This window comes from Lissotriton helveticus, chromosome 12 (genome assembly GCF_964261635.1).
Source record: "Lissotriton helveticus chromosome 12, aLisHel1.1, whole genome shotgun sequence".
NCBI lineage: Eukaryota > Metazoa > Chordata > Amphibia > Caudata > Salamandridae > Lissotriton > Lissotriton helveticus.
In genome coordinates, this window is record NC_136073.1 from 69,737,716 (window position 1) to 70,891,148 (window position 1,153,433).

General features: G+C 47.3%; 1 protein-coding gene across 9 annotated transcripts; it reads right to left on the reverse strand.

Annotated features, from left to right (window-relative positions):
• Window positions 1-13,062: 13,062 nt before the first annotated feature.
• KDM6B (lysine demethylase 6B) lies at window positions 13,063-973,126 on the reverse strand. 9 transcript variants are annotated; one of them, XM_078670453.1, is made up of 27 exons: window positions 972,820-973,126; window positions 738,651-738,834; window positions 505,592-505,710; window positions 344,299-344,400; window positions 299,980-300,056; window positions 196,706-196,797; window positions 178,846-178,972; window positions 155,421-155,541; window positions 154,240-154,338; window positions 152,822-153,053; window positions 151,152-151,244; window positions 138,185-138,355; window positions 119,183-119,320; window positions 111,511-111,888; window positions 93,338-96,465; window positions 85,406-85,532; window positions 58,989-59,094; window positions 58,273-58,478; window positions 57,000-57,064; window positions 55,980-56,051; window positions 55,248-55,396; window positions 33,570-33,684; window positions 33,197-33,384; window positions 32,036-32,177; window positions 31,422-31,548; window positions 15,767-15,937; window positions 13,063-15,019 (listed from the first exon to the last, which is right to left on the reverse strand). In XM_078670453.1, exons 8-27 carry the CDS (start codon window positions 155,534-155,536, stop codon window positions 14,996-14,998), a joined length of 5,847 nt encoding a protein of 1,948 aa, XP_078526579.1. In that variant the 5' UTR covers window positions 155,537-155,541; window positions 178,846-178,972; window positions 196,706-196,797; window positions 299,980-300,056; window positions 344,299-344,400; window positions 505,592-505,710; window positions 738,651-738,834; window positions 972,820-973,126; the 3' UTR covers window positions 13,063-14,995. The 9 variants fall into 9 exon arrangements, with proteins under 9 accessions (XP_078526579.1, XP_078526580.1, XP_078526581.1 ...); XM_078670454.1 differs by having other exon boundaries at window positions 738,651-738,826; window positions 972,820-973,107; XM_078670455.1 differs by lacking the exon at window positions 738,651-738,834.
• Window positions 973,127-1,153,433: the final 180,307 nt, after the last annotated feature.

A 1,153,433-nucleotide genomic window follows, 5' to 3' on the forward strand; every position in this document is an offset into this window, starting at 1 on the left:
CTCTAATCAGGGGTTCCACTCGGCAACTCTGGGCATCAGCTTGCCTAATCTCCACAACGGCCCCACCAATTCCGGGGATGCCTGGCTCCACCTTGGGGACTCCCAGCAAGGGACCATCCCACAGGGAAAGCCAGGATGGGTTCCCCAGAGTTATACAGCTCCAGGAGACCTATGGACGGGTAGCAGTGCGCTTTACAAGCTCAAAAACATTTACAACAACAACACATATCTCCTGTGCTAGCTTTGAAAGCATGGCTGACTGTGTCCCACCCTGCTTGTTGATGTAGAACATTGCTGTGGTGTTGTCTGTTTGTATCAATACCGTGTGCTTGTACAGCCTCGTTTGGAAAGCTTTCAATGCAAGGAAGATTGTCTTCAATTCCAGGTAATTGATGTGCTTGGTCGCATCTGCTGGTGTCCACAGTCCTCTCACTTTGAGTTCCTCCATGTGAGCGCCCCATCCCTTCAGGGATGCGTCTGTGGCGATGGTCACTGTTGGTGTTGGGGGCGTTAGAGGCTTTCCCCATGTTATGTTCTCCATGTTCCACCATGTCATTTCCTTCTGCACTGAGTGCGTTACAACCACTAGATCTTCTTAACGGCCTGTAGCTTGTGACCATTGCCCCTGTAGCCATTCTTGAATGGGTCTCATATGGAGCCGTACATTTGGTACTAGGTGGATGCATGATGCCATCATGCCCATGATCTTGCTCGCAGTCCTCACTGTCCGAGCCTGCCCCTTCTGGTAGGGGCCGTAGAGTCTCCTACCTTTATCAGAAGTCTTGGTATTATCGGTCTCTACGACTGTGTAGCCGTCGTCTTCGGCGGCGGCGTTGTCCTCTTCCTCGGAAGACATCCCCAGATCGTAAAGGGATGGAATCGGGGCTTTGCCCTGCAGGGCGGCGTGCGCTACCCTCTGCCTCGCTCTCACACGAAGGGTCTTCGGGGTGAAGACGGAGCAGGCGTTGCAGTCCTTGCTCCCGTGGTCGACCGGTAGGCAAAGGTTGCAAACCGGGTGCTCGTCCTTCTGCGCGTACTTGTGGTGGCAGTTACGGCAGAACTTGAAGGGCGTGTTGTCCATCATGAGCGCTCAGGGCCCCCTGGTCGTGCGTTCGTCGAAGTTTTCTCCTTCTCCTTCGTGGGCCCTTGGTTGATGAAGTCTCTTGAAGTCTTCTGAGTTGTTTTCCTTCCAATTTCTGTAATCTTAGTCTACTTTCTCCAAAAATGTCTGGAGCCTAAACGGGAACGATCCAGACCCAACCGCGGAAAAAAGTATCTGAAGATGGCGTCCAAGAGTGGGAGCTTCCGCAGGAAGCATGCCGACGTCACAGGAAATACACCCAAAGAGGTGGGACGCCGACACCCACCTGGGCTACAAAAAAACAAAAAACAAAGAAAAGACAACGATTCCGGACCCTACCACAAGACCGGGGAATAATGCACAGCATAGTGAATCCAGAAAGATTCACGCTGCAAAACTAAATACTTATAAGGTCCCAAATGCCAGACCTATTGGCCATGCCAATGCTTGTTTGTAGAGTAGTCATCGTGAAGTGTTGTGTTAAAATGAATTTGTTTTTGAACCTTGGATCCAGGATTGGTCTTAGTGTTAGATCCTGCTTTGGAACCAGAAAGTATGGGGAGTAATTTCCTTTGAAGAGTTCATCTCTTGCCACCAATTTGATTGCTTATTTTTGCAAACGGTCTTTTTTTTTCTGACTGGAGGAACTTCTTTTTCCTTGGTGGGTTTGCAGGTGGTGTTTTTGTTAGTTCTACGCAATACCTGTATTTCACCAAATTTAAAATCCATTTGTCTGATGATTTTTCTCCACTGATGCTGGTATTGTGTAATATGTCCTCCCACTGGTGATGTGTGTGGGTCGCTGTCAGTTGGAGCCATTTCCTCTTACGCGAGGTTTGGCCTCTACCTCGTAAGGGATGTTTGGGCTGTTGCTGACAACCTTGGTATCCTGTTTGTTGGCCACCTCCCTTGCCTGGTTATTGGTGCGACATTTTTTGACCCTGTGCAAATGCTCCTCATCCTGTGGGTTTTCGGCTGTTAAACCCACCTCTTTTGAAGGTTCCTCTTTGCTGTTGAGCTCCTATTGCTCTGGCAGTCTTATTATCACCAATATCCCCACCCTGGCCAAACTGCTGGAGAAATGTGTCCAACTCCAGCTAACAAAACACATTGACCAATTTGACCTCCTCAATCCTCATCAATCAGGCTTCCGAGCGAAACATAGCACGGAAACAGCTATGACACACATAATTGATGACGCCCTCCAAATTCTTGATCGCAATGAGTCCTGCCTCCTCATCCTTCTTGACCTCTCATCAGCATTTGACACGGTCAAACATGAGAACTTGCTGGAGCTGCTAAGCACTAGAATGGGTCTATCGGGAACTGTTCTCAAATGGTTCTCGTCCTTCCTTCACAACCGGTCTCAGAAGTTCAAGATCGACAATGTGCTATCTACACCTGTGCCTGCAGATCTAGGTGTTCCACAAGGATCCTCCCTCTTCCCCACACTGTTCAACCTCATCATGGAACCGCTCGCCACCTTGCTCCAAGCTTCCAATGTCCAATTCCATATGTACGCTGACGACACACAACTTTACCTAAAACTACAATCCCCGGAAGATATCAAACACCTGAATTCCACGCTTATTAACACTCAATCTTGGTTGGCCGATAACCACCTCAAACTAAATGCTCTGAAAACAGTTCCTACTCATCTCACCCCCGGCGAAAATTTCCACCACCCAAACCTGGCTCAATAACCTAACAGCATTCAACGTCCAACCTACCATCGTGGATTCGGCGAAATCCCTAGGCATCACACTCGACGCCAAGCTCAACATGCAGCAGCACGTTAGCAAAGCCACAAAAGGAGATAATTTCCAAATCAACACACTGAGGAAAATTAAACCCTTCCTCCCTGCCGAAGACTTCCGAACTGCCGTACAAGCCTTAGTCATCCCCAGAATCGACTACGGGATTGTGGCCCTCAGCGGACTCCCGCTATCCACAACAGCACCCTTAAGAGCCTCCCTGAACGCTGCCGCGAGACTCATTACTGGCTCAAGAAAACATTCGCATATTTCCCCAGACCTAAAGTCTCTAAAATGGCTGCCATTTGAAGCCAGAATACAACTAAAAATTGCAGTTATGACACACGCGGCCGTGCACCACAATGCACCCAACTACCTCGCGCAAAAGTTGTCTATATCAGGAGGTTCTAGAGCCAATAGAAGTACAAAAAATCTACTCCTGAAACCTTGTAGATTTCGGAAAGAGAAAACATACAAGCGCTCCTTCTCAGGAATGGCACCCAGGATCTGGAATGCGCTCCCTCCTGAAACTAGGCTTATCTCCTCCACTGCACTCTTCAAAAAAGAGGTGAAAACCTTCCTTCTGGCCAAGATCTCCTGAACATTATAGGTACTGGATCAGAGACTCTGCATTGTTTTGTATCACTGTTCACCTGTCCACTGGCTCTATACTTCTAGTGGATGGGGACACCCCTACGCTACTCTCTTACTACAGACCAATATATGATTCACTGTGGTTTACTGACTCGCTCTCCCGATGCCCCCACTCAGTGTTCTCTCTATACTACGACATTGGTGTGAACCATCCACACACCCAGGGTGTACCTGAACACCTCTGTAGTGGGATCAATGACTTGTGCCTTCTTATATTACTTGTTTACCTGATTGTATATTGATATGTTCTATGTATGTTATTATTATTATCTTACCATGGTAGTGACTATTATACTGCTCCCATTTTCTCTGTTCTTTCCTACTGCCCCTACACTGTCTCTGTGAAGCGCTCTGATATCTGTAAGGATCTTGTTCGCGCTATATAAAACTTTGAATAAATAAATAAATAAATTTGTTGGAGTGATTTGTCCACCTCCTTTGCAAACAATGCCTCCCCTGTGAAAGGTCTGTTAACCATGGAGGTTAGAACCTCCTGCTTAAATCTAGAAATTCTTAGCCAGGCATGACTTCTCAACGTTGTACCTGTGCATATTTGCCTGCTGGCAGTGCCTGCTGGATCCAGTGCAGATTTAAGGCATGTGTTAGCTATGTTTCTGCCTACCTGGACAATAGATTTACCTCTCTTGTTGTCCTCCTCTGGGAGTTTGTTGATGAGTTCTTCGATCTCATACCATTGCTGGTGTCCTTATCGGTTTGGTAGGACATTAGAGTTTGTGATGCGCCACTGTGTCGCTGCCTCCTTTTCCATCTTCTTGCCCACCATCTCCATTTGTCTGCTCTCCTTTCCTAACGGTGGTCCACTGTTAAAGATAGCATTTGCCCTTCTCCTGGCTGTCGTAACGATGATGGAGTCAGGTACAATGTTTCCCCGAATATATTTTGGGTCCTTGGAGGAGGCTTTGTACTTCTCGATCCTGGGTGTCACTCCCTTGCTTGAGGCTGGTTCTTTGAATGCCTCCTTGCCTTGGTCTAGAATTCTTGGCAGCATTGGCAAGTATTGAGTCCCCTTGTTGGCTGGGGCTGATGTCTCCAGAAGGAAACATGTGTCACCTTTTTCCTCTTTGAGGGGAACTCCAAAAGTGTCTGCTGCCCTTTTAACCAGTCCATTGTAGAAGGCTATATCATCTGGTGGGGATGCCTTCGAGGGATAGCAGCAAATTTCCTCTTCGGGGCTTTCGGTGTTTTCATCATTCCATGTGTCGTTGAAATGCTCAGTCATCCTCCTCTTCGGGATCATGTGTATTCCTCAGGATCTACTTTGCAAGGTTCTGCGGTTGGTGGATAATCAAATCTCCTCTTCTTCCCCTCGGCGTCAACGTTGTCTTTTCCGGCAGCTGGGACCTTCGGGATTTTGAAGTACTTCATCGAAGCATCAAAATCTTTCTTCTTTTGGAGAATGGTTGCCATTTCTGCTTCGAGTTGCTGTCTCTGCTTTTTGACCTAGAGGGCTCTCTCATCGTCAGAGGCCCGAGACTTTAGTTTCTTGCCAGCGCTTGCCTCTGCTTTCAACAGCGTTGCGCTTCCCTTAGGGGTCTCGTGTTCGACTCTCGTCTTCTGCGCCTTGTGCGATTTTGCCTCGACGGTCTCCCTTGGTAGGGTTCCGTGGGGTTCTTTCTATCGCGGCTGGCCTTTGCCTTTTTCTTTAGGATCTGGACAGCCTTAGACTGTGCCTTGCTGTCGTGGCCCCTTCGGTTCCAACGGATGTTTATGATGTCTTACCTTCTCCGTCTTCTTCTGTCTCACCCGGGTTCTTGCGGGTGGCTGGATTTTCGGAGTCGCCTTCTTGAATTTCAACGTCCGAGCCTTCGTGCGTTGATTCTGCCTGGACTCCTTGGTCTTTTTCGTAACTGGAAAGGTCTAGGTCCTTTACTGAAATTTTCTTCGAAGTCGGTGACATTGTTGTGTAGTGGGCCTCCCTCTGCTTTTGGCGTATCCTGAATGTTTTCGGTTGGAACACTCTGCAGGCCTCACAGTCCTTGTCCTAATTTTCCTTGGGCACGCAGAGGTTGCACACGTTGTGTGGATCACGTTGGGCGAACTTGTGGTGGCACTAGGGGCAAAACTTGAAGGGGGCATTTTCCATGGCCCCTACCACGCCGTTTGTCGACTCTTGTTGTTTCCTTGTGGCGTTCTCGTAGTTCTGTCCCTCTCTCGAGGATGGATGGTTAAGTTCCATCGAATATTGTCCTTTTTGGGGCTTTTCCTGAAAACAATTTCGGACCCTCCCGTCTTGCTCCCAGACCGAGAGGCAGAAAAAAGAATTGGAAGATGGCGACCACTTACAACGACCAACAGGGTGCAGTCTGACGTCACACAGGGGACGTACCTGGCACCAAATGGTGGTCGACTAAACCCATAACAGAATAAGAAAACAAAAAAAAAAAAAAGACTATTCCAGACCCAACCACTACATGGCGGAATGATGCACAGCATGTGAATCCTGAAAAGGATTCACGCTGCAAAACCTCTGCATGGAGGTTGGACAGTTTTTCAAAGATAATGATTGCAAGTATAGTCTAAGTTTACTTTAGGTGCCGGTTCTTTCTTTGGAAGTCAAAGGCTTTGATGAAGTGTGAAAGACTTCAACTCCATCTTGTTTTTCAGTGCTTAGAGTCAAGTCTTTGTTCTAGGTGTACAGTATGTTGATGGATCACAGAAAAAAAACAACAAAAAAAAACGAATAGTTTTCTTACCTGTCGGTGTAGTTTTGCAGCTTGAAGATCTTTCTGGATTCACTATGCTGTGCATTATTCCGCGGTCTTGTGGTTGGGTCCGGATTCGTAGTCTTTTCTTTGTTTTTTTTTTTTTTTTTTCTCTTTGCCCAGGTGGGCGTCGGCGTCACACCCCCTTTGGGTGTATTTCCGGTGACGTCGGCATGCTTCCTGCGGAAGCTCCCACTCTTGGGCGCCATCTTCGGGTTCTTTTTTTCCGTGTTTCTTTCGTTTCCGAAGTAATGGCAATGTTCTTCTTAGTTTGTATTTACCGCTTTGTATTTTCAAAGTCTATTCTTTAGTTAACCACCTCTTCTCTCTCCAGCCTCATCTTTCTGGCGGAGGCGGGTGGGTTCGCTAGTGAATCCAGAAAGATCTTCAAGCTGCAAAACTACACCGACAGGTAAGAAAACTATTCGTTTTGCAGCGTGAATCTTTCTGGATTCACTATGCTGTGCATAGATTTTGTAGCGGTTTCTCATCTCTGTGGCGGCTGGGTGGAAGATGAGCGTTGGGTGTTGAATATGTGCTGTAGCACCTTCTGTCCCACTTGAGCTTCCTTGTTCATTTGTATGTCCACACAGTAGTGCTTCGTGAACGTGTGCACCGAAGCCCATGTTGCCGCCAGGCATATGTCCTCTATGGGTGTGTTAGCCAGGAAGGCTATTGTAGCGCCCTTCTTCCTGGTGGAGTGGGCACGTGTCCCCTCAGCCAGTTCCTGTCCTGCCCGTTTGTGGCAGAGTTGGATTGTTTGTGCGATCCATCGTGCAATGGTCCTTTTGGTTACTGCTTTGCCCATGAAGCTGTTTGCGAAGGACACAAAAAACTGTTTCGTTTTCCTGTGCCCCTTTGTCCTTTCAATGTAGTGCATGACTGCCCTTCTGGCGTCCAGGGTGTGCAGAGCTCTCTCTGCGCTGGTTGTGGGTTTTTGGAAAAAACTCGGTATCTGTATAGACTGGTTCATGTGAAAATTGGATACCACCTTCGGCATGAAGTGTGGGTCAGTCCTCATCACAACTCTATCGTTGTGTATTTGTATGTATGGTTCTTGTAGCGTCAGCGCTTGAAGCTCGCTTACTCTGCGTAAGGACGTTATCGCAACCAGGAAGGCTGTTTTCATAGTTAGCATCTTTAGGGAGGCCTTGTGAAGTGGTTCAAAGGGCTCTTTCATGAGTTCCGTTAGGACTGTGTTCAAGTTCCATGCAGGTGGCGGCACCCGCTTGGGTGGTGCGATCCTTTTCGCTCCTTCTAGGAATCTCTTCACCACCTGTGATGTGAAGAAGCTCCTGCACGTTTCTCCCCTTGTGTAGGCTACTATCGCTGCCAAGTGAACTCTTAACGAGAATGAGCTAAGGTTCTTCTCCAGTAAGTGCGTCAGGTACCTTAGCACTGTGGAGTCCCTCTTCATCTTATTGTGGAGTCTTTCCTGTCTGCACCATATTGTGAATCTTTTCCATTTCGCAACGTAGCACTTTCGAGTGCTGGGCCTTCGTGCCTCCCGAAGTACCCTCAGGGTGCTTTCTGGTAGTCTCAAATGTGCGAACTCTATGTCCTCAGGAGCCACGCTACTAGGCTCATGCTCTCTGGCTCTGGATGCAGTACCTCTCCGTTCTGCATGGACAGTAGATCTTTCCTCCTGCTGAATCTGTGGGGTGCACACTGTGTCATCTCCATGATCTGCGAGTACCAGGTCTGCCTCGCCCACTGCGGTGCGACCAGTATCAGTGTCATGTTGCTCGCTCTGCACTTGCTCAGTACTCTGTGCATCAGTGGTATCGGGGGAAAGGCGTAGGCAAATGTCCTTGACCAATCTATCCATAGGGCATTCCCCAGTGTCCCCTCCTCGGGCTGCCTGGATGCGAAGTTTTGGCATTTTGCATTCTGGCGTGTGGCAAACAGGTCCACCGATGGTGTCCCCCACCTGTCGAACAGGTATCTTGTCTCCTGAGCATTGAGCTCCCACTCGTGGGATGCCGATGTCTGCCTGCTGAGCCAATCGGCTTGTATGTTGTCCTTCCCTGGTAGGTGTATGGCTAGCAGGTCTATCTTGAGAGGGATGGCCCATCTCCATATCTCCTGCGCCAGCGTTGAAAGCGGTGCGGACTGTGTGCCCCCCTGCTTGTTGATGTAGAACATCGCAGTGGTGTTGTCTGTTTGTATCAATACCTTGTGCTTGTACAGTCTTGTTTGAAAGGCCTTCAGTGCAAGGAAGATTGTCTTCAATTCTAAGTAATTGATGTGCTTTGTGGCATCCGTCGGTGTCCACAGTCCCCTCACCTTGAGCTCCTCCATGTGAGCGCCCCATCCCTTCAGGGATGCGTCTGTGGTGATGGTCACTGTTGGCGTTGGGGGCGTTAGAGGCTTTCCCCTTGCTATGTTCTCCATGGTCCACCATGTCATCTCCTTCTGCACTGCGTGCGTTACAACCACTAGATCCTCCCAACTGCCTGTAGCTTGTGACCATTGCTCCTGTAGCCATTCTTGAATGGGTCTCATGTGGAGTCGTACATTCGGTACCAGGTGGATGCATGATGCCATCATCCCCATGATCTTGCTCGCCGTCCTCACTGTCCGAGCTTGTCCCTTCCGGTAGAGGCGAGTTTCCTTCACCAGCGCCCTCGCCCTCTTCTCGCTGGGGAACACCTTGCCCTGTAAGGTGTTGATCTGTGCTCCCAGGAAGATCTTCACTTGTTCCGGCTCCATTGATGATTTCTTCCAATGGATGGAGAACCCCAGGTTTATGAGCGTGCTGGTCACTGTATGTGCGTGCAGCTTGCATTTCTGGTATGAGTTTGCTTTCACCAGCCAGTCGTCCAGGTAAGGGTATACATGTATTCCCTGCCTTCTTAGGTGCGCTGCGACTGCTGCGAGGCACTTTGTGAAAACTCTTGGTGCCGATTTTAGACCGAAGGCCAGTGTCGTGAACTGGTAGTGGCTTTCTCCGACGGTGAACCTGAGCATGTGCTTGTGCTTCCTGTTCATTGGGATGTGCAGGTATGCGTCTTTGAGGTCTATAGTGACCATGAAGTCCCCGGTCTGCAACTGTGGGAGCACCTCTTGCAGGGAGGTCATTTTGAATTTTTGCGTTCTTATGAATTTGTTCACGAACCGTAAATCGAGAATGGGCCTCATTGTCTCGTCTACTTTTGGTACCAGGAAGTATGTTGAGTATACTCCTGTGTTTCTTTCCTTGAAGGGTACCCTTTCTATGGCCTGCTTCTGCAGGAGTTCTTTTGCTTCTTCCTGAAGGCACTGCAGCTGCTTGCTTGCTAGCGGCTTTCTTCTTGGTTTTCTGCTTGTTGGCCTCGCCTCCAACTCTATGCAGTATCCGAATTGGATAATGTTGAGGATCCATTTGTCTGATGTGATTCCTCTCCACTCCTGGAGGTGGAATCTTAATCTTCCTCCCACTGGTGTCCTGTGGTCGTAGGTGTCTAGTTTGTCTTGACCCATCTGTACGTGCTGCCCCCTGGGATCTTTTTTGTGGGTGGGCACACGGATTTTTTTTTGAAGTCACTTGGAGGTGGGCTGCTGGCCCCCTCTTCTATTTTGTCCCCGTCCATTTCTCCCTCGAAAGGACTGGCCTCTTTGTTGGTACTGCCAGGGCTGTTTCTGATGGCCCTGCTGACCCTGCGAGTCTGCCTGGTGCGTTTGCTGGAAAGCCTGGTGTGATGTACCTGGCTGGTTTCCGCCTCTTCCGCCGGGCCTCCGTGACGGGGTGCCCCTCTTGTTCCCTCTGAACTGCAATGCTCCCATGGATCTTGCTGTTTCGTTATCCTTCTTAAGTTGGCTGAGTTGCTCATCAACTGTTTGTCCGAAAAGCGTACTGCCGTTGAATGGTGTGTTCAGGATGCTGTGTTGCACCTCCGGTTTGAAACCGGATATCCTGAGCCAGGCGTGTCTCCTTTCCGTGACGCCCATCATCATGAGCCTGCTGGCGGTGTCTGCCCCATCCAGGGCCGTCTTAAGGCAAGAATTTGCAGCATTCTTCCCCTCTTCAATTAGCTTTTCGGCTTTCTGCTTGGCATCCTGGGGCAAGTCCTTCACCAACTGCCCCAGTCCCTCCATGATTTGGTACATGTGTCTGTTTACCAGGGCGTTGGAATTAGCCATGCGCCAGTGGGTCGCGGCATTCCGTTCGATCCTTCTGCCCACCAGATCCATCCTTTTGCTCTCTTTATCCGGTGGCGGGCCCGAGGTAGTGGGTACGTTAGCCCTCCTCCTTGCTGTGGCCGTGATAATGGAGTCTGCGGAGACCGTGCCCTGAATGTAGGCCGGGTCCTTTGCGGCATGCTTGTACTTCTTCTCAGTTCTGGGAGTTACTGCCTTGCATGTTGCGGGCTCCCTGAAAGCTTCCTTCCCCTGAGCCAAGACGCTCTCGAGCATCGGGAGGAACTGGCTCCTCGTTTGTGTTGGGAGCAATGTTTCCAGAAGGAAGTCTGCTTTCTGCTTCTCTTCGTCGAGCTTGAGCTTGAAAGCTGCTGCGGCAGATTGTATCACCGCGTTGTAGGCCCCGATGTCGTCCGGCGGCGAGGGCCTCGAGGGGTAGGTGTCGACCACCTCCTCCGGGCTGTCGGTGTCGACATCGATGTAATCTACCTCCTGAAGGTCATAGGGCGCCGACTCTGTGTCTGTCCTGCCCTCATCTTCCTCCCCATAGCTGTAGCTCTCGTGGGGATTCTCGTACTCCTCCTGGTCGTCGAACACCTCGACGTCCTGGTCTTGCTCGGTGACTTCGGCGACCTCTTCTTCTTCCTCCTCGACCGCCTCCAGCACTGGTGGCTTGGTCTTGTGAGGGATCGTGAAGGCCTTCATCCTTGCGTCGAAATCTTTTTTCCGCTGCATGAAGTTCTCCATTTCTGCCTCGAGGCGCCTTCTTTTCTTTTCCATCTCGGCCGCGTGTTCCGCGTCGGATGGTTCCGCCGCTCTCTTCGACGGATGGCTCGTCGCCGTGCCTCTCGGAGTCGAAGTTTTCGACGTCGAACCGGATATCGGGTCTCTGGTCGTCGTCGACAGTTTCGGGTCTTTCTCCCTCGTCGATCGATCCTTTTCGGGGACGATTTTCGACGTCTTCTGCTGATCAGCAGCTCTCGGCGCCGGGGACTCCTTCTCTGAGGATCCGCTGGGCCTGGGAGTAGTCGCGGACGCCGCCTTTTTTGGCGTCGGCGCTTTCGGGGTCTTGCCCTCGATTTTTCGAGACTCAGAGTCTCTCGGGTTCTTGGGGGCCGAAGAGTCTCCTACCTTGTCAGAAGTCTTCGTGTAATCGGTCTCTACGACCGTGTAGCTGTCGTCTTCGGCGGCAGCGTTGTCTTCTTCCTCGGAGGACATCCCCAGCTCGTAGAGCGACGGGGTCGGGGCCTTCCCCTGCAGGGCGGCGTGTGCTACCCTCTGCCTCTCTCTCACACGAAGGGTCTTCGGGGTGAAGGCGGAACAGGCGTTGCAGTCTCCGCTTTCGTGGTCCACCGGTAGGCAAAGGTTGCATACCGGGTGCTGGTCCTTCTGCGCGTACTTGTGGTGGCAGTTACGGCAGAACTTGAACGGCGTGTTGTCCATCCTCGAGCGTCCAGGGCCTCTCTGGTCGCGTGTTCGTCGACGGTCGTCGAAGATCTGGATGGAAAACGCCTTATCTTTGCTTGTCTTTCGTCGGTGAAGTCCCCTGGAGTCTTCAGATGACTTCTCCTCGTCTTTTCTGTATTTTCTTTCTTCTTTCTCCAAAAATGTCTGGAGCCCAAACGGGAACGATCCAGACCCGACCGCGGAAAAAAAGAATCTGAAGATGGCGCCCAAGAGTGGGAGCTTCCGCAGGAAGCATGCCGACGTCACCGGAAATACACCCAAAGGGGGTGTGACGCCGACGCCCACCTGGGCAAAGAGAAAAAAAAAAAAAAAAAACAAAGAAAAGACTACGAATCCGGACCCAACCACAAGACCGCGGAATAATGCACAGCATAGTGAATCCAGAAAGATTCACGCTGCAAAACAATCAGATACCAAAGGTAGAAACATTTAAACTAAGGTGGAATCTATGACTGTGCACGTTTGTTTTAGGCCTATGTCATTCGTCGCACACCTAGCAAAAACTACAGAACAGTTCATTTGCAGGAGAGCGCAGCACTTGTTGGATATCCACATGATGTGCTAACACCTCAATTAGATCCGGAGCTTGAACTTTTTTTTATTTTAACCTCAAGTACCTAAAAATATTACAGAAAATTAAAACATCTGAAAAAATGTATTCTTTCTTCTAAAACTTCCATAACCCCCTCCTTGATGAAAAAAAAAATCACTGTTTAATACTACATTTTTACTCTCCTACGAATGGATATGAATCCAGGGGAAAAAAACATCAGAAGCTTTTGCCTAAGTGTGGTTCATTGTGGAAAATTAGACAGTCGTAAATGAGTCATTAGTGGTATCCTTTGTCAGCGCTGCAAATAAATACCAAGAATGTCAAAGCCAATCACTAGTTTTCATTTTAATTCCCACCTATGTGTATGTGCTGCAGGGCTTGGGATCTCGCAATGGACCCCTTTAAACTATGGATATTAGCAGCCCCAGGTTATTACTGGGAGGTTTACCCATTTGGGCAACCTCTACGTCCTGATGTATATTTTATTGTATATTTAGACTTAAGATGACTAACATTCCTGTACATCTACTTTTGGGCTCTGGCAAGTTGTTCAGAGTTCCTAGGTTTATTCTAGTAAGATAAGCCTACCTGACCAATGTTTAGTAATATCTCTTGAGCCTTTAGAATGTTCTGCTGAGCCCAAGAATTGAAGCAATAGGCAGAAATAAAGTCTGGGAATTCACGTTGGAAGAATAGAGTAAGGAAGCGGAGTCAGAATACAAGACAGTTTTATTTTTATCAAAAGCCTTTTTTCTCTTTATTCATTATTAATATTTTTAATATCACACAAATTCACAAAAAAGGTAAACTCCACTGGCTCAGATTTAGTTATGGTGAGGGTTAAAACAGTGCAGTTAAAAAAGAAAGAATGGGCAGTGGGAAGGGTTGAAGCCTGTTTATGGTTGTACTGAATAAAATACCAGAAACGAAAAGTCAAAATCATTGCAAAACAGACTAAATTGTCTCCAGGCCAAAAATTAAAGTTACCCAGAAACTTGTCTTTACCTTGATCTGATCGTTCTACACGCCCCACAAAACATAGGTTTATTTCTTTACACATTCTCTCATTTTATGTGTACAAAATAAAATTCACCCACCCCTGCCCCCTCGTTATACAGTACAGATATCTACCCCCCTTTCCGGTTGCCTTCCCCAGTATGAACCAGTGTGATAGGGAAAGCATCAACATAGGTGAAAAGTGTACAAGGGGAGGCCATGTCTCATTGGATAGGGGGAGGAATGGGGAGAACCAAGGCTTTAATATATACACAATAGCACCATTGAAAGAAGAAAAGTTACCCATACAAATGTGTTTTTCTTGCCTTTTTAAAAGTTCACACAGTATCGCAGATTCAACAATTGTTTCATTCTAAAATAAACACTCCCTTAGAGGAGAACACAAAAAAAATTATTAAAAATCAGCAACCATAGAGGGGAATTCAAGATACTCGTCAATAAATAGAGAAGGGGAAAAAACATACCAAAAAGTTGGGACCCTTTTATAAATAAAGAAATTGTACAAAACCGCAAGGAGGTAATAATGCACAGATGCCAAAGTGGGGGAACAGGGTGCTACTCTCCATTTCTCCCTTCAAACGTGAAGATAGAAGGGGGAAATATTTAGGAATCCAACAGACCTGAAGTGTTAGCATTCCCTCTTTCCGCCAACTGCTCCTCTGAGCAGAAGATGGAGGTGAGCATGTGGGTGCCAAAAAACACGGAGAAAGGTAAAAAATATATATAATATATATATCTATCTACATATACATACATATATATCCATTCATATCCATAGATATTTATAGATATATAGTTTTATATTAACACGACAGGGAGCCACCATATGCTTTTGATATAAACAGATGTAACAATTGTCAACAAAAGGAAAGGGGGCGGGGGGAGAGACATTTTTTTTTAATTCCAGCTTAAAAAAACCCGTATTTCTTTTGCATTCTAACATTTTCTTAAATTGAAAGCAAACAATTAATGCTTAACTTGTCCCACCTTCTATTCACCTTATATACTCATTTGTTTCATTCTGATCTTATTAACTTATAAATTTATCTCAAGGCTGATATGGTATTGTGCCATCAACGGACATGAGTAATGCAATCTTAATTTAGTCATCCCTTTTGTCCCTCTCCACATTTTCCCGTCCCATTGAACACAAACCTACATTGGAAAATTGTGATGTTAAAATACAGTGTGGAATAAATATTCACAAAGAGGCCCCCAGTTTATTGGCCACCTGCCTCAGTGACAGGAAGCACAGTAAGACAGCGTTTCGTTTGCCACCCACTGACACAATAGAAAGTTGTTGCACGCCGCCGCATGTCTGCAGCGTCCGTGCGCACCATGATTTGCCACTGGCTTGCGTAGGGGTGGCAGTCAAATAGGGCTCCACGACAGGGTTTGTGTAAACAAAGTCTATGACACGCTGACCATTTCCAGGGGCTTTGCTGGTTCCTCAGAGAATTGAGGTGCAGAGTACACAGTTTGTTAGGTAGGATCCAAATGTAGGTTGACCACCAGTATGAATCCCGCCTCAGATGAAAGTGACTGAAGCCACCACATCCTCGTTTTCAGCACCTCTGATCCTGAAGAAGAAAAGCAGAGACAGCTCGACTGGTTATGGCTTTAGGAATCACCAAGAACTTGTGGATCCAGTCTAAAGAGAAATAAAGAGCACAAGTTAATGATTAAATTGTAGTAATAACTTGTAGCACACTTTTGTTGTTTGTAAAAGTCATAGATAACAAATATTACTATATGTTGCTCTTATGCTGTTCGCATCGCATAAGCTTGTGACCAGCACATCATTTCAGATATCAGTAGAACGTATTTCACTCACTAAGCCACTTTGCAAATATTGTTTTGGGTAGCTTGGAAAAGCAATGCGTCATACATCAGCAGTACTATTACCTGCTATTCTATTAGTAAACCCTAACCTTGATATGCATCACAACCTTTTATGGAGGGTACTCGAAGCCCACAAATCTCTGGCTCTGCACCTACACCCAGATCTACAAATTTGAGATCACAATATCGATCATCTTTAGTGTATCCTGCCGGCGGAATTGAATACATGTATGTTTAAATTGCATTTATATAGCACTTACTACTCCTCACGAGTCTTTGAAATGTGTATTACATACGTATTTATTGTTACTGGTCATTTGGCTAGCACCCAATATGCCACTGTTGGTTCTCCTTGAGAAATGTAACTCAGCCACCAGGGACATGCGAGGCAAACCAGCCTTCATGAAGGTCTTCGCTGCAAATATCACCTATCCATTTCCTGAACCCTCTAAATTTGGCACATTAGCCATAGACTAAAATGTTCTGGTCTTCGGTAGGCAACCGTGTACTTCCTTTACAGCAGTATGTAAGCACACGTTCTCTCAGAGGGTCTTACCAAGCTGAGGGTGTCATAGCTCTGCATTAGCTCCTCCATTTTGTACTGTTCTAGCACCACAACATTATGAAGGCTGGAGCTGCGGGCACGGGCGCAGGCCTCGCAGTGCACCAAATAAGAGTTCTTGTTCCCGTTCTCACTTGTCACGAAGAGGATGTTGAAGACCTCCAGCTGCAGTGGAGAAGTGAAGCACAAAATATGAGCCCAAGGAAGAAGAAAAACAAATGGATGAAAAGAGAGGGGGGGAAATTGTTAATGGCTGAATTCTCTTGTCACAATTCCAGCTGCTCTTCACATTGCCCTTCCTATGATTCTTTCAGAATACTAAAAGGTCGAGTCATAGTTTGGAATTCCGCTGAAGCAGACCACGTGCTTCATCTTTCTGAGAATGAGGCAAACGGAATCATAAGCGTAATAGTGATTCCTAATCAGAGTACTGTGTGTGTTTTAAACATTCAACACCATTCCAGATACCCCAGACATTTCAGGGGACAGGACGAGCAGTTCTGTAAAAACAGATTGTTTCTATACCATCATTCACAGTCATGTTTTCCCTAGTTCTTTCAGTCAAAGGAAGCATGTAATTTAATTTAGAGCGTGAAATGAGATTCAAGTTTGGTGGAAGTGTTGATTGGGTAGGTGTGTAGGAAGACTTCTAGAAAGGAATGAAGGGGATTAATTTTTGTAGATAATAGATGCTTAAAAACAAGATGAAAACAGTTACCTGCAACAATATGTTTGCAGCATGAGACTAATTCACATGCTTTACACTATTCCAGCATCTAGTGGTTGGGTCCTAAGTGTTGGAAACTATTAAAGCTTTTTGAGCTGCCACTGACTATAAACACCCTAGGATATCAACTGTTCGCTAACAATGTCACAAAAGTGGCCTCCGTTTTAGATTTGTTCCCTCTTGTACTCCCTTCCTTCACTTGTGGTATGAGAGGGTGGCATGTGATAAAGTGTATGAAATTGTCCCTCCGTTATTGTCAAGGTAGAACTTTGCGGTTTTATCTGCTAGTCTTTAAATTGTTCTACCTTGAATTTTGACTTGGGCAAGCATTTAGTAATAGAAATATATTCTTTCATTCCAGGTGGTTTATGGGTTTGAAAGCATTCTGTTCTGACCACTGAACCACGATATACTGACAGAAGGTATATTCCCCATCCCACTTGTGATGCATCTATTGTAATGATGGCTTCTCAGCTGGATGTTTTGAGTAATTTGCCCTTCAACATGTTCACATTGTACCACACTGTTATTCGTCTGTTTTGCTTGTTATAACCACTAGCTCATCCCAGCTCCCATTTGTTCGAGTCCTATGACCCTTCATTCATTCTTGAATTGGTCTCATGTGAATTCTTGCTTTCAGTTTAGGGAAGTTTGTTTCTGCAGTGCAAACAAATTCCTCTGAATGGCAATTCTGTATTCTGTATTTATTCCTGAACAAAAGGTTTCCTTCCCTCCCTAGCCAGTCATCCATGATTGGGTACACATCAAATCACCACACCCCTCCTGCAAATAGATGTGCTCCCACCTCCGTCAATATTTTAGTAACTACTCTTGGAGCAGAGTTGCAGAACCGTGACTTGTTAATGAGAACAAAATGGTTATTTTAACAGCAAGGTTAGTTTTACAGCTTGAAGAGTTTTCTATATCCACATGATCTGCATTATTCCGCCATCTAGTGGTTGGGTCCACAATTGTGTCGTTTTCCTTTTTAGGTCAAGCCTAGAGCCAGCGCGCATGCGCTGCGAGACTTATTGTAGAGGAGTAGGGAATAGAAGCTCCGCTCATATTTGCCATTGGCTTGTGTCATTGTACCTCTTAAATGCTGGCTTCTTATTTGGCTTGTTAGTCCCTCCTTAGAACCGCCTCCTCTTCATTTGTCACCTCCCCTAGCGACTTGCCCCTTTACTTCAGTTGTTACGCTGTACTTGTTATTTAGACTGTGAACACTAATTTCTTTAACTGCAGGCACAACATGCTTTGGTGCCTTCTTTACTCCCCTCCTCCCTCCAGGTTGTCTTGCCTTCTTTTCCCCTCCCTCCCGTTATCCGTGCCTTTTACTACATCCCTCCCTCCCGTTGTCTGTGCCTTCTCAGTCCTGCCCGCCCTCCCTTCCGTTTTCCAGACCTTCTCTCCCTCCCGCTACGCGTAGCGCACTTCGCTTAGTGCTACTTCGCGAACTAAGAAAATAAAATTATATATATATATATATATATATATATATATATATATATATATATATATATATATATATATATATATATATATATAAAATCCCCTGCCTAGGGTCACTGTTTCTTCTTTTTTCGGAGGAGAATTACTGTCATAAATCAATGCGGCTGCCAGAGCGCATTACAGTGAACCCCTGCAGCACAAGAGGTCTGGACGTTCTGGTTTGCTCATCCGAGCTCCTTTACTTCGATTGTGGTAACAATCTCGCCCAGTACCCACCACAATGCCTGGAAGACACAGCGGTATGGTTGTATTTTACTTCCTCTTGGGTGTCAGGGATTTCCTTGCCGACCCCCGTGATTGACACCAGGCGGAAGGGTTGTTGCGGTTGAATGCAGGGGACCAGAGGAGACATTGGATTATCGTTTTGTCCCACCCTCCTTCTTTCTTCAAGTCTGTGCCTGCCTTTGATATCTACTCCGGATTTGTTCCCCCGCACAGCATCTCCTTCTCTGAGTGCACCATACAGAGGCATTCTGGGTTGTGTAGTTCTTGTTCATTGGGACTACAAGGGAGAGCACGACACCTTCAGGGGGCGGAGCAAAATGGACTACTCCAACATCGAGGCAGGTTTGCCCACGCCACAGCACAGTAAGCAGCATTAGAGGAGCGCTGACGAAGGCACACATGCCGAAATGCATTCGCACGGGACTCTGCTGTTAATAAAGTGCTTTCTTGAATACCCTGCCTAGGGTCACTGTTTCTTCTTTTTTCGGAGGAGAATTACTGATATATTGAATATGCTACTTACCAGTATGCATCTGTTCTTGGCATGTAGGGCTGCTAACATTCATATCTTATGCATAGATCACCGCCTAGTGTTGGGTCCGGACGATTGCACATTGTTGTCCTGGAAGAGTCTTCGAAGTATCACAAGATAGGTGGCTCCTCCCCTGGACTACAGTGCGCATGGGCATCGACTCCATCCCCAGATTGTTTTTAGCCATTATATATGGTGATTGCTACCCCTGTTGAGGTGTTGAAGCGCTTTTATCAGCAAGTATCACGCTACTCTGGTGGTAGTTGTAAATAACCAAACTATGATCTCTAGGTTGAGTTCTCTGGGATTTGAATGTCTGATTTATCCATGGCTCTGAGTGAGGAGACATGGTGTGAATTGTAGATTTTGATGTGTAACCACTGAGCGTTCTAACAGGGTGGTGTACCAAGTTTGACGAGCCCATGTAGGGGCTACTAAGATCAGTGTGAGGGACGTTTGTCTGAGCTTTTGAACCAGTAATAGAATTAGTGGGAGAGGCGGAAAAGCGTAAGCAAATATCCCTGACCAATTCATACACACAGCATTGCCCTTGGATGCTGGGTGTGGAAACCTGGATGCGAAGCTTGGGCATTTTGTGTTGCGTACTGTGGCAAACATCTGTGGAAAACCCCATTTTTGGAAGTGGGGAAAAAGAACTTGGGGGTAAAGTTCCTACTTGCGTACTTGCTGCCTGTGTTTCCTGAGCAGGTCTGCAATCTGATAAGTCTACTCCTGGAAGGTGTTCTGCTAGGAGATCGATTTTGTGGTGAATCTCCCAATTCCAAATGCTTTGTGCAAGGCGCGACAGTTGAAGAGCGAGTCCCTCCCAGTTTCTGTAGGTTGTGCATTGCTGTCATGTTGTCTGTGTGAACTAAGACCGTCTTGCCACCAAGTTGGGTGAGAAAAGCTTTGAGTGCTAGGAACACTGCTAGAAGTTCTAGGTAGTTGATGTGGAGACGTTTGTGATTGTCCGACCACAGTCCCTGTACTGTGTAATGTTAAAGATGGGCACTCCAACCTGTTAACGATGTGTCTGTTGTCCGTATACTCTGTGGAATCGGGTCTATGAGAGGCCGCCCTTTTGAGGGTTCCACCACTGCAGAGAGCGATGGGTGCGGCTGTCTACCAACACTAGATCGTGTGATTAATTCCACTGACGGGCTAGACAGTCTTGAAGAAGACGCATGGGAAGCCTTGCATGAGGTATGATTGCAATGCAGGATGCCTTCAATCCCAGCAGTTGCACGAAGACTCCGGCTAGTAATGATTGGTTGGGCTGGAATTGTAATAGTGTGGCCTGAATATTGTGAATTCTGGCTATATTGGGAGTGGCTAAAGCTTTGAGAGTGTTGAGGGAAGCTCCCAGATAAGATTGCACGTGTGCCGGACACAGGTGCACTGTTCTCTGAGTGTGTAGAACACAGTTCTGTTAAGTGCCCACTTTGACAAGCCAGTCATCCATGTAAGGGAAGACATGTACACCTTGTCTTATACGATGAGCAGCTACTACTGCGAGAAATTTGGTGACCACTCTGGCGGCTGTGGTGATGGCAAATGGAAATACGATGAACTGGTAATGTTTGCCTGCTATCTCAAACCTGAGGTATTTGCGATGAGCAGGGATGAATTGGAATATGAAAGTAGGCGTCTTTTAGATCTAGAGTAGACAAAGTCGCCCTGCTGTAAGACAGGAAGTACTTGTTGAAGAGTTACCATGTAAAAGTGCTCAGACAATATGTATTTGTTTAACTCTCTGAGATCTAACATAGGTCTCAAGGAGCCGTCCTTTTTGGGAATTAGAAAGTAAAGGTAATAAACCCCTGACCCTTGGTACTGAAGTGGGACTGGTTCTATTGCCCCTTTGAGTAATAAAGATTGCAATTCTTGTTGAAGCAAGTGCTGATGGTCTGGTGATATTTTATGAGATCGAGGAGTAATGTTTGGAGGATTGTTGATAAGCTCTGGGCAATAACCATGTTGGATAATTACAAGCACCCATTTGTCTGTTATTGGAAAAGACTTGAAGTCTTCCTCTAACAGGTGCGGGGTAGTCGCAGGGAAGTCACTGTCTGCTTGAGGAAGGGGAAGTGCGTGGTGTGTTGTTTCTACCTCTACCCCTGGGACTATTTCCCCTATAACCTCCTCTGTAAAAGAGGATTGTGAATTGCCTTTGTAGGAGAAAGTGTTCTGGTCAGTGCCTGTGGACTTGGATTCTCCCCTATAAAAAGAGCGCCAAAAGAAACATCTATAGGAGGGAAATAGAAGCGCTCCCATAGATTTTGCTCAATCGGTCTCCTTTTTCATTTTTTCACGCGCTAGATCGACTTCAGGGCCAAAAATATGTTTATCAAAGGGTATAGCCAGGATAGATTGTTGGACTTCAGGTTTGAACCCTGATATCCGCAACCATGCGTGTCGTCGTAGTAAGATGCTAGTATTTACTTCTCTAGCTGTGGTGTCTGCTGCATCTAGAGCGCATCTGATAAGAGGCATTAGAAATTAGTTTGCCTTCCTGGACTAAATCCTGAGCCTCTGCCCTATGCTCCTTTGGGAGAACTGAAGTAATTGTTCGATATCATCCCAGTGGGCTCAATCGTATCTTGCTAGTAAGCACTGCGTATTAGCGATACGCCATTGGTTAGCTGCTTGCGTAGCCACCCGTTTACCCGAAACATCAATAAGCTTCGATTCTTTATCTGGGAGAGGGGCATCCCCAGATGCTTGAGAGTTAGCCCTCTTTCTAGCATTTGATACCACTAAAGAATCAAGTGGTAAATGACCCCTAATAAGAATAGGATCTGTGGGGGGAACATTTATTTTTTTATCTACTCTAGGTGTAAGGATTCTGGCACGGACAGGATCTTTAAAAATATTGTGTGTGTGCCATAACATACCCTTGAGCATAGGCAGTGTCTGACTGGACTTATGGGATCCTAGAGTGTCATAGAGAAAATCTTCCTCTAAAAACTTTATGTAGTACCACCCCGTGGTATTCTGCTGCTCAAGCAATAAGCTGTTGGTAAATCAATCAATCAAAGCATTTATATAGCGCACTACTCACCCGGAGGGTCTCAAAGCGCTGGGGGGAGGGGGTCCGCCACTGCTCGAACAGCCAGGTCTTGAGCTGCTTCCTAAAGGCGAGGTGGTCTTGGGTCAGGCGGAGGTGGGTCGGAAGGGAGTTCCAAGTCTTGGCGGCCAGGTAGGAGAAGGACCTTCCTCCTGTGGTGGCTCTTCGGATGCGGGGGACGGCGGCGAGGGCGTGGCTGGTCGATCGAAGCTGGCGTTTGGGAGCGTAGAAGTTGAGGCGGCTGTTGAGGTATCCTGGGCCTTGGTTGTGTAGGGCTTTGTGTGCGTGGGTGAGGAGCCGGAAGGTGATTCTCTTGTTGACCGGGAGCCAGTGCAGGTCTCTCAGGTGTCCGGAGATGTGGCTGCGGCGGGGGATGTCCAGGATGAGTCGTGCTGAGGTGTTCTGGATCCGCTGGAGTCTCTTCTGGAGTTTGGCGGTGGTTCCGGTGTAGAGGGAGTTGCCGTAGTCCAGACGGCTGGTGACGAGGGCCTGGGTGACCGTCTTCCTGGTCTCGGTGGGGATCCATCGGAAGATCTTACGTAGCATGCGCAGGATGTTGAAGCACGACGAGGAGACGGCGTTGACTTGTCTGGTCATGGAGAGGGAGGAGTCCAGGATGAAGCCCAGGTTGCGTGCGTGGTCTGTGGGTTTGAGTACGCAGCCCAGGGCGGGGGGCCACCAGGAGTCGTCCCAGGCGGAGGTTGAAGATCCCAGGATGAGGACTTCCGTCTTGTCCGAGTTTAGTTTCAGGCGACTGTTCATCATCCACTTGGCAACGTCCGTCATCCCTTCGTGTAGGTTGGCTCTGGCGGTGGCGGGGTCGTTGGTGAGGGAGAGGATCAGCTGGGTGTCGTCGGCGTAGGAGATGATGTTGAGGTTGTGCTGGCGTGCGATGGCTGCGAGGGGGCTCATGTAGACGTTGAAGAGTGTTGGGCTGAGCGAGGAGCCTTGAGGAACGCCGCAGATGACTTCGGTGGCCTCCGATCTGAACGGGGGGAGGCGGACTCTCTGTAAAGACTCTCGGTAAAGACCGATTGTCATCAGGTGGAGATGGCCTGGCAGGATAAAGATCTTGGTCTGTTTCCTGTTGAGGATCAGTTGTGTAGTCCGTCTAAGGATCTGGTAATTGTGCATAGTCCGTGTCACCTGTGTGAAATTGAGGTAGAGGAGACTGACTCGGTGTAATCTGTAATGGATCAAGCGGTGGTGAAGAGGAAGGAGGAGATGGAAGTGTATGGAAAGGACTAGTGCCTGCACTTTTTTTCTTGAGAGGAATTTTGCATCGGCTATCATCCTCAGAAAGCTTGTGCTTAGATGGAGTTTTAGCATGGCTATGCCCTGTGTGTCATTGTGAATGTACAGCGTTTTCAGTTTTGGATCCAGTTTAGGAGTTATAGTGTCTATGTTTGGATCCAGTTGTGTTGTAGGCAAGTCTTTGCTTTTCGGCAAAAAAGCTTTTGGAGTCGAGCCGGAATGTCCTTTAGGTGCCGAGGGTTTTGACTCTGAAGGATATTTCTTAATTTTCGGTGTCGAAGGTTTCGGTTCGGAACTCATCTTTGATTTCGAGTTGGAAGATTTCGGTTTGGAAGTGGGCTTTAGCCGACTGTCTGGAGCCGAAAGGCTTTTCAGAGAGTTTCGGTGCCATGCCATGAGACGGAGCGTTAGAAACCTCTTCTCGTGCAGACCTTGGCCTTGAGGTAACAATGAAGTTGATGCCCATGCGCACCATCACCGAAAGGAGGAGTCACCTACCTCGTGACTGGAAAGATTTCTTCGAACAAAAACAACTTGCAAACATCCGGATCCAACACTAGATGGTAAGAGTATGCAAAGCATGTGATCTACAGCTCACCTGCCTGGAACTATGCAATTATGTGTTTTGCAACTGAAATATTATTGGATTAATTTACAAAGTGGAATTGTTCTTCCATATTCATTTTCTGTCTACTATGTTGTTAGAAGGTGGTTCTGACACTATGGGCCGCCCGGATTTTTCGCTTTTTGAGCACCTAATTGTTGAGCTTTTACTGTGGGGGGCCTCATAATCTGGGACTCACCCACAGTGAACTCCTAATGAAGCAGACTGCATTGAGATTTTACTGGTGTCCCCCTGGCTTGACCAGGCCGCTGCGCAGCAGCTGGAGTAAGAGACACCGGGCTGGTTACATGCAGACACAGGTGTACATGCGTGTGCACACGTGTAGGAGCTGCGCAGGGGAGATTCCTAGTGTGCGCAGTCCAGGAGCAGCTACAGAGAATGGCGTGGCCAGCTTATGCAGAATTGGGCGGTGACATGGAATAGGCTTTATACCCTGGGAAGGAACCTGCCAGGGAAAGTCAGTGTGTTTTACTGTGTTTTTACTTCATTATTTCCCTATGGGGATGTGGGAACCATGGCTAAAATGACTTCCACAAAGCCTACAGATTCCAGACACGCACAAATGTCCAGTGTAGCAGATGTGAAGATGAGTATTCTGCAAAGTCCAAAGTCATATTTGTACTGCTTTTGGGTCGTCCAGAAATGTCATATTTCTCTGAGTCCCTGACTGGGGTCTGGCCATGGCAGGTTAGATTAATGACCTTTCTTCCCAGAGCAAGATCTTCCCTCCAAGGAGAAAAGATAGGTGGAGCTAAAGCCAATCCATCAACTGCTGTCGCTGGGTGCCAGGCACCAGTTTGCACCCAGGAGAGAAGGCAGTGAAGGGGGAAGGAGTTGGGTTTCAGAGGCCATGTGGCCAGAGACACTGGACGACTCCATTTTGAACTACCCAGAGGCTGGACAAGAAGGAGGTAGGGGGCAGGGAAGTGATGTGTCGCTGTGTGATTGGACACACAGAGACTTCCTGCCAGCCCCCTACTCAACTTTTAAAAAGTACTTGCACAGGAAGAGAAGCTCTCTCTGGGGTGTGGTCTGCGGAGGCGAAAGGTGCTGGAGCCTGGTGCAATGGGCAGTGGGAAGGAGGAAACCCTTGACTGCCCCCCAGGCCCCTAACAGCGCCAGAAGAAGAGCCTAGGATCGTGGCACAGAAGAGGAGGCCTCTGCGCAGGGAGAAGAGAGGTGCAGGGAGGACATGAAAACCGCTCCCTGCAGAATGCACCCTCTTGGAGACCCAGAGGACGAAAGAGAGTGCTCCCAGAGGCTGGGGGACACCACCAGGAGCGAGAAGACGCGAAAATGGGGCAGATCGGACCCCCAGGGGCTGAGATATGGCCCCCGGAAGGTGAGCGACCTTTGACCCCTAAGAAGACCGACGACGAAGCGCATGGGGCTCCGCCGCCGGTCCCAGAGATGCCCCCGGGGTGGGTCAGGTCCCGGGGGCTGCCCCCCAAAAGAAGTAAAGCCGGGGTGCGCCGTCACGCACCCCGTGAATATGCCCCCGCGGGGTGCCAGGAGCCCACTCTGGCGCCCCGCCGAAACCTGCGCTGGGGAGCGCCGTCGCGCTCGCCCTGAAGCGGTGCGGGAGTTGAGGGGCCCGGGAGCCCAACTCCGGGCCCCGTGTGAGGAGGCGGGGGCGGGAGGCGCCGTCGCGCCCCCCCGCAAAGAAGATAGGAGGAGGGGCCCGGGACCTGAGTGAGGGGGAGCGCCGTCGCGCCCCCCCGAACGAGTCCAGGGGCCCGGGACCCCATCCCCGGGCCCCGAAGTCAGGAGAAAGGAGGGGGGGAGGAGGCCAGCGGGAGCCGCGCTGGTCTCCGTGTCTGCCCGCCGGCACGGGCAGACGAGAACTGAAGGGCCGGCTCCCGCGGTCGCACACAAGGGTGCGGGCCGAGCGGGGAGCCGGCGGGGGCAGCCAGGGGTGGGCTCCTTGGACTGCCCTCCAGCATGGAAGGCCGTAGGGGTCACGGGTGGGACCGGGGCCCCCAGAGAAGAGAAGGAGGAGCCAGGGGCCCGGGTGGGACGGGCCCCCAACCAAAGCGCCGCGGACCCTTACCTGGGGGTCCGGGTGGGACCGGGCCCCCCAACGAGGCCTGAGGATGCGGCGAAGCCGCCGGCGGATCAGCGCGGCTCTCCCCAGCACAGCGGGAGAGCCGCTCATCCAATATGCAGGAAAAGGAGCGAAATCGCCCCAGAATGCCTTGCAAGGCATTAGGAAGTCGGCTGTTTCGGGTGCCGGTGGCGCCCAGAGGAGGGGGGGTCACTCAATTGTTGGAGGGGCAGGGGGAGCTGCAGGAGCAACGCAGCCTCCCCCAGCCCAAAGAAGAAAAGTCCCACCCCAAGTGTCTTGGGGGTTCTAAGGAATCAACCCCGCCAGGGCTCTTCTGGCAGTTTACACCTTCTGGGCTGGAACTTTTGTTCTTCAGCTGAGGGTGTTGTGGTTACTGCATCAAGGAGTGAAGGGCTGAGGTGGGGATGCCTAGAAGGGCATCCCCTGGAGGTGAAGAGGTGAAGAGGTGTAATTGCACTGAACTGCGATTATCAATGGTTATTTCTTGTAGAGGGACTGACTTTCACCTGGTTACTGTGAGGTGCTGGTGCAAGGTGATGCCATATGAAAAATAGATTTAAGTGGCTAGACATTCCTGCTAGCGTGTCTGACAGTAGATACTTAAACCTGTGATTTTATCTGTGATGCCTTTAGGGGCTGTAATTGCAATGCATTCTAATGATATCCAAATGTGCGGAGTACTGTCATTCTAAAGTGTGCGTAAACATGTATTCTTGCAGCTGCGCTTAGGTGAAGACCCCAGACTGTTAGCCCTTAAGATGAAGAGGTGAATACTGTATGGTCGGTAGGAGATGCTCAGTCAGGGTCATGTGTCACCAAGGCATGTGTAGCCTGTTAAATGCTTGTGGAGGTAATGGGGGGGGGGTCGCCATTGGGATGGTGCCAGTGCGCAGGGCCCTCGCTCCAGATTAAGACCAATTCACTGCATTGGGGGCAAGATGATGTGCATACATGGGAGTGGTGGTACTAGAGCCCACCCCCCCTGCGGGAGGGGTGGAGATGTTATGCAATGTCACAAAGTAATTCCATCAGCTTATGTATATTTGTAAATTGGTGCATAGTATTGAGTGGTGTGTGTGTTTAATAAATGTACTCTTACTTTTATAAAGCAAAGTACAGACTGGACAATCAATTATTGAGTATTATTTTTGCGCACCTGCAAATGGCGATTACTAGCCCACACCACCTCCCTTGAGTAAGCCTCAGACTGCTCTGCAACGCTACCCTCTGAGAGTCAGGCGCTGCCCTAGGGTGTTTGGTTCCCAGTGAAGGACAAATGTGTCATGTTATTTGTGCAGGCCTCACAGATACTGCCTCGTTTTCCAACATATGTTTAATCAACTTTTTAACAAATCCCCCCACCCCCCCCCCTCCCCCTTTTTGTTTTCCCCGGAGTTTCTTTACTATTCAAGGCACATGCTGCAAGACTTGTTGTGCGTGATTTCTGCCCTTCCCATCTCCAAACTTGTCGTCATCAAATGCATTCTTAGGCAGAGGTCAATTAGAGTGGTTATCTTTCCCTTACAGTTACTACTTCTTTTTCTTTGCTCATGCCCATATACTACTTATTTAGCTAACTGTTTTACCTCTTCCAGGACGGGCTTTTTACAACCAGCTCATTTCCCTAGTAGTTATGATGTCGGATTTCTTTTTATTGTGTATTGCTGTTGTCTAAAGTGGTGTGTCATTATTTACATTTCTTTTGTAAGCAATCAAATTTATTCCAAGCTTCTGCAATGGGTCTTTTACGTAACCCAGGTCATTCCTCCCTACGAAGCGCTCTGCTCTCTGCTTCCATCCAACTCAGCTCTTCTTGTCTCCAACTCTCTAATGTTGGAGGCACAGCCGCTTTTCATCGCATGTTTAAGGCTCTTTTGGCTAACTTTGAGCAAGATCTACAAACTTAGTGACTAGTTTATTGTTTTTGGGAATTGGGGGAATTTCCAAACGGGCAATCCTAAATACATTCCAGGATAGCTGGTGCAAAGTCACCCTGTGCTCTGGGTACCCCCCAACTTTTTTTATCTACGAATTTAGTGACTAGTTTATTGTTTTTGGTTCGTGAGCAAATTTTCAAATGGGCAGTCCTAAATACTTTCCAGGGTAGCTGGTGCGAAATCATCCTGTGCTCTGGGCACCCCCAACTTTTTTATCTACAAATTTAGTGACTAGTTTATTGTTTTTAGGTATTGGGCAAATATCCAAACAGGCAACCCTAAATACTTTCCAGGGTAGCTGTTGCAAAGTCATCCTGTGCCCTGGGCACCCGCCAACTTTTTGCTGACTGGTAGTGGTGGTAACTGACTCGGATTGACCCTTGCTCTGCCTAACCAGGCACAGGGCCAGTGCTATGCTAAAGACACATGTAGAATACAGTGAAAACACCTACATACATTAGGGTACACTATGAGTTAAGGTACCCTGGTGATTGGCATGACCTCCCCTATAAGGCCCTAGTACAAATAAGTCAGGGGGATTGAAACGACCTTCAAGTCCCTAGTGTAGAATAGGGCAGGGCAGTTTAGAGGCCAGCAGCCTTTTCTGCAGTGTACACTTGCATGTGTACACTGCTGGAGCCTGATGTCCGTTTAAAACAAGCCCTGTGTTGCACGACTGCTTTTAAAATGCAAATTGTGTCCAAATTAATGTGTTTTGGGCACTTAAAAATGGATAAACAACAATGTTTGGGCATGGTAGAAACCCGGTGGGGAGAGAAATGGGGATGGGGTGCTAGTAGCACTGTGAAATTAGGATCTGCAATATTTTGATATATTCCGAACCCCTAAAGTCTTTCCTAAGTGTCCCAGGGGTGCGGCTCCTGCAGATATAAGCAGGGCCCTTATAAAGCCTGTTTTATAGGCCCTGGTATTGGAGAAATTGTCCAGTTCATTTTTCCATTGAGGATCCCCAGCCCACAGGTTAACATTGAAAGAGGTTATATTTTAATAACTGGATACATAAAAGCCCTTAAACTAGGATTAAAGGGCTCAGTAGAATTGTAATGGTAAATCCAACAATATGGTATTGTTGAATTTCTTCTAAAATGTACAGACAAGAAGTAATAAAACTGTGTCTGTAAGCCAAAATGCAATCCTGAGGTGCTCTGCCCCGATTGGTCAGAGATAAGTGGACTAGCCTGGCTGCTTTGAATAGGTGATAAATGATCTCTCTGGTTAAGAACCTTTCGGGGAGGAGAGGTTGCTAGGCATAGGAATGCAAGAGCCAGGGTGGGGGCTAGTAAATAATGCTCTTCAAGGGAAGGAGGAGACAAGCTATAGAAACCGGTTTTCATTTACACCTCTCCTCTCTGCAGCCAGATTTTTTTTGGGGGGGGGGGGGGGAAGCAGGGATGAGGAATTCCCAGATGTAAGGGCAGTTGATCTACGCAGATGAAGCCACCCTATGGGCTGGTTTAGTTTGTTCTGATCCCTCTGCTGAAAATTCAGACAAATTGAATTTGGGAGGAATAGTGCTTTCTGGGTTAGCATTGTGCCACACTTTGGAGGAAGTGGTCATACTTTTGGGTGTTGCCCTGCACCTCATTGGCCAGAGTGCCCTCCTGCTTGACCCCAGAGAACACTGAATAAGTATACGCGAGGGGCAGTGCCTCTCAGATCAGCTTTTTGAGATCTAAGAGAACCAGAAGAGTGCATGCTGAAGAGTGATGTGCATTCACCAGGCCCTGCACTTTGAAGATTGCTCCTTATGCACCATCTGAAACTACAGCCCTGTGGATCAAACCTGCTTCAAAAGGAGTAAAGAGTGGACTCCCTACAAGCTACAGGTTAACAGAGCTCACCTAGACTTTCACCACAAAGAATCCTTAGCCTGGAGTACTATTTGTAAGGGTTTTGTCCAAGTGGATTGTGGGAACTGAGGTCCCAAACTTTCAAGGACCCTCTTGGAGATTCCAGACCCTTGGATTGTGTTTTAGACACTTTGAACCCACAAGAGGACCTTCAGAAAGGAGTTCCTAGAGAAGGCTCCACAAGTCTGGTGAGAAATCCTCCAGAACAATTGCTAAATGTGAATGTTTCTTTGTCAGAGGAAACCAAATGTCCAAAAGTGACATGGTTACTAAGCACTAGAAAGTGACATCTTTAAAAATTCATATCTCTGGTTCCCTACAGTGGATTATTTTCGTTTTTTCTGTCAGTTTAAAGATAAAAATATTTCCCATTTTTATGAATTGGTGATGGATTTTTATTGTGTGTTGTGTCTTAATTAACCGTGGCGGCAATTTCGCCGCTGTGTGTCGGCTTAGCGGAGTGGGCGGGGCCATTGGCCGACAGAAGCACGCAAGGGGTTATTTACTGAATTAGTGTTTTTAAATCCTTTACATACCTGTCTTTGAAGTTAAGCCTGCCTGCTCGCAGCTAAATTACCAATGGTTGAGCATGGGCATCATTTTTTATGACCTATTCTGAGCCCTATATCGTGTTATTATTGCCAGTGGTAAATGCATATCTGCCCCTACTAATAATCCACTTTCCAACAGTAGAACTACAGCACCACATCATATTTAGGAGGTTTGCTGTGTCACTTCCGCAACTACATTATTTTCTATAGGTGGTTCTTTCAGTACCAGTGGTTGGCAATGTTTAGTGCTGGATTTACTACAAAATGCAAGTTACTACAAAAGTGCAGTTTGTGAATACCAAAAAGTAGAAAACTTACTCAGAAGTACAGTTTGTGAATCAGGCGCTTTGCCTCTATGAATTAAAGTATTTGGCTTGAAAAGAGAACAGGCATAAGCGGTTCTCAGTCGTTGGTTACAGAGCAAGACCGTTAAATAAAGCATTTTTGCAATTAAATGGTGTTTATGAGACTGAAAGTAAACAACTATGCTGAAATGCATCCTATGAACTAGTAGAAGACGTGGACCAAAAACTTGCCCTCCACTATGTGTAATCATAGTCTTCCCTGCACTTTTTGGTGAATCACTGTGAAATTCTGACATCTTTTCACAAGTTCTCCCGTACATCTTTTAATTCACCGACAGAAAAAAATAATCTGAAATCGTGGGCATGTTTTGGGGCACCGTGGTCTTTGTGAGTCATTTGACTCCTCCCTTAGTTGATGCCCAGGCTAAAACCTCCCAATTTGAAACACTTCTGGACCCAACAATCAGATGGCAGAATAATGCACAGTATATGAATCTAGAAGAGGGTAGAGGCAGCAAAAAAGTATAAGCAGGAATGTTTTGTCATTGTTCTAATTCTGTCTCACCATAGAGTACCTAATAGACTATTGGGTTGGATTATAGTCCTAAAAGCATTTAACCGGACTTAAAGCAGCTGTCATATACAAAAGAATGAAGTCTGATGGAAAATTCGAAGTTGATGTGGGAAGTGGAATGATCAAATCAACCACAGGAATTTTTTTCCTAATTCAAAACTGGATGAACAAGGAAGACAGGTAGAGAAACCTGAAGGCTTTGCTCCCTACAACTCTTAAAATCACGTCTCCACACAACACAACAGATGGTTTTGAAATTTTCAGTAGGGCAGAGTTACTCCCAGAATAGACCAATCCCATATTTTAAGCCAAATCAATGTACTATCTTTCATTAATTAGCCAAATTAAAGGACCATGGCCAAAGCATAACAGATTGGTTCCAATCTATGGCAGCGAGTACTCACGTCACATTCATTACAATAATAGGCAGGTTCATCCTTCACACGGCTTTGGTAGACAAGCTTCTTCCCGGACTTGATGAGGCTGTCCCGCTGCACCTGGCAATGCTTAATGGACTGCATAAGAGTGTACCTTGAGGTTTGGCGACAAGAAAAAAAAACTTAAGAATGAGCCCTGGCACTGCAGAGGTCAAACAAACCAGACTCTTCAGGCACTGTTGTGGAGCCACCTCAAAACCTATCACTTAAAAATACAATTGAGTGTACCAGCACCACCTATTTTGATGGCTTCCCAACATGCCTCACTGTGCCCTAACTGACCTTTGCTTGTAATAAATGCAAAGGTGTACCTTCCATGGGGTGCATATACTAGACAAGAGAGAGGGGTACTACCATCTGGTTGACAGTGTTGTTGCCTCAGCCACTGCCTTGAAAGGAAAATGTTATGTACCTTTGACTAAGTGATTCACATGCTGGTAATGCTAGGTGGCAGGAGCTTGGCTAAGGCAGGCACTTGGTGCTACTTAGTGCCTTCCCCTCCTCACAAAAATATAAAAGTCCACCACAACAGGTTTTTCCCATACTGTCCTCACATGCAGATATCCTGTGCAGAAACTCACTTTATCATCTTGTATAGGTCCGGGTCAGTGATTTTCACAGTGCGAGCAACATTCCACGAGACATGAATCATGGGCACAATGGACTTAACTTTCTTCACCTCATTCCACTCATAGCGCTCCAAGGCCAATTGATACTGATAGGCTGCAGTGAAAAGAAAAGCACCAATATTCAAATATAATCTGTTTTATTCAAAGACCTCAAGACAGTCAAGCACTACAGGTCTTTCCTTCTGCCATCAAATTCAAAATACTAATTAACCCCAAGTGGAGGTTGGTTTGTAGGGAGTGTAGCTGAGAACAATTGTTTTTACACCATCTGGTGGCATAATACTTCATTTTTTGTCTGTACGTCAATACAGTAATAATTAGAGAATTTGTCTTGAGGACCACATCTTAGCAGAACACATGTTTGCAACGTAAACACTACCCATAAAGACTTTGTGTAGTAAAGTGCCCCTTTTTGGGATAGTTGCCCCCATTTCGAGCCTGGTAGTTGATTCATTTTGACTGAAGTGCACTGTGTGCCTGCTAACCATGTCCCCTGTACCAGTGTTCTTTCCCAAAAACAAGGTAACTGTGCAGTTGCTCCACAAGACCTAGTAAATGGTGCCACAGGTACAGAGGGCATGGGTTCTAAACAGGGTCCCTAAGGGCTGCAACATGTACCAAATTCATGTAGACTGCCATTGCAGGCAGCGTGAAATGGTGCGGACAAAAGGCAAAACAACCTGGCACACACTGCGTGCCATGTCCCCAGACACTGCCTGATATATATGCAAGTCACCCCTACAACAGGCCTTACAGCCCCAAGGCAGGGGGCATTATATTACAAGTGTGGTCCTGTCTGCATGAGCAGATATGCCCCTGTACTGTTTAGTTCAATTGCTAGATAGTAGAAATGAACAGGGAAGCGATCCTGAGTACGTGTACTGGACACTGGTCATTAAGAGTTTCCCAGCTACATGACCCCTTTACTCAAACATGTGGTGCTTGGTATCAAACACCTTGTCTTAATAAATCCATACGGATGTCTGTAGTGGATTTATTAAGACATGTACCCACTGGTGCCCCATGAAAACCTACCAACCTCTAGTGTACTGGCTGACTGGTACTAAAATAAGAAGAAGAGCATCTCAAACCAAATAACTATAAGGTACTCACGTGTGAGGGGACCCACATTCCATGCAATGTTATTGCACCAGCCAGTAGCCTGGACCCAGTGAACTGTGCCAGCATTGATCCACACCAAATCGCCAGGCCGCTGCATGAATCTGTACACTGGGATGTTCTCCTTGTAGAGGTCTTCAAGGATGGGCCACCAGGAGCCAGTTAGGTAGTCTACATTGTGCCTATTAAAAAAAAAAAACTTTATTTTGGAAACATTCTATCACAAGTATCAGAGTTCACAATACCCCCCACTAACCCGCATTCCCACCCCTGCCTGCAGTCGACCACCCACCTTCATAGGTTTCCCTCCCTAGGTATCCCTCCACTCTTCCCACCCCCAGTGCAACATATCCCATATGGCTCTTACTTCTCACAGAAGGTGCTGATGGTCTCCCAGTAATGTTCGTGAACTGCAAACCATTCGCAGTCCCCAGGCCCAATGTTAATGTTCACAGAACAAAAGTTATTGTTCTCTTGGTGTCCTGCAAAAGGCAGAAAAGGGAAAAAGGTAAGCAGATAGTCAAAACAAAGCAGTTAGCACATTTAAAAAAAAAAATAAACAGCATTTGTCTCATAAGTTTGTCATACAAATAAAATTAAGTGAATTACCCGAATAACTGGTTCTCCATTATGGGATTCTTCATTGTAGGTAAACACGGACTAGTTCCACCCACATACAGGAGGCCATAGCGCACGTACACATTATATACAAACATTGTACATGTTGGGTGGTTTTATTGCACAAAATAGAGTGCTATAAAAGCCTCATTTCACAGGGACCTCTTAAATATGAAAAATAGTTCACAGGTCCTGCCAAATATTGAACATATTGTACAGGTCCCTATGAAATATGGATTTCATAGTCATAATAACAGCCCCAAACCAATCGGGAGAGCTATACCGTTGTTCGCTGTTTAATCAACATTCAATTTAAGAAGGGTAAACAAAATCTGAAAACTATTTCAAGTCATTGCCTGTTATATGCACTTTACAGAGAACAGCTTCAACAAGCTCTCGCATATAGACACTGATTCTAATAAAGCAGAGGTTCTTTTTTTCTAAAATTACCCATTCTAAACTAGACAGTTATGTTTTTTACTACAGACTTCCATCCACTGTGGTCGAATAAGAATTAAAGCTAATCTGTCTCCTTTGCCAATGACTTTTTTTCATGTTGTACAGCATCAGCAATAATGCTGATACTGTACACCACAAACTAAGGGGGTGAGGGCATGCTTGATGCTGGGGAGGCTTCATTTTGTATGCATACACATGCATGATGACTTGAGCAAATACAAGCTTCCTCAATCAAGTGTTAAGTTGTAGTAAAGCTCCTTTTTAAGCATAAAAATGTAAATTTTCCAATTTTTTCCAATTTAACCCCTTCCACGCTCATGACTAGCTCAGCTCGTCATGAGTTACGCCTGTCGTACGCTCATGATGAGCTCAGCTCGTCATGTAACGCGTTTTTTTAAAAAACCGCCGCGCACAGCTGGAAAACCGCTAGCGCAAGGTGTTAAAATATAGGAAGCAACAGGCATTTAGAGGGGAAAAGCAACAAGCAAACCGAGGGGAGAAGCACACAAGCGAGAGAATAACACAGAATGGGGGCGGGCACACAAGAGCGACAGAGCATGGAGGAAAGCACAAAAATAAGGAAGAAGATGGAGCATGGAGCAGAAGCACAAGAGGGAGACAACTGCAAATCACATGCACTCTCATGGAGTGCTTAAAAAAACAGTTCCCAAAAGGTGGCAGGACAAAAGTAAAGAGACAATCAATGCTTGAGGGGAGGGACAAACACAAGATGGAAAAGGAAAGCCATCCAATAAGAAGCAAGCAAATGGGAGGTACAATGAAGCCAACCAATGGTAGGCAATAGGTAGGATTTAAACTCACTAAGTTCTCAGTAAGCTCACAATAGAGCGTTTTTAACCAGATAGCTGTGTTGTCTGGTTGGATGTGGCAGTTTCCTCTTGGAGCGCGCAGCTAGTCAGCGAAAACCTGTCAGGTTGCCAGCCTATAAACGTATACCATACTTTCAGGAGATGAAAGATTATGGCAATAAGAGAGACTAGTGTATTTTCTTTATTTATAAATGTGCAACATTTCCATCCATTAAAAAAACGGACTTGTTTCGACCAGTCCTATGTACTTGGTGTGAGAAAGTGCCTCTTTCATCATGGTTAGCCCCCACTTTTTGCCAATTATTGATGTGGTTTCAACTGTAGTGCACAGGGTCCCTGACAACCAGGTCCCCTGTGCCAGTGCTTCTTCCCTAAAACAGACCCCAATTGATACTTACTTCTGCCCACTGTAAGTCCCTAGTAAGTGGTACCCCAGGTATCTAGAGCCTGAAGAGTCCCTGGGACCCACTCACTATGACCATACCACTGCCCCTGCAGCTTGCATGCCCCTGTGTGAAGAACGACAAATTCGACGCCAGCCAGCACTGTCTGAAGGTATAGGTAAGTCACCCCTCAAGCAGGCCTTGCAGCCCTAAGGCAGGGTGCACTATACCACAGGTGAGGCATATCTGCATGAGTAGATATGCCCCTAAAATACTTAAGTCAATGCCTAAATATTGTGAGTGCCAGGGAAGCCATAAGGAGTACATGGGCTGGAAACTCAACATCTCTAGTTCCCCAACACTGTGATGGCTTCAATGAAACCAGGAGTGTTTGGTACCAACGAGTTCCTTGTAATACATCCACACTGATGACAGTGTGAGATTTATTAAAACACGTACTCAGAGGTCACCTCAGAGACACCCCCTGAAAACGTACCAACCGTAGTGTGGTCACGGACTAGCTTTAGGCAGCCTGCCACATACAGACATGTTTTGGAACCCTGGGTGGAAAGTCTCTTCTCTCTGGGATCAGAAGCAATGCATATCCTGGGCAGAAGTGTCACACCTCCTCCTTCAGAATAGGCCCAGTGCTCGATGGGAAAGCTTCAAATGCCTTCTGCCTTTGTAATGCGACCTCCAAGCTTCTGCTGCTAGAAGCAGATGGCAGTACCTGGTTTACACCCCCAGTTTGGGTGGGAAAACTTAAAAAGGCTAGGTGTGCCCACCTTTGCTAACTCCACCCGTCATGTGGAGGAGGCAAAGTGAAGTACACTTTCCAGTCCCCTTCATCTTGAAGATGAGGGGACTCTTCCAATCAGGGCTAGGACTATGACCCCCTTCCACAAGAGGGTAGCATAATAGCGGGAGTACGCATCCCCACATAAGGAGCCCATTGGCCCTACCTGCTACACCCCTGAAACATCAACCCCCACCCCCAAGTTTAGTATTTAGCTGGCTCCCCTAGACAAGGAAACTAGTTACCTGTGACCTGAGAAGATTGACGAAGACGACAGTGCAGCAAAGTCTGAAGAAGACTGATTTGTCCCCAGCTTCCAAGACCCCTGTAGAAGGTGCCTGCCCTGCAGCCAGCGACTTCCAGAAACCAGAGGAAAACTGCCTGAACTTTGGAAAAAAAAAAAACAGAACTCCCAAGGACAGCAGTTCTCTCCACAAGAATTTAACACAAAGGACTTTGTGGCCTGCGGATCCACGAGTCCCGCCCACTCGGCTCTAGATGCCTACGGACCATATCCAGGTGGCCCACCCACACAGAATGGATTCCCCAGCATTCCTGACCTCAAGTTCATCCCCCTTCTGGACTCCACGACGACGCCTGCAGACTGAATCCAGAGGCTCCCCCTGACTGCCACCGTCTCTGGAAGACTCCAACGTCTTAAGGAACCCCTGCACTTGAAGACCCTGTGCCTTGGTGAGTAGAATTGACTGCGCCCCTGCGACCCTCTACATCTCGATTTACCTCTGCCTTCATTGGTCTCCCTCCAGTAACTAAGCCAGGGCAGAGTTCCCCGTAGCATACCTCCGCAAAGTGCAAAAAAAACTCCACCGCACTACGTGGAGCTCCACGACAGGCGGGGTTACTTTAGATAAGGAAAATGCTACTTACCAGTATGCATCTGTTCTTGCCATGTAGAGATGTAGATTCGTATACTTGTGCATAGATCGGCATCTGGTGTTTGGCTCGGATGTTTGCACTTTGTTTTTGTCTTGGAAGAAGTCTTTGTGGTCACGAGGTAGGTGACTCCTCCTTAGGACGATAGTGCGCATGGGCAACGACTCCCATCTCCAGATTGTTTTGCCATGGAGGGTTATGATGGAGTTAGTAAGAAATAGAAAAGGATGTTCATGTGTAATGTATCCAAGTAAGATCATTCTGGAACAGATAAGAGGTCTCCGTGTAGGCGTATACGAATCTACAGCTCTACATGCCAAGAACAGATACTGGTAAGTAGCATTTTCCGTTTGGGTCATATGAGCTGTAGATCGTTTACTTGTGCATAGACTATACAGCACTTACCTCTTTAGTGGTGGCTAACTGTTTCTGTTGAAGTGGTTTAAAAAAAGTGTTCTTAATATAGCCTGGCCCACACTAGCTTGTTGTTTTGCCTGCACATCTACACAGTAGTGTATTGTAGACCAAGTTGCTACTTTGCATAGGTCATCTGGGGGAATGTTCCCTAAGAAAACCATAGATGCCCCTAGTTTACGTGTGAAGTGAGCTCTAGGGGTAATGGTTAATGTGAGTTTGTCTTTAGCATAGCATATTTGGCTACATTTAACAATCCACCTTGCAATCCCTGTTTTTGAGATAGGATTGCCCTTATGCGGTGGGGAGAAAGCAACCAAAATGTGTTTAGTCCTAAAGGATTTTGTTCTTTCAATGTAGTAAAGTATCGCTCTTTTCACGTCTAGCGTGTAAAGTGCTTGTTCTGCTACTGAGTTTGGTAGAGGGAAAAACACTGGAAGTTCTACAGACTGGTTGAGGTGGAAACCAGATACGACTTTTGGTAGAAATTTTGGGTAAGTCCTAAGAACCACTTTGTTATGGTGAATTTGAAGAAATGGTTCTTGTATGGTTAATGCCTGGAGTTCACAGACTCTTCTGAGAGAGGTGATGGCAACCAGGAAAGCTACTTTCCAGGTGAGAAATTGTAATTCACATTTATGCATAGGTTCAAATAGGGGATCCATGAGTCTGGTAAGGACCACATTTAAGTTCCATACTGGAGCGGGTGGAACTGGTGTAACTCTAGGTGGAATTATTCTTTTAAGTCCTTCCATAAAAGCTTTGATAGCTGGTACTCTAAACAAAGACAAGTGTTGTCTGTTTTAGAGATAGGCTGCTATGGCAGCGAGATGTAGTCTACTGGATGTAAACGCTAGGTTACATTGTTGTAGATGCAAAAGGTAACAGATTATGTTTTGAATAGAAGCATCTAGTGGGCTGACTTGGTTGTTTGTACAGTAAATTACCAATCTTTTCCAGTTTGCAAAATAGAAAGCTCCAGTGGTAGGACGTCTAGCCTCTTTAATGATCTTCTTGCAGTCTGGTGGGAGATTGAGGTAGCCAAACTAACATTTCAGGTGCCAGATCGCAAGGTTGAGTTGACTGCGATCTGGATGTATTATCGCTCCATGATTTTGAGTGAGAAGCTTGGGTGAGAGGCGTAGCTTTTGATGAGGAACTACTGATAGTTCCAAGAGGGTTGTGAACCATGGCTGTCGGAGAAATCATGATCATTGTGAGGGAATGCGTTTGAGCTTCCGAACCACTAGCGGAATGAGCGGGAGAGGCGAAAAAGCGTAAGCAAATTTGCCTGACCAGTTTATCCATAGTGCATTGCCTTTGGACAATGGGTGTGGATACCTAGATGGCATTTTGCGTTTTGGTGTGTGGCGAACAGGTCTATTTCTGGGTGCCCCCACAATTGAAAGAATGGAAGCAGAACTTATGAAGTTCCCATTTGTGGATCTGCTGTTTTTGGCAACTGAGTAGATCCGCAATGTGATGGTTTACTCCTGGGAGGTGTTCTGCAAGGAGATATACGTTTTGAGGAATGGCCCATCCATATGCTTTGAGCTAGGTGTGAAAGCTGCAGAGAGTGTGCCACTCCCCCCCCCCCCCCTGTTTTTGTATACAATACATTGCTGTCATGTTGTCTGTACGGATTAGGACAGCTTTGCTCAAGAGGTGGAGTTGAAAAGATTTTAACGCTAGGAAGATTGCTAACATTTCTAGGTAATTTGTGTGAAATTGTTTTTGTTGAAGGCTCCATATGCCATGAATGGTATGGGTCTGAAGATGAGCTCCCCAGCTGGTGAGCGATGCGTCTGTTAGCACTACCTGTGGAACCGGCTCTAGGAACGGCGCCCTTTGGAAAGGTTTTGTGTGTTCCACCACTGCAGAGAGCAATGGATGCAGTTGTCTACCAACACCAGATCTGTTAGCTGACCTTGAGCCTGATCCACCGACGTGCCAAACACTCCTGTATGGGACGCATTTGGAGTCTTGCATGAGGGACGATGAGAATGCAAGAGGCCATCATCCTGATTAACTGCATGAACACTCGCGGTGGTAGTGAGTGTTTGGGGGGGGGTGGGTCGAAGTGAGTTCCAGGCAGTAACCATATGGATAATTTGTCTTACCCACTTGTCTGTTGTGATTGAATTCCAGACAGGTAGGAACTGTGATAGATGTCCCCCGACAGGAGTGGAATGATCGGGGTAGTGGAGGAAAGTCACTTTTTGGTGGTAGGGGAAGTGCGGGTGGAGTTTCCCCTGCCCCTTCCTCTATTGTTATTCCCTCTGTATCCTCCCCAAAAATATCCTCTGGATGAAGAGCTTTGATTGGGGCTTTTATAAGATGAGGAGGTGTGTTCTGATGATGCAGTCTTTGAGCTAGCCCTATAAAAGGAGCGACGAAAAGAACCTCTATTAGAGGGTAGTTGTAATGCCCCCATGGCTTTAGCAGTCTCAGTGTCTTTCTTCATTTTCTCCATTGAAGAATGGACTGTGGGGGACAAAAGGTGTTGTTGATCAAATGGCTGATTAAGGAGTGCTGACTGTACTTCTTGTTTGAATCCTGAGATTCGAAGCCAAGCGTGTCGGCGTAGCAAAATACTGGTGTTAATGGGACGCGAGGCTGTGTCAAGGGCACATTTGATGGAAGTGTTTGTGATAAGTTTACCCTCTTGAATGAGGTTGTGAGCTTTATCCTTGTATTGGTCTGGTAAGTGTTGCATCAGTTTTTCTAGCTCGTCATTGTGAGCTCTCTATCATACCGAGCCAGGAGAGCTGGTGCATTGGCAATGCGCCAATGGTTGACAGCTTGAGATGCGATACTCTAGCCTGATGCATCTAGAAGTTTTGATTTCTTGTCAGGTTGAGGGGCGTCACCTGTTGTCTGAGAATTTGCCCTTTTCCGTGCATTTGCAACAACAAGCAAAACTAAAGGTACCTGACCCCTGATGTAAAATGGGTCCGTAGGAGCTGCTTTAAATTTTTTGTCTACCCATGGCGTCCGTATTCTGGCTCTAACAGGGTCTTTAAATACTTCATTAGCATGGTATATCATACCTTTGAGCATGGGCAGAGTGTTTGTGGTTTTTTGTGAGGGGTCGAAATTTCCAATAGAAAATCCTCTTCAAAGCGATCAGTAGGCAATTCCATCTCCATGGTATTGAGCAGCTCTTTTAATGAGCTGTGCAAAACCAATATTGTCATCGGGTGGTGATGGTCTTGAGGGATATAGATCAGGGTCATTAGTATGATCAGGTCTTTATCATAATCACCCCAGGGGTCTGGGTCCTGTGGAATGCTGTCCTGATTATCATCCCCATCCCCGTCTCCGTCTCGATCCCCATCAACCTGCGGCCCAGGTGAAAAGCATGCTGGTGGTGAATTTGCTGGTGAAATTAGCAGATGTGGGTTAAAAGGTGGTGGAGAGGGAGGTATGTAAGGGAGAAGAGGGGTTAGTACCCATGTCTTTTTTTCTCAAGAGCTATGTGGTGGTCTTCAGGGAGGTCCAGGTTCTGTTTTTTGGGAAGGGTGGCTTGAAGTTTCCCAGTGTCTGAGTCAAACTACAGCTGTTTTTGCTTCGGATCCAAAGAGTCTTGTAGAGGAAATTCTTTGGATGGATGTTTAGGAGGGCTTCCGTGTTTTTTAGACTCTGTGCCCTTAGGTGCGGGGGGTTGTTTCGGCTCCGAGGGCTTGGTTTCCCCCTATTTCGGATCGGAAGGTTTTTCTTTTAGTTTTGGTTCCGAAATCTTTCTTTAACTGGTTTTGGGTCCGATGCTTTCGGTTTAGCCGGTGTTGGTTCTGAAGCTTTTGGTTGAATCGGCTCCGTAGTCTTTGGCTTATGTGAGTCTTTCGGTGCCAAAGATGTCTTCGGTGCCGTGAGCGGAGCACCAGACTTAGCCTTGTGTTTCTGTGCCGAAGATGTAGGGTCAGTGAAAAAAGAGCCTAAGGACAACCCAAGACTACATGTAGCACAGCTATAGGCTGAGAGCCTTCACATGCTAATCAAGTGTATTCCTGTGTAAAAGGAAATTGTTAACAAATTCATTTGTATATATATATATATATATATATATATATATATATATATATATATATATATATACAAGACACTTCTCATTGTTTCTTTCAAAAATGATTATTAATCAAAAATCAAAATACATGCTGTAAACACTTCTGACTCCAGCTGTCTCTCCTAAGACAAGATTTCAAAAATTCAAATATACTCACAAAGAAATATTAGTCACATTATATAATTGTCAAACAAAATCATAATATGAATTCCCTATGAATTTCAGGTTCTAACTGAACCCTTCTTCAGGGGATGTAAAACTCTGTACAATTACACGGTTTCAAAGAAAACAAAGATGTTGAGATGTTCTTCAGAAGTTTAACTCTGGATCTACAACACAAAAAACGACAACCGTGTCACAATTTCAGGCATATGTAACTAGGCTAAATGACATCCATAAAGGTAACTGGAGATATGCACTGTCCAAAAGATGGAGAACCACCACCTGTGCAACGTGAAAAGAATTTCTCATTCGGAAATGCGTACACCAAGCATAATGTAACGTGATCAAGTGAATGAAGCCCAACAGACAGAGGTTCCAAAGAAACTAACCTGCTCGGTCCAATACGTCACCCTCTGCAAGGAGAGATAAACAAATGTGTGAGAGGCCCACTATGAAAAAAATTATAAATAGGGAGCCAAAGCTCAATACCCACTCATAAAACAAATAGACTAATAAGGAGGAGCCCCGACAGAGTCATTCTTACCCAAAAACAACAGAAACACTGTTTACTTCGAAAAAGGCACTCGAAAAAGGCACACGTGACGAGATCTGAGACACAGAACTCCTATCTGAAAAAATGTAAAACAGTATGTGTCAAAATCCTATATCCTGCTTTCACCCGCGAGAGTGTGCGCTTACACCATGCCACAGATTCTTACCAGAGGGAGCAAGAATATTGAGTACAGAGAGCTGTCAAAACTGTTTTAGGGCTGCAAAAACGACAAAAGTCAAAAGAAATACATTAATCAACAGAACATGGACGCCTCGACCAAACGATATGCAAAATCAGTGAAAGCCACTCACCGGAGCCGCCCAATGGCGTGTGTATCGTCTTGGAATTCGGAAAAAGACTTCCGCATAGGTCACGTGGTGCTGTTACGTGAATGTGTGAAGATGTAGGGTCAACACCTGCACAGGGTTGGCTCGATCCCGAGGGCTTGTCTTTATTGTTTCATAGCCGGGCTCAAAGGCCGGGAGTCTGAAATACTATCACGGTGTTGACCTGAACCCGAAGGTGAAGGTGTAACCGGAGTCTTTGGGGTGTTTGTGGGTAGTTGGGGATTGTTACTCACAGTTCGTTGACCCAGAGTGATGCTAGAGTCCTCTTCATGACTGCTTCAGACACGGAAATTTGTCCTTCTTCGGCGCCGGGTTGGAATTCCAATTCGTCTCTGGCACCGGACTAGAGCCGCGTCTCACCTCGTGCCGTCAAGCCCGACGGTCACAAATAGTTTTCTTCGATCTGTATGATCAACAGGCTTCGCAGCTGCTTTTTTCATGCTCCGGGGAGAGTCAGAGGTTACAGACGTCATGCAAGTCCGTGTGTGGGAACTTACCACCACACCCAGGACATTTTTTTAATGGAGTCTGTTCCATGGACTGCTGGCGTGTTCGGCGCAGGTAGGCCTCACGGCCCGCGTTGAAGCTTCAATCGAAGTTGTTGGATTTTTCACGATGCGCATCGAAAGGAAACCTGCTATCGAAAACATTACCGTCGAGTGGTAAGGATTGCGCGTCTAAAAGGTTTGAAGACTATCCTGAACTGGAGCGGCACAATACACATCCGAACCAGATGGCGGAAAGAAACAATCTGGAGATGGAGTCGATGCCCATGTGCACTATCGTCCTAAGGAGGAGTCACCTACCTCGTGACCACAAAGACTTCTTCCAAGCCAAAACTAAAGTGCAAACATCCGAGCCCAACACCAGATGGCGATCTATGCACAAGTATACGATCTACAGCTCATATGCCTTGAACATGCAGTGTGCAGTGACATTCAGTTCCAGGTGCTTGTCCGCACAGTGCAATCATCGCGAACGGCATCATGCACAGCGCAAGCGGGCACTGCTTCCTTTCTGCCGCACAAGCAGATTTTTACTCGAGCGGCAGCTTTCGGAACGCGAGCGGGCGGTTTCTCAACACAAGCGGTCGCGAGCATATGGGACGACTCGCAATGAGAAATCTGACCGCCCGCTTTGAGAAATCTTGCCGGGAGATTGATTTTCCATGCTCGCGCTCAACAACTTGATGTTGATGATCGCGAAAGAGGAAAAATGTCACCAGAAGGTGGATTTTCCTCGCTCACACTCGCCAACTTGTCGTTGATGAATGCGAGAGAGGGGGGAAAAAACTCTGCTCCGCGTAACACGGAGTGCACTAAACTCTGCAAACTCCGTGAGCGAGTTCACTGCCCAGACTTACCAGTAACCTCAGGTGCGACACCTGCAGTCTGTTTGTCAAAAGCAGAAACTTCATTGAAAAGCATTGGGTGCCAGACGTTGAATTTGCACCCTGCACCCGGCCACCCCTGTGCCGCATGTTTGTTGTTGCTTTGTGGTCCCCTCCCTGTGCTTGACCTAACTCACAAAGCTTGGTCCCTGCAACTGATTTACTTATCTACAAGCCGGGTGGCTTGGAGCACCCCCAATCTCCATTGAACAGCATTGGGCTGAACTCTTTGAATCTTATCTTTGCACCTGGCTGTCCCTGTGCTGCAGTTTTGGTACTCACCTGACCCTTGTGGACCTTTGTTCCCGAAGCCTAAAAAAGCTGATGTGCATCACTTTTCACTATAGAATGCGATTGTGGAGGCACAGGTAGCATGTGCTTGGCTTTAGCATAGCCAGTTTGAATACATTTAACTATTAACCTAGCAATACCATCTTTGGAAATAGCACACATTTTATGGGATTTAGGGAAGTCTATAAAGAGAGGATTGGTTTTCTGGGTGGTTTCTTTCCGTCAATATAATACATGAGCGCTCTTAACATATACAGTGTGAAGCACCCTTTCAGCTACAGACTGACTGGGGACAAAAACTGGTAGTTCAATAGTTTGGTTGATGTGAAACAAAGACAACCTTAAGCCGAAATGTTTTTTAATTTTCAATATGACTTGATATGTTGGGAGTGAAATGTACAGCATCAGGTTGACTTGCTTTTGGATCACGTTCGGTATAATTGGAATCAGTGAAAAGGCGTAGGCAAATGTACCTGATCATTTTGTTGGCAGTGTTTAAATAACAAGGAGAACTTTATCTGCCCACGTGGACCAGGGTAATTAATTTGGGTCCGATAAATAAGCTTAAGTAACTTAGGGTTCCTTCTAAGACACAAAAGAAGGTACCACTTATGAATGAGTCCATAAGGACAATTGGTATATATTTACATTTTATTGACAGGGCATTCTCCAGTGGCTCTGAATGAAAGAACCTGGATGCGAAGCTTTGGCATTTTGCCTTCCTGTGTTTTGCAAATAGGTCTACTTACGGTGTCCCCAAGTTCTAGAAGACCTGCCTTGACACTTCCTTTTTTCGCTCCCATTTGTGTGAGGCGTTTGCCTTTCTGCTTAGCCTGTCTGCTTCTGTGTTTTCCTTTCCTGGGAGGTGTTTTGCAATATTGCAACTACTGATAAACTTGTCCATTATCGCCCACCTCCATATCTCCTGACCCAACGTGTATAGCGGGTAGTATCTTGTCCTCCTTGTTTGTTCAAGTAGTGCATTGTCGTTGTGTGGTCTGAATTAAAATGGTCATCCCTGTTGCATGTTTCTGCAGTGCCAGGAATACCTTCTTCAGCTCCAGCACTTGTATGTGTTGCACTGCTTCCTTGGAATTCCAGAGGCCTCTGATGTTCAGCTTGCCCATGTGAGCCCCCCATCCCATGTAGGATGCATTCATTGTGATGGTTACAGAGTTGAATGGTTTCTCCACTGTTAATTGTTTTCATGTTCCACCATTGCATCTCTATATAAACCTTGTCTTTAACAACCACTAAATAGTCCCAACTCCCGGTTGATTGTGACCATTGACCATTGCTTTTGAACCCATTCTTATACTGGTCTTAGGTGTACGAGGGGAAAACATGAGGCAATCCTTTTCCCCACAGCTCTCATTGTTAAACCTTGCTTCTTCTAGAAACAGCAACTCTGCTCTACGATTGCTTCAACCCTATTGTCCACTGGTCTCGCCTTGGCTGTTTGGGAGTCCAAGAGTGTTGCCCAGGAGTTTTTTCTTTTGTTTAGGTTCTGTGATGATTTCTCATAATTGATCTTGTGGGTGTGTGTGTCAGTCTGTAAGGTTGTATCACCTTGTTGATGATAATCTTGCATGGATTGCATGTCTTTGATTTCACCAGCCAGTTGTCTAAGTTTGGATACAGAAAATGCTACTTACCAGTATGCATCTGTTCTTGGCATGTAGAGCTGCAGAGTTGTACACTTAGCAATAGATCGCCACCTGGTGTTGGGCTCGGATGATTGCAGGTTGTCTTCTTGGAAGAAGTCTTTGTAGTCACGAGATAGGTGACTCCTCCCTTGGACAATACTGCACCTGGTCATCGACTCCATCCTCAGATTGTGTTTCGCCATGATGGGAAATGATGGAGTTAGTAGAAGTAAAGAGAAAGGATGTCCATGCATGTGCATCTAAGTAAGATGAGTACTGGAACGGATACAAGTCCCGGGGAGGCGGGAGGGCGTGTACAACTCTGCAGCTCTACATGCCAAGAACAGATGCATACTGGTAAGTAGCATATTCCGTTCGAGGCATATGAGCTGCAGATTGTACACTTAGCAACGATTGTGCAGCAGTGTCTCCCCTAGCGGTGGTCGCTTGTATCCGTTGCAGTATACTGAAATAGTGTTTTAAGGACAGCTTGGCCTACTGCAGCTTGCTGCTTGGCTTGCACATCAACACAATGGTGTTTAGTGAAGGTGTGTATGGTAGACCATGTTGCTGCCTTGCATATGTCCTCTAGTGCTATGTTTCCTTAGAAAGCCATAGAGGCTCCTAGTTTGTGAGTGGAGTGCGCTCTTGGAGGAACTGTTAGTGTACGTTTAGCTTTTTGATAGCATCTTTGAATACACTTTACAAGCCATCTGGCAATTCCTCCTTTAGAGATAGGATTGCCTTTGTGTGGGGAAGAGAAAGATACATAGGATTGCCTTTGTGTGGGGAAGAGAAAGATACAAATAGTTGCTTCGTCTTTCTGAAGGATTTAGTCCTGTCTGTGTAGTATAAAAGAGCTCTTCTAACATCTAAGGGGTGTAAAGCCCTTTCCGCAACTGGGTCTGGTTTTTGAAAAAACACTGGTAACTCTACTGATTGGTTAAGGTGAAAAGGAGTAATCACCTTTGGCAGGAATTTAGGATTGGGTCTAAGAACCACTTTGTTAGGGTGTATCTGAAAAAATGGTTCTTCTATTGTGAATGCTTGTATTTCACTAACTCTTCTGAGAGAGGTGATGGCAACAAGGAAGGCAGTTTTCCATGTTAGGAATTGCAGTTCACATTTGTGTAAAGGCTTAAAAGGGGGACGCATAAGTCTTGTAAGGACCATGTTTAGGTTCCATACTGGTGCAGGTGGCAACCTAGGTGGGATTATTCATCGTAGTCCTTCCATAAATGCTTTTATTGCAGGTACTCTAAAGAGAGATAGATGCTGTCTATTTTGTAAATAGGCTGCAATTGCTGCTAGATGCAGTCGTATGGAAGAATAAGCCAAGTTGGACCTTTGTAGGTGTAGAAGGTAGCACATAATATTTTGGATGGAAACATCCAATGGATCAATGTGATTGTTGTTGCAGTATATTGCAAATCTTTTCCACTTAGCAGCATAACATGCTCTAGTGGTGGGTCTTCGAGCTTCTTTAATTATGTCCATACAGTCTGGTGGTAAGTTTAAGTAGCCAAACTCTAAGACCTCAGGAGCCAGATCGCCAAATTCAGTTGGTTTGGTTCTGGGTGCCTTATTTCTCCATGGTTCTGTGTTGACAGGGATGGCGTGAGCCGTAATTTCTGATGTGGAATCAGTGAGAGATCTAGTAGCGTGGTGAACCACGGCTGACGTGCCCATGTGGGGGCCACTAGTATTATTTTGAGAGACTGCTGTCTGAGCTTGCGTACTACTAGTGGAATGAGTGGGAGAGGCGGAAAACCGTACGCAAATCTGCCTGACCAGTTCATGCATATTGCATTTCCCTCCGATCATGGGTATGGAAACCTGGCGGCGAAGGTTGGGCATTTTGCGTTTTCGTGGGTGGCAAACAGATATTTCTGTGGCTGCCCCCACCTTTGGAAAAATGGTTGGAGAACCTGTGGGTGCAACTACCATTCGTGTATCTGTTGTGATTGACGACTCAACAGGTCCGCTATTTGATTGTGAATCCCTGGAAGGTGTTCTACAGTCAGGTGTATGCTTTGAGGGATGGCCCATCACCAAATGTTCTTTGCAAGCTGGGACAGTTGCAGAGAGTGTGTGTCTCTCCCCCCCGCCCCCTGTTTTTGTACATAATACATAGCTGTCATATTGTCCGTCGGATTAGAACAGCTCTGTTTTGTACTTGTACTTGAAAAGTCTTGAGTGCTAGGAAAATGGCTAGCAACTCTTAAGTGATTGATGTGGAACAGTTTTTGTTGGCTGTTCCATTGTCCTTGAGTGGTATAGTGCAGGAGATGGGCTCCCCATCCTGTGAGGGATGCATCTGTCGAGAGCACTATTTGTGGAACAGGGTCTAGGAACGACCGTCCCTTTGTCAAGTTTTTGGTGTTCCACCATTGCAGAGAGCGATATGTACGGCTGTCCACCAACACCAGGTCTGTGAGCTGACCTTGAGCCTGATTCCACTGTTGTGCTAGACATTCTTGTAGTGGACGCATTTGTAGTCTTGCGTGAGGAACTATGAAGATGCAAGACGCCATCATGCCTATTAGTTTCATGAACACTCTGGCTTGAAGAGAGTGCTGGCATTGAAAAAGGGAGACTAAGCTCTGAATGCTTTGAATCCTGGCTTGACTGGGATATGCTAGAGCTGCCAAAGTGTTTATTGTAGCTCCTAGATATTGGTGAACGTGCGAAGGCTCTAGGTGCGACTTGGTGTAGTTTATTGTAAACCCTAAGTCGTGTAATGTTTGTATTGTTTGTTTTGTGTGTTGTACACACTGGTTGAACGATCTTACTTTTATGAGCCAGTCGTCGAGGTAAGGGAAGACATGTATCTGTTGTCTTCTGAGATGTGCTGCTACTACTGCTAAGCACTTTGTAAACGCTCGTGGTGCTGTTGTGACCCCGAATGGAAGGACTTTGAACTGATAGTGTTGTCATTGTATGACAAATCTTAGATACTTCCTGTGCGCAGTATGTATAGGAACATGAAAATAGGCGTCCTTTAGGTCTAGTGTTGTAAGAAAGTCTCCCTGTTTTAGTAATGGAGTACTTGTTGTAAGGTGATCATGTGAAAATTATCTGATTGTATGTAGTGGTTTAGGGGCCTGAGGTCGAGAATTGGTCTTAATGTCCCGTCCTTCTTGGGTATGAGGAAATACAGGGAGTATACTCCTGGTCCTTGTTCCTGCAAGGGGACCACTTGAATAGCATCTTTCTGTAGAAGTGCTAGAACTTCCTGTTGAATCAGAGTTATGTGTTCTGTGGACATTGGACGCTGCATGGGTGGTATGTTTGGGGGGTTGCTGTGAGTTCTAGGCAGTAACCATGTTGGATAATTTGTTTTACCCACCTGTCTGTTGTGATGGAATTCCAGACAGGTAGGAACTGTGATAGTCTGCCCTCCACAGGAGTGGAATGCTGTAGGGGAGGCAGGGGGAAGTCACTGTTTGGGAGTGGAAGAGGAGCGGTTGTTGTTATTACCTCTACCTCTCCCCTTATTGTTGTTGCCTCTGTATCCTCCTCTAAAGTAGCCTTTATTAGAGGGGGTTTGTGAATGTGTTTTAAAAGATGACGTGTTACCTACGCCGGTATGCTTGGAGCCTCCTCTATAAGAGGAGCGACGAAAAGAACTTATAGTCTGGGTGGATTGTAACGCACCCATAGACTTAACAGTGTCTGTGTCCTTCTTCATCTTCTCTAGTGTGTTATCTACTTCTGTCTGAACAACTGGTTTTGATTGAAGGGCTGGTTCAGGATAGTAGTTTGTACTTCTGGTTTGAAACCTGAAATACATAACAATGCATGACGTCTGAGGATAACACTAGTGTTAACTGCTGTGGATGCTGTGTCAGCTACATCTAGTGCGCATTTAATTGAGGCATTAGATATTAATTTGCCTTCTTGTAAGAGCTCTGCTGCCTGATCCTTGTATTGATCTTATAGGTGTTCCATTAATTTTTCTAGTTGGTCGTAGTGAGCCCTGTTGTAGCGTGAGAGTAAGGCTTGTATTTGCTATGCGCCATATGTTTGTCGCTTGCGCAGCAATCCGTTTCCCTGCTGCATCAATAATTTTTTATTCTTTGTCAGGTGGGGGTGTGTCACCAGAAGTTTATGAATTGTTATTTTTACGTGCATTTGACACTACCAAACAGTCTAATGGCAGATGTCCCTTAATGTAGACTGGATCAGCTGGTGCCGGTCTATACTTTTTCTCTATTCTGGGATTTAGTACCCTACACCTTACTGGATCTTTAAAAATCTCTGGAGCATAGGTAGTATTTGAGTAGACCTTTGTGACTGCTCAAAAGTGTCTAATAAGAAATCCTCCTCAATGGCATCAGAGTGCATTGGAACTCCGTGGTAAAGTGCAGCCCGTTTAATAGAGGATTGAACCCAATACTATCCTCTGGAGGGGAAGGTTTTGTTGGGTAGTACTGAGGATCAGGGATGTCTGGTGCATTATTTGGTGGGAAATTATATGCATCGTCCTCTTGGGGATATTCTGGGTTCACATCTTCATCCTCATCTAAAGGGTATGTATGTGGCTCTGGTACATCACCCCCCCCCCCCACCCAAGTCATACTCTTCATCAGTGTGGTGTGATGATGCAGGAGATTGAGCAGGAGAAGTTATAGGCTCAATATATGGAGTGATAGGAGATGAAGGTGAAGGAGAGGGAAGGTGTATTGGAGAAGTTGCACAATCCTTTTTGGCAGGAACCACAGTTTGGAGTGGTGTCTGCTGGTCTTTTTTTATGAGGAATTGCTTCCACATGTCCAGTTTTTGGATTAATATAGACTTTTTTCTGTTTAGGATCTGGTCTAAACAGATCTTCCTCTTCAATAATTTTCTTCGGGGTCGATTTCTTCGGTGCCGATAGGGGTTGTTTAGTGGTTTTTGCCTTAGGAGGAGTGATTGAGTCCTGTGGCAATTTCTTCGGTGCCGAAGGTTGTTTAGGCTTGTCTGTATCAGGCCTTGTAGTCTTTGGTACAGTTATCGAAGATTTTGGCGTGGAGACAGGTTTTGTTGGGCCTGCAGCACCGGAATCTAGCTTCCCTTCCTTATTTTTGGAGCCGGATGGTTTCGGAGTCGAGGCTTTCGGGTCCGTTACCGTTCTTGGGTTCGGCACCGATACCTCTTTTGGTTTGGGTGCCGAAGAGTCTTTGGGCGCCGAAAAGCGTTTGAGCTTTGGTGTCGAAGAGTCCTTCGGTGTCGAAGGATGTTTTGGTGCCAATGGAGGAGGTGGAATTGGCACATGTGGTCTTTTCGGTGCCGAGGCACCAGAAGGCGTAGTCTTTTCCCTCGGAGCCGAGCCCGAAGGCGGGGCGTCGGGGGGGGTAAATTTCGGTCTCGACTGGGCCCCATGGGCGGAGTGCTGACCGTTGCCTTTGGTTTGGACAGTGTCTGTTGTGCAGGGGCAGAGGAACTCACGGATTGTCGAGATGGAATCGAATCGTCCGAGTCCTCTGCTCCCGATATGATCTGGAGATCAGGCGAGTCTTCCTCGGCGACGAGTGGAGCCTCGTCCTCGGAGATATCTTCGAGTGGGTTCTCGTCCTCTGAGACGTCTTCTTCGACGATCTCCTCCTCAAAGATGGCCTCCGGTGCTGGCGCTGATCTCCTCATCTCGTGTCGACGGGCCCTCCGATCCCGAATGGTCTTTTTCGATCGGAAGGAGGCACAGGCTGTGCAGGTCGACTCGTTGTGTTCTGGTGAGAGACAGAGGTTGCAAACCTCGTGATGGTCGCTATGAGGGAATTTTGCTCGACATACCGGGCATCTTTTGAATGGAGTTCTGTCCATGAGGCGTACACCGCCGATAGGCCCAATGGCCCGCGTCGACACACCGGGATGTAGCTGGTGATGTCGAAAAGATTATTCGATGTCGAAAAGTGTTCATCTAAAGTGTCACGCTTCGAAAATGCAGAAAAGAGTGTTTTCTAGCCGGAGCGGAAAACTTTCAGCCGAACCCAGTGGCGGAAAAAAACAATCAGAGGATGGAGTCGATGACCATGCGCAGTATTGTCCAAGGGAGGAGTCACCTATCTCGTGACTACAAAGACTTCTTCCAAGAAGACAACAACCTGCAATCATCCGAGCTCAACACCAGGTGGCGATCTATTGCTAAGTGTACAATCTGCAGCTCATATGCCTCGAACATGTGTATTCCCTGTTTCAGGTGTGCTGCTATCACAGCAAGGCATTTTGTGAACACCAGCGGTGCAGATATTATGAATGGTAACACTTTGAATTGATAGTGTGTCTTGTTCACTACAAATCTGAGAAATTGTCTGTGGCGTTTGTTTACTGGAATGTGCAGGTAGGCATCCTTGAGGTGTATGGTTGCTATGTAGTCTTTTTTCCCTATCAAGGAAATGACCTCTTTTAGCGTGGTTATCTCGAGTTTTTTGCGTTTTTATGAACTTTTAGTGACCTCAAGACCAATATTAGTCTTTACTTTCTGGTACCAAAACCAGACGAAACGTTGTTTGATTAAATCCCTTTAAGTCTTTTGTTTTGGGGAACGAGTTCTATAGCTTCTTTGCTAAACAACTCTTCTATTTCCTGCTGCATTCGTTGGTCCATTTTTGTCCTCCATCTTTGGTGGTGGTGTTGGAGGTGACTTTGTTAAGTCTATACAATAACCATATTTTATGATGTTTAGTATCCACTTGTCAGAGGTAATACTCTCCCATTCTTGCAGGAATCCTCCGATCCTTCCTCCAACTGGTGACTTGCCTGTGAGGGTTCCCTGTGTGCATTCACTTGGTAGGGTGGTTCCCCCCTTTTGGTGGTCCCACTCTTCTTCTTTTGCAGCAGCGAAAGGTCTGGCTGGAGCTCGAGTAGTACTGCCATTGTGGGGCGGTGATGGGCTCACTCCGCTGGCTGCTGAAGCCTGTGGGACGTATGTGATTGGATGGTTCTTTTGCTGAGGCTGCTCTCTTTCTCTGGGCCATGCTTCCCTGGGAGGTTTCCTTGAATTATAGGGCTCCATTGTCTTGGCAGTCTGTTTCCCTTTTTCGTGCACTGAAGCAGTTAGACGACCACCTCTCCAAATAGGGAGTCTCCTGAGAAGAGCATATTGATTAAGGCAGACTGGACCTGCTGCTTGAAACCAGAGATTCTAAGCTAAGCATGCAAGGTCTTGATCATTGGAAAGCTGTCGGCAGTCATATCTGCCACATCCAGCGCAAGTTTTAGGTACGTGTTAGCATTTGTCAGGCCCACCTGCAACATTGCGCTATTCCTAAATTCCTCTGGGAGATGCTCCATTAGCTCCTCCACCTCGTCCTATTGTTGGTACGCATATGTATAAAGCACGGCATTTGAGTTAGGTATTAGCCACAGCGTTGGTGGTGACCTTTCTCTTTTCCTCCCCCGTCTAAACTCTTCTTTGACAGGTGGTGGCCCGTTAGACATGGGTATGTTCGCTCCTTTCCCTGCTGTTGACATGGTAAGAGTCCAGCTGACCTGTGATTTCAGGTTTTAGGTGGGTCCTTTGATAAGCAATACTTCTTCTCTACCTTTGTGGTTGTTGCCTTGCAGCAGCTGGTTCCTTAAATGCGTCCCTGCCATGATCCAGCATGCTTGGCAGCATTGGGAGAAATTGGTTTCTCTTTTGTTCCAGTAGTGGTGTCTCAAGGACGAAACATGCCTCTGATTGTTCTTCCAATTACATTTAAGAAGTATTTTCAGCCCTCTCTACTACTGGGTTGTACACAGTGATGTCTGGTGGTGATGGCTTTGATGGGTTATACTCCACCCCTTTTCTCTGCTGAATCTGCATAAATGTCTTGCCAGTCATCAGTTGCTTCCCCTATGTGTAAGAGGTCTTCTTGTGCTTCCTTCAGGTTGAACAGCGTGTATTCCACCTCTTCCTGCAGCCCTGGGGTAGCAGGGTGTTCCAGCTCCTCCATTTCCTCTACTTTCACTTGTTTTTTCAATGTAACCATGAAGGGAGTCGCCAAATTTCCTTCTTTTTAGTTAGGACTTTGAGTTTGGTCTCTAGTCCTCTCTCGTCCCTCCCCCCCCCTCCTTTCCCCCCCCCCGTTCTACCTAGAGCAATTTCCTTTCTTTGTCGAGTTTGGACTTTTTTGTTTTGAGGAGGTTGGCGAATTTTTTTTCGACATGAGGTCAGGTGCCTAGGTGTTTTGGCAGCAATGCAGAGTCTATTTTAGAGGCTGCTGTGGATCCAGTCTTCGCAGACGGTATCGAGCTGGTTTCGCCATCTCCCTCCTATGCCTTTGATCCTCTTTTGAGGTTGAAGCAGGTTTAGAGGGTTTGCCTCCATTGGTGTCCCTTGACATGGGCATCACTCTGCCCTCCAGAATCAATGATTTTGGCATCATGGTCAGTATCTTACAGTCCTTGGCTTGACTGTGTCTCGGCTCTAAGGGATTCGTTTTTGTCTGTGTTCCTCCCTCAATGCTTTTTTGTGGCTCTTGCCATCCTGGCACTTGGTGATCTCCAAGTTCTGGCTCTTCCCCTTGGGCCTCCTCTGCCTCCAGGAAGTCCTCCTTGTTGCTAGACAGGCCAAGATATTTCATGAAGTCCTGTTTATCCATCACAGTCTGCCTACCATTGCTTCTGTCTAGTCATGATGGCCTTGGGCAAGAATTATGCATGTCACAAAGTCCTCTGTGATGTGGTCCTTAGGAAGGCCTGTGTGTGTAATTGTGGTGGCACTTGGGGCAGAATCTAAAGGGGATATATCCACCATGCCCCCTTCTAATTCTCTGACCAAATGGTCTTGTTGCGTCAGTATTTTCACCTCATAGTCACTCAGTGATTTTCTTTTTCTCAGTGTTTTTTCTGTGTTCTACATCCTGGCAGTCGCCAACCCGGTTCCCTCGATGGTGAGACTACATGGAAAAAAGAGGTTTGCTTCTTGCAATTCCTTCTTCCTCGACTCCAGAACTCCCCCTAGGCTTCCAGACCCAACGGTTTAAAAAACTGAATCTGAAGATGGTGACTGCATCAAGGGATTTCTCTTGACGTCACTCAAGGATGGGTTTCAACCCAAATGCACGAGGAAACAGGAAAAAAAGGGAGACGAGAGACTTCAAGGAGACTTCGAACCCATCCACTAGCTGGCGTAATAACGCACAGCATGTGAATCCAGAAAATATGAACACTGCAAAACCACATATCCCTCATGATCCATAGTGGACTGCCACTTTCGATTTCTGTAGCTACTTACCTGGGGTTCGGCTCCCAGGAACCTTCATATAGAGTTGAACAGTGTTCATGCCCAGGATGCTATGCCCAACATGGCTGAGCATGTTTCCATTTGAGGAAACTCTCATGAAGGCCGGCAGCTTCAGCAGCTCCTGCAGCTGGGGCTTCCAACTAAGGATGTAAAATGAAAGATCATTAGGTCCTTTCAGGGTAGCTCAGAATTAATTCAAAACCAGAGGGTCATCTTTTGATTGTCTTGCCTAAAAGTGGGGGTCACTAATGAATCGCCCTTCCCTTCTTGGTATGGAATAACCACCACCAAACATTATTATTATTATTTTTTTTTAATTTTAGAGGTTTTATATAGCGCTGGGTGGACCCTAATTGAGATCCACCTTTTGCATGGCCCCTCACCATATTCCGTTCTTTCCCCCACTTCCCAACATGAATTGCATTTGTCTATACCAGTTTAACACTTTGTTCTCCAGGCGACTTGCAATATCCCCTCCGTTTCCATGATTTGACAACCACATTGTACTTCTCTCCAGCCACAATCAATAACTATTCAGCCATACTACAGAAGTGTTGTTCTCTACTATTTAAATAGATCCATATATCTTTTTCTAAAACTGGGCATGCCCACATCAGAAATCTTCTGTTCCTTCCTTACATTTAGAAAAAGTAAGGAGGAAGGGTAGGGTCTCATCTCCCAACCTACCTAAAATTTTAAATTTGATGGCAAATTAAGACTCACCATTTGGGATCTGAGAGATCGATGTTGGTTCCAAACTTGATGATATGTGGGTTCTTGACATCCACAATGATGCTAAAGGAGGAGTAGGAAAGGGATTAGACGGAATGAAGCCAGAGACATTTTAAATAGTTATTGTTTCTAAACTATAACAAATATCCTCCCCTGACAAAATTGACCACTGCTAAATTACTGTGCAGCCAAGCCACCTTACAGAAGTTCATTTTTTTCCAGCTGAAAACAACAGTTTCAGATTAGATCAGAAAAGTACACACAAGAATCATGGTGCAAGCAAGGAAACTGGCTCCTTTGAGTGGTAATACAATACAGCAATTGCCAGGGTTCACTGGGCCCCTCTGGGCTTGGGTGCTACTGCACCCATAGTAGCTATGCCCCCAGGCCAAACTTAGTATAGACGCCTAAGAAAAATGGCATAACTTAGGTTTCCGCTGGTCCAGCTGGTCCAGGCTGAAAAATAGAGCCATCCCTCATCTTACACATTATACTGGCTCAGGAATCAGACAACCGAGATATACCTAAAATTACACGGGCCTTACAAGCTAAGGCTTCAGAATAAACCTATCCTTCAGGCTGCAAACATATCCAAGATGTTTAAATTGTAACATAGCATAAAGACTTACAAAGCCCTGCAGGCTTAACCCTCATGGCAAATCCCTGCAAGATGAAGACAAAGGATTACCTTCAGGACAGACATACCTTAATGGCTCAGTCTGTAGAACTATTCCCTGAATTTCACTAATAATACAGGCTTTGACCTCACACAGCAAAGCAATACCCAAATTTAGTAACATCTTATCACTGCAATCGGGCTCACATAAAGGCTGCTAATATAGTGAATGGGGTGCTCGGGTTACTAGAGTTTTATCCAGACAGTGACCAGGTAAACGCAAGGCATTGTAACCAAAATACACGTCCGGAGTCACTCTATCAGAAGTGGAGGTATGCTTCAAAAGATCTTCTGTTCATAATACCGGTTATTCGCTAAACAAAAGCAGGTTTTACCTAGGATTAGGGGCTGCTTTGCTGTCAGGCTTAGTGAGCTCCTCATCCTCGCCATCCTTTTCATCCTGTAAATGAAGGTGAGAGTCTTTTATATCAGTTGAGAGCGATGACACAATCGTGTACTCCAAGAAAACTAACAGAAGATGCATGTAAGTGCACTGCCACAATCCACTGAATTAGAAGCAGTGGTTGAGGTACTTGACCACCCATACATCACAGAGGCAGCAACACAAGCTTCTCTTACAGACACCAGCTACACCACTGGAAGCAAACACTGAAAGATTCCTTGACACACAGAGATAAAACCTTATAAGAACACCACCAGCAAGGTTGTGGTTTGATGTCACTGCACTCTGTATAGTTACCACAGAATAGGTGCTTATCCCAGGGACAACTGTCCAGAATGCCTCACCAATTACACATAACGCAACAGGAGGGAGAAACACCCTTATAGTAATGTTTAGATTAAAAGGTCTAATAGAGACCAAAATTAAAGCCTTAAATACCAGTTGAGAGTCAAAATCAGAGTTACATAGATTTCTAATCAATGGATATAGACTTCACAAGATGCATGTAGTGAAGAAGTTCATTCTTTATTCCTTTGCTTCAACTTTAAAAGCATGGACAAGGACACAACCAACGCATTTCATCCCAAAGCACTGGGATTTCTTCAAGGCACAAATGACAAAGGCGTATAATGAGCCAATACAATGAATTCTATTGTGAGTAGTTCCTCCCAGTGGTTAATCAATACACATTCCATACAACATGCAAATGAGGCAGGCGTATTTTAGCTGTAAAGTTCATGAGGTTAGGATTACATCTCGGAGTCTCTGCATAGACAAAACGCGTTGGCTGTGTCCTTGTTATTAAAGTTAAAGCAAAGAAATAAAGAATTAACTTCACTACATGCATCTTGTGATGTCTATATACATTGATTAGAAATAGATTTAACGCTGCTTTTGACTTGTCTAGTATTTTAGGCTTTAATTTTGGACTATTGCATCTTTAATCTAAAACTACTACAAGACTGCTTCTCCCTCCTGTTACAGATTTAACACTGGTTATCAGCACCTAGAGACAAATAGTAGACTGCACTCACTACACTTTATAAATGTAGTAATTAATACTAGAATAGGTTGGGCACAGATAGCAGAAGTGCATTTGCTCCATCTCTCTTTCTCTATCACACACAGATGCACCTTTAGCCCGTCTTCATACCACTGTCTTCTCTGTGTGATTCGCAGACTTGGCTCCTCACCCTGGCATTTACCTGCAAGAATTCCTGAAAAGATGAAGCTTGGTATTGGGCATACTTGGCAATGGTAGTATGAGAGCGGCTGCTTTCACATGGCCACACCTGCTTGCTGCCTGTGGGATCCCAATTCTGATCTGAAGGCTGTTGCACCTGTGTCCGAACCTCCACAGAGTGCTCAGAATTTGCCTCCACCAATGTCTTGGTAGAGAAGAGGCCGAGGTCTGTAAGGAAGGAATAGAAGGGTAAGAGAAATAGAGAGAGGAAGAATAAAACAACGGGGAGTCTGTTCCACAAGGGATGTTTACATAGCATATAAAGTCTGGGGTTTACTTTCTTTTGGAAGAGTTAAGGACACATCCACATCTCAGCAGTCTCCTAATGTGCACATTACCACCCTTTGACACATGGAGAACTCGATTACATTGAAACATGTTAAAATGGTTCCTTTAGGGATAGAGCATAAGAAGGATCCTGAGTGGGGAACCTATTAAGGAGTCCCCAAGATAGAAGGAAGAATTGAAGAGGGGCATAGGAGAAAAGGAGCAGTGCGCTGGTATAGGCGACAGAGCTAGAGAGGAAAGTGACTAAGAAAGACAACTGGAAATCAAGAAGCTAGAGCAGTAAAGAGAAGGCCCATAACAGGAACCAACAAAAATGTTACCTGCCTGCCAAGGATGTCAGGAAAGCAAAAGTGTAAATCACAAATGTTTGCTTTTGTTGCCATCACTTACTGAGTCGCAGTGAACCAGCCAGGCCTCTAATCACAGTGATGGGGTTCTTGGGGTCTGTGCAGAACTGCAGTAGCACCGGAGAGAAGGCATCTCGTTTGCTCTCCAACTGCGGGGAGAAGAGGGTGTTAAAAGCTAACATTTCGTGCAATTTCCATCCTTTATAAAAGTAAAACTTTCTTTTTTCCTCCTGACCCCCTTTATGTTCCTGTGACACAGGAGCATCATGGATTCTATATGTTGTGAACTTACTGTCCATGCAATCCTTATAAGTGCCTTGTAGAAAGGTCACAGTAGAAATTTACAAATTATAGACACACTGGAGAAGGAAAAGGCATGTGCCTGAAACGTTTGAAGCATGACACTACTCTACATTAGATGCCGAGAACAAAGTGGTTGGATCCAGAAAAAAGTTTAAATTAAATAATGTATGGGCGTCAAAAATAAATGTATGCCACATGGTGATAGCAACCGAAAACCGGCCATGGGGCACTGCATGCTTACCATCTTTAAACTATATTTTCCTTGACAATTATAAGAGAACAATATATTTTAATCTAGTTAGGTACGGATTATTATGTACAGCTCCTTTTCACAAAGTAGGAAGGAGCACGTGTGAATCTGGCATCATCTTGTAAGAAAGGGCCATCTTTCGTGCATTGGTATGCCCCCACTTTTTGCTGAATTGCTGATGTGCTTTGGCTGAGTGTTCCCTGGGCTTCTGCCAATCAGGTACCCAGGGCCTGTGTTCCTTCCCTAAAGGAATATGCTACTTACCAGTATGCATCTGTTCTTGGCATGTAGGGCTGCTGATATTCACATCTTATGCATAGATCGCCACCTAGTGTTGGGTCCGGATGCCCTAATATTCACATCTTATGCATAGATCGCCACCTAGTGTTGGGTCCGGATGATTGCACATTGTTGTCCTGGAAAAGTCTTCGAAGTATCACGAGATAGGTGGCTTCTCCCCTGGACTACAGTGCGCATGGGCATCCTCTCCATCCTCAGATTGTTTTTCGCCATTGTGGCAGGGATGGAGTATGATACAGTAAGTGATGTCCATGCTAGAGAGTAATTCTGAATGCTACAGCTGCTACAGGCACCGGGGAGGAAGGAGGGTGATGTGAATATCAGCAGCCCTACATGCCAAGACAGATGTGTAGGAGAGTAGGGTCTGCAATCCTATGATCACCCAGATTTTTGCTTTTTGCTTCACTGGTTTACGACTTTCCCTGGCTGTGGGCCTGCTAATCAGACCCACAGCCTAGCTGTTCTCTCTACTCCAAATTGTACCCAGGTACTGAATTGGCACTGGTACCTCACCAAGTCCCTGTACCCAGGGCTGAGGTGCACCCAGAAGTCTCCCAGGGGCTGCAGCATGTATTATGCCACCCCTGGGCTGACTAACTAAATCAGACACAACTGGCTGCTTGACAGCTGGGGCAAAGTGGTGTACTCACCCTCTGCTGTAGATATAGTATTCCTATATCTAAACCTAAATGGGCACACAGATCTCCTATCAGTCACTCCTATGGCAGGCCTTGACAATCCTGAAGGCAGAGTGCTTGGAATCGTGTGAGATAGTGCTCTGGCATGAGCTGAGCCTGTCTGCGGCTTTCGGGATCCATCCCTTAGCCGTTTCCATGATATCGCATACCATATACTCTTAAGTGCATTATAATCCTCGCGGTTAAATGCCAACTATGGTATCGCTTTATCAAAACATGTAGAGTAAGGTGTCATACGAATTGGAATACTAACCCCTCGCCAATTCTGGCGACGGGGTTAGCATTCCACCCTTCTAGAGGGACACGACATGTTGGTAACCTATAACCCCGGTTAAAGTCAGACATAGCCTCAGCTCCACAAGATGGATGCTGCCACCGAGACACAAGTCTGCCCTCCTGCTGCTGGGAGTCCTCCCAGCCCAGGAGGCAAGGACAAAGGGTTTCCTGCCAGGGGCGGTGCCAGCACCGTCCCAGACAGGATTTTGTGTATCCTAGGTAGGCAGGGTTTTAGAGGAAGGTGACTGCAAGTGGCACCCCGGTGCTCACTTGTGCATAGGCCGGCTGGAACCAGTTCCAGGGGCACTCCAGCCCCTGATCTGGGGAAAGCCCGCCAAAGGAGAGGGGTGTAACCACCCCCCTCCTAGTCCCACCCATAGGGCAGGACTTTGTCGCGTGCCAGCCCCTTTTTGCAGGATAAAGGTAGGAACTGGCCCCCTTCCAAATTAGATCAATCTTTGAATCCTGAACCGACTTTCTACGAGAGGAACTCAAGACTCTTCCTAAGATTTCTCCCTTGTGACTAAGGAGTAGTCACCCTGCAGCAGCAGGCACCAACCAAGCATCGCGGTCTGCTGTAAGTCTCTCCTCCGGATCAAGACTGCCCAGCACGACGAGAACCTGCTTCCCTGGCACCTCTGACCTCAACCTGCATCATCAGCCCAGCTGTGATCCGTGGGTGTGACGAGACCTCGAGGGACCGGCCATCTTTGAAGACTGCACGACGCTTGTCCAGCACGACCACCGAGTGACCCTCGACTGAGTGCTTTGGGGTAAGAGAAGCCCCGACCCTGAGCAGCTCCAGCACCGAAGTTCAGCCCCCCTGCATCCACGAGATCTGCGTGGGGCCCTTCTGCTCTTTGCTGCTCACCGCGTTGTCCAGGTCACTTGCCCGTTGGCTAGTGGCCCTCTTACGACGCTCCACGACGACAAACACCGCTGGTTTGGTTGCTCCAGACTAGCCCTTGCTCCCCTCCAAAAGAGGAGCACCCTGGACCCTCCTGTTCCACTCCAGACTCCATTTTAAGTCCACTGCGTGGGCTTGCATTTGCCAAGACTTGTTGCCCCAATCCTGGGTCCAGCGACGTCGACAGCAGACACCTTCGTGGGACAGCTCGCACCTCCATCCTGGTCGCCGACAACGCCTCCTGGTCCGAGAGACTGCAGAGCCCAGCAGCGCCCACTCACCTGGTCGAGGTGACTTCGTCCGGTGCCATCCTGGTGCCCACCTAAATCACTGGCTAGTGATTCAGAACTTGGTCCCCTCTGCTTACAGGTCTTCTTCTTCCCTGATCCAGGCTTGGATCACCACGAACTTCTTCACTGGCCGCCTGCCAGCAACTTCTTTCTTCAGGCTCCTGGATCTTCAACGAGGGTTTCCGACGCAACTTGAACCCTATGCAGCCGCAGCCCCTGGGCTAGGTAAACTGAGTACTCCGGTGCTCCAGCATAGTCCAACACCCTAAGTGTTCGGATCCACCCTTGTTTTCGACCCACCTAGTCGGGTTCGCCCGAGAACAGTAACTTTGCAATTGCTAGTATCCATAGACTTGTTCCCGCATTACGCGTGAGAGTTCCCACTCTGCACACGGCGTCCCTAGGCCCCCTGCTTCTAATCCAAGGGTTCAGCATTGTAGGCCCAGCGTTTCTACAGTCTAGAAAAGTATTACTTACCTGCTAGTAACTTCGCATTCCACTTCTTGTGTATATGGTTTTTCGTGCCCCTCGGGCATTTGTGTAAATTGTGCGACTTTCAGTAATTCTTTAAGAGTTTTGTTGTGTGCTTAGCTCCCTGTCTCATAAAGAGCCAGGGTAGTCCTGTTATAAATAAATACACTTTATTTTTGATAACAACTTGTGTGGTGTCCTTTCACTTGGTGTTCAAGGGGTAATGTGATGGTAAAACAGCTGGCTTAACACGCCCTCTAGAGTCTTAGCCTTAGACTGCTCGTATCCATGCTACTAGGATAGCTGGTCTATAAGGTTGACTTACAACCAATCATCAATAAGGGTTGTTTGGACTGATACATAGTGATCACTAGAATAGTGAGCACTGCATATCAGGCCAACTTCTCACAAGATGCATACTGGTAAATAGCATATTCCGTTCGAGGCATGTGGGCTGCTGAATTCACATCTTATGCATAGAATGTATAGCAGTCTCCTCTTAGCGGCGGTTGCCCGTGCCAGCTGCAGCAGTTTGAGAAAGAGTTTTGAGTACAGCCTGTCCTACAGCTGCTTGCTGTTTGGAGTGTACATCTACGCAGTAGTGTTTGGTAAAAGTGTGTATGGTAGTCCATGTGGCTGCCTTACATATGTCCTCTAGAGAAATGTTTCCTAGGAAAGCCATGGATGCCCCTAACTTGCGTGTGGAATGCGCTTTTGGGGGAACTGTTAATGTGCGTTTAGCTTTTTGATAACAGATTTGTATGCATTTAACAATCCATCTGGCTATACCTGATTTGGAAATGGGGTTGCCTTTGTGCTGTGGTGAAAAGGCAACAAACAGTTGTTTAGTCTTTCCGAAAAGCGTTGTCCTATCTATATAGTACAGGAGAGCTCTTTTGACGTCAAGGGTATGTAGAGCTCGTTCTGCCACTGAATCTGGGTTAGGGAAGAATACCGGCAGTTCAATAGCTTGGTTGATGTGAAACTGGGACACCACCTTTGGCATAAATTTAGGGTTAGTCCGCAGCACTACCCTATTAGCGTGAATTTGTATGAATGGCTCCTGAATAGTTAGGGCTTGCAGCTCACTAACTCTTCTGAGTGATGTAATCGCAACTAGGAAAGCTACTTTCCACGTTAGGAATTGTATCTCACAGGAGTGTAGAGGTTCAAAGGGTGGTCCCATTAGTCTGGTAAGAACCACATTGAGATTCCAGACAGGTGAAGGAGGGTGCCTTGGAGGAATGATACGCTTGAGTCCCTCCAGGAAAGCTTTAATAGCAGGTACTCTGAAGAGTGAAAGGTGCTGCCTGTTTTGAAGATAAGCTGCCACCGCAGCTAAATGTATACGAATGGAGCTGTAAGCCAGATTGCATCTGTGTAAATGTAGTAGGTAACATATGATGTTCTGAGTAGATGCATCTAGCGGATTTATGTCATTATTTTTACAATAGATGACAAATCGCTTCCATTTCGCCGCATAGCATGCCCTGGTGGTAGGCCTTATTGCCTCTTTGATAATATTCATACAGTCGGGAGGCAAGTTGAGGTAACCAAACTCTATGACCTCAGGAGCCAGATTGCAAGGTTCAACTGTTGCGGATCTGGGTGCTGAATGTCACCATGGCTCTGCGTTAAAAGGCTGGGTGTTAATTGCAGCCTTTGATGTGGAACCAGGGAAAGTTCTAGGAACGTGGTGTACCATGGTTGCCTCGCCCATGTAGGAGCAACTAGGATTAGTGTCCTTGAGTGTTGTCGCAGTTTGCGTGCCACTAGTGGTATGAGCGGGGCTGGAGGAAAAGTGTACGCAAACCTGCCTGACCAGTTCATCCATATCGCTTTGCCCTGATATTGCGGATGTGAAAACCTGGCGGCGAAGCTTTGGCATTTTGCGTTTACCTTTGTGGCGAACAGGTCTATTTCTGGGTGACCCCACCGCTGGAAGTACGGCTGCAGCACTGAGGGATGTATCTCCCACTCGTGCATCTGGTGGCTGTGTCTGCTGAGCAGGTCCGCCATCTGGTTGTCCTTGCCTGGGAGGTGTTCCGCCATGAGGAAGATGTTCCTCTGAATGGCCCACTTCCACATGCTTTGCGCTAGATGGGACAAGTGTGGAGAGTGTGTCCCTCCCTGCTTCTGTATGTAGTACATGGCAGTTATGTTGTCCATCCGGATTAACACGACTTTGTTGCACAAATGTACCTTGAAAGCTTTGAGCGCTAGAAAGATTGCCATCAGTTCCAGTAGATTGATGTGCATTAGCTTCTGCTGTCTCGACCATAGTCCCTGCACTGTGTAAGGGAGGAGATGCGCTCCCCATCCCAGGAGAGATGCGTCCGTCGTCCTCTCTATTTGTGGTACAGGCTCTTGGAACGGTCGTCCCCTGCAAAGGTTTTGTGGTGTCCACCAATGCAGAGAGTTGTATGTGCGACCGGTCACCAACACTAGGTCCTTCAATTGTCCTTGAGCCTGGTTCCACTGCCGTGCTAAGCACTCCTGGAGCGGACGCATGTGTAGTCTCGCGTGAGGGACTATGAATATGCAGGAGGCCATCATGCCTATCAACTGCATAAACACCCTTGCCGTGAGGGAGTGTTGTGGTCTGAATTTCTGAATGAGTAACTGAATGCTGTTGATTCTGGTTGAGTTTGGCTGCGCCTTTGCCGCCAGAGTGTCTATTGTGGCTCCCAGGTACTGCTGGACGTGGGCGGGCTGAAGATGAGACTTTGGGTAGTTTAATGAGAATCCGAGGCTGTGTAGGAGGTGAATAGTGCGGGACACGTGACTGGCACATTGCTGGGCTGACTTTGCTTGGATGAGCCAGTCGTCTAAATAGGGGTAGACGTGAACATGGTTTCTCCGTAGGTGTGCAGCCACTGTCGCTAGGCACTTGGTAAACACCCTGGGGGCTGTAGTTACCCCGAAAGGCAGTACCTTGAACTGGTAGTGCTTGTTTTGGATGGTAAACCTGAGATACGTCCTGTGTGCTGGATGTATTGGTATGTGGAAATACGCATCTTTTAAGTCTAGGGTAGCGAGGAAGTCTCCCTGACTGAGTAATGGAAGAACCTGCTGTAAAGTGAGCATGTGAAAATGTTCTGACAAGATGTATTGGTTTAGGGGCCTGAGGTCTAGTATTGGCCTGAGAGACCCGTCCTTCTTGGGGATTAAGAAGTACAGAGAGTACACCCCTGTACCTTGTTCCTGTATAGGGACGAGTTCTATGGCCCCTTTTTGCAGCATGCTGATAGCTTCTTGCTGCAATAAGTTTATGTGCTCTGCGGACATAGGACGGTGTTTTGGGGGTATGTTGGGTGGAGTGGATGTTAGCTCTAGACAATAACCATACTGAATGAGTTGTCTCACCCACCTGTCTGTTGTAATGCTTTCAACAAAAAGAAATACAGAGTTCCCCGGTTGCAGTCAGCTAAAGGACTGTCATTGGTCTCTCTCTTGTCGGGTCAAACAGTAAAAAGGTGAGTGTAGTGAACCCTCTCTTGGAATTTTTGGGGTACCTCACACAAGTCGCCGGTTGGACTACACTTGTAATCCCACCCGGTGATCGTTCAGCGTCATCATCGGTACCCTGCCCCTGCGCCAGGCTGGCAGTGCAATGCCTGTCGGGCAACAATACTTGTTGCTCTTTGGCGGGGATCTTCTATTCCTTCGCCAAGGGTGTGTGGATGTAAGGGGACCATGCAAGGAGGTAATATGTGAGTGTGCAAAAGTGAGCGTGGGTGAAATAAAAGGAGTCAGTGGAGTCCAAAAATTGGGATTTTAATGATATGGCTCACTGCTCTATTAAAAATACAAGGGGTATAGAGGCAGAACTATCAAGGTAGTAAGCCTCATTCAACCCTTGGTGAGTGGATGGTCAACATGTTTCTTGCTTATAGAGCAATTCGTCAGGACCAAGGGGTGCTCATATGATTTGCAAGGGCTCCCCCGTGATCAGGGGGCCCAATATACGACCTGGTAGGTGTCGTATGGCAGTCCTTTCCTCAGGACCCTTCCCAGGACTAAATGGGAGAGAGAAGAGAGAAGTGTACTGTTAAGGAGAGACCAGAGAGACATCATGGACAAACGCCCGCTCAAAAGTCAGGAGTTCGTGTGGTACCATCCCGTCAGTGGGAGTAAAGGTGGAGGGTTTTCTTAGACCTGTATCAAGATCCGGGAGCTCAGGTTGGTTTTCAAAGAATGCCCGAAGACGGATTTTCCTAAAAAATTGTTTCAGTTCGATCATCTCTTGGAATGGGTCTGGGGTCGGTGTGGGAACAAAGCCAAGACCTTTCTCTAGTACTCGTGTTTCGGTTGGTGTCAGGGTTCTCTTTGATAGATTGACAACTAAGCTCGTCTCCCCCTGGATGACATGCTCCTGGTCTCCATTGATGCTGGTGCTGGTATCTGGTCCTGCCACTGTACACCCTTTTGCCCTCCTCGCTTTCGCCCTCTTCCTCTGCCCCAGCCTCTGCCGTGAAAAGGTGGCAGATTGGGGGGGTAGAATTGCGGGGGGCCCTGTGGGTAGAAGGGGTACTGCCAGGGGGGTGCCATCTGTGGTGGCCCATGGAAGGCTGGGCCTTGGTAATAGCCTTGTTGCCATGTCCGAGGTGGTCGGGGATTTCTTGGTGGGACTCCCCCACTGGAATCACTACTATCCGATCCACGTCTGGTATCGCTCCCGGAGTTTTCATCAGAGGAGTAGGTTTTCTTTTTCCCGTTGTAATCATCCTTCAAGTAGGGGTAGACTTTTTCTTTTACAAATTTGGCAATATCTTTCTCGAGTTTGGTTGTTTTTTGTTTCAGTAGAAACTCATGGTGATCCGCCATTTCTTGATTTATTTCCGAGAGTTTGGTCGTGAACGCTGTCTTATTGTTCTTGGATATGGCGGTTTTCATGGTAGCTTCCATAGCGGAGATCTTCTCTATTAAAGCATCTGATAGACGCTTCGCCGTTTGACTGATGAGAAAGAGGAGATCCTTGGTGCATTTCCACGAAACTTGACACCACTCTAATTTGAACCTTTTGTCGTCCAGAAATAGTCTCGGAATTATGTTCACTATCAAACCTTGTGGGGCTATATTACTCCTCAAGTATTCAGTCATCATGATTCCGTGAATGGTGATCCTGATGAGTTCCTTTTTCATTTCCGATAGTATGGTCCAATCATCGGAAGATGCGCCGGATGATGTGGTAGGGGGATTTGTAAGGAGGGATGGTGTCGATCTTAGGGCATCGGCTATGATGTCCTCATTGAAACTCAGCCCTGGAACGTCCTCCATGGTCGTAAAGGTTCCGGATGCGGTGCCAAGGATGTCTGCCGGCCAGAGTGAGGTGATCGTTAAGATTAATGTGATTCTCCCACTTAAAATGTTGTCTCAGAATGGTCCAACGTGGCGAGTGAAATCTTCGCCAATTGGTAACCTATAAAAGGGGGTTCCCGTGCCAAAGGCACGCAAGGAATTGTATCAACAGGGAGGAACACAGGGTTAGGACAATTATTTAAAGGGGTCCAATGTATGTGTCCTAGAAAGACTATCAACAAAAAGAAATACAGAGTTCCCCGGTTGCAGTCAGCTAAAGGACTGTCATTGGTCTCTCTCTTGTCGGGTCAAACAGTAAAAAGGTGAGTGTAGTGAACCCTCTCTTGGAATTTTTGGGGTACCTCACACAAGTCGCCGGTTGGACTACACTTGTAATCCCACCCGGTGATCGTTCAGCGTCATCATCGGTACCCTGCCCCTGCGCCAGGCTGGCAGTGCAATGCCTGTCGGGCAACAATACTTGTTGCTCTTTGGCGGGGATCTTCTATTCCTTCGCCAAGGGTGTGTGGATGTAAGGGGACCATGCAAGGAGGTAATATGTGAGTGTGCAAAAGTGAGCGTGGGTGAAATAAAAGGAGTCAGTGGAGTCCAAAAATTGGGATTTTAATGATATGGCTCACTGCTCTATTAAAAATACAAGGGGTATAGAGGCAGAACTATCAAGGTAGTAAGCCTCATTCAACCCTTGGTGAGTGGATGGTCAACATGTTTCTTGCTTATAGAGCAATTCGTCAGGACCAAGGGGTGCTCATATGATTTGCAAGGGCTCCCCCGTGATCAGGGGGCCCAATATACGACCTGGTAGGTGTCGTATGGCAGTCCTTTCCTCAGGACCCTTCCCAGGACTAAATGGGAGAGAGAAGAGAGAAGTGTACTGTTAAGGAGAGACCAGAGAGACATCATGGACAAACGTGGAAACATTCGCGTTTTGTGACTGTCATAATATACAGTGGGTGAGCATGCCTTTGGTTTGCTCAAGGAAGATCGCATGCTTAGTGGTATCCAACAAAGTTGGTTGGAAGTTTGTCATGCAGTAAAAAACCTGTGAAAATCAAGGGCTATTACTGTGCTATCAGCATGCGCGATAGCTAGTGGAAATTGAGACAACATTTGTGGGGAGAAAAACAGACTTCAAACATGTCTTTGTGAAGTTTCAGAAAAGAACACTAGATGGAGTCAGTGTATGGGTAACTAACCCTTGGATTAAACCGTAACACCAGCCGCAATAATACAGTGATGGTAAAATTTAGAACAACCTTACCCGTTTGTTACACTACGGAGGCTTCCTCGAGCTGACCGGGTGGGGCCAGGACTTGGTGGAGACCACCTGTTAGGAGGAAGTATCCCCGCCATGTTATCGATTGGCGGTCAATGCGTCTCCCCATTCAACTGCTTAAAGCTTGGTCCCGCCGTGGCGCTCAGAAAGAGGCGCACGCGGGGGCGCAGAATGGAGCATATGTGCCTTACCTCGGAGTTCCTGGCGTAGGGCGTCTAGTCACCTACCCTTCCCACTGCGGACGGTGCCGCAGATCAGCCGGTAAAGCTTGGCGTCCCGGGCGCACTACTTATGACCCGTGTGTGTGGCCAGTTTAGTGGGCGTGGCCCCGGCGTGTTACCAGGCAACGAGTGGTAAATAACGGACACAGAAGATTCACTCGCTCCGTGTGTTGCCGGTGGTTAACAACGAAGACGGCTTCGCGTGCTAACGAGGAGGGAGGGAAACGTGAGTGCCATCTTGAGAGGGAGGTGGAAATAGGCAGCTCAATGGTTATGGGCTGGGTTCGGCATAGTAAGGACAAAACAGTCCATTGGTCAGCTATCTAGTGAGCATTGTCCAGGGCACCGCATCGTTGAGGGACGAGTTCTATGGCCCCTTTTTGCAGCATGCTGATAGCTTCTTGCTGCAATAAGTTTATGTGCTCTGCGGACATAGGACGGTGTTTTGGGGGTATGTTGGGTGGAGTGGATGTTAGCTCTAGACAATAACCATACTGAATGAGTTGTCTCACCCACCTGTCTGTTGTAATGCTTTCCCAGACTGGCAGGAACTGTTGTAATCTGCCCCCGACCGGTGTTATATGGTCCGGGGGCAGCGACAAGGCGTCACTGCTTAGTATTGGCGGAGGATCTGGTGTTATTATTCCCTCGTCCTCTGCCTTTACTGCTGTTGCCACGGTATCCACCTCTGTTAGTTTTAGTATAGGTGGTTTGTGTGTTCCCTTTGTTGTATTGAGTCTGCTGGGATGCCTGTCCTCTTGAAGCTCCTCTGTTATTGGAGCGACGAAAGGAACCACCTCTGAATTGTTGAGACTGCAAGGCCCCCTGTCTCTGTGTCTTTCTTTATTTTTTCTAAGATGGAGTCCACATCAGGCCCAAATAAAAATTCAGGGTTTACAGTCTGATTTAATAAAGTGGCTTGAATCTCTGGTTTGAACCCTGAGATACGCAACCAAGCATGCCTTCTGAGCATGACACTAGTCTTGATGGCTCTGGCTGCAGTGTCAGCTTCGTCCAGCGCACATTTAATGGATGCTTTGGATATGAGTTTACCTTCCTGTATTAGTGTTTCTGCTCCTTCTTTGTAGGCATCAGGCAAATGTTGTAGCAGTTGCTCCAATGTGTCATAATGTGCCCTATCGTATCTGGCTAATAGGGCCTGTGTGTTGGAAATTCTCCAGGGGAGAGGGGTTGGCCTAACGGCTAAGGCGCTCGACCTCGGACCTGGGGATCTGGGTTCGAGTCTCGGTAACTACGCCAAAAACCTCCTGTGATTCTGGGCAAATCACTTAATCTCCCCGTGCCTAAAATGAATGTGTGTCCGTCCTCATGTAACGTAACTGGTGCTATGTAAAGCGCTCTGATACCTGATTCAGTTCGGGTCTAGTTCGCGCTATATAAAACTCTGCAAAAAAAAAAAGAAGGTTAGCTGCTTGTGCAGCCACCCTCTTCCCAGAAGCTTTTAACACTTTAGACTCTTTGTCCGGAGGAGGAGCATCACCAGTGGTCTGGGAGTTGGCCCGTTTACGGGCATTGGAGACAACCAAAGTCCAAAGGCAACTGTCCCTTAATGTATGTAGGGTCCACAGGGGCCGGTCTGTATTTTCTTTCAATTCGGGGGGTAACAACCCTTGCTCTGGTGGTCTCCTTAAAGATGTCTCCTGCGTGTTTGAGGACACCCTTTAACATTGGCAATGTTTTAACTGATTTTTCTGAAGTTGAGAAAGTGTCAAACAAGAAATCCCCCTCAATTGGGTCAGCATGCATGTTCACATCATGATTATGTGCTGCCCGCTCTATTAGGGCGTTAAACGCCGCTGTATCTTCTGTGGGTGAAGTTTTTACAGGATAAGAAGGAGTATCAGGGATAGGTTGTGACTCCCCTTGGTCAGCATTGTCTGTCCAGGTTTGAGCCTGGTCATCTTGATCATTGTATATTGTTCGTCATAGTTGTACCCTAGCTCCTCAGTAGAGCGTGTGGGTGAGTACGCATAAGTGTCTTGGTCATGGTACTGCACACTTTCAAAAAGGACAGGCGATGTGGAAGAGTCCCTTTTCTTTTTAAGTGGAATTTTATAGGATTCCAGTGGATTTTCCGACCTGATCTTTCTTTGATATATAGTAAGTCTACCAGTGTCGGCGTCGATATGGAGCTTTGACTGTTCATCATAGGATGGCTCCTGATAGAGAACTCTTGCTTCTGGAGGATGATTCCTCTTCCCAAGTGTAACAGTTTTGGAATGTTCGATCCCTGTTGTCGGATCCGTTCCCCTAGGTGGTGCTGTTGGGGGCAGTCCGAATTTTATGGGTGGCTTTGGGCCTGGCATCGACGGACTTTGCTTTGTCGTCGTGCTTTTTACCTTGTGTCGACTTTGGTGCTTGCGTCGGAGGTGCGCACTTTTTTATGGATTCGATTTGCTCATTCGAGGCGCCTTTGGCTTTCGGCTCAAGGGCTTTGACGAGCTGTTTTTCGACTCGTTGCCTCTGTTCGAGGGCCTTTTGAGAGTCAAGTCCTTTGTTTGTGTCGCTGTCCGTCGACGCTGACCTTGTTGGTTCGACGTACTTGGCTTTAGCGATGGCCTGTAGCGCACCAATCTTCGGATCGACAGCCTTTGCGGTTGACCTTTTCGGGTCGTCGACACTTGTTTTCGACGTTGATTCCGATGTGCTTGCACTCTTCGATCCGATGGCTGACTTTAGCAGTTTCGGTTTCGTTTTGTCTTCGATACCTTTCCGTTTCGCTTTCAGTTGGGCGACCGATGGCTCATGTGAAATATTCTTAGCCGGGCCGAGACGCGGGGCTATAATATGATCTTGGCTAAGGCCTTTCGGCGATACCTCGACCGGAGCCTTGGAAAGTTTAAGAGTGTCTTGTTTAGGCCCAGTACCCACTGTTGGGCCTGGTTCATCACTCGAGTAGTCATCGACGACTCCGATGGGGGACACGTCGTCCCTTACCTCTTCGATGTTTTCATCGTCAACGACGTGCTCCTCGTCGTCCTTATAGTAGTTGGAGCCATGCTCCGAACCTGGATCCGACGTCTGTTCTGGATCCTGAGCATCAACGATCTCATCGCCGTCTTCATCGAAGATATTCACCGGGTCGGGCGCTGGCTTCGGCATGGTCTGTCTTGCTGCACGTCGGAGCCTAAGCGTCTTCTTGGACCGGAACCGAGCACAAGCTAGGCAGTTGTCCTCGTTGTGGTCGGGTGATAAGCACTTGTTGCACAAGGGTAAACATCGATGTGCGGGTATTTTGAGTTACAAACGGGGCATCGTTTGAACGGGCTCCGTTCCATCGACGATCGGGCCTTTGGTGTCGAAAAGGCCACGCGGCGCTCTTCGACGTCCTGCTTCGAAAGAAACTGGAACAAGAACTCGGCACCGAACGAAAGAACAATACCGACGACCCCGAAGGCCTTTTGGCCTTGAAGAAAAGTTTCCGAACTGGAGTTAAGAAAAGTACATCCGAACCCAATGGCGGAAAAAAACAATCTGAGGATGGAGAAGATGCCCATGCGCACTGTAGTCCAGGGGAGGAGCCACCTATCTCGTGATACTTGGAAGACTCTTCCAGGACAACAATGTGCAATCATCCGGACCCAACACTAGGTGGCGATCTATGCATAAAATGTGAATTCAGCAGCCCACATGCCTCGAACACTCTATTGAAGCTGAAACTCAATTGGCATCTCTGGCCACATGTCAGCCCCTGGTAAATGGTACCCTTGGTTCCCAGGGCATTGTGACCAGAGAAGACCTCTAAGGGCTGCAGCACTTGTTGTGCCACTCTTAGGGGCCCTGCACCCTGACACCCACACACTGCCTTTGCAGACTGAGTGGCCTAGTGCAGAACTAACCAAAGTCTAGACATGGCACCCATCCCTGTGTACCATCCCCCACACACCCACTGCCCTGGCCTACCTCAGTCACCCCTCTAGCTGGGTGCCCTATGTCCGTGGTGTGGGGCAGGAGCCCTGTGCCCCTACAGTACCCAGGGCCATTCCTGGGAACTGTAAGTGCAGTGATGCACAAGTTACTACTTGTGTAATGATATATCTGTAAGAGAAATTAGTTAGTGATAGATTCCTTACCTTAGAATATCCCCAGGCGTCAGACTGGATCCGGAATTTTTTTGCGTAGCAGTACCCATGCGCGTCGGTAGGCGTCGTCCGCGGCTCCGCGTCCGTCGTCAGTGTCGTGATGACGTCGGAGTACTTAGACGCCGCCTCCGCGTGCTGACGTCAGTTCTTATGCACAGCTTTTCCGCGCCAGAAACGCAGAGCCATGATAGAACCAACACTGGTGCCATGAAACTAGGGCCCTGAAAGGGGATGACCTTAACCCTAGATATCGGTTCGCAGAACGGGGAGGAATCTGTCACTAACTAATGTCTCTTACAGATATATCGTTACACAAGTAGTAACTTGTGCATCTGAAAGAGACACGTTAGTGATAGATTCCTTACCTTAGAATAGATACCTCAGCAATACCAACCCCGGTGGTGGGTCTACGAACCAATAATCACACCAGAAAGTCCTGGAAGACGGAACGGCCAAAGAAGCCATCCCTCCGGACTTGGCTGTCCAGGCAATAGTGTCTTGCAAACGTGTGCAGCGAGGCCCACGTAGCTGCCTGACAAATGTCCTGCAAGGGGACTCCCCGGCCCAGGGCAGTAGTACTCGCCGTGGACCGAGTGGAATGGGCCCTCAGTCCAACAGGAGGTTCCTTCTTGGCCAAGGAGTAACACGCTTGGATGCACAAGATGATCCACCGAGAGATGGTCCGCTTGTGCACCGCCCGTCCCTTCTTAGCGCCCGCATAACCAACAAAGAGTTGGTCATCCACCCGGAACTGGCGTGTGCGATCCAGATAGCAAGATAGCGCACGTTTTGGTTCAAGACGGTGGAGCCTCTCTTCCTCTTTCGAGGGATGCGGAGGCAGAAAGAAGGTGGGCAAGATGATGGACTGCCCAATGTGGAAGGCCGTGACAACCTTGGGCAGGAAAGAGGGTCTTGTCCGCAATACAACCTTGTCCGGATGGACAGAGAGGAAAGGGGGTGTGGAAGAAAGAGCCTGGAGCTCACTCACTCTCCTGGCAGAGGTGATGGCAACCAGGAAAGCAGTCTTCAAGGTAAGAAGACGGCGAGGACAGTTATGGAGTGGCTCAAAGGGAGCACATATTAGATAAGTAAGTACAAGGTTCAAGTCCCATTGTGGCATCACGAAAGGAGCAGGAGGAAACATGTGAGTGATGCCCTTCAAAAACCTATTTACAATTGGGGACTTGAACAAAGATGGCTGATCAGGTAGCCTTAAGAAGGCGGAAAGGGCAGAAAGGTAGCCTTTGATAGTGCCCAGAGCAGAGCCCTCCTGGGCAAGAGAAAGAAGGAAGAGGAGAACCTCAGAAAGGGGGGCAGAGAGTGGACCCACAGCCTTTGTTGTGCACCATGCCACAAATCTGTTCCACCTGCAGGCGTATACCGACTTTGTGGAGGGACGCCTGGCTGTCAGAATGACATTACAGACTTCAGGAGGCAAGTCAAATGGCCTCAACTGTCGCCGCTCAATCTCCAAGCTTGTAGGTGGAGACTGGACAGGTTCGGGTGGAGGACCGTCCCCTGCTGCTGCGACAGAAGGTCCTCCTGAAGAGGCAGACGAATCGGGGGATCGACAGACATGCGGAGTAGCTCTGGATACCAATATCTTCGTGCCCAGTCCAGAGCCACAAGGATAACCTGGGCCCGGTCGCACCTGATCTTCTTCAGCACTCTGGGCAGAAGTGGTATAGGCGGAAAGGCATACATAAGACAGCAACTCCACTCACAATGAAAAGAGTCTCCGAGCGAGTGCCGCCTTGGAAATTCCAACGTGCAGGACTGATGACATTGCGCGTTCTCTTCTGTGGCAAATAGATCTAACCAAGGCTCTCCCCACTGCTGAAAGAGGCCTTTCACCACGTCAGAGTTCAGACGCCATTCGTGATCCATCATGCACCGACGGCTGAGTTTGTCCGCCCTGGCATTCAGAGAACCTGCCAGGTGTTGAACCGCCAGGGTCACGCCCTGATGATCCAGCCACTGCCAGAGGCGCAGAGCCTCCTGGCATAGGGTCCACGACCCCACCCCTCCCCGTTTGTTGCAGTACCACATAGCAGTGGTGTTGTCCGTGAACACCTGCACTACACTCCCCCGAACAGAGGGGAGGAATGCCTTCAGTGCAAGTCGGATCGCCCGCAGCTCCAGAAGGTTGATGTGGAGCTGGGACTCCGCCAGAGACCAGAGGCCTCTGATCTCCGCCTCTCCCATGTGGCCCCCCAGCCCTGGAGGGACGCGTCCGTCACAACTATGTGCTCCGGTTGGGGTAGGGAGAGGGATCTGCCGCTGACCCAATCGCGGTCCGTGAGCCACCACTGCATTTGTCTTGCAGTGCCCTCCGAGATCAAGACATGGTCGGACAAGTTGCACTGATGCTGGGCCCACTGAAACTTCAGGTCCCACTGCAGAGCCCGCATCCGCCACCGGGCGTGATGCACCAGAAGGATGCAGGAGGCCATCAGCCCCAGAAGCCGCAGCGTCAACCTGACCGAGACTCGGGATAAAGGCTGAAAGATCGGAATCAGAGCCTGAATATCTCAAACCCGCTGTCCGGGAGGATAACCCCGAAACTGCGCCTAGTCTAGAACCGCTCCGATGAGGGACACAGGTGTGACTTCGGCACATTGATGGAGAACCCCAGCAGGTGCAGGAGGTCGGCTGTAGTCTGGAGGTGGCTGACGACTGTCTGGGGCGAGCCCGCCTTTTACAACCAGTCGTCGAGGTAGGGGAAGACTGAAACCCCTAACCTGCACAGATGAGCTGCGACTACCCCCTTCACTTTCGTGAACACCCGTGGGGCGCTGGTAAGGCCGAAGGGGAGGATGGTAAACTGAAAGTGCTCGTGGCCTACCATGAACCGCAGGTAACGCCGGTGGGCCGGCAGGACGGGGATGTGAAAATAAGCGTCCTGCAAGTCCAACGCTACCATCCAGTCTCCAGGGTCTAGGGCAGCTAAGACCTGAGCCAATGTCAGCATCTTGAACTTCTCCTTCCGGAGGAGGCCGTTGACGTTCCCTAGGTCCAAGATAGGGCGTAGGCCCCCTTTGCCCTTCTCGGGTACCAGAAAGTAGTGGGAGTAACAACCACACCCTACTTGAATTTAAAATATTTGAATTTAAAATATTTATTGAGCGCAACGTTCACCATGCGGTTCACTTCTGGCCCAGGAACGCACTCGATGGCCCCCTTGGCCAAGAGGGCCGTAATTTCCTCTTGTAGAAGTGTCAAGTGATCCCCCGACACGCGGTGGTACTAGGGGACGCCTCGAAGGGGAGGGAGTAGCCCCTTCGGACGATTTGCAGCACCCACCTGTCCGAAGTGACAGTGTGCCAGTGGTGGTGGTGGTGATGGCGAACCATGCCCCCCACTGGCATCACATGGGCTTGAAAGCACGGACTAGGAGGGTTTTGAGGCGGATGCTACAACGGTAGGTGTGGACTGGCCTCGCCGTTGTCCCCGACCGCCGCCACGGCGGATTCCACGGCCGCCACCGCGCTAGATGTTAGACTGTGGCGCGTGGCTGGCAGCACGTGCGGGGGCTCCCTTTCCTTGGCCACGAAAGGAGCAAAACGCACCCATTTGCTGGCGCGGGGCCGAGAGGCCCTAGGACTTGGCCGTAGCCCTGGAGTCCTTAAAGCGCTCAAGCGCATGGTCTGGCCATCGAACGGCATGTCCATAAGTGTGTTTTGGACATCGGCCGAGAAATTGGCGGACCTCAACCAGGCGTGACGACGAATCGCCACCGTCGTTGCCATCGCTCTGCTTAGAGAGTCGGTAGTGTCCAGCCCACACCGGATGGAATACCGTGCCGCATCTCGGCCCTCCACAAGGGTCTGTCCGAGTTTAGCCCGTACCTCCAACGGGCATACTGGCAGCACAGCCACGACCGTGTGTCCCACAGAGAGTGGGTGTAGCGGCCCAAGAGGCACGCGGTATCGACTGACCGCAATCCCAAACTCAGGGAGGAGAATACCTTTTCCCTGTAATTCTCGTACCTCTTGTATTCCCGGTCGGGGGGGAGCCGACAGGAATGCGGTCTTGGAATTGGAGGACTGGATAACCAGGCTCTCATGTGTGGGATGGGTGGACAAAAAGCAAGGGTCACCGGGAGCCGGGCGGTGGCGTCTGGCCACGTTCCTATCCACAGGCTGCCCTGTGGCGGGCCTGGACCAAGTGCCCAAAAGAACATCTGACAAGGCCTCATTAAACGGCAGCAGAGGCTCGGTCGAGCTTGGTTTAAGACCACTGGCCTCCCCAAGCTCTCCTGTCCAGTCCGCAGAAGACTGACACTCACGTGCCAGAGGGTCCTCAGACCCCTCCCAGTCCCCCTCATCACCCGTCGCCTGGTACTCAGGCTCAAAGGATGGGGCCGGGTCATAGAAATCTCCCATCGGCGTCGAGAGCGGTGCCGAGCGGCGAGCGGCGCCAGACCCGAATCGAGGGCAGGACCAGGGACGACTACGTCCTGGGAGGGCACCCGGGGCGACACTGGCGAGGTCGACCGGCGGCGATCCAGAACCGGACTCAGAGGGGCCCTGCGGCGTCGGGACCGAAGTCACCGACGGTGCCGGGGCCGAAGCACCCGACGGCGCCGGGGCCGAAGCGCCTGGCCCGCGTGGGGACCCAGTCGGGCCCGCTTGGCCCGAAGGCGCCGCAGAACCCGACGGAGGAGCAAGCGACCTCATGGCCATGAGGAAGTCTGCAACCTCCCCCGGCGTCGCTTCCTGCCCAGGGACCGGCGGCTGTGGAGCAGACCGCGACACCTGCGGCTCCAGTGGAGCCGCGTGGGCGGTGTCGCCCGAACCCCCGGCCGCGTCACGCGAGCGTCGGGGGGGGGAGTCAGAAGACTGATGATGTCTCTTCGACTTTTTGTGCCTCTTACCTGAGGACTTCGAGCCCGAAGACCGATGACGACTCCCGGAACTGTGGTGGCTCCGGCCCCGCGACCGGTCCCTCGACCTGGAGGAGGAGTGTGGCTCAATGGTTAGAGCAGCAGACCCTGATGCAGAGTTCTGGCCAGGGACCAGGGTTCAATTCCCGCCTCGGCAGGGTCTCGAGATCAATTTCCTCGGACCTGTTAATTCTCGCCTCGGTGCCTATTCTAATCACTGGCCCCATGCTGCAACTCTGGGCAATAGCTTGCTTAGCCTCCACACCGGCCCCAACAGCGCTAAGGATGCCTGGCTTCACCCTGGGGGTGCCCAGGAGTGGACACTTCACAGGGAAAGCCAGGTGGGGTTCCACAGCAGTATGAGTATCAGCGCCAGGAAGCCGCATAGGCGACACCGCAAGGTGACAGTGCGCTCTATAAGTACCATGACATTTACATTTGACCTCCTTGCGGACCGGGACCTCGAGTGGCGCGGGGCGGACTGCCGAAGCTAGAGTCGCTTACGGGACCGCTCCCGTCTAGCCTTAGATGTCAGGGCCCGGCAGTCGGAGCAGGACTTGTCGTCGTGGTCCAGGCCTAAACAGTGCAGGCATCGGCGATGGGGGTCGGTAACCGACATCATTCGGTTGCAGTCGGCGCAGGATTTACACCCGGGCATCCCTACCGGCATCGTCTGACCCGGGCATCCCTACCGGCATCGTCGGAGTCGAATAGACTTCGAAAAAGGATCAAAAAGGATCTCAAAAGGTTACTCAAAAAGTGACTAGGGTACAACTTTTTCCAGATCTGCGCTAGCTGGCGCGGAAAAAAGAATGGACGTCAGCACGCGGATGCGGCGTCTAAGTACTCCGACGACGTCATCACTGCGCCCACGACGGACGCGGACGACGCCTACTGACGCGCATGGGTACTGCTACGCAAAAAAAATCCAGATCCAGTCTGACGTCTGGGGATAGTCTAAGGTAAGGAATCTATCACTAATGTCTTTCAGATGCGATTAACAGTATATGGTGCTGGAAGGTTGTCATTACGAACTCCCCAGCACCATAATAGCTGCACTGAAGACTGACAAGTTTGATATCAAACTTCTCATCACATTAAACTCACACTGATGCCAGTGTGGGATTTAATGTAAGATGCACTACAGAGGGCCCCCTGAAACCTAACCTACAATCCACGTCTGGTCTGAGAGGCTGCCTAGGCTGCCACACAGCAGCCGTGGCGAGCCCCTGCTCTCCTGGGCCTGCAACAATGTACATCCTGGGCGAGGTGTTAGGCCTCCTCCCCCCAGGATGGGCAGGGGGAAGCTTCAAAGGCATACCGCCTTTGTGAGCTTCTCCAGACCACTTGCTGTACACTCAGCAACTGGCCCCTACCGGTTCTGACCCTCATTCTAGAGGGAAGACTGGCGGGAAAACCTACGCTAGGAAAGGGGGGGTACTAGCCGTGCAAACTCCACCCCTCAGGTGGGAGAGTCGAGGTGAAGCACAACTCCGGGCTCCGGCCATCTTGAAGATGGGGAGCCCTGCCCAATTAGAGATAGGCTCCTGACCCCCTCCCACATGAGAGCAGCAGGATAGGGGGTGTACTCACCCCAGGACAGGGACCTATTGGTCCCTGCCCTTCCCCTACCTGTAACGCCCCTAAATGTAGTATTTAGGGGCACCCTGAACCTTCCTCAGATCCTGATTTCGAAACAAGAAAGAAGACCAAGAAGAAGACCTGCCGTGCAGCTGCTAACAAGAGGACGACACCAACTGACTTGGCACCAGCCCTAAAGCCCTGTTGATCCTTGAACCTGCTCCTGCTAAATCCCGGCGTCTCCTGCGGACAGCAACCTCAAGAACCCCAGAGGACCTGCCTGCATTGACCCTCTTAGAGACTGGGACTCCCACGAGCAGTGGCTCTGCTCCAACAGCAATACCCCTGGTGCCAGCCAGGAACCGCGAATCCAGCCCACTCTGCACCCGCCGAGCCCGGCCTGTGCCCAAGTGGAGAAAGACCCTGAGGACGTCCCCCCGGCGTTTCTGACATGGAATCCAGTGCACAAGGACCCTCCTCGACGACCCAGACGACGCCTGCAAACTCAGAACCAGGGACACCTCCTACCGCGACCAGCAGAGGGTAAGATTTCCCGACGTCCAAAGACACCCCGGCACCCCCCGTCCTCCTGTGCTCAACTCCGGCGTGGCTAACTACCCTCCACGATCCCAACTTACCCCTCAAAGTGTTGGTCGCTCCAGATGATCCACCGTCCCCGGGCCTGCAGACTTTGTTTCCTCTTCAAGATCTCCATTGAATAACATTGAGCGCCCGATGGCTCAAAAGCACCCTGCACCCAGCCTCCCGAGTGCCCCTGGCAGTGCAACCTGTGTCCTATCCTACTTCCCCATTTGCCCTGAGCAAGTGACCAGGAGCCCAGCTCTCACAGCCGCGTGGCCTGCTAGCCAGCAGCCACCAACCGAAGGCCCCCTGCCTTTCATTGGATAACATTGGGCCTAACTAGCTCTGCACCCGGCTGCCCCTGTGCCGCTGAGGGTGTACCAACTGTACCTACCTGACCCTGGGCGACCCCCGAGTCTATGCCCAGAACCTTAACTCTGCCAGTTGAGTACTTACCTAAAAGCCGATAACTCACTTTTCTTCCGTAGGCTAACATTGACTGGCTTCACTCAGAAATTCTTCCAAGTGTGGAGTTTTAGAACTTTAAAATATTCACCTAAAATCATCCGAACAACGAATTCCGATTTGCTCACCTGTTATCAGGAGAGACCTCAGTGCTGCACCTTTTAGCCCGGCACCAACCCTGAAAAGTAAGTTTAACTGTACTTACCAGTAACCTGAATTTTATTCCATAGGAAACCATTGACTGTTTTTCTGTGAAATTTCCTCTGTCGATTTTTGCAAATTACAAATATTCTTTAAAAATCGTACCAACTACCAAAACGTAATTACTTACCTGTCTTAGATAGAGATTCCAGTGCTGAAACCAGGAGTCCAGTACTGAATTACAAAAGTAACGCAAACATACTTTACCTACAACTTGAATTTTTTTCCATAGGAAACCATTGACTGTTTTTCTTCAGTGTCGATTTTTGCAAACTACAAATATTCTTTAAAAATCGTACTATCAAAACATAATTAGTTACCTGTTTTAGATAGAGGTCCCAGTGCTGAAACTAGGAGTCCAGTACTGGATTAAAAAAGTAACGAGAACCTACTTTACCTGCAAGGTGAATTTCCTTCTATAGGATAACATTGGAAATTTCAGCTGAAAAAGTTTGTCAACTTTTAAAATACAATAATATTCCTTAAAAATCACTACTGTAACCAAAACGCTTTTACTTAACTGTTTACAGCTCATGTCCCGGGACTGAATATAGGATCCAGTCCGGTGGTTAGAAAAATAATGTACAAAGTAACTCATTGCATTTAACCAGAAATTGAGCTCAATGTTGCATTGTGTTTGACATTGTGTTGCCTATTGCAACAACCTGTAACTATTGTATTCAAAAAGTCTATTGCCTATTTGAAAAGTATTTAACTAAAGTAACTCATCATGAGAAAGTATATTTTGATACCTTGTTGGTTCTAAAATAAAACTATATCTTTTGATACAAAACCATTGGCCTAGAGTTCAGTTCTTAAGTGTGTGAGACCAATTTGCTGACTGAGTGTGTACAAAAAATGCTTTACACTGTCCTCTGATACTGCCTTACTGCTCTACTAAGCTACCACTTTAGAGAGTAAGGTTATATCTAACTTTAGCCTCTGCCAAACCTCTGGGGACTCTATACACACAATGTACCTTACTTTGGTCCAGTATATATAGAGCCACTTTCCTATACATCTCAAGCTGCAAAACTATTGTTACAATAGTTTTTTCTATTGCTGCATGTCCCTATTCCTAATCCACATCCTGTGCGACTATATAGCAATACAGGGTCGCCCGTAGGGTAGACTTTATCCTTGCACCAGGGATCACCTCCTGCCTCAACAGGCTAGTCCTAAGGGTCTCCCGCTCCAAAAGGGGGTCGGAATCTGAATGCACTGACCTGCCAGGTTACTGACGGTGGGGGAGGGGCGTACAGCCATGGATCAGGTGACTTCTTGGGTGTGAGAGGTGACCTTGTAGCAGTTTAGCAATCTTGCCAGTCTCTGGATGCATGAAGAACTGCGTCTGTCTGGTGTCGAACATTTCTGCCAGTATTTCAGGATGGGAGCCTCTGATTCTCCTGATCAGTGTCGAAGGTAACCTCAGCGTCAACATAACACTATCGCAGAGGCACTCTCTGCACCAGTTTCAGTTATAAGGGGGGAGGTTCGGCACCCGGCTCCTACACCTGTTATGGCCATCAAAGCACAGACTTCGGTTGACTCGGATGTGGCTCCAGGTCTAATAGTCATTCTGCCTAAAAAGCGAGCCCACACACCACTTCAGAAGCCGGTCTTCCCTGTGCCCTATGACACCAAAAGACACCCATGCACCCGACGCCCCAGTGCCTTCGGTGGCCCAACCGGCTGTGTCCAGGCATCCCCCAAGAACCCAACTTACCTCTCCAGCCGGTGGTTGACTCCAGGAATCCTCCCTGACCAAGCCTGCAGCATATTTTCTAAACTGAAGATCTCCATTACAAACCACAGGGCTCCCGACGTCTCCTTGACACTGATTCTGGTCACCTCCGTGTCGCTGGTGGTGCAGCTTCTGTGCTAATTGTTGGCCCCTGCAGTGCCAATTCTAACACCTGGAGCTTTGCTCCAACAGCCAAGTGGCCTGCTCATAAGCAGTCTATGACCTAAGGTGCCCCATTGACCAACATTGGGCCCCTGCACTCTCGACACGGCCACCCCAGTGACGCTGGTGGTGCAATTTGAGTGCCTAGGTCATAACCTCCAAAAGTCATACTTGTAAGTCGTGTACTTACCTGTAAACCGTTATTTCCCATAGAGACCAATGTATCGAGTTTTCTGTTCCTAAAACTAAGCATTGGCCTGTGTTTTGTGTGGGAGAAAAGTAACTACCTGAAACCTGAAAAAGTCTTACTTACCTTGTATTGCAGGATCCACGGTGTGATATCTAGGCATATTACCCAGAGTAGCTGATGTAATCGAAATGTAATGCAATAGTAATAAAATGTAATTTCTAAGTAATTTAAACTGTTTGTAAAGCATATACAAACCTGTAATGATTGCAAATAGATTCCCAATTGCGTTTCTGTGTAAAGTTTTACAATTTAATGTACATTTTACCTACCCGTACCAAGTCCTGCTTGGGTCTAGAAATAAAACAAATATACATTTTTTATACCTACCCAATTGGTCTGGATTCTGTCACAGAGTGTGTGTAATCAGTCCTTGATTGAGTGAATACAGTAAATGCTTAACACACCCTCCTGATAAGCCTAACTGTTTAACCACACTACATCAAAGATAGCTGTCAGTGATTATCTAATTTACCCTCTTCTATACCTCTGGGGACCTCCTGGACTCTGTGCACACTATACCTTACTTTGGTATAGTATATACAGAGCCAGTTTCCTGCACATGGTCAGTGACTTTTCAGCAACAATGCCAATGCAACACCTCTCCTGACTGGCTAAACACTTTCACACAAGCAATACAGCCAAGTCCCACGGCTATCTTATCAGTTTGGGTGCTGACAGATGCAGTCTAGCAGGGAAAAACACAGCAAAGTTACATTAACATTCTTTCAAAGGCAGAGGTCCGAAACTTCCTCCACATATTCACCAACTATGATACTAATATTCTGACATCTTTGTCTTGCGTGACAGGATGCTAGTAAAGAAGCATGGTGGCTGTTTTCTTCCTTAATGGCAGGGATAGCTTATGACTAGTGGGTCCATCAGTTAATAGCTTAGAGCTATGCTCTACCATTGTTAAAGAACCTTCTTTCCCCCTACACACACACACCCAAACAACGTCATGACAGATCTGCTTTTTGCCTCAAAGAGTGCATTTGCTTCCTGGCTCTTAGAGAGGTTAGGGATGCTATGCCTACTGCCCAGAAAATGTTGAGGTCTAGAGCCAATTCTGGACTCTGGATTACTTAACAAGACCCTAGAGAAGAAAAGTTCAAGCGGTTCGCCCGTCAGCAAATCCAGCCCTTAAGTCTCAGGACTGGGTAGTCCTTCAGAGATGCTCGTTTCTTTCTAGTACAGGCAATAGTTGTGATTCAATGTGGGCGACTAGCACTTTGATTACAGTGCTTCCATTGGGCGGGCCTTAATTCTAAGAATCTTCCCAAAACTGATAGTAGAGAGGCTGAAGCAGCGAGGCATCAACATCTATCTGTACTTGGACAATTGGATAATAAATAGGAGCTCCTTGCCTGTTCTTAAGCAGACCCTTTTCTCTAGTCTCCTTTTCACTGTGTTGGCTTCACAATCAATTAGAAGAAATCCAGCTTGATCTCACTTCTTCAGTTCGTTGTAGTGGTGCTAAATACTTTGAAGATGTGTACCGTACCACTACATGAAGGTCTGATGCAAATCCAAGAAATGGTCAAAATATTCTCATTTACTAAGGCAACCAGAGAGCCATTCTAACCTGATAGGCCCGATGGGGTCTTGTATTTTCCTAGTGTTGTGGTTTTACATAAGACCACTTCGGTCATCAGGACAATGCCAATGGAATCAGTCCTGTGGCCATTTGAAATATTGCATTAATCTGAATAACGCATTCTGGGGTCTCTGCACAGGTTGACGATTCTCTTCCAATCTTTTCAAATGGGGCAATCAACAAGGTGGCCATTTTAAAGCGAAGCTCACATAAGCCTCCTGACTAAATCATGAAAAATAAGCTTAATACAGAAAAACAGATTGATTTCAGTCTTCATCACATATAGGAGATTTAAAAAAAAAATACAGTGATGATTTAGTGTACTTCTAAAACTTAAAACATTGCTGCACACACTGCAATGTAACTGTTCCACAGAAGGTGGAATGAAACAGTAAGCATACACTATCAGGAGGTGAGAGATTATGAGATTATGCCTGTGGGTGGGACTAGAAGCCCTCTGTATGTATATTTTGAAGAATTAGTAACAGGACGAGGGCCCCTAGAAAGCAAAATAGTTGCATTTTCAGCAGACCATTTGTCTGACAATTAAAAAAAGGAGGTAATGGTGGCAGGACATACATAAATACTAGGAGTGGGTGGGTTGAGTTTTTCCCTGGGAAGGTTCTTCTCGGATCCCAATTGTGGCTTTACAGAATAAGATGGCAGCACGTACGACTCCTTAAACTTGTCCTTTTGTCTCACATTCCTGTAACAGAAAGAACACAGTGTTAGAGAATGAGATGCCCAGACATGTAAAACAGAAATCAGTAAGAAGGGATGGGTGAAAATGGGCAACTAACAAGGGACTAATGAGGATTTGGATGAGGTGGGATTTCTTGCTTGTTAATGGGACAAGGTGTCTTTATGAAACCTTTTCAACTCCCAGAGAATTGGGGACTATTGTTGGTATTAATTGAGACTTCGAGTAGCTGCAGCTGTTACAGACCTTCTGGGATAGAACAGAGATTCCAGCAAAATTCATAATGGGAAGTTTATAAAACAAAAGATAAAAAGCAATATTTGAAGTGGCAAAGAGGGTAGGGATGAAGTGGAAGGGAAGGCAACGTATATGTAGCAGTGCATCACTGGTTGACGGAGCTTCGTTTAACAAAGTCACTTGGGACATTTGGAAAACCAGTATTCCCAAGACCTTGGAAATGACTGGAACTGAAAACTGTAAGGGGTTCCACGTCCCAAACAGCCACCCGTTGTGCCACTTAACTGTCAAGCATAGATACGCCTAAAGGGATTTGCCTGTTTAATCCTTCAGAAACAGGGCCGGTCTTTCGGCATAAGTGCACCTGTACACGGGTTTCACAACCTTCTTTCAGAATTACATGTACAAAACGGCCAGTTAAGATTTATGTTTGTGTACCAGAATGTAGTGAATTCAAACCAAAAATGTCATCAACTGTTGCGAAAGGACCATTTACTTTTAGGTCTTTGGTTTAACAAACGTCCAGGTTATAGCGGATATGTTTTAAGTCCAAGTGAAGGATTGTCAAATAGCCTGATTAAGGTGTTGTCAGTAAACAGTTCATAGATCATCAGCAAAGAGCCTAGTTTGTTTACCCTCACTTTTATACTGGTATTTAGCAATCTCGATATGGATTCTGGCGCTATAAAAGAGAAAACTGGCAAAAGCCATTATAAAGAATTCAGAGGCGCAAACAGTTTGGTGGACGCAGAGTTACATTCCCTCCACTGGAGGAAGGCCAAGTATAAACTGTCTAAGGGAAACTAGTGACCACGTGTCTCCATATCACCAGTACATCCAATTTCGAGTCACAGACTGATTTTACAAACAACTGTTTCCTGCTCCGTGCAGTCCAGTTACGTACTAATTAGAGCTCAATTAGCAATTCCAGAAGACACTACCCGTCAAAGGAAAAGTTGGAAATAAACCCCACTGAACCCAAGGGAGTGTGTATTGAGGGGTTAATGTCTGACTGGGACTGGGAATAAAAAATGTACAAAGTCAATGAACTCTTTAAAACCAAAAAAATTAACTTTCTAGTTGAAGGGTAGGATTAGGCAAACACAAACTTGTAAACATGATCTAAAATGCAAAGCAGGAAGATCAGACTATCACCTGTATTATATTCCATATAGGTACCATAATATAGGCCGGGTAACTTCATTACCCTTCACCTATATTCTTCCCTACATTACACTTGTAACGGTTTACAGGGACTGACCTTTTACCTAGATACAACACTGTATTCAGAACGCAGGTTTTCACCTAGTTCAAAATCTCATACATTATGCATGAGGATTCTTGGAAGCACAGCAGGACAACCATCTCCTGTATAATATCTATGTATCTATAGTTCATGCCCGACATCATCCTTAGGCAGACACAGTAATACAGTGAAGTAGGACCCCTGGTGGACCTATGGGTATATATACACATCACATCTGGCTAAGATAGAGCAGAGGAGACCAAGACTTCCCGGCCGACACACTGACCAGAGACACTGAGGTTCCTGTATGCAGACACTACAGCTTGCAGTGGTCTAACATCCCCTTGCGGGGTGTCCAACCTGAGACCAGGACCGGGTCCCACAGTCTCTCACTTGAGGTAATGGGGTTGCCTAAATCCTAGAGGGATTCTTGGCTTAACACCTATACTCATTCTAGGTACATTTGGTTAGAGAAGCAACGTAGGAGTATGCATCTTTTATCATGCGTTTTATATATTCCTATTTAATCATGATTATTGTAAGATGGTACAGCTATACCATCCATTTACCTTTATAGTACTGCTAATCATTTATATCTTATACTGTCTAACCGTTGTTGCAGCTTATCTATTCTACACCAGAATAACAACTGTTAAATAAATTCTTATTGAAAACGCCCAGCCTGTTTATTCTAGGCATCTCTCGGAGACAAACCAAGTAAGCACAAGTGACTGAGCGAAAAGTAGTATATTGTTTCCATGGTCCTGAGGGATCAGGGTTGTCATGTTCGATGGTTGCCAAGAACTATACTCTCCTTGGTAAGAGGAGATTCTAGTGGCACTGTGAGCTAGTTGGTACAAGAGGCTAACATACTCAGTGGGGGTGTTCAGAATCAGTCTGCCACCAATCCTACAGTGTATGCTGTCCAAACGTGCAGATCCTGTATAATTATTATAGTAGCTACACGACACCTGGTGTGTTGTACAAAATGGTCAAATTAAGCACAAGAAAGATTTCTTCATAGACACTGCCCAGCTTGTATACCAGGTTACCCATTCTACTGTGTGTGGAGCCACACATTCCTCAAAGCGAGAGATTGTAACTGTACTAGCTCAGCCAGGATTATCAATGGATATTTACATATAGCAAGCCTCCAAAAGGAGGCAAGCAGTTCAGTGACCAGTTACAGCGTTAATGATTTAGCTTTAAAATAGGAACATTAGGGAATCAGCCCACAGCTCAGGCATTCCAAAGTGAAGTTTAACAAGTAGATGCAAGATCGATATCTACATTCTAAAGCAACAATGACACATGAAGGGAAGCTGTTGGAGCTAAAATATCAAGACTTCAAGTCAAAAGATTGCAGTGGACTTCAAATATAATAAGACAAAAGAACCTCTTCAGCATTTTACTCTCTGTCGGAGGACATTTAGGAGAAAGTCACCTTGCGGTACAGACACACAGTTAAAGCAAGAATGCAATACAGCTATAACTTTCACATACACAATCCCATGCATTAAAAAACATTCTTAAGGCTTGGCCACACGGGGCAGGGGGGTGGTATCAACAGCCTATTCTCAAGGGATCTGGTTTCACTAGACACATCTACCTCCAAGAGGAGAGTAAAAATAATAAAAAAAGTTAAGTTGGACTTTCTGGCTCCAACCACTAGATGGCGGAATGCTTGGCCACACAAAAGAGGGTTTAACCCCTTCCATGCTGGGCCGATTCTGCTCCTGTGCTGCAGATTTCAGCGCGGGTGCGGTCATGACGGCCCCCAGCCGTCATCAGCACACGAGCACTGTAGTGCATGACGGCTGGGGGCCGTCATCAGCATGCAAGGGGTTAATAGTCTACTCTCGGGGGATATGGTTTCACCAGACTCTCCCATCTCCAAAAGGAGGGAGGGGGAAAAACCTGAAAAGGGTTAAAACAGGTAGGGCTTTCCGGCACCTACTACTAGATCGCGGAATATGCACAGCATGTAAATGTATGAGATTCATGCTGCAAAACCTTATTGTGGATATTTTCAGTAACTGTGCTCCTGACTAAGGTTCACAAACAAAACCAAACTACCATATTGCACGGTTGTTCATTACATAACTGTATCCCACACAACAGAAAGAAAAGACCTTCTAAACTGAGATCTTGATTTTGGTGGTTGGTGAGAATGGCCCTACTGGTGGGAAATCACATGGCCAAGAAAGAATTTGGAGCAATTCTCTTGCATTGCACAAAATCCGGTACAAAGAGACATCACTTGACAGCACAGACTGAAACAGGTGGTGTTGGGTGCGTAGAGAAACCAGTCTTTAGCTATCATAGAGGCGACATTTTCACCACACATCCAGAAATGTCTAAAGGAAGTGTGATATTTGTTGTTATACAGATGTATGTGCTGTATGGATTATGTTACCCAGTAAGCATTGGTTTGTGACATGTAATGCTGTAGATTCACATGCTTTGCATATTCCTGCCATCTAGTGTTGTGTCCATATGTGTGCAAGTTGTTTTTCTCCGTAGAACTCCCCCGGTAAAGTGACTCCTCTCAGTGATATTGCTCGTGGGCATCAACTCCATTGTTAGATTGTTTTCCCACAGTCGGGTGAGAATGGAGTGTAAGTTTTAGTAAAACAATGACCATGCATATAATAGCATAAGTAAGGACTGCAATGGCGACAGGTGTCCAGGGAGAAGGGTGGGTGCATGTGGACCTACAGCACTACATGCCACGAACAGATGCTTAACCTAATCCGTTCAATGGTATGTGTGGTTGTAGATACACATGGTCTGCTTACACTATAAAGCAGTACCCTCAAAAAGCGGTGGTGAACCTGTAAGTGTTGCAGGAGTTTGAAATGGAGTACGCAGCACTGTTTGTTCTACATTCGCTGTGAGAATGATCTGGGGAACAGGGTCAAGAAGCAGCCGCCCTTTTGATAGGCTCTGTGTATTACATCAATGAATAGAGTGATGTGTGCAGCAGTCTATCAACACTAGATCTTGTAATTGATCCTGAGACCCTTGACTCGCCAGACATTCTTGCAACGGACGCATATGGAGTCTCACATCTGGCACTAAAGCAACACTAAACACCATCATGCTTAGAAGTCGTCGTAAGTATTTTGACATGTGTTGATTGGGGTAAAATTGATGTAGCAGTTGAGCGATGTTGTGAATTCTGGCTGCATATTAGGTAGGCTAATCCAGTGTATTGAGAACAGCCCCTAGATTAGGTTAAATCTGAACACTGAAGATGTGATTTCGGGATGTTGATTGTAAACCCCAATGGATGGATAAATTGAATAGTGGTCCGAGTGTGTTGTATGCACTAATGAAGCGTACTGGCTTTAATCAGTCAGTTGTCCAAATACAGCAAGACATGAATGTCCTGTCTACGCTAATGTGCTGCAACTATCGCTAGACATTTGGTGAAGATCTTGGGTACAGTAGTGACATGGAATGGAAGCACTTTGAATTGATCATGTGTTCCTGCTATGACGAACCGGAGATATTTTCAGTAAGCTGCATGTAGCGGGATCTGAAAGTAAGCGTCCTTTCAGTCTAGTGGAGACAGTCGCCTTGTTGTAATAGAGGAGTTACAACTTGAAGAGTAACCATGTGAAAGTGCTCTGAGTGGATGTATTGCTTTAAGAGTCTGGGGTCCAGTATGGGCCAAAGTGTACCATCTTTTTTGGGAATGTTGAAGTATAGAGAGTACACTCCTGAAACTAATTATGCTGGAGGAACAGGCTCTATGGCTCCTTTCTGCAACAGAGCCTGTACTTCTTGTTTGAGTATGGTGTTGTGCTGTTTGGAAAGTATGTGCCTGCAAGGGGGATGTTTGGAGGGGTTTTAATTAGCTCCAGACAATAACCGTCTTGGATAATGTACAACATCCACTGGTCTGTTATGGTTTACCAGTTGGGGGAGAAACATTGTAGTGGTCCCACGACAGATGTAAAATGGTGAGGGGAATGAAAAACAAGTAACCGTTTGGAAATGGAAGATGTGGCACGAGTGGAGGCACCGCTACCACTTTGTTTATAAGTATACCCTCTGAATGTTCCTTTGTAATATCCTCTTGATGGGGAGGTGTGATGATGTTGCCTATAAGGAAAGGTAGAAGCATGTGAGGGTTATGTTTCATTACCCTGTTTGTATGTGTGGCATCAGAAGGAACCATGAGAAGTTGGGGTTCGAAGCGCCCCTCAATAATTTGGCAAACTCTGTGTCCCTAATTTTTTCTAGTGTTAGCTCCACTCGGGGACCAAACAGATGCTATCGGTCAAAAGGGACATTAAGGAGTGTCTGCTGTACTTTTAGCTTAAAGCTAGATACACGTAGCAAAAATGTTCCTACGTAGCAGTATGCTTGTATTTATGCCCTTGGCAGCTGGGTCCGCAGAATCAAGGGCACATCTGATGGAGTGGTTTGATGTTAATTTCCCCTCTTGTACAATTGATGACTTTTTTTTGTACTCCTCAGGAAGATGTTGGAGGAGTTAATCCATCTCGTGCAATTGGGCCCTGTTGTACCTTGCTAATAACTCCTGAGTATTGGCAATTCACCAGTGATTGGCTGACTGTGCTGCCACCCTTTTACCTGAAGCATCAATTTGTTTGGCTCTTTGTCAGGTGAAGGGGCATCTGCTGATGTCTGAGAGTTTGCTAACCATAAGCGAACCATCAGCGAATCTGGGGGAAGTTGGCCTTCAAAGTAAGGTGGATCTGGGGGTAAAGCTTTGTATTTTTATCACATGTGGTCTAATGATGCGTGCCCTCACTGGATCTTTAATGTTATCTAAGTGACGGAGCATCCCCTTTAGCATTGGCAGATATTGACATGTTGTAGTAGTAGAGGAGAGTATTACAAAGAGAAAGTCATCCTCTAAGGGGTCTTTGTGCAACGGGAACCAGATGATATGCAGCTGCCCTAGGTATAAGTTCCTGAAAGGATGTTTCATCATCCGGGGGTAGTGGCTTAGCTGAGTAAAGGTCTGGGTCATTATCCTCAGGAGGTCGGTCAGTTGTCCCATTGATCTGTGGGCTGCTGATCCTCTCCTCCTCCCCTCTGCCCCCATTATCAGACTGTAGAGAACACTTTTGTAGTAATGTCTCCTTTGGATGAAGTAGGTGCTGATTGTACTCTCTCTGTCAAAAATCAGACCAGTGGAAGGCTTCTGCTTCAGATCGAGCCTTTCCTTCAGTCTCAAGGAACGGTTCAGATGTCAATAGATGTCAATAGATGGTTTCAGTGCCGAACTTATTTTATTTCGACATCGGAGTGGTCAGAGCCGAAGAGGTGGAGGTTTGAGCGCTCTGTGCTGATGCGGCAGCTGGTTTACTCAGTACCAAGCTTGGCTGCCTCAAAGTGGAAAGTTTCAGCTTGGCTTTCAGGGGCGGGCATCCTTCGCAGATATTCAGTGCTGACCATGGTCTGATGGCAGGGGTGGCCAGGGAGCCGCAATTTCAGTCGAAACGAATCATGTTCGCCAAAGATGTCGGGCGTCTCTTCCAAATCTTGCAGCTGCATCTCTTCACGTCACACCCAACGATTCCTCAACGTTTTCTTCGATTGAAAATATAGGCAGGCCTCACAGTTTTCCTCGTTGTGGTCAGGAGAGACATCGGTTGCAAACCTGATGAAGGGCTGTATGGGGATATTTTGTGTGGCAGTTGGGACAGAACTGAAATGAAGTTTGGTGCAGCCGTCGAATCCGATGAGGCAGGAAACAAAGCACTATTGGAAAAGGCCCAAATCGGAGAGGCCCAAAGGCCGCAACTGGAGAGCGTAGAGTCGACTATCAAGGGATTGATCCGGTTTTTTGTTTGCATTGCATTTTGAAAACAATACCAACTGTTAAAGAAGTTATCAGCGAACCAAAGGACGCCCGAAAGCGGTCTCGAATCAGATCGCTTAAGAACACATCTGAACCCGATGCCCATCTGCAATATCACAGAGAGGAGTCATTTTAACTCATGACTTGAGACTTCATAGAAGAAAAACAACTTGCACACTCTAAGACGCAACACTAGATGGCATGAGTATACAAAGCATGTGTATCTGCAGCCACACATGCCATGGAACATATACACACACATATATATATATATATATATATATATATATACATATACATACACACATACACACACACACACACAAACAATGGTGTTAATCATGCAAGAATGAGCTGGACATCGCATCATCGTACGACTCTGCTCAGCCAACTCAGGGTGTTCCTCCGCAAAGGTGCTTTGGAGGTGCTCTATGCCAGGCCACAAGCTACCATCATCTTTTCCCCCGTGCCTTTCCCCTGTCTTACTTGCTGGCTCGCACAATCTCTGCTGCAGAGTTCTTGATTGTCAAGTCGACCAGAGCAATCCTTTTCTCTTCCACCTCAGAGGCAATGAAGGTCTCACGGTTGCCACTTTCCACTTTGATGAGCCTGATTTTCAGCTCCTTGGGAGGTCCTCCCATGAACGACCTCATTTTCAACAAGTCGGCACATACTGTGGTGGTTGAGGTGGTGGTGTTGCTGATCTCTTTAGGCGGAGCAGGCGGTGACTCCTCTTTCTTCACTATCTCAGTTTTCAGACGCTCTGAAGTAGAGGCAGGTTTGACTGCTTTAGCACCACTTTCAGTCTTTGTGTTTTCCCGGGACTGGATTTCTTTGCTCTGCAGATCCAAATTGCCCAGGATCTTTCGGTTCTTTTCTTTTCGAGACTTGTTTCCTTTGTGTCGGCGGCTGCTGTCTTTGCTGGACTTCTTGTGTTTGCGGTGTTCTTTGCCCCGATCCCGTCTTTTGCTTTCCTCTTTTGGAAAAGGCAACTGAAGTGAGGGCAACGGAGAAGATGGCAGTTGTGTAGACAACAATGGAACCTGTGGGCGTGGTGATGGTGGCAACTCTGCAGGAGGTGATGGTGGCAGTTCTGCAGGAGGTGATGGTGGCAGCTGCATCGGTGGCGATGGCGGCAGCTGCACCGGTGGTGATGGCACCTGCACCAGTGGTGATGGCGGCAGCTGCACCGGTGGTGATGGCAATGACTCCACGGTTTCAAGTGGCAACTGCTGCACAGGTAGTTGCATCTCTGCAGGTGGTGATGGTGGAAACTGTGTGGATGGTGATGCTGGCAACAACTGTATGGGTGGTGGTGATTCATGCAGTGGCAGCTGCATCTCAGGTAGTTGAATTTCATGTGTTTTTTTCAGAAAATTCTTGTCCGAACACTTGTTGTCACGATCGTTCGTTCTATTCACTACATCCTGCTTTCTTTCTTCTGCCAAAGTCTCACAAGCCCTGCTAATCTCTTCTAAGATGTCCGTATCCGACTTTCCATTCCACTTCTTTTCTAGATGCTCTTTGATCTCGGATTCCCTATTGCTGGGAGAAGGGGACAACCCTATGTTTGGTCTGTGATCCTCGCACCAGACTGGCTCAGGGCTGCTTGCCTTCTTGCCTGCATTCGGTACCTCTGGCTCATTGCTCAACGTTTTAGTCCATGCAGTGACTGAGGTAGACATCTGAGAGGGTATCTGTTGAGTGGCACAAACTGGATTCTTTTTAACAAAATTAGCACCAGAAAAATACTGGGGGGCATTAGCTGCCTGTTTCGAGTTTGGGCTGCCTCTGTAAGAATATTTCTGCCCTTCTAGCACACTTGCCAACGACTTGAGAATGCTACCACTGTTGTGCTGTGCATATTTAGCAACTGGGGGCTCCTTGTGATTGCTGCTGGGAGATCCACCACTTTTTCCATCGGTGCCTGTAGTGCCAAGACCACTGGGGAAGCGGTCTTGTTGCTTTTCTACGGACTCTCTAGAAATATTTTTTTGCTGGCCAAAAAACTGGTACAGCTTGGTGGGGGTGGGGCGTTTGACAGATGCTGGAACCTCAGGTTTACTGTCAAGGCTAGCTTGTGAGCTGGACAACAGCTGTTTTTTGGGGCTGGATTCATCATGGCCAGATTTTGAGTATCCATTGTCCTTGAAGAGCCCCGGGCTGAAAATTGCTTCAGGTTGAATAGTAGAGAGATCAGTCGTATGAAGCACACCGACAGTATCTTCATTTCTCAGTGGAGAGGTCGACAGTGCCTTTGGCCTGTCATTGGGATCTGATAAACTGGCATTGTCCTGCTTACCAGGCCGCACAGAGGCCGGTAAGACACTTGGAGGAGAAGGAAGCCCGGAGAAATTGGGTGTCTTTTGAGATAGCTCATCTTCTTGCTGTATGGACTCATCCAACATCTTCATGATATTGGCCAGACCGTCCGGCAAAATCTTGGGGAATTCCGATGGTTCTTCAAACTGGTCTTCCAGCTGTCCACCTGGGAAGTCAAACAGTTTCTTCGAAGCTGGCTGAACTAAGGGAAGAGACTCCTGAGTCTTATTGGCCTCTTTTACAAAGGGTGGATTCGGTTCATTGCTAAACCCAGCTACTTCCAGAGGCGCATGGCTGCCCATTTCCAGTGGCAGTGTCTTTGGGTGAGGGGTAGTTTGCTGGACACTGGAAGACCCTTCCAAGTGCCTATAGCTTCCTGAGGTATTTTCTTGAGAAGTAGGAGACAGCAAGGGGGAAGCTCTTATTACACTTAAAGATTCTCTCTCTTTTCTTTCCTGGTCAATGAAACCCACGGGGCTACTTATGGCAGACTGATCAAGGGCTTTGGAGACCTTGGTTTCCTGCCCTGGACACGGCTTTGATGCTTCTTCAGGAAATGGGCACGCCTTCATCCAGTACTCTGCTTCAGTCTTAACACTTCCAGTGTAATTACAGCGTAAACCAGAAGGAGTAACCTCCCTTAGGCTAGGACTCTTCTTCTCCTCCAGGTTTGGATCGGACGGGAGGACGGAGGCATCAGTATTCACTTCCTGCGATTTCTTAGTATCCAGTGATGGGCAAGAGGAATACACTTTGGGCCTCTTCTCATCTAGTTCATCTAGGTTTCTGATAACTTGCTCGATACTCTGGAAAGCTTCTGACCCCAGTGACTGTTTCCTGCTGATATTTTTCGAGTTTTGAGAACATAGGTCATACCCGCCTGTTCCCAAAACTGTGCCGCTAGTGCGAGCAGTTACTGCTGTATCACAGTGGTTGTAAAACGCTTCCTGCTTGACTGGGGGTCCATCTTCCCCAAAGAGAATTTCATCCAATGGGTCCTTTGCTTTGGCTTCCGATCTCTCGCTGTTGGTGCTCCGAGGCAAAGATGAGTTACTTGCAGAGGGCAGCCAGTTAGGGCAAGAGGAACTGAGGCCGCTGAGGGTGTTTGGTGGTGTTGCTGTGGTCAAGTGCGGGGAGCAAGCTAAACTGGATCCATCCAGTGCAGGAGTCTGAGGAGAAGGGGTTTCTGGGCGAAGCGATCCCTGGTGAATGACTGGATTCCGGCTCACGAGTGACTCACTTTTGCCCAGATTAGCAGCTTCAAGGCCTGCATTTTGGTAGCGGTCGGGGCCCTGTGGAGGCAAGAATAAACAAGTGTTACTGAACAAGGTTGAAAGCTCATGAGTGCAGAATGCCAGAAAACGTCATTATAATCCTATAAGTACAAATCGTGTTCCATTTGACTCAAGAGGTACTACTGGCAAATCTCGTACAGTGAAACTAGGCTATGTCTAACACTTTTACACGAATAGGAAACATCACTTTATTAACATCATCTTGTAACTAGCCATCCGTTCAAAAATGCATTACATCATGGATATCACAGCCACCAGGATGCTGCACATTTTTTATCAGATCATGTTTATGAGCTTTGTGTATTTAGCTGCCCCTGAGGAAAGTGTAATTCTTTGGACAATGTGTGATTACTCTATCACTGTAAGGCGCGCTGGTTCTACATGAAACCTATTGGTTTGAATATTATTCTCTATTTATCATGTTTTTGGAAATAATGTTTGGAAAACATGATAAATAGAGAATAATATTCATGAATGAAATGAATGATCTGATTATGAAAAAATCTTCCTAATGGAATAAAACAACTGAAAGACTGATATAAGACTGAATTGAATCTTTCTTGTGAAAACTTGATACATGGTATAGAAACCAATAGGTTTCATGTAGAACCAGCGCGCCTTACAGTGATAGAGTAATCACACATTGTCCATATAATTCAAGACACCGCTGGCACGGTGTGACAAGGACACGCGCCGAGATAAACTTAAACTCACATTAAACACAGTGTGCACGGAGATCCATTAATCTCATTATTGAAAGTGTAATTCTTCACATGTGTAAGGCAATGACATGTTTTGCAGTTTTCGAACAAGTGCCATTATTAAATATTTATAATAGAGAGCATGGAGTGCATGGCGACTGCACATGCAGGAAGTATTATATCCTGAACAACAGAAAGAAGAGGATGGACTATTAGCTATTCATCTAAAAATAGGGGGGGGGGGGGGGTAATTCACAGTTATAGTGTCCGCATCTGTAACCGGTTCCTGAACATTGTCAAAAACAGATGTATGGTTATGTCAGATGCAAAATAACATCACTGTGCACGGGGAGGGGATTAGAGTAGGCATTTCAAGCGAAGGAAAGAGCAGTGATACTAAGTGTGGAGAGGGTTGGAGTGAGCAGACAAAAGTAGTGAAAAGCAGTGGTGCTGCATTAGGGTTTTATGAAGGGTGGGAGTGCTTAACAGCCACCTAAACTGATATTTTAAACGGATATACATTTTAGAGTGACGGATCAGTTAAGGGAACCTCACTTCTCTGGATGACTCCCGTTCCAGTACGCTGGAGGTGTCCAGAAGGGTTTTGTTCTGAATACTGGAACCTTTGACTGCTTCAGCGCTAACTTTGGTAAATTCAACATCCGACTACTGAGACTACTCTGTACAATAGCTACCAGGGGGTTAAACTCCGGTTTAATTCGTTACTTTGCTAACTCGCCTTGAAAAAGGATTGAGATTAATACTTGCAGTGGGTACTTACTCCCCCCGCCACCCCTGTACTAATACTCCAATTTCTTAAAGTTGTGCTTTGGGTGTATGGTGGCAGCATGGAGGATAGTGTTTTGGGTGGTGGAGGGGGCACTGCTGCCTTGGGTGGGGGAGTGATGACGGGGGCCCGCTGCGTCCCCAAATTCATTTTGAGCAGGTGGTTGTGGTGTTCGGAGGGGTGTCGTGCCTTGGGCGGTGTGACGGTAGTGTCTTGTAAAACATATTCTAGCTTATGTTTCCAAGCCCCGTATTTTGTATTTATCTGTGCATTTTCTAATATCCTTTCAAAACGGATTACCTAAAAGTAGTATTAACAATATTTGGACTAGGGGTGGGCGGAATTTGCGTTACGCAAATCTCCGCGAAACGGTAAAAAATTTCCGCGAACACGCAGAAATTCCGCAAACATGCGGAATTGCTTGTTCGCGATGCTTTTTTACTGTTCGCAATCGCTGTTTGTTTGCGTGCTCGAGGGGAAATATCTCGCTTTGCGAAGTCGCGGAATGCAGAATTTCGGGTAATTTTGCGTTCACCGCGGAACGCGAAATTACCCAAATTCCGCGAGCGGAACGGAATTTACCGCCCTGGTCTAATTTGGACCATTTGTTGCTGCTCCTGGTCTACCTTATGAACTACTGTGACCGCATGCCTGCACAGACATTTTGCTCTCAGACCATTTCAAATGTCAAAAGCAATGAACAAAAGGCCTACTCCAACGTTCTGGAACTAATGTATTGATGTTGCAGTAAAGCATGCACTTTCTAATAAACAACACTTGCGTTTGATTCCTTGTGTTTTCTGAAATGCGCTGATTGAAATTATATATTTTCTAATGGAATGTCTATAAGACAATGACAAAGATGTTTTAAGCCACATTGACATTTTACAGTCATCCAGGTTATCTCTATATTTCTGCTTGTGGATTTTTTTTTTTGTCCCGTCATGTGTCAGGGCTTTTGACATCCGAGGAACACACTATATAATTTTAAATGTATGTTGCTTTCTCTTGTGCAGGCATGTATCAGTTGATAACGTTTTAAATATTGTTAATATGCATGTGTTTTGTTTTTAATTGTCTTGAATGATAATTCTATAATCGTGAATTAACATTAATTTTGGAAGCTTCAGTAATGTCGAGGTATGCCGCTCCTCTGCAAATGATGGTTGTGCCTTTTTGAAGATTGTTTTCTCTGTGTCAACGGCTCTTTACTGGCACATTAGAATCCTGGCTGTAGTTCATATTCCACAACACTTATCTTGCTGTTGTTTTCTACGTGCTAACCCACAAGTATTTCATTTCTGAGTTCCTTGAGGAAACATACCAAACAAAGTCCACACTAATGTCTGCACCATGATCTATGAGGCCAGTGACGAAAATAAAATGAATGTGTGCTTGTGTAATGTTTCTGGCAATCTAATCCCTTCCCTTCGGGTAGTCTGCGCTATATTTATAAAAAGAAAAAAAATGATCTTGCGGACAATTGTGAAAATTGCACGATTTCTACTTAAGTGCAAACTTCGGTTTAATTGCAAATCGCTATATCCTGAGGGGTCTGTTTTTCAGGGCGTTGCTGTGTGTGGCTTTTATTTAACTGTTACACAAGGAGCATTCACCATTTGAGAAGGAAAAAAAGGTTCTTTTGCCGTTTACATAAAATAAAACAGAGCAATTCTATGTTCTCTGATTCTATAAAAACTCACGGTGAGGCCAGTCATTATCAATATGGGTTATTCTAAAGAGTAAGAATGGTGAATGTGATTAAAAGTCGATGTTGTTACCATTAATTATGAACGGTCTGATTGTATGTAGTGTGGGCAAACAAAGCTTATGTCAAACTATACAATTTTGATAGCAACTTTAATTTAGTGACAGGGTGGGATGTGACAATCACTGGCATGTTGAGGAAAGACTAAAGAAGAGGCAGTGAAGATGCGAGAAAGACTAACCCAAGCTTGCAGAAATTGAGACTAGGGAAAAGACAGGGGGGATCCTACTCATTACGGAACCAGGGTACTCGGTATATAAAAGAAACAAAGGTTCCTGTGGCTAATGAGAATAATTCTAGCAATAGCAAAGCTCAATGGCGATATGTAAAGTACAATAATGTCAGAGGGCAAGAAACCACCTACAGAGGGTCACTTTAACAATTTATATTCTTATGTACATTTTTTACAATTCAGAATAAAATAACGTTTGTGCATTGTGTCCCCATGTGAAAAATGGAACCTAAATGTGAATTATAACGTGGCCTATTATGTACAAAGTTTCCATGAGTTCTAAGAACGACCATTTATACATCCATATTTTACAGCATTAGCATACAAGGAAACACGCTGGGTAGTGGCTCGTTCTTTTGCGCTTGTCGACGGCGTTTTGACCCCTTTGTGGATGGGGGTCTCCTCAGGACTAGAGATGCAGGGACATCAGAATTTGTAAATGCGCAGCCTTGGTGAAAGTGTGCCACGGTTGGAAGTGAAATAAAATAACTCCCATGAGCACCTAGCCGGGTTCTCTATGTGAGGCAAGGCATGCACTGTAGATAATGATAGGCTAATCGCTCCTGTAATGGCACGCTACAGCCGTAGCGGTGCTTGTGCTCCCTGGAAATGACATCATTGCCCCGAGCAACCGACGGAAGCGGCAGGTGAAGCTGACAGACGCTGCTTCTGCCGGAAAACCCAGAGATCGCATCGATAACATTACGATCCGGGCACCTCAGTTTATTGTAACTGACCAAATCCAGGGAGCATAAGTACCGGTACAGCTGTAGCCTGCCATTACAGGAGCGATTAGCCCATTATTATCTACAGTGCACGCCTTGCCTCACAGAGAACCCGGCTGGCATATCCCAGTTTTCTAATTTCCACCATAGTCTTTTTCTAACTACTTTGCCGAAAGCTGTACTGTAATCCACAAAGCAGCAGAAAAGTGGGGGGTGATTCTTCTAGTAGCTTGCAAGACTTTTTTTAAACAATTTTTTTTTACCAGATGTGCATAGTCCAAAGTAAAAAAGGCCATTGGAGATACCGGAAAAAAACTCATTTCACCATAAAGTGTATTTTTATGGAATTTCACAACATTTCCTAGGGAACAAATTGAATATGCTACTTACCAGTATGCATCTGTTCTTGGCATGTAGGGCTGCTGACATTCATATCTATAGCATAGATCGCCGCCTAGTGTTGGGTCCGGATGATTGCACATTGTTGTCCAGGAAGAGTCTTCGAAGTATCACGAGATAGGTGGCTCCTCCCCTGGACTACAGTGCGCATGGGCATCGACTCCATCCCCAGATTGTTTTTAGCCATTGTGGCGAAGATGGAGTGTAACAGTGTGAGCGATGACCATGCTAAGAGTACGTTTGAATTCTGCAGCCGCTACAGGCGCCGGGGAGGAGGGTGGGCGATATGAAGGTCAGCAGCCCTACATGCCAAGAACAGATGCATACTGGTAAGTAGCATATTCAGTTCGAGGCATGTGGGCTGCTGAATTCATATCTATAGCATAGAATATATAGCAGTCCCTCCACTAACCGCGGCCGCCTGTGCCAGCTGCAGACGTTTGAAAAAGTGTCTTAAGAACAGCCTGCCCCACAGCTGCCTGGAGTGCACATCTACACAGTAGTGTTTAGTAAATGTGTGTGGTGTAGACCATGTGGCTGCTCTACAAATGTCTTCCAAAGGGATATTACCAAGGAAAGCCATGGAGGCCCCCAACTTGCGGGTGGAGTGGGCTCTGGGGGGGACTGTTAAAGTGCGCTTAGCCTTGTGATAGCAAATTTGAATACACATAACGATCCACCTGGCTATACCTGCTTTGGAAATGGGGTTGCCTTTGTGCTGGGCTGAAAAGGCAACAAAGAGTTGTGTCTTCCTAAAATCCTTGGTCCTATCGATGTAGTACATCAAAGCTCGTTTGACGTCAAGAGTGTGGAGCATTCTTTCGGCTACAGTCTTTGGGTTTTGAAAGAACGCGGGCAGTTCAATGGTCTGATTGACATGGAACTGTGAAACCACCTTAGGAAGAAATTTAGGGTTAGTGCGCAGCACCACCCTGTTTGAGTGAATTTGTATGAATGGCTCTTGGATAGTGAGCGCTTGGAGCTCACTAACACGGCGCAGAGACGTAATGGCTATTAGAAAAGCCACTTTCCATGTTAAAAACTGAACCTCGCATGAATGCAGAGGCTCGAAAGGTGGGCCCATCACCCTGGTGAGGACCACATTAAGGTTCCATACAGGAGCTGGCGGGGTCCTGGAAGGGATGACCCGTTTCAGTCCTTCTAGGAAGGCTTTAATGGCAGGCACTCTGAAAACGGAGAGATGCTGCCTGTTTTGGAGATAAGCTGCTATGGCGGATAAGTGTATCCGAATGGAAGCATATGCCAGCTTGCATTTGTAAAGATGTAACAAATAACAGATGATGTTGTGAGTGGATGCATCTAGCGGGTTGATGTTGTGTTCTGTACAGTAAATGACAAACCGCTTCCATTTTGCTGCATAGCAAGCTCTGGTGGTGGGCTTTCTTGCCTCCCGTATGATATCGTTTCGAAAATCTTTATTTCGGCCATAAAAGATGCAATAAAATTATACAAAAACAGTCCATGCAGTCGGGAGGCAAGTTAAGGTAGCCAAATGTTAAGACTTCAGGAGCCAGATCGCCAGGTTGAGCTGTTGCGGGTCTGGGTGCTGAATGTCGCCATGGCTCTGCGTCAAAAGTCTGGGCGTGAGGTGCAGCCTTTGATGCGGTACCACGGAGAGTTCTAGAAACGTGGTGTACCATGGTTGACGTGCCCACGTTGGAGAAACCAGGATGAGTGTCATTGAGTGTTGCTTTAGCTTTCGTGCCACCAGCGGTATGAGAGGTGCTGGGGGAAAAGCGTACGCAAATTTGCCTGACCAGTTCATCCATATCGCATTGCCCTGCGACTGTGGGTGAGGGAACCTGGCGGCAAAGTGTTGGCATTTTGCGTTTTCTCTTGTCGCAAACAGGTCTATCTGTGGATGACCCCACTGCTGGAAGTACGGGTGGAGTACTGATGGATGCATCTCCCACTCGTGCATTTGGTGGCTGTACCTGCTGAGCAGATCCGCCATCTGATTGTCCTTGCCCGGGAGGTGTTCCGCCATGAGGAAGATGTTCCTCTGAATGGCCCACTTTCACATGCTCTGAGCCAGATGAGACAACTGTGGAGAGTGTGTACCTCCCTGCTTCTGAATGTAGTACATGGCCGTCATGTTGTCCGTCCGGATCAACACGACTTTGTTGCACAGATGTACTTTGAATGCCTTTATTGCCATGAAGATTGCCATCAGCTCTAGGTGGTTGATGTGCATCTTCTTTTGCTGCGTAGTCCATAGTCCCTGCACTGTGTAGTGGAGTACATGAGCTCCCCAACCCTGGAGAGATGCGTCCGTTGTGAGGATAAGTTGTGGCACAGGCTCCTGGAACGGTCGGCCCTTGCAAAGGTTGTGTGGATTCCACCAATGCAGAGAGTTGTATGCCAGACCGGTCACCAACACTAGGTCCTTTAACTGTCATTGAGCCTGATTCCACTGACGAGCCAAGCACTCTTGAAGCGGACGCATATGTAGCCTCGCGTGCAGGACTATGAAGATGCAGGAGGCCATCATGCCTATCAACTGCATGAACACTCTTGCTGGAAGCGAGTGTTGCGGTCTGAACTTTTGGATGAGCGACTGAATGCTGTTGATCCTCACAGAATTCGGCTGAGCCGTGGCCGCCAGAGTATCTATCGTCGCGCCCAGATACTGCCGCACATGGGCTGGCTGAAGGTGCGATTTGGGATAATTGAGTGAGAATCCCAGACTGTGAAGAAGGTGAATGGTGTGGGACCTGTTGGCGGTGCACAGCTGGGCCGACTTCGCTTGGACAAGCCAGTCATCCAGATAAGGGTAAACGTGAACGTTCTGCCTCCTGAGGTGCGCAGCCACTGTCGCCAGGCATTTTGTGAACACCCTGGGCGCCGTGGTCACTCCGAAAGGAAGGACCTTGAACTGATAATGCCGACCCTGAATCGTGAATCTGAGGTATTTTCTGTGTGATGGATGTAGTGGAATGTAAAAGTATGCATCCTTGAGATCCAAGGTTGCGAGGAAGGCTCCCTGGTTGAGCAACGGAATAACTTGCTGCAGCGTCAGCATGTGAAAGTGTTCTGCGAGAATATACTGGTTTAGGGGTCTGAGGTCCAGAATGGGTCTGAGGGACCCGTCCTCCTTTGGGATTAAGAAGTACAGGGAATACACTCCTGTGCCTTCTTCCTCCACCGGCACGAGCTCGATTGCCCCTTTTTGCAGCATGACAAGTACCTCCTGCTGCAATAAGTGCAAATGCTCTGTGGACATAGGACGGTGTTTTGGTGGCATGTTGGGTGGAGTGGACGTTAACTCTAGACAATAACCGAACTGGATAAGTTTCCTGACCCACGTGTCTGTGGTGATGGATTTCCAGACTGGCAGTAAATGCTGGAGCCTCCCCCCGACAGGTGTTAAGTGGTCGGGGGGCAGGGGCAGGGCGTCACTGCTTGGTGGTGGCAGAGGAACGGGAGTTATTTCCACGGCCTCTGCCTTTGGCACTGTTGCCCAGATAGCCGCCTCTACTCTGCTTGGTGTAAGAGGACTGCGCCCCACTTTTAGTGTATTGCGTTTGCTGGGACATCTGGCCTCTGGAAACACCTCTATTGCCTGAGCGACGAAAAGTACTGCCCCGAAACTGTTGGGACTGGAGAGCTCCCATGGACTGTGCAGTCTCTGTATCCTTCTTTATTTTTTCCAGTGTGGCATCCACCTCAGGTCCAAACAACCTATCAGGGTTGACCGGCTGATTGAGGATGGTGGTTTGTATCTCCGGCTTGAAACCGGAGATCCTGAGCCATGCCTGACGTCTTAACATCACACTGGTGTTAATGGCCCTGGCCGCGGTGTCCGCCACGTCCAGTGCACATTTAATAGAAGCGTTGGAGAGGAGCTTCCCCTCTTGAATGAGCATTTCCGCCGCCTCTTTATACTGATCGGGTAGATGTTGTAGCAGGGTCTCTAGTGTGTCATAGTGCGCCCTGTGAGAAGTTGGCCTGATATGCAGTGCTCACTATTCTAGTGAACACTATGTATCAGTCCAGACAACCCTTATTGATGTTTGGTTGTAAGTCAACCTGATAGACCAGCTATCCTAGTAGCATGGACACGTGCAGTCTTTAGGCTAAACTCTAGAGGGCGTGTTAAGCCAGCTGTTTTACCATCACATATACCCCTTGAACACCAAGTGAAAGGACACCACACAAGTTGTTATAAAAAATAAAGTATATTTATTTATAACAAGACTACCCTGGCTCTTTATGAGACAGGGAGCTAAGCACACAACAAAACTCTTAAAGAAATACTTAAAGTCGCACAATTTACACAAATGCCCGAGGGGCACGAAAAACCATATACTATACAAGTGGAATGCGAAATACTAGCAGGTAAGTAACTATTCTCATAGGCTTTAGGATCGCTAGGACTGGACTACTGAACCTTTAGATTACAAGCAGGAGGCCTAGGGACGTCGTGTGCAGAGTGGGAACTCTCACGCGTAAGGCGGGAAAAAGTCTATGGAGGCTAGTAAAAGCAAAGTTAGTGTTTTCGGGCGAACCCGACTAGGTAGGTCAAAAACGAAAGTGGATCTAGACACTTAGAGAGTTGGTCTACGCTGGAGCACCGGAGTACTTGGTTTACCTAGCCCAGGGGCTGCGGCTGCATAGGGTTCAAATGTCGTCGGATTTCTTCGTTGATGAACCAGGAGCCTGAAGGAAGAAGTTGCTGGCAGGCGACCAGTGAAGAAGTTCTTGGGGATCCAAGCCTGGATCGGAGAAGAGGAAGACCTGTAAGCAGAGGGGACCAAGTTCTGAATCACTAGCCAGTGATTTAGGTGGGCACCAGAGTGGCACCGGACGAAGTCACCTCAACCAGGTGAGTGGGCGCTGCTGGGCTCTGCAGTCTCTCGGACCAGGAGGCGTTGTCGGCGACCAGGATGGAGGTGCGAGCTGTCCCACGAAGATATCTGCTGTCGACGTCGCTGGACCCAGGATTGGGGCAACAATTCTTGGCAAATGCAAGCCCACGCGGTGGACTGAAAATGGCGTCTGGAGTGGACCAGGAGGGTCCAGGGTGCTCCTCTGTTGGAGGGGAGCAAGGGCCAGTCTGGAGCAACCAGGCCAGCGGTGTTTGTCGTCGAAGTTCGTCGTCAGAGTGCCACTAGCCAACGGGCAAGCGACCTGGACAACGCGGTGAGCAGCAAAGAGCAGAAGGGCCCCACGCAGATCTCGTGGATGCAGGGGAGCTGAACTTCGGTGCTGGAGCTGCTCGGGGTTGGGGCTTCTCTTACCCCAAAGCACTCGGTCGAGGGTCACTCGGGAGTCGTGCTGGGCAAGCGTCGTGCAGTCTTGAAGATGGCCGGTCCCTCGAGGTCTCGTCACACCCACGGGTCTCAGCTGGGCTGAAGATGTAGGTAGAGGTCAGAGGTGCCAGGGAAGCCGGTTCTCGTCGAGCTGGGCAGTCTTGATCCAGAGGAGAGACTTACAGCAGACCGCGATGCTTGGATGGTGCCTGCTGCTGCAGGGTGACTACTCCTTAGTCACAAGGGAGAAATCTTGAGAAGAGTCTTGAGTTCCTTTCGTGGAAAGTCGGTTCAGGATTCAAAGATGATCTTCTTTGGAAGGGGGCCTGCTCCTACCTTTATCCTGCAAAAGGGGGCTGGCACGCGACTAAGTCCTGCCCTATGGGTGGGACTAGGAGGGGGGTGGTTACACCCCTCTCCTTTGGCGGGCTTTCCCCAGGCCAGGGGCTGGAGTGCCCCTGGAACTGGTTTCAGCCGGTCTATGCACAGTGAGCACCGGGGTGCCACTTGCAGTCACCTTCCTCTGTAGCCCTGCCTACCTGGAATACACAAAACCCTGTCTGGGACGGTGCTGGCACCGCCCCTGGCAGGAAACCCTTTGTCCTTGCCTCCTGCTCTGGGAGGACTCCCAGCAGCAGGAGGGCAGACTTGTGTCTCGGTGGCAGCATCCATTTTGTGGATGCTAAGGCTATGTCTGACTTTAACCGGGGTTACAGGTTACATACATGTCGTGTCCCTCTAGAAGGGTGGAATGCTAACCCCGTCGCCAGAATTGGCGAGGGGTTAGTATTCCAATTCGTATGACACCTTACTCGACATGTTTTGATAAAGCGATACCAGAGTTGGCATATAACCGCGAGGATTATAATGCACTTAAGAGTATATGGTATGCGTTATCATGGAACAGCTATTAGGACTTGGTTCCGCAAGCTGCAACCGGGCTCAGCTCATGCCAGAGCACCATTTCACATTATTCCAAGCACTCTGCCTTCAGGATTGTTAAGGCCTGCCATAGGAGTGACTGATAGGAATACATGTGTCCATTTTAGGGTTAGATATAGGTATACTATATCTAAAGCAAATCTACACCACCTTGCCCCAGCTGTCGTGCAGCCAGTTGTGTCAGATTTGGATGGCCAGCCAGGGGTGGCATAATACATGCTGCAGCCCCTGGAAGGCCCTGGGTACACCTATGCCCTGGGTACCTAAGGTACACTGTACAGGGACTGGTAAGGTGACTCAGTATCCAATTAGATATGTACCTAAGGTACATGGAATCCATTTTACAGAGAGAGCAGTAGGCATGGGGTCCTGAATAGCAGGGTCCCAGGTCAACTAAGTCAGAAAACCAGCAAAACACCAGGAAAAAAGTTGGGGGCAACCATAGTCCGGCATCCACCTTCCTACAGCCCTGTCATATCTGGCCAAGAGTGCCTGAGTGTTTGAGATACGCCAGATATTGGCTGCTTGAGCCGCCACCCTCTTCCCTGATGCCTCCAGCACTTTAGATTCCTTGTCTGGGGGAGGAGCAATCATCACCAGTGGTTTGTGAATTCACCCTCTTCCGGGCATTAGAAACGACGAGAGTCCAGTGGCAACTGGCCCTTGATATAGGTCGGGTCGCCAGGTGCCGGCCTATATATTTTTTCAATTCTAGGGTTGACCACCCTGGCACGTGTGGGTTCTTTAAAGATGTCCGCAGCATGTTTGAGAACCCCTTTCAACATTGGGAGAGTTTTGACAGTTTTCTCTGCTGTGGAAAAGTTATCAAAAAGGAAGTCCACGTCAACAGGGTCAGCATGCAGCTGGACGTCGTGGTTTGTAGCTGCCCTCTCAATGAGAGCATTAAATGCCGCAGAATCCTCAGTAGGAGAGGTTTTGACATTGTACACTTGAGTGTCCGGGGCAGTTTGCGGATTTCCTGGGTCCCCTGCATCTGCCCAAGAGTCCTGGTGATCTTCAGGATCAGTGGTGGCAGGAAAGTTATACTGTTAGTCATCACCTTCCCCAGCCTCCACATCTGAGTAAGTGGGTGGGGGTGTAGCAACTCTTGGAGTCTGTGTAGCAAGTGGCTCAACCAGAACCGGGGAATCCGTAGAAGGCTTCTTGCGCTTCAAAGGAATCGTGTAGGACTCCAAAGGCTGCGTCGCCGTCATCTTTCTCTTGTAGAGGGTAAGTTTACCGGTGTCGGCGTCGATAAAGTGTTCCGACTGTTCCTCCACCAAGGGTTGTCGATGCTTCAAGCTCACAAGCTGCGTAGAAGGCTTCGACACAGCAGACCCTTGCACGGGCGCGTTGGTGACCGACCTAGGTGCGAAGGCCTTCGGTGCCACCTTAGGCAGTAACGTAAACAGGAGCGGCGTCGAAGACGATGGCGTCTTGGCAGCCTGCTTCGAGGTGGAAGCATCCTTCGGATCGACCGCGGAAGCCTTGTTCCGGATGCGTTGCAGTGAGTCCGACACCTGCTTCGTAAAGGAAGCGGACGGTTTAGTCGACCCGACAGACGTCATCGGTCCACCAGCGTGTGAAGACTGGAGCGTCGATGTCTTGGTCTTCTCCGGCTGAGGTACAGGAGCAGCTTTCTTAGGTGCACCGTGTCCTCCTTCCGCGCAGACGGCCTTTGGCCCCGACGACTTCGGGTCGGCGGCCTTGGTTCCCGGGGTTGGCGCCCCAGTCTTCGGCTCGACGCCCTTGCTCGATTTTGGATCGCCGCCCTTGACCGACTTTGGCTGGTCGCCTTTGGTCGATTTCACCGGGTCGACAGCCTTCTTCGGCTTCGGCTGCTCCGACATAGCGGAAGACGAGGGGGCGGCCAGAGGGACAGACGTCGTCTGTTTCGTTGGCGTTTCCATCACTTTCGGTTTCATCGACACCGAGGGTTTCACTTTCGGTTTCGTTTTGACGACCGGCGGCTCCGCAGAAGTGTCCGTAGCCGGGCCCGTAGGCGAGGCCGTGGATTTGGGTGCAAGGTCTTGGGTAAGGCCGTGAGGCGATCCCGCGACCTGAGCCTTAGTGATTGTTCGAACGGGGCATAGCTTTTCACCCGAGCTATATTCCATGGCCCCATAGGCCTCATTGTCGTCTCCTACCTCGTCGACTACTTCTTCTGCATCGAGCGCTTCGACGTCCGCGTCGTAGTCGATCTCCTCCGCAGGAGGTGAAATCTGCAGATGAACTTCTTGGTCGTCTGGTTCTTCTCTCTTGAAGATGTCCACAGGCGCCGGGGCCGACTGCTGGGCCTCCAGGCGCGCCACGCGCCGAAGACGAATCGTTTTCTTTGATCGAAACCGGGAACAAGCCATACAGTTGGCTTCATTGTGGTCCGGCGACAGGCACTTGTTGCACACTGGGTGGACGTCGATGTGGGGATACTTCGATCCACACACGGGACATTTCTTGAATGGGCTCCGTTCCATGATGGAAGCCTTGTTGCGTTGACTGGGCCTCGAGCGCCAAAGAGTTACGCGACTCCTCGGGACGTCCGACTCTGGAACCGAGCCGGAACAGAGTTGGGCACCGAGCGCAAAAACAATACCGACGGTATAGGAAAAGGCCTTCAGGCCTTAAGAAAAGTCTATATCGATTCCGAACTGGAGATAACGAATATACATCCGAACCCAATGGCGGAAAAAAACAATCTGGGGATGGAGTCGATGCCCATGCGCACTGTAGTCCAGGGGAGGAGCCACCTATCTCGTGATACTTCGAAGAATCTTCCAGGACAACAATGTGCAATCATCCGGGCCCAACACTAGGCGGCGATCTATGCTATAGATATGAATTCAGCAGCCCACATGCCTCGAACATGTTATTTCACCTACCCTTAGTCTAAAGAAGGCAAAATAACTAGGCACAATATATAGAAGCCTGGAGTAAATAAGTAGTCATACTCAGCCCTGCCAAGTACCACGCATCATGCATTAGGCCAGCGATACTGTACGGCCCGGAGACCACTTGTGGCCCTCTTGACCTTTACATGCCCGCCCCCCCCCCCCCCCTCCGTAAGATGCTGCTGTTTAGTTGCTGAAGGCTAATATTCAGAAAAAAATGTTAAATACATGGGCAAGCATTTATTAACTTGTAAATAGATTTGTGCCCCTTCAACATGTTTTTAGACCTCCTTACACAATATCCCGGACCCACACCTGTCTGAGTACCCATGCATTAGACGAACGCATTTCAGTGTGGTGGTCCGCATCGCCGCACTGAAAAACTACGTATTTTTATAGCGCCTCATCAGCTTAAGCCAAGCGTTGTTGGCCCTATCATTACGCTAGCTGCTGCCCACGGTCCGTGCTGCATGCAGCAGGCTTGGGGGCGGTTTGCTCTATGTTGGATTATGCAGCAGCTACAATGTAACAAGAAGTTAATAATCACCCACAGCACAAAATCACGGATGTGACGTAACTCAGTGTGCAAATGCCCAATGGTGACTGCTGAGACACAGCCAGGAGAGAAGACACTCCGTTACTCACGCACATAGGCGGCCCAGGCCGGAGCATACCACAGCGCAAGCGAGCAGCACAGCAGTATTTTAAACTCTACGTTTGTCGGTGAATGCAGCTGGGCCCACCACTGCTTGCACTGCGTATTGTGCAAAGCAAGTCTGACGACCCGCGTCCCTGGTCCACCCCAAACTGCAGCCGGAGGGGTGGTGCCTGCAGGTAACCTGAACTGCAGTGCAGTCCAGCACTTGTTAACTTGAGTCCTACCACAGCAGCTGCCCGCAGCCAAGCCTGAGCCCATGCAGGGGAGATTCATTGCGGTAAGCTTGCCCATGAGGGTGCTGTTCGCAGACAGTAAGTGTGCCACTTGACAGATCAATTCTGGGGTTGTGTTAATGTGGAAGCAGCTGGTTACAGCTCAGAGGCCTGGCTTTGGTTAAGGAGGTAGCATTTTACAGCTGAGAGTGGTTTTGTGGTCCAGTGATGAAATTAGGGAACTTGGCCGGGGTATCGATTAAGTGTTAGTCATAGAATTTCATTCATATTTCACAGAAATTATGAAAATGTCACCTGAGCAATGCGAAAAATTTGGCAGCTGTGCATACGGTTTTCAAAATAAGGTATAAAAAAACCCAATCAAGAATAATTTTCATATTTGTCCATGCTTTGAGTAGTGCAAATATAATTCTGCATTTCCAACCATGTTACTTACCAGGCTGGCGTGGCCAGGGCTTTGCTCCCTTCTCACAAACTTGCTAACTGTGGGCATGCCGTGGGGCGGACCTTCAGGAGGCCGTGAATTAGAAGGCACGCGGGCATGATTTGCTGGTGAAACGGCCGACTCCATTTGTACCCTCTGCACCCTGCTTTCTTTAAGGTCACTTCCTGTGCGAGGCAACAAGCTGCTGTGGTTATCTCCTGCTGCAGGCAAGTGTTGCGGCTGGTGATGTTGAGGGGGTGGTAGACGGCCCTGAGGGGCTGGTGGTGGTACAGTGCTTAAGTGGTGGACAGGGCGATTGGAGCTGTAGGAGGAGGGCAGAGAGGAAGTGCTGGAATAAGAGTAGAGACTGGGAACCGAAGCTCTCTGTTCCTGTGTACACAAAGAAAACATGATTTAGTATGGAGTAAAAAAAAAAAAAAAAACATTTGTAGGCGTGAAAACATTTAATGCTGGTTCACAAAAAGAAAACTTACAATACAAAACATCCATCCTAAACTTAGGCAGGCAACCCTTAAGCATAGTGCAACCCACTAACTGAAGCTGAACTCATACCAGTCCTCCAAGTAGATGCAGTTGTCAAAACTTCGTTATACATTCTGAGAAGTCCCAAAAGACTATTTGTTTTAAGGGGAGGGAGGGGGTTCTACAAACGTAAGTAAATTTCACTTTTGTTTTGCTGACTGGACTATAACCTGTGTCTCACCTGCGTACACTCCAAATGACGTAGAATGTAGCTGCAAGGTACTACTGCAATCTACATTCTTAGGAACACATGTCACCAGCTTTACAAGCCCTATAGTAGCTTAAGATCACCATAATGCTCTATTTCATAGCTCTCTTGTGAGGGTCCAGTTGCACAACTTCACCATGTAATACACTTACGAACCCAATACGACCCTTTGGTTTCATCTGTCAACCCCACAGCTCAATCCTGGGGCTGTGGCACTGAAGGAACAAAGGTACCAGTGTAAAACATTTCAACAGCACCAGAAAAATTGAAGAAGAAATTGACACTCAAGCCGTCAAACGCCAATTTATAAAAAATAGACTATTTCAGTACGAATTTAGACACTAGAACGGAAAAGGTCCGCTGGAGGGTTACAGAGATATTGATTTAACAACCAATAATTTTCACTCAACCACGAACAAGCCACGGCAAAATCAACAAATTGAACACCTAAACACTTTTTCAGGGGAAATATAGGCACGTGCCAATGCAGTTGGTCCGAAGTACTTGGAGGGACCAAAACTAGCAGGGAGCTAGTCGGCTGGGCCAGCAAGGTCCTCATAGTTATCTTCACAGAAGAAGCAGTCCGTCAGCAGTTCCAGCCACTTTAGCTGCATTGCAATGATTCCTAGTGAGTGGTCCTGATACAAGGGCTAAAGGATGCTGCAGATGCTTTAAGGAGGTTTTGGATATGACACAGTCAACTGAGGTCTTCCTGCAGGGATTTTGCAATCCAAGTCGATGGTGAGGGGGCCTTGGTTGCAGGGTCAACGTCCTGAGAAGTTCTCTACGGTCTGGCTGAAGTCCAGTCGCCACTGGAATGCCATTCCCCATGGTCACAGGTTAATCCTTCATGGGTTGATAACTTTCCTTCAGAGGGTCCCAGCAACTATCCAACAGCACTCCCAGGCTTGCGTTGGGTCTTGATACTCAGTGCTGCACGGTGGCGCTGGCAGCGGCTTGAAGACTTTGGACTACCAATGTGCCCCAGCAGACTTCTTCAGCTGTTGTGTCCCTGTGCTGCAAACAGGAGGCTAGTCAGCTGGCCCTTGCAGTTGTCTGGGCTTGACTGGGCTCTGGGGATGGCCTCTCCCTAAGCAGGGCACGGCATGCAGTCCCTCTCTTCGCTAGCCACTCGGTGCAGTTCTAGTTGGTACAAAGAACCACCCGGTGCAGTTCTAGTGTGTACAGTCTCTCTTTTCTGGTTTCAAGGTGCAGAAGGGAAGTCCTCCTTCTGAGTCAGTCAAGCTCTAACTTATGGATACCAGGGGTGCCCGATGTATGTTCAGAAAATGCCCTCAGTGTAGGATACAGTTGGTAGCCAATGGGCTACCAAACGTACTCCCTCCTGATGACCACTCCCTAGGAAGTGTGGTATCTAGGATGCACCATTCAGCCCACTCCCAAGATGGCGAGACCCCTCTCACGGTACAAAGAGCTCCCTAGCCCAGCCCCAGAGGTGCAGCTACCAAGAAGCTACACACCCCTGGATAAACCTGCTTGACAACTGGCTTCTCATCCCTACCCCCAGTGCCAGGCTGTCTGACTAAACAATAGAGCAGCCCCTTTCCTTAGTGTTACCCATTTGCCCTTCAAAGGTGATGTGAGAAGCTGGCCTGGTATATGATGTCCACTAATGCAAGAGGGCACCCTGCATCAGTCCAGACAACCCTTATGTGATTTAAGAGGTCTTAGACAACCTTAGAAAAGAAAATTGTGTAAAGGCTCGAAGGGTGGACCCATTCGTCTTGTAAGTACAATGTTAAGATTCCATACTGGTGCCGGAGGTATTCTGGGTGGAATGACTCTTTTTAAACCCTCCATAAAGGCTTTAATCACAGGAACAAGGATAAATGTTGGCTGTTCTGCAAATATGCATTAACTGCTGCAAGGTGCAACCTAATAGATGTATAGGCGTGACCAGTTTGATGTAGATGCAGAAGGTAACAGTGTTTTGAACAGATGCATCTAAAGGATTAATCTTCTCAATAGATAATACATGGTTTCCATTTTGCTGCTGATCAAGCTCTGGTGGTAGGCTTTCTTACTTCTATCAAGATATGCATACAGTCTGGTGACAGGTTCAAATATCCAAACTCTATGATTCAGGAGCCAAATCGCTAAATTCAGTTTCCTTGAGTTTTGGTGCCTGTTTGCTCCCTCGCAGTGAGAAGGCTGGAGTTGAGATGCAGCTTGTGGTGTGGAACCACAGATAGTTTTAACAGTGTGGTGAACCAGGGTTGACTAGCCCATGTGGGGGCTACTAGAATCAGTTTGAGTGTTTGCCAGAGCTTAAGCGTAGGAAAATATCCCTGAATAATTCAGCCATAGGGCATTGCCTTTGGTGAGAGGGTGTGGGAACCTGGAGGCGAAGTTTGGACATTTTGTGTTGTCCACTGTAGCAAACAGATCCATTTGTGGGAATCCCCATTCTCAAAAGTATGGAATGAGAACTCTGGGATGAAGTTCCCACCTGTGTATTTGCGGCTCCCTGCTGAGGTGTTCGGCAATCTGATTGTTCACCCCTGGAAGGTGGTCTGACAGAAGATGAACTCTGTGATGGATTGCCCAGCTCCAAATGGTCTGAGAGAGGCATGACAGCCAGAGACTTTGCCTAGTAGGTGAGACTGAAAAGCTTTCAGCGCTAGAAATACTGCTAGAAGCTAGATAGGTGAAGTGTAGATGTTTGTGCTTGGTGTCTCAGAGACCCTGGATTGTGTAATCATAGAGATGGGACCCCCCCACCAACCGGATAGAGATGCGTCCGCTGTTAGCACGATATGTGGAACAGGGCCACCCTTTTGATAAATTTTGTGGATTCTACCACTGCAGTGAGCGGTGGGTGCAGCTGTCTACCAACATTAGATCTGTCAATTGACCCTGTGACTTATTCCATTAACATGCTAAGCATTCTTGTACAGTACGCATGTGTAATCTTGCATTAGGCACTATTGTTATGCATGATGCCATCATTCCTAGCACTTGCATGAAGGTTCTGGCTGGTAGTTTTTGGTTGGACTGGAACTGAATGTAACAGTTTGAATATTGTGAATTCTGGCTGCATTGGGACAGGCTTGAGCTTTGAGTGTCAAGAGTCTCTCCCAGAGAAGATTGTGTCTGTGAAGGCTGCAGGTGAGACTTTTACGCGTTTACCGTGAAGCCCAATCGGTGGAGTAAGTCTAGCATGATCTGAGTGTGTTGTAGACAATTGGTGTGTGCTGGCTTTGATGAGCTGCCACTACTGTTAGTAATTTGGGGCAGTAGTTACTCCGAAACGGAGTACCTTGAATTGGTAGTGTTTGCCTGCTATCACAAATCTGAGGAATTTGCGATGTGCTGATGTATTGGAATGTGAAAGTATGCAACTTTTCAGTCCAGTGTGGACATAAAATTGCCTTGCTGTAGAAGTGGAAGCACCTGTTGAAGTGATACCATATGGAAATGTTCTGACAGTATGTTTTGGTTTAACACTCCTATTCAAAATAGGGTTTGAGGAGCCGTCCTTTTTGGGAATTAGAAAATATAGAGAATAAACCCCATAACCGTGGTAGTGTAATGGAACTGGTTCTATGGTTCCCTTCTGTAAGAGGGATTGCACCTCTTGAATGAGTAACTGTGAAAGGTTTGATGACAATTTGTAAGTGCGAGGTGGAATGTTTGGAGGATTGGTAGTAAGCTTCAGGCAATAACCATGTTGGATAATGTTGATCACCCATTTGTCGGTTGTTCTGGATTGCTAAATGGGAAGAAACTGTCGAATTCTTACCTGACAGGTGTTAAGTAATGGGGGGAAGTGTGGGCAAGTCACAGTTTGTTAGGGGAAGGGTAGTTATAAGTTGAGGCACTTCTACCTCTACCTTTAGAATTGTTTCCTCTATACCCTCCTCTATAAAAATCTCTAGAGGTAGAGGATTGGGTATTGCCTTTATAAGAGCGAGCATTTGGGTTTGAGGAGGAGGTTTTGGACCCTCCTTTGTAAAAAGAACGACTAAAGGAGCCTCTATTTGATGGGGACTTAGGTGCTCCCATGGAATTTGCCACATCCGTGCCCTTTGTAATTTTTTCCAAAGCCTAATCGACTTCAGGACAAAACCGGTGTTGCTTGTCAAAGTAGGTGTTTAAAATTGATTACTGAACCTCAGGTTTAAAGCCTGAAATGATGAGCCATGCATGCCTCCTGAGGAGAATACTGGTATTTATTTCCCTAGCAGTGGTGTCAGCAGCATCTAAAGCACGTCTGATAGAAAAATTAGAAATTAGTTTGCCCGCTTGAACTAACGCTTGTGCTTTTCTTTTGTGTTCATCTGGGAGATATTGAAGCAGTTGCTCCATCTCATCCCAGTGCGCCTGTCGTACCTAGCTAGTAGGCCCTGTGTATTTGCGATGCGCCAGTGGGTTAGCAGAGCGGCTACACGTTTACATCTATGGAGCTTAGATTCTTTATCTGGGGAAGGCACACCACCAGAAGTTTGAGAATTAGCTCTTTTGCCAGCATTGGACACTACGAGGGAGTCAAGAGGCAGTTGACCTTTAATAAAGATAGGATCAGACGGCGAAGGTTTATATTTTGTATTGGCTCTAGGAGTCCAAATGTGTGCTTGCATTTCATCTACATGCCTCATCTTAACCTTCAGCATGGGGAGCTTGACCTGCGTGTGGACCCCATTGTTTCAAATAAAAAGTCGTCTTCTAATGACTCTTTATGTAACGCCACCCCATGGTACTCTGCTGCTCTAGTAATGAGTTACTGAAAAGCCACATTATCATCAGGTGGGGATGGCTTTGCAGGGTAAAGATCTGGGTTATTGTCTAATGGAGGGTCAATGGTGTAATCCTTCCATGGGTCTACAGGCAACTGGATATCTTCCTCTTTAATATCATTCTCTTCAGGCTGTGAAATTGGAGATCCTGGAGGTGTAATGTATAAAGGACCTAAATGTGGAGCAGAGGGTGGATGTGGATGGGATGGTGGGCAGGATAAACGGGGCTGGTAGCCACGTCCTTGAGGGTCCTCAGAAGGAAGCTTGTGTTTAACTGGAGATTTAGTATGAAAATGTCCTGTATCAGGGTTGATATAAATCTTCTTTTGTTTGGGATCCAGTTTGGGATGAACAATGTCAAAATTAGTGTCTGAAGGCTCGGAGAGGCTGTCTTTAGATTTCGGCACCAAAGGTTTCAATGCCGGGATGATTCTGCTTTTAAGAGTGGAAGGTTTCGGTTTCGAAGCATACTTTTCTTTCAGCGTGGAGCGTTACAGCTCCGAACCAGATTTGGGCTTTGAATCTGGAGGTTTCGGATCAGACAAGGATTTAGCCGACTCGGTCCAGAGCCGAAAGGTTTGACTGTCTGTTTTGGTGCCGAGCCGGAAGGCAGGGCATGTGCATCATCGTCTCGGTGCAGACCTTGGCCATAAGGCAGAGGTGGTGCTGAAGCCTCAGGTCTTTTGGGCGAGGGCTTAAGGGGTAATCGTTCATCGGTACTCACTGCACCCTGTCCTGGAGGCACGTCTTCTGACTCCATGTCTATTTTGAGTTCCGAATCAGACTACGGAATAGAGAAGACCTTTTCTACTGCCGCCTCAATCTTTTCATGCTCAGATCTTTCGGTTAACATATCTGGAGTGTGCTCTATGTTTTGATATTGCATTTCACGAAGTCGAGTTAGACGATCGCCAAGAGTCTTCTTGGACCGAAATGATTTATATGCATCCCAGTCTTCCTCCTTGTGCTCTGGAGACAAGCACAGGTTACACACTTGATGCGAGTCGGTGCAAGGGTACTTAGCGTGGCACAGAGGACAGAATTTAAACGGAGTCCGTTCCATCGACAGAAGATTGGACCGACACGGTCAGGCGTGAAGGCTGCCCACTAAGTTTGATTGAAATTGAAGGATTTGTTGACCGAAACGATACACGGAGAAGTGGGACCCGTGTACAAAACAATACAGTCGAGGATAAAGTGGATTGTGCACAGAGGGGAACCTGAAGAACGTTTTTGAACCGATGGGGGGAATTTTTTTTCTCCCACAAAGGAGATGATGCCCATGCGCATTGTCACAGAAAGGAGGGGTCACCTTAACTCGTGACTGCAAAGACTTCTTCGGATAACAACTTGCAAACATCTGGACCCAACACTAGACGACAGGAGTATGCAAAGTAATTTCTAATTTTTCTATCATCTTTATAAAATATGTATTTTTAAATTTTGTCAATAAACAAACAGAACCTTAGTTGTTAATGTGTTGCCTCTCCCAACTGTCATTGTACAGACAAGATAATACACTTGCCTAGGCTGTTATTTTTCATATATGTGCATCTACAGCACACATGCCTCGAACCAATTGTTTCTAACTTAATTGGGCCAAAACTTAATAAAGCATAATTTGTAGTGCTGCGTAGAGGCACAGTTTTGCAAAGGAAAGAGTTCATCTTGAGTTGCTGATTGTTGTGTTCGGGAGTTAAACTGGTATTGTTGAGGTGAAAACCTTGCACATGCACTAATCTTGTTAAAAAGTGTTATCCAATGAAATTTGCCTTTTCTTGACACAAATGTTAGTCAACACTGCACCATAATTTTGTCTTTAATGGCCCAATAATTTCAGGGGGCCTGCAAATGTCTCATGTAAAAGTTCAACAACTGAGTTTCACTATAAAACTGAAAGTTTTTTCCTGAAAAAAGAAAATAACACAAAGGAACAAGATAAATAAAATAGTAATATGGTAAACTGTAGGGTAAAATAAAATGGAATCTGCATTTTAAAAATACATTTACTTCAAGACAAAATTAAAAACGCCAAAAAAATACATTTACTACTTGTACAAAGTGCAGCTTCCCACGTTTCAGCCCACCAACACAGACAATTGGTCAACATAAACGTCCCAAACCAGTCTTAGTCAAATCCGCCTTGAACCCCCCAGTTCTCTGCCCTTATTAGTACCTGGCGTTCTAACACTGCACTCTTCCTTTCATGACTCCACGAGTCTCCATGTATAGGGTTCCACAGGCCAGGCCTGGGTAGGGGGTGGTAAGCTGGGGCACTCTGGCCACTTTGCAGGGATGCGGAGTTTCCCCTTTGCTAGCGAAAGGAGAAGGGAGTTAATATACAATGGACAAAAAATATATAGCACTCTGCAAGAACGTATCCAGTTGCTTGCAAACCTTTTGAAGGTTAGTGAAACACTGGTCAAGGAGTACAAGAACTAAAACATCCTTAGGCAAAACATTACACATTCTGATGGATACTTATAATCGCAGATTACTCACCTTTAGAATATTCCCCAGGAGCCAGACTATCTGGAAACTTTTCAAAGCAATGCTCCTGTGTGCCTTGAGGCGACACCATGCAGATCCACATAGGCTTGGTTCCATCCCGGAAGAGTAGCTGCATATAACCGCCACCCCGCACACAGACATCAGTTACTTTCTGTGCTTTTGAATGCTGATCCTGAGCTCAGCTCCTACTTTCGGTGTTTTGACAACTCTCAAAACAAAATCCAGTGTTTATCCTCTCGTAAAACTATATGCTTCCAACTATGCAACTACTGCACATAACAGATTGTGGCTACAGACCTGCATGAGGTGTGTCTTTGGTATCAGGGCACGAGTACAAGTTGTGCGATGATTGCATCTTCATGCACCCAGAGGAACCAAGTGACCACAAAGCGAAGCAGTATGTCACCCAACACAGGAAGAAGTCACTGGCCTCATAAGTCCTGCTCAAAGGAAAGGGTGCAGACGTACATCTTCAAGTAGTCATCTTTGTGGTTGAAGTCCATCGAAAACTTAGGAAAGAAGTGGGTCTGGATCCCATCCTGTCACTCAATGAAAAGAGAAGTTATGAGGCCCTAAAAGTACCAATCAATCTCACTCCTGGTCTCCAACTGAGGAGCCGATCCAACATTTCATCCTGAGGCACCCAGAGTTCCATGGGCCATTGGTGACACCACAGCAGGTCACAGCTATTAAAAGGAAGCAATTCTGCATATCTTTAATACTCTTCCCCCACCCTCTGGTGTGCCTTCAAGGCCAAAGGAATTCGGATTTCAGCCAGCGTATCCATCCTCAATGCCATCTGATCTCCTTGGACCGGTCACAGGTTCAGCACTGAACGGACTCTGGTGCAGACTTCCACTCCAGCTCCGAAACCTGCATTGGCCCCTCCATCCCAAACTCTAGATGAGAGTCGGATATCCAACCATTACCGAGGTTGTGCTCTGTAGCGCACACACCTCCTCTCCCCCTAAACAACCCGAGCCAGAGTCTATGCTTTCACTCCCACAGAGGCCCCCCTCAAAGGCTCCATTGTCGTTTGGCTCACTCTGACCATAGCTTCCCATCACCCAGAGAGGACAATGGTGGGGGAGAGAGACGATTCACGCCTGCACCTTATAATCAGAATGAAGACAGACTTTACATGGAATTATAGGAGACCAATGAGCTTGATGCTTCCACGATACAGGGTTGGTTTTGCCTACGGGCCTTCAATGGAAGAGAATGTTTCATTTGATAAAGTAATTGGTTGAAAGGCTGCGGTCTTGGACCTACAACTGTTTTTAGCACAAGTCATGACTAATGTCCTTACAGAAGTTTTTCAACCTGAACCAGTCTCATCTGAGCTCTTGCTTCTGTTCAATGAAGAACTTCATGACATTTTGAAAGGCACTTGGTCCAAGCTCTTTTCTTGCTCACCTGTCAGGAAGCAGGTTGGCAGGTAACAATCCTTTATGGGTTCCGGAGTAGCGTGCTACTCGCCAGAAAAGCGATTCAACACCCATCAGGGATAATAGGTGCTATATGAATGCAAACCTTTCTTCCCCTTCTATCCCTCTCACTCCAAATAACTAATATCCACCACTCAAATTACTTTCATATTTCACCACACTAATTGACCACTGATCCTTTATGGGTTTCCAGAGTAGCATGCTACTTGCCATTAAAAAAAGCGCTTCAACACCCTATCAGGGGTAACCAGCGCTGTATAAGGAATATGCTACTTACCAGTATGCATCTGTTCTTGGCATGTAGGGCTGCTGATATTCATATCTTGTGCATAGATCGCCGCCTAGTGTTGGGTCCGGATGATTGCACATTGTTGTCCTGGAAAAGTCTTCGAAGTATCACGAGATAGGTGGCTCCTCCCTCGGACTACAGTGCGCATGGGCATCCTCTCCATCCTCAGATTGTTTTTCGCCATTGTGGCAGGGATGGAGGATTTTCTTCCCCCCCATCCCCCCGCACCGAAGGCTGGACACGATCACAGGAGAAACGACGGAGAAGTAGAGGCTACACCGGAGACTGGATGCGACCGGAGGCTAGGGCGCCCTGCCCAGAGGAGCGAGTGAAATGAGCCCTAAGTTCAGCAAGAGCTGCAGGGGTGACAGAAGACCGAAGCCTGCCCCCATTGGTATCGGTGGATAACCGGTAATCAGTTGTCTGGCATCGCAGGGTAATACTGGTTTGGAGCCCTGGTTTGTGCTCATACAATGCACATATATCTACGAAGAGGAAGGGACCGAGCCAACCTCAGACAAAATCACTGCTTCTGCAAAAGTCTACTGGCAAGATTCTGCTGGCAAACTCAACTCAACAGGCACACAGAGTCTTAAGGTATTTACTTCTCCCATCGCAACCTCCCACCCGCCTGCTCACTTTCAAAAACTACCTCCTTTGTTCAAAATGGCTGGGGCCATAAAACTGTAGGAATAAATCTCCCCCCCCCCCTCCCCCCTTACCTCTGTTATCCACGAGGCTCCTCAGCCTAACTCCCCCACACAGAGATAAGAATTCCTCCCAGCTAGACTGAGCATGGCTTGCTCAAATAGAAAGAGAAATTCCTCCCCTAAGCTCAAAGTAATAGCAGCAGACAGAGGACTAACATCTCTAGGCCCCCTGCCTGCATGACTGAGGGGAAACTGCTCCTCCCTGCTATCTATGTAACAGCAACAAATAGAGGACTACTGTCTACATCTCACCTATTTGGCGGCCATTTTAGACCAGTCTACCTTGTGGGGGGCCATGCTGGACTAGTCATTTTCATCACTATCGGAACACAGACTAAGTACTTTGTCATTTTAGACTAATCCCAGCTACAGAGTACTTTGCGCAGTGATGTATCTACACCCTCTTGGGAAAGAATGCCTGCCGATTATTGCAATATTATATTTCTACCTATACTTTGAACATCTGTAGTGCGCAGATTACTACCTCATTTATGAATGACTGTCTGCCTATTATTGGATTATTACACCTCTACCTGTATTTTGAACAATTGTAATGCACAGATTGCTACCTCATATACCTTGTTAGTGCAGTATTATATTTCTACCTGTATTTTGAACACTGGCAATGCACAGACTACTACCTCAGATACCTTGGTCTCTAACTAATGCCATTTTGGATTTTTGTTTCTTGACTCATGTACTCTACTGTCTTCATCTGTGTTCTGCTCTTACAGTCGTTCCTATTCTGTACATTTCCGCAACTGCACCCATCCTCGCTTTCCTCTCCTGTTATGCACCGATTGCTATCTCATATATCGCATACCTCCTCTGTATTCCGCACTACTCTACACAGCTCTGCAACCTGCATCCATTCTCACTCTCCTCTCCTGTAATGCACCGATTGCTACCGCATATACGTCTGGCTGCTCTCTAGGGTCACGTATACCTACCTATATTTTGAACATTTGTAACGCACAGATTGCTACCTCATACATTTTGATTTCTCTCTAGTGTCACTCCTACCTGTATTTTGAACATTGGTACTTCGCAGACTGCTACCTCATATTTCTTGGTTGCTAATTAATGTCACTTTGATGTATGATTTTTGACTCATGTAAATTGCTGCTTGCATTTGTACCCTGCCCTTATATACTATCAGTACTATACCTACACTTACACCTTGTACTTTGGTTGCTAATTAATGACACATTGATTTGTGATTTTTGATTCATGTAAATTGCTGTTTGCAGGTATATCCTGCCCTTATATACTATCAGTATTATACCTACACTCCTATCCTGCCCTTATATACTTTCAGTATTATACTTACACCGTGTACTTTGTAATTTACCGTATGTATTTGCTCTATTGCACACTCTTATATCCTGGTATGCTGGTTGATCACTAGTGCCACTTTGTAATCTATAACTTACTACTGTGTAACCTACTGTAGGCATTTGTTTTTCTGCACATGTGTACCACTATAGTGCATTAGCGCATTCCCCCCATACCCATCTAATCCATCACCGCAACATGGATCCTATCGGCAAACACACATACAAAATCAACTACCCACCATCACTCACCAAAAAAGCCGCCAAACGCTTTAAACACAACTTCATTAGGTCACACCCTGAAACTCCCTTTGTTGACAACTACTTCTCACCGGTCAATGGATCCCTGAACACTGATATCATCTTCCACACCACACGCAGAGCTCAATGGAGAAAGGCGTTCCTCATCCTTCTCTCCGTCTCCTCCACCAGAAAATCAGCTCATAGCCTAACTCTCTCCATCACACCATCCCTAGTCTTTCCAGGCAGAGCCACCATCACTATTTACAATAACGGGTTTGTCCTAGCACAAGCTACAGACAGGAACCTGGAACTGCTAGACAACTTGTTCGACACCTTCAAAGAACACCTCTCCAATTCACGGACCAACACTCATATCTCCTCCAGTCCCACCAACTATGACCTCACAGCTACATACTCCTCAAGCAGGGGCACACCTACCACCCCAGACCTCCCATCCCCCACCCACATTCCCACTATCCCAACTCAGCTCTCAAGCATAGACACAGATCGCTCCCCCTCATACACCACTCACACCCCCGCCCCTTCTACCAACTCGCGGACCTCCACACATACCCTCAACACTCCTATCACACCTACAGCGAGCATTAACACCCCGCTCACGGCTAACAGCACAGCTCCCACCCTTAACACACCTAACTTAGTCCAGTACCAGAATAACACGCACTCCGACAAATCCCCCCTTTATCCCCCCCATTCTCAGTCCCCATTACCCTCTAACCAACTACGCAGAACATACCTCCTCTCTGAATTTAACCCCCACCCCCCTCAACAGGATCATCTCCAATGACGCTTCCCCTCCCACTCTCAGCCCCCACTATCCTCCCTGCACCCCCACCACGGCTATCAGTCTCCCAGACTACACCTTGACCCCCCCGCCTAACACCAATGCCCTCACTCTCACCACCAACGTCCTCCCTACCTCATCCACACCCCTCCCACCCAAAAGCTTTCCCCTCCCTAACTCCATCCCGCACACCAACACAATGCAGACCTGCTCAAACACCAGCCCTCCCCCCCAGCTGCACACGAATTCCCTTGTCAGCCAATCACTGCTGACTGCCACCACCCCCCCCCCCCCCACACACACGATGGACTACATCATGGCCACCCGCACACAGATAAAAGAAGACATACACACCATCAAAGAACTACTCTCTACACACCCTATACACCCCTCACCCACCCCAACATTCCCTCCCAACTTGTCCCCTACTCCGCTGGCTGACTCCCTCACTCAACACGCCCCACACCGGGCGTCAATCCCTGCTCATAGGCGCAGCAACTGCCCTCGGCCCCCGCATCACCCTTGCAATGCCCCACGCAACTACACCGCCCCGCCCAACTTGTCCCCCACCCTTCCGACTAACTCTCTCACTCAGCTATCCCTCAATCTGACCTCAATCCCAGGTCGTAATCGCTACAACCGCCCTCGTCGCACGCACAACTCTTCTTCTGACCTCGACACACTCACCCGTCTCCGCTCCTATGACCCAGCCCCCCAAAATAACACAACCACCCCACACCTCAACATTCCCACGATACACTCAAATCCCCTTAGGCCGCCCACACTAAACAGCAGATTCTCCATCCCCAATAACCTGAGAAAAGTCCCTCTCTCTCTAGAACCATCTACCGCCCTCAACACACCCCGTCTCAAATGCACTCTTCTCAACTGCAGACCAGCCAAGAAACATTCCGCCGCCATTGCTGACCTCCTCTTATCGCGGGACCTTGACCTAATCATCTTGACAGAAACCTGGCTAACTGAATCTTCGACACCTATAATGGACATATTGGTTCCTCCCGACTACCCCATTATCAGGCTCGACAGAACAGGCAAAATATGTGGTGGAATCGCATGCATCTACAGGAACAACCTCTCTGTTCAGAAAGTCAACTCCACCTCCCTACCATCCCCAACATCCTGGGAATACATCTGCCTTGACATTATGAGTGAGGGCAAACCGATATGCGCGCTTCACAGCATTTACCACCCACCCAGGGACAACTTCACTTTTTCCCAAGAAATAATGGAGTTGATCTCAACCAATTCCGGACGGCAACTCACCCAAATATACCTTGGTGACTTCAACCTCCACTGGAACGATCGCAACGACGCAGTGGTAAATAGTCTTAAAAATTTCCTTGATGCCCTTAACCTCACCCAAATATGCAACGGCCCAACCCACGAGAAAGGTTCTACCCTCGACCTGATCATCTCCAAAGAGGACTCTATCCAACTCGAGTCCATCCAACCCTGTGACTGGTCAGATCATATTGTCACATTTTTTATCAATGAAAAAGTCAAAGTTAACCCGGTTCAACTCTCCAAGCCCAAAGTCTGGAAAAGAGACTCGAAAAAGCTCAACCCAGGCTCTTTGCCCCCTAACAGTTGCAACCTCCTACTGCCACCGACAAGCGCTACAGACGTCCAAACTCTGACTGACCACTATCTCAACGCTATGACATCTATAATTAATGAGGCTGCACCTATGGAGCTGAAAAGAGTCTCTACTAAAATCTCCAAACCATGGTACGACGGGAGTCTCAATGAGGATAGACGAGACATGCGAATGGCAGAGCGTACCTGGAGATCAGCCCCCTCTGCAATGCACCTAAAAGAGCTGAAGAAAAAGAGAAACGCCTACTTCAGGAAAATAAAACGCTCAAAATCAGACTTCTTCAGCCTCCAACTCGACCAAGCAAAAAACCGCCCGAGAAAACTGTTTGAGCTAATCAAAACACAATCCAAGGAACAACCCCAACCGCTCAACACTAGGTGTGAGGCACCCTCCTGTGAAGACTTCGCTGCTTTCTTCATCCAAAAAACTGACAAAATAAAAAGCGATCTCCTCATTGATGCAAGCCTCTACTCCAAACCCCAACGCCTAGCACCCACTGAACCAAAAAACAATGCTACATGGTCAACCTTCGGCACATACTCGGAAGAAGAAATTGGCAAACTGCTCAGCACCCTGAAACCATCCAATCACCTCCCTGCCTCCGCAGTAAAAGACTTTACCCCTTTGCTTCTCCTTCTCTGGACTAAAATTATCAACAGCTCACTCCAACAAGGAAGCATACCTGACTCTCTCAAAATTGGACAGGTCACACCTCTACTAAAGAAACCTACAGCCGACCCCTCTGATCTTAACAATTATCGTCCCATCACCAATATTCCTACTCTCGCCAAACTATTGGAAAAATGCGCACAACTACAATTGACTAAACACATTGAGCAATTCCATCTCCTCAACGCCCACCAGTCAGGCTTCCGAGCAGGACACAGCACAGAGACTGCTATGACTCACATAATCGACGACGCACTTCAAATGCTAGACCAAAACGACACCTGCCTCCTCATCCTTCTAGATCTCTCTTCAGCATTCGACACCGTTAAACATGAGAATCTACTAGAACTACTAAATACAAGAATGGGTTTATCTGGAACTGTTCTCAAGTGGTTCACTTCCTTTCTTCACAACAGGTCGCAGAAATTCAAGAGCAACAACCTGATGTCCTCGCCAATACCTGTAACGCTAGGCGTCCTCCAAGGATCCTCCCTATCCCCAACTTTGTTCAACCTAGTCATGGAACCTCTCACCTCCTTGCTACAAGCATCCAACGTAAACTTTCACATGTACGCCGATGACACTCAGCTATATCTCAAGTTACAATCCCCCAAAGACATCTTACGTCTGAACTCAACGATCAGGAGCACCCAATCTTGGCTGGCTGATAACCACCTCAAACTAAACGCTATGAAGACTGAGTTCCTTCTGATCTCACCTCCCACGAAAATATCTACCACACAAACATGGCTTAAGCACCTAACAGCACTCAATGTCCAACCGACCATAGTGGATTCAGCAAAATCTTTAGGCATAACACTTGACACCAACCTCAACATGCAGCAACATATCAGCAAGGCAACAAAGGGAGCGAACTTCCAGATCAATACTCTGAGGAAACTTAAACCCTACCTCCCAGCCAAAGACTTCCAAACAGCAGTACAATCGCTAGTCATCCCACGTATTGAATACGGCAGCACCGCCCTCTGCGGACTCCCCCTAACTACTACCGCACCACTAAGAGCTTCGCTGAATGCTGCGAGACTCATCACTGGGTCAAAAAAGCACTCCCACATTACCCCTGACTTGAAATCCCTGAACTGGCTGCCTTTTGAAGCCAGAATACAGCTGAAAATCGCCTGCATGACACACAAGGCGGTACACCTAAACTCACCCGGCTACCTCGCTCAGAAACTGACAATCTCTGGGGGAACTAGAAACACGAGAGGCACAAACAATCTTCTGCTGAAACCTCGAAGATTCCGGAAGGAAAAAACTTACAAGCGCTGCTTCTCAGGATTGGCGCCTAGGATTTGGAACTCACTCCCTCCCGAAACCAGGCTTATCTCTTCCACTACACTCTTCAAAAAAGAAGTAAAAGCTATCCTCATGGCTAAATACACTTGATCTATCATCTCGAACTCTGTCAACACCTTGCACCGATCTGTTTTGCATGCTTGACTCATTTACTTATTTGTATGAGTTGTTTTATTACTCACGTGATGGCTTGCAGCCACCTATTTGTACTATGTGATCTATTGATTTATTGTTTGACTATGTTCCCTCATGTACCCCTCTATGTAAAGCGCTCTGATATCTGTGAAGATCTTGTTCGCGCTATATAAAACTTTGAAAATAAAAATAAATAAATGATACAGTAAGTGATGTCCATGCTAGCTAATAATTCGGAGTGCTACAGCTGCGACAGGCACAGGGGAGGGCGATATGAATATCAGCAGCCCCACATGCCAAGAACAGATGCATACTGGTAAGTAGCATATTCCGTTCGAGGCATGTGGGCTGCTGAATTCATATCTTGTGCATAGAATGTAAATCAGTCTTCCTCTTAGCGGCGGTTGCCCGTGCCAGCTGCAGCAGTCTGAAAAAGAGTTTTGAGAACAGCCTGTCCTACAGCTGCTTGCTGTTTGGAGTGTACATCTACGCAGTAGTGTTTTGTAAATGTATGTATGGTAGTCCATGTGGCTGCTCTACATATGTCTTCTAGAGTAATGTTTCCTAGGAAATCCATGGATGCCCCTAATTTGTGTGTTGAATGCGCTCTTGGGGGTACTGTTAATGTGCGTTTAGCTTTTTGATAACAAATTTGTATGCACTTAACAATCCACCTGGCTATACCGGATTTGGAAATGGGGTTGCCTTTGTGCTGTGGGGAAAAGGCAACAAACAGTTGCTTAGTTTTTCTGAAAAGTTTTGTCCTGTCGATATAGTACAGGAGAGCTCTTTTAATGTCTACTGTATGTAGAGCTCTTTCTGCCACTGAATCTGGATTTGGGCAGAACACTGGCAGTTCTATAGCTTGATTGATGTGAAACTGATATACCACCTTTGGCATAAATTTAGGGTTTGTTCGTAACACAACCCTATTTGCGTGAATTTGTATGAATGGCTCCTGAATAGTTAGGGCTTGCAGCTCACTAACTCTTCTAAGGGATGTCATCGCCACTAGAAAGGCCACTTTCCACGTTAGGAACTGTATCTCACAGGAGTGTAGCGGTTCAAAAGGGGGTCCCATTAGTCTGGTGAGAACCACGTTCAAGTTCCAGACAGGTGAAGGTGGGTGTCTAGGAGCAATTACTCGTTTGAGTCCCTCCATGAAAGCTTTAATAGCAGGCACTCTGAAGAGGGAAAGGTGCTGCCTGTTCTGAAGATAAGCTGCCACAGCAGCTAAATGTATACGTATGGAACTGTAAGCCAGATTGCATCTGTGTAAATGCAACAGGTAACATGATGTTTTGAGTAGATGCGTCTAGCGGGTTTGTCATTATTGGTGCAATAGATGACAAACCGTTTCCACTTCGCCGCATAGCATGCCCTGGTAGTAGGTCTTCTTGCCTCTTTGATAATATTCATACAGTCAGGAGGCAAGTTGAGGTAACCAAACTCTATGACTTCAGGAGCCAGATCGCAAGGTTTAACTGTTGCGGATCGGAGTGCTGAATGTCGCCATGGCTCTGCATTAAGAGACTGGGTGTTAGCTTTAGTCTTTGATGAGGCACCACGGAAAGCTCTAGGAACGTGGTGTCCCTACCACGGTTGCCTCGCCCATGTTGGAGCAACTAGGATTAGCGTCATGGAGTGCTGGCGCAGTTTGCGTGCCACCAGCGGTATCAACGGTGCTGGTGGAAAAGCGTAGGCAAATTTGTTTGACCAGTTCATCCATATCGCATTGCCCTGAGACTGCGGGTGTGGGAACCTTGCGGCGAAGTACCGGCATTTTGCGTTTTCTTTAGTGGCGAAAAGGTGTATGTCTGTCTGTCCCCACTGTTGGAAGTATGGATGTAGCACTGAGGGATGAATCTCCCACTCGTGCATCTGTTGGCTGTGTCTGCTGAGCAGATCCGCCATCTGGTTGTCCTTGCCTGGGAGGTGTTCCGCCATGAGGAAGATGTTCCTCTGAATGGCCCACTTCCACATGCTTTGCGCTAGATATGACAACTGTGGAGAGTGTGTTCCTCCCTGCTTTTGTATGTAGTACATGGCAGTCATGGTGTCCGTCCGGATAAACACGACTTTGTTGCACAAATGTACTTTGAACGCCTTCATTGCCATGAAGATTGCCATCAGTTCCAGCAGGTTGATGAGCATCTTCTTCTGTTGGGTTGTCCACAGCCCCTGGACTGTGTACTGGCGGACATGCGCTCCCCATCCCAGGAGAAATGCGTCCGTTGTCAGCACTATTTGTGGTACAGGCTCCTGGAACGGTCGACCCTTGCAAAGGTTTTGTGGGTTCCACCAATGCAGAGAGTTGTATGCGCGACCGGTCACCAACACTAGGTCTTTCAATTGTCCACGAGCCTGGTTCCACTGCTGTGCTAAGCACTCCTGAAGCGGACACGTGTAGTCTGGCGTGGGGGACTATGAAGATGCAGGAGGCCATCATGCCTATCAACTGCATAAACACCCGTGCCGGAAGGGAGTGTTGGGGTCTGAATCCCTGGATCAGCGATTGAATGCTGTTGATTCCTGCTGAGTTTGGCTGAGCCTTTGCTGCCTGAGTGTCTATAGTCGCCCCCAGGTACTGTTGTACGTGGGCGGGTTGGAGATGAGACTTTGTGTAGTTTAGTGAGAACCCAAGGCTGTGCAGGAGGTGAATAGTGCGGGACATGTGGTTGGCACATTGCTGGGGTGACTTTGCTTGGATAAGCCAGTCGTCCAGATAGGGGTAGACGTGAATATGGTTCCTCGGCAGGTGCGCCGCTACTATCGCCAGGCACTTTGTAAACACCCTTGGGGCAGTTGTCACCCCGAAAGGCAGAACTTTGAACTGGTAGTGCTGATTTTGTATGGTAAACCTGAGATACTTCCTGTGTGCTGGATGTATTGGTATGTGGAAATACGCATCCTTTAGGTCTAATGTTGCGAGGAAGTCTCCCTGACTGAGTAATGGTAGAACCTGCGGTAAAGTGAGCATATGAAAGTGTTCTGACAAGATGTATTGGTTTAGGGGCCTGAGGTCTAGTATTTGCCTGAGAGACCCGTCCTTTTGGGGGATTAAGAAGTACAGCGAGTACACCCCGGTACCCTGTTGCTGTATAGGGACGAGTTCTATGGCCCCCTTTTTGCAGCATGCTGATGACTTCCTGCTGCAATAAGTCTATGTGCTCTGCGGACATAGGACGGTGTCTTGGGGGTATGTTGGGTGGAGTGGATGTTAGCTCTAGACAATAGCCGTACTGAATAAGTTGTCTCTCCCACCTGTCTGGTAATGCTCTCCCAGACTGGCAGGAACTGTTGTAATCGTCCCCCGACCGGTGTTAAATGGTCTGGGGGCAGAGACAAGCCGTCGCTGTTTAGTATTGGCGGAGGATCTTGTGTTGTTATTCCCTCGTCCTCTGCCCTTGTTGCTGTTGCCACGGTATCCACGTTTATTGTTCTTATTACAGGTGGTTTGCGTGCTCCCTTTATTGTATGGAGTCTGCTGGGATGCTTGGCCTCTTGTAGCTCCCCTGTTACCAGAGCGACGAAAGGAGCCGCCTCTGAATTGTTGCGACTGCAGGGCACCCATGGATTTGGCTGTCTCGGTGTCCTTTTTAATCTTCTCTAAGATCGTGTCCACATCTGGACCAAATAAAAAACTCAGGGTTCACAGGCTGATTTAATAACGTGGTTTGAATCTCAGGTTTGAAGTCAGAGATGCGCAACCAAGCATGTTTCCTGAGCATGACACTTATGTCGATGGCCCTGGCTGCGGTGTCTGCTGCATACAGCGCACATTTGATGGATGCGTTGGAAATCAGCTTCCCCTCTTGTATAAGTGTTTCTGTTGCCTCTTTGTAGGCATCAGGCAAATGCTGTAGCAGTTGCTCTAGTGTGTCATAATGCGCCCTATCGTATCTGGCTAATAGGGCCTGTGTATTTGAAATTCTCCAGATATTAGCTGCTTGAGCAGCTACCCTTTTCCCAGATGTTTCTAAGATTTTAGACTTTTTGTCTGAAGGAGGAGCATCACCAGTAGTTTGTGAGTTTGCACGCTTACGAGCATTTGATACCACTAAAGAGTCCAATGGCAGCTGTCCCCTAATGTATGTAGGGTCCACAGGCGCCGGTCTGTACTTCCTTTCAATCCTGGGGTTAATAACTCTTGCTCTTGTGGTTTCTTTGAAAATGTCTCCTGCGTGTTTAAGAACACCTTTCAACATTGGCAATGTCCTAACAGACTTCTCTGAAACGGAGAAAGGTCAAACAAGAAGTCCTCTTCAATTGGGTCAGCATGCATTTCCACATCATGATTCAGTGCTGCCCTTTCTATTAATGCGTTAAACGCAGCTGTATCTTATGTTGGGGAAGCTTTGACAGGATAAGAAGGAGTATCAGGAATAGTCTGTGACTCCCCAGGTTCAATAGTGTCTGCCCATGGCTGAGTTTGGTCATCTTGATCTGTGTCCGCAGGGTAATCATATTGACCACTATAGTCATACCCCACATCCTCAGTGTGTGTGGGCGAGTATGCAGAAGTGTCCTGGCCATGGTAGCTCACAGTTTCAAAAAGGACAGGTGATGTGGAAGAATCCCTTTTCCTTTTGAGTGGAATTTTATATGATTCGATGGGATTTTCTGACCTGATTTTCCGTTGGTAGATGGAAAGTGTGCCAGTTCCGGAGTCGATATACAGCTTCGACTGTTCATCATAGGAGGGCTCTTGGTATACAATGTCCTCCTCTGGGGGATGACTTCTTTTTCCAGTCGACACCGACCCTAGTGTCTCGACCCCCTTTTTCGGATCGAGCGCCTTAGGGCGTGCAGTTGGGGGCAGTCCAAACTTTATTGGTGGCTGCGAGTCTTTAGACAGAGTGACCTTCTTCGGGGCCGGCGCCGCCAGATGTCCAACCGACGCAGCCCTTTCGTCAGCATGCCGCAGGCTTTGCGTTGACTTTGTTGCGAGAGGCGTCGGAGGCGCGCTCTTTTGCCTCGGTTCGACGTGCTCCTTCTAAGCGCCTTTGGTTTTAGGCTCGAGGGCTTTTGCGAGCTTTGGCTTGTCGACTCGGTGCTTCGGTTCGAGAACCTTCCGAGACTTGAGTCCCTTGTTAGTGTCGCTGTCCGTCGACGTCGACCTCTTTGGTTCGACTTGCTTGACTTTGGCGATGGATTTCAGCGCACTGATTTTCGGCTCGACTGCCTTCATTGTTGACCTCGTAGGGTCGTCGACACTTGCTTTCCTTGTCGAATCTGACACGTTCGAACTCTTCGATCCGAAGACCGTCTTCAGCAGTTTCGGTTTCGATTTTGGCTCGATGGCTTTCGGTTTCGCTTTCAGTATTGCGACCGATGGCTCGTGTGATATGTTCTTAGCCGGGCCGAGACGCGGGGCTATCGAATGTTCCTCTTGATCTTGGCTAAGGCCTTCCGGCGATGCCTCGACCTGAGCCCTTGGAAGCCTTTCAGTGTCTGTTCTGGGCTCCACACCCACAGTTGGGCCTGGTTCATCGCTGGAGTCGTCATCGACGGCTCCGATGGGGGATACATCGTCCCTTACCTCAACGTCGTTTTCATTATCGCCTTCATCATAGACGTCTTCATAATAGGTGGAGTCATGCTCCGAACCGGGATCCGATTGCTGTCCTGGATCCTGAGCCTCGACGACCTCATCGCCGTCTTCACCGAAGATATTCACCGGGTCGGGCGCTGGCTTCGACATCGTTTGCCTCGCCGCACGTCGGAGCCTAAGCGTCTTCTTTGACCGGAATCGAACACAAGCTAGACAGTTGTCCTCATTGTGGTCGGGTGATAAGCACTTGTTGCACACCGGGTGTACATCAATGTGCGGGTACTTAAGAGTTACAGAGGGGGCATCGCTTGAACGGGCTCCGTTCCATCGACGATCGGGCCTCTGATGTCGAAAAGGCCACGCGGCTCTCCTCGACGTCCTGCTTGAAAGAACTGGAACAGGAACTCTGCACCGATCGAAAGACAATACAGACGACCCCGAAGGCCTTTTGGCCTGTAGAAAGTTTCCGAACTTGAGTAAAGAAAGGTATATCCGAACCCAATGGCGGAAAAAAACAACCTGAGGATGGAGAGGATGTCCATGCGCACTGTAGTCCGAGGGAGGAGCCACCTATCTCGTGATACTTCGAAGACTCTTCCAGGACAACAATGTGCAATCATCCGGACCCAACACTAGGCGGCGATCTATGCACAAGATATGAATTCAGCAGCCCATATGCCTTGAACATGCAATTACAATACAATAGACTCCTCATTTGGACTATGATTTCTTTACATTGCACCCTACTCCAGAGTCTGGTGGTCATGCCGCAGTCCAGGAATAGCTTTGGGCCTCCTTGGGCTCACACTATTCAAGATAGTCAAGGTGCAGCCAAATATTTGTGCTGGCCTTGATACTACTGTTTGTCTGGGGTTCGCAGTCAACACCAGTGTGGTGCTCTATGGCCATTTGTCGATGTGATCCATATGTTTCCTTGGAAATATACAGGCAGCCCTTTCGGCTCATGTCTACTCAGCGAAAAATACTTAGGACACATAAATAGTAGGGGCACGGCACGTTCTCTGGGTCTCCTTTGCATTTGTCTTTCCTTAGTAAGGCATTCAAAGTTCATGTGCTGGCCCAGGTTCTGCCTGCCCTGGATTTGGGTGACTGGATGGCAACTTCGGATATGGCGGTCAGGAATTTTCATATATCCATCCTGCAGTCCCAAAGACATTACCTTCGGTTCAAGATAGGCCAAAAACATTTTACATTTGACTTGCTCCCATTCGGCCTCACAAGCACCTCTCCAGTGTTCACAAAAGTTATGGTGGTTTTCTCATCTTCGACATCTGCCTTTTGAAGGTGGGCTCTTCACAATCAGTCGGGGGCCACCTCCAGACAACTGCAAACCTCCTAACATCACTGGGTTCTTGATTAACGAGCCAAAGTTGCACCGGATGCATTCGCAGAGGGTTCTCTTTATAGTGAACCCTGTGCAGTTCAGGGCCTTCTCTCAATTGCAGCGAGTCCTTGACATGCAGGCTATGAGTCAGATGTTTCAATCTCGGGCATGGATCACTGCCAGAGCAGTACGGACGTTCCTTGGCATGTTGGCCTTCTTAATCCTGCTTTAAGACTATGCCAGGTGGCATAGGCCTGCTCTGCAGCAGAATCTGAAATTCCCAGTGGGTCCAGCACTAAGCCAACAAGCCAGATGTCATCCAGGTTTGGAAGGTGACCACACGTTCTGCAGTGGTAGCTCCTCAGCAGCAATTAGACCAGTGACAGACCATGCTCCCTTCCCCAGCCAGAGCTGATGGTTGTGTAGGATGTGTTACTGCTGGGTTGGGGAGGGAGGTCATCTAGGGGAGGTGGAAATTAGAGGACTAGGGTGGAAACCCAGCTCCATATAAACCCGTTGGGAGTTGCAGGCCATTTGTCTGGCGCTGCAGGCCTTCCTGCCGTCTATCGCGGGGAGGCTGGTACAGGTTCTCATGGACACCACCACCACTACGTAATACTGCAAGAGCTCGGTGGAGTGGGTTCCTGTGGCAACCTCTGGAATTGGCTGTAGTGTCATATCCCTGATAGTGAACCACCTGATTGAATTATTGAATGGCAAGCGAACAAGATCAGCCAGCAGATCATGAATGGCATCTCCTTCCTGAGGAGCAGCAGGGCATCTTCCAACAGTAGAGTCAAGTAAGAAACGGACGTCCGAGCGTAGGAGGGGCACTTATATGTGCTCTGATCAGTCACTTCCAGGAGCTCATGCAGAGTTCACAGCACCATCTAGCGACTCACCAGGCATTGCTATGAGAAGTTTCCAGTCTAGCGCCTGGGGAATATTTTTAAGGTAAGGAATCTGTGGTTAGAGTATCACCAGAAAGAGCATTACTGAAGGTAAGTAATTCTCTCCTGTTGCCATTTATTACTTACACAAACATGCTTGATAGTACTATTATAATACAGTTAATTAAATGGTGCTTATGATATACTAGTGGTTATTGGTTAGTAGTGGTTACCATTAGTTGTTTGATTGGTTGTTTGGACTAGTCAATTGATACAAGGACACTATTTCATGCATTTACTCCAGTTTCGTTGGAGGGAATTAAACTAATAGTAGCTAGATGTGAGGATTAGTGGGGGTATGAGGGTTAATGCAAGGGTTGGTGGGATGAATGGGTAGACAAGAGGAGATTAATTATTGTTAAGCTGCAGGGATATAGTTTCAAAGAAAGGTTGTGATCAATGCGGTAAGGTGTGGGCAAGCTCAGAAACACAAAAGAGTGGGCAGACAAGCACCAGCCTTAGGATAGGCGGCACTCGGAGAGACTAAAGCATGCAGATGATGGCTAGAACCAGAGAGGTTCATTCAAAACAAAATTAGAAGAGAAATACAGTCAATGTAACTTTCATGTATGGTTTCAAGAATCTAGAGTTTTGTTTTGTAAAATAGCATGCAATCGGAGTAGACAAAACTGTGGAAAGAAATGACATTTGCATGATGCAGTACAGTGACTACAAGTAACTTCATTTTGTACAGTGCCCAATAAGTTCAAATAGAGGTGCAGTAAAAACAAGCACTGAAAAAGCCAATAGGTCTCGTCTAAGTGAGAGCAATGGGCTTTGTTAATGTGTTTTAGCCATATTGTACAGCATCATAGCTAGAAGGAACGGAGAAAAAAAAGAAACACTATGACGCGGTGAGCACTGGTTGCAAAACACTGCTTTGAATTTGTATTACCATCTAGCCTAACAGTGCTCTAGGGTGAGCTAACAATGGCAGGTTACACTCTGCAAAAATCATAACTCGCTAATACAGATCTTGTCTTGATTCAACAAGTTACATGCTCCTGTAGAGTAATTACACCTGTAAAAACTTCGTTTCATTTAAGCCTCAGGTGATTCGCATGTGGCATGTGTGAAGGTGCACAGCTAGGTCAATCAGGAATTTTCTTATATTTAAAAATTTGCGGTAGTTCGTCATGGCACTAAATGAACAGCTCAGAAGAAACCCTCCAAACAATACCTTTTCATATAACCATAACCTGTTCGGTGTATGCCGAGAGTTTGTTTTGTCAGACTGGTAAATTCCCTGTGATGTAGCTATATCGTGTGCTTTCTTCCTTTCAACACAAGATGTTGTTGTGGTTTAACATTTTGCAGACCGTGACCCCAGGCTACATGAATTACTCAAATTAAATGGCTGGAAACCAGTGCAAAAGAAAAAGCTGTGGCAAAAATCTGAGGTCTGGGTGAGAGAGTCAGCATGACATAGATATAAAATGGTTCTAATGCATATGACTTTAGGGGTGGCTCAACATTCTCAGATTCTGGCAAATTACTTAATGTCCCGTGCATACAACAATTAACGTGAATTTAAGTGATGTAATTAGTGAGCATTTAAAGCGCTTTAATACCTTCAGATTGGGTTTTTATCAGGCTACATTAATATGGCTAGAAAATAAATAGTACATCAAATACAGCGCAAGCATTTGACTGACAATAATTAAGTTTAATCAATCTGCACTTGGTCCATGCTCCACACTAAGAACAGGAAGTGTTTTAGGAAGACAAGCCTCTTAACTGATATCACCGACCAAATGGGATACCTCATGTGAAACGTGTGTGATTAGGAGTGCAATATTGAAGCTTTCCTTTGCCTATAAGACACATGAAGCACTAACTGCTCTTAACCCATTGAAAAATTCCACAGCACCTCTTGAAACGAAAGCTAATATAGCCACTTTGTATTAATTAAACTTCAAGACAGTAGGCAAAACAGTCATGAGGAGAAAAAAAAACTGCAGCACCTCTTTTTGAAACCCGGTATCGTTTTACAAGTCTTAACCAATGAATTCCTTCATGTATTTATCATATAAACCAGCTGCTGCTATTGCTTCACTATGCCTGTAAAACAACTTAGAACAACACATCTTCCGTGAGCTAGGCATAATTATGGCTGTCCTCACTGTAAACCACACAAATGTTCACTTGAATCTCAGAAATCTACAAAGATGCCTCCTGCTCCAATATAGGTCCCATGCCACGCATTACAAATAAAATAATTTGGTGGTGTAAGGGAACGATGTTCCTCACCTGTTCAGGACTGTTGCCCCTCCTGCGTTTGGCGATGTTGGGAAAGTCCTCGCTGTGAGGCGGGTGGACCACATGCTGGACTGGTGGAACAGGCTGGATTACCGGAGTTTCCATGGAGCTCACCGACCGTTTCATCTGAGCACCTCGCTTGCTGGAAAAGTTTCTCTTCTGCTGAAGTAGGGATAATCAAAACCGTATCAAAAGCATGAAAATCGATAATATGGTGTCTTTCAAATATAAATTGTTGCAACTGCACACATTTGCACCTCTGATTAACACACTTGGAATCTTGATTTGAATAAGGGACACCCTTCACGGGGTGTCATTCAGAGGTCTTTTGAAAATCTCAACCCACAAATCTCATCTCCCACAGTGGTATCTCTCTTCCTCGACTTCCAATCCTCACATCGGACCTTATTCCATTCTAAAAGGTTGCCTAAGCAATGATAATCAGAATATTTGGATCTCTAATATAGCAGAGTATAAGTTGTCCCTCCATGCCTGCAAATGATTTGCCTGCTAATCTCATCCCATAATGCTTTGCAGGGCCTTTGGTTGAGATTGTTTTTTTGCCAATAACTTTCCTTGGGGTGGTCCCAAGAGGATGGGACCACCACGAATCGTTCAATATGGTGTGCTTTTTGTTTTCAAGGCATCTGCTTGGTACTCTTCCCTAGGTTAGGGAGGATCCAAAAACCATCACCTCCCTCACTGCTTGCTACTTTTTCAGTTTCACTTTTGTGCAAGTACTATATGCTCTTTAGCATATAAAGATAGATACACTTATTTTATCATAACTGACACTGTGCAGGATGCTATTTGCAAATATTTCACAGTGCAGACGAGTACACAGTGCCATCAGCTACACTACGCAGTACTACGTGTACTACATGTAGTATAAAGTATGCTACATGAAGCTACGTGTAGTGCTGCTATGCGAACTACTACCAGGGTTAGTAATAATGAAATCTGGTAGAAAATGTGTTTTTTTTTGCAGGGGAAGTTTTGGCCTGGAAGTACAATTCTACATTAGCATCTATTCTGACTAGAAACCAATGCATGTGGGGAATTAAAGTGTCAAGGCAACCAGAGTTAAGGGTGTGACAGGAGTGTAATATTCTTGAAGAGGGTGCAATATATGTTTTTGGGGAGGGTGGAATTTTAAGAATTCCTAGATTATGAGGGACTAAGAATTCCTGGAAAGACAGGAGGCATTTCATCTTTCCAATGCTTATCAGACTGAAGCAGTCAGGAAATCTAAGTAAATGTTTGCTAAAAAAAACAGTAAGGTCAAGGGAGGTATTTCAAAGGCTTGAATTTTTATTTTTTTATTTTAAGGTGTTCTGGTTGAGAGTTAGAGAATTGAACAGGCAAATCAAAAATAGATTAGGGCTTTTGGTAGGAAAACGAATAAGAAGTTGGTGCACAACAGTTACGGAATGCATGTTGTTGTTAACACAGGATTGTGTTTTATCCAGTGAGCTTGATATTTGTGTGAACGGATCGCAACTTTACAAGAAAGGCCTATGTAGCACTGAGGGGGCCTAGAGATAAGGACCAGAAAGTAGCATGTGTGAAGTGGAGCATTGAGGATCTCTTCTTAAACATGGCTAGATGTGCAAAGGTTAAAACATTGCAGGTATTAGTAAAAATGAAGTTCTGGATAAGTGGAGCCTGTTTTTCAACTAGTCAGACATCGACCACTGAAAAGGAAGCCAACTTAGTAAGTTTTCATATTAACAAAAATTGCCAAAGATAAGAGGTCTTGACATTGGGACATACTGCCTTTATCAGTGCCTTTTGGTGATGCTGTACTGCATAGGCAAGATGCTGTGCAGCATGGCAAAAAGTTTAAAATATATAAATAAAAATGTGCAGTGACCCAGCTGACCATGTCATTTTGTAGCACCGCACGTCACTACACCTACGAAATGATGCAGACACCATTTATTTTTGTATTTACTGATCCAAAAAACAGATCAGTCAAAACATTTTTTTTAAAGGCTAAGGGGTTGGCAGAAATTTGCTGTGTGGATCTACCAAAATTAAAAAAGGACCAGGTTGGGGGTGGGAAACAATGTGCACTAGTTTGAGAGGGAGAATCGGCCCACGAGGGAGAAACACAGAGTGCGAGGAAAAAGCACATGAGGACGAAAGCAACACAGAATACAGGGGAGAGTTTGGGGAGGGTAGACGCACACTGGACAGAGCTTGCATGAGCGAGACAGCATATGAAGGGGAGCTTGTGGGGTGGGGGGGCGCAGAAGCAAGAGAGGGAGAGAGCTGGAAAACACATGAACCCTAATGCGGTGCCAAGCCAAAAAGGAACATTTCACCTTGTAAGCAATCAATCAAATAAACTTTATTCGGTTTCACATCGGAGAACCATAAAAGTTACAAAGGTTACATGTACATAAAAACAGTGATACATTAAAACATGATTTAAAAAAATGAGACCCCAAACACAGTTCATAGATAAAACCCAATACCCAGCCTCCCAAGTTATTCAGAACTTAAAGTGCAATGTCCCCGAAGAACATAACGAATAGTTTCTTACCTGTCGGTGTAGTTTTGCAGCTTGATCTTTCTGGATTCACTATGCTGTGCATTATTCCGCGGTCTTGTGGTTGGGTCTATTCCGCCGTCTTGTGGTTGGGCCCGGATTCGTAGTCTTTTCTTTCTTTTTTTTTTCCGTAGCCCTGGTGGGCGTCGACGTCCCACCTTTTGGTGTATTTACGGTGACGTCGGCACGCTTCCTGCGGAAGCTCCCACTCGAGCGCCATCTTCGGCTTCTTTTTTCTCGTGTTCGTTTTGTTACCGAAGTTATGGCAATGTTCAACTAAAGTATTTTCACCGCTTTAACCTTTAAGGTTTCTTTTTCCAAGTATTGTCTTTGTTTCAACCACCTTTTCTCTCCAGCCTCATCTTTCTGGCAGAGGTGGGTGGGTTCGCTAGTGAATCCAGAAAGATCAAGCTGCAAAACTACACCGACAGGTAAGAAACTATTCGTTTTGCAGCATGAATCTTTCTGGATTCACTATGCTGTGCATAGACTTTGTAGCGGTTTCTCATGTTTGTGGCGGCTGGGTGGAAGATGAGCGTTGGTTATTGAAAATGTGTTGAAGCACCCTTTGTCTGACTTGTGCTTCCTTGTTCATCTGTATATCCACACAGTAGTGCTTCGTGAACGTGTGCACTGAAGCCCACGTTGCCGCCAGGCATATGTCCTGAATTGGTGTGTTAGCTAGGAAGGCTATTGTAGCTCCTTTTTTCCTGGTAGAGTGGGCACGTGTCCCCTCTGCTAGTTCCTGCCCTGCCCGCTTGTGGAAGAACTGTATCGTTTGGGCGATCCATCGCGCAATTGTTCCTTTAGTTACTGGTTTCCCCATGAAACTGTTAGCAAAGGACACAAAGAACTGCTTTGTTTTCCTGTGTTCCTTCGTTCTCTCAATGTAGTGCATGACTGCCCTTCTGGCGTCCAGGGTGTGCAGTGCCCTTTCAGCTCTTGTTGCTGGGTTTTGGAAGAAACTCGGTATTTGTATAGTCTGGTTCAAGTGGAACCTTGACACCACCTTTGGCATGAAGTGTGGGTCCGTTCTCATCACCACCCTATCGCTGTGTATCTGTATGTAGGGTTCCTGTAGCGTCAGTGCCTGCAGTTCGCTCACTCTGCGCAGTGAAGTGATTGCTACCAGGAAAGCTGTTTTCATGGTCAGCATTTCTAGGGAGGCCTTGTGAATTGGTTCGAAAGGTTCCTTCATGAGTTCCGTTAGGACTAGGTTAAGGTTCCATGCTGGTGGTGGCACCCTCTTTGGCGGTGCTATCCTTTTTGCTCCCTCCAGGAATCTCTTAACGACCTGTGATGTGAAGAAACTCTTGCACGTTTCTCCTCTCGTGTAAGCGACTATCGCTGCCAAGTGAACCCTCAGAGAGGATGAGCTCAGATTTTTGTCGAGCAGGTGCATGAGGCACTTCAGCACTGTCGAGTCCTTTTTCATCTTATTGTGTAGCTTTTCCCTCCTGCACTACAGTGTAAATCTCTTCCATTTTGCTAAGTAGCACTTCCGTGTGCTGGGTCTTCTTGCCTCCCGAAGTACCCTTAGGGTGTTTTCTGGCAGTTTCAAATGCGTAAACTCTATGTCCTCAGGAGCCACGATACGAGGCTCAGGCTCTCTCGCTCCGGGTGCAGCACTTCTCCGGTTGGCATGGAGAGTAGGTCTTTTCTCCTCCCGAATCTGTGGGGTGCGCTCTGTCTCATCTCCATGATCTGCGAGTACCATGTCTGCCTGGCCCACTGCGGTGCGACCAGTATCAGGGTCATGTTGCTCGCTCTGCACTTGCTAAGTACCTTGTGTATCAGTGGTATCGGGGAAAAAGCGTAAGCAAATGTCCTGGACCAGTCTATCCATAGGGCATTCCCCAGGGAGCCCTCCCCGGGCTGCCTGGATGCGAAGTTTTGGCATTTTGCATTCTGGCGTGTCGCAAATAGGTCTACAGACGGTGTCCCCCACCTGCTGAAGAGCCTCCTTGTCTCTTGTGCATTGAGTTCCCACTTGTGGGATGCTGATGTCTGCCTGCTGAGCCAGTCTGCTTCTACATTGTCCTTCCCTGGCAGATGTATGGCTAGCAGGTCTATTTTGAGTGGTATGGCCCATCTCCATATCTCCTGCGCAAGTTTTGAGAGCGGGGCTGATTGTGTCCCCCCTGCTTGTTGATGTAAAACATCGCTGTTGTGTTGTCTGGATCAACACTCTCTGGTTGTACAGTTTTGTTTGGAAGGCCTTTAAGGCTAGGAAAACTGTCTTCAACTCCAGGTAATTTATGTGTCTGACCACATCTGCTGGTGTCCACAGGCCTCTTACTTTGAGTTCCTCCACGTGAGAGCCCCATCCCTTCCGGGACGCTTCTGTGGTAATGGTCCCTGTTGGCGTTGGTGGCGTCAGAGGCTTCCCCTTTATTATGTTCTCCATGTTCCACCATGTCATCTCTTTCTGCACTGCGTGCGTTACAACCACTAGATCCTCCCAACGACCTGTAGCTTGTGACCATTGATCCAGTAGCCATTCCTGTAAAGGTCTCATTTGGAGCCGTACGTTTGGCATTAGGTGTATGCATGATGCCATCATGCCCATGATTTTGCTCGCTGTCCTCACTGTCCGAGCTTGCCCCTTCTGGTAGAGCTGCGTCTCCCTTAAGAGCGCTATCGTTCTCTTCTCACTGGGGAACACCTTGCTCTGTAAGGTGTTGATCTGTTCTCCAAGGAAGATTTTTATTTGTTCTGGTTCCAGGGAGGATTTTCCCCAATGGATGGAGAATCCTAGATTCATCGGTGTGTTGGTCACTCTCTGCGCGTGCTGCTTGCACGTTTTGTATGAGCTTGCTTTGATCAGCCAGTCGTCCAGGTAAGGGTACACGTGTATCCCTTCCCTTCGTATGTGTGCTGCGACTGTTGCGAGGCACTTAGGGAAAACCCTTGGTGCCGATTTGAGTCCGAACGCCAGGGTTGTGAACTGGTAGTGGTCTTCTCCTATGATGAATCTGAGGAGGTGCTTGTGGCCCCTGTTCATTGGGATGTGCAGTTAGGCATCCTTTAGGTCTATGGTGACCATGAAGTCCCCGCCTTGTAATTGAGGAAGTACCTCTTGTAGGGAGGTCATCTTGAACTTTTGCGTTCTTACAAACTTGTTTAAGAATCTTAGGTCCAGGATGGGTCTCATAGTTCCGTCCACCTTTGGTACCAGAAAGTATGTGGAGTATACGCCCTTGTTCCTTTCCCTGTAAGGTACAGGTTCTATGGCTTGTTTTTGCAGGAGCTCCCTTGCTTCCTCTCGAAGGAGCTCTAGGTCTTTTCTTGCTAGTGGCCTTCTTTTTGGTCTCCTGTCCGTTGGCTTTCCTTCCCACTCTATTCAGTACCCGTACTGTATGATGTTGAGTACCCATTTGTCTGATGTTATACTCTTCCACTCCCTGAAGTAGTGTTTCAGTCTTCCTCCCACTGGTCTTACATGTACAGAGGTGTCTAGTTCGTGTAACTCCTGTCCGATGTGTTTGTGCTCCACCCTGGGATTTTTTGCTCGGGTGGGCACATAGAGTTTTATTAAGTCACTTAGAGGCGGGTTGCTGTCCCCCTCTCTTATTCTGTCCACGTCCATTCCCTCTCCCGCGAAAGGACTGGCCTCTAGGTTGGTACTGCCAGGACTGCTTTTGCTGCCCCTGCTGTGTCTGGGTGTCTACTTGGTGGGTTTGTTGGAACGCCTGGTGTGATGTTCCTGGCTGGTTTCCTCCCCTCCCGTTAGGTCTTCGCGAGTGGGTGCCCCTTTTCGTACCTCTGAACTGCAGTGCCCCCATGGATCTTGCAGTTTCATTTTCTTTCTTCAGTTGACTGAGATTCTCGTCAACTGGAGCCCCGAACATCGTTTCTCCGTTGAACGGTGTGTTGAGGATGCTGTGCTGCACCTCTGGCTTGAAGCCCAAAATTCTGAGCCAGGCTTGTCTTCTTTCCGTGATGCCCATCATCATGAGTCTGCTGGAGGTGTCTGCTCCGTCCAGGGCAGTCTTGAGGCAAGAATTGGCTACATTCTTCCCCTCTTCTACAAGGTTCGCCACTCTTTGCTTGAATTCCTGTGGCATGTTCTTTATTAACTGGCCCAGCTCTTCCAGGATCTGGTATTGGTGTCTGTTGAGCAGTGCATTGGAGTTCGCCAGTGCATTGCGGCATCCTCTTGCTTTCTTTGTCTGGAGGTGGCCCAGAAGTGGTAGGCACATTGGCCCTCTTTCTTGCCGTGGCTGCGATGATGGAGTCTGCTGAGACCAATCCCTGAATGTAGGGTGGGTCTTTGGAGGAATGTTTATACTTTTTCTCCGTCCTGGGTGTGACGGCTTTGCATGTGGCTGGTTCTTTGACAGCCTCTTTTCCCTGTGCCATGACACTGTCTAGCATGGTCAGGAACTGGCTCCTTGTTTGTGTAGGGAGCAGTGTCTCTAGAAGGAAGTCTGCTTTCTGCTTCTCTTCGTCGAGTTTCACCTTGCAAACTGCAGCTGCATTCCTGATGACTGTGTTGTAGACTCCGATGTCATCCGGCGGTGAGGGCCTCGAGGGATACGTGTTGACTGCTTCCTCTGGACTCTCGGTGTCGATGTCCTGCCAATCTGTATCCTGAGCTTCCGAGGATGCAGACCCGAGGAGTGTCCTGCGGTCGTCGTCTCCTTCCTCGTCGTAGTAGGAGGCCTCCTCCTCCTCTTGGTCGTCGAAGGTCTTGACCATTGACTGTCCTTCGACGTCGTAGTCCTCCTCCTCGGTTTCCTCGACCACCTGTAGCCTAGGTTTCGTCGGGATTGTGTATTCCTTCATCCTGGCGTCGAAATCTTTTTTCCACTGTAGGATGTTTTCCATCTCGGCCTCGAGCCGTTTTTTCTCCATTTCGGCCGCGTGATCTGCGTCGAATGGGTCGGCCGTTCTTTTCGGCGCCGATCAGACTTTCGTCGTAGAAGGTTTCGGTGCCGAGCTGGCTCTCGGGTCCTTCGTTGGCGCTGGATCGCCCTTCGGGTCCTTTTCCCTCGGCGTCGAACGCTCCTTTTCGGGGGCGATTTTCGACGCCTTCTGCTGTTCTCCAGCTCTCGGCGCCTGGGAGTCCTTCTCAGAGGATCCGCTGTGCCTTGGTGTAGCCGCGGACGCCGAAGTTTTCTGCGTCTGCGATTGAGGTTTTGCCCTCAATTTTTCGAAACTCGGGGTCTCTCAGTGCCTATGGGGCCGTAGAGTCTCCTACCTTCTTTGGAGTCTTCGTAATATTGGTCTCTACGACCGTGTAGCCGTCGTGTTCGGCGGCGGCTTTGTCCTCCTCGTCTGATGATAGCCCTAGGTCTCGAAGGGACGGTGGCTGCCCCTTGCCCTGCATGGTGGCGTTGGCTATCCCCTGTCTTTTCCTCACTCGAAGAGTCTTCGGCGTGAAGACGGAGCAGGCGTTGCAGTCGTCGCTCTCGTGGTCGACCGGTAGGCAAAGGTTGCAGACCGGGTGCTGGTCCTTCTGCGCGTACTTGTGGTGGCAGTTACAGCAGAATTTGAATGGAGTGTTGCCCATCTCATGCGTTCAGGGGGTCCACTGAGCTTGCATTCTCCGATGGACGCCGAAGTTCTTGAAGTTCTCGAAGTTCTTCTACTCCTTCGTCGTCCTCTTCGATGACGTATTCTCAATCTCTTTTCTTGCAAAAAGGTGCGTATTTTCTTCTTCTTTCTCCAAAAATGTCTGGAGCCCTTTCGGGAACGATCCAGACCCAACCGCGGAAAAAAATAATCTGAAGATGGCGCCCAAGAGTGGGAGCTTCCGCAGGAAGCGTGCCGACGTCACCGGAAATACACCAAAAGGTGGGACGTCGACGCCAACCTGGGCTACCACGGGAAAAAAAAAAAAAAGGACTACGAATCCGGACCCAACCACAAGACCGCGGAATAGTGCACAGCATAGTGAATCCAGAAAGATTCACGCTGCAAAACTGCCCTTTACTTCTGCCACCTTGTCGCCCACTGAACCCTGAAATTTCCTGGCAATAAGTATGGCCACCCCCGCTTTCTTATCAGGTTTGGAGGAGTAGAACTGTTGGGGGAAAGCCTGGACCTCATTCTGTGCCTCTCTTTGGGGAGGAGACGGGTCTCCAGCAATAAACACACCTCTGCCCCCAAGTTCTTCAGGTAGGATAGCTCTTCTTTTTATGGGGTTGTTTAGCCCTTTCACATTAAGGGTGACTATCTGAAGTGTAGGTCGCGACATGAAGCAGTCATGGATCTAACCTGCTGTGTTTGCATTGGCTTGATCCCCATTTACATATGGATATCTGCAGTCTCCCTTACATCTTGTGTCTCCGTTCCCGACCCTTGCGTGGTCCCAACCCTAGTTAGCACACTGGTTCCCCTTGCCACTCCCCTCCATAACCCCAACTTTAGAACCCCAAGAAGAGTCCAGTGCCCGTCACCCAATAGCGCGGGCATTTGGAAAGCGAGTTAGTCGGGAGCATATGTTACCCGCCCCCAGGGTGGGGGATAGATACCAAGCATGGGTACCCCCGAAGAAAGTCACGGGCACTCGGTGGGTGCTGTGTCCTCCAGGGCGGGATTCAGGACTGCTCGTCTCTCCTGCGCCATTGTGTTCGGATCCGGTCTCGGACCCTAGAGTGGGCGATCTCCTCCACCCCACTTTCTGCCACTTCACACCTGTGGGTTTTTGCTCTGGAGTGTGCGCCTCGTCTTCTGGGTCCCGGCTTTCCAGGCCGAGGATCTTGCAAGTTTCCTGGAGGGAGCGGAGCTGAAATAGCTTGCCATTCCATTTGAAGATCAGTCGGAAGGGGTGGCCCCAAAGTAGGCCACTCCATGCTCTCTCAGGTGTGCGGTTACCTCTCGGAGTTCCCTCCTTTTTTGCAATGTTATGGCAGCCAGGTCTTGGAAGAGAGGAATAGATTGGCCCGGATATGAGATTGGTTGTTTGGCCCTGGCCTCTCGCAGGATGCGCCCCTTGAGGGTGTAGTCTGGTAGGAAGGCTAAAATGTCTGGAGGGGGCAGAGGCCCGCAGTCTCAGACCCACTCGATGACCTTGATCGATGCGGATGTAGAAGTCTTGCGGGACTCCTAGGATGTCCCGAAAAAGCTCTTGCAGGTATTTTGTAATGTTATGTTATGTTATGTGCCCACTCTTTTATAGCGCACGGCTACCCAAGCGGGTGTCCCGGCGCTTTAGCAAAGAGATCAGAGACCAGTCAATCCAGCCCGCAGCTCAGAAGTCGTGATGATCATGCAGAAAAGAGCCACGTCTTTAGTTCTTTTCTAAACATCAGGAGACTGAGGCCCCTCTGCATCTGTAGGTACCCCCCTCATGCGAATGTTGTTCCGCCTCGAGCGGTTTTCAAGGTCTTAGGTGTGCGCTTGCAGGTCGATTTGTTGCTCCTGTAGGCGAAGCACCTCTTGCTGTAGCTGCTCCACTTCCTCGTCTCTGGCCTGGTCTTCTAGGGCCCCTACTCGTTCCCAGATCTTGTCCACATCGCGGCGTATCTCCCCAGTGACCTCACTTTTAAGTGCTTGGAAGTCGTCTTTTAAGGTGTTGAAGAGTGACTCCAAAAAAGAGCAAGTGATCGGGATATCCTTGTCCTGCGGGTCTGCTTGCTAGTTCTAGACTGGGGGGTGATCGAACCCCTTCTCCTCTGATAGGGGTCCTTTGGAGAGCACATCTTTCAGAGTCTGCTCCTTTCTCCCCCTTGCCGAGGACATGGCGATGGTCTGGGGCCGCGATGAGGCAACAAGGCCCTACCCTGTGGACGGCGTAGTCTATGTCTTGAGTGGTCTAGGGCCTCTCCAAGGATACGCGTCTATGAGGTGCGGTCTGCCGCGGGGAAGTCTGACTGGGCAACGTTGTCCCCGTGTGGCACCCCTCGCGCCACTGCCAGACGATGTCCATGGCCGATTCCTAGCGGGTCCTGTGGAGTGGACTCTGTAATTTCGCTAAAGGGGTCTTCCTCTCGCCGCTCAGGTCGAGCCCCCCCCCCCGTATCCGTTCCCTTCTTTAGGTGCCAGTCGGTCCAGGCTCAGAATGGGTACGGATGACGAGCAAGTGGGGCCCAGCACAGACGAGCAAAGGCTGCAACCAGTCACCGTAGCGGCCTACTTCTCACGTGGGCTCTTATCTCGCATCTCCTCAGGGCGGGAAGCGGCTTGGGGGTCCGTGGTGGCAGTCATATGACCCAGCTCAGGGGCCGGAACGGTCAATTAAGGCGCCGGGCTCTGATCTCCTCCTGTAGTGGTTCGGCAGGGGGTGCACAGGGATGTCTGCCCCTGTCTGGCGCTCCGCGCGCGGCCGAGGTCTGCCCTGCAGGCAGCTCGTGGCAGAGTCACCGTGGGCCAGACCGCAGTCTCTTGAAGGCTCCGGGCCCCGGGGGTCGCAAGTGCAGTAGCCCACCTTGCTTAACAGGTCGCTAACCTGGGCTGGCACTGCTTCGTAGCACCCACCTCGTATCTGCTGTCAGCTGGGCTGGAGCGGGTGACCAGAGAAGGATCTCTGCAGCTCACTCACCAACTGCGGCTCTCTTCACGGCGAGCCCCCGCCAGGCATGGGCACCGGCGTGGACGAAAGGATGGGCATCGGCGGCGATGGATGCGTCATCAGTGGTGTCCTTAGGCGCCATGTCGGAGTCAACAGGACGCTGACGGCCTCCACGAGGGATGTATCCTCGACCCAGACCGGAGTGGGAGGAAGTGAGCTGGGCGTGGGCGATGAGCCCAGCATTGGGTCAGACGTGGAGCCTAGCTCTAAGCTCGGCGTCGTCGATGCCACCCCCGCTGTCCGTGCAAGAAGCCGCACAGGGCTATGCGTTGACTGGCGGTGAGAGCCTGGAGTCGTTGACGCCGCCTCCAGGTCGACGCAGGAAGCCGCACAGAGCTATGCGCTGACTGACATGGAGAGCCCGTCATCGAACCCGGCATCGCTGACGCCACTTCCGCCGTCCGTGCAGGAAGCGGCACAGGGCTATGCGCTGACTGGCAGGAGTGCTAGAGCGACCAGGACAGTCTGGGCCACGGCCCAATGTCGTTGCCTCGGCTCCGGAGTCGGTGCACACAACCCCGGCCGGGGAAGGATCCGCCAACGAGGGCCCGGCCTGAGTACCCTCGGCCTCTGTGGGGCCCGAAGGCGCGTCAGGGAGAGCAGGGGACTCGAAGTAGGTCTGAAGAGACTGGGAGTAGGACTCCATTAGGGCGTGCGTCGCTCCAACTCCTGGGAAAGGAGGATAAGGAGGAGGTGACATCCGGGCGCCCGTAGCTGACCCCGTAGGAGAGGAGTGGGTCCCAGCGGCACGCCTACGAGAGGTGGACCTATGTGGACGCTTGTGGCTCCGCTTACCTTTTTATGACGCCGGTCGCTGGAGCGGCCACGGGAGCGAGCCTCCTCTGGAGAGGGAGAGCGGCGACGAGAAGAAACAGGCCCGGAGAGTCGCGCGGCCAACAGCTTCATACAGCATTCCGGAAGGGATTTCAGCTTCATTTGTTGACAGTCGCCGCATTGCTTGGAATCGCGGTGCCCACCAAGACACCACATTCAAATAAGGTGCGGGTCAGTGCAGACATCTGTCGCGCACAGGCCTCACAGGCTTCGAACCAAGAGGGCATTGTACACTGTTCCGGTACGACACCAATGGTGTCGAGAAGGCCCAAAAGTAGGCCAGGAACTGCTGGTTTCCCGGATCCACGTGTGACGCGGAAAAGAAGAAAACTGATGTTGGCGCGCCGGGGCATATATAGATCTGCTGACTTCACGTTCATGGACGACGTCTGGACGGAGCCAACCCCCCCCAGCCCCCAGCCCCCCCCCTCGGCGTGCAGAGGTGCTGCTGTCCAAAATTTTCCAGACCAGTCTGACGCCTGGGGATATTCTAAGTTAAGGAGTCTGAGGCTAGACGTCTCGATCAGATGGATTTGAAAATTCTATAAGGAAAGCCATAAGAAGCATCAAAAATGACATAGCCAACCAGAGCTAAGAAATGGGTAGGCAATAACCCCCCAGTCAGCTCTTGCTAAGCCCACAACACATCTTTTGCAACCAGAGAGCTGCACAGTTTTGTGGGCTTGACCTAAAACGGCTTATCCAATCTTGGAAGGTGGGGGGAGGCACTCCAGCAGAGTAGAGACATGGTATAGAAAGAATGAAGATGCCCTTGTATAGATCAGCCCTCTTTTTAACAAAAATACACAGAAGCTTCTGCTGAATTATTAAAATTCTGCTACAGCATTTAAAAGATTCTCTGCACTGTCACACCTGGAGCGGACTAAAACCCGAGGAGCATGTGTAAATCGTTGCGTCTTCCCAAGGTGTGACTATGAGCATAAAGACTGGTCAAGCATGCGCTCACACCTGTGATTAATTGCATGCTTGTTCATCCTCAATGTGGCAAGCACTGACGTTTGCATCCACCCAGCCTGTGAAGCCACTCTTACCTCCAACTGCATCAGCGACCAGACTTGCTGCAAAGGAGGGAGCGCCTTGATCCTGTGGTGTGATGGACCCGAGTGCATGCTCCACATGGGAACCTGAAGAGAAAATGCATTAGACACATGATAAAACAATTGATCTTGAACATGTTTATAACGCACTAGATGGGTGAACACGTTGGGAGGGTTCAATGATCTAAACGAGATGTTTAAAGACCCAAAAATCTAGATCATATTGACTGCACTTTGTCACTACACAGCAAGAATCTGTACTTGATACCGCTGTATTCTAATTAGTTTGCAACTCGAATTTGATTACTCTGCTCTGTGAAGCCTTGATTTTGACTTTTTGAATCAGGTTATTTCTAAAGGGAGCCAAGTGTTTATTGATGTACTCTTTATGAGCTCCCAATGTGAATTTTTCACTTTCTAAAGTTGCACCGTAACGACAGCCTCCGTCCTAAATATGCCCCAAATTATAAAGAAGTTTATTGGGGGGGGGGGGGGGGGGAGTTTGTCCTCCAAAGGGCGTGGAGTTTAGCCTGAAAGACAAATACATTCCACACCACAGAGATCCCGGATATGTAAACATTTTCAAGAAGTCACGGTTTTTCTTAAATGCCTTTGTAATAATGCACCAGAAAGTGATAAAGCTTACACAGCTAACATGCACTGCCTTAAGAGCTGCAGTAAAAACGCACAATGACAACTAGAATAGTGGCAAAAGACCATAGATTATGCAATTAAGCAAAAGCAATAGTCCTAACAGAAGAGATTGCAGATTTTGGTGCCTGGTTTGAAGAGAGGCTTCAAGGTATAAAAAAAACAACCTTTCTTTTACATGAATTACCAGAAGCAAACAAATGAGAGATTGCAGCATTACCACCTGAAAATACTCCCGTCGGAAATAGGAATTAACTTTTGTACACTTCAAGAAATCATTTACTTCCAAAATTAGGGAGAAATGCCCCCACTTCAAAACCTATTCTGGAGCTGGTTTGCACTACTTTGCTGTGGGTATTGTCCCGTGCAATTCTCTTGCCTGCCTTTCATGCTGGAAAGTGAAAGGACTGAGCAAAACCAATGTCAAGACATAATGTAGCTAGTATATTCAGAAAATGTTTACCCCTACCTACCTATCATGTTAAATAACTTCTCACCAGTAAAGTTGCACTTCTAGATTAGTCTATGGGAGCTATGCAACAACTGTTGATGCTGAGAGGCAAAGAGACACAAGGGGGTTCCATCCAATGGGTACCTTAAATCTTGGAGTCAACCAGATAATGGGCTCACACGAAGGCCAATGTTGGGGCAGGTTATTTTTCAGCATTGCTTTCATATCTTTAAATGACCATGTAAGGCATCTACACCAAATACAGAGATGCACACAAAAAAATGTTTTTTTCCAGGCATTACCCCGTCTAAAAACGTCCCATCATACGCTGTTCTTTGCCAAACAGCCCACTTTCCTTTACCAATTACAATTATTCTGCACTATCTTAGAGCCCATAAGGCACTTCACATTAAGAGAATACAACCAATCCTCATGACTAGGGGGTGAGAAACTAGAATACTTCAACCCGGGCAAAGAGATTCAAAAGGAGAAGGAAGCCCGTAGCAAGAGCGGATGGATTCGGGTGATACAGTATGAAAGGATGAGGAGGGACCAGTGTTACCTGCTGCAGCAGCCTGCTGATACGGGCATTGAGGTCCCCATAGCCGCTGTACTCGCGCTGGTGGCGGGCAGCATTCTGGTAGCAATGGATTGCCTCCTCCAAGTCATGTTCGGACTCGTAAATCTGACCCATTTGCTCCCAGAGCTGCGGCTGCTGCTGGTCCCGCAGCAGAGCCTGCACACAGGTGTGGATGGTGTCGAGCTTTCCATGCAAAGGCCGGGGATTGGCATTCCTGAAGAAGCAGAGAAACCAAAGTTAGCAAGTCAGATGGAATGGAGCAGAATGACTGGACAGCTAAGAGCCCTGAGCAAATAAAGGACGAAACTTCTGCCTCCCACGTATGCTTACATTGATCTTCTTTAGCAAAGCTCACCGAGTGGAATTACTATGGTACCCACTATAAGCAGGGCAACTAAAATTATGCAATTCTGTAGCCAAAGCTTTTAAAAAAATATATATATTAATAATTATGTATTTCCGTAATTTGTCACATCATCTGCGGCATAAGCAGAAAATTAATAAAACAAAATCCAGCTCAAATGGATCAAAAGTTACCAAAAAAAGGAGGCAACGTGTTCGTGTACAGTGGAAGTCCCTTCGCAAAGATTAACTGGTTATCTTTTGGGTGCTTATTTCTGTATTTGGTTGTTAAACTGGTACGAGAAACATGAAATATTTGAACAGACAGTATTACTATGTATAATAAAAATGACAAAATGATAAAGTAATACCATCAAAAAATGCTACATTATGCCACATAATTTGCCTTTTCTCGCTGCACAATTTAGTCAACCCGGCTAGATAATTTGGTGCTCACCTTCCGCATAATCCCAGTGGCCCCGTCTAGTACCTCCAGAGTTATGCTATGCCTAATTCTTTGTACAGGATGTATTCTCCAGTTAGTAAGGAAACGTAGAGCTAAAAGAGTTTGGACACATTCCAGCCTTGCTTTCGAGGACTGCAACACAGGCCTGAGTCAGATTACCAACTGTGATTGTGTTACTGGTGGTTTATGGTTCTTTTACGCTTTAATCTATGCTTGTCTTAATCACTTATAGGTTAGCAGGTTCTATTGTTTGATGGCTGTGGGTGAAGGTCTTCCGAAATATACGTAGTCCTCTCGGGATTATTGGGCATGCTCACTGCTGCACATACATGCGAGTGAGGTAGTGGGTGCTTGGCATAAAGTTCAAGAAGATATTGTCAACGATCTAATAAAAACTTCCTGTATTGTATTGCTGGCCATATACACGTCTGTACAAGCATCTTTCGCTTGGGATATTTGTCGAGTGAGAACTTACTCTGCTACCCTGCAAGAACCACACCACTCTAGTGCTCAATGAATGACTGCTGGGGTAAGGGCCGCCCAAGTCAAACGCCTAAATCGTAATCCCTATGCAACAAGAGATGCTACTTACCCAGAAGGAAAAAAGGGCTTGTTGGGGTGTCCGAGATTAGGCCCATGACTAGAGGGAAGGTGGGGTGGAAGCTGTGATTGTCCTACACCGGATGAACACCTGCAGGAAAAATTACAAAAAAGAGGGTTGATTAATGGGGTGAGAGGAGAAGAAAAACTACAGTTTTATAATGGTTTGTATTTTTTTCTCTGAGTTGAATTTATAATACAGACTAGGGCCCCCTCCTACTACTACACCTTACATTCCCTTCTTGAGGAATCAAAATAAACGGACAGCACAGAGTCCAACAAAACAGGACTTTGCAGCACATAGAAAAAACCTCTATGGACCCTCTACAGCCAACCTAAGAATATACCTCAGTTTTAATTTTGTAGCAAATTAGGTATTTGTAAATGGCTATAGTCACCGTTCAGACACAATAACGACTGTGGTAATTATAAATGGATGGGATCAGTGTTCCACTAAACTTACATTTCGTTTTGATGTTATATATTAAGTGCTACACTGAGCTGGAAGCATCCGTAACCGCTTGTTAGTGCTAGTTTAGGAATATTATGTAGGTGGCACACCACCATTCTTCAACTTTGAGTACATTACAAAGATAAGAGTTTACTCTTCCATTCACTCAAAAATGCACACAAGAGGTCTAAGGACACCAGTTTTGGAGCATATTAAATCTGTTATGCCTATTATTTACTAGAATTATCTTCGAGGTAATTCTGAACTCCAGCAATTTTGCTACTTTAATTAAATGAGATTGAGCCTGGTCTCTCTTTTTCCCTGCCCACCCCCTCTACTCTTTGTTGACCAGTTCATGAAATCCGCAGGCCTTATCCAAGCTGTCAGTTTGCTTGCCCATTATGCCTCCCCAATTTGTTATAATGAATTTGTTTGCTGCACTAGCTTTGCTGAGTCCCGTCATTCTCTTACTGCTTAGAATAGCATCAGTGTGCCTGGAGAGTCCAGTTCTAGACAAGAAAGCCACACTAACTCACCAAGACATAAAGGCTGTGGAAACTCTACACCCGCATGCCAAGTTGTCCAGAGTAACATGCCGATTCATTCGCCCTCCTCAGACACGTTCAGCCCACTTGTTATGGGGGCTAGATTAAATATAGCATTACTTAGCATCATGATGTGACCTACCTAAATAAACCCAAGGGACCTTCCTCACACCTCACCTGCCGGGGGGAAGCCATGGGCGAGATGAGCTCCAAGCCCCGTTGCAGCTCAGGCCACTGTGTGGAAAAGCTTCCCGTGGACACCGGCCTCCAAGCTGGTCCACCGTGCGATGCATCCAGCCTGTTGGAGAAGAAGAGCATTATGCCAACCAGATTCAAGTTTACTAACAATAGAGAAACCTGAAATAAATAAAAAAAAGACCATGGTTTGGGGCATAAGTAAAGTACAGAACAGAACGGAAACCCCTCTAGCTGCCAACTGAGAGATTCTGCATGCTACCTCAATCATTCAATCAGCCCACTGCATGTCTATTGTTCACCTCCAGTCCATATTGCCTCCAGCTCTATACTTGATTACCTAGTGCCCCAACCTTAACCCCCCCGTGCTCCAACCTTAAACAGCCCCCAGCTCTCTTACTCGCCACGTGTTGCCATGAAGGTCTTTAAGGGTATACATTCATTACTTCAATCTCTACCATTTATGCAAGGAGGTTTTTCCATGAATGAACCATTCCTTCTATTTAGGTTTGTTTCCCATGGGCAATCTGCAGCTATAAAGAACAGAAATGGCTTAATCTACAGAGGAGACTTGCTTGCACTGTTTCTGGTAGACCAGTCAGCACAATTCTGGCACTGTAGAACAAAGGATACTACTAATCACCTGGCCCAGATTATGTGAATCCAGGGGCACGTGCTGCAGTTGATCTGTTCTTTCTTCACACATGGGCGACCGCTGATTAACATGGGTAACTTTTGCAACATCAGTGACTTTGCTTAGTGTAACGAAAGTCTGCTTATTCCACAGCACTCATAGTCAGTGGTTAAGGAGATTGTGCCCTGTGGGCCTTGGTGTCAACTGTAACCTAATGACATCCACCTTCTGCTTAGTGTGTGTATAGGGATCTCCGGATGCTGTGACACTGGATGGGAGCAGGACAATTGGCTTCCATTACACAGTGAGAAAATAACAGCGCTCTTGGGCTGTTGTGACCATCCATTCCTGCTGCACCTGATTCTCAGTCAAGAATTTGGGTATAATCTTGGACAGCAGTTCTCCTTTAACCCTCGGTTCAATGCAGATACCAAGTGGTGCTGTACCATCTATCTTATTCCTCCCAACATCAGCAAGACCAGAATCTGCGGCTGAAAGACAGCTCCTTTTGCTGCTTCAATTGATACATGTCTGCTCCAAACTAAACTGTTCAATTGAATACAATTAGTGGAAAGCCTGGAATAAAGCTTAGTTCTGCATTGTAGGATACTTACTAAAGTCATCTTACTTTCTGTTGTAAAAGTATGCTCTTACTCGTGAGCAGCTTCTTCTGTTCAAAACACACACCCTCACCCTCAGTGCTTAATGTTCATCACTCCTCCCCCACCCTATTTTTCTTGTATGCTTACACTCCAAGAGGTAAAGTTATTCCCTTGTTCTCGCCACATGCCCCCTCCAACCAGTGGGTTGGAGGGGGCATGTGTAAAAAAGTGTAAAACTTTCAATCACTGTAGGGGAGCAGAGGAGGAGTGTCCTCAGCTCCCCTACGGTCATTGAAAGTTTTACACTTTTTTTTGGAGAGCATGGCAGTACCCATTTGCTGCCTGGCCATGGAGCACAAAAGAGCACTCTTGGCCAAGTGAAAAGGAAAATGCTACTTTTGCAGCGTGAATCTTTCTGGATTCACTATGCTGTGCATTATTCCGCGGTCTTGTGGTTGGGTCCGGATTCGTAGTCTTTTCTTTGGGTTTTTTTTTTTTTCTTAGCCCAGGTGGGCGTCGGCGTCACACCCCCATGGGTGTATTTCCGGTGACGTCGGCATGCTTCCTGCGGAAGCTCCCACTCTTGGGCGCCATCTTCAGATTCTTTTTTTCCGCGGTCGGGTCTGGATCGTTCCCGTTTGGGCTCCAGACATTTTTGGAGAAAGAAGAAAGAAAATACAGAAAAGACGAGGAGAAGTCATCTGGATGTTTGCAGTTTGTTGTTGTCCTGAAAAGTTCTTTGGAAGTCACGAGATAGGTGACTCCTCCTTTGGACCACATTGCTCGGCTCCATCCCCAGATTGTTTTTCGCCATAGGGAAATGATGAAACTTTGCAAGAAAAAGGAAGGATGCCCATATAATTTATATCTAATTAAGAGAATTCTGGAACAGACAAGGGTAGCTGGGGAGGCGGGTGGGCGTGTGCAACTCTGCAGCTCTACATGCCAAGAACAAATGCATACTGGTAAGTAGCACTTTCCGTTCGAGGCATATGAGCTGCAGATTGCACACTGTGCATAGATTGTATAGTAGTACGCACTCCTAGCGGCGACCACCCCGATCTGTTGCAGTAGTTCGGAATAATGTTTTGAGAACAGCCTGGCCCACATTAGCTTGTTGTTTGGTTTGCACATCTACACAATAGGGTTTTGTGAATGTGTGCGGTGTAGACCATGTAGCTGCTTTGCAGATGTCATCTAGGGGAATGTTCCCTAAAAAATGCCATTGAAGCCCCCATTTTCCTTGTAGAGTGGGCTTTAGGAGGAACAGATAACATACGTTTAGCTTTGTGGTAACAATTCTGTATGCATTTGACAATCCATCTAGCTTTCCCAGATTTTGAAATGGGATTACCGTTGTGTGGTGGTGAGAAAGACACAAAAAGTTGTTTTGTCTTACGAAAGGGTTGTGTCCTTTCGATGTAGTATAGCAATGCTCTTTTGACATCTAGGGTATGAAGAGCTCTTTCTGCTACTGTCTGTGGCTGCGAAAAGAAAACGGGCAGTTCCACAGATTGATTGAGATGGAAGGGAGAAATGACGTTGGGCAAGAATTTTGGATTAGTACGCAGAACTACCTTATTGTGATGCATTTGCAAGAAGGGTTCTTGAATGGTTAGTGCTTGTAGTTCACTAACTCTCCGCAGAGAAGTAATAGCTACTAGAAGCACAACCTTCCACGTTAAAAATTGTAGTTCACATTTGTTTAAGGGTTCGAAGGGAGGTCCCATTAACCGTGTGAGAACAACATATAAATTCCACACAGGTGAAGGTGGTACTCTGGGAGGAATTATTCTTTTAAGGCCTTCCATAAAGGCTTTAATGGCAGGCACTATGAATAGAGGTAGATGTTATCTGTTTTGCAGATATGCTGCTATTGCAGCAAGATGTAGTCTAATAGAGGTATAGGCTAAGTTACATCTTTGGAGATGCAGTGAGATTCCTATGATATTACAAATCGTTTCCACTTGGCTGCATAACATGCCCTAGTGGTATGCGTCCTTGAGATCTAAAGTAGCAAGGAAGTTGTTTTTTGACAGGAGCGGAAGGACTTGTTGGAGTGTGACCATGTGAAAATGACCTGACTGTATGTGTATGTTTAGCGGTCTGAGGTCTAGAATAGGCCTTAGAGAGCCGTCCTTTTTTGGAATTAGAAAATATAGAGAGTAAACCCCCTTGTTCTGTTGGTGCAGAGGAACTGGTTCTATTGCACTTTTTTGAAGCAGAGAAACTACTTCTTGCTTTAACAGTCATAGATGTTCTTGTGACATTGGACGCTGTTTGGGTGGTATGTTTGGGGGGGTAGATGTTAGTTCTAGACAGTAACCTGACTGAATAATTTGTCGCACCCACCTGTCTGATGTGATGTTGGTCCAGGCAGGAAGGAATTGTTGCAGTCTACCCCCCACAGGAGTGGAATGTTGGGGGGGGAAGGGGAGGAAAGTAATTGGGTAGGGGTAGAAGCAGAGCAGGAGTTGTTGGTTTTGCCTCTGCCTTTGTTGTCGTTACCCCTGTAACCCCATCTCTGGTAGCCCTTAGTGAATGTGGATTGGCTAGGGGTTTTGTAAGAAGTGGAGGGACTTTGAGGAGTAGCTTCTAGTGTTGCCTCTGTATGAGGAGCGACGAAAAGAACGTCTGGGAGCTTGCTGCTGCCAGGGTCCCATAGATTTTGCTGTATCAGTGTCTTTTTTTCATCTTTTCTAAAGACACGTCAACATTAGGGCCAAATAAATGTGTCTCATCAAATGGCTGATTAAGGATGGAGTTTTGTACCTCAGGTGTAAAATCTGAAATACTTAGCCAAGCATGTCTACGTAGTAGGGTGCTGGTATTGATTTCCCTTGAGGCGGTATCTGCAGCTTCTAGGGCACAACGAATGGAAGTATTAGTAATATTTTTACCTTCCTGTATAAGTTATTTGGCCCTATGTTTGTATTTGCCTGGTAGATGTTGCATTATGGACTCTAGTTCATCATAATGTGCCTTGTCATATCTGGCTAGCAACGCTTGGGTGTTGGCAATGCGCCAGATATTAGCCGCTTGTGACGCTGTTCTTTTGACGGAGGCGGCAAGTAGCTTAGATTCTTTGTCTGGTGGTGAGGCCTGACCTGATGTCTGAGAATTAGCAGGTTTACGTGCATTGGACACTACTAAAGAGTCTAATGGTGCTGGACCTTTAATATAGACTGGATCTGTAGGAGCAGCTTTAAATTTTTTCTCAATGCGAGGATTGAGGACCCTAGCCCTTACATCATCCTCACTTATCTTTTTTCTCCTGAACCACAATGACCCTATACTGACCTATCTAGACCTGCTAGCCTTGAGCGCCACCTAGTGGTCCTATCCTGAACTTCGCCCCTTAATGCTTATCTTACATGACCAGCTATAGTCCTATTCCTTTCAGACCTGCTAGCCGTGAGCGCCACCTAGTGGTCCTTTCCTGAACTTCGCCCCTGAATTGCTTATTTTATTAAGTCATACTAGGTCCTATCCTGAACCTCGCCCTTCAATGCTTATTTTATATGACCAGCTATAGTCTTATTCCTTTCAGACCTGCTTGCCTTGATCGCCACCTAGTGGCCTTATCCTGAATTTCGCCCCTCAATTTGTTTATTTATATGACCAGCTTTGTTATTTCCTTTTCATGACCCCGATAGGCCTCTTTCACCCGATGTCCTATTACATGCACCTATGTTCATAACCTACCACTATCCCCTACTATGCCTCCTCTTCAGCTATCCCAACATGGCCCAAACTCCTGGTCCATTCTCTACCCCCACAACCTCTCGAAATACGCAAGAAAAAAATTCAAACACAACCTTCTCGTCCTTAACCCTGAAACTCTCATTGTGGACAACTATTACAGCCTGACCGCCCCTATTACTACCAACTACATCTTCTATTCCAAACGCCCCTCTAAATGGAAAAGCGTTTTCCTACAATATCTCCCAGTCACGAAGTCCCTCAAAATCCCCCATGGCCATAAACTATCCACTTCTCCCTCTTCTACCTTTCCTGGGGAAATCAATATCTCCATTTTTAAAACCGGTAACATCCTCATCCAAGCGGCCGTTCCCCACCTTAACTCCTTTGAATTACACTTCAGATCACTGACCATCCAACTTCAAAACTCTGCTAATAACCTACCCCCATCTCATCCTTTGCCCTCCCCCTTAACCCCTCTCCCTCATCCTATACTCCCCTCCGCTGATACGCCCATGTCCAGCAATACCTTACAATTGCCGACCATCCAGCTTCACAATGCCGCTAATGACCTTCCCCCCACACATCCTTTGCCCTCCTCGATTACCCCTCTCTTTCATCCTATACTCCCCTCTGCTGACGTGCCCACAGTCAACTATGCCTTACAATTGCTGACCATCCAACTTCATAATTCCCCCAACAACATTCCCCCCTCTCTCCCCTTGCCCTCCACTTTAACCCCTCTCCCTTATCCTTTACTCCCCTCTGCAGATATGTCCACGATCAACAATGCCCTACAACTGCTGACCATGTACACGTCCAACAATGCCACACAATTGTTGACCCCCCCCCCCGCATACCCCCCTGGCCCGGCCTTCTTCGATGGACCCTCCTCTTCCCCTGATCCTCCCTACTCCCCAAAGCTCCCAATCGCCCACTCATACGACCTGCCCTCACTCTCCCCTCATTTCCCACACCACAAGTGCTATCCCCCACCCCCTTTCTGACTCTCCCTGCCCTTCCCCTTCCCCTCCCACTCTTACTCCACCCTATTCCTCCTCACCTAAACCCATACTCTGTCCCCCCGAAACTCAATGCACCCATCAACCCGAACCGTCTCTCACTCTAATCCAGAACCGCCCCTTCACCCCCCCCCCCCTAGTCCCATCCTCTCTCCCTTTGATTATCATGGCTCCCCCCCTCCCGACCAGTCCCTCACGGTTCCTCCGAACACTCCTGCCCCTCCATTTCCTCCTTCTTCACTCTCGATGACCACATACCCATCTTCCCCCTCCATGCCCCTCCTCTTGCCCTACTACCACAGTCCTCCCATCTCCCTTTCTAGGAACCCCACCCTCCCTCCCAACAACAAACCACCCCCAATGAAGAACATCGCTCATCCCGTTCCGCTCCCTCCCCCTTCTCCAATATCCCACCGTAGTCTTATATCTAACTCTTTGCAACATTGAACACGCTCTTGCCACTCTCACCAGAGATCTCGCTCATCTTAGATCTGATTTCTATTCCCTCAAAAACAGAGCCCTCCCACTTCGGTTAAACTGCGCTCGTACTAGACATATGAATCCCGCTACCCCCAAACAGTTTTGCACGACTCCTCTACACTGCCGCACACACAGACCTCTCCGCACCTCCTGCCCCCTCTCCCCCATGGAGATGCTCGACCTCTGCAAATCCTACCCTCACTGCTCACCCACTAATTTCCAGCCTCCCCCGGCCTCCAGCATCCCTGTCATACTGGGGACTAGCCGAACTCCCCGCTCACCTTGCTCACCTAGGCCTCCTCCCCAACTCACAGCCATCCACTCCCTTCCACTCCCTAAAACTCCCCCGAAACCTCTTCACTGCATGCTTGTTAATTGTCGGTCCGCTGTGCAACATGCCACTGAAATATCAGAAACTATCCTTAGTGAATCCATCGACATTGCGTTCCTAACGGAAACCTGGCTCAAAGACCACTCGACAAGCATCCTGGACCTCCTAGCTCCTCCGGGCTATTCTATTCTCAGGAAAGACCGGCCCATCCGAATTGGCGGTGGTGTTGCCATCATCTTCAAAGAGGAACTACAAATTTCCCTTGTCAATAATACTAATTACTCCACCCTTGAATACCTTGAAGCTGAACTCAAAATTCACGGCTCCCAACCCATTCGCCTTCACAACATATATAACCCTCCCGGCAATACTCATCCCTTCGTTGATGAACTATCCAACATGCTTACACAATCCTCACTTTCGAATTCCGTCAACATTTTCCTGGGAGACTTTAACCTCCACTGGAATGAGCGCAGCGATCCCTCTATCACCCTCCTTTCCAACCTTCTCGAGATCAATGACCTAGAGCAACTCTGTCACTCCCCGACCCATGCCAAAGGAGCTATCCTAGATGCAATAATTACTAGCAAAGATCTAGCCCTCCTATCCAACATTGTTCCCATCGACTGGTCCGACCACCATCTCATACTGTTCTCTATAGCGGTCTCTGCCACTCCCCCGCCCACGAAAACCACTAAACCCTCGAAACTGACCAGAAATTTGAATAATATCCCCCCGGATGTACTGGAATCCAAACTCCATGCCCAACTTCTCGCCATTCCGCCCTCACTTAACGCAAATGAACTTACTGAACACTACAACAAAGCAGTTATTGAAACCCTAGACCTCCTGGCCCCGCTTAAGCTCAAAAACCAAAGAACCGTCCCTTCCAAATCATGGTTTAATACGGAGCTTAACAATGAAAGACGCTCACTGAGACAGACGGAAAGAACATGGAGACTGCACCCTTCCCCCTTGCACCTAGCTCGCCTCAGACTTGCAAGATCCTCTTACAAAAAACACATCCTTAAACAAAAAGCATCCTTTTTCAGAACACAACTTGACCAAGCCAAAAACAGACCCAGAGAACTGTTCAACATTGTTCGCAATCAAACCTCAGCCGCTCCGCCTGTACTTATGGCCTCGACGTCCAGATGCGAAGAAATAGCCCTCTTTTTCTCTGAAAAAATTACAAAAATAGAGCAATCCTTCCTGCCGACTCTGACCCCTACCTCCATACTACACATCCCCCCTACCGCACCTGCTTCCTGCCCCCTCCCCCCCGCCCCCTCCATAATACTGATCTCACTCCCCCCCCCCCCCTTTCACTCCACCCTCCAAGATTCTAATCCCCCCAACACTCCCCCTAAAAATAACGCCGCTTGGCATAATTTCCAGCCAGTCACTGAAAGAGAGGTCTTTGACATTGCAAAACTTAAACCCTCCTCCCACACTAAAGACCCCCTCCCTTCTAAACTTGTCCAAAACCTCAAACATATCATCACACCTGCCTGGACCTCGATCATTAACACCTCCCTAGCCACCGGCTGTGTCCCCACCTCCCTTCAACTGGGACAAATCACCCCCATTCTTAAAAACCCTACGGCTGACCCTAATGACCTCAACAACCTCCGTCCTATCTCCAACTTGCCCCTCCTCTCGAAAGCCCTTGAAAAATGTGTCCTTCTTCAGCTTGACAGACACATTGAACTTTTTAACTTACTTGACCCTCTTCAATCTGGCTTCAGGAAAGGCTGCAGCACCGAAACCGCCATGCTTAACATTATAGATGACATTCACCACTCCCTTGACAATAGCGAATCTAGCCTACTGATCCTCCTTGATCTCTCCGCAGCGTTCGATACCGTTAACCACTCTGTTCTTCTCAAAGTCCTTAAAGAACGATTCGGCCTTAATGGCATGACTCATAATTGGTTTGTCTCATACCTGCAGCACCGCGCTCAGCAAATTAAAATCCACAATTGCCTTTCGAACCCCTCCCCCATCTCTCTAGGAGTTCCACAAGGATCCATACTATCTCCCTCTCTCTTTAACCTCTTCATGGAACCTCTCACCCTCATTCTCAAACAAGCAGGGATTAACTATCACCTCTACGCTGACGATACACAACTCTACCATAAGATAAAAACCCATGCTGACATCCTCCACCTCAACAACACCCTCATCAAAATTCAAGCCTGGTTCCACTCGAACCATCTCAAACTTAACCCAAAAAAAACTGAAATTATTCTTTTCTCCCCAAAAAACAACCAGCTCCCCATTCAAAAGTGGATCACAGACCTTAACGCCCTCAACTGCTCCCTGTCCCTAGCCACCTCAGTCAAATCCTTGGGCATCTCCCTTGACAACCGACTAACTCTCAACGTTCACATCAACAACTCTGCCAAAGGAGCCCTCCTTACCCTCCGTAACCTTAAGAAAATTAAGCCCTTCATCCCAATTGATGACTTTAAACTGGCAGTCCAATCGCTTGCTCTATCGCGCATTGATTACGGCAATGCCATCCTCACCGGAATTCCCAAAACCCACCTGGCACCTCTTAAATCTGTGCTCAACCTCGCGGCTAGGCTTATCACGGACTGCAAACGATTTGACCACATCTCTCCCGCCCTTAAATGGCTCCCCATTGAAGGTAGATCCACATATAAAACCGCCTGCATTACGCACAAAATCCTCCACCAAAACACACCGGCATACCTCTCCAATAAACTGACCAAAGCAGGCTGCACGCGATCACTGAGAAGCTCCAACACCCTCCTACTTATGCCCCCCATTCAGAAAAAGAATTCCACTCAGTCACGCTCATTTTCAGGCAATGCCCCACTTATTTGGAATGCCCTCCCTAAAGACCTCCGCTGTAACCAGTCCTACCCCAGCTTCAAAAAAGAACTCAAACTTCTTCTCCTTAATAAATACTGGGGTTTCTAATCCCTCCCTGGTAGCCTCGCCCCTCTGCATCACCCCACCTATCTGCTCTGCATATGACTTGTGACCACCCGCCTGGCCAACTCCCTTTCCTTCTATCTGATCACCTTACCTCCCCTCCTCATGACAGTCAGTTCTCTTGCATGTTTTTGTATACCTAAGTGAGGCTTCCCGCCAAACTGTGACCGCTATTTTGTATGACTCATAGTGTCTATCAATTGTTTTTACTTTTTTATCTAGATGTCATGTATCCTATGTGGACTTGTTCTTTTATTATTCCGTTGTCTGTGCTTATACACACTGTACCTGTATGGAAACACCTTGTAAAGCGCTCTGATACTCCTGGGTCCAGCCAGCGCTATATAAAACCTCTTAAATAAAAATCCTTAAAAACCTCTGTTGCGTGCTTAATGACACCCTTAAGCATTGGCAAAATGGCAGTAGACCTTTGTGCGTTATCAAAAGTGTCTAGTAGGAAATCTTCCTCCACCGCATCGGTGTGTAAGTCCACGCCATGATATTGGGCAGCTCTTTGGACTAGTAGGTTAAAACCTATAGTGTCCTCTGGTGGGGAAGGTCTAGAAGGGTATATCGTTTTGTGGGACATAAGGCTCATCAGGGGTGTTGTAATCATTGTGAGTGACTGTTGCCTTAGTTTGCGTGCCACTAATGGAATCATTAGGGTTGGTGGAAAAGCGTACTCAAATCTGCCTGACCAGTACATCCATATCGCATTACCTTGTTACAACGGGTGTGGGAACCTGGCGGCCAAGGACGGGCATTTTGAGTTTTCGCTTGCGGCAAACAGATCTAGGTCTGGATGTCCCCGCTTTTGGAAGCATGGTTGGAGAACTGGAGGATGAATCTCCCATTCTTGTACTTGCTGACTGAGTCTGCTTAGTAGGTCTGCTATCTGGTTGTCTATCCCTGGGAGGTGTTCTGCCAGGAGATAAATGTTTTGTGAAATTGCCCACTTCCATATGCTCTGTGCTAGGTGAGACAGTTGCAGAGAGTGTGTCCCCCCCTGTTTTTGGATGTAGTACATGGCTGTCATGTTGTCCGTTCGGATTAACACAGCCTTGTTGCGCAAGTATTTCTGAAAGGCTCTCATTGCTAGGAATACTGCTAGTAACTCTAAGTGGTTTATATGTAGTGTCTTTTGTTTCACTGTCCAGAGACCTTGGACTGTATATTGAAGGAGATGGGCTCCCCAACCTGTCAGTGATGCGTCCGCTGTTAGTACTACCTGTGGAACCGGCTCTTGGAACAGTCGCCCCTTGGAAAGGTTTTGTGTGTTCCACCACTGTAGAGAGCGGTAAGTGCGACTGTCTACCAACACTAGGTGCTTTAGTTGTCCTTGAGCTTGGTTCCACTGGCGTGCTAGGCATTCCTGTAAGGGGCGCATTTAAAGCAGAGTATGAGGGATGATGAATATGCAGGAGGCCATCATGCCTATAAGCTGCATGAACACTCGAGCTGGTAGGCAGTGTTGTGGCTAAAATCTTTGAATGAGAGATTGTATGTTGGCTATCCTGGTTGGATTTGGATATGCCTTTGCTACGGAGAGGTCTATTGTTGCTCCCAGATATTGCTGTAGGTAGGAGGGTTGCAGATGAGATTTTGGGTAGTTTATTGAAAATCCTAGACTGTGCAGTAGCTGGATTGTCTGTGAGGTATGGCTCTCGCACTGTGCGTATGAGTTGGCTTTTATGAGCCAATCGTCGAGGTAGGGGAACACATGGATGTGTTGCCTTCTGAGGTGTGTGGCTACTACTGCTAGGCATTTTGTAAAAACCCTTGGTGCTGTAGTTACCCCGAAGAGGAGAGCTTTGAATTGATAGTGCTGACCCTCTATTGTGAACCGGAGGTATCTCCTGTGAGCTGGCTGTATGGGGATGTGAAAGTATGCATCCTTGAGTTCTAATGTGGCGAGGAAGTCGCCTTGCTGGAGTAGTGGGAGTACCTGTTGTAGAGTGATCATATGGAAAGGATCTGAGAGAATGTATTGGTTCAAAAGTCTGATGTCTAATATTGGTCTGAGTGAGCCGTCTTTTTTGGGAATGAGTAAGTATAGAGAGTATACCCCTGTCCCTTGATGTTGTAATGGGACTGGCTCTATGGCACCCTTTTCTAGCATGGATAGCACCTCTTGTTGTAACAGCGTGATGTGTTCATTGGACGGTGTTTGGGTGGAGTAGAAGTGAGTTCCAGGCAGTAACCATACTGGATAATTTGTCTCACCCACCTGTCTGTTGTGATAGCGTTCCAGACTGGTAGGAATTGTGTTATTCTGCCTCCGACTGGTGTCAAGAGGGAGTGTGAAAAAGTCACTGTTTGGTGGAGGTGGAGGCTCGGGTGTTATTATTACCACGTCCTCTGCCTTTGTTATTGTTCCCTCTATAACCTCCTCTATTGGAGCCTCTATTAAAGGTGCCTTGTGTAGTGCTCTTGAATGATGAAGAAGTTTGGGATGTGTTGCTTGAGCCTCGAAAGGAGGAGCGGCGAAAAGAGGTCCTAGACTGTTGATATTGAAGTGCACCCATGGACTTAGAAAAGATGAAAAAAGATACTGACACCGCTAAGATGGTATCAACTGCAGGGCCAAATAAGAAATCCTGATTAATAGGTTGATTTAGTATGGTAGAATGCACTTAATTTTTAAATCCTGAAATGCGGAGCCAGTCATCGGCCCGCGACTACGACCGGATAGAAGTGGAAGTGTTGTCGAGTCGAGGGATACCGAGCGGAAACAATACTGTCGAATGTAGAAGGTTTTGGCCTTAGAAAGTTGCAAAACTTCGGTTCCGAAGTTGGAGCTGTCGAAGTACATCCAAACCCAATGGCGGAAAAAAGAATCTGAAGATGAGAAGATGGTCATGCGCCATGTAGTCCAAGGGAGGAGTCACCTATCTAGTGATACTTCGAAGACTCTTCCAAGACAACAAGGTGCAAACATCCGGACCCAACACTAGGCGGCGATCTATGCTAAGATATGAATTCAGCAGCCCACATGCCTCGAACATTATATTTACCCTGTAACTACTTGTTCTCAGCTTATAGTGCTGTAGATTCACATGCTCTACATACTCATAGGCTCCACCTCTGATTGTTTTCCCGTCTAGTGGAGTGTAGTATCGAAAACCAGCCTACTGAATACTGTGAACAGGTAAGCTGATAGAAAATAGACATCTGTGGTCCGTGCTGGCTTCAGTGAGGGCATGTGAATCTACAGCACTAACGCTATGGACAGATAGTTACAGGGTTAAGTAACACTTTCCTGTTGGTACATGTGTGGCAGTAGCTACTTAGTAGCTACTTAGCGGGATTGCGAGAAGACGGCAGCATGCTAAATGGCTTGATTAACGTGAAAAGGTAGCTTTACCTTGGGTAGGAACTTGGGATTGGTTCCAAGAACCCCTCTCTCCATGTGTACCAGAGTGAAAGCTTGCTCGATGGCTAAAGCTTTAAGTTCACAGAGGTGTCAGACAGGGTAATTGATATTAAGAAGGCTAGCTTCCACAACAATAAATGGAGACTAAAGTATTGTATTTCAAATGAGGAACCCATATCCCATGGATAACTATGTTTAAGTTGAAACATGGGCTGGTGTGGTTTGGGAGATATAATCCCTTTAAGGTCTCCAAGAAACTTTAAACCACAGGGATTTTAAAGAGGGAGAAGTGTTGCCTATTTTGCATAAATGCTGCAACTGCAGTCAAGGGTAAGCAGGTAGAAGTGTTTGCTAACACAGACTTTTGAAGATTATGTTAACCAGTCTTGCATAGTGCACGTTCACTACAGATTTCTTTGGTCTCGGGGCAGCTGTAGAACAAGATAGAAAGGAGGAACAGAAAGCCCAATTTTGCTTGTCTAAACAAGCAGGTGTTTAACTTTTTCCTAAATAATCTAAAATCAGATTCCAGATGCTACTGTGTCAGTGAGATGTTCTACAGAGCTTGTACTTGCGTATGATGTCTGTCCATGCCTTTTTAACCCAAATCTTGGAATAATCAGGAGATTGGACGTAGTTGAGTGAGGCTCCCAGATAGAAGTGCATTTTTTAACCCTTCTACCTATGAAGTGGGGACCATTGCCTCTGTGCATCAGCATATTAGGCAAACCTATGTAAACTTAACGTGCATAGTACAGTCTGGAAGAAACGAATAGTTTCTAACCCGTCGGTGTGGTTTTGCAGCTTGAAGACTTTCTGGATTCACTATGCTGTGCATTATTCCGCGGTCTAGTGGTTGGGTCTGGAATCGTAGTATTTTTTTTTTTCGTAGCCCAGGTGGGCGTCGACGTCCCACCATTTGGTGACTTCCCGCGAGGTCGGCGCGCTTCCCCCGGAAGCTCCCACCTTTGGGCACCATCTTCGGATTTTTTTTCTTTTTTCTTGTTTTTGTGCCATCTTTGTCGATCCTTTCCCATTTAAAGGAACTATACTTTTTCTTTCTTAAATATCATTGTAATTCTTTTTTTTTTTTTCTTCTCCTCCGGTCTCATCTTTCTGGCGGAGGTGGGTGGATTTCGCTAGAGAATCCAGAAAGTCTTCAAACTGCAAAACTACACCCACAGGTAAGAAACTATTCGTTTTGCAGAGTGAATCATTCTGGATTCACTATGCTGTCTATAGACTTTGTAGGGATTTGTTAGGTTTGTGGCGGCAGGGTGGAAGATGAGCGTTGGTTGTTGAATATATGTTGAAGCACATTTTGTCCTACTTGTGCTTCCTTGTTCATCTGTATATCTACGCAGTAGTGCTTTGTAAACGTGTGCACTGAAGCCCATGTTGCCGCCAGGCAAATGTCTTGGATGGGTGTGTTTGCCAGGAAGGCTATTGTTGTTGATCCTTTTTTCCTGGTAGAGTGGGATTGTGCCCCTCCTAGTAGTTCTTGGCCTGCCTGCTTGTGGCAGAATTGGATAGTTTGTGCGATCCATTGTGCAATGGTGCCTTTTGTTACTTGTCTTCCCAGGAAACTGCTTGCGAAGGAAGCAAAGAACTTCTTTGTTTTCCTGGGATCTTTAGTTCTTTCGATGTAATGCATTACTGCCCCACTAGTCCAGAGTGTGCAGTGCTCTCTCGAAGCTTGTGAATGGTTTCTGGAAGAAACTTGTTATTTGTATTGTTCGGTTCATGTGGAACCTGGACACCACGTTTGGCATAAAGTGTGGGTCTGTTCTCATTACCACCCAGTCATTGTGAATTTGAATGTAGGTTTCTTGTAGTGTTAGCGCTTGCAGCTCGCTTACCCTGCGTAGCGAGGTGATTTCTACCAAAAAGTCTGTCTTTATTGTTATAACTATATTAAGGTTCTATGCCGGCGGTGGCATCCTTTTTGGGGGAGTTGAGGATCCTTTTAGCCTACCACTTGGGATGTAAAGAAGCTTTTCCCAGTCTCCCCTCTTGTGTAGGCTACTATCGCTGCTAGGTGTACTCTCAGCGAGGTACAGCTTCGGTTTGTTTTTAGCAAGTGTGTCAAATATTTTAGCACTGTTGATTCCTTGGTGATTTTCTTGTGGAGCTTTTCCCTGATGCACCATTGTGTGAACCGTTTCCATTTTGCTACATAGCACCTCCGTGTGATAGGCCTCCTTGCCTCCCGCAGCACCCGCAGTGTGCTCTCTGGGAGTTTTAGGTGTGCAAACTCTACGTCTTCAGGAGCCAGGCTGCTAGGCAGAGGCTCTCTGGCTCTGGGTGAAGCACTTCCCTGTTTTGCATGGCGAGCAAGTCTTTTCGTTTTGCGAACTTGTGTGGTGGGCCCTGCGCCATCTCCACTATTTGTGAGAACCAGGACTGTCTGGCCCACTGTGGTGCTACCAGAATAAGCGTCATGTTGCTGGTTCTGCATTTTGCTGAGCACTCTGTGTATCAGTGGTATCGGGGGGAAAAAGCGTAGGCAAATGTCTTCGACCAGTTTATCAATTATTGTTGGAGCCATTCCTTGAATGATCTCATGTGGAGTTGTATATTGGGGACTAGGTGTATGCAGCACGCCATCATCCCCATGAGCTTGCTCGCTGTCCTCATTGTCAGTGCTTGCCACTTCCAGTATTGATGCGTCTCCTTCAGCATGGCAAGTGTTCTCTTCTCACTGGGGAACACCTTGCTCAGAATGGTGTTGATTTGTGTGCCCAGGAAGATCTTCACCCGTTTTGGTTCCATTGAGGATTTCCCCCAGTGTATTGAGAATCCCAGTTCTGTCAGCGTCTGTGTGACCCGCTGTGCATGTAGTTGGCATAGTTTGTAGGAACTTGCCTTTATCAGCCAGTCGTTGAGGTAGGGGTATACATGAATTCCCTCCCTCCGTAGGTGCGCCGTTACAGCTGCGAGGCATTTTGTGAAGACCCTTGGTGCGGATTTTAGTCCGAAGGCCAGGGCTGTGAATTGGTAGTGCACTTTGTCGATGGCAAATCTCAGTAGATGTTTGTTGTCTGTTCATGGGAATGTGTAGGTAGGCGTCTTTGAGGTCTATCGTGGACATAAAATTCCCCTCCCTTATCTGAGAAATAACCTCCCGTAGGGACGTCATTTTGAATTTTTGAGTCTTTATGTATTTGTTTAGGAACCGTAGGTCCAGGATGGGTCTTAACGTTTCGTCCACCTTTGGTACGAGGAAGTAGTTGGAGTACACTCCCTTGTTTCTTTCTTTTAACGGTAATGTTTCTATCGCCTCCTTGTGGAGGAGTTCTTGTGCTTCCTGCAGGAGGAGCGCGGGTTTTTTTGCAGAGCGTGTCTTGCTTTTTGGCCTCCTGTTTGATGGCTTCTTTTCTAGTTCTATACAGTATCCGAACTGTATGATGTTCAGTATCCATTTGTCTGTTATTTTCTTCCACTCCTGGAAGAAGTACCTTAGTCTGCCTCCTACTGGTGTTACATGCTCGCTCATCTCTTTTTTATGTGCATGTAATTGTTTTTTAAGTCCTTTGTTGTGCCGCTCCCCTAGAGGTGTTGTGTGGGTAGGCAAGTACGGTGCAGCGGAGTCACTTTGAGGTGGATTGCTGGCCCCCTCTTCTTGTTTGTCCCTGTCCATTCGCTCGCCCGCGAAAGGACTGGTCCCTAGGTCGGTACTGCCAGGTTTGCTGTTGCTGACCTTGCTGCGCTTGGTTGTTGCCCTGGTAGGTTTGTTGGAAGGTCTTGTGGGACATTCCCAGCTTGTTTTCCCCTCTGCCATTTGGTCTTCTTGAGGGGGTGCCCCTTCTCATGCCGCTGAACTGCAGCGCTCCCATGGACCTCGCAGTTTCATTCTCTTTTTTGAGCTGTGTTAGTTTTTCTTCTACTGGCGTACCGAACAGAGTTTCCCCATTGAAGGGTGGGTTTAGAATAATATTCTGGACTTCAAGTTTGAAACCTGAAATCCTCTGCCAGGCAAACCTCCTCTCTGTTATTCCAATCATCATGAGCCTGCTGGATGGGTCTGTCGCATCCAGGGCTGATTTCAGTCAGGAGTTTGCCATGTTCTTGCCTTCCTCCATCAGGTGTGTTGCTCTCTGCTGGTATTGTTCCGGGAGGTGTTTGAGCAGCTGTCCGACCTCCTCTCAATGATGGTACGTATGCCTGTTCAGTAGGGCATTGGAGTTTGCAGTGCGCCAGTGAATAGCTGCATTTCTCTCTATTTTCCTTCCTGTGAGGTCTATCCTCTTACTTTCTTTGTCTGGAGGTGGTCCCGAGTTTGTTGGAATGTTGACCCTCTTTCTGGCTGTTGCTGTAATAATTGAGTCAGCTGGAACGGATCCCTCGATGTATGCTGAGTCCTTAGAGGAATGTTTACATTTTTTCTCTGTCCTAGGTGTGACAGACCTGCAGGAAGATGGCTCCTTGAAGGCGTCCCTGCCCTGGTCCAGGACACTTGGGAGCATGGGCAGGAATTGGCTCCTAGTTTGAGTAGGGAGCAGGGTCTCTGAGAGGAAGCAAGCTTTTGGTCTCTCTTCCTCTAGTTTCACCCCATATGTTGCTGCCGCATTCTTGATGACCATGTTATAGATGCCAATGTCGTCTGGCGGCGAAGGCCTAGAAGGATATGTTTCTACTGCCTCTTCCGGGCATTCGGCGTCGAGGTCCTGCCAATCCAGGTCCTGCGCCACCGAGGATGCCGACCCCAAAATTGTTTGTTGGTCTTCCTCGCCTTCTCCCTCGTAGTAATATTGGCCCTCCTCATCCTGCTGATCTGCAGGTTCCGAAGTTTTCGGCGGGTCTTCGGTGTCGAACTCCTCTTCGACTTCTACTTCGACAAACGGCGGGGGCTTTGAAGGGATGGTGTATCTGCTCATCCGTTCGTCGAAATCCTTCTTTCTCTGGAGGATACGGTCCATTTCAGCCTCGAGCCTTCTCTTCTTCCTCTCCATCTCGGTGGCTTGTTCGGGGTCCAGTGTTTCGGCGGTTCTCTTCGATGTTGAAGGTGCCTTCTGCTCTTTTACCTTCGGTGTCGAGCGTGCCTTTTCGGGGACGTGCTTCGACGACCTAGGTTTGTCTTGGGTTTTCGCCAGCTGGGAGTCCTTTTCGAAGGATCCACTGGGCTGTTTGTCCGTGGACGCCGCTGTGGTTGTCGATTGCTTTGGCGCCAGTGCTCCTTTCGAGGACTTTAACTCTGTTTTTCCAGAGTCTGTCTTGGCTTTAGGGGTCGACGTCTTACCTCCTTTGTTGACTTCATATCTGTCTCTACGACCGTGTAGTCCTCAGGTCCCTCGGCGATGTTGTCCTCTTCTCCACTGGAGAGGCCCAAGTCTCAGAGTGACGGAGGTTGTCCTTGGCCCTGCATGTTGTAGTTCGATCTCCTGTCTTTCCCTTACTCTGAGGGTCTTCGGGGTGAATGCCGAGCAGGCGTTGCAAACCTTGCTTTCGTGGTAGATTGGCAGGCAGAGGTTGCAAACCAGGTGCTGGTCCTTCTCGGCGTACTTGTGGTGGCAATTATGGCAACATTTGAAAGGTGTTTGGTCCATTCCTGCGCTCAGGGGGCCCCTTGTATGCGCATTCTCTGTTGGCATCGAAGTTTCTGATCTTCCTCTCCTTCTTCGTCGTCCCGGCTCTGTGTTCTTGATTGCGAGATGTTTTCTCCAACTTTTCGGTGGTTTCTGCTTTATTTTCTCCTCTTCTTTCCAAAAACTCTGGAACCTCTAGATGACGATCCAGACCCAACGGCGGAAAAAAGAACCTGAAGATGGCGCCCAAAGGTGGGAGCTTCCGGGGGTAGCGCGCCGACGTCACGGGAGGACACCAAATGGTGAGACGTAGACGCCCACCTGGGCTACGGAAAAAAATGTAATACTATGATTCCGGACCCAACCACTAGACCGCGGAAAAATGCACAGCATAGTGAATCCAGAAAGATTTACGCTGCAAAAACTATGGCTATTATCAGTTTTTAGAGCATACTGCATAAGGAACAAAATAATCTTTTTGGCCTTTTCAGCATGAATACACTTTGATACCTCTGCTCTAATTTAGGGTTTCAAAGATGGCTCTCCATAAATGATTACTCCAAAGGTTTTAGCTTGTGTCTTAGGGATAGGTGGCGGACCCATTTATGTTGGCCTCTAAAGAGGATTCCAAAGGATCAGCTTATTAGCAAAGCTTCAATTTTATTAGCGTTTAGTTTTAAATAATTGTGGCCATTCACTCCCATATACGACGCATGAATTTCTGAAAAAGTCTGGAGAGGTAGCAGTGCTATCCAATTGGGGTAGGAGTTGAGAATCATCTGCTTAGTTGTAAAGTCTACAATCTGTATTACCGAATTCCTTTATCAGGGGCCTAATATATAGGTTGGACAGTTGGCGATATAATGAGGACCTCTGGGGGACTACACAGTCCACCTGTATTGCTGTAACCTTAAAGTGGGCAAAATGAATTATTTGTGTAGTGTCCTAATAAGGACTTTACCCAGTTGAGCGAAGAGCCAAGCAACTTCTACACGATCAGCCAGTAAATTATCGTCAACTGTTGATAGCAGCAGACAAATCCAAGACCAGTGCCAATGTCTGTCCTTTGTTTCCGTCCCAAAGCAAGTCATCTAGTAAGGACATGAAAGATTTGGTGCTGCACGCAGGTTGACAGAGCCCAGGGGGTTAATATAATCAGTTTTTGTAAGTATTGACATAGTTCCTGAGCTAAATGAGCTTCTAAAAATTTCAATGGGAAAGTGAAAAGAGAGATCATGATTTTTCAGAAGTGTAATATCTTCCCCTTGTTATTTAGTAAGGGGTTTTAAATACTGCATCCTTGAAGTATTTCAGAACTAACCTCTGAAAAAGGGTTTCAGTCAGTAATGTCAACATGGGCTCTTGACTACAGAGTCTGATTTTAAGATCCACAGGGATAGAATGAGTGGTGACCCAGATTTCACCTTTAACACCAAGCTTAAAGTATATATTTGTCAATTGGGGAGAAAGCTTGGATGAGAATCCGATTACTCTGCTGTCTGCACTTCTGAGTTGACTGCTTTCTTTAAATTGTTTTATTTGATTTATTAGGTGCGCCCATAGTTTTGCTCGTCTACAAATTATTCTTTGTTTGTTTAGTTTTATATTCAGTCATCCATTTTTAGGTCTCGCCTAGGCAGCGTTTGCTCTGTCTCTTCGAGACATACAGTAATCAGTATATGGGCACTATGGTCCGCCAATCTTTACAAATGGCTCCTCTTCTTGTCCTTCATAAATGATGGCTTTTGATTTGTCAATAGGCTTAGTAGTTCCTTCTTTTCTCCTTTTGTAACCTCCCATGATGACTGGCCCTCTTACATGTGTTGTTTACTCGCTATGTTTTATTTACTGTCTATGGGCACACATTTTTTTTTGACAGTTTTAAATAGCGCGAACTTAAGCCGAATCGGGTATAGAGCGTTTTACCCAGCACCAGTTGCATTACATGAGGACACATTTATTCTTGTTAGGCACGGGGAGATTAAGTGATTATGCCCAGAATCACAGGATGTTCAGCGTCATTGCAAAGACTCATACCCAGTTCCCTAGATTCGAAGTCGCATGCCCTAGCCATTAGGCCAACAGACTTTCCCTTATCGCACACACGATATGCTTTCCTGCAACCGCTGGTTTAAAAATGTCCTACTGACGGGCACTCGCTCCCTCTCCTCGGCTGCCTCCTCCTGCTTCTTTTATTGATGCGTTCCGCCGTCTGCTGCTAGTTTTACATTGACACTGGAACACTTGGAGTGCGGCACGGCACACTTTGGCGGCTGCACTTTTCTTTTGTACCTCGCGGCTCGCACATCCGTGCTTAATCAGCTTATTTGCAATGGCATTTTTAGTTTTTAAAACACTCAGTTCACTTAAAACGCCAAGACTCAAACCCACTTCCCCTGTTCCAAAGTCGGCAACTCTGGAGGTTATGCCACAGCCTCTCTCTTGCTCTGCCCAGTCATCAGTGTATTTTGTTGGGACTTTTGTAATTTATTTGCTTCTGTGCCGAGTTCATCAGTGTTTTTGTTTGCAATGTTCATAAAACAAAAAGTTGTGCAGCCTCTTAATTTACCGTGCCCCTACTGGGCTTGCTTTGCCTCTCGTGATACTTTGAGACTGCCAGCACCACTAGTAAGCACTACGATGAGCCAGATTTGCCAGCAGAAATGTACAGCGTATTCATTTTTGAAGTAACACCCCACACCAGCTTTGATGAGCACCAACATCCCTCCTTTGTGTTGCTTGTTTTAAATTGCTGCTGCAGAAATGAGACCCTGGAAGCCGGTAATGGGAATGCCAAGTACACAAACCAATCATTCATTGTGATTACGTGACATTATATTTACATGGCGCACATAGCGGCTGACAGGCTCCACACCAGATTCGACCTTCAATGCACTTCCATTTACGTTCATTGTAAAACATACAATTGCCATCACATACATACACTCCACTAAATCACACAAAGGTAAAAAATATTTCCATTGCAACGCCAATAGCTGTAACTAAATGCGAGATCTATTCCATTGGAAATGCTTGGTTGAAACTGTTCCCATTTTCTTCAGTGTCACCTCTCTGCCATTAGCGTTCTACACGGCAAAGTTTTAATTTTGCCTTTACTGGGAAAAAACAAGGGACAGGCTTTGCCCAGTTGGCTACTCTGTGTGAAGACAGTAGCAAAAGATATTCTAAACCGAGGCCTTTAGAGTATCTCGGTTAGTCAATAGAGTAATAGGCATCCTTTTCCACTTTGCCATGTAACAGGGATGTGTATTGGGCCTCTGCACCTCGCAGAAAATATGCATCCACTCCTTCAATAGTTTGAGGTACTTCAATTCTAGGTCCTTAAGTGTCAGACTGAGCTTTTTTGTGGCTGAGTTGGCCCTTATGCTGGCCCTGATGGTAAATGTGAACGTCCAGCTTCGTATGAAGGCTGACTGACCTCTCAAGGAGCATGGAGGTGCCATTAGGGTCATGGACACAGGACTTGTTCATTTTCCTGCCCACATAGGGAATGAATGGGATATAAGCCATATCAAAAGCTGGCACACTGCTTCACCTGCTGTGTTGATTCTTAGTGGGCACAGGGGTGTGCTTACTAGATACTTTACTGCATGAGGAATGCACAGTATATTTCCCAAATTAAATTCTTTCTGCATGTGTAAGGGGACATAGTAAAGTACACCTACCGCACATGTGTAATCCCGACATCCAGTTGCACCATCCTGCACCCGACATCCAGTTGCACCATCCTGCAGTCTTAACCCCTTGGCCGCGGCGCTAATTCCGCCACGGCGCTGGGGGGTGAGCGCGGCACCGCCATGCTCAAGACAGAACCACGCCATCATGAGTCACGGGCGAGCTGTTCTCATGACAGCATGGTTCCGTCATGACCCCGCCCACTCACTAATTTGCCCGTACAGGCGGGGAATCAGTGCCACGTGGGTGGAGCGGCCGCAGCATGACGGAACCACATGGTCATGAGCACACGCCGCCCATTGCGCATGACGGCGTGGTTCCGTCATGCGCAGGGAAGGGGTTAAACAGCACTTTGTAGATAGATCATATCACACCACATCACCTTCCCTCCTCGGGTCATCAGGAGCCTGGAGATGCCAAGAGTGCAGACTTCGCAAAGGCAGTGTTCATAAAAAGCAGTGTGAGGAGAGGCAAGGGACACTATGTGGCACCCAAAGGTAGCAAGGTTGTTGAGTCGTCATTGGTTCCCAGCACACAAGTTGTATGTATTAGCTTTTATAAGCTCTGGATGGACGGCATAAACTAAGAAGAAAAGACTTGCTGCATTTAGATTCTTAACTCTCCAAGCTGTCATAATTGCAACCATAAACCATCTCTGCTGGTGGCCTCTGGATGGTTTCCAGTTTCTTTTTATCATTCTGGTGATCCTCCAACTTCTGTAACTGGACACTATATAGTCTATATGTGGCATACACAATCTCACACAATAAACCAAATGTGGACACAGTACTGTGATCATGGTTCCTTCCAGTCCTTCCAAAAATAAGCAGCTTGGTGAAGATGTTCTCAAAATGGGATAAAATTCTCCATTTCAGCCTGCGTAACTTGCCCAATACATTGGCTTACAGAGCTGGAAACAGTACTCAAGGTGAGGTTCGCCAAACTGTAAAATATTGTGTAGAAGCGCAGAGGGGCCAAAGGAGTTGGGGGGCTGACAGAGCTAAAGGAATGGTGAAGGAGAACACAGTGGATGAGAATACTGTTTGGGCACACACGAGGTGTTTGGGCAGCAACTTACCCCTCTAGCTTGAATCAGCAACTTCCAGTTCACACCAACTGTCCTTGCACAGACGCAGGACGGGGCACTCTGAATGCAGATCTAGCTATCCTGTTTCAGGCAGCAGTCTTCACAGCCTCATTAAATACTGAAAGAAATGAGAAGAGAGAAAAATCTGCATGTTACCTTTCATGCTGCTTTAAAGAGAGGACTCTGACCCAGGTATTTTGAACATTCAGAAGCAAAGTCCAGCATGGAAACATTCAGAAAGGCCAGTCTGCCTTTGAAAAAGAAAATAAAAAAGCGCTGAAATAACTCCTATAACAGTTTACCTGTCATCTGGGTTCTATCACTGCTGATCCAGACGATAGCAACAATAATAAAAAAAAGAAATAAAGCCCATTTATCTCTGGGAAAGACATGTTTTTTGCCAACATCCCATGGACCCGCCTCCCCTTCACCCAGTTCCTTATATGGTCCTCTGATAGATGTGTAGAGGTTGCGGAGATCTATTTCAATCTCTGTTAAGGCCTCCGATGGACATTAACATAGTGCTCCAATCTCCCTCCCTTGATAAGGCAGTTTATCCATCATGGACTTCTCATGATTGTTAGACTATCTTTCCACACGAGTGAACTCTTAGCAAAGCGAAGTACATTTTTCAAACCATAAACTATGCAATGATGAAACTAAACCTTCAAATTAATGTATGCATAGTATTTTTCTTTTTTTTACTTTTAACAACTAAATTATTTTTTTTAAAACTGATTCGTGGTTGGGCCAGTCTTTTCCATGTTCTCTATTTTAAAAATAGAAAAACTGAAAGGAAACTGTTCCCATTTGGCCATCATGTAAACGATAACTTTACAGAGAAATGAAGACAACCATGATGGATAACTGCACTTACAGTTAAGTGGCATTTTCTTTATTAGCTTGCACTAGCACCTAATTAAGCCTTTTACGATTTCTATAGGGTGATCAGATGTATATCATAGCAGCCACGAATGTGGACACATGTCTTCAACTGGACATCTGGTCAATAGAAGCCATCATGTCTAACAGCGAATACTGGAAGCAAGAGTCCTCTGATCCCATTGTGTACTCCCGCCTTCTGCTCTTCCTGCATCTCAACTAACTTTCTTTCTTTTCTGTGCTTATGAGTCTCCAGCTTTTTGACCCGCGTTGTAGGGAGGGGATGGATGAATGCTACCCCACCTGGGGTTCGTGGTGGTTGAGGTGGGGGTATGGGGGGGGAGGCAGCAGGAGTGTTTGTGCAGGAACACAATGTTCTCTCTGCACATGTGACATTGAGGTGTGTGCAAGTGAGCTAGCTGAGTGGAGCGTAAGCGGACCTCATTCAAGGGTCTTAAGATATCAATCTTTCTTCTGGCTTTACACTACACTACCGCAGTATTTCTTCTATTCTACGTGTACCAAATAGTCCAATCTGTCATAAGGCTGCTGGGTCACCTTTTCGCATTTTATCTGGAACGCCCTTGCGGTAGTGTTCAGAGAGAGGTACAACATAACCCACTTCTTATGGTCACAACAAAACAAGAGGGCATGCTCTTAGGCACTGGCACCCACAGCTATTGGAAGCCACCAACAGTATAACAGGGACTTTTAGACACAGATTTCGAACATCAAAACTTGGCTGCAGCAAAAGCCTTGAGGTTTCCCGGGTCTGATAAAGAAAGCGAGTCAACTGTAGATGGACATTTTGAAGATCAGTCGTACACTATGTTGCAGGACTTAAAGGATTACAAGTAGGAAGTTGGTTTACATCAAGTAAGCAACTACGCTTTGTTTTCTAGTCCTTAGGACCTTTACTTCAGGGTAGCTGTGCCTAAAAGGAATATGCTACTTACCAGTATGCATCTGTTCTTGGCATAGAGGGCTGCAGAGTGGTACATTTATGAATAGATCGCCATCTGGTGTTGGGCTCGGATGATTGCACTTTGTTTTTCTTCTGGAGAAGTCTTTGTCGTCATAGGTGACTCCTCCTCTCGGTGTTAGTGCGCATGGGCATCGGCTCCATCCTTAGATTGTTTTGCCATAGTAGGGTTAGATGGAGTAGTGTAGTGTAGTACATAAAGATATGCCCATGTAAATGTATCTAAATAAGATAATGTTGGGACAGACACAGGTTTCCGGGGAGGCAGGGAGGGCATGTACCACTCTGCAGCCCTCTATGCCAAGAACAGATGCATACTGGTAAGTAGCATATTCCGTTCGAGGCATATGGGCTGCAGATGGTACATTTATGAATAGATTGTACAGCAGTTACCTCCCTAGCGGTGGTCACCAGTGTCTGTCGCAACTGTCTGAAATAGAGTTTTTAATACAGCTTGGCCCACTCTGGCTTGTTGTGCAGCCTGTACATCAACACAGTAGTGCTTTGTGAATGTATGTGGTGTAGACCAAGTTGCTGCTCTACATATGTCATCTAGGGGAATGTTCCCTAAGAATGCCATAGATGCTCCTAGTTTTCTTGTGGAATGAGCTCTAGGAGGAACAGTTAATGTTCTCTTTGCTTTAATGTAACATATTTGTATGCATCTTACAATCCATCTTGCGATGCCTGCTTTAGAGATAGGATTGCCCTTATGTGTTGGGGAAAATGCTACAAATAGTTGTTTAGTTTTCCTGAAACCTTGTGTTCTTTCTATGTAGTATGAAATGGCTCTTTTAACATCTAGTGTATGTAGAGCCCTTTCTGCCACCGTCTGTGGCTTTGGAAAGAAGACTGGTAATTCCACTGGCTGATTGATGTGGAATGCTGAAATTACTTTAGGCAAGAACCTTGGGTTTGTTCTAAGAACCACTTTATTCTGGTGTATCTGTAGGAATGGTTCTTGTATTGTTAATGCCTGTAACTCGCTTACTCTTCTGAGTGAGGTAATGGCTATAAGGAATGCCACCTTCCATGTAAGGAATTGTATTTCGCACCTATGCATAGGTTCGAAGGGTGGCCCCATTAGTCTGGTGAGTACTACGTTGAGGTTCCAGACTGGGGTAGGTGGTAATCTTGGTGGAATGACTCTTTTAAGACCTTCCATGAATGCTTTTATCGCTGGTACTCTGAACAGTGATATGCGCTGCCTGTTTTGTAGGTATGCTGCTATAGCTGCTAGATGTACTCTGATAGATGTGTACGCTAGATTACATTGCTGTAAGTGTAACAAGTAGCAAATAATCTCCCTTGTTGATACGTCTAGAGGGTTGATATTGTTATTAGTGCAGTGTATAGCAAACCTCTTCCACTTAGCTGCATAGCATGCTCTGGTGGTTGGACGTCTCGCTTGTTTAATTATTTCCATGCAATTTGGGGGGAGATCTAAGTACCCAAATTCTAGGATTTCAGGAGCCAGATCGCTAAGTTCAATTGAGTTGGATCTGGGTGCATTATCTCTACATGGTTCTGTGTAAGGTGCATGGGTAGAATTCGTAGCTTTTGATGTGGCACTTGTGAGAGTTGCAGGAGCGTGGTGAACCACGGCTGTCTTGCCCACGTGGGTGCTACTAGTATCATTGTCATTGAATGTTGTTGCAGTTTCCTGACCACTAATGGGATTAGTGGGAGAGGGGGAAAAGCGTATGCAAATTTGTTGGACCAATTTATCCATAACGCATTGCCCTGCGACAGGTGATGTGGGTACCTGGACGCGAAGCTTTGGCATTTTGCGTTCTGATGAGTGGCAAATAGGTCTATCTCTGGTTGTCCCCATCTTTGGAAGAATGGCTGCAGTATTTGTTGGTGCAGTTCCCATTCGTGTATTTGTTCCGACTGTCTGCTTAAGATGTCTGCTATCTGGTTTTGAACTCCTGGTAGGTGTTCGGCTAACAGATAGATGTTTTGAGGAATGGCCCATCTCCAAATCTCCTGTGCCAGTCTGGATAATTGGAGAGAGTGCGTCCCCCCCTGTTTTTGAATATAATACATGGCTGTCATGTTGTCTGTTCTGATCAGGACTGCTTTGTGGATAACATGTATCTGAAAGGCTTTCAATGCTAGAAACACTGCCAGTAGTTCTAGATAGTTGATGTGCAGTGTTTTTTCCTGCACACTCCACCTTCCTTGTACTGTGTATTTGTCCATATGTGCTCCCCATCCGGTGAGCGATGCGTCTGCTGTTATTGTCACCTGTGGAATTGGCTCTAGGAACGACCGCCCCTTGGTAATGTTTGTTCTGTTCCACCACTTCAGAGAGCGGTGTGTGCGGTCGTCTACCAACACCAGATCCGTAATCTGTCCTTGAGCCTGATTCCACTGTGTCGCTAAGCATTCTTGTAGCGGACGCATTTGTAGTTTTGCATATGGTATTAGCAGTATGCAGGATGACATCATGCCTAGTAGCTGCATGAACACTCTCGCTGTTAGTGAGTGTTGTGGCTGAAATCTCTGAATGATTGTAAGCATTGCTTGGACTCTTATTGCGTTGGGGTACACTTTGGCTTTTTCTGTGTCTATGGTAGCCCCCAGATATTGTTGAACTTTGTTTGGTTGTAGGTGTGACTTTGTGTAGTTCACCGTGAACCCTAGCTGGTGTAGTAGCTGAATTGTCTTTTGTGTGTGTTGCAGACACTCCTCTTGCGACCTGGCTTTTATTAGCCAGTCGTCCAAGTATGGGAAGACATGAATTTGTTGTCTTCTTAGGTGAGCTGCTACCACTGCCAGGCATTTTGTGAACACTCTTGGTGCCGTCGTGACACCAAATGGGAGGACTTTGAACTGATAGTGTTGTCCTTCTACCACAAACCTGAGGTATTTCCTGTGGGCTTTGTGAATAGGGATATGAAAGTAAGCGTCTTTTAGATCCAGTGTAGAAAGAAAGTCCCCTTTCTTCAGTAAAGGAAGTACTTGTTGGAGCGTGACCATGTGGAAATGTTCCGAATTTATGTATGCGTTGAGAGGTCTTCGGTCCAGTATTGGCCTTAGAGACCCATCCTTTTTGGGGATTAGGAAGTATAGTGAGTATACTCCTGTTCCCTGTTGGTGCTGTGGAACCTTCTCTATGGCATGCTTTTCTAGCAGTGATATTACTTCCTGTTTTAACAGTGTCAGGTGATCTTGTTTCATTGGACGCTGTTTGGGGGGGATGTTTGGTGGGGTAGCTGTAAGTTCTAGGCAATAACCATGTTGGATAATTTGTCTTACCCACTTGTCTGATGTGATGTTTTCCCAGACAGGTAGGAACTGTGATAGGCGTCCCCCTACCGGTGTTATATGGTCTGGGGGAAGCTCTATGAAGTCACTGTTTTGGGGTTGGAGAGTTGCGGTTGTTGTTGTTTCCGCGACCTCTACCCTTGTTGTTGTTACCCCTGTATCCACCTCTAGAATTACCTCTGGGTGATGTAGGTGTAAAAGAGGTTTGCTGTTGGTTTGTACCTGTACTTTTGGATCCTCCTCTATAGGTGGATCTACGAAAGGAACCTCTTTGTGTCGGCTGCTGCAATGCTCCCATTGATTTAGCCGTTTCTGTATCTTTTTTCATTTTTTCTAGGGCCTCATCTGTCCCTGTGCCAAAAAGTGTTTTCCCATCAAAAGGTTGATTAAGTAACGAGGTTTGTACCTCTTGTTTGAATCCTGACACTCTGAGCCATGCATGTCTCCTTAGCATGATGCTTGTATTTGTCGACCTTGCCGCAGTTTCTGCCGCGTCTAGGGCGCACTTTATTGAAGTGTTAGTAATTAACTTCCCTTCTTGTATAAGTTGATCAGCTCTCTTTTGATGTTCTTTAGGGAGATGTTTGATGAGTGTTTCTAACTCATCATAATGCGCTCTGTCATACCTTGCAAGTAGTGCTTGCGTATTAGCTATGCGCCAACTGTTTGCCGCTTGAGATGCTACTCTCTTGCCAGAGGCATCTATTAGTTTAGACTCCTTGTCAGGAGGTGGCGCTTCTCCCGTAGATAAAGAGTTTGCTCTCTTGCGAGCGTTTGTGACCACTAGTGAGTCTAGAGGAATTTGTCCCTTAATGTATATTGGGTCTTTTGGAGCTGCCCTATATTTTTTATCAATTCTTGGGTTCAATACCCTAGCCCTCACTGGGTCTTTGAATATCTCTGATGTATGACTGAGAAGGCCTTTTAGCATTGGTAGTGTTCCTGATGTTCTTTGTGCAGTAGGTAGTGTCTCTAATAAGAAGTCCTGTACTAGAGGTTCTGTATGTAGGTCTACCTTATGAAATGTTGCTGCTCTAGTAATGAGTTGTGCAAACCCAGTATTGTCATCAGGAGGTGAAGGTTTTGAGGGATATGACTCAAGGTCGGTATCATTACCTGATCCCACATTATACTCCTCCCATGGGTCTGCCTCCTCTGGGATTGTGTCCTCATCATCCCCAGGGTGTCCCCCCTCCCCTGTGTCACTTTCTCCATCTGTTGTAGGTGTAGATGGACGTGTGGGAGGAATATCTGGCCTATTGTGAGGAATAGGCGGAGATGGTGTATGAGGTTTGGGAGAAGGGGGAGGAGTTGTATTCGTCCCCATTGTTCTCTTCTTTGGATGAGCCTTGTCGTCCAAATGTTCATGTTTCCTCTTTTTAGGTAGCTCTGTGACTACCTTGCCAGTCTTTGGGTCAATAAACAAAGTCTTTTGTTTAGGATCCGTTCCGTGTTCCTGTGTCGGTACCGCAGTTTTCGGTTCCGAAAGGTGTCTTTTCTTTGAAATGTCCATTTGTATTTTCGGTGCCGAAGTTTTGTTCGGATCCGACTTCTTCGGTATCGAAGATGCCCCTTGTGTCGAGGGTGTTTTCGGCGCCGAAGCGTGCTTCGGTGTCGACATGGACTGCTTCGACTTCGAGCTTTCCTTTACTTGGTGCTTCGGTGTCGATGTGGTTGGTTTATCGGAACCGGAACCACTATGATGGGGGACCGAGTGTTTCGGTTTCTGTTTCGTTGCCGGGCTCGAAGGCGGGGCGTTGGAAACTTTTTTCGGTTGTCTGACCGGGCTCGAGGGCGGGGTCGACACCGTGCGGGGTTTGTTTTTCGGTAAAGGGACGTCGTCACTCACGGTTTGTTGGACGTCGAATTCCTCGACGTCGGACTCGTCCGCTTCTGACCCCGCCTCGTCGGCCTCTTCTTCCTCCTCTTCTGGGTGCTGGTCCTCGAACAGCTCCGGGATTGCTTGTGACTGCATTCTCGATACCTCGTGTCTTCGGGCTCGACTGTTTCTAATCGTCGACTTTGACGAGAATGCTGCACAGGCCTCACAGTCCCTGGATTCGTGTTCAGGGGACAAGCAGAGGTTGCACACTTCGTGTAGGTCCTTGTGTGGGAACTTAGCACCACACGTTGGACATTTTTTGAATGGAGTCCTTTCCATGGACCCCGGGCTGGACTACGTCGAGTTTCTCGTAGTCGTCGTCCTTCGAATCGCGTCGGTATGGGGTGCAGTCGCGTTCGATAACGATACCGTCGATTTGGAAAGGAATACGCGCCGGTTATAACCTTCTTTGTTGAAGTCGGTCCGGAGCGCTTCGATCCTCATCCGAACCCGATGGCGGAAAAAAACAATCTAAGGATGGAGCCGATGCCCATGCGCACTAAGACCGAGAGGAGGAGTCACCTATGACGACAAAGACTTCTCCAGAAGAAAAACAAAGTGCAATCATCCGAGCCCAACACCAGATGGCGATCTATTCATAAATGTACCATCTGCAGCCCATATGCCTCGAACAGAGGTTTATCTTGGCACCAAATTTGTTTTCAACAATTGTTGTTAGCCAGTGGAGTAAAGATCCCTTCAGAGCCTTTAAGACTTACGTATGGATCATTGTCATTTTTTAATAATAAATTGAACAAATTAAAATATTTATAAGCCACCTAGAAGAGAATTTAAATTTTGTTTTAATTCCGTTGCATAACACATGATTTATGAGAAAGATGTGAACAATACTTTTGAATGTGTCAATGTATGTTGTGTGAACCTAATTGACACAAGACTGTCATTTAACAAGGAATTGTCCGTTTCGAGCCAAAGATATTTTTTCCCGAAATATCTCCTGTATTGTTTTAATGGCCTCAGAGTATTAAAGATGAAACAGCAAGAATACACTTTGAAGGCTCAGGGAGACCAGGATTCTTTTTTCACTGCTCTGGGTAAATCAAGTTGTTTGATCGGCTACCACCCCATGAATCAGTTGATTTTCGATAGTGTTCCAATTTGAGATATTGTATTAATATTTTCCAGTCACAGATTTGGTAATATCTGTGTTATACATTATAATACCACCTTTTTAGTCTGCCAAAGCCAGTAATTTTAAGAAGCTCGTTTTAGTAGTTTCGATTTGCTCAAGAAACAAATCCCCACCTCAAGAGACTGTAGACAGACTATCCGAGATTAGATCCAGCTGCCCCAGGAGACCTACCCCCTATGCTTCCACTTTAGCAGGCCAACCTCTTTGGGACCCCTGAACCGAAAGTGACCTGCAGGCGTCTTTAACTTGAATCCACTACCTGAGGACAATATATGGGAGATGGGAACTTGGTAGAATTGCAGTTCAGGGGTAAGATGTCAACTAACTGTGTGGGGCAAACATAGCTAGGGACATATCCTGGCAGAAAGGCATGTTAATGTTACAAACTGATATAAAGAACACAGGATAATGCCACAGCAACCCCTTCCAGACAATCCTCCACGCATACCATTACCAACGGCACAGTGAGTAAAGTCATTTCAGCCCATGCCCAGCTATATAATGAGTGATGTGAATCCCTCCCCCAGCCACAATGCTACGTGTGGTCTCTTGACAATTTCGGCCTCAAAACTCAAGTGCAGACCAGTGGTATGTAGCATAGCACTGATACTGCACATGGTCTTCGAAAGCCACAATCCAACTACCCACCCACCCTCCTGTCACTTATTCAGAAATGTGGTGCGGAGGGTATGCCGGGCCCTCCTAAAGATAGACCTTCCAGGATGCGGAAGTGGTGTGCGCCAGGGTACTTACCAAACCTGCTCTGAGACTCCATGACACATCGGTGTGCACAAGCGAAGAGTGACACGGGGAGAGACAGAGTGGGTGGGTTTGAAAGAGTGTGATACAGACAGAAGAGAAGGCTGCAAACCGAAGACAGAGACGCCACAAGTGAAGAGGAGACAGCCAACAGAAGAAAGTATAATGGGTACGCAAGGAGAAACAAAATGAGACCATGTGAAGCATACAGAGAAACAAGGCATGAGGTGTAAAAGAACAGACAGCATAAAGCAGAGAGGCAGCATGGTAGAGCATAAGGAACGAGAACAAGAGGGCATACAGGACAGAGCCGATATAAAAACAACAAATACAAGAGCGAGTGACCACGTGTGTGAAAGGAAAGCAAAAGAGACAATATAAAGACTGAAGGTGGGGGAATGATGCTTACAGAACGAGCAAGAGACTGCCTGTAGGAGAAAGTTAAAACGATGACATGGAAAGAAAAGCAGGATATAGCATGCTCAAGGAAGTAGCATAAGAAAAAACAAGAGATGGCATAAAGGAGAGGCGACACCATGGTACATCAGCAATGAGTGGGTGAGAAACCCCATAAGAGGCCATGATGGCGTGTAGGGCAGGTGATGAGTGAAGGCTCAATGACGCATACAGAGCGAGTGAGCACTTAAGTTTTGTTCAAGGTGATGTCTGTTTGGTTGTACATTAAACCATGAGGCTGGGACAGATGGGTATGAAGCAGAAAGAGGGGAGAAATGTCCAACAAGTAAATGGTGACAAAGGGCACATAAAACAGCTTGGTGTAAAGCAGAAGAGGAGGTGGTAAGTGAAAGAGAAATGAAAGTAGAAGAGAGGGGAAGAGGAAGAGGAAGAGCCATAATGAAGGTATACAGAGACGGTAGAGACTAGGAGACCGAGGTGAGGTGAAAGATCTTCAGATGGCATGAAGTGGTAGGTAGAAAGAGAACAAAATACTGACAGAGGAAAGAGGGAGGACAGATGAGTCAATGAAATAATTGTGACACAAGGGATCAGATAGTGCAACCGAGAAGGCGGAGTAAGCGAGGCAGAGACCGGGCCCCAATGAGAGGACGCAGCCCCACTCTGCAGCACTGCCCACTTTAGACATTAATGGGCGAGGCACTTTTACTGAAGATAAAAAAAATAAAACACAGAACAGGAGATGAGTAAGGAGAGATAAATATACAGTCATCTCAATCATCTCAAGATCAAAAAACGAGGGATGAAGAGATCGTGGGACCCTTCCTCTCTCCATTGTAAGGCCCTTCAGGGCCCTACCCTCTCACAGCTTACCCCATCCAGTCCCCTCGCAACACCACACTGACGCTTCTGGATCCCTCCCACCTTCCCAAATAGACAGTACATACATACTGTACATTGAGTCCGGATCCCAGCAATGACCCACGTGAGGCGGACCAAAGTGTGTCTGTACACTTAAAGGAGACCAAGCAAGTGATAGCAAACAAAACCCAGTAAGCATTTCACAAGAAGGCTTCGAAATTGAGTTAGTGAGCTGATGGTTGTGGTTAGGAGGACCATGGGGAACAACAAAACAAGTAAGCGGCAGAAACAGACACAAGTGTATATATTTAAGGAGCAAAAAAACACAACAGGGAACAGCAAAAGTGCAACAAGGAAGAGGGTACACATGGCAGACCACCACCAAGGGAATAAAAAAGCCATTGTACAGTAAGTCGATGGCTGTAAAATGAAGGAATAACATACAAGCTGTGAAAATGCTATCAAGTGCATGCAGTTAAACACATGAGCAAGTTGCAGGAAAGGCATAAAAGCAAGCAAGTAGCAAGAAAGGCCACAACAAACGAGGGTCAGACAGACTATTGGTGAGCAAGTGGGTGATCGCTAGGAACGAATAGTTTCTTATCTGTCGGTGTAGTTTTGCAGCTTGAAGATCTTTCTGGATTCACTATGCTGTGCATTATTCTGCGGTCTAGTGGTTGGGTCCGGAATCATAGTCTTTTCTTTGTTTTTTTTGTTGTAGCCCAGGTGGGCGTCGACGTCCCACCTTTTGTTGTCCTTCCTGTGACGTCGGCATGCTTCCTGCGGAAGCTCCCACCCTTGGGCGCCATCTTCGCATTCTTTTTTTCCCCCGTTTGTGTTTGGTTTCCAAATAGTATGGCAATGTTTGAATATTTGTTTCACCGCTTTTTTCTTCAAAAGTCTGTTTAAGTCTTTTGCCCCGTTTTTACCACCTCTTACTCCAGTCTCATCTTTCTGGCAGAGGGGTGGGTTCGCTAGTGAATCCAGAAAGATCTTCAAGCTGCAAAACTACACCGACAGGTAAGAAACTATTCGTTTTGCAGCGTGAATCTTTCTGGATTCACTATGCTGTGCATTGACTTTGTAGCGGTTTGTTATCATTGTGGCGGCTGGGTGGAAGATGAGTATTGATTTTTAAATATGTGTTGAAGCACCTTCTGTCCTACTTGTGCTTCTTTGTTCATTTGTATGTCCACACAGTAGTGTTTTGTGAACGTGTGCACTGAAGCCCATTTTGCCGCCAGGCATATGTCCTGAATGGGAGTGTTAGCCAGGAAGGCTATTGTTGCTCCCTTTTTGCCAGTTCTTGCCCAGCTTGTTTGTGGCAGAACTGTATTGCTTGCGTGATCCATCGTGCAATTGTCCCCTTAGTAACTGCTTTTCCCATTAAACTGTCTGCGAATGACACAAAAAATTGTTTTGTTTTTCTGCGATCCTTAGTTCTCTCTATGTAGTGCATGACTGCTCGTCTAGCGTCCAGAGTGTGCAGTGTCCTTTCTGCGTTTGTCGTTGGTTTCTGGAAGAAACTAGGTATTTGAATAGTTTGGTTGATGTGGAACTTAGACACCACTTTTGGCATAAAGTGTGGGTCCGTTCTCATCACCACCCTATCGTTGTGAATTTGAATGTAGGGTTCTTGTAGCGTTAATGCCTGTAGCTCGCTCACCCTGCGCAGCAAGGTGATTGCCACCAGGAAAGCGGTTTTCAAAGTTAGCATTTGTAGGAAGGCCTTATGGATCGGTTCAAAGGGCGCTATCATGAGTTCCGTCAGTACTAGGTTGAGGTTCCACACTAGTGCTGGTAACCTCTTTGGCGGTGCGATCCTCTTTGCACCTTCCAAGAAACTTTTTACAATTTGTGAAGTAAAGAATCTTTTCCCTGTTTCTCCTCTAGTGTAAGCGACTATGGCTGCCAGGTGTACCCTTAGCGAGGATGAGCTCAGATTAGCCTCGAGCAGGTGTGTGAGGTATTTAAGCACTGTTGAGTCTCTTGTCATCTTGTTGTGCAGTATTTCCTTTCTGCACCATAGTGTGAACCTCTTCTATTTGGCCACGTAGCACTTCCGTGTGCTCTCAGGTAATTTAAGGTGTGCGAACTCTATGTCCTCAGGAGCCAGGCTGCCAGGCTGAGGCTTTCCGTCTCTGGATGCAACACCTCTCCGTTTTGCATGGAGAGTAGGTCTTTCCTTCTCTGTGTGGTGCACTCTGTGTCATCTCCAAAATCTGCGAGTACCAGGTCTGTCTGGCCCACTGTGGTGCCACCAGTATCAGGGTCATGTTGCTCGTTCTGCACTTGCTGAGTACCTTGTGTATCAGGGGGATCGGCGGAAAAGCGTAAGCAAATGTCTTTGACCAGCTTATCCATAGGGCATTCCCCAGTGACCCTTCCCCTGGTTGCCTGGATGCGAAGTGCTGGCATTTTGCATTCTGGCGTGTTGCAAACAGGTCTATAGATGGTGTTCCCCACCTGTCGAACAGTCTCTTTCTCTTGGGCATTGAGCTCCCATTCGTGTGAGGCCGATGTCTGTCTGCTGAGCCAGTCCGCTTCCACGTTGTCCTTCCCTGGCAGATGAATCGCCAGTAGATCTATTTTTAGTGAGATGGCCCATTTCCATATTTCCTGCTCTAGTTCTGACAGCGGGGCTGATTGTGTTCCTCCCTACTTGTTTATGTAGAACATAGCTGTTATGTTGTCTGTTTGGATCAACACAGTTTGGTTGTACAGCTTCGTCTGGAATGCCTTCAGTGCGAGGAAAACGGCCTTTAGTTCCAGGTAATTGATGTGTTTGACCGCATCCTCTGGTGTCCACAGACCCCTCACTGAGTTTTTTCATGTGTGCTCCCCATCCCTTCTGGGATGCGTCTGTGGTGATGGTCACAGTTGGTGTTGGTGGTGTCAGAGGCTTCCCTTTTGTTATGTTTCCTTTGTTCCACCATGATATCTCCTCGTGCACTGCGTGCGTTACATCCACTAGGTCTTCCCAACAGCCTGTAGCTTGTGACCATTGGTCCTGTAGCCACTCCTGGAGTGGTCTCATGTGGAGTCGTACATTCGGCACTATGTGTATGCATGAGGCCATCATGCCCATCATCTTGCTCGCCATCCTCACTGTCAGAGGACGACCCCTCCGGTAGAGGCGCGCCTCTTTCAACAGTGCCAGCGTTCTCTTCTCGCTGGGGAACACATTCTCCTGTACGGTATTGATCTGCACACCGAGGAAAATGTTTTACTTGTTCTGAGTTCATTGAGGATTTTCCCCAGTGGATGGAGAGTATCTGTCACTCGCTGTGCGTGCCGTTTGCATGCCTTGTATGGTCTTGCCTTTACTAGCCAGTCGTCCAGGTATGGGTGTACGTGGATCCCTTAAGTGTGCTGTGACTGCTGCAAGGCACTTTGTAAATACCATTGCTGCTGATTTCAGTCCGAATGCCAGTGCCGTGAATTGATAGTGATCTGTGTTGATGACAAATCTTAGCAGATGTTTGTGCCGCCTGTTCATGGGGATGTGCAGGTAGGCATCTTTGAGGTCTATGGTGACCATGAAGTCCCCGCCTTGCATCTGTGGAAGGATCTCTTGCAGGGACGACGTTTTGAATTTTTGGGTTTTTATGTATTTGTTGAGGAACCTTAGGTCCAGGATGGGTCTCATTGTTTCGTCTACCTTTGGTACCAGGAAGTACGTGGAGTACACCCCCTTGTTCCTCTCTATGTGAGGTACAGGATCGATAGCCTCCTTCTGCAGGAGTTCTTGTGCTTCCCTTTGAAGTAGTTCTAGTTCCTTCTTTGCTAGAGCTCTTCTTTTTGGTTTTCTGTTTGGTGGTGTTTTTTCCAACTCTATGCAGTATCCGTACTGTATGGTGTTGAGAATCCATCTGTCTGTAGTTATTTTCTTCCACTCCTGGAAGAACAGGTTCAGTCTTCCTCCCACCGGTGTTACGTGCTCTTGCATGTTTAGTCCGAGCCACTCCTCTTTGTTGTATCTGTGCTCCACCCCTGGAGTTTTTGAAAGGGTGTGCACTAGTAGTGTGGCAGAGTCACTTGGAGGTGGGTTGTTGTCCACCTCTTCTGTTTCCCCGGCCATTCCCCTTCCCGCTAAAGGACTGGCCCCTCTGCTGGTATGGCAGGTGTTGTTTTTGCTGGCCTTGTTGCGTCTGGGTGCCGCCCGGGTGTGACTGGTGGAAAGTCTGGTGCGACGTTCCCGTCTGGTTTCCCCCTCTCCAGTTTGGTCTCCGTGACGGGGTTCCTCTCTTTGTGGTCTTCGTGACGGGGTTCCTCTCTTTGTTCCTCTGAATTGCAAGGCCCCCATGGATCTTGCGGTGTTGTTGTCCTTTTTCAGCTGGGTGAGCTTTTCGTCCACTGGTGCTCCGAACAGTGTTTCACCGTTAAACGGGGTGTTCAGGATGTTGTGTTGCACCTCCGGTTTAAAGCCTGATATTCTGAGCCAGGCTTGTCTCCTTTCCGTGATGCCCAGCATCATAAGTCTGCTGGCTGTGTCTGCACCGTCCAGTGCTGTTTTTAGGGAAGAATTTGCCACGTTCTTCCCCTCCTCTACCAGGTGCGTAGCTCTTTGCTGGTATTCTTGTGGGAGGTGTTTGACTAACTGCCCCAGGTCGTCCAGGATCTGGTGTTGGTGTCTGTTCTCAGAGCCTTGGAATTGGCCATGCGCCAGTGCGTTGCGGCATTCCTCTCGATCTTTCTCCCTGTCGGGTCCATCCTTCTGCTCTCCTTGTCTGGAGGTGGTCCTGACGTTGTTGGGACATTGGCCCTTTTCCTTGCTGTTGCCGCAATGATGGAGTCTGCAGTGACCGTTCCCTGGATGTAGGGTGGGTCCGTGGGGGAGTGCTTGTACTTCTTCTCCGTCCTGGGTGTGACGGGTTTACAAGTCACAGGCTCTTTGAAGGCCTCTCTCCCTTGTCCTTTGATGCTTTCGAGCATTGGCAGGTACTGACTCCTAGTTTGTATTGGGAGCAGGGTTTCCACGAGGATATCCGCCTTCGGCTGTTCCTCCTCGAGTTTTACGTTGAACGCTGCTGCTGCGTTCTTGATGACTTCATTGTAAAGTCTAATGTCGTCGGGCGGCGAGGGCCTCGCCGGATATGTGTCCACTCTCTCTTCTGGACTCTCGGCTTCGAGGTCCTGCCAATCTAGGTCCTGTGTGTCAGAGTATGACGAGCCCTGAAAAGTCCTCCGGTCGTAATCGTCCTCCTCCTCGTAGTAGGGGGTCTCTTCTTCTCGATATTCCAGATCTTCCTGGCTTTCCGACGGTCCTTCGACCTCGAACTCCTCTTCTTCCTCGACGAACTCGACCACCGGTGGCTTTGGCTTCGACGGAATTGTATACGCTTTCATCCTTTCGTCAAAATCTTTTTTTCGCTGCAGGATGTTCTCCATCTCTGCCTCGAGTCTTCTCTTCTTTCTTTCCATCTCGGCAGCTTGTTTGGCGTCGATTGGTTGTGCCGGTCTCTTTGTCTGGCTTGATGGCGCCGAGACGGGTTTCGGCGTCGAGACTGGTCGTGTGTCCTTCGTCAACGTCGAAGAGGTCTTCGGCGTCGAGCGTTCCTTTTCGTGGACACTTTGACGACCTTGGTTGGTCGCTGCCCTTCGGCGCCTGGGAGTCCTTCTGTGAGGATCCGCTGGCCCTGGGTGTTGTTGCGGACGCCGGAGCTTTCGGCGTCGGCGCTTTCGGGGTCTTGCCCTCGTTTTTTCGAGAGTCTTGGGCAGACTGTCGGGAGTCTTTCGGGCCTTTTTGGGACGTCGAGTCTCCTACCTTTTCTGGAGTCTTCGTATTATCGGTCTCTACGACCGTGTAGCCGTCTTCTTCGGCGACGTAATCCTCGTCGTTCGAGAGTCCCAGGTCTCGGAGGGACGGTGGTTGGCCCTTGCCCTGCATGGCGAAGTTATCTCTTCTTTGCCTCTCTCTCACTCGAAGGGTCTTCGGCGTAAAAGCGGAGCAGGCGTTGCAGTCCCTGCTTTCGTGGTCGACCGGCAGGCAGAGTTTGCAAACTGGGTGTTGGTCTTTCTGCGTGTACTTGTGGTGGCAGTTCCGGCAGAATTTGAATGGTGTGTTGTCCATCTCTTGCGTTCAGGGGCCCCCTGATTGCGCATTCTCTTCTGGACGTCGAACTTCCTCGAAGATCCTCTTCCTTCGTCGTCCCCTTCGATGCTGTAGTCCCTCACTTAGTCTTCTTAAGTCTTTTCTTCCCAAAAACTTGGTTCTTGGTTTCTCTTTTCTCCAAATCTCTGGAGCCCTCTCAGGAACGAACCAGACCCAACGGTGGAAAAAAGAATCTGAAGATGGCACCCAGGGTGGGAGCTTCCGCAGGAAGCATGCCGACGTCACTGGAAGGACACCAAAAGGTGGGACGTCGACGCCCACCTGGGCTACAAAAAAAAAACCAAAGAAAAGACTACGATTCCGGACCCAACCACTAGACCGCGGAATAATGCACAGCATAGTGAATCCAGAAAGATTCACGCTGCAAGACAACGTTACCTGTGTGCCAGGGATCTCCCCCAGATCACAGCTACCACACTGAACTTTCTTCAGATGTTCTACCCCATTGAACCAGCACCCATCTGAATACTAATGAACTCGTGGTAAGGATAGGAAATGTCCATTTTCTGGAATCAGGCGAATCACACAGCACAAGCTGGTGCAAAGCCATGATTAAGGTTTACAACTTCAGAACTGCAACAATGTCACAGGGCACCCAAAGCAGGAATCCATAAGGAAAACAGGGTTACTTAAAAGTATCATCAGAGACGAAGGAGGGTATTTGTGGACTCTGTGGAAAACCAGGCCATCAAGTTTCCATCATGATGCCGGTAATATTGATGTCATTCATCGGATATCCTTTGAAAGAATTAAACACCATTTATTGCAAATATGAGCCAGGAAGGATTCCGTCCTTCTATGGAGAAGGGACACAACGAGTCAAATCGAATGAAGTAACTAGAGTCTGCCAAAAAACAGCAGTAGGCTCATATTCCACAACTTTCCTTCTGGAAGCCGATTTATTAATTCACAGAAGCTTGGACTAGGCAAGATCTACAAAGGTTTGGCAGGCAGGAGCCAAAAGGTCTCCGTGTGGCAGACAATCAGGCATGAACCCTTGAGTTAACATGGCATTCCAATGAGGTATAAATGCGATACCCAGCGTTGCGCAACGTGTCCTGAGCAAGGCCGCTTTCCAGTGTTCACATCAACAATGAAACTGAAGAGGCCGGCACTCCAGCAGGAACACCACATCTTCAGCAACATGGCCTTTCAGTCATGCAAAAGGTTCAACCCCCTTCCATTGAAAATCTCAAAAAAATGGGAGTTGGGCAGATATGAGACTCAGCAGGGCCCTCCAGAGTCGGTAAGATGCAAGTGCGTCTAAAATTCACTGGCATTTTGTCAATCAGCACATTAATGGTATGGGACAGTCTTCATCAGGCAAGTGCAACGAACCGCCCAATGGGCAAGGTGAGAACTGATCACACCCCCTGCCTTTCCTATCACTGCCCTCCCCTTGAAACCTTGTAAAGGGACCATCCCGCATGCAGGCTTTGAATTGAGCAGACAAAATTATTTAACTGTTATCGGAGCTGCCAGAATGAATAATCAATAAGGCACGTGGCAGGCAGAGAGAAGGCTTACCGGTATACAGTGTCCAAAGATCACAGCATTCACAACGCACAGCGCCGGGCCCGGCAAACAACCATTGCTCCTGTTACTGTACGGTAAGCAGCCTGCGAAAGGATGAGAGAGCCATGTAAGTCAAGTCAAAGTAAAGTTTATTCAGCCAAAGGCCATAAACGCATACATTAAAAAACAGATTAAAAATTTCGTCTGGTAGTCATGGACAATACCTAATTTTCAAATGACAATTCTGAGATAAAACATTTAAAAGAACCAAGTCAGATAGAGTAAAGCACGTCTAAAACATAAAAAGCCCTCAAAATTCATATCTCTTCCTGGTGGAAAAATGCTACTTTTATCAAATTTAAAACGGCAGAACAGATTTCAGGTAATTAAACCATCCTTATGCCACCTCACAAAGTCCGGTCAAGGGGAGAAGTGACCAGGCAGCCTCTAGAGTGAATACGGGAAACCTGGAGCATTGGTACAACACGTTAAACAACTGCTCCTCATGCTTACAGCATTGCATCATAAGTACCAACCTACACAGTTATGTTTTGACAAACACTTCACTCCAATTTAGCAATGGACCACCCAACTGAGTTCTTCAGCTCTCTTGCCCAAATATTGCCACGGTCTAACAGTTTACATTCTCACTAATCTGCACAAACCATTTCTAAACCTATACACTGAAGACACTCTTAACTAACCTCACACAAACACCAACAGACAGACACAATCTGTTAATGGCAGGGCCGCAGGAATTATGCAATTGAGCTGCCACAGTGGTTTTCGCATAATTAATTTGCCACATAATCTATAGATTATGCATCAGATGATGGATTAACAAAAAATAGTTTTGTTTCTTGCTCAAAGGGTTCAAAAGTTACTAAAAATGCAGTGACACGTGCTGCCGCGCAGTGAAAGGTCCTTTGCCAAGGTTGACTGATCACCTTTCTGTTGATTGTTTCTATATGTGCGTGTAAATCCGGTACCAATTAGGCATTGCCCTGGCAATCTCCTTAAAAACTCTGAATTCTAAACTAACCGGTCCATCGATTCTGCCCATAGCGCAGGTCATCCGTGCAAAGCTACTGCCAACAATTACTTATGGTAGTGAAGCCCAAAAAGGAAGAGTTGCCAAACTACTTGACTTCACAGTAACAACTACGCATAGGATTATATTTGGGCTGCCTAAATACACTTCCCCCCGCAAATTAGGCTTGAGTTCGGCATACAGAAGCAATCTATTGCGAGACATGGGGCATACATTATAGCGTGGGACAAAATACATAAAGCCACTCTAGGATCATTAAATGAACAGTTATGGAAAGAGATAGACCGTTATACCACCTCACCTGCAGCGAGATATCTCAAAAATGGATTACACAAATTGGGATTGAACCGACTGTGGGAAACACAGACTAGTACCGGTATGCTTAAGAAACTAGCCTGGAAAACAGTCAAATACCTCTTGTGGCTGGAGGATAAAGCCTCACTCGCAGAAAGGTCTCAGGATGGATGACTCTGAATACCTACTGTGAGCCAGCAGCTCAGAAGTACTTTAACTTGGGTTATGCCAAGTATACAAAAATTTGTTTTATGAAGTTTAGACTTGGCCTGCTACTCTGTACTTAGCATTTCCCACCCTGGCTAAAGTAGAAGGTGGACCCTAGGTGCTGCTTATGCGGGTTAGCGTCGGAAGACCTGCTGCACCTACTATGCTCCTGTAAATAACTCACAAGAACTGAAACAACTGCTGAAAGTTAAATTCAACCCGCGAAGAATTGGAATTAGGAGGCAGGCTGTCCTGGCTTGTTTCGCACCAAGTGACCCTCAACTAAACTGCTCCTTGGTAAAAACGTTGAAGACATGTGAATATAAAATGCCGGAAACCAAATTATTGGCAGATAATCAACCCAGTGATACGGAAAAAAAAAAAAGGGCAGGAACAGGAGGAGCTCGATGTCTAGCTCCAATGAACTTTACTTCTGAGCTACAAACTCTCCATTTTTGCATGTATAAACGATTAACACACTAAGGAACTATCCTGGACAAACAAACAAGATGTGCACTGCTGGTCATAATGCGCCTAAAAACGGGACTTGTAACATTTGAACAATCATAGTATAGTCTTTTAACAGAATTTTAACATTCACAAGTATGGAGTTTTTATATGTAAAAATTGTCTTGAAATGAAATATTCTTGAATTGCAATGGTTTTAACGAACTATGCAAATAAAATAAACTTGAAACTCGGTACCAATGAGGTGCAACCTAAGCTCAGGGAGTTTGAAATGTAAAAATAACAAAATAATGAACTAGTACTGTAACAAAATGGGCCGCATTGTGTCACATCATTCGCCTTTTTTGCGGCGTAATTTTGTGACCCCTGCTGCATAATTTGGCCTTTTCCTGCTGCATAATTCCAGTGGCCCTGGAATAGTCCACTGAGTGAGTTCCACAGCAAAGAGCACTCTGCTTGAGAATATGTTGAAAGTTGTGGAAACGTTGCTGCTAGGTCTACAACATTCACACAACTTAAGCTTAAATGATGTGCATTATTACCCGTCAGGAATTCAACCTATGACCTTCGGGTAGGGTGACCTCAGGTCATTACGGACAATCTCACCTTCACATCACTGATTCCAGGTGTGTTAGTCTAATCAGTTTTATGAAAGGAAAGAAGACTACATACAGCACCAAGAATGCTTCTTTCCATCACACATGAGTCCAGGACAAGAAACACTTTTCCTAATGACCTGGAGGGAGGTAGTCGCCCTACCTATAGTTTACACATAAATAAGTACAACAAACCCTTGAATGTCTCAGCTAGCCTACTGGCTTGAACCTTTTTTCCCCTTCCCCGAGTACACTTTGATAAAAGTGAACAAATATGAACATACAAGGGAAATATAGTAGGGCCATTATAGCAAACGAGGCCAGTAGTAGAGAATATTTAAAAACATCAGTGACCGTATAACGGCATTTAAGTGACTAAATGAAAGAGACTAAATGAAAACAACACTTGGGAATGAATATCAGCTAATTGTTTCGATTATGATAGTCTATTATGTTTTACATTTCCAAACTGCAATAAACAAAATCAGCCAGTAGATGGCGCCACACTCCACGAAAAGAATGCAATTGCGCGCCCAACGGGTCGTAGCTCAGACCATGGTGAACTCATCAATGAAGATGCAGTGGTCCCAATTCTTGCCCGTGGCACCGTTTTTCTCCCAGTACGGCATTTCACATTCACACAACGCTTTCAAAGTGCTTTACCCGCACCTGCAGCAGCGCCCACTGCTGTTTCTGTACTGGGTACAGACGCACAGCTCTGACGGTGCGCCTCAGTCCTCACCAGCTCCATCCCGCACAGATGTGTCAAGGCACTGCAATGCCGGTTCCACTAACTCTACACTTGGCTTCCGTTGGTGGAATAGTGGTCAGCCAGCCCACATGACCGCTAGTCCCAGAAGCAGCCCTCCACGTGCCAGCTCTTCACTCTACCCCAAGAAGCATCGCAGACAGGCTAGAGTCGCTAATCCATCGCTATCTCTTATCCCAGACTGGAGAAACTACCCAGCCAGCCTCTCAAGTAAGACGAGAAAGAAACTGAGGGAGCCAGCCTGGAACATTTCTATCCCGTCGCTGCGGCTAAAAATACCCTCGGCCTAAAATATCTGCACGGAGGAAATATAAACACACAAGCAATGCACATCTCTCGGCTTGTACACAGGGCTACTCCACAAGCGAGCGCACAACTCTGTGCATGCTGGCCCTGGAGGCGAGAGCCAACTCTAACCGGAAGCATGGCGCATCCCCGCGGAGACTGCAAGAGACACATTCACAACACCAAGACACCGTCTCCTTCTCGAGTGAAAATCAGCCACAAGCATTGGCAAAGCCAACAGGCCTTGCATTTGAGCACTACTGGGCTTATCAATATCTGTAGACATGCTGTACAGCATCTCTGACGGTGTGCAGCATGGCTAAAGAATAAAAAGTAAAATGACAGCTGGCTGCGTCATTTTGTAAGCGCACGCCTAAAAAAATGACAGCTGCTTAAAAAAAAAAAAAAAGAGCATACAGATGAAAGCAGTTAGCAAGTGCCAGAAGGGTTTGTAATTGAAGCACTTTGAGCTCACTTTTCTAAAATATGCACAGGACATGGAGCTACCGGGAAGGGAAAACAGGTCCGTAGTTATGACCAGGTTTGCAGCAAGGTCAACATTCCCAGGAGTTGGCACTTTAGGATATCACCACAAGGACAGAAGTGTGGCAACACGGTTAACAAACTATGGCCACAGAACGTGAAAACTCCCAAGAGATGCATGAACTAAAATGTCTCATGAACATCAGAGATGCATGAACTAGGATGTCTAATGAAAGTAAAGTCCACATTTGTAAAGCGCACAATCACCCGTAAGGGTCTTAGGCGCTGGGGGCCGTCGGGAAGATTAAGCGAGCTATTGCCCAGAGTCACATGGTGCTGGGCTGACCTGCCGCCGGAGCCGGGGATCGAACCGTGGTCCCCAGATTCCAGCGTCAGTCGCCCTGGCCGCGGCGCCACACCTCTTCCAACACCAATGAACCGGGTCTGACAGAGTGACTAAGAAGTGCAAGAGCTCAATGTCATGAACCTGGATTTTTTAAAACCCCATCTTTCAACTAATGCAAAGCAACCTAAATTCACCCTGCACACTTACCTCACATAACATATTACAGAGAAAACCAAGAAGATCAGGTACCAACTTTCTAATAAAGAAGGTAAAACTATCCTTCCAGAAATCTATTTCAGAATTGCAAGTCAAGCCCTCCTACATCAGCATGTGGGTGACGGAACACCCACAGCCTCCAACACACCACACTTGACCCCGCAAACATGTTATACATGCCTAATCAAGAAGATCACCTCTCTGATGGAAAACCACTATCTCCTGCACAATCATCAAAACTGGCTGTTTCATCCACAAACCGATCTGTGTCAGCAACCCCACCCATTTGGCTGACTAGCTCCCCATATGCGATGGTGCTAAGCACATTGCAGCCAGGACACCATCGGGCTGAACACTAAACATTGCAAATAAAAAAATACAAAATAAATGTAAAAAACCTTAACGCAAGAGACCTTCCACATCTATGCACCCAAGATCTGGTACAACATCGCCACATCCATCAGCGTCCCCCTAACACTACTTCTATTTAGAACATAGCGGATGACAAATCTTGTCAACTAGACTCAGTTGAGCAGCACTGTAAGAAGGGAGACCTCCAGAGACGAGCATGCATATTGAGCAAGAGACATGTTATGGAAGGTAGAGAATAGGCAATCAATACACACTATGGAAGATGCTGCAACCATGAGAAGAGCAGCCTGTCGTGGAGAAAGAGATGGTGGCTATAAAATGTAGAAGAAACCGATTGTCTGTACAGAGAGGTCAGCGTTAAAACACAGGTTTGGAGTCTAATGCGGGACCAACAATGTAACTTATTGTTCCCTGGTTAAGTGACGGAAAAGCTAGAGACCACAAAAACTGCAGAGATGTAGACTTTAAGATCTTCATGAGCGTACTCCTCTGGTGGGAAGGAAGCATCAAGATAGGACAACTGATGAAAACTTATATGCGAGTATTATTAGATGTTCATCCTTCTGGTGTGTTTAGCGCCTGGAAACCCTCAAACAAACCTGCTAATTAATGAAGGCCTAGACAAGTGGGTGGCCAGGAGGTGGCGTAAGGCTGCCCTGTTGCTCGCTATACTTCAGTGCGAGTTAAGCCTGTATTTCTGCTTCGGACGTTAAACCGGTTGCACATGAAAGAAGCCTGCACTCTTACTGCGGTCTGGGAGGTACTGTTGTTGGGGGGTGGGGGCTTACAGTGCTGCTGCACATGCAATGCGGTTGTATTCTCGCCTCTACTCCTTCAGTGCCCTACAGCTGCCGCTACCCTTTGTACGGACTCCTGTGCAGTCCCGTGCGGGCAGGGGGCGCTGGTGGGACGCGATCACGCCACCACATGTGCCGAGGGAGGCGGGCCCTTCCCCCTCTCGCCACCCAGCACTAGATTTTGACTGCGGAGTTCGCAAGGACGCGGCCCAGATGCCCACGGGTCCCCGCCCGCCTGCCTGCCTGCCCCCACACTTCCGCAGGCTCAGACGCGTCACTCGGCCAGGACGGGGATTTCTGGGGCCGTCCCCGGTGACGCCGTCGCCAGCAGCCCCCGCGTGTTCTGGTCCACAGCAGATGCGGAGAGAGTGAAAGTTTCTAAAGGGAGGTCTCGCGCGCATGTGGCATCTGCGAGCTGCACAACAGGAAACGAAAAGGAAACTTATTTTTGGGTCTAGCAGCGTCAGGCGCCTTGAGGATGACATCAGGTAGCGGCAGACGCGACGCCCACGAGGCCATGTGACGCCACAGCGAGGTGGCAACCCAGCCAGCCTGGCCAAACCCGCGCAGGCTCTAGAGGGAGGTGCCACAGGTGCCAGGGCTCGAAACGGAAACCCCGACTGGAAGGCGGGACTGGCAAACGCAAAAGCCAAGTGCATTGACATAGGAGTTCGGAGTGGCTGTTAGCCTGATTCTACCATCGCCCAAGTGGCCTCCGAACCACTGGGAGTGCATTTATCCAGAATCAGACAACTTGAACAAGGGCTAAGGCAGGGCGGGATTAAAACTCGGCCGACACTAATCAGCCTTTATATTGAGATCTTTGAGAAAAAGATGTCCAATGGGGGATATCTACCGGGTTTCCAAATAAACTTAAGCGCCACCATACTCCAGAGGGGAATGATGTCCATGAGTTGGGTTGGCAGGTTCGAATGGCTGCTGATAATAGGTTTTACTAGGGAAAACATGTGTCTGCAGTAACCCTGGGCGTAGTTCGCGTAGTAGCGCTACGCGAAGTGCACTTCGCACTACGCGAACTTCACGTAGCACTACGCGAGCTGCGTAGTAGCATCTTCGCACTGTGCAAGATGCGTTTTCAATGATTGCACAGTGCGGACAAGCATCCGGCACTGTGCAAGCATTGAAAACGGCATCTTGCACAGTGCGAGCTGTAGTTTTCTGCTGCTCGAGTAGATTATTACTCGAGCGGCAGCTTTCTCAACGCGAACAGGTAGTTTCTCATTGAGAGCGATCGCGAGCATGCGCAACCACTCACAATGAGAAACCTGACCTCCTCGCGTTGAGAATCTCTCCGGGATGTAATTTTGCTTGCTCGCGGTCATGACGTTCAGGCCCGCGAACAAGCAAAAAATGACCGCTGCACTACGCTACGCTACGCTGCACTACGCATGTTCGCACTGTGCTACGTGCAGCTCGCGTAGTGCGAAGTTGCGAAAACTTCGCAAACTCCGTGAGCGTAGCGTAGTGCTTCGCCAAGGGTTAGTCTGCAGTACGAAGTCCTCATCAGAGGTCACTGTGACGTGTTGCGTGTTCTATGGCCAATCAGAAAGGCCTTTCCTGGGTTCACGCCAGCCAATCGTATATAAGCCTGGGAACTTCGTTCTCGCCACAAGCTGCCCAAATGCTGCAGTAACCCGCTGCTAGCGGAAGAGTACTTCAGGTTATAAAAACAACTCCAAGCGTGAGTCGAGTGTACACAAGGATGGGTGTTAGACTCTGTACAATTAGCTGAGATCTAGCCCACATAACACGTCTGGTGTGCCTATACTTATGGCACACATCTGTCGCACCCCCCTACCCATGCAAAGACCATGAGATTTTAGGGTAGATGGAGAGTAACGCCATTCCTGGTTAACAAATCTCCAATTTCTCCAGCACACTGTGAGGCTACTAGACAACTCCACAGACAGACACAAAACATCTGACCACAGAACTCTGGGCACTTGTAATTTGTCCAGTCACGCTGGGGTCCGCCACATTCAGTAAAGATTACGACTGCTGCATGGCACTCCCGGGATTGCACTCTTCCTTTCTCTACATAACACTATTACCCTGGGAGGCCTCTATTAAACATAATCTGTTTCAAGAAGTATGATAACCAAGCAGAAAGAAGTTGAAAAAAGCTCAGACATTACTTTCGAGGAAAGGTCTTTGAAGCAGATACTCACATTAGTGCCAGAGAGTAAATGCCACCAGTTATGGCTAACTTTCAACCTTTTCAAAATGCATTACACGAGGGACACACTATTCCAGCTTTCAGCAGAGCAGAGTCAACATGGTAACTGAAAAAGGCCCCACACGTTTCAACTGTGCTTGCACTAAGCAAACCATGTGGTTCTGGGAGGATGGCCATGCTGGTTCTGTTGTGAGTGAGCAGGCGTAGTGAACAAACTAGTCTCCTATCTGCTTATGCTAAGCCACCAGAACATTGCATCAAGACCAACTATTGCACCTCAGTTTAGGTTTGACCACAATGAACAGAATGCTGAACAATGCAAACATACAGTCACAAATATCTGGGTTTAATCCATCATTCTTTTGCTCACCACGCCACCCCAGTGTGAACCCAGCCGTATGCAAATCAGTTTTGGCCCTGTTCCTCGTAGGAACAGTCCAGCCCGAACTAAGCAAGCCAGGTCCTCCCTGGACCGGAAACATCTTCATTAGCCAGGCTAGCTTGAATCCAGTGGCGCATTGAGCACGGGACCCACGTCTGGGCATACCCTCCCACTTAGGGCAACAAAAGCAAAAGGAACATATAATGGATGGAATGCTGAACAATGCAAACATTCACCCCAAGTTACAAAGATATGGGTTTAATCCATCATTAAACATTCTGTCCATCAATTGTTCTTTTTGCATTTGTCACCCTGAGTGGGAAAGGTATGCCCAGGCATAGGTCCCATGCTCTCCAAGCCACTGCAGCCAAGCTAGCCTGGCTGATATGGGGTGACACCCCGAAAATGATCTTAGGAAACTTATTTCCAGTCCAGGGAGGATCTGGTCTGGTAGTTCGGGCTGGAATGTGCCCATGGGGAACAGGGTCTAGACTGATTTGGATATGACTGGGTTCAAACTGGAATAGCATGGTGAGCAAAAAAACGATGGATTTAGGCCCAGATCTCTGTACTGGGGTGAATGTATGACATTGTCCAGTCTGTCCATCAACTGTCCTTTTTGTATAGGTTCAATCATAATCTTGGTCTTTGTAAGAAACTACCAACACCTTCAGCTGATGCTCAGCTAACTACATAGCCATGTAGAACTATCATACCATTCCACTTTGGTGCTAGCCACCTGGTCACTATAGAAGTGACCCACCTTTCTGCCTCGGCTTACTCTTGGTTTGTCACCGCAGGGTCGGCAAACTACTTCACCTCGACCTGATAAGCCAGTCACCATGTCACTGTAGGACTACTACGTCACTCACCCTCACCCTGCTATCAACAGCCATCTGGTCACTGTATTAGCCCAAACCACTCCACCTGGGCCTACTCTTACCAGCAACCTGGTCAATGTAGGATGGACTTAGCACCCCTAGCCATCAAAATTGGTCGCTGTAGAACTGCCACAACACTGTACCTCGGCATACTTGCAGTTAGCCAACTGGTCATTATGAGACTCATTTCGCTCCAAGTCAGTCCCCCTGATCCTTGTAGATTGAAAACCCCCTCCTTGACAGACACTCAGCCAAAATAATTGGCTACTCATAACTTCATCCCCCTGGCAGGAGAAACATTTACACATAAACCAAGAGGGTGGAAGCAAAAATTTCATCTTCATAATACAAATATTTTGTTTCATTAAACCTGAAAATGTTACACCATAGACACTACTGTTAACAGCAGCATTTATTTCAAGAGGTCATTCAAAGTAGAGATACATCCTTTAAGCTTATATTTGTATGGATAAACTTCTTCTTTGCCTCCTATTAAGATATAGATATATATATCAATCACAATTTGCTCTGGAATTCTGTTTCTTAATGGTAACGGGTGCTTTAGAGACTCAAAGAGCAAATCTAAACGGAAGACCAGTTATAGAACATAAATAGGATCTGCACTACAAAAGATGAACAGGTTTTATTCAAAGTGTGCACCTATCACCTTGTTTTCTGCCAAGCATATGTACATAAACTATTTTATTGTATGTGTTACAAGCATAAGTATCAATATAATATACTATCTGTGTGCCCATACCCAACGAAAAATAATTCTCTAGGACACTGGCAGCTACAGATTCCCCACTTCTTGAATATTTAAGGCACCAGACTGGATATGGACACTATGCAGTTACCCTTATGTGCCGGTAGGCGGCACCACGACTCTGGCTTAGCACCAGAAACCACCTACATCAGGTACTTTCAGTGTCCTTTGCCATAGAGTAGGGGCTGCTCAATAAGGAAAGCCACCCCCCGCCCCCGATAATATTATGCAGTTCTAAACATGGAAACGGTCTCCTCTGAACTGGCGAGGTTTTAAGCGGTGCCACTTTTGTGGCTGACAAACGTCACTCTCGGATCGGCACGTCCTCAGCCTGGGGTGCCCAGCCCAAGCATTACGTGAAGTTATGCAATAGGTGCAGCTGCATGCACGTCAAGGCCAGGAAGCTGCGGGCGGCTAATTATTTCATTTTGCGGCCCGGAAGGAACGCCAGGGCCAGGCACCGCTCCAGCTCCAGTGCAAACTCCTACTCCAGCTTGCAATCCATGGGCAAATCGTCATAGAGGGCACCTTTAAGTGTTAGAGAGAGGACTTCCAGGAGTGCACAAGAGGGCCCCTCAACTCCACTACGTCAATCCGAAGACCAAGGCTATCCTGGTCAGATGCAAAGTGCACATCAGTTATTGGAGGAGGCTCCTTGCAGCCTATATGTTGGCAGTCTTGTAGGGCTCTTCGATTCTCATTAAGATTCCATTCTGATGCCGAACTTAGTCTATCACCAGGGAAATGACAGAAGTGAGGCCCACTGGCACAGTAAGGCCCTGGAGAAAGAGGACCTTTCTTGAATGAGCCTTGCCCTTTGCTCCACAGAGGTGACTCGGCTTGCCTGCTACTCTAATGTCCCATAGGATCCTGCCCATCTTCATGACCATTTTATGGAGACCATGCAAGCTTGGCAAGATGGGGCGAGACAAATCCTGCACTTTGAACTGGATACAGCTGATATAGTGCTCCGTGGTCTAAGGGATTCTCTATTGGCATTCACTGCTATGTCTGGAGGCACTGTACCGGATTCTCCAGTAATGCCCATGTCAAGCTTAGAAGGATACTCTTTGATGGCATTTGCCTTTTCGGGGACAAGGCAGATAGTTCAACAGCCCTACCCTTGGGAATAGATTCCCCTGAAAGCCAGTCCGCCAGCAGCACTATAAGCTCAGGAGTCTATTCCTGCAGTCTACCTTTTCAGGTTATCAGTCCTCGCAGCTTGTGGAGCTGTCCAACAAGCTCTTCCAGAGCTACGATGGGCATGGCTGTTGCAAAAGGCATCCTGGAACTGCACCAACAGTCCTCTTCCTCCCTCCTGTGATCCCTTTTTAGTTTGCCACTTACGGCACACTTGCAGCCTGTAGGGGAAGGGTACCGCATCAATTGGCATGGCAACACACCATTTCGTGAGACCGGTGGGTTCTAGAGATTGTTAAACGAGGGTACACCTTCCCCTTTCAGACGTGCCCCCCTCCAGTCTACCCTAGACCTTTCGTCATCTCAAAGACCCGTGCTCACATTTTGAAGCAGGGGGTTCTGGCTCTTCTGATCGAAGGGCCTGTGGAGCTGGTTCGGAAGAATGCGATGGGTCAGAGACACTATTCGCCTCAATTTTTGTTCCTTAGAAGACAGTTGGGCCTCCACATACTGAATGCATTCCTCCACAGAGAAAAGTTAAAAATGCTGTCTTCGGTGCTGGTTCTCTTGGCTCTCAAGCTACAATTTGCCATATGCATATTTTCCTGCGATTGAACAGGCAGTATATGTGTTTTTTTTTTTAATTCATGGTCCTTCCCCTTGGATTGAGTGTTCTCTAAGTGTTGACAAAAGTGAAGATGGTGGTTGTCCCTTTTCTGATACTCTGGTCTTGTCCACCTACCCTGTGCCGCCATCTTATCAGGATCACTGCATTTCTGGATACGATGATAAAGCTCACTATGCCAAGCGACGCGCTTCACGAGGCGCACCCTTAGGGCACGTCCCCTCCGGCCCCCGCCCACAGTGGTAGCCGGGGGGCGGCCGGCCGCCCCCCCCCCTCTCTCCAGGGTTGATCACTTCCGGGTCCCGGGTGACGCACATCCGGTTTGGGCGAGGGGCGGAGACCTCGGCCCTATGTAAGGTCAAGATCCCCTGACCGGGGTCTCTTTTCCCGTCGCCCCTGCTGGACCGTGTGGACCCGCTGCTGACCCTTGGACTCCAGGCCGAGGCTTCAATTGAACTCTTCCCGCGTCTCCCGTTGGATTGTCGAGGGAGAGCGGCACCGAGAGAGGGGTTTGGTTGGAGGACTCCGGCTATCGAGGGAGTGCAGCGGTCGTCTGGATCCGGTGTCGGGCGCGGAACGAGGAGAGAAGGGTGCCATGCACGTGGCCAGGTAAGGAGTCGGGTGCCTCAGGGGACCTCGCGGGCAGCCGTGGTTCACGGGCGGAGGGTGTGTGGTGGGTCGCTAACTTGGTTTCCAGCTCTGCTCTCGGGGTTGCGGCTGCACGTGGGGTTCCACTCGGGGTGCGGGCTCCTGCCGGGCGGTGTGGACGGTGGCTCTGGGGCACGGGGTGCGCAGGCGTTGAGGCTCCAGGCGTGTAGGTCGCTCAGCGGCATAGCTGGTAGGGGTGAGGAGAGTCAGGGAACGCCTGCAGCGCAGACGACGCGGCCAGATTAGATAAGCGAGATGGCCCCCAAGAAAGGAGGGCATAAGAGGAAGGGCAATGACCCGGAGCTGGCCCTGATAATGAAATTACTGTTGCACAAACTGAGCAAGGACACCCCAGACAGCGAGACGGGGAGCGAGGACGAGCAGCCTGAGCCTGTAGTGGAGAGGCCACGTAGGGAAGGGGTAGCGCCTAGAGCGGCATTCTCCCCGCTGCGGAAGAAGGGAGGAATACCTAAGAGTAACAGGGCAGAGAAGGGCAAGAAGCGTGGTCAGACACACGTAGTGGAGGAGCAGGACGTGGGATCAGTAGGTCCCGTCCTCTGCCCCACCCCTATGGTTCCCGACCTCAATAACAGGGGTACCACAGTCCATTGTCCCTCCAGACCCGGTGGGGGCGCTGTTGACCGAAATCAGGGAGACACTACAGACACTAGCCCCGGGTGGGGGCACGCCGGTTCCGCCTCCACCGGTGGCCGCAGGGGCAGGAGTGCAAGACCCCGTAGAATGTCTGCTAGCATCAGTGGCTACCCTGGTAGGGCAATTGTCGTCTTCAAGTAAAGGGGGAGATCCAGCAAGTGCAGGGGCGACAGCGCCATGGGCCCCTCAGCAGGCAGTAGATCAGGGGGCGCTGCAGACCATTCAGAAGCAGCTCGCGCAGGTAGCAGAATTGCGCAAAGCGACTCCAAGTGGAGCGAGTGGATCCTTATCCCAGGCAGCCACGCAGACGGCTGGACCCTTAGGAGGTAAGCTAGGTAACGGGGTTGGGGGGGCCAGCGAAGTTGGGGGATCCCTGGGAGGAATACAAGGGAACGTGCTGTCCCAATCAGGAATGCTGGCCACTCATGTGTCCCCAGAAATGCGGGAAAAAATTTGGAAGGGCGCTTACATTGACATCTTCTCCCTGATCAGGCCCAATAGGAGGGATATAGACCTCAGGGAGAGAGAAGGCAAGGAGGGGTCCTTTAAAGAGAGGAGGCCTCGGGTAGAAGAGACTCTGACCAACTGGCTTTTTGGGTTCCATGTTTTTGTTTCAGTACTGTTGGAAAAGAGACAGGATTTAGCTATCCCACTGGTGTTTTATATGAATAAAATTGTGAAGGCGCATGCTACTCAAGGTAACTTAGTATGGTTGAACTATGACAGGGATTTCCGCTGGGCCAAGGAGCAAAACCCAGGTATTGGATGGGACCAGGTAGAGGTGAATGCCTGGTTGGAAAGTACCAGCTGCAGGGAGCAGCCTGCCAGGCAGCCCTTTCGGACATCCCAGGGGGGCCCAGGGGAGAAGAGAGGAGTTTGTTGGACCTTTAATAGCAAAGCGTGCACCTACCCTCCCGGACAATGCAAGTTTAAACATGCCTGTTCCTTCTGCGGCCATCCCTCCCATCCCGAGTTCAAGTGCAACAAAAAAGCGAGAGAGCGGGGAGGCGGGGCAGCGGCAAGAGATGTTAAACCCCCGCAGGCCTGACCTGCCTACCCCCGTAGACATTGTACGTTTGACTTACGTTTGACCGGTACCCTGATAGGGGGGCGGCCTTGGTTTTGTTTCAGGGTTTTTCAGTTGGGTTCCGGATCCCTGCGGTGAATGTCCCTCCCGTTAGTCGGTGCAACAATCTGTTGTCCGCCAGGACTCTCCCGTCAGTAGTAATTACTAAGGTAGAAAAAGAGTGTTCGCTGGGCCGGGTAGCTGGACCTTTCCCCTCCCCCCCCTTGAAAACTATGTGTGTTCACCTCTGGGAGTAGTGCCAAAAAAGGAGCCCGGGCAGTTCAAGATGATCCACAACTTGTCTGCGCCCAGGGGCTCTTCAGTGAATGACTATTGACCCGGCACTGTGTACAGTGACATACTCATTTGATTCCGCTATTCAGAAGGTCAGGGAGTTAGGGCGAGGAGCCTTGTTGGCTAAAACGGACATAGAATCGGCCTTCCGCCTGCTGCCGGTGCACCCGGACGATTACCATTTGCTAGGCTTTCAGGTCCAGCACCAGTTTTATTATGACAAATGCATGCCTATGGGATGCGCGGTATCTTGTAAATATTTCGAGACCTTCAGCTCCATGCTGCAGTGGGTTTTTTCGTACAGGTCTGGGCGCACTGATGTGGTGCACTACTTGGATGATTTCATGGTGATGGGCCCGGCGGGGTCTGGTAAGTGCGCGCAGGCGCTGGACGAATTGGTGAACATGTTCCAGGAATTCGGGGTCCCCTTGGCGCCCAGCAAGACGGTGGGCCCTGAGACGTGTATGTCCTTCTTGGGGATTGAAATTGATACTGTAGCTGGGGAGTGCAGATTACCCCGGGACAAGGTGGTGGCATTTTCCCGGGCAATTGAGGCGGCCTTAGCAGGCCCGAAGGTGTCCCTACATCAGCTCCAAGTCCTGGTAGGGCAGTTGAATTTTGCACTTCGTATCATCCCAATGGGACGTCCCTTCTCCAGGTCTATCGCTCGCGCCATGGTGGGTCTTACCCAAAAACACCACAGGGTGCGGTTACGGGCTAGTGTGAAGGAGGACCTGAGGGTTTGGCGTGGTTTCCTGGCGGATTTCAATGGGCGGGTGGTGTGGCCCGCCCCTCCGGTGACCAGTGCGGAGCTGGGCCTTTTTACAGACTCGGCAGGTAGCATCGGCTTTGGCGCCATCTTGGGCGCCGCTTGGTGCGGGCGGTCTGGCCTCCGGCCTGGCACAAAAGTGGCCTGACAAGGAACATTGCCTTCCTGGAGCTCTTCCCCATCTGGGTGGCGGTGACTATCTGGGCTGAACACTTCAGAGATAGGGCGGTGACCTTCTGGTCAGACAACGTGGCGGTGGTAGAAGTCATCAATAGGCAGGGAGCTACCTGCCCCCATGTGCTGCGCTTGTTAAAATTGTTGGTCCTGGCGTGCTTAAAACTAAACTTAACCTTCAAGGCGGCACATATACCAGGTATTGATAACCATGCAGCTGATGCTTTGTCTCGTTCCAAGTTGCAGGATTTCCGGAGGTTCCACCCACAGGCAGAGGAGCGAATGACGATATTCCCTACGTCACTGTGGACAATTGGAGCCCCGCTTTAGCGGGGCTGGTAGGTGCCTCCCTGAGTGAACGCACAAAACAGTCGTATCAACAGCAATTTAATGTGTACTTGTGTTTCGCCAAACAGTCAGGCTTTCCAAACGTTTTTTCTACAGCGGCGGTACATGGTTTCCTTCAAAGGCTAAGGGATCAGGGGAAGGCGGTGGCCTACGCAAGGGCAAATTTGTCGGCCATCGCCTTCTTTGCCAAGGTAGCAGGGGTGCGGGACCCTGGGTCTTCCTTTCTCATCAGAAAGGCGCTGACAGGGTGGGCCAGACTGGAGGGACCAAGGCGGGACTGTCGTAGGCCACTGGATCTCCCTACCTTGTCGGAAATATTGAGGGTCTTACCGTCTGTGTGCGATTCTCCGTTCGAGGAGGTCTTGCTAGGAGCAGCCTTCTGCTTAGCCTTCTATGGGGCCTTCCGCCTGAGCGAATTGGTAGGGTCCTCTAGATTTGACCATGGGGGGCTTGCAGTTCCGGGACCTGGCTCTTTCCCCGGGGGGGTTAGTAGTACTGCTCAGGCGTTCCAAAACGGACCAAGGGGGGAAGGGTGCCCCCGTGCATCTCCGGCCCGCCCCTGGGGTGGCAGCATGCCCGGTAGCCCGGATGCTGGCTTACCTGCCTCTTCGTCCCGAGGGTGGGGGCACGGCCCTGTTCATACACGAGAATGGCCACTGTTTGTCACAGTTCCAATTTAAAGCGGTTTTCAGGCTTGCCCTGGGGGTACTGGGTCTGGGGTCTGCCGGGTTTTCTTCTCATTCCTTCAGGATAGGCGCCGCTACCTTAGCGGCAGGGGCGGGCCTTTCTCCCAGCGCTGTCAAGGGTGTTGGGCGCTGGGCATCGGGATGCTACAAAAGATATGTGAGGCCGGACTTGTTATGACCAGCCTTGGTCATCCCTTGTTTGTTGATGTCTAACGGTGTCCTCTTTCTCCTTCTGATTAGTATGCCCGAGTCGGTGGTCTGGGTCTTGGGGCACTCGTTCGTGCGCCGGGCGGCAGTACGTGTGCAGCAACGACGGGTGGTGAAGCCAGCAAGCTTGGGCGAGGTCGAATTCGTGTGGCATGGCATCGGGGGGATGCGGATCCGACACTTAAGGCGGACGGTGGAGGAACTCAGAGCACAGAGGGGGAACAAGTCCCCAACTTGGATTGTGATACATGTAGGGGGCAACGACATGGTGGACAGGGGACGCTTGGCTGTCAAGGAGGCCCTCCTGGCTGAATTCGCCTGGCTGGGACACGTGTTCCCGGCAGCCACAATTGTTTGGTCGGGCATGCTCTCACGCAGGACATGGGGACCGGGAGTCCGGGTCAGGTCTTTGAACGTTTCAGTGAGAAAGCTGAATGGTGATCTGGCGAGGTTGTGCTCAGCTAAGGGCCGCTTGCGCTACATTCAGCACCGGTTGATCTCAGGAGAAGCAATGTACCACCAGGATGGGGTACACCTGTCGGACTTAGGAACGGACACATTCATAAGTGAACTTTGGGCATTTATTGCAAACGCAGGTGGGGAGGGTGTCAGACCTGAGGGCCTTGGCCACCCTTGTGGCGGAGTACAGACCTGCGAGCAATAAACAGTGATTCAGGGGAGGCCGCCTGGCGGACTCCATAGGCCAGCTCTGAGGGGGGATATGGGGAGCTCTCCGCGGGGAGGAAGTCACCACCGGCTGGGGAGGCTAGGGCGACAGATTTCGAGCCTCCCGGGCGTCCCAGGGCAGCTGGGTGGTAGAGAGGTGGGCCCTGGTAAGGACGGACAAGGAACGGCGGGCCTACCACTCCAAGGGGCAGGTGCACGGCACCTGGCGTAGGATACCCCGGCGCGAGATGCGAACCAGATGGTGCTCCTCCCTTAAGGCTGGGGGGAACAGGAAAAGTACAGGTGTTGTTGGAAATGAATTTATGAATATCAATATGCATTGTGTATGCTTGTCATGTTTATTCAAATGTGGAGAATTAAACATGGCCTTTTTTACCCCACCAAAATCTCTTGGTTATTAAAATAAAAGATGTGGGGTACTGCATGTTGGTATCAGGTTGAGGGTGGCGGGGGCAGAGCTGGAGGGTACGGGTCCTATGAACCACTACACATTATGCTTTGGATGAACCTATATTTGTTTGAAGCATATTCAACAGCTGTATAATGTTCTATCATATAAAGGTGAAATTCTTATGAACTATGAGATGTATCTTAGGGAATACATGTTTAGCATAATAAAGGGGGTCCTGGATAACTTGATACAAGAGATTGCAGTTGATATCTTTTCAATGAATCAAATTAGATCCTCAGCTCGAGGACTCGTTATTAGTTACTAGCATGTGCCAAGCAATTTTACAATTTATAGGTTAACTACGATTGTTATGTGATTTTATAACACAAAGGTGTGTTCAGTGTCTGTTTAGCTATCTGTGGACATTCAGTGCACCGTTGAAATAGGTCTCGGTCTTCAGTTTTTATTTATAGTTTTCAGCTTTATCATATATTCGCTATGTTTGTCTACTATGTGGATGTTGGTTTTTGTTTAATTTGATGTGATATGTACTAGTTCAAATGATAATTTATTTCCTGGTATTATTGGTGTATGTGCATATATTAATTAGTTATGTGTTAGCTGTAAGCGTCTGAATTGTATTTGTGCGTCTTTTTCATGTCAATTTAAGCCCTGAAGAAGTTCTAAAAGTAATTGTAACAAAACACATTGGCTGGGTGTTGTTGAAATTGGATACAAAAATTGAAGAATAAATATCATAGTTGGAATACACACAGCGGATTTTTTTTGGACTACAAATCTCTTTGTGGTGCATCTTTCCATTTGTCACTATTCCTGATCAGGATGTGCCTATTCTTGCAATGCTTGGGGCAGGTTCTGCTTTTGAACCGCCCTTTTATGCCTGGAAATTGGGCCTGGTAATTTGAGCTTATTTGAAGTGCCTGCAGAGACGGTGGCCATCATCTTGTTGGCTAATCTTCCATCTTCAAAATATGCTTATTATGGATGCTGGGTCCAGTTCGATTATTGATGTGCAGATGACGAAAAGTACCCCGCCACCCCAGGTATGTTTATCTGAAGTGTTGTATTTTAGGCCTTCCACAAGGCTTTGCTGTGGGCACTGTCAAGGGTTATTTGTCAACCGTTTCCGCATTTCCTTGTTTACTAGTCACCCTTGTTTAAGTGTCCTACATATTCGTATTTTCTGAAAGGGCCGACCCATGTTTCTCCTCCTTCCATGGTTATGTCTTAGCGAGGTCTTGGGACTCCTGGGGTTTTTAATGGGTTCCTTATTACCTCCTTTAAAGAGTATGCTCTTGACCGCAATTACTTGGGCTCAGCAGGTTAGAAAGCTGCAGGCCTAGTCATCCTTTTACTACATTTTTTCAGGACTAACTGATTCTTAGGACCAAGGCTTCTTTCTTGTGGAAGGCTGGTACCCCATTTCACACGTGTATCAGTGAATCACTAACATTCTACCCACCTCCTCACCCTCCCCACAGAAGAGAAGAATATGCACTGCGGACCCTTGGAGGGGGCCCATAGTGTCTACAAAATGACAGGACCCTCGAGAACCAAATTGATGAGGTACCATGTTCAATGATTAGCGCACACCTTTAATTGGGAGAGTATGGCATATACCAAGAAAACGCGAAGCTGAAGGAGATCGTGATAATAAACTTAATTACAAGAACTCTGTTGGGTGGGCAGGTGGGTGGAATAGAGGTTAAACATACTTTTATAAAGAGGTTTCTTATCCTCTCAACTCCTCGTCCCTCCATCAACTCTTGAGACCATTAAGCGCTATGTGAACCAATATCATAACATATCAGCGGCAGAACAAGTGCCCAGTGACTGATTGTTTAGTGAAGAAATCAGGCGACACATTCCCTTCGTCCCCCACCCCTCACTGACTCTGCTGCCTCCACAAGGAAGGAAGTCAGTCTGAACCAGGAGTTAATGAGGTGTTTTAAGAGATCCAGGTGGATGGAGGAGGGAGGGGCCTGGCATCTGACACCCTCCCCCATATATAATTAAAGGGTTCTGAAGAAAGTTGCTCACGGGGAGACAGCAAAGTACAATCACACAAGGCTGGGATCATAGAGACGGAAGCATAACCAGAGGTCAGGCCATAGAGCACACACCACAATAATGCTTTTTATACAGGATTGAAAGAAATCGCTTCTGCACAACTTTCACGGGACGACTAAGTCGGAGATCCAGCCTCTCTTCCCTTACCACTCAGTAACCTGGGGGTAATCTTTGACTCCGACCTGCACTAAGCAGCTCACCCTGCACCGGTCTAATTAACGCAGGCCTTCTGTAAACCTGGGACTTCATACACCTAAACGGAAAATTCAGATCCAGCCCCATCACGCTACTTCAAATGGGATTTTGAAATGTTTGTTTTGGCTTTTCACACGAGTTGCTTACACCGACTCCAAAGTATACAAGTTTCTGTGGCCAAAACCAACTGGAGATTTACAGACCCTGTCGTATTTATTTGCATCTAGCAGCGTTTAAATGGCTCACGTTTGCCGTTTTAAATGCTATGTGCTTTTGCAAAGAAGGGTTCATGGCCAAGGTCTTCTTTAGGGTGTCTGGTATAACCTGCTGCCAATTTATAAGCAGTACCCTGATTTCAACGGTCTCCCATAGGGGAAAACCTCTAAGTGTTAGCTGCCAGGGCATGAGCCTTACCCTTCCTCTTAAGTGCTCAAATGATTATTTGAGCGACAAGAAAAATTTAAAACCTTTCTTGCCCTTCTATTCGTTATTCTTGGGTTGATATTCATCTGGATGGTTTAATTGAACTGGGAGGCTGTAGATGTCGAGCACAGCTACAGCTGCACCATACAAAGTTCCTGGGTCACAGAATCCTCTATAAATAAAAAATACACATAGCCACAAACGCAGTCAGGCAGTACATCACAGAGCAAGCCCAGGTGTCACAGGGGGACAGATATGCATACAGCCAGGCCAGAAATCCGATACAACCAGTCCAGGCATACGCAGGCACAAATCGAGTCAACCTATAGGGTACAACGCCTTCAGCCAAGCATACTGGGAGGGGGAGAGGAGGAGTGTTGGGGTGGCCTCAGGTCCAGCACCTCATTCACCACAGGGGCGAAGACCCAGGTTTTGCCAACAGAGCCTGGTCGTATTTATTATTATTGTCTGGATTCTAGTTTGGAACCACAATTCTAGGTTAAGCATCATGCCAGGGTACCGTGCACCAAGGGCAAGCTTCTTTGACCCTTGCTATCTTTTTCAGAGGTTCGGGATTTCAAATCCAGCTCTGCGAATCTGCGAAACTTGATGCTTGGGTCAAAGAGGCTTGCCCTAGATATGAAGTACCCTTTGCAGGATCAGCAGATCCCCGACATCTATAACGGCAGCCGAGGTCAATGTAACGGTTTCGGTACTACTGACCAACGGTCCAGAGATACCTTACTTTTTATTCAAGCCCACACAAAAACATTTTGTATACGTTAGTTTCTTCAAAACTATTTAACTACCAAGTAAAGGCACTTCCTTGTGTAAAATTCTACTTTTATGCTACGTTTGGTGTAGTTCGGTCTGTGTTTTTTTTCCTCCGTGTAACAGGACAGTACAGATTCCCATGGAAGTTGAAAAGGGGAAAATAGAACATTAAACTACTTCCCCCACACTTCCACGCTTCCCTTGACTTGCACAAATATTGCCATGCCAAACCCACATCGGATGAACTAGTTTTTTTTAACAATTTGGTGCAGATTTGAAAGAAGCAAAAGTTAAGTAAACAAAAATGCCTTTTCAATTGAAACTCTGACCTAACCTTAACTACAGAGTTGCCATCACAAACTGTAAAAATCTCTCTCATATATATATATATATATATATATATATATATATATATATATATATATATATATATATATATATATATAAATAAATAATTTTAAAAACCCAGTATGCCAATACCAGATAAGATGCCAAATGAGCTTTCAGAATCTCGAGTAACAAGAAGCTGCAGAGTCTTTTAGAAAATAATGGTCAGAAATATAGAAAACCGGCTGGAGGTGCTTGGTTTAGTGGCGTGCAGGAAATAAACAGTGTAAGAAGTTATAACCAGATCCTCTCAGCCAGTCAACTTGCAAGATAGCTGGCAAAGTATGGCCTGCCCCTCCATTCAGGCATTACAGGAAAAAGAGAGCAGTCAGCGAGAAGCATTTTTTTGTCTGGCTGGTGAACCACTTCCTGTGGAACAAACACACGATAGAAAAAAATGGCTTTGAGGGGGTGGAGAGTAAAACTGTAAAGCAACAACTTTAGAAACATAGCACGTGGCTGTATATAAAAAAATTAAAAAGGAAAGTGAGATGTGTTGCACTATTTAAAAGAAAACACCGCCAATTCAGACAAAATCACAGGGCCCGCCACATGACAAAGATACGGGAAATCCTACAGTGAATCTTTTGGGGAGTCCCTCACTGCTGACCAGAAAACCACCATTACTGGGTTTTTTTTTTCCTCTGATGCAGCGTGGCACCGATTTGATTTCTTTGAAGTAGCACTAGAGATTTATACAGGATTTGTTTAATTTTATGGCCTACGTATTCTTCGAAGCCTTACAAACTAGACGTCAATGTTTTTATCGATTCTTCATACTTAATTGGTAATCATACTCTATCTACAAATCTTCATATAAAACGTAGCTTTCGCTCTTCAGGATAGACAGCGAAAAATGATAGTCTAGACCATTTTTCAGTGGAAAAGGCCTCTTTAAAAAGGACAAGTAAAATACAAAGAAATTTCTCGGCTCCACCAACCTTAACCTCCCTAGGACCTGAACACCCCTAAACTACAATTTTTTTGAAGTCTTTAAATCAACTCTTAATCCTGCTCAACTGCTTTCTCTTGCCCCTCTTCCTAGCTCCGATTCTGCCCACCGTTCTTTCTAATAATTTATAAGATGGGCAAATACCGGAACACCTACTCCTCTACGTAAAAAGAGCAAAAGTTTTGGCAGGAAAAGGCAAACCATCAACCATACCCAACTTTAAACCTCCCTATGCTCTACTCCTAACCAACCTTTCAATGGCCTGTCCCTTGTGGTGAGCGCCCATGTCCTAAAAACCTAGGGAGATGGCATTCTGACATCCATCCCCATAATGCCCAATTTCACTTCACTTCACTTATCGAGAGACCAACCAATTCGTAATAAACACCCAAATCTCATTTTAATGAAAGATAATGCCAATCAAGTTGGACAAGGACCACCAAATAACTTTGAACTGCTGAGAAGATAAACATTTACCCTCAAACCCACTAAAATGTCTCCATCTGAGATAGTGTGAATAAAGGAAGGACTGCGGGAATGATTAATTGTGCAGAGACATTCCAGAGTAAAGTCTCTTGAGGAACTCCGTGAAAAACTGATCCACGAGAGGTTGAATCCAGAACAAGTGCAGCAATCAAAGTGCTTTGACAAAGCTGAACTTCCTGGGTCACACTGGAATCTCAGTCTTCAAGGCTTGGAGCAGCCTTTTATCTAGGCGTTGACAGTTCTTGCTATCTAGCGTCAACATCAAGACGCCTGGCATGTGACTAGGTATGAGGAAAGTAGATCAGACCCAGAGGCTTGATCCAGAACATTCAAACTGAACCAGGCACCCTCTTTACCTACTCTTACTAAATGAGGCAAAAAGCTGAGGTGCACCCCCACTGTTGCCAGAGACCACGGCTACTGTTTTGCAAAGTGTGTTGCGAATATTAGTGTACCCCACTGCTGCCATGTGCAGCCCTAGTCGGGTTTGATGGTACTTGAAAAGACTGTCAGATAAAGGGCACCCATCCATGCCTTCGGGAAATTTCAGGCAAGTTGAGCGTTAGGCTATACCCAACTTTAGACTCTTTGCTGGTCTCCATCTCTTGGCTAGTTGCATACACAATCATGAATCCCACACCCACATGCCCACTTCAATTAGGATTTTGAGGGGGGAGGTAAGAGCAGATAGGGTATCATTTTCTAATTCAGCCCAGAGCCTCTTGTCAGGGGAACCTCAGTCCAGCAAAAGCTTTTCAGGCAGTCGAGATATCACATTTCCACAGCTAGGGGAAGGGGGGCGGGGGGCACAGATCCAGGCTTCTAACCCTACATACATACCCCGAGCTGTGATACCACCAGAGATCATGTCTACCGGGATACCTATAACCAAAGAGCACTCCTGCCTTGCCAAATAATCTTTTACCAAAGACCGAGGCCAAGTCGGCTACATCCTGGGGTGCAGACCTGCAGCATCAGGAGCAAGCCTGGAGTGGGGGTTCTCTCCCCATCTGTCTGGCCTGTCCAGACTCGCTGCTACCCGTGGTCCGGAGAACCGTCCAGCCCATCGCACCAGAGACCCGGCGGGCTGCAGCAAACATGCCACTGTCTGCCCTCAGGCAGATATTGTAATCACTCAAAGAACCCATCAAGCTTGCCATGGTTTTCCCCAATCAGCAGGTGGGGTGGCTGGCTGTTTGAGTTGTACGTACGTGGCCCTTAGGAGGTGGTCGATGTACGGAACATTAGCGTGTGCTCGATTCCAAGAAGGTGTGCCCACGTGTACGCGAAGCGTGTCATCTCGGGGGCTCCGTGCGCGTCAGCTCACTGCAGCAGCTGCTCCCCCCCCCCCATACCTCTGGGGTACGAGTGCACAGGGCACAAATCGGGGGTACACGCAGATGGACGGCTTCCAGCCATATTTTCACAGGGTGAACGTAGTCGACCCTGCGAAGAACTTGGCACGCCTGCACGTTGTCTACTTTCCAACTGCTGCAAGCATCAACTTGCCCAGACTCGCTGCTGGGGGACAGGGCTTTCTTATTTAAGACTCCCGCTGGGCCCATAACAAAGGCCGAATTTGAGGAGTCATCAGGCCTCCTTTGTGAGGCTCTTGGCTGGGAGCAGTCTGGAGCCTCACACCTAGGTGCAAATGAAGCAGTGGGGGAAACAAAGGTTAGCACTTCACACATACTTAGGAGGCAGCTTTTCACTTTGTTCAGTCCCTGGTAAGGAGACGTGCATGCACTGTAAGAATGTCAGATGTGTTGGTCTTTACCACTATTTACACAGAGCTTACTACACCCAAGGAAGCCTTGAAATAATTTAAGTACCACTATTTTTTCATTTATAGCCCTACTCATTCCAATGCGGGGTGTCAGAGCGCTTTACATCAACACGCACATATTACATGTACAATACATTAAGTAAGTATGTAAATGAATGTACAGGTAAAACTGGGGGTTTGCAAGGTGTAGAAGTCACATCTTCCATAGCTCACTTTGCTATTATCCTCGCAATGCGCTCAAACATACACATGACAAGATGTGCTAAACATATATGTGAGAGCTTTAGATCGGATGTCACTTCTTGTGATGCCACTTTCAATTCCGGTGGTGCCATGTGTGATGTCATGCGCAGTGATGTCTAACTAGGTTAGTCCCCCCACTTCTTCTTTAGGATTGTGCTCTGCGGGTGCGTAGGGAATAACGCACCGGACTGCCCGCAGTAAGGGGCGACCGGCTATGGCGGTGTACAGGAGGAGCAACGCCTCGATAATAAGAGGGTCTCTGTAGCCTCGTGCTGGCAGCCTGAGCCCAGGGGCACGCGCGAGGACGGGATCCCAACCGAGGTGCTCACAAGAGCGGTGACGTGACGTGCCCACGCTGCACAGGTCAGAGGGCACGTGCTGACGCCAGAGTCAGCAAAGCACCACAGAGTCCAGAAGGGCACGTGCACAAGCAGCGGCCAAGAAGCACGCGCCAACTGATATGTCAGGGCTTCAGCAGGGTCAGGCGCACACGGCACGACCTTCAACCCACAGGCGGTCCAGGTATATTCCTACGGAAGCGAAGGCGCCCGTGCTTGTCCCAGCGCCAGGCAGCATGTGCCGAAGGTCACAAAGCGTGCGATAGTAACGAACTCGCTCTTAATAGGAGGGGGTGGTGCAGACACGCTCAAGTCAGACGTTTCTCAGAACTTTGTGTAGTTAAAAAAAAAAAAAAAGTGGGTGACTAATTTTGCGTAATCCCTGCGAGGAGTTGTGAGAAGTGGTGAGTCGCCTGGTGACAGTCGGTGAATCAGGGCTACGCAATACTATTTCCTGACGGTTGTGGTTAGACCCGCTGCTGAAACTTATTCAGCCACGGAAACAAAGCCTGCAGGTGCAAGAGAGCAACGTGTTCCAGCCGGAGCCGCCCACAGCCCACCCTCCACCAGAAACCATCACTCGGCCCCGGACTGCGAGGGAAGAGTTTAACTCTGCATCCGAGAACATTACAGTGACATGCACTCATGCAAAGGGGCCTCCGAGCAGCATCCGAGGTGCGGCATGACCAGTACACACCCATCATGGCCTTCCGGGGGGCCTCAGCATGCAGGGCTCGGATCTCACATACCTATAGGGCCCAAGGCTCCTTGAGGAAGTCTTTCATAGAATATCCAAATCTCGCTCCCGAGGGAGCTGCCCTAAATTACCCTGAAACAGATCAAAATGTCCACACGCTCTATTGAATGGGGCAGGTGTGTGAAACAAAAATCTTGTTACCTACACAGAATAAATATCCACATTTGTAAAGCGCACAATCACCCGTTAGGGTCTCTAGGCGCTGGGGGCCGTCGGGAAGATTAAGCAAGCTATTGCCCAGAGTCACATGGTGCTGGGCTAACCTGCCGCCGGTGCCGGGGATCGAACCGTGATCCCCAGACCACTCCCCAAACACAGAAGTGTTTGGGGAGTGGTAAAGTCATTGACCGGTTTGTTAAACATGGGCTTTCTCCTACCAGCTAATTTATAGAGCATTTCTCTGTCACATCATCTGTAATACTATTCTAACATGAGAAATATTCTACGTCTAGGGATACTGCATGCACATGATAACAAGTTTACTGTTTAGGACTCTGAATAACAAACATAACATGAGTATTTATAAAGATCACGTTCACCCAGAGGTATCTTGGTGCTGAATAACAGATGTTTATTGTTACCAAGCTCAATGGTACTCACTGTCGCTCTCATATGGATGAAAGGCTGAGTGGACCTGCTGGGATTTGAATCATGGGTTGAACACAGGCCCCAGTAGTGGACGCATTATTCCACTGAGCCACCAGACCACCAAGTGTAGAGTACTGTTATTAGATGCAAGTTCCTTCCTTCTCTGTACTGAGATTCTCTCAGAAAGTGAACAGTAAAATATAAAGTTGCACATGTGCAGTATCTCTTCATTTTCTGTTAATTCTTTTAATGAAGGTACCCAAGACACAGAGGAACAATACGTTACTTACCTATGAACTGTAGTTCATAGTCTTGGTATCTTTCAAAGATTGAAACACTGGAAGTACCACAGTTGACACAATGAGCAGTGCAACGTTAAACTGTCTGGAAAGCTTTAACATGGTGAAGTTATTAGCCTATTTGCATTCTCTTAAATAACAAATTGTCAACCAATCAGAAGCAAGCTTAAAGAGCCACACGTTCCCAGAGGCCACCATGCTTCACATTTCACTAAAGCCCCACGCCCCCGGAGACTTAAGGTCCTCTCATTTACTCCTTCTCTGCACAACCAGAGTCAAAAGATCAAAATGGGGAGGAAGATAATTTGCACACCTGGTACCTTAACTGTGGAATGAGCTCCCAATTGGCCTGAGATCACTTATAAATGAACTCTCTTTTAGGAAAAAACTCAAGACCGGTCAGTATCCCCCAATTCACTAGTGGGCTCCAATCTTACTACAGCACTCACTAGAGCGGGGAAGCCCTCGGCAGCCATGCGCTCTACAAGCATAAATCAAATTTCCTTGTACGAGTGTGAGAGGTAATACCATAGGTGAGGTAGGCTTGCACATGAATCCATGTAGAAATGCAGTTACCGTTTTTCTTCTCCAGTACTGGATCATTCATAGATTCACATGCTTGAATCAGAGTAGCACGCAGTAAATATACAGAAAGCACTTCACAGTGGATGGAGGATAATAAATGACAAAAGAACTCATCAATGAAAGAGGACTAGCAACTGCCTGTCCCACTGTAGCATCCATTTTCTGAAACCAGGCTGTGGTGATAAGTAAACATGTGTCTGTTCTTCCAGGTTGCTGTCCTGAAAATGTCCATAAGAAGCACTCCAGCAAGCAGGGCAGTTGATGTGGACAAGCATCTTGTAAAATGAGCCGTTACAAGCACATGTTAAGGGCGGCCAGTTTTATTATGACAATACTCTACTTCAAAACAGATTAAACCAGTTTAACCGATATTTTAATTTTTCCTTTGTGTATTGATTGAAAGGGCTTTCTAATATGTTGAGTAACTGACTATATTGAGTTGCCATGGAGACGCCGGATGCCTCAATGGTGGAAAAGCCCTAAAATTCCTTTAAGAAATAATTTTGAGTCTTCTGGACCAGAGTTATGGCTGATCTGCTGTCCTCCTAAAAGGAGACATGGCCACAAACTGGACCTTGACAAATAGAAGTCTAAGGCAAGAACTTGATTATTATTAAGTTAAATTTGCAATGCGTGCAGCTACCCAAAAAGGGTTTCCCGGCACCTAGCAAATCGCTAGAGGGAGAGTGAACAGGGGAGCATTTACTGCAAAAAGAGCCAAGTCTTAAGGTTTCTTCGGAAGCTAAGATACGAAGAGTCGCTCTTCAGAGAAACAGGAAGGGAGTTCCAGATCTTAGGACCAAGGAAGGAAAAGGAACGGCCACCCATTCTTATAAGTTTGAATCTAGGGAACACAAAGTTCCCATGAGCTGTGGAACGCAGGAGATGAGATGGAATATACGGATGGATGAGCTCTTGAAGATACAATGGTGCGACGCCTTGCTTGATTTTAAAAATATAACAAAGAGTTTTGAATTTGATTCTTTGATCAATTTGGAGCCAGTGAAGATCGCGGAGGCAAGGCAAGATGGAAGCCTGTCTAGGGACTTGGCAAAAAAGGCATGCTGCAGAGTTCTGCATTACCTGTAACTTTCTCAAGACCATCTGACACCCGCCAAGGTAGAGAACATTGCCGTAGTCGAGGCGGGAGGTGATGAGTGCCTGGACTACCGTTTGTTGTGTTGAGACAGGGAGCATCCAGATCTTGCGGAGCCATCTCAAGATCGTAAAACAGATGGCAGCAACATTCACCACCTGTTGCATCATGGAGAGGTTTTCATCAATAATAAAGCCTAAATTACGGATGAGGGAGGATGCGAGGACTGCTTGTGAACTAATGGAAGTTCCATGTACCCCTTTTCCAGACCGGCTCATGGGACACTGACTCCTAAATATTCCAGCCCATGACTCAGAAATACTGATAGGGCTATAACTGTTCAAAATTGAATGCCATATTGCAGTTGTATTATAATCTATATTCTATTCACTTGTATATACACATAGCACACACTGTTGCCAACCTCAGTGAGTGACAGAGGGATCTGACCCCGTCCGGACGCAGAGGCAGTCAGCCTCGAAACATGTTGACAACACCAGGAGAACTAGCCCATTGTTAAGCTAGATTGTCTCCGCCACACTATTTTTAACGATACCAGCCTATGACTAATAAAGAATTTTTTTGCTTTCATAAGGCCAGGTATTCTTTTAAATCTCACTTTTCAATATCACTCCTGACCCTACTCACACACACTCAATACACTTCACATAGCACTTACAATATCTAAGTGCTCCAGCGTAGTCACTAGTCGTAGCACACCCAGTCCCGCAGCGGGGCGGGAAGACCCCGATGATGAAGCATGACACCAAGGGCCCTTTTGGTGTGTGAGGGGTATTTTAACAAATACTGTGTATGCCCGATATACTCTGGCTCACAGGAAACCTTCTAGAGGTGGACCTTGTTTATTTATACCATTAACTGGAGGAGGGTGCGCTCACCTGAGTGCTTTCTAGCACTACCTCTTCACTCCCCCCTTTTGATTCTTTGTTTACTGTTGCAGCTGATCACCTGCAGGTTCCAGAAAACAGGGGCATAGTAACCTGCTATAACAAGTCTTACATCCTTTACCAGTTAAATGGCACTTGCATCATCGTATGATCTGAAACTCAAGCGCCCTTGTTGCAGACTTTCCTATATTAATAATCGTCTTGATGTTTAGCACACTGCTGGTAGGAAGCCTTGGCTGTAGCTTAATCCAGTCTTTGTAGACAGTAGAAGATATCTGCTTTAACATATTGTCAAGGTATTGCTGTTCGACATTGAGATGTGGAGGACTGTACGCTGCCCCAAAAGGTCAAATAGGCATTGAGAAGGATATGGGAAAACTTTGCGTAGTGATAAAAGTTCAGGCATTGAAGGTGTTGGAATGCCTTTTTCTGAAATTACTCATTTTCTGAAATTAGTCATTTTTGGCGCTTCTTTAGTCTGAGTGGCGTCCAACCAAAGTGTAGTTTAGTTAGTCAAAGATGTTAATGAGCCTGTTGTCAGTGGTGGCAGACTTGAGGACGTCGCTTTTGGAGAGACCTTTGCCTGCAGTGTCTTCGCCGTCAGAGACTTCGTCAAAGGTCCAGTCATTGTCATTCCCGTTGGCATGGCCACTGTCAACAATTTGTTTTTTTCATTCCATGGATATTTTTTGCCCAGGGTGCTGGTGGCTCAGAAGTCTTTTTTGAGGTAAATCTGTTCATTAGAAGACTGTGTCAGGAGACTGACTTTTCTCTCTGGATTCTCGAATGAGCCTTTTAGGAGGTTTCTTTGACATAAAAGTTATCTTTTCAGACCTGACTTTGGGAAGAACGTCCTCCCAGAGACTTAACCCTGTAATGGGCTTATTATTGTAGGTTAGTGAAAATGCATCACAAAAACTCATCTGAAGATGGCATATCCGTAGATTTTGATTTGTGGCGCCATAGTCTGAGGGTTGTTGTGGGAAAAAAAGTGTGACCAGTCTGAAAAAGTCCTTAGACTTGTAGCCAGCATAGATGCAATAAATGCATTCCTTGTGCAAAACCTATTTTTAACACAGGGCCTGAAGAGGTTGTCTGAAGACTGAGTGGATTCCCTTTACAAATAGGAGGTATGGTGACCTGGTGGGGGAGGGGGCGGGGTGGTGTTCTATGAGAATACTGCTGTTAGGTTGAAAATTTTTACTTTTTGTAATGATATGAATAGGCTACTATTAGAACCATGTTAAAGCTTTCCAAACTATGTTTAACATTGCACAGCTCGCTATGTACAGTAGAACTTTTAGCTTAATGACTGGGATGATTCAAGCATGTGAATCTATGAAAGATCCAATCTTGGAAACCAGAATAGGCAAGTAACTTTTTTTCTCATTGACAATGTAAACACCAGCACCCTGCAACCAGCCTTCAGTCATGAAGTAGGAAGATTGCAATTCCCAACAAGAAGTATACAACCTCAAAATAGCTGGTTTAAACAAGTTTCTTTGTACACCTACATGACTGATATTCATAAGGAATGCCAACGTGCAGCTTGGCAACAAGATGCATGTTGGCAGGCTCAAGGACGTTAGAAATTAACTCATTTTTGCAATGAATGGTACTTCTAGCTTAAAATAATTGGACAAACTTTTTCAGTGACTGCCTGCAGTCTTGTTCAGCCTAGTTGCAACTAAGTATCAAGTACCGATTTATATCACCAGCAACACAGAACATCAGCAGTCAAGATTATGGCATTGTGATGTCCCCTTACTCAAATGCAAGGTCAATAAGGGTTTTCGTGAATCGGCAGAACCACCAGTAGTCGAAGAACAGAGTATAACACTGACTGTAGAGTTCACACTTACTTGATAAATCCCATCAGGGTTCAACATGCCTCAGACTTCAACCACAACAGTACCCCATCCCAAGACATCTGCTGTAGCCAGGATTTACCGTGGATGCAGTTCCACCAAAGACCCGATATAACTCCTGCATCAGGCACAAAGCTAATTATGTCACAGCTCTTGAAACTTAAGACAGACGCAACATCATCAAGTATCATTGCTGATCCACATCTGGAATTACCTAGGCCATCACCCGTGTTCTGCTTATGTTGAGAGTGGTTGGTGGGAGGTTGCATTATTGATGGTTGCAGAAAGCATCATGAATGGCTTGTCAAGATTCCACCGAAATGAGTCGTAGGGACAACCCAAACCACATGAACACAAATACCAAATCAGACACAATGAGAGCACTGGTGGTTAAGCAACACGGTAACACACAGTCTAACATTTAGGTACAGGGTGTTCTGGCAATGCCCTTTAAGCTCAACCTAGCAGACTCTCGTGGAGTTGTTTCCCAGCACCAAAACACAAGATGGAGGCAAGAGTCCACCTAAATCTTTCGTGTTGGCATACAGCGAATAGGGACTGCGTGACTTAATGTCTAGAACATGAAGCTGCACCCGCATAGCGGGGGTGACCAGACTCCCAAAGCCTGCAGAGAATAAATCACAGACGAGCGCTTGCGGTAAAAGCAAGAGTGCCCGCAATCAAGTAGACAGCACAGTACTTGACAGAGGCGAGACAACACACAGTGACTCACCAGAACCCCACCATATCCCCGCAAGATAGGAGACCCCCGCACCATAACCAGCAGGGAATATGTATTCTGAGACCTGTGGCACTCAGACGCCGGGCGTCTGTGTCTTGTTTTCGTCTGTCAGATTCCTTCTGACAGTGGTGAGTTTTTGGATACCAAGGCAGGAAGGAAATCCTTGTATATAACCCCAGTGGCCCACGAGGGAAATAGATGGTGGCGAGACGCCCCAAACCAATATGGCCAACACCCCGCTCTCAATTCACTAAGCACCATTCTCACAACAGGCTCGCTCCTCTTGAACCCCATTTTGGGGGACCCCCCCCTCCCTCTCTCCGTGTACGAGTCACTGAGAATCTGGAATAGTCCTTATAATGAAGCCTCCTTCGTACGTACCACGTCCTTAACAGAAGGATGAAAGAACTCCTGTGGAATGGAGAAAGGACTCCAGGCTAACTCAGCATCTCCGTCCAAGAAACGCAAATGCTATTTACATTACTGAATATGTTAACCCTTTCTGCATATTCACAGTCAGGTCGTGTCATCAGCGATGCACAACAATGTAGGTCATCTGTACCGCGCTCTGCCACCCTGACATGCCCCGCGCTATATAAAACCTAAAAAATATACGACGCCTCCCCTCCCGCGCGAGCCGCATGTTCCACCCCCCACCCCCAATGCATGTTCTTAACATGCACCCCACTAAGTTCGGAGGGGAGACCTCGCTATACAAAAACAGAGATACGCCTCTCTTTGTAGGTCTGGACGCAATCCAAAGTTTCCTTGAACTCTCGTTACTGTTGAAACATCGACTTTTGGGCAAAAATCAACGCTGTCTAATGAGCCCTGGTGATCTGATAATGGTTAGCTCTTAAAGCGGCCGCTCAGATCCGCTCCAGTTGAAATGAGGGCGGGGAAAAACACAGATCAAAGGAAGCAACAAGAAAGAACAACACTAATATCCCCTCCCCCACAGGACGCAGGAAAACCGCCCTCCCCCTCAATGCAAACACACATGTCAGCACAATGTAACACCATTTCCAGGACACCCCGCCCCAGCGCGGGGGGTCAACGCTCTTAGAAAACCACCCCCTCTCACCCCAATAAGGAGAGAAGAAACTGCCCCCGAACAGGCTCGAGAGCAGCTTTTCCTGCCGCAGCCACTCTTCGCGTAGGGCTACGAGGGAGTGCGCGTGCCATGCAAACCCAAAGGAAGGGGCAGGGGTCTGAGGAGAGCAGGGCCGAGGAAGGCGGACATGGGATGCTCCATGCCCACCCCGACTCATGCCATCCATAGCTCCGTCGTGTACTCTTGATATAGGGCTTGCGAGGGGTGCACGTGCTAGGAGCAGGGGTCTCAAGAGAGCAGGGGTCGGAAGTCGCATAGGGGATACACAGACCTCCATGCTCACCCAGATCGACGTCTTGTACTCGAGGGCTACGAGGGGATGCAGGTGCCTGTGTTAACACAAAGTATCTAGGAGCAGGGGTCTGCAGACGAGCAGGGGTCTGCAGACGCATAGGGGATACACAGGCCTCCATGCCCACCCAGATCTACCGCCGTCTTGTACTCTTGAGGGCTACGAGGGGATGCAGGTGCCTGTGTTAACACACAGTATCTAGGAGCAGGGGTCTGCAGACGAGCAGGGGTCTGCAGACGCATAGGGGATACACAGGCCTCCATGCCCACCCAGATCTACCGCCGTCTTGTACTCTTGAGGGCTACGAGGGGATGCAGGTGCCTGTGTTAACAGACAGTATCTAGGAGCAGGAGTGTTAAGATGCACAGGGAATAGACAGAATTCCAAGTCCACTCTGAATGATACACTATCCGTAGCTGTCTTGCCTAGAAGTCTTTCTATGAAGGAGCCATCCCATACAGCATGTAACGTCCACCATGGCCATATACAACACCGACAGTACGAAATGCACAATAGAACACAGGTACCCCATATCTGCGACCACCCCTGGACTACACGGCAGACAGCCAGTCACGGCACCCTTTAGGGACCACCCCGTAAAGAAGCCCCCTATTCAGCAGCGCCACAGCACTTCTCGTCTTACGCGCAGCCGGTCCCCTGTAGATCTGAACCCCATGGTCTTTTACAGAAACCCCAGCCCCCCGCACTCACTCAGTAATGACATGGATCCGGCGGGCCGGGCTCTCTCGACCCTCCTCTGGGGCAGGCTCCCGCGGTGCAGTGCTCCCTCGGGGTCCAGGCCAGCCGCTCCCCGCTGCTTGCAGTGCTCCAGGGACAGAGTCCGCCCACAGGGGTCCTGGCACAGGGCGCCTCTACTTCTTCCCAGACCCGTGTCCTCTGGACGGAGCTGTGCCGGGTCCGGTGCTGGCTCTGCCGGGGTCCGGGGACTCGCACCTCCTGCGGGGCTGGCTCTGAGGACAAAGTTCTGCGCTCAGCTTCCTCTTGTGTCTGTTCCTCCTCCTCCAACTCTGGCCCGCCTCCGCCTCCCTCTCGTCTGGTTCCCACCCCGCCCGTCTCTTACTATGCCAACCGCACCGCTCTCTGTCGCTTTCCTCTTTTCCCTGCAGGTCGTTGTGTCGCCGCTCACACACCCTGGCTGCCTCCCGGTCCCTCCCCGGTGGGTGTTCGCGCTCTCTCTCCCCTGCCAGTTGTTTTATAGCGTGAAGTGTCTGTGCTGTGTTGTCGTTCGCGCTCTCGTCTGCCTGTGAGATCTCCTCTCCAGCCCCGGCAGGCCCTTATCAAGTCTTCTTGTTCTCAGCACTCCTCCTCATGACTCAGCCCGTCCTCCCCCTCCCTTCCACCCCACACACACACACCCTCCCAGAGTGCCTCGCTCACACACTGCAAACATCTGAGCGGGCCTTTAAACTCCATTTAAAGGGACAGGGTGAGGTCACTGCTCAGGGCCCGCCTACCGCCGGGATTCCCAGTGCTTAAAGGGCCCCGGCGTCTTCAGGACAGCGACAAACTGCGCCTGACAGTTCATCTATAGCGCGCTTACTCCCTCTGTTCAGGAGGCGCTGTAATGAGAATTTAACAGCTACTCTCCGGAAACGTGTGCTGCACAACAGAACTTAATCCTATTTCACTGCATTTATAAAGAAGCCTTTACTGTAAAGATTCTCATTTGTGCATTTCTATATATCTTGGACATTACCGTCAGGTGCTAGCGCGCTTTACAATAAAACATAGGTTGTTACATAAGGTCCAACATTTCAAAATATCGGAACGTCCTTTACATAGTGGTTACATGAGGTTCTTTATAGTAAAACCGATAGTTTAAAATTACATGGTATCCGCTAATTCCATACGGTCTATTACATAACAGATGTATTAATTACATGTGGACATTACATACTGGCGGGAAGAGCACATTACCATTGGAGAGGTTAGTTGAGATGTCATGGACTAAAGTATCTTTGTAGGAGAATTGCTTTTAGCTCAATTTTAAAGCACGCTAACAAGGTAGTGGTGCGTATGTTCAGGGGTAAGGAGTTCTGCTCTATCCTCTAATGGGGAATGCGGAATGTTCCGCATTCGTGTCTCATTTCCTGAGCACGCTAGTGCCACGAGTTGTTCCTTATTTAAAGGTTGGAGTTTCTAGAAGCAGTCTTTCCACATTGTACCATGGTCTACTACCTCCAGATAGCCTTAGTTTGTCCACCAGGTAGCAAGGAGTGGACAGGCATAGGGCCTTGTGGATGATCCAGGCTGTCTGGCTTCAACAGGCAGCCAACGGAGAATGTCCAGTATAGGGGGTGACGTGGTCATTCGTTTTGGCCCCACAGACGAACCGTGAAGCGGAGTGAAGGATTGATTTCAGAGGGTGAGATGGGTCTTGGGTAGACCAGTAAAGAGAAGGTTACAAAGATCAATTCTGGAGCGCACCAGTGATTTAACAGGAGATTTCAGGTTTTGTTCTGGAATGTAGTGGGAAATTTCATAGAGAAGACAGTTGAAACTGCACATTTCCTGCCATGGTGTTGACTGGTGATTGTATGTTGAATTTTTTTGTGTAGGATAGCTCCTAGGGATTTGGCACTGTCAACAACGGTGGGTTTATTAAGGATGTTAATTGTGTCCATCCAGGATTGTACTGGAAGTGGTGATTTTGAAGAGGAGCGGAGGAGGAATTCGGTTTTGGAAGGGTTCAGCTTTAAATGTTCAGTCATCCAGTCCTGAATAGAGTTTAGGGTGTTGGCGGGGTGTGCAATGTCATCCGTAGAGGCGACCTTCAACCGGGTCTGGTGGCTTATTGGACTAATGCGTCCACTGTAGGGGTCTGTGTTTGACCTCACAGTCACAGGTACACATTATGGTGAGTCCACTCAGCCTTTCATCCTTCTGAGGTTGATAAAATGAGTACCATTGAGTTGGGAAACAAACATCTGTTAGCGCCAAGATGCCTGCGGGTGAACATGCCCTTTACAAGTACATGTTATGTTATAAAGTTTGGGGTCATCAGCATATTGATGCTACAAGACCCCTGCCTTTTTTAGTATAGCTCGAAGAGGCTTGAGATACAGGTTGACTAGGGTAGGAGCAAGACTAGAGCCCTGAGGGACCCCTTTATTAAAAGCCAACCATGTTGAGAAGCAATCATCAATTTATATCTTCTGAGGCCTACCCCAGGGGAATGATTCAAAACATTTAAGGACCACGCCATCAATGCCCATTCAATTTTTGTTTGAAGATGTGTACAGTAGTTGACTGTATCAAAGGCTGCTGATCGGTCGAGAAGGATGAGGAGGCAGGGGTTGCAGAAGTCCAAGACTCAAACAGCATTATCGACTACCTGAGGCAGTGCTGAATCCTGGTTTAAAACTGGGTTAGTATTAGTCTAGGAAGTTGTTGTGTTTGATGTGCTTGGTGAGCTGCTACACTACACATCTTTCAATGATTTTTGCAAGGAATGCCAAGTTGGAGATAGGGCAAAAATAGTTGAAGTCATTCACATCAGCAGATAGGTTTTTGAGGAGTGGGATGACTTGTTCAGTTTTGAGGCAGTCAGGAAATGATCCTTGATTTAGGGGAATGTTTCTGTACTAAATTGACACGGCATTGAGTGACATTGTAGATATTAATAATTGTATAATACTTTGCACCTTGATCAATGACCACAGTCGATTAGTGATCATTTAAAGACAAATATGATTGTCTAATGTATTCTCCCTTTTTATGTACTTGTATAAAATGTTTGTCTATTGTTAGTAAAAAAATGTATGAGAAGAAATTAAGGGGACGGTATTCTTCTTACTGCATAAGAACGCGGTGTATGGTCAAGGCACTGACGATATTAATTTTATGCTTTGGAAGGAGGACAATATTATCACAAGAGTAGTTGCACATATTTATTCCTTTGAACAATAGATGCTATGTTTTTATAAAAGTACTACAATTTTTATATATGTTCGAGGTACTATTTCAGTGATATTATATTGGTGGTACATTTGAATGAATGAATTTGTGATAAAAGTATGAAATAGGTGGATGATTTACCAATAAACCCAAAGGGAAAATTCCTTTTTGACTGGTGAGGGTACGATTCACCAGTTTTGTCAACTAGGGATGCATGTGTGTGTAAAGGTCTTTGGTAATGTTACCCAGGATAGGGTCCACAAAGCAGTAGAAGGTTTGATCTTCAAAACTATTTTATGTAGCTCCTACTCCTTAATTGCGTCAAATAGTCTACTAGTATGGGATTATCATCATCCATAAGACCAGGTCTTACTTGGAGATTTTTAAGTCTAGTATAGAACCTTTCAGGTGTGCTGGTTTTAGGTTATGTTGGATCAGATAGTTTCCGGAAAGGAAGGAAGGAGGAAAATTGGCTGGCTTGTGGTAAATAAATAATTAATTACCGGTTCTATTTTTCAGGATACTCTAATAACAGATAGCTCAATAAATAAGAGTCAAGATTCGAGGTAGCTGAAGTATACAGGCTTTATTTAATCAGGCATAAAAGGACAGGAACAGGACAGCCTGCATGGGAATAGGATGGCAGCTGCCGGGGGCAGGATCTGGGAATTGGCTGGCTTTTAATAACAGTGCATTAATATATATACTAAAAACAATTACATTGCATTCAATACAGTAGGCGTAGCAGTAGGCGGAGTTTGTAGCAGTCGCGAAAGATAAGGCATAAAGTGGGTGTAACAAGAGGTGTGTACAGGGCGTATACATAGACATGTGATGCAAACGTAACAGAATATGTCATAAACGGGGCGGAAACATGGAGGGGGCTACCTGAGCAGCTGGGACCTCTAACCTAGTGGTGCGCGTAAACTGGCAATGACGTGTTACCAGGGAGAACTGGGGGCTATGACTTCTGCACTAGAAGAGGAGACGAAAGTCTGGAGGGTCAGAGCGACATGTACCTAGGCATATCTAGTATCTGGTGTTTATAGTACATGTTGATAGAATCCAAAAGTTATCAGGGTAAAGGCTAACAGACACTAAGACTGGTGCATGCATTATTCTAAATGTATTGCATGTGCGAGGAATATTCTATGAATATGAATACAGTATTTCTCTTACATGGAGACATAAAGGCTAGACCATGACGGAAACTATTGATGCGATTCAGTAGCTTAGGAATGCAGAGAAGGAGGGCTGGACTGATAACTAGAAACATAACATACTCTTGGCAGACTGGGAGGCAGAGCCAGGCCTAGCCGGGCACTGCGAGGCATGAAAGTAAGTGAAGGGTCAGGGATACAGATGGGGGCTGTATCGCTCCTCGGAGAGTTCAGGAAACAGGAGCTGAATCTGAGTCCGGGCCCTTTTGAGGCCTAGAAACGGGGACAATTCAATGAATTAACGTGCACACTGTAAAACGTGGCAACGTAGCTTTACATAGGCCTGATATTCGTTATATTCACGAAAACTGGAAACTGGCATACTAGAGATGGACACAACTGTAATTGCGTCTTTAATCGATCAGAGGGGAATACATGCATATCGATCATGCACATATAACATAAGATGGGGAACACGTAGGCACATATAACATGGCAAAATTTACTTTTCCACATTCCCTCCTTGTGCCCTACGTTTCCATCAGGAAACATCAATATTCATGATACCATCTATCATTTCATATAGCATTATTTGCTCGTCTCGAATTGTCTTGGAACGGGACTTAGGACTAGGAATACAAGAGGTAGCACAAATGCCGCAAATCGCAGGGCCACATTGTATACAGAGGCAGCAACTGAATAGGATCATTACTGCAATACCTAGAAATGACAATACTTTCCATCCCCAGGCAGATATGATACTCCAGAGCCAACCGGACCATGTCCAGGTGCCTGGATTCTGGTGTAACTGATGGGCAATTTTATGAAGTCTGGTTATAGCTGAATAAACAGACGGCGCGTTATTAGGAATGAAAATGCAGCAACTAGATCCGATGACTCTATATGCTCCTCCTCTATCGGCCAGTATGACGTCAAGAACGAGACGATTTTGGAGCACGACAAATCTCATAGCAGATTGCTCTTCGGTTAAGTTACCTAGAGCAGAAGTAGTCTCATTCACTACTGCTTCAAGGGTTCTGGTTAGTCTATGTATTAACTTACTATTCTGGATAGGTCCTATAAAGAAGAAGAAACCTTTATTGAAATCTTGATATTGTTCTAGAGTAGTTTCAGTTTGATCGACAATCGGGGACTCAATCTCCCTTCTATGTCTGACCTGTACTAGATGTGTGTTTCTATGATAATCAGATGGGGCTAGAAAAACTGGTGGCAGTAGGAAGGCAATGTAACATGTTCCATCCCAATCGAGGGGCAGACGAACATATGCGGTCTGACCACAAACAAAATAAGAATGACGTGAGGCTTTGAAAATAGATTTCCCACTGTCACTATACTTGACAGTAGTAGTACAATCACTATGTCCTACATGTGCGGAACCATTATTTCTGACACATAATTCGCCTTTGACTGGTAGTACTGAAATAGCAGGTAAGTCTGGAGTAGTATCAGACTGAACATTCAATACCATAAAATTCGAAGAATAATTACCTAAATTATATACTTCATTTTCTAGATCTAACCCTGTTCTGTGGGGGAGACCTTGTTTGTCTGGAAAACATGTTCTATTCAGAAAGGACATATCATTTGAAGATGACGTTAACATGGACCATGCTCCACACGAACCATTATGTGAAAACGGATAAGGAAAGAGTGGCAGAACCCCCTTCGGTGTCTGGTAAGGGGGGAGTCGACCACACACCCAACAATTAGTAGCATTGCTGGTCTGGTGTGAATAGTGTAACATTCGGATGAATGTATTATTACGCATAGCAAGACGATAGGATAGCTCGTGAGGAGGCAGATCACTAAATGTGTGCTCTACTGTAGCATTAGAAAACTTATTTACATGAGAAATTGGAAAACATAAATGTAATGCATAACTTGTGCAGGTAACCATGAAACTTAGAAACAATAGGAAACTTAGAATGACGATACATCGTATAGAGTTTTGACTAACTCTCTCACTATGGGGGTCTATCTCATACATGTCAGGGACCTGTCTAACCGTTTCACCCGAGAGGGACTTAGACAATTAAACTGGCTGACTTATTTTACTAGACCGGAGCTTTAATTTATACTCCTGTTGCGGAGTTTCCTCTAACAGGGGAGGCTTGAGTTCAGAGTCTGTTTTTAGGCAGTCCTTAGAAATGGAACAGTCCTTTGCAAAAGATTTTTTACGAAGTCCATGGAATTTTTTGACGTGGGACAGGTGGACCCATCCTTTCCTGCCCTCCAACTTCACGGCGGTCCTTGTAGTCAATAAAACTAGGCGAGGCTCCTTCCAACGGGGTTCCAGCGGACTTGAGCGATCAAAGTTCCTTACAAGGACGAGGTCCCCTGGTATGACCTCGTGCGGTTTCACTTCAGTATTGTCTGGAAATGCAGCGGCAACCTGTGAACGACAAGAGTGTAGGGCAGACATCAAGGAAGCTAGGTAATCTGTCAACATATTGCTGGAAACATCTGTAATACTGCGGGGTCTAGGTGTACCCCACATGTTTGGGGGGCGGCCGAATATGACCTCATAAGGGGACAGACCTGATCTGGAATGTGCAACCATCCTCATGTAGAATAGAGCAACTGGCAGGGCAACTAGCCAGTCTACACCTTTCTCTTTGCATATCTTGGCAATACGGATTTTCAGGGTCTGATTATGTCTCTCTACGAGACCGGCTGCTTCAGGATGGCGCACACAATGGAACTTCCACTGGTACCCTAACAGAAGGGAAACATGTTTCATTAACTCGGATGAGAATGGCTGGCCGTTATCAGAATACACGACCCTAGGGAGTCCATAACGGGGAAAAAATTCACGAACCAACTGCTTGGCAGTGGTCGCTGCTGTGTAATCTGGAACTGGATATGCTTCTGTCCACCTGGACAAAGCGCATACAACTACAAGGACATACTTGAAACCTCGACATCGCTCCATCTGAATATAATCCATCTGGAGGACTTCAAAAGGGTGGTCAGGAGGTTGGAATCCACCTTGTTCCACCGGGACACTTTTACCTGGATTGAACTGGCAACATATCATACAGGTACAGACTTTCTGCTTGGCTGCAGCTCGTAAATGCTTGTTGAACCAGAGGTTCTGTATACTGTCTAACATGGCTTTTTCTCCTAGGTGTGCTGGACTATGTGCGGTATTGATAATGACTTGAACCATGGAGTCGGGGAGAAACCATGTGGCTTTTCCCTTCGTCAACCATCCCTGATCTGTCTGTACCCCTCCTTGTTCGGACCATTTCTTGATTTCTTCAGGAGTAGCATGTAACTGTATGTCTATGACATCTTGTGTAGGGTCCTTAACTGTCATACATGTAATCGGATCTGGAGTAAATGTCTGTGTCTTGTTAACTGGAATGTCTGGTGTCTGAGCTGTAAGCTTGGCTGTTCGGTCTGCTAGATCGTTACCTTGGGAAATGATATCAGTAACTTTCGTATGTGCCTTGCACTTCATGATAGCGATAGCTGTCGGTAAATGTATTGCATCTAACAGAGCTTGAATGAGGAGACCATGCTGAATCTTGGTTCCATGAGAAGTCATGAAACCTCTCTCCTGCCAGAGTACTCCGAAGTCGTGTACAACTCCGAATGCGTAACGTGAATCTGTATATATGTTTACTTTCAGGTTCTTGGCACGTATGCAGGCTTGGGTCAGAGCAACTAGCTCTGCTGCTTGAGCAGACAGGATGTCAATACAGCGTGTTTCTATAACTTCGGTTTCAGTAGTCACTGCGTACGCGGCTGCTAGTTCTCCTGTACTAGTTCTCATACATGAACCGTCCACATAAAGTGTCAGGTCGGGGTTAGGTAATGCAATGTCTGTCAGGTCTTGTCTTGGCTTAGTCATAGTATTAATGACTTCCACACAGTCATGTGTGGCAGGATTTGAAGTAACTGATGGTAACAGGGTAGCAGGATTTAGAACGTTGCAGCGTCTGATTTCTATGTGTGGCTGGAACAGTGTCAGTTCATAACCTGTTAAACGTGCAATGGTCAAGTGCTGTGTCTGTGTTCGGTTTAAAAGAACTTCCACGGAGTGTGGAACTTGTACTGTCAAGGAGTGTCCTAATACTATGGAATCACTTTGTCTGATAGCTAGAGCTGTGGCTGCAACTGACTTGAGGCACACAGGCAAAGCCTGGGCTACTGGATCTAATGTGCTCGAAAAATAAGCACAAGGCTTGTACTGTCCTGCTTGATCTTGTGTGAGAACAGATAATGCAGTACCATCACGTTCTGTGACAAAAAGTGTAAAAGGCTTACTGTAGTTCGGTGTAGCTAGAACAGGTGCTTGGCATAAGGCTTTCTTTAATTCATTAATACTAAGTGTATGTTCAGATGTCCAAGGGAGGACAGTCGATACGGCTGCCTCCTGTGTCAACTGTATCAGTGGCTTGGCTAGAAATGCATACTGAGGAATCCATTGTCTGCAGTAAGAAGTGAGGCCAATAAAAGCACGTACCTCCTTCTGTGTCTTCGGCTGTGGAAGACTCGCTATCAACTGGATACGGTCTGGTGTCAACTGCCTACCCCACTTGGACAGTAAGTGGCCTAAGTAGATCACTTGCTGGACACAGAACTGGAGCTTTGAAGGGGACACCTTGTGCCCCATCTCGGCCAGAAAATACAGAACTGTAAGTGACGCTCGTTCGCAGTCACGTTCAGAACGGGCTGTGATCAGTAGATCGACATACTGGAGCAGGGCAGTGCCAGTTGGCATGTGAATGTTGTCTAGTTGTCTTTTAAGTGCTTGACTGTAAATACTAGGACTTTCTGTGAAACCTTGAGGAGCTCGTGTGAATTTATAGCTCCTTCCATTTAAACAAAAACCGAAAAGGTACTGGCTGTCTGGATGAATGGGAACACTGAAAAATGCATTCTTGAGGTCGATAACGGTGAAAAATGTAGCTTCAGAATCAATAGCTGTCAATAGGGATGAAATATCTGGGACTACTGGATACTGGGGTATGATACATTTATTAAGCTCTCGAAGGTCAATCACTAATCGATATACTGGAGGTGCATTTGGATTAGTACGTTTCATGACTGGAATGATAGGAGAATTACATACATTGGAGTCAGTTTCTACAACCACTCCTTGAGCAATGAGCTCATCAATAATTTTGGATAAGGCTGCTACAGCCTCAGGTGGCAATCTATATTGTCTGATTCGTGGCAAGACTATACCTTGCTTGAGAGTCACACGATGGGGTGTGATTTGCATAAAACCTACATCAGTTGGACCTTGCGCCCATAAATGCTGCGGTACATTGGATAATCTTGGATCAAAATCGCGTAATACATAGTGACCTTTAAAGTCTCTGAAAAACAATCGTATTCCTTCTGGGGAGCAGCAAATTACTGCACCTAATTCTTTCAATGTTTTGATGCCTAACAAATTTTCTGGACATGACTTCGTAAGTAACAAATCAGTAGTTCGGGACAATGGACCAACTTCTAGAGTAACTGGCTTTGAAATCTCGTTAACAATAGGCTTTCCTGAAAATCCAAGGGAAACATTTCTAGAGCCTGAGAGCGGAGCCCCTGGAACCTCGTCATGACTGATAGTAGTCCTACTTGCCCCTGTATCAATCAAAAACTTTCTGTCTTTCCCTAATACTTGACTGTGTACATAGGGACCCTCTTGATCTACAGGTATCTCGATGAGAGGCAAGCCTACCTCCCTCTCTAGGCTGTTTCATGAATACTGTTGATATTCTGGATACTCTGTCTGGGCATACTGGTACATTTGCTGTGTAACATGCTGTGTTGCAGCGATAGGCTGCGGTGCTGGAACTGTCTGTTGTGCATTCTGCGGTGACTGAGAAGTCTGTGAGACTTGTTCTGGTCTAGGCGGACGTGGTCTTTCTTTAGTCTTACCAGTAGCTATGTTGTGTTTCAGAACTGCACACTCGTTTATAAAATGACCTGGCTGTTTACAATAATTGCATGTCCCTTTAACGGGAGCTGCAGGATGACTGGCTTGATTCGGACCCCTCTTCTGACTGTCTTGTGGAACAGATTGTGCAACTAGTACTTTCATTTTCGTGTCTTTCATACGTCTCCTTTCGTGTTCTTGCTCTTCCCCGATTCTATTCTGGTGATACTGGAGCATTTGAAGCATTTGTGACGGGGTACTAGCTTGCCAGGTACTTTCGACTTTCAAAACTCGATTTTTAACTTGTGGGCTTGAATTCTCGACTAGTTTAGTAACAAAAAGATGAGGGTATGACTCGCTACCTGTCTTCAAACCACTGTTAATAATAAAAACATTTTTCAAATCTAGAATAGAAATCACTAGTGTCTTCATCCTGTTTCTGTTTACATGCTGAGATTGCATCCCAATCTTCCTTTTTCGTGGCTAGTAACCTTGGCAAGACCTGTATCAATAACTCGGGCAATTCTTTACATTTGTCCCCAAGACCGGTACCTGGTACTCGTATTTTATCTTCAGCTTCTAGAGCTGTCCAATCAATCTTTTTCTCTCCCACCTCCCATTCTTTTTCCTTGAGTTTTTCATATACCCCTGCGGGCAACAGGACCTTTAGCATTTTAATGATATCAGGATATGTGTATTCTCCCATACGGAGCATGTCTTTTAATTCTCGATGGAACCCTGCTGGATCTTTGTCGTGACAGGGAATTAATTTCTTCATCTCTAAGAGTTCCATCTTTGTGATAGGGGTGTAAACAAATACTCGTTGCATTTCACCACCCGCTGTCCTAACTGGGTGTACTTCTCGTAACGGATGCTGTCTATCTATGTAAAATGGTTTACTTTCTGGAGGTGAGACGTGAACAAAATGCGGATTCAGAAACGTTCTATATTTGTGGCGCTGTTCTAGAATGACACTAATTAAATCGGTACCTAAACCTTTCCATCTATACTGGAGCAACTCGTTCAGAACATCATGTAACGGACCTGGATCAGAATGTTGTCCCTCATACAGTGTAATGAGGTGCTGGATCATATACATACCCACCAGTCGCTGCTCGGCTGGGGGCAGTTTCAGAAACATTTGTGCCACTATTTCGTCTGAAAGTGGTAGAATCAGTAGCCCATCGGACTGCTGATCGGGCTAGTTCTAGTTCATGCATGGTACTAAGTTCACTATAACCGATACGTGATTTCAGAATGTGATCGGTAGCTTGAAATACTTGTTCAAGATTCTCTTGTTCTAGTGCTGGAAGGTGAAAAACTTTCTTGTGTTCTAGGCGTGAATGTCGGTCTAGAAGTCTAGATTTACCTACATACGCTATTCTGGCGGTATTCTCGTCTTCTACCTCTTCAGTATCAGTGTTGTCTTCTTTCTCGCTTACTTGTGCTGCTTTGCGTTTCTCGTGTAACCTTATTATTTCCTTACGAATTTTCTTGTACATACTCTCTATACTACTGAGTGTCTTGTGTCTTCCCTCGGCTATATCACTCCACTTTGTCAGAATTCTCATTTCGATCGGATCTTTAGTCGGACAATCTTGTTCCCTTATTAAACAATTAATTAAAAATTTTAATAGCATGAGCTGGGTCTCAGCTTTCCTGAGAGACATGATTTCGCCAATACTTTCTGGATCGTCTCCTGTACGGATGAAACGATATATTCTGTCTAGATCTTCTTTCATATTCGGTAGGGTGTCCAAATACTCGGTCACCCGTCTTACACGCAATGAATATATAACCATATTATCATCGCCTGGGACTGGATCATAACGGCATTCGGTGAGAGCTCGTCTGATATCTGCAACGGACTGATATTTGGGCGTACGCTGTAACGCACGTTCATGTAACTCGACTAACGTTACACGTTTGTGTGGCGGCGGGGTACCAGGAGGACCTCCCCCCGCGGCCCCTATACTAGAATCGTCGACTGATACTCTTCGTGCTGGCAGAGTGACCGATGTAGAGGGAACTTGTACTACGGGCTGGACCGGGGGTACCGTAACAGGTGCTGTAACAGGTGCCCCGGTGGCTGGAGGAACAGGAATTACATTATTTACAGGAGCTGGCGGAACAGGATTTGCATATTCTGGGACTGTGTCGTCCAAATAGGACGAGAGAAAAATATCAGCTGCGGTCGGTTTGTGACGTAGCTTAATCGGAACCAATGTCGGCGGAAAATTACATGGTGCTTCCGGGGTTGCTTTTGGCAAGCCCTCGGCAAGAAGAGGATACATACCCTTAATAAGGGCATTTCTCTGTCTGTCTGACTGTTCGGCTTTAACTCGTTCACCTACTTCGATTAATTCCCTTTCTTGGGCTCTTTCTGAGGATTCTCTACTTAATTCTGACTTTCTGATTTTTTTTTCGGTTCTTTTATGAGATTCTTTGCGCCATAACTCGATGGCATCTTTCTGGGACTGTCTGGATTTCTTTTTCCATAATGCTTCTTCTACTCGCATGATGCACTCGGCATCCCATGTACCTGATACAGGCCATCTATATTTCTCTTCTAGATCTTTAGTATACTCGACCCATAAGTCTAGATATAATATGGCACTTATGCCATGCTTATGATACATAAAATGACCTGGACTGTCCCTAGGCGGGACAGGAACTGCTTCTTCGAGCAGACCTTTTCTGGTTTTTAACTGACGTAACTTCGAGAACAGAGGCATGACTTAGACTGGAATCTGGACACAAATACAATACACGATAAACACAATAATAACTTAAAAACAAATCACTCATACCACAACATTGAAAACACATGAAATAACATTTAAAATAACTGTTCGGACAGAATACTACCTGGAATACTGAAAACAGAAACACATGAATTTCTCGAGAACAGAACAGAACTTACTGGAATGACTAGATGCACTGCTAAAACAGTACGAAACTTACCGGTCTCATAAAGAGACACGTCAGGACCCGCATCCACCTAGGTGGACACTTCGTGTTGGATCTGTGTACCCAAACCCACGGACCAGAGACAAATTAATTGACCCTGTCTAGATACTACCCCAGCAACGGTACTCACCGGGCAGCAAGAACGGAAGGCCTCGGACTGGACTGGACTGCTACGACGACGGACGGACGAACTTCGGACTTCAGTTACAGGTGGGCCTCCGGATACCTCGGACCTTGGACTCTCGGCTTGGGCTCTGGTCGGGACTCGCCGCGTTCCTCCACCGCCTCGTCTGGACGCTGGACCGCAACCTCCGTCTCCTCCGTGGGCCTGAGGGATACTTGAAGCAGAAATATCTGCACGTGGCCGGTATGGTTCCGTCACGGCTGCAGAGGATCAGGGGGCCTGCGTGGCTTCTCCGGCGCGTGGGGAAAGGGCAAGTCCCTATTCGGGCGCCATTATGTGGTAAATAAATAATTAATTACCGGTTCTATTTTTCAGGATACTCTAATAACAGATAGCTCAATAAATAAGAGTCAAGATTCGAGGTAGCTGAAGTATACAGGCTTTAATCAGGCATAAAAGGACAGGAACAGGACAGCCTGCATGGGAATAGGATGGCAGCTGCCGGGGGCAGGATCTGGGAATTGGCTGGCTTTTAATAACAGTGCATTAATATATATACTAAAAACAATTACATTGCATTCAATACAGTAGGCGTAGCAGTAGGCGGAGTTTGTAGCAGTCGCGAAAGATAAGGCATAAAGTGGGTGTAACAAGAGGTGTGTACAGGGCGTATACATAGACATGTGATGCAAACGTAACAGAATATGTCATTAACGGGGCGGAAACATGGAGGGGGCTACCTGAGCAGCTGGGACCTCTAACCTAGTGGTGCGCGTAAACTGGCAATGACGTGTTACCAGGGAGAACTGGGGGCTATGACTTCTGCACTAGAAGAGGAGACGAAAGTCTGGAGGGTCAGAGCGACATGTACCTAGGCATATCTAGTATCTGGTGTTTATAGTACATGTTGATAGAATCCAAAAGTTATCAGGGTAAAGGCTAACAGACACTAAGACTGGTGCATGCATTATTCTAAATGTATTGCATGTGCGAGGAATATTCTATGAATATGAATACAGTATTTCTCTTACATGGAGACATAAAGGCTAGACCATGACGGAAACTATTGATGCGATTCAGTAGCTTAGGAATGCAGAGAAGGAGGGCTGGACTGATAACTAGAAACATAACATACTCTTGGCAGACTGGGAGGCAGAGCCAGGCCTAGCCGGGCACTGCGAGGCATGAAAGTAAGTGAAGGGTCAGGGATACAGGTGGGGGCTGTATCGCTCCTCGGAGAGTTCAGGAAACAGGAGCTGAATCTGAGTCCGGGCCCTTTTGAGGCCTAGAAACGGGGACAATTCAATGAATTAACGTGCACACTGTAAAACGTGGCAACGTAGCTTTACATAGGCCTGATATTCGTTATATTCACGAAAACTGGAAACTGGCATACTAGAGATGGACACAACTGTAATTGCGTCTTTAATCGATCAGAGGGGAATACATGCATATCGATCATGCACATATAACATAAGATGGGGAACACGTAGGCACATATAACATGGCAAAATTTACTTTTCCACAGGCTGACAGCAGAATTTTCTGTAATACCTCAAGGAAGGTTAAAGTCTCCCAGAGAATTGATTGTCCGCTTGTGAGATCCATGTATGCCTTGATGAAGGTTGTGTTATCGCCTGGCAGGTGATATGCGACATTTAATCTTTAAGGGGAATTACTGCACGCATAGGTCATGGGTTGGGATGTGAAAAATGATCAGTTGGATATCCCCCTGCACTGTAGGGAGTCTCTGAAAACGGCTGCAGTGCATCCCCCGCCTCTACCTACTCAGTCGTTACTGATGATGGAGTAATTAGGAGGAAGTACAAGATCAAATATGTTGTTGGATGTTCCTTTCAACCAGTGCGAGGAATAGTAGGTCACAGTTGTAGTGTGTGATAATGTCTGAAATTTGCAGCTTGTGCATAATTTCTGATCTAGTTATGGAGTATGCATCTTAATGTCGAGGTTACGGATTTGGTGTGAGGAGTGTTAAGAGTTTAAGAAGTGGTAATAGGAATTATGTTTCTGTAGGCTTGGTGCTTATTTGAGGTTGGATTGGGTTTTGGGTTGAGTCAATGAGATGGTTGGTATTCTATGTTGGGTTAAGTCATTTGAAGTAGTCCGAGTTGAGGGAGAGGAGTGGGGTGAGGATATTGGTGTGTTGCAAGTAGCTAGTAACTTGACAATATCTGAATGGGATAGATTGAAAGGGAATTTCTTGGGACAAGGTAGACCAATGCACCTTTGTATTGAGTGCCAGGGATATAGTGCCTTCTGCTGGGGGAGTATAGTGTTCAGGAGAGCAGAAATCATTTAGAGGACTTGTAACTGGAGGGCGATTGTTGTAAATAGTATGAAAGTTGAGTACCGTTGTAAGAAAGTGTCGCGTTGTAAGGTGCTGAACCTAGGCTGAAGTTGGCGTATTGGGATTAGTTCAGTGTTTTCATTTGCATGGTGATGCTGTGAACGTTGTAGGGGCTGTGCGGCGTTGGGTGGGAATTGTCATTAAACTGTGTTGGTATTGCCAAGATGTGGGGGGCAGTGGAGCTTGTTGGGTGAGCGTTCAGAGTGTGGGAAGAGATCTCCTTATATGGCTGTTCGAGACAGGGTGGAGTGCAAGGTGGTGTGTGAGGAAGTCATATGTAAGGGGGGTTGTATTGAGTGTCCTCAATGGGTTGGTGGAGGATGGTTTTGAAGGTGTTGGTTGAGGTGGGGAGCGGTGGCAGCTGTTTGTCGATATTGTGTGGGGAGAAAGTGAAGTTGAAAGGTTATCAGAGTGATTACAGACCAAGTAGTTGGGTCATGGGGGATGTGTTTAAAGTAGGGTCTAGGCATCGTTAGGTGAGACTGGTCGTTTGAGTGCGTGAGTAGAGAGAAAGCTGAGTATGGCTGTCTGAGTGGGAATACATGTGGCAGAGTTCTTCTTGTGTAGTTGGTTGAGGAGGGTGCAAAGTGATGTGGCAAGGTATCCGGACGTGAGGTGGGGGTGTTTGAGGTGATGTTGTGCAGTCTGGTGTGTAGATGTTAACAGGGTGTAGTGGGGGTAGAGCTGTACTTGAGGGCTCCTGTTGAGTTGGGAGAATACTCCAAGGTAATGAGGTGTGGGTGAGTGCAGGTAGTGAGGGGTTGTATCATAGGATGGGTTTATCTGGGTGTAGTCTTAATGGGTGGCTTGACCAAACAGCAATCCCTGAAAACGGATCAAGGCAAGAACTGAGAATAAAGCATCAATCCAATGGTACTTTGAGGAGCACAAACACAAATAAAATTCCATACTCCTGTAAATGCACCCACTTGTCAAGGGAAATCTTTAGCATAGTAAGTTAACTGTAACTGGCCAAACAAGACTACAAAATGTGCCATGAAAACAAAAACGCTGCAAAACTGCAAGTACTAAAATATGTCTTTGTATTCCAAACAAAAGAAGCAAACACATAATGAACAACTCTTAAATATCCTTATGGACTCCGATAATTCCAGGGCATCAAAAAATGAAGTGATGGTTGGAATGCTTGAAATAATCTCAGCAACTATCAGTCGCTCAGGCCGTATCCCAATCCATCGTTTTTTGTCCACCTTGCCACCTCAATTTGGACCCAGCTATATGCAATTCAGCCTTGGCCCTGCTCCAATCAAACAGCCCAGCCCGAATTGCCAGGCCAGGTCAGCCCTGAAGCGGACACCACACAACCCAGGACTGGTTTCACTCTTATTATGGACTTATCAGCCAGGTATAGCTTGATTCAGGTGGCACAATGAGCACAGGACCCACTTCTGGGCATACCAGTCACACTTATAACATCAAAAAACCAAAGTGATCGATAAAATGCTTCAATTAATTTCAGTCACTGGCGATCATTCGGGCCACATCGGGATCACATAGTAAAAATTGTGACATCTGTAAAATGATGTCCAAAGGCAATCTCAAGGTTAGGCTAAGGAGACTCACAGAAGAAATGAGAGCAGATGAGAAGCAGAAGAAAGGAAGGGCACAAAGATCGTATGTCTTTTCTGAGAAAAGGCCTGTTGACAAAGACTTCTAATCAATCAATGGTTTATAAAGAGCGCTACTCACCTGTGAGGGTCTCAAGGAGCTTGTGGGGCAGCTCCAGAACAGTCGAAGAGCCAGGTCTTGAGGTCCTTCCTGAATGTGTGTAGGGTCGGGGAGCGTCTGATGTTCACAGGGAGCTCATTCCAGGTTTTTGCTCCGATGTAGGAGAAGGATCTTCCACCTGTTCTGTTTCTGCGGAGGACCTCGGCCAGGGCGAGGTTGGCGGAGCAGAGGATTCCTCTTGGGTACGGGGAAGGATACTCTCTCGTTGAGGTATTTGGGTCCGATGTTGTTGAGGGATTTGTAGGCGTGGGTGAGGAGTTTGAAAATTACCCTCTTCTTGACGGAGAGCCAGTGGAGAGGTCTCGTAGGTTTTGGGTCATGTGTTCGTGACGTGGTGTCTCGAGGACGAGTCTAGCTGCGGCGTTCTGGGTGGTCTGGAGTCTGTGCAAAGAGTTCTGTTGATTCCGGTGTATAGGGCGTTTCCGTAGTCCAGTCTGCTGGTTATGAGTGCGTGGGTGACAGTCTTTCTGCAACTGGGGGATCCATTTGAAGGACTTGCGGAGGATGCGCAAGCAGTTGAAACTGGTGGAAGTGATAGCGTTGATCTGGCGGGTCATGGAGAGGGAGGAGTTGAGGATGATGCAGAGGTTTTGTCGTTGGTCTGTACCGGTGGGTGGATTCCCAAGGGTGAAGGGCCACCAGGTGCGGTCCCAGGAGGAGGTGCAGGGTCCGAAGATGAGGACCCCGGTTTTCCCTGAGTTGAGCTTCAAACAGCTGTCTTTCATCCAGGCTGCCACGTTCTTCATTCATTCCTGGAAACGGAGTCTGGATTCTTCGTGAATGAGAGGATGAGCTGGGTGTCGTCGGCGTAGGATACAATGCTGAGCCCATGCGGTCTGAAGAGTGTGGGGCTGAGCGAAGATCATTGGGGTACTCCGCAGTTGATGTTGGTGGGTTCGGAGAGGAAGGGAGGGAGTCTGATCCTCTGGGTTCTGCCGGATAAAAAGGACTGGATTAATTAGAGCGCGGCTCCTTGTATCCCCGCGTCGTGAAGTCTGGCTGTGAGCGTGTGGTGTGAAACGGTGTCGAAAGCTGCAGAGAGGTCTAGGAGGGTGAGGACTGTAGTGTGTCCCTGGTCGAGGATCATGCAGATGGCGTCAGTGGCAGCGAGGAGGGTGGTTTTCGTGCTGTGGTTGCTGCAGAATCCAGACTGGGAGGCGTCTAGGATGGAGTACTCTTCGATGAAGGCGGTCACCTGGGCGTCTCTCGGTGACTTTGGACTCGCGGAGGGGAGGAAAGAGATGGGCTGATAGTTTTTCAGGTCAGTTGGGTCAGCCGTTGGTTTCTTGAGGAGTGAGAATTAAAGAAAAATTGACTAAGTCGAGACATCGACCTAATTCTCGACGTCATTCAGAATCAGGGTCTAAAGATATCAGCTTTGACGTCTAGGGCATCAGCTACGGGTTGTTCACCCTCAAAGAAGGGCTCAATGTCACACCACAAATTGAGCAGCATCTTGATTGGTCTGGGCTGCCTTTTTGGATGCTCAAGCAGTACCTGGGAGGCTGGGCATGTTCTCCACTGGGCTGTGCTACTCAGCCCAGTGGAGAACATGCCAAGTGTGTATGACTGAGGGCAAACCAAGCTGTCATGCGCTCTTAGGGAAGGAGTGCAAACCACTCCTGCTCCCTTTGACAGTGGGGAGCCCAGCCCGGCTCAGTCCGACTTGGCTGGAGTCCCGCAGAGATAAATAAAACAAGAACTTCTTGTTATTATCATTTTATTTTTTAGTTTCCGCTTCTCAATGAGCAGTGGGCGGCGCTTCTCCACCGTAGCGGAGGAGCTGCCACTGGGGCATTGTCATGTTTTGAGTATTTGAGGAGTGCAGGAGAGTTGAGGAGCAATTGATCTACCCAGTATTGAGGACCAGTGGTCCTGTGGGTATTTGGGGAGCAGTCCCTCTCTTCTGTGTGTATGTATTTGTAGAAGAGAACGGTGTAGGAGTTTGAAGGCAGAACTAAAGGCAGAGAATGAATCAAGGGAGTGGGTGCAAGGTTCTGAGAGGGTAGGTGGACTAATTACTGTCGCAATGTGGAGTTTTATAAAGAGTTGTGTCTTCATCTCCAGTAATTGTAGGCATAAAAAAGCAGGCATCTGTGCAAACTTATTTTGGGTGGAGACAGAAGGTCACATACATAGTTTACAACTGCATCAAATTACCAATTCACAGAATCCGCTTCATCGAACTGCTCCTGAGAATATCACTAGGGGTGAGTGTGCTAACCATATCATAACGGTTATCCCTGAAGCTTAACTTTACCTCTATTCTAAATCTAATCCGTAATCTAATCCTAAACCTTACGGAGCCCTAACACTAACCCTAACTCTAAACCCAAACATAACATTAAGCCTGCCTCTTACCTTAATCCTAACACTGCTCCCTTAAACGAACCATAACGTTGAACCTAGCAATACTCCTTTATCTTTGTATTTACTCAATCGATTAAGAGGTGGTCTCAGTAGAGGTACTTTCGGTATATTGGTATCTGCACACAGTGGGGCATTCAGGTGCAGTGCTGCTGCCGGTATTGGGGGGCCCGTGGAGCAGCGTGGCTTTGGGAATCTGAGTCTATTTGATTAGACGAGGGTCTGCAGGTATTTGAGGTCGGGGGGGGAGGAGGTTGAAGAGGGTAAAAGATATTGTAGTCCTTACTAATTTTAGTCACTTTTTTCGGGAACTCCCCCCTCCGGACCTTTCAGCACCCCTCAATTTATAGCCCAACTGACCGCCAAACGCACAACTCCACGTTCTGACTGCCACCCACCCCCTACTTCTTGCAGGTCTTGCTCGTACTATTTTTGTTTCAGGGTCATTACCTTGCATACTTTGAAAGGTAGGGCTTTTTAGGCGATGTTTCTGTAAAAGATGAGGGACCCCATTAATAGGGGATGGCCAGACCCAAAAGTAATGTATCCAACAAAGAACTACAACGAGTTACAGGAGCAGCTGTGGGCGCAAACTAAATGTTCAGCATATAGAATTACAGAAGAGAATCACGTTTTTATTTTACGGGAGGTGTGGTGAGATTAATAGGAACTGTCGAGGAGAAAAGAAGCAAGAAACTGAAGACAACGAGAACGGCATGAGCAGCGGAAACTACAGGAAAAAAAAATCAACCACGGTAGGGAATAGTAAGTTAGTTAGCAAAATCAGGAAGTGCAAAGAGGAGAAAAGCAAAAAGGGAACAAAGTGCAAAGAGGGGAAAAAAACGGAACCGAAGAAGAGAACCGTATGAAGGGCAGGAAATGCAGACTACAAAAGGAGCGAGAAATACAGGGGCAGCAGAGGAGAAAACAAGCAGAGCAAGCACTAAGAAGTTAGAAGTGTGAAGATAAGGAAAAAAAAACAGCTGAAGAAACATTGTTCCGTTCCGCCCCACTTCAAAACAGTGGGCCCTAAAAAGAACCTCATGCAACTCTGTGCCACTGTCAACTAAGAATCCCAGTCCTAGGTGTACTGGGATTACTGCATTCTCTGTTCTGTTGCCGTTTTTACTGACCCCCTTGCCCCTGTGATCTGCTTTTTGTGCCCCCGTCCACTTTGCCTTCTGCTTCCTGCTTCGTCCCGCCACTGCCTCCCCGCAGCCCCGCCCCCTTGCGTTCCCATTCGCCACCCCGCTACCGCCTCCCAGCTGCTCCTCCCTCCCACTTCCCCTTATATGGCGGCCGGTGCGCGCTGGCAAAAACACTTTTTGCCAGAAGTGTGGCTCACTGGTTAGAGGAGGCAGACCTGGAAGCAGAGGTCAGCCCAGGACCAGGGTTCAATTCCCGGCTTCGCGGGGTCTTGAGTCCTAAAATGTCCATGGACTCGACAATTCTCGCTCCGGTGCCTACTCGATTCACGGGTTCACACTCTGCGACTCTGGGCAATAGCTTGCTTAATCTCCACAACGGCCCCTCGCGGCGGGATGCCTGGCTTTCACCTTGTGGATACCCTGCTGGGGTTATCTCACAGGGGAATACCAGGACGGGTTCCCTAAGCAAGCGCTTAGAGACCGCTTGGTGATTTGCGCTATATAAATTCCTGTACATATGGCGGCCGGTGCGCGCTGGCAAAAACACTAAAAAACGGCAAGGCACCAGGGAAGGACAGAATAGTCAACCAAGCCATCAAGATGCTACCAGATACTGCAGTGGATCACCTTGCTGAGATATTTAACGCATGCATGCAGCACCAGTATTTCCCAAACACCTGGAAAGAAGCAAGAGTCGTCGTATTCCCCAAGGCTGGGAAACCACTGCGAGACCCTGCAAATTACCGCCCCATAAGTCTGCTATCTGGCCTATCAAAACTCTTTGAAAAAGTCATCCACGCCCGTCTCGTGGACTTTGCGACAAGCAACAACCTCCTTGCTAAAGAACAGTTTGGGTTCCGGAAAGATCACTCAACCAATCACCAACTCCTCAGAGTTGTGGACATCATCAGCCATGGTTTCAACATCAACAAGTCTACCGGAGTAGTGTTTCTGGATGTAGCCAAAGCATTTGACCGAGTATGGCACGAGGGACTGCTTTATAAACTTATCAAGCTCCAGTTTCACAGCTACCTGGTCAAGCTACTGTCCAGCTACCTGACAAAACGGACCTTTCACGTGGCAGTGCGAGAAGAATGCTCATCGCCACGCCCAATTCTTGCTGGAGTGCCTCAGGGATCAATCCTAGGACCATTCCTCTTCAACATATTCACAAACGACATCCCCACGGACCTAAAGAAGACTGATCTTGCCCTTTACGCAGATGATGTTGCGGTCATCTCTCAATCCTTCAGCGACAAGGAAGAGGCTAAGAACCTGGAGACATCGCTCTGCAGACTCTCCGAATGGTACAGCGACTGGCAGATCACCTTGAACACAGGCAAAACCACTGCAACATTATTTACCAGGAAGCAGAACAGGAAACACCCACAGATCCTCCTCAACGGGGACGAGGTCAAATGGGAAAACAGCAGCTCCTACCTGGGGGTGACTCTGGACTCTAAACTCAGCTGGAGAAACCACATAGAGAAGACCTGCCAGAAAGCAGCATCCAAACTGGCTGCATTATACCCACTCCTGAAGACTAAGTCGATGCCCATGCAGAGCAAGGTGCGAGTAGTCACTGCAATAATTCGACCAACTATGACATACGCTTCACCAGTTTGGAGTGGCTGCCGCCCACAGCTTCGGATGGACCTACAGAAAGTACAGAACAAGGCCTTACGGATTGCAGCAGGTGCACCTATGTTCACACGAACAGCAGACCTCCACAGAGACTTAGGGATTGAGATGTTGGACGACCATCTCCTCAAACTCAACAGGAAATTCTACACAGGATTAGATCAAAAGGAAAACCCACTGATCAGGAAACTCGCAGACATCTCTACGAACCCATTTGACTGCTACCCGCGTCCCATTGAAGCGCTAACCTTGCGAAACTGAAACAGAAACGCAGCATCCAAAAACTCAGCACTGCTTGAAGGCAAACGCCGGCAGGTACACAAAACCCACCGCTGCCAGATGGCATAACAGCCTCGGCAAGCAGCCAAAACTCAACACTATCAGAAGGAACTTGATTGACAAAGACAAGACCCTCTGAGGAAACATGCTGACAATTCTGCATACTCAATCGACCGCTACCCGCGGCCCATCACTGAGATGACCATGTGATGCAACCTCAACTGTGACAAAGCGTCACACATCAATAAGACAATCTAAACAGCGACTAAAAAATTCAAAATGATTGTGGAGTAATGAGGCTACTGCCTCGGTATCCAAAAACTCACCACTGTCAGAAGGAATCTGACAGACGAAAACAAGACAGCAGAGTAAAGGGAAGCGACCCTTGACCCTGCTTGCAGGTTAGGCCGCTCCCTCACCGCACAGCTCCGCCTGTGTTGCTCTGCCCTTGGTGCCCGCTGCTCTGCCGCTCCATGAGTTCGCCCCCTCCCTCGCTCTGTGTTTTTGTGCCTCCCCTCTTATTTACTCGACCGTACTGTGATCACTGCATTTACTGTTCTGTTGGCGTTTTTACTGACACCCTTGCCCCTGTGGTCTGTTTTTTGTGCCCCCGTCCACTTTGCCTTCTATTTCCCGCTTCGTCTCGCCGCTGCCTCCCTGCGGTCCCGTCCCCTCGCGCTTCCATTCACCGCCCCGCCTCCCAGCTGTTCCTCCCTCCCACTTCCCCTTATATGTCGGCCGCTGCGCCTAAGGCAAGCCCATCTGAGCCGTCTGCGCCTGGACCGCGGCCCGCGCTAGAACCCCTGGCCCCCGCAAACGCCACGGCACCCATCACCGCTACGATGCCAGCACCCTCCGTGCACCTCAACACCGGACGATCGCACCCTTGCTTTCTGGCCACCCCGAAATGCACGCAAGGACCCTTCACCTGCTGGAGCTGCAGCTTCACCAGCATCCAGCCCGCCAATCCACCGACCAGGAAAGAACCCAACTACCTCGGATGCATTCTCCTCAGCACCCGCTCCGCTCGCAAACACACAGTTGAACCCTGGGACCTACTCGACTCAACCTCCCCTGACGTCGCCTTCCTGACGGAGACCTGGCTGAACCCCCTCCTCAGCACCAGACATCGCCATAGCCATCCGGAAGGCTACAAGATCACCCGCAGGGACCGCACCAACGGAGCAGGTGGGGGAATCGCCACCATCCACAAAAACACCCTGAGTGTCAACCAACACCGACAACACCCTCAGCACCGCCGAACACCTACACTTCCAGATATACACCGACCCCAACACCACCCTCAGAGGAACTCTTGTCTACAGACCTCCCGGACCCAGACCTCAGTTCAGCGACTCCATGGCCGACTTAGTCAGCACACACGCCCTTGCCTCCATGGACTAGATCCTTCTCAAGGACCTGAACTTCCACCTCGAGAACAACAACAACGCCAAACTCCACCACCCTGATCGCCAACCTTGGACTCAGACAACTCGTCACCACTCCTACCCACTCTGCTGGCCACACGCTTGACCCCATCTTCTCCGCAAGCTCCCACGTCGCCTTCAACCACACCACCGAACTCCACTGGACCGATCACCGCTGCATCCACTTCACCTTTCGAAAACCAACCACATACCACCGCACCTAACAGATGCCTCGCCGCTGCTGGACCAAAGTCACAGAAGACCAGCTAACCACCATCCTCGTCCAGAGCCCACCCGCTGACCCTACCGACCCCAACTCCGCCACCTCAGACAGTGGATCGACGACTGTGCCAACACCCTCGCCCCGCTCAAGAAACCCTCCCAACAGCCACACCAGCAAGAAAGCCAGCTAGTTCACGGAAGACCTCCAGGCCTCCAAGCTAACCTGCCGAAAGCTAAAGAACTGGCTCCGTGAACGAACACCGGACAGCTACGCAAGCCACAAAGACGCCACCCGCAGACACCATCACCTCATCAGATCCACCAAAAAAGCCGCTCTCAAAGACCGCCTAGACAACAACGCACACAGCAGCAAAGAGCTCTTCAACATCGTGAAAGAACTCTCCAACCCTAGCTCCAACACCAACGAAATCCCACCTTAGCAAGACCTTTGCGACTCACTGGCCTCCTTTCATCGCAATATCGCAGACATCCACGACAGCTTCAACGTCACTACCACCCCGACAACCATTGAGACTTCAGCCCCCACAACCACCATCCGCCTGCTCTCCTGGACCAACATAAATGACTACGACACCATCAAGATCATGAACACTGTGCACTCCAGTTCTCCGCCAGACCCTTGCCCGCACCACATCTTCAACAAAGCCAGCACCACCATCGCACCCCATCTCCGAAAGGCCATCAACATTTCCTTCGAGACAGCCACCTTCCCGGAGAGCTGGAAACACGCTGAGATCAACGCCCTACTCAAGAAACCCAAGGCGGACCCCAAAGATCTCAAGAACTTCAAGCCCATCTCCATACTCCCATTCCCGGCAAAGGTAATCGAGAAGGCCGTCAACAAACAACTGACCCGCTACCTCGAGGAAAACAGCATCCTAGACCCGTCCCAGTCCGGGTTCCGCAGCAACCACAGCACCAAAACCGCCCTCATCGCCGCCACCGACATCAGGATCCTGCTAGACAACGGAGAAACCGCGGCCCTCATCCTCCTGGACCTGTCAGCCGCCTTCAACACTTTGTGCCACCACACACTACGCACATGCCTCCACGACGTCGGGATCCAAGAGAAGGCCCTGGACTGGACCACCTCCTTCCTGTCCGGCAGAACACAGAGCATCCGCCTCCTCTCCCCCCTTCCGCTCCAAGGCAACAAAGATCATCTGCGGCGTACCCCAGGGCTCATCCAAACGCTGTTCAACATCTACATGGCACCGCTCGCCCAACCTCAACATCATCTCTTACGCCGACACCCAGCTGATCCTCTCCCTCACCAAGGACTGCCAAAACCAACCTCCACGAAGGAATGAAGGCCGTCACCGAATGAATGAGGAACAGCCGGCTGAAGCTGAACTCAGACAAGACGGAGGTCCTCACCCTCGGATCCACCCCCTTGGCCTGGAACGACTCATGGTGGCCGACAGCACTCTGAACAGCTCCAACACCCACTGACCACGTACGCAACCTAGGGGTCATCCACGACTCCACCCTTTCCATGACTAAACAGGTAAACACCGTCTCCTTCTCCTGCTTCAACACCCTCCGCAAGATCTACAAGTGGTTCCCCCCCCCCGAGACGAGAAGAACAGTCACCCAGGCCCTCGTCAGCAGTACGTTGGACTACGGAAACGCCCTCTACGCAGGAGTCTCAGCCAAACTCCTGAAACGGCTCCAACGCATCCAAAACGCCTCTGCAGTGTCTGGCACCAGTCCTTGAAGCGCATGGGGTGGTGGAATAAGTTGACGGAGGAGACCCCATTGTGGCATAACAGGCGATTACCGGAGCTCGCGACCCTACAGGGCTTCCGGGATTGAGATGCCATAGGGATCTCAACTGTGGGGGATGTGGTGCGGAATGGGACACTCAAGTCCTTCACGGACCTGCAGAAGGAATTCCTTATGCCTCGTTCTCAGTTCTTCCATTACTTGCAGCTCCGCCATGCCCTTTCCCCTAGCTTGGTGGGGTTGAGGCGCTCCCGGAGTTTAGTCCCCTGGAGGCCAAGGTCTTTATGGGAGATCTGGAGACCCAAAAAATTGAAGATCTACCAATCTCTGGTCACTCATACTGCACAGACGACAGACAAATTGCGAGGAGTGTGGGAGGAGGACGTCTGTTCTCTTGAGGAAGAGGATTAGAGGGAGGCCCTGCGGGGGCCGCAATAGCCATGCGTCTGCGGCTCATTCAATTTAAATTCCTCCATCGCGTCTATTTCACCAGGACCCGGTTGTGGCGAGCGGGCCTGATCGCCTCCCTGGTGTGTCTTCGATGCGGCCAGGAGGAAGGCACCTTTTTCCATACGGTATGGTCATGCACAGCCCTAGACCGCTTTTGGCGAGGGGTTTATACATGCTTGTCGGAGGTGCTGGGGTGGACGCTCCCGCGCAACCCGCGGTTGGCCCTGCTCCATGTGATGGAGGGGATCGGTGGTAACGTCTATAAACGCCATATGTTCCTCACCCTGGAAAAACGGGACATCGCCAGGGGTTGGAAGAATGATCGGGGGCCCCCGCTCTCCGCGTGGTGGAATGCTCTGGATTTTAATATGGGGCTCGAGCGACCCATCTTTGTGGCCCGTGGCTGTCCCCGCAAGCACTATAAAATATGGAAAAGGTGGGTGGACTACAGGGGATTGTGGCTGGATCCCCCGGGTGAGTTGGAGGCTCCCTCTGGTGATTGATGTGAGAGGGGGTGTCTGGGGAGCTAGGTCCTGTTTGACACGGGTGCTCCTGAGTGGTGCGGGGCTCTGTTGTAGATGCTCCTTTATGTATGTGTGGCTTTCAATGGGCGATTCATTGGTAATCCATGTTTTGGACTCGATGGTCGATTGCGCAATCTGGGGTAGGGTGGCGGGGTGAGGGGGAGGTAGGTTAATTGACTCGTCTGACTGAGGTTTCTGGCAGCAGAATCTGCTTCTCTGTCCCACCCAATGCCAGCTGGCGCTTCGTAGGTTGCTGTTGCAGCGGTCTCTGGAGTACAGAGCCCTGCGCCTTTAGTTGGGTACTGTGAACAGGACACTCTATTGGCTAGGAATGTATTCCATATATTTTGGATTCTACAGCAGATGTATGCAGAGCAATAAGGTTGAATCTACCACATGTTATGCCGGGCCTTGATATGTTGGGTGAGCCCGGGGGGTGGAGGGGGGGGGGATGTTGGGTCTTGTTCCCTTTTAGGTTTCTTAAAATTCAAGTGAAGAAATGATATGTAGTCGCAGTCCTCCTAGACTGGGAGTTTGTTTTATTCATGAGGTGTTGCCCCCGATAGCGAGGTGTAAAGACACAATTCATAACTAGGTCTCCTTACAGAGCTATGTCCTATCTGGTCATAATTGTGTTGGGGGTGATGCATGGTTTAATTGTGTACTGCAATGCTCTTGTTTAATAAAATATGTTTTTTTTGTTTGTTTTTTTAAACGCCTCTGCACGCCTGATCCTCGACATCCCTCGCCACATCACACCCCACCTGAGAGACCTGCACTGGCTCCCCGTCAACAAGAGGCTAACCTTCAAGGTTCTCACCCGCCAGCTCTGCCAACCTCGCCCTCGCCACAGTCCCCCGTATCCGAAGAACGACCTCCGGCGGAAGATCGTTCTCCGATCTCGCCGCCAAGACCTGGAATACCCTCCCCACTCACCTACAGCAGACCCAGGACCTGCTAACCTTCAGAAGGCTCCTCAAGACCTGGCTCTTCGAACAGTAGCAGCCCCCCTACCCCCCAGCGCCCTGAGACCCTCACGGGTAAGTAGCACGCTTTATAAATGATATGATTGATTGATTGGTGTATTGCAGGTCTTAAATCGCTCACATTATCATGGAGCAACAGGCAAAAACGTTGGTCTTTGCAACCTGTCCCATGTCAAACCTTTTCAGACTCTCAGCCTTCATGAGCCTGGATGGCTCTAAGAGCAATGCCCAGATCAGGCTTTCACCCTGAATTTTAAATCACGCCTGACTCCTCGTCCACCTTCAAAGTCGGCCACCGACAAGCTCCTTCTTAAGAACCACAGAAGAACCAAGGCATGCAGGCAGCAGAGGACTAACTAACGTGCTGTTATCATTGCATTACCTCCACTTTGGACTCCTAATGCCCTGCAATCACAATTTACCACCACCATTCTTTTAAGTGATTGTTTTCTCGATTAAGGTTACAAGATGGCTGTATGTCATCAGGGACATCACGGCACTCCAGCAGCAATGAGGTGAACCTGTATTACAATTCCCAGAATATATTGGGGTAACTGAAAACTGTGACCCTGAAGACAATGACATATCTTGGTAACATTCTTGATATATCTCGCTATATCAATCCACTGGCCTCTTTTACCACTTTTGTCCTTTATGAATACTACTAATTATAATTAATACCCCAACACTTTGACCTAAGTGCTCAAAAATCCAATAATCATAGACACCAAAGCCCAAGCAATAAGCAAAATGTCCGTCAAGAGTTTTGGAAATGATGCCAAGGACCCAAATCGAGTTCCTCTTTAAAGAGGAAGTGGGTGGCATGATGAGCACAGCATGGACATTTCCACCTTCTGACATCACAGACCGGGATTGTGCAAAAGCCCTTTTCTAGTAACACATGTCTTCATCACTTTAAGTTCCCCTTTGTTATGTTTCGCTAGCCATTTTTTGGCTCACATTGTGTGTGTGAGACTATACCCAGGAACAAGAAATCTCGTTATGGGCAGGACTCCCATCATAAGAAAACAGAAGTACAGACCCCAGACCCCACTATACAATCTTCCTGCCTTTAGGGTTTTACTAGAACACAACCTACAGCAAATCCTACTAGACATTAAACATGCAAACCTTTTCTAAACAAAATCCACCATCGAAAACCATACAAAGAACATTACATTTCGCCAACCCCTATTCAACATTAGGCAGAGTATTATAAACCATCCTACTTGAAGGAAGATATTACTTAGCTATAACTTTAGTTCTGCACCGTCATCCCATTAAAGATTTGCATGTTTTTACCACAACTCGACAACATCGAACATTTTGAAAAACATCACGTGGACACCAACTTGAGGGAATGTTGGTACTCGGACCCCTGCATGATGTTAAGTGGAGCTCCACAATGCTTCTCAGGTTAATATCAAAATACAGAACAGTTGCTGATGCCTCACTTGAGAAAAGCCCAAACCTTTTATCCTCCATCACCTTCAAAATGTAATCTGTTAACGTATAGTTTCTTACCGGTCAGTGTAGTTTTGCAGCTTGAAGACTTTCTGGATTCACTATGCTGTGCATTATTCCGCCGCCATCTAGTGGTTGGGTCTGGAATTGTAGTCTTTTTTTTTTTCTTCATGGCGCAGGTGGGCATCGACATACCACCATTTGGTGTCCTTTGTGACGTCAATGTGCATGCTCATGAAGCTCCCACCTGTGGTCGCCATCTTCAGATTCTTTTTTTTTCTTGTGTTATTCTTGTTGCTCCTCTTAATTTCTAAAGTCTTGTTCATCTTTAATCCCTTTCCTCCCGTCTCATCTTTCTGGCCGAGGAGGGTGGGTTCGCTAGTGAATCTAGAAAGTCTTCAAGCTTCAAAACTACACCGACGGGTAAGAAACTATACGTTTTGCAGCGTGAATCTTTCTGGATTCACTATGCTGTCCATAGACTTTGCAGCGGTTTGTCCTTATTGTGGTGGCTGGATGGAAGATGAGCACTGGTTACTGAATATGTGCTGTAAGACCTTCTGTCCCACTTTGCGCTTCTTTGTTGATTTGGATATCCACACAGTAGTGCTTAGTGAACCTGTGCACTGAAGACCATGTTGCAGCTTGGCAAATGTCTTGAATTGGTGTGTTGGGCAAAAACGCAATTGTTGCTCCTTTCTTCCTTGTTGAGTGAGCATGAGCTGCTCCTTGTAACAGTTGCCCAGCTTATTTGTGGCATAGTTGTATGGTTTGTGCGATCCATCATGCAATGGTACTTTTGGTAACTGGTCGTCCCAAAAAACTGCTTGTGAAGGAAACCGAGTCACTTTGTCTTTCTGCACTCCTTTGTCCTTTCTATATAGTGCATCACAGCCCTCCTTTCGTCCAGTGTGTGCAGCGCTCTCTGTGCTTGTGGTTGGTTTTTTGAAAAAATTAGGCATTTGGATTGTTTGGTTGATGTGGAACCGAGACACTACCTTTGACATGAAGTGTGGGTCTGTTCTCATTAGTATCCGATCGCTGTGTATATGCAGGTAGGGCTCTTGAAGTGTTAGCGCCTGTAACTCACTTACTCTTCGTAGTGATGTGATAGCCACTAAGAAGGCCGTCTTTAGCGTGAGCTTGTGCAGTGTAGCCTTGTGCATCGGCTCAAACGGTGCCTTCATCAATTGAGTCAACACTACGTTGAGGTTCCATGCTGGTGCTGGCATTCTGTTTGGAGGTGCAATCCTATTCGCTCCTTCTAGAAATCTTTTTACTACTTGGGAGGTGAAGAAACTTTTCTGTCTCTCATCTTGTGTAAGCCACAATTGCCGCTAAGTGTACCCTTAGGGATGTGTAGCTGAGTTTACTTTGCAGTAGATGTGTTAAGTATTTTACTACTGTTGACTCCCTTGTGATTTTTCTTTGCAGTTTCGCTCTAAAGGCACCATTCTGAGAATATTTTCCACTTTGCTATGTAGCATTTCCTTGTGGTAGGCCTTCTTGCCTCCCTGAGCGCTGCCATTGTCCTCGCCGGTAGTTTGAGGTGTGCAAACTCTAGGTCTTCAGGAGCCATGCCACGAGGCTGAGACTCTCTGACTCTGGGTGTAGCACCCTTCCGTTCTGCATTGTTAACAGGTCCCTTCGTTTTGGGAATCTGTGTGCTGGTGCCTGCGCCATCTCCACTATTTGTGAGAACCATGACTGTCTGGCCCACTGAGGTGCTATTAGTATCAGTGACATGCTGCTGATCCTGCATTTGCTGAGTACCCGGAGTATCAGTGGTATCGGGGGAAAAGCGTATGCAAATGTCTTTGACCAACTTATCCATTGCGCATTCCCTTGTGACTGATGGTTTGGATGTGAAGTGTTGGCATTTTGGTGTGTTGCAAATAGGTCTATTTGTGGTGTACCTCACTTACGGAATACTTTCTGTAATTCCTGTTGGTTGATCTCCCATTTGTGGGATGCTGACGTCTGCCTGCTGAGTCTGTCTGCTTCCACGTTGTCCTTCCCTGGGAGATGTATCGCTGGTAGGTGTATCCTCAGTGGAATGGCCCTTGTTCATATCTCCTGTGCTAGCCTCAATAGCGCTACTGACTGTGTTCCTCCTGGTTTGTTGATGTAGAACACGGTTGTGGTGTTGTCTGTTTGGATCAACACTGTTTCCGTACAGCTCCTTCTGAAATGCTTTTAAGGCTAGGAACACTGTTTTTAGTTCCAGGTAATTGATGTGCTTCACCGCATCCTGTTGCTACCATAGCCCCCTCACCTTGAGCTTGTTCATATGCGTGCCCCACCCCAGCTGGGAGGCGTCCGTCGTGATGGTCACTGTTGGGAGTTGGTTGTGTGAATGGTTTCCCCTGTGATACGTTTTGTTCGTTCCACCACGCCATTTCCTGATGCACTGCATGTGTGACAACCACTAGATCTTCCCAACTCCCAGTTGCCTGTAACCATTGCTGCTGTATCCATTCCTGGAATGGCCTCATGTGTAGTCAAATATTTTGGACTAAGTGACTGCATGACTCCATCATCCCCATTAGCTTGCTCACCATCCTCACTGTCAGAACTTGCCCCTTGCGCTAATGACGTGCTTCCTTCAGTATTGCCAATGCTCTCTTTCTGCTGGGGAACACTTTGGCCTGTACTGTGTCGATCTCTGCCCCTAACAGTATCTTGATTTGTTCTAATTCTGTTGACGATTTCTCCCAATGGATCGAGAAACCCAGTCTTGTCAGTGTTAGTATGACCTGCTGGATGTGTAGTTTGCATTGGCTGTACGAACTTGCCTTTACGAGCCAGTCGTAGATAGGAGTATACGTGTATTCCTTGCCTTCGTAGGTGTGCTGCGACAGCTGATAGTCATTTTGTAAACACCCTTGGTGGGGATTTCAGGCCGAATGCCAGTACTGTGAACTGGTAGTGGCTTTAGTTGATCACAAACCTTAGCAGGCACTTGTGTTTGATGGGGATGTGTAAGTATGCATCCTTTAAATCTATAGTAGCCATGAAGTCCCCTTGCTGTATTTGTGGTATTACCTCTTGTAGGGAAGTCATCTTGAAACTTTGAGTTCTTATGAATTTGTTCAGGAACCTTAGATCTAGGATAGGTCTTAGTGTTTCATCCACCTGTTGCACCAGGAAGTAAGTTGATTAAAACCCCTTTGTTCCTTTGGTTTTGCGGTACCACCTCTATTGCATCCTTGCTGAGCAGTTCTTGCGCCTCTAGCTGCAAGAGCTCCTTTGCTGAGTGTGCCTTGCTTCTTGGTTTTCTGTTCGGAGGTTGTTTTTCTAACTCTACACAGTATCCATATTGTATGATGTTTAGTATCCATTTGACCGATGTGACCTTCCTCCATTCCTGGATGAGGTCTCTTATTCTTCCCCCAACCGGTGTTGAGTGTTCAAGGTACTGTTTGTCGAACGTTCGGCTGCATTTTTTCTTTATGTCTTTCCGCCCACCCCGAGGTGTTGCTAGGGTGGGGGCTTGTTCCATGGTGGAGTCACTTAGTTGAGGGCTGTTGGCCTCCTCTTCGTGTTTGTCCTCGTCCGTTTCCACGCCCTCAAAAGGACTGTCCCCAGGACAGGTACTGCCAGTTCTGCTGCTGGCCTTGGTTGTTCCCTTGGTAGTCTTGCTGGAACATTTGGTGCGATGTGGTAGGCATGTTGCCTCCTCTACCACCCGGCCTTCTCGTGGGTGTGCCTTTTCTGATTCCTCTGAACTGCAACACTCCCATGAACCTTGCTGTTTCGTTGTCCTTCTTGAGCTGCGTCAACTTGTCGTCAACTGGCGTGCCGAACAGTTCCTCTCCATTAAAAGTTGTATTTAGGATGTTGCTTTGCACCTCTGACTTGAATCCCGAAATTCTGAGCCATGCGTGTCTTCTCTCGGTCACTGCCATCATTAGTCTGCTCAATGTTTCTGCAGCATCCAATGCCCATTTCAGGCATGTGTTCGCCATGTTCTTTCCTTCTTCTACCAGGTGAGCTGCTCTTTGTTTGTACTGGTCTGGTAGATGATGTAGGAGCTGCCCCACTTCATCCATGTGTTGGTATGCGTGCATGTTGATCAGGGCGTTGGAGTTTGCGATGCGCTAATGTATTGCCGCATTTCTCTCCACCTTTCTCCCTGTGAGATCCATCCTCCTACTCTGGAGGTGGTCCGGCATTAGTGAGTACATTGGCCCTCTTCCTAGGCGTAGCTGCAATTATGGAGTCGGCTGGCACTGACCCTTGGCAGGGTGCTTTGAGGAATGTTTGTACTTCTTCTCAGTTCTAGGGGCCATAGCTTTGCATACTGCTGGCTCCTTAAAGGCCTCTCTTCCTTGATCCAGCACACTAGGGAGCATGGGCAGAAATTGGCTCCTAGTTTGTTGAGGCAGTAGGGTCTCCAGGAGGAAACATGCCTTGGGCTTCTCCTCTTCCATTTACACTCCATGAGTCTGTGCAGCCTTCTGTACGATCATGTTGTAGATCCCCATGTCTACCTCTTCTTCTGGCGATTCGGCATCGAGATCTTGCCATTCCGTGTCTTGTGCCTCTGAGGATGTCGAGTCCCGGTAGGATTGCAGATCTTGGTCGCCTTCTCCCTCGAAATAGTAGTCTTCGTCTCTCAGTTTCTCTACTGGTTCGGGCGTTTTCGGCAGTTCCGTGTCCTCGTCGTCCCTTTCGGCTTCGAGCGCGGTTTTCGGCGAGATGGTGTATTGGCTCATCTTCTCGAAGTCCTTTTTCCGCTGCAGGATGCTTGCCATTTCGGCCTCGAGCCTCCTCTTCTTCCTCTCCATCTCGGCAACACGTTCAGTGTCGAGGGGTGGAGCGCTTGTCTTCGGGCCGTCGACTACGATGCTGACCCTTCTTTTCTCAGTGCTGTTTAGGGGTCGACGACTCCCTTACCTCCTTCGACGTCTTCTTAGGGACCTCGACGGCCGCGCAGTCCTCCAGTCCTTTGGCGATGTTGTCCTCCTCTCCACTGGAGAGACCCAAGTCTCGGAGCGCTGGAGGTGCCCCCTGCCCCTGCATGAACACCGAGGGGAGCTGGTAAGGTTAAAGGTGAACAGGGCAAACTTCTTGGCCAGCCTTGAACCGCAGTAACGTTTGTGTGACTGCAGAACAGGCACATGAAAGTATGTGTCCTGCAAGTACAAGGCTACCATCCAGTCTCCTGGATCTAGGGCAGACAGGACCTGGGCCAGTGTGAGCACTGTAAATTTGTCCTTCCGCAGGAAGGTATTCAGAGTGCAAAGATCTAAAATAGGACTAAGTCATACATCGTTAGGCACAAGGAAATATGGATAGTAGCAACCCATCCTTATTTACGAATCAGGAACCCTCTTAATAGCCTCTTTAAAAAGTAAAGTTCACACCTCCTACAGTAAGATGGGTAGGTTCACCTTAAGATCTTCGGCACAGGGGCTGGGCATGGTGCCGGAAGCAGGTGTTTACTGCTGACCCTGGCCAAATGGCAGTGGTGGCCCGGAAGCCTGTTTCATAGCATCAAAAGTGGATGTTTGGCACTTGAGGGTTCTCGCTCGGAGCGTGAGCGGGGTAGAGGGGGAGGAACCAGATAAAGGGGCAGTAGGTCTTCGATCTCCAGGTCAGAGCTAGAACTTGGGCTGGGCGGGTAGGCCTCTTACTCTGCAGACAATGGAACTGGTTGATGTTTCCGCCCTCGAGGCTCTAGGTACTGAGGAGATCTAGTGTGTCGTCTCTCCTGCATGAAATTTCGAGGCAACCAGCCTAGTGGTCTCTTCTTTGAACAGAAGGAGCAGCAAGCATTGCAGGAGATAACATTGTGCTTCGGCGAGAGGCAGAGATTGCAGACTTGATGTAGATAGGCCCTGGGGTATTTGGCGCGACACAGAGGACAATAGCGAAATTGTGTCCGTTTCACCACAGGTGAGGCATGGTGGAAAAGGGACACTGACATTGGGGGCCCCGAAGGTCAAGACCCCTGGGGGGGTAGGGTTATGGTTTGGGGGGAGGGGAGGGGTAAGAAGGGGGGTAGAATGAGTTCCAATTCTGAAACTGGATGAAGCAACATGCATCGAGTCGATGAGAGAAATGGAACTGCAGTACCAAACAATGGCGAAGGAATGGAGAGAACTCAAAGAATGCTGAAGGGAACACCGCACCAGCCTTAATACGGATCTCAGTAACTCACCTCCAAACTCTATGGCGGAAAGAAAACAATCTAACAATGGAGCCAATGCACGTGCACATTACCAGCAAGAGTTGGAGTCAAACGGCCTTGTGACTCGAGAAGACGTCTCAGCACTAGATGGCAGGACCATGTGTATCTACAGCCACAAAAGCCTAAAAACATTATTCCAATAAGGAAAAACTGACCATTAATCCGGAATTACAACTATGTCTTTCCTGATGTGTCTGAACTCAAAATTCTCTGGCATCAAACTTCACACCCAATAATTTCAGGACCGGAGACATCAGGCCTAATCTCCTTACTGCGCTGCAGCCAGCTGTTGCACCCAGCCCTCTCCTGCCTACATACTTTAGCTGAGGGGAGCAGTTTAAGCTCTCCCCTGCTAAAGTAAAAAGAAACCTGTCCTTTTGTGGCACCCCGTTCACCTTCTACCCTCCCACAGGCAAAAAAAGATCTTACATTTACCATGTGTTCCAAACAGGTGATAAATATTTGCAAATTTAAGCCTGTCCTTTCCAAGAGTGAGAGGAAAAGCAGGCGGAACTGGACCAGATATTACGGGTTTTCATGCTATTCACCATTCGGGCATCTCTGTTATCTCACATGGATATACTGGTTGGTATTGTTAATTCCAGCCCCGATATCACCTGGCAGATACAACGGTAGCCTTTACATAGAGGCTTACAGGCACAAGATACTACATATGCTACAATTTTCTTACCGCATACTTTATGTTCCAAAAAATGGCATATACTGAATTGCTAGTATACCATACCATGTCCACTTGACTCCCATTTTAGAACATATTAATTCCCATTAACGCATATACTACCTGGAGAACTCTGACAGTCCTGTAATATAACATTCTACCTAAATCTTGAGCTCGGAGAAAATGACTTATTTCACAACACTTTGTTTGTACTGAGTTCACATTTTGTATGGCTTGTGCTCTGCAAGCTGCAAACATGGGATAGTGGGGGACTCTAGTAACTATAGAAGAGACTTTCTTCCACGGACAATCCTTCTCCCCGTGCTACTGACTCACTGCTGTTTTCTCCGATGGCATGTCCTGGGACTCATTCGGGTGGGACAAAGACAAGAGGACAAGGCTCCTTACTTATCTACAACAATGGCCGTCTCTTTGGCTGGCACTCGCTCCCACAAGTTGCCACAGCAACCTCCACTGACGTCAAGATGCCCAGGCCTGTGTCGACACCTCCATGAATGTCCCATGGTATCACCATTCTCCCTCCCACAACCCACGTCAGAGCTTGCGCCCCAGACCGAAATGAAGGAACCAGATTAGCTAGCCGATAAAAAATAGTGTCCCACCCCTTTTAATGTAAACCATTTGCAATTAGTCTGAATATGTTCCATTCCATCATTTAAAATGTAGTATTCCACATTGGCATAATCAGTGAGGTGCAGTGCAGACAGAACAAGAAGCTGTGCAATCCCACGCCATTTAAAGCAACTCAGACAACACAAAAGTATTAGATGCCAATGTTTAAATCAAGTGTTTAGCTGGTTTGTGCCATGAAGGACAGGAAACAACTTTTTTCCAATCAGTCTTCTCCCTATCCCAAATAGGTAAGTGAAGCCGAACTGCTAAGATACTTTCCCACTACAAGCAGCTCTTGGTGCTATTCTTCTTTGTTGTGCAACTTCACACCAACCAGCAGGCAAACTATTTGGGCAATGTGTGTCATTTGACTTTTGCGACCACCCATAATTATGACATACCTTGGGAATGAATTTTCAATTAATGTATCTTAACTATCCCATCTTTGTGAATTTACAAATAAAATGTTTCTATGGTTAGTGCATGGATCTCACTAACTCTTGGCAATGAAGTATTGGCTTGTAAGAATGCCTTTCTTTTTTACTGTTAAATGATTTAACGGTGCATTATGCATAGCTTCACAATGTGTTTTCACTCAATGTTAATTACACCTTAAAGTAGGTAGCAATACCAGAGTATGTCATCTTTTTACTCACTCAAAACGTTGAATGATTTGGACTGCAAATAATGTTTACCCATTTGTAAAACGTTCATCTTTTGTCCCCTCCTGCATGTAGATATCGGGGTAAATGATGCATAATTAATTAGTAAGATTGCATTTTAAAGGGTCCATTGCTAAATCACAGATGCCACACACGTCTTTATTACGGCTGGTTTATGTAGAACTTTGCAGAGGGTTGTCAATATCTGCACCACTTTCCTTAGGACACGATTTTAGTTCACTCTAGCATTCTTAGTGCAAGAAACACACTATCTTTGGCTTCAACTCATTTAGGTGCTTGACTGCATAAGCGGCTGCCTATTGAACCAACTCCAAGATGCTCAGGTATGCACCCTAATTCGTTTATGGTACATCTGTTGTTATTGTCACCAGGCCTCGAAAAATCTACCGATGTTATAAGAACGAGCTATTTTTAGGGCCGACTGGACCGGTCTGGCAAGCTGACAAAGAACAGGTGTTTTGTTCACTCAGAAAGTGAATGAGCAATAAAGGTGCCTTTAAATCTTGTTCTGCATTACAGAGACAATTCCCTACTTATTTGTTTCCTGGTGGTCTCTTCCCACTACTGATGAACGCATCTGCTCAGTAGGGCATTATATTTACATATTCCCCACTGAGAAGCTGCTGCTCTTTATGTGTTTCCCAACAACTTCGGTTCTTCAAAATTAAATCTTTCTGATTGCATGAATCATTCCACATAGGCACACACAACCCATGACCGGTTTCGCCCCAATTAGGGCTCATCCAAGCTATACCTGGCTGATGAGCCCTAATTAGGACAAACCAGTCATGGGTTGCTTGTGTTTCGGTTCAGGGATGACATGGCCTGGTAGTTTGGGGTGGACTATCCCACTGGAGCAGGGTCGAGGCTGCATAAGGCTGGGTCCAAACTTAGGTGGGAAGGTGTGCAAAATAAAGATGGACTGTGATGTGGCTGAGTAGTTACCAATGGCTGTGATTAATTCAAGCATTCCATCCAAGGAGCAGATCCAATTTGGGGAGGGGTACTCCCTGCACAGAAGCATGTCGTTCTTTGCAGGAGTGTATCATTGAAACAAATTCTTCCGTGCAGGGAGTTTATTCTGTGCTGCAAGCATGCCCTGCACAAGAAGTGTGTCTGTGATGTGCTCAACTATACTGCTATTTGGAGGCCCCATGCTCCCCCCTTCTCAGAAAAGTAGACAAGCCACTACTGCATTCTTCCTATAACTTGGCAGAAATCGATGCAAAACTGCTCCAACGGCGTACAGGACTAGACAGACAATGAGAGGCTAAAGGAAAGAATTGTGCTCTATGCAATAACCGCCAGTACAATAAAGTGAACTTATCCCTAGAGGAGAATAAAGGAAAAATACCCTAATAAATGAAGACTCTCCGTAGCAGCTGAAGAGTTTTGAAAGTGGTGAGGCACAAGACCAAATCCTAAAATGTCCTGTGCGAGCTCAACTGGAGTGTCCTATGGCAGGGTTTGTGGATCTTATCTCCGTGACTTTTTATTTTTAATTAGGCAAAAGGGTTAATTTTCCATCACTATTTCCATATTAAATTGACCAAAAGGCACACGCATTTTTCTAAAGGATGACTCAAAAATGTTTTCAGAGAATTCTTGATTCGCCAGCCAAGCCTGGCCTCCACAGTGATACTGGTCAGTAGGGCCCTGGATGTCCTCTGAGACCCATTTGTAAAGTGAATTTGGGTTCTGCAGAAACAAGCATCCAACTGAATACTCTCTGGAGTTCTCTTACCTTTTTTTGCATGCTTGTTATGCTGACTCTCTGGTACTGTGGAGCTAATGGACACAGGTAAGGCCACCTAGGTGTTTTACTGATGCACTTACTGACATCTGGTATACTCCGAGCCAGAAGTCAGGGTAGGTTAAGCTTAGTTTCTTGTTCAATGATGCAGGAGTGATGACCAACCAGGTAGTATGACTGCATAGTCTTCTTGAGCAGCAGAGCACACCCTTTTCCACTTCCTATTTTGTATTGTGGTTGTTGTTTCCTGAAATCTCCAAGAGCTTTTGCAGGCTTAAGGCTTATGCTTAAGCTACCAACGGGAGAAGCAAGCGTACCTTCTAAAGCATTAGCCTTTACTCTGTTTATGATAGCTTAATTTAGGTGTTATGCAGCTTAGCCCTAGTTAAGACCAGTAGTCACCTAAGGCCACTGTAGCCACATGTTTTGCAGTGCCACCACAAGAGCAGCCAGATTGTAACAAAATGGCTTTAAAAAACGTCCTGGTTGTAAATGGCTAGCTCCCGAGTTGCAAAATGTTATTTTGCCTGGGGCTTCCAAAAATCCTTGCTTTAGAGTGCTGGTTCAAAAGCTGCTCAAGCAGTAAACTCATCCTACACTGGACTACACTGATGTCTCTCCCCTGAGGAGGAAGCCGGGGTCTCTGTTCGTGATCTTGATCGCTTTTAATCAGATAGCATTATTTTAAAACTTTTTTTAATCTGTGTAATAAATTGTATTCTGCTGCTTGCTAGTTGACTTAAAAACTACCTGCATGTCACACTGCCCCCTCGAACCAGATTCTCAGCGCGCATTTGCATTTCCTGGCGCTTGAGGAGAAGGGGTTCGGCCATCTTGGGTGAGGCAGGGGTAGCGCTGCAGCTGCTGGCCGCTTCCCGCCCTCCCAGGCTACTTAACTCAGTGAATAGCGCTGCCCGCTGACTACACTGATGTCTCTCCCCTGAGGCGGAACCCGGGGGCTCTGTTCGTGATCTTGATCGCTTTTAACCAGATAGCATTATTTTAAAACTTTTTTAAATCTGTGTAATAAATTGTATTCTGCTGCTTGTTAGTTGACTTAAAAACTACCTGCATGTCACACTGCCCCCTCGAACCAGATTCTCAGCGCGCATTTGCATTTCCTGGCGCTTGAGGAGAAGGGTTCGGCCATCTTGGGTGAGGGAGGGGTAGCGCTGCAGCTGCTGGCCGCTTCACACCCTCCTCACACCAGATATAGGGACAGGAACGTCCGCCCGCGCGGCGGGCGCAGCAGGCGCGCCTTCGGCGCGCCAAAGGCAAGTCCATCTGCGCCCGGCTGGGCCCAGGGGCCATGTCCCCTGGCCGTTTTGTGGAAAACAGGCCGGTATACAGCTCGAGCTCTCTACATCTACTGCGCCCACCGGTTCCATCCAAATGTGGCCACCTAAGGCACCCACTGGAGATCCCTCGCCGCTGCACACACTGTAAATCAGAGGTAATCACCACTACTGTTGCCAGATCTGAGGTAAAGGATTACTCCATGTTTCTGCTCAATTGCAGGTCTCTAGTGAAGCATTGTTTAGAAATCTCCTTGCTCCTAAGATGAACATACACCGAATGTGATCTTTTTGACCGAGACTTGGCTAAATCAAGATTCTCAGCCGGATCTGGCACAGGCCATTATCCCGGGTTACCAGATAGCGCGGGTCGATCGACCGCAGGGCAGAGGCGGCGGCGGCCTTGCGATCATTTATAAGGAGAGTTATGTCTGTCGCTGTTTGACGGAGGAGATTGAGGATTGCGAAAGCTTCTCTTTTGCGATCGAGTTTTCTCCTAATACCTGTCTCACCGGTATTCTCATCTATCGCCCCCCTGGACCTATTGGTCAATTTAACACCTCCCTTCTGTCGGTGGCATCCCAATTAGTTATCTCTCTCTCTAATTTCACTCTACTTGGAGATTTCAACGTTCATTTTGATAACCTGTTGGACCCCACGGCACTATTGTGTCTAGTTTAGCTGCCATCCAACTAGAGCAAATAGTTTCCTCTTCCACACATGAAAAAGGTCATCTTTTAGACCCAATCTTTAGTAATAGCGACCTACTTAAAGTGGGCACTATTAGCAGCCTACCTTGGTCGGACCACTTCCTGATAGCCTTCACCTGGACCACCAGTAAGCCCCCTCCATCCTGTTTCACATCTCGGAAAATCCGTAATTGGTCCAAACTTTCTGTAGATAATTGGACGAAGGCCCTTAGCACCACTAGACCTCTACTCTCCCATGATCCAACGACAAATAATAATAAATACAATGATTGGATCACCGCCTCTCTTGATCTGGTTCTTTCTTTACACCTGTATGGGTCAAAGAGGCAGAGCAAATCAGCACCGTGGTACCTTAGGGATAAAAAGCGTTCCTGCAAGAGACTAGAGAGGAAATGGCGTATGGCCTACAATCCCACTGATAAAGCCACTTATAGGGACGCTATCAGGAACTATAAACTGGCAATAAAAACCTCACAAGCTGCCTACTACAATGATAAAATAACAATGGCTAAATCTAAGCCGAAAGAAATTTATCGGATAGTGAGTTCCCTGATAAAACCCCCTCCGCCTGCCGTAGACAATAGTAGTTCTCTTTCTAAATGCAACGAGCTGGTTGATTTCTTTTTTCAAAAAGTCAATAAAATTTACCTTTCCTTTCCCGATCCAGCTATTGATTCACCCACCTAACGCCCTAACTCAACTTTGGATATGGTAACTCCCTGTTATAGCAAGTTAGCGTCCTTTCCATTGTTGAATCTGGAAACATTGGAGTCTCTAGCACAACAAATCAAATCTGGCTCACCGTGTGACCCTGCTCCCCCGGGCTCGCTGGGTTTGGCTAGCAAGACCATTCTCCCTACTCTCAAGGAACTGTTGAACTCCTCCATTTTGAGCGGGATGGTACCTGCGACATGGAAGCATGCAATGGTACGGGCATTGCTAAAAAAAACCTGCCCTTGACCCAGCCAACCCTAGCAACTACCGCCCAATCTCTCTGCTCCCATAGACATCTAAGATCCTGGAGAAGCATGTTAACACCATTCTGACGAAGTTTCTCGAGGAAAATCATCTCCTCGATGCTTCCCAGACGGGCTTTCGCCCAAAACATGACAGAGACTGCTCTATTGGCTGTGACGGAGGAGGCAAGACGGATCTTGGATGGGGGGGGGGGGGGGGGGGTCAGTGGCAGTGATCCTCCTCGATCTGAGTGCCGCTTTTGACACGGTACATCATAAAATTCTGATAACCCGTCTTGCCGACCTAGGAGTGTCCGGAGAAGCCCTGGTCTGGTTCGAGTCTTTTCTATCGGATAGAACCTTCCAGGTCTTTGACGGCACTTCCGTGTCATCGAGCAGGCATTTGGGGTGTGGAGTTCCTCAGGGTTCATCTTTGAGCCCTACGCTCTTCAATGCATACATGAGGCCGCTGGCTGGGATTGTTCGTCCGCATGGTATTAACATCATTTCCTATGCGGGCGACACCCAGCTGGTGGTCTCCCTTGTGCAGAAGAGTGGCCTCCAATCGCCGCCCAATTTAGCGGCGTGCCTAAAGGAGGTGAGGAGTTGGATGATGAGCTCATGTTTGAAGCTCAACGACGACAAGACCGAACTCATGCTCCTGGGCCCGGCGGCCCCCTCTACTCTGGAGCATCTATGGCCCGCGAGCATGGGGGCGGCCCCTGCCCCCAGAGACAACATCAAAAGTCTGGGGGTTTGGCTAGATAAGTCGCTGAGCTTCAATACACAGGCCACCTGTTTTGGCCTCCTTAGGGTGATTAAAAAAATTCTTCCCCTTCTTCCATTTGAGGCCAGACAGATAATTATACAGGGCCTCGTTCAATCCCGCCTGGACTTCAATAATGCCCTTTATCTTGGAGCACCGGACTATACCTTGCAAAAACTTCAGCGCACTCAAAACTGTGCTGCCCGTGCGCTGCTTGGAGTCCCACGTAGAACTTCAATAAAAGCTGGCCTAAGAACGCTGCACTGGTTGCCTGTTAGGGACAGAGTTAAGTTCAAAGCTCTGTGCATTGCTCACCAGGCTCTTTGGAAAATGGGCCCAGAAATCAACTGTTCCTTGATTTCCCCTTACCTGCCCACCAAGGTGCTTCGATCCTCGTCTGCATCACTGGCCAAGATTCCTAGAATCTTTAGAGCCAGAGCAGGAGGACGTTCCTTCTCCTATAATGTGTCAAGATTGTGGAACACCCTCCCTCTGCACATGAGAGGCAACTCCAACTTAACCAGTTTCCGGAAACAACTTAAAACTTTTTTGTTTCAGTAACCAGAAACCTCCTGTACATCTGAGGGCATTTTTGTTTAGTCACAGCGCCTGGACGCCTGAGGGCAACTGCAGCGCTTTATAAATTCTATTTTCATTTAATTTCATTTCATTTCATCCTTCACTAAGACAACCGGCTCAAGGCCGAGGGATGAGTGTCAAAACAGAGGGGCAGGAAAAATTGGGAGTGAGGGTGTGAAAAGACCAATATGGCGCTTAGCCAGTGAAAAGAGAAGCTAAGGCATTAGGAGAGGAAAGAGCAAGTGAAAGGGATGTGCATAGCAGAAAAGTGCTTTCCCCTGTGATTGGCTATAGACGAACAAGGATGTTAAGACATATTTACGGTATACAACGGTAACCACGCATTTTTTACAACGCGGTACCGTTACCACGCTACTTTTACCACGCAAGTCGATACAACGACTTGCGCTGGGGGGCGCTCCAGGATAGTAAATATATTAATTTACTATCCAACTCCTTTCCCTAGAGTCCACGGGGACTGGAGTTGGAATAGTAAATTAAAAAATGTACTATCCAGCGCCCCTCCACGCAAGTCGTTGTAACGACTTGCGTGGTAAAAGTAGCGTTGTAACGGTACGCGTTGTAAAAGTACGCGTGGTACCGTCATATATCCCATATTTACAAGTGGCACAAAGAAAAACGCACATGCCGAACAAGTGTTTCCCCACAAAGAAAAACACAAGGGAAAAAAACCATCAGTTTTTAAAAGAAAAACAATGACTCCTGTTGAATTATATATTGCTTGCAAGTTTCAACTCAAGAGGAAGAGAAGCATGAACGAGCCCGCACAGGAAAAAAAACAAAAGTATTACAAATGAACTTCCATCTTTTACACACTAAGTGATTTCACACGTGTGATCCAAAACAAGAAGTTAGAATGTTCTCATTTTAAATGCAGTCTTTGTAGACTGCTGTGGATGAAAAGTCACCCCGCTTCCAGCTCCCTTGGCGTAATCAGCTCAATAGCAGCGCTCACTCATACATCAGACCTACCACTACAAAATGGAACCATGCTCACTACACCTTTCGCAAAAAAAACTATCTCACCATGACCACAGTGAATATTACTACTCAAACATCAGACGTGCCCAAATAAATTAAAGCATTTACTCCAACCTATCCGAAGAAGTGGCTCTTACCCCAAAATGTAGCAGCAGTGACCTCAGCTTAAACAACAGCAGCATCGCCTCCACCTCGGGCTTACATGTTAACAGTCATTTAACTCTTTCCGTGCTGAAGACGGAACTGCTCCGTCATCAGCCGCGGTGGCGCTGTGCTGATGACGGAGCGGTTCCGTCATGGCCCGCCCGACGCGCCTGCGCGGCGCTGATTTCGCGCCTGTGCGGCGCGTTCTATTAAGCGGGCGGGTCATGACGGAACTGCTCCGTCATGAGCACAGCTCAACCGCGGCTGGTGACGGAGCGGTTCAGTCACCAGCATGGGCCCGCCGCGCGCCCCGCCGCGCGCCCCGCCCCCCTTAGCGCTGCGGCGGAATAGCCGCCGCAGCGATGTGGTTAAGAATCCTAACGTCCTTCACTTTCACGCCATTACCACAGCTCTCAAGTTTCACAGTCCCATGCATGAGGTGTTCATCTAGTACTGAGGATTTGTAGTCCTTTTGATCCTGGTAGAAAATCAGGATCGGAGTCCTAGAGTTTTTTTTTCCCCCCCACAAAAACCTGGCACTACTTGCTCATGGGTCCTGGGCTGTGATCGCCGTTAAAACTGATAATTCTGGTATGTGGCTTATCACATTAAGAAAGGGGGCTTTATCTTACCATCTGTGCAGTGTATGCACCTAATACGGACGAAGCTTCAATATTTACCTTCTGTTTGGCGGGCTGCATCAATACCAGGACCCAGTCTTATTTTGTGGTGATTTTAATTTAAACATTGTATCTGGGCTCAATTCCACTGGGTCTACAAATGCAGGTTCTTCATGCATGAAGAAATCTAGAAAGGCTCTGAAACAAGTGATTGAGTCATACCCGTTAGTGGATGTTTGGCGAGTATGTTGATCATCTGAGCAAGGTTATACATTCTTCTCTGCACCTTTGCCTAATCAATATATTTTTATCAGGCATGCACTTTTTCCACATGAAGGCATATAACTCAATCCTAGGATTAATAGACCATAATGCTCTATCCGTCTATAGTAAAGCAGGCTATTTTAAAATTGCAGTCACATCACGCCCCTGGACCCTGACCGCAAAGTGCTAGTGGCTGCCTCCTATATAAACCTTAAGGAATTCAGTGACATTAATATGGACTCCGCACCAATTGTATAGTTCCAGGGGATACTAATGAAGGCTGTTCATGGGCAGACTCTGACTTTTGTTATACAACAGGGAAAGGCAGAAATCCTAGTGCAGGCACCCTTATGATCTACACTTCCTCAATTAGAAATTGACCATTCACGTTAACAGAGGCTGTCCCCGAGAGAAAGTTTACTTTTGAGCAACTTACTACACTGCAAATGCTGCCAAAAAAAAGAAAAAGATTTGGGACAGGGTCAGTCATAGTTACATCTGAAACAGAGCTCTTGTTTTGAAAATAGCACAGGAATTGGGGTTTTGGACTCACAAATATAGTGGTGTGAGATAGAAATGGCTGAATCTTAGATGCCATCCGGTAAAGCAGCAGGTTCTGATTTGATCCCCATTGAATTCTACAAAATCCTATCTATAATTTTACTACCACTAATGCATGAACTAACTCGACTGAATTTCTTAAATCTGTACCACAACCATGGAGAGAAACATATATAGCAGTGTTTTAAAGAACAACAAAGATGCCTTAACTAGTGGTTCATATTGGCCGATATCGAATACAGATTCTAAAATGTACATGAGAATCTGATCCAATCGCTTGTCAGCTGTTTCTAATCTGGAGGATTCCATGTAACATAGTTTTATTCCATCATTGAATTGAATTGAATTGAATAAAATTTATATAGCGCAAAACAATAACCCGAAGGCATCAAGGCGCCTACCAAAACAGATCAAAGAAGTAGCAAATCACTGCAGATACGCTTGCACAAAGAGGAATGTTTTCAAAGCCCTTTTAAAAGCTTGAAGGGTAGGCAGGGATCTAATTTCCAAGGGGAGGGCGTTCCACCCCTTAGGCGCAAGAGTAGAGAATGCCCTACCTCCCCATTTCACTCTCCTGAAACGGGGAACCGATAGCAGGAGTCTGCTCGAGGACCGCAAATCCCTTGCAGGGGTGTAACGAGACAGAATAGATCCAACTCCGGTGCGGCTATTTCTAGCCAGAGCCCTGAACGTCATACTCAAAATCTTAAAGTGTATGCGGGACTCAACTGGGAGCTCAGCTTTCTGGCCGCAGTAGCTGAGAGGTACGTCTGGGAAGATCCAGAACAAACCTGGCAGCGGCATTCTGGACTACCTGTAAGCGCTGCAGCAGGGTCTTATTTATGCCCGCATACAGCGCATTACAGTAATCCATCCTGGAGCCAATAAGGGCAACGGCCAGCTGTTTCCTCGCCTGCAAGGAAAGGTAATGCCTGATTTTCCTTAGGACATAGATAATGCCCCAGCAGGAATAAACGGTGCGGCTAACCTGTTTGCCCATATCAAGGAAGGGGTCAATCACCACTCCCAGATTTTTAGCGGAGGAGGTGGGGGTGGGGCAGGCTCCTAATGAGTCTGGCCACCAACACGATGACCAGATGTCCTCTTTCCCTCCAAACACCATCACCTCCGTCTTCTCTCCATTTAGTTTAGGCGTATTCAAGATCATCCACTGACCGACCGCCTCCATACAAGATCTAAAATTGGAGGCGGTCTGAGCGCTAGTCTGGGAGAGAGAGACGAGGATCTGGGTGTCATCCGCATAGGAGAGTATCTCCATCCCATAGGATCTAATAAGCCTGGCAAGTGGGGTCACATAGATGTTAAATAGGGTCGGACTAAGTGCCGACCCCTGCGGGACCCCACATTGCACAGGATGGGATGGAGATAGAAACTTCCCCAGCTTCACTCTTTGAACTCGGTGAGTGAGAAAAGATGTGAGTAGATCCAGGGCTGTACCTTGCACCCCAATCTCCCTCAGCCGTGATGTTAGTACTGAGGGGGAAAGGGTATCGAAGGCCGCTGTGAGGTCTAAAAGGATCAGGAGGGTGGTCTGGCCCTCATCAACACGCGAACGGATATCGTCCAGCACTATGGTGAGGGCTGACTCGGTGCTGTGTTCCCTCCTGAAACCATGTTGAGAGGAATCGAGGCAATCCGAATTCTCAACAAAAGCGGCGAGGTGCATGTTAAGATGCGCCTCTAACAGCTTTGCTGGGGCCGGGAGCAAGGAGATAGGCCTAAATTTTTTTAGGACCGACGGATCAAGAGAGGGCTTTTTTAAGAGAGGTCTTACCACCGCGCTTTTCCATTGGGTGGGAAAGGATCCATCTCTTATAGCTCTATTCATGATGTCCGTCAGGACAGGCAGGAAAAATTCCCTGCACTGCTTAAAAATCCTAAGGGGGCACACATCCAACGGAGAACCTGATTTAATTTTATTAAGGAGGTTATCCAACAGCTCCACCGAGAGGGGGGAAAGGAGTTTAGGGTCCCCATCGAAGGCTTTTCAGTCATAGCGGAAACTACGGCCCCTGCAGCAGGGGGGGCACTCATAAGAGATTTCTGAAACTCCAAGACAGAGTAGATGTCGGATATTTTTGTCTGGAAAAAAGAGGCGATATTATTGCAAAGCTCTTGAGACGCCACTACCGGGTCCGGGGTTTGCAATGTTATCAGTGAATCTACCACCCTAAAGAGCTCTTTGGAAGAGGATAGAGATGTTGTAAGGGTCGTAAAATATACCTGCTTTGCTTTTATAATTTCAGCCTTCTATTTCCTGAGCAAGGACTTATGAGTTTCCCTATCTTTGAAGTCCCAACCTGCGTGCCAGAGGCGCTCCTGTCGCCTTACCTCCTGTCTCATGAGTCTCAGATGTTCTGAGTACCAAGGAGCTGAGGGCCTCTTCCTGGCACGTTGACGAGATTGAAGCGGGGCTAATTGATCTAGAGCTTCGGTCATAGTTTTTTCATAGTGCAAAACGGCCGTAGACACGGTTTCTTCCAGAGGGAGGCAAAGATTGGAGGCCCATGGGGCGAGGGAACTATTAGAGATATCCCTATAATTTCTCAGGAATTCCTGATTACATGGAGTATTTGCAGGCTCAGATGTGCGCCGACAGCAGAGCTGAAAGGGGACAGCCAGATGGTCAGACCATGAGAGAGGGATGGCGTCTTCAATCGACAGTCTCTCATCGTTAGAAAAGATTCCGTCGAGCGTATGCCCAGCTCGATGAGTGGCCCCTTTGACGTGCTGGTTAAAACCGCAGGCTGACATACTATCTAGCAGGGATATGGTGTCCTTGCTATCATGCTTTTCTAAATTAAAATTAAAATCTCCTAGGAAAGTAAATTCTTTTTGGCCAAAGAAGGGTTCTAGGGCTTGGAGTAACCGCTGGCCAAAATCCGTTCGAGGACCTGGAGGGCGATATACCAGCATTCCATGTAGGAACGCTGAATGGTCATCTTTTACGGAAAAGGAAAGGGCCTGAAAGCTGTCCTTTGGATCAGTGACAGCAACAGTATGGCAATGGAAGTGGTCCCTATATAATATAGCGAGCCCTCCTCCCACCTTGCCAACTCTGTCATGGCGCGCTAGGCAATAGCCCTCCGGGATTGCTTCAATGAGATCAGGGCCGGAAGAGTCCTTCGCCCAGGTTTCGGTAATGAAGACCAGGGACGGCTTCCTATCGGAAACGAATTCCCTAAACAAGATATTATTCTTCACAAGTGATCGGGCGTTTAGAAGGATACCCCCTTCTCTGTCCACCCGAGTTGCCGGAACAGTATATCGTTTCGATCGGTATCTCCTTTGCAGGATGGAGGGACTTACCATAGTGGCAATGCCACAGCCACATGTAAGAGGGCGTAGTAAATCATCGGGGGAGCAGGTGTGTAAGCATCTGAGGCTCATGGGTTTGAATTCCAGCATGGCCTGGCAGGTATATCTATGTGTGGGGAGGGCAGGGGTGTCATGACCATACGTCCAGCTGTCCAGCCCGTCCTCAGCGCGGACGGGCGCAGACGGGCTGGACTCTGGCGTGACTCCGGCGTAGCGACGGCTTACACGCTGCGCGTCATTTCCACCAAAATATGTAGGGCTCTAGCGAGTCCACCTGACTGCTAGAGCGCGGCGAGTGTCAGCGCTCCCTAGCACCCACCCAAGATGGCGCCCACCAAATTACGAGCGCGAGGGTCCAGCCCGCTCTAATAGCGGTGAGTGGCACAATTATAGTGCAGCAATGCGGCGATGTAATTTTAAAATCAGGGGCAAAGTGTGCTAAACAGAGGCAACTAAGGAGAATAAAAACGGGTAGTTTAAAAACAAAGCGCGACAGAATGCAGGCGCAGTGCAATATAGGCAGAGAATGCTCTTACCTCAGTCCCTTATATGCAGACAGACCACGCGCTGCCTCTAGCCAGTCCACCTGACTGCTAGAGCGCGGCGAGTGTCAGCGCTCCCTAGCACCCACCCAAGATGGCGCCCACCAAATTACGAGCGCGAGGGAATACAACCTCCCATATCAACTGGGCAATAACAGCGTTGGAGGTTGCTGGCAGTCTAGCTATACCCACTGGGAGTATACTGTTGTATGTCAAAAAGGCACAAGGTCTCCTGGCGGTTTATCTGGTATGTCATGGCTCTTATGGGTCTTGGATTCAATGTTTTAAGTTAGGCCAAAACACTGTGTACTTCATGGTCTGCCCATATAGTTTGTATGGCCGCTTTGTCAGATATTATCTTGATCAAACAGGGGACAAGGCATGGTTGCCCGTTTCCGCAGGTCTTTGCCTTATACTTCAAACCTTACAGCCAAGTTCGAAAAATACTTACTATTATTCCCTCTATACACTCACATAAGACAGGAATTAGACTGCTAGCATATGCTGATGACATTGCAATGTTATCCTTGGCTCCATCTAGGGCTTTGAAGCAATCGAATAAGCAGCTGTACAATTCGGCCCTACGCCGGTTTATACGTTTTATATTGGAAAAACTCTAGTAACTAATCTATCTCTACAAGTACCAGAAACCCGTTTTGTTAGTTCATCTACTTTTAATAAATCTTTACAAATATGGAGGACGCTAACAGTGTTAATTGTGATGCACTATTCGAAAAATCCATTGTTGCGTTTAAAAAAATGAAACAGATTATGGCAGGGCGCAGTTAACCGTTGCAACCTTATTAAAATGTTCATTCTTCCCTGGCATCTTTATCTGTTCAGGTGTATTCCAGTCTACCTCTCATAAATTCTTTAAAAAGGTTGAAACAAGCTTACAGCGGTTCATCTGGCGATATAAAATACCCTAATGCGCAATTTGTTTTTTACAAATTCCCCAAAAGAAGGGTGGCATGTAACTTCATCATGTTGGTTATATTATATTTCTGCATTTATTTTTAGACCATAGGCTGTTATAGGTTTGCAGGGATGACCTCTTGGTGGTTTCTTTCCAGATTTTCATGCCTTCGGCCATGTTGTTATAATCATGAAAGAGCGGACTGAGATGGCCTACTTTAAACACACTAGATTTAAGACTCTTGTGCTTTATCATAACATTTGCCAGGCTATTAGGATAATGTATTACATTCCATGGTTTTATAAATATACTTTGCTGTGGTATAATTCCAACATGCGCCATTTGTACATGATGGCCACACAAGCTGTTGGGGAGATCCGCACTTCAAAATGCTGGGTTCAATTAGTCAGGGATGGACTCTTTAAAGAGTTTGATGAGATCCAGAAGGAACCTGCAATACTCAAGCAAGGGTTTAAAAAAAAAAAATATATATATATATATATATATATATATATATATATATATATATATATATATATATATATATATATATATATATATATATATAAATATTGAGGGATTTCTTCTAACATCTCCCAGCAAATGACATTAATGTAGTACACATCTTTTACCACGTATCTTGCAAATGGACTAGTAATATGGAAAGTGACATTTCAGCCAGTAATAAGTTGGGCAATCAGATGGTCCAATCTATTCGTAATGTTTCTTGTCTTAGAGTACATCATTGTGAAGTGATATATGATTAATATTACACACCACACAGACTACACAATTTGAGCCTCAGAGAAACGTCCAAAGGTTTTTCTCGCCATTCCACAGAATCAGGTATGACCATATATTTGCTACATGTCCTATTATTTTACCATACTCGACCCAAATGCTAGTTCAACTGTGGCACAGAAATCTCAATTATACAAAATGATCCACAAAGGTACAAGCTTAAAAGAAGATGGGAACCTTTAACAAACAGGATAGGCATGCTTATTCCTCGTTATAGACCTTAAATAATGTGCTAAATAATTATGGTTTCTGAATGCATGTTTTAGATCTGATTTTAGAGTGCATGATGAAAAAAATGTCTCTCTATTCGAGCTTTATAATGCATTTGAACAGCGCCTTTTTATGGCTACATACATTTGATACTTTCCTATTAAAAAATAACAATTAAAAGGAAAGCCTGGGACTGGATTGCAAACATTAACTGTACACTCGAGACAGCTCGTAACAACGGTCATCCAACAAGTGTAGTATAACCGGATGTCTTAGGAAAATGTAGCAGAGTAGGGTGGCAGCGAGTGTAGAAGTAAACAGCACACATCACTTAAAAAAAACACAGGGGGGACAACAACCAAAGGCACAAAAAGAGATGCCAATCTTCGTACACTTTCCAGAATTATCTGGATGGTACACTCACGAAATGCCATGAGAATGCATAGAAACAGACAGCACATCAGAGGCAAAGCTCAACACAAATGCGGATATATATATATATCTATATAAAGTTAACTGAATCAAGATTGCCAGGCAGTGCAAAATGATGATCAATGTCTCAAACTGAACACTGGCAGAGTGGGTTTCAAATCAGAACACCACAGATAAAGTGGCACACACAATATAAAGCCCTGTACTTTCATAGATTAGACCTTTGGAATTAAAAGGAGACAACAGCAACGTTTATGGTAATCTTGGATATGGATAGCTTAAAGTCTATGGTAGGTCCAGAGGTGGAAATGATTTTTATTATGAAAAATGGGGGACAGCGGGTACCTTGCAAGAGACATTTTGCTACCCCATTTTCCGGCAATGGGGCTTTTTTTCTAGTTGTAGGCACATGCGGGTCGGGAACTTTAGGACAAATGGTTTTTCTTCGGGAGCTTAGTTTAAGCACGTCAACATTTTTACTAAAAAAATTACAAAATTGTATTTCAACAAGTGCAGCGAAGTAGATGAAGTTTTGAGGAGAAAGCTAAAATAACATTTCTGGGTGTAAAAATTGTGCACTGTGTACATAACGAGCAGTTTATAGGACTAGCGAAAGAGCTCAAATACAGTTCTCTATACTCGGGAAAGATATTTTATCCGCACAAACTCTGCAGCTGCCCTTCTACCTTTCCTTCCCATGCTGGCGTTATTGTTTATTTTCCGCGGGCATCGAAATGCCCCCCCCCCCTACGGCTGGTGATGTCAAAGGTCGCGTCACAACACTCCCGTGACGGCATCGCATCTACATCGTCCCACTCCCAAGAATTGTGGAACGTCGCGCGCTGCGCGCATTCGTGTCGGTGGTTCTCGGAACCAGCCGTTCGCACTCGGACACCACTCGTCACTGGGATGGATCTTTGCAAGAGAAAGCTGGGGGTTTTAACGCGGCCTGCACCTCGTGAGCCGTCGGCGGCGAGGACTGAATCATTTGTTCTCGTGTCGGAGTCGTTACTCAACGGCATGTGCCGCACCCGCCCCTCCGACTCCCGAGCGGTGACGGACAGTGCCGCGAGCCCGCGACGCAGGTGCACGGAAGGCGGGGGACGCACTGCGCGTCACGACGCCACAGACCGCGGGTGAGACGGAGCGTGCGCAGGCGCGCTCGGGCCGCGCAGCTTGAGGTTTTTATTTCCCCGCAGCCCTGTGGCTGCCGCGGAGTCACAGTGGGCGCTGCCGTCCCCCTTGCTTTTGTGAGCGGCCATCTCGGGTACACACTGGCCGGGGAGAATAAAGGGAGCGGTTAATGTAAGTAAAGGGAAAGTTACAAGAAGGCGGGAAAAAGGCAGCGTGGAGAACTCAGACGAAAAAGTTAAATGAATATTGCATTCAGCCACGCTTAGCCAATTGTGTGTAATCTATGCGTTGAATTGAGGGAAAGGGGAGTAAACGATTTGGAGAACATCCAGAGACCTAGGACACCTTTCATGGCAGCCTGCAGTCGCATCCATCCCAGCCCGGAAGCAGTAAATGAAACACGCCGCACATGGGGCTGTATGTATTGCCGACATCTTTATTCTTCAGCATAAGATCGCACACCTCCCGAACCGTAAGCATTACGTCATGATTTTAATAACCGCATCTTAACACTTTCCAGCTGTTTTCCTAATTCCTGTTTTAAGTCCTCAGAACCGCAAAGGTCCTAATGCTCCTAACATCAAGACTCTACATCTCCTGCATTCTTAAATAAAAAGTACAAACAAAATGAACATCATATTTACCCAACGAGTCGTCAAGTTGCCCACACGGGTATGCCGGATTGAGTAGTAGGAGGTAGTTAAGTGGTACATGGACTATTTGCCGGTGACATAGGCTCATATGTTTGATATGGACAATCAGGCAGGTTTACCTCACTTACTCTCTCCGAAGTAGATGAACACGAAGTCGGATGTCTAGAGTGTCCCTTGTGATGGACTTTCCAGGACAACTTGCAGTCACTATGTTTCTTTCGGTCTTTACAACTCTCAGTGGGTCAACAGCAAACGGTGTCCGTTTTTCCGCTTACGTCTGTTGAGTACTCAGTTCCCTCTGTTGAAGACTATTTCCAGAGCGCGTTGGGAAGCATAGGTTCTCATTTTGCACTTTCTAGAAGTGTCCAGGACCCAAACCTTGCCAGTGTTTGTTGATCGGTCTGATGTCCACTGTGCTAGCTTAGTTTCCGCGACTTTCCCAAATAGAAACGTGTCAGTACTCTCACCAGTGGTGGAGTGAGGAGTTGTCCGATAGGCACCAAGAGCTTGACACATGGTTTGTTTCAGAACAATTTTCTCCAATGACATGTGCTATATTATTCATTTGGGACTGCCCATAAAAAATTCAGCAACACTGTTGGCCTGAGGCCAGTGTGTTATGCTCTTTTGATGCTTCATGTTGAGTTGACTCAAACTCCTTGCTATTAAAAGGCAGGCCATTGTCTGTTTTGAGAATAGCGGATATACCCCATAATGCAAACATTTTATCAAGGAGCTGGATGACTTTGTCATGGGTTGTCGATGATAAGTCTTCTACCAAAGGAAAACATGAGTATTCCCTCCATGATCTCCAAAAGATTATGTCCATTTTCCAGGGTTACAAAGAAATCAACTGCCTCTCTCCCAGGCATGTGCAGAAAGGTCAGACATAGTCAATGAATGCTGTGTCTCTGAGTGATAAGCAGCTACAAAGATGACACGCTTTCAGTTCTTTCTCAACCCATTCAACAAGGCAAGGGAACCACACGATCTCTCAGGTCTCTAATTCGATATCAGAAAATGGTCAAACACTTTTCTTCCAAAGTGAGTTGAAATGAGGTCTTTGAGTACAAGCATGTCTTGTCTGTGGGTAGCAACAATAACCTGTTCAAGTGATAGAGCTGCTTGTGTACTTGACCTCAAAATAAAGTTAACAAACTCCTCAGCCACTTTGGATGCTTAACTGTGGCGCGGTAGCGGCACTCATAAAAAGTAATCAGCAGGATTAGGACCTTTTCCCTGCTTGTGTACAATTTTGTAATCATATTCTTGCAGTCGCAGACTCTCAATGCGAGGAGGCATCTTTGCCCTTGGGTTTCCAAAGATGTTGATTAACACCTGATGATTGGTAATGATGGTGAAATGTTTTCCATACAGAAACATGAAAATGTTTACAGGCCCAGACCACACTCTCCTTCTCCGGCTGAGAACAGGCATGTTAAGTTTCAGACAATCTTCAACTGACATAGGCCACAATGTCTCTCTCAGCGTTCGGTTGACCACTGTGTAGAGCAAGAACTTTTCTCAGCCTCACCGGTATTGCATCTACTGTGATCTCAGGAACTAGTTTGGGGTCAAAGTGGGCCATTTCAGTTGCATTTTAAATCGCATATTTTATACTTTGATCACATTCGGGGATCCATTAAAATGGGACTTTTCACTTTGTTAAGCCTCAATGGGGCACTCACTGTAGCAGGGTCACAAATATACCTTGAGCAATAACTGACCAGAAGTATCGCAGCACGGTTACATCTTGTGAGGGGCAAGTAGATGGCAATGCTTACAACTTATCCTGGTCAGGGGTCATTCCTCCCTCCGTGAATATGTGTCCAAAGAACTTGAGAATGTTCTTGTTAAACTTACACTTAGCTGCATTCAGAGTGAGACCTACATCAGCAAGTAACTGGCACACTTGTGTAAGAGCTTTGTCATGTTCCTTTTATTGTCCCAAATACCAATATGTCATCACTGTAATTGAAAGCATGCGTAACAGGCTGAATTATTCGGCTTATAACATCTTAAAATATGTCTGCAGCTGAAGATATTGCAAAACTTAGTCTTTTGTATCTGAAGAAACCAACAAGCGTTAAAAAAGTAGCAAGAAAAGAACAAAAGAGACCAGATGAGTTGAAAAAGTAGTAATGTACCTGCAATTATCTATTAACTTGAATTGTTGGTTTCCCTTGGTCAAATCGAGACAAGAGACACCTTTGGCTCCATTCAATCGCATGATCATGTCCGCTATGTGAGGACCAGAATGTGTTTCTCTCTCAATTGCTTTATTTGCCTGGCATAGATCAATACCTATGCGCACAGCACATCCACTGTCCTTTTATGGCACTACCACTATAGGCGAAACACATGGAGTAGGACCGATTGAACGTTCAATGATGTCATGTTCCAACAGTCTCTCTAGTTCTTTCTCGACAGTCTTGCAAATGAAGGCAATTCTGTGGGGTCATTGAACAAGAGGGCGAATGCTCTCATTGATATGAAGTTGCACTTTCATTGTCCTGAGTATTCCCAAACCATGAAACAACGTTGGGAACTTGCTCACAATCTCACAGTGTGAAGGTTGTAATTGAGTAATTTCAGTCCCATGTCAGCAGTGGTGGCTAAACTAGTAGACCGACACTGGATTAAGTTCCTTGAAGTACATGGATTGGTGCTTGTACGGACCTAGTTTTGTGTTGCATGGTTGCTACGAATTATCCTTGGCTTTGCAGGTTCACAAGCAGCCCACATGTACACCTTTGTGCCTAGTGGATTCAAGCAAGACACAAGGGACAGGCTGTTAAGCTTCTCCACTGGTGTGATGTTAATTTAAGCACCACTGTCTAAAATGAAAGGTATTGATTGATCATAGACTTTGTGTGATTTTGGGACATTGTCTAAATGAATTTTGCCATTTCGTTTGGTGGATTTCTTTTGAATTTTGATCATTTTGGTAAAAAGCTATTCCTATATGCGCACGTCGTTCCTTGGTGGTTACCATTAACTCACACCAATAATCTTCATCGGCACTCATCATGATGTCGATGAGCCTCTGCACGATATGGTCGATGACGATAGGTTTGGTCTTGTTTTATTTGTCATAGCTGATGTTTCTTTTTGATTATGTGGGCGTGGCAAGAATGCTTCTGGAACGGTCGGGCAATAATTTTGTCCTTCCCTTTGTCCGACATTTAAATTTTCTTTTGCTCTGCAGACCGTTATGAGGTTGTTCTCTTTCCTGCAACCTTCACAAGTCTGTCCTATGGCTTGACATTGACCTTAGTGGGGAAACTAAAATCTACATTGGAAGCATAATCTTGTTTTTGATAGTGCTTGCTTTTCAGTCATGGCTGAATCATGTTGATACGGTTTGCCATCGGACCCTCATCAGGAGGCTGGAGGAGTGCGGGGTCACAGAGGGGGCTAGAGACTGGCTGGTATCCTATCTCAAGGATCGGCAGCAGATGGTCTCGCTCTCCCCGTTTCGGTCAGAGCCGCGGAAAGTAGGGCAGGGGGTTCCACAGGGCTCGGCCATCAGCCCTATACTTTTTAATCTTTACCTCCGCCCCCTGGTCCAGCTTATAAAATCCTTTGGTATCTCGGCCTTTAATTACGCCGATGATACCCAGCTGGTCTTCTCTTTGGAAGGAAATAATGCGATCCCGCTGGAGACATTCCATCGTTGCATGGCCGCTACAGCTGATTGGCTTAGGGCCAATTCCCTACAATTTAACACCACAAAGACTGAGGTGCTCCATTGCTCCATGGATCGAATTCCGCGGGCACTTTCAGAGAATTTTTGGCCCTCTACTTTCCCCGAGACGGTGTCGGCTGCGGAGTCAGCTCGCAACCTAGGGGTGATTTTCGGTCCTAACCTACAGCTGGACATGCACGTTAATAAGACCATCTCTTCGTGCATGATGCTGCTACGTATGTTACGTAAAGTCCTGCCCCTTCTCCCTGTACAGACCAGGCCGGAAATAGTTTGCGGGACCATACTGAGACGCTTAGACTACTGCAATGCGCTACTTTTGGAAGCACCAAAAAACCTGCTGGGGAAGCTACAACAGGTGCAGAATATGGCCGCTAAACTGGCTCTTTCTCGCCCTCATCTGAGCTCCTCCACCCTAGCCCTAAGGGATCTACACTGGTTGCCGGTGCACTTGCGGGTAGTGTACAAATCGGCGTGCCTAGTATTTAAGGCGGTACACCAACAGGGCCCAGTGCCATTGCAAAATATGTTTGCCTGGTATTCTGCCCCGCGGACCCTTCGCTCTTCCTCGGCCCTATTGCTGGTGGTTCCGAGGTTCCAAAGAACTAGGATGGGTGGCCGCTCGTTTAGTGTCGCAGCGGCCAAACTTTGGAACTCCCTGCCACTCTCTTTGAGAAGTCAGAGGGATTATCTTCCGTTCAAGAAAGCCCTAAAAACGCATTTGTTTCCCTAGAACTGGGTGAGCAGTGGTGGTGTGGTTGACTGGATTCTCAAGCGCCAGGATGCCCTTGGGGCGATAGGACTGCGCTATACAAGTACACAAAGAAGAAGACAAAGAAAATGTTAGGCCGTTCCCGTTTTCGCTTCAGCAGTTTGTCGATCTGCTCGCTCTTCGGCTTTTGCAGCCATTTGCATTTTCTCCAGGCTGTGTTTCTCTCAACCTGCATCTTCTAAACGAGTCAGAAAGGCAGCCACTAATAATTCGAACTCGCATGGCTTCTTACTTGGTAAAATCACAGAACTTGCAATGTTTAACGAGTGTCTCAAGTCTTTCAACAAACTCATCCATCGTTTCACCAACCTGTTTTCGTGTTTGGCTGAAGATGGATCTTTCGCAGTCAATGTTTCCAACATCTCTTTTGCCTTTTTGGTATATTTAGCTTCAGTTGGCAAGACTTTCTTTATCACTTCTTTCACTCCCTCACCAGCAAGATTCTTTAAGTAGTTAATGATCTTCTTCTAGCGCATCTATGTTTTGATCCATGCAGCCGACAAGGCACCAATGTACCGGTTCTTCACCGTGTCGAATGGCGGTGGTAAGAACATGGCTGCACTGCATTTTGCTCTTTCCGTTTTCTGCCATTGAGAGCACTTGCTGTTCAGAAAGATTTTGCTAAACCCGGCAGCTTCTGAGACTTCTGTAAGCACAACCCTTGTACTTGAACTTCGGTCACCACATCCGATCGGAGTTTGGTATGGCACTTCGCTCACTTGTACCGGTAAGTAAGTTTCTGCTTTTGTATCTGGTTATCACGGTCTTTAGAAATTGCTTGGCATGGATAAAGGCTCTTTGTTCTGGCGCATTGTAGTGTCTCTTCCTTTGGCCTTACTGGTGGATTCTAGCAGGCTTTTCTAATGTGCTCTTCTAACAAGCCTTCAACTTCTCTACGGGCCATGTATTGGCTGGAGTAGCGAGTTGACTCCACACATGCCAACCTCCGACTGCTTTGCATTGATTTAGGTCGCACGTGGCATGCACAAGCAGTTTGCTAGATCGTAGTAAGCTCTCGGGGAGAGCAATCCTGTTTTTCTGGGCCACGTATCTCCTACTAGTCACCAGTTGCCGCCTCCACCCATGCCAGGAAGCACGTAAATGAAACACGCCACACTGAGCTCTGTAACAGACTTCTTTATTCTTCAGGATACAGTTACACACCTCCCAGCAGCTGATGTAATTGTCTGAAGTCCTCTCAGAACCACAAGGGTCCTAATCAGGCCTTGAAAAATCTACCTGCCCACTTGCTATGGCAAGTCAGATTTTATCAGGTCGACCTATTTTTAGCACCTACTCATCCTCTCTAGCGAGTGAACATAAGCAGGGAAGATACACGTGTTCTGTTCATTCAGAAAGTGCATGAGCAATAAGGACATCTTTAAATCTTGTTTTTATCTTGACACATTGCTGTCTATTCAAGGACAGAGGTCAAATTTCAGTTTGTCTTTTTACTATTCTTGCTGATCTTATCCTGGAAAATTGTGTTTACTTTACTTTCTCTTATTACAGTTAGAGATTTTTGTCAAGTGAGTTGTCTGACAATCATTGTGAAACAAAAGGCTGTAAGATGTATTTTTTTCTAACAACATTTAAACAGCTTGTAAAGGAATAGTACAAGTACTTCAAAATATATTGGGAATTACAAAATATTTTTTTTTTGTAATTCAGAAGTGTGATGCAATCCAAGATTTAAATAGGAGCAAAACAAATTGGAACACTTCACTTGGTGATGTGCAGATGACAACTATTTACAAAAGCTAGATTTCCAGCCACTAGAAAAACTGTCACTCACACCCTAGTCACAAGTAAGTTGGGACTATGGGAACACCCTCTGCGCAGGGATCACCAATCGTCTCACTAGAAGACTACAATCCATCCAGAAGTTGGCAGCCAGAGCCACCCTTAACGGGCCACACACAACTCTCTTCACAACACACCTCAGGGAAACTACACTGGCTCCCAATGCACAGACACACTCAATTCAAACTCCTCACACACACAAGGCACTATAGAACTCGGGCCCTACCTACCTGAACAGGCACATCCTCTTCCAGCAACCACCTAGGCACCTCAAGACTTCTATTTGCACACATCCCATGCATACACAGAACCAGCTCAGGCTTTTTTATTTTTTTAAGCCTCGCTCCTAAAGGGTGGTGTGACCTCTCACCTGACTTCACAGCCTCTTCCTCTCTTTTTGAGTTCCACAAGAAGCTGAAGACCTTGCTTGCCCCAGTATTGGAACTTTCATAGATTCCCATGCTTTTGTATCATTCTCCGTCGTCGGAATGGGAGTCTCGGTAACAAAATAACATAGCAGTAGGTACAAAAGAGAAAGAAAAAGGCCTAGGCCTCATTCCCTTTTGTAGCAAATCCGCCTCTTTTTGTAAAAGAGACCAAACTAAGCATCAGCCAATCAGAAGAGCCTCACCCCATAGAACCCTCCTGAAGGAACCTCAGATTTTCTACCGCACGTTGTGCTTAGGGAGTCTCCTTTGAGCTCTGCTCAATTTCTACTTTTTTCAGAAGTTTTCTTCAGTATTTCTCTTCAGAATTGTTGGCTGTCCCTTCCAGGATGTCTGATAAGGAGAAGAAGGCCCTTTTCAAGCCATGTTCCACCTGTGGCAAGAAAAGATTGTTTGTTGAGGATAAGCATAAAGAATGTATTTATTGCCTCTATCCTGATAAGGCTGCAGACTGCAAAATCTGCCGCACCTTTTCTACCAAGACCCTCCGGTATCGTGAGGGTAGGCTTCTTACCACAGTCTCTAATAAAAGAGAAAGGGACCCAAAACCAAAGGGATAGTGTACCAAGACTGACTTTATGTCAAAGAAGAATTCCCTTTGGGCACCTTAATTCAGAGACGCCAATTCTAACACACAACTAAACAATTATCATTCATCCATACAGACTCAACCCGTTGAGCAATGCAATGTGCAACAATATAATTCTATAAAAACAAATAAATTCAGGATGTACAGTTTATTTTATAAAAAAGCAATTCAAAAACATATAAAAAGGAATTTAAAATAGACATTGGGAACACAGATAATATAAACGAGGAACAACTCATATATAAGGATGCAACCTATACAGTTCCTAAAGCTAAAAAAGGGAGATACACAAAAAAGGTAGAGATTCTGCAACAGTCAGAATTGTCCTTGATCGGTATGTCTTGTACTTCTCCCTTTATTTCTCAACACGTTTCGGCGGGCAATTTAGAATATAGCCGCCTTCTTCAGGAATATCTGTCTTCCCAAAAATACTTCTTATTATTTCGAAAAATGTTTTCTGTTCATCTAAGCTCGAGGTCACGTAAATACAATAGCCAGTGATAAGGAATATGATATCGCGTCTTGCTATGCAGAAAGATGGGGATTCAATCATGTATACAATATATGTAAAGCGGCAAATTCAATGGCGAAAATAGAGTTGGAATCGACCTTTAGATGAAAGTACATCCACACACGGTATGTCAAACGGATTCCGGCTGGTGAATCACGTCTTTGGGTAATAGTAGTGCCACAATTGACTTTGTGTATTCGTGATCTCTGCGCTTGAGAGCTATATCCAGTCTCTCAGAGTAATTTGTGCTCATCGATGCCGCCTCTTGAGATATCGGTCAGCAAAACGTCCCGCGTGTCGTCCCGTCAGTTTTTCAAATGGATGAATGATAATTGTTTAGTTGTGTGTTAGAATTGGCGTCTCTGAATTAAGGTGCCCAAAGGGAATTCTTCTTTGACAAAGTCATTCTTACCACAGTCTCCAGTGACAGTGAAGACTCTTCTTCAGCCTCATCTACAAGAAGGTCAGTCAAAAGGGGTAGGGTTTCCCCTTCTCCTTTTATGGAGCGTCTATCTAAGGCCTCAAAAAAGACCCCCAGAGAGTCTGAGAGCCAGGGTCCGGTCGAATCTCCTCACCATGGTGAAAAGGAGAGGGAAGGACCATCTACACCTTCTTCTGGGATGAAGACTGATCCAGCCTTCAAAAGACCTTCTTCTCAGTCTTCTTGGAAGTCTGACAGAAGCTCCAAGTCGTCGACGACGCAGATGAAGGCTTCGTCGCCGAAGGTGCTGAAGCCTAAGCTTAAAATGGTACTGTCGACTGGCTCGTCCACGGTATAAAGACGAGGATGGAGTCGTTGACGACGGCAGTGTCAGCGACGTCGACGATGATGATGACGACGACCGTATCGGCGTCGAGGGCTTAGACGACGACAACATTGACGACGACAACAGCAGGAGCGTCGACGGTCTCGTCGTCGTCGACGACACCCATCTCGTCGGCGATTGTTCGTTGACGAAGTCTACTCCGTCGACGACACCGCCGACGGTAGTATTACCACATACAGCTCCATCGTCGACGATTCTGTCGTCGACGGAAAGAATTACTATTTCTATGAGAAGAATTACACCTGACAGGACGTCTCCAAGGAGAGTTACCCCCTTGCCTCCAGCTCTGCTGTTAGAGGAGGATGATGACGAATCAGTTGATGATGATCAGGACTCGTATGGTTATGCAAACAGTCCATCTCAGCTTCTGGTTAAATGCCAGGAGACGGATTCTGAAGGGGAGTACCAGCAGGAGTGTGGGTATCATCATTCTGCCCAGCCACAACAGTATGCGAGGCAAGACTGGTGTCTTTACCATCTTCTCTCTTGCAGGATCTCCACAACATGCTGCAGGATTACAAATCTAGATGTTTACAGCCTGCGGCTGTTCAGACTACGCAAGCCCTGCCTGTCCCTGCGGCTCCTACAGTGGTTTCTCCAGAAGTGCCGGCTCAGGTGACATCTCAGCCGCAGACACCGGTTCCACAGGTATCTTCGATACCACTGGACACTCATGATGATTCCTCGGATGAGGATCAAGACTTCGATGGCAGACCTGATCAAGGTGTAGAATGGGACGAGTATGTCATCCCAGACCCAGCCTCACCATGCCCGGATCCGGTGGACTCCCCGCCAGCGGATATAGGGGGATTCCATAAGCTGATGGAGAGAGCGACAGGCAGATTCAAACTACCAATGCCTTCTGTTACCACTGAATGTTTTTATAGGACTTTAAAGAGCCTTATAAAAAGACTACTAGATCTATCTCTGTTGTCCAACATGTTTGGGATGAAGGCCTTAAGGCAATGAAGAATCCAGCGACGATGGTCCCTGTACTACCGCGTCTCGACAAAAAATACAAAGCACCTGAGGATGGTCCGGCGTTTTTGACGGGACACCCAAAACCGGACTTGGTAATTTCGCAAGCAGCACAAAGGAAGTCACACAACCCTTCAGCTCCTTTGACAACTCCTCCAGATAAAGAAGGCAAGAGGTTAGACAACGCCAGGAAGAGGTTCTCTTCAATGGCTAGTCTTTTGGTGCGAGCAGCGAATGCCTTGGCTATATTAGGCAGGTACGATCGCCAACTATGGTGTGACATTTCGCCACATTTGGATCAACTTCCTCCAGAATCAAAAACAGAGGCGAAGAAGATTTTACAAGAAGGGGAAGCAACGTCAATGGAAATGATACTGTGCCATGGACATCGCCACAACAGCTTTTCGTTCATTGGCTGGTGCTGCAGTCCTTAGTCGCCAGGGATGGCTCAAAGGTACTCATCGTATGGCTCAGGCTCTCAACACTACCGCCAACCATATCAGCAAAGACAAGGCCAGTCCTCGAATTTCTCAAGACCTAATAATAGAGGAAGGCAAACTCGCCAAGGACGTGAAACGTCCAAGAGACAATAGCGGCCTCCTGGCTCTTCCTACTGTGCCTACCTCCACAAGATCATCAGGAGGAGGCAGGGTGTCTCAATATCTTCAGAATTGGTCCAAGATAACATCAGACCTTTGGGTGATAAACATCATTCGAAAGGGCCATACTTTGGAATTTACACAAATCCCACTATCCAAATCCCCGGCCGCCATTCCATCGAAACAGCTGCGTCTTCTGCGGCTCGAAGTTCATCAGATGCTCCTGAAAGGTGCTATAGAGCCGGTCCCCTCCGACTAAAGAGGAGAAGGATTCTATTCCAGGTTCTTCCTAATAAGGAAGACGCTAGAGAAATGGCGCCCCATTTTAGATCTCAGGGAGCTCAACACCTATCATCTCCCTATCTTTCCAGATGGTCTCACTTCAAGACATACTAAGTCTCATCAATCCAGGGGATTTCATGGCCACGCTCGATCTAGAAGATGCGTACTTTCACATACCGATTCACCCAGCACACAGAAGGTTTCTACGATTTACAGTAGCAAAGAGCCACTTTCAATTCAGGGTTTTACCCTTTGGTCTTCGCTCGGCCCCAAGAATCTTCACCAAGGTTCTGGCACCAGTGGCAGCGTTTCTACGGAAGAATCACTTTCAAGTCTTCCCTTACCTGGACGACTGGTTGCTGAAGGCTCCGTCCAGGGAGGACGCGAGGGAAGCAGTCAACGCATGCACAAACCTGTTTCAGATTTTGTGTCTCACTCTAAACAAGGAGAAGTCATCTCTGGTTCAGTCCAGGACTGCTCGCTTCCTGGAGGCCATTTTGGACTCTAATCTCAAAAAAGCTTTCCCAACCTTGGAGAGGCAGGAACAACTACAAACCATGGCGCTAGCCTTAAGAAGAAGGTGTCTTTCAGTACGCCGTTACAAATCTCTTCTAGGAGTGATTTCTTCATGCATTCCTCTAATTCCACACTGCAGATTGAGGATGCGTCCTCTTCAGGAGCAGCTGGACATCCAGAGGAGACAGATTCACGGTTCGTTCGACGACAAAGTGACCATTACCTCGGTAATGAGAAAAGCTGCCTTGTGGTGGACAAAGTAGGAGAACTTGTCCCAAGGTCTATCCTTCATAAGCGATCCGTCTCCTTAGGTTGTGACGACTGATGCGTCATTGGACGGCTGGGGGGCAGTACTGCAAGATCTGCATGTCAGTGGACATTGGTCACCTCAGAACCGTCTGCTTCACATCAATCTCTTGGAACTCAGGGCAATCAAACTGGCTCTTCAAGCTTTTCTCCCTCGACTAGGAGGTTCGAAGGTTCTCATCCAGACGGACACCACCACGGCAATGCATTACATAAAGAAGGAAGGAGGAACCAGGTCTCTCCCCTTATCTCAGGAAGCTCAAGAAATCTGGGAATGGGCGATCCTTTACGGGACTTCACTGCAGGCGGAACATGTGCCAGGGATCTTAAACGAAAATGCCGACAGACTAAGCAGGCTATCCTCAGTCCGTCACGAGTGGGAACTGAATCAGCGGGTTCTGGACAAGGTTTTCCAACAGTGGGGCAAGCCTACAATAGATCTATTTGCCACACCGACCAACAAGAAATGCCTGTCTTATGCAAGCAGGCTTCACCATCAAGGATCATTGGGGAATGCTCTTTCGATAGCCTGGTCAGGGACATTTGTGTACGCCTTTCCCCCATTCCAATGATCCTGAGGCTTATTAGGAAGATCAAAGTGGAGCCATGCAAGATGATCTTGATAGCCCCTGCTTGGCCGAGACAGTTCTGGTTCACGGAACTCCATCTGTTGTCGCTTGTTCCTCCTCTTCCCTTGCAAACCATTCCGGACCTTCTCACAATGTCCGAGGGGCAAATTTGGCATCCGGATCCAGCTTCATTGCACCTGACAGCATGGCTCCTGAGCAGCGAGAATTCATGAACCTTCCCATCTCAAATGAAATAAGAGAGGTTCTCTCCCAGGCTAGAGCTCCTTCCACGAATAAGACTTACCGTTTCAAATGAAAAAGATTTTGCATTTGGTGCAGGAAAGACTGTGTTGACCCTTTCTCTTCTCAACCTCATCAACTTCTGCTTTATCTTTTGTCTTTAGCTAAGACGGGACTGGCCCATTCATCCATAAAAGTTCACTTGGCAGCGATTTCTCGGTACAGACGTTCTCCGTCTGGGCCTTCTCTTTGGTCTTCTAGGATAATTAAACAGTTTCTTAAAGGATTGTTCCGTGTCTATCCCCCGGTGAGGCCTCCGCCTCCTACTTGGCAACCGAATTTGGTCCTCACACAGCTCATGAAAGAGCCATTTGAACCAATACATCGGACGGACATGAAATTCCTTTCATGGAAATTGGCTCTTCTTCTTTCCCTCACATCGGCAAGACGCATTGGGGAGTTCAGTATCCGTTTCTTCAATTCAAAAGGAATACAGTAATCTTAAGGACTAACCCATGGTTCATACCCAAGGTGCCCTCTAACTTTCACTTGAATGAGACGGTTATTCTTAAATCTTTCTTTCCCACCCTTCCACATCAGCGGAGAGGTCACTGCATTCTCTGGATGTACAACGGTGCGTAAACTTTTATTTGGATCACACCAAAGGATTCCGTAAATCTTCCCAATTGTTCATTGCTTTTGGTGGTCCTCGCAAGGGCCTCCCTCTTTCAAAACAAAGTATTGCGAGATGGATTTCCAGTGCCATTCTCCATTGCCATTAGACAGCTGGTAAGCCGCTGAACGGCAGAATTAGAGTGCATTCCACAAGATCGGTGGCTTCTTCGACAGCTCTCTTCGCGGGAGTGCACAACAGAGACATTTGCAGGGCTGCGACTTGGAGCAGCGTGCACACCTGTACAAAGCACAACTGCTTGGAATCCTTGACACAGGAGGACACGGCTGTGGGCCAGGCAGTCCTGAGGTACCTCTTCCACTAATTAATGAGCTTTCCTTTCTATCCCACCTTCCTTTTCTCTGCACATTTTGTATCTTCATGTAATGATGGCTATTGCAATGTATGTTTATGCCACAAAATGTGATTATTGCTCACTGCTTGCTACTCTGATACAAAAGCATGGGAATCTATGAAAGTTCCAATACTGGGGCAAGAAAACAAGTTACTTACCTGTAACTTTGGTTCCCCAATATTGGTAACTTTCATAGATTCCCATGCGCCCACCCACCTCCCCGAGGAAAGCTCAGCCTTCAGCAGATATGATGACTGTTACACAACGGCTACGAAAATTTGAGCCTCTGAGGTTCCTTCAGGAGGGTTCTATGGGGTGAGGCTCTTCTGATTGGCTGATGCTTAGTTTGGTCTCTTTTACAAAAAGAGGCGGATATGCTACATAAGGGAATGAGGCCTAGGCCTTTTTCTTTCTCTTTTGTACCTACTGCTATGTTATTTTGTTACCGAGACTCCCATTCCGATGACGGGGAATGATACAAAAGCATGGGAATCTATGAAAGTTACCAATACTGGGGAACCAAAGTTACAGGTAAGTAACTTGTTTTCTTTCCAATTAAACAACCTGCCATAGGCAGGGCTAGACACACATACCTGCTCAAGGCAAGGATACCCTTGCGGAGGATAGTGCACTTTACAAGTACACAACACCTCAGAAATAGCCAACAACGATCGAATCCTTTGGTATGACTAAAGATACAAGAATTCATTGGGGCAGCCCAAGTTCCCACCATGACATGCAGAAACTTCAGACCCCTGGGAGGGAATGTCAGAAGCCTTTCCATGAACCTAATTCAGGAGGATGACCTCCTACCAGCCCAGTCAAACAGATGACAGAAACCACTGGGACAGCAACTGACAATAGAACCCATGGTCATTACACACAATTTAGCCTTCCCTAGCACTTTGGCACTAATCATGATATGCATTCTCGCCTCTCCTGTAGACTTCTGCAACAGTGTAAGGGTGTGCAATAGAGCTCTCCCACTGAATGTGTGGGCAAAAGGTCATTTGGTAGGTGTATTAACAAAAGAAACCACAAGCGTTTTGTAGAGACAAACCACACGCATTACCTTAGTTTCAACCTTCACTCCTTTTGTGCCGACGTGAACTTTAGCACTGGCGATAAGGGCAGCAACAGTTTAGCTCCCTGTAACACAAGAGCAGGTACAGCATATGAGAACAGTGCGAGAATTAATTTGAATACATTTTCCTCAGAAGATATTCCTCAATTAGAAAATTGCTGTCCGTAATGCTTTTGTTGTGTGTTAGGGAAGCTTGAGCTGCTGCCTGTGCTGCACTTTTTCTTACGGAGGAAAAAAATATCACAAGCTTCCCTCTCGCAGAGAACAAGTGCAGCAGCATTGAAAGCTTCCTTTATATACACAAACTGGAAAAGCATAACAAGAAGTAGTGGCAGCTTTCACCACAGGACAAGTATGTACAATATAGGCAGCAGGATAACAAGTTTTCACCCAACAAAACAGGTCCAGCTCTGGCACAAAAAGTTTAAGCTTTTGGTATGTACTACTTAAAAGGTACAGCGGAGGCCTCAGGAAATCTACTCCCCCATTCGCTATTGAGAGTCAGATTTTTTCCGGGTGAGCTATATTTAGGGGCCTACTCACCCATTCTGGCAAGCTGAAAAAGAACAGGTGTTCTGTTCACTCAAAGTGAAGAAGCAATAAAGATGCCTTTAAGGAAAATGCTACTTACCAGTATGCATCTGTTCTTGGCATGTATGGCTGCAGATTCACACACTAGTGAATAGATCACCATCAGGTGGTGGGCCCGGATGATTCCACTTTGTTATTGTCCTGGAAGAGTCTTTGTATAGTAGATGACTCCTCCCTTGGAGCATAGTGCGCATGGGCGTCAACTGAATCTTCAGATTGTTTTTTGTCATTAGGGAAAATTATGGAGTTGTGTGAGAACAGAAAGAGATTTCCATGTATAGTGTAAGATATTACTGGAACAGATAAAGGTAGCCGGGGAGGCCGGTGGGCGTGTGTGAATCTGCAGCACTACTTGCCAAGAACAGATGCATACTGGTAAATAGCATTTTTCGTTCGAGGCATATGGGCTGCAGATCACACACTAGTGCATTGATTGCATAGCAGTTCTCTCTCTTAGCGGCGAGTACCAGTATCTGTTGCAGGTTTGGAATAGTGTTTTGAGTACAGCCTGGCCCACACTAGCTTGTTTTGATTGCACATCTACACAGTAGTGCTTTGTGAATGTGTGTGGTGTAGACAATGTAGCTGCTTTGCAGATATCATCTAAGGGAATATTCCCTAAAAATGCCATAGATGCCCCTAGTTTACGGGTGGAATGAGCCCTAGGGGGAATGGATAGAGATGTTGGTAGCAAATTTGAATGCATTTAACAATCCACCTCCCAATCCCAGTTTTTGAGATGGGATTACCTTTATGTGCAAGAGAAAAAGGCACAAAAATCTGTTTTGTTTTACGAAATGGCTTTGTCCTATCAATATGGTATAGGAGAGCTCTTTTGACATCTAATGTATGGCGAGCTCTTTCAGCAACTGTTTGAGGTTGGGAGAAGAATATTGGCAACTCAATAGACTGATTGAGATGGAATGGTGAAATGACTTTTGGAAGGAATTTGGGATTTGTCTTTAGAACCACTTTTTTGTGATGGAGTTGCAAGAATGGTTCTTGAATTGTTAATGCCTGGATCTCACTTACTCTTCTGAGTGAAGTAAAAGCAATTAAAAAAGCAACTTTCCATGAAATAAATTGTAAGTCACACTTATGCAAGGGTTCAAATGGAGGACCCATAAGCCTAGTGAGAACAATGTTTAGATTCCATACAGGGGAGGGTGGTACCCTGGGAGGAATTATTCTTTCAAGGCCTTCCAATAAAGGCTTTGATGGCAGGAACTCTGAATAATGACAGATGCCGTCTGTTTTGAAGGTGAGCTGCTATAGCAGCAAGATATAACCTGATTGAGGAGTATGCTAAACTGCATCTTTGTAGATGGAGCAAGTAGCATATGATGTTTTGGATGGAAACATCTAGTGGGTTAATGTTTTAATTGGTGCGATATATAACAAACCGTTTCCACTTGGTTACGTCTAGCTTCTTTTATAACACTCATGCAATCAGGCAGGAGATTAAGATATCCAACTTCTAAGACCTCAGGAGCCAAATCGCTAGGTTGAGCTGCATGGGGTCTGGATGCAGGATCTCTCAATGGTTCTGTGTTAGCAGGTGTGTACAGAGTTTGAGTTTGTGATGTGGTACCACTGAGAGTTCTAGTAGTGTGGTGTGGTGTACCACGGTTTCCTTGCCCACGTTGGTGCAATGAGAATCAATGTGAGGGAGTGTTGCTGTAACTTGTGCACCACTAACCGAATGAGTGGGAGAGGCGGAAACACGTACGCAAATCTGTCTGCCCAACTCATCCATATCGCATTGCCTTTGGACAATGGGTGTGGATACCTAGCGGCGAAGCTTGGGCATTTGGAGTTGAGGTGTGTGGTGAACAGATTTATTTCTGGCTGTCCCCACTGTTGAAAGAAAGGTTGAAGAACTAGAGGATGAAGTTCCCACTCGTGAATCTGTTGGCTCTGACGACTTAACAGATCCGCAACCTGATTGTGAACTCCCGGTAGATGTTCTGCTAACAAAAATATTTTTGGAGGAACGGCCCACCTCCATATGCTCTGCGCCAGCCGGGAGAGCTGTAAGGAGTGTGTTCCTCCCTGTTTTTTGGATGTAGTACATGGCTGTCATTTTGTCTGTGCGGACTAAGACATCCTTGTTTGATAGGTAATGTTGAAATGACTTAAGAGCTAGAAAAACGGCTACAGCAACTCCAGATGGTTCATGTGGAGTAGCTTTTGCTGTGGTGTCCATCTGCCCTGTACTGTGTGCTCTGCCAAATGAGCTCCCCAGCCGGTGAGAGATGCGTCCATGGTTCGCACCAGCCATGGAATTGGCTCTATGAACGGCCGTCCTTGGAAAGGTTTTTTGTGCTCCACCATTGCAGAGAGCGATGGGTCCGGCCGTCCACCACAAGATCTGTTAATTGACCTTCAGCCTGGTTCCATTGGCTTGCTAAGCACTATTGCAGGGGGCGCATTTGGAGTCTTGCGTGTGGAGCTACAAAGATGCAATACGCCATCATTCCAATTAGTTGTATGAATACTCAAGCTGGTAGGGAGTGTTGCGGTTGGAATTTTTGTGTAAGAGCTTGCGTACTTTGTATTCTTTCTGGATTGGGGGATGCAAGTGCTTTGGAGATATCTATTGTGGCACCCATATACTGTGGAGACAGGGATGGTTGGAGATGTGACTGTTTGGTTTATAGTGAACCAAAGTTTGTGTAACAGGTGAATGGTCTGGTGTGTGCTGCACGCACTGGTGGTATGACTTGGCTTTTATTAGCCAATCATCGAGATATGGGAAGATATTGATGTTTCCCTTCTCAAGTGTGCTGCTACTACAAGACACTTTGTGAAAACAAGGTGCTGTAGTCACTTCGAAAGGGAGGACTTTGAACTAGTAATGCTGACCGACCGGTATAAACCTAAGATGCTTTCTGTGAGCTTGGTGGATGGGAATTTTGAAGTAGGCGTCCTTGAGATCTAGGGTAGCAAGGCAGTCGCCTTGTTTTAACAGAGGAAGGGCCTGCTGTAATGTGACCATATGGAAGTGGTCGGACTTTATGTAAAGATTTAGGGGTCTCAGGCCTAGTAGAGGTCTGAGGGAGCCGTCCTTTTTGGGAAAAAGGAAATAAAGGGAGTAAACTCCTATGTTTTGATTGTGTACTGAAACTGGCTCTATTGCATTTTTCTGCAGTAGAGTGGCACTTCTTGTTTTAGAAATGTTAGATGCTCTTGTGACATGGGACGCTATCTGGGTGGTATTGTTGGAGGCGTGGAAGTGAGCTCCAGGCAATAACCTGACTGAACTATTTGTCTCACCCACCTGTCTGTTGTGATGGAGTTCCAGACAGGTAGGAACTGTTGTAATCTTCCCTCGACAGGGGTTGAATGGTCTGGTGGGAGGGGAGGGAAGTCAGTGTTTGGGAGTAGAGGCAGTACGGTTGTTGTTACCTCTGCCTCTACCTTTAACTTCTATTGGGCGGGGATTGGGTGGGTGCTTTGTAAGCAGAGGAGGGGGTATCTGTTGGAAAATTCCTGGAGGCTCCCCTGTAAGAAGAACGACGACAGGACGCTCTGGGAGTTTGAGCTTGTAAAGCTCCCATGGACTTTGCAGTGTCAGTATCCTTCTTCACTTTTTCTCGTGATGTATCAACTGTAGGACCAAAAAGATGTTGCTGGTCAAAAGGTTGATTAAGAATACTGGTTTCTACCTCTGGGGTGAATCCAGACATACGCAGCCAGGCATGCCTATGAAAAAGTATGCCGGTATTTATTGCCCTTGAAGCTGTATCAGCAGTATGGAAAGCACAACAGATGGAAGTAATTAGTAATGACCTTACGTTCCTGTATTAAGTCAGAAGCCCTGGTCTTATATTTGTCTGGCAAATGCTGCATAAGGGTTTCAAGCTTATCGTAGTGAGGCCTATCATACCTTGCCACAGAGCTTGGGTGTTGGCAATTCTCCAGACGTTGGCTGCCTGGGAAGCCATGCGTTTGCCTTAAGCATCTAAAACTTTGGACTCTTTATCAGGGGTGGAGCATCCCCTGTTGTCTGTGAATTAGCTCTTTTCCTGGTATTTGAGACTACTAATGAGTCTAATGGCAGCTGGCCTTTGATATAAGCTGGGTCAGTTGGAGCTGCTTTTTACTACTTCTCCAGCCTGGGATTAATTACCCTGGCCCTGACGGAGGCTTTAAATACCTCAGGTGCGTGCTTTACAACCCCTTTAAGCATTGGTAAAATGGTTGTAGTTTTATGTGATGGTAACAATGTGTCCATAAGGAAGTAGTCTTTAACTGGATCAGTGTGTAGATCGACCCCATGAAAGGTTGCTGTTCTATGAATGAGTTGTGTAAACCCTATTTGTCATCTGAAGGAGATGGCCTAGAAGGGTGTGCGTCATCTTGTGGCAGATCTGGGGCATCTGGTGCATTATAATCTTCCCAAGGATCATCTGATGGTCAATGAATGTTATCTGGGTCATCTAGTGGTTGCTTATCTTCTACCCCCCCCCCCCGAGTAATCATACTCCTCATCATCTGTTGGTGCAGGGCTGTGTGGGATGAATGGTGAATGTGCAGGGGAAATGTCAAGGTATGGTTGTTTTAGAAGTGGTGAAAGTACCCTTATAGGAGAAGTCTGAGCATGTTTTTTTAAGAGGGACTGGAGTTGTGGTGGGAGGGTCCTGCTTCCTTTCAGGAGGCACATTGATGACATGTCCAGCCTTTGGATGAATAAGAAGAGTCTTGTTTTGGATCTGGACGGAAACGCTCTTCTGTTTAAGTATCTTTCTTTGAAACCGACTTTTCTTCCTTGGAGCCGAGTTGTTTAGAAGGTTTTGCAGTGTCTATTACAATCTTTGGAGCAGATTTTGGTTTCGGTTCAGACGACTTCTGGTCAGAAGCTTTCGTCGGCTTATGTTATTTTATTCGGATCGGATGTTTTCAGGACCGGAGTTCTCGGTTCCGAAGCACGTTTAGGGTCGACAGCTTTAGGTGGCGAAGTGTGTTTCGGTACCGAAGTGGACTTTGGTTCGACTTGTTTCGGTACCGGACTTGGCTTCGGTTCGATAGCTTTTTGTGTGGAAATTGGTTTTGGTGCTGACCTTGTTTTATGCTCAACTGATTTGGGTACCGAGATTTGCTTCGGTGCTGGAGTTAGTTTTGGTTTAAGGACCTTTTTGTTTCTCGGGACCGACCGACTGACTTGAGCCCGAGTCGCTTAGAGGCTTTTTGGTAGTCTTCGTTGCCGGGCCGGATGTCGGAAGTTTGTGATCGGTGTGCACCTGAATCTGGAGGTGGAACTGAAGCCTGCCCGGTATGGGGGTGTGAACGGGTTTGACGTTTGTAATCTCGACCTGTTGACCAGCTGGAAGGGGATCGTCATAGTCTGCTTGCTCTTCAGCCTTGGAAGCTGAATCCTCTGCTCCGGAAACTAGGACGTCTTCCTGCTGTTCTTCTTTGGACTCTCTTCGACGATGAAAAAAAGAATCCGAAGATGGAGTCGATGCACATGCACCAAAGGAGGAGTCCTCTACCATACAAAGACTCATCGATGACAACAACAAAGTGTAATCATCCGGGCCCACCACCAGATGGCGATCTATGCACTAGTGTGTGATCTGCAGCCCATATGCCTCGAACATCTTGTTTTTAGCCGGTCACATGTGATTTGTGTTCAGTAACAGGTCAAAGTCAGTTTACATTGTCTTACAATTTTCTTCTCTCTCTGACTGCAGAGTTTCAGTGTTTTGTAAAGTGATAACTTACTGTATAAAGTGTGCAAAAATTAAAGGCTTTGGGACATCAGTTTTTTTTTATCTAACACACATTTAAATAACTAACACTTAACTTGCTGATGTGCATATGATAAATGTTTGTTGAAACCCAATTTTCACAGATTGTTTATACACTATATAGATTTATCAATAAAACTACATGTTAGAGGGAACGATTTTGGCCATATCAAAGGTAAATTTACTATCTGTAAATGACCGCGCTCTACCACATTATGCTTTAGTAGTATAGGGCCATATGTACAAAACCTATTTTGCGGTCGGAAATGGACCAATTAACAGAATCGGGTCTTTTGCGATCGCAAAAATGTATTTTTGAAAGTACAAAAGCCAAATTGCAATTTGGTAACCTGTTATTTAATCGCAATTTGGGTTTGCAAATCGGTATTTGAAAAGGTCAGGTTTAGGGCATCCCTTTCTTATACTGATTCCCAGTGGTATTTATGAATGGTTTGCGACAAAATTATGGTCGCAAAACATGTTTTGTTTTTTTTTAACCGACACTTCAAGTGTGGTGGTAACCATTCACAAATATTTTTTTAAAAGGGGGGCAGTAGTCCTATGGACTGCTGTCTCAAATAAAAAGAAAAAAATTCAACCAATTAAGTTTTTAAAAAAATAATAATTTTTTACACATCCCATTTTCCTTTTGGAAAATGAGCTGCATTAAAAAAATCTTTAAAAAAAAAAAAAGCAGTCACTGACATGGTAGCCACCATACCTGTGTTGGCTCCAATCCCTAATGGGTTACAAACTGCACTCATTGATATTCATGAGGCAGGTCTATTGTGACCCGATTAGAAATAGCTATTTTCAACTTCTAGGCTTTTGTACATATTGTTTTGCAATTTCCTAACTGCGATTTGCAAAGTATCTCAATTAAGAAATCGCAGAGGGGAGGAGCCAAGCTCGCGAGCGTAATGGTCGCCTTGTAGCTCGGCTCCGTCAGCCCTCTGGCCTGACTCGCCTATCCTGTTGTATATCCTGCCCAGAGACGACACAATTCCGAAGAAATAGCAACGCAAAGTTTCGCTCTTACTCACCGTTTGGCCTGGAGACTCCGGCGTGCTGCGGTTCCGAAGTTGTGCCCCCCGAAGGGACCTGGGCCCTCGTGGTGTTGAGACCGGGGCCTCGCCTATCGGATCCGGCCTGGCGTTGTGGTGACCGTCGGCCCCGGCCGAGAGACTGCGCCACTGGTGAGAGCCGTTGTGGGAACATCCCGGTGACCCTGATCCGGGCCCGCCTTGACGGCCGTGAGGCTGGTGCGGGGCGCGGTGCTCCGTGGACTGATCGTGGGAAGGGGTCCCCCCGCCGCTGCTCCGTCCATCGACCCTGGACCCTCGTCTTCGGACTCTGTTTGAGAGGAGCGCCAGCGATATTGCAGACGGCCCCCCGCCTTGGGCGAATCTCCTTTTTTCACCGAGGCTGCCATTGCTGGGTCCCCCCGGAAATCTGTAAAGGCCCGCATTTGTGAACTGTTCCGAGAATCGCGGAGGGTGGTGAGGAGGCTGAATTCACAAAATGGCTACCGACGACCTGTGCTGTGGGTCTCCTCGTGATGACGGCCTTGGGTTGCTGGACTGCACGGGGGCCTGGACGTGTGTGCGTGAGCCTACGATTGGAGACGTTCTTGATGCCTTACGATCCTTACGCGCGGCCCTGGCCCCCAGTGCTCCGGAAGACTCGATTCGTTCCACCGCTATCTTGGGTGAACGCTCCTTCATGGTCCCCTCTTGCCTCAGTGATGCCACCGCCTCGCCTCCCCAGGTTGCTACGAGGGATACTGTCGCTATCCATCGACGGGTCTGCTGGCCGGTGGATTTGGAACCTCCTGCTCTTCGATGTTTGGAGTTTGGGGACTTGGATGTCGTGCGGGGATCCGATCCTCCCCGGGTGCCTGAGACCAATGGTGGACCGCTGCCTGTTGTTGCCTTGATGAGGTCGTGTTTCTATTTTGCAGGGAAATCCCCGCTTTTCCCAACGGCGAGACTGAACTCCTGTCTATTATTGCCCTTGTTGCTATTGCTGAGACATTTGAACTGCCTATTTGAACTTTTGCCCGCTTGCTTATTGATTGCCCTCCCTGGCCTACGTTTTGCTCGTACTCTCTTTCAATTGTGTGCTTGCCTCGCATCGTGTTGTTTACCTCACACTGTCCTGTGGTGGGTGGTAACTGTGGTTAGGAAGGGACTGGGGTGAGATGCACGGCTCCCGGTGGTTTATTGATGTACGGATCTGTGGCGACGTTGCTCATAATTATTGTGCTGTGGGAGACCCCCCCGTACGTTTTTTTGGCGCTCGAGATTGTGTCGTTCTGGTTCACATGTAATATGATCGTATGGTTGGGTGGAGGGCTGTAGCCGACCGTATTTGTTTCTGCCCTTTTGCTCCTCCCTCCCATTTATTTCCTTTGTTTTGATGTCCTTTTTTGTCTCTATATTCTTCCTTTCTCTTGTCTCTACTACATTTCGGGTTCTGGTTTAGGGCGACAGGCGCGCTGTTTGGAGGGTAGGCCGTAGCACCCCGCGCTGTTTGGAGGGTAGGCCGTAGCCTTCTGCAGGGGTGCTGGGTGGGATGGGTGGGTTGGGTCTTATTTGATGTTTTATTTTCCTCAGTTCTATGGCCCTTTTGTATCTCTTTATTGGAGTGCCGCGTCTGTCCTTGCCTTCCGTGGTATGATTGGGGTGGGGTCTGTAATGTCGCTGTTCTTCTTTTTGTATTTTTGCTGCTTTCCATTGAGACTCCCATGCCCTTCTCGTTGTTGATATTGTTGCTCTCTTATGTGTTCCTTGCTACGGGGCGCTTGTTTAGGCGCGGCAGTCTTCTCTTTCAGTTTGTGTTTTCCTTTCCCTCTCTTTCCTCTTTCCCCCCCCCCCCCCCCCCCCCCCCCCTCCCTCCCTTTTTCCTTCTCTCCCAAGGTTAGTATGACGGGTTAGTCTTGGTGTTGTCGCTATTCCGGCCCCTTTGTTCTGTTTCCGATGTGCTACTGGGTGGTGGGGATGCAAAGTTGTTCTTAATTATATACTGACTTGTGTTCACGGCCCTGTTTTTATACTGATATATACAGTGCTGACATTCCTGCATGGCTGCCCTTTAGCCGTTCTGTTACCGATGGTTTGATTTGGGAATCCGGATTCTTCTATATTGTCACCGAGCCTGTCATACTCCTTATCGCCCTATTATAAAAAATAACCTTCTTTGCTCCTGTTTGCTGGCCGTTTGGATCCTCTCTCCTCCCCCCCCCCTTTTTAAGATTGTATTGCTTACGTTTCTCTATGATTGATTCTGTAACTCCATTCTGGACTTCTTGACTGCTTTCACGTATTATGGCCGGCCAGTTTGGTTGTAGGCCCAGATTTGTATATCCTGTCTATACCAATAAAGGTTTACAAAAAAAAAAAAAAGAAATCGCAATCTCTAAATTCTTTACATATGGCACCTTGTTTATTAACAGTGAGTTTTAAAACATGAACTGAGAAACACTACTGCCCCTGCTCTGAGGGCAATGCAATTAGTGAACAAAGAGAAACGTTGGGGATCACATGTACCCTATATGTGGGATAGATTCTTTTACATGAAGCAAAAGTTTAGACATCCAGAACACCGCCGCAAGACTGATCGTCAACCTGCCAAAAGACTGCCACATCTTCTAGCACCTGCGCACACTTCACTTGCTTGCCGTTAAGGCGAGAATCACCTTCAAGTCAATCACCAGCGCACACAAGGCCCTCCACGGCACTGACCACCATACCTGAACAGCCGACTCAAATTCCACGCACTCCAAAGGACCCTTTGATCAGCCCAGTTCTCCTACGCCGTGGTCCCCTGCACCAGGAAGACCAGATCGGGAGGCCGCTCCTTCTCCTTCCTTGTGGCCAAAGCCTAGGACGCCCTTCCGCTCCACCTCAGACAGACAACATCGCTCCCCATCTTCGCAAGAAACCTCAAACCTGGCTCTTCGACAGACCCCCTCCTTGATGGTGGATCCTGCATCCCCCCAGCACCTTGAGACCCTTACGGGTGAATATTTGCGCTTAAAACTCCTGATTGATTGTCTATTTAATCAAACAAAAGTTTCTTTTTGTACAGCAGAAATGCTACACTTGCATATTTAAAGGTGCTCTTCCAAGTGATAATGAAGAAAAAGGCAACTCTAAAATAAAACATTGGCCTAGGATTACACAATTTGAGAACAGTTTACAGGTCAAGTACATTACAATCTGGGCAAGTAGATTATTCAAGTAACTAAACTTCCAGGTCAAGTAACATTTTTTGGATTTTTCGAGGCCTACAACGTTGGCAGTAGCAGAGCAAACTGTGCTTGTACACACAAGATATGACAGACGGCACAGTACAAGCTACTCATAAAACATACAGTACTGGCAACAACATTATTAGCTTTGTACACACCATATAGGTATAAAAAGAACAAAAGTAGTACAAGCTCAGGAGTTCCGGGTACCAAATGATGTTTGCTTAGTTTGTCTTCCCTGGCATTTAGGGACCCTGTCAGGTGATGGGCGACCAGGAAGCCGCCTTAGCGCTCCAACCATATCCAGAGATCAAAATGTCTTGGCACAGGACCCCACCCTCCATTATTTTATTGCAGTACCACATGGCGGTGGTAATGTTCTAGAGAACATGCACCAGTCTCCCCTTGATGGATGACAGGAAGGTTTTCAGAGCCAGACAAATGGCATGTATCTCTAGTAGACTAATAAAAAGTCAGTCGCCTACTTTCCACAGTTCACTTAAATCCGGCTGTGATGCATCAGTCACCACTGTGGACGGTAAAGGGCCCAGCCACTAGACAAATTGTGGTTGATCAGCCACCACTGCAGATGCTCAGCGGTCTGCTCCAAGACCTATAATGTTGGAAAAGCATCCTCAATGTTGGGCCTACAGCGAGGCTGTGAGGAAATGGGGTGTAAAATATGGTATAGCTGTGCGACTTCATAGTGTAATACACTTAACAACCCCTTTAACACCTTTACGTTTGGTTTTTCAAACCTTCAACTCAACACAGAGTAGCTTTGGCTCTGAGCCGTAAGGTTTACAGAAAGGAACAAGTGTAAAGGAGTTAAACAGCACCAAAACAATTGAAGAAGAAAATCAACAACACCATAGAAATCTGATACCAATTTATAAAAAGACAACTTTTATACACCACAATGAAAAAGATCCACAGAAGGATTCTGGAGATAAAGGTATAGTAAATAAACTTATTTCACTCAACCACCAACAAGCATTGACCAATTCAATTAATTTGACACTTAGAAACTTTTTCACGAAAAAGTTTGGGCTAGTTGTAATGCGGTCACCTAGTCACTTTAGGCAACCAACTCCAGTAGGGAGCCGGTCAAGGGGATGAGCAAGGTCCTTAGAAACAGTTACCTTGGCAGGGGGAAACAGTTTTCAGTCAGTTCCAACCACTACTATCCTTTGCAGGACGTTCCTAAGGAAGTGGTCCTGATACAAGGAATGAAGGATGCTGTGAGTGGTATGCGGTAGTCGAGTGGTATGCGGTAGTCGAGGGTCTTGCTGCAACTACTCCTCGGTCCATGAAGTGGGAGAGGCGGACCTGGTCACATGGTCAACGTCTCACAAAGTCCTCTTGGTACTGTCAGAAGCCTGGTGGCTTTTGACTACTGGTCACCCAGTATTGCAGCAACAGGCAAATCCTTCCTGGGTCAATAACTCGTCCTCTGGGGGTCCCGGCTACACTTCAACAACACTCCTGGGTTCAGCAAACGCGGTTGCAAATTTGTGTGTCAGGTTCTTGTCCCTGGTGTTGTATGGCGCAGTTGGCAGTGGGTTCAAGACTTTGGGCTACCATCTTGCCCCAACAAGGTTTCTCAGCTGCTGTGTTCCTATGCAGTGAACAGAACAGAAGGCCAGCTCACTGACCCTCAGAGTCTCTTGGCTTTGGCATTTCTTCACAGGTTTTATTTCCACTGCATGGCACACATATGCCACTTAGCATACTTGAAAAGGAGGATGCAAGATACTACTGGCCCAGAAGCCTTAATGCAATGCTCACCTTGATCTAAGTTCAAGACTGAAACATCTGGATTGTAGGCCAAATGTCCTGGACCTGTTGCTGTGGAGGGGAAACCTTGAATTCTACTGCATCCAGGAATGCCCAAATGAAAGCCTCTGAGAGGAAATCAGGGAGGACTTCAGCTCATTTATGGTGAAACCCAATAGTGGCAAAAGGTCTGCGGTTGTTGGGTGGTGGCTCACCACTGACTACAGTGAGCACACTTTCAGCAGCTATTCATCGAGGTGATGGAATATAGAGATTCCAGACCTCTGCCGATGGGCAGCAACTACTACCATCACTTTTGTAAACACCCAAGGGGCACTGATCAGGCCAAAAGGGTGCATGGTAAAGTGAAAATGCTACTGACCCACCTTGAACTGCCGACAATACCTTTGGGAGTGCAGGACAGGACTGTGAAAATATGCATTCTGCAAGTCCATGACACCATCTAATTAGCCAGGTTCAAAGCAGATGCGCCAAAGTGAGCATAATTAATCTGTCCTTCTGTGGGAAGGCTTTGAGAGTGTGTAAATCCAATATAGGTCTGAGGCCTCCGTCTCTTTTTGAAACAAGGAAATCGCAAGAATAGTAACCCTGAGTTTCTGTGCAAGCTGTACCTTCTTGATAGAACCGTTGGCGAGCAAGAGGCATATCTCCTGTAGGAGGATGGACAGAAGTTCCTCTGAAATCCACTCTGATCTAGGGGGGTATTGGGCCGGGGGGAAAGCAAGGGTAAGGCATGACAATTTTTAATACTTTTCCAGACTTCTTTCGGACAAGATAAATCACCAACTTGATAGGAAGTGCTAGATCCAACATCTCACTGGGTTGTCATGAGCTACTGAGGCCATGTGTTGGCCACTGTAGTTAAAAGACCAATGTTCCTGCTGGTCCATATATTTCCTGACAGCTCCACGTCGGCTGCTGCTAATCAACTGGATTGTTTGTTGTATCACTGGATATGAAGTCTTTCTATGTCCAAGCACCAACAACCTAAAGTAGTCCCTAAATTTCAGAGACTGGTGTGGGGATTGCTTTGCAAGGGCTAACAGCCCCAAGCAACGCCCTGTAATTCTATCATTAAAGCGTTCCAAACTAGAGTCCACCTTCTCACTTAATCAATCAAAAGTCCATCAGCAAAGCCTGCACATCGCTGGAAAACCCAGAGGACCTCATCCAAGCATTTGATGAAGGACTACACTGGTATCAACCATCATGCCATGGCAATCTGTGGCATCCAAGCCTGCATGGATAACCTATTTAGCCCGTATCTTGCCAATTATGTACTGTCTAGGCCATAAAGGCCCTGAAAATGCCTACCATGATCTCACTGGCCATGTGCCAAAGAGCATGGGTGTAAATATGCAACAGACAGACCACAAGTCCACACTAGCTGAAGGAAACATGTTTGCCAAAAGGTGTCAAGCCCCTTATATTCCTTATCTGGAGGAGCAGGGTGTGATGAATTGGGATTCACTCTACTGGTTGAGGCCTGCACAATAAGGCTCTTTGGGGGTGAGATGATTGGTGAGAAAATACGAGTCACCAGGCGTCGGCCGCTCTGACGTCAGACCACCTGCCTGTCCACAAGCTGGCAAGAACATGGTATCACCCAGGTACCCTTCAGAGTAGCTGTAAGCGCCTCACTGCTGTGGTAAGGCCTCAGACGGGTAGTTGGGAGTTACAGCCCAGCACTGTATGATACTCAGAGGTCTAACCACATTGAAGAAGGTAGCAGTATACATCCCCAGACTGCACACTGACAACCTGCAGGACTTGAAATATAATCACCTGTTTCTTCTATTTGAACCTGGAGATTTGTCATTTTGCAAGCCCCACTCTATCAGTCATACAGTGTGTGAAAACACAAGATGTTCCAGGAGTGTTTTTACGGAAAATTAAAAGGGCATATTTGATAGAAAACTGAGTAATTTGAGAGAGTGGTGTGCTGATGTTTGGAAAAAAATAAGAATGAAAAACCAAACCACATTTACATTTAAAGTTGCTCTTTGAAGGATAATTCACATGTGTTTAGTAGATGTATAGGTATTAGTATTTCTTTCGTGCCAGTGGATACTTGTTATGGATGTTATTCCATTAGTCATGTGGAGGCTTTTTGCATTGATAACATTTTTCCAAACCTTGGTCTTGGTAACTCTGTCTTATGCTTTTGGGTGTTCTATCATAATTAGGCTGTGGGGTTTTAGGTTTAAACCTATAAAAACTGATAAAACCCCACTGAAAGATAAATAGCCCTCACCGGTGAAAACATATAAACACTGAAAAAACACCTGCACAACCACAAACTAAATGCCATTCAAAGAAAGGAAAAAGAGAGTGAAAGAGTCATTATTTTCTTCCTGAAGGTGTCAATACAATGTAACTTTGTTATACAAGCTAGCAGTAAGGAAGACTGGCTAACATTATTCTGCTTGAGTTTTGTTCTTTAGGGATGCCACTAAAATATTGTTTCTTCTTTCTTTTACTTTTTTCAGTTTTGTGCCCTTTGGTCTAAAGATGCAGGGTTTAGTTTCATGTTTAGGTCTAGTTTAATTATTTTTTAAACTCTAGAGAATCAGAAAATATCAAACTCATATTTGATATTTTGGCTGCATTTGATTCTTTCACTGATGGGTAAAATGGCTGGTTTCATAAAAAAATTTCCTAATATGTATCATCACATTTACCCACAGAGAATGGGTAAAAACCCTTAATACATCCGACCATAGTTTCTAGTGGGTCCGTATTGATAGTAGGTGAATTGCCAACACCTCAGGCTTTACACATTCAATGCAAGGTATAGTGACAAGTATATATATCACCAAGCATCTGGGATAGTGGTGAAAACATGACACCAGACTTTTGGAAAGCATTGAACTCAGTGTCACTTGAAATGCTCTGCAAAAAAGGTTCTTTCCAAGTTCAACAAAGATTGGAGTGATGTTTGTATTTGCAGTGATTCAGCTACGTATATAAAAAAGTTGTGTGATGACCTGTCACAATTGATACCCGAGCTGAAGTGATTCCCTGAAGGAGATCCTTGCCACTTGTTAGATGGTATGCTGAAAGCATCTTTACCATCTTCAGAGTTAATGAGGGATGCTATTGACTTTTTAGTCCATTCTGGTGTACTGTTTTCTTATGCACAGGAACTAAAATGCAAATATTTATAATTTAGTGCTTTATGTGGCATCAAAGAAAGAGTCATCCCAACTGTGTCCGTTAGCTGATGGTTCTCAGCTCACCCAAGGGGCTATGAATGCTGAGGGCCTTTTCACAGAAGATTACATGGGAAGGAAAGAGCGAGCGCACATGACCCAAAGACTCACTGAAAAAGTATTGTATGGTGTACCACAATAAGATTAATTTGCAAAAATCTATTTGGACCTCATATACACTATAAGTACACTGTCTATATACCATGTTATTTCAGTGCAGAAAGCAAGCAATAATAAAAGCAAAACGTTCCATAAACACCGGAAAAACACTTTTTCTGTTGTTTTAAGTGGCGCGAAAATATTTAACCACTGATAACTGTTTTTTAAGATATTGAAAACACTGAAAAACCCCCACCAGAATTTACCAAAAATAGAAACTGAAAACAGGAAAGCCTAATCATAATATATCCAGGTACTGAAAACCACAACATTGTGAAAGAAAGTATATATGGGTAAGTATAGTTTAATCTGTTTATTTACACCTGGGTGATCGCTACTATGATCTGTCAAGTTGTGGTCACTATTGTGGTCGCATCTGATGTGGTCACTATTGTAACAATGATCAAGTTAGTAGTAGCTCGGGACTGTTTTCATTGATCAAACGTACCTCTCACTATAGAAAAGATATGAGAGCTCTGGCTCAGGTGTTAGCAGCCAAGATTGCAGGATTTCAGTTAAAATATTTGTTTTGGTCTCAATGAAGGTCATACCTATCTCTAAGCCACTACTGCTAATAAGGCACTCTTCTCTGCTGGTGGCCCATAGGGCAAATCAAGCTTTGTCTCAGAAGAGGTGGCAAGCCTACTGTTTTTTTTTTTTAAGTCTAGATATAAAGGCATCATCATTGTAGTGAGATGGGAGCAAGCCATCCCCTTCACCATTATCAGCCGAATCCTGGTGTACACCTTGCTCTGGCACAGAGTTAAAGCCAGAATCAAAAAGATGATAAAGCCTTTGCTGACAGCTGTGATGTGGAAGCTACACAGGTTAGAGTCAGGCTGCATGACGTCTGGTTGCTCTTTTGCGATTTCATAGCGAAGCATTGTTTGAGCTCAGAACTCTGGGGGTCAGGCTTAGATTTTAGCACCGGTGGTGTTGATGCCGGTATCAGGTGGCAGGGATCAGTGTGGAGCATGAGGCCAGGCTAAAAGTCTTTACTAGAGTTGATAAGTGCCCTTTAATATGTCCGATGGGGACACACTGCACCAACCTGCCAGGAAGCCCATGCGGTTCCATGGGGCCTGAAGGCACGCCAGAGGGAGCTGGCAACACATGGAATACTGACAGCATGACCTCTTTGAAGGCCTCAATCTACTGTGGGGAACTCAGGGCACATTGGGCCCAGCTAAATAATCTACTCAGGGACTAGTGACCTCCAGGGAGTGCATCTTGGCACACTTGTCCTACTAAGAGTCAGAGTGGTAGGATAGGGTAAAATCCCACTTCACTTTTTATGCCTGCATTTGGACTTGGACTCCCTGGAAGACTTCAAGTGGGTAGTAGAAGAGACGCAGAAATGGCTTGGCGATTGAGATAGGGTCCAGGAGCATGACCTACACAAAGACCATGGCTACTTCTGGTGCATGGCGACAAACAACTTCACCTCCTGGTCTCAAATCAGCTGTGGGTGCATGATGGTGCATTTATTACACAAATTGTTGTTGTGTCTCAAGCCCAGGCACCAAAGATAGCTCGTGCAGATCCATAAAATACATCTGCTTCCTGCTGTTGTAGACCGCTCCAATCCGGTCATTTTCATAGGCACATCGTTCCCTACAAAACTGTGGAAAAGTTTGGAAGTCATCATGAAACAAACTTCAGAAAGCAGTACACATTCTGACATCAGAGGGAACACTCCAGACCCTGCAGCCCACAGCCTGTGAGGATTTAGGAATATTTTCAAGGATGCAAATGGGGGAGCCCCCAGGGACTACCTGAGAATTGTGAGGATACTGGAGGGAGCAGAAGGATGAAATCCTAAACAGTTGCTTTCCATTGGGGTAAGACTGGATACATCCGGGGGGCTCTCAGTGCATTATTGAGAGAACTTTCCGTACCCTGATATCCAGGCGGCCCCCTGGGTCTCCAGCTTGTCCCATCATCGCACAGCTGCTCAATTATATGGACAGACACACAATCCAAAGAGCAGCTAGACTCGCGGGTAAGATGACCATTGACTCCAACAATTATGCTGTTCCCAGATTACATACAATTGGTCAAGCAGGAAAAAAATGTTCCTTTTCAGCAGTCAAGCAAAATATGCGTGTAGTGCAACAGCAGTGCATAATGTTACCAGCAAACCTGAAGGTCCACTTTCTGGGCAAGGCATATTTTTTTGAGACCCAGAGGTCACGTTGGATTGGGTCAAGGAGAAGGGAATATTCCTACCACCACAGTACGAGAGTCAACCTGAAACCGTTACATGAGATGAAGCTCTAAGTCCCTGGGTGAGGCAGTGGCAGAACACGAACCAATAATGCTGGTGGAAATATGCGGTCAGTCTTTCTCAAGGCAGCATGGTCAGCGATCCAGAGGGAGGATAAGAGACTGACCCCAAAAAAACAGCTGAAACCGATGCAAGCACAGAGAGCTTGGGCGTCACAAAAGAGACTGCGATAACAGGTTTGTTAATGATCTACAAGAGTAGACCCTTTGTTTTACTGCTTTCTGGGACCCTTTCGAAGGGGCACCGGCCTGCTAGGTGGGCACAGCATACACAGTTATTCCCTTTTCCTCCCCATGTGACCCTGTTGCAACTGCCGAGATGTGGGACACTCGTCCCCTCAGTTCAGAGAACTGAAGGAATTCGTCATTCTTTACAATCTGTGCATTACCGGATCTGATTTTAGGGTAGGATTACAGGGGTCCATCAAGATATGTCCTCTAAACCCCAAAGTTGCAGTTTGTGATGGACTTTACAGTTTTATGAAAGACATACACTTCTGGGCACAAGTATGGGTTAGGGTCACAGGGGCCCATATACAAATTAGGAGACAATTGCCCCACGTTGGCCAGCCAATTAAGAACTTGTCAGGAAAATAACAGAGATGAGGGAGTTGGCTTATGCAGTGGTTAGCAATGCATTTGGTACTGACTCTGCCAACTATCAAAGACTTCTACATGTAGTCCGATTCCCCTCCCTCCCCACACCAGCCAGAAGAGGGGTGACTCCGGTCTCAAGACAGGAAATTGCCTCACGGTCATACATGCAGCAGGAGTTGTTGACACTCCACTGACCGAGTATAAGGACGTCTGAGAAGCACTGAGCGTCATGTAGTCAGGCAAGTCACACAGCCCCAACAGGTTCTTTGTTGACATGCTGCTTTCCTGGTCCAGCGACGTCTGGCTTTATTTAATGCAATAACACATGCCGGTTCATTTTTTGGGGCTTTCGCTGGGTTTCCATTTTGGTTACATGAAGATCCAGGCAACCTCTTAACTGCTGCGCCTCTTATTGACCCATTTCACTAAAATAGGGATCAAAATTCTAGCAAAAGTATTAATTAGTAAACAGACTGGTTAGAGTGCTTGCTTTGCCGATTGATATGGACCAGATGGCTTCATGACCGTCATGTAGAATAAGCATGGGGACAGAACACTACAACACCAGTTGTCTATAGTGCAAAAAGTGTAAGTACTATGGTCACTTTTTATCACAAGAATCTCAACTATTTAAATGGTATTATTGCATGGATAGTCAAACATAGGGAGCATTGTTGTTATATCCAAGCGTATTGCATTTATAACTAATTATTCAGTTTAATAGATTGACAAAGTGCATTATCCATTCGTATTTTATCCAACATTTGTTTCTTTTTTAAATATCCATACAAAATATAAAAAGAACAAAGGCAGCCACCCTAAGTCATTCGAATTCTGTACACACATCTTATAGACCATAATCCTCTCAGTGTTGCTACATGTACTCATTCTTAAACATAAAATCCTGTTCTCCAAATGATGAGGCTATCTAAAAGCAACATTGATGCAGCATTTTGGTGGAAACAAGTTCTTTTTTATCCATCTTCCTCAGGATAGGCATAATTAATCTTAAAATGCAGCTCAATGGGTGGATCCTCATTAAAAACATTGCTACACACATATATACATATCTACACTTAATCTGCAGCAGTTAGCCTCGTTCCAAGGAGGAAACCAATTACGAGCCACATTTTATTTTAGCAAAGGAACTGGAGCGTTTCAACCCTCACCAGGTCTCCCAGAGTTCCAACTAAATCTGTACACTGTATCCGTTTAGGTCTCTGAATGAAGGAGAACCTGACTATTTGTTTTAGTTTACCATGATCTAAATTGCCGTTTTAAGCAAGTATATTCGGTTCACAGTCGGTCTGTGTTATGTTCAGCATTCCTTCATTGTTTCTGTATAACTTGAAGGCTCGTGCCTAGCTCCTGGTAACGGGGGTGTTCTAGATGGTTTAGTGTACAGTTACTGAGAAGTTGGCAGAGCTAGGAGGTGGTTAAGGTCACTGCTTGTACCTTCCTTAGTATTCCAGTATTATTAAAGCGTATGAGTGGACTCGTAGTTTACAGAAGTGGCAACAAGTGGCTTTCACACCACATAACGTGTGCAGACTTTAAGCGGATTTCAATGGAGTAGCGTTGTGGAACCTTAGCAGACGATACTGTTAGGGGGGAAGATTTTTTTAATCCGGAGCATTGTTAATCAGCGTGTTTGCTTGGTTGTGAAGGTGTTTTTTAAAAAAACCCTTATCGTGTTGCCTTTGACGTGGTTACAGTGCAGCATCTTTTAAAAGCCCCCCACGAGGATGGAGAAATTCCAATAGTTTGCTCGAGACGTACCCTAGCAATGGACTTGCTCACTTGTACTATGCTACTTGTTCTTCACGGGGATCTAAGCGACTCCAGGGCATTCGTGGAAATTGAAGAAGGACTACTATGTCCTTGCTCCATGGCGTTCTATGCAACTGCACAGAATTCATCAAAGGTAAAGAAGGACTATTTCTAGGTCCTTGTTCCCAGACTACGCCCTCCTTGTTGCGGCCAGCACGTTTCCCGGAGAAGCCTCTGCTCCAGCGGGCTAATGCTTTTTGGGATTATTGTGTTCCTCTCTTTGTACGTGCTTCATGAGCTTCTCCGAGAAATGCTAAAGCAGTCCAATTAGTTCAGTGGACGCGCTCTTCTATGCAGCCTTCTTGTTTCAGAGCTACATAGATTTAGATGCGTTATTAATTCACACGCTAAAATCCATTTATTCAGCAACTCAAGATTAACACAGAGTATTAGGGTAATTGTTGTCCTGTTTTTGCTTCCCCAAATTTCTGGAAACCTGGCATTACTGTATCCAGAATATACATATGTATTAGGATTCTGTAATTATTTTCATTCAGTTTCATTGATTCCCTGGTGTAGCACAGCATCATGAGCCCCCAGAATTATCCTTCAACTCCCACATCTCTAACACCCCCCTCGACACCAACCTAATCAGGGGATGGAGCCAAAGGGCAATAGTACTCCTGGGCAATGCGAACTCCTCGCTTAACATCGAAAGGAGGAGGACTGTCCTCAATAGAATAAACCCCAAACTGGGCGATCTCGCAGAGAAAGAGCCTTCCTCCAAGCCTAACGGCCTCCTCTTCGGAGAGGACATGATTAAGACAATGGGTAAATATGTCGCGACCTTTACCGCTCTGGACAGAGCTCAAGTTAATATGAAAAGGGTTTTCCCTACAAACCTTTTTGGCCAGGCCGGAAGAAGGGGCCGCTCCTCCGGCCGTGGAAATTTTCGGCCCTTCTCATCTGGAAGAGGAAGGGGTTCTACCGGCAGAGGCTTCTACCCCTCCAACAACAGGCAATATTACCCGCCAAGAGGAAGAGGTTCGCGAGGAAGAGGCTTCCCCCCCCGTGGTGCCTCCAACAACGCTGCTCAAAGTAAGTGCTTCTCCTTCACCTTCCACTCCCAAGGTCGGGGGCAGGCTCAAACATTTCCTTCACGTTTGGGAGTCCTTGACGCAAGACCCCTGGGTCCTAGAAACAGTTCAAGGGTTCAAAATAGAATTTCTAGAGATTCCACATCAATATGTTACTCCGAACCCTCTAGCTCTTCCTCCAGAACACCTAGAAATTGTCAAAGAAGAGGTCTCTTCTATGCTAAAGAAAGGCGCCATAATAGAGGTCCCTTGGTCTCAGAAAAACTTCGTAAGCACCCTCTTCCTTGTCGAGAAGAAGGACAAGGGTTGGCGCCCAGTAATAAATCTTCGGGAGGTAAACAAATACCTCGTCTACCGACACTTCAAGATGGAGGGCATCCATCTTCTCAGGGATCTCCTCCTCCAAGGAGACTGGCTAGTCAAATTGGACTTAAAGGATGCCTATTTCACCATACCCATGGCTGCAGAACATCAACCCTTCCTCCAATTCATCTGGGACAATCGCCTTTTTCAGTTCCAGGCCCTTCCTTTCGGCCTTTCATCCGCACCTTGGTGCTTCACCAAGGTCATGAGAACGATCGTCTCCACCCTGAGAACCAGAGGTATCCGTCTCATTATTTACCTAGACGACATCCTCATCATGTCCCAATCTCATTCGCAGTTACTAAAAGATCTCCAGACCTCCATGAATCTCATAGAGGACCTCGGATTCATTATAAACAGGGAAAAGTCCATTCTTTCACCCTCCACTTCTCTGGAGTTCCTAGGCTTCACTGTGGACACCTCCAGCTGTCTCCTCCTACTCCCAAAGAAGAAAATTGCCAAAATCCGCAAGGAAATCAGATTCGTTCTGAGACAACAATCTCTCTCCCTCCGAGAACTGGCCAGACTTCTTGGTCTCCTCTCTTCCTCGATCCAAGCTATCTTCCCAGGCCCGCTGAACTACCGTGCCCTTCAGAGAGTGAAAGCCAATGCTCTCAGATCCGGCCTCTGGTACGGAGACCACGTCTCCCTGGACCAACAAGCCAGACTGGAACTCTCTTGGTGGCTGGACAATTTGGACGCGTGGAACGGAAGGGCTATCTTCGGTTCAACTCCGGACTTCGTTCTGGAGTCAGACGCCAGCCTCCACGGCTGGGGAGCACGCCTCCTCGACCAGGACACCGGTGGTGTCTGGACCCCCTCAGAATCTTCTCACCATATAAATTTCTTAGAGCTGACAGCTGGGCTCTACGCTCTGATGAGCTTCAGACACTCTCTCCAGGGCAGATCCGTTCTCCTGAAAATGGACAACATCTCTGCAGTCTCTTATATCAATCGTCTCGGTGGCACGAGGTCTGCCGACCTATCAGACCTGGCCAAGAAACTTTGGATGTTCTGCCTAGAACACAAAATCTCCCTGAGGGCAGAATATCTCCCAGGGAAATCCAACATTTCAGCAGACTGGAACTCGAGATTCCTTCTAGACTTCAGCGATTGGAAACTCGATACCTCCGTTTTCAACTCCCTTTTCCACTTCTGGGGTCCCTTCGACGTGGACCTCTTCGCAAGCCGTTTGACCTTTCAACTTCCCCAATACTTCAGCTGGATGCCAGACCCGGGTGCTCTGGCTGTGAACGCTTTCCTCCAGCCTTGGGCTCCCCTCTGCCCTTACGCCTTCCCCCCCTTTGCGATGATCCAAAGGGTTCTGCAGAAGGTGAGACAGGAACAATGCTCCCTGGTCCTGATTACCCCCTTCTGGCCGTCTCAAGCATGGTTCCCCACTGCTCTGGAACTTTCTTGCGACGTTCCCTTCCTGATTCCGGCTACTCAGGGACTCCTCCTAAACGCAAGCGGAGAAGATCACCACCTGGTTCTCTCAGGGAACCTGAACCTTCTTGCCTGGAAAGTGTCAGGCAATCTAACCAGTTGTCTGGACTTTCGTCTTCGGCTCTCACCCTCCTTGGAGAATCTTGGGCACCTGGAACACACTACAGATATAATAATATCTGGAAGAAATGGTCTAGTTGGTGCTTGGAAAGGGACTTGGATCCCGTGGAAGCTCCTATCCCCAGCATAGTCAATTTTCTGGTGGAACTCTTCGACAGTGGTCTCTCCTATAGATCTATTAACTGTTTTAGATCTGCAATTTCAGCTGGACACTCTCTCGTCAATCATAAGACGGTAGGTAAAAATGTTATCATTTGTAGAGTTCTCAAAAGTATCAGACTTAAGAGACCCCCTAGACCTAAATATCAATCTGTTTGGGATGTCAAACTCTTGCTTGACCTTTTTTCCTCCTGGCCTGATAACTCCTCTCTTGATAGGAAATGTCTGTCTATTAAACTTGCCACTCTCCTGTGCCTGATTTCTTGTCGCAGGGTTTCCGATGTCAAAGCCTTGGATATTTCTTATAGATGTTATGACATGTTTGGTGTTAAATTTGAGATTCATAGGAGAACCAAGACTATGTCTGATTCCATTTCCTACCCTCGCTTTGATTTCTGCCCAAAACTTTGCGTTGTTAATTGCATGAAAGAATATGATTCTAGAATGAAGGACCTTCGCCCACCTGATGCAAACCAGCTCCTTATCTCCTACGTCAAACCTTTTAGACCTATTTCATCTTGCTCCATCGCTAGATGGGTTAAGTTGGCTATGAGCCTTGCTGGTATTGACCTCTCTAAATTCCAAGCTCACTCCCTAAGGAGCGCTATGTCCAGCAAGTCCTTTTGGTCTGGTGGTAAGTTGAATGTAATTCTGAACTGTGCTGACTGGTCTAATGCTTCTACCTTTGCACACCATTACTGCAAACCCATAGAACACGTCTCAGATGCTGTTCTTCAGGGCTACCAACATGCATAATGTAGCCTCCTGTCTTGTAATGAAATTGCGATTCTCCTATTAACATGACCAGAGAATCTGGATTTCATTAAAGACACGGAGGCTAACATTATCCCTCCCGTCCCTCCCTTGAGGGATACGGAGAATTGACTTGCTTTATTTTGCCTTTATTGATTCATGCCTTCTAACCTCATGCTTTCCTTGTTACTGCTTCTGAAGGTTACCTTGTGCCCCCTTTTGACTCCCTCTGTTTTCTTTCAGACAATTCTAATTGACGAATCTCCAAGGATTCCCCAGCTCTCTCCAAGGATCTTCCAAGTTTCTTCATTACCTCCTTCAAGTTCTGAGATGCACTCTTCACCCCTTCTGTCGTTCAAGACATTTAAAAGAGGCTGATCTCTCCTGGCACACGCCTTTTATGGATAGTGTGATGTCACCTTGTTATTGTTCTAAACCTTTGTGATGTAGGCGGCTGTGTGAGCTGCATTAAAAGGATTAATGCATAATGTTAGCCTCCGTGTCTTTAATGAAATCCAGATTCTCTGGTCATGTTAATAGGAGAATCGCAATTATCCTTCAACTCCTTCACAAGCATTTTGGCCTGCTGAAGGTGAACCATGCATGAAATGGCTTGATAAGTCTTATTTTCTAAATTATGTACATACTATTGACATTGATGGAAAATGGAACCTGACCCCCCCCCCCCCCCCCCCACCCCCCACCACCAAATGTTTACATTCTGTGGGATCCATGGGGTTAAGTGTTTGAACAATTACCGCTGATTCTGATGTGGTGATGACTGCAGGAATGTGAAATTCCTATAGGCCCAAGACATATTTATTGTTTCAACAAGTTTTCAAGTGTATTTTGTCCTTGGGACAAGTAGGCCCAACCCCCTGCGGTACAAACCCTTTGGCTGCCAGTTTGCACTAACACATTATGGATTAGGGAAGGGCACTGTCTGCAGTTAAGGTAACATTTTTGCCAATATGTTAATGCTGTTCAAAAAGCCTTTATTATTAGGGTGAGCACTTTAAGTAAATGTTGTAAGCTCTGACAGCACTAGTGACAGTGGTTCCAGTATAAAAGTGTACACAGGTTTTCAACGTTTAGCAATATGAGGATATGTATAATGCTCCCAGGATGCTCTCTGATTTGATGCAAATATTTGAAGAAGCTTGAAAGCAAGATTGATGATATTTTGCTTTCAAAATAAAATGTTCATAAAAAATGAAAGCCGGAAAAACACATTCGGCTAAACTACTGTAACATTTCAGGTTTCATTTCTTTGCAGCATCATTTAGTAATGTGTTGATGCATGCTAGTATTTCCCAAAAATATTCATAATGGAAAATCAGTGTCACCTGTTTCAATAGGATTATGGGAAACTAAAATAAACAAGCATTGGCAAAGCCAGTAGGTCCGAATTTGGTGGTCAGCTTTTTAGTTTTGTCAATGTGGGAATTGTTTTGGAATGGTTTTTGTAAAACCTTATTGGCGTGGGAGCTGCCGGATCCTCACCATTATAACAAACATTGGCAAAAGCAAAAATAGTTTTTGGTCTCAAAGCACACACTGCCACAGTAGTCACTGGCACTAAACAAAACTACCTTGTGTGCCGATATGCTGCTTGTGAAAGAGTAAAATGCTGTCACTCACAGTGGAGCCAGCCGATGTAGAGAGAGAAGGGACAGAATTTTAATAAACGCAAAAGGTCATGGTCAACGCCAGCCCAAATTCAAGGCCCCATTATTAAAGAGTCTAAAAAACAGCACCCACTGTATATGTCGTTTCATTAAGAGCAGCTATACAGCTTTCGGGAATTCCCAAGAAGTTACAGAAATAGGACAAGAAATGGTATTACTAGAAAATATTTATGAACTGCATTTAGCATGAGCAAATATGCATGTGTAGATTTGCTCCTGCGAAAATGTGAGTGTTTGCCAGTTCACATTCCCTCCAACCACTTTTTCCCAACTCTGGAAGAAGGTTTATGTCTGCCATTGTCAGAAGTAAATTTCCAACATTTCTCAATATGGGAAAAGATTAGAGAAGAGTTGTTGAAAACCCTTAAAACATGCAAGTTAGTAGGTTTGCACAGACTCAAAAGGACAGTCTAACCCCGGAATTATTGCTTACCACTACCTTCAGCCGCAGTAGGTAGATCTGCGGAAATGTGGCAATATAAGGGGATTGCAAGCATTCAAACACTACTATGGTATGAGCCCTGGCATAATCAGAGAGACTATATCAAAGCTCTTGTATAATGAGATTGCTGCCATAATTTGTCGCACTACATGGCACAAAAGAGGCAAATGGATTTATGAAGCAACCCGCCCAATGGACAAGTAGATATTTTATTAAATTCCATGCCCCATAGACTGTTTTTGAAAAAGCTATTGCAGCTTTTGGGAAGTATTTTGCACCACATGTATGCATAGGTATTGTAAGATACAAATTCTATAAGATATAGCATGAAGCAAATAAGTGTGGAGGAATGGGTCTGCCTTACACAAATAATCTCTTGATTGTAAATTTGAGGGTTTAAGTAATATGTGATCAAGTGGTTCATATGAAAGACCCTGCAATCCATAAGAGATTGTGGGTTAAATAAGATGCAGAATTACAAGATATTTTGGCAATTGTAAGAAAGGCAGAAATGTCTAGTCATAGTGGGCAAGCTATTAAGGTTGAGACTAGTAAATCGTAAGAAGAGGTAGTAGGTAACATTTAAGGTAATGATAAAAGTAACACAGAAAGAAAGTAAGAGTAGTCAGAAAAAGGAAAGTTTAAGATGTTACCATTGTGACAGTGATTCCCACATTGCGAATAGCAAATCATGTCCAGCAGCCAAAGTCAAAAGTTCCATAAGAAGTAAGACTGGACATGTTGCTAAAGTTTGTAAGACCAAGAAAAACGTTTAAGTGAAGTGTCTTAAGGAGGAAGAGGACTCCAATGAGGGAGAACAAGTCACTAGAATATTTACTACTAAATATTTATTTGTGTTGAATGCAGGTGGTGATGACAAACTAAGAAACCTATTTGCTTAATGAGGATTGGTGGGGTGGAAATCCAAATGTATTCAGATTTGGGATCTCTGTATACAATCATTAATGAGAAGGTATGTAAGGAAAAAATTGTATATCACATCGTAAAGAGATTATTTCCCACGGATGTTAGACTATAAAGGTTCTCTGGCGAGAAAACAGAGATCTTAGGGTACAGATATTCACCAAGGAAAATTGTATAAAGAATGAAGAGGGTCATCTGTTCTGGGTTGGCAGAACCAGGGTAATCTTAATATGATGTTGAACTTGAACAGTTCTAAACCAGTATTGATTGTGGATGACAGTGTAATGTAGTTTGTAATTCAATACTAGATTTCCCAAAGGGTTCTCAGGAAAGATTGGTAAGCTCACAAATTTAGAATATCACATCATACTTAGGATTCTGCACAGCTAAATGTGCACAAAGCCAGGAATATTCCTCTTATGTTAAGACAGGAGGTGCAAAAGAAACTTGACAAATTGATTGAGGATGACCTAATTGAATAGGTAGCAGCATCTGAGTGGATTTCACCTGCGGTGACTGCCAGATGCAACAATAGCAAAATCAGATTATACATTGATTGATGCTACCATAACAACAATACAGTGATTGATAACTTTCCTTTTCAGAAAATCTCTGAAATGCTTGTCAATAGATGGTGCGAAGTGGTTTAGCTCACTTGATCTATCCGCAGCATACCATCAGTGTTAGAAAGGCGAACCCAGGGGAGGCAGAAGGTGTCTGACTGACCACCCCTAGGTCTACCCCTCCTTCAGAGAAGGGACCGAGCGATGTCGCGAGGCCTCCGACGGGAGGGCCCTCTCCTAGAATCGTACAGCAGAGTAACCACACCACTACAAATATACACCACACGTAGATAGAGTTTTCAATCTTTATCGGGCAATTAGTATCGTTTCAATATATACAGCAGATCCAGAGATCTGGAAAGTCTCGTGGCAAGGGGCAAGGTAGCGGGACAGTCTTATAGATGGTCGGTTGCAAGGAGACCCTACGCACAGCTCTCAATCCTCGAGCTGGGGGGTTCCGTAAGGTTGGGCCGCGGCAGCGCCAGCAGGCTCCAAGATGGTTCAGCGAGTGTGGACCGCGGCAGCGCCAGCAGGTTCCAAGATGGTTCCGCGAGTGTGGACCGCGGCAGCGCCGGCAGGCCCCAAGATGGTTCAGCGAGTGTGGACCGCGGCAGCGCCAGCAGGTTCCAAGATGGTTCAGCGAGTGTGGACCGCGGCAGCGCCAGCAGGCTCCAAGATGGTTACAGCAAAGATGGACCGCGGCAGCGCCAGCAGGCTTCAAGATGATTCAGCGAGTGTGGACCGCGGCAGCGCCAGCAGGTTCCAAGGTGGTTCAGCGAGTGTGGACCGCGGCAGCGCCAGAAGGCTCCAAGATGGTTACAGCAAAGATGGACCGCGGCAGCGCCAGCAGGCTCCAAGGTGGTTACAGCGAAGATGGACCGCGGCAGCGCCAGCAGGCTCCAAGGTGGTTACAGCGAAGATGGACCGCGGCAGCGCCAGCAGGTTCCAGGTAGAGCAGCAAAAGGAGTTTGTCTCCGGGTCAGCCGCGACAGCGTCAGCAGGGCTTCTCGACTCCGGGATACAACTGCCGTCCTACTCTGGGGCTGGCCCAGATATAGGTCTGGAGTCCTTTGATGTCCGGACCCTCTCGCCTGGGGGTCAGAGGGGCCGGGATGATGGTGTTCAGACACCCAGCAGGGGTTGGGGCCAGCGCTCAGGAAGGCCGGAGGTCGATCGAAACCAGGCATCCGGGGACGGTTGGAGAGCCATCGAAACTCCCCTTTCCTTGTCTCTGGTTGAGTGGCCACTCTACCACCCGGAGGGCTCTTGGTGCCTCGATGGCGGGCTCGCTGGGGCCGTGGCTGGTCCGGGACCACGCGTCTGTGACGTGATGGGCCCAAGATGGCGTCGGGCCTGGACCGGTAATGCTGGGGCGGCCCGAGTGTGCCGTGTCAGTGGTTGTGGGCCGCCGGGTGGCGGATCTGGTGGTTTGGAGGGCGTGCAGAGGTGTGCCCGAGACCGACCCGGGCTGGATGGAGGGCCGATGTCGTCCGGGGCCCGCCATGCGGGAGGGGTAGGACCACGCCACGAGGCCGGGTCCAACACACGTCCCCTCCAGCTGAAGGCGGGGGAGAGTCACCCATCTTCTTGGGGATTCTCCTCGCCAAGGCGGAAGAATCAGGAGAGGCCGTCAGCGTTGGTGTGGTCGTTGCCAGGGCGATGCTCCACGGTGAAGTTCATCCCTTGGAGGGAGATGGACCAACGTAGCAACTTCGGGTTCTCGCCCCGCATCTGCATCAACCACCGCAGGGGCCAGTGGTCGGTCTGTACTCGGAAGTGGGTGCCGAAGAGGTAGGGCCGGAGCTTCTTTAGGGCCCATACGACGGCGAATGCTTCCCTCTCGATGGTGCTCCATCGTTGTTCTCGGGCCAGCAGGTGCCGGCTGATGAAGGCCACAGGAAGGTCAACTCCGTCAGAGTTCATTTGGGACAGTACGGCCCCAATGCCGTGTTCCGAGGCGTCAGTTTGGACGATGAACTCTCGGCTGTAGTCGGGGGCCTGGAGCACCGGGGCGGTGCACATGGCAGTCTTTAGTGTCTCAAAGGCTACTTGGCACTCGGGGGTCCAGTGCACCTTCGGGGGTAGTCTCTTGGAGGTTAGTTCTGTGAGGGGTCCCACAATGCTCCCATAGTCCTTTATGAACCGCCGATAGTATCCAGTGAGCCCCAGGAAGGCTCGGACGGCGGTCTGGGTGACGGGGGGCTCCCAGGCCTGGATGGCGTCGATCTTGGGTTGAAGGGGAGCCACTTGGCCGCTCCCCACTTGGTGTCCCAGATAGGACACGGACCCTTGACCGATCTGGCACTTGCTGGCTTTTATTGTTAGTCCGGCCCGTTGGAGGGCCGTCAGGACCTTCCAGAGGTGGGTCAGGTGCTCGTCCCAACAGAGGCTGTACACTGCAATATCGTCCAGATAGGCGGCACTGAACTCTTCCAGCCCTGCCAGCACCCGATTAACTAGTCTCTGGAAGGTGGCCGGAGCATTCTTCATGCCGAAGGGCATTACGTTGAAGTGGAAGTGGCCATCGGGGGACTAGAAAGCGGATCGTTCCTGTGCCCCTGGCGTGAGGCCGATTTGCCAGTATCCGGCCGTGAGGTCGAAGGTGCTGAGGTACCTGGCGGCTCCCAGGCGATCGATCAGTTCATCCGCTCGGGGAATGGGATGGGCGTCGGTCCTGGTGACGGCATTCAGTCCCCGGTAGTCGACACAGAACCGCAGCTCCGGGGGCACCCCGGGGGCGGCGGCCTTAGGGACCAGGACGACGGGACTGGCCCATGGACTGTCTGAGGGCTCGACTACCCCTAGGGCTAGCATCTTGGAAACTTCGGCTTGGATGCAGGCCCGGACTCGGTCGGGGACTCGGTAGGCTCGGCGCCGCACGGGCGGACTGTCCCTGGTGTCGACGTCGTGAACACACCACTGGGTGACTCCGGGGGTGAGGGAAAATAAGTTTGCAAATTGACCCAGCAGTTTCTGGCAGTCCTGGCGCTGTTTGGGTGTCAGCGCGGGAGAGAGGGAGACTCCCTCGACGGAGCCATCTTTCTCGGAGGTGCTCAGGAGGTCTGGTAGAGGCTCGGAGTCATCCTCTGCTCCGTCATCGGTAGCCAGCAACAGGCTCAGTTCGGTGCGGACAAAGTGGGGCTTGAGCCGATTGGCGTGTAGGACCCGGAGGGGGTTCCGGGGGGACTCCATGTCCACTAGGTAGGTGACGGGGCTCTTGCGCTCCACCACGTTGAAGGGCCCCGTCCATTTGTCCTGGAGGGCGCCGGGGTCGACCGGGGACATGACCCAGACATGCTGGCCCGGTTCGAATTCAATGGACTAGGCATTTTCATCATACCAGCGCTTCATCTCCTCTTGACTGGCCTTCAGGTTGGTTTCGGCCAGTTCCCGGAACTTCCGAGTCTGGTTGCGGAGAGTCAAGAGGTATCGGAAACATCGGGCGGAGTATCGGAGGCGGCCAGCTCCCAGCCTTCCTTGACCAGGCTGAGGGGGCCTCGCACCGGGTGTCCATATAATAGTTCAAAGGGGCTGAACCCCAGGGACTTCTGGGGTACCTCCCGGTAGGCGAACAGGAGGCATGGCAGCAGAACGTCCCATTTGCGCCGGAGGGGCTCTTCTAGGCCCTTGATCATTCCTTTCAGGGTCCTATTAAATCGCTCCACTAGTCCATTCCCTTGAGGGTGATACGGGGTGGTGAACTTATACGCGACCCCGCACTGTTGCCACAGGGACCGCATATATTTCGATATAAAGTTTGTGCCCCGATCACTGACGACCTCTCGGGGGAAGCCGACTCTGGAGAAGATCCCCATTAGCGCCCGACCCACTACGGGGGCTGTGATAGTCCGGAGGGGGATAGCTTCTGGGTAGCGGGTGGCATGGTCCACCAGGACGAGGATGAAGCGGTGCCCCTGAGAGGTTGGAGGATCCAGGGGCCCCACGATGTCGATCCCTACTCGCTCGAAGGGAGTGGTCACCACGGGAAACGGTTGGAGTGGGGCCTTGCTTTTCCCCCCACTCTTTCCGCTGGCTTGGCAGGTCGGACAGGTTCGGCAGTGGTTGTACACATCAGGTGCCCGGCGAGGGGCACATCATGTGCCAGGTTTAAGAGAAAGTCTCTGAAGTGGAGGGGGACGACTAGCACTCGGCCGGCCCCCTGCTCGGCGATCTTTTGTTCACTGTACAGGAGGTCCTGGTCCCAATAGATCCAGTGGGACCCCGAGGAGTCTCCTGTGGCTTGCGTGGCGGCTTGTTGTCGGCGTCCCTCAAGGGAAGGACATGTCTTTTGTTCCCGACGGAACTGCTCGCGGGTGGGGCCCCCTTCTTGGCGCCACTGGGCTAGTTCAGGAAGGGGCCCGAGCTCGGGAAGTTCTTCATGGCTGGGGCCCTGCGGCCCCAGTTCGGGTTCGGCCGTGGCAGTGGCGGGTGGCGGAGGTGCCGGCCATTCAGGTTCTTCGGGCAGATTGTCTTCGGTTGGGACGGCGTCCCGGGTGGACATGGATCGGGTCGTTACGCAAACCCATTCATGAAGGCCTAGCATCCCCAGATGCTCTCTTCGCTCGATCTGTGCCCAGGGGGAACTTTCCAGGTCGTTCCCTAGGAGGCAGTCCACCGGGGCATCGTCTCGGACGGTGACTTTCAGCATGCCGGACACTCCTCCCCACTCGAAGGGGATGCGTGCCATCTGGCACAGGCTCTCGGAATTGTCCGCTGACCGGACAGGGCAAAGAACGTGGGGCAAGATTTGTTCTGGGGTCACCAGATGGCAGCGGACGGCGGTTATGCTGGCCCCCGTGTCACGGAGAGCCTCGGCCCGGCGTCCGTTGATGGTGACCCACTGGCGGTACTTCTGGGTGTTGATCGGAATCTGGTCTCGGGGATCATGTCTTTGTCGCCCAGGGAGGCGAGGCACATGGCCGCGGACTCCCATTCTTCTGGTTCCATAGGGACCTCTTCTTCTTCATCCTTTTCTTCGCTCAGAGCAGCTGCAGTGATTTGTCGACCGGGGGGCCCGGTGGTGCCGGGCCGCTGGTTCATGGGGCAGAGAGGATCATTGGCATAGTGACCCAGCCGCTGGCATCTGTGGCACGTAACGTTGGGGCGTGGCCCCGGTCGGGCTGGATGGGCCCCCCTCGTGCTGGAGGCTGGTGTAGAGGAGGCGGGCGAAGACCCCGGCGGGAGGTCTCGGCCTCGGCTGATGCCAGACCCGCCGCCTCGCGGCCGGTGGTTCCCCGGGGACCCTCGTCCGTATTCTCCTGTGGTGTTCCGGTGGACGCGGTTACTCGCCCACCGATCTGCTTCGACCGCTAGCTTTCGCGGCTCGGTCAACTTGCTGTCGAGGAGGTGCTGTCGTAGTTCAATGAAGCAGTTGTTGGAGAGGTGCTCCCATAACATCAGGTCGACCAACTGCTGGTAGGTAGTGACCTGACTGCCTTTGACCCACCCCTCGAAGGCTCTGCTAAAAAAGTTCACATATTCTACCCAAGTGGTACCGGGGATTTTTTTACAGTCTCGGAACCTCTGCCGGTACATTTCGGGGGTGAGTCCGTAGCGCGTGAGTAGGGCCGTTTTCATGTGTTCATAGGAGGTCATTTCGGTGTCAGGGAGTTCCAGCAGGGCGTCCCTCCCTTCGTTGACGAACTTCCCCCACAGGCCGGCGCCCCAATCCTTCAGGGGCACCCGATGGGCGGTCATTGCCACCTCGTAGGCTTTGAACCATTGTTGGATATCATCGTTCTTGTAGTATTCTTTGACTACATCTTTCGGTAGGTGAACCTTGGTGTCCACGGGAGGGGCCGAGGTCTTGGCCCCAGCCGCGCTATCTTCGTTGATCTTGGCCTTGATTTCTAGTTCTCTCAGGCCTCGTTAGTGTTCATATGCTAGTCGTTTTTCTTCGAGGTCACGTTGTCTCAGTTTCTCTTCTAGATCCCCCTCCAGCCGTAGTTGCTCGAGGGCTATCTTTTTCTCCGCTAGCTGGAGTTCTCCGTCTAGCCGGAGTCGTGCAAGCTCCACTTCGTGTAGCCGGTTGCGCTCTCGTTAGTCTTCATAGATGAGGTCCGCGTTTAGTGTTGCGGTTCTTTCCCCTGTTGGGGGTGCGCTGGTTTCCTGTTGCCCGTTCGGGCCATTCTCCTCTTGGGGTGGTCTGTCTCGGGTTTCCACCCAGGCTTGTAGGGCCGATTTGAAGTCCTCTTTTGTGCTCAGGCCAGTGGTAGCGATACCCATGTCTTTACAGAATTGTTTTAGTTCTTTGTGGCTGTATTCTTCTATCTTCTCTTTCTGGAATTCGGCAGGTAGGTTGGTTCCTTGGGTCGTCATGGTCTCTGTGTGTTTTTCCGTCGTAGCGGGTAGATCACTCTGTACGATTTTGCGTTGGCTCGGATCGCAGCGCCTGCCACCAATGTTAGAAAGGCGAACCCGGGGGAGGCAGAAGGTGTCTGACTGACCACCCCTAGGTCTACCCCTCCTTCAGAGAAGGGACCGAGCGATGTCAAGAGGCCTCCGACAGGAGGGCCCTCTCCTAGAATCGTACAGCAGAGTAACCACACCACTACAAATATACACCACACGTAGATAGAGTTTTCAATCTTTATCGGGCAATTAGTATTGTTTCAATATATACAGCAGATCCCGAGATCTGGAAAGTCTCGTGGCAAGGGGCAAGGTAGCGGGACAGTCTTATAGATGGTCGGTTGCACGGGGACCCTACGCACAGCTCTCAATCCTCGAGCTGGGGGGTTCCGGAAGGTTGGGCCGCGGCAGCGCCAGCAGGCTCCAAGATGGTTCAGCGAGTGTGGACTGCGGCAGCGCCAGCAGGCTCCAAGGTGCTTACAGCGAAGATGGACCGCGGCAGCGCCAGCAGGTTCCAGGTAGAGCAGCAAAAGGAGTTTGTCTCAGGGTCAGCCGCGACAGCGTCAGCAGGGCTTCTCGACTCTGGGATACAACTGCCGTCCTACTCCGGGGCTGGCCCAGATATAGGTCTGGAGTCCTTTGATGTCCGGACCCTCTCGCCTGGGGGTCAGAGGGGCCGGGATGATGGTGTCCAGACACCCAGCAGGGGTTGGGGCCAGCGCTCAGGAAGGCCGGAGGTCCATCGAAACCAGGCATCCGGGGACGGTTGGAGAGCCATCGAAACTCCCCTTTCCTTGTCTCTGGTTGAGTGGCCACTCTACCACCCGGAGGGTTCTTGGTGCCTCGATGGCGGGCTCGCTGGGGCCGCGGCTGGTCCGGGACCACGTGTCTGTGACCACGTGTCTGTGACGTGATGGGCCTGGAATGTGGGTCCGGGGTGGGCACCGGACCGGTAATGCTGGGGCGGCCCGAGTGTGCCGTGTCCACGGTTGTGGGCCGCCGGGTGGCGGATCTGGTGGTTTGGAGGGCGTGCAGAGGTGTGCCCGAGACCGACCCGGGCTGGATGGAGGGCCGATGTCGTCCGGGGCCCGCCATGCGGGAGGAGTAGGACCACGCCACGAGGCCAGGTCCAACAATCAGATATGTTTACATGAGGCGAGTAATACATTTACTGTATACAGCATCCCTATGGGATGTTATCAGTATAAGAGAATGTCATTTGGACTATCATTCCTGGCAGTTTTTTCAGAAATTAATTCATCAGCTTTTCAGGAAGCTGAATAATATAAGGTGTTTCCAGGATGACTGAACATGGTGCTAGAAGTTCTAAATGACAGGAATTTAACTGTGGAATAATCTAAATGCAAATTTGCCAAGCATTCTGTGACATAGCTCGGTCATGTGTTTAGTGAGATGGAAGTTTATCCCAAACTGGAATTAATTGGAGCTATCCACAAGGAATTTGAGGACATCTGGATAGCAAAAATGTCCACGAGACTGCAGGATTTCAATTTATAGAGTAGAATATGTTTCTGGTAAAAGCAACGCTGATTTTGTGTCTAGATTGCCTTTGGACATTCAAGAGTGTGAGGAGTCAGAATGGGAAGAGTTCAGAATTGCTATTATTCTTGATCAAGGTTTGACTGGTGTTAAGAGAGAGGATGGCTACGGATTCGGTTTTACAAAAACGGATCACTTTCATTGGATAAGGTTGGCTCAGCAATCCGAGTAATCTATGGAATTGAAACATTTTTGGACGATAATAATTACATTATCGGTGGGTGGTAGCATTGTGCGGAGATAAAGTTGTTCCTCCAGTTACCTTCAGGAGCAGAGTATTCAATTTATGTCATGAAGGACCAACAGGAATTGTCAAAACTAAACTTGTAGTCAAAAAATGTTTTTTTGTGGCCTTGAGTGGATATGTTCGTGAAAAGGATGGTAAGAGAATGCATTGCATATTTTAATGCCGACTAGTCCTTAAAGACCTTTAGGCACAGCATGTGTGAGCGCGGAATGTGGAAACCAGGCCTGGTCCGGGGGAAGAGGGGTGGCCGAGCTTCGAAAATTACCAAAACCTATATTCCCGAATTTTGCTGATTTTTTTCCCTATTTTTTCTGGCTTTAATATAAACATCCCTGCCACAGTGTTAAAATACAGGGCTTGCACGCAGACTAGCCAAGTTAAACTCACCAAAAAGTGACCTTAACTTGTCTACTTTGGGTAAGTGTGTGGTCGGAGGCCTTTGCAGCAAAATGCAACACCAGTAATTTTTAGGTCGAGCTATTTATAGCTCTGAACTATTATAGTTGAAACAACCCTCTTGAACAAGCGGATTTCTCCCAATGCATGTTGTCTACTGAAGTGTGAAGCTTCGCCAGGCGCGCGCTATGCTCGTTCCCTCCCACTCGCTTGCTCCCCTGCTCCCCCGCCCCCCCCACCCGACTTGTTTTTGTTTCAACCAGCAACTCCGAGCAGTGCCCCTTTTTTGCTTGTAAATACCTGTCCGTGATAGCCTGACCTGACCCTGTGGTTTTTTTTGCTGTCTTATAATTGTTTTGTCTAACTGTATTGCCTGTTTTCTTAAGTTCTTGTAAATTTCCTTCCTGCTTTTCCTGTTGTACTGCTGCCCTTCGTCCTCCCTCCCCGCTTCCCGCCACCGCCGCTAACCCCGCCCCTTTTTTCCTTCTGTACCCTCCCCGCTCCCGCCTCCCAGCTGCTCCGCCCCCCCGCGCACTTCGCCATATATGGCGACCGTGCAGCGTTGACGTGCAGCGGGCGCGCCGATTGTGCGCCGAAGGCGCGCCAAAGGTAAGCCCGTCTGCGCCCGTCCGCGCCTGGACCGCGCCCAGGGCCAGGACCCCTGGCCCCCACCGACGGAAGCCGACCCGACGAACCTACAACGCCGCGGAACTCCTCGCACTCAACGCCGGCGGCATCCCGGGATGTCACCGAGCCACCCCGAAGCACACCCACGGACCCTTCAGCTGCCACGCCTGCAAGTTCACCTGCATCCGGACCTACCCTGCACCAGCACCCGCCAAGCCGAACACCAGCAGCAACCACCTCAAGTGCATCCTGCTCAACACCCGCTCCGTCCACAGACACGCCATCGAACTCTGGAACCTCCTCGACACCACAGCCCCTGACATCGCCTTCCTCACGGAGACCTGGATGAACGCCTCCTCAGCGCCCGACATCGCCATCGCCATCCCAGAGGGCTACAAGATCACCCGGAGGGACCGCACCGCCAACCAGATGGGAGGAGGCATCGCCATCATCCACAGAGACACCATCCGCATCACGACCAACACCGACGACACCCTAACCACCGCCGAACACCTGCACTTCCAGATCCACACCGACCCGAGGACCACCCTCAGAGGCACCCTGATCTACCGACCCCCGGGACCACGCACACGATTCAGCGAGGACATCGCCGACTTCATCAGCCCGCACGCCCTCCCCTCCGCCGACTACATCCTCCTGGGGGACCTCAACTTCCACCTGGAGAACAACAGCGACCGCAACACCACCACCCTGCTCGACAACCTCGCCAACCTCGGACTCAAGCAGCTGGTGTCCACCCCCACCCACCTCGCCGGACACACACTCGACGCCGTCTTCTCATCCAGCAAAGACACCGCCTTCAGTCACGCAACAGAACTCCACTGGGCGGACCACAGCTGCGTCCACTTCACCTTCAAAAGAACGACGATCCACCACCACCAGCAACAGGTTGCCCGAAGAAGCTGGAACAAGATCACAGCCGACCAGCTCACCGCCTCCCTGAACCAGCACCCTCCTGCCAGCTCAGCGAACCCCAGCCAGGCCGCCGACAACCTCACGAAGTGGATCAGCAACTGCGCGGACGAACTCGCCCCTCTGAGGGCCCCGCCCAGCAGACCCGGCAGCAGAAAAACCCCTTGGTTCACCGACGAACTCAAGAGCTCCAAGAAGAACTGCCGAGCCCTCGAGAAAGTATGGAGAAGGGAACCAACAATGGACAACATGACCACCCTCAAGCTCGCCACCCGGAAACACCACCAACTGATCCGCGCCACCAAGAAAAATGCATACAAGGACCGGCTGGACAACAACGCACACAACTGCAAGGAACTCTTCAACATCGTGAAAGAGCTTTCCAACCCCAACGCCGGAAACAACGACATCACCCCGTCGCAAGACCTCTGCAACTCCCTCGCCTCCTACTTCCACAACAAGATCGCGGACATACACAACAGCTTCAGCATCCAACCGACGCACGCCACAACCGCAGCAACGCCACCCACCACCACCCTCCGCGCCTGGACTCCGATCAGCACCGAAGACACCATCCGCACAATGAACTCCGTCCACTCCGGATCTCCGACCGACCCCTGCCCTCACCACGTCTTCAACAAGGCCGACGTTGTCATCGCACCCCACCTGCGAGACATTATCAACACCTCCTTCGACACCGCCACCTTCCCGGAGAGCTGGAAGCACGCAGAACTCAGCGCTCTACTCAAGAAACCTACAGCGGACCCAACCGAACTCAAGAATTACCGTCCCATCTCGCTCCTCCCGTTCCCGACCAAAGTCATCGAAAAGACCGTCAACAAGCAGCTGGCCGCCTTCCTCGAGACGAATGGATCCCTCGACCCCTCACAGTCCGGCTTCCGAGCCAACCACAGCACCGAGACCGCCCTCATCGCCGCCACCGATGACATCCGAACCCTGATGGACAACGGAGAAACAGCGGCCCTCATCCTCCTGGACCTCTCCGCGGCATTCAACACTGTCTGCCACCGCACCCTAGTGCAGCGCCTCAGCAACATCGGAATCCAGGAGAAGGCACTGGAATGGATCACCTCCTTCCTCGACGGAAGAACACAGAGTCCGCCTACCACCGTACAAATCGGAGGCCACCGAAGTCATCTGCGGCGGCCCTCAAGGATCCTCATTGAGTCCCACCCTCTTCAACGTCTACATGAGCCCCCTCGCGGCCATCGCACGCCAACACAACCTCAACATAATCTCCTACGCCGACGACACCCAGCTGATCCTCTCCCTGACCAACGACTCCGCCGCCGCCAGAGCCAACCTGCACGAAGGGATGAGAGATGTAGCCGAGTGGATGACGACCAGCCGCCTGAAACTGAACTCGGACAAGACGGAGGTCCTCATCCTGGGCCCCTCGCCCTCCGCCTGGGACGACTCTTGGTGGCCCCCTGCCCTGGGCACCGCACCCAAACCGACGGACCACGCACGCAACCTGGGCTTCATCCTGGACTCCTCCCTCTCCATGACCAGACAAGTCAACGCCGTCTCCTCGTCATGCTTCAACATCCTACGCATGCTACGGAAGATCTTCTGGTGGATCCCCACCGAGACCAGGAAGACTGTCACCCAGGCCCTCGTCACCAGCCGACTGGACTACGGCAACGCCCTCTACGCCGGAACCACCGCCAAGCTCCAGAAGAGACTCCAGCGGATCCAGAACGCCTCAGCCAGACTCATCCTCGACATCCCACGAAACAGCCACATCTCCGGACATCTGAGAGACCTGCACTGGCTCCCCGTCAGCAAAAGAATCACCTTCCGTCTCCTCACCCACGCACACAAAGCCCTACACGACCAAGGCCCGAGCTACCTCAACAACCGTATCAACTTCTACGCTCCCAAGCGCCACCTCAGATCATCCAGCCACGCCCTCGCCGCCGTCCCACGCATCCGAAGAGCGACAACAGGAGGAAGGTCCTTCTCCTACCTGGCCGCCAAGACCTGGAACTCCCTCCCGACCGACCTGCGCCTGACCCAAGACCACCGCTCCTTCAGGAAGAAGCTCAAGACCTGGCTGTTCGAGCAGTAACGGCACCCCCCCGTCCTAGCGCCTTGAGACCCTACGGTGAGCAGTGCGCTCTATAAATGTATTGATTGATTGATTGATTGATTGACTGTTCCGCATAATCTGTGAAAGACAGTGGCCATTGACATCATCGAACCCTTGGAGAGGGGCTGAAGTACGTGATAGCCTTGATGGATACCTGTTCTCGATGGCCAACCATCAAAATTGTTGAAAGAATAGACACTGCAGTCTTAACATTTATGGATGAGATTTTCGTAAATGAAGGGTTGCCAACGCAACTGATCAGTGATAATGGGGTACAATTTATGTCTTGAAAAACTCATGATTATTTTACCAGGGTGGTCATCAAGCATAGAACCACTTCACTCTATAATCCCCGTAGGAACGGTACGATAGAGTGGTTCAACAGGGTGATTTAAAATGTTGTGCAGTTAGCTGACAAGAACAAGGATGCCTGGGAAGTCCAAATATTCAAGACTGTTTGGATGTATAGAACAGTTACTCACAATGCTTTAGGTGTTTCACCTTTTGAAATTATGAGAGGAAGGGAGGCCAGGACCAAGGCTAACCCAAAGTGGTTAGTACATTCTGTTCAGGCAAAGTTTTCCATGGAGGAGGTAAGGAAGAAGATTGTGGATACTCATTTAAAATACAAAGAACAATATGATTTAAGAACATTTTTTAAATCTACTAATGCGGAAGTTAGAATGAAGGTCAAGGTGAGACAACCTTGGAGAATCAAAAAAGGAGAGTCAGTTCACAGAACCATTGAAAGTTATTAAGGTTTTGCGTAATGCCCTCATGTTGAATGGTGGCAATGTGGAACTTAAAAAGAATAGCTGTACTTCGCAATGAGAGTGTATGGAATGAGAAGTTAACTGACAAAGGTGCAAATACTGACAGGAAAGAATATTGACCCAGCAGGGGATGGCACCATGTAACGGAATTAGTCAGAAAGGCAGTTAGAAACTGACGGCTGTGTTGCAGGAGGAAGGATTACAGAAAGAGGTGTAGGAGAAGGTGGTCCTGTGGAGGTGAATGGTTGTACTAGCGACATGCATGGTAAGGAAGATGGAAGTAAGGATGGTCAGTAGGGAAGATGGGAGTGAGGATGGAGTTGAAGTGGGGGGGTGGCATGTTAGAATTAAACCTAATTGGTTTTGGATTATTAATGTGAAATATTAAGTGACTGATGTGTATATATATTTTTACTGTTATTCTTGTATTTTACTAATGAGGTTTATTCTTTTGTTTATATTTTGAAAAGGGAGGATGTGTTCTGTTTAGCTTTCCTTCATTGTTATTGTACAACTTGTAGGATTGTGCCCAGCTACCTGGAAACGGGGGTGTTCTAGATTGATTAGTGTACTGTTACGGAGGAGCTGGCAGAGCCAGGAGGTGGTTAAGGTTGCAGCTCATACAATCCTTGGTGTGCTAGTATCATTACAGCTTATTCAACTTGCATACGAGTGGACTCATACTTTACAGTCTGACAATCTCCCTAAGCAGGATGTACTTCTATTTCTCATTCCTTTCAGGCGTATTCACTCTTGCATTTTACCGTGGAAAGAATGCTTTTGTGCAAGGCCAGAGCACTCACTGTTCAAATTGGCCTGTCCCCCCCCACCCACCCACCAAACATTCTTATTGTTTTTCAAAAAGATACATACATAGAGTAATACTGTACCAGGGTTATCATAAGATATTTGTGAGGCAGTCATAGCGTATAAAAAAAAACGTGATGTGAGGTTATTATGGGCATTTCAATTCAATTCTTTATTTCGGCAAAATTTTGCCATAAAAGATTGCACAAAATACATACATTAATAAGTAAAAACATACCAATCTTACTGGTACACAATCATTTAAACACGATATAAAAATAATAAAAAACACATGCCTGCATGGTTGAGTGTACTACCACTAAATCTTATAAAATACATGTTGCTACCTTTATCGTTACAGTTTTAGACCTTTTTTCCTACGGGCAATGTAAACAGAATGTAGGAATCTACTAGCACTAAAGACAATAATTTGGGAAGTGTCAGATTTAATTATTCTATATGCCAAATTGCATGACCTAATATCCACACAAGGGTTTAATCCACTTTTTTCTGGCTTGGGAGTATGCTTGACAGAAAAACATGATGTGAACCTCATCCTCTTTGTAGTTTCCCTCACACATTATACAATTTTCACTTGCCACATGAGTTTCATCTTTATTTTTCCTAGACCAATATGCCATTGTAGAATTAGTCATAAGGTTACCATATCTAAACTTCATAAATAAGGTCTTTGCAAGTGGGGGTTCTACTTCATCAAGGAACACCTCGAAAAGAGGTTCATCCTTAAAAGTTACAACATTTTTCACTGGAGTCCCACATCTAGTCCCATTGATTAGTTGATTATTTATGAAAGACCAAAAAACCTTTTTCACCGTGATTTTTGAATTAGAAGGTAGCCTTTCCGGATACTCCCAAAAGGCCTAATTTGGAAAACCATGTTTTGATATGTTTAAGCCAAATAATGGAGTTCAGTAAATCTAAGCCCATTATTTCTTGTAGACCCTTCCTATAATCAGCCAGTTCAGGTGTCAGCCAAAGTCTTACCCAGAACATTAAGGGCCTAAGGATGGAGTAGTGGTCTGTCCTCTTAAAGTTCAAGTCCAATTGGAGAGGCACTAAAGGAGTACTTGTAGGGGCCCTTACGATACTTCGCATGAATTTATTATCCATGATGGCAAAGATATCCTTAGCCGATGGCCCCCGGGCATTTGATTATACAGGGCCTAACCCCGGTACGGAATCAAGCAGAAAAGATGAGAGGTGGAAAGAGTAAAGATGAGAGAGAAGAGGACAAATTGGCCTGTACGGAGCACACAAAAGTATGGGCCCATACTGACAGTTGCAGCTTTTAAAGTTGCCTTTGACTCCCTATGATGGGATTTTTCTCTGGCAAGTCCTACAGAAAAATAACTTTCATCCACGCAGTAGATAACAGCTCTTGGGGCTAGGTGAGAAACACCAGCTTATCTAACCCATTCCACACTGGCACTAGGAAAGAGTGCCCGCTCTTGCAATTTTTATTTGCTTCAGCATTTGGGCCATTTGCAGCTTGAACACAAAGAAGGGCCTGGCACAGGGCTTCTAATGGGAGGGCAATCCAAAAGACTGGATGTCACTGTATGCAGTTGATAATTCTGCTTTTATTCCGCCACTTGTGGTGAACTGGTGAAAGGCTGATGACAATCTTCAATCTCTGTGGTGAAACCTATGGTGTGATAGTAAAGTGGGAAAAATCCAAATTGGTCCCAGTGCAGGGGTGGGACTCCGCAGAGGGCTGGAGGGAGAAGCGGCAAACAATAACCGAAAGTTTCAAGTACTGAGAGGCGCACAACCAAATGTTTCAAGTACTGAGAGAGGCACATTTCTACTGACCTGATGCGTTGTGAACTAAACAACCCCCTTGCTTTAGGTTAAATGGCAGAGGGTCCTTTGGGCTGGGAATCTCCTCCCCATTACTACACTGCATCGGGTGATGCGTTATAAGATGGTTGCACTCTGAAAGCTCCTTTACATTCTACAGCATTATCCCTATCAAATTCCTGCCCAGTTATTTGAGAATAAATGGGACATGTTCCTTGATTTCACAGGCTGTCGATGCAGGACGACACACAATAGCTCTGGCAAGGCTTGCTGCTGTTGCAAGTGACAAGAGTTGTGGTGTTCCACTGGTGGGACCTCCTTGGCATTTCCAGATTAGATGTAATGGTCACTCAGAATCCTTCGAAAAATATCGAACTTTCACCGAAACTACGTTCTTATAGCATTGATAATGTCAAGAGATTATTGTTCATCATCTCCTTTAAGCAACTTCACCTAAGGATGTACAGTTACTTTGGGTCAGCTCATAATGCGGTCTAGAACGTTCAATTAAGTTATATGGCCAATCTGCTTTAATCTAGTAAGAATAGACAACAGTTGATGAAAGAAAGTTCCTTTCACAGCAGATTCTACGTTGTGGGTGCAGCGAGTTTTGGGAGTACAAAGTGGAAAAACATTGAGGTCAGGTAGGTGCTGATCTGGTTACAAAAAAAGTTAATAGTTAAAAAACCAAAAAAAAGTGGTCTTACCGGGCACTCATTGGCTGGCCGTGCCCTGGCCTGGTACCCTTATGAATGGGTGGTAGACAAGAGTGGCGAAGTTACGAACCGGCCATGGCGCAGACATATATCCTACAAGAGAAGGTAAACCAGGCATAAATACATAAATGGACAACAACATATTGAAATGAACAGCAGAAATCAGCAATTGACCAATAAAATGCAGGAGATTCTTGCAAAGACATGGGAACGGATTATACATAGATTGTGAACACCTTTGACCCTCTGATCTACTTGCACAAACAGTTGTGCCAAGACAATGCCACCATAATTCATGGAGTGTTCTGTTATAATAACTGAATAAACCAAATGCATTTAAGAGATGCAGTAATGGTCAAGTTGGATTACAAATACCAGAATATAATTGATTTAACAGTCAGTGCTACATGTTATTTCTAACTGCCTGAAAATAAGACGTTTTTAAAATATTGTGAAGATTGGCTCAATCAAGACTTTCCAAAGCCGACTGGTATTTTAAGCCGCATTTTTACCAAATTTATTAAGAAGTCAATTCCTTTAACATGAATAATTTATAAATATATCAAGGAGAACGTGTTTGTGGTTGTGGGGCGCGGGGTGTAAAAACACATTACGGACAAGTCTCCTTTTGATTTAAAAATAAATAAATGTGTAACTCACTTATAACACTAATGCCATTTTTGTTTAGGGACATGATTATAAACCGCAAGGGTGAAGCTGGTGTTTTAATAAATGTCATTAGAACCATAAAAATTGTATGATTGTACCATAACATGCGTTACCAGTAACAGATTCTCTTTGGTGGCAAGATCAGACCTATTCCACACCTATGCGGAGGTAGATAACATCGCACACATGGCCCTGTATTCCCATTCTTAACCTTTGGGCCTGCTAAACCTCGATCTTTCCTCAAAGTTTCCACTGAGGGGGGCAGTCGTCATTTCCAAGTCATAATGCAATGTGCTGTTCTCGCTGATCAACAGAAGTCACAGTCGGCTCTACCTTACGATTCCCAGGACAGTTAACTGCTAATGGCCTAAAAAGCTTTATTTTGTTTAGAGCGACAGTTGATAATTCTATTTGCTTCTCATTCCTTATGTCCCTAACCTTCGTATTCGCTGGAAATTTGGCTAGATTACACCCGTCTCAAGTAAATCTGGATTTCGAATCGTGCAATCTTTGTTAACCCCTTCGATGCTCATGACGGAACGGTTCCGTCATGAGCTACGGTTGAGCTGTGCTCATGACGGAACCGTTCCGTCATGACCACGCCCGTTTTTATTAGGGCCCTGCACCGGAGGGGGAATCGCGGTCGCGCTGAAGAGGTTAAACAAAGCATTCCACCATAAACTTGCCCCTTTTCAGCCACACTTTGTCAACAAGCGGGGGGGGGGTTGTAATAAATACATTTGGCATAGAAGCCACATGGGGCGGGTGGGGGTGGAAGCAACATAGTGGATGGAGGGTAAGGGGGTTCAGATGTGATGGAGTGGACCCTGGGAATGTAGGCAACATGGAGGAGAAATGAGATGGGGAGGGCTACATGGGGGTTGCAGGAGAGTGGTAAAGATAGCGCTAGGGAAGGGAAGCAAAAAAAATGGAGCTAGCAGGGAAACATACACAGATGAGAAATTAATGCGGGGGGGAGTGGGGAAGGCGTTCACATGCGTCTGAGAGACAGACACACTGGAGTGCAGCACGGGGTAAGGGAGAGAACTATACGAGGGAGGCAGAAAATGCACGCACTCTTGTTAAGTGTTTAAACAAAAAGAAAAAAGTAGCACCTGAAAGAAACAAAGCACAGTGGAAGGAGACACAATGCGTTCATACTTCGGGGGGTGGGGGGAGGCAGTGAGACAAAAGGGTAAAGAAAGCCTACACGCAGTAACAAAGAAGCAAACAAATGTGAGTGACAATGACGCTAGCCAATGGTAAGTGGTGGGTGGGCTCTAAGCCCTCTGTATGCTAACACATCTTGCAACAGACAACCCAACTCACTGTGGGGCATTGCACCAAGAGATTGCTGCAGACTTTCTGCACGAAGAGAACGAGCTAGTCTGCCACTCAAGATAAGGGTCAATGTGTTTCAGAGACCTGTACAGACTGATCAAGTCCACCTCCTTAGGGTGTCCTCTACTCTAGTCCCAGCCTGAACAGGGAGGCCTAGTTCCAGGCTCTTCTTTTGTCCAAACAGTTAACACTGAGTTACACTTGAGGGGTGTTGGAAGGGGTTCAGCTGCGCCTAGTCCAAAGGTCCAGACTAACCTGATCTGCCCACCACAGTAACACTTGTGAAAGTTATCACCTCGAAAAACCATGCCACAAGAAAAAGCAGGCGAGATAGACCTATCCCAGTGTTCATGCAGCCCTCCAGCTCCCTTCTCCTCCCCCACAAAGGAGGCACAATTAAAAATGGAGTCAAAGACATTGGCCTCACTAACTGATACTCAACCACACACGCCCAGCTGAGCGGTCATTCCGACATTAGAGGTGCACCACACCTACGAATAAGTGACCCAGGTACCCTCTCTACCAATCCAAATATTGGATGATCAGGAGTCCCCGCACGTTTCTCCAATGCAAATGCAGGGCTCTCGGGAATCTCTTCCATTGCTGGCACTTTGTCTCCTCAGGACTCAGTCCTCTTCAGATTCTACGTTGGCTGTTAATCTTTAGGTGTACGGGACACCATGGTGGAAAGAGTAGACTAGTCTGGACCTTCGGACTAGGAGCAGCTGAACCCCTTCCAACACCCCTCGGACCAAAGTACAGATTCTGCATCAATGCGGTCTTTGATTCTCCAGTCTGGTGGCTTCATGGAATGCATAAAGTGAAAAGCTGAAGATAAGGAAGTTCAGCCCGATACTTCAGATTCCAGTTCTATTGTAGTCTCCAGAGTCTTCATTCCTGCTCTTGCCATGTCCGGTGCACCTACTGAAGCCAAGGAACCACCTGAAGGCAAAATTTAGCCTACCCCCAACTGGCATTGACTTCCTAAACAAGACTGCTGCAGCACACATTCTAAAAAACTGATACCAACACGCTCCTCCTCCCCCCCCCCTCCCCGGTGAATCCACCACACACTCCTCCTCCTCCTCCTACTAAGACGAGGAAACCTGGACACCCACCTATACACTAGGTACTGGCAACCACACGAACCTAGCTGCCAATCTGTCATTGCCAACGTCTTGGCAGTGCTGCCTAGAGGAAGAGCATCCCCACCAATAGGCAACGGCAACTGTGGTATGAGATGGTGGCAGCAACAACTTCCCTACCCAAGCTGGACCTAGCTACAATCCCTGAAACTGTCTCAGGAGGTCTACAGTACCCTTCCTCTGAACCTGCAGTCTCAGTCACTGAACAACAAGATCAATGCTTCCAAAAACGGTGTTGTCTTTATGGTCATGGCCACATCACTGTAGGATGAAGCAAAGTGCTTCTACGTGGACAAGGATGCAAACCGCCCGGGAGATATGAAAAGAATACTGCCAATACCATCTCATCCAGTTTCAAGAACCATATGTGGCTTGAACCCCACAAATACACCTACTTGCTCCTGGACTGTTCTGATGAATAGTGTGGGAATGTGCTTTAACGTGGTCAAAGAAGTGCCCCTCAACTACAGTGATGAGGAGTACTTGAATACACTCGGCTTAGGCAAAGAAACCGTGCTACAGAATCTTATATCCTGGATCCTCGGTGATGTGGTCACTAGAATGGCGAGCATCAGTCTGACCACTTATTAGGAATTACAGCTTGACTCCTCAGATCTTTAGGAGGAGATTCCCAAGAGTTGGTCGTGGTCTGCCCTTTGATGAACAGCATTGCTTCCATCCCACCACTAGGGATTTGGAATTCCTATAGCCCGACGCCCAGGACATATTGTTTGGGGTCAAGGGCAACAAGTTTTAATGTGTATTTTGTCCTTGGGACAAGTAGGCCCAACCCCCTGCAGCACAAACCCTTTGGCTGCCAGTTTGCAGTACCACATTAAGGATCAGGGAAGGGTACTGCCTGTAGTTAAGTTAATATTTGTGTGCATGTGTTAATGCTGTTCAAACTTGTTTTCATGGTTCATTAATTGAAAGTCTTTATTATTAGGGTGAGTGCTATAAGTAAATGTACGTTCAGACTGCACTACTGACAGCGGTTCCAGTAAGAAAATATGTACACACGGTTTCAAAAATTAGCAACATGAGGCTGTGCATAACGCCCCAGAATGCTCTCTGATTTAGATGCAAATATTTGCAGAAGCTTGAAAGCAAGATTAATGTTTCTTTGCTTTTAATATAAAATGTTCCTAAAAAATGAAAGTAGCGAAAAAAACATTTTGCTAAACTACTGTAAAATTTCAGGTACCATTTCTTTGCAGCATCATGTAGTAAAATGTGTTGGTGCATGCTAGTATTTCCCAAAACTATTCATATTGGAAAATGTGTGTGACCAGTTTCAATAAGATTATGGGAAACAAAAATAAACAAACCTTGGCAAAGCCAGTAGGCCTGACATTGTTGGTCAGCTTTCTAGTTTTGGCAATGAGTGACATGTTGTGGCATGGCTTTTGTAAAACCTTATTGATGTGAGAGCTGCCGGTCCGTCACCATTATAACAAACATTGGCAAATGCAAAAATTGTTTTTGGTCTCAAAGAGAGAGAATTTTAATAAACAAAAAAGGTCATGGTTAATGCCATTGGGGGCCCAATTATTAAAAAAAGTCTCAAAAGTGCACCTCTGGTATTTGGCTTTCGTGAATTCACAAGAATTTACATTAGTAGGGCAAGAAATTGTACTTTTACCAAATATTTGTGAACTGCATTTTAGCATGAGCAAATATGCATGTGTAGATTTGCTCATGTGAAAAACTGGATGTTTGAAAGTTCATTTTCCCTCCAACTACTTTTTTCCCAACTCTGAAAGAAGCTTTACCTCTGCCAATCTCCGGAGTACATTTCCAACATTTGAAAGATAAGAGAAGATTTGTTGAAAACCCTTAAAACATGTAAGTTAGTAGGTTTGCACAGACTCAAAAGGGAATTCCAACCCTGGAACTACTGCGTACCACCATCTTCAGTCCCAGTACGTAATCTGCGGAGACGTGGCAACATAAAATGATTATTAGTATATGCCCTGGCATAATCAGAGAGGCTATATAAGAGCTCTTATATAATGAGATTGCTGCCATAATTTGTGGTAGCACTACATGGCACCAAAGGGACAAGTGGATTTTGTTACACGACAAGTAGATTTATGAAGCAACCTGCCAATGGACAAGTAGATATTTTAATAAATTCCACACCCCTGCCACAGATTAGATCCTACAATAGTGCAAGACGGGCACTGTCACAGCTAAATTGGTGAGTGCCAGGCAGGCAACACAGCCAAGACTGTCTCCCCTGGTCCAACCAGTGAAGGCCTTCATGTCTCAGGGCTTCAGGGGTTATTTCACACCAAGATCTGTCTTGAACTGTATCAGGCTAGCACCATTTATGATGCTACACATTAGAATCAATACAGTAAAGGGGGTGGTGATGGACAGAGTATTCCGAATTAATGCAGAACACTCCTACCCAGTCAACAGATCAGGGCTTGATCCATCACCGTTTTTTAGCTCACTGCACCATCCCAGTTCAGAACCTGGCTACATGCAAATTAGTCTGACCCTGGCCCAGTGCATCATGGGAACAGGGCAGACCAAACTACCAAGCCAATTCTTTACTGGAGAGGAAACAAGCTTCCGGGGACCGGTTTCTGGCATTACAGCCGTCTTCGGCCCGGCTTGCTTGAATCCTGATGGTGCAGTGGTGGTCAACGTCACACGCTGGCGGAGAGAGCACTTTAAATAAAGAATCGCTGAAGGGTAAGCTCTCTTGGGCCATTGTGGCCTTAATCTCAGAAGCAAGGCCATTCCCGACAATATTGGGGGAAACACAAGACACTTTCTGGGTGACGAGGAACCTACATTCAAGACAGCGCACTGGTAAAGTGACAGACCATGAGGACACAGACCAGCAGGAAGCAGTCTTAGGATAAACGGGGTCAATGCAGATTTGTGGTTTTAAGAGCTGAGAGTTGGGCCTGAGGGGGCAGGTGCGCACTGCTTTACTAGGATGACGTTCAGGTGCCTCACGCAGAACCGGATCTTAACAAAGCAAAGGCCAACTGCAACTATGAGTAACTCCAGTCAAGCATGGTCGTGGTTGGGCATGTTCGCATGTGTATCGTGATCCAGCCCTTAATCCCTCGTTTCCCTACCCACGCTCCCCCCAGATTTCATAATTTATACCAGCCTCGCCCTAGCAACACATCTTCCATGCTCTACGTTCAGTCACTCCGAACTCCATGCATTGCAGAGGGGCCACAACGGGCGTGTGAGGCCTTTCCGAGAGACTTTTAGACCAGATATAGCCTAAGGTTGTGCATTGATTGAGACAGACAGGGCAGACTCGCCTTGAAGGCTGAAAACATGTCTCTTGCTGACATACCCTGCAAGGCCAGAAACCATGAGAGTTCTTACATCGATGCACTCTAACAAGCGTGAGGCCCAAGAAGCTGCCTAAGCTGACACATGTGACTTGGTTCGAAGACTAACGAAGTATCTATGCCCGACTAGGTCCGAAGCAGAAAAGGTGGCTGGTCCTTGTACCCCTGTACCGAGATGAAGCCTCAAAGAAGGGTCTGTGGCAGATGCACCCGACTAGCCCCGAAGCTGAAGAGGCGGCTGGTCCTTGTACCCCTGAACCGAGACGAAGCCTCAAAGAAGGGTCTGTGGCAGATGCACGCGACTAATCCAGAAGCTGAAGAGGCGGCTGGTCCTTGTACCCCCTGAACCGAGAAGAAGCCTCAAAGAAGGGTCTCTGGCAGATACTACTGACTAGGCCCGAAGCTGAAGAGGCGGCTGCTCCTTGTACCCCTGTACCGAGATGAAGCCTTACAGAAGGGTCTCTGGCAGATGCCCCCGACTAGCCCCGAAGCTGAAGAGGCGGCTGGTCCTTGTACCCCCTGAACCGAGAAGAAGCCTCAAAGAAGGGTCTCTGGCAGATACTACTGACTAGGCCCGAAGCTGAAGAGGCGGCTGGTCCTTGTACCCCTGTACCGAGATGAAGCCTTACAGAAGGGTCTCTGGCAGATGCCCCCGACTAGCCCCGAAGCTGAAGAGGCGGCTGGTCCTTGTACCCCCTGAACCGAGAAGAAGCCTCAAAGAAGGGTCTCTGGCAGATACTACTGACTAGCCCCGAAGCTGAAGAGGCGGCTGGTCCTTGTACCCCCTGAACCGAGAAGAAGCCTCAAAGAAGGGTCTCTGGCAGATACTACTGACTAGGCCCGAAGCTGAAGAGGTGGCTGGTCCTTGTACCCCTGTACCGAGATGAAGCCTCAAAGAAGGGTCTCTGGCAGATACTACTGACTAGCCCCGAAGCTGAAGAGGCGGCTGGTCCTTGTACCCCCTGAACCGAGAAGAAGCCTCAAAGAAGGGTCTCTGGCAGATACTACTGACTAGGCCCGAAGCTGAAGAGGTGGCTGGTCCTTGTACCCCTGTACCGAGATGAAGCCTCAAAGAAGGGTCTCTGGCAGATACTACTGACTAGGCCCGAAGCTGAAGAGGCGGCTGGTCCTTGTACTCCAGAATGAGACAAAGCCTGAAAGAAGGGTCTGTGGCAGATACTACCGACTAGACCCAAAGCTGAAGAGGCAGCTGGTCCTTGTATTCCTGAACCGAGATGAAGTGTGAAAGAAGGGTCTGTGACAGATAATACAGACTAGGGCTTGAAGCTTACGAGGCGGCCGGTCCTTGCACCCCCGAACCGAGATGAAGCCTCAAAGAAGGGTCTCTGGCAGATACTACAGACTAGGCCCGAAGCTGAAGAGGCGGCTGGTCCTTGTACCCCCTGTACCAAGGTGAAGCCTCAAAGAAGGGTCTGTGGCAGATGCTACAGACTACGCCCAAAGCTGAAGAGACGGCTGGTCCTTGTACCCCTGAACCAAGACGAAGCCTCAAAGAAGGGTCTGTGACAGATACTATTGACTAGGCCCAAAGCCTGGGGAGGTATCACAAGTGATCCACCTGCTAGGCTGGAAGTGTAACAACACATCTATGCTGCAACACCTAACTGGGCCCTAAGTCTAAGTGTCTGGAGTTCGCAGGCAGAAAGCCAAAAGGGGTGTCTGACACCATAAACTCAACTATGTCTGTAACCCATACAGGTGTGTCTGAACACACAAACCTAGTAGGCCCAAAAGCAAAAGAGGGGTCTAGGGAGTAAGTGCCCACCTGGGCCTGGAGCCTAACGAGGTGCTAGGCAGTGCCAGAAATGGACAGGTACTTTCAGATCCAGAGTACTTGCGCTTTTTACATGTGAAAGGGACAGTCCCAGCAAGTCTGGGTAGTAAACCGGTATTCTGGAAGTGAGTACCTATGCTTCTGTACTTCCACTTCAAGTACTCTATCTAGAGCATGATTATGCATCACAGGCGAAAAGGCTACAGAATTGTCAGGTTAGTGGCGGCTCAAAAACCAGAATATGCATGCCATGTGAGCAGGCGCCAGGGGAACCCCATCTGACTGGGTATTACGCCCGAGGCTGCTTGAGTTCTAACACTACGCTAGGTAGTGTCAAGGAACAAACAAGCATTGGCAAAGCCAATAGGTTGTGCCTATTCATGCTCTATTAACTTTGCCAGTGTTTTTTGGGAACGTTTGAAAGCAGTGTGTCTGCTGTGCACCATGGTTTAAAGTAAAAAAAAATTAATGCTATGACATAGCCAGCATTGACCCAGTCATAGCACTTTTTAAAAATGTACTTTCAAACATGCTGCACTGAAGCCAGACTGCTTTATAACATGGCTTAAAACATTGAAAAAGTCAAATATTAGAGCTATTTGACATTGCCGGATTCTGCTGCTTTTTCTGAATTTTTTTCCCCGCCTGGACTTAAAAATGCAGCCCAGGCTGGTAAAAAATATTTAAAAAATGGACAGGTGATCACAATAGTTGCAGTTCACTATTTGCTGTACCTGACTATATGTACACCCCTTTTTATAGATAGTAGCAATTTTATAGTACAGCTTGTCATCAGGAACTTCATGCCATTCCAAAGTTTGTCGCAGACCAATATTTACAGTATCATCTACCGTTCTGTACGACAGAGCGGCGACACTGGTGAGGGAGTGTCCAAGAATGAGGTATGAAGGATTAGCGGATTGCTCGCACACAGGAGAGTTTTGTACTTAATACTGCTATTTCCTCGACTTAAAAATAGGCACTCATAAAAGCCAACTGTACGGCATATATGCAAGAAGTCAGAGACGCTCACTGCTGACATCTGCAGTGATCAGATATCCAACATTATGATGTCACTTAATGAAGTCCTATTAAATTCGGCAACAGAAACATCAGCGATCTACAAAGTGCCAATAGAGGCGCTATAAAAATATACAGATCAGCTGTGTTGGATGCATCTGAATTTTCAGAGAAAGGCCAAGAAAACATTACTTACTCGTAAAAGGTGTCACAGGAATGCATCTTTTCCCAGATACCGGCAGCAGTTCAAACATGCATCCATTAGGAGAATACTTAACACTTACACAAAGTGGGAGAAGTGTGGCGCAGCGGCCAGAGCAGCTGACGCCGGAGCACGGGGATCACTGTTCGATCTCCGGCGGCAGCTCAGCTCAGCATCATGCGACTCTGGGCAATAGCTCACTTAATCTCCCCAAGGGAACCCAGCACCTTGAAACCTTAAGGGGGATATGTTCACTTTTTACAAATATGGGTATTAATATTATATTATTACACACATTCAGCACAGTGCAAAAGAAAACAAAAAATCGCTATCATGGGGCCTGCGTTGACTGCATCATAATGTTTGGACTGGACTTGAGAGACGCACCAATGGCCCCATGTAAGCTAACAACATCAGCCAGGGTACGCCTCATCCAAACTCTCTCTATTTTGTTAACCTCTCCCGTATCACCTGCATAGTGCTGGCCTGCGCCCCATCTGCCCCCGATGCGGCACGGAACCGGCCGATTTTTACCACATGGTCTGGGGCTGTAATGTCCTATCTACCTACTGGACAGGTGGTCTACGAAGACCGTGGGTGTCCACGGAAAGGCACCAAGGTTTGGGGGAAATTAACTGGGCAGTTGGTCTAACATGATGTACCGTCTTCACAGCTGATTAGCAACACCTATGCAATGTTATATAAAACTCTGTAAAAATAAAAGGAAAAAAAAAAGGTGTATATATAGGTTTACTGTGAGTCAATAGAGTTGCCATGTTTGGAAACTGGACGGTGTATATTTTATGTCGCACTATGGTGTGTGTTTTACTCAAATGATTGACCACTGCGTTGTTGTTTTTAACTGGAAAACTAAATAAAATCGGTTTATCCACACACAAAAAGGAAAGGGAAAGGGTGGATGTTTGTGCAAGAGCGGGCAACTGGAAGGGTGGATGCAACACAGGTGGTGAGTGGGATGAGAAAGCAGCAACATGGGCAAAACCATTAACAAAAAAAAAAATCCTCAATCCCAGTGCGAGCAGCGAGTGACATGGGGGGTGGGGGAGAAGCAGCATGGACAAAAACTAATATTTTTTTACCTGTCGGTGCAGTTTTACAGCTTGAAGATCTTTCTGGATTCACTATGCTGTGCATTATTCCGCGGTCTAGTGGTTGGGTCCGGAATCGTAGTCTTCTTTCTTTCTTTTTCTTTTTTTCGTAGCCCAGGTGGGCGTCAACGTCCCACCTTCTGGTGTACTTCCTGTGAAGTCGGCACGCTTCCTGCGGAAGCTCCCACCTTTGGGCGCCATCTTCGGATTCTTTTTTCTTGTTTTTGTGTTCTGTTCGTGAATCCTTGGCATTGTTTTCAAGTTCTTTCTTAAAGTAAATTAATTTTCACTTTCTCTCTTAAAGTGTCTGTTTGTATTGTAGTCCTTGTATTTCCACCTTCTTCTCCTGCCTCCTCTTTCTGGTGGAGGTGGGTGGGTTGGCTAGTGAATCCAGAAAGATCTTTAAGCTGCAAAACTACACCAACAGGTAAGAAACTATTCGTTTTGCAGCATGAATCTTTCTGGATTCGCTATGCTGTGCATAGACTTTGTAGCGGTTTGTTATGTTTGTGGCAGCTGGGTGGAAGAGGAGCGTTGGTTGTTGAATATATGAGGTGCCACCAGGATCAGCGTCATGTTGCTGGTTCTGCATTTGCTGAGTACCCTGTGTATCTCAGTAGTATTGGGGGGGAAAGCATAGGCAAATGTTTTCGAGCAGCTTATCCATAGGGCATTCCCTTGTGAGGGTTTCCCTGGTTGCCTGGTTGCGAAGTATCAGCATTTTGCATTCTGGTGTGTTGCAAATAGGTCTATTGTTGGAGTCCCCCACTTCTTGAATAGCCTTTGTGTTTCTTGGGCATTGAGCTCCTACTCGTGGGATGCCGATGTCTGTCTGCTGAGCCAGTCTGCCTCCACGCTGTCCTTCCCTGGTAGGTGTATAGCTAGGAGGTCTATTTTGAGTGGGATGGCCTATTTCCAGATCTCCTGCGCTAGGTTGGATAGTGCGACTGATTGTGTTCCTCCCTGTTTGTTGATGTAGAACATGGGTACTCACAAACTTTCTCTCGGGGGCCAAATTTACAGTGTGGTTTGTGTCCGAGGGCCGCACCGGTGGGGGCGGGGTCAGTGGGGAAGGGGCGGGGCTAGAGCAACAAAACAAACTGACCATGAGGTTGATCATAGGTCCCTGCAGCGGACGCCTTCGTCCACTGAGCCACCAGACCCGGCATAGACACACATCTCTCTCCCTCTCCCCCTCTCTTCCCCTCTCTCCCCCTCTCTCTCTCCCTCCCTCTCTCCCTCCCTCTCTCCCTCTCCCTCTCCAACTCTCTGTCTCCCTCTGACTCTCCGACTCTCTGTCTCCCTCTAACTCTCTCACTCCCTCTCACACCCTCTGTCCATCTCTCCCTCTGTCTCACTCACTCTGACTCTCTCCCTCCCTCCCTCCCTCTGTCTCCCTCCCTCCGTCTCCCTGTCTCCCTCCCTCTCTCTGTCTCCCTCCCTCCCTCTGTCTCCCTCCCTCTCTGTCTCCCTCCCTCTCTGTCTCCCTCCCTCTCTGTCTCCCTCCCTCTCTCTGTCTCCCTCCCTCCCTCTGTCTCCCTCCCTCCCTCTCTGTCTCCCTCCCTCTCTGTCTCCCTCCCTCCCTCTCTGTCTCCCTCCCTCTCTGTCTCCCTCCCTCCCTCTCTGTCTCCCTCCGTCCCTCTGTCTCCCTCCCTCTCTCTGTCTCCCTCCCTCTCTCTCTGTCTCCCTCCCTCTCTCTCTGTCTCCCTCCCTCCCTCTCTGTCTCCCTCCCTCTCTGTCTCCCTCCGTCCCTCTGTCTCCCTCCCTCTCTCTGTCTCCCTCCCTCTCTCTGTCTCCCTCCCTCCCTCTGTCTCCCTCCCTCCCTCTCTGTCTCCCTCCCTCCCTCTCTGTCTCCCTCCCTCCCTCTCTGTCTCCCTCCCTCCCTCTCTGTCTCCCTCCCTCCCTCTCTGTCTCCCTCCCTCTCTCTGTCTCCCTTCTCTCTGTCTCTCTCCCTCTCTCTGTCTCTCTCCCTCTCTGTCTCCCTCCCTCCCTCCCTCTCTGTCTCCCTCCGTCCCTCTGTCTCCCTCCGTCTGCCTCACTTTCCCACATAGGTTATAGTTGGCAGCCAGAGCTCTGTAATGTTATATTCCAAAAGATACTCTGAGTCTAACAAGTAGCACTGGGCAGGGCTGTGCATGTCCTGTGCAGCCAGTTTCATATGCGTAGCGTGTAACTGTCCTTATCACGATACTGGACAATTGCTAAGACAAGAGGAAACATAGTTTCTGTGGAAAACGACAGCACAACCAAACATTGCGGTTAGGGTATGGGGTTGAGGTGTTATGTAGCCACCATTACTAGTGAAATATAGGCCTTGTAATATAAGGATGCAGTGTTCTGCCTCAAAGTTTGAAGTGAAACGCACAATATTGAAACTAATTAAAGTCGGATCTAACCAGAGGACCAGTTGAGAAACTCGTATTTGGCAGAGTATGAAAGTTGAAGCAGGATCGATCCACTTGAACTATCGCTCTTCAGCAGATGCACACCCCTCAGACAACACATTGAATCTGCTTCATTCAACATGATGGTGACCTACAATGGGAAGAAGAGAGCCTATGGAGGAGTTTTGATGCTCGGAGAGACACCAGCAGGAAGTGCAGCTAATGCCTTTGTGGCGGATAGTAAACACTGCTGGCCTAGGTAGCTGGCGGTGCCTGTCACTACAACCGAAGTGGAAGGCCCCACATTATCACATATTCTGTGCACTGCACCCAGGGATTCCAACCGGCAAATCAGGCCCCCTTAACAACAGGGCGTCAGCTGCACAGTAACGCAGCAGTGTGAGGATGCATTCTGTGCTGGGGAAAGGGCAGCAAGGGAAGGAGGGCCGCCCCATCATAACATAAGAGAGTCTATGATCTCTCACCTCCCTGACACGGCGTGCTGAGCCCTCAGTGGAAGGCTCGAGTCCAGGGCTCTGTCGGCCCTCACGCAGCACCCCTGGGCAGCACAGGGCTGCTATGTTCACTCAGGCTTCTCCAGCATAGGAACAGGTCAAGAGTATAATGAACTTTCTGCTTGCGCCGCTACGTACTGTTCGGCCGGTGTGAGAAGCTCTGCAGCCCAGGGCTTTTACTCCATTAATGGCTACACCAAAACTCGCGGACACAAGTTACAATAATAAACTGTGTTCGCCAAAGTTAGACACTGCTTTGCCTGGTGCACACCACGTTGGCCAAAGTACTTACTGCACTTTAGTTGAGTTCAGAATGCTGTCTTTGCGTCCCGGTCAGTGCGGCGGCCGCAGCGTGAGCCGCACAGGGACCAGCAAATCAAACAGCACACTGCATGATACTCTGCAGTGTAATTCCAATCCAGACCACCCGCGCGTTTTGCGCAGCCGCCCGTGATCACCTCGATGTCAACGATGCCTGTGATCCGTGGTGGCTATGACTATCCTGTCGGCGAGTGATTAATTAATCAGTCACTGGTCAATCTGGCCTCCCGCCGGTCCGGCAACGCTGGGGATTTTATTGCGCAGACAGTCAGCATCGCAGGACTCGACTCTGAGTGACCTTATCTCACTTCCTTTTCCTCCAGTGACCCGAGGCACTACGGCCACATTCGGATAATATTCCCGGGCCCCCCATGATGTGCCACAGCCAGTAACAGCAGCTAGGCAAGACGGCCTCACCCCCCCCCCCCAACCCCCTCCCTGTGACAGCTTCCAGGCGGGCGCACACAGCCGCACCCAACCATTTCACAGGTCTTTAAAAGACCATTAGCGTGTTAACGAGGCTATTTTCACCTCTCAGCTCCCCTGCAGCCCCACTCGGACTACGGCGGAAATCGCCCGGCCCCCACAGGCAGCAGAGTCTCTGAGACAAGCTCAGGTTGCAGACGGCCTTATAAAAAAAAAAAAAAACTCGGGTACGATCTCTGCAAGGTCCGCGGGCCGCCAGGGAAGGCTTGCCGGGCCGCCAGCGGCCCGCGGGCCGTACTATGAGTACCCCTGATGTAGAACATAGTTATAGTGTTGTCAGTCTGTATCAACACTCTTTGCCCGTACAGTTGTTTCTGAAAGGCTTTCAGGGCGAGGAACACTGTCTTTAGTTCCAGGTAGTTGATGTGCCTGATCTCATCTGTTGGAGTACACAGGCCATGCACCTTGAGTAGGTTCATGTGTTCTCCCCATCCCTTCTGGGATGAGTCTGTGGTGATGCTCACTGTTGGGTTTCGTGGTGTCAAAGGCTTCCCTTTGTTATGTTCTCCTTGTTCCACCACGCTATCTCCTCTTGCACTGCGTGCGTTACAACCACTAGATCTTCCCAACTCCCTGTAGCTTGTGACCATTGTTGTTACAGCCATTCCTGGAATGGTCTCATGTGTAGACGTATATTGGGGACTAGGTATATGCAGGACGCCATCATCCCCATGATCTTGCGCGCTGTCTTCACTGCCAGAGCTCGCCCCTTCTGGTACTGACGTGTCTCCTTCAGCAGGGCAAGTGTCGGTCGGGAACACTTTGCTCTGTATGGTGTTGATCTGTGCGCCTAGTAAGATCTTCACTTGCTCTGGTTCCATTGAGGATTTGCCCCAGTGTATTGAGAATCCCAGTTCCGTTAGCGTTTTTGTGACCCGTTGTGCATGCTCCTTGCATTGTTTGTAGGAACTTGCTTTTATGAGCCAGTGGTCGAGGTAGGGGTATACATGGATCCCTTCCCTCCTTAGGTGCGCTACCACGGCAGCCAGGCACTTGGTGAAGACCCTTGGTGCGGATTTTAGTCCGAAGGCCAGGGCGGTGAACTGGTAGTGTGCTTTGTTGATGGCAAATCTCAGTAGATGTTTGTGCTGTCTGTTCATGGGAATGTGTAGGTAGGCGTCCTTTAGGTCTATGGTGGACATAAAGTCCCCGTCCCTTATCTGAGGAATGACTTCTTGAAGAGTTGTCATCTTGAATTTTTGTGTTCTTATGTAGTGGTTTAGGAACCGTAGGTCCAGGATGGGTCTTAGGGTTTCTTCTACCTTTGGTACGAGGAAGTAGTTAGAGTACACACCCTTGTTTCTTTTTTTGAATGGTACGGTTTCTATGGCTTCCTTGTGGAGGAGTTCTTGTGCTTCATCTGTGAGTTGCGCTAGTTCTTTTGCTGAGTGCGTTTACCTTTTTGGTTTCCTGTTTGGTGGTTTCTTTTCTTTTCCAGTTCTATGCAGTATCCAAACTGTATGATGTTCAGTATCCATTTGTCTGTTGTTATTGTCTTCCACTCCTGGAAGAAGTGTTTTAGTCTGCCTCCTACTGGTGTAACATGTTCGTTGATCTTTTGTCCGTGTAACCCTTTTTTGCTGACTTTCTTGTGCCCCTCCTTTAGAGGTGTCGTGTGGGTGGGCACGGTTGGTGGTGCGGAGTCACTTTGAAGTGGGTTGCTGGCCCCCCCTTCTTGTTTGTCCTGGTCCATTCGCCCTCCCGCAAAAAGGACTGTCCCCAAGGCTGGTACTGCCAGGTTTGTTTTTGCTGGCCCTGCTGTGCTTGGTTGTCGCCCTGGTAGCCCTGCTGGAAAGTCTGATGTGACGTTCCCGGCTGGTTTCCCCCCTCTTCCGTTTGGTCTCCGTGTCGGTGTGCCTCTCCTCATTCATCTGAATTGCAAGGCCCCAATGGACCTTGCAGTTTCATTCTCCTTTTTGAGTTGGGTGAGTTTTTCATCCACCGGTGCCCCGAACAGTGTTTCTCCATTGAAAGGGGTACTCATATTGTTGTTCTGTACCTCCGGCTTGAATCCTGAGATCCACAGCCAGGCATGCCTTCTTTCTGTGACTCCGATGATCATAAGCCTGCTGGATGTGTCAGCCCCATCCAATGCCGATTTCAGGCAAGAATTTGCAATATTCTTGCCTTCCTCCACCAGGTGTGTTGCCCTCTGTTGGTATTGCTCAGGGAGGTGTTTGAGCAGTTGTCTGACCTCGTCCCTATGCTGGTACGTATGCCTGTTGAGTAGGGCATTAGAGTTGGCAAATAGAGAGGAATGCAGCAGTACACTGGCGCATTGCCAGTGTACTGGTGCATTCCTCTCTATCTTTCTTCCAGTGAGGTCTATCCTCTTACTCTGTCATGTGGTGGGCCTGAGTTTGTTGGAACGTTGGCTCTTTTTCTGGCTGTTGCTGCATTGATGGAGTCAGCTGTGACGGATCCCTGGATGTAGGGAGGATCCTTAGAGGAGTGTTTGTATTTTTTCTCTGTCCTGGGTGTGACAGACCTGCAGCTAGCTGGTTCTTTGAATGTCTCTCTCCCCTGGTCCAGGACACTTGGTAGCATGGGGAGGAATTGACTCCTGGTTTAAGTGGGGAGCAGGGTCTATAGGAGGAAGCAAGCTTTTGTTTTTTCTTCCTCCAGTTTCACTCCAAAAGTCGTTGTCGCGTTCCTGATGACCATGTTGTAGATCCCAATGTCATCTGGCGGCGAAGGCCTTGAAGGGTACGTCTCCACGGCCTCTTTCGGGCTTTTGGCGTCGAGGTCCTGCCAACCCAGGTCCTGCGTCACCGAGGATGCAGTGTCCAAACTTGTACGCTGGTCTTCTTCGCCTTCCTCGAAATAGTATAGGCCCTCTTCCTCTTGGGTGATCCTGGGGTTCTGGAGTTTTCGGCGGCTCTTCGGCGTCGAACTCATCCTCGTCCTTGACAATAGTCGTCGCCGGCTTCGATGGGATCGTGAACCTCTTCATCCGCTCGTCAAATTCTCTTTTCCTTTGCAGGACGTTATCCATTTCGGCCTCGAGCCTTCTCTTTTTCCTTTCCATCTCGGCGGCCTGTTCGGCGTCGAGTGTTTCGGACGATCTCGTAGACGTCTACTTCGAAGAAGCCTTCGGGTCCTTTTCCGTCGCCGTTGAGTGCTCCTTTTCGGGGGCGTGCTTCGACGACATAGGCTTTTCGTGTGTTTTCGCTGCCTGGGAGTCCTTTTCGAAGGATCCGCTGGGCTGTTTGTCCCTGAATGCAGCTGCGGCCATCGAAATTTTCGGCGCCAGTGTTCCTTTCGTGGACTTAGACTTAGTGGTTGACGTCTCTCCTACCTCTTTTGTAGTTTTCTTCTCAGGCTCTACGACCGTGAAGTCATCTGGTCCCTCGGCGATGTTGTCCTGTTCGTCACTGGAGAGGCCCAAGTCCCGAAGCGACGGGTGTTGGCCTTTGCCTTGCATGCTTTGGTTGATTATCCTCTGCCTCTCTTGAATTCTGAGGGTCTTCGGGGTGAAGACTGAGGAGGCGTTGCAATCTTTGCTTTCGTGGTCGACCGGCAGGCAGAGGTTGCAAACCGGGTGCTGGTCCTTCTGCGCGTATTTGTGGTGGCAATTGCGGTAGAATTTGAACAGAGTCTTTTCCATTCCTGCGCTCTGGGTGCCCCAAGTGTGCGCATTCTCCGTTGGACGTCCAAGTATTCGAAGTTCTCCTCTTTCTTCGTCGTCCCGGTGGTCTTGTTCCTGGATGTATTCTCCAAACTTTTTCTGTAGATTTCCACTTTTTCCTTCCTTTCTCCAAAAACTCTGGAACCTCTCAGTGACGATCCAGACCCAATGGCGGAAAAAAGAATCTGAAGAGGGCTCCCAAAGGTGGGAGCTTCCGAAGGAAGCGCGCCGATGTCACAGGAAGTACACTAGAATGTGGGCGCCCACCTGGGCTACGAAAAAAAAAAAAAAAAAAAAGAAAAGACTAAGATTCCGGACCCAACCACTAGACTACGGAATAATGTACAGCATAGTTAATCCAGAGAGATTCACTCTGCAAAACTAAATACTAAAAAAAAGTACCTTAATCGCAGTGCAAGGAGCGGAGAGAGACCCTAATTATGCAGAATCATTGTGTGCTTGGTCCATGCGCCATAGAAGAAACAAAGTAATGCTTTGGTGGCGCTGTCCAATTAGGAGGCAGTGAAGGAGTGAGACAGAAGCCAATGAATAATGAGCAACAGACGGGCTCCAGGTCCTTTTTGTAAATAGTGTCATATAGCATGCTCTCGCAGGCTTGACCCTAAAAAGGCAAACTGAAGGGCTACGGTATGTTTAGTCTTGCTTATGTGTTCTTTAGAACTGGTAGCTGTGGCTGCCAATACCGGAGTCCTTGACGCAAGTGCACTGGTACCTGGAGCGTCATCACGCAGATCACACTACGGTCTAATCTATTATTTACACCAAGAAACGGAAAGCAGGAGAAGGGAACATTCCATGTACCAAAAGCTGCTGTAGCGCAGACTCCTAATGGTGAGACATGTGGCACAGTAAGTGTAGTAGAGGTGATCCCAGTGAAAGGAAACGCTGGTCCATTGGTGCCAGGGTGAACATGGAGCACCAGCCAGGGTGTCCCCAATGCCAAAACAATGTTCGAGACACTCCTGCCCGAAGACAAAACTATTGCATATTGGGACTACTATTCCGTGTCCCCTCATGGATTTTATTCCCATTGCAATGTTTCCAAGAGGTAGCAGATCACCTGACAAGTCCGTAAAAACAGTCAATAAACCAACATGAGTGCCCAGACACTGGCTTAGCACAAGTCCTTAGAACTAGGTAGCAGTCAGTGACATGCCTTTAGGTAATTCACCAGAGATGGACAATTATTGCACACTGAATGCCAAGAGACCATATTTAAAGCAAGTGTGTCCAGAAGACAACTGATACTCACTAAAGGCATGGATGTTCAAAGAATAATTATTATCAAAGCATTATTCAGGGTGTTAAAGCTGTGCCCTTTATCAATTGCCCAGCCCACAATTATGCCACCCCACGCACTGAAATGCCATAATGAGAGAAAGCGCAATTAACAGCTACAAACTCCTCTAAACGGAGCCCCTTTGGACTCCACTCACAGATAACATCATCAAAATCCCCCACTATGCCAAGGATGCACAACTCGACTTGAAAGTTTCCTTTGCTACAAAAATACAACACCTCAAACACTGCTGCACCTCATCCTGACGTGATGTCCAGCACCTACCTGAAACTCAATCCAACGAAGACAGAATTCCTGTTATTTGAAAAGGACAAGTAAGACACAGTAGAAACCTGTCTATGACTTAAACATGACAGCTTCACACCCTCATTTTCACCAATTCACTTAAATTCACAATTGACACCAACCTCACCTTCTAAAAAAAACACAGCAAAAAACAAAAACACAAAGACTGTTTGGTAATAGCGAACAGCTTTCACAGCATTAAAAAAAAAAAAAAAAAAAACTGAGTTTTTTCCTGAAAGAGACTTCAGAGTTTCTGTTCAAGGCCCTCATACTCCTGCATCTGGATAGTGCTAACGCCATGCTCCTTGGCTTTCCAGACTTGAGGGCAGTCCACTTGTTAGTATTGCTTCATGCAATGGATAAGGTGTACACTATCACTTCACCCCTATCCTTAAGGAACTCCCTTGGGTCGCCCTGCTTGTGCACACAAACCAGCTGCATCATTTACAAAGCCATCACCACTAGCACCCCCCGCTTATCTCGAGGAGAAGCTCGGTTATTCTGTCTGCTCTCGGCACAACCACCAACAGTATACAATAAGACTAGAAGCCAAGACAAGGAAGCTAGCCTTGTTCACCCATGCACCTAGGATCTGGAACAAAATCTCCATATCTATCAGGACCACTCAAATTTAGGAAAGAGTTGAAGACGCACCTCTTTAAAGAACATATTGCAATGCAGTAAGAGTATGTTTCTGCTCCCAGGATGCAGGTAATTCTTTGATTCATTAACTCTACACGTCAGGTTGACCCAGAACAGTGCTCCATTGCCCTTTGAGCAGGTTCACATTATACAAATATCAAATGCATATGCTCCTACCATGTAGGCAATAAGGCTTTGGGGTGCCGCTCGCTAGCCGTGGTGAACTGTGGACTCTCTTATCCTGCATTCTTGGGAGCTTGCCTGTCCCCTGAAAGGAGCATTGTGACCAGCGCTTACCTGAGGCGCTAACCTGAGGTGGAGGAACGCTAAGGGCATCGCGGGCACTGTTGTCCAGCGAGGACGGGGCCGGGACTGCGAGGCCCAGCATTCCAAGCGGCCAGGCAATCGCCGCAGCTGGAGCCTCTTCCCCGCCTCTCAGCAGCGCCTAAAAACAGCTCGCGGGCCCCGCTTCGCGGGCGCCGCTCGCTAGCCGTGATGAACTGTGGACTCTCTTATCCTGCATTCTTGGGAGCTTGCCTGTCCCCTGAAAGGAGCATTGTGACCAGCGTTTACCTGAGGCGCTAACCTGAGGTGGAGAAACGCTAAGGGCATCGCGGGCACTGTTGTTTAGCGAGGACGGGGCCGGGACTGCGAGGCCCAGCATTCCAAGTGGCCAGGCAATCGCCGCAGCTGGAGCCTCTTCGACGCCCCGCCTCTTCCCACTTAATCCCACTAATCCCCGCGCACGCGGGACGCGCGCGGGACGAGGACCGGGGCGAAGCCCGGGCAAAGGGCGGGCCGTTTGAGGCCGGATCGGGCCACCCCCCTAAGTTTTTGCCTATCAGAACACTTCAACCTCAAAAACTTGCCTGTCTACCCTGTGAAGTTCTGCTCGAACAATATGGCAACGAGGGAAACAAGAAGCAAGGCAGCCACCATGGTCACAGGTACTCTGGATAATTTTCTTGCTAAGGCCAATACTGTGGTACACATGGGTCTTACAGTCTTAGAAAAACATATAGCAGAAGGGATTGAAAGCTCGCACCTGGTTTCCCCGGGGTCATCTTTTAACGTTAGATCATCACAACAGCTGGATGCTACACACTTATCAATTATGGATAGCATCGATCAAACTATAGAGTCAGTACTGCAGCAGTTGAGGACACCATCTAACTCACACAGGGATCGAGACTCAGTCCACATCCTTGATGGGGTGGCATCTTCCCCAACTCCACAGACAGTTCTATTCAGGGACATGGGGAATGGTTCTACTGCAATGGATTACATGGGTCTCCGAGAGGACGCTGTCCCGAAAAGGAAAAGATCGAGGAAGTCTAGAGGTGCTAATAAGGCTAAAGTAGATCCCACCCCAAATACCGCTGATGACAGCATTGACGCCCCGGGAACTTCTTCCTTTGGGAGCGTCACTGAAACGGCGAGTCCTGTAGTCCCCGCCCCCAACCTCAAACCCCTCCATACTGGTCCATTTATCTTTGGAGGGGGACTTCCAAACACCTTAGAGCATATTATCTGCTCACTCACTGACATCATTAAAAATCTTTTGGATCCCCTCTCGCTCAAATTGGACTGCATTGAGGTTAGACTTCTAGCAATAGAAAAATTAGGTGGTTGTGGGGCTGATCAGCAATGGTTGCGACTAAGCGCAAATGGAGCAAATGGAACTAATGCTGGGATCTCTCTCCCGCCTAGTGCTTCTACCACTGTGGTTCCAATCCCGCCAACAACTCTTTCCACGGAGAATGCTCCCACAATCACCCCTCCACACCCTGCCCCTGTACCTCTCCGCAGGCAACTGCCTCCTGTGCCGCCAGTTAGGAGGTCGAAGTTACCTACTTCGCCTAGCTCATTGGGACAGGTGAGAACGCCTAATGTAATGGCTGACTGCCCCAATCGGATAGGCAACAGCCTTAACCGGCGAAAAGCAGTTAACTTGCCTCCCGAGGCGGCGGCCTATACTGTAATCCTGATGGGGGTACCTGAGCTCTCCAGCAACGTGGTGGAATCTTATGACTCCCTACGCAATAAAGTAATTAGCTGGCTAAATGTTCAACGGCCCCTACCACCCAATCTAAGAGGAGAAGTACGGATGGTCAGAAGGGTCCCATGGGTTGGGTATACTGTGAAGAAAAATGGGGGAGATTGTATTATTGTAAGCTTCAGGAGTTCTCAGGTTGCTACTTACATTTGCAATTGGCTTGGGAGTCCAGGGAACACATCTATAGAACTGGTCCCCCTGTCGTTCTTCTATCCCATTGTACGAGATGCAACTACGAGGAGGGACGACGGCTGGACCAGGGTGGGATTTGCTGTTGACGGGTCAAGGTACAGGCCCACTCGCTGTGATGCCCCTGTCTATGCCAATCATGCTCACCCCAATGGATACAGTTGCCTCGACCAGGTTGACTGACTCCAGAAGGGTGCATCTGTGGGGGACATTCAAGGTGTAGCTTCTGAAACCGTTGGGTTGGGAACAGGAAGAGATGTAACTAATATCACCATCCGAAACCTTGACGCATCTCCCTCGGAGAGCATAACTACCAGCAGTTCCCGGGATCATCCAGTCAATTTATCCCAGATTCTACTTGGTCCTAATCTAATATTCGAAGCTCCATCAGATCTTGGAATATTACCAGATAGGTCTGAACCATCACCAGATAGGTCTGAACCACCACTACTAGGTATTGCCACAGAGGACCAGGGGAATGGCATCTAAGACTCCCGTAGGACCCATGAAGGTCCTCTCCTGGAATGTGGCAGGTATTGCCAACAAATTAGACACAAATGATTGGGTTTCCCTAGTAGGTACCAGCGACATCTGTCTCTTTCAGGAGACTTGGGCTAGGGAACCCTATCTCAGAGCAGGCTACGCAACCTTCTACATTAACGCTAAGTGGAATGGTAAAGGGAGGCCTTCCGGTGGATTAGCTGTCTGGGTGGCTAGTCACATTGGCTGTAATGCGGAGATAGTACCTTCTTTCTCGGAGGACATACAATGTGTTCTCCTTAAATGGCCCAATGTCTTCAATCTGGCAATTGTTAATGTGTACTCACGCCCAGTCAGTGCGTCCATGGAATCACCCACTTTGGATGATCTTTCATCATTTCTGGGTCAACTCCCCACCGACTGTAAGATATTGATGGGTGGAGACTTTAACTGCCACTTCGAACCCCTCGAAGGTTTGAAGGAGGGCGCCCTAACTGCTGAAGAAGATTATTGGGGGATCCCTCCATGCCAATCCCCTCATCCTAAATCATGGTCCCCTCTAGCAGTGCAGATTATGTCCCTGACTTTGAACTTTGCCCTGAGGGCCTGTAATGATACCCCTTCAACGTGCACCTTTAACAGGAAGGACCACGAATCATGCCTGGACTACATTTTTGTAGATACAGGCTTGTGGTCCAAGGTCCAGGATTTTAGGGTTATAGAAGTATCAGACAGCGACCATAATGCCCTCTGTCTAGATATGGCTCACCCCGCCCCTGCTGTAGGGTCGTCATCTATTGACCCCAGTGAAGACCTAGGGAACCTGGTTCTTAGCACCAATAGACGCAGGGTAAGATGGGGGAAATTAGTAAATTCAAAAGAGAGCATAATTAAGATTTATGAATTAGCACTCCCCAAGCTAGACGAAATAGATGGACTGATTAACCAACCTAGAGCCACTGATTTTAATGAGAAAATAGCCCAAATTCACACAGATTTAGTGGGAACTTTAGGAGAGGTTTTTTACCCAGTGGTGGTGCCAAGGAAGAAAAAGGCTCGAACCTCAGCTTAGTACAACTCCACCTGTAAAAAGATTAAGACCGAGCTGATCTCTACAATAAAATCCGGCACTAATAAGGACAAGGTTACTGAGCTTAGACGCAATTACAGGGAAGCCATGGCACAAGCAAAGTCAGAATGGGACTGGAATAGATGGCAGGACCTCTCCCTACCACTAGAAACGAGGGACTCTAGAAAATTCTGGTCTCTGGTTAACACTGGCTCAGGAGAACCAAAAACAGCAGTGGAGCGAAACATCGCTGCTTTGGTATGGGAATCCCATTTTAGTAAATTGTACCAAGATACTCCTGAATTTGCTAATGAGGTGGCCCCTGATATTACAAATGACCCCGCAGCTGGACTAGAATTTACATTGGGTGAGGTAGTTAGCTCCATAGAGAGACTGGCGTTGGGGAAGGCCCCGGGACTCGACAGATTGCCCGGCGATCTGTTTAGATACCATCCAGAGATCTGGGGCCCGTACCTTCTAATACTTTTTAATTCCATCCTGGGAGGCATGGAGATCCCCTGTACTTGGCTGGGGGCAGAGATAGTACCAATTTTCAGAAAGGGCTCTCCTCTGCTCCCAGCCAACTACAAGCCGATCAGCCTCATAGATGTACCCCAAAAACAATTTTCTCGCCTTCTCCTGGACCACCTTCTAGACCGGATGGAGGACAACGCGATTCTTAGTCCCCTCCAGGCGGGCTTCAGGAAAAACACGTCCACCATGGATCAGATTTTCCGCCTCGTCCTCCTCTGCTGGAAAACAGTGAGGATCGGGGGGGGGAGTCTGTACATGGTGTTCGTGGACCTGAGGTCCGCATTTGACTTGGTTCCCCGTAAGAAACTATGGGAGGTTCTAAAGGAGCTGGGTATTCCTTCCCAACTACTGTATGCTATAATTAGGCTCCACGAAGGCAATTTTGCTCAAGTTAGGTGTGGGAGGGATGGAGCGTTGTCCTCTAGGTTCCCAGTTCTCAGAGGGGTAAGACAGGGTTGCGTTCTTGTGCCGACCCTGTTCTGCCTCTTTGTTAACAGTGTCATACTCCATCTTGACAATGTCAGGGACAACGATGCACCCTTGCTGGCAGGCAGGAGGGTACAGGCTATCATGTTTGCCGACTATACCCTCCTGCTTTCCAAATCCCCGATGGGGATCCAACGGATATTAGATGGGTTTGGGGTTTTCTGCAGGCAACACGGTCTGGAGATTAATACAGAAAAAAACAAATTCATGATATTTAATCCCTCCTTTACAACTAGGCCTAATCCAACACTGGGTTCTGCAAGGCTGGAAAGGGTAAAAACGTTCCAGTATCTGGGGGTAACTCTACATGAGAATTTATCATGGGGCCCTCAGATAGCCAGATCCCGGTTAAAGTGGTCTCAATTGTCGGGGGCAATTCTGAAGGTCGCAAATACATCAACCTTTAAACCCATCAGTCCAGCTGTGGGGATGTATAAAACAAGCCAAAGCGGCCGCATCCTATGGTAGTGAGTTGTGGGGTCACAAAGCCGGGACAGAACTTGTCAGAGTAGAAAATAACTCTCAGATGCCTTTTGGTTCTTCCGCAAGGCACACCCTTGCTACCACTAAGACTAGATCTGGGGCTCCCCTCGATAGGGGACGAATTGGAACTAAAACCGTTGAGGTTCTTGCACAGGCTTTGGTCCACTGGCGAACTTGCACATTACAGGGAAGACCTCAAGCACGTCATGATTCTTAACCAGCGCGACAGAATCCCGTGGTTGGCCTTTATCAAAAGAGAACTTCGTGGTTTGGGACTTCCTAAGTTATGGGAGGTTCCTGAAAGAGGCTGCCAAAGGGTCCCACGCAAAAGGCTGGTTGAAATATTTAAGGAGAAAAGTCTAGTCTCTTGTTGTGTGTGCACCTAAAATCGGCACCCTGACTGAACAATTCCTGGATTCCAAAAATTCTTATCATTTTGAAGGCTTTATGGACATCATATTTCCTATTATGGCAAGGAAACTGTTCATTCAATGGAGGCTAGGCACCCTGCCCCTGAAAATTTTCACTTGCAAATGGACAATGCGGGATGATAAAATCTGTCCTGGGTGCAATAAGTACGATGAGGAAGAAACTCACGTATTGTTTTTTTGCCCAGCCTACACTAGACCGAGGAAATACTGGCTAATGCCATTGTGTAGGAACTTGGGCATAAGAAACTATTTACATTCATACAGAATACTGAAGACAAGTACCCTGCCCCATATAGTTTTTGCAGTTGCCAAGTTTATAATGGCCATGTGGCAGATAAGGGGAAAAATACCAAAAGACTGAAAAGTGAAATGAATTGTAATGAAATCGCTCCTCATACCCAGACTCTCCAAGAAAATGAACTACTTATGAAATGTACCATGTCATGTTTTTATTGTATGTCGGATGTGTTTTAAATGTTTTTAATGCTTTTAATGAATGATTTATGGTCTCAAATGGCCGAAATAAAGAATTTTTGGATTGGATTGGATTGGCTTTATGACCCATCCACGCAGTCTCACCTAAAGCAACCACAAGCCGACTGTCCTGATCGGTTGATTCCACTGACCTTAGAGTGCAAGCAACTGTAGATAGTGCCATTATGTTAAGAAGTCTGATTGGCTGAACTAACTTCAGCATTATATACAGAATGATGATTATTACAAGGTTCGTGGACAGAGGCGTTTGCAGTGCTAAGTTAAGGTGTGGCACAAACACAACCTTGTTGGTAAGGGACACTCAATGGAGCTTTATTCAAGATGGTCTGGAAAAGAGGCACATAGTCGGAAATTTTCCAATGGCAAGATGCTTCAATTCTTTGGTCCTTCAGTTAGAAAGGAGATTCCAGATTATTCAGCGCTGTGGTAAGAAACGGTCCATCAAATGTATGTTTCTTGAACAGCTGAGGGAACAGATTGGAGGCAGAGCAGGATCAAATGTGTGTTCTGAGCAGGTGTTCAGCGTTTGGGCCTGCTTGGTGGGGGTTATCCAGAACCATGGTGTTGGTGTTTTGAATGTGATCATCAATTTTACGAGGCGCAAGTTAAAGATGTCATAGCCTGTGGTATATGGTATTTTAGTCCCAAATTAACTACTAATTTCAGTTGTAAACAATTCCTACTTTGCTGATGTGGGTCTTCGGAATGCGTAAGTAGAGATTACTGCAAGAGTCAAGGCAAGAAATTAATAGCCTGGGTAAAGGCATGACTGGAGCATGTCCAAGAATGTGGTGAGGATTTTGGCCAGTTTTCTTTAGGTGATGAACATGGCCTGTTTGGTAACAGCATTAATTTGGTTAGCAGAGGATAGATAGTTATCACAAACAAGCAAAGCCAGCAGACGAGGCTGGCATTTTGAGCCCCAAGCAAAACATTCAACAAAACCTGCTCCACTGAAAAACAAAAAAAATTGCTTTCTGAAAGCAATGCATTTATTATGTAAAATAGTCCCTCGTGCAACTGCAATGCAAGCACTCCATCAGAAGTGGGATGAGGCACTAAACAACATGCAACGAAAAGCATTACTCCTTGTATATTCAAAAGAACTGGAAATGAAGGTCTTGCAGACAGCTACATTGTCAAGCTAGACCTAATTACATCAAGATTCTTTAAGGCAGTTTGTCATGGTACTGGAAGTTCATTAGAAGAGCAGGAAAGGGGAGAAGTGGAGTTTAATAGAATGTTCAATTTGAGTTAACCCAACGTAGCGTTAAGTGTCATCTGCATACCACTGGAATGAGCCCTGTAAGAACTCACCATTGCAAAGTGCAGGATATGAATGAATAATCATCAAGTTTGACCTCCGACAGGATTTAGGAGAAATAAGAATTTTTTTAGGTTACATCTGTCATAGCTAGAAGTGGGCTGAAGGTCCGTTCAAAAGGATTCCATGCGTGATCATGTCAAAAGCAGCCGACAAGTTCGGGATCTACGACTGCTCACATTAGGCTGGCAAAGAGCCTGTGCTGAAAGGATTTGTTTGCAGATGGACGGCAGATTCAGTGCCACTGAATAGACAAAACAATCGCAATCTGAACAAGGGAATAGCGTAACAATCCCGTGCAACGGGGCGCTGCGGTGGGTGATCACGGAGGGTTTTTTGGGTAATGGCCTGTTAAATCGTTGCTTAACTTGTGCCAGTGGTTTCCGGTACTCAGCACCGGCACTTATGACAGTCTGCCACATGGTGGTGTTGTCTGTCTAATTTTGGAATGAGCACAAACGTTTAATAATTCTACGTAGATTACCAATGACTAAACACCTGCTACATTAGCAGGCGCCGGGAATATACCCAGGAACTCGAGGTACAAACTCATTCAAACATACATCATACAAAGGGCATATCTCTCACCGGACAAGATAAATAGGTATTTCCACATCGCCACTTCAGCATGTCCACGGTGTCAGCACCATGATGCAGATTTGCTGCACTTGCTGTGGGCTTGTGCTTCCCTCCAGAACTATTGGCGAGTAGTAGTCACGACATTAGCCACATGTACAAACACGGTGATGCCGCTGTCCTGGGAGGTTTGCCTTTTAGGGCTTTACACCAGATCCAAGAAGTGTAAGGTCACCTCCAGGTTCCGAGATCGGCGCCTCATCACGGCTAAACGTCTCATAACTAAAAAAAATTGAAAAAAGCCGCCCAACCAGACACTCAGCTGGAAACATTTGTTTGCAATATGGGCACAAGCAGAAAGTACGGCATTACATAAGGAGGAGACAGCAGGACTTGTAAATACCCCATTGCACAGAGCTGGGACACACTGGCGGCTGCCTTGCCGGCTGGCAACCAGATAACGCGGCTGACACCACATTATCTGCAAAACTATGACACACCCCTCAGACCCACATCTCTTGGTCAGGGGGATGCAACTCGGCCCAAACACCATAGACTGAGCTGGTGTGGTTTACCCCAGCCTGATATGGATATCTATTAGCATCTCACTCGCTTCTAAGCATGGTAGTCCTAGTTGTTGGCAAACTAATATGCCTTGATGTGTGCAATATCTCACTCGCCAGATTTGTGGCTAGGCGGAAATGTACCGATAAGAATATTCTCTCTTGTTTTGGTAGTTTAATGATGCGCTAGCAATATTATTTGTATTTCATGGATGGCAGATATGTTTTATAGGTTTTATGTTTCAGTTTATATTAAATGTTTGCTGAAAATGTGCTTTATTGGTGTTAAAGGGTGATTATTACCTATGCTCCATCGTCACATAAGTCCCTTCGCCTATTAAACAGGAAATAAATGATTAGGTCCGACCGACTGTCAGTCTGTAGGCATACAGTGCGTATGCACGAAACCCTGTCGGGACTGTTTCGTGAGTTTTATCTAGAGAACAACGTGAACCACAACAACACTATTTGATAAAAGCAGGATGCAATCACACTGAGTAATGGCATGCAGAGGTATTGGCACATATTCTCATGTAAGATATAACTGTTTGTATTGGTGTACAGCGTATTGTGTTATTAACATATTACTGTGCGGTGTACTACTACTCTGATCATGGGTTTGCATTTCCGAAGTCAGATTCCAAACATATCTGTACGAATTGACGATGACAGTCTTGTTAATGTAAAATACCAATAAAGATATTTAAACTAAAAAATGACTAACACCTGCCACCCAAGACATTCTTATAGCTTATGGTCACCTGGAGTAGCCTGAATTGTCACACTTGTAGAAGTGTTACAGTTAGTAGTTGTATTGGATCTGTTATTGGCAGCTGACAAGGGGCCCAGACATTTATTATATATTTGTTTTGTTTTTTACAAATTAAGCACTGGACTAAGAATGAATGGGTAGCAGTATGTTTATGATCAGATCTGCTTGCTTGACCGAGGCATAGATGATGTTTTGCACGTGCGGCCAACGTTCAATGGTAATGACCTTAATAGAGATCAAGGAGGAAGCGGTGATCGAGTCAGGGGAGAAAAAGGATACAACTCTGTTGTATTGGTTTCATAGACCGACATTCTGAAAAAAAAGCAGTAAGAGACAAGCTGGTCTTTTGAAATATTTTAAGTAAGTCCAAGAGATGGTAGTTTTTCATGTCAAAGTCACGAAGGGAGGAGAGAGGACCTAGTGGCTTGTTTACTTAACTTCTACCGCGAAGGCTTCAGTGTTAGACCCTGGCACTTGATAAAACAAGCATTGGCATGGCCAATAGGTCTCGCCTTTGGGACCTATAAGTATTTAGTTATGCAGCACAATATCCTTGGTGCAACAACATCAACTGTTGCATAGCTAAACACTTATAAGGTCCCAAAGGCGAGACCTATTGGCTATGCCAATGCTTGTTTTTGGTAGGCACAGGGAGATTACGTGATTTGCCTAGAATCACAGGATTTGGAGTCGACTCCGGGGCTGGAACCTTGGTTTTCCAGCTCCAAAGTCAGTAGATAGCCATGAGACCACATCCTCCCCAATGATTCTACTCCTTTCATGTGAAGCTCCATAGCCTCCAGCTTCACCTCCATTCTAGTAGTGGACTTTTTCATCTTCTCCAACTTTTTCAAAAGGGGACCCAAGGCTCCCATCATCTTTCTGGTCCCTGCCTAGATTCCAAACCAGTATCTTCATCAGCTGCCAGATTCCTAGTGAACGGTGTAAAGAGATGCGCCGCCTTCTTCTGTGGTTTGCCTGCCAAACGTTGTTCTCACCACTCTGACAAAATACATCTGAACCTCACATCTGAACCTCAGAAGTGCAGTCGATGACAAATCCGAGACCCATGCAAGAAGGGTGCCTATTACAATAAAGTCAAGCGCTTTTGGTCCACAGAAGTAGCAGGAAGGCGCAGCACAGATGCACTTACAATCACCAATATATAACCTTAAAGACAAGAGCAATGAGCTCTGTTGTAATTGGAGCTTATTTCATTAATTGCCGAAATCTGTTAAGAAGACCTTAAAGATTTTCTGCAGTATTTCCGAAACGCTGTTCTCCCTATTAAATGTGCTATACGCTCCGTTCCTCCTATAAACACATTACAATACCGATAAGGTCATCGGTTGAACGGGGGCGTGCGCGTCCACGAGGTGCAATCGGCGCTCGTGCCCCGGTCTGTGGTCCCTTCAGAGCTAGGTGGGCAGCAATAGGTCTTTCGCTAACGCGAGACCTAAAAAGGGGAATTCTGGGCTAAATCTCCCTGTAACCTGGCTTTAATTAAATCGCCCACACACCGCGCTGTTCTGTGTTTAAACCTCCTGTTTCTAAAGTTCTCTCTAAAGTATTCTGCAGCTCCATGAAGTTATATTTGCATGCTTCTAAATACACCCAATATAAACAGCCATTGGCCAAGCCAGTAGGTCGCACCTTTGGGACCCATTGGCTGCACAGAATCCCTGATGGAGAACAGTGGGTCCAACCATGGGGCGTTTCTGCCATGTTAACTAATTGCCAGCTATTCCACCCATTTTTAAGGTCCCACCTGCTTGAATCCTCTCCTACCCGATCACTTAAGCAGGCCAGTCCACATTAGCCCTCCAAGCAGGGTAAAGACTGCAGACCTTATGGTATTAATACCCTGAACCAGGTCTAGCCCCATCACACTAAGTAACCAAAAAAAAAGAATGTGCTGTGCATGCTCAGTTTCCTTCCTGTGCCCTCTAGCCCCATAAAACCTCATATCCCTTCCACCTTATCTGTCTTAGCCACAACCTACTCTATTTTTATAGTGAGGCGGATGGCGGTGCGAGTGTATCTGGAGGGGAAGCTGGGGCCCTCAAACCCACGACAGCTCTGCCATAAAGGCGGGTGAGGGAGGGTCACATTTGTGTTGCATACCACTTCCTCTTTCCACAACATGTCACTTATTCCACTAACGAAGCGGAACTCATAGCCTTGTCCTCAGGCGAGGAGGAAACACACATTAGGGCATGAGGTAACCTGTAGCTGCAACATGGATGAATGAAAGCACCAGACTCCCTCTCCTTGACCCACCGACTGTCAGGGCCCACCAGGTTAGGAAACTGTGCATCTGCTGGACACAGTGTGGGGTCACCCTAAAGACACCATGATATACAAGCGAGGCTGGTGGGAAGCAGTTGACTTGGCAATCACAACTGGGTAGGTTGGAAGATAGAAAGCCACCTCCCTCTCCCAAAATTGGCCACCTGTACCCACACCTGTGTGCGCTGCACCATGCATATATCCAGTACCATAATGAAATGGAAAACCAAACTGCGAAACCATAATAGAGGAAACCAAATCATGGAAAAACATTTTTGTGTTAAGATAATTTATGGAAATACAAATAAATCGAAAATTAAAAGGAAACATTCTATAGGAAAGATAATTGTAAAATATATCCATCTGAAATGAAGTTACCCGAGATAAAACACTGAAACAAATACCTCCAACAAAACTGTTTCTACAAGCAAGACCTACAACCACTGCATTTACATCTTAAATACAAAATCCTATTTCGAACCGAAAGACAGTCTATGACATGGTTTCTAAGAAATGGTAAATGCTTTTCATTCTGAAAGATTTCATTAAAACAGTTCAGGTGAAATGGTTTCTCAGTAATGGAATTCCATGAAATCATTCTTTCTTTGCAATCTCTCACACACCTGCAACATAACACTGGGTGTCTGTAGACCACAGAAAGCATGAATGCCTCCAAGGAGTTCCCTTTCCAGCTGCCTGCGGTACCTGCCATGGTAACGCAGATGCAGGAAGGCCTGGTATGCTCGGCTTCAAGAGCTGCCCTTACACCCTTCACTGACAGGCTGGAAGAGGACATGGTCTACATGGCATTAGACCCTTGCTACCGTCATCAGCTCCCAGCTATGCACTTGTGAGGCTGGAATTCTTTTAAGGGCTCGGGCAAATCACCGGTAAAGGTGCAGGAGACCCTGTGTCAAATCAAATCAAAATATTCTTTTTTGTTTTAGTTAGTTAAAACCGTAACAATATACTCGTAGCATAAGATATTTATACTGAGTAGGCCCTGTGTATCTCTCATCTCCCCGGACCCAGCCGGCCCGCCACAGGAGGGACACCAGGCGTCTGTCCTCCACCTGTCCCACGCTGCTACCGGTGGACGTGTTCCCGAGGACATCTCAAGTGGCCCCCGTGGCGTGAGTCTGACTTACGCCTGGTACCCAAGCCTTCAGCAGCTGCTTTTATTTACTCGTTCGACCCGTCCGGTGGCTGCTCCGAGCCTCCACCACCCCTCATACAAGACTCAGGTGTTAATCGTACATTTTGGGCCGTATCTATGTCACGTTTTCACATTAACCGCTCTGGAAAGGGTTCCCTGAAGATTCCGTGTGCGTAAATCTATTTTAGCCGATCATCCTGCAATCGGTCATGGTCACCCATGATGCAGGATGAACTACAGCAACTAAAAGATGCGGGCCGCCGCCTTTCATTGTAGTGTTGTGTATTGCAGCATTTGTATAGTGCCTCTCACTCCCGACGATGCCCCGAAGCACAGTGGGAATAACAGGTAAAAGACGACTCGTTTTGCGTGGCAGTGGGACGTGGGCGCGGTTATTAAACGACCTACTCTCAGGGTCTGAATATTAACGCTGCTTTACTTAAAGAGCAGAAGGTGCTCGCGCGGCCCCTCCATTAGAAGTAGTAGGCCTCAGGTGCTACGTGGCAGGACACCTGCTTCCGTGGGGTGGGGGACACCTCCCGCCGGTGATGCAAGGGTTTGCAACCGTGCTGCCGCCATGATGTAACCCAGACACCTGCTCGGGGACCCAAGGGGCGGGCGGCCCGGTGGTGGTTACTTATGGTTTGCTCCCTAGTGGGGCCGGGGTGTGAAAGGAGTAAAAGGAATAATATCCAGGTGATGTCGCCGGAAGTTCCTGTGCGTGAATTCGAGGGAGGGGCGACTCAAGATCACGTGTATGCATGTTAGGAGCGAGTGCAACACCGGTGAGTGGACATGCGATCAGTGGGGAATTTCTTTCAGAGTATTACTGACTACTAATCCAACGGAATGGTCTGTTAGTGCTTAGGAAATTATTACCACGCAGAAGGCTGCTTATTTTATGGAGGATGACACCAACCCCGCCACCATTCAAGCCTGAAACCCCCAAAGAAAAGTCGAGTGACCTGTGCCAGAGAGTAATTCAAGCATTTCCCCCATCACCTTGTGATCGCTGCAGCAGGGGTTTATCCTACTGAGCTAGTGGCATCCGCCCATCATAAACTTTCTGTAGCTTCTAGTCCAGTTATGGAGCGGGAGGGGGGGGGGGGGGGGGGGGGGAGAGAAGGGGGCTGAGTGAAGCACTTTGTGCATGGGTCAGGGTGAAGGGGCATGAAAAGGACCCTCAGCTCTGTCAATTACCCCAGCACACAACCCCCACCTATGGATCTCAGACTGTGCCAACACACTAGCCCTCCTTCAGGAAACCCTCTGATAAACAGCCCGCTGAGAAAGATCGCAGGTTCTCCCTGCCCTCCAAGAGTCCAGGCGCACCTGCAGACAACTGGAGAGAAGATGCAGTGCTCGAGCAGCAAGACCCTCGCAGACTACGCAGTCTTCAAAACTGCCATCACCACCACCTCATCAGAGCCACAAAGAAAACTACCATACAGGAACGTATTAAACACCAACAGCAGCAAAGAACTCTTCAACATGATCAAAGAATTTACCAAAGCCAGCACGGATGCCTCCTCCCAAGCCCTCTGCAACTTTACCACCTTCTTCAACCGAAGATCGCAGACATCTATGACAGCTTCGCAACACTGGACCCACCCATCCCACCCGTAACCACTGCACCCAAATGGTTCAGATCCCAGCCAACCGTGCTCAATTGGACGTCCCTCACCACTGACAACACCTTACGGATCATGAAGACCATCCACTCTGGAACCCTCTCGAACCCCTGCCCCACCACATGTTCAACCTAGCCAGCACCACCATCGCCTCTGAACTCTGCCACACCATCAACGGCTCCATCGCATCCACCACATTCCCTGAAGACTGGAAACACGCAGAGATCAACCCACTGCTGAAAAACCCCTCCACCGACCCGACGAATCTCAAGAATTACAGACCCATCTCTCTGCTCCCCTTTCATGCCAAACTCATCAAGGCCATCAACGCCCAACTCACCAAATTCATTGAAACAAACCACATCTTGGACACCTCCCAATTAGGCTTCAAAAATAACCACAGCACCAAGTCTGCACTCCTCGCCACAACAGACTAAATCCGGAATCTCTGCGACCGAGGCAAAACCGCAGCTCTCATCCTCCTGTAACTCTCTGCCGCTTTCAACATCATCTCCCACCACACCATCTACGCAAAACTCAACGACGCCAGCATCTGCGGCAAAGCCTTCAAGTGGATCCTCTCCTTCGTCACCGGCTGAACTCAGTCAGGCTCCCCCTGTTCTCCTCAGAACCTACAGAGATCAGCTGCGGAGTCCCTCAGGGCTCCTCCCTGAGCCTCGCCCTCTTCAGCATCTGCATGGCCCCGCTGGCCGCCATAGTCCGAAACCATGGACTAAACAGTTGCTATGCAGATGACCCCCAGTTAATTCTCTCCCTCACTGACGAACCGACAGCAGCAAAGAACAACTTCCATAACGGGATGAAGGCAGTCATCATCTGGATGAAGGACAGCTGCCACAAACTCAACTTGACAAAACCGAAGTTCTCATCCTAGAAACCACCCCTACCACCTGGGACAATTCCTGGTGGCCTGAAGCGCTCAGAGCCCCTCGCCCACCCTCACTGACCACACACGTAACCTCAGCATCATTCTGGACTCCTCGCTCTCAATGAACCCCCAAATCAACGCTGTTTTATCCTCCTGCTTCCAGACGCTCCGCCTGCTTCGAAGGATCTTTAAGTGGTACCCAACAAGTCCAGAGGAACAGTCACCTAGGTGCTGATCAGCAGCAAACTCTACTACGGCAATCCACTCTTTGCCAGCACCACCCAGAAGGTCCAAAAGAAACTGCAAAGAAGTCAGAACGCCACCAGGAGACTTATCCTAGACATCCCCCGCCGCAGCCACATTGCCGGTCACTGGAGAAACCTCCACTGGCTCCCAATCAACAAAAGAATCACCTTCAAGCTCTTCATGCACACCTACAAGGCCCTCCACGACATCGGACCTGCATACCTCAACCACAGTCTTGTCTCCCCTTCTGCCCTCCCACCATACACCTTTGCTTCGCCATCCTGGCCACTATCACACGGATCCGCAAGAACACAGCCGGAGTGTGATCCTTCTCCTACCTCACAGCAAAGATCTGGAACTCTCTTCCTCTGCATCTCAGGCAATCACCCACACAGCCTTAATTCAGGAACAACCTTTAAAACCTGGCTCTGCAACTTAATTATTGATAAAAGAGAGCGACCAAGTGCACACCGGTTTCTTCCGATTATTTCACTGTAGAGTTTAGTCATTATTTAAACGTTTTGCGTGCCGCTGGGAAGCGTGGTCTGCCCTACCACCACGTGCTTGTAAACACATCAAAACTGGAGCGCAGTAACACTCCTACACCGGACGCACAGCTTGATCCTTGATTCATAACAAAGATACCACAAATGTGTCCAAGTTTCATACATTTTATTCCATGTAATCCAAAATTTCATGTTGCTCATTTCTTTTTATCATGTTACATGAGATGCACTTATGTATTCAAAAGCTTCTAATGCGGCAGATATGCCAATCCAGGCCTTTTTCTGGAACACGAAGAATACATAAATCATCCTCAGTAGTTGGTCCTATATACCCAATGCATTTCGGGCTTTCCATAGCCCTTCGTCAAAGGTTCACTACAAGTTTAAAACATCAACATTAGATTGTATATTCAGACCTCAGTGCATTCAGAATGCTTAACAATACATCAAGAAATTCATGCCTTGTTTTGAAAGTGCCCCCATAATCAACGTTCTCCCTCTATATGCATGACCACACATTATGATAAATGTGCCCAAACAGGCCTCTCCCAAACTTCATTATCCTCTCGTGTTTTGCCTCCACATTCACATTTGGAACCCCCAGTGACCGTTTCCCATCAACTTATACTACACACTACTCCAAGTTACCCAATACCCGTGAGCAAAATAACGTCAACTTTCTCCCATACCATCATCATCTGTTAGTGTAATCAATCTCCTTCCCGACATGATCTCTCCTTACACAAACCAAGTATTCCGCTCACTACCACCTTCTCCCTTTTCAACTCGTGTGACGTGACCCCACCCCTCCGAATCCTAACACAATTGGTCGATTTAAAGTAACATGACATTTTGGATGACATGGAATAAAATTTATGAAACTTGGACAAATTTGTGGTATCTTTGTTATGAATCAAGGATCAAGCTGTGCGTCCAGCGTAGGAGTGTTACTGCGCCCAAGTTTTGATCTGTTCGACTGAACTGCCAAGCTCTACCTGTTCTATGAGGAAGTAAAGCTGGCACTGCTGCTCACCATTTGCGTGTGTCCTTTGATGGGGGAAGCTTGCACTGCTGCTGCCCTAGATGTACTTTTCCTCTAAAATAAAGGTAGAAGGTTTTCGGTCCAAGGAGAACTCGTTTCATGAAGGTGGAGTGTTTCCACTACTGTTGCTCCATCTTATGAAAACAAAGGATATATTTATTGGAAGTATATACCATGCTCTTTGAGCCAGGGACCAAAATTTGATGAGATAACAAGACCTATAATCCTGAGGAAGGCACTTGTGCTAAAACACGGACAGAAAGGAGGAGCAGGGTCAATTGCTCAAATCTCCCCTTTTGAAAATCTTGTGGTATGGGAGCATCAATAAAAACTCTTCTTTGCTCACTCACAGTTTTAATACAGATCTGACAAATTAGCAAAGGAAAAACAAATGTCATCCGCTCACCCAACTTAGGGAACCCATAACTAGAGACTGTACAACCAGTGAGCAGCAGGACTCCCGGATGCTTCACGATGCTAGATGTGGAACCCAATGATGAAGCATACCATACGAGGTAGGTCTGGTTTTATCATCCTATGGGAGTGTATAGTAGGAAGATTGTGCTGTTGCTGCCCATGTTGTGCCTTTGTTGTGAAGCTCAGTATAAAACTTCCCACTACAAAAAAGCTAACTATTTACATAGTCAGTGTTTACTTTTAATGTGTGATGTGAATGGAAGAGTGAATCCTCACTAAATATGTGAGCAGGTCTTACGTTTTGTGTTACAACATGTGAAACAGTCAGTTGACTAAAATCCGTTTACCAGCCCCACTTTGTACACCACCCCGTGCTGCTGGCCAGAAAACAAGAGCAGGCTTCCCCTACCAGTGACCACAAAGACAGAAAAGGGATGAGGGTTGGACCGGCCTATAGGGCAATCTGGCAGTACTAGATGGGCTGGTCTGCCAGGTTAGTGTTTGGCCTGGTGGACCAGTTTTTAATAATGATGTCCCCTATGTTACCCACAAAATGTGACTGCCGCAAGCCCAAATGCATGCACTTGCCCATTCCTTTCAAAACACATACACCAAATCTTTACAGGATCAAAACTGAATGATTTGCAAATATGGGCAATTTTTTTTCTATTGATGCACTAATGGGGGCCACTTTTATTTTAGTGCCAGGGACTATTTTCTGTCCTAGTCCAACCCTGAAAGGGATTCAGCAACTATCAGTGCAAAAAACCCTCCACCGACATACATGCATAATGTGATTATTTTTTTCTTGTGATTCAGTCACCTAAGTGCTATTACAACGGAGTCATCACTACTTATTTCATCCGTCATAAAAGGGTAAAAACGCTCAGTCAACCATAGGACAAGTAGCGCAACATGCAATAACGGAGAAAGGTAAGAAGAGTTTATAGGAATAAAACTGAGAAGCGAGGAAACAACAGCGTGAAACAAGGCTGAGTTAAGAAAAAATACAAGGGTGAAAGTAACGTGCAAAGAACGGAAAACATTGAATATTTGGAATTAAAGAAGCAAAGAAAGACCAGACAAAATAGGTGTGGAAGAAACATGAAGAGAAAACGGAATAGAAAATGGAGGGGAGGCTGGAATAAATGAGGGTGGACAGACTTCAAAGAGTTTGGAGGTGAAAAGTGGATCAATCAGGTGATATCTACTGCACCCAGACACTGCAGCGCCATCATCCCCGGTTCATAATAGCTCAGGGCCCACGCTGCCATTTAAAGGGCCTGCACGAGAGGCGCTTTAATCATTTCTTAGCAGAAACGACTGGACCCTGGACGGCAGCCAAGACGTGTAATCCAAGCTGCAGACAGCTGTAGCCACAGCCCTGCCTGGAAACGAAGCATGGCGGCCGGGGGCATCTTGGCGCAATTGCACAAGGCACGTGAAACCGACCGGAACCAAGAGATTGAGAGATTCAAGCCAGCTCCAACAATGGCGCCAGGCAACAAAGAACACCAAGCTAGCGGTTAGTCAGGACCAAGAGATGGGGTGAGTCAAGCAAACTAGGAGTTAGGAATCAACAGGAAACGAAAAGCAAGGCAATTAGAGCCAGGAACAAGAAAAGAATGAGTCAAGTCAAGTGGGCAATTGGAAATGAGGGATGATGCGAGCCACAGCAACTGCGGGAAACTAGTAAATAACAACCAAGCGAACAAGAGATCGAAACAGTCACCCGGCAAATCAGGACACGAGGCTATGAAAGCAAGCGAACTGGCAGATGCAGGGGGAACAACAAATGGAAGGCTGGAGAAAGTCAAGTCAACTGTAAGATCGGGAACAAAAGTCAAGCAAAACGATCCAGTTCCAGTCAACGGAGAGACTAGGAATCAGTAAAAGGAAGAACATTAGTCACAAACCACCAGAACATAAACCAATGAGAGACCAGGCACATCTATGACCTGAAATGATATTGAATGTCAAGGACAATGGGAGTCCTGAAATGAAGACCAAGCCAGAAAGAAGAGGTGACAAAAGGTAAACAAGGACCCTCAGCTTTTCATGCATTGCAGCCCACCAGGAGGCAATAATAGGACCAAAGCAAATGAAGACACCAGACCACAGAAACAAGGGGTCCACCAAGAAATAAAGAGATTGAGGGATAGAAGCCACCTAGGTTAACTTATCGAGCCCATCATGGGAGCACCAGAGGCCTAAGAGCCAAGTCACATGAGAAGAAAGGTAAGTGCGAAGCCAAATCACACAAATGAGAGATCAGAAACTGACAACAAAAGCACAGATCGTGTGAAACGGAGAGCAGAACACAACTGGGAGAGAGTCAAGCGAACTGGGAAAAGAAGAATAGGGAAGCTACAGCAAAGGAGAACTAGGAAATCAGCCTATGAGAGCTCTTAGCAATGTTATGTAGGCATGCTATTGTGGTTAAAACTAATTTTAAAAAAGCGCTATGACACAGCCAGATCCAACGTATGTATTTTTTTAAATAAAAAAAAAAAAGCACATTAGCGCTGGATGCATCATAGCCCTTTTTATTCTGTTAGCCATGCAGCAGTCATGCAGCTGTACACCATGGTTACAAGCCAAAGTTGCCATTGTCCATAGCATGAACAAAAGGCAATGGAGGGCTAATAGTCTCAAAGGTGAGTCCTACTGATTTTGGCCACTGTGTCTTAGGTCTCAGCACAACACCCCTGTGATTCTGAGCGAAATCAGTTAATCTCCCTAAGAGTGATGGGGGATGCGAGTACAAGGAAGGACAGTGTGTGTGTGTGTGCGTGGGGGGGGAGGGGGTAGGTTGTTCACTGTTGCTCTCTAGCAATGAATAGACCTCAAATAACTCTTGATAGAGCTATGCGGATGACGTCATTGAGCAAGAGCTTCCATAGAAGGCTGGTCGGTGCATACAAAGCACATTCCACCGTGAGCTCTGAATGCAAGTCCTGCGTCACTTCCATTCAAACTTATGTCTCAAAACAGATAACTAGAGTTCTATTCAGCAAAAGAACACTGCCAGAACCGGCCTGCAATCAGATTTCAGCACTCGAAAGTAACTTTCTCTTGTGTTAAAGCTTAAAAGGTTCGACGTGTTTGTGATCTAGACAGCAAAACTACACCTCAGGTTAGACAGGCAGCTAGGCATAAAGGCCCACATGCATCAAGCATTTTTGTAGTCGCAAACGGTGCGATTCCTTAAAATCGGCCGTTTGCGAATGCAAAAGTGCTTTTTGGGATGCATGAAGCAATTTTAGAATTCGTAATATTTTTGCGAGTTCTAAAATTGCGGGTGCTTTTAAGAAGTCGCAGATGTGCGACTTCTTAAAAGCAATGCATCATTACTTTGACAAGTTGAAATTCGCAATTAGGGTGCCAAATTTACCGAGTGGTTGAACCACTCGGTAAATTTGGAAAAAGTGTTTAAAATGGTGAAAAAGTATTTTTTTCAACATTCATGTTTAACACACACATGTCCTTAGGACATGTGTGTGTGAAACATGATGCGAAAAATACATTTCAGGGGTGCATGGGGGGGTCCTTTGGACCCCCCCCTGCACCCATGAAATTTTCTAAGTGCCACTCGCAATTCCCATTGACTCCTATGGGCCTTTTGGCCCATAGGAATCAATGGGAATTGCGAAAATTAAATTAAGAATTCGGTATTCATTTGGGATTCGGTAAAAATTGCGATTTTTACCGAATCACAAATGAATACCGAAAATAATGATGCATAGCATTTTGCACTTCTTAATTTGCGATTCCTTATTTTTCGCAAATTAGGAAGTGCAAAATGTCACATTGATGCATGTGGGCCAAAGTTACATGCATCGCAGAGATTTACATAAGGAGCTCACAGACTCGGGATTCGTGGAGCACAGATATTCCTCGGCTGAACTTGATTTACAGGGTTATGCTACAGACAGGATAAACAGATCTCTCCGGTCAAACCTTCAGTGGTAAAGCGACCCTTCAAGTTACCCAGACCTTACAGGCCCAGACAGCGTGTAGGTTCAGTTTTACATGCACACCGCTATCCCCGGGACACACTGATCCTACAGGCTAGGGCCCCCGAGCTGAAGTCACGCAGATTTTACCGCCTTTGTCACTAGTGTGCACTGGAGAGAAATGATCACAACTCCTACTATATGGTAAGGGTGAGGTGTGTACCTGCTGGCACCGCCCAGAGTACACTGCCCCCTCCTTGAATAAATAGCATTTGTTTAAATATTCATTTGGCCCGTCTGTGTTCCAAGTATTGGGGAGCTCAAAGGTCGCTAAGCCGCAGCCTCTTGGGCTTTCTTTCAATATTTGCTTTTTCTGTAGAGACAACGGCTGAGCGTAGGTGTCTGGTTGGCTGGTGAAAGTGTTTGCAGTTGTTCAGGTATGATGGTCCACTGTTGTGCAGTGCTTTGTATGCGTGAGTGAGGAGTTTCAATTTGATGCATTTGTGTATGGGGAGCTAGTGAAGCTCTGTGAGGTGTGGTGAGATGAGGGTGCTACCTGAGAGTTTGAGGATCAGTCTGCAGTATTCTGGTTGGTCTGGAGTCTGCTTATTTTTAACTTGCGCTCCCGCCATGCAGTTTTGTCACGATGATGTCATTTCAGTTGTCCTCAGTAGAGTTATCAATGGTGTATTAGAAAACGTAATGAGTGATGTAATATGCTGTGAATGGCAAGGACGCAGGTTATAGTTACTTTAGGACTTATAGTTACTTCAGACTAGTTGAACTGGTGCATTTCAGTGGCATTGGTAGTTTAAAACTGCATGCGTTAACTGACATTTTCTCTAAAGAACAACGTCCCTTTAATCTTTTTTTCTTAGTGGATTCTAAGTTTTCTTTTCTAAATAGTAATATAAAAGGCAGAGCTATTAGTTTTGTCAAGAAGTCCCTGCAATGCCCGTCAAACTTTTAAATAGAGCATTTAGTCAAAACAACATTAAACAAGTATCAATCTTTCTCTTACACTTCTCAAGCCACAGAATGCATCCATAAGACCAACCACAAGAGGTCCCTCCATTTCCAAGCCGGGGCCGTATTACATAAAGTGCCCTGGGGGGCGCAACAGGTTTTGCGCGCCCCCTGGGCACTTCATAATTACAGAAGGGGCCCTAGATGCTTGTGCGGCTCCTCGGTAATACCAATAGGGCTGGTGCTATCTACAATGGGACTTTCCTTCATTTGCAATGGGGGCATCCCAATGCAAATAAGGGAATACCTTGACTGCGCCCCCTCCATATTACTGATACGGGCGAAGAGGCAAAAAAGCCCTCATGAAACGCTGAGAGAAGCCCTCTGCAGGGGCTAAAAGGGGTCCCTATGGACCCCACGAACATCTCACATGGGTGCAGTTGCTGATTGCATGGGGCTCTCAAATCCCCTTCACAAGTGGAGGCGGGTTGCCGCCTGCACAGTGAAAAACGGAGCGGCTGTAAAGGCTATGTGATGTAGCAGAATATTTGGAGTACTCTTAGAGGACCTCAGGGCTCAACCCCCACCTCGTGGATAGATCGACCCGTGGCTTGGTTTCGGTGGGCAGGTCCTTCTGGTGTCCTCGTAAGGACATGATAAAGGTTCAATTCAATCATATCGTATGATTCCGATGGGTGTGAGGGCCATGCCAAGGTGCTAGTTCAGCGGGGGGGGGGGGGGTAGGGAGGGTACTATCGGTCACAAGAGACTACCCTTTCCCCGCCCATTGACCCTCTGAGGCAGTCCATATTTCACTTGCTGGTGCAGCAGTGGTTATTTGTTTGAAAACTCATATTTAGGAGGGGGGGGGAGAAGAGATGAACAAGGGCGTTGTCAAACCCCAAATGTAAATGCACAAATTTGCACCCGGTGCACAATGGATTATATCACACAGAAGAAAACAAGTTACTTACCTGTAAACTTTGGTTCCCCAGTATTGGTAACTTTCATAGATTCCCATGCTTTGTATCATTCCCCGTCGTCAGCCTGGGAGCCTCTGTAAACAATAAATACCATAGCAGTATGTACAAAAGGGAAAGTAAGGCCTAGGCCTCATCTCATTTAGTAGCCTATCTACCTCTTTGTGTAAAAGAGACCAAAGTTTGCAACAACCAATCAGATCAGCCTCACCCCATAGAGCCCTCAGGAGAGAGCCTCAGATGTTCGCAGCCGTTGTGTAACAGTAACCGCTTTTGCTGAAGGCTGAGCTTTCCCCGGTGAGGAGGAGGGTGGGCGCATGGGAATCTATGAAAGTTACCAATACTGGGGAACCAAAGTTACAGGTAAGTAACTTGTTTTTTTGCCCCAGTATTGGAACTTTCATAGATTCCCATGCTTTGTATCAGAGTAGCTAGCAGTATAAAATAACCATGCACATTTTGCCATCAGCATATTACAACATTTCCACATAGAAATCATTATGTAACCATATATACCTTGTAACAATAGACGCAGAAAGCTTATGCGATACAAAATGTGCAATTATAGGAAGGAGGGATAGAAGGGAAAGCACACCTCTCATTGGAACAGATTCCTCAGTACAGCTTGTCCAACTGCCGCATTGCCCTTCATGAAAGAGTCCAGGCAGTAATGTTTTGTGAAGGTATGGGCGCTGCTCCATGTTGCTGCTCTACATATGTCCTTTATAGGGACTCCAGAGAAGAGCGCCGCCGAAGATGAGACAGATCTTGTGGAATGAGCTCGAACCGGTTTCTCCAATGGCTTTCCTGCCATTCTGTGACAGTAACCAATAGCACTTGTAATCCATCGTGAAATCCCCTGCTTTGAGAGAGGAAGTCCTTTCCGTGGAACACTGACGGGGTGGCTGTGCACGGGGTCTCAAATTGCATTGACCCTATGCCTTTCTCCTCACAGCACCCCGAGAACTGGAAAATAGACGAAGTGACTACGCCTGGAATCGAGTACAATTCCCCAGAGGAACACTGTTTCTTTAATTGGCCGTATCCCAAGGCTGGCCTCGCCCCCGACAATCAGGTAAAACACCTCGCACTTCCCACACAGGTGTGTTCATCACCCGGAGGCGAGGGAGGCGTTTTGAGCGGAGCGGAGAGAGACGGCGAGGACTGGAGATTCGGAGACGGCGTGGACTGGAGGTTTGGAGACGGAGAGGAGAGGAAGGACGGAGGTCGGAAAGCGGAGAGGATGAGGAGCAGAGAGGAGAACACCGGAGGAGCGTCGGGAGACAAGACCAGAGGGGAAGCACCGGAGCAGAAGAGCAGTAACATCAGCTACGTCAGGAACAGCGAGAGGGAGGACGAGAGGACCGAAGGAGAGACCGGAGGGAGAGCAGACAACTACAGCAACAAGCCGGGAGGCCAACGTGAAGGCGCTTCGCCCAGCCACACTTCAACCAGGGAAGTGTGGCACAGGTACGGTCACGCTTTGCGGGCTGGGCAGGAAATAGGTGGGCCAAACCCCCGTAGGGGAATACACTAGAGCATCGACTGCATTACCCTACCCCGTCACTGCACTGTCTTCCCCGAAAACCGCATCGTTTGTTGAGCACGTGTGACTCCCTCACGACCCCCCCCCCCCTTTGAACTATAAGTGTGAAACCGGACGCACCACTGAGTCTTTGTCCTTTTCCCTTCTATGTTCCAATCTGGATTCTGATCTGGAAGACGAGGTGACTAGTCTCCGGACTACCAGTCCCAGAAGACCCCGCGAGAAAAGGACTACCGGAGGAGAAGCAGACCGGGAGCTGCCATTACCGTTCTACCGGAAATTCATACAGAGGAAGAGAGTGTTAAAAACAATAAAACCCTCCTTACCCACAGTTCCGGTGTCCGTGAGTCTGTTCCCCTCCCCACAAACACTAAAAGCCACACAAAGCTGAGAAGATTTTCTAAAATCCTTTGTCCTCTCAAGATAAAATTTGAGACATCTTTGGACATCCAAAGAATGAAGAAAACGTTCCGCTGGTGTCGTAGGTCGAGGAAAAAATGATTTCAGAACTACTGGTTCATTCAAATGGAATTCAGACGGAACCTTTGGGATAAATTTTGTATTGGTTCTCAGAAACATAGAATCCTTCCTGAACTATAGAAAAGGTTCTTGTATGGAGAGAGCTTGCAATTTTCCTACTCTTCTAGCAGAGGTTAGAGCCAGAAGGAGGGCTAACTTCCATGACAAGAATTTTTAATCCGCCCTGTGAATTGGTTCGAACGGAGGCCTCATCAGGTGAGCCAGAACCAGATTTAGATTCCAGGACGGAGGTGGCAGCCGTACTGGTGGGAAGACTCTGAAAAGACCTTTCAAGAATTGTTTGATAACTCTAGCAGACCAAAGAGAAGGACCTGCCGTCGACCTTCTGAACCTTGAAATAGCCACCAGATGCACTTTGATGGAAGAATGAGACAGGCCTGATTTTGCCAACGATAGAATATAGGGCAGTATCTGATGAGGAGCTGAAGAAAATGGATGGATGTGCTCCTTATAACACCACAGGCAGAAACGCTTCCATTTAGCTTGGTAAGTTTTATTATTACTTGGTGCGCGAGCATGAGCCAAAATTTCTCTACACTCCTGAGGAATATCTAGAGTGTGGAATTCTCTGTGCTCAGGAGCCAGGCTTTCAAATTGAGAGATCCGGATCTGGATATATATTTTTTTTTTGCAGAGTTTTATATAGCGCGATCTAGACCCAAACCGAATCGGGTATCAGAGCGCTTTACATAGCACCAGTTACGTTACATGAGGACAGACATTAATTTTTTTTGTTAGGCACGGGGAGATTAAGTGATTTGCCCAGAATCACAGGATGTTTGGCGTTGTTACCGAGACTCGAACCCAGTTCCTCCAGGTCCGAGGTCGAGCGCCCTAGCCGTTAGGCCAACTCCTCTCCGTCGGGCTCCAACTCCTCTCTGGATGTATCACCTGTCACTGTGACATCGTCACCAGAGATGGAATGAGAGGAAGGTGACATAGATAATCCTGGGACAGTAGTAGGAGTTCCGTGAACCAGAACTGGCGAGGCCACGCCGGTGCTATTAAGATCATTCTGCAAGGTTCCATTTTCATCTTCCTGAGAAGCCGTGGAATCAGGGGAATTGGAGGAAAGGCGTAACAGAATGCGCCTAACCAGGACATCGAAACAGCATTCCCCAGCGATCCTCGATGGTGATGCCTGCTTGCACAGAATTGGCATTTCCTGTTTTCTGGAGTGGCGAACAAGTCTATTGGTGGAGTACCCAAACGTTGAAACACCTTCTCCAACGTGCGTTGATCCAACTCCCACTCGTGACAGGCAGATTTTAGACGACTCAGGGTGTCTGCTGTAGTGTTGAGAGTGCCTGGTAAATGCTCCTCTGTGAGCACTACCCTGTGTAGAATCGCCCATTCCCATATTTCCTGGGCCTCTTTTGAGAGGAGAAGGGACCTTGTACCTCCTTGTTTGTTTATGTAATGCATGGCCGTGGTGTTGTCTGTCCTGACCAGCACAGTTGTATTTTAAATTCTCGGTTTGAACGCCTGCAAGGCTAGGCGAATTGCTCTGAGCTCCAATAGATTTATATGGAGACAACGGTCTTCCGCATTCCAGATTCACAGTTACTTTCAATGGGAGGGCTAAGCTATCAAAGGTTGCAGGAGGTAAGACCAGAAATTGGAAATCGCTTACCATCCATGATTTCATGGCCACTTTAACCAGTTCCCTCCCCTCTGCTGACATTAATAATAATGTTGACTCCATGGAAAAGGGCATCTCTAACTGGCTATTAGCGGCTAGTGACATTCATGCCCCCCTTGTCAATTTTACCCGGGCGAGACAGGCCGTAGCCCACAAATGGTTCACTGCGGACCTAAATCGAAAAAATTACTTCTACGCCAGTCAGAAAGGAAGTGGAGGCGCAGCTATGCCAGTGACGAAAGATTACTTTATCTTACTGCCCGCAGGGACTATAAGAATGCCCTATTGGCTGCAAAGACATCCTATTTCTCCACAAAGGTACTCACTGCTTCTAACAAATCCAGAGAAATCTTTAGGATTGTTAATGTTCTTAGCGAAGACAGAATTACTCCCTGTTTGGTTCCTACACAAGAGCGGTGTAACGCACTGAACAGCTTCTTTGTGGAGGAAATCGAGACCATTAGGGCTAGTATCCCTCTGGCAGCCCAGGAGGAACCCCCTGGGGCCAACCCTGATAATCAATTAGTCTTAGATCAACTTATGGAAATAGATTCTGTCACTCTACTCCAACTAATGTCTCGAGTTAAGTCGGGATCCCCCAATGACTGCTGTCCCCCCACTATTTTGAAGGAAGTCTTTTCGGCCTTACCTTACAGTCTCTTACCCCTTCTCAATGAATCTCTAAGCAAAGGGGAAGTGCCTATTGCTTTCAAAAAGGCCATGTTAGTTCCCCTGCTCAAGAAACCAGGAGTAGATCCCTCCGTCGCTGCTAACTACCGCCCGATCTCACTCCTCCCCTATCTTTCAAAGATATTGGAGGCCCATGTGGCTAAATGCTTGTCAAAGTTCATTGAAAATTCCAACTATCTTGAACCAAACCAGGCTGGCTTCCGTCCCGCCCACTCTACAGAGTCGGTAATCTTGGCAGTGATGGACACACTAAGAGCCAATGCTGATAAGGGCATCCCGCAGGCACTTGTACTGCTTGATCTGTCGGCTGCGTTCGACACGGTCAACCATAACATCTTAATGCACCGTGTCGAACAAGCGGGGATTCGGGGAACAGCTTATGGGTGGATAGAATCTTTTTTGACAGGTAGAACCCAGGCGGTACAGCTTGGGAGCTATACGGCCCCTAACCTGGCTACCTCATGTGGAGTCCCCCAGGGCTCATCCCTGTCTCCACTATTGTTCAATTTGTACATCTGCCCCCTGATTCACTCACTCAAGGCCAGGAATGCAATTGTATTTAACTACGCTGATGATCTTCAGCTGGTCTTCAAGTTGGGACTCCCAAAATGCAGCTGCTGAATTCCAGGACACATTGCTACATATCCAAGGTTGGATGGACCAGAACCAATTAAAGCTCAACCCAGGGAAAACCGAATTGGTTCTGCCTGGAAAGAGTCTCACTAGCTGGGGACCTCACTTCTGGCAGGGTGCCTTCGGCCCCCCTCCCCCCCCCCTGTCCCATCCCTATTAGTGAAAAGCCTGGGAGTAACAATAGACTCCGATCTTTCCTTGAAGAGCCATGTGGGCACGGTTATCTCTTCTTCTCTGTTCCAACTTCGAAAAATAAGAAAGATCGCCCATCTGTTATCTCACCAAGCCTTGATTCAGGTGGTGATTGCGCTGGTACTCTCCCGCCTTGATTTCTCCAATTCTCTCTATACTGGCCTTCCTCTTGGTCTGGTAAATCGCCTACAAATAATTCAAGACCAAGCGGCGAGATTGATTTATAAGCAGCCAAGATGGCAGTCTGCCAGGATGTTGCTGCGCACTTTACATTGGCTACCTATGGCGCAACGCTCTGCATTCAAATCGGGCTGTATAATCTTTAAGGCTCTACATTGTACTAGTCCCAGATTTCTCAACAGCCTAATCTCGAAACATGTCCCTACTCGCAATCTTCGATCCGCCCATCTTCATCTTCTATCCACTCCGTCGATCAAACTAAAACGTCTAGGTGGGCGTAGGTTTGCTTATTTGGCCCCCAGACTCTGGAACTCATTTCCTCTATCAGTTAGGAACTGTGACAGCCTTTTAGCATTCAGGAAAGCCTTAAAAACCTGGCTTTTCGGACAAACTGTTTAATCCGGCCCCGCAGTAGCTTATGTAGGAACAGCACCAAGAGACCTATGGTTTAAGTGCGCTTTATAAATCCCCTAACATAGAACACAGAACACATAGATATTGCTGACCTGAAGATCTTGTAGGACTGCGCCCCAGCCTTCCATTGAGGCATCCGTGGTTAGAATCAGCGGGGATGGAGAAATTCTGAACGAAAGGTCTCTGGAGATAGTTTCCTGGACAGCCCACCAAGCTGCCGCCTTTTTCATAAGCGGAGTGACTTTTATTTTGTCTTCGAAAGAGCCTGGCGCCATTGCATGTCCAGCTGCTCTTGCAAGGGGCACATTCTTAATCTGCAATGCGGAACTAATGGTATGCAAGATGATATCAATCCTAGAAAGGATTTGTAGAGACGAACCGACATGGACCTTTTCCCCTGTAGGAGGATTGCTGAGATTAGCTTCTTCTGCCTCTCTTCCGAAGGGTAAGCTTTGCAAACTCTTGTATCCAGAATAGATCCAAGGAATTTGACTCTTGTTGATGGAACAATGACAGATTTGTCTTTGTTGAGACATAGACCCAGACTTTTGAAAAGATGGATGCAAATCTCGACAGCCTTTGACTCTGCGTGAGAAGATGGAATTTTGATCAACCAGTCGTCTAGGTAAGGGAAAGGAAGACTTCTAGCGATTGTGTCTTAAAAAAGGTGCTACCGGGGCCAATACCTTTGTGAAAATCCGCAGAGCGAATCTGAGCCCGACGGGCAGGACTTTGAATTGAAAAGTGGCTCTTGGCTACTGTGAAGCGCAAATATTTCCTGTGAGCTGGGTGGATCGGAAATATGCATCCTGGAGATCCAAAGTCGCCAGGTAATACCCAGGATTTAGAAGACGTAAGACGTCTTTAAGAGAGACCATTCGAAAGGAGAGTTTTATGAGATAGGTGTTGAGCTCCCTCAGGTCTAAGATTGGGCGCCACTTGTCTTCCGTCTTCTGAATGAGGAAAAATCTGGAACAGAATCCTTTTCCTTTTTGAGTGGGTGGCATAGGTTCTATCGCTCCCTTGGCGAGCAGATGAGAAACTTCAAAACGGAGAAGATGCAGATGTTTTAATCCCGTGGCACACGGGGCACTTGAAGGTGGTAAATTTTGGAACTCTAATGTATGGCCGAATAGAATAATATGGAGGACCCACTGATCTGTTGTAATGATCTTCCAGCAGTCGAGAAAATTTGAAATCCTTCCCCCTATTTTTGAAGTTAGAGGTGAAGGAACAGCAGGCAGAGCCGCACTGAGTGTAATACAAATGTCCTTGTTTGAAAATGTTAGCGCTGGGAGCTGCCACTTAGGAACTGGAGAACTGGTACTTATGCGAAATGCTCAAGTACCTTCCGGTTGGGTTCGCACTACAACTGCAAAACAAGCATTTGCAATGCAATAGGTCTCGCATTAGGAAACTTTGAGCTATTGGTCTTGTAAATGACAATTTTTTTTATTTATGTGTTGGTTTTGAAAATAGCTAAAATAGCTTTGTCATTTACAATGCCAATAGTTATAACTTTCGCAAATGTGACACTTATAGCATTTGTAATGCAACATGTTTTGTATTTACGTGACTTAGATGTATTGATATTACAAATAACAATGGCTTTTAATTTTTTTAAATAATTAATACTTAAATTAATTGTGATTGTAATTTATAATGGCAATAGCTTAAACTTTTGTAAATAACTTTTGTAAAGATTATGTTCAGGGTATTTTATTGTGACGAAAATCCAAGAACAGAAGTGAAATATTAACATCTTTATGTGACATTTGTAATAAAGCTTGAAGAGAACATATTTGAACCAGTTGTTGTTGAATGGTTGCACAGATTGATGCTGTGATGGCGCGGAGTGATGTTGTGGTGGCGACAAGTGATGCTGTGGCATTCAGTGATGCTGTGGTAGCGCATAGTGATGTTGTGGTGCCCCTGAGTGATGCTGTGGTGGTGCGGAGTGGTGCTGTGGAGTGGTGCTGAGTGGTGCTGTGGAGTGGTGCTGAGTGGTGCTGCGGTGGTGCTGAGTGGTGCTGCGGTGGTGCTGAGTGGTGCTGCGGTGGTGCTGAGTGGTGCTGCGGTGGTGCTGAGTGGTGCTGCGGTGGTGCTGAGTGGTGCTGTGGTGGTGCTGAGGTGGTGCTGTTGAGTGATGCTGCTGAGTGATGGTGCTGAGTGATGGTGCTGTGGTGGTGCTGAGTGGTGCTGTGGTGGTGCTGAGTGATGCTGTGGTGGTGCTGAGTGATGCTGTGGTGGTGCTGAGTGATGCTGTGATGCCTAGCAGAAGATGCCTGGGAATAAAAGAGATGCTGCAGGCTGGTAAGAGGTGTCAAAATAGCCTGGTTACGGTAGTATAAGTGCGTGAAATACAATCAATGGAGGGCTGGGAGAGAAACATGAAAAAAAAAAAGTGGCTGCGAAATGAAATTAAAAGCGTCCGGGAAATGCTCTCGGCATTGCTCGTAGTGTAGTATAAGTACGTGAAATATAGTCAATGGAGGGCTGGGAGAGAAACATGGGGGGAAAAAAGCGGCCGCAAAATGAAATTAAAAGCCCTTCCTGGGCTCTTGATTGCCCACTGATCTGGCTTCCCCTTCATCATCTATACCAGGCCTGATCACCGAATCCTTAAATATGATATATTCTTGCAGGAAAGGTAGTTTGCTAGTTAACATGAAATCCTGAAAGGCAACCTTTATCATAACAGGAAGTCCATGGGCGTAGCACTGCCTTCTCTCGTCGGCGGCTTTGCTGACGTGCATGATACAAACAGGGCTGTGTTTACTGGCTGTCTGGTCTCCGGTGTGCACACAATACAAATAGTGTTGTATTTACAATCTCTGTGTCTGGGGACACCAAGAACATGAAATAAATGGTGACATGTTTACAGTCTGAGCAAATGACTGAGCTTTAAAAAAAACCACGAAGAGTAAACCAGAATATTGATCAGCCTTGTCTGTGTTTGTGTTGCGGAGGTAGCATGTTCTGTCCCAGAAGAAACCTCGTTGCGTGGAGCCCAGTACTGGGACATGCTGCGCTAGAAGCCTTCCTGTGCCAGCAGATGCTCGAACTGAGGCTCCAATTGTGTTTTGGGCGATGTGCCCAATGGTTGTGTCCCGTTCCTAGGTTACAGAGCAGCTGGAGCAAGCCAGAGGAATCTGGTCATGTGACGGCCTGGCGCCAGCCAGTAAGAGTAAAGTGTTTTAAACAATGGCCGTGACATCAGGCTGCCTCTGTGTGCTTCGCTCTGGGGTCAATGGCAGCATTGTATTCCCGTAACACATTTTGGGACTTTTGAGAAAACTGTTTTCTTACAGCGTAAATAAATGAAACTACAATTCCCAGAATGCAACTTCCGTGGCTAAAACGACCTGGCAAATAGAGGGTGTCGGACATAGCAAGAGGCAACGTGGCAGTTATGGTAAAGCTAAGCAGAGCCCAAAATAGGTTTAAGTAGGAATATCTTTGCGTCCTGTAGAGTTATTCGCAGTCCAAAAAAAGCCCTATACATTTTTTTTTTTAAGTAAATGAGTCAGAATATTAGTTCATAAAAGCGAACAAAAGGATGGAATGGAGGAAGACACACAGCTTTGTAGTGGGCACAAGTGACCACGAGCACAAGAGTGCTTGTTCAGGCTGTGGCTGTGTTGCTGATAAGCATGCAGGTCGGAGCTCGGTCCTGGCTTTTCTAAAGGCGGAGAGGGTCAGGTTTCAGCTTTTGGCTCGACCTAAATGCTCATGGGGCTTGAATAATGAAACCTGAAGCAGAGGGCACAAAACAAGCTCTTGGCATTGCTGTGTGTGTGTGGGGGGGGGGGGGGTGGAGTGGAGGGATCGCATTGGCGGGAGAGCAGCAGCCTTTGATGTGCGAGCCAGTGGGAGTGACCACCATAAGCGCGAGCTGGGGAAGCGTCGCGCTTGAGTACCTCACATGCATTGGGGACAATCCTCGCTGGTTTCAAGACTTTGTTTTGCCTACTATACTCTCACAGAACAACGCATGCGCGTTGGTTCAGCGAGACCTAAACAAGCCATCACCCAAGGAAAACAAGCAGTTACAATGCTATAGGTCTCGTAATTGTGAGTTTTTAACCTCTGGTATTGTAAAAGTTTTTTTTCTAAAGTGTGCTGTGTCCCTAAAGCAGGCGCAGTACTCCGAATTAAAGTAAAAAATAAATAAACAGCACGGTGTCTCTGGAGCAGGCGCTGCGCTCAACTTCAAACTTTTTCAAAATACATTCTTAATTTAGCACGGTGTGTCGCCGCGCTCAGCATACAAATACCACAAAAACAAAGGAGCCACCATTGTCCCCATCATTGTAAAAGTTTAAAAGAGAAAGAGCACTTGGTCCCTGAAGCGTGCGTCGTGCTCCGAATTAATGCAATAAAAACAAACAGAGCACTGTATCCATGACGAAAGTAAAAAAATGTAAATTAAATAAACCACGCAGTGTCTCTAAAGCAGGTACTGCGCCCAACTTCAAACTTTTTAAAAATACATTTTAAACTGAGCAGTGTCCCTAAAGAGGGCACCACGCTCAGCATGCAAATACAACAAAAACAAAGGAGCCAGCATTGTCCCTATCAGTGTCAATAAACTAAATAGTACTCACCCACTAGATAAAGCCTTTCGTGTAATGAGCCAAGTAAAAGGTCCAGTCCTTATGGGTGATAACAAATGCAAACAAGGTGGTACCAAGGAGGGACTAACAAGCTTCATAACGAATCGCAAGTCAGCGGTTACAAAAGACAATGACACAAGCCAATTAAAAATATGGGCGGAGAGTGGGCGGGCTTCCACTGCATCTATTAAAACATGCCTCGCAGAGCGAGCAGCATATGCGCGCTGCCGCTAGGCTCGACCTAATAAGGAGTGTACACAAACGCACATTAATTAAAGAAAGTGAAAAACCACATGTAGCAGGGGCATTCCGCAGGGAGGATCTAATACAACAAAAGCGGGAGTAATTAGACATGCTGACCAAACAGAAGCATGCATTTATAAAAGGCACGAATGGGAACCAATGAAAAAGAGGAGGGAGCTTCAAGCCACAGTGTACATTACAGCATGCCTTGCAGAGCCACGCATGCGCTGCCCAGGCTCGTCCTAAAAACAGTTGCACATTATGACATGGAAAGTCAACGGGCTTCAGCATGAGATTAAAAGAGGGTAGTCATGTTATTTGTTAAGCAATATGGTCCTGATATCCTTCTATTACATCAGATCGATCTCTTGAGTGCACTGAGTGGGATACTTGGAAAGCGCAGCTACAGCAGGATGTACCATGCTGGGATTATCACGGGGTCCAGGTGGGTGGACTTCCTCCCACAAAAGACCTTACAGTTGGTGATGACTTCATTCCAAGTCGATTAACTTGGCAGATATAAGATTAGAACAGGAACACTGGAGGGGTCGACCTGGACAATCTGCGGTGTTTATGTTACTATAAACTATACCAATAGTATACTTATGACAGTCTTGGACCCATTGCTGGATGCTCTACTTAGGATGACTGTGGTGAGCGGAGACTTCAAAGCGGTCGTGTGCCCAACACTTTGTGTGAACAGCTCCATCTCCATTACCATAGAAGCAACCCATTCCAAACTAGGTGACAAAAAGAGCACTCGGGCAAAAGGCAGTTCATCCATTACTCAGCCCCCAACTGTTGCTTTTTGTACCAGGCTAGTTATTAGTTCCAGCCATATTACTAAAAGGCACCCTGCGGGCGTGGGTATTGCAGAGGTGGCTGTCTGATCACTCCCCTGTGGAGCTGTCGATTCGCAGTCTAGACACTGACACCCAAGGGTGTACGGTGCTTCAATGTGCAGCGGCTGAGATATGAACACTAACCGACCTTCATGAGGCGATGGAAGTTCATCCATTACTCAGCCCCCAACTGTTGCTTTTTGTACCAGGCTAGTTATTAGTTCCAGCCATATTACTAAAAGGCACCCTGCGGGCGTGGGTATTGCAGAGGTGGCTGTCTGATCACTCCCCTGTGGAGCTGTCGATTCGCAGTCTAGACACTGACACCCAAGGGTGTACGGTGCTTCAATGTGCAGCGGCTGAGATATGAACACTAACCGACCTTCATGAGGCGATGGAAGAATCTTTCAAATTCAATGTAACCTAGTTTCATTGTCAGCTGCCTTGTGGGGTGCATTTAAAGTAGTGATGGGGGAAAGGAGATACACAAGCTCACACAAACATCAGCTGACAAGTAATTACACATATGGCACTCTAAGGCAGCCCCAACAGGCTCCACTACCGTTAAAACAAATGTCAATGGATATAGTTAAGATGGCATGGCTCATGTCCCAGAATAACTGATATGAACTGGGAAATAAAGTGGGTAAACTGCTTTATTGGCTAGCCAGCAGGGACGCAGAATCTTAATGATCCCTTTGATGATTGATTCCAAGGTGAGGACAGTCACAGACTCCCTGGACACTGCAGCCTAAATTGCTAACTACTACAGAACGCTTTATAGAAAAAGACTCACTCACCTATTAGAAACTCAGAATCCTGTTGCAGATGACCTTTAAGGGGCTGATCACCCACGGAGCGACACGAATTAGAGCTCCCAATTATGATAGATGAAATGCAACTGGCTACCAAAGTAGTGCCATCAGGCAAGACTCCTGGACCAAACAGTTTCCCAATAGTTTTTTTCAAGAAATATTCCTAGTTGCAAAGCTGCTGGCTCTGTTCGCGGGGGCTAAGCAACAGACTTCCCTTCCACACAACCTACGTGGCACAACTAAAATCACATTATTAGAGCATAATAAACCTGCAAAACAGTGTGCGTCACAATGCCCTTTCTCTTTAATTAACACGTAAGCCTATTTTTTGCCAACTATTCCTCTCCTATTCGTGCGCTCACAGGTGCAAAATGGTTTTGTACCAAGAAGGAGCACAAGGCATTACTTGAAATGCTGGCAGGTGGACTTAGCAAGGTTGGTAGTTACAGCACCCGGTATCACTGGTCCTACTGCACTTCGAAAAGGTACAGTCCACTGGCCCTTCATGTACCAGGCCCTCCACAGGATGAATTTCAGCTTTGACTTTTGAACAGATATTGTTGCCCTGTATGAAGCACCGTGGGCCTAGTTAAGTGTGGTGTGCTTTTGCTTATGTTTCCAATCAAACTGGGAACTTTTCCAGGGTGTCTTCTCGCCCATCTTCTCTTCTGTCAGGGGATAGGGAGTCAGTGTATGTAGATCACACTTTGACGACATTGAAAACAAGCATTTGCAATGCAATAATCTCGCAATTGCGATATTTTGAGCTATTGGCATTGTAAGTGACAATGCCTTTTATTTTTGGGTTTTAAAAACCTGCAATAATAAAAGGCATTGTCAATTACGATACCAATAGGCCAAAGTTTTTTTTAGCTCTTGTGACCCGTCCTTGGATACAGCAGTGAACCGCTGAGGCAGATAATATTAAAATGCCTAAAACGAGTTAGTGAACCAGGCATAACGTAACCACCATAGCTTATGCCTAAAGGGCAGTAGCGACTGTTACCTGGTACATGAGTAATTACCCCACACAAAAAAAACAATTTCAAGACTATTTTTATATCGGGCAGATATCACAGCAGAATAATGTGGTTTCCTACCGGACTTACAAAAAGCTTGTTCTATAAACGCTGCTTCCCCACGCCTCCTCCCAAAAACCATTAGCAGCATAAACACAAAAAATGCAGATGGCACAGTTGAAGCAGCTTGAGGGGCGCCAAGTGGTCTTATCGATAAGTCCCACGGTCCGCATCAGCTATGTATCAGCGACCGCATCCATGGTCCGGGACAGCCTGAGGCCTGCTGCTGATCCAGAAGTCTGTTTCCTGGTCCCGCCTACCCCTCTGCCACCTCCCACAGGCACATCGCTCTGCCCCTACCACTCACAGCAGAGCTCTGAAGACCTGATCCAGGCTGAATGGATCGGCCGAGGCTGCCGCACTGCCCTGCAAGCTGATGCTGGACCCGGAACAGGCACATGTTGCATAGTGGCAAATTCGGTGCAAGTTGCAATCGCAAGTTGCATAGGTTTTATTAATTAAAAGTATCCATACATGCAAAAAAGCTACTCTGGACCAGAGCCCCAAGAGGGCTTAAGAGTTGGGGATTAAAGTGCTATTTCAAAAAGTGAATATGGCACATCAGAAGTATGCTGGATGCAGGTGGTGGAGTCTCTTGTGTGCTGAAAAGATGTCTCTGTGGTGTTCTTGTTTTAGTATCATAAGTAGGGCTCCCGGTTTTATGTTTTTTTTTTTTTTTGCAAGTTCCATCTGTATTTATCCATATTTATTTTCTGGGCATTTTTTCTGTATTTATCCACATTTGTTTTTGCCACAAGCAAAAGACGATGCTACAGCAAGTATTTTATACATTTATTTAAAATTGATAATTTTACTCGTTTTCTTGTACAATATAAGCTATATTGTACAAGAAAACTATTAAAAAATTGGTTTAAAAAAAAAAAAGGGCCGGAAGTGTAGGGAGGAGAGAGAAGCGCGAGGTGGAAGCATAACTATCGAACCTTTGGTGTTTGGTAACCCGGGGGCTTCTAATAAAAAACTCTGGGCCCATATAATGCGACCCTTACCCCGGGCTGCAACGACCCTTACCCGCGCTGCAACAGCCCTTGCTATTCCATTTCATGCACCACATAGGTCTCTGTGATCATCACCTATGGAATGACCATCATTATTTTGCATGGTTCCCCAGCTAATTCTCAACGCGTCTATTTCAGATGACCATTAAGTGGAACATATGAACTGTTAACTTTTATTTCTTGCATCCATTTGAACAGGGCATGTAATTCTACAACAGTTTTTACAACTCACTTGCTGCCTTATCTCCGACTCCCTTTGCAAAACGCAGCAGAGCAGGCAATCGGTCTAACTTCCATTTAAGAACTTGGTGGTAAAGGGCGGTCATGTGGGCTGTGTGGTTGCTAAGAACGCCACAGGAATTTTTCTCCCATTGGAACTAGGCGTCCTATATTTAACCTATTGAAACTATACTTCCCATGTGGCGGGTCTGGTGGACCCCCTTGTTGTAAATAATGGAGCCACTCCGACAGCAGATTTAAAGGAGAGAAGGGGCTTAGAGTTACAAGGAGATGAATGCTGCTAATGGGTGGTTACCATAGCAACAAGACGACGCCAGTGGAAGTATAGCGAGTACAAGGGAAGTGAGTAGTGAAAAACAGTCCACATTTTGAGGGCTTATTTTGCAGACGTGGATTCTGTCCCTTTGCCCGCACAAAGGCGCTGCGGTACGACCGTCGTCTTTCATTTTGGTTTCATGCCCCTCTTAACCATCTCACAGTCACTGGAAGAGCAAAGATCTCTCTTTTAGCCCTTCACAAGCTGTAAAATGTGCCTGTGGGGATCTACGCGTGTGGAGTCGTGTACAATATAGCTTCACGAGCACTTTCAGCCAAAAAGACACACATTTAGCCACATGCCGATAAACCGATCTCAAAGTGTGATTGACCGCCAGCCGCACCAGAGTACTTCACAGGTCTTTAAAAAGACCATTCAATAGTTAACAAGGCTTTGTTGCGTTTTTTCACCCCTTCTTACCAGACTGCGGGCAGTGTCTACAGGACCCCCTGTGCTCAGTGGCTAAGGCACCGAAACATAAAGACCTGCCTTTTACACAGGACAGCAGAATTGTTTATTTGGAACGTCGGTAGCAAAATACCCGACAGCAGCGCGGCAAAACTTGCTAGTATTTTGCCGTTTCTAAATATAAATACAGACAAAGGAAATATTGATTTCCGTCTATATTTATATGTAAAAATCCATAAAAACGGAAAACCGGGAGCCCTAATCATAATATAGGGCAGACACATACTCACCGACAGGCCTTTAGTGGCAATCCCACCGACATCCAGACCATCGGTCTGACCTCTGCATTATGATGCAGACAGTCGGACTGCAGTGGTCTGGAGGACAGACCGCTGCCTCTGATGGCAGGCTTATGGAGCCAGTCAGGCAGCAGGCTGACACTTAACCCCTACAATGGAGGCGGTGCCTGCACAGGCACTTCCGTAAGGATTAGGCTTTCCATTTCCCACACCCTTTTTATGGCAGTCCCAGTACCATGAAAAGGCTGTCAGAAAGGGACTTTGAGGCCCCAAGCAGGTATCCCGTGGGCCACTGCTAAGTGGCCAGGGGAGGCACACGTGGTGCCCCCCCAAACTTCCTTGCACCGTGTGGGATAGGCACCACATGGATGTTTGAAAACATCCCTTTTTCTACAGCGGCTTATGCTGCGTCCTTATCTGGCCTCAGCACAAATTGCAGTAGAAAAATGCAGTTTCTGACCTCCTAAATGGCATTATCAAAATATGGTGGGTGAGACCATGGACTACTTGTCATGCAATCCTGGTCTCAATCCTGATGCGATAGCCGTTGGACGCTCGCACGACCGCCATCATAATGAGGACCAGAGTGAGGTGGTAAACAACAACTTTACTGCAAGATACAGGGAAGCAAGGAGGTACCTACAACTGAACTTAGTTCAGCCCCCCCCCCCTCCCGCCGCCATCCCCAAAGCATTCCGTTCAAACACATATTCACACACCTTTCCACACAGGCTAACATTGAACATTCTACACCCAAGACTGAATTGCCACAAACTGGCCAATTTGCAATCAACAGACATAAAAGCAATAAATGCAATATCATCACCAAGGACACATGGGGGCGGAGGGGGGAAGTCTTCTTAGTTTGCATTAATGGCTCCTTCGCTCCTTTACTTCTTCTTTAAGAAGAAGGCAATGAGATGATTTCCTTCATCATAACCTGGCTGAATCAAAATGGCTCCCAAAGCTAGATATGAGGCATCTGTCTCAACAATAAAAGGCTTTGAGGCATCAGGTTGTATTAGGATGGGAGCTCAAAATAACTCAAGTCTTCAAATCTTTCAGAAGCTGAGGTGCCATCCTTATTACAGTGAAATGTCTTGTTTTTTTTTAGCAGAACTGGAAATTGTAAGACAAGCTTAGAAAAGTCCATAATGAATTTACAGTAATAGTTTGCTAGGCCTAGAAAGCTGTGTCTCAATCACTGAGAAACGAAAGGGCCAGTAAAGAATGGCTTAAACGTTTTGAGTATCCATGGCAGTCCTCTTAGGAAAGGAAAAGGACATAATCAAAATAATCTATGGAATTCTCTTCAAACAAGCATTTTTTATGATGGGCAGCAATTTGCTACCGCTTAAACACTGCAGTACTTGTTTGATATAATAAGGATATTCTGCAGGATCCTTAGAAAAACAGGCGATCTAGGTAAACAACCATTCACTGAAGGATCAGATCGGATAAGATAGCATTCATAAATAGCTTGAAAAAAGCTGATGAATTGCATAGACCATACAGAATCACCCGATGATTGGAATTTCCTGAATGGCGTTGTTAGGCTGTTTTCCACATGTCAGCTTATTGGATCCAGATCAGGTGATAGGTAAAATTTGGTAAGACTTTCACTCCTTGAAATGCTCCTAGAATGTATGACATGCGAGGCAAGGGGTAACAGTCTTTGGTAGTCACTAGATGTAAATCCCTGTAATCTATACGAGGCCGGAGTTTAGATGTTCTCTTCCTAACAATGGAAATCAAGGAAGACCCACAACAGGGGACTTGGGCAAGGCCAACACACTACTCTGAAAGTTAGCATCAAGGTGTTCCTTTAGGGCTTGCTGTTCTAGGGGTGACAGAATAAATGTGCCCATAGGGAACTGCGTCTAGGAGCATGCCAATGGCACAGCCAGAGGGTCAGTGAGGAGAGGTATCTCTGTAGCTGCTGGTTCTTGAAATGTCTCAAGGAACTTATGATATATGTCAGGTATCTCAGTGAATTGAGAAAGACTCTGAGCAGAGTTGTCATAGTGAACTTCAAAAGTTTCAAAGGAAAACTGGTTAGCACTATAGTGAGACACACAAGACTCACTTCACAGATCACTTGTGTGAGGATTGTGTCTAGCTAACTAGCTAATTCCTAAAATAATAGGATAACTGGGAGAGGAGATCAAATCAAAAATGAATGTCTCATAATAGGTGGTTCTTCTGGGAGACAAATGTTAAGTTTCCTCGACCACGAAGCTAGAGGCCACTAGGATTCCATATACAGTGTCTACAGCCACTGGTACTTCTTTCGTAGAGACTGGAAAGTGGTAGTGATCAAGTGATTCTGGGCAATAGCTAACTTCATCTCCCCGATGGCCCCCAGCGCCTTGAAACCCTTAAGAAGGGGGTGGGGTGATATGTTTGTGCATTACAAATAGAAATTATTATAACTATTATTATAGGCGCGAGCAAGCTGACAAGGTCAAGAAAAAGGTGAAGAGCAGAAAAATATCAACAGTAACTGGAGATAGTGGATTTTCTGCTCTAAGTCCAGTAAGCAAGCAATGATTCAAAAACAATTAAGAAGTAGCTAGACTTCACTTTGGAGGAGGAAAGGAGGACATTACATCATCCAAGAAAAGGTTCAGCCATCTTGGACTAGGAAAGGAAATGTTTAAAAAAATACATTTGCAATGTATAGATGTACTGGAGATGGACAGAATCAAAATCATCAAAACCAGTTACTCCTGATCAGTAATTCCTAGGGAGCTTTTAATGGCAGCAACTCTTCCATATTTGGTGGCTTTCCTAAAGCTGGAATGCAGGGAGATTGGCCCCATAATCCTTTGCGTAGTCAGAAAACCTGACATGTGCCGGAGGAAACAAGATGGTGCTAATAAAGGACGCCTCCACGTCCACAAAGAGCTGCTCTAATGTAGTGACCGTTGAATAGGAACTACCAACCTAGAAAACTGAAAAGCAGCCATTAACTGGTTCAGTGGAAGCTGTGTGTAATAGGACCAGAACTAGCACTGCTCCCTGCCACCAGAATCATTCCTGCAAGGTAACTCCCTGATCGTTATGCTAAACCGACATAGATAGTAATGAGACAACAGACCACGAGGCAGTCTGCCTGCACCAATGAAGACTAAAATTAAGCCACAGGGGGAGGATTACATCAATCTAGATCCTTAAATTCTTCCGCAGGCTGCGCCCTCTTACAATACCAGATTTCACTTGATTCCCTAATTTGTTTTTTTATATTCGTATAGGCATAAAAATGCAGAGCAGACTGGTAAAATACTTGCCATGGTGTTTCTCTACACACAGTGAGTAGTTGCTTCTTTATTGTTAAAAAGTTAAGTTGTAGTCCATACAAAGCGACGAGGCTGAAATTAGTCAGATCATCTCAGTCTTCATGTGCCCATCAAGGAGTAGTTTAAACAAGCACTGGCGTTGCCAATAGGTCTCGCAGTAGGAAAGTTGGAGCTATTACAATTGCAAATAACAATGCCTTTTATTTTTGTTTTCATTTTAATAACATAAAGGGCTTTGTCATTTACAAAACCAATAGCTCCAACTTTCCTACTGCGAGACCTATTGGCAACGCCAGTGCTTGTTTAGATTGCGAGTACAGAGAAAAAAAGTAACTAATATACCTGTTTCCTTCAACTAAACAAACGTGCTTTAAATCAATGCATGCTCGTGCTTTTTGCCGGAAACTGTCATAGGGCGGGACTTCCAGAGAAAAAAAGTAACTAATATACCGGTTTCCTTCAACTAAACAAACGTGCTTTAAATCAATGCATGCTCGTGCTTTTTGCCGGAAACTGTCATAGGGCGGGACTTCCGTTCTCTAATAGAAGCTTGCGCTCACGGAATGCTAAGCTAAAGAAGCAGTCGTGATACAGAAGTCTAATGCTCGAGAGTTAGCTCAGTGGCTGCGGCTTGAGTGTAAATGTGAACATATGTTTTCGGCATAGGAAGTATGTTCTGTGCACTGGTATATGCATAGGAAAAGGGCGCGTGTTTGCTCCTATGTGTGAAGGCTATGTGTATGCAGGCGCGCGTGAAAGCTGTGGCCGGAGGGAAGCCGGATGGGGGCGGGAGAGCCTGGTGGGGGGCGGGAATGCGAACGAGGGGAGGAGAATGGAGGGGGAGGCAAGACAGAGGCAAGGAGTGTGGCAAATGGCCGGAGGGAAGCCGGATGGGGGCGGGAGAGCCTACGAGAGAAGCACACAAGGGAGACATGGGGGAAGCTGAGTAAAAGCGCTGTAAAAACATTTTTTAGATTGCGAGTACAGAGAAAAAAAGTAACTAATATACCAGTTTCCTTCAACTAAACAAACGTGCTTTAAATCAATGCATGCTCGTGCTTTTTGCCGGAAACTGTCATAGGGCGGGACTTCCAGAGAAAAAAAAGTAACTAATATACCGGTTTCCTTCAACTAAACAAACGTGCTTTAAATCAATGCATGCTCGTGCTTTTTGCCGGAAACTGTCATAGGGCGGGACTTCCAGAGAAAAAAAAAGTAACTAATATACCGGTTTCCTTCAACTAAACAAACGTGCTTTAGATCAATGCATGCTAGTGCTTTTTGCCGGTAACTGTCGCCCCCGCCGAGCACCTTCACTTCCAGGTCCACATCAACCCCAAGACCACCCTCAGAGGCACCCTCATCTACAGACCCCCGGGACCACGCACACAATTCAGCGAAGACATCGCCGACTTCAACAGCCCGCACGCCCTCTGCTCTGCTGACTACATCCTCCTCGGGGACCTCAACTTCCACCTGGAGAACAACAACGACCGTAACACCACCACCCTGCTGGACAACCTCGCTAACCTGGGACTCAAGCAGCTGGCCACCACCCCCACCCACTACGCCGGACACACACTCGACCCCGTCTTCTCATCCAGCAAGGACATCGCCTTCAGCCACGCCACCGGACTCCACTGGACGGATCACAGCTGCGTCCACTTCAGCTTCAGAAGGACCACAATCCACCACCACCAGCAACAGCTTGCACGCAGAAGCTGGAACAAGATCACAGCCGACCAACTCGCGACCTCCCTGAACATGAACCCTCCCACCAGCACACCGGACCCAAGCCAGGCGGCCACCAACCTCACCAAGTGGATCAGCGACTGCGCAGACGACCTCGCCCCCCTGAGGACCCCGCCTAGCAGACCCGGCAGCAAGAAAGCCCCATGGTTCACCGACGAACTCAAGAACTCCAAGAAGAACTGCTGAGCCCTCGAGAGAACCTGGCGCAGAGACCCAACTCCGGACAACATGGCTGCCCTCAAGCTCGCCACCCGAAAGCACCACCAACTCATCCGCGCCACCAAGAAAACTGCATTCAAGGAATGACTGGACAACAACGCACACAACAGCAAGGAACTCTTCAACATCGTCAAAGAGCTCTCCAACCCCAACGCCGGAATCAACGACATCACCCCTTCGCAAGACCTCTGCAACTCCCTCGCCTCCTACTTCCACAACAAGATCGCGGACATACACAACAGCTTCAGCACTCAACCGACGCACGCCACAACCGAACCCCCGCCTCCCACCACCACCCTCCGCGCCTGGACCCCGATCAACACCGAAGACACCATCCGCACGATGAACTCCATCCACTCTGGATCTCCGACCGACCCCTGCCCTCACCACGTCTTCAACAAGGCCGACGCTGTCATCGCACCCCACCTGCGGGACATCATCAACACCTCCTTCGACACCGCTACCTTCTCGGAGAGCTGGAAGCACGCCGAACTCAGCGCCCTACTCAAGAAGCCTTCAGCCGACCCCACCGACCTCAAGAACTACCGCCCCATCTCGCTGCTCCCGTTTCCTGCAAAAGTCATCGAGAAGACCGTCAACAAGCAGCTGGCCGCCTTCCTCGAGACGAACGGATCCCTCGACCCCTCGCAGTCTGGCTTCCGGGCAAACCACAGCACCGAGACCGCCCTGATCGCAGCCACCGATGACATCCGTGCCCTGCTCGACAACGGAGAAACAGCGGCCCTCATCCTCCTAGACCTCTCCGCGGCCTTCGACACTATCTGCCACCGTACCCTAGTACAGCGACTCAGCAACGTCGGAGTCCAGGAGAAGGCACTGGAGTGGATCATCTCCTTCCTCGCCGGGAGAACACAGAGTCCGCCTCCCTCCGTTCAGATCGGAAGCCACCGAAGTCATCTGCGGCGTCCCTCAAGGCTCCTCGCTCAGTCCAACCCTCTTCAATGTCTACATGGGCCCACTCGCTGACATCGCACACCAGCACAACCTCAACATCATCTCCTACGCCACCCAGCTGATCCTCTCCCTCACCAACGACCCCGCCACCGCCAGAGACAACCTACACGAAGGGATGATAGAGGTAGCCGAATGGATGAAGAACAGCCGCCTGAAACTGAACTCGGACAAGACGGAAGTCCTCATCCTAGGATCCTCACCCTCCGCCTGGGACGACTCCTGGTGGCCCCCCGCCCTGGGCAACGCACCCCAACCCACAGACCACGCACGCAACCTGGGCTTCATCCTGGACTCCTCCCTCTCCATGACCAGACAAGTCAACGCCGTCTCCTCGTCGTGCTTCAACATCCTGCGCATGCTACGTAAGATCTTCCGGTGGATCCCCACCGAGACCAGGAAGACGGTCACCCAGGCCCTCGTCACCAGCCGTCTGGACTATGGCAACTCCCTTTACGCCGGAACCACCGCCAAACTCCAGAAGAGACTCCAGCGGATCCAGAACGCCTCAGCACGTCTCATCCTGGACATCCCCCGGCGCAGCCACATCTCCGGACACCTGAGAGACTTGCACTGGCTCCCGGTCAACAAGAGAATCACCTTCCGACTCCTCACCCACGCACACAAAGCCCTACACAACCAAGGCCCGGGATACCTCAACAGCCGCCTCAACTTCTACGCTCCCAAACGCCAGCTTCGATCGACCGGCCACGCCCTCGCCGCCGTCCCCCGCATCCGAAGAGCCACCACAGGAGGACGGTCCTTCTCCTACCTCGCCGCCAAGACATGGAACTCCCTCCCGACCCACCTCCGCCGGACCCAGGACCACCTCGCCTTCAGGAAGCAACTCAAGACCTGGCTGTTCGAGCAGTAGCGGACCCCCCCTCCCTAGCGCCTTGAGACCCTTTGGGTGAGTAGTGCGCTTTGTAAATGCCGTGATTGATTGATTGATAGGGCGGGACTTCCGTTCTCTAATAGAAGCTTGCGCTCACGGAATGCTAAGCTAAAGAAGCAGTCGTGATACAGAATTCTAATGCTTGAGATTTAGCTCAGTGGCTGCGGCTTAAGTATAAATGTGAACATATGTTTTCGGCGTAAGAAGTATGTTCTGTGCACTGGTATATGCATAGGAAAAGGGCGCGTGTTTGCTCCTATGTGTGAAGGCTATGTGTATGCAGGCGTGCGTGAAAGCTGTGGCCGGAGGGAAGCCGGATGGGGGCGGGAGAGCCTACGAGAGAAGCACACAAGTGAGACATGGGGAAGCTGGTAATTAGGGGAGGAGAAGCCGCAGAGCGCACGCTGGGCGAAGCCCTTTGATGTGCTGTGCGGCCGTGAATGCGCGTGCTTGTTTGGTCACGTGATTCACGTGAACTTAATGAAAACCGCAGCGCAAGAAGCCCTTGGTTTGACGAGGATTTCGAGCACTTGAATTCTCGCTCCGCTCAATGCGCTTGCGCGCATCGATAGGTCGCGAGACCTAAAAAGGGAAAAGACTACTGCATCATTTTGTGGGTACGCTTCTACAAAATGATGGGACCATTTTTTTCTTTATATTTTCCGTTCCTACTTGGATAGGCACATAAAAACAAAAAAAAGTAACTTTTTTTTTCAAGAGGGCGGGGGTGGAGCAACACAGGCAGAAGGGCATGGAAGTAATGCAAAGCAGGTGGGGGAAGAGAGACAGACCGGGGGGGGGGGGGGGGGGGAGAGTGGCAGACCACGGGGGCAGTCAATAAAGAGTGAACCAGAGAGCACTGAAGTAAAATGGGATGCTGAAAGAAACACAGACGGTTCCCGTGGGTGGGTGGGAAGCAACATAGAGGGTGAGGGGTGGAGCAAATGAGTGAAAGGGAGAGCAACATGAAGGGGGAGGAAGAAAAGCAAATAGCAGATGGGCAAGATTGAGAAAAGTGGAGTTGAGAGGGGGAAGAAGCACATGGAAGAGAAAACATGGGCTGAGGGAACACAAGCGGTCGAGCACACCACAGAGTGCGGGGAGAACTATGCATGCAAAAGAGCAGCGTGGAGAGGGGAAGAAAAGCACATGAGGGAGACCGCTAGAAAACCTGTAGTGCGCTCAAAGAACAAATTAGCACTTGAAATGTCTAGCAATGCAAGGACACAGTATTGTGTCCATGCTCCCGGGGAGGGACAAAGACAAGAAGAGGAAGGGAAACACACACGTTAATGAATAAGAAGCGAGCAAATCAGTGACAATGAAGACAACAAATGGTAAGCAATGGGTGTGTTCTAAGGCAACTAACTGTACCATTTGAAAAATATCAATGGTGACAAACTCTGGGGCAAATTAGATCTTTATTTAGACCACTCCGTGCGGACAGGAATCAAAAGCCATTGTGGAGCCCTACAGAAAACTTACCAGGAAACATGGTAATACTCGCCATTTTCCTGCCTGCTCCTATGCCCATGTTCAGATTTAATCAAGCTGATGCTAATACCCCCTCTGACCGAAAGGGTAGCTTGTGTGTCCCTCTTTTATTTCTTCTCACTTTGTCCATCTTAACTGTACTCTGTCCTAGAGTAAATTCTTCCATCCAGTCATTCTTCTCACGGAAATTTAACATGGTAGTACTTAACCTCTATACTCTGACCACGCTGGTTGTTGAGATCTGACTTATCTACATCCGAGTATTAACAAACTAAATTACATTAGATAAATTGTTAGGGCTTCTAATTTCTTCCTTGAATTCACTACTGACGCAAATAATATACAAAAAAAAAATGATAAAGTAGCTCTTTTTATGAGAAGTACATGATGGATCTTGAAACTTCTAGATGCAATGTACCTGGAGCCGGACACAATAATCCATTTAGTTGCTGTCTCTGACTGCCAATATTCTAGGCGTTGGTTGAAGAACACGTAAAAATACTGCAGATGCCACATTCAAATCTATTGTAATATGCTTGACCGGGGCTCGAGGGCTGAATCCAATACTCAAGAGGCGGTCTCCAAAACTGGAAAAGAAGCCCACGCGGCCTCTTGATCTGGACACAGCATCCACATGCAGCAATAGACTTGGACGAAGAGGCAGGTTAATCACCCCGTGAAAAGAAACTGCTCCAGATGTGGGGTTCCAGGGGAGTAGTCCACGCACAAGCTGAGAGTCCCATCGCTGAACAAGACTTTCCAGGGTTTTATGCTGAGCACAACACATGAAATGGCTTTCACGGATTACGTTGTTATATGGAGCCTGGCTCCGAAATAAGCCCCAAAATTATTTTAAGATCAGGGACTCCTGCAAAAGCACAGAAATGTTCACTAAAACACCAACGAGTGACCACCGCGCCTCTGGCCTGGTTGCCCCCTCGCTCCTCCGCGCTCCTGCTCCAGAGACCCCTGCTGTGCCAGACCTTCATCAACGCAGAGAGCAGCGCCCCAGCCGCCGCAGGGCCGCCCGCTCAAACCGATCCCGTTTTCCCGCCGCTTCCTGCCTGCGGCCTCGCCCCCTCGCCACACGATTGGTGGACGCGACCCCGCCTCCCAGCTGACCCGCCCTCCCGGCTCCCCTCTTAAGGAGACCTCGCACGCACCTGGGCAGTGACCACCGCGCCTCTGGCCTGGTTGCCCCCTCGCTCCTCCGCGCTCCTGCTCCAGAGACCCCTGCTGTGCCAGACCTTCATCAACGCCGAGAGCAGCGCCCCAGCCGCCCGCTCAAACCGATCCCATTTTCCCGCCGCTTCCTGCCTGCGCCCTCGCCACACGATTGGTGGACGCGACCCCGCCTCCCAGCTGACCCGCCCTCCCGGCTCCCCTCTTATGTCGCCCCCTCAGCGACCGCGCAGCGGACGCGCGCAGCGGGAGCACCGATTGAGCGCCGAAGGTGCGCCAAAGGTAAGCCCGTCTGCGCCCGTCCGCGCCTGGACCGCGCCCAGTGCCAGGACCCCTGGCCCCCACCGACAGAAGCCGACCCGACGGAGCTACGACGCCACCGAACTCATCGCTCTCAACACCGGCCGAACCCCGGGTTGCTACCGAGCCACACCGAGACGCACCCACGGACCCTTCATCTGCAACGCCTGCAAGTTCACCTGCAACCGGACCAGCACCACTCCGGCAGTGCTCAAGACCTCGACGAGCAGCAACAGCAACCACCTGAAGTGCATCCTGCTCAACACCCGCTCCGTCCACAGACACGCCGTCGAACTCTGGAACCTGCTCGACACCACAGACCCAGACGTCGCCTTCCTCGCGGAAACCTGGATGAACGCCTCCTCAGCACCCGACATCGCCATCGCTATCCCGGACGGCTACAAGATCATCCGGAGGGACCGCGCCAACCAGACCGGAGGAGGCATCGCCATCATCCACAGGAACACCATCCGCATCACGACCAACACCGACGACACCCTCGCACCCGCCGAACACCTGCACTTCCAGATCCACGTCAACCCCAAGACCACCCTCAGAGGCACCCTCATCTACAGACCCCCGGGGCCACGCACACAATTCAGCGAAGACATCGCCGACTTCATCAGCCCGCACGCCCTCCCCTCCGCCGACTACATCCTCCTCGGGGACCTCAACTTCCATCTGGAGAACAACAACGACCGCAACACCACCACCCTGCTGGACAACCTCGGACTCAAGCAACTGGTGACCACCCCCACCCACTACGCCGGACACACACTCGACCCGATCTTCTCTTCCAGCAAGGACATCGCCTTCAGCCACACCACGGAACTCAACTGGACGGACCACAGCTGCGTCCACTTCAGCTACAGAAAAACCACGCTCCACCATCACCAGCAACAGGCTCCCCGCAGAAGCTGGAACAAGATCACTGCAGACCAGCACGCTACTTCCCTGAGCAAGAACCCTCCCACCAGCACAACAAACCCCAGCCAAGCAGCAACCAACCTCACGAAATGGATCAGCGACTGCGCAGAGGACCTCGCCCCGCTGAAGACCCCGCCGAGCAGACCCGGCAGCAAGAAAGCCACATGGTTTAACGACGAACTCAAGAGCTCCAAGAAGAACTGCAGAGCACTCGAGAAAACCTGGCGCAGAGACCCAACACCGGACAACATGACTGCCCTCAAGCTCGCCACCCGAAAACACCACCTGCTGATCCACGCCACCAAGAAAACCGCATTCAAGGAACAGTTGGACAACAACGCACACAACAGCAAGGAACTCTTCAACATCGTGAAAGAGCTCTCCAACCCCAACGCCGGAAACAACGACATCACCCCTTCGCAAGACCTCTGCAACTCCCTCGCCTCCTACTTCCACAACAAGATCGCGGACATACACTACAGCTTCAGCACTCAACCGACGCACGCCACGACCGAACCACCGCCCCCCACCACCACCCTCCGCGCCTGGACCCCGATCAGCACCGAAGACACCATCCGCACGATGAACTCCATCCACTCCGGATCCCCGACAGACCCCTGCCCTCACCACGTCTTCAACAAGGCTGACGCTGTCATCGCACCCCACCTGCGGGACATCATCAACACCTCCTTCGACACCGCTACCTTCCCGGAGAGCTGGAAGCATGCCGAACTCAGCGCTCTACTGAAGAAACCATCAGCCGACCCCACCGACCACAAGAACTACCGCCCCATCTCGCTGCTCCCGTTCCCGGCTAAAGTGATCGAGAAGACCGTCAACAAGCAACTGGCCGCCTTCCTCGAGACGAACGGCTCCCTCGACCTCTCGCAGTCTGGCTTCCGGGCCAACCACAGCACCGAGACCGCCTTGATCGCAGCTACAGATGACATCCGAGCCCTGCTTGACAACGGAGAAACAGCGGCCCTCATCCTCCTGGACCTCTCCGCGGCCTTCGACACTGTCTGCCACCGTACCCTAGTACAGCACCTCAGCAACGTCGGAATCCAGGAGAAGGCACTGGAGTGGATCACCTCCTTCCTCGCCGGAAGGACACAGAGAGTCCGCCTCCCTCCGTTCAGATCGGAAGCCACCGAAGTCATCTGCGGCGTCCCTCAAGGCTCCTCGCTCAGTCCAACACTCTTCAACGTCTACATGAGCCCCCTCGCAGCCATCGCACGCCAGCACACCTGAACATCATCTCCTATGCCGACGACACCCAGCTGATCCTCTCCCTCACTAACGACCCCGCCACCGCCAGAGCCAACCTGCACGAAGGGATGACAGACGTAGCCAAATGGATGTCGAACAGTCGCCTGAAACTGAACTCGGACAAGACGGAAGTCCTCATCCTGGGATCCTCACCCTCCGCCTGGGACGACTCCTGGTGGCCCCCCGCCCTGGGCAGCGCACCCAAACCAACTGACCACGCACGCAACCTGGGCTTCATTCTGGACTCCTCCCTCTCCATGACCAGACAAGTCAACGCCGTCTCCTCGTCGTGCTTCAACATCCTGCGCATGCTACGCAAGATCTTCCGATGGATCCCCACCGAGACCAGGAAGACGGTCACCCAGGCCCTCGTCACCAGCCGTCTGGACTACGGCAACTCCCTCTACGCCGGAACCACCGCCAAACTCCAGAAAAGACTCCAGCGGATCCAGAACACCTCAGCACGACTCATCCTGGACATCCCCCGCCGCAGCCACATCTCCGGACACCTGAGAGACCTGCACTGGCTCCCGGTCAACAAGAGAATCACCTTCCGGCTCCTCACCCACGCACACAAAGCCCTACACAACCAAGGACCAGGATACCTCAACAGCCGAGTCAACTTCTACGCTCCCAAACGCCAGCTTCGATCGACCAGCCACGCCCTCGCCGCCGTCCCCCGCATCCGAAGAGCCACCACAGGAGGAAGGTCCTTCTCCTACCTGGCCGCCAAGACTTGGAACTCCCTTCCGACCCACCTCCGCCTGACCCAGGACCACCTCGCCTTCAGGAAGCAGCTCAAGACCTGGCTGTTCGAGCAGTAGCGGACCCCCTCCCCCCCAGCGCCTTGAGACCCTCCGGGTGAGTAGTGCGCTATATAAATGCTATGATTGATTGATTGAACGTACAGGTTCCACAGCCTTAAGAGACAACGTGAATGTAGGCAACATCGCTCAGTCGTCGTGGTTAACGCTCTGCCTAAAGTGTCAAACAATTAATAAAATAAAAAAATCTAACAGTTATGGGATGGCGATATGTCAATGAAAAAAAATTGTATTTTCTTCCTTCTACGCTAGGATGGACTGCCCACTCTACTAAGTGACTGACCCGCTGGGCACCTACCGTCATTATACATAGGCTCGCACTGCCACAAAATTCGGAAAATTAAAGATTTCTAACATTATTAGTTCTGGCTATTCGATATTTCCATAGAAAACTGCATTTTATGTAATCCCTTTTACGATGGCAAGTAGCGCTCAGGGCGCAGAGAGACAGGCCTCTGGGCGCGTCACGTAGGCGCGCTGGATTTCCACCTAGTAACGAGTCGACGCATGCGCACTGAGCCCGGCTGGGGCGGAGCCCGCCGCTCCCCACAGACACGAGGGGGCGGGGAGAGACCGGGGGCGCGCACGCTGTACGCAACGCGTGCCCGAGGTCTCCGCAGGGCGCATGCGTGGGTGCCGCAGAGCTCCATCCCCCACCGCTTCCACCTTGTCCCCGGCTGGCCTCCTCCGAGCGAGCTGCAGGAGCGGCGCCAGGCTCCCTGCAGTGGCAGGACCAGCCTGCCAGGCAGCCAGCCTATAGAGCCGAGAGCAGGCGGAAGGAAGGTTACACCGAAAGACAGCGCCTTTCTTGTCTTACGCGTAACTATTCTCACGGGGCGCCGTTGTTGCAGAGGTAGAATACATACATACATATTTATATAAACCCCCCGTTGGTGCATGGTGGAGTGGACCGAAATATATAAACATTTATATAACGCGTGCATGGTGGGGTGAACCGGAATGCACACACATTTATATAAAGCACCGTGTGGCAAAGGTGCATGGTGGGGTGAACGGGAATGCATTTATACAACGCACCGTTGTTGCAAAGGTGCATGGTGGGGTGAACGGGAATGAACATTAATACAACGCACCGTTGTTGCAGAGGTGCATGGTGAGGTGAACCGGAATGCACACACATTTATATAAAGCAATGTTGTAGCAAAGGTGCATGGTGGGGTGAACCGCAATGCACGCACATTTATATAAAGCACCGTTGTGGCAAAGGTGCATGGTGGGGTGAACGGGAATGCATTTATACAACGCACCGTTGTTGCAAAGGTACATGGTGGGGTGAACCGGAATGAACATTAATACAACGCACCGTTGTTGCAGAGGTGCATGGTGGGGTGAACGGGAATGCACATTTATACAACGCACCGTTGTTGCAGAGGTGCATGGTGGGCTGAACCGGAATTAACATTAATACAACGCACCGTTGTTGCAGAGGTGCATGGTGGGGTGAACCGGAATGCACACACATTTATATAAAGCACCGTTGTGGCAAAGGTGCATGGTGGGTTGAACCGGAATGCATTTATACAACGCACCGTTGTTGCAGAGGTGCATGGTGGGGTGAACAAGAATACGCACACATTTATACAAGGCACCGTTGTTGCAGAGGTGCATGGTGGGGTGAACCGGAATGCACATTAATACAACGCACTGTTGTTTCAGAGGTGCATGGTGGGGTGAACCGGAATACACACACATTTATACAACGCACCGTTGTGGCAAAGGTGCATGGTGGGATGAACGGGAATGCACATTTATACAACGCACTGTTGTTGCAAAGGTGCATGGCGGGGTGAACCGGAATGCATTTATACAACGCACCGTTGTTGCAGAGGTGCATGGTGGGTTGAACCGGAATGCACATTAAATCAACGCACCGTTGTTGCAGAGGTGCATGGTGGGGTGAACCGGAATGCATTTATACAACGCACCGTTGTTGCAGAGGTGCATGGTGGGTTGAACCGGAATGCACACACATTTATATGAAGCACCGTTGTTGCAGAGGTGCATGGTGCGTTGAACCGGAATGCACATTAATACAACGCACCGTTGTTGCAGAGGTGCATGGTGGGTCGAACCGGAATGCACACACATTTATATAAAGCACCGTTGTTGCAGAGGTGCATGGTGCGTTGAACCGGAATGCACATTAATACAACGCACCGTTGTTGCAAAGGTGCATGGTGGGGTGAGCAGGAATGCACATACATTTATATGAAGAACCGTTGTAGCAAAGGTGCGTGGTGGGGTGAACGGGAATGCAGATTTATACAACGCACAGTTGTTGCAAAGGTGCATGGTGGGGTGAACTGGAATGCACATTAATACAACGCACCGTGTTACAGAGGTGCATGGTGGGGTGTACCGGAATACATACACATTTATATAAGTCAGCGTTGTAGCAAAGGTGCATGGTGGGGTGAACCGGAATGCACATTAATACAACGCACCATTGTTGCAGAGATGCATGGTGGGGTGAACCGGAATGTACACACATTTATATAAAGCACCGTTGTAGCAATGGTGCATGGTGGGGTGAACTGGAATGCACATTAATACAATGCATTTTTGTAGCAGAGGTGCATGGTGGGGTGTACAGGAATGCACACACATTTATATAAGGCACTGTTGTTGCAGAGGTGCATGGTGGGTTGAATCGGAATGCACATTAAATCAACGCACCGTTGGTGCATGGTGGGGTGAACCGATACGCATTTATACAACGCACCGTTGTTGCAGAGGTGCATGGTGGGGTGAACCGGAATAGATACACATTTATATAAACCCCCGTTGGTGCATGGTGGAGTGGACAGGAATATATATATACACATTTATATAACGCGTGCATGGTGGGGTGAACCGGAATGCACACACATTTATATGAAGCACCGTTGTAGCAAAGGTGCATGGTGAGGTGAACAGGAATGCACATATATATAATGCACCATTGTTGCAGAGGTGCATGGTGGGGTGAAACGGAATGCACACACATTTATATAAAGCAACATTGTAGCAAAGGTGCATGGTGGGGTGAACCGAAATGCACATTAATACAACGCACAGTTGGTGCAGGGTGGGGTGAACCGGAATGCACATTTATATAAAGCACCATTGTAGCAAAGGTGCATAGTGGAGTGAACTGGAATACACATTTATTATAAAAAGCACGCCGTTGCGAAGGTGCATGGTGGGGTGAACCGGAATGCACATTTATATTAGCCAGGTGTCTCCGGCGGTGGTAGGAGGCCCTGTATCTAAACCCAGGAGCTACACTTGTGTAAACTCTCCAGCTGGTGTCTCGAGTCGCAGATTTCATTGGCACATTGACTCCCCGAGCGGTAGTGTCCGAGCACTCTCATTTGGTGCATATAAAAGCCTTATAAATCCTAAACTGAAGAAACAGTATGTGTAAACAAGCATTAGAAAAACCAATAGATCTGGCCTTGGCAAGCGTGTATTTCTTGCAAACGTGCAAGAAAAAAAAAGGCAAAAATAAAGAAACTATATAAAAAAAAGTAGTTGCCCACTGGCCCAGGTAAATGAACCCTGGAACTAAAGTGCACTCCTTTTCAGGCGGCTGTGCACATGTGATCATGTGCATACCGTCACTCAAGGGTGAAACAGCCCATAGATGAAATGGGTTGACCCACTGCCACGGGCTGTATACAATGGTGGGCGGAAACGAAAGGAGAATGACACTTGAACAGACCAATGGGTGTAGGGGAGTGATCGAACGCCACTGTATATACATATATCTGTGAATTTATTTGTAACAATATCGTATTTGGGAAACAACTATCTGAGAAATCAACCAGGGTTATGCCCCCGTCAATTTCAGCCAACAAACCTGAAGTCCATGCTCTGCAAAATTGTTAAACAGTGGGTGCAGAGGCGAGGGTCAAGCAACGACCTCTCTCCAGCAGATCCCAGTCAAAGAGCAGAGCAACATTAGAGAAAATTGTTTGCAATAACCGTCCCCCCCTCCCCCCACCCACACACACACAAACAGCTGAAACAAGACAGGAAAAGCTGGAGCCCAGGTTACCCCTATAATATGCCCAGGACAAACGGACAAACAACAAGACAACACAAAGAAAACGGAGAAAACAAGGATAAAGTGTGAGACCAAAAACACTACTTATAGCCAAGGCGTAGGAGTGGGGGTGGGCGGCAACGGAAAAGCAGGAGATAAGGCAGACAGCACTCCCTGCCCTCCACCAATGCAGCACAGAAGTACTCCTGAAACACGGGTGAGGCTGAAGGCAGAGCAGCAGCAGCTAGCAGCAGCTACCAGCAGCTGAAATAGAGGCAGTAAGGCTGGAGACATCCAGCAAGCCGGGCACACACAGCAAGTGATGCCGAGAGAGAACTGGGTGAGCTGACCAAGTGGACCCCGTGATTCTCTGCGCGCACCCCCGGGTGAGGCATAACTCTAAGAAACAAACTTGCCGCCCTGCCGAGTCAAACACCACAACTGTGACAACACAAGTGTAAACTAGGCCTACGACCTGGGAACTTAAAACTCGAATATGAAGTCAAGAGGGATGCAAGAGAAACCTCTGCGAGATTAAAGCAGACGTCCAGAAAGACAACTGGGTGAATAAATGTGACCGACTCTAAACACACCAAATAAAATACTGATAAAACAAGTGCAGAGTGTACAACCCCCAACACTTGCAAAACACAGCGGTGCGGCTAGAGACTGCGTGTAAACTTCCAACCCCTGCACGCAACTCGAATAATATCGTGAAACCGGGGTAAAGGTGGAGTCCGAGTGTACAAAGTTCAACCCCTCGCAACATTTGCAATGTTACTGACAACACAAGGGTGATTCTGGAGACTGCGGCGGTGAGGAAAGGGAATATGGCGTGTGTCTGGCCAGGACTTGTCGCTTGGGGGGGCTCTGCAACAGAGGCTGGTCCTCTATGCACCCCTCCACCCCCCTTATGAATAGCTCAGACACTCCCCAAACTTCTAAAATAAAAACATCCAACGGAAAGCCCTCCCCAACACCTCGAAGAAATTAACTTTTTAGAGGGCGGCAGGTCCAGAGGGGAGTTAGTGTGGAGGGGAACTGCAGTAAAATTATCCACACCCCCTCCCGTAGAGGAGCACAAAAGGAGAAAAATGCTCCCTGAGCCATGACCACAGCTGACCCCCCCTTCCCAGCCACAATGCTCCATTGTTACCCCTCATCGCTCAGCAGCCTCCAAAACTTTTCTAAAAATCAAGCAACTCCACCCCTTCTTCGCAGCTCCGCCCACAATTACATCTCTGCCACAATTTGTTCCCCCAAAACAGCGAACTTCACACTGAACAACTTTAGGGTTTTTATGCATAAAATATACAGCTTACTTTATGCATAACACTCTCAAGTCGACATATATATATAATCTGTAGAAAGATATGTCAACCCACCTCAACACACGTCTGAGTCGAAACATCTTGGTTAATGACCAAAACAACCACTCACAAATCAGATGACATATTTCCCCCCCCCCCCCCGCCCCAGAGCAAGCCATGCAGAAACGCACTAAAGAAATAGAAAGGAGACACCCCAAAACCAGGCATCAAACAGTTAATAAAAACGGATTATTATTCACTGATTTTTTTTCTTCCAAGTTCCCCCACGGGACGGGCTCTTTAAACCCTTAAATCACAGGAAACATGGCCCGTGTTCCAGCTAAAAAGCAGAGACACGGGAGAAATGCAAAAAAAAAAAAAAAACAGAACACATTCTCTATTTCAGCCCTTGCCTGCACACAAAGACCTCGTACACACACACACACACACACACACACTTCTCAAGAACGTGCCTTTTAAACGAGACACCAGCTGACTTTGCTGTCTTGATCACTTTTGTATGCACTGGGCAGAAAAGAAACCCAACACGCATCAAGAAAATACAATAAAAAGACCAGCTTAACATGCACCCTTTACAAGCAATTATAAATAAAGAAGGAGCAGAGGACTGAACAGATTATAACCGCACAACAACTTCAAAAAACGCCAGGCACGGACTGAGTTTTGCGAGCAGCACCCACTTCAAGCCAACAAAAAAAACACCAAGGGAGAACACTCATTAGAGAATTAAAGAAACAAACATAACATTTTACCTGCGATGGCTGCGATTGTGTTTGCTATTTTTCCCACAGTTTTCTTTTTTTTTTGCTACGTTTCAGGCTCTTTTTTGGGGTGATCTTTTTGTTTGCTGTTCCCGTTTTGTTATTTTTTTTTCCTGTCTGCTTGTTTGTGTGTCTTCGCTTTTGTCTGGTTATATCCTGTTCTGTTGTCCTTGCACTGGAGAGGAATAATGGCAGCTCTCACTCCTTTCTCCAAACTAGGAGGGTTCAAGAAAATAATGCACAAAAATTGAAATAAAAAAAGACAGCAGCGGGCTTGGGCAGGGGCAGCGGGGCTGTGTTAGTTATCTAATTCCAGGCACAGCAGCCCCACTCTGTCTCTCCCCGTCTCTCTCTCGCACCCTCTTTTTTCTGGCTTTTTTTTAGTCTGTAGTCAAACAAAGAAGGGAAGGTTTAGCTGCTGCCCAGCCCCCTCTTCTCCAGCTCAGAGAGACCCTCCTCCTCCCCTGCTCCCCACCCCCTCTCTGACCAGGCCCCGTCCCTCCTCTTCTCTTTTCGCTCCCTCTCCAACTCCCTCCTCCTCACACATTTTTGCACCTCCTACCCCCCTCCTTTCCGTCTCCCCCTCCCTCCATGCCTCCCTCCCTTCCCCCTCGCTCCCAGTCACATAGAATTTATCCTTGGGACTGGCAGGAGTAAGGAGGTTTCTGGGTCCTAGCGCGCTCTCGATTTTCTCCTCCAAGATGTCTCCTTTTCAGTTTCTACGTTTGCATCTCTCTCGCAAGCCGCTATGTCAATTTTTCAATGCATCTTACTCCCTTAGTTTGTCTTACTCATTTCGTTTTTCCAACACTTGTATTGCCTGTCTCTTTTCCTTCTGTGTCCTTTTGTTTCTTCATTTCGCCCCAGCTGTTTTGTTTTTTTTACTCTATTGTTCCGTCTTTTTCGTCCCATATTTACCCGTTGATTACTTTTTCCATTCCTTTCATTTGTTCGTTCTGCCCTTTTGCCTATAGATTCTTTATTTTTGTCAAACTTTATAATCCTCCAGGGGTTCAAATTCCACATTCTCCTAGCACCTGCCTCGCCCTCTTGCTGTCTTGTTTCTCACGCTACACAGGACAATTTCCTTACCCGGGGCTGTTACACAGGAGATGCTCCCTATGTCTGCATGTAACCCGAGAGGTTCTAAGCACTCAGGCTGTTACACAGGAGGTTATACCTATGTGTGCAACTCTGCATGTAACACCAGTGGCTCTCTGCACTCGGGCTGTGACACTGAACGTTCTTCCTATGCCTGCATGTAACACCAGTGGCTCTCGGCACTCAGGCTGTTACACTGAACGTTCTCCCTATGTCTGCATGTAACACCAGTGGCTCTCGGCACTCAGGCTGTTACACAGGAGATGCGCCCTATGTCTGCATGTAACCCGAGAGGTTCTAAGCACTCAGGCTGTTACACAGGAGGTTATACCTATGTGTGCAACTCTGCATGTAACACCAGTGGCTCTCTGCACTCGGGCTGTTACACTGAACGTTCTTCCTATGCCTGCATGTAACACCAGTGGCTCTCGGCACTCAGGCTGTTACACTGAACGTTCTCCCTATGTCTGCATGTAACACCAGTGGCTCTCGGCACTCAGGCGGTTACACTGAAAGTTCTCCCTATGTCTGCATGTAACACCAGTGGCTCTCGGCACTCAGGCTGTTACACTGAACGTTCTCCCTATGTCTGCATGTAACACCAGTGGCTCTCGGCACTCGGGCTGTTACACTGAACGTTCTCCCTATGTCTGCATGTAACACCAGTGGCTCTCGGCACTCGGGCTGTTACACTGAACGTTCTTCCTATGCCTGCATGTAACACCAGTGGCTCTCGGCACTCAGGCTGTTACACTGAACGTTCTCCCTATGTCTGCATGTAACACCAGTGGCTCTCGGCACTCAGGCTGTTACACTGAACGTTCTCCCTATGTCTGCATGTAACACCAGTGGCTCTCGGCACTCAGGCGGTTACACTGAAAGTTCTCCCTATGTCTGCATGTAACACCAGTGGCTCTCGGCACTCAGGCTGTTACACTGAACGTTCTCCCTATGTCTGCATGTAACACCAGTGGCTCTCGGCACTCAGGCTGTTACACTGAACGTTCTCCCTATGTCTGCATGTAACACCAGTGGCTCTCGGCACTCAGGCTGTTACACTGAACGTTCTCCCTATGTCTGCATGTAACACCAGTGGCTCTCGGCACTCAGGCGGTTACACTGAAAGTTCTCCCTATGTCTGCATGTAACACCAGTGGCTCTCGGCACTCAGGCTGTTACACTGAACGTTCTCCCTATGTCTGCATGTAACACCAGTGGCTCTCGGCACTCAGGCTGTTACACTGAACGTTCTTCCTATGTCTGCATGTAACACCAGTGGCTCTCGGCACTCAGGCTGTTACACTGAACGTTCTTCCTATGCCTGCATGTAACACCAGTGGCTCTCGGCACTCAGGCGGTTACACTGAACGTTCTTCCTATGCCTGCATGTAACACCAGTGGCTCTCGGCACTCAGGCGGTTACACTGAACGTTCTTCCTATGTCTGCATGCAACACCAGTGGCTCTCGGCACTCGGGCTGTTACACAGGAGGTTATACCTATGTGTGCAACTCTGCATGTAACACCAGTGTCTCTCTGCGCTCAGGCTGTTACACTGAACGTTCTCCCTATGTCTGCATGTAACACCAGTGGCTCTCGGCACTCAGGCGGTTACACTGAAAGTTCTCCCTATGTCTGCATGTAACACCAGTGGCTCTCGGCACTCAGGCTGTTACACTGAAGGTTCTCCCTATGTCTGCATGTAACACCAGTGGCTCTCGGCGCTCAGGCGGTTACACTGAACGTTCTCCTTATGTCTGCATGTAACACCAGTGTCTCTCGGCACTCAGGCTGTTACACTGAACGTTCTTCCTATGTCTGCATGTAACACCAGTGGCTCTCGGCACTCAGGCTGTTACACTGAACGTTCTTCCTATGCCTGCATGTAACACCAGTGGCTCTCGGCACTCAGGCGGTTACACTGAACGTTCTTCCTATGCCTGCATGTAACACCAGTGGCTCTCGGCACTCAGGCGGATACACTGAACGTTCTTCCTATGTCTGCATGCAACACCAGTGGCTCTCGGCACTCGGGCTGTTACACAGGAGGTTATACCTATGTGTGCAACTCTGCATGTAACACCAGTGTCTCTCTGCGCTCAGGCTGTTACACTGAACGTTCTCCCTATGTCTGCATGTAACACCAGTGGCTCTCGGAACTCAGGCGGTTACACTGAACGTTCTCCTTATGTCTGCATGTAACACCAGTGTCTCTCGGCACTCAGGCTGTTACACTGAACGTTCTCCTTATGCCTGCATGTAACACCAGTGGCTCTCGGCGCTCAGGCTGTTACACTGAACGTTCGCCCTATGTCTGCATGCAACACCAGTGGCTCTCGGCACTCAGACGGTTACACTGAACGTTCTCCTTATGTCTGCATGTAACACCAGTGGCTCTCGGCACTCAGGCTGTTACACTGAACGTTCTCCCTATGTCTGCATGCAACACCAGTGGCTCTCGGCACTCAGGCGGTTACACTGAACGTTCTCCCTATGTTTGCATGCAACACCAGTGGCTCTCGGCACTCAGGCGGTTACACTGAACGTTCTCCCTATGTCTGCATGCAACACCAGTGGCTCTCGGCACTCAGGCGGTTACACTGAACGTTCTCCCTATGTTTGCATGCAACACCAGTGGCTCTCGGCACTCAGGCGGTTACACTGAACGTTCTCCCTATGTCTGCATGCAACACCAGTGTCTCTCTGCGCTCAGGCTGTTACACTGAACGTTCTTCCTATGCCTGTATGTAACACCAGTGGCTCTCGGCACTCAGGCTGTTACACTGAACGTTCTTCCTATGTCTGCATGCAACACCAGTGGCTCTCGGCACTCAGGCGGTTACACAACGTGCTCCCTATGTCTGCATGCAACACCAGTGGCTCTCGGCACTCGGGCTGTTACACTGAACGTTCTCCCTATGTCTGCATGCAACACCAGTGGCTCTCGGCACTCAGGCGGTTACACTGAACATTCTCCCTATGTCTGCATGTAACACCAGTGGCTCTCGGCGCTCTGGCGGTTACACTGAACGTTCTCCCTATGTCTGCATGTAACACCAGTGGCTCTCGGCACTCAGGCTGTTACACTGAACGTTCTCCCTATGTCTGCATGTAACACCAGTGGCTCTCGGCACTCAGGCTGTTACACTGAACGTTCTCCTTATGTCTGCATGTAACACCAGTGGCTCGCGGCACTCAGGCTGTTACACTGAACGTTCTTCCTATGTCTGCATGTAACACCAGAGGCTCTCGGCACTCGGGCTGTTACACTGAACGTTCTTCCTATGCCTGCATGTAACACCAGTGGCTCTCTGCGCTCAGGCTGTTACACTGAACGTTCTCCCTATGTCTGCATGCAACACCAGTGGCTCTCGGCACTCGGGCTGTTACACTGAACGTTCTTCCTATGCCTGCATGTAACACCAGTGGCTCTCGGCACTCAGGCGGTTACACTGAACGTTCTCCCTATGTCTGCATGTAACACCAGTGGCTCTCGGCACTCAGACGGTTACACTGAACGTTCTCCCTATGTCTGCATGTAACACCAGTGGCTCTCGGCACTCAGACGGTTACACTGAACGTTCTTCCTATGTCTGCATGTAACACCAGTGGCTCTCGCCACTCAGACGGTTACACTGAACGTTCTCCCTATGTCTGCATGCAACACCAGTGTCTCTCTGCGCTCAGGCTGTTACACTGAACGTTCTCCCTATGTCTGCATGCAACACCAGTGGCTCTCGGCACTCAGGCGGTTACACAACGTGCTCCCTATGTCTGCATGCAACACCAGTGTCTCTCTGCGCTCAGGCTGTTACACTGAACGTTCTTCCTATGCCTGTATGTAACACCAGTGGCTCTCGGCACTCAGGCTGTTACACTGAACGTTCTTCCTATGTCTGCATGCAACACCAGTGGCTCTCGGCACTCAGGCGGTTACACAACGTTCTCCCTATGTCTGCATGCAACACCAGTGGCTCTCGGCACTCGGGCTGTTACACTGAACGTTCTTCCTATGTCTGCATGCAACACCAGTGGCTCTCGGCACTCAGGCGGTTACACTGAACGTTCTCCCTATGTCTGCATGTAACACCAGTGGCTCTCGGCGCTCAGGCGGTTACACTGAACGTTCTCCTTATGTCTGCATGTAACACCAGTGTCTCTCGGCACTCAGGCTGTTACACTGAACGTTCTCCTTATGTCTGCATGTAACACCAGTGGCTCTCGGCACTCAGGCTGTTACACTGAACGTTCTTCCTATGCCTGTATGTAACACCAGTGGCTCTCGGCACTCAGGCTGTTACACTGAACGTTCTTCCTATGTCTGCATGCAACACCAGTGGCTCTCGGCACTCGGGCTGTTACACTGAACGTTCTTCCTATGTCTGCATGCAACACCAGTGGCTCTCGGCACTCAGGCGGTTACACTGAACGTTCTCCCTATGTCTGCATGTAACACCAGTGGCTCTCGGCGCTCAGGCGGTTACACTGAACGTTCTCCCTATGTCTGCATGTAACACCAGTGTCTCTCGGCACTCAGGCTGTTACACTGAACGTTCTTCCTATGTCTGCATGTAACACCAGTGGCTCTCGGCACTCAGGCTGTTACACTGAACGTTCTTCCTATGCCTGCATGTAACACCAGTGGCTCTCGGCACTCAGGCGGTTACACTGAACGTTCTTCCTATGCCTGCATGTAACACCAGTGGCTCTCGGCACTCAGGCGGATACACTGAACGTTCTTCCTATGTCTGCATGCAACACCAGTGGCTCTCGGCACTCGGGCTGTTACACAGGAGGTTATACCTATGTGTGCAACTCTGCATGTAACACCAGTGTCTCTCTGCGCTCAGGCTGTTACACTGAACGTTCTCCCTATGTCTGCATGTAACACCAGTGGCTCTCGGAACTCAGGCGGTTACACTGAACGTTCTCCTTATGTCTGCATGTAACACCAGTGTCTCTCGGCACTCAGGCTGTTACACTGAACGTTCTCCTTATGCCTGCATGTAACACCAGTGGCTCTCGGCGCTCAGGCTGTTACACTGAACGTTCGCCCTATGTCTGCATGCAACACCAGTGGCTCTCGGCACTCAGACGGTTACACTGAACGTTCTCCTTATGTCTGCATGTAACACCAGTGGCTCTCGGCACTCAGGCTGTTACACTGAACGTTCTCCCTATGTCTGCATGCAACACCAGTGGCTCTCGGCACTCAGGCGGTTACACTGAACGTTCTCCCTATGTTTGCATGCAACACCAGTGGCTCTCGGCACTCAGGCGGTTACACTGAACGTTCTCCCTATGTCTGCATGCAACACCAGTGGCTCTCGGCACTCAGGCGGTTACACTGAACGTTCTCCCTATGTTTGCATGCAACACCAGTGGCTCTCGGCACTCAGGCGGTTACACTGAACGTTCTCCCTATGTCTGCATGCAACACCAGTGTCTCTCTGCGCTCAGGCTGTTACACTGAACGTTCTTCCTATGCCTGTATGTAACACCAGTGGCTCTCGGCACTCAGGCTGTTACACTGAACGTTCTTCCTATGTCTGCATGCAACACCAGTGGCTCTCGGCACTCAGGCGGTTACACAACGTGCTCCCTATGTCTGCATGCAACACCAGTGGCTCTCGGCACTCGGGCTGTTACACTGAACGTTCTCCCTATGTCTGCATGCAACACCAGTGGCTCTCGGCACTCAGGCGGTTACACTGAACATTCTCCCTATGTCTGCATGTAACACCAGTGGCTCTCGGCGCTCTGGCGGTTACACTGAACGTTCTCCCTATGTCTGCATGTAACACCAGTGGCTCTCGGCACTCAGGCTGTTACACTGAACGTTCTCCCTATGTCTGCATGTAACACCAGTGGCTCTCGGCACTCAGGCTGTTACACTGAACGTTCTCCTTATGTCTGCATGTAACACCAGTGGCTCGCGGCACTCAGGCTGTTACACTGAACGTTCTTCCTATGTCTGCATGTAACACCAGAGGCTCTCGGCACTCGGGCTGTTACACTGAACGTTCTTCCTATGCCTGCATGTAACACCAGTGGCTCTCTGCGCTCAGGCTGTTACACTGAACGTTCTCCCTATGTCTGCATGCAACACCAGTGGCTCTCGGCACTCGGGCTGTTACACTGAACGTTCTTCCTATGCCTGCATGTAACACCAGTGGCTCTCGGCACTCAGGCGGTTACACTGAACGTTCTCCCTATGTCTGCATGTAACACCAGTGGCTCTCGGCACTCAGACGGTTACACTGAACGTTCTCCCTATGTCTGCATGTAACACCAGTGGCTCTCGGCACTCAGACGGTTACACTGAACGTTCTTCCTATGTCTGCATGTAACACCAGTGGCTCTCGCCACTCAGACGGTTACACTGAACGTTCTCCCTATGTCTGCATGCAACACCAGTGTCTCTCTGCGCTCAGGCTGTTACACTGAACGTTCTCCCTATGTCTGCATGCAACACCAGTGGCTCTCGGCACTCAGGCGGTTACACAACGTGCTCCCTATGTCTGCATGCAACACCAGTGTCTCTCTGCGCTCAGGCTGTTACACTGAACGTTCTTCCTATGCCTGTATGTAACACCAGTGGCTCTCGGCACTCAGGCTGTTACACTGAACGTTCTTCCTATGTCTGCATGCAACACCAGTGGCTCTCGGCACTCAGGCGGTTACACAACGTTCTCCCTATGTCTGCATGCAACACCAGTGGCTCTCGGCACTCGGGCTGTTACACTGAACGTTCTTCCTATGTCTGCATGCAACACCAGTGGCTCTCGGCACTCAGGCGGTTACACTGAACGTTCTCCCTATGTCTGCATGTAACACCAGTGGCTCTCGGCGCTCAGGCGGTTACACTGAACGTTCTCCTTATGTCTGCATGTAACACCAGTGTCTCTCGGCACTCAGGCTGTTACACTGAACGTTCTCCTTATGTCTGCATGTAACACCAGTGGCTCTCGGCACTCAGGCTGTTACACTGAACGTTCTTCCTATGCCTGTATGTAACACCAGTGGCTCTCGGCACTCAGGCTGTTACACTGAACGTTCTTCCTATGTCTGCATGCAACACCAGTGGCTCTCGGCACTCGGGCTGTTACACTGAACGTTCTTCCTATGTCTGCATGCAACACCAGTGGCTCTCGGCACTCAGGCGGTTACACTGAACGTTCTCCCTATGTCTGCATGTAACACCAGTGGCTCTCGGCGCTCAGGCGGTTACACTGAACGTTCTCCCTATGTCTGCATGTAACACCAGTGGCTCTCGGCACTCAGGCTGTTACACTGAACGTTCTCCCTATGTCTGCGTGTAACACCAGTGGCTCTCGGCACTCAGGCTGTTACACTGAACGTTCTCCTTATGTCTGCATGTAACACCAGTGGCTCTCGGCACTCAGGCTGTTACACTGAACGTTCTTCCTATGTCTGCATGTAACACCAGTGGCTCTCGGCACTCAGGCGGTTACACTGAACGTTCTCCCTATGTTTGCATGCAACACCAGTGGCTCTCGGCACTCAGGCGGTTACACTGAACGTTCTCCCTATGTCTGCATGCAACACCAGTGTCTCTCTGCGCTCAGGCTGTTACACTGAACGTTCTTCCTATGCCTGTATGTAACACGAGTGGCTCTCGGCACTCAGGCTGTTACACTGAACGTTCTTCCTATGTCTGCATGCAACACCAGTGGCTCTCGGCACTCAGGCGGTTACACAACGTGCTCCCTATGTCTGCATGCAACACCAGTGGCTCTCGGCACTCGGGCTGTTACACTAAACGTTCTCTCTATGTCTGCATGCAACACCAGTGGCTCTCGGCACTCAGGCGGTTACACTGAACATTCTCCCTATGTCTGCATGTAACACCAGTGGCTCTCGGCGCTCAGGCTGTTACACTGAACGTTCTCCCTATGTCTGCATGTAACACCAGTGGCTCTCGGCACTCAGGCTGTTACACTGAACGTTCTCCCTATGTCTGCATGTAACACCAGTGGCTCTCGGCACTCAGGCTGTTACACTGAAGGTTCTCCCTATGTCTGCATGTAACACCAGTGGCTCTCGGCACTCAGACGGTTACACTGAACGTTCTCCCTATGTCTGCATGCAACACCAGTGGCTCTCGGCACTCGGGCTGTTACACTGAACGTTCTCCCTATGTCTGCATGCAACACCAGTGGCTCTCGGCACTCGGGCTGTTACACTGAACGTTCTTCCTATGCCTGCATGTAACAACAGTGGCTCTCGGCACTCAGGCGGTTACACTGAACGTTCTCCCTATGTCTGCATGCAACACCAGTGGCTCTCGGCGCTCAGGCGGTTACACTGAACGTTCTCCTTATGTCTGCATGTAACACCAGTGTCTCTCGGCACTCAGGCTGTTACACTGAACGTTCTCCTTATGCCTGCATGTAACACCAGTGGCTCTCGGCGCTCAGGCTGTTACACTGAACGTTCTCCCTATGTCTGCATGCAACACCAGTGGCTCTCGGCACTCAGGCGGTTACACTGAACGTTCTCCTTATGTCTGCATGTAACACCAGTGGCTCTCGGCACTCAGGCTGTTACACTGAACGTTCTCCCTATGTCTGCATGCAACACCAGTGGCTCTCGGCACTCAGGCGGTTACACTGAACGTTCTCCCTATGTTTGCATGCAACACCAGTGGCTCTCGGCACTCAGGCTGTTACACTGAACGTTCTCCCTATGTCTGCATGCAACACCAGTGGATCTCGGCACTCGGGCTGTTACACTGAACGTTCTTCCTATGCCTGCATGCAACACCAGTGGCTCTCGGCACTCAGGCGGTTACACTGAACGTTCTCCCTATGTCTGCATGCAACACCAGTGTCTCTCTGCGCTCAGGCTGTTACACTGAACGTTCTTCCTATGCCTGTATGTAACACCAGTGGCTCTCGGCACTCAGGCTGTTACACTGAACGTTCTTCCTATGTCTGCATGCAACACCAGTGGCTCTCGGCACTCAGGCGGTTACACAACGTGCTCCCTATGTCTGCATGCAACACCAGTGGCTCTCGGCACTCGGGCTGTTACACTAAACGTTCTCCCTATGTCTGCATGCAACACCAGTGGCTCTCGGCACTCAGGCGGTTACACTGAACATTCTCCCTATGTCTGCATGTAACACCAGTGGCTCTCGGCGCTCAGGCTGTTACACTGAACGTTCTCCCTATGTCTGCATGTAACACCAGTGGCTCTCGGCACTCAGGCTGTTACACTGAACGTTCTCCCTATGTCTGCATGCAACACCAGTGGATCTCGGCACTCGGGCTGTTACACTGAACGTTCTTCCTATGCCTGCATGTAACACCAGTGGCTCTCGGCACTCAGGCGGTTACACTGAACGTTCTCCCTATGTCTGCATGTAACACCAGTGGCTCTTGGCACTCGGGCTGTTACACTGAACGTTCTTCCTATGCCTGCATGTAACACCAGTGGCTCTTGGCACTCAGGCTGTTACACTGAACGTTCTTCCTATGCCTGCATGTAACACCAGTGGCTCTCGGCACTCAGGCGGTTACACTGAACGTTCTCCCTATGTCTGCATGTAACACCAGTGGCTCTCGGCGCTCAGGCGGTTACACTGAACGTTCTCCTTATGTCTGCATGTAACACCAGTGTCTCTCGGCACTCAGGCTGTTACACTGAACGTTCTCCTTATGTCTGCATGTAACACCAGTGGCTCTCGGCACTCAGGCTGTTACACTGAACGTTCTCCCTATGTCTGCATGCAACACCAGTGGCTCTCGGCACTCAGGCGGTTACACTGAACGTTCTCCCTATGTTTGCATGCACACCAGTGGCTCTCGGCACTCAGGCGGTTACACTGAACCTTCTCCCTATGTCTGCATGCAACACCAGTGGCTCTCGGCACTCAGGCGGTTACACTGAACGTTCTCCCTATGTTTGCATGCAACACCAGTGGCTCTCGGCACTCAGGCGGTTACACTGAACGTTCTCCCTATGTCTGCATGCAACACCAGTGTCTCTCTGCGCTCAGGCTGTTACACTGAACGTTCTCCCTATGTCTGCATGTAACACCAGTGGCTCTCGGCGCTCAGGCGGTTACACTGAACGTTCTCCTTATGTCTGCATGTAACACCAGTGGCTCTCGGCACTCAGGCTGTTACACTGAACGTTCTCCCTATGTCTGCATGCAACACCAGTGGCTCTCGGCACTCAGGCGGTTACACTGAACGTTCTCCCTATGTTTGCATGCAACACCAGTGGCTCTCGGCACTCAGGCGGTTACACTGAACGTTCTCCCTATGTTTGCATGCAACACCAGTGGCTCTCGGCACTCAGGCGGTTACACTGAACGTTCTCCCTATGTCTGCATGCAACACCAGTGTCTCTCTGCGCTCAGGCTGTTACACTGAACGTTCTTCCTATGCCTGTATGTAACACCAGTGGCTCTCGGCACTCAGGCTGTTACACTGAACGTTCTTCCTATGTCTGCATGCAACACCAGTGGCTCTCGGCACTCAGGCGGTTACACAACGTTCTCCCTATGTCTGCATGCAACACCAGTGGCTCTCGGCACTCGGGCTGTTACACTGAACGTTCTTCCTATGTCTGCATGCAACACCAGTGGCTCTCGGCACTCAGGCGGTTACACTGAACGTTCTCCCTATGTCTGCATGTAACACCAGTGGCTCTCGGCGCTCAGGCGGTTACACTGAACGTTCTCCCTATGTCTGCATGTAACACCAGTGGCTCTCGGCACTCAGGCTGTTACACTGAACGTTCTCCCTATGTCTGCGTGTAACACCAGTGGCTCTCGGCACTCAGGCTGTTACACTGAACGTTCTCCTTATGTCTGCATGTAACACCAGTGGCTCTCGGCACTCAGGCTGTTACACTGAACGTTCTTCCTATGTCTGCATGCAACACCAGTGGCTCTCGGCACTCAGGCGGTTACACAACGTGCTCCCTATGTCTGCATGCAACACCAGTGGCTCTCGGCACTCGGGCTGTTACACTAAACGTTCTCCCTATGTCTGCATGCAACACCAGTGGCTCTCGGCACTCAGGCGGTTACACTGAACGTTCTCCCTATGTCTGCATGCAACACCAGTGTCTCTCTGCGCTCAGGCTGTTACACTGAACGTTCTTCCTATGCCTGTATGTAACACCAGTGGCTCTCGGCACTCAGGCTGTTACACTGAACGTTCTTCCTATGTCTGCATGCAACACCAGTGGCTCTCGGCACTCAGGCGGTTACACAACGTTCTCCCTATGTCTGCATGCAACACCAGTGGCTCTCGGCACTCAGGCTGTTACACTGAACGTTCTTCATATGTCTGCATGTAACACCAGTGGCTCTCGGCACTCAGGCTGTTACACTGAACGTTCTTCCTATGTCTGCATGTAACACCAGTGGCTCTCGGCACTCAGGCTGTTACACTGAACGTTCTTCCTATGCCTGCATGTAACACCAGTGGCTCTCGGCACTCGGGCTGTTACACTGAACGTTCTCCTTATGTCTGCATGTAACACCAGAGGCTCCCGACGCTCAGGCTGTTACACTGAACGTTCTCCTTATGTCTGCATGTAACACCAGTGGCTCTCGGCACTCAGGCTGTTACACTGAACGTTCTTCATATGTCTGCATGTAACACCAGTGGCTCTCGGAACTCAGGCTGTTACACTGAACGTTCTTCCTATGTCTGCATGTAACACCAGTGGCTCTCGGCACTCAGGCTGTTACACTGAACGTTCTTCCTATGCCTGCATGTAACACCAGTGGCTCTCGGCACTCGGGCTGTTACACTGAACGTTCTCCTTATGTCTGCATGTAACACCAGAGGCTCCAGACGCTCAGGCTGTTACACTGAACGTTCTTCCTATGCCTGCATGTAACACCAGTGGCTCTCGGCACTCAGGCTGTTACACTGAACGTTCTCGTTATGTCTGCATGTAACACCAGTGGCTCTCGGCACTCAGGCTGTTTCACTGAACGTTCTCCTTATGTCTGCATGTAACACCAGTGGCTCTCGGCGCTCAGGCTGTTACACTGAACGTTCTCCTTATGTCTGCATGTAACACCAGTGGCTCTCGGCACTCAGGCTGTTACACTGAAAGTTCTCCTTATGTCTGCATGTAACACCAGTGGCTCTCGGCGCTCAGGCTGTTACACTGAACGTTCTCCTTATGTCTGCATGTAACACCAGTGGCTCTCGGCGCTCAGGCTGTTACACTGAACGTTCTCCTTATGCCTGCATGTAACACCAGTGGCTCTCGGCGCTCAGGCTGTTACACTGAACGTTCTCCTTATGTCTGCATGTAACACCAGTGGCTCTCGGCGCTCAGGCTGTTACACTGAACGTTCTCCTTATGCCTGCATGTAACACCAGTGGCTCTCGGCACTCAGGCTGTTACACAGGAGATGCGCCCTATGTCTGCATGTAACCCGAGAGGTTCTAAGCACTCAGGCTGTTACACAGGAGGTTATACCTATGTCTGCAACTCTGCATGTAACACCAGTGGCTCTCGGCGCTCAGGCTGTTACACTGAACGTTCTTCCTATGTCTGCATGTAACACCAGTGGCTCTCGGCGCTCAGGCTGTTACATGCAGACATAAGGAGAATGTTCAGTGTAACACCAGTGGCTCTCGACACTTCGGCTGTTACACTGAACGTTCTCCCTATAACACGAGGGGCTCTCGGCACTCAGGCTGTTACACTGAACGTTCTCCCTATGTCTGCATGTAACACGAGGGCACTTCCGTTCTCCTCTGTCCGGCTGTTCTCTCTCTGTCTGCATGTAACACCAGTGGCTCTCGGTGCTGAGGCTGTTACACAGGAGGTTATACCTATGTTTGCATGTAACACCAGTGGCTCTCGATGCTCAGGCTGTTACACTGAACGTTCTCTCTATGTCTGCATGTAACACGAGGGGCTCTCAGCGCTCAGGATGTTACACAGGAGGTTATACCTATGTCTGCATGTAACACAAGGGCACTTCTGTTCTCCCAGGTTAGGCTGTTCTCTCTCTGCATGTAACACGAGGGGCTCTCAACGCTCAGGCTATTACACAGGAGATTCTCTTTATGTCTGCATGTAACACAAGAGGCCCTTCCGTTGTCCTCTCTCCGGCTAGGCTATTTATGTCTGCATGCAACACGAGGGGCTCTAGGCGCTCTACACAGGAGGTTCTACCTATGTCTGCATGTAACATGAGAGGCTCTTCTGTTCTCTCTCAGGCTATCTATGTCTGAATGTAACATGAGGTGCTCTTAGCGCCTAGGAAGTTACACAGGAGGTTATACCTATGTCTGCATGTAACGCGAGTGGTGCTCAACGCTCAGGCTGTTACACAGGAGGTTCTACCTATGTCAGCATGTAACACAAGGGGCTCTCAGCGCTTAGGCTGTTACACAGGAGGTTCTAACTATGTCGGAATGTAACATGGGGGGCTGTTGGCGCTGAGGCTGTTACACAGGAGGTTATTCCAATGTCTGCATGTAACAAGAGAGGCACTTCCATTCTCCTCTCTCAGGACATCTATGTCTGCATGTCAATCAATCAGGGGCTTTTAAAGCGTGCTACTCACCCGTGAGGGTCTCAAGGCTCTGGGTCGGGGGTGCAGAGAGGTCTAGCAGAATGAGGGCCGCGGTGTGGCCCTGGTCGAGTAGCATGTGGATGTCATCGGTGGCAGCGAGGAGGGCGGTTTCAGTGCAGTGGTTGCTGTGGAATCCAGACTGGGAGGAGTTGAGGATGGCGTTCACATCGATTAAGGTGGTCGGCTGGGCGTTGACAAATTTCTCTGTGACTTTGGCTGTGAACGGTAGGAGAGAGATGGGTCGGTAGTTTTTCAGGTCCGTAGAGTCAGCTGAGGGTTTCTTGAGGAGGGGCTTGACCACTTTCTGCTTCCAGTCGTCTGGGAAGATGCCGAATTCGAAGGAGGCGTTGATGGTACGGCGTAATTCTGTGCAATGGTGGCGGCGGCTCTGTAGAAGATGTGAGGTAGGTAGGGGTCCGTGGGGGCTCCGGAATGGGTGTTCATAATGGTCGGGCTGGTGTCTTCGGTGGTGATCAGTGTCCAGGTGGTGATGGTGGGCTGGGTGTCGTTGCTGGAGGGGAGTGGGGGTTTCTTGAGTCTGTTCACTGAAGTTGTCGTAGAGGGCCTTCATTTTCAGGCGGAAGTAGGAGCCGAGCTTGTTGCAGAGGTCTTGGGACGGTGTGATGTCCGTGTTTTCGCTGGGGAGGTTTGGTAAACTGCTGGATGATGTTGAAGAGTTCCTTTGAGTTGCTGGCGTTGGTGCGGATTTTGTTCCGGTGGAAGGTCCTCTTGGTGACTCTTATGAGTAGGTGGTATTCTGTCATGGCATGCTTGTAGGTAGTCTGGTCTTCGGTGGTTTTTCTATTTCTCCATCTTTTTTCAAGACGTCTGCAGGACCGGTTGGCTTCTTGGTGGTCGGTGGTGAACCAGGCGGCCTTCAGGGGGAGTTTTCTGTTGGGGTGCCGCAGGGGTGCGAGTTTGTCTGTGCAGCTGGTGATCCAGTGGTGAAGTTCCGTGGCTGCAGAGTTGGCATCAGTCATGGCGAAGGGGGGGTCGAGGATGAGGGTAACACGAAGGTCTCTCGGCACTGAGGCTGTTACACAAGAGGTTATACCTATGTCTGCATGTAACACAATGGGGTCTTGGTACTCAGGCTGTTACACCAGATGTTCTAACTATGTCTGCATTTAACACGAGAGGCACTTCCATTCTCCTCTCTCAGGCTATCTATGTCTGCATGTAACATGAGGGTCTCTCAGCGCTCAGACTGTTACACAGGAGATTATACCTATGTCTGCATGTAACACGAGCGGCACTTCCGTTCTTTCTTAGGCTGTTCTCTCTATGTCTGCATGTACACAAGGGTCTCTCGGCACTCAGGCTGTTAAACAGAAGGTTATATCCATCTCTTCATGTAACACAAGGGGCTCTAGGCGCTCAAGCTGTTACACAAGAGGTTGTATCTATGTCTGCATGTAAAACGATGGGCTCTCGGTGCTCAGGCTGTTACACAAGAGGTTCTCCCTATGTCTGCATGTAACACAAGAGGATCTTCTGTTCTCCTCTCTCAGGCTATCTATGTCTGAATGTAACATGAGGTGCTCTCGGCGCTGAGGCTGTTACAGTGGAGGTTATACCTATGTCTGCATGTAACACAAGTGGCTCTCGACGCTCAGGCTGTTACACAGGAGGCTCTACCCATGTCAGCATGTAACAAGAGGCGCTCTCAGTGCTCAGGAAGTTCTAACTATGTCTGAATGTAACATGAGGGGCCGTCGGCACTGTGGCTGTTACACAGGAGTGACCTCTGAGCTAGCTGGCACTCACAATTAAGTCTAATATATCCAATAGAGACCTAGTAGACCTAAGCCCTACGTCACATCTATAGGATATATTATTCCAATGCGCAGAGCCTATTGGGAATATAGAAACTACACTACATGGCGCCCAACGTTTGGTAAGGCAATAATTTAACGCTAGATACTAGAGTAACTCAGTCGTGCTTTTCACAGAGACTCCTTTTTCCCGAAATTACTCCGACATCTGGAGTGGGTAAAAGGATAAAATCCGCCATAACTGAGTAGGACGAAAAATCCCATGTATTCGTTTTTGGTTTTGTTCAACGTTGAAGGATACAGTGTTCCAAAATATTGTGCACTTTATCTTTGTTTCCTTCGAAACTTGCTCTGCAAATTTTCAGTCAACAAAATGTCGAATAGTGACGAAGAAACGATGGAGATGCAGTAAATGCAAACCAACCGGGTTTAAACCTTACAGGTTTCCAAGAAACCGATGCGGATGCTATAATCATCCCGGAAAATGTACGGAAAGCCATCGCTATAAAGCTTATACAAAATGGCCTATCATCGAGAGGTGGTAGGGTAATATTTGTGATAGAGGCACATGAATATCGGCAGACAGAGGTATTCTATTCATGGATTATTTTCCCTGAAGCAAATCCAAGAACACGTGTTCCACTTCTACAAGATGGAGGAACCTCCAGCGGAATGCACTCCTTTCAAGGATATTGAAATTCCATTAACAAACCAAGAGCATGCACTCTGCTTTAAAGGCGCCCTACAACATCAAAATCACATTACCAGGCTCGGTCCACTAGGTAGACCAGGAGCAACAGCCATCTATACACCACATCCTGACATTGAAAGAATGACAGATGTAGAACTATTAGCTCAGCTAAAACAATCAAATTAAAATACATAGACAACTGGTTCAATATGTCATGCAGACTCTAACGGTCCAACCTGCTATAAGGATTCCAAGGCACACCCCTTAACAGGGGAACACAAATACAATTACACCACAGACTAAACAATCGGTCATTGGTAAATTACCTGCAAAAAGGGAACAAATTCCATTCTGGTTAGCTAAAAAAAATACTCAAATCGAGGCAGTATTTCCTGATAGTACACCTCATGGCTATAATATTAGCTAATATTAAAGGTGAAGCAGCATCCGCGGTGATCCGCCAAAAACTAAAAGAACTTGATGTAAGTGAGCAACCATATGAACTGGCCAGAATAATAGAAAAATCCTATGAAGAACTAGGAAGAGATAGTTTGGGTGGGAAACCAGTAAAACCCCAACTAACAGAAAATACTGAAAAGGTTTTTATTAAAAACACTCTCACTACTCCTAAGAAGAAGTGGGAAAAACTAAACAAACACTTCCTAAAGAGAAGCGTTCTCAGTCCAGAGGTCGGTCTCCTCAAAAGGAGCACTCTGAAAAGAGATATAACCTCAGGAACAGGGATAATTTGAGAAAAACGGATTGATATCAAGATACTGATACATGTTCCTCTCGTACCTTTCAGACTTCCTCACAGAAATCGTAAAGAAGAGGACGATCAGAACACAAGGAAGAACGCGTTAAGACGATCAACACGTTCCAAAAAACAAGAAAACCCAATTCACCAAAAAGAAGGTAGCAGGTCTAAAAATCAGACATGCCGAGGATCTTGAGGACACAACTCTAGAACGGGGAGTGGGCTCAGACAATGCTGGACAGCACAGCAGAAGTTACAATAGCTCGCAAGATCCTGAAGGATCATCTGGAGAAAATGGACTTGAATGAATACATTCAAGTTAAAACTGCCGATAGTTATATGAAGTAACGCTAAGGATAGAGGGGGATATAACTAGAAAAATAAGAGCACTCTTTTGGGAGAAACTCTCCAAGGGTTATGACATTCTTCTGGCTGAACAATACTGGCCACCTGAATTTGTCAGGGAGTGCCCACATGGCGAAGAAATCATTATGCCAGCCTTCTCAAATCATATTCCTAATCATAAAAAATACTTCCATGCCAGGCTCCAGCATTATATAAAAATCATGTGGGATGGGATGAGGATTCTCCTCACCATAAGATCCATTTAAAAAATCAACCAACTGCTCAGAGGCTAAAAAACAGGCCAGGGAGATCTTAGATCAACTTGAATACCTAGGGGTGATTGCCAGAGCAATAGCAAAGCAAGGTATCCTCCAACATCAATGAATACCTTCATCACTGAAGACTCGGAGGATAAGAGGTCCTTTGGCCCCGTATGCAGGTAAATGTAAATGACAGTCACAGTATCGGAAAGCCCTAACCTTATAGTTCAGGTTCAACAAGACTGGTGTATGGTCTGCACCTCTCCGAATCCACTGCCAACCATACGCAACATAAATATTTTGGTTAGCACCAGACATCAAGTATGGGGAATCGGATAAGAAAAAAACCAGACAATGGATATTTCAACTCTGACTAGTCACTGGCTTCTGCTAGGTTATAGTGAATATCTACAAATGAGATTAAGATCTTTAGTATCTTAACGTGTTGCAGCAACTGATACCTTCTATTACAAACCAATATATCTTCACTCTCTCTATTTCCAACTTGCATTTCCTAAAAACTTGTTGTGAATCTATCTAGGATCCTAATCAAGATATCCCCGATTCATGCCCTTATATGGTTATAACAATACATATCCTTATAAAGGCATAGGAATCATGTCGATATCTAGTCATAGCCCATGCAGTCCAAATACGGCAAGGCTACTCCCATAGACTCCTAGAAAGTACAACGCTTTCTTTAAACAAACCAAGCCTCACGCAGCCCGGGAAATCCCCCTACTTTTGTTTTGATTTGCACAAGAACTCCTGGAGTCCAGAAAGAACTGTTAGTTCTTAGTGACGTCTTATGTCCAACCTTACGTCAAACCCGGCACCTTCCAGGTATAAATATACCAACGTTGCCTTAAGCAAACACACGGTGGTTTGGAGCAGAGCGGCTATCAACTTGCCCGACGCCCAGCTGATGCGAGTGCCGAAGGAAGCCGACCCTCCCCATTTGACGCACTGAGAGAGATGAACAAAAGTTACTTACCTGTAAACTGTGGTTCTCCAGTATTGGCGTCTTTCATAGATTCACATGCTTGAATAGCCCCCGTCGTCGAAGTAGCATATTAGTGTCATTATGTGTTGGTTCACATTCCAGCCAATCAGGCTGTAGCCTCCTCTAGAACCTTCTCCTCAGAAGCCCAAGTCCTCAGATTTTCGAAGCACAAAGTAAGTAAAAGTGCCTGAGGAGAAGAGAGCCTCTGAGGGGAGGATCGCATGTGAATCTATGAAAGACACCAATACTGGAGAACCACAGTTTACAGGTAAGTAACTTTTGTTCTTCTCCAGTATTAGGGGTGTCTTTCATAGATTCACATGCTTGGATAAGAGTAGAAAGCAGTAAATCATCACATAAGTCATAAAGGTGACATACCAAAGCAAGTAAGGTAAACATATCAGTCAATATGCAATAAATACCAAAATATTATTAGAAAAACCTTTATGATTGGAGGCGGGTAGCAACAGAGGCTCACCTTTACTGGAAAAGATTCCGCAGCACCGTTTGACCTACTGCCGCATCCGCGGCGTCTGTTGATTGCAGGCAGTAGTGTTTCCCAGCCTGTTGGTGGCAAAAGGATATGGTAGAGGATATCCACCTGGTTATGGTCTGTTTGGTAACAGGTTGTCCTTTGCAAGTTAAGCCATATGCCACAAACAATTGATCTGACTTTCTGACAGTTGCAGTTCGCTGAATGTAAAATTTGAGACAACGTTTCACATAGAATGAGTGCAAAGACCACTCAGCTGGAGTTTGCGGAGCAGGTAAGAAAGTCTTCAGGATTACAGGTTCGTTGAGATGAAAGTCACTGGGAACCTTCGGAATGAATTTAGGATTAGTTCGCAATGTCACAGCCTCATTGGAAAATTGTAGAAAAGAAGGCTGTATGGTAAATGCCTGAATGTCACTGACACGCCTCGAGGATGTCAAGGCGAGTAAGAGAGCAACTTTCCATGTGAGAAATTTTAGACTTGCAGAGTGGATAGGCTCAAATGGAGGTAGAAGCAGTTGAGACAAAACCAAATTTAAGCGGCAAGCAGGTGGAAGGCGACGGATAGGTGGAAACATCCTAAAAAGGCCCTTGAAAAAATTGTTTTATGATTCTCGAGGAACATAGAGATGAAGAACTATCATGACGGAAGCGGGAAATCGCCGCCAGAAACACCTTAAGGGTTGAATGTGAAAGTCCTGATCTCGCCAGGGATAAAAAGAAAGGTAATATCTGTTCAGGTTTTGCAGTCATGGGGTCCAAATCTTTAGTGCGGCACCAGACACAGAAACGCTTCCATTTTAACTGGTAGGTTTTAATGGTGGATGGAGCGCGAGCGCGCGCTAAAACCTCTCTGCAGTCCTCGTCGATATTCAGACGTGCAAATTCATTGTATTCAGGTTCCCGGCATGGAGTTGAAGGTATGCCGGATCTGGGTGACAGATTTGTCCCTGCTTCATCGTGAGGAGGTGAGGTAGAGGATGAAGCGGTATCGGGTCGGACTGTGAAAATAGAAGCAGGTCCGTGAACCATGGATGCCTCGGCCATATGGGTGCATTCAGGATGATGTGGCAAGGTTGAAACCTCATCCTGTGTAACAGGCGAGGAATTAGAGGAAGTGGAGGGAAAGCGTAGATGAAGTCGTTCGACCAATTGATCGAAAATGCATTTCCGCTCGACTCTCTGTGGGGATGCCGACTTGCAAAGCGTTGGCATTTCTTGTTGGTAGCAGTCACGAAAAGATCCATCTGCGGCTGGCCCCACCGCCGGAAGATGAAATCGACGGTTGGTTGGTTGAGTTCCCACTCGTGATTGTCTGACGACGCCCGGCTGTGTGAGTCCGCCAGAACATTGGCCACGCCCGGCACATGGATGGCTGTGAGATGAATTTGACGTTGAATCGCCCAATCCCATATTTCTTGTGCCAGTTGCGAAAGTGGGAGAGACCTCGTGCCACCCTGCTTGTTGAGGTAGTGCATGCTGGTGGTGTTGTCTGTCCTCACCAGCAGAGTATGTCCCTGCACTAACCTCTGAAAAGACTTTAGGGCCAAGAAAATCGCCAGGAGTTCCAGGCGATTGATATGCCAAACACGTTGGGTCGCCGTCCACTTCCCTTTCACAGACATGCCGTCGAGATGCGCTCCCCATCCCTCGAGAGGCGTCTGTTGTAAGCGTCAGAGTCGGAGGTTCGTCTTGGAATGAACGGCCCGCAGATATGTTTGCAGGGTGAGCCCACCACTCCAGCGCTTTCTGGATGCGAGGTGTTAGAATGACTTTGTCCTCGAATGACCCTGACACCTGTTTCCACTGTTTGTCTAATTCCTCCTGTAGAGCCTTCATGTGCAATCTGCAATTGGGGATAAGCTGGATGCACGAGGAAGCCATGCCAAGGAATGATTTGAACATTCGGACAGAAACGTACAGTTTTGACTGTAGAAATTGCACCATCTTTACCATGCGGTCCTGTCTTTCTTGGGAAACGAAAATTTTCCCTTGTCGAGAATCTAGCGAGGCTCCGAGAAAATCTCGCCTTTGCGACGGATGAAAGTGTGACTTCTGGCAATTGATTGAAAGCCCCAAAGTTTGGAAGAGGGAGACGCAGACCTGAGTGTGCTGCTCCGTCAGCTGAAAAGTCTTGGCCTTGATGAGGCAGTCGTCCAGGTATGGATAAAATTGGACGCCTTGCAGACGCAGGAAGGCAGCTACTGGGGCCAAGATCTTGGTAAAGACCCTCGGCGCTGATCGAAGGCCGAATGGTAGGACTTTGAATTGAAAGTGCAGCTGTACGACTGTGAAGCGTAGATACTTCCTGTGTCTGGGGTGAATTGGCACATGGAAATATGCGTCTTGGAGGTCGATCGTTGAAAAGAATTCCCTTGGATTGAGATAATTTAGAATTTGAAGCAGAGTTAACATCTGAAAAGTTTTTGAAATGATAAATTTGTTCAGGGCCCGTAAATACAAAATTGGACGCTATTTCCCCGACTTTTTCTTTACTAAGAAGAATCGGGAATAGAACCCCTTGCCGCGTTGACCTTGCGGCACTACCTCGATGGCTCCTTTTTTGATCATCAATTTTACCTGGGCCAAAAGTTCTTTGAGATGGGGAGAGGGTGGCCCCGAAGGTGGACGAGTGGGAGGGAATTTTGTAAACTCCAGGCTATGTCCCTTGGAGATAACGTCCAGGACCCATTGGTCGGAGGTGATTTCGGACCATTTGCAAAAGTACTTTGAGATGCGACCTCCAACATTTACAGTCGGCAGAAGAAAGGAACTGAGACTGTCACTGCTTTTTATTGTTTGAGCCACCTCTATATGTTGTTTTTCGTTGGTATGGTCTGGTGGTGAACTGACGATTTTGGGATTGGAAGGAACCCCTCTGCCGGTTATCGTTGTAGGTGTTGTACGAACGATATTGACCTGATCCTCGAAAAGTAGAGGAACCTCGGCCTCTACCTCGTGCCCCCCGAAAGGGCCGCTTCTTGTACTGGAGGGTAGCTAAATACTTTGCAGTGTCGGTGTCCTTTTTTATCGCCTCAAGGGCATCATCAACATGCTTGCCAGACAACAAATCTCCGCCGTACGGCAAGTCCAGGACTCTTGCCTGTACCTCTGTGCGGAAGGTGGTAGACTTCAACCAGCCTTGACGCCTCAAGACTGCAGCCCCAGCCAATTGACGAAAACCCGTGGAGGAAATGTCGAGTGCGCAATCAATAATTTCGGATGAAATTAACTCCCCCTCTTGTATAATGGTCTGCGCTTCTGCACGGATGACCTCGGGTAGTTGGGGAATCAGTGCGGCAACCTCGGACCACATCTGGCGGTCGTAACGGCCCAAAATAGCCAAAGTATTAGCCGCCCTCACAGTAGTAGCCGCCATGGTTGTAAATTTCTTTCCTATAGAGTCCAACTTGCGGCCTTCCTGATCAGGAGGAGACGTGAGTGGTGTAGCAGGATTGCGTGATCTTTTCTGTGCTGCCTGAGTTATAACCGAATCTGCTTTCGGTTGTGACACCAAACAGGCCGGGGAAGACGCCGGAGCCTTATATTTTCTGTCCAATCTGGGCAAAACGGCCGGTACCGAATTTGGATGTTCCATTAATTTAAGGCCCTCCTACATATATAGTCAATGATTGGTATTGTGTGGGATAGCCTTTGTGATAGGTCCTTAAAATCATACAAGAAGCATTCACTTTCATGTTGTTGTTTTTCGACAGTGAGATGAAAACGTTTTGCAGCACGGATCATCAAATTGTGGAAATTTGCAATGTCCACTGGAGGCGATGCTAGAGGTGAGGTGGGCGGAGTGGAAGGTGTTTGAGCCCTGTAATTGTCCCACTCATTCATATCGACGTCATCGTCGTCGTCATCAGTATTGCGAGGATCAGGATCCACGTTGCCGGTGTCAGGACGCGTACCCCCCGGTGACGCGGGTAGAACAGGTGCAGGTGGTTGAGGAAGTTGAGGTTGAGGCTGTGGAGGAAGTTGTGGTGCTGGAGAGGCAGGTGTAGAAGGAGGGAACCTGCGGTTATAGTCATCTAGCATGTGCTGCAGGTTCGTGACCAAAGATAATGGTATCTGCGTAACCGGTTCCGAAGTAACTGGTTCTGATTCATCAACAGGAAATAATTCGTTCCCATCTTCGACGTTATCCACTTCGTTACCCTCATCACTATACTCCTGGCACTTAATGTGCAAATCAGATGGACTGGATGCCTGTCTGAATAGTTGTTCCACCTCTGAATCGTTTCCGGATTCTTCCTCACCAGACTGAAACAATTGATCTGGGAGATGAGTTCCACTTCTCACTGGACTCAGTTGAATGAGAGGTACTCTCCTCAAGGAAGAGGCAGTAACCACTGTATAAATGGCAGCTGTGGCCAAAAGGTTGATGAGACGTCAACGAGCCCGTTGACGTCAATGCGGCAGGGTTAGAATCAACCTGAGGCGTCTTCGTCGTCGACATAGATGTAATCGACGCTGAAATTGAAGGCTTTTTCTTCGTCAACGATGATTTCTTTTCCGTCGACGGAGTCGTCGACGAGATCGGAGCCTTACCCGTCGACGAAGATGTAGACGTCGACGAGGTAACAGCCGTCGACGATGATATGCTGGCCGTCGACGGAGGCGCCGTCGACGAGGCAACCGTCGACGATGATGGGCCCGTCGACGAGCTGCTTTTAGATGATGACTTGATCTTCGTCGACGGGGTCCGCGTCGACGATGATTTCTTCGTCGACGATTTTGATTTGACACTAGTCTACGAGATCTGCACAATAGAAGAAATGGGTCTCATCTCCTGGGCTGTCGTCGACGAGGTGATCGTCGTCGACGTAGCACTGGTTGACATAGTACATGTCGTTGTCGACGTAGCGGCCACAGTCACTGACTTCGTCGTCGCTGAAGACGTCGATGGACGCGTCGACGAGCCCGTCGACGAGCCAATGCCCGATTTTAAAGTGGAAAGCAAGGCTTTGGGCGCAGACGTCCGAGAACCAGGTCCCGTAGACGTGCCCTGAAGCGAATCCTGTGGGGAGACAACCTTGGAGGACTCCAACAGTCTACTTTTCTTCAGAAAAGGAGATGGAACCTCAGTCTCAGACCCACGATTCCGAGAGGATTTGGAAACACCAGATGACAAACTTTCTACCTCAGAAACCACAGACTCTGAAGTCTTCAACTTCTGTAGCCACAGAAGGAGACGGGCCTCTCTATCCCTCAGAGTCTTGGGAGGAAAAGTGCAACAGTACTTACAGTTTTTCACCTCGTGGTCTGGGTAGAGACAGTAAATGCATTTACTGTGTGGATCCTCATGGAAAAGGCGCAGTTTACCACAAGAAGGGCAGGCTTTAAATAAAGATTTCCTATTTGAAGACATTTTCTGAAGAAGAAACAGCTAGAGTTGAAGAAAACGGAGCAGAGCTCAGGGAGACTCCCTTCACACGACGTGCGGTAGAAAATCTGAGGACTTGGGCTTCTGAGGAGAAGGTTCTAGAGGAGGCTACAGCCTGATTGGCTGGAATGTGAACCAACACATAATGACACTAATATGCCACTTCGACGACGGGGGATATTCAAGCATGTGAATCTATTAAAGACACCCCTAATACTGGAGAAGCTGTCTTTTCTCCTGCCGAGAAATTCCAGCTCCGGTGTTTCCAGTCACCCTTGCGGGTTGCTGGGAGATAGAGTCCTGAGAGAGAGATACAAGACCTCCTACATTCTAGAACCAAGGTACGGAGCGGACTAAATCCTCAAGAGAATTCTTGATTCAGATTCTTGGCAAAAACCTAACTTAACTTAAGCTGCAACTTACTTACTCCTTCCCACGTATTAGGCTTAGGTCAGGTACACCGGGGTAGGCGTATCTTAGAAGTACCAGTTGAGTACGTTAGTCAATGTTTTTATGTATGTATATATTTTATCCATTTTAAAGTATCATATGGCTAAGAAACCATATCAATGCTTTTACAGTATTATTTCATAATACTTCTTTTACTGTACACACTTTACTTCATGATAAGTATTGCAATTGTGGCAATTCATTTCTCTTGCATGAGAAAGAAGACTGCTCAATAAATAACACCTTTTATTGAAAACGCCCGTCTCTCTATTTCTCTGCACTCTGGTGAAACTAAGTATGCACGATTGACTGAGTGAAATAACTGTCTATTGTTTTCACACGACTCTAGAGATATACTCTTTATTCTGAGGCAGCAAAGTTGTCATGTTTATGCGGTTCTCAGAAACGAATCCCTTCTTGTCTAAATCAGGAAAGTTAACTCCTTGAACATTCGAGAAAGTTTCTAGTGACCTCTCAGCTAGCTGGCAAAACTAATTAAGTCTAATATAGTCAGTAGAGACCTAGATGACCTCAGTCCTACGTCTACACTGCTGTTTATATTATTCCAATGCGCAGAGCCTATTGGGAATGTAGGAACTACACTACATGGCGCCCAACGTTTGGTAAGGCGATAATCTAACGCAAGACTGAGTAACTCAGTTGTGCTTTTTCACACAGACCCCTTTTCCTGTAAAAACTCCAAAAGACGTCTGGAGTGGGTAAAAGGTTAATATCCGCCGGAACTTAGTAGGAAGAGATTCCTATGTATTAGTTTTTGGTTTAGTCAACGTTGAAGGATACAGTGTTCCAAAATATTGTGCACCTAATCTTTGTTTCACTTGAAACTTGATCTGCAACAAAACTTTCTGTCAGTAAAATGGGAGAAAGTGAAGACAAAAGAGAGAGCTAGAATAGCAGCTCAACTTCTTGCGGAAGACACAAGTCTCCGAGATGAAGACCCGAATGCTATAATCATTCCGGTAAATGTAAGAAGAACTATAACTCTTAAACTTATAGAGAATGGACTATCACAGAGAGGTGGTACAGTCATATTCGTGGTAGAGGCCCATGAATATCGGCAGACAGAGGTATTCTATTAATGGATACATTTCCAGCAGCAAACGCTGTGACACAAGACTTCCACTATTACAAAATAGAGGAATCTCCAGAGGATTACGCTCCTTTCGAGGACGTTGAAATCCCACTAACTTACCAAGAGCACCTGCTCTGGTTTAATGGCGCCCTAAAACATCAAAATCACAGCACCAGGCTCGGTCCACTAGGTAGACCAGGAGCCACATGGCTGGTTCTAGCCAGCTACACACCACATCCCGACATAGAAAAAATGTCAGACCGGGAACTTTTAGGTCAGCTAAAACAACTAATCAAAATACATAGACAATTGGTCCAATATGTCATGCGGACTTCAACAGTCCAACCAGCAATAAAAATTCCACAGCACACCCCTCACCAGGGGAACACAAATAAAATCACACCACAGAATATACAATCAGCCATTTTAGCAAAATACCCGCAAAACGGGAACAAATTCCATTCTGGTTAGCACAAAAAATCACTCAGATAGAGGCAGTATTTCCTGATACTACACCTCATGAGAAACACAGAATTCTGACTATTTGCCTTCCAATAGGGATCGCACCACATGTGAAGGACTGTGACACTTGGGGCACAGTCTTTGCTTCTATTTACACAAAAACACATGGTGTTCCATCCATGGCGGTTATACCAGATGTACTAAGACAGATTCAAAATGAATACGATCCAGAACCTGCTTTAACTCTAGGTATGAAATTACTGAAAGACTTTAAGCAAGTCTCGGCTATATTACTAGCCAACATAAAAGGAGAAGCAGCATCTGTGGCGATCTGCCAGAAATTGAAAGAAACAGATATAGCAGAACAACCTTTTGAACTTGCCAGAATCATAGAAAAATCCTATGAAGAACTAGGAAGAGATAGTTTGGGTGGGAAACCACTAAAACCCCAACTAACTGAAAATCCTGAAAAAACATTTATTAAAATAATCTGAACACTCCAAAAAAGAGTTGGGAGGGTAATAAACAATCCACTCCCAGAGAAAAACTTTTTCAGTCCAGAGGAAGGTCTCCTCAACGGAGAGATGGATCTCCAGAAAGAGGAGGCAAGTCTCCCCAGAGGGAGCCCTCTGAGAAAAGATACAACCTTAGAGATAGGGAAAAATTGAGAAAACCTGACAGATATCAAGATATTGATACACGTCCCTCTCGATCTTTTCAGACTTCCTCACAGAAATCGGAAAGAAGAGGACGGTCAGAACACAAGGAAGAGCACGTCAAGTCCAAAGACAAGGAACCTGCTCTTCAAAGTAAAAAATTACAATTTCTAAGAAAGAAGGTAGCCAGTATTAAAATAAAACATGCCGAGGATCCTGAGGACACAACTGAAAAACGGAGAGTGGGCCCATACAATGCTAGACAGCGCAGCAGAAGTAAGAATAGCTCGCAAGATCCTGATGAATCTTCTGGAGACAGTGGACACGAATTATTACATTCAAGTGGAAACTGCAGACACCAGAGTTAGCAAACCCCATAAGTTATGCGAAATAACATTGCGTATAGAGGGGGATAAAACTAGGAAAATAAGGGGTCTCTTTTGGGATAACCTTTCTAAAGGCTATGATATCCTTCTAGCTGAGAGAGACTGGCCACCAGAGTTTGTCAGGGAGTGCCCTCATGGCAAAGAAATGATTATGCCTGCCTTCTCAAATCATATTCCAATTCATAAAAAATACACATTTGCAAGACAATGGGCAGTAGCCCAAGCTCCTGCATTATATAAAAATCATGTAGGATGGGATGAGGATTCTCCTCCCCACAAAATCCAGTTAAAAAGTCAACCTACTGCACAAAGGCAGTATCCTGTTAAGCAAGAAGCTAAAAAGCAAGTCAGGGAGATCTTAGATCAACTTGAATATCAGGGGGTGATTGAAACATGCACCTCACAAATGAACAATCCTTTGTTTCCTGCCTCCAAGCCAGATGATTCATATTGTCTAGTTTTGGACTACAGACACCTAAACTCATGCTGCCAAACATATGCAGTACAAAACTCACACAGTGCAGCACTAATGAATAATATCGTGCGCAAAAAATATAAAACAACATTAGATATCTCAAATGGTTTCTTTTGTCAAAACATTGCACTTGAAAGCAGGTATTTAACCGCTTTCTCAAAAATGGGGTCTTAAAAACAATTCTGTCGACTCCCACAGGGATTCAAGAATAGCCCAGGATTATTCTCAGCAAGGGTAACAGTTACTACAAATATATGATGATGAGGCATTATCTTATGTCAATGAAATCTATCTCACAGATGATGACCTGGAGACACACTTGAAAAGAGTGAACACCATAATACTTGGGGTCGCAGCTGAAGGGCATAAATTCAAATTTAAAAAGTCACGAATTGCCCACTTAACTGTCCTGTTTTTAGGATATGAATTATCAAGTGAAGGCAAAAGCCTAGCAGACAACTTCTTAGAGAAGTGTGCAGTACTCCAAGCTCCAAAAACGCTTAAGAACTTACAATCAATACTAGGTTTCCTGAATTTCGGAAGAACATACATTCTAAATTATGCAGAGAGGGTTAAACCTCTCTATGAATTAATAAAACCTGATTTCAAACCAATCAATTGAACTTAGAAACACACAGAAATTTTAAGATCATTAGAAACAGACATGTTAACTAAAACAAAACTGCAAACACGCGCAAATGAACGCAACCTTGTAATCCGAGTCACCCCAGGAAGATGCGGATTCACATACCTGACCTCTGAGGGAGAAACAGTACCAATAGCTTACAAATCACATTTGTACACACAAGCTGAAATGAAATTCAGTTCTACTGAAAAAATTCTAACTGCGGTTCAAACTGCTGTAGCAAAAGAAAGAGCCCTAGCCCATGGCAAGAGCAGATCTGTTTTAACAGCAGTATCAGCCATTGAAGCAGTGACAAGACCACATATTCCAAATGCAGTGGCATTAGATCCATAATGGATACAATGGGAAAATTATCTTGCTGCAGAAGACGTGAAACACGCTTTTGATCCGAAAATGAAAAAACTAGAAGATCTAGAATATGAACAAGAATATCCTCTGCCAATTGAAATTCTGCCTCTCGAACAATACACCTGTGTAATCTACATGGATAGATTTGCACAACACTACGATGTGGATAAAAAATCCTACAATGCAGCGTGCGCAATTGTTAACCCCTACCGCGTTTTCCCGCTGTGCGCTGAAAAAAAAAAATTGCCTTGTTTATGACAAAGCCAGCTCGTCATCCGCGTAGCGCAGGTAACGCCCATGACGAGCTGGCTTTATCAACAGCGCCGAAGGGATTAAAGGTCGCTGGCGCTTTGGTAAATTCAGACCGACAATCACCAAAACTGAATCACTCAAACTGTACAGCTCAGCGAGCGGAAATAAGATCTTTAAAGATGGCGCTTGAAAATGCTGATCACGAATTCCCCACACTAATAGTGTGCGATTCGCATTACTGCGTCAAGTCTTATAACAATGACATGCAGACATGGATCAAAAACGGTTACAAAGATGAGACAGGTGCCACAATAAAGCATAAAAAGCTTTGGGAACAAGTAGTTCTTTTGCAGAAAGAACTACAAAAGACTCACGTGATACATACACTGAGTCATCAACGTGATGTCATTCAGGTTGCAGGGAATTCATTGGCTAACAGAGCCACAGCGGAAGCGGTTCAACCGGCTTCCGTAGCCACAAAAAAGTGTTCTACAAAACACATAGACAGAGAACCCATGCTGGCGGTAAAAGCCTCATTAAAAGGAGATTATGCAGCATTACCTCTTGACTATCCACTCAATTATACATACATAATTGATGCAAACTCCGTTACTTTTGCTCAAATCCCTGGAGTGGGGGATAGAGTAATTCCAAACACGAACCGGAGGGCTTAGTTGATTCAAGAAGCACACATGGGACAGGGTCTAAGGCACCAAGAGATCGTGAAATCTTTAAAGGAATTACAATCAGAATACTGGTGGCCGGGGATGAGCCTGCAAAATTACAAATTTGCAAAGGATTGTCCAGACTGCAACCGAGATCGCAGTTGTGAACCGGACCAGACTACTGCCAGGACTTCATTATTAGAAAGCATCAGGCTATCTATACGCAGAAATCCAGCCGGAGAAATTCGTTCCCATAAATATTAAGACTAGATTCACTTAAAATGTAGGCCCCAGCGCTCGGCTGATGCCAGAACTGTCATACAAAGATTTGCGAGTCTTTATCGGCACATAGACAATTGGCATGCTAAATTCTGATCAGGGTCCTGCGTTTAGCTCTCGAGCTTACACAGAGGCCATGACCAGCATGGGCATTGCATTGCGGTACCCCTTCCATCCTGAGGGTAATGCGGTAGTGGAAAGAAAAAACTGTGACATAAAGCAATCGATAACGGCGAGGGTATTAGGTTCGGGTGATGGATGGGTCAAACATTTAATAAGTGTCCAACATAGTCTTAACAATCTGCCAAGAAATTCTCTAAAAGGTATCACTCCATACGAACTATTGTTCGGCACTAGAATGCACATCCAGGATTTAGATAGTCAGACTTCAGTGGTGGGAGAAAAAGCCTTTGATATCAAAGATCGTTTGGCTGTTTTACAGGACTTAAATGAAACAAGAAGAAGTCTGAGTAATATAAAGTTAAAGCCAACAGCCACTGAAGAGAAACCACCTGTCCCAGCAAGACCTGTCTGGATTCCAAAGATTGGGGATCTAGTCAGAGAAAAGATCGCAGTGAAGAAGGAATTTGGGCCTTCTTACAGAAAAGCAGTACCTGTCTTAGCTGTCAGCGGAACAAGATCAGTAGTACTACCGCCCCTTGCTGGTAAAAAGGAGATCAGAGTTGTATCCATCGACCTGGTAAAACCACAATCATGTGGCCAATAATAAGTAGTAGGCCCAGTGGACTCCCAAGATGTAGCAGAAGACTAAATCTTGCTACAATCCAAGAGGTTCAAACTGATAGACTAATCACTTTTGATAAACCTGCAGTGAACAGAAAAGGACTATGCAACAAAGCCATGGAACTTGTGCCTCTTGAAACCCAAATTGCAACAGTTTGTCAAGAAACACCTGTCTACAATGATGTAGCATCGGACTATACTAATGTACCAAAGAAAGAAAATCCGGAAGCAATTCCAACAATTGACAGAACTGCATCTGGCTACTTCATCAATTTCGATGACTTTTCTGATGATCCAAGTACACATGAAGAAACGCCAGCAACAAAAACTTTCAAAGACAAAGTAACTGAACTCTTTCATCAACTCAAAGAAACATATCTGATTTCTCCATGGATTGAATTTTGGATTGTGTTAGGTGTACTTTTCCTCCTGCATTGGCTCATCATGGTTTTATGTTTGGGTAGATTTATTGATGGAAAATATAATACAATGGACACAGCAAGTCAGAACATCAACTTGGTCCTAAAGCCTCACACATCATCTCACATCGAGAAAAGAGAACTGTCATCAGTGAACATCACAGCCAATCCAATACCCGGTGGGGTAGCATGGGACAAAACGGATTATGAAATTTATGACCCGATTGAGCTCTTGAAATATCCACACCAGTTCAAGGTTTCCTTAAGTGACTTTATGACACCAAATACTTTCTCTGATGATTGGGACTTTGAAAATATTAATATTATGATGTCAGATTTAGTAATGGCAGCTAAATTCACAGAACATGATTATTTGCAGGGTTAATCAAATTATGAAGAAATGTACTGTTATAATCATTATGGTCATCACTATTTGCATAAAACTGCTCAACCTAGAAATGTTTTTAATTATAACTAGGGCTCCCGGTTAAATGGATTTTTACACATAAATACAGTGAGAAAAATATATTTTTTCCGTCTGTATTTATAAATAGAAATTGAAAATTACGACCAAACCAGTGCTCCAGCCAAGTAGTTGCCTCGCCACCACACTGCTCTTCCTGATTTCAGTGTCTGCCTGCTCACATTAACACCTGCTGGGCCATTAATCTTTGCATATGCGCGGGGAAATTCCTTCCTATGAAGGTCTTGTATTGACCTTTGGCCTGCCCTCCATAGCCCTTTTGTTTCACTGTTTGCTCTTTATGGAGGCTGGGGACGGCTAAGTAGATGATGAAAGAACAGTAGAAATGAGTTGATGGCAGGATAGATTGTGAGGATCGGCAGGGTGAAAAAGCATTCAAAAACTCTTTTAATCCTTTCTTTTACATGTGGCTTCAGTTATTTTCTTTTTTTTAAAACTGCTTATTGGAAGCGTGTGGCAATAATAATTAATTAACCAAATGGTCACTTTGTCACTTTGAGAAACAAAAATAAATCTTTTGAATGTGACCTGAAAAGGGCTAAAAGACCCGCAGCATAAACACGGGGAAATTCGGTTGGATTAACATTCATATCCTGCAGGTCATAAAACGAAACTTTCCACCCTGACTTTGGTTGGCATGAAGAAACACAACAAGAAAACAATAGCAGAATGTAAACATTCCTGTGAGGTGCATCTTGCCAGAGACAGCCAGGGCATATCTGTAAACTCTATTCAAAGTTAAATTGTGTATTTTTCACTGTGGCCACAGTTACACTGCGTGATTTACAGGCACATGCATCAATATTACTTTTTGCAATTCCTTAAGTACGAAAAATAAGGAATCGCAATTAAGGAATTGCAAAATTCAATGCATCAAGAAATCGCAAAATAAATTGCGATTTCTTAATATTCCTTAATTGCGACTCGCAAATTACGAGTCGCAATTAAAGAATACCTCCCCATGCATTCCTATGGGCCTAGAGGCCCATAGGAATGAATGGGAAGACATTCTCAATTTGCGATTCGCAATTAGCGAATCGCAAATTGAGAATGCGATTTCAAGGGTTCAGGGGTGTCCAAAGGACACCCTGTTGCACCCCTGAAATCAATCGGTGCACATATGTTGTGCAAACACATGCCCTAAGGGCATATGTGTGCACAACATGAAACTTTGAAAAATGCACAAAAGTGCATTTTTCAAAGTTTTCGCAATGGTAATTTGCTCCCCCTAATTGCGAAATCACAATTTTTTTAAAGTTTTACGCATTGCATTTAAGGAATCGCAAAATGCAATTCCTTAATGCAATCGCAATTTTAGAATTCGCAAATATTTGCGAATTATCAAATTGCGAGGTCATTCACCCTTCATGCATTCCAAAAGCAGATTTTGCGATCGCAAACGGACAATTTTTTGCAATTCGCACCGTTTGTGATGGCAAAATCCTTTGATGCATGTGCCTGATAGTGCACTAATGCCCAAATCGTCTTCAACAAACAGAACTTTGTCTTCTAAATTCAGTAAAAGGTTCAATGCTACTAGGCAGTAAAAAGTAAAATAAGGCAAATGAAACTCGTCTAAGGCCCAGACTCTTCAATGCAGAGATTGTCTCTCTCTTCTGGAAAATGTATTTTGCATTAGTGAAGGAATTAGTTGAAAAAAAAGTAATTCAAAAGATGCCAGCTCATGTGGGTGTTCATTATTTCAGGCTTCAGAAGTGTGAGGAACATAGAGCCTGGCAGGACTAATGCAGGGCCTTAATTTCTGAGGAGTGCAACTTTATTCCCACATTAGGTGGACGATTTATACTCAATACTGCCCTACCCACATGGGAGACTATGGCGAAAGGCGGAGATGGGACGAAGGTGTGGGCATGATACTTTAAAGATCCTTGGTCGTCAGGAATAAGAGCCCTCTGCCTCAAAGGAGGTGGTTTGCTCGCTCAGCTGTGGACAGCAACTTGCACCACAGAGTATGCTGCGGAGAGGAGCATGGAACTAGCAATAAGAGCAATGAATGAGGCACCCAACATATCTAAATTATCATGGAAGCTATCAGCTCTTTCTTGCCCTGTTTTGCCAGGTCACTGACAGTGCACTGGTGCACTCATCTAAATTCTAAACATGTTTGCATCTAATAATCATGGCTAGTGACATAGTGTTTCCAATATTGTAACAGCAGCAGCTCAAGAATATATTGTATTCACTTAATTTGGCGTATATATAAATGTAGCTAAACCTATAACAACCGTGTGCACTGTATTTAAATAAATGTGGAAAAATACTAGCTCCAGAATCTTATCTTGCTTGTGCCAAAAATAAATGCAGATGTATACAGATACAATGACAAAAAAATAAATATGGATAAATACAGACGGAAATGCTAAAAAAATAAATACCATAAAACCGGGAGCCCTAATTATAACCAATGGGAACATTGTGCAACACCGCCTAAAAGCAGCTCGAAAACATTTCATGAGAAATTCCCATACTTCTCAGGGTTTAACAACAGTGATCCAGAAGCGTTTTATTTCAAAATGTTAAACAAGACAGGAATGAAAACAATGTTGACAAATACTAAATTGATTTATTCTGAAACATTTTATGAAAAAATGACTACATTTGGTTTTGAATTTAGGAAAAACAACATTGAAACAAAAACCATCTGGGGTACAAAAGACTGGCAGGTACAAGGTCTAGAAGCATTATTTAGAGCCTGCATGATCCCAGAACAGATAATATTCCTGAATGACACCATTCAGCAAACATCATGTCTTGGTTTAGCCAAGATAAAAGACTTAAATAAACCGTCTATTCCAAAGCCCATACCTGATAGTAATAGCACTACAGATGTGAAGATAGACGTATCCCATATTTTACACCAAAACAGAACAAATCCTGATTGGAAAAAATGGTTGATCTGGCCCATAGACACAAATAACTGTCTAGATAGATTCCTGAACAAAACACAGGTAGATTCCTGAACAAAACACAGGGGTTAAAACTGAACAGGCCAGACCCAAGATATTCCCAGAGACAACATCCAGGGATAGTTACAACATACAGTGTAGGGAAACTATGCCTCGAGTGGCTACAGAAATCCACACTTGCTGAAATTAAACAATACTTGACTTTACTTAAAGAAGGTGCTGACTTGCGTGATTTCATACTGGGACCATGCAAACAGCGTCAAAAACGTTTCATATACGCCGGTATAAACGCTGCTTACAATGAGGCTTGGAAAGTAATGCAAATTGAAACTGCAGAAAAAATACGAGAAATTGATCGTATAAATTTGGAAAAATCACTTTCTGTAGTGGACAATGGGTTAACGACTCTGTCCTCCAGAATATATTCACTGGACAGCATTGTATCATCTGCTATTGATATAATAGAGCAGGACTTGCTAATGTTACAACATGGTCAGTCCCAATTACGTTCTATTGTACAGCTAGGCTGGACGGTGCAAAACCTGCGTTCAGGCTACGTGCCATGGCGTTTAATCAACACAGCGTCATTATTCTCTATCTTTAACCTTACTGATAAACAAATCAGTTTGGCACAAAAAGGAGAAGACTATACGATTCTGAGCATTGAAAAACTTGAGAGATTACCATTGACAATGTCAGAGAGACCGGTCATTGAATGGATAATACATGAAACGATTACAATCCCAATAACAACTTTCCAGTTTAAGTATTGCCAAAAATATATACCAGCAGGCCTGTATGAAAGGTTGGGTAAAGGATACATCAAGTCAACATGGAAATTACCTTATACACATAAATGTTATAGTGAAGGGAAAAAAAGAGGTATTTCTTAGTGGTAACAATTGTAAAAAATCACTAAGTGGTACACTTCTGTGTCAAGGTATTAACTTGCATGGAGCCTGCGAAGGTTCATCAAATAACCTTTCATGTCACCTGCACGACACTCCTGCAACACAGATAGAGCCATTTTTCAGACAGCTTTCCAACGGCAGTTATGTTCTAATAAGTGACCACAGCTGTTGTGGCATGGTGCCAGGAAAAGCCTATCTCGTGAGCGTTACTTCCATGGTCACTTGCTGTATGCAAGTATTGTATCCAAGCAGCAATCCAGACATGGAGGCGGCAATATGGCCTTCTTTGAATATCTCTTCTATTCGAATTGATACTTTAAGCAGAATGAAGTCTATTATTTTACAGACAACTGTGCCTTTAACCTCGTCCAAAGAGACGTATGATCTGCAAGTTGCAAGGACAGCGCCAGAGATACATGCCCTATTATCAACAAATTGCCCAGTGCATTTCGTAGAAATGTTAGGTCAAATTTTAAACATGTCTGATACCAGTGGCATCGCACATGTATTTAAGACAATTTTTTCGGGACTGTTAGCACCCTTTGAAACAGTTCTGGGCATTTTTCCGAATTTTGTCCATTCCCTTTTCGGCGGCCTGCCTCTTCTTTTGGGACTCGTAGCAGGAATTTTATTTTTGATCCTTCTGCTCCGATATGGCAAGCCAAGCCACAGACAAAACTCCAGCTACAATGGAAGAGACGATCCTAGCAATACGCTACCGAGACCGAATCACTAAAGTCCTCGGATTAGCCCGGCTAAGAGATCTGAGTGCAACTTGGTTTCTTTCATTCAAACCAATCTGGCAAGATTGCATCTTACCTGTGCTTCGATGTCTGCTATGCAGAGAAGAATGCGTGTTGGACGTCTGTCTTACACTACCATCAGCAGTACCAATGGATATCGATACTTTGCTAGGTCTGGTAACGACTCATGCAACGTGTTGTCCCCAGCGGCTACCTATTCTGATGACGGCATTCGTTGAGACTTCACCATTACGACTAGGTGGCAGTGAAGTAGGAGATGAAAGCGGCACCACACAGGTACAACCTTCTGTGAGCATTGCTGATTCCGACATCGATGATGGCAATGATTCTCACATATGCACTATTTCAGCATTTTCGAACTTGGTCGAACTTTCACCTGATGTTGTAGACCAATTTTTCGCAACACTGTCTGATATGATGTTCTCCCCTAACAACAAAATAACGTTTAAAACACCGAGCACACAGCGTTCCCTTAACTCTGAAATTCGGCCTTCAATTTTTTTGATAAACGAAAGTACTGAAAACAATTGGAACTATTTTTCCCCTGAAAGCGAAATTATTTTTTTCCACTTCCAAAATATTTACCTTTTTGTTGGCACATGGTACTCTGCTTAAAGTAGAACTATTCTTAGAGAACATAGCTTCTATTTTTAGAGACACTAGAGACAATATTTTACCTCAGCCTCTAGCACATGTACAGTATTTTTGTAAATATGTGATGAAATGGTCTCGACCTTCTTTTCTGTATTCAGAGCCATTTCATAAATGTAATTTTCGCAATTTATTCAGCCGATATTTATATATGCATTTTCTGAATGATATCACTGCTTGAAAAACGTACAGTACCAATACTCAGTTTTGTGTATATAACATACACCATTTCAAATGCAATTTATGTATTTTGGGGTGGGTTGGAAAACACACATGCATCTTTATATGTTTAGTATTGCTTAGTATTTAGTAATGATGGGCATTAATACGTGGAGTGGGTGTTGTGAATCTATCTAGGATCCTAATCAAGATATCCCTGATTCATGCCCTTACATGGTTATAACAATACATATCCTTATAAAGGCATAGGAATCATGTCCATATCTAGTCATAGCCCATGCAGTCCAAATACGGCAAGGCTACTCCCATAGACTCCTAGAAAGTACAACGCGTTCTTTAAACAAACCAGGCCTCTAGCAGCCAGGGAAATCCCCCTGCTTTTGTTTTCATTTGCACAAGAACTCCTGGAGTCCAGAAAGAACGGTTAGTTCTTAGTGACGTCTTATGTTCAACCTTACGTCAAACCCGGCACCTTCCAGGTATAAATATACCAACGTTGCCTTAAGCAAACACACTGTGGTTTGGAGCAGAGTGGCTATCTACTTGCCCGACGCCCAGCTGATGCGAGTGCCGAAGGAAGCCGACCCTCCCCATTTGACGCACTGAGAGAGACGCTGTCTTTTCTCCTGCCGAGAAATTCCATCTCCGGTGTTTCCAGTCACCCTTGCGGGTTGCTGGGAGATCGAGTCCTGAGAGAGAGATACAAGGCCTCCTACATTCTAGAACCACGGTACGGAGCTGACTAAATCCTTAAGAGAATTCTTGATTCAGATTCTTGGCAAAAACCTAACTTAACTTAAACTGCAACTTACTTACTCCTTCCCACGTATTAGGCTTAGGTCAGGTACACCGGGGTAGGCGTATATTAGAAGCACCAGTTGAGTACGTTAGTCAATGTTTTTATGTATTTATATATTTTATCCATTTTAAAGTATCATATGGCTAAGACACCATATCAATGCTTTTACAGTATTATTTCATAATACTACTTTTACTGTACACACTTTACTTCATGATAAGTATTGCAATTGTGGCAATTCATTTCTCTTGCATGAGAAAGAAGACTGCTCAATACATAACACCTTTTATTGAAAACGCCCGTCTCTCTATTTCTCTGCACTCTGGTGAAACTAAGTATGCACGATTGACTGAGTGAAATAATTGTCTATTGTTTTCACACGACTCTAGAGATATACTCTTTATTCTGAGGGAGCAAAGTTGTCATGTTTATGCGGTCAGAAACTAATCCTTTCTTGTCTAAATCAGGAGAGTTAACTCCTTGAACATTCGAGAAAGTTTCTAGTGACCTCTGAGCTAGCTGGCAAAACTAATTAAGTCTAATATAGTCAGTAGAGACCTAGATGACCTCAGTCCTACGTCTACACTGCTGTTTATATTATTCCAATGCGCAGAGCCTATTAGGAATATAGGAACTACACTACAAACTGAAACAAATAACTAAGAAACTACAGTCATAAGGATTCAGCATTATCTCACTTCTTTCACTGATAAGGTAACTACACGATCCTTAGGCATCTCCTTGGATAAACACTTAAACATGCAAGAGCACATCAGTGCAGCTGCCCCCCCAAGACATCAGGCCGGCGGTCTAAACCCCTGGTTATATCTAGGCTGGAATATGGTCTGGTGACCCTTGCTGGACTTCCCAAAGCTAGCTTGGTCCCACTCAGAGCTACCCTGAACGCATCGGCTAGACTCATCACGGGCTCTAGAAAGCATGACCACATCTCCCCTGAACTTTTGCAACTAAATTGGCTATCTATCGAAGCCAGAATCCGATTCAAGATAGCCTGCCTGACCCATAAAGTCATACATTTCAACACCCCGATCTACTTGGCAAATAAGCTTGAACTTTGGGGCTCTGTCCAGAACCTTAGAATTACGTCCACCCTACTCTTGAAACCACCAAGATTCAAAAAGAAAAGATCTTACAATCGTGCTTTCACCGGTATCGCTCCAAGAATCTGGAACGCCCTTGCCTCCCGAGATCAGATCCAATCCTTGCACTGCAAATTTCAAGAAACTTGTCAAACGGCTACTCTTGAACGATTGTTAACAGCATCAACTTGCTTTCATGCTCATGCTTTGTTAATATTCTGATTATTATTGTACTCTACTTGTGCGATTTATTGTATGCTTTTATGTTAAATTGTTTTCGTGCACTAGGGCACCGCTGATACCCCCAACTCACAACCAGATTGGTTGCCCCCTTTGTTGCTGTCCCATTGTGTTTGTTACCCTTATTTTCGCCAATCAGGCGCTCTGATACCCTTATGGGTCTAGTTCGCGCTTTATAAAACCTTTCAAATAAAATAAATGGGAAGTCTTTCAAAGTGATGAGGATCCTTCCCAGTAGGTCAGGTAGAAAAACAATAGTTGCAAAGTAAATAAAAGTTTATAATTTTAAGGATAGCTCTCAAATAGTACTTTAAAGGTAAAGTTTATTTCCACAAACATGACCTGTTTCTTAGGAATACTCGTCTTTTTAGTTGTGTAATTTAATGCATATTTTTGTATGGTCACCCCTAAGTTGTTGAACTGATGCTGCTGGTATTTCGACTGGGAGTGTACTGAGGCCAGCTAACCAGACCTCAGTGCCTTGACTCTAAAAGGCATATGTTGTATTGGCTTATACCCAATTGGCATACGCTATGAGTCCCTCGTATATGGTACCAGGGCCTGCAAGTTAAAGGGTCACCCCAGGGATTGCAGCACTGGTTGTGCCAGCCTGGGTGCGACACAGGTAAAACAAATCTTCTAGTTTGCAATGGCGGACAGGAAGAGCAGTTTTAAACTGCTAGTCCATCTTTGTCATTTAAAGCAATGGCAAAGTGTACCTCCCCCTGCAAAATGTGTAAGTCACCCCTATGGCAGGCCTCCTGAGCCCTAAGGGAGGGTGCATCCTATTTCACAAGCAGAACATGTATATTACATGTTCTGACAGTAAAAAAGCAAAACTGTCATTTTCACTGTGGGAAAGACTTGGTTGCCCAATTGGTGAGTACAAAGTTACACGCCGATCCCTCAGCTGTGCTAGCTCAGGAATCAAACATCTTGCTACAAAAAGTCTGACATGATACTGAAGTCTGTATTAATGTAACCTGTTGCAGTGTGCAACTTTAACAAAGTTGCCACTTTGCTGCCTTTAGTCTTCTGTGCCCTTAGGTTGCACATGGGTATTTGTCTCAAAGTCAGATTTCTACCCTCTGGGGAGAGGTGCGAATAACTCCCAGGAAAGGTTACAATAGAAGCCTGCACAGCAGAGAGGTGTTACCTCCTTTCTGCAGGAAGCCACATGGGAGTGAGCCCAAAACGCAAGTTTCAAAGGAGAAGCTGCATTCAAAGGGCAAATCGGAGACCAGAGCCGATCGTCAAAGTTGCACCAGAGCCTGCTGGAAATGGAAGAGCATTTGGAGTGCAGCTTAGTTGCCCAGAAGGCAAGTTACTGCTCCAAGAAATATTATCCTGTGGCCGCAATACTGGGTGACTAGTAGTCTAGTGGCGACTGGACTTTTGCCAGGACGGAGGGGACTTCAAGGGATGTCGACCCCCATGGCTAGGGCCGTCTCACCTCCTCTGTGGACCATGGGGTAGACACAAGAAGACCTTGGTCGACCACATTGCAGCCACAGAATCTTTGGGCATCTTCAGCATCCTTTATCACTTGCATCAGGACGACTTCCATAGGAACGTAATGCAAAGGGATAAAAGTGCCTGGAACTTACTGAAGACTGCTTCTTACTCCCAGCTATTTCTGAGGTCCTTGCTGGTTACCCGGACTGTCATACACAAGAGAACTAGCGGTCTTCCCATGTACATCCTCCACAATGAAACTCAAAACCACAAAAAATACAGCATGTTGTATATTCCTGTACTCATTCTGGAATAACAAGACTAGATCTAATGGACCAAGAAGCAAATATAAGATTTGGATGGAAAGGCCTCACCCGCACGTAGTGACATGCTTCGTCATCGGTCAGTCCATTTCACCATGTTACGAGGATACCAACATGGTGGTCTGAAATGTCTTGAGAGGAAGATCAGACTAAATGTTTTCTGGTCATATAAGGGGTCCAGAGTTTTATGTAAAACTAACTCTGCGTAAACCCATGGGTTTCATTTATATTTGGATACACAGGGCTGGATTAAAAACATACAGGGGGATGTTACCAGCAGCCGGTCTTAAACATCCTCTCTACTTTTCAATCGCCAATTTGTTTCAGCCTCCATAAGATCCCTCAGAAAAAGGGTCTAGGCCTTCATCAGGGCAGTCAAAAATACCCCCTACTGTCAGTACTAATTTGTACATGCAGGTATGATTAAGTCTTATCTGCCCATCCTGCGGTTTTGTACTTGTAAGAAAACATACCAAAATAAATGTTAAAACCCTAAACGTCTGTCCTTTTAATCGGTAGCCACTTTTGTTGCATTCTACTTTCTTGTTCCTTGCACACATTTGTCTGTTGACATGTGAAAACCACATTGGAGAGCATGCACAGCTAGAGCACCTACTTACCCTAATATTGTTGGGTTTTTACGCTAGCAGTCACAACAGGGAGAAACCACTCCTGTAGTCACACACTTGTGTGAAACAAAGCGGGGGTAGAATGTAAGACATGGGAGAATAACATATTTCTAACTAGGACAGGCCCATGTTCCTTACCTGTATGTTTTTGCATTCAGTCAATTCTATGTCAGGACTGGAGGCGAGGATTATGCCTTTTCTCTTCACTTTATTAAACAGCCGCCAATTTAACACAAGAAGACTACATTTCCCAGGAACTCCAGGGAAATCTGTAGTCAAACAATAAATATCCAATCAGGAACAGTCCTGGATCCTCCAATCAGGTAACTCCAGCATCCACATAGTCTGCTCTCAATGGCCCATCATCCTCTTTCTTCGCTGCTCCGCAGCCAAAATATGTGGTTTTTTCCTTACTCTGCGATTATTCGGACTAGCTTTGCTTTGTGTGTTGTTTAATGGCATGTGCTTGTTAATGGTTTTCACTCGCGTTTTGCACGTGTAGCATTGCGGCTTGGTGATATTAATTCTTGATGATATCTTAATAATGCTTTGGTGATATTCTTGATAATATTCATTTGTTTGTGGCTTGCGCTATACGCGCTGAGGTGGCGCAACAAGGTACCATTGAAACTGTTTACGGGTTCGCCGCCGCCACTCACAGCAATGTTTCAGTGTCTTAGGTGGTTCCACAGGATGCTCTGCCAGTCACACAGATGGCTATTCTCATCTCGGGTGGTTCCAAAGGATGCTCTGCCACTCTTAGTTATCCAAGAGGCTCACACTCACACAGGTGGCTTCCTATCTTGGGTGGTTACACAGGATGCTGTGCCAGTAACACAGATGGCTGTTCCTATTTCTCAGGTGGTTCCACAAGATGCTCTGCCACTCTTAGTTATCCAGGAGGCTCACACTAACCCTGGTCGCTGTTCCCATCTCGGGTGGTTCCACAGGATGCTCTGCCACTTTCAGTTATCCAGGAGGCTCACACTCACTCGGGTGGCTGTTCCTATCTTGGATGCTGTGCCAGTAACACAGATGGCTGTTCCTATCTCAGGTGGTTCCACAGGATGCTCTGCCACTCTTAGTTATCCAGAAGGCTCACACTGGTGGCTGTTCCTATCTTGGGCGGTTACACAGGATGCTGTTCCTGAGGCAGATTGTTATAAGGAGTCTCTTCCACCTAAAGGCTCCTCTTGCAAGAAGTTTTTTTTGCACATTATTCAAGTGATATACACAAGTACTAACCTCTGTGAGGAACTTTGGGCTAGAGTGCTAGCAATCTTCCCTCTCAGGGGCCATGAAAGTATACCAAACCATGGACTCCGCATGGAAACCTAGGTTCCAGCAATGAGGCTTCCTCTCCATCTTCTCACTTCAGATGCACTCAGTTACTGCTGATGCTGCTACCCAGCTTGACCACATGAGTAGAGAGGGCTGCAGATGATGATCTGAAGAACAGATCACTTATCATGGAGGCTTACATTGAGGCAGGCAAGTACGTTTAAGCATTATACATCGTTTTAGAGGCCTATGAACGTGGCTCATAAGCACAGAAGTCTTAAATCTGGTTCTAAAATGTACTCACCGCCCTTCCACCACTTCACTGAGGCAGCTTTGAATGCTGCCAATAACAAAGGTGCAAAGCACAAATGGAAACTTCATTTCTTACACTTTTTTCATAGTATCCAAGTGGCTCAGTGCCTGGTTCTACAACTTCAACCAGGTTTTCCAGGCACCACGTTGGAGCATTCTGCAACTTGTATTTTTTTTAAATAAACATGGTATTTAGGATCTGAAAACCCCAACACCTATGACTAAAAAGCCAGGAATGCCTACAGGAGTCATAAAAAACATGCAATGTATGACTTGGAAGCTATGTTTTTCTATTTTACAAAATCGTCCACTTACAATACAATTGCTGCTTCATTCGCCTTTAAATCTAAAGATACACTCTGTTCATCTATCATATTTCATTCACACAGATCCATTTATTTAGGCTTTTGAAAAGTGTATATAGAAAATGTCTTTACTAACCTTCACTAGCAGGCCAGAACAGTATAGCAGTGATAGCAGCAGTGTAAAGTTCTTCCAGCATGACTCAAGCCGATTGGAAAAAAACAGGAGTATGTGTGACAGTGTGAGAGGATGCGAATGTGTGAGAGAAAGTAAGTGTGTGTGAGTGAGAGGGTGAGTGTGATAGCACGTGATGCGAGAGTGAACACAAGAGAAATTATGAGCGATCGAGGATGGGAGAAAGTGTGAGAGAAAGTGGGAGTGTATGCAAGAGCGAGTGAAATAAAGTGAGCGTTTCAGAGTGTGAGGTTTTGTGTGTTTGCATGTGTTCTCTTTATGAATGTGCACTATTGTCAATAACACAAAACGTCACACTCTCGGAAACTCTCACTCTCTTTCACTCACTCTTACGCCACTGGAACTAACCCGTTGCTCATGCTGTGGGGCAGTCGAAGCAAACTTTTAATTGCCCTTGTACAGACCAATGGATAAAGATGGCTGACTCAAAGCCCACACACGTGTATATGCAGGAGTTTATTTTATTTTGAATGTTTTGGAAAACATACGCCTGGTAAAACAATTAAATCTGTCTTTAAGTGACATCTAAAATGGGGTCAGTTCCTTAGAATTGTTAAGCTTCCTTGGCACGCCAAAAAAGTACTGTCATATGACATGAGTACTGTGGTGATGTAAATCTGGAATACTGCTATGTCATGGAACCTCAATACTATTGGGATTCCAGGACGGGCAGTTATCTTTGGACCCCTGTTAGGATAGACGCGCTGTTTCGCTGCTATAACCAATAAACCCTACTTCTTACTGAAGACGTGTCAGAATCTGCTTCAGTAATTTGGCGATGCGGGGGTAACATTGAAGAACCCTTTATATCATCTAACGACAAGAAAACCCAGAATTTGAAGGATCGCAGAAGCGTGAAGAAAACAGGGGTCAGAGAAACGGTAACCTTTTGAAGTTGTGCCGTTGTGACTGCTGCCGAATGTTTGAGATATACTTTTTGAGGTGAGATTTTTATTTTTTATTTAATTATTTGCCGCTTTTACCGATTCAAATGTCCCCGTTTGAAAAATTCGGTCTGCGCAAGCCTGTATGCACGAATCCTGTGACACGAGGTGAAGATAAATACCTGCGTGGAACAGGAGCTGAAGGAAAGTGTTGTGCTGCGCGAGGTGAATATCGCGTGACACTGGGACAAAAGCTGAAAGAAAATGTCATGCTGCGCAACGTGAATGGCGCGTGACACGCTTCTACTTTTAGTCTCCATTTCCTTTGTTGCGCTGCCTTGTAATCTATTTTACCTCATCTGTACGGTTTCAATGGTATGAGGCGCAGTGACTACTTGCTTATTTTTTTTTGGGTTGTTTCAATTATTTTTTTTTTACTTCTAACAAACATGCAGAGTGTTCAAGCACCAGCACCATTCTTACAATATCCGGGGGAACCACCTTTAGAGTGGAATTTATGGCTGAGATCTTTTAAAGCATACCTTGGAGCAATTGATGCACAAAAATTCCGACCAGAAAGACGCAAAAGCTTAATGTATTATCATTTGGGCGTAGAAGGACAGAATATTTATGATCATTTACCTGAACACATCCCTGCAGAGAATGAAGATCTTAATGAATTTGAAACAGCGATTGCACAACTGGATATTTTTCAAAAACTAAAAATATGGTTGTAGATACTAATTTTTCATGAGAACACAACAACAAAATTAAAGTATAGACCACTTATGTAACCGCATTAAAGATATTAGCCTCAAAGTGTGAATGTGATAATTTTACTGCAGAATTAATACGTGGTAGCTAGATGCTACTCTAAGAAAATTCAAGAAAGGTTACTTGCATGTAAAAATCCTACATTAGATAAAGCTATAGATTTAGCTAAAAGCATTGAAGGTTCTTCTATGGACGCAAAATTGCTTGAAGAATCTTTAGCCAAGTCTACAATTTCTGTTGCAATAATTAACAAACCAACCACTAAAAAATTTCCAAGCAATGTTAAACCGAAAATGTTCAATAGACCTAATTTTTCTCTTCAACAATTTACTAAGGTGCATTGTTATAGATGTGGTTCACCTTCACATGTTTCTCCGTTCAGATATTGTCCAGCATTGGGTCAACAATGTAAGAAGTGTGGGAAAATAGGACATTTTTGGAAAATGTGCAGGGTAGGCAAACCCACAAATCTCCGTAGTGTTCTAAATGATTTTGTTGGTAACTTTGATGAAGAAAACTTTGAAGAAAGTAAGGAATTGCTTCTAGGTGTAAGACGTGTTAACTCGTGATGAAGATTTAGTAGTTGATCCAAATCTCAATGTTTCTATCGAAGGTCATGCTATTCAACTTTTAGTTGACACTGGCGCACGTATAACTATCATTTCACATGATGTTTTTGTGAAGTACTGGTATGGCAAAGCTCTACTTCCACTCTTACAGTAGCATTTGAAGGGAGCAGAGTAGATCTCATTGGTTTCTTTTGGGCTGACATTAAGATTCTATTTGAATCAATTAATGGGAAACTATGTGTTGCCAAAAGAGGAATTAATGTATTGGTCTAGTTCATCAAGCTGAATTTGGCATTACAATCAGACCAGGTCTAGATCAACCCATTTCATTTGAAAAACATGATGTTCCACCAGTTAAACATAAATTGCATTCCATTAAGTGTAAGAGAAGACTTTTCTGCAATGCTTAATGATATGTGCTGACAAGGCATTATTGAAAAAACAGAACGAGCGTGGTTATCTCCTATAGTTTAAGCAAAGAAAAAGAATGGAGAGCTACGCATGTGTGGTCATATGAGTGTAAATGAACCTATTTGGGTAGACAATTATCCTCTTCCCAGAATTGAAGATCTCATAACAAAAGTTGGTCAAGCCAGTTGGTTTAGCTAATTAGATTTAAGAGCGGTCTATCACCAAGTCGAACTGGATGAAAGCTCTCATCATTTCACAGCCTTTGTAGCTCCTGATGGGAGTTTTAAAATGTTGTTGAATGCCTTTTGGCATTGCTTGTGCGTCGGTAGTTTTTCAAAGGCTCAGGACAGATATGTTTGTTGGAGGGTTTTAATGTCCAGAGGTGGCTTGACCATCCCCACCATGCCCAGTCAGCCAGGAGTAGCACATACACACCCCCCCCCCCCCCCGGAATCCCTGTGTATAGGCCTAAGCCAAGGCCCACCGCCTCGAGGTACTTTTTACGATATAATCTACTAGGCCCGATGCTCATGAAAATACATTTCTTTTTGTGCACAACACAGCGATACAGCTTAGGCTACCACAGAAACTTTCCACAGTTACAAGTACAGGTGCTTCGCACCCATACATGGGGGCCCGGCTGGTACGCCCTTGACATTTCACAAGTATTGGTCGCTTCATTTTTTACATATGCAATGTTCCAAGCCTCGCAGATGAGACCGCAGCAGCGCCCTGTGATGGCAACGCCTGCCTTTAAGTTCCGGTCTCACATGTATTTTTGGAGACAGGTACGCTTCGTATATCCTTTGTTTATGTTCTGCGGTCAGGCACAATAGACCACCCGCCCAAACTCTTGACATCCTGGCCTGCCACTTCGATGTTCTCATAACCTTAGCACCGACACTGTAGGCGTGTGGTCATGCTGTAGGCGTGCGGTCAAGCACCTGCGCCATTACCTACGTCAGTGCGGTCTGACCATTTTTTATCAGAATAGGTATAACAGGCCCGACACTCTGCCTAGAGCTCAGGACACTTCGACGAGTGCTCTGCACAGCGTCGTCCTCCCGGCCGGTCATTCTTATCTGACTTGGGACATCACGCCTATCTCTCAGGTTGTAACTCCCAATCCAGATAACCTTTTTGCTTTTTAGCTCTCTCTCTGACTAGTCGCAGTATTTTCATCTACACCCATTTCCTTGCATTTTTAAGGCCTCTTAGAATATAGATACATATCTATATTAAATGTTTATTTTTACTTTAAAATGGTTTGCCTCTAGGCACTAGAATTTCATTGTGTGTTTGTACCTTTTTTGATTCTTTGACTGGTTCCAATTGCGCCATTTTCCAATTGTTCATTATTCACGCCTATTTTATTCAAGTCTGTTTTATAACCTCTCCAGCATTATAGCAATAATCATGTGGCTTTAACCCTGACGGAGTGAAGTCAGGCTCCTTAATGGCTTTTTGCTTAGATAGAGAAATGATATGCAGTTATCGGTGTGTTTTTAACGTAACAAATAAAAAGTGTCACTTCAACATGACTCTTCGGTGTCTCACGCCTATCTCTCAGTGAAGCGGTACTTTGGCAGCTCGTGACCACAGGTGACAACTAATCAAAGGGCTTCGGATCTCCCTTTGTCAGGTGGCAACCACGAAGTCCTCCTGCCACGACTGCTCTTGCCTGCGGTGGATCTGGAGTTCCCCAACGGATTGTCCCAGAGAGGCCTGTCTCCTCTACTGACCACCGCGGGGTAAGCCAAGGATACATTTTTTTTTCCTTGAATTGCCCTTGGTGTCTGACTGTGAGGTGGGGTCTCTGGGGCCTTTCTGGCTGGCTCCCGACTCGCTGTAGGCAGTCTGTCTGGCTAGGATGAGCTCTCTCTCTTCCTCTCTCTCTGTCTCTGGGTACTAGGTTGGCTGGTTCTAGGTTTTGTGGTTCATACTGGGTTTTGTAGGTCTTGAGTTTTTATTATTTTTTAGGTCTTGAGTTTTTAGTATTTTCTCTATGGCTTAGTCCGGAGGTGCGTCCTAGGGTACCCCTGGTTTGTATGGGAGGAGGGGTTTGAGTCCCCCCCCCTGGTTTGAATGGGAGGAGGGGTTTGAGTCCCCCCCCCTGGTTTGTATGGGAGGAGGGGTTTGAGTCCCCCCCCCTGGTTTGTATGGGTGGAGGGGTTTGAGCCCCCCCCCTGGTTTGTTGGTGAGGTGGATTTCCTCTCTCTGGCGCATGGGCGCTAAGGCCTTTTCTTTCTATTATGGGTTATGGTCCCATAGTTCATTCACTGATGTGTGTTTCCCCTGCGTTGTATTACGGGGTTTGAGTGCCCTCCACACTTCGCTTGCACTAATTTGTCTACAGCACTGTTCCACTGTATCTTGCTACACGAGGCTACGGTTCTCTCTCTGCCTTCTGCCACTTGCGTCGTGCCTGTGCTGTCACACACATGGGCCCATCCCCCCCTCCCTTTCACATCTTCCCCTGTTTTCATCTCCTCCTTCATAGACATCATCTTGCAAGGACTGGGTGCGACACCATACAATACATATATATTTACCTTTTATTCTTTCGTTCCATTTTCATTCTCTTTTCTTTTCTCTCTCCACGTCTGGGTGTCGTTTCTTTTTTTCACTACATTCTTCGCAGTCCACAGGAGAGGAAGTGCTTGTGGTCTATTTCAGATTCCTCCCTCCCTTTCCCCCCGAGGCCTCGCTGGCACAGCTGCGCCGTCACACGAGGTGCCGCTGCCTGCCACACGAGGAAGTGCTTGTGGTCTATTTCAGATTCCTCCCTCCCTTTCCCCCGAGGCCTCGCTGCCACTTGATCGACAGCCCTTTTGCTCCATTCTCTTGCCCACGTCCACGATCCCCCATTCCCTCGGACACACTACACGACAAAGATGCTAACCCCCCCCCCCTTTGATACACTACTGAGATATGCTGCTACCCTTTTTTCCTGTCCCCTCCCCTTTTTTTGATACACTACTGAGAAATGCTGCTACCCTTTTTCCTGTGCCCACCTTTTTCCTCCTATGTCATACATTTCTGGTCTCTCTCCCATCTTTTTTAGTGAGATTTAATATCTAGGTCTTCTTTTTTAGTCAAGTCAAGTCAAGTCAAGAGATTTATATAGCGCGCTACATACCCAGAGGGTCTCAAGGCGTTTGAAGGGTGGGGAATTACTTGTCGAATATCCACGTTTTAGTGAGATTTAATATCTAGGTCTTCTTTTTTTAGTGAGATTTAATATCTAGGTCTTCTTTTTTAGTCAAGTCAAGTCAAGTCAAGAGATTTATATAGCGCGCTACATACCCAGAGGGTCTCAAGGCGCTTGAAGGGTGGGGAATTACTTCTCGAATATCCACGTTTTAGTGAGATTTAATATCTAGGTCTTCTTTTTTTAGTGAGATTTAATATCTAGGTCTTCTTTTTTAGTGAGATTTAATATCTAGGTCTGTCTACCATACTTTGAATTTTTTACAGATGCATCCTCTGTATTGTGTTATTATTTACTTGACACTAATATGTCCTGTTTGATATGTGTTTTTCGTGTGCCTTGTTCCCTTGTCTGCTGCCTTGCTATATTGCCTGTTGTGCTTCTGTCTGGGCTCTTGTGAATTCTATTAACACAGTGCCTATTTGCCTTCACCGGATTTGCCCTGGCCCCACACCCCTCACCTGCCTCTTGGTGATCCCCGCTTCTGCACGCGCCTGGCCTGCCATTTCCCTGGTGTCTGGGTTGCATTCCTGGTGTTCCCTCTCCACTTACTGCAGCCCTGCTAGGTAGGCCTGGTGTCTGGGTTGCATTCCTGGTGTTCCCTCTCCACTTACTGCAGCCCTGCTAGGTAGGCCTGGTGTCTGGGTTGCATTCCTGGTGTTCCCTCTCCACTTACTGCAGCCCTGCTAGGTAGGCCTGGTGTCCGGGTTGCATCCTGGTGTTCCCTCTCCACTTACTGCAGCCCTGCTAGGTAGGCCTGGTGTCCGGGTTGCATCCTGGTGTTCCCTCTCCACTTACTGCAGCCCTGCTAGGTAGGTACCGACTCTCTTTGTTCCTTTTGTCTACCATTTGCCCAGGCAACTGCTAGCCAAAAGGGAAGGGTAAGAAAGACTCCATCCCCACCCCTCGCAATACACGATCACGCATCCCGTACCTCGTAGACCCCACCGCGCCCCACACCCGGGATGTCCAACGCCCCCCCGCATATTGTCAATTGCACCCTCCATTTTGTGTACGACACTCCTTCTGCTGTCCATAATACCACTATTAGCGAATTAACGCCCCTTTCTGACGAGCTCCGAGATATCCTAGACAACGCCTGGGAAATCCTGGGGGTCACTTTCACGCCCAATACCCAACTTCGCATATCTGCACTTTCCTTGACCGACATATACAACACCCTCCCACATATATCTCTCACCCCACCATCTCCTGACACCACCTGCCCCCACCCACTTACGCCTGACAGTACACCCAGCTCTCCCACCTTATCTATTCTCTTGAATGCCTAGGTGACCCCCACCAGTCTGCTTCCTCCTCCCCTATCCTTGTCACCGACGAGGAATCTTCATTGGATTCCACCCAGTCCACCCACTCAGTGTCTCCATCCGCAACAGCCTCATACTCCCCCACATACCCCGACGCTCCACGTTCCCACAGGCCGCCCAGAACGCACTGGCACCTAACACACAGCCTGTCCCTCAGCAGATGCAAACACTGCCCTAGCAGCAAATACAGCCAGCCATCCATGGGTCCCGCCCACCAAGCGCAACCACGCTTCCAACAGCCGCAGCAAATGTACCCACACCAATGGAATGCTTCAAGATGGGCAATGAATAGTAGCTGAAGATTCAATGACTCTAGCACCAAGGGAATAATGTGGGGAATAAGACTCACAATGCTGCATGATTTATTAACTCAAAATGGAGCTTTGGGTATATTGGCAAATGCAACAACTTTCTTCAAACAACACCATACGCATCTTAAAAGATACTCATATTTTTACATGCTCTTCAAATTTGATATACACACATTAATTCAATTAAGCGCAAGACAGGTTACAATTTAATAAAATGAGCTGCATACTGGAAGACTACCAGTGGCTCAAGAGATACTGGTTGTAGAGGCCTGTTGCAATTGCAAAGCAGTGGTGGTTGACATGAGCATGTAGTGTGTTTTTCATTATAGGTCAAATTTTTTAAGTATTGCCATTGATTTAAAATATTATTTTTTGCATTTGAATGAGTTTGATTTGCACGCCAGAAATGTGCATTTAAATGCCAAGACTTTGCCAATGCCCATTATTGAATGTTGAAAAAGAGTTCTTCTACCATATAAATGAGAGGTATTTTTTTCTACAATTTGTACATCTATTTATGTCATAAATTTGCAAAGCGCCCCCTCAAATAAAAGCCGCCTTGGTTCAAGTAACATAGGACCATGACATTTCACCCTTTCATTGCATTAGTATGTGCTTTGAAGTTGTAAATTCGTGCACGGTTAAAATTTCGCATTTAGGGATTTCTGATTGGTTGCTATTGAACTTTTAAAATAGTCATTCTAAAGTAATAAGTTGTCATGATAGCTGCACCTGTATGTCAAATGACGACAGTCACCACCTTCCCCCAGAATGCCATGATTGCAGCCGCAGCCAACATACCGCCTGCGCTGCGACAACAGCTCACCATGCAATACATCCAGGCCCCATTACAGCCTGCCATATTATACGTAGAGACCCAGCCACAACAAGATATACAATACATCCAGGCACAACGACAGCCAGCTGATCAGTACATACCGCCACAGCCCCCAGAACAATACATAGCAGCACAACATGCCTACAGAAATGACCAACAAAATTATTATATAAATAACAGAAAGAATGCCACCAGAAAATCGGGTATACAGGGAGGAGTGAATGGAATGGTAGAACTGAGGTTCCAATCACAGCCAGCACAGTGCACTTGTTATTATTGCTACAGAATAGGTCACATGCAAAGACAGTGCCGCATTAGACTTCAAGACCAAGGCCAGAAACTTATGAGTCCCACCCAACAAGGACTAAGACCCTATGAATGTGGCCCAAGTCCAACAATAGCTCCTGTGAATGCACGTTCCAATGCAACAGCAACAACAGACACCTATATACAAAATGATGCCCCAAAAAGAAAGATAACTGCAGCACCCAGGTACTAAGTACAAAATAATTTATTCTTACCAGCATCCAAATTCAGTAGCAGCTTAGGTAGGCAAGCAATGGTCTGAATGAAGGAACAGATCGGGGAGGGTGTTACAACAGGGCACTGACAGTTGATGTTCGCCATTACAGAATAGGGTTTTTGAAATTTTGGCTCGTGTTCAAGTTGAATGATGCCACTGGCCTTAGAGCAACGTGGATATCGGAGCAGATAATAATAAAATGAAAGAATCTCCCACAATTTCTTATACACAGAAATAGTGAGAGAATAGGGGGATAAAATAGTGGAATGGAATACACTAGCATGTATAGGCCCTTTGGTGCACAAGATTAGGATGTGTTTGATGTGATATTAAATATTCTGGTAGGCATAGCATATAACTAAACTACACATGTTTTTAGATGTTACAAGGAAACAGAAGAGTTAGCAGTTTTTCTCTCAGGCTGCCCTGCCGTTGGAAGTAGCCAACCACAGATTCTGGGCGTTGAGCCAGGCAGGAAATTAATTTCCTGTGGTTTGTAACGAGAGTTTTTAGGCAGTTGGAACACCGATCGCAAGATCACACAAAATGAGAAATATACATATATACATATATATATATATATATATATATATATGTGTGCATAACAGAAGTAATGTGTAGGTACAGCACAGTTTTTATTCCTATGTTCTTCAAAGTTGCAGGAAATATTGTGTACCTATACTGTAAGGCGAGTGTGCTATAATGCTTTTTAAGCAGTACATAAGCCAGGGACTACAATACTGTATGTGCATTGACAAAGCCAAAAGGTTAACAAAATATTTGAGGCCTACTGGATTTGGCAAGGTTTGTTTATTTTTAAGTTGCAAAGAAATGGTACGTACCTGATTCAAGTAGTTTAGTGAAATGCTTTAGCATTTTGTTTTATGAGCCTGGGGCAGGTTGTGAACAGGTGTCACTGTGACAGAGATTTTCAAATATGTTTGACGTTGAGACAAACTATAGCCCAACATTTTCAAATTCATTCGTTTATATAATGGATTTTTCCTTAAAATATCTTATACAAAAGGCAATATAATTCCCGGATTCTTTCCTTCATTTGGAGTTCCCTCCATACCCCAGCTAGCCAACATACAGCATACAGCAGTAAATAAGCACTACTATTGCCAGGCCGGTTGAAGTACAGTTGCAGACTTCAGATGGTTATGTATATTTTTTACCTGCTTTAAAAGTTTGCATACAATTGGAATTATGACAGTATCATGTTTTTGGTGCATAGTGCATTTTTTTAAAGTTAATGGATTTTCCAAGGTTTCACAAAATTATTATTTATGCACTAACACAAGTGAAAAGTCTTCTGAAATAATGAAAAATATTTGTATACACTAACATGCACTGCGAGGTTTCTTTCAAAGTCAGGTTTCCAGGAAATAGGGCCACATCAGTTCTGGGCTTTGACATATCAATAATGGAACACAGATCTTGGCCCAAAGACTTTTGGAAATAATAGACTACTAACGAGCAGCTGTCCCCATTGCCAAGAGGAAAGAAATAACAGAACAGACTTCAGGGTCAACTCTGCAAACTAGAGAAGATTAACTTGGTTCCATTTGATTGTCCAAAAGGAAGAAGGCGGTGACAGCTTGGGCGTTTATGGATTCAGACGTAGCCACAACACCTGACGCCCAGAAGTGTCTTATCTAAAGTTATGTATTTTGTATTATAAATATTTTGCAATACTGGCAGAAGTGGCATTAGGTAGATTGAATTGGTTTTGTCTCATTGTGTTAATAGGAAGACTTGTATTGCTCACATTTTTGAAGTTGCCAATAGCAACAAAGTCACCTCCAATATATCTGTTAGCACATGGAGTAAATGGCCCTTGCAAGAATGCAGAAAGGTTGAACAGTCCCTCTACCAGCACAGTTGGCACCCCAGAATAATTGTAACATGTGTCTTCATCGCCCTCCACTGATGGAAGTAATAATGCAATAATAAGAAATAGTGCCCAAGCAGCTAGACAGCATCCTGCTCACGATTCTCTACACAGTATGAGATACAGTCAGAGGACAACAATAGGTAGACAGAAGACTAAGACGCACTGTTACATGACTCATACACTCCCCATGCAGGGAGAACAGATAGATTTTCTCACCTAGGCAGATACGATGACAGACTATAGAACACATCCTGCAGGATACACAAACTAATGTCAGATTATTGAGGCCACTGTCTCTAAAGTGTTTATACATAGAACAGGAAGGGACTACACCTCTACTTCTATGATGCATGAGGTCGTCACTGACACATGCAGAATAGAAGTGAAGGCAACAAGGCTAGATGACTGTTCATGATATGGCCCATAGTGTAGGTTTTTGCAACATCAATGGGTTTATGATAGCAGGTTCTCTGTTAGACTATCATTGCTACATCCCCCACACTCTCCATTGCCCATGACAGATTAGAACGGTGGTGTTGTTATTCGCACGAAGTTACACCCATGGCAAAATTGAGTGCCCGAGGTTAGTTAAGGTATAAAGAAGAGCTATTAGGGCAACATAGGGTAGACTAGGATTAAAAGTTAAGATAGACAGATTGTCTACTTAGGGTTTATAAAATAAAAATGTGCAAAAGTATGAACTAATTTCAAACTAAAAGACATGTGTTCTCTGTTTTCTAGAATGGCAGGTTACCTGTGGGACGGCACACAGCAAACAGCACAGTTTTTTCCGGACAAAAAAAATATGGCACCCTATCCAAATTGAATTTTACTGGGCCTGCAGAGAATGGATCAATATCCAACAGCCCTTACGAAGGAGCAGCCTGAGCTCACTAGAACATTGCACAAAGTCACCATGATGGTTCCAACAGCAAATATCTCCAACATCGATGCCCATCTCTGGCTCTGTTATCTGGCACCACGGACAAGAGCAGTGTGCTCAGTTCTAAGGGTGGACAGTGTTCAAAGTCCAACCAAAGGAGGTTTGCCGGTTGAGCAGAGTCCAGTTCTTTTTCCTTTACCATCATTGTGATGCTCCAGACCAAGGCAGAAGGACTCTGGCTTCGGAATACCAAGAGGAGAGTATGCCTTTGGATAAGGAGCGAGCTGTACATTTCCAACAACGAAGAAAATTGCTCGACTGACCAATGCCATCAACAACTTGAACAAGATAGAAAAGAACTGGATTGCTGGAGGAGGTGTCATAGGAGATAGCCACTGATTTGTTGAACTTTGACTGGATACGTTTGTGGCAGTTCTAAAATGTTTTTATTTTTTGCTGTTTCTTTTTGTGTTGCCTCCCGCAGATGAGAGCCACTGTATTAGGAAATTTAGTACTAAGATAGTAGGGATGAATTATACTAACACAGGGACTTGCAAAGAGGCAAACTATGAAGACATGGATCGGGTACTTGGGGATGGGACTGGGATACAATTAGAGATGAGTGAGCGAGCAACATCTACCTCCCACTACAATATACCCACGGCTCCCCCACTTCCCCCAGGTAGAAACACCCCACGTGGGGGCCCTGTATCGGTTAGATATGAATGTCTGCTTAATAGGTCAGATGGGGAATATGCCGAAATACTCAGTGAATCAGATGGAGAGTATGTCGAACTAAAGGAAGGAAAGCAGTGCGGGCTCGAGTGCTACGTTAATGACACACCCTGCCCCCCGTCCCAGCAAAGAGATCTCCAAGATACTCCATAAGGAGTGTGTTCAAAAATGAACAAGAGGAGGGGAATGTTGGAGGGTTTTAATGTCCAGAGGTGGCTTGACCATCCCCACCATGCCCAGTCAGCCAGGAGTAGCACATACACCCCCCCCCCCCCCCCGGAATCCCTGTGTATAGGCCTAAGCCAAGGCCCACCGCCTCGAGGTACTTTTTACGATATAATCTACTAGGCCCGATGCTCATGAAAATACATTTCTTTTTGTGCACAACACAGCGATACAGCTTAGGCTACCACAGAACCACAGAAACTTTCCACAGTTACAAGTACAGGTGCTTCGCACCCACACACGGGGGCCCGGCTGGTACGCCCTTGACATTTCACAAGTATTGGTCGCTTCATTTTTTACATATGCAATGTTCCAAGCCTCGCAGATGAGACCGCAGCAGCGCCCTGTGATGGCAACGCCTGCCTTTAAGTTCCGGTCTCACATGTATTTTTGGAGACAGGTACGCTTCGTATATCCTTTGTTTATGTTCTGCGGTCAGGCACAATAGACCACCCGCCCAAACTCTTGACATCCTGGCCTGCCACTTCGATGTTCTCAGAACCTTAGCACCGACACTGTAGGCGTGTGGTCATGCTGTAGGCGTGCGGTCAAGCACCTGCGCCATTACCTACGTCAGTGCGGTCTGACCATTTTTTATCAGAATAGGTATAACAGGCCCGACACTCTGCCTAGAGCTCAGGACACTTCGACGAGTGCTCTGCACAGCGTCGTCCTCCCGGCCGGTCATTCTTATCTGACTTGGGACATCACGCCTATCTCTCAGGTTGTAACTCCCAATCCAGATAACCTTTTTGCTTTTTAGCTCTCTCTCTGACTAGTTGCAGTATTTTCATCTACACCCATTTCCTTGCATTTTTAAGGCCTCTTAGAATATAGATACATATCTATATTAAATGTTTATTTTTACTTTAAAATGGTTTGCCTCTAGGCACTAGAATTTCATTGTGTTTGTACCTTTTTTTGATTCTTTGACTGGTTCCAATTGCGCCATTTTCCAATTGTTCATTATTCACGCCTATTTTATTCAAGTCTGTTTTATAACCTCTCCAGCATTATAGCAATAATCATGTGGCTTTAACCCTGACGGAGTGAAGTCAGGCTCCTTAATGGCTTTTTGCTTAGATAGAGAAATGATATGCAGTTATCGGTGTGTTTTTAACGTAACAAATAAAAAGTGTCACTTCAACATGACTCTTCGGTGTCTCACGCCTATCTCTCAGTGAAGCGGTACTTTGGCAGCTCGTGACCACAGGTGACAACTAATCAAAGGGCTTTGGATCTCCCTTTGTCATGTTCATTGGTAAAGAACATGTTGTAATTTTTCAAGATGACATCTTAATATTTGCTGTTACTGAACTAATCTTGCACTCAATGATGTTTTAGAAACCTTGGAAAAAAGGGGTGCTACACTACGGAAAGATAAATGTACATTCATAATAAGAGAAATTGAATATCTTGGGAATGTATTTTCTCAGTAAAGTATAAAACCTAGACCTAGCATAGTACAAAGTATTGCAGATGCTCCTGCTCCACAAAATAGAGAACAATTGTTATCATTCTTAGGTTTATGTGAATTTTATGCAAAATTCATGCGCAACTTTGCTAAAACAACTGAGTGCTTTAAGGTTTTGTTAAAAAAAGATGAAAAATGTGTCTGAGCAGACCTGTGTCAAAGTACTTTTGAGAAATTTAAAAAAGATATCACTTAAGCACCAGCTTTATAGTCCTTTGTAGAGGGAAGAAATACCTTTGTAACGGTGAACGATTCAGAGTATGGTTTAGGAGCAGTTTTGACTCAACTCAGCATTACACATATGAGAAGAAGTAGGCTTTGCCTCTAGAACATTACGTTCGCCTGAACATACATACTCTGTTATAGAGAAATAACTTTTAGTGTGTATGGAGTGTGGAGAAATTTAGAGCAAGACCTTTCACTCTGAGGACTGATCACTGTCCTTTAGTGGATATTTTATCAGGGAGGGAATTAAAACGCACTCCTGCCCGTATAGCTAGACTCTCTGCAATACTGTTAGAATTTTCATTCACTGTAGAATACATTCCAGGTGGAAAAAACTCCAGGGCAGATTGTCTTTCCAGACGTCCGATTGAAGATTGCAAAGAGTATGATTGGAAGTCAGGAGTTGAAGAATGTTTTATTGCCTACATTGGTGAGTTCAGCATTTGTAAGGAAGAGAATGAATGGGTACAAGAACTAAATAATGATGTTGTGTTGAAAGATGTTGTACAAATGGTCACTTCAGGTTGGCAAAAAGAAAGGAGCTTATCTGATATGTTACAAGTATTCTGGAAAGTATTGGATGAACTATCATTAGAAAGGTAAACTAATGCGTGGTAATAAATGAATTCCTCCCACTTGTTTTCACTAACGCATAATTGAGTTAGCACATTTTGGCCGTTTAGGTTCCACCTCCACCAAAAGAAAAAGAGAACATTTTTGGTGGCCAAAAATGGACCATGAAATAGACATTTATGCACATGGTTGTGAAAAGTGCAACGTTCGTGACAAGGTTTTGAAAACTAAAAGGGTGGTTGAATCTCCCACTACTTGATAAGGAACAGCATGGCAACGTGTAGGGGTGGATTTCTTAGTACCATACCATGTCCTTCCCAATCACATGAGCTATTTCATTGTTATGATTGACCACTTGTCTAGATGGGTGGAGGTTAGAGGTGCAATGGAACCTACTACAAAAAATTTAATCAATTTCTTTCAAGATGTGTTTGCAAGGGAAGGTATTCCAGGTGAAATTTTAACGGATAATGGTGTTCAATTCACGTCTGTTGAAATGAAGTTTTTTTTTTAGAGAAGTGTAATATCAAACCTATTAAAACACCTTTATATAATCCCCAAAGTAATGGAAAAGTAGACCGTTTTAACAGAATTTTAGTTGAGTTTATTCAATCTACGTTGAGATGTAACATGAATGTTGAAAAGGCTTTAAAAGAATTGATTTGGAGTTATAGAACAACTCCTCATAGTATAACGACTGAAACTCCATTTGAACTTATGCGTGGCAGAAAAGCAACCACTGACTTATGTCCTTTTTGGATGACCAAAACTATTAACAAAGATATGAATGTGAATGAATCATAGAGTATTGCAAAATATAATTTTGATTACTCTAGTGCAAAAAGAGTAAATGTTGACATTAGGAAAATTAACAGATTGAAAATAGGTGACTGGGTCAGAGTCAAAAATCCCTGTCTTGTGGGGAAAGGTTTTTCAAAATTCAAAGATCCATTACAAATTTCTGAACTCAGGAAAAATGCTGCTAGACTCTCAGATGGCAATCGGTGGAATATTTGTCATCTGGCACTTGATCCCAGTGCTTCTAAAAATGTCAAGGAACAAAACACATGTAACCAACCAGTCAAACAAGTTGATGAAGGAGTCTCACATGGAACTTTGAGGAGGAGTGTCCGCACTAAGTTTACACCAAGCAAGTGGCAAGACTTTATTTGTGATAACGTTTTTGTTTCTTCTCCTTTGAGGGGAAGCAATGTGTATTGTGTTTCAAGTCTACACTGTTAAATTACTTATTAATGGAATGTATTCTAGTTATATGTTCTTTATTGATTTCTTATCTTGAATTTGTTCATTATTTGGAAAAAGGGAGAAGATGTGGTGATGTAAGTCTGGAATACTGCTATGTCATGGAACCTCAATACTATTGGGATTACAGGACGGGAAGTTATCTCTATGCCCCAGTTAGGATAGACGTGCTGTTACACTGCTATAAACAATAAACCCTACCTCTTATTGAAGACATGTCAGAATCTGCTTCAAGTACCATTTCAAAGTCTTTGTTTTTTTTTTACCATATTTATGTGAAAATGAGATCAAAATACATTACTTAGGAGAGACTTTTCTGATTTTTCCAAAAGGAAATCTTGTTCCATTGCTGTAACTCAGGGCAACTGTTATGTCCCACCCCTTTCAAAGATCGCTGGGGGAAATGGTAGGAAGTACATGGGACAGTCTATGAGCAGAGGGGGTAGTGTGTGCGTGGAACCTAGATTGGGTGATTAAATTCACAGCACTGTCCAATCGTACAATTTATAAATGTTTTGGATTTTACGAGTGTTTAAGCCCATCACACTTCCGTTCTATCTGTAATTCTTCCCAGTTTTACTACAAAATTGGATCATGCGACCTGGGCCTCACCAATAATGTGGTGTAACTGACTTCTATGGTGATAAAGTCCCTGTCCCAGTGGTAAAAAAATAACTATACAGCAGAGAATATTTTCATGAATGGACTCATAGAAGAAAACCTCCACTGGTCCCATTCATACAACCTTCCTCTCTTTCCCATGCCAGTCCCGAACAACTGATTACCACTCCCAAACAACATCTCAACAGTTTCTCGGAACAGCAAAGTGCTCCCGTGTACGCTACCAAACACCCTGCACCCCGATCATATGAAATCCTGCTCCACTTCCCAGAAGCCTCTCCACCATTAGATCACCTTCACCACAAGAAGTAATCAACTTCATCTCCCATCAGTTTACCGGTCAGGCCTCCTCACTGCCCAACATGTCTAGACTGTCCCTGCTGCTACGGGGTGGAGTACACGTGTACCGGTTACCACCAACTTCAACATAAACAGGCAAGTTGCACAGTAAAAAACCAGGCTTCCTTCCCAAACTTTACCTGCCTGCAGCCACTTTGGATCCTGCCAAACCTATACCTCATCTAAGGCGTGTCATACAACCGACAAGCCAGTCACACCCATTGTTGAAAAATTAAACAAGGAGAAAACTCTCCACTCAAACTGGAGATGAGCTCATGATCGAATCAGTATTTTGTCTGGTGGACCTGCGACCATTATCTTCAATACGTCTTGCAAATGCCAGTAGTGTCAGTGAATGCCACCTCTTATTCAAAGCTTCGGGAGTGCTCGATCTATGTATTGTATGTAATAAAGTAATTAATTCACTGACCATCATCATCGAGTGATGGTAAACGCAAGAGTATGGTCATATGAAGCACATCATGGTGCTGACCGGTTTTAAAAGCCAAGTGAAATAGTAGTGTTCACACTCAATGTAGACCAAAAGTGTTGGGTATAAGGTCACGGACATAACACATGGAAAGCACCAAGGGCAAGTGAGCACATCATAACAATGCAAAAGTACATATAATCATGAAACCATTGATTAGGCCTTGGTTATTGGGTGGTGTTAAGAGGAGTAAGCATGGTTGTTTCTCAAAATAGCTACTGCACAAGTGGTACATTGACTTTATTTGTGATCAATATGAATGATTCTTCCCTTTAAACAGTTCATATATAGTAATTAATTGATTATATTGATACTTATTTAACATGATCGTTATTTTCAATTACAAATGAATTACCGGCAGTTCTACCAATACTGCAGAGTGTGACCCAGTTTTTGCACTTTTTGGTGCATGAACCATATAATCACATAAAACAAAGAATGGAATGTAACACTGTATCAATGTGGGAGGACAAAGCAATGAATTTAAGATAAAACTATGGAATTACACTTTTCAATTGTGTTTAATCCATTTGTAATGCTGTCACATTTCAGAATCCGGCAAGATTCTGCTGAAGGCCACCACCACGTGATGCTGTGACCACAAGATCAATGACCTGCCATCATGTCATTCTCACCAAAATTCACCCTGAAAGGTGGATAACTAAAAGGGCGGACATGACTGCAACTGATTCTGCTACGACGTAGGCACAGCTGGGTCTTTGTTTCTTATGTCGTTTGACCTGGATAAATCAATTCACAAGGACATTAGATTGCATAAATCAAGTTCCTGGAGTTACAACTCGAGAGTTGTCTTAGTGTGTGAATGCTGGTAACGTGTTTGAACTATTTGCTTGTTTTAGTGACATTGACAGTCATGCAATATCCACATTGAGAAGGATCCACTATGATGTAAGTTTGTCGATTTACTTCTCTTAACACCAGCATGGACCAGTTGGCCACTCAAGAACACTGGAGATCATTAGTAAAACCTATAGATTGACTCACTGACCAATGTTTCTTGATTATTTCCACCAGATTGTTACTGTGTCTCTTCGAACTGGACAGCAGCACAACTTCTCTCACTAACAGCACAGCGTGCACTCTCTTTATATTTTCCTGAACAGCTCAGCTGTCTCATGCATACAATGGTGCACCACAGCATGCACATCCAGCCGAAACAACCTGATCAACATCCTACTTACGGGGCAGATATGGTCGGTCTCAAAGGGTACATCCACCACCGAGTATGGGACCAACATCCTTTTCAGGTCAGTAAGATAGAATTAGACACTGTTTAAAGACCGCTAAGAAAGTACATCTTACACATCACAGGCACAGGATCCACAAACCATACGCGCTATGAAGGTCTGTGGGCCAATGTAAACAGGAAGTAACCTCCTGGACTCACCAGCTAGATGCAATATGCCACTGAACTAACCCTAAAGAAATCGAGAGCATGACCATGTGCCGTCCGATAGGATAGAATACTTAGTGGAGGGGATGTGTAAGCATTTTCTTTACGAAATGCAACACACGATCTATATCGGTATACTATTCAGGAGGAGCACATGGCATCCCTTGCATGGAGTATTGCAATACATCTGATGGGTAACTAAGACAATTTCTGAAATAATTTTAAATAATATAAAAAACATAGTAGCTTACTTAACGATCAGACAGACTCTCAAATGAGTTTTTAGCACAAAGGGAAGAGATGCATTAGGTACGTGAACACCCAAATATCTGCTAAAACCAAGAAGGAGGAACAGAGCAAGCTCTTATGAGAAAGAGAGCAGGAAAAACCATAAAACAAACAGCAGAAAGCTAAAGCCATTCTGAAGGCTGCAATTCCCGAAACCCACAGGGTCAAGGACACAATGTCTGACCCCTAAATATCGAATCAACAATATATCGACAGAATATCGAGGAAAGAATATTGAAAGTATAGTATCAACAGGTAAGTAAGTTTATATTTTGTAAACCAAACTCCACGTATGTGCACCTATGCAGCACATATACCTTTAAGGTACATAGATGGGTTAGGAATAGAAAATCTATACTTCTCTATATGCACTTACCTTTCAATATTTTGTCGGCAATATTAGTATGCTACAAAACTGTGTGTCAATATTCAATGAGGATATAGAAAAGTCATAAAATGACTTCAAAAGCATCTGATATAATGGGGGTTGGAGATTGATCCCCCCCCCCGCATGCCAACCTTTATCAAAGATGCACCTACAGGTAATAAAATTATAACTGACGCAAACTCACAGCACTCTTGGACTTACTCTAAAGTCAGCGGCCTGGGAAAGAAGCCCCAGCTCTTTGTAAAATCATTCAGCTTGGGACAGAGGCAACTCCATACAATATCCCCTTGAGATATAAACCCAAGGTTCATTCCCAGTACCCATCCATGTAGCAGAATAAACCGGAAATAAAAAGAAAAACTAACTGAACGTCGATGGGGGAGTGAGTGTTTCAGATCACTCTTCGATGAACACACAGCTAAAACCATGGTTCGCACCCTAACAAGGTAGAAAGAATGCCAACTGTTCTTGAAGAAGCAGGATATAAAACCAGGAGTAATAAACGGAATCACACTATAAGGGTTTATTCCAAGTACATCAGTCTACACATATGTCCGCTGCAACGAAGGGCAGACAACACTCACTGTGTACAAATGGCATACTTTTAAACTTGACTGCAGTAAATAATTTGTACTGCTGTCAGTTTTGTTTTCTTCAGCTGCTAACAACCATCAGTCCAGGGAAATAAAATAATTATTATATTACCAACTGCAACTTTGGAAGCTGCCTTGAAGGGTAGCAGACCCAATCCCAGATCATTGTGTGTGTGATGGCCGCCATCAGAAACTCATCTGGTCATTCTGAAAACCTCCACATATAACAGCCATAAAACGCTGTTTTCCATACAGATAACTTTGCGCAGACTTTATACCACTGTAGAACTACAGTAACACCTTAGTTGACTCCATGGCCTAAATTGTAGAATTACAAACATCATTACTGGCCATAAAAAAAGCAGTCCGAGACGTTACCATACTCATAGTTCCAGCTTTCGATGTACGGAGATTTAAAGTCAATTTTAAATACAAAATTGTTCCAAAGACATTAAAGAAAAGCCAATTCATGCTGAACACAGCCATGGAAAAAGGCAGACACCTTATAACATAACTCCACCCTTTCTGATCAATCAAGACAGGTACATTTCAGCTGTTGTGGATTCTTGTTCAAATGCTATGGTTCTGCCTGCTACACAATGTGACCACCTGCAATGTCACAAGAGGTGTGCGTCTTTAGTAGTAATGGGCAGTCTGCGTCTTTCACTCAGAAAATGGGTCGACTTTAGTCCAGTCTCTTAGCTGTAGGACAGAGATTCTCATAAACCTTAAGCCAGAGTCAAACGAATACATCCATAAAAATCCTCAGTTCGGGAAAATAAATCCGTTCAGGAAGACACGAGATTCTTCATATCCAAATTCCAGATTTGTAGAGATGCACACCAATAGATAGGAACAAAGGCAACAAGAAAAATAATTATTTCCAAATGAATATGACCAAATCCAAAAGGCAAAGTCAAGAAACGTAGTTGCCGAGAAAATAAATCCAAAATGTTCGTTTTTGAAGAAAAGGTCGTTGGGTCACGAGATAAATCCGTCGCCAAAATATGTAGTAACGGTCTTCTTATAATGATGAATCTTTCAAGCATTCAAGTAAATAAGAAGGAAGTTTATTCCAGAAGACTGAGACCCACGACAGGTCCTCTGACAGTACAGGCTTGTATTGATACAGTCAGGACAGGAATTCTAGACTCTTGGAAGTCTGGAATTCCACTTACATCATAAGAACTTAGATAAAGTACAGAGCCATAATATAATGTACAATAAATACAGCTTACCACAAGCTCAAAGAAGCTGAACCTGGTAACCAAAATTATATACACTGGTGGCGCAAGCATGAAACGTGGCCTACCAAGGATGGAAACCAGGAGCACACATCCCATTCTAGGTCTGCTAGGCTCAATCCCTTCTCTGCTTCTGCAAGGAGCAGAAAACCTTTCTTCAAGCTAGGCATCTCCACACTATAAATACCCAGGTGCCAGAACGTCCATTTCCAAACCAGCCCACTCTCTCTCTCACCTGCTGCTATGTCATTCCCACCGCTGCCTGAGCCTCCATTTAAGACTCCCTCCAACACACTCCTACCCCACCTCTGATGTTATTTTCCCTGCTCCTTCCCTCCATCTCCCCCTTCTTCAGCACTATCCCCTGTAACACATCCGTTGTTTGGAGAGCTTTGTATCTTTGCATTTATGGTTGTGTTTTGCAAGTCACATTCAAGCACACTTCTGTCAAACCAAATACCTGATGGTACTCTGATGATTTCAATAAATCACTGCGTATTATTCAACTTCGAATGAGCAGTACTGTTCGTTTTAGGTCTCGCTTGTGACAGCACAGGCGCTCTCGCTCCTGAGAAAAATTATATACAAGGGTCTTGTAGCCCGCCCACTGCTTAACATTTGTCTTCCTAGTCACTCTTATTTGCTGCCTTCTAATTGGTAAACACGTGCTGGCTTCACTTCTTTCGGCTGGAGCCCGGACCAAGTACTGATTGCTTCAGTTTGACCTTCTGTCTTTCCACTATTCGTGCTGTGATTGTAGTACTACTTTTATTTTTTCTTCTTCCCTGTTGTCTTTGTTGAACTTCTTCCCATTTGCAACTATGTTTTACAATGCCACACTCACTTCAAAGAAGCCCTTTTCTCCTTTGAATTGGATGTTTATTTTGGCAACAGATGTTATCTGCTCCCAGATGGATTTTCACAAAGACATGGGCTGGAATTTTTTGCCAAATTTAATTTTTTGCCCTTTTTCATGCGTGGGGAGATAAACTGATTTGCACAGAATTGCAGGGATGCTGGCCGAGACATACAAAGCGAGTAGATATCGCCTTTGAGACTGCTGGCTCTGCCATTTCCTTTTGTTTATGCTGTACAGCATGGCTATTGCTGACTTTGGTAATGATTGGTACCCATGCTGTATAGCAGCATGGCTAAAATTAATAATTTAAAAAAGCACTATGATGCAACCAGCGCTAATGTTTAAAAACCTGGTTGTTCTAGGGGGTGGGTTTGGGCGAGGGTCTTGCTAGTATGCTGCCATGCGCCGAGAGATTCCCCTGGGGATGATTCGCTGCGCCCACATAAATGTCAAATACATGCATTTACAAAAATGCCTTAGCCCTGGCTGCGTCATAGTGATTTTTAAAAATTAGTTTTAGCCAGACTGCAAAGCATTCATGCTGCTGTACAGCATGGTGACGCTGTACGCACGGCCATAAAACACTGATAAAGCCAATAGCACCCATAGGCGAGACCCGGCAAGACCTACTGGTTGTGCCAATGCTTGTTTATGAAAGTCGGCATCTATATGGAATTAACTTTCACACAAAACAACATACAAGAGAATGCGGCCCAGGGAAAGGTAGACAGGCCTGGGCTAATCCTTTCACATTACGCAAGCCATCAAACCTGATGCACAGTTTGCAGTCCGCGTGATTTGAACACGAACAGGGATAAATGACATCATCGGATGCTAAAGGGAGCTCCAAGTCAAGGGATTTCCAGTAATAAATGAACACTGAATACCTAGATTCGTCTAGCCGCTTTATTGGTTTTGTGCAGATCTGTCAATATTCTTCCACATGTTTAGAAAACATAAAACATCAGCAACATAGATGAACACAACAACATTGTGACGATACCAATAACATTGTGGCAATACCAGTAAAATTGCAGCTATACCAATAACATTGTGGCAATACCAGTAAAATTGCAGCTATACCAATAACATTGTGACAATACCAGTAAAATTGCAGCTATACCAATAACATTGTGACAATACCAGTAAAATTGCAGCTATACCAATAACATTGTGACAATACCAGTAAAATTGCGGCTATACCAATAACATTGTGACAATACCAGTAAAATTGCGGCTATACCAATAACATTGTGACAATACCAGTAAAATTGCAGCTATACCAATAACATTGTGACAATACCAGTAAAATTGCAGCTATACCAATAACATTGTGACAATACCAGTAAAATTGCAGCTATACCAATAACATTGTGACAATACCAGTAAAATTGCGGCTATACCAATAACACTGTGGCAATACCAGTAAAATTGCAGCTATACCAATAACACCCTGACAATACCAATAACACTGTGGCAATACCAGTAAAATTGCAGCTATACCAATAACACCCTGACAATACCAATAACATTGTGGCAATACCAGTAAAATTGCGGCTATACCAATAACATTGTGACAATGCCAATAAGACTGTGACAATACCAATAACATAGTGGCAATACCAGTAAAATTGTGGCTATACCAATAACACTGTGGCAATACCAATAACATTGTGACAATAACACTGTGACGATACCAATAACATTGTGCCAATACCAATAACACTGTGGCAATACAAATAACATTGTGACGATACCAATAACACTATGACGATACCAATAACATTGTGCCAATACCAACAACACTTTGGCAATACCATTAATGTTGCAGTAATACCAATAACATTGTGAAAATAATAACACTGTGGCAATACCAACAACACTGTGACAATACCAACATAACACTGTGATAATACCAACAATACTGTGACAATACCAACACTGACAATACCAATAACATGGCAGTAATATAATTGAACTGTTGAAAAGATACTGAAGTTTCACATGGGCCAAATGCCAATAATCCACAGTCCGAACGCCCCAAAGAGGTGTCTTTCTACTACTTTACTACCTTGACTATAATCGGATTATAGACCCTCTCACTTCCCGAGAATACAATTTAGTAAAAAGTGTCGCCTTCTGTACATAATCTATTATGATGCCTTTGGTGGGTCCTATGGCAACTAGTTAAGTGTTGTTTTTCGCCACTGGTGTCCTATCGCCACATTACTAATGCACTCAAACCAAATAATCAAGTTACCACTTGTGTGCATTTGACCCTCTTTGGTAAGCGAAGACGTGCAACCAAACAGGTAATCAGATAATTCAGATAAAAACAACTTCTGGCTCTGTATATGAATTCAAATTTCACTAAACGCGTTTGCACCAAGCCTAGGTTTCTGAGAACATTGAACCTGTGGCCAATGTTATCCTATGTTGCTTTGCTGAGGTTGACTCAGGACCTCAGAGTTCTAAGGAGGTAGTGAGAACTATTCCACAAAGGTGTCTGAATGTCAGCAAGGGCTACAGACTCAGGAAAATGCTTGTCCTGGACCAAAACAATGCGCACCATTGTTAAAATCTGGTTTGCGATGTCAACATTATCGGCGCCATCTTGTCCCCTTTCAGACTCACGCTCACTTACAACAGCAGCCATCTTTTTGAAAACCATGGTCTCTCTGCCCACTGCCAATAGCCAGCGCGTCTCTCCCCCTCACCCCCCGGCCTCGCAAGCATCCCCGCGCCCCGACAGCCCCCGGTCTCTCCTGCCTGGGCCATAAACGCACCTCCAACGCGACCCTGCCTCCGAGCCACATCCCGCGCTGAACCCTCTCACTCTTTCATCTCATTCATAGAACAGCCCCTTTTTGATAACCTCTTCCTCCCTGCCCGATTGTCCGGCCTGATCCCAGGCCATCACCTAGCCCAACAGATGCAGTTTATTGCCCCCCTACAGTAGGACCTCGCCTCACATCAAAAGAGCGGGGATTAATCAATGCCTTCACACCCAGTGCTCTAGAAATTCACTCGACCGCTCGCATTGGCGAGTGAGACTGATTAAGGACGAGCTATTTTTAGTTCCTACTCGCCCTTTCTGGCGAGTAGGAATACAAACTTGACACTTGACCTCTGCCTCTGAAAGCAGAGGAATGTGACAAGATAGGAAGATTTAAAGGCATCTTTATTGCTCACAAAGTAAATGAGCAATAAAAATGCTTTTAAATCTTGTTAACTTGTCACATTTGCTCAGTTTTCAGAGTTTGAGGTCAAGTTCAGTTAAGTTAGGTCGAGGAGATTTTGTAGTTTACTAGACCTGCAGGTCTAGAGCATTTTTTATGATTTGTCGAGCCCTGACACCCCTAGATCCGACCGATCGCCCGCATTCCTGTTCCCAGCGGAATGTCCAGCTGCGCGATAGCCATCATGCTGAGATTTGGGTGGGGACCCCTACTGTAGATATGTGTGAGAACGGGCCTGAACCGGGGATTCCAAAGATGCCTTTTTCGTACTTCAAAGCAATACCACGGATGTCATAAATGTAATAAAGCCATAAACTTGTGTACAAGAGGCCAGGCCTCAGAGATGCGGTTAGAGCACCTCGAGAAGATACCCTGTTGTCTGGTTTGACGTGTTCTGCTCCGTCGGAATAAACTCCTGTTTCCCGCCTTCCAGTCTCCAGCGCCTGCCTCTTCATTTGGTAACCTTGAGTTGGGTGAGAGGCGGCTATCGCCGGGCAAACATTGAAAAGGGGTAATCGATCTGACCTGCTTGCGCCCTTTTTCCACAATTGGCGTCCCAAACGTGGGGCCCATCAGCGACACGTGGATCCAGTGGGAGAGGTCCCAACGACAGTGTGAACGACTGCAACGATCGGGAAAGAGCTCCTGCCCGATAGACCCTCGTCTGGCAGCCGATCATCCGAACTTCACCGGTTCCGAGCAGACCTCTCTCGTGTGATCTACGGTCCTGACTGGGAACCATCAGGAGTGCCACAGCAATTACGGAGAATAGAGGACGATCAGGCGCTGGAAGCGGAAGACGAGAAACTGTCCATGCGGTCCGGGTACGGTCGTGTAACACGACGAATTGCGAATTGATTGTTTGATTGTCTTGGAAAATACTAGTATTACGCATTTGATTGGTTGGTTCTGAGAGATTCTCTGTCTACAAACGGGGAAGGATAGGAGTATTCTCCCTTTGCAGATAGTGAAGGGTAGGTAGCGCAGGCTTTTGCCCCCGTTGTAACCCGTCGCGCCTATTTTATTCCTCATTTGATTGATTGATTGTTTGTCCGAACATTGACTGTTTGGAATTAGTTCTCTCTTTGGGTATTCCCTATTTGCGAATACTGTAGAATAGAAATATTCTGCCTAGTCTTCGCAAAGTAGTGAAGGATAGGTAGTGCAGACTTTTGTCCCCATTGTAACCCGTCATGCCTATCTTCTCCCCATTGTTCAGTAGTTGGTTCAGCCCGGACCGCTTATTAGAGGTGGATCATCCGGCTCCTCTGGAAGGCACCCCTAATAAGGATATGTTTTTAAAGTATGGACTAGTCGCCGTAGCTTATAGTAAGTTATGGCATAAATATACTAAAAAGGATCAGGAAAGTCAGTGGCCACTGATAGGATCCTTCGATGATACTAAAATAAGCGTGCTGGAAACAGCCCTTCGTAACCATAAAACAATGCCCACTATGCTTGATAGTTTTGCCATGTGGCGCAAAGAAACAGAACAGCGAAAGAAAAGAAATGAAGTCAGACTAGAAAAAGAATTACGAAAAGCAGCTCATTTAGCCGCGAACAAGTTGAAAGAAGAAATAAAAGAAAGAGAGGAAGCTAAACTAAAACAAGGATCTGAAACATCAAGCCAATGTCCCGTTAGAACGCCCGCCACGCTTTACCCTGTGCTACCTTCGAAGCAGCGAGCGAACGATGATCTACTGCTAGGTCCCCCGATCATCTACATGCCCCCTCCATACGCCCCTTCCCAACCCCTAGTGCAACGCACGCAACCCCCAAGCACAGATGAGAGCGGTACCAGAGCCTCGGTCCTCACGGCCTCCGCACCGGCCGAGCCCCTTGTACTCAGCGCAGCGCAAGCAGCAACAGTAGATGACCCCGACACTGAGAAGAAAGACTCCGCTAGATTAAATCGATTGAGTAAGAATGAACGAGCAGGGATTGATAAAATCGTAAAGACGCTAGTGGAACGGAAAGAAAGCGAAGATTACGTAACAGATATATGCAATTCGTATGCCAATAACCACAAACAACACTTTGTTACACGTTTCTGTTACCACACCCTTAATGCTTATGAAGATCGGTACCAAGCCAAAAGTCCTGAAAGCCTAAAGACTCTGTATACAAAAGTCGACATTGGAGATGGAGGTGAGTGTGATGTGACGGACCTCTTCATGCGCACGCTTGAAGTCTCCCGCCACCTCACTGAACAAAGATTGGAAGCTAGGACCGCGACCCCTGTAGCGACTACCTCAAACCGAGGGAACTAACACCATGATGCCGATAAGAGAAGCAGCTCCTTATTGGGTCCCCTCACGAGGACAGGGAACACACGACGATATTAACCACCAAGATGCGAGGGGGAGGGTAATGTACAACTGGGTCTACCAACCCTGGGATCGGCAAGACATCCTGACTTTTCGAAAGTCCTTGCCTGATCTACGAAAGAACCCCACTGCCTTCTACACAGAATTAGGTACCGCCTTGGGGTCGACGATTATGACCCTAGCGGACATCGACTTGTTTTTCGGGCTATGTCTACCAGCTGATGTGTGGAAGCTAATCCGGAAAGTCGACCACCTTGAGCTGTTCGGACATACCTGGTTACAACTCGATGGCATAGACAAGCAACGAGAGCCCGGACAGAAACCTTTGAAATCAATTCTAGACCTGCCAGACAAAATCGTACAAAAACTCAAAACCATAGTCCCAGAAAAGAAGGTGGACTGGTCGATAGTAACGGCCTGCTGCCAGAAACCCCAGGAAGACGTATCAGAATACTTTTCCAGGTTCGAAACGGTGTTGTCCGATTACAGTGGCCAGGACATGACCTCTGCAACCGGACATCACTTATTCGTCCAGAATTACGTAAAGGGCCTGACTCCAGAAGTCTCGCAGAAACTGCAGACTAGTGAAAGTAGTTGGGCTGCCTCCAAACCCGCGGCTATCCTTCAGATGGCTCAATACTACGAACCACAAAAGAATGAGAACGACAAAGCGACTGAGAGAAAGAAAAAGGACTTGAAAGAACGAGTAATGATCGCTCAATTGCAAGGAGCGACGATAGGTAGGGAACCGTACAAAGGACACTACCAGTCGACTGCCCCTAGAAATCCACCCCCTAAAGACCGTACCCCCGCGCCCTATGCTGGACGGACAGACATTGACGACAACCAGTGTGCGTTCTGCAAGGGATTTGGGCATTGGAAGTCCCAGTGTCCGGTCCTGTTAGATATGCACAAAAATAGAGACAAAAAAGACGTAGCAGATGGGCCGAAAAATAGAGGACAGGGACGAGGGCACACAAACGACGCTAGCAATGACAGACCAGGCAGACCGAACACTTTTGACCGCCCCCGACAGAACCAATGCCAGCAGGTTGACTGTGACGATGCCCGCGACTTCGCATAGGACTGCCAAGGGCAAGGGAGGGATCCAGTCGTGCTCTATGTTGACCAGCAAGGTCCTTATGTCACCGCTAAGGTCCTAGGTACGAAGTCTCCATTTCTGGTAGACACTGGCGCGACACGTAGTGCGTTATCTAAACGACTGATTCCAAGGGCACCCTTGTCTGGCTCACACATAACATCAATAGGTTTTGATGGAACGCCCTCCACTAATCCCTTGTCCGCGCCGATCTCCTTCGACTTGGACAGTAACCCCACTGACACGACGTTTCTGCTTTCCTCCAACACCCCCGATGCCATTATGGGACTTGACTTACTGAAGCATTTCCGAGCTACTATTAGGTGTTCACAGGACGGAGTTCGAGTCATTCTGTACGATAACCCGACTCTGCTCAGACCTTATCCCTTACGACACGTTCTCCATCTCTGACGCTGACTCATCCTTACTCGACTCTCTACCTCTGTATCTGTGGGCCAAAACTGACGCTGACGTAGGACGCATGATGATTGACCCTGTGCACATAACTGTTCGCCAAGATGCGATACTCCCAAAACTCCCACAGTATCGGATATCGCCCGAAGGTGAGAAGGCATTGGTAAAGATAATTCAGTCCTTGGTAGAGGCAGGAGTGGTAGAGGAAGTAGTCAGCAATATTTGCAACAGCCCTATCCTACCCATTGTAAAGAAGCAGGGTGAGGGAGATGAGAAAGCGTACCGCTTCATCATCGACCTTCGAGAGGTCAACAAAGTGGTTGTACCTCAGTACCCCGTAGTCTCGGATATCACCACCATTCTGACCCTGATTCCTTCCACAGCCACCACCTTCACTGTAATCGATCTCAAGAATGCATTCTTCTCCATCCCCATCCACCCAGACAGCCGCTACCTTTTCGGCTTCACGTTAAAATCCCGCTCATATAGATTTTGTAGAGCTGCCCAAGGTTACACTGAAAGTCCCAGCATCTATAGCCAGGCCCTCAAGAGACAGCTGGACGCCGTTCAGCTGCCGGATGGAGTGGTGTTGATACAATACGTCGATGATATCCTTTTGGCGGCCGACACCACCCCACTTGCAGTCACTACCACTGTCCAACTCCTGCACTTCCTTGCGGAAAATGGCCACAAGGTCTCCAAGAAGAAGTTGCAATTCTGCCAACCCCAGGTCACCTACCTAGGCCACCTCTTGTCCAAAGACGGGAGAAAGCTTACACCCGATCGAATTCAGGCCATTCTAGAAACCCCTGTCCCAAAGAGCCAGAAACAAGTCCGCTCCCTGGTAGGCCTCACCTCCTTCTGCCGGCAGTGGTTGCCAAACTTCAGCCTCATTGTAAAGCCACTGCTTTCTCTACTAGCTAAAGATGTCCCCTTCCCGCTCCCTTGGACCCTCGAATGCCAATCCTCCTTCAAAGAACTTCGAGACGCCCTTTGTTCTGCACCAGTCCTAGGAACCCCGATTATACCAAACCCTTCTCTCTCTACACTCACGAAAGGGAGGGATGCGCTTTGTCTGTCCTGACTCAAACCATCGGCCCCAAGCAACGACCATGTGCCTATTTCTCTGCCACTCTTGATCCCGTAGCGAGAGCCTTGCCTGCCTGCCTTCGAGCCGTAGCTGCCGCTGCTGTCTCTATCCGACAAAGTGAGGGGATCGTACTCTCGAATTCCCTCACGGTATTAGTGCCCCATGCTGTTGACACCCTCCTGAACCAAACTAAGACGCAACACCTGACTAGCGCACGACTGACTGGATACGAACTGACTCTGCTTGCACCCCACATCACGCTGAAAAGATGCACCACGCTGAACCCAGCCACCTTGTTGCCTCTGCCCGAAAATGACCCAAATGTCCCCCCTATACATGACTGTGTGACCCTCACGGACGAACAGACTAGGAGTAGAGTTGACCTCCGAGACACTGCCTTCCCAAACCCTGACGGAGAGCTATGGGTAGACGGCTCTTGCATTAAACTCCCCGACGGCACCACCTCAGCTGCCTATGCAGTTACCACAGCCCGAACTTTAGTTGAAACCGCCCGCATCACGCAACGATCCGCACAGGCGGCAGAACTGATTGCCCTCACGCGAGCATGTATCCTAGCAAAGGGGACGACAGCAAACATTTACACGGACAGCCAGTATGCCTTCGGGGTGGTTCATCATTTTGGGCTCTTATGGAAGGAGAGGGGATTTCTGACATCTCATGGCACACCCATCTTGCACGGAGATCTAGTCTCCGCTCTGACTGAAGCGGTTCTCCTCCCCAAACGACTTGCCGTAATCAAATGCCAAGCACACAAAAAGGTGACAGACATCATTGGACAGGGAAATGCACTGGCCGACATCACTGCCCGAACCACAGCTGAGAATAGGACGACGACTCACATGTACGTGACTAGGTCACAAGCAGAAAAATGGACGGACGCTAGGGAAACTATTAGGGACATCCAAATGGCCAGCTCACCACACGAATTGACTGAATGGGCACGGGTGGGATTAAAAGACGATGAAGGCTGCTGGCGGACAAAAGACACGAACAAATGGTTGCTACCCAACTCGTATCTGATCCCCATACTGACTATGGCCCATTCCCCTGCACACATAGGATCTGCCCCTATGACCGAACTTGTTTCCCGAGTTTGGCATAACGATAGAATTGCAGACTCAGCCAAACGATTAGTCCAGCAATGTCTAGTCTGCCTGCAACACAACCCTGGGAAAGGAACTGTCGTACCCCGGGGAGGGTTTGGGGTCTCCAACCATCCATTTGAAGTCCTACAGATGGACTATATCCAATTAGAGAGATGTCAAGGACTGAAGTATGTACTTGTTGTTGTATGCGCTTTTAGCAAATGGGTGGGCGCCTACCCGACGCGTGACAACACTGCCATTGCCACTGCAAAAGTATTACTGAAAGAGTTCTTCCCTCGCTACGGCCTTTGTCGTATTTTATGGAGTGACAATGGCCCCCATTTCGTAGCCGAGGTTATCCAGCTTATCCTGAAGGGGCTGGGGGTACGACAGAAATTCCACGCAGTTTTTCACCCCCAATCAGCTGGACTGGTCGAGCGACACAACGCCACATTGAAACTAAAGCTGGCAAAAATAGTGGCTACCACAGGACTAAAATGGCCAGACGCTCTTCCCCTGGCATTGCTGTCAATGCGTTCCACCCCCACCAAACACCACTTGACCCCTTACGAGGTCGTTTTTGGCCGACCCATGAGTATCTGGTCTGCACCCAAACCGACATCTATTCACGACGTCCCGGACGTCCTAATGTCTGACTATCTATAAAACCTAACTAAAACGCTGTCTGTTATTCATCATCAGGTGCTGCAGGCCATCCCCGAGGCTTCCAGGGGCACCAGGCATACCATCCAGCCTGGAGATTTCGTCCTAATTCGGAACTTCCAGCAGGAGAAGAGTCTGGAACCCCGCTGGACGGGCCCCTGGCAAGTTTTGATCACCACCCGAACAGCTCTTCGAGTGGAGGGAAAGCGCAATTGGCTGCACGCACATCACTGCAAGAAGATCTCGTCGAATCTGACAACAACCGAAGGCGTGACCACGCAAGAAGAGCTCCTGAACAAAGATCGACCATCCCTGAGCTGCTTGAACTGGCAACATATCCCGACCCCACTGTGCCATCCAGAGAAGGGTACAACCTGCGACGAAAGGAGGGAGCTTCGGCTAAATAGACCACTGACTAAGTTTATATTCTCAGAGCGGTGGCCTAACGCTACTAAGGTCGCCAGGAGAGAAGCCAAACGAAGTTTGTGGTTCTGCCCACTACCGAGCCCCCTTGAAGATGATGGAAGCGCCCGATACGAAGATGATGGAAGCACCCGACTTGAAGATGGTGGAAGCGACCGGATATCCAAAGACCCACTACAGAAACCCAAAGACTGACAAAATGCACAGTTCAAAGACTATTGCCTTCTTTGTTACCCTTCTCTTCTGTCTCCTCCTCATGACCACCCTCTGGATCTTGGAAGAAACCTCACCAGCACAAGAGACACTTCTAGCCACTGTACTACCTGTCACCGTGAAGGAACACCACCTGATCTCTCTCTCACCTCAACTCCGAGAAAGAAGTAAGGAGTTTTGGAATAACTCCTTCGTACAACTTTTGCACCAGCACAACCTTGCCGCCAATGCCACCAACTGCTGGATCTGCGGGTTGCTTCCGCATGCCACTGGTCATTCCATCCCTTTCATCCCCTCACCCTTCTCTGTTCATGGCTCCTGCCTCGCCTGGTTGATTCTCCTGCAAGAGAGCTACAGAGATAAGACAATCTCCAGCGAAACCATGTCGCACTTTTATCAAGGGGTCTGGCTGAACGAAACAAAAAAAACGACTGCACCCTTTTGCCCACTGACGTCCAACACCTCTGTTCACTTGGACATCCCAGCCAAAGAGTGTGTCGAAATGCAGGTGTTCAACAAGCCGGCCAGACCTACCTTCTCCTACCTCCGGAAACTACAGCAGCCACCCTGACTGTGGCCCTATCTGTTGTCAATATCTCGGGCCTTGTATGCATCAAAGGCCTCGGGACACAATTTGTAGGTCACAGTGCCTGCAACATCACCAGAACCTTGGACACTACTGACCCACCCTCTTTTGTCACTTCTCCAAACATGTACTTTGTCTGCGGTACGAAAGCCTACACCTGGCTCCCAAAAGGCTGGGGAGGTACCTGCTATATTGCCTTCATCCTTCCTCCGACCTATGTGGCATCTGCAAACCACCACCGACAAAAACGAGAGAGAGACATTGAACAAGCTGACTCTGCCGGAGCACAGTTCCTGGACGCAATGAAGGGAATTGTTCCACTCTGGGGTCCAATGGCAAACAGCCGTGCCATCCGACATTTGACCCAGGCAGTTGAAACAACCATGAACATTACAGCTGGCATCCTCACAAATAACACGGCCGAGCTTCAAGCGGTCCGCTCGGTGGCCCTTCAGAACCGCCTTGTTCTAGATGTGGTTCTAGCAGATCGTGGAGGGGCATGCCGCATCATAAGGTCTAGCTGCTGCACCTATATACCGGACAATTCACCCTCAGTGTACAAAGCCATTGAACATCTCCACAGACTTTCCTCAGACGTCCACCAGGAACAAGAAGAATGGTCGCTTGGCGGATGGTTCTGGAGTACTGTAAAGAACTGGGGGTGGAGGTTGTTTACAATTATACTGATACCCGTTGTTGTGTTATGTGGGTTCTGCCTAGGAATTCAATGCCTGCCGCCTTTGTGCTCACTATGTGCAAACTGTATCTGCCCAAAGACTCTGGACTTTGACAAGGAACGCATGAGAGCATTGTACGACGTCGAGGTTGAGGATTTAATGAAGATCGATATCGACTAGACTAAATGGCTAGATATGTTGAAAAGGGAGGACTGTTAAAATCTGGTTTGCGATGTCAACATTATCGGCGCCATTTTGTCCCCTTTCAGACTCACGCTCACTTACAACAGCAGCCATCTTTTTGAAAACCATGGTCTCTCTGCCCACTGCCAATAGCCAGCGCGTCTCTCCCCCTCAACCCCCGGCCCCGCAAGCATCCCCCGCGCCCCGACAGCCCCCGGTCTCTCCTGCCTGGGCCATAAACGCACCTCCAACGCGACCCTGCCTCCGAGCCACATCCCGCGCTGAACCCTCTCACTCTTTCATCTCATTCATAGAACAGCCCCTTTTTGATAACCTCTTCCTCCCTGCCCGATTGTCCGGCCTAATCCCAGGCCATCACCTAGCCCAACAGATGCAGTTTATTGCCCCCCTACAGTAGGACCTCGCCTCACATCAAAGGAGCGGGGATTAATCAATGCCTTCACACCCCTAGATCCGACCGATCGCCCGCATTCCTGTTCCCAGCGGAATGTCCAGCTGAGCGATAGCCATCATGCTGAGATTTGGGTGGGGACCCCTACTGTAGATATGTGTGAGAACGGGCCTGAACCGGGGATTCCAAAGATGCCTTTTTCGTACTTCAAAGCAATACCACGGATGTCATAAATGTAATAAAGCCATAAACTTGTGTATAAGAGGCCAGGCCTCAGAGATGCGGTTAGAGCACCTCGAGAAGATACCCTGTTGTCTGATTTGACGTGTTCTGCTCCGTCAGAATAAACTCCTGTTTCCCGCCTTCCAGTCTCCAGCGCCTGCCTCTTCATTTGGTAACCTTGAGTTGGGTGAGAGGCGGCTATCGCCGGGCAAACATTGAAAAGGGGTAATCGATCTGACCTGCTTGCGCCCTTTTTCCACACCATGCTGGTATCAAAGTCAGAATAATAGGTGTAACCACAAAAAGTAGGATAGGGCTAGAATAAAAGATGTAGGTATGTATGTAGATGCTATTTCTATAGCGCAACTCTAGCCAAAAGGCAGCAGAGCACTATGCAGGGACAAAGACAAGCATAAAGTCAACAAGTAGTAGGAGAAGAAGCTGATTTTGGATAGTTAATGCATTGTGATGTAGTGTTCTTAGAAGAGAGTAGTATTCAACTCTTTCTAAACTGGAGCAGCGTTGAGGTGGGTCCTGATGGATACAGGGATGTTATTCCAGATCCTGGGTGCATAGATTTTTTTCTCATTTCTATTTTTACACTTAGTCGGCAGTTTGATGCTGTTCTAGCAGCGGGTGTGCCAAGAACCACTAGCGATGGTGAGCTTTCCTGCAAGAGAAGAAAAGATGCTGGACAGGAAGGCTTTGTAAATGAACTGGTTTTGAAGATGGTGTGGGCCAGCAAGAGGGGCTAATGGAGGTCCATCAGGATGGCAGGTCAAGGTGATCATATTTCTTCAAGCCCTGGATGAAACGTGCTGCGGTGTCCCCACTAGTATGTATCCCAGGATTCCTCAATCAATCCAACTAGGTTGCACTCAACAAAACTCTGTTGGTTTTATTACAGTGATCCTGTTGGTGATATCCTGATGGCCCAGTGTGGTCAGGAACACAGTAGAATTGTCCATATTCACTGGAGACCAATTTCCAGTTCAGTAACTCGATCACAGTCCTGTTTTTAATTGGACCAAAATGGACTAGTAAGCTTTTACTCACTAGGTTGAGCCTAATGTGTTATTTTGGGGGTTATCTTCAAAACCTCTGGTCGCAGTCCAGTTTTCCCAGTGTGCTGGCACCCGCTGGGCAGGAGGTTCCCACAGGAGTTACAGGATCAACCAAGACCAGCTGGTTATAATCTTTAACATTATTTTCTGAACTTCACTAAAACACAAGATCTCTTTAGAAGAGTCAGGGATTTGTAGATAATTCCAGCAGATACGGCATCAGGGTGGCCTTCAGCCAACTAAGCCGGACTCCGTGCCGAGAGTGTGAAGTCAGACTGCCTCCAGCTCTTACAGGGACCAGTGAGAGGGCGGAAAAGGCACCCCAAGGACCACTTTGAGGGTGGTGTAAGATCACCCTTGTGATGATCAAAGGCAACAGATCAGTTCGTCAACTGGGATGATGCTCTTCTTCAGGTCTGAATTACCTCCTGGTCAAGTGAACTGTTGTGTTGTCTTGGTGTCTGAGGAACTTATGTTCATTACTGTGTCCTCAAGCACATCTTTAAGTCACCTGGGCCTTGAGCAGATCTTTCTGTGGATCAGGACAGCTCCTCCTTGTAGACAGTTTGATAACTCACCAAGAATTTAGGCTCTCCTCTGGAGGGGGAATGGTAACCACACAGAGGTTCTACTCCTAGCTCAGTGTTGTCTTTCCTATGTGTATATCCAGTCATCATTAGCCATCCTCTCTTAGTGAGGAGGCCTGGCTGAGAGGTCGAAGTCATTGCTGGCTGAAAGATCCAATATTTATACCCTCTGGTAGAAAAAGCGTGAACCTGATTCTAAAACATTCAAACGCTTGAAATTCTTCCGTCTTGAAGGGGCATTGGTTCCTTGTTTCTGGCCACATTTTGCCAGCTTGCCAAAACTTCCCGGACAAGTTCTGACTGTTCTAAATGTCACAGTTTAAGATAAGACTCAGCACTGCATTTGTAGCCATTGTTACAGATGGCTATAACGTAGGATATGGTGGATGGGCGAGTTTCACAGAAGTCAAAAAGAATGAGCTGGAAAAGCTCCACACCAAATAGGTATACATGTTTCGGAGATGGGACAAAAGGGATGGTCTGCTTAAGATACATATAGCCACCTTTATGTCCAAGATTGACATAACCAGCTCACAAGTAGGAGGCCACAAATGTGTGCAGCAAGAACAAACGGACCACACCAGCCTATCCATGAACCACAAGGCCTAACTGAACCCTCTACAAACACACCATGCATCCTTCATAGATGTTCCACACATGTGATCTGAAGAGAACTTGTTTATTGGAACTGGAAACAACCTTTACTGCAGAAAGCCAGGAGTCCTCTTCAAGAAGAGGAACACTTAAATTGGCTTAAGTCCATGAGCTGCAATTATACTGCCACCACAACTCATCGCGCAGCCAGTCTTGAAAGGACTGTAGCCGTCCTCATTCAGAAAGGGGCTGTTACCCTAATGACAGAGGTCAAAGACCCAAAACGTCATAGAACACCTCCAATTGCACTGCATGGTTGTCAAGCGCACTAGAACAAACACAGGTCTAGAAAAATAGTTTGGGTGGGGCAGCACAGCTGTGGGAAGCCAAGATCCAAAGAATGTTCTTACCAACAATGTCAATGGACTATAAATATTTCACTCTAAGATAATCCAATACATAGAAGGCTGCAGACCACCTTACCTGTGTCACTCATCTTGTGTTCTGCAGCAAGGTGGCGGAACTTGCCCAATGGAGCAGACATGATTTACTCCCATTCTTGCTTCCCTTCTCCCCCTCATCAAGCCAGGGTGCTTTAGTTCCTGTGTTCAAAACAGAATAAAACAACAAGGCATTAACATTTTCTACAAAGGCTGTCATGTGAGTGTGTGAACGAGCAAACATGAATCACTTGATTGAGTTGTTAGCAATAATAACACTTCCCAACGTGCAGTAGGTGAACAACAGCTGGGATGGTTTGGGCGCAGTGCCTCAATACAGATACTACCCCCGGAAACAACCCACTATTCACTCCACATACACATGGTTTAGGGTGGTAGGTTGCCATATCAATCCTCCTCCCGTTATCGAATGCCTCCATTGGGATAAGCCACACTCAACATGGTTGACAATAGAATCCCCCTGAGGAGAACCTCTGCTGGATGAATCCCAACAACAAGCGCTAAGCCACACTCAACATGGTTGACAATAGAATCCCCTTGTGGAGAACCTCTGCTGGATGAATCCCAACAACAAGCGCTAAGCCACACTCAACATGGTTAACAATAGAATCCCCTTGTGGAGAACCTCTGCTGGACGAATCCCAACAGCAAGCGATAAGAGTTCAAGTAATCGCTAATGCTGCTCTATACATCGCATCTCTGCATGGATAACTAAAAACTGGTACTCGGTCATAGATCTACCCCCTCTGCCGCACACAGACCCTTCATAAAATTCGGCCCAAACATCTATCTGACTACTATCATGCCCAAGTTGCGTGGCTGTCAACACATATACATTTAGACATCCTGCGTTCAGTGAACTGTGTGGTAGCCTGTGTCAAGTTCCAATTGTCAGACCTGCTGGTTTGCAGGCTATGTTGTTGTTTAAAAAGAATTGGTACTCTTTATTGCGATCTGTATTTACTATGTATGCAGTGGGCTCAGCCCATCATGTGCCATGGAAACTCAATAAAATTTGTTATGAAAAAAAAGAAAACTGGTGCTTGGGCTTATGTCACGTCAGCTTCTAAATCGATGAGTAAAATCTACTCCTATCGTCTTGCCCCATATAAAATAGTTGAAATATATAACCTGCACACATATATAGTAAGGTATCTTCTGACCCCGCAAAATCACCAAGACAAGTAACTTGTGCTTTGGCCAGAAAGCCTATGTCAGCAAGATACATACGTGTGATGCTATTGTCCAATGACATTTAGGTTTCAGAATAGCTAATAGAAGTAATAACTTGTGCTTGTTTGACCCTGCATTACCTAGCACCTACGTGCTGCAACAAATGACCTGTGTGTATGCAGTTCTGTATGAACTGCATTTGTAGGACGCTGCAGTAAATAACTTGCATATACATTATCTGGGTTTCTACATTCCTTTGATAAACAATTTCTCCAGCACTGGATCCAAAAGATTTTCCTGCTTCAATGATTCCCCGTTAGAATGTAAATCCCCAGTTGTCACCGTTAATATAACTCCGTACACACATTCTTAATCAACATTGAAAAGGACATGAGCTAATTATAGCCTATCTACCTCGTTTTAAGACATGATATCAAGTCAATAGGGTCAAGAGACTAGGCCAACTTGGTGTCAGATCTTTTACTGCGTGTCAAGCTAACAGGTAAACCTCGCAGCACTACTCTTTCCTGTAGAAAGCAGATATTTTTTCCACCCAGTGTTCTCCATTGGATCCCTCCTAGCCCCAGCTGTAGTAAGTAAACAGTTCCTGCACTTTTTGTACTTGGGTGCCTGACGGAACGTCGCAAACAGAGCCTGTCTTCAGGCCTATCGACCCTTGTGGGGTGAGAGCAATATACACAGCTTACCCCCATACAAAATTATTTTACTTCATAAGTCTTGACACTTTCCTAAGGATTGCTGTATCTGTAAGGCCTTTAGCACTAAAAACTTAAATGCTAGACAGGGAGCAGTATAAACCTACGACAGATGCTTTCAAGAGGAGAGTCGCTAACCTATAAGATCTTTACACACGCTGTCTGGCGACATCTGAGGAGAAAGGACTGCACATCAGCATGCTGGAGCGCAGTGGTCTCCGGCTTATTCAGAAGGAAATTCTGAAAGAGGTACGGTCACACCACTCCCTTCCAGATAAAGTCGCTTCAACCCCAGAGCGAGATGCAAAGGTGGTGGCATTCATCGCCATGGGTGGAAAGGATCCTAGAAAAGGTCTTGAAAAATGCCTAAAGTCCTGCCAAGACCATCTTCTTGACATTACTGGCCCACTGCCAAAGATACTTGAGATGGCCGAGGTACCTTATCTCAAAGACACACTCATTGACCCCAAGGAGTCACGCCAATGGGTGCAAAGAGCCATCTGCCTCCTAGGGAACGCGAATATCGCACTCTCAAATGAGAGGAGAAGAAGCATATTACTCAAAATAGACCCTAAAATGGTTGAACTGGCCTTTAAAGAAAGAGGAGCTTCTTCTCAGGGATTACTCTTTGGGAACGACTTCATAAGAGATCTGACCAAATATGTGGGAGTATTTAGCTCAATACAAAAATCCCAGAAAAGACATTAAGAAATTCTTCCAAGACAAGGTTTTTGGCAGGACCAGGAGAACACTGGGTCAGGTCCTCAGCCATGGCAAAGCTTCACCAAGACCCTATCTGGAACGTGGCGCAAGGTTTACGTATCCAAGCTTCAATACTCACTTGGCCTTCTACCCCAGAAACAGAGATTTTGTAGGAGAGGCTTCAGAGGTGAGCGGAGACAGAGAGGTTTTTCAATAAGTAAGAGCTATGAGATCCTCCAGGTACTCCTATAAGGGTAGGAGGCAGACTGGCCCAATTTTGTGGAAATTGGAACTTAGTGAGTCAGGATTCTTGGGCCCTAGAACACAGTTACGGGATACAAGATCAAAGTTATAGGTACACCAATATAAAGGAAAACTCCTCGCGAAATGGTTTTCTCACAGGAAGATTCAATCCTAGTATCACAGGAGGTAAAGGACTTATTGCCAAAAGAGGCGAATCGAGAAGAAACTGAGTCAAGTTTTGTCAGCGATATTTTTCTAGTGGAGAAGAAAGACAAAGGGCTAAAAGTGCAGAGCCCAATGTTAAATCTAAATGAGTTGAATGAATGGGTGCTCTACCATCATTTCAAAATGGAAGAAGTACACCTCCTAAGAGATGTGTTAAGAAAAGGGATTGGCTAACTCGGTAAGACCTAAAGGATACATATCTGACCATCCCAATTTGGTCACCGCATCAAAAATTCCTTCAACTTACCTGGATACCTGGATGGGCATTTGGAAGTTTTGCAGTCTCCCTTTCGGGCTTTCCTCGGACCCTTGGTGTTTAACCAAGTTTCTAAGCCCCGTAGTAGGTTGGCTCAGGACAAGTAGGGTAAGACTAATCATTCACTTGGACGATATTCTAATAATGGCTCAGTCCAGGGAGGTGGTTTCATGTCACAAAGCCCGAACCATAAACTTATTAGAAAACCTGGATTTTAGGAAACGTAGTTCTCGGGTTTTGTCAAACACAATGCAAGGAGAATTGAAATAACTAGGGGAAAAGTTAAGTAAACTTCGTAAAAAATTGAGGAAAATATTAGGGAGGAACCAATTCCCCTTGAGGGCTTTAGCAGGGATCCTGGTACTTCTGACTTTAGCAATCCAAGCAATTTACCCAAGCCCCCTGTACTACCAGGCACACCAAAGACTCAAAGCAAGAACATTAAGAACAAGTCGATCTTATTCTCAAATGCTATCTCTGGACCCAAACTCAATGAAGGAACTATTATGGTGGCCAAAGAATGCAGAATCATAGATCGGAAGAGCCTTCTTGGAGAGGAACCAGAGATAGTGGTAGAATAGGACTTGAATTTAGAAGGATGGGGTGCGAGATGTGGCAACTCATCACCAGGGGGAAGCTGGACAGATCAGGAGTTGCTGCACATCAACTGCCTGGAATTACTGGCAGGTTCATGTGCAATTTGTTGCTTTATCAAGGACGTAATAAAGTATTGTGTAATATTACGCATGGACAACATGTCGGGGGTTTAGATATGTCAATAAGATTGGAGGCCCACATTCCAAGGGGTTTGCGGATTTAGCTAAGGTCTTCTGGGGTTACTGCTTAAGGAAGAACATTTCAGTAGTAGCAGAACAAATCCCTGGAATACGCAATAGTGTATCAGATTGGTTCTCTCAGAATTTCAGAGACTCCAGCAATTGGAGGTTGAACAAGGAAATCTTCCTCAGTATCCAGACGAATTAGGGGCTTTTGGGGTGGATCTTTTTGCAGAAAGAGTGAACACTCAGCTGTCGAACTTTTTCAGCTGGGGGTCTACACCCCCAGGTCTAGGGGGTGGATGCCCACCCTCACAATTGGAGGGGTCTAGCACCTTATGCTCTCAGTTTGTACGCATTATTTCCAAAGACAGTGGTCCCTAGACAGCGAAGGATGCACATGAAAAATAAATATAGATCAAATGATTTCTATATTCTCTGTCCAGCCGGACAGGATTTTAATACAACATATATTCATGTAGTCAGTTTATCTATACAATATCAAGGGGGACACAGCCTGTGTCCTATTTCCACAAATAGACAGGTGTGACATACATAGAGGGGAGTGTCAGGCAAGGGAGACAGTCTGCGTGTGATCACATTTTGCAGGCTAATGAATTATAAATACACTATTGTGACATTTCATATGTATAGTCAAAGACATATAGTGTATATGATGTCGACGACGTTTCGATCCCTATGCTAGAATAAAGGGATCATCCTCAGGACATTGTAATTCATGCCTGTGTTACATTTTGTTATCAACTTAAAACTCAGATGAAAATTAGAAACACGTCACATAGACGATACATACACGTAGATTGCCATTTGGAGGAAAAAAGGAGGAAAAATGGGGAAAAAAAGAAAGGTGTATATACATTATATAAGCATTATGTACATATTTAAGACAAGCATGTGTAACCAGTGGACATCAAAAAACGAGCCATGGGGGAGAAGCTACGCTAGCAACCAAGATGGCCGCTTAGGCTCCCGGCTCCGCCGACCTCCGTCCCCCCGCCCGATAATCCTGCTACAAATCCTGAATTTACACCCTGCCTCCGGGCGTGTGAACTGCCGTGTTGTACTTTGGAGCGATCCCGGGATTTTTACCGGCTTGGTGGACGGAGCTACGTCGAGTTTTAGTTTGGGGCCTACACCAGCTTGTGAGCCGGGGACTCGAGTACTGGCCCAGCCGGGTTCCAGTTGAATAATATCGGCCGTGGGTGATCGATAGGGTTCGGTCCTTGGATCTGGAGAACTTTCTTTGCCCGATTTTGACGGCGGTTGTTTCCCTGGCCTACAATCGATGGAGGGTTGACGAGGCACGACTGTGGCTGTGGGCGGAGGTCCCTGACCCGGAGACACGGTTCCCCGCCGCAGGTTTTTGCCGGATCTGAGTTTTCGCTTGCGGTACCGGAGCCTGGACTGTGGCCTTGGTAAGCCCTCGGTCTCCCTACGTTACAGTCTGTCCCAAATTTGCCGGCTCCCCCGAGGAAGACCGTTGCCTCTGGGGGACGCGAACATGGTCGACTCGGAACAATATTTGGTGGGATGGACTGAGTCTGAACCGTCGATTCAGACTGTACTGTCAGCTATGGGCCACTACATTCCCATGTGGAATCCATCGTCCAGAAAATGATTGCGGTCATACCTAGACATGGGCAGGAAGGACCGGACCCTGATTTGTTTCAATATCCTGTTCGGCCTATACAACCCACAGAGGTCCCTGTATCTGCAGTGTGCCCTGTGCCACGAGCGGTGTCGGAGCTTCATGGCAATGTGATGGCCGACGACTGTGTACTCGATGCTCACAATGGTTTGGCAAGCCCATCATCATTGCTTACTGTGTTTGGATAGATTGGTGCTTCCCTTACGGATACACTTGGTGGGAACTATCTACGGGACGAAACAGTGTTTTTCCCCTCTCCGACATCTTTACTACGATTGCAGAGACAACGTCGTCGTGAGCTCTTGTCGATGAGGGTCGTCGTTGATACCGACAGAGTTCCCAGTGACTTTAAAACTTCGCCTCGCCAGGAACTTTACTGAACTGTTTCTGCATTTTGACTATCCTGTGGAGGCGCAAGCCCGTCCGGAGGGGGCTTGCACGACTGATCGGAAGGGTCAAGGATGAGACCGATTGTTGGGGCTTGGCACCATGGGCTTTCTGAAGAGGGATTTGTTAACATTGTATTTACGGGAGGTCAGGTGGTGTTTATTGTTTCCCCGGTTTCGTTTTAATATTGCTTCTTGATAGAGTTGTGTGTTTTATTCTGGGGGATCCGTGGTTCTGGCAGGGGGGAGGGGGGACCACGGGCCCGTATTGAGGTGTCCTCCTCCACATATACTACCTTAGTATTTAGTTAGATGGGGCGACAGGCACACTGCTATTTCGGGATAGGCGCAAGCCATATGCAGGGGTGCAGGGAGGGGGAGGGGTGTTCGTCTTGTTCGTGTTTGTAGTTTTTATGTTTGAAATCCTTTAGAATCCTGATATGGGTGGTCTCATTGAGGCGCGCATTTGTGTTTTGGGGTGGATGGATTCTGGTGGGGGTATTATTAGCATAAGTTAGTCAGTTGTTGCGTAACTCATTATTGTATTCGGGATGCGGCTGTAGCCTCGTACTATTTTACTGCGACACCCCTCCCCCTCCCTCCTATTCTGGTCTGCTGCTCAATGTTTATCCTGTTTCCCGGGGAGGTCGAGTTAGTGGTGGGCATTTGTCTGATTATCCTGAATGTAGTACGGCCGCATCCCTGACGTGGCTTATGAGTATGCTTTATTGATGGTTCTTCGTCCACTAGGCCCTGTATGTATATTGTTTATCCTTTCATCTTGCGATGTAAATCACCTGTCAATTGTTTTTCTTTTTCTTTGAAAAATAAAATATATATATATATATAAAAAAAAAAAACGAGCCATGTGACAAGGTGTCCTAATATCAACAAAGTGTACAATTCACATGGATTGCAAGATGGTTGGACGAAATTCTCCAAGAGGTAGCGGTTTTGATGTAAAGAAAAAGCATGCTGGTGTGTGTTTAAAAGCATGCTGGTGTTTAATTGACAGGTGGCGGAGAAGAACTCGAAGGGCATGCACGGCTATGATGTGATAAATCGTAGCCGTGGCCGGTGCCTGAAAAGAGTCATTCGAAGCAGAAGAATCGTAAAAGAATATGTAATTTCGGACACAGGTGACATTGGATTGCCGAAAAGTATCAGGGAGTGCGGTGCAGTAATGCGGATTATGAAGCTTACCTAAGATAAGGCAGGTTTTGACAATGATCATATGGGGCGGTAGTTCGACACTAGTGAAGATTAAAATTCCTGTAAGTGATAAAAGGTGCAGATTGTGAGTAAGATGCTACATGGAGCATCGTGTGAGCAGTAATAGCCGGTCAAGTCTTTACCGCAAATTACGGTGCGCTGCGTTCTCAAGGCTAGGAGAATCCGGCAGCTCGGGTGAGGAAAGTTAAGGTCAAGGAGCTGAGGGGGACGTACTGAGGCATACTATAAAAAGCCCGCGGTGCCGCTTACCTTAGAAGTGTTGTACTTGGTTGAGGTGGCAGATTGAGCCTAAGGAGAGAGAGAAGGGGGAATGAGGAGCAGATACGCCCTTATAGATTGCTAAACAAAGGCATAAGGCACAAGGAAAGCATATAGACTCACTTGGGAGAAATTGTTTTTTTGGTGTCTTCGACGGAATACAATCCTGTTTCAACTGATTTAGTGCATGCAGTTAATTGCTTATCAGAATTATTCACATCAAGACTCTCCTATAGAACAGTTAATGTTTACAGATCGGCTATAGCACAAGGTCACTGTCATGTAGATGGAGTGTCTCTGGGGCAGAACTTACTGACTAAGAAAATCATGCGAAGAATACGCTGCTCTATGGGACATTAGATGTACTACAGGTCATAGTGAGTTTGGGTGGGAATTCTGATCTAGCCCTGAAACGTATCTCTCAAACTTACTGTCTTACTCTGCCTGGTATCATTTAAATGGTCCTAAGATGTGAAGGCTTTAGACATCACCAGCAGGGCCTACCGACCTGAAAGGGTTTGCTTTTATTTGAAAAGGAGAACAAAGACTATGTCATCTTCTGTTTTCTACCTCTTCTTTACACAGAATAAAAGACTTTGCGTGGTGAAGTGCTTGATGGAGTATGAAAAGAGGACAGTTTGAGAGGAAATACAGAACAATTGATAATATCGCATAGATGGCCTGATAGAGCTGTTTCTTACCCCACCTTATGAAGATCGGTAAAAGAGGTAATGAAAGAAGCCGGTGTGGATATGACTGTTTGGTTCACACTATCTCAGGGGTGCTTCAGCCACCAAAGCTTTCTTCTTGGGGGGAGGTTTACAAAATATCCTTAGGGCTGCGGATTGGTCCAATGAAAGTATGTTTAAAAGTTGTTACTTTAGACCTGTGATAAGTGCAATTGATAATGTGTTGAATGCACTTTAAACTTGCATAATGTTAGCCTCCGTGTCATACCATAAAGTTTTACACATCCTGTTGGGCAGAAAATCTGGATTTTATTAAACACACAGAGGCTAAGATTATCCTCCACATCAATACTCAGGATCCATGCTAGCGCTGTTAACTGAAGACTGGTGTGTGGTTTTACACCAGATTCTCATACCAGCCTGATATCCCCCTTCAACAGGTGGGATACCAGATACCCCATGTCACTTTGGGTGGAAGGGGTCCAAACATATCAGTGAGACACTTGGGGGTGAATAAGACACGACTGTTGCATACGCAGACAGGCACGTGGAAAGCTATAAGACACGAGGCAAACAGAGAGAAAGGAGTGAGTCTCCACTGGAAGCATGTGTGGTCGGCAAAGGGGAAAGAGTGAGTCTCCACAGTAGTGTACTGGGCCATAGGTGGGAGCAGAGAGACGCCTCATTGTAATTGTAAATGAGTGAGTCTTGATTAAAGTGCATAAGGCAGTAATAGGAGACGAGTGAGACACCATTGTAATGCATGAGGCCAGTGACGTGGGCATGGGCGAATCCATACATTTAAGTGCTGGGGGGCGTAATTGTGAGAATTCTCTCCTCATGTATCATTACTTTTCCTATTGTGAAGCGCTCGGACACCTTCGGGTAAAGTCCGCGCTATAGAAAATGCATAAATAAATAAATAAAATGAAGGCGGCCAGTGAAGGGGGCACGGGGGCGCCTTAAGGTAAGAGGCCAATGTTTGTTCTCGTACACCAGCCATGTGTGTTTTTGTTCGTCCCTCCCTCCCCCCTCCACACACACGGTACAGCAAGCACAGCAGGCCTCAGTGTAAATAGAATATTTATGAGCTGCCTGTGAAAGGCACACAGAGCTGCGCGGTTCCTTAGCAACCACCTCCTGCACGTGCAGAAGTACCAGTGCGCACAGTGAACCTTCACTCAGCCCTCGCCACACCCCAGGGCGGGGGGCGAGGAGTCCTCCGCAAGTTTGGGATTTGTATTCCTGAGGGTGAACCCAGGAGTGTGGCCTCCGCGCGAGGGACGCTGGGATGGCGGCCACTGGTTGGCGCTGGACCAGTGTCACTGTGACCTCCCTCAGCTGGGGCGGCCTCACCAGTGCACTGGCAACATGCGCTGCCACTGGACTGCCTTCTCCAGTGGGGTCACCCGTGAACTAAAAAAACAAAAAAAAGGATGTCAGTTCTTAGGTAGGTTGCTACACCTGTCTCCATCGACGTAGGAAAGTAGGCGCGGGCCCCTTCTAAACTTCCAACTCGGCCTCTTTCTCGGGCTCACCACCCGCGCCAGACAATGAGCATTTGTATCTTTTCTGCAATGTTTTTAACTCAACAACAACTCTTTCAAAGATGTGGAAGTGTGGGGGGGCGTGGCTTGGACGGCAATGGAGACGGTCGTCTAGGTCCGTCAGCTCCGCATCCCTGAGGGGTAAACAACCAGCCAAACCGAACTAAGGACAACAAAAAAGACAGCACGAGGTGTGGGAAGGATCGGTGCAAAAGATAGAGGAGCAAGAAACAGAGAGCGCAACGACAGGAAGAGATACGAGCGCCTGATAGCCACTGAACACCCCAACAACGCAGAGAAGCAAGATGGCGGTGCGAGCCTAGAGGGGGACGGCCACGAAAGCTGCAAGGCGAGAGACGGAGCGAAATATAAAAAAGAGGCCCCAACCCTCTGAGGCAAGGCTGCTGCACCAGGGGGACCTGCCAGACAGACGTAAAAGGAAGCCAGCCAGCGTAAGGTGACTTGTATGAGCATAAGCGCCCAGACGCAGCGACAACAAAGGGAGGAAGATCGGAGCGCAAGGGGAGAGAAGCGGAAGCAAGCGACCCCAACCTACCCGAAGCCGAACTGCCTTCAGCGTCCGGGGACCAAACCCAAGAGAACCGGAAGTATGCGGCTGCAGGGCGCCATTGCCGGAAGTCTTCCCCGAGTCTGAGCGGAAGACGGAGGGCAGGCGACCCGGAAGCGGAAGGAGGCACCAGGCAGTAAGTAAGAAAAGCGAAAACGGACAAAGACGGAGACGCGCGATCACCAGAGGCTCAGGGAGGGTGCGCATTTGGCATCGGGAGCTGGAAGGACCGCGGAGCGAGACTGCCGCCTGAGAAAGAGAGGCGAGCCGAGTGCGCAAGACGCAAGGAGGAGCCCAAACTGAGGCAAGACGGAAACAAGCCCAACAGCGCGCCCGGCAGCTGACAAAGCAGGCAGATATTAAGGCGAGGAACCGGCGCGACCGGGTGTGGAAAAACAAGCGGGGGAGCTTTGCACACATTCAGAAGGGGGCGGCACAGAGCTAGGGGGCGCGACACCTGGCACCCCCTACCGCATGCCAGACACAAGACGCAAAGGGGAGAAAGAAAGAGGAAAGAGACAGCGCCCGAGCAAAGGCCCCAAGTAGAGGCATGAGACATCAGGCGGTCACACTGTAGCCATTCCAGCGGAAACAAAAGGCAGAGAAAGTTGAGCCAGATGGGCAGAGCGAGTGCGGCCCCCCCAGAACAATCATAGCCGAAGCAACCGCTGACAGCCGCAAACATAAACATAAACAGGCAATCAAGCTCAGGCAGCGACCATGTACAATAGAGCTTGCACGGAGCGAGGAGAGTGCCACAACACTCGTCTGTAGGGCGCTGCGCCACCACCCCACCAAAACCAGCCCACAGGCGCACCTTGGGCAGCCCTCAACGAAGTCGGAACTGCAGAGAGAGGCGCAAAAGAGTCACGAAAGAGTCACAAAGAACTAAAGAGCTAAAAGCCCTGCAACCAGGGCAGCCTGCACGCTGGCAGGACCAAAGGCAAAAACAAGAACGAGACACATCAGGGAACCAAGCAGATACAGACAAGCTGCCCAACCACCCACTTCAAAACCAGCGAGCACATCAAAAGTGGCACAAGTGGGAGGGAGGCTGATCAGCGTCCTGTCAAGAAGGGGCATCGGAACGATGGCGGGCAGCGATGGGAAACTAACAAATGAGCAACAGAAGAAACCCAAATTTGACAATCAGGGGTCCCCGACCAAAGCAAGAGGTGAGCCGGTCACACTGGAGACCATCCTGCGGAAGGTGAACGAAGGCAATGAGGTCGGAAGAGAGACAAAACTCAAGCTGGAGAACATGCAACTGGAGATGGCGGCCATTAGAGCAGACCTTCACAAAACGAACACAAGAATGGAAGCTGCAGAAAGCCGAATAAGCTCGGTAGAAGATGAGACAAGTAGGCACTCCAAGGCTATAGCAGAGCTAAGAACAGCCACAAACGCTGTACAAAAACAGCTAGCGGAAAGGGATGACAGGGCAAGAAGGGGCAATGTAAGAATACTAGGAGTTCCGGAAGGGGCTGAAGATAAGGCAGGCTCCTGTGCCGCAATGCTGGAGGAGATGATCCCACAACTCACAGGTATCACCTTCCAAAGAGGCTTCGAGGTACAAAAGGCATACAGGGTCCCAGCGGGGAAACCAGCCACAGGCAGAGGCCCAAGAGCAATAATCTGCAACCCACTGAGATTAAACCAGACTGAAGCCATTTTTGCCTTCGCCAGGAAAAATCAGAACCTAACATGGGCAGGAAACAAGATAGTACTGACCCAGGACTATTCCAAGCCTACAGTGGAGCTAAGGAAGGGATTCCTGGCACAAAGAGACACACTGCGGAGAAGAGGAGCAACTTTCAGCTTTGTTAGCCCAACAAAATTCAAGGTGACAGACAAATGGAAGACTATGTTTTTTGAGTGCCCAGAGGCCCTAAGACGATACCTACAGGGACCAGCAGTGGAGGACATGGAGGAGAACAAAAGTCCAGGGGCAGCAAAGAGGAGCGCGTCGCCGCTGAACGAACAGTCGGACTAAGAGACACATGTCAAGCTCAAGCAAGCGGGCGCAGAACAGTGATCTACCTCAGAACGTAAGACGGGGAAGGCTCCCGGAAATAGGAAAACTGAAAGACATAAAAGATATACGAGAGACTCGAGCAAGAGCACATAAGCAGCCAGAGAAGGAACCAACTCTACCTCAGGGATGATGCGAGCAGAGGAACTTTGTCGTCGCACACCCTTTTTGCAAGTAAGGGAGGGAGGGGGGCGGGAAGGCGAGAATGGGGGAGGGGGGAGGGGGGGGGGGTTCTGTACATGGGCTTACTGACTATCTTTCATTTCTATGCAGCTCTTGCATCTGTCACTTCTCTCTCACTCTTACACTCACACTAAGTAGGAGCAAAAGGAACCACGGAGACATGACTAGGCACACGACAAGGATAGCAGGGGATCCTAAAGGTAGCCCACCAGCACAGCGCACACAAAACAGCATCAATGACACATAACGGCCAGAATAGCATAGGGTCAGATATCAAAATAGTCTCCCTTAATGTTAAGGGGCTGAACAGCCCGGTAAAAAGAAGAAAGGTGCTCGAGCACCTAAGGAAACTCAAAAGTGACATCTATGTGCTACAAGAGACCAGGCTTGAAGAGGCAGACATACAGCGAATAAGAGCTAACTGGATAGGAGAGGTGGTGGGGTCGCCAGCCCTGAACAAGAAGAATGGGGTAATAACACTAATCAGCAAAAATTCAAACCTATCTCTCACAAGCTACCAAGCAGACACGCAGGGCAGGACACTAGTGACCAGTCTCAAGCGAGCGGGAGAGACCTACCATGTCGCAAACATATACGGCCCCAACAGTGAGGACAAGCAATTCTGGGAGGGGATAGGCACCCAGCTACACAACCTTCCAATGGAGGACCTATTGATTGTCGCCGGAGACTTTAACCAAGTCCTGGACCCAGCAATAGACAAGCACCCCTGCAGACGCTCCCCTACTATTAGCCCCAACATCCTGAGAAACCTGTGTACAAAGCTGAGGCTAAAGGACCCCTGGCGCCTAAGCAACCCGGATGCAAGAGAATATACATTCTACTCCAACCCTCACAACTCCTATAGTCGGATCGACTACATACTAATGTCAGAAACACACACACACCTCATAGATCACACAGAGATAGGTCCCAGAACAATATCAGATCACGCACATATAAGCCTATCCCTTTCAGGCAGACACAACGAGAAGCCAACACGTAGGTGGCGATTCGATGACGGCCTTCTTCAACACACGTCGGCAAAGGCAGAGATAGAAACAGCGATTAAAGAGTATCTGACAATCAATGACACACCAGAGACTCCTAGAGAGGTACTATGGGATGCCCTCAAAGCGACCATACGTGGGGTAGTAATGACAATAAAAGGGAAAATGAACAAAGCAAGGAACAAGAGGATAGAGGACCTGGAGAAAGAGATCAAAACACTGGAGAACAGCCACATAGCAAGCCTAGAGGACAAAAACACACTCACAGAGCTAACCAAACTGAAGTATGAGCTGAACAGAATACTAAGCGAAAGAGCAGGGACCTGGATCAACAAATATAAATCAATCAATCTGTGCACGGCCAACAAGGCGGGGAAAAATCTAGCAACCTATCTGAAAGGGAAACAAAAGCAACACACAATTGGGGCGATCAAAGACAAACATAACAAGGCCCAGACTGCCAATAAGGACATTCTGGAGGTATTCAGGGACTTCTATGAGGGTCTCTACACAAGAGACGACACGCTAAAAGAGGACGGGGGCGAGGAACTCCTCAACAGCATAGCCACTCCCACCCTAACAGAGCGAGAACGAGAAGTCCTAGAGCTAACAGTCACAGAGGATGAGATAAGGAAGGCCACGGCCAGCCTCAAAGAGAACAAGGCACCAGGGCCTGACGGCTTTACAGCAGGCTTCTATAAACAGAACATGAACACACTGCAACCCACACTGCGGCAGGTATTTGAGGAGTGCGCCCGCAAGGGACGCATGACCCCATCAATGGCTGAGGCAAATATAATAGTCATACCAAAGGAAGGGAAAGACACGACAGAGGCGAAGAACTTCAGGCCGATCTCACTCATAAATGTAGACTGCAAGATATACGCGAAGATACTAGCGAACAGACTCAACGCCTACCTACCTAAACTCATACACAACTCCCAGGTAGGGTACCTTAAAAACCGCATGTCCCATGACAACACCAGACTGCTATGCCATATAATCAACCACTCGGCCCAAAGCAGCAAAGCGGCCGTAATGATAGCCCTGGACGCCGAAAAAGCGTTTGACAGAGTCTCATGGCCCTATCTAGATCATTGCATGGGGAAATTCGGGCTGGGACCCAACTACAGGAGGATGGTGATGGCGCTTTACAACGGCCCCAAGGCACGAGTGGTAGTGAACGGGGGCACCTCAAACATACTAAATCTGGGCAGAGGGACGAGACAAGGTTGCCCACTCTCACCCGGCCTCTTCCTATTGGCAATAGAACCACTCCTAACAATGATACGAACAAACGAAGAGATAGCGGGGGTGCCAATAGGAGGAGAAAAATTTAAGCTAGCGGCATATGCAGACGACGTGTTAATAATGACAGAAGACCCTGAGAGATCTATCAAGGCGCTGACAGACACAATTGAGAGGTACGCCCAGGTCTCAGGGTACAAACTCAACAAGGACAAATCAGAATGCAAGCCCCTAAACATCCACACAACCAGTACAGTACTTGGAACGTCAGGCCTAGCATGGCAAAATAAACCTATTAAGTATCTAGGCATTCTCTTCGAGAGGAACTTGAGCACGACACTAGAACAAAATGAACGGGTTATAATCCAGAAAATCAAGGCTAAGGTAGACGGATGGTCGCCCAAGTTCACAACATGGTGGGGAAGGGTGGAAACAATAAAAATGATGCTTACACCAATGGTCAACTATATGCTAGCCATGCTACCCCTAACCAACACAGACGACTTCCACACAAAGATAGACAAGTTACTGAACGATTTCCTATGGAGAGGGAAAAGAGCCAGAATAAGCCTGCAGAAACTCAGATTATCAAAGGAACAAGGGGGGCTAAACATAACAAATTTCAAACGATTCCACGAGGCGTGCCTAGCTAGACAGGGACTGCACTGGCTAGACCCAAGACCAGACTACACACCAGCATGGCTAACACTAGAACAGGGGTTGCTAAAAGGTATGAAACCCATCACCCTCCTCACGGCCACCAAACACCCGGCAATCAAAGAAAACCCGGTACTCAGAAACACAAAACGAGCCCTTCTAAAAATTGACAAACTTCTCAACACAAGTATCAAGGGAGGGCCTTTTGAATCTATCTGGCACAACCCATCCTTAAAATACAGGGGTAAGATCCTCGACATGCATGACTGGTATAACCAAGGGATATCCACAGCTAGGGATCTTAAGAACAAGGGTGCTGATGTAACATTCGACACCCTGAAAGGAGAGTACAACTTTAAAAGCGTTGAACTATACAACTTCCTGAAGATAAAAGTCGCTATAAGGAAGGCGAACCTCAACACCCAGACACCCTCGATAATACAGCTGGCAAACAGCCTGAACACGCTAGGACACCAGGTGGCACACCTCTACAAGATCCTAGGCCCCAAACACACCAAACTAAATGACAAGGTCCTAAACTTCTGGGGAGAGACAGCTGGTCAAGCACTCAGTCAGGAAGCCAAGGCAGAGCTATGGAGGTCCACCAGCAGGAAAAAAGTGACGGCCACGCTGAATCAGACAAAATTCTGGCTGATACACAAGGCATACTGGACACCAGCGCGATTAGCCACTGTGGGCATCAGAGACAGCGACGTGTGCTGGAACTGTGATAGAGAAAGGGGGGATTTAGAACACCTCCTTCTAAAATGTCCCAAAATCAAGGACTTCTGGGGGAAGATCAGAACACTCATCCACGAGATCACAGGCATAGACATACCAACGAACCTCACAAGTCTGGCTCTAGGGTTCACGTCACAGGCAATCACAAAGGCTGAGGACAGAGACCTAATAGATCTCCTGCTAACAGCCGCAGTCAAAGTAGTCCTAACTAACTGGAAGGACACATCAAAGGCGGCTCCACAGGCATGGCTCAACTGGGTCACGTTCCTTAGGGGGGCGGACAACATAACAGCAAAGCACACACCGAAGACGCACAAGCAGTCGACCATGTGGGGATCTCTAGACCACTACCTGTCATCACACAAGCCGCCGTAGGCGTAAAACCTGATACATCTGAGGTCACGGGCTGAAACAGGCTAGCGCCAACAGAGCACCGTGTACATCTCCAACTTAACATCTCCTACTTAACATCACTTAACATCTCCTACTTAACCTATAACCTGGATCTCTCTCTACTGTCCCCCGGGGCGGCGCGGGGAGCAAAATGCTTGGTCACAAACGCCAAGGAACACCAATGGAATGCAATATGGACTATGAGACTACGAGACTTTGGGACTATGAGACTACGAACTGGCGAATGATCTCAAGAGTACGGGAATGCCCCCCCCCCCTTCTTTCCTCTTTTCTCTCTCTTTTTTTCTCTCTTTTCTTCTTTCCACTCATGTATAAGCCTCTTCCCTGTATGTAAAATTATATTTTTTCTATATACAATAAAGAATTTCGGAAATAAAAAAAAAAAAAGATGTGGAAGTGTGACTGCCACGCGCAGCAGCGTGCATACCAAGCCTCCGGGACATTTAATGATGGTTCCACACGGATGTCCCCTGCAAGGGCATTGGCCACCCCAGGTCTTTTAAAAGTTTAACCTGAGACTTCCTAACTTCCCTTAAAGCGAGGCGATCTCTGGCAACTGTGAGCCTCACAGTCATTTATAAATGTTTGTTTGGTCTTATCAAAGCACAAGGGGCTGGTACTAGTATAACAGTTTATGTAAACGTGCCTCCAATTGCTTTAAAACATTTAGGAATATTCTAGACAGAAATCAAATTCTTTTAATACATTTCTATTTTGTATTTGTTGCTTTCAGTTCATATTTCATGAGGGAAAAAGATAGGATTGTAACGATTTTGCAGAACACTTATTTTACTTTTTTTTGGCATGAATATGCCACCCAGGCAGGTAAAACACAAGTCAGGTGGTAACCCTTTTTGAAGAGGACAGCATCTTGATAGAATGAACACATGCTTCGTTGTAGGAAACTACCTCAACACGGTCCTTCCTCACCAACTGACCAGCGACGAACGTCCATGCAAGGTACAGAACTTTCGCAAACTTTTCTTTCTCTCATCATGTCAAAGGGAACTTCTCCAGTAAGTCTATTTTTAGCTGTGCGATAAGCCCAAATAAAATGGGTCTCTGCTGAATACCACCTTTCATCATACAATTAGCGCTTTCCACAATGCCATTGGTTAGTGGGTTGTACAAACTAGTGCGAAAATGTTTCATGCCACACAATCCCGGAAAATTCCTCATCTCTTTATTCACCAACTAAGTACCCTTATCTGTATCAACCTAGAAGGATATCCCTCTTCACTGAAATTCTCCTCCATAGCCTTTACGGTGGCTTTCTTGGTAACTTCTCAGAAAAATTGTACCATCAGCCACTTGGAATGAACACCAACAATGTCTAAAGCAAACATAAGCTCATCCCCCCACCCAAATGTGCACAATGTCCTTAAAAATCCATACACACATTGTGCCACACCATTCTAGGATCAGGTATCAGTCCTCCACTTGCTTGTCTACCAACTCTTTACCTTTTCTTACACCTTCTTTGCTATCCTCACACCGATCAACTCATACATCCACATCACCATCCACACCTGGCCATCAAATATTCTCAATCAACCGTGTTTTAGTCTAAGTCTGTCCAAAATGACCGTAATGCAGCAAACAGAAACTGTTCCTTCTGAGACTCTATGGAGGAACACATTAGCCCCTCTCATTGTGACTCCCATCATAGACAACTCATCTACCACTTTACCACACATCCAAATACGTACACTCACAGTACTCTCTCTTCTGCTTCCTTTCATAATCAGAACCACTTCCTTCAGATTGGAATCCTCATTCAGTCCCAGACACCACTCTTCCCTTGACACAGCAACCCTGAGTGCAATCAGTCACATCTCCAACACTTGTCACAGCACCTTCTTTTAAAAAAAACTTCCTCATTCATTGTATCCACACTTTATCAATCTAAAGGCAAACTTGAATAGTACGCTAGCCTTGAATATGTTCAATGCAGTATTGGTACTCTTGAAGGCGAGATGCCAACAGTGCCAATGTTGCTGACCTTCTCCCTGGTAGAAGTATTTTTATCAAGAGATTGTGGTCGGTGTAAAGCGTAATCTGACTACTGCAAATATACGTCCAGAAATATTGCATTCCCCACGCAGCAGCCAAGGCCTGTCTCGCAATCACAGAGTAATTCCTGCCAGTACATTGTTGTGCATCTATTTTACCCAGGAAAGTTTCTTAGGAGTTGGAATGTCAGATGGTTACCACTGGGCCATTTATTTAATTAAAAACCCTGTGCAGTTATTGAGAAAACTTCAAAAGCCGGTATTTTTAAGCCTAAAAAATGTAAACTTTAAACAGCAAACAAGAATAAATCACTTAAAGTATATTGTATCGACTGCCAAATGGCCAGGCAGTGAGCAGCAAGTTGGCAGACGCTGCAGAAGCGACTGGTTTGCTCACACCCCGGGTCAGTGCCAACACCGGTAGTTGTGGCCTCCTTAGGGCGTCTTGCTAATTTTCACCACTTGGTAACCATTGACAGATCAGCTATAACGGGAGGTGAGCAGCTCATGGAGCCTCCGAAGGGAAGGCGGCGTCGGCACGGCTTGCAGCTGCATGCTCCGGGCCCTGTATACTTAGGTGCTCAGGAGCAGCTTACGTTTGACTTTAGACCTGAAGTGGAGCTGGCAGGGCCGATTCTGGGACCTGAAGCTGGTGCCTGGGCTTGGATCGGGTTCTGGAGATCCTGGCACTCACTTACGGATTGCATGCCCGCACACAGCCATGAGCTTGTGTCACCCGTCTCGGCACCTGGAACCTTTGAGCATCGACAGGAGCAGGGCGGAGCGGACCAGAGTGGATTGGACTAAGGTGTACAAACAGTGCCCCTAGAAAAGTGCAGCCCAACTCCCGAACCGGAGCCACCAGTGGGTTCAGCCACAAGGCATGATCTGAGGCCACCCTGGCCATCTCTCTTACAGCCATTTTTCTACTACTATTTAGTAGATTGTTTCTGGATTGGAGAGTGAGAACGTGGAAGAGGAGGAGAGGCCACATTGTGTGAAATGTTGGTCCAGCTGTGTTAACCACGTTGAGGATAGGGCGAGAGGCTGCTAGAGCAACTGCATTGGTCTAACTTCCTTACTACATACTACTGCTTGGTTGATGGATATAACTGGTGATCAGAACCCCTGGTGCGCTGCTCCGACATATTTTGAGTGGCACTGCAGGTTTACTGTGGCATACTTTGCTTGTGAACCAAAGCTCCGTTAACAGATACAAAGAAATTGGCTTGTTTCGTTGATGGCAGTTGCTGGCTTCTTTTTCAATTCTTACAGAGAAATAGTAGCCCGTAATGGCAGAGGGAGCCAGATGTTACTCGACTGACCCAAACAGCCTGCAGAAGATTGAAGATCAGAGGGAGTTGGATATTATCCCCTTTGCTATGCCCCAGAGTGTCACAATGTTTTGTGCACTATGCTATTATTTATTGTTTTGGCACAGCCACTTGTTTATTACACCCACTTGTTTATTCCATCAATGTCAACTGGACCGGGAAATAAGAAAATAGTGCCCAAAAAACACCTACATAAAAATCCTCAACTTCAAGAATCCTATTTGAATGTAGACTACTCAGCCTATGCCCTCCGGTATTTGTGATAATATTCCTTTGAGACAGACGATATTATAATAAGACACCAAAAGATGACCACAAATGACGAACAGGTAGAACCGATGTCCAAGAGTTGACTAAAGATACTCCAGTCAAGGGTTGAGAGTTATAAAGATCTAAAAAAGGTATACCAAAAATCGAGATCTGATAAATCAAGGACAAAATCTGAAAAAGAATAGAGGTGCGAAGCTGACAATTAAAGGCTATATGAAATTGATAGTAGACAAAATTGTTCCTGGCATACCTACAACCATTGGTGGTATTGAAAATAAATGAAAAACAAAGTGACCAAATTGATTCGACAACCTGCTTAAAATCCTTTATAGGGAACAACTTGTATCGAGTGACTCAAGAGGTACACATTAACAGTCAACACAGGGAGCTTCACAGCCCTCCCCGCCGGTTCCAAACCTGCATTTTCTAAGATATAAATGGTATGACTGTTAGTCCTCACCAACCTTAAGTTAGAGAAAGTAGAAAGATCTCAAGTTGTAGAAATAACCATGAAATGATGATTATATTGCAGGTTCATTCTGCACCAAATACGCAAGATGAATATTTAATTGAAGAGGGTGGGGACAACAGGTCATTAATAAGAGCATTAAAAAAAAAAATCATCAAGTAGCTTCTGAAGAGCTGGTACCCGAAACAATTGATATAAATAAAATGTACTATAATGTACCACTGATTTTGCTAGCCGGAGTATAAAACCTGAAAGCCAGGATATAGACTTAATATTACAGAGTTCTAAAGACTTACAAGAAAAAGACAATGATGGATTACTGGAGGACGCTTTAACCAGAAGGCTTGACTACTTGTATCGGTGCCAGGCCTGAGGGCGGTGTGTCAGAAACGTCATCTCAGTGCCGACCTGGGCCCGAAGGCAGAGGTGGTGCCGAAGCCTTATGTTCAGTGGAAGATAGCTTATAGGGTACGGGGGTTTTGGTACTTTTGACACCCTGTCCTGCTGGATTGTCTTCTGACTTCCAACTCGATCTTGAGGTCATAATCGTATTCTTTGACTGAGAAGGCCTGCTCTTCTGCAGCTGCCGCTTCTTTTTTCGGACTCCTGTCCGAAGAGCTCTGGAGTCTGTTGAGTCCAAAGATCCGGAGGAGTCTTTTTCCACCTGAACTAGCGACAGGCCTCGCAGTCTTCTTCTTTGTGTTCCGGTGATAAGCACACGTTGCAGACCCGGTGTAGATCGGTGCAAGGGTACTTCGAGCTGCACCGAGGACAGAATTGAAATGGAGTCTGTTCCATCAGCAGAGGGGTGAATCAAGGCGGCTGGGCCCAAAGGCCGCCCACAATGTTTTCGACCGAATATCATCCTTTTGGATCGAATGGATACTGGGAGAAAGGGAAACGTGTACAATAACAATACCGCTGAGGGCAGAGTGGATTGCGCATTGAGGAGCATCCGAAGGATGGTTTCGAACAGGAGCGCAGCAATACACGTCCGAACCCGAGCCGAAAGAAAACAATCTAACCATGGAGTCGATGCCCATGTGCACAATCACCGAAACGAGGAAACTACCTTACCTCGTGACTAGGAAAGACTATTTCGAAGAAAAACAACTTACAAACATAAGGACCCAACATCAGATGGCAGGAGTATGCAAAGCATGTGTATCTACAGCACACATGCCTCCAATATATATATTTAAATATTTTCTTTGCTTCCTGCTGTCCGTGAATTGTTGACCATCAATATCCACATCAATAGGTAAATACTTGATAATATGTTGACCCTCTTTGCCAAGAGTGCTTAACAGAATGGCTTTCTTTCTGGATGGATGAAAATCTGGTCCATCAAGTGCTTCCAAATAGTTCTCAAACATATTTATCCATTCTTACCAATCAATGAATGGACACAATGTTTAAGTTCAGGAATAGTATCTCCACCATTATTTTTAAGAATTTGCAAACTACATGAGGATTTATTATCTCAATTCATAGCAGGAATAGTCATTTTACTATTTTTGTGGCACAAATGCCTCAAGAAACATAGTCCTACTCCTGCTTTCAGAGTTTCCACACAACAATTGTAGGAGAAAGAGTCGGATAAGTGAGGCCACCAAGATGAGGATGACTCCCAAGAAATGGAGGTAAGAAAATATGCAGGTGCGTGACAAAATATTGCAGATCCAGCAGATCAGGTCCTCCACACTGAGCTTGTGTATACAGAGCTTGCTGCCAATCAATTATGTAGGGCTCGCAGCAAACACACGATTATGGGGCTTGCGGCCTAGTCGAGCTCAAGCACAACAGTTGCACAGAGATCTTGCGGACTGCGTACCATAGGGTATCTAAAATTAAATGGCTTTATACAACATACTCTAAATTCACGACAAAAGAGACCGCCTTTCACAAAACAGCTGTGCATATAAAAGCAGATACCTCTCAGATCCTCGTTAGCTTCTCATAAGTCTGCACCTTACTTCGCAAGCGTGGACATCTCGATGTAACCGCAGGCCGTGTCACAAGCTGTGTTGGTAGTCGTTGCCAATTTTGTTAAGATGACCAAAAACACAGGCAGAATGAACACATCTGCTTTATTATGGGAAACTGCCTCAACCTGGTCCTCCCTCACCAGCCAGCCGATCAAGTGACCAGTGTGGAACTTCCATACAAAGCATAGAACTTTACAACCAGTATGACGTCAATGACATTCTCAAGCTGGAGTGCTTTGTGAATAAAGAGTACCTACGGGAATCTGTGTTTGAGCATGAATTTAAGCCGATTTTTCACTCATTCCATACAATTGGTTTTCGTTGGTGTCTCATTACGGGAGAAAAACGAGCAGCGTGAAAAGGTCTCTGCACAGTTCATTTTCCAATTCGGAAGCCCTAAGCATTTACTGCAAAGAAGCCTAAAATGTCTAATCACAAACTGTCAGGTCTCAAAGGTTACAGGGGCTGAAGAGATGCAAGGGTCACGCCTCCTGGTAACGAGGCCTTGGGATGGACAGGTTCCTAGGGTTCAAGGGTGGCAGAACTATAAGTTGTAGAGGACAGAGAAGTGGTGACTAGCTGCTGCAAAGAATGGCAAACTAGTGGTTCATCAATGGAGGAAACCACCCCTGGAGTACTTCCGAGTCCTTTTAGGCAGTAGGTCTGAGTGAGGTACGTACCTGACAACAGAGCATTGTATGGACAGCCATTCCCTGCGATCAGTATGCTCACTTGCACCTCGTCCCCTCACAGTGTTTTCTGTTTAATTTTGCTTCCCTCAGTCTTTTTGAGATTTTTTTTAAGACACGTTCTGTCAGCAGCCCACCTTCTGTATTTCAATCCTGCTCCTCCTTCCACTAGCTCGAGACCGAGACCAAGTTTGTTCTTGGTTTGCTGTAGGTGCGTTACCAGCTTTCTACTCTGGGTCACTCGAAAGTGATTATGTTGGTTGTGGGTTTTTTCTAAGAAAGTCACAGTCTACGATATCCTTCCTCCGAGTTCTCTGTTGTACCCTGTCCTAAACATGGCTGCTTATTCCAGCCATCTCAGGGAACTAAAACAATTCTTTGGGGTTCTAGAACAATTCTTAGGGTGCTACCACTGGGTCAGCTTCTGACGCTCTTCTTCCCACCGGGTCAGCCTACTGACGCTCTTATTCCCACTGGGTCAGCATCCTGACGCTCTTATTCCCACTGGGTCAGATTCCGGATGCTCTTCTCCCCACTTAAGTCAACTTCCTGACGCACTTCTCCCTACTGGGCCAGCTTCCTGACGCTCTTCTCCCCACTAGATCAGCTTCCTCATCTTTCCACCGGGACACCTTCCTGACACTATTTTTCCCACTGTGTCAGCTTCCTGACGCTCTTCTCCCCACTGTGTCAGCTTCCTGACGCTCTTCCCCCACTTGGTCAGCTTCCTGACACTCTTCACACCACTGGGTTACTATCCAGAGATTTTATTCCAAACTTCATGTTTTGCCGCCCACATTTTTTGATTCCCTCAGTTCCCCTGGGCCTTCCTCTCATGGTTTACTGCATAGCAAGAGTGGGGATTGGTAGGAAGGGTTTAGTTTAAGATCATCTACAGTTTCCTTCTGTTAGAACAACCGGTAATTCCTGATGCTGACATTAAGGAAATAGTGGGGACTGCCTAGGGTAAGACTATCAAAATAAAAAAGACAGACAAAACAGAAAAGCTAACCAAACAAGGGACAGCCAATGACTAGCTTTAACAAACAAGCATTTGCAATGCAATAGGTCTCGCATTAGGAAAGTTTGAGCTATTGGTCTTGTAAATGACAAATGTTTTACTTATGTGTTGGTTTTGAAAATAGCGAAATTAATAGCTTTGTCATTTACAATGCTTATAGTTTTAACTTTCGCAAATGTGATACCTATAGCATTTGTAATGCAATGTGTTGTATTTACGTGACTTAGATGTATTGATATTAAAAATAACAATGGCTTTTAATTTTTTTTTATTAATACTTAAATAAAAGTTATTGTAATTTATAATGGCAATAGATTAAACTTTTGTAAATAACTTTTGTGAAGATTATGTTCAGTGTATTTGAACAGCCTATTAAATGGGAAGAGAAGTAAGGCATGCCTTCAGGATACTAAATCATATATATTTGTCAATAATGCGGCAAATAATGGTATAAATAAAACTCAAATATAAAAGACATCTTAGATATACACACTTTAGGAAACTGGAAAAGAGATACCCTAGACAGCCTGGCATAGCTGCTCCGGAAGGGCAAGAGTAGAAGCAGATCGCTCCTGATCACCAGCCAATATTATGTTTATTAGGATACCCCTGTAATCTCAATATTGTGAAGATAACACTCCTTTTGGGGGAGTTTCACTTTAAGAGACTGTAACATTCATATGGTGTATGACTAACTAAAACTAGCACTCAGTAATTGCTGCAGCACTCTCACTAGAGCACTCGCAGTGCCGCAGCACTCCCTCTCACTAGAGCACTCGCAGTGCCGCAGCACTCCCTCTCACTGGAGCAATCATTCACTGCTGTAGCACTCTCTCTCACTGTAGCACTCATTCACTGCTGTAGCACTCTCTCTCACTATAGCACTCACAGTGCTGCATCACTCTCTCTCACTGGAGCACTCAGTCACTGCTGCAGCACTCTCACAAGAGCACTCGCAGTGCCGCAGCACTCCCTCTCACTGGAGCACTCATTCACTGCTGTAGCACTCTCTCTCACGTTAGCACTCATTCACTGCTGTAGCACTCTCTCTCACTGTAGCACTCATTCACTGCTGTAGCACTCCCTCTCACTGTAGCACGCAGTTACTGCTGCAGCACTCACTAGAGCACTCACAGTGCTGCATCCCTCTCTCTCACTGGAGCACACAGTCACTGCTGCAGCACTCTCACAAGAGCACTCGCAGTGCCGCAGCACTCTCTCTCACTGGAGCAATCATTCACTGCTGTATCCCTCTCTCTCACTGTAGCACGCAGTCGCTGCTGCAGCACTCTCTCTCACTGTAGCACGCAGTCACTGCTGCAGCACTCACTAGAGCACTCACAGTGCTGCATCCCTCTCTCTCACTGGTGCACTCAGTCACTGCTGCAGCACTCTCACTAGAGGACTCGCAGTGCCGCAGCACTGTCTCTCACTAGAGAACCCACAGTCACTGTGCGTGAGGACGGCTAACCCCACTACTAAGGCTGTGTCCGAGAGGCCGGGTAACCCCACCACAGAGGCCGTGTTTGACTCTGTCTGAGAGGCTAGACTCTGGGCGTAGAGTAACTCCACCACCACCAGCCAGTGTGTGTCTGAGAGGCCGGTCCCCGGAGCCTTCTCTGGGGAAGACTTTCCACTTAGCCCACGAGATAAAGCTGAGCTTCTATCTCTGAGAAAAAGTGAGGTAAGAGCACCGCAGCCACCATTGTTCCCTCTTCCTCCCCCTGAAACACAGGAAGCCGCATGCCAGGAGGATTCAAAGGTCATTAAAAAAACACTGGATGAATCTGAGGGAAGTACACAACTCAAGCTCGGCTATTTTTTGGCCTGGCCCAGGCCCACCACCACAGTCAGTGCAGCACCCTCGGTGCCCGCAGCAGTGCAAGCGCTGCGTCAGTGTGTGACCCTGGGAGCCTGCTCCAGTGAAGGGCGCCCACACGTCACTGAGGCTGGAGGACCCCAACACAAGCTGCAGGAAACCCCCGAGTTGTGACCATGTTTTCAAAGTAAACCGGAGAGTAGCACTCACTGATAGTACCATCTCTTACCTTCTCTTATTTCATGGGCTTAGATATGGCAGCGGCGCTTTATGAAGCGCTATGTGACGCAGGAGTTATTATTACCTGAGGAAGGAGGCGAAAAGGCGCGGTGAATGGAGCTGGGAGTAGCAGGCATTGGGGCTGAGGTACAAAAGGGAGTAGGTCAGGACAGCACAGGGTAGAGGTGAAGGGGGGAAAGGAGGAGGAGGGAAGAAAGGGCAGAACCGGCTGGGAAAATGTATGGCGATGTGTGGGCAGGAAGAGCAATGGGCTGCGAAGGTTGATGGAGCGGAGCAGCCGGGGAGAGGTACAGGCATGGAGGGGTGCAGACCGAGACATGTGGGCAGAAACAGGGAAAGGGAACTGTGCGGCCAGGAAACGGTATGGGCTCGGAGAGCTGTGCGCTGGGAGAAGGGCTGACAGATAACTACGGGTTGGGAACAGGCTGGGAGACCTGCTGGCAGGAAGATGTGTTGCAGGCTTCGCCGTGAAATGGATCCAAAAAAATATATTTTTGTTACCCATGTTCTGAAGTACTTCCTTCGTTTTCATATGACTGTGATTGTGTTTGCTATCCGGTTGCTTTAATACGTGCACATGTGGAGTGAGACATTCAGATTCAGGCACCCGATTGTGGAACTTTTGTCTTCACAGCCTGCATTTCATCACAAATACAACTACCTTTAAAAACGAGTCCTCACCGCCTTCCCTCGGACGGTCCTGGTGGGCAAAATCCAAGTCACAGGGGCAGTCCGAGCCTGGAGAAGCGAGCTCCGTGTGCCGGCGCCTCTGAAAGCTGATCTTGCGGCGACCCGGAAGCTCTTGCCCGGCCGGCCAATCCGCTCGCGGCCGACCGGAAGTCCCGCCTCCCGAGGTCCGCGAGCTGCGAGCTACCGGCGCATGGAGCGCCCTGACGTCCGGGGTAGCCCGGGTCCCCAGGAGGGGGCCGGGGAAAAGGAGGAGTGTGGCGCCTGTTGCGGGGCTCCTCTGACCTGAGGGAGCCCCGATTTAGAGGATGAGACGCGCCGCGCCGTGAGGAGCCCCGCCGGAAGAGCGCAGTCGGTGAGTGGGGCCCAGGGCTGATGTGAAGTGCGTGCGTGCCTGTGTGTATGCCTGGGGGGGTGGGGAGGTGGGAGTGTGTGCGCGTGTGTGTGCGTGTGTGCGCGAAGGAAAGTGTGTGCGCATGCGTGACTGTGTGTGATTGAGAGAGAATGCGAGGTAGGGGATAGTGTGCCTGTATGTGTGCCTGTATGTGTGCCGTATGCCTGCGTGTGCATGCGCGCGCCTGTGTGTGTGTGTGTGTGCGTGCGTGCATGCATGCAGAGGGGTGGGGGCTGTCTGTGTCTGTGTGAGAGCCAGGGCTTGCACCACGCATGCGCAGCTATCAGACGCTCGCTCCCGAGGTGAAATCCGACCTCGTCAAAGCGCGCGTCTGGTAGCTGTCCACTCTCCTAAATACGGGCAGCATAAGTTGTCGAGCTGATGCATTCATGCTTCGCATGAATGCAACATCAGCTCGACCTAAAAATGGAATGAGCAAGGCAAAGAAAAGCTACTGTGACTAAGAACTATAAAAGGACACCGAACCAAAGTTGAGAAATCCAAAGAGCAGGTAACCAAACAGTGGAAAGACAGATGCAAGCCCACCCAACACCAGCTAAGCAGAGAAAGAGAAAAGCAATACAACAGGTGCAATTGAGTGCACCTTCGAAGATTTAACCAGAGTCAAACTCTAAATCCACAAAGACAAGGCTACCAAGCATCACAAACAAAAATAGGAGAGCCAAATGGCAGCTAACTAAAGTTACGAAGGCCAAAGAACAGCTTATCAAACCGGTACAGTCAAGGACTAAATAATACAAATATGAAATCGCCAAATGTGAATAAATTAGACAATAAGAAAGGGAAAGAACAGCTACAAAAGGAGAGACTTTCAAAGAAAAGCTAACCAAATGGAGCTACCAAAGCACTAAAACGACAGCAACAATGCTACCATGCACAAAGTTCCACCAAGCACTCAATTATATAAACAAAGTCCATAATCATAAAGTAAATTTCTTCAGATATTCTTCTCTTTATTCCTTGATCCAATATAACTGTAATTTCACAAAACACAGCCAACACGTGTTTCGTCTTGTCAGTATATGACAAATAGACTTCTTCAAGGCTGCAAACAATACAAAAACCTTCGTTTAGGCCTATGCTCCAAAAGAACATATACATCAACCAGAATAAACAGTTACAGTATCGATTGTTATAAATTTAAACAATATAAAAGTCACCGAATAGTATGTGAAAAGGATAAGTAAAGCGAAAGACAGTACCCGTCACCAAGAAAAAACCTAAATCACCCAAGTGTGACAGAACAAAGTCGCCAAATTGGCAGTACCACAGTTTGAATCCCGTTGAAAGCACAAAAGTTCATATACTAGTGGAGTAAAACATACCCCGTAGGTTTCAGTACTTCATGAAAGCACAGTAAATATATCTCCAATCCTCTATAAATAAAATTTAAAATTAAAACACCCCGATCACAAGCCATTCTTTCGGGTCTAGTACATAAGCGTAACATCGAAAATCAGCACTCACCAACTAGAGAAAGTATGTATCACGTAGCACAATTCAAAATATTCTTCCTCAAAAATTCAACGTATTATTCTGCAAGGTACTGCAAACAAAAGTAATTCAACCATAAGTGCCATCAGTTCATATCAGTAACCAAAATATCACGACACTACACAATAATCCAATTGTACCCACTATCTTACCTGTCAATATTCTAGTATTAGATTCTCCCGTTTTCAGGATGTCAGTTTAAGAGTCTCGGTCCATTTGCTGGAAAATAGTAAATAATCTAATTCTTAATATATCTTCACACTCCTAAGACATGACAAGAATCGTAACTCTAGAGAATATAATTGCGTCCATGTCAGGACAAAGCTTACCGCGTATCGTCAAGAACCTGCCATCTGTCATTCCGCGTGCTACGCGGGCGCCATCTTGTAGTGGCTATAAATTGTCAACCACTTTCTTTTGGTAACCACGCTTCAAAAACCTCCTTGATAAATCTGTAAGGTTAAGTTCAAAATCACTGTCATTAGAGCAGTTACGTCTCGCCCTCACCATCTCGCCATATGGTATGGCATTGATTTGACTCGTAGGATGACAGCTTTGAGCATGTAGAACGGCATTACAACTGGTAGGCTTTCGATACATGCGACTACACAGTTTATCATCCTTTGTAAACAGCTCAATGTCTAAAAAAGTAATGCTGTGGGTATCATAGTGAGTTGTAAATTCCAAATTCAGCCTGTTATCATTCAGATAGTCAAATCAATGCCATACCATATGGCGAGATGGTGGGGGCGAGACGTAACTGCTCTAATGACAGTGATTTTGAACTTAACCTTACAGATTTATCAAGGAGGTTTTTGAAGCGTGGTTACCAAAAGAAAGTGGTTGACAATGCCATAGTAAGGGCAAAGAAACTTAAGAGATCTAAAACTTTGGATAAAAAAACATGTGAGAATACTGCTAAAGATATGAAGATTCGTTTGATAACGAATTTCAGTACTGATAGTGCGAAATTGTACAACATTATTAAACGACATTGGCACTTGTTGAGTATGGACAAGGATTTATTACCGTTCATTGGGAACAGACCTGGATTGACCTTTAGAAAGGGCCGGACTTTGTCCAATTGTATTAGTCCTAGTTACCCCGTGAAGAAGAATATAACAGGGTCTGACTGGCTAATGGAAACATCTAAAAGTTTTTACAAATGTGGCAAATGTAGCTCGTGCAGATGGGCTAAGACAAAAGTTAAAACTTTCAACTACAATGATACTGGCGATTATTATATTGACATGTTTATTAACTGTGATACTACCTTTGTAGTCTATGTTATAGTGTGTTCTTGTAATCAAATTTATGTTGGGAGCACTATCAGGAAACTGAAAGAAAGGATGGTGGAGCACTTCAGGGCTCTGAAGACAGGAGATACCCGCTACCCCATCGCTTCTCACATGGTCAGGAATTTTGAAAAAAAAGATAAACATGTGTTTACTTACCATGGGATAGATCATGTTAAACGTGATCCCAGAGATGGAAATAGACAGTTACAACTGCGACGCAGAGAGGTAATGTGGTTATTGAAATTGAAGGCTGTGGAACTGGGTTTAAATATTGACCACAAATTTGAATACTTTCTTGGACATGATTAATAACATTTATTATTACTGCAACTGTTTTGGTTACCTGCTTTATAAAGAAATGTCATTTAGACTTAATAATCTGTATAGATGTACATTGTTTCATGTATGTAATCGTTGTTTGAATATCTTATTTCTCCCTTATACTATGACCTCTTGCCTATCTTTTTCTCCCAACCTGTGAATTGATATATTATAGCTATATCAATTAGGTAATACTAGAATAATTTCACCCCGATACTTGCCATTATTTGTAGGCATATTGGATATTACGTGAGATGCTGATATACTGTGTAGTTTTCGTTATGATCTTATGACTAGTGTATGGGTACTGTTAGTAAAATACAACTTTAAGAGTCTTAATCTTATAAGTTGTTTACTTATGGATTACAATGATAGAGAGGACTTTGGATATTACTAGCATTCAGGCGGCGTACTCGCAGTTTGTGGGTGTTATCCACAACTATATATATACAATTCTATACTATCCATTTGGTTTGTTTAAGTGGCCAATTATAATTTATGAAATACGTATCGGGACGAGTTTTACCACTCTAAGATGGCGCTTGTTGTTTATACTATTTATAACCACTACAGGATGGCGCCCGCGTAGCACGCGGAATGACAGATGGCAGGTTCTTGACGATACGCGGTAAGCTTTGTCCTGACATGGATGCAATTATATTCTCTAGAGTTACGATTCTTGTCATGTCTTAGGAGTGTGAAGATATATTAAGAATTAGATTATTTACTATTTTCCAGCAAATGGACCGAGACTCTTAAACTGACATCCTGTAAACGGGAGAATCTAATACTAGAATATTGACAGGTAAGATAGTGGGTACAATTGGATTATTGTGTAGTGTCTTGATATTTTGGTTACTGATATGAACTGATGGCACTTATGGTTGAATTACTTTTGTTTGCAGTACCTTGCAGAATAATACGTTGAATTTTTGAGGAAGAATATTTTGAATTGTGCTACGTGATACATACTTTCTCTAGTTGGTGAGTGCTGATTTTCGTTGTTACGCTTATGTACTAGACCCGAAAGAATGGCTTGTGATCGGGGTGTTTTAATTTAAATTTTATTTATAGAGGATTGGAGATATATTTACTGTGCTTTTATGAAGTACTGAAGCCTACGGGGTATGTTTTACTCCACTAGTATATGAACTTTTGTGCTTTCAACGGGATTCAAACTGTGGTACTGCCAATTTGGCGACTTTGTTCTGTCACACTTGGGTGATTTAGGTTTTTTCTTGGTGACAGGTACTGTCTTTCGCTTTACTTATCCTTTTCACATACTATTCGGTGACTTTTATATTGTTTAAATTTATAACAATGGATACTGTAACTGTTTATTCTGGTTGATGTATATGTTCTTTTGGAGCATAGGCCTAAACGGAGGTTATTGTATTGTTTGCAGCCCTGAAGAAGTCTATTTGTCATATACTGACAAGACGAAACACGTGTTGGCTGTGTTTTGTGAAATTACAGTTACATTGGATCAAGGAATAAAGAGAAGAATATCTGAAGAAATTTACTTTATGATTATGGACTTTGCTTATATAATTGAGTGCTTGGTGGAACTTTGTGCATTGTAATTAGCCACACGTTGGCTATATAGTAGAGTCGTGGTAACAGACTCTTGCCCACCTTGAGCACCAACTTCACTAGTATTTGGACTTGCTTATACACGCTGTGCGCTCCTGTTTAAACTGTTACCATTTGTTTGTTAACAATGCTACCAAACAAACAGCCAGCGAAATTCGAGAAAGCCAAAGAACTGCTAACCAAACAGGAAACATTTAACTGCAATGTAAAACAAGACAAAGCCACCAAACAGATAACCAATGAACAAGAAAGCCAAACCATAAGATACTGATACAGAGAGTACAGATACAGTTGAGATATAAAAGAGACAACCATAGATGAGGCTTCTTAAGACCTAACAAAAAATTAGCCCAACAAAGACTGAATGAACAAAAGACAAGCCTGTCAGTAAGCGGATAAGAAAGATTGAACCATCAAATGTCACATGGAACGGACAAGACTAGCAAACAGATAAGGAAATATAACACTGCCTAACACCAGAGAGCCATAAATTGAGACCATATAAGAAAAAAGAAATAAAAGGCCAACATTTACAAGAAAATCTGAGACAAGAATGCCACAGGCAGAATAATACACTTATTAAACTACTCACCTACCTCACTCCCTTTTAAAAAAAAAAATAGTATTTATGGTTCATTCCAACAAGGCAGCATTAGAACATACAGACAACACAAATCTCTCAATGGACCATCAGACATACACAATCAGGAAGGTAGTGACATAATATTAACATCACAACAGAACAGACTCCGTTATATCTCCGGGCGGATCATCTGCAACGTTATGCCAATTACAGCAACTCCTCAATATGGAATTTCAGAGGTTTATTTTTTTTTTAAACAAAGTTTTATTAGCAGTTTTTTCCATATTGTACAGTACAATTCAATTATTATTCAACACATACATACAGGATGGTGCCCCCACCCCGGGGTCATAGCTGTTACATTTACAGTCTATACTTTCGCATTACCAGAGAGGTTGTCAACCATCCTACATCATTCGAAATATTACTACCCACTCTGTAAACTGGACAGTATCAACACCCAAAATATACATGGCAGCGTCCGAATGTCCATGATCACTTACTCGGGCTTATGTGCGTCATCACATAATAACATTGTCTGTATTAATAAAACAGAACTTCCCCAACGACAATTCCCTCCCCCCACCCTCCGGTCCTTTGAACACATTTATATAGCAGAAAAAAGGATGTTCGTCTGCACAGAGCCAGCTGACATATACAGGCTAATATCAACAATAACATGAACAGTCAAAGATACATATCCCTTGCTTTGATTTTTTATATTAGGGGTTCAGACGGTGAAATAAAAAACACACAGTTTTAATAACGTGTACTACCTAGGTTCGTAGGGTCCGTGGGCTTTACTGTGAGTTATAGCGAGATTCCACCACATCCACCTCTTGTTTTTTTAAGGATTCTAACCTTGTATCCCACTCCAGCGCTATTGGAGTTTTACGGAGACCCCTAGCCTCCTCACGTCTCAGTGCCGCACTTTCTGCAGTGCTCCACCTGATCACTTTGCCATGCCATATATGAAAGGGGGTGGTTTTTTGGACTTCCATCGCATTGTGATGGCCCGTATCGCAAGAATTAATGACAGGTTTGCAAACCTGTACTGTACTTTGTGCTTCGAGGGGGATTTATGTAGATCTAGGATACATTCCTCCATAGTATTGGCTATGTTCCTCTGTATAGCTGCAGAAATGAGTCTTCTGACCGAGTCCTAGAAAGCCCTTAAGTGTGGGTAGGTCCACAACATATGTGCTATCCCAGCCCCCTCCGCATAGCACCTGGGACAAAGGTGCTGGGTTTGCGGAAACATTTTTGTCTAAGCGATATGGGGTGAGGTAGGCCCTGTGAAGTACCATAGTTTGGATAAATTAGAATTTAGCGTTTCTGGTAATTTTCTTGGGGTGCTCTATGATTTTCCCCCACTCATCTTCTAATGGAAGTTCAGATGTTATAAGCATTACGTTGTACCTGCTGTTCAGCCTGTGTGAGTGCGGTGTGGAATGTTGGGCTGGATGATGCTTTGGAATGTTGGGTGAGTGACAGGGGTGTGGAATTTATTAAAATATCTACTTGTCCGTGGGACAGGTTGCTTCATAAATCTACTTGTCCTGTTACAAAATCCACTTGTCCCTTTGGTGCCATTAAGTGCTGCCACAAATTATGGCAGCAATCTGATATAAGACCTCTTGTATAGCCTCTCTGATTATACCAGGGCATATACCATAGTAGTGTTTGAATACTAGTAATCATTTTATGTTGCCATGTTTCCGTAGATCTACATACTAGGACTGATGATGGTGGTAAGCAGTAGTTCCAGGGTTGGAATGCCCTTTTGAGTCTGTGCAAACCTACTAACTTGCATATTTTAAGGGTTTTCAACAAATTGTCTCTGATCTTTCCCATACTGAGAAATGTTGGAAATTTACTCCTGAGTGTGGCAGACGTAAAGCTTCTTTCAGAGTTGGGAAAAAAGTAGTTGGAGGGAAAATGAACTTTCAAACATCCAGGTTTTCACATGAGCAAATCTACACATGCAGATTTGCTCATGCTAAAATGCAGTTCACAAATATTTTGTATAAGTACAATTTCTTGCCCTACTAATGTAAATTCTTGTGAATTCAGGAAAGCCATATACCAAAAGGTGCACTTTTGAGACTTTCTTTAATAATTGGGCCCCTAATTTGGTCTGGCGTTAACTATGACATTTTGTGTTTATTCAAATTCTCTCTCTCTCAGAATCAGCTGGCTTCACTGTGAGTGACAGCATTCTTCTCTTTCACAAGGAGCATATCCGTACACAAAGTAGTTTTGTTCAGTGCCAGCAACTAATGTGGCAGTGTGTGCTTTTTTTTTAGACCAAAAACAATTTTTGCGTTTGCCAATGTTTGTTATAATGGTGAGAGCCCGGCAGCTCTCACATCAATAAGGTTTTACAAAAGCCATGCCAAAACAAGTAATGCTTTGCCAAACTAAAAAGCTGACCACCAATGACAAACCTACTGGCTTTGCCAAGGCTTGTTTATTTTTGTTTCCCATAATCTTGTTGAAACTGGTTACACAAATTTTCAAATATGAATATTTTTGGGATATACTAGCATGCATCAACACATTTTACTAAATGATGCTGCAAAGAAATGGTACCTGAAATTTTACAATAGTTTAGCAAAATGTTTTTTTCCCTACTTTCATTTTTTAGGAGCATTTCATATTGAAAGCAAAGAAACATTAATCTTGCTTTCAAGCTTCTGCAAATATTTGCATCTAATCAGAGAGCATTCTGTAAGCATCATGCATAGCCTCATGTTGCTAAACTTTGAAACTTTGTGAACACATTTTCATACTGGAACCCACTGTCAGTAGTGCAGTCAGAACGTACATTTACTTAGCGCACTCACCCTAATAATAAAGGCTTTCAAATAATGAACCATAAATACAAGTTTGAACAGCATTAACACATGCACACAAATATTAACTTAATTACAGGCAGTACCCTTCCCTGATCCCTAATGTGGTACTGGAAACTGGCAGCCAAAGGGTTTCTGCTGCAGAGGGTTGGGCCTACTTGTCCCAAGGACAAAATACACAATAAAACTTGTTGCCCTTGACCCCAAACAATATGTTCTGGGCGTTGGGCTATAGGAATTCCACATCCCTGGAGTGAGGTTGGCAGTTGGGAGGATGGGCTGAGCAGCAGGAAGGCTGCTCCTGATGGGGCTCGCTGTACCTGGAACCTTCTACCATAATAAATACCATCTTAAGTTACCAAGGAACTGGACCCTGTCTTCCTTACAACATTTTGGCGACGATTTCCTGGATAGAACCTGCGTGTGCCACTTGTCTGACGAAATTAATGAAAATAAGACCCATCTTTATAGATGGGGCTTTAAAAGGATAACAAACGTCAATGCCATGGTTGTGATGCTGCCCTCAAAATGTTTTAAAATTAAGGGAAGGGGTGTCACCTTGGTTACCACCCTGTGTGCTTGTGGGAGTTTCGTTTTTGTCTCCTACTGAATGTAAGTGTGCGAGTTGTCTTTTGCACAATTTTACTCTAGTTCCCCTAGTCATGGTTCTGAGAGTGTGTGTATCTCTCGGTTGGGTGTGTGTATAGGAGTTGGCTCTTAGGTTGGAGCCTCCCTAGCCTACCATTATTTTTGTGGATGTAGGTGACATTGGTGTGTTACCTTTGTGGGCAGTGTTTGTAATTTACCCCCTGTGGTTGTTATGGAAGTGTATCTCACTGTTGGGGGGCTGTTTGGGAGTGAACACCCTTTGTTGTGGAGCCTCTTTCTTGCCTACCATTATTTTTGCGGTTGTTGGTGACCTTTGTGGGCAATGTGGTGTTGACCCCTTGTGGTTGTTGTGGGAGGGGGTGTATCTCTCACCGTTGGGGGGAGGGGGATGAGAAGGCTCTTTGTGTTGGATCCTCTTGCTTAACACTATGTTTGTGGTAGTGGGTGGTCTTAGGTTTGTCTCCCTTGTGGGCGTTGGTTAGAGTTGACTATGTTTTTAGTCACTCGTGTCTACCACTTTTGTGTGGTTGGTTGGTTGAAGTTCTCTTTACCTGTAGCTTTGCGTTTTAACTGAGTTTTTTTCTGTGTGCTTGTTTCTCTTTCCTCCCTCCCTTTAAGCTCGGGCACTTTTGTCCTGGTTGAGCATGTGTGCCATGTGGTGTGTTTTCTTCTGCATCGTTGTGGTTTGTTCCCTTTGGTGTTCACGATCATTTCGGCCTGGCCAGCTGATATCTTTGTGTCTCAGGGGTTGGTTGGTTGTGCGTGGTGTAGAAGTTTGCTGGGTTGTTTTGTTTAGTATAGAAAGGGAGTGGGTGTGTGAAGGCGTTTGTCTTTCTGTATCTAGATTTATCTTTGTATGTACATGGGTGGGCATTGTCCCTTTTATCTATTGCTTTGCCTTTTGTTGACATTCATGCATATTGCCATTTTCCTCCTCTGCTTTCCTGCATTTTCGGATGTTAACTTGCAAGCCCATAGTACTGTTTTCTCTCACTTTGCGTCCTTTCAGGTTTGCCCTCAACCATTTTCAGATCTATGCAATTGTACCTTTCCAGATTTCATGTGCATGTTATTATCTCTTGTATGTGCTTTTCACTTGTATCATTGCACTGTATTTTAGTTCAATATGAGGAAGGGAGAAAGGTTGTACTTGCTGCTCAGCCTGTGTGAGTGTGGTGTGGAATGTTGGGATGGATGATGCTGTGGCATGTTGGGTGCGTGAGGTTGGCAGTTGGAGGAAGGGCTGAGCAGCAGGAAGGCTGCTCCTGTTGGGGCTCTATGTACCTGTAACCTTCTACCATAATAAATACCATCTTAAGTTACCAAGGAACTGGACCCTATCTTCATTACAAAACATTAAAGGTAGTTCAATCCGCAGAGAGAGGCTGGAAAGGTCCAATCTCTTTCCTTTGTTAGATGCCATTTCTCTCCCTCGGCCCCTCCTCACCGTCTCCCGCTTGTGTTACAGACATGATTTTTACTCCATCACTTCCCCTCTCCTGATCTTTCTCTGCCCATGCAGAAGGCACCCTCTTTATCACTGAAACCTTAGAGATAAACATAATTCAATTTAGTCCCTGCTAAGGCTCCTGGAAGAAAATATTTACCTTATGCGCTCCAGAGCTTTACTGGAAGAGCTCGAGACAGGGTCTGAAGCCAGTAAGGGATCAGTTACCTGCAGGCCAAGAGACAAGCAAGCGCAAGGGCGACATAAAACAAACACTGGCTAACCTGATAGGTCTGGTAATTCACCTCCAAACTTTTGGCTTTGCCAAAGGTTTTTTATCACGGTTTTTGAAAACCTTAATTGTTCAGGAAGCTGCCAGGCACACAATTAAAACAAATAAAATCTTCTAAAAGCCACAATATTATTTGGTCCCAAAAGACACGCAGTGCTTTAGGAATCCCTAGCGCATGAGGCAACTAATTTGTGTTTGCATATGCTTCTTGTGAAAGGACGGAATCTGTCATTCATTGATATTAGCCAGTAATTGAAGGGGGCTGACACACTGCCCCTTGCCGTATTGAGCAGAAGAAAAATATGAACAACATTAACAGACCAATGGTTGAGGAGGGCGGGCTGAAACCCTCCATAAGTATTATATAAAGCATTTTAGTAAAATCTAAAGATCTTGGCTAATGTCATACCTAAAAAGGCCTAGTTCAGAAAATGTCACCACGCACACAAAGTTATTCTGTTTCCACATTTACTTAGGAGCCTGGCTTTGCCCTAACCCTGGCTTCATGCCCAGTCTTACTATGGTTTGTGACTGCTCCTTTCCCACCTCAAAGATAGATGGCTTCCCTATACACGTCTGTACTTTATGAGTATCACACATACATCTATAGCCCTGTCTGAACCAGAAGTCACTTTACCAGGTTCTTATCTAAAGACTCTTCTTTCTCAACATTCCTACGTCATAGCTAACTAAACGGCATTTTTAAGCACGCAATTGTTTTTTTTTCTCAAGATAAATTAATCTTTGTCGTGATAAACTAATATCATAAAGCACACAATGTACTGCAGCACTCAAGATACAGAAACAAAAATATGGTTAGTCGCTGATACATAGCACAATCATAGAAACTTAGAACACTAAAAAAACACAGCACCAGCATTTCTCAAAAAGACTACTACACTTATTCATTTATTTTTGCAGTATAGCGCGAACTCGACTCAAAGGTATTGGAGCGCTTTACATGAGCACCAGCTACATTACACAAGGTCACATTCTTATTTGGGGGCATGGGGTGTTTAAGAGATTTGACCGGAATTACAGGATGTTGAGCCAACGCGAGACTCGCACCTGGTTCCCCAGTTCCAGAGTCTGCAGCTCTCGCTGTAACATATATCCTCTCCTTGATTTTTAGGTCTCGACTGGCGTACACTGCGCAGCAGTGTCGCGCAGATCGAGAAATTTTGTCTTTCAGTTACTGGGGTTGAACCCGCCTCTCTCTTCCATTGGCTAGCTCCATAAATGGAGGCTAGCCATTGGAAGAGATGTGTGGCAATCATTCTCGGAGCAGATTCGTGGGCGTTTCTGTCTTTTTTTAAGGCCCGCCCCCTTTGTTTCGTCATTTAGAGGTGGGCCATTGTGGGTGTTTCCTTTTTTTTTTCCCAGGGCTGTTTTTTCGTCAGTCTGTGCCAGCTCGGTGCCGGACTGTTGAACCCTGCCAGGCCCCTGGATCCGTTCACCCTGTGAATTTGATGGATGGCACACGTCTACAAAAATCCATGCACTGGCATGGCGGTTAACTGACAAAAATGCTGAAAGAAGATGTACAATTATTTCGTGCAACACTAACAAAACAGTTAATTTCCAAACACGAGAGGCTGTACATCACTAAATGTGGCCGTAGTCTATCATGTGGGCTTCTTGCTCCCATCCTGGCACGGCTTGTACGCCCCTTCCCATGTGTGACTGGATTTACCGGAGCATCCGCCGATCCACAAAACAATGAGCTGAGGCAGACCCGCGCGCGTGCTGTGAGCGTGCATTCCTGCATGCCCTCCGTTTACGAGAGAGCCGGGGAGAGGAGGCACGCGCTCTAAGCCGCCCGCGAGCCACCCCCGTGCTCGTGCCCTAGCCGGGCGAAGGCAGTGGCAGAGCAGAAGCTCCGGAGCCCAGGCAGCATGCCCGTCTCGTGGCGGCAGCACCGCGCAGCGCTCTGTTCCATGGTCGGCGCGCAGCCACCGCAGCAGCCCTGCTGCAGCCCCCGGGCTCCCTTAACATGCTGAGCTTCGTGGGAGCCCCCACACCGACGCCAGCCAGGTAACTGCCGCACTCTGCACCCGGGGTCTGCATGTGCACATGGCAGAGCACGGACAGGGCACTGGGGCTGGCACTCTCAAAGACCAAGTGTTTCAGGGATAAGTCTTGCTTGTGGTGTCTCTTAATGTCACGCTTTAGTGGTAAATGGGGCTTGCTGCTGTGAGGGCGTGCGGTGCAGCGCCTTCAGTGCTCTGTTATAGCCGCCGGCTGAGTAGAGCCCTGCACGGGGGGTCACTGAACTGGCAGCAACCAAACCGATGCCGAGCTCCGCTGAGCGGTGCAGGCTCATCCCACACACAAGAGGTCAGCATCCCCCGCAGGTAATCTGAGTGCTCTCACTCACAGGAACGAAACAGGGCTCTGAGCGGGTACAGGTTTCCTAGACATCCAAAATCGGGGTAGTCGCACACAAGTGGCATTCCTGCTATAACTAGCAGAGGCTACACCATCTTGTACGCACGTATTAGTGAACAGTGTATGTACCAATATGTCTTTGGTTTTCATTTTAAAGGCAAGCACCACGTTTCACTTACTGTATCCTCGTGCACACGCTGCTGCGCCTTTCATGTACATTGTACTTTGCTATAGTCCACACTGCTGAGCAATGCATGCTTCCTTGTGCGCCGTGGTGAACTGTGCATTCGTTCTATAAACCACGGTTGTGGTCACACTGCTGAGCAATGCATGGGTCCTTGAGTGCAGTTTAGCACTGTGGTGAACCGTGCATTCTTTCAATAAACCTCGAGTGTGGCCTCACTGCTGGGCATTGCATGGGTCCAGCTAGACAGTGATAGAAGCGCTCTCAGGAATGTGTCTTACATACTGTAGTTGGGCAAGCACTTCACTTCACTTCACATTAGTTGTGAAAACTGTAAGGCTGACATGTCTGGCCTCGCTTCTGTTAGACCATCACATTCGACTAGAATAGATGGAAAGCACAAAAATCCTGCTTGTATAACATGTTGGATGTATACTACTATTTTTGGACTTTTAAGCACAGCAGGCTTTTACAGCCACTTCTACTGAATGTCTTTCTTAACTAGCTTTCTGCAATGAGAGTGCCTCTCAGCCAGTACTTGCCTTTTAGCAATCAGCACTAAGCATTCTGGGGCTTGTAGTTCCCCCATTTTTAGGTCTCGCGTGGCGTACTGCGCACATGTGCAGTCGAGGTGTGTGTGTGTCTGTGGGGGTGTCTGTGTGCGGGGGTGTCTCTGTGCGGGGGTGTCTGTGTGCGGGGGTGTCTGTGTGCGGGGGTGTCTGTGTGCGGGGGTGTCTGTGTGCGGGGGTGTCTGTGTGCGGGGGTGTCTGTGTGCGGGGGTGTCTGTGTGCGGGGGTGTCTGTGTGCGGGGGTGTCTGTGTGCGGGGGTGTCTGCGGGGGTGTGTGCGGGGGTGTGTGCGTGGGTGTCTGCGTGGGTGTCTGCGTGGGTGTCTGCGTGGGTGTCTGCGTGGGTGTCTGCGTGGGTGTCTGCGTGGGTGTCTGCGTGGGTGTCTGCGTGGGTGTCTGTGTGGGTGTCTGTGTGGGTGTCTGTGGGTGTCTCTGTGGGTGTGTGTGGAGTGGAGTAGCCCGCACACCACATCCACCACCACATACAGCACCGCCACATCCATGTGTGTGTGCGTGTGGCTCTGTGTGTGTGGGTGCAAATGCAATAGGTCTCACATTTGCAAGAGATTAAGCTATTGGCATTGTAAATGACAATGCCAGTTATTTATCTGATTTCAAAACCAACACATACATAAAAAATTTGTCATTTACAATGCCAATAGCTCTAACTTTTGCAAAGGCGAGACCGTTGCATTGTAAATGCTTGTTATCAATATTATTAAGAACACAGATAATTTTACGCATAATATAAAACGCACTAATGCAACTGCTATGCCAATTACAACGAGCATTGGCATAGCCAATAGGTCTCGCCCTTGGGACCTTATACTTGCTATGTTCTTTCCCTAAACCTGCTTTAAAAACCAAACCCAATTGGCATCTCTGGCCACAGGTCAGTCCCTGGTAATTGGTACCACAGGTACCCAGGGCGCTGTGACCAGGTAAGACCTCTAAGGGCTGCAGCACTTATTGTACCACCTTTAGAGGCCCTGTACCATTACACTCACACACTGCCTTTGCAGACTGAGTGTTTTGGTGCAGAACAAAGTGAAGAGTCGACATGGCACACATCCTTGAGTGCCATGCCTACAACCAACTGCCCTGGCATAGATAAGTCACCCCTCTAACTGGGTGCACTATACCAGTGGTGAGGTTACAGGTGCTTAAGCCCTGTACCCCTACAGTGTCTAAGTCCATTCTTAGACATTGTAAATGCAGTGCTACCATTAAGAGTATATGGTGCTGGGAGTCTGTCATTACGAACTCCACAGCACCATAATGGCTGCACTGAAAACTGAGAAGTTTGGTATTGAACTTCTCAGCACATTAAACCCACACTGATGCCAGTGTGGGATTTAAAGAAAAATACACACAGAGGGCGTCTTAGAGATGCGCACTGAAAAACGACCTACCACTAGTGTTCAGGCTGAGTGGCTGCTTTCAGCTGCCACCACCAGACATGTTTCTGGACCCCTGGGTCGAGAGCCTGCTGCTCTCGGTGGCCTGAAACAATGCACATCCCAGGACGAGGTGCCAAGTCTCCTCCACAGTATGGGCAGGGTCCACGAAGGGGAAGCTTTAAAGGCTTGCTGCCTTTGTGAGCTTCCCCAGGCCACTTCCTGCTTCCCACTGGTTCTGACCCCCACTTTGGGCAGGAGAACCGGCGGGAAAAGCAAGTGAGGAACAGAGGTGTGCCCACCTCTGCCAACTCCACCCCTCAGGTGGGGGAGGCTGGGTCCTCGTGATCCTGCAGATGGGGGACCCAGCCAACCAGGGAAAGGCTTATGCCCCCCTCCCACTGGATGGTGGCATAACAGGGTGTGTACCCCCCCCCCCTCCCAAGGGAAGGGGCCCATTGGTCCCAACCTTTTTACCTACCTGCAACACCCCTAAATCTAGTATTTAGGGGCACCCCTGAACCTTGCTTTCTAAGACAAGAAACCAGAAGTAGAAAAGAAGAAGGACCAAACAGCCGTACTGCAACGAACAAGAGGAGGATGCCCACTGACTTGGCCCCAGTCCTACCGTCCTGTCCCCACCTCGAACCCGCGCCAGCAAAATCCCAATGTATCCTGCAGCCAGCAACATCGAGAAACCCGGAGGACTTGCCTGCCTTCAATCCCAAAGTGACTGTCTCCCATGAACACCGGATTTGTTCATAAACAGACTCCAGGTCCGCAAGGATCCGCATGTCAGCACCAGACGCCCACGGCCGTGTTAGAGTGGCCCAACACCAAGAGGAGGTCTCCCCGGTGATCCCTGACCTACCTCAAGTCTCAAACCAGAAAGTGCCCCCAATCCGACCAGGAGCTGGTAAGAAGATCCGACCCTAAAAAGAACTGCAGCACCAGACGCACCACGGCTTTGGGTGGCCAAACTGACAGTGCCTAACCAACCCCCAACATCCCTCTCCTGTTGGTGGTCGCTCCCAAAAGACCTTTGTCCCCGAGCCTGCAGTGTGTTTGCAAAACAGAGACTCCCCATTGAAAGCTACAAGGCGCCGGACGCCAAAACAGCACTCTGCACCCCGCCGCCCCAGTGCCGCTGAGGGAGCATCTTTTGTGCTGGCTTGAACCCCCATTTGCCATGAGCTTAAGTCCAGGAGCTTTGCTCCCACAACCCAGTGGCCTACTCGTCAGCAGCCACCAACCGGAGGCCCCCTATCCCACATTAGATAACATTGGGCCTCAGCACTCTGCACCCGGCTGCCCTAGTGCCACAAAGGGTGTTACAAGAGTGAATCCTTGACCCTGGGGGACCCCTGAATCTAACCCCAGAATACCATCTCCCACAACAAAGTACTTACCTGTTAACCGATAACACTATTTTCCTCCATAGGATAACATTGACTGCTTTTCTATAAAAAGTGTGGCGTTGGAAAACCTAAGAAATCCTTTTAAAATTGTAATAAATAACAAAAACGGTTTTACTCACCTGTTTACAGGAAATGTCCCAGTGCAGTATCCAGGTATACTGTACTGTGTAAGAAAAGTAATCGGCAAAGTAATCTACTGATCATTTTACTAAAAAGCCTAAACAAAGTATGTGTACTGTATTTCCAAAGCATTGCATTTTCAGTAACAGTACTGTAATCAAAACAATTTGCATATACAAGTGCAATCCAAACTGTGTAACAACTGCATTACGACTGTAAAATATTTATTACTTACCTGTGCCAGGCTTGCTTGGTTCAAGAAAATAAAATAACTAAAAGAATATTTTTATACAAAAACAATTGGTCTGAAGTTCTGTCTTTGAGCGTGTCAAACCTTTTGCTGTGTACAAAAAATGCTTAACACTGTCCTCTGATAAAGCCTTACTGCTCGACCGCACTACCGCAAATAGAGAGTGAGATGCAAATTACTTATACCTCTACCTACCTTTGGGGTTCCACTGGACTCTGTGCACACTATACCTCACGTTGGTATAGTATATACAGAGCCAGCTTCCAATAACTCTGCTCACATATTTTGATCTCACATCATGCATTATTTGAAACAAGCATTCGCAATGCTAATCATTTTATCTTTCATGTTGTAGAAAGCGTTGTACCAAGCCTCACAGCCCAACAAAGGTGCAACATAAGCAGCAGCAGTGAGAGTGCGTGGCCAAGTGTGCTTGGATGGCCTGGCGGTTCGTTGAAGAATGTACACATTGGAGTTTGCGGTTCTCTACTGAGCTTTGCAGAACACATGCTCTCGCTGGGTATGCCACTGATGGCTGAAGACGGCGGCAGGGAGCCTGGTAGACAGGGGCACATCATACCTGCTAGGCTGATAGGTGTATTAGAGGCTCTAACCCAGATATGAACTTTCGTTGGCTAGCATTTTTACTTAGCACCTTTTGAAACGCTGCAGGCATGCTGGAGCTGATTGTGCCAACTCGATGGGTAGCCGCCCTTACCCTATGGGTGCCATTGCCAATGAGTTTCGGCACCTGCCATATAGCAGAGATCGCCAAATCTCCTACAAACGGGCAGGGTCAGAGCACCCAGAAACACTAGAGGCCCCAGGGGGAGCCAGGATGGCACAGTGCTGGAGCACTTCCCCCTCTACTGTCCCACGAGCTCGCTGGATCGTCTGGTGGCACCGGTGGGAGACACACCGACAGATCAACCTGACCAAATCTTGGCTGCCATTAGAGGCACCCAGAGCACCCATAGAAAATTGACATCTGGCTACAGGCGTTAATTCACTACATGATGACCAGCAGAAACTGAGGACCAGAATTACACGGAATGAGAACACACTCTGGAAACTGCTCACACAGATTATCATCACAGAGAAAGATCTAACAGGCCTCACCAGGTAGGTCACCCTGCTAGAACATCGAGCGGAGAACGTTGAAGGCTGGAACAGAAGAATTAACCTCCGCATTGTGGGTCTTCTGCATGTACAAACGCTACGCTCTATATCAGGCATCGACTGCAGGCTGATGTTGCCCCACAGCACCCATCCCAAATGTTCGTGGTCGAAAGAGCACATAAAATTCCTGCCAAAAAGCCCTAACTGGAGCTCTACTGCAGCCAAGATCTTAAACTTCCGAGATCAAGATACAATAATCCTTAGGATATGAGATGGGCCGCCCTTGATGCTTAGGAATTCCAAGACCCTGTTCCTCTCAGACTACAGACGGGCAGTGAAACAACGCAAGGCAAACCTTTCTGCGTGTTAAATCGAAACTCAGGGAACTCGGCCTGGCCTCTCTTATCTGGGGCATCAAAAAACATTTGAAAACATATAAGTTCCTATGTAGAACCAAGTGCAATCCCATATTGTAACGCTGGTCATAAGGAAAATAACTGAGAAATTATAACTACTAGTCAATAAATGCCATCAAATACTGGGGTAGTTGCAAAGTCTCTGCTTTTCTCAGTAACTTTCATAATTCTAGCTGTTCATTTATTCCATGTCAATAAAAAATCTCTTAACAATACAGCACTGGCTGGATATTAGGTTTACAGTGCTTAATTATTTTTGTATCATGCTGTAAGCTATTATTGTTTGACGTCGCTACCCCGGTGCCTAAAGTGAGTATTCAACTAAAGTGCAACTGTATTGTAAGTCTGGGACTTCAGCGATAAATGACAGCACCAGAACAGGATACGGTTACTGTTAACTGGATGTATGACATTACAACGCATGCTTTTACATCGCATGCCTTTACAACGCAAGTATTACAACGCAGTCCATTACAACGCATAGTGCTTTGGGGTGCTGGATAGTACTATTCCAACTCCAGTCCCCGTGGACACTAGGGAAGGTTATTGGATAGTAAATTAACCTACTCCCTATCCTAGAGCGCCCCCCAGAGCAATGCGTTGTAATAGTTTGCGTTGTAATGGTTGCGTTGTAAAGGCTCTGTGATGTAAAAGTTGTGTTGTAAAGGTTGTTTACCCTGTTAACTGCCCCAGAATCCCCTCCCCACAAAAAAAACAACATTCCCCACACTGTGCAATGAGTGATCAGCCGGACATCTTAAAGTGACACGGTAAGCACAATAAAACAGCACCCTGATGACGTCTGTGTATTGTTTGTAAGGTGAAACAAGATCTAGACTGGGCTGTAAAAGAATGTACCCAAATCTCGCTCACGTTCAGGTGAAGCTCTGTGTGAGACACTGTGTAAATAGTGTCCGCCCAGGTCTCAAGTGATGCCGCCATATGGGAAAATGCCCACAGCTACCCGGGGAAGTGCTTAGTTCCTGCTGCGGAGTTGGAAGCCTTGGACGGCCCCAACTCAGCTCTGTCTAGATTCAGCCTGGCACATGGGGACAACTCAAGGCAGGGGATGGCCCGCTGCCGGAGGGGCACCTGGGAAACTAAAACAGATATTTAAACTGCCGCAAAAGTGGAGCGTACAGATGTGAGGAAGGTGTTGACGCCATGGAACATAGAAACACCAGCCTCATACTGCGCGCGGAGGCAGACCGGCCCTGGGGCGCGAGAGCAGGAGACTGGCCTTGAACTGCGAGGCCGGAGACCGGCCGTGTGGCGTGAGAGGCAGGAGACCTGCTCTGTGGTACGAGAGGCCGGAGACGGGTCATATTAGTTGTGTGAGTGGCCGGAGGCCAGTACTGCGAAAGACAAGAGACTGACCCATCACTGCAAGGGGCCAGAGATCGGCCCTGAACACGAAGAAAACAAGAGAGAATCTGAGCCACAGAGAGCTGGGAGAGACTGAATACGGGAAGCGACTTTGATACGCAGCGATGAACTAAGAGCGGAGCTACAATGCGATCGAAGGCTCTGCACTGGGACTGAGGGATTCAACTGAGACACAAAGGAACATTAAAAACAAGCCCGGGAGTGGTGCGCGCACTAAAAGGAATTTTTTTTAAAGCCCGCGATTATTGCGCGCACTCAAAAGAATTTAAGTTTTGCAGCAGGTAAGATGGCACGTGCCCGCGCTGCTGCTCGCTCCCGAGCACCCTAGGACACAGGAGACAGAAGGCTGGACATGCAACCACCTTGGGCCAATTGCATGTGTCTTTCTAAGAGAGACAGCACGCTAAGTCCAATAGCAGGTGGAAAGAATGTGCACGCACAAGCGTGCGTTTAGAGTTTAAAAGCACTTACTTAAAGTCTTGCAGCGCAAGCGTGCTTGTTCAGGCGAGACCTAAAAAGGTAACTTATAAAATATCAGCCCGCTAAACATTGCAGCAACCTCCTGGCATCCATGAGTACGGTAGTGGTTACACTGTTACTTGAACCCATTCACAATGCGCTTTTATTATCCTCTTACAGGCCCATCTGAATACTAAACAAAGAATTTAAGATTTTAAGTAAACCCCTGGCTGAAGGCTAGCTCGTCTACTTGGGCTTATTCATGTGGACCAGACTGGGTTTGTCCCTCGCCGTAACACATCCCTCAATATACTCTGATTCTATTAAGTTTTACAGGCAGTTATCTCATCATAATTAAAACAGCAATGATAGTTCTGAAGCAATGTATTTGCTATAACCACTTAACAGCATAATACGTACATACTACCTTGGTGGTTGGGTTTCCCTCCTCCGGGAGACCCGCTCACACGCCAGTAGTTAAGATGAGGGGAGATGGCAGGATTCCATCCACTTGGAGACCTCTATAAAGCAAGGGTTATTTTACCTTTCCAAGTGCTAGTCGATAACACCTCCGACACAGGCAGTGATTCAAACTCTACATAACATAGGACCCCGGCGTAGACTAATAACCTGGTTTTAGAATGCAGTATTAGATCACAGTGTGGTATCCCTACACAACGGCGACTCCTCCGCCATTACGTACTCGTTTTATTTCTTCTTTCCTGTCAAGTCTTTGGGGGCGGGGCCTGGTAGTGTTAGGAACTGATGGGAGTCTCCCATAACTGTGTATGATGGTTTGGACGGTCAGCCGAGGCCAGCCAAACCATCAGGCGCAGTGAAAGTTCTCTCCAATGCAACTCGGTTAGACAAAGCAGGCACAGGCTCGCAGTCTGTCCTGGAGTGCGAATTGAGTGCACTCAGGCCAATCCTGAAGCTGCTCTTTGAGCGCGAGCAGCTTCAGGATTGGCTGCAGGGCATTCTGTGATTCTGTGCCTTCCAGGAGAGGTGAAGAAGAGCGAGACTGAGACAGCTGCAAGTTACTTTTTTGTTTGTTATTTTTTTATTCCCCCCATTAACTACTAGTGCTCCCCCCTCCCCCCCCCCAGCATATCAACTGCTCCTGTCCCTACAGCCACTTAGGGAATGGTGGGAGGAGAGATCAGGGTGGCCATATCATGAAGAACCACAAAGGGCACTGGTGTATTCACGGAAGGTTTCCTGTGAATCTATCTCCCACTTAAGAAAGCCATGGTTACAACTACATTCTGTACCTTGTGCTTTTATTAGCCAAATATGCTAGAACACTGGTCGAAATCCACTGCCCCCCCCCCCCCAAATTCTTGGATGGAAGCAGACCGCAGACAATAGAATTTTGGGAAGAGGCTCTTCACAGAGAAGAAAAAAGGGGGCTGCTCAAATGGCAACTCACAACCTACTGGGACACCCTAGTCTAAGAGGTCAAGGATTATGGGAAAGATGTTATGTTATAGTGTATTTATACCGCGCACAAATACTCATGAGTGTCCTGGCGCGCAAAGTGACCGTGACCGAGTGGAGCAAGAATTTAAATCGGCTGATTAAAAAGAAAAGTCTTAAGTTGTTTTTTAAAGAGTCTGGAGTCCTGAATATACCGTAGTTCCGAGGGAAGGGCATTCCATGCTATTGCTGCTTTAACGGAGAGGGACTGACCCTTCAGCCGCGACCTACAGTATCGGGGGATCGCCATCCGTCGTTGGGTGGCTGAGTGCAGAGATCTACTGGGGGCATAAAAAGCAAAGCGCTTCCTGATATACGATGGTCCAATTCCATGTAAGGCTCTATGAGTCAGAGTGAGGGCTTTGAATTGCACACGGTGGGCCACAGGCAGCCAATGCAGATCTTGTAAATGCTGTCTAACGCTAGATCTTCCGGAGATGTTTAACAGAAGTCTAGCCGTGACATTCTGTATGGATTGCAATTTTTTTTAACAAGAAACCAGGGATGCCAATGTACAGCATTGGCACAGTCAATGCGGGAGAGAATGAGGGCACGGGCGACCATTTGCTTGACTAGCCTTGGTAGCAGGGGAAGAACCTTCTTAGTGACTTGAGAGTACCAAATCAGACTCCGGTGAGTTTCTTAATTTGGACCGAAAACCGAACGTTTTCTCCAAACCAGACCCCTAAGTTCTTTGCTGAGTCGCCGTCTGAATTGGGTCGTGGGAAGTCTGGTGGCCACAAGGGTTCTCTAAAGGCAGAAGGAAAATGACCGTACAGAAGGATCTCCGACTTGTCCTCGTTGCACTTAAGTTGGCCATGTGCAAGCCATTTAAAAACGGACGAGAGACATTTCTGGGCAGTGTCTGTTGCTAAGTCGGAGTCCTTCCAGGTGAATAGGAGCTGGGTGTCATCAGCATAAGCTACTATTTTTGCTCCCAACTCCTCTGCTAGAGAAATTAAAGGGGTCAAATTGATATTTAAGAACAGGGGGCTCAGAGTAGAACCCTCTGTGATTCCTGTAGACATTTTCCTAGCCGAAGAAAAAGTTGGCATCCAGACCTGCTGAGTGCGCTCTTCCAGAAAGGATTTCAACCAATCCCAAGCGGGGCCAACTATGCCAATGGTGGAAAGTCGGGCGAGAAGTTGTTGGTGGGGCACTGTATCGAAGGCGGCAGAGGTCAAGCAAAATTAAAGCCGCCCTGCCGCCCGCATCCAGGCACTCACTAATCGCCTCAGCCATTTCCACCAGTGCAGTCTCAGTGCAATATGAAGCCCTAAAACCAGATTGCGCCGGGTAGAGAGCACCGGATGCCTCAACATAGGCCTCAAGTTGTCGAAAAACCACCTTTTCACAAACCTTAGTCAATGCCTGTAGGAGAGAGATGGGGCAATAGTGAGTTTGGAAAGATCTAAAGAAGACTTTTTTCAAATGGCAAAAGCTTGGCCCGTTTCCACTTCAGAGGTACCGTGGCAGTCTGTAGAGATAAATTAATAATCGTACAAAGACAAAGGCGAGCGGCAGACCAAGGTCCTGCACATCCAGTCCTTATGTACACTATAAATTAGGGTGGTGCAATCTCTTCCCACACACGCCGTCCAGAGGTGTCAGAAAACCTTGTTTTTTCGAAGAAAGTGGAAGGTGCACACGTTGCGGAGTCAAGACGCAGCAGTCAGAGTATATTCCAAAAATACTTCTTTTTATTTCCAAAAATCTTTATAACTGGCACACAGCCAAAGCGTTTCGTTCCCGTTTTTTTGCCAGTGGGAACTTCGTCAGGGCTCTTTAGTATGATCTTGAGCAGAGATAATAACATGTGATAGATGACAGTATTAATAGCAGTCAGTGTTTCCGACCTCTAGTCTATATAAAGAATCAGGTGAGGAGGAGAAATTCCAATGGATGCAAAAGTAAGGATACGGCCAGTCACAGGTAGCGAGATACTGCGAATATTCTGAAATAACAGCGTCTCCTCCCGTCACGGCACCCATTCGAATTTCTCCTCCTGACCAGATTGATTAAATATACTAGAGGTCGGAAACACGGACTGCTATTAATACTATCATCTATCACCTGTTATTATCTTTGCTCAAGATCATACTAAAGAGCCCTGACGAAGTGCCCACTGGCAAAAAACGGGAAAGAAACGCGTTGGCTGTGTGCCAGTTTTAAAGATTTATTGAAATAAAAAGAAGTATATTTGGAATATACTCGGACTGCTGCGTCTTGACTCCGCAACGTGTGCACCTTCCGCCTTCTTCAAAAAAACAAATTAATAATCGTATTTACCTCTGGATAAACCACCTCAGCAACCCCCGACAGAACTCTAGCTGGACATGGGTCTGTAGGAGAGCCTGACTTGAGTGATTTGAGCTATGGGCAGAAACTGCATAAATAGAGGAGCTGGTGGAATGGCGGCTAAAAGAGGCAAAGAAGGTGATTCCTGAGGGGATGATGAGACTATGTCCCCTCCCTCTCACTGGTTTACCTGGAATCCTCAGACTACCCTCAGCCTTGCCTCCAGAGGTAAAGTAACAGTCTAACTGGCCCGCTCAATGCTCTATAATGTGCCCGGTCCAGTCCATAATGCTCTTTCAACATCCGGTAGGTATGTCTGATGTTCACAGAGACTAGTCTTAAAAGAGCCTCCGCTCCAGTCTGAATTATTCCAGGGACATAGGCAGAGATTAGTCTTCCGCACTGATTTGCAACCCACCTTGGTCCACATAAGGTCGGACAAGGGGCACTCCAGGACATGGAGTGGAGAGGAACAGGGTATTTCACACTTAGGTATGTCGATGTTCTTCCACTGTATGTTATTAATGAATATGACAACTTCGGCCGCATTCTCATCGCACATCTTAGCCATGATTTAGGTGTAGTCCCCAGTAACCCCAAAACTTGTCAAAATTATTCTTGTATACTTCAGATATGATCTTAATCCGAAATTGGTTGCTCACTTTATCATCTGCCCGATAACTAACTGACGTGCCCATTTTCTGAACGGTATGTGTACCCTTAATATAAACACCAATAAAAATGAGTTTAATTTTTTTTTAGAAAAAATGGGTACATCTTTCCGTAACACAAAGAAGGACAGGTGGCAGGAAGAACAACACACAATTCTCTCACACATACATAAGAATTAAACACTCTGAAGAGGGGCGGGAGTAAGAGGAGTTAAATGACTGTTTCACAATCTCCATAAGTAGACATAAATATACAAAAGTACAAAACTTCCGGAAGACAGCCAACCCTCTTATGGAACTATCATACATTCATGTACACATGTGCATTCTGATGAGGTACACCACACCTAGTGTGGTATACGTCATCAGGGTATTTCTGTTTACTGTTTGTACAGTTTTCAAATTATGGGTTTCTTAGTTTAAGCATGGCTATGTCCCTTGGGTCCGCATTTAAATGTTTCCTTTAATTGCCAGATCTATATTGAAATTATATGTGAGTGAATATTGCTCATTAGCGATCTATCAGGCAAATTTTTAGGATGACAGCTCTTGAGATCTCATGTCAAGTATTGTGAAAAAGTCCCTGGTCGCAGGGCAAGTTATGCAAGTGCATTCCATATGTCCTTTGTTGGGACAACAGCAGAGGAAACACCTTAGTCATGGAACAGGTACACCTCCTTTCGAAAGAGTGCAGCTTCCCTCTTTCAGAGGATACGTGCAGCTACAGCAGAGCAAGCTTTCTCATCACAAGACACAAACATATTAGTGCAAGCTTTGCTTACTCACAGAACAGGTACGTCATGGCAAGACCGAAGCAAGCTTCCCTCTCACAGAATGAAGCAAGTGCAACCTTCCAATCCATGCAGAACATATTAAGCAGGGCAGACTAGTAGAAGCTTTCATCACCAAAAAAACATGTACACTTATGGCATGAGTGATATGTAGGTTACAAATAGATCTACGGAGTGTGTGCTTCACTCACTGAGAGGAATGTATAGATGAATATGCGAATTCTGACACCATTATCGCTTAGGTAATATTCCACGTCAGAATCTAGGCAATCCTGCATCTAAGAAAACCGGAAAAATTTTAATAAAGTGATGGTCCCATGGCGCATTAAAAACTAAAGGTTTATCTAGGGTAATTATGGACCCTAATATCTATAGAGCAAGTAAAGTAAGGTACGGTTGACATATTTCTTGCCTTGGATGCCAGGAGGGTGAATGGCATTTCATCAGGACCAAGCTGACACCAACCCTAACGAAATAAAGAGCTGGTCCCATGAAATTAGGTGAAGAGTACCCACTTTAAAAGATTGATACTACATATATATTCTGGTGTAGAAACGGGGTTTCCACCCAATAATGACAAGTGAAAGGCCCCTAAGGAGAGGCAGGGAGCCGCACCTAGCTGCAAACAGATAAAAAGTGGACCTTGCGGTATAGTCTCTTGAGACCTGTAGGACTATACTTAGTATAAGTAGTGAATGCAAAGAAACCGGGGATTTGAATGTGATGGCAGTAGACAGCTATGTTGAAGAAAGGGGCACTAGTGCCTAGGGAGATACAGAAGGCAGTAATGCGTAGGACAGTTGCCATATTTGGCTCAACTGGTGCCGTCCTAATCCAACCACTTACTTAGCACAAATTAAACACAGCTATAATCCATGTGAACTCACACAGCTGATTTGCATCTTTCGAGTACTATGTATCTTCAGAACGTTTGTAAGCATTTGCTTGCTCAGGATAGGACTGAATGTCTGTGCTGGGCAACTTCTTTGAAGACAGAGGTGGCCACCCATAGCACTTCAGATCCCATATCAAGGTGGCAACCAGAAAGAGCTAGCAGAAATGTTCTACAGTTACAACAGCAACAGGCTATACCTTAGGGAATGGGAACACCAAATGTGGAAAACAAGAATGACAAAGCGTCTTGCTCTAGGATATATTTAGAAATCACTCTTTGGAATCACAGGCAAACCCTCTCAAACCGTGTTAAGTCAACACCCTGAATGCACATGGGCTTACACTGCATCTACAAAGTGCACAGGAAGTCTGAATGCATTCGTAGGTTTAACCGACCAGTAGAAGATTCAGCAATAATTCTGAATTTGAAGAGGCTGCAAGTACAACAGCATGCTTTCTTTGAAATTCCCCATTCAGACAACCAACAATGAAAAATGCAATGTTGGCCCCATCTGATTTATTGTGATAACAAGCATTTTTTTTAACATTCAAAACTAAATCCCCAAATGCCCATGGAACTATCAAGGATCACAAATGTTTAATGCAAGTCAAAGTGTGTCGGGCAGGGGTCTCCTATGTGTCAAGCATCGTTCTGATAAAACATCACATTCTTGGTGTTTCGATCAGAGACTATTCCCAATTTTCAGCCAAACCCCCACCACCAGGGACCACCACACATCTGAGACAGAATTTAATTAGATCAAATATAATCTCTTTGCGTCATGGAGCACAGATATGTGGTATGTGATCTGCCCATAAAAATGCAAACCAACCAGTTAAAGCAATGCGTCCCTTCTAGTTATTAGGTCTCCCCTACATCCAGCTTTTAGCTGTCTGTGACAGACCTCTTGTGGACCATACCGAAAATTCTGTGGGATTAGAAACTGGAATAGCATGGGGAGCAAATAAACTATGGATTTAGGCCCAGATCTCTATAATGGGGTGAATGCATGACATTGTTCAGCATTCTGTCCATCAATTGTTCTTTTTGCATTTGTCACCCCACGTAGGATGGGTATACCCAGACGTCGGTCATATGCTCTCCATGCCACAGGACTCACGCTAGCCTGGCTGATGAGCGGTGAAACCCCAAAACCGGTCTACGGATTCTGTTTTCCGGTCCAGGGAGGATCAGGCTCGGCAGTTCGGGCAATGGATATAGGCCCAGATCCCTGTACTGGGGTGAATGTATATCCTTGTTCGGCATTCTGTCCATCAATTGTTCTTTTTGCGTAAAGATTTCACAGCTTACCGCTGCTTGGTTTTCTTGTCACTCGTTTGCTTGCTTCTTATGTGATTACTTTCCTTTCTCTTCTTGTGTTTGTGCCTCCCTCTTGTATGTTACCATCCTTTTGACAGAATGACTTGTATTGTTCCACTATCACATTAGGCAAATACTTTATCCTTTATATACTCCATAAGTTTGTGTTTTCTTGCTCTATCCTGTGCTATTTCTCCCCCTCTGATACCCAGCCCATGTTCTGTGTTGCTTCCTCTTCCTGCCACTTACTCACTCCCTCGTTTGCCACTTTTCCTGTTCGGTGGCCACCCCCAACCCCACATGACCTATTTTTCTGCCTCCTCCCCCAACCTTGTCAACTAAAAATCACCCTAGCTTCTTTTTCTTTCCCCTTCCCTATCCACTCCTCATTGCTTCCCCTATCCTCTTGGCCCAAACACTTAATTTACCACTCCAGTTGACATATGCCATTTTCAATTTGGTAGAATAAAACAAAAAAAATGCAGCGCCCAAGCTATGTCGTAGGTGTGTGCACGAGTGGTGACACATGCAGGGCACAAGTCAAGGGTACACGCGGGTAGATGGCTTCTACCCACTCTGTTCACAGGGTGGACACAGTCTATCCTGCAAAGAGGTGGGGACTCACAGAAATATACAGAACTTATCCCAGGGTTAAATTTCAGACACCGGGACAAATTCAACAAGGCCTGCACGATGTCTGCTTTCGTTCCGAGCAGCAACGTACAGGCAGGAAATGGGCATATCTGATTCCAGCTGGGTCCATAACAAAGTCTCAAGTTAAAGAGCTATAAAGTCTCCTTTTGTTGGAATGTCCTGCCTGGGACGTATCAGAAGCCTCATACCAAAATTCAATGGAGGGGAAACAAAGGCAAACAGCTTATCGATTCACAGGTACTTAAGAGGCATGCTTTTGACTTTGTTCTGTCCCTGTGTATAAGAGATATCTATGCAAGGTAAGAATGTCAGATGTGTTGGTCTTTCCCAGTATTTACATAAATATTTTAACTGCCACTAATTTGTTTCATTCCTTTTACAGTGTTAGTCATCCTAATGCAGAATGTCGGAGTGTATTACGTAACATGTACACATTATACATTCACAATAAATAATGTGTGTGTAACTCAATGTACAGAATCTGTTACATAAGACAGCTATGATTACAAGGTGTACGAGTAGCCTGCCCTTCATTGATCACGTTGCTATATTAGATGGATTATAATTTTATGAACTGAAAGTCACAAAAGGATCCCTGTATTAAAAGCAGTAACCCACTTACCCATTTATATCAAATAAAAATCTGCCATATGTGTGCTACATCGTGTGCTTTACAAGAGACATATTAACCCTCTACACTACTTTGATTCAAAACTGGGACTAGACAAAACACAGATCACTCTGACAAATAAGTTTACTTCCAGTTACCTTACCATCATTATTATTATTCCTTGAGATTTACCAGGCACACAAAGAGCTCTGCAGAAGGTGCCTTAACCTCATAAGATATTTTAAAATGCAGACTTTGCAACCAATTAAGCAGGTCAGATTTACTGCCATGTTTCTCTTTGTAGTCAACTTTATTGTAGAAGAGCTTTAAAAATTAAATGTACATGTTAAGGCCCAGATTTTGCGTCGGGGTTGCGTCACTTTTTTGGCAAAACCTCAATGCGAAATCTCCTTTGTTCTGTAATGCCCTTAAATGTACTCATGATCAGGGCACAAGTCCTAAAAAAAAAAAGAAGTAGTGGGACGCGGTCACCAGAAGTGACGTCACGACAGGAAGCGATGTCACGAAAGTTGGTTCCGATCTCGTCCCAGAGGCCAAATAGGAGAAGTCTGGCTGTTTGGCAGGGGGGACGGTGTCCAACCTGTAAAATAAGTGGGGGGACGCCGTCCGCCGCGTGGTACCGCGACTCGAGCCCTGCTCATGATAGACCTGCTAAACATATATGAGGTCCTAAGATCTAATGTCCGTTCCTGTAAGGTCATGGGTTGTGATGCCACTTCCTGGGATGCCACGTGTGATGTCACACACCACGATGTCACTTGCATTCTGCTAACCTGGTTTGTGCCCTGCACACGTCATCACGTATGCACCTGAACTTCCATCAGCGTCATGATGCTTACGCTCTCGTGCACATTCCCGGCACTTTGCTAATAATGTTGTACAGCATCGATGGTAATACATGTGGCAATGCTTGCTGGGTAATGCAGGGCTCTTTTGTTCGCCACCCAAGGCCTGCCAGTCCAGGACATGCTGCCTCTATGACAGGCTGTTCCTCGCCCCCAATGGTTGTTTACCGCCACCAATCCTAGCGGCGCGGGGCGAGGATGAGGCTCTGAAAGGCGCTCCCTCCCCGCCTCGAGCCTGAAGGCCGCGGCCGGCTGCAGCGTTCAGCCATGGGTGGGGGAGCGGAGGCGAGACTCGAGGCCCCTTCCACCCAGCTCTTCAGTTCCGCGCACATTAACCCACTCGAGGACACCCAGCGAATGAAAGCGTTAACAAACGGCCGTGTAATGATCACGTTCCTCTGCAGCCAGGCGTGAGGACGTCGGCACGCGCCGTTTTCTGTCAGCTCGGAGCATCCCAAACTGTCGTCGTCGAGTGCGGCGTCCCCGCCGTTGCCAAGGAGGGCCTGGCTGGCACCTCAGGGAGGCGTGGGTGCTGTGGCACGGAGCAGGAGCCTGGGGGTGGGCAGGTGCGGCCGCTGAACAGGTGCTGCGGGTCCAGAGCAGGTTCTGCGTCCTCGTCACGCGCTGCACGCAGGCTCCTCCCACCGGAAGATGGGGGCGGGGAGGGGGGCAGGAAGGTGTGCTCTGGCATGACAGGGCCTGGGCAAGGAGGGCTCAAGGCACAAAGGGCTTCAACCAGCCTCGGACACCTGTGGACAGGATCCAGCGGCGCAGCCAATCAGAAAAGGAGCATGGCCCAACTAGACCCGCCCTTCCCGCCGTTTTTACCCAGAAGGCCAACAGCGGTGGATGTGCACGTGCCAGAGTAAAAAGTATTCAGAGCTGGTTTATTTAAGGGGTGCAGACATTCGAGAAAGTCACTGCAAGGCCAGGCAGGAAGGAACCCAGGCCGTGTTTCATAATGGATAGTCTGAATAATCTTTAAACATCAGACCGATTGAGCAATCTCTGCTCACCTGCACCTGGGCAAAAGAAATGAAACTGAGAAACAAGCTCCTTCGAGCGAAAGTCAGACAAAGGAACAGTAAAAAAAAAAAAAAAAAGAGTAATCTAAGCGGTGGGCAGCGCAGCAATCTCTAACACAGAGCTGAGCCAAGAACGACAGAGTCCTTGTAAGATTCAGCAGGCAACAAAAACAAATGTAATAACAAATATGCTACGCATTATTTAATTTTTAAATATACATATATTTGAACATTCGAGTGTTTGAAATAAGTGCATATGATTATATCTGCATTGAGTGGCAATTAATATTTTGTTAAACATGAAATATTCCCCCATGCCCAACAAGGTTGCCACAAGTTTCTCAAGATGTGTCAGTTTGTCGTGTTGACTAGTGTATATATGGCTTAAATTGCCAATGAATGTGAAGCTATGTCATTTTATATTACCCGTATAAAAGTGAGATTTTATATAACACAAATTATGAACTGAATGACTTCAATGGGTTATGTATTTGGTTGATCAAGGAAAACGAAAAAAAATGAAGTAACACGATTTGCATTACATTATGTCAGAGTCATACGATTTGAAAATGGGCTTTTCTATTTGGAACGTTTCCACATAAACTGATTATTAAAATTACGGTAAAGTAAGGTTTGAGATGATATATGTTAATGTTACTGTTTTCGATGTGAACAGAACTATTTTAGGAGAGGCACAATACCTCAAATAATTATCTTAATGAAGAGGCATGTAAAGCATAAACACAGCATCGCTTCAGACAGACAAGGTCAGTCTTTGTGTTTTATGTCCAGTTTCTGTGGAAACCTTCCCAATGGCAAAGTCCACTTGAGTTTTAGGACTAGTTTCAGCTCTCCAACTTTTAGACGTTTGTCTTATAAATACAGTATTAAGGAGCAGCCGGGCGGTATCTTGGATGCTTGGTTCGGCTCGATTTGCCCACTACTGTCCCCACGGGACAAGAGCCGAGCCAGACAGATGGATCGAGCCTGAGCTTGGAGGTGACCAGATACCATAAGGATACAAAATAAACTAGCGATAGGTTAAGAATATGGGCTGGGTCATACACAAATGAACCAATTAGGCTGCTCAAAGGATAAAAGGAAACGGCCACTCAACGCCTCCAAATTCGAGGACAGCAGTCCTCAAATGTTTTAATGCAAATGAAGTTATTCATCCTGAGCAATAGTCCAGTTCATTATCAAGTCCACAACTCCGCTTTAATACAGTCAGTCCAAGAAATAAAGAAGCAGCCAAAACATGTTTCGTCTCGTGGAGAATATCCCACAGATTTCCTCAGGGTTACGAATAAGGAGCATTCTGAAGCTTGGAAGTTGAGGCTTGGGGCCAGATGTAGGTAATTTTAATTTACCACCTCTTAAATACCGATTCATACCGAATCGGTATTTAAGAGGTGGTAAAATAGAGGGGGGGAGATGTAGGTATTTCAGGGTCGGTAAATACCGAATCGTTAAGATTCGGTATTTACCGATTCTGTAAATACCGATTCGGTATTGCCCATTGATTCCTATGGGCCTTGCAGCCCATAGGAATCAATGGGCAATACCGATTCTGTAATTACAGAATCGGTAAATACCGATTTTTGCAAGGGTGCAGGGGGTGTCACTTTGACACCCTCTGGCACCCCAAAAATAGGCATGTGCGCCATGTGGCACACAGACATGCCCTAAGGGCATGTCTGTGTGTCACATGGCACAGGTGTGCATGCACACATGTGCATGCACACATGGATTCGGTATTTTACCACCCAATTGGATTGGGTGTTAAAATACCGAATCTGAAAGGCCTGCGGCACTCAAAGATGTGCTACCTACATATGCTTTTACAGACTCGGTATTTTACCGAGTCTGTATTTACCGATTCGGTAATTTTACCGAGTCTGTAAATACAGATTCTGTAAAATACCGATTCTGTAAAGCATGCTCCTACATCTCAAAATCCAATTACCGGTCGGTAACGGCCGAATTCGGCCGTTACCGACCGGTAATTGGCCACCTACATCTGGCCCTAAGTGTGGTCAGTTTGGAAGACTGAAAAAGCCACATCAGAAGCACTGCTAAACAGTACAAGAAATAGAGAGAAAAAATAAGAGAAACCTCGCGAGGACAGAACTGAGTCAGCATATGACTATCAGAACAAGACTTCCGCAGTCATCCTATCTGGGAGTCTTGTAGTCTTTTGTAAGTTCCAGTGAACATGATGCCGTAATAGTCAAACGGGAATACTACTGTCCTTGTGCCACACCCAACTCCCACATTTCCCTTAAGAATGGTTCTAAGCCACCTACAATACATTTACAGCTTTGGAATAAAGAAAACGAAAAAAATGACTTATGGATGTACAGGCAAAAGAAGAGCCCCAGCCATCTCCATCTTCACCTAAGTACAGGTGCATGGCTAGAGGGATTGCATGGTTAAGTAACGCATACTACCGGCGCAATACCATTCTGCAAAGGGGGTAGTGGGACATGACTTGGGTAGAAAAGATCCATACACTGCTTCACCAGAAGATGTTCAGCTTCCAGAGTGCTTACCAATGGCCCTTATGTCTACTTCTAAGCTTTCCCAGCCCAGCTACTGCATCTATGAGAACTGTTAGAAAGGCGAACCCGGGGGAGGCAGAAGGTGTCTGACTGACCACCCCTAGGTCTACCCCTCCTTCAGAGAAGGGACCGATCGATGTCGAGAGGCCTCCGACGGGAGGGCCCTCTCCTAGAATCGTACAGCAGAGTAACCACACCACTACAAATATACACCACACGTAGATAGAGTTTTCAATCTTTATCGGGCAATAAGTATCGTTTCAATATATACAGCAGATCCAGAGATCTGGAAAGTCTCGTGGCAAGGGGCAAGGTAGCGGGACAGTCTTATAGATGGTCAGTTGCAATGGGACCCTACGCACAGCTCTCAATCCTCGAGCTGGGGGGTTCCGGAAGGTTGGGCCGCGGCAGCGCCAGCAGGCTCCAGGATGGTTCAGCAAGCGTGGACCGCGGCAGCGCCAGCAGGCTCCAAGATGATTCAGCGAGTGTGGACCGCGGCAGCGCCAGCAGGCTCCAAGATGGTTCAGCGAGTGTGGACCGCGGCAGCGCCAGCAGGTTCCAAGGTGGTTCAGCGAGTGTGGACCGCGGCAGCGCCAGCAGGTTCCAAGATGGTTCAGCGAGTGTGGACCGCGGCAGCGCCAGCAGGTTCCGAGATGGTTCAGCGAGTGTGGACCGCGGCAGCGCCAGCAGGCTCCAAAGTGGTTACAGCAAAGATGGACCGCGGCAGCGCCAGCAGGTTCCAGGTAGAACAGCAAGGGGAGTTCATCTCAGGGTCAGCCGCGACAGCGTCAGCAGGGCTTCTCAACTCCGGGATACAACTGCCGTCCTACTCCGGGGCTGGCCCAGATATAGGTCTGGAGTCCTTTGATGTCCGGACCCTCTCGCCTGGGGGTTAGAGGGGCCGGGATGATGGTGTCCAGACACCCAGCAGGGGGGTGGAGCCGGAGCCCAGGGAGGCCGGAGGGTGATCGAAACCAGGCATCCGGGGAGGGTTGGAGAGCCATCGAAACTCCCCTCTCCTTGTCTCTGGTGGAGTGGCCACTCTACCACCCGGAGGGTTCTTGGTGCCTCGATGGCGGGCTCGCTGGGGCCGTGGCTGGTCCGGGACCACGTGTCTGTGATGTGATGGGCCCAAGATGGCGTCGGGCCTGGAATGAGGGTCTGGGGTGGGCACCGGACCGGTAATGCTGGGGCGGCCCGAGGGTGCCGTGTCAGTGGTTGTGGGCCGCCGGGTGGCGGATCTGGTGGTTTGGAGGGCGTGCAGAGGTGTGCCCGAGGCCGACCCGGGCTGGATGGAGGGCCGATGTCGTCCGGGGCCCGCCATGCGGGAGGGGTAGGACCACGCCACGAGGCCGGGTCCAACACGCGTCCCCCCCAGCTGAAGGCAGGGGAGAGTCACCCATCTTCTTGGGGATTCTCCTCGCCAAGGCGGAAGAATCTGGAGAGGCCGTCAGCGTTGGCGTGGTCGTTGCCAGGGCGATGTTCCACGGTGAAGTTCATCCCTTGGAGGGAGATGGACCAACGTAGCAACTTCGGGTTCTCGCCCCGCATCTGCATCAACCACCGCAGGGGCTGGTGGTCGGTCTGTACTCGGAAGTGGGTGCCGAAGAGGTAGGGCCGGAGCTTCTTTAGGGCCCATACGACGGCGAATGCTTCCCTCTCGATGGTGCTCCATCGTTGTTCTCGGGCCAGCAGGCGCCGGCTGATGAAGGCCACAGGAAGGTCAACTCCGTCAGAGTTAATTTGGGACAGTACGGCCCAATGCCGTGTTCCGAGGCGTCAGTTTGGACGATGAACTCTCGGCTGTAGTCGGGGGCCTGGAGCACCGGGGCGGTGCACATGGCAGTCTTTAGTGTCTCAAAGGCTACTTGGCACTCGGGGGTCCAGTGCACCTTCGGGGGTAGTCTCTTGGAGGTTAGTTCTGTGAGGGGCCCCACAATGCTCCCATAGTCCTTTATGAACCGCCGATAGTATCCAGTGAGCCCCAGGAAGGCTCGGACGGCGGTCTGGGTGACGGGGGGCTCCCAGGCCTGGATGGCGTCGATCTTGGGTTGAAGGGGAGCCACTTGGCCGCTCCCCACTTGGTGTCCCAGATAGGTCACGGACCCTTGACCGATCTGGCACTTGCTGGCTTTTATTGTTAGTCCGGCCCGTTGGAGGGCCGTCAGGACCTTCCAGAGGTGGGTCAGGTGCTCGTCCCAACAGAGGATGTACACCGCAATATCGTCCAGATAGGCGGCACTGAACTCTTCCAGCCCTGCCAGCACCCGATTCACTAGTCTCTGGAAGGTGGCCGGAGCATTCTTCATGCCGAAGGGCATCACGTTGAAGTGGAAGTGGCCATCGGGGGTCGAGAAAGCGGATCGTTCCTGTGCCCCTGGCGTGAGGCCGATTTGCCAGTATCCGGCCGTGAGGTCGAAGGTGCTGAGGTACCTGGCGGCTCCCAGGCGATCGATCAGTTCATCCGCTCGGGGAATGGGATGGGCGTCGGTCCTGGTGACGGCATTCAGTCCCCGGTAGTCGACACAGAACCGTAGCTCCGGGGGCACCCCGGGGGCGGCGGCCTTAGGGACCAGGACGACGGGACTGGCCCATGGACTGTCTGAAGGTTCGACTACCCCTAGGGCTAGCATCTTGGAAACTTCGGCTTGGATGCAGGCCCGGACTCGGTCGGGGACTCGGTAGGCTCGGTGCCGCACGGGCGGACTGTCCCCGGTGTCGACGTCGTGAACACACCACTGGGTGACTCCGGGGGTGAGGGAAAATAAGTTCGCAAATTGACCCAGCAGTTCCTGGCAGTCCTGGCGCTGTTTGGGTGTCAGCGCGGGAGAGAGGGAGACTCCCTCGACGGAGCCATCTTTCTCGGATGTGCTCAGGAGGTCTGGTAGAGGCTCGGAGTCGTCCTCTGCTCCGTCATCGGTAGCCAACAACAGGCTCAGTTCGGTGCGGACAAAGTGGGGCTTGAGCCGGTTGGCGTGTAGGACCCGGAGGGGGTTCCGGGGGGACTCCATGTCCACTAGGTAGGTGACGGGGCTCTTGCGCTCCACCACTTTGAAGGGCCCCGTCCATCTGTCTTGGAGGGCGCCGGGGTCGACCGGGGACATGACCCAGACCTGCTGGCCCGGCTCGAATTCAATGGACGAGGCATTTTCATCATACCAGCGCTTCATCTCCTCTTGACTGGCCTTCAGGTTGGTTTCGGCCAGTTCCCGGAACTTCAGAGTCTGGTTGCGGAGAGTCAAGAGGTATCGGAAAACATCGGGCGGAGTATCGGAGGCGGCCAGCTCCCAGCCTTCCTTGACCAGGCTGAGGGGGCCTCGCACCGGGTGTCCATATAATAGTTCAAAGGGGCTGAACCCCAGGGACTTCTGGGGTACCTCCCGGTAGGCGAACAGGAGGCATGGCAGCAGAACGTCCCATTTGCGCCGGAGGGGCTCTTCTAGGCCCTTGATCATTCCTTTCAGGGTCCTATTAAATCGCTCCACTAGTCCATTCCCTTGAGGGTGATACGGGGTGGTGAACTTATACGCGACCCCGCACTGTTGCCACAGGGACCGCATATATTTCGATATAAAGTTTGTGCCCCGATCACTGACGACCTCTCGGGGGAAGCCGACTCGGGAGAAGATCCCCATTAGCGCCCGACCCACTACGGGGGCTGTGATAGTCCGGAGGGGGATAGCTTCTGGGTAGCGGGTGGCATGGTCCACCAGGACGAGGATGAAGCGGTGCCCCTGGGAGGTTGGAGGATCCAGGGGCCCCACGATGTCGATCCCTACTCGCTCGAAGGGAGTGGTCACCACGGGAAACGGTTGGAGTGGGGCCTTGATTTTCCCCCCACTCTTTCCGCTGGCTTGGCAGGTCGGACAGGTTCGGCAGTGGTTGTACACATCGCGGCGCATCTTCGGCCAATAAAAGTGGGTCACCAGGCGGCTGTAGGTTTTGTCCTGCCCCAGGTGTCCGGCGAGGGGCACATCATGTGCCAGGTTTAAGAGAAAGTCTCTGAAGTGGAGGGGGACGACTAGCACTCGGCCGGCCCCCAGCTCGGCGATCTTTTGTTCACTGTACAGGAGGTCCTGGTCCCAATAGATCCAGTGGGACCCCGAGGAGTCTCCTGTGGCTTGCGTGGCGGCTTGTTGTCGGAGTCCCTCAAGGGAAGGACATGTCTTTTGTTCCCGACGGAACTGCTCGCGGGTGGGGCCCCCTTCTTGGCGCCATTGGGCTAGTTCGGGAAGGGGCCCGAGCTCGGGAAGTTCTTCATGGCTGGGGCCCTGCGGCCCCAGTTCGGGTTCGGCCGTGGCAGTGGCGGGTGGCGGAGGTGCCGGCCATTCAGGTTCTTCGGGCAGATTGTCTTCGGTTGGGACGGCGTCCCTGGTGGACATGGATCGGGTCGTTACGCAAACCCATTCAGGAAGGCCTAGCATCCCCAGATGCTCTCTTCGCTCGATCTGTGCCCAGGGGGAACTTTCCAGGTCGTTCCCTAGGAGGCAGTCCACCGGGGCATCGTTTTGGACGGTGACTTTCAGCAGGCCGGACACTCCTCCCCACTCGAAGGGGATGCGGGCCATCTGGCACAGGCTCTCGGAATTGTCCGCTGACCGGACAGGGCACAGAACGTGGGGCAAGATTTGTTCTGGGGTCACCAGATGGCAGCGGACGGCGGTTATGCTGGCCCCGTGTCACGGAGAGCCTCGGCCCGGCGTCTGTTGATGGTGACCCACTGGCGGTACTTCTGGGTGTTGACCGGAATCTGGTCTCGGGGGATCATGTCTTTGTCGCCCAGGGAGGCGAGGTACATGGCCGCGGACTCCCATTCTTCTGGTTCCATAGGGACCTCTTCTTCTTCATCCTTTTCTGCGCTCAGGGCAGCTGCAGTGATTTGTCGACCGGGGGGCCCGGTGGTGCTGGGCCGCTGGTTCATGGGGCAGAGAGGATCATTGGCATTGTGACCCAGCCGTTGGCATCTGTGGCACGTAACGTTGGGGCGTGGCCCCGGTCGGGCTGGATGGGCCCTCCTCGGGCTGGCGGCTGGTGTAGAGGAGGCGGGCGAAGACCCCGGCGGAAGGTCTCGACCTCGGCTGATGCCAGACCCGCCGCCTCGCGGCCGGTGGTTCCCCGGGGACCCTCGTCCGTATTCTCCCATGGTGTTCCGGTGGACGCGGTTGCTCGCCCACCGATCTGCTTCGACCGCTAGCTTCCGCGGCTCGGTCAACTTGCTGTCGAGGAGGTGCTGTCTTAGTTCAATGAAGCTGTTGTTCGTGAGGTGCTCCCATAACATCAGGTCGACCAACTGCTGGTAGGTAGTGACCTGACTGCCTTTGACCCACCCCTCGAAGGCTCTGCTAAAAAAGTTCACATATTCTACCCAAGTGGTACCGGGGATTTTTTTACAGTCTCGGAACCTCTGCCGGTACATTTCGGGGGTGAGTCCGTAGCGCGTGAGTAGGGCCGTTTTCATGTGTTCATAGGAGGTCATTTCGGTGTCAGGGAGTTCCAGCAGGGCGTCTCTCCCTTCGTTGACGAACTTTCCCCACAGGCCGGCGCCCCCAATCCTTCAGGGGCACCCGATGGGCGGTCATGGCCACCTCGTAGGCTTTGAACCATTGTTGGATATCATCGTTCTTGTAGTATTCTTTGACTACATCTTTCGGTAGGTGAACCTTGGTGTCCACGGGAGGGGCCGCGGTCTTGGCCCCGGCCGCGCTATCTTCGTTGATCTTGGCCTTGATTTCTAGTTCTCACAGGCCTCGTTCGTGTTCATAGGCTAGTCGTTTTTCTTCGAGGTCACGTTGTCTCCGTTTCTCTTCTAGATCCCCCTCCAGCCGTAGTTGCTCGAGGGCTATCTTTTTCTCCACTAGCTGGAGTTCTCCGTCTAGCCGGAGTCGTGCAAGTTCCACTTCGTGTAGCCGGTTGCGCTCTCGTTCTCGAGCGTCTTCATAGATGAGGTCCGCGTTTAGTGTTGCGGTTCTTTCCCCCGTCGGGGGTGCGCTGGTTTCCTGTTGCCCGTTCGGGCCATTCTCCTCTTGGGGTGGTCTGTCTCGGGTTTCCACCCAGGCTTGTAGGGCCGATTTGAAGTCCTCTTTTGTGCTCAGGCCAGTGGTAGCGATACCCATGTCTTTACAGAATTGTTTTAGTTCTTTGTGGCTGTATTCTTCTATCTTCTCTTTCTGGAATTCGGCAGGTAGGTTGGTTCCTTGGGTCGTCATGGTCTCTGTGTGTTTTTCCGTCGTAGCGGGTAGATCACTCTCTGTACGATTTTGCGTTGGCTCGGATCGCAGCGCCTGCCACCAATGTTAGAAAGGCGAACCCGGGGGAGGCAGAAGGTGTCTGACTGACCACCCCTAGGTCTATCCCTCCTTCAGAGAAGGGACCGAGCGATGTCGAGAGGCCTCCGACGGGAGGGCCCTCTCCTAGAATCGTACAGCAGAGTAACCACACCACTACAAATATACACCACACGTAGATAGAGTTTTCAATCTTTATCGGGCAATAAGTATCGTTTCAATATATACAGCAGATCCAGAGATCTGGAAAGTCTCGTGGCAAGGGGCAAGGTAGCGGGACAGTCTTATAGATGGTCGGTTGCAATGGGACCCTACGCACAGCTCTCAATCCTCGAGCTGGGGGGTTCCGGAAGGTTGGGCCGCGGCAGCGCCAGCAGGCTCCAAGATGATTCAGCGAGTGTGGACCGCGGCAGCGCCAGCAGGCTCCAAAATGGTTCAGCGAGTGTGGACCGCGGCAGCGCCAGCAGGTTCCAAGGTGGTTCAGCGAGTGTGGACCGCGGCAGCGCCAGCAGGTTCCAAGATGGTTCAGCGAGTGTGGACCGCGGCAGCGCCAGCAGGTTCCGAGATGGTTCAGCGAGTGTGGACCGCGGCAGCGCCAGCAGGCTCCAAAGTGGTTACAGCAAAGATGGACCGCGGCAGCGCCAGCAGGTTCCAGGTAGAACAGCAAGGGGAGTTCGTCTCAGGGTCAGCCGCGACAGCATCAGCAGGGATTCTCGACTCCGGGATACAACTGCCGTCCTACTCCGGGGCTGGCCCAGATATAGGTCTGGAGTCCTTTGATGTCCGGACCCTCTCACCTGGGGGTCAGAGGGGCCGGGATGATGGTGTCCAGACACCCAGCAGGGGGGTGGAGCCGGAGCCCAGGGAGGCCAGAGGGTGATCGAAACCAGGCATCCGGGGAGGGTTGGAGAGCCATCGAAACTCCCCTCTCCTTGTCTCTGGTGGAGTGGCCACTCTACCACCCGGAGGGTTCTTGGTGCCTCGATGGCGGGCTCGCTGGGGCCGCGGCTGGTCCGGGACCACGTGTCTGTGACGTGATGGGCCCAAGATGGCGTCAGGCCTGGAATGAGGGTCCGGGGTGGGCACCGGACCGGTAATGCTGTGGCGGCCCGAGGGTGCCGTGTCAGTGGTTGTGGGCCGCCGGGTGGCGGATCTGGTGGTTTGTAGGGCGTGCAGAGGTGTGCCCGAGACCGACCCGGGCTGGATGGAGGGCCGATGTCGTCCGGGGCCCGCCATGCGGGAGGGGTAGGACCACGCCACGAGGCCGGGTCCAACAAGAACTTAGACACCGCCTTATAAGTCTATAAAACAACTCTGTATCTCCCTAGCATGATAAGGTGGGCTCCAGCCTTTTGGGACAGTCTGCTGCTGGACCCACATTCCCAACTGTTCATCATTCACATGGTTGGCTAGTACTTTTCGGCAGCCAGAAGTCACCATGCTAGATTTCTGTAAAAACACCAAAGTACATGAGACATTCGTAAAAGATGAGAAGTGTTTAACACCAGCAAGAGGTCAGTCAGAATCAAAGTTGTGTCAGGTGAGGGACATCTGACATGGGTTAGGCGGGGAGCAGCACGACCCAACCCATTACTGATAACCCCCTGGATACTGAGCCTTCACATGGCTTAGGGGGACCGCAACCTAAATACTCTCTTCTTATGAACCACTTCTATAGGGATAAGCCCCACCCCTAACAACAAGCACATACCAAATGTAAGCCAGGAAGGAAACCCCCAGTTCAAACCCTCCTTAGGCCGAATCACAAACACAGTCTGTAGAAAGCACCAGGAGGCTAAGTAATGGCTAAGTAATGTCTCTCACACAGTCTCTCACACACACACAGTCTCACTCACACACACACACACACAGTCTCTCTCTCACACACAGTCTCTCACACACACAGCCTCTCACACACACAGCCTCTCACACACACAGCCTCTCACACACACAGAGTCTCACACACACACACACAGAGTCTCACACACACACAGAGTCTCACACACACACAGAGTCTCACACACACACAGTCTCACACACACAGTCTCACACACACAGTCTCACACACACAGTCTCACACACACACAGTCTCTCACACACACACAGTCTCTCACACACACACAGTCTCTCACACACACACAGTCTCTCACACACACAGTCTCTCACACACACAGTCTCTCACACACACAGTCTCTCACACACACAGTCTCTCACACACACACAGTCTCTCACACACACACAGTCTCTCACACACACACAGTCTCACACACACACACAGTCTCACACACACACAGTCTCTCACACACACACAGTCTCTCACACACACAGTCTCTCACACACACACAGTCTCTCTCACACACAGTCTCACACACACAGTCTCTCACACACACAACACACACAGTCTCACACACAGTCTCACACACACTGTCTCTCACACACTGTCTCTCACACACACTGTCTCTCACACACACTGTCTCTCACACACACTGTCTCTCACACACACTGTCTCTCACACACACTGTCTCTCACACACACTGTCTCACACACATTGTCTCTCACACACACTGTCTCTCACACACACTGTCTCTCACACGCTGTCTCACACACGCTGTCTCTCACACACGCTGTCTCACACACGCTGTCTCTCACACACGCTGTCTCTCACACACGCTGTCTCTCACACACGCTGTCTCTCACACACGACTCTCCGCTCTTGTCCCCTACCCCCCTGTTTCTACCCTGCCCGTCTCCAGCCTTGCCCCCTCCCTGGATCTCTTGCTGCCTGGTGCCAGCCTCACACACAGTCTCTCACACACACAGCCTCTCACACACAGAGTCTCACACACACAGAGTCTCACACACACAGAGTCTCACACACACAGAGTCTCACACACACAGAGTCTCACACACACAGAGTCTCACACACACAGTCTCTCACACACACAGTCTCTCACACACACACAGTCTCTCACACACAGTCTCTCTCACACACACAACACACACAGTCTCACACACACAGTCTCTCTCACACAGTCTCACACACACAGTCTCACACACACAGTCTCACACACACAGTCTCACACACACAGTCTCACACACACTGTCTCTCACACACACTGTCTCTCACACACACTGTCTCTCACACACACTGTCTCTCACACACACTGTCTCTCACACACACTGTCTCTCACACACACTGTCTCACACTGTCTCACACTGTCTCTCACACACACTGTCTCTCACACACACTGTCTCTCACACACACTGTCTCTCACACACACTGTCTCTCACACACACTGTCTCTCACACACACTGTCTCTCACACACACTGTCTCTCACACACACTGTCTCACACACACACTGTCTCACACACACACTGTCTCTCACACACACTGTCTCTCACACACACTGTCTCTCACACACACTGTCTCTCACACACACTGTCTCTCACACACTGTCTCTCACACACGCTGTCTCTCACACACGCTGTCTCTCACACACGCTGTCTCTCACACACGCTGTCTCTCACACACGCTGTCTCTCACACACGCTGTCTCTCACACACGACTCTCCGCTCTTGTCCCCTACCCCCCTGTTTCTACCCTGCCCGTCTCCAGCCTTGCCCCCTCCCTGGATCTCTTGCTGCCTGGTGCCAGCCTGCTCCGCCTTGCTTCACTGCCAGCCCCCTCCCCCGCAGTGTCTAATCGCAGCAGTGATGAAAAAACGTTACCTTTTAATTACAACCTACACTTAAGAGCCCAAAAATATAGCCATACAAAAGTACAGCCGGCTAAAAATGCAGGACTGAATGAAAAGGGCGCATGCGATAATTTCACAAACCTGCACCTCTTAGAGACACTTTAATGTCCCAGAAATGTTTGCTACCTTAGAGAGCCGGCTGGAACGGGAAGGGGTGAAATTGTTTAGAGTCAGAGAGGGAGGGCAGAGTGAGATCTGGGCACCGAAAAAATGGCATAAACTGGAGAGTGATAGAAGCAGAGAACATACAGGAAGGGGGGGGGCACTGGTAGTTATCGAGAGAAAGAAAAGGGAGACGGGCTGAGGCCTACGAGAGAGAGGATGGGGCGAGTTTGGGGAGGTGAAGGCGGTAGGGCTGAAAGGGAGCGCGAGAACTCAAGGAACAGAGTGGAAAGTGAGAGGCATATTTGAAGAAAAAGACATGGCGAAAATAACAGGAGTGAGATCGGGAAGAGAGAAGAGGGGCGGGGGAGAGGTGTTTGGAAAGAGTGGGGGTTACGGTGGTACAAAGTAACAGAATCAAAAAGAGAGAAGAAGAAACTGAAGAGGAAAGGCTGGGTGAGCCTGAGAGAGAGGGGACAAACAGAACACAAGGAGAGTTGAGGAAAGAGTGGGTACATGAGGGAGAGACCGAGCGAAGTAGAGGCCAGTGAGGGTAAGAGCTCTAGGGGGTGGTTTGTGGGCCAATGGACCCGAGGTGATGTCCAGGCGCCGCATGCGGGGCACAGAGCTGGGTCTGGAGCCAGCCCTTCCCTGCACACCTGTCTCCATGCCCTCCTTGGTTGTTTCTGCGGGTCCCTCCTCGGTCTCATGCCGGCTCCCGGCTGCTCTGCCCGTGTATCCCCGGCCGGCCGGTCGGGGTGTGCAGACAGTGCTCTGGGATTCCCGGGAGAGGGGGCTCCAGCGAGGCGGCAGCGGCAGGGACAAATGCTTGTACATGACGCTAGAGAGCTCGTAATGGTGGTAGCCTCCCAGAGCTCCGGAGTTTAGACCTGAGGGGTGGTGTCTGTCCGTCTGTGTGTGTCAGGGAGGAAGGGATGCGGCGGGGGCGTGCTTGAGCCGAATATGATATGGGCTGTCCAGTCCTCGACATCCTGTCAACAGAAGATACAACTGGGCTCATCCACAAATCGAAAGACAGATTTAGGGGCGCACTGACAAAAATGCTAAATATTTCCGGCACCCCGGCTGTACGTGGGTGTGCAGGCGCGTGGCGAGGGCCCCCCTGGCCGGGGCTCCCCGGCATTGTTTCCACCCCCTACGCTCGGCCGGCGGAGCCCTGTGTTACTTCGGCCCATTCCATAACGAGCTCCCCGGAGCCCCATTGTGACGCCACAGGGCCCGCTCCCTGTAGGAGCCCCCTCCCGCCCGCGGGCCGTCGCTCCCGGCCTCAGAGCGCAAGAGTGGGCCAGGGAAAAGGAGCTCGGAGCCCGGGATTTCAGTCACAGAGGCATAGCAGGCAGCCCAGGGCCGCTGCTGCATCATGCCTGCTGCTGTCCCCCGCCCCCAGCACTGCAGCACGCACTGGAAGTAGATGCTCCTTTTCCTGAAGTGAGCTGAGGAGGGCAGCAGTACGGACAACGAGGAGAAGGGAGCCGCCGCCTGGGCGAGGGGAGGGAGAGCCGCCCGCCCACCTGCCGCCCGACCCTGCCCGCTGCAGCCGGCCTGCCACAGCTATGTGAGGCCTGCCGGGATCTGCTCCGTCGGACGGGCCGTGGCTCTACCCCTGGCCGGGGACTGCACTCGGAGGCCGGGATGCCGCGGGTGCCAGGGCCCCGGAGGCGGCGCTAGTCCTGAGGAGGGCCGAGGCTGGGAGTGAGAGCCCAAGCCACCGGGGGTTGCGCCACCCGGCCTGAGAGGGGGTTGTATACACTGAGGGAGCTGCCAGGGCAGCCCGGGGGCACAGTATGCCCACCCGTTGGGGCTAGAGGCCGCGGAGCCCCGGACCCGTAGCACAAGATGTCCACCAGGACGCCATTGCCGACCGGCAACGAGCGCGACACTGTTTTCACACGTGAACCTCGGACCACGCCATGAACAACACCATGTTTCTTCGAGGTCCAGCAGAAATGGATCTGAGAAACGCCCCGTCATTTTCAGACTAGGGGGCGTGTTTTACTTTCTCTCCTCTTCCCATTGGCTGTAATGTAAACAACAGGCATGTTTTGACTTGTTGTTGTTTATATTTCAGCCAATGTTAAGAGGAGAGAAAGAAGAGAAAAAAATACGCCCCTCAATCCGAAACGGACGGGGCTTAAATTGACAGACAAACCTCTTCTCCAATGGCTGGCCGCCGTTTAGGAAGCCAGCCAATGGAGAAGAGCTGGAGGGTTTAAGCTCCATACTAGAAAACGTAAAATCTCGCCAGCGAGACTGCGCAAGCGCAGCCTACGCTTGCCGAGACCTAAAAAGGGAGTACCTCTGAATTGTTGAAATAGTCCTTCTGTTCTCCCTCGCAATACTAAATTACGACTAATATTTGACCAAAACACCAAAAGTAATTTGCTGGAATCCATCAGTAGTGGGTGGGTGTGGATAACCCTTAACCAGATCGATGCTCAGCATATTCCCCTCCTGTGCTGAGATTTGCATATTCCCTTTATTCATGACGAGCTGGGCTCGTCATGAGCGTGCGAGGAGGCTACCTCATGACGAGCCCAGCTCGTCATGAGCGTGGAAGGGGTTAAAGTGCTTTTTCAGAATTGATTAAATAAACAAAGTTATGGAAAATGTGGATGAAAAATAACTATGGCAAGATTTGGTATTTTTTTAGAGAAAATATTTAATTGAACTATTACTCGTCTTTAGTTTGGAAGTATTAGATAGAGTTTGTGCTGGAGCGGAGGGGGGTACGATCATATAGACGGTCACAACGTCACCTGAATAATACTCCGTAAACGCAAATACATTTTATGAGAAGATAATTCGGTTTAATTTACTATGGAACTGAAATTGGTAAAACTAACAAATACAAAGCCTGATGGAAATCGACCTCTCAGAATCACTTCAGCTTCAGGAGAAGCTCGTGCATGTGGTTCTCACACGCCATTGGCTTCTGCGTCTGGCTTTAACACGCAATTGGCCAAAAGCGTGTGGATGTCCCAGATTTTAGGAAAACGTTCACCCCCATAGCGTTTTGCTCTCGGGAGCCAGCAGTGGCGCAGCGTGATCTGTTTTGGGTCAGATTTCAAAGGTTGTTCTTTCTGCCGTCTCCTTGCCATTCGTAGGTGCATGGCGCTGCCTCCAGACACAGTCCCCTTAATCTCAGTGTGCCTTCCATCCACACCTCATGTTTCCCACTTCAGCAGCATCTGTTGTAAATTGTTTAGATTTTACCTGCTCCTTCATTAAACCGTGCCGCTTTAATGCATCTTTAAGGAGCAGAGCTGGGCGCCACGCTCTGCACGGCGCAGTGCAACTCCTTCCCTTCTGTTGGTTGCTTGCCCTGTAGCTTTTTCCTCCTTCCATTCCCAGACAGCTACTTCAGAAGCAATTTGCACGGACACACATGGTAACTTTACGAGCGCGTCATGTCCTCACATAGGAGGATCACGAGAAACACCCATTATATGAGCAGGTGCCGTGCAGCTGGTACTGCTTGATTCTGCTAGGGCTTCTCCGTTTAGTCAACAAAGAGTACCCCTGGGTCCTCGCAAGTGAAACTAGGTTTGGAGGACCTCCAGCGCCTGGCAGTCTACAGTCACTGACTGGACCACCCTAGCCGGTACGGATGCCTTCTGGCAGGCCTGTCCATCTGCATTAAAGCCTGCACTCCCTGGCTGACAAGACAGCTCGTGCTGTGCCCGGCATGGACCCCCGCTACCCACTACGTAGTCTGCAGCGGTCAGCAGCTCCCACTTTGCCCCCTGTAGGTCTCCCTATATATGGTGCATGTGAGGAGTGTGTGTCCGGGAGCCGAGGTGTGCCCAATGGTCCCAACACTGGTGATCTAGAGGACTCCTTCCCTCCGCCGTCGGTAGCATCACGGGCCACCCACCACCTTTTTACGCTGCATGGTCCCCAGCAGGTCCTTTGGACACCTGTACAACCCTGGGAACCTTCCCAGATTGGGAGTCCTTTCGCATAACAAATACCTTCCTTTTCACATGAGAGTATCTGGGAGCAGGATCTCACTTGCGGCCTGGGGTGAGGACTGGCATGCAGCGCCGCATGTCTGCCTCCAGGCACTTACCGCGCAAAGGGTGACCCTCAGGAATGATGCTGAGGCCAGGAGCCTACACAGTGCCCCTACGGCTACACAAAGATTTCACTCCATCAGTCAATCCTTTGTGAATAGTTGAAGCTGTCCCTCTCCCCTTCTCGCCCCCCCCCACACACTCCTTAGATCGGTCTCATGATTGGTCTTCCCTCACCCAGTGCTGTGCATTGCACAACTCGTTGCACACAGTCATGCTTGCACCTCCCCGACTCGGCAAAGCCTCAGCAACCACGACACTAGACTAAAACACTGCACCCCATAGGACACCGCGTACCACCACCAGGCCTGAAGCGCACTTCCTTACCACCAGTCCAGCACGGCAATACACTGCCCCGGACTTGACCCACCCGAGGCCTGCAGCTCCTTTCCTTAGAGTGCCACATGGCTGTATGAGTTGGCAATCTTGTACCAGGCTACTATGGCACCTTTTCCCGGACTAGTACGAGGAGGGTCTCAGGTAGGTGTACCTAAGTAAAAAGTTGCATTTGGACTCCTTTCCAGGAAGGTCCTTTTTGGGAAAACAAATCACAGTTCCTTCCAATCTTCAGGCGCAATCCTTTGCTTCCTGCCTCTCAGCAAACCCCCATCTCTTAATTCTTAACTGCTTTTAGTCAGGCGTAAACACCATCCGTCATCCTATGGACTGCATCAGCACTCAGTCAACTCAGTCTGTCCTAGAACACCGAGTACACATGCGCATATAACAACCATTCAGTCAATTGTACAACAAAGCACACCATATAGGGGTAAATGCTGAGAATAATTCTCAGACAAGAGAAATGATAGACCAGATGCACTTACAATTCCTTCTGCCAAATATCTTCCTTACAAAAACGCCTACAAGCCTACTCGGTGCTAAATAATGTATACATAAAAAAGTACTAGATAATGTAATACACGCAATTATGTCAAACAGTTTCTATCAAAATAATTCTACCAAAGACATTGGCTTTTTCACTATTTAAATGCAACCACAAAAGGGGTATCAGCAACAGCTAGCAGATACACCGGAGCAACTGAGTCTCAGCAGTGACATCAAATAATTCCCATCTGACTGAACTCAACTGATATAAGCACACAAACTATTGACAGGGCTGCTGGAATTATGCTACTCCATGGCTGTAGTGTTTCCAACTCAATTCTGGATTAGCTTAAACCTTTGCTACATAATTTTCAGATTTCAACCCCAAAAATGTTTTCAGTACAAACGGTGAAAAGTCACTAAAATGGTTGCCCACAGAGCACCATGCCACTCTCAAATACTTTGCAAAATTAATCACCTTTGACCTATCAATTATTGCATTCAAGCATTAAAGAGGAGAGAAGGCTGCCCACATGGAGTATGTATCCCAAACTGCTGAACTGGAGCAGGTGTATTTGTTTGCAGCAGGAAATAACAAGCATTAGAAATGCAATCGGGCTCGGATTTATTTGAGTTTGAGCTAATGGCATTATAAATGCCAATGTATTGTTGCTATGTGTTGTGGAGTGTGTTCATGTGGTGTGTACTGCCAGTGATCTCACCACTCTACTCACTACTCTACTCACTACTCTACTCACTACTCACTACTCTGCACTCACTACTCACTACTCTGCACTCACTACTCACTACTCTGCACTCACTACTCACTACACTACTCACTACTCCAATCACTACTCTACTCACTACTCTACTCACTACTCTACTCACTACTCTACTCACTACTCTACTCACTACGGCTGTGCACACCCAAAGGTGGACTCCCCACCAGGCACTCGTGCTCACTTATTGCACACTCGCCCCTTTCACGGAACACGCGCGGATTGTACCGAGTGGGCGCCATGAGGGAGCCTGGCTACTTTCTGTTCTTAGTCCTTTTGGGTAAGTCTGCCTTTAATGAACATTTTATTGGTCGTGTTGTGAAACCAGCTGGAAAAGTTCATTTTGTCGTCCTTTTTTACTGGGAATAAATCAATGTTTGTTGTGCAGGCTTGTAGGTGATCTAAGGTGTAATTGTGAGCTCCGGCGTCCCTCCTGGGTGCGTATTTGCGCACTGACTGACAGTCTGGAGGCCACTGAGGAGACCGTCTCTTTAAAAAGACCCTTCCTTCCCTCCGCCACGCATCCTCTCCCGGCGCATCCCGCTGTCCCGCTGTGTGCTCTTCCGCCGTTCCTGCCACCTGCTGATCTGTCTATACATACTTACATGAGGATCTGTGAGGCAGGGCACACTGCTTCCCCTCACCCCAAAATGTACCCCAGGAAGCTTGTAAGTGCCCTCTTGCATCTGTGTGTGGTCTGTACCTCAGCGATGCGTCTGTCTAGGCGCTATATTGACAGGATTTTCTTCAAAATTGTTCTTTTTACGCACGTACTGTCTGGTGTGGTCAGACATCGGCTGGGATGCCAGTCTGTGATTTCAGAGACCGTTGTATTTTAGCTGAAAAGTGGTGGCCTTCGGTGCAAGCCCATATTGCCTCATATTTTAATTCGCCCACTTGAACAAACCGTGTGATCCTGTGCAAAGTATTCTCGCTTTTTTGTACTTGACCTTGCAGACTTCGGAGAGCTCAGTGCTCCAGACATCTACGCTGAATAATTAACTCGGCTGTGTCAACTTGCGTAAAGCGCTCCGAAGTAGTTGAAAGGGGGTGGCTGGCGCATTATTGAAGGTACACGCACTCATTCTCAAATGCAGAAGGCGTGTTAATGTGTCACGCACTGTGCTGTGGAGCAGCTCAACTGTCAGCACACATTTACACAATCACAATGTTGTTGGTTTGCAAACGGCGCTTGTGTCTTCTGTCCTCTGTCGGGTCCTGTTTGCAGAAGAGACGAGGCTTCGTTGCTTTAGCGCTGGGTGTTGATGGGAAGGACCTTGGCTAATTGATCGTGTTTTAATTAGCGGCTGCAGCGTGGAAGCACTGCCAGTAGCAGCATTACCCTTTCGCAGCCCACTAGCCGTACTTTCATCAACCACTGGAAGATGAAAGGCTGCGCTGGACGCAGCGCCAGGTAGATCGCACGCAGAACGCAGCAGCAGGTGCAGCAGCCCGCTGAGCTACAGTGGCTGCGGATCAAAGCGCGGATAGTTCGTGTGACACTTTCACGCACAATGCCCTCGAACACTGCAAGGGGATGTTTGTTTACAGTGGAGATGTCCTCTCCTGGCACCCGGCTCAGGGCACGGTAAACACATGGGGGTGATGTTACCAGACACTAAAGGTGCCGCCGCCTCTTTGAAAGCAGAACCGCTTTAATAAAGATTATATAAATATGAAGCTAAAGCAGCTTCCTCTGCCGCAAGCCTCACAAGGAGGTCAGATTTCGTTTCTCACGACAGAAACAAAAGTCGTGCGTGGACTGTGCTCCCGTGGGCGCTGCTCGTGCCAAGACTGACGTTGTAATGGCCCGTTCTTTCATTTTATTAATTTTGACCCCCTTTAGTGCCTGCGCAAGCCAGACTGCTTCTAAGTCCTTATATGCAAAATGAATCTTAAAAAATAATGCGAGCTGGCTTGCTCAGGGATGCTTTTTTTTGCCGACCTCAGTATGATGAAGAGCTGAGTTGCACCTACTGATTCACATATCAGGAGGCAGAGAGCACAAACGGCTATTTCCTTTTGTCACCTCTTCAGTGGACTCTGACGGAGAGCTGAAACGTGGAGCCCAGAGGCGTATCTTCTATTGGTGCAGCAGGTGCAGTGGCACCGGTCCCAGAGCCTTGGAGCCATTTAGCACTGATAATTGGTGCTATGTTCCTTGCACCAGGCCCAATGATATCCATGGAACGATACTGGCTCCTCCTTTGACCCCTCCCCTCAGTCTCCCCCCCCCCTGCTTCCATCCCCGCGGTGGTCTGCGCCGTCAAGCGCCTTGCTTCTCGGCTTTCCACTTCTAGCTGACAGCCCTGCAGCCTGCAGGGGGCCGAGAAAGAGGCGCTGCTGACAGCAAAGAGTGGGATTTAAAAAGCATCCCGAGTGAGGGCCCCCACCGCCTTCAACCCCACCCGTGGACTGACGGGTCATTGCATGACCTGCTTGTATGTAATCTGTTTTACATCCCTGCACACCCCGGACCTCCTGCGCGCGGGGCCACTTTAAGTAACTTGTATTCAGCTCTGTGCTGTAGGTCGATGCCCGAAGTTGCTGACACTGTACCTGTGTCGCTGTGTGGTGTCGGCGACTCACTCAATGCCATTACCTACATTTTGTAATATATTGACCACGACTGCTAAATTATCTGTGTTGCTGTAACACCATGCTGGCTTTTTGTGTTTCTTTTGATAACATTTCATAAATTAAAATAAATAAATAACTAATAATAACTTGTATTCAGGGAACAGACACAGCAGCTCCTGAACCCCACGCAGCTCTGCTCGGAGTACTGTGTCCTTTTCTGCGTTACGAAGCTTTGTCTGCAGAAGTCAGAAGTGTTCAGCCTTTCTCGGCATGTACAGCTAACAATGGGCCCTGATTGCTGCTGGGGTCCAGTCTCGCAGCCAGACGGTCCTGGGGAAGCTGCTGATGAGGGGGGGGGGGGGGGGGGGAGGAGGCCCGAGTATCTGGATGCGATCTGCATTCGAAACCGTTCCCGGGCCACCTTTACTGAGATGTGCGCTGCGCGGAAACCGGGGGCGCTGCTCGGGCGCGGACTGCAAACACTGCGCAGCTCTGAAGTCACGTGAAATGGATCCAAAACAAAAATATCCAGAAAAAAAAGTGCTTCCGGGACCTAACAAGGAAGCTGCGCGCTGAGCGCTGCAGAATTGTGAACGCGCCCGGCCATCTGCATTCACTAACGGAGGCACCCTGACAGCTCCTAATTACAATTTATGTACTTCTTTGCGCAAGCACGCACGAAATATGCCTCAAAATGGCGGAACAAAACTACATTTACCCTATCACTTCAAGCCTATTAAAACGAAAACACAAGGAAGACGAATCACTGACCAGATGACAGAAAACGCTAAGGAATGTCTGGAATTTCTCTCTCCAAGGCCCTCTTCTTCTTTTTTTTCTCCTTTAACATTAGTTCTCTAACTCCTCCCCCAGGGGGAGGAGTCCGAGCCCTAAAAATCACATATATATTTAAATCGAATTCTATCAGGGTGGAAAAAAGGGCGCCTTCCTCATCATTAGCATCTTTTGTTTCACTGTTATTGAAATTCATGTTTACATCACAGTGTTATGTATGAATGCAGCAGCTATCTCTGACTTTATAGGCATCCCAACCCATGTGCACCTCCTTGTAAGGTCTGGGTTTTTGAATCTTGGTGACATGCACAATAAAGATAATCAAACACTGAAAGGGGACCTGCCCACAATAATTTTTGTCAATGGCCTAGGAGAGGTCCTTTGTATTATAAAAATTGTCCTGAACCCAAGCAACTCATATAACAAGTTAGATTTATATCAAAATATATTTTTTATTTTCATGAATTCATTATCATTGTATATAGATATAAATGGTTATACATCCAAATAAATAAACATCTTAACAACAATTAAATGGTGGTTCTGACTTCATACTAAAATACCCTTCACATTCTTACAAAAAACATTCACACATCATGCATTCTACAACACTAGGCAGAGATGATTTTTAGATGACAGGGGGACCGATGATCAGATGTCCGGGTTGGTTCAGAAGGTTCCTAAATAGGAACAGACGCCAACGCGCGTTTCGGTGTATGGCCCCATCCGGGGCAACACCTTCATCAGGGCAAAGTGGGGTACTGAAGAGGGAACCACACATGTACAGAAGATCTGTATGGGGAAACATATTAAAAACATATATTTTAGAACACATACTTGCGTGGGTTCAAGGTACAATAAGGCAGAAATATATAGATACTCATACAAATAATGACTAACAGTTTGTACCGTCCAGACTAGGCCCAGAGACAACAATTATGCAGTAGAGGAACCACACCAATATATAAACATTTTTAGAAAACGAGAAGAAAAAAGCACTTTAATGCCTAGATGGAAATATTAACGAAGGACATCTCCTTTGGCCTAATATAATGTTAGTGCTGTCTGAAATTTTTTACCTGCTGGTAACGGAAGGAGCTGGCGTATGGTTAGCCACAGTTGAAGGCAATTTGCTTATGCCTGGAAAAGATCGTGTTGCCGTGGGTGAATGGCTGGGATAGAGGGAATCACGTCCCCAATTGTATGTGGCGGAGTCAGCCCCAAGGGGGGTAACGCAAGGATAAGTAAGATTGTGAGTCCCTAAGGTGGAACAAACGGCACATCAGTATGCTTGTCTTGCCCTAACTTAGTTTTTTGCCTAAAAGTGAAATGGTAAGGTACAGTGTCGCAGTTTATAAACACCTACCTTCACATCAAGAGGGAGATACCGTGGAGGACAGTTGGAGGGAGCTGACCTTGTCTGTTGCCCGTATAGAATAAATATACCTGAAATATCGGATATGGTAGTTTAGTTTAAACGCTAACTATTAGTATCGTCCTGACTCCAAGACACGTTATAACAACATAGGGAATTATTTCAGGGGTACCTTTTCTAGGTTGGGGCGAAAACCACAGTTGGATTCTGGTCAGAGCTGGGGCCGCCGGCTGAGAGTGTGGGTTAGACTTATCTACAACAAAGGGAAGAGAGGGGGATGAGTGAAGATTAAGCTGCAAGGAACATAAGCTGCAGGTAAACGTCAAGATAGAGGCTAGCCTACCACAGAGGATTTCAACCTTTGTTCTGTAATGATGGGTCCCCATTACAAGATGGCCGCCGCGGTTTCACCGCAGGAATGTTTACCTTTCTAAACCCGCCCTCTATGTCGCGTAAACGCTAGGATTCCCTCGCGTCCCTACACCTGAACCCGATATCGGCTCCCATATTCAGTATATATAGTCTCATTCAAACACCGTACGTTTTGCCTATCCTCGTGCGAGCGACCCGGACCGCCGACTGGAGACTGCCCCCAGCTCATGCGCCAGGTAAGTCTGCTGACTAAATTGAGCAGTCACAGCTCTAACCCATAACCGCCTTCCCTGTATAATCCCCGCATTTCGGTAATACTCGTTTGTCACCCCTTAGGTTCCATCCAGAAGGGATCAGACTAAACTCGAAACCAACCTGACGGCAGTACTGACGAATTCGCCCAAAACATCCTCTGTGGTAGGCTAGCCTCTATCTTGACGTTTACCTGCAGCTTATGTTCCTTGCAGCTTAATCTTCACTCATCCCCCTCTCTTCCCTTTGTTGTAGATAAGTCTAACCCACACTCTCAGCCGGCGGCCCCAGCTCTGACCAGAATCCAACTGTGGTTTTCGCCCCAACCTAGAAAAGGTACCCCTGAAATAATTCCCTATGTTGTTATAACGTGTCTTGGAGTCAGGACGATACTAATAGTTAGCGTTTAAACTAAACTACCATATCCGATATTTCAGGTATATTTATTCTATACGGGCAACAGACAAGGTCAGCTCCCTCCAACTGTCCTCCACGGTATCTCCCTCTTGATGTGAAGGTAGGTGTTTATAAACTGCGACACTGTACCTTACCATTTCACTTTTAGGCAAAAAACTAAGTTAGGGCAAGACAAGCATACTGATGTGCCGTTTGTTCCACCTTAGGGACTCACAATCTTACTTATCCTTGCGTTACCCCCCTTGGGGCTGACTCCGCCACATACAATTGGGGACGTGATTCCCTCTATCCCAGCCATTCACCCACGGCAACACGATCTTTTCCAGGCATAAGCAAATTGCCTTCAACTGTGGCTAACCATACGCCAGCTCCTTCCGTTACCAGCAGGTAAAAAATTTCAGACAGCACTAACATTATATTAGGCCAAAGGAGATGTCCTTCGTTAATATTTCCATCTAGGCATTAAAGTGCTTTTTTCTTCTCGTTTTCTAAAAATGTTTATATATTGGTGTGGTTCCTCTACTGCATAATTGTTGTCTCTGGGCCTAGTCTGGACGGTACAAACTGTTAGTCATTATTTGTATGAGTATCTATATATTTCTGCCTTATTGTACCTTGAACCCACGCAAGTATGTGTTCTAAAATATATGTTTTTAATATGTTTCCCCATACAGATCTTCTGTACATGTGTGGTTCCCTCTTCAGTACCCCACTTTGCCCTGATGAAGGTGTTGCCCCGGATGGGGCCATACACCGAAACGCGCGTTGGCGTCTGTTCCTATTTAGGAACCTTCTGAACCAACCCGGACATCTGATCATCGGTCCCCCTGTCATCTAAAAATCATCTCTGCCTAGTGTTGTAGAATGCATGATGTGTGAATGTTTTTTGTAAGAATGTGAAGGGTATTTTAGTATGAAGTCAGAACCACCATTTAATTGTTGTTAAGATGTTTATTTATTTGGATGTATAACCATTTATATCTATATACAATGATAATGAATTCATGAAAATAAAAAATATATTTTGATATAAATCTAACTTGTTATATGAGTTGCTTGGGTTCAGGACAATTTTTATAATACAAAGGACCTCTCCTAGGCCATTGACAAAAATTATTGTGGGCAGGTCCCCTTTCAGTGTTTGATTGTTACTTTCCCCATCGACCTGCCTAAATTGATGTGGGGTCCCCCTCCGATTTGAAAATGCACAATAAAGATGTCATACATAGCTCTGCAGGGACATTTCTTGTGAGAAAGGAGTGTTTCCAAAGATTCTAGTAAGAACACAGGGCAAACCGGAAACTTGTGAGAAGTTTTAAAACACAGATCGTCAATTAGAGGTTTGTGGATGACCCATGCGCAGACCTCACATTTTCCTGCCCAATTTAGATGTGGGGAAGCCATATGGTTTCTACTGATGGAGCCTCCACGGGCTCGGTCAGGAAATAAACCTTGACCCAGGGGTCAGTAATCCAAAGGACGGCTTGTTCCGTGACCATCACCTCAACCTATTTAAGGCAGGGCGGCCACGACTGGATTTACATGTCTAGAACCACCATAACATGCACGTCAGTTTCAGGCAGGGAAAACAAACAATGGGGAGAAAATATCCTGTGAGGCAGGCAAATTTGTGTTTCTTGTTTTACTGAAACAAACTCCCTTCCTGAAATTGTGCAGAACGGAGACAAAAAACATGGCACCCATTCAGCAAACTGCTCTGTTCACAATGATGCACCAATCCAGCCGATGCACTCTGGTGCCAGGCAGGCAGGGGTCTCAAAATCTAGCAGGCAGTCCTCCAATGAGGTGGCATTGGTCAGGGCTCGCACCGTCCTAGTTCTTAATACGGCCACGTATGTTAATGTTGATGTTGATGTTATGTGTGCTTATAGAGTGCTCAAACACAAAAAAGGTGTCTCAGCACTAAATTGACCTACTAGTCACTGCGAACATGGCCAGATTTAAATAAAAGAAAACAACCAGGTCAAGAGCTTTCAAAACCCCAAAAGATTAGGTATGGCTTTAAGACATGGCAGAAGGCCATTCCAGGCCTTTCAGGCTCCTACTCTGAATCCTCTTACGACCCAATTCACACCCTTAAATCTGGGGATAATCACCAGATTGGCCGAGGCCAAGCGTAGGGACCTACTTGGCGTGTACCAGGAAAAACTATTCCTCAAAAATCGTGGGCCCTGCTGATGGGGTACCTTATACACTAGGCAGAGTGCTGTGAAAATAATTCTCTTACTAACTGAAAGCCACTGTAATTTTTAAAGTTCTTGGAAAACTGACTGGTACTTAGGAATCTTAGGCAGCACACGGGCTGCCACATTCTGCTGGGTCTGCCATTTATTCTGAACATGCTGATGCGCGTGCATATACAGACCGCTGCAGCAATCAACACGTGATAGTACCAGTGCTGTAATCACAGTCTTCTGCAAATAGACCGGGATGAAAGGCAAAACTTTCTTAACCATTTTTAGAATGACGAAAGCAGCAGAAGTAAACGCATTAAACTGATTCATATGTAGTTTATCGTTGAGAACACCTAAGTTCTTAACCAACTTAACCAGAGAAGGATTTGGCCCCAGTTAAGAACGCCACCACGAAGGAGACCAAAACGATGGCTGAGCCCCAAACAACAGCACTTTGGTCTTACTGGCGTTAAGTTTGAGACAATTTGCGGCCGTCCAGTGACTAACTTCTCTCATGCAATTGCAGATATTGCCAGCCACTGCTTGGTCATCCAATGTAAATGACACCACAATTTGTGTATTATCGGCGTATGATGTTAATGTGAAGCCAAAGGAACGGATTAGGTTGGCTAAGGGTATAACATAAATGTTAAAAAGTGCTGGACTCAGCGGGGATTCCTGAGGGATCCCACAAGGGAGAGAGAAAGCAGAGGAAGAGAACTCTTCCACTATTACCAACTGCTCGCATCCCGTAAGGAAGGAGTTGAGCAACTTTCATGCTGACCAAGCCACCCCGATCCTACCCTGCCGATCCATCAGCAGCCCATGACTCACCGTGTCAAAGGCTGCTGACAGATCAAGCAGAATAAAGTCAGCTCTACCTCACTGATCGAGGGACAGCCGGATCTCAACCGTTGCTGTAAATAAGGGCAGTCTCCGTACTATGTCGTGCCTGAACCCCAAATTGGGTAGCGACATAATCCACTAGCTGATCCTTCAGGGTTTTTTCAATGATTTTAGCAGGTAGACAAAGGCAGGAGAAGGGCCGGTAACCACCTGTGTCTGAAGGATCAAGTGTCGGTTTGTTTAACAATGGTCAGGCTGACGGAAAAGTTCCTGAGTGGCACAGCAGATTGAAAATCTCAGCCAGTGTTGGCCCTAGGACCTCGACCTCAGCAGCCAAAGACGCTACTCTTGGAGGACACGGGTCTGTTGGTGAGTCCGATTTGGAAGATTTAATCCTCTACATGACTTTTTCAGCCGAAGGAGGAAGGAAATGACATAGTAAAGGGGCAAATCAACCTGCGAGGAGGAACTTACAACTACAGGAGAATAAGAATTACATTTGGAGAAGTTGTTATAAACCGCCTCAACTTTACGTCAGAAAGCAATTGCTAAGGAGTCACAGAAGAACTAACTACATTCTATCGTCATGGAAGATGTCAGTAGTAAGTTTCTTTATGGTCAAAAAGAGTTCTTCTGAGGATTTCCCAGATGCTTCAATTTTATTAGTGAAATATGAAGACTTTGCCTTCCGAATCGTCGTCCTATATATGGCCAGACAGCTCTTATATCTGACTCGCTTATCCTTACTGTAGCTAACTCCACTTTCTTTCTTTGCTTTTGCAAGACTGTTTGAGGGCCTTTAAATAAGATGAAAACCAAGGGGCCAAGGGATGTGCTCGCTTGATACTATACCTATTTAAGGGGGCCAGGATCGCAGTGGCAGACCTGAGCCAACTCGAGTCCTGTCCTACCGCCATCTCCCGAGAGTCGGCAGTGTATCCCTTAAAAGTTGAGAAAGGGTTGGCTCTTAGATTTTGTGCCATGCTTGAGATGATGACCACGCTGGACCAATTGAAAAGCCTCTAGACAATTACTTAATTGTTTTAAGTCCAATGTCAAAAAGAATGGCCCCTTGTGCGAGACCTAAACCTTCCTTTTAAATATTAGTAAGTCACCCCTAATTAAGCCTTATTGCACGTTGTACCAGCCAGTTATTAGCATTTGAATAGGTGTGAATGAGGTGTGAACTTGCACGCAGGAGCAGACAATAGGCTGACCTGAACAGACAGAGATGACATTAAAGTGTCAAGTCCTGTTTGAGTGTCACATCCTGCTTGACAGGTCTGATTGGGTTTTTCATATGACATTTGGGGTGCACTTCAAAGAGGCCTCCCATGTCACAGGCAAATGTTAGCTGACGCTTGGGCAGAGCCCTTCTTTTGTCTCTTTCAGCCATTCAGACCCCAATAACAGTGGGCCTCTTTTTCACACTAGGCGTCACAGCCTGTTTGGCAGGTCTCCTGGGTTTACATATCTCATTTGCGGTGCACCTCAAAGGGCAAAGCCAGAATGCTAAAACAAGTCTTGTGTATTCTAGGTCTGATTACTTAAAACTCCGCTTTTATTCTGCCAGACGTCCGTCTCTGATCTTGTGGGGGACTGCGTACAACTAGATTTGGTGTTAGATGTGGGAGACACTAGGATATCTTAAAAATTCCCAAGGTAGGTAGGTTTAAACTCAGGAATCTTTGTCCCATTGCTTAGGGTATCCCCTGGGTCATTCCTACCCACAAGCAAGTGCCAGGCATAAATGTGGCGTCTCCAGTTACTCACTTCAGAAGTCAATTAGTACTATGGAAGATCAGAAAAGGACTGAATTTGCTGTCAGAGCTCTGACAGGAACTTAGAAGACTGGACTTGTTCTTTCTCTTGTACTGATGACAAAAAGCGGACTTCAAGTGTCATAAGGGTGACTTCTTGTTATAGCTACAGAGACGCTACAAGAGGCCTTTTCCTACAACTATCCAGTAGCAACTGAGTTTGGACTGGACCCTCCTGCTGCCTCTGCCTGCCACCCTGTGAATCTCTAAGAGCATCCCCTGAGGTCCTGTGGGGCTTTGGAAGTGTGGATTGGGATTTAAAGGACTAAAGTCAAAATGTAAAATCTTTGTCCAGGATAAACCTAGTTAGTGGATCCGACCTGTGCTCCATCGCGGTAAGCGTCAAATTGAGCCTTGGTCCTATTCTACCAAGACCATTGACTATCATTTGCACTTTGTGCTCCATGGCGCTATTTCTACTCAAAACATTAAAAATTCATATCTCTGGTTCCTCTTACTGGATATCTGTCACTTTGTTTAATGATTTTTATTCTTTTTTTTAATTCAGTTTGGGATTTTTGTTGTTTGCTATTTCGACTTTATTACTGCTTTAGTACTTCATAAATGCTTTACACATTACCTCTGAGTTAAGTCTGTCTGCTCTGACCCATATCTACCAGTGTTCAGGTTAATTTAGTGACTTTGAGGGGTTACCCGGACAAGGATCATGGTTATTAACTTAGCTGGGTGGGGGCGTGGCCGAACAACCACGATGGCGGACGGCTTTCACTAGTGCTCCGTGCCCGGCCGGGATTTATCCGGTGAAAACGGAGCTGTGCGGGACATTTGCACCGCTGACCTGAGCGGACTTGCGGCAGAGCACGGTCCGGAGAGCAGCGGCCCGAACGGCGGTGAGGAGGGACGCCGGACGTCCGGATTCACGGCGCGTCGGGAATTGCGGAGCGGGCCCCAGAAGCCGGGATGTGGAGTGACGCTGTAGCCCAGCGGCGGGCCTGGAATCCTGGGGCCCGCCTGGCAGCGGACACCGGAGCTGCGGAGGAGGGGCCTGCGCCCTGTGGACGGCGGCGGAGGCTGACTACACCTCCTCGGAAGTCACTGGACACTGAAAGAACCGGCGGCACACGGTGGGGTAAGCCGCGCTGGGTCCCGTGCTCCGGCTACAGGATCAGACGACGACGCCATTTTGAGGCTGCCGGACTGGGGAGTACCCTGTGATCGCGGCGCGGCCCCTGCAGTGCGGGGAATCTTGTGGGTCTCCTCCTTCCCTTCCCCCCCTCCCTCTGCCTTCTGTTGCTTGCTGACCGGTCCCACTGGGGAGCCGGGGGGTTCATGTGCGGAGGGGAAATGCAGTGACGCCCAGGACCATCGGGCGCACACCCTGCGCAGCGGCCATAGTGAGGAGCCGCACTCACTTACCACCTTAATTCGGATCTGGCCTGGAGACTGAGGGAGGCACTACCGTAGCGTGGGCTCCCGCCTGGTGTGGCCCCGGCGAGGGCGAGAGATTGCTGGGGCGGAGGCTCGAACCGCCGGAGAGGAGACCCTGATCAGTGCCAAAAACATCTGCCCCTTGGCTCTCTCTCCTCCTGGGCCCCCCTGCACGGGATCGCCGGAGCGGGTGTACCGTGGAGACGGTGGCTTACTGTCTGAACTGCGGCGCCCGTGGGGCCGGAGTGCTCGCGCTGTGGTTGAGTGCCCCGGGACAAGCACAATATGTTGCGGAAGGGCCAGAGAACTGTAGAGGGTCTGGGAGAGCAGACGGGACCCTGCCCGCAGACGGGGGCTGGAGCGGGCAGCAGCAGAACTGGACAGGCTGATCAGACGACGCCGGGCAATCAACAACCGGATAAACTGGACATCATACTCCAGGAAATCCGAGACTCACGGCACGCACTGGAGCAACAATTGGGGACCCTCACCACCATCTTATCTCTCCTAAAAGCTGATCACGGCAAGCTAGCGGACAAAGTCAAAGACCAAGGTCTAGTGCTCACAGACCTTGCGCCAACTGTGGCGGAACACAGCACGTCTATCCGGGACATGCAGGGTCAAGTCGCCGCCCTGATGGAAAGGGTCGAAGACGCGGAAGGACGCAATCGAAGAAATATTGTGAGGGTGATCAGCCTGCCAGAAAAATGTGAGGGACCGCGGCCTGCGGAGTTCATGGAGCAGTGGTTCCGAGACCACGTTGCGACGGACGGACTCTCTCCATACTTCTGTGTGGAAAGGGCGCATAGGATCCCGACGGGACAGCCTTAGCCGGGGCGCCCTCCGCGCCCTCTCATCGTCCGCATCCTTAATTACCGTGACAGGGATGTCCTCCTGAGGAAAGTTCATGAGAAATCCACCATCCATTTTGAGAATCAGAGGGTGTCACTCTACCCGGATTATACGAACATGGTACAAAAACAGCGAGCCTCATATATGGAGGTGAAGAAGAAACTGAGAGGCGCACGGCTGAAATACGCGTTACTCTTCCCTGCCCGCTTGAAAGTTATTCACGGAAAGACATCTCACTTCTTCTAGAGCCCTGCTGACGCTGAAGAGTGGCTGAAGGTGGTGGGATTAGATGGCAGTCAAGAGGCATCCCAAGGAGCGGAGGCGGAGACGTCGGAGAGGGGCTCAGGAGGCAGCCGCCGCTCATCCTCTGGATCCGGGAAGGGGACTGCTGGGCGAGGACCGTCGCGGGACCATCAGAAGAAGGATCAACTGGCGGCTCTCTCGATCGCCGGAACCTTCAGGGAGGGCTCGGCGAAGATAATCACGGACTCTGACGACAACACGGTGCATTCAGACTCGGAGAACAGTGTGCTGCTCTTTCCTACAATCACACCCAGATCCGCGGACGACCTCATAGACAGCTGACCTGCCGGGTAAAGCCCAAGGCCGGCACCTCTGCTGCTGTCGCTGTATGGTATCCTTTATCGCTGTGATTGGTACCTCTGGTGCCTGCCTCTTTCTGGAAAGCTATGTATGGGGGAGGTGGGAGGTGTACATGGTGGACGTCAACGACTCTCTCCCCAATATGCACCACGCCCCTAGAATTAAGACTACAATGGGTACCTCTGGGCATTGCTCGAGGACGCTTACTGACAATCCCACAGACACAGTTTATATATTACACTGATCTTCCCTTATGTGCATCATGAGCCCTGGCCGGGCCACTGTTGAGCCGGTGGAGCCCGGAGATAGTAACAAAATGAACGCATGTGTGCTAGGCCACCCCCCAATGGCGAAATCACGAGAATTTGGATTTCTATGTTTCGATTGTTAATGTTGGGCACAGCTATGTTCTATGGCTGCGCCGAGTTAGTTCTGATTATGTTAGACGTATTTAAAGGTGTACTCTCCTGGGTTCAGCTCCCCGGTGCCCCCAAAGCACGACCACTGGCAGAAATGGTTCCGCCACCTAACGATTATGGCTGAACAGTCTGAAGTGTACAAAGTCATCACCTGGAATGTGCGAGGGCTGGGAGCAGTGCAGAAAAGACACAGGGTTCACTCCTACCTCCTTAGGCAGCAGACACAAATTGCCTTCCTACAGGAAACACACCTCACGGTATCTGAAGCTCAGAAGTTAAGGAAGAAATGGAGAGGGACTATATACTCCACGTCATATTCTGCCTTTTCCAGGGGGGCCACCATCTGGGTACGACACGGGACACCGTTCGTAGAAGTGGAGCGGAAGGTGGACGACCAGGGCAGGTGCATTCTAGTCAAAGGTACCCTAGATGGCAAACTGATTGTCCTGGGCAGCTTATACGCCCTGAACTATGACCAGGAATCGTTCCTGCGGAGGGTCGGGAGGGCTCTCTACTCATGGGCAGACATACCCTGGGTACTCGGGGGGGGGGGGGGGGGGAGGGGGTTGGAACGCTGTGTTAGACCTGGCCTTGGATAGGTCACACCCGCCCCTACAGGCCACTGGCGCTACGAAGCTCACTGACATTTTTAAGGCATGGGTGGAGGGCTGGAGACTGGGTGATGTATGGCGACTGGTACACCCCACGCACAAAGAATACTCCTTCTACTCCCCAGTACACGACCTACACACATGCATTGACCGACTCCTGTGTTCCCACACACTGGTTTCATTGATAGGTGCCCCGGAATACCTGGCAAAGACCTTCTCGGACCACAGGCCCCTAAAATGCACCATTTCCTGGGGCAGAGTCCCGACCCCAGTCCCTACATGGCGACGCAACCCACAGCTTTTGGAAGCCGGCCGTTCAGAGCAACTCTTTCAGGGGCCCTGACAAATTACTGGGATGTTAATTGGGGTTCTGCTTCCTCCAACTTGGTGGTCTGGGATGCGATGAAAGTGGTGATACGGGGGTGGCGATAGGGAAGTTGGTCGGCGCCAGGCAGGAGATACACCGGAAGTTATGCGAGGTGGAGGCCCAATTAACGGAGCTTGAACGGGAGGCAGTTGAGGACCCAGGGAAAAAACAGGCCCTACAGGAACAACATATCTTACATGCAGAGACGCTAGAAACACTGCGCACCCTTGACTACAAAGCCTAACTACGGAGACAACACACAGAGGCGGACCGCTCTGGCGCGCTGCTAGCCCGCTTGGTGCGAGATAGACCAGACACTCCGATCATTACCCAGGTCCGTAATCAGGCGGGCGACCTAGTGTGTACACAATCTGATATCAACCGGGCGTTTACGACTACCTAAAGACACTGTATGACCGAACCGGGACAGAAGACCTTACACGAATAACTGACTTCATGAGAGACCTTCCCTTCCCCCTATTAACAGCAGATGTGCAAAAGTCGATGGAGGGACCCATTACTCAACACGAAATACGTACGGCGATTAAAAACTTAAACAGAAACAAGACGCCGGGCATGGATGGACTCCTGGTTGAGTTCTATTCAACTTATGCTGACACGTTAGTACCGGTCCTGGAAAAGGTGTACAAGGAAGTATTCGATAAAGGCTATCTACCACACACAACCATGCAGGCCATAGTGACCTCCATACCTAAACCAGGTAGGGTCGTTTTGGAGCTAGCAAATTATAGGCCCCTATCCATGCTGGCCACGGAATATAAAATTTTGAGCAAAGCTATCGCTCTGCGTGTCCAGCCTCACCTGACTGCGCTCATACACCGCGACCAGTGTGGGTTCCTTCCGGGGCGCAGTACCTCTCTCAGTACGAGACGGCTGCACGCCATAATGACAGCGTCACCGACAGAGCTAGCGCAGGCGGGATGTATTGCGTTAGATCTCAAACAAGCGTTTGATTCACTTTTTTGGTCCATTATGTTTGAAGCCCTGCGACGCTTTGGTTTTCCGGCCCCGCTAATAAGATGGATCAGGCTGCTGTATACTGATCCCACGGCCCGGGCGAGAACGGGACGCTATGTGTCGGCCGAATACCCAGTTCACCGAGGCACCAGACAGGGGTGCCCTCTGTCCTACATGCTGTTTGTGTTAGCGCTTGAACCGCTGGCCATTGCTCTCCGCAAACACGTGGCTGCGCTGGGTATACCAGTGGCGGGGACGTCCCATATTCTATCCATCTACGCGGACGATATGTTATTATATCTCCGGGACCTAGAGGCCGACCATATGCTCCTATATGATACCTTTCGCCGGTTTGAAATAGTATTGGGATTGGCCATAAACCTGGAAAAGTCCGTGGGATTCTATTTCCGGGACGTGCCCCACCCGCCCTCTATACCGTTTGGCACTTACATGATTCCAGTGGCCCAATCCAGCTTTAAATACCTGGGGATCCGCATATATAGAAAAACGGAGGATCAGCTGGATGGCAATATTTCTAGGGCCATCGCCGGCCTCCGTGGCAGTATTGGCTTTTGGACCTCGCTTCCCTTATAAGTCATGGGCCGCATTGCGATAGCAAAGATGGTAATGCTACCTCGCTTATTGTACCACTTCGTGAATCTACCTATATGTATCCCGCACCGCATTTTCGCGACCATCAAGTCCTTGCTGACCACCCTTAAATGGGGGTCGGGCAGACGACGGATCAGTCTGCGTAAATTACAACTTAGTACCTCTCTGGGGGGACTAGGCGTTCCCGACTTCCAAGTTCCAAGGATATTATTACGCAAGTCAGCTCCAATGGCTGTCCTATTGGCTGGCCAGGAAAAACCTTCATGAGATCGGATGGACGACAGAACGGTTAGACCGGGGTGCCTTACATACTCTATTGCTACCCAAAAGTAGAATACCAAGATCATGCCACCCTCTGCTACGTACTGCCCTTCTCTGCTGGAAGAAGGCGCTGGCTTATACATCGTCTGCACAGCCATACGCAGATAATATCCCCTTACTGGGCATCCCAACACCGCAGGGAAGGCTTAACAAAAACGCTCTAAGTCACTGGACAGAGTGCGGAATTGAGGGGGTGGGTAGTTTCTTTGGAGACAACCTACTGCTGGACTATCGCACTTTTGCGCAGGTGACTGGGATCTCGGACAGACACTACTTATTACACGCTACTGTATCTCACTTTATTAGGACGACTTGGGCGCCGCAACGCATTCAATCACAGCAACACGAGCTAGTCCATCTGATGCACTACATGGGGGCCGGGGGCCACTTGGTATGATGGCTGTACACAGGGATTAGAACTCACACTGCACTGCCCCTTGACACCCTACGAGAGACCTGGTCATGGGACACAGGGGAGGATTTTACAGATGCAACCTGGCGGGTGGCCCTGGAACACCCAAAGAGAGTTTCCCGGAATGTAAAATTTAAATTCATCCAAGCCATGGTACTTCATAGGGCATACCTCAACCCGGAGAGAATTCACCGGATGTTTCCTGACGCCCCACATCAGTGCCCGCGATGCAGGGCGGATGGGGCGGGGCTCCTACACATGCTTTGGTCATGCCCACAGCTGGGTGGCTACTGGAGAGAGGTCTGCCGGACAATAAGAGAGGTCTCACAGATACAGGTGAAAGAGAGCGCATTATATTGTTTAGTGGGAGCTCGCCCTCGCCCCAAGCCGTTAAAACCCAAACTGCGATTTGTGGATCTTGACCTCCTCCTAGCGATCAGGAAGATTACAATGCAGTGGAAGTCCCCAAGAGTGCCCAGAGTGGAGACATGGAGGGCGGAGGTGGTGAGATGGGGCAGAGCAGAATGTGTTGCCCTTAGAAAAGAGGAGGAAGGAGGGAGGCGGAAAATCCCCATGGCACAGGATTGGTAGGTCATGCTGCTGGAGTTAGATAGTATGGATCAGCCACTGTCCCAGGATGATTGAGCGCACTGCACCCCGGGGGGAAAAATAGCTGTGTATACTGGACATTGAGATGGGACGGATGTGGCTAGGAGGGCCTCTAGTGTTTAATCCGGAAGGAGAGTGGTCAACACCGGGGAGCTAAGGCTGAACAGTTAGGAGACTATAGACACCTGGGTAGGATGGGTGGGGGAAGGATAGTTGGGGAGGATGAGGGTGGGTATGGGACATGTTCGGACAATAACAGAGGACCCTGATATTGTGCATAAATTTGTATGGAAACGACCTAGTTACTGAGATTTTGCCCTCCATTTACGGGCTGGGAGTAAATTGAAAAGCGTGATGTATTGCATGTTTAATGCCTAATACTGTATGCATATGCGACGAATATACATTCACAAATAAAGTTTTGGGGAAAAAAGAAAAAAAAACTTAGCTGGGTACCTCCCCCCTAAATTAGTAACTCAATTTCTTACTTTTTATTTCTCTTAAGAAAACTAACATGCAATATAATTTGCTTTTCCTCGCCACTAACTAGATACTTTTGAGCACAGTTTGGTTCTCCACTGCCACATAATTCTAGTGAACCTACCTACACTGAAGAGGATACTGGTCAAGAAAACTGCACAATGAACAAATGCCATGGTTGAAAGGCTCAGACATCACTGCTCCTTAGCCAGGCAGGTCTTATCGTACCTTCCTAACCAATGGAATGGAAAAGTCCCAGGTCTCTTCAGCAAATCCACAACTACATTTCTTACAATACGAATTTTAGAATATCCCTTTGTTTGAAATGTCTAATTGGAGTAGGAGTTATCTCGAAAGTGTGTATTTATAGAATGTTGTGCCATCTTGCTCCTCAAATCCGTTCTATATAAAAAGTGTTATCTGTGCAACTGTATCTCATGATGTAAACAATGCTTGTCAAGTATTTACTGTCTAGCATCACTCCAACTGAAAACATTCTGATGTCACCGGATTTGTTTCATCCAGTACAAAACTCCAACTAAAAAAAATTACATTGTTGACTGGATCAAGGGTGTATAACCAAGAGACTGGAGGGTCAATCTATGTTAGACTTTCAGGCTAACTACAGATTGTGTAAAAGATACCCAACTAGACTCATTGTATGTAAATTCCGTGACGAGATATACTGGAAACCTGGAATAGATACAGCCTTACTAGCCCGACTACACATGCTCTAGATGGGACCGAAGGAACACCTGGATACAAAGCCACTGAACATTCACACAGTGCCTCCACCCTGCACGGCACCTGTTTGAGAGAGTTTGTAGGTCTAGAGTCTAGACGATTGCATAGCAAACACTTTATTTGAGACGAGTCTAGGATTCTGGAGCTCAACCTTGAATAATATGACAAAAGCACAAGTTTAATAGAAGGTGCATACTTGGGTCAGCGAAGAGATGGTCCAATTATGCAATGTTCTTATAAAAGGAATTACTTCCAGAAGAAGCCCAGTTACTGGGCTTACCCAAGATAACGTTACTGTAACATACTTTATTGCATTTATTATTTCATTAGAGCTAAACGAGAAACATGGTATTCATTAGTCGAAATGCAATATGCCTGAAGTCTTGCTCCTCAGTGGAGATAGTTGCTCTGTAATACCTTTAGTCACGCTCTGACTGTATGGTAATTGTACATTTGCCCGTAGACCGTGCAAGGAATCTGGATGTAATGTTTTAAAGCAATCTTTCTTTCGAGCCTCGGGTCATGCAAGCAGTAAAGTCAGCTGATGAGCTTCCCTGTTCCCTCTCTACAGCTTGTTCCTGGTGCATTTTGAAAAAAGTAAGCTTTTGGTACAAGTTGTTGTGATGTTTTGGGCAGTACTGTATGGCTGCGTAACTTAATATTTCAGGTAAACTGCTGGCCAATCTTCAAGCAATACCAAAAACCTTTCCTCCCCACGGCTGACCTCACAACTGCGAATCATGCACCTGTGCTTTCAAAACTGGACTATGGTAGAGCTACCCTTGTTGGCCCCCCGAAAACCTCACTTGCTCCTCTGAAGGCTACACTTCATGTAGCAACTAGGCTCATTACGGGATCTAAAAAAAGTGATCCAATCACCCCTGGCCTTGGAGCTCTGAACTGGCTAACATTTGAGGCCAGGATAAACTTCAAAATTGCTTGCATGACTCCAAGCGCCGTGCCATAATATCCCTTCCTACCTGTCCTAGAAACTGACCTTTTCGGGTGGAAACAGACCCTCCAGAAGTACGAGCTCCTTACTTCTCAAGCAGCAAAAATTAAAGAAAAAGAAAACCTATTACCGCTCCTTCTCTGGAATGGCCCCAAATATTTGGAACTCTCTCCCTTCTGAGATCCGATGCAAACCATCCACATCCTTCTTCAGGAATCAAAAATATTTCTATCCAACAAATTCCTCTCTCTCACTGAGTACTCAGCCACGCCCTCGTTCCCTGTCTAGACCCTGACTTACTTTTGTCCGCTGCCTCTTGTCACTCAATCAATCAATCATAGCATTTGTAAAGCGCGCTACTCAACCGGAGAGGTCTCAAGGCGCTGGGGGGAGGGGTCTGCTACTGCTCAAAGAGCCAGGTCTTGAGTTGCTTCCTGAAGGATAAATGGTCCTGGGTCAGCCGGAGGTGGATGGGGAGGGAGTTCCATGTCTTGGCTGCCAGGTAGGAGAAGGATCTTCCTCCGGTGGTGGCTCTGCGGATGCGTGGAACGGCGGCGAGGGCGAGGCTGGTGGATCGTAGCTGACGGGTGGGAGTGTAGAAGGGTCAGGCGGTTGTTGAGGTACCTGGGGCCCAGGTCGTGGGGAGCCTTGTGTGCGTGGGTGAGGAGTCTGAACGTGATCCTCTTGCTGACGGGGAGGCAGTGCAGGTCTCTCAGGTGTCCAGAGATGTGGCTGTGTCGGGGGATGTCCAGGATTCTTGCTGACGGGGAGCCAGTGCAGGTCTCTCAGGTGTCCAGAGATGTGGCTGTGTCGGGGGATGTCCAGGATGAGTCGTGCGGAGGCGTTCTGGATGCGTTGGAGTCTTTTCTGAAGTTTGGCTGTGGTTCCGGCGTAGAGGGTGTTTCTGTAGTCCAGTCGGCTGGTGACAAGGTCCTGGGTGACCGTCTTCCTGGTTTCGGTGGGGATCCACCGGAATATCTTTCGGAGCATACGCTGGGTGTTGAAGCATGACGACGAGACGGCGTTGACTTGTCTGGTCATCGAGAGGGAGGAGTCCAGGATGAAGCCCAGGTTACGTGCGTGGTCCGTTGGTTTGGGAGCGGTGCCCAGGGCAGGGGGCCACCAGGAGTCGTCCCAGGCGGAGGACGATGATCCCCGAATGAGGGCTTCCGTCTTGTCTGAGTTCAGTTTCAGGCGGCTGTTCTTCATCCACTCGGTGACGTCTTTCATCCCTTCGTGTAGGCTGGTTCAGGCGGTGGCGGGATCGTTTGTGAGGGAGAGGATCAGCTGGGTGTCGTCGGCGTAGGAGATGATGTTGAGGTTGTGTTGGCGTACGATGGCTGCGAGGGGGCTCATGTGGACATTGAAGAGGGTGGGGCTGAGTGATGATCCTTGTGGTACGCCGCAGATGACTTCGGTGGCCTCGGATCTGAAAGGGGGAGGCGGACTCTCTGGGTTCTTCCGGTGAGGAACGAGATGATCCACTCCAGTGCCTTCTCTTGGATTCCGATGTTGTTAAGGCGTTGCACTAGGGTGCGGTGGCAGACCGTGTTGAACGCTGCGGAGAGGTCCAGGAGGATGAGGGCCGCTGTTTCCCCGTTGTCGAGCAGGGATCTGATGTCGTCTGTGGCTGCGATGAGGGCGGTCTCGGTGCTGTGGTTGGCTCGGAAGCCGGACTACGAGTGGTCGAGGGATCCGTTCGTCTCGAGGAAGGCGGTAAGCTGTCTGTTGACGGTCTTCTCGATGACCTTGGCAGGAAAAGGGAGGAGCGAGATGGGACGGTAGTTCTTGAGGTCGGTGGGGTCCGCTGTTGGTTTCTTCAGGAGGGCGCTGAGCTCGGCGTGCTTCAAGCTCTCCGGGAAGGTGGCGGTGTTGAAGGAGGTGTTGATGATGTCCCGGAGTTGGGGTGCTATGATGGAGTCGGCTTTGTTGAAGACGTGGTGGGGGCAGGGGTCGGTTGGTGATCCGGAGTGGATGGTGTTCATCACGCGGGTGGTGTCTTCGGTGCTGACTGGGGTCCAGGCGCGGAGGGTGGTGGTGGGGGGCGTTGGCTCGATGGTTGGGTGCGTTGTCTGTGCACCGAAGCTGTTGTGTATGTCGGCGATCTTGCTGTGAAAGAACGAGGCGAGTGAGTCGCAGAGGTCTTGCGAGGGAGTGATGTTGTTTCCGGCGCTGGGGTTGGAGAGCTCTTTGACGATGCTGAAGAGTTCCTTGCTGTTGTGGGCGTTGTTGTCCAGTCGTTCCTTGAATGCTGTCTTCTTGGTGGTGCGGATTAGCTGGTGGTGTTTGCGGGTGGCGTGCTTGAGGGCAGTCATGTTGTCTGTGGTCTGGTTGTTGCTCCAGGCTTTCTCGAGGGTACGGCAGTTCTTCTTGGAGTTCTTGAGTTCGTCGGTGAACCAGTAGGCTTTCTTGCTGCCGGGTCTGCTGGGAGGGGTCTTCCGTGGTGCGAGGTTGTCTGCGCAGATGGTGAGCCACTGTGTGAGGTTGTTGGATGCTTCGTTGGGGTCCGTTGTGCTGGCGGGAGGGTTCTGGCGGAGGGAGGTGGTGAGCTACTCGGCGGTGATCTTGTTCCAGTTCCTGTGAGGAACCTGTTGCGGGTGGTGGTGGGTCGTGGTTCTTCTGAAGCTGAAGTGGACGCAGCTGTGGTCTGTCCAGTGTAGCCCGGTGGAGTGGCTGAAGGAGATGTGCTTGCTGGAGGAGAAGACGGGGTCAAGCGTGTGGCGGCGTAGTGGGTGGAGGTGTTCACCAGTTGCTTGAGTCCGGGGTTGGCGAGGTTGTCCAGCAGGGTGGTGGTGTTGGTGTCGTTGTTGTTCTCCAGGTGGAAGTTGAAGTCCCCTAGGAGGATGTAGTCAGCGGAGGGGAGGGCGTGCGGGCTGATGAAGTCTGCGATGTCTTCGCTGAATTGTGTGCGTGGTCCCGGGGGTCTGTAGATGAGGGTGCCTCTGAGGGTCATCTTGGGGTCGGTGTGTATCTGGAAGTGGAGGTGTTCGGCGGCGGTGAGGGTGTCGTCGGAGTTGGTCGTGATGCGGATGGTGTTCTTGTGTACGATGGCGATGCCTCCTCCAGTCTGGTTGACGCGGTCCCTCCGGGTGATCTTGTATCCGTCCGGGATGGCGATGGCGGGTGCTGAGGAGGCGTTGATCCAGGTTTCCGTGAGGAAGGCAACGTCTGGTGATGATGTGTCGAACAGGTTCCAGAGTTCGATCGCGTGTCTGTGGACGGAGCGGGTGTTGAGCAGGATGCACTTGAGGTGGTTGCTGCTGGTGTTCGGCTTGGCGGGTGCGGTGCAGGTGCGAGTCTTGGGCCATGTTACACTATACCTCTCACGTAAATCTATGCAGCACTACCTTGGGGAAAACCGTGCATCTACTCTCCCCACCCATGCCCCTCCCTACCACAACTACCTCAGAACCTGTGTACATTGCCTATCATATTCTTCTTTGATTTACTGTCGGTATGTATTTTTATTAACAATGTATGTAATTTGGGTACCTGCTGTTATTCCATTTACATATCCCACAGTATTTTGCTTATTCTTTTCTACCGTTACTATATATTTTGATCTACTCTCTATGTACCTCTTGCTATTGTGGATGAGCATATTCTGTATAGCACTATGTTGTCATAAACATAAATGCTAAGATGTCATGTTTGTTCTCTACCTCAGTGGATATCTATGCATCTATTCTCCCCTCCCTCACATCTCCCTTCCTCAACTACCTCAGAACTGATGCGTACACGATTATGTAATCTCTAGGTACATCTTGCTGTTGTACTTGTGCTTGTGCTTACTCTGTAAAGTGCTCTGATCATGTTCGCGCTATAGAAAACTCAAATAAAAAAAGAAAAGTCTGTTATATTTTACCTAAAAAATACAATCACCTTTCAGATAGCTTTCTACCACAGGGCTAGCTTACAATTTCTGCTTCCAGGCACCTCAGGGCCCAGTATTCTATACAGAAATCTATCAAAGTCTCTGCACTTAAGCATCTGACGGATTGAATTACTTATCAGATACATTAGCGAAGGCTGCGCTCTAGTAATGATCCAAACTTTTAGTGGCAAGATGCTCACACAAAATCCAGGGAGTTACGATACCTCCTTACTTCGAACCAGCTGCAATATCCATATTATCCCACTTTTTAAAATTAGACTGAAGCCCCACCTCTAAATGAATGAATGACAGCAGACTTTCCCTTTGTTGGGTTTTTAGATTGTCGCTTTTAGAACTGGCTATGGGCTTCAACTGTATGTTTCAATCAGGGGGAGTTGTCACATAATGTCATTGATATGTTTTTGTTTTTTTACATTTTTTGGGACTATGATGAACAATTTTCTATTGCTGTTTGTACAGGTGCCTTGAAGTGTATTATTGTGCTTTATAAATACTAAACAAAGTAAGCGGCTGCACTTCGTAGATGAGGATATCTCAGACCACTTTGCAGGTAGAAGGCAATGGACATTCAGCTGCATGAGGTTTCAGACAGGCAGTATTTAGTTTACGTGCTTTGTTGAACAGAGCAATTTGTGAATGGTTAGTGGAGGGCCAAGTGGCATTCCTTCGGGACCCACTATCTAGGGATTGGCCAAGTCTTAGGCTTGTGATGGTTCAAAGGGCCTGAATTATATGGATGGAGCCCTCTTGTACTAAAAAATTGGTACGTTTTCAGAAATCTGCAATATTTTAGAAAGTGGCTTCAATGTGTGAGATGCGCAGGGAGGCCACTCTAAAAAGTAGAACCTTCAATGAGTAGAGATCTTACACTTATCTTCAGAATTTGGCTTGGTGGATGGTGAGTTGTTTCAGGGTTGTGGACCTAAAGTGCCTGCCTAGATGGTTCAGCTAAAAAATACCAGAGAGGTACCACGGAGTACAGCCTTGATATGTGTATGAGAGTAGATTATTATTTGGGGTCGATGGTAGTCTACCAAAAGGAATAAAGTCACTAACCAGTTATGTTCAGACAGCAGTTTCAATCATTTAAACCAGAGCTCAACCCCTGGTAAATTTGACAGAGCAGGAAGGCTTAATTTGGAGAAAATCTGTAAACTATTTAGACGTCTTAATACAGTTAAAAAGTAAAAAAAGCCACAATAAAAATCCCACTCCAACGTATAAATGAAAATCGAGAAACGTAATAAAATGACACCAAAATGACAAAAAAATCCAAAAAGGGGAACCAAAGATGTGAATTTTAAAAGATTTAAGCACGAAAACACCAAGAAAAAGTTAAGAGCCAATAGAAAGTGCCTTTTGCGTTTGACTGGGCATGATTTCAGGCCGCCTGTGGTGGAGTGCAGGTTGGATACACCAAACCGGTTTGTCCTAATAAAAAATGTTATATTCTGACCAAGTCCCCGAAATAGCATTCCAAATCTTCCAGAGGGGCAAGATCTCAGACTGTTTCCATGGAAGTCCTCTCTAAGTTGAATAGCCACTGGACAAAATCCAGATGAAGCCGTTGTTTTTGCGGGAAAAGCTAGGAGCAGGTAAAGTTGAAATTTTGCACCCAGAGAAGCTGTCTTGTCAGCCAGATGCTGTTCAGGGAGTCACCCGGTCAGGATTTCTCTGCTTGGACTAAGTCTCTTTTTTGGAGCTTAGAATCCTCCAGTTGGGCAAGACTGCAGGCTATACCTGGGAAGGTCGCACCAAAGTCAAATAGGTTTGCCGTGAGGGTCCGCTGGACAGGTTTTTTAAGCACCAAAAAGCTCAGAGCAGGACCAACTTGACATTTTCACACTTTGAGGTCGAACCTTCGTTGGATCGACTTGGGTGGTTGGTCCTGGTTCTCCAGAAGTCTGTATGATCAAATTGTTTACAGTCCAAAATTTTCAGATATTTCAGAGTAAGTCCTATTTGAGACCACGAAGGCTCCAAGGACCTCAGGGACAGCACTTTGGGTCCAGGAACCATACCAGCAGATGCCACTGGCAGGGTCCAGATCTCATCCAGTTGCAACTGGTCACTCCAAGAAAAAGGTCTCCTGTAGCTTTGATGTACAAGTAGTCACATAGAATGTTAGCTAGCTGACCCTTGGAGTCCACTTCTTTGTCCTGGGTACAGGTAGGAGAGGGTCCAATCCTTCAGGTTTCCTCACAGGTCTCAAATAGCGGGTGCAGCTCTTCTGTTCTTATGCAGGTCTATGAAGTGGTCTGAGGAGCCGGTGGTGAGGTCCATTTTGCACAGGTTAGTAGCCAGTGGGTGGGGGCAAAGAGGAACTCCTAGACACTCCCTACCCAATGGGGAAACAGTTTGCAGGACAACCCTACCCACTTTTACAACACATTCTGCTTGCCTTACTACCCAGAAAGCACTATTCTAGGGGAAATCCAAGATAGCACTGGCCTTATGCCCTTGGAGGGAGCTTGTGTGCCAAACATGGGTGTGTTTGGGAAAATGAGAAAGCCATTCATCCTAAGCTACATCAAACTGGTCTGGAACTAGCTTCCACTCCCACTGGCTACTCTGGAACCAGGGATCAAAGAGTTTCCTCCTCTGAGCTCTCTCCTTACAGTACACTATAAACAGGCAGACCTCACTTCTGCTCCTTTCAAATTAATGAAGTTCCTGGAACCTCCCCAGCTGCCCTTCCTGAGCCAATAGGAATCATGTGCCGCACAACCAGCCAGTCCTGTCGCCAGGCCTAATAACTGTCCTGCTCTGCGAGTAGTTTTCACAGCTCATTAAGGTCAAGCACTGACATGGCAACTGCTGGCAGACAAAAGCAAACTTTCTAGAAGATACTTTACCTCAATATTTAGTAAAAGTCTAACTTCAGCACTGAACTGGATTTTTCAATATCCAAAATAGTGGTTGAACAACTCCTCTAGTAGTCCCAAACCTGAGCAAGCCGAACTAAAATATTTTTATCTGTACCCTGTTTCCTCATAGGACAGCTAGAGCCTTCCAGGGTGAGAGTGGCTGTCACTCTAGGGACATGGTAACATTAAATTACTATATGTCCCACTTTAAATACAATGCACAAGGTTACTTTGACAGATTAGACAGTAGGTTTAAACTGCGGCAGTCAGGCTACAATGCTAGGCTTGAAGTCATGGGTGACATATAACTTTACAAGGCATGGATGTATTTCTTATCCCTATATCACCATATATGAAAACAAGTTACTTACCTGTAACTGTGGTTCCCCAGTATTGGTAACTTTCATAGATTCCCATGCTTTTGTATCATTCCCCGTCGTCGGAATGGGAGTCTCGGTAACCAAAAATAACATAGCAGTAGGTACAAAAGAGAAAGAAAAGGCCTAGGCCTCATTCCCTTTTGCAGCATATCCACCTCTTTTTGTAAAAGAGACCAAACTAATCATCAGCCAATAAGAAGGGCCTCACCCCTTAGTACCCTCCTGAAGGAACCTCAGAGCCTCAGATTTTCGCAGCCGTTGTGTAACAGTAACCATATCTGCTGGAGGCTGAGCTTTCCCTGGGGAGGAGGGTGGGCGCATTTGAATCTATGAAAGTTACCAATACTGGGGAACCACAGTTACAGGTAAGTAACTTGTTTTCTTGCCCCAGTATTGGAACTTTCATAGATTCCCATGCTTTTGTATCAGAGTAGCAAGCAGTAAGCAATACAGAACATTTTGTGGCATAAACATACATTGAAAAAGCCATCAGTAATCCAAAGATACAAAATGTGCAGAAAAGGAAGGAGGGATGGAAAGGAAAGCTCACCAATCAGTGGAAGAGGTTCCCCAGGACTGCCTGGCCCACCGCCGTGTCATCTTGCGTCAAGGATTCCAAGCAGTAATGCTTCGCAAAGGTGTGCACGCTGCTACATGTTGCAGCCCTGCAAATGTCTCTGATGTGTTATGTTATGTTATGTTAATTTAGTCTTTTATAGCGCGCGGCTACTCCAATAGAGTGTCCCGGCGCTTTTATTTGACAGCCTGCGAAAGACGAACACAACACTAGAATAAAAAGACAAAGCCAGCAGATAAAAGAGAGGAAACTAAAAGGCAAAGAGCCAGGTTTTAAGGTCCTTCCTGAAGGTCAGCAAATTAGCGGTGCTACGTAGTGCTAGAGGCAAACTATTCCAAAGCTGTGGAGCCCGCAGCCTAAAAGAGCGGCCTTCAATGCGGGCATTCTTCACACGAGGAACCACAGCAAGGAACAACGCTTCAGATCTCAGAGAACGAGCCGGATGGTAAAAGGCAAGCCTGCTTTGAAGGTATTTAGCCCCCGAGGCGTGAAGAGCCTTCTGTGCCAGGGTCAGGGCCTTGAAAACTATCCGCTTCCGGATAGGCAGCCAATGAAGAGACTGCAAAAGGCCGGAGACCCTGGCTCGCCTATGGAGGCCGAAAATGGCCCGCGCTGCCATGTTCTGTACCACCTGCAGTCGTTGTAAGAGATACTCCGGCAGGCCAAGGTATAGGACGTTGGAATAGTCCAATCTTGAACCTATTAAGGCCTGTACCGTAGTCTTCCTGTGGTCTTCAGAAAGCAAAGGAAGGAACTTCCGGAGCATCCTGAGGAGGCCAAAACACGTGCCCGTAAGAGCAAGGATCTGAGATCTTAAAGTCAGACCGTTATCAATCTTAATCCCCAAGTTCTTTGCCACCTGGGACGATCGTACTGGAGGAGACATGTCCGCAGGCCACCATTCCTGCCAGTCCGGGTTGGATTGGCAGCCGAAGAAGAGTACCTCAGATTTATCTGAGTTGCACCTGAGGCTGTTCAGCTGGAACCATGAAAAAACAGCCCCAAGGCACTCGCGGATACTCTCTCCATCAAAATCCTCTCCTTTCCCGCAAGTAAAGAGCAGCTGGGTATCGTCGGCATAGGATACGATCTGGGCCCCAAAAGACTCAGCCAATGCCGCCAGAGGGGTCATAAAGATGTTAAAAAGAGTCGGACTCAGCACAGAGCCCTGCGGGACTCCGACTTCCAAAGGCGGCATCACGGCAGAACTAGATGAGGCCCAGACCGTTTGTCGACGGGCAGCCAGAAACGATCTAAACCAGCTAAGCACCGTCCCCCTCAGACCGATCTCATGTAGTCTGACGAGCAGATCCTCGTGGGGGACGGTGTCGAAGGCCGCCGACAAGTCAAGCATCACAAGCATGACTTTGCCTCCCGAATCCAGAGCCTCTTTAATGGCTTCAGACACCTCCAGAAGCGCCGTCTCGGTACTTAGGTTAGGGCGGAAGCCAGATTGAGTGGAGTGTAGCAAATCGTGGGATTCCAAGAAGTTGGAAAGCACAATGTGCACATGCTTCTCCAGGATCTTGACCAGCGCAGGGAGGAGAGAGATGGGCCTATAATTGGCCAAGACCTCGGGATCGAGACCAGGCTTCTTGAGGAGGGGAATGACCATCGCCTGCTTCCAAGCCTGCGGGACCACCCCACGGCTCAAAGAAAGATTCAGCAGTGGGTTCGCCAACGGGTTAACAACAGCCGCCATCTTCGCCAAGAACTTGGCCGGACATGGATCGAGAGGCAAGCCAGATTTAAGATTGGCCATAAGTGTCAATGACGAAGAAGCTAAAATAGGCGGAAAATCTGCCAAGACTGACCCCAAAGGGGCCGATAGAGCTAGTCCGTCCTCAAAGCTGGGGGAGACTGCAACCGGCCTCGGCGGGAAGGCGTCCTGGATCAGCTTTATCTTGGTAGTAAAAAAGTTGGCAAGATCAGAAACCCACGCCTCGGTAGGGGCGGTCTGGGTCGAATTAGACCGTGGAACCGTAAATTCCCTGACAATCGAGAAAATCTCCTTGCAGGAATTAGAGGCAGCCTCTATCCGCCTAGCGAAATAACCTTTCTTTTCAAGGAGGATATCCCGGTGATAAGTTTTAACCATTGTCCTATAGGCAAGCCTGGAGGCAGAATCATACTGAGCATGCCAAGCCCTTTCGGCCACCTTGCACTGCCTGCGAGAGATCAACAGCGCTTCGGTGAACCAAGGGGCAGAAACCTGTTTAGATGACAAGCAAGGGGCCATTGCAGGAGCTAGGTCGTTCAGCCTGTCCACCAGCCACGTCTGCAAAGACTCCAGATCCCTATCCAAGTCCCCCGTGAAAGGGCAGGGATGGTCAAGAGATGCCTGAGCCAGCATTTCTGGAGTCACCCCATGATACGCCCTCCGCGCTAGTCCCTGCTGTCTAAGAGCAGTGCTCGACGGTTTCTTTGAACCCAGCACAAAAAATTGACCAGCCGATGGTCTGTCCAGAGGACCGGCAAAAGTGCCGTCACCTCTATAGGGGACGTGGAAAAGACCTGATCCAAGGTATGGCCTTTATCATGTGTTGGTCCAAAAAGATAGGGGACCAGGCCAAGGGGGGCCGTGATATCGGTCAATCTGACCGTGTCAGGGTCCGACCCCTCATCCATATGGAAGTTAAAGTCCCCAGCCAATACACAGTGCTCCGCTCTCAGGACCAGCGCCGACATTACAGACTGGAGCTCATCAAAAAAGGATCCGGCCGGGCCGGGGGGCCTGTAAACTAACAGCCCTTTAAGAGATTGATGAGGCGCCAATACTATAGAAAAAGCAAGGGATTCAGACCCTGTGGTAGCCTCCGTTGGACTAATAGAGCATACAGCAGATTTATTCACTACGAGTGCCACACCCCCACCCCTCCCTTCCGATCTATCTTGCCTAAAGATATTGTAATCTGGGGGAATTGCTGTGGCGATGTCGGGATTAGATGAATCTCCTAACCAGGTCTCTGTCAGCATCAGGCATAACGGCTTTTCAGTAGTCAGGAGATCAAAAAGCTCCTGGGCATGTCTGCGCACTGATCTGGTATTTAAAAGCAGGCAGAGATGCTTCACACTGTCCGTCTCCCTGTTTGATAACGTAGCCGGGGCATTGCCTGGAGACCAACCACAACCAGGACATCTCCTCTTACCCCTATATCGACCGGGAAACACTTTACGGCAAGCGCACGAGGCCCTTTGCAGAGACCGTAGCTCCAAAGATGTATAGCATACCATAATGGCGACAGATGAGAATGGTCACGTCGAGCCAGCCCCGCCCGCCGCACCGCTCGCCTCCGGGACGCTGACGGGCGCAGACGGGCTGGACTCTGGCGTGACTCCGGCGTCACTACGGCAAAACGCTGCGCGTAGAATGGCTGCTTTAAATGCAGGTCAGCGTGTCCTTGTGACTCCCGCGAAGAGAGCGGACGAAGAAGCCATAGATCTTGTGGAATGTGCTCTAACTCTGCTGGTCAGCGGCTTTCCCGCTGTTGAGTGGCAATAGAGAATGGCACTGGAGATCCATTTCGCAATACTTTGTTTTGAAAGAGGGAGGCCCTTGCGAGGACCACCAAAAGCAATGAAAAGTTGCGAGGATTTACGAAATTCCTTGGTGCGATCCAAATAAAATTTCAAGCACCTTTGCACGTCCAGAGAATGCAGTGACCTTTCTGCTGGTGTGGAAGGGTGAGGTAAGAAAGATTTAAGAATTATTGGCTCATTCATGTGAAAATCTGAAGGTACCTTAGGTATGAACCTTGGATTAGTTCGTAAAATTAAAGCATTCCTCTTGAATTGGAGAAACGGCTCCTGAATCGTGAGAGCCTGTAGCTCCCCAATGCGTCTTGCAGAAGTGAGGGCAAGAAGGAAAGGAATTTCATATCCATCCAATATATAGGTTCAAAAGGGTTCTTCATGAGTTGTGTGAGAACCAAGTTCAATTGCCAAGTAGGAGGCGGAGGCCTCACCGGGGGGATAAACTCGAAACAATCCCTTGAGAAATTGTTTAATTATTCTTGAAGACAAGAGAGAAGGTCCAGACGCTGAACGTCTGCATAGAAATTGCCGCTAAATGAACCTTCATGGATGACTGTGCCAGTCCTGTTTTAGCTAAGGACAAAAGATAAGGCTGTAGTTGAATAGGTCGAGAAGAGAAAGGATCAACGCCTTCTTTCCTGCACCAAATGCAAAATCTTTGAAGGAGCCTGTGAGAGAACTTGTCTTATTTCATTTGAGATGGGAAGGTTCATGAATTCTCGCTGCTCAGGAGCCATGCTGTCAGGTGCAATGAAGCTGGATCCGGATGCCAAATCTGCCCCTCGAACATCTTGAGAAGGTCCGGAATGGCTTGCAAGGGAAGGGGAGGGACCAGCGACAACAGATGGAGTTCCGTGAACCAGAACTGCCTCGGCCAAGCCGGAGCTATCAAGATCATCTTGCATGGCTCCACCTTGATCTTCCTGATAAGTCTCGGTATCATTGGAATGGGGGGGAAAGGCGTAAACAAATGTCCCTGACCAGGCTATCGAAAGCGCATTCCCCAATGATCCTCGATGGTGAAGCCTGCTTGCATAAGACCGGCATTTGTCGGAGTGGCAAAAAGATCTATTGAGGGCTTGCCCCACTGTCGGAAAACCTTGTCCAGAACCATTTGGTTGAGTTCCCACTCGTGACTGACTGAGGATAGTCTGCTTAGTTTGTCGGCATGCTCGTTTAGAATCCCTGGCAGATGTTCCGTTTGCAGCAAAATCTCGTGAAGGATAGCCCATTCCCAGATTTCCTGAGCTTCTTGAGACAACAGGAGAGACCTGGTTCCTCCTTCTTTGTTTATGTAATGCATGGCCGTGGTGTTATCCGTCCGGATGAGAACCTTTGAACCTCTGAGGTGAGGGAGAAATGCTTGAAGAGCCAGCTTGATTGCCCTGAGTTCTAGGAGATTGATGTGAAGAAGACGGTGCTGAGGAGACCAATGTCCACTGACATGAAGGTCCTGCAGTACTGCCCCCCCAGCCTTCCAATGACGCATCCGTCGTCACAACCTGAGGAGACGGATCGCTTACGATGGATAGACCTTGGGATACGTTTTCCTGCTCCGTCCACCACAAGGCTGCTTTTTTCATTGCTGAGGTGATGGTCACCTTGTCGTCGAACGAACCTGGAATCTGCTGCCACTGAATGTCGAGCTGCTCCTGAAGAGGACGCATCCTCAATCTGCAGTAAGGAATCAGAGGAATGAATGAGGAGATCACTCCCAGAAGGGAATTGTAACTGCGTACTGAAAGATACCTTCTTTTTCTTAAGGCCAGTGCCATAGTCTGCAGTTCTTCCTGTCTTTCGAAGGTTGGGAAAGATTTGTTGAGATTTGAGCCCAAGATGGCCCCCAGGAAACGCGCCGTCCTGGACGGAACCAGAGATGACTTCTCCTTGTTGAGAGTAAGGCCCAGATTCTGGAAAAAGTTTGTACATGCATTGACTGCCTCCCTCGCAGCCTCCCTGGACGGAGCCTTCAGCAAACAGTCGTCCAGGTAAGGGAAGACTTGAAAGTGATTCCTCCGAAGAAACGCCGCCACTGGAGCCACCACCTTGGTGAAGATTCTTGGAGCCGAGCGAAGTCCAAAGGGTAAAACCCTGAATTGAAAGTGGCTCTTGGCTACTGTAAACCGTAGAAACCTTCTGTGTGCAACCCCAACGCCGGAAACAACGACATCACCCCATCGCAAGAACTCTGCAACTCCCTCGCCTCCTACTTCCACAACAACATCGCGGACATACACAACAGCTTCAACACCCAACCGACGAACGCCACGTCCAACTCGACCGAACCACCGCCCCCCACCACCACCCTCCGCGCCTGGACTCCGATCTGCACCGAAGAAACCGTCCGCATGATGAACTCCATCCACTCCGGATCTCCGACCGACCCCTGCCCTCACCACGTCTTCAACAAGGCCGACGCCGTCATCGCACCCCACCTGCGTGACATCATCAACACCTCCTTCACCACCGCCACCTTCCCTGAGAGCTGGAAGCATGCCGAACTCAGCGCTCTACTCAAGAAACCAACAGCGGACCCCACCGAGCTCAAGAATTACCGCCCCATCTCGCTGCTCCCGTTCCCAGCCAAAGTCATCTAGAAGACCGTCAACAAGCAGCTGGCTGCCTTCCTCGAGACGAACGGATCCCTCGACCCCTCACAGTCTGGCTTCCGAGCCAACCACAGCACCGAGACCGCCCTCATCGCTGCCACCGATGACATCCGAACCCTGATGGACAACGGAGAAACAGCGGCCCTCATCCTACTAGACCTCTCCGCGGCCTTCGACACCGTCTGCCACCGCACCCTAGTGCATCGCCTCAGCAACGTCGGAATCCAGGAGAAGGCGCTGGAATGGATCATCTCCTTCCTCGACGGAAGAACACAGAGAGTCCGTCTACCACCGTACAAGTCAGAGGCCACCGAAGTCATCTGCGGCGTCCCTCAAGGATCCTCGCTGAGCCCAACCCTCTTCAACGTCTACATGAGCCCCCTCGCGGCCATCGCACGCCAACACAACCTCAACATCATCTCCTACGCCGACGATACCCAGCTGATCCTCTCCCTGACCAACAACCCCGCCGCCGCCAGAGCCAACCTTCACGAAGGAATGAAAGAGGTAGCCGAGTGGATGTCGACCAGCCGCCTGAAGCTGAACTCGGACAAGACGGAAGTCCTCATCCTGGGATCCTCGCCCTCCGCCTGGGACGACTCCTGGTGGCCCCCCGCCCTGGGCACCGCACCCAAACCGACAGACCACGCACGCAACCTGGGCTTCATCCTGGACTCCTCCCTCTCCATGACCAAGCAAGTCAACGCCGTCTCCTCGTCATGCTTCAACACCCTGCGCATGCTACGGAAGATCTTCCGGTGGATCCCCACCGAGACCAGGAAGACTGTCACCCAGGCACTCGTCACCAGCCGACTGGACTACGGCAACGCCCTCTACGCCGGAACCACCGCCAAGCTCCAGAAGAGACTCCAACGGATCCAGAACGCCTCAGCCAAACTCATCCTCGACATCCCACGACACAGCCACATCTCCGGACACCTAAGAGACCTGCACTGGCTCCCGGTCAACAAGAGAATCACCTTCCGTCTCCTTACCCACGCACACAAAGCTCTTCACGATCAAGGCCCGAGCTACCTCAACAACCGCATCAACTTCTACGCTCCCAAACGACACCTCCGATCAGCCAGTCACGCCCTCGCCGCCGTCCCCCGCATCCGAAGAACGACAACAGGAGGAAAGTCCTTCTCCTACCTGGCCGCCAAGACCTGGAACTCCCTCCCGACCCACCTGCGCCTGACCCAAGACCACCTCGCCTTCAGGAAGAAGCTCAAGACCTGGCTGTTCGGGCAGTAGCAGCACCCCCCCCCCCCTAGCGCCTTGAGACCCTCCGGGTAAGTAGAGCGCTCTATAAATGCCTATGATTGATTGATTGATTGTGCAGGGTGGACAGGTATGTGAAAATACGCATCTTCGAGATCGAGCGTGGCCATGAAATCCCCTGGATTGATGAGACGTAGTATGTCTTGAAGGGAGACCATCCGGAAGGATAGGGAAATGAGATAGGTGTTGAGCTCCCTGAGATCTAAAATGGGGCGCCATTTCTCTAGCGTCTTCCTCACCAGGAAGAACCTGGAATAGAATCCTGACCCCTCTTTGAGAGGAGGGGACCGGCTCTATAGCACCTTTCAGGAGCATCGGATGAACTTCGAGCCGCATATGTTTTGATGGGATGGGTGGCCGGGGGCTTGTATTGTGGGATTGCGTAAATTTCAAAGTATGGCCCTTTCGAATGATTTTTAGCACTCAACGGTCTGATGTTATCTTGGACCAATTCTGAAGGTATGGAGATGCCCTGCCTCCTACTGATGATCTTGTGGAGGTGGGTACAGCAGGAAGAGCCAGGATGCCGCTATTACCTCTTGGACGAATCCCGTCCTTGGCGATTCGGTTTTCCTCTATTTTATCGAGAGAAATTCGAGGACTGGCTTTGCCTTTGTTGATAAGGCTGGCGGTATTGTGCGCCTGATCCGTACGATGGGTATCGTTGCTGCTGGTAAGAGCCTCTGTACGTGGTACTCTTACCTCTGGCACCTCTGATAGGAGCTTTTCAGTACTGCAGTGTACCCAGAGACCTCGTCGTCTCGGTATCCTTCTTGATATCCTGGAAAGTGTCATCGATATGTTTCCCGAACAACGCCTCTCCATCAAAAGGTAGATCCAGGGTTTTATTCTGGATTTTAGGTCTGAACCAAGTCGTCCTGAGCCATCCCTGGCGATGAAGAACTGCAGCACCAGCTAGCGATCGAAAGGCAGTTGTGGCGATGTCCATGGCACAATCAATTATCTCCATTGACGTTGCCTCCCCCTCCTGTAAAATGTTCCTTGATTCGCCTTTTGACTCGATGCAGTTGATCTAGATGGGACGAAATGTCACACCATAGTTGGCGATCATATCTGCCCAATATTGCCAAGGCATTTGCTGCCCGCACCAAAAGACTAGCCATAGAAAAAAATCTCTTCCCAGCGTAGTCTAACCTCCTGCCTTCCTTAGCTGGAGGAGTTGTTAAAGGAGCTGATGGGTTGCGTGACTTCCTCTGTGCAGCTTGTGAAATCACAGAGTCCGGTTTTGGGTGCCCTGTCAAAGACGCCGGACCATCCTCAGGTGCCTTGTATTTTTTTTCGAGGCGCGGTAGTACAGGGACCTCTGTAGCCGGGTTCTTCATTGCTTTAAGGCCTTCCTCCCAAACATGCTGAACAATGGGGATAGATCTAGTAACCTTCTTATAAGGCTCTTTAAAGTCATATAAAAAACACTTGGTGGCAACAGAAGGCATTGGTAGCTTGAATCTGCTAGAGGCCCTTTCCATCAACTAATGGAACCCCCCAATATCCACCGGAGGGGAGTCCACTGGATCCGGACATGGTGAAGCTGGGTCTGGGATGACATACTCGTCCCATTCTACGCCTTGATTAGCTCTGCCATCCAAGTTTTGATCCTCATCCGAGGAATCATCGTGAGTGTTCAGTGGTATTGAAAGTACCTGTGGAACCGGCGTTTGCGGCTGAGATATCACCTGGGCCGGCAACTCTGGAGAAACCAGTGCAGAGGTCGTAGCGACCGACAGGGCTTGCGTAGTCGGAATAGCAGCAGGCTGTGAACATCTGGATTTGTAATCCTGTAGCATGTTATGGAGATCCTGCAAGAGCGAAGATGATGCAGACACCATCTCTTGCCTCGTATACTCCAGTGGCTGAGCAGAATGTGGATATCCACATTCCTGCAGGTACTCTCCTTCTGAATCCGTCTCCTGACATTTTACTAGGAGCTGGGAAGGACTGTTTGCATATCCATACGAGTCCTGATCCTCCTCATCCGAGTCGTCGTCATCATCCTCTTCTAACAGCAGAGGTGGAGGCAAGGGGTAACTCTCCTCAGGGACGTCATGTCAGGTGTAATCCGTCTCATGGAAATAGTGATTTTTTCCGTCGACGACAATATCGTCGACGATCCCGTCGACGATGGAGTTGTTCCTGGTAATGCTGCCGTCGTCGGCGACGGAGTAGACCTTGTCGACGAGCGAACTATCGACGACGATCCAGTCGACGTCGATCGTACCGTCGACGAGCCCGTCGACGGCACCACTTTAACTTTGGGCTTCAACACCTTCGTTGACTAAGCCTACAGCTGCGTCGTGGACGACTTGGAACTCGTAAGACTTCTCATAAGACTGAGAAGATGGTTTCTTGAAGGCTGGAGCAGTCTTCGTCACAGAGGAAGGTGAAGATGGTCCCTCCCTCTCCTTTTCACCGTGGTGAGGAGATTCGACCGGACCTTGGCTCTCAGACTCTCTGGGGGTCTTTTTTGAGGCCTTAGATGGACGCTCCACAGAAGGTGAAGGGGAAACCCTTCCAGTCACTGGAGACTGTGTCCTTTCTGGACTTCAACTTCTGGAGCCAGGTAAGAAGCCTACCCTCACAGTCACGGAGGGTCTTGGTAGAAAAGGTGCGGCAGATCTTGCAGTCTGCAGCCTTATGATCAGGATAGAGGCAATATATACAATCTTTATGCCTATCCTCAACAAACAATATTTTCTTGCCACAGGTGGAGCATGGATTGAAAAGGGCCTTCTTCTCCTTATTAGACATCCTGGAAGGGACAGCCAAAAATTCTGAAGAGAAATCCTGAAGAAAACACTTGAAGAGTTGAGATTGAGCAGAGCTCAAAGGAGACTCCCTAAGCACAACGTGCGGTAGAAAATCTGAGGCTCTAAGGTTCCTTCAGGAGGGTTCTATGGGGTGAGGGAGGCCCTTCTGATTGGCTGATGATTAGTTTGGTCTCTTTTACAAAAATAGGCGGATATGCTACAAAAGGTAATGAGGCATAGGCCTTTTCTTTCTCTTTTGTACCTACTGCTATGTTATTTTTGGTTACAGAGACTCCCATTCCGACGACAGGGAATGATACAAAAGCATGGGAATTTATGAAAGTTGTAATACTGGGGCAATATAGCCTTCTTAAAAAGTTAAATGTGTCAATTAGGAGTTAGACATTTTTACCAGAATTTAGGAGCCAGAGCACCTGCACTGGTCCTTATTTAGCTGTGTCCCAGTTCAAAGTGGTTGTCATCTTTGGCCATAAATTAGGCAGGCAACAGGATTCTGAACTCACAGCTTTACTGTGTTCCTGAAAAAGGATCCTGTGTATAAAGCAATTCAGTGGTCTAGTGTATTGTTAACCTTGAATAGAACGAGGGCAATTTTGTAGAGAAGCAGCAAAAGGGGATGGGTGGTAAGTACTCCATGAGTTAGTGTCAGCTGTACAATGAGCACTCGTTGGTGTGAAGTAGGGTATCACAATTTAACAGCAAGCCCAATTACATGCTTTCTGCATGGACTTCAGAGGGGTTCTCCTTTAGTTGGTTATAGGAGATGAGTGCTGAGGCTTAGCAGGGACCGTCAGGGGCTGATGTTTCTATCTGGGACACTCTTGTACCAGAAATTAGTTCCATAAGGAGGGGCAGATTTGGACCGCAGAGAAATGTCCGGAATAAAAATAGTCTGTCCTCTAGAAAGGGATTCCACAGGGGAGGACACTCTTTTGTGAAGGGCAGCGCTCCCACAAGGCAAGAGAGTTCAGGCTCATCTTCGATTGGCGTGCTTTGGTTGCTATCTTAAATGAACATATTAGTTAAACGAAGGGGTCAGTCAATATGCAACAATTTCTCCTCAAAAAAATCCTTGTCGTTCTTCAATTTGCTTCCTAAGTGTAGCTCACAAGAGCATTGATGTTGGTATCTAGACACAGCTACACCACAAAGTCATCGGCAGGCTCTGAAGGTTACACGCCCAGGTAGTCAAGATGTGCTTGGACCTTCAATGAGGTGGCTTAATCTATTTAGCATTAAAAGTGCTCTATTGGCTCCAGGTGGGGCGCTTGGTTCAGCTTAAAGGTTTTTTGGGGGAAAGGTCTTGACTACTTACACTCTCTAGCCACTAGTATTCAGGAATACTGCCTCACACAAGGAAGCTTCAAATGTCAGAAACATGCTAAAAATAACAGTGTATTTGTAAAGTGCACGTTTACCCAAGGGTATCTTGGCGCTGAATAACAGATGTTTACTACTACCCAACTCAATGGTTCCCATTTTAATTGATCTCAGAAGGATGAGAGGCTGAGTGGACCCGCCGGGATTTTAACAGTAACCATGAGGTCAAACACAGTCCCACACAGGCTCCTAAAGGGGATGCATTAGTCCACTAAGCCACCCGACCCGGCTATTCCCATCCTTCACAGGACACATCCTTTGGAGACGAGAGCACTAGGATGTGGAACACCCACTACCCAGAGCTGAGAACCAAATCAAACGTTTGTATTTCAGAAACAAATAAAAAGTGAGTCTTTAAAACTTGCCTACATTACTGACCTCTGCGCAGGAAAGAATTGCAAATGAACAACAGGGAAATTATCACCACACCGCTTATACTCTGAAGCAGCACCAGAAAGACCAACTCAGACATTTTTAGGTCGAGCCTGGCCCGAGCATGTGCTGCTCTGTGAGGCATGCCGTATTGAGGTAGGGACTTGAAGCTCTGCCCATGTCCCGTCCATCTTTTCAATTTGCTTTGGTTACCGTCCTGGCAAAACTGTTGCTTTTCATTCCTTAATAGACTTCTTATTCCGTCCTTGGTACCGCCTTGTCTGCTTTTGTAACCTCCCTTAACAACTGGACCTTTTACTTGTCTTTTTACATGGTCTGCTTTATGTTGGTTGTACGCACTATTTATTTCAATGATTTGCCCCTATTCCACCCACTACGTTGCAGCTCACCGCCCATTTTAATTTTAATTACTAATGGCGGTCCGCTTTAACTATAGCGGACGCGTTTTTAAAATGTATTTATTTTAGCAGCGTGGTCCACTTTAAGTATAGCGGCCACACATTATTTTTTGTTTTCTATCACCCATACAGTGCTTTCACATTAATGGAGGCCGCTTTCTGTAGACAAGCCGCATCTAAAGAAAGGAGCGAGGCCGCTATTTAAGTGAAAGCGCAGCAAGGGGCACTTTAAAAAAAAAAAAAAAAGCATTTGTCTGTCAACTTGACAAACATCCTTTTTTTTTTCTCAATGAAAGCTCCCATGACGAGGTTTCACTTTAATGTCGGCCACACCCCTTTCTTTAGACTGGGCTGGTCTAAAGAAAGGGGCGCGGCCACCATTAACGTGAAAGCGCAGCATGGGGCGCTTTGACACAAAAAATATTTGCGGTGCAATAGCTCTGGCATTTGCGAGTTTGAGCTATTGGCATTGTAAATGCGAGACCAGTTGCATTGCAAATCATTGTTTTCAAGTGTTCCAGTGCTGTTAAGGTAGCAAAAAGAGACGCACAGCACTCTACAAAACAACCAAATACACGGTTGGCTACCTGCAGAACAAGAATTGCCTCTTTGGACAAAGCACGGCATTTTTCTGGGATTAGTCGTTCATAGGAAGGCCTTCTGCAGGAGGCTCAGAGAAGTCCAGCCCTCAGGGCGCAGGCGGCGAGGTGTGTGCAACACAAGCCTTTCTCCCAGGCCTGCTGCGGTCTTCACTTTTGACAGCCAGCTGGGAGGGAGGCTGCACACAGTATGCCGGGAGCTCGACTCTTTCCAAGCTGCTTCAGGTTTTTTTTGTCTTCTCTTTTTCTGCACGTTCTTGGCAGCGCCCCAGAGCAGCGGCCTGCTTGGCAGAGACAGCAAGGCGCTGTCAGCCTCGGAGCTGGGGGTGAGGGGGCTTCCCCAACCTACGACCGGCCATGGACCATACAGGCCCTTAAAGACACTGCAAGGGGCAAGCAACCCCCATGAAAGGGGACACCCCCTGCTGGAGAAGGCAGAACACGAGGAAGGGACAGACAACCGTGCGCTCCAGGTACAAAGGGGCAGACACTGAGCTGTTTGTGGGTCGCCTTCGGCCCTACTCGGAGTCTGTGACCGAAACACTACTTTAGCAATGTACTGAGCCCACTTGAGGAGTCTAACTTTTTACAGACTCCAGAAATAGTTACCGAAATAGATAAAACACATTATTTGGAAGGAGTGTGTTGTAGTTGTCCATTCCCAATAGCAATTCCGATCCATATGTATCAATGGTTTAAAAAAGTAACAGCGGCTGTAAACCTATGAAAAGTTAGCTACCCCCAAGATGGGGTGGTAGGTAACCCATTAGTGAATGTTAAAAAACCAAAATAAAATGTTTGCTTGGGAGTGAGCAGTGGTCATTGAGACCACTGTAAACTTTTAAACAAAACAAAAAGGTATCTTTTTTTTTTAAGGCAGCTTCGATTTCTTTAAGGAAAACAGGCTGCATAAAAAAAAATCGTACTTTATTGAAATGCGTTCAGACATGATAGTCTGCTGACTCCAGCAGGCCACCATCCCAGTGACGGCATCCAATCGTAGTGGGTTTCAATTTGTGATCTACCTCATTAACATTCATTAGTCAGTTCAGATTCTGACCCACTATGATTTTTGAGGACCGACCTTTTAGTACATAGGTCTGTTCTTAAAAATCTTCACTAGTCCCAAAAATACTGGTCACCAACATATTGAGAGCATATACTTGTATATCTGGCCCAAAATCTAGAATGAGAAAGAGCTATAGGTGGGAAATTGTGGAGATAGGAAGGCGGCGCTAGGAACCGGAGAACCTTCTAATGAAAAAGGTGGCAAAAATAGATTTGCTGTCCAACCAACCTGAGCCTTGTCCGAAACCTCTACTGCCTGGCATCTGCAAACGGGACAGAAAAGCAATGATTTATGTATATAATGATGTGCTCCATGACAAATGTTCCCAATCTGCTTTTTCACCCCGTCTCCTATGCTGTTCTGCTTAGGGCCACAATTTGTACCAAAATGGAACCTACACAGTTTTAAGGTGGCGAAAAAATGGATGCAAGTTTACACAATATTCATTACACAACACCTTTTTAATGATGCTTATAATTTGTGTTTACCTAACAGAACTTCGCCACCCTCATGCTCAGCATAACACAAAAGATTCTTGGCTAAGCTGTCTACTCAACAGTACTACAACAATATACAGCTTGGAACTACCACTCCCTGACACGCACACCGTCGCATTATAACTATACGCTTGATTAGCAACACTTGCCTAGGAAACACCTAGGCCAGCAATCAACAACCGACCACTTAGCGCAACAAAACGATCCAAGTCGTTCCCTACGCGGATTTATCCACATTAACACATCTCAAACTACCTTTTACTGGATCAAACACATTTTATTTTTACGGAACCAACATGAACAATTAATAAGCTAGACATTTTATTGAAGCATGTCTTTTAACCACACAAATTGCCACAAACAACCAAAGGATGTGATTCCCAGATTAGTATGAAAAAGACGCACAGATCAAGAAAGCACTGTCGTGGACACTGAACAGGCCACCCCTACTTCTTCATTTGATTTTGGGGACTTAAGTGGTTGTTGTCTGGGCGCCACCCCTTGGCAGAGAATAATGAAGACCTCAGCCTGAGGTATCTTTAGATCTGTGAGATACCAGATCTGGGGTCCCGATCGTTCTACATTACGACGCCGATTATCAGGATAAATGGTGCAATCCGGGGGCTCCTGAAGTAGACATTGGCTACTAACTGCTGAACAGGGGACGCTGTACAACCGATGTCAGAGGACTCCTGTGCCAGGTGTAATGGAGGGCAGCGCAATCAACATTGTGTCCAGTTCTGAACGGTGCATCTAGTGAACTGTGTTTAGGTCAGGAGACCAAATCTAGAAGATTGTTTCCACCTCTTGCAGTTACGGAAAATATATACTAGTGTCTAGTTTAGGAGGTCACACGGGGAATATTGTGTCAAATTCTAGAGCTTTGCCTTAGATTGCAATTGTTAGCTCCTGGATTATACACAACAGTTTTGTGTCAAGTTCTCGGACACTTGGAGAGCCATGTCCAGCTCTGGAGGCAATATTTGTAGTTATATGTCCAGTTCTTGGCACAGCGGTTGGAAGAGTTCACCAACTGAGGAGGCCGCCCCTCTAGTGTTGTAGGATACTCTGGAGGCCAAGTTTGTTGAAGGGTAAAGCCTCACTGGAGATTGTCCAGAGTAGGAAGACTCAAAAGGTAAACCGTTTAACCCACAAATCCTGCATAAAATGAGTAACTCATCGACGCCTACAACACAGAGCTCAAGGTCGAAAGCATGATGCCTCAATAGCCTGAGCTCTCAATGATGTGGAGATCTTCAGGTTTATATGAACACAGATGCCTGGATCCTTGTGAGAATTCAAGTTCAACGGTATGATCTCTACTGGACCCAGTTGTGGCACGTATTTCTGAGCAATGGATTGAATGCGTCAGCGTAACAAACAGATGTTGTTGAAAGCCATTTAAACCAAAGACACCAACTCAAATCCGTAACCCATTCCGTAATGAAACTGGAATGCAATTGTCTTTGTGAAACAACCCCGAACATGTCAACTGAACTAAACTCTCCTGCGAAAAAGCAGCCCAAGATTGGAAGAGATGAGCTACAAAGATGGGCTGACACTTGGTCTTTGAACTGCTCCTGAGGGCTCCCTTCTATGTGAAGTTCCTCCCCAGTTGCCCCCACGCAATATTCTCACACCGCCTAGGCCCAGCACAGACCGGTATAAACAGAGTTCTCTCTAAAATGACATTGGGCCTCTTTTGCAACCTGTGCCCCCCTGCCGTTCTTTGAATAGAATCATATTGAAAGGAAGAACAACCCAGGCATTCCCCACGTTATTTTATTCACATTTCTACAGCGTTAGCTACAACTGTTATGGCACTGTCACGCATTCCATATCTTAATGCATTTTTTGAAACACTTGGAAAGGTCATCAACTGATTGTGTTTGCGAGTGTATGGCTAGAAGAGAGAGTGTTCAAGATTTAGTTTAGAACTGGTTTGAGTAGATGAACAAGCTACTTATCTTTGGTAACGCTCTTTCTGGTGGATACTCTACGTGACTGCAGACTCTTCGTCTTAGAATATTCCCCAGGTACCACACTGGAACTGGAGATTTTTCTAGCTTTTTCTACGGCAGCGCTCCCGTGTCCTGCTGGGTGGTGTTGTGTGGTTCTGTGTTGGTTCCATGATGAGGTGGAGCCGCATATAGGCACCAACCCTGCACGTTGACGTCAGTTTATTTTCTACCCTTCCGCACTCTCAGACGCGGACGGGAACAGTTTTTGGTAACCATGTGCAGAGTTATGACTTGAGACCAGTTTAGATTTTAGACATAGTCCAGTCCACAGAACGGGAAGGAGAAAGAACAGTAAGGAATCTACAGTTAGAGTATTCACCAGAAAAAGTTAAAGATAAGTAACTTGTTTTTCTGACTGATACTTCCAACCCAGATTCCTCACCTTAGAACAGATGCCAGAGCAGTACCTCTCTAGGTACAAAGTCAGCGGAGTGGGCTCAGATCAAAAAGTCTTGCAGGATCGAGCAGGCTAAATTTCCTTCCTTGCCAAACCTGCTGTCCAGGCATTAGTGATTCATGAACGTGTGCACGGAGGCCAAACATCGAAGCTTGGCAGATGTCAAAGGCAGGCACTCTGCATGTTAATCCAGTGGTAGCAGCTTTAGTCCAAGTGGAATGGGCCCTCAGACATTCTGGAGTCTGCTTTTTGGTCACAGTGAAGAATTTATTAATGTAGCGACCTACCCACCTTGATATAGTCTTCTTCTGCGCCACCTTAACTTTCTTTGCTCCAGAGAACCCCACAAAAAGTTGGTTGAGTATTTGATGGTCATTGGTTATATCAATGTAAATGTGAAAAGCCTTTTTGGGACCCAACTGATAAAGCCTCTAGTCTTTCAAGGGGTGAGCAGGGAGCAAAGAACGCTGGAAGAGTGATGGATCCCTAACATGGAGGGGAGTTATGACTTTCAGTAAGAAGGCCGCCTGAGTTCTCAGCCCCAACCTGTCAAGGTAAAAGATGCTGTATGGTGGTTGCATTGAGAGTGCCTGAAGTTCACTCAGGCTACAAACTGACGTAATCCCAATGAGGAAGACAGTCTTCAACATATACAGAAGCAACAAGCAAATCTACAACAGCTCGAAGGATGCACACATAAGAAATGTCAAGATCGAATTAAGGTCTCACTATAGCATCACATACAGGCAGGGAGGAAGTGTGTGGGTCAAACTTTTCACAAACATCACAACAGGTGATTTGAATAAGGATGGTTGGTTCGTTAAACGTGAGAAGGCCAAAAGAGCCAACAAATAGAAAATAACTATCTATAGTGCCCACTGCAAGGTTTTTCTGAGCTATAAACAAACAAAACAAGAATACCTTTGCCTATAAGGGGTTAGGGTTACAAACACCACACCAGGTTACAAATTTTTCAAAACCGTATTTATTAAAAGTTCAAGCAGATCAAGTGTACAGCACCCCAAGAGCAGGGGAACACGACAATATGCAAAGTACAGTAGAAAATACGTATGGCTCAAACTTTCGATTAACCCCCACCCGCCCCCGTATCCCCCCCACAATCCCAACAGTACCAACTACCCACCCCTTATCCCACCCTAACCCGATGCACGTGATCACAATTAGCTGCAGAAGACAAGAGAAAACACACTAAGTGTCTTGGAGCTATCCGGGCCCCGAGGCTTCAATCATCAGACAGACCATCATCCGGTACAATGGGAGGATCTAATATCAGGTCTCTGTAGTCCGCCCACCGCTTCCAGATCTTGTAATGTTTCCTAGGGCAGCCCCTGGCCTCAAACACCGGCTGTTCCAGCCCCATGAGGAAGTCCAAGCCCGCCTTCCAGGCGCCAAGTGGGGGGGCACGGTCACTCTTCCAGGCCCTCGCCAGGTCTCTCTTGGCCACAACAAGGCCCAACAGCAGGAGATGGCGCTTATAGACGTTACCACCCACTTGATCCAGGATATGAAGAAGACCCAACCTAGGCGTACGAGGTAGCTCCCACCCCAGCACTTCCGACAGGCAGTCCCACACCCCACCCCAGAACCGGACCAGGCCCACACATGACCACACAGTATGCACTAATGTGCCCCTCTCTGCCCCACAGCGCAGGCAATCTGGGGAAGCAATAAGGCCCGCCCTCCACAGTCTCTCCCTGGTGTAATAGGCCCGATGTAGGTATTTAAATTGTATGAATCTCAACCGTACTGCAATAGCCGCACCCCGGGGGGATTCCAGCGCCTCTCTCCAGTCATCCTCATCCAGCGGTCCAACATCCATCTCCCAAGCGGCCTTCAACGACACCAGGGATGAGGAGCAGTGAGTGACCAACGATTGGTAGATTTTCGAGACTTTTTTATCCCCTAGGTCTCCCATGAACAGCTTAGCTTCAACGGGGCTGAAGTCCGGAAGCTGGTCCAGCTCCACTAGGCTCGGCGCCAGCGCATGACGAAGCTGTAGGTACTTAAAAAACTGGGTCTTGGGCATCGCAAACTCACCGCTGAGCACTTCAAAGGACTTAAAGGTAGTCCCGGTAAGTACGTGACCAAGCGACGAGATCCCTATGGAGTCCCAGCCACCAAACCCTTGCAAAGAAGCCAGCGCCGGGAGTCGCCCGTTGTGCCACAGCGGAGTTTCGGCCGTCAGCCGTCCCCACCAACCCATTCGACGTAGTGCCTGCCTCCAAATCAGGAAGACCACTTGTGTCGCATGCGGCAGCAACTTCCGCCGCCCCGCAGAATACAAGAGGGTATGGAGCGTGGCACCTCCCATCAGAGAATGTTCCAGGGCATACGCCGGGTCGTCGCGGCCCCCGTACCACCACTCATTCAAGACCAGCAAATGAGAGGCTTGATAGTAGGACAATACGTCTGACGTCGCGAGGCCTCCACAGTACGTGGACAAAAAGCAGGTCCGCAGTGCCACCCTAGAGGCACCCCCAGCCCACAAAAACCGGCCTAATAGGGAGTTCACACGCCGGAACCACTGCGGGTCTACTCTGTACGGATGGTTCTGTAGTTGGTAGAGTAGTCTAGGGAGGGCCACCATCTTAAAAATGGCAGATCTGCCATAGATGTTCAGAGGCATGCGTGACCATGTCTTAACGTCGGATTGAACCCTGTCCCACACCGGTTGTACATTACGCTCCCAGGCAACAGCGGCAGACTCCGACAGGAAGACTCCGAGATACTTCAGGCCACCAACCGCCACCTGCAGATCCACTGCCCAAGGAGACACCTCGCGCCGGCCCCCCAACAACCAGAGGGTCGATTTGCGTGGGTTAAGGTATAGTCCCGAGACTTCCCCGAACACACGCATTATCTCCAATATACGCGGTCCTGAACGATCCAGGTCTGTCAAAAAGAAAAGAACATCATCCGCATACAGTGCGATTCTGTCCGTGAGGCTCGCACCCCACACAAAGCCACGAAGCTGTGCATCAATGCGCACCCAGGCCGCCAGCGGCTCCATGGCTAGCGCAAAGAGATACGGGGACAGGGGGCACCCCTGCCGGGTCCCCCTAGCGATCGGGAATTTCTCCGAAATGGCGCCCGAGACACGCACCGAGGCTGTGATGTCGGTGTACAGCAGTCGGACGTACGAGATAAAAACTGGGCCTAAGTTGAGGCGCGGCAACAGAGCAAAGAGGTATGTCCAACTGACAGAATCAAACGCCCTGTCGATGTCCGCCAGTAAGAGCGCCGCCCGCTCCCCAGTCGCCCCCATCGCACTAACCGCCACCTGCGCCCGTCTGATGTTGTGTCTTGTCGCCCTGCCCGGCATAAATCCCGCCTGATCCGGGTGGACCAGATCCGTCACATATGGGAGAAGGCGATTTGCCAACGCCTTAGCCAATAATTTGGCCTCAAAATTAATAAGAGAAATCGGGCGATACGACTCGTGCCTGTCAGGGGGCCTACCCGGTTTCAGGAACACCACTATTTCAGCCTGACGCCAGTCGACCGGCAAGCAACCACCCTCTCGCGCCGCCTCCAAAGCCTTCCGATAGTGCGGTCCCAGCTGCAAATGAAACGTCTTGTAAAATTCGCTAGGGAAGCCACTCGGTCCCGGCGCCTTGCCTGTGTTAAGCTGTCCCAGCGCATCGCCCAGTTCCTCCGCCGACAGGGGAAGGTCAAGGGCTGTCCTGGCCTCATCCGATAATGCCCGGGGGGGTAGGTCAGCTATGAATTTGTCGATCGCCTCCGGTGGGAGACACTCACGCGAAGCGTATTGTACCCTATAATAGTCGGCAAAACTCGCCGCAAGCGCAGCAGGGTCCGTCATAGCAATCCCCTCCCTATCCGTAAGGCCCGGCAGAGAGATCGGCTGTAGAGTTCGCTGACACAGGCGGTGAAGCATAGAGCACGATTTGTCACCCCACTGATACACCCTACTGCGCGTGGCCAGCCAGGCCTGACGAGCCTCGTCCAGCAGGATCGAAGCATAGGAACGCTGCGCCTGGAGAAGTAGCCGAAGCGCCACGTCCCCTGCATTGTCACCACACTGCCCCTCCAAAGTTCTCACCGCAGCCGCAGCCGCCACAGTGGCCTCTTGACGCCCCCGACGGGCGGCAGCACACCAGGCGATGTCTACGCCCCGTAGCGTGGGTTTCATGGCCTCCCAGACCGTCACACTGTCCATGCCGTCGGTCAAATTCTCCCGCCAATATCGGGCTATCGCACCGCGCAAGTGGGTCGTATATTCCGCCCGTTGGAGATGCCACGAAGACATCCGCCAACGGAACGGCTGACGGGGTTTACATAGTGCAATCCGCACTGCGACCGGGGAATGATCCGACAATCCACGGGGCTGGATCACGGCCTGCTGCACCCTATCGAGGAAGGCCCCGGATACAAACACACAGTCTAAACGGGAAAAGGAGCCATGCACCGCCGACACAAACGTGTACTCACGCGCCCTGGCATGCAGATGTCGCCATGCATCCACCCAACCGAGCCCATCACTCATAGCTCTCAGACGAGTAGGGGCAGGCGCCCCCGCGGCCACTTGCAGTCTCTGCCTGTCTAGATTCACATCCATCACATCATTCCAGTCACCCCCTATGACAGCCAGGCAGTCCGGAATATCGGCCCACAATTCAAACAGGCGCTCCGCTAGAGACCACTGCAGGGGAGGGGGAGCATACACACTGCCGAACACCACAGGTTCCACACCAATCATGCCCTTGACAAACACAAACCGGCCCTGGGGATCAAGCCAATGGCGCTCGTGAACATAAGATAAGCGTCGATGAATGAGGACAGCCGCCCCTCTCGACCCCCTGGTAAAACCTGCATGGAACACCTGGGTATAACCAAAACGTTGTAGACTCAGCACCTTCGTTCCTAACATATGTGTTTCTTGCAGTAACATGACATCTGCCGAGTCCCTCTTACCCCAGCGCAGCACCGCCCCCCTTTTAATCTTGTCCAGCATGCCCCTGACATTCCAGCTAAGAATCCTCATGGAGCCACTAACAGGCACCGCCCCTGGAGAATCACCCATAGTCTCGGTGGGAGAGCATCTGGAAATCCCCGGACCCAGCCCAAGCACCCAGTAATACAAAAACCACAGCAGCAAAAATCACGTGCACCCCCATCCAACCACCCTGCACCCCCCCCCACCCGAACACCCACCCAACATCCTCAACTATCAAACCCCCGCCTATCCCCCCTCCCCCACCCCTATACCTCATGAAACAGTGAAGTACCTGTCGCGGCATAAAGAGCCCCGGGCCCAAAACAGAGCGCCCAAGGTCCCCCAGGCCAATGGATCCCCCCACACTCCCCAACTAACAGTACCTCCCCTTTGGGCCCCCCTCGAACATGGGAGGAATGGGCCGCCCATAGGTCAGCACCCCGAACCCCATTACTCACATGTGGCCCACCGCTTAAGCGCAGCGGGACAGAGCTACTATAAACATCACGCCCATCCCCTGTGGGACCAGTCACGACCCAGACCACCCCACACCTCAGACCAGCCCATCAATCAATAGTGTCACCCCTATGGCCACCAGCCCAGGCCAGAAACGAAGGACATGCAGGAGATAGGAGAGGGCCCTACGCCCCTCAGGTCCCAGTCCCAGACTGAGCAGTATCTGACTGTGCACCATCCAGTAGGTCACCCCCGGATCGGGAGCGTCGTCGCGATCTGGACTTCCGGCGTCTTTTGCTCCCGTTGGAAGAGTCGCCCCTCTCCGGCGATGACCCACGCGACGCTCCGGAGTTCAGGCCCGGCTGGGCATTCGGACGGATCCTGACAGTCTCATCTGTCCATTGAAAAACCGCCTCCGGGGTGTCAAAGAAGTGAGTCTTGGAATGAAACACAACACGCAGACGTGCAGGGTACAACAGCGAATACTGAATTTTCAGGCCTCGTAACTTGGCTTTCGCATCCTGGAAGGATCGGCGCTGCTGCTGCACCAGCCTGGTATAGTCCGGAAAGATCATTATCCTGTGACCCTCAAACGACAAGTCCTCCTTCGCCCTTGCTTCCCTAAGGATCACATCCCGGTCATGAAAATTGAGGATCTTAGCGATGACCGGACGCGGTCGCTCCCCCGCCGGTGGTTTCTGCGCCAAGGCTCTATGGGCACGCTCCACCACAAAGCAGCGCGATAAAGCGTCCGGGGGAAGCCAGCTCTCCAACCAGTGCGCCAAGAATGAATCCATGGACCCCTTCTCACAATCCTCCGGAAAGCCCACAAAGCGCAGATTGTTCCTTCGCGCCCTCCCCTCCGCATCCTCGACACGGAGCGCCAGCCCTTTTTGGATCCGGGCCATGTCCTCCACCTTCTTTTTCAGGGCCACCACATCGTCCTCCACTCCAGTAATCCGAGTCTCGGTTTCGGTGATGCGGGCCACAGCATTGCGGAGATCTTGACGCAGCAGCATGACATCGGCGCCAACGGCCCCAATCTTGGCATCAAGCATGTCTCTGGACTGCGTAATGGCGGCCATCAGGGCCGCATTATCAGGGCCCGTGTGCTGGCCACCACCGGAGGCCCCGGATCCTCCACTGGGCCCCGTGAATTTATCAATTGTCCCTTGCTTGGCGGACCCAGTGCCGCCCCCTCCTCTCGTCATGGTTAGCGGCAAGGAAAATGGCCACACTGCCCCAGTGGGGGGCCCCTCGTCGACAGCAATGCACCAGGTACGGCCACTCAGGGGGGCCAGGGAGACTCCGTCGGGGTTCAAATGCCGTCTCCAATGAGCACCCCCAGCACACCAACACCGCAGCCCAGCTCCAGGCAGCAAGCCCCAGCGGGAACGCCTGGCAGGATAGTCACGGCACTAGGGAAGGGCTTCCAGGATCGCAGACTGGACCCCACCCCGGACCTATGAGCCGGGACGCGCAGAGGAAAGTTCCAGGAATCGGGGACGTCCAGCCCCGTCGACCGCCCGGCCACTCCACACCCCACCCGAGTCACAAAGCAGCGGCCAATGCAGAGGAGGGGGGGGGGGGGGGGCACTCACAGTTCGTCTCGGGCTATCCGCAGGAGACCTCCACGCACCATCCGGGCAGCAGGCTTGTCCCTCCAGGTACCACCAGCTCTGGCCAGCCAAGACCGACGTGGCGTGCAAATCGCTAGGACTCTATCTGTTCTGAGCCCAACTCACGGTCCAGGAGCCAGAGAAAGCACTATCCGGCTAGGGTCCACCAAACTCGAGGCCCCGGCGTCTCCAGAGCCAGGCAGGCAGCAAGGACACTCCAGCGCCCCAGTATCCGAGGCAGGATCCAGCGGGGACTCCCTCCGTCGTCCCACCGGCCCCAACCAATCCTGGGAACAGGCCCGGGGAGTAGCGCCTCAGAGCGCACGTCACGAGGAGATTGCAAGGCCACCGGTCAGTAGGGGGCGATCCGCGACCCAGTCCCTCAGGGTCCCCCCGGACGATGACAGCGGTCACCGCGCACTACAGGTGCCGCACTGACCACAGGAGCCAGCTTCCGCGACCCCCGGTCGCACAGACACGGACCGGCCCGGGGTCGCAAAACTCGAGGCCCCGGTCTCCCGGGGTCCACACAGGCCGCGGCGTCCCCACACCGTCCCGGGGACACCCCAGGGGCAGCCTCCGATGATGCAGGCACTCTCAGCGGTCCCCGCGGGTTCCGGTGCCGATGCTGCTGGGTGAGGGTTCTCCCGACCGGCTCAACCGCCGGCCGACGGTCTCGGGTCGCGAAAATCGAGGCCCCGGCTCTACTCGTGGGCAGTAGGCCGCACCTCGTCGCCAGCAAGTGTGGGTCGCCGGAGCAGCTGAAGAAGCAGGGCGGCACACCGGACAGCTCTCGGTGCCACCCGGAACACTGCCAGCACAGGTAGGGTAGTTTGCGGGGCTCGGGGGCCAGGATAATATCCGGATAAAGTGTGGGCCGGCGGGAGCTCCTCTAAGCTGCGACCGCCATCGACGCCCTCCAAGCCACGCCCACCAGGTTACAAATTTGTCGTAGCAACTTGCATATATGGATTTTGTGGATGGGTGCCTGGCGACAAGGCAGGCATCCACCACTTCAGGGGCAAATTCAAATGCAGTCAATTACTGCTGCTCACTCTCCACCATGGAGGTTTAGTCTGCATAGATTTTGGTGGAGGAACCTTACCTGTTGGGGAGACAGGAGGTCCTCGCAAAGTGGCAATTTGATCAGAGAATCGATACTCATGCCCAGAAGTTCTGGAAACCACACTCTCTTGGCCAAATTCAAACCTACTATGATGACTTAGACCTGGTTTTTCTTGATCTTATGCAGAACTCCGAGCAGGAGAGGGGATAGACTGAAAGGCGTACAGGAGTCCCGCGTTCCATTCCAGTTGGAATGCATTTCTTATCCAACATTCTTACAAAAATAAACATACAAAATTGTTGACACTACACGTTCTCAATGTTGGCGAAAAGGTCTAGCCAAGGTTCTTCTGACTATTGGAAAGCAAAAGACTCATGCTTGTTGCAGTACCACTCGGTGGTGGTATTATCCATGAGAACCTGCACCTGCCTTTCCCTAGATGGACAGAAGGGAGGCCTTCAGAGACAGACTGATGTCCAGCAGCTCCAGAAGATTGATGTGGAGCTGGCCCTCTGCCGGAGATCAGAGCCTTCTTATCTCCCTATTTCCCAGAAGGCCTTTCCAGCCCAACAGTGCGGTATCTAGCGCCAATATCAGCTCTGGGTGGGAAGAGCGAGGGATCTGCCGCAAGACCATTTCCAATCGATCAACCACCACTGCAAATCTTGAGCCAACTTGTCCGAAACCTGGATGGTGTACAAACTGTTGCCTTGAAGCTCGGCCCATTAAAACTTCAAGTTCCATTCAGAAAATGCATGTGCTACCTGACATAGTTGATGAGGAGGATTCACGCGGCCAGGTGGGCAAGAAGCCTCAAAGCTGGTCCCACTGTAATTCAGGACAGAGCCTGAAGCATTAGAAGTAAAGCCCGAATGGCATGGAATCTTTGCTGCAAAGAAAAAGCCCTCAACTCCGCAGTGTCCTGGATTGCCTCAATGAAGGGAAGCCTCTGTGAAGGAATCAGGTGGGACTCTATTCTGTTTACAGTGAACCCACTGATGTCAAGAGGTTCACCATCGTCCAGAATTAGTCCACGCCGGACTGTGATGAGCCCACCTTCAGCAGTCAGTCATCAAGGCACGGGAATACAATTACATCAGATCTTCTAAGATGGGCAGCGACCATGACTTTTGTGAACACCTGAGGCACACTTATAATGCATGAAGGGGAGCACAGCAAACCGAAAATGCTCCAGGTCCATCTTGAACTAGAGATCATGCCTGTGGGGCTGCAGGATGGATAGATGAAAATATGCAAGCTAGCCTGGCTGTTGAGGGGTGTTACTCCGAAACCGGTCCCAGGATGCTTGTTTACGGTCCAGGGAAGACCTGGTTTGTCGGTTCGGGTTGGACTGTTCCCATGAGGCACAGGATCAAGACGTATTTGCATATAGCTGGGTCTGAACTGGGGTGGTGACATGAGTTAAAGAACGATGATGGATTCAACACAGATCTGTGACTGGGGGTGAATGTCTGAAAAGTTTTAGCGCTCTGTCCATCATCTCCTTGTGTTTGCTTTGTTCACCCTAAGCTGGCAGGGTATGCCCAGACGTGAGTCCCTTGCTCACTTTGCCACTTTATTCAAGCTAGCCTTGCTGATGAGGGGTGTTACCCCGAAACCGGTCCCAGGATGCTTGTTTCCGGTCCAGGGAAGACCAGGCTTGGCAGTTTGGGCTGGACTGTTCCCATGATGCACAGGGTCAAGACTGATTTGCATTTGGCTGGGTCTGAACTGGGGTGGCAAAGTGAGCTAAAGAAGGATGATGGATTCAACCCAGATCTGTGACTGTGGGTTGAGTGTCTGAAAAGTTTCAGCGCCCCATCCATCATCTCCTTGTGTTTGCTTCATATGAAAATATGCACCCTCAAATCCAAGGACACCAGCAATTGCCTTGGTCCACAACAGACAGGATCTGGGCCCACATAAGCATTTCAATTAGTCAATTTGCAGAAAGGCATTCAGGAGTTGAAGGTCCAGGATAGGCTGAGGGCCAGAGTCCCTTTTTGTTACGAGGAAATAGGTTGAGAAGAAGTCTGGTGACCGAGTTGGAAGTTCTCCATCAGTCTACTCAGTGTGTCTAAATAAATATGTATTCTGCTATTACTGAGAAAAGCTTGTTTTTCTTCCACAGCATTTGCTGCTGTATACTTGGAAGGCCAGGCACTGGCATTTTGAGGGCTGGAGAGAAGACTGTTCTCCTCTGTACGACGAAGGGCAACAACAGTGAAAAGGTAAGGGACCTTTTTAAAAATCCCTTTTCTTTGGGGACTTAGATGTGTCTCCAAGCTTGCTCTCTGTGCTCACATCCTAAGACAGCAGGTTGCCAGAATACACATGGGAAACAGGGTAAGACCACATAAAGGTAGGATTTTTACAAATACAAAGGGGAGCTCAAAGTGCTAGGTTCAATGTGTCCTTAGGTACAGTGTGTCCGGTCTGACTTAGGATACAGAGTGTAAGAGTATAGATGATACAAGGTGTGAGCATAGGATACAAGGCTTTGAGTTTGAATTTGGAGTTCTGAAAGTGTATGCATCAGGCATAACAGTTAACCCGGTGGGAGCACTGACTTTAGCTGCCCCGAGGTTGTCACACAGTTGAGTTCCTTGAACCCCAGAGGGCTTGGTGGAATTGTGATGCAATTATTTGCGCTTACCCCTGTGTTCCGGTACTGTTCTTTCCCTTCTTCTTTCTCTTCCCACAATGAACCATGTTTGTGTCTAGAGTGATAACAAGTATACTGCTGTTTAATGAGAAACATCACAGGGAACAAAATGAAAAAAACAAAAGTGCTACACAATCTCATCACTTTTTGTGAAAGTGTCTGGTGTGAGATGAGGTATGAGGGGACAAGGTGCAGGATTAAGGAAGATACCACACCACCAAAAACAGCTCAGTATGTGTATGTGCAATGGTCTGGCACTGGTACATAAAACCATAACCTTTTAAATGAATACATTGTAGAGAGAATATTTGATTTGGATAAAATAGTGCACTTAATGGGAGTTTTGGAAGCAAGGTAAAGTGGAGTATCCAAAGATCAATAGAATATATATCTTGATTTGTATGAAGAGACGTGAAACAGCCTCCACGAGTCGAGTGCAAAGTCTTAAAATCTCCCAGGAACAATTAAAGGAACGAGTGAAGGTATTACAAAAAATGCAACAAAGACTTGACTGATGACAGGACGAAATGACAAAGACTTGATGGTTAAACCTACTGCCTCGACGTATCCACACCTTAAAGAAGCCCCTTTTCATGATGACAAGATTCCTAAAGACATTTTAGAGTGACATCATTCAAGCAAGGATTCCTGCAATTACAAACAGTTCCCACTTTACCAGTTTTTCTGCAGGGTTACCTCCTCCTCCACTCGTTGTTTACACCCCTACACACACCCAGATAACCCCAGTACCTCAAACGAGTCCCAGTATATCCCATCTATCCTATGTGACACAAAAGGGGGGTGCTCTCCAAGCTCCCCTGAGGCAATTACTAGGTGTCAATGGTGCCTTAGTCATGGGGCAGTTACCCTTGGACCCCCGGGAACCTCAGGACTTTAGTTAAGGTTCCTCCCAATATTAGGAAGAATCCTCCCAAACATCCCAAGAGGAATAAGTGAACATCTTTAACTATTGCAGCCCTATGTGGGCAGACATAAATCAAATATTAAGAGCGGACTTGTCCCAGAGGTGCGCCATACACTCCAGACTGTGGCTGCTTGGCCCAACAGGGCAGCAAGCGCCACTGAAGGGCTACAGGATGCACGGACCAAAATGAAGGATGCATTAACCAAGGTGTGTCCTTGCAAGTCAGACAGGGATGGGATAAATAATAATAAATTAAATAAAGATCAATCACCCTCAGATTACTTAGGTTTCCTTAGGGAGGTACTTAAGCAGCAATGAGGGACAGCACACAATCTCAGAATGCCAACCAAGCAGTAGCAACTGCTTTTATCCAAGGGCATCCATCTAATTTGCAGCATACAGCGTAAGCAGCTACCAGAAAACAACCGTCGTTGAATGAACAAGAGCCATCCACATAAAGGACCAGGTCGGGATTGTGCAATGTGATCTCTTTAAGATCACTATGAGGAATCACCAGGTAGGATTTAACGGTGAGGCTATCATGCTGCTCACCTTCCGGGGTGCTAGGTAAGAGAGATGTAGGGTGCAGAACCCGACACCCATTTCAAATAATATGACCTGCAGATAATAATAAGATCTCCCATTGGGTGATTCGAGCTTAAGATAAATGTGGTCTTTTGGAGGTCAGTAAAAGACACTACAACATGAGGGAGAACTACAGAGAGGGTGGACTCCAGAGTTACAGTCTTAAGAGTTCCACCATGGTGGCAGCCATGGCCACCACACGAAGACAAGGTGGTACTCCGGTGGCTACGGCATGGAGGCCCTTGCTGTACTAAGGGGTTGAGGCTTTTCCTCTACTATGATACTGGGTGGTGCTTGTCACCCTGCACTTGAGAAAGCACCACTAAGGCAAAACCACCTTTCTCATGACAGTAGAGGGTAAATGGTTTCAAGTTGATAGGGAGACCCAAAGCTGGAGCTCAAGAGAGCATGCTATCATGCAATGAAAGCCTGTTTTGCCTCTTCTGTCCAGTGTAAAGGTTCAAGTGTATGAATGGGAGAGACAATCCGATGAGGCTTTGAGGACGCCATATCCCAGAATCCACGGGTGACATTAACCTGCCATCCCAAGGAATATTCTCATTTGGGAGACCGTGGTGGGGAAGGAAACTTTCAGAATGGCTTCAGTCCTAGAGGCAGACCCATGCAAATGTCCTGCTGATATATAGTTTCCAAAGTAATGCTTCTTCGCAACTCCTGTCGAGATGTGCCCTTTCACTGCAAGCGCTGAAAGCAGAACTAGTGAATCCTCCTTGCATGCCTCTAGGTTTGGTAAGGCCAAGGAGGTCTTGTCATCCACATACTGTATCAACACAGATCCTCTGTGCATCTACTAGGCAGCTAGTCACTTTCCAATGTATTGTCCAGGAGACATAAGGTCTGTCCTGATTAACTGGAACCAGTGGTGTTAGGATAAAGTACATTCCCCCAAGCTAGCCCAGTACTGGGTGGATTACAGAGATGGAGGAGAAAGCTGCATGCATGCAGAGATAGTAACGAAAATACTGCTAAAATACTTTATCCCACGGTTTTGCATTGTACTAGCCATAAACGGTGATAACGGAGCACCATTCACTGCCAAAATTATGAATGACATATGCATAGCCCTCCAAATATAAATACTGTACATCTCACTCCCAATCAGCATGGAAGGGCAAGGGAAATAATGGGTTGTTTAAAAACAAACTTGCAAAAAAAATATGAGGAGGCTGACCTATGAGGAGGCGAGCACACAATAAACTGCAAATTAAAAACATGCCGTAACCCACACAAGGTTCTAATGGTACCCTAATCTGCATTAGAAATGCACCTGTTTGATGCCATTCTCTTTTATTACTGACCTGCTTTAATTTGTTGTGCAAATACCATCCATTCACAGGTATCAAGGACCTTGTCCAAGGAACTCAGTTACCCCTGCCATCATCTTGAGCCAGAGAGACTGACTGGGTGCGCGAGTGAGCACATGAGAGAAAGACAGCTTTGCAGCCCTGGTGGAAGGGTCCCTTCCTAGTTCTGCTCACCACGAATACAAAGGTCAACGGCCAAGTCCTTCCATCATGGTCGCATGCATCCAGCTGTAAAAAGATGTGCTCCGGCTCAAAGGTAGAGCATATTTCAGGGTGCACATGTTGGAAACCCCTCCCTTGAAAAAGAATAGGATTTGCCACAACATGGTCCAAAGGATTCGCCACTACATGCTGAAAAAGATTTGCCACTACAAAATTAAACTGCTTTGCTGCCCCACCCGTACCACCTTCGACAGCAGAGAACAACTGAGCGAGGAAGGCCTGCGTGGGGCTGGGTAGTATAGCTGTTCTTTGCCACAACAGAAACGCTCTTTCGAATTCTACTGTGCTACCATGACCTGCTCCTTCCCAACCTGGTCCACAACCAGAGAGAACCTCATGTGCAAGTGTGATGAACAGCTAAAAATGAAACTGAAATAATAATAAACTGTAATATTCACCATTGAGATGCAAGGGATTTAGTATTAACTTCTTTAAACCTGCTCACAGGTCCAACTCACCTTTAACGTGGAATGTTTCTATAGCAATAGTAGAGTCCTGCACCGTAAATAGCTGCTTGAAGCCAAGTGGGGCACTGTACATATAAGAAAGTAATAGTGCTGCTGTTAATCGTTCTATCAGTGTCTTACAAGATAATATCACCTTCTCTACAAGTAATGATGCTGCATATAAGTTGAGATTGAAAGCAGAATTAAAAGATTTGTTAGATGTTGCACTATTGGTACAATGCACACAACCCCTAAACTCTTCTCACGGATCTCAAGTAGTGGAGAACAGAAGCTGCCCTGGCCACACACTACTGGAGTAATAACTCTCCCACCCTGGAGCAGCAAGGGAAAAATCTGAATGTACCAACTGTTGGAGAACCACCCTCCCTTGGCATCCCAACCATCTACAAGCCCAGCACCTGGTGGGCTATACTCATATGCAAAGGTACATTTGGCATTGTGCCTATCATTCCGATTAAATAGCATGGGTATTAAGGAGACTGGAAGGGGCTCTAGAGGAAGGGAACATTACTAGTCACTGAGTGCAAATAAGTATACTGGGAGACTTGGGAAAAGCTTTTGGTAGTACAAATTCACTGGCTAACACCATTGCTTTGGATGAGAAAGTGACTAGGTGCCTGGAGAATGAAGATAGGTTGGCCAAAGGAGAAATTCAGGGAGGGGAAGGGAGTTATTAAGGTATAGCGAGATGAATCAATGGTTGCTACATTTGCTCAAAGACATTGGTTAACAGTTCTTACAGTTCGCCTCACGAATAGCAGACGCCATCATAGGAAGCATTAAAAGAACATCTGATGCAACTACACACTTCGTAAGCTGTACTTTGACATTTAACACGGCCTTCATTCTCTCTGAATTTGCCAGCAGCCATGTGCATTATGACCTGGTCAAAAGCATGCATTCTGCTGTAAAGAAAAGGTTACCTGGGCTTCAGGTAACCTTTCATCTTGTCATCTTCAGTGACTTTCTTGGAATATGTAAAAGATATGAAAGTACCGATGGGCATCAGAAGTAGACAATGGAGTTGGACTATGACGACAGTGAGGAAGCTTTAGCCGGTGTTCTCATTGCACTCTGAAAATAGTATCCACATGGTCAAATCTATGGTGCGGTAACTCTGTCATCCATCTACTTCTCCCTTGACAGCACAGAAGTAATGAATTTGTGGATGTGAAGTTAATCCTCGAATAAGCTTCCTGGATCTAGAAAGCAACTACAGCTTTCCTACGGACATAGTGAAATGGCACCTTTGTGAGAATGCACCTGACAGGGCACTGTGTTCTCAGCAAGGGGCGTGTGAAGTCCCGTAGGATTTCTAACTCAATCCCCCTGTCAAGTATATACTGGAACACTTTTTAGATCAAGCCTGGGCAGTGCATGAGCTGCTCTGCGAGCCATGCTGTATTGAGTTAGGGATGTGAAGCCCAGTCCAATCTCCTCCCATATTTTTCATTGGCTTCTATCCTTGTCCTTTGTAAAGAGTGGCTTCTAATTCCTTAATTGCTTTGTTAGTTCCTTCTTAGTACCGCCTTGTCTTCATTTGAAACCTCCAATGGCGACTGGCCCTTTTACTTCGGTTGCCACACAGTATTTTTAAATTCGCCTGTAAGGACTATTTTCTTTAATGGGTTTTTCCCTACTGCAGGCACAATGTGCTTTCCTTACATTCAGCACGCCATGCGCGCTTTCGTTTTCTCCTCTTTCCTGGAACAGCAGCATTGAAAGTGAAAGTAGCGCGTTAACTGGCCCACTCTGTAAAGTGGCGCTAATGTGTTTGCATGTGACTGAAACCAATCTGGCCTGTGTGGCTTTATTTAGTTATTTTCCCATATTCAGAATTTCCTTTCTCTCATTTATTTACCTCCTCCATCCTGAGGCTGCAGTTTGGAACAAAAGTGGCAGAGAAAGACGACATTTTACCAAAAAGAGTTTCTTTCTTTTTTTAATCCATTTCACAGCAGAACGAATGAAGGGGAGGAGAGAGAAGGTAAGACCTGCTGGCTGAAGTCACGGTTTTCCTTCAGCAAGCTTGAACTAGGGAGGACATGTGGCTCCACGGACCACCGACTCGCCCCCCCCCCACTCCCCCACCTCCAGAAAGAGACAACATTTCCAACAAAATGTTTTTTCTTCTTTGAATCCATTCCACAGGGGAACAAATGAAGGGGAGGAAAGAGGAGGCAAGAACCGCTTGTTGAAGTCAGTTTTCTTTCAGCAAGCTTGAACGAGGGATGACATGGAGCTCCCTCCACCTCAAAGCCCCATCTCACCCGAGCTGGCAGGACAGGACGCGGTGACCAACACCGGTCGGACACCACTTACGCCCCCCCCCCCCTCCTCCCACCTGCCAAACAAGCATTTGCAATGCAAATGGTTCTTGAATGGGGTGAACAGGAATTAAGGTTATGTCCAGGAAATTGCTATGGAATTTCTCAATTTCATTATTGATGTTAATAAAAACGATTCACAGAAAGACAGGGATTTTCAGCCAACGCGTTTCGTTCTCATGGAGAACTTCATCGGGGCATCTCAGGGAAATAACCCTCTCAACCAACAGAATATGCGAGTTCAAGTTCGTTTAAAGTAGATAAAACCAAACTGGAAGCGACTTGAACAATAACGTAATTCTCCAGCCCAGAAAACGAAGGCACTCCAAATATAATCAGAATCCCAGGCTATATAGAGAGGTCCAAAGCAAAGTCTTCTTGCGGTAATGTTCAATTAATCTAATTCCACGCAATAAGTGGAAAGCCGAATAGATTTATTTCCCATGTCCAAGTCGCTTATTTTTTTATATAAAAGATGCGGTTGATTCACACTCCCATCATTCAGGAGCAGTGAGCCAGGTGTCCGACTCAATGAAAGTCTGCAAAGGTACGCCCACCAAATACGTGGCATCTAGCGAAATGTCTCTTGTTCAGAATCAATGGATCTATTATTACCATTCGCAGAATTACAATAAATCCTGACGGCTCAGTCACAATTTCTGAAGCCTAGTATGGGAATTTAGCCCGATAGCCATAATATGGCCTTGCGAATTCCAGCAACGCGCCCAAAGTTCCGAACTGTAAATGGTCTCGCATTTGCGAGAGTAGCATGGTAAATGACAATGCCTTTTTTATGTTTTAAAAAGCAACATATAAATAAAAGACATCGTCATTTACAATGCCAATAGCTCAAACTCTGGCAAATGCGAGACCTATTGCATTGCAAATGCTTGTTTGTCATTAGTCCCCAGGTAAATGCATGGCCGCCTTGCACATTCTTGTAGAACCCCTCCTTTGCCATGATGGTGAAATAATGAACACAGAGATTGAAGTTAGGAAAGAGGTGTAGAAAGGACGAGTGCTGAACTAGGTTCCTATATAAAAGCCATGACCCGTATCCATCAGACCATGAATCGCCAATTGAAAATAGCTAAGGGACACTTCTCACAACATTATGAAGCAGGGGATACAGTTATTTGGTTATTACCACAATGAGAAGGAACAGTTAGGAGATTCCCTGAGATTGGGGCATGTTCGTATTAAAAAAATGTTTCTTTACAGTCCCTGTGCTTTGGGTAGTAATAGGATATATGGGCTATATGACCGAGAAAGTGTTCAAGAGAAGTCAGGGGTTGATATAGGAAATAGAGGACAGGAAGTGAAAGTAACAAGAGAGGTATAATTAAGAGCAAGAGACGCTAATGTTCATTGAAGATGCTTTTAATTGTGTTGGAGGAAACCCAAAAAAGGGGATTGTGGGCGAAACCAGCATGGATCTTGGGCCTGAAGTAGAAATCTGTACTGCATGGGTACGTGCCCGGTACCGGCTCCCAATGGGACAAACAGCGCTGGAAAGGGGACCCACAGGTGCTAATCCAAATGGCCTGTGAGGCCAGAAGGCATGCCAGAGGGAACCAGAGGTGCACTGAAATTTGCAGCATGACCTCTTTAGAAGCTTCGATTTGCTGGGGTTGATGACCACCTGGAAAATTCAGGGCACATCAGGACCAACTGAGGAATCGGTTCCACGGTCGGATACCTTGAAGGAGTGCCTTGTGTCTTCACTTTGGAACAAGAGTAGTGGCGCGGGGTCAGTTCTGCTATTGGGGGTCGTTTTTGTAGCAGTGCAGCCGTTTTGAAAGCACCCACTGGAGAGTTCCTTGTATAACCAGTAGGTTTAACGCTACAATACGTGTCAAGATAACTCTGGTAATTAATATACCTTCTGGAGAGAGATCTGGACTCATCTAATGTAGCACAGAAGGTTAATAAGCCTGCTGCAAAGGACCTGTACCATGCAGACCACAGAACAGTATTTTATGAGCATAGCTCAGTCGTTTACTGCTTTTGTCACAGAGACCTTTTTGTTACTGTGCAGTTCACAAGTTACAATCATAATCTAGCACAGTGAGCTAAGAAGTGTCACCAAAGAGCTACATGCAAACTACATGGTACAAGTTAGCAAGTTATGTTTTTTTCATAAGTCTTTCATTATCCTAACATTGCTAAAACAGGGTTTGTTTGGGTATAAATAAATTCTCATTAGGATCTGAATCATGGGATTGCGCTTCTGCAGACCAAGCACTCTTAAAAAATGCCTACCAGTATGGATGACATGAATCCTACACCTTGTATTCCTATTAGTCTGATGCAACCTTTTATATACACTTATTTACACACACATGATTCATTGTCTCTCTATTTCTGTGTGATGTAAAGTGCTCCGACACCTTACACTGGTACGAGAGGCGCTATAAAACAAATTAAATAGATGTGAGAGAGTGTCTGTGGAGAGAGGAGGGGCACACTTGGAGGGTGATAGTGAGGGAATCATTGGAGACCCCACTAAAGATTGCCGTATCCTGATGCACTGTAAGGTCAAAATGTACTTTGTTTTAAAAGCTAATATAATTAAATGTATAATGAAGAAAGTGTTATAGAAGTCGACACTTTTGCCTGCTTTTTTTGGAGGGAGAACTCCTCTAAACCCTCTTAGTAGTGGTCAGGCTTGCTTGCTGCACTCACTGTGCATCAGACAGAGGCAGGTCTGACAAAATTTGCCAGGGCTGCTTTAGGTTCCCAGTTTGGCTTTCTCCTGGGTTTCCATATCCTTTTGGCCACCCCATAAACGTTCTGTAGGAATTATCAGGCAGATAGATGACGTTATGCTCAAGATTTGGCACTTTGAGAACCCGCAGGTTGAGGAAGCACTCAAACTGTGTACTTTGGCTCATCAAGAGGACTTTTGCGGCAGAGACGGAGTAGAACTGTGCACTTCAGCCCACCAACAGCAGCCTAGCACACTGCAGTCACAACTGCCACGAGCAGCATGGGTAGTTTGGGTAAAAGCTCGCCCAGAGCCCTACGAAGGAGCGGGCCAGTCTGGTCAAGGAGAGGCCTACCAGACTCATGGCTGCCTTGTAAAAGTATGGTTTCATCATTCTTCAGCGCGCGCCTGGTTTTTACAGAGACAGCAACTGAGATACAGCCTTCATCCTGTGACAAACTGGACTCGCCAGACAGTGTCGCCCAACTAACTACAAAACACTGAAAGAAATAAGAATCATTGGGAAAAGCCGCTAAAAACTCGCCTTTAGGATCTATTGGCTTTGCCAATGCTTTTTGCTTTAGCTTTATAGCAATGGAAAAAAGCACAATGCTTGGAGGAAAAAAAAGTAAAAAAAGTAACGATGGCACAGCTGCTGTCGGTGGTTGTTTCACTCTGCATGCACGTGCCTAGAGAATGACACGAGAGCTATTTCCATTTTTTTTAATTGACTGGTCTAAGATGGCGAGCACAGCCCAGATCAGGCAATAAAAAAAACTAAGTGTGCCAAAGCAATTTTGTTTGAAGTGGAGTGCCTGGCAGCAAATGACGCCTACCGGAACCTCAAAATATAACACATCTACTCTCACTGAGTGCGTAACAAAAAAGAAAAAATACAGTTCCCTACAAGTGAACACTAGAAAAACATATGGGTCAGTCAAAAGGATGGTAAAGAGGCTATACTTCATGTGACAGAACACAAGATGGGACAAGAAGCCATCCAATAAGAGGCAAGCAAACGAGAGTAACAATAAAACCTACCAATGGTGGGCAATCACTGCAAGTTGTTGGTATATCCACAATGGGTAGACGATAATAAAATTAAAAAAAACTATAACCACCCAGTCAAGCTCAGTTCATGTCAGGCTTCTACAGTGGTCTGCATTAATGCAGGCATGGTTCTCCCACTCCCTATGACGTCACACAAGCTACTTTGGGGATGTAAAGCTAAAGCCATTCTTTTACATCACTCAAATTGGGGAACTTGCAGGTTTTCTTTCGTGGTTTTCTCCGCTTCCACTGCGGGGGTGCTTTACTGCCAAATCTCGAACACTGGCCCTTGTTTTCTGTCCAACGAAGAACATAAAACAATATTTTTGGCCTTGCTTCCCCTTGACCAGCACTCTGTGCACTGCTCTGGCCTTGCCACTGGTAACAGTGCATGATCACGAGGGACTCTGTCCATGGCCTCTCTTTGTTACAGTGTCAGTTCTGCTCCATTCCCCTCTGTCAGCTGCCATGGCAAGTCGAGGCCCACATTGTTTCTTGTTAAATCACCCCACATTGTGCTCGAGTGGCAGAGAGCCCTGAGAACCGCGAGGACATAATACAAGGGCAACTCTACTGTAGAGGGAGCAGGAGCTTGCGCGTGGGGCCACTGGAGACTGTGGAGGGCAGGGATTTCCAAAGTTGGGGCAGATCAAGGCTATCAGAGTAACCACGGACTATGTTAATGTGGGACATTGAGAATCATAGGGGCACTGGGCATCTGAGGCCGCTACCCCACTTATGGCTCCAGGGGGTAAGGGCTCCCTCTGCTTTTCTTGCATCATGCCCCATGAACCCGTGCTGAGTCTGGAGATTCAGTGAATGGAAATTCAGGTTATTTACATGCTATCAGAGACTGGCTAATGAGGTCACTGGTGACACGCACCCAGCTCAACAGCTTTGAAGAGGGTCATGCTCTGCTCTTCCATTGGTTGATCCCAGTTCCCATCAAATGATTTCATCAACAGGAAACTCCAACGCTGACGGCCAGTGACTGGGACGAATATGTATTGGGTGTGTCCATAAAAGCATAAACCCATCCTCCGCAAGGTGTGCATCTCCCCAGCCCTTGTTGTTGCTCCCTTGTGTGCTTCCTTTTCCTTACTCCCGCACCCCGTGTGCCTGTGCCTCCCCCACAGTCGTATTTGTTTCCTTTTCTAATTTTACTGTTTTCTTAGGGGGGGTTGGAGGGTTGTAAGGAAATTGCTGCTGGCTCTTCTGCTTTATTAAAGAAAAAAAGCGCACTAGTGATACTTCACTTTCCTAAGTTTTATTATTTACCTATCAATCTTGGATTGGTAATTGAAAAAATCAAAATGGCGACTGTGTCACACACATCCATCATGACGTAGCACTTCAGGTCACCCTTATTTCCTTTTGTTCATGCTGTGCAGCATTAACAAAAGGAATTGCAGAGCCAATAGCTTTCAAGGGTAAGACATATTGCTTTGCCAATGCTTCTTTCTATTGATGTGATCTCCATACCTTACACAAGACGTTGGGTTATTTATATGTTACTTTTGTTTAGCACGAACCAGGCCCAGGTGTGTGACAGCGCTGTTTAGTGGAGCATACAAAGTAGAATAATAATGTAAAGGAAAGAGTGGAAAGGGAGAGAGCAAAGGGGGTACATGATCTTGATTTTGGTAGGAGAGAGTGAGAGGTGTGAAACACAAAAGGAAAAGAGGTGGGACAGGATAAAGAAAGATAATTACATATTTTTGAAGTTGACAGAGAAGAGAGTATTAGCACGATTGTTGTTTTTTTTGCACCGTTTAATGGCCTGCAGCCCTTTTGTTGGTCTACGGATAACTTGCTAAATGTTGCACACATTTGTTTCATTAGGTTTCTGGGGATGTACTGTCAGGAGTGTTCCTCAGGTAGGTCAATGTGTCAGACTATGAAGAGCAAGTGTTTGAAAGATCAGTGTAGTATGAGACTAAGAGCAATGCCTGCTCTTCTCATACCCAAGCCGCAAGGCCAAGTTGGGCCTAATTCCCCCTCCTTCCTCCACCTTGTTGTCCTAACTGTCTCACTGTCCTCTAATATTTTCACCTATCTCTATTTTCGTTCTGTGTACATTTCTTGGTTTCCTCTGTTGACTCTTACAGGAACTTCCCGATGGCTTGCTTTTCTTACAAATGCGCATACAAGGAAAACGCATCTGTCTGATTGCATAAGCATAGCTCTCTGGTTGGCAATGACACATTGAAGGCTTCACAACAACATATATGGGATTGGAACCCACTCTTTGCTTACTATTGATTGGCTTCCAGTTACTCTCATTTGCCTGCTTCTCATTCGTCTCTGAGCTGGTCAATCTTGAGTTTCCTCCTCCCATGGAGCAACAACTCTTTGCTATCTTTTTTAAGTGGCTAGCTTCTGTGCTTCTACTGCTTGTTTTTCAAGTACTGCCTTTTTCTTTTGGGTTAAGCTCTATGTGACAGTGCATGTGTTTCCCAGCTGTCTCCCTTGTGTATTTTGCTCCCACTGCACTTGGTGCTTCTCCCTGTCCTCTCCATGTTTCGCTCACCCTCGCATACTTCCTTTGTTGCTTTTTTGTCCGTGTGTTTTTCACAACGAATTCCACTTTGGTCTCCCCCGTTGCGTCTCCCCACTACACCCTCCATGTCGCGTCTCCACCCACACCCTCTTTCTCTCATCTGCTGCTTCTCCTCCAATCCACACCCTTTGTGTTGCTTTCTCCACTCCCGCCATTTTTCTCTCACCTATCTCTTCTCCTCCCTACCTATTTTGTGTTTCTTTTCCCCACCTATGCCCTACCGGTGGCTTCTCCCCACCCCGCCTTTGCTGGGCTTCCACCACCCACACCCTCCGCGTTACTTCTCACACCAGCTAATTATTTTTTTGCCCATTTTAATCCCCCCCCCAAAAGCTTGCGTCATTTTGTAGGATGCGTGATGCATGCTCCTACAAAATGATGCAACCGCCGCAATATAGTACCTCTTTTTTTTCTTTAGCCATGCTGCACAGATTATGGGATGTTCTACAGCATAACTAAAAAACATTGGCAAAGCCAACAGATCCCAAAGGTGAGACCTATTGATTTTGCCAATTCTTGCTCTTATTTTCATCTAGATCGTTTTTGTCTCCATCTTATTTTCTGCCTCTGTTCGCGGCCGTTGGTTTATATTTTACCAGGTTCTGAACATATTGACTTTATAAAACGTTTATATGTGACCTATGTGTTTGCTCCTTTATATATAAAATGCTCAAATGTCCTCAGGCCATCTTCATTCTATAAAAAAACTGCATTAACAAATAAATGCATAAAAAATGTTAAATAGTTACAGCAGAGGGAAAGGGGTTTATTGTGGGCTTACCAAGAACTTACAGTAGACTTATAACCCACCCACTACATGTAATTGGTTGGCTTTGTCAATCTCATTGCTTTACTTATTTTATGGCTTTCCCTGTCCAAGTTTATGGTCATCACTCCCCTCGAGTAAAACCCTCAACCAGCCTTTTGGATTGGCATTCTTCCACTGCTCATTTTAAGCAACTATTTTTCTCTTTTTTTGTAAAGTATTCTATGAGAGTGCACAGATTTTCCAACCGTGTTTTGCTTTTTCCCCCTCCCCCTCCCCCTCCCCCAATCTGGGTTTATTTCTATTTTTTTAGCCCCTTCCCACCTACTTTCTTTTGCTTACCTGCACCTGCTGCTTCATACAGGGGTTGGTTCTTTTTTATTTACATTTCTTGAAATGTTTTGAACGGTTCAGCAGGTAACTGCTGCCAGCCCTTCAACCTTACAAATAGACATTTGCAATGCAATAGGTCTCGCATTCACACGAGTTTGAGCTTTTGGCATTGTAAATGACAATGTCTTTTATTTATGTTTTGGGTTTTAAAATATAAATAAAAGGCATTATCATTTACAATACTAATAGCTTAAACTCTAGACCTTTTGCATTGCAATAAAGGGCCTTCTCGCCCGCTTGTTAGATTGTAAATAACAGAGGAAGAGACCGGCCTGTGACACCTTCAAAGTAGTGATGAATAGTGCCGTGAAGAAGATGTGTAAGTGTTGAGAATTACACAAAGTGTGAAGTAAGAGTTACATATGATCCGAGCTATAAACACTTACAAAGCGCTCCAACACCCTTCGCTCTGTGATTACACTGTCGCAGCTCAGGAGGAAGAGTGGGGGGAGGTTAATTTCCTGCCCTCTCCGTAATTTGAGTGTGTAGTGTGGCATTACATAATGTCATTGCTATCTTTGGCCTAATAAAAAACACACAAACTGTAGAACGGCTCTGGCTTCACCTTCTGGTGCAGGGCAAGCTGTGCTTTATGGCAGACATGGAGGGAGGGAGGGAGGGATGGTCTCGGCTGCAGCTCCGGCCTCATACAGTGTCCTTGCTTTTACTAGTGAGCGAGAGGCGCTGAGGTGGTGGTATTGGTGGTGGTGGTGGTATTGGTGGCATTGATGGTGGTGGTGGTATTGGTGGTGGTGGTAGTGGTATTGGTGGTGGTGGTAGTAGTATTGGTGGTAGTGCAATTGGTGGTAGTGGAATTGGTGGTGGTGGTATTGGTGGGGGTGTTAGTGGTATTGGTGCTGGTAGTGGTGGTGGTGGTGGTATTGGTGGTGGCATTGATGGTATTGGTAGTGGTGGTGGTAGTATAGGTGGTGGAGGTACTGGTGGTGATGGTATTGATTTTGGTGGTATTGGTAGTATTTGTGGTGGTACTGGTGGTGGTATTGGTGGTATTGGTAGTGGTGGTATTGGTAATGGTGGGGGTATTGGTGGTGGTGGTGGTAGAGGTGGTACTGGTGGTGATGGTATTGGTGGTGGTGTTGGTTATGGTAATAGTGGTATTGGTGCTGGTAATGGTGGTATTGGTGGTGGTAGTACAGGTGGTAGTACTGGTGGTGATGGTATTGGTGGCATTTGTGATGGTATTGGTGGTACTGGTGGTGGTGGTATTGGTGGTATTGGTGTTAGTATTGATGGTGGTTTTGGGGGTATTGGTATTGGTAGTGTTAGTGGTATTGGTAGTTGTGGTATTGGTGCTGGTATTCGTATTGTTGGTAGTGGTTGTGGTTTTGGTATTGGTGGTGATGGTATTGGTGTATTTTGTGACGGTATTGGTGTATTTTGTGACGGTATTGGTGTATTTTTGTGACGTATTGATGGTGGTAGTGGTGGTATTGGTGGTGGTGATGGTATTGGTGCTGGTGGTGGCATATTGGCATTGGTGGTATTGGTGGTGGTGGTGGTGGTATTGGTGTTGGTTGTACTGGAGGTAGTGGCATATGTCGTGGTGGTGGTATAGGTGGTGGAGGTGGTGATATTGGCGTTAGTGCAGAGGACATGTAACACAGATGTGCTATTTTCAGCCCATGATTATGTGATACCTGGAATTCACATGACTTAATTTGCTAATCATTTCTAAATCCATTTCAGGTTAAAGTATTTGAAAGCAGACGCCCGTGTTACAGTGGCGGCCATGCTGCTTAAAAACACAATTGGTTACAGCTGAAGCAGCGCATGTCTGGCCTGCAGTAAGAGAAACTCAACAAAGTATATAGTGCTAACAGCCTAAATAATAGGTCTTGTGTAACTACCAAAGTAAAGGGGCCAGTGGCCATGGGAGGGTACAAATGAAGATAAGGCTGTACTAAGGAAGGACTAACAAGACTATTAACGAATCCGAAGGCAGCATTTACGAAAGACTGACACAAGCCAATTAAACATATGGGAGGAGAGTGGGCGTGGCTTCTCTCCCATACTCTACTACAGTAGTCTCGCAGAGTGAGCAGCGCGTGTGCGCTGCCACTAGGCTCGATCTAAAAAGCACGTTTGCATATTTCAAACTTTTTTTTACTTACGATTTTATTATAGATTGGTAAAAAAATTTAAAAAAACAGCTTCCCGCATTCTTTTGTCAGCACGTGCATATGTGGTGGATACAGGCAAACATATGTCGTGCATATGTGGTGGATACATGCAAACATATGTCATCACATTTCCGCACTCCTACGAAATGACGCGTCATTGCATTTTTTTTGGTGGATGCTGAAAAGCATCTGCAAAAAATGTTTTGTTTTTTTAACCAGATTCTTTACAACATCCCCAAAAGATATTGGTAAAGTAGCAGGTGCAGCTCCTTCTCCGTAGCGGAGCAGCGTCGCCCCACATGCTGCGAGCGCATGTGGGCAAAACAAATAAATAAAGAAGCATGTCAATACCATTTAAATTTTTTGCCACCACACAGGCTTGCTCTGTGTACAGCGCGAGGGTGGGGGCAGGGCGGAATCCTGCAAATGCAGGATTGCAGCATTGGCCTACAGTGCGCATGATGGATTGGCCGGCCATCTTGCGACAGCCAGCCTGACAAGCGCACAGTAGACCCAGCAATCCAAAGGCTGTGTAACAACCTGGGCATTGCTGACACAGGTACCAAGTCTCAAAATGAGCGCTGGGTGAGCCTGCTCTCACCACTCCTGCAGCTGCTTTCACAGCATGAAAGCAGCTCCAGGATTGGTTGGAGTTGCGTTCCACTAGCAGGAAGGAAGTCCTTCCTTTTCCTGCTCATGGACAATGCTGCACCGATGGAGCTCCCGAATTAATGGTGAGTTGTGCGCCTTCGTGCCCTACTATTTTATTTTTAAGCTAGCCGCCACCACTGTAAAGCAGTTAGCTTCCAAAGGTGAGCCATATTGGCTTTGCTAATACTTGTTCTGCTTTATTTTCTTTAGCTCTCCCTGTTCTGCCATTCCCTATTCTCCATCTTGATGCTTCAAGCTATCCCCCCCCCCCCCACCCCCCCACTTCTTCCCAGCCCTATCCGGTCATTCCACTCTTACCTATCGCTCTGCCTCTCTGCTTCTCTTTGTCTTCCCTATTCCTTGTGCTCACCTCTCTCTCTCTCTCATCACTCCCTTGTCTTTCTTCTCTTTCTCTCTACTCCTGCGGTCTCCAACACTCTGGCCCTACCTCCCAGGCTGCACTCCCTTCCGTCGCTCCTGCGGCTGGTGCCTGCGTTGTCGGCAGTCCCAGCTCCCCCCTCAGGGCCCCACGTTAAGCAGCAGGCCCTGCCTCTCAGAGTTGAAACCAGGACAGGCGGCGGGATGAGGGAAGCCATTATATAACTCTGCAGCAGCAGAGCCGGTCACGCAAGCTGCAGCCAACATCTGGTTTCTAGGAAAAAGACACACAAGGCAGGGCTGAGGAGGCGCACCATGTGATAGGGCAGGGGGGGCTGGGGAAGCACGGGGGCTGGAGGGAGTCAGGGGCGCAGGGCACGAGGCTCGCGGTGAGGGGAGGAGGCACAGTGGGGAGGGCTGGGAGCAGGAAGACGTACAAGTACAGTGTGAGCAAAGTGTTAAGGGAGACAAGAGAATGAGGACATGGACTGGGGAGGAAGAACAAAGTGAGGGGAGGGAATTGTGGGGCAAGGTGGAAAATGAAGAGGTAGCACGGGGGGTGCTATTGAGGCTGAGAAACGGGAGGAGGTACATTGACGGGAATGTTGAAGGGTGAAGGAGCTGTGGAAAGGTAGACAGGAGCATGAGGAGAGGAGGCACGTGGATGGGTGAAGGCACAGGGTGGAGTACAGAGGTACACCTTCTTGGGCGGGAGGAGAGGGGGCACATGGATAACATTGCGAGGAGGGAGATTTATTTATTTATTCAAAGTTTTATATAGCGCGAACAAGATCTTAGCAGATATCAGAGCGCTTCACAGTAGGGTGAGTAGACATAGTAATTGGGTACAGTATAGTGAACGGTAGCATAATAGGATAACAATCATGTGCAATAAGATAAAGGTAAACACTCAGCTAGACAGTAAAATAAGGCGGTGCAGAGTCTTTGATCTAACTAAATAGAGATCATGAGGTAGCAGAGAACACTCAAATAGACAAAAGTATAGGACGGTGCTGAGTCTGAGCTAGCTACAATACAGGTCTAGAGATAATAATAAACATTCACATAGACATTAGGATAGGGTGGTGCAGAGGGACTCTGATCCAGCTGCCATGGAGATCAGTGGATACCAGTAAACCCTCAAAAGACAATACTATAGGACGGTGCAGGGTCTATGATCCAGCTGCAAAAGAGGTCAATAGGTCATGAACAGAAAGTTAATGGATCACTAATTATCCGACGTTACAAGATCGGTGCATAGACTCTGAGCAGCAACAGAGGGGATCATGTAAACTTGGCCATAAGGATGGCTTTCACTTCTTTCTTGAAGAGTACAGTGGAGGAGATAATCCTCGTTTCAGGAGGGAGAGCATTCCAGATCCTCGGTGCCATTCCTGAGAAGGAGCGCTTGTAGGTTTTTTCCTTACGGAATCTGCGAGGTTTCAGGAGCAGACTTTTAGTACTTCTATTGGATCTCGAACCTCCTGATATAGTCAGCTTTTGAGTGAGGTAGGTGGGAGCCTTGTGGTGTATGGCTGAGTGTGTCATAATCGCAATTTTCAATTGTATTCTGGCTTCGAGGGGAAGCCATTTCAGCGATTTCAGATCAGGGGTTATACGAGAGTGTTTCCTTGAGCCCGAAATGAGTCTCGCGGCCGCATTTAGGGAGGCTCTTAGGGGTGCTGTTGTTGCTTGAGGGAGACCGCTGAGGGCCACAATTCCATAGTCTATGCGGGGGATGACTAGTGCTTGTACAGCAGTTTGGAAGTCCTTGGCTGGGAGGAAGGGTTTGAGTTTCCTTAGAGTGTTGATTTGAAAGTTAGCTCCTTTCGTTGCTTTGCTAATGTGCTGTTGCATATTGAGCTTTGCGTCAAGTGTGATGCCTAAGGATTTCGCAGAGTCCACGATGGTGGGTTGGACATTGAATGCTGTTAGGTGATTGAGCCATGTTTGGGTGGTGGTAGTTTTCGCAGGGGGTGATATCAGGAGGAACTCAGTTTTCAACGCGTTCAGTTTGAGGTGATTATCGCCAACCAAGATTGGGTGTTCCTAAGTGTGCAGTTCAGAAGTTTGATATCTTCCGGGGATTGCACCTTTAGGTATAGTGGAGTGTCATCGGCATACATGTGGAAGTGTACATTGGATGCCTGGAGCAGGGTGGCGAGTGGTGCCATGATGAGGTTGAACAGCGTGGGTGAGAGGGAAGATCCTTGTGGGACGCCTAAATCTACTGGCACTGGAGAGGACAGCACGTTGTTAATCTTGAACTTCTGGGATCTGTTGTGTAGGAAGGAAGTGAACCATTTGAGTACAGTCCCGGCTAAGCCCATTCTGGTATTTAGGAGCTCTAATAGGTTCTCATGTTTGACCGTGTCGAATGCTGAGGAGAGGTCCAGGAGAATGAGGAGGCAGGAATCGTTGCGATCCAGGATTTGGAGGGCGTCATCAATTATGTGTGTCATGGCCGTTTCCGTGCTGTGTTTCGCTCGGAAGCCTGATTGGTGAGGGTCGAGGAGTTCGAACTGGTCAATGTGTTTTGTTAGTTGGAGTTGCACACATTTTTCCAACAGCTTGGCCAGAGTGGGGATATTGGTGATAGGGCGGTAGTTGTTTAAGTCAACCGGGTCAGCTGTAGGTTTCTTGAGTATGGGCGTGACTTGCCCCACTTTGAGGGAGTCTGGAATGAGACCTTGCTGAAGGGAGCTATTAATGATTTTTGTCCAGAGTGGGAGAAGAACGGGGATGAAGTCTCTAACAGCATTGGCAGGTAGTGGGTCTGTGAGGTGATTAGAAGGCTTCAAGGTGCCGAGCAGTTTGTGTATTGCTTTTTCAGAGTAGGTTTCGAAAGACGACCAGGAGGCGTTATTTTTAGGTTGGGTGTCAGGCATTTTGGTGATGCTCGGGTATCGTCTTACATCATTAAGGAGGTCATTCCTTATGTTGTCAGTCTTTAGCTTAAAGAAGGCAGAAAAGTCTTCACAGTGTGGGATGATGTTTGTTGTGTCGTTTGAGAGTAGGGGTTGCGTCTTGGTTTGAGTTTTGACTAGTTCGAACAGCTTTCTTGGTCTGTTTTTTGCTTGGTCCAGCTGAAGGCTGAAGAAATCAGATTTTGCGCGCTTTATTTTCCTAAAGTAGGCATTTCTCTTGCTCTTAAGTATTTTGCGATGCCGCGATGAGGGGACTGATCTCCATGTGCGTTCTGCCATTCGCATAGCACGCCTGTCTTCGTTGAGTCTGCCGTCATACCAAGGGTTCGAGATCTTGGTGGAGACCCTCTTTAGTTGCAGTGGGGCGGCTTCATTGATTATTGAATTCATAGAGTCGAGGTAGTGGTCAGTCAGTGATTGAACATCAGAGGTGCCAGGAGGGGGAAGGAGGCTATTGGTGAGGTGGGGAGGCAGGGAGTTGGGGTTGAGGTTCTTCATGTCCCTTTTCCAGATCTTAGATTTGGTGGGTTGAGCCGAGACAGGTTTAACCTTTTCATTGATGAAGAAGGAGATAATGTGGTGGTCTGACCAATCACAAGGTTGGATTGCCCCTAATTGGGTGGAGTCTTCGTTGGCGATGATGAGATCAAGTATGGAGCCTTTTTCGTGTGTTGGGCTGTTGCATATTTGAGTGAGATTAGACGCGTCAAGGAAAGATTTGAGACTATTCACCACTGCGTCTTTCTGATCGTTCCAGTGGAGATTGAAGTCACCCAGGTATATTTGTGGTATCTGCCGACCAGCGTTGGATGAGATCGTGTCCATGAGTTGTTGGGTGAAGATGAGGTTGTCCCTAGGCGGGTGATAGATGAGATGTAGAGCACATACTGGTTTGCCCTCGCTGGAGATATCAAGACAGATGAGTTCGCAAGATGTGATGGAGGGGGAAGTTAATTTAGTAACCACGAGGTTGCTCCTGAAAATGCATGCGATTCCCCCGCCCGTCTTGCCGGTTCTGTCAAGTCTGATTATGTGGTAATTGGGGGGGACTAATATGTCCATGATAGGTGTGGAGGCTTCAGTTAACCATGTTTCCGTCAAAATGGCTAGGTCAAGATCCATGGATGTGACGAGATCTGCAATGTTGGAGGAGTGCCTCTGGGCCGATCTGCAGTTGAGTAGGATGCATTTGAGTCTGGGGGTGAGAGGAGTGGTTGAGTGTTCTAGTGCGAGAGGTATTTTTCTGAGATTGCTGGGGATGGCGCATCTGCTGCTTAGAGTTGGGTGCCTAATGGGATTTTAGAGAATTGTGGGTATGGGGAGTTGTGGGGGCGATGTGCGCTTTACCGGGCCAGGGCCAAATGAGCGGAGGAGGGTGTCTAAGTCATGACCCGTCAGGGAGTTATGAGCGCGACGGGGGCGGTGTATGTTGTTGCGGTCGGGGATAGTGGGCCAGCGCGGAGAGTGTGGGCCCACCCGTTTCACCCCTGGAGCGAGATGAAAGCGAGGGCCTGTGCGGAGGGTGTGGCCTTTGTTGGATACAGAGGTGTTGGTTGTAGGTCGGTGTTGTCTGTGGTGTGTGTGGAGAAATTCTTTGATGGTGTGGACCTCGTCTTTGACTTGTAGGAGCGTTGTTAAAATAAGGTCGAGCTGTGAGTTGGGGCTAGCGTTGGAGATGAGGCCCATAGGCAGGTTGTTGAATAGGGAGCTGGACTGCGAGCTGGGGACAGGGGGGTGGGGTGTGCCATTGTCAGTGGAGTGTTCTGCGGAAACAGGGAGAGGGGTGGTATTCGATGGGTGAGAGAGAGTGTGGGCGAGGGGTGTGGGTGAGGGATGGGTGGGCTGGTACGTAAGGGCGGGGACGTCGTTGGGGGGCGACGCCGGAGAGTTATGGGAAGAGTGAAGACTGAAGACAATAGGGGAGTCAAGAAGGTAGTGGGGGCTGAGTATGGGGGGGTGGAGCGGGGGGATGTTGAGGAGCGAGGGGTGGTGAGCTCTGTGTGTCTGGTTGGGGGGGTGGGGAAGTGAGGAGTGAGAATGGGGGGGGGGATAGGGTGAGAGAGACAACTGCTGCGGAGGGGGGGGAGATATGCTCCGGTCCGTTGTGGATACCGCGAGACTCGTAGGAGGTGTGGAGTGGGTGGAAGGGAGGGTGGGGGTATGTGAGATGTGGGAAGGGGGACGATCTTCGTCAATGAGTGCGGGGTGAGGAGTGGAGTGGAGTGGTGTGGAGTTGAGTGGGCGGAGTGATCTTCGACAGTGGGTGCGGGGTGGTGTGGAGTGGAGTGGAGTGGGGTGGGGTGGTGTGGAGTGGGTGGAAGGGAGGGTGGGGGTATGTGCGATGTGGGAAGGGGGACGATTATCGTCAGTGGGTGAGGGGTGTGGAGGTGTTACGTTGGGTGTTTGACTAACTATAGCACTGGGGGGATGGGTGGGGTGTGTGTCATACCGCTGAAGGGATGGGCAGGGTGGGTTATGTTGGGGGTGGGTGGGGGGTGTGTCCTTCCGCCCGTGAGATGGGCAGGGTGGGTTATGTTGGGGCATGGAGTTGGGCGGTGTGGAGCATCTTGGTGTGTGTGAGGTGGGGGACCGCATTTTGGTAATGTGAACTAGGAAAGTAGGGAAAAGGTGGTCGAGTCGGTCGAGATTCTTATCTGTGGCTTGGAATAGAATGATCCCGTTGTTGTAGATGGTAATGGTGGCTCTGCCGGGGAAAACTTGGGATGGCGTGACAGAGAGCGTCAGGCTGTGAGCGGTTTTACTGGTGGTGGAACCAGTGAGAATGGAGAGAAGCGCTTTCCTCCACTGTGCTCTACGCAGCGTGTGGAAGATGATATCAGTGCTCGTGGCACCATTGCTCTGAGAGAAGTAGGTGTCCACACATGGTGTTTCAGGGGGAGCCTTCAGGAAGTTGTGTTTGTAACGTTTGGCGTTTTTTTTGGAGAGCCCTGGTGGGTAGTTAATTTTGTAAGTGTGTTCGCCTGTGCGTTCCATGGTGGAGGGGGCGTAGGCCGACGAAAGAAAAGGGGGGGGTGTACGTGAGAGAGTTTGTGAGGTTTGTGAGATTGAGGGACAGTAGCCTAAGTGGTCTTAGGTGTGGACGGTGGGTGTGGGTGACTAGTCTAAGATGGCTGCCCCAGTGGAGAACTAGTCCTAGATGGCCACCAGGGCTAACATAGTGGGTAGTAGCCCTTTCTTTGTTGTTGGTGATGTGCCTTAGAGGGACAGCTTCACTTTCTGCACTGATAATGCTGATGCAGTGGAGCTGGGAGGAAGAGGAGGCACAAAGGGAGGGGTACAGAGGACCAGCTGAGGGTGAGGGAGATGAAAGACCGTATCCTGGGGCAGGTAGGTACTGAACAGTGGTAAACATTGCTTTTACACTACTGTCCGAGGAGTACAATACTAGTTCTCCTGGATTGAAATGGCCAAGCAACTGCATTCAGGTACTTGACTTTCAGAGCATCAGGTTCGAGCAGTCGCAGCTGGCTTTAAGAGGCGTGGGAAGGGGGGATTCGGTACGCGCAATAAAATCAGTGTTCAATCAGGGCCTTATTTTAGGGGAATACATTTACCTTAGCAGGTGAGTAAATAATTCAGTTAAATAGAAGATATACACAATGAACAGATAATGCTAGCATATTTGTGGCCAAGAGAACCCCTCATGTGGGTATCAAGGCACAACTAGAGCCACATTTCGGGGGGGGGGAGGAAGGGGTGGTAAGCGGGGGGGCTAATTCTTCAAGCAATAGGCAGATTGGAGCTGCAGGGGCTCTAAGAATGGGTGAAAAAACAACAAAGCCTCATTAACAAGTAAATGGTCTTTTAAAGACCTGTGAAGTACTCGGGTGTCGCTGTGTGTGTGATTTTGGTTCCCATTGGCCATACGACAATCTTTAGCTATGGGATTTGGATCAACACTGGACCTCTGGCGGCGCTCTGGCCCTGAGGTTTCAGTGAGATCTATATGCTTGAAAAAGGGTCTAAAAGGTGGTCAAGGGACACAAATGCAGGAACTCTGGATTCAACTCTAGTTCTGGGCCAACCTTGACTGCTGCGCAGGTACCAGCATTGGTTTTACCCCTGAAAGTGGTCGGGGACAGGACTAAAGGACTCACACAGAAAAATATAAAGCACCGGAACATCTAAGATCTGTTATTTCCGCCAAGTCCCCCAGTGCTGCTGGTGACCTGGCGTCTTGTTGGAGAAGGGCACTCTCCATGCGGGTCTCCAGTTTGTGGACATTGTGCAAGTCTTCCAGGGTATGAGGCCATTCCTCCATGCAGGTGCAGTCCAGCTGTTGGCTGGCAGACCAGTCAACCCTGCCTCACAAGGTCACAGCACAAGGAGGCTTTGCAGATTGAGGCCAGTCTAAGGTACAATGGCACATACAGAGTCTAGTAAACACACCAAAATTGTACAGCATCTATGATACACAAGAAACAAGGGTGTATCTAGAGCCTCAAAATGGGAACTCTGGTGCAAGAGTGCCCAATTCTGGGCAGAGACCTCAGATTCCTAACTTATTGTGAAGTCATCCTTAGTGGAAGAGGAAACCTCACGCACTTATTCGTGTCATGCTTCATCATAGAAATCCTCTCCCCACCCTGGTAGGACAGTGCCACCCGGGCAGACTCGACCTCTTCGAAGACTGACTAGTTAGGAGGGAGCTCTTGTATAACTCTTACTGGACAACTCCATAAAACATGAGATACAGATGAAAACTTTAAAAAATACCTTAGAGTTCCCAGAGAAATATTTCCTTTATTTGTGGGACACTAGGTAAGATTAGAAACTAAAAAAAAATGTGGGTGTTTGAGTACAATGTTTCACCCCCAAACTATTGCCAACATGTTTCTGCCCACTAAAATTAGCCTAAACGGTCTGGGGCATTCACCAGGGCACCGGATCCCTAGAAAAATACCCATCTTAGGTTCCTATTGGGAGTCAATGGATAGTGGTATGATGGATTACTAATATAGTCCTATCATAGTTACCTGCCTGTACGTGGAACACATGTTCTTGTTTTCCCTTAGTCAGGGTGCTACAATCCTCAAGGACACAGAGAGGATCGGGGTCCTCTGTAGTCAAACATTCATCAAAAGGTACCTCCCGGCCATTGTACCCATCATTGTCCGGCTCTGCACCCTCTCTGTGCCCTTGAGGATGGAAGCACCATCCTCAAAGACACACCCTTTTTTAGGTCTCGCCTACAGCATTGCTTTACCAATACTTGTTTGGCGAGATTATAGTAAGGCTTTCAAAAGTCTATCCAAACTGTGGATCGGGTACAGTGCATGTGAGCCAGGCGCGTGCACATCGCCAGCCACATCGCACACCATTTGTCTGAGCCTCGGCATCAGACTTCAAAGGAAGCCGCTCCCCCGCCCCCGCCACGCAATGCCGCTCCCCCGCCCCCACCACGCAATGCCGAGAGCTTGTTTAACACAAATATGGACACCTTTCGAATCAGCCATAACAGCGGCAGGGAAAGATCAGTCGGATTTCTAACCTATTCTTCGTGCAAATAAAAGACGCTAGTTGAATGAGTGTGACCGACATGTTTTTAAATGTTTGCAGTTTTGTATAGTCTGACTTTATTTATAAAAAACTTACTTTGATGAGAATTCCCTTTCATTTTACTCAATATTATCATTTGAGATTTCTTGACATTAGAAAGTGGCGGTCCTGTTGCACTTCTTTGAAAAGACTCTCGACCACTACGGCTGACAGACTTTTCGGGAACTTTCTTTCTCTAGTCCCTTTTCTATTGCTATGTGTTTGGAGGCACTCGCTCGTGCATGACGTCATCTATGCGCATCTCGAGTTCTGGCAGAGTCTCCTGGATAGGGTTTTGCGTGCTTTTTTTCATTTTTATTTTTTTTTGTTTATATTTATTTTTAGATTTGTTAACCGTTTAAAAGGATGACGAACTTGGAACCTGAGGCGTGAACCCAATGGGAACCCGCTGAGTCCAATGCGATTCTGTGCTAGCAAAAAGGCTGTTGAGAACAGTAGGAAGTGATCTAAAAGCCAGGCAAAAATGACATCTAGAAGGTGAAACTACTCTGTTAAGATGCATATATCCTGCTGTCACCAGCATTCAGTCATGCAGATAGGTTTGCCTTTTCTTGAGTCACTCCATTTCAAGACTACCGAATGTTGTTGTTCAGTGGGTTGCACTTAGCAACTGGACCAAGCCAGCCTGTACAGAAACATGCAGTGTTCCATAGTCCAACTTTCGTTTATTGGCTGCTGCAAATTACATTTTAAATGAACTTTCGTAAAGTGTATGTAACAGTGAAATTGTTAAGCAGAGAGAGCTGACCACTTGATTGATTCAGTTGTCGTACATGAATATTTTCTTATAGTGTTAACCTTGCCACTGGAAGCACACCTGGTAATGATCAAATTGGCAGTCAGACTCAGGGATTTTGGTCCAGTCTTTTGCTCAATGGTAATTTCCCGAGAATTGTACCCAGTGTGTTTTTTTCGTTTTCATAGCATATGCCGGTCTTTTCTGAACAAATTCTTTCTCGTTCGGTCTTTTATAGATGACGTTCCCACGTTTGTTGACCCTGGAACAAACAGCTTTGTATTTCGCCACACAGTCGAGCCGGATTTAAAATTCGTGAAGTTTCGGTCTCGAAGAAATAACCTTGTCTTTTAACGTAGGTGGCCTTCCGCCCTAATTATATAATTATATGCGTGGAATGTTTCCTCGCTTTCCTCCATATTTAGCGGCTTATACCTTGCGCGGATCACACATGTTTTTTCTCTATTTCAGCTCCCCTTGTGTAGTGTGCGTAGAATCCAGATACGCCGACACGTGAAAATAATTATCATTCGGAACGTGGTGAAAAAAGTGTCTTTGGAATCGGTAATAATTATTCTCGTTATAACTTTGTATGGGAGAGTGCATGCTTAGTAAGAGCATTTGAAAATCTCTGTATACAAACAACTAAATCGAACGTCTTGATGTTTAGCGGGTTATGTGATTATCGATGCTCTACTATTATTAGGTGACTTTAGAAACCGGTCACAGCCTTCATTTTTTTCAGATGTCACACTCTCGATCGAGTACCCCCAGGAATCTTTAGATTTTGCCCCTCAAGTGGGAATTCGAGTATCAGAGCACTTTTGAGATATTTTATCTTGAAGAATTTTTATCTATCATTTATATTTCGTTTTAATTTATCTTTTACAACAGGTTTCGTGTTTATTAAGACTGCAGTCTGCATTCAAATTTGCAGTGAGAGAATTAATTTTGTGCTATTCGTGTTAAATTGATAAAGTAAGAAAAGACAATGTGATTTAAATCTTCGTGTTTCTGTATATAGAACAATACTTCATTAAATTTAAACCTTCGTGATTGGATGTATCAGTACTACAAGGACCTATGGAGCCACATTGATTATAGGCGTGGGCCTCTTTCCATTTATCCCCTTTTTTCTTTTCATTTATTTCTTTTCTCACTTTTTCTTCTCTGTGATCTTACTATTTACCTTCCCCTTTTCTTCTTTACAATTGCTCTTCATTAAGCAAGTCGGCTATTTAGCCTAACTGATCATATAAGCACAGGAGTTTAATTCAAAACAATCCATATCTGTTTGGATTTTGAAACTTGTCTTCTGAGGGGCTCTTTGAATATATTTTTATGTGTTGGTTGCACAGTTCTAAATTGTCGTTAGCATTTGCTATTTTAACCAATTAATAAATGTATTTGCCTTCTATTAATTTCTGATTTAGCTTGGTGATTGTTGTATTAGATGCTTGCTGGTTTATTTTCATTGAAATGTTATGTACTGTTGTTTTGTATTTAGGTAATAGAGAGTTGGTCCTGAAGAAGGCACTGGTCGCCGAAACGCTCGTCGATACAGAACTCTTCTTTTTATCAATTATATCTTATGTTATTATATTATTGTTTTTGTTTATTGTATGTTCCTTTTAGTAATGGGTATTTTCTGAATGTTTTTTACTTTAATGACTGTGAAATAAAATGACCTTTTTACGAAAACCTTTTTAATGCGTTGACAATTTAATACTGTGTTCTTTTACCTATTATTGGTCCCTTATTTTTCTATCATTGAACAGACAAGTACTTGTGTATGTATATATATATATATATATATATATATATATATATATATATATATAAATTTTTTTTTTTTTTTTTTTTTGTTAGGGTTATTTCCCCCAAAACAGAGAGCACACAAGGCGAGGAACATGATACTGTTTCAAAATCTACCTATTTTCTTTATTCTTCCTTACTAAATAGGTTTAATTTTTAACACATTTTTTTCAGAATTCCTCTGTGTCCAGGATTAATAAGACATCCATGGATCATGAGGAAATGTTTTTCCTGTTTTCTGCTCACATTTGGAAGAGCTGTGAGAAGTCTAAGTGATGTTGGTTCATACATTGCAGGCCTAACAGATAATGAATAATGGATATAAATGCATTCTAAAATGGGATAATTTTTCCTTCAATTAAGTGTGTGTTTCAGGGAAATCACCCATATAGCTCATATTTCAGTTCCAATTGGAGATGCACCATAAATATACTAGATATGTTTAATAAAGTATACGTAGGTGCAGTCGGAGTACCACTCTATTCATTATGGTTTTGGGCAGATGAGTTATCTCGCTCTTTGGCTAGACATGCCTGTCACCTACTTCAGATATGCGATTGAGTTTATAGATCTGCAATTGCAAGGGATAAGTGGTCTTTCCATCTGTGGTTGTTCGTATTACACGAAGGTTCCGAGAAAGAAGTTGTGGGCCAAAATAAAAACCTGAGGGGCATCACCCAAACTTTTGGAGGCAATAATCAATCTTTACTCAAATACGTGGGTGCAGATAAGGAAAGGAGATGGCCGCACCATAAACAAGATCCCAACATCAAACGGTCTAAAACAGGGGTGTGTGTTGGCCCCCTGATAAAGATCAATTCAAAATGGTCAGGCGATTTCAGTAGATGTTTCCTAAGTTAAATTTGCCCGGCGTAAAACGCCTCTAATACCATACGAAGTTATTCAATAAAGAGGCAGGCGCTGGAGACAGGAAGACAGGAAACAAGTTTATTCCGTCGGAGTAGAACACATCAGATCAGACAACAAGGTATCGTCTCGAGGTGCTCTCTCAACCTCTCTGAGACCTGGTCTTTTATACACTGGTCTAAGACATGTGAACGTTCTTTATTACAGCAAGGGCATTGTGAAGCATGAGAACGACATCCCCGGCTCCCCCCCAGTTCCGGCCCATTCCAACACATGACAACAGTAGAGGCCCTTTCCCCTCATATGATTGGGAGGGGCCATCACGCAGCTGAGTGTTCTGCCGATTCCTTTGGAATGTGTGCGCCTGATCGAATCTCAGGGGGTGGGGACGTCATGATCAATAGTGGTCTCTTTCAGGAGAGGCGAGTGCATGCAGTAGTGGGCAATAAACTGTATCCTCGGGCTAAGGGATGACCAGCGGTTCGTACAGGCAGTCGGGCTCAGAGGAAGGGGTCATCAAAGGAGGGGTATTCATGGGCGGAAAGGAGGTGTTGGTCAGGCGCGGGGTGTGATTCCCTGAGACAGAGTCATGGGGGGGGGGTTTCATGGCTTGTGCATGTGAGCGCGGGGGCAGCCAGGAGGCGCGGGGAAGGCTTGCAAGGTTCAGGGAAGTGTGCTGACGGGTGATCGTGAACAGGGAGACCATGGTACCTAAAATGGCTGTCGTGTATGCTCATACGTGAGTCTGCAAGATGGCGTAGATGATGTTCAGTACACGAACTAAAATTCCACACCCCTGTTTATTCAACATCTACACAGCTGATCTTGAGAAGTGCCTCCAACAAGTGCAAATCGACCCACCAAAATTAGGCAAAACACCGATCAGGAGCCTTCAATAAGCAGATGATGTGCTCCTAGCACAAACACCAATAGGCCTGCAGCGTTCAATGACACAACTAAAATCTTATTTCACCTCTGCTCAATTAATAATAAACATTAAGAAAACAAAGGTATTATGCTTTAGCAGTCACCACAAAAAAGGGTCAAAAGGAAAATTCACCTGGAAACTGGAGGAAAAACCAATATCCCAGATGGACTCATACAAATACCTTGGGTTCCAACTTGACCACTCACTTAAATACAAGCTACATTTGGACCAAGGGAATACCAAAGCAAAACAACTCCTGTATGCTTTCAAAATTTTACAGAAGAAGCTAAAAGGTTGCCCAACAGGCCAGTTGCTTAAGATAATCGCAGCCAAATTTTTACCCTCAATATCATATGGGTCAGAAATTATGAATACCAAAGATGCAGCCGCCTTAAATCGAACCCAATCGAGTTTTTTCAAGCGCCTTTTTTTAATTCCTCGACACATTTCTCAGGCACAAGTTCGATTGGAATACGGGCTGAAAAATCGGAAACCAGCAAGACAAGGGGCGATGGTAAAATATTATTGGAGGATGAGAAGCGGAAGACGGCACTTTAGCCCACTGCTGTTGGGAAGAAATTGAAAATCAGGCGAGGCAAAAAAACTCCATTGCAGCAGTCCTAAAAGAATCACTCGCTGATTTACATCTTGAAGAGGCATGGCATACAACAACGTCATACTCCGGGTTAAAAAATATGGTGAACAGCGCAATAAAGCGAACTTCGCTGCTAACGGACAAAACTGCCTTTGCTAAGAAAAATCACGCATGGGCAGTGATTCAATCATACCAGTTTTTGAAACCCCAACCGTACCTTGTCCGAACACTTCTTGCATCACAAAAAGCACTATTTGACGCTGTTGCGGTTGGGTTCGTTCCCCATAAAGGATTTAACCCCAAAATGGAAGTCTACATGGCCTACGAAAGAATGTCACCTGTGTGATCAAGGAGAAGAGTCGTTATTTCACCTTTTATGCATCTGCCCCGCGCTACTGGAACATCGAAAAACAGCTCTTCGGGAGATTTTTAGGAAGCACCAATTGAGATCGTGCAGAGCTGCAGTGATACAATGCCTTGGTGGACTGTCAATTTAGCTGTCATGTCGAGCCATCACCTTTTGGAAAATAGCAGCCAAAGAACTGGACAAAAAAGACAATCGTCCACACGGCAAAGGCATATGACTGACTGGTCACTCCCTTTCTGTACAGGTATCAAATACTGCTCTTTTCATATCGAACCGCAATGAACTTCTTACATTGCTATCGTTTTAACTGTTGCAGTGACCAAAGCTTACGAAAGGACATTGGTTTTACTCGTCTATATTTCATAGATTTTAACCTTAGCTAATTATTATGTAATATGTGTTTTTCTCATGCTTTTACGATTTTTTTTTTTTAATTGTTTTTATTGTTGCTGACATAGAGCATTCACATATCGAAAAACATTTGTCAGCGCAGCCTCAACATTCAGCTGCGTCCAACCATTTATGCAACATTTCCATTTTTTCATTCAACTAATTTGAACATTGCAAAGGGTCAAGATGCGTTTCCGTTGGCAGAATCAAATTACACCAATTGCGTGAGAGATAGCAGCATAATGCTATAGGCATGGTTTATATCAATCACAAACTTATCACTACATTTCACGAGGCTTGTACATTCCGGCACACTTAACTACACTCCCCCTCCCGCCACCCTCCCAGCTCATTCCATCTCCTCATCCTCCTCAGCGCTATCAATATCATCATCCTCAGGCAGTGGTTCACAGATCTCCCCCTGTACACATTCCATGGTGACCATGTCTTATTCCACTTACGTGGGTTGCGCCTCTGTTGGTATACTGCTCTTTCCGTCATCATTAACATATCCATATTTCTGCACCATTGGGCCAGGGTCGGAGTGTTGTGCGCCCCCCAGTTCATTGCAATGTCCCGCTTTGCCAACATCATACCAATGATTACCCATCTCTTTCCATGCTGTGTCAGGTCGGTCTGGTCCCATACATTCAGCAGGCAGACCCTGGGGTTAGGTGTAAACGACGTGTGCAAAGTCTGGCCTACCGTGCGCGCCACACGCCCCCAATAGTGTTGTATACTGGGGCAGGCCCACAATGTATGGAACAATGTACCCTCTTCCCCACAGTTTCTCAGACAATACGGGTGATCTGCCCTATGGATTTTGTGCAGTGTCATGCGGGTGTAGTAGACCCTGTGTAGTATTTTAAATTGTACCAATCTAAAACGTGAGGATATACCCGCCTCCTTGGGCGATGCCAGCTTTTACGATTTTTAACGAAATCAAATAAAAGTAATACTTACTACGTATTACACTCTGAAAATTGAATATTGCAATATATGTTTGAATGTTCACCATATATATATTCTTTATAGTTTAGTACATCTTTCGCAAAAAATAATAAACATCAGTTAGATTGGCAGTCCTAGTTAGTGCTTCTTGCAGAGGATCATGGATGCAAATGGGAGAAAGAAGGCCTCAGAATTCGCACAGGCAAATAAGTATTGCGTTTTTGTTGTTGCAAAAAACAAGACATCTCTATAAAAAAATGCTTTTGACTGTAACAGATCTAGTCTGTGTGCTCACACATCAATTGTATTTGTGTTTACTTTGCAGGTTTCTTACAATGAACCAAGAAATGTCTATCAAAAATTGTTTTCCTGTCCTTTTTTCAAATCAAAAAGAGTGCTGATGCTCAGGGCCAGAATAACATGACATGAAGGGGGCTAACACGGAAGAGTCTTAGTGTTGGAACCCTTTGCACCCAGTGCCGGATTAAACGCTGTGGAGACACACACAACCACAACCACACACGCAACCACACCACACACACAGCCACAACCACACATACAACTACACACACACACAACCAGACAACCACACAGACCACCACAAGCACACACACACAACCACACACACCCACCCACAAGCACACACACACAACCACAAGCACACACACAACTACATACAACCACACACACAACCACACTCTGCCCCCTCACACACTCTGCCGCCTCACACACTGCAACCCTGTTTGTTTACGGCACTCATTATTACTTCACTCATATCCATCGTTTTTTTAGCAATAACAAATTACACACATTTGGAAACACCTCCCTGCAGTTTTCACTATTACTTATCACTAACATCTCCTGTATTTGTAACGGACATAAAATAGAACCATTACACAATACAATCACCAAACAAAGAAACAAACTGCTACATTCCTTATAAAAAAAACACTCAGGCAACAACATACATTTAGTTGTGCCACAACACACACACACTGCACCCTCACACTACTTTAGGCCACACACTCTGCACCCTCACACACTCTGCACCCTCACACACTCTGCACCCTCACACACTCTGCACCCATGTTTCTTTACCACACATTATTACTTCACTCATATCCCTCGTTTAAGCAATAACAAATGCCACACAATTAGAAACACCTCTGCATTTTTCACTATTATTTATCACTAAAATTTCCTGTCTTTGCTAGGGACATAAAATAGAACTATTACACAATACAATCACCAAACAAAGAAACAAACTGCTACATTCCTTAAAAAACAAACAGCATTCAGGCATAAACATGTATTTAACTGTGCCACAACACACACACTGCGCCCTCACACTACTTTAGGCCACACACACTCTGCACCCTCACACACTGCACCCTCACACACACTGCACCCTCACACACACTGCACCCTCACACACACTGCACCCTCACACACTGCACCCCTGTTTGTTCTGCACTTATTATTACTTCACTCACATGCTTAACAAGCATTTGCAATGCAATAGGTCTCGCGTAGCTGTTCTCTAAACTCTATTTCCAGTTCCGAACAAACGTCTGCCACGCTCCGTTGGGACCCTTTTGATGCAAAGCGTGGGTGGAAAACATAGCTTTTTATTGTTATTTTCGCGTTGCACGTTTTAACAGACACACTTCGAGGCTGTTCTTGGCATGATGTCGGTGTGCTCCTCTTTCAGCTTTCAAAAGTTATTATTTGGTGACTTTGCAAGGGAAGTTATATTATGAAAGCCATCTACAAATATATGTAATACAAGAAGTGTGCAAACTTTTTTATTATCGCACACACCCTTTGTAAGCACTGGTTTAATGATCTTTAACAGAGTTATAAGTATGTGCTCAGCCCCCCAACCACTCAAGCTAACAATCAAAGGCGTATATTAAGTATATTTATTTCTTGAATAATAGTTGGGTACGCGCACACTGCACACTCCTAGCACTCCTAGCACTAATGTTGGAACCTACGGAACTTAAAGTTAATACAAGAAGTCTGCAAAAAAAATTTTTTTATCGCACACACCCTTTGCACCTTTGTAAGCACTGCTTTAATGATCTTTAAAACTGCAAATAAAAATAAGTTAAAAAAACGCACCCTCCTTGTAAGCACTTCTTTTAGGACGTTTAAAACTGCACAAATATCCCTGAACGACAACGCCATTTGATGCAGGATTATGTTGACATGAGTACAACACCCAGAGGCAATGGCAGTATATTCGAACCATTGTCACAATGAAAGTTGAGCTTTAGAGTACTCACCCTACCTGCAAATGCCTTGCATTAATGGCTGACTCACTCTCACTGAATATCACACTCTCACAGACTCTCCGTCTCTCACACTCACTGACCCTCACAGACTCTCACTCTCTCACACTCACTGACTCACACTCACTGACACTCACAGACTCTCACTTCTCACACTCGCTGACACTCACAGACTCTCACTCTCTCACTGACACTCAGACTCTCACTCTCTCACACTCACTGACACTCAGACTCTCACTCTCTCACACTAACTGACACTCACAGACTCACTCTCTCACACTCACTGACACTCACAGACTCACTAACACTCAGACTCTCACTCTCTCACACTCACTGACACTCACAGACTCTCACTCTCTCACACTCACTGACACTCACAGACTCACTCTCTCACACTCACAGACTCACTCTCTCACACTCACAGACTCACTCTCTCACTCACAGACTCACTCTCTCACACTCACTGACACTCACAGACTCTCACACTCACTGACACTCTCAGACTCTCACTCTCTCACACTCACTGACACTCTCACAGACTCTTACTCTCTCACCAACACTCACACTGACTCTCACTCACACTGACTCTCTCACGCACACTGACTCTCTCACGCACACCGACTCTCTCACGCACACCGACTCTCCCACTCACACTGACTCTCCCACTCACACTGACTCTCCCACTCACTGACTCTCCCACTCACTGACTCTCCCACTCACTGACTCTCCCACTCACTGACTCTCCCACTCACTGACTCTCCCACTCACTGACTCTCCCACTCTCTCACTCACTCTCACTGACCGACTCGCCCACGCTCACTCACTGACTCACTCACTGTCCAGACTCTCACTGACCGACTCACCCACTCTCTCTCACTCACTAACTGACTCTCCCACTCACTGACTGACTGACTCTCCCACTCATTCTCACTAACTGACTCACTAACTCACTCTCAACACACATTGCATTACAAATGCAATAGGTGTCCATTTGCGAAAGTTTAAGCTATTGGAATTGTAAATGACAATGCTATTAATGTATCTATTTTCAAAACCAACACAAATACAATATGTGTCATTTACAATGCCAATAGCTCAAACTTTCCTATTGCGAGACCTATTGCATTGCAAATGCTTGTTCCTCTCAATTGTGGTTTCGTACATACAGAGGCTATACTTCTGGTCCAGTGCCTTTTCACTAAATTGCACTATGACAGTGACAGCACTGTGTTCACCAGGGACAAAGTCCAATAATGGGGGGAAGCGAAGGTGGCACTATGTACAACGAGCAGAGTGGTCACTGGGTATGGGAAACAGGGGGCATGGCATCACACTGCATTAGTTAGAGGTGGCCCCGCAAACAGAATGCAGGGGCACTACACAGTAAGCGGTGGGACAGTGTGCAATGACCAGACGGAGCACAGTGCCTTGTGAATAACTTCGCTTCAGTAAGGCTCTTTCTGCTGAATGCTCTACTACAGATTCCTCACCTCGTGAATCTTCCCAGGCAACAGACTGGGTTTGAAACTCTTACAATAGTCATCAACCTTTGTTGCGACTCCATTCTGCCTCTGGACAGGACAGAGCCACTTAAGGGTACAGCGCATTGCACAACTAAATCAGTAGATATGCTGCACCTAAGAATGTGGAGGGTAGTTAACTGAATTGATCGCTCACTGGAGTGGCCCCTTCAAGGAGATGGGTCTGAGGAGTGGCTTATATACCAGAGGTCCTGTAGGACGGAACAGACATCCTCTCTGCTGACTTGAGATTTAAGCAGTAGTGCCTAGTGAAAGTATGAACTGATACCCTCATGGCTGCCTGGATGATGTCCAAAACCAGATGGCCCAACCTAAAGTAGTAGAAGCCTTTGCTATGGTGGACCCAAAACCCGTTCAGAGGATCCTTTTAGCTAGGGCACAAACATTTGATGAAAAGTACCCCAAGACTAACTTTTTGCTGGAACCTATACTTTTTCTGGCTTTATAACTCTCTGTATTTTACCCCTGCTAGCTAGTAGTAAAATGCTTGTGCGCCCCCTTTAATTGAGCTGACATACTCCTATTCGGTATATTTGACTTGCCTTTGAATCCCTAGCATATGTTACAAAATGTACCCAGGAGCCTTGATGTGAAATGCCGCTAGTCGACTGCAGCACCTATAGCACCTTTCACTATAGAGGCAGTGCAAGCATGACTTCGGGCCTACCACTGTCGCCTGGCTGTAACAGTAAGAAAACATGCATTGCAACCTGTAAAAAAACAAAACACTTTTTGACAGGTAAAAACCTCCCTTTTGAATATTAGTAAGTCACCCCATGTCACCCATTTAGCCCACAAAGTAGGATGCATGGTATTAAAAAGCGGCACATGTAGAAAATAGATATTACCATATTTCGACAGTGACAAGAACCGAAAAGCTATTTTCACTGTGGCAAGACTAGCTGTCCTCTGTAGAAAGCCAGAGTAAATATTTAAAAACTAATACTGTACCTCAGAAAAGTGACTAGCTGGAAAAAGAAATAACTATTTTTAGAAGTTATTAAAAATACATTTCAATGGTTAAGTCAGATTTTTATGTGTCAAGTCTTTTTTTTTATTTTTTATGTCAAGACGACAAATATTCATCCCCGTACAAGGCATATGACAAATAGATGCTAATAGTTGACTGCAGAATGTCATACGAAAATATTAGCAAGAGCAGTTGGCAAGTGCTGCACATGCCTAGCCTCGCAGGGGCTAAGCCTCGGTACACAAGCAGATGAGCAATAATGTCCGTAGCAGCGGGTGCAAGCAAACACTTTGCTTCACGAAACATAACTGGGAAGGTGAGAGGAAGGGTGGAATACCAGGGGGGCTGTTCAGGGCTGGGAAGAGGGAAACTAAGATGCAGAGGATGAGAAGGGAAAGGAAAAGTTGGACAAGAGATAGAAGGTGGGTAGAGGTAGGGAGGGGGTAGAGGCGGGGGGAGGAAGGAAGAGGGGGAGAGGGTGGGGAAGGGGAAGGGAAGGGTGGGACGTCCCGGGAAGGGTTCAACAGGTTCCCATGCGGGGATCTAGGGGGAGGATAGTGCGTCACTTCTCTGGCGAGGTTGGGCAATCAAAAGGGAATTCAGCGGTGAACCAGGGAGGTAGTAAGTTGAGAGATAAAAGCTCCTTGAAGCCACAGAAAACCATTCGCCGTCGAAGAAACGGTGAGCATCTCGCACTTATTAAGTCCTATCCATCGGTGCTGACAATGTTCTCAAAAGGGATAAGAAGTTCGAAGCGCGGAAAAGGCTCAATAGACGAGGAGAAGGTGGAGAGGTCAGGTGAAGAACTAATGGACACGCAAGTAGCATCCGGGATTAGAGTTGAGTGCAAAACTATAAAATCAGAGGTGCTTTACCCTGCCATAATCATATGTCAGAACAATGGAGGTGATTCTGGAGCGGTACTTTCCCCAAGGAAAGTGGATTTATGTCAAACAGAAAGGGAGGTTAATACCACGGAAATGGAAACCGAAGCTGCTGTGTTGTGGGTGGAGGAAGATGGTAACCCCCGGGAGATGATCACCGAAAAAAAGGAGGTTATTTTATTATCCCCACTAGCAGATCTGGTAACCCTTATGGACAATACAAAAATGACTCAGAGATCGGCGTTGATCTGTCTGCCCATAACAGGAACTGATCCTTTGCCTAGGATGGACTGGCGGTTGGGAACCAGCCTCAACTCCAGGCAGTCTAAACCGGAGGACCTTACATTACCGGATATTGCTGTTCAAATAGAAAAGAACGCAGAACGAATGAAGCAGTTGAAAAAAACGGGGATTCCGGAGACGGATTTAGTATTGTCTCCGGATATTCATGTGCTCCCGCCTTTAATAGGAGCTCAAACACATATGCCAGCCATGTACAGTAGTACACCTACTAATCTATCTTTGGCTGGTGATTTATTAGATCTTTCAGTTTCAGTTGAAAAGATATTGGGAGTTTCAGCGGCGGAGGACAAATGTGCAGTAAACTCTTTGAACTCTCTGAATATGAGTGAAAATGTTTGGTCAGGGGGGTTCTTAGAATTCTTTTTGAAATTGGAGAAAATCATGTCCGCAATTTTGTCTTGGTTGGAGAAAAGTACTTTAAACTCTGATCACATACTGGAAGTCCTTTCACCTATACTGATAGGGGTTCAAGATCTTACACAGTGTAAACAAGCCCCACTAATCCCCGAAAAGGCTCCTCCAGTATCCAGTCAAGTTGATCAAGTATATAGTGGGGTACATAATATTGGTATAAATTTAGTGGTGGGGGGTCTAAAAGAGCCTATTGATAGTTCCGAAAGAGGCTCCCCTAAAAGGAAGCTAAGTTCAGATTTACCTTATTCTAATCTTAAGGAATGTGACAAGGTTCCTACTTCTGGGGAAAAGTTAAAGATAGAGGTTTCCTCAGCTTTAAAACCAGTACGTCTTTTCCCAATTTTTAATAAAATCGCTTCAAAAGATCTAAGTCCACATCCATCTGACGATTTATGCAATCCCTCAGTTAGTCTTCCTGTGGGGGTGGCCTCTTCCGCGAGGAAAGGAAATACTAAAAGTGGCCGTAGGGGGAAGAAAAGGAAGATGAAGAACCGTCGGTTACCAAAACGTAAACAGAAACAACTGCGGTTCCATCCTGAAAATGAAATAGGAACTAGTTACACATCCCCCTCCATTGGAAAATATACAAGGTCCGCGGTGCAACCCATATTGGAGGAGAGACAAAGTTATGGGAAGGAAAATGATCCTCAATATAATAGTTCAACTATGGAACTGAATGCCCCTTTGTCTCAAGAGGGTAAGGAAGCTAGTGATCAAATTATTGGCTTATGGAGTGACCTTGGTCCAGGGAGAGAGTTGGTCAAATCAAACAATCCCGTAATAGACCTTAGTGGTGTCTCAGGAGGTGTATTCCAACACCCCAGTGGGCCTATTCTCCCCTCATTGAGTGTAGTATCTGGTCAGGACACGGGTGTGGGTTCGAGAATAATGTCGGTAGATAACAATAGTGGCATGAACATAACTAGGAACACTGATATAGGTGCCAGGCAAGCGAACAAGGTTTTAATTTTTAGTTCTTTTCGAGGCTGAACCAATGTTACTGAATAGAAGTGCCCTCCTTAGACTTATCTCTGAAATAGAGGATTTGGGGTTAATCACCACTAAAGATATTGAATTGGTGTATTTAGATTGGAGGAGCTCCCCCCCTTGTACTATAGCCACTTTTTCCTCAGGTATCGTGTCAGCCCTTGTTTTAGCAAATATTTATAGTTTTAGGAAAAGAGGAATAGTCATCTTACCAAGTGTTGTCCCGTATAAAACTCTGATTAAAAAATCTGGAGCACGTTATCAGGTGCAAGAGTGGAGGTGTACTGCGTACATGGATGAAAATGCACATGTAAAGTTTGAAGACATTGAAATAACGGTAGGAAGTAAAACAGGAGTAAGAGAAATTAGGCTCCCAGCACCCGAGGTTCAGGAGACACCCAGTGCTGATGGGGATGATGAGGTGACAAAATGGAGTTGGGTTGCTGGTACCTTGAATGGGGTAAAAACATTAAGTATAAAGTCCGTGGAACGGGGGTAGCCAAGTGGGGAAAATTATATCATGGAACGTGGCGGGGCTAGGAAAATTTTGTCATAAGCTCAAATTATTGGTTGATATAAACCCCATGATCATCTGTCTTCAAGAGACATGGTCTACGGAAGAGTTCCAGCTAAAGAATTTTTATGTGTTTTGCAGTTTAGCAAAAAAAATCCACAAAAGGGCACGCAAGTGGTGGCTTGGCTATTTTACTTAGTTGCAATATAGCATGGGACCCCGTGATATACAAACACCCCTCAAATTGTTGTATTTGTGCAAAACTGAAATTAGGAAAAGATAACTTAGGGCATGCAAAGTTTCTCTTTTTGGTAAATGTGTACATCCCCCCCAGGGAGGGCATCTAATTCATTGGTTGACTCCATCTGCAGTTTCGCGCAAAGTTTGTGCAACACGGAAGAAAATGCACGTATATTGATGGTAGGGGATTTTAACGCTAAAATAAATAATAGTGCTGCTATGGTCTACTCTAATACGGATTTGGAGGAGGTGTGGGCTATTCCTGAACCTGTATTTCCGGCCCAGTTAACATCTGACAAACGAGGCATTTCTCTCTTGCAAAACCGTAGGAATCTTGATTTAATATTTTTAAATGGCAGATTTCCTGAGGATTCACCTGCATCTTATACCTTCAATGGAACCTACAGTCAGACCCTTATTGATTATATGGCAGTTTCCATTCAACTGTTCAGTGCGTGTACACAGTTTAAGGTGCTCCCCTCTACAATGAGTGACCATAACATCTTAGCGGTACAGATGGTTATTAACACCGAGAAGCCCGAACTCTGGAATCGGAGGAAGGAAAATGTCACCTATTCCCGAAACAATGGGCGAACTTACTGGTCATACAAGGCACTTCCGAACTTCCAGAGGGTGTTTAAGAATATCGCATTTAGGCCTAGTCTGGAGACTCTGATTGTGAGGTATGAGAGAGTTTTGGCAGCAATTAGAAATTTGGGAAGAAATAAAAAAGATACGAGAACCTCTCCTAAAGTATTAATATCATGGGAAATCAAAAAACTGAATAAGGAGATTAACGAGTTGATTAGACTCCAATTTAAAGCCCCTAGTTTAAAAAATCAGAGAGAGATTCATAGACTAAAACAGGCACGGAACAGAAAGAAAGTATCAGATCGGAGGAAAGTTGAAGATGAAAAATGGGTAACCCTTCGTGAAGTGTCCTTATCTGGGGATACCAGAAAGTACTGGGCATTGATAGCGAAGTTTTGTGATGGAAGAGAAAAATCACAACCCATTTTAATTTCCGAATCTGAATGGTCTAGTTATATTTCCCAACTGTATGCTCCTAATCAATTAGCAGATCAGTTTGAGGGGGCTCTTACAAACTCGGAATTGGGGGTTGACGTAGGAGAACCAACAGAACTGGAAATTGTAGATTATATTAAGGGGTCAAGATACTCTGGGGCAATGGGACCAGATGATGTTCCAGTAGCCATAATAAAACAGGACTGTGAAGATTGGGCAAAATTTTTATACCCGTTGTTTGCTCATTGTTATGACACTGGTAAAATCCCGTATTCCTGGAGGGGAAGTATTTTGGTTCCATTATATAAGAAGGGCCCAAGAAATTCCCCGTCTAGTTTCAGACAAATTTCTCTTTTAGATGCAACGGGGAAACTGTTTGCAAAGAGTATTCTTGGCCACTTGCAAGAGTGGGCATTTGGAAACAATCATATACCTCTGGAACAAACAGGATTCCGCAAGAATAGTGGCACTCTGGATAATATTTGTGTTTTGCAAACTTTAATTGAAAAATATCAGGTGGGCAGAGGGATCCCGTTGCACACCGCCTTTATAGATTTCTCAACAGCGTTCGATAGGGTCGATAGGGGGACGCTGTGGAGGAAATTGGTGACAATGGGGATCCCAGGGAATCTTTTAAGACTAATAATTGCACTTCATTCCTCTACGTGGACACAAGTTTTATTGGGGGGATCCCAAGGCCTATCTAGAAAAATATGTACTTACAATGGGCTAAAGCAGGGGTGCCTTTTGGCACCTTTACTCTTTTCTATTTATATCAATGATCTGCCGAGTAGTGTGGGACGGAGTAAAGGTGATCCTCCCCAATTAGGTCCTCTTAAATTAAGTTGTTTGTTGTATGCAGATGATGCAATAATAATGGATTTAACGCCAATTGGGCTGCAAAGAAGATTGAGAGAGCTGGTTGAGTACACAGAGGAGCATTTTTTTAAAATAAACATTTTAAAGAGTAAAGTTATGATTTTTAGCTATCAAGGGTGTAAGGTGAGAAACAATTTGAGTTGGTTTTTGGAAAGGGAAAAACTTGAAGTTGTGAAATTTTATGCATATTTAGGAAAAATCTTCTCAAATAAGTGTTCTGCAGGCAGACATATGGACCATTGTAAAGGGAAAGCAATTTCACAAGCGTCTGCAATTAATCGCCTGTATAAAACATTTTCCCCACATCATTTCGGTGAATAAAATAAAAATACCGCCGACGTTGAATTATGCTAGTGAAACAGTAGATGAGTGTGAATGGGCCAAATTCGAGAAAGTGGAAGGAAAGATCTGGCGCCAAATATGTAATTTGAACTATGCTGCGCCAATTGCGGCACTTAGGCTCGAATTTGGTCTTCTGTCAACATATGTGTTATCAATGGCTGCCTCTCTAAAATGGTGCAATGCTTTGATTAATGGCCCCGATAACTTATTGAGGGCAGCATTGCACAGGGAAATATTTATAGATATGAAGGGGAAAAGCGCTATTTTTAGAAATTATATAAAGGCTTTAAGTATGTTCGGTCTAGATAAGGAAGGAGCAGCAGCTTTATGTAAAACCTCGTTAAAGCAGATAATTAAGAAGTCAATCTATGTGGTCTCTCGCGAAAGAGATCTGATACTATGTTCATTGAATGGGAGGATGGACTGCATTGTAGGGAGCTCTATTGTCAAAAACCCCCAGCCATATGTTCTCTGGAACCTGGAACACGGTGTTCGTAGGGTTATTCTACTGCTAAGAATGAATTTATTACCCCTAAGAATTGTAACAGGTGCCTGGGAGGGTATTCCCAAAAATGAAAGATATTGTCATTTGTGTAATTGCGGAATACAAGATCTGAATCATGTTTTGATTGTGTGTCCCGCACTCCACTCAATACGACGAAGATATTTAAGGATTGCCTTTTTAAAGTATAACATCTCAACAGCCGAACAGGCCCGTAATTGTCTTCTGTCCCCTCCGTCTGAACTGATGTGTGTTAAAATCTTTCGGTACTTTAAAGAATTTTTAAATATTTATTCGGATTGAAATATTTTAAGTGAGCTGAAAGTTTGAAATAGTTAAATGGTCACTCATCTATATTGCTGCTATATCTGTTAATTGAAATTGCACTGAGCACTTGCACTTTTTGTATGATATGTAAATAGTTGTTTTTAATAGTCTGGGGTTAAAATGTTTGTATAGCTGCTAGGGGAGAGTTGGTAATAACTGCTCCAAATTTTGCACAGAGCATTTGCACTTTTCTATGTCAATATAGTGCTTTTCCCCTTTTCCTAAATTCGGATTATATCTGGCATTGTTTCTTCTGTGTACTTTTTTTAAATCAGGTACTCTTGACGGCCTATAGTGTGTTTTAATGGAAAGTTGTTTATTTAAGTGACTCGAGTACTTATAATTTCTCGATGTTAATTCAAATATACTGTTGCTAGGGGAGGGAGGGAGGCATTTGCTCGAAAAGATTGCACAATGCACTTGCACTTTTTGTAGGGGAGCTTTTGGTAGGCACCCCTTCGGAAATTGCCTAGAGCACCTGCACTTTGTATGATGGGGTAGTACTTTTTCCTTTTCCCTTTCCCTTAGACCCAATTATGATTGTAATTAACTCTTCTGTGTACTCTTTTTAAAATAGGTTCTCCTGACAGTCCATATTTTGTTTTAATTGAAAAAAGATCTTTTGCATTGATATGTCATAGCCCACTGTATAGTCTAATCTACTGTAGGAAAATGTCCTCTTTTCATTTTTGGTTTTTTAGTATAAAATTGTACTTGTATTCTTACTTCGCATTTCTGTATGTAATGAATGATGTTTTATTGATGTACTTTATGTGGAATTCTTCGGAATTCTAAATCATAATAAATACTAATTGAATTGTTGCACACCTCCCAGGCTGAGAATGATTGTGGCTGCAAAGCTGGAGAAAAAGTAGGGTTACGAGTCACTGGGGTGTTGGGAGAAGGGAAAGAAGTGAGGCCCCTAGGATCGCGATCTTTTCCCAGATGTCGAGAACATTCCTCGTCGGGATGGCTATGTATGCACTTCCGGGTCGGGTATGTCTGGAGAACCAGGCCAGGTCCCAAAGGGGTCTACAGGCAACAGCGCAGTCCATATGAAACCAATGTTTTTCACTTTCACGGACAACCCATTCCGATATGTAGCGATCATCAGCAAATAAGGAGTCTTTCTGTTCATGGGCCCCGAAGGGGATGCTAGTGATATCCGCCGCCTGGCGAATAACTAATGCCAGGGGTACTACCACAAGGGCAAAGTGTAAAGGGGAGAGTGGGCATCCTTGCCTGATATAGATATAGATATATATATATATATATATATATATATATATGGGGAGAGGTGGCCATTCACTCGAATACGAGCTGTGGGGGCCACGTAAGAAGCCATAATCCAAGAGATCATAGTCGGGCCAAGGGCCAATTTTTTGTAAGATTGCATGAGGAAGCCACAGCCAAACTGATCGAAGGCTTTCTCAGCATCCCGGGATAATAGGCAGGCTGGGATGTTCCGCCAATGGATCTTCTCTACTAAGTGCGCTACCATGCGGATGTTATCTACACCCTGATGCTGGTGTAGGAATCCAACCTGGTCTGGATCTACCAGACCGGGGAGGTACGGCTCAATGCGATGCACCAGGATTTTAGTATAGATCTTGGCATCTGTTTAGCAGGGCTATGGGTTGGTATGACGCACAGAGAGGGATCCTTTCCCGGCTTAAGGACGAGAACAACTTCCGCCCCAGACATCGTGGGGGTGAGGCCCGAAGTTTTAGAGAACGAGTTGAAGAGGTGTAGGAGGTGTTCCTGTAGTTGGGGCATAAACATGCAATAAAATGAGACTGGAAGGCCATCTGGGCCAGGGGTTTTACCCACCGGGAGATCTTTGAGCGCCTGTCGTAATTCGACCAACGTGATTGGGGCTTTGAGAAGTTGTGCATGGCGAGGATCGAGGGGTACTCAAGGACATGAGGCAAAGAAAGAGCTAATGTCCTCTTGGGGAGGCTTTCGTTTTTATAGAGGGCCATGAAGAAAGCGTGGAACGCCTGTTCTTTATCGCACTCGGAAGTGGCCTATGTACCATCTACTTTTTTAATCTTTGAGATATGAGCCCTAGCTGCCCTAGCATGAAGGCGGTGGGCCAAAATCAATTCCACTTTATCTCCCCCTTACAATATTTTTGCTTTAATGCCACGAGAGAACGTTCTGCCTTGTTTGTCCGATAGACCCTAAATTGGCCTCGGAGCATGCCCAGTTGTTTCTTATGTCGCCCGGAGGGCCCTGCATGATCCAGTCATTCCAGAGCCTTAATGTCCCTGGCTAGGCCAGTTTCAACAAGACAAGCCTCTCGGTTGCGGGTGATTACAATGGAGGTGATGACACCCAGAGTGGTCTGAGATGGAAATGTCTGAAATGTGAGCCGATTCCAGGGTTAGTATCAACAAATGTGAGAGAAAGAAATAATCAATACGGGAGCATGAGCAATGTCCATGAGAAAAGGAGGAGTAGTCTTTAGTGTCTGGGACTTTATATCGCCAGGCATCTATGATCCCTAGGTCAGTAAGATCCCTGATCAGGGCAGCGAACATCGCTCCCGTGCCCTGAAGAGGCTGTGCTGCGTTCCAGATCTGGGTCCCAAACCAGGTTAAAATCCTCTCCGATGAGCACATGCCCATCGCCCAGTGATAACTGTTCTTTCAGAAGGGTTCTAAGGAATGTGTCTTGCGACTGGTTGGGTGCATAGACGTTACATAGAGTGAGGGGCTGGGCATTGTGTAGGGAGGCCAAGCCAGGCTTTTTGTATGTAGCTGCTGCATGGATAGCTGTGCTCATACTCCATTGTTAGATTTCACCCATATGTTTCTGGGAGCACTGCTGTACCACAACTTATGAAGAAATGACGCCTATAGCTAAGTAATCCATTTAAGGACCAGCTCTCTCCATTGCTTACAGATAGCAACCAGAGTGAAGTGCAAGATCTTAGTGTCTACTAATGCTATATGCTGTTGTAGTTCCCTTCCAAATTTTTGCCTCCCCAAAAAAAAATCAATAAAGTAAGCAGAGTCTCAAACTACTTTACGCCACCTGATACGAGGGAAGTAGCCCCGGTTGGAAGCTCAGACAACAATACGGCGCTTACCAGGGACGATCTCTTGACGTCCTAAAGGGACTTTAAATGCGCACTGTGGAAAGATTATAAAACAGACAGGAACGCATCACTGGAAAATCTGCGTGCAGACTTCCACAACATCCCTCCAACAAGATGTAGACTATGTGGGTAGTTGTACTAAGGGCCTTGAAACTAACACGCAAGACCTAAAACAACCTCTCCGCAAGATAGAGGAAACAGCACACTTCCGGATGCAACTTCAGAAGGCACTCCTGAAATCGGAAGATGCTTTGATGTTTGTACTACGATCAGGGTTTGCCAGTAACATCGGGACTGGTGCTGCCGATGGAACTATGATGATGCCCCCCCGGGCGAAAACCACTGAATGTTGTACTTACTGCGGAAACCGAGCAACATGGACGATGCCCAGTGGAGCTGTTTAGGCAGCTATAGAGAAGTTTGGCTCTGGTTCCCCCCTCAGCCGTCACCTATCCAGCCAGACATAGGACATAGTTTTTTTCCTCGTCTCCCTGTTGTGTTTCCTTTCCCTCAACCGTCTAGTCCCTCCGTGATCCTTGTGTCTACCTCGCCTTTGCCGTCCCCGCGTGTTTTGAATCGTTGGTCCCCAGCCCGTTTGTCTCTCTCTCACTTTGAGTGATTTGTCCCTCTGACGTACTTTCCCCAAGGCCGGTCTGCCTGACACTATCTGCATTCCTTACCCCTTTTACCATTCCCCCTCTACCTTCCATTCCACATTTGACGTGTGAATTTGGCTATGCTATGCGTTAATATCTTTTGTTATTGTGTAATTACTGTTTTTCTCCTAGGTTTGCTCTTGGCACCTGTAACTGATGTAATTTTTGTAAACTGTAACTCGCTGATCCTCATGTAAAGCGCTCTGATACCTCTGGGTCTAGCCAGCACTATATAAAACTCTACAAATAAATAAACTCTAATTTTAAGGAAACAGCCTTCCCTGAGCCGCACCACCTGCGATGATTCCCCAGAGTTGAATCTTGCTTTACATAGGCTTGAGACTCCAGCAGTTATGGATGAGAAAGACGTCCATTACTGAGACTGATAATTCGGTTGGGCCATGCGAGGTGTGTCGGAGTGTAAGAGGTGTTTTTCCTGTAAGAAAATTATGTCAGGGTCCTGTATGAGCCGGTAGCGCCAAATCTAGAGTCATTTATTAGGTGAGTCCAGCCCCTTCACGTTGAGGCAAAGGAATTTGATGTGTGGTGTCTCAGCCATTATGCAGAGTGGGGGGGTCGAGTGCTACAGCGGGACAAGAGTGAGGGGGAGCTGGTGCGGTCATAGGAGGGGTCAGACCAGAGAGTTTGAGTTGAGTTTAAAATATGTATATAGCGCACTTTCACCAGCGGTTTCATGGCGCTGCAGCAGGCAGGTCCCTAGAACGGGAACCGCAGGGATAAGAAAAGAAGAAAAGGGAACAGAGGCAGCTAAAAAATTATTTAAAAATTTTTAGCAAATAAGTGAGCTTTGAGTTTTTTTCGAAACTGGGGGTAGGCAGTTATAGATCTGAGCTCCAAAGGCAAGGAATTCCACAGGACCGGGGCAAGGGTCGCAAACTTCGATCCTCCCCATTTTTTCCTCCTGAAACGGGGAACTGACAATAAGGATTGTGTGGATGAGCGTAGCTCCCTGGTTGGAACATAGGGAACGAGCTCCGATGAGATAAAAGCCGGGGCCGCGCCCAGCCGAGCTTGAAAGATGATAGAAGCAAGCTTGAACTGGACGCGTTCGCGGACAGGGAGCCAGTGCAGGGATTTGAGGAGGGGTGTTACGTGATGGAATTTAGGGAGATTAAACACCAACCGTGCCGCCTGGTTCTGGATCAATTGCAAACGCCTTAAACTATATGCAGGTATACCTGCAAATAAGGCGTTGCCATAATCCAGGCGGGAAATTACCATCGCCAAGATGATCAATTTCAAGGCATCGAAAGAAAAAAATTGGGATACCTTACGGATGGTGCGTAGGGACAGAAAGGAAGAGGACACCACGGAGCTAACCTGGGAGTGAAGGGTAAGCTGGGAGTTGAGTTTAATACCCAGGGTTTTAACAGAGGCAGAAGGGACCGGGGGAGAACCTAAGGAGGGGGGCCAAAACAGTGGGGACCAGGGACTGGAGCAACCACCTGTCAAAACCAGCTCGGTCTTATCTGGGTTAAGTTTCAGGTGGTTGTAGTTCATCCAGTCCCGGATAAAGATCATAATGGACTGAAAATTAGAAATGGAAGCAGAGGAAGAAGACAGATTGAAAACAAGTTGGAGGTCATCCGCATAATTGTATACGTTGACCTCCATTTGCTGCAAAGAAAAAATAAGAGGGGCAATGTAGAGGTTAAACAAAAGAGGTGAGAGGGAGGAACCTTGGGGGACCCCGCACTGAACTTTCCGGAAGTCCGCAGAAAAACCACCCAGGCGAACAGCCTGGGTGCGGTCCCTCAGGAAGGAGGATAACCACACCAGGGCGGTGCCCCCGATCCCTGCCGCCCTGACACGGGAAAGCAAGATGGTGTGGTCGACCGTGTCAAAGGCGGCTGAGAGATCGAGGAGGACGAGAGCCTGGGCTTGATTGGTATCCATACCCTCCCTGAGGTTGTCAAGGACCGAAAGTACTACGGACTCTGTGGAGTGTGCGGGGCAGAAGCCAGCCTGGCGGGGAGCCAAGACCCCATACTCCTCCACAAAGGTGCTTAAGGACCTGGTGACATGGCGCTCCAGCACTTTAGCCAAGAATGGCAGGAGAGAGATGGGGCGATAATTGGCAGGGACCGAAGGGTCCGCGCCAGGCTTTTTTAAGATGGGAACAATACCAGCTGTTTTCAGTAAATTGGTTACAACCCCCTGGGAAAGAGAACTATTAAGGAAATGGAGGGGGGGGGGTCCGGACAAACTGAATAGATGTGACGAAGAATGTGAGTGGGGCAAGTGTCCAGCGGGGAACCAGATTTAACAAGGGGAATTATAGAGAGCAGGGATTCCTTAGTAAGAAGAGGGAAAGCGTCAAGCTGTCCCTTAGATGGAGGGCACTGAGGGTCAACAAAAGTCGGGGAGGGTGGGGGAATGTTAGCTTTGATGATGATGATGATCTTATCTAGAAAAAAGTTATTTAAAGAATGACAAAGATCCTGGGAAGGGGAGGGCTTAAGAGATGTTCTGTCGGAAAATGCCAAGTTATGTACAATCGAGAAGATTTCCCTCGGCTGGTTTTCAGCTGCGAGAATCTTCGAAGAGAAATAGGTCGTTTTTGCGGCCAAAATAGCCTTCTTATATTGAGACAAAAGAATGGTGTACTCAGATCTAAGAACAGGGCAATAGTTCCTCCTCCAGGCACGCTCAGCTCGGCGTACCGCTAGCTTGGTGGTCTTAAGATCCTCATTAAACCATAAGTTGGCATCCTTCTCCCGCCGAGATGACACTCGCTTCAGCGGGGCAATAGGGTCACAACCCGAGGAAAGCCAGTGTTTGATGGCGTTGGCCTGGGAGAGGGTAGATAGGCCGTGTAGGCTAGGACAGGAAGCAACTAACAGGGAGGATAAATTGTCCGGGTTCACTCGGCTCCATGAGCGGGCCCAAACGTTCTTGGGGAGCGGAGGCCTAGTAGTAGAGTTAATGGGGAGGGTAAACGAGATCAAATGGTGATCTGACCAGGTGCAGGGCGAAATGGACAGGGAGTCTACTGGACAGTTCAAAGACCAAATCTGATCCAGGATGTGTCCTTTAACGTGAGTGGGGGAATGTACTAGTGACACAAAATTGAGGGAGTGAAGTGTGTCTGAAAACTCTCTTGAAGATGGGCATTCCGCCGAATCTGAAGGCCAAAAGTTAAAGTCTCCCAGTACTAGAATGGAAGAATTATTGACCGTAAGTGTAGCCAACACATCCTGAAAATCAGGAAGGAAGAGTAGGGGTGACTGGGGAGGGCGGTAAATAAGAACGCAAGTAAGGGGGGGAGTGATGGATGTTGTTCGAATAGCAAGGTACTCGGTAGTGGCAATATCTGGCAAAGATAAAAGTTGGAACGGAAGATCGGACCGGGTAATGACGGCAACGCCACCCCCAGTCCTGCCAGCAGGGCGATCTGCACATAGTGCATAGTACGGAGCAGGGAGAGTGGCCAGTAAGGCAGGAAGAGAGTCGTCACTGAACCAAGTCTCCGTTAGAAAAAGAAGATCAGGTGCATAAAGGTCCAGCAGCACCGACAGTTCGTGTGAATGAGCCACTGCCGACCTGGTGTTAAGATAATAGAACTTCTGTAAACAGGAGGGATGTGCCAGAAAAGTGTGCCCATACTACAGGGGTGGAGGGCAGGCTGGAAGAAGATGGCAACATTAAAAAAGTGTATCATGTGTCGCAGCAAGTGGCAAGTCTGCCCTAGTGCAAGGTAAATAGAGAGGTGCCCGGAGGGTCCCCATCCCCAACCCGAACCTCCCAAGGAAAAGGAAACCGGGGTAGAAAAATTGGGGTATAATAACTAAATTAAGGAAAGGTCACCGGGCTGTAAACTCTATTCAAGTCCTGGAACAGCCAATTTGTCTGGACAAGGGCCATTCTGGAGAAGTCACTCTCCAAAGCGACGAAGTAAGCGCTGGGGGCGTGGAGATGAAAACTAGAGATGGTCTGGTCTCCAGACCCCGCAGCCAGTGATCAATAGGACGGAAGAGGAGCACCATTGATGGGCCTGGTTCAATAACAGGGGTGTCCCACAAGTATAGCATTGTAAAAGTTGAAGAGGCAGGATACAAAAAGAGCAGCGGGGGAGGTGTTCTGGCCAGAGAACAACGGTCTCTGGGTGAATGTCTCCTCTATTTGGCACTATTCAGTGTGTAGGAACTGGCTTGGTCCCGCACCAGGGGCCAGAACTTGGTGAAGCAAAATGTTAATGCAAACCCCAATCAGTGACATCGTGGAATTGTCGCTACTCAGAGGTCACTCTGGATCGAGCTGGGCAGTGCGTCCATAAATTGCTGGATAATATCCTGAATGGCTTGGGAGGATGATTGTTCTTTGGTGCATGCTCTGCGTTTATGGGGAGGCACTGTCGACTATTTAGGACGTTTAGCGTCTCTAGGGGAGGCTTGGGCAGGGGATGGACACGCATCCCTGGGTGTTATCGGGAGATGCAGAAGTTGCTTTGCGCCCCGCAATGAGCGGGGCATCCGTGATTTGCCTTCCCAGGTGAAGATCAGAGCAAAGGGGTGGGCCCCATTGATATTTCATGTTGAGGTCACGCAGTTTGTCAGTGACCGGTTTAAAGTCTCTACATAAAACCGATAGCACCAGGGCAATATCTTGGAAGATCTGGATGGGGTACCCGTTGTAGGTAAGTTCTGCCTTGCTGCAAGCTATGTATAGGATAGACTCCTTTTCAGTGAAGATATGTACAAGCATGAGTATGTCGGAGATCAAGTCTGAGCAACCAGATGAGCCCTGTCCATGGTCGGTGGAGAAGCATCGTCGTCACCTCGGATTGTCTGGAGTATCTGCCTTGAACATCTTAATGTCGGAGCCCTCAGCTCCTCGGGCAACCCCTCTAAAATGTGGAGGCTGTTTCTTCAGCTTCTATTTTCTAGGTCTTCTGGCTTCAACTGAAGGTCTTCCAGGGCAGCCATTCTATGCCATAAGTTCACCTAGTCATCTGAGCAGGCGTTCGAGATCATCGACAGCCCCCAATCTCAGCAACATCCTGGCTGAGGTCATGGAGGCAGGCCCTAAATTTGGTTTTAAGGGAGCCAATCTTCATTTTTATTTCGTGAAGGAAGGTGTTCATGTAGGCCTGTGTGAGGTGGGTCATCGTAAATTCACCAGAGGCCATTGTTTCCGGAGGGACTGTGGTTGCCGCCGTCAGGGAGGCGGATTTAAGCCACAGTGAGGCAACCAGATTGTCCTTGGTTGAGGCGTCCTTGCCACTTTTGTTGCGAGGCATGGCCTGGGGTGGGCCCCCACGGTTGTGGGCTGGTAGCAACAGGCCGCAGGCGAGTACTGGGGTGAGGCCGATGAATAGGAGAGGGTTGGTGCCTCCTTGGTTCAGAGCTGTCTCAGCAGGGGCCCCTGGAGAGCTCAGAATCCACCCAGAGGTAAAGCTGCAGTGCATCAGCAGGTATTGATTTGGGGGCCCAAGGTAAGATAACCACGTACACCCCCAGTCTCACCAGGCCCACAGGGTCCCCTTCTGGAATGTAAGGCACCGCCAGGCCTCCCAGCAGCTGCAGGGGCACGTATTTGCAAGCGAGTGAGGGCCCCAATGTGGAGGCTGTGATTAGGGGATCCCCAAGGCCCCAGTCTGACTGTGCAAGCAAGGGGTGCGCCGAGCCCCCTGTGGGAATCATAGCCGTGGGGAAATAGCGCAGGGCCCCACCACCTTGACCAAGTCCAAAGAGTCTGTTGAGGTGAGGAGGGTAACTCTCAGGGAGAAAGAACGAGAGGGCTTCTAGGTGCTCCCAGGGGTCTGTACGCATGGAGGTTCCCAGCAGCTAGAGGAGAAAGAGGGCCCAGCTAGAGAACTTCACGTGATCAGCGCCCCCGGGGCTGCAGGGGTGTAACCAGTCCTCGATGATGGGTCCAGGACAGCTTTCCCCGATGGGGGAGGGCGGGGTAGAAGAGATTGCTACTCAAAATCGGAGCTGATAGCCCCTTACCTCTATTTCCGTGCCTCCAAGTCCCACGACGACCCTCCAGTGTAGGCTAGCAGTTCAGGCCCAGTCTTCAGGCACAACCCAGTTCATCGAGGAGAGCTGCCAGTGGCTGTAAAGGTGGTCCGCCAGCCTCACCGTCAGGCCCAGCACTAGCGCAAGACATCAGGGCGGTGAGCCAGAGGGCCTGTCAGTCTTGTACCCCGCTGCTGTACTCAGGAGCCACTGCAGATGCCGGGTTATTGAGGCTAAGTCCAGGTGAGTGTCTCGTATGGCCTTGTTCAAGTAGGGGGTGGCAAGCCCATTGATGCTTGGGGGCCAGACTGTACTGCCTGGATGGCCCAGAGGCGAGCAGGAGGCCCCCAGTCTTTCCCAGGAGCCCGCCCTCTGGCTGGCAATGCAGCCAGTCCCCCGCTAGCTTCCCCCGGGTAACAGGGGAACACGTCAGGGTTTGACAAGGCTCCAGAGAAGGAGTCTCAGCAGGCTATCAGGCAGGGCACAGCCCTGGCAGCCTCCAGGACAAGCCGCCGATACAGGAAGAGGTTGCAAGATGGCGGGGCGAGGCAGCCGAGGCTTGTGCCTCAGTGTGGCCCGGGGTGGTGAAAAGGGAGGCAAATGCGTAGTGCTGCATCCCCTCCGTCGCAGTCCTGAGAGGGCGGTCACTGGGAATTCAGGAGGTAGGGTGTAGGTCCATCGAGGGCGACCAGGGGCAACCGCCGATTCCCCCCCGCAGGCCGGACCTCTCTGCGATCTTCAAGATGGCGGCTCCGGCCGCAGATGCAGTCCTGACCTTAGCCATAGGGTCCATGAGGCGGTCATTGGGGCTGTACAGCGCACTCACTTTGCAGCTCGCCACGTCTTGAGAGTCAGGATGGGCCCGCAAGCTGTGAATGGGCCCAGATGGCTGAGGCTAAGCGGTGGACGGCTGCAGGGGATATGAGACACTGCAAGGTACGTTACACTCCATCGACAGCGTGGTCCAATTTTTAATAGAATTTAAGGAAAGGTAACTTTTAGAAAATTACCTTTTCTCTGCCTAAAGTTATTGGAGGCTAATTAGCTATGGCTCTCCAGTTTCTCCAAGCCAGCGATTATCCTTGAATAGGTGTGAAATGCCTCCCAGAATCAAACAATAGGCTGACCTGAAAGGGCAGAGAAGACTCCGCGGAATTCAGTGGAATATGCAAGGGTGGGAGCCACGGGTCTACAGATTGTTAAATCCTGTTTGGCAGATCCCTTAAGCAACATGTAACTTTGGCCACACTTGAAAGGGAGACAACAGGGGGCCAAGACAAGTTTTATCCCATCCCATCTGCAGATGCCACTTGCGATCAACAAGATGATGGGTGCTAAGAAAGTCTGTTGTGATGAGGGATCCAGCTAGATGACTGACCGCCAGGGAAACCTCGAACTACAAGTCATCACCAAAGATTCAGAGCCTGCAGACCGAGGGCACAAGACCCTACTCTGCCCTCCTATTTGCTATTCAAAATTTGCTGTCATGTCCGTCAGTACCAGGATTGGCATGCCCCTAATGGAAGGCAGAAAGGACTATAGGTCCAGGAAGATGGGCTTGCAGTTCCTGAACATTTATATGGTGACACTGTTCAATATGACCAGAGACTGCTGATCTCCGATTTCTGAACTCTGCATCGTATTGGGAAGCTCCACAGCCCAGAGCTGACACATCCAACACTATTTTGATCCCTGAAGGAGGCCAGGAAAGCAGCTGGACACTTTTCGGAGGTGCAGTTTCTGTCCAAAGGGAATACCCAGAGCTGGCCCCACTGCAGAGGCAGATTCCAATGAAGAGCCCACATGTGCACCAGCAGCATCCCAGTACGCAACGCAGCCTCAGGACCATCAAGGCCGGAACAGAGGGATCATAGTTTAGATGTCTGGAATTCTTTTAAGGGGCAAGATGTTCTTCAGGGAAACGGTGTCCACAACGGGCTGTATGAAGGGAACCCTGAGGACCAGCTGGACATGTGATATGCAGAAGGCGATGGAGATCCCCAGGGTGCACAACAATTACACTGTTTTCTGTGGGTGATTTTTACTAGCCAGTCATGGTGGTACAGGAAAACATGAATCTTCAAACTGCGAAGATCTACCCAAACATAACCTATGTAAAGACTAGAGAGACCAAGATAAATCCAAAGAGCAAGTACAGTCAGTTTCATATAGTCTGACCGCCACTGCAAAGCAGAGGTACTTACCGGGGAACTCCAGGACTCACACACTATAGTAGGCATCCTGTTGGTCGAAGGACACCATGCAGTCCTCGGGATCAAAGGCTTGGAGAACATGAGCAAATGTAATTTTGAAATGTTCTTGTCAATGAAGGAGTTCAAGAGTCTGAGGTCTACAATCGGTTTTAGTCCCCCGTCTGTCACGGGACCAGTAAATACCTGGTGTATCACCCACTCACTTCTCAACCTCTGGTTATAGTTCCATTGCACATTTGGAGCAAAATTGTCACTTTCTTTGAAAGAATTATGGCGTGATCTGCCAACACCTAAGAGTAAATGTGGGGAGAAGCACGCATAAAGGGAAGGGCATAACCAACTTGAATAGTTTGAAGGACCCATTGGTCCAATGTGGTGGAATGCTAGAAAGGTAAACGGTGGTGGATTCTGCCGCCTACTTGTCACAACATGGGACTGGAAGGCAAACTAAAGAGGTTTGTCAGTGGCACTTGGCAAACGGAAGGGCAAGGAGTGTTGCTGCTGTAGGTGGCCTCGTCCTGTAGATACTCCTGTACACCTATGGGGGCTCCTGTATAGTGTAGGGGGATTGTTGATGGAGATACAAGAGACCCCCTGATTATCCTCTTAACTTCCTATTTTGCAGATGGAATATGCAAGCAGGGAAAGTAATCACTTGAGAGGCATTAAGCTGCTGTCCTATAATTTCTTTAAGTCTTCTGCCAAAGCCTACCTCCATCACTGGATTGTTCATTTTGGAACAGGACCGAGGCTGATTTGCATATGGCCGGTTTCTGTCTGAGTTTGCATGGTGGGCAAAAGAACGATGGATTAAAATATAGCACCGATATGTCAGACGTGGGTCCTGTGCTCACTGTATTATAGGAATCAAGCTGCAACCCTCTTACTATGCCCAAAAATGCTTAAACTAGTCTGGGTTTGCTTGAGTGCCCATTCAGAGGGCTCCTGGCCAGGCAGTTCAGTCCGGGCTCTTCCTATTGGAGCAGGACGAAGGCTGATTCACCTTTATGGCTGGCTCCTTCCTGCATGAGGTAGAACAATAGACTAGAATGCATCCCTGAGTAATTACTAATGGCTGAGATTAACTCAACCATTCCACCCGTTGCGCATGTCCCCTGGCCACAGATGGCGTTAGTGGTGGCAGGGTGTGTGCATGTGTGTGTCCAAAAGGCAAATTGCATTCAGGGAACGTAATACCAAAATTCCAGTTGCCCTTAGTGTTCATTTTGACTCTGAGTTTAGAGGAGAGGTAGGGAAAAAAAGGTTTACCTTACTTGTGGAGGACTGTACTACAGGGCTTTCTGGTGTTCAATGTAGTGTGGACAGTTTTGGATCCGCTGGCCTGACTCAAAGGCAGAGCTGAAGATGGTTTTGATCAAGCAGCCATGAAAGAGTTGGTAAGGATATCGAGGCAAGTCGAGGAGGGCTTTGAAGTCGACAGTACATGCTGCAAAATTTCTGTGCCAAAACTTCTCGGAGGACCAGTAATTCCAGGACTTCTTCCTTCCTCCCAACCAGTACCGCATAGGAGGCACTTTCCTCAATAGGGTGTCCGAAAAGTGAATCCAGGGAACTTTGGAGAGGTATCCAGGCCACTGGTGTTTTGAAAATTGACATAAAAGCCAGCATCCATATAATGGAGGTAAAGAAAAGTATCTACATAATGTTAGAGGCCTTAAATCCAGCCCAAAACAATTTACTTTATCCTCCAGATGTGCCATTGTTGAGACAAAAGGGCCTGGAGGCAATCCATCAGGATCCACAGCACTTGCTTTGGTAAACATGTACCTCCACACTGGACTGGCTTTAGCTCCAGACGGTTCCAGTTCCGATGGTGGAGCCAAGACCAGGTCTAGTTCTGGCACGGATGGAGACCAGAAAGCATAAGGGTGGAAACACAGCCCAGTGCTGTTGGCGCAATGGGAGGAATGCATCCAGAGTCAGTCGGTGCCAGTGAATGGCCTCTCCGGACAAGTTCAACTGGAGGCCCGAAGCTGTGGAGATGGAAGGCACAATTCAGGTAGCCAAAATTGAATTAAAATCTGCAGCATGATCTCATTAAAAGCCACAGTCTGCTCCATAGTCAATGAGGGCTTAGGGAACTCGAACCGTATGGACTGAAAGTCTGGCATAGGGCCCAAGCCGGAAACTGAAGATTGAGTTAGGTGCCATGACCGTTAACTACATGATCTCGCCTTGGAGTACCAGCACCTGGAAATGGAGATGCTTCAGGTGCGCTTCTTCGTCAACTTGTCTTTTGACTTTGCCTTAGACCTACTCGACTAGGTTGACCGCAACCAAAACTTGCCTCACTTTTCATGTTCAGAGACTAAGAGGTTGGCCTTTTCTTCCCCGATGGGTTTCGGGTGCATCAAGGAACACTTGCCACACTACTTTGGGTCATGCTTCATCCACAGCACCATAAGTGGACATTGCGTGGCCCAGTCACCAAGATCTGATTCAGACACGTGCAGCACGGCTTGAAACCGGTCGCCTTCGGGGAGGAACTTCCCTGCCCACGGCATTTGGGACTTTGGTGAAAATTTTACATTGGGAAGAGCGACGCTCCTGAAAAGTGTCTACGGGCAGGGAAAGTGAGGAACCGAGATCAGCATTCAGGGGTGCACTTTTGTGCTAATCTGTGTCCTGTCCAGAGTGGTCAGTCACACCAGGGGTTGATGGTGCCCTATGTAGGAACGCTGAGGCTACAGCAAGATTTTTGGGATGCACTGTGGCGCATGGGGAGTTTCAAGAGGTGAAGAATCCGTGGTTAGCGGTATCTGTTGCAAAGTATTGTATTCAGTGAGTAGACAGGGCCCAGAGTGTGGTGAAAGGAGGCAGTACAAAATGTGAGGTGACAACAGGGAGAACCGAGTGCAGTGAGTGGAGGGCACTGTGTGTGAAGGGGCTCTTTGGGGGTGACAGCACTGTATGCGAGGAGAGCACAGAACCGCTAAGTACGGTGAACCGAGGTGGCACGGTTTACAGCCCCTGCTGATGGCAGTGTGCCCTCCAGCCCCACCAGACCTTTGTCCTGGGGTCTCTGGGACACACTCAATATGCCAGGAGAACAAACAGGCATTGCTGCTGCCAGCTGTCGGCTCCGGGCTGCTCCCAGATCTGCTTCCGCCCCTTTGGGCCAATGCCAGGCTGCTGTCTGAAAGCAGAACCCAAGCAGAGCACAGGTCTGAGGTGCATGCACAGGGCAGAAATGCCCAGAGCCCCCTCTGCTATGTAAAGCTAAGGTTTCCATAGGTAGAGGCAGTAAGTGACCATTTACAGTAAAGCAGCAGGACACAAAATGAGCAGGCCAGCCAAACACCAACCTCCTCCACCCCAAACAGCCCTTGCTTCCAACAAAATGCAGTCTAAACAGATCACTCAGTGGTTAGTTTATTTTTATATATACACACACAAAACGTCTTTTTCTGAGCGTGGGCAGGTTTGGTACACAACCTGCGCACAATGCCCCTTCCCAGCCCGTGCCCTTGACCCCCAGTGGCTCCTCTCCCACCCCCTCCCTCCTGCACTCTGCGGTAGCCGGTGTCTGGGGAGGCAGCTCGCAGACAGCGGCTGGCACCGGCTCCATTTCCTGCATCCCCCCCTCAATCAATTCATCTTCGGTTTCAGCTTTTCATCTGCTGCTTCCTCTGCCTCTATTCCTCTGTGACCCCCTCCTCCCCCTCTCCCATCACTCCACCATCCGGCATCCCAAAGGGCAGGTTCCGGACACTTCCTGGCCAGCGCCAGGGCTCTGGTGGTGATGTGAGCCCAGAACTCACACACTTATCCCCTCCATCGGGCGCCTGTCGGAGGGACGCCTTTTGTTTCATGTCTACAATGCATCTAGGAGTTAAAGAATTTAATGTGTGAGAAGAGTCTTTGTACTTTTAAGATATAAAACATTCGCCCGTGCACTGCAAGACAATCACTCCATAGGAGGTCGAATGATAGCCAAAGGAATGAGGTCTGAGAAAAGTACTCCCATGGGCGGGGCGAAAGCCCTCTATGTATGTTTTAAAGACAACGGTTAACAAGTCACCAGGCCTGCTGCACTGTCAAGCCAGACCTAAAAATGGGACAAAAAATTGAGACAGGAGGCACTAAAAGGCAACAGAACAGTTATCGGTGGAAGGGAGGGGGGTGGAAGAAGGAAGGGCAACTTAATGAAAGGTGGGTGACTGAAAAGTCAAGGAGAGGTGGAGAAGAAAAGGCAAAAAGGAGGTTCTAGGAAACTGTTTAAGGTCAACCCAGCAGATGAAAACAGAAGGCCAAAAAGAGAGACAAGAGTTGCCTTAGGTCAAGAATAGGTGGAGAGGAGAGGGCAAAACATTAGGTAGGCGTTAGTATTGAAGGCCAACCGAACAGAAAATCAGATATTGTTGAATGGTGACCTAACAACTCTCAATGTACAGTTCTGACAAGGTTTCAAGTTGGGGCAACAAAGATAAAAGTGACAGAATTGAAGACCACGACACTGGGTCTTACCAAATGAAACCAGCGTGCGTTTATGATCTGGAATGGGTGCCTTTTATTCTGGGGTGCTCGGCAGAGACAAAGACCATACAATGGACTACAAAAGCATATGCTGTCCCACAGCTGGTGCAGTTTTGGCTAGGAGGACAGTACAGTGATTACAGATATATTGTGGTTTCAAAGTGGCATCCATTTTTATCTGCCAGCAGACCGGTCGGATTTTGAAGAGAGGGCCAAGGGACACCTGGCAGACAGGTCCAATGCAAGGCTGCACCCGCCTGCAGGGAATCCTTGACCGGTACCAGGAACCTCCATCCGCCGTCTAAAAAGGCACCCTCAGGCAGCAAACAGTGCATTGTTTCCTAGACTGAGCACAGTTACTGCGCCTCCTGATAGCTTGTCTCGCGGGTTAATGGCATTCTCTATTTTGCAAGGAGTCAAGTTGGCATTACCCAGGCACAAAAGGTGAGATCACAATTACAAAAGGCGCCAGAGAAGTGTCTTTCTATAATACAGGCTGTGCCCTGGAGGTGATAAGTGGGTGCGCCCTTAGTATACTACCTTTAGTTCACCTCAGCTCTGGATGGGCAATGCCAAAGAAAACAGATATCAAGGTGCATTCAACTATTTACTTCATCAATATCCATTTGGACCTATTTGCCTGTAGGGAGGGTGGGTTCCTGTGGGAGGGTTCTCTGGGGTGGGGGAGGGAGGGAACAAGGGCAGGGCACAAGGGCATTGGAATATGTCGGGATTATGAAGAACACGTTTTGGAATGGATGCATGTGTATGGTTATTGTATTGAAGGGATCGTGAACACGAAAATCGGAACCTTTGTAGTTTGTGTAATCTATGTAACAGATTCAGCGAGGAATGAATCTGATAGTTTGATAAATAAAAGTGAACATGCAGCCGATAGCCCCTTAAAAATTAGATATGTCTCTTAGATTTGTAACGTGGAATGTATGTGGCTTAAACGATGTCCAAAAGAGACAAAAGATAGGAGTCCGATTGCGACAGATGAATGTAGACTATGTATTCCTGCAAGAGACACATATAATGAGTACCCAGGAGTTTTGTCTCAACCAGTTGGGGTTTCACTTAATAGCAAGATCCAAGCAAGGGACAAAAAACAGAGGGGTAGCTATCCTTTCAAGGAGTAAAAATGTGGTAACCGGGAAAAAATTAGAAGACCAATGGGGTAGGTGGGCTATGGTTGAGATCTTGATAGAAGGAGTATGGACAACACTAGTGGCGGTGTACGGCTCAACCCAGGATGATCCAGAAATTTTACAGTTCTTAGATTCTGAGTTAGCAGCCTGGCCCCCTCAGGTCATTATAGGAGGTGACTTGAACATTAATGGGGCGGAGGGACTGGGAGTAGGCTTGACTAGAAGCTATAAAGGTAGGAAGAAAAGAGCACATAAAGCTCTGGTGGATCTTTTAGAAAATAATACCTTGCGAGATGTCTGGGGCACAACTAGATCGGAGCAAAAAGGCTTCACATATTACTCTGCACCTCACCATATCAGTGTCAGATTAGATTACTTCTTGATATCTAATGATCTAATGACTAGAGCTAAAATTGATAGGCTCCCACGAATTTTTAGTGATCACAATCCCCTAGTACTGACGATGAAATTAGAAGGGAGAATAAGATTAAGCAGGGTTTGGACATTTGAAAGGGGGCTCCTTTTGGACAATGACTATATATCACATATGTCTAAATGGATCGGTGAGTTCTTTGAAAATAATAGAGGGAGTGCCCCGGTGGGAGTTATATGGGATGCTTTTAAGGCGGGTGTTCGTGGAGAGACATGCAGCTATAGTGCTTATAAACGAAAAGTAGAACGACTCCGGCAAAGGAGAACCAACTGAACAATATATTATAGACTTAATGAAAGTAAAAAGTGAAGCTGAAGAGGATCTGGCAAAAAAGGCAGCACAATACTATACCATTAGAAGGGAGAGGTGCTACGAATTTAGCAAAAAAGTTGGACATGTTCTTGCCATGCGCACCAGACAGATAGCGGCAGACGGGACTGTCAGGGAGATCAGGGATGAAAATGGAAGATTACACTCAGACTCTGAGGAAATTAGGGAAGTGTTTAGGAAATTCTATCAGACATTATATGATGCCCAACACCCCAGTAGTGTTGAAGAGATAAGTGAATACCTTCAGAATATCCCAGTTGAGAGGATCTCTACCGAAGATGCAGAAGGATTAGAAAAGCTGTTGGATCATATTGAGATTAAAGAAGCTATGGGCAATCTCCCTTCAGGAAAGGCCGCTGGCCCGGACCAGCTACCCTTAGAGTTCTACAAAACCTTTTGGGGAAGTTTAGGGCAGGATTTAAGCAAAACGATCCAAGCTGCCCAGATGGGTGAGTATGTCCCAAAATCTTGGGGGGGGTGCAGATATAGTCTTAATATTAAAAAAAGGGAAACCAGCGACTGAGCCAGGGTCCTATCGACCAATTACACTGATGAACAACGACACTAAAATATACTCGAAAGCTCTGGCAACGAGATTCGCTGGAGTAATAAGTGCCCTAGTTAGTAGTAACCAACACGGCTTTATCCCCGGAAGAGGGACGACTCACCATACCAGGAAAGTCATAACCTTATTTGATGCCACCGAGGTCACAGGAGACCCGATGGCAGTAATGTTGCTGGATGCTGAAAAAGCATTTGATCGGGTCTCCTGGGACTATCTGTGGCATACCCTAATAAGAGCTGGGTTAAGTGTGGTTTCGTCAAAGCTTTACAGACTCTGTATAAGGAACCGGTCGCAGCCCTAAGAGTTAATGGGGGCATCACGGACAATTTATGATCAAAAGAGGTACACGGCAGGGGTGCCCATGTTCCCCGTTGCTATTTGCCATGTATATGGATCCATTAATTCGTAGGATAGAGTCATGTCCAGAAATCACCCCGTTACATACATTATTGGGACCGTGTAAGGTACCTGCTTACGCTGATGATGTGGCGGTGATAACATCAAACCCCACGGAAGCGACCGAGCTGGTAGAGGCAGAGGCTCGCAGATTTGGGCAAGTTTCGGGCTATGCCCTGAATGCTTCAAAGACCCAGATTATTAAAAACTCAGCGACCTTTTGTGATGACAATCGAGTGGTCCAGGCAGGGATGTATTTAGGAATCAATATATCAGCAGACTTTAATACTTTGGTGGAAAAAAATATCGCCCCAATAATAGATAAAGCAAAGAAAGATTTGGACCGATATGAGAATCTCCACTTGTCCTTAGTAGGCCGAGTTAACATTATTAAAATGCTGGTGTTGCCAAAAATTTTGTATATTTTTAGGGCAGTACCACTCTTAGTCGATAACAAATGGTTCAAAATTTGTGAACAGATGATTAATCGTTTTATTTGGGCTAAAGGTAAGACACGGAGGGCATTGAGGTATATGTCGTTACCGCGGGAGAGAGGGGGTTGGTCACTACCGGATTTAAAGTTGTATTATTGGGCTGCAGCACTGCAAAATATGGTGGGACTGATCAGAGGGGCTGAGGTGGATGCTTGGGATAAGATTGGCTCGCTCGCTATTTATGGTTTGGTCTTGGGTAGAAACGCTGAAAATGTATTCCTGAGATTCACAGAGGAAAGTTATTTTAAAAGAACACGATTCAAGACAATAATGGCTGCTTATAATATATGGAAAGGAATCTCCAAAAAGGTTGGAATTGGGAAGTATAATGCATACACTAGATTTAAAAACAACCCTTCTTTATCTAGCGCGGTTTTCTGAGGAGCTGTATTTCAAGAATGGGAGAGGCGGGGGATAAGAAAGATCGGAGATATGTTGGGCGGTTATGGCATATTACAATTTATGGAATTGCAAAATAGATATACGTTGAACACAAGACATTTCTTCAAATACCTTCAAATAAGAAGTTGTATATCAAATAAAAAAGGGGGATCATTGGGCTTTGAAAGAACTATAATGATGGACCTTATAGAAGATGGCTCCGATTGTACTATAAAGAGGTTCTACTTGGAAATGACAAAATTAAAGAAAGATGATTTGGAGAAATGGATAGATAAATGGTCTGTAGATTTGGATATAGCTAGGGATATCTTCACTGAGTCACTAGAAATGGGAAGCAAAATGTTGTGTTCATCGTCTCTTCAGGCCCAACATTATAAGATTTTATATCATTTATATTACACACCTGGGAAAATTGCTCAATGGGGGGGTTTATCCGGAACTACTTGTTTTAGGTGTGGCAGTGCAGAGGTGGACCTGATACATATCTTTTCGGTCTGTCCACACCTAGATAAGTTGAAACAGGATATTGGGAATTTTTTTCAGAATGCACTATTAACAACAATAGAACTAAACCCAGCTGTTATGTTATTGGGGGTCAGTCTCGATGGACACTCAAATTGTAAAAACTTTATATTTGTAGCAATGGCGATTTTTAGATTGTTAGTGGCCTCGGCTTGGCTTGACCCTAACCCTCCTACATACCATCAATGGCTGGGTAAAGTATTATCAATTCAAAAATTGGAAACTGCTATCTACGCTAGGAAGGGAAAAAAGGGTAAGAAATTGGGTATGCAAATTTGGGGTCCTTATATTCAGTGGAAGTTAGGAACTGAATGCTGAAAGATGAAGAATTTAATTTACTGAATATTGGAGTATTTGAATATTTATGTACGATTTTGTGTTCTATGGCTTTGTATTTTGTATATATGAATTTGTGTTCTATGATTGTGTATTCTATTGTGCCCTGCTCATGTCATAAAGAAAAAAGGGGAAAAAAAGTCTTTCAATAAAAATATTTAAAAAAAAAAAAAGAAAATGAGGGTAATGCCTAAGTTGGCATTACCCAGGCACAAAAGGTGAGATCACAATTACAAAAGGCGCCAGAGAAGTGTCTTTCTATAATACAGGCTGTGCCCTGGAGGTGATAAGTGGTTGGGCCCTTAGTATACTACCTTTAGTTCACCTCAGCTCTGGATGGGCAATGCCAAAGAAAACAGATATCAAGGTGCATTCAACTATTTACTTCATCAATATCCATCACAGACCACGCTGAAGACGATAAATAATGGAGGCAACTTCAAGAGAGATAAAGCGCTGTCCAAAGCCGACTCAACAGCCATGAATGTTTGGGCTAAAACGATTGAAACCAGGTTTTCGAAGAGAGGAAAGGAATACTTCTGAATATCTATTCACATAAGATGCGACATCAAAGAGATGTGATTCTGTCAAAGCCCAACTCAATGACCCCCAACTGATATCACCAGAGAAGAGAGAAAAAAATGGTATCACCTTAATAGATGTGAAATTGCTGAAGGCCATATTAAACAGGCAGCGCTAGAGACACAAATCAGATATTCTCAAGGTGATGGCAGAAGGACGTGCCTAATCAAGCTGGGGGTACTGAATATCCTTCCCACTAGGGGAGGCCAAGAAGGAACAGTGCATCACTAGAGTGGTCATCTCTCAGCGAACAGTAATATTGAACCCTACTTAGTCTGGCTCAGAGAGCACAGCCTCTGTGTATTGAAAGCCTCCACGGATGCCGAGTTTTGGGTCCTTGCCGGATCACAAATATGTGTCTTTGTCACATATTGCTCGCCAGTCCCTTTCTGTGCATCCCACCAGAAATAGAGTTACTTTGGCCGTAGCAACTGACACCAAAATATCCCTCTACCCCGGAAAAGAATGGCTAATGTTTCACTATGGCAAACAGACATTCTACGAGGGAAACAAACTACTGGAGAATTTGAAAGATTGCGCACAAGGCAAGGCAGAGCAGAGAACTACTCCTAGGCCAGGAAGAGAGACTGGTTATACCCCATGGGCTGACCAATGAATAAGGGAGGCTGTGATGAATGGACAAGTATTAAAAAAAGAGGCTTGGACAAGTTCTGGAAATGAAAAAAAATACTCTAGGATCCCATAAATTGGAAGTCAAGGGTTGGCAGCAGAAAAGAGCAGTCTTGAGGGGCAGACTGACAGTCAAAGTATACATTCATCCTTTCAAAACACTGCGCCAAGAAATCGGCAACAATGAAGAAACTAATATTATTGTATGCATTTATATAGTGGATACTGCCCCTGACAAGGCGTAGAATAGCTTTACGGTGGGTATCACACTACTCTGGAACCCAAGATTAGAGGTTAAACCAGTGTTACTGGTTACAGGGATTGGTTTTACGCTCAAGGAAACCATTTGAAGTATTTATTCCAGATTAAATTAATAGGAGTTGGGTGTGATCATTAGTAAATTTGTTTGTACTAAATTGGTCACAAACGGTATCGGTTTTAAAATAACTTATGCAGTTAAGGTACAAACTGACCGTCCAGCATGTTCCCGCATACAATAACACTGAGACTAATCAGGTGGTTAATGCACTTACTGGAGAGATCTGTACGGAATCTAGTCACATGTTTGACTCATCCTAAAACAGCATAGAGCCTCAATACGCCAGCAGCAATAGGCGTGTAACATTTGTACATTACGTAGATAGCTCACTAGATTACTGTGCTACCTGAAGAGATACTTGTATTAGTTGCTGGTCCAAAGTTACAAGAATCCACTTTTGATGGGTCATTGAGGGAGGGGCTGCATTCAAACTGCAAAGCGTACGTAGCGTGTATTTATTCTTGGACTTTCATTATTGCAAGGTTGCTTAAAGGTTCCTTCAGGTAGTGTTAAGCACGCATTCGTAAGTGGCATATGCATGGCTATTAGTACAATTATGCAACACAAAAAGATGCTGGACGGAAGGTTGAACATTATCAGACTTTCACCCCCAGTCACAGATCCGGGTGTAATCCATCGTTATTTTGCTCATCACGACATTCCAGTTTTTGAGCTAGCTAGCCTGGCTGATGAGGGGTGTTACCCCGAAACCGGCTCCAGGATGCTTGTTTCTGGTCCAGGGAGGACCTGGCCTGGCAGTTTGGGCTGGACCGTTCGATTTGCATATAGCTGGGTCTGAACTGGGGTGGTGAAGTGAGCTAAAGCATGATGATGGATTCAACCCAAATCTGTGACTGGGGACGAGTGTCTGAAAAGTTTCAGGCTCCGTCCATCATCCATCATCACATTGGCAGGGTATGCCCAGACATGGGCCCCTTGCTCACTAGACAGATCTCAAATCCGCACCAATTATAGCGCCGAACCCAGGATCCGGGCGGACGGAGTACAATGCACCGAGTGGACACCGGTGCGATCCAAACACATTTTATTTATTTTTTTAAGTTTCAAAAACCTTTATTTCGTTGTCAAACATAGTACAAGGTGCACATCTCGCAGCCCAGAGGGCCGGGCGCTGATATTGAACTAATACATCCGAACACACTATCAGGATTGAACACAGCCTGTTCGCCGACATCCCGGAGGCTCGGCGGCGTATTAGTATATTATCGTGAATCAATGTCCAATGAGTCTGCGGTCAGCAACCCAACGGTGTCGGTCCTGCAACCTCTGGGCACCCTTCGCAGTGTGTTACTGGCAATCGTCCAGCCCAGCCCCCGCAGCTGCAGACCAACACCCCCTGCTCGTGCAAGAAAAACATCTACTACCTACCCCAACTAACCCCCCACCTATTATTGTCTCAAGTGTGCCTGTCTGACTACGTCCCTGAATGGATTACCCAAGTGTCTCCCCAGACTTCGGCTGAGGGGAGAGGGAAGGGGAAGGAAAGGGAGATGCGCCATGGAACCCTGGACAGCCCCCTAATCCCATCCCTCCTCACTACGCACCCCTCAAGCTCATTCTCACACATACTTTAAGTGTTCCTACAGTTCCATCTCACCCTCTCCACCCGGGCTAGTCACTATCTCCGGAGTGCCCATCTAAGATCCTCCTCCCGCCCCCAGTCAGGCCTCACTTCCTGGCCCCCCGTCACCTCGAGCTCAGTCGATCCCCCAGCCTGTTCTCTGCTCTCCTCGCCCCCGCTGACCACGACATGCGTCTTGTATAGGCTCCAGAAGTTCTTGGGGCGACTCTTAGGGGGGAGCAGTTCACTATACACTTCCGATTGAGTGCAGCAGTATAACATGTCTCTGGCCCATTTCTGCTTAGTAGGTAACGGACCCCTCATCCAGCAGGTGGCGACGACACGCCTGGCCATAAGTAATGCCATATCCACTAGACGCCGTAACGCCACCGGTAGTGGTTTCGAATATCCCAACAGTGCCAGCACCGGGGAGATCTCTATCTCTGCATTCAGTATCTGGCTTAATTCCAAGAACACTTCCCCCCAAAATTTGTGGACCCCCGGGCAGTTCCATGCCATATGCAGGACCCAAGGAAGAATTGTTTGGGATGCCAGGAAGTAATCAATTCTCGTGTTGATGTTGTGGTAGGCTGAGTAGTGTGTAAAAAACCCCTGCGTGGGATGTTTGTAACACCATACATCCGCAATGTCAAGGTTAAGAAGTTCTGCCTGCATCAGGAGAGCCGCAGCAGACGGTGGACGGGTTGGCCCTCTGGATCTGTCCAGGGCCGGGTCAAATACAAAATTGAAATCCCCACCCCAAAGCATATTAGAGGAAGCATAAGATCTGCAGTGTCTGGCCAGAGTCGCATAGAACTCGGGGTGGTCAAAGTTGGGCCCATACACGTTTATCACTATAAAGTCGTGCCCTTTCCCCACACATCTGGTTATCAAATAGCGACCTTCAGAGTCAGCTGCTAACAGTGTCTGCTTTAAGGAAGATCGAGGATTCACCCATGTAACCACCCCTCTGGAGTGAGTAGTGAAACCCGCTGCCAGGCTATTACCCCCCAAACCTCTAGTGGTGTGCATCTTGCTCTGAGGTGGAAGGTGCGTTTCTTGTAGGAGGGCAAGATTGATGTGGTGCCTGTGGAGGTAGTGCAGTACTTTCCTGAGTTTGCGGTGGTCATTGAGCCCCCTGACATGCCAGGGTAATGCTTTCAGTGTTGTACGATCGCCATCTGCTGGCGCTTCACCTAACCCAGCCATGACAAAGGGAAAAATGCCGTGTTTGTGCACAATAGCCTCCCCGGACCACAAAACAGTTTCTGCAGGAACACATCTTGTGTAATCAATCCCCGACAAGCACGAACAGACAAGAATATGCGTAATACAAGACACAGAACCATAAGCGTACAGCAATGGCACCCCTCCCCCCAACCTCCTCCCCACCCACTGCAGGCCACCCCCAACCAGGCCTGACAGAGTCCCTCCCCATTCCCCAACATCAAACTTGAAACCATTCCCTGACAACTCCCTAGTGAAGTTCGCTCAGGGGTATGCTGTGCCAAAGGCTCTGGGGCGGAGGTCACCATGTAAGTCACACACTAGTGCGTCAGTGATTTATCGCTGCACTCTAGCCCTCAGCGCCATCACCCCAGTCAATGTTCCTCAACGGACACCCAATCCAGGGTGCGTCACAGCGCTCAGCCAAGGACCCCCCAACTAGCGTTCATCATCCTCCCACCATTCAGGTCCGTGTGCTGTTGAGTGTAGCGGAGGGCACTAAGCTTAGTACTAAACAAAATCAAACCAGTGTGTCTCACAGTTCCTTAATAGTTCAAATGATGTGGTGCCAGTGTAAACAAAATGAAACAATCTCACCCGGCCACCACACGGCGTCAAATCACAGAATGCATGTCTCTCCGCTTCCCAGCCATGGATCGTTTCAGGTAGTCGCTGTAAGTGGCTGCTGTTCAGTTCCTCACTACCCAGTGCTTGTATGCACCAGACGGTAGATCAAGCCTTAGTCTTGTTAGGAGATTATTCCTGTTCGTCGAGGCGGCTATCGTCAGTTTGATCCTCAGCATGTCCGCGCGGGCTTCTCCGTTGTTCCTTGGTCCACTCCTTTAGCGACTTCTGGAGAGACTTAGGGTCCATGAAAAAATGGGAATGCCCCTGCCGGTTGACCCGCAATTTCGCCGGATACAGCATCGCATAGTCCAGGCCAAGGTCACGCAGTTGTTTCTTGTATGGGGCGAAGTGTCGCCTCTCTTCCTGGACTTTCGCCGTGAAGTTTGGGTATAAGGAGACTTCCATACCCTCGAACTGCAGCTTTCCCTTTTCCCTGGCCACCCTCAATGCCGCGTCACGATCCCTGTAGTTCATTAGTTTCGCTATTATCGGCCGCGGCGTAGCACCTGTGCGAGGGCGCGGGCCTAGTGTGCGATGCGCCCTCTCCACTATAAACATCGGGGAGAAAACGTCATCGCCCAGTAGGGTGACCAGGAGCTTCTCCACGAACAGTTCCATCCTCCCGGTCTGGGTTGTCTCCGAAATCCCCGTAATGCGGATGTTCGATCTTCTTGAGCGTGCCTCCAAGTCCTCCGACTTGTCTTGAATGACCTGTAGTAGCCTGGAGAACTGCTTGCGGTCTTTGTCCCATTCAGTCTGAGCCTCCTCAACCTCAGTTATCCGGCGTTCCGACATGTCAAGCCTCTCCGAATGTTTGTCAACGCGCTCCGACATGCGGTCCATGCGGTAGGTGAGTGCGTCGATTTTCGTCCCTATGGAGGCCATACTTTCTTGTAACCCCTTTTCCATGGACACTAGCATGTCTTTAATATCGGTGTACATAGTGTTCTCCGAGCCAGCGTTCTGTTGGGTGGGGTTAGGCAGCGATTCCTGGGCAATCCTGCACTAGACCTCCTAAGAGCGTGCGCTCCAATGTGCGGGCAATCCCCTGTCCTCCAGGCCACCTGGGTCACAGCTAATGGGGGCCCCGCTGCGCGCCCCAGGCCCCGAGCAGAGAGGCGGAGGCCGCAGCCGCTGAGGACGGATGCAGGAGGCAGTGTCTGTTATACTCGGGGAAGGTCGCCGGCCGATCACCGACGTCAGGCACTCAGAGCAGATCAACCGCCGGGGCTTTGTGGCTATCCTCCTTGTGGTCCCGTACCTGCACGCTGTCTGCTGGGGATGCACGCGTCCGCCGACCCCCCAGGGGCCGCACAACAGCAAGGGGAGAGTGGGACTCCGGGGCCTCACTCCGTCGCCGGCCGCACGTCGGGGCACGCACACCGGCCAACCGCTCAGGCGAGTCCGCTGCTTTTGGGCCCAGTGGCGCGAACGCTAGCAGTCCACGTATCTTCTCCGTTTCACGGACAACTTGCGCCGGAAAGCCCACCGAGTGTATCGGCAGGGTCAGCGCGTCGCCCCTCACTCTTTTAGCTGTGGGGGTCCGTCAAATAAGGATAATTTAGCGGATTTTGCGGGCAATGGCGCGGAGCTCCGCGCTTACACGTCTGGCATCGACGCCGGCAAGCTCCGCCCTCGCGATCCAAACACATTTGTCAGAACTTTGCAACGTGGGCCTGTTCCACGCTATACAAAGCTTAAAAAATAAACTAAAATACACTTTGTATCAGCGGCCCTTGCTGCCTTCCCAAAACTTCAGTTTTACCACAGCCGTGTGGGGGAGGGGGACCCCATTCGTCCTCCTCCAACGGCCGGCCCGGCCTGCACCTCACCTTCCTGTGGCTCAGCCCTACCACAAACTACCCGACACCTGTGAAGAGAGGGCCTGAGGCGAACGCAGACCCCGCAGCACGGGCTTGGAAACGGAAGAGCGAGGCGCATTACATGCAGGGTACAGGCGATGGCAAACACTTCAAACGGGCGACAGCGCGGAGTTGTGCAAACTGGCACATGAGACGGCGCGATAGGACACGCCCACACAGGAGACAAACATCGCGTGTCCTCGCACACACGCAAATATCTCAAAACAAAGCAAACTGCATGCATGCCCGTACCCACACACGATACAGTCCTACATCGGGAAAGCACTGCTAACATTATTAAACAAACAGTCCTACAAACACAGACTAGCCAGGGTGAGCCGAGGGCGCCGGGCACGCCCAGTTGCAAACACAACAAGTAAACAGCCCAGAGCACACAGGCCAGCCTGTGGCAGTACACACACAGAGTGAAGGCTTCATGCCTGCAGCACACAGTGGCATTAAAGAGGCTGACTCGCAACGTGGGTACGGACACAGGTGGGCACATAAAAGACAGACGCACCCAGAGAGGGCACGAGCACACAGAGAAACAAAGAAACTGCACACGCCCGAACTCAGACAATACACGGTACGAGCACAAGGAAGCCACACACAACCACAGACAGAACAAACAAGACATGCAAGGAGGCAGGAGCACGAGGCCACCAGCGAGCACACAGGAACACATGCTCACAAACACGGGTACGAAACACGACAGGTTCACAAAGTACGGGCACAAAAACACACAACCAGCAACGGCTGACAAACGAACCGATACTCAAGGGACAGACACCTAGACAGGCAGCGACGGACGGGCATACAGGGCATACAGAACATCCTGACACGCACAGGGGTACAGGAGACGCGAGACATCAGACAGAACTACAGCGGAGCCCAGACAAGACAGATTGCACACAGACAGCCTCCAGCACACGCTGGCACACACGGCACAGAGGGCCTCCAGCACACGCTGACACACACGGCACAGAGGGTCTCCAGCACACGCTGACACACACGGCACAGAGGGTCTCCAGTACACGCTGACACACACGGCACAGAGGGCCTCCAGCACACGCTGACACACACGGCACAGAGGGCCTCCAGCACACGCTGACACACACGGCACAGAGGGCCTCCAGCACACGCTGACACACACGGCACAGAGGGTCTCCAGCACACCCTGACACACACGGCACAGAGGGCCTCCAGCACACGCTGACACACACGGCACAGAGGGTCTCCAGCACACGCTGACACACACGGCACAGAGGGTCTCCAGTACACGCTGACACACACGGCACAGAGGGCCTCCAGCACACGCTGACACACACGGCACAGAGGGTCTCCAGTACACGCTGACACACACGGCGCAGACAGCCTTCCACACACGCTGACACGGGATAAACAAGAGACTGACTCACAGGCGATGAAAAGACACCAAGCAAACGCGGATACAGCAGACAGGCGCACAGAGAGTGGATGCACATGCGGACACGAGATGCTCACACAAAGGAGACTGCCTCTGAGGAGTGAGTGCAGACTGAAAGACACCCGGCACAGGCTGACACACGTGAGTACACAAGAGGCGCAGGCCTGGAGACAGGGAGGAAGAGGTCTGGGCATGCTGACACACACACAGCATTTGCGCAACCAGGCGTGGTCAATAAACAGATACACACAAGGCTTACAGACACGTGGGGGCACCCGGGTTCTCTCGCACAGAGAAACAGGCTTGGTAAACAGTTACGAAATATAATGCATACACTAATATGTGCAATCGGTTGTTCCCCTGGTGACAGAAACTAAGAGAAAACACACACCGCAAAACAGTATTCACCCTTCCTTCCCCCTCACACACATCTGTATACGCGCATTACCGAGAGTGCGGTACCCCAAATATCCATCAGTGCCAAGAGGCGTGCAGTACACATGGAAGCACTGCGCTTTATTAGAATTAGGGCTCCCGGTTTTATGTTTTTTTTTAAATTTCCATCTGTATTTATCCATATTTCTTTTATGTTTTTTAAGTTTAAGTTTATTTCACTATTCAAATCTCCCCTTGCATCTCCCTTTCGGGAGTCCTTATTTACCGTCCACCTGAGGCCATGGGGCAATTCCATAACTCACTTCTGGAATGCTCCTTGGCCATGGCCAGTACACGGCCTAATTTCCTCATCTTTGGGGACCTCAATGTCCATATGGAAGATAGTAAAGACAAACTAGCTACAGAACTGACTCTAGACCTGGTAGCTCATCAACTGCACTTACAGAACACCCTCACCACACACAATCGTGGTCACTTGCTTGATCCCATCTTTTGCAACTTTCCTGACCTTGTGGTGGGAACGCCAATCCCTGTGCCATCCCTTACCGAAGTGGAATACTACTTTTAGTGGTTAACCTGTCTTTTAATAGCATTCGAAGACTAATTTATGCCAATTTTAGTATTCAGTAGTATTCTTTTTGGGAAGGCTAGTGCATGAAGACTACTGATATTTGAGTGGTACTTCTTGAATACTAACAGAATACTAAGCACATACTTATTTATAATCGCATAGTCTTCATTTACAATGCAGAACATTTAGTGAATACAAACAATTTGAATACAGGGTAGTGTTTGAGTGTAGGGAACAGACTGGGTGTCGGGGTAGGCTCGTACTGGGGGTAGTGTTTTTAGGGTTTAGGGTAGTGTTGTGGTGTTTGTGTAGTGTAGGGTAGTGTTTTAGGGTTTAGGGTAGTGCTGGGGGGTCGTGCAGGGTAGTGTTTGAGTGTGGGGACCGGACTGGGGGTCGGGGGAGTGTCATGCTGGGGGTAGTGTTTTAGGGTTTAGGGTAGTGTTGTGGTGTGGTACTCCTCTCAATGCCACTCTGCTTTACTCCACTCAACACCGCTCTGCTTTACTCCATGCCACTCTGCTTTATTCCACTCCACTCAACACCACTATGATTTACTCCACTCACTCTGCTCAATTACATTCTGTTTTACTCCACTCCACTCGACGCCACTCTTCCTTACTCCACTCAATGCCAATCTGCTTTACTCCACTACAATCTGCTTTACTCCACTCCACACCACCGCATGCCACTCTGCTTTACTCTGCTCTGCTTTACTCCACACAACTCCACTCCACTCTGCTTTACTCTACTCTGCTTTACTCCACTTCATACTGCTTTACTCCACACCACTGCATGCCACTCTGCTTTACTCTGCTCTGCTTTACTCCACACAACTCCACTCCACTCTGCTTTACTCCACTATGCTTTACTCCACTTCATACTGCTTTACTCCACACCACTGCATGCCACTCTGCTTTACTCTGCTCTGCTTTACTCCACTCAACGCCATTCTGCCTCACTCAACGCCGCTCTGCTTGTCCACTCCACGCCGCTCTGCTTGACCACCCCACGCCACTCTGCTTTACTCCTCTCTGCTGTGCTTTACTCCACTCTGTTTTACTCCACTCCACGTCACTCTGGTTTACTCCACTCAGCTTCACTCCACTCCACTTTTCTCCACACCACACCTGTCCACTCAACGCCACTCTGCTTTACTTCACTCCGCATTACTCCACTCACCACTCTGTTTTACTCCACACTACTCTGCTTGACTCCTCTCCATTCAGCGCCACTCTGCTTTACTCCTTATTCCATAACACATAGGTAAAAGGTATTGCCATTTATGATGCAAATAGCTCTAACACCAACAAATGCACAACCAATTGCATTTTCAGTACTTGTTGAATGGTGCATTCTAGACGGTATCCGACTTCTTGCTTTGTGTTTTTTTTGTTCCTGATATGTAAGGCACTGAGGCTTTTTTTAACACTGTTTGCATTATTCTATATACTTGTTTTTCCATGATATAATCCTTGTTTAACATTTTAGGGAGAGATTTACATATTTGCAGATGAATAAGCAATAGAAAATATTGGACTGATTTAATAAAGTTGTTTTGACATTTTAACATAATTGCCCAGAGTCTTTGCACACTGGTTCTGATGTGGACGTACGCTGTTCAATTTGGGAGATCCTGCTGTATCAAGTGCCCAGCCCCTGCTTCGGAGTAGAACAATGGGCCACATTTGGGCTACTTTTGGTAGGATCCAGGCAAAAAAAAAAAAGCTGCAGCCATTCCCAACATTGGTTGGAACGGAAGCGGAAGCTGAGTTGTACTAGTCTGAGGCAGAGTGAGGCGAGTAACATGCAGCTGCACCGCAGTGTGTGCACATGGATCGAGCTGAGAGGAAAAGGTGAGACTTGCTGTATTCTTGAGGTCTGCTGTGGGGCGTGATTTTGCCAAGACAGACCCGCCGCACCTGCAGTCCTGCCAAGTATCACGTATCAGCCGTGACGCTCACTCATTTCAGTGCGGTGACCGGCGGCCCACCAGAGAAGACCGGGAGGCGGGGCTGACAAAGGCACACTGCCGGTGCCCTCCCCCCTGCCACAACGTTATGACCCCGAGGAGCCCTGGTGAAGGGGAGCTCCCCTCAGCATTACGGGTGCCAGGAGCGCCCCCAAAGCAGAGCGGAGGAGAGGGAGTCGGTGTGTCTAAGGCCCGGGTGAGTGGGGTTAAGAGGGAGCCTGCATGTAGTGTGCTAGCCCATGGGGCCCGCCCGCACATGGTTGGTGCCCGCTTCGGGGCACATCGTCGGTGCTCGCAGCTGCCCCGCTTGTCAGAGGGCAGCTGGCCCAGCGGGGGCAAAGTTTGGATTCTCCTTTTGGAGTCCCAGAGCGGGACTCCAGCGTTGGGGGCCATTTTCTTGACAGAGTCTCAGAGGGGGGGGGGGGCTCACCAGGCACGAGACGTGCCAGTCTTCATTGGGCCAGTACCATTTTTCTACAGCTGCCCGCCTCTCGCTACTCGATGGTGATACCTGGAGCGGCAGATAGGCTGGACATTTTATTGACATTTTATAAAGTGCCCACCAGCCTCATGGCTTAAGCACACAAACAAGACTCTTTACAGAGCTGTGGACAACCGCCTCCTCTCCCCATCTGTTTTCCGTCAGCCTCTCTACTACTCACTCTCTACTACTCGTGGAGAAGTGTGGCTCACTGGTTAGAGGAGGCAGACCTGGAAGCTGAGGTCAGCCCGGGACCAGGGTTCAATTCCCGGCTCGGCCGGGTCTTGAGTCCTAAAATGTCCATGGACTCGACAATTCTCGCTCCGGTGCCTACTCGATTCACGGGTTCACACTCAGCGACTCTGGGCAATAGCTTGCTTAATCTCCACAACGACCCCTCGCGGTGGGATGCCTGGCTTTCACCTTGCGGATACCCTGCCGGGGTTATCTCACAGGGGAATACCAGGACGGGTTCCCTAAGCAAGCGCTTAGAAACCGCTCGGTGATTTGCGCTATATAAATTCCTGTACATTTACATTTACATTTACTCTACTTTACTCTCTACTCATTCTCTACTACTCACTCTCTACTACTCTCTACTCACTCTCTACTACTCACTCTACTCGCTCTCTACTACTCTACTACTCTCTACTGCTCACTCTTCTACTCTCTACTACTCTCTACTACTCACTCTCTACTACTTTCTACTACTCACTCTACTACTTTCTACTACTCTCTGCTACTCACTCTCTGCTACTCTCTATTACTCTCTACTACCTCACTACTCACTCTCTACTTACTCTCTACTCACTCTTTACTACTCACTCTCTACTACTCACTTACTAATCACTTACTACTCACTCTCTACTCACTCTCTACTCACTCCACTAACCCTCTACTACTCACTATCTACGACTCTCTACTACTCACTCTACTACTCACTCTCTACTACTCTACTACTCTCTACCTCTTCCTCTCTACGCGCACACATATGCACATAAGTATATATATATATATATACGTATATATGCATTTATATATATATGTATGTGTATGTATATACATACATATATAAATATATATAATCTGCATACCAATATAAATACAAATATAAATGCATGCAACATGTATGGATACATATGCATGTTATGTACATGAACGTTTGAAAGACACTAATAAAAGCAAAGCTAAAAAAACACCTAATTACAAACAGAAATGCTTTAACTTAAACGAGGGCAAGACCTATTGCATTTTCAATGCTTGTTTACACAGCATCTAATACGGACAGGCACATGTTTTCAAGGAATCCTATTTTGTTGGTAACGGAGTGGAGTACGAGATCAGGTGATTGAACAAGGATCACACAATGCTGATAAGTGGAAAGACCGACCACGCTTATAAATAACACTGAGGTTTCCAGATTCAATGTAGGACAATGTATTCTTGGGGTAAGATATACATCTCCTTGCTCAAATGGGTGTAATAATATATGTTTTCTTTTTTAACTTTATTTATCATTTTCAAATGAGTGACTTTACACCTTGTACATTTGCAATTTTTCCAGTTTTTATCTCTTCCCTGTGTGACTTTACATCTTTTACATTTGCAATTTTTTTCTGTTTGTATCTCTTATGTAACTCATGTAATCCAAAGTCCTTATGTAACGCAACTGGTTCTTTTGTAAAGCGCTCTGACACCTTCGGGTAATGTTCGCGCTATATAAACTCGCATTAAATAAATAAATAAGAACAATTGTTACTTACCTGTAAACAGGTGGTTCTCCAGTATTGGTGTCTTTCATAGATTCACATGCTTGAATATTCCCCGTCGTCGAAGTGGGAGTCCCACGGTATATAAAAATAGCAATAATGCTAATATAACATAAATGATAACATCATACATAATAAAATAGAGATAATACAGTCTGTAAAACCTCTACAATGGTAACTTCCATAGGAAGACATTATAAAGAGAAAACTCATTTGTAACATATCAGTGTCATTATGTTAGTCCAAACTGCAGCCAATCAGGCTCAAGCACCCTCTAGAACCTTCTCCTCAGAAGCTCAAGCCCTCAGATTTTCGTAGCACTAGTAATAACAGCGCATGAGGAGAAGAGAGCCTCTGAGGGGAGGAAGGGTGGGTCGCATGTGAATCTATGAAAGACACCAATACTGGAGAACCACCTGTTTACAGGTAAGTAACAATTGTTCTTCTCCAGTATTAGGGGTGTCTTTCATAGATTCACATGCTTGAATAGAATAGATAGCAGTAACTCCTTAGAACTGGGATTGCTAATAGAGTCTTAAAATGAAGGTAAACATAAAGCATATAGCAATCACAGAAAGAAAAGGAGGAGGGAACAGAGGCTCACCTTATTTAAAGAGATGGCGAAGCACTGCTTGCCCCACTGCGGTATCCGCTTCGTTGATGGAATCCAAACAGTAATGTCTGGTAAAGGTGTGCCTACTTGACCATGTTGCCGCCCGGCAAATCTGGTGTAGGGGCACTCCAGCAAACAAGGCGGTGGAGGACGCCATCGCTCTCGTCGAATGCGCCTTTACTGGGCACTGTAAAGGCTTGCCAGCTTGTTGGTGACAGAAGGATATGGCTGCTGAGAGCCACCTTGCAAGTGTTTGTTTCGTCACTGAATGTCCCCTCCGCATCCTTCCATATGCCACAAAAAGTTGATCGGATTTGCGGAAAGGGGTAGTCCTTGAAATGTAAAACTTTAGACAACGTCTGATGTCTAAAGAATGAAGTCGTGGCATGAGAGAGACCAGACCGAGCAAGGCTCAGAAAGAAAGGCAAAAGCTGCTCCGGAGTAGAAGTGAGTGGATGGACATCTGATGCAGCGCACCAATGGCAAAAACGTTTCCACTTTAGCTTGTACGTTTTGATGGTTGATGAAGCTCTAGCAGAAGCCAGAATGTCTCTGCATTCCTGGGGCATATCTAAGTTTGCGAATTCGAGGTATTCAGGTTCCATGCCCATAACTGAAGCGTGGTCGGGTCTGGATGGCAAATTTGACCCTCGTCCATTGACAGGAGATCTGGACGTGGATGCAGATGAATGGGAGCGCATTGGGATAACAGAAGAAGTTCTGAGAACCAAGCCTGTCTGGGCCAACGAGGGGCGATCAGTATCAAGTGGCAGGGTTGCCTGCGCATCTTCCACAACGTTCTCGGTACCAACGGTATTGGAGGAAATGCATAGGCGAACAGGCCGCTCCAATCCATGAGAAGGGCATTTCCGCTGGACTCTGGATGGGGATGCCAGCTCGCAAAGGCGGGGCACTTCCGATTCAGCGGAGTGGCAAAAAGGTCTATCATGGGATGACCCCAACGGCGGAACACCATGTCCAGAGTAGGCTGATGAAGTTCCCACTCGTGGGTCGATGATGTGGACCTGCTCAACGAATCCGCTAGGATGTTTGAAACCCCCGGCAGATGGACCGCCGTCAAGGAAATTTGATGACGAAGAGCCCAATTCCAGATCCTTTGAGCTAACTGAGACAATGGCTGAGATCTTGTGCCGCCCTGTTTGTTCATGTAGTGCATGCTGGTTGTGTTGTCCGTTTGAACCAGCACGGACTCCCCTTGCACTACGGGTAAAAAGGATCTGAGAGCAAGGAAAATCGCCATCAACTCCAGTCTGTTGATATGCCAGGTTCGTTGTGTCGCCGTCCACTTGCCCTTGATTGAAAGGTCCAGGAGATGAGCACCCCAACCCTCCATGGACGCATCTGTTGTCAGTGTTAGATCCGGAGAATTGGCCAGAAACGAAACTCCTTCTTGCAGGTTGGATGGTTCTGTCCACCAAAGCAGACTGTCCTTCATGCGAGACGAGACTCGCACTAGGTCGTTGAAGGACCCTGACACTTGGCGCCATTGCAGGTCTAGTTCTTCCTGTATAAGACGAGTGCGTAGCCTGCAGTTCGGGAGCAGAGCGATGCAGGACGACGCCATCCCCCGAAATGACTTCAACGTCCGCACAGAAACTGACTGTTTTGAACGGATGATGGCGACCAAACGTTCTATCTTCCTCTGTCGTTCTTGGGAGATGAAGGCTTTTGATAGGCTCGTGTCTAGAATTGCTCCCAGGAAGTTTCTCCTTTGCAATGGTGCAAAATGTGACTTCTCCATGTTGATGGTCAACCCCAGTGACTCGAACGTCTGCAGGCAGAGACTTGTGTCGCGAGCCAGCTGTAGAGGGGATGGAGATTTTAGAAGGCAATCGTCTAGGTAAGGAAAGACTTGCACTCCCTGAAGTCGTAGATAAGCCATGACAGGGGCCAAGACCTTCGTGAAAACACGAGGTGCCGATCGCAGGCCAAAAGGCAGCACCTTGAACTGGTAATGCATGTTGCCCACTTTGAACCTCAGGAATTGGCAATGGTGTTGGAGAATCGGCACATGAAAATAGGCGTCTTGTAGATCTATTGTTGTTAGGAAATCTCCGCTGCAGAGAAGCCGCAAGACTTCCGCATGCGGAAAGATTGTTGTTTCAGAAAGAAATTGAGTGCCCTCAAATCCAGTATGGGCCGCCACTCTCCCGTCTTCTTGGCAATGAGGAAAAAACGTGAGTAGAAACCTGTCCCTTGTTGAGATATAGGAACCACTTCGACTGCACCTTTTAGTATTAGAAGACGAACTTGATGTTGCAATTCCCTGAAATGGGGAGGTGGCGGGCCTGATGGTGGAGAATGTGGAGGAAACTCTGTGAACTCCAAGGCATGACCCTTGCGAACAATGTCTAATACCCATTGGTCCGAAGTTATCAGAGACCATTGGGAATAAAACTGCGAGATTCTCCCTCCAACTCCTTGCGCAACTTGAGAGTCATTGACGTTTGTTGGTGGAACCCCTATAATTTGACTTTCCTCTATAGGGTTTCGACTGTGGTTGGCGATTAGATTGTTGGTTGGAATAACGCTGATTTCCTTGATTGTACTGGCGGTACTGAGTGTGTCCTCCTCGAAAAGTGGTTGAAGACGAGCCTCGTCCACGTGCGCCACGAAAGGGCTGCTTTTTAAATTGCAAGGATCCTAGCGATTTTGCAGTATCGGTGTCTTTCTTTATTGACTCAAGCGCTTCGTCAATGTGAGCGCCGAAGAGAGACTCACCGTCATAAGGCATGTCGAGTATCTTCGACTGGACCTCCTGCCGAAATGAAGTGGATTTAAGCCAACCCTGACGGCGGAGCGCCGCAGCACTGGCAAGGATTCGAAAACCAGTACTTGCCACGTCAATCGCACAGTCGATCATTTCTTCTGATGCCCTCATGCCATCCTGAAGGATCTGTTGCGCCTCTGCTCTGGACGTTTCCGGTATAAGCGAAACCAGTGCAGAAATATCCGACCACATTTGCCGGTCGAAACGACCCAAAATGGCCAGTGCATTTGCAGCACGAACGGACGTAGACGACATGGTTGAAAATTTTTTCCCAATTGCATCCAAACGCCGACCCTCTCGATCAGGCGGAGCGGTGATAGGAGTCGCCGGGTTACGGGACCGTCGCTGCGCTGCCTGTGTGACCGTCGACGAAGAGGATGACGACGGATCCGTCGACGAAGATTCCGTCGACGAAGCCGTCGTCGACGAGCTGGTCGACGGAGCGGTCAGCGTCGACGGGACCTTTGTCGACGATGAACTCTTCGACGTCGACGAGGATTTCTTCGTCGACGGTAATTTCGTTGCCGACGAGACAATCGGGATCGTCGACGAGACAGAGGAGATAGAAGCTCTCGTCGACGTAGAAGACGTCGACACAACCATCGTCGACGACTAGGAAGCAGACGTCGTCGTCACTGAAGTCGTCGACGAAGACACCACAGCCAATCTCGTCGATGGAACGGTCGTCGACGAGCCCGTCGACGACCGCGGTGTCAGAAGTGTTACAACACTTATAGTGGGTGGAAATGACGCCTGAGAGCCAGGTCTCGTGGGCGTAGACACAGAAACCATAGGAGCTGTTGGTTGAACTTGTGCCCCTGTTAAATCCAACTTTTTCTTCTTCAAAAATGGAGAAGGTAAACCCTGAACACTTCCACGCTTGGAAGCAACAGTAGAACAGCCTGACTGGAGACTTTCTGCGTCTGACAAAACATCCTCTTTATCCTGAAGGCGCTTCAACCATAGAAGAAGACGACCTTCCCTGTCTCTGAGAGTCTTAGCTGGAAAAGCTCTACAGATTTTACAGTCATCCACCTTGTGTTCAGGATACAAACAGTAAATACACTTTTGGTGGGGGTCCTTCTCAAACAAACGGAGCTTCCCACAGGAAGAGCAAGGTCTAAACAAAGACTTCTTACTTGACATCTTGTAGAAAAAACAACTGAAGTGAAATACTTGAAGAACTGAGCAGAGCTCAGGGAGACTCCCTTCACACGACGTGCGGTAGAAAATCTGAGGGCTTGAGCTTCTGAGGAGAAGGTTCTAGAGGGTGCTTGAGCCTGATTGGCTGCAGTTTGGACTAACATAATGACACTGATATGTTACAAATGAGTTTTCTCTTTATAATGTCTTCCTATGGAAGTTACCATTGTAGAGGTTTTACAGACTGTATTATCTCTATTTTATTATGTATGATGTTATCATTTATGTTATATTAGCATTATTGCTATTTTTATATACCGTGGGACTCCCACTTCGACGACGGGGAATATTCAAGCATGTGAATCTATGAAAGACACCCCTAATACTGGAGAAATAAAGTATCACTTTGAATCCCCATATGTGTGCTTGAGGCGGGGCTTGGGGGGCACAGTGATGTCACATCCTGCTGCCACGTAACCAGTCCCGGAAGTTTGTAATCGAAAGTGCCAGCTGCCTAGTGATTTGCGCGTTTTTCAAATATGGCGCTTGCAGGGTCGCGCTACTTGCAGGAAGCACAGCCCAGCACAGCCGTTTTAATTTACTCGACCCCCGAATCAATTCAATAATGCCAGATGATCTGAGGGAGACCGAGAGGAGTGAGTGGCCCACCCGGTTGCAGCGGCCACCAGGACAGAGTCTGCGTGTAACTGTGGACCGCGGGCCCCGCCCGGGACTCACTGGCCTGCCAGCCTGGAGGGTGAATTGAGGCGACCGGACGGTAAACCCAAATTACCACGGGCGCAGTGGCTTGCGGCCGCTTGTTTGCATTTGACCTCATGTACAGAAATAAATCCTTTTATTGATTCTCGCTCTCCTGATCCACCGCCCCCAATTTAGCGATAAAATAGAAGTAACAGGAATGTATAACTTTTTTGTTTGCTTCCCTTCAATACTTTATGGTATTCTTGGAATTGTCAAGTGAGATCTGTGAGAAAGATAACGTCATGCTGCGAATTCTTTACCACAAATCGCTGTAGGAAATCCCACCATAAATGTGATACGAACACATTTCTGATTTTGTTTGCAATAAATTAGATGCATAACAATGATCCTAAGAAGTGACCGACAAAATAAGCGGAACAACCTTAGCGGTCCTGTAATGGCGGAATTATTTTTCATGGTTACACAGATTAGATACTTAAAGAGAAATACAGTGCCCTCGGTTTTATTAGGTCTCTAAATACAGTAGGTGACATTTTAGGATGAATTGAATTCACATACTGTTAAAGGGCAACATGCAGATTGTTCATAAGATGGGACACCCACTAAAAATAAAAATTGTCGCCGTTCGTCTGTGGTTAGTGTTTCTGAAGACTCGCTGAGTTCGGGTTGCTTGACTAGATGTAAAGAACAATTCATTTACTCTTCAGGATTAGTTTATCCGAGTAGAGGTGGGCAAGAAAGACATTCATACGCAGAGTCGAGCAATAGTTCAGACTGGAATCTGCCTTCGCTCTAAGTCCCAAAGCACGAGCGGAGCCAGCAAAAGAATGGGCAAGTAAATCACACACCAAAGTGAGCCTGCAGCCACTGCCTTACAGAGAGACGGCTTCACTGTGTTAAGCAATTAGGGCGCCACACTCCTCCGGACTCTGCGACTACAGGTATTGTGCCACTAAAGCCCGAGCTCATGGCTCATCCGTCTTTTGCTGTTCCATCGCACTTTAACGTATATTTTCTTTAATAGGTATATACAAACCTGACCTCCTTAGTTCAGTGTCTTTATTTCTGGTTCATTTTCTCAGGCTGCTAAACCTAGGTTGAAATATGCCGTTGGTAGGTAATGCACAATAGGTGTTGGAGTGGAGAAAGTTTCAAGAGGGAAACTTTAGTGTAGTTCAAAATGTGCAGCATAGCCCAAACAGTGTTTTTTCACCAGCGTGTCACAAGAAAGAATGTGAAGCTATACGAAGTGCAATGGAGATGGGGTCGTCGCCGTGTCTAAAAACGAAATATTTGTAACTGTTTTGTTGGCCTTTTACCCGCAGGTAACTGCATATAAAATAAAACGTACACTCATTAAATTAAGAGCAAGTTAAACTAGATGGTGGAACATGCTGTGGAAGCTCAACTGGTTAATGGATAGATGCATGGATGAATGAGTCACTTGTGAAAGTTCAGCTCATTTAGGGTTCAGGCGAAAGAATGGATGAGTAAAAGTGTACATGGATGAGTGGATCAATGTGTCGAAGGGTGAGTGAAGGGACGGGTGGCTGAAAGAAATGGTGGCTTGATGGATGAGTGAAAGGGAAGATGGGTGGATGGATGAGTGAAAAGGTACATGGATGATGGATGGATGTGAGTGAAGAGGTGGATGGATAGATGCATGGATGAATGTGTGAAAGAATGGAGGTAAGGATGGATGAGTAAAGGAAAAAAGGATGGATGAGTAAAAGGATGGATGGGTAGATGAGAGGAAGGGTGGATGGATGAGGGAAAGAGTACATGGAAGGACTGAGTGGATGGATGAATGGACGGGCTAAATCAAAGGATGGATGTATGCATGGATACGTGAAAGGAAGGGTAGATGGCTGGCTGTATCAAATGGTAGACACATGAAGAGTGAGGCTGAATGGATGCATAATTGAGTGAAAGGATGGGTGGATGAGTGAATGAAAGGATGAGTGAAAGGGTATATGGATAGATGAGAGGATAGATGGGTAAAAGGTTGGATGGATGAGTGAAAGGATGGATCGCTGAGTGAAAGGGTGTCAGTCAATGAATGAGTGAAAGGGAGGATGGATGGAGTAAACGGATGAATAGATGAGAAGGATGGATGAATGAAAGGATCGATGGAAGAAAGTGGGGATGGACAAGTGAAATGATAGATGACTGAGTGAAAGTATAGATATGTTTTGTGGATAGGTTTGAAGATGGATGAATAGGTTTGCATGTAGACGGGTATATGGATGGACGGAATGGTGAAGGACTGAATATTGGATGGAAGACAGAATGTAAGGTGAAATGATGATTATTAGCAAGTGGATGGAAGAATGAATAGATGAATGGATAGATGCTTGGATGCAAGAGAAAAGCAAGCCTTTCTGGGATGGTCCTGATGGCTTGCTTCACTTGCTAGGTGTCATAAGAGATTTGGTTCAAAGTGGAGGGGGGGGGGAGTATTTTAATTTTCTGGCTACTCCCTTGCCTATACTCTTTGTAATTCCACTTTCTAACCTTTTATCCGCTATCTCCACTCACCAAATCCGATCTCTACCGTGCACATTGTTGTCCACATCACGCATCTTCTCTATACTGCACATGTGCTTGCCACCCTATTTATCTACTCTTTACACCTATGGTACTCATAGTACCCAGCAGGCCTTCATTGGCACCCCGTGGACCTTGCCTTGCAGTTTACACGGCCGGCAGTAAACACAGAAGATGACTGCAGTAGCATACACAGTGAATACGTATTAAATAGGTATTCACTGTGTATGCTCCTGCGGCCATCTTCTGTGTTTACAGACGGCCTCTGTGACCTCAGGGCACCTTCGGAAAGCTTACCAAAAGGCCCATTAAAAGTCAGCTGTTAGCGCTTTCACAGCTGACTTAAAAGCGCCTTTTGGGAAGTTTCCTGTTTGGACCGAGACAGGCCGAGGCACAGGGACAGGCCGAGGCACAGGGACAGGCCGAGGCACAGGGACAGGCCGAGGCACAGGCACAGATAGAGGCAGAGACGGAGAGGGAGAGAGACGGCGAGGGAGAGATAGAGACAGGGACAAACAGATAGAGGCAGAAGGAGGGAGAGAGACCGACCGAAGTAGGGAGAGAGACAGACAGACATACTTCATGTACCCCAGCAGGATTGTCAGATAATTCACTTTACTTTCTCTGACGGCAAAGTGAAAGGAATTCGTAACCAGCAGTAGTTGTGTTAAAATAATAAGCAGCAGAAGCCCTAGCCGATTTTTTTGCCTGGGCTTTGGCAACCCACTAAATTTGGCTTGCAACCCACAGTTTAGGAAACACTGCTCTATGCTACTCTTCACCCTTTCACTCCACTCCATCTATGCCATTCCACAACACCCCACTCTGCGATATAGCACAACACTCTGTACCACTCTACTCTTTGCCACTCTTCTGTACGACATGCCCCTCTACTCTGTGACATTCTTTTTGTCCTTTGCCAAAGAGTGTTCCCCTCCCTGCACAAGCACCCTCCACCCTGTATGTCCGCGGTCCTCACCCACTATCGATATCTCACTATATCAGATGTGCTTGTTGTACCTCCTCTCTCATTCCTGTGTATCCACGCTCTCCTGTCTGTATTCTGTCTACATTGCTTATCCACTCTCCTGTTAGCACCCTGTATACTTGCTTTCAACATTGATGATCCACTTCACCCTGTACTTCCATGTGTGATCTCTGCCATCTGTGTGTGCCATTCATTTGCTCTTTCCAGTGTACATCCATTGTTCTCATCTCCAAGTCCCACCTGCACTTTATACCATATACTTCTACATTCCACATCCACTCTCTGCAGTTGCTCTATTCTCTCTGCACACTGCCTGTTGCGGTGTATATGCTGCATCCACTTTACCCTCTACATTCTTTGTTCACCCTCTATATCTGCCTTCTGAAAAGGCTCTCCATCCTCCATATACATTCACCACCTACCAAGTCTACTTTTACACTTCATGTGTGCACCATCTAACAGTTACAGTCCAAGAGCACAGTCCATACGGTAATTAGCTGTCAATCCTTCACATATGCAATACATATGCACTACACTGTTCACATTTGCTGTCAACTGTGTGCATCCGCTCTCCACCCTGTACGTATGTCCTCTACATACACACTCCAAAATATACATACATTCCTTGACTTTCACTTGAATTTTTCACCCTTTGTCTGCTCTCCATCCACAGGATGCAGTCTAGGCTATCCATGCACACCCTGCATATCCACTCTGTATATCCACTCTCTATTGTCTCTGTGTTCTCCACACCCCATACAACAAATTCAGTGCAGGCTCTGTACTCAGTGGTTGACATCCTCTCTACACTGCATTCTTCAACCCTTGGGCATTTTTGGGAATCTATGTCAGTCATTATACATGTAGCAAGCAGCGACGTCCATCATCAGGTGATCTGAGAGACTGCAGAGAGAAGCTGTGCACCCTCCCCTCCAAGGTGGGTATCGCCTGCGTGTATCCCATTCCACTAGCAGGAGAACACAGCATTTATGATTCTCGTGGAACTTCTGCCTGGCGCTCAGGAGGCCTCTATTACACAGATGCTTGCCCCATGTCGGACGAGAGTTGCCCTGTTCTTCACCTGGGGCTTAAATGGCTATAATTTCTGAAATTTCTATGTTCGCCTCATCTTCATTGCTTGATTTTGCTCGCGAGAACGTGTAACTCAGTCATTGAAATGCCACTCATAATTGCACTGAAATTCAGAAAACGTCATACATAAGCAATCCGAAATTTTGGCAGCTATGTTGGATTCCATTATTTTTGGGCTTTTAGGGCGCTGCAGGGCATTCAATGTGGGACTTCCAATTGAGGCAGGGTGTCTGAGATCCCCTCTCAACATTGGCGGTTCAGGCTCAAATGAATTACATGTTCTTAATAAAAAGTAAGTGTGGTAGCGATTGAATGAGAGAATGTGTACCGCCATACCATCAATGGTATGGTCTTACAGTCAAAACTGCTGACTTTGAAGCTGGGTGCCCGGGTTCGAGTCCCAGCGTTGGATCCCTGTTAAAGGTTAGACCGAAAATGTCAACATTATCGGCACCATCTTGCTCTCCCTGGGCCCATTCGTGCGCATAAGCGGCAGCCATTTTGTACACCATGGCCTCCCTGCCCCGTGCCGATAGCCAGCGTCTCTCTCACTCTCGACCTCGCAGGCGACCCCTCGCGCGCTGACAACCCCCCCCCCCCTTCCACTCTCACACGTCTTGGGTCATAAACCCCTCTTCAGCGCGGCTCTGCCTCAGAACCCCATCCTGCTCCCAGCGCGACACTTCCCTTCATTCCTTTCATGGTCCCAGGCCCTTTTGATGCAAACCCCTTTTCCTGTGTGCCCGTTTGTCCTCCCCGTTGCCAGGCCGACACCTAGCCCTGCCGATACTGTTTATTGCCCCTCCCCGTACAGTAGAAAGCTTCCCTTATCAAAGGACCCCCGGGTTGATCAAAGCCCTCACCCTATGAGATCCGACCAAACCCCCACATTCCATGAATCGGCGGAATGTCCAGCTGCGCGGTAATCAACACCTGTTGTGACCGGGGTGGGGACTTCAACTGTAAATGTGTGTGGGAACGGGTATGAAGGGGAGATTCGGAGGATATCCCTCCGTACATCAAAGCATTGCCAAGGATGTGTTGTATGTAATAAAGCAATAAACTTATGTATAAGAGACCAGGCCCCAGAGATGCGGTTAGAGCACCTCGTGACGATACTTGCTGTCCGAACCGATGTGTTCTCCTCCGGAGAAATGCTGAATAAAACCCTTGTTTCCTGCCTTCCAGTCCCCAGCGCCTGCCTCTTCATTTGATTATTATCTTGTGGGTTTAAGAGGCGACACCGCCGGGCAATACTTAAGGACCTTTTTATTCTGGTTGGTAGCTTGACCTTTAGCAATTGGCGTCCCAAACGTGGGGCCCATCAGCGACTCGTGGATCCAGTGGGAGAGGTCCTGACGACAGAGTGAACGACTGCAACGATCGGGGAGTGCACCTGTCCGATAGACCCTCGTCTGACAGCCGATCATCCGAACTTCACTGGTTCCGAACAGACCTCTCTCGAGTGATCTACGGTCCTGACTGGGAACCATCAGGAGTGCCGTGAGGAATACGAGGAAAAGAGGACGATCGGGCGCTGGATTCGGAAGACAAGAAACTGTCCATGCGGTCCGGGTAAGGTCGTGTAAACACGACGAATTGCGAAATGATTATTTGAATTGTCCAGAAAATACTAGCATTACTCCTTGTTAATTTATTTGGAGATCCTCTGTCTGCAAACGGGGAAACAACAGGCTCTCCCTTTTCAAACAGTGGAGGATAGGTAATACAACTGTCGTGTCTATCCTTCTCCCCCACTGATCAATTACTTGAAACTGAACTATTGTTCACAAACTGTTTTCTGGAGATTCTCTGTCTGCAAACAGGGAGAGCCCCTCTCCCCCTTTTTACAGATAGTGAAAGGGTAGGTAACGCAGACCTTTGCGAGCCTACTTATTCTTCCCACTGAATTGTTTTTTTATTTTTATTGGTCCATGAGGTATTCACTGCTTGCAAACAACGTAGAATAGAAATATTCTGTCTAGTCTTTGCACACAGTGATAAGATAGGCAGTGCTGACTTTTTGTCCCTCATTGCGAGCCGTCATGTCTGTCTTCTCCCCACTGATCGGTAGCCTGTTTAGCCCGGACCGCTTATTAGAGATGAACCATCCGGCTCCACCGGAAGGCACCCCTAATAAGGACATGTTCATGAAGCATGGATTGATCGCTATAGCCTATAACAAACTATGGCATAAATATACGAAAAAGAATGAAGGAAGTCAGTGGCCACTGATAGGATCCTTTGATGATGACAAAATAAACGCGCTAGAAACAGCCCTAGGTAAAAATAAGACAACGCCCGCTATGCTTGATAGTTTCGGCATGTGGCGCAAAGAAACTGAACAACATAAAAGGAAAATTGAGAGTAGGTTGGAAAAAGAGCTGCGAAAAGCAGCCCACCTAGCTGCTCAGAAGCTAGAAGGAGAGATAAAGGAAAGGGAGAAAGCCAAACAGAAACTAGAAATGGAAACATCAAGCCAGTGCCCGGTTAGAACACCCTCCATGCTCTACCCTGATTTATCCTCGAGACAAAAGCGAGCGAGCGATGATTTGCTGTTAGGCCCTCCGACCATCTACATGCCTCCTCCATATGCCCCTTCCCAACCCTTAGCACAACACCCACCACCCCCGGGTGCAAATGAGGGTAGTGCCACAGCATCGGCCCCCATGGTCTCTGTGTCGGCCGAACCTCTTGTACCAAATACTCCGCAAACGGCAACGTTGGGCGACCCTGAGACCCGAGGGACCGGTTCCGCAAGAATAAACAGACTAAGCAAAGATGAGCGAACAGGGATCGACAAGATAGTAAGAACCCTGGTAGAAAGGAAGGAAGGTGAAGAGTACATCACGGATATGTTTAAATCATATACAGGGAGTCACAGACGACACTTTACTGTACGACTGTGTTACCATGTCTTGAATGCATACGAGGACCGATATCGAGACCAAGGTCCCGAGAGCCTAACGACTCTGTACCGGAAGGTCGATATCGGGGATGAGGGCGAGTGTGATGTGACGGATCTCCTTACGCGTACGCTTGAGGTTTTCCACCACCTCACGGAACGAGAATCGGGAGCTAAACCCACGACATCCGTGGCGACCGAACCACAAACTGAGCCACCTAGCGCCATGATGCCAATACGAGAGGCTGCCCCTTACTGGGTGCCTCCACGAGGTGCAGGGACTCACGATGATGCAAACCACCAAGATGCAAAAGGAAGGGTAGTGTACAACTGGGTCTACCAGCCATGGGACCGACAAGAGATTCTGACATTCCGGAAATCTCTACCCGACCTGCGTAAAAACCCCACTGCCTTCTATACTGAATTAGGTACAGCCCTAGGTTCAACGATTATGACCCTGGCTGACATCGACTTGTTTTTCGGGTTATGTCTACCAGCTGATGTGTGGAAGCAAATCCGGAAAGTCGACCACCATGAGCTGCTCGGACATACCTGGACACAATTCGAGGAAATTGACAAACAACGAGGACCGGGACAGAAGCCTTTGAAATCCATTTTAGACCTCCCAGATAAAATCGTACAGAAATTGAAAACCCTGATTCCAGAAAAGAAAGTGGACTGGTCGATAGTAACGGCCTGTCGCCAGAAACTCCAGGAGGATGTATCGTAATACTTCTCTCGGTTCGAAACAGTGTTCTCCGATTACAGCGGCCAGGACATGACCACTGCAACCGGACACCATCTGTTCGTCCAAAATTATGTTAAGGGTCTGTCGTCCGAGGTCTCCCAGAAACTGCAGGCTAGCGAGAGTAGTTGGGCAGCCTCCAAACCTACGGCTATCCTCCAGATGGCCCAATATTATGAACATCAGAAAAATGAAAACGATAGGGCAACCGAGAGAAAGAAGAAGGATTTGAAGGAGAGGGTGATGATAGCCCAGCTGCAAGGGGTGACTATAGGACGAGACCAATACCGGGGAAACTATCAGACGAATGCCCCTAAGTCCCAAGACCGTACTTCAACTCCCCACAGTGGACGTACAGACATTAGAGAGGACCAGTGTGCTTTCTGTAAAGGGACTGGCCATTGGAAATCCCAGTGCCCGGTTCTTCTGGACATGATCAGAAACAAAGACCCCAAGGACATAGCAAATGGGCCGAGAAATAAGGGACAACAGCGAGGGCCCTCAAATGACACGACTAACGACAGATCAGGTAGATCAAATGCATTTGATCGACCCAGACAGAACCAATACCAGCAATCTGACTATGATGACACCCACAACTTTGCATAGGACTGCCAAGGGCAAGGGAGGGATCCAGTCGAGCTCTATGTTGACCAGCAAGGCCCTTACGTCACTGCTAAGGTCCTGGGTACCACGTCACCATTTCTGGTAGACACTGGCGCAACACGTAGTGCGTTATCTAAACGACTGATTCCGGGGGCACCCTTGTCTGGCTCACTTATAACATCGACAGGTTTCGATGGAACGCCCTCCACTAACCCTTTGTCCGCCCCGATCCTCTTTGACGTAGAAAACAACACCACTGACACCACGTTTTTGCTTTCCTCCAATAGCCCTGACGCCATTATGGGACTTGACCTATTGAAACACTTCCGAGCGACGATTAGATGTTCTCAAGACGGAGTTCGAGTTTTTCTTTACGACAACCCTGTCCTGCTTAGACATTGCCCTCCCCGACGCATGTTTTCCATCACCGACACTGACACATCCCTGCTTGACACTCTGCCTCCATATCTATGGGCCAAGACGGATTCGGACGTAGGGCGCATGTTAATCGACCCAGTGCACATTACTGTCCGACCAGACGCAACTCTCCCAAAACTTCCACAATATCGGATATCGCCCGAGGGCGAGAAGGCATTGGTAAAAATTATTCAGTCGCTAGTCGACGCTGCAGTAGTGGAGGAAGTAGTTAGCAACGTTTGCAACAGCCCTATCCTGCCCATTATCAAGAAACAGGGAGAGGGAAATGAGAAAGCATACCGTTTTATCATCGACCTTCGAGAGATCAACAAAGTGGTGGTACCCCAGTACCCTGTGGTCTCGGACATCACCACCATCCTGACTTTGATTCCTTCTACTGCCACCACCTTCACTGTCATTGACCTCAAAAATGCATTCTTTTCCATCCCCATCCATCCAGACAGCCGATACCTCTTCGGCTTCACCCTAAAAAACCGCTCATATAGGTTCTGCCGAGCACCCCAGGGCTACACAGAAAGCCCTAGCATCTACAGCCAGGCCCTCAAGAGACAACTAGATCAAGTCCAGTTACCCGACGGAGTGGTGTTAGTGCAATATGTCGACGACATCCTCTTAGCAGCCGACACCACTCCATTAGCAGTCACAGCCTCCATTCAACTCCTGCACTTCCTTGCGGAAAATGGCCACAAGGTCTCCAAGAAGAAGCTGCAATTCTGCCAACCCCAGGTCACTTACCTAGGCCACCTTTTGTCCAAAGAAGGAAGAGAACTCACCCCTGATCGAATCCAAACCATTCTAGATACCCCTGTCCCTAAGACCCAGAAGCAGGTCCGCTCCCTATTAGGCCTCACCTCCTTCTGCCGACAGTGGTTACCAAACTTTAGCCTCGTTGTGAAACCACTGCTTTCTCTGCTAGGTAAAGACGTCCCTTTCCCACTCCCTTGGACCTCTGAGTGTCAAACCTCCTTCACGGAACTACGAGATGCCCTCTGTTCGGCCCCCGTCCTAGGTACCCCTGATTACAAAAAGCCCTTCTCCCTTTACACACACGAAAGGGAGGGGTGCGCTTTATCTGTCCTGACCCAGGCCATCGGCCCTAAGCAACGACCGTGCGCTTACTTCTCCGCCACTCTTGACCCTGTAGCCAGAGCCTTGCCTGCCTGCCTTCGAGCCGTAGCTGCTGCTGCGATCTCTATCCGACAGAGTGAGGGGACCGTACTCTCGAGTTCCCTCACGGTACTGGTACCCCATGCAGTCGACACCCTCCTGAACCAAACCAAGACGCAACATCTGACGAGTGCACGACTGACTGGATACGAACTGACCTTGCTTGCACCCCATATCACCCTGAAAAGATGCACCACATTGAACCCGGCAACTCTGTTACCCTTGCCAGAGAACGATCCCAACGTGCACCCTGCACATGACTGCGTGACTCTTACAGACGAACAGACTAGAAGTAGGGTTGACCTCAGAGACACGGCTTTCCCTGACCCTGACAGAGAGCTGTGGGTGGACGGTTCTTGCATCAAACTCCCCGATGGCACCACTTCCGCTGCCTATGCAGTCACCACGGCCCGAACTGTAGTTGAGACAGCCCGTATCACGCAACGATCTGCCCAGGCAGCGGAACTGATTGCCCTGACCCGAGCCTGCATCCTGGCAACAGGAACTACAGCAAACATTTACACCGACAGCCAGTATGCCTTTGGGGTGGTTCACCATTTTGGGCTCCTTTGAAGGGAAAGGGGATTCTTGACCTCACATGGCACCCCCATTTTGCACGGGGATCTAGTCTCCGCCTTGATCGAGGCCGTCCTTCTCCCCAACAAGCTTGCAGTCATCAAATGCCAGGCACACAAAAAGGTGACAGACATCATTGGACAGGGAAATGCGCTAGCCGACGTCACTGCCCGAACGACAGCTGAAAATAGGACGACAACACATATGTACGTGACCAGGTCACAAGCAGAAAAATGGACTGACGCTAGAGACACTATTAGAGACATTCAAACGGCTAGCTCACAACACGAGTTGACTGAATGGGCACGGGTGGGATTAAAAGACGATGAAGGCTGCTGGCGGACAAGGGACACAAACAAATGGTTGCTACCTGATTCATACCTGATTCCCATACTGGCTATGGCACACTCCCCTGCCCACATAGGATCCGCCCCCATGATTGAACTTGTCTCCAGAGTTTGGCACAATGATAAAATCACAGATTCCGCCAAACGTCTGGTCCAACAATGCTTGATATGCCTGCAACACAACCCCGGGAAAGGAACTGTAGTGCCCCGGGGAGGATTTGGGGTCCCAAACCACCCATTTGAGGTCCTGCAAATGGACTACATCCAGCTAGATAGGTGCCAAGGCCTGAAATACGTGCTTGTCGTGGTGTGCGCCTTTAGCAAATGGGTGGAAGCATACCCAACCCGTGACAACACTGCTATAGCCACTGCAAAGGTACTATTAAAGGAGTTTTTCCCCCGTTACGGCCTTTGTCGTATTTTATGGAGCGATAATGGCCCCCACTTCATAGCCAAAGTCATCCAGTTCATCTTAAAGGGGTTGGGCATCAGGCAGAAATTTCATGCAGTCTTTCACCCCCAGTCCGCTGGACTCGTTGAGCGACACAATGCCACACTAAAGCTTAAACTGGCCAAAATAGTAGCTACGACAGGTCTGAAATAGCCAGATGCCCTCCCCCTAGCATTGCTATCGATGCGTTCCACCCCCACCAGACATCACTTAACCCCTTATGAAGTTGTTTTCGGCCGACCCATGAGTATCTGGTCTGCACCAAAGCCAACTTCCATTCATGACGTCCCGGACGTCCTAATGTCTGATTATCTGTATAAATTGACTGAAACTCTGTCTGTCATTCATCAGCAGGTGCAGCAGGCCATCCCCGATGCTTCCAGGGGTCCGGGTCACGCCATCCAACCCGGGGATTTCGTGCTGATCCGAAATTTTCAGCGGACGAAAAGTTTGGAACCCCGGTGGACGGGCCCCTGGCAAGTGTTAATCACCACCCGGACGGCTCTTCGCGTGGAGGGGAAAAGGCATTGGCTGCACGCGCACCACTGTAAGAAGGTCTTCCCGACCCTGGCCACGGCGGAAAACATCGGCGACCAAGAAGAGCTCCTGAACAAGGACCGACCGTCACTAACCTGCTATCCTGATACCGAAACACTTTCCAAATTCTCCGATCCCACTGTGCCATCCAGAGAAGGGTATTTCCTGCGTCGAAAGGAGGGAGCTTCGGCTAAGTAGACCACGAACTAAGTTGAATCTCAAAACGGTGACCCAAAGCAATCAAGGGTTGCCTGGAGAGAGGCTAAACTAAGTCTGTGGTTCTGCCCACTACCGAGCACCTTGAAAATGAAGATGATGGAAGCGCCAGATAAGAAGATGATGGAAGCGCCAAATAAGAAGATGATGGGGACAACAGGAAATACCCACTACAGAAACCCAAGAACAGACAGACTCCACAGCTCAAAGACAATTGCACTCTTCATCGCAATCCTTTTTTGCTTTCTCCTCATGACCACACTCTGGATTGTGGAAGAAAATTCACCTGCTCATGAGACACTCCTGACCACTGCTCAGCCTATCACCGCGAAGGAACATTATCTGATTTCGCTCTCTCCCCAACTCAGAGAGAGGCGAAAGGAGTTTTGGAATAACTCTTTCGTACAGCTCCTTCACCAGCACAATCTCGCCTCCAATGCCACCAACTGTTGGATCTGTGGGTTGCTACCCCACGCCACTGGGCACTCGATACCATTCATCCCCTCACCCTTCTCGGTTCATGGCTCCTGCCTTGCTTGGCTGATCCTCCTGCAAGAAAGCTACAAGGACAATGCCACCTCCAGCAAAACCGCAACGCATTTCTCCCACGGGGTCCGGCGAAACAAAACAAAGACACACTTCTGCCCGCAGACCTCCAACGACTCCGTCCACATGGATATCCCTGCTAAAGAACGAATTGAAATGCAGGTGTTCAACAATCCAACCAGACCCACCTTCTCCTACCTGCGGAAACGAACGGCTGCGACCCTGACTGTGGCCCTGTCAGTCATCAACGTCACAGGCCACATGTGCATAGAAGGACATGGGACACAGCTGGTGGGCCACAGTGCCTGTCGTTTCACCAGAACTTTGGACTCCACGGATCCACCTTCCTTTGTGTCGTCCCCAAACATGTATTTCGTCTGCGGCACCAAAGCCTACACTTGGCTCCCCAAAGGCTGGGGGGGCACTTGTTACATCTCCTTCATCCTTCCTCCGACTTATGTGGCCCCAGCGAATCATCATAGACAAAAACGAGCCAAGGACATCAAGCAAGCCGACTCAACGGGAGCACAGTTCCTCGATGCTATGAAGGGACTTGTTCCTCTTTGGGGCCCGATGGCAAACAGCCGGGCCATCCGACATTTGACGCAGGCAGTTGAGACAACAATGAATATCACGGCTGGTATCTTTGCCAACAACACCGCCGAACTCCAAGCGGTCCGCTTGGTGGCCCTACAGAACCGCCTTGTCCTAGATGTGGTTCTTGCGGACCGTGGTGGAGCATGCCGCATTATTGGGTCCAGCTGCTGTACATACATACCGGACAACTCGCCCTCAGTGTACAAAGCCATCGAACATCTTCACAGACTCTCTTCGGAAGTCCACCAGGAACAGGAAGAATGGTCGCTTGGTGGTTGGTTCTGGAACACCGTTAAGAACTGGGGCTGGAGACTGTTCACCATTATCCTAATTCCTGTGGTAGTAATATGTGGCCTATGTTTAGGGATTCAATGTCTGCCACCCCTGTGTTCATTATGTGCAAACTGTATTTGTCCTAAGGTCGTGGACTTTGGAAACGAACGCATGGGGGCATTATATGATGCCGAAGTTGGGAATTTGATGAAGATTGACATTGAGTAGGCAAGTTGGCTAGATATGTTGAAAAGGGAGGACTGTTAAAGGTTAGACCGAAAATGTCAACATTATCGGCACCATCTTGCTCTCCCTGGGCCCATTCGTGCGCATAAGCGGCAGCCATTTTGTACACCATGGCCTCCCTGCCCCGTGCCGATAGCCAGCGTCTCTCTCACTCTCGACCTCGCAGGCGACCCCTCGCGCGCTGACAACCCCCCCCCCCCCTTCCACTCTCACACGTCTTGGGTCATAAACCCCTCTTCAGCGCGGCTCTGCCTCAGAACCCCATCCTGCTCCCAGCGCGACACTTCCCTTCATTCCTTTCATGGTCCCAGGCCCTTTTGATGCAAACCCCTTTTCCTGTGTGCCCGTTTGTCCTCCCCGTTCCCAGGCCGACACCTAGCCCTGCCGATACTGTTTATTGCCCCTCCCCGTACAGTAGAAAGCTTCCCTTATCAAAGGACCCCCGGGTTGATCAAAGCCCTCACCCTATGAGATCCGACCAAACCCCCACATTCCATGAATCGGCGGAATGTCCAGCTGCGCGGTAATCATCACCTGTTGTGACCGGGGTGGGGACTTCAACTGTAAATGTGTGTGGGAACGGGTATGAAGGGGAGATTCGGAGGATATCCCTCCGTACATCAAAGCATTGCCAAGGATGTGTTGTATGTAATAAAGCAATAAACTTATGTATAAGAGACCAGGCCCCAGAGATGCGGTTAGAGCACCTCGTGACGATACTTGCTGTCCGAACCGATGTGTTCTCCTCCGGAGAAATGCTGAATAAAACCCTTGTTTCCTGCCTTCCAGTCTCCAGCGCCTGCCTCTTCATTTGATTATTATCTTGTGGGTTTAAGAGGCGACACCGCCGGGCAATACTTAAGGACCTTTTTATTCTGGTTGGTAGCTTGACCTTTAGCATCCCCATCTGCTGATTCTAGGCTCATCACTTAAAAGCTGGATATCAGGTAATGCTTCAGATACTTATACCCTGGGCGAACCCCCCTGCGCAAAACCCCCCGTGAACCCCACCCCTGTGTGACCCTTGCGCGACCCCCCTGCAGCCCTGCGTGTCCCCCCCGCGCCACCCCCCCCGACCAACCCGCCTGACCCCCCTGCCCCCACGACCCCCGCGACCCCCCCTGGCCCCCTGCGATCCCCCCTGTGATCCCCCTGCCCCCCTCGCGACTGCCCCCTCGCGACCCCCCCTGCCCCCTCGCGACCCCCCTGCCCCCCTTCGCTACCCCCCTGTGACCCCACGCAACCCCCAACTCCGCCCCCTCCGAATTCCGCCCTCCTCGCGAACCCCCCTTCACAATCATTGCCGTAGTATTCAGTTAGTATTCAGATATTGCTCACAAAGAATACCACTAGTCTTCAAACAGTGGTCACAAGCAATGAGACTAGCCTTCATTTTGCTCTTGAAATAGCACAAGAGCTGCAAATAAACCCTAACAGAATACTACTAAGCTTCAAATACTATTCTTTAACAATACTACTAGTCTTCTTTTAGCAATCAATTGAAGTGTTCATTATGTATTTGAAGGGCAGTTGAGTAGAACTAGTATTCCCTCATTAGCATATTTCGGCTCGTGGGCATACTACTTAGGCTTCATGCTTACTAAATGAATACTATATTTATATAGTAAATGAATAGTAAATGAATACCGCTTTAACCACTGGAATCACACTAAATGAAGATCTTCCATTTTGGTGAGGGATGGTCTGACCATTTGCTCATTCCCTTCAGTTGGCGTATTCAGTCCACCCCGCCTCCCACCCAAGCACCTGGTAGACCATCTCGCCCTTGGGCGAAACTAGATTATGATAAATGGAAACAAGCTCTTGAGGACACCAGACCACATCCTAGTTCGAACCCTTATCTAGCAGACGTGGAGTTCTCATCCTGGGTTACTAATTCTATAGATTCAGTCCTCCCCAAAAAACCACATCGGAAACTGAGGAAAAAAGCCACATCTCCATGGTTTACCCAGGAGGTACGCCTCTTAAAGAAAATCTGTAAGAGAGCGGAAAGAGTATGGAGGAAAGATTTCGATCTTAATAGCAAAAATGATTACAGGCGGACTATCCTCAATTACAAAAAGGCTCTAAAAAACGCTCAAATATCTTTTTTCAATGAAAAAATCAGCGAGGCAGCTTGTTCGTCCAGAGAAACGTTTTTAATCGCGAAAAAACTTTTAAAGACTCCAGTACCCTCAGTTACACACAATCTCTCGAACGATCATTGTAACCAGCTAGCCACATTCTTCTATTTAAAAATACAAAACATTCTTCAACACCTCCCCCCTCTTCTCCCTGTGGACCCCTCTCCCTCTGATTCTTTACTCTGTCAGAACAGGGATATAGATTTAAGTAAGTTTTCCCCAATCAGTGAGGAAACTCTAGGACCCATTCTCCAGTCTCTCAAAAGCGGATCTCCGCATGACCCAGCACCAGTCAGACACCTAAAACAGGTTGCCCCTACGATCTTAGCACCAATGGTGAACCTAATCAACGCTTCCATTGAAAATGGAACGGTTCCCACAAGCTGGAAGAAGGCGGTGGTGAAAGCCCTTATCAAAAAACCCAACCTTGACCCTGGCAACCTGGCTAATTTCAGGCCGATTTCCCTCCTCCCTGGCATCAGCAAGATGGCTGAAAAATGTATCAACTCCCAACTATCAAACTATTTGGAGTCCAATGATCTGCTCAAAACATCACAGACCGGTTTCCGCCCGGGCCAGGGCACAGAAACAGCGATGGTGGCGGTTGTCGAAGAGGCTAGGAAGATCATTGATGCAGGAGGATCAGTGGCAGTGATCCTCCTGGATCTCAGCGCAGCATTCGACACCGTCAACCATAGCATCCTGGCTCAGCGACTGGGAAATCTTGGTATCTCAGGGTCGGCCCTTTCCTGGCTCAAATCCTATCTCTACAACCGTTCCTTCCAGGTGGCGGAGGGTGACTTCATCTCCAGGGAGACCCCTATACGTTGCGGAGTGCCTCAGGGCTCGTCATTGAGCCCAACACTCTTCAACGTGTATATGTCACCCCTGGAAAAAATTGTCGTCCCGTTTGGTATTAAACTTCTGACCTACGCGGACGACACTCAGCTGGTTGTCTCCCTCAGCCAGTCAGATAACCCCACCATTGATCTACATTCCAGCTGGGGGACATAGTCAGTTGGATGAACGCCTCCCATCTAAAGCTCAATGGGGATAAAACAGAGCTAATGGTACTGGGTAATCAGTCCCACTTTCGTCCGGAGTCCCTATGGCCCCCGAGCATGGGCCCCCCCAATCCCCAAAACTGACATCAAAAGCTTGGGGATTTGGCTGGATCATAATCTAACCCTTAACACCCAGGCCAGGAAAACAGCGGGAACATGCTTTGGCCTACTACGCACCACCCGCAAGATCCTCTCCCTGCTTCCTTTACAGTCTAGAAAACTACTCCTACAGGGTCTTATCCTGTCGAGACTGGATTATGGCAATGCCCTTTACCTCGGCTCACCAAAAAAAGTTATAGCCAGGCTGCAGGTGGTGCAAAATGCGGCCGCCCGGATTCTCACGGGCACAAAAAATCGCTGCTCTGCCAAACCAGCGATCAGAGCACTCCATTGGCTTCCGGTGGAGCAATGGGTGCAGTTTAAGGCCATGTGCTTAACTCACAGAATCCTCCACGGAAACGCCCCACCTGTCCTTAAAGATCTCGTGATGCCTTATATCACAAATAGAACCCTCCGATCCTCTAATGTCCACCTCACTCAAATACCTAGGATTAAGAAATCACGCTCCGGAGGCCGGCGGTTTTCTTACCAGGCGTCCAAGATGTGGAATGATCTTCCACTGGACCTCCGTGCTCAACCTAACCTTCTGTCCTTCCGCAAATCCTTGAAGACGTGGCTGTTCCCTTGACCTTTTTCTTGCTTCCGCCTGACTTGACCACTTGGATTTTCTGTCAGCGCTGGGACGCTCTTGGGCAGCCATGCGCTCTAAAAATCTCAAAAATAAAAAAATAAAATAAATGTTTTGAAAACAAATGGAGTCGTAAAATAGTATATTGCCACATTAATTTAACTGGTAAACATGCACTAATACTCACGTTTTAGCAAACGAAGTAGCCAAATATAACAAAGCACTACACCAGCAGGTAAATATTAGCATTATGTACAAATATAGGTTAACACATGCCTGTATTTACGAGAATCTCATCCTGTTTTTAAATCCCCCTGGTGTCTATCTGCTTAGTAGTTGGTCTGGAATTCATGAAAGACAAGGAGAGTCACTCACAAGAAGCACAATTTTCTGTATTTTTCCGCTTTTGAAATAAATACAGACAGGAGATAGATTGATTTGGGTCTCTATCTGTAAAAATCAGTAAAAACGGAAAACTGGAAGCCTTAATTATAAAGGTGTGGCAAATCCAATAGGTCTTGCCCTGTCTTTTCAACATACTGACTTTAGCCGTGCAGCATAGGCAAAAAAAGAAAAAACGAACAAGAATCAATGCATGCGTCAACATGCCTGTGTGAGCATACAGTGTGATGCAGCAGCAATTTTACCAATTCCTTTTTAGGCCTCGCCTAGGCAGCACGCATGCGCTGCTCTAGGAGATGACCTTTAGAAATTGGTCATCTCTTTTCAAGCACTCGTGATTGTGCTTTCATCCACCTTGCGGGAGCGAGCACGAGCGTGCATGCTAATTGAAAACAGATGGCCCGCGCGCTGCTGCTCGCTCCTGCAAGGTGGCTGCCAGTACAAGCACGAGCGCTTGAAAACAGCTGTTCCCTTTGTGGTTCTGAAAAATATGGATCCGTAATAGTACCGGACTCGAGAATAAAAACTTCGTCGAAATAGGACGAATTTGGTATCAAAAGACCGGAAATGACGAGTACATCAAGCACATGTATTTTCAGTATATTCGAGTGACAATTTCACCTCGAAATCGTCATTTACCTTCTGAACCCTTAGTTGCATGTTGCCCTCTACATAGGCCTTAATCCAGTCGAATTTGATTCCACAAGGACACGTACTCCTTAATCGACTTCTTCCTGACCCCAGTACAAGTTAGAACCATTGCCCCAGGCCGAACTCGTTAGGTCAGTTCCCTCCCAGTGGCCAAGCAAGATAGTATCTAGGCCCAACCGGCCATAAAGCCATTTCATCACGCACACCTGCCATATCTCGCTCACATCTTTCTTCACTCCTTTTCCTCACTTATTTTATGGTGGGGAGGTGACCATCTTTATTAGGGGTCCAGCGATATCTGATGAAATGTTGGGCCTTGCCGGATGATTTGTTATGGGTATCACGACGTGAAATATGTACATGTCATCATGACTCTGCTTTCCTTTTGTAATCAGTAACCATAAATGAAATACCGCGCACCCAAGGAATGTTTCGCCAAAGGGTGAATATTAGGTATAAGAAGAGAAGCCTGACTTCATGAAAGTGTGCAGTCTCCTAAATATACTGGCATTGTACTTCTAGGACCCTGTCACCTTGGTTGCAGCCAATAAACTAATCTTTGACTTCACCTAGAAGACTCTGAAGTTTCTGTGGGTCTGACTCAGGAGAACCCGAGGTCTTTGGTGTGTTGATCCCCTGGCACCGCTGGGTTACCGGTTCGGTACCGGTTCCTAAAAACCCACCACCTCATTTGGCGCCCAGCGTTGGAGCGATTCCAGTGGTACCAATCAGCCTGAAGATCGTGAGGAGCTTCGTGTGAAAATTCCGGAGGAGGGCCCACCACTTCATCGACCCCTGCATGTCGACGTGGTCCGAAGGTCTTTACTACGAGGTTCCCCGCTTCCCGACGGCTACAAGGACTGCTGCCCTGGCTATCGCCCTGATGTTGGACCCTTGACATTTTCGGTAGAGCAAAACGCTGAGACGAGTCTTCTGGTGAAGCCATCGATAATTTTCAGTTAAGTATAAGTGGAGCGTCTCCTAGTCCTTAGTTGGACTTACTTTGTGATATCTTAGAGATACATAAAGGTTTTTATTGGTTCTTGCAAGTACCATAACCGAAGGACTCGTGTTTTCCGAGCAATATCGTAATCGATAACTCCTTTGAAGTTTTGGAACTAGACTAGAGAAGAAGGATGCCTAGTCTTAGACTCGGGAATTTGTTTTGTCTTGGTAATAATAATAGGGACTCCCGATTGGAGGACTCATGTCCGGTTCCTCCAGTTGGAACTCCGACTTACGAGCTATACGTTAAACATGGGGTAGGCCCCATCGTTTACAACGAGGTATGGATTAAATACACTAGGAAAGACGGTGTTTTAAAATGGCCCCAATATGGTAGCTTTGATTCTGAAATCTTAGACAACCTTGAAGTTAAACTCTTCAAAAAGAAAGCCCGGCCGGCGATGTTTGACTCTTTCCGCATATGGCGCAAAGAAGCCAAACAAAAAGAAATTAAATTAGCTAAGAAAAATAAGAGAGAAGAAGGACTTTCAGTAATGCAAGCTGCCGTGCAGTTTAAAGATAATGAGGAAGAGCAGATAAATGAACAACTGCACAGGCAACGTAAAATGGCAATAGATAAGTGCTATCCAGTCTTGCCGTCTCTTCAGCAAGGGAAAGCAAAAGAGCGTGAAAAAGACCAATTAATGTCGCAATTGTTAACTTCGCCACCGCCCTATGCGCAGAATGCTACCGCACCCCCGCAACCTTTAGTTGCACAAGCTGCGCCTCTGGCTTTTCCACAGCACCCACCAGCTGTTCTTCAGCTGGCTCCTACTTCTTCGGTGCAGCCTCCTCTAGGCCCACCGACCACTTCTGTTGCTCCTGTGTTTTCTACGATCTTGCCTACTGTACTTTCTACAAATGCCCCTTCTGTGATTTTGCCTAGTACCACATCTATTATTCCTCATACCTCTTCTGCCATCTCTGCATCCGCTTTACCTCACCCCGTTCTTTCATCTGTTTGTTCTTCCGTTTCACCTTCCCTTCGGCAAAAAATGGCCAGTACTGTTACTAATCTTCTTTTACCACTTTTCGGGTCGCCTGCTACGACCCCTAACATAGGAAAAAGACAGTTGCGAAGTCAACTGCCTGATTATCAAGAGAGAGATTCCCTGAATAATTTAGCTCGGAAATGGGTCATGGACACTGCGAAATATGATTTACAGTCTGTCATGGAAGTTTTCCATCAATGGGAAACAGCGACACAGAGATATGTGTTCGAACAGATGTGTGTTTTTCTTTGCGAGGATTTAGAAGACAATGATCAGGATTGCCTCCCACAAGAGATGTGTCGTATAAGGTTTAAGTTTAGTCTGGGTATGATTGTAGGTCCCGATGTAGAAGAAGCAGTTGAAATGCTATTATCACATCGAAGTAAGGGAAGTAGTTCTGGGTCACCATCAGAATCTTGTGCATCTAGTAGGAAAAAGGCACGACAATACCCTATGAGAGAAGTTCCCCCACAGTGGAGAGAGGGTGACGCGACAGCTGTCCCACCTGTCCTGCCCCACTTTCACCGAGTATGGGTACATGTTCCATGGAAGCGAGCAGAAGTTTTAGCACTCAAACAAACACTACCAGATCCGCGTAAAAATCCTGCAGGGTACTATAAAGAATTGTCGCAAACTGCTGGGTCATGTATTATGAATTTAGCCGATATCGATATGTTATTCGGGAACGTTGTTCCACAGCCTTTATGGGGAAAAATTCGTCATGAAGATCATGACCAGGAATTAGGTGACACGTGGGCTAATATTACTGTTGCAGATGCACGACAAGTTGGTGGTGCAAAACCTGAGCCCCTGATAGCGGAACTACCTGGTAGAATAGTAGATTACATGAAGACGATAATGCCTGCGATACGTGTAAATTGGGATAAGTTATCTGCATGCAAGCAAAAGAAAGAAGAAACTGTGTCAGATTTCTTCACCAGATTTGAAGAAACATTCATTGATCACAGCGGTCAAGATATGACCACAGAAGGTGGTCAGAGATTGTTCGTCGATAAATTTGTGCACAATCTGCTTCCAGACTGGTGTAGAAAATTGAAAGATTCAGAAAGTTCTTGGGCAGTCTCATCTTCAGCCCAGATATTAGCTACCGCACAGTACTACGAGAATAGAGACAAGGATGAGAAAGATAAAGTAGAGAAGAAAACTAGAGAACTCAAAACGAAGGTTTTGCTACAGCAAGCATATCCTCCACGTGGTGGTGGTAATAGAAATAATAATGGTCCGAATCACTACCGGAACACTTTTCAGCAGCCGCAGAGAAACTTGCAGAGATTCGATTACAATCAAAACCGCGTAGGTCCCAATCAGTGTTTATACTGCAAACAAGAAGGCCATTACAAATATGACTGTCCTGCCCTGCCGCAACGTACAAGCGAGTTTTCTGGTGTACGAGGTCGTGGTAGTCAGCAAGCGCCCAGAGGTAGAGGGCGTGGAAACACCCCTCAGGACACACGTCCCCTTCCACCACAAAACTCTATGAACAGGTTTGACCAGCAAAATAACGTATCTGATAGGACAGCTCAATACTACGTCGATGAGTATTACACAGAAAATGAGCAGTGGGAGAATAACGATTGCTAGGACAGCCTTAGACGAAGAGAGGGAGTGGTTTCAGTTCCAGTAGATCAGAGTGGACCTTACGTTGAGGTGATTACATCGGGTGTGTCAGAACCTTTTCTGTTGGATACTGGTGCTACAAAGAGTTCTATTATGCACTCCAAACTCCCTGGCGCACCTTTGTCTGGCGAAATGAACGTTTCCGTAGGTTTTTCTGGCGCCCCAGTTAGAAATCCGATTTCTGACCCTTTATCTCTTTCTGTTGGTCCTTGTGAATTCGAAGCACCCCTTATTTTGACAACAGGTTGTGGTGAAAATGTGCTAGGATTAGATTTGCTAAAAAGATTGTATGCGACTTTGTACTGTTCTCCCTCAGGAGTACAACTGACTTTAGGTAAGAAAGTGGTTTCTCCAATGTATTTGTCGAGAAATACGCTTCCAACAGAATTGACACTTCTTCCGGATATTCTTTGGGCTACTGGTCCGAATGATGTAGGTCTTTTAGAAATTCCACCGTATGTTGTAACATTTAAGTCGAATGTCAAAATGCCACGAATTCCCCAATACAGAATATCCAATGAGGGCGAAAAAGCTTTGCTAGCGATTGTTTACGAGTTGATTGAGAAAGACGTAATTGAGGAAACACGAGGCAATGTTTGCAATAGTCCTGTTCTGCCTGTTTTAAAACGAACTGACCCTTCTCAGCCACCTGTGTATAGATTTGTGATTGATCTTAGGGAAGTAAATAAGATAGTGGTGCCACAATTCCCAGTTGTCCCCGACATTACAACATTATTGACTATGATTCCAGCATCCGCATCATGGTTTTCGGTGATTGACCTGAAGAATGCTTTCTTCAGTATCCCGATTGCGGAGGAGAGCAGGGATATTTTTTCCTTTAGTTTAGGTGGTCGCAGTTTCCGCTTTAAACGCGCTCCTCAAGGCTACTGTGAGAGCCCCTCAATATACAGTCAAGCTCTGAAAAGTCAGCTTGACGCAATGGTTTTGCCCAAAGGTTCCACTCTAGTACAGTACGTGGACGATTTGCTCATAGCTGCGGATACTGAGAAAATATGTAAAATGGCCACGTTGGCACTACTGCGTCATCTATGTGATCTACATCACAAGGTGTCACTTTCCAAGCTCCAATATTGCCGACAAGAAGTGACCTACTTAGGTCATCTCTTATCGAAGGAGGGAAGGAAACTGACCCCAGAAAGAATTCAGGCAATAGCGAAATTAAATGTGCCAAGAACGCAGAGAGAAGTACGCGCTTTCTTGGGCATTACATCGTACTGTAGACAGTGGATTCCAAATTTTTCGTTATTAGCCAAACCCTTATTGGCACTAACGTGTACAAATACACCCAATCCCATTCCTTGGTCCGATGAGTGCCAGAAAAGTTTTCTCGAATTACGCACAGCATTATGTTCGGCCCCTGTGTTAGGTAACCCCAACTACAGTAGGCCTTTCACATTATATGTCCACGAGAAGGAGGGCTGTGCATTGTCTGTGCTGACTCAGTTATACGGAGATAGACAACGGCCATGCGCCTATTTTTCGTCAACTTTGGATCCAGTAGCACGAGCATTGCCAAGTTGTCTAAGGGCCACAGCAGCAGCAGCTGTTTCTATTCGACAGTCTGCAGGCCTAGTAATGAATAATACACTAATTGTGATGGTTCCGCATGCAGTAGATACATTGTTAAATAGGACCAAGACACAGCACTTAACTAGTGCTCGACTGTCCAGTTATGAATTGACGCTACTAGCGAGCCATGTGCACATCAAAAGATGCAGTACTCTGAACATAGCCACATTGTTACCAATTGCTGAGGAATCGGATGCTTCAGAAAAGCACGATTGTTTCCTCAGGACGGAGGAGGAGACCAAAGGGAGAGTTGATCTATCCGATACTCCTCTCGCCGAAAGTGATGGTACATTATGGGTGGATGGTTCATGCTTTAAACTCCCAAATGGTAACGTGACTACAGCGTATGCTGTCACAACTCTGCACACAATCGTTGAAACTGCGCGAATACCACATGGTTCGGCTCAAGCCGCCGAACTCGTGGCACTGACGAGAGCATGTGTGTTATCAAAAGGAATGAAAGTGACTGTCTATACCGACAGTCAATATGCTTTTGGAGTGGCTCACAGTTTTGGTCGATTGTGGAGAGAACGTGGGTTCCTGACTTCGCATGGAGCTAAGATTCAGCATGGTCAGTTGGTGACTGAGCTTCTTGAATCGCTGACGTTGCCCCTGAAAGTAGCAGTTGTAAAATGTAGTGCACACAAGAAAGTGATCGATGATGTTGGTCGTGGAAATGCATTTGCTGACGAAACTGCTAAAGAAACGGCAAAGAATGTGATGAGCCGAATATATGTTGCGAGCCCAGAAAGATGGACTGGTGATGTTGGAATGTGTGAAGACACGATAGAAAGTGTGAAGTCCATCCAAGCTGAGGCCACGGAGAAAGAGTTAAGCATGTGGAAAGAAAGTACAGGGAGATTGGATGTAAATGGTTGTTGGATTGAATCGACAGAGCAACAAAGATGGATGTTACCCGATGCGTATGTGCCTGCAGTGGTTACAATGGCTCATGGGATGGCCCATATCAGCGCGAAAGGGATTTGCGAGTTGTTGGCCCCAGTGTGGAAGAATTCAGGGATTCCCAAGTGTGCAGAAAATGTTGTCAAGAATTGCATGGTATGTCTGAAGCACAATCCTGGTAGGGGAACTCCAACTCCAGCTGGTCATTTCGCACCTTCTACGTATCCGTTCGAGGTTTTGCAGCTAGATTTCATACACATGGAGAGGTGCAACAACTTAAAATATGTGCTCGTGGTTGTTTGCGCCTTCTCAAGGTGGGTAGAAGCCTATCCCCTAAGGGACAATACTGCCTTGTCCACAGCGAAAGCCCTTGTGAAAGAGTTCTTCCCCAGGTTCGGAATGCCTAGAATGGTCTGGTCGGACAACGGAAGTGAATTTGTGGGTAGTGTGATGAAACGAGTGTGTGAAGGGCTAGGCATTAGTCAGAAGTTCCACGCTGCAAATCACCCCCAATCAGCTGGATTAGTGGAATGTTACAATGGCACGCTTAAACTTAAATTGGCCAAAATCCAAGCGAGCACGGGTCTTAAATGGCCCGACGCTCTACCCTTAGCACTCCTATCCACCAGAATGACTGTGCATTCGCGAATGAAACTCAGCCCCTATGAAATAGTCTTTGGTCGGCCAGCCAACATATGGGGAGTGCCTAGGCCCACGAAGTTTAGCGAGCTGCAACACCCCATTTTGCTCGACTATCTGTATGAATTGACGGCTAAATTGCGTGTTTTATATCAACAGGTCCACAACACCTTGCCTCCGGTTTCCGAGACACCGGGTCACTCCATTGACCCTGGCTCCTGGGTTCTGGTCAAGAATTTCCAGAGAACAAGAAACGACCAGCCCAGATGGACCGGACCGCACCTCGTCCTCCTGTCTACAAGGTCAACTGTTAAAGTGGAGGGGAAGGCCAATTGGGTCCACGGGATCCATTGTAAGAAAATACCCTTCCCTCTGCCACATGACCAATGGGTCCGGACAGGAGGCACTGACTCAAAGCGCACAACTGATGAACGCGTAGAAGAAGCTAAACGCGATTGTGACAGTAAGAACATTTTCCAAGAAACTACGCCGCCATCAGAACAATTGAACTCTGTGGAACCTGAGCTACTATTTCCGGACCAGACAGCACCCGGGAAAAGACGCTATAATTTCCGACCGATAAAAACAGACTAAAGTAAAAGTGATTCATTTTTTGATCCGAGAGAAAAACCTGTGGACTAATAAAATCATGAGTTTTTCCTTCCAAAATGCTATTTTGAAAATGCAGATTCTCCCATCTAGGTAACTTGCTTATTTTTGTTTTTTCGAACCGCCATCCGGGTTCCGCTGCTAGGGTCGCGGTTGACTAAAGACTTTTGGGTGCAGCTGACAACAATAGGTTGCCGGTTCCAGTTGGTCGAAGGGAGCCACCCTAGACTGACGGAAGCATCCTTTAGCAGAAACAACCTACCGCCGCGGGCAGCACCTTAGAGAGGATGGAGTTTCCTGATGTGGAGAGAACTGCCAGACAAATGAACTTTAAGCAGAGACTTTTGAAAACAATGAGAAAGAAAATTTTTATAATGATGTGTATTTTTATGATATTTAGCGTAATGGTGTTTTTGATAAGCTATGCTTTATTCTCTTTTCATGTGACATTCACGCCTACTACATCGCCCATACCTCCCCCTACTGTTTCCTCTCATTCTTTCCACTCTTTGCCTGACCACGAATCAAATAGGAGATTAGAGTTCATTAATAACTCCTTCATTCAGCTATTACACCAACACCAACTTGTGATGAACACAACCAACTGTTGGGTGTGTGGTCTCATGCCCCACACCACGGATAGAGGTATCCCCTATTTGGTCCTGCCATTTAGTCACAATGGGTCAGTATGGGCATATAGGACAATGTTCATATATGCACGAGAAATCCAACCCCTACGTTCTGTAAAAGACAACCTCAAGACTAGCGCTCTAGTGAAGGGTATAGTTGACATGATCAAGGAAGTGACTTCTTACGAAGATACCCCAGACGATGAGATACTTGCATATGTAGGTTGGAATGTGACCGGATATGGCACTACACTAAGTGAGAAACAGCAAGCCAAGAGATCGTCCCCTATCTGGATCGTACCCCATCAAGGTCACCTGTGTCTGCAAGGTATTGGTAGGAATCCCAGAGCTCAGCTAGGGAAGAGTGTCTGCACAGAAACGTATGTTTTTGGATCTCAGACTTCCCCTGCCTTTTTAGCCGCAAAGGGTACTTATTTCATCTGCCACGATAGAGCCTATACATGGTTGCCCCCTGACTTCTCAGGCTCATGTTTTGTTTCATTCCTGTTACCTCCCACCTACACAGCAGCGGCGGATTACCATCGGACAAGGGTAGTTAGAGGTGTTTTGAGTAAAGAAGACACTGCGGTCAAGAATTTGGTGACTTTGCAATGGGTATTCTGCCGTTCTGGGGAGCCATGGTTAACAGCAGAAACATAAGGCAATTGACAAGGGTAGTTGAATCCACCGTGATTGAAACTGCCGGTGCCCTTAGTAACCTGACTGCTGGGCTCCAGTCGGATCGACTGATGACCCTTCAGAACCGGGTCGCTTTGGATGTAATACTTGCGGACCGGGGTGGGGTATGCAAATTGATCCAGTCCAGTTGTTGCATTTTTATTCCGGATAATGCTCCAACAGTGTACAGGGCCATCTCCAAACTACATAAGATTTCCGAATCTATCCATGTGACAAAGGAGATTGGTCATTAATGGGATGGTTCTGGGGGCTGATATCTGCCTGGGGATGGAAAATTCTGATGGTCATTGGGATGGTCTTAGCCATTCTTTTCCTGTTCTGTCTATGCATACAGTGTGCTCCTGCAATATGTGGCCTCTGTGCTACATCATGTGTAAGGAAGCCTGTGTCAAGACACGAACTCAGCACTAGAATGATGTTACAGCAACACCTCAATGACTTTATGAATATAGATCCGGACTCAGATTAACATAAGGATAGATTAATTGCCTATGTAAGGGCAAAAGGAGGGTCTGTGGTTCTGAAAAATATGGATCCGTAATAGTACCGGACTCGAGAATAAAAACTTCGTCGAAATAGGACGAATTTGGTATCAAAAGACCGGAAATGACGAGTACATCAAGCACATGTATTTTCAGTATATTCGAGTGACAATTTCACCTCGAAATCGTCATTTACCTTCTGAACCCTTAGTTGCATGTTGCCCTCTACATAGGCCTTAATCCAGTCGAATTTGATTCCACAAGGACACGTACTCCTTAATCGACTTCTTCCTGACCCCAGTACAAGTTAGAACCATTGCCCCAGGCCGAACTCGTTAGGTCAGTTCCCTCCCAGTGGCCAAGCAAGATAGTATCTAGGCCCAACCGGCCATAAAGCCATTTCAGCACGCACACCTGCCATATCTCGCTCACATCTTTCTTCACTCCTTTTCCTCACTTATTTTATGGTGGGGAGGTGACCATCTTTATTAGGGGTCCAGCGATATCTGATGAAATGTTGGGCCTTGCCGGATGATTTGTTATGGGTATCACGACGTGAAATATGTACATGTCATCATGACTCTGCTTTCCTTTTGTAATCAGTAACCATAAATGAAATACCGCGCACCCAAGGAATGTTTCGCCAAAGGGTGAATATTAGGTATAAGAAGAGAAGCCTGACTTCATGAAAGTGTGCAGTCTCCTGAATATACTGGCATTGTACTTCTAGGACCCTGTCACCTTGGTTGCAGCCAATAAACTAATCTTTGACTTCACCTAGAAGACTCTGAAGTTTCTGTGGGTCTGACTCAGGAGAACCCGAGGTCTTTGGTGTGTTGATCCCCTGGCACCGCTGGGTTACCGGTTCGGTACCGGTTCCTAAAAACCCAGTACCTCACCTTCTCGACTGCTTGTCTTGCTGTCGTGCAGGGGCCATCTGGCGTTCGCGGCTGCTTGTTTAAGTGTCCTGTTGAATTCAGAGTCACTAGTAGTAGAATCGTTCTAGTTTTCCCTTCCATCTCCCTTATGTACCTCTGCCCCCTCTGACAAGCTCGAAGTGTGCTTCCCTTGTGTGCTTATCCCGCCACTGTGTTTTTCGTATGTGTACTCCTCCCACTTCTGTGTTGCGTTCGGTCGTTTGTTTTCCCCAGGCTTCGCTCTGTTTGCTCCATCTCCTTGTTCCTTCCCCATACCTTAATGTTGCTTTGCCACTTCAGTGCCCTTGTGCTGCTTCACACTCCCTTTTGTTTCTTTCTCTCATCTGTGTTGCTTTACTCCCCCTCTCTTTGCTTTCGCCTCCAACCCATGAAGCTTAGCATACCTCCTCTTGTTGCTTCCACTCCTTCACATTGCTCCCCTTCCCCATCAGTGTTGCCGGCAATTTATAATATTTACACCGTCTGGTATCCGCTTCCGCGCCATCTTGGAATGAGACAGTACCAGCAATGAGTCCTCAGCAATGAGTTAAGCAGTAGTACCAGTGCAGGGTTCCAAGAGCTTGTGAACAGCACATAAGCAGCTCCAGAGTACAGTGTGAGCAAAGGTTGACAATGCTGTGCATTCCGCGGCACAAGGAGAGTCTGCACATGGCGGGCTATCACTACAGTGAACCAGTAGAACACGATTCTCCCCATACACCTTCAAGGGCGGGTAAGGCTTGGAGGAGCTGGGGTGGAATTAATGTATTTTCCCCGTCATGCATGATGTGCATTACATCTAGGGAGATGTCAAAGGACTAGGTGTTGCAATCTCGCTCTCCCGCCCCCCTTATTCTTTGGCTCTTCACCTGGTATCCACCTTGTCTAACTAACAGAGTTAATGTAAAACAAATACAATGTAGCACTTCACAGAAAACACAGCATCATCAACACATTTCTTAGTATAAGTAATGGTAAAAGTTTGTGCAGCATCAGCCCAAAAAAAAATGGCCAATCATGTAATTCTATAGATGCGTGGATACATCACTATGAAAGCGCATACCTATACTATGATGCAATGTACATTACAGAATAGTGATGGATGGAATGCTTGAATTAATCACAGCCGCTATTAATTACTCTGGGATGCATCCGAGCCCATTGTTTTTTTGCCCACCATGCCACCTCAGAGTAGACCAAGCCATATGCAAACCAACTTTGGTCCTGATCCAGTTTCAGTTGAAGTTAATTAAAAGCACAGGTGCACCATAAAATGAACAGGTTATCCATGAAAATTTTACAAATATGAATGTCCAGAAAGTCCGTTTTGTTTAGATGATTTATTTTTCAATAAAGTGAGAATAGGACAGCCGACGCGTTTCGTCCCTGCCGGGACTTCTTCAGGGCAAGAGATAAATCAATGTCCAGGATAAGGTGTGGAAACCAGTTGGGTTGCAGACAGCTCTGTCAATCTCTATTTTCAATAACAATGGTGAGTATCCACGTGAATATTCACGAAGCAATTCAGTCACTAAGTGTCATGTGTACGCGGAGTCTTGGCAAAGGTACTATAGATATGCTATCAACGTTAATCAGAGGAAATGGTTTAACATCCAATTATCTCATCAGAATAAATATATGGTGCACTAAAATCTATAGATGACCATCAGGCGTTATTCATACTGAGGGGACGCTTCGTGTGGGCGGTTATCTCCCGCTTTTTCCATCTTCTTCGAGAACTAAGGAGGAAGAATCATGAATAATTTCATTTGAAGTCAGGATATCCGCTGTAAGGGGCACTTGGCCATCTATAGATTTTAGTGCACAACGTTGAGTTGGTGCACTACATATTTATCCGATGAGATAATTGGATGTTAAATCATTCCTCTGATAAACACTGATAGTGTTCTTATAGAACTAAGGAGGAAGAATCATGAATATTTTCTTTTGATGTCAGAATATCGGCTGTAAGGGGCTTTTGGCCATCCATAGATCTAGTGCACATCGTATTGTTGGTGCACCATATATTTATTCTGATGAGATAATTGGATGTTAAACCATTTCCTCTGATTAACGTTCATAGCATATCTATAGTACCTTTGCCAAGACTCCGCGTACACATGACACTTAGTGACTGAATTGCTTCGTGAATATTCACGTGGATACTCACCATTGTTATTGAAAGTAGAGATTGACAGAGCTGTCTGCAACCCAACTGGCTTCCACACCTTATCCTGGACATTGATTTATCTCTTGCCCTGAAGAAGTCCCGGCAGGGACGAAACGCGTCGGCTGTCCTATTCTCACTTTATTGAAAAATAAATCATCTAAACAAAACGGACTTTCTGGACATTCACATTTGTAAAATTTTTATGGATAACCTGTTCATTTTATGGTGCACCTGTGCTTTTAATTAACTTATGTTGTAGTTCTCTTTTGAACTGGCATTGTGTTGGCGGGTGTCGTATCGGTGTGCACATGATCCCCACCCAAGGGTTTAGATAAGGGGAAGTTTTTCACATAAGTGGCAAAAAAAATATTTGTATCAGGTGCATTTGTATCAAGGTTCCGCCATCCACCATGCTATAGAAGTCCAGTTTCAGTTGAAACCTGAAATGTCATGCCAGGTCCTTACTCAACCAGAATACACAAGCTACCGGTTTCTCCCTTTTGGGTCTCCTGAGTCAGTGACAGGAATCTCAGTTAGTCTTGGTTTTAAATTGTATATATACATTGTGGTACCTGTAGCCCTGAATGCATAATAATTGGATAGCTAGGACTTCAACTGACAAATCAAAAGCAAACAAGCACTGGTAAAGCCAAAAGGTCTGTGTTTACCTCCCAGTCTTTAGGCTTTGTCAAACATTGTTTTGTAGTGTTTTTCTACTGGGAAAGCTGCCCTAGGTTGCTTGTGTCCCAGTTTAGGGAGGACTTGGCTAAGCAGTTCAGGTTGGACTGTTCCCATAAGCAGAAGGGTCAAGGCTGATTTGTATATGGCTTGGTCCAAACTGAGATTTCATAGTGAGCAAAAGAACGATGGGTTGGGATGCTACCCCAAGCAAATGCCAGTGGTTAGACAAATTGCAAGCATTCCTCCGATCAACTTTTGTGTGTTTGCAAAGCTGCCCGGTACTTATCGACCTAAAAAGAAATTTTTAAAAAATCAGCAAAAAGCAAAATATATTTTTGGCCTCAAAAAGCACATATTGCCATAGTAGTTCCTAGCACTTAGGTGAACTACATTGTGTTTAGGTGTGCTTCTTGCGAAAGGATGGAATGCTGTCAGTGGGAGAAGGAAAGTCTGAAAGCCCATTTAAATAAGTATATTTTACATATAATTTTAGTAAAACCTTAAGATCTTCGCTAACACCTAACCGAAAATACACATACTCTGGAAACTTAAAAGCACTGTTTTCAGGAACATTTTCAACATTCAACTAAACACACTCGCAGACAACTAAAACAGAAAGTCTCACAACAGACACATTCACATATAAAACTTATGCTCACAATATGATCTTGGGCTAATACAGTCATTCTCAACAGGCATGTTGATACAGAAACAGTCAGCTGCCACAGGACTACACACAAACAGCCACTCAAATCAAATCAAATCAAATTAAATAGTCTTTATTCGGTGTTCATTATTCGAAAAAAACCATAAAAGTACAAAATTCCACATGGTTCCATTTAAAAACGATTAAAACAAAAGTTATACATTATATGCTTTAAAAAGTATCACAAACGTAATTAAGATTCGCACAATGATTTACACTGAATTTTTATAAAGCAGGCAATGAATTTAGCATATAGTTCATTCTCTAGCATCTGAACAGCTAGAAATGCTGGACGACAAGATCGGAGTCCTAGTAGTCTCAGTAGTGGAAGAATCCATCGTCTACGTGGAGCCTCGTAAAATTTACAGAACAGAAAGACGTGGATTGTGGCAAGTTGTCATCACATGGACATGATGGCAGAATCTTTGACTAATCGTTCTGCTTAGGGAACGAAACCAACCTGTGGAATATAGTAAATCTGAATCGGGTAAGCAAAAATTTCTCGAATTGAGTTAGCTTGTACTTCAGATATGGCTGGATCGAGAAGGTGGTTTGAATGGTCAGCAGGTGTTGGACTGACCTCTTTCCTATTTCTTGCGCCAGTCATAGATCACCCAGATGGAGAAGAGAGATCCTTTTTAACTCTTTTCTGGGTATTTCAGAGATAGTAGCTGGGTGGGTAAAATATCTCTGCAGGCCTAGGTCATTAATAAAGGACTTTACGTAAGCTAACCATCTGATCTTTTGGCTGTTATCAAGTAGCATCTCTAATAAAAGAGAGGGACCCCAGAAACCAAAGGGGTAGGGTACCATAAGACAAAGTCAGAAAAATATAATTCCCCCTTGGGTAATGTATTAACCTAGGCAGTCATACAGCTCATCGACATACATCAACATTAGGAACACCACAATTAGTGACAACAGGGGAATGCAGAAAAACCAAAATGTATGAAAGTACACAATTTATTAAAATCAATTCAAACAGCTGAGACTAATACTCAGTGACCCTAACACAAATATCTATACATGTACAAAAAAATCATAAAACAATATTCCAAAAGAATTAAAAACAGGTAGCACAAATCAAGGGACAGAACATAAGGAAAAGTTGATTCCTATTACTAAAGAGAGAGGATACAAAGGTAGATCAGAGATCAGAAACTAATCATTATTCTTATTATTTAGTCAGTTTCTTTGTCTCCCAGAACTCAAAGTAGTTCTCCCTTTTAGAGTGCATCGACGCGTTTCGGTGGGCAGTCAAAATATAGCCATCACCTTCTTCAGGATAAAAAATACACCATCCCTTTTAAATAAACCAAGCCTTGAGGCTATATACTTCGTTATCCTATATTAAGGTACAATGACCTTATCTTGTGGGGGCCGCCCTGTTTAAGGACATTAACATGCTACTTCAGCGGTATTTTGATCAAAACAGCTTCCTATATAGAAGATAACCTTACTAATAGGTACAGCCAGAAAAAATCAAGCTAATACCCCACGGACATAGAGGGTCTTGATAGATAGCAAAGTAGTCTGCCTAGCGAATCCAAAGCCAAACACGTTCTGATGGGTGACAGTTCACTTTTTAGTTTCGTGTCATCAAGCCGTATGTGTAAGACAGCATTAGACCCGCTCCATTGTTGCCAAATAATAGCCAGCACAGCCGATAAATTCTGGATAATCACTACAGCCGTTCCCTGCTGCAAATAGTGACTCTCGGGATACGTAGAAATAAAACCGGGGCATACGCCTCCATGCTAGGAAAAAGGTTCAAACAGCCACTCACAAAAGGCACAAACAGACTGGCAGTCGCAAAGAAAAGGCATGCAGCACGATTGCTCACACAGAAACAGCCGCCTACAACAGCTACACACACAGACACTATCACATACACACAAAGCGTGCACACGCAGAGAACATTACAAACAGTAACTCCAGCACAATAAAGTGTCAGCGTGTGAACACACAGACATGTCTGTCTGGCCTAAAGAACAATCAGGCTGGTCTGACAGGTCGGTGTTTGAACAAGTTTTGTAGCTACTTGTGGGCCTTTTCTTTGGTCCTGGTGGCCATATTTTACTGTTGATTTCAGTGATAGTAATACAAACATTGCCTGCAGCAAGCACACATGCATGAAAGTTCCCATACCTTATAAAACACCTATATCGTTTGCCTTTAAGAGTTCAAAACTGCCTCGATTTGTAAAAATGGGCGACTTGTTTTCCAGCTATCTCGATTCACTGAGGTGGGGCGGGGGGCTATAATTTTTGCAGATTTTCTGTCGTAGCCCGACCATGCACAAACCCACCCACACACACAGAAACGTAAGTGTCTCCCACAGCCGTCTAAGTGGCCAGACAAGCACTTAACCTCCCATTTACGAGAAAGCTGACACCCACTTCAAGGAGGTAACCAAGAGACACAGCAGACGCACTGCCACCAGCACAAGAACAAATGCCTCCTTGTTAAAGTGAGACCTGGAGACCACACTTCCCTTCTTCCTTGCACAGGTGAGAGTGGCATACAGTTAATAGACCGAACATTGGAGCCTACTTCAATACATACAAAGCCAAATCATGGCTGGTTAGGTGTGCAAAAAAGTGCTGCGCTTTGGCGTGCACCAATTCCAGCATGCCGACCACATCTGATTTGCATAGGGCTGAGTCTATACTGGAATGGCGTGGCCTGCAAAAAAAACGATGGTTTTAACCCAGTTCTGTGACTGGGGGTGAATGTGTTTAATTGGTTCAGCACTACTCCGTCCATTATTTGTTCTTTTTCCACATCATAAAGGAGCAAAAATACCTGTCTGTGGGATTTTTTAAAAGCCTCTGCAAATGTTATCCAACTCAACTCATTTTTTTAATTAACCTATAAAATATGGAAGGATAGGTTGGCGGCATCAGAGTTCTGACCTACTGATCACATGCCTCCTCTCTGCTACCTTGGGGCCGAGGAAGTGCTGGTCAACGTATGGAGTACATACAGCTCAGAGTGTTGTGTACTTTCTGTTCTTTCCGCTGCCTTTCTGATCCGTGAGACCAAGGCTAGCAGAAGGGTAGCAAAGGTAAAAAAAAAGGGGAGCATCAACTGCTACACCTGGCTGCTGTTAAGTGACGACGGGAAATATATATATATATATATATATATATATATATATCCACCTGACGATTACTCCAACTTTCGGGAGCTCCTTAATAGCTTTGCTGCAAGGCACAATGCAGTTCGGTGTAATGCCTTCATCAGATGCCGCCAGCCAAAACTAAGTCCCTTCTCCACCCTCCTTAGGCCCTCCCAGTTGTGGCAGGTAAGCAGGCTCCACTTCAAATGATAACAGCTGCAGTCCGATGTCCAGGAGTACAGCTCCCAGCATCCCGTGTTGCGGTGAGTACTGAGTGGGGCAAAAGTTCCTTCTCTCAATGAGCGCTGTAATGCCAAGCAAAGGGGAGTGTTTGTATTGCAGAAAGGCTTCATTGATAACAGTTCAGGACCCCTTGTGTCCCTAACGCTCTGCCTCAATAAACAGTTCAAAACGGGGCATGGAGAAGGATATAATAAACCCGCTCCTTCGTGAAGTCACAAAGTATCAATGACAACGGCCGCTGGCCTGGCCTGGTCATGAGGCGGTCTTGCAGTTCTGATACCTCGGACGTAAAGAGTTTGCCACATTGCTTGCAATCCACAGGACTCTTGTAGAGCGGGTCCCCTTACAAGCGTTGCAGGCAAATCATGTGAAAACATCCACCAAACGATTCCTCCATAAAGAAACCCTGGGGACACAGTGGGGGGGGGGGGGGGGGGGGGGGGGAGAAGAGAGAGGGAGAAGAGAGAGAGAGAGAGAGAGAGAGAGAGAGAGAGAGAGAATATATACACACACACATACTACAAAGCAGCATTGTTGGAATTAACTTATGCAATTTACCTTTTTGTTTCAGACGGCGCAGGAGGAGGTCATATGTAAATTTAGTCTTGTAAATTCACCCATTTACAAGGGCAGGTGTACATAACATTGGGTATAGCAGCACCCTCACCCTGTGCCCCATGCCCCCGTTCCCACTGTCTGCTGGGAGCACTCAGCTGACCTCCTGCTGTTCTGCTTGAAACAAAAACGTAAATTACGTGAGTTATTTAAGAGTTTAGAGGCACCAAGCAAATCTTTCAACTCTGGGTTGCAATTCGATTTTACCTTTGTCTCCCAAAAAGGCACAAGTATTTAAATTAAGGAAAAAATGTGTTGGAGACAGCCCTCTAATAAAACCCGGAACTGTCTGGGGAAACCCGGTCGTCTGACCACCCTAGCCTGAATACAACCTTGAATGAGGAAGTGTGCTTTGCGTCTACCAAAGGGCCACATAAAGGAACAAGGAGGTGCAGTTATCGAGTTTACAAGATGACGCCATATCCCAGACAGTGCTCCAGTCCCAGATTCCCATCTACATCGAATGCATTCTGGTAGTTGTAGTCTTGTAGTCTTAACGTCCATCAATAGGCCCGCCTGGAATGAACTACCAGGTTACAGTGGTTTGTAAAAAGCGGGACGAGGACCGGAACATTGTGGCCATGGGGACAGGAGTCCTCTGATAGATAACCTTGATTCTGGAAGACTAGTCGTCTGTCCCGTTTGCACACGTTTCGGTTTTAGGCTCAAGATGCATCGCTGCAGCGAGGCGTTTATTAACTCGTCAAGTCTGAACTCTGATGCAAAAGTCTGATAAAAGATTGAACTACAAAAGGGAACCTGAGCTGATGAAATGCGCTGAGAAGAGAATGGGCCATAAAATAACACACTGTGCAGCAGAGGGCCGCAGGCAGGCCAGGTGCTCTGCTGGGCCCGTGGGTGGGGGGAGGGGTGGGGCTGCAGTAGCGACCTCTACCCTCTCGCCCACCCTGCAGAGTCCAGCTGTCTGTGCGGAGATCATGGTGTCAGACACACTCGAGCTTGGATACGCAGAAACTCAGGCCCACACATACACAGTCTCTCACTCACAGGAAGTCAGTGTCATCAGTAGGGTGGCTTATCAGGAGCCTTCAAATAAAAGGGGACGGTCAGCAATAATTTGTTGTTTAAAACGAACATGCCTGGGGGGGAGGGCGGGGGCCTCATGGAGGGCACGGGAGGCAACTCGGAGGGCAGATGAGGGAATCAATACAGACAATGGAGGGTGGGGGGGGGGGGGGGGGGAAGCACCATGGCGCGGCCAACGCCGTCCACACCATACGACTTTTCAGGTCATGCCTTGGCTTGCACTCTCTTTTCGAGACATGCTGTATTCAGGATATTAAATAACAAAATGATCACCAATACTGCCACCTATTTGACCTTATTTCTTCGGGGAGGAAACGTATTAAGTTAAACAATATGTTCCATAGACCTCTTTTTCCGTCTGGAATAAATCAATTATTTTAATTTTTCAAATCTCAAGACACAATTTTCAACAAAATTCACATTTTACATATATATTGCTTACACATATCAAAACTACAGAAAATGAAATCACATATTCTAGCTTCCATTCATCGCATTCATTCCATCATCCATACATTCACTATACAGTTTCAGGATAATCACAACACAATTCTATACAAATATTTACAACCACAGCATTGGGAACAAATTAAATCTTTTTCACTGAATTCACTTCATAATTCATATATTCCTAAACTGTGCGAAGAGGTGGTCTACGCGTTTCAAACTCCCTTAGTGGGGGGAGTTCTCATCAGGACCTCGTATCTTCTACTGTTTTTACTTCTTATGTTGGCTTCAATGAGCCGTTTGTCCTCAACGTGCCTTGAAATACTAATGGGGTGGGAGTCTCTACCCTCGCCGTGATATACTGTTTTTTGATGTATGTATACGCTGTCTCGTTTCTTTTAGCAGCCGGTCAGGCGTGAATTTCTTTGGCGTTTCCAACTAAGTTGCACTCTTAATCCACCCGGGCGGAGCAGCAACCGGTAACAATCTCGGTGTTCGCTGCGCACACCGAGATTGTTACCGGTTGCTGCTCCGCCCGGGTGGACATCAAAAAACAGTATATCACGGCGAGGGTAGAGATTCCCACCCCATTAGTATTTCAAGTCACGTTGAGGACAAACGGGAGTTTGAAACGCGTAGACCACCTCTTCGCACAGCTTAGGAATATATGAATTATGAAGTGAATTCAGTGAAAAAGATTTATTTGTTCCCAATGCTGTGGTTGTAAATATTTGTATAGAATTGTGTTGTGATTATCCTGAAACTGTATAGTGAATGTATGGATGATGAAATGAATGCGATGAATGGAAGCTAGAATATGTGATTTCATTTTCTGTATTTTTGATATGTGTAAGCAATATATATGTAAAATGTAATCGCACATGGTGACCCCGCACACTTCAACAAAAAATATGATAATAAAACAGTATCAATAATGATGTGCACATAGTTCTATTAGCTTTCCAGTCGTTCTCCCAAGAATTCCAAAGTCAGATTCTTCAGTAAACAATTCTTTATTCACAAATGATGCTTAAAACCAATAGCCAACGTGTTTCGTCCGTGACCGGACTTCTTCAGGGCTATATTAAAAGATACAAAGCATACAAATATTTTACATATGAATAGTGGTAATCTATTCAAAAATAATCCATACAGATTTTTACTCACATTAGTAAATACAATCAGAAAACCAGACACTTACAGTCATAGTACATAGCAGTCATTATATTTTGTATAAAATTCTAATCAAAAGGAACAAAGGAGCTTGATATGTATTATTAGTTGTAAATACTTTGTACTATGACTGCTATGTTTGTTCTCCCAATGTGTTCTCCTAAGAAAAGATGTACAACAGCAATGTGTGACTTCGGACTAATGTCTATTGTAAAAGTGTCTGGTTTTCTGATTGTATTTACTAATGTGAGTAAAAATCTGTATGGATTATTTTTGAATAGATTACCACTATTCATATGTAAAATATTTTTATGCTTTGTATCTTTTAATATAGCCCTGAAGAAGTCCGGTCACGGACGAAACACGTTGGCTATTGGTTTTAAGCATCATTTGTGAATAAAGAATTGTTTACTGAAGAATCTGACTTTGGAATTCTTGGGAGAACGACTGGAAAGCTAATAGAACTATGTGCACATCATTATTGATACTGTATTATTATCATATTTTTTGTTGAAGTGTGAGGGGTCACCATGTACGATTTGATTTGAAAACCAAGGTTCTTGGCTTTCTATTATTGGGATCTAGGGGATTGTGTCCCAGACCTCCTGCACCTACACACTTGCATATCATAGGGACTTTGTCACCAGTGCGGGCAGAGCAGCCTTAATCCCCTGTTCTGTTTTGAATTTTGTATATATGTAAAATGTGAATTTTGTTAAAAATTGAAAATTGTGTCTTGAGATTTGAAAAATTAAAATAATTGATTTATTCTAGACGGAAAAAGAGGTCTATGGAACATATTGTTTAACTTAATACGTTTCCTCCCCGAAGAAATAAGGTCAAATAGGTGGCAGTATTGGTGATAATTTTGTTATTTAGTTTAGTGAGGCTTGTCCTTATTGCCATTGAGTGTTTGAAAAAAGCAATTAGGAACTAGTGTTGGAAACAATGGACAGAGACGGACTAGTGACAGCACAAACTATAATTAGACAGAAAACATGATACAAAATTATTTTATTAATTGTTCATTAGGGTAAAAAAGCACATTGTCATTTAGATGTACATGGTTATTATGTGCATGCCTTCATTATACATGTGACTTGTTATCTACATATACAGACTTATATTGTCGGATCCTATACATATTTCATGATAGTATAGCTTAAATTGAGATCTGTGCGAAGGCTTATTTTAAAGATATTTATACATTAAAACATGGCTGAATATATCATCTACGTGCGTTTCGGCTGGAGGCCTTCATCAGGGAGCCATGTAGGTATCCAAGTGGACCTGTACATATTAAGAGATATAAACAATAGTAGTGCTTGTCAATGTCCGTGAAGAGTCCTAGATATATACATTTTGAAAAAAACAATGCGAACTTTATAGTGATACATTTATACAGTGGTAAAACATGAGACAATAATGCCTTGAAGAGAGCATGAACCCGGCCTAATATTTACAATTATGTACAATATGTTACCAGCTTTGGATTAATACATTTACTGGGTAACAAAAACAAATTTACTGTGCATCTAACAGAAAATATGTGACATGTTTAACGGTAAGAGAGAATGGGAAAGAGGACTTGAGTGATAACTGAGATAACGCTCTAAAGTAGCATTGCTAGTTGAGGATGGAGGTTAGAGAAGAGAGGGGAAAGGGCCCGTGAAAAGTTTCAGAGGGTATAACAGTGGAAGGAGGGTACAAGACAGAGATCAAAAGTTAGATGGGGGGATAGATAAAAGTAGTACCTGAACGTATGATTGATGTTGGTTCTCACATAGATGGAGTTGAAATAGTGATGCGAAATGGAGGATGGTCTGTCTTGAAGATTTTAACTATGATTAAATGATAAATTTAAACAATTAGGGGGCGTATTTATGAGTGGCCTAAAAGGTAAGAGTTCAGACACTATACAAACAGGTTGCCAAATAAAGTGGGTACCTTTGCAGTATATCGTTAGTCTGTTTTCTGAATTTCAGTTTTCACATATCTTGTTATTTAGGAGTTAGCCTCTGATGTTTAAGCTGTGGAGTAAGATTAACCGCTTTAGAGATTAGATAAATAATGCTGTTGGTATCGGGGCTCGTAGGAGAAAACTAGGTGGGAATAATACCTGTAAAGTTGCTCTTATTTGGTAAGAGGCTACGTGCTGTTGGTATCTAGTAGCTGATGTATAGATAACCTGTGTATCAGGATACATATATATTCGGAGGTTAGTAAAGGTAGATTGGTGCAGAGGCGAACAGACACGGTTTTTAGGAGCCAAATAAGTACCTGGTAACTCGGTGTAGTAATTCTCTAGATTGGGGTCTGTTGACTGTTCTAGTCGCACTGGCAATCTAAGTATTTGAGAGAGCATGGAAAGATTAAAGTATTCAGTAGGCGTTGTTCTGGTCAAGTTATCATTCGCTACTGGGGGCTAATTATTAATTTGTTCATTATTACCTTGGAAGTGCGTCAACGGAGTGTCGCATATGGGGTCTGTAGGCTTCAGAGCGTACGCCGACGGTTGCCGTCCTGTTGTTGGCAGTACGTGGTTGCACTGGCAATCTAAATACTTGAGGGGGCATGGAAAGATTAAAATATTTAGTGGGGGTTCTTCTTGTCGAGTTATCGTTTGCTACTGAGGGCTAGTTGTTCATTTGTTCGTTATTACCTTGGTTATGCGTCAACACGGTGTCGTACGTGGGGTCTGTTGGCTTCAAGGCGTTAGCCGATGGTTGCCGTCCTGTTGTCGGCAGTACGTGGACGCATGGAGTAACTGAAGGGGAGGGAAGAGAAACACGGAGCCAGAGGGTGGGTCTTGGGCTGTGTCATATAAGACATGTCTGGGCGCCAAATCGTGAGACGTAATTCTGTGCGCGTAAGGGCTTACCTGATATTTTTATATTAATCGTCTTCCAATCGTGGGGTCTGGTCGGCGTCCGTCTGCATGCGGTCAAAAGAGGGATAGACTCAATGGCGCCGACTGTATTTGAGCCGGGCTGGTCACTGTGAAGAGCCAATGCGTGTTGGTGTTTAGAGTGGCATGAAGGTGGAGGACGGACTATGTGTGTAAACGTCCTAAATCGTTGTGGTAAACTCGCCGACATATTGGAACGGTAGAGTATGTACTCATTGGCTTGATAGGTCGAATGGTAAACATACCTGTGAGTCCCAGGTGCGTGACTCCAGGAGTGATAAAATCGGGAAGGTCACTGTCTGTGTGCCTGCTTGGACATGTGTTGTATTATACATAGTCATTGTTGCTGTTCGGGGTATTATTACTTAATGTGACACTGAGAATCGGCGGACATGTTGGAATAGCGGGCACATTATCGTTCATGAAGTGATATGTTGTTTTACTTGAAAACTGTCCAGGTTGGTCCATGGAGGATAAACAGTTGATAAGAACAATAGTTACTTACCTGTAATCTGTGGTTCTCCAGTATTGGTGTCTTTCATAGATTCACATGCCTGAATCATTCCCCGTCGTCGGAGTAGGAGTCCCACGGTATATAAAAAAGCAGTAGTAAGCCATTTGTACATAGCAAATAACAGTTACAATAAACCAGGAAGTGAAGTAGCCTCAGCTACCAATGAAAAAACTTCCACATTAGTGACCATCCAAGTCATTATGTTAGACCAAACTGCAGCCAATCAGGCCACAGCTCCCACCTAGGTATTCTCCCCAGAGACCCAGGCTGTCAGATTTTTGTAGCACTGGAGTGTACCAGAGTATATACAGCTATATCATAACAGTCTGGGTGAGACTCTGAGGGGAGGTGGGTGGGTGCATGTGAATCTATGAAAGACACCAATACTGGAGAACCACAGATTACAGGTAAGTAACTATTGTTCTTCTCCAGTATTTGGGGTGTCTTTCATAGATTCACATGCCTGAATCCGAGTAGTTAGCAGTAATACAATATCTCGCTCTTATACGCCAAAACATAGTTATCATGCATAAACAGAAAGCAATGCAACATCATAAGAAAGCGTAAAGAGTGGAAAGGAGGTGGGAGAGAACACCAGAGGCTCACCTTACTGAAACAGATTTCGCAGGACTGCTCTCCCCACCGAGGCATCGGTGTCGCTTGAAGAATCCAGACAGTAATGCCTCGTGAATGTGTGCCTGCTGGACCATGTTGCTGCTCTGCAAATATGCGGGAGAGGCACACCAGCAAATAACGCAGTTGAAGAGGAGACTGCTCTTGTAGAATGGGCTCTAGGTAAGGTCTGTAAGGGTTTACCTGCATGTTGATGGCATAACCCTATCGTGGATGAGACCCACCTGGCGATAGTCTGTTTTGAAACAGCACAGCCTTGTCTTGGTCTGCCATATGCCACAAATAGCTGATCCGTCTTCCTGATGGCAGCTGTTCTTGAAAGATAAAATTTAAGGCATCTCTTAATGTCTAATGTGTGTAAAGTCCGCTCAGCTGGTGACTGCGGATTGGGAAAAAATGTCTTAAGTATCACAGGCTCATTGAGATGAAAATCCGATGGTACTTTGGGCATGTACTTCGGGTTGGTGCGTAGTATCACAGAGTCAGGTGTGAATTGCAAGAATGGTGGCTTAATGGTGAATGCTTGCAAGTCACTCACTCGTCTGGCTGATGTTAGTGCCAGCAGTAATGCAACCTTCCAAGTGATGAACTTGAGATCGACCTTATGAATAGGCTCAAAGGGATGGCGAAGAAGCTGTGCTAGAACTATATTTAAATGCCAAGATGGAGGTGGCCGGCGTACAGGTGGAAACATACGAAATAAGCCTTTAAAGAATTGTTGTATTATCCTTGAGGAGTATAGAGAAGTCTTACCGTCCTGACGGTATCGTGATATGGCGGCTAAGAACACTTTAAGTGTTGAGTGCGCCAAACCTGATTTAGCGAGCTGCAAAAAGAAGGGCAATATCGCTTCTGGCTTCGCCGTCATTGGATGTAAATTCATAGTTTGGCACCAAACACAGAAACGTCTCCATTTTAGTTTGTAAGTTTTGTTTGTGGAAGGCGCCCTAGCATTGGCCAGGACTTCCTGACAGTCTTGTGGAATGTTCAAGTGCGCAAACTCGTGGTGTTGAGGAGCCAAGCCGATAATTTCAGAGATTGAGGGTCTGGATGAAACACCTTGCCTTCTTGGATTGTTAGAAGGTGTGGAATTCGGGGCAGTTGAATTGGCTCGCATTCTGATAGAAGGAGAAGCTGCGTGAACCAATATTGTCGTGGCCACCGTGGAGCAATCAGGATAATTCGACACGGTTGCTTTCTCATTTTCTTGATGACTTTGGGTATTAGCGGAATTGGCGGGAAGGCGTAGGCAAAGATCCGTTCCCAATTGAGTGAAAGAGCGTCCCCGCAAGAGTCCCTGTGGGGAATCCAGCTCGCAAAGTGAGTACATTTCTTGTTCTGATAAGTTGCAAACAGGTCCAGATCGGGGAGACCCCACCTCTGGAAGATCCGATCCAGCGCCGGCTGATGCAGTTCCCATTCGTGAGTGCTGTTCTTGGATCTGCTCAGCGAATCTGCCAGTACATTGGCCACTCCCGGAACATGCACCGCTGACAAGTTGATGTCGTGATCCAGAGCCCAAGTCCAGATCTCTTGAGCCTGTTGAGACAACCGGGCTGATCTTGTGCCCCCCTGCTTGTTCAGGTAATGCATGCTCGTTGTGTTGTCTGTTTGAATCAACACTGTGGAGCCTTGTAGGATTGCCAGAAAGGATTTTAGGGCGAGGAAAATGGCTCGTAACTCCAGCAGATTGATGTGCCATTTCTTCTGTTGAGCGTCCCATTTGCCGCTGATCGTCATCCCTTGAAGGTGAGCGCCCCAACCTTCTAGGGAGGCATCCGTGGTCAAGATGAACCTTGGGACTTCTGCGAGGAAGGCACAGCCGATTTGTAGGTTGCGTGCCTGACTCCACCACAGGATTGTGTCCTTCATTCGAGGCGTCAGTGTAATGAGATCCTCGAAGGACCCCGATATCTGCACCCATTGGTGACTGAGTTCCTCTTGTAATGGTCTCATCCTCAGACGACAGTTTGGAGTGAGAGGTATGCACGAAGAGATCATCCCTAGGAAAGATTTGAATCTCCGAACAGAAACGTACTCTTTTCTGAGGAGTGTGGTTGCCATCGTTCTGATCTTTTTCTGCCTTTCGTTCGAAATGAAGACCTGGGCGAGCTTGGAATCCAGCGTTGCTCCTAAGAAGGACTTTCTTTGAGATGGAATTAGATCTGACTTCTCGAAGTTCACTGAAAACCCCAGGCTTTGAAACAGGCAAAGGCATTTTTGGACATGGTCGCTTGCTGTGGCGTAGGAATTGGCCTTGATAAGGCAATCGTCCAGATAAGGGTATATTTGAATTCCCTGCAATCGTAGGTGCGCCGCTACGGGTGCTAGCATTTTCGTGAATACCCTCGGGGCTGAACGTAGTCCAAAGGGAAGCACCCTGAATTGGAAATCCCTGCCAGCCACTCTGAACCTTAGGAACTTCCTGTGTCTGGGGAAGATAGGGACGTGGAAGTAGGCATCCTGAAGGTCGAGTGTTGCCAAGTGGTCCCCTTCTGCCAAAAACTGTAGGATCTCCTGGAGTGTTAACATTCTGAACGTCAATTTTTTGATGAATTTGTTCAGGGCACGCAAATCGAGGATTGGGCGCCATTCCCCTGATTTTTTGCGTATCAAGAAAAAACGAGAGTAGAAACCTGTCCCTCTCTGGTGTCGAGGTACTCTCTCGATTGCCCCTTTTCGAATCATGGAATTGATTTGGATGAAGAGCTCCTTGAGATGTGCTGGGGGCGGCCCTTTTGGAGGAGAATTTGGAGGGGTTTTTACAAATTCTAAAATGTGTCCCTTGGATACCACATCCAGCACCCATTTGTCTGTAGTAATCTTGGACCATTTTGAGTAATGTTGGGATATTCTTCCTCCAATTCGTTTTTGGCGGGGATACTTTGGCGGCAGGAAGTGAACTTCACTTCTTGTTGGTGTTATCTCTTCCGCGATATGTTGGTTTTCCTCGGGGCTGTGTGTAAGAGTTACGTCTTTGGCCATAAGGCTGTTGCTTATATGGCTGGTACCTCTGTGTGTTTTGAGAAGTGGTGTAGTTGCGCTGTTGGTAATATCCTCCTCTATTGGAGAAATTTCCCCTTCCTCTTGCGCCACGAAAGGAAGATTTACGAAACTGCAGAGTGCCCAAAGATCGTGCAGTTTCAGTATCCTTTTTGATGGCCTGCAAAGCCTCATCCACGTGCGAGCCGAATAGGAACTCGCCATCATAAGGCATATTTAAGACCTTGGACTGTACTTCATGTCTAAAGGATGTAGATTTCAACCATCCCTCTCTCCGAAGGACTGCGGCTCCTGCCAATTGTCTGAAGCCTGTAGCTGCTACATCCACTGCGGCGTCAATGATCTCTGACGATGCACACTCCCCTTCTTGTAAAATTTTGATCGCCTCAGACCGGTCCGGTTCAGGCAGTTTCTTAATATAAGGCGAAATGTCAGACCACATTTGCCTATCGTATCGGCCAAGAATCGCCATAGAATTAGCAACCCTTACTGTGGTTGCTGCAATCGTGGAAACTTTTTTGCCAATGGTATCGAGTCGTCTTCCGTCTCTGTCTGTAGGCGTGGAGATTTGAGATGATGGGTTTTTCGCCCTTTTTTGAGCTGCTTGTGCAATGACTGAGTCTGTCTTGGCCTGTCCAATCAGGCAAGCCGGTGAAGAAGCAGGCGCTCTGTATTTTTTATCCACTCGTGGCAAAACTGAAGGTAAAGAGTTTGGAGTGGCCATGATCTTCAGACCTTCTTTCCAAATAAACTCTATGATCGGTATCGACCAGCTCTGTCTTTGGGAGAGATTCTTGAAATCATACAGGAAACAATCATCCTGTTTTGTCTCCATGGTAATGAGAAATCGTTTGGTAGCGTTATCCATAATCCTATGGAAATTTGCAATATCCACCGGTGGTGATTCAGCCTTCGGCTGTTCATCTGGAGCAGGGGAGTCAGCCTGATAATCCTCATACTCCGACGAATCAGAGTCATCCAATTCTCCTTCTTCATGAGCCTCCTCTTCAGAGTTGTCATCCACCGGTTGAGTAGATGGTACCGGCATGGATGGGGCATGTACCGATTCTTCCATGTTAGGAGGGACTGAATGCGGAGTTCCTCTAGGCGGGGGGGAAGTGATGTGCGATTCGCCCGATTCCGAGGGCGGAAATCGTTGATAATAATCATCCAACATGGACATCAAATTTCTAAATAATTCCATGGGCATTTGTGTCCCTGACTGGGGTGCAGGATCCAACCCTGTGTGTTGCGTCACCTGCTCCTCTTCCTCTTGTTCCTTAACGTGTATGAGCAAGTCAGATGGACTCGTAGCTGCCGGAAATAAGTCTGCACCAGAGTCCTCGTCGGAATCCAAAAGCCTGTCTGGCATCGTGAGTGGTGACATACATGCAGACTGTGATGGGCGTTGTAAAATCGCCGCAGTGGTGGCTGGAGAAGGCAACGATATGGGGTTGCTCTTTGCAGACCATACTTGAAGATCTGTGCAAGTTGACAGTTTTGGCGTCATTGGATTCCCTTGGGCCACCGAGAAGTCCTGTGGCATTGACTTTGCTGTGAGGGACGAACTCGCCGTCGTCGACGACTGTGGCTGGAGAGGTCTCGTCGACGATCCATTTTTTGATGTCGACGACGTCGTCGTCGTCGTCGACGGAACACCTTTCGTCGTCGACGGAACATTTTTCTTCGTCGACGGGGCCGTCGACGGGGCCGTCGACGGCGTTATCGTCTTCGTCGACGAGGCCGTCGTCGACAACTTCGTCGACGGGGCCGTCGACGGTGTCTTCTTCGTCGACGGTTGGATCGTCGACGGAGTCTTCCTCGTCGACGATGAGTCCGTCGACGGGTGCTTCGGCGACGGTGAAGCCGTCGACAGCAAGGCTTTCTTCGTCGACGGTAGTGTCGTCGTCGACGGGAAGGGATTTTTCGACGCTGAGGAGGGCTTTGTCGACGGAGGCTCGTCGACGGTAGGTGAAACTTTCTTCGTCGACGAGATGGGACGAATTTGAACATGCACATAAGTAGGTGAGGACACCGAGGACACCACTAAAGAGGGTTTTGGTGAGGAATAGGTCACAGTAGAAGTCACTGTAGTGGCAGTCTGACTGGAAACCGGCAGAGAAGCTGCTGCCTTGGTTGTAGGCCTCTGAGGTGACAATAAAGGGACAGTCTTTTTAATGACAGGCTGTTTGACAGATTTTTGACAGGCTTTCTTCACTTTAGAAGTTGAAGGTTCCTCAGCAGCGTGCTGGCCTGTTTCGCCACCTTAGCCTTAGGGGTAGTTACTGTACCCTCCGCTATTCTCTTCCTAGATCCCATAGAAGACATAGAGGCCAAACTTCCTACCTCAGAGAGTGGCAAGTCCTTGTCTTTATTCCGTTGTATCCATAGTAGGAGGCGACCCTCTCTGTCCCTGAGGGTTTTTGTTGGAAAAGTGCGACAAATCTTGCATTCCTTAGCCTGATGGTCTGGATACAAGCAGTAAATGCAGAGAGAATGAGGGTCTTCCTTGAAGAGCCTTGCCTTGCCACAAGAGTCACAAGCCCTGAAAAGGGACTTAGATGTGGACATGTTGGAAAGAAGAAACTTTCAAACTTTCAAAGTAGAAGAATAAACTGAGCAGAGCTCAGAGAGACTCCCTATCACACGACGTGCGGTAAAAAATCTGACAGCCTGGGTCTCTGGGGAGAATACCTAGGTGGGAGCTGTGGCCTGATTGGCTGCAGTTTGGTCTAACATAATGACTTGGATGGTCACTAATGTGGAAGTTTTTTCATTGGTAGCTGAGGCTACTTCACTTCCTGGTTTATTGTAACTGTTATTTGCTATGTACAAATGGCTTACTACTGCTTTTTTATATACCGTGGGACTCCTACTCCGACGACGGGGAATGATTCAGGCATGTGAATCTATGAAAGACACCCCAAATACTGGAGAATAGCAAATGCTAGACAAAGGCACAATTTATCTGGAAAGATTAAAGATTCTAGAGGCTGTCCATACAGATGAGGTGCAGAGACTAGTTTTAGCCGTGATTGTATTTCAGTACTTGGTCCCATGGGATTTCGTTGTTCATACCCTTGGTATATGTTTCCAAGGTAAAAATCCATTATACCTCGCGACATTTACGCACCTGAGTGCTAAGTGTGCCAGATGTTTTGTTGATTTTTTCTAAAATGAACCAACGAATATCATTGGAGTTATGTTTGGCCTCCTGGTAATGTTTGACTAGGGGAGCTAGTTGTTTGCCTGTGCGGATAGCTGATCTATGCTCTGATAGACGTGTGGACATCATCCTGGCTGTTTCACCGACGTAGCCCTGGTTGCATGGGCACAGTAGGAGATACACTACGTTGGTGGTTTTGCAATTGGTTAGGGTTTGGGGGCAAATATTCTTGTTATTAAAGTTCAGTTCTTTGGTTTCAATTGCAAATTGGCAGGCAGTGCAGTCAAGGCACTTGTAATTGCCTATCACAGGTTTTTGATCAGTAAGCGTTCTTTGCCTCGGGATTGTTTTGGTGTTGGGTTCCATTCTTGATCTTACTACCAAGTCTTTTAGGTTTTTGTTTTTCCGGTATGCAAACATTGGCTTAGCCAATTGGCTTTCTTTGGGTTTTGTTGCATTAAGGATATGCCAGTTGGAGAAAATGATATGTTGGAGCTTCGCATTCATAGTGGAATGCCTCGTTACAAAGACCATTCTTGATTGTGGCTCCTTAGTTTGAGGTGTTAGTAGGTGCTGTCTATCAAAAAAACGTGCTCTTTTGTACGCATCACGCACTAGGCGTTTAGGGTATCCACGAGATATAAATTTCTGCTTCATGTCGGTTGCTCTTGTGTCATAGTCTGTGACAGAAGAGCAATTCCTTCGAACCCGAAGGAATTGACTGAAGGGGATGCTGGATTTCTGCATTTTGGGGTGATAGCTGGTGTAGTCTAGTAGTGTGTTCCGGGCGGTTGGTTTGACATACAGATCTACACTGAGGTGGTTGTTCTTGCTGATAATGTTGATGTCTAAGAATTCAACGTGTTTCTGGCTGGATGTGACAGTGAAACGCATGTTTTTGTCGCATAGATTGAGCCATGATACAAACGTAGATAGTAGTTCTGTTTCTGAGGTCCAAATAAAAAAGATATCGTCGATATAACGAGCCCATGATGAAATGGACTCGCTAAAAGGGGCAACGTCATTATATATGAATTTGGACTCGAATTCAGCCATATAAATGTTGGCTACAGTCGGCGCGCATGAAGCCCCCATGCTGACGCCTTTGGTTTGTTGGTAGAGTGAGCCGTTAAAGTCAAAAGTGTTTTCTGATAGAACTATTTTTAGACAGTCCAAGATGAAATGTTTTGGACAATCAATGAGGTATGTGTCAATGAACCATGAGACAGCTTTAATGGCTCCTGGTTGCGGGATGTTTGAGTATAGTGCCTCTATATCCATTGTTGCCAACCACTGTTTTTCAGGGTCAAACGTGAGGGATTCCACGATGTTGATAATATCTCTTGTATCTTTTACATGAGATGTAGTTTTTGCTATGTGAGGCCTTAAGATGGTGTCTATGTACTTTGATAGGGGTTCAGTAATGGATCCAATAGTAGAAACTATGGGTCTATACGGTGGATCATGACTGTTTTTGTGTATCTTTGGGACCCCATATACTGCTGCCATTTTGGGTTGGCAAACATTAAGGAATTGCCATTCCTTCTCACATATCACATTGTCGTCAAGGGCCTTGGTGGTTAAGGACAGAATCATTGATTGAACTCTTTTAGTCGGGTCTTTTTGAACTGGAATATAGTGGTTGGTATCATGTAATAGTGTTTCCATGTTCAATATATATTGGTTGGTGTCTATCACCACAATACCTCCCCCTTTATCACAACATTTAATCGTGATGGTTTTATCTGCTTTTAGTTGTGCAAGAGCTAAATGTTCTTCGTAAGAGATGTTAAAGTTGGGGGGTGCTATATATTTAGTCGCTGCTGTAAGTTTGTTGTACACTACATGTTCAAATGTGGCAATTTCCGGCGATACTTGCTCTAAAGTTGGTAAGAAGGTGGATGCTGGTTTAAGGCCTGATAGGTTGGTGGTGATTTCCGTTTCTGTGGTGTTTGATTCAAAAAAGTTTTGAAGTCGGATCTTCCTAAAAAAGGCCATAAGATCTTTGAAGAGTTCAAATCTATTGATATTACAGTGGGGGACGAAGGAGAGCCCTTTAGTTAGTAGTTTTTCTGTTGCAGAGGTTAGGGACTTACTGCTCAGATTAAAAATGGGTATTTGTTCTAGTCGCGCCAGTACTGTGCATGGCGGGTCACTAGAAATTGGTTGGGGTTGGAATAGATTCCTGGAGCTTCCTGGTAGTTCTGAGGTGGAGGGGGATAGGTCTGCATGAGAGGGCCTGGGTATTGATGGTTCAGAGGCGGCGGGTAGTGTTGGTTGTATTGTTGTGGGTTGCCTCTGTATCGTTGTTGGTATCTGGGTTTCCAGCGTCCCTGGGGATTCCCTCGCCTGGATAAAAAAGGCCTGTTGCCTCTATTTGGTCCTCCCCTTTGTTGTGCTCCCTGGTCTGGGTCACTAGTATTGCTCTCATTGTCTGACCCTGATGTGTTGGAAAAGGTAGTGACTTTTTTAGGTAAGGGTGGGTGATTGGAGGCATAGCTGTTATCGCCGAGTGGTTCTGGCTGATAGTAGTTATCTGCTAGATAAGGGTAGACAGATTGCCATTGAGCCCAAACCCTGTTTTGGTTTCAGTATTCAGGATATTGGCATGAAGCTCTGCCTGCTTTAGACCCATATTTTTAATTGGCTTCTGTTACTGTTTTTTTGTAAATGGTGGCTTTTCATTGGCTAATAGGCTTAGTAGTCCCTCCTTAGTACTTAGTACCGCCTTTACTCTTCTTGTAACCTCCCATGAGGACTTCCCCTGTTATATATGTTGTAACTCAGTATATTTAAATTACAGCCTTGGAGAACTATTTTCTTAAATAGCTTTGTCCTGCCTGCAACAAGCTCTCCTGCAATGTTTTTTTCCGTTTATTTGACCAGTGAGGCACGCCTTGCCTGGACGCGCCTTTTTTTTGGTTAGTTGAGATCTGAAGCGGCTGAATGACTTATATTCTTTTTATTTCCTTTGGTTACATTGGCGGCACCCGCGCTTGAGCTTTAAACAGCTTAAGCTAAAGCTCAGTTGCCACAATTGCTTCAAAAGTAAAGAAATTGACAAAAACATTTTCCTATTTCTTTACTTTTTAACCAACCGCGGCACCCGCACTTTAGTTTAAGATGTTTACAGCTAAAGCGAGAGTGCCGCAATTGATTACAATGCAATTGCTCTTGCATTACTTAAAGTTCGAACTATTGACATATTCTTAGCAGCGCCAATAGCGCAAACTTTCAGTAATGCAAGACCTATTGCATTGCAAATTCTTTTTTGTTATGGCAAGGGGGGAGGGGGGGGGGGGGGCAAGCAAGGATACAGATGGGGGGGTGGGGGGGGGGGGGGGGGGGAGTCGAAGAGGTCTGGTAGAGCCAGCAACCTGAATGATGGAGGGCAGGTGGAGACTTGTAATACAGACAAATGAGATAGGGTGGGGGGGCGAGTCAAGCCAAACTGATGAGTGATGGGGGCAAGAAATACGGACGAGAATTGGAGTGACTGCGGGTGAAATTAAAGGAACAGATATGGGAGGGTGGGATGGCAAGCAACACAGACGAGGCAGGGTGGGATGGCAAGCAACACAGACAAGTCTGCTGGCAACACAGGCGAGGACAGGTGGGTGGGGGCAAGCAACACAGATGAGATGGGTGGGAGAAAGCAACACGGGCAAGGAAGGGAGGGTGTGGGCAAGCGACACGGATCAGAAAGAGTGGGTAGGGGCAAGCTACACAGACTAGGGAGGGTGGGTGGGGGCAAGCTACACAGACTAGGGAGGGTGGGTGGGGGCATGCTACACTGATGAGGGAGGGAGGGTGAGTAGGGGCAAGCTGCACCGAAGGGGGAGGGAGGGTGGGTGGTGGCAAGATACACAGACTAGGGAGGGAGTCTGTGTGGGGGCAAGCTATAGAGATGAGGGATAGTGGCTGGGGGCAAACTACACAGAAGAGGGCGGGTGGCTGGGGGAAAGCTACACAGACAAGGCAGGGTGGCTGGGGGCAAGCTACACAGACGAGGGAGGGTGGCTGGGGGCAAGCTACACAGACGAGGGTGGGTGGCTGGGGGAAAGCTACATAGACGAGGGAGGGTGTCTGGGGGAAAGCCACACATATGGGGGGGTGAGGGGAAAGCTACACAGATGAGGGGGGATGGCGGGGGCAAAATACACAGACAAGGGAGGGTGTTGGATGGGGCCAAGCAACACAAACGAGGGAGGTCGGGGGCAAGCCACACAACGAGGGAGTGCGGGCGGGTCTAGCAACACAGACAAGGGAGGGCGGCAGAGGAAAGCAACAGAGACGAAGGAGGGCGGTCAGGGCAAGCAACACGTCTGGGGGGACAGAAAAAACATGGAGGTCGAAGTAGTACACAAGGGAGCTAGCTGACAAAAAACACTCTCTGGTAAAGTGGTTAAACGTAAAGAAAAAAATAACATGTTTAAAAATGACCAGGGGAATGTTACAAGTATTGCGTAGTCTCCAAGGGAAGGACAAATATATAAAGAGGAATTAAACCTAGGGCAGATGATCAATAGGAAACAAGCAAATGAGAGTGACAATAGAGCCAACCAATGAGCATCCTCTAAGCCCACTGTTAGAAAACTAAATGCCTTGAAGAGAGTGTAGGCGTCATCCAGGCTAGCCCTAAAAATTGCACTTTGAACACAAAGGTGGGATTGAGTGATAAACCTCATCACACAAACACGCAATGGATAAGGCGCTTACCTTTCCATTTAATTTTCCTCAAACCAATTTCAAAACATTTTTAGGATCAGTTCTGTGTGCACTCAGAAATTACAGACTTGTCACACATTCCTAAACATTTTGTACATGCAAGTGAAAACAGCCAAACAAGCTCTGAGAAGTTGGCATAGTGTAACGTGCACATATACATAAGAAAACACGTACATACCCCAAAAATTCTATGTCAGGACAGGAGGCTCCGATTATGCTTTCTCATTTCTTTAATGAAATGCTCAGCAGCCAATAAAAAACAATGAAAAACTACATTTCCCATGAACACTAGGGAATGACCATAGAGACTATCCTATAAAAGGTCCAAACATTAGTCCTTCTTCCTCTTTCTTTGCTGCTCCGCAGCCAGTTAAGTCTCTTTAACTTTTCTTCTGCTACATTTGCTGATATTACTGTTTGTACTTTGTTATACATGCACTTGCCTGGTATTGCGCTGCTTTGTTTGGTCGTGCGCGGTGCTTGTGTATGTTTGGGCACTCCGGCTCCGCCTTGTTGTGTGTGCCGGTGTTTTCTTTCGTCCGTTTGCGGCGTGTCTTCTTGGGAGCGTGTGTTCGCCTCCCTGCGCCTGGCCGCTTGTGCCCGGTTGCTGTAGTGGAGCGGGAGCAGGGGTCGTCGGCTCACAAGGAGAGCGCGAGCGCTCTCGAGCCGGTGTTTGTTCAGTGGCAGCAGAGTCGCGCATGCGCGCTGCATTATTTCCGGCTTCAGGCTCTGTTTCTCCTCACGCCGGTCGAGTGAAGGACCGCTTTGTCAGCGCTCACGCCCACAGCCCTGACCTCTCGACCCCGTTTCGACGCCGGAGCACAGGAAAGTGCTTTGGTAGTGAATGTATGTGCATAGGCTCTGCCTAGAGTGATTTTTTGACGGCAGGCTTGTCTCCCTCCACATTTAATTTGTTTATTCTTGAGGTTTACCTCAAATTGGCCTGCTTTGGGGTGGTCACTCCCCCTTAATTGTATCTTTGATACTCCATATCTGTGCAAGTCATCTTGTGGGCACTGAATATCTGCACTCTAGTGCAATGGCAGACTATTATGACGCAGATGATGACTGTTTCTATAATGATGAAGAGGATGACACTCTTGAATATAATCTGGTGGAGGAATTGGATAAAGGTGTGCAGTTTTCTGTTAATAAGGCGCTTGTTCGTGCTATCAATCCCCTAAAGCGGGATTTAAACCAGTATGCGATGCAGCAAGGTTGGTTGCCTCCTTCCCAGAAGTCCACCAAATCGCCTCATAATCCTCATAAGTCTGACTTTCAGAGGCTAGCGAAGACTTTGGCTACTGACACGTCCAAATCTTCAGCGTCACGTTGTGCGGAGGAGTCCGATCAGGCTCAGGCCTCTTCTGATCAGGACTCTCCGCCTCCCAAGAAACGTCTCCGCAAGGAGCATTTTGTTGACGCCCCTGACCGTCCTTCCCTGCTCAATTTTGAGCCGGAGGACATTGTCCATCCACACTAGTCATCGTGGTTGCCCGCTACGGCTGTGGCCGCTTATATTGAGGCACATATTCGCCAGCCTTTTGAGGCGTCGGCTCGGGCCAGGCTCCGTTCAGAATGCCCGAGACCTGACCTGGCTAATCACCTAGCCGAAACTCCGGAGGTGGACCCGATGATGGTCACCTACCTCAAGAAATATTCAAAGGACCCTAAGAAGGGCCTGGACCGTTCCTGGAGGTCTTGCCAGGATAAGTTACTGGACATGCTTGGTCCCCTTTCCAAAATTCTGGATTTAGGCTTCAATGCTAAGGCCGCTTCGGCTCTCGTGAACCCAGATGAGCTCATTGAGTGGGCGCAGAGGGCTATCTGCCAACTGGGGAATGTAAATTGCGCCGTTTCTGCGGAACGGCGTAGATCCATTTTGCTCAAGTTAGATCCCAAATTGGCGGAATTGGCGACTTCGGAATCAGGTCCAGAGGCGCAGGGCCTCTTATTTGGTCAACCGTTTTTAAAAGAACTGACTAAATTCGTATCCGCTTTCAGTGGAATTGACAAGGCGCAGGCGTCATTGCGCCGGGCCATGCATCCGGTTTTTGCCAAGGCCGCACGTCAACAGGGACGCTCGTTCGGCCGTGGGTCGCAGCAGCAGTCCCAGAGAGGAACCTCACAGCAGCGTGGTGGACAATATAACACGTGATACTCCACTCGTGCAAATTTTTACCCATCCCGCAAAGGAAAGGGACAATACGGCAAAGGTCGATCAGGTGGACAACAAGGCCATTACCAAGATTCCGGCGCTGCAGGTGAGCCTAATTCCAGCTTGCGATGTGATGTTGGGGGGCAGAGTGCAATTTTTCCTGAACAATTGGCGTATGATCTCCAACGATGCATGGGTGCTAGAAACCGTTCAGGGTTTCAAAATAGAGTTCTATCACCCATTGCATCAGACCCGTCTTCCCCCTCCTTTGCTTTTTTCCCATCACGCACAAACTTGCCTTTCAGAGGAAATCAACGTTCTCCTACAAAAAGGAGCGATCGTTCCTACCGACCGTCATCCGAACGGTTTTGTCAGCTCAGTCTTTCTGGTCGAGAAGAAAGGAGGCGGGTCTCGCCTGGTTCTCAACCTGAAAGACTTCAACAGCGGGGTAGTGTACAGACACTTCAAGATGGAGGGCATCCATCTTTTGCGGGATCTCCTTCGGGAGGGAGATTGGATGGTCCGACTGGACCTGAAGGACGCCTATCTGTCAATCCCGATTTACAAACCCCATCGTCGATTTCTCCAATTCCGGTGGCAGGGCCGTTGGTTCGAGTATCAGGTCCTCCCGTTCGGCCTTTCGTCAGCACCATGGTGCTTTACGAAACTACTGAGACCAGTTGTAGAACATCTACGGTCGCGGGGAGTCAGATTGATCATATATCTGGACGACATTCTCCTTATGGCGGATTGTCCTCTCAGACTTCTGCAACATCTGGAGTGGTCCATCGAACTCTTGCAGTCTCTAGGTTTTCTGGTCAACATTCCGAAATCAGTTTTGGTCCCCACTCAATCTATAGATTTTCTGGGCTTTCTGATCGACTCGGTGTCTTGCCAACTTCTCTTGCCCAGCCAGAAGCTGCGCTAGCTACATCAAGAGGGAGTTGACGTCTGTTATTTCCAGACAGACTGTGTCATTGAGGTCGTTAGCACGTGTGGTAGGTCTGCTAGCGTCCTCCATTCAGGCGATCTTTCCGGGTCGTCTACATTACAGGGCGATGCAACGCCTGAAGATTCAACATCTCCGGAAAGGCCTCCGCTATTCGGATCAGATTCCTCTTTCGGAGGAAGTGCGGTGGGAGATGCAGTGGTGGCTGGACCACATGGAGGCCTGGAACGGTCGAGCCCTGTTCGGTTCGTCTCCGGAGCTGGTGGTCGAATCCGATGCCAGTCAGTGGGGTTGGGGAGCCCGTTGCGGGTCTATCTCGACGGGGGGGGCGTTAGTCCCCCCAGGAGTTGTCTCTCCACATAAATTGTCTGGAACTCCTAGCGGGTTCCTTTGCGATCAGGTGTTTCTCTCCCCTTCAGGCGAGTTGTTGCATTCTTCTCCGGATGGACAACGTGTCCGCAGTCCGCTATGTCAACAAGCTGGGCGGGACTCGGTCCAAGGTGTTGGCGGAGATAGCCAAGGATTTTTGGCATTTTTGTCTGCAACGGAAGATCACGGTTATTGCAGAGTATCTTCCGGGTCGCAACAATCAGGTTGCGGATTGGCACTCCAGACATCTTCGGGATTTCAGCGACTGGAGGCTTCATCCTCGAGTCTTCCGTGCCATTCTCCGGCAGTGGGGCCAGTGTCACCTGGATCTGTTTGCCTCTCGCCTCAACGCGCAACTTCCCCGGTTTTACAGTTGGGAGACCGGATCCCTTGGCTCTGGCCACGGATGCTTTTCTTCAACAGTGGCCATCGACTCTCTGTTATGCGTTTCCCCCATTCATGATGCTTCCCAGGGTGCTGGCTTACACCAAGCGGTTTCGAGCGGAGCTGATTCTGATTGCTCCTCTGTGGAGGGCTCAGGCGTGGTTCCCGGTTCTCCTAGAGATGTGTTGCGAACCTCTGCTCCTTCTTCCCCTGAAGTGGAATCTGTTGCTGGATCTTCTCGGAGATCCACATCCCCTCATTCTGTCCGGCTCTCTCCAGTTACTGGCATGGCGCATCTCGGGGATCGTTGGACGATCCCGGGCATTTCTAGCGACGCTGCCAAATTCATTAGTGACGCCTGGTCTCCCAATACTCACAAACGATATAAAGGAGCGTGGAAGCGCTGGTGTGATTGGTGTGTTCAACGGGAAGTTGATCCCGTTTCAGCGGATGTCAGTCTGATCATTAACTTCTTGACATCCCTGGCCACCTCAGGTCTGGCCTATCGGACAGTCAATAGTTTTCGTTCCGCTATTTCAGCTGGCCACGTTCGAATTGATGGCAAGCCCGCTGGTGAGCATCCCTTCATTTCCAAATTGCTTAAAGGGATTCGTCTTGCGAAACCTCCCACTCCTAAATATGTCTCTTTATGGGATGTTTCTATTGTTCTGCGTTTTTTGGAGGCTTGGCCCTCTAATCTCATGTTATCTCGTAAGCAGTTGTCTGCGAAATTGACCATGTTATTGTGTCTTGTTTCGTGCAAACGCGTTTCTGATATCCGCGCTTTGGATCTTGCGGGCCGTAGTTTCACCCCTGAGGGTGTTACGTTCATTCTCTCTAGGAGGACTAAATCTAATACTTCCTCCATTACGTATCCTTCTTTTCCTGATCATCCCAATCTTTGTGTTGTCCAGTGTCTGAAAGATTATGAGGTGAGTACTGCTGCTTTCCGTACAGACATGCAAGGTCAGTTGTTGATTGCCCTACAGAAGCCATTTCGCCCTGTTACCCCAGCTACTCTGGCTCGCTGGGTGCGTTGGCTGATGTCCGAGGCGGGCATCGATGTATCTGTTTTTGGTGCACATTCTGCAAGAGGGGCGATGGCCTCTAAGGCTTTTTCCATGGGTGTCACTCTATTTGATATTATGAAAGCTGCAGATTGGTCTTCAGATTCTGTTTTCAAGACGTTTTATTATAAACCTATTATTAATGTTGCCTCTGTTGTGGTGGATCAGCTTTGAAAAAGCATAATCGGAGCCTCCTGTCCTGACATAGAATTCAAAATTTGCAAACATTCGTGACAAGAATTTTCAATTCTGTTAAGGACTAGGAGGCGAGGATTATCCCACCCTTTTGTTCTGATTTATTGGCATTGTTATGTACTGTATACTGCTTGCCTACTGATGCAGGTCTGTTTATCCTTGTTCTTTCCCCCCCCTGGATTGCTTTGACTTTTTCCTCAAACTATTTGGATATTACGGCTATGTGTCTTTTTCAGGTTCAGACCCGAAATGAGGTTGCTCCTCTTCTTCAAGAGTCTCCTGTGTTTCCTGGTTCACGGACCCAGTGTTCCTCGCTCTTCTGCTTCCAGACCCTTTGGATTTCTGCAGCGTGTTTGGAACTGTTTTTGTTGATTTACTTGGGATTGTTTTTCGATATGGAACTGTTTCCACAAAGAAAGAGGAAGAAGGACTAATGTTTGGACCTTTTATAGGATAGTCTCTATGGTCATTCCCTAGTGTTCATGGGAAATGTAGTTTTTCATTGTTTTTTATTGGCTGCTGAGCATTTCATTAAAGAAATGAGAAAGCATAATCCTCGCCTCCTAGTCCTTAATAGAATTGAAAATTCTTGTCACGAATGTTTGCAAATTTTGAATTCAGACACATGCGCGTAATAAGCATTCACTTTTTGTACACACATGCAAAAAACACCCATCACCAGGTAAAGTGCACAAGTTAAGTTAGCACACAAGATTAAGTACACACAAACATACATAGTTCAACAGGAAGCAACCAGGACAAGGAGAACAAGAACGCACTCTACCCTAACAAAGAACACATCGACAAGGGGTGCAAACTTGCAGAAACATTCAGGCAGTCCGCACTGACAAACAGTTACACATGTTCGGTGCCCAAAAGTACAACCATCTTATAAAATCGATACTTTCACTAATAATATATGGGATCGATGTTCTGAAAGGGACAGTACGATAATCACTTATCTTTACATCCACGGATGTATTATGTAAAGCAGAAAGGTTATTATAAATCGAGTTCATCTGTAAATTGTAACATTGCAGAAAAACAAAAATACAGCAACACAAAAAAGTTAAGTGTGACATGTCTGAATTAATTTTAGCCACTGGCCACCGCTCGGGGCTGCATCCCAATCCATCGAAAAACACAAATGTAGCAAACACCCTCTTTCCCTTAACACTCTTTTCTCGTTTATTTAGTGTTTACAGTTCAGATGCGTTGCACTCAGGACCACTTTGCACACTGCTTCTTATGTACTCTTCGATATAATCCCTTGTTCGTTTTCCAGAATATTCTACCATGCCAAAATGTACTATATCCAGATTGCATATTCCATGTCAGTGTTCGCTCATCAAGGGCGGTCCTGGTATGTGTATACTTTATATCCAATCTGTACTTACCGTCTTTGTCTCAATAAAAATTGGTTGAATAAAAACTAGAGAATAAAATCAAACTTAACCAGACATATACCCTTATTCAGGCCTAATACGTTCTTTCTTCTACCGAATGTAAACATAGAAATCAAACAGCGGTGTGTATATATTGAAAGTATGAACTTATTTTGGGAAATTAAATTGAGAGCCTATATACAGAATATATTCAATAAAAGCTACTCCTTTAATAAAAATACATTGCATACACCTACGATCACCTCTATGCAGAGCAGTTACTGCTGATACAGGCAGGCAGAGCGTACACAAGTGCATTTTACACCTGTTCTGTGCGTAGCCATGTTCTATGGAAGAAAATCTCGCACATTTTCACAGGTAAGGTGCAGACACATGCAGGCAGACCACGGGTACATCCATACATTCACAGCCAAGCACACCACCGGTGGAAACTGCAATCTAGCACGTCCACAATGGCGGTGGAGAATGGACCAATGGCAGGTTAGCGTGGAGAATGGACCAATGGCAGGCTAGCGTGGAGAAGGACCAATGGCAGGAGGTATCGGTAGAAAGGGGCGGGACTAGACATGCAGCGCCCCGGAGGCACCTGGCACCATAAGGCGAGACTGAACCCCTCCCCCACACCAGCCTCCCTGCTTATATCGCCATGCCCACAGGAGGTGAGGTGCTCAATATATATTTTTAGGGATTTTATAGAGCGCAAACTTCACCCTAAGGTATTGGCGCGCTTTACCTAAGCACCAGTTAGTTACATTCCACAACGTCACATTCATTTTGTTGTAGGAAAAAGGAAATTAAGTGATTTGCCCAATATCACAGGATAGTGAGCCCACGCCGAGACTCGAGCGTGGTCCGCAGCTCTGACATGCAGGCCATGATGAGAGAATCGCACAGACCCCACAGAGAATGCTGCACAGACCCCGTGCAGGCACGCGAAGAGGCGCGCGCTCAGAGACAGCGTGCACACGCACAGTATAGAGAAGAAGTGCGCATGCGCAGTGCTGCAGACACGAGTTCTGAAAGCAAATACTTAAAGCACGCTCTGACTGCAACCCCTGGCCTTAAATCACCCCAAATATGATCTCGGAGGTGGAGCGGTGCAGGCCTCGAGGCCGGGATTTCAAACAGTGGCGGGAGGAGGGGAAGGAAGTCAACAGCAGGGAGTGCAACGAGGAACCGAAGCAGCAGAGGAGGGACAATGAGGAGGATAGGAGCCGAGGACGGGATGAAAGGGCGACTGAAAGAAGGAGAGTGCGAAAGGAAAGGCAGAAAGATAGAGGAGGGGGGGGGGGTAAAAGAAGGGGGAATGAGTGGGGAAAGGAACTAGGGAGTAAGAGTATAAAGGGAGGGACGAGGGGTAATGGAAAGAAAAGGAAACATTGGTAGCTAAGACGAAGGTGCGTGGGAAGGAAGGCGGAGTCGCAGAGAATAAACGAGGGGCTGAGAACACCACTTTCTACGCCGAGTCCTTTGCACACAACAAGATGACGCCAACGCCTTCTATACCGAGTTCTATGCACAGGACTCCCTATGCTGACACCACTGCACAGGGCCAGTCCAGACGGGATTAACTAGCACCACCTAAGTCCACTGCACAGTGCCTCATATACTAAAATTACTACATATGCCTTTTATTCTGATTATTATTATTATACAGCTTATAGAGCGCCTAGTTACTCCAACGGCGTGTCCCCGCGCTAGAACACCAATAGTACCTTGATTCCACAGCAGAGGGCCTCCGACCCCGAAAGCACAACCCACAACCTTCTACCCCGAGACCACTGCACAGTGCCTCCCGCCTTGACAGCACTACCCAGCAGCTTCTGACCCGAGTGCACTGGACAGGGCGTCCTGTCCTGGCAGCACTGCCAAGCACCTCTCACGCTGGTAGCACTACCCAGCACCTTCTATCCACAGTGTTTTCTATCCTGACTCTGCTGCAGAGCCTCTCCAATCCTGACAACACTACCCAGCGCCTTCTGTCCTGAGTCCACTGGACAGGGCCCTCCTGCCCCGACAGCACTGCTCAGCACCTTCTAACCGGTCCCCAGTGTGCAGGGCCTCCTGTCGTGCCATTACTGGACTGCAGTTCCAGTCCTGACAGCACCACCTTCTACCCTAACAGCACTGCCTAGCACCTTCTAACCAGTCTCCACTGCCCAGGGCCTCCAATCCTGACAACACTACCTTGCGCCTTCTGTCCTGAGTCCACTGGACAGGGCCCTCCTGCCCAGACAGCACTGCTCAGCACCTTCTAACCGGTCCCAAGTATGCAGTGCCTCCTGTCGTGCCATTACTGGACTGCAGTTTCAGTCCTGACAGCACCACCTTCTACCCTAACAGCACTGCCTAGCACCTTCTAACCAGTCTCCACTGCCCAGGGCCTCCAATCCGGACAACACTACCTTGCGCCTTCTGTCCTGAGTCCACTGGACAGGGCCCTCCTGCCCAGACAGCACTGCTCAGCACCTTCTAACCGGTCCCCAGTATGCAGTGCCTCCTGTCGTGCCATTACTGGACTGCAGTTCCAGTCCTGACAGCACCACCTTCTACCCTAACAGCACTGCCTAGCACCTTCTAACCAGTCTCCACTGCCCAGGGCCTCCAATCCTGACAACACTACCTTGCGCCTTCTGTCCTGAGTCCACTGGACAGGGCCCTCCTGCCCCGACAGCACTGCCTAGCACCTTCTAACCGGTCCCCAGTATGCAGTGCCTCCTGTCGTGCCATTACTGGACTGCAGTTCCAGTCCTGACAGCACCACCTTCTACCCTAACAGCACTGCCTAGCACCTTCTAACCAGTCTCCACTGCCCAGGGCCTCCAATCCTGACAACACTACCTTGCGCCTTCTGTCCTGAGTCCACTGGACAGGGCCCTCCTGCCCCGACAGCACTGCTCAGCACCTTCTAACCGGTCCCAAGTATGCAGTGCCTCCTGTCGTGCCATTACTGGACTGCAGTTTCAGTCCTGACAGCACCACCTTCTACCCTAACAGCACTGCCTAGCACCTTCTAACCAGTCTCCACTGCCCAGGGCCTCCAATCCTGACAACACTACCTTGCGCCTTCTGTCCTGAGTCCACTGGACAGGGCCCTCCTGCCCAGACAGCACTGCTCAGCACCTTCTAACCGGTCCCCAGTATGCAGTGCCTCCTGTCGTGCCATTACTGGACTGCAGTTCCAGTCCTGACAGCACCACCTTCTACCCTAACAGCACTGCCTAGCACCTTCTAACCAGTCTCCACTGCCCAGGGCCTCCTATCCTGACAACACTACCTTGCGCCTTCTGTCCTGAGTCCACTGGACAGGGCCCTCCTGCCCCGACAGCACTGCTCAGCACCTTCTAACCGGTCCCCAGTATGCAGTGCCTCCTGTTGTGCCATTACTGGACTGCAGTTCCAGTCCTGACAGCACCACCTTCTACCCTAACAGCACTGCCTAGCACCTTCTAACCAGTCTCCACTGCCCAGGGCCTCCTATCCTGACAACACTACCTTGCGCCTTCTGTCCTGAGTCCACTGGACAGGGCCCTCCTGCCCCGACAGCACTGCTCAGCACCTGCTAATCGGTCCCCAGTATGCAGTGCCTCCTGTCGTGCCATTACTGGACTGCAGTTCCAGTCCTGACAGCACCACTTTTACCCTAACAGCACTGCCTAGCACCTTCTAACCAGTCTCCACTGCCCAGGGCCTCCTATCCTGACAACACTACCTTGCGCCTTCTGTCCTGAGTCCACTGGACAGGGCCCTCCTGCCCCGACAGCACTGCTCAGCACCTTCTAACCGGTCCCCAGTATGCAGTGCCTCCTGTCGTGCCATTACTGGACTGCAGTTCCAGTCCTGACAGCACCACCTTCTACCCTAACAGCACTGCCTAGCACCTTCTAACCAGTCTCCACTGCCCAGGGCCTCCTATCCTGACAACACTACCTTGCGCCTTCCGTCCTGAGTCCACTGGACAGGGCCCTCCTGCCCCGACAGCACTGCTCAGCACCTGCTAACCGGTCCCCAGTATGCAGTGCCTCCTGTCGTGCCATTACTGGACTGCAGTTCCAGTCCTGACAGCACCACCTTCTACCCTAACAGCACTGCCTAGCACCTTCTAACCAGTCTCCACTGCCCAGGGCCTCCAATCCTGACAACACTACCTTGCGCCTTCTGTCCTGAGTCCACTGGACAGGGCCCTCCTGCCCCGACAGCACTGCTCAGCACCTTCTAACCGGTCCCCAGTGAGCAGGGCCTCCTGTCGTGCCATTACTGGACTGCAGTTCCAGTCCTGACAGCACCACCTTCTACCCTAACAGCACTGCCTAGCACCTTCTAACCGGTCCCCAGTATGCAGTGCCTCCTGTCGTGCCATTACTGGACTGCAGTTCCAGTCCTGACAGCACCACCTTCTACCCTAACAGCACTGCCTAGCACCTTCTAACCAGTCTCCACTGCCCAGGGCCTCCAATCCTGACAACACTACCTTGCGCCTTCTGTCCTGAGTCCACTGGACAGGGCCCTCCTGCCCAGACAGCACTGCTCAGCACCTTCTAACCGGTCCCCAGTATGCAGTGCCTCCTGTCGTGCCATTACTGGACTGCAGTTCCAGTCCTGACAGCACCACCTTCTACCCTAACAGCACTTCCTAGCACCTTCTAACCAGTCTCCACTGCCCAGGGCCTCCTATCCTGACAACACTACCTTGCGCCTTCTGTCCCGAGTCCACTGGACAGGGCCCTCCTGCCCCGACAGCACTGCTCAGCACCTTCTAACCGGTCCCCAGTGAGCAGGGCCTCCTGTCGTGCCATTACTGGACTGCAGTTCCGGTCCTGACAGCACCACCCAGCGCCTTCTGTCCTGACAGCACCACCCAGCGCCTTCTGTCCTGACAGCACCACTCAGCTCCTTCTGTCCTGACAGCACCACCCAGCGCCTTCTGCCCCGACAGCACTGCTCAGCACCTTCCAACCAGTCTCCACTGCCCAGGGCCTCCAATCCTGACAACGCTACCCAGCACCTTCTGTCGTGGCAGCACTACCCAGCACCATTTCTCCTGAGTCCACTGGACAGGGCCCTCTTGCCCGACAGCACAGCTCAGCACCTTCTAACCCGTCTCCAGTGCGCATGGCCTCCTGTCCTGACATTACTGGACTGCAGCTCCCGACCTGACCCCTCGCCTACATTGACACCAGTGCAGTGTCACATACACGGCACCAGTTCACAGCATCTCACGTGCTGGCAGCACCTCGGTGCCTCCTATCCTGACACAAATGCCTGGCATCTCCTATCCTGGCATTACTGCTATGGCGCTTTCTAGCCTGACTCCACTGCATGGCACCTATTCGGATAACTGCTTTAAACATCCGCTACCCGACTAAAGATGATAGCATCCGTCGTCTATCACCATGGCTACAGCACTTTCTTCTATCCGTACTGTTCTGCACCCCTCGCCCGACTCCACTGACTGGGTAGTTTCTCCTGACAACACCGTACACACTCCTTTCCCCTAGCTCCAATGTAAACAGCTTCTAACCAAGCTCAAGCGTGCAGCACCCAGTGCACAGCTGTATCACTACAGTGCGCCACAAGCGCATCACCACAGCGCGCCCCCCTCTGCTCTGATCCCACGTAGCTCTGAGGGGGCTCCGGTTCTAGCCCGCACTGCGCCCCCTGGCGGCGGGGGAAGGACTCTGCTGCTCAGCTCAGAGCCCTCTTGGGCTGCTGGAGCCGGGCACAGGCAGCGAGGCGCTGCCTCTCGCACTTGTTGGCAGTGGGAAGGAAGGGTGAGCCGAGGACAGGCTCCCGCTCAGGTCACTCCATGTGAAAGTACAGCACGAGACCGGAGGGAACAGGGTGAGCTGGGCCCAGGTGAGCGCACACATCAGCGCCGCACGCCCCATCTGGAAGCAGGAGGCAGGGAGGGTGTAAAGAGCCAGACAACCCGAGGCACGTATCACCGAGCAGAGGCAGACGGGCCTGGTGGATGGGGAGGGAGAGAGGGGCACCGGGGGTGTGACGAGAGACGTGCACTCTGGAGTGCACACAGGCCTGAAGGGTGCGACCCCACCCAAGCTGCTGTTATCTGTTCCAAGAACCACAGCCGAGAAGGAGGCCCCCTCCCCCACCCCAAGAACAAACACCTCCCGCCCTGCAGCACACATGACTATCTGAGGAATGACTGCTGCCAGCCAGGTCACCAAACAGGTGCGTCTGCACGACTGACTGCACAGGCCTGGGGCTGAGTCAGGCACACGGGCTGCTTGGTACCCCAGGAGATGGGACACACGTACCAAACACTGTGTTTGTATGTGCCAGCTTGAAAATATCGAACACGTATAATGTATGCAGACACACATACACTCGTGTGCGTGTAAAAAGTGAGCGTGTTGCCATACGAATGGGCTTGAATGTCACCTTGCACGCAATTTGTGTACATTCAAATATACACTGTTCAATCGGGGGCTTTATATATTTATATATGTTTTGAATTGCAAGTGTACATTTTTGTGTGTCTGTATCAGGATGCAGGTGTATATGTCTAGGCCTACGTGTCTTGTGTCGGTGGGTGTGTGTGTCCATTGTAGTACATAATAGTAAGTTATCATTCTAGTCTTCCTAAGGATACCTGTACCTAATTGTTGAATTGATGAATCACACATCAATTAAGCATAAAGTGGATTTAATATAGTAGAGGAGCAGGTACACAGCCAGACAGGTTAGCAGTCAGGAGTAACTGAACACATTAGAATACATCTAGTAGAAACACTCGGAATGGAACATGGAATGAACAGTGTTAAAGTGATATACATGTATTTCACAACATAACACATCCCCCTTTGAACATTATAGAAATTAAACTTATAACAATGTGCCCGACACCATCCCCCTTCTTTACAAAAAAAATTTGGAAATGAGAAAAGAGGAGAAAGGAAAAAAAATTACAAAGGAAAACTTTCTGAGATGTAATCCGCTAACCAAACAGGAGGCCTTTTTTCACGCCTGGGATTTCTAAAAACATTTACCACTTCATCACACGTCAAACTTGAAGAATTTGAAGCACCCAAATCTGATGAAATCTGGTCAGAAATAGCAGAAACAGGACAACTGGAAGTATTAGGCTTGTCTAAAACATCAGGTGACTTAGCACTGAACAAATCCTCTAAATCAAACAAATCAGATGATTTCTGTGATGAAGCTTGACAAGAAGAATCAACTTGAGGAGGAGGACATTTGGCAATCCTTTTGAGGTTCCATACTCGTCCGTCAGATAGACGAACAGAATTGTTTAAAACATCTACAATTTGCATAGGTTCATAAAAACCACTTTCCTCCTTGGAAGATTTACAAGGTTTCTTCACTCTTACCCACTGACCAACAACCAAATCAACATCCTTCACCTTATGCTTTGTATCATACAACATTTTGCTTTTAAGATGTGAAGCTTGGCTTTTTTTCCTTACAACATCTTCAGACCAATTCACCACATTAGATTTAAACAACCATCCTGGAGTAAACTTGGTACGTGGATTCCTGCCACGCATAAGTACAAAAGGAGGATAACCTGTAGCTTCACACATCGAGGTTCTGTAAGACCAAACCATCTTCAAAACTTGAACTTCCCACTCCTTATTTTTCCCAGACATTTGAATAGTACTTTTAATAACACGGTTAAAGCGCTCAACCATTCCATTACTGTTCGGGTTGTATAGAGCCGTGGTCTTGTGCTTGATACCTAACCTATTAAAATACTCTTTTGCCTTATTAGAGGTAAATTGGACACCATTGTCACTTAGTAAAATTGAAGGAATACCTTCTGAAGTGAAAGATTTGTCCAAAAATTTTAAAACCGTCTCTGTATCAGCTTTACTTACAATTTTTACAAAAGGCCATCTTGAAAATAAATCCATTAAGACCAAAATATATTTTTGCTCACAGTCAATGGGACCCATGATATCAATAGCTAAATGTTCCCAAGGAGAAGTAGGAGCAGTCATGTTGCCCATAGGAGGCTTACACACTACCAGAGATTTGTCAGCTGTTTGACAAGATTTACAGTTCCTTACAAACTTATCAATTTCTGCATCCATACCTGGCCACCAAAATGAGGTTTTAACAGTGCGTTTAGAACGGACTATGCCAAAATGTCCCTCATGGCATAAAGCCATGATGGACGACCGCAAAGTCTTTGGAGGTATGACTCTCTCTCCAAACCAGATGTTGCCATCCTGAACACTTAAATCTAATCTAACTTCCCAAAAAGGCTTCAAGGGATGTTTGTCAACAACTTTCTTCGGCCAGGACCCAGCTAGATGGATTTTCACTAAGGATAACTCTTCATCTTTCAAATATTCTTCAACCCACTTCTCCTTCAAAATGCCTGCACCTTCCATATCTTGTACATAGGCTACTTGGAAAGAATTCCATAATTCATCCTCACATTCGTCAAGTTGTTTAGGCATTCTAGAAAGAAAATCAGCAATGCAATTTTCTTTGCCAGGCACATATTCCATTATATAACAATAATCATGCAATTTAATAGCAAGTCTGGCAACTCTCGCTGAGGTGTTAACAGTACCTTCTGTAGTTAGGACTCTGAGTAATGGCTTGTGATCACAGCGTAAAATAAACTTAGTACCCCATACAAAAGCTCTAAAGTGATTAACCGCCCATATACATGCCAAAGTTTCTTTTTCAATTGTAGAGTATTTTTCTTCTGTGGGCGAGAGTGACCTGGAAGCATAAGCAACAATTTGTTCCTTACCATTCATACCGACTTGGGATAAAACCGAACCTAAACCTTTAATGCTAGCATCTGTGGTGATAATAGATTGGGCATCAGGATTAAAACTTTTTAAGGAAGCAATATTTGTAATACAGCTTTTGATGTCTTCGAAATCTTGTTCACATTCTACTGACCAAACAAATTTTGTCTTATTCTTTAAGAGCTGTCTTATATTATATGTTCTGGTCGCAAAGTTTGGAATGTACTTTGAACAAAATTCGGCTAGACCAATAAATGATCTGACATCATCTTTTCCTTTGGGAGAAGGAGCACATTTGATAGCATCAACTAAGTTAGGTTTTGGTTTAATCCCATCACAATCTATAACATGGCCTAGGTAAGTAACATGATCACTAGCAAAAGTACATTTGGTGTATTCAACTGTTAAACCTTTGTCATTCAGAATACTTAAAACTTTATTCAAAGTGTTGTCATGATCTGCCCTTTCCTTTCCAAAAATGAGAATATCATCTTGGAAAAACTTTGTGTTCTTGACTGTGGAAAACAACCTGTGCATCAAACGCTGGAAAACAGCTGCGGCCGAAGCCAAGCCAAAAGGCATCCTTTTAAATTGGTAACATCCTTGTGGGGTTATGAAAGCAGTGTATTTTCTGCTGTCTCTAAACAAAGGAATCTGATGGTACGCAGATGATAAATCTATTGTTGTGAACCATTTAGCCCCGTCAAGTAAAGCTAACATCTCATTAATCTTTGGCAGAGGGAATTGATCTACCACTATATTATCATTTAAGTGGCGAAGGTCCACACATAATCTTAATTTACCATTGGAGCGTTTCACGACCACCAAAGGGGAAACCCAAGCAGACGCTTCAATAGGTTCAATAATGTTAGATGAGACCAATCTCTCAAGCTCTGTTGCAACGTCTTTTCTTAAAGCTATTGGCACACTTCTAACTTTGTGGATCTTAGGTACAGCAGAATCCTTTAGTATTATTTTGTGTTCAAAATCTTTTAATTTGCCTATTGTCTTTTGGAAAACTGTAGGAAATCTTTTTAACAGTTCCTCACCTGTTTTGGTACCTTCATCCATCACTAATACTTTTTCCACTGAGTTGGGGTCAAGAATAATATGTAATTCCCCTTGGTCTTTCCACCCTAAAACCGATGGACCTTTTTTTGATACATACATCTTGCCATATGATCTACGGTTTTTGAACTCAAATTTTAGCCAACGAAAACCAACTATGTCAATCTTACCACCATTATAACCCTCAGGGTCAATATCTGGAGGAGACAGTTTTGGACCAACTCTGTCCACAAATGTATTACGCCATATATCTTCGTTTACTATTGTATAGGGCGAACCAGAATCAGCATATACTTTGATACGCACACCTCCTATATGTATCCAACATTCAGGTTTGTTATCAACAAGTAAACAACCATCCCTGACGTTGAGGAGTAGTTTCTTCTTCAAGGCTACAGCACAATCTGATGCTTGGTCTTCATCGCTAGAAGTGTTCTCATCAGAGGCAATGTCCTCTTGAATACACTTGACAGTCTTTGTCCTTCTTCTACATGCTTTGGTGTAGTGACCATACAGTCCACAAGCACCACATTTACTCTTTTTGGCAGGACAGGACTTGGCAAACGCTAAATGTTCTAAACTACCACATCTATAACATTTGGGCGGTTCATTACTATACTTAGGCTTTGCCCATGTTTCGTTCTTTAGTTTAAAATTACTGTTTTTTCTTGAACTTGCATCTATTTTAGCCACTACATCTTTATTAATACTTTCTGATTTTAGTGCACTTGCACATCTACTAGATGACTCAGCCTTACGAACTAATGCTAGGATGTCTTCTAAACAAGCATCACCATTCATCCAAAGACGTTCCTGAATTGCAGGATTATTAGCGTGCATTACAACCTGATCACGAACCAAATCTTCTAGTAAACCCCCAAATGCGCAATCATTGCCCATTTTTTTTAATTCTCCAACATAGTCATCTACAGATTCATTTTTAGACTGTTTTCTTTGGTAAAATTTGTAACGCGTAATGCCCATACATACCTTCGGGGAGAAATATTTATCTAAATTAGATAGAGCTACTGTGAAAACATTACTATCCCCTCCCCCTACAATGGGCTTGTTCATTTGGTTATAACATTTGAGCCCTTTTGGACCTAAGGAATGTAAAAGAATACGCTTCTTTTGATCAGCAGACATTTTACCATCGGAATCTACAGTTTCAATATAATTAAGAAAATAGTCTTTCCATTCCAGCCATTTCAATGTTGGTTCGGAACCTTTGCACCAGAATTCCTGAGGGTTACTTAAAGAAAATGTTTGTTGACTCATGTTGACGTAAATAGATGAATTAATAATATAATTGATGCTTGTTGAGGTAAGTTATCACTAAGTTATAAAGCTGTGGTGGAATTGTTCAGTGAGTTATGAGAAGATTAACAGTAGTTCCTTTTTTTTTTTTTTACACTGTCCAGTCTTCACCACCAACTGCTTTGATAATGTTGATATTCCTCAAAGTGTCTAAAAATTAGATAAGTTGTATAGTTCCAGGCGTTCAAGAAAGATTACCTGTGACTGCTTTGTAATTCCGACTTGTGGGTGTTGATATCAGCAAATTAAACAAAAAAAACGTCTTCCGTTTTTCTTTTCATTCATAACGAGTAGGCCTGCCCAATCCAAAATGGCCGCCACGCATCATGTGATGCGCCACGTTCGTAGTGAACGTATGATGTCACTGAGAGGTAGCGCGAGTCTCGGAGAGAACTTTCAGGTTAGAGGACACGCGCATTCGATCTGCGCTTTGAATCAGCAACGGTGAGTGCTCGAGCGCAGATGTCTTAGCGCTAGTAATATGTCCAAAGTTATAGATAATTCATATATTCAATTAAAATTACAGCATCGCTCACCAGGATTTCTCGCGCTTATTTGATTACCGTCCTCAGTGCGCTGTTCAATTGCAGTGACGTCGTCTCTGCTCCACGTCGTCCACTATAACAATTCAAAAGCGGTACACAGGCTTTTCAGTAAGATAAAAATAATCCCGATCGTCGCCAGTTGTTGAATTGATGAATCACGCATCAATTAAGCATAAAGTGGATTTAATATAGTAGAGGAGCAGGTACACAGCTAGACAGGTTAGCAGTCAGGAGTAACTGAACACATTAGAATACATCTAGTAGAAACACTCGGAATGGAACATGGAATGAACAGTGTTAAAGTGATATACATGTATTTCACAACATAACACTAATGTTCTGTATTCTATATTCTTTGTATGCTTGCTTTGTGGATTCTACATTGTAGCAGTTGACTGGTTGCTGCTGCACTGGAAGGTCTGCTCTTACTCTATTACTTATCTACAATAAAAGACTCTACTTAATAACCTCTCACCTCCAGACCTTATTTACTACAATATTTTGGCGACGTCTTATTGGACCCATCGACTTCCCACCGGCCCAGCGAGTCAAGAGTCAAAGGAGAATCAAAGGAGAGCAGACCAATCTGAGGTGAATTCGAACTCGCGCTTCAAAAAGCGATTGAAATCTTCACAGAAGACATCCACAGAGCACTTGACTGTGTGACGCTGTCTTCTTTGTTGACACGTCTGCGCTGGAAGCTACGCTGCTCTCTGACCTACGTCTGACGTCATCACGCTTGAGGAAGCCATCTTGAATTACCATAGTTACCGATTCATCTCCAGCAACGCAACGACGATGCGCACGTCTTTTGCGCATTCTTATCAAGTAAATCTCTAATTTACTCGATTTTAAAAGCGGACTTTGCTTATACACTGCCTGCATTTATTAACTATAGTTATTCACTTTTAAATTGTTTATAAATTTTTCTCTTTTGACTGACGTTATCGAATATTGTTACAACCTAGCCATGTCAGAGCAAGTGGCCTCACATAGTGGCACTGTGGTTTTACCGCCTAGCTTTCTTTCCAACCCAGGACAACCCAGCATATCATGGGAGGATTGGTTTCCCATGTTTGAGAATTACTTAGACGCTTTAGATGCGCAAGAATACTCTGCAAAACGCAAAAAAGCTCTTCTCCTGAGCTCACTGGGTAAAGAAGGCCAACGTGTATTTAGATTTTTGCCACAGGCACTTCAGGCTTGTGCACAAGCTCCTGTAGACGAATATAAGGAAGCCATTTCTCGTCTTGAAGATAGATATGCAAAGGAAGAAAATCTTGTAATGAACAGATACAAATTTTATACAAAAAGTCAGAAAGTAGGTGAAACCATAGATGACTGTTTCTAGATTACGCGAAATGTCTGTCAAGTGCAAATTTGGAAATATGACAGATGAATTAATTAGAGACCAGCTCATAGTACAATGTAATAATAAGAAAATTCAAGAGCGTCTATGGGCAGCGAAGAATCCCAATCTTCAAACAGCAATTGACTTGGCAAAAGTTGTGGAACAATCCGAAGGATGTATGAAAGAGCTAGAAAAGAGGGCTATTTCGAGTGACATTAGTGAAGTATCTTGCCATTCTCATATGTATTCTCCACAGGAGGATGATGATCAAGATGATGTTGCTATAGTCAAACAGAAGAAATTCTTCAACAAAAAGACGCTGAACGTCAAGAGTCAAAATAACTTTAGACCTCTTCCTTCAAAACAATGCATAAGATGTGGTAGTTTGGGTCATACTTCTGACTCGAAATTTTGCTTTGCAGCCAAACAGGAGTGTATGAAGTGTGGTAAAATAGGGCACTATGCTCGAGTATGTAGAAGTAAAGCTCGTCCATCAGTCTCGTGTGTAAGTGATATTACAGACACAACAAATGACAATAACAAAATTTTAGTTGTTGGAAATGATGAGTGCTTTCAACATGAAGAGCACAAAAGGAGAAATAGGCCTAAAGCGCTTTTCATTATAAATGATAAGAACGTGCATTTGATGGTGGACACTGGTTCACGCTACACCATAATACCTAACTCTCTTTATATAGATACGTGGGGATTAGGTCCACTTCTTCCGAAAGACATTTCTCCTGGTGGGTATCAAGGGGAACCTCTAAACATCCTAGGCTATTTTGAAGCTAATATAAAATTTTTGACGAGACACATTTATGGGAAAGTCTATGTCTCCGAATCTGGTCCAGCTATACTAGGTTGGGTACACCAATACGATCTCTATATCATTGTTAATCCCCGTGCTGATCCCCAAGTCATGGTTGTAGAAGATATGGAGTTACTTCCTATACTTTCCAACTTCGAGAATGTTTTTGGAGAGAACCTAGGTCGACTCAAAGGCTACTCTCATAAGATAATTCTTAAACCAAACTCAATTCCTGTCCAACACAAGGTGCGACGCATTCCTATTGTCATTAGAGATGAAGTGAAAGGTCTTCTTGATGACATGTTGGCTTCTAAGATTATTGAGCCTGTAGAAGCCTCTCCTTGGGTTTCACCTATTGTCGTCACCAAGAAATCGGACGGCAAACTCCGGTTCTGTGTAGACCTCAGGTCTCTTAATCACAGCGTTGTAGCCGACACCTTTCCTTTGCCAAACATAGCCGAGTTGGTTACCACCCTTAATGGTGCTAAGTTCTTCTCCAAGCTAGACCTCAGGAATGCTTACCACCAAATTGATTTACATAAGGACTCTAAAAGTTTAACAGCATTCATCACTCCTTGGGGTACCTATCAGTTCACTAGACTTCCATTTGGCCTTAAATCAGCAGCAAGCGTTTTTCAACGCATGGTTTCCAACATCTTTGAAGGGGTACCTAAGGTTGTTTATTTCCAGGACGATATCCTAATCTATGGACTAAATGAGGATCAGCATAATTCCACTCTCAAAATTGTTTTGGAGAAATTGTCCAATGCTGGTCTTACCCTACGCAAGGACAAGTGTTTGTTCGGGGTGAGTGAGGTGGATTACTTGGGGCACACCATCACCTCCTCTGGCATTAAATCCAAAAGAGACTTGTGTGAAGCAATTCGTTCTGCACCTCCTCCTTGTGATAAAGATCAATTACGTTCTTTTATGGGATTAATAGAATACTATTCAAAATTTGTAAAAAAAAATTCTGACAAAACTGTTTGCATAAGATCTTTACTCAAACGTGGTGTTAGTTTCATCTGGGGGGCTGAGCAACAAGAGTGTTTTGTAAATATCAAAAATGAAATTTGTGATGCTAAAATGTTGACTCCCTTTGATATTCACAATAAGTCTATTGTCACTGTGGATGCCAGTGCACATGGATTGGGTGCTATGCTATCACAAATGAAAGGGGCGTCAGAAGTTACCGTTGCCTTTGCTTCTAGAACTCTCACTGACACAGAGAAAAATTATGCAGTTATTGAAAGGGAGGCGCTAACTGCATCTTGGGCTGTGGAATATTTCCGCACATACCTTTGGGGCATGAAATTTACTTTAAGGTCCGATCACAAACCCCTTATCAAGGTTCTTTCACCTGGTGGAGCAGGCAAAGGTTCAGCTCGACTCATGAAGCTTGCAGCCAGGTTGCAAGAGTTTCAATACTCTATGGAATATATTCCTGGCTGGAGGAATGTTCAGGCAGACTGTCTTTCCAGGTTGTCCTTGGACTGGCGTTCCTCTCGTAGTGTGGTAGAGCCTTTAAATTTAGATGATGTTGCTGTAGCATCAGTTGAAGATGCTGTCTTTGTAGGGGAAGGTGTTTTTCCTCTAGTGATTGGTCTAGAGAGATGGAAATTGATACCACTCTTCAAGAAGTTATCAGACTAGTTAAATTGGAGTCTTGGCGTGAAAGTTCCGTTTCAGTTTCTGTTAGACCTTATATAAAAGTCCTAGATGAACTTTCCATTGTCGGAAACATTCTTTTTAAAGGTGAAAAATGTATTCCACCCTTTGGATTAAGAAATAAATTATTAACGTTGGCGCATGAGGGACACATGGGCCAGACTCTAACTCAAAGGCGCATTAAAGACCACTTTTGGTGGCCTGGAATCGACTCCCAGGTTAATTGGATTGAGAATTGCCCTTTATGCAGGGAGGGTGAAAAACGTTTGAAGACTGGTCCGAAAGTTGTTCCTGATGCACATATAGTGAGTCCCAGCCTGCCCTGGCACACAATCAGTCTTGACTTTATTGGCCCCATGGGTGAGTTGAGTGAAAGTGACAGATTCGCTATTGTAGTTGTTGACATATTCACTAAATGGTTGGTGGTCCACTTCACTAATGATATAACTACACCGAACACTATCAGATTTTTAGGAAATCTTTTCAAGGAAGAAGGGTTACCTTCTATCATTATCACTGATAATGGTCCCCAACTCACGTCCAGAGACATGCAGGAATTTTTGAAGGAATGTGGCATTTCTCACCATCGCACGTCCTTGTATAACCCTCAAGGGAATGCTGTCTGTGAGAGGGCGAACAAGGTTGTGAAGGGTATTATCCAGATGGCCTTCAGTGGTGGGCATATCATCAGGAAAATGGTGAATGAAATGTTGTGGGCATATCGCACCACTCCCATTAGCAGTTGGAGATCTATCTCCTTTTCAATTAATGAGAGGACGTGATCCTGGATTGAAATTGTTTCCATCTTGGATGAGGGATGTTGTCACCTTGCAGTCTCAAGGTGATTCTTTGGATGTTCAACAAAAAGATGTTGGTGGACTTTCTACACAAAGTTGTGTTTGCTCTCCTTTCTCTGTAGGAGATTTGGTCAAAATTAAGTTGGGGAGGATACAAAAGGGTTTGTCCAAATTTAAAGGGCCATTCAAAGTTAAGAAAGTTCTCAATCATTGTGTCATACTTAACAATGGGGAGTGTTGGAACTTTAGGAGGGTTGCTCTCTATAAAAGAGGGAAATCTGTTGCTTCTTCGCCTCCACAGCTTAATGATAATTCTACTTCTCACACTCCTGATTTTCATGTTTCTTCTACTAGTGGCTACTTGTTAGCAAATGACACCTCCACAGAACCAACAATTCACAGTAGAGTTAGCGCCTCTGGTAGTGGCGATGCCCCTGCTCTTTTACAGACCCTTACTCCTGTTCAAAGTGGTTCGATTTCTACACGCTCTCCTAGGTCTAGAAGACCTCCAGTCTACTTACAGGATTTTGTATGTTAAGTTTTTTTTCCTTTCTAATATTTAGGTTTTTTTTTTTCAAAAGAAAGGGAGAAGATGTGTAGTACATAATAGTAAGTTATCATTCTAGTCTTCCTAAGAATACCTGTACCTAATGTTCTGTATTCTATATTCTTTGTATGCTTGCTTTGTGGATTCTACATTGTGGCAGTTGACTGGTTGCTGCTGCACTGGAAGGTCTGCTCTTACTCTATTGCTTATCTACAATAAAAGACTCTACTTCATAACCTCTCACCTCCAGACCTTATTTACTACATCCATCTCAGTGTGTTTCCTAGAGAGCACACCGTGCCTTTCTCATCTCCGACACTCGCTGCTCGGTAATCTAAGCGCCAGGATACCCTTTGGGTGACAGTCGCGCTATGTAAGTGCACATTACATGCGTACCGCTGTGTAAGATGGTGTCTGCGCCACTATCAGATGAAACTGAAGCAGCAAAATACAGGACTTGAAGATCGACAATGCAAAGAGATTAGGCCATGAAGCAAAGAAATGCACACGAGTTATCCAGGCTGGTTTAATGGACTGTGCTCGTGTCAGGGAGTAAGTGTGTGTGAGCGGCCCCCTCTCTCTGGAATCTCCAGGAGACTGTGGGAATGGTTGAGGCTGTGCTGAAAAAGGCCACACAACAGGTGGGCACTATAGTGGAAGAAGGGAGAGTAAAGGGAAAAAGAAGAAAGAAGGCGGGGAAGGGCTTATGAGAGCGGAGATACTCCACTGAGCCAGAGACGAGGCCAGTGTCACACCTGGGAACCCGAGCCCTGATGTAACATCACATTTAGTGTTGCACACGAGGAGAGACGCACACACCTGCTGGCTCAAATCCCTCGGTGCTGATCAGACAACAGAAGTGTAGTCACTTCTGCAACGCCTGCCAACGTAGCATTAGCCGTGCTGTAGAAACGAAGAACCCCCAAGCATTCTAAAAATAAATGTAGTAACATTACTAAACAATAAACAGGGTTCTATTTGCATTCGGTTGGATAACATGGCTGCCTCCTGAAAACATGTTCACTTGTGAATGAATCGCTCTGGTGGGCTCCAGCCCCCCTTCCTAGCAGCACCCGTGCTAGAGTAATCAATCGATTATGATTAATAAAACAAACCGGTAAAACCCCAATTAGTGCAGTGGCCTTAACACAGTTGATGCCATGGCTGTGAAAATAAACGTGGCCAATAACTGGGAGTATTTAGGGACGCTACACTGCTAAACGCACATTCACACATTCATTATTACAATGCACAGGTCAAATTCGAGTTCTTATCACAGTACACCAACATTAATATGAAACTTTCTGCTGCCTCACAGTCTGCATGTAACAATTATTTTATACAGGGAAACAACTCCCTTAATAATCCAAAGGTCTCTTTAAAGTGAATTTACCATGCTGCACAAAATGTAACCCCTTGCATAATGGCTTTGGTTAAATATTGTTAAAACATGAAATAAAGCATGGCATAAACTAAATAAGCAAGTCCGCAGAATGTAATAAGCCATTAAAAGAAACTCCCTCCAACCCATAGGGAAGTAATCCAGTTCACGTGTCAAACATGGTGGAATTACAACTTGGCTTTGCCAGAACAAGCCATTTTCTTTCCAGTTCACAACAAGGCCAAGACTAGACCAAACGAGCCACTCTTTCACCACTAGATAAACAATGCAACGTCACCCCACCTTCCTCCCATCTCAGGAGTTCGGAACATTGAGTAAAGCCAGCTTACAACCACAGAGAAATGAAATCCCACCACTGCCACCACTTTGCGGGTGGCAAAGGACAGTAAACTGGCCTAAAGGCTCTACCTAATCTGAGGTTACAAGATGACTTCATGTCATTAAGGACAAAAATACTTAAAGGAATCTCTATATAAAATATATGCACTGGACGTATCTATTGATGAACAGTGGGACTTTATTCCACACAAGAAAGGGAGTTCTGTTGGTTTACTCATGCGTCTGCTGACAAACACCAAAACCATTCCCAGTTACAACAGAAGCATTACTATAAAGCAAGTATTCTTCTAACTGGCATTTACATTCGACGAGAGGATGCTCCAAAGCTCTTGTTTTATAAAACCCAATCCTGCGGGTTTGCTACACATTTGTCAATACAATATATTATTAGTAATGAAATACATGCTTGCATCTACAGGGCAACATCATCATAAACAATTCCAAGTCCAACATTAAATTGAAATGCGCACTACACATGTAATGTTTTAGGACTTTCCAATACATACAAATCGCCTTAAATTTTCAAGAGGACACTGAGGAAGAGGAGTGAGGCTGAAGGAAGAGAGGTCCAGTAGGGATCCTACTGAGAGTGTATCGCTGAAGCAGAGTATGAGATTCTAGTTCACATTGGGACCGCAGCACCAATTCACCATCCACCCATGTGCCATTGCTCGCAACGCCCGTATATATCAGGTGGGGGAGGCGTGGTGAAGATTTTGGACCATCGCCCTAGGGCATCACTGGGACAAGAATATGGTGCGGTTACCCAGAGGGTCCCATCGCCTTACATATGTTGTTCGTTGTTCTCCCATATGCCAGGTGGTGGCTGTGGTCAAGATTATGGGTCGTCGCCCTGGTGCATCACTGTGTCAAAAAGACGACAGTTGCCCTCTGCAGTGGTGGAAATTGAAAGGACTGTGTGTGTTGTTCACGAGACCCATAAGCCTGGTGGGGAGTTGTCACCCTGGAGCATTCTTTAAAGTACAGAAAATAAAGGTCACCCATCTTGGACTGTTACTTTCTATAGCACTATGATGGCAACCATGTTGCGTCTAGATACAACTTGGTTGTCACCTTGGAAGTACAAAAAATATGGTCATCATGTTTGGAAATTGGAGAAGAGGTTTAGAGAGGTATAGGATGGAATGGTGGCAGCAATGGATGGAGATGGATTAAGGTGGGAGCCTCTGATCACCGATGGGCACCTTCTGCCCAGACCAGGCCCGGCATTAAGATGGCCACAGCACTCACCTGGGAGAGTCGGTGATCCAGCTACTCAAGCATTATAGAGGGTGCAGGGGGTTTGGGAGCCTTATACTTGGCCCTCAGTTGCCCTCACACAAGTGGTGCTGTATGGTCTTTTGGAGGGCTGGAAGCACGCCGGAATCTCTACTTTCTAGGGCTAATTAGAATTTGTTTCTGACAAAGATCCTCGAGGGGCCAGTCACAGCTACAGCGACACCATTGGTGGTCACTGCGGGTATAGCACCGTCCAGACCCTTCGGGGTGTATACAGGGTGCATGGTTGAGCTTCTCAGAGGGAGTGTCTGCCATGTATTGCTGTATTATACCTCTATTTGTACGCTTTTGTAACCTGCACACGTCACTTTTTCCTCCCGTAATGCACCGTTTTCTACCTCTTGTATTTTGTTTGCTCACAATTGTCATTTTTGCCTCATGTAACTTAACGTTTGCTTTAGTAATTTGTTCACTTGTAATTTTCTCCTCATGTATCAGTTCTGTTCCTACTGTGAAGCGCTCTGACACCTTCGGGTAAAGTGTGCACTATATAAAATCGCATAAAATAAATAAAAGCAAGGAAAGTATACCCTACTTATTGTTAAACACTATCTTCATGTATCTTATATATCTTTCCCACTCCTTATTCTTTGTGTTGTACCAGGAAGTAAAGTATGTAAAACACTCGGCTACCCTGGTGGGTCTGGCTCGTACTGTGTCAAACTGCAAATAATGAATACAATAGACATTGCCTAACTATTTACTCATTTGGCTGTGACACCATGATAATGGCAAACTGTGCAGTGCATAAATGACAACAACAAATAACTGGGCCAGTGACTGACTCTACCCCAACTCTTGCGGCCTTTCTGCAGCATTAGCCTGGCCTGTGACAGATTAGGACTCAGCCTGCCTGACCTTTCATACACACACGTCTGGCCTGAGCCTGACTCTGGCCCAGCCCTAGTGACCCTTTATTGGCGCTTACTTAGCCTCCAACTGACTCTGCCCTGCCCCAGCCCTCAAGGGAGCACGGGCTTGATGTGTGACGGACTGTGTCCCCCAGCCATACCGGCCTTTAAGTGGCACAGTTAGCCTCCTAGCAAAACTTTAGGTTTCCCAGTTCGCCAGTCCCACTTTGATGTAGGAGGAGCGGCAGGCCCTTTAAATCCGCCCCGTGCCCTCGCAGGAGTGCACGCTGGGCTGGGGAAGGGAGGGGGCGGCTCTGGATGGCGAGGGATCAGGAATGTGTTCTCTCCTCAGCATTTGGAGCCCAGCCAGGGGGATTTGGAGCTATTCTTAGCACAGAGGCAGCGCATGCGCAGTAGCGCTGGCGGCTGCCAGACGTCTACTCTGCACAGTGGTCCGCTTCCAATTAAGAGCAGCCTAGTGGGGGCTGGGCTGCTGGCGCCCTGGCATAGGTAGGCGAAAAATGCATTGACGCCGAGCTAGGGTGGCCAAATCCGACAACGTCGGCGGGACACAGGGCTTCCAGTCCTCGGAATTTAGTTAACCAGTCGACGCATTCAGGGAACTGTAGGCTTAATTTGTTTCCGTTTACTCAAAAGCAGTAAAGTACATGATAACCTTCTGTTCACTGTTTGTTGAGGAGACGGAGTGTGACGGTATTTATACAAACACCCTTGTCGCACAGGTCACACGCTCAAATCCAGCGTGCACAGAATCTACACATCACTGCCCAAAAGGCAATGAAATGGAGGCCAGTAATTTGGTTAGTAACTATCTGAAGTGCCCAGAACCGTTTTAATTTGGGTTATGTGCTATATATGGCCAATTTGATCACTGTTAAAACTCATACTGATAAATCAGTCCAAAAGAAAGGAACATATTAGCTCAACCATTGCGTGTAGGACACAGTTACATTATGCTTTTAAGCAGCTGCAAATGCCAGTTCAGAACTCTTCCCACCCAGGCAGCAGGCCTCGAGTTTTTGGAAATGCCTTTCACAGTGCTATGTCATGGAAAGAACTGTGACAGACAAGCTTCTGATTCAAGCAAATATGAAACCCACGCTGGCATTCAGAGGATCACAGCACATGGCCAGAGATGAGCGTTCAGTAGGCACTGCAAATAAGATGATGTTTCTAAGAGACACACCCTCCACCCAAGAAGCACCGCTTCATTCTTCCGCAAGGACAGCTCTCAGGGAAGCCGAACCCAGCTGGGAGATCCACAGTTGGCGTTGTCACTAGGGACCTGGCACGCGGCCCCAGCAGCACTTCAAGTATCTGTTGTCAGGAAGAAGGACCCTTGACTCACGCAACAGACCTGATCCACACGAGTTGGCGCCATAGAGGGCGAATAGCCTTTTATATCTCATCTCGGGTTTCCATGATGGCTATCTGATAGCTCAAAGCACTGTGCCTTGTTAACCTCAAAAGAAAGAAACTAACATAACGTGAATCTGTAAAGCACACGTCAAACGTAGGCATCTTGGCGCTGAATAACCGATGTTTATTGATACCCATCGGTACTCATTTTATCTACCTCAAATGGATGAAAAGGCTGGGTGGACACGCCGGGATGTGAACCTGTGACCCTGAGGTCAAACACAGGCCCCTACAGTGGGTGCATTAGTCCTCTAAACCCTAGACTCTACTGACATAACCGGACAGCCTCGTCGGACCCAGAAGGGCAAGATTGACCTAAATGAACTAACGTCCTAGCCAGCTGGGCACAACAAAGCTAAAGAAACGAAAGGACCATGGTGGCTTGGCTCTCTGAAGGCAGTCCGACAAAGCTGGTTCTACAGGTGAATGGGGTCACTTGCTTGACAAACCTCAGGAGGTATGAACAAAGCTGCCTCAGAATGAACGGGCACAGGCCCAAGCGAGACCTGTCAATCCCAGCTAGTGCAGCTCTCCAGGAATTTAGCCTACTGCGACAGGAAGAGGTGTGGCGCCGCGGCCAGGGCGACTGACTCCGGAATTTGGGGATCACGGTTCGATCCCCGGCACCGGCGGCAGATTAGCCCAGCACCATGTGACTCTGGGCAATAGCTGGCTTAATCTTCCCGACGGCCCCCAGCGCCTAGAGACCCTAACGGGTGATTGTGCGCTTTACAAATGTGGATATTATTATTACAGCCTGAGCACTGCATGTTTTTTGTATCTCAGCACGTTGATGTCTCGGAGCGCTACGAGGCGGCATGGCAGTGCTATAATAGAGCCACATAAAACACCTGCACACAAAGGCTGCGCCGAGGCCAGCATACGTGCAGAAGCCCCAGTCCTACTGTCGAGGCACATAAAATATTAAGTGCCTGCTTTGCCAGACGGCCCCTCGCCGGGGTGCGTGCGGAGTGCGCGCGCCTGCTCGCGCCTGTTTCCAGGGCTCCGCTAGCAGGACAACCGGAATCGAGCGCTCATTGGTCAATCCCATCCTTACGTCACGCCGCGGCAAAGTCAATAGGACCGGCGCTGCCGGCCTGCGAGCGCGAGGCGCGTTGCATACATATCTGCTGCTGTCTCCGTAGCAACAAGGAACTCCACGCAGGGTAGTCGGGGCCTGCACACTCCCTCCCTCACTCCTCTGTGCGTGGATTAGAGGCAAGTCTAAGGCTTTAATGTGTTTATCGGCTCTAGGAGGAGGGGAGAAGCGGAGGCCGGAGGGGGCACAGCGGGAAGATAAGCGATTAAACCCCTGAGGAAAGGCAGGGCAGCGCTACAAACACACGCTGACACACTATCAGACCGCAAGGCGCTATGGTGTGATCCCGCCTGCAGCGGGACGAGCACCGACACCGGTGCACAGAGAAAGTGGGAAAACACATCGAAAACGTGGAGGGGGGGGGGGGATAAATGGACCTGTTGAAATGAAAGTCAGGGTCAAGGTGAAGTATGAAGTAGAAGTTTATTAAATCAGCCCCACACCTTAAGGCGGTGCGAAGGTCAGTTAGTCAGAATAATAATGGCAGTGGGTGGCAGGGGAACGGAACCTGGACAGGATGGAATGTTGGAGAACCAATGGGAAGGGTGGGGGGCAAGGGATGCTCTCGCGCAGGAGAGCTGGCACACACCACTTGTCATAGGGTCCCGGTTCTGACATCACATCTCTTGTAGTACTCTGTACCAGTGTCACTTGTATTTTCTTTTCCAGCAACTCTCATGCCTTCGATACTTGCATCCGCAAGGACCTGTTCTTCCTCTAATTTCATCACGTGAGTTCCCCTAAAGGATGTGGTTGTGTCATCTGTGTCTCTAAATTTACATTCACCCCAGCGTTCCACAAGCCTCTTGTTAATCCTTATCTGTGCTTTGGGGTGAGGATCTAGTACGTGTTTGTGTGCGTTTTTACTTCCATTCTCTGGCTCTACATCATATAACCAGTCATAATACTCTCCTTGCATGTTGCATTTCGACTCTACCAGACACTGACCATCATTTTCTTCTAGGTGACGGTCGTCAGCGTCATTCCTTCTTGTGACGGGTGTTGACTTGATTCTTGCTGTAGAGTGCGACACTTCCACATCTTGGTGGCGGGTAGATTTACAATTGTACTCCACTGGTACCGTGGACAGAGATACCATACACCTTCCTCCATGGGTCAGTTCGCTTTTATCTTCCAGGACTTCTTCACTTATATTGTCCTTTACCTCATAACTCGTGAATGCATTATGTTTAGTTTTGAATTTGTCAGTGACTGCTTCATTTTTCCTTTTCTTACTCCATGCAGCCTTTGTCCATCCCCTTTTGGTCATGGAAGATGGCTTCTCCTCACTTAACGTCATGGAGCTTGAACTGAGATTGTTGTTGATTTGTGCCAGCCTATTCAAAGGTTCAATACGGTTGGAATCTATCATTTTGTTACATTTCTTCTGTTCTTCCCACCCCAGTACCGAGGGTCCTTCATCTGAAACATAAATCGTACTCCATGTGCTTCTCTTCATATAGCTCAATTTCGTTACACTACCCCCTGTTAGGTTGATGTTTTCTCCTGTGTATGTTATCGGGGACATTTCAGTTTCCATCAATTCATTGCCTTGTGTCACAGACAATTTACTTTTCCATATATTCATGTTTATCAATGTGCAGATCGAACCTGAATCAGCGATAACGTCAATCCCAACTCCATTTATGTCTATGGTACTCTCAGGTTTGGTTCCACTCATGTTACATTCATTTTTGCAAACACCATTTTCTCGGTGCATTGTGACATTTTGTGTGTTGGCCAATAGTTTTTGTTTGAAATGTTCACTTAAGTCATCCATCACCTCCTTAAAAACATTACTGTTCGCTTCCTTCTTGGTTTCTTTTCCTGGTGGGGGTAAAATGCACATTAGGTTTTTATCCATGTTGCAGTTGCAAACCTATTAGACTTGTATAATTTCTCTTTTGTGTGTTTTATCACGGAAAGTTTCACACCGTATGGCGCCTTACACTGCGTTCCAGTGACGTGGCACGCCTTGGCGCATGCGCAGACGGGTACACAGGAGGGGCGTTTATGGCGCGAAAATCCCCTGACAGGATTTTCTTCAGTCAGACTTGTACAGGAAGGCCAGAAGGGGCTGACGCATACTGGTGCAGAAAGGTCTCTTCACAATGTGCTGCTGAACTATTAAACAATCATGGGTTTACACCGTCGCACTTCAAATCACTTAGGACACGGCTAAACAGTTGTGAGAGGCACTAATCTTTGACGCTGTGGAGAACTCTATGCATTGGGATTTCAGTTGGTGTTACCCATCTAGAACTTTCACGTTATGCTTGTAGTATTAGTAGCTTTTTGTATTTAATTAGTGCACAGTTCGCAATCACAACATTGACAGGATTGAACACTGACTCATGGGAGGCGTGAGTGGGACGCCCTTGTTTACTTATTGCTCGAAATGGCCTCCAGCGCTGCGTTCCAGTGACGTCACACGCAGTTGAGCATGCGCAGATTGGCTTGAGGAAGAAGCGCGAAAACAGCTGACTGGAATTTGCCTCAGGGAATATGCGCATGAAGCGAAGGTTCGGCCGACAGGGAAAATTTCATCGATGACTGTGGTCCAACTTAGGCATCCACAACTCGAGGCACTCAAACTTCGGCACCAGAAGTTGACACCGGCAGGTTCTCACACCGCAGAGGATCGGCACACACCTCCGGCCTCAGTGAGTGATGTCTTCATCATTATTCCACCACAGAATGTCCATTTTAATTCATAAGCGGGAAGGCTTCACAAGGTATCACCCTTTTTTCATTCGGACAGTTACAACTTACGGATTTGCGCCGCACCTCCCTTTCACCGAAACGCACTTTACTTTACCGTAAGACGCTGCTCATTAGACAAGCGCTGCACTGATTTTCAGTCTTGTGGAGAACTTTGCACACTAACTCCTTTCAACGCTTATCAACTGGCAATTCTCTGTCTTTCACACAGCGTTGTCTCGTTTGGCTTGGGTTTGCGCTGTATGCGAAGAAGATCTCACTACACACGCTAACGCGCAGCTTAAATCACCACCACCCGGCTGCCCAGGCTCACCTCTAAGACTTGTTCAGGATCCAGTGATCATCCGCTTCGGGTCTTTGCTTTACTAGCTCCACAAAAGCGCCCAGAGTTTCATTAGTAATCGCCGGTTACATTTACTTTTTAGAAAATCCACGGTTCATTCACCGCTGTCACTGTTCAATTACACTTGCCGAGATTGATGGAGGCTGTTCAGTTTCCTCACTGTACTTCACGGCTCACCACTCACTGGTAGCATAAATCTGCTATGAGTCCATGGATGAATTCACATTCGACCCACTCAAAAGTCGATGGCTCCTTTCACGCTCGACTTGCTCAAAAGCCGGCTTGCCGAAATCACAGAGCTGTTCCTTGCTTCTTTCACGCTCGACTTGCTCAAAAGCCGGCTTGCCGAAATGACAGAGCTGTTCCTCGCTCCTTTCACATTCGACTTACTCACAAGTCGAAGGCTATTTCACACTCGACCCGCTCAAAAGTCGACTAGCCGGAATTACGGAGCTTTCCTTAGCTCTTGACCTGTTGCACCGTGCCTTTAGAAGAGGTTGCTTCCGCATTCAAATTGGAAGGCAGTGGGTTCGTGGTGAGGGGCTGAGGTCCTCGTCGCCACTGTTGAAATGAAAGTCAGGGTCAAGGTGAAGTATGAAGTAGAAGTTTATTAAATCAGCCCCACACCTTAAGGCGGTGCGAAGGTCAGTTAGTCAGAATAATAATGGCAGTGGGTGGCAGGGGAACGGAACCTGGACAGGATGGAATGTTGGAGAACCAATGGGAAGGGTGGGGGGCAAGGGATGCTCTCGCGCAGGAGAGCTGGCACACACCACTTGTCATAGGGTCCCGGGGGGAAACCAGAACTAGGTTACAACAGGACCGCTTGTCCTTTCTACCGGTAGAAGAGTGAGTGCCTCCTGCAGAGATCGAGGACATTGAGGCTATCCCCTTAACCTCCTCCGTAATGAAATCTTGGCAGTCACCCCTGCTCTACCACAGGACGTACAGGGCAACGATACTCTTTAACCAGGCCCCCATGACACCAGCTACAGTATCGTAGTCAGCGTTTGACAAAGAAAGGTGCTGACCACGAGCTCCGCCAAGAAAAACTGCATCAATGGGAGCACAAATCATGTTTTGCCGGATGTATGTCACGTGACGCAACTGACGAAACCGGTCCCTCAGATTAAGAACAAGAGGGGCACCTGGAGGAGGTTCAGAGTGCTGCAAGATGGGGGAGGGGTCAGGTGTTCTCTCCAGCCCCGCAGTAGGCTAAATTCCTGGAGAGACCCGAGACTGTATGAGAACCCGGACCTGAAGTTGTAACCGCACGCGCTCCCATTGCTACATGTCGGTCTCACAAATCCTGCACGATTTTGAATTTCGGGGGTGGGGGGGTGGGGGAGGGTTGTTATGGGTATGTCTCTGGATTTATTCGAGAGGTTCTATGATCGAGCAATTCATATGCAAAGTGATTCAAGTAATTGTACTACCTTTTATCCCCCTGCACCGCTGCCATACCTTCCCTTCCCCTGACATGGTCCGGATCATGTCACGTTGTTGTTATGTAACAAAATCAGATTCTTTCTTTGTACTGTGGACATTCAAGTTCCCTTTTGAAGAGATATACAGCTGTACTCTAGTCGGTGGACGTACTCGATTAAAATAAACTTAAATGGACAGATATTTCTACTTGGAGTGTACTTGGACTCAACAATTAAAAATGTCTGTGCATTTAATGCACTGCCTTCAAGGCGCACAGCAGGCTGGAATGGTGGGATTATAGGAAGGGCAAGAGAGGCGGGGCACGGTGTAGGAAAGTTCCCCTTTTTGTTGCAGTTGCATGTTTACCATCCACCCCCCCATTTTTCACAGGATATCGGATGCACCTTGACGGTGTGTGCACTGGGTCTCTGTCAATCAGGTTCCCAGTGCTTGTGTTCTTTCCCAAAATTGTGCCTTTGTTTCCCTAATTGGTATACCTCTGGTCCACATGCAAGTCCCTTGTGAACGGCACTAGTGGTACCAATGGCCTATTGACCAGAGAGGGCGTCAAAGGGTTGCAGCACGTATTGTGCCACCCTCAGAGACCCCCCACCTAACACTAACACTACTATTGCAAACTGTGTTTTGATGCAGACAAAACTGAAGTCTCGACATGGCACACATCCGTGTGTCATGCTCACAAACACTGCATGTGGCATAGCAAAGTCACCCCTCTTGCAGGCCTAAAAGCCCTATGGCAGGGTGCACTATACCACAGGTGAGGGCATAGCTGCATGAGCAATATGCCCTACAATGTCTAAGTAAAGTAAAGTCCACATTTGTAAAGCGCACAATCACCCGTAAGGGTCTCTAGGCGCTGGGGGCCGTCGGGAAGATTAAGCAAGCTATTGCCCAGAGTCACATGGTGCTGGGTTAGCCTGCCGCCGGAGCCGGGGATCGAACCGTGGTCCCCAGATTCCAGCGTCAGTCGCCCTGGCCGCGGCGCCACACCTCTCCCTTAGTCCATTCTTAGATATTGGAAGTGCAGTGTACTCCTCTGCTCCATGATGGCTTTACTGAATGCTAAGATGTTTGGTATGAAACTTCTGAGCACAATAAACCCACATTGATGCCAGTGGTGGATTTATTGTAAAATGCACTCGGAGGGCATCTTAGAGATGTCCAGTGAAAAACAACCAACTCCCTCATGACTAGCTGACTGGTCCGCACCAGCCTGCCACACACAGACACGTTTCCGACTCCCTAAGGTTAGAGCCCTTGTGGTTCAGGAACAAAGTCTGCTTGGAGTGGAGGTGCTTCTCACCTGCACCTGCCCACAAGCAGGAACAGCATTCAGGACGATGAGCCTCAAAGACTTCCTGCCCTTTGTTATGCTTACAAGAGCCTCTCCAGCTAGTGGAGATGCCTGCCCCCTTGACCAAGTCCCGCTTTTGACAGCAAGGTCAGCGGGAAAATTATTAGTCATTAGAGGTGTGTCCCCTTTCTGTCAGGACCACCCCTAAGGTGCCCTGGACTGAGGTAACCCCCTCCTTAGGAAATCCTCCATCTTTAAATGAAAGGATTCTACTCAATCAGGTTAGGGGATGCCTGCTACCCAAAGGGAGGAGACATACAAAGGGTGTAGTCACCCTAAAAGGCAAGTAGCCCATTGGCTACCATCTGCCAGTAACTAACACCCTTAATTCAGTATCTGGGGGCACTCCTGAACCTTGATCCTTCGATTCCTGCAACCTACAAAGAAGGACAAAAAAGACACCATGCAGCAAAGCTTGAAGACGATGAATGACCTGGCCCCAGTCCTACCGGCTTGTCTTCAGCTTGAAGAGCCTATGAAAAAGACAGCGCCTGTCCTGTGGCCAGCGACTTCCAAGGACCCCAGTAAGTCTGCCACTCTTCAACAAAGATCAGATCACCCGAGGACAGCGGCCCTGTCCAGAAAACTCCATCATCAAGGACACCTGGATCCAGGCGGATCCACGGCCCTTGCCCACTCTGCATCCAACGCCCACAGCCCACGTCTGAGTGGCTCACCTGTTCAGTGATGTCTCTCCAGCTATCCGGACCTCGAGTCCATTGGTGGGTGAGCTCTCCTGAACCCCACGAAGTCGCATGCATCCTCTACACGAAGGGTCCCCCTGACCAAGACCGACTCGGGTAAAGAAAAAGGCACCCCTACATCCTCAGCCCTCCGACTTTAGGGAGCCCAGCCAACTGTGCCCAGTCCTCCTTCGACATGGCAACTTACCTGTCCAGCTCGTGGTCACCTTCATCCAGCTTCCTGGTCCGAGACTGCAGCCTTGTCGTGTGACTGAGATTCCCCACTGGAAAGCATTGGGCGCCCAACACGGATTTGCACCCTGCACCCAGCCGCCCCTGTGCCGCTGGTGGTGTAGCTTTGGTGCTGCCCTGTGGCCCTTTCTGTGCTTACTTTAACCCTCAGGTCCTGTGCCTTGAAAGCGCGGGTACTCACCTGCAAACCGCACCTCTTGTGGGAGTCCCCAGTCTCCTTTGACTAACATTGGGCCTAGTGACCTTTGCACCCGGATGCCCCAGTGCCCTTGGTGGTGCAGTACCTACCTTAAACTGAACCTTGCCCAGTGTTGGTCTAAACCCCTAAAGACTGGAAGAGAAAGTCGTGTACTTACCTGTTAATGCATATAACTGGTTTCCTTCCATAGGATTGCTTTGGATTTCTCCTATTACATGTACCAGTCTATCTCTAACAACTGCTAAGTTTGCTACTGTTTTTAATTGACAACATAAAAGTATGTCTCATACTGTGAAGTATTTCTATTGCCTTTGAAATACCATTCTTACTGCATTTTTTGAAAGTATTACTACTCTTGAAATTGTTTCTTACCTGCAACTGAGTTCCTCTAGGCTCTAAAATAAAATAACATAGTAATAACTTTTTATACAAAACAATTGGTCTTGGATTCAATCGTTGAGTGTGTGTAATCATTTCTTGCCTGAGTGAGTACAACAAATGCTTAACACAGCCCTCTGATAAGCCTCACTGCTCAACCACACTACCACTAATAGAGCTTTTAGTATTATCTACTTAAGCCTCAGTCAGCCTCTGGGGTTCCACTGGACTCTGTGCACACTGCACCATTTTTAGGTCTCGGCAGAGAACTATTGCAATCGGTTCAGCCGGCAAACGGAGACAAGAGCTGGGCACGCGCCCAGCATTCTCAATGGGAGAGGGAGCGACAAGACCTGGCCACGCGCGGATTTGGTCGCGCTCACGGCGCCAGCGTCTCCGCCGCGCGCCACAGCCCCATGATGCACGCTTCCCATATATGCTGGGGGCTGACGTCACGTGAGTATTGCATGCTCTCTTTGCTTTCGGCGCGGGCCCCGGGGCGGCGGACGGTGTGTGATGTTACTGGTGGAGCCTGCGCCGGTGACTGGAGAGGAGCGGAGGTCGGCAGGAGGACTCATGAGGTGAGTGCAGTGTGCGGCTAGCACGTCGTTGCCCCGGGAGCGCTGTGCCGCTTCCCTGGCTGCTAGACTGGGTGCGCCTGGAGCCGCCGCTGCCAGAGGGCGAAATACATTCATCGGTGCACTTACCCACTCAGATGCCTGCAAATGAAATGACATTAGCGGCCATTAGGGTGCAGCAACTATACAGCAGTGGACTGATAGGCACAATTATTTAAATAAGTAAAACCAATGACGGCGTAAAGAGGAACCGAACACCCTCCACTCCAAAAAAAATAAGACAAATGACCAAATCCCTGCAGCCTCGGAACCCGCGCCCACCTCTCCAAATCACAGAAGAGCCATAGAGAGCAGAGCTCCCCACCTCCCTCGATGGACGAGGCCAAGTCAGCACCCATAGTTTTGTACCTGTCATTCCAATGGCTCTTGATAGCAAAATAATTTTTTGAAGAGATACTTTATTTAGTATGTTGTTATGCTTCAAAAGACTTAAAGGGGAAAGTCTCCTGGTATCTTATTTTATACAAATAGACTGCACCACCCAGCATGACCTCCCCTATCTTCATTACTCTAAAAATGTTGGTTTTGGGGTGGAGTCATCTCACGTCATTTAATGTTATATCTCTTCAGATCCTAGCACTCCAAGCGCTCCATTAAACATATTTAATGCTTGTAGAGGACCTCTGACACACACAGCATCTTTCAGCAGGCTGATCCCTCGCATTAAACATGTGAGAGTGAAAGAGGCAGATTTAGGGCAAGGGACACTGACACTATAACACGTTGATGACCATACTACCCTCCACACATACAGTTTGTATTTTGTATGCTCTTGTAACATACACATGTAATTTTTTCGTATCGTTTGCTACCTCTTGTATTTTGTTTGCTCGATACATGTACAATTGTCACTATTGCCTTATGTAACGTAACGTTTTCTTTTGTAAAATGCTCACTTGGAATTTTTCCTCATGTTTCACTACTGTTCCTATTGTGAAGCGCTCTGACGCCTTCAGGTAAAGTCCGCGCTATATAAAACGCATAAAATAAATAAAAAGTTATGGGGTGGACGTAGGACAGAAGGGTCAAAATTACGTGAGGTCACTTCAGCTGGGTGAAACAAAGTTCATGTTCCCTGTTGTCTGTCCTGAGTCTAGGAGTGACAATGGGGAACTGGCACACATTCTTAGATATGTTGCAATGGGTCTCTAGGTGGCTTCATTGCCTCAGTTATACAATCTGCAGAATCAAGGGAGGATGGAAAGTCCTCAAAAGGGGGAGTAATGGCGCCTGTCTGATAAACTTACATGCAAATATGATATGGCGAAAGTTGTGGGTTTTATCTATGTTGTGTGTTTTTTCTATTTTCCTCATTCATAAATAAGCGTTGAGAGGTGATGTAGGCGTTGCGGGTTGAGTGGTGCTGTACGCGGTGGGGATTGAGTGGTGCTGTACGCGGTGGGGATTGAGTGGTGCTGTAGTCGTTGCTGGTTGAGTGGTGCTGTAGGCGTTGAGGGGTGATATAGGCGTTGCGGGTTGAGGGGTGATATAGGCGTTGCAGGTTGAGTGGTGCTGTACGCGGTGGGGATTGAGTGGTGCTGTATGCGGTGGGGATTGAGTGGTGATGTAGGCTTTGGGATTGAGTGGTGATGTAGGCGTTGAGCGGTGCTGTAGGCGTTGGGAGTTGAGCAGTGCTGTACGCGGTGGGTATTGAATGGTGATGTAGGCGTTTGGGGTTGAGTGGTGCTGTAGGCGGTGCACGTTTTCAGCAGGCACACTCCTCCAGCCGTCAGTGCACACTTTCACCAGGCACACACCACTATCCGGCATTGCACGCTTCACCAGACATACACACCACCAGTTGTCAGTGCACGCTTTCACCAGGCACACACACACACCACCAGCCGTCAGTGCACGCTTTCATTAGGGGCACACACCACCAGCCGTCAGTGCACGCTTCCACTAGGCACACACGCCACCAGCCGTCAGTACACGCTTCCACCAGGCACACATGCCACCAGTTGGCAGTGCACACTTCCACCAGGGACACACAACACCAGCCATCAGTGTACAATTTCTACAGGCACACACACCACCAGCCATCAGTGCTCACATCATTTGTTATCTCATCCACAATTAACTATTGTAGCAATCGAAGTATGGCGCACTTTACTTTTAAACATATTCATCTAAAGCGCAGCATGCCACTATTGCTACAAAAATAAATACACTTTTTTGCCTACAATTTATAGACTTTTATTGCAGTTGGTGTTGCAATATTAAGCAATGCCAATAGCTCAAACTTAATTAACCCAAGACCAATTGCATTGTAAATGCTTGTTTGGTATAGTATATACAAAGCCAGCTTCCTACAAATGGAAGGCAGCTTCTCAATGAATACAAGATTATACCAAACTAAATAATATTCAAGGCCCACTGGTTTAGTAAGAAAACACTCTCCCCCTCAAACCCTCCCAAAAAATCCCACACTCCAGGGAGTCGTGACAAAGTGACAACACCCACATGGTGCTGCACGAGCAGGCAGTACGCAAGGAGAATGTGGATATATTTTCAGCGCACTCCCCATCCCCACCACCCACTGAGCCTGGGTACAGCCTCTGTTTAGGGAAAGAGGAGGAAACGGATCCCGCTAACCAGGGATAGTGTTGATGTGAAGTGTGATGGGGCTTTGCAAGGTTTAGTAAGTTGTAAAGAATACCTGCCTGTCCGAGGGTATATTCATCAAATCACCTTGCACATCACCCGTGCCCAGCTCCTCTTCTCTGGCCCCTACACCATGTGACTGCTGCGCCCCTCTATCCTGCAGCTTCTTGCATACTGTACCTAGTGGCATATCACAAAACGATGGGGCCCCCTGCAGAATGTGTTGAGGGCCCCCAGAGTCTCCTATATCCTATAGCTATTCATTAACTTTGGCCTGAGGGAGAGGTCCCTGAAGTGTTGTGTGGGTCCTTAAGGGTCCCACCCCTCACAGCAGGGCCTTGTATTATGCCCCTGCCTGCCCCTCTTTCTGTTCTTGCCCATGCAGCTTTCACCCATGTGCTCATATGGACCCTGTTCCCTTATTTAGCCGACAGTATGGTGACAGTCACAAATCCATGTGTTCCTTTGCCCCCAGTCTTGGCTGTTTAGTCATCACTTAGGATTCTGGGACTTCTAGCTTTGCTTTGCTTTCCCTTTGCTAAGGACCAGCAGCACGTCCCCTCATGCAGAAAATGCCTGGGTATCAGGGAGGACGACCCTTGTGACATGGCGGAGTCGCAGCTATGCTGCGCCCTGCTTTTGTCGCATTTGTAACATGCAGTTCAACCTGTTCACAAGTGAGAAGACCACACACTGCCTGAGAGCCTGCTCACTGTCCGCCTGCATCATCCACTGCCCCACAGACTGTTGCTTTTTAAGTAATTCTCCGTTTCTTTATTGGTGTAGAGAGCTTTTTGTATGGCAGCGCCTGCAGGCCTCTGTCCAGAGCCATCATTACCTCCTTGTCAGTCTTCCTCTCACAGTCCTCACGTATGAGTTTGCAGAGTAGGAAAGTAGGCCAGAAAATGGACCCTTGCACCCCAAAAAAACATGTGGTTGCAGGTGAGCATATCATGCGTGCAATAGGAGGAAGCAATTTAAGAAAATAGTGCTCACCGACTGTAAATAAAACATATTTGAGTACTAACACATGTTGCAGGGGTAGTCCTCATCGGAGATTACAAAAGGAAAAAAAAAAGAGGTACTAAGGAGGGACTACTAAGCCTATTCAATTGAACAGATGGACAAAAAAAATGGGAGGAGCTTCACGTTCATACCTAAATACAGCATCTCTTGAAGAAACAGCACAAGCGCTGCCTAGGCAAGACCTAAAAAGTGCCTCGATTAGCGAATAGATAGCTAAAAGTGGCACTTATTTCCAAATTTGGACAGTTTTGAACTTCTAAAGACGCTGTATAAGTGTTTTTCAAGGTATGAAAGACTTCATGGATGTGACCCTGCTACAGGCAAGACTTGTGGTAATATCAGGGAAATCAAGAGTAAAAACCGGCCCATCGGACCACAGAACAGGCCCACAAGCAGCCAAAAACTGGCCTACACTCTGACTTGTCACACCAGCCCATCAGGCTTTGTCTGACTGCCCTATAGGTCAGTCGGACGCTGGATGTTTGCATCTCAATTTTAACATAAATCACCTTTTAGTATTCGATTATGGAAACACACAAACACTCGGCCAATGCACCTCCGCTCAGACCTGCATTGCCCGTGCTATTTAAGACGAGGAACCTGTGAGAAGTTGGCCTGGTATATGATGTTCACTATTATAGTGAGCACCTTGCACCAGTCCAAACAACCCTTATGGTGATGGTTGTAAGTCAACCTTATAGACCAGCTATCCTAGTGGTAGCGTGGACAGAACAGTCTTAGGCTAAAAGACTTTTGAGGGCGTGTAAAGCCAGCTGTTTTACCATATGTAACCCCTTGAATATCAAATGAAAGGACACCACACAGGATATATATAAAATATAGATGTATTTATTTACGAACACACTCCTCTGAACTCTTTAAGAGATCAGAGGCCAAAGCACATAACAAGTTACTCTTAGAAACACTTTAAATAGCACAATTTACAGTTAGGCCCTAGGGGCGCGTAAAACCATATACTAAGTAAGTGGTATAAGAACCACGACTCGGGAAAAGGAAAGGCCTAGGGCCTAGAGAATCGCTGGGGCTACACTATCTGAACCTTAGGTTAGGAGTAGGAGGCCCACAGGCGGCGCATGCAATCAGTACACTCACGCGAGAGTCAATAGAAAGTCAATGGGAACTTAAAAGGTAAGTAATCGAAGATTTAGGACACTTCCGGTCTAACTAGGAATATACAACTAACAAAACTAGACACTAGGATAGTCAATCCCTACAGGAGCACCGAAATACTCGCGTTACCTCACCCACTGGCTGCGGGTGCATAGGTGTCAAAGTGTGTCGGGTTTCGCCGTTGAAGTCTATGGAGCCTGTGAAGAAAGATGCTGCAGGCGACCAGGAGGAAGATGTCCGGTAGGATCCAAGGGTGGATCGATGATGAAGGAGACCTGAAAGCAGAGGGGACAGAGTCTAGGTCACTAGCCAGTGACCGGGTGGAACCAGGAAGGCACCAGACGTCGTCGAGGAGCAATCAGGTGCTGTTGTGAAGCTTGTCGTTGAAGCCACGCGGACCAGGAGGCGTCGAGGACGACCAGGTGCTGGAGAGGAGCTGTCCCACGAAGGTTCTCGCAGATGGAGGGGTCGACTTCCGGATTGGAGCCAACAAGCCTAAGCAAAGCCAACCCACGCAGGATACACAAAAGGCTTCTGGTGCAGATCAGGAGGGTCTGAGGTACTTCACCTTTTCAGGGAAGCAAGCGCCAGTCTGGAGCAACCAGACCAGCGATGGATATCCAAAAAGGATCGTCGTCACAGGGCTACTAGCCAACTGGCCAGCAACTGAGACAACGCGTCGAGTAGAACACAAGCAGAAGGGCCCCACGCAGATCTCGTGGAGTGTGGAGGGCTGGTCTTCGGTGCTGGTGGAGCTCGGTGTCGAGGTGTCTCAGTCCCCAGTGCACAGCTTCGAGGATGCCTCAGGAGCTGCGCTGTTAGCAAGTTGAAGACTTTCCAAGTTGCCTGGTTCCACGGGTTCCGACGCCTTCCACGGGGCTCAGCTGTGCTGGAGTCGTGCAGTGGGGTCAGAGAGGTCCGGGAGTCAAGGTCTTGTCAGGCTCTGTGCTCGGGTTCCAGCGGGAACGGGGACAAAGCAAGCCGTCGAGTTGCTGGATGGTGCCTGGTTGCCCAAGGTGGTCACTCCTTGGCCACAAGGGAGATTCTTCAGTCTTCAGCTCAGGTGAATGTCGAAGGGTCCAGAGTTTCATTTTAAGTAGTTATCAGGATAAATCTAAAGTCTCCTGGGTCAGCTCCTACCTTTATACAACTAAAGGGGGCTGGTTTACTCACTAGGTCCCTCCTATGGGTGGGACCAGGAAGGGGGGTGGTTACACCCCCTTTCCTTTGTCCAGTTTCGCGCCAGAGCTGGGTCCTGAGTGTCCCAGCAACCGGTTTGAACTGGGGTATGCATGAAGCACCTAGTGTGCCTCAGGCAGTGTCTCAATCTATTCAGCCCTCCCTGTCCCAATACACAAAGTCCTGTCTGGGGTGGTACTCACACCTCTCCAGGCAGGAAACCTATTGTCCAAACCTTCGTGACTGAAAGGACTCCCAGCAGCAGGAGGTCCGACTTGTGTCTGTGGCAGCAGCGTCCATTTTGTGACACTGGGGCTCTGGTTAACTTTAACCGGGATAGTCCGAACTAATATGTCTTCTCCCTCTAGAAGGGTAGAATGCTACCCCCGTCGCCAGAATTGGCTAGGGGGTAGTATTCCAAAGCGTATGACACCTTACAGGACATGTTTAGATAAAGCCAAACCAAAGTTAGCATTCAACCGCGAGGATTATAATGCACTTAAGAGTATATGGTATGGCGATATCATAGAACAGCTATAAGGACATGGTTCCGAAAGCTGCAGACAGGCTTAGCTCATGCTAGAGCACCATCTCGCACATAACCAAGCACTCTGCCTCCAGGATTGTTAAGGCCTGCCATAGGAGTGACTTATAGGTTACTGTGTGTCTATATTTAAGGGTAGATATAGGAATACTATACCTAAGCAAGGGGTGATTACACAACCGTGCCCCAGCTGAGTGATCAGCCAGTTGTGTCAGTTTGAGTGGCCAGCCAGAGGTGGCATAATACATGCTGCAGCCCCTGGTAGGCCTTGGTTACACATATGCCCTGAGTACCTAGGGTACACTTCTACAGGGGCTGATAAGGTGAACCAATTCCCAATTGTGGATGTACCTAGGGTACATGGTGTGAATTTAGAGAGAGTGCATATGGGCTGTGGGTCTGATTAGCAGGCCCACAGCCACATCTAAGTCGAAAACCAGTGAAGCAAAAGCAAAAAGTGGGGGTGACCATAGGAAGCAGACCCTACTCTCCTACAGGACCCACAGAACTTTTTCAGAACACCTCAATCCCAATCTGCAAAGACCCATGCAATGCTAGCACTGTGGAAAGGCAGCTCTAGCAGCAGACCCCAATCCTGACCTTGAGTATCCTGTGCTATCCTGGTACTAAAACCAGAACAAAATTCTTCAAGCCTGCCCTTCAGCCTCAACCACCACCGTTTTCCTGTTTAAACTGTGAATGGCTGAATTGGCCAGTGAAGGAGCCAATGGTTTACTTATCAACCAGTAATACGGATTTAAACCTGAAATGCATGTATGTTAATGCAAGGTCCCAGTGGTTAATTTGTAAAAAAACAAATAAGTGCTGGGGCTCTCATCAAGAGGCAGCTTGCAACAGCCTATTTCTCCTGTTAGTGCCACCTAAACAGAACTATGATAGTGGTGAGAGGATGTGGGGTAATGTCCAGAGCTGCAGACTCCTGAGCTGGGGAGCCAGGTTTGAGTCTCAGCATCTACTCAACATCCTGCGATTTTGCGCAAATCACTTATCTCCCTGGGTCTACCATAAATGAATCTGTCCTTACCTGGTCCTCATGAAAAGCACCAGTGTTGATGATTAAGTGCTGATGCTGAGCACCGGAAACCACCGGCTCAAATTATGCACTGTAGGTCCCTAACTAAACACGGTTTAGAGATTTGGAACATTATTTCAGAGTTTAAGCCGGACCTAGTGTTTATTACAGAGACCTGGCTTTAGGACTAGACTCTACCTGAAATATCGCTGGCCATACAATTAGAGATATTGAAGTGTGATAGAGTTGGCCGCACTGGAGGATGCATAGCAATTATTTTTAAAGATATTTTTATCTGCTCTATGGCACTTAGCTTCCTTCTAACAGATTGTGAAATCTTGGATTTCCAGTTGTTCCGTAAAGAACACAAGCTTCTTGGAGGTGCGGTCCTTTACAGACCACCATGCTATCAGCCCCAAATGACCACCAACCTCCTTGTACAGCTAACCCCACTAAGTATTAAGCCCAATCAACTCCTAGTCATTGGGGATTTTAATGTACACTTCGAGAACACTGAAGACCCTCTTTGCAGACAATTGGAGAATGACATGAAAATGCTCCAACTCAAACAAATGAATCACCGGCCACTCATAGAGCCGGCCATAATTTAGACGTTTTTTCAAATATTGAAGCCACAGAAATTCTGAGCATTGCCCTTTTAACTTGGACAAACCATTATCTAGTCACTTTTACTATCACGCTATCAATAGATCAAAAAACACCTCCAGACCTGGCCATAACACCAAAAAGACCCTGGATTCGTATAAATCTTAAAACTTTCTCCAAACATTGATGATTAGTCAGTCAGCTGTGACTTGCAAAGGTCTTCACGTGGGGTCAGGTCCTGATGGGAGCACAGCCACCAACCAGCAAAGGTTCTGTCCCTGACAAAAGTCCACCCAGCACTGTAGTGAAGGTCCGCCATGAAGCCCAGAGTACACACAAAGTTCTACAAGTGGGTATACTGCTTCGATGCACACGCCAGAAGTTTGAACCAGAGTTCTGCTTTCTTTAAGATGTAGGTTTTTCTCGTCATGGGGTGAAGTGCATATTGTCCTCCGTTTTCATGGGCTCCAGAAGCAGGTACACCATGGTCATGTGGAACATGTCAAGATGGGGAGGTGTACTGTCTCCAGACTAAGCCAAGCAAAAGGCCCATTTTGTTAAGTGAGATCCATCAAACAGGGGTAAGCTGCAGGAGCAATTCATTCAGCCCCTGAACAAAAAATATTAATAAAGGAATGGCAAAATTCCCCAACCCAGCTGAACACAACGCAAACAAGCTACAGGCCTATGTTCCACACATGATAGGCAGGGGACACTAGTAATGAACTGGACGGCCCTTTAACAGAGAGAACCAGGAGGCATTTTCCTCACCATCGGTGCAGCTGAAAGGCCTGCAGCCTGGACCTATCATCAGTGCCACCAATGCCAATCAACTCATAGGCTGGGATGATGGGGAGTAGCCGCAATTACTATAACCAAGGTAGGAGGCCCTTTATGCATTCAGGAACTAGAGTGTCATTCTATGTGTGCAACCAACAGTGTTAAAACCAGGTGCTCTATAGTGGGTTTGCAGATTGTCAAATTTCACTGGAGAAGAAATGGAACAATATTCACAAAATGCACAGGGCAGAGCAGCAGGTTTACCAAGCCCCACAGAGGCCTCAACACACCTGCACACAATGCTTCTACAACACCTCAGTCATATGCAGCATCCCCTTTTAGAAATGAACAGACTCAACAACTTTACAAATGTACCTACATCATGCAGGCTACACCTAGCCTTATTCTATAACTTGGATATACATACAGGTGTTACAAAGCCAAATTTGTCGCAGCCTTGCTAACACAGATCTAACAGTGGACCTCAATCCTGACTTACATGTAGCCTTCGCCCCCCCCGCCCCTCCCCCAGTACTGAACCATACTAGCCCTCACATCTGCCTCTGTCTATATTTGAGGCAACCTTCCTCACATCATCATCTGGCAGAAGTCCCTTCCTTGACACTGACCATGGCATACCTTGGGCCCCATTTCAAGCAAGGAATACGGACACACGTACCCCTGGCTGGATAGTAAACAACAGCTATATTCTGGATGCAGTGGGTCCCACACACGGTCAGGCCCGGTGCCGCTGCACCGTAGATAGCCATGCCATTGTACACTAATATTTCAGGACCAGGTGCTGCAAGTAGTGGGTGTTCATGTTGTTCCCCTTTGACGTAAGGAAGTAACAGAAGTGTAACAATGTGACAGAAGGGTACAACCCTCACTTGCATGGAGCCAGCAAAATATCACCTCTCATCTCTTTCCACCTGGGGCTGAAATGCTAGCGTGAAGACCTGGCCGCGTTCCATTCATCTCCTGGTCAGCTGTTGCAAGCGAGAGCACAGGCCCCCGGGAAACACAGGACTGGTGCTCTGTCGCAGCCACCCATGTGATAGCCACGCTTGCATCATATGATTCAAAGCCTCGTCGCCATTTAGCATTTTGTTGAATGGACTCTGCTGTGCTGAGGCAGACAGGAATTAGCCAGTGTGAACATCTCCCCTGGGGCCAATAGAACAAGAGACATTTCAAGGCCTCAAAGCGAGTCCCTCTGAGGTGAAAGCCTTCTCTCCCCAGAGTGTTCAGCTGTTTCCATTCCATTACCAGGGAAGAGTCTTCGGCTATGTTTTCGGAAGATGCCTAAAAAACTAGGTTCTCCAGAGCGCAGCGAGCCGTCATGAAGGCAGAACCCTTCGAGTCTGATGAGCTTCCCTAGCCATCTGTTTTTTTAGCTTCTAAGGCAGCGAATCGCCCTCTCTTACCTGCCATGATTGGCCCACAAAGGTCTTCATTTAAAGCAACAAGGACTCTATCTGCTGCCCTGGCTGCAAGGACTTATCGACAGCAAGTATGTATTTCCTTAGTAGAGGAAAGAGCAATTTCGGAAGAATCTGCAGCACTCCCAATCACCACTCCAAGGAAGGAGCCCTCCGCAGAGGGAATAACGCAGGAGAGACAACTCATGGGAAGTGTCCAGGTCACTGGTCTTCTCACCGTCAGCTAGCAACATGCTACCCAAATCAGTAGGAGGGGGCAGCCTACTTTCGAACCATCGCCATCGTTCCTGTTGGAAGGAAAGGTCCTCTGTAACAAACTTCCTCAAAAAGCTTTAAGCAGTCCTCAACAAGAATTTTGTGAGATGATTCCTCTTATTAACTTTTCTCTTTGCTGCATTGACTACCAGATCCTAAAGGATGGCATGGTGGTGTGCCAAGAGCGCAATCAGATCAGAGGGAAAAAATGTCAGAAGCAATGTAAGAGGACTCACATTAATTTTAATCTCTGGCAATGCCAAAACCAAAATTGCTGCAATATCTTAGAAATCAGGGGAGCAGAATGTAGCCATTTAAGGGCAATGGGATCCAAAGAGGATAAAGTGGCGGACGGCACCCTAACTTCAAACACAACAAGCATGGCTTCCTGGGAGGCTGCCACTGGTTTCCAGTTGAATGACAGACGAACGACTGTCTTCAGGGCATAAATAGGCTCATTTGTACATCAAGACAGCTTCAGCAGAAACAGGGTAACTGCACCCCTGTGACTCGAAACTGCAACGCCTGGAGTTCTTTCATCTGGAGCTCTGGTGGAAGGCCCCATCTGTAGTAAAATAATTAAAAGAATGGTGGATCCACTCAGAAATTTTGTCCAAGTTTCATGACGGAGAATGGGATACGGCCACCTTACCTGGGCCTTCATCCAAGGCCAATTAACCTTTAGCCTCCCGTAAAGATCGCCTTCATTTCCTTTTTAGATCTCACCTGTGATAGCACTGCGCTGTAAGCGCTCCAGCCTGTGAGTAATACTGTATGCGACAAGGGGCTTGGAGCCCACCCATTGCTTACTATTTGTTGGCCTAATTGTGATGCTTATTTTCTGCCTCCCAATTGGGCAGCATGTGCCAGCTTCACTTTCTCTTCCTTCTTCGGGCGCAAGGACAAAGTACTGATTGATTGTCTTTCATAAGACTTCTGATGCTGCTCGTGCTGGGATTGATATGGTACAGAAAAACAGAGGTCCAAGACTATTTTAATTTATGATTCCAAACGGATTCCTGTTGTAATTAGTGAAAGGAAAATAAAGGAAAAAGGAAAAAATGGCGATTCAAAATTTGCAAACAACAATAACAAGGGGCTATACTAGTTGAAAGAACAGTCTCCCTTGATATATTCAAGCCTACCCCTCTGGGTACTTTCGTGTACACAACAACTGTTATAATTCCCAGTGTAACTACACCTGTAGCGCAGGGGCAGAAGTAGGGTGTAGGCTTTTAAAGGTGAAGTTTGTACCCAGAGGGGTAGGCTTGAATATATCAAGGGAGACTGTTCTTTCAACTAGTATAGCCCCTTGTTATTGTTGTTTGCAAATTTTGAATCGCCATTTTTTCCTTTATTTTCCTTTCACTTGAGCACCAACTTTTCACACACTCCTTTCCGGCTGATGATAACCGATGAATAACGTTTTTTGAAATGATTAAGTTCAATTGAAATATTCTCGTTGTGTGACTAAATAAACGGAGGTTTTTAGTCCTTCTGAATAAATTGTGTATTTCTGGGGGTGCCTATGATCTTACGTGCCTTACTATTTACAAACAGGAATCCATTTGGGATCATAAATTAAAATAGTCTTGAACCACTGTTTTTCTGTACCATATGATACCCAGGTCCTTTTGACTTTATAGGGTGACCCCATTTGTGATAATGCGTGCTGGGATTGAGGTATACTCTCCTGTTGTTGCTTGCCAGTTGTTGATCTCTTCTGTCCTTTTTTGCTTTTTTCCCCCTTCCGCCCCAGTTGTCCATGTTGCTTTTACCGCGCTCACCCACCATTGTCCTTGTTGCTTTTACCTTCTCCCACCCCGCGCTATCCGTGTTTGTTTTTAACTCCTATGTTGTTCTTGTTGCTTTTACCCTCCCAACTACCAGATGTCCATGTTACTTTTACCCACTTCCAACCCCCATTGTCTGCTTTGCTTTTGCCCCTCTCCCAGTGTCCGTGTTGCCTTTACCCTCTACCAACCACCCCATTATCCATGGCGCTTTTACCACCTCCCATCCACCCATTGCCTGTGTTGCATTTTCACTCTCCCGGACCCTCCCCCCCATTGTCCATGTCACAAGGTCCCCCTCGCAACCCTGTTGTCTGTGTTCGGAGTTGCAACCCCCCCTCCCACCCTGTTGTTCATTTTGCCATGCCCTCACCCGCCATACGAAAAGAAGCACTTAGATGCTGCCAGCTGTGGTCAATTCACACCATTTTTGTATCTAATTTTACTTTTAGTCATGTTGCCAGTTCCGTTTTACCAAATAGGCAAAGTAGGCACCTGCCTATGGGCCCCACTCCTTTTAGTAGGCCCGCAACAATGGATCATAAAAAAAAGATTGATTTGATCTTGAAAGAAAATTACAATCAAGGTTTATTAAATATTGTTTCCAAAAGATAAAAAAAAGTCAACTCAAAGTAACGAAAACTTTAAATTAAAGACTCTAAAGAGAAAATACTGTATTAATATAATGTACCAATTAATAACTTAAAGTGCATACACCAGAGAAATCAGATTCACATAACAGCTTGTCTCTTAAAAACTCATAATCTGGTAGCTGTCAGTTTGTAAACAAATACAGTGCAATGGGCATTAGGAGATCATTTGCGAGATGAGCCCCGACATTTTGACTGCCTAGGGGCCATCACAGGGTTTAATCCAACGCATGCATGTTGCACAGCCACACTACTTTGCAACATAGCTAAAAGATTAGATTTTGCATAGGGAAGACCTATTGGGTTTGCCAATGCTTGTTTCTCGTAGCCAAGGCGGGGTATCAGTGTTGTGCTCAACCACCACTCATAACATGCACAGCTCCAGAAGATCTGCAGAAGAGTTTTGTCTGCATTTAGTGTGGGATTTAAGCCCCGTTTTGGGTGCAGGATTTCACAAAGGAAAACTGAATAAATATTAAAATAGAGCTCTGCGGTGTCTCGAGAATTAACATCTGTGGCTTGTGGTATAAAGAAACGAATGTCATGGCCACAAGGCTGACCTTTGATGCAGCCAACACAACTCCTCAGGTGGCGGCGCCTTCACGAACAATGGTGCTATGTATGGTGCCACATGGCATCTGTGATAGAGAAACGTGTATTTACATTGACATTTCAGCAATGTAACGCCTCGGGTGGTTTCTACTGACGAAAAATTAAGGAAGACATTCACTGGGGATTGGTAAGGAATGGGGGTGGCGGATAGGAAAAAAATATCCCTTGCCCGTTTACGGCTGCCACCTCTCCTGTGTCCCCTTCTCTTCCTCCTGACTCCTGGAAGCTCACAGGCTTCACTAAGCCAATCACAATGCTGCTGTCTAAAGCATGAGAGCAGCGTCGTGATTGGTCTGAGCAGCATGTTTGGCCGCTCAGGCAGCTCCTGGGCGCCTTGGGACTGTTCTCCAGCACAGCCGGGTGGAGGAAATGCTTAGCGTGCATGATGGTGTGGCCGGCCCAAGACGGCCACCCAAACTGTCATGCACACTTAGTAGTGTCCAGACTCCTCCTCCTCCTGTGAACCAGCCCAGCCCCGCCCCAACCTGGCTCCGTGCAGAAAAATAAGAATAAAATGATAACAATGTATTATACTTTTATTTTCCCTGATCCACTGATCAGAACCATATTTCTGTGAAGAGAGGGGGGCAAATTACACCATATACCAGTGGAATGATAATTTCGAAATGTGCATAAAAAATACGAGTCCTCTTATATAAATAATTCATCTGTTACATTTCTGACTGGCAGCAAAATGGCAGCAGTATGGACGCCATGTGGTAAAAATTCCTTCATAACTAATATGAAACGCCACGATTTTGTAAAAGTGGAAAATATTTCTGATCACGTGTAAAATGTGTACGTCACATATTAGCCATCTGGAAATAATCTATAGTAATTTAAAACAAAAAATAGCAAAGCCAAGCAGGTGCTAAACAGGAGTATACCACGGTTCCCTCCCCGTTATCAGGCCGCAGCAAGATGAGGAGTGGACGGATGCAGAAGAATTTCGTCCTATGTCACCTTGAAACAAAATGACCCCTCTGCGACGGTTTCCAAAGACATTAGGTCGGAAACATCTTTCCTGCCATCCGGCGGAAGGAGCCATTCTGGCGAAAGGTGGTCCATTTTGGAACTGGGAACCGTGCCTAACTCAATCAAGGTAAACACCAGATGTAGGTAACAAAACGAAGACGTGGTACATGCCAGGCTTTTTTTCCAGAAGGTAAAGCGGTTTCAGAAGAGCTATCAGTGTGTCTTTCGAAATACTGCTGCTGTTAAAGTTCAGGGTGAGGGAAACACGTACAGAAATTGATTCATAGAAGGTGGAATTAAAAGGAATCCTGGCCCTACTCACGGAAAACACACATTGGCAGCTCCACCTTTTTACCAGTATTTGCTGTTCAGAAAGGTTCCTGGAAAGCTGAACTCGGTGTGGGTTTCCAGAAATACATCTGATTACGTCATGAGGCGTGTCCTAAAACGCTATTCATTGGAGAGGAAAAAACTATTCTCTTTCCCTTGGTCTATTATGTTTAGCAATCTATTCTAGAGTCTTGCTTTGGTTGATGATGTCTGCTTGGGTTTTCAGATCTTTCATTTAATTCCCCAGATGGTCCATTTAAGGCTCCTGTTCTCACTGAGCAGAGTTTGTGATAGCAGAGAACTTGGCACAGGATGAACAAGCATTTGCAATGCAATAGGTCTTGCATTTGCGAGAGGTTAAGCTATTGTCTTTGTAAATGACAATGAATTGTATTTATCGGATTTAAAAACATCACAAATAAAAGGCATTGTCGTTTACAATGGCAATAGATCAAACTCTTATAAAGTACGAGACCTATTTCATTTTAAAGAAGCGGCTGCCATTGTCGCGGGCTGCTTGGAAATTGAAAGCATGCAAGGCGCGCGCTGAATGTTGCAGGAAAGCATGCTGTGCCATGTTGAGAAACTCATTAAAGAAATTAGTCCTTACAGACTAAAAAAAGACATACCGTGTAACAAATGAAAAAAAAGGGCCTATATGGAGGGAGTAACAAGCCTATTAACGAATCAGAAGCCAGCATTTACAGGACAATGACATAAGTCAATGAAAAATATGGGCAGAGCTTCATGTCCATACTCGAATACAGCAGGACGCGTAGAACAGCGCCTGCACTGTCCATGCTCGACCTAAAAAGGACTCCTCTGCACATTGGGGTAAAGAAAAGTGAGGGGGCCTCCCTGCACGGTACTTAGGGGGGCCCCCTCCGGGCTCAATCAGGAGCTCTCCCGGCCAGAGTTCAGTGCCAAGGAGGCCCCTTGGAGCTAGGGCTCCCCCGCACCGCGTGGGCTGCGGGGGCCTGTGTTACGCCCCTGCCTCTGCAAATACATTTTTTTCCATGGGGAAATAACTTACCCCACAAAAATCCCTTTCCCTAGCCCTATTGCAAGTATGCTCTTGTGATCTGTTCCCCTCTGCATCCGGGAAACCGAGTTCCTCTAGCATCTGGCTGGAGTAAATCGCCAACCATTTTCAAGGTGAAAAATGAGCGAAGAAGAGTTTGAGAATGCCCAAACATTTTTGTACATGTTCCCAAATATTTACAAACAATAAGAGAGAGAGGGAGAGTCGTGAACACTCTTAGTCCCCAAATTATAATATGTAACAACAACAAAAGAGTGTTCCTGTTCTGGTTCAGGTGGAAAAAGGGCACAGAGCACAAGGAAACAACAAAGCCCAATAGGTTTGTTAGGAAAGCCCTCACTCACCGACCTGGTCGGTGACTTGCTTCATCATCGGGCCCCACCGGGTGTGACCGAATGTCACCCCGGTGTGCTTCGACGCCAGAGTTACTGCGGAGCTGGTTTTCGTGATGGGAGGGCTATGTGGAAAATTACGTGAATAGTGTCAAGTGGTGAGATTAAAATTGCCTTGTATGTGTCAAAAATTTAATTTTAATCAAAGACCATCAAGGGCAAGGTTAAAAAATGTGTAGGTGAGTAGAGCCAACTAATTGGATGGTCTTACTCCCTCTAGCATTAAGTGAATATGTGAATGGTCGACATGGACATGTTTCAGCCGGTGTGGTATCATTAACCTGGCATTCGTCAGGACCTATGGTGTTAAACCTCGGCGGTATGGGCACTCTAAGGCCCACCCTACCAGAGGGCTTGAAAGTTAAAAGATCTGTGAAGTGCACAAAAACACAGAGGCGGGCTTCACCACCCGAAGGTAGGACGCACACACCTCCAGCCTCTAAAATTTAGAGACTAAAAATAAAAAGGCACCTGTGAAGGTAAGAAAACACAGACATTGCAAAATCTAACTGTGTAAGTGCACAGGGGAGGGTATTGATACGTGAAATGAGGGCGAAATGGCAGTGAAAATAAACACGCAACATTCTGTCACTCATCGATCAATGGGCCAAATGGCCAGTGGCCAGTCAGCAATGAAGCAGTCAAGAAGTGGCGAGAAAGAGGGAGGGTCTCACTTCACCAGGGATGAAAATCCACCCCATAGACCGCGGGAGGGAGGGGACGGCGCATTTGGCACATCCTGCAAAGCAAAACAGAGGGAAGAAAAACCCTCCCCTGTGCACTTACACAGTTAGATTTTGCAAAATTGGCAATCTACTTTGACAGTGCCACCATATTAACAATATGACTTATCGTGTAGCCTCAGCCAACGGCAGAGCCACGCACCTCTGCTATTCTGCATGAGTGGTGCACCCTGGCACTATGAGCACTAGAAATAGACTGAATCTGGCTAAATCAATTGACAAAATATTCTAATTATGTTTCTTTTGTCTTGTGTTGTCTGTGTTTTCTTACCTTCACAGGTGCCTTTTTATTTTTAGTCTCTAAATTTTAGAGGCTGGAGGTGTGTGCGTCCTACCTTCGGGTGGTGAAGCCCGCCTCTGTGTTTTTGTGCACTTCACAGATCTTTTAACTTTCAAGCCCTCTGGTAGGGTGGGCCTTAGAGTGCCCATACCGCCGAGGTTTAACACCATAGGTCCTGACGAATGCCAGGTTAATGATACCACACCGGCTGAAACATGTCCATGTCGACCATTCACATATTCACTTAATGCTAGAGGGAGTAAGACCATCCAATTAGTTGGCTCTACTCACCTACACATTTTTTAACCTTGCCCTTGATGGTCTTTGATTAAAATTAAATTTTTGACACATACAAGGCAATTTTAATCTCACCACTTGACACTATTCACGTAATTTTCCACATAGCCCTCCCATCACGAAAACCAGCTCCGCAGTAACTCTGGCGTCGAAGCACACCGGGGTGACATTCGGTCACACCCGGTGGGGCCCGATGATGAAGCAAGTCACCGACCAGGTCGGTGAGTGAGGGCTTTCCTAACAAACCTATTGGGCTTTGTTGTTTCCTTGTGCTCTGTGCCCTTTTTCCACCTGAACCAGAACAGGAACACTCTTTTGTTGTTGTTACATGTTCCCAAATATCCCAGGCAAACCACACACTGGGACGCCCACTTGCCACAGTTTTAGTGGTATTCACTACTGTGGCCATAAACTTGGGTTTACAATCAATATTACCTTTGTGATTAGGGCCACAATTGCTTAATCTGTTCTGGTGGTAACAGGGGGTGGGTATCTGCATGTACTTTTGGAAACTGAGATATCATTGTCATCATACTTTCAGCCAGAGCAATAGAGAGGAAAAGGCAGAAACAGAAGAGATAAAAAGAAATAAATATACGTAAGCAGTGACAATGAGAGCAAGCTGGGATGGACAAAAAAACAGCAAAAAAATAAGGTAAAGAGATCTGGACCATGTCAGTGAGATTGCCTCGATGCTGTGGCCACTGGAACTTCAGGTCCCACTGCAGAGCCTGCATATGCCACCTGGCATGCTTTACCAACAGGATGCAGGAGACCATGAGGCCCAACAGCCTCGGAGTCCATCTCACCGAAATCCAGGTAGAGGATGTAACATCGGAATTATAACCTGAATATCATGGACTCACTGCTCGGAAGGATAGGCCCGAAATTGCATTGTGTCCAGAAACAGCCCCAATGAAAGGGAACGTCTGAGAAGGAGTCAGGTGCGACTTCGGGACATTTATAGAGGACCCCAGCAAATGCAGGAGGTCCACCGTAGTCTAAAGGTGGGAGACGACAGCCTGGGACGAGAGCGCCTTTAACAGCCAGTCGTCGAGGTAGGGGAAGACTGACACCCCTAAACTGCGCAGATGAGCTGTGACCACCACCATCACCTTGGTGAACACCCGAGGGGCACTAGTAAGGCCGTAGGGGAGCACGGTAAACTGAAAGTGATGGGTATGTGAAAATACGCATCCTGCAGATCCAACGCTACCATTCAGTCTTCTTCTTCTGGGGCAGACAAGACCTGAGCTAGAGTGAGCATCTTTAACTTCTCCTTCTTGAGTAAGAGATTGCCGCTCCGAAGATCTAAAATGGGCCGCAACCCTTTGTTCTTCTTCGGAATCAGAAAGTAACGGGGATAACAGCCACTGCCTATTTCTGGAACTGGGACGCACTGAATAGCCCCCTTGGCCAGGAGAGCTGTGACTTCCTCTTGGAGTAACTTTAAATGATACTCTGCCAGACGTTCTTGAATTGGCGGAGTAGGAGGAAACGAATGGAAAGGCAGAGAACAGCCCTCCTGAATGATCTGCAAGACCCTCTTGTCCGATGTTATGGACCTCCACTGGAGGACATGATGATGGATTTTCCCTCCCACTGGAGTGGCGTGGTCTTGCAGAGTCAGACTAGGAGAACTTGGAGGCTGCGGCTGACGATCTCTGGCTTCCATCCCTAGGATGGAATGAACTGCGTCCACCCAGAACTTGGGAAGTCTGTGCAGGACAGTGGCTGGCATAGGGCTGGCTTGGCTGAAACCATCTTCCTTTGCCATGAAAGGGCAAAAGCTAGACTGGCCACGAGGTGTCTTAGAGCGGCCCGTGGATCTGGCCGTAGCACAAGAGTCCTTGAACCGCTTTAGGGCAGAGTCTGCTTTCTCTCCAAACAGACGGGATCCATCAAAGGACATGTCCATCAAATTAGCATGGACATCACCTGAAAAGTCAGATGTTCTAAGCCAGGCGTTGCGCCATAAGGCCACTGTTGAAGAAATCTCTCTGCCTAGCGAATCAGTTGTGTCAAGTCCATACCTGATGGAGAATTTTGCTGCATCTGTACCATCCTTCACTGCCTGGGAGAGCACATCCCAGACCTCCTCTGCGACTTCTAGCAGCATTTCCGCAACCTTCTCCCAGAGTGAATGGGAGAAATAGCCCAATAAGCATGCAGTATTCATCGACTGCAATGCCAGGCTGGAGGAAGAAAAATCTTCTTCCCAAGTGATACTAACATCTTGAATTCCCTGTTCGGAAGGGCGGACAGGAACGTGCCCTTGGAAGTTGAAGCCTGCACCACCAAACTTTCAGGGTTGGGGTGTTGGCTGAGGAACATTGGGTCGCCCGAAGCTCGGCGATGGCAGCATGCTACTGTCCTGTTTACAGGAGACCCTGTGCAAAGCTTGGATCACTTGCCTAGTAGGACATCAGTCAGTGCTTCATTAAAGGGCAGAAGGGGTTCAGAGGTGGAAGCCCCAGGCTGAAGGACTTTGGTCAGGAGATTAGTCCTTACCTGCATAGAGGGCAACTTCAGTCCAAGGACCTCAGCTGCCCTGCTTACCACCATGGCATAAGATGCCCACTCCTCCGTGGCCACAGTTGGTGGAGAAAGCATGCCAGTATCTGGGGATGTATCCAGTCCACTGGCTGCCCCAAGTTCCTCATACCAGTCCGTCTGCAGACACATTCTGGTGTTCTAAAGGGTTCACCCCCTCCCAGTCCTCTCCTGTGCCTGAAAAGTCATGAAAATGCACAGGTGACAACATAGAACCCCTGGGTTCTACTGGCACCAGAATCGGCATTGAGCAACGCCTATCCGACTCCGGCTATGGGAGAATCACTTTCTTACACTTTTAGCACTTCTTCTTCATCCCTCAAGCGTGACCTGTCTTCCTACGGCCTTTAAACTGTAGTATAACCCTTTTTGGGTTACATGTGTTTTCTGGGTTGTCATCGCACCTCAGTGTTTTGAGCCTTTTTATGTACACTCTTTGAAGGCTTGAAAAAGTCTTGTAGACAAAAAACGGTTTCGACTGCTCTTTGGAGATGTGTTGTATGTGTTACAAAGATTTGGAGAAGAATAAATTCAAGGATAAAGAAATTTAGGTCTACCATTACAATTGACTTATCATTGTCTAAAGTTAACTATTGGGACTTGTTTGTGCTTTGGTACCATTTTCTCTGTATGTATTCTGTGCTGGGGCCGTACTGTAGGACTGATTTTCCACCCGTGGTGGCAGGATATAGGTACCAAGGGAGCACCAACATTGGTAGAGTCCTTAGCTGTTTTACTTAATTTCCTCCTACTGTGACCACTTATCTAACTTGCGTACCCTATAGCATAAGTCACCACTTTGTTTTGTGAAAAATAGAGAAATGTTGGTTCTTTTTAGGTGGATAGAGGCTCCATCTCCAGCAGAGTGCCCAAGATTGGCTTGAGAAATTCTAAAAGGTAGCATTAACGCAGGCATAAAGTAAGCGGGAGTAAACCTAAAATAAATCATGCTTTTCTGAGGTTTGGGGTGAATCTTTTGCGTTTTTGTCTTTAATAATTTATCAAATCAAACTCTGCGTTTGAGAATTAGACCAACAGTTGGCTTCAGGCTGCCCTTGGCATAAATAGCTGCGTTATTTTTTCAGTCTTCTCCACTGCTAACCTGCAGCAACATAACTGCATTTTAAAAATCTTTAACATCTATTTAGTTTTGGGAGAGAGACACTATTTTTTCCACTCGTCCCTATTTTGAAATCAGTTTTTCTTGGTTTAGGCACAATCAAAGGCAGAGAGAATGAGTGGTATTTGTAAAACAAATATTTGCAGGCCGTTTTGGGACATCAGCTGGATTACCAGAGATGTGCATAGCACTTTTATGCAGCGTGCAGCACAATTTCAAGCTAACCACTTTAACTGTGTCATGTGTTATCTTTTGAGGTTAAGCACTGTATTCGGTATTAATAACTGCTCACTGTTAACATTCCCTCAAAAGAATAACGTTTGAGGAGTTATTTGTTTGGATAGAGTTGCGGCTCTTATAATGGTAGCGGTAAGCCTCATATTAATTCTTTTTGCTCATATAGATATGCTTGAACATCATATAGCACTAGTCTTTGGTCTTTTTTAAACATATATAGAGTGCTCACAAACATTCTGAGTGGTACTTCCTTTATATGCCGATGCACCCTCTCAATGCATGTATTCGAAGTTTTGGATAGCTCTATGGCTGGTTTCTGAAACACACCATAACTTGTGGTCTGCAGTTTTAATTCAAGGTCATAAACTATGAAATATGATTGGTTTTTAACCCTAATAAAAAAAAAGAGTGTTCCTCTCGGAGACAGTTAACAACAAGTTAAATCTAGGTATCAGTTGAACAATACTATGGTTATGTAGAAGGCAGCAATTAGTGTGTAGAAGACGGCAATTAGGTCTGCAAAATACTAGGCATTGGTGGAGTTCGCAGAAGTAACCAAAAAATTCTGGAGCGTTACGTGGAGTTCCGCAAGCGGCAGAGTGCATAACATTGCACAGTTTATTTATTTATTTATTTTGAGAGTTTTATATAGCGCAAACAAGATCTTTGCAGATAACAGAGCGCTTTACAAAGGCAGGTGGAGGGTAGGGGAACAAGGGGGCATAGTAGGGAGGTAGATCAACAAGATCATGTACATAGCACCAATATAGTATATAACATAGTACAAATATAACGTATAGTACAGGTATGAGGTAGCAGGCATAGTTGGAGCGTAGGCCATCAACAAGTTCATGTACATAGCACCAATATAGTATATAACATAGTACCAATATAACGTATAGTACAGGTATGAGGTAGCAGGCATAGTTGGAGCGTAGGCCATCAACACGCTGTAAATAATACAGAGTAATATTATTATAAACAATAGTACGTATAGTACGCATAGTACAGGTATGAGGTAGCAGTGCATAGTTGGGGCGAAGGCCATCAAAACGCTGTAAAAAATGAAGGACTAAAATACGTCAAAACACACGTGCATAGGAATATATAGGCAATATCATAACACAATACTGTTAATACTGTTCTTAATGTAAATCAAACAAATTTGTTCAAGTGTATTTAGCCAAAAGGATACTTTTGACTTTTTTCTTAAAAAGAAGGGAGGAAGAGATGAGCCTTGTTTCAGGAGGAAGTGCGTTCCAGATCCTGGGCGCCATACCAGAGAAGGAGCGTTTGTAGGTTTTTTCCTTCCGGAATCTTCGCGGTTTCAGCAGAAGATTGTTCGTGCTCCTGGTAGTTCTGGACCCACCAGAGATTGTCAACTTATGAGTTAGGTAGCTGGGTGATTTCAAGTGTATAGCCTTGTGCGTCATGCAGGCAATTTTCAGCTGTATTCTGGCTTCCAGAGGCAGCCAGTTCAAGGCTTTGAAGTCAGGAGAGATATGCAAATGCTTTTTTGATCCAGTGATGAGTCTTGCAGCCGCATTTAGTGACGCTCTTAGGGGTGCAGTTGTCGTTAGGGGGAGGCCGCAGAGGGCCACGCTGCCATAGTCTATGCGAGGGATGACTAGAGCTTGTACTGCTGTTTGGAAGTCTTTTGCTGGGAGGAAGGGTTTCAATTTTCTCAAGGTGTTTATTTGGAAGTTCGCCCCCTTAGTAGCCTTGCTGATATGCTGCTGCATGTTGAGGTTGGTGTCAAGTGTTATGCCTAGGGATTTAGCTGAGTCCACGATGGTCGGTTGGACATTGAGTGCTGTTAGGTGCTTAAGCCATGTTTGTGCGGAAGATATTTTCGTGGGAGGTGAGATTAGGAGGAACTCAGTCTTCATAGCATTGAGTTTGAGGTGGTTGTCAGCCAACCAAGATTGGGTGCTTCTGATCGTTGAATTCAGACTCAGGATGTCTTTGGGGGATTGTAATTAGAGGTATATTTGAGTGTCATCGGCGTACATGTGAAAGTGTACATTGGATGCTTGTAGCAGAGTGGTGAGAGGTTCCATAACTAGGTTGAACAAAGTAGGGGATAGGCAGGATCCTTGAGGGACGCCTAACGATATCGGTACTGGGGAAGACATTAGGTTTTTGCTCTTGAATTTTTGAGACCTGTTGTGTAGAAAGGAAGTGAACCAGCGAAGCACAGTCCCAGAGAGGCCCATTCTTGATTTTAGGAGTTCGAGTAAGCTCTCATGTTTCACTGTGTCGAATGCTGAAGAGAGATCAAGAAGGATGAGGAGGCAGGTATTGTTTTGATCTAAGATTTGGATGGCGTCGTCAATATTGTGAGTCATAGCGGTTTCAGTACTGTGCCCTGCTCGGAAGCCTGATTGGTGTGGGTTGAGGAGATAAACTGTTCTATGTGCTTTGTCATTTGCAGTTGGACGCATTTTTCTAGCAGCTTGGCGAGAGTGGGAATGTTGGTAATCGGACGGTAGTTGTTTAGATCAGTGGGGTCGGCTGTTGGTTTCTTCAGTAAAGGTGTAACTTGTCCCACTTTGAGGGAGTCCGGGATGGTTCCTTGTTGTAGTGAACTATTGATAATTTTAGTCCAGAGTGGGAGTAGCAGAGGGATGAAGTCTTTTACGGCATTAGCAGGAAGAGGGTCAGTGAGGTGATTGGATGGTTTTAGGGTGCTGAGTATTCTGCCAATTTCTTCTTCAGAGTAGGTGTCAAAGGATGACCATGTCGCATTGTTTTTTAGTTTAATGGGTGTTATGCAGTTGGGTATTGAGTACAGCCTTGCGTCATTGAGGAGGTCGCTCCTTATATTGTCAGTTTTATTGTTAAAGAAAGCTGCGAAATCTTCACAAGAAGGGGTAGTGCTGATAATGTCGACAGCTGGGGGTTGTTCCTTAGATTGAGATCGGATTAGTTCGAACAATTTACTTGGACGTTTTTTTGCTTGGTCTAGCTGGATTCTGAAGAACTCTGACTTTGAGCGTTTTATTTTCCTGAAGTATGCATTTCTCTTTTTCCTAAGAGTTTTGAGATGCAATGTCGAGGGAATTGATCTCCAGGTACGCTCTGCCGATCGCATAGCCCGTCTCTCTTCATTGAGACTCCCGTTGCACCAGGGGTTGGATATCTTAGTGGATACTCTTTTCAATTGCATTGGAGCGGCCTCATTGATTATTGTGGCCATGGAGTTGAGATAGTGGTCAGTTAGGACCTGAACGTCAGAAGTGTCGGCAGGGGGGAGTAGGAGATTGCAGCTGTTGGGGGGTAGAGAGTTTGGATTGAGTTTCCTCATGTCTCTTTTCCAGACTTTGGGCATGGCGTATTGCACCGGGATGAGTTTTACTTTTTCCTTGATGAGGAATGTGATAATATGGTGGTCTGACCAGTCACAAGGTTGTATTGAGTCGAGTTGAGTGGTGCCTTCCTTGGAAATGACCAGGTCGAGGATCGAGCCTTTGTCGTGTGTCGGGGTGTTGCAAATTTGAGTGAGGTCAGAAGCGGTAAGGAAACTTTTGAGGCTATTAACTACTGCGTCACTGCAATCATTCCAATGGAGATTGTAGTCACCAAGGTAAATTTGGAAGTTCATGCTGATTTTTAGCACCAAGTGTTTGTCCCGCATCAAATCACCACGTGAAGCACAAGAGGGCACTGCTTCTTTCTGCCACTCGATTAGCTGTCCTACTTGAGCTGCAGCTTTCTCAACGCGATTGGAAGGTTTCTCAACGCGAGCAGAAGGTTTCTCAATGAGAGCGGAAGGTTTGTTAACGTGAGCGGTGGCGACCATCCGCAACTGCCCGCATTGAGAAATCTCCCCGGGAGGTGATCTGGAGTAAGATTTTACTTGCTCGTTAGGAAAAAACTCCACTCCACTGAGATTTTTTGAACACATTACGCTACACGGAGCTGATAAAAACTGTGAGCAGATCAGGATTTCACACCCAGGCCTACAAAATACTCTATATGTTGTTAATCAAAAAGATCAGGCCAAAAAGCAAAGATTTTTTAGGTCATCCTAGTACCGTTGAATGGGCAGGAGTCGCCAGTTCTTACAGACTAATTGTTATGCCAAGTTCCACATATGATCCAAGGGAAAGAAGCATGGTGTGATGGAGCCCCGTTGCACAGTATCCAGTCTGGGCTCTGCTGCAATAACAGATAGCCTTTAGTACATATCAATGTAAGATCAGGAAACATCCAGTTTAGTTACAGGTTACTGTTACATGTACATCAGTACAGGAGTTTGTACTAACTTGCTCAGTCTTAGGTCCCAACTGGTGAACTAGCAGACTGGTTAGTCCAGGATACAAGCAATATGCCATAGAGTATCATGCAGGAGCAGAGACGGGTGGATGAAGCAAAGAGCTATAGACAAATACATAAAAGTCCATTATCAGATGCCTCTAGCGACTGTGAATCAAGAACTACGGGGACACAACGAGATATAAGAACATACTACGGCTTTGCAACATGTAAACTCCACACAGGACCGCAACATTCAAAAAAAACTTTTATAACCAGGCATAAAAGCAGCAAATGGCAGCTCAGAAATTGGTGTCTTCCAGCTCTCATTCAACCATAGCATCTTGTGAATACTGCAATAAGTATCTTCAACCCTGACTCCACTCCTCACTACAAGACATCTCGTGAATTTCCAATCTACTCACCCAATGATTTTAGTGTGTCTTGCGAATATGAAACATGTCTTTTTCAACCCATCCGTGGGGGCCACCTCGTGAACAATGAAACAGAATAACATATAGCACAACCGGTATACCCTAATCCTCACCTAACGCATCTCAGGAACCGTACACACAACTGCGCACCTGCACCCGGGTCTGGTGGCTTCGTGGACTAATGCGTCCACTGTAGGGGCCTGTGTTCGACCTCATGGTCACAGGTTTAAATACCAGTGGGCCCACTCATCCTTTCATCCTTCTAAGGTCGATAAAATGAGTACCACTGAGTTAGGTGACAATAAACATCTGTTATTCAGCGCCAAGAGGCCCACAGGTGAACGTGTGCTTTACAAATACACATGCTATGTTATGCATCCATCTGCAGAGGGTGTGCTAAAATATGTAAATCAGTGGCTGGTACGCTACTGTGTACTCTGAAGCATGAAACTCATTGGTCTGTAAGATTACGAGCAACAGAGCTCGAAACCCAGGAATGTGCTGCTGCGAGTATATTGTTGCGGTTGCCTCAGAGTACAAGTTTATTGGTGTATGAATGAAGTTGACCTTTCTTGGTGTAGAGGTTGCGCCTGGGAAGCTTGTGGAAAGGGTGTGTTTTACAACAGTGCCTCAGTGATGGTTATGTAGGTTGGTGGCTGCATATTTAACTTACTGTGCTTCCTCACGTGATTCACCTAAGCACCGCGCAGTCACTTTAGAGCTTCATAGTACGCTGCTAGTTTTATTTATGGAAGACTGAGCTCAGAATTCATTAAAAAGGTTGTTCCAGTACAGTTACTGTAATCGTTGCTGTGCAGCCTCCTCTTTTGGATTATTAACATCAGAGGCGTAGCTCGGCCTTGTGCTGCCCGTGGCGGTCCCTGCTTTTGCCGCCTGAGGTGGCCTAATGTAAGAGCGGGGCTGGCGTTTGCCGCCCGATTGTATTTTGCAGAAGACAGATTGCGTTACTATTCACAGTGTTATGTTATGTGGATTTGTCTAACACGACTAAACACCTGTGAGGTTATCCTCTGAAATGAAATACCAGTATTTGTAAAGCGCACAGCTACCTCCGAAGTGGTGTCCCGGCGCTGGGGGCCCTCGGGAATATTAAGCAAGTTATTGCCCAGAGTCACATGGTGCTGGGCTAACTTGCCGCCGGCACCGGGGATCGAACCGTGAACCCCGGAGTCCGGAGTCAGGCACCCTGGCCCCTGCGCCACACTTCTTTTGGATCAGGCTTAAAATCATGAGACTGAAGATATTGGGTGTCGGCCCGATGGGTTAGTCCAAGAGCCAGGTCTTCTGCTCCTTGCGGAGTTCAAGAAGTGAGGTGGAGGCCGTGATGAGTTGAGAAGGTCATTCCAGGTTTTGAGTACGATGTAGGAGAATGCTAGAATTTCTGGTCTGCTTTTGCGGAATGCAAGGTGTGTGTGTGTGAGTGAGAGTGAGGCTGAGTGTAGGTGTCTGGTGAGATGGTGGAAGTAAATTCAGTTGTTCAGGTAGGGCATCTGGTATTCTGGGATAACCATTTGAAGATCTTGCAGACTATGTGGAGAATGTGGAAGCAGAAAGAGCCAACCGCATTGACCTGTGCTGTCATGTGAAGCTTGTCAGCCAGGTTTCATGTGTAGTTGGTTGGGGTGGGTCTGGTGCGAGCTTTGATGGCCACCAGGTGGAGTCCCAAGGAGAGTTCTTGGTCCCGAAAATCAGCACTTCCGTCTTGTCGCGTGTAGGATATGATGGTGATACCTTGTGCCCTGATGATGTTAGTGAGTAGTGCAGGATCTTTTACTTCACATACATTGGGGTTATAGGGTGTTTCCCTTACCTCTTGCACCGTATTCACCAGACACCTAGCACACAACATGCATAAGCAGCAGGGCGTCATTACTTCCTAGACCACTAACCACCCACATTGAAAAAATGCTAGTGAGTAGTGTCATGTAGATGTTAAACAGGGTAATGCTGAGTGAAGAACTCTGGGGGACTCTGCAGATCAGATTTTTGGGTTCTGATGTGTAGGCTGGTAGTCTGACTTGCTGTGTTCTTCCTGTAAGGAAGGAGTTTAACCAGTTGAGGTCTGGTCCTTGGATGCCTCTGCTGTGCAGACTTCTGACAAGTATGTGGCCGAGCCTGTATCAAAGGCGGCAGAGAGGTCGAGTAGGATGAGGGCAGCAATTTCTTAACGGGCCAATACTGTGCTGATGTCGTCTGTGGACCAGATAAGTGCTATATCTGTCTTCTTGTTGCGCTAGAAACCTGATTGGGTGTGGTCAAGTAGATCGTGGTGTTTGAGGTGGTAGGTGAGTTGTTTGTTGATGGCCTTCTCCGTCACTTTGGCTGGGTATGGGAACAGAGAGATGGGTCAGAAGTTGCTCACTTTACTGTGGCTCGGCCAATGGTATTTTGTGGAGGGTGTTGACTGTTGCAGGTTTCCAGTCTTCTGGAAAGGTGGCAGATTTGATGGAGGGATTGATGTGGGTGAGGAAGTTGCCGATTGGTGGTTCTCATGTGGATGATGTGGTGGGGATATAAATCATTTGGTGATGGAATATGCACAGTTCTTGATCCATTCATTGAAACTGGTGATGTCCTTGTCGACTTTGTTGGTGGTGTTGGGTTGGTCCGAGTCGAGGCAGTTGAACCAGTCAGCTTCTGTTTCTTTGTTGCAGTTCCAGCTTAGTAGACTGATGCTGGTGGGTGCATTGAGTTGTGGTGTGGTGATTTGGAATGCGTGCAACTATATCAGCAGTGTTAAGTCCACTTTGAATCACTTGACGTGCAGCCGCCTGTGTATCAGCCAACACCTCATCAAAATCCTTCCTGCTGTCCTCAGCAATCTTTGGAGCCAACTGCCGTACAGAGTCCATCAGAGCATGTATATATCTTCCCAAGAGACATGTGGCATTGGTCGATTTTAGAGGCATACTCGCAGAAGAGAAAATCTTCTTCGCATTCTGATCCGGTTTCTTGGACTACTTATCCCCAGGGACTTGAGGGAAAGCACCAACAGACTTCTTTGAATAGGCTGCCTGTATAACCAGACTTTCAGGCAAAGGATGCGAGGATAGAAACTCAGGATCACCAGGAGCTACCCTATACCTCCTTGCAACACCCTTAGCCACTGCAGGAGCTGTAAGAGGCCTGTTCCAAACCTCCAATATAGGCTCAGTCAAAGCCTCATTAAAAGGAAGCAATGGTTCTACAACCGAAGATGGGGAATGAAGAACCTCAGTCAATATATTAGCCTTGAATTCAGCTGTAGGCAAAGACAAATTTAAAAGAGCTGCAGCCTTTTTAATAGCCACGTGGTATGGTGCAACGTCCTTTGAAGGAGCATCAGAACCAGAGGACAGCTCCCATTCAGGGGAAAGCTCTAAGCCACTAGCTTCCCTCAAATCATCAAAGTAGTCCTCCTGAAGCTCACCTTCTTCCATCTCAGCCTCAGCCTCTCTATATCTCTGCTCCTCTATAAGACGCTGAGCTTTCCGCATCGATCTTTCCTTCACGAGCCTTGCCGTCGGATCCGTGACCGACTCAGACGGTGCCGGAGCCGGCGTCGAGATCGTATCCGGAAGCCCAAACTGCTGCTCACGAGGTCGAGTCGGAGCCGGCGTCGATAGAATCGGCATCGACTACTTCGGCGGCGCCGAGAAATGCCAAGGCGAAGCTTGCGCCGGCATAAATGGCATAAAAGGAGCTGGAGCATAGGAGTGGGGAACTCCTAAACTATATGCCAACGGACCCATGGGACCCGAAGGTGCACCAGAGGGGTACAAAGCTCTCGAGTATACTCCATACATCGCGTTTAAAAACGAAGTGGGGTCTTGACCTGGAGCTGGGAAGGGCGGGTAAGAACCCATAGGATGCTCTTTCGGAGGTTCCGGATTCGCCTCCTCTTCCACAGGCGGATTGACTGGAGTCACCGAGCCCTCTTGTAAAGGAGCCTCTTCTTCCTCTCGAGCCGGGGACGGCGCCATAGAGGGAACCAACTCCGGAGCCAGAGAATGCACCGGCGACTCCAAGGGCGAAGCCTCACCTTCTGGAACACCAATCGAAGGAGACACCTCATCTTTTCTATGCCTCCTCTTAGGCGACTTCGGCCTCAACTCAGAGTCCTTACCGGAGTGATGATGAGATCCATGCCTTTGCTTCTTATGCTTTTACTTCGCTGACCTCGAAGCATGACCAGAAGACGACTTCGAAGGCGATGCCGTGCAGAACCTCGACCTCGCCCTACTCGAACGCGATCTCGAAGTCTTCTTCTCTTTTCTACCTTTCAACTTCGCCACCAGAAGTTTCGCTTCCCTCTCTCGAAGAGCCTTCAGGTTCATCTTCTTACATGAAGAACAGCCTTTGACATCGTGGTCCGAACTCAGGCACCAGATACAATCTTCATGCGGGTCCGTAATCGACATCATCTTGCCGCACTCCCCACAAGGCTTGAACCCGGTCTTCTTAGATGACATCCTCAGCGAGAAACAAAGAAGCAAGAAGTCAAACAGAGAAAAACAGTAACAAAGTTACCAACAGCTACAGTGGTTCCCCGAAACCGTTAGCGTCGACGACGCCAAAAAAAGGGAACTGATGTCATCACGCCGGCGTAGGCCTATTATGGAGTCAGTGACGTCAGCGGAGCCGCGCGCGATGTCGTGCGTTCCTGTCACGTCGTCCACGCCGGCGAACTGCAAAGAATTTTCAGAACGTTGCTAACGCAGGGGGATATTCACAACGTGAGGAATCCACTGGCAGATGTATCTATCAGAAATATAATACAACAAGTAACATTCCACTTACAACAAGCCAGTACGATTGGCTGTGTCAATGTTTATTAGTTGCATAAGATAAATATATTTTTTATTTTTTATTTATTTATGCTACAACTATGGCTTCACTGTATATAATATTGAACATGCTTTAGTTCTGGAATGGTGGGACTGTGAAAGAACTATAAGGAGTCTCTTTGAAGTTACATGAAAGGCAGTGAAGGGTGCCAATGATGCAGTTAAGATTAGTTTTTCCGTCCGGAGGGTGAGGGCAAAAATGGAGAGCCCCATAGGGACCCGTCTCAGCACCTGCTTTAAAGAACTGCCAACGTGGAGCACCGGCAAGACCCGGCCCACTTAAAGCCCTGCCTACCTGTGCACCTCAGGACTAAGCGATCTGCTGCGGCATCGATACTGTAACAGCAGCGCTTTTTACTGCTCCAGTACAGGGTACCAGTTCTACAGCTCTGCCAGTGCACCTCAATCACACCAAAAGCACTGTTAATCTAGTACCGGGGTCCACTCTCAGAACTCTGCTACCAGTGCACCTCAGGACTAACATCTGCAGGAGCTAATGTACTGGAGTTGAGAGTATTCCAGAACTGGGCCCGCCATCACCCCGTACTCCTTCAATGCGGTTATCCACACATGCACCCGGCTGGGCATCTCAGCCCCCCAGGGCACGAGTCGGGGTACCACGCGGGTGGACGGCATCCCCCCACTTATTTTCGAGGGATTTCCAGGGTGGACGCCGTCCACCCTGCTCAATCAAAACGCCGTCCACCATTTTCAATCAAAACCGCGTCCACCCTTACAAAGTAGGAGCGCGCGGGTGGATGGCTGAAATCGGAAGTTTCTCGGACTGCCGCAGGACACCACGCCGGTCACCACGCCCCTTCACCTACCAGGTTCGCCGTTGCCAGGGTACCCAATAGACGCGGAGATCTTCAACCAATGGATGGACGCCGTCCCCCCTGCGCAAAAGCGATACACGAACTATTAAATACATACCTATTTTAACAGGTTTTTTTCCTTTTCGTGACGTCACTTCCGGTCGTGCCGTCACTTCCTGTCTGTGAGCGTCCCCCCACTTCTTTATTTAGGACTTGTGCCCTGCAGCCCCCACATGCACAAACCGATGACTATTCAAAACCTGACCAGGGGCCACCAGCCCCATCCGTGGCCTCTCTGCAGAGGCCGATGGAGGGCGACGCGGCCAGCTCGCACCAGCTGCACCCTTGGGTGGACCAGTAACTGCCGCTGAAGGATGAACCTCTGGGCCCACCTTGCAGGCATTCAACGTTCTGACCTGCAGCAGGCGCATGGAGCAGCTGAGCTACCTTCCCGTCAGGCGAGTGGAACATGAAGCAAACGTTGATTTCTTTTCTACGAAGAGGAAAGTTCAGCAAAATATGTGCATTCCCACCGGAGGAGCCGCGTAAAAGCACCGCTGAAGCCAGCACAGGCCGTCACAGCTTGACAGCAACAGCCTCTACAAAAAACAGGAACCGTAAATAATAGATGTATGCATTGATTTATTTATGGTGCTTCGTAAAGCATCTCACACGTACCCTTGACGATCCAGTCGATAAAAAATAAAATAATCATCTAAGCTAGTGAAAAGGTTTCTATGTAAGAACTGTATTTAGAGTTGTGCCTACGTTTCTGAAAACAGGGAGAGCAGAATTTCTCGCTAATACATTAATTTATCCGTGTTTTTAATGGCAGGCTATTCTCTGCGCAGTCTTCTAAACACATAAAGAAACACAAATTGTAACATGTACATTTTGTGGCATGCGAGGGTGTTCTATATTTTCACACTGGCCTTTTCTTTAATTCCACCAGTGTGTCTGTCCATCTCCACACAGCACCGGCACGATTTGTAGTGGTAGTTGCCGGATATGCCAGGGTGTCTTGATTACCACGTAAAATATCTGCATACCATAATCTACATGGAACTAGTTCACGCACTCCGTCCAACCCCGCCCTACCTCCGCATTAGAGGGGAGTGGGGCCCGGCCCCATGTTAGGTCGCCTAAGGACAATATTCTACATAAACTCACGTTTTACAAACTAGAGGAAGCTGTAAGCACACAAAAAAAGACGTGTCGCGGAAAGTCGGCCGGGGCAGGTGTTTCCTGCGCGGACACGGAGCTGGGTCCGGCCTGGCTAGCGCACACTGCCCCGCACTTCCTGTGGGTACCACTGGGACTTCAGGCCAGGCCTCTGACAGCACCAACAATGTAAGATGGCTCCCGTGACATCACTGCACTCCTCCGCCCGGCCCCCACTTCCAAAGGGGTGACCCCACTTCCCTAAGGCCCCTTCCTGACATTGTCCCAGGGTGTCGCCGCCTGGCAGAGCGCTTTCATTTCTGCTTTTAAACACACGTTGTTAAGAGAGGTGTGGAGGAACATTGGGTGATTAGACGAAGATCCTCTGAAAGGCCGGTAGGGCTGGGGCGGATGGGCGAGGGGATAAAGATGGCAGTAAACAGGTTGCCCGGATTATGCCGGGGTGGATATAACTAGAGAGGTTTTATCGGCCAGATCGAGTCTGTCAAACGACCTTCTCTGGACTGACTGAGGGAGATCTCTCGGCCTTGTGGAAAGTCTTGAATCAGAGGCTGTCTAAGGGATCGAGGAAGCTCCATACACCCTGCAAATCAGAGGGTTTCTACAGCATCAGGAAGGTATAACTACCAGGTAAACACAAGCCTATCAGAGGCCTTACAAGGGACAAAGGGAGTCTAACCACCCGGTAAACACAAGCCTACTATCAGAGACCATCTAATGGGCCAGGGGCGGTCTAAATACCAGGTAAACACAAGCCTATGGAGTCTTTCTACTGTACAAGGAGAGGTTTTAAACACCAGGTTAACACAAGTCTATCAGTGGCCTTCTAATGGGCCAGGGGTGACCTAAATACCAGGTAAACACAAGTCAATCATAGGTCTTCTATTGGACCAGGGGAGGCCTAACCACCAGGCAAACGCAAGTCTATAAGACACCCTCTAATGGATCTGGGGTGGTCTAAATGAGGTAAACACAAGCCAATCAGAGGCCTAATGTATCAGAGGCATCTAACCACCAGGTAAACACAAGCCTATCAGAGGTCTTCCAATAAACTAGGGCTGATCTAAACACGAGTTAAACACAAGTCTATCGCCGCCTTCTCAGGGAATAGGGAAGGCCTAAATACTAAGTAAACACAAGCCTCCCAGAGTCTATCAGCCACCTTTAAGGGACCAGGGAGATCTAAACACCAGGTAAACACAAGTAGTCAATCAAAGGTCTTCTAATGGACCCAGGGAGGCCTAAATACTAAGTAAACACAAGCCTCCCAGAGTCCATCAGCCACCTTCAATGGGCCAGGGTCGATCTAAACACCAGGTAAACACGAGCCTATCAGCCAACTTCTAGGGGGCCAAGGAAGATCTAAACATCAAGTAAACACAAGCCTATCAGAGGTCTACTAATGGACCAGAGGAGATCTACACAGCATGTAAAAGACCTCCTCAATCAGAGGCCCTCTCAAAGACTGAAGGAGCCAGGAGCATAAGTCTGTACGAAGCCTTCTCAAGGGACTAGAGGAGATGCATACGCCCTGTAAAAGTCCATCAGGGTCTACACTGATGGACTGAGGAAGAAGTCAACACAGTGTGCACGTCTTCAACCAGAGGATATTCTAAGGACTATAAGAACTCCCTGTTCAGTCTTAGGAGCTGCACTAGAAGACCTCAGCACCCGGTACAATTGTATCACGGGCCCTCTCGGGGACAGACAGTGTTCTGAGCATCCTGTACTCACTTTCGTTAATCGCTGCTCGCAGTGCTCAAGATTTCTCATTCAGGCCTACACAAGAGTGGGAAACCCCTCAGTCTTCCTCCTAAAACCACAGGTTTGCTCTGTGTTAAATCATTTACGGCACAGCATACACCCAGAAAAACTTCCCTCCCTGCAAGAGGGGTCACCAAGCTGTACCCACGTGACTAGGAAATCCCCAAACCTGTCCATGCAGAGCAAAATCCTATATAGAATACACCCACCTTAGCAACCCCTGTATAAATCGCCCCGCAAAGGAGTCTCGAGACAGAGAGGGAGTTTTTAAGGGTGTGCCCTCAAACTGAAACTGCCATGGTCCCAATACAGTAGGATGAATCAGCAGCACCCATGAACCCCACGAGTTGGATCCGCGCCATCGACCATGAGATCACAGACGAGGTTCCTCAAGACTGAGTCACTGCAGCACCCTCCAGAGACTCCACAGGCCCCATGTGTTCGATCCGCTCCAGCGATGGCACGGTTACAGAATAGGGCCCTACTGATGGACTCACATCAGTAACCCACCCGTGACCCTCAAAGGACCAGAGGACACCCTATCTGTAAAGGATGAGCAGTCACTGCGAGTCACATCCCTCACTGAGATTCGAACACCCATTCACATCTAACTAGTGTGAAAGTACCCTCAGGCTCTGGGCAGCGCCCAACTACACAGTTCTCGCTGCACAATACCTTCCCTGGAGCTGGGGGCAGACAGAGAAGGGTGGCAGGGACACAGTCCATCCCTTAACTGTTCTGGGAAGAAGGTGGGAGGGCTTATGTTGGTGGGGGAGCGATTATAAAAGTGTGGGGAGTAGTACAGTAATCAACAAAACCAACAAGGTCATTCCTCTTAACCTAAATGAACATTTATTTTTCTGATTTAATAAGAGAAAATCTTTTGACAAATGACAAATCATATTGCAAAAAAAGTCATAATGTACAATTTATCACAAATGGTTCACGTGATTTGAGACTTTATGTAGTCTTTAAACAGCAGAATTTTTGTTATTCATAAGAAAACAGTGCATGTACAGCCAACACGTGTTTCACGGTAAGAACACCGCTTCTTCTGGGCTCTTATAGGTCGCAACACTGGGGAGCAGGTAGGTAGGACTGGGCAGGGAAGGGAGCCTTCCATCTTCCTTTCAGTAGGAGCATCTCATGGGACCTATTGGGGGGCTGGTATTGCGAGATCCATGTGTGTGGCAGGTAGAGCTAGCTTTTGGCATGGGCGCCCTGGGGCGCCAACCTTTAGATGGGTGCACCAACCTGTCTAACTCTACAACTCTAGCCTGATCAAATGATTCTGCCTAAACTGCTTTTAAATCTTTTTTTCTCTTCTAGCATGCTGTAAGACACACGTTTAACACGGATCAACCCCCACAATACGCCTCCCATCTTCCTCACAGCTACGGAACGTGTTCATACCCTATTACTCCACCGCCAACAAAAACATGTAACCAGTGTGTTTGAGGTATGGTGCGTGTAATTAAAGTGTGTTGGTGGAGAAACAAATGTTGGTATTCAAAGGCCAGTCACTGCTGTGAGCTTGCAACTGACCTGTGTTACCAGCAGCAGCATGGGTGCCATGTTTTTCTGCCCAGGGCGGTATCGGAGCAAAGGCTGACTGAGTGGAGGCAGTGGAGTAACAATAGACCCTGCAGTGCTAGGTGTGGGGGGGCAAACTCAAGGGGGCCCCCCCTGGCACTGTGCACAGGCGGCGGACCCCTAGCATGAGAGCTACGGACTGGGTCTGGAGCATCAGGTCCCCTCGAGTTTCATTACACCACTAAGTGAAGGCGACATAATTTGTCTCGCTCTTGCACAGGTTCCCCTGGTCTGGTCTGCGTTGACCCAAACAATTCTCATCCTTTTAACTAATGGGAGCACATAGCATCCCCCCGAAGGCCCTTGCTGGCAGCTCTGGGCCCATCCAACCATTCTGAGTAGGGGTGGGCGAAGAATTCCGATCCACCAGTGGAGTACGTGGAGATTTGCCCACTACGCACAGAGTTCCGCAAAACTCTATGGAGTGGAGTTTTTTAGCTTGAGTGGCTCCCCAACATTAGGTTGGCAAGCGTTCGCAATAAGAAAATTGCCCTCTAGACCTCCTCCCGGCAAGATTTCTCAAAACAGGTGGAAATCTGCTGCTCGCGTTGAGGAAGCTGCCGCTCGAGTAGAATATCTACTCGTGCGGCAGAAAGTAGCAGCTCCCTCTGGCATGACGCGTAGGGCCGCCCTCGCTTCTTTTAAAGAACGGGTCAAACTCCTGGAGCTGAAAATCAGAGTGAGCAGTACAACTTAACAGTCTCCGCCAGTGACGGAACTCCGCGGAGTGGGAAAGAGTTCCCGGAGCAGGACTGCGTACTCTGCACAGGCCTCACTCTGAGCTGCAGCCTGCATGTCAGCCTCCAATCACAGGAGGCAAACAGACACCGAAAGTAATGCTGCGAAGGAAGATCCCAGGGCTTAAAGAAGTGCAGCGGTGAGAACAGAAATTCACAGGCTTCAGGTCCTCCCCAGGCTGGTCTGTCAACCTTCGAGCCTCTCAACCCTCTTTTTTTTCCAGACCCTACCGCATCCTCGTAGTATTTTTTAAAACTGTACTTTATGACACGTAACAATAGCTAAACTATAGCACTTTACTAGAACCATTAGCCTTAGGATGTGGCATTATGGCCAGAGCTGCCACTTTGCAACTAGGGTTGCAGGTTCGAGTCTGTGTCGGCACAGCATCCTGTGACTCTAAGCAAATCGCTTAATCTCCTTGTGCCTATAAAATATGAACTGATGCTCATGGAAAGCGCTCCAAGGCCCTTGGGCCTAGCTCCCGCTACATAAAACTACACAGCTAAACAGACTCGTTGCGCTCCTTCCGGCCTTCTTTCCTCATCTCTCCTAAATCAGGAAGTGACGACGTTATATTCCACAACACACAACATCTGTACTCTGCCTCGCCACCCCCTCTCCCTCCCCTCCAGCACTCCCAGCCAAGCTCTTCCTTCAGTCCTGTTCACTCACAACCTTCACTCTGCCCTGCCCTCCCCCAGGAATAGTGCTCTCCGCCTACCCACCCCCCAATACGGCAGCACTACCCATCACCCAGCCCTCTCTTCCTGTCCACCAGGCCCGGCTCCAGGAATTTTTATTTGGGTGGGCCAACTGTGCATTCGGGTGGGCCACTGCGGGCCCAATTTGTCGCTTCTGGAGGTAGCCTACAAGCCCTGATTACATCATATGTACTTGCAAACAGGCAGCATGATACAACAGATTGCTGCTGTGTGTACACAGAGCATGTGGAGAGTAATTTGAAAGTAAGACCAAGGTTTGGACCTAACTGCAACCCTCGAATTCCAGTAGGTCAGGCTTCAACACAAGTACTTGAATGCTAAGCATATTATAAAGCGTTCAAGATTAAGGAAGTCCCTATTACTAAACGAAAGCCTTGACACCAGTGCCCCTCATCGCTCCAAAGCACCTCCCCCTCATGACCTCCTCCTCGGATTCCCTCATTGCCATCCTCCAACACTGCCCTTGATCTCTCCGTAGCGTCTTCCCCTCATGACCTCCTCCTCAGACTCCCTCCCTACCACCCTCCACCAGTGCCCCTCATTGCTCCATAGCCCCTCCTCCTCAGACTCCCTCCCTACCACCCTCCACCAGTGCCCCTCATCTCTCGGTAGCTCCTCCCCATGACCTCCCCCTCATACTCCCACCCTACCACCCTCCACCAGTGCCCCTCATCTCTCTGTAGCTCCTCCACATGACCTCCCCTCATACTCCCTCCCTACCACCCTGCACCAGTGCCCCTCATCTCTCTGTAGCTCCTCCCCATGACCTCCCCCTCATACTCCCTCCCTACCACCCTCCACCAGTGCCCCTCATCTCTCCGTAGCTCCTCCCCATGACCTCCCCCTCATACCCCCACCCTACCACCCTCCACCAGTGCCCCTCATCTCTCTGTAGCTCCTCCCCCTCATACCACCTCCCTTCCACCCTCCACCAGTGCCCCTCATCTCTCTGTAGCTCCTCCCCCATGACCTCCCCCTCATACTCCCTCCCTACCACCCTCCACCAGGGCACCTCATCGCTCCAAAGCCCCTCCCCCACATGACCTCCTCCTCGCATTTCCTCACTGCCACCCTCCACCAGTGCCCTCATCGCTCCATAGCCCCTCCCCCATGACCTCCTCAGACTCCCTCACAAACAACCTCCACCAGTCCACACATCTCTCCGTAGCTCCACCCCATGACCTCCTCCTCAGATTCCCTCATTGCCACCCTCCACAAGTGCCCCTAAGCGCTCCATAGCCCCTCCCCCCATGATGTCCCTCTCGGATTCTCTCATAGCGACCCTCCAACAGTGCCCATCATCTCTCCGTAACCCCTCTCTCGTATGCATTTAATTTGTTGTCTGGAGCTACTCGTAGTGTAGGGTGTCACAGTACTTTACATCACGCTCACATTATGCTGAGACAATGAATCATATGTAAATCAGCCTATAGGGAATGTCACATAAGCTAATGAGGATTACCAGGTGTAGGAATCACATGTCATCCATACTGCTGGGCAATATGTTTTAAGAGGGTTGGGTCTGGAGAAGCACAAACACAGGATTTAAAGCATACCCCAGTGGTTGGGGGTTGACTTTACTGATTACAATGAATAATGCCCAAACAAACTCTTTATTGCAACATTAGAATTATCAAAGACTGGGAAAATGTGAACTGACTAGCAATACAAAAAAATCTAATGATACCATTCTGGTTTGAATGCAGGTGTTTGGCGACAGTCCATAGGTCACTGTCCTATGTTAGGATTGTAACTTCTGAACTGCAAGTATTCAAAGGATCTTCGTGACAAAGGCAGTAACCCACTGAACTATCCACGTTAACTACAGTTTTTCTGCATTTAAAAACTACAAACAGTCAAAAGATTGCTGTCCAGCAGGATCATTAATCCCCAGAGTTATCTGGACATTTTAATAGTTGTCGTGCCTCCTTGGCAGAACAAGTCATGAGACGGATACTAACGATTTAAACAAACGATTTAAATAAAATATACACAGCACACAAAGTATGTCTTGCTCACAAATGAAAAAAGAAATGCAACAAAAGCCACACATTCTTTTACCTGCTCCTTACAAACTCTGTCAGAGTCCGATCTGATAAGGAGCTCAAGGGGTCAGGAAAATGAACCCGCATAAACAAACTCCTCTTCACCAGCGCTGAAAAGAATGAAATATCCACTCCGCAGGACGGTACACAAATCCAGTGCCAACAAAAGGATTTCTCACCTCTGCATTGCCCCTATTGTACGTGCACGAGTGGGCGGGGACATAGCCCACCTTTCTAATAGGAGGTGCAGATACGTGATTGGGGGAGCGAGCCATTGCCCAATCAGGCACCTCCTCAAGAAAGAAGGAAAATAACGTTCAGAGAACGTTTAAAATTGCAGTGACCATTTTCTGTTGGCCTTGCTGATGTCACTGCCAGGGCAAGGTTCATGTTTGGGTGGGCCAGGCTCAAGTTTGGGTGGGCCTGGCCCACCCGGCCCACCCTCTAGAACCGGGCCTGCTGTCCACCAGTCTTCCCCTCACACTAAAGGCCACTTGATTTCTGAAATTACCGGTATCCCCAACCAGATCCTCAAAAGGAGGGTCTAGGATCTCTCATCTGCCGATCCCTTCCTCCTCCTCTTCACTTCAGTTTTGGCGCCACCTCCCTCACCGACCCCCCCCCCTTCTGTTGTCAGATCGCTCACCTCTCTCTCCACACCTAGCTCGTCTCCCCCGCCTCTGACTCCTTTCACCCCAGCCCTCCCTCACCTATTCCATGCGGTCTCCCAGGGCAGGAAACGTGTTTCTACCTCGCACTAAATTTATCCCAAAATAAATACATCTGTTCCTTTCGCACCCCACAGCGACAAGCCTCCGTCTGTCCCCCCGACACCCCCTCGCGCCCACAGGCAGCCCGTGGCCACATGAAAGGACAGACGCCCGGCTGCAGGCCAGCGGGGCGGCCTTTCATCTCAGGCGGAGCCAGAGCCGCCCTGTGCGGACAGGACAGGGTCTCTGGAGCACACCGAGGGCAGTCCGAGGTCACCCCTCCGGCCAGCGCTCCTCCGCCGCCCCATCAGCCCTCCTGCCTCCCCGTCCCTCGTCACCCTGCCCTCGAGCAGCTTCGGCTTCCCTCCAGCCCGTCCACCATCCCCGCCTACAGCTTCTCTCCCCTCCAACCTTCGGCGTCTCTGGCCCTCCATCCCCGCCTACAGCTTCTCTCTCCCTCCAAGCTTCGGTCTCCCTCCAGCTCGTCCACCATCCCTAACTTCAGCTTCTCTTCCCTCCAGCCTCTCTCCCTCCAAGCTTCGGCTTCCGTCTCCCTCCAGCCCGTCCACCATCCCCGCCTTCAGCTTCTCTCCCTCCAAGCTTCGGCTTCCGTCTCCCTCCAGCCCGTCCACCATCCCCACCTACAGCTTCTCTCCCCTCCAGCCTCTCCCCCTCCAACCTTCGGCGTCTCTGGCCCTCCAGTCGCTCCACCATCCCCGCCTACAGCTTCTCTCCCCTCCAGCCTCTCCCCCTCCAACCTTTGGAGTCTCTGGCCCTCCAGTCGCTCCACCATCCCCACCTACAGATCCTCTCCCCTCCAGCCTCTCCCCCTCCAACCTTCGGCGTCTCTGGCCCTCCAGTCGCTCCACCATCCCCGCCTACAGCTTCTCTCCCCTCCAGCCTCTCCCCCCTCCAACCTTCGGAGTCTCTGGCCCTCCAGTCGCTCCACCATCCCCAACCACAGCTTCTCTCCCCTACAGCTTCTCTCCAGCCTCTCCCCCTCCAACCTTCGGAGTCTCTGGCCCTCCAGTCGCTCCACCATCCCCCAACCACAGCTTCTCTCCGCTACAGCTTCTCTCCAGCCTCTCCCCCTCCAACCTTCGGAGTCTCTGGCCCTCCAGCCCGTCCATCATCCCCACCTACAGCTTCTCTCCCCTTCAGCCTCAAACCTCTGGTGTCTCTGGCACTCCAGCCCGTCCACCATCGCCGTCTACAGCTTCCTTATCCTCTAGTTGTCTTGTCTGCTGGCCCTGCACCACACTAACCTTTACCCTCTCGATCCCTCCAGCCTGGTCTCCTGTCCCTCCAGCATCCCAACCTTCAGCCCGTCTCCTCGTTTCTCACCCTTCTGGATCCCAGCCCCTCCTTCAGCTACTAACAAACTCTGTTGCCTCTGCACTACAACAAGTTAAAGAGAGCTATGTAACAGCAGTGTAAATTTACTATAAGACAAATAACGTATGCATCATTCTTTAAGCAGGTTAAGAAACTCTTTGAAAACATCACAGATCATTCCGTCGACTGTGCGACAATTAGGAAAGTCTTTTCTTGAAGTCGCACTTCTGTTTATTTGTTCCAAATATCAGCCGACACGTGTTTCATCGCAGGGAACACACACACTGCAAATCTTCAGGGCTGAATGTAAAAACAATGTGTATACATGGAACGTTGTGTTTAAATAAACTAATTATATACATCAAAGGTGTGACATTGTGCTACCTTTAATATGGTGAGAAGGGCATGCCACTCACGATTAATACATTCTATGGCATGAATGAGGAAAAGAAAAATCCCCATCCATGCAAGAAAAACGAACCAAGACTAACCGGTTAAGAAAAAGGTGACTGAATGGACAAGAATCAATTGTCCAATATGTTTTGTGATTCCATAGTGCTTATAAAGAGTGCTCATGAGAAGAAGGAAAAGATTTATAGGTGGTGAAGGGTGGTACCTCATTATCGTGCATACTCGAAAATGCAAAGTATCTTTGGCTCATTGCTAATGGATCAGTGCCATTCATGTGCAGCAGTTTGTACCACCTTACAACCCTCGAGTGTTGCAGTGTCGCCAAGGTTTTAAAGTAAATACCTTGTTCTAGGATGAGTATCTAACTTTCAATCGTTTGTAGGTCTATTGTCTATCGATCACACCAAATAACTTGCATAACATCTGGTTAGTGGCACTATGAGGTCTTGTGCCTGTATATTTTGGGTAAGAGAAAACGTAGAAAGACAAAAAACAGGAAGGGTGGATTTAGTACGTATCTAAATCCCATATCACCCTCGATCGAGGGCGTGAAGAAATGGAATTAAAATCACTCATTGCTCCGACGTAGGTAAAATTACCTACGAAATCCAAAATGCACCTAAATATGAACTCACCCTCGTTGCTGAAAGGTATCAAATAATGATAATGATAGGACACGACCCAGCCGGGTTCGTGTGGTTAGGAGCTTTGCAAGTCGCAATCAAGGCGTAAGAGAATCTACAACAAAGAAGAAAAGCGTAGAACCCATGTCAATAGGGACGATTTCCCATGAATATGGACTTTAAAGAATCTCATAGTAATCCAAATGAAAACACATCCACACAAAACAAAACAAAATCGTACCTTCTTACTCTTGTTAGTGAATCTTTACCGGGAGGAGAACAAGTAATGGAAACGGCGTGTGCGCTGTGTCCAAAACTCAAACCAACTGTGCCTGTTGCCGCAAGATAAACAAACAAAAAATAGACTCAATCCCGGGCTTGACAATCTCGCCCTCGGTAACTTTAAAACGCACAAATATCTAACATATTTCTGTTGATTGGCCTCATGCATCGCTAGGTTTGAGAGACCTTTGCCGGGTACACTACAAAGGGGAAACAAAGGGAGTTAGCTTACCTAAAGGTTGAAATTCCCCCTCCGTTATTTCCCGGTCGCCGTGTTCCAAGGTACGGACACGTGACCGGAAGCGGAAATGCCTTTTATATCCATGATAGTTGTGAAAAGACTAGAGCGTGTAATACTCTAGTGAAAATTTTGAAATAGAAAAAACGGCGAAATTGGAGAATACTACGGGGTCCCATAAAGATTCGTACAAAACAAACGAGTGAAAATTCCCGGGTGCTTATTATAGTTACAGAGTAAGAGCAACTATTCGGAATTATTACGCTTAATTAAATGCGGAAGGCTGAAAAAATACTCCAAAAATTATCGAAAAGCACAAGGCCGCATAGAGAGGTATAAAATATAGTAACCTCGTGGCCATTACTAGTGGAACTAATCCCGGGTGCTGGAGGTTGATAGCCAGTAGAAAAAGGATTACTCCCATTTTGAAAAAAATGATTCGGAGTTTCAGTTAATCCATAATAGGCACTTGACGAGGGTGATGAGGTATCCGAATAAACGATACCCAAAGACACGAGCATTTAGTCTGGGAAAAAGAATATCAAGACCGGCAGAAATGGGCCTGTCTGTAGTCCATGTCTATTAAGGCCGTGTATTAAGATACTGTGCATACAGGGTATAGGGAAAGTACCCTGGCTGTTGAACATGAAATCCGTGGGGCTCAACTCACCTGCGTTAAAGGTCATCCCCCAAAACAAAACAAAAGTCCCTAGTCTTCCAAACCGGTCTCGTAAATGATAAGTAGTTGTCTGAAACCTAAATACTTCTGGGTTATTCCCATTTGTTTGTGCCTATTCTCATGTGTGGTGAAATTCTATGTTTATTTAATCACCGAATAAGTGACAAAAGTATTTAAACAAAATTAGACATACATGAGCAAATACAACATATAAACAGATCCAGTGAGCAAGCAAGAAATTACTACATATTGTACATATATACTTGGCACCATTTGCTTGAAATACAGTTGATGTAGGCACTATTTTAATTCCAGTTACCAAAGTTCTATCCTAGACAACTCAGAGTTAGTTTAGTCACCTAAGAAGAATTGTAGTTCTGGGTCATAATTAAGGCCTAGCTCAATGCAACGCATACGCATGATCCATGTCGCTTCCTTTCGCCTCAAGGCGAGTTCGCGATTGCCACCCCTTATATGAAGGGGGACAGTCTCTATGCCATAAAAGCAAACTTTGAAATTCTCCACATTTGGTTGACATTTTGCTACGTGGAGAGCGACCGGGTATTTAGGATCTTGTTTTTGTATCGCTCTCATATGTTCGGCCATTCTGTCTTTTAGAGCTCTTATCGTGCTGCCCACATATTTTTTGCCACACTGGCACTCAATAATGTACACCACATATTTTGTGGTGCAGTTAATGTTCACTCTGATTGCAAAATTCTCCCCATTAGGACCATCAAAGCACTTGGTTTTATGTTTAGCCCACCTGCACATGGAGCAAAGGCCACATTTAAAGAATCCATCACTCTTTTGGGTTAGCCAGTTGGGGTGGCAATCGCGAACTCACCTTGAGGCGAAAGGAAGCGACATGGATCATGCGTATGCGTTGCATTGAGCTAGGCCTTAATTATGACCCAGAACTATAATTCTTCTTAGGTGACTAAACTAACTCTGAGTTGTCTAGGATAGAACTTTGGTAACTGGAATTAAAATAGTGCCTACATCAACTGTATTTCAAGCAAATGGTGCCAAGTATATATGTACAATATGTAGTAATTTCTTGCTTGCTCACTGGATCTGTTTATATGTTGTATTTGCTCATGTACGTCTAATTTTGTTTAAATACTTTTGTCACTTACTCGGTGATTACATAAACATAGAATTTCACCACACATAAGAATAGGCACGAACAAATGGGAATAACCCAGAAGTATTTAGGTTTCAGACAACTACTTATCATTTACGAGACCGGTTTGGAAGACTAGGGACTTATGTTTTGTTTTGGGGGATGACCTTTAACGCACGTGAGTTGAGCCCCACGGATTTCATGTTCAACAGCCAGGGTACTTTCCCTATACCCTGTATGCACAGTATCTTAATACACGGCCTTAATAGACATGGACTACAGACAGGCCCATTTCTGCCGGTCTTGATATTCTTTTTCCCAGACTAAATGCTCGTGTCTTTGGGTATCGTTTATTCGGATACCTCATCACCCTCTTCAAGTGCCTATTATGGATTAACTGAAACTCCGAATCATTTTTATCAAAATGGGAGTAATCCTTTTTCTACTGGCTATCAACCTCCGGCACCCGGGATTAGTTCCACTAGTAATGGTCACGAGGTTACTATATTTTATACCTCTCTATGCGGCCTTGTGCTTTTTCGATAATTTTTGGAGTATTTTTTCAGCCTTCCGCATTTAATAAAGCGTAATAATTCCGAATAGTTGCTCTTACTCTGTAACTATAATAAGCACCCAGGAATTTTCACTTGTTTGTTTTGTACGAATCTTTATGGGACCCCGTAGTATTTTCTCCAATTTTGCCGTTTTTTCTATTTCAAAATTTTCACTAGAGTATTACACGCTCTAGTCTTTTCACAACTATCATGAATATAAAAGGCATTTCCGCTTCCGGTCACGTGTCCGAACCTTGGAACACGGCGACCGGGAAATAACGGAGGGGGAATTTCAACCTTTAGGTAAGCTAACTCCCTTTGTTTCCCCTTTGTAGTGTACCCGGCAAAGGTCTCTCAAACCTAGCGATGCGTGAGGCCAATCAACAGAAATATGTTAGATATTTGTGCGTTTTAAAGTTACCGAGGGCGAGATTGGCAAGCCCGGGATTGAGTCTATTTTTTGTTTGTTTATCTTGCGGCAACAGGCACAGTTGGTTTGAGTTTTGGACACAGCGCACACGCCGTTTCCATTACTCGTTCTCCTCCCGGTAAAGATTCACTAACAAGAGTAAGAAGGTACGATTTTGTTTTGTTTTGTGTGGATGTGTTTTCATTTGGATTACTATGAGATTCTTTAAAGTCCATATTCATGGGAAATCGTCCCTATTGACATGGGTTCTACGCTTTTCTTCTTTGTTGTAGATTCTCTTACGCCTTGATTGCGACTTGCAAAGCTCCTAACTACACGAACCCGGCTGGGTCGTGTCCTATCATTATTTGATACCTTTCAGCAACGAGGGTGAGTTCATATTTAGGTGCATTTTGGATTTCGTAGGTAATTTTACCTACGTCGGAGCAATGAGTGATTTTAATTCCATTTCTTCACGCCCTCGATCGAGGGTGATATGGGATTTAGATACGTACTAAATCCACCCTTCCTGTTTTTTGTCTTTCTACGTTTTCTCTTACCCAAAATATACAGGCACAAGACCTCATAGTGTCACTAACCGGATGTTATGCAAGTTATTTGGTGTGATCGATAGACAATAGACCTACAAACGATTGAAAGTTAGATACTCATCCTAGAACAAGGTATTTACTTTAAAACCTTGGCGACACTGCAACACTCGAGGGTTGTAAGGTGGTGCAAACTGCTGCACATGAATGGCACTGATCCATTAGCAATGAGCCAAAGATACTTTGCATTTTCGAGTATGCACGATAATGAGGTACCACCCTTCACCACCTATAAACCTTTTCCTTCTTCTCATGAGCACTCTTTATAAGCACTATGGAATCACAAAACATATTGGACAATTGATTCTTGTCCATTCAGTCACCTTTTTCTTAACCGGTTAGTCTTGGTTCGTTTTTCTTGCATGGATGGGGATTTTTCTTTTCCTCATTCATGCCATAGAATATTAATCGTGAGTGGCATGCCCTTCTCACCATATTAAAGGTAGCACAATGTCACACCTTTGATGTATATAATTAGTTTATTTAAACACCATGTTCCATGTATACACTTTGTTTTTACATTCAGCCCTGAAGATTCGCAGTGTGTGTGTTCCCTGCGATGAAACACGTGTCGGCTGATATTTGGAACAAATAAACAGAAGTGCGACTTCAAAAAAAGACCTTCCTAATTGTCGCACAGTCGACGGAATGATCTGTGATGTTTTCAAAGAGTTTCTTAACCTGCTTAAAGAATGATGCATACATTATTTGTCTTATAGTAAATTTACACTGCTGTTACATAGCTCTCTTTAACTTGTTGTAGTGCAGAGGCAACAGAGTTTGTTTTTGTCCAGTAGACTACCTTGCTAGTCCACGCTGAGCGGTTCAGAGGTATTTTCCGCTCGCCTCATTGCCCAACTGATTACTATCATTTGTTACTACTCATGCGGATTACAGGATAGTGCGCCCAGTAATTTTGGAACAATCTAAAAAACCTCATAGTCGTATACCTCCTTTAGCTACTCTACCCTCCACGCTCATGCCCTGTCCCTCTATTGTCCCATTCTTCTTCCGCCCTCCAGTCTCCTGCCCCACCGGCCTCCCCGAGGCCGCACACCGGCCTCTTCCTCCCTCTGGACCCCGGTTCTCACCCCTCTCCAATCTGCCGCCACCAAACCTTCAATCTCACCTCGATCCTCCTCCCTCCCCCCACTTCTACCCCGCCCCCACTTCCATCCATCAGGTTACCATTTTATTTATTTTATGCGTTTTTATATAGCGCGGACTTTACCCGAAGGTGTCAGAGCGCTTCACAATAGGAACAGTAATGATACATGTGGAGAAGTGTGGCTCACTGGTTAGAGGAGGCAGACCCTGAAGCAGAGGTCAGACCCGGGACCAGGGTTCAATTCCCGACGCGGCAGGGTCCTGAGCCCAAATGTCCACAAACTTGATCATTCTTGCTTCGGTGCCTACTCGAATCACAGGTTCACACTCTGCAACTCTGGGCAATAGCTTGTTTAATCTCCACTACGGCCATCCGCGGCGGGATGCCTGGCTTTCACCTTGGGGATGCCCAGCAGGGGTTATCTCACAGGGAAAAGCCAGGACGGGTTCCCAAAGCAAGCGCCTTGAGACCTTGCGGTGATAAGGCGCTATATAAGAACCTTTGACATTTTCATTGACATTGACATAAGGAGAAAATTACAAGTAAACAAATTACAAAAGCAAACGTTAAGTTACATGAGGCAAAAGTGACAATTGTGAGCAAATAAAATACAAGAGGTAGCAAACGGTACATTACAGGAGAAAAAAGTGATGTGTGCAAGTTACAAAAGCGTACAAAGTACAAGTAGAGGTATAATACTGCAATAAATGGCAGACACTCAAACACAAGAACAAACGTTATGTGGGCAATGGTGGCACTTGTGCAAGTATCTAAAGCAAACAAAGTATGAGGTAAGAGGTAGCAAACAGTGTGTTACAAAAGTAAAGTGAGGTGTGCATGTTACAAAAGAGTATCAAACACGGGTAGAAGGATAATACTGCAATAAATGGCAGACACTCAAACCACAAGAACACACTGGGAAGGCACTTCCATAGTCATGGAAGGTCTTCCTTCAGATAATAGAGAGGGCGTTGATTACATTTGAAAGTGTCTTTGAAGGAGAAGAACTTTGAGGTCAGTTTTGAAGGCCTGGGGGGAGGTGGTGGTCCGGAGTTGAGGCGGAAGTGAGTTCCAGAGTCTCACCGCGTTGCCTGAAAAGGATTGGGCCATCGATCTTTCCTTCTTGAAAGTGGGAGGTTCAAGCAGTAAATTTTCTGCATTACGTGATGGTCTAGAGCCTCCAGGGAGTTTCAGTTTATTCGCCAGGTAGAGAGGAGAGGAGGAGTGCAAGGCTTTGTGGGTGATACAGGCAGTCTTGTAGATAGATCTTGCCTCAATGGGAAGCCAGCGGAGGGTGGATAACATGGGTGTGATGTGGTCGCTTCTTTTGGCCCCATAAATGAAACGAGCTGCTGAATGGAGAACAAATTTAAGGGGGGACAGGTGGGATTTGGGGAGGCCAGTAAGAAGAGAATTGCAGTAGTCCAGTCTGGAGAGGACCAGCGATTGGACCAGGGTTTTAAGGTCTTACTCCGGGAAGAAGCGACAAATTCCCCAAAGAAGGCACAGTTGGTATCGAGCAGACTTTGCAATGGAATTGATGTGGGAGATTATATTGAGTTTTTTGTCGAGTATGACACCAAGGGATTTTGCGCTGTCGACAATGATGGGTTTGTTGTTAAGTAGATTCATCTGATCCATCCATGATTGTACCGGGGGAGGAGAAAGTGAGGAGGAGAGGAGGAGGAATTCAGTTTTGGAGGGATTCAGAATCAGTTGATGAGTTGACATCCAGTTTTGAATGGCGTCGAGAGTAGAGCTTAGGATGGAGAGATCGTGAGTGAAGGCAACCTTGAGGTAGATTTGAGTGTCGTCTGCATAGAGATGATAGTGGATCCCGGATTTACTTAGGAGATTTCCCAGTGGTTCTAAATAGAGATTGCACAATGTGGATGCAAGTATAGAGCCTTGAGGAACACCTTGACCTACCGCCAAAGGAGATGAAAGACTGTTTGCTATTTTGATCATTTGGGATCTATCAGAGAGGAAGGAAGCAAACTATTTAAGCACAGTGCCTTCCATGCCCATTCTCTGTTGAAGAGTGTTGTGATTGACAGTGTCAAAGGATGCAGAATCGAGTATCCGCAGCATGATCATCAATCATTTGTAGCTGGGCTGTTTCAGTGCTGCAGTTCTGGATGAAGCCGGACTGAAAATTGTCAAGATCATTATCCTTGATATAACGAGAGAGTTGTTTCGCTACTCATCTTTCTGTGATCTTCACAAGAAAGGGAAGGTTAGTGATGGGGCAGAAGTTGTTGAGGTCATTAGCAGTGGGTTTTTTAGGCAGGGGGGGTGACCTGCCCAGTTTTGAAGGAGACAGGAAGGGAGCCTTGACTGAGGGAGAGGTTGACCAGAGTGGTCCAATAGGAAAGAGAATGGGTAAAGAAGTCAATGGCAATGGCACTAAGGATGGGGTCAAGAGAATGATTGGAGGGCTTTCTTTCGAGGATGCATGATGCTCGATCATGCATGATGCTCACCCCGTTCACACACAGCAGCAGTGTCAGTTTCATCACAATACAACCCGACCAGGAGTCACATCCTGATGCACGTCACCACCTCTTGCCACACAGGCCATACTGCAAGCACACACCTCTCTAACCAAACTCCTGCAACCACATCTGTGCAGATCAGGTAACAGGCATGTGATTCTGCGACCGCTGCTTTTTTTTGCATAATTATGGATTTGCCACATAATCCATCATCTGCTGCATAATTTAACAAAAAAAGTTTCTAGCTCAAAGGGATCAAAAGATACTAAAAATGCAGCAATGCATGTTGTTGTGCAGTGGATGGCACTTCACAAAGGTTGACTTATCACCTTTCTGTTGCATATTGATGTATTTGGGTGCTAAGCAAGTACTAATAAGGTGAAATCTTTGTCCAGTGTACATGTATAAAAATGACAAAATAATGAACTGATATGATCACAAAATGTGCTGCATGATTTGCATTTTCTTGCGGCATGAATTAGGAAAACCCTGCAGCATAATTTGGTCATTCCTTGCTGTATAATTCCAGTGGCCTGAACATGGGATATGGAAACATGCTTAGTGTAGAGTAGGGACTCTAGCGTAAACTGCCTACAGCGAAAACCGTGGTATTATCCAAAAGTTTCAAGTCCTGTGGTGTCATTTCTTAGATAATTATTCTTTGGGGTCAGTGTGAGGGGGATTTTTTTTTTTTTACATCATTTTATATTGTTCAGACTACGTCATTGAGGCGTCAAAGCGCTTTACTAAATTGAACACAGGAAGTAGTACAGAGGAAATGATGCATACGTAGCACTGAATTATTAATTGAGGAGATACTGATTGTATAGCGTTGTCGGTGACAGGATGCCAATAGAAACAAACGGCCATCCGTGCATTTTTATTGTACACATGCTCCTAATATACATACAACAGCCATGCTAGTGGTATAAGCACTTACTACTTATGTGTACGTTTCCACTTGTGTCGAACATCATTTTATACATGTGTTTTGGTCTGTAGCCCTTGGATTAAATAGTAATTCTGTGTGCTAGGGCATTCTGTTTTGTAAGGGTGTGGCCTCAGGCACCTGTCAATGTCTTATAAATGGAGACGAAAATCCCAGTGGGACCAGACGCAACATCACACACCATTTGACTCCATGACACCGCAAACCCCAAACATTCTGAACTTCCCAGCAGCTTCTTAGTTTCTGCTGAGTGACTGAGGTAAGAAGAACAAGCGAAGGCTGCACAAACCAAACATTACTCAAAGCCCTGTTAACCTTCTGTTCTTTATAACAAAGGCTCCCTGTTTTCCATTTTTACGGATTTTTACAGATAAATACATACAGAAAACCATTAATTTTTTTGTCTGTATTTATTTTTAAATGTGGATAAAAACGGATATTGTATTTAGAATCACTCAAAAAAGCACTCACTTTGCCACAACTGCCATGCCAAGAACTGTGTGGATAGATAAGGGGTTTTAAAAAAATAATTTTTGTAAAGAGGCTTAAATAGCAGTAGATATACACAAGGCTGATACTGAAATGTTCATATTTTCATACAAGTGCATTGATTTATCTTCTGAGGGTGTTCATATCACTGAAACCTAGCAGGCATTCAAGCAAGACTGCATATTTATTGGTTAAATAAATGTGGAAATATACGTTCGAGCTTTATTTATTTTCACAAACCTATAATAAATATGGATAAATACAGACGGTATTGTCAAAAAAATAAATCCCATAAAACCAGGGAGCCCTATTTATAACCCCCCTGGACCAGACCAGAGGTAGCGAGGGCAGGGGACTGGATGCAAGCCAGAAGCAGCCCAGACCGACAACCATGGGAATGGGGCAGGCGGAGAGAAGGTTTCACTTATTGCAGGATTTTTAGTGCAGACTGGAACTTTCCAGCCTTGTCCCCCAGGAGCTCCTGGTAAGAGCATGGAGCTACCCGTGGTGGAGGAGAGTGGGCATGAACCCCCAGAGCAAATGAGATGTGTCCCTGGCAGGATTCAGAGAAATGTCTTCCCATGCAAAGGTTTCTTCGGGTCAGGCAACAAGGAAGCTCGTGCACTTCCGCCAGGAATCCTCTACAGTCTATTGTGTATTGTATTTCAGATGCATTTGTACCGCTTTGTCTCAAACCCCATTGTTCACTCAATAGCCGTGTTGGACGGGCAGCACGCTACACCGTGGGAAAGTGCTTGGTTGGAGATAGTTATACTTGCTGTGAACCTATGGGGGTAGCATTTCTGTGTCCACGTAGTGTTCTTATGGGGTCTTGCATCCAGCGTTTAGGGGTGTGATAGAGGAAGGGTATGTGATAGAGCGCATGAGGTTACATTAGCGGTCTACTAAGGGATATTCCGCTTGGATTCATGCCCGAAACAGGGACCCCAGGCAAGGTAAGCGAATGACCTCTCCAGAGACCATTACCAACCTCACCGCTAGGGTAATGACCATTGTGATGAAGATGAAGATCCTGCCAGACAGAACTGTCCAGGTGTTGGGCACATCTGAACAAAAAAACACACTCACCAGACGTTTGATGAGCAAATGCTTCTCCTTAGATGTAATAAAAATATAGCGGCACTGAACGCGCTCACCTGCCCCCCCGCACTAAACTGGCCGGATACACACCTTGCCTAGGTCAAGCTTTTAGGCCCGGGTCTACACAAGCTTTGAGGAAAAACACACAAGCAGCTTTCACAGACCTGGAAATCCCTGAAGGGTCTTGGAAAGAAGCAACCACCCAACCTAGGCAAAGCCAAGGAAACCCAACAAACTATATTCCCCTATACAGGATTGTCGTCATCCACTGGTTCTGCGGACTACCCTGTTCTTCCTTCTTCAGGATAAACTCCGCAACCAGCACCCTTCTGCCTCAAAGCCATTTTTCAATTCTGCATCCTATCACTGACTTATACCAAAGCAGCCACTTATGTGATTGTCAAGCACCCCATCCAATCATACGGGGAGTGACCTTTGGTACCTCAATGCATTCCTGTCACGCCGGGAGCAGTGCGGGTCACACAAACATCCGGCCAATGCACACATCATTTAGTACCACAACATCACTCACATAATCACACTTATAAAACCCAAGCAGACGGTCTGCATATCCACCCGGGATACCAAACATACTATTAATGGTACAGGGATTGATACTACCCGGCAGCAAGGCCATGTTAACTCAGAATTTACAGCGGAATTGTGTTTTTAAATGGCCTGATCCAGATTTTCCAATACCGTTCCTCAGCCTTCATGGTAGGCTCCAGAGAGAAGGCAAGCACTTTTATAAGCGACCCAGGGGCTGGCGAAGTGACCCTGTTAATTTAGAAGAGGCTTCCTTTTAGGAGGCAGGTTGCCTTGTTAATAGTAGTTTGTCACCAATTACTTTAGTTGCAAAGTATATGCAATACGGTGGTTGGACGCTCCCTTCTCCAACTCTGTACCTCCATGTCACAACTCCACAAAGGAAGCCCAGATGAGATACAGGAAGTCCCATCTTCATAAACCGGTGGCTTCACATTGACTCCTGCATTTCCTCGTTAAGGGACGTGGGAGAGATGGAAGGTGTTTGTCAATTCTCATCACCAAAACAAAATTCTGCCTATACCTGCTAGGTCAGCACCTCCCCAAGTTGCCCTGCCAGTCTTTTTAGAGACAAACTATCAGGAGTCTTTCCATTTCCTTTGCTCTCTGTGATGGAGCAAAGGTCTCCTGGGCCGGTCAGGTGTCCACCGTCTGAAGGACCCACGATTCAGAGAGGTCATTCCTCAGCTGTGGAGTGTATGAGGATGGGTTGTTGTGACATACAAGGTCTCGAGGGGCGTTTAGAATTATTTAAATGTTCTGGTTCTTCCAATACCATTTACTAGCAGTGGTTCTTCCGAGACCATTTACTGGCAGTGGTTAATTGCAAGCACACCTGATGTATTAAACTAAGGGCACCATGGTAAGCAAAAGTTTAACATTTCTAGAGCATAGACTTGAAATATTGTTGCGGGTACAAGCGATGATGAGAGCGGATGCCTGAGCACCAGGGAATAAGGACTAGTGTGTTCTGGTCGCAGAGGTCATGGCAATGGCGGAGCCAGGAGACAACAGGAGAAAAGGAGGTTGGATGCCCAGTGCTTTGTGAGCTAGAGAGTTCAATCATTATGGGAGCAAATCTTATTGCAAACACTCAAGGTGGTGGAGTCCCAACAATACAGGAGCAGAGTTTATCGCAAGCACTTATGGTGCTCAAGTCCCAACAGTGCTTAAGTCCCAACAGTACGGGAGCAGAGTTTATTGCAAACACTCACGGTGCTAGAGTCCCAACAATACAGGGGCAAAGTTTATCGCAAACACCCACGGTGCTAGATTCCTAACAGTACGGGAGCACATTTTATTGCAAACACTCACTGTGCCAGAGTCCCAACAGTACGGGAGCAGAGTTTATTGCAAACACTCACGGTGCTAGAGTCCCAACAATACAGGGGCAAAGTTTATCGCAAACACCCACGGTGCTAGATTCCTAACAGTACGGGAGCACATTTTATTGCAAACACTCACTGTGCCAGAGTCCCAACAGTACGGGAGCAGAGTTTATTGCAAACACTCATGGTGCTAGAGTCCCAACAGTACGGGACCAGAGTTTATTGCAAACACCAATGGTGCTATAGTTTCAAAAATACAGGAGCAGAGTTTATTGCAAACCCTCATGGTGCTGGAGTCCCAACAGGACAGGAGCAGAGTTTACTGCAAACACTCACTGTGCTAGAGTCCCAACAGTACGGGAGCAGAGTTTATTGCATACACTCATGGTGCTAAAGTCCCAACAGTACAGTAGCAGAGTTTATTGCAAACACCAATGGTACTATAGTTTCAAAAATACAGGAGCAGAGTTTATTGCAAACACTCACGGTGCTGGAGTCCCAACGGGACAGGAGCAGAGTTTATTGCAAACACTCACTTAGCTAGAGTCCCAACAGTAAGGGAGAAGAGTTTATTGCAAACACCCATGGTGCTAGAGTCACAACAGTACAGGAGCAGAGTTTATTGCAAACACTCACTGTGCTAGAGTCCCAACAGTACGGGACCAGAGTTTATTGCAAACACCCATGGTGCTAGAGTCCCAACAGTACAGGAGCAGAGTTTATTGCAAACACTCACTGTGCTAGATTCTCAACAGTACGGGAGCAGAGTTTATCGCAAACACTCACGGTACTATAGTCTCAACAATACAGGAGCACAGTTTATCGCAAACACCCATGGTGCTAGAGTACCAACAGTACAGGAGCAGAGTTTATGCAAACACTCATGGTGCTAGAGTCCCAACAGTACGGGAGCACATTTTATTGCAAACACTCATGGTGCTAGAGTCCCAACAGTACGGGAGCAGAGTTTATTGCAATTCAGTTTGGTGTTTGTGGGCTCCTTGATGTGGGTCTGGCAGAGCTCCACTTGATGTCCTCGATTGTAGACCCCAGAAGGCCGTAAAACCAGCATAGCTAAGCTTGAAGCCATTGAGTGGGAACAGACTATGGCTGTACTATGAACAGAGACAAGCCTGATGTCAGCGAGTGTACAGCTCATCAGGATGTACTGCTTCTAGAGCTCGGCATGATGGCAGTGAGCCCCGTGCCCATAAAACTGTGCTACTGGCAATCCATGAGCAATTGACAGTGGCTGAGATTAATCCAAGCATTCCTTCCATCCCTTTGCTGTTGGATCCAGTAGATCTCTGCTTGAGATCAGCAAATGTGGCTTTCATGATGCTCAACTCTGGGAGAGACCACCTTGGTGAGCCCATGTGGCTGCACTACTATCACGCTTCAGCTTGATGCCAGTTCATACAGAGTCCACGAGGGTGCTGAGCCCATGAGTGTGTCCTGCTAGCAGATCTTAACTTGATGCCAGTGAGTGTGCAGCCCGTGAGGCTGTTCTGGGAGAGCAGAGTATAGCATGGGTAACTGTGGTAGCTATTATGAGACCATTGATGCTGTAGAACTGGACCGCTCAGCCTCATGCCATTGATTTGTGGGTCTCACGAGGCTGCTGGGAGCTTAGCGTGGTGTCAGTGAGTGTGCGATCAACAATGGTTTGTGCATATATTTATGCTTGAGGGCCACATGAGGCTGTAGCGCAGGGGCTCTCACACATTTGTTCAAGGGTTCACTGGTTCAGGTTACCATCTAAAGACAGTCAAGTTGCTTTTACTTGAGCATCTGTCCACCAGCCCTGTATACAGATGGCGCAACCGCCCACACTTGTAGCCTCAGGTTACACACACACACACACACACACACACACACACCTGGGCTTCTGGTAACAGAAGGGTAGGGATGTCACCAGATGAGTTCCTGGAAGGAGTGGGACACCCAGTACTACAAAAACCTATCTCTTCCCTACTCACTTGCTTACTCAGGGGGCAGGTGACGAGAAGTTCAGATTCACCGACATGAGTCACGGTGCCCACGCTGGAGGGGGAGCCATGACGGGCTCCGGAAGGAGTGGATGGGGACCACGACAGACAACAGAGCTGGTATCCACACCCCTTGCTGACTCACTCGTCTGTGGCATATCTGTTTACTCAACAGGTGCACAGTTACACCCCCGCGCTCACTTGGAGATGAAAAAGGAACCGAGCTGCCCCGTGGGATGATGCAGCAGAGTTTGCCAAGAGAATGAGTTTATCGTTGTGGATCTAATGTGGTAAGGCGTGGAGGTCTGTGCTGGCCGGCGTCCCAATACTGCAGGCGTTGACTTGGCCTGAATCCCAACAGGGAATCCTACCTCCCAACTAGTCAGAAATCAAAATCCAGGCAAGATGTCACCGGAGGGTGGGGGGGGAACATAGCCAAAACATGGGTTGGCTTCAGGGGGGAGACGCAAATCGAATGATCCCCTTGTTTTTTTGATGATTCGCTGATGAGGTGGAGAAGTGGAAACATAGAACTGCCCATTTGGAAGAAGTAATATGTTAAAGTTGCATCACACTGTCTCTGCCAAAATAGTCACACAGTCCTCATCGTCACTGCTCGTACTGGCCAGCTCCTCAACACATTTGTTAAAAAGGAAACACGGCAGACGGGATGAGCAAGCACAGGTAGGTGACTTTATTGGCTTCACAACATGGAGAGGGATGCTCCCTTTGCTGGCCATCAATCAACTGACCACCGGAGAACGTTCGCCTTTAAAAGGCTACGTGGAATCTCATGGCCATATGATTCCACTAGAAGTGCAGAACTAAGGTACCCATGCGCGAGAATCTCAATACAACATAATACATCCACACTGATAGTGCACAATATCGTTCGATTAAGGTCAAATTAGCAAGATTCGAGGTCCATGTTTTTTGTGCGGCAAACAGGGCTCAACTGGTAAGGTGTGTGGCTGTCTATGGTCATGGGACAGAGCAGCCAGACCAAGGATGTGAACATTGCAGGAAAATATTGTTGATTTACTTACTATGCAGTAATAAGGAATATCTGAAGGATCATTCAGATGTGCATGGGAGATGGTGTCCAATGCATGGAAGGACTTGGGCCTGATGAACTTTCCCAGTTGGCAAACCAAGGATGTGCAAACTGCACATCGACTGGTTTGCGAATGGGGATGCAATTTGCAATGAGACCTATGTGCAGGTCACAGTATACATTTTGCAGGAGGTCATAAAACAACCTTCCTAATAAATATTAATGACACAGTCTGCTATTTACCCCTTTTGCAATGGACTTCGGATTGATGGGAAGGTAGCCTGCACTGGACAACAGATCACCGTCCTTGCATTTGCATCCTCAAATGGTAAATATTGCATTAAGCATTTATATCCTTTATAGGAACAGGCACAATCACTTGTTTAGGAAGACATCGGCAGAGCAGACAGTGGTTGCCCCGAATCACTGTCTGGTCTCTCCTTCGAGGCCGCTCGGTACGATCCAATACGGGAAGCTGTTCCAAGGGACTGCATCCCATTTAGGAATCAGTTGCCACCTCCTTTGAGGTGGCAGTAACATTTCAACCGTTTGTAACTGACTGCAGCAGCTAACCATTAATACCATTGCGCGTCACCTCCTTCTACCTTCTTTTGAATGTGTTGTATAACCCACTGGCAAGTCGAAAAGGCTTTTCCAACTCCCAAAATGGGCTTTTGTTCACTGCCCATCAAACTTTTGCATGTGCAATCCTTGACTTCTGCAAACTGCAGAGTTTGCGAACGTAAGTGTGTTCATTACATTTGGCCACAAGTCCACAGACAGAGTCACGGGACACCCAGTAGCAAAGCTTTTCATAAATCGCTGACCCAAATCTTCAGGCTGAGGCCAGTCTAGTGATGGGCCCTTTCAAATTCTGGTCAACAAGATGCTAGACTCCTGTTAGGTAGCGTCTAGAAGCCCACAAGGGAACCAGGAGACGCCTTTAAGCCTTCCTTCCTCAACCACCTGTATCAAATGTAGACTGGGTCATGTTCAGGGTCGAGGTGGTGGGGTAGACATGGCTTCCAGATCCATATCGTTCTCTGAAATTAAGCAACACACCGTCTATAATAATGTTTCTGGTGGATAATCTTCCCACAGATTTCTCACCTTATGGCCATCAGGCTTCACGCTATTGTTGAAAATGTCCCCCTAGCAATGACTCACAAGAACTGCCAGGTGATGATGTGACTTCAGCAGCAGCTCTGCTTTTGGACGGGACTTCACCAGAGTATATTAGGCACCTAGCAGCAGGCCGACGTCATTTCATGATAGGTTTTCTACTCCTCACTGAAGTGTGCGGACAGGCACCGAGAGACACAGCAATGACAAATACAGCACACAATACGTTTGCATACCTTGGTATATTAATAATTAGTGAGCTCGCACATGACCAACCTGCAGCAAGATTGTGTATCTACTAAAAATATTGTTACATAGGTAAGCATGCTGCATTTCTACTGATGGATACATCTTTCTGCAGACTTCTCACCTTATGAAAGCCAGTGACATGGGGCAGTAGTAACTATGCGTACAAGAATGACGAAATGCACACATGATTATCCAGTCGTTTTAGAAAGTTTCTTGTAAAGTTTGCCGTTTTTGCGTGCAGCCCGAGAATTATGGTTTTGCCTTCAACCACTGAATGATTAGATCTGTAACTAACAAGGACGAGCACATAACTGCCTGGCGGATGTCAGCAACTGGCATGCCGCTGGAAAGAGACATGGCCTTCAGTGAATGGGCATGGATACCCTTCTAAAGGTTCTTTTTTGGCCAAGGCATAGCATTTCTTGATATAGAGGATGACCCAAAATGAAATGGTGCGTTTGGGCACCTCCTTGTCCTTTTTAACTGCAGCTCAGCCCACAAAAAGCTGGTTGTCAGCTCTAATGACACTTGCAGAAAATGTTGTAACACCTTAGCCAAGCCTAGGCTCCAACCTATGCAGCCATTCCTCCTGGGTTGGATGCAGAAGAGTGAAGAAAGACTGAAGGGCGATAGACTAACCCATATGAAATACAGATACCATCTTGGGTAAGAAGACTGGGCACATCTAATGGGGCAGATATCTTTGGGCTTGCACCACTCGAAAGGTATTCCAACAGCTTGCTTAGAAGGAATCACTAGCAGGTTTCATGGCCATCAAGATGTCAGTGACTTCATCAGAACATAAAAGGACTGTCCCTGGCATCGCTCAATCTCCAGATATGCAGCGGTGGAGGGTGGGTTAAGATAGAGGGCAGGATCATACTGCTTCAAGAGCATTTCCTCTTTGCATGGACAGGAAGAGGTGGCTGTTTATGGAGTGTAAACAGATCCATACACCAAGCCTTCCTCGCACAGTCATAGCCATCAGAAGCATCTATGCTTAATCCTCTGCACACCGTTAATATTCTTGAGAGAAGCAAGATAGGTGGGTATGCGTAAAGTGGGCCCTGAGACCATCTGAACTTGAAGGTATCTAGCAGAGACCATTAAGGGCAAAGTGTATGGCATAAAACTGAAGACACTTTCTGTTCTGGGCTGTGGAAAACAGATACAGAAATAGAAAACCTTATCGGTAAAAGATCACCTCAGTTACTTTGGGATGTAGCTCCCACTGTGATCTTCCAGTGATTGAGTGCATCCACCCTCATGTTGAGGGCGCTGGCCAAATGAGTCCTTGCGGGGGAGATTACCAGTCAGTTCGCCCAGAGCCACTAGCTAATCAACTACCAATACTGATGTAAATACATACCTTCAGAGCAAGACAGATCCCGCACAGCTAAAGCACCCTTATGTGGAGGCCTTGCATCATCATGTTACCCAGAAAAACACCATAGCCTAGTGAGGAGGCATAAATTACCATTGCCTATAAATGGCAAAAAGGGCAACTTCTCAGAAGGCTGGAGAGATCAAGCCACTGGTGCAGAGAGACGTCCATGGTTCTGCAGCCACTGCCTCGTCAGACACCCAAATCGTGGAGAAGTGTCATCATCTGCTGTGGATGTTCCTGGATCAGCTTTTAGGACTCCCAATGTCCTCAGCAAAGCTGCCATGACTGTAACCAGCTTCTTAAAGATGTGGGTAGCTGTAGTCCATCTTAACAAGAGGAGCACAAAACTGAAAATTTGGGGATTCCACCATGATCATCAAGTAACAGCTGTGGGCAGGGAGAATTGGAAGATGGAAATAGGCGTCCCGCAGATCCAGGGAGACCAACAAGTCTCCTGGGTTCAAAGCCAACAACACATGGCTCAGGGAACAGCGTCTTCAACTAGTCCTGCCGGATGAATAGGTTCAGAAACTGGGGATCCAGAATAGGCCTAGTGCTTTCATCTTTCTTCGGGACCAGGAAGCAAACAGACTAAAATGTCATGCCTCATTTCTAAATGCACTTCTTCTAAAGCCCCTTTTTCTACGGAAGCAAGGACTTCTGCCTCCAAGAAAGAGGCATGTGTTGACGAGCACGCTTTCAAAGAAGAGAGATGGTGTGGCAGAGTGGATAGGAAGGGAAGGACATTGTTGAGGCATCCAGCTGATCCTCTAAAGCAGTCAGTCAGAATTCCCTCCCAATTGGCGAAAGGTGGAAAGATAGAAGATGGCAATTTGAGGTAGAAGAGTCAGAGCGGTTTTGGGTGGTAGAGCTTGTAAAAGACAGGGAGCCCTGAATCTGCTGATGCTGCTGTCTAGATCTACCTCTACCTTGAAAGGAGTACATTCTTCTTCTGAGGTGTCCTAACATGCAGATAGCTGCCATAGCTTGAACCGTGCAGCCTTAGAGTAACCATGGAATGTCAGACATTGCTGGTGGAATTACATTGCTGGGCAGACCAGAGCTAGGGCTTTGGCTGTAGCCCTGCTGTTCTGGAAATGCCACAGCGAGGAGACTACTTTCTCACTAAAAAGCTCTGCTCCAGTAAAGGCAATAACCATAAGTGCAGTCTGGACAGTTCTAACACCTCCACAGTCTTCTGGGCGACTGTTGTTAAAAACACAAACTCAAGGCAGGGCCAGGGCGGTAGGAAATGTCCACTTATTAAGAAATATCGAGGTAACTTCTCCTTTGCAAGTCCAGATGAAGGCAGACATCAGTAGGATCAGGAAGCAGTAGGTGATCAGCTTCTGAGTTGCCATCCTCTGTGCACCCGTAGTCTTCATCTTCCATAGCCACGGCATCTAAATCTGAACCAAACATTTCCTCCAAGGAGGCGAACCTTTGGGTTCTAAGAAGGTGTTTACACAATGGGTCATAGTTGAAATTAGTCTTGACTTTCTACTTTGCCACACGGAGGATATCTTCTCCTGTAGAATCTGTGGAAGAATCAGGCGTTTCCACCAACTTAATGCTAGGTACCGAGGAAGGCCACCAATCAAAGAAGGACAGTGCCATAGCCAGTTTCACCTTCGCATTAGCTGAAGTACTGAATCATATGAAAGCACTGTCGGGATCAGAGTCACTGTAGTCTCTAAACCCACATGAATGGACACAACCCGGTACTCCTCGGCGAGAGCACGGGTGAAAGTGGGCACGCTAGTATCGCAACCATATGAGGTGTGCCGCGGCACCAGACAGGGGTGCGCATTGTCCCCTCTGCTGTTTGCACTGGCGGTGGAACCCCTCGCGGCGGTGGCTAGAATGGGCAACTACTACAGAGGCCTAGAATTCGGAGGGACCCACCACTTCATTTCGCTGTACGCGGACGACCTCCTCCTTTTTCTGGAAGATGCCGAAGGGGCGGTAGAAGGTGCGGAAAGACTATTGGCGCGCTTTGGCAGGTTATCCAGCCTCAGGGCCAACTGGCCTAAGACCTGCCTATTCCCCCTGCGGCTGGGAGAGAGACGGCCCCCCACCAGCCAGATGATTAGATGGGAGCCTTGTTGCCTGGACTACCTGGGAGTGCATGTTTGCCATGATGCCGTGAACACTTTGGAGGGCAATGTGGGACGCTGCATTCGTGCCCTATGGGGCAGTATGTCCTTCTGGGCCACCCTGCCGCTATCGGTAACGGGTCGCATATCTCTTCTGAAGATGATCGCCTTGCCCCGATTATTATACTACTTCAGGACGCTCCCGATCTGGGTGCCTGGCACGATCTTCAAGCAGCTGAGGTCGTTGGTGGTCTCCTTTTTGTGGGGTTCGGGCAGACGCAGGATAGCGTTAGCGACGCTAACTCGCCCGAAAGAAGAGGGGGGCCTGGCAGTCCCAGACTTTGAGCTCTACTACCTGGCGGCTCAACTGCAGACCTTCACGCAGGAAGTAGCGAGAGTGTTCCGTGGTCCGGAACGGGAGAGGAACAGTGGCACCCCCGCCATGTGTTGTTTTATATTGCCCTTCAGCAGAGGCTGGTACTCAGAGATTTGTCCCAGGAAGAGCGTACCTTCCGTCTGTGCTGGAACCGCTCACAGAAACGTGCAGGAATCAGACGCCCATATGCGCCCGAAACCCCACTGGGCATGCTGACGGCACTCCCACATGGGGGTGACTGGTCGCGACTGCAGTTATGGGAAGAGGCAGGACTGCAGATGGTGGGGGACTTGTACGATGACGGAGTATTGACCCCGTATCAAACATTGCGGGACCGCTACGACCTCCCGAGAGGAGACTACTTATTGCACGCGGCGGTGGTGAGGGCCATACAGGCACATTGGGGGGGGGGGGAAGGACTAATGGATCCTACGACAACATTGGCTTGCCAGTACACCATGATGTCGGCAGGCACCTTCAAAGCTGTGACGTACCTCTACTCGCGCATGCTGAACGAAACCCTTCAGCCCTTGGACGCGTTAAAGGCCAAGTGGGAACTAGACCTGCAGCGGGAGATCCCAGACACCGCGTGGACACAACTGGTGCGAAGGGCCAGGAAAAGCACTAGGAATGCGCGATTCCAACTGATTCACTTCTATGTGCTCCACAGAGCGTACCTTACCCCGGGTAAAGTAAGGGCATATTTCGGGGCTGAGGAGGCCGCTTGCCCCAGATGCAACAAACTGGGTGCGGACCTCGTTCACATGCTGAGGGACTGCCCCCATCTGCAGGACTGCCTGAGGGAGATAGGCCACACATTAAATGACCTAGCAGGCAGGGACTTACAGTACGATAAAGCCGTTAGTATACTTCATTGGTTCCCACATACGCCCAAGAATAAGATATCCAGCAAGTTTATAGACATGGGCCTCATATTGGCCAAAAGGGAGGTGACCAAGGGGTGGAAGTCGAAGACAGGTCCCACACACCGGAGGTGGCTGAACGAGTTTCTGAAATGGGCAGCTAGTGAGAGCACACTCAGGTACCAACTGGCTCGTCGTAAACCGGATGAGAGGGCCCAGGAAGCGGCGATGGCTTGGGAGATCTTAGTGCAGGCGCTGCGAAATGAGCTAGTTGAGGGGGAAGAGGAGGTAGAACCTAACAACACATTTGACACAACCATGGCTCCGGCTCCCTCGCCAACCACACACACCCAGTAACTGATTAGATTCTCCTGTTCACCACCACACAGGCAACCTTTCCCGCGCTAGGAGCAGTGGAGGACACTGGGGGGGGGGGGGGGGGGGATGACTGAGGGAGGGACTGCTGGACCGAATTACTGGAGTACATTCGGAATTTATGGAAATCCAGGGGTAGGGGGGAGAAAATTCTAAATGCAGGCAGCATAATTCCTCACTTGACGCCCGTACATGTTGAAAATACAAGGATGTAACATATGGTTAAATGTCGCCGCCCGGCCTCAGGGATGTGGGCAGTATGGCTGTGTATACCACCCAGAAGATCGACTAAGGGGGACGAGGTTTCTGCTGTAACAGAACTGATCCTATTTGATGTAATGTTTATTTGGAGCTGCAATAAAAACGGTTTAAAAAAAAATGAATGGACACAACCCCAGTGAGGAGTGGCCAGGGGTTATGCAGTTCTGAAAAAATTATATATATCAAGCATAGCTAGTCAGAAGGTCTTGAGATGCGCACGAACAGCCGTAGCACGGGGTAACTCCAGTCTCTACTTCTTAGAAATCAGGGGGTGCATTGGACATCGACGAAGAGCCTGGCGCTGGGGAAGGGCATCTGGATTCCAAACGGTCCTGGGAACGATATCTCTTCCACAAGGAAGAAGACTACTGGTGCTTCCTTTGGTGCCTTTTTGGTTTTTGGGAAAAATCTTAGGAGAAAGACGCCCTATCCAGAAGCAGAGTCAGGCTGGAGCCGCGCAGCACCTCTTGGCGGTGGAGGAGAGGCACTGCCAGGATAAACCTTTTCCAGATCAGTCTGAAACCTGAAAGGAGTGCTCATATGGTGATGGCCAGAAGATGTATCTATCAGATATCTGCTTCTGACCCAACTTCTTATCTGGTTGGCCCTCCGTGGCTTTTATACCGGCTTGCTGAGAGAATGCAATTTACAGGGACTGTGTGGCAAAGCTCAAGGCATCCTTGAACCTTTAATCCTAGTTTGCTTCCTGTCAATCAAATGGACTTTTGAAGCACCTGATTTGTAAGTGAAAAGCCCTGGACTGGACCCTGGATATTCTGCTGACACAGAACCAGGGAGCCACACTTCAGCAGAGACATCTATCTCAAGACAGGGTAATCCTGCGCATACACTTCAGATCTTTAAGTTTAGATCAGCAGGTTTGGGGAAGAGATGATCATCTTCATAGAAGAATACATGTTCTGCCCTAAGAGCTGTACACATACATTTAGTACCAAGAACATTTTCTGGCCTACCTACCGGCATACAAACAGCATCTCTCCAAGTACAGCCTCTATGGAATCTGGCTAGAAAATATAATTTCCGATAAAATTACCTTGGAGCTCATAAAATAAATACTGCCATATTTCCTTCTTCCAACCATCTCTGCAGTTAAAAATTGAGCCTATCAACGCGCATTCCCACTGAAACATGCAATGCTGCTAACTCCTCTAGCAGGGTTTACCTTGGCCCGTACCTTATATGAAACAGCTGGCCACAAGCGGTCTAATTTTCAGATGTTTTTTACTAGCACAAGACAGTTTTTTCTACAGATAACCGGAGCCTCTGGTTCGAAAGGCAATTTCACACTTCCACAAGAATGAGGCAGAAGGGTCTCCTGCTACATACTGAAAAATGCAGCATTTCAATAAAGAAAATGAAGCATTCGCCAATACAATAGGTTTGATGCACAGACAAGAGCAATAAAAAGGCCTGCTGTATGTTACGTGGATTTGTATATCGCACTAATCACCCGAGAGAGTATCCAGGTGCGTGGGCAAGGTGTGCGGTCCCATGGCGCTTATATGAAGATCCATGTCCTCGGCTACTTGCGGAGCTCAATAAGTGAGGATGAGGCTCTGATGTGTTGAGGGAGGCCATTCCAGGTAGTGGGTGCGATGTAGAATGAGCAACCTCAAGTTTTGCTTTTTAGGATGCAGGGCATGTGTGCGAGTGAGATGTGAGCGTAGGTGTCTGGTCGGTTGGTGAAAGTGTATGCAGCTGTTCAGGTATTCTGGTCCTGTGTTGCGTAGGGCTTTGTATGTATGCGTAAAGTTTGAATTGGTTGTGCTATAGTGCAGAACAACTGAAAAAAGGACTGTCCTTTGTATACAATGCCTGGCTGTAGAAAAGAATTAAATGAGGGATAACTATACTTTTTAGAAATAAAATAGTTCATAGTGCATACCAATGCGAGGCAGAAAGATACACCCACATAATCAATAGAATGAATAAGAGACTAAAATACACCTGTGGGGTGGTCCACAATGCAAGTGACAAAGTCTCAAGCCAGTGACTCAAAGATTCTGAGCCAAAGAAGCCAACAGCTGGAGGAAGATGAACCAAAGCCCCTCGGAGTATATATAGAATACTATATGGTCACTGTAAATGGAGCAAGCAACATTACACATCAAATCTACAAATGAAAAAATATTAAAATCAATTTGGTTTTTGTCCTTACTGGGACAACCTAGGAGTATTTTAGTAGGTTGGAAATGGTTGAAAGAAAAGCAAAGCAGCTCAGATGGCCCTGCCAAAGATGTGTGCTGGCCAGTTCATACCAATGGTCTCCTGAGAGTTATAGGAGGTACAAACAGAAAGGGAATATAAACGATAGTGAAAACCACCCCAAGGGATTTGAAATGTCAGGAATGACACAACAGGAGGCTTTCCTGCTACCAGTACATGAAATGGAGGTGCCAGGGAACCGGCAGTACGGAGAAACATGGGGTAGAGTTGGGTGTGGAGGTAAAGTTGTGAGGGGTCTTATACCATTTAGAATCTAAATGATAAAAGATCCTCGCAACTTTACCTCCATACCCCAACTCTACTTGGAATAGGAGACCGAAGAAATCCCAAAATATTAATTCCGGTGGATTTGGTCAATGTGGCATTGCCAGAAATCCATTTGTCAACAAAGCGTTTGGTATTATCAGAGGTCCGGAAAAGCAACTCCATAGTTTGGGTGGTTGAGCAAGAGTCGCCTGTCCTACTGACAGTGACCGTTTCAGAGGAGTGGGTGGGTTCACTGAGGGACACCACACACTGCTGCTTCTAGAAGGTCATGTGACGAATTTGCTGGACACACTCCGAATGGAAACCTGCATGGCAGCTGCCTGGACTACTCTGCAAGATTTCGGAGCTCTACCGCTTGCATTTTGAAAACACGTGTCTTCCTTATTCCCAGCACTCACATTTGGCAACACTTTGGGATGATTGAGGGTGAGGTGGGGGCTTGTATTCACAATCTGTGGGAAGGTGTACCCCTGCAGGTCTCAATGAACTGTTTGTCACACTCTGCACCCCTAACCCTAATCTGCCCCAAAGTCATTGCCACAAAAGAATCCTATGGCCTCTGAGCTGTTCCAGAACACAAACTAGTAGTTACCTTCCTTTGACTGTTTCTTTCTGCCTCTAGCGCTTTAGATGCCTCAGGGTAGCTATGCACTTAAGAAGTGTTAATTAATAATAATAATAATAATAAGCGCGTCACTTAAAACACTCACTGGGACTGGTGGTTGCTGTAGGTAATCCCATAATGAGCTGCAGAGGCCACCCCAGCAAGTGATTATGTAGGCCGAATGCACAACCTTGAGAGAGAACAGTGCACTGCGCGTCTCAGAACAAAGCAGCTCCTGTGCATCTCAGGAGACAAAAGACACGTTTTGCAACCAGCAGTAAAAGAAAAAAAAAGAAAACAGAGGGCGGAGATTTGTGAAAGCATTTACCAAATAAGTACTGGGAAAAAGTAGCTATTTGTTAACCGGCCGTTGTTCGTTAACTGCCAAGTACTCTTGTCACTGAGTGAGTCACACTTCAGGCATCCCTGGTGGAAATTCCAGTTGACCAATGAAAACCAGTTTTACTGGATCCACCTACCAGCATACGAGTTTATAGCCAGCTATTGAACATGCATGGAATACAATTTCTAGTTTTTTACAGTTGACTTATGGAATTAATTATTGATGTATCATGTCTACTTGTCTCAGTTGGTTTCTCACTTTTTTTCTGCAAGAGAAATCTTGTGCAGTGCCCCAAAAACATACTCACAAAGGATTAATGAAACAATTTGCTGAAGGTCAGGTACATTACCACAACTAAAGGCATGAGTGTCACATCTCCCAACTCTACCAACGTTTCGGAGTACAAGCCTGTAAGATAATCACACATTGCTTCTGTCCAGCCCTTGATAGGCCCAGCTGCACAATGAGAGTTGTTGGCATGTTATACGTGTTAATGCATGGTGGCCTCATCGGAAGATGAAGATCGATTTTTTGTATTTCTTTTATTGCTCAAGTCAGCACTGCAAGCTCTTCTATTCACACAACCCTCCGATTGGCCGGCCATTCCTTACAATTGCAACAACCAGTGCATCCCTCCCTTCTCCCAGTCTGGGTATGGCACACTTTAGGGTAATCCTAATCCAGGGATGGCTCTGCAGGAAAGGGAGATTCGCCCACAGTTTCAATACCAACTTGCAAGGCGCGCCATCAGGTTGGAAGCTAAGCTTTTTACTTGTACAAAGTGTCAAAGCCCAGCCCACATGGGCTAGACACCCAAACAATGACTGTTGAGCTATCTTGTTATCAACCTCTGGTATTCCAGGCAATCAATGTCCTGTACAGTACCCCAGCAATCAATGCCTTCTAAGGTACCCCAGCAATCAATGCCTTCTATGGCACACCAGAAATCAATGCCTTCTAAGTCATTCAAAAAGCTTTTTTCAACTTTTACAGCCATAAAAGCATTGTGCAAATCAGCAAATACAATTAAATATAAAAATCACAGGTATAAAAGCCAGTAAATCATTAAAAAGACTATGTTGCATCCCCTTTAAAAAATACAGGCGATAAGATGGTTAAAAAACATCATGTTAAAAAGATAAAACATTTAAATGTGTGCATATTACAACATTTTAAAAGATCAATATTTTTGTTCAAATACTCTGAGCAATGAGGCGAGCCCTCAGAATCCATGCCCAGCCTAAAAATGTTGCCATAGCTAGTTCAATAGGTAATGATGTATCAGTACGCAAGATGTGTTCGGCTTCAACAGCCACCCTTGTCCCCAGGGACCTATAAATTGTTAACAGCCAGGCCGGGCGCTATATAGGCATCACAAACAAAGAGAATATGAGCCGTAGACTCGTTAAAAGATCTACACCCAGGGCACCTAGTAAGAGACTGGGCAGATCATTTAATGGTAAACAGTCTCACCGGGAGCGTTCCCACCCTGAACTGGAAGTACAGTTTACGGTCCATGGGTTTAGTAATCGCATCCCAGTAGGGTTCCATCCTCGGGGCAGCTATATGGTCCAGGAAGAGGCTGGTGAGGTAAGTCGACGCTTGTTGTCTTGCGTTTCTTTCCTGAAACCATTCCTAGTATTTATTCTTTAGCACAGCTTTCGATGGGAAGTTAGAGTTTACAGGATCAATCCACAGCGAAATCAACCCCAGCTCTCCTAATAGGTATGCCTTCTAAGGTACCCCGGCAATCAAAGCCTTCTAAGGTACCCCGGCAATCAATGCCTTCTAAGGTACCCCAGCAATCAAGGTCTTCTAAGGTACCCCAGCAATCAAGGTCTTCTAAGGTACCACAGCAATCAATGCCTTCTAACCCCAGCAATTAATGTCTTCTAACCTGAGCGATCAATTCTTTGAGGTACCCCGGCAATCAGCAATCAATGCCTTCTAAGGTACCCCGGCAATCAATGCCTTCTCAGGTACCCCGGCAATCAATGCCTTCTAAGGTACCCCGGCAATCAATTTGTTTTACGGTACCCCGCCAATCAATGCCTTCTAAGGTACCACAGGAATCAATGCCTTCTATGGTACCCCAGCAATCAATGCCTCCTAAGGTACCCCGCAATCAATTTGTTTTACGGTACCCCGCCAATCAATGCCTTCTAAGGTACCACAGGAATCAATGCCTTCTAAGGTACATCAGGAATCAATGCCTTCTAAGGTACATCAGCAATCAGTGCCTTTTATGGTACCACAGCAATCAATGCCTTCTAAGGTACCACAGGAATCAATGCCTCCTAAGGTACATCAGCAATCAGTGCCTTTTATGGTACCACAGCAATCAATGCCTTCTATGGTACCCCAGCAATCAATGCCTTCTATGGTACCCCAGCAATCAATGCCTTATATGGTACCCCAGCAATCAATGCCTTATATGGTACCCCAGCAATCAATGCCTTATATGGTACCCCAGCAATCAATGCCTTTTATGGTACCCCAGCAATCAATGCCTTTTATGGTACCCCAGCAATCAATGCCTTCTATGGTACCCCAGCAATCAGTGCCTTTTATGGTACCCCAGCAATCAGTGCCTTCTATGGTACCCCAGCAATCAATGCCTTCTAAACGTACCCCAGCAATCAATGCCTTCTAAACGTACCCCGGCAATCAATGCCTTCTAAGGTACCCCAGCAATCAATGTCTTCTAAGGTACCCCAGCAATCAAGGTCTTCTAAGGTACCACAGCAATCAATGCCTTCTAACCCCAGCAATTAATGTCTTCTAACCTGAGCGATCAATTCTTTGAGGTACCCCGGCAATCAGCAATCAATGCCTTCTAAGGTACCCCGGCAATCAATTTGTTTTACGGTACCCCGGCAATCAATGCATTCTAAGGTACCCCGGCAATCAATTTGTTTTACGGTACCCCGCCAATCAATGCCTTCTAAGGTACCACAGGAATCAATGCCTTCTAAGGTACCACAGGAATCAATGCCTTCTATGGTACCCCAGCAATCAATGCCTTCTAAGGTACCCCGGCAATCAATTTGTTTTACGGTACCCCGCCAATCAATGCCTTCTAAGGTACCACAGGAATCAATGCCTTCTAAGGTACATCAGGAATCAATGCCTTCTAAGGTACCCCAGCAATCAATTTGTTTCACGGTACCCCGCCAATCAATGCCTTCTAAGGTACCACAGGAATCAATGCCTTCTAAGGTACAACAGGAATCAATGCCTTCTAAGGTACATCAGGAATCAATGCCTTCTAAGGTACCCCAGCAATCAATTTGTTTTACGGTACCCCGCCAAACAATGCCTTCTAAGGTACAACAGGAATCAATGCCTTCTAAGGTACATCAGGAATCAATGCCTTCTAAGGTACATCAGCAATCAGTGCCTTTTATGGTACCACAGCAATCAATGCCTTCTAAGGTACCCCAGCAATCAATGCCTCCTAAGGTACATCAGGAATCAATGCCTTCTAAGGTACCCCAGCAACCAATGCCTTCTAAGGTACCCCAGCAATCAGTGCCTTTTATGGTACCACAGCAATCAATGCCTTCTAAGGTACCACAGCAATCAATGCCTCCTAAGGTACATCAGGAATCAATGCCTCCTAAGGTACATCAGCAATCAGTGCCTTTTATGGTACCACAGCAATCAATGCCTTCTAAGGTACCCCAGCAATCAATGCCTCCTAAGGTACATCAGGAATCAATGCCTTCTAAGGTACCCCAGCAACCAATGCCTTCTAAGGTACCCCAGCAATCAATGCCTCCTAAGGTACATCAGGAATCAATGCCTTCTAAGGTACCACAGGAATCAATGCCTTCTATGGTACCACAGGAATCAATGCCTTCTATGGTACCCCAGCAATCAATGCCTTCTATGGTACCCCAGCAATCAATGCCTTTTATGGTACCCCAGCAATCAATGCCTTTTATGGTACCCCAGCAATCAATGCCTTTTATGGTACCCCAGCAATCAGTGCCTTTTATGGTACCCCAGCAATCAGTGCCTTTTATGGTACCCCAGCAATCAGTGCCTTCTATGGTACCCCAGCAATCAGTGCCTTCTATGGTACCCCAGCAATCAATGCCTTCTATGGTACCCCAGCAATCAATGCCTTCTAAACGTACCCCGGCAATCAATGCCTTCTAAGGTACCCCAGCAATCAATGTCTTCAAATTATCGTTTTTCTCTTTTTGCTGGACTGGCTTAAATATATACGTATATATGTATTATATAATTGTCTGAGCCTAATAGAATTTTTCCTGTTTATATCTCTTCCTTGAGTGACTTCACATCTTGTACATTTTTTTCTGTTTGTATCTCTTATGTAACTCATGTAATCCAAAGTCCTTATGTAACGCAGCTGGTTCTTTTGTAAAGCGCTCTGACACCTTTGGGTAATGTCCGCGCTATATAAAATCGCATAAAATAAATAAATACTCCAGCAATCAATTTGTTCTACAGTACCCCCGCAATCAATGCCTTCTAAGGTACCCCAGCAATCAATTTCTTCTACAGTACACCGAAAATCAATTTCTTCTACGATACCAAGCAATCAATGTCTTCTAAGGTACCCCGGCAATCAATGCTTTCTAAGGTACCCCAGCAATCAATGCCTTCTAAGGTACCCCAGGAATAAATTTGTTGCAAGGTCCCCCGGCAATCAATATCTTCTAGGGTTCCCCGAAAATTGATTTCCTCTTTGGCACCCAGCAATCAATGTCCAAAATACCCCCACAATCAATTTCTTCTAAGGTACCCCCGCAATCAATTTCTTCGAAGGTACCCCCGCAATCAATTTCTTCTAAGGTACCCCAGCAATCAATTTCTTCCAGGGTACCCCGGCAATCAATTTGTTCTACGGCGGTACTCCGGCAATCAATTTGTTCTACGGTACCCGGCAATCAATTTCTTCTACGGTACCCCATCAATCAATTTCTTCTAAGGTACCCCGGCAATCAATTTCTTCTAAGGTACACAGCAATCAATTTCTTCTACGGTACCCCGGTAATCAAAGTCTTAAATTGGCCTATTTTTTCTACCACAGGAGAGTGCCTGCTCCATTAGCAATGCAAACAACAGTGTGAGCTGTTCTAGAACGATCTCTAGCAGCACCAGACTGTCTACACCTTCCCTTCTGCATGCCAGCCTGCTGTTCTTAGCAAGAAGTACTTGAAGGAGGCAATTACTGTTCTATACTTCTTGCACCTGGGTAAGGTGGGGGTGCTCGTGAAGCAAGGCAGGGTGTGCCAACTTGGTACCACTGTCAACAGAGCCACCGCATTTCCAGAGCAATTCCGTGGCAAAACGAGGACATGAGAGAAATAATACCACAAGGCAACTGGGTAGGTGCAGGGGTGATAAATGAACCGGGATGTGGGCTACTGGGGGGAATGAAACGGGAGCCATTTTGCCAATGGGTCAGAAGCTAGTCTTCCACTTGAGTAGGGAGCGCTTCTCAGATTAGTTGCCTACTTTTCTATAGTCCGAACTAATAACGTCCCAATAAAACGAATACTTGGTGTGTTTGTTTCGAGGAGAATGTAATTTCCAACACACGTGTGTTACTGTGTCAATTGAACAATCACAAAGGCTTGTAAAAAGCTTCCAACGAAGGCCTGCCTGTCGTCTGTGAAACAGCAGCGCCCTCTGGCGAATAATATAGTTCAAAACAAGAAAGGCAAGAAACGAATTCTTGCCAACTAACAATCTCATATAGTTGAAGAATTTCGGTGACATCACGGGTCTGATTGCATAAACTGCCAGGGTGTCGCTAATTCGCACCTAGGTGTTTTAACACCTGTTTCACTGAGAGAAAACGGCAGAAACCACGTTACAATAAAGCCAGGCTCTCCCGTGCTGAACTCGTCATGGTGAACGGATGTGAAACTCCACCCATACGTGCCCTTTACAAACACGTTGTTTATGGGTTATTTTCCTGCCACAGAACACCAACGCCACCAGCAACCAGAAACCACATAACACCACAACATTAAAGTATGTAAAATGACAGTACAGCAAATAAAGTAGCATGTGAATGTCCGACGAGCCGATTATTTACTCTCTAGGAGTACGGTGGATCTTGCTGCTTGTTTTTTTTCTCTCGCAGTTTTATATAGCGCAAACTCGACCCGTAGGTATTGAAGCGCTTTACTTAAGCACCAGTTAGATTACACAAGGACACATTCAATTTTTAGGGCTCGGGCCTACGTCACCACGAAGTGGGGGCGGAGTTTCCGAGCTCTTATGTATTAGAAAAAAAAAGAATTCTGAAAGGGGTCCGGGCTGCCACATTCCAGAAAGCGCGCGTTTTTTGCGTGTGGTATTTTGCCATGTGCATGGTAATTGGTCCAGGCAAGGCTGTGTTTAAGTAAGGCAGCACGCCATAGGACTTAGGAATTTGTCAATGTCCACTTCCTGCATAAAGTGTTCGGACACGCGCAGAAGAATACATAAATCCTCAATTACCAGCTGTCCGAGGTGCCGGTAATTGAAGGCAGATGGTGCTGGGAGCGTGTGCACTGCTGTGGTTTTTTTCCCTTCAGCTCTGTGTACGCGCATGAACAGCCGGCCAGCAATTTTGAGAATCACATGCATCAGATCTGGTTTTTTTAAACAATTGCGATCGCGAAAGTGATCTCTTTCTGTGCTGCTTGTTTAAACAATTGCGATCGCAAAAGTGATGCTTTCTGTGCTGCTTGTTTAAACAATTGCGATCGCGAAAGTGATGCTTTCTGTGCTGCTTGTTTTTCGTATGTAATCTTGTTCTTCTACGAACTCGATGGTAGCGGAGTATCCCATCCTCACCCTCTAGGTCACTTCATTAATTTTCCACGAGTCCGCCGTGTCTGTTGGCGAGTGCAGAGTGGTAGTGCAGAGTGGTAGTGCAGAGTGGTAGTGCAGAGTGCAGAGTGGTAGTGCAGCGTGAGAGTGCAGAGTGCAGATTGGTAGTGCAGAGTGCAGAGTGGTAGTGCAGAGTGGTAGTGCAGAGTGGTAGTGCAGAGTGGTAGTGCAGAGTGGTAGTGCAGAGCGGTAGTGCAGAGCGGTAGTGCAGAGCGCAGAGTGGTAGTGCAGAGCGGTAGTGCAGAGCGGTAGTGCAGAGCGGTAGTGCAGAGTGGTAGTGCAGATTGGTAGTGCAGATTGGTAGTGCAGAGTGCAGAGTGGTAGTGCAGAGTGGTAGTGCAGAGTGCAGAGTGGTAGTGCAGAGTGGTAGTGCAGAGTGGTAGTGCAGAGTGCAGAGTGGTAGTGCAGAGTGGTAGTGCAGAGTGCAGAGTGGTAGTGCAGAGTGCAGAGTGGTAGTGCAGAGTGCAGAGTGGTAGTGCAGAGTGCAGAGTGGTAGTGCAGAGTGCAGAGTGGTAGTGCAGAGTGAGAGTGCAGTTTGAGAGTGCGAGTGGTAGTGGTAGTGCAGATTGAGAGTGCAGATTGGTAGTGCAGAGTGCAGAGTGGTAGTGCAGAGTGGTAGTGCAGAGTGGTAGTGCAGAGTGGTAGTGCAGAGTGGTAGTGCAGAGCGCAGAGTGGTAGTGCAGAGCGCAGAGTGGTAGTGCAGAGCGCAGAGCGGTAGTGCAGAGCGGTAGTGCAGAGCGGTAGTGCAGAGTGCAAAGTGGTAGTGCAGAGTGCAGAGTGGTAGTGCAGAGTGCAGAGTGGTAGTGCAGAGTGGTAGTGCAGAGTGGTAGTGCAGAGTGGTAGTGCAGAGTGGTAGTGCAGAGTGGTAGTGCAGAGTGCAGAGTGGTAGTGCAGAGTGCAGAGTGGTAGTGCAGAGTGGTAGTGCAGAGTGCAGAGTGGTAGTGCAGAGTGCAGAGTGGTAGTGCAGAGTGCAGAGTGGTAGTGCAGAGTGCAGAGTGGTAGTGCAGAGTGGTAGTGCAGAGTGGTAGTGCAGAGTGGTAGTGCAGAGTGGTAGTGCAGAGTGGTAGTGCAGAGTGGTAGTGCAGAGTGCAGAGTGGTAGTGCAGAGTGGCAGTGCAGAGTGGCAGTGCAGAGTGGCAGTGCAGAGTGGCAGTGCAGAGTGGCAGTGCAGAGTGGCAGTGCAGAGTGGCAGTGCAGAGTGGCAGTGCAGAGTGGCAGTGCAGAGTGGCAGTGCAGAGTGGCAGTGCAGAGTGGCAGTGCAGAGGGCAGAGTGGCAGTGCAGAGGGCAGAGTGGCAGTGCAGAGGGCAGAGTGGCAGTGCAGAGGGCAGAGTGGCAGTGCAGAGGGCAGAGTGGCAGTGCAGAGGGCAGAGTGGCAGTGCAGAGGGCAGAGTGGCAGTGCAGAGGGCAGAGTGGTAGTGCAGAGTGGTAGTGCAGAGTGGTAGTGCAGAGTGGTAGTGCAGAGTGGTAGTGCAGAGTGGTAGTGCAGAGTGGTAGTGCAGAGTGGTAGTGCAGAGCGGTAGTGCAGAGCGGTAGTGCAGAGCGGTAGTGCAGATTGGTAGTGCAGATTGGTAGTGCAGAGTGCAGAGTGGTAGTGCAGAGTGGTAGTGCAGAGTGCAGAGTGGTAGTGCAGAGTGCAGAGTGGTAGTGCAGAGTGCAGAGTGGTAGTGCAGAGTGCAGAGTGGTAGTGCAGAGTGGTAGTGCAGAGTGCAGAGTGGTAGTGCAGAGTGCAGAGTGGTAGTGCAGAGTGCAGAGTGGTAGTGCAGAGTGCAGAGTGGTAGTGCAGAGTGCAGAGTGGTAGTGCAGAGTGCAGGGTGGTAGTGCAGAGTGGTAGTGCAGAGTGCAGGGTGAGAGTGCAGTTTGAGAGTGCGAGTGCAGAGTGGTAGTGCAGATTGGTAGTGCAGAGTGGTAGTGCAGAGTGGTAGTGCAGAGTGGTAGTGCAGAGTGGTAGTGCAGAGTGCAGAGTGGTAGTGCAGAGTGCAGAGTGGTAGTGCAGAGTGCAGAGTGGTAGTGCAGAGTGCAGAGTGGTAGTGCAGAGTGCAGAGTGGTAGTGCAGAGTGCAGAGTGGTAGTGCAGAGTGGTAGTGCAGAGTGGTAGTGCAGAGTGGTAGTGCAGAGTGGTAGTGCAGAGTGCAGAGTGGTAGTGCAGAGTGGTAGTGCAGAGTGGTAGTGCAGAGGGCAGAGTGGTAGTGCAGAGTGGTAGTGCAGAGTGCAGAGTGGTAGTGCAGAGTGGTAGTGCAGAGTGCAGAGTGGTAGTGCAGAGTGCTAGTGCAGAGTGGTAGTGCAGAGTGCAGAGTGGTAGTGCAGAGTGGTAGTGCAGAGTGCAGAGTGGTAGTGCAGAGTGGTAGTGCAGAGTGCAGAGTGGTAGTGCAGAGTAGTGAGCAGAGTAGTGAGTGCAGAGTAGTGAGTGCAGAGTAGTGAGTGCAGAGTAGTGAGTGCAGAGTAGTGAGTGCAGAGTAGTGAGTGCAGAGTAGTGAGTGCAGAGTAGTGAGTGCAGAGTAGTGAGTAGAGTAGTGAGTAGAGTAGTGAGTAGAGTAGTGAGTAGAGTAGTGAGTAGAGTAGTGAGTAGAGTAGTGAGTAGAGTAGTGAGTAGAGTAGTGAGTAGAGTAGTGAGTAGAGTAGTGAGTAGAGTGTAGAGTAGTGAGTGCAGAGTAGTGAGTAGTGTAGTGAGTAGAGTAGTGAGTAGAGTAGTGAGTAGTGAGTAGTGAGTAGTGAGTAGAGTAGTGAGTAGAGTAGTGAGTAGAGTAGTGAGTAGTGAGTAGAGTAGTGAGTAGTGAGTAGAGTAGTGAGTAGAGTAGTGAGTAGTGAGTAGAGTAGTGAGTAGAGTAGTGAGTAGAGTAGTGAGTAGAGTAGTGAGTAGAGTGTAGAGTAGTGAGTGCAGAGTAGTGAGTGCAGAGTAGTGAGTAGAGTAGTGAGTAGAGTAGTGAGTAGAGTAGTGAGTAGAGTAGTGAGTAGAGTAGTGAGTAGTGAGTAGAGTAGTGAGTAGAGTAGAGAGTAGAGTAGAGAGTAGTGAGTAGAGTAGTGAGTAGAGTAGTGAGTAGAGTAGTGAGTAGAGTGTAGAGTAGTGAGTGCAGAGTAGTGAGTGCAGAGTAGTGAGTAGAGTAGTGAGTAGAGTAGTGAGTAGAGTAGTGAGTAGAGTAGTGAGTAGAGTAGTGAGTAGTGTAGTGAGTAGTGTAGTGAGTGCAGAGTAGTGAGTGCAGAGTAGTGAGTGCAGAGTAGTGAGTGCAGAGTAGTGTAGTGAGTAGTGTAGTGAGTAGTGTAGTGAGTAGTGTAGTGAGTAGTGTAGTGAGTACAGAGTAGTGAGTAGTGTAGTGAGTAGTGTAGTGAGTAGTGTGTAGAGTAGTGAGTAGAGTAGTGAGTAGTGAGTAGAGTAGTGAGTAGAGTAGTGAGTAGAGTAGTGAGTAGAGTAGTGAGTAGAGTACTGAGTAGAGTACTGAGTAGAGTACTGAGTAGAGTAGTGAGTAGAGTAGTGAGTAGAGTAGTGAGTAGAGTAGTGAGTAGAGTAGTGAGTAGAGTAGTGAGTAGAGTGTAGAGTAGAGTGTAGAGTAGAGTGTAGAGTAGAGTGTAGAGTAGAGTGTAGAGTAGTGAGTGTAGAGTAGTGAGTAGAGTGTGTAGAGTAGTGAGTGTAGAGTAGTGAGTGCAGAGTAGTGAGTGCAGAGTAGTGAGTGCAGAGTAGTGAGTGCAGAGTAGTGAGTGCAGAGTAGTGAGTGCAGAGTAGTGAGTGCAGAGTAGTGAGTGCAGAGTAGTGAGTAGAGTAGTGAGTAGAGTAGTGAGTAGAGTAGTGAGTAGAGTGCAGAGTAGTGAGTAGAGAGTGCAGAGTAGTGAGTAGAGAGTGCAGAGTAGTGAGTAGAGAGTGCAGAGTAGTGAGTAGAGTAGTGAGTAGAGTAGTGAGTAGGACATCACAGGCAGCAGCTGTGCAAGCTTCTTACACTCACAAGGAGACCACAGGCAGCTGAGGTGCAATCTTCTCCCACTCACAAGAACGACATCACAGGCAGCAGCAGTGCAAGCTTCTTACACTCACAAGGAGACCACAGGCAGCAGAGGTGCAAGCTTCTCCCACTCACAAGAATGACATCACAAGCAGCGGCGGTGCAAGCTTCTCACACTCACAAGAAAGACATCACAGGCAGTAACGGTGCAATATTCTCACACTCACAAGGAGATCACTGGCAGTACACGCCACATGAACACACTCCATAACACATAGCAACAATACATTGGCATTTACAATGCCATTAGCTCAAACTCAAATAAATCCGAGCCCGATTGCATTTCTAATGCTTGTTTTTATAGGCACGGGGAGATTAATTGATGTGCCCACAATCACAGGATGTTGAGCCGACGCCGAGACTCTTATCTCCAGTTCCAAAGTCGGCAGCTCTGGCCGTTAGGAGCCGTTTATCCCATGTAAAATGATTTACGGCCATATATACATTACAAATAATAGCACTATATTAGGGCCCTGCCCAGAGTGCTCACGCTGATGAGTCAGGTGCGCGAGTGCCCCGTGATTTCTAGCTGTCATACGTAAAACGTGAGTACCTTTTGCATCCACAGAGCTCGAGCTGTCCCGGGTCAGGTGTGAGCAGCTCAGAGTGCCCCCTCCAGCCCAGAGAGCTCGTTACACAGCTCACAGGTGAGTTCAGAGACCTAGAACCAGTGTCAGGGGATGTGAGGAACTTATCCAGTCCAGAGATCTCCAGTTCCTCCTTCCTAAGTAAGAGATGTTTTAATGAATAAATTGCTGGGGAAAATGAAAATGTTATCCTTCCTAAGAAACGGACTAACTCCTTCAATCAATCAAGAGAGCTCAAGCCGCATTCCTGGTGTGAGCAGCTCATTCAATGGATGAATTTTGGGACCGCCCTGATGGCTTTTCCAACAATACGTTTAGGGTAAGGGTCCGAGTGGGAAAGTGATGTAAAATATGTGGGAAGCACTACTTTAAAACCATAACCCGATTTTTAGAACGACAAACTTTTGCGACCCACCTACTTTTAGGGGAGATCAGGCGGGCGATCTTTGAACGTAACTAAAGCATTGTGTGGTAGCGCATCGTCATTTACAGACATTACATTTTCCATTGAAAGAGTCACTAAATTTGCACAGACATACAGTTTTACTGATTAAACTACATTACACACAAATCAGAATGTGGGGAAATCAGGTCTCTGTGCATATTTATCATGTGTGCATCACCAAGTAACATGTCTTGATGTTTTTTGATCCAACTAAAATCTGTTTCCAGAACACTTCAAAAGATATATATTTTTTAAGGTGTTTCATTTTTTGCTTTCGTAACCGCAGAACGTGTACAGTGCACTCCCTGTACTCCAGCATGATTATCACATAATTTCCCATATGCGGTGATCAGAGACATCAGGCCGGGGCTTCACAATTATCCCATGCTACAGAGGGCTTTAAATATCTGGGGGTCTTTATATCGCCGTGTCCTCCGATCTCATGGACACGTAATATCACCCGCTACTCCCTGAGGTCCGTAATGAGACTGTGTGGTCTCAGCTGCCCCTATCGCTATATGGGCGATCCGCAATCTTTAAGGTGGTATGTTCTTTAAGATGGTATTTTTACCACGTCGGCTAGATCGGTTGCAGAATTTCCCATACAATATTCCTCCTGCATGGTTCACATAACTTAATGCGATCCTGAATAGGTTCCTATGACAGGGAGGGGCGATCTGGGTTGCACTCCATACGTGCACACAATCAACGTACTATGTCGGTATTGCGGCGGCAGACTTTTATGCATACTATTCTGCCTATCACCTTCTGGTAATTAATGAATGGTGTTACGCGTATCAGTCTGATCCAGCATACTCCGTGGAGCGGCTGGCTATGACAGGCACACCCTTACTACAACTCCTGTACAGCAGAGTGACCCTAGACACCTTCCCCTCAGCTTGCAGGGCTGTTATACAAATTTGGAGACCACAATTAAATCTATTGGCTGGTGGGAAAGACTGACACGCTCCACTCCCCTCCGGCATGGCACGTACCTACGGTCCATATCCGCTCTGGTTGGATTTCGCAAGTGGGTTCTCATTGGAATCTCCACAATGGGGGACATCATGCAAGGCACCACACTGGAAGTCCTTTCAACAGAAACAAACCGAGTTTTACCTACAGAAATCCCAGTTCACCGCTATTTGCAACTGCAACATGCTTTAGACACCCACATTCGTCATCTGGAGGCACTTCCTGAGTTTCACCCATTAGAAGGCCGCTTACTAATGGGGGACATCGGAACCCACAAGATCAAGCAAATTTACCAGACACTAAGTACTCACACAAAGAACACTATATACATAAGACCAGGGCGGCATGGGAGGTTGATTTGCCGGCACTGACAGATGATGACTGAACCGAGGCCTCAGCTAGTCCTCGGTAAGCGGCGGTATCCTCACACAACCGTCTCTTTCAGTTTAAGTACCTCTACCGGGTATATTACACCCGGTCCTGGTTATGGAAGATGGGTGTTATCCAGTCCCCTCATTGCCTTCGGTGCAATAGTGACGAGGGCTTCTTCCTTTATACTGTGTGGAGCTGTACAGGGATACAACCATTCTGGACTCTGGTGACGTCTTGTCTAGGCCAGGTTCAGGCCTGGACCATTCCACTCAACCCCAGACTACTGCTCCTTCATAGCACAGACGAGATTGGGGGGGGGGGGGGGGGGGGTGGGGAGACAAACAGCACCTCCTGTTCCTGGCCTCACCCTTGCTAAAAGAGGTATTGCATAGAAATGTAAGGCAACATCCCCACCTAGCATAGCGGGGTGGAAGAAGGCAATGGACAGGTGTATGGCAGCAGAAATTGTGGTCTTTCAGGTGAGGGCATGCCCACAGAAGCACATAAAAATCTGGTCTCGCTGGGCAACATATAGAGGCATCGATTTACCCACATCCAGACTCTCACAATCCCATTGAACGATCTGTGGGTCGCTATCCCCTTTTATAGTCTGACGAAACTGACTATTTACAGACAGGTTTTGTTTTTTATTAATACGCAATTACGATTCTTTGGGGGTGTTCAGTGTAGTTTGTTACACTGTCGGCCTGGTGTTCTGCAGACCATGCTGTTTTCGAATGTTAAACTAGGTACTATAGGTCGCATATAATATATGTAGTCTTTGCAGGGCCCTACCCACTCTGTACCTTCCAAAATGAATAAAATTTGTTGTGAAAAAAAAGAATTGTCACATAATTCAAGTAAAAAACTCTTCACTCCATGTTAAAAGAATAAGTAGCAATTTGTCAGAAGACATAGCCTGACATTTGATCTCTGTTTTTGAAACGCATCAAATGTGACCAGATAAATCCAGATATTAAAAGGCATCTCTAATTATTGCTCAGACTTCCAGAGCTACCAAAAATCGCCTTGAGTCTCACCAGTGGATCGTGACCCACAGTTTGGGAAACGCTGATTTAAAGCAAGTGGGAGGCACGGCGGGAAAGCTCCAAGAGTAAACATTGAGAAGCATAATTGAATGAATCAATCAATCCATCCATTTGTAGAGCGCACTACTCACCCATGAGGGTCTTAAGGGGGAGGGGGTTGGGTGTGGTTGCTGCTACTGCTCGAACAGCCAGGTCTTGAGAAGTCTCCTGAAGGTCAGCAGGTCCTTGGTCTGTCGTAGGCAGAGGGGGAGGGTGTTCCAAGTCTTGGCAGCGATGTGGGAATAGGATCTTCCGCCGGCGGTCGCTCGTCGGATGAAGGGGACGGTAGCAAGGGCGAGGTCAGCGGAGCAAAGCTGGTGGTTCGGGGTGTAGAAGGGGAGTCGTTTGTTGAGGTACGCTGGTCCGGCGTTGTGGAGTGCTTTGTGCGCGTGTGTGAGGAGCTTGAAGGTGATCCTCTTGTTGACGGGGAGCCAGTGCAGGCCTTTCAGGTGGGCTGCGATGTGGCGAGGGATGTCGAGGATGAGGCGTTCTGTATACATTGTAGTCGTTTCTGGAGTTTGGCTGAGGTTCCCGCGTAGAGGGTGTTGCCGTAGTCCAGTCTGCTGCTGACGAGGACCTGGGTGACCCTCCTTCTCATTTTGGTGGGGATTCATCTGAGATCTTGCGGAGCATGCGGAGGGTGTTGAAGCAGGAGGAGGAGACGGCGTTGACTTGCTGGGTCATAGACAGCGATGAGTCCAGGATGACCCCCAGGTTGCATGCGTGGTCGGTGGGCGGCGGTGCAGCTCCCAGTGCAGCTGGCCACTATGAGTCGTCCCAGGCGGAGGGGGTGGATCCGATGATGAGGACCTCAGTCTTGTCCGAGTTCAGTTTCAGGCGGTTGTTCTTCATCCATTCGGCGATGGCCTTCATACCGTCATGGAGGTTGGTTTTGGCGGTGGTGGGGGCCTTGGTGAGGGAGAGGATGAGCTGGGTGTCATTGGCGTATGAGATGATGTTGAGGTCGTGCCATCAGAAGATCTTGACGAGCGGTGCCATGTAGACTTTGAGGAGTGTCGGACTGAGAGACGATTTTTGGGGTACTCCAAAGATGATCTTGGTGTCTTTAGATCAGAATGGAGGGAGGTGGACATTCTAGGTTCTGCTGCTGAGGAAGGAGGAGGTCCAATCCAGGGCTTTGTCACGGATCCCTGCGTTGTGGAGGCGTGTGCGTAGGGTGTGGTGGCAGACTGTGTCTAAGGCGGCCGAAAGGTCCAGGATGAGGGCCGCTGTTTCTCCGTTGTCCAGCAGGGCTCTGATGTAGTCGGTGGCGGTGATGAGGGCTGTTTCGGTGCTGTGTTTGCTGCAGAATCCAGATTGGGAAGAGTCCAGGATGTTGCTTCTTCGAGGAAGTAGGTCAGTTGCCTCTTGACAATCTATTCGATTACTGTCGCCGGGAACGGGAGTAGGGAGATGGGCCGGAAATTCTTGGGGTCCGCCTTGGGTTTCTTGAGTAGGGCATTGATCTCGGCGTGCTCCCAGCTTTCCGGGAAGGTGGCGGTCTCAAAGGAGTTGTTGATCTTGCGGAGATGGGGTGCAATGGTGCACCTTGCTTTGTTGAAGATGTGGTGCGGGCAGGGGTCTGATGGTGAGCCGGAGTGGATGGTGTTCATGATTTTGATGGTGTCTTCGTCATTGACGTGGGTCCAGAAGAGCAGGGGTACGGCGTGGCTGGGGCGTCTGAGGTGTCGGTATCTGTCGGGGAGGCCTGGTTGTTGATGCCGTCATGGATGTCTGCGATCTTGCGTTGGAAGGTGGCTAGGGAGTCGCAGAGGTCTTGCAATGGCAGGATGTCGTTGGAGTTGGCGCTGGGGTTGGAGAATTCCTTCACTATGATGAAGAGCTCTTTGCTGTTGTGTGCGTTGTTGTTGATGTGTTTTTGAAGGCGGTCTATTTGGTGGTTCGGATGAGTTGGTGGTGTCTGCGGACGGCGCTCTTGTAGGTTGTGTTGCTGTCCGGTGTCTGTGCGTGGTGCCACTTCTTCTCAAGCCTGCAACAGGCCTGCTTGGATGCCTGGAGGTCGGCGGTTAACCAGGTGGCCTTCCTGTGGGTGCGTCTGTTAGAGAGTTTCTTGATTGGGGCGAGAGTGTTACCGTTCGTTCCTCCTGGATACATCAAAACAGTTACCTGGCAATGGCAGACCCACAAATTCTCACTATTTCAAGCCTGCACCTGGCCATGTTATCTAACTTAGTTTTGTTATTTGTGACAGGAACCAGTTTAGTATCTCAGGGTCTATTTGGTGTTCTACAGAAGATCACTATAATACATTATAAAAACTCGTCAACAACCATGTAGAGGGACTGTAAGTATTTCACACGTTATATTGCCCTTGGTGTAAGCTTAGCTGTTGTTTAATAGGCTGCTGGGTAGGAGAACATGGGACAATTAGGAAATATACACATTTACGATCTGTGAGGAAATGGGGTGTATTATATGGTATGGCTGTGTGACCTCACGGTGTAATACCCCTTTAGGACTAGTCAGATTTTCTTTGTAAAACCTTTTAACTCAACCCTTGGTAGCAGTGGTTCTGAGCAGTCAGGCTTACAAAAAAGGAATACATGTAAAGCATTTAAACAGCACCAAAACAATAGAAGAAAAACCTGACACCCGAGAAATCCGACACCAATTTTTAAAAAGAGTATATTGTTATGAATTTATAGACGCCAAAAAGAAAACCATCTACTAGAGGGTTCCAGAGATATAGATTTTACAAGAAACAATAAATCAGGACCATTCACAACCACAAACAAGCACAGGCAAATTAAATGAATTTGACATAGATGTTTTGTTCAAGGTAAACTTTTACAGGTTGGTATACAGGTACTTTGGGTGACCAACTTTAACCGGGAGCCAATCAAGCTGATCAGTAAGATCCAACAGAACAGTAACCTCCTGAAGAAAAGCAGTCTTCAGTCCAGTTCCAGCATCAGTGGCTTTTTGCCATGGACGTCTACAGAGTAGTCCTTATTTAAAGGATACAGGACGCTAATGATGCTGTGTAGTCAATAGGGGTCTTCCTGGGGCTACTCCTTGGTCCATGATCCTGGTGAGACGATTCTGGCCACAGGGCTCGATGTCCAAAAAAGTCTTCTCCATGTCAGCAGAAGTCCAGACGCCTGGTACAGTGGTTACCTTCTTTTGGCAGTACCTCTTCTTCTGGGCAACCAAGCTGCACTCCTACAACTCTCACAGGTCAGTCCAGCAGACTTGGGTGCAACGTTTGAGCGCTGGGTCCTGCTCTTTTGGGCTGCGAAGAATGGCTACCAGCTTGCACCAGCAGGCTTTTTCAACGTTTGCTGACCTGTGCTGCGAACAGGATGTCAGCCAACTGACTCTTGGAGTCTCTGCTTCGGGCTGGGCTCAGGGAGAACCTCTCCATGAGCAGGACATAGCAACATAGTCCTTTCCTTTGCTAGCCTCAGGAACAGCAGATGCAGTCCAACTTCTGTGCAGTCCATCTTCGTTCCTCTTCTTCCAGTCAAGTGAGATCGGAGTTCTGGGTGCCAGAGGTGCCCTTTGTATGTCCAGAAAGTGCACCCAGGACCGGTTGCAGTCACTAGCCAATGGGCTACTAGGTTCCCTACCATCCAATGGCAACTTCCTGCGAAGTGTGGCATCAACTTGTCTCAGAAGGTTCCATTCTACCCACTCTCAAAATGGCAGAACCCCTCTCTTGTTCTCAGGAGTTCGGTAGCTGGCCCTTAGGGGTGGGGGTGTCTGTGGGCTAAACGCCCACAGAACAAGCATTTGCAATGCAATAGGTCTCGCATTTACGAGTGTTTGAGCTATTGGAAATGCAATAGCTTAAACTCTTGCAACTGCGAGACCTATTGCATTGCAAATTACTAGTGCCCATGGGGCGCTTTCACATTAATGGAGGCCGTGCCCCTTTCTTTACGCAAGAAGTATCTAAAGAAATTGGCGTGGCCGACATTAAAGTGAAACCGTGGCATGTGGCGCTTTGACCAAAAAAAGCATCCGTTTGGCAAGTTGACAAACTGATCTTTTTTCTGTAAAAACACCCCATGACTTTAATAGCGCTGTGCCCCTTTCTTTAGATGCCGCTTGTCTAAAGAAAGGGGCGTGACCTCCATGAATGTGAAAGCGCCGCATGGGTGCTAGTAAACAAAAAAATAAGTATGCGCGGCCGCTATACTTAAAGCTATAATAAATAAAGAAACGCGGCTGGAATAGTTAAAGCGGACCCCCATTAGTAAATAAAATAAAAGTGGGCGGTGTGCTGCGACGTAGTGGGTGGCATAGGGGCAAATCATTAAACAAAATAGTGTTCACAGCCAAGATAATGCAGACCGTGTAAAAAGACAAGTAAACGGTCCAGTCGTTATGGGAGGTAACAAATGCAGACAAGGCGGTACCAAGAAGGGACTTACAAGCCTAATAACAAATCGGAAGCCATGTTTACAAAGGACAATAGCACAAGCCAATTACAAATATGGCCGGAGAGTGGGCGGGGCTTCAAAGCCATACTCCAATACTGCATGCATCGCACAGCGCATGCGCCACCGAGGCTCAACCTAAAAATGAGCGCGGTGAGGCAGTATGGAGCCGAGGTTCTAGTTGCTTTTGTTTATGCAGTTAAGAAGTCTGGATAGGATTCACTGTAAGCTGAACGTGCCTGGTGGATTGACTGCTGTGCGGCTGCAATGTGTATGGATGTTTAGGTTGCTAGGGTAACATGGAGTTAATGTGGTTAAAGTTATGCTGAGGTAAACTTCACAAAGAAAGTTAACAGATGCCGTTGCTCTCCAATAAAGAGTACTTTCATAATATAAACATAAAGAAGCGAACAATCAACTACTAATAAACACCCCTGATGGCTTAGAGGTGTTAGTTATATAATATGCAAAAAATACATGTACGCCCCTTTTGGGATAATAGTGTTGCTAAGTGAAGGAACTCGTCATGCAACCTTTCAAGGAAAACAAACTCCAGGGCTGACATAAGCTCTGTAACTGCAATATTCCAAAGAATGAATGAATAAAAGTGTTTTGTAAAGTGCGTGGCTACTCCTGGAAGCTTCCTAGCGCTGAGAATCATCCGAGCAGGCACACGAGAATAGTTCATTTTCCTTAGCAAGATAAATGGTTGAAAGACGTTTCAGGGTGGAGAAAGGCAATCGTATAATAATGATATCACGGAACGTAAACAATCAGTGACAGTCATTAAGTACCGTCCGACAAGGGCAATGCCGATTTTCTGAAGAGGACAGCACTACTCTGCTTTTGCAACCACCTCAGGAGTGCAGGCTTTTGGAGCTATGTTCCTTCCCACCATGCAGCGCGTGCAGCCGCCCCGGGACCCCAGTGTCCTCTCCCTGCGGTGAAGGGCGCAGCAGTCTCGGCTTCTTTGGTGCTCTGACTCACGCTAGATGCCGGAAGCCCCAAGCGTTGCCCGTGCACGGCCAGCCACGAGCGTTGACTACCCTCCCTTTAATGCGCTGCCCCTGCCCTGAGCCACCCCGGTGTTTCCCCTCCTTCTGGCAGCTTCTTACCTGTTCCCTGCCGGGCCAGACTCTTACTTTGCCCATCGAACAGCATTTAGCAGGAGTGCGCCTGCGCCGGGTCTGTACTGCGCATGCGCAATGACGGGTTAACTTGGTTTGGCAGGGGATTAGTAGTGCATTTTCTTTGCTCGGGCCGTGCCTATCTCCCGGGTACAATAGGCTGCCAACGACAGCGCTCGAGACAGAGGGATATGGGTTTTTGCAAGTGACAGGTGAACATCAAAGGAACATCCGGTTTCTTTATACTGTACACACCAAGAGTCAGGGCTTTAAGTGGAACGGGTCCTGGCAGTTCTAACAAGGAAAGCGGAAACAATCAGACTTTACGGTCTTCTGGTGGGATGCGCAAGGTAAGATCGGCACTTTCTGTGTGCTCGTGTGTGTGTGTGTGTGTGTGTGTGTGTGTGCCCGGGGGGCGGCGCGTGTGCTCGTGTGTCTGTGTGTGTGTGTGCCCGCCTGTGTGTCTGTCTACGTGCGCGCTCCATTGTGACGGGGATCAGCCTGCCGGAATCGGAGCACGTGAGGCTGCGCGTGACAGTCTCTTGTCTCCCCTTGAACTCCTTGAAAGCTAAACTGATTACAATAGGGCTCCACAGCGACAATCGCTTCGCGATTGCGTTGCAGTGCGAGCCCTAAAAAACGGGTTTGCCAGCATTTCTCCTTCTCTGTTCCCGACACCGACTTGTCTACCCAAACAAAAGAGCAGCCCTTCTTGACTGCGATTACCGGTTGCCCATCAAAGGTGTCTTCCCCTTTAAAGCTAGCCTTTTGGGCTAACACCCTGTGTGGCTTCCTTCCAGGAGGAAGTAAATCCCCCTTCAACAGCAGACCGCTATGGTTACTTCTCCTGGGAGCAGTTTACACGTCTCCCAAGATAGGTAGAAGGCTGTCCCACGGCCACCCTCAGTAAATGGCCACTGGAAACTTGGACAACAGAGTAGTAACATTTCAAAAGTTGTGTGTGGTAACTAATATTAATTTTGAAGTGGCCATCAAGAAGTTGTTTGATCTTTGAAGTACTAACTTTGGAAGTCCCATTAAGAAGTTAGCACAGCTGAGATGTCAGCTTGCAAACTCTGTATTCGCCAATGGGGCTACCAATCTCTCTCGCATAAAAACAACAATGTTGTGGTTTTGTTGCCAGAACATGTTAAGGGCATGTTCAACCTTTTTTTTTTTTTTAATATGTTGCACCACTTGATAGGCATGCTGTAGGGGTGACTTACACCTTAAATTTGGCAGTTTGGTCTTGGTCATTGCTTAAAATGGCAAAGTTGAGGTAGCAGTTTTAAACGTCTCCTCCAGTCTGGAGTGGCAAACTGGGAGCCATGTTTTATCATGTCCCGTTCAGGGTGGCACAGCAACTACTGCAGGTCCTGGTGAGACAACAACTTACAAGACCTGGGTACTCCTGGTACCAAATACTAGGGCTTAGTATTAAGTTAGCCTATGCTAATTGGGTGTAGGCCAATCAAACATACATGGTTATGGGTCAGAGCATTGGCACAGAGGTCTGGTTAGAAGGCATCAATGCACTTGTGAGCCTAAAAACCAGCAGCATCTGTTCAAACCTTTGATGGTGAAAATACAAAAAAAGAGGCATTGCCTTACACTGCCGCTCAAGGACGTTGCACAGAAATAACCCCAAACCTTTAACTTCTCCTTAGTACTAAGAAACCCAAGTGGCGCAGTCTTAGCAGCAGAAAAGGGGAACCATGGGGCAAGGCAGAAATCAAAAACTTGTCTGGGCTCAGCGACTAACCAGATGATGATCAGGAGACCATTCACCCTGGAGAAGTCCAAGAAAGAGCTGAGAGATCATGTTCAGTTCAATAAGGGACAACCCAAACCAGAGAGAGATAGAGGGGTGGAATGAAGGAGGCACTAATGTCAAACTGGCGCTGAAGTGACGAGCTGATGCAACACACATATCATTGCTACCTAAAGTCTAAGAGGAGAGAATGGCTCTATTGCTGGTAGAACCATTGTACCCGGTGTTTGCCACAAGCATGTTGATACTAGCAGTCGCCATCTTGGATGGGGTGGGCTGCCACCATCTTACTAAGGTCTTGTTAGTATGCACCAGTATCTCTGCAAATGCTGGAGGTCCATCAGCATTGGCATAGCTGACCATATATGGAACTGTTCAGAATCCAACCTCCTTAAAAAACACACAGTCCTCTCCTTTACCTTATAAGCTGTACATTGTCATGCACAATAACCTTTGCACCTTTATATTTCCATACAATCTAATGTTAAGGCATTCACATAAGAAGGATAACTGGTAATGTAAAGGCATAGATAAAAGCTATCGACAAGGTAAATGCGGTCATGAGGCGATCGTCATTTACATAACAAGAATAGACTCATGATGCAGTGAAAGACCAGGAGTGCAAGTTACTATAAAAAGGCAGGCGAGGTAGTGATTCAAGAGATAGCACAAAATGGGAAAAGCGCCCGCAGACTTGTTCGTGTACCCAAGGAAAGGACCACAGGAGTGCAAAGGACAAATGAGGTCAGACGAGTCCCTTCCTGGTTCACCTCCTTTATACAACTTCTAAGAGCTGGACTGCATCTTTCCAAATAAACAACACAGGAAATACCACCTCTGGCATAGACCATCAGCCTGGGAACAGCATTCCCACAGCAGTTTGTGGAAATATGTACCCTGAAGCATCCCATGAACATTTTCTTTTATTTGGGACTTCTATTTGTAGTGATTGTACCCGGTGTACCTAATACTCGCTACTTTGAATGAGAATTCTACAGCATTGAATCTTTCATAGATTCACATGCTTGAATCTTCTCCATCGCCATGTGAATCTATGAATGATATTAATACTGGAGAACTACAGTGTACAGGTAAGTAACTTGTGTGTGAAAGCTTCTTAAAACAAAAGGCTGACCACAAACACCTCAACACGCTCCTAATCTGGATTTGAGAATTCCTGGAAATATTCCTGCTACGTGTCAAGTGCGCTGAAATGTCAATGTTCTGTCTCCCCGATCACTTCTATACAGTCATGAAAACGGAACAATTAATACTGGAGACATGAGGAAGCTCCTTTAAAAACCTGTGACTGCTCCCAAGCTAGATGATGCCTTATGATCTAACAGACTAAAGGATATTCGGTTTCCGCAATTAGAGGAAGAAGACGCTAAGACCCTGGGCGCTGCGATTACGCTGGCTGAGATATGGGGAGCTATTAAAAAGATAGCGAGGAGGAAGACTCCGGGGATGGATGGTTTCCCCATAGAATTTTATGCCGCGTATGCTGATGTCCTGGCACCCCGGTTGCTAGTAGTCTATAATGAAGCGCTGGAGCGAGGCAGCTTACCCGGTTCTATGCGGGAGGCTTTGGTAGTGCCCCTGCTGAAGCCGGGTAAGGATGGCACGGACGTGACTGCGTACAGACCGCTGTCCATGTTGACGGTGGATTATAAAATCTTGAGCCGTATCTTGGCTACCAGATTGCTACCATATATGACGACGCTGATTCACGAGGACCAGGCCGGTTTTATCCCCACCCGGAACACTTCGGCCAATATCCGCCGCTTGATACGAGTCTTGAGGAGCGATTTGGAACCGGATGAATGGCCAGCAGTATTGTCTATTGATATAGAGAAGGCATTCGATAGCCTGGAGTGGGCCTATCTGGATGTCGTGCTAGAGAGGTTCGGCATGGGCGCCAAGTTCCGGCGCTGGACGAGGGTATTATACAACTCGGCCACTGCTAGGGTGCGGCTGGGTTCAGTGATATCGGCTGCATATCCAGTACAGCGGGGTACGCGTCAGGGATGCTCCTTGTCGCCTCTGTTGTTCGCGTTGGCGATCGAGCCCCTGGCGATTCTCGCTCGGACGGGAGCGGGGTTTGGAGGGATCACTTGCCGAGGTGAGCATCATTATATCTCGCTTTATGCAGATGATCTCTTGATGTTCCTGGAGGATACGGCGGGGGCATTGAATAATGCGGTGGATCTGCTAGATGCATTTGGAGCTGTGTCGGGCCTCAGGGTGAACTGGCGCAAAACTTGTGTTTTCCCACTGAGGGCAGACACGCCCCAGCCGCCACTGCCTGCGGATGTGGTTTGGGAAGGATCCTGCTTTACCTACCTAGGAGTGAGGATATACCCTAGGGATGAAGACTTATTAGAGGGCAACATTGGACGCTGCGTTAGAGCCCTGAGGGGCTCGGTGGCTTTTTGGGCCACGCTCCCATTGTCGGCGGTCGGCAGAGTGGCACTGCTCAAGATGGTGGCTTTGCCGCGCCTTCTGTATTATTTCAGGACGTTGCCGGTGTGGGTTCCACCACGGTTCTTTAAGGATCTACGAACCCTTACTATCGGGTTCATCTGGGGGAGCGGTAGGAGAAGGGTGGCGTTGGACACCCTGCAGCGGCCGAAATCTGATGGGGGAATGGCAGTGCCGGATTTTGAATTATATTATTTGGCGGCGCAGCTGCAGATCCTTACGCAACACGTAGCTAGGGAGTTCAGGGGCCCTGACCTGCACCGGGGAACGGGGATACAGAGGCATGTACTGTCTTATATTGCCCTGCAACAACACCTTGATGTGGGAGGCCTGACACTTGAGGAAAAACCGCTGAGGTTGTGCTGGAATAGGAGTCAAAAGCGGGCAGGAGTGGTGCATCCGTATGCCCCGGAAATTCCTCTGGGCATGCTGACGGCATTACCACATGGAGGGGACTGGTCGCCCCTCATGGAATGGGAAGAGATGGGGCTTCACATGGTGGGTGACCTGTACGCTGACGGCGAGTTGCTTCCATTCAGAGCGGTGCAGGACCAGTTTGGAATCCCGGCTGGGAGTTTCCTATTGCATATGGCAGTGACCACGGCGCTTAAAAAACATTGGAGGGTGGGGCTCTTAGAACCAACGACCACGATGGCGTGCCAATATGTGGTGATGTCGGCGGGGACGTTTAAAGCGGTGACATGTTTGCATTCCCGAATGCTTCATGAAGGCCTGACCCCCCTGACGGCGTTGAAAATGAAATGGGAGGAGAGCGTGGGGAAACCCATACCGGACGCTACTTGGGGACAAATCCTGAGGAGGGCGTGGAAGGGTTGTAGGAATGCCCGCTTCCAACAAGTACACTACTTTGTGCTACAGAGGGCCTACTTAACACCTGGCAAGATACAAAGGCATTTCCATGCGCAGGGGGCGGTGTGCCCGAGGTGCTCCCTGGCAGGGGCGGAACTGGATCACATGCTGTGGGATTGCCCGAAGCTGGGCTTGTATTGGACAGAAGTAGGAGAACTATTGACAGAAGTAACGGATAGACAGCTGATTTTTGATAAGGCAGTCCGCCTGCTCCTGTGGTTCCCGCACACGAAGAAAACGAAGATCACCAGTAAATTCATAGACCTAGGACTTATTTTAGCTCAGAGAGAGATCACCTGGCACTGGAAATCATCGGAGGGCCCGTCCAGCAGGCGCTGGGCAGCGGAATTGGAAAAGTGGGCCAGAAGTGAAAGCATGGTCCGGCTTAGACAGGCGACCCGCACAGATGATGAAAAGGGTTTGGAGACAGCGAGGATGTGGGAAGGTCTAGTGGTGGCCCTGCATGAGTACCGATCACGGGAGGCGGACAGGGAGGGAGAGGGCTAATGGAGAATTCCGGGTGATGCACGATTGTATGAGTGTTGTTCCATAGGCTCCTGATTGACGTGATTAAATCCTGAATTTGGCTCACAGCGGTGAAAAACCAGGGGGTGGGTGGGTAGGGGGGGGGGGGTGGTAGGCCATCTCCGGAAGAGTGACATTAACAGCCGAGTGAGTCAAGAACTAGTAGTAGGTTGATGGGCTCACTGGCAAGGACCCGCTAGGCGGGGCGGAGGGTATGGGACCTGCTCACTGCTCCTTATTGTAACCGGGGGAAACGAGTTATTTGTTGGGGTTCGGGGTTGGGTAGGTAGGGGGAAAAAAGCGGATCTTTTAAACAAAGCCTAATTATATTGATGTCAAGTGAATATTGTGCTGTGGCATTGCCACCTGGTCTTTGTGTGGATTCCTGGATGTCGCCGCCCTACCTCCGGGATGTAGGCTACATGGCTGTGTACAATACTGTTTATGACTGATAATCAGCAATAAGGGGAGACGGGAGGGATTGTCTAAACGATTGTTCATTTCTGATTCTGCAATAAAAATTGTTTTCCAAAAAAAAAAAAAAATTATCTAACAGACTAAAGCTTGGTGCTCAAGATGCAATGTAACAGATGCTGGTGTGGATTTATAAACTGGCACTCAGAGAAAAGCAAATGCAGTCAAGTAGGCGATGTAGTGTAATTAATCGTTGAATTGGAAGCGTAAGCAAGGTGACACAAATGTACATAGATGCAGCCAGAAAAGGGAAACCGTATTTTGTTACTAAAGTTCACACCCTTAAAATACATTCTATTGGTCAGTAGACCAAAGCAGACTGTACACTGAGCCATATCCTATACTTCTCTCATCCCCATGTCACCTCATAGGAGGATGGTACTGTTCTTGCCTCTCCACTTTCCAAAGTATCAAGGCCTTCATACACCATCCTGATGACAATCCACCATCTACCGACCAATCACCTTCACATTTATAGCTACTCACCCTTGACTAATATGGCGAACCCACACACACAGCACCCACCCGTACCTTGCGCCCGGCACCCAGTCCTCCCACATAACCACTCTGTAAGCTCACTCTCTACTAACCAGGCACAGTGAATTTAGCAGACCTTATTGTTCCAACTGGAAGTGCTTCGACTTATCATGGGTATGAGACACTATGTACATATACAAAATGTGTACTATCACGACTAATTTAAGAACAATCTTTACCATGATAAAACAGGACCCTTCTCGTGCCTCCAGTTCTAAGACTACTACCCCAGATAAAATGTGAATGAAGCTCGCAATGTTCTTTTAAAAAAAACTGCTCTCTTCCAACCTGACTGTGATCACTCTCTTTGAAAATAGACACACCACTCTGACAGCGGAAGAACTCTATGAATGTGTGGGGTGTGAACTCAACTCCTTCTTAAGGCTTCTGCTTCTCGGGTAACAACGTGTTTTTCTGTATATTGACCTATTTGGACAAAGTTGATTAAATGGTCTCTCTTTTTTGAAGGAGCTCTTCAAAAGTAGTTAAAAATATCTTATGTGACAGTCAAAAACATTAATTTTAGACCCTCCTTTTAGACCAGTATGTCAGCTGCGCTATTTTGGCAAAGGCTTAGAAGCCATCCCGTTTTCTAAAACATTCACCTGAAAAAAAGTGTGCTACGGTCCTGTTTGTCTTCCATGAAGGCTGTAGTTTAGAGAGACCTCTTTTTTGCAGTCCACATTCTCTGTATGAGGGTAGATGTCTCAGCCATCGCCCAAGTCATTGAACACGAGGCACACAATATTTTTGGGTGTCGGGGTTCCAAGTTGGTTTCACCTTCCTATCTAACTGTTTTCATTGGGTGTAGTTGGGGACTATGAAGCAAGCCTTGTCTAATCTTTAGTGGTGGGCAGCATGGCTTAATCTTTGTCTCCCAAGTTCTACCCTTTGTCCATGGAACCTCCGCTGGGAATCTTGGCAGACCACATGGCCACGCCCATTCATCAATGTGATAATGAAACAGTTGCACCTGTGTGTGTCGTTCACTCCAGTGCTAATGGAGCAAGACTGCCTTCAGCCTGTTAAGTAGTGGCTGGTCCAGGCCTGCCCACAACTGAATCCAGCAAAACCAAAGGAAATGATGGACGGAGCATTGACAATACAAGCACTCACCCCCAGTCAACTGATCTGGGTTTAATCCATCACCATTCTTTAGCCCATTCTGCCACCCCAGTTCAGACATGACCATATGCAAATCAGTCTGACCCTGTGCCTCATGGGAGCAGTCCAGCCCGAACTGCCAAGCCATACCTTCCCTGGACCGGAAACAAGCTTCCCAGGACCAGTTTCTGGCATAGCAGCTGTCTTCAGCCGGGCTAGCTTGAATCCAGTGGCAAAGTGAGCAAGGGACTCACGTCTGAGCATACCCTGCCAACTTATGGCGAACAAAGCAAAACCATGGCTATGTCTGAACTGGGGTGGCAGAGTGGGCTAAAGAACGGTGATGGATTAAACCCAGATCTGTTGACTGGGTGTGAGTGTTTGATTGGTTCAGATGCTCCGTCCATCACCACCCCCTTTTGTACCACTTTGTTCGCCATAATTTGGCAGGGTATGCTCAGACGTGAGTCCCTAGCTCACTTTGCCACTGGATTCAAGCAAGCCGGGCTGAAGACGGCTGGAATGCCAGAAACCGGTCCTCGGCAGCTTGTTTCCGGTCCAGGGAAGGCATGGCTTGGCAGTTCGGGCTGGACTGTTCCCATGAGGCACAGGGTCAGAATGATTTGCATATGGCCATGTCTGAACTGGGGTGGCAGAGTGGGCTAAAGAACGGTGATGGATTAAACCCAGATCTGTTGACTGGGTGTGAGTGTTTGATTGGTTCAGATGCTCCGTCCATCACCACCCCCTTTTGTACAACTGAATCCAGCCAAGGCTGGGGTTCTATAGCAGAGGTAATTAGTTATCAGTTCAGCTTTGGATGAAAGTGGTCAGTCACAGCAGGCTGACTCCAGTCCTTCCTGTTTGCACTTTCCTAACAGTTGTCCAGCCAAGGTCCTGCTCTCTAAAGCCAATCTTTCCCCTTCCCAAGACCGTGCTGCATTCTGTAGCAAAATTCGTTGCAGAATCTGGCAAGTGTCATTGATCAACCATCTCAGTACAGTACATGCAGTGGCTTCAACTAGAGCATATAGTAAAGTATAAGACAGCATGTCGATTCGTTAAGGATTTTTGCCGGAGTACATCGATAGGTCTTCTAAGTTTGCTCTGACTTGGAAGCCTGACTCCATCAAAAGCAAGGGTATTCTCTTCACTTTTCTGAACCCACATGTAAGAGGAGAGTATGCTGGTCGGCAGTAGACCCTGACGGTCATCATCTTGTCTGTTTACTTAAATGATATCGGTAACAATTTACTGATATTAGAATTAGGTTTGCCTTGTTATGTTTCATGAAAGTTTTGAATGTTTTGGATTGTGTTAATCAGATTGCTTTCCTCTAACAGGGCTAGAATGCAGGTGAGCAATTCTCCTTTCAAAATTAAAATACAATCAACACAGCTGGTCCATCCAAGATTTTGTTTGCCATTGCAATGGAACCCAATGAATGTTTAATGAAGGCGGGATTAAGGGAAAAGGAGAAAGGGGAGGAACAACCCGGTCACTTCACTTTAAATGGATGCTCTGCTGTATGTGCAGAATCCAGCTTTGTGAACATCGACAATGCTAGAAACAGAGGACCGAGATGGACCAACATCATTGCCTCGGATAAACTAAAACAAGTATGCACTTTGTAAGGAAAGGACCCTTTATTCATGATCACCCCCTTTCCACCCAACATTTCTAGACTGATGCTGCTGGCTGTTTGACTTACGTGCACTGAGTCCTGCTGACCGGGCTTCAGTGCATGTGCTCTGTCCCCTCAAAGTGTATGTGCAATTAGTCGATTCCCGATTGGCATTTTTATCTTGCCTATGAGACCCTAGTATATGGTACTACGTGTACCCAGGGCTAGGAAAGTAAATATCACACGTGGAGTGCAGCACTTAGCATTTGTCCACCAATGCAATGACAAAGTGGAAAAATGGCTTTAGGTCTGCCGCTGAAGCCTAGTTGGAAAAATAACCCCTTTGCCAAGTCCAAACCTTCCTTTTTAAGATTTAGAAGTCACCCCTAGGGAAGCCATTAGTAGCCCATAAGGCAGGGTGCTAAATATTAAAAAGGACATGTTGCTTTTATATTTTACAGTGAAAACACACAATTGTCGTTTTCAGTGCAGCAAGCCGGATTATCCTATTGACTAATACAGGTTATCCTAGCCATACTGCTATATGCTAATTTCCATTTCAGCTCACCAAGTATAGCACTCCAAGGAATCAAATTAATTGCTACCCTAAACCTGACATAATAAAAAAGTTGAACTTATAATAACTTTTAATGTAAAGGTGACTTTAGAAAGTCACCACTGTTTCTGATTCACAACAACAGTTGTCACCCCAGACAGCTTGCTCCCTTACCGCCAGGTGGTGTTAAGGACTCTCAGGAAAAGGGAACAAAAAAAGTCTGCTGGAGGAAGGAGGTGTGATCCGCTCCCGACAGGATGGCCAGAGGGCTGGTGCCACAGTCAGCCAAGCTTTAAATGGGCTACAACCTCTGATAGGCAAGTCACACCTTAGCCTGCCCGCTCCAATGTGTAGGTAGACAGGCTGGCATCTCCTCCAGAAAGGGAAAACCCATGGTAGAACTGGTTTTCATGAGGGGTGGCTCATTATAGTGGACACACCCTAAGGGTTTGCCCATAGTTCTGACCCAGGGGGAAAAGGGCCTCAACAGCCGGTCCTGGATTTGGGTGGGGATACACACACTGGGATTGTTTAGTGCCTACCCCACAGGAAGGGATGTAGGCTTGGGTAAAGTTGCCCTGTGGGAATTATGTACCCATTGGTTACAAAGTCCTCCCTACCCACAAACTCAAATTTGGCATATAAGTGGCACCCCTGGCTTCCAGCCTCAGAACACTGTTGAACTTGGAAACAACAAAAGGACTTCACCTGCTGAAAAAAACACAGGACTTCAGAAAGAAAAAAGGGCTGCGCTTGCTTTCGAACCCGTGGCAAGAGACCCCAAGGAATGGACCTGCTCCCACTTGTGCCGAGGGCCAGTGAGTTGACTCAAAGGGCTAGTTGACTAGCCTCCTTCAGAGACATAAAAGCTAAAGAAGTCCTGCACCTGCACAATGGCCAGCTGAGTTGCCCTGGCATCCGCTGGTGTAGCCGGTGAGATCGACTTATAGCACCCAGGCGGTGCCCGCCCAAGTCCTGGTCCCTTGCCTGGTGCTAGAGCAGCAGCAGCTCATCCAAATGGGATGAGGAGCCACGCCCCCCACCTTTTTCCAGGCAAGAAGAGTTTCTGTCAGGCTGAACAAGAGTCAGCCTGACAGACACTCTTCTGGTTCAGGTCAGGCAGCCAGGACCCAGACATGCACTAAGTGTGCAGGCTCCTGGCGGCCTGTGCTGAACTTTGCCAGTCCGGGGTTTTCACAGCCCAGTGGGCGTGACCTCCCCCGCAGCCTGGCAAAAGTGCCTCAAGGCTCCCTCTCATGATGAGGGAAAGCATCACGGATTGCTCTGACCTGGGCACTTCAGTTTTAAGACCTGAAGTGCCAAGAGCCGAGTGTCAATCAGTGACACCTCGTCAGGGAGGGGTGGGATGAGCAGTCTTACTGACCCCATCTCACTTTGTGACGAGATTAGGACAGCTGCCTTCCCTCATTGGCTGACCTTAGATCAGTAAATGAGGGAAGGCAGCAGTTTAAATCCTACTAGGACCTCCGAGACTTCCCTGTCAGAGAGCTGCTGTTGAGGTAAGTTTTATGTTTTTTTTGTTTGGTGCATGCACGCATGCATGTAGGCATGTGTTTGTGAGAATGAATGTGTGCGAGTGAGGTGTATGTGTGCATGTGATCCTCCCTGCCCCGCTCCTTGGTAAAATTACCTGATGCCACTGTGCTGGAGTGTACCGTACTCTTTCTCCTCACAGAATTGCAACTTGAGAGCTAAAAGCAAAAGATAATGGTCTCAGAGTTCCAAGGCTCATAGACTATCTCTACCAAGGCATTTACCATACCGCTGTCAACACGGAACCCAACACTGGACTCAAGTTGCAGAGAAACCCGCTGACAAGTCGGTCATCGAGAAAAAGAACGAGACACGTTTCGAAGTGCAAAGGTAAAATCTGGACCGGGACCAATCCAGAGTCGGCACCTGACCCCACTCTCCATTGGGGTAGTCCTGAAACATTGACCGCTTTGGACACTCGCGCTCGATGCTCATAGACTAACGCTATAAACGAAAAAATGATTTGCAAAATTGCACGGATTTATGAAAGCCTTGCATAAGTCATAATTCCGGCTCCAGTCATCCGATTTTTGTCATTTTGTTGTCTATTTCATGACAGAAAATACATACTATTTTTATAAACAGGAGTGGGGTTTTCATTGTGTCCTGTTTCTTACTTATTGACTGTTTTGGTACGGATTAATGCTTTACATTTGTTTTCCTTGGAGTGAAGCCTGACCGTTCTGTGCCACAGCTACCCAGGACTGAGCTAAAGTTTGGTTTAAACAAACCTAACTGGACCAGATACCGAATCATAACATTATTACTTGGTGAGACTTGTTTAGATGCAGCAGAATTTAGATGGTTCATTCTAATCCGTGTGGACGAACCCTTGATACGCACAAGGCATTGATGGCTCTAAAACACGGAGCTTTGCCTCATGCTTCAATTATTACATTTGTGAAGAGGACCCTCAGGAAAAGCCTGGCCCTTTTGAGATTAATGTATTTCTTTCAGTGTCCCTGAAAGCTGTTTTTCAGGAACTGAACATAGTTCTCAGCTAATTAATTCATGGCAATGAAGAGATACAGTAGCCCTGGCCAAACAGAACAGAACAAGATGTATTACTAGGCAGCACATCTTGACTGTGCGGTGTGGTGGATTGGGCACAAGCTACACCTAGCAAACACCTGCTGAGGGAAAGCAGATTGGCAAATTATTGCCAGTGTAACTGTTCAGACATACAAGTCTGTCTCAGGTGAAGTCTGCAGCTCAACAGATGTCAATCAAAACCTACTGGAAAGTAAGATGCCAATTCACGGCGTTACTTGGCCACTTCACAAAGAGCTCAGAGAACACAACACCACTCTGTGGAAAGGACAGAGATGTGATAGGCTAGGACACCTGTTTAAAACCCAGTATCTCAATACTTTCTCAGAGATCAGAACTTTGGCAAACATCCTCCCTCCCCCCAGTGAATTGCCTTTTTATGCACGCACCTTTCTGTGGTATTGAATAATTGACTCTTGTAGTCAGTAGGATCTAGATAACGCCAGGCCTCAAAGCCAAAGAGGAATTGTGGGAGATTGGATGTTCATGGCTACACTATACCAAGTGGTACCAAGTCTTAAACTTGAATTGTTTATTTTCTTGGTTTTCATCATCAGAGAAGACGATGTAGTATGTGACTTTGCGTATACGCAAAAGACTGAGGTTGAAAAACTCCAGACTTGAGTAGATCCAATTCAACTATGCTACGGAAACTACCCGATACAAATCATACTGCACAAAAGGGAAAACCCCTCAAATATCGGCCTGATATCCAATATGCAACCACAAGAGAGAATGCTACCTAGGTAACATATGGAATTGTGCATTATAACAGACCTCCTGCCACAACATAATAGATACATTTTCAGTCGATGGGTAGGGTGGACCTGGAATGGTCCCTAAGTGGCTTCTCGGCTGATTTCCCAGAAGCAAAGGCAAGTAACAGCAGGGGAAATTCAAAATGCAAGCGCTGTTTATCAGAAAGGAGAACAACGGTGGCCTGGATTTCCCCTACACGACCACAATTCTCACTCTAGCAAAACGACATGGGAAAGTGGGCGGTGGCAGATCTGATGTTTCAGAATAGGGTAAAGCGCTTATGTATTTGCAAGGTCTGATATGTTCTGGACGACAAAAGGATGAATTGAAGCACCCCAAAGGTGAAATGACTCCTTGAAATTCTTTACAGTGTAGGAAGTTCTAAGGAAGAGTTTGGGTTGTTACAAGCAGCGGCATGATATGAGACCGTAGTGACGTCACTGTATTGACTTGTTCTGCAACTGAGTAGGGGGAAGTAATGGTAGAGACTGATTCACCCAAAGTATCCAAGCTGAACAAAAAGTTGGTAATGGTTTCTAATATAGAAAAAAGTGTTCAGGGTGGAAACTGTTACTTAAAAATGTATTTTTAAAATGTAAAGCAATAAAAGGGCATAGCATATACTTGCATTTCAAATTTTCCCCATGCGGGGTAGAGATAATGCTACGTTATTCAAAGGGTTAACGTAAACAGTACTAGCACAATGGTTCTCTGGTTCTTTGTCTTTATTTTCACAGCTTCATGTGCCCAGCAGACACGTGTTTCATCATAAGGGGAGTTCCCCATGACTTCTTCAGGGCTAAAGAAAGGATAAGGGGATAGTAATGCTTCATATGCGTTTTCAGGTTTAATATGATTTGGATACTTTGCACAGAGAGTACATGGACTTAAAGAAATGACCATAGAATTAACAAGATTTTATTGAGCAACACCAGAAACGGGTGAGAATTTTTCTTTAACATGAAGGGTTAATGGATAGTTGGAGAAGAGTTTGCTTAACAGGATCGTTAATTAAGTGTTATTTTGCGTGTGCTTAGGATATTGATTGTGTTTATCTTGATTTTGAGGAGGGCAGGGTGAGTCGCCCTCCCTTTACCAATGCACATACATTAATTCCAAATCTTTACTATCACATGTTCTTGGTGCACCACATTTCACCCAGTATATATTCACACCCCACTTTGTTTACCTAATATTCAAAAGGGTGTTCCCCTTTTGAACATATTTTTAAAAACTGCTGAAATTGAAAAAGGAAGCTTTAGATCCGTGGTTCCCAAACTGAGGAGCCTGGGGCGCCGCGACCAAAAGTGAAGCCTCATTTTTTTGCAGCCAAAATATGTCCCTCCTGCAAATCCCAAGAGCGCACTTCCACTATACGTGCGTCTCTAATTTCTAACGTGCTTTGTTTTTACAGTAAACATAATGCTGGTGATGTGTGTAAAACGAAGTTTGGCCATTTACACCCATATTACCAGCATTATTTTTACTGTAAAAACGGAGCACGTTACAAATCAGATATAAAATATTAGCCAACCCAAGGACTTCTCTCAGCGAGAGGAAGACCTTGACTTTGCTTATGTTTTATGTCTGATTTCTAACGTGCTCCGTTTTTACAGTAAACATAATGCTGGTGACACGGGTGTAAAATGAAGGTTGGGCATTTACAAACGTATCACCAGCATTATTTTTACTGTAAAAACAGAGCACGTTCGAAATTAGACATAAAATATAAGCCAAGCCAAGGCCAAAGTGTTAAGATCCTTTGGTGCACTATATATTGGTCTGAGGTATATGCATGTATGAGGCCCCTGCATAGTTCTTATTGATATTAGGACAGCTACTGCCGCTGGGTTTGGCGGGGGCACACCTTGGCATGGCAAGGGATGGCCTGTATCCTTCTAAGTGAAGCTAGACGATGTTACATAGGGTATCTCCTACCTACAGGTTTTGTTTATTAAAAAGTTTTGTGCAGCAGAACAGGTCACCCCGTAGCATCGCTCCAGGTCTTGCCAACCTTTTTCCATATTGACAATGTCTAAAGCATTTATAGCAATGACTACCTTTAAATGTGTTCTTTCATGAGTGACGCTATAAAATGTATTAAATGCATCTGAGAGAGAGTGGTTATGGAGACTGTTAAAGGGTAGAAGAGAGGGAATCCATGGCGGAGGTGGTCATTGGGAAGGGGGGGCGCCAAAAAACATTGCCGCACTGGGCGCCACCAGTGCTAAAGCCGGCCCTGCTGCTGTGCAACAGACTCACAGAATGGTAAAAAAAAAAAAATGGTGGGGAGCCACGGCCAACTGCCAATTAGGTCAAGGGAGCCGCGGGTCAAAAAAGTTAGAGAACCACTGCTTTAGATCATTAGTGTCCTGAGGATGGATACTAAGAGACTCTTGATATCCTCAGAGTTTGTACTTTATTTCTGTACACAGAAAGGGCCCGTTCAGCCTAGGCCAGAGAATAAGTAAGAACTGCTGTTATGCACTTGGTCCGTTTTGTTGTTGATTGTAGAATGGGGGCGACAAGAAGCAGTCCGTAGAATGTATGGAACCTGATTCCCGGTACCTGAACCTGAGCTGTATCACGAATTATAATTAGGGCTCTCCGTTTTCCATTTTTAAAGATACAGACAGAAAACAAAATGTTTCCGGTCTATTCATTTTTAAAAGGTGAAAAATGAATATTGTGCTTCTTATGAGTAACTCTCCATTCTGTCTTTCGTAATATTCCAGGACAATCAATGAGCAGCTTGGGGAGTTAAAAAAACAAGTTGAGATTTCCACAAATACAGGCCTATGTGAACATATATTTGTATATAATGCTGATATTTACCGGTGTGCAGTGTAGTGCTATATTTAGCTGCTTAATTTGGTGAAACGCGACAGGCATCAAAATATAAATGCAGTTGAATAAATGTGGAAATGTAACACTTTACGACATCATTTATTATCAAAATACAAAATAAATATGCATAAATACCAAGAAGATGGCCAAAAAATAAAATATCGATAAATACAGACGGAAATGTAAAAAAAAAAAACGTGAGCACTAATTATAACCTGCCAGTGTGGTGCCTCTGTGGTACCAGTTTCCAGCAACATTCACAGCAGAATGCAGATCTGGTGACAGATCACAGACACGTACAGAGACCAGTTTAACACGCAACACGTACCCACCCTTTTCTTCAGGTCTGTCTTGATAGAGTAGCTGTCTGCAAAATGTATTATTTACATCAATTCAGTGGGCTTTGGGTCAGACCCTTCAACCATTGACCGGTTTCATTCAGCCATTGTTTAAAGACAGGGTCAATCACATTTTTGATCAGTTCAGAGGACAATTTTTGTCTGATGGGAGGATATTTGCGGTTAGGTTGATCATTCCTCCACCCCGGATGTGCTTTTATTTCAATGCAGAAGGTACAATTTTAGATCCGAATGTTTTGCTGCATTCAATTCTTTAACTCATTATATAGAGAAAGCATTTCTTTTTCTCCCTCTGAGACAGGCTTTTTAAATGATTTTGTCAAGGTTCGTGTGTCGGCCTGGCCCCATCTCAACCACCGTATTTGCTTTTGCTTTGTAACATATCAGTGTTGCCTGACCCCAAGATGTCAGCCCGACGTCTTTGGGATCAGGAGTAAGAGCCACGATCTGGCTCGACTTTGAGTGCCCAGTTGGAGTCAGGCATCCCAGCTCCCTTTCTCCTGCTTTCGCTCACCTTTCCTGCCTCCCTGCCTCTCACCCTCTACACCCCCTTTCATCTTCTGGGTCAAGCGCCTTCCTCCCTCCAGTTCTCGGTCCCTTTGTCTCACACTCCCAACCCCTTTCTTTGTGTTCCCGCCACTTAGTGTTAGCTCTTTCTGGGAGCACACAGAGCAGCACTGTGAGGGAGTGACAAGCACTGGCAAAGCCAATAAACTGTCATCGCATATCCTATAACGGCTCGTCATGCATTTGATTAGGAGCCTCCTTGTGATCAGTCACACACAATGGCAGCGTTTACATGTAAACCAATTTAAAGTGCCAATTCCAGTGGCGAGGCAGCTCACTGATTGGCCACCCTGAAGCCACTGAGCGGCACACAACCAACCTCCAGTGGCGACTGGCATCTACGGGGGGCAAATAATATATAAAAATAAAACACGAGCGCAAATAATATTAAAAATAAAACGCTTACCTTACATGAAAACAACGGCCTCTTGTCTGGACCTCCTCTTCACTGTAACTGGATGCAGCAACTCCCTTCCCCAATCCTGGTGCTGCTCTCACCAGCATGAGCGCAGCGGTAGGATTGGTGGGAGTGGCCTCATCTGCGCTCCACAGTGCTCTGGAGGCTTTAGCTTGCTCTAACCCAGGTGTCATAGCTGGGTTAGAGATGTTTAAAGTGCGCATGTGTGGCTGGCCGTCGCAAGACGTCCGGCCAATAAGACGTACACTTTAAACAGTGCAAAGCCAGCCCACCATCCTCCCTGCTGCTGTCACTCAGCAGGGGCCCGCCCCGTCCTGAGACTGTTCGGGACGAGGCATGAAAAATAAAGTGGTAAAAATTTACAATTTCATTTTTCATCTCTGTGGCTTTGTTTTTTTGTTTTTTTTTTTAAGTGGGGCGACGCTCCTCCACTCCAACGGAGGAGCCCACCCTGCCAATCTCACATACCCGATGTAACGGAGTGCAGAGTTGGCAAGTACATCCCCAAAATGACTTGTGTCACGAACAACCACGAAGTGTGCCGGCTGTCAGAGCACGTGCCATGTGTGTGCTTGGGTATTACCATACATGTGCTGAGCACAAGGGACTAATTTTACACATCTGGATTCTTTGACAAGCAATAACCAGTCATGGCCCCATAAAAATGCAACCAATGCCTAAAAGAAACACTTGGAAGAAACAAAGGTCCACACAGTGGATGTCTTTTACCGCATGTGTGCAACATAAATCCTGTATCACAGAATGAGCACTGGGGAGACGACGATGTATGGTATAATTAGGGCTCCCGGTTTTATGGCATTTATTTTTTACATTTAAAAGTCTCTATTTATTCGTAATTATTTTTTGCCCATCTTCCTGTTCTCCCAAGCCTTTCCCTCTTAAATTGCCGTTTCCTTTACTCTGTTTGCCCCCTGAGTAGCAGTATTTGCATAGCGCCAAGAAACCGGTTGGTGAACGCGCGCTCTACAAAACCCTTAAACTCAAACTCAAACTCAAATTTGTATTTATCCATATTTATGTTGTGTTTTGAAAATACATGTAATTGTAAACATAGTATACTTCCTGTCGGAGGGATGGTCAGAAGCAGAAGCGAGGAGGCCGTATGTGTTCAATAATGGGATTTTATTAAAGTAATTGCCAAACTTGGAAGCACACGATAAGTGGCGTAAACAGTCATTAGACTAAAAGAAAGAAAAGAAGTGACTAAGATGGAGGCAGCTTATCAGGACTTAAAGGCGTTCAACAACTCGGAGATGGTCCAGAAACCTATTACGGGTCTCTCTCAGGCAGGCAAGGTCTCCTAGAAACCTATTACGGGTTTCTGCCGGGTCGAGGGGTCTCCTAGAAACCTATTACGGGTTTCTGCCGTGTCGCTGGGTTTCCTAGAAATCTGTTACGGGTTTCTGTAGGGTCATGGGGTCCCGGAATGGTCTCCAAGAAAAAAACAAAGAAAAAAAAAGTAGCGGTCAGTGTGTGGCTCTTTGGTTATGCGGGTACCATCACCAAGTTCTCCACGTGAAAAGGTAAGAAAGACAAGTTGTGGGCGGAGTTTTACAGGCATCTCAGTGGCGAGGTAGTAAAGGAGATACAGGGTAAGAAACAGGCTAAAGGCTCGCGGGCAAGGTAAAACAGAGCTTTTTGCGCTTGTCTCTATTGGTGTTTTGCGCTACTGAGCCTTACCAAATACCCGTGTCCCACCCCTTCCCTCAGTTATACTACCCTCCCCTCAGTCCCCGGTCCCATTCACGTACCGCTGGGAGCCACAACTCTCCTGAGTTGTCCTCACTCCACGATTCGGCGGCTTCTCCTTCGGTCTCTTCTTCTCCGGTGTCAACGGCGTTCCTGGACTCTCTCACTCTCACAGCTGTCGGGTCCTGGATCCTTCTGAGCTGTTGTGTCTTCCGTGTTCTGTCTGCGCCTTTTCTGCCCGTCGTGACCTTCTGTTGTGGTCCCTGATTGGAGTATCTGCCTTCCTGTCCCGCCTTCGCCATCTATGAAGGCTTCCGGGTTTCTGCGGGAGGGGAGAGGCTTCTGTTAACTGCGTAGCTTCGGAGACATCCTCGTCCTGCACGAGGTAAGGGTCCCATAATGTATCCAGCGGGGTTCTCGGGTCATGGGCAGGGTTGGCCCCGGGGTCTCACTCACATCTCCACATTTATTTAACAGATAAAAACGTGCACTTATCCTATGATGCCTATCGCGTATTAGCAAATTAAGCAGCTATATATAAAAAAAACTACACCTATATGCAAGTATACAAATACATGTTAACATATGCCTGTATTTAAGGACATCTATCTGCTCAGTTGTTGGCCTGGAATTCACGAGGAACAGCGTGGAAAGCCACTCAAAAGAATCACAATTCTCTGTATTTTTCCACTTTAAAAAATAAATATAAACAGGAAACTGATTGGTTTGTCTGCATTTATCTGTAAATATCTGTAAAAATGGGAAACTGGGAGCATTAGTAATAATGTAATGGGTAATAAGGGTAACCTTCGAGCATCCTCTGGGGCACCACTGTCTGAGGTGCGAAGGAGAACAGCCGAGCTTCTTCTTGACCGAGTTCCTCGGGGCTACTGATCGCACGTCTTGAACCAGAGACCCAGGATGTTGAGAAACCCAACATCCTGTCGGAAAAAAAGTGTAGCACAAAACAGCAAAAAATAAATTCAAAACTGCAATCTATAATTGAGGGACAAATATAAAACGTACCCTGCCACTTGCACGCCAGGGTGAAATTACATTTCACTATAGAACTGGATATTGCACTTGCCATTTTAAACTCCACACATATATATGTTTGCACTTTAAAAATGTGATTTGTGTGAATAATTATACCGCTCATGGGTTTCTCATTCAGAAAGTCAATAAATGTAGCGAATACAAAAGTCATACACTATGCGCAGTGCAGCCTTTACACGTGAATGAATGAATAATGAAGCACTTCCAGAGCGCATGGCTACCCGAAGGTATCCCAGCGCTAGAATTATAACACAGAAAAACAGAAGAGATTGGGCTTCTCGGTTATAGTAAAATGTTCTGGTTCAGCCAGATTAGAAGCAATTTCCGAAAGGAGAGATGCTGTTTAACTGAGCGAAGATTGAGGGGGTGGGTGTTCCACAACGTGGCATTCTTATATGAAAAACAACGACCTCCATATCTTTCCCTTTTTATTCGAGATACTGTGGCCAAGAATACATTGGCTGAGCGTAAGCTTTTTCTGGGGCGATAGGAGATCAAGAAACAGGTAATTGGGGGTCCTTTGCCCCAAAGTGTCATGTGAGCAATACACAGAGATTTAAACTTCATTCTTTCAGCTACAGGCAGCCAATGTAAAGTGTTTAATGCTTGGCTGGCCGATTGGGTTCTGGGAATATTGAGCAGCAACTGAGATGCGCAGTTTTGTGTTATTTGCAGTTTCTTTGTAGTGGTATTTGGGGTCCCTAGATAGAGGGAATTTCTATAGTCTAGGTGGGAAAGAACAAGAGCCTGGGCCAACAGTCTCCTAGCAGTAAATAGTAGATGGGGAAAATATTGTGCAACATTCTAACTATCCTATAGCATGTAGGTGCCAACTTCACTGCTTGATAGTCAAATGTAAAGGATTTATCTAGCCACATACCAGGGCTCTTTATTGTGGATTTAGGAGAGGGAACAGGACCCAGGCAGTTGGGCCATGCCAGTCCCAGCTCTGGGTTAAGGTTATTGCCCATGGGCATCAGCTCAGTTTTGTCTCCATTCAGCTTGAGACAACAGTATTCCATCCATTTTGCCACTTTTCCTAGATATGAATAAAGGGAACATGAGAAGGTGTTCTGGTTGTGATTCGAGGAGAGAACCAGTTGGGTATCATCATATGTAACTATATTGATTCCATACAATATCTGTGAGAGGCCTCATATAGATATTGAACAAAATAGGGCTCAACGATAAGCCCTGAGGTACTCCGCATTTAAGCGGCAGGCTGTCGGAGAGGTTACCTCCTTCAAAAACTTTGAAGGTTCCGTCTTCCAGGAAGGACTGTGAATACACGTCATACACTGAGGCCTTTACAAATGTAGTGAACTCACATGTCATACACTACAGCCATTACAAGTGTAGTGAATGCACAAGTCATACACTGTAGCCTTTACAAGTGTTATGAATACACGTCATACACTACAGCCTTTACAAGTGTTGTGAACGCACAAGTCATACGCTGTAGCCTTTACAAGTGTAGTGAACGCACAAGTCATACACTGTAGCCTTTACAAGTGTAGTGAACGCACAAGTCATACACTGTAGCCTTTACAAGTGTAGTGAACGCACAAGTCATACACTGCAGCCTTTACAAGTGTAGTGAACGCACAAGTCATACACTGCAGCCTTTACAAGTGTAGTGAACGCACAAGTCATACACTGCGGCCTTTGCAAATGTAGTGAACGCACAAGTCATACACTGTAGCCTTTACAAGTGTAGTGAACGCACAAGTCATACACTGTAGCCTTTACAAGTGTAGTGAACGCACAAGTCATACACTGTAGCCTTTACAAGTGTAGTGAATGCACAAGTCATACACTGTAGCCTTTACAAGTGTAGTGAACGCACAAGTCATACACTGTAGCCTTTACAAGTGTAGTGAACGCACAAGTCATACACTGTAGCCTTTACAAGTGTAGTGAACGCACAAGTCATACACTGTAGCCTTTACAAGTGTAGTGAACGCACAAGTCATACACTGCGGCCTTTGCAAATGTAGTGAACATACAAGTCATACACTGCAGCCTTTACGAGTGTAGTGAACTCACGTCATACACTGCAGCCATTACAAGTGTAGTGAATGCACAAGTCATACACTGTAGCCTTTACAAGTGCTATCAATACACGTCATACACTGCAGCCCTTACAAGTGTAGTGAACACACAAGTCATACATGGCGGCCTTTACAAGGGTTATGAATACACCTCATACACTGCGGCCTTTACAAGTTTAGTGAACACACAAGTCATACATGGCGGCCTTTACAAGTGTAGTGAACGCACAAGTCATACACTGTAGCCTTTACAAGTGTAGTGAACGCACAAGTCATACACTGCGGCCTTTGCAAATGTAGTGAACATACAAGTCATACACTGCGGCCTTTGCAAATGTAGTGAACATACAAGTCATACACTGCAGCCATTACAAGTGTAGTGAATGCACAAGTCATACACTGCGGCCTTTGAGAATTTAGTGAACATACAAGTCATACACTGCAGCCTTTACGAGTGTAGTGAACTCATGTCATACACTGCAGCCATTACAAGTGTAGTGAATGCACAAGTCATACACTGCAGCCTTTACAAGTGCTATCAATACACGTCATACACTGCAGCCCTTACAAGTGTAGTGAACGCACAAGTCATACATGGCGGCCTTTACAAGGGTTATGAATACACCTCATACACTGAGGCCTTTACAAGTTTAGTGAACACACAAGTCATACATGGCGGCCTTTACAAGTGTAGTGAATGCACAAGTCATACACTGCGGCCTTTGAGAATTTAGTGAACATACAAGTCATAAAATGCGGCCTTCACAAGTGTAGTGAATGCTTAAGTCATACACTGTGGCCTTCACAAATGTAGTGAATACACAAGTCATTCACTGCGGCCTTCACAAATTTAGTGAACGCACAAGTCATACACTGCGGCCTTTACAAGTGCACAATGATATTGGCCGGGGAGTGTCCTCTCATGTTTTCTAATTTTAAAATAACCCACAGCGGAGTAAGATATGGCGAAAATAAATAGGTCTGCTTTTCTCTAGTGCATTTCAAAGAATGCCTACTCGAGACTCTTAATTCGAAGTCACACACTAAAATATTACCCTCAACTATGGGAGCTCTTCCTATCCCATTGTAGAGATGGCCAGCTTCCTATGTGCATCTACCTACCCTTAAGAGAAGTAACACAGCCTGGTATCACCTCACTAGATGCCTACTAGGAATGCACGCACAAAGCATTTAATCATTCATCCATTGAGCTATACAGACATTGACATCGGTGCAGCACACCACTGGATGGAGCTGTGAGGCATGCACAAATTTAGCTAACTGATGCAAAGGCAAGACATATCACCGAAAGCGAGGTTTCATCAGATACGGACATGAGCTCAACCCGAACCTACATGAAAACAGTTTGACTGAGCTGCCTTTCCGCATGAAAAACAGTATGAATGAGCCCCGATCCCGCATGAGAACTGTATAAATGAGCACACTTCTCACATGAGAACAGTATGAAAGAGCGCCCGTCCCACATGAACAGTAGGAATGAGCGCACTTCCCGCATGAGAACTGTATAAATGAGCCCCTTTCCTGCGTGAGAACCGTATGAAAGAGCGCCCGCCCCGCATGAAAACAGTATGAGTAAGCGCCCTTCCCGCATGAGAACCGTATGAATGAGCCCCTTTCCTGCGTGAGAACCGTATGATTGAGCCCCCTTCCTGCATGAGAACCGTATGAATGAGCCCCCTTCCCGCATAAAAACAGTATGAATGCACTTCCTGCCCCACATGAACAGTATGAATGAGCGCACTTCCCGCATGAGAGCAGTATGAATGAGAGCCCTTCCCGCATGAGAACAGTATGAAGGAGCACCCTTCCTGCAAAAACAGTATGAATGAGCGCCCTTCCCACATGAGATCAGTATGAATGAGCGCCCTTCCCACATTAGAACAGTATGATCGAGCGCCCTTCTCACATGAGAACAGTATGAATGAGCGCACTTCCCGCATGAGATCAGTATGGATAAGAGCCCTTCCCGTATGAGAACAGTATGAAGGAGCGCCCTTCCTGCATAAACAGTATGCATGAGCCCCCTTCCCACATGAGAACAGTATGAATGAGCGCCCTTCCTGCACGAGAACAGTGTGAATGAGCGTCGGTCCAGCATGAGAGCAGTATGAATGAGAGCCCTTCCCGCAAGAGAGCAGTATGAATGAGTCTTTCCAGCATGAGCGCAGTATGAGAACCCTTCCCACATGAGTAGTATGAATGAGCGTCCTTCCTGCATGAGAGCAGTATGAATTAGAGCCCTTCCCGCATGAGAACAGTATGAATGAGAGCCCTTTCCGCATGAGAACAGTATGAATGAGCCCCCTTCCCGCATAAAAACAGAACAAATGAGCTCCTTCCTGCATGAAAACAGTACGAATGAGCACCCTTCCCACATGAGATCAGTATAAATGAGCGCCCTTCCCACATTAGAATTTCATGAACGAGCGCCCTTCCCACATGAGAACTGTATTAATGAGCACACTTGCCACACGAGAACAGTATGAATGAGCGTCCTTCCCAAAAGAGAACAGTATGAATCAGCGCCCTTCACACAGAGCAGTATGAATGAGCTCCCTTCCCCACATGAGAACAGTATGAATGAGCACACTTCCCGCATGGGAGCAGTATGGATGAGAGCCCTTCCCGTATGAGAACAGTATGAAGGAGCGTCCTTCCTGCATAAACAGTATGAATGAGCCCCCTTCCCACATGAGAACAGTATAAATGAGCGCCCTTCCTGCACGAGAACAGTGTGCATGAGCGTCCGTCCAGCATGAGAGCAGTATGAATGAGTCCTTCCAGCATGAGCGCAGTATGAGAACCCTTCCCACATGAGTAGTATGAATGACCGTCCTTCCAGCATGAGAGCAGTATGAATGAGAGCCCTTCCAGCATGAGAGCAGTATGAATGAATGTCCTTCCCGCATGAAAACATTATAAATGAGCACCCTTCCCGCATGACAACAGAATGAATGAGCCCCCTGCTTGCATGAAAACAGTATGAACGAGTGCCCTTCCCACAGGAGAACAGTATAAATGAGCGCCCTTCCTGCACGAGAACAGTGTGATTGAGCGTCCGTCCAGCATGAAAGCAGTATGAATGAGAGCCCTTCCCGCATGAGAGCAGTATGAATGAGTCCTTCCAGCATGAGCGCAGTATGAGAACCCTTCCCACATGAGTAGTATGAATGAGCGTCCTTCCAGCATGAGAGCAGTATGAATGAGAGCCCTTCCAGCATGAGAGCAGTATGAATGAATGTCCTTCCCGCATGAAAACATTATAAATGAGCACCCTTCCCGCATGACAACAGAATGAATGAGCCCCCTGCTTGCATGAAAACAGTATGAACGAGTGCCCTTCCCACAGGAGAACAGTATAAATGAGCGCCCTTCCTGCACGAGAACAGTGTGATTGAGCGTCCGTCCAGCATGAAAGCAGTATGAATGAGAGCCCTTCCCGCATGAGAGCAGTATGAATGAGTCCTTCCAGCATGAGCGCAGTATGAGAACCCTTCCCACATGAGTAGTATGAATGAGCGTCCTTCCAGCATGAGAGCAGTATGAATGAATGTCCTTCCCGCATGAAAACATTATAAATGAGCACCCTTCCCGCATGACAACAGAATGAATGAGCCCCCTGCTTGCATGAAAACAGTATGAATGAGCGCCCTTCCCACAGGAGAAGGGTATGAATGAGCGCCCTTCCCACAGGAGAACAGTATGAATGAGCGCCTTTCCCACAGGAGAAGGGTATGAATGAGCGCCCTTCACACAGGAGAACAGTATGAATGAGCGCCCTTCCCACAGGAGAACAGTATAAATGAGCGCCCTTCCTGCACGAGAACAGTGTGAATGAGCGTCCGTCCAGCATGAGAGCAGTATGAATGAGAGCCCTTCCCGCATGAGAGCAGTATGAATGAGTCCTTCCAGCATGAGCGCAGTATGAGAACCCTTCCCACATGAGTAGTATGAATGAGCGTCCTTCCAGCATGAGAGCAGTATGAATGAATGTCCTTCCCGCATGAAAACATTATAAATGAGCACCCTTCCCGCATGACAACAGAATGAATGAGCCCCCTGCTTGCATGAAAACAGTATGAATGAGCGCCCTTCCCACAGGAGAAGGGTATGAATGAGCGCCCTTCCCACAGGAGAACAGTATGAATGAGCGCCTTTCCCACAGGAGAAGGGTATGAATGAGCGCCCTTCACACAGGAGAACAGTATGAATGAGCGCCCTTCCCACAGGAGAAGGGTATGAATGAGCGCCCTTCACACAGGAGAACAGTATGAATGAGTGCCCTTCCTACAGGAGAACAGTATGAATGAGTGCCCTTCCTACAGGAGAACAGTATGAATGAGTGCCCTTCCCACAGGAGAACAGTATGAATGAGCGCCCTTCCTACAGGAGAACAGTATGAACGAGCGCCCTTCCTACAGGAGAACAGTATGAACGAGCGCCCTTCCTACAGGAGAACAGTATGAATAAACACCCTTCCCACATGAAAACCATATGAATGAGCGCCCTTCCCTGGTCCTACATCCCACATAACATACGCTTGCACCGAGCAGACTTGCAAATGCACCCATGCCATCTGGGTGTAAATCAGCCTTCCTGTCTCTGGTTACTTACCCACGCGGCACACACACACATTAAGCGTTAATTCACACCTTTTTTTTTACTCCACGAGCTTGCTGTGCACACCCTTGTGGGGGTGAGGATGGGGGGATAGCTATGATGGCACAGACAGAATCACAGAACAAGGTCGGCTGCAGACAGCACACAGTCTGCATGCTGTTGTGCACGCCCGAGTTTGCAGGCGTTCGCTCAACTAACTTCCATAACATCAACAACACGTCCACCACCTACAGAACTGCTTCCACCAAGACCAATGCATCATGCAATCAATACAGCACTGCATAAAAATCAGAGGTGGGCAGCCAACAAATGAACAAGGAGAGCCAAGCATCTGCCTCGGCTCTTAGAGCCCATGCACAAGTCGAGCCCTGAAAAGAGTTGACATTTAACTCATGCAAAAAAAACTCACGGAAAAACATCATACATACTCTTAAATTCAAAAGGGTGCATGTCTTTAACAAGCATTCGTCTTTGACCTTAGTACACCAGATTAGTTCCCTGCAGTAAATATTAAAATGAAAGAATTAAAGATTTTATGTTCTGGGGAAAGTCTTTGACTTCATAAAACAAGCATTTACAATGCAATAGGTCTCGCAGCATTAAAGTTTGAGTTACTGGCATTGTAAATGACAATGCTTTGCATTAATTAATTTTTTTATTTGCAATTGGTATATAAACATTGTTTGTGAGTGGTTAGCTGATGTGGTGGTGTCCCCGAGTGACGTGGTGGTGTCCCCGAGTGACGTGGTGGTGTCCCCGAGTGATGTGGTGGTGTGTCCGAGTGATGTGGTGGTGTGTCCGAGTGATGTGGTGGTGTGTCCGAGTGATGTGGTGGTGTCCGAGTGATGTGGTGGTGTCCGAGTGATGTGGTGGTGTCCGAGTGATGTGGTGGTGTCCCTGAGTGATGCGGTGGTGTTCCTGAGTGATGCGGTGTGTGAGGGTGTGAGGGTTGTGAGGGTGAGGGGTGTGAGGCTGTAAGGGCGAGTGAGGGTGTGTGAGGGTGAGTGAGCTGCAGACTCAAAGGCTTTTCCTTTTATTCTTTAAGCATGCTGCACAGCATCTGGGGTCCCAGAGGCGAGACCTATTGGCTTTGCCAATGAGGATTGTCATCATGCTATTGCTGCAGCTCTAAGCAAAACTACAGAGTTAATACCCAGGTATTAACGAGAAGGTAGTAATGTGGGGCGTTCAAAGCATGTATTCCTTTCACAAGCAACAACTTCCAAGGCAGGCCCACGATTGGGCCAACAGGAGATCTCTGCAAAGGCACAGGGTTTCAGTGCATGATCGCCGGCGTTAACAAAACAAAGAAAACAAATCCCCCAGCAAATGCGGGCTGACCGGAATAAAGAGCATGTATAGGCATTTCAGTGCCTCCGTCTGATTTTACGAGCCAATTGCGAATTTTATGTCTTTTTTTGGCACTAGTAATTAGAGTGTGGAACAGACGGCATAGCTGAAAGTAATGTGGCCACAAAAATTACCTACGTTGGCAAATTGAGGGAGACGCTTGCTGGGGAGAGGGTTTTGCCCCATGGAAATGCGCTGACTGGGGGGGAAACATGCATTGTGACAGGGGCACCAGCGCTGTGTAAAGGAAGCATCTGCCGAGCAAGAACAGCGTCTTCATGATGCCAACCTCACTGCAGTGGAAAAGTGGCGGTGGCGGACACTGTCAGAAATACAAGCAAGTAAGCCGGAGTGCGGTATTTCGAGAAACAATCATTTAACACTCTGCCTTTCTAACAAGCCTTGGGTGGGGTGTGTACATATACTGTTCAGCTTCGTACTCCGCCCTCCTTTTTGTACGAGTGAAAGTTAGAAACAGCATCCGCAGAGGGCTTTGTGTTTCTCCCCTTCCACCCCCTACATATATTTTATCATGCCAACTTAGCGCGAGCCTTCCCCTGGTGTCTGTATCACAACAGTGGAAATTTCCACAGTGCTGATAACTTGTGGCGGCGGGAGGCCCGCACTGGATGAGGAAGCGGTGATGCCACCGCATATCTGGACTGGTGCTCGCTTCTGAAAAAGTGTACCACTGTTTCATACCTGCAAACACAGAACCAGCGGAAATTCGATAATTGGGCACCCTCACATAAAGCTAACGCGTGTCACATTTTCATACCTGTAAACACACGGACCCAGCGGAATCGGCACCCTCGCATAAAGCTAACATGTGTCACCTTTTAATACCAACAAACACACAGAACCAGCGGAAATTTGTTAATTCTGCACCCTCACATAAAGCTTGCACACTGAGGGGAAGCAAAAGATGTGGATGCGATGGGGCAGGAACGTTATCTGCACATTGCACGTCAGAAGCCATAAATAACACTGCTGCAGACTCAGCCCTGCATTCCAAACCCAGTCACGTGACCTCTTCCCAAGGCGCGCAACGCGATCCGATTCTTACAGCATTGCTGAAAACAGTAGAAGTTCACGCGTGCAACGTTATCCTATGGAAAAGTGCTGCGCGTGGCCAACTCTTGTCTCCACTTCCCTCTCGTTGTCGGCTGAGCCGACAGCTATAGTTCTCTGGCGAGAACACGTTTCTAGCCGAGACCTAAAAAGCACTGGGATGCACACTAAACCCAGAATTCTCTGCATTCATGACCGCAGGACTTGCATCACAACATGACAGGGATCTGCTGGACCTCCTACTGACTGCAGCAGTGAAAATGGTACAGTCCAAGTGGATGGATAAAGCTAAGACGTCATACAAAGGTTGGATCAATTGGGTAACCAATTTCAAGAGATCCCTAGCCCCTGTCCAACAACAATGCCATTGGTGAACTAAAAGGCAAGTCCGTTGTCATGTACACTCAATGTGTGACCTAAGTTATTAGACATGGAAAACCATTATAGTCTATTAAATCAAACACAAGAAGAGTGTGTACAGTGCCCATCCTGAACTCAAGGATTTGAAGGAGCTGTCATATGTGATCAAGACGAAACAGGAGGAGCCAAAAAATACTGGTCTAGGATCTCACAATTTAGTCAAGCGGGGAAGCCAGAATTGATCCTCGGTTGTCTGGTTTCACATTAGGCGATTCGACCATAGATGGCTCCCTCTTTCTCATCAAAGGTTTATGGTTTCTTTTGAATTCCTTACGCTGTAGGTGTGGGTGCGGGCAAAAGTCACATGAACTTGTTTTGAGCAAGAGGACCTTGAGCAGAGGCAGGACTCTGACTCGAACCAGGCTTGAGCCTTCGCTGGCTCACCCACTTCAAAACATTAGTATCAGCATGCAGTACCCAGAACAAAAATTCTACAAAGCGCAAAAAACACACAGAACCAGGGCTACATTCCGCACATATTAAAGAAACCAGCCAACAACTACAACATAATGCAAGGCAAAAGAAATACTAATTAGAGCAATGGTGCCAAGTACTAATCCTGCGTAAGAATGTGTACTGCACTAAACAAGCATATGTAAAATGAAGAATGAAGGAAACAGTCCCAAATTTTGTGAAACTTATTAGTAGCAGCTTGGGTTGAAGACCGGAGATACAAGAAGAGAGATAACGACCAGGAGTTAGATGGTGAAACTTAATCCTCACGCTGCATGCAACACCAGCAACTAAAAGAGGCCAAGCGTAGCCTGGCAGCAGGTAGCACGAGCCAATAGAGAGCTCGATTACAGACACGGGCAACAGCAGACAACCGCTGCAATCGCAAAGGATCCTTAGCTGCAAATGGCGTCCACAACCTATACCTTCACTCTCATTTCAAAACCCTTCTTGGTCAAGTAATCCTCTTAGGGAAAAATGCTTGTGGTGTGTGTCAGTTTAGAAAAAGGACAGGCAAAAATACAGAAAGAGCTTCATAATCCAAACCAAATTTAAATCCGATAAAGATTTAATAATATTTCACAAGCAGAAATGATCAAAGGTGGATCAGATAATTATCAATTAGGGATCCGCAAAACTGGCAAAATAATAAAGGGCAGAGTTAGGGAAGTGTTCTGTAGCAGGCTACAGGGATTAAAGAAACAGTAGCACTTCCAATCACTGTCGCATCAGTGTTAAAACTGATAGCTGTACCTGGTGAGCCATGCTCAAACCAGACGATGAGGAGTCAAATCTTTGCAGATGAAGATGACAGGAAGACAATGAGAGGTGTCCGGTGCAGTCAGTCGCAGGAGCTGCGTCAAATTAGCTCAAATAATTTAGAAATAACTGGGCAGTAGAATTGGGCTGGCAAGTCAAAGCCAAATCTATAGTCACCAAGCAGCATTGACGTTCGGTGCGGACAGCTCGAGCACTGTTAATATCCTCCGGCTGGTACCAATGGACAAAACATAATGATAAGAGACGGAACAAAGATTGTTGAGTCACACCAAGCCAGGTGCTAGCGTCAGAGTCTACACACCGTTTGGAAAGCGTGTACCATCAAGGAGCGTTGAGCCCAGTCTGACGGTCTAGATCAAAATTTCAGCCCTGTTGCAGGACCCTGGCAGGACAGCGTACCTGGGTTCCGCAGCACGACTTGTAGAAATACTTTCAAAGCAGTTTTCAAGATCTGGCAAATTTTGAGATCTGTGTGTACAAACTCTGACCACTTGTTAACAGTTTCAAGGATCTACAGTCCTGTTCAGCTAGGACCTCGCCCCTATCCTATCAGTGGAAATGTTGCCGCGTAACACAGACTGGACTTTGGTGTGAGTCCAGAACCAAAGCCGAAGAGGCTTTTGTCTCCACAGGCTATTAACGATTATTTCAAGATGCCTTGCATATCCTTGAATCGGACACTAAACCTCTTACTCTTTTTGCCTGCGCAGTAGCCCCAAGAACTTATCTTGGGGCCCATGTGGGTTATGAGGAAAAAGGCCCATGAAAGAAGAATCGCAGAATGTAGTGGTCGGTCACAAGTACGTAACTGGCCCCGGATATAAAGCACTAGTCCCAATCAAAATACTCTCACTAGTCGAGGTGATGCACAAGCATTTTACTGTTTTAGCAGTTGAGTCGACCGATTACACAGCCACAATACACAAGGGCCCTTAAGGTGATAAACCTGATAAATGCAAGCCTGGCCCCCCACTCCTGCAAAAATCTTTTGTTTTAACTATTTTGATACCTTGATTATTATCTTTTTAATCATTTTGTATTTTGGTACAATCTCGATTTTTTTAAAAACTAATTTAAACCTTTTACTGTAATAATGCTTTGCATGATGAACTGCTGTTTTTAACCGATCAGGATAGGCGGGCCCTTCCAAGGCACAAATGCTGTTACCAATTTCATTTTTGCTTTTTTCAACATCTGCACCAATTTACTTTTGTGGACACTGTATATGGGAGTGTTCTCTGACAAACACTTACGGGTCCCAAAGCTATGTAGATCAGCTGCCCACCATCACTGACCCTGTGTGAAACCTGTGGCATGCGTTACAAACTGTGTTCTCTGTATTCCCTTCTATATTTGTACTCTCTTTTTACATCTGCATGAGGGGCTGATGTCCAACAACTAAATAGTTCCAAAGCTCCAAAGTCCATGTCCCCTCTCACGAGAGCATTTGATGGAATACTTTTTGCATGTGTTTTATGAATTGTGCATTCTGCTTTTTATATCTTTTAAAAACGTTATCGTACGCCTGTCTGTTGATTTGCTTTATGACATGAGTTGTTGAAATTACCGCATTCCCAGCAAATTCTAGATTCCTACATCCCCATGAGTCCCAGTAAGGACTCATGGTCCGGATTGGTCTTAAAACATCCTGAGAATCAGCTCCAAAAACAGTGATTTTTCTTAGAGTCTCCATGGTGGCTTTGAGGTTTTTTGGCCCTGGTAGGGGAATTTAAAGGATGCAATCCTATGTATTTGGTGGAAATCTCCTACAAGATCAACCCACAATTCCCCACACCAAACCAAAAATATTGTGCTACCAAATGAAGTTATTCATAACCTGTGGAGGTCTGGATTGGGCTTTCAGTGATTGGGGCAATTAGGAAAGCCAGATCGTCTGTGTATAATGAAGAAAGCACATACAATGCCTTCTCTTCCTTGGGTAAAACAGATTGCTTGTGCTCAGTGTAAACAGTGCATCTTCAGGCAAGTGGGTTCTGCAATACTGGTACACAAAGAGCTATCACATGTGTGCCTAGAGGCCACGCTCTCTCCCAAGCAACCCTAGAATGATCACTAACCCTCATTGCACAAACTAAAAACAACTGCTTAATGCCCATTACTGCGGGTGGTCTATACCACATCTTAGTGGACCAACCATACCTAGCAAAAAGGAAATGTATTCCATGTATTCCGCTATTGAACACCAGCTCTAGTTTTGCCATACGACTACAGCTAGAATGAGTAAGTATAAGAGGGTCCCCGTGTTGACGGTTGAGATAATACGCTACGGCTGATAGTATAATACCCATTCGCATGGGTGGTTCCTCCACTGCTCTGAGATGACCTAAGAGAACAGAATACAGTTGCTGGCATAGATCCCATTTGCGTGATTGCCTTGTTCCGCTTATGGGCAGGCCACCCAGAGGTCCTAGTGCAGCTGGTGACATCATCCACATTCACACAAATTAACTCACTGCCACTTCTTGGAGAGACCCCCAAAAACATATAATATGGCTAGCTGTATGTTTATTCAGAGATAGAGATGTATAGGTCAGTTGAAGGATGCCCCATTAAGTGACAGTTTAATCGGTGTCATTTCACCTGCGTGACGCAGACCGATGTAAGATGCTATGCAGCTTGAAGCGTTCATGACCATATCTTCCTGAAACGTAGGCGTATACGCAGTAACATAGGTTGAATGTTCTCTGTTGTAGGCCTACTATATGAAACGACGTCCCACAGGAGCCACATGCACTTGTGCACACTTCACTCGCTCATTCGCCATCTTTAATGCAGAAGTTATCTAATCGCTCACTCATCTTTTGCTTCAGCGTGTATCAACAAATCGAAATAAGAGAACAAATCCGGTGTTCATGCACAACAACATACTACCATTTTAGGCCACGCAACGGACGCTCTTCCAACGCTAGCACGCCAATGGAGTTGGGCGCTACTCGTCAGCAAATGCATTTTGCAAATGCACCCCGCCAGAAGTATGAGGCACAACACAATGTCACTAGCCTTAACGTATCCTCCAGTGAAATGCAATTAGTCACCATTGAGCATTCGTGTTCAGCAGGTCTCCTCTATCGGACAAAACAGCAAATTCACTTTAATCCAGCCTGAGCTAACAGATAAGGCCAATAGTATTCCTCTCACATCTAATAAATTGTGAAGGCGACGAAAATCTGTCTTTTAATTCGGTCTCGTGCAGAAATGCCTATCTCATCAGCTACCGCCAGCACAGAAAGAAACAAACCTATGAAATGCCACACGACCTGTTCAGAAGAGATGGCTGCAGTCTGACCTTCCAGCCTGGACACTGGATTATGTGCCATGAAGTTTCCATTGTACTTCTCCGCCCTGCTGCTGACTCATTAAGACCCACGTTGCCTGCCTTCGATGGCTCAGTTATGACTATTGGGCACCATTTCGTTCCAGTCTTGGGGACAGTCAAAAAGTGTCAAATCATCCGCATGTCAGCACTTTAAATCAGGACGCATCTTCAAACTGGGTCAGGAGAATCGAAGCATACGGCAACAATAAACATCCCCAGAGTTCGACATGGGGAGCAGGGGAGACTGCTCGAAGCCATCTTGTTGTTTGCCGCGTGGTGATGACGTCACATCCTGTAGTCGGATGAATCTCATAACCTGCCCCTTCGAGCCAGCACAACGTCGGTTTAAATTTCCTTTTTCACCAGCCTGTAAGCAAGGATGGCCGCTGTAGCTCGGAGCATGGCAGAAGAACAAAACACTTCCTTTAAGGTCCCCAAGCCCCAGCAGGACAAAAGGTACCCTTGGAAACTGCCTACAATTCACAACTGTTAAGAGTCAAAATACACACCGGGCATTTACAGATGAAACGACAATGTGAATGAATACAAAAGGTCACTTTAGGTGAACTGAGGGCATTAATCAGACATGTAATGCAGGATAAGCGTGCTGTTTATGGTGAAGCGTGCACAGAGACAGCCAAGGTGGATTTCAATGTATAAGAGGCTGTTAAACAGGAGTCCAAGCTAGCTGGACATACTAATAGGAGTGTAGTGTAGTTCCTATTATCCCAATAGGCTCTGCGCATTGGAATAATACCTTCAATAGTATAGGCCTAGACCAGACGTTAACTAGGTCTACTACTGTCGATATTAGACTTAAAGTTTTGGGTTTGCCAGCTAGCTCAGAGTTCACTAGAAACGTTCTCGAATAGGCAAGGAGGAGTTGAACCTCCCTGGATAGACAAGAAGGGATTTAGTTTCTGACAACCATAGAACATGACAACTTTGCTCTCCCCTAATCAAGAGTGTATCTCGAGAGTCGTGTGAAAACAAAAGGCAATTTATTTTACTCAGTCAGTACGTGCATTCTTAGTCTCATCAGATTGTAGAGAAAAGGAAGAGACGGGCGTGTTCAATAAAAGATGTTATTTATTGATCAGTCTCTTTTCTCGTACAAGAGAAATGGATCGATATTATTGCAATACTTATGGTTAAGTAAAGTGCATACATTAAAAGCAGAAGTATAAAATAATACTGTAAAAACATTGATATGGTTTCTAGGCCATATGAAGGTTTAAAATGAATAAGATATATTACATACACATTTGACTAATCGTACTCAACTGGTGTTTCTAACTACGCCTACCCCGTGTACCTGACCTAAGTCTAATGCGTGGGCGGGAATAGAAAGTTACAGTTTAAGTTAAGTTTGTTTTGCCAAGTGACTGACTAAAGAATTCTCTGCGAGGGGTTATTCAGTTCTGTACCTGGAATCTAGGATGGATGAGGGATGTTATCTCTCGTCTCTGGTCTCGATATTCCAGGCTGCCTGCGAGGGCTACCCAGAAGCACCGGAGCTGGATTTCTCGGCAGGAGAAAAACGGCTTCTCGTTCTCAGCGCGTCAGGAAGGCGGGGCTGCGCCAGCGGGGTCTGCTCTGCTCTGGGCTTCGGCAAGTCTGGCTGCTCCGTCCTCGTCACCACCGCGTGTGTTTACATAGGGCAATATCGGTAATATTTATACCTTTAAGGTGCCGAGATTGACGTAAGGATGGACATAGATAGGTCAATAAGGATGTCATACGACCAGGTCGTTAGCACATTCTTTTGCTGAAGTTCTCGGTGAAATCAAAACAATGGCCGCAGGGTTTTTCCCAAGGTGTCATAGGTTTGATTTGTTTTGAGAACTCCGTATGCCTTATCAGGGGCTGGAGGAATATCGCTTGTCTAATTAGATGGCAAGCGTTATGACCTAATCAGATAACACGCTCCTGTGCCGTAGTGTGGCTTCATCAGATAACGGTTCCTGCATCATGGGGGTTTTCTGCCTCATGGGATGGCTGCTAGTTAACTTGTTAGTTTGTTAACCAGAATAGGGTCAGGAATAGGGGGATCGATACAGAACCTATAGGAATACATCACACCCACTCCACGCTAACTATGGACATATTTACTAATCTATGCATAGTAAAACATACTGTAGAGTATCGTGTATACCTTACCACCCCAAAATACATAAATGCATTTTGAAATTATCAAATATACGAGAAAAAAAAAAAGCATTTACATGTATTGTATGCACTCAAGCTGTGAAATAATGCACGCATTTGTATACATTATTGCTAGAATTTACACATGAAATGGCTCTTAATACAGAAAAAAAGTTTCGAGACCATTCCATCACAGAATAAAATAATTATGAACATACCAGCGGGCAGCTAATGTCTATAAGCTATCTAAAAGTAGAAATCTTAGTTCGCTAAGAATAGTTCTTACTTTAAGCAGAAGATAGTGTCCCGAAAAATATGCAAAAATATTTTGGGGCTGTTGAAAAAAATTGCTGTCCGTGAACTGGAGGGAAAATTGTTCATGGTATTTTGCTTTTCTAGTTGAAGGTCAAAATCAGGGAACGCCGTGTACGAGCTTGCTCAAAAGTCTATTTCTGCTCTGGTGAGATCATATCATATCATTTAGACTCTCGAAAAAGTTGTCAACAGCTTCCTGGGAGAGTTCCACTAACTCGGAAATAGGTGTAACCATGCATTCGTGCGCATGATTGTCTCCATTGACATTCCGATTTGGATTGCTGACAGAAGGTCGTACTTGATCGAAGCTGCTTTCATTTTGAACCTCACTACCCCTTAATCGTAGTGGTGAAGCTTCCACGAATGCCGTCATCAGGATTGGTAGCCGTTGAGGGCAGCACAAAGCATGAGCCTTTGTTGGACTCAACAATGTTTCTGCATCCATTGGCGCATCCGATTGTAGCGTCAGACAGGTGTCTAACACGCATTCTTCTCCGCATAGCAGGCACCTTAATACAGGTAAAACACATCGTTGCCACATTGGTCGAAATGATAGAAACCAAGTCATGTTCAGGTCTCTACGCCGGGATAGTCCCAGGATTTTTGATATCCGGTCCCGGTATCCAATGGCTAGGATTGTTTCTTCCCTTGTCGCAGGTGTTTTGTCTGTGACATGGTTTGCCATAACGAAATATAAGGACTAAGAATAGGATTCCTGCAATTAGTCCTAAAATGAGGGGAAGTCCGCCAAAAATCGAATGGACGAAATCTGGAAAAATACCCAGTATGGCTTTGAATGGTGTTAATGCCATCGAAAATACTGTCTTAAATACTTTTGAGACTCCACTGGTATCAGAAATATTTAAGATTTCATTCAGGATTTCTGCGAAATGTATGGGGGAATTAGTCGATAACAATGAATGTATCTCTGCAGTCGTCCTTGCGACTAGGAGATCATACGTTTCTTTTGATGACGTGAGCCTTGTCGGCGTCTGAAGAAGCACTGTTTTCATTCTGCTTAAAGTATCTATTCGAATAGAAGTCATTTTCAAGTTGGGCCATGCCCTTGCCTCCCTGTCTGGAAAGGAGCTGGGGAACAATAAGCGTCCACAGCACTTGACCTTCGCAGTCGTAGTTACGAGATAAGGAGTCCCGGGCATAAGACTACAGCATCTGCGGTCTACAATTAGAATGTAACTCCCATTATAGAGTCTTTGAAAGAATGGTTCTATCTCTGTAGCAGGTGTGCCTAGCTGGTGACATGAAAGGTTATTTGAGTTCCCTTCACAGGCTCCATGCAAACTAATTCCGTTACACAGAAGTGTACCGCTTAGTGACATCGCACAATTATCGCCACTAAGAAACACTTTCTGTCCTTTATTACTGACACATGCATGTGAATAGGGCAGGTTCCATGTTGTTTTAATGTACCCTTTTCCCAATTTTTCGTACATGCCAGCCTGTATATATTTCTGGCAGTATTGAAACCTGAAGGTTGAGATTGGAATATTAATTATCCCATGTATTATCCATTCACTGACAGGTCGTTCTGACATTGTCACTGGTAATCTTTCGAGTTTTTCAATGCTCAGGATTGTATAATCAGCACCCTTCTGGGCCATACTGATTTGTTTATCAGTAAGGTTAAAGATATTGAAAAGTGACGTTGTGTTGATTAAACGCCAAGGCACATAGCCTGAACGCAGATTTTGTAACGTCCAGCCAAGCTGTACAATAGAACGCAATTGAGACTGACCGTGTTGTAACAACAGTAAGTCTTGCGATATTATGTCGATTGCTGAAGACACAATGCTGTCCAGAGAAAAAATTCTGGAGGACAGAGTCATTAACCCATTGTCCACTACAGAAAGTGATTTTTCCAAATTAATACGGTCAATTTCCCGTATTCTTTCTGCTGTCTCAATTTGAGTAACCTTCCAGGCCTCGTTGTATGCTGCATGTACAGAGGCTGCTATGAAACGTTTCTGACGCTGTTTGCGCGGTCCCATAATGAAATCACGCAAGACAGCACCATCAGTAAGTAAAGTTAGGTGTTGCTTAATTTCTGCCAGTGTGGAAGTCTGTAGCCATTGAAGGCATAATTTGCCCACACTGTAGGTGGTTATTATTCCTGGGTGTTGTCTTTGGGAATATCTAGGGTCTGGCCTGGTCATTTTGAACCCCTGTGTTTTGTTCAGGAATCTGTTTTGACAGTTATTAGTATCTGTGGGCCAGATCAACCACTGTTTCCAATCAGGATGTGTTCTGTTTTGGTTTAATACATAGTTTATGTCTATCTCCTCATCTGTAGAGCTATTGCTGTTCATTGTTGGTTTTGGAATAGACGGTTTATTTAAGTCTTTGATTTTGGCTAAGCCAAGACAGGTAGTTTGTTGAACAGTGTCATTCAAAAATATAATTTGTTCTGGGATCATGCAGGCTCTAAACAAAGATTCTATACCCTGTACTTGCCATTCTTTTGTGCCCCAAACACTTTTCAATTCAACATTTTTGTCCCAATAATCAAAACCAAAAGTATTCATTTGTTCAAAGAATGAGTCTGAATATATCAATTTTGTGTTGGTTATCATGGTCTTTGTCCCTGTCTTATTTGACAATTTGAAATAAAATGTTTCAGCATTACTTATGTTAAAACCTGAAAAGTATGAATATTTGTCATAAACGGTTCTTTTGGAGGGGTTGCACAATGTTCCCATTGATTATAATTTAAAACATTTCTAGGTTGTGCAGATCTATGTAGAAAATGGTTACCATAGTGGTTATAACAGTACATACTATCATAATTTGTCGAACCCTGCAAATAATCATGTTTGGTAATTTTAGCAGACATCACTAAGTCAGACATCATATTGTTTATACTTTCAAAGTCCCAATCATCAGCAAATGTGCTTGGTTTTACGAAGTCACTCAATGAGATTTTAATTTGGTGTGGATATTTCAGGATTTCAACCGGACCATAGATTTCGTTGTCAGTGTTGTCCCATGCTACCCCACCCGGTATAGGATTGGCTGTGAAGTTGACTGAAGAAAGTTCTCTTTTCTCGACGTGTGAAGATGTGTGTCGTTTGAGGATTAAGTTGATTTTCTGACTTGCTGTGTCCATTTTAGCATATTTTCCCTCAATGAAGCGTCCCAATGTTATTATCATGATGAGCCACAGTATGAGGATAAATGCACCAAAACCCACCCAAAATTCAATCCATGGAGAAATCAGATATGTTTCTTTCAGTTGTTTCAAAAGTTCTTTAGCTTTATCTATAAAAGGTTTTTGATGATGGCTGTGTTTTTGATTCAGTGAAGCCTTCAGAGGAATCATCGAAGTTTATGAAGTAGCCGGATGCATTCTGTCTATTGTTCCAATTGTTTCAGGATTACTGTTTCTTGCATAGTCGTTTGTTACTTCATTATAGGTTGGTGTGTCTCTGCTAAATGTTTTTATTTGGGTGTTCAGAGGTCTAAGTTCCATTGCATTGTTGCATAGTCCTTGTTGTTCTTCTGTAGGCGTTTCAAATGTGATTAGCCTCTTTGTTAGGACCTCTGTACTGGTAGCAAACCTTGGTGTTCTGCTACTCATGGGGAGTCCACTTGGCCTACTGTTTGTTATCGGCCACATGATTGTGGTTTTACCAGGTCGATGGATACAACTCGGTTCTCCTTTTTACCAGCAAGCGGCGGTAGTACAACTGATCTTGTCCCGTTGATAGACAAGACAGGAACTGCTTTTCTGTAAGAAGGCCCAAATTCCTTCTTTACCGCGATCTTTTCTCTGACTAGATCCCCGACTTTTGGAATCCAGACAGGTCTTGCTGGGACAGGTGGTGGTTCTTCAGTGGTTGTTGGCTGTTGTTTCAACTTTATGTTGCTCAGGTCTTTTCTTGTTTCGTTTAAGTCCTGTAAAATAGCCAAACGATCTTTGATATCAAAGCTTTTTTCCTTTACCACTGAAGTCTGACTGTCAAGGTCAGAGATTAACATCCTAGTTCCAAATAATAATTCGTACGGACTGAATCCCTTCAGAAAATTTTTTGGCAGGTTATTTAGACTACGTTGGACACTTATTAGATGTTTGACCCACCCAGCTGCCGAACCTAATACCTTTGCCGTTATAGATTGCTTTATGTCACGGTTTTTTCTTTCAACAATTACGTTCCCCTCAGGGTGAAATGGACAAGAGTACCGCAATGTCACGCCCATGCTGACCATGGCCTCCTTATAAGCTCTAGAGCTAAAAGCAGGACCGTGGTCCGAATGCAGCATGCCAATTGCGTATGTGCCGATAAAGACTCGCAAATCTTTTATAACAGTTCTGGCGTCAGCCGTTCGCTGGGGCCACATCCATATGAATCTCGTGCATGAGTCCACTGCAACCAAGATATATTTATAGTTACCATCCCTTTGTAAGGGACCACAGTGGTCTAGGTAAACACAGGCTAATGGTTTATCCGAGATTAGAAGGGGCGTCTGTGCTGGACGTCTCACCGTTGATACTTTCATTTTTTGACATATTTCACATTCTAAAACATAGTTCCTTGTTTGTCTTCTCATTTGTGGCCACCAGTATCTCTGTTTTAATAATGATACTGTGGCTGAGACGCCAGCATGTATAGAAGCAAGCCCTTCGTGTGCCGCTATTATTAGTCCTAACCTATGTTCCATGTTTGGAATTGCCCTATCCCCCACTCCAGGGATTCGAGCAAAAGGAACATTGTTGTCATCAGTTATGTATGAGTATTTTACTGGAAAGCCTTTCGGGAGTGTTTCTATCGAATCCTTTTCTGTAGCGCTGACAGCCTGTAATATTTCGCTGTCTATTTTTGTTTTTGACCGTGTGATGGCAGCTACGGAAGCAGTTTGCACAGCTGCTTTCGCGGCCTCATCAGCCAATGAATTCCCTGCAACGTGAACGCCATCACGTTGATGACTCAGTGTATGTATCACGTGAGTTTTTGGTAGTTCTTTCTGTAAAAGAACTACTTGTTCCCAGAGCATTTTATGCTTGATTGTGCCACCTTTCGCATCCTTGAAACCATTCTGAAGCCAGATCTGCAAGTATTCATTGTAAGATTGAACGCAATAATACGAATCGCACACTATGAGTGTGAGGAATTCTCGATCGGTATTTTCAAGCGCCATCTTGAACGCCAGTAATTCAGCTCGCTGAGCTGTACAATCTCCTAGAGATTGTGTTTTAGTGATAGCTGGTTTAAATTTCCCTTCGTGCCAGCGACCTTTAACGATCGCGCACGCAGCACTGTAGGCTTGTTTACCCCCTACTGCGGGTTGTGCTGATCCGTCTGTGTATATTATACAGCCGTAATGGTCTAGAGGCAGAATTTCGGTCGGCGGAGGACATTCAAATTCATATTGGAGAAATTCTTGTGTTTTTAAGTTAGGATCAAATTCGTATGCCACGTCTGTTGCAGCAAGAGAATTAGCCCATTGTATCCATCTCGGATGGAGCGCTTTAGCATTTGGAATGCTTGCCTTAGTTACCGCCTCTAGGGCTGGTATCGGTGTTACGATTATTATTCGTTTACCTAGTGCCAGGGCTCGTTCTTTTGCTATAGCTGTCTGTGTTGCAGTTAGAATTTTTTCCGTTGGGCTGAATTTCATTTCAGCCTTAGTGTACAAGTGTGATTTGAATGCAATTGGTACCTTTTCTCCCTCATTAGAGGTCAGGTATGTGAATCCGCATCTTCCTGGGATGACTCGAATCACAAGATTGCGTGTTATCATCACGTGTTTCTAATTTTGTTTTAATTAACATGTCTGTTTGTAAGGATCTCAGAATTTCTGTGTGTATTTGAGTCCAATTGGTTCTTTTAAAATCTGGTTTTATTAGATCATAAAGGGGTTTGACCCTTTCTGCGTAATTTGCAATGTATGTTCTTCCGAAATTTAGGAAGCCTAGAATTGACTGTAGGTTTTTTAGTGTTCTAGGTGCTTGGAGTACGGCACATTTCTCTAGGAAATTGTCAGCCAGGCTTTTGCCTTCACTTGATAATTCATATCCTAAGAACAGGACTGTCAGATGGGCAATTCTGGATTTTTTAAAGTTGAATTTGTAACCCTCTGCTGCGAACCCAAGTATTATGGTGTTCACTCTCTTCAAGTGAGTCTCCAAGTCATCATCTGTTAAGTATATGTCGTCGACATATGATAATGCTTCGTCGTCATATGTTTGTAGTAATTCTGTTACTCTCGCTGAGAATACTCCCGGGCTGTTCTTGTACCCCTGGGCTAACCGACAGAATTGTTTTTGAGTGCCATTTATTGAGAATGCAGACAAATATCTGCTCTCTGGTGCTATGTTTTCACAAAAGAATCCATTAGAGATGTCTAATGTTGTTTTGTATTTTTTGCGCACTATGTTATTCATTAGTGCAGCACTATGCGAGTTTTGTACTGCAAAAGTTTTGCAACATGTGTTAAGGTGTCGGTAATCCAAAACTAGACGATATGAATTATCTGGTTTGGAGACCGGAAACAAAGGGTTGTTCATTTGTGAGGTGCAAGTTTCAATCACCCCCTGGTATTCTAGCTGATCTAGGATTTCTTTTACCTGTTTTTTAGCTTCTTGCTTAATTGGGTACTGCCTCTGTGCAGTAGGTTGTGATTTTAACTGGATTTTGTGAGGAGGAGAGTCCTCATCCCATCCTACGTGATTTTTATATAAAGCAGGAGCTAGGGCTACTGCCCACTTTCTAGCAAGTGTGTATTTTTTATGAATTGGGATGTGATTTGAGAAGGCAGGCATAATTATTTCTTCGCCATGAGGGCAATCCCTGACAAACTCTGGTGGCCAGTCTTTTTCAGCTAGAAGGATGTCATAGCCCTTGGAGAGATTATCCCAAAATAGTCCCCTTATTTTTCTAGTCTTATCCCCCTCTATACGTAAAGTTATTTCATATATTTTGTGAGGTTTGCTAACTCTGGTGTCTGCAGTTTCCACTTGAAGATATTCATTCGTGTCCACTGTCTCCAGATGATTCATAAGGACTTTGCGAGCTATGCTCACTTCTGCTGCGCTGTCTAGCATTGTCTGAGCCCATTCTCTGTTTTTCAGTTGTGTCCTCAGTATTCTCGGCATTGTTGACTACCTTGATACTAGCTACCTTCTTTTTTGGAAATTGTAATTTCTTTTTTAGCTGAGCAGGTTCCTTGTCTTTGGACTTGGTGTGCTCTTCTCTTTGTTCTGATCGTCCTCTTCTTTCCGATTTCTGCGAGGAAGTCTGAAAAGATTGAGAGGGACGTGTATCAATGTCTTGATATCTATCAGGCTTCTTTATATTATCCCTATTTCTAAGGTTATATCTTTTCCCAGAGGGGTCACTCTGGGGTGACCTGTGTCTTTGGTTCGGAGATTTTTCTCTCCGCCGAGGAGACCTTCCTCTGGACTGGAATTTCTTTTCTTTAGGATTGGATTGTTTGTTTCTATCCCAGCTCTTTTTTTGTGATGTTGAGTTATTATTAAAAAATCTTTTTTCAGGACTTTCAACCAGTTGTGGTTTTACTGGTATTCCACCTAAACTATCTCTACCTAGTTCCTCATAAGATTTTTCTATGATTCTGGCAATTTCAGCTGGTTGGTCTGCTATATCTGTCTCTTTTAGCCTCTGGCGGATCGCCACGTTTGCTGCTTCTCCCTTTATGTTGGCTAATAATATAGCCGAGACCTGCTTGAAGTCTTTTAGTAATTTCATACCAAGAGTTAAAGCGGGCTCTGGACCATATTCGTCTTGAATTTGTTTTAGCATATCTGGTATTACCGAAATGGATGGAACACCGTGCGTTTTTGTGTAGATGGAAGCAAAGACTGTACCCCAAGTGTCACAGTCCTCAATGTGTGGTGCGATTCCCATTGGAAGACAGATAGTCAGAATCCTGTGTTTTTCTAACGGGGTGGTGTCTGGAAACACCGCCTCTATTTGGGTGATTTTTTGTGCTAACCAGAATGGTATTTGTTTCCGTTTAGCTGGTACTTTACCTAGGCAGGATTGTATGTTCTGTGGTGTAATTTTATTTGTGTTCCCCTGGTGAGGGGTCAGCTGTGGAATTTTAATTGCTGGTTGAATTGTTGAAGTCCGCATCACATATTGGACTAATTGTCTATGTAATTTTATTAATTGTTTCAACTGTGTTAACAGCTCTGCTGCAGACATCCCATTGATGTCTGGATGTGGTGTGTATCCGGCTAGGACCGGCCACGTTGCTCCTGGTCTACCTAAAGGACCGAGCCTGGTGATGTGATTATTGTGTTTTAGGGCGCCATTAAATAAGAGCAAATGCTCTTGAAATTTAAGTGGTACTTCCACCTCCTCAAAAGGAGTGTACTCTCCAGGAGGTTCCTCTACTTTGTAATAGTGGAAGTACTTTGTTACAGCATTTGCTGCTGGAAAATGTATCCATGAATAGTATACCTCTGTCTGCCGATATTCGTGTGCCTCAATTACGAATAAGACTGTACCACCTCTAGGTGTCAGTCCATTTTCTATAAGTTTTAAAGTTATAGATTTCCTCTTAATGACCGGGATGAGTATTATATCCTGGTCTGCGTCTAGCAGTGCAGCATCAGCTGCTGCGAGTTCAGTTGCTAATCTAACTGCCTCTCTTTCTCCTTCACTGTCTGACATTGTACTGTCCAGAAGGTTATTTTGTTTGTTTGCAGATCAGGTTTCTTGTGGAAACAAAGATTAGATGCACAATATTTTGGAACGGTTTATCCTTCAACGTTGACTAGACCAAGTACCATACATAGGAGTTTCCTCCTGCGAGGTTTGGCGGATATTACCTTTCACCCACTCCAGACGTCTTTGGAATATTATGGGAAAAGGGGTCTGAGTGAGAAAGCACGACTGAGTTACTCTAAATGTCTTACGTTAATTTTATCGCCCTTCCAAACGCGTTGGGCGCCATGTAGTGTAGTTCCTATTATCCCAATAGGCTCTGCGCATTGGATTAATACCTTAAATAGTATAGGCCTAGACCAGACGTTAACTAGGTCTACTACTGTCGATATTAGACTTAAAGTTTTGGGTTTGCCAGCTAGCTCAGAGTTCACTAGAAACTTTCTCGAATAGGCAAGGAGGAGTTGAACCTCCCTGGATAGACAAGAAGGGATTTAGTTTCTGACAACCATAGAACATGACAACTTTGCTCTCCCCTAATCAAGAGTGTATCTCGAGAGTCGTGTGAAAACAAAAGGCAATTTATTTTACTCAGTCAGTACGTGCATTCTTAGTCTCATCAGATTGTAGAGAAAAGGAAGAGACGGGCGTGTTCAATAAAAGATGTTATTTATTGATCAGTCTCTTTTCTCGTACAAGAGAAATGGATCGATATTATTGCAATACTTATGGTTAAGTAAAGTGCATACATTAAAAGCAGAAGTATAAAATAATACTGTAAAAACATTGATATGGTTTCTAGGCCATATGAAGGTTTAAAATGAATAAGATATATTACATACACATATACATTTGACTAATCGTACTCAACTGGTGTTTCTAACTACGCCTACCCCGTGTACCTGACCTAAGTCTAATGCGTGGGCGGGAATAGAAAGTTACAGTTTAAGTTAAGTTTGTTTTGCCAAGTGACTGACTAAAGAATTCTCTGCGAGGGGTTATTCAGTTCTGTACCTGGAATCTAGGATGGATGAGGGATGTTATCTCTCGTCTCGATATTCCAGGCTGCCTGCGAGGGCTACCCGGAAGCGCCGGAGCTGGATTTCTCAGCAGGAGAAAAACGGCTTCTCGTTCTCAGCGCGTCAGGAAGGCGGGGCTGCGCCAGCGGGGTCTGCTCTGCTCTGGGCTTCGGCAAGTCTGGCTGCTCCGTCCTCGTCACCACCGCGTGTGTTTGCATAGGGCAATATCGGTAATATTTATACCTTTAAGGTGCCGAGCTTGACGTAAGGATGGACATAGATTCGTCAATAAGGATGTCATACGACCAGGTCGTTAGCACATTCTTTTGCTGAAGTTCTCGGTGAAATCAAAACAATGGCCGCAGGGTTTTTCCCAAGGTGTCATAGGTTTGATTTGTTTTGAGAACTCCGTATGCCTTATCAGGGGCTGGAGGAATATCGCTTGTCTAATTAGATGGCAAGCGTTATGACCTAATCAGATAACACGCTCCTGTGCCGTAGTGTGGCTTCATCAGATAACGGTTCCTGCATCATGGGGGTTTTCTGCCTCATGGGATGGCTGCTAGTTAACTTGTTAGTTTGTTAACCAGAATAGGGTCAGGAATAGGGGGATCGATACAGAACCTATAGGAATACATCACAGGAGAATGGACAGGTCTGCAGGAGTTTCCTGAATTCAGAATCTGTGGTGGCGCGCAGGACAAGGGGTTCAGAGTGGAACCTGGGCAGCCATGGTTCAAGGAACCAGTGGAACCTGGGCAGCCATGGTTCAAGAAACCCGTGGAACCTGGGCAGCCATGGTTCAAGGAACCAGTGGAACCTGGGCAGCCATGGTTCAAGAAACCCGTGGAACCTGGGCAGCCATGGTTCAAGAAACCTGTGGAACCTGGGCAGCCATGGTTCAAGAAACCCGTGGAACCTGGGCAGCTGCCATTGAATAAACCAGTAGAACGTGGGCAGCCTCGGTTCAAGAAACCAGTAGAACGTGGGCAGCCTCGGTTCAAGAAACCAGTGGAACCTGGGCAGCTGCCATTGAATAAACCAGTGGAACCTGGGCAGCCATGGTTCAAGAAAGCCGTGGAACCTGGGCAGCCATGGTTCAAGAAAGCCGTGGAACCTGGGCAGCCATGGTTCAAGAAAGCAGTGGAACCTGGGCAGCCATGATTCAAGAAGCCCGTGGAACCTGGGCAGCCATGGTTCAAGGAACCTGGGCAGCCATGGTTCAAGGGACCCGTGGAACGTGGACAGCCATGGTTCAAGGAACCCGTGGAACCTGGGCAGCCATGGTTCAAGAAACCCGTGGAACCTGGGCAGCCATGGTTCAAGAAACCCGTGGAACCTGGGCAGCCTTGGTTCAAGGAACCCATGGAACCTGGGCAGCCTTGGTTCAAGGAACCCGTGGAACCTGGGCAGCCTTGGTTCAAGGAACCCGTGGAACCTGGGCAGCCATGGTTCAAGGAACCAGTGGAACCTGGGCAGCCATGGTTCAAGAAACCCGTGGAACCTGGGCAGCCATGGTTCAAGAAACCCGTGGAACCTGGGCAGCCATGGTTCAAGAAACCCGTGGAACCTGGGCAGCTGCCATTGAATAAACCAGTGGAACGTGGGCAGCCTCGGTTCAAGAAACCAGTGGAACCTGGGCAGCTGCCATTGAATAAACCAGTGGAACCTGGGCAGCCATGGTTCAAGAAAGCCGTGGAACCTGGGCAGCCATGGTTCAAGAAAGCCGTGGAACCTGGGCAGCCATGGTTCAAGAAAGCCGTGGAACCTGGGCAGCCATGGTTCAAGAAAGCCGTGGAACCTGGGCAGCCATGGTTCAAGAAAGCCGTGGAACCTGGGCAGCCATGGTTCAAGAAAGCCGTGGAACCTGGGCAGCCATGGTTCAAGAAACCCGTGGAACCTGGGCAGCCATGGTTCAAGAAACCTGTGGAACCTGGGCAGCCATGGTTCAAGAAACCCGTGGAACCTGGGCAGCTGCCATTGAATAAACCAGTAGAACGTGGGCAGCCTCGGTTCAAGAAACCAGTAGAACGTGGGCAGCCTCGGTTCAAGAAACCAGTGGAACCTGGGCAGCTGCCATTGAATAAACCAGTGGAACCTGGGCAGCCATGGTTCAAGAAAGCCGTGGAACCTGGGCAGCCATGGTTCAAGAAAGCCGTGGAACCTGGGCAGCCATGGTTCAAGAAAGCAGTGGAACCTGGGCAGCCATGATTCAAGAAGCCCGTGGAACCTGGGCAGCCATGGTTCAAGGAACCTGGGCAGCCATGGTTCAAGGGACCCGTGGAACGTGGACAGCCATGGTTCAAGGAACCCGTGGAACCTGGGCAGCCATGGTTCAAGAAACCCGTGGAACCTGGGCAGCCATGGTTCAAGAAACCCGTGGAACCTGGGCAGCCTTGGTTCAAGGAACCCATGGAACCTGGGCAGCCTTGGTTCAAGGAACCCGTGGAACCTGGGCAGCCTTGGTTCAAGGAACCAGTGGAACCTGGGCAGCCATGGTTCAAGAAACCCGTGGAACCTGGGCAGCCATGGTTCAAGAAACCCGTGGAACCTGGGCAGCCATGGTTCAAGAAACCCGTGGAACCTGGGCAGCCATGGTTCAAGAAACCCGTGGAACCTGGGCAGCTGCCATTGAATAAACCAGTGGAACGTGGGCAGCCTCGGTTCAAGAAACCAGTGGAACCTGGGCAGCTGCCATTGAATAAACCAGTGGAACCTGGGCAGCCATGGTTCAAGAAAGCCGTGGAACCTGGGCAGCCATGGTTCAAGAAAGCCGTGGAACCTGGGCAGCCATGGTTCAAGAAAGCCGTGGAACCTGGGCAGCCATGGTTCAAGAAAGCCGTGGAACCTGGGCAGCCATGGTTCAAGAAAGCCGTGGAACCTGGGCAGCCATGGTTCAAGAAAGCCATGGAACCTGGGCAGCCATGGTTCAAGAAAGCCGTGGAACCTGGGCAGCCATGCAGCCATGATTCAAGAAGCCCGTGGAACCTGGGCAGCCATGGTTCAAGGAACCTGTGGAACCTGGGCAGCCATGGTTCAAGGAACCCGTGGAACCTGGGCAGCCATGGTTCAAGGAACCCGTGGAACCTGGGCAGCCATGGTTCAAGGAACCCGTGGAACCTGGGCAGCCATGGTTCAAGACACCCGTGGAACCTGGGCAGCCATGGTTCAAGAAACCAGTGGAACCTGGGCAGCCTTGGTTCAAGAAACCCGTGGAACCTGGGCAGCCATGGTTCAAGGAACCCGTGGAACCTGGGCAGCCATGGTTCAAGGAACCCGTGGAACCTGGGCAGCCATGGTTCAAGGAACCCGTGGAACCTGGGCAGCCATGGTTCAAGAGACCCGTGGAACCTGGGCAGCCATGGTTCAAGGAACCAGTGGAACCTGGGCAGCCATGGTTCAAGGAACCAGTGGAACCTGGGAAGCCATGGTTCAAGAAACCAGTGGAACCTGGGAAGCCATGGTTCAAGAAACCAGTGGATGTAGAGAGCCATCATCCAAGAGGCTAGCTGGATGCAAGTGGGCGTCACTGAAGTGGCTCATAGAATATGAGGGGCTGTCATTCAAGAAGCTGGTAGGCTGTGAGGGAGTATCATTCAATGAGCCAGTGGAATGCGACCACTGAAGAAGGTAGCGGGATTTGAGCGAGTGTCACTCAAAATGCCTATGGCATGTGAATGGTAGTTAGTCGTGAGTCAGTGGGATGTGAGGGGCTGTCCTTCAGTAACAGCCTACTTCCTTCCTTTGAGAGGTCATCGTTAATGCGCGGGCATCTTAAGGTGGGAGGTCACAGGCGATCTGCGCCCAAGCGCTGCTCATGTGACTGCTGGCAGCAGGCACAAAGGCCTGTGGGGTCTGGGCCTGCAAAAAACATGATGCTGTCATCAGAGCTCTAACTCCTGAGGTAAAACGACGAGATGAATCATTGCACAAAAATAACTCTGCTGCGCGCTCCTAATCGCCCCTGCATAACCCCTGGCTGTGGCACTTACACAACAAATGTTACAATCAAACTGCTGACCCTTTAAGGTGCTGCAGCTCAGTGTTGTCTGCTGATCCAACACACTATTAAAAATGTAAAACTGCATGGGGCCTCTCAACCCCAGCGATTGCAGCTACACACTTATTCAACATAACTACAGACCAAACACATGCACCTCCGTCTCCAAACTTTAAAAAAAAAAAAGCATGGTTTCCGCCTGATGATGCCAAAAATAGAAGCACACTCACCCTGACCCCTAATATAATGCACTGTTGCACCTCAACCCATTAGCGTCATTAAGAATGGAAAATGCATTGCTGTTTCTTGTCACTTTGTACAGAACAAATTCAAACCCATTGCTCACAAATGCCTGCCCACCATCGCTGAAATTCAAAATGGGCTGCTCCCTTCTGCCCACCGCGCCGCATCATAAAACGGGACACATTAACAACTGCAATGTAGTTTGCGTTTTACCCTGGTGTGTTATATTATGGTCGCTGTGGGGGTCTGCACTGGGAGAACCACTAAAACAGGGGCCTGGTTCTTGAAGCTACTTGTGTGTGAAAACTCAGATTTATTCCATGTGCACATGGCCTGATTAACGAAACACCACCCCACAAACTTATAATGTACAGGAGAAGCGTACTGTAGGGGGAGGGAGTAGGCACTACTTACTGGAAAAGAAGGGTTTTTGTCAGCAAAGGGAAAAAATACTTGTACTGTACTCCTGTGATGGGATTTCACCATATACAACGGTACATCACGTAGAACTGTGCAAACGGAACTGCCTCTGCAGTGTTGCAAATGAGGATTAACAAACATTTTCCAGGAATAACTCTGGAAAGCTGTGACTATCACAAACTCAAACTTGCACCTGAAAACCTGCGACTAGCAAACATTTCAAGGTGTAATGCTGTGAACCTTTGTGAATTCCAGATATTCATAAATTTGCACCCAGGCGAATTTGGTAATGGGTGAGCAAATTTCTCATTCTTAGGGGGAATCTTCCCCCAGGAATTCACTCACAGTAGGAATCAGAATTCACAAGTTGTAGGGTTGTGGTTGGCATAATGATAGTAACTTGAAGATTGCATTTGTAATTGGGGTGTTGAGGACAAGGCGTTCCTGTAGTAGTGCTGTCACATCAGTACTGTTCTGCAGAATCATAAACGCTAACGAGTTATAGGTTCAGGAATGAGTGACGGCTCGTTCTTTAGGGCACTGGAGCTCTGCCTCACCGATTATGAACAGCCATTCACTGCCTCACTCTGCTTCCACCCCGCATTCCCTGCTGCCGATGTGTTCTAGAGAGGTCTGCACATGCACCGACTTTAATGGATACTTAGGGCACATTAAGCAGAGAGAACAACTTTGTGCCCTATACTCAAGTGTGCCGTAATTAACACTTCAGCTTTTCTGCACATAGGCAGGCGCTGGACCCCTGGACCACACAAGGGGTCTGTACATTCTTCGTGTGAGGATGAGGGGGGAAGCAGGCCTGGTTCAACTGTGGTCCCTGGGCGCCACATATAGAGAGCTGGCCTGCCCGGGGTGTTCTGTAAGAAGGGAAAAGAACAATGTTCAGGCCTAGTCCCTATTCCTACTGTTTGGAGGTCGTAACATATCAGAATTTAGTGCAATTAGTTCCTATCAAGTGCTACAATCACGTACTGTACTACGAAGTTCGTCAATATTAGTAGAATTGTACACTCAGATTACTTTAATAGCACACATTACATACAATGTGGATTGCATTTAAACTGTTTCAACTTTTAAGAGCTTGACAAAGTCGATCACTTGCAAATTCTTCTGATTGGAGGTAGAATGCTGTGTGCCTTTCTGTCTGTGACGATCGAAGCACAGAAAGTTAAGAAAAGAGCCGTTTTCCCATTTTAACAAATATAGAAAATGTTGTTTGCAGCCAACTCCAGCAAAAACTGCATGACAAGCTTCCCCTAAACTTGCCAAAAAGTAGAACTATGCTCAGAAAGTGTGATTTTTGTGGTTGGCTGTAAATTCATTTAGTAGTTTAGTAGTTTTGAGATATTAAAGTTTGACAAAGGTGCATTTGAGCTAGGCGGGGTTAACACTTTGGTGTATCTAGTCAGTTAAAAAGCCGTTCTCTCCGTACAACTTTTGCACCTTTTGATGAAGAAATATAGCAGGCAATATATTTAGATTAACCTTGATATTTTTACATTTGTTCAGATCTCTAAAGGAAGGGAAGTTAAATATGGATGGCAAAAAAATGCATGTATTTGCTAACAATATTGGCACTGTGTGGTGATTCTGCCTAAAATTTAACAGAAACTGAGAAGGATTTGATTTCTAATGGAATGCCAAGTTTTAGGCCAATCAATCGAGTGCAGAGTGACGTTAAAGGCCGGGGTTGGGGGACAATACCATTTTTATTTGTTTATAACTTAAGCACCGTTTGAAGGTTCTGCTTCATATGCGTCAGGCAGTTAGCAAGTTACATCTCGTGCAGTTATTTAAGGTTTTTTTTTGCACCACAATTCTTTATTAAAATGTTTTCAAAATTACATAAACAGTGAACAAATTCCAAATATCTTCACAAAAACAGAAAAACAAATTATGTAGAATAAAGTATGCAAAAACAAAGAAAGGAAATGTAGTACCAATAACTATTTTAAACACAGACAGGTGAGTGGTATAATAAAATAGTAATACATGTTCACAAGAAATAGAGAAATATATACATTCAAGAATAAAATCCTTAGTGTAAACCCATTGACGTAAAATAAGTAGATCATAATCAAAGTATATAGAATTAAGCTCCATGTGTGACTAGGAGGGCTCTGTGTCCAACCACCGCTGCGCATGACTGAGAGGAGTTGGGAGCAGGCCCCAGCCAAAGGCTGTGCATAGTGTAGAACGATAAATGGCAGGCGATTATGGTGCCTCATAAAACAACAAATAGACATTACTGAAAAACACACAGTGAAGTTAACATTTAAAAAAAAAACTCGAAATCTACAACTCGTGGTGTCTAACGCACAAATCATACGATAACTCAGGCCTATTGCCATATTTAGTACACCCCTTACCTGATGACAAAAATAAAAAGATGATATGTACAAAAAGCAAAACATGGCGGATGCCAGTTATGCTTTACGTTGTGCATGTATGCTAGATGGTTAATTTCAGGGGGTTTTCATTTCTGTGTGTTCTATAACTAACTTTCAACTACGTTTGCTTCCTGTGAATATATTTATAGTAGTCAGAAAAAACACCTCTAGAATTATGCTTCAGTAGCACTTCCCATACACAAATTGTTTTTGACCAATCTGAATGAAATGTTTCATGCTATTGGAGAAATTGACTAACGTTTGGCATGCCAATGTTTGTGCAGATCTGAGCGGGGGAAGAAAAGTTCAGACAGGGTGGAAGTGGTTCAAAAACATGCATTTCCAAACAAAATTCTCACCGCTCAGCAGATTTAAATCAAACTTAAAAGAAAAGTATAACTTCACTCAGACCGTGGCCATTTTTTGGATTAGGTGTAAATCCATTCAATAGTTTTGAGATAGTCGCATTTGAAGTGTGTGTCTTGTAGGCACCAAAGCAATAAAATGTAAAGCTATCTCTGCAGCTAGAAACTGATGTGTTCTGTAAATCACCTTTGAACTTTTTAAAACGTGTGATTGACAGGTAAAGGGATTCAATTATTTTCTGCCCACCATCTCGAAAATGCAAATTTGAAACAAGAGAAAACAAGCATTTACAATGCAATGGTTTCTCCTTTGGAAAAGTTAGAGCTATTGGCATTGTAAATGACAAAATTTGTATTTATGTGTTGGTTTTGAAAACAGATAAATAAATGGCATTGTCCTTTACATTGCCATTAGCTTAATCTCTCGCAAATGTGATACCTATTGTACCCTACAGACGAGCTCAGCAGACAGCAATTACTACCACACACCCCCCAGAGCCACACACACACACCCCCAGAGCCAGCCACACACACACACCCAGAGCCAGCCACACACACCCAGAGCCACCTTGAACCACAGCAGATTCACCACAAAGTATCTCAGTTGAAGTGAATGCCCACCCTTGGATGAACTTGCAGGGCCTGGAAGACCCAACCCGACATACAACTCACAACATCAGAGGCCCGATTCCCACCGGCCACAATCTGAGTACAGGAAAAAAAGAAGGCACCGTGGTCATCAGGTCACTTAATTTGATCAAACAACAATGTATGTATATTATTTTTTCTGCAAAAAATGTTTCTTCCCAAAATTGAGAAATTCACGAGAGGGGTAACTAGTTTTCTTGAAAATTCATAACTAAGCAATTTTACAAAATTGTAAAATTATGACTACCTTACAGAATTGCAACTGTACACACCCCTCTCGAGAACTCTATCCAAATTGATAAATAGGAATCACGTATAACTATTTTAACCTATTTTAAAAACAATGCCTCTCGGTGTATTAAATTACACTGAAAACTGTCCTATAGTATGGCTCTGTATTTTTTTCTTAAGTCAGAACGATGGGGGAATGGCCTGGAACATACTTTGAAATGTACAGAACAAATACAACGGCACGTTTAGTTTCTCGACATTCAGAAGTTACCCTCCACCTAACAGTACCATTCATGAATCTAAATGAGAAAAACACAGGCATGAAACACAGCAGTCCTAGTTTACAGAGGAATGTTATCCCCCGGCTTGATCTGCCTAAATACGGACATTTAACTCAGAGTGCAACCTGCAGTTCACTAACATGCACAACTCTAATGCGTGAACCCATTTTACACAATTGGGTTAGTTTGGTAACCCCTGGTGAAACAGGTCAGAGGCTCCGTCCGCATGTCTGAAATGTGAGTTGCAAACGAAGGACAAGTCAAGGTCAGGAAACTCCGACAGGGACTACTTGCAGCGGATTCACAGAAGTGCAGCAAATGATTGAATAGATTTTCCCGAAACGTGAACTACAAGAACCTTACAGAGGAAAAAGCTGTAATTGCAGTATTTACTGTGGTAAAATGTAACGAAATAAAGAAATGAAGACGCAATTATTTGCTCTGAAAAATAGAACGGCATGTACTTAAAAAAAAAAAAATTAAAGAGGGGGTAAGGGTTCCTACGGTTTTATGGAATGTGGAAACACCTGGACACCAACCACCCTACTCCCTTTCTAGACATTTTTCGTTTCCTTTGTAATATTAATGTATTTTCAGCTACTTAAAATTGCCGCCCCACCCCCTTCCTTTTTTGCTACTAGTGCCCCCTCACGCCATCATCCGCCCTTTCACCCCTGCTTGTCGACTTTGACAGTAGCCTCTTGTCAGATTACCCTATGTCCCGTAACTCGTGAGAATCACATGATTGAACAATCCCCATTAGCAATAATTAATTTATTTCTTGTCGATTCATATAGCGCGGGCTCGATCCGACGGGAGTGGAGCGCTTTACATGAGAACCAGTTATATTTCACGAGGTCACATTCTGTATTTTATTTGTTTTGAGGCACAGACGGGAGATACAGTGATTTGTCCAGATTAGTAGCATATTGAGCAGACGCCGAGACCCTAGCTGGTCCAAGAGAGAACTCGGAGGGGCCATCTGCTCACTGCTCTTCACAGCAGCTAGCGCTGTGGGTGGTCTCTCTCCACCCTCCTACCCCCCACTCCCCCCCCCGTCCGTGACACATGCACATTGGGGGCAACATGGCACGTCTAGGTGCCAGCAAAGTGAGGAGACAGCAACAACTTAACAACTTGGTGTTCGTGCCCTGTGCTTTCACCTGTGTGTATTCAGGGTCCCCCCTGCCCACCCCCCGGTGAGAGCACCCGCGGGATGGCAGCCGTGCCCCCCCGCCCCCCTCCAGGCCCAGGCGGAAACATCTGACCGGCGTGGGCTACTTCGCTCCTGTCTCTCAACAGTCAGGTCTGCCCCTCACACTCCACTCACCGGGTGGGGAGGGCTGGCCTGAGAGGGAGGGGGCGGGGTGAGACATGCCTAGCTGCCAACACCAAATGTTCATTCACATTGTATTTATATAGCGCCTACTGCCGCCGAAGAGGCGCTGTGCCTCTTTCTGAAACAATGTGTGTGGATAGGTGGGCAGCCAACAAATGAACAGGGCGAGCCGAGCCAAGGGCCTGGCTCGTATCTTAGAGCCGTGCACGAGCCGAGCCCTGAAAATATGTACACCCCACCATAAACCACGTGTACAAATACAACAAACCACGTAAAATATGACGACGAGTCTTCAAAGTTCACAAAATGTATTTCTTTAACGCGTGGACGATCTGACATCAACAGGGCACGTTATAGGGCTGCTCTGAGAAGCACTTATTAAAAGTGATAGTTTTCTACAAATGCTAGTCTGAACTCACATATTTGCAGGGGCTTTCATGCGTGAGGACGAACAAAAAAGAGATTTGGTAAAAAAACAATATTTGCTTAAAATCACACAATTTAAGCAAGGAAGCGGGTGTCTGTCCAGGTTTTCTGGTTTCACTCTGTACAAACAGCCAGTAAGTAGGTTTCTGTTTTTTTAATCTCCGTGCATTCTTCTGCATTAAAAAAATAAATTAAAAAAAACAGCACAACCTGGACCCCAGGTATTGAGCGCTTTACGTGGGTATCAGTTCATTACACAACCATCCATGCATTGCTTACAGCCATGGGGTGATGAAGTGATTTGCCCAGAATCACATGATGTTGAGCGGACGCCGAGATTCGTACCTGGCAGCTCAGGCCACAACGCCACAACACCAAACCGCGGGTTGAGGAAGGCAGACGCCACAGGAAAGCTCGGCTCGGTATGATCTCGCACTTCGAGCCGAGCCAGGCTTCATGTGCGAGTCTGGCGAGTGGTCTTCCGCCAGTCCATGCTCTGTGAAGCACGCACGGTGCATTCTGGTACTTGTAGTTCCGGTTAAGCTTCTGGCTTAAAAACCAGCTTTGTCGGCGAAAGTTACGGCTGGCTCAAGGTGTCACACATGAGGGAGGTACGAGGCACCGGGAACCAGACCGCAGCCCACCCCGGACATGTAATGGGGGAGGCCGGGGCTGGCCCCGATTCTGAACCCAGCCCCCCCGGCTCCTCTCTTTGACTCCTGAATGTTGGGGGCTGTGGCCCGCCCTTTCTGCCCCAGGCCCAGGTGGCATTGCTCTTAAAGATAGGGGGTCACGTTACCCAAATGAAATGAGGCCCAGGGCTCGACGCAGTCTGTTTTCTTTCTTTTAAGAGGCCCGTGTCTTTCTTTCCTTCTGCCACCACCGAGAAGATAAACAAATAACCAGATTTTATTGTCAAGATTGCGCCGTGGACAGACCCCCGAGCCCCAACATGGAACAAGTCAGGTCCCGGGCCGGCCAGCCAATCACAGCGCGGCCCGGGACAAAGGGGCGGGGCTTAAACAAAGCCCGAGAAACGCCCCCGAATCGCGTTTTCCCCGAGAAAGCGCGATTGACAGCCTCTGTCTCCCAATGGCTAGCCTCCATTTATGGAGCTAGCCAATGAGAGGCAGAGGCGGGTCATCAATCTGATATAGAACTCAAGAAGTTTTTTAGCGCATGCGCACTACATGCGCACTTGCAGGCAAAACCTAAAAACGTGTGTGTTTCACGCTGTGGAAATAAAAAATAAAATAAAAATAAAAATAAAAAAAATCACACAGAAAAGGGTCAAACAATTGGCCAATTCCAAGCACAGAGGTGAATTGGGATGTAACCCAAGGGATGTGGAAAAAAAGAAACAAAAAAAATGTAAAAGAACACTACTGTTTGATAGTAAACTTACAAATTCCCAAAGTGCACAAGCCCACTATTTTGTAACCAGAAATGGGTGTCTTTTCCATGATAACAAAAAAAAAGGGCGGAGGTTCATATAAAGAGCCACTGAAAGCTAGAACAGAGTGGTGGCCCTACATTCTAACATCACTGGGCCATGCACAATGGATTAGGCTTCCGGTGTGGGTTAGGTGCAGGTCCTAAGCTGTGCACAGCCAGAGACTGTACACAGCAGCGGTAAGCTGCCGATGGCGGACTGGGCATGACAGTTAAGTGAAAGATTAGATACAAAATCTTTTTTCATAGAAATTTACTGAAAAAAAAGTTAAAGATTAGTTACGGTTCGAAGGAACACAAGAACATACTCTAAATGTTGCTATTATGGTATGCAACACACAACGCACCATAACAGATGCCTCTGCAATGTTATGCACTTGGTTGACTACCTTCTTTTTCATTTGTCTTTAGTCAAGGCATGTACCGAGGATGGAGGGCAGTTACGTGGTATGGTGCTCAGAGCATACTATAATGACAAATCTGAGTGGTTTTTTTTTCCCTGGACTATATTTTTTATATTTATTTGCATAAATATTTGTGAGTTAGTAAGGAGTTCCAGGACCATATACAGGAATGTGGATATATATTTGTGAGTGTCCAGCTGAGTCGAAACACATTGACAGGGTTGTGGTGGTTTCCCAGGGAAACATGTACTGCACATAAAAGTCTACTTATAGAATTGAAACCAGACAGGCATCCAAGTGTGAGTGTGTGCGAGTGTAAACGTATCAGTTAAATGAATGTGGAAATGCAGACAAAATGTAAAACAAGCATTTGCAAAGCAATAGGTCTCGCATTCACGCGAGTTTGAGCTATTGGCATTGTCAATGACAATTTTTACAAATAAAAGGCATTGGGGCATATGTAGATGATTTCCATTTTGCGATTCTCAAATAGCGATTTTTAAAGAATCGCTATTTGAGAATTGCAAAATGGAATGTAGGTAATAATTCGCACATTTTTTGCGAATCTCTAAAATTCCTTAATTGCGAATCGCAATTAAGGAATGAGTGTCCCATTCATTCCTATGGGCCAAGAGGCCCATAGGAATGAATGGGCATACATTCTCAAATTGCGATTTTCTATGAGAAAATCGCAATTTGAGAATCGCAATTCCAAGGGTGCCAGGGTGTCCAAAGCACACCCGTTGCACCCCTGGAATGTGCCTATAAGTACATGTGGCGCACATACATGCCCTAAGGCATGTCTGTGCGCCACATGGTACTTTGAATAAATAAAAAAATGCATTTTGGCAGGAAATCGCAAAATACCACCTACTTGGAGTAGGTGGTATTTTGCGATTCCTTAAGCCAAAAATCGCAATTTTAAAAAGGCACCCCTACATAGCATTTAAGGAATCGCAAAATTGCGATTCCTTAAATGCGTGAGCTAAATAAGGAATCGTAATTCCTTATTTTGCTATGTGGCACCTACATACCAAAACGCCGTTTGCGATTTGCAAACGTCGGAATTCTGCGAATTCTGGCGTTTGCGAATCGCAAACGGCTTCCTACATATGCCCCCAATATCTTTAAAGCTTGCAAATGCAAGACCTATTGTATTGAAATAAAGGGCCTTCTCGACCGCTTGTCAAATTGTAAATATCAGAGGAAGAGACGGGTCTAGGACGTCTTCAAAGTAGAGATAAATAGTGCAGTGAAGAAGATGTGCAAATGTTGTAAATTACACAGACACAAAGTGTGAATTGAGAGTTACATATGATCCGAGCTATAAACAATAACTAAGCGCTCTAACACCTTTCGCTCTGTGATTACACTGTCACGGCTCAGGAGAAAGAGCGGGGGTGGGCCTATTTCCAGCCCTCTCTGTGATTGGAGTGTGCAGTGTGGCATTGTGTAATTTCATTGCTATCTTTGGCCTAATAAAACACTCCATATGCAATGGTGCCCTGGCTACACCTCCTGGTGCAGGGTGGGCTGTGCTTTTGGCAGGCAGGCAGGGAGAGATGGTCTCATCTGCAGCTTCGTCCTCGTACAGTACCCCTGCTATTACTAGTGAGCGAGAGGTGCTAAGGTGGTGGTGGTGGTGGTATTGGTGGTGGCATTGGTGATATTGGTGGTGGTATTAGTAATATTGGTGTGGTATTGGTAGTGGTACTGGTATTGGTGATATTGGTGGTGGTAGTGGTGTTGGTTGTGGTGGTAGTGGTGGTTTTTTTTTTTAACGGTGGTGGTAGTGGTGTTGGTATTGATGGTGTTGGTATTGGTGCTGGTGGTGGTATTGGTGGTGGTATTGGCGATATTGGTGGTGGTATTGGTGGTGGCGATATTGGTGGTGGTGGTGGCGATATTGGTGGTGGTATCGGTACTGGTGATTGTGGTGATATTGGTGGTGGTGGTGATGGTGGTATTGATGGTGGTGTTGGTATTGGCATTGGTGGTGGTATTGTTGGTGGTAGTACTGGATTGGTGGTGTTGGTATTGGTATTGGTACTGGTATTGGTGGTGGTGGTGGTGGTATTGGTGGTGGGCTTAGTAGTGGCATTGGTGGGAACAGTGGTGGTGGTGGTGTTGGTATTGGATTGGTGATAGTGGTATTGTGGTGGTGGTGTTAATAAAACAGGCTTTTGAAAACAACTGGTCAGGTGGCTTTAATGCAGATGCCATGTATATATGTGCTGTTGTCAGCTTCAGCCCATTAGCACATGATTATATGCTGCCTGGAATTAACATGACTTAATTTGCTAATTATTTCTAAACCCGTTTTACTGGGGGTGGGAGGGGGAGGGGTTGAAACAGACACGAGATAATGCAGAGTGAAAGTGATTCAAAGCAGGTGCCTGTGTTATGGGGTGGGCGGCCCAGCTGCTTAAAAAAAACACAAGCAATTTCAGCTGAAGCAGTGCATGTCCGGCCTGCAGTAAGAGAAACTCAAAAAAGTAAACAGTGCTTTCACACTAAATAACAGGTCCCGTGTAACAACTGAAGTAAGAGGGCCAGTAGCCATAGGAGGTTACAAATGAAGACAAGGCTTTACTAAGAAGGGACTAACAAGCCTATTAACGAATCCGAATGCAGTATTTACTAAAGACAATGACACAAGCAATGAAAAATATGGGCAGAGAGGAGGCGCGGCTTCAATCCCCTACTCTACTACAGCAAGCTCGACCAAAACAACTGAATACTAGAAAACTTGCCGCCCTGTGTACAGCGGACACCCTGGCCGCCAATGCCATGGAAGCCGAAGAGCATGCCAAGAAATTCGATCCAGGGGGGAGACTACCAATCTTTTAAACCAAAAATGGCCTTATTTTGGCTGTCTCTCATGGGAAACTGCCTCTGCTTCAAAAGAAGTCAATAGGAAAAATACATTCTCCCCAATATACATATTGTTTTAAACTCTCACTTTCCTCTTCTAAAATGTTGGCACGTATGTGCTGAGGGTGTCAGTTTGAAAACATTCCACCTCGCACCCAGGCAGGGTTTGGCATTATCACTAGAACGGTGTCAGGGTGTCAGACTGGGCTCATGTCTGTCCGGAAATTGATTCAATCTCCAGTACCTCACTTCCTCCTCAAGTGTGCTGGCGAAACGCATCCCAGGACGCTTCGAGGCAGAGCTGCCTGAACTGCGGGAACGCCTGAAAAGAAATCTAGCCAGCTTTGTATGTGGACTCTTTCTGCGGAAGACTACAATCGTTCTTTTTCAGTCCCGCTTGTTGACCACACATGAGAGTTTCATCGCATCAAGGGTTTGGCAAACCTCCAAGAATGTCTTTTTTTTCTTTTTCATTTTGCAGTTTTATATAGCGCGAACTTGGCGCAAGGGCATCAGTGCGCTTTAAATCAGCACTGGGTTATATTACTCAAGGCCATTTTTCGGGGAGGGGGGTTAGAACAGGGAGATTAAATTGATTTGCTCAGAACCACTGGATGTTGAGCCGACGCCCCTGGTTCCCCAGCCCCAAAGTTGGCTGCTCTGGTCATAAAGTCACATCAACAGAGTGGGCAACAGCCCTCGCTCACATACATGGACGTGGCCCGGCCGTGGTGTTAGAGCACAAGCTGACAGCCCCTTAGTCACACCCACACAAACACGTTTGTTTAAGGTTTCAAAAGCGCTCGGGGCCTACTCACCAGACACGCAAACGTCGACAAGAGTAAATATGCTTCTAAAGGCGCTAGCCGGCGGCTGTAGCGCTTCAAGTTCGACTGTGTTTCAAAGGGCGCTAGCTGGCGGCTGTAGCGCTCATGGTGCAGAGTTTAAAAACTATGGGTCAATTGTGATATGCAAAGTTTTTTCCTACAAGTGAGCACTTTGTGTCATGTGTTCTGTTGTGTTAGTACTGAAATCACTCTCGTGTACATGTGTACACAGTGAACTCCGTATGTCTGTGTGAAAAGAGTGCCCCTGCGGTCATTTTTTCAAAACCAACATATGTGCGCTGGTGGCCGGCCGGGGTGGGTGCAGGAGGGGCTGGGGCAGGATGCTTCCTTCCACCTGGCCTCGGTAACCCCAACAACCAACAGTGAGTGTGGAGGCCCCCGCATTCTGCCCCGACACCGGGGCAGGGAGACCTGTCCTGCCCAGTGCTTTCCGCCCCAGCCCCACCGACACTCAGTGCTCTGGAATCATACATAAAAAATGGCAGTACACAACTGTCACCGCAAGGTGCACTTCTCACGCTAAGGTGAGCACCTCCTTCCAGGCCATTATCAACACGGGTTGCAGTCACGACATTCTGTGTGCTCCCCCAGAGCATTCTGGGCGCTGTAGTCCTGCTGTGCTAACATTAAACAGACTAGCACATTCAATGGCACTGACCGGTCGGTAGATGGAAAAGGCCAGGAATGACGACAGTGTTTGTAATGTGGAAACAGACATGGTAATTGTGCTTTCCATACAGTGGCAACGGGGAAGCTATCATGTAATGTATGCTTCACATTAACAGGCACTGTGGTAAAACCTACATCCAGGGCCAGTGGTATGCGGCAGGGGAGGGCCAAATTATGCGGCGTGCCAAGTAAATTATGCGACCATAAACAGCAAATTATGCGACCTAATGCGGCACACTTTGTGATGGTATTACTTCATTATATTGTCATTTTTACACTTAACACTGTTTGGCGATTGGTTTCTCCTCATTAGTACCAGTTTAACATCCAAAGATAGCAAAAGAAAGCAACACAAAGGTATCCAGACAACTTTTACAAAGGGCCTCCCACTGCACCGAAAAACGTGTAGCTGCATTTTAGTAACTTTTGAACAATTTAAACTAGAAACAATTTTTTTGTTGTTAAAATCTGCAGATTTTGCAGTAGATGATGGATTATGTGGCAGTTCTATTTATGCAAAAAACAAAACACAGCAGCCACACAATTGCATAAATCCAGTGCCCCTGCCTATATCAGAGTGCACTTTACATAACGATGCAATCTGTAAACTACCAAGGCTTTGCCGGACTTACAAACAAGCCCAGGGAGGGAAAACGTCACCGCTCTGTATGCTTTAAACACAGGACCAATGAGGAAACTGCCTGGTTTACATTCTCAGGCAGAGTCCCTTTAAGATAAGAAGCAACCTATAGCAGACATTAACACCCTGACCGGCATGGCCTCCTACTCAACACCTCGGAGAGGAGCAGGCCCTACGTCAAAGAGCAGCCCTGCACTATGCCACCTCAGTGCCCACCACCAAGCTGGCACAGTGGGCGGATCTGGGACATAGCTAAACACCACTCCACTGGCAGACCAACACAAGGCATCAAAATATTTTAAAAGAACACCAACACAGAATTGTTAGGCCCTCGGAGTATCGGAGCAACAGTCCCATGTTTTAGACTTGCCCTGGCATAGGATGGCAGCACACTAGCATAAGTTGCCCATTCGGATGACATTATGCTTTTTACACACATTTTTATGGACTATTAAATGGTATGGAAACAGTGAAGGGGCAGTAAATCCAGCACAATATTTAAAACTGGCTCTTTCTCCTGACAAAGGATTTTCATTATTTTACTTTTGAACATACTGATAAACCATATAGTTTTTAAGCTAACATTCATTTCATCTTTATTTCGACAAAGGCAATGTCATAAAAGAGTGCACAATAAAACATCATATATCAATATAATTGTTAAAAGAAAATATGTTCCGGTGTTAAAATTATTTAAAATACATTGTCAAACCACAAATCATAGGACTATCCCCCGAAGAAGGCCTCAGATCATCACAGACCACGGAACTCCTTAAGGAAATTACACAATTGTAGTGCATCTAATTTTTCCAAAATTTTCCTTCTAGTGTTCCACATGGCAGCCAGGAATTTCGTGACCGCAAAAACAATAATTGGGGACAAATCTGTTTTTAGTATTCGATAGGAGTGAGAACACTGCCTAATACCCACATTTTTGCAGATAGGGATGATCCACTTCTTCCTAGAGTACTTATAGGAAGGACAAAAGAATAGTATGTGTAATTCGGACTCTGTTTCGGCAGGACACACGCAGGGCAGTTTCTGGGGGCATTGGGATGCCAGCGTGAGGTCAGGGCCCTTATCGGTAGGGAGTCGTATCTCCACTGGAGATATAGCTTCCTATGGCCATTAGGGCTAATAATGTCAAAAACAGGCTCTAGTTAAGCTAACAGATTTCAAATATTTTACTACAAGAAAGTACCGTTTGTCGTTTATTTATTTTTTAATTGCAAGGGGATGTACAATGTGGAGCGTGTAGAGCTGGTATGTCAAGTATAAACTTTATCTGAAGTAAATCATACTTTGCATGTCAAATCGTTGAAAAATTAGCCCCTTATATATTTTTCAATAAACCAATTACATTTGGGATCTTTCTGAAAGATTCCCAAAAGCAAATTTTAGTGAAATTAAAGTTGTACCTTTTTGCAATTTCGCTCAAGTTTTTTAATTGGGTCAGTCAAGTAAACATATTATGGGACAGATACCTGCTACAATTGAGGACAATTATTTGCTACCCGGAGCAATTTGTTTGTTATTCACAGATGCATTTGTTGGAGCCTGGGAGTCAGAACATTAAGTAGTCTGCTTGCCAACTCCTGATCTAACTTCCACATTTCATTTACTGAGTTACAATAGTTAAAAAGAGCAGAGTGCAAAACACCGTTCACTCATTCACACAGCATGTATTACAATAATTTACAATTACAGCTAATTTTCTGTTTCTCCTGATGTTTATCCAAGGATGCAGCTAGGATACAGTCCATTTCCCAATCTGTATTTAAAAATAAAGTAAGACCAATGCAGAAATTAGGTCTTCATTTTAGTGTCTCTAATTCTGCTGCTCAGGACTCCTTCGACCATACGTTGAATATTTATATTAGAGAGAATAAAAGGTTGACACCTCGAAGCTTAAAACACCTGAACATACGCAGGTTACTACCACAATGGTAATGTTTTCAGGTACAAACCCTTCAGACAGCAATGCGAGTGTACGTTTATCAGTTAAATGTCAAATTTGGCTAGATGCAAATTAATTTTTTCACCCACAAAAATGCATATGTATAACTGGCAATAACAACGAAATAAATATGGATAAATACAGAAATATATATAAAAAAAAGATGCAACGAAGCCAGGAGTACTACCGTTAAACACAAGAAAATGCAAAACAAAATAGGCATGGCCCAGTTCGGTAAATTCAAAGGCAAACTATTTAACTTGTATAACCATGTTCAAGTCCATCAACTGACAAGGATTCCATTCCATCATTTATTCAGACTAGGGTATAATCCCTTAAAGCTAAGAAGCCAGGGAGGTCACTCGTGACTACTTCTAGTGCAGCCCAGCCTACTTGTCCCAAGTACTGTAAGGATACAGTACATGTACATCCATGTACTTGGGTACATAAAAACATAAATGTAAGATGACTTTGAGACGCTTTATTAAGGATGCTGGCCAGCATCGCTGTTCGCCAGTCTGCAGAAAATGCTTAAATGTATTTACAAATGTCTTCCAATAAACATGCACTCAAATTAAAACCGGCCTAATACACCTTCACAACTGGATGTCCACAAACTTTCTTAGACTTTATTTAAAAAATATATATTTATTCCATTAAGATACCACAAACTGGACTCAACCGTTCATGGCTCTCAGAGCTCTTCTACAGGTTCACCCCCAATCTCATCTCTGTAGCCAAAATCCCTAGATTTTCGATTATCTTCACTTGTGTATGAGTGAACATTCACTGAAAAGTACCAGAACATCATTTCAATCAGTAAAAAAACCAAGGCAGTTAATACAAAAAACAAGCTACTTTCGCTCAGTTTTACAAACATTTGTGATTTATAACTGACTATGGACCCCCTGATAGGGCTCTCAAAAGCCATCTTGTCAAAAACCGTGACGCATTCTGTTGCATGACCTCTGATCGCATGAATCCAGGTGTAAAAGATCTACAGACTAGATTACAACGGGCCTGCATCACTTTCAAGGTTCTTTATCACCAACAACACTCCTATCTTTTCGCATCCTTAACCATCTCGAGAGTAAAGACAATTTCAGATGTGATAAAAGGAAATTCAGTTTGTGACTATCTACGTCACTTTCATTTATAGGACCTGAACTTTCACTCCGGAACTGTTGACTTGAAAATCTCTGATAAAAATACAATAAAATAAAATAAAACAAGGTCATCTCCAGCAAAAAAAAAATTGAAAATGTTTTTTTCTACCTTTATGTAAATATTTCTCTGCTTTTTACTCCTACTTTTATTGCATCTCTCCCCCCTCTTTTCTCCCGTCAAGCAAGCGTCTCATTATCCAGTCCTGCCTTTTGGCACTCAAATGATGTACTTGACGATCGTTTAATTAATTCTCCCTTCCCTTATTTCTTTGTGATTAAATGTAAAGAAAATTGTTGTTTGTTCATTGTAAAGTGCATTAACCCCATTTCACAGGTAGAGTGATACTATATAGAATGTAAAACTTAAAAAATTGAAATGGCTGACTACTACTAGTTTTTGGCTCCCCAAACACCAAAAGCAGCCTGGTCTTCATGTGATTGACAGAAAGGTCATTCTCTTGAGATTATGTGTTTAGAGTAGGTACAGACTCCTTGAAGAGCCAAAACCATAGGTTCTAGTCAGCTCAACTTCAGAAGCGAGGAATCAACTTAGACTGATAGGTCACCTGCATAAATCATAAAGAGGGTCAGTGCAATGACACAGTCTCGATTCACTCCCCTGCTGCCTTGCTAGGCTTTAGACTATAGAGCCCGTTCAAGTATCTAGGCCAAAAAGATTCTCCTACAATGCACTGGGAATGCCAGTCAACCAGGAAGGTCTTGCCATCTTGGCCAATAAGCATCCTCTCTCTCCATTGAATGCTACATTGTCCAGTGATGCTATTCCCTGCCTAAAGCCTGTCTAGGCCGAAGGAAAGATGCCTAGGGTGTGGACCCATTCAAGGAGATGCTGGGTAAATCTCTCAGTAAAGATAGCAACTGAGCATGTGGGCTAGCATCGCTGTTAATATATGGTTCTAATGTAGAAACACAAGGAAAAAAACTATTTAACATCAAATAGTCAGCGTCCCTGCATCTCTGAAGCCTGGTGTGTTCTTTCAGATAACAAACAGCAAGAGAGAAAAGAACATTTCACCAAAAAGGATTGGTGGGAAAGGGGTCTTAAATTTAAGGGACAGTGAGGCGATTTCAGCCAGAGATCCTGCTGCACTTTCTGTGATAACTCTGAAACTGCGTCACACTTGGACAAATCTCACTGATCCTTTAAGGGGATTAAAAGTCCCACATCTCCCACGAATGTGAGAAAATCACAGCCAGTATATAAATGGAATAAAAATGAGAAACATAACGATCTAAAGCCTCCTGATCAACTATTAAGCAACAGAGTGAGATCCTCTCGTGTTCTCAGGTTTCCATCTTGGTATCTACAAAAAAATAGGGGGCCAAGAGTACCTTCAAAAGTGCTGGTGCACTTCAGTTTAGGTATTATAAACTCACAAACTAAACATACTTCTATCTCCATCTGACTCACACCTCTGGATTTAAAACTACCTACTGCACCAAATTGTGAGGTTATTACCGTCAATTGAACTTTTCTTTCTGCAACAGGAGGAAAATACCTCTCAGTTATAATCTGCAGTTACAGAACTTACTGTCATCTTGAAAAGGTGTAACTTCCTGTTTGAGGGCAGAACTTCCTGATATGACAAACTTGAGTGCAGGAACGCACTGGGGAGCTAATCTCAACTGCATCATGCAAAACACAGAAGACATCATGCTCATGGTGAGCTGATGGGAAGGATGACTCATTGGCTCTACATTTAGAATTTGCAGAAATAAACCACGAATTACATCAGGAAGACCCCGCCTTACGCCAGGAGTTTCGCCAAGATGAAGGCGACAAGCACTGTTATCACAGCTGTTTCTAATGAAAGTATTAAACATGGGGCATAAAAATAAAGGCAGTAGGAGACGAGGACTTGGCCATATGCACAGCGGACCCGCCTGAGTGAGGCATCATAAAAGTTCTGCCATCTTAGAAACACACCTGTCAAAGACCCCGCACACATACTTAGTATTTTGAAGACTACATCTAATTTTGCCAACTCCACCTGAATTCTTAAATGTGCGATTCTCCTAAGTCTGCAGTCACTTAATATAGTGCATAAAACAAATTGCCACAGAGGAGCTCCGACACTAGATTATGAATTGTCTGTGAACTTTTGTTTAATAAATTAATAGTAATTATATAAGCGAAGAGGCTAACAGAAAGGGGGGGTTTAAAAGATACTGTAACCAAGGTAGGAGTAGAAAGCCTTTACGATGTTGAAGGTGGTAGGTACGCAGACCAATAAAAACAAATAATTTAAAACAATTAAAAACGAGGAACAGTTAGAAAGCAGAGGCAACCATGACTTCACCAGTCCCTAGGTAACAGGAATATTGCAAATGACAGACATGAAAGACACCATGTATCTTGGAGCCAGACTGGTTAAACGTTGTACCGGTATAGTGCAATATTACAGCAAAATAGTATATTATTTAACGAAAAACTTCAGTGACTCCAATAACCACAATCGTCCTATATCATAAAACTGTAAAGGGGAATTCAAAGGAACTTGATTGGCTGTGGCTCAGGTACTCATCCTGGCGATCCTGAAAGCTCCTCTGAGTTAAACAAAAAAAAAGTTGGGAAGGGATGGAGGTCTCCAATGAATTCCTTCTACTCTAGGGATTCCATCTTGTAGAACATCGACAGACATAGCCCTAGAAGGCTCACACCCTTCCTGGGACACGACACACTCCTTATATCATCATAAGATATCACACATAACCCCAGGAGCGGCATGTTGAGGCCTGTGTCTAGTGGTTAAGTTGCTGGGTACACAACCCGAAGACAAAATTAATTCCTACTTTCTCCATTTCACCAAATTGCGTTCTCTTTGGCAAATTTCTAATTCCATGTGCCTGGGAAAATTGAAGTGCTTGATGTGAAATGATCTGGTAAGCTCAAGCACCACTTACAGGTGTGCACAGGACCTCTTTGCCCAAGAAAATAAATAGATAAATATATAAATATTGATCAACCCAGGTTCTTAGAGCGAGACCAAAAACTGAATGGGTGTGATGGAGGCCAAATGGTGAGAAGTCTGCATTACTGTTGGCTCGCTCTTACATCTACACCACCCATCAGAGATGGCATTTCAGCATCTACCCCTTCCAAGAATGGACCGGGAGCGCTGACTGCCTCTCTACTTGCTCAAAGAACATCACTTGTGTAGTTGGGTCTCACCTAACATCTCTAAATCCCCCGGATAATTCAATGGCTGACCAACATCCCACCACTTGAGACCTCCACAGAAGGAAGGGACCTCGGTGGCACATGACCGCCTCATAGCAATGCATGCCACATAGGAGTCTTGCGGTTGCATCAAGATGGCCCAGAGATTGCTGGAAGCACTAGGTGACTTCGAAAGGTCGCTGTGAATACAGGGTTACAAATCCATGTGATACAAGGTAAGATGGGTGTCAACACATGGAAGTTATAAGGGTGTGAGATATCAAAGTAGCTGAACATAATCTGACGATGTCACCCTGTTGGTGACAAAACCACACAGATTAGAGATGACACCTGGTGTAGAGGGACCTGGAATTATACATCAAAGCCCAGACAGCTGAGAATGGCTCAAGATGCAGAAGATGACGTGAAATGGCTCATGAGGACAAATCGCTATCAACAAAAGATGGCGTAGCGTCACAAGATGGCACATCCTTATCAAAGTTGACAAAAAAAGTTAAAGATCAAACACTATTGGTGCAAATCAATCTAGAGAAATCAATTCCGACACGACATGAAGCCATCACTGCCCACACAAGATTCAAATGAGGCGAAGATAAAACTACCAGTCTGCTGGACAATCTAAACTCTACCCGAGACATCACAAGCAGGCGTCTGTCAGGACATGACGTAGGAAGGTGTCAGTGGACGCACGAGGACTCCAGTGCCCTCTCACAAGGTTTACCATCCGCCTCGAGGGGCAGAGGCGCTTTATTGCACTAAGTGACACACGAGGGCTCTAGGTGTGAACACCACTCATCACAAAACTTTCAAAGCACTTACTGAGGCACACCCCCGACTTCCTGTAATCCCCCTCAGCTAAAAATGACTGGAAGGTTTGGTCGGGGCGACCCACTGCGTACCTTTCAAACCTCCGGAATTAAAAGAAAATGGAACCTGACGCAGTTGAATAAAGACGCGCCACTTTTCTCTCGTTTTTTCCTTCAAGGGAAAAAAATGCAAATCCCACTCATATGACAAATTAATAGCGACACCCTCTCCGCCCCGGACATGCTACTTTAAGCCCTAGGAGGGGGTGTGGTCCCTGTGACACTTTCATCAACTCTTGTTTTTAATCCTTTTGGGGGCTGATGGTTGTGACTGTTATTTTTTTTTTTTGTACACCAGCAGTAGGTATGTGTTTTGATTTAAACGTAGCCTGGAGGGAAGAGGTTGAGAAATAAACCTGTCAACTGCTTACGTAATAATCTGGATGTTTTATGTAGCACCGACCGGCCACTTTAGAGCACTATAAACATACCTCCCGAAAAAATGCGGAATTCGGAGAAGTGGCAGCAAACTGTGTGTGCCTAGAAGACAAAGCTATGTCGATGCACAAAAAGATAGCTACACCCAGGGACGAAATTCAGCACGCATATTGTAGGACCACCACTCACATTATATATATATATATATATATATATTGCTAATGTACATTTAACTAAAGTGGCTATATAAAACACATACCAATAAATCTTCTGATTCATATTTGCACACAACTGTATTTCCTTTTACAAAGCATTGCACACTGCGTAGGCTCCTCCAAGAAAATAAAATAGAAACATGCACAGATATTTTGAAGCCCCTTCACCTTGGCGGACACACCCCCTGACAACTTCAAGTCATTCATAAATAGAAGAAAATAATCTCCCAAGCCGCCCCAGCCTGAAGCAATTTTATAAAGTCAAATATCAACTTGTTACGCAACAAAGTTATTTTAGTAAAAATCATGCCCCTACCTTGTCCTGATGGAGCGCCATGAGAGTGGGTGCCCCCAGGTTGAGTGCCCCCCCTCCACCCTCTTGTCCGGGGTTTCATCTCTGTACCCCCGCGTCTTCTGCATCGCCGAGCCTGGGACCATCCCCAGCTATTTTCGGGAAGAGGCACCCCCTCTGTGCTCCAAGGGTGGCAATGCGCCCCCCTGCTGCAGCCCAGGGGCACAGGGGCATGCTTCGCAGGGGGGGCGCCCGCCCCCTCCCAGGGGGGTCCCGAGGGGGCGGCTGGTGAAGGTGCTGGCTGTGGCGTGGGAGCTGCAGGATATTTCAAAGTGCGTAGTAGCATCATTTCCCACACGCCTTCTGTGTGCCCTCCCCCTCCTGCTCCACCCCCTCCAGGGCCCTCCCCCTGCCTTTCGGGCCTCCTCTGCCTCCACCTCCAGCCCCCCCGCGCGCGAGTTGTTCCTTGCCCCCCACCTCTCTCCTGTTCTCGTCCCTCCTCTGCTGCCGCCCTCCTCCTATCACCCTCTCCCACTCGCTTCTCCCTCCTCCTTTTCACCTCACTCCATCCCTGCCTACTCCTCTTTTGTCAACCTCCAGTCCTTCTCCAATCCAGTTCCCGCCTCTCCCACGCACCCTCCCCTTCTTCTCGCGTTTTCCCCTCTTCTTCTCTCCGATGTGGTCCTACAACAGGCGCCCCACCTCCCGCCGCTCACAGTCCTTTCTGAAACTGAACCCCCGGCCCTGTGCCACCTCAAACCCTAGTACTCTTTCTCCCCTCACAATTCCTGCAGCCCCCTCCCGTCTTTTCTCCCCCTTCATTCCTTCACATTTTCCCCCGTGTGGCCCCAACCACTTTCTTCTTCACGTTTACGGCTCATCTTTACTGCCCCAACATTTTTTCTCTTCCCCTTCAGGCTTCACTCAATCCTCGCCATTGCTCCACAATGTATACCCTCACCTCCATCAGGTTCTCATATATCCTTTTTGGTACCCCTTCCATCACTTGTGGTCCCGCTGCGTCTGCCTCTTCATCCCACCCTTATCTTCCATCGTCCTCTCACCTGCTTCTCACCACTTCTCCTTAATGGCTACCCACTCCCCTTTCTCTCCACAAATTCGGTACTCCCCTGACTGTCTCCCGCCCTTCACCTCCAACACCAGAGAATCCGTAGTTTCTCTTCCGCCTTCTCGAATACCCCTGTTCTTTTGGTGCATTCCCCAAACTCTGCGCCTGCACTCTTTCCTGGACTAAACTGGCCACATAGGACACAGGGAAGCCCCTGGTAGTCTGAGCACTGGAGGCGGCTTTAAAGGTGAGATTATTAATAGGGTTCCCTGTTTTATTGTGTTTTAAAAATATTTCCGTCTGTATTTATCCATATTTATTTTGTGGCTGTCTTTTTGGTATTTACCCATATTTATTTTGTGTTTTGAGAATAAATGGATTGGTAAAATGGTATATTTCCACATTTATTTAATTGATGAACATGCACTCATACTTTCATGCCTGTCGTATTTTAGCAAATTAAGCAGCCAAATATAGCAAAACACTACAGCCTCAGGAAAATATTACCATTCTATACAAATATATGTTCTTGTCTTTAGGGAAATCTGATCCTGTTTTTTTCATTCCCATTGCTATCTATCTGCTCAACTGTTGGCCTGGGATTCATGACTATCATTCACAAGAAGCACAATTTTCTGTATTTTTCCACTTTTAAAAATACAATCAGGAAGCACTTTGTTTTCTGTCTGTATTTATCTGTAAAAGTCAATAAAAACAGAAAACTGGAAGCTTTAATTATTAACTACCCAGCCCGACAAAAAGCCTTGAGAGCAAATGCACAATTTTCCTGCAAAAATGTTAATATGGCAAGCTTTCCATTATCACTTTGCAAGACACCACACATGCATGGAGACATTTGTACAGGGATGGGTGGCAGAACACCTTTTTGGTGATGAATTTAATTCTATTTGGATAACAGTTTTTCATTTTGTGAACCTCTCTCTCTCTCCAAAGTGGTAATGGCGAGAAGTCAAGAACTTACTCCAGGAGGTGGTGAAGGGACTGGAACTCAAGTACAGGACAACACAGTGATCACACTCAACAAGCTTCATATTTGCCTGTGCTATACCTTATAGGCTGGCTTTATTTGGGGGAGGAGTTATAGAATTGTCTTAAACCCTAAAAAAAACAATGGCTAATATCAGTATCCACCATATTGATAGCCGTATTTTGACCTACTGCCACAAGCCCCAAAGAGAAGGTCCTGCAATTTACTCATGTCTTGTATTCATTATATGAAAATATTGGGTTACCTTAGAAACAGGTTCAATACAGGTAGCAAGCGCTATAAAAAACAAACACAGGGAAAGCCAATAGATCTTGCCTTTTTGACCTATTGGCTTTGCCAATGCTTTTTGCCAATGTGCAGCATTGACACAAAAAAAAAAGTGTGCTGCCAATGTGTGCATTCACGCATACGGTCAATATGCTGTCGGGGGCCGCATTGTTTGGTATGCGTGTGCATGTATGAAGATGTATGTGTGTGCATGCATGATGTTTCCACATATATTTGATCATGCTTACATGTATCTATGGGCACTGACGTTACCTCCCCACACACCTCCCATACCACCTTCAATGTACTGAATGCCTTCCCCAGATACAAATCCCCCAGGTCTGGCACCTTTCCTCCATCTATTGGGCCACAGACATGTCCTGGTTTACTTGCCGGAACGGCTGCAGCCACCAGATTTGTAAGGACCTGGAGAATAGGGGCATCAGATGCAGTGCTTAGTTTGAGCCGGTGGTTTCTAGTGCCCAGCCCTTTATTGCTGGCTCCGGCACTTAATTGCCTGAACCTGCACTTATGGCAGGTGCCACATGTTGGCGCTGTTTGTGTAATTTAAAGATGAGCAGAAAAACAGTTGTTTGTTAATTCCAAAGATATTAACCCATTCCGTGCTACTGACGGAACCACACCGCCACGGGCGGCATGTGCTCAAGACGGCGTGGTTCCGTCATGCGGCTGCCGCTCCGCCCATGCAGCATTAATTCCCCGCCTGTGTGAGCGAATTAATGAGCGGGTGGGGCCATGATAGAACCACGCCGTCATTAGCACACGCCGCCTGTGACTCATGATGGCGTGGTTCCGTCATGAGCACCGCAGTGCCGCGCTCACCCCCTACCCCACATGCGTTGCGGCGAAATCCGTGCCGCGGCGAAGGGGTTAAAAACAACTAATACCAGCCACCCAAGGCAATCTTAAAGATTTGGCGGCCATGAACAGTCTTAATTGTCACACGTCTGTGTGATGAGTCGTAGTTGTGCAAGTGCAATGGTAATGTGCGGTCCAAACTGCAGTAACTTTCTGACGAGGGACCCGCCACGTATTTTTATTTTATTTTACAAATGAAGCACTGATCAGATTGAACCTCTCAAGAGCAGCCTCCCATGCTGATGCCACTTGGTGCACGACATGTGAGTACTCTTCAGGCAAATTTCCTCCCTACTTCTATCTTCCTCTCCCATTAACTGCCTGAGAAGGCTTTTCCAATCAGCCACCTACATGCACCTCCTTGCAGCATGCTGTAGCTATGCCATGTATTATAGCTCCAGGTCTGGCAGTCCTAGGCTGCCCTCCTCCCTATACATCATTACCTCCAGCCAGAGTCTATTTCTTGTGCCTGCCTACACCAATTTGACCAGGAGGCTGTCTACCTCCTTAATGGTCGATCTTGCAATGGGTCACACAGCACATTTGTAATCCATGTAACTTGCTGGATCACCTAATGTGTTCTAAATATAAATTGTCTTTTGTCCCTAGGAAATAATACCAAGTTTGTCTAAAAAGACTTCAAGATTATCAGATTGGTTTAGAATGTGGTGCATGCATGTCTTCTGCATGCCAGCTCTATCAAAAACAGTACTAATGAGTTCTCGAACGACAAGTAAACACAAAATATTATTAGATGTGAAACTGGAGAAAGAAGGGAATATTCACCCAGCGGGCGAAGTGCACAATGCATAACCAGGAAAGCTGGGTCCAAAAGCCTGCTTCCCCACCGGCCCAAAATATGTGATCTTATGCGAATCCATTTCCATCAGAGTGCCTCATTTCCAACCACAGTTAGTCGTGGGAGGAGCTGGAAGTAACACGTTTAGATTGTGCAGGTTTATTGACTGCAATGTTCTCCATATAACAACAGTTTGGGAAATAAATGCTGAAACATGACAAACTGAGTTGTCTCTTATTTGACTTACAACATGTCATCAGCGCTAGGGAAGGAGGGAAATATTAAATATTTTATCTATTAATGTTTAGAAACTGTTACGACTAAAATGTCACTCGATGCGGCATTGTAAACCAGAGCACTACATAGAAACACAAATGTTAAAGACATAAACGTGTTACTGAATTTTAAAGGAACGCAAACATATTTTGTATTTGACATTTATGGATTCATTTAAATGGCAATTCATTTAATGGCTCTGCTCATGCTCTGATTACTAAGGCCACACCAGGTTCAGCCCCCTCCATGGATCTCTGACGCACATCTAAATGCAAGTGAGCGCACAAATAAGGCCCTCATTACCTGTGGTCCATAAAAATACTTCTTAATTTCCTCCCTCGAACGTGACGTTATCGCTCCTGGTCATTTTGGAGGTCAGCAAGGGGGATAACGATTATTATGCATTTGGGGGTAGTAACAAGCGGAAGTAGGTTTTGCCAATCTGCGCGTGCCTTGCTGGGTATTCCCTCCAGGGACTTTGCCCTCTTGGAGCAGGTGAAATTCTAGGTGGAAGACCCCTGGCAGCGATGTTCCCGCGGACCCCACCATTTTAGGAGGGTCCTGGCCCATCTCCATTGACAGGAGCCTCGTATTTGGCCTAAGCGGACCCGTAACGTTAGTTCTTCCGGGTCCGGGGCCGCGAGCTCTGCGCTCATATCTTTTTTGCTGAGTCATGGCTGCCCAGCTTTGTCACTCATCTGCTGCTTGGACTTTGAGCCACGGATTCCTGAGATGCCACTGCCAGGGAGCCTACCTTGAGGTGGATTGCTGGAGGTCTGTGTTACAAAAAGGGCGCCATGAGCCTTTCTACCACATACTCTGTCTATTGACAACTAGCTCTTTGCTGACTCGCACCTTCCAGTCATGAAAACCTGTCTTGTCAGGCCATTCTCGTGAAGTGTTGTTGTGATCGCTACTGCTGTTCAGCATTTGCATAGCAGTGATGTACCTGTAGTGTGGCATCGCTGCACACTTCTGGATGTCTTGGGGGGCTTTGGAGTTTCTTAAGTCGCCATGGCACACCGCGGATGACCTGTCAGTAGGGTAAAGTAATGTGTCTTTATTAAGAGACCCGTCACATTTAGTGAGATGTGAGTTTGTGGCGGGAACGATTTACCGAAGGTGTTTACTTATCTTCACTTTTGGGACATGTGCCTCTAGCTCAGTGGATGTGCTTGCTAGGGTACCCTTATGCCAGGTACTTGTTATTTTGAGTTTATGATCAGGGTTCTTGCTGCCTATGAGTTCTGTTGTAAGAAATGTGTGTACAATGTATAGGTGAGTGGTGTTGCTATTTGACTATATGATAATCTGTACTTTGTTGTTTGTGGCTGTAGTGTTCCGCCTAAAGTGTGCAGTGCAGCCAGTTCTGCCAGAAACAACAGAGAACTCCATTCAGTTAAAAACAGCAACAAATAATGCTGGTGAGAAAGAATATCAGAAGACCAGCAGCTACTAACAAAAAATGCAAAATGTATCTTCAAAAATTGTTTAAAGTGTCCATAAAGGCAGAATGGTGGTCTTTGGCGATGCACCAGAGTTTCGCCAACAACTGGGGACTTCATCAAGGTCCTGTGTGTTTCCCCTGACAGCAAGGTATCACACTACCTTCATTTGATTAAAATTTGTCTCATTAATCGCCTGCCTCATGGCTCAATTAGACCTAGCCATGCATTGATTACAATCATTTATTAAAGATATTCATCCAAATTCATTATGTATACCTAAAATGCATGATTATGAATGTTTATAAATTCTGTCAATAAAATTTTTCTTTTATATTAATTATGTTCATATAGCACATTTTCTGACTGATGTACTCAATAGGCATCAAATATAAAGAAAAGTACAGATAAGAAAGGAAAATAACGACTCGGGAGAGCAGTTGCCAAACCAAAAGGCAAACATTCGGTTGTTTAAAAATATTATGTATGGAGCGTGGCTAACAGCCAACAAAGATGGACACACACTGAGACAGCTCCCTAGCTGCCAGTGATTAATCCCTTTCCTATCCAAACATAATCCGACTGGAGCCAGTGCAAACTGTCCCGCTTCGACGGAGCTGAGGCAGGGAAGTGCTCAGCGGCTGCTTCTGGTGCCAGACAGGCCCGCAGGGAGGTGTAGCAGGTGAGTGCTTGGGAGCCTCGAGGCGGTGAAGGGAAATGGCCGACCGGGCAGTTTAGGGCCAAGTGCAGCTGATGGATCTGTGGTGTGGTGCCTCGGACGGTGAGCTGTGGCCTCCCCCCAACTGGCATCCCAGAAAAAAGACTTGTGAAGGTGGCATTCAGGACTGCGCTGGGGCGACGCGACCCTTGGGACCAGGCGCAAGGTCAGTGGACTGCGGCAGAGCTGGGGGGGTCGTGAACGGCCGGGGTGGGTGGGCATAGGAAAACTACGGTTTGAGCCGGGGACTCCCGACCCGGGCAAACCAAAAATGCAACCGGCCCCATCAAAGATCCTGCAGGAGCAATGGGGCCTGTTGTGGGGCTGATCACAGGCAGCCCTTGAGTGTGGCGGCCGCGCAGGCATTCTGGTGGCACTGAACTGACCAGAGCATTCCGTATTACAGTGCTCAAAGTAAACAGCACTGTGATGGCTATTGCAGTAACAAGCGAGACCCCAGTAGAGGCAATACAGGTGATGTGAATGCCGACCCAGAACGAGATCCCCAGGGTCATTGTGGCCTGCTGACGTCTGGGGCATGAAGGCCACCCCTGCTTCCTAGTGAGAGGCTGGTGAGTGACTTGTGCAAGACTGGAGGCCACCTGTGACATGTATTGTGTACAATAGACTCTGAGTGCACATTAAAGAAGAGTCTCCAGTCTATACGCTATCCTACCGGGCCCTGCAACAAGGGGAATTTAAATCCAGATGTTTTTCCTGCTAAATGGTGAGGGAGGCTGCAGGGGCAGAGGCCTCCTAAGACTAGGGTGGCGAACGGTGGCCTAGCCAACAACCCCCTCCCTTTTTAATACCCCTACAAACTACTGCCCCTGGGAAGTATCTGCGTGATCTAGGTCAAGAGGCAAGAACCACTAAGCACTTCATATCCCCACAACAGTGCCAGGCGTGCAGGGTAATCAGTAGCTCTGTGGCTACCACGCTTGACACATTGTGGCAGAGAGGATAGCCAACCCCAACTACTGAGAGGAAGAGAGTGGAAGGTCATGGTCCGGAATTGTGGGACTAAACCTACACAATCAAGCAATCTCGACAAGTACGCTGTAGTAATGTCCTGGGGGGAGCTCACTTAACACGACACCCACACTTCTCACACTATTCAGTCCACTGAGGAACCATCCCTCAGGGAATAATGTCAACGTTAGATGCCTTGCGCAGCACAATCAAGCCAAAATTGGACGCAGTCACTACTGAGGTTTATCTCCTGAGAACAGAATTTGGCAATAGCTCTGAAAAGGTGAAGACAGCAGAATCCCAAATCAATGGACTGCAATCCACGTCGAAGAGACTTGAAGAACAAGTCCAAGCCCTGACAAAGCAAAATGCAACCCTTGTGGCCAAGATAAAGGACCAGGAAGAAAGGTCAAGGGGGAACAACATAAGTGTGGTGGGGGTTCCAGAAGGAGCAGAGGGGCCTAGTGCAGATCTCTACTAGGAAGAATTAATTTTGAACACCCTCTGCCCCAAGTGACTGTCTAAGTTTTTCTTAATTGAGAGGGCCCACCAAGCGTTGGACCCTCTGATGAAACCAGAGGCAACCACATGCATGATTATAGCCAGAATCTAAAATTACAGGGATCAAGATGCAATTCTCCAATCAGCCCAAGTGTACGGAGACCTACGCATAGACAATGCAACTAATATATTCTTCCCTGATTTCTTCCTACAGGTGGAAAGGCATCTGTTTAAAGAGATCAAAAGAATATTGAGAGAAAGAGACTAAATATATGATGCTCTATCCAGCCAAGCTGCGGGTTATCTCGGAGGCAAGACATGGCACTTTACTTCTCCTGAGGAAGTGTGGAGCTGGATGGAAGGTTGGTGAACTGTGCGAGAGAAAGGGGCAAGTGTGAATAAACCTGGATGCCTGGAGACAGAACAGGTCATGAGACGCCCTACCTCTTCAGACCACCAGTCCCTCCAAGACTCTGATCAGGATACGTGAGCATACATTGAACGGGATTGACCTCACAGTATCATTAATTGGGAGGTTGTTAACAAGTCAAATACAGAGCTTATAATGTGATGTTGATGGGTATGAGAGTGTTGGGGAGGGAGGATGAAAAAGACTAACATCGAATGCACATAAACCATGATCCGCTTGAGATGCTGGCACCGCACACTTTTGTGGTATTTAATGTGGAGGGATTAAACAGTGAGGATATGAATCCATACATGTACAGTGGTGGGGAAGGTAGCCCACCCACGTTTCCAGTTATTCATCATTGGGTGATAGGCACTCTGTGAGTTGGGCGGTTCTAGGCTCAAGATACAGGGTTACAGGGAGAGGGAAGTTAAGGGACTTGAAGCCTGAGTTTTGGCATCATTCACAGTTTCAGGAGCAACAGCCACCCCTAACACAGAGAAGTTGGCTCATGTATCTGTTTTTTGTTTACTAATATGATAATAGAGCCAGATTACTTGCTCAACTGCCAGGGGGTCGTAGGCCTTGGGGTGGCTCTCAGAAAAATGAATGGGATGGAACTATACAGCAGGCAGTCGAGGGGTGGAGATCCTTTGATAGACAAAGACTTTACTCATGGTTGGCTGTGGTAAGATTGAGCTAAATGTCTGGACCTGGAACGTTAACAGTCTTGGCAACAAGATAAAGCTAACACTAGTGCTTCAACACCTTCGCAGACGTGCCTCAGACCTCATCCTACTCCAAGAGACACATCTAAGGGGGATCCATTACAGAGACCTTAATAGATTTGGTTATAAACTGATTGCACATGCGGGGTACACTACTGATTCCCGAGGAGTGGGTATACTACTCAAGAGCTCGATTTCCTTGGTGGTGCACTGCAGCTGGCAGGACTCTGGAGGGTGCTATGTCGCCGTATCCGAGACATGGAAAGGGCGTGTACTCAATATTTGTTGATTACATATCCTGCCACGTCTCCATGTGGCTATACTTCCCGTAGTAAGCGCTACACTACTCGGCAAGCCAGACGGGATTTGGATACTTGGAGGTGACATGAACCAGGTAATGGCCCCATGTCTAGACAGGGAGACTAGAGCGACCATGCTGAGCGATCAGGGGCCCCTGAGACCCTTCCTGGAGGCACTGGAGATAGTGGACCTTTGGCAACTACAACATCCACAATTGAGGCAGTACACATACTTCTCTCCTACCACGGGCACTCCTCTCTATTAGATTATATATGTACCTACCTCGAAAAGGCAGGTACATTTCAAACAGAAACACACTATGCAAGAGAAATACCAGACAATTCCCCAGTAGGAGTAACCTTAGAGGGACCTGACAGGGTATTTGTGCTAACCCTGAGGATAGACCAATGATACTTGAAAGACAAGGGACTTAGGGAAAAACTCAGAGAGGGTTCAGAGCTGTATTTTACAGAGACCGCTGGGACGGTGTAGTCTGTATCTGCCCCATGGAAATCTTTTAAGACGGTCTTGGGGGTCAGGTGCAGGTATTGATAGGAGCGGTGAAGAAAGAACACTGAATCAACTGCTCTGCTTTGGAGAATGAGATCACTTAACTTGAGGCCAGGATGCTGATGGATGGGACGGAGGAACTAAAACATCAGTTGCATCTTAGGCAACACAATTTACAAGCACTGGCGGGCCACACATCCCAAAGCCATGCATTCGTGACACAACGTCTCCTATATGATGTTGGAGATAAGGCAAATAAGCTACTAGCCTGGCTGAAGAAAAGAGACAGAGATAAGTCCTGGGTCTTGGAGGTAACAAATCAGACAGGCGAGCACCAAACCACTAACTCTGATATTGTGAACACGTTAGTCACATATTATGAGAAGCTTTATTGGTCCACTGAGCTTAGACTGTGAAGATCTTCTTAAAGATTTGACATTAGACACACTTGATCAGGACGAAAAAGAAATGCTAGAGGCTGATTTAACTGAGGAGGATCTTGGAGCAGCGGTAAGGGATCTGCAATCTGGGAAAGCAGTGGGGCCGCATGACCTACCTATATAATTATATATAGGGTTAATGGACGTGGTAGCACTGCACATTCTAGCCATATTTCAAAGGGCGCAACAGGAGGGTTGTTTGCAACCAGATCAGAGGACTGCCATTATAGTGATGATCCATAAAAAAGACAAATCATCAACGGAGTGTAGTTCATGCCGACCCATCTCCTTGTTAAACATAGAAGTTAAGGTACTGGCAAAAATATTGACATCCAGGCTACGAAGAGTACTATAGTCACTCATAAACCTAGATCAATTGGATTTCATGCCCCATAGAAGCACTTGCTTGAATTTGCACCTTGTATTCAGTGTGATGCATGTCACTGGACTCCCAGGCACGCCCCCAGCCGTAGGTATGTCCTTAGACGCCATAATGGCATTTGATAGCTTTGAATGGAATTATTTGTTTGCCACACTGATGAGATTTGGCTTTGGACCAAAGTTCGTTGGCTGGGTCAGGCTCCTCTACCAACGACCATTAGCTAGAGTGTGAGTCAATGGGGCGACTTCTCGAGTCTTTACATTGCAAAGGGGTACAAGGCAGGGTTGTCCCCTTTCCCCCATGATATTCACTAGCCCTCAAGTCGCTTGCCACCTGGATTCAGCAGGACCTGCTAATGCAGGGAGTGAGGTGTAATGGGGACTGGAAGGAGCGCATATCATTATATGCTGATGACATAATATTATATCTGTCCAACCAGACTGTAGGAAAGTAGGATCTGCTTTCATGGGTACCCCCACTCTGCTTGGTGTCAGTATGTTTTTGACCTAGTCTGACTGGGATCCTGCTAATCAGGAACCCAGTCACTGTGCTTTTTCCCTAAATTGACCATGGTAAGTACTTTTGTACATCCACAATTAGCTACGGGTGTACCCTTGTAAGTCCCTAGTGTTAGCTTTGGGGGTCTCTAGTTGGCAGAGGTAGGTACCTTTGACAAATATGGACCCTTGCGTCTATTCTGGGTAAGGAGGTACACTCCCAAAATAACCCCTGCTCACCCCCTTGGTAGCTTGGCACAAGCAGACAGGCTTATCTCCGAGGCAGTGTGTGAAGCATTTGTGAACACATAGAGTAACCCAGTGACAACACTACAGATGGACACCACACAAGTTGTAGTATAAAAATAAGTATTTTTATATAGACTGAACACAAGACCACAAACGACAAAAATCCACAATACTGTAATTTAAAATGGTAGAAATAGCTTAGTTCCCTTTTGATGGAAAATGCAAAACTTTATACTCAATGTACCTTTGGATGCGTAACACTATACAACGAAAGTGTTGCAGGGAAGGTGGTGCGTCGGTTCCTTACACGCAAGAACTGTGATGCGTCGGTTCCCTACTGCTTCTCCACAATGCGTGCACGCCAGGCGCCCGTGCGGCGACTCAACGATTCTTCTGAGCCGCGACAGGCCCTGCGACAAGCTTCTCCGGTGATGCGACGGCGTCTCATGCCTCGGCGACCCTCTTCTCTGGTGATGCGAGACGCTTCGGCAATGCTATGCTGCAGCTGCAGCGGCGACACCCTTCTTCAGTGATGCAACGACAGCAGCAGCGACACGCTTCTCCGATGATGCAACGGCGTCTGATGCGACGGCGACACTCTTCTCTGGCGAGGCTATGTGCTTGTGAGAGGCGAAGAGACAGCGGCACCATCCTTCTTCAGTGATGTGATGACTCCGGATGCGGCGGAGACACGTTTCTTCTTCATGAGTCGCGCCTCCAGCTCCTTGCGACACTCAGTGCCTCAGAAGGCCCAACACAACAGCAGGCACTTCCAAAGAACTCTTGGGGAGCTGGTGGGTGAAGTCTGTTGTCCCTGAGACTTCAGCAGGAGGCAAGCTCTATCTCAAGCCCTTGGAGATCCTTCACAAGTTGAACAAAAGTAGCACAACGTCCTTTCTCCTTTCTTTGGCAGTCAGGCAACCACTGCAGGCCAATCCCCCAGACAGCACTCAACTTACAGCTTCCTCAGTTCCTCTGGTTCCTCTCCTCAGCAAAGATTTCTTCTTGTTTCCCAAAAGTGATCTAAAAATCTGGGGTCTGGCCCCCCTTTTATCCTCATTTGCTCTTTGTTCTCTGAAGGCAGAGAGGCCTTTGCCTAGTCCAAACCAGTTCTGGTCAGTCCTGGAGCTTTTTGTTGACAAGAATCCTTCTTTCCTTTCACAGTGCAGGCCAGGGTCATCAGACGCACCACAAGAGGTGGAGCCAGCATTGTGGAGGGAAGGCACAGCCCTATTCAGGTCCCAGGTGCAACTCCTCCCACCCATCTACATGCAGATCTCTCTATTCAGCCCTGTGCTGACTCACCCTGTCTCCTGGATCCCCAGCCCCTGTCCCTCAGACACCAGACAAGTATGCACAACCTAGCAGAAGCAGGCTTGGATAGTTAGGCAAGAAAAACACAGAATGTTAAAACCAACTTCACTAAAATATGTATTTTATCATTCTGAGTTCAGGCATACTAAACTCGAATTTCTACCTAGTTCCCTGAGTCAGTTAGGATTATAAGATGTAATAATCAAACTGCCCATTCTGGCCTTTGGGGGTCAGCAGCCTTGCAATAGTGAAAAACGAAAATGGCTGTAATTCACTATTAGGACATGCCACACACATCCGGGCATCTCCTACCTTTTTCCCCCAATGCACCCTGCCCATGGGCCTACCATAGGGGTGACTAATATGCAGAAAAGGGAAGGTTTAGGGACTGACAAGTGGGTGCACTTGCCCAGTCAACATGGCAGTACCAGACTGCACACAGGCTCTGCTATGGCAGACCTGAGACATACTTTACAAGCTGCTTCTTGGGTGGCACAAATAGTGCTGCAAGACCACCAACAGTATTTGGTTTACAACCCCTGGGCACACTCAGTGCACTGTACTAGGGTCTGACAAGTAAACCAAATCAGTCAATCATGGAGTAACTAATCCATACATTAATTTATGATAGGGAGAGCATATGCACTTTAGCACTGATCAGCAGTGGTAAAGTGCCCAGAGTCATAAAACCAACAAAAACAGGTCAGACAAAATACAGGAGAAAGACAAAAAGTTCAGGGATGACCCTGCAAAAAGGGCCAAGTCCAACACCTAGTATATGGTAATAAGGTACCCAGGGCATAGGTACACCAGGGGTCTCACTCCCATGGGCATTAGCATGTGTTGTGCCACCCATGGGAGTCCACGTAAACTGTGACTACAGACCTGCCATTGCAGTCTGTGTGAGTTGGTGCTTGCACCTCTCACAACATATATGTTTCCTTCTATCTGGGGTCACTACACTTAAAATCTTTAAGTCACCCCTATGGCAGGCTCTTCAGTCCTGAGGGCAGGGTGCTTAGTCATGAGGGTGATGGTGCCCCTGCATGAGCAGGACACACCTATAAACCCCAGAGTCAATTCTCCAGGCTTTGTAAGTGCGATCAGCCATTTTAAATTCATATAGTGGACATCAGTCATTACAAGATGTCTAACTATTTATAGTGGCTGCACTGAACCAGGTCATGTTCGGTATCAAACATGTTGAAATCATACCCCAACACTGATTTCAGTGTTGGAAGTATGATGCCATGTACTGGGGGGCTCCTTTGTGGTACCCCCCTGCACTACTAGTAATAGCCCTTCAGGGTCTGACAGCAAGCTAGTGCTACTGCTGACCACATACATGATTATGCCCTCTTGCTGCTGATCCAAGCTTGAGCAGGGGAAGGTAGAATAGGTTTCCTGTCACAGGAAGGTGTGACCACTGCCCAGAAAGGACTTAGTGTATTGGGGTGGGGGCGCTTGCCAGCACCACCAGACTGCTTTGAAGGGCACATTTGATGCTTTCCTTGCATAATTCAGTTTGAGCCAGTTCAGGCAGCCCTTGGCTCCTGCTCTGGTGTGAAAGTGGACAAAAGACGTGGGAGTATCCTTCCCTCTGTCCAGCCCCTCCTTTGGAAGGGGCCCCTGAGTCGTTCCAACACTTTCCCTGGTGTACTTAAGGGCTTAACTGTGGGTGGTTCCTGTGATTCATCGTGGGACAAGACTCAAGCCTGAAACCACATCACTCTTCGACCATCTGGACACATGGACTTCGCCTGCAACCGAGACTGCACCAAGGAAGACTCCTGCTGCTCCTGGTCTAGCTGTTCTGCAAGTCTTCTTCATTGTCTGTGTCTGTGCTTCTTTCAGGATCTTCACCAGACCTGTGGTATCCCTCGTCGGAACCGCTGGGGATGAAACCCTGTTCACCACGTTGACTTACCGTTGCCAAGGCTTGTTGGCTCTGCACTCCAGAGATCTGCAGGCTACAAGAAGCTCCAGCCTCCAGCATCTCTTCCTGCCAAGTACAGAGTCGTCACTGCATCCTCTGCACCGTGGGCTTTCCTTCTAGGTGAGCTGCTCGAGTTCCTATTGCGACTCCTGTGCTTTTGGCCTGTGGGTCCTCCTGAGGGTCTTTTCCTGTTTGATTGTGCTCCCCTGCTTGCTTGGGGCCTATTCTGACTCTCCTGCTGTTGGTGAGCCCCTTGGATCTTGCTGGTACAAACGTTGCTCCTTCTTCATTCGCCACACCAGCTGCATATCAAGGTTTGTTGGTGCTCCAGCCAGATACCGGCCCCATGGCCACGGACATCCAATGTGGGACAGCTCTTGTACAGCTCCTAGTCTTCCTCCGCGTCGCCTGGTCCTCACAGCGGCAGCGACAAGGTCACCAACACCTTGTGTAAACCAGCAGGCACTGCTCTTCCGTGCCTCCTGTTCACTCCTGAGTGGCATAGACTCTCAATCAATCAATCAATCAGTACATTTGTAGAGCGCTCTACTCACCCGTGAGGGTCTCAAGGCGCTGAGGGAAAGGGGGGCCGCTACTGCTTGAATAGCCAGGTCTTGAGGTGTTTTCTTGAAGGTGAGATGGTCATGGGTCAGTCGTAGGTGAGCGGGGAGGGAGTTCCATGTCTTGGTGGCTAGGTAGGAGAATGATCGTCCTCTGGCAGTGGCTCTGCGGATCCGTGGGACGGTTGCGAGGGCAAGGCTGGCGGAGCGGAGTTGGCGGGTGGGAGAGTAGAATGTGAGGCGGTTGTTGAGGTATTCTGGGCCCATGTCGTGGAGTGCTTTGTGTGCGTGGGTGAGGAGCCTGAATGTGATCCTCTTGCTAACGGGGAGCCGGTGCAGGTTTTTCAGGTGGGCCGATATGTGGCTGTGGCGAGGGACGTCGAGGATGAGTCGAGTGGAGGCGTTCTGTATTCGCTGAAGTCGTTTCTGAAGTTTGGTTGTGGTTCCTGCATAGAGGGCGTACCCGTAGTCCAGTCGGCTGGTGACGAGGGCCTGTGTGCCCGTCTTTCTGGTTTCTGTGGGGATCCACCGGAAGATCTTTCGGAGCATGCGCAGGGTGTTGAAGCAGGAGGATGAGATGGCGTTGACTTGTTTGGTCATCGTGAGCGAGGAGTCCAGGATGAATCCCAGGTTGCATGCATGGTTCGTGGGTGACGATGCGGTGCCCAGCGCAGTGGGCCACCAGGAGTCGTCCCAGGCGGATGGGGATTGTCCGAGGATGAGGACCTCCGTTTTGTCTGAGTTCAGTTTCAGCCGGCTTCCTTCATTCCTTCCTAGAGGTTGGTTTTGGTGGTGGTTGGGTCTTTGGTGAGGGAGAGTATCAGCTGGGTGTCGTCGGCGTAGGAGATGATGTTGAGGTTGTGTTTGCGTGCGATGGTGGTGAGGGGACTCATGTAGATATTGAAGAGGGTTGGGCTGAGCGAGGAGTCTTGGGGTACGCCGCAGATGATCTTGGTGGCCGCGTAGCGGAACGGCTGGAGGCGGACTCTCTGGGTTCTGGTGGAGAGAACGAGGTGATTCAGTCCAGTGCTTTTCCTTGGATCCCAGTGTTGTATAGGCGGGTTGTTAGGGTGCGGTGGCAGACGGTATCAAAGGCGGCTGAGAGGTCTAGGAGGATGAGGGCGGTTGTCTCCCTGTTGTCCATCAGGGTCCTGATGTCGTCGGTGGCTGCGATGAGGGCTGTCTCGGTGCTGTGGTTGGCTCGAAATCCGGACTGGGATGGGTCGAGCGAGTTGCTTGCCTCGAGGAATGCAGTCAGCTGTTTGTTGACGGTCTTCTTGATGACTTTAGCTGGGAAGGGAAGAAGAGAGATGGGGCGGAAGTTCTTGAGGTCCTCTGCCCCTTCTGCTTGCAGGTTCTTTACTTCCAGAATCCACCCTTCACCTTCTTCTACGGAGGCACTTTTCTCCAAGTCTTCCATTGTCGTCTACAGAGGTTTCTGATGTCTCTTCACCTCTATGCACCTTGCTTCCCTGGTGTAGATAACCTGTCCTATGGCCTATTATAGAGAGACGTAGTGGCCATGTAGGCTTCTAGTTAACTTAGTTTTACACTTCCAGCCCTGGGAAAAGTAATCTATGGCAGTGTTTAATTTTTAAAAACAAATTGTCCCAGGGTATTTCACAGGAGTCCACTGCAACTGGCACCACTCAAATTTCCTACCACTGCTGCTGAATACAACTGCCAGCATTACCTACTAATAATTACACACATCAAGTGTGACACTTTGGAATATTCAAGGTCAACCCAAACTATAAGGCGGGCCTATAAGTGCTAGTTTTATCAAGTTTTAAACAAGGATTTAAAATATTAAAAAGCTCCACCGATGTGCTTTGCTAAAAACACATAGCGAAACCATGTAGTGGTCTCTCATAAATATGTTGAGAAAAATGTGCAGGTACTGTGCACCTGCACACACCTAAACAAATTAAGCACTGATGCTGTCTCTTTAAGAAACCTCTTTGCTGAACAGAGTTGAATAATAACAAACCCTAGTACTTCTGAATAATGTTATGTTATGTTATGTTAGGCCAAATTTATAAAGCGCACTGACACCATAAGTTTCCTGGCGCTGAAAAAAAGAGTGCAGGGATTGCGAGTGGACAGGCTAACCGGCTTGAGTGAAAAGCCCAGTTTTTAGAAGCTTCCTAAAGTTCAGTAGAGAGCGACTTGACTTAACTGGCAGGGGGAGAAGATTCCAGAGTTTAGGGGCCAGATGGGCAAACCTGCGGCCGCCGAACTTTTTGAGTTTTACTGTAGGGGCGACCAGCAGGTGAAGATGAGCCGACCGGAGATTGCGCACCGGGTGGTACTGCATAATCAGGGTTTTAATGAAGTCAGGACTGGACAGTGAAGAGCCTTGAAAGTCAGACAGCCGATCTTGAAGGCCGTCCTTTGTTCGACTGGTAACCAGTGCAGTTTGCGCAGCAGGGGTTTCACAGATTGCCACTTCGGGGTTTTAAGAATGAGTCTGGCAGCCTGGTTTTGTACAATTTGGAGATGCTGGAGCAGAAACTGTGGAAGTCCATGGTATAGGGAGTTCGAGAAGTCGAGGCGGGATAGTACCAGGGAGATCACAACCAGGACCAGCGCCGCGTACGATAGTAGATGGGCTATTTTACGGATTTTGCGCAGTTGGAACATACTGGAGGAGATCACAGCCCCTACTTGTTCCTCACAACCCTACTCTGATTAGAACTAGATTTTATTGGTTCTATTTCCACCCATCTCTAACCTTAAGCAGTTTATTAGGGCCCCGTGCTTCAGTTTTGTTAACAATTTGCAGATTTTCTGGTTTTGAATCTAACTCCCACATCATTAGCAGTAATGACATATTCAGTGTCACAATTTCTTTTAGCCTAAAGAAACTCACGATAGGCTCTCCCTCCTAGGTGTGTTTCGGACGGCAGCTATGGGCAAACAAGAATAAAATGAAAGAGGCTTCTCTTATAATTAATGATGTACAGATAGTATGTTCATAGACTTTTATTATTAAATCCAAAAATGCAATCTTTTCCTTCGTGATTCAGTTATAAAAGCAAAGACCTCAAGGATTTAGGATAAATCAATCAATCAGTACATTTATAGAGCGCACTACTCACCCGCGAAGGTTTCAAGGCGCTAGGGTGGGAGGCGGGGGGGGGGGTGCTGCTACTGCTTGAACAGCCAGGTCTTGAGGTGTCTCCTGAAGCTGAGAAGGTCTTGGGTCAGTCGGAGGTGGGTGGGGAGGGAGTTCCAGATCTTGGCGGCGAGGTAGGAGAAAGATCTGCCGCCTGTTGTTGTTCTTCTGGTGCGTGGTACAGTGGCGAGAGCGAGGCTGGCTGAGCGGAGTTGGCGAGTCGGGGTGTAGAGCGAGAGGCGTTTGTTGAGGTATTTTAGAGTCCGGCGTTGTGGAGCGCTTTGTGTGCGTGGGTGAGGAGCTTGAACGTGATCCTCTTGTTGACGGGGAGCCAACATGTATATACTTTAATAACTCTAATATGAACAGATCATATATAAATGGTTTAAAAATTAACTTCTATTTATTTGTTATAATCTTCAAGGTCTAGATCCCAAGTAGATCCCAGGCATATGTATCCTCCAGTTAGGCCCTGCTTTCCCTCTGGCATGCACACATGTGCATCTTTTCGTCCCCTAGGCAGACTCTCTTCTGGAGCACACACAATACTGCTCCAATGTCACTTCCACCACCAAGAGAAAGACTATTTGAAACCTTCTCATTCGAAAGGAATGAACAGCACTTGCAGAGGAGTGGACTGTGGAAGACGATGTCTAACAGATATGTTTCCCTCTTTCATAGCCTTGTCTAGAGAGGAGCAGCAATTTTTCCACAAACCGCTGGCTCCTCTTTTAGGAGCGGTATGCGGGGTCTTTGCCCACAGGGGTCTTTTTTTCTTGGGTGAAAACGGGGATCAGGAGGGGATGTTGCAGAGGGGGCTCCTCCTCAAGAGCAGAGGAATGTTGCCCCACCTGCTACGACGCAGCAGGCACACACAAATAAACAAAATGGCACGTCAATGCCATTTTACTTATAAGCACAGTGTGAGTACAGGCAAACCCGACCATAAATTGGAAGGGTCACAAAACAAAGGGGAAATATTACTCCCCTTCTATACTGAAAGGTAATCCCTATAGGGGAAAGGTGGTCAAAATACAACCCAAATAGCATAAATAAAGTTCATTTCCTGTAATGAAGGATGTTAGGAAAAAACAATATTCCATAATGCTAATTGTTATGTTTAAGATAGTACAAAATAGAGAGATAGGATAAACATGTACTTAACTCTATAGGAGCAGCAAATAAAAGAGGAAGATGTCTAGTTACCACAACGTTTTGTTATGTTCTATGGAATGTTGTACTTATGACGTAATACATGTTCTTTAAACGGCTGCATGTGTGGCCAGCAATAAAAGTTATTGCATAATGGTAGCCTCCGGTCTTGTAATGAAATCAAGTCACAATAAACGTAATTGTGTTGTAGCATGTTTTCTACATTTAAAATAAATACACAAAATGAATGACATTAATATATAGCATAAGTATATATATATATACGACAGACAGACGAAAGCCCAGGAAGGTCGTGGGCAGTACATTGCATATATAATATTGCATTGGGAAGATGTCAACTTTTTACAATAAATCCGTCTAAAACACAAGGATACATAAAGCAAAGTCTGTGGAAAATATGCATTATAAACAACAACAAAAAAGTGTCACCTGATCTACGCAACTAACATTTGAAAATAGCTCGTCGCAAAAGAACAGTATATGTACAATAGGTCCTAGAGTGTACACCCTACATGAAATCATCAAGGCAAAACATCAACACTTCGTGCCGGGGGCGCTGGTTCAAGGTAGTGACCGCGATAATCGGCCCATCGCTTCCATATTCCCGGGTGTTTCAGGGGGCATCTGTGTGCCTTAAAATTTGGAATTTCTAGCCCCATGGAGAAATCAAGGCTGCGCTTCCAGGCCACGACCGAGGGCGGGGAGGTCACTTTCTACGCCCTGGCAATAGCTCGCTTAGCAAGGGTAAGCCCTAAGAATAGCAGGTGCCTTTTGTACCTATTACCTCCGGTTTAGTCAATGATGTGGAGCATGGTTAGGCACGGGAACCATGGGATGTCCCATCCCAGGACCTCAGAAAGGCAGGTCAGCAACCCGCGCCAGAAGCGTGACAGGACGGTACATTTCCAAACTGTGTGGAGGAAGGTGCCCTCTGCTGACTCGCAACGGAGGCAAGAAGTAGAAGTAATCATCCCAGCGCTCCAGAGCTGATAGCGGGTAAAGTATGCCCTATGGAGGTATTTAAATTGTATGAGCAGAAGATACGCTGCTATGGCTTCGTCGCATGGGGATTCAATAGCCTCCACCCAGGCGTCCTCGTCAAGTGGACCCAAGTTGTCCTGCCCAGCCTCCCTAGTCTTGTGAAGTGCATCATGACTGTTGATGACTAGGGTGCGATATAGAGCTGTGATTTTGAGTGCGGTTATCTTGCCCATGAACCCCTTGGCCTCAATAGGGCTAAAATCAGGAATAGTATCTTGTTGTGAAAGATAAGGGGAGAAGTCATGTCGGAATTGAAGATATTTGTAGAATTGGGAGCGGGGCATTTCGAAGTCAGCTTGTAGTAGTTGAAATTACTTGAGAGTCTGGCCCCAAAGGACATCGCCGACCATTGACATTCCGATAGCATCCCAGCCGACAAACCCGGAAAGCTCAAGCAACTGCGGCAGAAGGCCATTATGCCAGAGGGGAGTGTCCTTAGCAAGCCTACCCCACCAACCGATCCTCTGCAGAACCTGCCACCAAAACCAAAAACAGTCCAGGCCACGGCGGCAGTGTGCCAAGCGCTGCGTTAGAGTATAGCAAGTGCTTAGGCAGGGTCACGCCGGTCTCTGTCCCACCAGTCATTTAGGACAAGGAGGTGGGAAGCTGCATGTTGGAGCTTGATATACGGGGTCGCGAGGCCCCCCAGTATGTGGATTGAAAACATGTAAGCAAGTCAACCCGCGCGGAGCCCCTCCCTCAGAGGATATGGCTAGTTTTGCAAATACACTCTGATATATCCTGAGCTAGATTCCACAACAATCAATGTTAATAGTAAATCAAAGTCCACACGAGCTTCTCATGTTCCTCATTTATTTTTCTTATTCCGTGATGATTTTCACACTTGAGCCTAGCCAACACGTGTTTCGTCTTTTGTGGTACCAACCACAGACTTCGTCAGGGCTAATTATATCAGTGATTGCACTCAAACCAAAGGGCAAGTTAAAAAAAACTGAAAGCGTGATACATCCCAGTCGTCAAAGTTTCATGCTAAATCGTATAGGGAAGAGGATATGTAACCTCTCCTAACAGTGTCGTATCAATATCTGAGTTGAAAACGGACCGGTAATTGTGGCAATCCCGGCACACGCATGTGGATCGGCGTCTTGCCGATGGGTAGTTTTGCAGTTGGTAGAGTAGGCAAGGAAGCGAGACCATTTTGAAGATGGACGAACTGCCGAATAACGTCAGGACACGAGGGCACCACATTTCGATCCCCATCAAGCTGTACAGCCAATCACAAAACGAGCCCAATGAATTAAATTCATGATAAACTCTTCACTTATTCCACAATTTATCCATTATTATCGACCTCTTTCTCCATTTGTTTTCTTCAATTCATTTTACTCAATTTCATCTCAATTCAGTGTTGTTCATGTAAACACAGGAGTAATAAATGTTTCCACATGTCACGAATAACGTCAGGGGCATACACGACCAGGAGCTCATCTGTTCTCTACTTTGAGGCAGTAGGGGGGCCAGATTTTTAGACCAGGAGTCCGGTTGAGATGACAGGAACACCCCAAGGTATTTAAAGCATAACCGTGACTTTTGCGTTCAAGTCCCAAGCTGGTCGCTCCCACACAGAGGCCATAAATAGGACTTGTGAGCATTCATATAGAGGCCAGAATTTTTGCCAAAGATTTCCATTATTCGGAGTAGCCGGGGGCCAGACCTATTGGGGCATGTGAAGAAGAAGAGGACGTTGTCACCGTATAGCGCTATGCGATCGGACACCTCGCGTAACCACTCAAAGCAGTGCACCTGGGCATCGATTGGCACCCAAGCCTCAAGTGGCTTGATGGCAGATGGGAACAAGTAGGGAGACAGAGGGCAACCCTGTCTGATACCTCGCCCAATATGTAGAGGCCGCAAGGTGGAATCAATCATTTGCACCGAGGCAGTGATGTCAGTGTACAGGAGACAAATGTATTGAAGAAGTCTGGGGCCTATGTTTAAGCGGTTAAGGAGTGCGAAAAGATAGGTCCAACTGAGAGAATCAAAGGCCTTATCCATATCGGCAAGAAGGGGCACGGCCGCTTCATTTAACCAGTCTACGGAGGCAATCGCGTGTGTGCCCGACGAATATTGTGTTGAGTCGCACGATTGGGCATAAAGCCTGCCTGGCCGGGATGGACAAGCGTAGAGATATGCGAGAGAATGTGATTAGCAATAATTTTGGCAAGGAGTTTAGCCTCAATGTTCAGGAGGGAGATTGGTCTGTAGGAGGCATGCAGCTCAGGAGGTCTGCCGGGCTTCGGGAAGACCACTATCTCGGCGTGACGCCAGTCAGCCGGGAGACGGCCATCGTCAACCTCAGTCTGGAGAGCCGCCAAATAGTGTGGTGATATTTGGGACAAGTATTTCTTGAAGAACTCACACGGAAACCCGTTCGGTCCTGGTGATTTACCAGAGCGCATATCTATAAGGGCAGTTTGGACCTCTTCCATGGTGATTGGGGCATCTAGGTCGTCCTGCACGTCATCGGATAGAGACAGCGGGGGCAGGTCGGCCAGAAATCGGTCAATGGTGTCTGCTTGAAGAGTCTCCTGCAAGGCGTATAAGTGCGCATAGTAGTTGGTGAAGCGATGCCAGTGGGATCAGGAAGGACCTGGCCCGCCAGCCCCAGGATCCAGGGAAGGATCACAGAGCGAAGCGTCTGCTGGCACAGGCGTTGCAGGAGGGCACTGGATTTATCCCCCATTGATAAAAGTAGCTAAGCGTGGCCAGCCAGTACAGCTTGGCCTCGTCCAGTAGGTCACTGGAGTATAGCTGTTGGGCGATGGGAAGCTGGCGACGAGCTACTGCCCCATTAGCTATCCTACTCCTACGTTCCAAGCTCAAGATTTGTGCTTCCGATTGGACCAGCTTTTCGCGGAGAGGCCGACGCCGCACGGTGCAGAAGGCAATGTCCACCCCAGCAGAGTTGGTTTCATGGCCTTCCACATGGTTCCTGAGCAATCTTCAGTGCCAATATTAAGTGATAAATATTCAGTAAGGGCCACGTACATCTGCTGGTGGTATGAATCGCCCTGTAGTAACCATGAGGAGAGGCGCCAGCGGGACGGAGAGCGAGCCGGGCCCAGCTGCACAACTAGTATGATGGGAGAGTGATCCGACAGACCTCTGGGTAAGATCTCAGCCTTCTCAATCTTGTGATCGTGTGAGGGAGATATGAATATATAATTTGGGCGTGAGAAGGAGTTGGGGGTGGCGGAAAAATATGTGTATTTGTTTACAGCAGGGTGTAGTTTCCGCCAGGTATCAATCCACCCCATACCCTGTGCTAACGTGTATAGTTTTTGACTCGCGCATACCAGTCATCGGCCCTGTGCCTCGCCTTCTATCCAACGCGGGACACATAACATTGTTCCAGTCACCCTCAGCCAACAGCAGGCCCGGCGGAAATTCAGCTTAAAGTGTGGGGGGGCATATACGCATAACAGCATGAGAGGCTCATCATAGAGCGTGCCAGATACCCCTATAAACCTGCCCTGGGATTCTGACCAGAGTGGTCTTGGACATACGGCAGTCTGCGATGGATCAATATTGCCACCCCCCGGGACCCCCTAGTGAAGCCCGAATGATAAGTCTGAAAAGCATAAAATAGTTTTACAATTTCTTTCGAGTTAAATATACTATTTTATTTTTCCCCTACACATTACCATATTGAGATCTACACCTCAACTGCAAGCTGTAGTCAAAGAAGATAAAAAGACTAATGTTAACAAAACCCACACTTTTCAAAATGTATCCAAGGAAGAGTAAGTGGCCATTGAGGAACTAAATGGGGACAAAGATCATATAATAAAACCTGCTGACCACGGTGGTGCTATTGTCCTACTTAACAAGCATGAATACAATACCAAACGTAACTTCACACTACCAGCTATCTGAGACTAACTAATGACCCTATTAAATCAGTTTCTAGGGAAACTGAACACAGTTAAGGAAGCAGAAGTGTGCACTGGATAATGGGCCAGGAAGCAGATTTATTGACGGCAACCTAATCCAGGATTCCCTACTTTAATATTCTTACTAAAGTCCACACAAACAGACATCCACTCCTCCCAAACCCCCAACCATCCTTTAATATCAGGGCTAGGTTCCCTTTTAGAAACACTATCAGTCTTTTTTTATTGTTTCCAGCAACCTAATGTTTACAAAAAATCCTACTTACTTCAAGAACACAACAGATTTCATGAGCACACTTAATGATCTGCCTTTTGATCCAAAAGCGGACTCTCCTGATGAGTATGGGCAAGAAGCTCTGTACATGAGTGTCGGAAGCTGGCTTAGTAAATGGTGCTCACTTATGTAAGTGTAGCACCCTGCACTAATCCAGACAACCCTTATGGCGATTTTAGTGGTCTCAGACAACCTTAGAAAGCTCTCTAAGTGGTAGCTGTGGAGAGCAGCCTTCCGGCTTAGTCTAGAAGGAGTGTAAAGCAGCTTGTTTTACCAGTAATTTATCTTATGGTATAGGTTAAAGGAAAAAGAACTACATAGAGTAGTTATAAAAATAGGTATTTATTATTAACACTCAGTTCAGTTCAGAAAACTTTATTCGGACAACTTGGTATCCATAAAAGATTATTAACACTCACTAACACAATATATTATCTCCTACCCTGAGATAACAACACAATACACACAATACTTTGTCAATAGAATTCATAAATAGCACTTAATACACAGTGGTGCCCAGGGGCAGATCAACCATATACTCAAATAGTGAAATGCGGACCTCGACCTAAGCCGAGAATGGACCCAGAAGACGCAGAAGAGCTGGGGAATCAAGGAACCACCCAAGGTGAGTATCTAGGAATCCCACTGAAGTTGTGTGCAGGAACACGACCCGTTGCTATTTTCATGAAGGATCCTTCCCAGCAGAATCCAAAGAAACCCTGGGGAAGAAGGAAGGTTGGAGAGTCACCCCATCCATGGATACACCAGGATCCAGGATACCTACACCAGGGATGCCGGGTGCATAGGTGTGAAGTGGCAACGTAAACCACTGTAGACCACAATGGAGACAATGGATAATTTTGAAAAATATGCCACTGGCGAAGAAAGTGCAACTCAAAGGTGTATTCCATGTGTGAGGTACCTGCAAGCAGAGGGGACAGAGTCTATGCCATTCAGGAGTGACAAGGAGGCACGGAAAATGAATGCCCACCGATGTCGCAGATGCAAGAGAGTTGACGGTGCCCTTGAAGGTGGCGCTGTACAGACCAGGCGATGTAGAGAAGGACCAGGAGCCATGCACGAGCTGTCCTACCTCGCATGTCAGGTGCCAAGGGGTCAGTATCCAGCATGGGCACCAACAATCCTTGGCAATGGCAACCAACATAGTTGAAGAAAAAGGTGCAGTGTCGGGAACAGCAAGGTCCAAGTGACTCACTAGGAGCAGGTAAGTCAGAGCAAGCAGGGGATCCCACTGGAGCCAAAGAAGATCCTCGAGAGGACCCATGAGCCAAAGGCACAGGAGTCACAAGAGGACGTCAAGCAGCTCCCCAAAAGATGAAGGCCCACAGTGAGGATGCGATAAAGGTGAAGATCTTGGCTGCAGGAGATTCTTGAGGTAGGAGCTTCTTAGAGCCCGAAGATCTCTGGAGGAGAGAGTCAACCAGCCTTGGCACTGGCAAGCCAACAAGGTGCACAGGGTTTCTGTTCCAGAGTTTCGACGAGGGATACTGGCCTCAAACTTGGTGAGAAGACAGTGCAGGCCTTGAGGGAGATGCAGAACCACCACCTGTTTTGCTGAGCCTTTTGGAGTCCGTGAGAGCCCAGGATCAGCTGACCGGTCAGCTGCGTTGCGGTGCCTGCAGATGCAGGGGAGTGACTCCTTCACTCCAGGGGAGATTCCTTTGGGTGTCTTGGATGTCCACAGGCCCTGTGAAGAACAGGGTTTGTTACAGCCGAGATGTTCATTGTGAGAAGTTGGCCTGGTATATGCTGTCCACTAGTTATAGTGGGCACCTTGCACCAGTCCAAACAACCCTTATTGATGATTAGGTTAAAGACAACCTTTAAAGAAAGCTATCCTAGTGATATCTGTGGAGAGCAGCCTTCAGGCTAAGTTTCAAAGGAATGTAAAGCAGCTTGTTTTAAAAGTCTATAACCTCCTGAATGACCAAAATTAAAGGAGAGCCACACAGGTATTATTATAACAATGTGTATTTATTACTAAACACTCTCTACTAATCTCTTTATGAGATTGGAGCACAAAGTACACAATATAAAATCACTAGAACTACAGTAAATAGCACAATACACAGTGGGCTCCAGGGGGAGACCAAACCATATACTAAGAAAGTGGTATAACAACCACGACTTGACTAGACGCAGTGCCTAGAGCACGTAGAATCACTGGGACCCCACAGAACCACCCAAGGTAGTGATACAGGGGACCCACGGGGGATGCGTGCAGTGTGAGAACACAGCCGGAGCTCCGTACAAGTCTATGGGAAAGTCGCGGTTGGAATTTTAAAGTTTAAGGACACTTAGGAGACGACTTTGAGCAAACCCTTTTAAACTTAGTAGGTTCTAAGGCCAGCACCCACGTGAGCACCGGAGTACTTGTGGTACCTAACCCAGGGAAGCCGGGTGTATAGGTGTCAAATGGTGTCGGGAATCTTCGTCGTTTTCAATGGCGTGATGCTGCAAAGTGCTGCTACCGTGAAGAGGAAAAGTGTTGGGTTGGATGCAAGCCTGGATCGAGGATGAGAAGAACCTGTAAGCAGAGGGGACAGAGTCTGGGCCACTTGCCAGTGACCAGGGGCTCGGTAGACGAATGGCCACCGATGTCGGGTGCTTCAGGTGAGAAGAGGTGAAGCTTGACTCTGCAGCCACGGGGACCCGGAGACGTTGAGGGCAACCAAAGCCGCAGGCGAGCTGTCCCACGAAGGATGTCAAGTGCTGGGGGGGGGTCAGTATCCGGATTGAACACCAACAAGCCTTGGCAACTGCAACCTAAGCGGTCAGAGAAAAGATGCTTCGGTAAGGACCAGCAAGGTCCTGGTGACTGCTCAAGTGATGGAGAGTCAGGGCACATCTGGAGCAACCAGGAAAGCCCAATGAAAGTTAAAGTTGCCTTCACAGGGACCCACAAGCCAACGAACCAGGGATCACGAAGGGACCTCAAGAGGAATCACTAAATACCAGCCCACGGAACACTCGTGGAGTGTAGGCCGGTAATCTTCGGTGGAATCACTGCTTGGGGTCTGGACTACAAGTAGACTAAAGCACAGCTTCATGGATTGCTGGAAAGTAGATGCTTCTGCAAATGGACACGGTGCTCAGGGGATCGGGTTGCATGGTCCCCACAAGGGATACGGGTCTCAGGTTTGCTGATCACACTAGTCGACCTCGGGGAAGCTTGAAAACCCACCTCCTGGGTTGCAAAAGGCTTCGGAGTCCTCAGGAGCTTCGGAGTTGCAAACCGGTCAGATGCGTCTTGGGTGCCTGCTCAGCAGGGGAGTAACTCCTTTACTCCAAGGAAGATTCTTCAGTCATCTAACGCAGTGTAGATCGTCGAAGTACTTGTTTTCTGTAGCAGAGTTTTGTCCAGGTAAATCTAAAGTCCTGTGGCCAGGGGTTCCTACTTTATACCCAAGGAAGTGGTGGGACAAACTCTGGGGACCCATCTATGGGAGGGTCAGGACAGAGGGTGGCTACCCCCATGTCCTTTGTCCAGTTTTGCGCCAGAGTAGGAGCAAATGGCTCCTGCAACCAGTTTGAGCTGGACTATGCACAGGGAAACCAAATGTGCCACCAGTGCAGACATCAAAGCACTCTCAGAGTGTACCCACCCAGCCCCAATACACTAAAGCCTGTCTGGGAGGTGGTTACACCTCCCTGTGACAGGAAACCTATTGTCCAGCCTCCCCTGTCGGAGTTTCGTCCAGCAGTAGGAGGGCAGATGCATGTCTGTGGCTGGCAACATCCATTTTGTGATGCCAGGGTTCTGTAAAGCAGGTACCGGATGTACCGGTGTTGTCATATTTCTCCCTCTAGGAGGGAGGAATCATACCTCCCACTCCAGTTACTGGTGTGGAGGTATGATTCCATGGTGTCTGACACCAAACATAACAGGCTTCTATGCAGCCGTTTTAAAGTTCGCATTTACCGCGAGTTTATAATGCACTTAAGAGTATATGGTATGGCTGTATCACAGAACAATCCCGGAGAATAGATTCCGAAGGCTGCAGAGGGGTTCTGCTCATGCATGGACACCCTCTCACATAAAACCCAGCACCCTGCCTTCAGGATTGATAAGGCCTGCCATAGGGGTGACTGATAGGTTTATATGTGCAGTGATAAAGTAGATATAGTGAACCTATATCTAAGTAAGGGGTGCATGGACCACCTTACACAGGTTGCAGTATCAGACCTGTGGTGTCAGTTTGAGTGGCCTCTCAATGGTGGGTAATACATGCTGCAGCCCCTGGGAGGCCTCTTGGGTACCTGTGCCCTGGGTACATAGTATACCATATACTAGGGACTTATAAGGGTACCCCAGAATCCAATCTGGAGTGTACCTAAAGTACACGAACAACCAATTTAGGGAGAAAGCAGATAGACTGGGGTTCTGATTAGCAGGATCCCAGTCAAACTAAGTCGAAAACCAGCAAAACACCAGGCAAAAAGAGGGGGTAACCATGCAGTCAGATTCCACCTTCCTATAGTCATCGCGTAATGATGCATGGCCACTTTATGTATCTTAATGGCTGATGCACTTACAACCAGGGAGGATGGACACTGAAGGTTGTAGGGGTGTCCTGCTCATGTAGGGACACCCTCACACTCAGAACTGAGCCCCCTGCCTTCAGGATTGAAAGGCCTGCTTAGGGATGACTTATAGGTTTTAAGTGCAGTGACCTCCGATATAAGGAAGTTTATAACCGTTGTAAGTGGTGCTAGCACCAGCTTACACAGGTTGCAATGGCAGGCCTATAGTCACAATTTGAGTGGCCTCTCATGGGTGGCATAAACATGCTTCAGTCCATGGGAACCCCCAGGTGTACCTATGCCATGGATACCTTAGTACCATATAGTTGAGACTTAAAAGGGTACACCAGTAGCCAATCTGGAGTGTACCTAAGTACTCACCATGTCCTATTTAGGGAAGAAGCACAGAGACTGGGGTTCGGATTAGCAGGTTCCCAGACAGACTAGTCATAAACCACAGTAACACTAGGCAAAAAGTGGGGGTGACCATGCAAAGGGTCCTACCTTCCTACAACAAGCATCTCACAAGAGGAAACTTTAAAGGTTCTGGAAGAGATCCTTTTCAAACAGAACTGTGACGATATGACATCCTGACACTTTGTTTTAGAAAGCATATGGCTAGCACTCCGAAAATGTTTTTTGAATTTGAAGGTGCCTTATTTCGTCAAGTTCATAGTACTTCAGTGGAAAATACTTTGCCCCGAGCGTAGCTGGACTACATGTCCACAATTTGAAACTGAAACTCATATTTTGTGTGGACAATCCCTTCAGCTCTAAAATACGAATTTGGAAAAGGTACAAGGATTACATTTTCACCATCTGGCATGGCACTCTAACAGAAGCAAAAGATTTCATCACCCGTATCAATATTTGGAACCCACATTTGAAGTTTACACACACAATCTGTAACCAGGAATTGGTATTTCTAGATGGGAAGGTTCTCCATAGCAGAGGGTATTGGGCCACCAACATATGTCACCAGGACCGGACTGGCCATAGCGGGCACCGGGCAATCCCCCGGTGCGCCGCACGGGTGGGGGCCGGTTTTGGGTCCCTGGGGGCCGTTTTTGGTACAGGGCGGTTTTTGCAGCGTAGCTGCAAAATCGGCCCTGTACCAAAATCAGCCGAAAACCGGCCCCGGCAAAGAGCTCGGCGGCACATCGAGCGGGGAGGGGAGGGCCAGCCGAGCCCTTTGCCAGGGCCGGTTGTGCCTCCCAGTCCGGCCCTGTATGTCACAAACCCATGAATAGGAACACTTTGTTGAGCTTAAATAGTTTTCATCCCTGCCCCTACGAGAAAATGTACACTTCGACCAACTGCTTTGTTTATGCAGGAATTGCAGTAGAATATCAGACAAGACAAAGACTAAAATGTTGAGTAGGAAATGGGAAGAGAAAACATATTCACCATCTTATTAGCAAAATTAATAAAAGGGCACGAAATAACAAGAGGGAATTACTACTTAACAACATATCTGTAACTTGAAACAAACAGATTGATGTCTATTACCACATATAACACCATCGCGAACCAAGGCAGTCAAATAACCAGTTGAAATTGGTGGATTCTTAACTCACGCTCACACAATCTAGGCCAAACTACGTTCTCCCACAGAGGAGACAAAAACCTAGAGGACATTCTAGTGCACACTAGACTCAAGAGTGGTAAAAACCCTACCAAATTCAATATGCTATGGGGCATACCTCCTGTGGAAGACCCTTACCATGTCTCTCATATTGTTTCTGTCCCCTTACCACCACCACAAAAGAATTTACATTAGCGCCTGACTTCACATGGTCCTTGAGGAGAAATACGAATTGCAAATCCTCACATGTGATATATATGATCACATGCTTGTGTGGCTTCAGATATATATACAACAAGCGTAGGAAAAGCACAACTAAAATGAATGATCACTTTAACAGCATACAACACACCATGAATGATGTATCATGGGAAGTTTCCGAGCAATCGACCCTGTCCATCTTCCAAGAACAAGCATCCAAAATCCATTTTGAAAAACAGCAGAGATGGATTTATATTCTCAAGGCATCTATAGATGGCTTAATCGAAGACATTTCATGGACATCATTGAACAAGAAGTTACCATCCCGTGTGTTTTCTGCCCATCTTTGTATCCACCCATGTGTTATGATTCCCTCAAGCTCCATGTAACACACGCCCTTTTTCTGTGATATCGATCAAACATATACCCACCTTTGAATGCAGAGTATAATTTTGGGCGTCAATCATTATTTACATTATCATTTACAAACCAATATCCACAGTACCATGTGCGTTAGTAATTGTCTCAAACTTTTGACAGTTTTTATAGGGTATACACTGACACCCACCCCATATGTCCTACAATAAGGAAATCATTATTTTTTTGCGTCACATACAATAATCATAGTTTCCCAGAGGTAGACTTTTGGTTGTTACATAAAGATGAAAACTACACATCATAATGACCATTGAATACATACCTTGTACTTTTCTCGAAAACAAGGTCACACATGTCATTTTAAAACTGGCCAACAATTTTTAAGGCGTTCAAAACGTAGATGAGAGAGAGTGTGTGTTTTGTCTGAGTGGGGCATGTACGGAACCCAGGTGAAATCAAACACACAACTCACCATACCTGACTGAAAGCACCTGCACCCAACTATTTACTACAGTACACATTTTTAGTGGCTGTAACATCCCAAACACCCCACCTGAAGCTACGCCCCTTAATCATAATTCTTCTACTCCAGTTTTTACAAGTTTGCATGGATATGTACATGTACTAGTCTGATAAAATTACGACCTGAGAATCACAATAGGATTCCTGATATGTTGTTTAGGGATATCATGGTCCTGAAGAAGGCCCTCTGACCCACATAGGCAACATACTGATGGCCATAACATGTAGACCAAATCCGTGATAGAGAGGACATTATCACAATTTAGAGTCCAGGAATATTAGTATTTAAGTACTAAAGTGTTTTAACCTATCAGGGCGACCATCGTTAAAATTAAATTGCATAGTTACATCCTAGATAATGTTATATTTTCTGTCCCAACAATATCAAGAACTCCCAGACTACTGGTTGAGCCCACCAAGATCTTTCATCATTCTGGTTGAGGAGAGCAACGATGAAGCATGCCACAAGGAGTTCATGGGTGAGGACTCCTTTACAACCGTATTAGGTTGTCTGAGCAAGGCAATGGAATCAAACTCTTTTGCCTTTCTAAATTAGGGTTACATTGCCTTTCTTGGGATCATAACTAAAGGTAGGTGGTAATGTTTCTCCAAAAACATATCCTCATTCACGCTTTCAGTTTGAATACCTTTCATATGGTGCCACTTTCATCGCCCCTCCCTTTCAATCATCTATTTTTGGTACTTGTCTCTTATTCCAGAGTTGCAGTATCAGACCTCTCTTCAGGCAATACTTTGTTTGAACGTGTCTCAACACTTGGTACTCCAGTACCCTAAACTGTTCTCTAACCTGCTGAAATTTCTAAATTTCTCATTTATCCCAGGCACCCGTTCCTGACTATACCCTTTGCCACCCACGTTTTCACAAGTATTAAACTCTGCCTGCATTGTTTATCCATTTTAATGCCTCTTTACGGATATAGGGTTTGCCTTTCACAGTTTGTGTGCTGTCGCACACGCATTCCATTTGGTTCTCGATATCGGCTATATGACCACACAATATATCCACTGCTGAGCTGGACCCTACAAGCGTCTTCAGCTTTAACTCGGTTCCATGATCAATAATGAGGCCTAGAGTGGTAGAAGTTGTGCCATGTGCTGAAATTATTGATTTGGCATTTCCATATCTGCACCCTGTTCATCAGCTATGGGGCAGATTTAATAACGTTTCACGCAACGCAGGGCAGCAATGCAACTTGCTGAGTGAAAGGGAGACAGCAGATATGTGCCATATTTATGAAGATTTGGGACATTTCTGCTGCCTTATTGCGCTGGCGCACTATGTCCTGCTTGGCACCAACGCAGGCACCGTTGCACCAATGTGCAAAGGTGCCTGCCTTTCGAGTAGGATTTTTTTTGTGCAGGAAGAGACACCTTCCAGCACAAAAACAATCCTCACAGGCATGCAGAATGCATCACACATTGGGAAAGGAAGTAACGAGAAGAACTTACGGTATTTATCCTGGGTCTGGGAGGCGTACCATTCTGACGCATTCCCAGGTTTCAAACACTTTGTAAAATTGGGAATGCACCAAAATCCATGGGTGGATGCGTGGGACAGCCCACACTCCACCCAGGGAACACCTCTCTGCCGGAAGGTAACACTGGCAACGAAATGCGCTGCCTTCAGTTACCTCGGATTCACTAAACCACACAGAGCCACGCAAGGTGGCTTTCCGTAGCTTAGTATATCCTAGTTAAGGGCTTGCGGCTTGTGTGATGCAAGGGCAAAGCAAGCCCTTACTAAATCTTGACAATATAGTTTGGACATTTTGGGTATAAGTTCTTATATCTTCCCATATGAATCTTTTAATGATCTCCATCAACATTTTAATGGTGCTGGTCAAAGTCCAAATCGATTGCATTCTGAAGAGGTGATTTAACTATTGTGCTACTACCATCGTAATAAAGATCCCTTAATTTTAAAGATCTTCCTGACCTTAAATGTATTTCCGACCCCTTCATTTGTAACTGGGATCTCAGATCCCATGTTTTTATTGTCTCTTTCTGTTTCCTTCAGTTTAATTGCCGGCTCTGATGATATGATTTTTTATGCTTTTCTCCATAATTACTTAATTGTTAATTGAAAATAAAAACAAGCATGGCTCCAGCCAGTATATCAATCATGTAATTGGTTAGTAAATAGATTTTTCATTATCTGAGTTCCCTAAAAGAATGATTTTGGCCCTTCTAGTTCTGGTGAAAAACGTCCTGTTTCAGGGCATGGTACGGGAGAGCAGACCAGGTGACTGAGAAGTGAAGAGACCTCGCCTGATTGTATTTCTCTGTCCTCTTGAATCCTTTGCCTTCTCTGTCTTTTCAGAGAATCATCAACCACAGCTGTGAGTCACAACCTGTGCCAGGGAGGAGCTGCAGCTTCCGCAGAAGAGGTCAGGGGTCAGCACCGCAGTGACGTCACCACCATGACTCCCAGCCACAAAGGCTTCATTTTGTATTGTGCTGTTTGGGTAGGTTTGCTCCTAGCATTATGTATAGCACTGCTGACTCACATTTGGATACTCTGTAAACAGAGGGACTCTTTTTACCAGGTGGTTGGTGTAAGAAGACAAAAACAGGAAACGGTGTATTCTAGACTTCCTGTCTCGCTCGCCATCTCTTCATAGGCTTTCAAAAATATGTAGGATCATATTTATCAAACTTTCATGCAGCACAGAGCGGCAAGGCACCTTGCTGCACTGCATGAAATATAAGGCACATTCCTGCCCTTTCCCAGCACTGGCAAACTTTTGGCTTCCTAGCACCAGCGCAGGCACCCTTGTGTCATAGTGCAAGGGTGCCTGCGTTGTAAGCAGGATTGTTTTTGTGCAGAAAGGGACACCTTACTGCACAAAACCAATCCAGAGAGGTATTTCCCTCTTTCTAGGAGTGCTACAGGATGCAGTACTCGTATAAAGAGGAAAAACACGGAGAAATAAAGAGTTTTTCCTCGTTACTCCTCACCTGGGAGTTGTAGCATTTTGACGTATCCCCAGGTCTACCATTAATGGTCAATCTGGGAATGTGGCTGAATGCATAGGTGGATGCATGGGAACATCCATGCTCCACTCATGGAACGCCTCCCTGGGGCAGAGTAACACAAGGCCGCGATTTGTGCTGTCGTGCGATACTCTAGATTTATCAAGCCATGCAGGGCCACGCAAGGCGGCCTTACGTGGCTTAATAAATCTCACTTAGGGTTTGCGTCGCCCTTGCGCCCCCTTGCATGGCGACACAAAACCTTGATGAATCTGGTCCCAAGTCTAAAAAGGCGAGTGAGACAGCATTGCTCTAAAGAGACAGACCTAAACAAGCAGCATGCATTGGTCATTACGGGAATCAATATCACCCACACAGTTGTGTGAAACTCAACTGAATGCCACAAAGGCCACACAGAATGCAGGTGGCATAAATCCCTCACCCACTACAGGGCACAACCCACTCATGTGGCCAAACCCATAGTTGCAGGCAGAATCTGCATCTGCCACAAAGCCCATGTCCCTCATTCCCAGTGCCCCAGAAAATGGCCTGGCCTTTCTCCACCTGTGGAATACATACACCTGTGGTACAAGCAACTCCGGGAGTTGGATCCTGAGGACAGCGGCGTAGCGTGGGTTGCCGGCACCTGGGGCAAGGCAAGTATTGCGCTCCCTAACCTGTGGACCGTTAGCACTTCCTGGTGCAAAATGTAATTGTGCGCCCCCTAAGAATTTTGCAACCGGGCAACCGCCCATGTGTCTCCCGCCCACAGTACGCCACTGCCTGAAGGTCCACTAAGAAATCAGGAATTACCAGAAGAATCAGTCATTCCGGATCTTTTTTCCCCCCAGAGTAAATTCTCCTTCTACCTCAGACTTTCACGTGCAGATTTCAGCTGTTTTCAGCGGATGTATGACATTACAACGCATGCTTTTACCACGCATGCCTTTACATCGCAGTTTTTACAACGCATGCTGTTACAACGCATAGCGCTAAGGGGTGCTGGATAGTGAATAGTTTAATTTACTAGTCCAACTCCAGTCCCCGTGGATAGTAGGGAAGGTGTTGGATAGTAAATTAAATCTATTCCCTATCCTAGAGCACCCCCCAGCGCAATGCGTTGTAATGACATGTGTTGTAATAGTTGCGTCGTAAAGGCACTGCGTGGTAAAAGTTGCGTTGTAAAGGATGTTCCCCGTTTTCAGCAGCTGGAACCTCGGTGGGAAAGTGAAAAGTGTTGTGGAGTTCCTGCAGATCTTATAGCTGCTGTTCCTGGCCCCATCAGAGTGTATGATCGACACGCAATGAGGGCCTTGGATGCCAACTGAATAGTGAACGTGCACTGCATGAAAACTGCATAACATGGCACATGTATCCTGCTGAAAACCCAGACCATTGTGTGCAGCGGCTCCAAAGAAAGCCTGCTTACATGACCAATCAGAAGTGGATAAAGGAAAAGAGATAAAGAGGTCTGTAAAGTAAACAAACCCTCGTTGCCCGAAGCACCAGACTGCACAGTAGCACAATCATACACTGACACACCGGAAACAACCAGGGGATCAGCCATTGGAATGGAAGGAGGATCCTGAAAGACCAGTTCTGCTGAAATGGAACTTCCGTGTAGGGTAACACAACACTAGAGTCCTGTCACACACTGTAAGCAGTCACTGTGACTAATCAAATATCTACTCAGAGGGCGGTCCCAAATCCGCCAGCAGGGATGTAGAGTGAAGCAATGCTGAGCTGAGGGGCTGACTCTGTCTGCAGGTGTATTGTGGTCTCTGCAGCTCTGCCATTCTAGGTCAAATGTCTAATACAACACTATGACCCCTTTCTCCCTGGAAGGTTTTTCTGTGGCAGCTGCTGGAGGGCGGTGGGTGACTGGCTTGATTTAAGTGCCTGTCGCCTTACCAGTCATGTGTGTCTTGCCATTTTACATATATGTTCCTGCAGAAGAGCTCAAGGGATGTTGATCTCCGAGCAGGCATGGACTCTCCTCTGTGGGTGGCACAAAGATACCCCATCGCTTATTTATTTGTCCAGAGTTTTTGGTAAAGCACCACATTACATCACATCATCTGGCCACCCCAGACCGCGTGAATACTCCTAAAATGCTAAATATACCACCCATGATCAATGAGCATAAATAACGGAAATTCTTTTCAAGCAACAAAGATTACTCTGGTTTGAGAAAATAGCCCTCACTCACTATTTCTGGCATGCTTCATCATAGGGCTTTTTCCCACACTCAAAACATCAAATGATGTTTGAGTGGGCTCTACCATCCCGTAGGAGTGTGGGATATCATAATTAGTGATTCACCAGGTTAAAACTCTCAAGGGTTATAACCCAGTCCGTTATTTTATTTGGGGTTCCCTTGACAGGTATACAGACCTTGTAAAGTGCCATGGTCCAGGAGTATTATCACCCTAACATTCTCTATGTTAGTTTCGTCAACAGGTTTCAGACGATCCTATGTGCCCAGAAAGGGTGAATGGCCTTTGCCAGGGCACAGAGATCTCTAAATCAATGTTTTTTTTTTATTCTTGCCATCCGTTAATCAGGAAAGAAGACAATCAAGGCAACACACATATATAAAAAAGATGCATTTATGGTACCCCAGGAATTTTCTGTAGGAGAGATCACAAGATAATTGACATACATAATGATAATCAACTTTCTTTAGTGTTAGAAGGGTGCATTGGATAAAAGAAAGAGTAGATGGAGCACAGCAAACAGTGAGTCACTGCACACACTTGTGCAATAAGGTGCCAAAAAGGAGTCTTGACAGTATCCTACCAGGCTTACCAGGGTTTTGTCTAGACCCAGGGATTGAATGGCAATGTCTCCCTCTCCCTGTAGTCACACACTGTTGGGAGGGAATACAGTCTTAAAACAAAGGTTATTTATTATAAGTCAGAATGTTTTTTTAAATCAATATGGAAACATTATTAACCCAATCATGCTAGTGCTGCTGATAGTTCTTAAAACTATAGGTAACATACAGGGCAGCAGTCATTATCAAATGGCTTTATTAGTCCCATAGTTATAACCAGAACATAATAATTATTCAGGATCTTAATCATTACATAGAAAGTACTCCGAGTATTCTGAGAACGGATATAATGTGGTCTTTGTTTTTATACCATGTATGCAATTAATCAGGTTGTATGTCAATGCACTATATAGAGCAATATTGTGCCCTAAATATCGTTCACAAAAATATTGTCCCATTGGGTGTAGATTTAACTCCGGTGGGGTGTTCTTTCAGTACATGATTGAACACGTTGCTAGATAAGGTGTTGTCTGGCCTAGCACAGGCCTCTTGCCCCAGTGCTGTGGGGAGCTAAACTGTGTGGGTAACTAGACCCTTAGTTCAGGCAGGATCATGGAAGGAGCAAACCTGATCCGTGACTCCAACAGGCGCAAGAGGAGCGGTTACTAATACCCATGGCTGTTGTATCTGCAGGTACCCGCCAGGACCATCACAAGGAGAGGCAGTCAGGGCACTTGTCACAGGCCTTGTGCTTGGAGGGGCTCTGCACCCCCATTACAAAATGCATAACTATGGTGATTAGGCTGCTGACCTTTGCTTTAACTATGCAGCCTGTGGGACCATACCAGTAGCTGATGCCGTCCGGGAACGCAGAAACCAAGTTGCCGGACAAAAACAAAGTCACATGTGGCAGAGACCTACACATGATCGCCACCGCCGACAATGGAGAAGTCCAGGAGGGGCTCTCTCTGGGATATTTCGCCAAAAAGGCGATCCCTAGCCAGGGAGCTCCCAGCCGGAGCTCCTCACCCGTTGGCCATCTTGCTTCGAGCATTACGATGCTCGAGCCTGATTACGAGTTTGGCGGTGCAGGAGTGGGGCGGCACACCACCGCCCGCACAGCCAAACTCGACTGCCGGCTGCCCACTAGATTACACGTTTTTTCGTTGTCTGGTGGGCGGTCCTTTGGAGTTCCCACAGAATGTCTTTGTAAAGGGCACCACAATGGGAATGCCAAAAGCATGTTCCTGCATGGCATGGACTGTTAAGTCCATGCTGTGCAAGAACTGAGAGGGGAGTGCATGCAGACAAGGGGGCACACTATGTGGCCCCCTGCAGGCATCCCGATGGCCAGAAGCAACAGGGAATCATGTAATAGCACCTAAGTTTCCTCACCACCAGCAGTTTCTTGGCGTGAACACCGCCATGAGACCGCTGGCAGTGCGAAAACCCATAATATGCTTGGTGGGGCCACAGCGGCCCCGCCAAGCATATTGCAGCCTCACGCCGCATTGCATCCTGAACACCAATATTAGCCTGCTGAACACCAATATTAGCCATTGTGACTTTGGAAATGGCATTCTGATCCTAAATCTTTGACTGGGTGGGTCTCCTATTCTTGTTTGGATGGTGGGATGTTTGGACTGTTTCTGCTGGAAGGTTAGTTGCAAGGGCTCAAACCCAGTGAGTTGTCCAACTATGCATTATAAGCCAGAGGCGAAAGAGCAGGAAGCAAGCAGATAATATCCAAAAAGAAAAGTTGTTTCCCCCTGTCTGCCTCCTCTGGCCCATTGATTGAATCTGTTTACAGATACTGGAGTGAACCCCTCAAAGGAGGCCCAGACTCTCAGACACAGACACTGCGGCAATCCAGCGCGGTCCTTTCCTGTAGTATGGCCACATATTGGCTAAAGCCCCTATCTGCGCCTGGTTGTTTGGGATATAAGGTTGGAAGCCTACCAGGCAGTGCGAGATGATGCGAACAGAATGTGTGCTCTTCAAAGGAGTCCAATAAGACATAACATACATTTTGGGATGCTAGCGCCCTCTGATATTTTACTTATCTGCTAATAAAGTCACGCTGTTGTTTGTAATGGTAGCACAGATTGGGCAAGGATCTTATTGTGTTAAAGTCACTGTGCCATTCCATGCCTGAGTTTCTAAACTGTAGCATCTAGAGCAAGTCTTAGATACTTCACTGCGCTGCCGATGATGGGTCAAGAGGGATATTTAACTGCATTATCTGTACAGTGCGTCAGCAGCAAAGGACTAGTTAGCCTAGTCAAGAAGATGATTAGATTTTATGGACCCAGGCATCTTAGGCGTTCTTAGGGTGCCTCAAACCACACTCTATTGCGAGGGCATTGATGACATTAAAAGTTCACACACGCATCTTAGGCATCCTGTTGGGCTTATTCTGACCAGCCAGTTCAGTCAATAAATCGTTTCCAGTTATGTGCACCATGGCACTTTAGATGCCTTTCCAAGTCTTGGGGAATGGGCTAGAATGGCCCAGTGAAGGAACGAACTATGGAACTTCTCATACAGTAGGCACTTTATGTGCCTTTCGGAGTCGTGGGTAAAGGGCTAGGAGACCCAGTCAAGGAATGCTGCACTATATCACGTCTCATATGGTAGGCACTTTATGTGCCTTTTGGAGTCTTGAAGAAATGACTAGTAGGCCCAGTGGAGGAATGCCCACAATGGCACTTATCATACAGTTGGCACTTTATGTGCCTTTCGCAGTCGTGGGTAAAGGGCTAGAAAACCCAGTGAAGGATGGCTGCACTTTGGTACTTCTCATAGGGTAGGCACTTTATGTACCTTTTGGAGTCTTAAGGAAAGGACTAGTAGGCCACTATCTATGACACTTCTCATACGGTAAGCACTTTTGGCTCTTAATAAAGCAGTCACCCCGGCGAAGGGGTTGTTTTTACATTCAACATCATTTTATATTTAAAAATAATTTTATATTTAAATGCATTGTTTTAAGCGTTTGCACTTTGGTGTTTATCAACGTCTGTTGGGAAGCTGATTGTGTACTTATTTAATGTTTATGGTTTTAATTGGCTAATAAACTAAAGGTTGACTGCACTGCACTACCTACTTGATGAAATAGAGTATTATTTCATATTAAATGTGAATTTCTAATATTCTGCAACTCCTTTCATATGCCTTGACTACCTGCCCTCGCTACCATGAGAGTCAAGTGCACAAAAGGAATTACTAAATTATGCGATGTACCAGTAATGTGGCACTAGGCCACCAGTGGTAAACAACAGTACCCGCATCAGACATCTCTGCCTCAGGAGGACCCCAATGGATGGACTTATGGAGGTCTCAAATCATATGTATTTTATAGACTCACAGAACAGACGTTGTAAAGCTGGGTAAGCATCTAGAAAACATGATTTGCCCAGCAAAGGTAATACAAGTTAGTCCATGTTATGTGTATTTGTAAGTACACTAGCACCCATAAGGGTATCTAGGCATTGAGCAGGCGTGTGTGCCTAGCTCTAACTATGGTAGGTTGGTTAATTGAAAAGCCAGGGCTCCAGCTTCTTGTGGAATTCAAGAAGAGCGGAGGAGGCTCTGAGGTGGAGTGGGAGGTTGTTCCATGATTCCGGAGCGATAAAAGAGAATAACCGCCCTCCTGATCTGGTTCTGTTTATGCGTGGGATGTGTGCGAGTAGGAGTCCTGCGGAGTGGAGGTGTCTGAGTGATTGGTGGAAGGAGATGCAACTGTTCAGGCAGGTAAAGCCCATGTTGCGTAGTGCCTTGAATATGTGTGTGAGCATGTTCAGATTTGACCCAGCCATAAATGTAGGTGCAGTACTTAACAAAAGTGATACACAGGCTACTAAACTAACTCTTCGGAAGACATGGACCCTAGACAAATGTATTTTAATTCCAATCAATTTATATTGCTTTACATAAATGGACGTATTTAGGAATGATTCCCAATGACTGCAAATTTAGACCAGGAATGTTTATTTACAACAGGAAATCAGCATTTAAATCAACAAATGCACAAGGTTTGCTGTAAAAATTTGAAAACAAAAAGGTAGAATAACCATAAGTTGAGAAAAAACGCAGACAAGTGAAAAATAAGACTTCAAAAGAGTGCAATATAGAAAAACATTTCTAAAAATGGAAAGGTTGGGGGTGCGGTTAGCCAGTAGTTTGTGGTTAGACTTAGGTTATGGTTAAAGTTTAGTGTGAGGGAAGCTAAGCTAAGCGGTAAGGCTTAGGAAAGGAGTTACGGTTGGGTAAGAGTTAGGGATGGGTAAGGGATTGAGGGGCATATTACCAACAACTAGCGATAATTATCGCTATGTTGGCTTAGCGGCTATAATTTTATCGCCGTGTAGCGACGATTTTTATCGCTTAGGAGCCTTGATATTATCAAGGTTTATCTCCTAAGCGATAAAAATCGGCGGAAATGCATGAATATCGCTGTAAAGTCAGCGATATTCATGCATTACCGAGCAAATGCTCTTAGCCATGTTATCCACCTCCCATTGGATAACATGGCTAAGAACTGCTCAGGGCAGGTGTTAGCTTTTGGAGATATTCACGCTTAGCGCGAATATCTCCAAAAGTTGGTAATAGGAGATAGCGATGTTAGCGACTGTTTCCAGTCGCTAACATCTTGGCACGCCCACTTTGCAGGTCATTAGTGATAAATTTCTCTGAAATGCAAAGCGGGGCCCAAGATGGTCACTATCTCCTACTAGCTGTCGCTAACTGGTGTTAGCGACAGCTAGGTAATAGGGAGATCATTTTATCTCGGCTTTCTTGGCTTTTAAAGCCAAAAAATCGGAGATAAATCCCTTGATAATATGCCCCAGAGTTTGGCTATGGTGAAATTTGGGGGTTAAGGCTAGTAATGAACCAAGTTATGTGTTTATCTTCATAGTAGCCCTCACCGTGTGCAGTGCCCAGGGCAGAATCTTGATCTGGCAGCAGGCAGGGGAATGGCGTCATAGTCAGAGAGAACGTAGTGTAAAGCAGGTGTAGTGTCTCTGGGGCTGGCTGGTATTCATCAGTAAACATCGCTTCCACCCAACCAACACGTGTTTCACGGTCACCACTTTAATAAGGCTAAAGTCTTGTTAACTTGTACTTATCAATACATTGTAAACATTGCATGCAATTACTTCTCACCTTCTGTATCTTTTAGTTCCTTCTTTTACCCACCTGTGATACAGTTTCTCATGGTGATTCGAACTTTGTATGCATCAATCAGTTTCTCATGGTGATTCGAACTTTGTATGCATCAATCAATATATTATTGAAGTTACAGTGCTTCTTATTCCACTCTTTTCTATGTCCATGATAGGCCATTGTTCATCACCAAGGCATGGTTAATAATGGTCCTGATTTTCTGGACCCGTTTTGGCAGGACAGTACTGGCCAGGCTGGTAAAATGTTGGTCGGGGGGCCACCCTAAGGCAAAGAGAGAGCATCAGAAAAGGTAATCAGGCACCTATCCTTTTATTTTAGTTTTATATATACACAGCAGGCTGGCCCAGGGTACACATAGGAGCTGATCCTGGAAGGCCTCAGAGTCTGAGGGGCAGGGGAGAGAGCAGAGTGAGAGGTGGACAACAGTGAAGTGGATGAGTGAGGGGAGAATGCGTCTGGCATCTCCCAGGGAACACTTTGGGCACATTTATTCATGAGGCCATCACTTTTTCATGGACTGTGTGCCCCCGGCATACTGCTTCCGCCACCAAGCAGGGAGGGCCAAGGGCTACTGCATCAGGGAGCATTCTGGGCGGAGCTTTGTTATCTTCGCTGATGAGTTCTATGGTTGGAAATGGTGAGGGCATAGTCTCCCTGTGCACAGGTTACCTTAAGCATGTCTGACCACCCCCTCACCCCTGGGCACTCCCTACCCCTGTTGTGTCACGGATGCCCTGTACCATCTCCCCTTCTGCCACAGTATTCTAAACCCTTACAGTGTACATCACTCATCCCTCGCCCCTGGGCACCTCCTACCCCATGTGTGTCAAGGATGCCCTATACCATTTCCCCTTCTGCCACAGTATTCTAATCCTCTACCGTGCACAGTATTCTTTTGCCATGCATGCCTGCGACTGGTTAATTGAAATTGAGGTACTTTCTAATTGTGCACTAGTCTTAAACTGTAAATGTCACTAAATGACTGCTAAAACAAGTCCTTTTGCACTGCTCGGTTGAGTTGATACGGATGTATTTTTTTCAGCTGGTTGCAGGTAAAACTTCGATGCAAAATCGCCCACCACTGGTGCAAAAAAGCAACGAGAGTGACTGTACGCCTTTTGATTAACTATTGGAAGATTGACCCGAGCAGAATTCTATTACAGGACCGGAGGCTTCGTATTATGCTTCTCTTTCTTTTAATGCTACACACAGCAGCCAATGAAAATCGTTGTATTTGTAAAATAAATTACATTTCCCATGATGCAAACATACATCACTTCCTGTCATAGCCCATAAGAACTAGGCAACACCGGATATAGTCCTCTTTCTTTGCTGCTCACGCAGCCAGTTAAGTGCCTTTACTTTCCGATTGGATATTGTGATTAATATATTGCTTTATTTTAAGTTATATTTGCTTGTATGCTAATATGTGGCATTGTTGATCGCTTTGTCCCTCTGGGCTGTGTTGTTTGGTGCTCGCGCTGCGGCGCGCTTTTCATTCTCGTGCCTAATTGCTGACACGCTCCATTCTTCGGCGCCGGGTGAGATTGCGCCTCTCCCTCTTTCATTACGGGAGCCGCGAACTCACCGGGACGCCGCGTGTGTGCTTCGGGAGCAGCGCTTATGATCGCGCTCGCTCCCGAGAGAGGCCCCGGTGCGGTTTCATTCGCGCAGTGCGGCGCGGAGGTTGCGGCTTACTTCTGGGGGCAAGTTTGGATTTGTTCTTTGTTTGGGGCACGGTACTGACTCGCCGACGGCGAGATTTATTACTATCAAGAGCGCGTGGGCCCCCTCATTGGCCTTAGACGCTCGGAGCCAATAGCTAGTGTATTTTTTCGATAGTTTCGACGTGCGTAGCCCAATTGGGCTGGTTTTCACGCACGTCGCTACTGCCCGTTTTTTGTTAGTTTTTAGTTAGTTTGGTGCTGTCTTCCACCGGAGGAAGTTCATTGACGCTTGGCGAGCTGCAACAACTGCTGGGCCTAGAGGGTGCACACCTCTTTGGACTTGTTTGTTATTTAAAAAGGATTTTGGCTCCATTTTACGCCTGAGGGCTGCAATAACTTTATACAGCCTTTGGCTGAGGAGCTAGGTACCTGTTGCCCATATTGATTCTTTCTTGTGCTGTGGTTTGGCTCCCCCCTGTTACTCCTCAGATATTACTCTTGGCTCTGCCATGAGCAAGGCTATGTATAAATGTGGTGCCACCATGGAGGACTGGGTGACATATGATGAGGAGAATGTCTATGCAGAAGAAGTGGTTACCCCTTCTGTTGAAGAAAAGATTGTTGAGGCTCTGGACGCTTCCGTCCAAGATTCCATCATCAAGGCCCTCTAGAAGGCAGTTCCAGGAACTGTTCAGCAGGCTCTGGCTAGTGCTCTGAAGCCAATCACGAAACAACTGGAGAAGTTTGCGAAAAGGCATGGTTTTACCTCACCTGATACCGCAAAGAAGGACGCAGCTGCCTCTCAGGCGCCTTCGGAGGCTTGGCCTCATTCCTATTCTATGTCCTCTCTGCCTGCTCCAGACTCGGGTAAGAAATCCCAGGTACATGACACTGATACCGACACGGATACTACTACTACTACTACTACTTCTGATGAATCCCCCCCTAAAAAGCGAGCAAAGAAGTCCAAGAATGTGGAATCTACCCAGTCTCTGTCCACTCCCTTTACTTTCGACCCGGCAGATATTGTCCACCCACGATCTTCGGATTGGCTCCCGGCGCCAGAGGTCGCAGCCTATATTCATGACAACCTCCGCAAGAGTTTCGATAAGGAGGTCAGAAATAGACTCCGATCGGAATGTCCATGCCCGGACATTTCCGACAAGGTGGCGGAGACTCCCGATATTGATCCTAGCATGCTAACTTTCCTTAAAAAGTTCGCGAAGGACCCTAAGAAGGGCATAGATCGTGCATGGAGGGGCTGCCAGGACAAGCTCCTGGACGTGGTCGGTCCCCTGGCCAAGATCCTTGAAATGGCTTTGGAGGCCCAGGAATCCGGCTCGGCTATGGATCCGCATGTATTGGCGGGCTGGACCCAAAGGGCTATCTGCCTGTTGGGCAATGCGAACTGTGCAATTTCCACTGAACGGCGCAAGTCCCTCCTCATGAGGATGGATACTAATCTCACTGAGCTTGCCACCGCAGAGCCAGGCCCCTTGGCGGATGGCAATCTGTTTGGCGACCGCTTTGTTAAGGATGTGGCAAAGTACGTGGGTACTTTCACCACTTTGGATAAGGCTCAATCCGGTATCAAGCGTGCCCTGCAAGCTGGTGTTTTTCCCAGGGCCGGACGAGGCCGAGGACGCTCGTGTGGCCGTCAGCAATTCCAAGCCCCCCATCAAGCCGATTTTGGACGTGGCAGGGGCGAGTGGGATTCCACCAGAGGGGGAACCTTCTACCCTACCAGGCAGCGATTCAACGAACGACGGTTTAACAAGGGATCTTACCGTGGAGGTTTCCAGGCCTCAGAATCAGGAGGTGAGTGCTCCAGATCTTTACCCAATGCCTTTGGGGGGTCGTACTTGTCATTTCTTTCACAATTGGGTTCAGTTATCTCAGGACGCTTGGGTCCTGGAGACTGTTCGAGGTTTTCATCTGCATTTCTTTCAGGTCCCCGTGCAGGATGTTTTTCCCAGACAGCTGGTTTTTTCCCAAGCAGAAGGCGCTTTTATCGATTTTGAAATAGGAGAATTGCGGCGGAAACGCGCGATAGCACGCTGCGACGCGGGCCCTCGCAGTTTCTGCAGCAATATTTTATAGTACAGAAGAAAGGTGGAAGTTACAGGTTAGTACTCAATTTAAAAACCTTCAATCAGTACATGGTTTACAAGCATTTCAAGATGGAGGGCATCCATCTTTTGACGGATCTGTTGAAACAGGGAGACTGAATGGTCCGTTTGGACCTGAAGGACGCCTATCTGTCCATTCCGATTTTTCCACCCATCGGAGGTTTCCACAGTTTCAGTGGAGGGACCAATGGTACGAATATTTGGTCCTGCCTTTCGGTCTCTCATCAGCTCCTTGGTGCTTCACCAAGGTGTTGAAACCGGTGATTGCATATCTCAGGGAGCAAGGGCTCCGTATGATAGTGTACTTAGACGACATCCTGATCATGGCGCAGGCGCAGGAGGTGGCACCCCAACATCTGCGCTTGACCATTGCTACGCTTCAAAATCTAGGTTTTGTCGTCAACGAGAAGAAATCAGTTCTCTGCCCAACCCAGAAGATAGACTTTCTGGCTTTTGTCATAGACTCGCAAAAGGCTCAGTTGAGTCTCCCTCGGTCGAAACTGCGCGACATTCAGAAGGAGTTGCGCGTCCTGTTGGTCAGACAGACTGTGACACTGCGAGCTATTGCCAGGGTGGTGGGTCTCCTGGCACCATCCGTGCAAGCAATATTTCCGGGACCCCTTCATTATCGGGCCCTTCAGAGGTTGAAGATTCGGCATCTCCAGGAGGGTCTCTCGTATACGGATCTAGTTCCTCTGTCGTCAGAGGTGCGGCAGGAACTCCAGTGGTGGTTAAGTCACGTGGAGGCTTGGAACGGCCGGGCCGTCTTCGGCTCCGTTCCAGAGGTCATCATAGAGTCCGATGCCAGCAGTTGGGGCTGGGGAGCGCGTTGTGGAAATGTTTCCACCGGCGGCAGGTGGTCTCTGCAGGAGCTAGAGCTGCACATAAATTGTCTCGAGCTGCTCGCTGGTTCGTTCGCGGTCAGAACCCTGGCGCCCACGAAGGTGTCCTGCTGCATCCTTCTAAGGATGGACAACGTATCGGCGGTGCGCTATATCAGCAAACTAGGGGGGCACAATATCCTCCATGTTAGTAGAGATAGCGAAGGATTTCTGGCATTACTGTCTCACCCATCAGATTTCGGTCACGGCGGAGTATATCCCGGGTCAGTTGAATGTGGTGGCGGATTGGCACTCTCGCCACCTGAAAGACTACAGCGATTGGCAACTCAACACAAAGGTGGTGCAATGGTTGCAAAAGATATGGGGAACGTGTCTGATCGATCTGTTTGCGTCCCGGCTGAATCATCAGATGCCTCTGTTCTTCAGTTGGATACCGGATCCGTTGGCTCTAGCGACGGATGCTTTTTCCCAGGACTGGTCTCAGCCGCTGAATTATGCGTTTCCCCCCTTCATTCTGATTCCCCGGTTGTACTCCCGGGTTCTGCGTCAGAAGGCGGAATTGATTTTAGTGACCCCCCTTTGGAAGTCGCAGCCTTGGTTTCCGAGCCTCTTGGAGCTGTGCTGCGACCTTCCCAGGAGGATCCCAGATTCTCCGACGCTGCTCCAGGGCCCTCAGGGAGAGATGCACCCGATGGTTCTGTCGGGGCATCTAACACTGATGGCCTGGAGACTTTCAGGAAACGTTGGCAAATGGCGGAGTTTTCGGAGCAAGCTTCAGCCTTCATTGATCAGGCCTGGGCTCCCTCCACCAGGAAACGTTATACTTCCGCCTGGAAAGGCTGGGTTCGTTGGTGCGTGGAACAGCACGTGGATCCCGTGGGGGCAGGACTACCCTGCATTATAAATTTTCTTTCCTCGAAAGCGTCGGAAGGGTTAGCTTATCGTTCTGTTAATAACTTCCGTTCCGCGATTTCGGCGGGTCATTCCCAGATCGATGGTAACCCGGTAGGTACGCATCCTATGGTATGTAAACTCTTAAAGGGGATTCGGGTTGCGAATCCACCTAAGCCTAAATACACGTCTTTGTGGGATGTCTCTAAGGTACTCGATTTTCTCGCAAACTGGCCCCATAATGATCTTTTGTCTAGGAAACAACTTTCAGCCAAACTCGCTATGTTACTGTGTCTGTCGGCTTGCCGACGTTCTTCTGATGTGAAGGCCCTGGATGTTACGGGTAGAGTATTCACCCCTGAAGGGGTTTCTTGTAATATAAACGCCAGAACCAAAACAATGTCTAGATGTGTTGATTACTATGCTTTTCCTAGCAATACTAAACTGTGTGTGGTTCAATGTCTTAAAGCATACGAAGAATGTACAAAAAATGTAAGACCTCAGGGTGTTTCGCAATTATTGATTGCTTTACAGAAGCCTTTCAGACCTGTTACTGCGGCTACTATAGCCAGGTGGTTGAAATATATTATGCAGGAAGCGGGCATTGATACCCAGGTGTTTGGAGCACATTCTGTTCGGGGCGCCATGGCGTCTAAAAGTTTTATGCTGGGTTGTACTATTCAAGATATAATGCATTCAGCTGATTGGTCTTCTGAATCCACTTTCAAACAGTTTTACTATAAGCCGGTGGGTGATATTTCCTCTGTGCTGTTTCAAGAGCGTTAAACTAGCATAATACGAAGCCTCCGGTCCTGTAACAGAATAAAAAATTAGCTAGCTATCGCGCCAAGAATTTTCAATTCTATTAAGGACACGGAGGCGAGGATTATCCCACCCGGTTTATTACATGTATTGTAATATTATGCCCACCCTGATATGATCTGTTTGACAGATTTTACGGGCGTATTTTTTCTCATTTTTTCAGGTTCTGAAAAGAAGATGGACTGAATGTCCTGCGGATTTATGGAATTCTTTCCAGTTGGCTGTTCTTCCACGTTGGAGGTGATTCATGTTGGATCAATGTTGTTAATGGACTCATGTTCGGAGCAAAGAAAGAGGACTATATCCGGTGTTGCCTAGTTCTTATGGGCTATGACAGGAAGTGATGTATGTTTGCATCATGGGAAATGTAGTTTATTTTACAAATACAACGATTTTCATTGGCTGCTGTGTGTAGCATTAAAAGAAAGAGAAGCATAATCCTCGCCTCCGTGTCCTTAATAGAATTGAAAAATCTTGGCGCGATAGCTAGCTAATTTTTTATTCCCCCGTGTCTTGTGTATCCTGAGAAAGATGGTCTGAATTTTTGGCATGCCCAGACCTTGTCGAGTGAGTCGAAACATGTGGCTCCGTTGGAAGGTATCTCTTCTACATTGTCTACTTATTTGCAACTTTACGTCATTTGAAAAAGTTGTGGCGATGAAATTGATCTACTAGATTTTAAGAAGCAACTGTGTACTTCTTCAATGCCATTATTTTGTGAATGATTCCACGAGGTTCTTAATTGTGACCCCTCTTTTTCGGGATTCTTTTTTGTGTCTGTTATGAAAGTTTTTGTGCTGACCAACTACATGGTGAATATGACATTTAAAAAAATATATTTTCTGATAAAAAACACTCCAGTGGTCATGTTAGCAGAGCATTTCTGTTTAATATTCGGTATTTCGGAAATGCCTAACTGAACGTGATTTACAAATTACACCTCTGAGAATATTGTTTAATTATAAACTTTTCCATCCCATAACTTAACGTAGATGTTTGGATTCTTGGGCACAACCACACTCGATATATGCACGGGTTCTTAAAAAACAAACAAAAAAAACTGTCTAGCAGCAGTAGAATTTCCATGATTTGGCTCTCACATGCAGGTGTACAGAAACACCTGTGTGCTGTGGGCACTCACTGTATCAGGTACCGGAGATTGCAGTGTTTTTGTTACTGTCTTGTTTATTCTTGCCCTGTACGCACCTCTACCTGAAATACAGACAATGGTAATCTGGCTCAAGTTCCCACATCCAGTAACATCCTGGAGATTGCCAGATTAAGAACACTATAATGCGGAGACCTCCAGTGAAGACAGTACCGGCTGGTATAGACCTTCCGCTCCAACATTTCATGGTTTGTCTTTCTATTTCTCCTGTTTTCATTTTGATCATTCTTCTTTCAGTGGTTGGAATGTTCTAATAGCCTAATAGCCCATCTCCCTCAGGCTGTAGTGGTTGTTAAAGGCCCTCCTCCTTGTTACAGACGAACAAGTTACTTACCTTCGGTAGCAATATATCTGTAATAGACATAATAGTTATAGATTCCTTACCTTAGAATTACCCCCAGGTGTCAGACTGGATCCGAAGAACTTTTTGTCAGCAGTACTCCAGCGCGTCAAAAGGTGGCGTTGGTCACCTTCGCATTCGTCGTTGGCATCGTAATCTCCGGGATGACGTCGCAGTAGCTATTTAAGACGCGGCCCTCACACGCTGACATCAGTTCTTTTACATGACATTCCACGCCAGAAGCGCCGATCCATGCAGGACATTGACCACTGGTGCACAAAAACTAGGGCCCTGAAAGGAATTCCCTGACCCTAGAAATCAGTTTGCAGAACGGGGAGGATGGGTGGGGCAGTAAGGAATCTATAACAAATCTATGTCTCTTACAGATATATCGTTACCAAAGGTAAGTAACTTGTTCATCTGATAGAGACAATTAGTTATAGATTCTATACCTTAGAATAGATACCCCAGCAATACCAACCCCGGAGGTGGGTCTGCTAACTAAGTTCACACCAGAAAGTCCTGGAGAACAGAACACCCAAAGAAGCCGTCTCTACGAACTTGGCTGCCCAGGCAGTAGTGTTTGGTGAACGTGTGCAGAGATGCCCACGTAGCTGCCTGACAGATGTCACTGAGAACTCCCCATCCCAAAGCAGTGGAAGCTGCTGTCGCCCTGGTGGAATAGTGTGCAGTCCCACTGGAGGCTCCTTCTTTGTCAAAGAGTAGCACGCTTTGATGCACAAAACGACTCACCTGGAGATGGTCCGTTTGGCACGGCCCAACCTTTCTTGGCACCCACGTAGCCAACAAAGAGCTGGTCACCAACCCGGAATTTGTTTGGTGTGATCCAAATGAAAGGAAAGCACACTTTATGGATCCAGACGGTGGAGCCTCTCTTCCTCCTTTGAAGGAGGCGGAAAGAAGGTGGGCAAAGTGATGGTTTGACCAATGTAAAAGGAAGTAACCACCTTGGGAAGAAAGGAAGGTCTAGTTCTTAGGACGACTTTGTCCGGATGAACAGCCAGAAAGGGAGGCTTAGAAGAAAGTGATTGAAGCTCACTCACCCTGCGAGCAGAGGTGATGGCAACCAGAAAGGCAGTCCTGAAAGTAAGAAGTCTGAGAAGACAGTTATGAAGCAGCTCAAAGAGAGCGCACATCAGATAGGTAAGAACCAAGTTCAAGACCCATCTAATGCATTACAAAGGGAAAAGGAGGGAAAAGATGAGTAATGCCCTTAAGGAAGCGATTTACAGCAGGGGACTTAAAAAGAGAAGTCTGATCAGGAAGCCTAAGAAAGGCTGAAATGGCCGAAAGATAGCCCTTTAGAGTGCCCAGAGCACAGCTCTGCTGCACCAAAGAAAGGAGGAACAAGAGAACCTCAGAAAGAGGGGCAGAAACGGAATCCACAGCCTTTGCTGTGCACCATGCCACAAATTTGTTTCATCTTCAGGTGTATACTGTCTTAGTGGAGGGATGCCTGGCTGCCGGAATTACATCGCAGACTTCAGGAGGCAGGTCGAAAGACATCAAATGCTGCCACTCAATCTCCACTCAAGGAGGTGGAGGCCGGACAGGTTTAGGTGAAGGACTGCACCCTGTTGCTGCGACAGAAGATCCTCCCGAAGAGGCAGAAGGGTCGGAGGATCGATGGCCATGTTGAGCAGCTCGGGATACCATACTCTCCGTGCCTAGTCCGGAGCCACAAGAATGACTTGGGACCGGTCGCGCCTGATCTTCTTCATCACTCTGGGCAGAAGTAGTATAGGCAGAAAGGCGTACAACAGACTGCAACTCCACTAGCAACAAAAAGCATTGCCAAGCGAGTGCTGCCTTGGAAATTCCAACGCGCAGAAATGCTGACATTGTGCGTTCTCTTCGGTGGCGACTAGATCTAACCAAGGCTTTCCCACTGCTGAAAGAGACCTTGCGCCACCTCTGAGTGAAGACGCCATTTGTGATCCATCATGCACCTGCGGCTGAGTTTGTCCACCTTGGCGTTCAGTGAACCTGCCAGGTGTTGAACCACCAGGGATAAGCCCTGATGCTCCAGGCATGTCCAGAGATGGAGAGCCTCCTGACATAAGGTGCACAACCCCAATCCGTCCCGTTTTTTGCAGTACCACATGACGGTGGTGTGGTTCGTGAACACCTGCACTACTCTTCCCTGGAGAGAGGGAAGGAATGCTTTTAGAGCAAGACGGATCGCCCAAAGCTCCAGAAGGTTAATGTGGAGCCCGGACTCCGCTGGAGACCAGAGGCTTCTGATCTCTGCCTCTGCCATGTGGCCGCCCCATGAATGAATGTGAATGTGCTGGACTTGTAAAGCGCACAGCTGCCCGTAAGCGTCCCAGCGCTTGCTTAGGGAACCCGTCCTGGTATTCCCCTGTGAGACACCCCGGCAGGGTGTCCACAAGGTGAATGCCAGGCATCCCGCTGCGAGGGGCCGTAGTGGAGATTAAGCAAGCTATTGCCCAGAGTCGCAGAGTGTGACCCCGTGAGTTGAGTAGGCACCAGAGCGAGAATTGTCGAGTCTGTGGAATTTTGAGCCCGAGACCCGCCGAGGCGGGGAATCGAACCCTGGTCCACGGTCGATCTCAGCTTCCGGGTCTGCCGCCTCTAACCACTGAGCCACGCTTCTCCACATCCATCCCAGCAGTGATGCATCTGTCACCACTATGAACTCTGGTTGGGGAAGGGAGAGGAATCTGCTGTTGACCCAATCCGGGTACGTTAGCAACTACTGCAATTGGCGTGCAGTGCCCTCTGAGATCTGGACACAATCTGACAGATTCCCCTGATGCTGTTCCCACTGGAACTTCAGGTCCTACAGCAGAGCCCGCATATGCCATTTGGCATGCTCCACCAGCAGGATGCGGGAGGCCATGAGGCCCAGCAGCCTCAGGGTCATTCTGACCAAAACCCGGAATAGAGGCTGAAAAATGGAATCATAGCCTGAATATCCCGGACTCGCTTTTCGGGAGGATAAGCCCAAAACTGCGTCGTGTCCAGAACAGCGCCGTTGAAGGGGAGCTTCTGAGAGGGAGTCAAGCGTGACTTCGGCACGTTGACATAGAACCCCAGCGAACGCAGGAGGTCCGCGGTAGTCTGGAGGTGGGAGACGACAGCTTCGAGCAAGCCCGCCTTCAACAGCCAGTCGTCGAGATAGGGGAAGACTGGAACCCTTGGTCTGCGCAGATGAGCTGCGACCACTGCCATCACTTTTGTTAACACCCGAGGGGCGCTGGTAAGGCCAAAGAGGAGCACAGTAAACTGAAAGTGCTCGTGGCCTACCATGAACCGCAGGTAACGCCAGTGGGCTGCCAGGATGGGGATGTGAAAGTAAGCGTTGTGCAAGTCCAACACTACCATCCAGTCTCGAGGGTTGAGGGCAGATAGGACCTGAGCTAGCGTCAACATTTTAAACATCTCCTTCCGAAGGAAGCGGTTGACGTTCCTGAGATCCAAGATAGGATACAAGCCTTTGTCCTTCTTGGGTACAAGAAAGTAGTGGGAATAGCAACTACAACTTCTTCTGGAACAGGAAGTCGCTCGATGGCTCCCATGGCCAAGAGTGCCGAAACGTCCTGCTGGAGAAGGGCCAGATGATCCAACGACATGTGATGGTACTGAGGTGGCATTGATGGAGGGGTAGTCTCGAAGGGGAGGGAGTAGCCCCTTTGGAGTATTTGCAAAACCCACCTGTCCGACGTGATTGTGCACCAGTGGAGGAGGTGATGATGAATACTGCCGACCACTGGCGATTGGTGGCCATGAAAGGTCATACTAGGAGGGTTTGGTGGCTGCTGCGGAGGGGGCTGTGGTGGACTGGCCTACCCGCTGGTCCCCAGACCCACGGCAGTGGTTCCCCCGGCCACGCAGCTCTGGGCGGGACGTGGCAGGGCACACCTTCCACAGTACGAAAGGGGGTGAAAAGCAGACTCACAGGGCGGGTGGTGGAGAGGCCCAAGGACCTGGCCGTAGCCCGAGAGTCCTTAAAGTGCTCCAGCGCATTATCTGCCTTGTCGCTGGATAGGCGACTGCCATTAAAGGACATGTCCATAAGAGTGGATTGGACATCCCCTTTAAAACCAGTCTACCTCAGCCAGGCATAAAGTCGAAGGGATACCGACATGGAAATTGTCCTGCCTAGTGTATCCAGCCCACAGCGAATGGTAAACTTTGCTGCGTCTCTCCCTTCGGCAACCGAAAGGGAGAGTACAGCCCGGGTCTCCCCAGGGCACTGGGGCAACACTTGCACCGCCGTATCCCACACGGAGTGGGTGTAACGGCCCAACAGACATGCAGTGTTTACCGACCGCAGTCCCAAGCTGGAGAAAGAAAACATCTTCTTCCCAAGATGGTCCAGCTTTTTGGATTCCCTATCAGGGGGTGCGTTAGAGAATGCGCCTTTGGAGGTGGAGGCTTGGACCACCAAACTCTCATGAGTGGGATGTGGGAGAGGAAAGTGGGGTCGCCCGGGGCCAGGCGGTCGCCTAGGGCAATCATCTTATCCACAGGAGCCCCTATGTTAGGCCTGGACCAGGTGCCCAAACCGATGTCAGTGAGGGCTTCATAAAACAGTAGTAGGGCCTCCGAAGAGCTCACTGCCGGTTGAAGCACCTCTGTCAGGAGGTTACTCCTGACTGCCACCGTATGTAGCTCAAGGTTGAGAGCCCCGGCCGCCCTACGCAACACCACTGCGTAAGATGCTCCCTCCTCTGTAGCCATAGTAGGAGGAGACAACATGCCATGGTCTGGTGAGGTAGACCACTGGCTTCCCCCAGTTCCTCTCTCAAATCCGGTTTGTAACCCAACTGGCCAGTTAAAGGGTTACCAGACCTCTCCTAGTCCTGCTAACCCTTCTCTGGCTGCCAATCTGGTCTCAAAGAGCCAGGGTAGAACAAGGGCACAAAAGTACCAGTCGGTGCCGGATCCGGCGTAGACTGCTCTGTGTCTACATTGACGCTGGAGGGGGACACAACTGCCGTCGGCTGCGGACGTGGTGTTGGTGGAATCGGTGCCAGGGGAGGTATAATCAGGTCGACCAGCGCCGATCCGGATCCAGGCCGGCCCAGGGCCCCCAGCAAAGTCCCTGGGGACCTAAGGCATGCCGGGGGAGTCGGGCTGCTCAAAGATGGCATGCATCACTTCGTAAAATTGGCGAAGCTGGGCAGGGGTCGCTCGGGGTCCCGGGAAGGGAGGGAAACTCGGAGTCGACCCTTCAGGCTCCGCACATGGAGCCACAGGAGGGGCACCACCCGCATCCCTCATCGTGTCAGCCGACCGACAGGGAGAAGTTGAAGAGAAACGATGCTGCTTCGACTTCTTCTTGTGCTTCGTCTTACCTGAGGAGTGCTAAGACTTGGAAGAAGACCGGTGGTGGTAGCTCTGCGACTGGTCCCTTGACCTCCCACGCGACAAGGACCTCGAGGGGCACGGAGCCGACTGCCAGGCCTCAAGAAGTTTTCAGGACCGCTCCAGCAAAGACTTTGGATTCATGGTCTGGCACTCGGAGCACAACTTGGGGTCGTGGTTGTGTTCCAGGCAAAACAGACACACACAGTGCGGAATCATCACTGACATCAGTCGGCTACAGGAGCCGCAAGCCTTGAAACCGGGCATCCATGGCGGGCACCAGGAGTCGAAGACTCAAAAACTGTATCGACAAAAGTCACCAAAAAGTCAGTCAAAAAGTGACTGGCGGTCCCGCTCTCTCTGGATCTGCCCTGGCTGGCACGGAAGAACTGACGTCAGCGCGCGAAGGCGTCGTCTAAGTAGCTACTGCGACGTCATCCCGGCAACTACGACACCAATGACAAATGCGGACTCGACCAACGGCACTTTTCAACGTGCAGAGGTACTGCTGATGAAAAATTCTCTGGGATCCAGTCTAACGCCTGGGGGTAATTCTAAGGTAAGGAATCTATAACTAATTGCCTTTTTCAGATCCAAGCTTTATCTCAGGATCAGGGCCTTTAGCAACCAGTAGAGCCCAGCCCTCGGCAGCAGGCTATATAGCTATTTTATAGACACATCAGGGGTCTGTTAATGGCTCGCACATTAGTCTAAATCACTTGGATTCAATTAATGTGCAATAAATCATCAAGAACTGCACACCAATAATGTATATACAGCTTAAAATAAATATTATTGTCACCATGAATCTGACAATGATTTATATCACTATGCAGGATTATAGTATTAGGTGAGCAGGGCCGGATCGGCCTTTTATTCCACCGGGAATTTCCCTGGTGGGCTGAGCCCCTGGAGACCGGTTTTGAAAGCTCAAGGCCACTTCAGGTCACTTCCTTCAGCCCCAGAGGTTAATTGCAGCAGGACTGGCACAGCTTCAGAGAGAGAAAAAGATAGGGAGAGAGAGGGATGATGAAGAGAAAGCGATGAGAGAGGGGGAAGATAAAAAGGAGAGAGGATCTGTGGAAAGAGAGAGGTTGCACAAGGTGACGGAGGGAGCAGGGCTGGTTTGAGACTTTTTGCTGGGGCTGCTTTGGGTTTCCCATGCCGCCCCTTACCTGAGCCAAGGGCACCTCAAAGTTAAGCAATGGTTATCAATGGCATTACATATTTTAGGCATAACTGAAAATTGTGAAAGAAGTGCTAAATCTGGAGGAGAATTCTTTGGTGGAATTTTTCTCAACATGATTTCCCTTTGGTCTGAGAACTTGAGAGGTAAGGGGATTCCAAGGCACATTTGATCATTTATAGCCCTACAACAAAAGCTCAACCTTAGAGATCTCTCATTAGAAGAGAAAACGTTGAGATTATGTTGGAATCGTAGCCAGCGTAGAGCCGGAGTACTACATACCTATGCGCCTGAAATTCCGTTGGGGATGTTGACAGCCTTACCCCACGGTGGAGACTGGACGCCCTTGATGGAGTGGGAACAGGCAGGGATCCAGGTTATTGGAGACTTATACGAAGAGGGTTAATTGCTGTCCTATCAGGCACTGCGGGAGAGGTATGATCTCCCTGGGGGAGGATTTTTGATACACGCCGCTCTGGTGTCTGCAATTCGGAAACATTGGAGGGAGGGATTAGTAGAGCCCAAGACGACGATGGCATGTCAGTACGTAGTGATGGCAGCAGGGACCTTCAAGACGGTTACGTGCCTTTACTCAAGGATGCTAAACGAGCGACTAGCACCACTGGATACCCTACGACTAAAATGGGAGGCAGGCATTAAGAAGCCCATCCCGGAGGCTACATGGGGAAATATCCTACGCAGGGCTTGGAAAAGTACCAGGAACGCATGGTTTCAACTGGTGCACTTCTTTAAACTGCACAGGGCATATTTAGCACCGGGTAAGATCCGGAAATACATTCAGATGGTGGACGCAGCATGCCCTCGATGTGCAAGAGAAGGAGTGGAACTGGAACAGATGCTGAGGGAGTGTCCAAAGCTAAGGGATTATTGGGACGAAGTGGGAGACCTGTTGAATGCAGTCACCGGGCGACACTTAGATTTTGAAATGGCTCAATGCATACTACATTGGTTCCCTCACACCTCCAAAACAAAGGTGACAAGTAAATTCGTAGATATGGGGTTATTGCTAGCAAAGAGGGAAATAACGATGCACTGGAAGTCAAAGGAAGCTCCCAACAGCAAGAGATGGAGGGCTGAACTGCATAAATGGGCTAGTAGCGAGAGTGTTATCAGATTTCAACAAGCACGACGCTAGAATAATGAGAAAGCAATGAACTCGGCGAAAGCATGGGAGAGGTTGGTGCAATCTCTGTCTGACCACCAATCAGAGGAGGGATAAATGGAGGGCGATGTCACTAAGGGAGGGCCCCTAGTATGTCCATCATGGGTAAACTTGGATTGCAGTTAGATTACGAAATGTGTTTTGGATTTTGTGCTTAATGTGATACACACCGGTGGAGAGGGAGAGGGTGGGGTCTTAGTTGGGGTTAGGAGTAGTTTTTAGTAAGCTGTTTGAGGTTTCCATACTGAGGAGTATGATAGGGGTAACATATAGGACACCATGCCATTATTGTATTGGGGTGCTGATGCAATATTTGCTTGCTTGTGAACTGATGTAACGAGGAGGATCTAGAACTTGACCCGGAGAGTTATGACTGTAAACTGTACGGTATTTTGCACTTTTGTCGACATGCAACCAATAAATTATGTTTTTTTTTAAAAACACGATTTCCCTTTGGGGCAGTAATTCCAACAGTAGCACCTTCAACTTGTAGCATATTCCTCCAGAAGTCAGAAGATTTTTTTAAACTGTTCAATTCTGCATAAGCCTTCTGCCTTTAATCTGCATATTTCAATTCAATGTCCTAGAAAAGTCAACCCGGTGTGCAAGAAGAACAAGAATGCATTTCAGAAAATTACAAGCTTTGGTTTGGGGACAAATCAGATTCTTTGCAACTGCTGTACAAACCTGAAACCTGAGCAGTAGCTCTGTCCTTTGAGCCTACAAGAACTGTTAACCCAAGGGATAGGTCTGCTGTCTCAGGCCCGAGATTCAGAGATTTTTTATAACGTCTTACTTTCGTGTTCTGATCCTCTCCTTAGTTTCTCATCCATTGTATATGACACAAAGTGGAAAAGTGTCAAGACCCCATACACGCGTTATGTTAACGTACTGAAAAACCTATTACCTTTTCCCTCATACTTAGGGCGCACTGTGCCAATCTGCACCATGGCAAACCTTTAAGAGGTGCAACTGGCACAGACCAAGATAGTGTGCCCATATGTCGTGTTTTCACTGCCCCCAGGGCAGCTATGAATTTGCACCTGCCTTGGAACAGCACATTCAGTGAAAGACAGAGCGGATGCTTACAAGTAGCTCTGTCTGTGCAGGCGGCAGCTGCCCACACTGTAAAGAGGGGACCGAGATCCCCCTGCAGATGGGTGCAGTAAGTTACAGCATCCAACAGAGTCTGGGGAGTCCATGGGACCCCCTTCTTCCTCTTCAGAGGTCTGGCACAAGGGGCACATTAAAACAACAAAAAGACCTGATCAGTGTGGGCTTAAACTTTTCTCACGTATAGGAATGGGAGTGGGTGTTCTATTTATCTACCCCACCAACAACCCTTATTTTCTTTCATAGGTATTGTCCCAAATCCTTATAGCCCAAAACATTGTAGTTTAGCTAAAAAATCTTTGAGGTTGTCAGTCACTGTATCCCAAGAATACCCTCCACTTAAACAGGTGTAAATCCAACAAAAAATTGTGAGAGGGTGAGATTGCACCTCACGTGCGCTACACCATAGGAGCTTACTGGTTGGTTCGCACCAGTTGTGCCCACGTTTCTCATCATAGGTAGCTATCTCACCTGAAAAAATACTTACAGGCACATGCATCAAGAAAAGCTTTCGCGAGTCTTTAATTGCGATTGTTAAGGAATCGCAATTAAGGACTCTCAAAAACCTATGCATGTAGGAATCGCTATTAAAATAGTGATTCCTAAACATTCCTTAATTGTGACTCGCAAATTTCGACTCGCAATTAAGGAATGCTGTAATGACAGCAAAACACGTGTCAGGGGTTGCTTTTATTCATTTTAGGTTGGCTTGGATGGTATTTTACCACTCCAAAGCTGTAATATTGTGCCTGGAGTGGTAAATGGCTTTAGTCATTTTACAGCTCGGCGTGGATAGCACTGTGCTAATCCTATGCTTAAAGACTTTGCCGTACAAATGGCTAAAGACTTTGTCCATTTCTATCTCAGCGTGGATAGCACTGTGCTAATCCTATGCTTAAAAACTTTGATAGAAAAGAACACATTTGAGGTGAGCAAATTTAGAGTGTCGCTGGTGTTGAGGGTGCTCTATACTGGAGCTGCCTTCCACATAAACTTCGGAACTACCCAGAGTTCACTCCTTTTTTGCATATAATAAGTTTGGTAGAAATATCGTAGCCAGTACTGTATTATGCCCACTTGGGCTTGGACCTATGTAGGAAAATACATTTTCCAAACTTGTACAGATAATGTATGGGTTTGTACTCTTTGCAAAACAAAAATGAATGTTGGATTGGGCTGAATGCGAAATATGGGCTGCAGCACGTAATTATGGGGTCGAATAAATTGAATATTTCGGATGATGATCGATGTAGTGGTAGAACTAAACATCCGAAATTCAACCGTCTGCCGAAAAAATACTGTGTTATAAAAAATACTGTGTTACAAAGAATGGTATACATGATGGTACATTACAGAGATGTATTGACTGAAACACGCAAAAACTGGTGGGCTGAATGTCATCAATTTAATTTATATGTAAATTATAATTGTTGCCACGATATATTGTATATTTGTTGACTCATTCAAGATGTCTGCCATAACCAGTACCTACACTTGGGTGATAGTCCATTTTCCATGTTTATGTTTGGGAAAGAGTAAAAGGACACATGTTTGGTTGGAAGTTGTAAACGTGATCAAGCTACATTGCGAAACGTGTTGTTTTCCTGCTGATTAAAGTATTACGTGCACAGCAATGTCATGAATGATGTAATATGTGACATCATCAGCAGTGTATTGCGGGCGCGCAAGTTATAGTTAGCAGAACTAACTATAACAGAGGAATTTCTATGGTTTTGTACTAGTGAAATGTCCAGCTAACTATAAAACCCCTGAAACCTATGTTTTTTCAGTGAATTTCTAAGGTTTTTTAAATGCTAATTTCTAACTATAACGTGCCTGAAACCTATGTTTTTTTTCAGTGAATTTCAAAAGTTTAAATTAAATGTTAATTTCTAACTATAACATTCTGAATTTTCAAAGGTTTTTCAAATGCTAGTTTCTAACTATGCCTACAGAGGTAGGACATGTGAAGAAAGAAGAAACAAAGCACACAAAGAAGCAAAAGAAATGCAGAAAGAAGCATCAGAAGTCCACAAAGACGAAGAAAAGTGTAGGAAGAAGCAAGACATGTGCAGAAAGAACCAACAGAGGAGCAGAAAGAGGCCTTGTTGCAAAATCATCCTGTGCCCACACATTTTTCAGACGGGACTGGTGGTAAATGACTCTGACTAACCAGGCCTAGAGCCAGTGCTGTGCTAAAAGACACTTAGAATACAGTGAAAACACCTACATACACTAGGGAACACTATGCGTTGGGGTACCCCTGTGATTAGCATAACCTCCTCTGTAAGGCCCTAGTTCATAATAGGGCAGGGGGATTAAGACTACCTCTTAAAACGCGCCAAGGAGCGCGTTTGCACAGTGGTGAAGGGGGGGGGGGGCCCTGAGGTGACATGTGTGCAAACACACCCTGTGGCCGTATTAAGTTGGAAGATTAGGTCCCCTTGAATCCTGTGGGTCCCTGAGGTCCAACTAGCCCACTAGGTAGCTCCATTAAGCGCCACAGAGCTTCGTTGCATAGAGGTGTAGAAATAGGCGAGGCCTGGACCACCTCTCTGCAACGCAGGCCTGTGGTGCTTACTGGAGGTACCTGGTGGCCTAGTTGGCCCCCAGGGGCCCTCAGTATTGAAGGGGACTTAATTCCCCAACTTAAAACGCGCCACTGGGCGTGTTTGCACACATCACCTCAGGCCTCGCCCCCTCCCTTTACCACTGTGCAAAGGCACCCGTGGCACGTTTTAAGTTGGGGGATTAAGTCCCCTTGAATCCTGAGAGTCCCTGGGGTCCAACTAGTCCACCATGTACCTCCATTAAGCACCACAGAGCTGCATTGTAGAGAGGTGGTTATAGGCCATGCCCCAGTTTACACCTCTCTGCAGTGCACCTCTGTGGCACTTACTGGACAAACCTGGTGAGTTAGTAGGCCCCCAGGGACCCTCAGGATTCAAGGAGACTTAATTCCCCAACTTAAAACGCGCCATAGGGCGCGTTTGCACACTTGTGACATCAGGCCACGCACCCTCCCTGCACCATTGTGCAAACGCACCCCCTAGTGCGTTGTAAATTGGGGGAATTAAGTCCCCTTGAGTCCTGAGGGTCCCTGGGGGCCAACTAGCCCACCACTTACCTCCAGTAAGCGCCACAGAGCTGCGTTGCAGAGAGGTGTAGAAAGAGGCGTGGCTGGGCGAGCTCTCTGCAACGCAGTTTCCTGGCACATACTGGAGGTACGTGGTGGGCTTGTTGGCCCCAGGGACCCTCAGTATTCAAGGGGAATTAATTACCCAACTTACAACCCGCCAAGGGGGCGCGTTTGCACAGTGGTGAAGGGAGGGGACGTGCCACAGGGCGTGTTTGCACACATGTCACCTCAGGCCCCGTCCCCTCTCTTCACCACTGTGCAAACACGCCGCCTGGTGTGTTTTAAGTTGGGGGATTAAGTCCCCTTGAATCTGGAGGGTCCCTGGGGTCCAACTAGCCCACCAGGTACCTCCAGTAAGCGCCACAGAGCTACATTGCAGAGAGGTGTAAAAAGGGGCGTGGCCACACATTGATTTTTGTTTAGGAAGCGGGGACTGCATGGACGCCCTCCTAAGGACTCTATTTGCCCCGGGGACCCCATCCCCCGGTGCCCGCCTATATTTAATACTTTTTTGGGGTTGGAGGGGGATGCGTTGCCCCCCTCCCGGGCCACTGTTGGGCCCCGGGGGCCCCATCCCCCGGGGGTCTGCCCATTTCTTTTTTTGTGAGGGGGGGTGCGTGGCCCCCCTCCTCAGGCCAAATATGTCTGGCTTCTCCTTTAAAAAAAAATTTTTAATATACAGGGGAGGGGGCCGCGTGAGCCCCTGTCGCAGGGTTTCTGTACTCACACAGAACTGTGCACAGAGGAGTGGAACCTCGGCAAATTAGGGTGTCCCAAAACTTACCTCAGCAACCAACTCACCCCTTACCGAGCTAGCTACAGTGTCTCATTGGACATATCAAACTTCCAATGTTTAGACAAACCAGAACATGAACTTACAGTACCTCAGGGTACGTGGGACTCATGAACACTCTTTCGTTATAGTATCATTACAAACCAGAACATGGAGTAAAGAAGACACATGTGCATTTGAAATGTTTATTTACTAATGCCGTCTTCTCAGGCGCAGTATCTTAGATAATACAAGTATACTTATTATCAGTAGCAAAATTATCAGCATAGTTACTAAGACATAAAAAGCGAATGGTGACAGCATGTTAACATGCTGTAATGAATAAGAGTTAACAACACTTATATCTCACCCTCCCTATCACATATATTATATTATTAGCTAAGAAGGTCTCTTTGGGTTGTTTTAGGGCGGGCCCATACCTTAGTGTCCTAGCATGAAGGAATCACATCAGCATACACCAGCTCTCTCTGCATGTGCACCGCATCAAGTGTGTTAACAAAATCTCGTGCAAAGCAATATCAATCCCGCCTCAAGCCCAAGTTGGCAAAGGCTGCACTTGTGTTATGACTATGAAGGCGTGGAGATCAGACCTCATAACAATTACTTATCGTGTTGCTCCTGAAACTTCAGCACTCTCCGTGCAGACATGGTTTATTAAACAAAACTGATATCAGAGCAATAACATATTATTCTCACATACACCACGGCAAACCACTGGGTTGAAAGCTAAGTCAACAATTAAGGGTCGTGTGCAGAAGTTGCAAGAAAGGAAAAATGGCGTTTAAATCTTAAATGTACCTATGCTAACTTAACACGATATAAGGATATATAGGAGCTATACAACACCCCCCCATGATCCGAGAACGGACTAAATAAGATAACAGAAGTGCCATCACATGAGAGCAGAATCCAACAATAAACGAGCATGAATAAAAATTCAATTATAAAAACTAATGCTAAAAAATAGCCCACAAGTATAATGTGGCTCAAGCCAATAGGCAAGCAAAAATAAAATGTCTTGACCAAAAGTCAATAAAATCAAGGAAATGCTATCAATCAGCATGTCAATTTGAGGTAGTGTCTATGATAAGACTGTATAGGAAAAGTAAGCTGCAACAGCCTCCAGGAGGAAGTCACTGTCCTCATCCGAAAACAGTTCAGCCATCCAATTTAAAAGATGAAAGGAACATACGTGATCTCCCAGCACCGGATCCTCTATAACCATCAGAGGACAGCTCGGTGGGTTTTCAAGAAAACTTCGTTCCAAGAAATTTTGCGCTGCCGACAACACATCCCAGGGACCCATTAGTCCATGTGCCACCGCCAAGGCCATAATCCTTTCGTCAGAACAAACCAACTCGTGAGCAATGATAGGACTCATCAGTTGATCAAAATCGACGTCAGAAGAAATTGGTCCGCAGAGACACAAATCAATGGCCCAAAGGAAATCACAGGTCAGGCAGCGAAATACAGGCTGGACACAGGTAAAATAGGAGAACCGAAAAGATAATCCAAACGCCGTGCTTAGAGTCGCCAACGGCAGTGTGCCATAATAATCAAGCATGCGGTTGCGAAACCGCGTCAGTAGCACTTGCGCGTGGTCTTGCACAGGAAGGGCATCCATATTTAAAAAGGCAGAATACCACCAAAGCGCCAGCCGCTAATGCAAGGAAAAACGGGAATCCTCCAAACAAGGATGAAAAAATAGAATGGAAGAAGGCAGGGATGACTCCAAAAATCTTCTCAAAGGAAGTCACGAGACCACTGCTAACAACTTTAAAAAAATGTGCTAGGCCCGTTGTGGAGGATGCGTTAAAGATAGAACGGACCATGGCTCCGAAATGCAAAGGCAAATCAGTATTTAAAAGAGCCTGAACCTCCGTACGGGTGTTAGCAATGTGAAGCACGAAAGTTTCACGGGCCGAGCTCAAGGCCACCTCTTTCTGGGACAATAGAGCTCTTATTCTAGCCATGCCGCTGAATTCTGCTCCCAAGGTCGGTATCTGTGGCCAAATGGAAGACTCCCTATGTTCACGTGTGGGAGGATAAAGAACATTTCTGCAGCAAATAACTCGCTCACTTACTGTTACTATGAAAGCTATACCTTTAATTAACCCACAACAGTTTTCATTATTGAGCATTAAATAACTACCATTCTCTAACAATTTAAACGTGGGGATGATAGCAGGAACTGGCGTGCCCTGTAAAACGCAAGCCATATTCGGTCGGTCCTTGTTACATGAACCGTGTAACTGTATGTGTCTGCACATTAAAGAATGATCTGGCGTCTCAGTACACTCATCCCCTGTTAGATAAACTTCCTGTTCATCCTTGAAACATCTGTATGTGTATGGGAGTGACCAGACCTCATGAAGAAAACCGCTACCTAAAGGTTCAAAACGACCTATTGGCACATATTTCATACAATTTGAAAACTTATATAAAGCAAAAGGCAGTGTTATTAAACCGTGGATAAGCCACGTAGCAGCAGTGGCTTCTGCCACAGAAAAAGGCAAAGATTCCAACCTTTCAATATGTAGCATAGAAAAGGAAGCATCACGCATTGAAAGCAAGCGTTGTTTGTCTGTCAAATTAAACGGTGCAAACAAAGAGGAAACGTTCATGTATCCCCAGGGAACTTTACCCATTTTCAGAGTCTGAAGTGTCCATGCAAACTGCATGATTGACCGTAATTGATTTTGACCATGGTATAATACTGACACTTCATCATGCACAATATCAACAACAGACGACACAATATTATCTAATGTGTAAATTCTAGAGGAAAGCACGTTAATGCTATTGTCAACAACTGCAAGCACTTTCTCAAGATTCGCCTGATCAATAGCCCTAAGGCGTGAAGCAGCCTCAATCTGTGACAGTTTCCAAATTTCATTGTAAACCCCATATAACCACCTTTTCGACCTGCCACTAGCTGGGCCTTTAATGAAATCATTCAAATCCACGTCTGCATTCAGTTTGGAAAGGTGATACTTAACCGCAGGTAAAGTTGAATGTTTCAGCCAAGCTTGACACAACTTGCCCACAGAGTAAGAGGTGACAGTATGACTCAAATCAAACCGGGGATCAGATCTAACAGTCTTAAAACCGTCAGTTATATTTAAAAATCTTTTTTGGCAAGAATCAGCACTACGGTGCCAAAGCAGCCAGCCCTTAGGATTCATACTGGAAATGTTAAAGGAGGAATTAAGAAGCAGAGCCTGTATATCTTTAATGGACAATTGAGTAAAATTACTCCAATCCTCATATTCCTCCAACTCCGGGAAAGACGGGGTGTTTAACCTTTTAGATGTAGCCAATCCAAAGCATGTGGTCTGGGAAATGGTTTCATTTAAAAACAACATATGATTCGGGATGAGACATGCACGGTGCAAAGCCTCAGTGCCTCGTACCTGCCAGGACCTTGAACCCCAAACCGATTTAAGGTCTATTCTTTCCTTCCATAACTCATAGCCCCCAGTAACTAATTGATCTAGGAAGGCCCTCGAATACAACAATTTTGTATCGGTAAGTCTAACCTTGGACAGTGGCTGTTTGTGAAATTTAAAATAAAAGGACTCGGGATTGGACTGATTAAAGTCAGTGAAATAAGTATACTTTTTAAGAAACGTTTCTGAACTCCCTTGTGTAGGTGCCGGGCAATGTTCCCACTGAGTAAAATTAACAGCATCCCTTCGGGAAGATGTTTTGTGTAAGAAGTGATTGCCATAATGTTGGTAACAGAACAATTCACCATAATTAGCAGATTCTAAATATAAATCCTCAGCATCAAAAGCAGCATAGTATTTCAAATCAGAAAACAAACTTTCCACAGCATTAACATCCCAATCATCAGACCGAATGTTTTGTTTCACCACATCCCCCATATTCACTCTTAGTACATTAGGAACATTAACGACTTCCGTTGGGCCATGAATCTGAAAACGAACTGCATCCCACGCGATTCCATCCAGAACAGGCCATGCTGTGATGTTAACCAAAGTCAAGTCTCTTTTTAATCTGTGTGTAGAATGTGAAGAGGAAAGTGGTGCCAAAGTTCCATTTAAATGAGTAATGCAAGTTCTCTCCTCGACATAGTGTCCATTCATAATTCGAAAAAAATAAAACACAAAACCAATTGACATAAAAAGGTAAACCGAAAAAAGGACCAGCCAAATGTATGTCCAAGGAGGTATCAAAAAATGTTTTTTAAACAGGCTAGCATATACTGCAATTCGAGAGGGTTTCTTCGAGGCAAGGGAAGCAGAGTCAAATGAAAATCTGGATTCCGTGGCTAAACGAGCTTGCAGGTCAGGCATGGACAAATCAGTGGGGTATGTATAGTCCAACTCATCAACGTTAGTTCCGGGTAAACTATTTAATAATGGACTGGAAACAGCAGGTAATTCGATGGCCACTTCAGGTTCAATATTAGAAGCAGTGGGCATAACTGAATTTCTCACAATGGAAGGACAGGAAACAGCCGGTGTCATGCTAAGAAGAATCGGCCACTCTGTGTATCTTGACATTGTCAATTGAAATAAACCTGTTTTCCTTACGACCAGGAAGTGGTGGTAAAATGACTGTTCTTGTGCCCTTCACACCAAGGACGGGAACCGGAGCTCGATAGGAAGGACCAAATTCTTTCTTGTTATCGATCTTCTCTCGAACCAGTTCGCCAACTTGAGGTAACCAGCCAGCTACCGGGATCTGCAACGCATCATCCGACGTGGAGGGCAAATGTTCCTTTGCAAGACTGTCTCTGGTCTTTTGTAGATTCTGTAAAACATTGCAATGTTCATCTGCGTCAAAGGAAGTGGCGCGAACCACATAGTCTAGACCGTCAAGGTCAGGGACGTACATCTTGATTCCAAAGAGCATTTCGTATGGGGTCCGCCCACCCAGAGACCTTCTAGGGAGATTATTAAGAGCACGCTGCACGCCATAGAGGTGAGCCAGCCAGTTTCTGCCAGTGCCTATAACTCGGGCTGTCAAAGATTGCTTTAAATCACGGTTCATTCATTCAACTACACTATTACCCTCAGGTCTGTAGGGTGACGAAAACTTGACTTGGACCCCCATCGAAGTCATGGCATCCTTATACGCCTTAGAGGCGAAAGCCGGACCCTGATCCGAATGGAAGGTACCACAGGCAAAAATCCCTATAAAGATACGCAAATCTCTAATGACAGTCCGTGAATCAGCGCTGCGATGTGGCCATACCCACACAAAGCGTGTGCATGAGTCAACTGCTACTAAGATGTATTTGTATGCAGTATCAGATGAAAAAGGGCCGCAGTGATCTAAATAAACACAGCCTAGCGGTTTATTAGAAATGTACAACTGAGTCTGTGGCGGACGCGTAGCAGTGGAAGGTTTAATCTGCTGGCATATGTCACACAGAAGGACATAATCACGCGTCTGTTTGTACAGTCCCCGCCACCAGAAACGTAGTTGTAATTGAGTTACAGTGGCCGAGACGCCCGCATGCGCAGACGCCACACCTTCATGAGCCGCTGTAATCAAGTCTGCTCTGCGATCCGAGTTGGGAATCAGCCGTTCCCCAACATCAGGAATTGTCACAAAAGGAACCTTTTCGGGACTTAAGTGGTATTTATACTTCGAAGGGAATCCCGCAGGATGTTTACTTCCCTTCTCAGAGGCAGCAATCGCTGCCAAGATGTCGCTATCAATCTTGGTTTTAGACCTAGTAACTGCTGCAACTAAGTATGTAGATACTGCTGATTTCGCTGCTTCATCAGCAAGCGAGTTGCCAACAGCGTGAACTCCTACGCGCTGATGACCGAGAGTATGAATAACAAAAACGAGTGGCAACTTAGCCTTAAGCTCTGCCACTCGAACCCAGATCATTTTATGTTTTATTGTGCTACCCTTGGAATCATGAAAATCATTTTGAATCCAAAAGAACAAGTTTTCATTGTAAGACTGAACACAGTAGTAAGAATCACTTACAACCAGAGTTGTAACACTTGGATCCGCGTACTCTAACGCTAGTAATAGAGCACGAAGCTCTGCCAATTGTGCGGTGCAATCGCCCAGGGGCATCGTGTGCACCTCCCTGGAAATGAACTCATCATTCAACATAGCACCGACCACAATGGCGCATGCGGAAACGTAGGCATGTTTAGAGCCATGCGCAACCTGCGCCGACCCATCAGTGTAAATGATGCAATGGAAGTCCTCCAAAGGTCGCATAGCCAGAGGAGCAGGATGAACGAATTCATACTGCAAGTACTCTTGCGACCGTAAGGAGGCGTCAAAAATAAACATGACATCCGTGGATGACAATGACGCAGCCCACTGAATCCACCGAGGGTGCAAAGCTTTCGAATTTGGTACACTGGCTTTCGTGACTGCCTCCAAATGAGGACAGGGTGTTACCACTAGCATGCGTTTCCCCTGAGACAGTGCTCGTTCCTTAAGAATTGCCATCTGTACAGCAGTTAAAACCTTTTCCACTGTGGGAAACCGCAACTCAGCCGAAGTGTACAAGTGTGACTTGTAAGCAATAGGTACTGTGTCACCTTCATTAAAAGTGAGGTATGTGAAACCCACCGTCCCAGGAATTATTCTTATTACTAGGTTGGTGTGGTTATCACGAGTCAGTAAATATTTAGAAGCGAGCAGATCAGCCTGCAAGGATTGCAAAATGGCTGAATGCTCAGGCAGCCAGCATGATTTTGAGAAAGTTGGTTGTATCAAAGCATACAACGGCTTGATACGCTGGGCATATTCCGGAATGTAAGTTCTGCCGAAATTCAAAAAACCCAGCAAAGACTGTAATTTTTTCAGTGTTGTAGGAGCGCGCAATTGTGCGCATTTCTCCAAGAAGTGAGGAGCCAAACCTCTACCTTCATTGTTCAGCTCATAGCCTAGGAACAACACCGTGTGTTCTGCAATGTGCGATTTTGCAAAATTAAATTTGTAACCCATGTCTGCAAAGGTACAAATTATGGAATTCACTCGACACAGATGCATCCAAATTTCGTCGTCTGTGAGATAAATATCATCCACATAAGAACATGCATCCGGATCGATTCCCTCCAATAGTGTGACTATTCTGGAGGTGAAGACTCCAGGACTATTTTTGTAGCCCATTGGGAGTCGCCGGAAGCATTTTTGCACACCAGCGGACGTAAAACTCGTCCATTGGGAGCTAAAGCCATCCAGTCTGTGGGCATAAAAACCATTGGAAATGTCAAGCGTTGTCTTGAAACGCTTACGCACTAGACTATCCACTAACGCAGAGCCGTGAGTATTCTGTACTGCACAGTTACGGCAATGCGAGTTCAAATGCCGGTAATCCAATACCAAACGATATGATCCGTCAGGTTTGGTCACAGTAAAAAGGGGATTATTCATTGGTGACACACACGTTTCAATAACTCCCTGATATTCCAATTGTTCAAGGATTTCTGCGACGGCTGCTTTAGCTTCACGCCGTATGGGATATTGAGGCTGAGGCTGTGGCTCAGACCGCAAAGGAATTTCGTGGCAAGGGGACAATTTGTCCCAACCACATTGGTTGCGGTAGAGAGCCGATGCAAGAGCCCGAGCCCACTCTTCTGCAAAATGCTGCGCATGCTCAGTGGAGACAGTGTGCGCGAAACTGGGAAGGATTACCTCCTCCCCTCGCGGCGCTGCGAGCACAAAAAGGTGGGGGCCAGTCAGCCTCGGAAAGCAAAATGTCGTACGTAGACGAAAGGTTCTCCCAAAATACCCCTCTAACAGTACGCTGTATGTCACCTTCAATTAACAGGACAATTTCAAAAAGTCTTTCAGGGGGAGCTAATCTTGTATCGGCTGTTTCAATCACAACGAACACTTCAGTCGCTGTCACCCTCAGTAGTGGACGGAGCGCCTCTCTGACTATGGTAATCTCTGCCGCGCTGTCCAGCAAGGTCAGAGCCCACGGCAGATTCCGAAGCCGCGTTCTCACTATCTGTGGCATATCTATGCGTTGTTAAGGCCGCGACTTTCTTCTTCGCAAACTGCGGACGCTTAGGCGTAGAATCCTCCTGCTTCACAGCGCCGTCTGTCTGGCGGGACTGACCACGTCCTTGCTGGCCACCACGTCCACGTCCACCCCCTCCTCCTCCACCGGTCTTCTGGGCCGATGTTTCCTGAAAGGAACGAGGAGAGCGTTGATCAGAACCCTGAAAACGATCAGGTGATTTAATCATCGCGCGATCGCGCAAATCATAAACTTTGTCTGCCGGCGCAGGAGCTTGTATTGCAGGAACAGAATCCTGAGTTTGCCTAGTCTGCTTCCCCTGTGTCTGTTTTTTAGGCCAATTTTGTTTTTTGGACTTGGGCGGGACATCTGTCTGTGCAGATTGTCCCTGAGGTTGTTTTTTCTCCTTTACTGGAAAATATTTCAGACCTCTACTTGTGCGGCCAATTGTCTTATAAGCGGCCACCACAATCTTTGCTAACTGGCGGGGTTTGTCGGCATCGGGCAGGGCAGCCAAAGCATTCGACACCTGAAAGTTAACCGCATCTCCTTTAACATTGGAGAGAATGAGATCACTTACAATCTCAAAAGAACCACACAGGCGCATACCCAATTCAACCGCTGCCTCTGGACCGTGATCATTCTGAACACGTCTAATGATTTCAGGCAGGGCAGTCATAGACGGGGTGCCGAAGCACCTTGTATAAACTGCCGCAAATGTTTTTCCCCAGCTTTCACAGTCAGCAAGTTCAGGAGTAATATCCTTCGGTAGAGTAATCGTTAACATTCTATGTTTATCAGCAGGAGTAGAATTCGGAAAAACCGCCTCCAGTTGATCAAACTTCTCCGCTAGCCAGAATGGGAAGTCATCGTTGTCAACCGGACGAGCACCAAAAACCGAATTAACCATCACTGGATTGAGACGCATTCCGCCTCGATCCACGGGAACGGCCGCACCCCCCTGGGGACCACCAGGCAGGTGGCGACCGATGTATTGCACTAATGCACGAATCACGGAAATGGAAACAACATGTAGCCTGCGAATTTCTGCTAGGGTACAAGCCCCGTGATTCGGGTGCGGGGTAAAGCCACCCAACGCAGGCCAATTTGTACCTGGAATTGAGAGTGGACCTAACCTCGCAGCTGACAAAGAGTGGGGGAGGGCGCCATCAAACCAAACTCGATGCTGCCAATGATCAATAGGTATTTCCAATGCCCTGTACGGTGTATACTCAGCCGGGACAGCCGAGGCGGTGTAGGAGTGGAACAAACCAGAATTGGCGTCCACAGCCGGAAACGTAACCCAAGAGTAAAACAACTCATAAGGGAATGCCGGATCTGCACACACCACGAAAATCACAGCCATCCCATCTACCGGTACTTGGTACGTCTGAAGATGGTTGCGCACCGCCACGCGACTATGCTGCGCAATGGCCACTGCCGCCATGACAACACTGGAAACTAGAAAACACAAAGAATACTTTGTAGCACAACTGGGTAGTTATTCAAAGAAACCGTTTAAGAAAGAATCAAGCTTGAATAAAGACCTATTTCAAAAAATAGGTAGGTTTCACCGACACCCCGTTTTCCGGAAACGGATGTGAAGGGGTTAAGGCATGAACGATAAACTACTCGAGTGTCATGATATAAGACCACCGAAACCGTTGGGCGCCATGTCGCAGGGTTTCTGTACTCACACAGAACTGTGCACAGAGGAGTGGAACCTCGGCAAATTAGGGTGTCCCAAAACTTACCTCAGCAACCAACTCACCCCTTACCGAGCTAGCTACAGTGTCTCATTGGACATATCAAACTTCCAATGTTTAGACAAACCAGAACATGAACTTACAGTACCTCAGGGTACGTGGGACTCATGAACACTCTTTCGTTATAGTATCATTACAAACCAGAACATGGAGTAAAGAAGACATGTGCATTTGAAATGTTTATTTACTAATGCCGTCTTCTCAGGCGCAGTATCTTAGATAATACAAGTATACTTATTATCAGTAGCAAAATTATCAGCATAGTTACTAAGACATAAAAAGCGAATGGTGACAGCATGTTAACATGCTGTAATGAATAAGAGTTAACAACACTTATATCTCACCCTCCCTATCACATATATTATATTATTAGCTAAGAAGGTCTCTTTGGGTTGTTTTAGGGCGGGCCCATACCTTAGTGTCCTAGCATGAAGGAATCACATCAGCATACACCAGCTCTCTCTGCATGTGCACCGCATCAAGTGTGTTAACAAAATCTCGTGCAAAGCAATATCAATCCCGCCTCAAGCCCAAGTTGGCAAAGGCTGCACTTGTGTTATGACTATGAAGGCGTGGAGATCAGACCTCATAACAATTACTTATCGTGTTGCTCCTGAAACTTCAGCACTCTCCGTGCAGACATGGTTTATTAAACAAAACTGATATCAGAGCAATAACATATTATTCTCACATACACCACGGCAAACCACTGGGTTGAAAGCTAAGTCAACAATTAAGGGTCGTGTGCAGAAGTTGCAAGAAAGGAAAAATGGCGTTTAAATCTTAAATGTACCTATGCTAACTTAACACGATATAAGGATATATAGGAGCTATACAACACCCCCCTCCCGGGCCACTTCTAGCCCCAGGGACACCATCCCCGGGGCTGGCCCTCTCCTTTGGGGACCGTGGGGGGAGCCTCAATGCCCCCCACGGTCCCTGCCGGCTCCCCGCCTCCTGCGGGAGCCAGCATTGCTTTTCCACATGGGGAGCTGCTAACATGCAGCTCCCAATGTGGAAAAGCAATGTGGTTTGGATTTTGGAAGAGAGAGCAGGTTTCCTGCTCTCTCTTCCAAAATCCAAACTAGAGTTTGCTATGACAGGCTCCCACCCTGCCATAGCAAACAGCAGTGTCCCGGGGGTGGGCACCTCGGGACACTGCAGGAGCCGGCCCTGGGGGTAACGGACCCCCGGATTTACATACTTAGTGCCCCGGGGAGGTGGCGGTCCCCGGTCCGTGTGGGGGGGGGCTCGAGCACCCCTGCACAGGTTATTACCTTAAAAAAAAATAAGCCCCGGGAGTGGAGGTCCCCGGGGCTGCAGGGGGCCATGTGCCCCCGCAAATATTTAAGAAAAGCCCCGGGTGTGGCGGCCCTTGTGGCTTGGGGGGGGCCTTGGAGGCCCCCCACATATTTCAAATACGAGCCCCGGGGGGTGGCGTTCCCCGGGGCTGCATGGGGGCCATGTGTCCCCCGCAAATATGTAAAGAAGGCCTCGGGGGTGCCATTCACAATATCAATATTACCCCCAGGACTTGGCCCACCCGGGGGCTAATTAATAATGAAGCGCAGTAGCCAGCGCTTCGTTTTTTTAAGTTTTGCGGCTGGATCTGTGGATCCTCCACGCATTTTGCCAATGGTCTTTTTAAAAAAAATGTTTTTTTGGGCCCTGGGGGACCTTGTGGGATCCCCTGAGCAGGCCTTGGGGTCAGGGTGTTTCTACCCTGCCCCCTTTTCTTGTTTTGCAAGTTTGTTTTTCTGCTTTCATGTTCCTTGGTTCTACCGAAGCACAAGATGTCTGCCAACACTTCCTGGTTTGAAGTGTTGACAGCCAATTAGAATGCAGCTTGTGATCGGCAGGGTGCGCGGATTCTCCGTGCCTCTATATATCGAAACTTTTATTTTTTTATTATCTCAGCAACTACTGAACGGATTTACACCATTTAAGAAAAAGGCTTCTTTCTGAAATAAGGGCTACCTTTGGGCCAAATGTGGTGTAAATCCGTTCAGCAGTTCGAGCTGTAGCCGTGTCTTGAGTTTCCAATGGGAAATGCATTTTACAACCTCTTTTTTTTTTATTTCTCAGGACCCACTGAACGGATTTACACCATTTAACAAAAATAGTTCTTTCTGAAACAAGGGCTTCCTTTATGCTAAATTCCGTTCAGCAGTTCGGGCTGTAACCGTGTCTAAAGTTTCCTATGGAAATTAACATGGAGAAAACACATTTTGGGACCCTCTTTTTTCTCGGCCTCTGCTTGCCGAATCACCCCAAAACTTTCAAAATAGGAGCGGACCGGAGTGAGCCATACATTTGAAAATTTGAAAAGAAAAAACGCTTTTTGAATAGAAACACGGTCCTAACTATAACTACCTACTGGCGATATATATACATACATATATATCAGTGGGGTGGGCCCAACAATCAAGCCACACTCGGATACAGGTAGGCTTTTCCCCATAAAGCTTTTTATTTCAGATACAGGCAGTCCCTCTTTCCAGTTATTAAAAGCATCTAACCGCAGCCCAACGCGTTTCGAGTTACCCTCTTCTTCCAGGGGTCATGCAGTTAACACGCGCATTGCCGTCTTCACCATAAATAGTCGTCAAATCATGACGTACGATATCACATAAAAGGAAAGTGAAGCCGGCACATGCGCTCTTTGACCGTGTGAGTCCTTGATAAAGAGAACTACTCGAAACGCATCGGCAGCAGTCAGCATGCTTTTTAATGTCTGGACTGTGTGGCAGATCATACTTGAAATAAAGGCTGTTTACCCAGATAAGCGGAGCGGAGTTCGAGTGCGGCTCAATTTGTAGGACAGACCCCAACGAGCAGTATATATAGATATATATATGTATATATATATATATATATATATACACACACACGCACGCATGCGCGCACACACACACACACACAAGTCTAGGAAACAAATGGTGGTTTTCTTTAAAACCTTTAGCAGCATTCGTAGAATCTGCACTCCATCATATTGTCTCTGTCATAGAAAGTGTTGTGTTGATCTCTCAAGTAGGGGCCAATAAAAACAAGCATTTACAATGCAACGGTTTCGCCTTTGAAAAAGTTAAAGCTATTGGCATTGTAAATGACAACATTTTTATTTATGTGTTGGGAGAGAGAGAGAGAGAGACCCACTAAGGCTCCCTCAATAGTGGGGGAGGGTGGCGAATGAAAGAGAGGAGGGGGACTCCCTCAAGACTGTGAAAGAAGGAACGGTGGGCTCCCTCAAGAGTGAGAGAAATGGATTGGGGGCTCCTACAAGAGGGAGACAGAAGGGACAGTGGCTCCCTCAAGAATGACACGGAACGAAATTGAGGACCTTCAAGAGTGAAAGAGTGCGCGGGCCCCTCAAGAGTGAGACCTTTCTGAACTCCATCATCTCACTCATCCCCACAATTAGAGCGGACACACGTGACCATCATTCTGTGCACTCTGCAGAGAGGCCAAGGACTGGATGTTCACGTAGTCTGCACACCTTATGACCCGCAGAGAGGCCAAGGACTGGATGTGCACGTAGTCTGCATCCTTATGAAATGCAGAGATGCTAAGGACTGGGTGTGCATATATACACCTTTTGACCCGCTGACAGTTAATGTGAGAAACGTGCACGGCCTTCAGCCTCGTTTCAGAGCATTCAATACCTCTCCATCATATAACACCCACGTGCAACCTCAGCACACTCACACCTAGAGACGACTTCATGTATGCACTATACTAAAGTCACATGTTCCATGAGAAAAGCTGTAGAAACGCAACATGGAGAAAAAACTAAATCTCTTATGCAATGCCAGCTGAAGCAAAATGTGAAATGTTAATAGCGATTCTATTACTGACATGGAAATATGTTAGAGACTTTATAGTCACGGTGAAGGCCTTTTCTATACTTCAGGTGATATACAGAATACAGCAGCGCGTCCCGTCTGTAATCTTCCTCCGCGATCCCATCTGAACCTTTATCACGCTCCCTTCATTGGTTTCCCATTAAAAAAAATACTGTTTCCACTCATTCCAATTAATGGGTGGCTCACCTGTACATATTAAGAAAGGTTGTGGAGGAGTCAAAGAAAACGTATGACAAGAACACATTTTTTACTATATAAACACTCCTCTACCCCCAGAGCAAAAAATACAGTATGTAATTACACAGCAGTATGAACTCAATTCCTTCCAGACTAGTATGCTGTCATGTATGGGCTGTCCATCCATTTATCAGAAATATTCGGAAGAACTTGTGGTACCACTCCTTACACGTAAAAAACGCTGAATAAGAAGGGGTGACGGGCTCTCTTGTAATTGTAGCAATGCAATGAAGGACGGTCCAATTCCAAACACACCTATAGACATTTAGGAAACTGACGAGTGCTTGAAGTTGCGGTAATACGTTTTGCCAGAATCAGGTTCAAGGAATACCAGTAAACGCAGCAGTCGGAAGAAGGATCCTGGATCAGCTGACGAAACTACAAAGCACTCGAAGGTACACACGTTGAAGAAAACGTTGCCAACAGACTCCTTCTGTGTAATTTGGAGCACCTACACTGCAAACCGTGAGGCGATCTGCGCACTCGTCAGTGATGCGCATAAGTATTCACTCAAATATTCACCAGTCGAAACACAGGTGAAAGTAAAGTAACTTCGAAATGCGTGTGGGTCCCCCACTCACCAGAGCCTTCTAGAAATCAACGAAGCTGGAGGTACGCAGGAAAGCTTAAGCTTGAAAAGGAATACAGCACGCAGCCGAGATGAACATCAAAATCACTGCAGGAGTATAAAAATCGCCAAAATTGTGAAGTAATTCCTCCGGGATATATTCTTTATTCATTCAAGAAGTGAAGTGGGCAGAACCAACACATTCAGCCACCAGCGGGGACCGCTTGTCACAACCGTTATAGAATCACCCCCCCCCCCCCCCCAACTAGACCCATAACGACATATCAACATTCCCGAGAGCGCGGATATGAATTTACCACGCGCCCCCATGCCAACTAAGTCTAAACACAACACAGAGCCTTCTGAGGCAAATGTATAGCGACGACATACCTGCACAGCATTCGAATCAAGTACAATAGGTGCACAAGACCCCACACACCTGTACACAAGCGAAAGTCCATCATATACGTACCTTGAGCAGAAAGCCACCTAGCGCCTCCTTCAACTTCTGTTGGTGCTTCTTGCTGTAGGAGTGTCCCTTGCCAGTGAAGGAGGTCTGTCGGCAAACCGAGCAATAGTGCACCCCCATGACTGAGCCTAGAGGGCAGGTTGTGCGGCGGCCTTCATCTCAAACTCCTCATCCCTGGCGCAGACAGGGCCGCCATCTTCTAAACATGAAATATGTCTGAACTTTCCTCCCGGGTCACAGGTCATACCAATAGTACAGTCACCAGTGACTGTAGCTACATAACTAGAACGTTTTGTCGTTTTTTTATTTTACAAGGTTGCTATTTTAAAATGGGACTAATAACCCAGTATTTCGTTTAAAATGAGCCAGTTCATCCCGTTCGAAGATGGCCGCTACCCTCATTACCAATCGCAAGCGGTCTTCCGTTCACCCGACCCTAACACAGAAAACGGACTTAAGGAGACGCCCATTACTTAGGGTCACGACTCGTCCTCGAAAGCCCATGTTAGAATCAGAACAGTTCATACTGCCTTTGATTGGATCTAACAAATCCGACCAATAATAACGTGACACCAATAATAAAACATAAACTTGTAGTATTAATGAGTATGACCAGTTTTATGTTTTTTCCACCAAAAACAATATTATCGTTTTGTGTGTTGTGTGGCTACATGCCAACATTTCAAAAGAGAAAGGTGGGAGGTTTAAAAAAACAAGTCAGGTCCCGGGCCGCGCTGTGATTGGCTGACGTCACGGGGGTGTCCCGGGCCGGCAGCCAATCACAGTGCGGCCCGGGAATGACGTCACAGGGGTGTCCCGGGCCGGCAGCCAATCGCAGCGCGGCCCGGGACAAAGGGGCGGGGCTTAAAAAAAGCACCAGAAACGCCCCCGAATCGCGTTTTCATGAGAAAGCGCGATTGACAGCCTCTGTCTCCCAATGGCTAGCCTCCATTTATGGAGCTAGCCAATGAGAGGCAGAGGCGGTGCCGACATCCCTACTGTAGACAATAGTTTTCGATCTGGGAGTGGCACTGCGTGCCCCTCGCCAGGTCGAAACCTAAAAACGGAGGCCTCAAACATTGATTTCCCATGTTAACTTTCATAGGGAACTTTGCACTGAGATACAAAAAAACAGCTGAAGTGAAAAATATAAAGTTTGCAGAAAGTTAGAACTTTGCTCAGAAAGCGTGGTTTTAATTTGTTTGATGTAAATTGTTTGTTCAGTAGTTTTGAGGATATTTGCTTTTAAAGAGGGCTTAATCTCCTAGAAAAGTTAGTGATATCTGAACGGTTGGATCCCATGGGACCAACATTTCAAAAATCCTCTAATTCTATTGGCTAATTGAGCCTTTTCTCCTATCAGCCAATGGAGCCCCTCAGTACCCAGGACCGTACCGCAGGACCTCGCAAGGAGGTGTCAGCCGCAACATCTGAAAAAAAATGTTACAGCAGTCATTATAGGACTTGCTGACTCAGTCCTGTGTTCTGAAAAACAAAAATAATTACAAAATTAGTTTTTTGGGGGCTGCGGAAACCATTGTACTTTTGTGGTAGGGAGGGCAGTATCCAATGCGGACATCCTGAGAGGTTCTCCAGTACTCTAGTGGGAGCTGCTGTACAAGCTATTTCCCACTGAACCACGGAGCGATGCAAAATTCCTTGGGGGAACCTTGCACAGTGCCACAGTACTATGGGGTGGAAACTTTCTGTGGCGAGTACCGCAGGAGTACCATGGTACTGAAAACAAAAACATCAGAAGAGACTGTGGGGATTGGCTGCACACCAGAGGCCAGGCCTTACAGCCAACTTCAGCTGCCCATGGCTGGAGGCCATGCATACAGAGGAATGGCTGTGATGGGATTTGAGCGTACAAGGAAGTTATGTACAGATGGGTGGCCACCCATGGTGGGTTGGGAGCAAGGCCTGGACCTAGGCCATCTGCAGTGGGGGTTGGCTGCATACGAAGGGTTGGCTGTTAGTTTGATTTAGAATATTATTTTATTTTAAAGAAATTCACTGAAAAAAAAGGTTAAATTGACATCAAACTTAGGCATTGGATTGAGGCATAAGGTAACGTTTAAAAACCCCAAAGAACACAACAATAACCCAGTTATAATTAATTAGTGGCCTAAACTAGTGCCCTTATCATACATTGCTTTTGAAGTCATATTGTATATCACTCATAACATGTTAAATGACATCACTGCTGATTAACATGACGAAGGCAGAGGTTTCAGATAGCTAACTAACTTATAATTGGTATATTTCAGTGTTTTTTTAGGTTAGTTTATGTGCTGGAATGAGACACGAGACATGAGCTAATGTTAATGTATGTGTGTGTGAGTGTTTATGTATTACTCAAGAAATACTTTTTATTGAACGTTTGCAATGGTTTCAAAGTTCATATTTCACAGAAAAGTGGTCCTCACTGAAATATTTTCTGTAATTCCCAGGGTAGACATCATTTCCAGGAAATTCATTTTTCTTAAACAAATAAACAAGTAACATCGATGGTTGACAAAGCATGTTTTCTTTCTTTCAGAGCTGGTGGAAAAATTATGCTTTCATAATGGCATGCTGCTCTCAGAGTATTATTCAGCTCAGAAGACAAGTTCAACTTGCAGGCCGATCCTTGATGCAAACGCACCAATGAAACGTCCCCAGTGTGCGAAAATAAACAGTGTAAATGCAGAACCCTGTCAGCAATAATTGCAATACAATGACTCACACCACACGTTCTTTTTTCATTTTCAGTCATATTAAATGCCATCTATAGTGTCAATGTACTGCAAAAGAAAAGCACATTTTACAATGTGTTTATTTCCTTACAATGCAGCTTTCCATTTACCATACAGAATGTCCCCTATAATAATACATATTGCTGCAAAAACATTTAAAATATTAGAACATTATTTATTCCCCAATAACAAAAAACACATATTTCTCAAACCATTGACAGACATACCTGCAGTCTCAGGCAAACACTGTAGACTGACGTCAAATGCTCCAATTCTTTCTAAAAGTACTAAAATCAATAAATGAATCATATAACTAGTCATATATGTAATATGGTTATACATTGTCATGTCTGGGTTCAGGTGACATTTATAAACCAGTCAGCCTTCAGTCTTCTGGACTATGATGTCACCAGGGCCTCTTGATACCAGTATACAGCCATATTCCAAAGTTACCCCTTATTTATTCTCTATATATATCATCACAGTATGTATATGTGGTATTGAGAACACTGTATGTACACCTGCCCATATATAGTTTCCTTGAAGATGTAGCTGATATTTCACAGTCATATTTGACCATGGTAGCCCAGAAAAAGCTGTCTTTGCAAGTGACCTTGGTTTTTAGATCTGGCTTGACATAGTAGATGTCGATTGACCTTATGTGACCAACCTAAAAAAGAACTTTCAGGAGTACTTCAGGGAGAGACATTGGCTTTGTCCATATGTTGATGGACAGGCTTGCATGTTTTGATTGGGCAGAAGCTCTGTGCTTTCACAGAAAAAGTGCTTACCGTCCAAGAGCTGTAATAATTTGCTCATCAAGTTGTATGATCCAGAGCTTTTTATCAAGCCTAGTTATTGTGTTGCAACAGAGCATGGTGATACATGCTACTGCAATGCAACAAGACTCCTAAATAAATAAATAAGGTGTTTGTTTCTCCTCTGGCAGCGGCACTGAATGGAAGAGGGCAGTCAGGCTGAATGTGTATTGCAGTCCCAGCCACCCCACCTTTCCTATCATCAACCTCAGCGATACCTTAATATAGCACTCCTTGAGAGAATGGTGTTTTTTCTAATTCCTAGTTTTAAGATTTAAGAGACTTATTAAGCTCCTTGACTCGCAAAAGTTAATGCAATTATTAATTTTAATATATTGTTTATTTTCAAAACATTACATTACTAATATTATATTGAATTTACTTAAAATGTAATATTTTTATATATTACATTGAATTACTCACGTATGTTTTAATTCTAAATTACCCTTTCCTTAATCCTAAAAACCTCATAGTGCTTCTTAATGCTACCACACCCTGAACACTGCAAACTCCTTGCTACACCAGAACACTACCCAATCCTGAACCTAAAAACATTATTAACCCTTAACGCTACAATTTCTTGAACTCTAAAAACTCCTAAGTACCCCTTAACACTACTCATCTGCGAACCCTAAAAAAGATAGCCAGGACAGGTACTCCACGACCTAACGCAGTGGTCGCAGCCTTGGCTCTGGAAGAATGAGCTTGCAAACATTCAGGAAGGTGCTTTTTGACCAACATATAGCAGATTTTGATACAGTGCAGTATCCATCGTGAGATGGTCCATTTCTGCACTGCCTTTCCGTTTTTGGCTCTAACGTAACCCACTAAGAGTTGGTCATCCACCAGGAACTCTTTTGTTGTGCGGTCAAGGTAGAACGGCTCCGCTCTTTTTGAATCCAGCCGATGGAGTCTCTCCTCTTCCTTAGAGGAATAAGTTAGAGTGTAAAAGGTAGGCAATGTGATGGACTGGCTACATGAAAGGGAGTTACCACATTCGGTTGAAGGATGCTCTAGTATAAAGGGCCATTTTGTCTGGGCAGATGGTAAGGTACGGAGGCTGTGATGACAGTGCCTGTAGTTCAGTGACCCTCTCAGCAGATATTATCACCACTAGGAAGGCTGTTTTTATGATTAGGAGCCTAAGAGGGCAGTTGTGTAGCGGCTGGAATGGAAGGGAGCACACATCAAAAACATGAAAACTAAGTTGAGGTCCCGCTGTGGCATAATGAAGGGAGCTGGTGGAAACATATGTTGAAGACCTTTAAGGAATCTGTGATTTGAAAAGGAATGGCTGATCTGGCAACCGCAGAAATGTCGATATGGCAGACAGATAACCTTCTAAAGTGCCCAAAGCAGAGCCCTGCTGGGCTAGGGTAAGAATAAACAAAGGAACTCAGGTGAGGGGTGATAATAAGGAGTCCGCTTGTTTAGCTGTACACCATGCCATGGACTTGCTCCAATGGCAGATGTATACTGTCTGGTGGAGAGATCTCTGGCTGACAAGAAAACATTGCAGACTTCGGGCAGAAGGTTGAAAGCTGTCAACTGTCGCTGCTCAATCTTCACGCATGAAGGCAAAGTGATTTCAGGTTCTGATGCAGAACCCTGCCCTGTTGCTGCGACCGAAGATCCTACTGAATACGCAGCCTGATCGGAGGACTGATACTAATGCTCAACAGCTCGGAATACAAGACCCTTGGTGCCCAATTCGGAGCCACAAGAATGACTTGGGCCCAGTTGTTCCTGGTCGTCTTGAGAACTCTGGGAAGGAGTGGTATTGCCAGAAATGTGTACAGGAGGCTTGAGCTCTACTTTAGATGAAAAGCATATCTGACTGAGAGTTAACTTGGAAATTCCAGCATGCAAAACTGCAGAAAATGCGTGTTCTCAACGGAAGCAAACTGTTCCAACCAAGGCTTTCCCCATTCTTGGAAGAGACCAGTAGCCACCTCTAGATGGAGACGCAATTAGTGTTCCGCTAGGCATCCAAGGCGGAGTATTCAAAGGGCCCGCCACGTGTTTAACCACCAGGGATATGCCCAGATATTCCAACCATGCCCAGAGGCACAGAGCCTCTTGACAGAGCCAACGACCCCACCCTGTTGTCTGTGAACACCTATACTAGCTTTCCCTCAACTGTAGGAAGAAAGGCCATCTGGATCTCTAGGACCTTCAACAGGGTGATGTGAAGTTTGGATTCTGCCAGAAACCTCTGATCTCCACCTCTCCCAGATGACTGTCCCAGCTCAGACAGGGATTGAAGGCCTCTTAATCACATTCTTAGTTACCCTCCCCAATCGTAACATCTGTCCATCAAACCCTGCGCAGAATCCTAAGAGAACTTGGAATCGCATAACTGAGAAATGTTTCTCCATTCATTTCACTCTCCTTTAGAATGAGGTGGAAAAATCCTTTACTAAGCAAACTGAATCACTAAATGAGGCTATTCTGCACTCCTTTGAAAGTCAGTAAATCCTTTACAAGACGCCCTTCTGAGAAGTGGTTTTCTGTGGAATTAAAAGTAACCAAAAGAAAATGTAAAAGTCTCAAACAAAAGTGGAGGTTTCCGGGAGATGAGGCTGATCATGTAAAATATAAAGAAGAAATAAAACAATACCATAAAGCTGTGAGGAAAGCCACGAAATATTACTTTATTAAAATCAAAAAAATAGTAGTTCCTCAAAAGCCTTATTTAAAATTGTTAATGAGCTTGCTTAGCTGAAATGTCTATCACTATCAATCCCCCCATCGTGACCCTTTGTGAGGTACTTTGGGAACTATTTTACAGATAAAATTGATAGAATATACTCTTTTTTTGAGGCCCAACAATCATTAGAAGATTCTCCGTGGTCCTGGAAAGAAGCATTACTGCTACCTTTGGCCACAAAATCAGGAATCAATGCTTCTGTCCTTTCCAACGATGGGCCTATATCACTCCTGCCATAAATGTCCAAAATCTTGGAGAAGGTTGCATTTGACGCCCTTTGAGCCTCATGTAGCGGTGGAGGCTGACCTTGAAGCCCCCTTGCCACTCCAGACAGCTATCTTTGTCCCCGCCAAACCTCCGCGCGGGTAGATTGATACGGTTGAGACTCTGCGCTGGCCCTGGGACAGTCTAGGGAAATTCTCTGGCTCTAGCTTGCTCTCCGCCAATGCCATGCCCATCGCATACAATCCAGTATTCCCTTCACTGCAAACGGCCTGGGTTGGTAAAACGTGCAACTTGCCTGGGGCTCTCCACGCTATCTGACCTCTACCCTGCCAGCGACTTCTTTTCTCTTCCAGCCGAATCCGGCCCCATGGACACCTTGCTCTACTACCAACTTAGAGCGGCCTGTTGGGAGCTGCACCACACGTTTCCACAGCCCCCTCCTTCGATAGCTGCCCTCGACCTTGCATACACTTCCGCTTCCCCCCCCCATAAGCTGGCCTCCAGACTTTATGCCCTTACACTGGCAGCTTCCTCCATATCCGCTGACCGGGCCTGCATTGCGTGAGGTGAGGACTTAGGAACCGACCTCTCCCAGGAGGTCTGGCTATACTGTTGCAAGCAGATTATGGCTGTCCCCTAACTACTGCCTGTGCCTCATACATTTTAAATATTGCATAGACTGCACTGCTCCCCTACCCAGCTGTATAGAATAGGCCTCGCTCCCATCGATCGTTGTCTCCGCTGTTCTGCCCCCGCCACCGACTTTTCTCATCTCGCATGGCTGTGCCCCAGGGTCTCTGCATATTGGCGTGGTGTGTGCACCGCCATCACTGAGATTACTTCCACACCTGTTTTGCCTGACCCATTGCTATACCTTTTAGGCTTTGCAAAACACTGTTCCGATGCCTCCCGTTGGCTCGCCACTATGCTGCTTGTCTTCGCACAATACAGGATCGCAATGCATTGGGGTCGAAGACCCGCGCCCAAGGTTGGAGCTTGACTTGAGGATGCGGCACATTGTCAGAAGCTTCTGTCCAAATTCTGGGACTTGATGCCGGCGACTAGCCGTCTGCTTGACATCTGAGGACCCTTGTTTCATACCTCCAACGCCAGAGCGCCCCGCCCTCTGCAACCTCTCCCACGCCCCCTGCTGTCTACTCGCCTGCGGTGCCCGCAGGTGCTAGCTCGTAGAGGATTGCTTCCCCTTCACTGCTCATTACTGGCGCTCTGAGGCCTCTCCTGTCTGCACTTTGCCTCTCCTGAGCACTCCACCTGGTCCCTTCTGCTCTATCCCCCGCTGTTCCCTCTCGTTCACTGATGTGGTCTACCAATGTACAATTGCTCGTATGATGAATGTATCAGATGTGTATCTCCTTCCTAATTTGCGGAATCCCCGCCTGTATACCATGTAACTGGATGTGTACATTTTTCAATAAAGCTCTTTAAAAAATAAAAAATATAAATAAAAATCTTGGAGAAATAAGTGAATAGACAATTGTCTAATTTTTTAGAAACCAACAATTTATTAGATCCCTTACATACTAGTTTTCTTTCTAATAACAGCAATAAGTCCACATCTTTAGCAGTTTTTGATGACATTAAGCTATCAGTAGACAAGGGTAAGGCCAAGGCCCAGATCTTACTCGATCTTTCAGCGGCCTTTGATATGGTCTCGCATAGCCGGTTGATTAACCAACTTTATGATATCTGTTTACATTCAATGGCTTTCCAATGGCTGGGTTCCTTCTTAAAAGATAGATCGTACTCAGTGCAGCTTTTTAGATCCTATTCCCACAAATGTGTTTTAGGAGTTCCACAAGAGTCATTTTTGAGCCCAACTCTTTTTAACATTTACATGGCTCCATAGCAACAATCATAAGGAAATGTGGATTTGATGTGTGCTCTTATGACGACGATAGCCAGTTGATTATTTTACTGGGTAAAAAACGTGAGGAAACCTGCGGCAAATCGCAGGAGTGCCTAACTGAAATAGCAGATTGGATGACCAGTCACTGCTTAAAGTCAAACACAGAGAAGACTGAGATCCTGCTATTTGGTGGGGTCTTATCTATTTTGGGAAGCCTCTTGGTGGCCAGACTCTGGGGGATATGTCCACCCCTAAGAAATTATCTAAAAACCTTAGGATGATTGTGGACAACTCTCTCTCAATGCAAGAACACATCAAAGCTTCTTGCAGCAAATGCTTCATCATTCTCAAATTATTAAGAAGCTTGTTTAACTGGATTCCGATTGCTTGGCAGAAAACCATAGACCAGGCTTTAATTACTAGTAGATTGAACTATGGGCATGGCAGATTACTTCTTTACAAGATTACAGGTAATTCAAAATTCTGTGGCCAAGTTAATTTGTAACATAGGCAGATTTGGCTCTGCATCAGCATGCTTGATAGCGCTATACTGGCTTCCAGTTTGGAAAAGAGCTAGTTTTAAACTCCTATGCTATGCCATGCTCACAAGGCCTTGAATAACACCGGACCAGAGATTCTTCAGCCCAGAGTTTAATTTTACAGGCCGGCATATAATTTGAGATCCTGCAATTTGGCTCTAGGGAGGTCCACACAAAGTCAGAAATTCAGAACAGGATGGTGCACATTTTTTTACCTGGCAGCAGTCCAGTGGAACTCCTGAACTCTGGAGCTCCGCCTTACTGACAACCATCCACAATGTAGAAAGAAATGGAAAACTTGGCTATTCTCAGGTTAGTGATTCTTCTGCATTTGAGAGGACCGGCTGTGAGATTTTTTTTTTGTCTAATTGAAACAAAAGGGAGCTTCATTTCGCCGTGATAACTCAAGTGATGCGCTTTATAAAAAAATAACGAAATAAATAAAGTGACGCATCTGTCACTACAGTCAGCTATGGTTAGGGAAGAGAAAGAGGTCTGCCACTGACCCTATCGCAGTTTGTTAGTTAACACTGCAGGTCTTTTGCAGTTCCATCATAGATCTGGACCAAGTTTGAGAGATTCCCCTGATGCTGTGCCCACTGAAACTTCAGGTCCCACTGCAGAGCCTTCATTTGCCAATGGGTATGTGTCACAAGAAGGATGCAGGAGGCCATGAGGATCAACAGCCTCAGAGTCAGTCTCACTGAAATCCAGGATAGAGGCCAAAATATCGGTATACTAGCCTGAATATCCTGGATTCTCCATGTTGGAGGATAGGTCCAAAACTGCACTGTGTCCAGAACAGTCCCTCTCTCAGCCACGAAAGGCGGATGGGAGTGATGAGGGGCCATGGAAAGGCCCAAGGACCAGGCCGTAGCACTACTGTCCTTGAGGGGCTCAAGAGCTGAGTCTGCCTTATCTCCGAAGAGACGAGTGCCATCAAAGGGCATGTCAATGAGAGAAGTCTGAGCATCCCCTGAAAAGCCAGTGGTTCTTGTAGGAGAGTGGGGTCTGCAATCCCATGGCCACCCCAGATTTTTGCTTTTTGCTTCACTGATTTACGACTTTCCCTGGCTGTGGGCCTGCTAATCAGACCCACAGCCTAGCTGTTCTCTCTCTAAATTACAACCATGTACCTTAGGTGCATCTTACCAATTGGTACTGGGCCACCTTATCAGTCCCTGTACAGCATACCTTAGGTATCCAGGGCATAGGTGTACCCAGGGCCTACCAGGGGCTGAAGCATGTATTATGCCACCCCTGGCTGGCCACCCAAACAGACACAACTGGCTGCACGACAGCTGGGGCAAGGTGGTGTAAACACCCTTTTCTTTAGATATAGTATTCCTATATCTAACCCTAAAATTGACACATATATTCCTATCAGTCACTCCTATGGCAGGCCTTATCAATCCTGAAGGCAGAGTGCTTGGAATTATGTGAGATGGTGCTCTGGCATGAGCTGAGCCCGTTTGCAGCTTGCGGAACCAAGTCCAAATAGCTGTTCCATGATAACGCTATACCATATACTCTTAAGTGCATTATAATCCTCGCGGTTAAATGCTAACTTTGGTATGATGTGAAGTTTGGATTCTGCCAGAAACCTCTGATCTCCACCTCTCCCAGATGACTGTCCCAGCTCAGACAGGGATTGAAGGCCTCTTAATCACATTCTTAGTTACCCTCCCCAATCGTAACATCTGTCCATCAAACCCTGCGCAGAATCCTAAGAGAACTTGGAATCGCATAACTGAGAAATGTTTCTCCATTCATTTCACTCTCCTTTAGAATGAGGTGGAAAAATCCTTTACTAAGCAAACTGAATCACTAAATGAGGCTATTCTGCACTCCTTTGAAAGTCAGTAAATCCTTTACAAGACGCCCTTCTGAGAAGTGGTTTTCTGTGGAATTAAAAGTAACCAAAAGAAAATGTAAAAGTCTCAAACAAAAGTGGAGGTTTCCGGGAGATGAGGCTGATCATGTAAAATATAAAGAAGAAATAAAACAATACCATAAAGCTGTGAGGAAAGCCACGAAATATTACTTTATTAAAATCAAAAAAATAGTAGTTCCTCAAAAGCCTTATTTAAAATTGTTAATGAGCTTGCTTAGCTGAAATGTCTATCACTATCAATCCCCCCATCGTGACCCTTTGTGAGGTACTTTGGGAACTATTTTACAGATAAAATTGATAGAATATACTCTTTTTTTGAGGCCCAACAATCATTAGAAGATTCTCCGTGGTCCTGGAAAGAAGCATTACTGCTACCTTTGGCCACAAAATCAGGAATCAATGCTTCTGTCCTTTCCAACGATGGGCCTATATCACTCCTGCCATAAATGTCCAAAATCTTGGAGAAGGTTGCATTTGACGCCCTTTGAGCCTCATGTAGCGGTGGAGGCTGACCTTGAAGCCCCCTTGCCACTCCAGACAGCTATCTTTGTCCCCGCCAAACCTCCGCGCGGGTAGATTGATACGGTTGAGACTCTGCGCTGGCCCTGGGACAGTCTAGGGAAATTCTCTGGCTCTAGCTTGCTCTCCGCCAATGCCATGCCCATCGCATACAATCCAGTATTCCCTTCACTGCAAACGGCCTGGGTTGGTAAAACGTGCAACTTGCCTGGGGCTCTCCACGCTATCTGACCTCTACCCTGCCAGCGACTTCTTTTCTCTTCCAGCCGAATCCGGCCCCATGGACACCTTGCTCTACTACCAACTTAGAGCGGCCTGTTGGGAGCTGCACCACACGTTTCCACAGCCCCCTCCTTCGATAGCTGCCCTCGACCTTGCATACACTTCCGCTTCCCCCCCCCATAAGCTGGCCTCCAGACTTTATGCCCTTACACTGGCAGCTTCCTCCATATCCGCTGACCGGGCCTGCATTGCGTGAGGTGAGGACTTAGGAACCGACCTCTCCCAGGAGGTCTGGCTATACTGTTGCAAGCAGATTATGGCTGTCCCCTAACTACTGCCTGTGCCTCATACATTTTAAATATTGCATAGACTGCACTGCTCCCCTACCCAGCTGTATAGAATAGGCCTCGCTCCCATCGATCGTTGTCTCCGCTGTTCTGCCCCCGCCACCGACTTTTCTCATCTCGCATGGCTGTGCCCCAGGGTCTCTGCATATTGGCGTGGTGTGTGCACCGCCATCACTGAGATTACTTCCACACCTGTTTTGCCTGACCCATTGCTATACCTTTTAGGCTTTGCAAAACACTGTTCCGATGCCTCCCGTTGGCTCGCCACTATGCTGCTTGTCTTCGCACAATACAGGATCGCAATGCATTGGGGTCGAAGACCCGCGCCCAAGGTTGGAGCTTGACTTGAGGATGCGGCACATTGTCAGAAGCTTCTGTCCAAATTCTGGGACTTGATGCCGGCGACTAGCCGTCTGCTTGACATCTGAGGACCCTTGTTTCATACCTCCAACGCCAGAGCGCCCCGCCCTCTGCAACCTCTCCCACGCCCCCTGCTGTCTACTCGCCTGCGGTGCCCGCAGGTGCTAGCTCGTAGAGGATTGCTTCCCCTTCACTGCTCATTACTGGCGCTCTGAGGCCTCTCCTGTCTGCACTTTGCCTCTCCTGAGCACTCCACCTGGTCCCTTCTGCTCTATCCCCCGCTGTTCCCTCTCGTTCACTGATGTGGTCTACCAATGTACAATTGCTCGTATGATGAATGTATCAGATGTGTATCTCCTTCCTAATTTGCGGAATCCCCGCCTGTATACCATGTAACTGGATGTGTACATTTTTCAATAAAGCTCTTTAAAAAATAAAAAATATAAATAAAAATCTTGGAGAAATAAGTGAATAGACAATTGTCTAATTTTTTAGAAACCAACAATTTATTAGATCCCTTACATACTAGTTTTCTTTCTAATAACAGCAATAAGTCCACATCTTTAGCAGTTTTTGATGACATTAAGCTATCAGTAGACAAGGGTAAGGCCAAGGCCCAGATCTTACTCGATCTTTCAGCGGCCTTTGATATGGTCTCGCATAGCCGGTTGATTAACCAACTTTATGATATCTGTTTACATTCAATGGCTTTCCAATGGCTGGGTTCCTTCTTAAAAGATAGATCGTACTCAGTGCAGCTTTTTAGATCCTATTCCCACAAATGTGTTTTAGGAGTTCCACAAGAGTCATTTTTGAGCCCAACTCTTTTTAACATTTACATGGCTCCATAGCAACAATCATAAGGAAATGTGGATTTGATGTGTGCTCTTATGACGACGATAGCCAGTTGATTATTTTACTGGGTAAAAAACGTGAGGAAACCTGCGGCAAATCGCAGGAGTGCCTAACTGAAATAGCAGATTGGATGACCAGTCACTGCTTAAAGTCAAACACAGAGAAGACTGAGATCCTGCTATTTGGTGGGGTCTTATCTATTTTGGGAAGCCTCTTGGTGGCCAGACTCTGGGGGATATGTCCACCCCTAAGAAATTATCTAAAAACCTTAGGATGATTGTGGACAACTCTCTCTCAATGCAAGAACACATCAAAGCTTCTTGCAGCAAATGCTTCATCATTCTCAAATTATTAAGAAGCTTGTTTAACTGGATTCCGATTGCTTGGCAGAAAACCATAGACCAGGCTTTAATTACTAGTAGATTGAACTATGGGCATGGCAGATTACTTCTTTACAAGATTACAGGTAATTCAAAATTCTGTGGCCAAGTTAATTTGTAACATAGGCAGATTTGGCTCTGCATCAGCATGCTTGATAGCGCTATACTGGCTTCCAGTTTGGAAAAGAGCTAGTTTTAAACTCCTATGCTATGCCATGCTCACAAGGCCTTGAATAACACCGGACCAGAGATTCTTCAGCCCAGAGTTTAATTTTACAGGCCGGCATATAATTTGAGATCCTGCAATTTGGCTCTAGGGAGGTCCACACAAAGTCAGAAATTCAGAACAGGATGGTGCACATTTTTTTACCTGGCAGCAGTCCAGTGGAACTCCTGAACTCTGGAGCTCCGCCTTACTGACAACCATCCACAATGTAGAAAGAAATGGAAAACTTGGCTATTCTCAGGTTAGTGATTCTTCTGCATTTGAGAGGACCGGCTGTGAGATTTTTTTTTTGTCTAATTGAAACAAAAGGGAGCTTCATTTCGCCGTGATAACTCAAGTGATGCGCTTTATAAAAAAATAACGAAATAAATAAAGTGACGCATCTGTCACTACAGTCAGCTATGGTTAGGGAAGAGAAAGAGGTCTGCCACTGACCCTATCGCAGTTTGTTAGTTAACACTGCAGGTCTTTTGCAGTTCCATCATAGATCTGGACCAAGTTTGAGAGATTCCCCTGATGCTGTGCCCACTGAAACTTCAGGTCCCACTGCAGAGCCTTCATTTGCCAATGGGTATGTGTCACAAGAAGGATGCAGGAGGCCATGAGGATCAACAGCCTCAGAGTCAGTCTCACTGAAATCCAGGATAGAGGCCAAAATATCGGTATACTAGCCTGAATATCCTGGATTCTCCATGTTGGAGGATAGGTCCAAAACTGCACTGTGTCCAGAACAGTCCCTCTCTCAGCCACGAAAGGCGGATGGGAGTGATGAGGGGCCATGGAAAGGCCCAAGGACCAGGCCGTAGCACTACTGTCCTTGAGGGGCTCAAGAGCTGAGTCTGCCTTATCTCCGAAGAGACGAGTGCCATCAAAGGGCATGTCAATGAGAGAAGTCTGAGCATCCCCTGAAAAGCCAGTGGTTCTTGTAGGAGAGTGGGGTCTGCAATCCCATGGCCACCCCAGATTTTTGCTTTTTGCTTCACTGATTTACGACTTTCCCTGGCTGTGGGCCTGCTAATCAGACCCACAGCCTAGCTGTTCTCTCTCTAAATTACAACCATGTACCTTAGGTGCATCTTACCAATTGGTACTGGGCCACCTTATCAGTCCCTGTACAGCATACCTTAGGTATCCAGGGCATAGGTGTACCCAGGGCCTACCAGGGGCTGAAGCATGTATTATGCCACCCCTGGCTGGCCACCCAAACAGACACAACTGGCTGCACGACAGCTGGGGCAAGGTGGTGTAAACACCCTTTTCTTTAGATATAGTATTCCTATATCTAACCCTAAAATTGACACATATATTCCTATCAGTCACTCCTATGGCAGGCCTTATCAATCCTGAAGGCAGAGTGCTTGGAATTATGTGAGATGGTGCTCTGGCATGAGCTGAGCCCGTTTGCAGCTTGCGGAACCAAGTCCAAATAGCTGTTCCATGATAACGCTATACCATATACTCTTAAGTGCATTATAATCCTCGCGGTTAAATGCTAACTTTGGTATAGCTTTATCAAAACATGTCGAGTAAGGTGTCATACGAATTGGAATACTAACCCCTCGCCAATTCTGGCGACGGGGTTAGCATTCCACCCTTCTAGAGGGACACGACATGTATGTAACTGTGAACCCCGGTTAAAGTCAGACATAGCCTCAGCTCCACAAAATGGATGCTGCCACCGAGACACAAGTCTGCCCTCCTGCTGCTGGGAGTCCTTCCAGCAACGGAGGCATGGACAAAGGGTTTCCTGTCAGGGGCGGTGCCAGCACCATCCCAGACAGGATTTTGTGTATTCCAGGTAGGCAGGGCTGAAAGGAAGGTGACTGCAAGTGGCACCCCGGTGCTCACTGTGCATATGCCGGCTCAAACCAGTTCCTGGGGCACAGCAGTCCCTGAGCTGGGGGGAGACCGGACAAAGGAGAGGGGTGTAACCACCCCCCTCCTAGTCCCACCCATAGGGCAGGACTTAGTCGCGTGCCAGCCCCTTTTCTTAGTATAAAGATAGGAGCAGGCCCCCTTCCCAAATTAGATAATCTTGGATCTTGAAACTACTTTCCATGAAAGGAACTCTTGACTCTTCTGAAGACTCTCCCTTGTGGCTAAGGAGTAGCCACCCTGCACCAGCAGGCACCATCGAAGCTCTTGCGGTTTGCTGTAAGTCCATCCTCCGGATCAAGACTGCCCAGCACGACGAGACCCGGACTCCCTGCCATCTCTGACCTCTACCTACATCATCCAGCACAGCTGAGATTCGTGGGTGCGACGAGACCCGTGGGACCGGCCATCTTCAAGACCTGCACGACACTTCTCCAGCACGACCCCCGAGAGACCCTCGAGTAAGTGCACTGGGGTTTGAGAAGCCCTAACCCTAAGCAGCTCCAGCACCGAAGTCCAGCCCCCCAGCATCCACGAGATCTGCGTGGGGCCCTTCTGCTTCCTTGCTGCTTGCCACGTTGTCCGGTCACTTGCCCGTTGGCTAGTGACCCTCTTGACGACGTACCACGACGATTTCACCGCTGGTCTGGTTGCTCCAGACTGGCCCTTGCTCCCCTCCAACAGAGGAGCACCCTGGACCCTCCCGGTCCACTCCAGACGCCATCTTGAGTCCACCGCGTGGGCTTGCCTTTGCCAAGGCTTGTTGCTCCAATCCTGGTTTCAGCAGCGCCGACAGCAGACACCCTCGTGGGACAGCTCGCCCCTCCATCCTGGTCGCCGACAACGCCTCCTGGTCCGAGAGACTGCAGAGCCAAGCGTCGCCCACTCACCTGGTCAAGGTGCCCTCATCCGGTGCCATCCTGGTGCCCATCTGATCACTGGCTAGTGATCAAGAACTGAGTCCCCTCTGCTTTCAGGTCATCTTCAACTCCGATCCAGGCTTGGATCCCATCGAACTTCATCACTGGTCGCCTGCCAGCAACTTCTTCTTTCAGGCTCCATAGACTGTAACGAGGATTCCCGACGTCTTTTGAACCCTATGCAGCCGCAGCCCCTGGGCTAGGTAACTCGAGCATTTTGGTGCTCCAACGTAGGTTCACTATCTAAGTGTCCAGATCCTTTTTCGTTTTCAGCCTAACTAGTCGGATTCGTCCGATAACACTAACTTTCCGAAATCTAGCATCCATAGACTTTGTCCCGCATCCCGCGTGAGAGTGCACACTCTGCACCCGATCTCCCTAGGCCTCCTGCTCGTAATCTTAAGGTTCAGTAGTGTAGTTCTAGCGATCCTGAAGCCTCTGGATCTTGTTACTTACCTGCTAGTATTTCGCATTCCACTTTTGTAGTACATGGTTTTTCGTGCCCCTCGGGCATTTGTGTAAATTGTGCAACTTGAAGTATTTTCGTAAGAGTTTTGTATTGTGCTTAGCTCCCTGACTCATAAAGAGTTCAGGGTAGAACTGTTATTAATAAATATCCTATATTTTTATAACAACTTGTGTGGTGTCCTTTCACTTGGTGTTCAAGGGGTATATGTGATGGTAAAACAGCTGGCTTAACACGCCCTCTAGAGTTTAGCCTGAAGACTGCTCGTGTCCATGCTACTAGGATAGCTGGTCTGAAAGGTTGACTTACAACCAATCATCAAAAAGGGTTGTTTGGTATGATACAAAGTGATCACTAGAATAGTGAACACTATATATCAGGCCAACTTCTCACATTGGTGTGCAGCGGTTGGGATTTGAGCTTGCTGTTGTTTTACCTCGCACGTATCCTAAGAATATCAATTGAAAGATCACATAAGTACCCAGGTACATATAACTTAACTTAGAATACTCTGAGTTCTACTGAACCAGCTGTTGTAGTGTAACAGGGCTTAGCACACCCTGACTACAACTCTTAGCAAGGGATCAGTAGGTAAACCCATAGTGTAGGTAGGTGCATCACTTACACCACACTAGAAGCATGTCTACCCATGGAGAGTCTTCAGAGACTCCCCTTGTGGCTGTTGACCCTCCACAGGTCACTTCCAGATATGCAGGCCTTAGCTTCCAGGACATGAGACAATTGTGTACCTCCAGGAAACTAAAACAGGGTTCTAACCCTACCACTCCTTTTCTGTTAGGTCTCTTAGAGACTTATGATGCTAGGAAAGCTTCTCAGACAGATGGGAGCATGACCCCCTTAGAAGGTACTCGTGGTGACCCAGACTCCAACCTCCCTGAAACAGAAGTAGAAGAGGAGGAGGAGGAGGAGGAGGAAGAGGAAATCTCTGGGGATGAGGCAGACAATGGTCCTGAGCTAGTCAGGCTTACTAGGGCCAACTTAGACCTACATAGGGAAGGATCTGGGGGACCCCCAGTACTGACCCTAAGCAGGCCTAACTTTGGAGTTAGAAGAGATAGATCTCATTCTAGGGACTCCAACATCTCTGTGCACTCTCATGCCTCTGCTCAGAGGAGAATGATCTCTCCCCAGAGGAGACTGACTTCCCCTCAGAGAAGAGAACATGAAGCAAGGATGAAACAGGCTAATCTGAGGATTCAGAGGGAAGAACTTGCCCTTGGCAAGGAGAAGCTTGCCTTTGCTAGAGAGCAACAGTTAAGTGGGGTAGTCCCCACTGGTGGCAGCAATATCCCTAAGGATAAAGACAGGAGTTTTGACACTAGACATCTGAGTAAAATAGTGCCCCCCTTTAAACAAGGGGATGACATCCACAAGTGGATGACTGCTTTGGAGAGGGCCTGCACTGTCCAGTGCATCCCCCAGAGTCAGTGGGCAGCTATTTTGTGGCTCTCCTTTGAAGGCAAAGGTAGAGATAAGCTCCTCACTACTAGAGCTGAGGATGCTAACAATTACCAAGTCTTGAAGAATACACTGATTGATGGGTTTGGCTTAACCACTGAACAGTACAGGTTGCTGTTCAGAGACACCCAGAAAATTCAGTCTCAAGATTGGACTGACTTTGTAGATTGTGCCACTAAGGCTTTTGAAGGCTGGTTACAGGGAAGTAAAGTTACTGATTACACAGGATTGTATAATCTAATTATGAGAGAACAAATCTTAAGTAATTGTCAGAATCAGTTGTTGCATCAGCACCTTATTGACTCAGATCTGACCTCTCCCCAAGAATTGGGAAAGAAGGCAGACAGATGGGTCAGGACAAGGGTCAAGCAGCAGAACCAGAACCAGGGTGGTGGCCAGAAGAAAGCAGATCCCAAGGGTAATGAGAACAAGCAAAATGACCAGAAGTCTTCAACAGGGCCCCAACAATCTAAGGAGGGTGGGTCCCAGAATTCCCAAAAGAAGAAGAATGGTCAGAAGAAACCATGGTGCCAGTACTGCGAAAGTAATACTCACTGGTTAAGTGAGTGCACCAAGAAAGGCCCAACTCCTACCACTACTGCCCCTAAGGCACCTGCACCCCCTAGTACAGTTAGTAGTGGTAGTAATCCTCCTAAGGCTATAGTGGGGTTAACCCTGGGAACTGAGGCGGGCTCTGACTTAGTCAGAACACCTACTCAGGCTGTTCTTGTTTGTACTGGGGACATGAATATGACCGCTACAATAAGTCCCAGTACTCTGGGCAAGTACAGGCAGACGCCTTTGATTAATGGAAAAAATGGCTCAGGCCTACAGGGACACTTGTGCCAGACACCTAACTTTGTGGACCCTGACCAGGTAATACTGGGAGCAGACTACCTGGTGACCAATGCTAGCAATGCCACTACCTCCCATAGTATGGCACTTGTTAACTTCTCCTGGGGAGGGGTAAATGGCCTCAAAAGGGTTGTTGTTAGTTCAGACCTCCCTGTGGACTGTCTTTTGGGCAATGATTTGGAATCCTCATTATGGTCAGATGTGGAGTATAGGACTCATGTGGAAATGTTAGGTTTGTCAGCACATGTCCTTGCTGTGACTAGGTCACAGGCCAAGAAATGCCCAGCTGAACTAGTGCTGGATCCTGGAACAATGGACCAGACACTAACCAAGAGAAAGAGCAGTAGGGGTAAGGTTGACCCTTCCCCCTGCCTCAGGAACAGGATCAGCTCTCTCAGGAGACTGACCCCAAGACCCCAGAATGAACTGTCCTAGAAGAGCTTGAGCCTGAACAGGTTGAGTTTCTTGGGACAGGGGGCCCTTCCAGGGCAGACTTGAGGCAGGCACAGTTAGACTGTTCCTCTCTTGAACCCCTCAGACAGCAGGCTGCTGCTGAGGCTGCAGGGAATGCCACAGGTGCCCATAAAGTGTACTGGGACGATGGACTCCTTTACTCTGAGGCAAGAGACCCCAAGCCTGGTGCTACCAGGAGGCTGGGCATCCCCTTGTCTCTGAGAGGTTTCCTTCTCACCTTGGCCCATGAAATTCCCCTTGCAGGTCACTTAGGCCAGAATAAGACTTGGGACAGGCTTGCCCCACACTTTCACTGGCCCCATATGTCTGAGGACACTAAGAACTTTTGTCGTTCATGTATCACCTGCCAAGCCAGTGGCAAATCAGGTGGCACAACAAAGGCCCCCCTTATACCACTACCTGTGGTGGGGGTTCCCTTTGAAAGAGTGGGGATTGACATTGTTGGACCAATGGACCCCCCAACAGCATCTGGGCACAGATTTATACTGGTGGTAGTGGATCATGCCACCAGGTATCCAGAAGCTATTCCCCTTAGAACCACTACAGCTCCTGTTGTGGCCAGGGCCCTGATTGGAGTTTTCTCCAGAGTGGGGTTCCCTAAGGAGGTGATCTCTGACAGAGGTGCAAACTTTATGTCAGGATACTTGACTGCTATGTGGAAGGAATGTGGTGTCAATTACAAATTCACCACACCCTATCACCCACAATGCAATGGGCTTGTTGAGAGATTCAACAAGACCCTCAAAGGGATGATAAAAGGGTTACCAGAAAAGCTTAGGCGAAGATGGGACATCCTTTTACCCTGCCTTCTGTTTGCTTACAGAGAGGTCCCACAGAAGGGGGTTGGTTACAGCCCTTTTGAGCTTTTGTTTGGACATCCTGTAAGAGGACCCCTATGTCTTGTGAAGGAAGGATGGGAGTTACCGCTCAAAAAGCCTAAACTTGACATAGTGGCCTATGTACTTGGTCTCCGCTCCAGGACGGCAGAGTACATGGAGAAGGCATCTAAAAACCTTGAGGCCAGCCAGGAACTTCAAAAAGCTTGGCATGACCAAAAGGCTGTCCTAACTGTATACCATGCAGGACAGAAGGTGTGGGTGTTGGAGCCAGTGGCCCCAGCAGCTCTCCAAGACAAATGGTCTGGACCCCACATCATCATTGAACAAAAGGGAGAAGTCACCTATTTGGTGGACATGGGAACTCCCAGGAGCCCTCACAGAGTACTTCATGTGAATAGGCTCAAAGCATTTGTTGGCAGGGAGGACATGGGCTTGCTCATGGCCACAGATGAGGGACAGGAGGAAGAGAGTGACCCTCTCCCAGACCTGCTCACTCAGAACCCTGATGATGGATCAGTGGATGGTGTAGTCTTTTCTGACAGCCTCTCTGAGCATCAGCAACAGGATTGTAGGCAAGTCCTTCAATCCTTCAGACAAATGTTTTCTCTGACCCCCAGTCAGACAAACTGGTGCACACATGAGGTGGACACTGGAGACAGTCTGCCTATAAAGAGTAAAATCTACAGGCAACCTGACCACGTCAGGGACTGCATAAAAACTGAAGTACAATTGGGAGTCATTGAACCCTCAGAGAGCCCTTGGGCTAGTCCTGTAGTTCTAGTGCCTAAACCTCACACCCAGGATGGTAAGAGAGAGATGAGGTTTTGCGTAGACTACAGGGGTCTCAATGCTGTCACTAAGACAGATGCCCATCCAATACCCAGGGCAGATGAACTGATAGACAAGTTGGCTTCTGCAACTTTCTTAAGTACATTTGACCTAACAGCTGGTTATTGGCAAATCAGGTTAGCTGAGGATGCCAAGGCCAAGACAGCATTTTCTACCCCAGGAGGTCATTACCAATTTGTGGTGATGCCCTTTGGTTTGAAAAATGCCCCTGCCACTTTTCAAAGGTTGGTGAACCAAGTTCTCACTGGGTTGGATTACTTTTGTGCAGCGTATCTGGACGATATTGTTGTCTTTAGCTCCACCTGGGAGGATCACCTGATCCACCTGAGGAAAGTTTTAGAGGCCCTGCAAAAGGCAGGCCTCACTATCAAGGCTACTAAGTGCCAGGTAGGGCAGAGTCAAGTTGTATACTTGGGCCACCTTGTAGGTGGAGGTCAAGTTCAACCTCTGGAGAGCAAGATACAGGCCATAAAGGACTGGGCTCCTCCAACCACCCAGACACAGGTCAGAGCTTTCTTGGGCCTGTCTGGTTATTACAGGAAATTTGTCAGAAATTATGGGACCATTGTGACCCCACTTAATGACCTGACAAGTAAGAAAATGCCAAAGAAAGTTCAGTGGACAGTTAGCTGTCAGAAGGCATTCGATGACCTAAAGCAGGCCATGTGCACTGCACCTATTCTCAAGAGTCCAGACTACTCCAAGCCATTCATTGTCCAAACAGATGCTTCTGAGTTGGGTGTGGGAGCTGTTCTATCTCAGCTGAATATTGATGGTCATGACCAGCCCATTGCTTTTATAAGCAGAAGGCTGACCCCTAGAGAGAAACGTTGGTCAGCTATTGAGAGGGAGGCCTTTGCTGTGGATAGGGCCCTGAAGAAGTTGAGGCCATACTTGTTTGGTACTCACTTCAAAGTTCAGACCGACCATAAGCCCCTCTTATGGCTAAATCAAATGAAGGGTGAAAACCCCAAACTTCTTAGGTGGTCCATTTCCCTACAGGGGATGGACTTTACAGTGGAGCACCGCCCAGGAACTGACCATGGTAATGCAGATGGTCTCTCCAGGTACTTCCACTTAGAGCAAGAAGACTCACCTGGTCAAGGTTAGTTTAATGTCCCTAAGTTTGGGGGGGGGGTTATGTAGGAGAGTGGGGTCTGCAATCCCATGGCCACCCCAGATTTTTGCTTTTTGCTTCACTGATTTACGACTTTCCCTGGCTGTGGGCCTGCTAATCAGACCCACAGCCTAGCTGTTCTCTCTCTAAATTACAACCATGTACCTTAGGTGCATCTTACCAATTGGTACTGGGCCACCTTATCAGTCCCTGTACAGCATACCTTAGGTATCCAGGGCATAGGTGTACCCAGGGCCTACCAGGGGCTGAAGCATGTATTATGCCACCCCTGGCTGGCCACCCAAACAGACACAACTGGCTGCACGACAGCTGGGGCAAGGTGATGTAAACACCCTTTGCTTTAGATATAGTATTCCTATATCTAACCCTAAAATGGACACATATATTCCTATCAGTCACTCCTATGGCAGGCCTTATCAATCCTGAAGGCAGAGTGCTTGGAATTATGTGAGATGGTGCTCTGGCATGAGCTGAGCCCGTTTGCAGCTTGCGGAACCAAGTCCAAATAGCTGTTCCATTTTTTTTGAAATATATTTTTATTGCAGAATCATGAAGAAGCAATAGCAACAGGCCAACCTGTACATTGACGGCCCTCAACATTCAAAAGATAGTACCACAACACACAGCCGATAAGCCCACATCCCGGAGGCCGGGCGGCGTATCAATGAATCAGTTCACTGGAGGCACCTCAATGTGCGCCCTGGTCGGGCCATAGGTCGAATGCAACACATCGTGACTGCTTTTATCCCAGAACAACCTATTCACCCCTTTCCAGCCCGCGCTAGGTCATTCCACCAGTACGTCTCCCAATCTTCATGAATACTTCCCAGGGCCCCCGGTTCCGGGAGGCTGCTGCGGAGCCTGCTAATCACCCCTCCCACGACCCATTCCCTACGTCCCCCCCTCCCCACCAACTGCTGCTAATGCGGGCTCCAACTTTCCTCTCCTGCTCTAGGGTACCAACCACCAGGAAGTTCTGACATTCGAACAGTGCCATGGAATCCCGTCCCATATCTAATCAGAGTCTTCGCCCCCTGTCAAGTAGTCCCGTAGGGCTTGTACCACCAGCTCCCAGGACCGTGCCAGTTCCAGACACTTCTCATTACCAGTTCTAGTTGCCTGACGCATCCGTAGCACACTCTCACAGCCCGACCATTTCAGCAACTCATTCTGCCAGCGCCGCACAGACGGCCCCTCTCTAGTCTTCCAGTGCCAAGTAATTTCCCGCTGCGCCAGTATTAAACCCAACCCAATGAATTTGCTCGTTATCTTGGTCTTTTTAGTGTGCGGGAACCAAAGGAGCAGGCATGCGGCCATGTCAAATTCCACCTCCCTATCCGTAACCGCCTGCAGGACGGTCCCTATCTCAGACCAGTAAGACCCTAATCTCGGGCACCCCCACAGCATGTGGTCCAGATCCACCGCAGACACTAGGCATCTGGGACACTCGGCATCAAGCACCTGAAAGTGTCGACGCAACCTATCCGGAGTCAAATACGCTCGATGAATAACAAAAAAATGCACCTGTTGAAACCTCGCGTTCCTCGTACCTTTCCAGGTCCTGTGCAGCACCTGGGCCCATACGGTGTCTGGGATTGGTTTACCTATGCTGGCCTCCCATCGTGATTTCAACTCAGCCAAAGGCACCAGTCCCTCGTTCAACATTCTGTTGTGGAGGCAGGTCACCGCCTTGACGGTACCCGCGGCCATCACTACGTATTGGCAAGCCATCGTTAGCTCCGGTTCTACCAGTCCAGTTCCCCAATGCCGCTGCATCGCAGCGGTAACCGCCGCATGCAACAGGAAGGTACCATTCGGCAGGCCAAATTGCTCTTGCAGAGTCCGAAATGGGGCCAGCGTCCCATCCACATAGAGGTCTCCCACCATCTGCAAACCCAGGTCTTCCCACGTTAGCAGTTGGGACCAATCACCGCCATGCGGCAAGGCAGTCAGCATTCCCAGCGGGATCTCCGGAGCATACGGCCGGCGCTTCCCAGCCCTCTTCAGATGCCGAATCCAGCACAGTCTAAGCGTCCTCTCCTCCATCGTAAGATCCCTATCAGCCAGTCTCTGTTGCATCACGACTGCCGATAAGACATGCCTCTGAACTCCGATCCCCCGGCCGCTATCAGGCCCCCTAAATTCCCTCGCCACATTTTGAGTCAGGATCTGGAGCTGCGCCGCCAGATAGTATAACTCAAAGTCGGGGACTGCCATCCCCCCTTCACATTTGGGTCTCATCAATGTGGTCAGCGCCACTCTCCGGCGACCCTGGCCCCAGAGAAAGCCTGTCACCAACGTCCTCAGTTCCCTGAAGACCCTCTGCGGGATCCATATCGGCAATGTCCTAAAATAATAGAGCAACCGCGGGAGCGCCACCATTTTCAGCAGCGCAACACGACCCAACACTGACAGCGGAAGGGACGCCCAGAATTCCATACTACCCCTCAACGCACGGATGCAGCGCCCCACATTCCCCTCAAGGAGGTCCACTGTGTCATGGTAGATGCGCACTCCGAGATAAACAAAGCAAGAAGGTTCCCACACTACCGGCCTCGTGAGCGGTGGGCAGAGCGCGGTCTTCCGCAACGGAAACACACAGGTTTTAGTCCAGTTCACCCTGAGGCCCGAGAGCCTCCCGAACCTGCTCAACATGTCCACTGCGCCTTCCAACGCCCTCCCAGAGTCCGCTAAGTACAACAACAGGTCGTCGGCATATAGCGAGATATAGTGCAAATCAGGGCCCTGTGCTATTCCCTCGTAAAGAACGCCCGATCTAGCCTGTGCCGCCAGCGGTTCCATAGCCAGGGCAAAGAGCAGCGGGGAAAGCGAGCAACCCTGCCTCGTGCCCCTGCCAACCGGATAAACCTGAGATACCAAGGACCCCAGCCGTACCCGCGCCCTAGCCGAGGAGTAAAGTACTCTTGTCCAGCGCCGGAACCCCTCCCCAACTCCGAACTTCAGCAGCACGCCTTCCAGAAAGTCCCATTCCAAGCTGTCAAACGCCTTCTCTATATCAACCGTCAACACCACTGGGCCCTGTTCCGCCTCCGTTGCACTATCAATAACCCCGATCAGCCGTCGAACATTCATCGACGTGTTCCTAGTCGGGATAAAGCCCGCCTGGTCCCCGTGTACCAGGGAGGTCATCAGTGGTAGGAGCCTGGTAGCTAGGATACGACTCAGGATCTTGTAATCTACGGTCAGCATAGACAATGGACGATAAGACGAGACCTCCAATGCATCCTTGCCCGGCTTCAGCAGCGGCACCACCAGCGCCTCCCTCATCGAGTCGGGCAACCGCCCCAATCGTCTCGCTTCCTCAAACACAATCTGCAGCCTGGGTGCTAATACCTCCATAAATTTAGCGTAGAACTCGACCGGCAGGCCATCTACCCCAGGGGTTTTGTTCCGTGCCATATGGGCAATTGCCCCTCTGATTTCCGCCAGGGTGACTGGCCCCCCTAGGTCCCGGGCGTCCTCCTCATCCATTAGCGGTAAAGGAATCTGTTCCAGGTACTCCCCTATTTCCGTGACCGTCGCCTCGAGGTGGCTGGCATACAGTCCTGTATAGTAAGCCTGGAAGCGCCCCAGGACCGCTGACTGCGAGTACACCACCTCCCCATCCTCCTGTCGCACACTCAGGACTGGGCACCCCCTAGGGTTCGGATCAGCCAGCTTCGCCAAGAGCGTGCCCACCTTATCCCGCTCCTCATGCACTTTCACCGCATACAATTTGTAATCATAGCACCGCAATCTCTCCGTCTCAGTCGCCACAGTTTCCTTGGCCTGCAACAATCGGTCCTGAATCTCCGGCCTCTCGGGCCTCCGCTGTTCTATCCCTCTCAACACTTCTTCCGCCTTCGCAAGGTCATTCAGCACTGCCCCTCTCACAGTCAGAAACCGCCCCATGCACACCCCTCGCACCACCACTTTCATTGCATCCCATTCAATCGCCCTAGTCGCTGTCGAGCCAGCATTATCCTCAAAATAACCATCTATGCCCTGGCGGACCGTGTCGCAAAACACCGGGTCCTCCAGCGTCTCCGGACGCAGTCGCCACGTAGGGACCGCCGATCTCGCCAGCTGCCATTGCATAGAGAGCAACAGGGGGTTATGGTCCGAGATGGTCCTGGTCAAGTACTCAGAGCCCGTTACCACCCTCGCCAAAGAATCGCTACACAGCACTGAGTCCAGTCTAACATGCAGGTCATGCAGCGCGGAGAAATAGGAGTAGTCTCGCGTTTCGGGGTGTTGCGCCCTCCAGACATCCACCAGGCCCCACTTATCCTGCCAGTCCCGCCTATGGGACGCTTGGCGGCGCACAGGGGAATCGACCAAGGGCGGGTGTGATCTGTCCATCAGCACATCAGTAATGGAATTAAAATCCCCTGCTAACAGTACGGGGCCTGCCAAATAAGACGCTAGTGATCGCGATAAACCCTCGAAGAAACGGGCCTGATCAGCATTGGGGGCATAGATGTTACACAGCACCACCTCCCTTCCATGCAGCCGCCCCTCCACTACCACATAGCGACCCTCTGGATCTATTTTCTGGCTCGTAACTTGGAAAGGTGTGCCCGCCCTAATCCAGATCAATACCCCTCTGGCGAATGCCGAATAAGTCGTGCCAAACACCTGACCCCTCCACCTCTTCTGCAACGCTCCACATTCCTGCTGCGTCAGATGCGTTTCCTGTAGCATCGCTATTTGAACACCCCGCCTCACCAGGTAGGCGTGTACCTTGTGGCGCTTCACCATAGTTCGAATACCCCGGACATTCCATGTGATACATTTCAGGTTAGGTAACGTCCCCATAGAACATCAGTTTCAACAGTATCGCACACCAACATGTGCGGCCCGCATTGCAGCAATGGCGCACCCCCTTCAAAACATACGCCCCAACTCCCCCCCACCCCCTCCCCAGGACAGGGCCTAGTAACCCAGCTTCAGCCCCGTTCCAAACCAAAAACACCCAACACATCCCACTAACCTGTGGTCGTCACCACAGAAGACCTTAAGGGTCTATTGAGGGCTATGGAGCCCCTAACCAGGACGACAGAGCAACCACCCCGCGCCCTCCGCCCCACACTGCTAGTGCAGCCCCATACCTGGTAGGCAAAGAAAAGTCAGGAACAATCGCCCCTTCAGGCCACCCAGAGGTGTTCAGCAGTAATGAGCATCAGCCATTAAAGATACCATCCGATGTCTGTGGGGTGACCTCCGGTCCCAGCCCTCCCCCCACTTCTGAGTCCTCGTCACCGGATTTCCCTCCTTCTTCTTCGGATTCCGAGCCTCTGGAAGCGTCCTCTTGCTGTGACCCCGTAATGCTAGCTGTGGCTGCCAACGCACTCTGTCTATCGGCCAGCATCTGTGCCTCCCGTTCAGCTCGTTGGCGCCTGTTCCTGGAGCGGATACGCTGGGATTTCCTGACCCTGACCGGCTGCTGACGATCCCTCGCTGGCCTGTGTGCACGATCAGTCCCTGCACGATACAGTTCCAGCCAGGACCATGCTTCATCGGGCGTTTGGAAAAAATGAGTCCTGTCATCAACTATCACCCGTAGCTTGGCCGGAAAAAGCAAGGAGTATTGGATTCCTTCTTCCCTGAGCTCCTTCTTCACCGACAGGAAGGAAGCCCTGCCCCTCTGCACTTCCTGCGTGTAATCCGGAAAAATCGTCACCTTACTGTTATCCACCTGGAAGGGCCCCATGGACCTCGCCCGCTGGATCAGCAGATCCCGGTCTTTATAGTGCAGCAGTTTGACCACCATCGGTCGGGGCGGTCTGCCCTCCAGGGGCGGTTTGGCGGGCACCCGGTGCGCCCGTTCCAGCGAGAAAAAGGGGGACAAGCCCTCCGGCGCCACCACCTTTCGGAACCAGTCCTCCATGTAGGACACTGCGTCACCTTTCTCAATCTTCTCCGGAAGCCCCACCACCCGCACGTTGTTCCGCCGATTACGTCCTTCCGCGTCTTCTGCCCGCCGCTCCAAGGTCGCCAATCTACGGAGAACGTCCTCAAGTTTATGTTCCGCGGTAACCACTGCCGGCTTCAGCTCCTGGAGCAGTTGCTCGTTGATTTTCACTCTGTCCGAGAGCTTAGCGTGGTCCGCCCTCAGTAGGCCAAGCCCCGTCGCCACCTGTGCTATGTCCTGGTGTAGTTCGTCCTTTGTGGCCGTGATCGCGGCCAAGATAGCATCAAGGCGGAGATTCAGACGTTGTTCCTGTGGCGACGGCCCTGCCGCGACACTGCCATCCACGTCCTCTGATCCCATGCCTCCACGCTCAGGCAGCGCCACCACGCCATTTCCCTGCGCGGCCATCTTGAGGAAGCAGTGTCCACTGAAGACAGCCTACGGTGGTAGTCCCTCCGGACAGTTCGATCCGAGGCTCACCCCGTGACGTCCAACGGTATATCCGGAGGAGCGGCACTCCCCAGTGTCCTGCACCAACACAACCACGCTGGGCCAGCTTCCCCTCCACCACTCTCAGCCGGTAGCCTCCAGTCCAGAAGTGCAGGCCCCACAATTCTCAGTGCGCCACAGGGCCAGGGAAGATTCGCCCTCCCGCGATGGCGGCAGCCAGAAGCCTGTGTCACCGGGCAGGCCCAGCCAACTGCCCCTTCCGAGCCTGCGTGCCTCAGCCCACCTCCCGCGTCTGGAGAGGGTCGGCCGCGATCAGCGAGCAGCGCCACCCAGATTCTTCAAGTGGGGACCGGCAGTCGTTGGCGCAAAGAGCACTCCCCTGGTAAGCCCTGGGTTGACCGTGGGAGCTCGCCTCAGGCCCCACTGCAGATCCTTCCAGTCCCCGCCGGGTAGCGTTCTTACCCCCAGAATCCCAGCATAGAGTCACTCGGAGCCGTTCACAATGTCCAGACCAGGGCCGCAGAACGCAGGCCACCGCTGCTCCAGCTCTCGTTGGGGCCGAAATTTCAATGCGCAGGTCCAGCGCCCCCCTGCCAGCCCCCGGGCGGGCCCTGCATCAGCGAACAGACCGCCAGCCGCCACTCGGTCAATCCGCCCCTCGGGACGCCCAGGCGCCGCAGGCAGCTCCCACTGCAGCACTCCGTCACTCCTTGCCTCCCGCTGCGCCTCTTCTGTCTCCGCTGCGGCTGTCTTGACGGCCCGGCGGCCCTGCGTTCAGCCGCGCCCTGCCCGCCCAGCGCACGCCGGGGCCCAGCTCTGCAGCCGGCCGGGAGTTCAGGGGGGGGAGGGGCGCCACCCACCTCCGCTCGCCGCTACGGATTCCGCCACTGCTCCGGCCCGCACCAGTAGTCCGCCTCCCGGCTCACCGCCTCACCTCGGCGCAGCCCTCTAGGTGCCTCCCTGCAGTCCGGGCCTCCTCACAGCGCAGCACTCGGCGCTTTCACTTAGTCGGCGCCGCCATCTTGCCGTCTTGGTCCGGCCAGACCGGGCCAGTCTCCAGGTCCGCTCACACTCGGCGACCAGTGGCCAGTCGGGGTTCAGACGCAGCCCACCACGTCAGTGACCTTCCAGGACCTCGATGTCCGCCGTCAGGCGAGCAGGGGCTCGGGTTTACAGGAGAAAGTACGGGGCTTGGTGCGGAGCAACTCGCTCACGCAGCCATCCCGGTCGGCGCTTAAGCCACCTCCAAATAGCTGTTCCATGATAACGCTATACCATATAATCTTAAGTGCATTATAATCCTCGCGGTTAAATGCTAACTTTGGTATAGCTTTATCAAAACATGTCGAGTAAGGTGTCATACGAATAGGAATACTAACCCCTCGCCAATTCTGGCGACGGGGTTAGCATTCCACCCTTCTAGAGGGACACAACATGTATGTAACTGTGAACCCCGGTTAAAGTCAGACATAGCCTCAGCTCCACAAAATGGATGCTGCCACCGAGACACAAGTCTGCCCTCCTGCTGCTGGGAGTCCTTCCAGCAACGGAGGCATGGACAAAGTGTTTCCTGTCAGGGGCGGTGCCAGCACCATCCCAGACAGGATTTTGTGTATTCCAGGTAGGCAGGGCTGAAAGGAAGGTGACTGCAAGTGGCACCCCGGTGCTCACTGTGCATATGCCGGCTCAAACCAGTTCCTGGGGCACACCAGCCCCTGAGCTGGGGGGAGACCGGACAAAGGAGAGGGGTGTAACCACCCCCCTCCTAGTCCCACCCATAGGGCAGGACTTAGTCGCGTGCCAGCCCCTTTTCTTAGTATAAAGATAGGAGCAGGCCCCCTTCCCAAATTAGATAATCTTGGATCTTGAAACTACTTTCCACGAAAGGAACCCTTGACTCTTCTGAAGACTCTCCCTTGTGGCTAAGGAGTAGCCACCCTGCACCAGCAGGCACCATCGAAGCTCTTGCGGTTTGCTGTAAGTCCATCCTCCGGATCAAGACTGCCCAGCTCGACGAGACCCGGATTCCCTGCCATCTCTGACCTCTACCTACATCATCCAGCACAGCTGAGATTCGTGGGTGCGACGAGACCCGTGGGACCGGCCATCTTCAAGACCTGCACGACGCTTCTCCAGCACGACCCCCGAGAGACCCTCGAGTAAGTGCACTGGGGTTTGAGAAGCCCTAACCCTAAGCAGCTCCAGCACCGAAGTCCAGCCCCCCAGCATCCACGAGATCTGCGTGGGGCCCTTCTGCTTCCTTGCTGCTTGCCACGTTGTCCGGTCACTTGCCCGTTGGCTAGTGACCCTCTTGACGACGTACCACGACGATTTCACCACTGGTCTGGTTGCTCCAGACTGGCCCTTGCTCCCCTCCAACAGAGGAGCACCCTGGACCCTCCTGGTCCACTCCAGACGCCATCTTGAGTCCACTGCGTGGGCTTGCCTTTGCCAAGGCTTGTTGCTCCAATCCTGGTTTCAGCAGCGCCGACAGCAGACACCCTCGTGGGACAGCTCGCCCCTCCATCCTGGTCGCCGACAACGCCTCCTGGTCCGAGAGACTGCAGAGCCAAGCGTCGCCCACTCACCTGGTCGAGGTGCCCTCATCCGGTGCCATCCTGGTGCCCATCTGATCACTGGCTAGTGATCAAGGACTGAGTCCCCTCTGCTTTCAGGTCATCTTCAACTCCGATCCAGGCTTGGATCCCATCGAACTTCATCACTGGTCGCCTGCCAGCAACTTCTTCTTTCAGGCTCCATAGACTGTAACGAGGATTCCCGACGTCTTTTGAACCCTATGCAGCCGCAGCCCCTGGGCTAGGTAACTCGAGCATTTCGGTGCTCCAACGTAGGTTCACTATCTAAGTGTCCAGATCCTTTTTCGTTTTCAGCCTAACTAGTCGGATTCGTCCGATAACACTAACTTTCCGAAATCTAGCATCCATAGACTTTGTCCCGCATCCCGCGTGAGAGTGCACACTCTGCACCCGATCTCCCTAGGCCTCCTGCTCGTAATCTTAAGGTTCAGTAGTGTAGTTCTAGCGATCCTGAAGCCTCTGGATCTTGTTACTTACCTGCTAGTATTTCGCATTCCACTTTTGTAGTATATGGTTTTTCGTGCCCCTCGGGCATTTGTGTAAATTGTGCAACTTGAAGTATTTTCGTAAGAGTTTTGTATTGTGCTTAGCTCCCTGACTCATAAAGAGTTCAGGGTAGAACTGTTATTAATAAATATCCTATATTTTTATAACAACTTGTGTGGTGTCCTTTCACTTGGTGTTCAAGGGGTATATGTGATGGTAAAACAGCTGGCTTAACACGCCCTCTAGAGTGTAACCTGAAGACTGCTCGTGTCCATGCTACTAGGATAGCTGGTCTGAAAGGTTGACTTACAACCAATCATCAATAAGGGTTGTTTGGTATGATACAAAGTGATCACTAGAATAGTGAGCACTATATATCAGGCCAACTTCTCACAGTTCTCAGCATGCATAGAGTTTTAATGCCAGCAAAGATGAAATTGCTCTACCCAGCAAGTTGGTCATGTCCAGTCCACATTAAATGGTAAACTTTACTGCTTCGCCTCTGTGACGGGGTGGGTTCCCGAGGGCCCCTTGAGGGGGGTCTGACCACCGACTGGTGGTCCGGCCCCGCAGTTTCACCTACCTCCGTTCCCTCTCCACAGCCACCTGAAGCGGAAGCAGAAGCGAACTGGAAAGCAGGAGACCCCGGATACTGGTGGCCGACCGCGGACGAAGAAGACGACTATTCCTTTAAGGATCTGGACTCGACAGGCGTGGCCACGCCCCCTGAGGAGGACGCGCCGACGTCAAAAGGGACCCGGATCAAGGAAGCGGCGGACGGCGTTTCCCGAGCAGCGAGCCCAGGAGTGGAGGAGCGAGTGAGCCGTCGTCGCCAGGAAGCAGAGGACGATATCCCGAGGAGAGCAGAGGTGCCGGAGAAGCCAGGAGGCCCACGGTTCTGCGAGCCGCCCCGCCACGGTCCCACGGGAGGATCGTGGCTACAACAGGTACGGGGGCGTATGGCAGGGTGGATGGGAAGTCAAGTCCCTTCCGGTAACGAGTGAAGGGTACCGCAGTTGTACAGAACCTCTGACCCCCTCCCTCTCACGAGCACTACCCTCCACCTACGTTTGGTATAGTTCCACTACCCACGGGTTTCCCTCACTCCCGGTCCCTCACAGTATAGCGGACTATCTGGTACTGATACTCCTCTGTATTCTTTTCTTGCATACGGAGCCCGAGTTTGGAAGACGTGGGGAGCCGACGCAAGAGCCACCCTGGACCCACCTCGCCCTCCTGCATATGACCCTGCAGCGTTCGCCAGAGAACGTATCACCAGCAGAAGCAGAAAAACTTACACCCAAATAAAACCTTCTTTAAGAAGCTTATTCAAGGTCTCTGCCTCTCCTTCCGTTAAGGTGCCGCCTTCTCCCGTGGAGGACAGCCTACCCCTCGTGTCCCCGGACATCCCGGGACATCTGGTGTCAGAAGTGGGATTGGAAGATCAGTCCGTCTGTACCCCGGAGATGGACGCCCTAATACAGCACATGATCAAAGGACAAGAGAAGCTGGAGTGGGCGGTAGAACGGCAATTATCGTCGGCGCAGGCCGACCGGGAACTGTTTAAAGCCACGTTCACTGCCCAAATCGAATGCCTGAAGAATGTGCCGCCTCCACCAGCGACCCCCCTAGGGGAATTACGAGTGCATACCCCTCACCCGTCTGGCATATCGCTCCAGAAGTACCTCCCAGGAGAAGACCCAGACGCCTTCTTGATGAACTTCGAGAGAGCCGCCCGAGCCTTAGGCTGGCCCGAAGACAAGTGGCCCTTCTTCCTTGCCCCTTTACGCGCAGGAGAGGCGCAATCCGCCTACCAAGCAGCCAACCCCTTGGGCAACACTCCCTACGCCACCATCAAGGGAGTGATCCTGGATCACTTAGGCCTGGACCAAGAAGCCTATAGAGTCCGGTTCCGGAAGGAGAGAGGCACTCCTGGCGAGAACCCTAAAACCTTGATCTTCAGACTCAAAATGATGGCCGACAAGTGGCTGACCCCTGACACCTGCTCCAAAGAAGAGCTACTCCATAAAGTCTATCTGGAACAGTTCATGGACGCCCTCCCATACGCCACCCAACGATGGCTACGCCAACATTCCGGTCTGGGAACAGAACAGGCTATAGAGATGGCGGCCAATTTTGCGAGAGCCCAACCGAAGGCGCTCCCCTGGGATAATGAGAAGACCGCTAAACACCCCCTACCCATTAAACCGGACAGAAAACCCAAACCCCTCATGGAACAGCAACGCCTCAAACCTCCCGGAATGGTTTCCCCCATGGGTCGAGGGCCGCAATGCTACGAGTGTGGGGACTGGGGACACATCGCCCGGGTGTGTCCCAGAAAACGACCCCCAGAGGAACCCATGGAGGTTGGGTATCTGCCCCGGACGGTCCTGTACTCTGCCGAAATGGGCGCATCCTTTTATGTAAGTATGGGGATGAATGGCTATCAGGTTCGGGTACTCCTAGACTCAGGTTGTCAGCAGTCAGTAGTACAGGAACGCTTTGTTCTCCCCAACCAGTACGTACCGAGGTCACTAGTACACATCCGCTGCGTCCATGGGGACGTGAAGCCCTACCCTATGGCCTCTATCACCCTGAAACACAAGACGAGAGGGCCCTGCACAGTGCAAGTTGGGGTGGTGCATACATTGCCTGAGGACGTAATATTGGGGGTCGATAACCCCGAATTCCTTTCCCTGTTTAGGGCCTTTCTTAAGCCGTCCCCTCCGAACAAAAGAGGCCCCCGTCCGGCTTATCTTACCCCGGAACCCTGGGTTACGGATCAGAGCTTCAGGTTCGCCCAGGCTGAGGACCGAACCCTGTTCAATGCCTGGTAAACAGCCCACGCCCAACAGGGAGCACAAACCCGGGTCTACCCGGGGTTTCACATCAAGAACGGGCTCTTATACCGACTATCACAGGAAAATAGCCCGCCCCAACTGGTAGTACCTAAAGCCTTTAGGGATCAAGTACTCTTCTACGCCCATACTCATCTCACAGCCGGCCACACAGGAAAGGAGAAAACCACGGATGTTATTCTGAGATGCTTCTTCTGGCCGGGCATCTACAAAGAGGTACAGGAATATTGTGCCCGGTGTGAAGTGTGCCAACGAAGGAACACGCACCGACCGAGTGCGGCCCCCTTATATCCCTTGCCCATCGTAGGAGTCCCCTTTGAACGCGTGGGTATGGATTTGATCGGCCCCTTACCGAAAACAGCCAAAGGACACGTGTATGCGTTGGTACTGGTGGACTACGCCACAAGGTTCATCGATATTTACAACAAGGGGTGGTGAGGGACAGAGTCTCTGAATTAAGCAGAATACTCTCACCCAGTCAAGAGATCAGGGCTAGATCCAACACCGTTTTTTAGCTCATTGCACCATCCCAGTTTCAGAACCTGGCTGTATGCAAATTAGTCTGTCCCTGGCCCAGTGCATCATGGGAACAGGGCAGACCAGACTACAAAAGCCAATTCTTACACTGGGAAGGAAACAAGCTTCCGGGGACCGGTTTCTGGCATTACAGCCGTCTTCGGCCCGGCTTGCTTGAATCCTGATGGTGCAATGAGCAAGGGACTCATGTCTGAGTATACCCTTCCACGCTTAGGGTGGACAAAAATATTTACAACAAGGGGTGGTGAGGGACAGAGTCTCTGAATTAAGCAGAATACTCTCACCCAGTCAAGAGATCAGGGCTAGATCCAACACCGTTTTTTAGCTCATTGCACCATCCCAGTTTCAGAACCTGGCTGTATGCAAATTAGTCTGTCCCTGGCCCAGTGCATCATGGGAACAGGGCAGACCAGACTACAAAAGCCAATTCTTACACTGGGAAGGAAACAAGCTTCCGGGGACCGGTTTCTGGCATTACAGCCAGCTTGTTTCCTTTCCAGTAAAGAATTGGCTTGGTAGTTTGGTCTGCCCTGTTCCCATGATGCACTGGGCCAGGGTCAGACTAATTTGCATGTAGCCAGGTTCTGAACTGGGATGGTGCAGTGAGCTAAAAAACGGTGATGGATCAAGTCCTGATCTTTTGACTGGGTAGGAGTATTCTGCTTAATTCAGATACTCTGTCCATCACCACCCCCTTTTGAATCGTTTTGGCCACCACAAGTGTGGAAGGGTATGCTCAGATGTGAGTCCCTTGCTCACTGCACCATCAGGATTCAAGCAAGCCGGGCCGAAGACGGCTGTAATGCCAGAAACCTGTCCCCGGAAGCTCGTTTCCTTTCCAGTAAAGAATTGGCTTGGTAGTTTGGTCTGCCCTGTTCCCATGATGCACTGGGCCAGGGTCAGACTAATTTGCATGTAGCCAGGTTCTGAACTGGGATGGTGCAGTGAGCTAAAAAACGGTGATGGATCAAGCCCTGATCTTTTGACTGGGTAGGAGTATTCTGCTTAATTCAGATACTCTGTCCATCACCACCCCCTTTTGAATCGTTTTGGCCACCACAAGTGTGGAAGGGTATGCTCAGTTGTGAGTCCCTTGCTCACTGCACCATCAGGATTCAAGCAAGCCGGGCCGAAGACGGCTGTAATGCCAGAAACCGGTCCCCGGAAGCTTGTTTCCTTTCCAGTAAAGAATTGGCTTGGTAGTTTGGTCTGCCCTGTTCCCATGATGCACTGGGCCAGGGTCAGACTAATTTGCATGTAGCCAGGTTCTGAACTGGGATGGTGCAGTGAGCTAAAAAACGGTGATGGATCAAGCCCTGATCTTTTGACTGGGTAGGAGTATTCTGCTTAATTCAGATACTCTGTCCATCACCACCCCCTTTTGAATCGTTTTGGCCACCACAAGTGTGGAAGGGTATATTCAGATGTGAGTCCCTTGCTCTCTGCACCATCAGGATTCAAGCAAGCCGGGCAGAAGACGGCTGTAATGCCAGAAACCGGTCCCCGGAAGCTTGTTTCCTTTCCAGTAAAGAATTGGCTTGGTAGTTTGGTCTGCCCTGTTCCCATGATGCACTGGGCCAGGGTCAGACTAATTTGCATGTAGCCAGGTTCTGAACTGGGATGGTGCAGTGAGCTAAAAAACGGTGATGGATCAAGCCCTGATCTTTTGACTGGGTAGGAGTATTCTGCTTAATTCAGATACTCTGTCCATCACCACCCCCTTTTGAATCGTTTTGGCCACCACAAGTGTGGAAGGGTATGCTCAGATGTGAGTCCCTTGCTCACTGCACCATCAGGATTCAAGCAAGCCGGGCCGAAGACGGCTGTAATGCCAGAAACCGGTCCCCGGAAGCTTGTTTCCTCTCCAGTAAAGAATTGGCTTGGTAGTTTGGTCTGCCCTGTTCCCATGATGCACTGGGCCAGGGTCAGACTAATTTGCATGTAGCCAGGTTCTGAACTGGGATGGTGCAGTGAGCTAAAAAACGGTGATGGATCAAGCCCTGATCTTTTGACTGGGTAGGAGTATTCTGCTTAATTCAGATACTCTGTCCATCACCACCCCCTTTTGAATCGTTTTGGCCACCACAAGTGTGGAAGGGTATGCTCAGATGTGAGTCCCTTGCTCACTGCACCATCAGGATTCAAGCAAGCCGGGCCGAAGACGGCTGTAATGCCAGAAACCGGTCCCCGGAAGCTTGTTTCCTCTCCAGTAAAGAATTGGCTTGGTAGTTTGGTCTGCCCTGTTCCCATGATGCACTGGGCCAGGGTCAGACTAATTTGCATGTAGCCAGGTTCTGAACTGGGATGGTGCAGTGAGCTAAAAAACGGTGATGGATCAAGCCCTGATCTTTTGACTGGGTAGGAGTATTCTGCTTAATTCAGATACTCTGTCCATCACCACCCCCTTTTGAATCGTTTTGGCCACCACAAGTGTGGAAGGGTATGCTCAGATGTGAGTCCCTTGCTCACTGCACCATCAGGATTCAAGCAAGCCGGGCCGAAGACGGCTGTAATGCCAGAAACCGGTCCCCGGAAGCTTGTTTCCTTTCCAGTAAAGAATTGGCTTGGTAGTTTGGTCTGCCCTGTTCCCATGATGCACTGGGCCAGGGTCAGACTAATTTGCATGTAGCCAGGTTCTGAACTGGCATGGTGCAGTGAGCTAAAAAACGGTGATGGATCAAGCCCTGATCTTTTGACTGGGTAGGAGTATTCTGCTTAATTCAGATACTCTGTCCATCACCACCCCCTTTTGAATCGTTTTGGCCACCACAAGTGTGGAAGGGTATGCTCAGATGTGAGTCCCTTGCTCACTGCACCATCAGGATTCAAGCAAGCCGGGCCGAAGACGGCTGTAATGCCAGAAACCGGTCCCCGGAAGCTTGTTTCCTCTCCAGTAAAGAATTGGCTTGGTAGTTTGGTCTGCCCTGTTCCCATGATGCACTGGGCCAGGGTCAGACTAATTTGCATGTAGCCAGGTTCTGAACTGGGATGGTGCAGTGAGCTAAAAAACGGTGATGGATCAAGCCCTGATCTTTTGACTGGGTAGGAGTATTCTGCTTAATTCAGATACTCTGTCCATCACCACCCCCTTTTGAATCGTTTTGGCCACCACAAGTGTGGAAGGGTATGCTCAGATGTGAGTCCCTTGCTCACTGCACCATCAGGATTCAAGCAAGCCGGGCCGAAGACGGCTGTAATGCCAGAAACCGGTCCCCGGAAGCTTGTTTCCTTTCCAGTAAAGAATTGGCTTGGTAGTTTGGTCTGCCCTGTTCCCATGATGCACTGGGCCAGGGTCAGACTAATTTGCATGTAGCCAGGTTCTGAACTGGCATGGTGCAGTGAGCTAAAAAACGGTGATGGATCAAGCCCTGATCTTTTGACTGGGTAGGAGTATTCTGCTTAATTCAGATACTCTGTCCATCACCACCCCCTTTTGAATCGTTTTGGCCACCACAAGTGTGGAAGGGTATGCTCAGATGTGAGTCCCTTGCTCACTGCACCATCAGGATTCAAGCAAGCCGGGCCGAAGACGGCTGTAATGCCAGAAACCGGTCCCCGGAAGCTTGTTTCCTTTCCAGTAAAGAATTGGCTTGGTAGTTTGGTCTGCCCTGTTCCCATGATGCACTGGGCCAGGGTCAGACTAATTTGCATGTAGCCAGGTTCTGAACTGGGATGGTGCAGTGAGCTAAAAAACGGTGATGGATCAAGCCCTGATCTTTTGACTGGGTAGGAGTATTCTGCTTAATTCAGATACTCTGTCCATCACCACCCCCTTTTGAATCGACAAGGTTCATCGAGGCGTTTCCATTGAGGGCCCCCACCACCGCTGCCGTCTCAGATCGTTTCGTGGAACTGTTCGCAAGGGTTGGTTTCCCGAAGGAGGTGTTGACGGACCAAGGAACGCCTTTTACTTCCAGACTAATGAAGGAAATCTGCAAGACACTGAACATTAAACACCTGAGAACCTCTGTCTACCACCCCCAGACCGACGGTCTGGTCGAGAGGTATAACCAATCCCTGAAGGCGGTCCTCAAAAAGATGCTGACGTCCGAAGGACCTGAATGGGACAGACTGTTGCCGTTGGCCCTATACGTATTACGAGCGCAAAAACAAAGCAGCCTGGGCTGCTCTTCCTTTGAGCTCTTATACGGACGCCTACCACGATCCTTGTTAGACATCACAAAAGACCTGTGGGAGAACGAGGAAATACATGAACAGAAAACCGTCTTGGACTACACGAAGCAGCTGAGAGGGAAGCTTGGCAAATTAAGGAACCTGGCTTCCTCCACCCTGGAAGGGAAACAGGCCGCACAGAAGAGACGGTATGATAAAGGGAAGCGACTAAGGCGCCTCTCCGTAGGGAAGTGGGCACTGGTGCTACTCCCTTCCGTAGGAGGCAAAAACAAGAACGAATTGCAGGGGCCCTATCAAGTCGTGGATACCATTGGGGACACCACCTATAGGCTATGCCTGTCGGCGCGTAAGACCCAAAGCTACCACATCAACCTTTTGAAGGAATGGTTGGGTCCTACCCCTCGAGGCGTAAACAGCGCCTCTCCTCAACTCGGAGCCCCTTCCACATTAAGAAAGCTCCTGGTGAATCCCGACCTATCCCCTACGGAGGAGGAGGCCCTGCACGGTGTCCTTCGACCGTATGCACACATCTTCTCCGATCTACCCGGACACACCCGCCTACTGGAACATCATATCAATACCCCCGACGGGAAGGTGGGAAAGCAGAGGCCCTACCGGATCCCAGCGGCTCGTCGAGCAGCCGTGAAGAAGGAGGTCCGGGAGATGTTAGACCTGGGGGTTATTAGGCCCTCGAACAGCGAATGGTCTTCCCCCATTGTAATGATCCCGAAACCTGACGGGTCCAAACGGTTTTGTATGGACTTTCGCGCTCTGAACGCGATTTCCTCCTTTGATACGTTCCCAATCCCCAGGTTCGACGAACTGATAGAAAAAAATCGTCGACGCAAGGTACATCACCACCCTCGACCTCACGAAGGGATATTGGCAGGTACCCCTTCGTGAGGAAGACAGAAAGAAAACCGCCTTCATGACAGATGAAGGCCTATATGAGTTCACCGTCCTCCCCTTCGGCCTCCATGGGGCACCGGCTACTTTTCAGCGCCTCATGAACCGCATACTACAGCCTTTTCTCTCCTTTAGTTCAGCCTATCTGGATGACATAGTCATATTCAGCAGGAGTTGGGAAGAACACCTACGACACCTACAAACCATCCTGGACGCGCTACGCCAGGCGGGGCTGCATATAAATGCCAAAAAGTCAAGGGCCGCTTTTTCCAAAGTGAACTACCTGGGGTACGTGCTGGGGGAGGGACACATAGCCCCACAGACGGAGAAGGTGAAGGCCATTACTGCAGTTCCGTTTCCCTCCACGAAAAAGGAACTAAGGCCCTTTTTGGGCCTCAGAGGCTACTACCGGCGGTTTATTCCCAACTTCGCCGAAGTAGCCTCTCCCCTGACGGATCTGTTGAGGAAAGACGTGAGGCTGAGGGAACTACAACAGCCCTCCCAGGGTGCCCTCACGGCCTTCTCTCACCTGAAAGTCTCAATGACCTCAGCCCCTGTTTTGGCGTCCCCAGACTTCATCAAACCATTTGTGCTGGCCACGGACGCATCCAATGTAGGGGTGGGGGCGGTCCTATCACAGAAAGGTCCTGATGGAGTAGAACACCCCCTGTAGTATATGAGTCGGAAACTGTTCCCGAGGGAGGCCAGGTATTCCACTATAGAACGGGAGGGATTGGCCATCAAATGGGCAATAGAAAAGCTGTGGTATTACTTGGAGGGACCGCCATTCATTCTCCATACCGATCATGCCCCATTGAGGTGGATGCACCAGAACAGCGGGCACAATCCCAGGGTGCTCCGGTGGTTCCTTTCCCTTCAACCGTATTCCTTTACAGTGGTGCATAAAAAAGGGAAGGATAACGGGAATGCGGACTTCCTTTCCAGGGTGTTTCCTCTCCCCGATCGGGAGAGTCCAGGGGTGGAGGAGTGTGACGGGGTGGGTCCCCGAGGGCCCCTTGAGGGGGGTCTGACCACCGACTGGTGGTCCGGCCCCGCGGTTTCACCTACCTCCGTTCCCTCTCCACAGCCACCTGAAGCGGAAGCAGAAGCGCACTGGAAAGCAGGAGACCCCGGATACTGGTGGCCGACCGCGGACGAAGAAGACGACTATTCCTTTAAGGAGCTGGACTCGACAGGCCTGGCCACGCCCCCTGAGGACGACGCGCCGACGTCAAAAGGGACCCGGATCAAGGAAGCGGCGGACGGCGTTTCCCGAGCAGTGAGCCCAGGAGTGGAGGAGCGAGTGAGCAGTCGTCGCCATGAAGCAGAGGACGATATCCCAAGGAGAGCAGAGGTGCCGGAGAAGCCAGGAGGCCCACGGTTCTGGAGCCGCCCCGCCACGGTCCCACGGGAGGATCGTGGCTACAACAGGAACGGGGGCGTATGGCAGGGTGGATGGGAAGTCAAGTCCCTTCCGGTAACGAGTGAAGGGTACCGCAGTTGTACAGAACCTCTGACCCCCTCCCTCTCACGAGCACTACCCTCCACCTACGTTTGGTATAGTTCCACTACCCATGGGTTTCCCTCACTCCCGGTCCCTCACATTATAGCGGACTATCTGGTACTGATACTCATCTGTATTCTTTTCTTGCATGCGGAGCCCGAGTTTGGAAGACGTGGGGAGCCGACGCAAGAGCCACCCTGGACCCACCTCGCCCTCCTGCATATGACCCTGCAGCGTTCGCCAGAGAACGTATCACCAGCAGAAGCAGAAAAACTTACACCCAAATAAAACCTTCTTTAAGAAGCTTATTCAAGGTCTCTGCCTCTCCTTCCGTTAAGGTTCTGGCTTCTCCCGTGGAGGACAGCCTACCCCTCGTGTCCCCGGACACCCCGGGACAGCCTCCATCTGCAATTGTCAGTGCCAGTATAGCTCAGGCCTCCCCCAAAACCATTGGCAGGACTTGTGCAACTGAATCCCAGATCGTGTAGTTGTATCAGCCCAACAGGCATGTGGTGTTCACCAACTGCAATGCTAGGCTAGCATAAGATAAAACCCTCTTACCAAAGGTGTCCAGCCTCTTGGATTCCCTGTTCAGGGGAGTGGAAGGGTACGCGCTCGGTTAACTCGGGATGTGGAAGCATGAACTACCAGGCTCTCTGAGGTGGGGTGCTGAATGAGGAAATTGGGATCTCCTGGAGCGGGGAAATGGGGGCAGGCAATTGTCCTATGCAAAGGAGCTCCTGTGCATGGCTTGGACCAGGACCCAAGGTGGACATCAATAAGTGATTCACTAAAAGGGAGTAAGCGTTCAGATGGGGTAACTACTGGCTGAAGTACTTCTATCAAGACATTTGTCTTGACTTCCACCAAGGGTAGCTGAAGGTCCAGAACCTTAGCCGCCCTCCTCACCACCATAACAAAATAGGTGCACTCCTTGTAGCCATGTAGGTAGAGAGGCCAAGCAAGTGTCTGGGTACTGGGAACCAGAAGGGTCTTCAGACCTCTCCCATTTGCCCCCAAGTCCAGGCTGATCAGAAGAAAAATGCACTGGCTCCGACCTGAGGGTTGTATCCCCCGACAGTGTCAGAACCGGCGTCAGATGAGGCCCGTCCTGCTCCCTGTCAAAATTGTGAACGATGATAGAGGTTGTAGGCTTAACGCTGTGTTTTTGTGCCCCCTTCAGGGGGTTTTGTTCCAAAATAAAACAGACTTGTAACAAAAAAAACAACAACAAAAAATTGTGAATGATGTCAGAGATGACGCCGCCATAGGGCATCGGCAGCACCGGGGACGTCGCCACTGGAGCAGGCACCAAGGGCAGTCGAGGTGGCTTGACCGGCGCCACACCGGATCCATAAGTGGATTCAAGGGGCCAGACTGGTGTGCAGGCTGAAGACCAGTAGAGGCCCTTCTGAGCCCGAAAGAGCTCCACCGGGGACAGGTCTCCCAAATAAGAGGTGCATGGCCTCCTCAAATTCTCGTAATTGGCCTCGGGCTGCTTTAGCTTCTGAAAACTCTGGAAGGCACGAACATGACCAGCCGCAGGCTCCACCACAGAGCTAGTCCTCGAATGCCGAAGATCTGTTTGACTTTTTTTTTTTTTTATTTGTTTTTATTGTTGGATCAAGACACACACAGTAGCAGGAGTAGTCATTCGTCAGTGCAGCGTCAACATTCAGCTACATCCAACCGCTAGCGCAACTTTTCCATTTTTATTTGTAACTTTCAACTTTTAGGTTCATAGATTGGATCTTCAGCAGCATTCAATATATACATCGTCTTGCTTAGTTATAGTAGTATAGCGGTTAAGGCCTTGTACCCCACAGTTCGCATACCTATTGTTCACGCCAGGAGAGCACGGGAATTCCTGGAACCTTTCCTGTCATCGCGCATCCCCACCTCTCCTTCCACACCTAATCTATTTCATCTTCCTCCCCTGAACTATCTACATCTTCCTCTTATGGCAGTGGCTCACACAGATCCCCCCTATATGTGTTCCAAGGTGACCATATTTTATTCCATTTACGTGGGTTAGCTCTCTGTTGATACACCGCCCTCTCCACCATCATGAGCATATCCATGTTTCTGCACCACTGCGCTAAGGTTGGTGCATCTGATGCCCCCCATTTTTGCGCTATGTCTCGCTTTGCCAACATCATTCCGATAACCACCCATTGCCGTCTGTGCGACGTCAGGTTGGTCGGGCCCCATATATTCAACAAACATACTCTAGGGTCAGGCGTGACGGAGATTCGTAAAGTCTGGGCAACAGTGCGTGTTACACGCCGCCAGTAGTCTACCATGCTGGGACAGGACCACAGTGTATGGAACAGTGTGCCTTCTTCTCCGCAGTTTCTCAAGCAGTAAGGGTGGTCTGCCCTCTGAATTTTATGTAGGGTGGTGCGCGTGTAGTATACTCGGTGTAATATTTTAAATTGCACTAGCCGAAATCTCGCAGAGATACCAGCTTCTCTAGGTGACGCCATTGCTGCATTCCAATTTGTCTCATCCATCTCACCTATCTCGTCCTCCCATTTCTCTTTCAGTTTCTGCAATGGGTCGGGTAGATTGTTTATCAGTTTGCGATAGGTGAGGGAAGTGACGCTGGCTTCCATGTAGTCTGTGAGTAGGCGGTCTTCCAACGGAGCAGATTCCGGGACCTTAGTACCTAGTGCAATTGCAGTCATTAATGCATGTCTAATCTGTATGTAACGGTATGTCTCATTAATGTTCAGATCGTATTGCTCCCTCAGGGTCTCAAATGGAACCACCCCATCCTTCGTCCACATATCACCCACAGTGGATATTCCGATGTTATCCCATTGGGTAAACCCTTTACTATGCCTTAGGTTACCCATGGTTTTGGAGTCCCACAAGGGTGTAAGCTGTGTAATCACACCCTCCCACTTCAGTCGTATCTGTGCTTTATGCCATAGCGTCGCCGTGTGTCTAGTTGGGCCGATCAGTTTTGCCGTCAATCCCTTGTTGTAGAGCGGGGCCAGAAGGGTGTTAGTACCTAGCTGCCGCCTGTCTGCCAGATATGCCGGGTCATCCTGCGGTGCATGCACCCACTGGTTGATCACCTTGAGGTGAGCCGCCCAGTAGTATAGTTCCAGGTTTGGGAGAGCTACCCCTCCACTGTACCAGTCTCTAATCAGTTTCACATGTGCGACCCTAGCTGGTCGATTCCCCCACAGTAGGCCCGACAATTGACCTGATACCTGTCTGAAGAACGACGATGGGACCATCGCCGGCGTGTTCTCTAAGACATATAGGAAACGGGGCAGCGCCATCATCTTGAATAGCGCCGCTCTGCCCAATAACGTTAATGGGAGGGTCTTCCAATGTTTTACATCCGTTTTCAATCTTTCGAGCAGCGGCCTTAGATTCAGGTCCTGAAATGTCGTGTGGTTTCGCGTGATTTGGATCCCTAACTATCTGAAGGATGCGGTCTCCAATAGTAATGGGCAGCCCTCTCTAAGGTTTGGCGGCGTTCCGTGCAGCATGTAAATCACCGATTTTGTCCAGTTAATTTTATAACCTGAGGCTATACCGTGTCTCTCACACAGCGCCAGTAATACTGGAATTCCCACTGCCAGGTCCGTTAGATATATTAACATATCGTCGGCATATAATGACACTCTGTCCTCCCAATTGTCTCCCCAGTCTGTGCCCCGCAATAGCCGGGTGGTCCTAATAATAGTGGCTAATGGCTCCAACACCAAGGCGAACAGTAGCGGTGAGAGCGGGCAGCCTTGTCTCGTACCCCTTGCTAGCGGTATTTCTCTTGAGATGTGGCCATTCGCCGTCACTCGCGCCACAGGGTTTTTATACAATAGCTTAATCCATGCTATGAATTTTGGGCCGAAACCCATATGTTCTAGGACCGCGAAGAGGTAGCGCCATTCTACCAAATCAAACGCCATTTTGGCGTCAAGCGAGAGGATTGCTGCTGGTTCTGTCAATAACGGGGCTCCCGCCATCACACCATGTAATCGTCTGAGATTCATCGCCGTACTCCTGTGCGGCATAAATCCCGACTGATCTGGATGTATTAGGTGTGCTAGATGAGGCAATAATCTGTTGGCCAGTAGTTTCGCCAAGATTTTGCTTTCAGCGTTGAGGAGGGATATTGGACGGTATGAGCCGCATTCTTCAGGTGGTTTGCCGGGTTTCGGGATCGCTACTATGGTAGCCACACGTTGGTCAGGCGGCAATTGTCCCTGTTCCAGACTTACTGTAAACATGTTGAGTAGGGTTTTACTAAGCGTCTCTGACATGGTTTTGTATCACTCAATCGGTATCCCGTTGGGGCCCAGCGCTTTCCCCGAGTGTAGTGCTGCGATAGCCGTCTGTAACTCCTCAGCGGTTAAGTCTGTTTCCAGCTCTTCCACATTGTCTTGTGACAGGGTGCGGGTGGGTACTCCCACGAGAGCTGTCTCTGCCATCTCCTGTGTAATATCTAATTCAGGGGAATACACTGTTCGGAAATGGTCTGCCAATAGTTCAACTATCAGTGATGGACGGGTTTGTAGTACACCTGCAGGGTCCTTCAACTGTAGTATATTCCTCTGTCCTCCCTGTTTCTTCTCTAGCCAGGCTAGGAGCTTACTAGCTTTATCCCCGACATCGTATATCCTGTGCGCTGTGGCCGCTATATTCTCTACTACTCTACGGCGTACAAGATCGGTATGACGCTGCTGACACAGCCGGAGCGTGTGCAGCGTGCCCCTCGACGGATCAGCCATATGTTCTTCGTTAGCCCTAGCGAGTTTGTCTTCTAAATCTATTAGTTCCTGTTTCTGGGTGCGCTTGTACCTTGTTATGGTGGACATAGCTTGCCCTCGAAGAACCGTTTTGTAGGCTTCCCACAGGACAGAGGGGGACGATACCGAGCCTTCGTTTTCTGCGAGGTAGCACCTCGTCGCTTTTTTCAGTGTTCTAGCCACTTGTGGCACCTTAATGTACCCCGGGTATATCGGGTAGATGCGCTTTCGGGTCCGCTCAGGGTTGGAGAGAGCCAGCGTCAATGGGGAATGATCCGAGATACCCCTTGGCTTAATTTGTACATCATCGATAGTGAGGAGTCCGTTGCCCAGTGTTAGGAAGTAGTCGATCCGTGATAGACTGTCATGGACCGCCGAGTGGTATGTGTATTGTTGGTCGTCCGGGTGTAACCGCCTCCAGATGTCTACTAAACCCTGTGCTTCTAGAAAGCCATTCAGCCGGGAAGGCCCGGAAGTCTGCGTTCGTGCCGGGAATCTGTCTTGTGTGTTGTGCGCCACCGCGTTAAAGTCCCCTCCTAAGATGAGATCTCCCTCCGGGTGTTCCAGCAGGAATTTCCCCAGTTCCGGGAGAGCGACTGCGTGCAGTGCCGGCGGAATATACACCGAGACCACATTCAGTGGCCTCCCTTCCCACTGTCCATGTGTCGCTGCAAAGCGTCCCTGTGTGTCTATTTTCGTGGACTGGACTATGTATCTAGAGGATCGGTGCATTAGGATCCCCGTACCACGGGACCCCCTAGTGAATTCTGAATGGACAATCATATGGTAAGCTTTCCTGTCTAGGGCATGTGTTGCTGTGCCCGTCAAGTGCGTTTCCTGTAATAGGACCAGGGCCGGATTTAATCTTCTTATACTTTGCAGTACTAAGCCTCGTTTGACCTTGTCCCTCAGTCCCCTCACATTCCAAGACATGAGTTGCAGCGGTGTCACTGGCCCCAGTCTAGATTCCCCCCTCCCCGTGTCAGCTCGTGTGGTGTGTGCCATAGCTTCTGTGGTTAAAAGTACCTGCTTGCCATACTAACTGAGTTCGAGTTAATTGCCGGGTTCTCGCTATACTTCGTGTACGTGCCTCGCATTTCCAATCTTGACCAGTGAAACAATCTAGAATTTGCAAAACTTCCCAACTCCCCCCCTCCCTGCCCCCCTGCTAAACGGACTTAGAACTGCCCGCCCCCCCCAACTCAGTAGAGTGCCTGACCCAAACCCAAAACACAGTACTTGCTCGCTGGGGTGAAGGACTCTCCAGAGTCAGCGGCCCCCCTTCTTGTCCATGGAGGACCTCCGCCCAGTGTCCTTGGCGGCTCGCCCGGTCAGCGTTGCATTTGGCCTATAAAGGTAACAGCGGGAAGTCAGTGTTCTTCGTTATCTTCAGTCGCTGGTGTTTCGCTCAGAGGTGAGTGCAGTTCCATTTCTCCCCCGGATGCCTGGGAGCCCGGACGAAATCCGTTAGCGCGGTGCTTGTTCGTCCTGTTGGAACGGCGAGGTTGGCCCGTTGGTCTCCAGCCTTCCAGCCAATCCTGTGCAGCCTCCGGTGTGTCGAAAAACCACGTTTTATTGTCCGCCACTATCCTTAGCTTGGCTGGGAAGAGCATTGAGTAAGGGATCTCTCTTGCCCTAAGTTCTTTTTTCACTTCGAAGAATGTCCTCCTCCTACGTGCGACCTCCGCCGTATAATCAGGAAAGAACGCCAATGTAGAGTTTTGGATTTTAATGGGGGGCGAGTTTCTTGCTGCTTGTAGGATCGCATCCCTGTCTCTGAAATTGAAGAGCCGAGCGATGATCGGCCTTGGGGTAGCGCCCGATTTCGGGCGTCCCCCCGGGACTCGATGCGCCCTTTCCACTGAGAAAAAATCGGAGAGACCCTTAGGCTTAAGTTCTTGTTTATCAGCTCTTCTACATACAGGTCCATCACTCTTGTGTCTTCCGATTCTGGAACCCCTATTATGCGGATGTTATTCCGTCTTGCGCGCCCTTCCTGATCATCCAGCTTTTCACGCAGGTCCTTATTTTCCTTCGAGGTCCGTTCCATACTTATTTGCAATTCTGATACATCCTCCACCAAGGATTTGGTCACTATCTCCATTGTGTTCACTTTTTCCGACATTTTGTGGAAGTCCGCTCTTATTAGTGTTATTTCCGCTGAGATCGACCCCACTGTCGCCTGCACTTGCGTTAGGGCTCGCATCACATCATCCAGAGTCGCTTTCTTGCCTCCCGCCGTTTCCGCGGCTTTGCTCGCCTGCATTTTAGCGTCTGTTGGGGAGGAGGTTGTTTTATCATATGCGTACTTTTCAAGACGTGACTGTGAGGTCCCTCCCTTCGGCCCTTTACCGGTCATTTTGGTGTTCACTTCAGTAGCGTCCCGTAGCAGGATATCCGCTGTGGATAGTGTCTTTAGCGGAGCTGAGTCTGTTGGAGAGTATCCCCGGTGGGGGCTTGTAGCTTCTCTCGTAACTTTCGGATTTTTTGGTTTTATTATTATTATTTTTTTTTTTCCCCTCTTTTTTTATTTTTTTTATTTGGGCTGAGCAAGTACAATGTCCACCAGCCGACGGAATTTCCCCTTCTTTCTAACAGGCAACTGGCGGGGGCGACCTGCACTGCTCGCCGCGCTCAGGGTGCAGACCGTTGGCGGTCTGCGTGGTAGTGTCTATGTCGCCCGGTGATCCGCCGAGTACACTCACTTTGTGTTTCTCCTGCCGGCGCAGGTTGTCTGTGGCAATGGTGTCTGGGGTGGTTTGACCCCGCGGATATCGTCCTCGCCGTGCCCCCCGTATGCAAGTGATAGCAGGCGCTGTCTGCGGTAGCCTCACCTCTCAGGCCGCTCTCACTTCGGCCGCAGTAGGGAGGCGCCAACGTGTCCGCTGCTATGAATGTTTATGTGGTGTCTCCCAACCGCCGCACTCGGGGGCACCTCCGTCCGTGATGTACACCGCACTGTAGTAGGGCAGGAGAGCGGGGCTAAGTGCGCCTATATCCCAGTACGGATGTCCGAGGCACCGCTGCTCACGATGGGATGTGGGGCCCTGAAAGACTGAATCCGTGTCCGGGATTCAGCGTCTCTTCAGAGGCGTCTGTGTTGGAGATGTGCGCCGGTGCGCTACTTCCTGCAGCTGCGCCGCCGCCCGATGGGTGCCCCGGCGTCAGTATTCCCCCTTACCGAGTATGCCGTGGTCAGTTTATTTCACCCTCCGACCCCTGCGTCTCAAACAGGGTCTTGTGCAGACTGGTGTGGCTCTCCCGCAGTCCTGTGCCGCAGGCACCGCGGTGCCCGGACTCCAAGATGGCAGCTCCGGTCCTGGATTCGGCAGTTCGGTCCGCCTCCGTCGGATGGCCAAGCTCGTTCCTGTGAGTCGCCGGGCAATATTCAGCGAAGCTTGTCATCCAGACCACGGGTACGTTAATTCCGGTGTAGGCGCTATCTCGCGGTTTCCTCCGTCACACAGAGCTCATCCACGGGCGGGCATTTCCGGTGCTGCCGCGCCCAGCCTGCAGCACTTCCTGTCGGCTCTCCGCGCCAGGCAGCTCCCCGGCTCCAGTTCTCCCTTGCGGCCTGAACGGGCTGCACGTCTAACTTCACCTCCCTCCGTCGGATCTTCGTTCTGCTTGCCACCGTTTGTGCCGCCCGGTCCTGAGCTTCGGTACCTTCCCACAGGAACATTTCTATCGCCGGATCAGTAGTCGGATCTGCAAGGAGGCCGCTTCAACCCCGGAGCTTGTCCTCTATGCTGCCGCCATCTCCGGCTGCTAGCCACGCCCCCCATCTGTTTGACTTTTTGATCTTCTTGTGCTTGTGGGTTACCCGATTTCCCTGACAACATCGACTGCGATGATGAACCCTTTGAGTGGCTTCACAAACAATCTCAGGACCTTCCTCTCGGCCCAGATCTTGAGCGTCGTGCGGCAAGGAGACTCATGGTACACTCTCTCAAGGCCTTGGGGTGCATGGCGCATTAGTTGACACAGGTGTTAGCATCGTGGTCATGCTCCAAGCACTTGAAGCACACCAAATGCAGGTCTGTCACCGACATCTGTCGATGACAGGCACCTCATAGTTTGAAACCAGCTTTCCTAGTGGACATCCTGACGTACCAGGAGACACGGTCTCGAAAAATTCTTGAGAGAAAGTTGGAAAAGGGTCAGGGTGCTGGGGTGGCGCATATATAAGCATCGCTCATGGGCCTTCCAGCCAGACGTCACTGCCAAATGAAGCTAAACGGCACCACCTACTGGTGCACAGGGATACTGCTCATGAAAAATTTCCAGATCAGATCTAGTCTAACGCCTGGGAATTATTCTAAGGTAAGGAATCTGTGGCTAGAAGCCTCTATCAGATACCACTGAACACTACTCTTGAGTGGTCCTTTAAAAACCTTTATCCCCTTAACGCTACATATCTTTGAACCTTAAAACCATTAACAAAACCCTTCATAGAACCTAAAAATTCCTTAATACCTGTTAACACTATCCTTCCCTGAACCTAAATAAACCCTTACTATTCCTTAATGCTACCCATCCCTGAACCCTATAAACCCTTTACCTCTACCATCCCTGAACCCTACAAATCATTTACTATCCCTTAATGCTGCCCATCCCTTCCCCCTGAAAACCCTCAATAACCCTTAATGCTACCCTTCCTTGAACCTTAAAAACTCCTTACTACTCCTTAATGGCACACTTCCCTAAACCCTAAAAACCCTCTTTAGTCCATAAAGGTATCCATCCTTGGACCCTAAAAACCTTTTACTACTCCTTAATGGTATCCTTCCTTGAACTATAACCATTTTTAGTATCCCTTAACAGTACCCACCCTTGGACACTAAAAACAATTACAGTACCTAACTCTACCGTTCTCTGAACCTTACAGATAGATACCTTGTAACCACTTAATACTACGCTTCTATGAATCCTAAAACCCTTACTACCCCGTAATGCTACCTATCCCTATAACTAACCATCCCATACAGCTACCGTCCCTAAACCCTAAGAAACCTTTACTATCCTTTACCGCTTCCCTTTCCAGAACCCCTTGCTAAACCTGAACACCGTGCTTCCTTGCAGCTTAAGAATCCTTTACTAGCCCTAACACTGCTTTCCCTGAACCGTAAACATTTCTTACTACAATGTTTTGCTACCTTTCCCTGAATTCTAAAAATCTCTTACTACCCCTTAATGCTACCCTTTCCTACAAACCCCTCAAAAATACCCTTCACTGAATTCTACAGACCTTTGACTACCCCTTCGTGCTACCCATCGCTGAACGCTAAAACCCCTTAACCACCTCTTAATGAAACCCTTGATGAACCCTAAAAAACGCTTACTACTGCTTAACATTACCCAACTATGAACCCTAAAAAACCCTTACTACTCCCTTAACGCTACCCTGCATAAAATCCCTTACTACCCCTTAGTTATCCTTTCCTGAATCCTACAAACTCCTTTCTACTCGTTAATGCTGCCCTTCCATAATCCCATACTCTCCCTCATTGCTACCCTTACCTGAATCAGAAATATTTACTACCGCATAACGCTACACATTCCTGAACTGCATAAAACCTTTGCTAGATAGATATGTTTATTTGCACAATTAATTAAAATCATTGCAATTCATACAAAAGGGACATAAAAGGCACTTTCCACTCTCAATTAAAAAGTTCAAGTAAAAAAAAAAAGACGTTGATAGCTAACATAGCAGAGGATCGTGGGGGACATCTATTGATAAAATTGAGTTTATCTTGGTCATGAATTTTACAGATCAGGGGGCCATCTGAGCTGGGTCCCCATTCATACACTCCTCTAGGGCTTCTTGGAATGTCCGCACATTGAGAGTTCTGCAGATGGGGCGCAACCAGAAAATTCGATAGGGGAGTAGGATTCTACAGATGCATAAAACATGTATTAAATTGTCTTTCCCATTGCTGCAAAAACGACACTGAGAGGGCGTATCTGCCTTATACCTCCGTCTATATTTATACGCCATAACACAACCCATCCCTGAACCATAAAAAACCCTTACCATCTCTCAATACTACTCTTCTCTGAACCCTACAAACTCATTTCTACCCCTTAATGCTACCCATCTATGAACCATTTAGACTCCTACTACCCTTTAACAGTACCATCCCTGAGCCTTGAAAACCCTTACTACCATAACGCTGCCCTTCCCAGAACCCAAATAAAACATATAAGCATTTAAGCCTATGTTGCACTAAAACCTAAAAACATTTTACCGCCCCTTAACACTACCCTTCCCTGAACTCTAAAAACCCCTTGCTACCGCTTAGTGCTTCTTTTTCCTGAATCGTAAATGTCCCTTACTGCCCCTTGACAATCCTTTCCTGTAGTGTAGTTCATATATTGCCAATAGGCTCTGCGCATTGGAATAATATATCCTATAGATTAGTTGTGGGACTGAGAACAACTAGGTCTCTATCGGATATACTAAACTTAATTGTGTGTGCCAGCTAACTCAGAGGTCACTAGAAACTTTCTCGAATACACAAGAAGGGATTCGTTTCTGACAACCGCATAAACATGACAACTTTGTTTCCCCAGAATAAGAATATATCTCTCAGAGTCGCCGAAACAATAGATAAGTATTTAACTCAGTCAATCGTGCACGCTTTGTTTCAACAGAGTTGCAGAGAAATAGAGAGACGGGCGTTTTCAATAAAAAGGGTTTATTGAACAGTCTTCTTTCTCATGCAAGAGAGATAAACTGTACAATCGTTATGCAGGCTGCAAAGTGTAATGTGTACAGCGAGAATAGTATTCTAAAATAATACTGTAAGAGCATTGTATGGTTTCTAAGCCATATAAAAATACATACATAAATAACATTGACTAACATACTCAACTGGTGCTTCTAAAATACGCCTACCCCAATGTACCTAACCTAAGTATAGTACGAGGGAAGAAGTAAGTATTGTGTAGCATAGGTTTAGTTGTTTTTTTTGCCAAGAATCTACCAAAGGTTTCTCTAGGTTCTAATCAGCTCCATACCGTGTTAGAATGAAGGAGGTCTGGTATCCCTGTCTTGGGACTCGCCGAAACACTGAAGCTGGATTCTCGGCAGGAGAAAGGCAGCTTCCTGATCAGTGCGTCAGCTGGAGAGTCGGCTTCCTTCGGCACTTGCTGTAGCGAGCTGCGTCAGGCAAGTAGGTCTTCAAACTGCTCCGAACCACCGTATCTTGCTAGAGCAAGTGAGGGTATATTTATACCTTGAAGGTGTTTAGGAATGCCATAGTTTGACGTAAAGTCAGGCATATGAACGTGAGGAAAGAACCCCTAGGGAATAGTTGTTCTTTGTAAAGTAACTGAGTTCTTGGACAAATCAATATTCAAGCAAGGGGAAGTTCCCTAACTGCTTGAGCTGGTTTTCCAAGAAATCGTTGTGACGTTTGGTACGGGTGGAAGTAGCCATGCCTGTATTTGGGTAGCATGGGCTATGCCTAAATAAGGGCTTGATTTCTAGGCCTATATAAGGGCAATGTGAATTGTACCTATTCAAGGGCATGAATCGGAAAAATTCACTCGGAGCTTAAAATGCCACACAACACCCACTCCACTTTCTTATGTACGACATTAAGTTTTAAACACATTAAAATATATCTAAACATGATGTGTTAAAACCCACCCAAAATACATAAAAATGCATTGGTACTGGTTGTACACGAAAAGGATATGTGCTGTATGCATTTAAAACAATGTTTCATTCAAAGCATATAGATGACATTTGAAAATGCTATCCGAATGAATCACAAAAATACACGACACTTCATCACCAGTAGAGTATTTTCCACGGTCATCTGGGTGTCTGCTGTGGATTGGCTTGCCATATCGAAGCAGTAGGAGCAAAAATAGTATCCCTGCAGCGAGTCCCAAAATGAGAGGCAGTCCGCCAAACACAGAGTGCACGAAGTTTGGCAATACTCTTAGGACTGCTTCAAAAGGTGCTAACAGTCCAGAAAAAATTGTCTTAAATACATGTACAATACCACTCGTATCAGACATGCTTAAGATACGACCTAACATTTCTGAGAAATGTACAGGGCAGTTTATAGTTAATAGGGTGTGTATCTCTGCAGAAGTCCTTGCGACTTGCAGATCACAGGTCTCTTTGGCCGAGGTCAATGGCACAGTTTTCTGTAAAAGAATGGCTTTCACTCTGTTTAAAGTATCAATTCGTATAGAAGAGATGTTCAGTGAAGGCCATAACGGCGACTACCGGTCTGTCTTGGTTTTTTGAAACAATACTTGCATACAGCAAGTGACCCTGGCTGACAAAGTTACGAGATAGGCTAAACCTGGCAACATGCCACAGCAGCTGTGCTCATTCAACATAATGTAACTTCCATTAGAAAGTTGCCTAAAAATCGGATTAATCACTGCAGCTGGTGAACCTTGCAGGTCGCAGGATAAATTGTTAGAGGAACCATCGCAGGCTCCGTGTAAGTTTATACCCTGACATAGGAGAGAACCGCGTAGTGCGTGTTCACAATTATTACCACTAAGAAACACTTCTTTCCCCCTACACCAACATCTGTGTGTAAGGTAATTCCCAGGATGTCTGGATGTATTCTTTGCCCAACCTTTCATGTAGGCTTGCTGGTTTACATTTAAGCAATACTGAAAATGGAAAATTGTTACAGGCAGAGTGATTGTACCGTATATTATCCATTCAATGGCTGTTTTTTTAGCGACCGTAAATGGCAATCTTTCCAGTTTTTCAATGCTCAGCACCGTATAGTCTGCTCCCCTCTGTGCCAATTTGATCTGTTTATCAGTGAGATTGAATTCTGAAAACAGTGACGTAGTGTTGATTAAACACCAAGGCACATAGCCTGAACGAAGGTTTTGTAACATCCAACCTAATAGCATTATAGAACGCAATTGCGACAGACCATGTTGCAACATGACCAAGTCCTGTTCCCTTATGTCTATGGCAGAGGATACTATGCTGTCCAAAGAATATATCCAGGACGACAGAGTCGTTAACCCATTGTCAACTACAGAGAGAGATTTCTCTAAATTAATACAATCAATTTCTCGTATTTGTTCTGCAGTCTCTACTTGCATAATCTTCCATGCTTCCTTATATAGAGCATAGATACCGGCATATATAAAACATTTATGACTCGGTTTAGTAGGTCCTTGTAAGAAGTCCCTCAGGTCAGCGCCATCTTTAAGTAAAGATAAGTGTTGTTTTACTTCCTTTAGTGTAGACTTGTGTAGCCATTCAAGGCACAGTTTCCCTACACTGTATGTTGTTACTATTCCTGGATGCTGCCTCTGAACATATCTTGGATCTGGCCTAGTGAATGTGAACCCTTGTGTCTTATTCAGGAATCTATCTTGACAGTTGTTTGTGTCTGTGGGCCAGATTAACATTTTTTTCCAATCTGGATCTGTCCTGTTGTGAAGCAAAATAGTATGTACGTCGGCCACCTCCTCTGAAGTATTACTGCTATCAGGTGGAGGTGTAGGTATGGACGGTTTGTTTTACTCCTTGATCTTGGCTAACCCAAGACAAGATGTCTGTTGGACAGTGTCATTCAAAAACATTATTTGCTCTGGGATGATGCAGGCTCTAAATAAAGCTTCTAAGCCCTGCACCTGCCAGTCTTTTGTGCCCCAGACAATTTTTGCCTCAATGTTGTCTTTCCAAAAGTCAAAACCTAATGAAGACAGCTGAGCATAAAAGGCTGCAGAATAAATTTGCTTGGTATTTGTCAACATACTTTTCATTCCTGTCCTATTAAAATTTTTAAAGTAAAATGATTATGGATTTGAAACATTAAAACCTGAAAAGTATGGAAATTTGCCATAAAATGTTTTTAAGCTACCCTTTGCTGGCATAGGACAATGTTATCATTGGTTATAATACATTTCTAGTATTTGCAGATTTGTGCAAGAAATGATGACCATAGTGATTATAACAATATATTTGCTCATAATCTGATGAACCTTCTAAGTATTCATGATTTGTAAACTTTGCAGACATTTCTAAGTCTAACATCATATTATTAATAGTCTTGAAGTCCCAATCATCAGAAAAGGTACTAGATGAAACAAAGTCATTCAAGGAAATCTTGAACTGGTGTGGAATCTTCAACAGCTCTGCAGGACCAAGAGTGTCATATTCAGTTCTGTCCCAAGCTATACCACCAGGTATAGGAACGGCTGTGATGTAAGAGAGTAAGATGGCCGCAGGGAAGGAGCTGCTGCGATGAACTCCGGTCCGGGATCACAAAAAGTGAAAATCCCTCACGGATCGTTTACAGCAGCCCCTCCCTGTTAAAAGCCACACCGATCCTTCCCTGTCTCACCTGCTACACATCATGGGGAAACCAGCGCCGGAGCGGAATCGTCCAGGGAAGCTTCATTGGAAGAAACGGGAGCAGTGACCGGAGCGCACTCGAAAAAGGAAGCGCACGGAGCCAGCCCGTGATGAGGTCATCAGTCCAGCAAGAGACACCGACAGATGATCTGGGTTCCTGACACCTCGCTGCCGCGGATGAGCTACAGTTCGAGCGGTGACTGACGGTGACGACAAAGGAGCTCGGCATCGAGGTGAGAGCCCACAGTTGCCTGTATCTGCAATGGCCGCCTAAGCCCCTTTAATTATGGACCGGCACCTCGCGGCATAGACTTGCTCAGCCTCCGCTCCAAACGACAGCGCCCAGCAGCCTGGGGAAATTGAGTGCATATCTCTGCTTAGACTGACTGCCTCGATGATCGACGGTCTATTCTAAGCACCACAAAATTAATTTAAAACGCCTGTCCCCAAAATGGCCGCCATACAGGACAATGAGGAAATACGACCTCTCGCATAGCCCAAATATAGGTCGAAAATCCATTATTAAAGTTCCTCATTAAATCTACTGCCTCCACTCCGAGGCTTGGGGCAAAAGACTGTCAACCGACTTGCTCTAACAAAGACTGATACTCTCAATGCTGCCAAACTTTAATACACGCCTGTCCCCACCCAAAAATGGCCGCCTAATAGATCAGTGAGGTCAATATGATTATGTCCAGAGACGTGGATAGCCAACTCCCGTCAATTCAGCTGCCAGCGCTCAGCAGTCTGGGCAAACTAACGCAGCTCACCTGCCAGACTGACTCGCCTGAACAAAGGCTGTCAATTTCGAGAAATGCTAAGTTTAAGCAATTTGCCTGTCCCGAAAATGGCCGCCAAAGAGGACACCGAGGAGAAGCTTCCAAACACACTTCGATCAAAGGCTGAATGCCAACCCTCAGCAGGACTCATGGTAATATGATCTCTAATTCCTCAACAGCTATTAACTAATAGAGTCAAGAATAGCCAGCAACAATCAGAGGCTGGTGCAACAACTGAACGTGACGTGTGCTCTTTCTGCATAAACAGCAAAAGGGTCTTATGCAGCGAACAATTAGCAAGCAACAGAGTCGCGTGCATCCATTTAATCTGTTATGTTTCCCTTCAGCATAGACAGCAACAAAGGACCAAACAAGCGATCATACAGTACTGCCCAATACCCAGTCTAGATCAGCTCTTCACAAACACGCCCCCCTTATTACTCTCCCCTCTCCTACGAGAATCCCCTCTTGAGAGACAAACCCTCTTCCACCTCGAGAAGCAATCCCCCTCCTCACCTCTCTTCCCCCCACCGAACCAGAACTCATTCCCCTCTCTTCAACAGCACTCCGTCCCTCTGGTTTAAACTCGACCCCCTCATAGTAAAAAAAAATGCCACCGAACTCGCATCCTGCTGCCACCCTGCTAACTCCAAACCTCCTGACTCCCCATGGTCTGAACTCTTTCGCAATCACCTTCCCCCCAAATCTCACTAGCAAAGCAAAGAAAATCTTCAAACACTCAAATTCCACGGTATGTATACCGCTATGACAGGGAGCGGCTCCTCGCTCTGAATTCTGCCCAGAGATGTGATAAGCTAGTAGGCTGCCTTGGTCAGACTTGTTTACAATGTAAGTCCTGTAACTTTGCTACACCCAAACCCTGCCTATCTGGGCACAGAGCCATCGCGCCAAAAAACACCTTCCTCACGGTCCTCCAGTTGAATGTCAGGTCCCTTGTAAAACACCATTCTGAAGTTAATACTCTCTTAACTGATGAAAAACCTGATATTCTATTTGTATGTGAAACCTGGCTCCATGACGATCTGACCAGCATTCATAGCCTCACGCTGCCAGAGGGCTTCTCAATGAAGTCTATTAATAGAAACACTAGGGGAGGTGGTATAGCTGTTATATATCGAACGACATACACCTGCTCGTTCACGAAGGAAGAAATCTGGGGGTGTGAAAGTGCTCGTTTTAAGATCACTACGGGCCCCCATTTTGCCCTCTCTGGGCTTTACATCTATCGTCCCCCGGGACCCACCCCTACGTTCATTGAGGAACTTCTAGACGTGGCTCACGCCCTTGTATTGTCTTCAGCTAACTTTACCATTTTGGGAGATCTTAACCTCCACTTTGACTCCACTCTTGACCCCACCATCAAAAATCTTCTGGCGGATCTTACAGCTCTACAGTTAAATTCTCTTATTCATTCTACCACTCACTCAGCTGGTCACTTATTAGACCCCGTCTTTACCAATATCCCAGAGGCCATGGCTGACCTACCCAAACCCATGGGATGGACTGACCACTTTCTCATCAGATTCACGATGATGGTAAGAGAACTGCCCATTAAAGAAGTGTCTACCTCTTGCTTTAAGAGGCCATGGCATAAATTGCTAACTGGTGACCTTCTCACCACCTTGGGAGTATCCCAGCCCATAGCCACTAAAGATATTAACACGGTGTATGCTGTTTTCCAGGACTGGATTACTAAAGGACTTGACACCCTAATACCAGCTAAATAGACCAAAGGACGTTGTTCCCCTTCCAACCCATGGTACAATGAAACTCTAAAAATCATGCGGAAAGAATGTAAAATAACTGAACGCAAGTGGAGAAAGGAGTACAAATACAGTGATAAAGCTCTCTACCTGTCCAAGTCCAAACTCTATCATAAAGCCATACGTGCTGCGCGCGCGTCCTTCTACGCTAAAGAAATTAGCACTAATCCTACAAAAACTATTTTTAAACTGGTGCAAAAACTTCAAAACAGTTGTAATCCAGCTTCATGTATTACCTCCTCTCAGCAGTGCGAGGATCTCGCCGTTTTCTTCATAGAACAGGTGAGGAAAATCTATGGTGCCTTCTCACAAGACTCTCCTGTCCTTTCAAATCTCTCTAATCCATCCATCAAGGACTCTAGGCTGTCACTCATACCCGAAATTTCCCATGACAACCTAGCCAAACTTTGTAGAAAGGTTAAGTCCGGCTCCCCCACAGATCCCATGAGACCGGCCCAATTTCTTGATTCTTTAGACTTCTTCCTCCCTTCCTTGGCCACACTACTTAATCTCTCCTTCTCTTCGGCTGTGGTCCCTACCTGCTGGAAACAAGCATGGGTCTCCCCCATTATTAAAAAGCCTACTTTAGACCCCACAAAGCTGGAAAATTTCAGACCTATTTCGCTGCTTCCATGGGTGTCTAAACTAACAGAAGCCCATGTGAATAATGTCCTGTCCCACCACATGGTCCAAAATAAAATCTTGGACCCATCTCAGAACGGGTTCAGGCCAGGACATAGTACTGAGTCTGCCCTGTTGACTACCACCGAACACCTCTGGAATATACTTGATGCCGGTCAGAGTGCTGCGCTGATTCTACTTGATCTCAGCGCAGCCTTTGATACGGTCTCCCATAACATCTTGCTAAAACGCCTCGAGGCTGTAGGGATTAGTGATCTTGCCCTTGATTGCTTCCGTTCTTTCTTGAAGGACAGGTCCTTCCGGGTCTCAGCCCCTCCGTTTATCTCCCGGTCCCACCCCATCGGCCAAGGAGTTCCCCAGGGCTCTGCACTCAGTCCATCCCTTTTTAACCTCTATGTACAGCCTCTCTCGGCAGTGGCCAAAGAGTGGGACCTCACGCTGGTGTCGTACGCCGACAACACGCAGCTGGTCATCACTCTCACTGAGGGCCCCTCAATCTCGGCTACGAGATTTAGGGATGGCTTAGCTGCAATTGCCCAGTGGATGACGGGCAACTGCTTACAACTGAACGCAGGGAAAACGGAGGTGCTGCTCTTCGGAAAAAACTCCTATTACTGGAGTGATCACTGGTGGCCTTCCTTGCTGGGCCCCATCCCTTCACCAAAAACTCAGGCGAAAAACTTGGGTGTCTGGCTGGACTCCTCGCTCAATTTTCAGACCCACACAAAGAAAGTGGCAGCTACTTGTGTGGGTCTGCTGAGGAGTCTCTACCAGATACTCGGTTTCTTCGATGCAAAAACGCGCCAGCTAATTGTTCAATCTATCATCCTTTCTCGGTTGGATTACGCCAGTGTTTTACTGCTAGGCGCCAATAAAGCAGAGATAGCACGGCTGCAACGGGTACAGAACTCAGCGGCAAGGGCCGTGGTGGGCCTCCCCCGTAGGTGCTCCGTCAGAGCTATCATTCAAAGACTACACTGGCTACCGATCGAATCTCGTATTCAATTAAAGACCCTCACTATTGCTTTTAAAATCCTTAAATCAGAATGTCCAGAACTCCTACGCCCGCTCCTAATACCGTACACCCCTCAGCGCAATCTGCGCTCCCTAGGTCAACATCTTGTGACTATCCCCCGAACGAAGCTCTGACGAATGGGTGGCCGCTCCTTCAAAGTTCTGGGGGCAAAACTTTGGAACTCCCTGCCACTGAACATTCGCTCCCTGAATAACTTGTCCGCCTTCCGGAAGGCAATAAAAACTCATTTGTTCCCTCGGTCCTAGGCCTTGTCGCTGTTCACTCTCATTCCCCTCAGCTGTTGTCATGGTTATTAGCGCCGGGACGCCTCGTTGCTGGGGCAGCTGTTCGCGCTCAAACAAATAAATAACATAACAGACTTCTCAGACACCTACCACTGCATCTCTAGAGGGCAGATCAAAATGGACCTTATCTTTCACACAGACAGGCCGGACTTCTGGCACTCCACTCTAAACACACATCTCAATATCTCCAAAACCATCACCACTCCCTTCAGTTGCAAATTGACGACTTCCCTCCCGAACCCCCAGTCAAAGAGCGGATATATCTCTATCACTATTTTCACGAACGGCACAGTCCTAATTCAGGCCAAAAACGCTCACCTAGAGAGCTTCGATTCTCGCTTCCTCCCACTAAAAGAAGCCTCCTTGTCCTCACCAGGTCTCGGACTCACCCCAGCCTTTCTCTCAGATAAACAACCACGACTGGAGACGATTCATATCCCCCATGCAGCTGCCCAGACATCCACCTCGGCTTCATCACGAGGCTCCCTTCGCTACTCCATTCCTCCTTTCTCCGCTCACTACCAGGTTATTAGACAGCCTCCAACCAGAGCTCCCCACTGTAACTCTTCCCCCCTTCCCTCCATTTACCCTCCGTCAACCAGACAACCCGGACACCCAGGCCCCTCCTCACCTCCTCTGCTGTCTCCCATGTTGGAATCCCATCCTCCAGCTCAGTCCACCCACAGCCCCCGCCCCCGATTATCTCGGGATCTGGCACCATTCTCGAGGCAGCATTCCCGTTGAGTAGACTGCCTGCCCATCCATGCCCCTCCTCCACTCCTCTATCAACCTCCAATGGGGATCATCACCTTCCAGCTCAGCCCACCAACCCCCCTCCATCCTCTCGTCACCTGGGTCCCATCTCAGGCCTTGAGGCAACATTCTCCTCCCCATTTACTCCTACTACAGATTATCTAGGCAGCCCCCTTCATAATAATCTTCCTGATAAGGACTCTCGTCCCTCTTTAAACCACCCTGACCCACCCTGTCAGCAGGGACATTACGGCTTCTGACACCCTTCTTCACCCCTTGATCCCTCCTCCCTTAGTCCCTTCCCCCCCACCCAAGACCACTCCGGATTCAGACACCCATCAACCCTACATAGACGGCACGACGCAGCGCCTCTCCCTACTTGAAACCCAGTTGGAAATACTGGTTCAAGGCCTGAGTGAAATTCTCTCCTCCCTTACCCTTACCCAAAAGCCCTCACATTCACCCTCAGAGGAAGCCGATCACACCCATCCAAGCATAGACAAAGCAACACTCCACTCCGAGCCACACGTCCCACCCAGACCTAAAGTCGGTTCCCCCAGTAAAGGGAAGATCAGCTCCTTGGACACACTCTAGAACACCCTCCTCACTCTCCTCACAGATAATGATTCTCCCTGAGGCACCCCTAGACCTTCTGCTGAACTCGTCCCCAAAATCCACGATCCAAGTAATCACGGGCTTCAGAAGCAAACACCCTCCCCCGAGAGCACCCAGACCCCCGTCCCACCTTGACCTCCTGCCTAAAGCCCAACCGAACGAACACAGAGTAGAAACCCCCATCAACTGCTCATAAACTGCAGATCAGCCACTAAACATACATCGGAACTTTCAGAAGCCATTCTCTCCCATGACATACATATAGCATTCATAACAGAAACCTGGCTCAACAACCTCTCCTACCCTATCATGGACATGTTAGTTCCCCTTGGTTTCACGATGATCAACAAGGACGGGCTAGGGAACAGAGGAGGGGGCATAGCAATCATCCACAAAAACAACATCGCCCTCACAAAAATCTCCTCTTGCGCTTACAGCTCCTTTGAATGCCTCTCAGTCAACATCAAAACTCAGGATTCCAGATCCACACTCTGCCACCTTCTTTATCATCCCCCTGGCAATTCTTCAGAATTCACGGTTCACCTTTCAGACTTGATTGCCCACTGCGCTCTAGGCAACTCTAACTACTTAATCCTGGGCGACCTCAATCTAAGGTGGAATGAAACCAAGAACCCACTCATTCAAACCTTAAACAACCTACTCCTAGAGAACAATCTGACTCAACATTGCTTAGAAGAAACTCTCCACAAAGGAGGCATCCTCTACGCCATTATTGCTGAAAGCAAGACTATCACCATCGATCACATCCTCCCAGTCGACTGGTCCGACCATCACATAGTCCTCTTTCACATTAACCTTTCAATCCTGGACAATACAACTCTAAAACGAGACATTCCCAAACAGATTAGGAACACAGCTCAAATTCCTCGAGCGGTCCTAGAAGAAAGAATCAGCCTGCTGTTCCCCTCTGCCACTGACCACCTCTCATCCAACGATATCACCTCTCTCTACAAAACTAATTTGACGCTTTCCCTTGACCAAATTGCTCCCATTAAACTAAAGAAAGCTAGGAATATTCCCTCTAGAACATGGTTCACCTCTGACATCAACGATGAAAGAAGACTTTTAAGAGCCGCAGAAAGAACATGGAGGAATGATCCCTCAACCCTCCACCGTGATCAACTCCAAGCAGCCTGCAGGATGTACAAAAATCATATCAAGAGCAAAAAGTCTGCTTTCTTTCGCTATGCATTAGATAACGCAAAATACCGGCCTAAAGAGCTTTTCAATATCATCAAGAATCAGACCTCCAAACCTATAACCCCCTTAACTCAAGCATCCAAAGCTCGATGCGACAGCTTCGCAACCTTCTTAAACGACAAAATCGTCAAAATAGACCTAGCATTGGGCTTAACCCCCACCTCCCTCAATGAGATCAATACGCCCAAAAACCATGTCAACGCTGCCATAAAATCTCCACAACAGTGGACATCATTCACTCCCATCCAGGAAGCAGAGATAGTCAATCTAATCTCCAAAGCCAAGCCCTCAGCACACACCCTGGACCAGCTACCACCTCTTCTGACCAAAGACCTAAAGCGAGTCCTAGCTCCAATATGGTGCAAGATCATCAATAGCTCTTTGAGCTCTGGATCCGTTCCAGACTGCCTCAAGTAGGGCAAGTCACACCACTATTAAAGAAGCCAGGTCTAGACACAGAAGATTTAAACAATTACAGACCGGTCTCGAACCTTCCTTTTTTGGCTAAAATCATGGAAAGATGTGTCCTCCCTCAGCTAACCCTTCACCTTGAAAACATCAAGCTTCTAGATCCCCTCCAATCGGGATTCAGAAAGGGATGCAGCACTGAATCTGCAATCCTCAATGTCATAGACGACCTACGCAAATCACTTGACTCGGATCAATGCTGCCTTCTCATCCTCCTAGACCTATCGGCTGCATTCGATACAGTCAACCACAATCTACTGCTAAGGGTCCTTCAAGAAAGAGCTGGTCTCGAAGGGGGGGCGTGGCCAGGCGCCGACGAAAATGGCCGCCTAAAGACAGAGCTCCGCCGGGACCGTCGTTGTCCCCAACAAATCCGACCTTTAATCCTTGCTGGAGCGCACTGCCATCGGCGCCCCAGCTCCCTTAGGCGAGGTGCCGCATCGTCGAGCTTCGAGCGGAGCCCCGGGACCCACCGGGAGTGAAGCGCTGCGACCGGAGCTTCGGCGACCGGCCTGGAGTTGAGGTCCGGAGCCCGAGCGCCGGCAGTGGCTAAAATCGAGGCCCCGGACTGCGGCCTCCTTCGAAAGCAAGGCCTGGGTGACGCGGCGTCTGCGGTGGGCGTGGCCGCATCGGGCGTGCCGCGCTGGGGCCGCGGCCCTTGCTGGAGTCGGCGACGTGCCGGGAACGAACGCGGACACCTGTAGGGGAGCCTGGTGTTCTGGGCAGAAGGCCACAGTCTGGCACCGTCCCTACATAGTGAGACGCGTGAATTACTCCCGTGACGAGTGGGCACCATAAAGACACAAGGTGAAGTCTGGCTCTGCACTACTGTGCTCCACGGGTGGTGTTGGTGGCATATAAGCCGTTGTATTAAGCAGTGAGGCCTTCGACTGGGCACATGGCAACCTGGTGATAGCGGCATATAAGATACAAGGGGGTCCACTGGCGGCATAAGGGTAGAGGCGGCCGGCACCTGTGGAGGACGATGGCCCTTGACGCCGAGCTTGCTGCCCCCGAAAGGACATTAAGGGCTTGGGCCTACTGGAGCATTGGGCGGCTCTACTGCTGGGCGCACGGACAAAGGCGCCGCAGGACAACCGAGGGCAGGCTTCGGCCTAAGGTGATATCCCGTGAGAGACACGTGGCAATGACATCGGCTGGCCACCCTACTTACTTGGAGCTTGCGACAACGCAGGACCGGAGGCTGATACTACCCCGAACGGGAGGCACGAACACCTGCTTGAAGAGCGCCTTACCCCGCCATGCGGCCCAAGGGGGGAGCAGTGACCCAAACCAACAAACTAGATCAATACGCGGTGCCAATTACGCAGCCGCAATCCGGTGAGGCGGCGAAGGACAATAAGGACCAGGCGGATCCCTCCCTGACCTCCATAATGACCGCAATCCAGACCCTTGGTACCAACCTCGAGACAAAAATGGACAAGATCTCTATTGAGGTAAATTTGTTACGCACAGACCTTGGCAAGACCACAGAGAGATCCAAGACCAACGAAATCGACATCAAGGCGCTACAGGGCTCGGAAAAACTGCTGGAGGGCAGGGTGAACGAGCTCGTCCACCAACACCGACAGATGGCCTTGAGGCTCGAGGACCAGGAAGGGAGGGCCTGAAGGAGCAACATCCCCGTAGTAGGTGTACCGGAAAGAACGGAGGGGCAGAGTATGGAGCTATTTCTGGAAGACCTGATCCTCCGCCATCTAAAGCCAAAGAGACTCTCCAAGATCTTCACCATCGAAAGGGCATACCGCGCCCCAATCCCTAAACCCAAACCAGGGGCTCCACCGAGAACAATCATTGCGAAAGTGCTGAACTATAGGGACCGCGATGCAATCCTCCAGGTAGCTAGGCAACATGGAGACCTGCAATACGAAGGGGCTACCGTCCGATTCTTCCCAGACTTCACACTGCAAGTCCAGCAGGAACGACGCTCCTTCCAGGGAGTTAAGGCGACACTCCGAGAACGGGGATTCAAATATATGATGTTCTTCCCAGCTAAACTGAAAATAATTTCAGGAGGTAAATCCCTCTTCTTCACATCGCCAACAGCAGTCCAGGAATGGCTTTACACGACGGCACCGGTGGCACAAGCAGGGCGAGACAGCGACAACTGGAGGGAAGCCAGGGCCTCCTCCCCTGGTTCGGCGGTGGGGAGATCGAATGGAGACGAGCAGAGCCAGCGATCTTGGCGTTCCAGGTCGAACAGTCCCCGCTGGGACTCGACCCAGGACACTACAGCGCGGTGAAGACACAGGCAAAGGCGCCAGAACTCGTCGAACAGTTACGTATAAAGCAGTCATTGAAATGTTGGGTGCTAGTGAGGCTGGGTAGCATGTACGTCTGCCCTGGGACTCCGAGACTTCCTAACAGTCTTTACTTGTACTGCAGACCTGAGGGACTTACAGATTGGGGCAACACGGGTATGGCGGCCGAGGTCGGGGCCGGCCAGCGTTTTCCCGCACAGAGTTTCCTCGGGGGGGGGGGGATAGGGGGGGTATCCACTCAATCCGGGGTTGGGTTGGGCGACAGGCGCTCTGCTAAATGGGGCGGTGGGTAGTTTGAAACCCACAGAGCAGGGAGTAGGGTGGGGGGTCTGGTTCACAGGGGAGTGAGGGTAATCCACACGAAGTTGAGGGAAAAGGGGGGTTTCATGCCTGATGTAACGATCACTGCTTGTACTGAATGTGAATGTTGGGAGGGTAGCTGGGAGGGTAGGGGAGTTGGGAAGGTTATACAGCCACGTGTTGTTAGTATTAACAGAGTCGATGGGGTCACCAAAATGCAAGGACAGGTCATCTCACACAGTAACGGTTATAGCTAGGAGATGGGAAAAAAGTCTCAAAGTGCTGAGCTGGAATGTTAACGGGCTAGGAGATAGGCTCAAACGCACCATAGTCCTACAGTTCATTAAACGGTACCAGCCGGACACAGTCCTGCTGCAAGAGACACACCTTATGGGGAACACATGCCAAGCCCTCAATAGATGGGGATACACTCTTGCGACTCACTCCGGCTTCACCTCCGGCTCCAGAGGCGTAGGGATCTTGCTGCGTCGCTCCCTGCCCCTCCACATAGACCGCACAGAGTCAGACCCGCAGGGCCGCTTTGCAGCATTGTCCGGAAGATGGGAGGGTTGCAGACTGAACGTGCTTTCTGTATATATCCCACCTGGCCTCCAAACTCAAGCATACATAGATCTGGGCAAACTGCTACTCTCCTTCCCCGACGGTCAATTGGTTATGGGGGGAAATTTCAACGCTGTAGTGTCAGGGACCCTGCACAGACATCCTCCCAGAGACATACCACAAGGGCAAAAATGGCTAGCGGACTTCTTGGGGGCCTTCGGGCTCACGGACGTCTGGCGGCCGCTTCACCCTACTGATAGTCATTTCACCTTCTTCTCCGGGCCGCATCATTCATTCTCCCGCCTAGATTATATTCTTACTCTACTACAGCACGACACAACCGCATGAGAAGCAACACACCTAACCCGTGGCATATCTGACCACTCACCGGTCTTTACACACATAACGTTCGGGACTAAACGTGAGGGCTGCGTCGCACCAATAAACGCCTGGCATTTAAAGAATGAGGAGATTAGGAAGACGCTGTCCAGGTCGATCACCCAATACTTCGACAATAATGTTAGCTCGGTGGGTTCCCCCCGTAACCCTTTGGGAGGCCTTTAAGACCGTGCTTAGGGGAGAGGCGCTATCGGCCATCGCAGGCCAGCGAAAGGACAAAGAAAAACAGATTGCTTCAGTGGAAGCAGATCTTGCGGTGCTGGAGAGGGACGCGCGTGAAAGTGGGGACACAGATGTGCAACATCGACTGCAGCTTAAAACGTCAGAATATAGGGAACTAGTCACGCAGGCAGCCCAAACAATAGCTCGACACAAGATGGGTAGGCTATACGACCTGGGCGACAAAGCTGGGAAACTTATAGCATGGCTTGATAAAAAGCAACAGGCCAATAAAGTAGTGCCAGAAATACAAACGGCTTCAGGGACTGTGGTTACGGAACCCCGGGAGATAGTGGCTGAATTTGCACGTCACTACAAACAGGTCTATAGCCGGGAGTCGGACCGCCCAGAGGAGGACTCGGTAGCCCTACTGACAGATATCCGAATGCCTTGCTTATCGGATGACGACCGGGATGCCCTCGAGGCTCCACTCGACGTCGCTGAACTTAAACGTGCTATAGCAGACCTTCGCCCAGGCAAGGCCCTCGGACCCAACGGCCTCCCGATAGAGCTTTACAAGCTAAAGCCGGATGCCCTCAGTATACACCTTAAAAACATGTTTGAAGAAGGCAAAGAGGCGGGACTGTTGCCACGACACCAACGCCTAGCAACCATAGTGGCCATACCTAAGGAAGGGAAACCTAGAGAGTCCTGTTCCTCATATAGACCTATCTCGCTGCTTAACGCTGAGCCGAAAATTTTAGCCAAAACGCTTGCAAATCGGCTTCAATCAGTCCTGCCCACCCTGGTTCACCCGGACCAATCAGGGTTCATGCCCCACCGCAACACGGCACTTAACATTCGACACCTCAACGGGGTACTTGGGCAACGCCACAGGTTGCAAGAAGATGCGGTGGTGGTCTCGCTCGACGCCACTATGGCATTTGACACCATAGAATGGCCCTACATGATCGCAGTACTTCGTAAATTGGGCTTCAGGCCCAATTTTACAGCATGGGTCTGTCTCCTTTATACGGAACCACTGGCTCAGGTGTTGGTCAACAATAAGGTCTCTGAGGTTTTTACCCTGGAGAGAGGGACTAGACATGGCTGCCCTCTCTCTCCCCCCTCCTATTCGCGCTTTCCCTTGAACCACTTGCCGCCTGGATAAGGCAAGACGTCTACCTTAAAGGGATAGCATGGGCGGAAGGATGGGACGGACAAGATCTCCCTATACGCCGACGATATCCTTCTGTACCTCTCCAAGCCGCGCAGATCTATCATGGCGGCACTTGACATTTTCACACGTTTCGGACAAAACTCCGGATTTCGTATCAACTGGAGCAAATCTCACCTTGATGTACTCCATGGCGACCCCCGAGGCTCCCCAACACATGCCCTATTAAAGTGGCGAAGGTTGGTTTCAAATATCTAGGAGTCTTCGTCTCCACAGACAAGACTCTGATGTACGAAATAAATCTACTGCCACCTTTGAGACGGCTCCAACGTGATGCCAAATCCTGGCAGCAACTCCCATTGTCATTGCTGGGCCGAGCGGCCCTCTTTAAAATGATGGCACTGCCAAGATTTCTTTATGCCTTATAAAATTACCCAGACCTGGTACCTAATTCGTATTTTGTAGCAAGTGAAACGGCGCAGCGGGACCTCCTCTGGGCTGGGGCACCTAGAATCGCATTGCGCAAACTCACACTGGGATGGTACGACGGTGGGATAGCCCTCCCTGACATCCGTAAATATTACTGGGCCGCCCATCTCTCTGCGATTAACCAGGGGACATACAGTGACGGTAACGACCCGGGTACAGGATGGACAGATGGCTACTTCCTGGGGGGAACTATGAAGCTGCACTCTACTCCAAACCCGGTAAATACCGACTCACGGGACCGACAAAACATTCAGTACAAATATGGCATATAGTAGAGCGGAAACTTGGGTGGTCAGATGTCCTTACCATGGCTACTCCACTATGGGCGTCCGAAAAACTCGGCAACTTGGGGCGCACCAAGGGGTTCCGTAATTGAGACCTTATAGGAATCTCACAAATTAAAGACATGTGGGGCCCTAGAGGGATCCATTCTTTTGCCAACTTGCAAGAAACACACAAACTAGCGCAAACCGAATACTTCAGATACATGCAAGTGCGACACTCCCTGCAGGCAAACATTCCACCGGGGACGACACTACCTCAGACCTCCCCACTCGAAGACAGACTACTGGATGGACACATGCCAGAACACGACATCTCTCTCACATACAAAAAATCAATTAATAATCCCCCTGACACGCTCCTTCCCCTTGAGGAGAAATGGGTCGCTGATGGGCTAGAGATTGATGAAGAAGAATGGTTGTATGCTCTTGCCTCCCCTATGGTGGTGGCGATCTCGGCTAGACTGCGACTAATCCAACTGAAAATATTGCACAGAGTGTACATCTCATGCACAAGACTACAAATGATGGGGAGGGGAGGACAAGGGATCTGCAGGAGGGGTTGTGGTGGGACGGGCACTTTTTTCCATATACTGTGGACCGGCCAAAGGTGCAAAGATACTGGAGACGGGTGGTGCAATGTATGCAAGAAGTGTGGGGAGTAGATATTCGCCCAGAGGCTAAGAGATGTCTCCTGAACGTCTGGGAGCCCACGGACCTGCCTACAAAAGGGAAAACTTGGGTGACACTTGGACAAATGGTGGCAAAGAGAAACATTGCTAGACTGTGGGGTGCCTCCAACCCACCGAAACTGGTAGACTGGCAAAACGACATGGACTGGTACATGCTGCAAGAAAAGACTGTGTATGCAGCAAGAGGGTGCCCTCGAAAATGGGGGGAGGTGTGGTCATGCTGGAATGACTTCAAAGGTAACATCTGCGAGCCTCCGCAAGCCCAACAGACTGGCTCAGAAGATATAGATTGAAAACTGTTTCTCTACAGCTGTATATGTAAGGAATGTACCAAATTGTCAATGTGTTATTGGTGCCGTAACAGACTCAAAAATGTAACTTGTTGGCCGCATTTGTTCTCACTACTCTAATAAAAAAAGAATTAAAAAAAAAAAAGTCCTCCAATGGTTCTCCTCCTTTCTTCACAACCGATCACAGAGAATAAAAATCAAAATCATCTAATCCGACCTACACCCAGTCATCAGAGGTGTTCCTCAAGGGTCTGTTCTCTCCCCACAGCTCTTCAACATCTATATCGAACCCCTCACCTCTCTACTTAGAAAATCCAACATCCCCTTTCACCTATATGCGGACGACACGCAGCTGTATCTGGAAACGACCTCAATTAAGGACATCCAGAGACTAAACAACACGCTCAAGGAGGTACAAGACTGGCTCTCAACCAATCACTTGAAACTGAACCAAGATCAAACAGAAATACTACTTATTTCCAACAAAGTAGATAACCCTCAAATCAAAGAATGGCTCAAAGCCATCAATGCCCTCAATGGTAACCTTTCCCTAGCAGACTCTGTGAAATCTCTAGGGATCACCCTAGACCCAAAACTCGACATGAAGAAACATCTCAAGATCTGCTTAAAGTGCCTTTCTCAACCTTAAACTACTATACAAAATAAAACCCTTCCTCCCACCCAAGGACCTTCAACAAGCCACCCAGGCTCTAGTCCTCTCCAGAATAGACTAAGGAATTGCGACCCTGACAGGGACAGCAAAATCCCACCTTGCTCCCTTGAAGACGACACTCAACGCAGCAGCAAGAATGGTCTCCGGAATTAAGAAATTTGAGCACATCTCTCCAGCCCTCAAAGAACTCAGATGGCTCCCAGTGGAGTTGCGAGCCAGTTTCAGAACAGCCTGCATCACGCACAAAGCCCTGCATACAGGTAAACCAGAATACCTGGCCGCCAAACTCAATAGGGCAGGCCAGTCCAGAAACCTCAGGAGCTCCAGCTCTCTACTGCTCATCCCGCCCAAATTGCGCAAGCACAGAACTACAGCCAAATCTTTTGCTGGTAACGCTCCCAAAATCTGGAACTCCATTCCTCCCCACATTAGAACAATCTCCTCATTTTCAAAATTCAAGAGGCTCCTCAAAGACTTCTTCCTCGACCGTACTCGAAGGATCTGAGAGACCCTGGACTGCCCCCTATTCTGTCACTCCAGCTTTACCAAAATTCCAAGTCTGACGACAAGGTCGCAGACCAAAATATCTTCTGGATATAAACATTCTATCAACAGATTCTGTATGTTTGAGTTTCAGTCTGCTCAATATGTTATTTGCTGTATATGTTGTGAAGCGCTCTGATACCCTTTGGTCCAGCTAGCGCTCTACAAAACTACTAAAATAAAAAATAAAAAAAAACAAGTCTCTTTGTTAACGATGAGATGATTTGTGCGGCTTGACGAGTAAGTTAATGTTCTTACTTGCTGTGTCCTTTTTAACATATCTTCCATTTATCAGCATTCCCAAAGTAAATACAAGAGTCAACCAAAGTAGAAGAAAAAGTACACCCAACACAATCCAAAGGTAAATCCATGGTAAAACCAGATAAGTCTTTTCCAGTAAAAAAAAAAGTTCTGTTGCTTGTTCTTTAAAAGTTCTTTTTACTGGCGTCGTTTCAGGTTCGCTGGGATCCTCGGAAAACGTATCACAGTTAATGAAATAGCCAGAGGCAGTTCTGTCAATTGTAGGGATTGCTTCATGATTCGTTGAAATCGCTGGAACCACTTGGATCACTTGTTACATTTGTATAGTCAGTTGCTATTTCATTGTAGACAGGCGTTTCTTGACGAACTGTTATTTGGGTCTCAAGAGGTACAAGTTCCATGGCTCTGTTGCATAGTCCTTCTTTTCGCACTGCAGATTCTTCAAAGGTGATGAGTCTCTCAGTTTGAACCTCTTGGATAATAGCCAGATTAGGGCGTCTGCTACATCTTTGGAGTCCACTTGGCCTACTGCTTATGATCGGCCACATGATGTGGTTTTACCAGGTCGATGGACACAAACCTGTTCTCCTTTTTACCAGCAAGGGGCGGCAGTAATACTGTTCTTGATCCGTGGATGGCTAGAAAAGGTACTGGTTGTCTGTAAGAAGGCCCAAATTCCTTCTTTTCCGTGATCTTTTCTCTGACTAGATCCCCAATCTTTGGAATCCAGACAGGTCTTGCTGGGACGGATGGTTTTTCTTCAGTGGTTGTTAGCTTCAGGAACACGTTACTTTGGCTTTTTCTTATTTCATTTAAGTCCTGTAAAACAGCCAACCGGTCTTTGATATCAAACGGGTTTTGTTCTACCACTAAAGTCTGACAATCGAGATCCGATATAATCATTCTTGTTCCAAAAAGGATTTCATATGGAATGATTCCCCCTAGAGAATTTCTTGGCAGATTATTAAGACTAAGTTGGACACTTATTAGATGTTTGACCCACCTATCACCCGAGCCTAATACCCTGGCTGTTATAGATTGCTTTATGTCCCTTTTTTTTCTCTCCCCTACCGAATTTCCCTCAGGATGGAATAGACTAGAGTACCGCAATGCAACGCCCAATTTGGCCATGGCCTCCTTGTAAGCTTGAGAGCTAAACGCAGGACCCTGGTCAGAATGTAGCGTGCCGACTGCGTATGTGCGATAAAGACTTGCAAATCTTTTATAACAGTTTGAGCATCAGCCGAGCGCTGAGGCCACATCCAAATGAATCTTGAGCACGAATCCACTGCGACCATGATCTATTTACAGTTACCATCCCTCTGTAAGGGACCGCAGTGATCCAGGTAAACACAAACTAATGGTTTGTCTGAAATCAATAGGGGCGTCTGCGCAGGACGTTTCACTGTAGAGACTTTCATCTTTTGGCAGATTTCACATTCCAAAACATAGTTACTGGTTTGTTTCCTCATGCACGGCCACCAGTATCGCTGTTTTAATAATGATACTGTGACGGAAACACCTACGTGTGCAGAGGCGAGCCCTTCATGTGCTGCTAAAATTAGTCCTAATCTATGTTTTATGTTTGGAATTACTCTATCCCCACTCCAGGGATTAGAGCAAACAGAACATTATTTGCATCAGTTATGTATTAGTATTTGAGTGGAAAGCCTTTTGGAAATGTGTTTACCATTGTCTTTGCTTGAGGCATTGACAGCTTGCATTATTTCGCTGTTTATTTTAGTTTATGAACGAGTGATTGCAGCTACGGAAGCCGTTAGCACAGCTGCCTTCGCGGCTTCATCAGCCAATGAATTCCCTGCAACGTGAACGCCATCACATTGATGACTCAGTGTATGTATCACGTGAGCCTTTTGTAGTTCTTGTCATAACTGAACTACTTGTTCCCAAAGCAACTTATGCTTGATTGTGCCACCTTTTGCATCTTTGTAACCGTTTTGAATCCTGTTTTGCAAGTATTCATTGTAAGATTGAACACAATAATATGAATCGCACACTATGAGTGTGGGGAATTCGCAATCAGTATTTTCAAGCGCAATCTTGAATGCTTGTAGTTCAGCTCGCTGAACTGTACAATCTCCCAGAGATTGCGTTTTAGTGACCATAGGTCGGAATTTACCATCACGCCAGCGACCTTTAACAATCGCGCACGCAGCACTATAAGCTTGTTTACCCCCCGTAGTGGGCTGGGCTGATCCGTCAGTATAAATGATACATTCATACTGCTCTAGAGGCAGAATCTCAGTAGGCAGAGACATTCTTGTTCATATTGTAGAAATGCTTGTGTTTTCAAATATGGGTCAAAAAAGTATTCAACGTCTGTTTCAGCAACAGAATTAACCCACTGTATCCATTTTGGATGTAAAGCTTTAGCATTCGGAATGCTCGCTTTTGTCACTGCCTCGAAGCCAGGTACAGGAGTAATGACCATAATGTGCTTACCCTGTGCGAGGGCTCTTTCTTTTGCTACTGCAGTTTGAACCACTGTCAGAATTTTTTCTGTTGAAGTAAATTTCATTTCTGCTTGTGTGTACAAATGTGATTTGTAAGCTATTGGAACTTTTTCTCCTTCATTAAAGGTTAAGTATGTGAATCCGCATAGTCTTGGAATGATTTGAATCATTAAGTTGAGTACATTTACGCGTGGTTGTAAATATTTTGTTGCTAACATGTCTGTTTGCAATGAACGTAAAATTTCTGTGTGTTTTTGAGTCCAATTAACTGTTTTGAAATTCGGTTTGATTAATTCGTAGAGAGGTTTAACCCTTTCTGCGTAGTTTAGAATGTAAGTTCTTCCTAAATTTAGGAAACCTAGAATCAACTAAGTTTTTCAGCGTTTTTGGAGGTTGGAGCAGGGCACATTTCTCTAGAAAGTTTGCTGCCAGGCTTGTGCCCTCACTTGAAAGTTCATATCCTAGGAAAAGGACGTTTAAATGGGCAATTCTTGATTTCTTGAAATTGAATTAGTACCCTTCAGAGGCGAAGACCCATAATATGGTGTTCACCCTGTTCAAGTGCCTATCCAAGTATTCGTCTGTTAGATAGATGTCATCGACATATGATAATGCCTCATCATCATAGGTTTGTAGTTACTCTCTTACTCTGGCTGAAAATAACCCTGGACTATTCTTGAATCCCTAGGGGAGACAACAGAATTGACGCTGTGTCCCCATAATTGAGAAAGCAGTCAAATACCTACTTTCTGGTGCAATGTTTTGACAGAAGAAACTGTTAGAAATACCTAAAGTGGTTTTATATTTTTTACGCACAATGTTATTCATTAGTGCTGAACTGTGTGCATTTTGTACTGCAAAAGTTTTGCAACAAGAGTTTAGATGTCTGTAATCCAAAACCAGACAATATGTATTGTCTGTTTTTGAGACAGGAAACAAAGGATTGTTCATGGACGAGGTGCATGTTTCAATCACCCCTTGGTATTCAAGTTGATCTAATATCTCCCTGACCTGTTTTTTAGCTTCTTGCTTAACTGGATACTGCCTTTGTGCAGTTGGTTGATTTTTTAACTGGATTTTATGGTGAGGAGAATCCTCATCCCATCCTACATGATTTCGATATAATGCAGGTGCCTAGGCCACTGCTCATTTCCTGGCATAGGTATATTTTAAATGAATTGGAATATGGTTGGAGAAGGCTGGCATAAAGATGTGTTTGCCATGTGGGCACTCCCTGCCAAATTCAGGTGGCAAGTCTTGTTCAGCTAGAAGAATGTCATAACCCTGAGAGAGCCGCTCCCAAAAGAGTGCTCTTATTTTTCTAGTTATGTCTCCCTCCATCCGGAGTGTTACTTCATATAACCTATGTGGGACACTAAACCTGGTATCTGCAGTTTCAATTTGGATGTACTCATTCAAGTCCACTGTCTCCAGATGATCCTTCAAGTTCTTGCGAGCTATGGTGACTTCTGCTGCGCTGTCCAACATCGTTTGAGCCCATTCCCCGTTCTTGAGTTGTGTCCTCAAGATCCTCGGCATGTCTGATTTATAGACCTGCTACCTTCTTTTTGGTGAATTGAGTTTTCTTATTTTTCTGAACCTGTTGATCGTCTTTGGACTTCACGCGTTCTTCCTCTTGTTCTGACTGTCCTCTTCTTTCGGATTTCTGTGAGGAAGTTTGAAAGGTACGAGAGGATTGTGTATCAGTATCTTGATATCTATTAGGTTTTCTCAAATTATCCTTATTCCTGAGGTTATACCTCCTTTCAGAGGGCTCCTTTTGAGAAGACCTACCTCGGGATTGAGAACGCTTCTCTTTTAGAAGTTTGTTTAGTGTTCTCCCACTTCTTTTTGGGAGGAGTAGGAGTGTTTTTAATAAAGACCCTTTCAGGACTTTCTGACGGTTGGGGTTTAACTGGTTTCCCACCCAAGCTGTCTCTGCCTAATTCTTCATAGAATTTTTCAATTATTCTGGCCAGTTCATGTGGTTGCTCAGTTACATCAAATTCTCTTAGCTTTTGGCGGATCGCCACTGATGCTGCTTCACCTTTAACATTAGCTAATATTATTGTTGAGACCTGTTTGAAATCCTTTAGTTATTTCATACCCAGATTTAAAGCAGGCTCTGCCCCGTATTCATTTTGAATCTGTTTCAGGACGTCTGGTATTACCGCCATAGACGGAACACCATGTGTTTTTCGGTGTAGATTGCAGCAAAGACTGTACCCCAAGTGTCGCAGTCCTCCAGATGTGGTGTGATCCCCATTGGTAAACCGATTGTTAGAATTCTGTGTTTCTCATGAGGGGTAGTATCAGGAAATACCGCCTCGATTTGTGTAATTTTTTGAGCTATCCAGAATGGAATTTGTTCCCGTTTTGCTGGTAATTTACCAACGACTGAATGTAGAGTCTGTGGTGTAATTTTATTTGTGTTCCCCTGTTAAGGGGTGTGTTGTGGAATCCTTATTGCCGTTTGGACAGTAAAGGTCCGCATGACTTATTGAACCAATTGTCTGTAAAATTTGATTAGTTCTTTTAGTTGAACTAATAGTTCCTCATCCGACATTTCTTCAATGGCAGGATGTGGTGTATAGCTGGCTAATACCGGCCATGTTGCTCCTGGTCTACCTAGTGGACGAAGCATGTTAATGTGATGTATATGTTTTAGGGCGCCTTTAAACCAGAGCACATGCTCTTGGTATGTTAGTGGAATTTCAATATCCTCGAAAGGAATGTATTCCTCTGGTGGTTCATCTTCTTTGTCGAAGTGAAACACTTTCATTCCTGGATTTGCTTCAGGGAAGACTATCCATGAATAGAATACCTCTGTCTGATGATATTCATGTGCCTCTATCACAAAAACTACCCTACCACCTCTAGATGATAGGCTATTTCTTATAAGTTTCATATTGATGGCTTTCCTTAAAGTTTCTTGAATGCTTATAGCATCCTCATCGGTCTCTTGGAGACCTGTAAAGTTTAAAACTTGTATGGCGTTGCTGCCTGTAGCTCCACCGGCCTTAGTATTAATATCGAGGGACATTTTTGTTTAATGAAAGTTTGCAGAGCAAGTTTCAAGGAAACAAAGATAAGGTGCACAATATTTTGGAACACTGTATCCTTCAACGTTGAAAAACCCAAAACTAGTACATAGGAATTTCGTCCTACTCAGCCAGGGGTGGGGGAATCATATCGCCCGACGCCCGAACCATGTTGATTTTTATGATGGGCAAGAAGATTTAATGTCTATTTTGTCCGACGGACAAGTAGACATTAAATCACGTAAATAATATCGGAGCTGTGGGCACCTTGAGACTCACAATCAATGAGAAATGGGTAAGAGAAAGTCAGAGAACCTTTGGAGGCCTCTGATCCACGTGAGCACCGGACCGCGCTCCCCCCACCCGGCTGCAACACCATAAAATTACCAGGCACAGGAAAAATCTATTCGCCGCCCCCTTAAAACATGGATCCAAGCACTGTCAGCAGCTCAGCATGGAAATACGCGAGTTAACATTGGCCTATGGCTGCACCTCTCTACCCGCCAGGGGCCGAGGGGACTGAGGAACCAGCTGCTGCAAGGGGCGTCCTCTCGCCGTCACTTTTACTAATCTTTGTTTTGTAGAGAACACCAGGAAGGATGCGTGCAAGACACATGGCAGGGTACAGAGCTGGCTTAGGGCTGTCGGAGGAAAGCGGTGAGAATTGGAGGCCAGTGGGGAGGCCTGCGATTGTGACGAGGTTAATTGTGAAGCTGCATGCGCCTGAGACATGGGAGTTGTCTAGTGTGAGGGTGCTTGGGTGTGTTACATGGGTCTGTTCTGCCGTAGGCATATGTGTGCAACCCGTCAGTGTGGGACACTTTGTGTGTCACTTGTTTGTTTATGAACTGTGACTCCAAATGTCCGGTATTTATAGAGCGCGACATAGATGCATTCGGCCTGTTTCTAAGCGCTCGTGGTTTTCATGAGACACTGGGTCAACTTGTCTTGTCAGGGTCACAAATCATCAATAAGGGAAACCACGATTAAACAGGTTTTTTTGGGAAACGGGGCTGTAGGTGATAGTGATTTAAACTCGGTAAACTCAGCCTGGTGGTGGGCTTAGGGGCACTGCGCAGGAAAAAAAAAATGCCCGTGCATTTCCCAAGGTTATGAAATACAGGGAATCTCATTGACCCAGGAAAGCTGCACATAAATGTGCAGGAAAACCTTGCTACAAAGCAACGCACTTCCAGCATTCCCTTGTAAGAGGCTGGCGAGGGAGTGGGGCAGGAGGGGGATTTTCATTCCCTGTCTTTTCTTGTCTGGTCAGCCGCTTATTTCACTCTGTGTGGCCCTGTGCTCAGAGATCTGTGCCCCTGAGCACCCTCTACAGCGCTCAATGGCCATAAAGGATATACGACAAGCTCCATGGTGTGCTGCCAGCACAAAAGCCAGTTTTCACAGGGGTTACATTTCCAATCTGTCCCTCTGACACTGAGGCTGAAGCTGGCCATGCATTGCAGTTTCACTTAAACTGCCTGCCTCCGATAAACTACTTTATCAGAAACGGACAGGTATCCGGAATGCAGGTGCAGAGGCAGGGCCACTGTATTTATTTAGTGCTGCAGCAGAGTACTGGCCCATCAACACCAATGCTTCTGCGCCAATTAAAACAAATATGCAGTTGATGCGCACATGTGCAAGGATCTTTCTGCCAGTTCTTCTCAACTGAAAAGAAAAATCCTATGCTCTGACCCTGGATCCCTTCGACATTAGAATGTAGTAGCAGATTAAGAGCTGGACTTGTGGTGGGATGGAAAGGGTCATTCTATGGTGTGAGGGAGAACACCACATACCTGTGAGATAGCACAGCCTGTGAGCGCACCTGTTGCATAAATCTTGTGCTATGCATCTCTTAAGTGTAGGTTGAAGTACCTGGGACACCCCATCACTTATCCTTCAAGATGCAGAACAGAGCACCTACAAGAATGGCAATACAGGGTGCACGAGCAAGAAAAATAGCTCAGTGAGTTCACATACCTACTGCCACCATAACTGTAATTGCTTAGTTCACCCGTACTGTAGCATGGTGCTCCAACATTCTTAATGTCTTTTTTCTTTGCCTCGCCAGGAAATGTAAGACGAGGAGTTCTGGTGGCAGTAGCATTCAGGCTAAAGGCTCACTCTCAGAGTGCGCCTGGCAGCTATTAAGATCTAACCGGTTCCATAATTGCTACAGATCTATATATTAGCAACCCACCCCTAAATCGCTTCTAGCTAAACGTGTGAAAAAACAGTAGCATACATTTGTGTCTCATTGTATTTACATTTTAACTGGAATGAAGGGTGGGGACGACTACTGGAGGGTCTTTGTGCATGCAACCATCAGAGTAGGTGCTGTATACATTGCTACATTTTATTGTTATTAATAGGGGTGTTTACTTTATTTGTTGTCAGTGCAAGGTGTGCGTTTCTATTGAATTTGTCTAAAGTGGTGGGGAGGTTCATGTTGAGAGGAGTTGTAGATTTTCCTTAATTGCTAAGGTATCAAATGTACTATACATGGAGGGGTTTTGTGTATTTGAAGGCCTTTACACCTTGTGTGGCTAAGACTAGGAAGCAGGGAGAGATGGGCTTTTGACATGTTGGCATTTGTGCAGTGTGCTGGTCCGTGCTCTGCTTATGGTTTTGGTGTACTTCCGGCTCCCTTCCTCCAACAACCTTTTCTGGTCCTTCAGGGAAATACTAGACATGAGGCTGCAGAATAGGTTAGGTGATGGTCACTGAGCTCAATGACTAAGCGAGAACATGAAAATGAGTAGTGGCACTTTCGGACGTCAGCTGAATAGCTAATATTTGATTTAGACATCCTGGTTGCTGAAGCATAAATAAACGTAATTTGTCAGATAGCCTCGGACTATCCATCAGGATAAGAAAGTGTTTCCAACTCTACTATGATTGAGCCCAGGTGTCCTTGCTAGGTGTGACATGGAATGCTGAGTCCTTCCAATTACTCACTACCCCTCCATCTCAATGATCCTGTTCCCTTCACATCTAGATTGACAGTTTTTTCAACTTGGTTCTCCTTCCCTTTGCTGTGAAAATAGAATGACGTTTGATTTGCTGCTGTATGAGTGTGTGTGAGTGGTAGCCTACATATACTACATATCTTTTATATCTGAGTGAGAAACTTCCACATCTACCGAAGAGTTGCATCTCTTCATGTCAGTGAACCTTGTGCTGCTGCTGCCATTATGCACCTGTAGGAGAAACTTGTACTGATACTGCCAGCTTTCTATATGATGCTTGTTACTGCAGCCCAGGAGCGTAAAAGGGGAAATTGATTTATCTTCCCCATTAAAAGTATAGAAACTCTGACAAGAATTGTGGATACTGTCTCAGTGAACCACAGTACCTCTGCTACGTGATTTTGCTGCCCCATGAAGAGTTGATAAGCTCCGCCAAGAAGTGCAGTTATTCCCACCCACACATGTTTATCAGAACATCTCTTGCTTATTTTTTAAGCTGGAGAGCTACAAGTTGGATTTACGAAGGAGACAACCCTTCGGTCCAATAGGTTCTTATTCCGACACAGTCTGCCCCAAAGACACAGCAAGAAATGTAGTCAATTACCAGTCTGCACTCTGCTTTTTTTTCTACGAATGAAAATCTGTCACAGGCAGACTGACTGATAAGTGGATGCAGTGCACAATGACATCTTAACACATGCTGTCCAACTAGCCAGTACAACATTTGCATGTAAGGGTGCACCATTCACTACATAATTGTACTGGAATTAGAAAAATATATTGCATGGAATGTTGCACTGATTGCAGTGCAGGTGCTCTCTGTGCAGATCTCTTAGTGATTTATGGAGTAGGTAGGGCAAGCAGAATTTACAGAGGGCAAGTAGATTTCGGTAACATTTTGTCCCTTGGCCAAGTAGAATTTTTAAAGATTTCCACACCCCTGTCAGCTATGGCGGATATTATCCCTTTACCCACTCCAGACGTCTATTGAAGTATTTACAGAAAAAGGGGTCTCTGAGAAAAGCACAACTGAGTTACTTTAGTATCTAGCGTTAAATTAGTGCCTTACCAAATGTTGGGAGCCATGTAGTGTAGTTCCTATATTCCCAATAGGCTCTGCGCATTGGAATAATATATCCTATAGATTAGACGTAGGACTGAGGTCAACTAGGTCTCTATCGAATATACTAAACTTAATTGTGTGTGTGCTAGCTAACTCAGAGGTCACTAGAAACTTTCTCGAATACACAAGAAGGGATTAGTTTCTGACAACAGCATAAACATGACAACTTTGTTTCCCAAGATTAAGAATATATCTCTCAGAGTCGCGGAAACAATAGATAAGTATTTCACTCAGTCAATCGTGCATGCTTCGTTTCAACAGAGTTGCAGAGAAATAGAGAGACGGGCGTTTTCAATAAAAAGGGTTTATTGAACAGTCTTCTTCCTCATGCAAGAGAGGTGAACTGCTACTATTATTATGCAGACTGCAAAGTATAATGCGTACAGCGAGAATAGTATTATAAAATAATACTGTAAGAGCATTGTATGGTTTCTAAGCCATATAAAAATATATAAATAAATAATATTGACTAACATACTCAACTGGTGCTTCTAAAATACGCCTAGCCCAATGTACCTAACCCAAGTCTAGTACGAGGGAAGATGTAAGTATTGTGTAGCATAGGTTTAGTTGTTTTTTTGCTAAGAATCTACCAAAGGTTTCTCTAGGTTCTAATCAGCTCCCTACTTGGTTAGAATGAAGGAGGTCTGGTATCTCTGTCTCGGGACTCGATTTCCGAACACCCCGCAATGGGAGCCGGAAACACTGGAGCTGGATTCTCGGCAGGAGAAAGGCAGCTTCCTAATCAGTGCGTCAGCTGGAGAGTCGGCTTCCTTCGGCACTTGCTGTAGCGAGCTGCGTCGGGCAAGTAGGTCTTCGAACTGCTCCGAACCACCGTATCTTGCTAGAGCAAGTGAAGGTATATTTATACCTTGAAGGTGTTTAGCAATGCCATAGTTTGACGTAAAGTTGGGCATATGAACGTCAGGAAAGAACCCCTAGGCAATAGTTATTTGTAAAGTAACTGAGTTCTTGGACAAAATCAATATTCAAGCAAGGGGAAGTTCCCTAACTGCTTGAGCTGGTTTTCCAAGAAATCGTTGTGACGTTTGGTACGGGTGGAAGTAGCCATGCCTGTATTTGGATAGCATGGGCTATGCCTAAATAAGGGCTTAATTTCTATGCCTATATAAGGGCAATGTGAATTGTACCTATATAAGGGCATGAATCTGGAAAATTCACTCGGAGCTTAAAACGCCACACAACATTCCCTGAACATTACATACCCCTTCATCTCTACTCTTCCCTGAACAAGGCAACCTCTTTACTATCTCTGAATGCTACCCTTCCCTGAACCATAAAAAAGCCCTTAATATCCTTTAATGCTACCCTTCCCTGACCCCTACAGAATCTTAACTGCCCCTTAACGCTCACTCATGGACTAAGGTCGAAATACTGGGAAGAGCTGAAAAACAAATTACTGTTTTTTCCTCTCACTCCTCATTTCCAAGGTGACCCTCAAGGTCTCATTTGTGGTCCTTGTGATTTCTAACGCCACCTTCCTTCTCGCAGATATCAATGCCCCTGGTATCCAGAACTCTGAGGAGGTGCTACTGGGTAATACCCGGAAAGTCATTATAAGGCCTTTACAGGTGTCAAGTAACACGAAAAAGCTTACCTCTTTTAAGAGCTAGAAGGATGTTTTTAGGGCATCAGTGGAAGCACTTTCGAGACTCTGATGGAATACATTCTGCTGTTCATGTACAGTGGAGCTGTGCTGCTTTGCCATTTGGGAGAAATGAGCACTGCCCCACGAGCAAGACAACTGACTCATTGTCAGTAAAATTGCTCTCCCTCCCTCGCAGCTCCACCATTAAGTGAGGCCTTCCCCCGAGCCCCTGCACTCTCGAGTGTTGGTGTTCGAGGCCCTCCTCTACCAGGCAGGTTTCACCTGCGCCTCATCCCTGGTGGTCCAGTGGACCTCTGTCTCCATTCTCTTGCTCCGCTTTTTCTTTCCTTTTTTACTTGTTTTTTCCCTCACTTCTATCTCCCCCTTCACTCTCCTTCTGGGTTTTAACCTCCATTTTCTGTCGTTTTCCCCTCATTTTAAGCTCCCCCCTTCACTCTCCTGTGTCTTTTCTCCGTTTTTCACTTGTTTTATACCCTCATCTCAATATCCCCCTTTCATTCTCCTGTGTCTTTCCTCCACTCTTTCTTGCACTTTTGCTGCCTTATTTGCACTTTTCTCTCTCTTTTTGCTTTTTTCCTCTTGCCTTTTTAGCCAGTTTTTCCCCGCCGTTGCTGCCACCGTGGCCCACCCCCCCCCCCCAGCACGACCAATGCGACCGGCCCAATCCAGCTTCCCTCCCCGCTACCGCCTTCCAGCCCTCCACGACCCCTACTTAATGGCAGCCACCGCGCGGCCGCGCTGCAGCCGTGCGGCCAGGGCGCCAAAGGCAAGCCTGTCTGCGACCAGCGCCAGGAACCCTGGATCTCTGCACCGCCAACGCTACAACCCAGCAGCACTCCACGCTCTAAACCCAGGCCACAACAACAACTGCAAGCTAGCATCACCAGCTGACACCCACGGACCTTTCAGCTGTCACCACTGCCGGCCACCTGCAGCACGCCAAGACCACTGACCCAGCGCAATCCGTCTGCAAGAACACAACCGAACCGCAGACCCTGCAATGCATCCTCCTCAGCTTCTGATCCCTCCACAAACACGCCACCGAAATCTGGGGCCTCCTCGACAGCACTACCCCGGACGTAGCATTCTTTACCAAAACCTGGACCAACACCACCTCGGGACCGGACAACGCCATCGCCACCCCCCCAAGGATACAAGATCTCCAGGAAGGACCGCCCCACCCGCCCTGGAGGAGGAATCGCCATCGACCACAAATCCACCCTCCGCCTGAGCACACTCCCCGACGAGCCCACAGACCTGATGGAACACCTTCACTTCAAGATACTGGTCAGCCCTACCTCCATCCTCCGTGGAACCCTCATCTACCGACCCCCTGGATCCCGCTGACTTTTCGCCAACTCCATCACGTACATCATCTCCCCGCATGCCATCGCGTCCACGAACTACACCCTACTGAGAGACCTCAACTTCCACCTCGACCAACTGGACCCCAGCACCACATCCCTCCTGGACAACCTCCACAACATTGGACTCCGCCAGATCATGACCGAACCCATGTACTCAGCAGGACACACCCTCGACCCCCCCCTCTTCACAACAGGAAACTCCATCACCTTCAGCCACACCACCGAACTCCCATGGACTGACCATCAATGCGTCCACTTCACCTTCAGAACACCCACCATCCACAGACATCAGCACCTGCTCCCATGAAAAAACTGGACCAGAATCACCGACGACCAGCTAACCTCATCACTCAGCAACTCCACCCCAACCATTGCGGAAAAAGACGACGCCAACACCACAGCCCGAATCCTGCACAGATAAATCACCAACAGCGCCAACACCATAGCCCCCCTCAAGAAAAACAACACCCACGCCAAGAAAGCTAGATGGTTCACCACCGACCTTCGAGAGTCCAGACGCACTTGCCACCACCTCGAAAAGGCCTGGGGGAACAACAAATCCACAGAAGCCCACAACAATTTCAGAGCCGCCTCCAACGTCCACCACTAACTCATCAGAAAAACGAGGAAAAAAGCGATTGAAGACAGAATCTCCACTCATGCACACAACAGCAAAGAACTCTTCAACATCAAGGAGTTCGCCTAAACCACCAGCGAGTCCACCGACACCCCTCCCTCACAAGACCTCTGCGACAAACTCAGCAGCTTTTTCCAACACAAAATCAAGAGAATCTACAACAACTTCGACGAAGACAACCAAAACACTGAACTCTTACCAACCACCCTTGACACCCTGAAGCCAGCGATCGACAACTGGACAGCCCTCACCACCGAAGACACACTGAAGACGATGAAGTAAATCCACTCCGGGGCCATGACGGACCCCTGCCCCACCACATTTTCAACAGAGCCGACGACACCATCGCACCCATGCTCTGCCACACCAACAACCGCTCTCTGGCAACCGCCTCATTCTCTGACGACTGGAAACACGCTGAGATCAACCCCCTCCTGAAGAAATGCTCGGCGGACCCCACCGACCTCAAAAACTACAGACCCATCTCCCTGCTCCCGTTCCCAGCGAAAGTCATCGAGAAAGCTATCAACAGCCAACTCGCCACATTCATCGAAGAGCACAACATCCCCGACTCCTCCCAATCGGCTTCCAAAAAAACCACAGTACGGAAACCGCCGTCCTTGCCGCAACAGACGACATCCGTACTTTACCGGACAAAAGGAGAAACAGCAGCCCTCATCCTCCTCAACCTCTCAGCGGCGTTTGACAGTCTCTCACCGCACAGTAATACGCAGACTCCACGACGCAGGGATCCAAGTCAAGGCCTTCGACTGGATCCGCTCCTTCCACTCTGGCAGACTGCAGCGGTCAGACTCCCCCCTTTCCTCTCAGACCCTACACCTACCACCTGTGGAGTCCTCCAGGGGTCCTCCCTCAGCCCTATGCTCTTCAACGTCTACATGGCTCCGCTCGCCCCATCGTCAGAACCTACGGACTCAACATTGTGTCATAAGCAGACAACACCCAACTCTCCTCTCCCTATCCAACGTCCCCAACACCGCTAAACACAACTTTCGAGAAGGCATGGAAGCCGTCGCCAAATGGTTGAAAAACAGCTGCCTACAACTAAACACAAACAAAATGGAAGTAGTCATCATGGGCCCAAACCCAGACGCCTGGAACGACACCTGGTGGCCCCCCGCCCCCGTAAGCCCGCCTACCCCCACGGACGCAACCTGGGAATCACCCTGGACTCAGAGCTCAAAATGGACCACCCGATCAACTCCGTCTCGTCCTCCTGCTTCCACACCCTCCGCCTCCTATGTAAGACCTTCAAATGGATCCCCCTCGAACACAGAAAGACCGTCACTCACGCGCTGGTCCCTGCGCACACTTCACTGGCTCCCCATCAAAGCTAGAGTCACCTTCAAGATGCTAACCCATGCTCACAAGGCCCTCCACAACACCGGACCAGCATATCTTAACAGCTGACTCATATTCCATGCACCCCAAAGGACCCTACGATCAGCCCAGCTCTCCTACGCCGTTGTCCCCCGCACCAGAAAGACCATATCAGGAAGCTGCTCCTTCTCCTTCCGCGCGGCCAGTGCCTGGAACGACCTTCCGCTCCACCTCAGACAGATAACATTGATCCCCATCTTCGCAAGAAACCTCAAAGCGTGGCTCTTTGACAGACCCCCTTCTTGATGGATTGGAACCTGCGAACCCCCCCCACACCTCCAGCGCCTTGAGACCCTTACGGGTGAGTAGTCACGCTTAACAAAAACCTGATTTGATTTGATTGAATCATTTACAGAATGTTGGATGTTTTGCCGTTATACCACAATAACATAATACTGTTCCCACAACCAGTTATCATGACATTACTGCAAATTTAGAGATACTTATGCAAGCGTGGTTTCCGTCTCTTTTTCTGCAAAATATTGGTGCAGCATTAGTACCAGCTTTTTGCTTGGGTTCTGGCACTTATAGGCAAGGAATACAGTACTTTTTTCAGAATTCAAAATTGGCATTAAATGCAGTGAAGAACAGTTTCTACACATTTCACCAGATTTTTAACAGCTTCCCACTTATATTAAATGACCCTAAAATTAATATGTCAGTAAAATACACCAAATATTAGTGCATGATCATTCTAAAATGTTCATATTAATAGCTTATCTAGGTAAGGTAAACTTCCCTTCCTAAGTCTGGCTTCACAGTGCAGCTGTCTGGATTACATCTTTTTTTACCAGTTCTTTAACCTATGCATAGAGTGTAATTTAGAACCACCCAGAGGGATATTACTTTCTCGCCTCATGCTGTCAGCTAGCAATGTTATCATTCCGCCTTCTAGGAAGTGCTTCGATTAGAATGCATGACGGGCTGTTCTAAATCTGGAAAATAAACTCAACTACACTGTTTGCCATATTCAGACTTCAATTCTTCCCATATGTATTCTACACAGAAAGCAATATTTTGTACTTTTTACCAGCATTGGCAAAACCAATAGGACAGACTTTAATGTGCTAAACAAGATTTGTACGTACATTGCATGAAAACAGCATTTGTTACTGGCTTTATTTACATTTGTAATGTATTAAAGCCAAGCCTATCAGCTTTGTCCTTGCTTGTTAGTATTTCCAAGAGGGCCTTGCAGGATGATTGCAGGCAGCTTCCTAGCATTTATAATGCAAGCGTGTCTGCCATTTCATCGGGGTTAGATTGATAAATTACTCCTGTGGCAGCCAATAAAGAAAAAAATCAAGAATTTCAGACAAACAGGAGATGAGCGTGGTATTGTTGGAGCCAACTTCTGTATACCCTGTGAAAGACAGATTTGTGTGATATGCTTCCTTGATGTTGATCATCCAAATCTACCTGTTATCAACCGGTTGTACGCCACAGATGAAGCTGGGACTAAATGTGTTACAAGTTGGGTGGTATTTCCCACACCTGTTATTTACCAGATGCATGAAACGACTCATCATTTGAGACCTTTCGACAGGTCAAACATGATGGTATTTTACTGGGAAAAAATAATTCACTATTTACCTAACTAGCCAGATTTTAGTGCCCTAAGCACCTACAATATGCATGTTATTCCCTAGAAAGTCATAATAGGTGCTATTTATCACACCTGATAAATAACGTACTCCGTGGTATCATTATTTATCTCGATTATTTGAACCTGGATTCCATCAAACTGAATCAGGGCCAATGTAGTGAGGTCACTGTGAGTGCATCTTTGAATTAGTTGCATGGCTAAATTCGGAATATTTCTATGGTCTATGTAGGACGTTGGCTTAGTATATGGTGCACGCTTACGTATGTGATGCACCTTGCACTAATCCAGGCAGCCCTTATGGTGATTTTAGTAGTGTTTGATAACCATAGAAAGCTCTCAAACAGGTAGCTGGGGAGAGCAGTCTTTTTTTTTTTGTTATAATCAACTTTATTGGTTTTTAAAAAAAACAAATAAATTCATTGGTAGCAATGCAAGCGTTACAATTAAGGAAATTCGACCACATATGTTCGACACAAGGTGCAGTCGATCACAAATAGTTCAGGGCATCCCCCGGGGCCTCAAAGAGATGCTCCTCCTGTGCTCCACACCAGTCCAGTCCACTCCTCTCCTCTACCTCCGCACAGTCGAGGCCTTAGCCTGAGACCAGAGCGCGGCTATGTCCCTTTTTGCCACTGCCACCGCTGTCCCCAGGAAGCGCTTGTCAGCCCTGGAGCCATCGAGGCCATCAAACACTCCCAGCAGCAAGCGCTTCGGGTCGTGGGGAACCTCCCATCCGAGGGCCAGTGTAAGTTCGAATTCCAACCCTCTCCAGAACAGTGCCAGGGCCGTGCACTGCCATACCATGTGATAGAAATCTGCTGGGACAGACTCGCAGAGCGCGCAGGCCAGGGAGGGTCGCATACGGGCTCGGAAAAGGAGTGAGGTATGCTGCATGGAGGAAGTAAAGCGGGAGCAGACGTAACTTGGAGGATGTTGTCAAGATTTTGGGTGCCATAAGGCCATCTCGCCAATCCGCCTCTTCCAGGGGACCCACCCAGCCTTTCCAGCGATCCCGGAGCCGATCTAGGGACGCAGAACCGTTATTCACCAGCGACCGGTATCTTCGGGAGACCCCACCCTTCCCCAGGTTCCCCATCATCACCTGGGCCTCCAAGGGACTGAATTCCGGGAGAGAGGCGGGGGATGGAATGTGAGTGTGTAGGGCGTGACTGAGTTGGAAGAAGGGCGTCCGAATGTGGTCTCCCACCCAAACATCTCCCAATAGCGAGATCCCAACTAAGTCCCAGCGACGGAAATCCTGCAGGGACGAGACCTCTCGCAGCCATGCACCACTCCACAGCGACGTTTGCCTAGTAAGCCTCCGGTCCCATTGCACATGACAAAGGGCCATACGCCAGGCCGTGAGCACCGTCCTGGTGACAGGGGGAAGAACCTGCGGCACCGGGCTACCATATAGAAATGCCTGGATCTGCGTGAAGTCCATTGCCCTGAGTTCCACCCGGTATGCAGGGTCGGACCAGCCGCCCGCAAACCAGTCGTGGATCACGATCAGTTTCGTGGCCAGGTAGTAGAGGTGGAGATTTGTCGCCCCCATTGAATGTGGGAAGACGACAATGTGCCAGGGACAAGCGCGGTCTTCCTCCTCCCCACAAGAACCGGGTAAGAACACCATCCAGCTCTCAGAACCAGCTACCTGGGAGGTGGACGGTGACATTTTGTAGAATGTAGAGAAAGCGGGGGAGGATCATCATTTTAAAGAGCGCACTCCTGCCCTGGGTGTTGAGGGGTAGGGTCTGCCATTTCTTAAGGTCTGCTTTCATCCTAGTGACCAAGGGTGTAATGTTCATGGCCCACTCGAGCTCCGGCAGGAGGGTAACCCACACACCCAGGTATTTGAAGGATTGCCTCCGGAGGGGGATAGTCGTCTGCCAGTCAAAGCATGCCCGAAAGGGATGCAATGGGACCAGGGTTGACTTTGCCGTGTTGAGTCGCAACCCAGAAACCCGCTCGAAGGTAGAAAGGGCCTCTAAGCATCTGGGTCCAAAACTGTCTACCTCCACCAGAAAAAGCAGGACATCGTCCACATAGAGGGCTATATTGTCAATCTTACTCTAGTTCCAGGCCCAGCCTTGGATGAGAGAGTCTTGGCGGATGAGCGTCGCCAAGGGCTCCATCGCCAGCGCAAATAAAAGCGGGGAGAGTGGGCACCCCTGACGGGTACCCCTCCGGATTGGGAACGCCTCAGAAAGTTCGCCGTTAATGAGGACATGGGCCCTGGGGCTGTTGTAAAGGAATCTGATCAAGCTACGGAAGGGAAGACGGGGAGAGCAGTCTTAATGCTTATCTGGACGGAGTGTTAAGCAGCTTGATTTACCAGTTTGATCTTATAGTGTAAGTTAGATTAAAAAGAACCACACACTGTTTATATAAAAATACTTATATTTATTACACAACACTCACCAACACATTGGTATATCTCCTACATCTCAATAAAGAAGAGTACTTGTGACACAGTACGTATCACAAAATACAGTGGTCTCCTGGGGGAGAACAAACCATATACTAAGAAAGTGAAATGCAAACTGCAAAGGAGAACCGGACTTGGACCAGAAGACCCAGAGGAGCTGCGACACAAGGAACCACCCAAGGTAAAAACCCAGGGCCCCCAGGGAAGCTTTGTGCAGAGTGGAAACATAGCTAAGAGACCAATGGAAGTAAATGGAGAAGTTGTGGTTGCAGTTATGCAGGGGAAGGACCCTTCCCAGAGGACCCTGAAGAATTCCCTTGGAGAATTGAAGATTGGAGAGCAACCACACCCGTGGATGCCCAGGGGACCAGGTTACCTACACCAGAGAAGCCCGGTGCATAGGGGTGAAGAGATGTTGGAAACCTCTGTTTAATAGAAGACTTGGAAGAAAATGCCTCTGGAGAAGACGATGAAGAAGTACGGTGGAATACAAGGGTGGATTCTGGAAGTGAAGAACCTGCAAGCTGAGGGGACAGAGTCTATGCTACTCAGGAGTGATGAGGAGGCACAAAGACACAATGACCACTGATGTCAATAGGTTCAGAAAAGTCAACGGTGACCTATCACAGCAGTTGTGAGGATTGCAACAAAGATTTGTTCGGGGACTGAGGTGAAAAGGATTGCACTTATCTTGCTGTGAGGCAACATAGCAAATAATTCATTAGGTGCTTAGAACCTGAGACTCAATGCCCCTAAGTCTCCTGGTACAGACAGAATCCCTCAACTACGTACGAAACACAGTGGTCCACCACACTTAATTGTATCTATACATAGTAAACATACACTTAACACAGTGCAATTACTTTTTTTTCTTCTCATTCATTGGTACTTTTAGCCGCAAAATTAAGCATGAGAACAATTCAGCAGGGATGTTTCAATTTCTTTATTTGTGACTTCTTTCTTCACAATGGATAAACCCTGCAGCAGCTGTGAGGACCAGGCGACGCTGAGGAAGACCAGGAGTCGTGCATGAGCTGACCTGTGTCCGATGTCGGTGACTAGGCGGTTGGTGTCTGGCAGGAGCACCAATAAGCCTTGGTAGCTGCAACTGGCATGTAGAACGAAGAAGGAGCAGCGTTGGGACCAGCAAGGTCCAAGGGACTCACCAACAGCAGGAGAGTCAGAGCAGGCCACAAGCAAACAGGGAAGCCCACTGAAGTTTTGGAAGACCCTCAGAAGGACCCACAGGCAAAGTCACAGAAGTCGCAGGACCAGTTTGCTGGCAGACACTGAAAGGCTGATACAGGGAGATCCCCTAAGGAGCCTCCCAGTACATGGGATCATACTTCCAGCACCAAAATCGGTGTTGGGGTATGATTCCAACATGTTTAATACCAATTGATGCCACTATATACCTAAAAATGGCTGACAGCATTTACAAAGCCTGGAGAATCGACTCTGGGGTTTGTAGAGGTGTCCTAATCATGCAGGGGCCCCCTACACTCAGGACTGAAGGGCCTCTCATAGGGGTGACATAGGTTTAAAGTGCAGGACCTCAGATATAGGGAAACCTATATCTGTGTTGAAAGGTGCTAGCACCAACTCATACAAACTGCAATGGCAGGCCTGTAGTCACAGTTTAAGTGGACTACCTTGGGTGGCATAATACATGCTGCAGCCCATGGAAGACACCTGGTGTACCAATGCCCTGGGTATCTTAGTACCATATAATAGGAACTTATAAGGGTACACCAGTAGCTAATTGTGGAGGCACAAAACTACTAACCAGCGCCAATTTAAGGGAGAGAGCACAGTTGTCAGGGTCCTGATTAGCAGGATCCCAGACGACTAAATAAAAACACACCGCCATCAGGCAGAACAGGGGGGGGAGACAACTAAATCAGATTCTACATTACCACATCCTAACTTTTAGTTACACAACACCCTGCCCTGAGGACAACCTAGGGCCTACCATATGGGTGACTTATGTGTAATAAAAGGGAGTCTAAGGCTTAGCAAGTGGTTTAAAATGCCAAGTTGTAGTGGAAGTAAACTGCATACACAGGCCTTGTAATGGCAGGCCTGAGACAGGTTTGAAAGGCTACTTGAATGGTTGGCACAATCAATGCTGCAGGCCCACTAGTAGCCTTTAAATTACAAGCCCTAGGTATTTTGTATACCACTTTACAAGGGACATATAAGTAAACTAAATATGCCAATGGTGTATATATCAATGTCACCATGTTTAGGTTAGAAGGACATGCACTTTAGCAATGGCAGCAGTGGTAAAGTGCTCAGAGTCCTAAGGCCAACAAAAAGATACAACAAAAAGAGGAGGTAAGCAGGCAAAATGTCTGGGGGAAGACCACTTTATGGTTGACAGGTCTAACACTCACTTTGACTTAGAACATGTTTACTGATAACTGTATTGTTATCCTTTCATAAACGTTTTTATTTGTTTATTTTATTCTATTATCCAACAAAGACATACATCAGCATTACAGATTTGAGTTATATGTAGCACATTTCAGTAAAGCATGTTATTTTTGTTAAGTGTTACATAACTTCCCATTATACTGTCTAATGACATTTCCCCCACAACTCCTTTATTTGCCATCTGGGACATTTCCATCCCTCCCTGCTGGCAGGGTGTTTTCCAATGTCTGCAGAGATTGACACATTGGTCCCCATATGTCTCTCAGTCTTGAAGTCGCAGGTAGCTCCTCTGCGTACATTTCTAATTGTTCCTTACAGTACACCGTATCTTTAATTGAGCATTTTGTGCTGAGAGTTCTCCTAGTGCCCATACATAGCTATACGTCTTTTGGCTAGCAGTAGAGCCACCGCAGTTAATCTGCGATTGGGCGGTCTCTGAGTCATTACCAGGCCTAGGAGACATACTTGTGGAGTATTAGGGACTGGCTCGAGCAGCATACTTCCCAATGTATCCGTCACCTCCCTCCAGCAGCATGCCCAACTAACATGTACAAATCTGCTAGCATGTTCCCACATTGGTTACATTCAGCATTCCTTCTCAATCCATATCTATTCAGTTCCACCGGTGTATAATACATTTGTTGCAAAAATGTTAAATGAATAATATGTAAACTACAGTTCGGTGTGAGCAGCTCTGTGCGTGTACAGCAAAATCAGTAGTCGGTCTTGGATAGTGGTGTATTCAATGCTGTGTTCCATCTCTCTAATGCCCGCTTTGTGTCTCTATATTATTTGTGTTGAACTACAGTGTAGAGTTTAGTGATCAGGCATTCACGCGTGGGTGCAGTTATAAGAGACTGTAGTGTCAGCAGCATGGGTGGCTCTTATGGTAAGGACACATATAAAGCTTTAATGGCAAGTCTCAGACGCATATAGGTAAAAAGGAGTAACAGGATCTGCATAGTTCCATTAAATATCTCTGTGCAGTAAAGAAACGTCTTCTCCCTGAACATATCCCCCATGGTGCGCAAACCCGTCTTGTCCAGTAGTTTTTGTGCCTTTTGTTCTTGTGTAACTGTTATATCTGGATGGTGTAAAAGGGGTAGGACATGGGGCATTAGTGGTACCTGATGTGCTTGCTGTGCTAAATTGTTTCATGCTTGTATAGTGCACTGCACTGGGTTTATCAGAGAGCTTCATCCGATTTTATGGTAACGTATGGGACATACTCATGCGGGCATTGCAATAAAGTGCAAAGTGTGCCTGCGTGCAAAGAAAGTGAAGGTGCATATGTGGCGCTCCGAAACCTCCCTGCGCTTACGGGTGAGTTAATTTCTCCCAACTAATTCTCGCCTTCTGGCCTGCCCATGTTAATGTAATTAAGTGGGATCGCAATTTTGTAAAAAATTGCTGTGTCAGGGGGATAGGCATATTTATAAATAAATATAAAAATCGGGGTAGGATGATAATTTTTTTTAACGCAATCCCATCAGCTAGGGACAGTGGCAGCGGGATCCATCGGGCTACTTGGTCCTCTAGTTCCTATAATGCCATGCCATAATTCTTGCTTATCACCTGTTCCGGAACTCTATGGACCCACATTCCTAAATACTTGACCGGATCTGTACTCCAAATCAGGGGGAATTTGATGGTGAATTTCTTTGTAATGTACATTGGGCTAGCAGTATAATCACTGACTTGGCCCAGTTTACACTAAGGCCTGAGAATCTTTCACATCTAATATATTTCCTTAGCAATGGCTCAAGATTATTTGCAGGATTGGGTACATATAGGACCGTGTGGTCTGCGTTTATTAAGATACTAAAAGGTCTTAATATGAACCTCAGCGCTGTATCCGCATGTCGTTGTCGTATTTTACACACTAGTGGTTCCAGCGTGAAGGCATACAAAAAGTTGTGACAGAGAGCAGCCCTGTCGGGTTCCTCTGTGGGCGGCAAATGATTCTGTCGTATTACTTTTTACCCTGAGTCTTACCACTGGTTCAGTGTATAGTAGTTGTACCCAATGGAGAAACATCCAGGGTAGCCCCATTCCTTGCAAAATTGCGAACATATATCTCCACTCCACCGTGTCGAACGCTTTTGTTGCATCTAATAAAGGGTCTGCTGCTGGTAGACTGGGGTGGAGCTAATGAAAGAGAGCAATAATAAATACATTGTGGGGCGTTGATCCAGTGGAAATAAATCCTGACTGATCAGGTAAGACCAGGTGCTGCATTAGGGGGTGCATTCTAGCCACCTGTATCTCTGCCAGTATTTTGGCATCAATGTTTATGAGTGACAGCGGTCAATATGATTCACAATGCCTTGAGCATTTATCCCGTTTAAGTATAGTTATTAGTAACGCCTCTGGAAGTGTTGGTGCGAGAATGCCCTGTTCAAAGGCTTCTTTGTACATTTCAAGAAGGTGTGGTACTAATAGATCCCCAAATTCCTTATAAAATTCTTCTGAGAATCCATCCATGCCGGGAGCCTTGCCCTGTGGCAGGGCTTGGATTACATCTTTAACCTCTTCCTCTGTAATAGGCCGCATAAAATATTTCCTTTTCCCATCTGAGAGACAGTATATGGCAATGTCTTGTAGATATTTTGCTATCTCTGTGTCTGAGACTGGCATACGCGTAGAATATAGTTTTGTATAATAGTCAGTAAATATCCTGAGTATTGATGGCGTTTCCTCCCATGACTTGCTGTCAGCTCGGTTTTAAGCTTTGTTTCTGTGCTCCTCATCCTAGCGTTATATAATTTTTAGCCTGCCAAACATTAGACGGTGTTCTACTTTTAACCTGTTAGCGGCACTTGTAAATTGTTTTTTATCTTACCTGTTGTTATTCGCTTGTGTCTCCATATTGAATTTGATCTATGTAGGAGGTGTTGGGAAGTGGGAAAGTCACTATTACGGGAGTGCGAGCTAGAGCAGTCATATTCGGTCTGGCGCGCTCTAGTTGTTGACTCTACCAGGATGGTAAAGGCACCCGCTGCACGGACGTGCACAGGAAGCACGCCGAAGGCACATTTAAGGCAAGCCCGAATGCACCCGTCAGCGGCCAGTGCCAGCCACGCTGCCCGTTCCGGGTGTGCTAAGAGGCCACCACAATATTGCCACAGTAGTGCGGTACTCCTGCAACTTGCCCCTAATAAGGGCTGTTGTGATAGTAACTGGGACCTTGCAGAGGTAAGCACCGGGAGCTGCTGCTCATGCTACTTTAGGCTGGCCCCAAGTTACACTCCATCGATGTCGCTTAGAGGACAGACTCATGGCAATTTGCATACTTACACTCTGAGAGCGGCCTTGATTAACGCTCGCTCTGTACCTAAGCGTAGGCAGAATATATTTGACCTACTTACTGATGAACCCCTTAAACTCCTATTCATCACCGAAACCTGGGTATATAGTGACTCCAGTCCGGTGATTGGAATGGCCATCCCAGACGGTTATAAAATCATAAGACTTGAACACAAGGAAGGCCGGGGTAGCTATTGTTCTAAAGGAAGACTGGGACTGTAAATGGAATGCCCTCAATGAGTTTGCTGATGCAGAGGCTCTTTGCTTCTGCATTAAAACCTCCCCCCCCCGTATTCTGTGGATGGAGTCCTGATCTATCGACCGCCCAGTGGGTTCGTTCCTTGCATCCTTTGATACGGCGCTCACCTCACCGGGGTTACAATCCTCCTAAGTCTTAGTTCTTGGTGATTTTATTATCCATGTTGACAATAGTAACTTAGGGGAGGTCTTGGAACTTCTTTACTCCTTAGACCAAGTACACTTGAAGCAATGAGTAAAGAGTTCTCCCCACCAAGGTGGGCATACACTGGATCTGGTCTGCTCTAATCTACTAATCTCAACAGACCCCCCCCGTGATCTTGTCAGACCATTTTCTCATTAAATTCTCATGGTGCATTCTGCATCATCACATGGCGGTAAGACATTTAGCTGGCAGGGGAGAGCTCTTTAGAGGATTAAACTGAGTAAATTTAAAGAGGTGCTAGCTAGGTCTGCCCCTGTGCTCTCAAGTGATCTTGATTAGTCCTTAGACAGCTTCCGCTCCTGGCTCAATGATGTAGTTGATCAATTGGCCCCCTTTCCATGTGAAAGACGGCAGGAAAATTGCGCCCAAACCTTGGTTCTCCTGCCACTTCAAGCTACTTAGACAAAAATGTGAGCAGCAAGACCGGAAATGGAGACATAAATATAGCCCATCCAATAAAGAGAACCTCAAAAGGCTCAGAAGGTGTACTTTGCCACCATCTCTAAAGACAAAAGTCGATACTATGAGAAACGTATCGCCCAGTCGGCCAACAAAGCCAGAGAAATCTTCTCCATTGTAAAAGACTTCAATTCCCCAAAGGCCGAGAGTCAAGCCATACTGGCATCCCAAGATTGGTGCGAGGTATTCACTGACTACTTCATGGATAAGATCAGGCTTATTCACGCTAACTTCAATACCACTCACCCTCAGAAGCCAGAAATTGCCCTCTCTATCTCTAAGGATCCGTTTCAGCAGCATGAACTTAAGACTTCTGAGGCCATTTCTTTGCCGGATTCCTTAGTGGCACTTTGGTCTCTTAGATCAGGCCCCCCAAAGGGCCCTTGCCCGCCCAAGAGGCTGGCGAGGCAGCTGAGAACGTTAACCATGCCGTTAATACGCTTCTCAATCTGTCCCTTTCCTCAGGCATGGTTCCAGTGGCTGAAAGCAGGCCATGATCATTCCTCTACTCAAGAAAAAGTCTCTGGACCCCTCTCTCCCCTCTAACTATCGTCCTATCTCGTTTTTCCAGCAGTATTCACAGTTCTTGAAAAACAAGTCAATATACAACTAGCTGGCTTTGTAGAGGGATTTAGTAATTTCCACCCCACTCAATCTGGCTTCTGCGTCAGCATAGCATGGAGTCAGCGCTGGTCAAAATATCAAAAGCCGCTTGGGAGTCCATTGACGCAGGTGGCACAGCTGCCCTAGAGCTGTTGGACCTCTCTGTGGCTTTCGATACTGTTCCCCACGCTCTGTTACTGGCCCGTCTTCGAACTCTCGGTGTAGATGGACTATCCTGGAGGTGGTGTGAATCATATCTGGCGGATAGATCTCAGGAGGTCTGGATCCCTCCTTTTGCAGCCTCTCCCCAAGCCTTGAATACATGGGTTCCCCTGGGCTCCACAACAAAAACATGAAAAGGAAGTTCCCATAACTCTAAAGGACTGAGGCGTTCAAAGACATTTTGACAATTGCCCACAGAAACGTAGTGAGATATCAAATCATTTTATTTTCATATATTTCTTAATAAAAAAGCATTCATAAAAAATTCATTTGTTCAGATAGATTTTTTCCAAAGTCAATAAGGTACATAACAATATTAGCCCAGCACAAAAAGCAATAAAACATTATATACAAAAACCCACTCATACTTTCAGGCATACACACATACAGCCATCATCATATATATCAAAACAGAAAACTGTGAACACATTTAAGACCAACAAACAGGAGAAAGCGCCGACGCGCGTTTCGGAAAAAGTGCCAGTATTAGGAATTCCTTCATCAGGGCGCAGGTGAAGGTAGATTACATTTTCATTTCAGTTTTGCTGGGCAATAGACTGCAAGGCGTAGCGTTTCTTTTAAAGAGACCCACGTACAGATTCAATGGGCGAGCTAGAATAGAAAGTCTCTAGGTGCATGTAGATATACCAAAAAACTGAATGCTCCAAGATTTCAGAAGGAGCATGTATAAATCCAGGTACAACCAGTCGATAGTAAAAGGCCCCCGAAAGGGATCACATGGGATATTACCATCCGTGCTTACAGGATTTTCGAGCAAGCTGAAATAATTCCCGTGTGATGTTTAAACATGAAATACAGCTACAGATGGGCCGATTTAGCAGAGTAAACAGTCTTCTGCTCTGACACGCTTTTTGAGAACTGTCAGGAGGAATATCCAAACTGATACGGATGGACTGATATAGGAAAATAGACAATCTCCTGCTCTGACACGCTATTTAAGAGTTGTCGAGCGGGATATCCAAACAGTCTACTGCCTTCTTTGTCCGGGTGCTCCATACTGATTCCTCTCCTATTTAACATCTTTATGTCTCCCCTGATTCTGTTGGCCGAAGATCTTGGGGCAAAAGTGATCTTGTCCGCTGACGACACCCAGTTGCTATTTTTCTGGGACAAGCACAGCGGGATCAATTGCTCTCAAGTTAAAACATGTCTCTCTACTGTGTTCCATTGGTTGGCTGAAGCACAACTGAAATGTAACGCAGACAAAACTGAGATTCTCCTCTTTGGCAACTGGGCCCAGCAGCTCTGGCATTCTTTTTGGGCAGAGGAGTTCCCTCTTCTATGCCTCATGGCAGTCTGTTTAAAAATCTAGGCATTTCGTTTGATGATTAACTCTTGTTTGGCCGCAGATTAAAAGGGTATCAGACTCTTGTTTTGGTACTCTAAAATCGCTCAAAAAATTTCTAGCAATGGTTCCCATCTCTGCCAGGAAAACGATTATCTAACCCCAGATAACCTCCTGCATAGGTTATGCCAATGCTCTCTATGTCGGTTTACTCGTCCACCAATTTAAGAAAACGGAAGGTGATCCAGAATGCCGCAGCCAGACTGTTGCTCAACCTATCCAAGTGAGCAAGTTTTGGACCCCCAGCTCCATGCTCTGCACTGGCTCCCTGTGGGGATGAAAGTGAAGTTAAAAGAACTCGTGACAGTGCACTCTGCGTTATATGGTCATGGCCAGGCCTATCTTCAATCCAGATTTGGCTTCTTTCCCCCTACCCGGCAGTTATGCTCCTTGAACAAACTTCTGGCGATTGTCCCCAAAGCCCGTAAATAGAAATTTGGTGGCACCTCTCTGGGCCACCTAGGGGCTAATGGTTGGAATTAGCTTCCTGGGGAGCTTTGTGCTGTATGCTCTCCAAGTATTTTCAGGAAGAAACTGAAGACACTCCTCTTCATATAATTCTCAACCGATGCAGTCAGCCAACCTTCAGGCATGCGCCGGGACATTCCTCGTAGTAGCTGCGCTTTATAAATGTCAATAACATAACGGAATATGTTCTGCCCTGTTCATTCGCTATCTGCACTATTTGTGTGAGTGCCCGCGTTTTTTGCAGCTTATTCGCCAACGTGCGGCCAGGTCGGCCACCTTCCCCATATGTGCGTATTGTGTGTCTGCCTGTGAGAATTTCTTGATTAGCCATCTCCTGATATGCTGACATTTTCTCTCGTATTGTGGCCAACAATGCTGCATCTAAAGTCTGTTCATGCTCTCTCTCTCTCAAAGATTTGGCTATCTCTTTCAAGTATGCATAGCTGCCGGCTAATGTGACAGAGGACCCCCACTCGTTTACTAATGCAAATTCCTTGGAGAGTCGCACTGAATGCCTCCCACAATGTTCTCGCGCTCGACACTGAGCCCAAGTTGTGCTCAAAGAATTCAACAATACCCTGTCTTACTTCTGCATGAACACTTGGGCCCAGATGTAGGTAAAAAATATTTACCGATTCTTAATTACCGAATTTTACCGATTCGGTAATTAAGAATCGGTAAATATGAAGGGTGGACATGTAGGTCCATCCAGATGTGTATTTTACCGAATCGGTAAAAATCGGTATTTACCGAATCGGTAAATACCGACCGGTAATGCTCCATTCATTCCTATGGGCTTTGAAGCCCATAGGAATGAATGGGGCATTACCGGTCGGTATTTACCGAATCGGTAAATACCGATTTTGACAAGGGTGCAGGGGGTGTCACTTTGACACCCTCTAGCACCCCCAAAAAAGGGTCGGGGGCCATATGGCAGGCATACCTGCCCTAAGGGCAGGTCTGCCTGTCATATGGCACAGGTGTGCATGCACACATGTGCATGCACACCTGAATCGGTATTTCACCATCAAATTGAATTTGATGGTAAAATACCGATTTCTTAGGCCTTGTGGGACTCATAAGAGTCCCACCTACATATCAATTTTACCGAATCTGTAAAAATACCGGTCGGTAAATTTACCGACCGGTATATTTACAGATTCGGTAAAATTACCGATCGGTAAATTTACCGAACGGTAAATTTACCGATTCTGCCCCCTACATCTCAAAATCCTTTTACCGGTCGGTAACGGCCGAATTCGGCCGTTACCGACCGGTAAAACCCTACCTACATCTGGCCCTTGGTCTGATAGCGCTTCTGACCATGTATGGGTGGGAAGTAAAATCTCTAATCGTACCAGGTAAT

Bases quoted from the DNA above. Each gene is read 5' to 3' on its own strand.
- KDM6B (XM_078670455.1), bottom strand. From the start codon at position 155,536: ATGCATCGCACGGTGGACCAGCTTGGAGGCCGGTGTCCACGGGAAGCT. The intron at 151,245-152,821 runs GTAACACTGGTC...TTTTCTCTTCAG, and splicing joins TCAGCAGGCTGCTGCAGCAG to GTTCCCATGTGGAGCATGCA. The intron at 55,397-55,979 runs GTGAGTCTTAAT...TTACATCCTTAG, and splicing joins GATCTCTCAGATCCCAAATG to TTGGAAGCCCCAGCTGCAGG.